Source organism: Ambystoma mexicanum, chromosome 1q, assembly GCF_040938575.1.
Source record: "Ambystoma mexicanum isolate Mex_15411 chromosome 1q, UKY_AmexF1_1, whole genome shotgun sequence".
Classification (NCBI taxonomy): Eukaryota; Metazoa; Chordata; class Amphibia; order Caudata; family Ambystomatidae; genus Ambystoma; species Ambystoma mexicanum.
The window spans coordinates 448968766-449818859 of NC_090922.1; the positions used below are offsets into that span (position 1 = coordinate 448968766).

Here is an 850094-nt window from a genome sequence, read left to right on the forward strand (position 1 = left end):
TCGCTGCTAGGAAGAAAGTAGTGCGGAACCATTGTCCCTGCTATGAACAGAAAGACGATGGGGAACGAGTGTGAATACGGGATATCGCAGTTCCCTTTGTTAGAAAAAGGAGGAGCCAGACCGTAGTATTTACCTTGGCCACAGATGGATAACGACAATTTAAGGTGCAAACTTCTGAATTTAAATCTGGCGCTGAGAAATGGATACATGAGTTAGAAAAAATGACAGGAGGAAAGAGGTTAGCTGTATGATAAATTAAATGTCTTCTAGCCACTACACTTGGGGAGAGAGCAGACAATGTTTGGTCGAGAGCAGGATATTCGAGTGTCACTATGCAGAACACGGCTCACGATGGAACACCATTTAATAACTGTAGAGCGGCAGTCTGGAAAGCGCTCATAGTGCTGTATCCGGACACATCAGATATGGGAGCTATAATGACGAAAAACATGCAGGAAGGGGAGGATCCTCTTGTTTACATTCAGAATTTTCAGGAGGAATCGAGCTTGGAGACTCGTGAGCCTTGGGGGAAATCCATACCTGTATTTTATCATATACCAAGGGCTGCCAGAGTCAGTACAAAATTCAGCTCAAGAAGTTAGTGGGCATGGAAGCGAAGCCATGGTCGTAAATACAGCTGACCATTGTGCATTATTGCAGACTGTCACAGGAGAAGAATTGAAAGAAAGATGACGCTAGGAAAGGTGAAGAAGCAAAATTAGTGCAGAAAAAATTGTCAAAATACGCCAAAGAAGGGGCGATGTTGACTAGTGGAGAAGGGTTGAGTCCACAGCAAACAGCAGGCATGCGACAGGTGAATAACCAAAGGCAGATTGATCAAGGAAATAATGGATTTAAACCATGGGAAAGGGGAGGTTTCTGAGGAAGAGGCTTCCAGAATACTCAAGGAGGCTTCAAGAATAATCAGGGAAATTTCCAAAATAACCAGGGTGGCTTTCAAAATACGCAGAATGATAATCAAGGCATGCAGGAAGGGCAAATTAGGAGACCTCCTATATGTTGTACATGTGGTATGTCAGGACATCTTGCACGCATCTGTAGAAGTTAAGGGTTAATGAAAAATGGGCAATTCTCAAGAGGGGGGACTATATGCCCGCCTGCATACACTCAACAGAATGGAGAGGGGTTCACCCAAAATCAGACAGTGCAGCAAACACAGGCACCGAGAATACAGCAGGGTTTGCAAACACAGCAGACAGTAATAAATCCGCCACAAGGGCAGTCACAGCATTCACCCATGCAGATACAGCAGGGCACAAGCACAGGACAGTTAATGACTCCTAGGATAGAGGGTGTCACTGTTGAAGGAGGAAATCCTTTCACAGTGTGAGGAGGTGAGGGTGGACGGGGAGGAGCGGGACGCACAGCTAGAGGAGCCCGCTATGCCGCGGGCGTGTGCGGCGCTGGGGGCGGCCGCCGGGGAGGCGTCCCTGTTGAAGGGAGAGCCTTGTCGGCGGCCCGCGACAGTGCCGGCGTGGCGGCCGCGGCGCCGCGGGTCCCCGCAGCCGCAGCGCCGCGTGTGTCCACGAGGACCTGGTACACTGGCGCTGCGGCTGGGAGACCCGTGAACCCGACAGGACTCGGCGGCCTCCGGCGGCGAGCGGCGGCGAGGCTCGGGAATTGGAGAGCCCGGCGTGTGCCGACCGCTCGGCGTCGGAGGTGCGCCAAACAGCTGGACAGGAGCACAACAAGGGGAACAGAGTAGAGACCCCTTCTTACCTCAAGCAGGGCAGACCCCTAACAGCAACCTGGGGCCTCGAGCAGTACGGGCCTCCGGGAGGCATGCCTGAGGAGAGACGCCATGGGGAGGGGGCGGGGCCAAAGGAGAGGGCGTGGCTGACAAAGGGGAGGGGGCGCCGGAACCAGGCAGCCAGAGTAAGGGAGGAGGAGGAGAGGAGGAGGCAGCTCTATTTATAGAGGGTGGGTGCCTAGAGTCCCCACCAATCGGAAAGGGGGGGAGGGCAGTTGTCCCTGATTGGCCCTTTTCCCCTCCAAGCACCAGGTATAAAAGGGACTGGCCTAATGGCATTTTGGTTGCTTTTTGCAGGGAGAAGGAGAGGAGAGTGAGAGCAACTGGTGGGCCTATCCGGGTCCGGGAAAATAGGAGACACTACCAGAGAAGAGGAACTCCTGGTGCCTTTTGCTCACAGTGAAGTAACTGTGGGGTCAATCCTGGAGTTCAACTACCATGGTTAAGAAATTACATTTAACCAGTGTGTAATAAAGGTCTACAAAACTCCACATCGGCTACTGTCCTGATTTCTACACACAGGTACGGGAATAAGCATATACCCACAATAGGTCAGCTCACTGGGAGACTTGATGTGTTCAATACCATCAGTGACGGCCAATCCTCAAGAGGAACCGAGGGTTGACGCCAATATAGACGGCAAATCTTTTTTCTTTTTTTGATAGACATGGGGGCAACACACTCATGTATACGACAGGGAAAATGTAAATTATCTGTATTGTTGTATTGTATTGTTTATTTATTTATAGAGCGCACCTGGCCGTTGAGCGACTGGGCGCTTACAGAAAATAAATCTTGGGTTACAGGTACATGAGTATGTTACATTTCTTAAGTTACAGGATCATATATATAAATCTGTGAATTCCATGAATGCTCAATTTTTCACAGGAGCTACAAGTAGAGTTCCTTTTACTGAAAAACTGGCAGTCTCTATTGGAGAATGTGACATGTCTGTACCGTTATTATATTCGAGACAGGCTCCTGTTAATATATTAGCTTGAGATTTAATAACAAAATTGAACATGACGATTTCATTTACTGATGAAGGCATAGCATGTTCAACGCCAGGAATGCATTATTTAAAGGTGAGTGAATTTATAATGGCATTCACGGGACAAATGACCATATGAGGTGCACCATTAGAACCAGAGGTTTTTCACTATGGGGTATGCATTTTGTTAACATGGCTACCAGGTTTGCTGGGTAAAACTGTGAGACTACCTGATGAGTTTTTATTCAGGCCAAAGATACCTATGGATGAAGATGGAGGACAAATATTTCCCTTGGAATTACAAGCAGCCATAGTAACAGGAGAAATGGCTTTGCTTGATGGAAGTGATTATGAAGGAAGACGATGGTGCACAGTGATTGCCATTGAGGGAGGTTATAGATTGACTGACGTCACTGACGAGGATATATTTAGAGACCATTCATCAGATGACGAAGTAGTATTTGAAATGAGTATTACTTATTGGGTGAGAGCAATCAAACGCGAGGTTCCTCAAGAAATGATGCTAGCATTGAAACGTCCCAAGTTTTTTAATGAACATATGACAATGGTGCCAGCTTCATTATGGACAACAGGCCCCTATGACGTAGGCCCATTGAAAGGGGCTGGAGAAGTTAAGATTAAATTAAAACCAGGAGCAATTTTACCTTGACAGTATCCCATGTCTCGAGAGGAAGACAAAGGTATATTTAAGACGATATCCGCCATGATGGAGCAAGGTGTTTTAGTGACGTCAGAGTCACCATGTAATACGTTAGTGTACCCTATAAAAAAAATCTAAGGGGGGTTGTGACGTTTAATTCAGGATTTACACCCGATTAACCAGATTGTAGTAGCCAAGTTCCCTCTAGTTCCTAATCCTGTGACAATCTTATGCAATATCCCTGTTGAGGTATGATATTTCACAGTGATTGACTTGAAAAATGCATTTTTCTCAATCCCATTGCATAAAGATTCTCAAGATCTGATGTCATGTACGTTTCGTCAGACTAAGTTGAAAAGCACCAGATTGCCTCAGGGGTACTGTGAGTCTCCATCGATTTTCAATAGAGTCCTGCAGATGGACTTAAGCAATATTGATTTACAAAGTGTTGTGTTGCAATACGTGGATGACATATTCGTCTGTAGCACCTCAGAGGAAGAGTGGAGACGTGACTCAGTTCAGCTGATGATTATTCTCGCAGAGAAAGGATATAAAGCAGATAAGGAGAAATTGCAGTACTGCCAAGAGGAAGTATTGTACATAGGCCAGTTAATTTTACATGAAGGAAAGAAAGTGACTCCTGAGAGAGCTGAGGCTATTTTGAAAACAACAAAGCCACATACGATAAAGCACATGCAAAGATCTTTGGGACTATGCAATTATGTGAGAGCTTGGGACATTGATTACAGTTTGTATATAAGACCCTTGTTGCAGGCTCTGAAAAAAGCACAGGCAACCCAGGAAAGAATTGTCTGGACTGAGGAAATGGAGAAATGGTTTGATGAGTTCAAAAAGGCTTCTTATTTTCGCACACGAATGGCACAGTTATGACGACGGTACTCATGCAGAGAACCACGTTGGGGTACAGGATGAGAAAGACTTGTGGACGCGGAGGGGGTGTTCTTTAACTCCTTCCGAATCATTGTGGCAACAGGAGAGCACTGCTCAACCGGTGATGCCTGTAGCCTTATTAAGGGTGGCATTGGAACAGCTACACTGCCCTGCGCTTGTCACTAGAGAGAGCCTCACTGCAACAATTGCAGAGGAATGGTTTGTTCCAAATTTATTAGAACACGTTGCATGTTATCTAGTAAACTGCATCGTATGTCAAATGTTTACTGCGGGGCACACATTGCGTACAGTTAGAGGAGTTATCCCAAGACCTAATGGTCCCTTTCAGCATTTACATATCAACTATGTCGACATGCTGCAAGTCTGTAATAGATACAGATATATCATTGTAGTATTATGTCCCTTTTCAAGGTGGATTGAAGCTGGTCCATGTACACATTCTGATTCCACCTGCCCAGCAACATTTTTAGTACGAGAAGTATTTCCTAGATGGGGAATATGTGAAGTATTAAGATCAGATAATGGCCCTCATTTTGTTAATGAAGTCTTTGAACAAATAAGTTTGTTGCTCACTATAAAGCACAAGTTTTCATCGGCTTATCACCTGCAAGCGAACAGGATCTGTGAGAGACTCAATGGCCTGCTTAAAGAAAGAATAGGCAAATTGAAGCTTACCTTGAAGAAAGGATGGTTGCATTGTCTACCACTGGCATTGTATGCGTTGAGAAATCCACCAGTTTCCGACCACCATCTTACACCCCATGAAATAATGACAGGGAGGTGGATGAGGACACCCCTCACACCTCCATCTAGAACTAGAAGTGATGCCCAGACAACAGCAGAATTGTTAGGAAAGGAGTTACGTGACTACTTATCCTGTATGACTACAAGTATCTCTGTCATTTCAGATCAGCTCAAACAGAAGGGGTGTGGGGCTCAGAACACAGATGGAGACAATTCAACAACCGTATCTGAAGAATTACGTCTTACCAAACTTTTCCCTGGTGATCAGATTTTGATCAGGAACTTTACACGCCGAAGGCACGGGCTGCGTTTTAACGGCCCATTTGTCATGGAGTACGTGATCCCGTCAGCAGTCAAAGTACTAGGAAGACGTGCCTGGATATTTCTTGGAGACGTAAAGATCTACACTGGAGAACCCCATTCACCCTTACCCCTATTGGAAGCAAGCATCTGGGAAGAACCTCAGCACGTGCAGACGAGATCCATGACGAGGAAGAAGGATGCAGAAATTGCCAAATAAACAGATATAAAGTACACTGGACTGTGTCTTGTTTCGGGACACTCTTTTTAAGCTGCTAAAAAAAATGAGTAAAAGAAGCTATTTGTTCTTGAGCCACAGGAGCTTGCTAAAAACATTGGACTGAGACATGTTTAAGTCTTGTTCGGGAAGGAAAGAATGCCAGAATTGGATTTCCTTTTCAACAAATGGAAAAGGCAACAGTTCCCAGATTCCCTTCTCACTGAGTTTCTCTATGGAGGCGCCCATGGTGGTGCCCAATGACAACGTTCATCAGATCATCCTCCAATGACAACGTTCATCGGATCATCCTTGCTATATTTCTCTACAATCTTCATTCATGTCCTTCGTTGGTGGGGAGAACTACTGACGTTCGTAATTTCCTGCAAGATCCTACGAATGGTCCAATCGTGCGGAGATTGTTCGCACCCATAATAGAGCAAGTTCTCCAGCTTTTTGAGTACAGTGGGGAAAACACAAATGCCCCTGTCTAATGAAAATGCTCATAGACTAGTAGGACTGGTTTTCCACTACCTGATTGAGGAGTGCCCACATCTTGTTGGAAGAAAAACTGATGTTCGCACATTTTTGAGAGATACGAGGAATACAGTGGCACTTAATGAATTGCTACGTGACATAATCTAACAAGTTAATCTATATTCTGAGTGAACACTGCGAACGTCCTGAACGAGATTTCTGGAGAAAGAGATCCAGAGCCTACTTGCTGTAGTCTTCTACTTCTTGCTGGAGAGGCATCCACATTTTGCTTGGCGAAAGGACGACTCTTTTCTATATATCAGGAACCCTGTTAATCGTCCTGCGATCAGCCAGCTGCTTGAAGAGCTTGTTGAGAAGATTAAGATATTGCCAGAGTATTGCATGATGTTACCCAAATAAAAGTTGATTTTTCCTTCCTTAAAAAAGATTAAGAATGGGCAATTAGTAATAATGTTATGGCCGACAATGAGAGACCTCCACAATGTGCAAGAAGCTACTATTGAAAGAAGTGGGCCTACCCATACATCATTCATACATGCATTTTGTTTATAGTGATACTTCTCTCACTTACAGTGCGCACTGCTTACTATTTAGATCCAAACAGAGCAAAGGTTTCTGTGTATCTTCCTATGCAGAAGTAGGGTACATATGTGGCAACTACCAGGCAGCTGAGACCTTATGTGATTGTCCCCACTCCAGTAGACCGTATAAAAGTTCTTGGGTCTATAACAAATGTCACTAGACAAAGGTGTTATAGAGATTGAACTTCAACACCAGAAACAGGCTTGTAAGGAAAGACAAAGGAAAAGGTCATCTAAGAGCAGACCTACACAAGTAGCACTTGTAAATACACCAAGTCCACTGACAAATGTTCCTATGATTGGTCCAGTAAGAAGTAATTATGATGACATATTGCATGAGATGATTATAGAAACTCACAAGAAAGGAATGAGGCCTAAGAGAAGTGCTAGGGAGGATGATTATGAGTTAAATGATTACCTGGATAGTACAGCACACTTGGGGAATAACATATGGTATCAGCATTTGAAATAAGTGGGAAAGAGGACCTCAAAGGAGGAATGCTTTGTTTGTGTGCTCCTGCCTTATAGCATGGGGAAGTCTAAGATCTTCATAGCTATTTAAATAGACGTCCAGACAGCACATTGTCTATCACATGTAGCACTCTGCCGTACAAGAGGTCAGTTCATGGGCCGAACAGCATATCTCAAATGGGCAACTAAATGGGCAGATCCAGAAGAGGATGATTATGTCAAAGAACAAAAACATGGCTGAGAGCTCATACCAAGAATCACGTGATCAGATACGAAAAGCCTGGTGTAAAAGGAGCTGGAATCAGATGGGAAGTAAACAGAAGACTGGAGAGTCCAGGAAAATCTGCAGAAGAAATTTGAAGATGGAAGAACAGAGGACAGATATCTGGGGATCAGTGCTTTCACCAGATGGCTGGGAAGGAGAAGTGGTCATCTGCAGAGCCTGGGTGGTCATTGGTTTCTATCAGCCAACCATTGACATAGTACAGAATGGATGCAAGCCTCTGTGGCCGAGACTGGCTAAACTACTGACATGGGTCAAAAATAAAGGAGATAGTGCAGATAGTGCCTTTGGAAAGAGCAAAACTGTGCTTTAGAAACAATGGCACAAGAAAACTTGGAGAGAACCAGAACTGTGGCCGAATCTTTGATGTACCAGGAATGAGCATTGGAACAGCAGTGATAATGGATCACTACTGGGTGTGTGGATCCAAAGCTTATATGAAGCTGCCCAAGGACTGGGCAGAACGATGTTCCATAGTAAATGTTCATGTTCCAGCGTTGGTGATTCCTAAAATTGACTTAAACATTGACAACTTTCCAAAAGCAGATGCTCATCTAAGGAAGAAGAGATCTGGGGAGCTGATAAGTAGAATGAAGAGAGAAAACTATTTCTCAGCCAAGTCAATAGAAGCTTTTGATGCCATTCCATATGAACACAGACTGTTCAGCCAGACTTCGTCGATATTCATGTTGATCTTCATGCTGAGTATCCAGTTTGGAGCAAATACTAAATGGTTGCTAATTACCACATGGGAGTTGTTGCAGAAAATACACTACCATAATGGGATTCTATGCTATCAGAGAGGAGCTGAGAGCTATACGACTGATGACTCTTCAGAACAGATATGTCTGGACTTGATCACAGCTATGGATGGAGGTATTTGTGCAAAAATTGGAGAATCATGTTGCAGATTTATACCTTCTCATGATGACGAGAATGGCACCCAGACAGAGGCCATAGAGATGCTGACGAAGCTGCATGTCCAAATGGTGGATGAAGTAGAAGACATTGCTGATGATAGCTGGTTTGGGGCGCTCTTTTCTTGGGTTCCACAATGGATGGCATATATTTTCAAGTTTCTTGGAGCCCTGATGGTGATGGTATTGCTTGAATTCTGTGTGGTTAGGATAATATTCGCACAATGCAAAAAGACTTCAAAGAAGGCCATTGGGATGAAGATCCTGATTGATGTTGAATCCGGATGGATGACCAAAGAGCTGACAGATGAAGAAATAAGAGATTTCGTGAAAGCCAGCATTCATGCACCTGAGGGAACGAAATTCCTGTATCCGAAGAACCATAAGAAGTATGTGGGAAGATGGATCTATTGTAGTCCAAGTGGCCAGTGCATGCCCATGACATGGAACAAGGATGAGCATGTGAAATCAGCGGGATGCCTGAAAGGAGTAGTTAAGATATGGGTCCCAAAGAAGCATTTCTTCAGACCAGGATGTCTGGATGTGAAGAATGATGGGAGAGTGGTCGATGAATGGCCCAGAGGGGGGAGTGTAGAGAAGGAGCTAAGTACCCCCCTCAACCATCTCGCCCATGTTGCCTATATGTTGGGAACCAGAGTGTGAGACACGTGCAGTACCAGTGAAAATACTGGTACCAAGCAGAATTCTGGAGGCAAGGTTCCCATTAAGAAAGCCATACTTGCATACGAGACAGTATGATGGCCATTTGAATGAAATCCCAGAAGAAGCAGGACCAATGAATGAAAGAGCAGATTGGGGATGTCACACAAAGTAATACTGATGTACCTAGGAAGAGATGCAGAGACAAGAGAATGTGGATATTCTATAAGGCATCAAGACAGTATCAAAGATAAGTGACATCTCGGGCTCAAGATGAAGAAACCTATGCTACAGAAACGATGAATATATCAAGTCATTTTATACATGTACAGATGCAAAGAAACGCAAGCAGACAAAGTATTCTTGAGGCTAGCTATCTAGTGAATAGATTGAGTCATGCAGCAACGTATACATATATAGGAATAAAATAAAGAATAGATGTTTCCACAACATGCTATAGCAGAGCTGGACCAGAGAAGGAAAGCCTTTTTCAGAGTTTCGCAGTTGAAAAATAACAAAATTGCAGAAGTGAATCTCTGAAAGGCGAGGCTGGATGAGCCCCAAGAAACCAAGGTCTTATCATACTGGGATGAGCAGACATTAGTTACAATCGTGTGAAAGAATGAAACTCCTGTTCAGAAGGCATGGACGAAAACAAGGAAGGCGTCAGAGGTCTATTAAAAAATAGTATTTTAAATGCACCAGGGTTCAAATTTGTGGTCTTCAGTCACATGGATGGATGAAGTTAGAGAAACATGACGAACCACACCTACGCAGAGAGGCAGAGCGTGCCTCTACTCCCCTCTGTTCTCCAGGGCAAGGAACATTTCCAAGGCCAAGTTCAAAGCCTTAATTGACATGCAGACCACTGAGGTGATGATGGACGATATACTAATTGGTGGGAAGCTATGGTTATGACCAGCTCACCAGCACCTGGCAGTCCAGCCTGCGTGCTGCTAACGTGGTTTGAAAAGTACTGACGAATGTAAGGGTGCCAACCAATTTTAGAGGGCTGCATGATTAAGAGCTCTTCAGTTTGTGTAACGAATGGGACGTCGTGTATTTAGTGATGTTCATAGTGACCTGTTTGAGGGGAGGGTTTAGTTGACCCACCTGATGTTAAGGAGCCTATCACTTTCTTAGACTAGTATGGAACTTATACCTAGATGTTCACTCTAAGCTTTTCAAATTTGCCACTAGGTTTTTGTAGTTTGCCACTTAGGATGATGTTAGTAAATACATAGGTTAACGTAATCAATGATGGGTTTTTACTATATGTATTATGTTTTTTATGAATCAAATTGAGAAACCATGCTGTGAGATGTCCGTTGATGTCCGTTGTACTGTCAGGACTGGTTGGGTTAGTAACAGGAAGAGTAACAGGATTAACATTGTGCTTTCAGAGCTGGCTGGGTTAGTTGTGTTTTCAGAGCTGGCTGGGTTAGTAACAGGAAGAGTTTGTACATAGAATTAACATTGTGCTTGCCCAAGTCAAGATGGAGAGAAAGAAACTTAATCTGATTGGTCAAAGGAACAATGATATGTTTGGTTTGTCTGATTGGTGGAAAGGACATTGGGTTTGATTCTTGGGAGGTGAGCAAGATTCTAAACTGCCTTTCATCCATAGAAATTCAGTGGCTGGTTGTACATTAGTTAAGCTCCTTAAGTAAGGCCCTTTCAGAGTTCAGAAAATCTATCAAAGAAGTAAGAATATCGTTTGCTGATCCAGTATGAACAAGAAGACATCAGGTGGGATCGTTCTTTTAAAGATTTTAAGATTTTCACAGTGAACTTTCATTTTCTTTTATAAGAAAACTTAAAGAGTTAACAAGTTTCAAAATTATTTGAGAAAAGAGACATTTACAGTTAAGTTACTATAAGGAAACAAGCTTGAAGATTGTGCGCTGAAGTTTAAAGTTTATTAACTGCGTGTAATGTACTTCAAGACTGTTTAATGTGTGCGCGAGCTCGCGTGTCGTCGTTTACGTGTTTTGGGAAGCGCGCAGGTTTTTAGAGCGATAGAGCGCGTGCCCAAATGAATTGCGCGAGTGAATTTTAGCGCGTGTACATTTTTAACGTGAAAGACGTTTCATAAGAAAATGCGTGTTGGGTTGCGATAGAGCGCGAGTCCATTTTAATTAAGCGCAAGTTGTTTTTAACGCGTGAACTATTTTACGTGAATTACGTTTCGTTTCTCCGCGTGTGTTCGGTAGCGATAGAGCGCGAGTCCATTTTAACTAGCGCGTGTTATTTTTACCGCGTTTATGTATTTTTTCACACGTGCGTGTTTTGTTAAGAATCGCGTGTGTATTTTAAACGCGAGGACAATTCTTCACGTCTTCTGATTTCACGTGTTTAACGCACACGCGTATCAAGAAAGAAACTATACGTTTTTATGTGTAAATAAGGAAACAATTCACACGCAGAAGGAAAGCAGCATTCCAGAAAGTTAAAGAGAATCTATTTAATGTAATTTATGCAAATGGAATTCAATACTTCAGAGAAAGACTGCATTTTATAAAAGCATTAAAAACCACATAGAGTGAAAAGAACTTTAAAGCAAGAAGAATATCTAAGTCTGCAAGGTGTTTGCAAGGGCCATCACTTTAGGATTCTAAAGAGACTTGAGTGGCTTGAACTATATGCACTAAACAAGATATTATTTACAAGATATTCCACACAGATTATTAGCCTCTAAGTCTTTTACTGAGGTTTAAGAGGTAAAGAGTTTAGAGTTGTTTTAGAATAATTTTAGAAAAGATGTTTATATTATCATGTAAGTAACCAGGTGTATTTGTTTACTACAGATACCAGAGCCTACCAGAAGTTTGCAGGGCTGCAGTGTCTCCGTTGTTATTTTCTCCAAATTCCCCTTTCCTTTTCTTGGGGTTTTCAGCTCAGTTTATACTTAAGGGTTGAGAGGTGAACTCCTGGTGAGGGTCTGTGTGTGGGGCCAGCATCAGCTCCTGTGGAATTCAGTCAAGCCGGACCCTGACAGGATGAAAGGCCCACGATAATGTTTTCCACCTGAGCTGATATGGATCCCACAGAAGAACTAGCAAGTTCCATAAGGGACATGTTCTCAGAGTTAAGGGAGGAAATGAGGGCTGTGCGAAAAGAAAACCAGGAATTACAAGTCAAGTTTGAAGAGTTAAACTCTAAGGTTACCCGTAAGGGTGAGGAAATTTCTTTGGAGTCAAGAGATTCAGAGGATCCTAGTAGAGAATTACCAGTGTTAATTAGAGAGGATTTGGGTGAAGGAACCAGTTCTCAGGGAAGAAGTAGGGGAAGTTTGAATATACCTATAGGTCCAGTCCCTTTAGCACCTCCAGAACGTTTTGGGGGAGATGCCAAGAAATGCCAGTTTTCCTTACACAGTGTCAACTTCATTTCCTTTGTAGACCTGAAGCTTTTAATACAGATGCTACTAAAATAGCTTTTATGCTGTCTTACCTTACTGGTGAGGCGGCAACTTGGTCAGTATTATTAGTTGGTCAAGAGAATCCTATACTAAAGAACTTGTTAGCCTTCAAGTTAGAATTTAAAAAGATGTTTGACAGACGCCAATTATCTCAAGAAGTTGATGGAGAACTATTAGAGTTAAAACAGGGAACCAAAGATTTAGTGTTTTACACAGTTCAGATCTTTAGTATTAGAGAGCAATTGGCCAGAAGAGAAGCAATCCTCTTTGTTCTATAGAGGCTTGAAGGAGGAGTTGAAAGATGCAATATCTACAACTTATCTACAATTGTTAATAGACCCACTTCATGTGAAGATTTAATTAATCTAGTCATACAAATTGACTATAGATTAGGGGAACGCAAGGCTGAGCGTAGAAGAGGAGGAGCTGAGCAACCCAGAATTTTCCCTAGAGTTGATAAAGGAAGATTAGAATTTGTAAATAAAGATTTGAGAACTGGGAATAAAGTGAGAGGTCCTTTAACTAAGGATGAGAAGGATAGGCGAAGACAGAATAATTTATGTTTATATTGTGGGAAATCAGGACATTTTGTTGGAAATTGCCCTTGGTGTCCAAAAACTTCTTCGTCTACTAACAGCTCCAGAAATCAACAAGTGGCAAATAAATCCAAGCAGCGGTGCCACATATTACATTGAATGTATCATTGTATATTAAAGAGGAATTAAAGGGAAGTGGTCCAGTAGTAATAGATTCTGGAGCCACTGGTAACTTCATGGATTGGAATGTGGTTAAAGATATGAATGTGCCTTACATTGTAAAAAATATACCAGAGTATGTGAGAGCGGTGGATGGGTCTCAACTGACATCAGGTTTAATTACACACAAAACAATCCCATTGAAAATGGAAATTGGAGGACACTGGGAGGAAATTGTGTTTGAATTAATTGACACTCCACAGTTGAAAATCATTTTGGGAATGCCTTGGTTGACGTATCATAACCCCCAGATTGATTGGGAAAGAAGAGTGGTGAAATCGGATTCTGCTTTTTGTGTTACAAATTGTTGTAAAGAAGTAGTTCAGGAAAATGTTTCTAGTAGTAATTGTTCAGAAGTAGTGGAAGGTTTGGTGAACTTGGGAACCATAGTACATTCTATAGGGGCTGTAATTGGAGAATTACCAAAGTGTTACCATGATTTCAATGATGTGTTTAGTGAAAAGGAAGCTAATGAATTACCTCCTCATAGAGAGTATGACTGTAAAATTGATTTAGAACCAGGGGCCCACATTCCTTGCAGTCGCATCTATGCCTTAAGAGAAAAAGAGAATCAACATTTGAAAGATTACATCCAAGAAAATCTGAATAAGGGGTTCATTAGGCACTCTCAATCGCCAGCAGCTTCTCCACTATTTTTGTTCCCAAAAAGGAAGGCGCTTTACGGACATGCATAGATTATAGGGCATTGAATAAGATAACAATTAAAAACAGATATCCTCTGCCCTTAATATCAGTAATGTTAGACCAGATTCAAGGAGCCTCAGTATTTACCAAACTAGATCTTCGTGGTGCATATCATTTGGTGCGGGTACGTCAAGGTGATGAATGGAAAACGGCATTTAGAACAAAATTTGGTCTTTTCGAATATCAAGTAATGCCATTCGGATTGTGTAACGCTCCCGCGGCCTTTCAATTTTTTATAAATGAGGTATTGAGAGATTTTATTGACATCTTTGTAGTAGTGTACATAGATGACATTTTCATTTACTCTAAGGATCTACTGCGATATGAGGAACATGTAAAGAAAGTGTTACAGCGACTAAGGGAGAATAAACTATTTGCTAAGTTAGAAAAGAGCCAATTTCATACCATGGAAGTGGAATTCTTAGGTTTTATGATTTCTCCCAAAGGTTTGGAAATGGATATGAAGAAAATTAAAGCAGTTGAACAGTGGCCAACTCCAACTTGTGTTAAAGATATCCAAAGCTTCCTGGGTTTTGCAAATTTTTACAGGAGATTAATTAAAAATTTCTCTCAAACTGTTTCTCCTATCACCAAATTATTGAAGAAGGGAATGAGATTTGAGTGGAAAGATGAAGCGGATCAAGCTTTCAAAAAATGGAAGAACTGTTTTACATCTGGACCGATCTTATTACACCAAGATCCTTCACAACCATTTTTTGTGGAGGCAGATGCTTCTAATGTTGCAATTGGAGCTGTGCTTTCTCAACGGCATCCTGAAACTGGACAGTGGCATCCTGTGGCCTATCTATCTAAGAAATTGCTTCCAGCAGAAGTGAACTACAGGATTACTGACAGAGAACTCCTGGCAATCAAGAAGGCATTTCAGGAATGGAGGCATTATCTGTTAGGAGCAAGATTCACAGTAACCGTTTTAACCGATCATAGAAATCTTCTGTTTTTGAAATCAGCTCGAACACTATCACCTCGACAACTTAGGTGGCCACTCTTCTTTTCAGAATACGATTTTGTGATAACATTCAAGCCTGGGCGGTTAAACGGTAAAGCGGATGCTTTATCGCGACAAGGTTCTTCGGAAGAAGTTGAAAATCAATTATTACCAGAACCAGTGATTGCAGAAGATAGATTTATTCTAAGTACTACAAAGGAAGAGAATCTACTTCTTAAGAAAATTCAAAAGGAATTACCAGAAGAGGCGATTCAATCTTGGTTAGCGGAGGATTCTGGAAGACATTTAATTGAAGGATTTCCATGTGTCCATTCTAAAATTTACCTTCCAAGTAAGGAACTGCAAAAGGAAATTATGCAAGAATGTCATGAATCAAAGTTGGTGGGTCACCCTGGAATTCGTAAGACAATTGAACTGGTTGAAAGGAAGTTCTGGCGGAAAGAAATGAAAAAGGATATTGAAGACTATGTGAAAACATGTGAAGTCTGTGCTCGAGTGAAGTCAGGAGGAGGAAAACCATCTGGGTTACTAAATCCGTTACCAGTACCCCCTAGTCCTTGGTTTACAATCTCTATGTATTATATTGTAGATCTTCCTAAAGATCAAAGTTACACTACAGTATTAGTAGTTGTGGATTTACTAACTAAAGCTGGGCATTTCATTCCCATGAAAGGAGAGGCTTCTGCAAGGAATATGGAAAAAAGTTTTTTGCAAGAAGTGGTACGATTGCATGGTCTACCAACACAAATTGTATCAGATCGGGGATCTCAGTTCATTTCTAAGTTTTGGCGAGCCTTCTGTACAGAGTTGGGAATTGAGGTAAAGCTTTCTTCAGGTTATCATCCACAGACCAACGGCCAAACAGAGCGAGTAAATCAGGAGTTGGAAAAATATATTAGAGCTTTTTGGCAAGAAAGAGGAAGTTGGGTAGATCTTCTTTGGCTAGCAGAGTTTAGCTATAACAATTCTGTCAAGCATTCTACTAAGTATTCTCCATTTATTAGCAATTATGGTTTCCATCCACGATTTTTGAAAGAAGTGTTGCCATCTGAGTATTCCAATCCAGAGGATGAGCACCGATTGACTTGTATTAGAGATGGTTTAGTGAAAGCTAAAGAAACTTTAGAGAAAAGTAAATTAAGATTTAAGACATTTGCTGATAGAAAACGTCGAAAAGCACCACATTATCAGGTGGGTCAAAAAGTTTGGTTGTCCACAAAAAACCTACGTTTAAAGGGAAGAACTAAATTTAGTCCGAGATTTATTGGTCCATTTGAAATAGAAAGAATAATAAATCCTGTAGCAATCAGACTGAAATTACCCGCAAGTATCAAAAGTCACCCTACATTTCATGTCAGCTTAGTGAAACCTTGTGTGTCAGGAACTAGATTGGGAAAACCACCACCAGCAGTTTACACAGAGGAAAATGACGAAGAGTTTGAAGTTAAGAAAATCTTAGATTCCAGGATTGTTAGAGGTACCTTGCAGTATCTTATTGACTGGAAGGGATACGGGCCTGAGGAAAGATCTTGGGAGGATCAAACAGGTGTACATGCCCCTCAATTGATAAGACAGTTTCACAAAAAGTTCCCTGCTAAGCCAGGCCCTGGGACAGGGCTTTGAAGAGGGGGGTACTGTCAGGACTGGTTGGGTTAGTAACAGGAAGAGTAACAGGATTAACATTGTGCTTTCAGAGCTGGCTGGGTTAGTTGTGTTTTCAGAGCTGGCTGGGTTAGTAACAGGAAGAGTTTGTACATAGAATTAACATTGTGCTTGCCCAAGTCAAGATGGAGAGAAAGAAACTTAATCTGATTGGTCAAAGGAACAATGATATGTTTGGTTTGTCTGATTGGTGGAAAGGACAATGGGTTTGATTCTTGGGAGGTGAGCAAGATTCTAAACTGCCTTTCATCCATAGAAATTCAGTGGCTGGTTGTACATTAGTTAAGCTCCTTAAGTAAGGCCCTTTCAGAGTTCAGAAAATCTACCAAAGAAGTAAGAATATCGTTTGCTGATCCAGTATGAACAAGAAGACATCAGGTGGGATCGTTCTTTTAAAGATTTTAAGATTTTCACAGTGAACTTTCATTTTCTTTTATAAGAAAACTTAAAGAGTTAACAAGTTTCAAAATTATTTGAGAAAAGAGACATTTACAGTTAAGTTACTATAAGGAAACAAGCTTGAAGATTGTGCGCTGAAGTTTAAAGTTTATTAACTGCGTGTAATGTACTTCAAGACTGTTTAATGTGTGCGCGAGCTCGCGTGTCGTCGTTTACGTGTTTTGGGAAGCGCGCGGGTTTTCAGAGCGATAGAGCGCGTGCCCAAATGAATTGCACGAGTGAATTTTAGCGCGTGTACATTTTTAACGTGAAAGACGTTTCATAAGAAAACGCGTGTTGGGTTGCGATAGAGCGCGAGTCCATTTTAATTAAGCGCGAGTTGTTTTTAACGCGTGAACTATTTTACGGGAATTACGTTTCGTTTCTCCGCCTGCGTTCGGTAGCGATAGAGCGCAAGTCCATTTTAACTAGCGCGTGTTATTTTTATCGCGTTTACGTATTTTTTCACACGTGCGTGTTTTGTTAAGAATCGCGTGTGTATTTTAAACGCGAGGACAATTCTTCACATCTTCTGATTTCACGTGTTTAACGCACACGCGTATCAAGAAAGAAACTATACGTTTTTATGTGTAAATAAGGAAACAATTCACACGCAGAAGGAAAGCAGCATTCCAGAAAGTTAAAGAGAATCTATTTAATGTAATTTATGCAAATGGAATTCAATACTTCAGAGAAAGACTGCATTTTATAAAAGCATTAAAAACTACATAGAGTGAAAAGAACTTTAAAGCAAGAAGAATATCTAAGTCTGTAAGGTGTTTGCAAGGGCCATCACTTTAGGATTCTAAAGAGACTTGAGTGGCTTGAACTATATGCACTAAACAAGATATTATTTACAAGATATTCCACACAGATTATTAGCCTCTAAGTCTTTTACTGAGGTTTAAGAGGTAAAGAGTTTAGAGTTGTTTTAGAATAATTTTAGAAAAGAAGTTAATATTATCATATAAGTAATCAGGTGTATGTGTTTACTACAGATACCAGAGCCTACCAGAAGGTTGCAGGGCTGCAGTGTCTCCGTTGTTATTTTCTCCAAATTCCCCTTTCCCTTTCTTGGGGTTTTCAGCTCAGCTTATACTTAAGGGTGGAGAGGTGAACTCCTGGTGAGGGTCTGTGGGGCCAGCATCAGCTCCTGTGGAATTCAGTCAAGCCGGACCTTGACATGTACTCCCTGTTTTAGATAATTAATATTAAAATAGTCAATTTTGCCAACTTCCTGAGTCATTTTTATTATTTATGTTTGAGTAACTTCTAAATCCCCATTCATCTCAAGGTATTGCTACCTCGTCTTAAAGGGCTGGGTCGGCTGTCCCAGTTCAGTAAGAGTGGCTGAAATGGAAGACACATTTGGAATTAATCTGCGATATTAACCAACAAGGCATAAAATTGCCTGTAGCTCCTTTTTAGTCTTTGGAGATGGAGTTTCCATAACATCTTCAACCTTTTCAGACTGAGGTTCAATTAGTCCCTTCCCTACAAAGAATCATAAGCATTGTATAGCAGATCTATCTAGATGACATTTCTTTGGGTTTGCCGTGAGTCCAGCTTTCCTTAATGCCGGTCTGACTTGTTATAAATGTGACATATGACCAGGCCAGGATTTACTAGGGATAATAATGTCATCAATATAGGCCCCACAGAATGATGACGGAGGTCTTAAAACTGGGTCCATTAGTCTCTGAAAAGTAGCCGGTGCCCCATGTAATCCAAAAGGCAGCACTTTGAATTGGAATAACTCAAGGGGTGTAGAAAAGGCAGTCTTGGGGTTGTCCCTTGGATTGACTGGTACTTGCCAATAACCTTTAGTTAGGTTGATGGTTGAAAGATATACGGCATCCCCCAATTTATCAATCAAATCATCTATCCTGGGCATGGGATAGCTGTCAAACTGTGATACTTCATTAACCTTCCTAAAAAGCAATGCAGAACCGTCTGGTTTTACACCTAATACAATAGGGGAAGACCATGGACTGTGTGATGGTCCCATAATGTCTGCTTTTAGCTTAGCCTATGTTTCTTCCTGCATAATTTTTTTTCTGCTCCAAAGGATTCTATAGGTTTTCTGGTGAACTTCTTGTTCAGGTGAAGTAATGGTATACTTCTTTTACCTTTCCTGGTTCCGTTCTAAACACATCAGGGAATTGCTGTAAATGGTCTAATAGATCTTGTTTATGATTTTGAGATAACATAGTGGAAACTAACTGATTAACATCACTTTCTTCAGATAACCAACCTCTTAGCATGACTGAAGTATCTTTCATTGGGTCTTCCTTCCATTCTTTAAATAAGTTGATGTGGCATATGTGACCTTTCTTTTTTCCATTCGGGCTGAGAGACTTTATAGTTATACAGTCCCTTTTGTTCTAGGATTTCATATGGTCCATGCCATCTAGAAGGCATCTTATTCTCAGATGATGGAAGTAGAACCAATAATTTTTGGCCTACCAAAAAAGATCTCATTACAGCCTTCTTGTTATAACATTCTTTCTGATGCTGCTGAGCTCGGGCCATATTAGTTTGTACTATATTGCAAACTGCTGTCATATGCTCTTTTACTCTTTGGGCAGTCTGGGATAATGGAATATTAGCCCTGCCCTTTCTTCCCAGGTCTCAAGTAACATGTCCATGAGACCTGTACATCTCTAGGTTCTCTTCCATACAATAACTCAAAGGGAGAATCTCCTGCTGATGACTGAGGAGTTTTTTCGAATAGCAAGTAGGCCCCAGGGTATCATAAAATCCAATTTTTTCCTGTCTGCCTCTACTTATTTCGTTAGGATATGTTTCAGAGTTTGGTTAAATCTTTCTACTAATCCAAAGGTTTGGGGATGGTAAATAGAAGTTCACAGAGTTTTAATCTGAAGAATACCTTTTTACCTCAGCCATGAGTTTACTTATAAAGTTAGACCCTTGATCAGTCAGAATTTCTTTTGGGAATCCAGTTTGGGAAAAAAATTGAAGTAAACGTTTAAAAATATGTTGTGAAGTATTGTTTCCTAGGCGAAAGGCTTCATGGTAATGGGTTGCATAGCATAAAATGACTGATATATACTTATTACCTAGCCTTGATGTTTCTAAAGGACCCACTATGTCCATCCCAATTCTAGAAAAGGGAACATCAATAATAGGTAAAGGTTGTAAGGGAGCGGGAGGGGGTATTCAAGTGCTAATCTTCTGACACAAGGCACAGGTGTTTACAAAATTCTTTATATCTGCATACATTCCTGGCTAACATAATATATTTACAACATGAGCTTGTGTTTTTGCTGTTCCTAAATGCCCCCTGTTAAACGAGCACGAGCCCTTTTCAACTAAATATTTTTATGACATTTAGGAATCACAATTTGAGTTCTGGGAGTATCTTTGCTTTCTATATTAACTTTTGCCACTGGGTCAAGATCTGCTTCCCTAAAACCTTGCGTTCCTCTTCCAATTTAAACACTATTCTTAACCTCTTTTGGTTTTGGAAACTTAGTCTTCTCCAATATTCCTTGGGCAATCCATTCTCCTGCTTTAATTTGGTGTGCTTTCTTTCTATTATTTTGCATCAATATTTTAAAATGTTCTCTGTAGCCCGGATCAATCACTCCTGCCAATAGGTATAGGCAACAGCTCAAGGCTAGACCTGAATTAGAGGCAAGACAGATGTAAGGACCCTTAGGAGGAATAAGAATTAAGTCTGTAGGGACCAAGACCCTATCTCTCGGTTGAATTAACTCCTCTCTACTACTATATATATCGAAACCTATCGATTACTCATTAGCTATACTAGAAGATGAGGATCTTTTGCTAACTTTCACCAAGATAAGGTTCCCCAATATGTGTCAATTTATTCCGATCCCACTGCTGACACAATATCTGAGGGGTCAGAAATGTAAGGTGGGAAACCTTGTGATGGTTTTTCAAAAGATGCCATTTTATTAACTCAAAAGGTTGGATAAACGCCTCACTGTCCCTACCCTGAAAAGGATTTCCCTGCCTAAAACAAACTAATGGAAACACTCTAACAAACGGTCTCTGCCCCTCACACTTATAAATATAGTAACTCAACAAGGTAATGTATGGCAGTTCAAAGACAACAAACTTATAACAATTAAGTTCATCATATGATATCAGTCTCTCTTTATAATCTGGGTGAATTTCCCTTCCCCGGATTCAAGCAGGATTCTGTTCTACAGTCCCAAAAGAAATAAGGAAATCCTGTTTTGCAGCAAAAGCTCCAAAATAGTTCTGTGTGGCTCCAACTTGACAACAAAAGTTCCAACACTTCAGAATTGTTCAACAAAGGTTATTTCTCTTTCAGCTGTATTTGTCAGAGATTGCAGGCATGGAACCCAGGTTCACCTGTGGTTTCTTGGTTGTCTTATTCTTGGATGGCAGCTTGTCCTTTTTTTTGGGTCTCATGCAGAAAGGGGCAAGCCTCCCCTGATGCCATCCTGCTGGTTATATGACTGAACGTCTCACTCAGGGGAAACTGCCCAGTACCAGAAAAAAAACCACAAGGGAAGCACTGAGCAAGGAAAAAGCAGTGGCTTGACTGAGCGTTGAGACACACCATGTTTCTACTAGCCGGCGCTTATATGACAATGTGTTGGAAAGGCCCAAAAGGCTGGACCGCTGTTACAACTAAGTCCCACAGTGGCGGCGGCCATGTTGGGAGACGAAATGGCCGCCACCAGATGACGACAAACCTTCCATGCAGTCCAGAATGGGCGAAAGGAATGAGTCATGACAGCATGCCCCCTTCGAAGGCTTCTTCCACCGGACTTCCCTGGATTGAGATAATTGAATCGCTGAACCAAGCGCTGGCCTTTGACATGGGTGACTGGTTCCCATGAACGCTCGCTAGGGGGATAGCCCTTCCACTCTACAAGGTACTGAAGCCTTCCTCATCTGTATCGGGAGTCACGTATCCTGGAGACCTTGTATTCAACCTGATTGTTGGTGATGACTGGTGCAGGGCGAATGTCTTTCCTGGTAGAGGGGTGGTAGGGTTTCAGTAGAGAAGTATGAGAAACAGGATGTATCCTATTCCAAGATACAGGAGGACAAAGCTGTACGGCCACTGGGTTGATGATCTTGGTAACAGAAAACGTACCGTAGTACCGAGGTGACAGTTTGTTGGGTCTTAGGTGTCTGGGCAAATATTTGGATGATAGCCAGACCTTATCACCAATGGTGTACGGAGACAACGGTCTTCGCTTCAGATCTGCATACTTCTTGGTTTTTGTTCTGGCTTCTTGGAGATGTCCCATGACTGATTGATGTGCATTCACCAGGTCTGAAATCCATGCGTCCACTGAAGGCACCAGAGAGGAGTGAGATTGAAATGTGGGTAAGGTCGATGGATGAAACCCTAGATTACAAAAGAAAGTACTTGTCTTCAGAGAGGAATGGTCCGAGTTATTATATGCAAATTCTGCCACATGAAGCAGGATGGACCAATCATCTTGAACTTGAGATGAGAAACAACAGAGATATTGTTCCAGGGTTTGATTAACCCTTTCGGTTATGCCGTTGGTCTGGGGGTGGTAACCAGAAGACAAGGCCTGTGTGATTCCTAATAAACGACATATATGCTTCCAAAACCGGGAGATAAACTGTGGTCCTCGGTCGGAAATGATCTTAGAAGGTAAGCCATGGAGTCTGAAGACTTCTCATATGAAGAAGTTCGCCATCTCGATAGCGGATGGTCATTTCGGAAGTGGAGTGAAGTGGGCCATGTGCGAGAACAAGTCTATGGTCAACAAGACAGCTGTATGTCCTCTGGATAGAGGGAGATCCACAATGAAATCGGTGGCTATGTTCTGCCAGGGGTGAGACGGAAGATCCGGCTTAATCAGTAGGCCGGTGGGTTGTTTGATGTCATACTTGTTCTGGGTGCAAGTAGGACACGACTGTATGTATTCCTGGACATCAGGATACATCTTTGGCCACCAGAAATGTCTCTTGATGACTTGCAGGGTAACTTTGATGCCTCAATGTCCGGAAAAGGTGGTGCCGTGACAGAGCAATATCACTCTGTCTCTTAACTTCCGGGATGGCACTAACAAGGCTCTGTCTTTGAATAAACAGCCGTCCTTGATGGTCAAGTTCCAAGGGTTGTTGTTGAAGAGGTTTCTCCATGTCTCAGAAGAACGTGTCACAGAACGTATGCTGTCCAGGAGATCCCTGGCATGGGCAATGAAGACAGACTTCGGGAACATCATGGGTAGAGGAACAGGTTTGTCAAGAAGAGTGTCTTGGCATCTGGAGAGTGCATCAGCCAGGGTATTAGAAGACCCAGGTATGTATGTGATCTGAAAGTGATGTTGGGCAAAGAAGTATGCCCAGCGTGCGTGCCTGCTGTTCCTGCATTCCATAGACTGTAATACTTGTAGATTCTGGTGGTCCGTTCGTACCTGTACGGGGTATGAGGCACCTAAGAGTAGGTGACGCCATTCCGTAAAGGCATGACGGATGGCCAGCAGTTCTTTTTCCAGTACCGAATAATGGAGTTTGCTAGTGGTTAATGTCCTGGAGAGGTAGGCTGTGGGATGTTCGAGGGAATCCTCTTGCGTTTGTTTTAATACAGCTCCAGTGGAGTGTTCTGAGGCGTCTGTTTCCACCAGGAAGGGTTTGGAAACGTCAGGTTGGCATAACACGGGTCCTTCCAGGAATTCTTTCTTTAGTGTCCGAAAAGCGGCCTCCTGGGTTGACGACCAGAGAAAAGGAGTGTTTTTTTTTTAGAAGCAGGATTATGGGCTGCACAATGGAGGAAAAATTGGAGATGAACTTCCTGTAAATGTTCACCAGACCCAGAAAGGATTGTACATGTTTGACCATAGTGGGTACGGGCCAGAAGGTAATGGCGGACACCTTGGACGGATCCATGGCTACGCCTTGCGGACTGAGGATAAAACCAAGGCACTTTACCATCGTCACGTGAAAATTACATTTTTCTGGCTTGACAAGTAGATGGTTTTCACAAAGCCATTGAAGTACTTGAGTGACATGGTCTTGGTGCAATGCAGGATCCTTGGAAAAAAACTAATATATCGTCTAAATAGAAGATAACAAAAAGGGAAAGCATGTCAGAGAACATCCGATCCATAAAGTGCTGGAACACAGCAGGAGTGTTGGCTAGACCAAAGGACATGACCAGGCTATTAACACATCAGAAAGACTAGCTACAAAACAAAAGCAAGAATTGTAGGTCCAAGAAACAGCTTTTCTAGCTAGTGGGGTTATCTCAGATGCTAAAAATCAATTGGACGCCGTGAATCAAGAATGGAAGGCCTTTAAGAAATGTAATTTGCTCAAGAAATTTAATAAATTGAAAACAGATATTGCAACATTTTCAAGAGAAAACATATAATCCCTATTTGGCAAAGGATTATAGGGCACCCAACTGGAATAACCGATTCCAATATAGACCATATGGCAACAAACGGTGGGTTACATTCTCTGCTAAGAGTTATTCAGGAAGTGATCCAGGGAACCTCTCCCAGGGGCGAGGCACCAATAACATAGGCCAGAAATGTTTAGGCCGGGCGGTCCCATAGTCAGACGTCCTCTGAACAGAGGCAATGGTCCTCCGGTGGGACAGTTACAAACGTTCCACACCAGGCAACAGGATTATCCTCGGTGACACAGAGTGAAACAGTGGTATTTAACCTATCCAAGCACTTACTAACCCCAACAGAGGAAAGTGTTCTAAGAAAGGGATTGAGCTTTGTGCCAACTACAGAAAATTCCACCATCAATCTGGAAATTGAACTAAGAAGGTTCTTTAGAACAATCAGGCTAAGGGCCTTCTTTATGGATAAACCAGAAAAAAGCATAATCTGCCATACAGGCAGTTTTTGCGTCTTTGACGTAATTGTAACACTGTTGACTTTGAGCAACATGCCACGACTCATGGCAATAGACTTTTGGAAAGCGGGTACCACCGGAAACTCATAAAGAGATCATCAAAAAGAGCACGCTGGACACCACGAGAGCATCTTTTATGCCCAAGGGAGAGAAATATTGACACGGATCGGACTGTATGTGTCACGACGTTCTCTCCCCAAATGGTGTGGATCAAGCAGTTCATCAAGAGACACTGGAATTTAGTAACCAGTACAGGGTAAACAAGTGGCCTCCCACTTTTTGCCTTGAAACGGTCCAGAAATTTGTGAGATTGTGTGGTGCAATCGAGATTACAACCAATTGGAACCAATTTTGCTCACAACAATCTTAGAGCAGCCTGGAACCACGAAAGAAAACAAATAGTGGGTCATTTTCCATCTGGTAAATGCATTGTTTGCCATCTAACTTCTAGAACCACTAGATTCAATCAGGGTACCTTCGATTGGCAACTCTGGCAATTTACAAACTGCCTATCGAGTAATGTCATCTACTGTCAGGCCGAGATTCTGCGATGTCTATGAACACCTCTGTCCCCAGGCACCGGTCAGGGGAACCCAAATATGTCTCCTGACCAGTAATTGAAGCCAAAGGTGCCCAAGGGGCAGGAACGCGGGCACCAGGTAGCTGCAAAGAGAATAGGTTAGGAACATGTGAATACAAGACCCACAATCACGAAAGGGAAATATAGCAAGGAAGTATGAATGGCACCTACGATGCTGTATTGTGGGGAAGGAAAGAGGACTCAGGCAGATCCCTGGTGGAAGAGGGTAGAGAAGTCCACAAGGGGGACGGGTACTCTGGTTCCACTTGAAGATGGAAGCACCTGATGACGATCACAGAGTTCAAAAGAAGGAGTTCACTACAGCAGAATAGTATCCAGAAGCAGTCCCAAGTCCATGAGCCAAGAGGTCGAAAAACCTGAGAAGCGAAAAGTTCCAAAACGCCAAATCCAAGGTACAATCAAAGGCAGTCCGGAAACACGAAGCACAAGGTCAAAAAGTCCAGGAAGACAAAGTTCCAATCACCAAATCCAAGGGGAAGAGTAGAAGCAGTCCAATAACCAGAAAACAGGGTCTAATAGCCAGGAGAACGGAATCCAAACAAGACGAACGCCACTCGCACTGAAGAACAGCTGAGAAGGGGAGTAACTGGTAATCAGCGTTCCTTTATGCCGGAGACTGGATCATGTGACCGCATCTCTATCGGATCACATGGGCGGCATGGCGTGTCACATGATCGGTATCGTATGGCGCGATACCAGGAAGTAGTGCCGGCGTCTCCTGATGCTCCCCATCGCCATCGTTGCCACAACCGCCAGGAGCCTGAGTGGCGCTTTCCCCACGCAGGGCCTTGTGCGTAGTGGATCTTGGAGAGGCGAACCCGCGTGGAGCGCCTGGTGCAGGTAACGGACCGTGGGGATCTCTGGGTTGCAAGTGTGGGTTTCATGACAGAGTCCCCCCCCCAAGGACCCACGACCGCGTGGGCTAGACGGATGGTCTCGGTGGAACCTAGCAACCAGGAGGGGGGCGTACACCTTAGAGGCAGGTTCCCAAGATCTTTCCTCAGGGCCATAACCAAGCCAGTCCACCAGGTAATACAAAACCCCTTTTCGGAGGCGCAAACCCAGGATACTCTTGATTTCATATTCAGCAGAGGAACCCTGCACGAGTGGAGAAGGCGGCAGAAGTGGTCTGGTATGAGGAAGGCAGGGTTTCAACAGGGAGGTGTGGAACACCGGGTGGATGCCCCAAGAGGGGGGCAAGGACAAACGGAAGGCCACCTGATTGATAACCTTGGTGACACGATATGGACCGGCAAAGCGCGGGAGGAGTTTACGACAACCTGGTATCCGAGGTATTCATCCTCATATCACCCTGAAACTGATGGCCAAACGGAACGCGTTAATCAAACATTGGAGCAGTATCTCCGCTGCCTCTCTCTACAACATCAATACACCTGGTACCAAGTATTACACTTAGCGGAGTTTGCGTACAATAACGCACCACATACTGCCACTGGGTTTTCTCCATTCTACTCAATGTACGGCCAACATCCCCGGATTCTGCCCATACCTGATTCCTCCACGGCTCTTGCCCCGGCCGCGGTCTCCTGTCTCAGAGATTTGGGGGATGTTCATGCACAGACCCTTACTCACCTGAGGGAAGCTCAAGCCACCATGTGCTTTGCTGCCAATAAGAAGTGTGCAGATGCCCCTAAGTATTCAGTTGGTGACAAAGTCTGTTTGTCCTCTCGGCATTTACGGGACCAGGTGGCTGCTCTGGTCCAAGCCATCACCGTCCTCCGAGCTGATATGTCAGCCGCAACAGCCGCTATCCACCAGCGGCTGGATAAGATACAAAGTGAACGTCATGCACTTCCCCTGACCCTGAGTTTGGGGATACCCCACCTCAGGGGACCCCACTGGCTCCTGTCCCAAACCCTACTCCTGTTTATGTTCCAACTCCATTTCCCCTGGCCCCTCCCGAGAAGTTTCAGGGTGACCCCCGAAAGTTCCGCACTTTTATAAATCAGTGCAAGCTCCACTTCCTTTGCCATCTGCAAGCCTTTTCCTGACTCCATGACAAAAGCAGCATTTACACTCTCACACTTGGGGGGGATAGCTGCCGCCTGGGCCAACCCTCTACTTGAGACAAACAGTCCTGTGCTATATGACTTCGACCTATTAATCACGGAAATGACCAGGGTATTTGATACCAGACAAAGCTCAGGCTCGAGATCTAGAACTCCTTGAATTAAGCCAAGGTAAAACTACACTGGTCAACTACATAACCCGTTTCAACCAGTTGTCAGTAGAGACAGCATGGCCAGAAAACAAAAAGGCTGTGGTGTTTTATCGTGGTCTCAACGATGCTATGAAAGACACATTGGCGGTAATACCACCCTTGCCAGACCAATACCCCGAACTCGTGGATCTATCTTTACAAGTAGATGCCCGAAGGGCAAAGAGAAGACACGAGACCGGAAAGTCCGCGCCCTTCTCAACTAGTCTGCCCACCAACAATACTCAGGGCGAACCCATGCAAATAGGTGGTGTTCGCAGTCCTATCACAGCCTCAGAAAGAGAGCGGCGTAGGTCCTCCAATGCATGTTTTTACTGCGGCCTTAGCGGTCATTTTGTTAGAGAATGCCCCCGGTGTCCCAAACCCAAGCCGTCGGTTTTTCAGAAAGCCCGTCCGTAAATGAGGGGGTTCAGATGGGTTCGCCTTCTCTCCCCTCCCCAGAAACAATCCCGGGACCTGTCGGCCCCATGCATATCCAGGCTCTTCTGATTTCCGTAGATAACATTCATCATCAAGTACACTTAGCCATCGACTCTGGGGCTACGGGTAACTATGTAGACATAACTTTAGCCGCCTCTCTCAATCTCCCCCTACTGAATAAGCGACAACCAGAACCTGTGTAATTTGTTGATGGGTCTTCACTCATATCAGGTCAAATAAAGCAACAAACCGCACCCTTGACTTTAATCATTCAGGACAAACATAGGCAAACCCTTTCGTTTGATCTTATTACTACCCCGCAGTTCGGGCTTATACTGGGTCTCCCGTGGCTAAGAACCCACAACCCTGTCATTGATTGGATTCAGGGTAAATTATTCTTTGAGTCCGACCATTGCCAAAATCATTGTCTGGTAACTCCTGATCCGGTGTCCTCTCCTTCTCAGGTGCTGGGTGCATTGGCCCATCTTTAGCTTAACGACAAACAAACCATGGAGTGCGAACCCCAAAGCCACGTCGTGGGTTCAACTGTCTCCGGTATTCTGGTGGAATACAAGGACTATCTTGACGTCTTTGACAAGAAACGAGCTGAACACCTCCCGCCACACAGGTCATATGACTGCCCCATCGACCTCATTCCAGAAGCTGTCATACCCTGCGGTAGAATATATTCCTTGTCCCCCACGGAAGACCAGGCCCTGAAAGAATACCTCCAAACTGCCCTAAGGATCGGGCACATTCGCCCGTCTCAGTCTCCCGCTGCGAGTCCCATCTTCTTCGTACCCAAAAAGGAAGGTGACCTACGCCCGTGCGTGGACTATCGTCGCCTTAACCAGATCACTATAAAAGATCGGTACCTGATTCCCCTAATTACTCAACTCCTAGACAACCTGACTCATGCAGTTATATTTACCAAGCTTGACCTCAGGGGTGCCTATAACCTGGTCAGAATAAAACAAGGGGATGAATGGAAAACAGCTTTTTGTACCAGACATGGGTTGTTTGAGTATACCGTCATGCCCTTTGGTCTCTGCAACGCCCCCGCGACGTTCCAGAGATTTATGGATGACATATTCCACGACATTTTGGATGCGTATGTCATTGTCGACCTGGATGACATCCTAATCTATTCACCATCCCCCTCAATTCATGTAACCCATGTCAAAGAGGTACTCCACAGACTCAGAACCAATGCCCTATTTGCTAAACCCGAAAAATGTTTGTTTCATGTCACAGAAGTGGAATTTCTAGGGTTCCACATTACTTCCAAGGGCCTTTCCATGACTTCAGCCAAAGTTGAAGCTGTTTTGAACTGGCCAGTTCCTACAACAGTCAGAGTCTTACAGTCATTTCTCGGATTTGCAAACTTTTACAGGAGATTCATTGCAGGGTTTTCCTCCATCGCAACCCCCCTGACGAGCCTTACTAGTCCACGGGATCCCTATGGATGGACTCAGTCACAAGATAAGGCATTCAAGACACTAAAAGCTGCTTTTACGTCTGCCCCTATTTTGCAACACCCGAATCCTGATCTGCCATTTGTGGTTGAAGCAGACGCTTCCTCTTTCGCCTTGGGAGCAGTCCTATTCCAGAATTGTCCTGCCACGTGATTGCTACACCCTGTTGCTTACCACTCCCGTAAATTCACTCCTACGGAACAACACTATCCTGTCACCGAAAAGGAGCTACTAGCAGTCAAAGATGCATTCCAGGTATGGAGACACCATTTGCTAGGGGCCAAACACCAGATCACAGTGTATTCTGACCACCGTAATCTACAGGACCTAGCAACCCTTAAATGTGTGAACAGTCGGCAAGTCCGCTGGCATTTGTTCTTCTCCTCCTATAACTTCGTTATACGGCACTGTTCTGGTACTGGTCACGGCAAGGCGAATGCTCTGTCGCGCCTGCCGGGTGCTGAATCCCTTTCTGTTTTTCCTGAGACCCTGCTTGATAAACAACATGTAATCTGTCTTTGCACCCCCCCTGTCGACCTTCTCAAGTCCATCCGCCAGTGGGTAACCCTGCATGCCCATGACATCAATGAATGGGATTTAACGTTCCATGAGGGATTACCTTTTATGCAGGACCGGTTGTATCTTCCCACCCAAGACACCCGTATTCAGGCTCTTGAATGGTCGCACGATTCTCCAATCAATGGACATCCTGGGCAGAAAAGAACTCTTGCATTATTGCACAGATGGTTTGGTGGCCTACCATGCGCAGAGACGTTACCACCTATGTTTTGAACTGTTCCATCTGCGCTCAATGTAAGAATAGGAAGGGACGTCCCTTAGGGCTGTTGCAACCTCTACCCATTCCTCTGCGTCCCTGGCATACGGTTACCATGGATTTCATCACCGACTTGCCGAAAGTCCAGGGCCATGATACAATATGGGTGGTGGTAGACACATTCACTAAGATGGCGCGGTTCATCCCTTGCGCTGGTTTCCCTTCCGTCCCAACACTGATCCGTCTTTTGTCTTTTTGGGTTGCCCTCGGTTATAGTGTCCGATAGAGGTTCGCAATTCACCTCTCGATTTTGGCGCTCCCTCACCAACCTTTTGGGCATAGATGCCAGGTATTCATCCTCATATCACCCTGAAACTGATGGCCAAACGGAACGCGTTAATCAAACATTGGAGCAGTATCTCCGCTGCCTCTCTCTACAACATCAATACACCTGGTACCAAGTATTACACTTAGCGGAGTTTGCGTACAATAACGCACCACATACTGCCACTGGGTTTTCTCCATTCTACTCAATGTACGGCCAACATCCCCGGATTCTGCCCATACCTGATTCCTCCACGGCTCTTGCCCCGGCCGCGGTCTCCTGTCTCAGAGATTTGGGGGATGTTCATGCACAGACCCTTACTCACCTGAGGGAAGCTCAAGCCACCATGTGCTTTGCTGCCAATAAGAAGTGTGCAGATGCCCCTAAGTATTCAGTTGGTGACAAAGTCTGTTTGTCCTCTCGGCATTTACGGGACCAGGTGGCTGCTCTGGTCCAAGCCATCACCGTCCTCCGAGCTGATAGCGGAGGTGTCCAATAGCCAAGGCAGAAAAGGCTTCTCAGTCTGTCAGGCCGAGATTCTGCGATGTCTATGAACACCTCTGTCCCCAGGCACCGGTCAGGGGAACCCAAATATATCTCCTGACCAGTAATTGAGGCCAAAGGTGCCCAAGGGGCAGGAACGCGGGCACCAGGTAGCTGCAAAGAGAATAGGTTAGGAACACGTGAATACAAGACCCACAATCACGAAAGGGAAATATAGCAAGAAAGTATGAATGGCACCTACGATGCTGTATTGTGGGGAAGGAAAGAGGACTCAGGCAGATCCCTGGTGGAAGAGGGTAGAGAAGTCCACAAGGGGGACGGGTACTCTGGTTCCACTTGAAGATGGAAGCACCTGATGACGATCACAGAGTTCAAAAGAAGGAGTTCACTCCAGCAGAATGGTATCCAGAGGCAGTCCCAAGTCCATGAGCCAAGAGGTCGAAAAACCTGAGAAGCGAAAAGTTCCAAAACGCCAAATCCAAGGTACAATCGAAGGCAGTCCGGAAACACGAAGCACAAGGTCAAAAAGTCCAGGAAGACAAGTTCCAATCACCAAATCCGAGGGGAAGAGTAGAAGCAGTCCAATAACCAGAAAACAGGGTCTAATAGCCAGGAGAACGGAATCCAAACAAGACGAACGCCACTCGCACTGAAGAACAGCTGATAAGCGGAGTAACTGGTAATCAGCGTTCCTTTATGCCGGAGACTGGATCATGTGACCGCATCTCTATCAGATCACATGGGCGGCATGGCGTGTCACGTGATCGGTATCGTATGGCGCGATACCAGGAAGTAGTGCCGGCGTCTCCTGGTGCTCCCCATTGTCATCGTTGCCACAACCGCCAGGAGCCTGAGTGGCGCTTTCCCCGCGCAGGGCCTCGCGCGTAGTGGATCTTGGAGAGGCGAACCCGCGTGGAGCGCCTGGCGCAGGTAATGGACCGTGGGGCTCTCTGGATTGCAAGTGTGGGTTTCATGAATCTATGTCATTAAGTGTCTGTGTGATTTGTTATACGTCGGGATGACAACTAGAAAAATCTCCATACGCATTAGCGAGCATAGATCACAAATTTGGACGGCAAGTGTTGCAGCACCATTGGTACAATACTTTCTAACTAAAAATCACACGGAGGAAGACCTACATTGGACAGTTGTTGACCAATGGCAGCAGGGCTCAAGCCAATTCTCCATGCAGTATAGACTCACATGAAACTGGCCCAAATGTAGACCTTCAATGGCCCTTGTTATTACAACGTTGAATTGGCAAAGTGATGGATCTAGTGATACAATAGATACCACTGGACCATGGAGCCGTTTATTTTTGTAAACCTTGCAAAATATTATCAGGGCAAACATATTAATGCCGGTTTGCAGTCGGTCTCTTTTTCCTTCTTGTAATAAGAGGTGTAGTCTTCCTTGAGAGGGTGACATAACAACGTGCCTGACTTCACACAAAGTACGTCCATGGATCATGTGATTTAACATGCACGCCGGTGGCGTCAGGATTGCTCCGCCTATGAGTGTATAAACACACGTTCTGAAGAGAGAACAGCGACTGCCGGACTAGAGCAGGTGACCCGCTGGTCCTTTGTCTGTGTCTATTACACCCGCAAGAGGACGGGGCGGAAGTGCTGAGAGAAGCAGCCAGTGGGTCGCAGATGCATTGCCGGGGGCGGGCACGGCCGCTCGACTGCAGGAGGAGCTCCAATTGGAGCTAGTTACTTCCGCTTTCCGGACAGTGGGAGGAGGGAGAGCAAACTGGACCCAGGCGGACTCAGGCAGGGCGGAGCGGTGACTGGGAGGAGGGTGTTGGGCTTGAGGAGGCTGAGAGGTCTCCTTAGGCGGGAGCAAGGAGAAAGTGTGTCCAGAGGAGGAGGTAAGGATGGGAAAGGGGGACGGGAAGCCTGGAAAGAAAGGAGGGGTGGAGGAAGGGGAGAAAAGGGGGAAGGTGTCATCTGTGAGATCCTCATCTGTGGAGCAGGGGAAAGGGGGAAATGGGGGACGGCTTCACAGCAGGTCTCCTCAGAGGAATAATGAAGGAGGGTTGGTTCAGGACATCTCAGGGTCGGAGTCTCAGGAAAAAGGTGGTTTGGAGGAGCTGGGGGCTTTGGGGAGCGGTGTGCTGGAGGAGGAGAAGATGCAGTGTGATAGTGTGTGGAAGGTGGTATTGAAGCCTGATAGTCGCGAAAAGACATTTCTGGGGGTGAATCCATTGGAAATTGCTAGATGGATAGAGGCAGCTGTGGGGGATGTTACTCGGGTACTAGTGGTGGCTGGGGGTCGGTTGCTAGTGGAGGGAACGAATGCTGATAGCAAGGCTAAGATTTTGGAGGTGCGTTGTTTGGGTAGACATGCGGTACATGCGATTGATCAAAGTGGTGTAAGGGGGTGTTGTATGGAGTGCCGGTGGCTGTGAATATGTCTGAGATAGAAGATAAATTGGTGGATGTTGGGGTGGTGGAAGCGTGGAGGTTGGGGAGGAGAGATGCACATGGGGATGTAATATTCACGACAGTAGCAGTGAGATTTGCGAGGAAGGAGTGTCCGGAAATGGTGGAGTTGGGATATCAGAGGTTCCGTGTGAAAGCTTATGTAGCGATGCCAATAAGGTGTTATAAGTGCCAACAGTTTGGGCATATGGCGAGAGTATGCAGGAATGAGAGACATTGTGGGAGGTGTGGAGAGGACTATGATATTAAGGAATGCAAGGTGGAGACCCCGATGAAGTGTGTGAATTGTGGGGGAGGGCATTCTACTGCGTTTAGGGGGTGTGAGAGTCACAGGGTGGCGAGAGAGGTGGTGCAGGTTAGGGCGGCGGAAGGTTTGTCTTATGCGGAGGCTGTAGCAAAGGTGAAACCAGCACGGGTAGTAAGTGAGGTGAGTGCGAAAGAGCTGGTAGTGGAAGAGGGTGTGGGAAGGAAGAAAGTGATGGGTGAGGTGAAAGGCAAAGAAATGGTGATTGTTCCGAAAACTGAGTTTATGTGCTTCATAGTGAGTGTGCTGGAGTTGGTTCAGAGGAATGCGTCTATCAGTGTGTCGGATCTTACGAAAGGAGTGGTGGAAGCGGGGAGGAGGTATTTGAGTGTTGTGGATGTGGTGGAAGAGGATGTATTTAAGATGGTTGCTAAAATGCGGAAGCAGAGTGGGGTCCCGGCATGAGGATTTTGCAGTGGAACGCGAGGAGTTTGTTGAGGAATGGACAGGAGTTGAAAGCGGTGTTGTGTGGGGAATTGAATGTTGACGTGGTTTGTATTCAGGAGACGTGGTTGGGGGGTGATCTGAGGTTTGTGATTCCGGGTTTTGAGCTGTTTCGTAAGGATAGGTTGGAAGGGAGAGGGGGGGGTGTGGCTCTAGCGGTTCGAAAGGGGTTGGTAGCAAGGGAGATTGTGGTGGATGGAGTAGTAGAGGCGATTGGGGCGGGGATACGGGTAGGAGGATCGGAAGTATTGGTGCTGAATTATTATAATCCGTGTGAGGTGGTGGAAGTGGGTGTGCTGTCTGAAGTGATAAGGGGACATGTGGGACCTTGTGTTTTGTGTGGCGATTTTAACAGTGCCAACACGTTGTGGGGTAGCGATCGGACAGATACGAATGGGGAATTGTTGGAGGACATGGCGGATGAATTGAGTCTGGTTTTGCTGAATGATGGTCCAGGTACGTGGTTGGATGTGAGGACTGGGAAGTTGTCGTGCTTGGATTTGACCTGGGTGTCTGCTGCAATAGCGGGTGAATGGGATTGGGAGGTGCGTGTGGATGGGGACATGGAGAGTGATCATTCTGGTATCTTGGTGACTGTAAGGGGTGAGGTAGGGATCAGGCCACGGATGACTGGGAGACGGTTGAATTTTAAGAAGGCTGATTGGGAGATGTATAAAAGAGTGTGTCAGGAAGTGATTGTTCCTCGAGGTAGAGATGGGGGGGTGAATGAATGGAATGAATATTTGGTGCAGGGAATGAGAGCAGCGTCTGAGGCGGCAGTTCCAGAGATTGAGAAGGGGAAGAGTGGGAAGATTGAGGTACCTTGGTGGACGGTGGAATGTTCGAGAGCTGTGGCGGAACGTAAGAAGGCTAGGGCCAGGGCGGTAAGGTCAGGAATGATAGTGGATTTGGTGGCATATAAAAAGGCTAAAGCTATGGCGCAGAGAGTAATTAGGGAACGGAAGCGTGGTTATTGGAGGGGTTATTGTGGGTCCCTGGGGAGTGATTCTGGTGTGGGTGAGGTATGGAAACAGTTCAAGCGGATGTCTGGATTAACAAGACCACAGGGTGGAATGTCAGTGTTGTTGAAAGGAGAAGAGGTGATTAGTGAGGATGGGGAAAAGGCGAATTTGATGGGGGAGTATTTTGCGGGGGTGCACAGTTCGGGGAACTTCCCAGAAGCGGTGAGGTTACGAATGGGTGTGGTAGAGGAGGAGATGCGGGAGGTGTTGGCGAATGTTGGGCCTTGGGAAGAGCAATATGAGGTCCCGTTTTCAATGTTGGAGTTGGACGGTGCGATTCGGAAGGGGAAGTGGTCAAGTCCAGGGGTGGATGGTGTTATGTATGTATTTTTGGAGAAGTTGCCTGTAGAATGTAAGTTAGAAGTATTAGCTCTGATCAATGAGATTTGGAAGAGTGGTGTTTTGCCGAAGTTGTGGAAAAGAGAGATTGTGGTGGCGATTTTGAAGGGTGGAAAGGTTCCAACTGAGTGTAAGTCGTATAGGCCGATTGCGTTGACTGTTGTGATGTGTAAAGTTATGGAACGGATGGTGGTTGAGCGATTGGGGTTTTATTTGGAGTCGAATGGGTGTTTGAGTGACTTTCAGAGTGGGTTCAGGAAGAATCGGTCGGTGGCTGATCCATTAGTGAGATTAGTGACTGGGGTGGAGGAGGCATTATGTGATGGAGAGTTGGTGGGAGCGTTCTTTTTGGATTTGGAAAAGGCATATGATATGGTGTGGAAGAGTGGGTTGTTGGTAAGATTGTTGGAGATGGGTGTGAAGGGGAGGATGTTTCGGTGGATAAGGGCATTTTTGGCGGATAGGACCTTTCAGGTGAGAGTGAGGGGGGTGCTGTCTGAAGTTTGGAAGAAGGAGAATGGGACACCGCAGGGAAGTGTGATTAGTGCAATGCTGTTTAATGTGATGGTGGATGGGCTGATTCGGGCTATGATGGGAATCGGGTGTCAGGTAGATTTCTTTGCGGATGATGGTGTGGTATGGGTAAGAGGGCGGAGTTTGTTGATGGTGCAGAGTCGGTTGTAAGCTGTGATAGTACGCATGGAGGAGTGGTGTGGGAAATGGGGCTTTTCGGTGTCTGTGGAAAAAAGTGTGAGTATGGTGTTTTCGAGGAGAAGAGTGCAGCAGGAGTTGAACTTGGTTTTGAAAGGTGTGAGGGTGAAGAGTGTGAAGGAGTTCCGGTACTTGGGGGTGATTCTGGATAGAAAGTTGAATTGGAACGTGCAAGTGGATGGAGTGATGGACAAGTGTAAACGCAGGCTGAATTTGTTGCGGGCGGTGACTGGGAAAGAGTGGGGTGCGCAGCAGAAGTGTTTACGAATGTTATATAAGGGATTGATTTTGAGTGTGTTAGATTTTGGATGTCAGGTGGCAGTGGGTTTTACAATGAGTCAGAAGTTGCGGTTGGATAGGGTGCAGGCGAGAGCATTGAGGGTGTGTTCGGGTGTGATGAGGTCCTCTCCAGTGAATGCGGTTCAGGTACTTGTGGGGGAGATGCCATTCGGGTTGAGAAGGGATGTGTTGAATATGAGGTGGTGGGTGAAGTGTAGTGCGAAGAGTGTGGCTCATCCGGTACGTGAATGTTTGCGGTATAATTGGAGGTTTGACTATTATGGGGATCGGTGGAGGAGGAAAGGGGGCACTTTGGGGTTTCACATGTGGGAGAAGGGGGTGCAGTGAGGTGTGGGCGAGTTGATGGTTGTGACAGATATGGATCTGGTGAGGTGTCCGATGTGGATGATGGGGTCTCCAAAGGTGTGCTTGGAGTTGACGAGTGTGGTGTCAAAGAAGCGGGGATTGCGGGGTGAGATCAAAGCTTTGGGTCAGGCATATGTGGCAGAGAAAGAAGGGTGCAGGGTGTTCACGGATGGTTCAAAGGATCCGGTATCTGGAAGAGTGGGAATGGCGTATTATTTGGAAAGCACTGGGGAGTATAAAGTGGGGCGTCTAACGGATGATGTGTCAATTTGTACTGCTGAGTTGGTGGCAGAGGCGTTGCTAGGGGGGGGCTAAGGGGGCTATAGCCCCTGATCTTTTGGTTGTAGCCCCGGATAGAATCTCAGGAGTTACAGCCAAAAGACTAGCAAGCCCCCAGTCTCAACAGTTCCAACATCAGCGTAGCCCCGGGTCATTTCCAGACCTAGCAACTCCCGTGGTTGGTGGCGATTGCAATGGCGATTGAAAGGGTGTGCGAGTTGAGGTTTGAGAAAGAAGTGGTGTTTTCAGATTCGTTGAGTGGGTTGCAGGCGATTGTGGCAGGAGATGGTGATAGGAAGGATGTGATTTTGGATATCAGGAGAAAGATTGAACGGTGTGTGCGTGGGGGGATGGATCTGGAGTTGGCGTGGGTCCCCAGTCACAGCGGCATTCTGGGAAATGAGTTGGTGGATCTGGCGGCGGGTGAGGATATGAGAAGGGAAGCGGTTGATGTAAGGTTGCCTTTGAGTGTGGATGAGATGAAGGCAGTGATGGTGAGGCGGGTCATGGATGAGTGGCAGGAGAAGTGGGTGAGTGGGGTGAAAGGCAGGTGGATGTTTGGTATTCGTGAGAAAGTGTCAGTAAAGGTGGATCCGGGAAGTCTAGATTGAAGGAGGGAGAGGAGGTGATGCTGAATCGATTGAGAATAGGGCCTATGGGGCTGAATGACTGTCTGTTTAGAGTGGGGAAGCGAGAGTCGAGGGATTGTGCGGTGTGTGGAGTATCTGAGACTGTGGAACATTTTCTGTTTAGGTGTGAGAGACATGCTGTAGAGAGAGAATTGATGAGGGTTCGGTTGTCTGCGCAGGGTGTGGCTGAGTTGAGTGGGAAGGCTTTGTTGGGAGGTGACGGGGTGAGTGGCAGGAGGAGGAGTAGTGTGTTGTTGGATTTTGTGAGGCAGACAGGGCGGTGGGAGGAATTGTGAGTTTACGTGGGTTGAATGCTGAATGGTGGATAGGTGCACATCATCCAATTGGATGGGGAAGCGCCTGCGTGGGTCCGCCTGCGCCTACACTAATTTAAAGAAAGAAAAAGAAAAGAGAACAGCGACTGGAGCATTTTGGAATTATATAATTTTATACACGGTGGACAGGGCTAGATCATTATTAATTGTGTGACTGTCCTGGAGGCAGTGCTCCAGGATTCATTGGTAAGTTTTGTTTTGGTCTGCCTTGGGGAATTAAGCCTCAAGTTACGCGACTTTGGGAGGGCACGTTTTTCGGTCCCAATGGCAGAGGGGCGTTTTGTCCATATTCGTTTTGGTAATTCGGCTTCCGTGCAGTTCTGACACGGAGGGGGCTCGGCATAGGGGGGTGGCCGCCTTCTGGAGACAGCAATTGGTTTGCTGTCCCTGGAATGCGGGCTGCCATTCAATATCCATTAACCCACGGACACCAATGGATGTGCTGTGCGGGGACGGGAGAGACGTTCATGAGGCATTCCGACATCGCGGCCTTGCCTCCTGTGTATGACGGCTAAGAGACCACCTGCTGTGTCGGGGGGCAGCAATCAGTTTTGCTGCCCCCCCAGACGGCCCTGGCTTGACTCCGCCGTCCAGTAGCTGGTCATTCTTGCATCAATAGTCGGATGGTTTCTTGGAATTTTTGTAGTTCATTTTTCACTGCGTTTCACATAACTGACTTTTCGAACGTCTTTTTACAGATATTGACATTGGGAACCTGGCGGAAAATGAATACGGTCCTGGCAGCAACTGCATTAAGTGAGCCGGTCGACCAAAAGGATCGTTCAAGTGTTTTGCCCCCCTGCAAATAGGGGTGTTTTGCAAGGTAACAATCATTGGATGATTCCCTCAAGTGTTGGGATATTCGAAATGGCAGAGCTATTGATGGATGGTAATATGAAAGGGACTCTATGTACTATAGACCATCGTTTCATATATCATCCTTTTATATATGACAGGTCTACCTTTTTTGGAATTCATTCTAAAAGTGAAAAGGGAATGAATTGGCCCCACCATTCAAGACGCCCGATATGCTGTCAGCTCCCGGGGAAGATGCCCGCATTTGTAGAAAATGGGGGTATACAATAACAAATGGATGCCTAAAAATTAGGTAAGGCTTGTGAGGCCTATTATGGAACTACTCATTTTGTGTGAGCACATGAATGGGATTGTGGTTTATGGCGGTTCGGGCTACACAAATTGCCCCTTGCTGCCCTTGAGCAAACATAGGGTCCCTGGGGGTTCAGCTATGTAATATCTGTGCGTGTCTTGCCCTTCTGTTTTTTTTTTATCTCTGTGGGTGTGACGGGTGTGGAGGGAATGTCCCCCCTTCAGCTTGGACAGGAGTACTGGTACAACTCTTCAAAACACAGGGGGGAATAGTTTCTCCCTACAAAATAAATTGAATCTAGATGATGACGGAAGAGAGCTCAGGTCCAGATGGACCTACCCAACATTACGCACTGACCGCTATGGGGGTTTTGGGTTGTTTTCCCTTCTTTTAGCAAAAACTAGACTGGGGGAAATGGTAATGGTAGAGGAAAGTGATGTCTCTGGTTGTACATTGTAACATTGTTGTTCGAGAGATTAATTGAGATATATGTGACGCACCGATGGGCTGGAATGTGGAACACACAGGAAAAGACAATAACTCATCTGATAAATCAACGCAACACACATCAGTTTGATTCATTAACAAGACTGTTTGTTTTCTATTTTTATGTCCTGATGAGGAGCATTGGTGAAAATGTCTTTTTGTTCACCAGTTGCCCGAAACTCGAGTCGACACAATTACACCTTCAACTCCTTTCAGAAGTTTGTTTGTACTTCGGTCTGCATTAAAATGATGTGCCAATTGCATATACTCAAAGCGATTTAAGAATATATGCCAACTAGATTTAAAGGTGATGCACTTTATTTGACGACAAACATCGTCTAGCATCTAAAGGTCTGTTTAATAGACCAATTGGTTCTTTTTAAACAAATAATCAGTATTATGTTATTCTTGCACAGGAATGAATGGGTTGTTTCTGAATGTGGATGAGAGTGACTGAGAGGAATGTTTTGATACGTTTGGTCACAGATTGGTGTGGTGTTTTTATGAAGGTTTTAACAATTGTCAATCAACAATTGTCTTTTTTCTACACATTTTATAGATAGGACAATGATGTCTATATTATAAATGAAGAAATAAAATAAAACAAAACAAGTAATTAATATTGACTAGATTCAATTTTTGAAATCATTTCTATGAAGGGATTGTTGTTTAACTATTAATTAATAGTATTAATGCAAAGAGGGCTCGTGCATGTCAATTGACATTTGTACCTGTTGTGATGTCCAGGTATTCATAATGGCCAAAAGGTGTTTGGAAGGCGGTCTTCCAATCATCGCCTGCCCAGATGCATATGAGATGGTATGATCCTCTCCAATCCAGTCGGGTAAAAAGCATGGCACCCTGAAGGGCTGCTTCCAGTATGTCAGCTATGAGCGGCAAGGGATAACGGTCCTTCTGTGTTACTTGATTTAGGCCCCTATAGTCCAGGCATCGGTGGAGTTCCTGGTAATCTTTCTTGGGCACAAAAATACATCGAAGCCCCTGCTGGAGATTTGGAAGGACGAATAGTGCCGATCTCCAAGTTGGTGTCTAGATATGTCCGGAGTGTTTTTTTCTCTAGGTTAGACAAAACGAACGTCCTCCCGAACTGGATAATGGCATCTTCAACAGTATCGATGGCACAGTCCTCGGTCTATGTGGGGGTAAGGCCTGGACTATGGTGCTGGAAAAGACATCAGCAAAATGGCGGTAGGCCTGTGGTATATGATTGATGTTAGAAATGGCAATGTGCTGGTCCTTACACAGGTTCGTTTCAGCGGTCTCTTCATGCCGTGTTGTACCGGAAAGGCAATGCAAAAGACAATACTCTGTCCCCAAGAACAGGGAACCTGCTGTCCAGTTTATGTAGGGATTGTGGCGGTGAAGCCAAGGCACCCCCAAAACCACTGGGTAATGAGCTGCTTTTATGATGTCGAAACTGAGCTGTTCGTGGTGGTTGTTGATGGACAAGAACAGTCTGAACGTTTGGTGGGTGATTGGTCCAGAAGAAAGCGGTCGGCTGTCAATGCCTTCTACTGCCTGTATCTGTTCCTTGGACTCCCTGGGTATTTGGTGGCGTTGAGCCCAATCATCTCCAGAAAGATCCACATAGCGCAGCAATCAACCAGGGCCAGGGCAGAGTGTTGGACACCAGTAGACAAGGATATGGTTACTTGGAGGACCACCAGAGCAGAGCGATGTGATGGACCCAATGATGCACAAAAGAAGGAGCAGGTATCAACCTCCTGAAACTGGGCTCCATTCAGGATCGGGAGTTGGCATTTCCCGAACGCCTTGGTGGAGCAATAGGGCAATTCTGAACCAGGTGTTTATCTGAAGCACAATACATACACAAATCGTTTTCGATCCAACGGGTTCTTTCTTGAGGAGTCAAGGGACCTCGCAAGGCACCCATCTGCATAGGCTCTGGATGTGATTGTGAAGGCAGGGGTGCTTCCCTGAGGCTCGGATACACGGCCAGCGGCCTCTGCAGGGGGTTGCCATGAACCTTCTTCTTCTCTGCCTTTCTCTCTTGAAGATGAAAATCGATTTGCCAAGATAAGCCAAAAGCGCCTGGAAGGAACTAGGGTGAGCAACCTGGGCAAGTTCGTTTTTTACATTTTCATTGAGTCCTTTCCTTTCCGAAATAGGGAGAAACATGCCTCGGCTGACCAGTCCGCCTCTTTGGTCAATTGTTTGAATCGGGTGACATATGTGAGCATGTCTTGACTGCCCTGCTGAAACTCGAATAGCTTTTCTTGCACGGAAAACACCAGATCTGGGCGGTCAAACATGGCTTTAAAGGCCATAAGAAACCTATTATAGTTGTCCAGCAATGGGTCTCCCGAAGCAACCAGGGGAGTGGCCCAGGTGAGTGAATTACCAACCAGGTGGGATACGATAAACCCCAGCTTGGCCCTATTGGTGGAAAAGTAATAGGGCTTAAAGGTGAAATGCACCATGCAAGAATCCAGGAAGGCACGTAGGGTCTTGGGTGCTCCATCGTAGGAGAAGCAGCAGGATGGAAGGCAGCGAAGCCACAGGGTAGGAAGCGTGGCCAGGAAACAGTGAGAACCGGAAAGGAAGGCAGGTAGGGAACGGGAACAGGAGCAAGGAAGGTATCAAAGGTAAGCGCTGAGCACGGAAAAAGCAGTGGCTTAACCGAGCGTTGAGACGCACTGTGTCTCTACTAGCCGGCGCTTCTATGACGATGTGTTGGAAGGACCCAAAAGGCTGGACTGCTGTTACAACTGAGTCCCACAGTGGCGGCGCTCCATGTTGGGAGAAGAAATTGCCGCCGCCAGGTGACGGCGAACCTTCCATGCAGTCCAGAACGGGCAAAAGGAATGAGTCATGACACTATTAGTAAGACTCAAACGATTCTTCTTTGCATAAACCAAAGATATTTCATTAGAGCATCAGTTTTAACATAAATCGTCTTTGTCAGGATGCTTCTGCAACAAAATATTAGTTCTGAAGATATAGATCACTTCTGCAATAATTTTATACAAGTCTTGCTTCAGCAATGAAAGTGTGTCAGTATATTTTGTTAACAGCACTTCACACCACTTCATCAACTTGGTTTACTCCTATGCCAGGCCTAATATTTCAATCACACCTGGTTTACTCCCATGCCAGGCCTATTACTTCAAACACACCTAGTTTACTTCCATGCCAGGCCTACTACTTCATAGTCCTCTGTTCTGGTATACTCACCTGCCCGAACAGTATCATTTACAAACAAGTGCCTATGTGGTGGAACTCAGCTTGCAACAACTTTGCAGTGTTTCTCACTACCCAACAACAGGCTTTAAGCAGTTCTTTATGCAAGGCAAGATTCACATTGGTGCTCTTTAGTTCACCTTTACAATTTCCAACACCTCTGCAAGTTTTGCTCCTCTCCTCCTGAATAAGCTTGTTCAGAAGGGCAGCCGTCTTGCCACTTTTGTTTCCCCAACTCTTCATCAACCGAACACTGACAATAATATGGTTTTATTCTGCTTCTTCCTTGACTTTGGCAATGTGGGTTTATATTATGGGTGTACCGAATAGTACATTTATTATTCAGCTGAATAGTGAATAGTTGGCTGAGCCGAATAGTGGTTTACTACTACAGATGTGGCAATATGTGTATGCATTGGGAAAACAGAACTGCAATTCCCAGAATACAAACAGCTGAAAAGGCCGGAAGAGCTGACGGTGTTGCGCATGACATGGGACACATTTGACTCAGTGGACATCCAGTGGGAGCGTCTGATCACACTTTGATAATTTCAAAAATGAAATATCTAAGCACAGAGACCCATTTATTGTCTTTGGTTTAAACAGCCTGACCACACAATAACCACTGGACAACTGTTTAGGACCAACATACCCCATTCCATTCAGAGGTGCTAATGCAGTCCTGTTTTTATTTTCTGTGGTTTGTCGTACTGGATTTATAATGGGTAATCCCGGACTACAAGTCCCAGAATGCAAAAAAAAACAGCCCCAGACAAGCATCCCCCAAATGGAAAGGGCATATTACAACATAAAATATTTGTAACACTCTATTACACATTCAGTCTTAAAGCGTCTTTTCCTTTCACTTCAAACCTGAGACTCGTCACTCGCTGCTGGATGTTAAAATCATTTTTAAGTTAAATACATTCTTTCTGTAGCGTTCTTCCGATCATAGACAGTGATTAAATATTGGCTGTAACCAGAGCTACTCCGCTTGCAGTGACCCTGCAATACTGCTTAAACCCCTCGTGCTGTTCCGCAATAATTAAGTGTGCACATCAGGGGGGTAGACAGGAAACTGCGACAAGCGATAGGGACAGCAGTGATACAGATGCTCCAAGGGAAGGGATGTGAGGTGGTGGGGGACCTATTTGAAGGAGGGAAACTGCTGATGTTTTCAGAATGGTGTACGAAGTTTGAGCTGCCAAGGGGCCTATTTCTGGCATACGGAGCAGTAGTTAGGAGACTAGCGGAAATATTCCAGAGGAGACAGAAATGAGCCCAGTGTTGCGGATACTACTGGAACAAACCTGGGGTAGAGAGAGGATCTCACGCGTCTATAAAGCCCTACAAGAGGAGGAACCTAGAGGGGAATTGAAGGTGAAGGAGAAATGCGAGGGAGATATGGGGTACCCGATACCGGAGAAAGAGTGGATAAATATATGGGAACAGGTCCAGAAGATGTCACGGAATGCCCTATTTCAATTGGTCCAATTTAACATCATGCATAGAACATATGTGACCCCAACCGAATTACGGGCTATGAAACAAAATTGACGGACGAATGCCTGAGGTGTGGTAGGGGCCCAGCGGGATTCTGGCACATGATGTGGGACTGTGGTGTTATAGCGATTTACTGGGATAAGGTAATTAAGGTGGTGAATGAGCTCCTGGGGACAAGACTGGAATGCAACCTGAGAATATGCATCTGGGGGATCCCCCCAGGGGGACAGAGACACAAAACACGGAAAAGGATGGCTCGATTCCTACTGATATTAGCCAAACGCCATACGGCCATTGCGTGGAAGCACCCACAGAGACAAGCAATCACGCTGTGGCAGGCAGATGCCCGGAGATGAGGGATAGCTGAACAGGAAACATTACGGGGAGTGAGGCCTGAGGTAGAGGGGGATGGAGTAACGGCAGACTGGGGACAATTACTGAATGACTTGGCAAAATCCAGTGACCTGAAACCACCATGAAGGGCAGGCCAAGAAAGAGGCGAAAGGAGGAGGGGAGAGGATGGAAGAACAGTGAATGGATAGGGTTGAGAGGGATCTTCGGGGGGAGGTTGATATGGTAGGATGGTCACTATACAAGGGGAGAAGGCAGGAGGAAACAAGGGGGTCAATAGGATGTGAGGTCTCATGGGAATCCGTCTGGAAAAGACTAAGGGGTGGTGGTGAGGGGAGGGAAATGTTGGACCTGTTTCGGTCTGTTTGTTTATGAAAAATGCAAATAAAAAGTGTTTTAAAAAATGTAATAAATAAACAAAGAGTTCCTCTTCACATATATATTAGGTGAGGCCTTTTTCCACCCCTAAATCAGCCCTCTTCCGGGCTCGGACCCTTCTCAATTGTAAGCTTCCCTCAACCAGGTTCACTATGGCTTTCAACACAATCTTCTTTGTGACATTTATAAATCTTAATATCCTTTTAAACAGTTCACTGTGGACATCCCTTGGCCGGGTTCACTCTTGTCAACACACTGTATTTTAGGACTTTCTTTATCCGCATCCCTCGTTCGGGTTCATGATTGCCAGTCTGTCAATCGTGCCTTTTCCATTCAACTCTTACGATGCGTGATTCACTTTCCTTAGCTTCACAATCATCTGTCGGTCAAAGACCTTTGACTGTAAAAAGTATTTTACAAGACCCCTGTATGACCACTTTGACCCCCCTCTCACCTTTCCCAAGGTCTTCTGGTTATGGTAGTTTCAACAATTGTGTAATCGGCCAGAGTTTCCTGAGTGAGCACCCACGTGGTGTCTGACTCCTCTGTTGTTGTTTTCCCCCTTTCTCATCAATCGCTCTTTATGCTTTAACAGTTCAATTAGCCGTTTGCTACTTTTCATTCAACACAGTTTGGTTTCCTATTGACTCTCCCCTCGACTCACCGGCTGTGATGAACCACTTGGCTTTCTTTCTCTTTGGAGTCAAGGTTGGTACCATGGAGACAAGAGTCTTTCCCCGGCTTGGTTGTCAGCGGAGGAGGGTCTTGTGTACCGTTGACATCTGCTTCAACACACACTGGCTATTGTTTGTGGTCTTATGATTCCTTCGGCTGAGGTTTCACACGGCTTGGTTGGAAAGGGCAAGGTCACTTCTCTCCTTGTCGCCCTCTTGGTATGCACCGTTTTCTCCTCCTATTGAAATGCTGTGCTGAGTTGGCTCTCCGGACGTGCGGTCTATCTTGCTCATCTTGTGCTCCACTTTTTATCCCTGTGGGGAAGGGAAAGGGCCATCAGGTGTGTGCAGTTCTGGTCAATTGCCTGACTTTGCCTGTCCCTGGTATTGGGGCATGTCAGGTAAATGGCTCGAGTGTTGGCCAATCGTCCTTTGTGATATGCAAAAGTGTTTGTGTCAGAAAAGTGGGAGATAAAGTGTTTGTGTATCCTACATGCTAGGTTGGCGAAAAGTTGGCAGAAGAAGGGGGATACAGCATCTCACCCATCGGTGTCCCACTTCCACTCCCTGAGGACCCCCATCCAGGTGATGTTCCCTCACTGGTCCACCCCCAGAACTGGATCCAATAGGGATGGCCATGTCCTGGCCACCTGGATGACAGACCCCCAGGAACTAGTCAGGGAGGCACCTTCAGGTTTATCACAGGGGGTAGAGTGGCTGAGTATCCTACGGGTAGGAAGGGGAAAAGGTGTCATAAGAAGGGGGATACCTCATCTCACCCGTTGGCGTCCCACTTCCACTCCCCGAGGACCCCCCATCCAGGTGATCCTCTCGCACTTGTCCACCCCCAAGAACTGGATCCAATAGTGATGGCCATGTCCTGGCCACCTGGATGACAGATCACCGGGTACTATTAAGTGAGACACCTTCAGGTTTCTCACAATGACAACAAAGTATGCAATAATTTTATGCTAATATGAAACTTATATTTCAATAGGTTTTGATTGCCCATTTTACTTAAAGGTCAAACATCACTTGATTTTCATTGGGCATAAACATTTCCTGAAACACATGACTTCCTATGCTAATTAGCATGACTTGCTTTTTTCCACATTTTCTGAATCACTGGAAATATGTTGCAACCTTAAAACTGAACAAAACAAGTTCTAGAATGATGCACATCTTCAGTATTTTTAGCACACTATGTTCAAGACATGAATAAACTGTCTGGTTTTCTATTGGTTAATTTCCCTAACTTATCTTTTTCTGCATGTATGCCGGTTTTGTCACACCGTTGAAAATCACATATTCTGCTATTAAATGCTGTCACATTGTCTGTACCTTGTCAGCTGTTCCCAATCAATCTTGGTTGGGGCCCAATGCACTCCCTTTTTGAACACAGCACTATATTTCTGTGACTGTTAAAGAATTTTAAATCTTCATCGGGTATAGGGCCTGTAGATATCTGTAATACAACGGCTTCCTTTTACAGACCTGTATTCTACATCAGAAAATCAATATTCTATGTTAATTATGTTGGGCGCAATGTAAGCATATCTTTATATTTTATTTTGCCCTAAATAAGTGTTTCCATTATCACTATTTCTAATGTACCTACCAATTATAAGGGCATCCTAACTGCCTCAATGGATAATGCTCCTGATTTGTATAATGTTGAACAGGAGGCAGGGGTATAGGCCCTAAATACCATATGGATCTCTGTCACCAGAGAGAGAGAGAGAGAGAGAGAAAGAAAGAGAGAGGCTGCTCCTCTGCACAATTAACACAATGAAGAGAACACAGGAATGTCATTCACAAAGTGAAGGACACGAGAACAGTACTGGTGGCCCCTGGATACTTAAACAGCGCAATCTAAGCATATCTTTATATTTTATTTTGCCCTAAATAAGTGTTTCCATTATCACCTATTTCTAATGTACCTACCAATTATAAGGGCATCCTAACTGCCTCAATGGATAATGCTCCTGATTTGTATATTGTTGAACAAGAGGCAGGTGTATAGGCCCCAAATACCATATGGATCTCTGTCACCAGAGAGAGAGAGAGAGAGAGAAAGAAAGAGAGAGGCTGCTCCTCTGCACAATTAACACAATGAAGAGAACACAGGAATGTCATTCACAAAGTGAAGGACACGAGAACAGTACTGGTGGCCCCTGGATACTTAAACAGCGCAATCTAAGCATATCTTTATATTTTATTTTGCCCTAAATAAGTGTTTCCATTATCACCTATTTCTAATGTACCTACCAATTATAAGGGCATCCTAACTGCCTCAATGGATAATGCTCCTGATTTGTATATTGTTGAACAGGAGGCAGGTGTATAGGCCCCAAATACCATATGGATCTCTATCACCAGAGAGAGAGAGAGAGAGAAAGAAAGAGAGAGGCTGCTCCTCTGCACAATTAACACAATGAAGAGAACACAGGAATGTCATTCACAAAATGAAGGACACGAGAACAGTACTGGTGGCCCCTGGATACTTAAACAGCGCAATCTAAGCATATCTCTATATTTTATTTTGCCCTAAATAAGTGTTTCCATTATCACCTATTTCTAATGTACCTACCAATTATAAGGGCATCCTAACTGCCTCAATGGATAATGCTCCTGATTTGTATATTGTTGAACAGGAGGCAGGGGTATAGGCCCTAAATACCGTATGGATCTCTGTCACCAGAGAGAGAGAGAGAGAAAGAAAGAGAGAGGCTGCTCCTCTGCACAATTAACACAATGAAGAGAACACAGGAATGTCATTCACAAAATGAAGGACACGAGAACAGTACTGGTGGCCCCTGGATACTTAAACAGCGCAATCTAAGCATATCTTTATATTTTATTTTGCCCTAAATAAGTGTTTCCATTATCACCTATTTCTAATGTACCTACCAATTATAAGGGCATCCTAACTGCCTCAATGGATAATGCTCCTGATTTGTATATTGTTGAACAGGAGGCAGGGGTATAGGCCCTAAATACCATATGGATCTCTGTCACCAGAGAGAGAGAGAGAGAGAGAGAGAGAGAGAAAGAAAGAGAGAGGCTGCTCCTCTGCACAATTAACACAATGAAGAGAACACAGGAATGTCATTCACAAAATGAAGGACACGAGAACAGTACTGGTGGCCCCTGGATACTTAAACAGCGCAATCTAAGCATATCTTTATATTTTATTTTGCCCTAAATAAGTGTTTCCATTATCACCTATTTCTAATGTACCTACCAATTATAAGGGCATCCTAACTGCCTCAATGGATAATGCTCCCGATTTGTATATTGTTGAACAGGAGGCAGGGGTATAGGCCCTAAATACCGTATGGATCTCTGTCACCAGAGAGAGAGAGAGAGAAAGAAAGAGAGAGGCTGCTCCTCTGCACAATTAACACAATGAAGAAAACACAGGAATGTCATTCACAAAATGAAGGACACGAGAACAGTACTGGTGGCCCCTGGATACTTAAACAGCGCAATCTAAGCATGTCTTTATATTTTATTTTGCCCTAAATAAGTGTTTCCATTATCACCTATTTCTAATGTACCTACCAATTATAAGGGCATCCTAACTGCCTCAATGGATAATGCTCCTGATTTGTATAATGTTGAACAGGAGGCAGGGGTATAGACCCTAAATACCATATGGATCTCTGTCACCAGAGAGAGAGAGAAAGAAAGAGAGAGGCTGCTCCTCTGCACAATTAACACAATGAAGAGAACACAGGAATGTCATTCACAAAATGAAGGACACGAGAACAGTACTGGTGGCCCCTGGATACTTAAACAGCGCAATCTAAGCATATCTTTATATTTTATTTTGCCCTAAATAAGTGTTTCCATTATCACCTATTTCTAATGTACCTACCAATTATAAGGGCATCCTAACTGCCTCAATGGATAATGCTCCTGATTTGTATATTGTTGAACAGGAGGCAGGGGTATAGGCCCTAAATACCGTATGGATCTCTGTCACCAGAGAGAGAGAGAGAGAGAGAAAGAAAGAGAGAGGCTGCTCCTCTGCACAATTAACACAATGAAGAGAACACAGGAATGTCATTCACAAAATGAAGGACACGAGAACAGTACTGGTGGCCCCTGGATACTTAAACAGCCCAATCTAAGCATATCTTTATATTTTATTTTGCCCTAAATAAGTGTTTCCATTATCACCTATTTCTAATGTACCTACCAATTATAAGGGCATCCTAACTGCCTCAATGGATAATGCTCCTAATTTGTATAATGTTGAACAGGAGGCAGGGGTATAGACCCTAAATACCCTATGGATCTCTGTCACCAGAGAGAGAGAGAGAGAGAAAGAAAGAGAGAGGCTGCTCCTCTGCACAATTAACACAATGAAGAGAACACAGGAATGTCATTCACAAAATGAAGGACACAAGAACAGTACTGGTGGCCCCTGGATACTTAAACAGAAAGGACTATAATGAACTGCATCCTAGGCAGGGAAGGAGACAAGAGAATGATAACCAGAGTAGCGCCACTATAGAATGTATAATGGCCAAAGGAAGTTTGGGATAAACTCAAAGTTAACTTGATAGGACCAACAAAATGCCTTCCAGAAGAACACATATATGCCGCTGCCATAGTAGATTATGCATCTAAATGGTCTGAAGTACATTTCATGCCAGAAACAACAACAAAATCAGCAATACTATGCTTCAAAGAAGTATTCAGGAGAGAAGGGTTACGGAATGCATAGTGTGAAGGCATCATGAGTTAGACACATACAACAGGTTCAGGTGTGGTTCTCAAAGGTTTTATTAACTCAAAAAGGATTCTTTCGCTTAGTCACGCTGACCTCCCTTTCGTGGACTGCTACTGGCCTCAAGCATTCCTTAGCTTTGCTTCCTGCTGCATAAACTCTGCATTGGTAAACGGGTCACAAGTGCTCCACTTGCCACATCACTGACCTGAAGTTGCTTTCCCAGCTACAGACTCCACAGCTGACTTGGTCTCCACAGCTGACCAGGCCTCCACAGCTGATTCAGTGTATGAAAGGATGTCGGTTTTTAAAGTTCCTGTCACCATGATGAGGCCAGGAAAGACTAGACTGCTCCCCAGTAGAACGGTAGTTCTGCTTTACTCGTGCTGTCCTCCTCCTCGTCCCAGTACATAGCTGAGGCTTATACATCTGTATTAATACAATTATGCTATGTGTTTGTCTCAACAAAATGCGGATATGTCTTCCTCATTGATCTCTTCCCCCCAGTGTTGAGCTAGTGTGTCATGAACTACAGAACACGCCCCTTTTGGACTTCCTGGTCCTTGTCTCAACGGGGCTTATACTCCCTTGTCCTCCCAACATGGCCGTCCACTTCCTCGCTCTACACCTTGGACGTAGCGTGTTCTATTAATAGACCACGCCTCCCGCGGCTCCGCGTCTAAATGCTATTGCGTAGTAGCTACTAGACGTGCTCTCCGTAGCTTGCGGTATAGTTTTCCTTACTTCTTTCCAGCCAACCCCATTCCTAGTCCCTTTCGTCCCTTTCTTGATTCCTGGACTTGTGTGTTAATAGCGCACTCTGTAAATTTCCCGGATTCCTGGATCTTTGCATCCCGGAACTTTGAACGCACGCTGGAGTCGGAAGAGACTTGTGCAGCCTTATTCAAGACTCGATCCGTCCGCAAGAAGGCATCGATCAAGAAATCCAACAAAGATCGAACTCAGGTGAGAAGGGGGGAACTCCTTGACATAGTGTGTCTTGGGGACAGTTTGGATGGAAGAATAGGGAAAGGTTTGACAAAAGCCTTCAAAGGCTTGGTGGATGGAGGGTTTATTATGAAAAGGAAATGGGGGATACCATGTCTCAACCAAGGACCTCCTCTCCCCACTCCCCAGGTCTCCTTCACCCAGGTGATCCACCCTCACATATCCACCCCCAAGGTTAGGATCCAAAAGTGATGGTCTTTCCCTAGCCACCTGAGAGGAAGATGCAGGGGGAAAGAAGTGATGGCGCCCTCAGGTCCTCACATACCCTTCCCCTATGCAGGTTGGACCTAGATGTTTCGCAGGGAAACCGGGAAAGGAAGTTGACGTTCCCCTGATCTCAACCTTTCCGGTGTTCCACTACGAAACGATATGGCTAAAGGTCCAAGAACCAATGCATAATTCTCAGGTTTGTTTCTTTTCTTTCACTTATCCACACTAGAAGAAAATGATCGGTCACTAATCTGAATTTGCGTCCCAACATGTAATATTTCAGGTGGAGTATGGCCCGCTTGATTGCCAGGGCCTCAAGTACAATAACTGAATAATTATTTTCTCTGGGAAATAACTTTCTACTGATGTATAGTATGGGGTATTCCAGTTCATCATGATCTTGAGAGAGTACTGCTCCTAGTAGCATTAAAGAGCATCCATTTGCAGGATGAACTCTTTTGAGAAATCAGCTACCTTTAAAATGGGGCTCTGACTGTCAAACTCTGCCGTGATAGATGGGTTGTCAGTAATATCAATGTCTACCTCCCCTTCCTCCTCACCTGTTTCTTCTGATGAGATCTCTCGCCGGGTGAGCTTCTTCTTTGACTTCTTCTCTTTTGAGAAGAGAAACGGTCTTCCGCGGTAGGAAGCCACCCTGATTCCCTGCTAGACAGGGAAGCAGTGGACCCCCTTTCTGCAGGGACCAATGAGAGAAGAAAAAAGCAGCCGCTTAAAAAAACCTCTCTGAGTATGTTGCTGCAGAAAACTGCTGAGATGTTTAGAGTTGTCCAGGACTTGATGGATGAGAATCTGAAGCACTACTGGCGTGGATGTCCTAGAGTGTTCTGCTGCGTAGTCGTAAGTAGTCCAGGGGTTGATGGCTGGAGATTCGAAGCAGAAACCCGGCATGCACCCGGAATGTGTGTCAGAAAGAGAAAGCGCTGAGAGAAGCACTCAGGTAAGGTGTACGTTAAACAACGTAGCGCGGGGAGAGCCAGGAATCGGGAACGAAGGAGCCACTGGAGCCGGAAAGCAGCGAAGACAATCCGTAGGACTGGGGCAGTAGCCAGGAAAAGAAAAGTTAAGGGGAAAGAACGGGAAAAAAGGCAAACAGAGAAAAGGAAGAGCGACAGCTCCGAGCAGCGGAGCTGCGCGGAAGACAGGAAAGAGGGAGAGCACCAGGGGAGGCAGTAACGGGAAAATGAGTAGGGAAATACTCGAGCACTGGGAAGGAAGGCAGAGAAAGCAAGTAAGGCAAGGCAAAATCGCGAGGAGAAACACAGGAGCACAGCAACAGAGCAAAAGGGACAAAGTTGCAACGCGCCGAACCCAGAGAGGGGCGGGGCTAAATACGGAAATGGAGCGACAGGACAGAAAGACTAGACCAGAAAACCAGGAAGTAAGAAAGTAACCTAGAACAACCTAATGGCGCCGCCAACGCCAAGCATTCCAAAGCCACCAACGGCAGCCGGGAGTCGGCAGCGTGACACCGACAAAGGGTTTCCTTTAATATGTTATAACAGATTTGATCTTCTTCATCGCATGTGATCTTTTGGGGCTCAGTGTTTTTCAGTTTATCTGTGAGTCTTGGGGTTTACTTCAGAAATTAGGGATGAATCGGCAATAGTAGCCGATCAATCCTAAAAAGGCTCAAAGGTCTTTCTAAGTCTTTGGTGTGGGGATATCAAGGTCAGCTTTAAATATTTCCTGCTGGAGCTGTAGAGAGCCATTACCCACGAAAGTCGCCAGATGTTTGACTGCTGACTGAGCCAATTTACATTTCTTCGGGGTAGCTGTTAAGCCTGCCTTTCTCAATTCTCACATGACTGTGTAAAGATGATGTACATGATCTTCCCAAGTTTTACTGTGTATTACAAAATAATCTATATATGCCCTGCAGAAGGGAGAGTAGGGTTGTTAGATCTTATCCATCAACCTCTGAAATGTTGCTGGTTCCTCTTTGAATACATCAGGAAATTGGTATATGTCATATAGATCTTGTTTCTGGTTAGTACTAAATTCGGGTGAAATCAAAACTTGTCAGAGTCCTCTGGTAACAAACTACAAAATGGTGGCATTAGACTCTGAAGGATTTTTCCTTCCATTCTTTCAAAAGGTTAACGTGATATACCTGGGTTTTTAATCAGTGATCAGGTTGGGAAATTGCGTAGTTACAGAGTCCTGTTTATTCTAACACCTCATATGGGCCATGACACTTAGATATGAATGTATTCTCAGAGGTCGGCAACAATACCAGTACCTTTTGGCCTACTGAAAAAGGTAACTTTTCTATCATATAAGGCTTTCTGTTGTTCCTGTTGTAAGGAAAGCATGGGAGCAAACAGTAAGACAGACACAAGTGATCACAGTTCAAGGGTTTTTATTGAACTTTGAAATGGGTTGGTAAAACACCTATCTAATCCCAAATGTAAAGATGGGAGCAAGTTACGACCATCAAATAATAATAACGCAATCCTAGTCGAGTCTGTCAAACTAAAAGGGCCTATACTAATAAACCTATTGCCAATCCTTACTTCTAAATACAAAAACGATGTGGGACAATAGTGTATACAAAAAGGAAAAGTGTTTAAGAAATAATATGTCAGGATAGTTGAGCAGTTGGTTTCCCTTCCTCCCATTTTCAGCAGGGGACAAGATAGCATGTTCGAGCTTCGTGCCTACTCTGGTGGTTTGGGACAGTTCAATGGTTCAGCTGTGGCAAAGTGTTAGAAACAAAAGGATTCTCAAAAGAACGTCTCTTGTCAAAACACAGACTTCCTCCGCATTGAAACAAAGTTCACTTTGCTTGTCAACTCACAGACTTCTTTTGTTAGAATACAGGCTTTCTCCGCCCTCAACTAAAAGTTCACTTTACTTGTCAAAACACTCAGACTTCTCTTTCTTTTCACTTTGGGCTTCCCGTTCTCCAGGCTTTTATCGTCAAAGGCTTCGAAACGACATGGGGTTTTACTTAGACCATACCTGACCACTTCGACTTTCACAGTACTACCTTCTTTCCCAGTGTCTTCTGGTACTTGAAGTTTCTTTTGTCACTCATGCAGTTCAATGTTTGATGTTTTACAATTCTCAATCTCAGTGGCTTCCCTCAGTCGGGATTAAACCAGTCTCTTAACTTTTCTATTGTACTTTAAACTTACAGTTTCAATGTTAACGTGTCTCCTCAATTCAGCTGTTCACAGGCAGTAGAGCAGACATTTCCTCATGGCCTCACTATAGGACAAATAAAAAGTTCCCAATTAGGGAACTCCCGTCCCCTGCACACTATCTGATGATTGTATAAACAGACTAGTAATTTAGGATGTAATTATATTCATATTTACATGGTCTCAGGTAAACATTCACAGTCAGACATGTAGTCTTTTTTTGAAATGACATAAATTCAAGAATGACAATATATCAATTATTTATCACAAGAATCTTCTTTTTTATTCTTTATTCATGATGATGATGCAGAAAGGGCCCAACGCGTTTCGAGTGAAAGTCACTCTTCATCAGGGGCATATGTGATTCTACAGAGAAAGTGCATATAAAATATTTTTTAGTAAAGCTCATATATGTAAAACTGTAATTCAGGCTAACATTACATGTCCATATACATTATTACAAGAGAATCTTATACCGAAGAAAATCTGTTGTCACAACATCCTTTACATTTATACCTCTTCAAAATACTGTTATCTTTAACAAGCGTTCATGTTTAGAAATTAGAACGTCACAATTCCAGTTTGGTATGAGTTTTGTGGTCTACTGAGGATAAACCCCAATTCTTGAATGTTTGGTTCACCAGTGATGTGAAGAAGTATGGATAAATTGCTGACCGTGTGGTATTTTCAGGTGACCCACCCCACAAAGGGGGTATGGCTGGAGTTCCTCTAATTGAGCTTCAACCTAGTATTATAAGTCTGCAAAAGCTGTGGGGGACATAGGAAACCTCACTTTGGTTATCAGTGTAATAACGCAAGGAAAAAGGAATTTATCAGTTTCAGGACTTAGAATCTTACTAGCTAAATCGGTGCTGGAGTCGGGGCTCGAACCCGTTCACTGTTAACTGGTTGAATCCAAAAAGCGGACTCAAGGTGGGTGCACTCAGAATTTCTTAAGGAGGGAGGTAAGGTAGGTGCGCTCCGATATTCTTAAGAAGGGAAGTAAAGAGAAAGGGGAACTGATCAGCATGAGCAAGTTGGACATAATATCAGCGCCAACTAATTGTGAACACAAAGAAATTATTTAACTTACTGCAGTAATGTCCGTGCAGTAGATAGTAGGTATTGTTTCGGACTATGGCCAATATTGATTGTCATCCATGAAGAAGACTTCGGAACATGTACACAACTACTCAGGATAAAAAGATAAAAAGATAAAAGGTAGTGTAATTACTAGCTATGCAGCCGGGTAGTGTGCTAGTAGTTTAATAAGAGGTACAGCTCAGGTGCAAGGGTGGAAACTTACTTGATTGCTTTGCTATGGGTTCCCAGGATCGCTATCCCTCCGGGTGCTGCCAGCGTTGTATGTGGACGCCATTACGGGCTCCAACATATACTCAAAACAGCAGCCGTGATGACGTAATCTTGCACATGCGTGAATGACGTCATCATTAATTTGGTAAAATGTGGGCAAATCTTGCTTATTTATTGCTACTCCTGGATATGGTAAGCTCGGCTAGCCCAAAGGGGTACAAAACTTAATGTGCGTCTAAAGTTGAGGCTACTGTTCATATTTTGATCGAAATTACGTCATTGCGCACATGCGCGAATGGCATCATCATCAAAGGTTAGAAAAGCTATCCTATGGTGATTGAGTGGGACGATCTAACTAGGTTATGGCTACTGTGCAGGTGGAACATTAGCCCCAAAGGAATAATGTCAGGCAAGTCAGCTCACATGATCATGATAATGTGCACTAGCGTGCGTGGTGTCAATGATAGTAAGTAAGTCTGTTTCCTGGCAGTAATATTAGAGGAATGCTCTAATATTAGATCGTCCCACTCAATCACCATACAATAGCTTTTCTAACCTTTGATGATGACATCATTCGCACATGCGCACAATGACGTCATTTCGATCAAGATATGAACAGCAGCCTTCACTTTGGATGCACATTAAGTTTTGTACCCCCTTGAGCTAGCCGAGCTTACCATATCCAGGAGTAGCAATAAATAAGCAAGATTTGCTGACATTTTACCAAATTAATGATGATGTCATTCACGCATGCGCAACATTACGTCATTAAGCCTGCTGTTTTGAGCATATGTTGGAGCCCGTAATGGCGTCCACATACAACGCTGGCAGCACCCGGAGGGATAGCGATCCTGGGTATCCACAGCAAAGCACATCAAGTAAGGTTCCACCTTTGCACCTGAGCCGTACCTCTTATAAAACTACCAGCACACTAACCAGCTGCATAGCTAGTAATTACACTACCTTTTATCTTTTTATCTTTTTACCCTGAGTGGTTGTGTACATGTTCCGAAGTCTTCTTCATGGATGACAATCATTATTGGCCATAGTCCGAAACAATACCTACTATCTACTGCACGGACATTACTGCAGTAAGTTAAATAATTTCTTTGTGTTCACAATTAGTTGGCGCTGATATTATGTCCAACTTGCTCATGCTGATCAGCTCCCCTTTCTCTTTACTTCCCTTCTTAAGAATTTCAGAGCACACCTACCTTACCTCCCTCCTTAAGAAATTCGGAGTACACCCACCTTGAGTCCGCTTTTTGGATTCAACTAGTTAACAGTGAACAGGTTCTAGCCCGGACTCCAGCACCACTTAGCTGGTAAGATTCTAAGTCCTGAAACTGATAAATTCCTATTTCCTTGCTTTATTACACTGCTAACCAAAGTGAGGTTTCCTATGTCCCCCACAGCTTTTGCAGACTTATAATACTAGGTTGAAGCTCAATAAGAGGAACTCCAGCCATACCCTCTTTGTGGGGTGGGTCACCTGAAAATACCACAAGGTCAGCAATTTATCCCTACTTTTTCACATCACTGGTGAACCAAACATTTAAGAATTGGGGTTTATCCTCAGTAGACCACAAAACCCATACCAAACTGGAATTGTGACGATCTAATTTCTAAACATGAACGCTTGTTAAAGATAACAGTATTTTGAAGAGGTATAAATGTAAAGGATGTTGTGACTACAGATTTTCTTTGGTATATGATTCTCTTGTTATAATGTATGTGGACATGCATTAATTCAAGGACAGAGAAGGGAATGCAATGTTGTATGTGCTGCTTGCTCTTGTCATTTCATTTTCATATTGTACAATGGTCATTATGTTAAACACGAGGAGCGCATTAAGGTGGTAACTCGCAAAGCTGAAGAAGCGCCATTCGGGAAGTGGCGCATTGGAAATATCACATGTTGAAGTTGTGCAGTGTTTATTCATGTTGTTTGCAGTGGCAGTTATCTATGGCCAGCAATAACTATATGTACTTATGTTTATTGCTCTGTTAGGAAGTAGGATTAGGCAGGAAACATTAGGGTAGTACATCCTAATCAAGAAGGGTGTAGTACTGAGTTGGAGGTGTCAGGTGGTGCAGTGTTTTTGTATGTTTTTTTCCCTATGTTTCCCCATACCTATCCAATGGCAAGGAAATCCTAAACCTTTTCCCGGTTTCCCTAAACACCCCCTACCTATCCACAACCTCTCCCTAACCCGCTTCCCCCCTTTGGCTGTCTCGAGGTACCTGTTAAATTCAAGTCAGGGGCTCGTGCCAATCAAGGTGGGAGGGGTCAACTACATTTAGCTTCTGTGACTAGGAAGGTGAGATACTCCAGGGGTGTGACACTTTCCTTTCTTCCCAGGTTTCTCTCAACATATCCAGGATATCTCAACATTACTGTCCATAGAGTAACTCGAACAGGGAAAATCCCCTAGAAGGCTGGGGGTCTCCCTAATAGCAAATAAAGCCCAAGGTATCATTTGATCCCAGTTTCTGTCATCCTCTTCTACTAGTTTCCGCAACATGCTTTTCAAGATCTTATTAAACCTTTCCACAAGGCCATCTGTTTGTAGGTGATATACTGACGTTCTTAAAGTGGTAATATTTAACAGTTGTTTCACTTCCCCCATTAGTTTGCTCATAAATGTTAGAGCCCTGATCTGTTAAGAATTCTCTGGGAAACCCTACCTGCAAAAAGAAAGGGAGCAGGTGTTTTAAGGTCTGCTGGGTGGTGTTGGCTCTCAGGGGAAAGGTTTCTGAATAGCGAGTGGCATAATCTACTATTACCAAGATATACTTGTTCCCTAATTTTGATGTTTCCAGGGGGCCAACAATGTCCATGCCTATCCTTGAGAATGGAATCTCAATGATTGGAAGTGGCTGTAAGGGGACTGGTGGTGGTATATGGGTGCTGTTGTTTTGGCAGATTGCACATGACTGAACAAAGTGTTTAATGTCAGCATGACTTCCTGGCCAATAAAATGTATTCAGGATCTGAGTTTGAATTTTTGTCTGTCCTCTATGACATTCTGTCAGATAGGAAGGAACTATTTCGAGGACTACTTGCTTGTGACTTTTAGAGATAATGAGTTGGGTTTTTACTATGCCTTCTTGAGTAGTATTTCCCCTGTATAGTAGCCTATGTCTCAAAAAGAAAAAAGGTCATCCTCTCCCACAGCCCTCTTACTCAGGTACAATTTGCGAAAAGGCTTCAGCCAAAAACAGGTTGTTCCTTTGGGCAAAGGCTAGGCTGGGAAGAGTTTTCTGTTTCTTCTTTCCCTGACCCTTCTGGGTTCGAGGTCTTGAGGGTTGTCGGGTCAGGTGGATCATCAACCTGCCCGAAGCCACAGGTTCCGCGACCTGTTACCCCCTTCCCGGCCACTTCCTATACTCTAGGGAACACAGCTCTCTCCAGTACCCCTTGTACAATTGTATCCCCTTTATGAATCTGGAAGGAATCCTTGCCATTGTTCTGTAATAACACTTTGATGTCACTTCTGACGTCTGGATCTATAACCCCAGCTAGTATATCATTCGCAAACCTCCATACTAATCTTGATTTGAGAGCCAGTCTGACGTAGGTATTTGGGGGTGGAATCAAAATCAGATCAGGAGGTATTAGTCTTCTTTCACTTGGGGGTAGGATCTCTTCCCTACTGCCGCAGATATCAAACCCAATAGAGCCCTTTGTGGCTACTGACTTTTTTCAACATCAATACAATCACATTGAAGATCTTAGCCCCTTCCATCAAGTGCACCCCTAGTGCAACGCTCCATTCCCACTATGAGAAACCTGAGGCGTTTCTCCCATGATATTCCCAGGGATCCCTGACTCCGGTTGCCAGGGGAGGGCCATCGCTCTTGGATCCCAACCCTGGGGGTGGACAATCGAGGGAGGATCACCTGGAAAGGGAGTCCTTTGGGACTGCGTGAAGGGGGCCCTTGGGTGAGACACAGTATCCTTCTGCATACACCCCTACCGACAACCCCTCTGTCTTTATGGGATATAGTAATCAGAGTCACGTCCTAGCCCAACCTTTTCCGTTACGGAAAAGAAGACTGCACCATCAGGGGAACCCAAGACCATCCCTAAAACCCAGTGCAAATTTGACCTCTCCTTGCGTGAAATCCATTGCTCAGCAATCTTACATCCAAACCCCATTTTCTGACACAAATCTACCCTATTTTTCTTTCCCTTTCAAAGGACACTACAACTTCCATAATACCGTTCTTCTACAAGAATACCAAAGGACTGAGACGAGGAAGAGATGGACTAAGAGTATGAAGATTACAAAAGGAAAACACACTAAGACACAGAGGACAGACTCTTCCATTCAGACAGCAGGCTGTCATGTTAACGGGGACAGGCAAGGTCAGGCAGATCCAACCCTGACCAAACATCTGCAGACAATTAACATCTCACAGGTGCATAAAAGGAGCCTGCAGGGGAAGAGAAGGCAGTTGCTCTTGGTAAGCCAGGAGGGAGGCTGCAAGGCTGAGTCCGGCAGAGGATCCCTACCCAAGTACCAAGCTCTCAGAGAGCAAAATGGTGATGCTGGACGGTACCTGGAAACCAGCGCAGAGCGTGCTGCTCAGAGCAGGACATTTCCAGGCCAGTTCCCATTCATCAGGGGCATTGACAGACAGAGGAAGAAGTGCATTCTGGGTAAAGCAGTGCACTACCTCTGAGGTGAGCGGCAGAGTTGGGGAGGAGAGATCCACAAAGAAGTATCCACTTCCCTCCTGGGTGAATGAAGGAGTTGAGTAGGAAGGAGGGGCAGGTGGTGAGACCCTGACCTCAGCGCAAGAAAGCACCAGACCCTTTCTGTCAGGGCTGTGCCACCTTGGTAAGTCTAAAAGAGAGAGGAACCCAGTGGCATGTGAGTGGCTGAAGCATAACAGAAAGTAATGGACTAAGTCCAAATGCATTATGGGGCTGGTTGTATTTCAGCAAAAGATTAGCACCCTGAATTTGAGTAGCAGAGTGGTCCGGCTGAATTGAAAGTGCCTTTTCTAAGACCTCTGCAAACTGAATAGGTCGAAGTGGTCATGCTGAGGCACAAGTCAAATCCTCACACATTCGAACGTCTTCGACAGGGAAACCAAAGCAAGGAAGAAGGGTTGAGCCCAACTGAGGAGAGCCTTCATTGAACTGTGATTTGTTTGATGTGAACTATAAAGCAGGCTTGAGCCCGGCTGAGGGGAGCCTACCGTGAACTTTTCTGATTGTGTTGTGGAACTACCCAGACCAAGAGACACTGGGGCAAATACCATAAGGGAGAGCTGAAGTGAAAGTCGAGGTGGTCCTGCAGAGGTTTGTGGAAAAGCCTCACACATTCAAAAGTCTTTGACAACAGTGAAAGGTCTGAGTCAGACTGAGGGAGACCTAGAACATGAAATAAGTTAGGGGAAGGGAACCCCCCAACGAATGTGAATAAAACTTGGGGAAGGGAGCCTCTGCAAGTGCTGTGATTGTGATGTCCGAGTCCGGCTGAGGGAGATCTACGTTAAATCAGGTACTTTTCTTGAGAGGTCCGAGGCTGACAGAGGGAGACCGACGTGAACTATTGATGCCTTGAAGAGTTCCAAGACAGACAGAGGGAGACGTGCTGTAATTGTGAGGTCCCAGCCCGGCTGAGTGAGATCCACGTGAACTGTTGATGCCTTCAGAGGTCTGAGCCTGACAGAGGGAGACCTACGTGAATTTTGTTGATCCGTGAAATAACGTTTTGGTGAACTTAAGTGACTTTAACGTGGAAGGCCAAGCGGGCCTCGACCCACGTTTTGAACTGCCATTTTTTGATAGCCAGAGTGTGTCATCCTGTCTACAAGGGCCACCTGACTTTCCTTTGCATACACATTGCTCTTTACACACTTTTTGTGTAAGAGATAGGGCAGGCATTCATTTTTTTTAGTGTAGGCCATCTTGATTTGACATAGACTGACTGGGACTGTTTCTTTCCTTATTTCAAAGGTTGAGATTACTCCCATGCTAGCATCAGGGCAAGTTAGGAGTTTTTCCAAACCCCTTGAAAACTGTTCGGTAAATACCCTTGAACTTCCTCTTTATTTTGAGTTCTTACTTTTGATACCATGGGTTCCTTACACCACCCATATTGCTTCCCCTCCCCCACAGGCATTCCACCCATTCTTTAAAATTACCAGAATTGCACCCCACTCAGCCTATTAATCATATCCAGAGAGCTGAGCAGGCGAAGGACAGACCTCGCTTCGAGCTTTTCATAGGCCTAGTACCACACTGTATACCTTTGCCACACCGACTCCTGGTGCACCCATCAATGAAGCAAAATCCATCTCAGCCCACACCCATTTGCGCATTTCCCTCCGCCAGTCTGCCAACCAAGTGTAAAAGATACTTAACTAAGAAGAAAAGAAATACATGATGCAAGGAAGGCGGTTAAAAGACAAGACATCAATCGAGGAGATTGGATAGAAAGCTGCATGCCTCACAAAGATAGAAGGACAATGTCCAGATACAGTGATCCAATTCAAGCATGGAAGGTACATGACTACTATATACAGACATCTGATGGAAAAGAATGGAACAGGGACAGAATTCAGATTTTCCCTACTATTGTAACAAAAAATTAATAATTCTATTAGACGCGTCATTGCCTTGATCCTGGTTTTGGTTCTCTTTGTGACATGAAAGGTCACCCCCGACGGCAAGAAAGACTAATTGTCGACTTCCAAAGCTGTGACGTCTGACGTTCTCTTGCATGAAATCAGAGCAAGGTCGTGAGTTTAGCCGACAGAGTCTTGCGCAACAAATCCTTGTTCGCTGGCCAGGACTAAAAAAGTCTAAGAACTCTGTCTATGTCCTACCCCTGGGAGTACTTAGGCACTGGAGTCTTCAAAACCTGACTACTTTGAGCAGTCTGCACACCACTCCGGTAGCATCCTGAACTTCGTCCCTCCCAGTCGATTGATGTACCAGACTGCAGAGACATTTTCCATCTTGAGCAGCACGCAACACTGCGCCCACTTCTGCATCCCACACTTCACTGTCAAGGAGCCTGCCAGTAACTCCAGGCAATTAATGTGGAGACTGAGTGTCAAACTCTGAGGATACCTCCCGCCCTTCCTCCTGTAAGTAGAGGCTGATCTCTGCTGGTGGCCATGTTGTCTGGATGAGAATGCACCCAACCATGGGGTAACCCGGGACCAAGCCCCTTAGCAGGGAAAAAGCCTCCTGGTTGAAAAAACCCTGGCGGGGTCCTGACTTGCGATGGTTTGGCAGTCCGGTTTGAAGTGTTGCAGTGTTTGTGTCCAGGAAGGATCGTGCAGTGTTCTGTAGACAGTTCGTAAGGATATGAACTTGATGGATGTCACAACTGGTGAAAGATGGCAATGCCTGAACGGGAAAGCCTGTGAAGTTAAGTCTCCAGGCGGTAAGGTCGTAGCAAGAAAGGTACGTAGTACAAGTCAAACAGTGACTTCCAGACAACACACTGCCTGATACAGCGTAGCACTGAGCAATAGGAAGGGGAACGTCCACTCCGGATTCCAGCTGGAGCCAGGCAGAGAGAGGAAGAGCAACCTGGGATGAGACCTGGAAAAGTGAAGGTTGTAACAAGGAACGGGAAAGACCCAAAGGGAAAGGAAGCATGAACTGGCCACCCTGGACGAGACCTGGAACAAAGGTAAGCGGGTAAGAACAGACGAGAAAAGGAAGGACATGAAATGACAGGAAACTCACACAGACGCGAGAGAGAGTTGGAGAACCACAGTGATGGGATGCCCGACAAGTAAGAAACCACAAAGAGTGGCAGTATACACAGAGCGTTAGCTCAAAGGAGTAAGCAAAACTAGCGTTAGCCTGTGTGAAGAAAGAAGAATGTGCAACGCGCCAAATCCACCACAATAGATGGCAGTATTAAGGGCGGTAGCCATCTTTGATACGACAACTAGACTGTTCAAAACGAACAGCAGGAACAGTGAAGGAACATCAATGGAGTCTCTAGGAGTTCCATAGTTCCCAGGAGAGGCGCATGACAATATGTCCCCTCTTTCAGTCTGTGGAACCTTCGGATTAGCAAAGGTGCATGGATATGTATTCTTGGTTCCTAGGTCCTTTCCGCATCTGTATAACCTTTCCAATGTACCAAGTATTGGAGTGTCCCATGATGGTAATGAGAATCCACCAGATGAGAAACTTTGAATTCCAGAGGTTCCGAAGGGACATGATACTTGGGTCTTCGAGTCTTCCGATGATAGGAATCGGCATGATAGGTCTTTAACAATGAAGAATGAAAAACTGGGTGTATTCGCCGTAGCTGCACTGGAAGACTAAGCTGAAAGGCGACAGGATTGATCTTTCTCAGGATTCGAAAAAAATGGTCCAATGTATCTAGGAGCGAACATCGCTGTATGGATCCACCGGGGTAGGAACTTGGTAGCCAACCACACCTTAGTACCCTCTTTCCACTGTGGGTTGGGCTATCTCTTCTCGTCCACCCAGGTCTTGTAGTTCTTCCGACTAACTGTCAGCGACTCACAGACTTGTTTGTGGGTGGTCTTGAGGGAGTTTGTTGTTAGCTCAGAGCTCAATGTTCTTCACCAAAACTGAAGCTCTGTCCTGGCAGTTGAACCCGTCGTGTAGTTGACGAGTTCTTTCTGCCAATATACCTGTCAGAGGAGTAAAAAATACCCCCTGACAGATCTATTAACCAAAAGATGGATGGACGCCACAGAAAACCGCCAGCCTGCAAAGGAAGTCAAAATTAATACCAGCAAAAAACGTTCATAATAGCCAATTAGAAAACACGTATAGAAAGTAATACCGGATGACTTGCAGGAAGTTGCTGAGTAAGAATTACTTGTACTTCAAGGCGTCTAACCTAGAAAGCACAAGATCAGTTAGACTCTAAGGAATAAACTAAGTTTCTTAATTACGACTCAAAAATAGAACACTCTTACCATATGTAAAAGATCTTGCAGGTCTGTGAAGAATTGATGAAAGCCAGAAGACTAAAAGTCAATCCAGTAGTCCACCTACCCACCGCTGGCACCAGGATGCCTAAATAAGTCCCAAGTTACAGTTCCCATTGATTAAATGAGTTCAGGGATCCACCTACCAACCGCTGGCACGCGAACGCCTAAGAAATAACACAAATCATCTCTAGTTCAAGCCGAAGGGCAGATGGCTGCACAAGAGTTCGCGGGAGGAAGGGATTCCGAGCTCTGTCAGCAGTGATCACGGTGCTTCACAGATCCAAGGCGAGTCGTGGGAGAAATCCAGGTCAGCAGTGATGAAGGCAAGACAAAGGCAAAATCAATTGGGCAGGAGCAGGTCAGGGACAATTTCAAAGGTCATAACAGCATGGGCAAACAGGAGCCAAATTGTTCAGCAGAGAAGGTCGAGGACACTTTCAAAGGTCGTAAGAATCAGAAATACAGACTAAACAAGAAGGTGTTATGGTCCTGATGGTCGTGCAGAGTATAAATACCTCCGTCCCCAAGTACCACACAGACAACACCAGAAATACTGCCTGTGCGGTCTTTGAGGCCACAGGTGGATGTCCGTCGAGCCGATTTGGGAACAGCCGGAAGAACCCCTTGAACGCTGTAAGGCAAAAGGTTAGGCAGTTATGCACAGAACAGGAAGGACAACTAAAGCCACAGGTAAGTTGGTGCTGCTTACCTATCTGTACAAGAGGTGGCCCAGAGATGTGAGAAAAGGCTGAACCCCGGAGCAGGAGTTGCTGGAGGCTAGGAATATGGGTAGGTAAACACCTAGAGTGGAGGCCGGAGGCCAGGTTACCAAGCAGACAGACGTGATCCGTAGAGTGTCCAGAGACGAAGCCGAAGTCAAGTAAACAAGAGGACCAAAGTTCGAACAGGAGGGTGAGGCAGAAGCAGTCCGTGGAGCAAAGCGTAGATCGGCAACTGAAGATCCAAAAGTTCGGTTAGTAAAAGGGTAATGCGAGGCAATCCGTGATACAAGGCGTGGTCGAGAAAAAAGAAAACAATCCGTAAGTTTCAACAAGCGTAGAAGTAGCGTCACATGATCCGGGAGGAAAACAGCTGTGAAGCAACGCTCCTTGTTTCCGGGAGTCTTTTATATCATTTCAGGGGTCACGTGATACGTGACACGGGAGCGTTGCTGCGTGAAGGGCAATCACGTGATCCGTGACGCGCGGGTCTCCGTGGGCAACGCTTTGCGTTGTAGCGAGATGTCAATCTCCAGTTCAGCTGCCAAGAACGGGAGGGGCGATAAACGCCAGGTCTGCCACGCAGTGATCTAACAGGATGGTTGAGGGTCAATGGGTTACGTGGACCCAGGTAAGTGTATGGGGTAGTGGGAGACGTAACAGAAGGACACATCAAGAGTTCCAGGAAACAGGCCGGGTCAGAATATCCAAGGGTCAAGAGAAAGTCACAAGAATCGCAAGGCTATAGAATAAAAAATTCAGAAGCGAAGCGCCAAAACCAAGCAGGGCACAAATACGAAAAACGCCAGTCATGTGATCCGGAAAACGGAGCTCAACGTGATAAAACATGTAACCCTAGAAACGCAGAGCGTCCGTGTTTCCAGGGCAACCACCAGCGCTGTCAGAAAGAATAGTAGCGTACCGAGTGATTATGGGTATGTTCGCTGACAGAACGTCCCCGTATTACATGAGGTAAATGACAGCTTTGTGTGGGAATAGATAGAGGAATAGGTGCCATTTCTGGACACCAAGCTCTGGATCTAACAGAACACCTGATCCCCCTTCGCTTCCTGACATTTGTAAGTTAATCTATAGACGCTAGCTTGGAGGAATCGATGGTAGAGAGAGGCAGATGACGGGGATGGTACCCGTAAGTGCAGTAGAAGGGGCTCATGTGAATGGCTGTATGAGTGGTATTGTTGTAGGCGAATTCGGCCATATGGAGGTATTCGCATCAGTCTTCTTGTCGTTGACTGCAAAAACAACGTAAATACTGCTCAAGGGTATGGTTTAGTCTCTCGGTCTGACCATTACTCTGCGGGTGGTACCCTGAAGAAAGGACCAGTTGAATCCCCAATTGATTGCAAAGAGAAGCCCAGAACATGGAGGTAAATTGTGAGCCTCGGTCCGACACTATGGTCTCTGAGAGCCTGTGCAACCGGACTATGTCTCTCAGGAAAACCTTGGCTGTCTCAGATGGGGAGGGGATTCCTTTCAGAGCCGTGAAGTGTGCCAATTTGCTTAGAGTGTCCACTGTCAACATAACTGCGGTATGCCCCTGTGACGATGGGAGCTCCACGATAACATCCTTGGATATGTGTATCCATGGTTGTGTTGAAGCAAGTTCTTGTTGTAGCAGGCCTATCAGCCTAGAGGTTGGGTATTTGCTAGTGGCACAAGTGGGACAGGTGGACACATAAGTCTTGATGTCACGAGCACAGTCGGGCCACCAGAAATGAGGAGATAATAACTCTAAGGTCGCCTTTTGGCCCTTATGACCAGCCAATGGAGTGTCATGACACCATGAGATGGCCAAGTCTTGATGTCGCTTGTTCGGGAAGTACAAGGCATGTTCCTTGAAGAGAAGTTCCTTTCTTTCTTCTAAGCGAGCTCTTGGGGTGTTGGGTATTGCTCCTTGAGAAAGACTAGACTTGAAGTCACGGAGAAAGGTATTAGCTACCGCCTTGATGTCTTTGCCAGCCAACAATAGTTTGTGATCCTGACTGGTTCCTGCATCCATTCCTAGGCTACGTGATAGAGCATTGGCCAAAATGTTGTTTTTTCCCAGTATATTATGTGATCTCAAAATCAAACTGAGAAAAGAAATAAGCCCATCGGGCGTGTCTTGCGTTTCTGCACTCCATCTGTTGGAGTACCTTTAAGTTGCTATGGTCGGTCCGGACTGTGAATCGATGTATGGCACCTTGTAAGAGATGGTGCCATTCTTCGCAGGCTTGTTTTATGGCAAGCAACTCCCTTTCAATAACGGAGTAGTTCAGTTCACTAGGAGTAAGAGTCTGAGACGAATAAGCCACAGGGTGCTCCAGTCCATCAGGATCCTTCTGTAACAAAGCCGCCCCAATGGCTCCACCTAAAGCATCCGCTCCACAAGGAATGGTAACGCCTGGTCGGGTTGCACTAAGACAGCAGCCATAGTAAAAGCCTGTTTCAATGTAAGGAAGGCGTGGTCAGATTCTTGAGACCAGTTAAAGTGTACTCTTTTTTTCAATAGAGACATCATGGGAAGAACAAGATCTAAGAACCCTGAGATGAATTGACGATAAAAATGTGCAAGGCCCAGGAACCGCTGTATGTCTTTCACACTCTTGGGGACAGGCCATTGAAGAATGGCCTTGATCTTTCCGGGATCCATGCAAACTCCTTCTTTGGAAAGAATGAAGCCCAAATAGGATACAGAAGATGAGTCGAATACGCACTTTTCAGGTTTGCCGTATAGGTGGTTCCTGAGTAGGCGTTCCAGGACTTCGCGGACACGTAGTCAATGTTCTGAGAGTGAAGAAGAATAGACCAGGATATCATCCAGGTAGACGACTAAATTGGAAAATAGAAGGTTAGCAATAGTTTGTTCACGAACCTCTGAAAAACAGCATGTGCGTTTACCAGGCCGAAGGGCATCACTCGGTATTCAAAGGTTCGGAAGGCTGTCTTCCATTCGTCACCGGATCTAATCCGAAGCAGGTGTTAAGCGCCTCTCAGATCCAATTTTGTAAAGACTGTGGCCCCTTGAACTGCCTGCAGCACTTCTTTAATCAAAGGCATAGGGTAACGGTCCTTGATGGTAAGTTTGTTTAGCCCACGGAAGTCAATGCAAGGTCTTAATTCTGTGGATCCCTTCTTAGGGATAAAGAAGAGTGATGCCCCTGCAGGTGGCTTGGATTCTTGGATGAGACCTGTTGCAAGTTGCTGTCCAAGTATTCTTTGAGGGCATTGCGTTCGGGTAGGGAAAGCGGAATATCGTACTGAACGGAATGGAGGCATCTGGGACGGTCTCTATGGCGCAGTCTTCTTTCCTGTGAGGAGGAAGGGTGTGCAGTGGTCTGTCAGTAAATATTTCTATATAGTCCCGATACTGAGGAGGTATAAAATGTAATGAAGCAGCAGACAGAGAACCCTCCTGGTTAACCAACCGTTGAGGATTTAGCTGATGCAAACATTCTTTTTGACAATACGACGATTGAAACCTGATGGTGTTGGCTGTCCAGTCGATGGCCGGGCTATGATGGTGTAACCAGGGGATACCCAATATGACAGGGAAATGCGCCGATCTAAAAAGATCAAACACCACCTTCTCACAGTGCTGTAACAACTGGACCTGGATAGGTTCCGTTTCGTACTTGATGGGACCTGAAGACAGAGGGGTGCCATCCACACCCTCTACTGGAACCAACTGGCTCTCAGTTCGGAAGGGCAAGCCATTTTCTTCTGCCCCGTTGATATCGAGAAAGTTCCCAGCAGCACTGCAATCCAACATGGCTATTGCGTCCAAAGAATCAGAGGTCCCACATGATAGTCTTACTTGAAACACCATAAGCCGGGTGTCATCTTTCGAAGAAATAGGCAGAGAATTGATACAGGGATTCTGTGTCTTTTCCCTGGACCTCTCTCTGTTCAGGTTCGGGGTGAAGCTTTTCCCTGCCGGTGGGGTGGTACTTCCGGACAATTACGTAGGAGATGCTTCTGAGACCCACAGTACATGCAGAGTCTGAGTTCCCTTCTCCTCTTTTGTTCCTCTGTAGTCAGGGGGCCCCTTGCAGCTCCTACTTGCATGGGTTCTTCTCCTTGCTGTGGATTCGTCTGCTCACCTGCGGTAGGAGGGTTAAGTAAAGGCAGGGGTGTAGGTCGGCTCCTTCTTCTTTCTTGCCATCTTTAACCCAGACGGTATTCGATTTGGGGTCTTGCAACCCGTGCTAACTCGTCTTTAATATCTTCGTGAAGACCGCGACGGAAAGGTGTTTGCTGAGCCATATCTGGCCAACCAGAATTGGTTGACAGCCTCATAAAAGCGGACACATAAGTCTGGATGTCCTAGGATCCTTGTCTAAGGTCCAAAATGGCTTCGTACGAGGCATACTGTTCTTCGGGACGTTCGAATCGTGTCCTGAACAATTGTGTGAATGATGCATAGTAATTAGTGGAAGGGTCGGATTGGACTGCCATTGTACTTTCTGAAAGGTAGTGGTAGCGGGGGCAAGTCTCCTCTGCTCTCCTCACGAGCATTGACCTGCTGTCTCAAGGCAAGGTTTTCGTTACAGAGTGTCTGTACTTCCGCAGTCAATCCCTGAATGGCTCCTACCAATTCTTGATATGTTTCTAGGGATGCCATTTGGGTTTCTGGCCGTGGCACGCTGTCAAACTCTGTGGATTCCTCCCTACCTACCTCCTCACCTTGGTCTGCAGTGGAACTTTCCTGAGTGCCAGCCTTCTTCCTTCTGCGGGTCTCCTTCCTTTCTCCTGTCTTTTTCTTTGCTTTCGTTTCGTGTAAGTAAGGGCGAGCTCCGCTGGTGGCCACGTTGTCTGGATGACAATTCACCCGACCACGGGGTAATCGGGAGCAAGCCCCTTAGCAAGGAAAAAGCCTCCTGGCTGAAAAAAATCTGGCGGGGTCTTGACTTGCGATGGTTTGGCAGTCCGGTTCGAAGTGTTGAGGTGTTCGTCTCCAGGATGGATCGTGCAGTGTTCTGTAGACAGTTCGTAAGGATATGAACTTGATGGATGTCACAACTGGTGAAAGATGGCAATGCCTGAACGGAAAGCCTGTGAAGTTAAGTCTCCAGGCGGTAAGGTCGCAGAAAGACAGCCATGTAGTACAAGTCAAACAGTGACTTCCAGACAACACGCTGCCTGATACAGCGTAGCACTGGGCAATTGGAAAGGGAACAACCCCTACCGATTCCGGCTGGAGCCAGGCGGAGAGAGGAAGAGCAACCCGGGATGAGACCCGGAAAAGTGAAGGTTGTAACAAGGAACGGGAGTGACACGAAGGGAAAGGAAGCATGAACCGGCCACCCGGGGCGAGACCCGGAAGAAAGGTAAGCGGGTAAGAACAGACAATAAAAGGAAGGACACAAAAGGACAGGAAAACTCACACAGAAGCAAGAGATAGTTATAGAACCACGGGCGAAGGGACCCCCGACAAGTAAGAAGCCACAAAGAGGGGCAGTATACATGGAGCGTTAGCTCAAAGGGGGAAGCAAAACTAGCGTTAGCATGTGTGAAGAAAGACGAAGGTGCAACGCACCGAACTGCCTTAATAGATGGCAGTATAAAGGGCAGCGGCCATCTTTGATACAACTAGACCGTTCAAAACAAACTGCAGGAAACGTGAAGGAACATCAATGGAGTCTCCAGGAGTTCCATAGTTTCCATGAGGGACGCAAGACACTGAGTTCCTCTCCTGACCCTCGCCCTCTGGTCATCATCTCCCTGCATTGCACTCCCCAGCCCCAGCGACTGGCATCCGATTCTATGACTAGGTCCCGGGAGGATCCAAAAAATCGCTCTCCCATTCCAAGCCTCCATGTGATTATACCAACAGGACAACTCTGTACTTGCTTCCGGGGAGAGCAGGACTCTGCTCGTAAGAGAGACACCTTCAGAAATGGTGAATCTTGAGGCGTTGCAACGCTCGGTAGTGGAGAGGACCGGGAAAGATCACTTGAATGGATGATGGGAGGCGTCCTATCAACCTCACCCAGTTCCATGAGCTAGACCCGGTGCTTTGACATAAATAATTTGATTTCCTTTCCGATTGCGTTGACCTTCGCCAGGGGCAGGATGAGAGTCCCTAGCGTGGAATCTACCACAAAGTCCAGAAATTCCATTGTCTGGGACGAATCTACCTCTGACTTGTCCCAATTGATCAGGAATCCCAGGTCCTGCATTAGCATGACCGTGTATGTCACCTGCTTCTGAAACAGATGCCTGTCCTGATGCATCAGGCCAACATCATCCAGGTAAATAATGAACCTGCTGCCCTGCTCTCTCAACCTGGTCATAACTGGCTTCATTACCTTGATGAAGCACCAAGGTGCGGAAGCCAGCCCGAATGGGAGACAGGTGAACTCCCACATTTGGCCGTGCCACGGAACTGCAAGAAGCAGTGGAACTGCTGCGCCATGGGCACAGTGAGGTAATCGTCTTTCAGGTCTATCCTTGCAAGCCAATCTCCCTTCTGAAGGATGTAACGCAGTAGATGGATGCCCTCCAACTTGAAGTGATGACACACTAGTAAGAAATTGAGGTCCCTTAAGTTGATCACCGGGCGCAGTTTGGCTTTGCGTCTCACCAGAAACATGTTGCTCACGAATGAGCTGGGGCTGGCTTCTGCTGGCGCGATTTCTCCCTTGCGCTGCAATTGCGCGATCTCCTCCCCTAGCAGGCGCTCGTCCTCCGCTGCGAACACTATGGGACTGGCCACTGTGCTTGATTGGGCTGATGATAAAACTTGCGGCACCCATACATCTTCGGTAATTTCTAACCATTTCTCTGTGCATAGCGCCAGTCTGCCCCCTAATGGGTGGAAATTCACACTAGCATGATCGTAGCACAGCGTGGCCAGGAAGCTCACTTGCATTGGCGGACTGCTGCTTACCACCGTGCTTCAAGCCTCTTCCTCTCCCCCGCCCCCTGGATGGGAAGAAGGGGTTTGGCTTCAGGTCTTCCTGGTCTCGCCAGCTTCTCTGGGGGGCCACCTGTAGCCAGAGGATCAGCTGGCAGAGCGACCCATGCCTCTTCCAGCACTGCCAAAAACTCCATCCCTGAAAACCTTCTTTAGTGATGTCTGTGCTCTGTTGAGCACAGTAAAGGTACTGACAAACTTTCTCATGTCCTTGATGAAGGAGTCGACAAACAACTTCTGCTTCAGACGAGGCAAGCTCCCCTAGTTTAGTTTCACTAGGATAGACCTCCTGCGCTCAGTAGCCAGGGCACAGTTGGCGTTCCCAAGGAGGCAAATTGCTTGTTCTGCCCAGCCTGCCAGGTCGACGGCTTGCTGCTGTTGCTTGGCCTCCGGCTGCTGCCAAACCTTTGCCAGTGGCTCAGACCAAATTCAGCATTTTCTTCTGGCATGCCCTCCAGGACCGGTCAATTCCTTTCTTGATATCTCTCCTGAAGCACCCCTTAAACGAGACCATGCACTCATCGATCTCTGGGATCTTGGCCACCTTATACGGAAGGCGAGGTCGGGGACACTCGGCTCTGAGCTTATTTCAGGGTTCTTTGTCCAGGGGCATAGGCTGCCGCTTCCCCAGATAGGTTGCTATCTTCTCTGGCAGCCCCCACTCAGCCAACCTAGGATGGACGAGGCTCTCTGACTCCAACAGGTCGTCATCCTCCCCCAACCTCTTGCTTTTCTTCAATGCTTTACGTGGTCCCCCTGCATCTGAGGATTGATCTTCCCTCTGGTCCAGGCGTTCTTCAGAGGGGTCTTTCCAACTGTACTTATCCTGACTGTTTGAGGGGGAGGTATCCTCTCCCCATGCTCGGCTCCTGCTGTCCCATGGCCTTGTACACTTGCAATGTTTCCTATGCGGGGTGCCGGGGGTCCGGGCACTCCTGGCCCTGCAGACTTTGGATCTTCTGCCTTGACTCTGAAAGTTTCTTATCTCTTGCATGTTTTCGAGAAGGTTATAAAGTCATCTATGATACTCTGCTGCTTGCTGATTGGTCCTAAGCCAGCACAGACAGCTTTCTGCACTACCCTCCCCAATAAAGGGTGCAGCCAAAGGCTGCAGTGCGACTCGTCCGAATCTTCCGTAAAGGTATGCTCTCTGCAGTTCATTATGCTGCTGCTGGCACTAGGCTCGTGTCACAGGTGTACTTGGTTTACTAATATTAACACAAGGTACTAGTACGTATGTAGGTTGGCCTATAGGAAGGTGTGAATGAATTAAGGTCCTGCCCCTGGTCCGAACCTAAGTACCCCATTTGGAGTAATAGCATCTACATATAATTGGTATCCATCATAATACAACACATCAAAGATAGTCAAGCAAATTATTGTAAGTTAAAGACAAAACTTTATGTGCAAACATCCGTGCAAATACAATCAATAAAACATTTACGAGGTTACATACATATAAAAAACATTCCTTCTTAACATAAATCAGAATGCAAAATTGCTAAACAGAAATCCTGAATATTAGTTAAAAGGAAAGAAGAAAAAATGGAAAAATCAATGAGACATAAACAAAAGTAAAGGAAATATTTCTACCAATGTAGAGACATCAACACTGGAAAAAGGTAACAAATACTTTTTTCAATATTATATGGTCATGATAAGTATCAGTAATACCCCAGTGGGAATATTTGTTCATACACCAATGGGGTGGGGTCTGCCAACGCATGAGGGGGAAGAAAAGGAAATAAGAACAATGCTGATATGACAAAAAATGAATCAGGCTAATTCAATAAACAGTGATCTCCGAAAACCAACTGAGATACTGAACAAATGTTTCTGTAGATCCTGGCTAGCTGAAGGAACAACAAAACATGTATTGTTATAGACAGGAGGTCCAATATAAATCAGATGTTATTCTGAGGGACCTTCAATCCCCTCTAGACAATATTGCGTTTCGGCGGTACCAGCTCCGCCTTCATCAGGGCAGTAATAGCAAGACCCTGTGGGAAACAACAGAGAAAAAAGGAGAGGAAGGAATATTTTAGTAAAAAGAAAAGAACTGAATGAAATGAGAGAAACATGTTCAAAAGATAATGAAGAGAATGATTTATGCGGAACAAAATTATGTAGATGAATCGCTAAAGTCCAAAAATTGCAAAGTGCATGATTGTTAGTCATGTTTGCAACTCACATCATGCCAAAGTCTGAATCTCCTAACGGGTGTACTTGGGCCTGCTCCTGTAAGAAATAGCAATACTGCTAGCAATGCGCTTTGTGGCGCATTGTCTGGGCAGTCTGGGAAAAAAAACAGTATTAGCTTGGGACTGTGCGCATAGGTGCTCTGCCGTGCGGCTTATTGGGGCTGAGGTTGGGTTTGCGCTGAGGAGATTCTTTAAACCTGTTGCCCGCCAGGTGGCGCAGTGGGTCGTGATGTGAATCCGTTAATACGTTCTCCCTTGGTGGAGCTGACTTGTGCTGGATCACAGACTCTAAGGTGCCGAGATGCTGATGCCGGTAAGAATTTGCCTTTGGCGTGTCTGAGGGCACGCGGCAGCGCGCAGGCAAGTGCCAGAACCCTAGGTCCCATCGCGCGTGCCTGTGGGCTTCCGTGTAGCCTGCCCCCTGCTGCTGCGAATGATCAAAGCGCCGGAGCCTGAGGCCCGATTGCCCTGATTTATCCCGACGTGGAAATGTTCTGCCTCGCAAGCGCAACGCTGTTGCCGTTTCGCTCTGCTCGCAATGCGAAACGCTCGCGTTCTTCGAGTATAACATGCATGAAGCAATAACACACACACAATCTCACAAAGCAAAGTATATGAGAGAAATAAAATGCCACTTATCTGCTGCGAGAGCAGCAAATAAAGAGTATAATCCGAGCCTCCGGTCTAGACATAGAATTGCACTGTACAGTTGGAAATAAAGAAAAGGCACACCAAGAAGTCCAGAAAGAAATTACCGGAAATGACCGCTGGATAGTGGAAGAAGGAACACAGGGACAAAGAGATGAAGAAAGAATCAGAGAATCACAAGGACATGAAGAACTGCAATACCCACAATCATAAGACCAGATCCAGTAAGAGACAGAAACTGTAGGACAAAGAGAATATCTGAAGACACCAGTAAGAAAACTGGCTGAAAATAGCTCCACGGAGTGACACTGAGGCATACGTATGAAAGACCATAAAATCTCCCCCCATGGCGTGGCTACAGAGCCATGAGATAGGACGTGCATCTGTGGTGCTCCTGCCGATCCTTAGTGATCCTGAGGAATATATGTGCTCTAAGCTGGCCACAATGTGTATTTCCGGAGCTGCAGATTCATGAATTATCATAGAACAACGGGGCCATTATTACAGAGTGAATCAAAGTATCAGCTAGGAATTACAAGCTTGAGGAGTATTGCAAAACCCCGCTAACAAAGAAATAAAATGGCGGCCGGACGAGAACAAAGGACAGAGCGGATGAGCCACGGCAAGGATTGAAGAAGCGCTGTGGCACTGTTGCGGCTGGTTCAGACCCTGACCGGAGGGAAATACAAGATCGAAAAAGGCAGAAGCGGGCTCGCGGAGCAACACAGCACTGATGAGTGAACAAGCCCTAGAGAGATACGAGAAGGCAATTAAGCGAGTCGGAATGAGTGAGAAGGGCTGACGCAGTGGGTCCAGGGTGTGAGGACTCTCATTCCGAGACTCCCAGCGCCGAGGGACTTGCGCAGGACTACGCGAGAGAAGAACAGAAAGTGCCCGGACATTTCATCATGCCCCTTGAGCTAGCAATACGGTCGTGGGACTGTACGCATAGCCATCGGCGCATTAACACAACAAGCGAATATTGACAATAAGCGCGACAATTACAAAGATCAGAAGCAGTTCATCAAATATAGCTTGACATCGAAGACCGCAAAATGCTACGTGGCAAAACCCTATGTGCAACTGCAAAGTAATTGCTCTGGACACTTTTCGGAGGATACAGTAACAGGCTCTTGTTAAGCAAGGTAGGTGCCTCCGAAAAGAGGAAACTGACTGGGAGTTGGAAAGCAGTGGGGCTCCATATGTAGTGGAGGCAAAGTAAGCGCACCACACCGAGAGGTTACCAACTACAAAAGAGGATCACACACGGTGAAAAACACTGAATCTGAGACAGAAGAGGCAGCCATTTGGCCGTAACACCCACGCACACAGAGGGAGAGAGAGATCCACTCCGAAATGCACTCAAATGGTATCTGGAAGGGATACAGTGATCCTATCCGGCAACAAATAGCAATATGCAGACATGCCACCAATGCGCGAGCACAGCTGTTACACGTTATTAATAATGAGACAAGATCAGTGAGCAACGTCATTGCATTGAAGAACGTCCAGAATGAAGAGCACATAGAGTTACATAGGAGAACCCACCCAAGCACGCCAAAGTAAATACACCGAACACTGCGCAAGGTGTGACAATAACAGGGACCGAGAAGGCATGGGTCGAGCCTTCTGGATTTGTGGTACGGATCAGTAACTAAAGAGCAACAAAACCCCAAACACGTCAGAGGCACAGAAAGTGCACTACATTGGGGGAGTCGGTTACAAACAACAGACAACTACACAGGGTCGGAATACAATACATGTATGTTCGAGCACACAACTACTGAACTGCGGTATCCTGGGCGTACAGAAAGGGGGAGGAAGCCATAGCATTGTATGCTGCAATTGGGGTCCAGGAAAACATGACGGCATGCCCCAGTCAGAAGACAGCACCAATATAACCCAAGGAGCGGACTAGATTGCTGGCCTGGAGCCGGACAGCACAGCCCGAAAGGAAGGAAGCCAGGACAGAGAGAAGAAGAAACTTAAGCAGACAAAGAGCAGGGGCAGGTGATCTTGGAGAGCCGGGCGAAAGGAGGAAATGCCTGGACTCTAGATACAGCTATAGGGATACAGCCAGACCTACCATAATTAAGGCTTCCACAAAACACGCAGGGACAACCCACATGTCTGAAAGACACAATAGCACGAGCCACATCTACACCCAAAGTGCTCCTGCCTTCAGGGTGAGACCCACAGCATCAAGTCACTTGGGGGAGCCGACATACAAGTGAGATGGTACGGACTGAAGGTGCTAGACGGAATAGCAGCAAGTGGGTGCAACAATGGCAACTAAGCCAAACAAGACCTAAGTGAAGCAGTCATCTATGAACACATTCGCCAAATCGGCACTAACGACAGACAACACAAAAACAACAGGGCAAGAGGCACTAGGAGAGGAGGCCCCCAGGCAAAATGACCAGCAGATCCTAGAGGCCATAGCTGAGCTGAAGTCGACATTAGAATTTAAAATTGACGCGATCAGCATTGATGTGAACCTCTTGAGACAGGATGTCAGAGCATTGACCGAACGCACAGGAGTGCTACAGAAAGAGGTGAAGGCTAATGCAAGCAGTTGCAACGAAAACTCCAAGGAAGTCTCCATACTGCAACAGCAGGTGCAGAATCTCAGAGCAGTGCAGAGCAGAGGAGGCGGAAGGTCGGACACAAAGGAATAATGTGCGGATTGTCAGGCTTCCGGAAGGAGAAGAAGGCTCCAACCTGACAAACTTCATTGAAAATATGCTTTTGCAGGAGATAGGAGCTGGGTCACTCACCCAAGGGTTCATAGTCGAAAGAGCGCACAGGGCCCTAACAAGGGAACTGCTGCCTGGGGATCCAACACGGCCGCTCAAGATACTAAATTATTTATAAGGACACGGAAAGGATCCTAGAACACTTTCGGAAAGGGGGAACAATCAGCAGAGCATTAGCGACCATCACAGCATACCCTGATTATACTTTCCTGGTGCAAAAGCAGAGGATGAACTATGTGTCGGTCAAGACGCCAGGGGGGGCACTGATATGGGTGACACCGACGGTCCCATTCAAGATCCTCCAGACCTACCTAGATGTGGAGGGCAGAATGATAATACTACGGGGGAGGGTGGAAAAGAGAGAAATATGCATCATAAATGCATACGCCCCAAACCATGACACATATGCCTATTTTAGATCCGTGTACACCAGGATAAGCCTGTATTGGGATGGCGCGTTGATATGGGGAGATTTTGATTGTACGCTAGACCCGGTAATAGACAGGTCGGATGGTACATTTGTTCATCCAGCCCCCGCAGCAAAAGCCTTAAACTCGTTGTTTCACTCCTTTAAGTTGGCAGATGTGTGGAGGACAATGTATCCGCAAAACAGGGTATATTCTCACTATACCGCTTCCACGAACCTCTACACAAGACTGGATTACATGTTTGCGGGAGGCAAACTGTTGGGAGAGTTAACTGAGACTGCATACAAAGCCAGGGTTCTCTCGGACAATGCTCCTCCGGTTGTCACGTGGCAGGCCCTTCTCCCCCGAGCTAGGATTCCAACATGGACACTTGGGGTGGAGGCACTCAGAGATACTGGGTCCGAGAACATTTAAGAGAGGAGGTGAAGGAATATTTTCAGCATAACAAGAGCAGTGTGAAATCAGCAGGTACACTGTTGGAGGCTTTTAAAGTGGTGGTGAGAGGGGCGGCCATATTGAAGTCGAAAGGAATATAAAATGTTGTTTTACGAGATTTGCAGGTAGTAGAGAGCAGATTAGAAGTCATAGAACAAGCAGGGAAGAGGTCCCTAGAGGAAGCACAGGAGGTGACCCGCCTACAACAAGAATGTAGGAAGCATTAGGATAGTTTAAGTAACTTAAGCTACAGGAAATACATTGAGAGACAGCACGCAGAAGGGAACAAGCTAAGGCGATTGTTGGCATGGCTTCCTAAAAGTGAGAGTAAACCGGAGACAGTTAGAGCAATTGTGGGGACAGATGGGGCTTTATGCGAGACACAAGAAAGAGTAAACAAATGTTTCTATGAATATTATAGGCAACTTTATGAAGAAACCTGAGTGTGATATGTCGGAAATACAGGAAGCATTATCTGAGATTAGTCTGCCCAAGCTAAATACTGAAGAACGAGACAGTTTGGAAGTCCCCATCACAATAGAAGAATTGGAGTATGTCATTAAAGAACTACCGACAGGCAAAGTCCCGGGGGCTGACAGGCTCCCTGGTGAATTCTAAAAGGAATATAAGACAGAACTCCTACCTCCAATGTTAGAAATGCTTAGTGAATCATTGGACACAGGCAGATTGCCCGGATTCTTAAGAGAGTCACTGATTGTCCCCCTTCTTAAACCAAATAAGCCAGATACAGACTGTGGCTCATATAGGACCCTCTCGTTATTAAATCAGGATGGAAAGATACTCACTGCAGCAATGGTGCTCAGGCTTAAAGCGGTCATAGCCAAGCTTATACACTCGGACCAGATGGGATATGTCCCGCATAGAAATATTGCCATACATTTGCGTAGATTGCACCAGGTAATAGATTGCACCCAAGAAAATACACGACAATGCATGGTGGCATCACTAGGCGCAGTTAAAGCGTTTGAGTCACTCAGATAGCTATGGCTGTTGTCGGTGGTAGAAAAGTTTGATATGGGACCGACATACATCAAATGGGTGCGACTGCTGTACAACGAACCAGTCGCTAGTGTCAAAAAGGGCGCAATCATCTCAGAACAATGGCAGTTAAGAAAAGATACAAGGGATTCCAAGATGGCCACCGGAGTGTAAACCACACGACCTCTGAGCTCCAGCATCCTTAGGCTGGCTTTTGGTGATTAACGAAGTGGACAAGCCCTCCCCAGGTGACGCACCATAGCCAAGTGAACACAGACCCTGAGTGGAGGCGGGAGACGCGAATCCATAGCCCCAGACCTGCTAACCCCCACGAGCCACGGACTTGACGGGGTGCCGCGGCCTCTGCGCCTGCCCGGGGCTACACGCGGACGAAGAACACCAGCAGGCGACACAGCCACTGGGGACTCCGCTTGCCTCCGGACTGCGTCCCTGACCTGTGCCACTGCCCCAACCGGAGTTACCAGCTCTCGGGGCACGGCCGTAGCCGTGAGCGAGATCCCGGGGATGACGGCCTCAGGAGAGGTCACATAGCCGGAAACCTTGACCATCGGCGCATCTTCGGGCCCTTTGAGGTGGGGGCACCCACGAGCCACTGAAGCCCATCGGGACCTGCTGAACGCATCACCACAGAGCACAACCCTGCCGGGGGTCATGTGCCCAGCTAATACTCGGTGCTCCGACCACACCTGGGTATTTGCACCCCCCCTTCCCCAGCGGCAGGCCGACCTACGGCCATCTGAGATACCTGGAAATCCGCGAAGCAGCCTTGGATTCCTGCGGCCGCCCGACTGGGCCCCTGCCGCCTTGCAAACACTGTGGTTCTGTCCGAGGGCTGCTGTGGCGGATTCGGAGCCCGCCGTGAGCTAAGTCACTCGGCGGGGGACGAGAAGAAGAAGACAGCGCAAACAGCCGAGACGGCTCCCTGCACACGCCTGCCCCTGTTTGGAGCAGTTGGGCGCCCGCAACCAGATCGAAGCAGCCCACGGCATGGGACTTAGCTGGCCTCCTCTGCTTTGACACATCCCGAGCAGCCAGCTCCGAGGAGGACAGTCTCTGCTACCTCCCTGCTGGTGGGGGCGACTACCCTCCACCTGGTCAGCACAAGGACCCTCCAAGTAAGTGAGGAAAAGTCGGGGGACCGGCACTCAGGGGGGAGTGAGCCCCAGGGCGGATCCACTTCTCACTGCTGGTGGTGACCTGCCTCACCTCACAGACACTGCATCCAAAATTAGAGTCGGGGATCTCCACACGGGCCCTACCTGGACCACACCAGCACCGGGACGCTTTCACTGGGGGCCTCTCCGCCCAGGTCGCGGCGCCGGGTTCACCCCCTGACTGGAGTGGGCCCTCTGCATACTCCGCGGGTCAGTTGACGCCACTCGAGCCGCAGCATCTAGCACCGGGGGGCGACCCCCCCCAGGCCCAAGAAACCGAGAAGAGCTGAAAGATACCCTGGGTCGTCTCCTCAGCCACGGGGCTGCACCAGAAGGCCGATAGGGGCACCACCGAGACCACACACACAGATTTGATGACAGAGACTAAAGATACTCAGCCCAGGAACAGCTCTGGGGTCATACCGCAGCTGAACTCACCTGCTACCCAACACAGGTCCCCGGCGATCCCACGTGAGACGAGGAGCCCAGCATCCCATGAACTTGCCAGGGGCCGAGTCCCGGCGCCGGGGGCCCTCCTCAGTGGTCAACTCGGGCGAGGCCCACCTTAGAGATGTCAAGGAACAAGAACAAGGACACCCCAGTCCCCTCTAAAACCTCAAGGAGAACTCAGGAGGGCACCCTGGCGCAGATATGGGCTAGAGACACAGAGACTGCGGGAGCACACTCCGACACGCTTAGGGGGCAGGCGCCACTACGGAAGACACGGAGATCCACCAAGAAGGCCCAGTGACTTACTCTGCTCTCAAAGGCCTGCTGGGGGACTTGGTGGAAAAACTTTACAAAGCGGGCTATATTCATCCTCCTTCCGGGTGCTCCCTCACCTGCTTTGCCTCCCTCAGTTTGTGAGTGCTGCTCCGTCCCCACGCCCCCAGCACTCCCTTCCCCCTCCTCTACGCCGGAGCTGAGACTCGAGGAAGCTAACTTAGAGGCCAAACTAAAAAAGCTCATGCCCAAAATGGCCCGAAGCAGACCCCCGCCACGAAAAGGGAATTCAGGGCCATCAGGGGGCGGCTAGACTTACTGCAGACCAGAGCTGCAGAGCCCAATATGCTCCACCTCAAACAGCAGCTGTACGTCAAAGCCAACAAATCTGACCATCTGCTAGCCAAAATGCTCAGGAAAGAAGAGAGGGATAGAACCATATTAAAAATAAAACAGCAGAGGGGCCAGACAAGAACCAATACGGAGGACATACATCAGAAATGTGTTAAATTCTATTCTACCCTGTACAGCACCGAAAAACCCGCCCCTAGAAAATCAGGAAGAATACCTGAGGGAAACCCACTTGAACCAACTAACCAGGGAAGAAAGCGAAAGGCTGGAGGGGGACATCATAATAGATGAAGTAAGGGCAGCAATCAACTCACTCCCCATCAACAAACCTCTGGGCCCCGACGGTTATGGTGCAGAGTTTTATAAGCTCCACAAAGAGGACCTAATCCCTCACCTCACCAAATTATACAATCATATAGGGGCATCCAAAATGTTGCCGAAATCTATGGAAGAGGCAAAAGTTATATTAATACACAAGAAGGGGAAAGATGCGACCGAGTGCGGCTCATACCGCCCTATTGCATTAATAAATGTAGACGCCAAAATCCATACCAAAATGCTGGCGAATAGGCTAGAGCTTATTCTCCAGAGGCTGGTTAAGACCGATCAGTCAGGCTTCGTGAGAGGCAGGCAAACAAGTGATAACATTAGACGCATAGTCCACCTAATCGAAAAAGCCAGGAAAAGGGCCACCCCCGCTCTCCTCTTAGCCATTGACGCAGAAAAAGCTTTCGACAGAGTGGAGTGGGGATTCCTTTTTGCAACCATGAGGAGGATGGGGTTCGGGCAAAGCTTCTTACGAAGGATCGAGGCCAACTTCCAGCACCCACTCTTATGACTTGCTATAAACTGTCACATCTCGGAACAGATTTCAGTAGAAAGGGGTACGAAACAGGGATGCCCTCTATCACCCATATTATATGCCCTACACCTAGAACCATTCCTTGAGGCAGTCAGGGCAAACAAGGCAATAGCGGAGATACCATTCGGTCGGCAACCGTATAAAATAGCAGCCTTTGCGGATGACATGATCTTTACCTTAACTCGCCCAGACACATCACTGAGAGCTGCCCAGAAAGAGCTCGATAGATTTGGAGCAGTCGCATGCCTAAAGGTTAACATAACTAAATCAGAAATCCTCAACCTCACACTAACCCAGCAGGAGACGCAAACCCTTAAACGCAATTTCCAATTCCGGTGGGTAGAAAACTCTATCAAGTATCTGGGGGTTCTGCTGACCATCAAGGTTGAAGGGTTGTACCAGGCTAACTTACCGCCCCTGTTAGAACAGCTGAAATCAAAACTAGTAGATTGGGGCCCCCTCGCCATATCGTGGTTGGGCCGAATCAACACCTTGAAAATGGCGGTCCTGCCTCGGCTTCTCTATTACTTCACCTCCCTTCCAATTCACGTTCCGTCCGGCTTCTTCAAAGCCCTCCAGAAGGCAACAGACAGATTCCTTTGGAACTATAAACCACCAAGAGTGGCGGGCTGGGTCATGAGATCGACGCTGGGAAGTGGGGGGATGGGAGCGCCGGACTTCAAAGCCTATTACATCGCTGCCCAAATAAGGGTTATCAGAGACTGGCAACGGGACGACAGAGACAAGATATGGAGACCCATGGACAGAGCTGTGGTCGGAAAGCCTGTGTACACTTTACGGGTGCTGCCAATTAAATGGGTATTAGACACATTCTGGTACCTTGGGGTGGACATTTATCACAACCCGCAGATAGAGCACACACAGAACACGGTGAGAGCAGTGAATAGAATCGAAAACTCCATGTCTTTCTGGGATAGATTACCGTTACCCATGATGGGACGGGCAGCGCTACTAAAGATGGTGGTGCTAGCGAGACTCCTCCTTTTTTTTGTAAATGTCCCGTTTGCGATACCAAGGCTGTTCTTTAGAAATCTGCATGGTATATTTAGGAGCTTCCTGTGGCATAACACAAGGTGCATGGTGGCATTCTGGAAGCTCCAGAACTCGTATGAACTGAGAGGTATATAAATACCCAACTTTGAAGTATACTTCAAGGCTAGCAAGCTGCAATTTGTAGCCAAATGGCTGTCTGAGGAACAAATGCACAAATCGAGGCTGCTGCACATAACAAGGACCCAGTTCTTTCTGAACGAAGTCATATGGATAACTGACTCTTGCATGACCCGCTCACCCATGTTGTTGCGATTGGAGTGTGTAATGTGGCGTAGAGCCTGTCAATTGATGAGGAATGCCACACCGTATTCCCCACTGATCCCTCTGGTTGCGCTGGAAGGGGTGGGGGAACAATTTAGGTAAAATGTGAGAAAATATTGGGAACCTAAAGGAGCGGTGACAGTGGGGATGTGCTCAAGGAGGGTTTGCCCAAGGAGTTTGAAGAACTGACAAGGGAAACTGGGGTGCATCCAGGGCAACACCTTACATACGCCTGCCTGCTGAGGAATCTAAGGCACAGATGGCCGGTGTTAGGAAAGATTTCCATTTCATGTGTAATTTCCCATCCAGTTGTGTACCCTGCAACATTTTGCTGATGTTTAACACCATAGTTTTACTTTACCAGAGGAGCCCAACCTTCTGCTGCACTCCTCTGGGCTTTTCGCTCACTTCTTATGGGGAAACTGACACGCCCCTAAGACAGTCAGTACTGGGAGACTTTGTTTCCCTTAGTCCTTTCCAATGTTGCAACTTTTATGCAACATGTAACAAGTGTACAATGTACCTTCCAGTATAGTACACTTGGGTCTAGTAGTCATTTCCAAAGGCCCTAGGTACTCTCGAAGGATTTTTTAGAAGAAGTGCAGGTGTGCCTTGGACAGGGCTGGTGGCAGCTTATCATTTTGCATATTCTTAACCCTTTCCCGCCAAGTAAACCGCGATTATCGCATTTGGCATGAATAGGTGGCCTGGCTCCAAAATGGCCATGCCACAAGGTTTTTTGTCCTGTCCTTTGGCCATCTTGCCTCTTCCCCTTCCCCGGGTCGAGCTGACCCGGGTCAGTCCTTATTTGGGCATGCATTCTCCCACGAAACACCAAGCTTTTGCGGGCTTCTGCATGCCATGTGTGTGTGCCTCCAGGATGTGGGCTGGAATGTATGGTTCCAATACACATCCTGGGTGCCCTGGAGTGCTGGGAATGCCTGGGACCACCGTGGTCTGTGATTGGTCCATGTATGGTATGCCTGTATGTGAGCAGATCTCCCATTGGGTCCTCTTCATTTTGGCACGAAGGAGATTCTGGATAAGAGAAGGCCCCAAACCCCCATACCAGGTCGATCTCTGGAGTTCTCACTGAACGAAGGATAGGATCCAAGTATCCTGAAACTAAGAAGACGAGTCGAGGAACTGCTGGTGACCGCTGGAAGGTTTGGCACCCTGAGCCCACTGTCGTCCTGTGGGACCCCCCTGCATCTGGTCGTCCTAGAAGGTTTGCGAAGACGCTTCGACCCATTGGAATAGTGGGACACACTATTCTCGCCACATTCATCAAAACCTGCAAGTAAGCCTTCTCAGAAGTGTCCCTGGGCCAACCAGTGGGCTGACCAGCTTATGTATGACCTTTGCTCTGTCTCCACCGCCGTTTCGAGGAGGCCCTCGAAACGTGGTATATCGCTAGCTCTGTGTTCACGGCACCCTCACACCGAATTTCGTACACTTGGCGTTCCCAGGTCTGAAGTGAGACGAGTGCACCTGAACCAGAGCAAACGTGGTTACTGTGTCGCCTAGCCGCGGTGACGACCTTTGCAGGTGCACTGCATTTGTGCCCCTCTTGCCCCTGAAGCCTTCTGCAGTGAAACTGGCCTGATCCATCCACCAGGAGTGTAGAAATTCATTGTCCCGTTTGGGAATCATGGCTGTATCTTCGTCGCTGAAAGCCGCAGAGCCGTCAAATTGCTGCACTTGAACCTGCAACCGAAGTGGACTCGACTGCCGAAGTTTGGTCCGGAGTGCGCTGGGAGTCGGTGAGTAATCGCAACCATTGCCGGTGGCCCCTAGTGCCTCCATCCATTTTTATGCAAGAGTGGCCCCTGCGGGCCCCTCTTCTTTCCACTGCTAGTGCGAACTAGCGAACTATTCCCAACTCTTGGAATCAACTCTGCCCTCAAGTGGAGACCCTCCTCGAATAGTGGGAACCTATTCTTCATCGCCTCACCCTCCTTCCTGAGTTGCTACAGACCCTTGAAGAGACCCCGTTTTGGCCATTTGAACTACTGCGTGTGCTTGCATTGCATGTACATTTGAGCATTAAGCTCCACTCTTCTTAGAGATTGGACTGCCTCTTAGTTAGGCGTGTGTTGGATGCAGAAGGGACTAAAGACTATTTGCACTGCCTGTTTTCTTCCCCTTTTAGGTTGTGGACCCATTTTGTGCATTAACCCTTTAGACCCCATTGGTCTTGTTTGTATGTATTTAGATAGGATTGTGTTGGCTTAATAAGTATTACTGTGATTTGATTTGTGTGTTGAAACTCAAAAGCCTTGAAATAAATGTATATGTATTTTTTATATATCTACACCTGACTGGGAGTAATTTGTAAGTGTCCTTTACTCTGTGTGCTCATTGGGATCTTTCAGTCACCCTCACCCCTCCTGAGACCTAGTCTTGACCACCGCCAAGCTATCTTGATTGGTCTGGCTTGTCCAGAAGGTTACCCTGTTCCAAGAACCTAGGCTGGCCTTCTGAACCTCTGCCCACCAGGTCAGAGTTCAGAAATCCATCTTAACAGCCGGAGAACGGAGCACCATTGCAACTAGATGAGACGATTGAAGTTTCATGGATATATGAGCTGCTAATGTATAAAGTAGGGAAGGAGTTGGGGCAGACGAGACAGCAGTCGGGGGCAGACTTACGGGAAACCATGTCAGACACAGTATACAACAGAGCTACGGCATACCACAAAAAGGTGTCTAGAAACGCAAGGTTCCAACAGATTCAATTGTATATAACGCATAGAGCATATCTAACCAAGCATATAATAGCAAAGTTCAGCCGAGCAGTGACACAATCATGCCCGAAGTGTGGAGAGGTTAATGCAGATCTGGTCCATATGTTCTGGGCCTGTATAGAGATTGCTAGATTCTGGGGGGAGGTGGGCCAGGCACTAGCAAAGGCAGATATCGCCTTGGAAATTGGATCACCCTTGGCGTGTCTGCTAGGGGGCCTCACAAGGCCCAAAAGAGCTAAACATGCGAGTAAACTGAAAGATCTGGTATATATATTAGCGAAACGTAGGATAGCGATGGGATGGAAAGCACAGACAAGCCTTCTGGTGCAGATATGGTGGAGGGACCTGCTACAATGGGCTGATGAGGAAACTGTAGTGTGGCAAGAAGCAATAGGCAGGAACTCGGACCAAGAAGAAAGGGGGTGGAAGCGTAGATTTGGCCACTTCCACACAGGAAACCTCAGATACAGAACACATTCCCGCACAAGAGGAGATTGACATTAGGGTTGATGGTGTAGAGTAAGAAGGTGGGTGGTGGAATTATGTGGTGGACGCTGGGCCGGGGTAGGGGAGGGGGGATTTGGGTGGAACGAGGAAGTAAACAGACAGGATTTGTCATGTGAGACAATGGGCCTCATTACACTTTGTGCGCTAAAAACCGCAAATTAGCGGCATGGCGCTATTAACGTGTCCGCCCTCGCAAGAGGGCGCTAATGGCGTACCATTACGAGTACGCGGACACGAGCATAGCGCCATGCCGTTAATGACCCTACCGCCATGCCGCTAAAGTCCCCAAAAAGTCATTTACCGCCTTCCACGAAAGTGCAGATAGCACGTCCGCCCTCGCGCCATTAGCGGTCACCGCCATTAGCGGTCACCGCTATTAGCGGTGACTGTTAAATTGCGGAACCGGAAATAGCGTCATCGCACAGGAACGGGAAAGAGCACGGCGGCCATCTTTAAAAAGACAATCCATTGCCATCCTCTGCACCCTGGACCTGTTTTGAGTTGGGAGCTGTGCAAATTCATCTGGGACACCTGCATCATGCCCAAGGCTTTGAAGAAAACCAGTGACAGGCAGGGCAAGGAAAAATATACCAATGAGGAATTGGTCATGTTAACACAGACCCTTGCAGAGCATGCGGAGGTAGTCTTCGCAAATGACATGCGCCGGCCAACCTTGCTGAAGAAAAAAGCCATCTGGGAGGAGGTAGCCCGCAAAGTCAGTGCTGTGGGCACCAGCACGCGCACCGTGCGCGAATGCAAGAAGAGGTGGGACGACCTCAGGCTGCGGGTGAGGGGCATCCTGGCTGAGAACCACCGCATTGCCAGTGCCGGTGGAGATGGCTCACCAATCCGGATGAAGGAATGGGAGGAGACATGCGCAAACATGATTGCCGTTGAATCCATTGAGGGAGTGGGCAGCATGGAGATCGGCGTGGCTACCACTTCAGATGGAGGTGAGTGCACACATGACAGGATGCGGTGTGAATGTACTGTTACCCCCATATGTGAGCACAGACTCCTCTCATGCATGGACACACATCCACACATGCATCCATCCCTCACCATGTCAGTGTCAGACCCAAACACACACACATGCACACATCACCAGAGACAAGTCCCAAACACAACCATGCATGGATGAAGCACTGAACTGGCACATCACCTGCATCCACAACCACTGAGTCCCAATGGCCACAACTGCATCATTCATGTAATTTTCATTAAGTAAATTGAATCGCAACCAATGATATCCCCCTTCTCGTCCCTGACAGGCTCACATACAGATGGGGAGGATGCCGCTGATGCATCAAAGGCACCAGCTACATGCAAGAGGCCAAGGGCACAGGAGCCGGAGGATACCCCAACAACATCCAGGGGCAAGGGGGGAAGGGCACACCTGACGAGTAGGAAACATCGTCATAGTGCCACTGCCAGGGCAGTAGTAGCTGCACCACCAACTGCGGCCCCACCACCGGAGGTGAACCCACTGGCACCAATGCCAGCCACCGAGGGCCCACCATCAGCTGCGGCTAGCTCTGCTGGTGAGGCAGCCGCCACTGTCCCCCTATCCGATCTGGAGGACACCCTAGGTCAGCACATGGAGATGCACACCCCAAGCTCCCCTGGAACCCCAGCACCTGTGCCATTCCAGACCCCTGGGTCTGATGGGACTGTTGAGGACACCAACCCTGCAATCATGTCCCCCATGTTACCATCACCTGCTGCAGTGGATTCATCGGAGGGCACAGCATCCAGTGCACGGTCACCCAGCACTGCCCCCCAACTCACCACCATCCTGCAGCGCCAAAACGAGCTGACTGTGCTGGTCGGCCAGCATGTTGAGGAGGCTGCCAATCTCAGAGAGAACATTGTCGAGGCTGCGAGGCACTGCACTGAGCGGATGGACGCCAACACCGACAGGCTATGCAATGAGATAGCAAGGCTCAGGGAGGTCCTTGTCCGCATGGCTGACACTATGGACCGCCACTTTTCCCAACAAGGCCAGTCTGCCCCGTCCTCATCTTCCGAGTCGAGACAAACAAGCCCCCTCCGGCGCACATCGCGCACCACCAAGCGCATGTCTGGCAACCCTCAAGATCCTTTCAAGGACAATGGAAAATAGGGGGTTGATGGAGATTCCTCTGTATGCATTGTCCAGGGAATACATGGCAGACACATGAGGGACTGTTGTGGGGGGTGGTGGGAAGGGTGTTATGGGTCTGTTGTGGGGGGGAAGGGTGTTATGGGTCTGTTGTGGGGTGGGGTGGGAAGGGTGTTATGGGTCTGTTGTGGGGGGTGGGAAGGGTGTTATGGGTCTGTTGTGGGGGGGGAAGGGTGGTGGGATGTTTTGGGGCTTGCACTTCTACACCTTTATGTCACTCAATACACTGGTTTCTGATCAAAACACAGGCTTGGACATCTTCATTGTGTGTGTGTACTTTATTGGCGACAGGGTCCATTGCGTGCTTCAAAACATACACCAGTGCATTACCCCCCATATCCATGTGACAGTACGGAAACATGTCCCTCAGAATATTTGGTTGATCAGATGCTGTCTCACAGCACGTCCCTCCTGGCCATCCCCTCTTGCAACACCTGCATCCCCTTCACCTCCGTCCTCATCACCATCCTCATCCTCATCAGGTGCTTCTATTTCAACGTCAGGGGGCAGAGGCACATTCCGTCTGATACACATATTGTGCAGCATGACACATGCCATGGTGATCTTGCCCACCTTCTCATGTCCATACAGGAGAGCACCACCAGACCTGCTAATGCACCTAAAACGTGACTTCAAAAGTCCAAAAGTCTGCTCGATCACGATGCGGGTACGGGTATGTGCACGATTGTATTCCTCCTCGTGCCTGTTCTGTGAGTTCCGTACAGGTGTGAGGAGCCAGGTCTTCAGGGGATAGCCCGCATCACCTGTATGGGGGAATGAACGGGGTCCTGTTACTGTTCTCCTCAAGATCGGCCTGTTCACATCACACAAATTGACATTGCAATGTGATTCAAGTACTGAATTGACAGCATACATGCAGATGGTCTGTGTGACAGCAACGTGCAAGGGGGAGGTCGACCCTGCAAGTAGAAATGCCACATTAATGCCTCCAACAGTAATTGACATGTCCTGGGTGAGGCCAGGTCTAAGGTGTCCCTGGCCCATCCAAATTTGGTACCACACTGCTAGTGTACTGACATCCTGACAGCGATGTTGCCATGCTGTGAAGCATCACTTCAGTGGTGCCATAGGTGTGTGGTTCAGTGTTATGTCTAGGGGTGATCCCTTTGCATACATTCATGGGCGCGTTGCTGGACTGATGTTGTGCTGCACTGATTCTGTATTACTGTCTTGACGCCATGTTGCTGATTTGTGTAATATGTGGCGTGGCATGATGTGCAATGTGGATGTATGTGTAATATTTTGCAACCTGCATTGTTCTCAATGTTGTGCACCTTCGATTTGCATGTGGGTTCTTCTCAAGTACATCGTGGCCTTCCCTGAAGGACATTGGCGTACATCTGTATGTCCATTTTCCCTACGGACGCCAGTCAATACCCAGTTGGAGTATGGATCTCTCCCCCCCCCCATTCACACCCAGTTGGAGTATGTATCTCTCCCCCCCCATTCACACCCAGTTGGAGTATGTATCCCCCCCCCATTCACACCCAGTTGGAGTATGTATCTCTCCCCCCCCATTCACACCCAGTTGGAGTATGGATCTCTCCCCCCCCAAATCACGCTGCCATGTGCTTGCCCTGCTACTCACCAAGTAGCCACGAACGTTGTCCGGTGTGTCGCTCCATGTAGCGTGGGATAGTTGAGTTCCGCAGAACCATGGAATCATGTGTTGATCCTGGGAATCTGGCACAGCAATGTGTGATTATCTCGTTGGCGTCACATACCATTTGGACATTGATAGAGTGGAATTGCTTCCTGTTTCGGTACACTACTTCATTGTGATGTGGGACCACCAATTCCACATGGGTACAGTCTATGGCCCCGATGCAACTTGGAATGCCTGCCAGTGAATAGAAGCCAACTTTTGTGTTTGCAATCTCCTGGGCAGTCTGTGGCATGGATATGTGTTCAGGTGCATGCTTCAGGAGTGCATCGAGTACCTGGTTCAGCGTGCGTGAGAATACTGGTTGTGAGATGCCATGCATCTGTCCCACTGTATGCTGATAGGTGCTTGTGGCCAGGAAGTGGAGCACACTCACCACCTTCAGTAGCGGGGGGAGATGGCAGTTCTGATGTCTATGAGGCTCACAATGTCGTCGTGGATCATGTCCACAATGCTGGTGATGGTAACCCTGTCCAGACGGTACAGGGTGTGTATCTGCTCAGGGGTCAGGTTGAATGGACTGGCTCTGATCCTGGGTATTGGTGGGTGCCTCTGTGGTATGATTAGGTGCCGTTGTGGTGCTTGCTGTGCCTGTCTTGCCCTCCTCCTCCTCCTCCTCCTGCGTCTCCTTTGTGCTGCCTGTTGTTGTAGCAGCTGCGCTGCAATGAGGTCCTCCAGGCCATGTAATGCTGCCAGTATTGGAACCATCTTGGTGTGGGAAGGGGTGTAGGAAGGGGTGTGGTGTGCTCCTTTTGAACTGCCACAGTCTCCGTTGCCTCCACCTGTGCTGATTTGGTCCACCTGTGGCAGGTGGAAACACTGCTCATTTCCCTTAACGGGTGGTCCGCGATGCCGGTATTAGCACCATGGCGATAAGGGGTTTAGGGGGATTTACCATGCCGCTATTAGCATGTGCACTGGCCTTGTGATGCTGTGCTAATAGCGGCATAGCGTAATTAACGGGATGGAGGGTCGCGCGCACGCGGCCTGCCCGCTATTAGTGGCACCGTTATTAGCGGTGCCGCTAATATCAGTGTGCCGGGTCGTGATCCACATGGGGATTTAATGTTACCGGTAATACATTACCGGTAACGTTATATCCCTACCGCCATCCGTGTAATGAGGCCCAATGTACTTAATAATGCAATGGCCCTCATTCCGAGTTTGGAGGTAATCATGGCGCTATTTGCACCATGACTACCTCCAATACTGGTACCGAGTCCGCCCTGGTTCAATGGGGATTTACCGGTCTATTCCGACCTTTGAAAAAGCCATTCCCCATTCCCATTTCAGCCCCCATAGGGCTCAATGGGAAGAGGGAAGGCGCTAATAACTGTACCGCAAATTGCAGTACCGTTATCAGCTCTGAAGTCACTTAACGGGCCCCGTCCATAACACCTGGTAAAACCAGCCGTTAAGGAAGGGACCCGCTAAAGGACCTCGAAATAGGGCGCACGGGGATTACCGGCACCGATGTCCTTAACGGTGCCCGGTATCCCCTTTCGCCCAACTCGGAATGAGGGCCAATGTCTGTAAGTTCTTGTGGTAAACAAAAAAAAATTGATTTAAAAAAAAACATCTCCCCCCCCATCGGTAAGGTGTGTCAAGCTTGCGCTGTAAGTAACAAGTCCAAAAAAGTAAATGTAGCACTGCTTCTACCTGTGCAAGGTTCTGAGTTAGTGTGGAAGAAATTTCCGATGGACATAACTGGTCCCTTTAAAAGTTTGGAAAGTTACAAGGTGCACATAGTGGTTCTCATGGACTACACGTCTAAATGGGTGGAATGGTGCATGATGAAAGGAAATGTGACTGCTACGAAGATCGTGCACTTTTTGGAGACTATGTTCACTAGAGAAGGTGACTCAAAAGAAATAGTAACAGATAATGGTGCTCAATTGATCTCCGATATCATGCAGACATTTCTGAAAGACCGTGGAATAGAACATATATGTATGTCATTATACTATCCCATGGCAAACAGCCTTGTAGAATGCATGAATGGCTTTGTGAAAGGGATGATTCAGTTGGCAGTGGAAAATTCATTATCCTGGAGAGATACTCTCAAAGAGTCATTGGATGCTTACAGAATGAGTCCATATTCCAAAACGGAAATTGAATCTTTTGTTATGATGAGGGGCAGAGTGCCTTGCAATCGATTGAGTCCCTCCTGGTTATCAAAGAAAGACTTCAAGTCATTGAACATGGATGAGGTCCTCAAGAGGGTGAAGGAAAAACAGAGGAAATATACAGAATATTATGATTGTGTCAAAGCCACCTGGAACGTTATTTTCAAGGAAGGTGATTGAGTCAAGGTGCAAGAACATCAGAAGATATTGAAAGGTCAATCCAAATTCAGAGAACCGCAGAGGAGAGGGAGTGGTAAGGAAGGCTGTGGTTCTTGATGATGTTTAAGTCTGGTCTTTTGATGATGTTGTGCGAACCTCTGCTATCACCTCGAGCTGAAGTACCATATGAAGGATGCACAAAACAATTCCTGAGGAGGGAGGAACAAGCTGGTCCTTCTGAGCTGCCTGCTAGGAGGAGGATCTTGCCCAACTTCAACAGTGACTTTGTGTACTACTGAACTATATCCTTTCTACATTACATTTTTTTTTCTTTCCCCTCCTCTCTTCCTATCTTCCTCTGTCTCTCCTCTCTTCTCTTCCTCTGTCCTGTTGTGTTTTGTTTCTTTCCTTTTTATTGCCGATGGGGGGAGATGTTACAGTGTTTCATACATATGCCTCTATGTCACTCCATGGAGCTTTGGACCCCACTGGTTCTGGCACCCCCATAGAGTGAGACCATTAAGCTTAGTTCAAGGGGGTACTGCTACCAGGTCCTCCCGGGGTCTTCTGTTTCAATAAACATTCTTCCACCTCATACTTACCTAAGTCTCCTGAGTCCTGGCCAAGACAACCATTAGGAATGTATAATGACTTTACAATGAACTGAATATTTGGTTGTTTACGGAAGGGGATAACGTAGTGACCTGGTGCACGCTGCGTCATCATGGCATAATGATGCAGAGAGCAACAAGGCGGAAAGGGGGCAGCATAGGAGAGTGCATCGAGCAAGAAGGACCACAGCTCCGAGTAAAGCATGTGTCCGTCCGCGCAATTGCAGACATGAAGATAATTGTATGGAAATAGAGCCATTATACAACAATCATTTGAGTGAGGGTCGTTTGTGATTGTGGGGACTCCACCCGCCCTAAGTGAACACAGAACCCTCATAAGTAGGCAACAACTGGCGAATGCATTAATTAGCTGAGCATATGACTGTTGTATCCGCCCTGCGTCCCGCAACGCGGTGACGCTGGGCGTCTAAATAAAAGCCCCGCCCCCGCGCACAGGAGGCAGTCCGGGCAATGACACCAGCAACGTGTGGCGTGTGTTATTTAGCTCCTGCCGCAGCTGCGCCACTGCGGCCTACTTCCGAGGCCTCCAACGTTCTGTTTTCCCAGGTGCCGCAGCGCTGGGTCAGAACATAACACTGGCGACGAGGGAAACGGGACCCAGAACACGTGTTCGATGCCCTGTTAGCTGTTTACATTAGCGGCGACATAACATTTTTGGACACCCGGTGGGGGGGGGCACACAAAACCTTTTTTTTTCTTATCAAATCTCTCCACACGCCGTAGTGGCCAACCGAGATGCAACATCCACACGTGGCCAAAAGGAACTGCCAAATTTTGACAACTGACACCTACGGGTCAAATGCAACACGGCACAACGCTGGAAGGCACCACCCGCGCGGCACGCACGTATGATCACAGCAACCAGACGTTGTGAGCACCTGGACCAAGGCAGCAGACCTATTCTTTTTATTTATTTATTTATTTTTTTTTTTATTTTTTTATTTATTGTATATTGGTTTGAAAAAACCTTTACAAATTTTCATTATCAAAACATAAAATTGTACAAAAATACATTTTATCATTTTTCACCTCCATTTTAAAACATCATTTTACACATATAATAAGCATTTTACACCCGACAACTAAAAGGACTCACATACAAGTCTTCAATTCTTTTCTTTCTGCTAAAAAAAAAAAAAAATTACGGTAATTAAGATTCTTTGATTTTTCCTCATCCATAATTGGAGACCTCAACTGTACATAATTCCCTTTTCCATCTAACTACATACATTTGGTCATTTTTCCCAGGGATATATCCGTGTGACCACCCATGACAGATTTCCATCCTTCTATGTAACTTTGCATACATTTGCCAAAAACGCTATCACCCTTATTTTTAGTATGATATTACGACCATGTAGCATTTCAAACCAGATTTGCTCTCTAAATACACACGAGGTGTCCGTGACAAATTCGGCAAAGTAGGCAAGTCTTTTATTCTTTAGCATGGTACAGCCTAACAGCAAATGTGACAAAGATTCAGGAAGATCTTCAGACTTGCAGAATCTACATACTTTCAAATTCTGTGGGATCAATTTTCTTATTGCACATATTTCATTGGTATTCATTACATTCATTCTGAATCTCATAATACTATATCTCAAATTCCGTGAAGGACATTTTACTAGGTATTGGGAACCATTTCCAGACCGATAGTACTTGCGCATACAGTTTTGAGTTTATTATTACGGAATTATTCGCAACCCAATCGAAGGCTTTGATCATTGTTTTGATTTTATCAGGTCTTTCTAAGAGGACATTCAATGTAACACCCATATTTCTCAGGATCTTTTCCACCTCTGCCTTCAAGTTAGACATATATGTCCCCGTATCATTCCTACAAACTTGGTATATGGAATTCTGTTTGGCAAGAACACATTTTCTATAAATCATCGCTTTTTTGTAATCCATGCAGCATTTTAATGAATTAAAACCAAACTCATATCTTATTAACTCCATCGGTATACATTTTGGCAGAAAAAATAGTAGCTTTTTCCAAATTCTTGATTCAAAACTTTTTAGCTGTAAAGCTTCTTTCTCTGGGTAGAATTCAAGACCATAAAACAGTCTTGGTACCACCTTCATTAGGTAGAAATCTCTACAGGCATTCATCGAAAATTTACCATACTTACTTTCAATAACTCTCATTTGGTTTGCAGCATCAGTGGTTTTTGCTTCCAAACATTGTTTCACAAAACTATATGACATATTACTAATAAAAGAATAACCCAAGTACTTGAATGCATTCTGTAGGGGGACTGCGATACCCTCAACATACCAAACCGGATTTGCACATTTCTTTTTACTTTCACCTAGGTTAATTACCACTGTTTTCAGCGGATTAATTTTCAATTTCAGATCACTTATAAATCTAACAAAAACATCAATAAGCCTCTGCAGACCAATTTTAGTTCTGTCAAAAAGAATGAAATCGTCCGCATAAGCCAACCATTTAATCTCAATTCCACCAACCCTAGGGGATAATAGGCCCGCAGGGTCCAGTCTAGCATTCGCTCCAGAGACGTATAGGTTAAATAAGATTGCTGCCAATGCGCAGCCTTGTTTCAAACCATTCTTTGCATGAATTTCCTCAGACATCAGTCCATCATTATTAAGTCGCACCTTTAGAGTTGTGTTTGAATACAGGTGAATAATCATGGAAAGTAAGCCGCCCTCTATGTTTAACCTTGCCAATTTCTGCCATAAAAGAAGCCTATCCACCGTATCAAATGCAGCCGAAAGGTCCATTGAGGCAGCATAAATTGGTCCATTCCCCTTTTTGGATCTTTGATTCTGCATAATTGTAAGTACTAAGCCCCCAGCATCAGTTCCTAAGTTTTTACGAAAACCCATCTGTCTGATATCTAGTATATCTTTTTCTTCCATCCATTTTAATAGACTCTCTAGAATTATGGCCGAAAAGATCTTTGTCTCTATATTTAATAAAGATATTGGTCTGTAATTAGTCGTACTCTGTCTGTTCCCTTTTTTATAGATCAGGATTACATAAGAAACTTTCCAGGAAACTGGCATAGTTTGCGTCTCAATTACATTTTTAAATAGTATGTGGAGTATTTTCGCCCACATCCTTTCATTCTGCTTTATCACCGCCATGGACAAATTATTGGGTCCCGGGGTGCCGGAGGCTTTCATTTTCTTTATTATGGATAATATTTTTCCCACAGAGACATCAAGGGACCATTGACAGGTCGTCTTTTCAGACATATAATCCTCATTACCCGAGCGAGCATACAACTTCTCAAAGTGTTCACACCATACCTTTTCACTGATTGGATTAGTGTTTAATTGGGTTTGAGTGATCTCAATACTATTGATGATGGCCCAATAATTTCGCGAGTTGCTTTCCTTCATTGCATTCAACATTTTTTCACCATCCTTCTGTAATAAGTAGGCTTGATGATGCAGCCTCCAGTTCCTATAGGCTTGACGTCTCCGTCTACATTGCTCCCTTACATCCTCAACAGGTAATTTTTGTTTTTTTATGACACGGAGATCTTTGTTCAACCTTGCCCTTTGCATCTTAATCTCAAGATCAAAGGCGTGCCTATGATTTTTATCTTTTAGCGCTATTCTGGCTGTTGGTTGCTCCACCTTGGCCATGATTGTACCCAAGAGCTCACTAAATTTGTCACCCGAGTATTGGGTCTTTTTTACCTCCATAGTACGTTTCTCAAAATCATGCGTCATCATAGCATTAAATTTCGCTGTTTTTTTCATGTTCCACTTAATTCTCGAACCTCTGACATTCACAGTTGTTTGGGCACAATATGCTTTGGTAAGGTTATTTTGTTTCTTTATATTTATGTTCATTGATAACATTGCATGATCACTTTCTAAATTGTCTTCCACATGCATACTGGTCCTATTTCCAATTAGATGTTCGCTTGCGAAAATGAAATCAATAATTGAGGAAAGTCCACGCGCCTTCCAAGTGGGTTTGTCATTGAACAACCGTATCAGCCCCCATGAGTTTGCAAAGTTACACCATAGGGCTCCTCTCTTTCGTTTATTATCTAGTCGCCTTCTTTGGTTGCAACACCCACTTAATCTTGCTGCTCTTTCGCTACTTGTTACATCGCAATCCGCATTTAAATCGCCTGCTAGAATTATCAAACCATTTGGGGTAGCCACTATCCATTCATCTAGCAGTACATTCAGGTCGTACAACAATTTTTCAAGCATACGATCATCATTTTCCACATCATTCCAATAGATATTAATGATCATGAGGTGAATAATGTTCTCTTTAGTTAGGATTTTAAAATTAGCCATTAGGCATGACTCATGTACATGCGTCTCTTTTATCAAAGATATATCTGGGTCATTACGGTACGCAAGCGCCATGCCACCCTTCGGGCGACCTCTCGTGCCCTTCGTGCCAGGCAAACAGAGGACAACAAATCCGTCCCAGAGAAGTGAACCACATGCCCAAGTTTCCTGTAACAAAACAAAGTCAAATTTCTCTAAATTCATACATACTTTTTTGTTTTGTACCAGGTGTGTGTGTCCTCTAGAATTCCAGGATATCAATTTAAAAAAGCTGTCATCGCTAAAGGGATTTACCCAATCCCTTTAGTTGTTCCAAAGTATCTCTAAGAGAGTTCGCCATCAATCTCCATTCATCCATTTCACTTAGGGTTAAATGCTCGCCTCCTGCTTGATTCTCCGCCCTATATTTCTCTCTTGTATTATTATTTCGGGGGTATTGCTCCACATATCTCACACGTGTATTCTCACCATGATCAACATATTCATACGTATCAAACCCCCTCTTTTGCAGGGCCCCGGCTTCCTTGAGTATAAGAGCTCGCACCATGGGCGAAGTGATCACTAAACGCACAAAATCCATCCTATGAGGATCAATGAAGTCCACTAGCTGAATATCGCATGAGGATACAAGAGTTAATTCTGGTATCTCTCTAAACAAATTCAAGATATAAGATCTATTTAAGATGGGATGATATCCATCATCAAACACATAATATACAATCAAACTTGGTTCACTAGATTCTTCAGGCCGTCTCACTTTATCATCTAGATTACCATTCAGATTTTTCCTATTTGCATAATTATCATATGCCATGTCCTGCATTCGATAATGGTGCACCTCGCGCTCCCTAGTAGCGTCTTCATGAGGAGAACTGGTCGCCTCCTGTATACTCACTTCAAGCCTAGGTTTTCCCCAGGACTCTTTACTCGGTTCATTATTTCTATTGTTAAGCGACATATCATTTCCAGTGATTGCATTTTCTAAAGCAGGCAGTCTTCCTGCTTTATTTGACAAAATTTCCTGAATTATTTCTCTCACACTTGAAACAGTCAAGGGCTGTTCTTTTTCCTCTGTGTCCTCTTTTTTAGATTGTACGATGTCACTCATTGACCTTATTTCTGGTACAGGCATTCGTGCTGGGCTATCTCTCCTCTTCTCTGCAGGGATTCGTTTGTCTTGAACCCCTTTATTTGTGCACGTCTGCTCTATAGGCAAGAATTCGTTACTAATTCTCTCAAGACTTCTCGCTTCCATAGATCTATCTCTTTGAGCACCCTTAAGCTCGTCATGTGTTGTTCTTAAGCTACTAGCATTCTCGACAATTTCCATTGACTTATCGTTCCCGTTCGGCTCGCTGAAGGGTGTCTTTGTACGCATCCGAGCATCCGGGTTCTTGAATAAATCAAAGATATCCAGCATGCCCAGTTCTAAATTTTTCAAGTTAGTATCAATTCTATCAATGACTATTTTATTTTTCATAGCATCTGATAAGTTGTTGACCGCATCAGAGTAGCTTGACACCTTTGGCTCATTAATAAGCTCTGTGTCAAGGATCGAAATCAAACTGGGATCAGTGATTGAGCCATTGCCAGAGCTCGGTTGGGCATTATTCCCCTCAGACTTATTGTTCGTAGAGTTTATACAGGTGATTCCTAACTTCGACCCTTTTCTCTTAAGCTTATCAGCGTCCATACATGCATCAACCCCATCCTTTGGCTGTCCTGTAGCTGAGTTCATTCCCAGTGCTGAATCAGGGTTACGTGTCTCAATATCACTCAAGGACTTTAAGGCAGATGCATTCATGGCCTTTAGAGCACGAGCCTGTTTTTGTCTATTTTTTTTCATTTTTTTTTTAGAGATCCTGACATTAAATATATCCGCCACTCTGATAGGAGCATTGGCGGCAGCAGGAATATGCAAATCTCCCGTCAAGCTATCCTTCTTCCTAGTATTGTGCACCTCGATAACACTCTGTTCAATGTCTCCCGATTCTGAACTAGGGAGAATCAAGTGTAACTCATCCGCGTCCTGATCCCCATTGTTCAGTGTATTAGGTGTAGTATTGAGGGCGCCTTCTCCTGACATTAATTTCCATTTTTTCATATTTTCAGCTAGCATTTCCGGGATAGCTGTCAAGGCAAGCAAGATTTCTTTTAGAGTATGAGTCTGCGACTTCATTTCTTTTAGTATGAGATCCTGAATCTCATCCTTTCTCTCTGATCTCGGAGATCGACTGGGCTCACTTAGAGCTTCCTCTACATTCCCTATGTTCCGTACTTCATTCGAACATTGTGTAGATGAATCAAAGTGTTCAGATAAACCCAGTAAAGTTATTTCACCAGAGGTAAATATGTGAGGTGTGTCAATAAATGAGACAGTATCCAGTCTCTGCTCTTCATTGAACAGGGACTGAGAGGAGACAGGGATCACATCATTCAGATTTTCAGCAATTAATCTGTCGGATTCATTTTGGGCACATTCAATTAGATCCTCATCCGAATCGGAGGGTAGTGGAAGAGCTATTGCAATAGCATGCGCCATGCTCATACGGCGCGTTTTGATTATATTCATTGCTATAGCTGGGTCTCTTTTACCCCTGGCAAACTTCCTTTTCATTACTAATCTTATGATCTGTGTCGAAAAAACCGTACCTTCAATCAAGCATACACACGTGATTACCTTCGCGTACCTTACTCTGATCGACTTCTTTCCCTCCAATAGATGTTTTACCTTTGTCAACTGTCTGCCCTGTTGTTAAGTCTTCGTACAGGCCTTCGATTATATAATTCAGCACACACACGTATGCACAACTGCACACCGCACAACGCAGCAAACAGCCAACAGCCGTACTTCGGGTACTTCCCAGGTGCGCGCGCAGGTGCGCTGTGCCCAGCGTATTTGACGCTACGAGTGGGCGGGGTCAGGGCGTGATTGCAAAAGAAATGGCCAATCAGAACATCTGAAAGAGGAGAGGCAAAGCATCAGAAACAAACACAGCTCATCCTCTTCCTTATTATTCAGAACCGTTATAACAGATAGCTTTTAGCTATTAAAGTTTAGCTATTAAAGTTTAAACGTCATGCACCTCAGAGTCAGGCAACTTCCGTGTTGCCTTTATGTACGTCCTGACCGCTTCTTCTACGAGGTATTTTGACGCCGCGAAGAACGGCGCCTCAGTGGCGTTCTTAATCCAGCAGTCCGAGCTGTCCCAGCGTTCCCAGCCAACAGCCGTACTTCGGGTACTTCCCAGGTGCGCGCGCAGGTGCGCAGTGCCCAGCGTATTTGACGCTACGAGTGGGCGGGGTCAGGGCGTGATTGCAAAAGAAATGGCCAATCAGAACATCTCAGAGTCAGGCAACTTCCGTGTTGCCTTTATGTACGTCCTGACCGCTTCTTCTACGAGGTATTTTGACGCCGCGAAGAACGGCGCCTCAGTGGCGTTCTTAATCCAGCAGTCCGAGCTGTCCCAGCGTTCCCAGCCAACAGCCGTACTTCGGGTACTTCCCAGGTGCAGACCTATCCACAGCATGAGGATTCAGCCACAAGGGGGCCACAGACGCTGCAGCTACACACCAAGGTGAGGAGAAAATCCCTATCAGGAGAAAGTGAGGCCCTGCTATGGCAACGGGCACGTCCACCCCCAGGCCTGGCACACCATCTAGACTTGCTGCTAATCTGTCGGTGTCAACACCGCAAGCCCGCCCACAAGGGGGCTCCTCTGCAATGATACAGCCATTTGACCCATTCACGGATCCATCATCAGTTGGTCCCCGGTGGCAACTATGGATCCAAAAATTTGAAATGGCAATGGAATGTAAGGACATAACTACCGCCATAAAAATTAGATCACACCTGCTGGTAAATGTGGGGGATGAAGTGCTACATATTTTTAACTCACTAACCATTGATGATGGCCAGGACATTTACCAGCAAGCGAAATATGCTTTGACGGCTCATTTTCTCCCACAATTCAACCCTGATTACGAAACTTTCATATTCTGCACCACCATTCAAGCGGAAGAGGAGACCTTAGAGGCCTACCACACCCGACTCTGGCAATATCCTGTGAGTTCACGTACATTGAGAAAGAAATTAGGAGACAGCTCATCAACGGCATCCAATCAGAGAAACTGAGAAGGATGGTATTGCGTGAAAAAGGCATCTCTCTAACAGGCATTCTGGAATTGAGTCGTCAAAGAGAACTAGCACACGCTAGGGCAGCTCACATGGGCACCACACTTCAAAAACTGCAGCCTGCCCTGACGACAGCCATGGTAGCCCAAGTCACCAATAGTCGACGAGGGATGAGGCTGGTGGCAATTACACACATGCCAGATGGCAGCCACGAATCCCGGGACCCATGGAGTGCGGATGGTGTGGTGGACCGCGACATGGACGGCGGAACTTTCCGGCGCAAGGGACAACATGTGGTGCATGTGGCAGGAAGGACCACTATGCCAAGGTGTGCCGGACATCGGGCACCCAACAACCGTCACCACAAAATGTTCAAGAGAAGAGTGGGACCAAGAAGAAGAAGCAAGCTAGTGCCCGATGAGTGGAAACAACAAACTCTTCAACTGAGGAAGAAGGGGATGACACGACCGGGGCCCAACAGGAGTCTGGCAAAGAACAGTGGAAGAAAGGGAGAAAAGTCTACCTGGTGTCAGCCCTTAATCATGGACATGCCACGCCGAGAAAAGGGCTCAGGAGGCGCAAGTGCCAGGTCACACTCCAAAACCAGCAAATATGGATGACCATAGACACGGGGGCATCCGTAAATGTTATGCCCATAAGCACATTTCAGACGCTGCAGCCACAACCGAACCTGAAAGACACAGACACTTTGCTGTTCGTATACGGGTGCAGGAAACCTCTACCAGTGGTTGGCAGATTCCGCACCACCTTCAGCCATGGTGAATGCAGGCATGGAATGCCTTCTAAGTGGTGATGCAGCAGAAGACTTGGGGCTAGTAAGTTTCATTGGTCAAGTGAGGGATGCACAAGAAGTCGAGAAGATCCTGGCACAGTATCCTAACCTACAAAAAGGGATAGGATGTTTGAAAGGAAAGGCGATCAGACTCCACATTGACGAGTCGGTCCAGCCAAAGGCCGTAAGATACAGGAGGACCCCATTCCACATGCGGGAACAAGTGGAAAGAGAACTCAAAGTGATGGAGGAGGCTGGCATAATAGAAGAAGTAACAGGACCTACACCATGGGTTTCCCTGATGGTAGTCACAAAAAAACCCAAACAGCCTGGAAAGGTCTGAATCTGTATAGACATGCGCCTCCCGAACACTGCCATCAAGAGGGAACGCCACATCACGCCTACCCTGGACGAAATCGTGGCTGATCTCACGGGATCAAAGATATTCTCCAAGGTGGATCTGAAAGCAGTATATCATCAGCTCAAGTTGCACAGGGAATCCCGATACATCACCACTTTTTCGACACACATGGGTTTGCGAAGATACAAGCGCCTGAGTTTCGGGATCTCTTCAGCTGCCGAGGTGTTTCAACAGACAATTCAGGAGGTCATCCGGGGCATACCAGGTGTCCTAAATGTGAGTGACGACATCCTGATCTATGCTCATGACCGAGAAGAACACATGAAGAGGCTGCACATGCTCCTTGGCAGACTAGAAGGAGCTGGACTAACCATTCACAAAGAAAAATGTGAATTCCTCAAAACGGAAATATCGTTTTCTGGCCACAAGTTCAGCACCACCGGCATCTCACCGGACCCCCGGAAAGTTGCTGACATCCAGGCTGCAAGTCCACCCAATAAACCTACCAAAGTGCGCAGTTTCTTGGGGATGGCCACATACTGTGGGAGATTCATCCGGAATCTGGCCACACTCTCGGAACCCCTTTGAGATCTGAGCAAGATCAATACAGAGTGGGAATGGGGGCAGGTGTGTCAGGAAGCTTTTGAAAACATCAAAGAGTCACTGTCGACGGACACCAAGATGGCGTACTATGACACCACGCTCCCAACTGAACTATATGTGGATGCCAGCCCAGTAAGCATAGTGGCCATCCTCACACAGGTGACCAAAGAGGGTGAGCAAAGGCCAATTGCATTCGCGTCCAGAGCTCTCACAATGACGGAGCAACGATACTCCCACATTGACAAGGAGGCAATCACTGTACTATGGGGGTGTCGCCATTTCCATCTATACCTGTATGGCAGAAGGTTTACGACATTTACAGACCACTGTCACACACAGGGGCCGCTGGCAGCTGTGGAGACGCTGGCGTTTGGGCGGCCATTAAGATGAACCGTCACGCCGCCCGCGTCCGACAGCCGCGGTCTAGTCTTACTGCCTTTCGACCAGCGGCAGTCCTTTTCATGCGCCAACCCGGAAGCCTGCGCGTTGCAACCTACTCACGTTAGGCTTTCGGGTTGGTACGCTGTTGTTTTCCTCCTCCGCGGCAGCTGCCGTACGTTTTCTCTTTCTCTCGTTTGCCTTCCTGGCTATCTAACTTGTTCTCCCTCTCGCCCCTCTCTCTGTAGAAGCGTTTTCTCTCTGCTTCCTCTGCCTTGGCGGTCTCTCGGTGCTCCCTCTATCTCTTCCCCTCTCTGCTCCTCCATTTTTGCCTTGCCTCAGTTTATGAGGGATTCCTCTTGTGGTGGCTCTCTCCGACTCTATCATTGGTGGGGTTCCTTACCATCTGGACCCTTTGACCTCACGCTGCTCTGCCTAGGAACCTGCTGTCCACATCCAGCAAGGAAGGGGTTATTTGTGCCTCACAGCTTTTTCCCCTCAACTGGTCTGCCCCGGTTCGGGGGCCCCCTTGGCCCCGGGTCTGAGGGGCAAGGTGGCTTCCTCCCGAGGCAGACCTCATCTACACACAAGAGAAGAGGCACTCTGGAAGAAGAGATTTGGAGTCAAACCGGACGAAGAGACCACAGGTGAGCAGGAAGGGGTGAGGGGTAACCTGGAGACAGGGGGGAAGTTGGCTGATTTGAGGAGCGCGCCTGACAACCACAAACCCCTGCTGCCTATCTTCATGGGCACATCCTCCCACCCTCCGGCCAGGATCACCAAATGGCTATTACATCTCCCACAGTACAATTTTGAGTTGGCCTATAAGACGGGAAGCGGAAACCCGGCAGACTTCCTCTCAAGGTACCCTCGAGCGTCGACTCCGCAGGAAGTTCAAGTATCCGAGGAGACCGAGGAAAATATCTGCCAGGTGGTGCGTGCCATGAGACCAAAGGCTGTCAGCATCGATGACATTGCAGAAGAAACACATAAAGACCCGTGTTGCGACCTGGTAAAGAACACTATTATTTCAGGCGATTGGAAGTAATTCATGAAAAACACCCACAACAGGACAACGGAGGCAAAGGTGTTCCCCATGGGGATGTTCACCATACGGCAGGATCTAGCCATCACGGAACAGGGACTACTACTTAGGGGGAACTGAATCATCATCCCACCGAGCCTTCAGGACAGAATAGTGGCATTAGCCCACGAAGGCCACCAAGGGATGGGCCGGACCAAAGCTTGCATCCGGTATCAAGTGTGGTTTCCGCAGATAGATGAGAAGGTCGAGAGACTAATTAACACCTGTCTACCATGCCAGATAACAGGAGCTTCACCTGACCCAGAACCAATTCGTTCAGCAGAGCGAGGACTTGGCAGATGGGACGCGATAAGCATTGATTTTTGCAAACTGAAACTTTGAAAGAAGGTCTGTACCTCCTAGTGGCCATCGATGACCACTCCCAATATCCCGAAGTCAGGATTGTAGACTCGACGGCAGCGGAAGTGGTCATCCCTGCGATTGAGAAGATGTTTGCGACACATGGACTGCCCACAAGAATCAAGAGTGACAATGGCCCCCCCATTGCAGGGGGAGGAGTTCAAACAATACCTGCAAGAACTGAACATACGTTACCATCACATCATGCCAAGGTGGCCACAGGCGAATGGGGATGTGGAAAGATTTATGAGGACACTCAACAAAGTTCTGAGGGCATCAAGAGCAAATGCGAGTCCTTGGAAAGTTTACCTACATCGTTTTCTGCGAAACTACAGGGTCACCCCTCATAGCACGACTGACGTCCCGCCAGCCGACCTGATGTTTGGCACAGTCATAGTCTTCCATACCACATCACCCCAGCCGAAGCCCGGACAGGATTGACAATGAGCGGACCGAAAGAAGGAGAACGGGAGCCAATGAACACGAGTGACAAGAGGAGGTCGAAACCATCCAACCACCAGGTGGGCGACCAGGTAGTCATGCTGTGAAACCGGACAAAATCCAAGCTGGACTCTCGCTATGAATCTGTCCCATGGACTGTCAGTGAGCGACAAGGAACTATGATAACTGTACAAAGGACGCCGACAGGTGACACGAAATGCGTTGTGGATCAAGGCTGTGCCACGAAACCTATGGACTGATGGGGAATGTCCCCAAGAAGAGGAAGATCCTCCGCCGAATGAGGGAGAACCCGAACACTTTGTTGGAAAAGAGGAAGTGAATGACAGAACGTGGGAGCAATGGAATGAACCTGAAATGGGAGAGCTGGACATGGAAGGTGAGACACCCAATGAGATAGTGGGGCCCAGTTCCAGGGGTGGGGGATATGGTTTGAGAAGCGCCACCAAGCCGCCAGCTCGGCTCCAAGACTATGTGTGGTAGTCAGCCCCATGAGGACTAGAAGAAGGGGAGGCACCCTGTTTGTAGTTGAAGTACTTGCATATATGTATGACATGTTTTGTTTGATGTTGAATTAATTTAAAATAAAGGAGGAATGTTGTATCCGCCCTGCGTCCCGCAACGCGGTGACGCACGGCGTCTAAATAAAATCCCCGCCCCGCGCACGGGAGGCAGTTCTGGGCAATGACACCAGCAACGTGTGGCGTGTGTTATTTAGCTCCTGCCGGAGCTGCGCAACTGCAGCCTACTTCCGAGGCATCCAACGTTCTGTCTCCCCAGGCGCCGCAGCGCTGGGTCAGAACATAACAATGACATCAATGGTGTCCAGGTGTCTGGCAAATTAATATCTAATGCCTTTACAAGAGCCAGTGATGTTGACTTTGTCAATGCTTGTTTCAGTTGTAAACTTTTTGAATTTTGTTTTTGGTTTAAATTTTAACCTGGCACATGATTCATTGAAAAGAAAATATTACATTTAAAAACATAACAAACAGTTCATACAGCCTTCCGCTTGCACGGACGGCCATATGTACTCAACGGACATTTCTCCATTCGGCAACACGTATGTCTGTAGTCGGGTAAGTAAGGTTGCATTAGTACGCACAACCGAGGGATGGGGGGGGTACGAACATGCCTGTGACCGTGTGCACAGGAGTTGCACAATTCACACGTCAGGAAGAGTGCCAGCCCGGTGAACCAACCAGAGAGCAAAGGGGCGGGAGTGGTAGCACAGGAAGCAAACGAGGCGAAGGCGGATCCCTAGTATATTGGGCGGGGCTTTGAAGCCCAGCTTGCCTTCTTTTGCTGGTCTGGCAGAAGCTGTTCAAGCGAGTTCTGTGTAGGATCAGATGAGTGGGAAGCGGCAGCGGGGGCGTTGTGGGTCGCATGCCCCGCCGAAGAGAGACCGAGTGGAGAAGGCGGCATGCGGGCCGGAGCTCAGCCCCTTCCTTCGGGAGTCACCCTTCAGGGAAGAGGCAGCGGCAGCCTGGGCTGGGGGCGACAGCATGAAAACCGGTACACGTTCTTACAGTTGGCACACAAAACATGTCAAATATCTCTAATGAGAGGGCAAATATACGCTCCTCTCGCGAGACCATGCACGACCGATGACATATTAAAAGTGTTAATGTTCGGTCCTGAATTTTTAGCCAACAATGCTTGCGACTTGCACTTTTTGTTGTAGATCTAGCTGCACTTTTCCCAGCAGGTAAATTGATGATTAAAGAAATAAGTAACAGCAAAGTGGGCCGTGTTGCAAACAACACCAATTTTATTTTTCCCACTATTTGTTTTCCAAATAAATCATTTAAAAAAAATCCTTCTTGAAAGCATAACAAGAGCCAATAAAGATCATTAATCTTTTTGGATCAGTTTTAACTTACTTACATATGACAGGATGCATGTATGCCTGCATCAAAATGTGATGCAGGTAGAGATGCTTGTGGATCTCTATGTCGGGCCGGATTCACAAATTCTATGTGCCCCAGCCATAAAAATATATCAAACTGGCAATTCATAAAAAGACATGCATAAATACTTTTACGCATGCTTTATATGCCTGTTTGGCAGACTGCCATATTTAAAATGGCCCTCAAAGTAAAAACAAATGCATAAGGTCACCTGAATGTAGTAAATGTTTCACTCAGCGTGCAGTTTATTCACCCCTCTCGTTTCTGTTCACCAGTTTTCACACTTGTAAGGGAGGGCAGACAATATACACTTCCAATTACCCACTCACAGCTGCTTCTCAATCCATCTTCTGCTTATGGCTTACTGTTTTACGTGCTCTACTGATAAGATTTGTTCAAAATATATTTGACAGAAAAATTAGCCCTGAAGTTATTGGGCCTCATTCCGAGTACGGCGCTAACCAATGGCGCTATTAACGCCTTGGTTGACGCCGTACCCGGACCGGCAGCGCCTTGGTGGATGGCGGAATTACCACCCCATTCCAAGGTTGGCGGGGCGGTAATTCCCCAATCCCCATTTACCCTTCCCCATTCTTGCCCCATAGGGCATAATGGGAGTGGGGAAGGCGTCAATTACGCCACCGTAAATTACGGTGGCGTAATTTACATCAAGGTCCCTTAGCGCCATGGTTTTTAACACCTGCTAAAAGCAGGTGTTAAAACCACCATGGCGCAAAGGGAACTCGGAGTATGGCGGTAAGGGATTACCGCCACCGCTCTCGTTAGCGGTGGCCGCTATCCCTTACCGCCATACTCGGAATGAGGCCCATTGACTTAAGTGCTGGGAACTGCTGACTCTGCTTCAAAGCAACCACACATTGGCTTGCTAGGACTGCACGAGAAATGGGGTTTCGTGCAAGCTTAAATGCCATTCCCCAGTAACTTGAGGCCCTGTATAGACTTCCTTTCATATGACATTTCTAAGCTGGTTGCTAAAATGTGTGCAATGGCCGGTACCCTGGGGCCACGTGTTCCTTTTTATTTGATTTTTTAGGAGAGTGGGAGATCTTGAATGGTATGCATGCATTTATAGATTGATGTAATGCCAAACCCAGTTGTCAGATTTACTTCGACTCTCGGTATTGTGCTCTGAGTAGATTCGACCATGGGGAGGGCAGCATTCCTTATCTTCGTTTGGGTCATCTTTTGGTAGCAGTAGTTGATCAAATGAGGCCAGGCCATGAGACGGGGTGAAATGAGGCCAGGCCATGAGAAGGGGTGAGGTACAAGAGACACATGTCACACTGTTAGCACTTTAAATGTAGCAATGTCCGCACAGAGGATTAGTTTTCTATACTTGCACCTCTCAAAGGTGGGTACATCTTTCGTGTGTACATCTTTCATGAGTAAGAGCAAGGATATTTGTTAGCAGTTCCATGTCTCGGTGCAAAATTAATGTTCTCTTAAACAATGGGGTTAAGGACAACTGCATGGTCACTGGCAGTATAGAGCTTACTGTTGCGCAGTACAGTGTTCTGTGATTGTTCTGGGACAATCTGCACTTTACAGCCATAAAGGGCACTTCAGGAGGTTCGTTGCTTAGGTTATCCGTGGTTGGATGAGCAGGATATGGTACTGATGCTTATAAATAAGCTTTGGGGTATGGCACCTTGTGGCCATAACGTGTCAGTTCCACTTCATACGAACTGCCTACCGATCGGTACAACCATATTTATATATCATTTATCTTGGGGTGTTACTGAGCTGTCAGATGCTCTTGTTTGATTTAAGTTCTGGGGGAACGAAGCACCTAAGTTCCCAAAGCGCTTGTGGCTCTTGCATCTGCCTCAGCTGGGTGATCTACTTTCTTGAGACCCCAGGGTTTGCACACGGATGCTACAGTATGTTGAAGACTGATCTGGCTGAGCTGCAGCGCTGGCAGTGAAGGGGTAGACTAGGGATGTACTCGAGGAATGGTGAAGTAGTTTGGGCACTGTTTGTAGTGCAGGCGCTGTGTGAGCTGGTTTGGTTCCTGCAACCTAAGCAGTTGCAGATATTTCACTCCCTGACAGTGGCAGGGATATCTTGGTGCTGGTTCTCTTGCCTCTTCGTGGTGGGTTGGTGGAAAGTCTAGCAGCAAGGCATTTGCAGAGCACAGCTGTTGAGTTTTGGCATCACAGCTTATCCTACAGAGAGATGTAAGCATTATCTTGGTCTTGCAACGCAGCCTGTGGTTCCGCAGGTCTCGGAAAGAGCTTTGCCATCATCGGGAGCTTGAAATGCTCCAGCTTCCATCCAGGCCTCCTCACATCTTCAGGGTAGCATCTTCTCACAATTCTAGTTCTACTGCAAGCATGAGATGATGTTATATTTGAGGGAGATGGGGCAGGGGAAGGGTCCCATGCTAGGGTAAGGGCACAAAGTCCCAATCTTAGTGTTGCATTCATTCAAACATTTTGGCGGCTGCATGGTCTGTGAGGTTGCTGCATTCAAACATTGTGGGCATCTTCCAAGGCAAACACTCCACATGTAAACTCGTCCTTCAATCCACACACCTGCTTATGCTGCTCTTATTCTCTGCATGGGGGGGGATCGAGTGATATCGATGTAGAACACAACTGAGATATCCAGGGGAACTCGCTCATTAAAGGGATTCTCTCTTGCTTCCTCCAAGAAAATCAACAACTGTTTTCTGCAACGTTCAAGCCAGGAATGCTTTGGATGCAATTATGTGCTTTAAATAATGTCTTTCCCTGCTTCTCCACTTTGAACTTTATTGCTTAATAAAAAATTAGGCCACATTTTTTGTGGTCAGTACCTTCTTCACCTGCATGAGTACTCACTTCCTATCTGGTCATGAAGCATAGACCACAGCAGCCGTTTCTGCACACCTCCTTTTGTCTTACTACCATCGCCACTTGTAGGCCTTTGTCTCTCAATTCCATGGAATGTCCCTCTCACCAGAACCTATCTCACCCCCTTGCACGTATATGGTCTGCTCGACTCGCTACTGGACCCTCCACCAATTCCAGCCTTTCATCCATGTTTACACCTCTGCTTGAGGACTCTGGCTTTCTTAAGGCAGGGTCCCGTGAGTAGATTATCCATTACCTCCATTTTAGCACTCAAACCTGGGATACTTACGGTAGCACACGTTCAGCGCACCAGTAGCTGCTTCGTTTTGGCTTTTCTGATGTTCAATAGACTAAGTCCTGTTCTTCTTCTCTTAGGAACTGCTCCACACTTTGTATTCTTCCAGTTACGTCTACAGCCTTGCTTCCATGGCATGGACATCTCGGCTTCTTGTGTTCAGATTTAACAAAATTAGTACTCTTATACGGCGTAGAAGTTAAGCCCTCTATGTGGTACGCCGACTGGCAAAAACTTGAAGGTGCAATTTGGAAAAGGATCCTTGGCCTCCCACTGAGCCTTTCATTGCCATGCCTTAGGTTTGAACTAGGTCATTAGCGTCAATTTCATAATGGAGATTACTTTCTCTTTACAGGCTTATTATTATGCCTCAGAAGGAATCTCTATATGAGGATGTCAAGCTACACCTGATATATCAAAAATCTAAGATGCTGTTAGATCTAGAACAACCCTTGAAAAAGCTGACTCTACCGCTGAAACATTAATATCCAATCCACTGAAAGTAAAAAGAGCGATTGAAACAATGGACTGGATTGTAACTATTAAGAGATTGCGGTCAAATTATCCCTGGAACAGCTTTCTAGTGGTAGACGAGAAACAGGGGTATCTGCCAAATTATCTGGTTAAATTTCCAGATTGGAAAATCAGAAGGAATTTTCGGAGAGTGTGTCTGAATCTTATTCATACTGGGGAAATATTGAATAAAAGGGGACAAGGGGAAACAGCAATTAAATTTTGCAGCATATGCATTAATCCAGCCAAGCAGAGCCTGAAACATCTTTTGATGAACTGTGAGGGCACGTGGGAAACAAGATTAAACAATTTTTCTCGATTCGTGGAGAGGGAAGAGTGTATGCACTCGGAAATCTTCTGGAATAGATTGATCTCAGGCCAGAACACAGCAATAACAATAGCAGTGGTTCAAGTCTTGCAGAGGAGCAGATTTATGAGTGAATAACATCTGCACCAGTACAACTATTGCTCTGGTGGTCTGTTTTGGCTCTGCTGCTATCGCTTGCCCTTGAAAGAGAAGTAGTCTAAATATTGAGAACTGCAAATGATGCCAAAGGGAAAAACGGATAAAAAAAATGCTGATATGTTCTGCTCTGTTATTGTTTTGCAACAGTATTCTCTTTTTCTTTATATTTTATTAGGACTGTGGCCTCTTTATGTAATTTTAGAAAAGTGTTTTTTTTTCCTTTGTTTTTCTCTTAGTTCTTTATTTATACTTTTTTCTTTTTCTCTTATCTGCTTATTACGGAATTCTTGACTCTAATAGTATGATAAATTTGTTGCTGACCTAAGTATGAAGTCTTTTTTTAATGGCTCTATTTTGTAAAGGTTGTTTTTATAACCATATACAAATAAAAAAAAATATTTTTAGGGCGTAGCTTGCCCCAAAGGTGCATGACGACGTGTCCTGCATACAAGTTCTAGACCTATCACTCCAAACTTAGGGAAGAATACTGAGCACAACTACTATTGCGATAGCACTCTTTAACCTAGCTGATCTAATGCGCAACCTGGTTTCACACAGTTCGGCTTGAAGCTGTGTACATGATTCTTCTTTGGTAAGCCATGTCTAAACTTGAGTATCGCAGCACAAGCTAATAGTCCCATTTGAGGTGTTAGAAGGGTTTCATCAACTTTATGATTCAGCCAGCATGGAATTTCACTACTTTGAAATTGATAAAGCTGCAATAGTGACGTTTTGTTTCCTATTTGTTAATAACAACTAATATGCGCAACATCAAGAGGCGGTGTTTGGCAGAGGCAACCTGCATCATGCTATTTTGGCACAGAATCGCTTTTCTTGAAGCTTTCCACCTTGTTTTGCAATTTCTCTAGCACAACGTTTTCAGAATGTTATGCCCTTGCGTCAATGGGGTAATTCGTCGATCTTTCCAAGGGAGATCCGTGGGGCCTGCCTATGTATCAGTACACGCTTACGGCTATTCCTCAAATCTGGCATTTCTGAAAAGAAAAGTTGAGCCTACTTTAGATGGAGGGACTGTCTGTGCTAGGACGGAAACACCTCATCCAAATTGGTGGCTTGAGATTTCTTCTTTGATTTAATTTCACTATCAGAACTTTGTGGAAATTAGGTGTGTATAAATACATATTCTAAGGTCAGTGAAAGAGTTAACAAATGGAGTTATGATTTGACCTCTGGGTTTTCTGTATGCCTATTAAGGAGAGTGTTAGCTGATGTCCATGTTCGACTGTGTGTAAAACTTGGTTGTACACTGTTTTCCTGTTTACTCTGAAATTACTGCTTTTTGTGGCAGAACGGATTTTTAAAAATGCTCCAATAGGCAAACGCATTTCCTTTTTTAAAACCTTTCAAAAACATGTAGTTCTTCATTATGTTTGTAATGCTGCTCTGGTTTATGTATAGCAGGGAGTACAGCTGGTCCTCCACCAGGACAATAAGAGGATTAAACTAAAATGGAAAAAGTGCCTGTAAAATTATTGTTTGGCTGTAATGCCACTTTGCACCTTTCCAGTCTCAAATTCTGGCAATTAGTTATGCTAAGTCAAGACCTGCTTTGGGTTACCATTAGGAAATTGTGGCCACGCTGCATGGGAATACCCAGTTGCTTCGGTCCTGTAACACAGTGGCAAATATAGAACTATCCTCAAACTAGTCCATATTTATTTATTTCCTTTCATTGGTGGAGTACTTAGTTGGCCAAAAGGATTACGTTGGCTTGAGTAGTGTACAGTCAGGGCATCCTTGCTTCTAGCACATGTCCCTTGCCTAACCTGAAAAAAAGGTGTTATAACAATAATAATTTCAATTAATGAGATAGTGAAATCATGCAGCAAAAATTAGGATTTTATAATTATCAAGTTATCTCATGATTTGAGGTTTTTCCTCAATTCAGCTGTGTTCAAAGGGTTCATTTGAATACAGCTATTAGAGAAGGAGTTGTGGTAATTCAGAATCCTTTTCTCTGGCCACCGTAATACATTATGTTCCTCTTGTGAGTGAGGCAAGTCGTCTACCTAGAGGCCAATTCCTCCCTAGAACTTCACCTTGTGCGTTCCAATTCCCAGTTACATTGTACTTTTATCTCGTTTAGCATCATTATGAAAATCCACAATTCTATTGCTCCACTTTATTCACTCAAGTTGTGGATCTTATATTGAAGGCACATTCATTATGTCCACTAGTTGCTGCTTCAAGGGAGTCAGACTATGTCGATTCATTTAGCTCTAAAGGGGTCTACTCGTTCCCTAAACTTTCGTACAATGGAGCTTGAGGGGAAATTCATATTCTAAGGCTTTACTATTAGCCTACTTAATTGAACAAAGGGTGTTAAATTTAAATCCGTAGACTGAATTACTTGTAATTGACCTTTAATTATGGAACCAAATAATCATATTCAGAATACCTGGCCTGTTTAAAGGAAGTCGCAGTCATGGACATCTTTTGGGATGCTTTAGCAAAATTCAAGAATTTAATATAATGCATGTTTCCACCTAGAATTGACAGCTTCCGATTTGTTAAAGTGCTCCCCTCAAGAGGGACGTTTGGTACTGGTTTAGTCCACATGCTACGTAGGGCAACCATAGCAAGAAGTAGTAGCGCAGGAGACCCTTCCTGTTACTTGTTTGATATTAAGCCTTGTGTGAAGAGGCCACTTTCTTACGATATAAAAACGTGAAGATGACACTTCCTGGACAAGTAATGCTTGAATTTTAACATTTGGTAACCATGACTTGCTCTTGGCCATTCAAATATGTTGGCAACATTCAAGCTAACTTTATACGTTTTTTCGGCTCCGAAAACAGTCAAGGGCCCTCATTACGAGTTCGGCGGTACCCATGCCGCTATTGGCGGCATGGCTGCCGCCGAAATCGCGTTGGGGTCCGGGTCCTCGGAATGAGGACTTACCGGGCCATTCTGAGTTCGGAAGGCCCGGTAATTCCTCTCTCCAAGGACCCGGACACAGTCCTTCCCCATTCCCATTTCAGGCCCCAGAGGGCTGAATGGGAATGGGAGAGGAAGCAAAAAACGGGCCATTACGAGATGGCCCGTTGTTTGCTCCCTCTTCCCCTCGCGAGACCCGGTAAGCACGCCTGGTTTTCCCAGGCGTGCTCACCGTGTCCTGCGAGGGGAACTCGTAATGCGGCGGTACGGAGTGAACGGCGCTGGCACCTTTTACGGCGCCGTTCACTCCGTACCGCCAGGGTCGTAATGAGGCCCAAGGGGTTCAAATAGTTTGACAGGGCAGTCATGGAACAGGAGGTAGTATTATGTTTCAGTAAAAAGATGAGTGAGACAAAGGATTGGAGTAGTTTAGCTAACATTCATCAAATAATGGGTACTTCCCAATACATTTTTGGGGGACCAGTTTCATGATGGGAAGAAAATAAACATCAAAATAACTACTGGGAAACTGGTTACCCTGCCCGCTTTGCACTTAGCACCTATGTGTGAGCACACCAATACCCTATTATTGACTTGATTACTTGGTCAACATAAACATAGTGAGAATCATATATAGTAGGTGAATAGTAAAGCCTTAGAATATGACTTTCCCCTCAACCTCCATTGTACGAAAGTTTAGGGAAAGAGTATAGACCCCTTTAGAGCTAAATAAATCGACAGTGGCTCCCTTGAAGAAGCAACTAGTGGACAAAATGAATGTGCCTTCAATATAAGATCCACAACTTGAGTGAATAAAGTGGAGCAATAGAATTGTGGATTTTCATAATGATGCTAAACGAGATAAAGTTCAATGTAACTGGGAATTGGAACGCACAAGGTGAAGTTCTGGGGAAGAATTGGCCTCTAGGTAGACGACCTGCCTCACTCACAAGAGGAACATAATGTATTACGGTGGCCAGAGAAAAGGATTCTGAATTACCACAACTCCATCTCTAATAGCTGTATTCAAATGAACCCTTTGAACACAGCCGAATTGAAGAAAAACCTCAAATCATGAGATAACTTGATAATTATAAAATCCTACTTTTTGCTGCATGATTTCACTAGCTCATAAATTGAAATTATTATTGTTATAACACCTTTTTTTCAGGTTAGGCAAGGGACATGTGCTAGAAACAAGGATGCCCCGACTGTACACTAATCAAGCCAACGTAATCCTTTTGGCCAACTAAGTACTCCACCAATGAAAGGAAATAAATAAATATGGACTAGTTTGAGGATAGTTCTATATTTGCCACTGTGTTACAAGACCGAAGCAACTGGGTATGGGCTTAGCACCAGCAGGTGTATATATTCCGATGCAGGGTGACCACAATTTCCTAATGGTATCCCAAAGCAGGTCTTGACTTAGCATAACTAATTGCCAGGATTTGAGACTGGAAAGGTGCAAAGTGGCATTACAGCCCAAGGCATAAATTGGTTTTCAAAAATTGATTAGCAGAGTTTGATAATTAACATTTGTTTGATTAGCGAACAGTTCCATTTGAATAGCAATTTTGTACTAATATTGTTAATGTCATCAGAAGTTATTTGTACCCAAGACATGAAATGAGCAACAATACAGCAGTTTTGCATACCGCTGAAATAAGACATTAGAGGATTCTTTAAAATTCAGCTAGACCTGCAGGTCGGGTAAATTAGTTTCCCTATTCAACCTAAGAGAAATGCACTCGGCCCGTAGCAATGGACAACAAATTTAAAATGCGATTAGTACATTGGTGACTGTCACTAGAAACCTGCTTTGTTTTGCACACTGATGCCAGCCATGCACAGTGAAATATTTGTTTTTGACATTTACTGCAAACAAAGTAAATGTTTCAAACATCTCTTGCAAATGCTACTAGCCCGTCATAAAATGTACTGCACTGTGTAAGTGCGCGGAAAGACTTTGCGGGCCACAGCAGAGTTTCTATAAAATGTAAAAGGTTAGCTGCATGAATGGACAGAAATAAATAGATATGATAAAAAAGGCTCAAACAGTTTGGCCATCTGTCTCCTGCAGGTGGTAATATATAATGCGCTCATAATCATAAAGCAAAGCAAGCTCTGGTGGCTAACTACAGTGTTTGGTATTGCAATAGATCTGTAGATGTACAGATTGGATGGAACTATTGATCACTACTTTGTGTAAGCATCTAGTTCGCTTTGTTTATCCATTATGTAAGAGGAAAGAAAGACAGCCACGTAGCAGAGTGGATTGCGAGGCAGGCAGAGAACTGGGCAAACTATTGTAGTTTCTGGTCATATCAATTTCAGGGTACCTGGTATAACGCAACTGGGTGATAATATAGAATGTCAAGGAGTATGGGTTTGTGCATGGGTTGAGCACCAGTTGCAAGATGTATGCAGCCTGCAGGTTACAGAACTAGGTTTGCCATCAAGAGTATACGATCCTGTACATTTTCAAAAGTGTTCACTCGTCAATATGATGCATCTTCCCACAACAAAATGAAATATAGTTGACACAATGAAATTTAGATACTCTAAACTAAACTTTGCTGTAAAGCATGGAGATGATACAGTGTTTTACAGCATCAATACTCTAATCATGTATTATGTAACCACTGCCATTTTAGGAATGGAATTGCATGACTGTCTTTGAAAAGAAAATATAAAGTTGATACATACTGGTCTATGCCAGATAGCATATAGAAAGCTTAATAAAAGTGGCATCCTGATTATTTCTGGTTTGCAATTATTTGAAAAATAAATTCCTAGCATTCCCACACATGCATTTGGCACTTAGTGGAGGAGATGATTAGTGCTAGATTTTCTCTCCATTAGGGTTGAAAGTGAACAGAGAGAAGAGGGGGAATAGAGCACAGAGGGCAAGAGAGGAATGCAGGGCGAGCTGTGCTTTCATTGAAGATGGCAGCTTAAATAGCGATCTTTGCTACACAAGTGTCCATTAGATTAGCAAACTGACCAAATTGCATATCAAATTGCTTTGCAACACCACTTATGTTATGCCTTGTAAAATACTATTTATTCTGTGAGCTTATAGAGAAAATCTAATATAAAAACAATCATTAGGATATATAAATCCCAATAAACGTATCAGTGTGACTGGGCTAAGTAGTGGGTGACTGTCATAATTATTACGACATCTAAATGGTCTGATTAGCACCTGAATATTCGGGTGTCATGGTATCATTATCAGAATATATTCTTAATTGTGGTTCAGATTGAACCGTCTCTCCACTTGCAAAGTTCTAATGCTTAAAGATGGAAGCATCAGGGACTTCCAGGTCAGCACCCCTTTTTATCCATTATCACATATGTTTGCATGATATCGTTTTTTTCCTATGTTTTTACTGTTTTAGAATTCAAACTTTGGGTTTCCCATTACAAGTAAAGTCTGCATCCTGATGAGGCCCTATTAACAAGTGACACAAGGGCAATGGAGAAGGCGCATCGCACCCATGGGCCGAACCACGTATAAACCATCACAAGACTTCACTGGAAGTCCTTGTTGCTCCCATCTTTAAGGATTAGAACTTTGCAAGTGGAGAGACTGTTAGATCTGTATCAGAATATATTCTTTATTCTGGTTATGATGCCATCACACCCGAATATTCAGGTGCTAATCAGACCATTTAGATGTCTTAAAAATGAGTCTCCCACTACTAACCCCCAGTCACACGTTTTCTTGTGATTTATATATCCTTTCTAATTTTCTTTGTATTTGATTTTCTATATAATTACATGGAAAAAATAGTAGTTTAATATACATAATGGTCACTCTATGTTTATGTCAGTAATAGGGTATTGGTGTGCTCAGACATAGGTGCTAAGTGCAAAGGGAGGGGTAACCAGTTTCTCAGTAGTTCTTTTGTAATTTAGCTAACATCAATTCACTTGGCTATATAAGAAAGGTACATTCATGAGACACCGAAATATGTTTCGAGGCCTGAGCTTCAGTTCATCAGGCTAAGTACATTTGAGTGCTGTGCTGAGAAACCCAACCTCAGCCTTCTGGTTGAACGATGTGGTGCTCCGTTGCAGGGACTCATACTCTGTTATACCTGTCAGGGAAGTGCTGCAGAGAAGAGATTGCTAAGGATATAAAACAGTTTGCTGACTTGGCTTTCTCATGAAAAGGCTTTTAGTGTACGCAAGGGATGCTTCTGAATGTAAATCAGTGTGCTGACGTGCTAGATACAAAAGATTTGCCAAAGCAAAATTGGGCTACCACCACTAGGAAAAAAGGAGGATCCGGGCAGTGGGCTTATTCTGCAAGGAACAAGTGTAGGCGAGTGGTGCAAGCAACCTACCACAAGTAAGGATGCCTTAAGAAACATAAAACCAGGTTTAGGCAAACTAGTCAAGGGTTAAAAATTAAGATTTGATCAGCAGGAGCTAAAACCAGCAGCAGCATCAGCCATCATCCATTGGGCAGGAGCTACTGCAGAGTCACCATGAGCAAGTACCCAACGCACTGTAAATCTAACTTCTACATGAGATGTACACTAACCTTTTGCCTATTATGCATGATCCTTTATGTTAACTAGATATGTCCTGATTCTTCTTTATCAACGTTCTAAAATACTCTAAAGTTAATGGTGTGTATGGATGTTTTTGGGGCACCAGTTGGCCTCTGGAGCCAAATGTAGCTCCTGGTATCTGTTGGTTTCAAGCTAACAAGGATCTTCTAGGCTAGAAGCAGGTGCTAAATAGTTCCGAACAATTTCCAACCCTGAAGTCCAAAGAAGGTAGAAGCAAGAACAAGGTCCTGTAATGATATGGGCACGTCTTTTATCTGGCCTACAAGAAAAAGAATGGAGGTGGTTATGGAACCATGATTGTCTTCATTGCCTTTTCATGGAAGCTTATCATGTGATGCATATTTACTAAATATAATGCTGGACCCCAAAAAATCTAAGTTTGAACACAACAAGCACAGAGCCTATTGGCTCTCTCTGGGTCCCCTGGCTATTCCACTATTCATACCACAGCCCACAATCCACTTGTGGGTTCTTCTTGTGCGTAACATCTGATGGTACAAATCTGTAGTGGAAGAACACTGCTTCCCCCTGTGCAGCATGCTGTCACGCACCAGGCCAGTTTTGGCGACCATTTCTCTGAGCCATTTCGATGTTCTTTCAGTCATTAAGCTCTCCATCTTTCTTGCTGGGAGCAATGGCCATAAAGTTGAATATGTGAAAGCAACAACTTCTTGGGTATCTAAGTGGAGTTTAAATGTGTCCTCTTATATCATAGGCATACTGCACAGTTGCATAGAAGGGGTAAACTAAAACTGGCCTTTGATGCTTCTCCCGTTCAAGGTTGTTAGAAATGAATAGGATGCTTACCAGGGTCCTTATATCCCTGTGCTAAAAAGATGTGTTATCCTCCATTTGTTCATGGTGTGTGAGGAATCTGAGGACATCCATCTTTCCCCCTGTAGCCTCCTCTCGGGTGGCCAGGGAAAGGCCATTGCTTTTGGATCCTGGCCCTGGGGCTGGATATGCGAGGCAGGATCACCTGGGTGGAGGAGACTTGGGGAGAGGACTTCTTATGTGAGACATGGTATCCCTCATTTCCCTTTCACAATGAACCCTCCATCCCTAAAGCCATTATAGGCTTTTGTCAGCCCTTTCCTTGTGCTTCCCCTAAAACATTCCCCAAAACACACCACTATGCTACTGGGAAGAAGAAAAGGACCACTAGAACAACAGCTCCTCATTTTATTAATGCAGACACAGATCGACTCCCCTCTCCTCCCTCCCAACCAGGTACTGAGACAAGTAGGAGGACAACACGAGTTAAGCAGGACTACCACTTTAGTAGTGAGCGGTCTAGTCCTTTTTGGAATAAACATGGAGGCGGGAGCTTTTAAAGCCGGAATCAAGATTGAAACGGGTCAGCGGTGGGAGAACGCCCACAAACTGCTGAGTGCAGGTAGACCTTTCCGGTGTAGCGATGTGGCAGGAGCAACGCTGGAGACCCGTGCAAAAGTGTAGTCTCTATGGAGAAGGAAGCAAAGGTACAGGACGCTGGAGACCGGTGGCAAGCCATAGGAAGGAGACCGGCGTGCCCGAAGGAAACAGTTGTGAGAGTCCTGATTCACAGAAGAAGCACTGCTGGGTGAGCACGAGCTGCGGAAAACTGTCGGGAGAAGATGCCAGGTACCGCACGGAGAGAGAGCAACAGTGGCAGCGGGGGACCTTGTACGAAGCTGTAAGTCCGATCAGTGAATGCAAACCAGAAGGGGAAACACCGGGCTGGCAGACAGAGAAACGAAGTACTGTACAATGATATAAATGAAAGCACGCATTGCTATTTGAATGAAAGCAGATATAAAGCAATTTTGAATACCGGACGAAATGAAAGCAAGTTGTGAACATTCTTCAACCTTGAGAGGAGTGAAATTAAGACTGTGAATATTGATGAGAGGAAGTTTGTGAACTGTACTGAAACGGTGAACTGCATTATATGAGAAACCAAGCATTGGCAATAGTCAAATTACAAGGAAATGTATTACCTGAGAAACAAGTGCTAGCAAAGCCAGGGGAACTAAAAGAGTTGTACGATATGAGAAATCCAGTATAAACCAAAGCTAAGAGTGCAAGGAGCTACATGTTATAAGGAAACAAGAATCGGCAAGAGCCAAGAGAACATAAGCAAGTGTAACAAGTGCATGGTAGCCAAACGAGCCACGGTACAGTGTCAGGAGAGAGTGACACATCTGAACTGTTAAGGAGAAGCAGTGGACTGGTGGTGTTGGAAAAGCAGTCAAGCACGTGTACCGATTGCGTGACCCGTAATGGGGGACCGTGTGGTCCGACAACTGCGCCGAGACTGGGTGTACCTGAATGGAAAAGCCACTGAAAACGCCCATAAAGAAGCTTGTGTTGGCCCTAACCTTTTAGGTGATTTTGCAGTCAGTGTTATTTTGAAAGCTGGATGGTTTTGTCTTGGGAAGGCATCCCCTGTGCTTTATGAACTATTCTGAACTTGGGGAAGGGGAAGCTTATTACAAGCTAAGAGCTAAAAGAAGCTCTGAACTTTATTTTGAATACTAGCTGACATCCCCACACATTGTATGCAGTTAGTTGTGAGGACAAGTATGGGTTTTGGACACAGATCATTATTTTGGACTTCCTGATGCAGACTAGCCTTAGTTTTCGTTAGGTAGGAAAATCCCACCTTAGAGTAGGGCAAGTTAGGCATTGCTCCATCCTGCCTTTTGAGTTAATACAACTTTGTTAAATCTACTTGAACCAGTTTTCTGTGTCTGATTCATGATGCCCTTGCAAATGGTGTCCGGCGTGGGATGCAGCTCAACCGATACAAGTTGGGGCACCCTAAAGTTTGAGAAGTTCAGTCCCAGAGCATCAGACCCTCGGTAGCCACAAAGGTCTCTATTGGGTTTGATATTTGCAGCAGTAGGGAAGAAATTATTCCTCCAGGTGAAAGAAGACTAATACCCACTGATCTGATTCTGATCGCACCCCCAAATACCTACATCTGATTAACTCCCAAGGCAGGACTAGCGTGGATATTCGGAATTGATGTACTAGCAAGGCTTTTTAAAACAGACTTCACGTGTGACAGCTAAGTGTTATTACAGAATCATGGGAAAGTCTCCTTCCAGATCTGTGAGGGAGATACAATTGTACATGTGGTGCTCGAGAGGGTAGTGTTCCCTAGGGTAAAGGAAGAGGCCGGGAAGGAGGTGACAGATGAAGGTGCCCGAGGCTTCGGGGAAGCTGATGACACACCTGACAACCCTCAAGACCCCGAACACAGAAGGTCAAGGAAGAAGAAACAAACTCTTCCTGACCTAGCCTTTGCTGAAAGGAACAACCGATTGTTGGCTGAAGCCTTTTTGCAAATTGTACCTGAGCAAGAAGACCATGAGAGAGGAGGACCTTTTTTTCTTTTGGAGACATGGGCTAATATACTGGGGAGACAAAACTCCAGAGGGCATAGTAAAAACCCAACTAGTTATCCATCAAAGTCACAAGCAAGTAGTCCTAGAAATGGCCCATTCCCATCTGACGGGAGGTTATCTAGGACAGACAAAGACTCGGGCACAAATCCTGAATACGTTTTACTGACCTGGAATTCATACTGACATCAAGATATATGTTCAGTCTTCTGCAATCTGCCAAAAGACCAGTATACACATACCACCACCAGTCCCCTTACAGACACTTCCAATCATTGAAGTTCCATTCTCAAGAATCAGCATGGACATTGTGGGCCCACTTGAAACATCAAAATTAGTGAACAAGTACATCTTGGTAATAGTTGACTGTCACCCGATATCTAGAGGCCTTCCCCTTAGTGCTAACACCACCCAGCAGATCTTGAAACATCTACTACTTCTTTTCGCAAGTAGGATTTCCCAGAGAAATCTTGACAGATCAGGGCTCTACATTCATGAGCAAACTCATGGGGGAAGTGAAAGAACTGTTACATATCACCACTTTAAGAACCTCAGTCTATCACCCACAAACAGATGGCCTTATCGAAAGGTTTAGCAAGATCCTGAAAACCATGGTGCGAAAACTAGTGGAACAGGATGGCAGAAATTGCCATCAAATGATATTGTGGGGTCTCTTTGCTGTTAGGAAGACTCCTCAGGCTTCTACAGGATTCTCCTGGTTTAAATTACTTTATGGACGGAATTTTCGAGATATCCTGGATATGTTGAGAGAAACCTGGAAAGAAAGGGAAGAAGCCCCAATCCCACTCTCCCAAACTGCAAACCGGCTGAAAGAACACATGAAAGTAGTTTGAAACTTAGTTTAAACCCACATGGCCAAGGCTCAGGAACAGCAGAAAACCTCATATGACAAAAAGGTTAATTTAAGATCCTTTTCAATAGGCCAAAGGTCTTCATATTGATGCCAATTTCAGAAAATAAATTAATATCGAATTGACACGGACCATATGAGGTATTAGGAAAAACATAGGTAGGGAGATGACCGAGAAAATAAGTATAGATCTCAAAACATTGGAGTAGGAAATTAAGAAAAGAGTTCCCCTAGATCTTTACAAGAACAGACTAGAATAATTACTATCAGAAATTAATGACTTTAAAGAATCATTGACTAAAGAAAGGGTTCGGAGGATGAAAAAACACCTTCAGAATTTCACTCACGAGAAGGCCCTTTGTTATGCTCAGAACTACAATCCAAGGGAACAATATGAAGAGCCCTCAAGTGATCATCAGAATGAACAGAAGAAAAGGAGGTTAATGGACACTTCTTTTAGCTCCAGTGAAGGAAGTACCAATGATGAAGCGGGATCCAGTACAAGAGGTCTTAACTTAAGTTATCCTGCTAGATTGAATCAGTTTTGTGGTAGAAGAAGTGGCAACAGACGCAATTGCGGTCGAGTTAAAAGTGAGCATTTTTAGAGAGGTTCAATGGGACATTGGACACAGAACCACAAATAAAAAGCAGCATGAGAGCCTAGTGGTAAATCTCTCTAATTGTCATGATGCCTACCCCCGGAGCACCAGGCCAGGCCCAGCACCCCCGGGAGCAGGCATCACGCCCCCGGGTAAAAGCCCAGCGGCCCTTTATAGGGGCTCTTTGGACTCTGTCCTGGCGCCGTTGGCGCCAGGCTCATGCTGGACATCAGTCCTGGCGTCATAGGCGCCAGGCTCATAAAGGGAAGTGTTTGGTGCACTTACCTGAAGCAGACCATGCTGCATGAAGAACCAAGCCAAATGAGGCTTAGGAGGGACTATTTTTCTGAAGGAACTATTTTGTTACTTGGGTGGGGCTGTGGAAGAATACTCACCTGGAACTTCTTCCAAGGCCATTTAAGCCACACCCGGACAGCCACACGTGCTTCGCGTTGTTCTGCATCCCAGCAGCTGAACGCTCACCGTGTCTGCTCCTGCACCTGGACTCTAGCCACGCCCGCCTCGAACCTGGAACACCTGTAAGGGAATAAGAGAAGAGAAAGGTGAAAACCAAGAACTATTTCAACCTTCTTACCTGCATCCGGAATCTTCACGCCAGCATTCCTGAAGGAAGACTTCCATTTAAAAGCACCGCGTTGCTCGCTGCAGCGCCGCGCTTCACTCACCTGTTCCCGAGACGCCGCCCGGCTCCATCGCGGCCCTCAGTGCCGGTCGCCACATCTCTGCACCGCACCTAAGGGAGAGAAGAAGAGACAAAAGGTGAGCAAGGGAACACAAGAGGAAAGCCGGATTTTCAGCCATATTACTTACCGGCTATTATTGGTGAGCCATTCCACATCTCGGGTCGGCGCCACATCTCTGGCAGGTACCGCACCCCGGCCCCTATGGGGAAAGGACAAAAGACATTACTGGGGAATTATAAAGACATTTAGAGGGGTCGCCCTCATCACTGACTCACCTGATTTTACCCCGGCGATTTAACCCCTCAACGCATCGCCTTTGTTCTGCACCTGAAATAAAGGATAGAAAAAGACAACATAAAAGGAGGCTCACACTTGAACTTTTGCATCTTCATACTTACGGCGTATCGCTCAGTAAAGTCAAGTGGATTTGCCAGCGCCATTCTGAAAACCAGTGAAGTAACTGGACGAACGCGCGCCCCTGCACCAGAAGCAGGATGGAGAGTTCATCCTTCCAAACCATAAGGTGAGCTTAAACCGGGGCTTTTGGAGGAAGTCGGAGGAGATCGAAGGGGGGAAGGGGGGAGCAAGCACATTATTCATCAGACAGTTAATCCCCTTTCTCATCTGCAGAAGGATATTCCTACGGGCCAGACAAGCAAGATTTGGGTGTCCTGTTCAATCGGTGGTCCGAATTCTGCGCATCACGCTTGAAGAGGCCACAGCAACCCAGACCAGATCAGCGCCTCCGTGGGAGCCAGGTGAGCGTTACACTAATCATCACCTAATGAGAGACAAACAAAATACACTAGAGAAAGATATGGTTTTCATGACCACTAACCTGCACAATAAATGTGCCTTCTGCCAAGAATTGTAGAGGTTCATGTGAAAGGTTCACTTGCCCCAATGTTTTCAAGATAAGGAACCCGAAGGTAATGCTAAAGATACAGGCCTACATAAGAAGTCAACGTTTTGCGTGCCACTTTAGTCACAGTGCAGAGGCATGCCTTTTTGAAAATATAGTTCTCCATGTCTTGGAATTGTTGGAACAGTTGAATGTAGATTACATCGATTTTTCACAATATGACTAGAGTGGAGAACACAACAATTAAGGCACTTCTAAACAATGAAGAAATTGTGATTGAAAAGCAGATAAAGGAGGGGCTATTGTGATTCAAGATAGAACTGCCCAATTGTTTCTGGTTCGTTCAGTATTAGAACCTCTCTCATGGTTTGCAGATGCTTTCTTACAACTAATGGTAAAATGGATGACCTCCTATGTACAGGATACAATACAAATAATCAAAGAAGTGGAGGGCCTTAATTTCAACCCAGAGGAGGAGCTACTATTGAATGTAGTAGCCCTCTACACAAGTATCCCGCAAGGAGCAACAATTGATATGCTTGAACGACTGTTTTCTAGTCCGGCTGAGACTACCATAGAACTATGTAGATTAGAAGAAGTGGTGAGATGAAGCTGTAACAGTGTGCTGTCCCTAGCCGGTACAAACCGTAGTCTTCAAAGAAAAGCCAGAAACGGCTTGCCCTTGAAGAAATTCCTAGTAAAGTTTTTATGGTGTAGAGAGGAATGAAAAATGTAGGGTGAATGTTGTTTGAATGGAAGAATTTGTTTGCAAATGAGTGAAAGGCTAATTCTAGCTTAAAGATATGCACTTTCTCACTAGGAGCACTAGCACTTTAAGAGAAAATTGATGGTGAAGAGTGGTGGTTCGCTTTTGATAAACCTTATTGTAATGAATGTACTGCGAGGAAGGATAGCCCAGGGGCAATGCGTTTGTCTTGGAAGTAAGAAAATGCAGCGCCACACAGGTTTGAATTCAGATTCCGCGATTAGAAGCCACAATGCTGGTGTTAAACGCATTATAAATTAGCAATTAAATTAAAAACGTTTGTATTGACACTGCATTTTGAAGATCTGTTTTTATTTCTAAGTTAAGGAAGAATTGCTGCTATTTGTGGTATTTGTACTGTTTTAAATGCAATATTGAATTGTGAAAAATAAACTCTTTATTTTTGTGCTAAAATATGGTTGTTTTGAATGTGATGCCCAAGTTCTACTGAAATGACTAGACTGTAGAGCATTTGTGTATACAAAAGGATTGTATCCTATAGAGGGATTGTTATACAGGGTTGTTAACACTCTTGTCTCAGTGTTGTGATAATTAGAACAATCAGGACCTTGTAACTACAAGATTTCCCAACCTGACCGCCGATTTAAGACCCAGGTATATCCTCTGACTCTTGTAAAAGAATGAAAGGGAAATCGTAGAGAGTCTGCTACACTATTCTATCCTATTTGTTGCCTGAAGACTCTGATAACAAAGTCCTAATTCGACCCGAACTTGGTAATACTCAGAAACAAGTTCTATATGACCTCATACTCCAGTTTCCTGATGTATTTAGAGAGGAACCAGGGAGAGTTAAAGATATCTACCATCATATCCACACTCCTGAAGCAAAGTGGTACATTTAAAACCATACAGATTACCTGAATCTAGAAAGGCAACCATTATCCAAGAAGTCAATCAAATGTTTGATGCTAATATAATTGAACCATCAACCAGCCCCTGGCCCCGGAGGTGGAGGTTTTGTACCATCTCTGCCTTTGATGCATACGTAATGCCTCGTATTCATGACCTAATTGACTGGCTGTGTATCACTGTCTATCTCTCTAACATAGACCTTACGAACGGCTATTTGCCAGGTTCCGTTACATGGCCCCGACAAGGAAAAGACTGCCTTTGCAACACCTATAGGTCTTTTTCAGTTTAAAGTCCTCTTCTTCGGACTACATGGAGCCCCTGCCAAATTCCAACAGTTGATGGATAAGGTCTTACAACCATACTCCCACTTTATGGGCCTGTATAAACTATGTTGTAATACACAATAAAACCTGGGAAGATCACATCTATCATCTTTAAACAGTCATGCGAGTTTTGAGAAAGGCAGGTTTAACGGCAAATCCAAAACATTTAAATTGGCTCAGTCAGCCATCAAAGATCTAGGGTGTTTTGTGGGTAATAGAACTGTACAACCCTAACAGGAAAAAAGTTAGAGCTGTCCTTGACACCTCACGCCAAGAATGACCTTGGAGCCTTTTTAGGTTTGATCGGCTACTATCGCCAATTCATCCCAAATTTCTCTAGTAGAACAAGACTCACTGTAAGGAAGGCATGGAATCAAATAGTAAGACAGACATAAGTGATCACAGTTTGAGGGTGTGTATTGAACTTCAACTGGGTTTGAAAAAACACCTATCTAATCCTAAATCTAAAGATGGGAGCAAGCTACACCCATCAAATAATAACATAGTCCTAGTGTTGTCTTGTCAACAAAAAAAGGACCTATAATAATAAACCTATTGCCAATCCTTACTTCTGAATACAAATAGTGTGGGAAACAATGTGATGCAAAAGAAGAGTCCAAGAAATGATGTCGGGATATTCAAGCCGATGACTTCTCTTCCGCACGTTTTCAGCACGGAACAAGGCGGCACACTCTAGCTTCTCACAGTCTCTGGCTTCTCTAGCATGAGGATGCAGTTCAAATCTCAGTATCAGGGCCTTCTGTGCCAAAGTCTCTTTTGTCATTCAAAGTCTCTTATTCCAGAGGGCCTGATGAAACACAACAAAACATGAAAGATCCGTTCTTCTCAGGATTTTCACTCATACATCTTCTCGGGTGATTTACTGTTCACCCCAGGTCCCCCTCTGCCGGGCTCACACCAACTTTTATTCCAGAGCCTTCAATTGGTCTCTCTCTGCTGGGCTCGGACCAGATTCATATACTTTTCTAAACCTTTTCTATTTCACCAAGATCAAAGACGTTCGACTGTGCGTGGGATTTTGCTTGACCCATCACAGGACCATTTCGATTCATATTCATTCGTTCACTTTCAAATGATATCCCTATGCCGGTCTCGGATGAAATGTATCTACTGTTATTACTTCTCAACGGGATACCTTACAGAGACCTTCTATTGAGCACGCACGCAGTGCCAGACCACTCCGTCAGAAGTATTGTAGCTTGCTTTAAAGTTCAATCACTCATCAGCACTTTAACTTAATTTGCGTCTCTTATCACACACGTTTTAACAGTGTTCGTTCAAGCACTCTCCATACAATGTTGCTGCTTGCAACCTTGGCTTTAACACAAACCGGTCTTGTATCGGTCTCCCCAACTCACCGGCTGCGTTGCTTTTACTGAAGCAGCTTTGTTTTTGGAGCCAAGGCAAGGACAGTACCACGGTGGCTGGAGATTCTCCCAGTCTTGATTACTGACGCGGGAGGGACCCAGGTAACTCCGACACACAATGCAGTATTCTTCAGCCTGGTTTCCTAGTTTTCCGCTTTATCTCAAGGTTTCAGGAAGGTAATGGTTCCTTGTCGAAAACGTCAAGGGAATTTCCCTTCTTGCAATCACCTTCGATTTTGCAGCCTTTGCCCTCTTGCTCAGCTGCTGTCTCGAAACTGCTGTTTCCTCGTGTGCTTTGCCTCGCTCAGTGTGCTCTCATGCTCCACCTTTTATCCATGTGGGGAAGTGTAATGGAAGTCAGGTGTGAGTGATTGTCGATGATTGCCTGACCTCGCCTGACCATAGTATTGGGACATGTCAGGTACACAGCTCGGGTGTTAGTCTGTTTTACCTTAGAGCGGTGTTCGACTGTTTTACCTTAGAGTGGGCTGTCAGTGAGAAAGTGTTTGTGTTCTAAAAGGGGATGGGGTTACAGTTCCAAAATATCCTACCGGGTAGGATGGGGTAAAGGTGTTACAAAGAAGGGGGTACCGCATCTCACCGTCTGGTGTCCCACTCCCTGACGATCCCTCACGCAGGTGGTCCACCCCCAGGAACTGGATTCAAAAGCGATTGCCGTGTCCTGGCCAACTGGATGACAGATCCCCGGGAACTAGTGGGTGAGACACCTTCTGGTTTCTCACATCACGGATAAATTGAAAATCGCTCAGCCCCAAAAGATCAAGTGGGATGAGGAAGATCTACATTGTTATACCACATTAAAATAAACTCTTTGTCAGAGCCACATTTTAAAGGTAGCTGATTTCTCAAAGGAGTTTATCCTGCAAATGGATGCCTCTTTAATGGGATTAGAAGCTGTCCTCTCTCAAGATCCTGATGGTCTGGTACACTCCATATTCTACAACAGTGGAACGTTATTTCCCAGAGAAAAGAACTAATGGGACTGGAGGTCCTGGCAATTAAGTGGGCCATACTCCATCTGAAATATTATCTGTTGGGGTGCAAATTCAGACTAGTTACCATTCATAACCCCCTAGTATGGATATGCCAACACAGCGACAAACCCGAGAATTATGCAATGGTCTTGGACCTTGAGCCATACTGTTTAACATTGGAACATCGGAAGGGAAACTTTGACTTCCTCTCCCGGGTTTCCATGTGAAACATTGTGGTCCAATCCGCATTGGAGAAGGTTATGTGAGAAACCTGAGGGCATCCACCCTTCTTTTCCCCCCTGTGGCCTCCTCTCTGGTGGCCAGGGAAACCTTTGCTTTTCCTGGGGGTGGATATGTTAATGTTAAAGGTATTTATATAGCGCACTGTCACCAACGGAGTTGGTCTCCAGGCGCTCAGGCGGATCTGTAAACAAAAGGTGGGGGGGGTTAGTGGGTGAAGAGGGCATAGGAAAGTGATTTGCAAGGGAGGATCACTTGGGTGGAGGAGACTTGGTGAGAGGACGTCCTTGGGTGAGACCTGGTATCCCCCATTTCCCTTTCACAACAAACCACCCATCTCTAAAGCCTTTATAGGCCTTTGTCAGCTTTTCCCTTGTGCTTCCCCTAAAACATTCCCCAAAACACACCAGTAAGTAAGAGGACACATAGAACAGATCCTCATTTTATTAATGCAGACACATATCGACCCCAACCAGGTACTGGGAGGAGGATAACACGAGTAAAGTAGGACTTCTTCTTTAGAAGTGAGCCTTTTGTCCTTTTTGGAATAAGCATGGAGGCGGGAGCTTTAAAAGCCGGAATCAAGATGGAAACTGGGTCTGCTGTGGGAGATCGCCCACAAACTACTAGGTGCAGGCAGACCTCTCCGGTGTAGTGGTGTGGCAGGATGATTGCTTGAGACCCGTCAAAGTGCAGTCTATGCAGCAGGAAGCAAAGGTACAGGACGCTGGAGGCCGATGGCAAGCTGTCGGAAACAGACCGGCGTAACGAGGGAAACGGTTGTGTGAGTCCTCAGTTGCAAAAGAAGCACTGCTGGGTGAGCGCGAACCGTGGAAGACTGCTGGGAAAATGACGTGAGGTACTGCACGGAGAGAGGAACCGTGACAGCAGAGGACCTTGTACGAAGCCGTAGGTCCGACTGGTGAGTGCAAACCAGAAGGGGAAACACCGGGCTGTGGGGCAGGACAAAGACACCGAGTAATGGGCAATAATTTTAATGAAAGCACGCATTGCTGTTTGAATGAAAGCAAATATAAGGCAATTTGAATACTGAACGAAATGAAAGTAAGTTGTGAACATTCTCGAACATTGAGAGGAGTGAAATTAAGATTATGAATCGTAATCAAAGAAAGTATGTGAACTGTACTGAAATGGTGAACTGCATTATGAGATCCCAAGCATTGTCAATAGCCAAATTGCATGGAACTGTATTACCTGAGAAATAAGTGCTAGCAAACCCAAGAGAGCACAAAGAGTTGTATGATATGAGAAACCCAGCATTAACAAAAGCCAAGAGAGTTCAAGGAGCTATATGTTTTAAGGAAACCAGAATTGGCCAGATCCAAGAAAATATAGGCAAGTGTAACAAGTGCATGTTGGCCAACCAAGCCCTATGGTAGTGTCAGGAGAGTGGGACGCGTGTGAATGAAGCAAGCATCACTGTTAATGAGAAGCAGTGGACTGGTGTTGATGGGGGGGGGGGGGGGGGGGAAAGCAGTCAAGAAAGGGTACCAATTCCGAGAACTGTAATAGGTGGACCGTGTGGTCCGACAACTGCGCCTAGAGTGGGTGCCCCTGAATGGAAAAGCCACTGAAAACGCCCATAAAGAAGCTTGTTTTTTGCCCTCCCTTTTAGGTGATTTTGTAGTTCTTATTTTGTAAGCTGGAAAATTTGAACTTTGGGGAAGGTAACTCTGTGCTTAATGAACTATTCTGAACTTGGGGAAGGGGAAGCTGATTACAAGCCAAGATCTAGAAGAAGTTCTGAACTTTATTTTGAACACTAATCATTTTGTTGCTGACATCCCTACACATTGTATGAAGTTAGTTATGAGGGCAAGTATAGGTTTTGGACACAGACATATTATTTTGGACTTCCTGACACAGACTATCCTTGGTTTCCATTAGGTAGGTAAATCCCACCTTAGAATAGAGCATTACTCCATCCTGCCTTTTGAGTTAATAAAACCTTTTAAAACAAACTAGAACCTGCTCTGTGTGTCTGACTCCTGATGCCTTCACAGGTGTCACATACATTTTATGCACCTTCAATGCATCCATTGCGTATTATCCAATCTTGTGGAGTTACCATCCATTAAATATAGTTTTTGTGTGTGTGTGTGTGTGTGTGTGTGTTTTTTCAAGGAAAAAACCTTAGTTGCAGTAACATTAATGTGAGAACTTAACGCAACAAAATCCCTGAAATTCAGCTAAAGCCACCTTAACTTCGCACAGCCTATGACCACAATGAAGACTGATGGACGCACTGGTGACATCACTGTTTACCTCATATATAACACCACTCATTACATCTGTGATGGAATCGGACATAATATAATTTATGACTTGGCTAATAAAAGCTTTGATTAACGAAATAACAATTTTATTTTGTCCCTGGCCAAGGCCAAGGCTGTAGGCACTGTGCATGGCTGAAGGCCATGGCTAGTGGCTGATGGATATTGTAAAATATACAGTCGGCACGGCCATAGGCCATGGCTATTGCCTCTTAATGTGTTACAAATACAGGGGGGGTGACCGAAAGACGTGGCCATGGCCACTGGCTATGGATGAAGGCCATTGCTAGTGGTCCCTTAATGTGGTAAAATATACAGTGGGCTCGGCCAGAGGCTGTAGGCACTGTCCATAGCCGGTTTGTGTTGTAATGTAATCCGAGATACATCGGTGAGGTCATTGATGATGTAATTGGTGATGTCATCAGGGATGTCATCCGTTATGTCGTCATTGTGGTCATAGGCTGCACAACATGGGGTGTGAAGTTAAGGTGGCTTTAGCTGAATTTCAGGGAGTTTGTTGCATTAAGTTCCACCTTAATGTCCCTGCAACTAACGTTTTTTCCTTGAAAAAAGAAAGTGTGTGTGTGTGTGTATGTGTATATATATATATGTATATATGTATATATGTATATATATATATATATATATATATATATATATATATATTACACAGCCACGGTAGTGGCTGTGTAGTTATGGTTAAGTTGCTGTTTCCATAGGAAGAATAGGAAGAGCACTTTTTGGGTGGCTTATAACTTCGCTCTCCCTGGACAAATCTTCACCAAACTTTGCAAACAAAGTATATGGCCCACTCTGAATTATTTTGCAAAGTTTGGTGAGGTTTGGTCCAGGGGGGGAGGAAAAGATATAGGGGGGGGGTCCCAAAATTTCTTTTTTTCCCATAGACTGAATGGGGGAAAAACTTTGCGCACGCCTACAGCCGAAACCGCTGGACGGATTTTCACCAAATTTGCGGCAGGGGCTTGGTCCCGAAAGCGTGCTTTTGTAAATTTGGTGAAAATCCGTCCAGTAGTAAACGATCAAAAAGTAGGTCTAAACAAATGTGTGATATCTATGTCCACTACGTGGAGACACTTACCTGTTCGCTCTGCGAGCAGGACACCGATTGGCTAATTGGCTCGCGTCATGTCCGCGGACACGCAACGGAGTGAGGCGTGATGTGCGTCAGATTGTTCCGATGCGCCCGCCATCTTGGACCCGCCGACAGCGCGGCGGCGAACAGAGGCGAAATGCAGTTTTGGGGAGTGTTTTGGTGTGCAAGAGTGCTTGGGGAGGTTTGGGGAGTAAGAGATGGGAGAAATACTGTATTTGTTTCGGTGGCAGGTGCTACTGATGTATTCGCCATGCCCGCGCTGTCCAGGATGTTCGTAATTAGTGAAAATGAGGGTTGTCCTAAGGATAGTATTCCCGTCCGTGCTGTACGCAGGCAAGTTGAAACTGTTCTAAGGACACGCGTGGTGTCAGCGGACATTAAAATTGAGTATATGCCGCAGTTAAAATGTTTGATTCTATGGGTGTGATATGCTGCGGTGGTTGTGGCCAGGGCCTAGAGTCGAAGGCCATGCACCCAAGACCGAAGTTATAAGTACTGAAGTTATAAGCCACCATGGGTGTGATATGCTGCTGTGGTTGTGGGTGTGATATGCTGCGGTGGTTGTGGCCAGGACCTAGAGTCTTGGGTGCATGGCCTAAGTTATAAGCACTGAAATTATAAGGCAGGATGGGTGTGATATGGTGCAGTGGTTGTGGTATGATGCGGTGGTAGTGGCAGGACCTAGAGTCTTGGGTGCATGGGCAAAGACCGTAGGCTATATATACACCCAAGACTCTAGGCTCTGGCCACGACCACTGCAGCATATCACACCCATGGATCACACGCATAGAATTGAATATCAAGGGGTTGTGGGCAGGGCCTAGAGTCTTGGGTGCACGGCCGAAGGCCATGCACTCAAGACTGAAGTTATAAGTCACCATGGGTGGCTTAGAACTTTGCTCTCCCTGGATGAATTCTCACCAAACTTTGCAGAAAGTGTGATATGCGTGGGCCCATATAGACAGTTCAAATGTTTGATTCTATGGGTGTGATATGCTGCGGTGGTTGTGGCCAGGGCATAGAGTCTTGGGTGCATGGCCGAAGGCCGAAGGCCGTAGGCCATACACCCAAGACTTAAGGCCCTGCCAAAACCACCGCAGCATATCACACCCATAGATCACACCCAATCGAATATCCATAAAATGTTTGAAATGGACAGTTTCAGTACTGTTTGATTTGTATAGTTTGTATGTGAAGTTTTGGCTACATCATGTCATTAAGATTGTAGAGTTTGGTAACAAGCACTGTAGTATAACATATCAATGGAAGTGAACATTTTGTATTGTCGTGTATGGTTAGATGTTTGCTTCAATGGTTCTGTTATGCAGCAGTATTTATGCGTTCTATTACAATATACTTACTGTTTGATTTGTTGAGATTGGATATATTTTTTTCATGAGTTTGGTAACATGGAGTAAATATTCTTTTTCAATTTCTGTGATAAAAGAAAAGAGCATGTTAGTCTATGTATTTTATAAAGACTTATTACATTGCATAATAGACATTTCAGCTTTTTTTCGACCCTCATGTTTAGTTTACAAACCAGTGTACTGTGCAATTTGCTCAGTTTCTGTGTTTGATTTTTCAAATCATTGGGTCTGTGGGAAAAAAAATCCATGTCGGATTAACCCTTTTTTTGTTATGCTACAGTTTATTTGTTTGTTTTCAGTGTTCACTTGTTGTTTCTGGCTAATGTTCTATCTGTTGGCTTGTTGCAGATTTTTGGAGCAGTTGGATACCTGTTGGCATATTCTAAGTGTTTATTTTTTGTTATAATTTATTGGTATTCATTTATCTGTTTGGTTGTTATAGAATCTTGGGCCAGTTAGATACCTGCTGCGTATTCTAACTGTTTATAGTTTTTTAATTGAATTTTTGTTAATGTTTAAGTACGGATTAGTTATTTAAATTTTGGTTTTAAGAAGATTAAATAAGCGTTTGTAAGATTTGCTGGTAATCTCTGCTTTAGAGTAATGGCACTATCATTACATTCGAACCATCCACATTTCTTTTTTATATATGCGGTGTAGTGACCTGCATTGGTTGTGGCTCCTGCGTGGTAGATTATACCTATTGATGTGAAGGTTTTCTTACCAAGGGATACTTGACCGTGTATGAATCCAGTCAGCTTGCAGTTGTTTTTGGTACCATCTGCATTGTAACGTAGAAGCATTAGTATTCTGTAGTTACTATGTTTTTCGTATTAGTAAGGTGGAGCGACGATCTGTATTGCAGGTAGTACATAATCTACCATGGTTTGCTTTTTGTACACATTGCTGAAATGGAACGGATTCGCAGTTGGGTATGGATACATATACGAAGCGCTCATTAGGGATTTGTTCCTGTGTCACATTGTTGCAGAGAGTGCATGTATGTTTCCACATGTATGAAATCTGAAAGATTTCATTTATAGGTAATATTTTTGTTTTCCAGTACTTGTAGTAAGTACATTAGACATTCTTGTGGATCATCTTGTTAGTTTATATTGAATTTCACCATTCCAGCACAGTAGTCCAATTCTTGTCTTATTCCATGAACACAATACGTGTTGTCAGGATTGTTTGTTGCGTTTCTATGAAGGACTAACATTTGCAAACACAATTGGTCTGTACTGTGTAAGTAAATGTTGTCAACAATTGGTGGCAATTGAAATAGAAAATTCATTGCTACATTTGTGTAGCAACTTACACCAGTTATATTTGAAAATTTGAATGGACCAGATAGTTCTGTGTCCAAGTCATTTTTTCGGAGTGTTTGTTGCTTCTTTGAAGAAGTACCTGAGTTACTTTGAGTAATAGGTTCTTCTTTGGTTGTGGTAATTGATGAAGTATTAGCTTCTTTTACTCTCTTTGGAGGATGTGCAGTCAAATCCTGTTACATTTCTGTTTGAATTAGTTTTCTTTTACAACGTTTTCCTTTTTGTGGAACAGGATATGTTTTTAGATGGGGGGGTGTATAGTGAACGTAGTCTATAGTATTCTAAAATGCAAGGAATATCAGCATTTACTTTACTTGCATCAAACTTGATTAGAAATAAACCCTCAAGTGTACGTAAGCGTGATAGTGCTACGTAGCTCATGCCTTCTTTAAAGACTGTTACCAATATCTATCAATGCTTTGTCTAGGGTAAGGCCTTGTTGTTTATGAATGGTGACTGCATATGCTAGAGTTAGAGAAAATTGTTCTCCTCGTACATACATGTCTTTGAAGAGAAGGAATCGAGCTGTTGAGCGCCCTATCCTTTTTACTTCTGAAAATTTGTCAAAGAGAATATTGACAAACTGAATGTTGTTGTCATGTGGGTATGTTTGACAGCCAACAACTACACCCAGTGCTCCATTAACTAGTCCTTGCTCCACGTCAAGGTTACGTTTAAGCATTACTCTACAGTTTAAGGATAATTTTAATATTTTCTCCAAACCAGCTGTGTTGGAGATAGAATTTTCTAAGGTATTTAGTCTTGTTGTGGCTTGTTGACACATGGGTAGGGTCATACCATGTACATCCAGTTTGTCTTTGGAGCAAATTTCAATTATTGGTTGCATTTCTTTTTTCAACATTGTTTCATCGAATTTGGAACAGCTTGCAAGAGTTGGCCTTAAGGACATACAATTGACATTTTTGTGCGCTAATAGTTCCATAACATCAGTAGCACATGAGTTATTGCCATAAAGTGCATGGATGTGCCGGGATTTTAATATTGCTTGTGCTTCTTGAGATAGTACACCAACTCTAATACTTTTTAAAATGTTGGCGTAAATGAGGTCTGCAGATTGGCGCATGTTTTCTCTTAATTCTCTGTATTGGAAATGTTGCCAAAGGTTGACCTTTCCTATGCTGCCAACAGTTGTACGGCAGAGTTTGTGTCCTAAGGTTTTAAAAATAGGTTCACCTTTCACTGGTGTCAATTGAAGAAGATCTCCGAAAACAATAATGTGTTTTCCTCCAAAGAGCTCTTCGTAGTTTGTTTTAAGTACTTATTGCAATCTGAGGTGAATCAAAGCCAACATTAGGTTGGAGACCATGCTCACTTCATCTATTAGTAGCATTTTCATTTGTTTTAACACTCTGCGTAGTTCCACTGCAGCTTGTGTAGAACGTTTGTAATAGTCTAATTTGTTTTGGTGTTCTACTGGAAGGAGTAGTAATCGGTGTAAAGTGACACCGCCTATGTTGTAGGCTGCTAAACCTGTGGGGGCAGTACAACAGCTGACAGTTTGTTGTTTGTCAATTGTTGAAGGAACTTGCTGATGATTTTGATTAAGAATGTTTTGCCTGAACCAGCTTCGCCACTGACGTATAGTAGTATAGGTTTGTAATTTTGGCAGGTACATTCTTTATTTTCGTGTTGTACACGTTGTGCAATTTCTTTTGTTTGTTATTCAAAAATGGTGCGCTGGTCTTTAAGTTTTGATTGTAGTACAGTTAAGTCTTCTGTATCTTCTTCATAGTGACACATGGTGTTTTCTCCTTCTGTCATAGCTAATTCTGCCTCATTTGCTATTAGTGGCTGTCCCAGTGGTTCTTGGCTTCATGTTACAGAAGGTTGACTACTGTCGGGAGTGTCCTTATCTAGTTGGGCCTGGGGTTCTTCTTCGTGTTGCTGTTCATTGTGCAACATTGTTTTGTACTGCGTAAAGTTTACATCGGTGATGGTGCTTTCATTTGCTTTGAAACCGTCTTCATAGGAGTCATAGTTATTTAGTATCTCTTCTTCTTTTCTCCATGGTTTAAAAAGTTGTAGCAGGGACATGTAATATAGTTCTTTTTTTTGAGGAGTTTTTAATGACAATGTGGTATGATTAATTTAGCTTCGTTTGGTAAATTTCACTAAGATGCCTTCACAATCTGTCACTCTACATCTACCTTTTTTTTCATCAGGTTTTATATTATTTTTGTATGTAAAGGTTTGGGCTATGTGGTAGGTTTCCAAAGTGGTACTTTGGTTCCGGTAGTATGTGTCTAGTAAATTGTTTTTCAAAATGTCTTGGCTGTTGGGATAATTTTTGGCTATTGTTTCTATGTCCTCATATGATTTGAGAACTCTTTTTCTAGGTTTAGCAGGACCAAGACTTAGCCATACTGTCATGATCTCTGCTTCCAAAAGGTCAGGGTTTTCCCAACTCCCTTGGAAGCAGATCCATAACCCAGGTTCCGAGTGCCAACCAGTCCCAATTGGGACCTTTTGGACCCAGTCCTGGCGCCAGTGGCACCAGGCTCATAAATATGCCCAGTCCCAGCGCTGGAAGCGCCGGGCTCATAATGCTTGGGTGGACTTACCTGCAGCAGACCATGCTGCTTACTTGCCTACCAGTTGAGCCTCTGATCCTCTTCTGTTTGGAACTACTTTTCCTGTTGGGTGGGGCAGGAGCCACTCCCTAGATTCAGAACACTGGAACTCTTCTGGAAAGCAGGAACTCTTTCCTTACCTAGGCGTGGCTGTGGAAGGAGACACCTAAGCACTACAGGAGGCTATTTAAACCACACCCGATGGATGAATCTTGCTTTGCGTTATTCTGCATCCTCTGCAGCAGAACGCTCATCGTGTCTTCTGCATCTGATCCTGGGCCTAAGGAAAAAGGCTTACCATCCTGAATCCAGTCTTCAGCAACACCTATAAAGACAAGAAAGAACAGGTTAGCATTACGGTCTTCAGTGACAGCTCTTCACTTACCTGGTCCATCGGCTGTCACCAACTCCTCGCGCTGCATTCCGGCATCTGAAAGACAAAGGCTTACCTACTCTTCGTGCGCTCCGGAGGGCTTCACACTGCATTCCGGCATCTGAAAGACAAAAGCTTACCAACTCTTTGCACGCTCCGGAGGCCTTCGGCGCTGCAACCCGCATCTGAAAGACAAAACAAGGTGCGTTTAAAGACATTGGGGAACTTTAATACTCACGTGCCATTACTCCTTTCCACATCTAACCCAGTGGGTATTCCGGCACCCTGCAGCCGCTCCGAACTTGTACCTGCAAAATAAAAAGACAGTTAGAGCGCATCGTGAAGCAGGCAACAAGCGCTTACTTACGTGCTTCCAGGCGCTTCTATTCATCACACGGGCTCCATCTTCAACTCACTTCAGCCCGTCATCCGCCATCGCCGGAACCCTGCAAAACAAGAAACATCATTACTAAAGACTTTAAAGACATTAGAATTACTCGAAACTTACCGTTCGTGCAGTAAACGACGGACAGCAGTCCTCTGAAGTCAAGAGGCCTGGTCCCCTTATCCAGTGAAGAAACTGGTTACAGCACCCTGCCCCGAGGCAGATGGAGAGCACGGCGTTCACTTACCTAAGGTGAGAGCGTTAACCTTTGGGGTTCTACAGGAGAAGAGAAAGGGAAGAAGAGAGAGACATTCAATACCCCAGTTCCTTAATCCCATATTTTCTATCTGCAGACATCTTACCCTTCGAGCCAGACATACAGTGCACAGAGGTCCAGCCCAAAGAGCCAGCCGTGTGTTACACATCACCTTTGAAGATACGGTATACGCCCAGTCAAGACCGGCGCCTCTACGGGAATCAGGTGAGCGTTACAGAACGCAAAGCCTACCACAAAACTCCCGTCCAGGCGCTATGGAAACCTCGGATACCGACCAGCTAGCCCAGTTACTTGGGGAACTAAGGGCAGAAGTGCATGCAGCCCGTCAGGAAACGAACGCTCTAAGAAGGGAACTGATTATTTCCAAGGAGCGAACAGATGATCTCGCTAGACAATTGCTACAGTCACAAGCCGGACAGACCCCGTTACCCGCATCTGGGGAAAATCTTCCTTCTACATCCTCTATGAATCCAGTGCAGATCAACCTACCTGGGAATGTACCTCTGGCTCCGCCCGAACGATTTTCTGGTGACCCAAAGAGGTTTGCAGTATTTATCAATCAGTGCCGGTTGCATTTCTTATGCCGGCCAGCAGCCTTTCCAACTGATCAAGCTAAAGTAGCTTTCGTGCTTTCGTACCTTAGTGGCAATGCGGCAGACTGGTCGATCCCTCTAGTAAATCAAGATGATCCGGTCCTCCATGATTTTCAAGCTTTTCAGCTCAGTATGGAAAAACTGTTCGCAAGACATTCACAGGGGCAGGCCTTGGACAATGAGCTTCTTTGGTTGCGACAAGGTAATCAAGACCTTTTGGCTTATATTGCGTCTTTCAACAGACTGATAGTGGAAACTCAATGGCCTGAGGACAAAAGGATTACGCTGTTTTATAGAGGTCTACGTGGAGAGCTCAAAGATGTGTTAGCCCAAGTAGTGAATCCCCCACAAGATTGTTCGGACTATATAGACTTAGTCGTTCAAATAGATCACAGACTGCAGAACAGGAAGGCCGATCGTTCCAAGTTTGATGCTTGAGTATTTTCCAAACCGCCAACTCCTTCCAAAGGAGTAGACTCCGGGGAACCCATGCAAATAGGGGGTCTGAAAGGTCCTCTAACACAAAAGGGAAAGGAGAAAACAGTTGCAATTATGCCTCTATTGCGGAAACTCAGGGCACTTTCTTCGAGACTGTCCGGTGAAACCTGCCAAGAAGGCAGTAGGAGCTGCAGTTACCAAAGTTACAAACTCTGAGCAGGGAAACGACCTCGCCCGACAAGAATAGAGGTCCTCTTGCCGAGCGTGAAAACCAGTTCCGTGACCTCCCATTTCGTGATACCTATGGTCCTCATTAGCCCTGATAATCCGGATCGATTACATGCAATTGAAGCTTACGTCGACAGCGGTGCCATCGGCAATTATGTGGATCATGAAATGGTTTTGAGGATGAATCTAACTCTTTGTCCCAAGGCTGTAAAGGACGTCATTACTACGGTGGATGGTACGGAGATAGCCTCCGGGCCAGTAACGCATACCACTCAAGAGGTGACGCTAGTAAGTCAAGATGGACACCATGAGAAGATCGTGTTCGATGTGATCAAGGCCCCTCAGTTTCAGATTATTCTAGGAATACCTTGGTTAGAGAAACACAATCCTCTGATCGATTGGCGAGCAAGAACGGTCCAGTTTCCAGAATGTGTCTCTACTTGTCACCCTCCACCTGGTGTTGCACTGGCAGCAATTTCTTCAGAGACTCCCCAGTTACCTCCCGAATACCTAGAATACCAAGATGTTTTCCGGAAGGATCAGGCTAACTCTCTACCTCCTCATAGGTCTTATGACTGCCAGATAGACCTGATACCTGGATCTGCTCCTCCTTGTAGTAGAATTTATGCCCTCACCGAGCCTGAGAACCTTCACCTTCGACAATACCTGGATCAATACCTGGCAAATGGGTTTATTCGTCCTTCCAAGTCCCCTGCTTCTTCAGCTTTGTTCTTCGTTCCAAAAAAGGAAGGAGACCTTAGAACTTGTATAGATTATCGCTCCCTGAACCAGATCACCGTTAAGAACAGATATCCGTTACCTTTGATCCCTGAACTCCTGGACCAAGTCAGAAAAGCATGCATATATACAAAGCTGGATCTTAGAGGAGCTTACCACTTGGTACGAGTAAATGAGGGCGATGAATGGAAGACGGCCTTCCGCACCAATTATGGGCTATTTGAATATCAGGTCATGCCCTTCGGACTTTGCAATGCCCCGGCCGCCTTTCAATATTTTATGAACGATGTCCTCAGAGAGCTCATAGATGTGTGTGTTGTTGTTTACATTGACGACATCCTCGTTTATTCTTCATCGGAATCTGAACATCGGAAACACGTGAAAATGGTCCTCGAAAGATTGCGTCAACACAAACTTTTCGCTAAATTGGAAAAATGTGTTTTCAACGTGACTGAAGTTGAATTCTTGGGATTCATATTATCACCTGGCGGAGTGCGTATGGATTCAAAGAAGGTCGATGCAGTTCTCAAATGGCCATCACCATCCTCCGTAAAAGGTGTGCAAAGCATGTTAGGCTTCGGTAACTTTTACCGCAGGTTTATCCCCGAATTCTCTCGAATAGTCCAGCCCATCACTGCCTTGTTAAAGAAAAACAAACGTTTTGAATGGTCTACCGAGGCAGAACAAGCTTTCCAGGATTTGAAGACTAAATTTATCTCTGCACCAATCTTAAAACACCCTCGCCCCGAACTTCCCTACATCGTGGAAACTGATGCTTCAAGCCTTGCCATGGGGGCAGTTCTATCACAAAAGGACCCGGTAACCAATCAGTTGCATCCCGTGGCATTTTGGTCCCGCAAATTCTCGCCTCCTGAAATCAATTACACGATTACTGACAAGGAACTTCTGGCTATCAAGTCTGCCTTTAAGGCTTGGCGGCATTATCTGCTGGGGGCCCGACACACCGTTACTGTGATTACGGATCACCGAAACCTGCAATATTTGAAAACCGCAAAAGCCCAATCCTCTAGACAACTCCGTTGGGCATTATTCTTTGCCGAGTTTGACTTCATAATTACCTATCGACCTGGTACAAAGAACGGTAAAGCTGATGCCCTTTCTTGGATGGGAGTGGAAGAACACTTGATCAACCCTAAACCTGTACCAATCATTCCCGAACAAAGAATTCTGGGTGTAATCGCCACAGAATCCATAGAGGAAGTTAAGGATAAAGCCAGGCAACTTGTAACTCCAGCAGACATACAGAATTGGCATCTGCAGGGAAAGGACTTTGCAGTAAAGGACAACTTATTGTATTTCCAAGAACGATTATACCTACCCAGCACAGATTTACAGAAAAAAGTAATCTCTTGTTATCACGATTCCTTAATGGAAGGACATCCCGGTATGGCCAAGACCTCAGAAAAGATCAAGCGCTACTTCTGGTGGCCGTCTTGGAAAAAAGATATCAGAGACTTTATAATGTCCTGTGGAGTATGCGCCCAAAACAAGAGTCAAAAGGAAAGACCAGCAGGCCTCTTACGCCCTATTGACATCCCACCTCGCCCTTGGCATACGCTTTCTATGGACTTCATCACCGATCTACCTCCATGCTCCGGATACAATACGATTCTAGTAGTCGTGGACTTATTCTCCAAGATGGCGCATTTCCTTCCGCTCAAAGGCTTGCCAACAGCAGCAACTCTGGCCCGAGAATTTCTCGAAAACATCGTCCGACTGCACGGTTTTCCTTCGGTTCTAATTTCGGATCGAGGTAGTCAATTTATTTCTCATTTTTGGCGAAGTTGCTGTCGGTCGGCTCAAATTGATGTGAGACTATCGACCAGTCACCACCCTCAGACCGACGGACAAACCCGAGAGGACCAATCAAACTCTGGAACAGTATTTACGCTGCATGCTGCAACAAACTGAAAAAACTTGGAAACACATCCTTTGGATAGCCGAATATGCCTACAATAACTCTGTCCATTCGGGAACTGGGAAAACCCCGTTTTTTCTTTTGTACGGCAGTCAGCCTCGAACCTCGGAGTTGGATCCCCTCCAAGATCTTGAAACACCAGCAGTAGACTACCTGCATTCTACAATCACCAAAGCCTTTAAGGAAGCTGTTTCTCACCTTCAAAGGGCTAAAGAACAATACAAGAAAGGAGCAGATCAACATCGGAAGGAAGCCCCTCAATATCAAGTAGGGGATCAAGTCTGGTTATCCACCAAATATCTACCTCTAAAAGGGCCACGCACATTCAACCCAAGATACCTTGGTCCCTATTCCATCACTACCATAGTAAACCCAGTAGCGGTCAAGTTGGACTTGCCCCCGCACATGAAGATACATCCGGTCTTCCACGTCTCTCTATTAAAACCCGTGCAACCTCAAACCCGACTAACTAAATCTCCAAAACCTATCCTAGTTGATGGAGAACTCGAGTTTGAAGTCAAAAGCATTCTGGACTCCAAGATCTCCAAATCTAAACTATTTTACCTAATTGACTGGAAAGGCTACGGCCCCCAAGAGAGATCCTGGGAACCTGCTGAATATGTCCACGCTCCTCGCCTAATCAAAAGATTTCACCGAACATTTCCTCACAAGCCAAAACCCCCGGAGAAGCCCTGTTTGGGAGGGGCCTTGAGGGGGGGTACTGTCATGATCTCTGCTTCCAAAAGGTCAGGGTTTTCCCAACTCCCTTGGAAGCAGATCCATAACCCAGGTTCCGAGTGCCAACCAGTCCCAATTGGGACCTTTTGGACCCAGTCCTGGCGCCAGTGGCACCAGGCTCATAAATATGCCCAGTCCCAGCGCTGGAAGCGCCGGGCTCATAATGCTTGGGTGGACTTAACTGCAGCAGACCATGCTGCTTACTTGCCTGCCAGTTGAGCCTCTGATCCTCTTCTGTTTGGAACTACTTTTCCTGATGGGTGGGGCAGGAGCCACTCCCTAGATTCAGAACACTGGAACTCTTCTGGAAAGCAGGAACTCTTTTCTTACCTAGGCGTGGCTGTGGAAGGAGACACCTAAGCACTACAGGAGGCTATTTAAACCACACCCGATGGATGAATCTTGCTTTGCGTTATTCTGCATCCTCTGCAGCAGAACGCTCATCGTGTCTTCTGCATCTGATCCTGGGCCTAAGGAAAAAGGCTTACCATCCTGAATCCAGTCTTCAGCAACACCTATAAAGACAAGAAAGAACAGGTTAGCATTACGGTCTTCAGTGACCGCTCTTCACTTACCTGGTCCATCGGCTGTCACCAACGCCTCGCGCTGCATTCCGGCATCTGAAAGACAAAGGCTTACCTACTCTTCGTGCGCTCCGGAGGTCTTCACACTGCATTCCGGCATCTGAAAGACAAAAGCTTACCAACTCTTCGCACGCTCCGGAGGCCTTCGGCGCTGCAACCCGCATCTGAAAGACAAAACAAGGTGCGTTTAAAGACATTGGGGAACTTTAATACTCACGTGCCATTACTCCTTTCCACATCTAACCCAGTGGGTATTCCGGCACCCTGCAGCCGCTCCGAACTTGTACCTGCAAAATAAAAAGACAGTTAGAGCGCATCGTGAAGCAGGCAACAAGCGCTTACTTACGTGCTTCCAGGCGCTTCTATTCATCACACGGGCTCCATCTTCAACTCACTTCAGCCCGTCATCTGCCATCGCCGGAACCCTGCAAAACAAGAAACATCATTACTAAAGACTTTAAAGACATTAGAATTACTCGAAACTTACCGTTCGTGCAGTAAACGACGGACAGCAGTCCTCTGAAGTGAAGAGGCCTGCTCCCCTTATCCAGTGAAGAAACTGGTTACAGCACCCTGCCCCGAGGCAGATGGAGAGCACGGCGTTCACTTACCTAAGGTGAGAGCGTTAACCTTTGGGGTTCTACAGGAGAAGAGAAAGGGAAGAAGAGAGAGACATTCAATAACCCAGTTCCTTAATCCCATATTTTCTATCTGCAGACATCTTACCCTTCGAGCCAGACATACAGTGCACAGAGGTCCAGCCCAAAGAGCCAGCCGTGTGTTACACATCACCTTTGAAGATACGGTATACGCCCAGTCAAGACCGGCGCCTCTACGGGAATCAGGTGAGCGTTACACATACCATATTTTCAGATTTTCCATACAAAGCGGTACTGGTTAAACGATCTGCAGCTTCATCGGAGCCACATTCTCTGAGAGAGCAGTTTTATGCCTAAGCTGTACAATTTCTGAGATAGTGTTTTGTCTGATGATAGGTCATTCCAGAGGTCTTGAAGCTTTGTTTTTTTTCTGCTTTTGTTAAGTAGGCTGTAACATATCGTGCAACTGCAGTGGAATCGTCTCCAATGTACTGCACATCTATTTTTACATTCCATAAGAGGGCAATGATTGCATTGTAATCATTGATATATTTTGATTCTTCTGTTCTTTTTATGTAAAACGTGTTAGGTGATTTACCTTTAACACTATGTCTAACTGAAGACCTGAAGTTGTTCACTTCACCTGTTTCTGTAGCTGGTCTAGGGAGACCAAAGCGGCATTTGGTGTAGTATTTCCCTTTGTTTTTGTATTTGCGACGACAGTATTTGCCAGATTTGTGTCTTTGAAATTGTACAATTGTACAATTTGTGCATGAAGGTCACTGTCTTGTTTGTATAATTTTCTCCAAAAGTAGTGTTGCCATTCTCCGAGGGGAGGAACAGTTTTATTACAAATAAAGTGTAGCATAGCAATGAAACGATGGTGGAAATATCTTGAAACATTAACAGGATCTAGAGAGCAAAGTTCTCCAGATGTTAGTATATCTACGTTTATTTTGTTTTTGTTTGATATGCGTAGGAAATCGTGTAAATCTTCCCATGCATATTCTGCACAACTTAATGTAACAAACCAAGTGGGTCGGCCAAGATTTCTGATCATACAACGTACATCTCTGTGACGTCAGAACCAGTACTCTTTCGTACCATGCATGTTTGCAACAGATTTGTAATGTTTGATTGTAAAACCTCATCTTTTTCTTATACTTTTTCTATTAATTGCATAGCTAACATATTTTGAAAGTGGGTTCCTGATTTCAATATGTGTGCAACTCCGTAACTAGAGTTGCTTGTTCACTTTCAAAGAGTAGGTGGAATATGTATTCCACATTTTGTCTAAATCTGGGATTTTAAGAATACATTCGTAATGAGCGGTATTCTGATGCTGTTATCTGAGTGGGTCTATCATCGTACCTTCCTCCTTTGCCAGTAGGAAATAGTAGAGGAAATGCACGTGCTTCTATACTTTTTTCCCATGTGCTCATTGGTGATCCTTTGGTTTGTCGCATTTGGTACGTTTCTAGTGCATCATCTAAGGTGTCATTAGAGTGTAATGGATGAATTGTATAATGGTCTAAAATATTGGATACTGTAGCAGGATCTAGAAGTTCAAATTGACCAGTTTCTGGTGACTCTTTAATTATTTCAGTTGTTTCCCTTAAGTTTCTTCAATATTTATTTCTTTGTAGTATTCATTATTGTCTTTTAGATATTGCAAGGCTTGTCTAACTTTATGTAAGTCCACGAGTTGTTGCCAAATTCTTTTGTCTTTTGTTGGTACAACATTTACTAAGACAATTAAAGATTGCTCTATTGGACGTTGCACTCCTAGAGTGTGCACGTTTTCTGTCAGATGTAATGGTAAATAAACTACTTTGCCACAAATGTCTTTCATCAATTCAGAGGGAGGTAATTTTGCTGTTTTTGGTTGAAGGCGTATTATTGCTTGAAATCGGTGCACTGTTTGAATTATGATGCTCTCATATAAAGTGAGTTGTTGCAGGGGTTTTGGTAGTGGGAATAATTCCATGTTATTTGTGATAGCACGTGAAGGAGTTTGGTTGTCAAGTTTTGTAGTGCAGTAACTGCAAAGTATTAAGGGGTCAGTTATTGCGTGTCTTGTTTTCTTCTAAAAGGTAGAGAGCTAATTCAAACCATTTGGAATCTTCATTGTCTTCTATTTTGTATGCTACGTCTATAGTTTTTGTGTTACTTTTGTAAAAAGTTCTGCGGCAACACACACACACATGGTTTGGTACTTCAGCGGATGTACTTTTAACTTTTAGTATTTCTTTTTTGTATGTGTGTAGTAGAAGGATGCTATGTGCAGAATTCTTGCTAGTCTGTTGTAAAGCTATTGCATTTTGTAAGTGGCTTTCACTTCCAAAATATTTTCTCTGGATATGGTCGATTTCTTCTTGTAGGTCTTTGGGTGTACCATGTAGAAGAGTGTTATTTAAATTGGCTAGTTCTAAAGCAGGACTTTTAGCATAGTACAGTTTATAGACTAGATTTCTTATAGTTGAATGATGTGTTGATATCATTTTGATATCATGGAAGGGGCTTTTGCAAATAGGTCCTGAAATGCAGGCTAATGAATGTTCTTGTAGTCCTGTGTATTTGCGCACTGGACAGGTATCCATATTTTGCAGCACTTTCATTTTGATTTTGTCTTTACCTTTCACATACTGATTGAGGAACTGACGTAAAGATTTGAAAGATTTTTTGGGAATATTACACATTGACGTGCATGGCCATTTGTATACTGGATGTTCTGGTTCAGTCGAATGTGGAGGTAATTTTGAGTTTTCAGGGGATATTTTTGTAAGCAGTGTTTCTTGTTCCATTATGTTGTTATTAATTTTTTGATAACCTTGTTGTCAGGATCTGTAAGTCAAGGAGGCAAATACGCGATCTTTCTTTCCCGACTCGCTTGGTTTCTTCACGTGTGGTTCCTTCACTTTTGTCACGAAGACGTTATTTCAGAACACGAAAGTTTGCGCAGCCACTTCGTTCCGTGTTCTTTAGGAAGCATTGGTCTTTGCCATGGAAACGCTCTCACTCTGCGTACTTGAAGTCACGTGTCTTCACGCATGGTTAGAATATCACGTGACTTTTGGTTTTCGTCTTATGTCCCGCCTTCCCCGATACTCGCTGCTTCTGAAATTGTCATTTCTCTTGCCGCTAAGTTTCTAACCTTGCTTCTGCTGAGTTTAGTGTATTGTGACCCGGACTGCCTACTGGATTCCTGCTGTTTTGTCCCTCTTGTCAGTGCCTCGACCCTCGGAACTGCTTATTGGAACTGTTACGGATTACGGACGTCTGCTCGGATTTGGCCCGCTGGGTTTTTGAGTATTGGAACTGCTCACGGATTTTTCTTGTCATCTACGTCCTTCGTTCTACTGCTACTGGAACTTTTCTACGGACTTCCTTGTTTTCACTGGGAACTGGAAACTTAACTAGGCGTCCGCGTGCCGTCGGTGGGTAGGTGGATCACTCATTGCTTGCGGATTTCCTACTCTTCATTGAACTCTTCCATTCTGGACTTCCTTGGAAACTATCATCCGGTAAGACTGTTCCTTTAATTCTTCTATCCTGCTTTTGCTCCTTGTGAAGTTCCTGGTTAGTTACGGATTATTTCTTTGTTCTCCTCAGAATACTGACGTCATATTCCCATTGTGATTTGCCAGTCAGTCAACTAAATCTATTCTCAGGTACTTGCAGTTTGGTTGGTTGGTTGAGCATAGCTATTGCAATTGTCTTGTGTCACTAATGCGTTGTTCCTTTGCAGGTTGACTGGTTCCTGTGACGTCCTCTCATCTCAAAACCATCTTTTGGTTAATTGACTGGTCAGAGAGTTTTTTATTCCTCTCTGTTTGGTACATTGACAAAAAGAATTTGTCTTCTACACGACGAGTTCAAAATCTTGAAGTCAGGATTCTGGTTACTCGGTCTAGGAAATTCTCCTGACTTAACACTTGTCCACTGCTATGGTATAACCTTGTCCACTGCTATGGATGGCAATTGTTTGGTTTTGTTTGTATGCTTCTTCATTAAAATATGGTTGTGTGCCCGTGGTGTGACTCCAGTCACCTCCACAGATATTTAATAAGTTATTTTAGTTGACAGTCCGTTTATTGAGAAATTCTTTTTGTAGTTTAGTAGTTAGTTTTGTTAGTAGTTTCATCCTGTTTAAAACTAAAATAAATAACTTCCTTTTGAGAAGGATTGCACTGTCTACGAGAGCTTCTAGGATTAATTTTCTACAGTAGGTTTTGTGCATGATTTCTCTCCTGTTTTTATAAGATTCTGAAGGACTCTGTGGTGGAACATTTTTGCTAAAATACTTTTTTTGGTATGGTTAACTTGCTAGTATATCAGGATTTATAGGAGCAGTTTTAGTAATAGTGGTAGCCGAATTCTTAAGCATTTTTTGTTTCGTTTTACATTTTGAATGAGGCAAAGTTTCTGTACTTGAAGCTTATTTTGTTTCGCTAAATGACTGCATTAGATGTTTTGTTTGAACGTTTTGTACAAACTCTGGAAGAGATGGGTGCTTATTTTGGACTTTATTTTCATTTGCTCTATTTCTGCGTTGCTTTCTACTGACTTGCTTTTTGGTAGGCATTCTTTGGGGTTTGTTGAAAAAAAAAAAAGGTATGGGTTGGTCCGTTTTGCAATCTATGCGTGCCGTGTGCATGAGTTTGATGGGAAAGATGTATGTGGTGATGTGTGATTGTGCATTGGGCAGTTACAATGAGTTGGGAAGGCTATTCTTCTATTTGTGTGTTACTAAACTGCGATTCAGATGAGAGTAGAAAGTGAGCTAGTGGTGAGGAGAAGCATTAATAGTAAACGTAATGGTATAAAATTAAAACAGTTCTTTGTTTTGTAGTACTAACATTCGAAGGGTTGAGTATGTTATTTGTGTTCCAAATAACTGGGAATTGTGTACCATTCTGCCTGCTAATCTCTGTTTAAAAAATGGGGATTTGTGGGCAGAATGGTTCAGAAATCGCTGTTTTTTCTGGTGCGCAAATTACATGAATGAACCACACAGTGTCTTTGAGGAACAGTAAGAATATTAAGGTAGTATTGTACTTACTCTTTTTTTTGTGGAATGAGCAGGTTTCTTCGGATATTTTGTTTGTAGTTTAGATGCTGCTGATTTTCAGGAGAGTGGTCTTCACTGCAATTGTAAAAGAAAGAAGTTTGTGTGTTTATAGCACTGATGTTAATGTAGACGTTGATTTTTATGTTTTTGTGGTAGTATTCTTGTTTGATTTCTGAACATAGTGCAGCCTTTATGGATGATGGAGTTAGATGTAGAGGTCTTGGATGTGATTGGTGGATGGTTGTGTGACTGCTTAGCTGTATCCAATGAGGGAATGGAACCGAGAGTGATGTGGAAAGCTAGAAGGGCTGGCTAAGAGTTGAGTGTCCGCGGGTAGGGCGTGCCACATACAGGGTTTTCCAGCAAATCCAGTGTGGAAAGGGGACTGTAGGAATCAGCCAATCAGATGTTGACGTGTGGATTTGTGTAGAAAGAGAGTGTGTGTAGGGAAGATGGCAGAGGTGGAGAAAGTCAGGGTGTTGGTGCTCAGAGATATGTTTGTCCATGGTTTACAGCAGTATTATCAATGCAGGCATGTGGCACACAATTTCGATGTTAAAGGAGTGGAAGTGGTGTGGAGCGCTGTACCCGATTGCAATGTAGAGGCAATTCTCCAAGTTTGTGAAGATATGCGTAGGATGAACAGTCCCCATCTGGTATTTTTGCACTATGGTGCTTTCCATTTGGGCTACGTGAGTGCCCCTACTTTGTTGGCAGATTTGGAACAGTTGGTTCAAGCAGTAATGAACATCCTTCCAAATGCCAAAGTAATTTTTTCTGGATTAGTACTTGGGGCAATATGGGACAATAGTTCTGTTTTTTGTCCTCCGCAAAACATTGCTAGGTGTGCAATCAATCAAGGGATGCGTGCTTTCATGCTTAGAGCTGGTATGTTTTTCTGTAACAATGAGAATATTGATTCGAGTAATGCTGCTTATTTTGAAGAAGATGGTGTTTCTTTATCTTTTTTGGGAAATGCCATGCTGTTTTGGAATGTAAGGGTTGCTTTGGAGAAGGTTATATGAAGATTTTAGTTGTAAAGTAAGAAGAAACCCCCCCCCCCAAATACAAAATATCAGGAGTCTGTCGGGCATCTGCAAAAAAAACCCGGCTCTTTTCAGAGCCCATCTCAAAGGGGAAATGGGGCACACTATTTAAATGTATATTCACCACGCTCAGATCTTCGATATGTCCGTGGACATGGCGGTAGTCTGCGGACAGCGCGTTTTACATACAGGGATTCTGAGGTGGAGAGGCATGCAAATGAGAATGATCGGAGTTAGGGATTGGTCACTAAAGTTTAGTGGGTGTGTTGTGTAAGGAGAGATTTTGTGAGAACGTCTTTTTCCTGAGAGAAGAACAGATTGCTATGGCTGTGTGTTTTCGAAAACAGATTATCTGGATTTTGGGAGACTCATGGATACATTGGTTGGAGGTGCATGCAGAACGTTGTGGAGTAGCTGCAGATCTTGGATTGCCTCATGTGGAAGTACACTGGCATGGAGTGCTTGGAATGAAGTGGCTGGACTTGGTACCTCTCTGTGCTACTTTAGAGACAGAGCATCATCCAGACATAATTATAAGTGTGGAGGGAACAGTTTAGGACTTGTGTCTGGAATTTCTTTGCAATTTGCAATGAAAGAAGGACTTGAGAAGGTCATGGACATGTTTCCAAATTCCCAGGTAGTTTTTTCTCGTATTGCGCAAAGACAAATGTGGCTGCGTTCTTCTTCATTTGGTCCACAAATGGAGAAAGCGAGGCGCAATGTCAATAAGGCTGTTTGTGCCTTTCTAAGAGATGTTGCATGTCCTCTTTTCACAATGAAAATATTATGTTTCGTAGCACATACATTTTTCGCAGAGATGGAGTCCATCTTACATATACTGGCTATCAGATGTTTCTGAGAAATGTACAAAATGCATTGCAACCTTTTTTAGAATTACAGTAATCTATTTTGCAGTAGATGTTGACAAATCCAAGTTTTTCAAACACACAAAAACACCACCAAAAGGATCTTTTCAGAGCCACCACTTCCTACCAGAGAAAAGTGCATTGGTTTTGCTAGGGCAGCACCCCAAAATGTTATCTGTCCTAGGACTGTCCGCGGACTTTCAGAAATGCGCAGGGCCCTGCTGTTTATTTGACACTTATATTTTTAAACTGTGAAAGGCGGCTCTGAAAAGAGCCTTTTTTATTTGGATTTTAGTTGTTTTATATTTTTTTTGCTTTTTTACACACGACACACTCGGAGAGGAGGGGAAAGGAGGGTAAGGAAGGGACACCAACCACGGGGATAAGAAAGGGCAGCTGGAGAGAGGAAGATGTAGGGTGGGCCTTATTTAGGTAGGTAGCAGGTCTTCTGGTGCTCTGTGACCGTAGTCTCGAAAGCACTTCGAAGACTCTCCCCCCTGCAGAGTACTGCGTCGCAGTACATACATAATATTGTGACCATCGAAAGGTAAGGGTCAACAGCATCGCGAATGGCCTGCGAAGCAGCTGGAGGGGATGCGCTCTCCCACAGGAGTGTCTCTTGTGAGAGGAGTGGAAACAGAGGATGCTGTAGAGGAACTCAACCAACTACGTTTATCACAAGGTACAACCTTGCGAATGTCCGCACTGTGGAACGAAGTTAGGTGTCGCTTCATGGATGTCGTACCAAAGCTGTACAAACCACGTCTCCCACGACTCTGCACCAATTTGCACTGGTTACAGGTGACCTTGTTCGCACGTGCTTTTTGTACGTTACCATAAAGGGTAAACAACCGCCACACCCAAGACTCCCGGCGAATGCTGGTAGTAGGGAGTTCCTCGACCTCATTCTCTTCATCCTTGTTCTCTACATCCTCACGCGTGTTCCCCTCTGCAGGCCCTTGGGGAGGTGGTGGAGGGTTTGGGGGTGATGCTGAGGCAGATGTAGCAACAGCAGCCATGGACGCCATTAGGGTTGATGAGATAATCTTAGCAAGAGCAGCAAAGGCAGCAAAAGTCAATCTGCAATAGCTAGAAGTACAATGAAGATCAGCTCTGGGGTGTGGCCTTTTATAGGGGTTGAGGGGTGCGCCACGCGAACATATCGAACACTCAAAAGTGTTAAAAAAGTTATAAAAAGTGTGTGGAAAGCCAGGGTCATTGTCTGGCACATGTGAAATGGTGAATTTTTACTGTAAAATAATTTGGATTGTCTGAATAAGTTCTTCTAAAATGTTGGGGAACCGGACAGAGTCCGCAAATTAGGACACACGCTCAGCGTGGGTGCGGTCACACGATGACGTCGGGAACACGTCCGCGAAGGGAATGGGTGTCTGCAGGTCACCAAATGCACAGGAGCGGTCGTGCGCATGCGCGCGGGTGTTCTACGGACAGTGTTCAGGTCCTGAAACTAATTAAAAGTGCGACACAAGTGAGACGGACAGTTACGGACAGGCGCGATGTTCGCAGGACTTACGGGTGTGATGCGCATGTGTGTAGATGTTCTGCAGACTGTACGGCCAGGTATAGTGTCCACCTCCATTTTGTTAATTTACGGACATCCCGGATACCGCGCGTGTTCTACGAACATTTCCATCTTGGTTGCGAACGGTACGGACAGGTATAGTGTCCTTAGGACCCGCCCATTTTCTTCATTTATGGACATCCCGGACACCGCGCGTGTTCTACGAACAGTTTCAGCTTGGTTGCGAATGGTACGGAGAGGTATCGTGTCCTTAGGACACACCCATTTTGTTAATTACGGACAGGCGCGCTGTCTGGACATTTTAACAGCTTTTTAAAAAAAAGTAAGACACAAAGAATTTTATTAAAAGAAACATAACTTTTTTTTATTATATACATACACACACATTTTGAAAGAGAGGGGGAAGCAGAAACTGATAGAAAAACGGGGGAATTGGGGGTTTGGAGAGGATGGATGGGAGGGGATGAAGGGATGGAAGTCTCATCAAAACGTTTATCTTGGTGTTGAGGGTTTGGGGATAGTTCACTGGGACAAGGAGAGGGGCACAGGTGCAGGTGCGACAATGGTATTTAATTTTTTCTTTTATGTAGTCCTCCACTAACTGTTTCAAACCATTGCAATTTTCCTTGAGCATGTCTATTTTCTGGTCTATGCATTCCAGAGTCTTTTCCAATGTGTCTTTTGGTGTAATATTTTCAATGTTTGTATGGTCTGCTAAAAATAAATATATATATGTTAAGTACACATGAGGTAATTATTATTAATTTGCTTATATAGAGAAGTGTCTCCCATTATTATCACTGTCTTCAGACATTGCCTAATGTGGAAAATGTTCTTCAAGCCACTCCAAAGTACTGCACATTTCTGTGTGAAAAACAAAAATATATTAATTTTACTGTACCTCATGCAAAAAGTATAGCAATATGTAAGAAAAATTAAGTATACTTGCTAGTTTCTGGTAAGTTGTATTTGTAGTGTTGTGTGGGTCTACTGTTGCTTCTAGCTCTGCAGTTTCTGTGAGGTAATTATGTTGGAGGCGTATCTTTTTTGTTCTGGTATAATCCATTTTTATTACATATGGTATTTAAATGGATGGTTGATGTGTTAAATATGTGGGTTTCCTCTGCTTATTTATTATTATATATAATGTGTTTATGTGCTGCTTTTTGAACTTGTGCAGTGTTTATATGGTATGATAGAACAGTTTCAGATACCCCCTATGTGTTTGGGTAGTGTTGATGTCGTCCGTGACCGTCCGCGGTCATCAAAATCATTAGCGGGGTGTTCGGTATGTTCTACGTTACATGTATATTAAGTAAGGGAATCCTAGTAAACATCTATCAAATTGACACTATGAAAATGTATATTCAGTAAAAAAAACATTTTTAAAGGGACGTTATGGTTCCAAGTAAAAACGAAAAACCCCTGAAATTCGCCAGTTATGGTAAGCTAAGCAACCATAACTCGCACCACCACCGTGCACTGCTAAAACTCCCAGGACATCAAAGATGACATCACTGATGACATCACATGTGCATTTACCTTTCATGAAAAGTCTGTACAAGGGATTCTTATTGTAATGTTAATAAAAAAGTGTCAAGGATCATTGGAATAAATATCATGAGGTACGTAGTGCATTAAGAATGCATTAATCCAAATAGCATTGTATTATGAAGTTTTTTCCAATACACTAAGGTACACATGTTGTAACATAGACCTAGTGTGCAGCAGACATGATGAAGATGCAATATTAATATGTTAAATACTAAAATTGTAAATGCTTTCTTATTACAGTCTTGCATACTGTGAAACATTTAATAAGTACCTAATCAAACCCACTTACTACATTATTGCATTATTGCACACAAATCACACAACAACACATACAAATGGAGCATATACAGGGAAAGTGAAGTAAACAAAAAAACAGCAGTATTACCCGACAATCTTCATAACCTAACTGATTATCTTCATGCACAGAAATGATTGCTTTGAAAGCTACTACTTCCCTATGTATAACTATCACATATTGTGACTAGACCCTAAAGAAAGTAGTGTAAGTGCAACGTTTATAAATATGAGCATATCCAGGAAAAGTACAGTAATAAAAAAAAAAACAGAACTATAAGACAGTGTTGATAACCTTACTAATCATCTTCATACATAGAAAGCATTTCTGTCTTCCAAGTCTGTGTTTTTCCCCTTTGTATATGTTTCATATGCTTTGAGTGGACCCTAAGTGAATTACTGTAAGAACATATTTGAAGTATAAGTCTACAAATATAGTACTTTGTACTATAGTATAGTGAATTTTTAGTTCCTGACTGTTACTGGACTAGATGTATCAGTAAAGGAAAAAAGAGTGAGCCAGACATGTGATGTCATCAATGACTTTTGTGATGTCATCTTGATGTCCTGGGTGTTAGTCTTAGCAGTGCACGGTGGTGGCGCAAGTTATGGTTGCTTAGCTTACCATAACTGGCGAATTTCAGGGGTTTTTCGGTTTTACTTGGAACCATAATGTCCCTTTTAACAAAGTTTTTTTTACTGAATTTCATAGGTTTTTAGTAGCACAGCTTAACCATAACGTTCCTTTAACAAGTTTTTTTATATATATATATATATATATATATGTAACAAACCAACGTACGGAAAAACGGATAGCACTCCAGAGAGCAGCTGCCTGTTACCAATCAACAGGCTGCAAAAAAAGGGCTGCAAAAAAAGGGAACACCTCCAAAATCACGCAATTCAAAAATAGACTTTAATGGTTGTGCACAGTAAAGAGTGCAAGCAATGACGCGTTTCACGGCTGTCCAGCTGCTTTATCACAATATAGATATTTATTTTTGAGACTTGTGGCTCTGCTTAGATCACATGCTATGCATAGTCCGACATCTAGTGGTAGCCGCAGAGTATTACATTATTTGTTTTCGAAACTCGAAAAGGGATGCCAACAGGGCGTGCTAGTAATACTATCCCTGGTGTGATGTCCACTGTACCTATGGTCCTTCACGCGTCGAGGTCCCTCAGATTGTTTTTTTCCGCCAGCATAGCCGGACGCATATCGCACGACGACATTACTTATAAAATGTTTAAAGTTTGACCTTCTTTCTGTCCTTTCAACGGCGACGGCTTTCAAGGACAAGACGATTCGTCGACGTCTCCCGTCCCAACCAACTTTGTCTGCGGCCTATCTATGCCCAAACTGGCCTTACCCTGTACAGTATGGAGAGTTGGGGTGGTCATAATCCATCTCATTTAGAGAATGCATCCTTCCTTTTATTCCGCCAGGCTGCCATCTTTCCATACTATGGAAAATACGCCTTTTAAATTCTGTCCTTCCTGTAACAGGAAGTTTCCCTGGAAGGATTCACACAGAGCGTGTAACATTTGCCTCCCTAGGTACCACTCTGAAAAACAGTGCAAACTGTTTCAGCCAAAAACTTTAAAGGACTGGAAAACTAACGTTGGGCCTACCACGCCATGCAGGCCGAGGCCACCATGGACGTTGAGACAGCCTCCAGCGATGGCACCGTCTGCGTCCTAAGTGACACAGAGGGTGATCGGGACCCGATGCAATCCCACGTGCAAGCTCCCAACAGGCAGGCCGGCGGTTCTGCTACGGAGACGACACCCGGCGGCTCAGGCACTTCCACTGCGCGCCACACTAAAACACACCCATGGACGACAGTCGGCCACAGCTTCGACTGATAAGCCACACATGGTGTCTAAGGGAAGGTTAGAAAAAATCCCTGTCCTCTGGGTCATCGCGTTCACGATCACCACACAACAGGATCCCGAAACAGACAAGGTTCAAAGGATAGGGAATATTCTGCCCCTAAGGACCATCCTTTCAGGGGCAATGCACGACAAACAGCCCACTGCTCCAGAGCCTTTGCCTGCACCTGCTCCCATAGTGATACCATCCTCCCAATGGACCCTGGAACAGTTTGATAGGGTTATGAAAGAATGTCTAGTTTTGTTGACTTTCTGGATGAACACTCAGAACAACTTACCAACATCCAGGAGCCCCCTCAAGGGGAAGCAGCTAACAAGAAGCCTGATGCCAAAAAAGCCTGCCTGGACCTAACTCAACCTAGTACATCTACCTATCAAACCGTGTCTGATGACACCATTACGCCACTCAAGGTTCTCAGGACCCTGGCTCATTAGAAGACCAAGGGGACATGGAGGATACAGATCAATACTATGACGTATACATCATCCAATCCCCAGACCATACTGACCAACCAGAGGCTGATACCCCTGTGGACAACCAGCTGCAGTATAATGATCTTCTTCTAAAGGTTGCGGAACACTTTAAAATCGATATCCAGGAGGGCCAAGTAGATCAAGTCTTTGTAGAGGACATTCTTGGGGATAAGAGATCTGCAGCACAGTTCATCCCACTGCTCCAATCTTTCCAAAGGCGCTTTCAGCCTTCTCTACTTACCCCCAATCTGACGAGGGCAGTCAACTCATGCATTGGGAAAATGTTTGGCCAGCCCCATCAGACCCATTGTACATTGGGGGGGCAGCTAAAGCCAGACTTTCTAGTAGTGACCACCACAGGGAAGAGAGCCGGCACACCTTTAGCCTCTGCCAAAGCCCCTCCTGACAAGGAGAGCAAGATTCACACCGTAGGCAGGAAAGTGGCTTCCTCAGCTGCCTACCAAGTGAGGATAGCCAACACCACACTACTGTCCAGTTATAATTGCCACAAGTGGGATGAGATCTCACAGCAAATTGACTGTCCCAGAACCCCTAAAGACACAGATCTTAGAAACGATTGCTGAAGGGAGACAAGTAGCAAGCTGCATCCTTAAAAATAATATAGGCGCAGTAGACAATGCGGGGTGGATTGTGGGGGAAGGTACCCTCATCAAACGCCATGCATGGCTACGTCAAACGGGTTTCAAGTTGGAGACCCAAGCCACCCTTTTGAGCATGCCTATCGAGCGCAACGCATTATTCAGTAAACCTTAGAGGATGCACTGAAAAGTGCCAAGGGAATAGGACACCCTCAAATCCCTGGGACAACTCACAAACAAACCCTTTGTGCAGAGAGGAGGTTCTAATACAAGCCGGTTTAGAGGACAGAACTCCCAGCAGTCCTCCAACTACAACCAGGGCGGACAGAGTTGATCCTGGGGTTCCTCACAGGGGCAGTACTCCCAACAAAATTTTGAAAGGGGCCACAGAAGATCCAGAAGTAGAGGCAGACCGTCGTCCTCAAGTGGAGGCTCCACCACTCCTAAGCAATGACCACCCGCTACAGGGCCCATCCCATGCTACGAGGGGATCATGTTAGACAAGTGGGTACTTTATCCGTGATGGGGGGGGCTATTGCATAGAGCTAATACAAACACCAGCCAACCACCCGCCAAAACTACGCAGGAAAAACAGCGCACACTGCTAGAAGACATCAAGGCACTGCTGCTAAAGGACGCCATAAAAATCATCCCAGCAAACCAGTTAAACAAGGTTATCCATTCAATGTACTTATTTATACCAAAGAAAGACCTAAAATGCGTCCTGTCCTAGACCTGCTAACACCTATGTCAAGCCACAAAAACTCTGCATGACAACGCTACAATATGTAATCCAACTGCTAAAACAGGGGGACATGGCAACCTTGGAGATGAAAGAGGCATGCTTTCATATTTCAATGTTCCCAGAAGATTCCTGCGCTTCAAAATAGCGAATCAACACTACTAATTCTAGGTGCTACTCTTCGGCATAGCCTCCACTCCAAGGGTATTCACCAAGGTACTAGCGGTAGTGGCGGCGCACCTGTTCAGAGAATTAATCCCAGTATACCCATATCTGAACGACTGGCTGATAAGGAACAAGTTACTTACCTGTAACTGTTGTTCTCCAGCATGGGTCTGGCATGGATTCACATGCTCATGAATATTCCCCGTCGTCAGGCTGGGAATCCTCGGTAAAGAAAAAATCAGTATCAGTTTCGTTTCTGATCTGTCTTTCGTAGTAGTAACCAATCACTGATCTCTGCGTCATACTGACCACAGCCAATGACTGCCCTCTACCCAAGCCCCGCCTCTGGCAGCCATCTTCAGATTTGGTAGCACGTGAAGTGGCAGTATGACCAAGTGAAGTGCCGCAGAGGGGTAAGCGGGAGGGTTCGCATGTGAATCCATGCCAGACCCATGCTGGAGAACAACAGTTACAGGTAAGTAACTTGTTCCTTCTCCAGCATGGGGTCTGGCATGGATTCACATGCTCATGAATAAAGAATACATAGCAGTACACACATGCACAACCACGGGAGGTGGCAAAGGCTCAACATTAAGCATTACATCAAACTCAACATTAAGCAATTCTTACCTCCTCACCAGGCTCACCTTAGGCAAACAGGTTGCGCAGCACTGCTTGGCCGACCCTGGACTCCTCCCTGGAATCCCGATCGACGCAGTAGAATTTCGTGAAGGTGTGCGTCGACCTCCACGTAGCAGCCCTGCAGATGTCCAGCAAGGGCACACCAGATAGGAACGCTGTGGTAGCTGCGATCGCTCTGGTGGAATGGGCTCTCGGACGGCCAGGCAGCGGTCGGTTTGCCAACCGATGACAGTACATGATACTGCCGGAGAGCCATCTGGAAATGGAGGCCTTTGAGAGAGCCTTCCCCTGATTGACAGGTCCAAAGTTCACAAAGAGTTGTGACGTCTTCCGAAAACTCTTTGTGCGGTCCACGTAGAACTCTAGCCACATCCAGCGAGTGCAAAGTCCTTTGGGCCGGCGACGAAGGCGACGGGAAGAACGGGCAACACCAAGGGTTCATTGAGGTGGAAGTCCGACGGCACCTTGGGCATGAAGGAGGTGTGCGTCCTGAGCACTACCCTTGTGTCGTGAAAAGTCAAGTACGGGGGCTTGCAGGAAAGGGCCTGGATCTCTCCCACTCTTCGTGCGGAGGTGATGGCCACAAGAAACGTTGTTTTCCACGACAAGAACTTCAACGGAGCCGAGTGCAGAGGCTCGAACGGAGGTCCCATGAGCTTGGTCAGCACCACGTTGAGCTCCCACGCCGGGGCCGGAGCCTTCACCGGCGGGAACGATCTGAACAGTCCCTTCATGAATTCTTTCACCAGACGATGAGACCACAAAGACGTCCGCCCCGTGGTTCTGGTGTATCGGGAGATCGCAGCAAGATGAATCTTGATGGACGCGTGCGCCAGTCCAGCCTTGGCCAGCGTCAGAAGGTACGGCAGTACCTGGGGAGCCGTAATCCGTAGAGGGTTAATCTTCTGTGCGTGGCACCAGACAGAGAACCTCTTCCATTTGTGTCCATAGCATTTAAGGGTTGAGGACGCCCTGGCCTTTGCAAGAACCTCTCTGCAGTCGGCCGGTATGTCGTAACCTCCAAACTCTAACGCTGCAGGAGCCAGGCCTGCAAGTTCAGCGACTTCGGGTCGTGATGGAAGATGGCACCTCCTTCCCTGGAGAGAAGATCCGCGTCCACTGGCAGCTTGATTGACGGGGACGCTGACAAGTCCAGAAGGTCCGGGAACCATATCTGCCTCGGCCACGCAGGTGCGACGAGGATCATCCTGCACCGTGACCTCTTGAGCTGGTTGATGAGCCGGATCAGCAATGGCAATGGAGGGAACGCGTATAGAAACAGGCCCTCCCAGGGGAACGAGAAAGCATCGCCCATGCTCCTCGGCTGGGGAAACCTGCTGGCGAACCTCCGGCACTTGGAGTTCGTCGCCGTCGCGAACAGATCGATCTGGGGAGTGCCCCACCGTCGGAAGAGGCGGTCCACTAGATCCTGTCGTAGTTCCCACTCGTGGCACGAGCGCAGCTCTCTGCTGAGCGAGTCGGCGATGGTGTTTTTTTTATCCCTGCCAGATGAAACGGCACCAGAAACATCCCTTGGGCGACGACCCAATGCCACAGATCCTGCGCCTCCTTGGACAGGGCTGGGGATCTGGTACGCCCTGCTTCCTGATGTAGAACATGATGATGGTGGTGTTGTCGGTGAAGATCCTCACCACCTTGCCCTTGAGGGAGGGACGGAAGGAAGGACCTGAGGGCCCAAAACACTGCACGGAACTCCAGGACATTGATATGGAGGGACTTCTCCGTCGGAAGCCAAAGGCCTCTTGCGTGCAGATTTTCGGTGTGCGCTCCCCACCCTTCCAGGGAGGTATCCGTGGTCACCGTCTCCTGGTGGCCGGGGGTCTGGAAGTCCATGCCCGCCGTCAGATGCGCGGGCGGGTGCCCCACCACCGGATCGCTCGTCGGAAACTCTCGTCGAGTGTGATCCTCTCCTCGAAGCTGCCCGTCGTCTGAATCCAACGCGCGTCCAGGAACTCCTGCACAGGCGGATGAGATAAATGCAAGAAGACATCATTCCGAGGAGGGACTTGATGGACCTCACCCTGGCCGAGTCCGCAACCAGCATCCGCTGCACTTTGCCCAAGATGGCCCTCGTCCTTTCCTCCGACGGAGAGGCCAGAAGCGATACTGTGTCGAGCTTCGCTCCCAGAAACAGTGCGTCTTGCGCGGGCACCAGGTGGGACTTGGCGTAGTTTATGGAGAATCCCAGGTCTGTGAGTAGTTGGACGGTCCTTGCCGTGTGCTCCACGGCGAGCTCTTTCGTCTTTGCTCGGATGAGCCAGTCGTCCAGGTAGGGGTAGACGTTGGATCCCCTCTCGGCGCAGCTGCGCCGCCACCGGTGCGAGGCACTTGGTTAACACCCTGGGTGCCGACCTCAATCTGAGATGAAGGGCTTTGAACTGGTAGTGACGCCCTTGGACCACGAACCTGAGAAACTTTCGGTGTCCCTTTAGGATGGGAATATGGAAGTAGGCATCCTCCAAATCCAACGACGCCAGGAAATCGCCCTCCAGTTGACCCAGGACGTGTTGGAGGGTGACCATCCGGAACTTCTGTGCCTTGATGAATTTGTTCAATCTCCGTAGGTCCAGGATGGGACGCCATCCTCCTGTCGTCTTCTTCACGAGGAAGTATCTTGAGTAAACTCCGGAGCCCCGAAGCCTCTTTGGGACGAGCTTGATGGCGCCCTTCTTGAGCATCGCCTTTACCTCCAAGAGAAGTTGAGGGACGTGATGTTCTTTCCTGGCCACAGGGGGGGACGCGCGGGCACCTCTTTAGAAACTCGAGCGCGTGACCCTGAGCTAGGGCGTCCAGCACCCAACGGTCGGTGGAGATGGACTCCCACATGCTGACGAAGCTCGCCAGCCGGCCTCCCACCGGGGTGCTTCGGTGGGGGCCCGACCCCACGGCCGTTTCAGTCCTGCTTCGACGAGGCTTTGCCGCCTTGTCCTCCTTGACGACGGCGGGGTCCGCCTGACTTGCCTCGTCCCCTGTAAGCTTCCTGTGACGACGAACGGGCCGCTTGACGGTAGGTGGAAAATCCGCCGCTGGAACCTTTGGAGGCACCCTGTTTGCCTCTGCCGCTCCGAAAGGGCGGCCGCCGTTGCTGGAGAACCCCAAGAGCCCGGGCCGTCTCCGTGTCCGCCTTGATGGCTTGAAGGGAATCATCCACTGTTTTCCCAAACAGGTTGTTTCCGTCGAACGGCATGTCCAAGACTTTGGTCTGCACGTCCTGACAGAAGTCAGTAGCCTTGAGCCATCCACGCCGCCTAAGGCACACGCCGTTGCCCAACTGGCGAAATCCAGTGTCAGCGATGTCCGTCGCAATCGTAATGGCATGGTCCGACGCCACCTCTCCTTCCTGCAAGATCTCTAGGGCTTCCGCCCTCTTGTCGTCTGGTAGGAAGTCCAGCAGGGGGGCCAGTTTGTACCACAACTCCCTGTCGTAGCGGGCTACGATAGCCAAGGCGTTGGCCGCCTCAATCGTCGTCGCTGCCGACGAGATGACTCTGCGTCCCATCGTGTCTAATTTCTTTCCCTCGCCGTCCGGCGGGGAGGTCGACGTAGAGGCCGCGCGCCCCCCCCCCCGCTTTCTTCCTGGCCGCCACGGAGACGACCGAGTCCGGGGTCGGCTGTGCCCAAAGGCACAAGGGGGCCGCGTCCGGGACCCGGTACTTCTTCTCGTACCGATCACTTTTAGCCGGCGTCGTGGATGGGTTCTTGAGGAGGGCGAGGCCCTCATCCCAAATATCGTCCAGTAGAGGTACAGCGAGGACCGTCTTCCTCTTGGCCTCGCGCCGTTGATAAAGGAAACCTTCCTTCTTCTTCTCTTGGAAAAGCTCGGATGCCCTGGCGATCATGGCGTGAAACGATCCAATCTCGTCGGGCGGGGAAGCCCGGGTGGGAGGTGACGACGGGAGATCCTCGTCGTAAACCTCGTCGTATGTACCCGTCACGGCCGTGTCAGTCCCCGTATCATCCCCACATGTCGTGGACGGGGAGGAGGGCTGAACAGGGCGCGATGGCTGAAAAGGAGGTGGAGGATGAATCCTTCTTCTCTTAGGGGGAGGGCTCCCAGAAGGGCCTGGCTCCGGGTCCCCAGTCGGGAGCGGTTCCTCCGTTGGTGGTAATGGCAGTCTCGTCCTTATCTCCGAGCATAAGGACTGAATAGCCAACAAAATGGCCGCCGAGTTGTGTTGCGGCACTGGTTGAGGGGAGTCTGACGAGCGGTCAGGAGCCCCGTCGGCACCCTCGACGTTCTCGTCGTCTCCTACGTCGGGGTCCCTCCCGACGGGCTGGTCTTCTTCCACGCCAACGCCGTGGCTTAAGACTTCGATCAGCTCCTCCTCAGAGGTTGAGGCCGAATCCACGACGACCTCCTGCCCCCCCTTTTTCTTCTCCGTCGGAGGTTTCACGGGGGTCCTGTCGATGGGCATGAAAGAGGACTCCCTCCGCGGTGGCAGGGAGACTCTGGGCCCCGAGGTCGCCACCACTGGTGTAGCCTCCACAGGCTGAGCCAGGGCCGCCACGACTGTCTCGATAGAGGCCTTGGCCGGGTGGATTAAGGCTTTCACCACCTTAGGTGCGCTCACCGCCTTCTCCTTGGGGGGAGGGTCACCGCCTCGCCCCCCCTCCGATGGGGCCTTCGAGCTCGACCGGGGTCTCCCCAGGAGCTTCGCCGGGTGCTCGGCCTTCCTCTTACCCGAGCCAGAGCTTTGGCTCGTGGTTGATGGCGCCAGGGAGGATGCGCCCTGCCTGGCGCCCGTAGAGCCCGACCGTTCGGCGCTCCCGGTGCCAGCGGACTCGCGGTGCTTGGCCTTCTGTTGGACCCCCATCGCCGGGGCGCCCTCAAAGGTCTTAGAAGACCGCTCGGACTTCTTCTTCTTCTTCTCGCCTGACGGGCTCTTTCCTTCCAGCCAGTTGGCGAGACGTTGATGGCGGTCCTTCATGGTCCGCTCCGACATATTGCCGCAAAACGCACAGTCCTTCTCCACGTGCGTCTTGTCCTCATGTAGGCAGTAAAGGCAAAGGGAGTGTTCGTCCTCCTTAAAGACATTCTGAAGCTGGCATCCAGGGCAGACCCTGAACAGCTTTCCGGGCGTCGAGCTTCCCTTCTCCTGGGCCATGTCCGAGATGGGCCTGAGAAACTTCTGGAGTCCTCCAAAAGCGTGGCTCGACGAAATCTTCACCCTTGAGGGGCGTAGCCGAATCCGACACGGGTCCCCGTTAATCGGATGAAGAGACGGTGGAGCTTGAGGCTCTTTTGACCGAAAAAAGAGAAATTTTTCTGAGAAAAAACGTGAAAAAAGCACTAACGCTCGAGAGCAATAGCACGAGGATCCCAACACTTGAACGTGCGGTAAAAATCTGAAGATGGCTGCCAGAGGCGGGGCTTGGGTAGAGGGCAGTCATTGGCTGTGGTCAGTATGACGCAGAGATCAGTGATTGGTTACTACTACGAAAGACAGATCAGAAACGAAACTGATACTGATTTTTTCTTTACCGAGGATTCCCAGCCTGACGACGGGGAATATTCATGAGCATGTGAATCCATGCCAGACCCCATGCTGGAGAACCAAGGAATCCCCTCATATTTGCAAGCAAAATACCCAAAGAAGAATCAATCCACTGTTACATTTGGGATTCTCGATCAACGAGAAATAATCAAGTCTCGTTCCAAGCAAAACGAAACAGTACTTGGGAGCTATCATAAAGATGGGAGAAGGGCTAGTCTTCCCATCAAAAGAAAGAGTGCAAAACATATTGCTGCAAATACCTCAGTATCTAGCCGGTTTTCTTAATAACCGGACGCAAAGCAATGTGCTTCCTCGGGATAAGAGCTTCATGCATTTACCTGGTTCTGCATGCACGGTTGCACATGCGCCCAGTGCAAGAGTGGTTAGTGAAACAGTGGTCTCAGACAAGCGGTCAGTGGTACGATCTAGTGGTTGTTTCGCTAACCTTAGTTCAAGCGCTACGCTGGTGGACAAAGGAAAATCTGTTAAAGGAAAACCATTTCACAATCCTACAGTGCAAGCGATTGTTCCAACAGACGCATCACTCAACGGGTACGAACTCCATTGCCTTCACCACACAGCGCATGGCCTGTGGACGCAGATCAGTTGAAAATCGCATTAACCTTTTGGAGCTGCTAGCAGTCCCCAAAGCCCTACAAGCTTTTCAAGTGCACCTATCGGGTCAAACAGTAGAAGTCCTCACAGACAGCACCAGCCATGTTTTACATAAACAAGCAGGGAGGCACACACACTCTGTCCAGGCTAGCCCCAAAAAATGTGGAGGTGGCCACTCAAGCGGAACATGTTCCTAGTGTCTCAGCACGTTCCAGGGGAACTCTGTTCTCTAGCATACTCACTATGCCGACAGCCCCTACCTGAAGAGCAAGAGTTGCAGCTCTGCAAAAGAAGTTCAGATGATAGCTTTTCCCTCTGGGGCCATCTTCCCTTAGACTTGTTTGCCACAAGCCTAAACACACAATGGCCAGACTTTGCATCCAGGTTTCCCCAATCCACATACAAGAGGAATGCCCAGTGGATGAGCTGGTCAGGGAAATTTGCTTATGCTTTTCCCCCAACACCGTTCCTGAGCAGGATAGTGAACAAGATGCACCAGGAACCAGTAACTCTACACCTGTAATTCTGGTTGCTCCTATGTTGGCGAGGCAACCTTGGTTTCTGCATCTGCGCAAACTGGCGATATGTGATCCAATCAAGCTCCCATGCCCCTTCAACATGCTCACCCAACACAGGGGGACAAAGTTACACCCACATCCTTAATCTATGAACTTGGCAGCTCGGCTCCTGAAGTCATAGTTTTGTCATTTAAAACGACTTCATAGGTGTATGAAAATCCTCAAAGAGGCCCGTAAACCAAACCGCAGCCACTGTTACTTTGACAAATGGAAAATATTTGTAATATGGTGCCAGTCAAACGATGTAAACCCTATCAAATGTACTCCACCACACATTCTTCATTACATGCACCACATACTAGACTCCGGCCTAGTATTCAACTCCATCAAAGTTCACGTAGCGGCTCTGTCTGCGTACACCACTTGTCCTGGTGGAAAGTCCCTGTCATTAAGGCATTCATGGAAGGAGTAAAAAGGCTCTACCCTACCCATTTCAAACCTGCCTCCAGGGTGGGATCTAAATGTGGTACGTGCAAAGCTCATATGTCCTCCCTTAGAGCTTATGCACAAGTCCAGCCTTAAACACCTAACATATAAACGGCTTTTCTAGTGGCCATCCCATCCATAAGAAGAGTCTGTGAACTACAAGCTTTGTCAGTGCAAGACCCTTTCTTTGTTATCCACAAACACAAGTTGGTACTAAGAACACACTCTAGGTGTTCACGCAAGTTCATATCCAAGTTCCATGTCAACCAGTCCATTGATCTACCTGCTTTCTTTCAAAACCCTTCAAACTCAGCTGAGAAAACCCTCCATAAACTAGATATAAGGAGGGGTTTCTTTACTAACAAAACTGCTACGAAAAATGGATCTACTGTTTGTCTCCTTAGCACGTGGCAGGGAAGATGAACACGTTTAAATAAAAAGAAAAAAAAGAAAGACATCTCCAGATGGCTAGTGAAATGCATATAGCTCTACTACTCTCTATAAAACAAAACTCTGCCTTTCGCACCAAGAGCTCACTCTATCAGGGGTACAGGAGCTACTTTGGCCTTTACTGAAAGGTCCCGTTGGACGCCATTTGCAAAGCAGCTAGATGCAGTTCTATACATACTTTTACTCGGCATTACTGAATTGAGACACATTCTAAAGCAGATTCACAGGTGGGACAAGCGGTGCTAAAACATCTATTTGCCGCTGTACCTTCTCACAACCCACCACCTTAATCTATGCATAGCATGTGATCTAAGCAGATCCACAATCCTCAGAAGAGATACATGACTCAACGTAATCTTATTTCTGATGCTTGCATCTGCTTAGATTCACATGCACCCATCCTTCCTCCCCTGTGGATTAGAAGGTGCATAGATGTTTTATGGCTTTATCTACACATCTGCTTTATTACAACTGTACTTGCGCTACACTTCATGCTACCTCATGTCAGAAACAAAACAATCTTGGGACCTCGACACGTGAAGAACCATGGGCACGGTGGACGTCACACTAGGGGTAGCATTACTGCCATGCCCCATCGACGTCCCTTTTTGAGTTTCGAAAACAAATAATGTAATACTCCGCGGCTACCACTAGATGTTATAGCATGTGAATCTAAGCAGATACAAGCATCAGAAATACGATCACAGTGAATAAAGTATCATATAGATTTCTAAAACATATTTCAGAGGACAAGTTGCAAGGTATTGAGGAATTAAAGGCTGAGGTTTATTGGGAGTAGGCTTTACTATTCCTCGTGTCAGTGGTTATGGGTCTTCCTCTGAAATGACATCGCTGTTTACATTATCTCTAACGCCACTGATTACATCTGTGATGGCATCATACATTTACATTACATAATTTAGGACCTGGCTAATAAAAGCTTTGATTAACTAAATAACAATTTAGACTGTGGCGTTTGCTATGGGCAAGACTGTGGACGTTGTGCATGATCGAAGGCCATGGCTAGTTAGTGGTGTATAATATACAGCGGGCACGTTCGAGCTCCTGGATCAGATGGTTACTCCCCTCTTCTCCCCCCTCTCAGCTCACCTGGCCTCCCTCTTCATCACAGCAGGGTGGCTACCGGGCATAAGGCAGCCTTCGCTTATAGTTGCCAACATGATCCATTTCAATGTGTGGGTGCCTATCTAGTCTGGGTTTTTTCTTTGCATTCTTGGACTTGAAGTCTGCTTTTCCCATTATAAAACTCGGACTACAAGTCCCAGGAATCAAAGAAAATTCCGGTTTGCAACTACGCTTCCTTTCAGTGCTTCTGGCTTCCTCCAGTGTCTTTCTCAAGCCAGAAAATCGGCCCCCTTTATACAGTCCTCCTAATTCGCTGAACTGTATGGCGTCCCGATTGGTGGAAGCAATGTTTACATCACAGGGCTCTCAGGGTAGTTCACCCCCTCATTGGTTAGTTGAATATCTGTTAAGTCCATTAAGGGTTCCAATTTACTATAGAAGGACTTTTCTCCAGTTTATCTGGTTTGCTCTTCCTGGAAGCTGGTAGGTATGGCTCTGTGTTCCTCCTGATCTGTTAAATATGCTTTTATTTTAATTGTGTCAATTTAACTAAAATTCTTAATGGGGAAATAAAACCCAGCTCTCCTTACATAGGAGGCTCAGAGGAGCTTTAAGAAAGGCAGCCCATGCTTGCCTATTGAATGGGCCTGGCAACCTAAAGCTCACCAGGGAAGAAAGGACTGTGTGTAGCCTGACTACTCTTGGAGGGTAAGAGGTGAGCAGGGGTGAGCCCAGTTCAAAGAAGTTGTGTAAGAGATTTAACCCCATTGCTCTGAGGTAGAGACCCCAGGAGAGGGGCTACGATAGTGAACATACTCCAAGAGAGGGAGGGCGTGAGTGAAGACATCCTGGAGCAGGGATACCATAGAAGTACCCAAAGGGTAGGGAAAGAAAGTGTGGATTCCTAGAGTGGAGAATTCCTAGAGTGGAAATGAAAATTTCCTGCAGTGGGGTAAACTAGTGAAAACAGCATCCTGAGCCAGGAAGGAAGACAGACTGAAATGACCAAGAATCACTTTCTTTGAAACTATTTGGAACACTTGGCGAACTTACTATCCAGGGGAACTAGAGTGTGTGAGAACCTGGATCCAAAGCAGTCCAGCATTTATTTAGTTGTTGAACCCTTTAGACTTGTGTGTTAGTTATCATAGGGAAAGTATTAGGATAGGATTTGGACAGGGACTTTGTTTTGATTCTTCTTCCTGGCAGCGCCCTTTTCCGGAACTTTGTGTTTTAGAATAGAGAACAGATCTCTTAAAGTTACGGAACATATATATGGTCTTAGATATTTTCCAGGGGACCCCCATCAAGGTATCTTCCTGCACTCTCTCCAATTCGTCATCGCCTGTTTTTTACCCCACCCTGGGGTCTCGGGTTCCTCACTCTGCCTTGTAGTCTCCTGGGGCCTTTCTGCTCAATACACACCCGCTTACCTGAAGTGATAGTGTACCTTCTGTTTCTGAGCTATGTTTTTCCAGACGAGTGTTTCAGGAGGGCGTTGCAGCTTCTTCCCCAGCTTTCTCCCTGTGTTCTGTGTGGTTTGGAGCCTTAGCTGCCTGTTCACAGTCATTCTGTAGGGCGCCTGCGTCTTTTTCATCATGGCTGTTCATTCCCAATCTGTTGCTCTCCTACGCTCGATGTGCTTTGGGAATGGGCCTTTTCGGTCCCTCTCCCGGCAGGGCTGTCGTGCAATCCGCGTCTTGGTTCGGTAGGCTGGGTGTGTGCTTTTGGTCTCCTGTTGCACCTCCCAGTATGAGGTTTCCCAGCATATGCTGTTCTGCGGGTGGCTCTCCTCTCTTCCTTTAAAGCTGTTTCGAGATTAATTTTCCCTGCAACAAGGGAATCGGTTCACCGATATCTCTTTAGGTGTGGACAGTGCCTGAAAGGGACCAGCAACCACACAGATCATTTGTGTGTACAGTTGCCAGTTACCACAGAAGTTGACTCCCACATAACCCATAAAGCTGTTGGGGATCTAGGTTATCCTCCCTTGTTCCAAGAAACTGCCTAGGGATTGCCAGTCCTCTAAGGTGGCAGAGTGTGTCACCCCCCAATAGGATGCCACTTGCCCTGTCCCCTGAGGGGTGTTAAGTCTAGCGGGCTCACCTCCCTAGTCCCAAAGGGGGTGGCTCCCCCTTGGGGAGAGGAGATGAATTCCCAGAATTTGTGACAACTGATACAAATTAACTTTGCCTTTATTTTCTATGTTTTTATAGTACCCTTTACAACCACGCATACAGTGAGGCCCAACGTTCCTCAATGCAACATGGCCATTCATCCAACCCAGATCACCTGCGCAAGAAGATATATTTCATAATGTGAACATCTTCCTAAGCACACGCTGCTCCAGAGCTTCCCTGCTGCTTGGAGGACCCAATGGGAGGCAGAGTCTCCCTTACCCTCGGCACCCATTAATTTGTTGGGTAGCTGAAGAAGTTCCATTCCCCATGCTCCCTCGTTTGCATGGTTGGAGAACAAACATTATGTCTTTAATGCTCTCTGTGGTATTCCCGCCAGGTGTGGGCATCCTACAATGAGAGACCTCACAAAGCCACCCCTGATAAGCCAGTCACCTTACCTCCTCTGGATGTACTCTTGTAAAAAGATTTTGAACAGCCGCAATCTCTGTACCAGTCTCCTGCTGCTCTCCTCTATACTTTTATTTTTTTCCTCCTTTCTCCTCCAGAAAATAAGCTCAACTTCCTGGCATAGCCTATACCCTGCAGGGGCTAACCAGGGGAGCAAACTTGCGGCTGCCTCTTAAGCCCTGCCAATGGGTAGGCCCCGGATCTACCCGTGACCTTGGTCCCTCTTGTTAGCCAGGAACACTTTTTAACTAAGGATTGTGCAGGTATTTATACCTTTTGGCAGGCCGGGGCTAAAGAAACGAAGTTGGTATCGGTTAACGGATAAAGAGGTGAAAATTCAAATAAGTACTGTGCATCGAAAGATGGATGTGGAGGTTGTCGTTTACTCTTGAGTTCCGTGAGAAAGGCTAGCATTTCTGGTTCACCTTTAGTAATGACTCAGTGAGTCTTCTCTGCTACCACTTGTATATCCTAATTTTCCTATCTGGAAAATATTTTATAACTTCAGTTTCACTGCCTACCTTTTCAACCTTTGAACCTTGTAAGGTGCTCCGAGACCCTCTTTATAGGGCCAGTGCTGAACAACAATGGCAATAACATAGATAATAAATCTGATGTAGATGTGACATGGGATACAAGTAGAAGTAATATGTAGGTGACGCGGCATCTCTGAAGAGCCGCATCTAATATCCTGAATACCCATGTCTAAGGCCTATTTGCACAGCCATGTTTCCAAGGGAAGGCTTCATCAACAGAATACACTAAATTGAGCTTCAATTTACAAATTGCAATGTGTCTATGAATAATTTTGAAAAGTAAATAATTTTGCTTTCTTTTCCGTCAGATGCCTTTGTTATGGACCCACATCCTTTTCACCACTGCTTGATTCCAAATTTCATCCAGAGCCAGGATTTCATGGAAGGATTACTGAAGGAGCTGTCCAACCTTGGGTTTCACGAGAAGTCCAATGATTTGTACAAGTTTAAACAGGTGGGTGTTTTGTGCTTTATGGGATTTGTTTCCTTCCAACCTAAAGCCCTCTTTCAATGCAAGCTGCACCCTTAAGAAATTGAAGACATGTGCCTCGAGTATTTATCATTCTTTATTTGAATAAAATCATCCACAAAAGCACAAATCAAACATTGAGCAGTGATCCATGAAGTATATTTGAAATATCAGTAATCCAATAGAATGGATGAATACAAATGGTTTGCACAGCCCTGTTATACCAAAATGATAACTGCATATGATTGCAGCAAAAATGAAACTGTGTTTTACTGTAAGGTCATTCATGAATTTTTGTCATTTTATATAGCATCTTTCACCATAATTATGGTCCCAACGTGCTGTTGGTTGAACACCCTCTGAGGGACTGAGTCCAAAATGTGGGAGAACTGTGAGGTGCTATTATGCGTGTGTGCATTTTGGCCATTAAAGTCATGGGAGGGTGGCCAAGACCTTGCTGGTCACCCATGTCTGAATGGCATGTGGATGGGCGGAAAGGAGGTATACTATGAACTAAATCGGGTGGATCGTGTTTAAGTGGATAGAGATTTATCTGAGTAGCTACAGTTTGAATTTTTGTTGTGAAAGGTAACTTCATTCTGATAGCAGAGGTGTTGCGCAATAGTGTTTGTGTTATATTTGAGTGCAGGGTGTGTGAGAATGAGACTGTGCCTTCCACTAAGTTACGAAGGTGCTGAGAGAGAGAGAGGAAAAAAGGGTTAGCTGTACAAGCACCAATGTCTACACCCTGGGGTCCATCGAGGTACAAAAAGCAGTGCTAAGTATCGCGTATGATCTAAGTGCAAAATGAATAAATACTCGCCCTCTAAGAGGATCTTTAGAGTGCAATATTGCCATCCCTAGTTCAAGTGCGAACAGGACTCCCATTGCATGCGGTGCTGACTGCAAAAAAAGGCATCAGATTTACCTGATTGTCCTCCCTCAGGTTGACCCAATTGCTTGACCTAAGGTGTGTTTAAGTGGCATGCATTGCCCACCCTCTGAGCCCATATGAGTGCAATACCCGGCCCACTCTCAGGATTCCTAACATGTGCTAGTTACTGGAATACCTTCTTGAGTCCCCAGTACGGGGTTGACACAGCCAAAGGGCAGATTGAGGTGGCAGAGGTAAGAAAGATAATGGAGAGATGAGGCAGGTAGCTGAAGGAGGGGCAGGTGGGAGGCAGTGTGCAAGGGGGGGGGCTGACTGCTGGGGGAGGTGTGATGGGGGAATCAAGATGTGGGAGGGAGCAGCCAGATTTTGAGGGCTTTCCAAAAGGACTGGTGATCCTCTATGAGACAGGAGTGCGATGGAGAGGGAGTTCGAGAAAAGTGGGTGCAAGGTCAGAGCAGCAGGCACCTCCTAGTCTGGAGAACTTGAAAGGGGGGACTACCAAGAGGTGTGCAGAACCTGATCTGAGTGTTCGGGTGGGGCGGTAGTGTGTGAGCTTGTTTTGGTGGAATTCCGGGCCTTACTCGTGGATGGCACGGGGGGTAATGCACATGGCTTTAAAAGGATGCCTGTCGGCTGATGGGCAGCCAGTGAAGTATCCCGAGTGCGGGGGAGATATGGTCTCTCTGGGAAGAGTGCGAGGAGTAGTCTTGCTGCAGAGATTTGGATCCATTGGAGCTTTCTGAGTTGATATGCAGGCACGCCCAAGTAGAGGGCCTTGGAGTAGTCTTCTAGCTGTGAGAGGATGATGGCCATGATTGCGGAGACTCTATGGGGTTAGGAGAGATATGGAAAGATCCGCTTGAGGACGCAGAGGTGGAAGCGGCATGATCTGGAGACTGCATTGATGTGACAGGAGATGGTTGGGTCCGAGCTAAAAGTGCATCCTAGGTTTTTGACTTAGGGGGAGGCACAGGGCGCGGGTCCTAATGAAGGTGGCCAAAGGGTAGGTTGGGGAAAGAGCTGTTTTGCCGCAGATTAGTATTTAGTTTTTTCCGGGATTGAAGATGAGCTGGTTGTTAGTCATCCAGCTGTCAACGTCTGAGAGGCAGGATGCCAGATCTGGGTGGGGTGAAGAGGGGAAGTTGGGAATCCTTGAGGATGATCTGGGCAGGGTCAGACTGGGGCAGAAAACTGTCTCTGACACCAAATGTCTTTTCAGGCACTCTAATGTTAATTGCCTTTTGAAGCATATTTTGATATGCTTCTGCTATTTTGTTCGCAGTGTCAAGATTAGGTAACTCGCTAAGGGTGCTTTCAAAAAGGGTGCCAGCATCATGGCCAAAGGTTGTTGCGTGTTCCTAAAGGTAGTGATCACTTTTTCCAGTTGAATTTTCTTGAATTGAGATAAAGTTACACATGAAAATGTATTGGCATATGATCTGACCAAGGGCATGGTATCACAACAACCTTGTTGATGCTCATATTCAAACTAGCAACTCAGTCAAGTGTCCTGCCTTTGACATGAGTTGTAGTGAGGACATTATGCTGGGAAGCACAAATTGGTCAAGGTGGTCTCGGTGGTGGAAGCCAGGGTATCCATGTCATCCCAAAGTTCAAGATTAAAATCCCCAAAAGAATAACCTTAGATGAGGGTGTAAGGCAGGGCGATTTTGTGTCCCCCAATTGTAGTGGGAAATCACGCATGGGAATGGGTGGACGATAGATGAGGTTGACGTCAATGATTGCATTTGAGTCAACCAATTCCTGAAAGGAACCAGTTTCCAATGGGGGGTGGGGGGGTTTGACTGTCCTGATTGAACAGCCAGACCACCCCTTTCTGTAAACTGTAGGGAGAGTTTGCAGAAGTTGTGCTGTAGTTTCTGATATATACTCAGATCCTGGAAGCTGCCGACAAGTCCACCACTGGTGCTCAATCCGAAGAGGAAGATGAAGAAAATACATCTAGTAGGGGCCGAATACTGAATAGTTGGCCGATGTATTTGGCCGTAGCCGAATAGTGTGCCGAATAGTGGTTTACTAATAGAAATGTGTCAATATAGTTTCCAATCCAGGCTTTACCACTTAACTAAAGTGTGTGTGATCAAGTGCAAACCATTTGATCTCATTGTGCATAATCAACCTCAGTTTTAAGGAAAACTACAGAAGTCCTGTTTTTGTGCGAATAGATGATGATATGCAAATTAACAGCACGTATGTGTGCAGATGTTTAACAAAACAGGTAAAATAGGTTTGCCCAGATGTTAATAAAGATGCTGATACTAAGATTCCCCAATACTTGGAAATGTTCATTTGGCATTGGTGTTGGTGTACATATATGTAAAATATATGATCTCTTTTTAAGTGGGGTGGGTTAAGGGCATAGTTTGGAGTGCTTATCGTGGAGTAAGGCATTCCTGCAACGTGGCACCTGAAATCCCAGGTTTTTTTTTTTTTAATGTAGGCATTTCTGAATCATCCCATTATCATAACATTAGATTAAAACGCACAGATCTACTGTTATACGGGTTCACAGTCACATGCCCAGGCAAGAGACCGGGTGGCTCTGTGACCGCTTTTGTAAATCTGCCCCAGAGTCCCCGCCTCCCTGCCCATGGTCACTATAATCTGCTTGAGTCTTTGGAGATGTGCAGAAGGCAGTGGGCCTCTCAGGGTTACTTTAGTAGGTAACAGATGGTCCTATGGACATGCAAATGTGACCCTTCCTTGCTCATCAAGGCCCTGCGGCTGGCCAAGGAAATACTGAGAGCCTCCTGAAGAATTAATGTTTCTGCTGATTTTGGGGATTATCAGATATTTTAAGTGCATGCTGTGGAAATGCCCCTCTTACACAAGATGCAGGAAGAGAACGGGTGCTTTGGTTGTTGATGGTTGCTTGTTGTGCCCACCCCAGGGGTGAAGGATCTACTTTGTTTTGCTAGTCGTCCTTGGTGTGCCGTTTCTGCCTAGAGGTTTCTTACCACCCGCACATCCCTCCAACCACTCGTCGTCCTGGTCAGGCGCTTGAAAAGTTATTGCATTCTGTTTTTACCTCTTGTCGCCTCTCCCTCCCCTTTCTCACACTGAGCTCAGTAATTTGTTCCATAGCTCTTTAACGTTCCCTCCTGTGCTTCCAACTATCCTTTGGGCACATGCTGTGCCTCTTCCTACCCCTCTTCATTCAACGGTTCTCTTTCCTATTCTGTTGCTGCAACTTTTAACGTAACCCACTGTTTTGCGCTCTTGCATTCAATCTCTCATCTTCTCTCCTCTGCTGTGATGCCTGTCTAGGCAGTGCTCTGCTGGAAATTAGTGCAATGTCCGGGGGAAATGGAGAATTAAGGAGCCCTTCATTGCCTAGATGTCCCCAAATGTACACGGCACGCAATGCGCTTAATGTGTTCACCACTTAGCATTGTCTGTTCACAAAACAAAAATATACACGAAACAAAGTTTCCTTTTTTTCGGAGCGATTCCCAAATCTCTGTATTTACAAGCGCAGCACAGTACTAATTATGCTAGTAGTTTTTAATGGACTAATTCCTACAGAAATTACTTTTAATAGTGGTTCCTTTGTCTGGAATGTGCCTTGGCTGGGAAGCCTGGCGTTTGTTCTTCTTTTTTGCAGCCTTTCCTTCAAAGCACATGTGCAGAGCTATGGCATCTGCTTGGTGGTGAAGGGTGTGGCTGGGCCTTTGTCATAGAAGGCTAGGCCTCCTCTTAAAGCTACATTAGTTGGCGATATAGATAAAAAGTTGACCGAGGCATTGGGACTAGGTATCTAGTATCTCTCTAACATGCCTAGTGTGCCCTGAGACCTACGGGTGTGTGGCACGATTGAAAAATTGAAATTAATAAATACTAGTTCTAAGCATGAGATGCAAGAAATACAACCTCTGGTTAGGGTTTTAACCAATTCCATTATACTAACCTATATCGTTTGACTAATGGTGATTCTGCCAAAACAAGATTTTAGAGTGGCATTAGGCAGACTTTTACTGCCATACTGCAAAAGGCTTCCATTCAGGACAATTCTGTGCATCCAGGCAGCGCTATCTGTTGTCCGATTCCTGTAGCTACTTCTGTTCAGGCTTCACACCAAAGTGCCTTGATGCTATTTATTGTCAGCTGCTGATCTAATGGAACGCATCAGATAAGATCATCCACCTTCCAGTCTCCTGTGTACCGGACTTCGGCTTCGAGTCAGTATTAAAGTGTTTGGCCGAAACTGAATGGCTGCTTTTCAGCCGGACTTCGGCCGAATACTTACTCCAAGCCGAATTTCGGTACACCCAAAGTCTAACATTTTCCAGCGAACGGATAGCCTGCTGTGTAACCAGAGCCCGATGCAACCCTTCTTCTTAATCGACCTGGGGGGCCTGAATGCTATGACTCCTACCCAGAGGCCGGTGAGATCCACTAGCCTCAAGAAGACCTAGATTTTGAGCTATGCCATGACGTGCTCCGACCTTGATGGACTGCAAACCGCCAATACCCTGGGACCTTGAGCAAGTGTGCAGTGCATGGTCTTCCAAAGTCCAATTCCATGCAAAACCTTGGACTCCTTCTGGAACCATAAAGACACGATTCGAATCCCTGAGGTCCCCCTCACCAGAGTGCAGGGCAGAGAGAGTGAAGAGAATCCGATGGGTGATATTTGTTCTTCTTCTGGTTCCTGTTAAAAGGCGCCAAATCCACCTAGCTGTGAGAAAGCATGAAGACCCCTTTGCTGGAAGCCTTCTCTGATGACTGCTGCTGCATGTTCCCATCCAGTGCCCAGTTCTTTCGACTCCAGACCAAGAATCAAGGGACCGGGTTCTGTGCTGCTGTATCCTGAAGGCATCCACTCAGAAGCTCTTCTTTTCTCATAAGGTACTGTATGGGCTTGGGTAATACTTGTCTTGTGTGAATCCTGTGGGTGAGTCGTGTAGTTGGTAGTTTGCCCATACCGCTTGTCCAGGCCTAATGCAGGAACGCATATAGGGAGTCTTCTGTGAAGTCCCTGAACACTGCAACTAAGTGAATACTTACTTGTTTAAGAAGATCTCTTATGGAACTCTGACTTTTCTGCAATGGAACCCTATCCTGACCTGCCTACAGCTGGCTCCCAGGCCACTAGGGTCCCTCTTCTGCATCTGAGAAAACTCATTCTATAGACTAGGTAAGGGCTTTATAAGATGAGGATTCTGTCTTGAAAAGTATAACAAATGTAAAAGTACTTACTTAGAAATTAGTGTGGTAACTTTCTCTGTGATAACATACGTTACAAAGTGTCCTTAAGTTTATACTTTTGAATTGCATTCTGTCCCTCTAAAAAGTTTATACGTTATTTTACTTACTTTGAATGGTGTTTGCCCCTTCCGAAAAGTCATAAGTATTGCTACTGATTTATTATTCTGAACTGAATGAGTGTAAAAGCTTACCAATAGGGGTTACCTACTTTGAAATACTTTGTGTCTTTCTTAAAGTGTATTATTTGATTTTGCTTTCCCTGATCTGCTTAGTGCATTTCTAAAACAGTCTTGAAGTTAATAGTTGTCTTTTGAGTTGCTTCTAGCCCATCTTAAAAGTATATGGATCTTTACTTACCTTGAACAGCTGCTGCTCTTGTAAAATTGGGGTTTGCTTTCCCTGAATTGCTTAGTGCATTCTAAAATAGTTGTGTTCATATTTATCATTGAGTAGCTCAAGGCCCCTCCAGAAAGTATACAAGTTACTTTACTAGCTCTGAACTGTGTACTACAAAGTAATATCAGTTACAAGGTGTATACTTGTAACTGGGCTGGTTTATCACGTGACTTCTGTAAATAAGTGTCACTGCATGACTGACAAGGGTCTACCACCCTTCAATTACTGATTGTAGTCTAAAAGCATTTCTGATGCTTGTTAATCTGCGTAGAATCACATGCTGTGTCTATATTCCGACATCTAGTGTTAATCGTTGCATATTTCTATCGAGGATCGAAAGGGGACGTCGACATGGGCGTGACTGTAACACTTTCCCTAGCGGGATGTGTAGTGTACCCAAAACCCCTCATGCGTCAAGGTCCCTCAGATAGTTGTTTTCCGCCCAACTAGTTGGTCGCCTTATGTGGAGCTTGTCAGAGTTGATATTGCAAACTAATAATTTGTTGTCCCACGACCGATGGTCATTTAGTCTTTGACTCCTTTTCGATGACTACTTTGTGGACCCCTAACCCGACAACCAACTGCTGTTCGACGACTGGTGCATCGATCGACGTCTGTCGACTGCGTGGCCTCAGCCCTCCGGTCAGGCCCTTACAGTAGGGAAAGTGGGGCCCTGGGTTGATTATTTCTGAGAATGCATTTCCTCTTCCCCCTTCTTTGCTTTTCTGGTCTGGCTGCCGCTTTTCCTCTCTGCTATGGCGAGGACTCCATTTTAGTTTTCAGTCTTGCAACAGAAAATACCCCTGGAAGGACGCCAATTGCAAATGCAATTGGTGCTTAGCTCATGATCACGACGAGCGTTCCTGTAAGTTCTGCAAACTGTTTTGTCCTAAAACGTTAAAAGATAGGCGGACAAAACGGTGTGCGGCCTACGTGATGAAGGCCAAATGTGGTTCCCCCGTTGCCTCGGATGACGAGGACTCTAGCTGCAGCCATGGCACCGACCTGGAGACCATAGACCTTTTGGCAGAACCGTCCAGTCCCCAAGTGCCCGTCCCCGGTCCCGACAGTCCATTGGTACTGTTATGGGGAGTGCATACGCCGCCGACTGGGCCACACACACACCACCCAACGATAAGCACACAACCCCCAGAACTTCCTTGACGTATTCGTTGAAGAAGCACCAAACGGCAACAGGCTCGCCGAACACTCTGGTGCCTGTCGAAACTCCCGATCAGCGCCCTCCCCGCATCTGTCTTCTTGGCATGCGACCGGGCATTCCACTCATAAGGGCGTCTCATCAAAAAAAGCGCATAAGTGCTGACACACTGTCTAAAAGCGTGTCAGCTACTAAGGTTTCGGCAGAGCCGATAACTGCAACGCCACCTACAGGTATGTAGAAATCCATCATATAGCCGCCAAAGTCACGCAAGAGTCTTGCGGCTATTGTTTCGGTGGCAGAACAACCTAAAAGCACCCCCTCTCATTGAGAGGAGTAATCCATAAGCCCCCCATGCCCGCTCTAGGGATTAAACTGCTAAATTCCCCTCCCTCTGAAGAGCCCTTCCCTCCTCCAGACACCTCTTCTTCATCCCTGTGGACCAGAGAAATGTTTGAAAATTACATGGGCAAAATGTCACAATTCATGGACTTTTCAGAAAGGTTAATTACTCCCAAGAGACCTAGGGAGGAGGACTCCTGTCCCATTCTACCAAAGCTGCAGAAGCTTCCAATTCAAACACAAACTAATCAGGAAGAAGTATTTGAGTTTTCTGCGCCAAAGGAAACCTATAAGGATCCTTATAACCATGAGGAGGATCCTTTTGGGCAGGACACAACTGACCAGTTCCCAGACTGAGGACAAGAACAACGAGCAGATGAAAGGCCTCGGCTCTCACCCACTCCTACTCCTGACCCAGATGTCCTTTGTCTGGACCCGCCTTCCTCGCCTCAACAGAGGCAACCATTGCCAATTGATGACCAAATGGCCTTCAATGCCATCCTGAAGAAGGCCGCAGATCACTTTCAAATCGCCACACAGGGGGCTGTTCAAGACTGATTTTGTTGAGGACATTCTTAAGGAACAACCTCCTACAAGTCAGGCTATTCCTCTGCTGAATTCCATTAAGAAGCGCCTTGCACCTTCTTTACTGTCCCCTTCCCTTACAAGTGCTGTCAACCCTCTGGTTGAGAAACTGTTTCGCCCCTCTCCAACTGACCCTATGTACATTCGGGGGCATGCCACACCAGACTCCCTGGTAGTTACAGCCACAAGAAAGAGGGCTGGGCTGCCACAGTCTACTGCAGAGGGTCCCCCTGATAAAGACGGCAAGAAACTCTATGCCCTTGGCAAGCGTATCATCACGTCGGGAGTGTATTCTACCAGAATTGCAAATAATACTACTCTTCTTGCAAGTTATAGCGATGTGCAGTGGAACCTGCTTCAAGAAGGTCTCCAAAAGGTCTATGAACCCACACGATCATGCCTGTTGGTGGTAGTCTCCGAGGGAAGGCAGGTGACCCACAACATTTTTAAGAACACGCTTGACACTGTGGACAAGGCAGGACGCACTCTGGCACAGGGAACTTCCCTCAAGAGGCACGCCTGGCTAAAGAATTCAGGTTTCAAGCCAGGGACTCCGGCCTCCTTGATAAATAAGCTAGTGGAAGAGTCGAACTTGTTTGGTAAGGCTGTGGATAATGCCTTGGAAACGGTGAAAAAAGAGCATAAGACACTAAAACCTCTCAATCAAATCACAGCCAAACATTTTCAACAGCGGGGAGGTGCAAACTCTCACTGGTCCTTTTGGGGTCAGTCCTTCTCCCGATCTCCACATTGGCATTATGGCACAGGAAGTACCCCATGGTCCTCTGGGCAAGATTCAGCTGGCAACGGCCAATATCAGCAAAGGGGACAGTGCAGAGGCACAGGTAGAGGCAGAAACTCCACCCCAAGAGGCTCACTGGCCTTCGCATCAAAATGACTCGCCAGTCTGGGTCCCCTCTCCGGTCAGAGGATGATTAACATCATTCATTCACACATGGGAGGGGGTCACATCGGACCAGTGGGTGCTCAAGACAGTCACCCACGGTTATTTTATCGAGTTGCACCGGCCACCTCGATACCATCCTCCAAGGAGCAGACCCCGATCACCAGCACAACTGCAAATCCTGCTGGAAGAGGTGCAGATCCTTCAGGAAAAGGGCGCCATAGAAGCCGTCCCCATTCACCAGGTAAAACAATGATATTTATTCAGTGTACTTCCTTGTACCCAAAAAGGATCTCACCATGCGCCATGTGTTGGACTTGCGCCCAGCGAACAAGTATGTCAAACAGCAAAAGTTTAGAATGAGTAAATTGCAGGAAGTAATCCCACTGCTGGTGCAGGCGGATTACATGGCAACATTGGACATGATATACTTTCATATTTCAATGTTGCCAGCGCACAGAAAGTAGCTAAGGTTCATGATAGAAGACGAGCACTATGAATTTAAGGTCCTTCCCTTCGGCATTACCTCAGCTCCACTGGTGTACACGAAGGTACTGGCGGTAGTAGTTGCTCACCTGCACAGGCAGTCCATACCAGTCTACCCTTACCTCGACGACTGGCTAACAGGGGATTTGTATGGAACATGCCTAACAAATACCCAGAAGCCGGAAGACCTCTTTCAGTCTAGGGTTCTCGCTCAATGAGAAAAAGTCCAGCCTAGATCCCAACCAAGTCAAACAGTTTCTCTGGGCTCTAATTCGGACCAAAGACGGTCTCGTCTTCCCCTCCAACGAGAGGGTTCAAACCCTGCTGTTCCAGATTCCTCACTATTTAGCCAATCGCGAGGTGACCGTATGCCTGGCCATGTGACTGTTAGGGATGATGGCCTTCTGCATCTACCTAGTTCTACACGTACGTCTGCGCATGCGCCCCATGCAAGAGTGGCTTCCGAGCCAATGGTGTCAGGCTAGCAGACAATGGGATGATCTAGTGGTGGTTTCGGCAGCCCTCGTTCAGTCACTGTAATGGTGGTCAAGCGAAAACCTTGTGGAGGGGAAGACCTTGACCACCCCTGCAGTAGAAGCCACTCTCACCACAGACGCATCTCTGACAGGGTGGGGGGGCCTTACTTCCTTCATCAGACGGCGCATGGCGTGTGGTCCCCAGCGGTGGCAACCAACCACATAAACCTGTTGGAACTGCTAGCAATATTCAAAGCCCTGAAAGCATTGCAAACACACCTCCAGGTGAAGACAGTCTTAGTCCTCACAGACAGTACTATGGCCATGTACTACCTAAACAAACAAGGGGGCACTCGCTCTCCAGAACTATCCAGTCTGTCACAGAACATGTGGAATTGGGCTCTCAAACACAAGATGTTCCTCCTGTCAGAACACAGTCCTGGAGAACTCAATCTTTCGGCGGACGTTCTCAGCAGAAACTTCCCTTTACCCATAAGAGTATGAATTGCAATTACACGCAGACATCCTTTACAGCGTCTTCACAGACTAGGGCTTCCCAGAGATTAACCTGTTCGCAACTCTGGAGAACGCACAATGCCCAGATTACGTCTCCATGTGCCCGCAGAACCGCTCAAAGGGAAACAGTTTCTGGATAACGTGGTCAGGGAAATTTGTCTATGCCCCCCCCCACAGCCCCCCCTCCCCCCCCCCGACTCTCCTGCTCAACAAAATAGTGCACAAGATGCACCAAGAGCCAGTCAAAATGATTCTGGTGGCCCTGATGTGGGCCCGACAACCTTGGTTCTCCCATCTCATGGCAATGTCAGTCTCCCCTCCCACGAAGCTGCCATGCCCCTACATCATGCTGTCGTAGCACAGGGGGGAACACTTCATCCATACCCTCAAACTCTCAATTTAGCGGCCAGGCTCCTGAGGTCATATAGTAGGGGAATCTCTGCCTCCCTCAAAGATGTATGGACATACTCTGGGAAGCATGGAAACCCAACACCAGATGTTGCTACTCCAACAAATGGAAGCGCTTTGTCATCTGTAGCAATGGCAAGAGCATCAATCCGATTGAATCCACACCTACACATTTTGTCCTGTACCTAACTCACCTGCTAGATTCAGGCCTAGTTTTCAATTCCTTAAAAGTCCACTTAGCTGCACTTTCTGCATACACCATGTCCCAGAGGAAAGTCTTGTGGTGGAAAATTCCAGTAATAAAGGCATTTATGGGGGGGTAAAGAGAATTCACCCCCTTTTTCCAACCCAGCTCCCGGATGTGACCTGAACGTTGTACTTACTAGACTAACGGGGCCTCCCTTTGAATCTATGCATAAGGCTAGCCTTAACGCACTCACCTACAAGACCGCCTTCTTGGTGGCAGTCGCACCAATAAGGAGAGTTAGTGAACGGCAAGCCCTTTCAGTTCAAGACTCATTCGCCACAATTCACAAGGATAAAGTGGTCCTGCGCACTCACCCACGATTTGCACCTACATTTATTTCAAAGTTCCATGTGAACCAGTCTATAGAACTTCCCACCTTTTTCCAGAACCCCACTAATGTGGCAGAAAGAAGCCTCCACACACTAGATGTTCGGAGAGCAGTGATTTATTACCTGGAAAAGACAAGACCACTAAGAAAGACAAACCAGTTTTTTGTTTCAGTGGCACCTGGTAGAGAAGGGGACCCTGTCTCTAAATCGGCTATTTCAAAGTGGATAGTGAACTGCATCACACTGTGCTACACTATTGCCAAGAGAGATCTGCCGTTTGTGCCTAGAGTACACCCTACTCAGGGCACAGGGGCTACCATAGCATTCATTGCAAATGTTCCTCTTGAGTCCATTTGTAAAGCAGCAACTTTGAGTTCTGTACACACCTTTACACAACACTATTGCCTAGATACACATTCTAGGTCTGATTCTCGGGTGGGACAAGCGGTGCTAAGACATCTCTTTGCTACTGTTCCTTCACACATCCCACCACCATCTCTGGGTACTGCTCGCTAGTCTATGCACAGCATGTGATTCTGATCAGATTAACAAGCATCAGAAGACATACATTACTCACCGTAATAGCATTTTTGATGATTGTATCTGCTTAGATTCACATGCTCCCACCCTTCCTCCCCTCATGGAGTAGAAGGAACATAGACATCTTGCACCTTCTCTCTCTGTACTCACTTATGCTGGCCATAAGGCTCCCTCACGGCAGAAGAAACACAATCGGAGGGACCTCGACGCGTTAGGGATTTTGGGTACACTACATGTCACGTTAGGGATAGTGTTATTCACGCCCATGTCGACGTCCCCTTTCGATCCTCGAAAGAAAGATGCAATACTGCGCGTTTACCACTAGATGTCGCACTATATGCACAGCATGTGAATCTAAGCAGATGCAATCATCAGAAAGGCTGTTACGGTGAGTAATGCATGTCATAGAACATGGTTTTACTCCCCAAGGATAGCTGACAGCCATTCTGAATGTGTTGTAGGTTTGACTCACCTTAAACTTCTGATGGCTATTCTTAATAAGGTTATACTTTGGTTTGTATACCATAGGTTTTGAGTTGGTTTTTTATAATTGTTTATATGAGATGTTTGCAGTATTTAAATAAAACCTATACATATTGTTTCAGTGTTTCTTTGGACTATATGCATGCAACAATTTATTTCTACCAAGCTCTACAGCCCTTTCTCCCTCCTAAAATAAGCCTGGCTGCTCTGTCTACGCTACCAAATGTTCTCAGGTGGTACAGCCTTAAATTAGGAGTGGTTTTATGAACTGCCTTGTATGTATGGTTTTATGAAGCCCTTAGCTGGACTTTAGAAAAACTGTCCTAACAGCAGGGTTGTTTCTCGATGTGTAAGAGTGTGAAGTGAGGCTTTTGGAGGATGGCTACTTCACCTGCTCTGCTGCGTGTGATAAGGGAGTAGCCTAGGGGAAGGTATTTTGTGCAAAGTGGAGGCGGAAGTTGTCAAAGAACCAGGGTTCGGTGATGAAAAGGATGTCTGGGTTTTTGTTGAAGATAAGGTACAAAATCATGTGTTTTTTCTGGTGATCGATTTGGAGTGGATGAGGATGCACGAGAGGAGGTGAGAAGGGCAGTGCCCTTTCGAGGGGGTCGGTTTATGTTAATGTTAAAGGGTCTCCTACCACGTACCGTTGCCACTCGTGTGGTTTCTTTGCACTCTGGCGGATCTGCAGTGCAAGGATGGTTGCAAAGTTCGTTAGTGGGATTGAGCGGGAGACGAGAAAGAGAGCTGTGAGCCAGTTGGTAGCCATCATGTGGTATTGAGGGCTGATTGGGTATGCTTTGTTTTCATTTAGGGTATGTAAGGCACTTGATCACAGTTCAAGGGTGTTTAGTAAACTGTATAATGGGTGAGAAAACTACATAATCTAAACCTAAATCTTAAAATGGGCGCAAGCTACAACCATCAAATAATAATAAGGCAGTCCTAGTGTTGTCTTGCCAAATAAAAAGGGCCTATACGAAGAAAAAACCTATTTCTAATCCTTACAACTAAATTACAAAGTAGTGTGGAATAATGTTCACAAGAAAAGAAAGAAGTGTTCACCAAATGATAAATCCGAATGGTAGGACTGGGGTCTTCCTTCCCCACGTTTTTAGCACGGGACATGGCAGTACCTTTGAGCACAGCACATTTCTGGGCCTCGCCAGCACAACGTTACAGTTCCTTTCAACGATGCCAGGACCTTCTGGGGCCAAGTCTCTTTCCTGCAAAGTCTCTTGCCTTGGAAGGCCTGCATCATAAACAATAAACAAACAAAAATTCTTTGGGTAATCGTTCACGTTGGACGATTGCTCTTCATCCCTTTGGGTCCACCTCAGCCGGGCTCTGATCCTTCTTGCAATGTTAGCCTCCCTCAATCAGGTTCACTACAGCCTTTCACTCAAAACGCATCAATCACCAAGTTTCAATGTACTTTTGAACAAATATCTACTGTGGGCATCCCTCAGCGGGTTCATGCTTGTCGCCACAATGTTTATAGATGTGTTGACACTATGCGGAATTCACTTCCCTTGGTTTTCCAGCCCCTAGTCAGGCTTCATGCATTCGCAGTTCAATCCATGTTCTCTAATGTGTCAAAGACTTTCGAGTGTACGTGGGGTTTTGCTTGATCCTCGTAGGACCACTTTGATCTTTCACACTGGCCTCACCTAAGGCCTCTTGTTTCTCGTAATTTCAACACACAACACAACCCACAAAGGCTTCAGTCAGAGTTCTTCGAATGAGCGTGCCCCGTGTTGCCTGACCACTATGCTTCTGAACCTCCTTCTAGGGTTTCTTTAAAGTTCAATTACACAAGTTCTTTGTTCAACAAAGTTGCTGCCTGTAACCTTGGGCCTAGCACAGTTTGGTTTTACTATCTGTCTTTGACTCACCGGCTGTGCTGAACTGTTGGAGTTTCTTGTCTCGAGAGTCAAAGACGGCACCACAGCGGCAAGCGTTTCGTCCCGCTTTGGCTAACAGCGCGGGAGAGCCTTGTGTGCCGTTGACACCTGTCCTACCACACACCAGGTGGACTTCCCGGTCTTATGATTTCCCTTTTGGAGGCTTCGCAGGTCTGAGTTGAACAAGGGCATGGGCCATTCCCCCTTTGTCGTCCCTCCAGGTCTCGCCGCCTTTCTCCTCCGTTTGAACTGCCAGTCTGGTGTAGCTGTTTCCTTGTGCGTTTGGCCTTGCTTAAAGTGTGCTCTCGTGCTCCGCCTTCATCCCTGTGGGGAAGGGAAAGAGCAGCCAGGTGTGTGTAGCTATGGACAATTGCCTGACTCTGCCTGACCCTTGTGTTGGGACATGTCAGATAAACAGCTCTGGTGTTAGTCCGTTGTCTTTCACGGTGTAGTAAAGTGTGTTGGAAAGGTTGTGGGTGTACAGCTTCTAAGTATCCTATGCAGTAGGATGGGGGAAAAGATGCTATAGGGAAGGGGGTACCGCGTCTCACCCGTCTGTGTCCTGCTTCCACTCCATGAGGACCCCCTCGCCCATCCAGATGATCCTCCCACACTGGTCCACCCCCAGGAACTGGATCCAATAGCGATGGCCGTGTCCTGGCCACCTGGATGACGGATCCCCGGGGACTAGGGATGAGACCCCTTCAGGTTTCTTAAAGTTTTTGTGAAGTACGTGCGGTTTGTGGTGCTGTAAAGGTTTGGTTGTGTTTGGTGCAGAGTTTGAGACCGAGTATGTAGAGAGGTGAGCGTTTAGTACGGTTGGTTAGTGACACTACATTTCCTACACCCAACATTCCTACTAAAAGTGACCCTTATACAATTCGGCCAAGTGCAGTCTTTGGCTACCTTATGCAATTAGGCTAAATGCTAAATCTGACCACCTGAATTAGGCTAAATGCAAAATATGATTACCTTGTGCATTTACATTGTAGGTATATGAAAATGGGTAGTAAGAGTGGTGGGTTTTACTGGAGTACAGTAATGGCTGTACTCCCCACCCAGACCGCACTTACCTTATCAGTCGCTGATGGTTGACTGCGGCCGGCTTCCCTGGCGAACGCGGGCAAACGCGGAATAGAGCTGCCCTTTGCCTTGTGGCCCTTAGATGACTGGTATCCCTGGCATGTTGGTTTGAAATAGGGATTGTAGGCTCAATCAGAGGCTTGGAGAGGCCGGCTGGGTGCGGGGCGGGAGGCGGTGGGGGGGAAGGAAACAAGGAAGCGGGACAAGGGGCAGATTGCGTGGGAAGCACCGAAATCCAAATAAATGGAGGGAACAAAGGATTCCAGAGGGGTAGATGATCCTAGGACTTAACACAAGGATGATGCTGCTGCTGCTTATGGAATTCGATGCTGCAGGAACGAAAGTGGGGCAGGGGTGTGGGGTAAGAAGAGGGAGAAGGAGAAATGGGAGAGGAGCAGGAGGGAAGAGCATGGATGATTGCCGCTTGGTGGGAGTCGTGGACCGGGTTTGCCAGAGTGGGGTTGTAGGATATTGGTTAGAAAAGTTGCTGCTCGGGGTGGCTGCGAATAGATGACATTCTGTGCCTGTGCTGATGGGGAGGGTGCCAATGGTATGTGGGTGAGTGGGTTGGGGGGGGGCTGATGAGTTTTGTCCAAGGCTGTGTGAGCTACGGTTAAGTTGAGTGGTGGGGTTGTGCAGGAAGATGGGGAAGTGGGAAAGAGGAGGGGGCAGAGGTGGACACTTGGGGGGAGGCAGACCCGGGGCGAGTGGGATTAACAGGGGGGAGGAATAGAGGATGGGCAGCGGGTTAGGGGTCTAGGAGGGTGGGGAAAAATTGAGTTGTGGGGGAGCATGCAGAGGCAGCAAATGGAAGATCTTATGCTCCTGGGCTGACTGGAGGGGACCAGTGGTGTATGGGAGGGTCTGAAGAGTGGGGAGTTTTGGCAAAGGCTCTGTTAGGAACGTGAAAGTTGTGTCGCGCTAGAAGGGTATGGGCAGGAAGAAAGAGCAGGGGGTGGAGGAGGACCGGGGAGGGACGGTGAGGAGGTGGGGCCAGCGAGGAGGTGGGGCCAGCGGTGCCAGCGGTGTTATCAGGGGAGCAGAAGAGGGGTTGGGATAGTGCCGAAGGATGGAGGTGTGGGAAGGGAGAAACTGAGAGGAGGGGGCTGAGCTAACGGGGTCTTTCAGTGGGAGAAGGGGAGGGGAGTTTAGAGGGGGCTATCTAAGGTATGTTGGGGGAGAGGAGGAAAGTGTGGAGGAAGGGATGTCTTTTGATTTCTGGTGCTCCAGAGGGCTCCTCTGGCCTTGGAGGAGTTTGGTATAGTGAAGGAGATGGTATTGGAGCAGAAGGGGTGGGGGGGTTAGAGGGGAGGGAGATATCCAGATGTGATTTGTGATTTGGAGGGTGCAAAGGGCCAGAAAAGAGGGATCACGCACTGTATGAGCACTGCTAGAAAGGGCGCCTACAATTTTTGAAAACACCTTGCATTGGATGGAAGGTATGCAGGGCCTAGAGTGCATAGACATTTACAATGTGAACAATTTTTGAGAGCCAACTAGATTCAGGAAGAGCAGGGCCTAAAATGCAGAGGCAGTAACAGTGTTAACAACGTTTGGAAAGCACCTATGTTCAGGAGAGCAGGGCCTAAAATGTAGATTCACTCACAAATTCTATACATTGGCTTAATATACATCTCAGATTGGCAAATACAAAAGGAAATACAGCATTGGCTGATTTTAATTTTTTTAATTTTGTATTTTTTTCCCTCTGTCCATGTTAGTTTAAGAACACAAACTGAGTTCAGATCCGTTATCCGAATACATGGCTTTGAGGCCTGGTTACAAAGGAGTTAATAGTTCAGCCATCTGTCAGATGAAGGACTCCACAATCGTCAGATTAACCCATTAAGCTGGGTCCCACCCACAGGAACACAGGCTACTTAAAAGAAATATAGAAATGAGAAAAATACTTTCCACAAAGCTGAGTATCACTTTGTCTCTTTTATAGATGGATCTGTGTTCAACAGAGGGCAATACATCCAACACCAAGTTTCCTGCTCAACCTCAACCATTTGGCTTCTGGCTGGCAAATAATATGACATCTGTGCATGTTTGTTTTCATGGCTTGGAGATTAACCCTGTCTGTTTGAATTAATAATTAACAATAGGGAACTCCAAGGTACAAAATCATAAACAGAAATTAAGAATGGTTCATTTGAATTGCAACAAGATGAAATTATATTTTCACTTAACTTCCAACACTTTGGACATTTTTGAAAAGGCAAAAACAGATTTGTATTTAGTGGAGCATTGCCCATAGTATATGTCCAAACATGATATATTAGATCAATTTACATCATTAAATAATTGTCATATTCCATGCTATTTGGGCTAATCCATCGCTTATCCATGAATCCAGGATTATTTTGTGGTTTCAAAAATAATACACCTCACTAATGTGAAGCTCAGAATAGAGGTTATGGGAGAAAAATGGATTTGAGTCTATCTATCCAGAACCATCTCTTCTCACATGGCAAAATATTTTGGACTTATCCTTTTTAATTCTTGTATGTTTACAATTGCGCACAGCACCATAAAATGCAGTACAAGGGGGAAACTGTATCGCCTTAGCTTTTCACACAGGATTTTTGGTTACTTTTGCCTAAAGAAAAACTGGTGTCATTAGTCAATTATTTATGGCGTGCACATTTGCATTTACTGCTTATGGCTACTAAGGGTGGCTTGTGTCCTAAAATAGCCTTGCCATGAGATTTGCACTTGGTCTGTGTCCATTTTGCAGTTTAGCCTTCTGCCTGCCCTATCGGGTCAGGAAAGTCCTTCTAAGGACATGCACTTGCCTGGGAAAGCAGCAGCTTTCCCAGGCTAGTGAGTGTTTGTGGATATGTGGGGCCTGGGAAGGTAGCTGGGACTGTATAGTCCCAGTCTACATCGCTGGTGCCAGAAAGTCTGCTACTGGTGTGGATGTGAAACCAGTAGTTGTCCTCGATTGGGCAACTAGTGGCTATTTGAATGATGCAGATCTTTTCCATTGCTGGGCTTGGTCTTGCTTCCAGCTTGTTTTTTTGATAAGCGGAGGACCTCTGCAGCTATTCTTCAAATCTACGTTGGAGCAAAGAATCCCTCAAAGAGCAGACTGCTGAAGATCCGTAAACTACTCCTGAAGTGACCCAGCATGCTTTTCGGTGTCCAACCCATATGAAGCCCTGGTCTCCTGCCTGGTCTCCGAATACCCTGAGCTTCAGCCCTTGGACTAGTGCGACCAACTAGTCTTGTCTTGACACCTTCTCGAGGATCCAGCCCTTCGGAAGTGTCCCTGGACTGCCCAGAAGACTGACCAGCTCTCTCATGGGCTACCTTTACCTCGTCACCGTTCTGCCATCAAGTCCGGAACTTTGGTGGTAGCCTACATTGCTGGTGCCAGTCTGGACATGATTTTCTTACTGTGGCATTGCATTTTATTTTTACTGGCAAAGACAACAAGAGCATGTTCTTACTTGGGGATACTGACATATATTGGTAGAGCCATCATGAACACATTTTTTTATAGGATTACTGGCATGGGCAAATCGGACATGTATGTTCTTATATGGAATGTTGGCATGGAGGTGGGAGCACAGCCAGCATGAAAATGTTTTTAATACTGGCATATATTGTGGAAAAAGGCCGCATGAAAAGTAGTTATTAATGCGGGTGTATTTTTTGTGACTTCAATATATTGGATGTCTTCATGGATTACTCTATAAAGCGACAAACTTTTACCCAATTTTTCACAGAACAAGGCACCAATTTAACCCATTATGTTTTAACCATTCCCCAGAAATCCTCTGTTGGTTCGGGCTCCTTCGCTATGCTTGGTCACTCCAGCATATTTGTGGGAAACAGTTATGCTCCTCGACTTAAAATTACCAGCCTCCTATCGTCACTCCTATTCAATCTTTCCATCACCATTTTCCCCTCTAACAAAATTGTTGGGTTTTTATTCGGTACTCTTTACTTTCTTTGCTTAAATTGCTGAGTTATGCATTTTATAATTACGTACTCCTAACCTTCCATTGCTGGCTAGGTTTCATCTCTCACCGGCCCCGGAGAGGAGCAGCGGAACCCGGAGCTAGCCCGGAGTACTGGGGGGTGAAGGAACGAGTGTGCCCACCCGGAGCAGTGGCGGCAGAGGTGCAAAGCGGCGGGTTAAGGCTGCTACAAGAATATCATCCGGAGCGGAGCAGCAGAGTCTGGAGCGGAGCAGCAGAGTCCGGAGCTGGCTCGAAGCACTGGGGGTTAAGGAGCAATGAGTGTGCCCGCCCAGAGCTGTGGCGGCAGAGTTGCGGGGCGGCCGGTGGAGGCCGCTCCAAGAACATTGAGTGCCGGGTTGGGCGCACCTCCCCCGCCCTCCTCTCGGCTGAGGACGGGTGGCGAGGGAGGAGGAGCGGGGCACTGCTCCCGGCCGGAAGAGTCCGGGCCTCCATCCCAGCCCGCCCCTACCTTGTGCGTGACCGGGAGTGGACTTCTAAGGCGACAGGAACTCGCTGTGTGGCCCCATATAGCGAACCGCCTGGGGACCCCAGAAGGAGCGGCGCACTCCGGCGCTGGTACCGCTGATACCACAGGTGCGAAGTGCGGCGGGTGGAATCCGCCCCGGGATCATCGCTACCTGCCAGCATGAGGGACCCAGGCCCAAGGCTGACTGAGGCAGCAGGATGAGCCATAGCACGGCTTCCCATGTCTAAAATTAAAGCATCTTGCCTTCCATCTGGAGCAACTTGGAACTGCATTGCCCTGCCCAATAAGACCAACTGGGAGCGAGAACACATATTGTCAACAAATTGCCTTCAGGCCCCCAAACTATCACTCCTGCACCCCAATAAAGTGAAAGACTGAAATACCTGGCATAATTAAAGCGAAAACGCCCCAAGAAGGATGTTCTAACAGGCAGATCTCAGACAACGGAGCCCCCTGAAAATGCAGTTGGGGAACAGGGAGGGCGGACCCAAGAGGCTCCTGAAACTATAGGGAGAGACCCAGGACCCGGCTGAGGCTCGAGGGGCCCTGGAGACACCTGACAGGGACAGCAAGCCTGGGGGGGGCTCCACGGACTGGTGGGCAAAGGGGGTCCACCTGCGCCAGAGCAACGCGGACCACGAGCACGCCAGGGGAAGAGTCCAGCCCTGGGACAGTTGGGGAGTTCACTCCCTCTTCCACTCAAAACATGTCCAAGCAGCTTCCTAAGTCGAAAGGTGGAGCATCAGGGGATATCAAGGCGATGATGCAGGCGGCAGAGACCCAAAAACACGGCCAGATTCAGGCTACAGCCCAAATACATCCTTCTCCAGTGGAAGATCCGAATGAGCCTGTGGACTCCCCAATCCGTAAATCTGATCTATTAGCGATGCTTCAGGAACTGAAAAAAGACATCAAAGATAGTGCTTCTGATTTAGCCAAGTCCATAGCGGACCTCAACAAAGGGGTCATGCCGGTTGAAAGAAGAGTCAATGAAGTGGAGACCACAGGGGCCGAGCACAAAGAGCTAACAAAACGGGTGCAAGATCTCGAACAGCAGATGGAGCGAGTCCAGAACAGGCAGGAGGATGCCGAAAACAGGTCTAGGAGAAACAATATACGGATCCGGGGGATTCCAAAATCCGTGGCGGATTCCGAGCTACAACAAAATGTGATATCTGTTTCGACACATCCTAGACACTGGGGACGACAGAGACAAGCTGCTGGACCGGAACACACAGGGTCTACTCGACATTTCAACTCAGCAAAAACCTGACTCCGGATGTATTAACCCGGATACAATTATTCCAGTTGAAGGAGGACATCATGCGGGCCACAAGAAAGAAAGAACCTATTCACTTCCGGTCCGCACCCATCTAACTATATCAAGATCTGGCGCAGGCCCCCCTCCTCAAGAGGAAACGATTAAGGGCCACAACAGACTGGCTGCAGACTAAAGGAGTGCGCTACCGATGGGCATACCCGACCGGACTCCAGTTTGAATCGGAGGGCCAGCGGTACACGATTACAGAAGAAGAAGAAATGGAGAACCTTATGAGAGGGGACGAAGGCAAAGAAAGCTCTGGCGCGGAGGGCACTCCATTTGGAAGCAAAAGGAGGGAGGATGCATTTGAAAGGGAACAATGGAAACCTGCGCACCCCCGCCCAAGAGGCCGCAACAAAGAAGCTAAAATCATGGACCCTACATGATCGACAAACCTCATGGCATCGATGGGATCAACTGAAGAGCGAAGCCGGGAATCATATGCTTGGTCTCGAACTATGGCACGTGCCACCAGGACGAAGGATAAATATGTGGCTCTGAGGCCGGGGTTGGGTATGGGGGGGTGTAAGCTGGACCCATCATCAACTTTGATGAAAGATAAAACCGTGGGAGATCTAAAGGACAATCGGGGGGGATAGACCGAACCAGATACTAGACTTCCTAGGGGGGGGGAAATTTGTGAGGTTAACAAAAGCTCCTCTGGGATCCCTGACAGGAGTGAAAACTAACAGAACAATGTCTGGCAGCAAGGGCGAACACTTGAAAACGTCCAAGGGTTCTAGAATGAGGTGGGGGAGGGGGAAAGGGGGGAGCCAGACCCCAATTTCCCCAGGAGGCACTGTACCCGGTGATTTGTTGTGGCAAGTCCACGATGAATGTTCAAGGGGGAAGTTTAAGTTTTAGGGTTAGAGGGTTAAGGGGGAAAAGTTTAGTTCCAAGGGTGGCGGTGGCATATGGCATACATGTGATATCTGAAGGCGCGGAAGGGCTTAAGAAATTCAAGAGAAGCACAAGATCAACACATAAGAATGGCTGAATTAACATTTGTTCCACTAAACGTCCAGGGGCTTAACTCCCCAATTAAACGAAAATCCATGTTGAATAGGATTTTGGATATTCGGGCCTCGGTGGTTTGGATGCAAGAAACACACCTGCTCCCAGAGGATGAACACAGGCTAAGGCACAGGGCTTTTCCTACGCAATACTTTGCCTCTAGTGGAACGAAAAAACAGGGTGTGGGCATCCTTCTGGCTAAGGGTATTGATTTTGAGAAAGATCCGGAAGGCCACTATTTGTTAGTGGGAGGGAAACTGATGGGGCAGCAGGTAACACTGATATTGATCTACGCCCCCAACGAAGGGCAGGACCGTTTCCTGATGGAAGTGCTTCCTGTCATCGCACAGTGGGGGAGGGGACAGGTCCTGATGGGGGTGATTTTAATGGGGTGATGGACGCTGGGATGGACAAAACTCTTCCAGCCACCTCTAATGACCATACATTCAGACAGGCCCTAGCAAAACTCCTTAGAGATTTACACCTAATTGAGGTGTGCCGTTTCTTTCGCCCACAAGACAAAGCATATACCCACTGTTCTGCGGTGCATAGGGGTCACTCCCGGATCGATATGGTGCTGATATCGGACTCACTGATCCCACAAGTTACGGGTCTAGAGATTGGAGTGAGGTGCCCATCGGACCATGCCCCAGTCCTCTTAATGTTGGAACCCTTAAGCCCACGGCAACAGCCCCGCAAACCATGGCGTCTAAACAAGGTAATCTTGAAAGATGTAGCCCTTATAGCAGATATAGAACAAGCCTTGAAGAATTACTTTCAAGAAAATGTTGCTCCCGGAATAAACTGGGGCACTATTTGGAACGCGAGTAAAGCAGTTGTAAGGGGAGAATTCATAGCGCACACAGCAAATTACATTAAGAGACGGGAAAGGGTGAGGCGGGACATGGAAACCAAATTGGTGAGGCCTAGATGGAGTATAAGAATAAGGGCTTGCAAAAAGCATGGCAGGCATTGAAAAAAGTCGGAGCTGTCCTGGAAACCCATCTGGCGGATGAAGCGGCACATCATCTCGTGCGAACTAAAGAATTTTACTATATTAAAGGGGATAAAACACAAAATCCCATAAGAAGAAACTGTCCTCAAAAGAAACCACAACACGTGGCATCAAAATAGCTCTGCTTAATACTAGATCTCTAAATAAACACGCACAGGATATTCATGACTACATTTTGGAAGATGACCTCGATGTCCTGCGTCTCACTGCGACCTGGCTTCTGGAACCAATGGGGCCCACGGTCGACATCGCTGTGCCTAGTAACTACACCATCTTCACCAATAATAGAGTGACAGGAAAAGGCGGAGGTGTAGCCATAATCGTCAAACAAGACCTCACATTTTTCTCCGCTCCTACACAATGCACAGGATGCGAGATCCTGCATCTCAAATTGACCCACACCCCAAATGACTGTATCAATCTGATAGTCATTTATAGGCCCCCATTACTTGTATCAGATTTCAATGAGGAGTTAACCCATTTACTGAATAATCTGAAAACATCTAACACAGGGACAATACTATTAGAAGATTTAAATCGATGGAGGGGCAATATGAAAGACCCTGATGCCATAAGCCTAGAAGAAGACCTATCTAACTGCTCTTACACCATAATAAATAAGGATCCCACAGCCACTACGGGCAACCAGCTAGACTGGATAGTTACAAATAACATGGACATGACAGTACTAGGAACATATCCCTGCATATGGTCAGACCACTACAAAATTGAATCCAAGTTAGTGCTTAAATCAAAAGCAGCCAAACCAAACAATTCCCCGAAAATGGTCTTCGATAGAAATCTAAAAAAATCACGACAACCATCCTCTCAGAAGGTATTATGCAAATCATGCGTGAGACGAAGGATGGGGATACCTGTGAGGATATTATATCCATATACAACAAACCCATCATTCATGTTTTATGTATCATGTTGTTGTTTGTACAGCGCTTTGGCGTAAGGCGCTTTATAAATCCATACAAATACATTATTGATCTACTAAACCAATATGCTCCTCTAAAAAACAAGCAAGTTCGACCCAATATAAACCACTAAAAATGGTTCAATTCAGAAGCTTCAAACCTCAAAAAGGAAAAACGGAAACTAGAACGGACATGGCTTAAAGACCCCACAGAAAGTAACAAAAAGAACTGGCAAATTGCTGACACTATAAACAGGGCTAAAATAACTGACTTAAAGAAAAATCATTATAACGAACAGATTGTTACTGCATCTAACTCGACTGGGAAACTTTTCCAGATACTTAAAAACATTGAAAAACCTATAGCACTATCCCCTCCATTTCAGCCTTTGAAAAGGACTGCAAAGCAGTTCAAACTTCCTTTCACAATAAAATTATCAAGGCACGACAGACAATCACCAATTGTAAGGCAACTAACATTTCCATCCCAGACAACATAGGGGAAAACAAGATTGACACAAAGTCCTAAATTCCATTTTAAACCGATATCACTGGAAGACATGAATAAAACCCTCTCGAGTATTAAATGTACCTCATGCATTGAAAATGTGCTGCCACCAAAACTAATTCTTGACAACCCTGCAATCTTTGCGCCGTTTTTTACAAGAATGGTAAATGCTTCGTTTAGAGACGGCAATGTCCCTGCCATTATCAAAACTGTTACGGTAACACCACTACCAAAAAAACCTGAACTCAATCAACAAGACCCCGCAAACCTAAAGCCGATTACCAACTGCAACTTCCTATTAAAAATACTGGGCAGGATTGCCACCGAACAACTCCAGGAGTTTGTGGATGACAACAATCTACTACATCCTCAACAATCGGGCTTTAGGACAGCCCACAGCACGGAATCCGCGCTATTGGATCTGCAAACAGAAATGCTCTGCATCCTCGACCAAGGTAACACTGGTTTGCTGATTCTATTGGACCTCTCGGCAACCTTTGATCTGCTGGATCATCAGAGGCTCCAAAAGGCCCTAGATCAATCAGGAAACTGCTCTAAAGAGGCCATAGACTGGGTGTCATCCTTCTTATAGGACAGGCAATCTAAGATTGTCTGGGGGAAACGCTCCTTAAAACCAAAACCAGTTGACTGTGGAGTCCCTCAGGGCGCAAGCTTCTCCCCATACTGTTCAATTTATACATGCGCTGCCTATGCTCACTGTTGACCCAACTCGGTTTATTTTTCACCAACTTCGCTGACGACACACAACTGGTGTTCAAACTTAGTGGTAACTACGACAGGACAGCGAAAAACTCTCGAGAATTTATAACATCATCGAAAGTTGGATGAAGGACAATTGGATGTGCTTAAATGCCACCAAAACAGAGCTCTTGATTTTCGGATCACCTTATGCCAGAAAAAAATGAAGTCTGCAATACACCGTATTCAAGATCAAAGAGACACAAATCTTTATAGCAGACAAAGTGAAAACACTAGGCATTTACCTACAAGGCATCCTTGGGAGCAGAAGCCCACACTGCCTACCTCAAAAGGAACTGCCAATATCATCAGAAACTATTGAAAAAAATTAGACCCTTGCTGAGCATACAAAACAGCACAACAATAGCAAGAGCCACAATTCTCTCCCGGTTGGATTATGGAAACTCTTTATTAGTGGGTGCCAGCAGTAAATGTCTAAAACAATGCCAAGTGGTCCAAAATAACGCTGTTAGAACTATCACCGGTAAACCTAAGAGAGAACATGTCACAAAGGACAAAGGATTTACACAGGCTGGCGATCGAGGAACGCATCACCTTTAAACCCCTTACTCTAGTACACCGATGTTTATATGGAAAAGCGCCAATCTACTTAAAAAAAACAACTCACGTGGTATGAATCATACTGCAACCTGAGATCAAATAAGACTGGTCTTATCCAAGTTATTCCAGCAAAAAAAGCGAAAGGATTAGGTAGGGCTTTCACGAGCAAAGTGGTCCTTAAATGGAACAAACTCCCACCCGCACTGAGATTGGAAACAAACCATCTACTCTTCAGAAAACAACTAAAGACACTTCGCTTCAAATAGGAGCCTACCATAGATACTTCAGTTAGCCCTACATCTCCTTCTATATGTTTTGTTTTATGTGGCCCTCGCCATGTCCTGTTTCCTATATTTTAGTCTGTCTTAATGTAATGCGCTCTGATGCCTGCGGGCTGCAGCGCAATATAAACATATAAATAAATAAAATAAAATAAAGCAAATCGATTCCTCGCAGCCAAACAGACAGCAGAAAAACCGGAATCGCATAATCCAACTTAAAAATCTAGAAGGGAACCTGGTGCGGGGGGAAGAGCCAATAGAGGAAGTGATACACTCATACTATACCAAAAACCTGAAAGGGGAGGACCTGGAGAGGGAGGAGCAGATAGCATTCCTTAATCTGATATCCCTGCCACGAATCGGCGATCTGGATAGGCAAATGCTAGAAGCACCCATAACGGAGGAAGAGGTGGGAGAGGTGATAAGAGCACTGAAAGGGAATAAATCTCCAGGCCCAGATGGGCTTAGTAATGCGTACTACAAAACATTTAGAGCCAATCTGGTGGGCCCCCTAACAAAGCTGTTTAATTCCATCCGGGAAGATCTCCGGAGACATGAGCCTGGCAACCACATTATTGCTATTAAAACTGGACAGGGACCCTGTGGACTGCGCGAGCTACCGCCCCATATCGCTATTAAACAGAGATGCAAAAATCTACTCTACAGTACTGGCCCGTAGACTAGCAAATGTCCTACCAGGGATAATTCACCCCGATCAAGCGGGTTTTGTACAAGGGCGACACACATACGACAACATTTGCAGAGCCATAGACACAATCGATTGGGGCCGAAGAACGGGACAGCGGTTTTCGGTACTGGCGTTAGAAGCCTCCAGATCCTTTGGCAGTCTACATTGTTTTTTTTTTTACAGCTAATCCTGGAAAAGTTTGGGTGCAAACCGATCTATACCCGCATGGTAATGGCCAATTTCGTACATCCATCTACACGGCTACTGGTTAATAGATGACTCACAGATAGTATCCCCATTCGGAAGGGCACAAGGCAGGGGTGTCCACGGTCGCCTCTGATCTTTGCCAGGGAGCCGTTGGCACAGAGGGCCTGCGATGACCCAGAGATCCATGGGGTGGAGGTAGGCGCAGGGGGTTCCCAAAAAATGGCTCTCTACGCCGATGACATTCTCGTGTTCCTAAAAGATACAGCACATTCACTCCCAAGGGCAATAGACCTGCTAGACTGGTTTGCGAAGGTCTCTGGGTCTCTGGGATGGTCCTTGAGCACCGGTTGCCCACAACCCAGACTTTACTCCCGGGATGCAGACTGACTTCTGGGCACAGTTGGGGGGGGGGGGCAGAGAGCAGACCCTGACATTAGGAGACCTTTATGAAGAGGACACGCCCCTAACATTTGAGAGATATAAAGCTAAATTCAATATACCGGAATGTTTGAGATTCCATTAGATTCAACTCAGGCATTGGATTTCCAATAGAAAGGTCCAGGAGGGAGCAACCTGGGATCCAGTGGGGCTGGAACTCACGATAAAAGGTGGTCAACCGGAAAAAGGGGTGTCGAAATTGTATTGTTTGATGGGATCGGTGGATCGGTGGATCCTGAAGAATCCCTCCTGTATATGCAAAGGTGGGAGTCGGATGTAGGGAGGCCAATCTCTGGAGAGACCTGAAGTCAAATATGGCAAAGGGCCGCTAAAAGCTCCAAATGCACCTCAAAGAGGCAGCATACAAAATGTGTCTGAGGTGGTATATGACGCCAGCATGCATGCACTCCAGTAATCCGGACTACCCCATATCCTGCTGGAGAGGCTGCGGTCACCCTGGAGACCTAATTCATATGTGGTGGTCCTGCCCGGTGGCAGAAATATTCTGGAGGGAGATTGTGAGCCATATCAAAGAGATAACAGGGTCATGTTAAGCGGCTTCCCTTCAACACTACAGCTAAGTCAATGCCTAGTCTGGGATGCTGATGGAAACCCTTATTTATATATTTTTATGGCAAGTTATAATCTGGATGATGAACCCTTGTATAACACCCCTCTCTGAGAATCCCCCTGACCCCACTGAGCCAAGAAGTAGATTTGTTTTGCAAATTTAAAAGGTTTATTAAACAATATATATATATCACACTTCTATAAATAAATTGATAATGGATAGTACACTTGTGAATATGAGCAGTAATCAGCAATAGGTAATCCTACAGTAGCACAGTTCTTTACAATCAATGAGGAGCTAGTATAGGATGGATAAGGTAGCAAAAATACTTTTATGGTTTCAAGGGAAAAGCAATGAGGAATAAAATGCAGTACAGAAATACTTGATATGATTTTAGCAAAAGATAAGATAATCACTTTTTCTCTGGCAATTCACCCCCCGCCCCCCTATGCAATGTAAGAAATGGAAGGAGATGGAAAGAGGAGCACACAGTTCTCAGGAATACAATCAAATACAATACGAAATTCAGTCCCCCCCCCCCCCAGCAAGCTTAGAGGAAACAGGTAGAAGTTTGAAACACAGGCCCAAAATGCTTTTAAATGTGATGGCAATGGATGGGAAAATGTGCTAACTGATTTTAATTCCCTCTAGAGATTCAGGGTGAGTGAGAGATGCTTGTTGGTATTAGTTCAGGCTCACTTTAGCAATGCTCTGAGTTATTACCAGGTTGCAAACGGATTTTAACAAAGAAAAGAATGGAGCTGCTATTTTGACAAGTGGAGAAATTGAGCCAAATTGCGGTAAATTTCTCGAGTGCGTAAATCGCGATTGCGGAAAAAGTATAGGGAGTATGACGTCGGTTCTAGTTTCGTTGGAAAGCCCTAGCTTTAAAATGAAAGTTAAATTTCGTTCCTAGCCCAAACGGTTCAAGAGATGCGGACGATTTAATAAAGGTAGATTTTCGGATTTAAAGTAAAACTCAAAATGACAGATGACAGTTTTCAGTTTAAAAGATGACAGAATGACACGATTCTAGGAGGCTGTTCTAATTAGGTTAAAATAGTTTGGATTAGATTATTTTAAACTAAGAAATTGGTTTTGCACAGTGAGTACTCGCACTATATTTTTGAAATAAGCCGTCCAGGTCTGGTCAGGTTGGACGGGACTTCCGGCGGGTGGTTCTGAAGTCCCGGCTATCTGGGTCAGCTCTGCTCTCTGAGTCTGTCAAGCACTGGTTCTGCTCACAGCGGTCTGGTTTGTGGTTCTCTCTGGTTCCGGATACAGCACTGCTTTCTGGATACTGCTACAGGTTCTTGCAAATGTTCTTGGCAAAAATTCAAACAGCTCGCCCGGCTGTTGAATAGTTTGGTTGGTTTTGAGGCCTGCTGAAGAGGATTCAGCTTGTGGATTCAGGCCTCTCTGCTACAAATTCTGGAGATTGATGGATTTGAAGTCTGGATCTCTGGATGTGAAGTCTGAAGTCTCCCGGCAAAGCGTCCCACAAGAAAGTGGAAAGTGAATGTCTCTACCTGTCCCAGCAGTCTCTTTTTATATGTTTTGGAAGTGGGTGGGAGAGGCTAGCATCACTAAGCCTGCCCCTCTCTTGATTTGATAGGTCAATAGATTCTTTGGTCCCTGATTTGGGAAGGGGTAGTGTGTCAGAGTGATGTCATTTTTATGACCTGTAGAAATGACACTCCCCTGGTGAATGTGCACACAAATCTATTCCTGGTCCAAATACATATTTCCCAGGTACACAGTTGTTTGACATCACATACACACATCATATATTACTAAAGATAGTCCCTGTCCCGACTCTGGCATTTCTAGGAGCTTGCATTCAAAAATGGCAACTTATTTTCGATTTTAGTGGGTTTTGCAACATTGGTTTTTCATCAAAAATTATACAAAGGTACATTTCCCTTCCACATATATCCCAGTAACTTTCCATGTCTCTAGCTCAAATACAGTGTCTACAATATTCATAATTAGCGGGGTTTTGCCCCAGAACATGGTACAAATCGGAGTTTGGACTCAAATCGTGAGGGCATTTTCCATACTAAGACTCTAAATGTTGTACATTCCTGTCATTTGGTTACAATAAGTTATCAATGTTTCTATAAAATATATATTTGTTGCAATTCAACTCCCCAAAGTGTTTGGGTCTGCCTCCAGTAGTCTGGGTGGGTCAGTGATCACATGTCTCTCCTTGCTGGCAGAGGGCTGTTGACAGGAAACACTCAAAATTAACATACCCCATTCAAATGAAAGAGCCTTTTGTGTGGGCTCCAGCAAGCTGCCTGGAAGTCTCTCCTCAATCAATCAACAGGGTCATGTGATATCCTGCCTCCTGGTGTGGGAATCTCTGAGGTGTTAAGGTTTCCCAGCCTCTTGGCCTCTGGGAACAGCAGGTGGCTAAGATTTTCAATTAACCAACATGCTTTGAAGTCCCTGTTGACTCAGGTCCCTTTGTCAGCCAGTTCTCCTGTCAGTTTAGACCGCTAGCGCCGCCTTGGGGAATTTGTCGGTACTGCATCCATTTTTGAGTTGTCTTGAATTTGACAGGAGATTTTTGCTATTGTTCTGATAGGCATCCTGACATTAGAGTAGTTATGTGGAACCCCCCCACAAGAAGGTTGAATCTTTAGAGTGGTCTTGTGCCAACTGCGCAGTTCCCCTGGATTCTGGCGTGAATGTGGGCGGCGATAGCTCATCCCCACATCCACCCAGTCTATTGATTTAGTTTGTTCTGGGATAGAATAATGGGCGGCGACAGCTCATCCCCACATCTACCCAGTCTATTGATTCAACATGGGTCAAAACCCTTCACAAGCACAACTGCCATATGACCCGATGGTGGTCCTACTGGGGGAGGCAGTCGAAGGGTGTTATGCAAACTCAGGGACCAAAGCCAGCCATATTACCCATATGCTGAGTGCTGCTAGAATAACCCTGGCACAAACATGGAAGAACAAACAAGGGACGATAGTGGCCATGTGGTGAGTAAGACTATGGGGAGTTATGGCCATGGAAAAAGTGACGGCATTATTCCACGGCTCCTACACAAACTATTTGAACACTTGGATGCCACTGCATGAATTTACAGATGATAAAGAACAAATGTATTTGAAGCCTAAATTACTCTGCAACATACCTGTTATCTGAAAGTGCATATCCTGGGCCGGAAAGGCGATCCAGCCCGGAGGACTCGTGAAGCCGAAATATGCAACAACCCAAATTTTTTGTTTGCGGGGGGAAGAGGGGAGAGACTTTTAAACAGTTAAAATATAAGAGCAAAAGAAACTCAAAGGCTGAAGCGGACAATGGGGAAGGGCCAACACTTGCTATCCTCTAAATGCTTGTAACCAATGCTCTTGAAAACAAACCTAAATAAAGTTGTTAAAAATAAAAAAATAAAAATAAATGGTCTCCCACACACATCTGTATAAACACTTAGTTTGACCATCCCATGAGCCTCCTGTTATCTATGGGTGATACCCCAGAGAGAACACATAGACTCACCCTCTAAAGGAACCCAGTGATTAAAAGAGGGCAACTGTACAAAGCAGCATACATATGTATAGGACGTCCAATAGAGCGCACTTTTGGCATTCTCAATTCTTGCTTTAGGTGCCTTGACCACTGCGACGAGGGCAGTGCCACTGTAAACCCCCCTAACCCCCCAGACCATCTGCAACCTAGTAGTAGATATTGCTATGTTGAACATTATAGCACTCCAATGTGGCTTGCAAATTTAGATACGTCCTGATCTGCAGCCAGCCATAATCCCCTGTCCCGCAGGAGGCTGTTTTTTGTTAGATGTGCGTGCGGGCAGCCATACAAGATTAGTTGATTGCAAAATTCTTCTCCTGAGTCTGCTCACATGGTGGAAAGGCACTGTCAGATCCTTGTGCATGAATTATGGTCATTACAATATACCGTCTCTGAAATGCACATGTCCTCATGGATGAGCCATGCATGCTGTTAGGAAATATTTCTCTTTTAAGCAACTATCCCTACATATTCTATGGACCCCCAAACATGTTGCCTTTGTTGTACACCATGTCCAGATTTGTATAGGGAACTGTAGCCTTCAGCTTCACTTCTCTGGCCTTTTTGCTCATTTGTTATAGGGTAACTGACTAGTCCCTCAGACTGTCGGTACTGGGAAACTTTCCCTTTTTGCTTTGTACTTGTTATCTGTTTGGGCAACTTTTTCATATTGCAGACATCTTCCAATGAAGTGCAGTGGGGTTACTTTTGTATCACCCTAGACTTTTAGCAAAGCAATTTTTGGTTACTTTTAAATGTGCCCAAAGGCAAGCTGGTGGCAGCAGTATTAATTTTACAATTTTTGCTATAATTTTTGTGTGCTCATTCTCGTTTACCACACTTGGCTAATACCAGTGGCTAGTGTCCTGCAGTGATATTTGTCGCTTGTTCTGTGGCCATTTTGTTCTTTGGCCATTTTGTTCTTTGGCCACCTTCCTGCCTTCTCAGGTCAGGAATTCCCTTTTATGGTCCTGCATTTGCCTGGGAAAGCTGCTGTTTCACTCGCCTGAATTTAGAATAAGAAGAGTCCTGCAGCCATTCCAGCAGATCAGAAGAGGAGCCAAGTATCCTGTGTAACTGTGCAGACGTAAGACGAATCCTGAAGAGGCCTGGTGACTATTCTTGCTGCTGTCCCGGTGAAGCCCTGCTGGAGTACCCGATCATCAGAAGACCCTTGCTGGTGCTTCGACCCTTTGGACTGGTGGGACCAACCAGTCTCAACGCCTTCTCACGATCCTGCAGCCTGGAGCCTTAGGAATTGTCCCTGGACCACCCAGTGGACTGACCAGCTCCATTTTGGGCTACTGTGCCAGAAGTGTTGGCATTCAGCGTTTTTGCCCAGACTTTGGTTAGTCGCCTGCTAGTCCTAAAAGGCACCTTCCTAGCAAATTATAGCATCCCAGTATGCAGATATCCCGTTCTGGAGGGCTTTCTTTGTTTGTGACTGGAGAGATGTCTGCTGTTGCCTGTGTGCGGTGACTGTTGCTGGAACAGGCCATCCCTCGTCTGGTAGTGTCCTGAAGAGCCACCCTGCATCAGTGCTTGCTGAAATTATTTGAAAATGTAGAGCACCCCCTCAACACTCACACCAGAAAAAATACAACCCACTAGGGAAAAAGGCCCAGCACACCTCTGGCAAGGAGAACAAGTTTTATTTCCACAGAAAGATAGACGCAACAGCAAAGGACTCTGCTGCAACGGAGCGCTCTCGCAAAATCAGCACAAGCAACACGTTAAAAAGGCACACAGCATCATCAGTGACGTAAGTTACATAGGTTACAGATCGGAATGGCTGGTTGGTGCAACCCTATACATAGGCTACCTGCTCCATAAGGGATTCCAGGCCATTGGTCCCAGCCCCTTCTTTCAGTCTTCTTCCCTGTTGGCTCCTCCATATACTTCATTGGACGTGAAGCTACAGTTAATGGTCATTTATAAGCAGAAAAACCATGCATTCTGTATCTCTACTATAACGAGCACAAGGTACTGCAGATCTTGGTGCTGAATACACTTCCGAGGTCACTATGACTTGCAACCCTAGCTCAATCCCAGACAGGTCGGCGCCCTTCTAAAGCTCCCATCCCGTTTTTTTTTAGGTTTGTTGCTTTGCCCCTTCCGGCACCTCACCGCACAAATAACCCGACTTAGTGGTGGGGGCAGCCGTCCCTGCTTTCTGATCTTTTCTGATCGATTGGTCTAACAGTTTTGTGGTCGGTCTGGAACTGGCTGATACCTTGTAATGCTGGGGTCTTGGTACAGGGGCATCTGGGTACTATTTCTTAAAGCTAGGACTGGGGAAGGTCGGAGGCCTATGCCCTCTTTTTCATAGGATAACCTTTTCGCAGAGAACTCTCAGGCCCCTCCTGGCCTTGTAGGGCACATTCCTCCTAGGATACGAAGGCTGACGGTATGAGACCATGGAGGGTTTATGAATCTCTGCGGCTCTGGCCTTTCTCACTGTTGCCCATGTTGCAACATATTTTCGCGTAGACATGCTCATTTCCACGTTCAAGGCCTGGGCCTATTGCCCTGGCTGCAGCGCAGCGTTGGCCCTCTAATGCAATATGGCTGCTATTTGTAAAATGGCGTTTCATTCCCAACACACTCTATACCCCCACATGCGCTAACTCGCCCATGGTGTGGCTTCTAGCGTCACCCTCTCTCCCTATGGCATGCCCAAGCATCTACAACACACTTTGATGCCTCTGCCTCACCCTGAACTTCTTGGGAGCCTGGGATGATCGCCCCCGCTTCCCAACATTTCCCCCCTTTCGTTAATCCCACATTAACAAATTCCCAAGCAAGTCTCTCCTTCTCTATTGTCTCCCTTTCCACTCTCTCAGCCTCCAAATATGGTGGTGACCCTTCCTTTGGTCACCATGTTCTACACGCAGACGGTATGTTTTCCCCTGCTTGTGCATATTGCTCGGGGGTAGCTGTCATAGATATATATATATTTCTGATGTTTGTTAATCTGCTTAGAATCACATGCTGTGCATAGGTCCGACATCCAGTGGTCACTGCAGAGTATTGCATTTTGTTTTTCGTAGTCGAAAAGGGGACGTCGACGAGGCGTGTCTGTAACACTATCCCTATAGTGACGTGCGTTGTACCCACAATCCTTCACGCGTCGAGGTCCCTCAGATTGTTTTTTCCGCCCAGCTACTGGTCGCCTTTATGCGGAGCTCCTTGAGAGACATTGCCAAATAGTTCTTCGACCTTTGGTCGTTTGTTATTAAGATTTATAACGTAGATCCCTCCCTCGACGCAGAGCCGTTTCTCCGCCGAGCAAGATCTTCGACGGAAGGACGAGCGGAGGGGATCCTTTGGCGCTGCCGAACACGTGGCCTGGCCTCGCCGGCCATACACAGTAGGGAGAGTGGGGTTTTGTGGTCTTTCTTTCTTCTCTTTAAGAATGCCTTTCTCTTTCCCCTCCCTCTCTTTCGAGGTCGTAGTCACACTTATTACCCTCAGCTATGGAGAGGACGCCATTTAGGTTTTGCCCGCTTTGCAAGGGTAAATATACCTGGAAGGATAAGCACAAACGGTGCAACCGTTGCTTACCCCTCGATCACCAGGAGGACGGCTGTGCGGCCTGTAAATTACTATAGCCCAAAACTCTAAAAGACCGCAGGGTCAAAAGGTGGGCGGCCTATGCCATGTCTAGGCCTGACTCCTCGCCCGCTGCCGAGTGTGACGAGGACAGTGACTACACGGCCCCCGTAACAGAGGCTGTAGACCTCTCAAAGGAGCGTACACGCTCGTCGTCGTCGTCGTCCGTCCCCGGCCCCGACAAGCCCGGCTCACGCCCATCTTATGGGGATGTACACACCGGCGATAAGGACGCAAACGGGAAAACACCAAAGCACATACCCCCCGGCACGCATTCATCGAAGACGAAGGCAGCCATAGCGCCAACGGGGACGCCGGGCCCACCGGCGTCTTCCGCCGACCGTAAGGGTCGTCAGCCCTCCCCGCCACCGCTTCCGCGACAGGCGACTGGGCATTCTAAAAAATAAGGGCGCTAACACCAAAACCTCCGGCGACGCGCATCGTAAGAGCGCTCACGTTGCCACCAAGGACTCGACGACCAAGGACTCGACGACCAAGGACTCGACGAGCAAAGGCTCGACGTTACATAGCGCGACGGCGACCGATCCCTCGGAAGAGAGAATGATCGCCGAAAGCCTCGCGCGTATAGCATCTAATGACGGCCAGAGACGTACGGTGAGTGAAACGCCGAAAACCGCGCACAAGGCCAAAGATACGCCGAAAGTGCCGGAAAACAGATCAGGCCAGTTCCTGACGCCGACAGAAGGCCCTAGCCAGCAAGAAGGCTACTCAGAAGGAGAAGGCTCACTTTCTTCGACGTTATGGGACAGAACCCGACAATTACAGGAGGAAGAAACTCCTTTTTCTCCAGCATGGGGTCTGGCATGGATTCACATGCTCATGAATATTCCCCGTCGTCAGGCTGGGAATCCTCGGTAAAGAAAAAACCAGTATCAGTTTCGTTTCTGATCTGTCTTTCGTAGTAGTAACCAATCACTGATCTCTGCGTCATACTGACCACAGCCAATGACTACGTTCTACCTAAGCCCTGCCTCTGGCAGCCATCTTCAGATTTTTACCGCACGTTCAAGTGTTGGGATCCTCGTGCTATTGCTCTCGAGCGTTAGTGCTATTTTTTCACGTTTTTTCTCAAAAACTTCGATTTTTTTCGGTCAAAAAGAGCCTCAAGCTCCACCGATTCTTCATCCGATCAACGGGGACCCGTGTCGGATTCGTCTACGCCCCTCAAGGGTGAAGATTTCGTCGAGCTACGCTTTTGGAGGACTCCAGAAGTTTCTCAGGCCCATCTCGGACATGGCCCAGGAGAAGGGAAGCTCGATGCCCGGAAAGCTGTTCAGGGTCTGCCCTGGATGCCAGCTTCAGAATGTCTTTAAGGAGGACGAACACTCCTTTTGTCTTTACTGCCTACATGAGGACAAGACGCACGTGGAGAAGGACTGTGCGTTTTGCGGCAATATGTCGGAGCGGACCATGAAGGACCGCCATCAACGTCTCGCCAACTGGCTGGAAGGGAAGAGCCCTTCAGGCGAGAAGAAGAGGAAGAAATCTGAGCGGTCTTCTAAGACCTTTGAGGACGCCCCGGCGACGGGGGTCCAACACAAGACCAAACACCGCAAGTCCGCTGGCACCGGGAGCGCCGAACGGTCGGGCTCTACGGGCGCCAGGCAGGGCGTATCCTCCCCGGCACCATCAACCACGAGCCAACGCTCTGGTTCCTGTAAGAATAAGGCCGAGCACCCGGCGAAGCTCCTGGAGAGGCCCCGGTCGAGCTCGAAGGCCCCATCGGAGGGAGAGCGAGGCAGTGTCCCCCCCCAAGGAGAAGGCGGTGAGCGCACCTAAGGTGGTGAAAGCCTTAATCCATCCAGCCAAGGCCTCTATCGAGACAGTCGCGGCGGCCCTGGCTCAGCCTGTGGAGGCTACACCAGTGGTGGCGACCTCTGGGCTCAGAGTCTCCCTGCCACCGCGGAGGGAGTCCTCTTTTATGCCCATCGACAGGGCCCCCGTGAAACCTCCGACGGAGAAGAAAAAGGGGGGGCAGGAGGTCGTCGTGGATTCGGCCTCAACCTCTGAGGAAGAGCTGATCGAGGTCTTAAGCCACGGCGTTGGCGTGGAAGAAGACTAGCCCGTCGGGAGGGATCCCGACGTAGGAGACGACGATCTCGTCGAGGGTGCCGACGGGGCCCCTGACCGCCCGTCGGACTCCCCTCAACCGGCGCCGCAAGACAACTCGGTGGCCATTTTCTTGGCTATACAGTCCTTATGCTCGGAGATAAGGACGAGACTGCCGTTACCACCAGCGGAGGAACCGCTCCCAACGGGGGACCCGGAGCCAGGCCCTTCTGGGAGCCCTCCCCCTAAGAGAAGAAGGATTCACCCTCCACCTCCTTTTCAGCCATCGCGCCCTGTTCAGCCCTCCTCCCCGTCCACGACGCGTGGGGATGATACGGGGACTGACACGGCCGCAACGGGTACGGACAACGAGGTTTACGACGAGGATCTGCCGTCGTCACCTCCCACCCGGGCTTCCCCGCCCGACGAGATTGGATCGTTTCACTCCATGATCGCCAGGGCATCCAAGCTCTTCCAGCTCTGCCCGGAGGAGAAGAAGGAAGGTTTCCTTTATCAACGGCACGAGGCCAAGAGGAAGACGGTCCTCTCCATGCCTCTACTGGACGATATTTGGGATGAGGGCCTCGCCCTCCTCAAGAACCCATCCACGACGTCGGCTAGAAGGGATCGGTACGAGAAGAAGTACCGGGTCCCGGACGCGGCCCCCTTGTGCCTCCGGGCACAGCCGACCCCGGACTCCGTCGTCTTCGCAGCGGCCAGGAAGAAAGCGGGGGGGGATTGCGGCCTCCACGTCGACTTCCCCGACGGACGGCGAGGGAAAGAAATTGGATACGATGGGACGCAGGGTCATCTCGTCTGCAGCGACGACGATTAAGGCGACCAACGCCTTGGCTATCGTAGCCCGCTACGACAGGGAGCTGTGGTACAAACTGGCCCCGCTGCTGGACTTCCTACCGGACGACAAGAGGGCGGATGCCCTAGAGATCTTGCAGGAAGGTGAGGTGGCGTCGGACCACGCCATTACGATTGCGACGGACATCGCCGGCACTGGATTTCGCCAGTTGGGCAACGGCGTGTGCCTTAGGCGGCGTGGATGGGTCAAGGCTACTGACTTCCGTCAAGACGTGCAGACCAGAGTCTTGGACATGCCGTTCGATGGAAACAACCTGTTTGGGAAAACAGTGGACGATTCCCTTCAAGCCATCAAAGCAGACACGGAGACGGCCCGGGCTCTTGGGGTTCTCCAGCAACGGCGGCCGCCCTTTCGGAGCGGCGGAGGCAAGGGTGCCTCCAAAGGTTCCGGCGGCGGATTTTCCACCTACCGTCAAGCGGCCCGTTCGTCGTCGCAGGAAGCTTACAGGGGACGAGGCAAGTCAGGCGGACCCCGTCGTCGTCGCCAAGGAGGTCAAGGCGGCAAAGCTTCGTCGAAGCAGGACTGAACCGGCCGTGGGGTCGGGCCCCCACCGAAGCACCCCGGTGGGAGGCCGGCTGGCGAGCTTCGTCAGCGTGTGGGAGTCCATCTCCACCGACCGTTGGGTGCTGGATGCCCTAGCCCAGGGTCACGCGCTCGAGTTTCAAAGAAAGTGCCCGCGCGTCCCCCCTGTGGCCAGGAAAGAACTTCACGTCCCTCAACTTCTCTTGGAGGTAAAGGCGATGCTCAGGAAGGGCGCCATCGAGCTCGTCCCAAAGAGGCTTCGGGGCTCCGGAGTTTATTCAAGATACTTCCTCGTGAAGAAGACGGGAGGATGGCGTCCCATCCTGGACCTACGACGACTGAACAAATTCATCAAGGCACAGAAGTTCCGGATGGTCACCCTCCAACACGTCCTGGGTCAGCTGGAGGAGGGCGATTTCCTGTCGTCGTTGGATTTGGAGGATGCCTACTTCCATATTCCCATCCTAAAGGGACACCGAAAGTTTCTCAGGTTCGTGGTCCAAGGGCGTCACTATCAGTTCAGAGCCCTTCCCTTCGGACTGAGGTCAGCACCCAGGGTGTTCACCAAGTGCCTCGTACCGGTGGCGGCGCAGCTCCGCCGAGAGGGGATCCACGTCTACCCCTACCTGGACGACTGGCTCATCCGAGCCAACACGAGGGAGCTCGCCGTGGAGCACACGGCAAGGACCGTCCAACTTCTCACGGACCTGGGATTCTCCATAAACTATGCCAAGTCCCACCTGGTGCCCGCGCAAGTCCACTGTTTCTGGGAGCGAAGCTCGACAGTGTCGCTTTTGGCCTCCCCGTCGGAGGAAAGGACGAGGGCCATTTTGGGCAAGGTGCAGCGGATGCTGGTTGCGGACGCGGCCAGAGTGAGGTCCATCAAGTCCCTCCTCAGAATGATGTCTCCTTGCATCTACCTCATCCCCCTGTGCAGGCTCCGGATGCGCCCGTTGCAGGAGTTCCTGGACGCGCGCTGGATCCAGACGACGGGCAGCTTCGAGGACAGGATCACACTCGACGAGAGTTTCCGATGAGCGATCCGGTGGTGGGGCGCCCGCGCACATCTGACGGCGGGCATGGACTTCCAGACCCCCGGCCACCAGGAGACAGGGACCACGGATGCCTCCCTGGAAGGGTGGGGAGCGCACACCGAGAATCTGCACGCGAGAGGCCTTTGGCTCCCGACGGAGAAGGCCCTCCATATCAACGTCCTGGAGCTCCGCGCAGTGTTTTGGGCCCTCCGGTCCTTCCTTCTGTCCCTCAAGGGCAAGGTGGTGAGGATCTTCACCGACAACACCACCACCATGTTCTACATCAGTAAACGGGGCGGAACCAGGTCCCCAGCCCTGTCCAGGGAGGCGCAGGATCTGTGGCATTGGGCCGTCGCCCAAAGGATGTTTCTGGTGCCGTTTCATCTGGCAGGGATAAAAAACACCATCACCGACTCACTCAGCAGGGAGCTGCGCTCGTGCCATGAGTGGGAACTACGAAAGGATCTAGTGGACCGCCTCTTCCGACGGTGGGGCACACCCCAGATCGATCTGTTCGCGACGGCGATGAACTCCAAGTGCCGGAGGTTCGCCAGCAGGTTTCCCCAGCCGAGGAGCATGGGCGATGCGATACGCGTTCCCTCCATTGCCATTGCTGATCCGGCTCATCAACCAGCTCAAGAGGTCCCGGTGCAGGATGATCCTCGTCGCACCTGCGTGGCTGAGGCAGATATGGTTCCCGGACCTTCTGGACTTGTCAGCGTCCCCGTCAATCAAGCTGCCAGTGGACGCGGATCTGCTCTCCAGGGAAGGAGGCGCCATCCTCCATCACGACCCGAAGTCGCTGAACTTGCAGGCCTGGCTCCTGCAGCGTTAGAGTTTGGAGGATACGACATACCGGCCGACTGCAGAGAGGTTCTTGCAAAGGCCAGGGCGTCCTCAACTCTTAAATGCTACGGACACAAATGGAAGAGGTTCTCTGTCTGGTGCCACGCACAGAAGATTGACCCTCTACGGATTACGGCTCCCCAAGTACTGCCGTACCTACTGACGCTGGCCAAAGCTGGACTGGCGCACGCGTCCATCAAGATTCATCTTGCTGCGATCTCCCGATACACCAGAACCAGGGGGCGGACGTCTTTGTGGTCTCATCATCTGGTGAAAGAGTTCATGAAGGGAATGTTCAGATCGTTCCCGCCGGTGAAGGCTCCGGCCCCGGCGTGGGAGCTCAACTTGGTGCTGACCAAGCTCATGGGACCTCAGTTCGAGCCTCTGCACTCGGCTCCGTTGAAGTTCTTGTCATGGAAAACAGCGTTTCTTGTGGCCATCACCTCCGCACGACGGGTGGGAGAGATCCAGGCCCTTTCCTGCAAGGCCCCGTACTTGACTTTTCACGACACGAGGGTAGTGCTCAGGACGCACCCCTCCTTCATGCCCAAGGTGCCGTCGGACTTCCACCTCAACGAACCCTTGGTGTTGCCTGTTTTCTTCCCGTCGCCTTCGTCGCCGGCTGAAAGGACTTTGCACTCGCTGGATGTGGCTAGAGCGCTGAAGTTCTACGTGGACCGCACGAAGTGTTTTCGGAAGACGTCATAACTCTTTGTGAACTTTGGACCTGTCAATCAGGGGAAGGCTCTCTCGAAGGCTTCCATTTCCAGATGGCTCTCCGGCTGTATCATGTACTGTCATCGGTTGGCAAACCGACCGCTGCCTGGCCGTCAGAGAGCCCATTCCACCAGAGCGATCGCAGCTACCACGGCGTTCCTATCTGGTGTGCCCTTGCTGGACATCTGCAGGGCTGCTACGTGGAGGTCGACGCACACCTTCACGAAATTGTACTGCGTCGATCGGGATTCCAGGGAGGAGTCCAGGGTCGGCCAAGCAGTGCTGCGCAACCTGTTCGCCTAAGGTGAGCCTGGTGAGGAGGTAAGATTTGCTTAATGTTCAGTTTGATGTAATGCTTAATGTTGAGCCTTTGCCACCTCCCGTGGTTGTGCATGTGTGTACTGCTATGTATTCTTTATTCATGAGCATGTGAATCCATGCCAGACCCCATGCTGGAGAAGGAACAAGTTACTTACCTGTAACTATTGTTCTCCAGCATGGGTCTGGCATGGATTCACATGCGAACCATCCCGCCTACCCCTCTGCGGCTCTTCACTTGGTCATACTGCCACTTCACGTGCTACCAAATCTGAAGATGGCTGCCAGAGGCGGGGCTTAGGTAGAGGGCAGTCATTGGCTGTGGTCAGTATGACGCAGAGATCAGTGATTGGTTACTACTACGAAAGACAGATCAGAAACAAAACTGATACTGGTTTTTTCTTTACCGAGGATTCCCAGCCTGACGACGGGGAATATTCATGAGCATGTGAATCCATGCCAGACCCATGCTGGAGAACAACCGTTACAGGTAAGTAACTTGTTCCTTCTTTCCCAGACCGTCCTGGCCGACCTCAGTGGACCTTTGAAAGGTTCCAGACCTGTATAGACAAATTAGACAGGTTCATGTCCATCCCAGAAGACAGGGCACCCAAGAGACCAAGGGAGGCACCCCTGGAGAGTCCAAGGGCTAAATACCAGAAGTTTTATAACCCCACACAGGAGGACATATACTCTTATAATCCCACTGAGGAAGACACCTTCTTCCAGGAGGAAGATGAGTTCACCTATGTTGAGGACCAACAAGAAGAGGAAGGTTTTCACGAGGAAACTAACCTAGGTCAGGAGGGATTCCAGGAAGACACAGACGAGGGCGACCCAAATCCCTGGCAGTCACCGGCTAGGTCGACTGACACAGGCAGTAGCAGTATAGTCATCAGGTCTACTGAAACTACACCAGTTAGGAACCCTTCGCCTGTCGATGAACCCACCTTCAATGCACTGCTGAAGAAGGCAGCGGCACATTTCGAGATCGAAACTGGGGAGGTCACCCCAGACACCGATTTTGTGGAGAGGATTATCAAAGAAAAATCACCCACTAGCCAGATTATACCCATCCTCGCCTCAGTTAAGAGACGTATTACACCTTCTCTTTCCACTCCTGCATTGGTGAGAGGGGTCAATCCGAGGATTGAGAAACTGTTCTCTCCCTCTCAGTCAGACCCATTATTTATTAAGGGTCACTCAATCCCGGACTCTCTGGTCGTGACCAACACCAGGAAAAGGGCCGGAGTCCAACTATCTACCAGCGAGGCACCCCCAGATAAAGAGGGGAAGAAGCTTTATGCCCTAGCCAAGAGAATCACCTCCTCTGCAGCATTCTCTACCAGAATCGCCAATAATAACACACTATTGGCAAGCTACGCCGATGCTCAATGGGCTAAGCTCAAACAGGACATTCAAGAAGTTCCCGAACCCCTAAGGACTCGTTTACTGGCTACAGTTAACGAGGGCTCTCTGGTAAATCAAAGCATCGTCAAGAATACCCTCGATGCAGCAGAGACGGCTGGCCGCACTTTGGTACAAGGAATTTTACGGAAGCGTCACGTCTGGCTTCGCAATTCCGGTTTTAAGGTGTAAACACAAGGGTCCCTTATTAATAAACCCATAGAGGAGTCCAACCTCTTTGGGAAAGCAGTGGATGACGCGCTGGAGAACGCGAAGAAAGAATTTGATACAATAAAGACCTTAGACCAAATTTCAAAACCCCCTAACAGGCGGGGATTTGGTAATAAGCGCTTTTTTCGTGGACAACGCCAGCAACAAAACTACCAACAACAACAGTATTCTGCCAGCAACTACCAGGGTAATAGCGGCCAGTACAATCAGAGGGGTCAACGCCGTGGCAAGGGAAGAGGCCGGGGTTCCACCCCCAGAGGCTCCCAAGCCAACAACACCACCACCCAGTGACGCGAAGATTCGTGTCCCCTCCCATGCAACGCCGGTTGGGGGCCGATTAACATCCTTCCTTCCAGCATGGGAGGGAATAACATCAGACCGCTGGGTACTTTCCACCGTAGCCTGCGGCTACTGTATAGAGTTCAACAGTTCCCCAACATACAGACCCCCGAGGGGACGCCGCATGACACCAGAACACCTTGCCATCCTTCTCCAAGAAGTGGACCAACTGCTGGAAAAAGGAGCCATAGAGGTCGTGCCTCTATCTCAGGTAATGGAAGGTATTTATTCAGTGTACTTCCTTGTACCCAAAAAGGATCTAACCATGCGCCCTGTATTAGATCTGCGCCCAGCGAACATGTTTGTCAAACCCCCAAAGTTTCATATGGTGACCTTACAGGAAGTGATCCCACTGCTATCACAGGGAGATTACATGACAACACTGGACATGAAAGATGCATACTTTCATATTTTAATGTTGCCAGCGCACAGAAAATACCTCAGGTTCATGATAGAGGGCAAACACTACCAGTTCAGAGTGCTACCCTTCGGCATAGCATCTGCACCCAGGGTATTCACGAAAGTAGTGGCAGTGGCCCACCTGCGCAGGTTATCCATCCCAGTATACCCTTACCTCGACGACTGGCTCATAACAGGGGATTCTTACGAGACATGCTTCTCAAACACCCAAAAGACTGTAGACCTTTTGTTCCAACTGAGCTTCTCCATCAACGAGAAGAAGTCCAGCTTAGACCCCAGCCAAGTCAAACAATTCCTAGGGGCTCTAATTCGAACAAAGGACGGCCTTGTCTTCCCCTCCAACGGGAGGGTCCAAAACATGCTGTTTCAGATCCCCCAATATGTGGCAGGTCGAGAGGTGACGGTGCGCAAAGCGATGCGATTGCTAGGTATGATGGCGTTGTGTATTTATTTGGTACCTCACGCGCGCCTGCGCATGCGCCCAATGCAAGAGTGGCTCAACAGCCAGTGGTGTCAGGCCAGCGGACAATGGGACGATCTAGTGGTGGTCTCGCAAGCCTTGGTTCTCTCGCTACGGTGGTGGACAAAGGAAAACCTGATAATAGGGAAATGCTTTGCCACACCCGCGGTAGAGGCCACTCTAACCACGGACGCATCCCTCACAGGATGGGGGGCTCACCTATCTCATCAGACTGCTCACGGAGTGTGGACTCCGAACGTAGCATCCAAGCACATAAACCTACTGGAGCTACTGGCGGTGTTCAAAGCACTAAAAGCCTTCCAGGGCACCTACAAGGGAAGACAGTGATGGTCCTTACAGACAGCACCACAGCCATGTACTACATCAACAAGCAGGGGGGCACCCACTCTCCAGGACTGTCCAAGCTGTCCCAGAATATATGGAAGTGGGCTCTCAAACGCAACATGTTCCTACTGTCACAACACGTACCAGGGGAATTCAATCTGCTAGCAGACGAACTCAGCAGAGACTTCCCCCTGCCCGAAGAGTACGAATGGCGATTGCACGAAGACATTGTCTTAGACGTCTTCACGCAATGGGGATTCCCGGAAATAGACCTGTTCGCAACTCTGGAGAACTCACAATGCCAAAGTTACGCCTCCAGGTACCCCAGAACCAGTCCAAGGGGAACGGTCTGTAGATTCAATGGTCAGGGAAATTTGTTTACGCTTTTCCCCCGACTCCCCTTCTCAACAAGATTGTGCACAAGATGCACCAGGAACAAGTTACCATGATACTAGTGGCCCCTATGTGGGCCCGGCAGCCATGTCTCTATCTCCTCCAGTGAAACTTCCCTGCCCGTACAACATGCTGTCACAGGACAAGGGCAGGACACTGCATCCATGCCCTCAGACCATGAATTTAGCAGCCTTGCTCCTGAGATCATAGAATTTGGACATTTACAACTCCCGCAGAGATGCATGGACATCCTCAGGGAGGCTAGAAAGCCTAACACTCGTCAGTGTTATTCTAGCAAATGGAAGAGATTTGTCATCTGGTGTAGAGGAAGAAACACCAAACCTGTTGACTGCTCTCCCACAAAAATTGTTCTGTACCTGACCCATTTACTGGACTCAGGTCTAGTATTCAATTCTTTCAAAGTCCACCTAGCGGCACTTTATGCATACACCACTTCCCAACTTAGTGTCATGGTGGAAAGTCCCAGTTATTTAAGCCTTTATGGAGGGGGTAAAGAGAATACACCCTCCGATAGCAAACCCAGCTCCCGGCTGGGACCTAAATGTGGTACTTACCAGGCTCATGGGCTCACCCTTTGAACTCATGCACAAGGCAACTCTTAAAGACCTCACTCTTAAGAATGCCTTCATAATAGCTATCACCTCCATTAGGAGAGTAAGTGAACTAAAGGCTCTTTCTGTTCTATACCCCTTTGTAACGGTTCACAAAGATAATGTGGTTCTACGCACACACCCAAGGTTTGCACCGAAATTCATCTCGAAATTCCATGTCAACCAGTCAATAGAACTACCAACGTTCTTTCAAAACCCTTCAAATTTGGGAGCAAAAAGCCTGCATACACTTGATGTGCGCAGAGCTGTCATGTTTTATATGGAAAGAACTAGACCACTGAGAAAGACTTATCAGTTCTTTGTCTCGATGGCAGCAGGAAGAGAAGGAGATGCAGTCTCAAAGTCCACTATATCTAGATGGATTGTTCAATGCATCACTCTCTGTTACACTCTTGCTAAGAGAGAACTACCCTTCAAGCCAAGAGCACACTCTACTCGAGGCACTGGGGCATCCATAGCATTCATTGCAAATGTTCCCCTTGAGTCCATTTGCAAAGCGGCAACCTGGAGTTCTGTACACACCTTTACAAAACACTACTGTCTAGATGCCCACTCTAGATCTGATTCCCAGGTGGGACAAGCAGTATTAAGACATCTTTTCTCTACTGTTCCTTCTCACAACCCACCTCCAACTCCGGCTACTGCTCGCTAGTCTATGCACAGCATGTGATTCTAAGCAGATTAACAAACATCAGAAGACAACGCATTACTTACTGTAAAAGCATTTCTGATGGTTGTATCTGCTTAGATTCAAATGCGCGCACCCTTCCTCCCCGCTCGGATGGAAGGAACAAAGACATCTTTCTACATCTCTCTCTCTTTTCTGTACTCTCACGTCTAGAGGGCTCACTCAGGGCAGAAAAAATACAAACCGAGGGACCTCGACGCGTGAGGGATTGTGGGTACACTGCACGTCACTATAGGGATAGTGTTACAGACACGCCTTGTCGATGTCCCATTTTCGACTACGAAAAACAAAATGCAATACTCTGCAGTGACCACTGGATGTCGGACTATGCACAGCATGTGAATCTAAGCAGATACAGAAATGCTTTTACGGTAAGTAATGCATTGTCATATATATGTATCGTCATCATCATATTTTATTCCGTAAAAAGTCTTTTAGGTACATTATACTAATAGTGTGAATTAGTATAACATTTTAAAACACATATATTACAATACATATTCTTTGAAATCCCAAGCCAAGACAGTCACTTAACACTTGATCTATTCAAATCAATGCACGTCACATCGGCACTGTACAATACTTTTTTCTCAACCATGCCCTGTGAATATACTTGCAAACATAATAAACCACATTCTAGTCATTAGTCATTTTACAGAACTGCAACGCTTCCCTGGCAATCATGATTTGGAATAACTGGAACAGTGGTTTCAAATGCCTCACTCTTGTCTCTTTTAAAGTTCCACAAGTCAACATAAAATGGTCTATTGTTTCTATACCTTTGCTACACATCTGACACTTGAGACTACTAATCCCATCCCATCCCACTTGCTCGTATATGCCTGCACTGGTAAGAAGCCCAGGCGAAGCCTCATATATAAGGCACGGGGATAGGCTGGCCCAACGGTGTTCAGGTATGATTCCATTCCCTGGGAAGTTTTCAGCTCTAAGTAGCTGAAACCAGTGGCCAGGGCCCTGGTCAGATTATACCTATTAAAGGCCACCGTAACTCTCTTTTTCGCCTCATCCTCCATTGTTTTCGGGTTTTGCCAGTATGCGGCTAGACCAATAAATCAAGCCACTGGATCCTGTAGCATCCGCAGACCGACATTACATGCTTTAAAGCTTCCCGATACTTCACTATCTCTGGGTTGCCCCAGACCCGGAACCAATAATAAACGGGTTTAATACCTATTTCTTCATCAATGGGGGAAAAGACAGCAGTCCATGCACACTGTGCTAGTTCGAGTAGTGTATAGGAGCAGCACGGTCGCTTTTAAAAAATGTATTCTCTGAAATTGTTATGATAGTAACGTCAGCGTGGCCCCAGACTTCCACCCTGTATGTTGTTGATGCCTTAACCTGTGCTTGATATAGTTTACAGGCCGGGCCTATTCCACCCCTACCATTTCTAGCATGGTAAGCCTTCAATGCCCGCTATACTTCTGCAGCACAGTGTTCTCCTTGGGGACCTTACAACCCAAAGACCCCCCCCCATTTGAGAACCGAATCCCCAGGTAATCATACCAGGTAATCTTACCAACCAACCTGTTATAAAACTTTACCCCCCACCTCCAGACTCAGTGGTTTGATTCCTGATGGCTTTGACGAAAAAAACATGCTTTGGGTTTTGAGGCATTTATCTCTAAACCCAGTCTGCCACAAGGCGCAGTCCCATGGGTGTGGTGGACAACAGAACTGCGTGAAGAACAAGGTCGGTCCGTACTCGCCGCTAGCAGCCTCTCAATGATGGAATTAATGTACAGACAGGATAATACAAGAACACCTGCCGGGCGAACCCCTCGGTCCTCACGGAAAGAGTATGTAACTTCACCTCCCCTCACACAACGGACACTTACTGTGTTATTGTTATACAAAAGCTGAATTGCTCGCAGTAGTTTACCAGGGATAATTTCTTGCACACAAAACTGGTCACAAGGTATCTTTAGGGATGCTATCAAGCGCTGGCTTTAGATCCACAAACATCCCATATAAATTAGCGTTAACAATCCTCAGTTGCTTCCGGACCACTAAATGGAGCCTAAAACATTGATCTATTGTACTTCTACCAGCTTGAAACCCGGCCTGAAGGTGACTCAGTTGTTTAATGTCATCCACCCCAAGATGCCACAGCAAAACCATAGCAAAGGTTTTCCGGTTACATGTGATTTCATTTTAACGAATAAAAAACAACTAATACCAAAATAACTCATTTCTTTTTTGTTGTTTTTTGGGGTTCCCCACCCCCTGTTACCCCAAACTCCCCTTTGTTTTAGTAATACTTTTTCCCCATCCCCAAAACCACTATTCCCAACCCCATTTTTAGTTTTTTCCAAAATGTGTTATTTGCGTATTAGTTGTTTTTCATTAGTTGAAATTTCTATTCGATATAATCACTGCATACCAAGTTTTCCCTGCGGCATCCAGCAATGATATGGGCCGTTCTCCCTTTTAATATATGGGGACTAACTAACACTGCTGAAGTTGTAGACACCCAGCCAGTTTGCATTGCAGTATTAAATACCTTTGTTAAGAACCAGGGCCCAAATAGCAAGCTCCCTTTTATAGCGATCTACCGGCACCCCATCCGGTCCCAGCCCTTTTCCAGCCTTCTGAGCTCCTATTGCCCTCTCCAGTTCAGCCACTGCGAATATTAGATTGCCAGCTAGGCCATGTTTGAGACCTATGCCCTCACCCAATTTAGGGCTCCTACTCACTCCCTTGTCCTCTTTTTGAAATGAATAGAAGCCTTTAAAGTGGGAATGCCACCTGTTCGCACTTATGCTTTCAGGGTCCATTACATCACCCTTTATGTCCATATCTGTGATAAGCTGCCCAAATCCAATCTGGTCCCAACCTAGGATGCAAATATTGGCCCCTTTTCCTGGCTGTAATCTCCTTATGCTGCCTCCTTAATTGCTGTATATAAACTTTATCTACTGGGCCGCTGCCTCTTATGTATGTAATCAGAGCCTTGCTTCTCTGCAGTCCCTGTCAAACCAGGTGGTGAGTTTTCTACCTTCCTGTCTTTGTTACCCGACAGGGACAAACAGGGATTGTTTTAGCGACCCGGATAAATTAAGATAACTCGCGCATTTGCTTTCACGAGAGGTTTTTACACTGCAAATGCCCTCGAATTGTACCATAATTTTACTGTACAAGGACCGAGCAAGATTCCCCAAGTTCACGCTCGTCCACTTCACAGTGCGCCTGGCTTGACCATGAACCGTCACAGCCGCTGCAATGCCCACTGCTAAAGCATTATAGGGTGAAAGATTTTTTAATTGGAGGAGTATTGGTCTGTGGTCGCACTCCAATCACCCGAGGCCCAAAAACCCTTCCACTAACTGCCAGCCCGATCACGACACAAGAGCATAATCTATCTTTTAACTGCCATTTGGGCTGCTAAAGGTGTATCCTGCAGGTTGGTCAGTGGGGAACCGGGCGTTACAACATCTCAGCCCTGCATTGGGCATTCTCCTAACAGTCTCTAGAGAGGCTGCATATAATCTTACAGGGGTATCAGTAATTATTTCTGGGATACCCCAGGCATCATCTTGATCACCCCAGAGGCCTTGCAGCAGTTTAGGTGGTTCCGATTGTTAAAGTCTCCCATTACAATAACGCAGTTCTTCTCGCCATCTGCGGGCGCTTGTTGATCTAAAATATCACAAAGTGCCAACACTGCGTTGGTCTTGGTTTTAATATTGGGTCTATTGTAGACATTAAACAAAAGCAGACTACACCAACTGGAAATTTTAATCACCAACAAGAGCCGATCTAGGAACCTGTAATTATCTGTTTTACTGGCCAGTTACATACTGTTTTTACCCCAAAGAGAAGCCCCGTCCTCGTCCCACTTACCCCCCCCCGACGGTCTCCAGTGACCCTACCCATTCGCTGTCATTAAGATGTTAGAGAGACCTGCCATGTCCAGGACAATATCTTGATTTGGTTTGGCCTTGATATGATATGGCATTTATAACGCGTCTGTACACAAGTGTTTCTTGTAATGTTGTAAGGATCTGCGGTCCTTGGTGGTCAATAAACCTCATCTAAATTTGGGCCCAAAGCCATTTCTCCTCCCCTGAGGGCACCTATGGTCCTTAGTGGGGTCAGGGGGGGGCACCATGCCGCAACCATACTCTGGCCATTTTTCATATATCTAAAATCAGAGGGTATGGTAGCCTTCAAGGAAATCCCACAGTCCTCCGGGGGGGAGGGGGGTAGGATCTAGTTTCAATGTCAAGAAATCCCTGTACTAACCAATCATTCTTCAGGAAAACGTGGATGTAGTCCTTTCCCTCCCCTGGGTAACTGCTTGTGTTACAGTACATTGTCTTCCTGTATCACTGAGATGCACCCTCTCCTATGACCTAGTCAATGAATAACTTTATTTAACAACATTTCTTGATTTTCATAACTACCCACCTGCAATTTAGGAACATTGACCATAACCACAGAATGTTTATGCTGGGTTAGATAGATTATTCTTCCATTTAACCGGACCTCCGGATATTACCTGCAAGGGTTCTTGCCTATTGGCAGTAGTGGGTCTCAGGGTTGCAGAGGTTATCTGGCCATTCCATGGCCTGGGACTAAGGAGGATTTTGCACCAATGTTATTCGCCGCCTTGTCATATCCCCTTAGGCAGCTTGATTTTGAATCCAGTAATGGATTGGCCAACTAGTGCTCTCTTCCCCCTCCATCGGTGGGGCCCTGTGAGCTTTTCTGGGATGCCATTGGGGCAATCTTATTAGTCAGAGGCCCTAGATCGACCAGCACATTTTCCATAATTTCTCTCAGCATTACCACCCTCTGCATGTGGGCATCAGCTGGTCCCACTTTTCGATCCCGGGATGATCCTTTACAGCCTTGTGTCTTCCTTGTGCTCCCCAGGGCCACTCCGAGGAGTTATGATCTTTTTGGTTTTTGGTTTACTTGTGCCTTGGCTCTCCCTGAGGAAGGGGGTGTCTTCCCCTTACCACCAACCTTCATTGCTCTATTCACTTGGTGAGCTGTTGGTACCGCATCCAGTGCAGGTAGGGGAGCAAACTTATTCACAGTGGGTATAGATGAGCACACTTCCACTACCTCCCCCTCAGCGTCCTCAGCACCCTCCTACCCCACATGTACGAATTCCCCTATTTCCAACACTTCACCTGAGACAGTGCAGGCTACACCCACATTTTCAGTGTTTATTTGTACCTTATGGTTTACTACTGTCTCGAGTACAAATGGTGCAGGCCTCCCATTTATTTATATATATATATCCTCCATCCCCTTTTATGTCTCCCCATTTTTCTATGTAATTCTTAGGGTCTGGTGGGGGAGTCGTGGTGGTGCCTGGGGAGGGGGGAGGGGGGTGAAGGCGTTGCTCTAACCTGACCATGTGTGGTTTGTAAGGATCATCTGTTTGGATGGCACTATCTTTTGTATCGCGGGGTGCACCATGTACCCCAATTGAAACCATCATCAGTGTGTTGCTAAGCATTGCTTAGGCGCAGCATCGAAGTCCGATCTGGCATGTGCAGAAGATCACCAACACAAACCCCATCACTGGAACCAGAATCTTCTCGATCTCCCCCATCCACAGTGGAGCCCAGGAAAAAGGATTGTCCAACCAGTCACTTCTCTGGATGGATACCTGCTTCTGTTTGCATGTGGGTGCAGAGTGTGTGCAGGTCCCCTATTGTTTGCGTCAGAGACCTGTTGTCTGCGTCATTAGGAGGGTTGTAGGTACATCAGGAATCGCCTATTGTGCGGCACATGCCCCATTCCACCATTATAGTTAATAAGTCTAGCACATAGCGCTTCTGCAGTGTCATCAACCTGATTGTCCGCATTTCAGCCTTGATGACGTTGAGGCCCTGCTCAGTGTCCTCCGCCAACTGAATTACTTCTCAGCAGACGATTTGGAGCCATTTAGCATTTTTGGCGGCTTGTATCCCGGGCACCAACAGATGCAAATAATGTTTCTTCTTTACTGTGTAGCTAGTATTGGTCAGGTATTTCTTTTAGCGGTTGTGATGACCCCTGATACAAATAATTGAACCTCTTCTTTCTGCGCAACAATTCCTCTCTGCGTTTTCCTGGAATAATACGAAATATAGGTGGTGGTGGGACCATTGCGTGGGAATCTGTCACTGGTGCTGTTGTTGGGGTAATGAAACCCTGGTGTCCCGCTATTCGGTGTTCTTCAGGGACCACAAGGAGAGCTGAGTGTAATGTGGCCAGCAAGCACGTGCCCCTCCATAGTGGCGGGAGGTTCAGAAATGCTTGCTGACCACAGACCCAGTAGTTATCCATCACAGCAGCTGTCCCTTTTTGGGAATGTGCAATGTCTTGTTACACTTGCTGTTAGCTCCCACAAAGACCATTCCTTCATTATAGAAACACAGTTCGTATTCTTCCTGCTTTTGTACCTTCACCGCCTGTTCCATCGCCTCAATCCATGTGAGCTTTGCCACATGCTCATTCCAGTATCCTCGGCACACATTGTTCACCCATTCAATAACTTCAACGAATCCTACAAGGCCTCCTGCCATGCAGCTCATTGTAATCATTCTGCCACCTGTTTTCATATATGGCCTTTGTAAGCAATGGACGCTCCTGGGATTCCGGGCACACGTCAGTTCGTCTGGGTCCATCATCTCGAGTCATACGTTCCGTGCCTGAAAAGTGCTTCGCAGCCTGCATAATGTCAGATGTAACAAACATTGAGCTTCCAGAAGCAGTTTTCTGCGGCATTAACACCTTGGGGGCCCCAGACGCGTGGGGTATCAAGGAACAAATGTAATGTCTCCCATTAACCCTCTTTTACCCCACCAAGCTCACGTCGGCGTACTGTGCGGCAGGCATGGTATCAAGAGAGACACAGACTTCAAAGTAACAGTTTGAAAACCTGTATTATAAAACTTTGTAGGGTTGGTGCAATGCCTTACTGGCCCTAACTCTAATGGGGTTGTTCCCTCAACTGATGCTTCTAAGGGCCGTTGATGTCCGTAAGTCCAAAACCAAAGTTTGTCTGGGTCAAAACCTATGCTTGCCCTCACTCTTAAAACAAATGTGATGTTGGGTCTTAGTAAAGAAAAATAGTGGTTCAAAAAGAAATGCAAACCAAGGCTGGTTTCAGGTAGCCTTATTGTCTGCTTTAGTTCTGCCAGCTTAAAAAATAGTTAAACGAAAAAGCAGTGGTGTTGGGATCTTTCAGGTAGGGCTCTTGCAGCAGGACAATACCGTTTACAATGTCTCTGGGTCTGTTGAGGTTCCCTTCCCCAAGCTCTGACTCCTCTGGTTCCAAAACTAAGAGTCACAGTTCTTTTTAGGCCTCTCAGGATTCCCTTCCCCAAGTCTAGGCCCCTCGTGCCTCAAAAAGTTGACAAACATAAAGCACCAAACGTTCACCTTGTCAGGAGGCTCTTCTCAAAGCACAGTTCTTTCTTGTGAGGGCTCAACAGCCTTTACTTCACTTTGGAGGATTTCGCTCCCACTTCGCTCTCGTTGTAGCTCCCCCTTTCCCCACCTTCTATCAAGTGGTGCTGTACACCTCCTTTGGTCAACACCGGAGCAGTATCAGACTTTCAAGTACTCAGGTCTTTTGCTCCTCCCCATGCGCGACCACTCTAATACCTCACACCTTTCCTTACACTCTGTCTTCCTTCTGGAACCTTTTCCCCTCCGTGCCTCTTGCACACTTTCCTTTTTCTCCTTTTTGTGCTCTTGCACACTTTCTTTACTTTGCCGTGCCTCTTGCAATCTTTCTGTACCTTGTTGTGCCTCTTGTACACCTTTCTGTCTTGTTCGTTCTGCCTGCACCTTTCTCACTTTTTCTTTCAGGTCGCTCGTACTCTATCTTTCCTTTATGTTCTCAACTCACTGTTTCTGCCTTTTCTGCTTTCGTACCGCTCATGCACCTTTTTTCTGTTGCTTTCTCAATTTCTAATTGTCATGCCGCTTGCACCTTCTGCTGCTACTGCTCCCGCTCCAGCCCCACGCACGCTACTGAGTCTCTCTCTCTCTCTCTCTCTCTCTGTCTCTCTGTCTCTCTGTCTCTCTGTCTCTCTGTCTCTCTGTGTCTGTCGCCCTTTCTCTCTGTCTCTCTCTCTCTGTGTCTGTCGCCCTCTCTCTCTCTCTCTCTCTCTCTCTCTGTGTCTGTCGCCCTCTCTCTCTCTCTCTCTCTCTCTCTCTCTCTCTCTCTGTGTCTGTCGCCCTCTCTCTCTCTCTCTCTCTCTCTCTCTCTCTCTCTCTCTGTGTCTGTCGCCCTCTCTCTCTCTGTGTCTGTCGCCCTCTCCTCTCTCTCTTTCTCTCTCTCTGTGTCTGTCGCCCTCTCTTTCTCTCTCTCTGTGTCTGTCGCCCTCTCTCTCTCTCTCTCTCTCTCTCTCTCTCTCTGTGTCTGTCGCCCTCTCTCTCTCTCTCTCTCTGTCTCTGTCGCCCTCTCTCTCTCGGTGTCTGTCGCGCTCTCTCTCTCTGCAAATAGTGACAGAGACAATATCAGGCTTTGCTTTGAGCCCCACATTAGTTGTACCTAGAGGAGTTCTGTCAGCACAGCAGTGCCCATTTGGTGAGTTCTAGCTTCACCCAGGGCTGGACAAAGCATCACCAGATGTTTTAGGTTCACCTCAACACGATTCCCACAAAATCGGCAACTAGAGTCTCCCCGGGTTTGATCCCATATACTTGTACGTTCCAGCGCTGGCAGCTGTTTGAGGCGGAAGCACAAATATACATATTGTAAAGTTGGGCATGGAAAGATGGAGATGTATTTAGAAATGGTGTTACATATTGCGTATTCACCATAAAGTGTATACGTGCCCAATGTATCCGTGGCTTCTGCCCAGTCGTACCTAAAAAGCTTTCTTTTACTTAGAGTCGTGTTGGTTGTGAGTTATTCCGTCGAGGAGTCAATGAGTTGCAGAATATTTGACATCTACTGTTTGAACCTGGTTTTGGTAAAGCCTGAGTCCCGTGTTTGAGTTGTTCCCCAGCTCTGATACAGGGAGTCAGGCGGCGGGTTCAGAAGCTTGGAAAACTCTGCCATGTTCCTTCACAAAGCTCTCACTGCTAGGGAGATCAGGCTGAACTTGTGTCTTATAATGGTATTTGGAAGAGAGTTTGTCAGCCCAAGGGTTCTTTTCCAGAACAAACCCTGCATGGTGTTAAGGTAGGAGCCCAGATCAATCAAGGAAATGTCCAGGCCATATAGCAGGGTTGCTTCCACCTTGAGCAAGCAGAATTAAAGGGGGGGGGGTCTCGGGGAGAAGCGACATCGCTGCAAATAAATGTACTTCATTTTGATTAGCCTGGGGGCAAATTTCTTTTTAAGGTAGAGTTTCCAAGCTTCTTTAGAGCTTTTATTAAAAACCTCATAGCCCAGATATCTTGGTGTTTTTACTCTCACCAAGGGGTTTTCCTCAACTCTCCAATTAAAAGTTTTTAGGCTCTTTTTTGTCGTGAAGACAATTACTTTGGACTTATGTCCATTAATTTTTAGGTTATTCTCTAATGCATAGTTAAAAAAGAGGCTCAACTTTCTTTGCGCACCCATAGGAGTGAGATCAAATAATACTATATCGTCTGCGAAGGCGATCCAATTGAGCGTTACCATGACCAGTTTTACAGGGTTAGTTGTACCCGCCTCCCAGATTTTGTGCATGTCTGCATAGTAGTGGTCAAATAGAGTTGGCGCAACCGCACACCCCTGCCGTAGTCCCACAAAGGTGGATATCAAGTCAGTCAGGTCACCCTCTCCATTCAGCCTTACCCTCAGTGTCTTGTTTGTATGGAGCAGTGCCAAGAGGTGAATCAAGTGTACAGGGATGCTCCATGCAAGGAGCTTTGCCCACAGCCTGCCTCTACTTGGTGTGGAATGCATTTGACATGTCTATAGAGGCCATGTAGACAGTTCCCACCCCTCATCTCTTTACAGCTACCAGTAAGTGGGACATTGTAAACTCGTTTAACGACGTCCCAATACCTGAGAGAAAACCTAGTGTAGTGTGGCCATTTCTTCTTAGTTCCTTCAGCAATAAGGTCACAAAGATTTTACTTGTTGAATCCAAAAAGCAATTGGCCTTTAATTTTTGGGATTCAGCCTTGTCACCTTGTTTATAGATAGGGATGATGAGAGACTGTCTCTGTGACCCTACCTGTGAGAGAGACATTGTTGAATAATTCCTTCAACGGTCAGAGCCAAGTATTCATATTACTTTTAATTAGTACCGGGGAATGTTATCAGGACCCAGCGCTCGAGGCCTTGGCCTTCCCAATGGCTCAAGCAATATCCTCTTCATCCCAAACGTATCTAGTGGGGTCTCCCCCTAGTTTTGTAATGTTGTGTGGTGTAACTACATCTTTGGGTAGAGTATATTTTGCCTGCAGGTAGCTGACCCCTACATGCAAAGGTATAGAACATAGCATGACCTCTTCCTGGCCTTTGATTTTACCTCCCAGTAGAGACCAGAATTTAGAGGAAACTCCATCAAGGATGGTTCTGATAAGCTCTTGATTCGTACCAATATGTAGTTCCCTTCTAATTGCCTTCAAGGTGTGTTTAAATGTGCCCATAATCTGATTCTTAGCCGCGTTAAAACCAACCGTCCCCTTGGTATGAAGTGGGAGAGCCTTTCGTACCTTCCTCTTAACCAGCTTTGCCTCTCTCACCCTTGGGTCAAACGTATGCTGATGGGCTGCCCCCCCATATATTTTACCCCTGTTAGTAATGTTTTTTTTGCATGACTGCAATATCTGACTGTAATTTTCAACATTTAAGGAGCCACCCCCCCCCCCCAAAGTGGCCCATCTTCAGCATCATTTGTTCCCACATTGTCATAAAAGTTCTGCATGCCTTTGCATTCACTGTGAGGCCACCCCTAGTAGGTGTAATGAAAGCAGCACAGTAGTCTGTTGTGTAGTCATTTGGAGGCCTGTGTTGAGGATTAACAGAGTATGGTCGCTTCCGTGGGGATCACCTTTAACCAGGGGATCACACAGGCTGGCCAGAAAAGAGGAGACGTAAAAGTGGTCAATCCAAGATCTATAAATGCCCCTGGACCACATATAGAAACCATTTAAAACCTGCACCTCCTCTGGAATGCAAACCTGCATATCCCATTTAGAGAGGAACTCATCCCAACAGAAACCAAACTGCTCACTACTCGAACCAGCCCTTTCACAATAGGATCTCAAGCCCTGTATGTCCACACATGCTGCATTTAAGTCCCCTGCCAAAACAACAGGTTGATTTTGGGGTTTTTCTAGCCATGATAAACAGTGTGTCCAGCTCAGTGTGTAAGTCCACTAGTGTTGTAGTAGCGTGATTCCAGTGTACATTTACAAAAAGTATGTTTTCTTTACAGCATGGAAGATGTACATTAATGGCCATCAAGTCCGGAGACTTTACCTCAACCTCAAAGACGGTACAGTTATAATTTAGATCCACTGCAATAGCAAGTCCCGCTTTTTGACGACCTTTTGTACCTCTTGTCGCATTTTTGTATTAAGTGTGGAACCCCCCCATTACAAAAGCCTCAAGGGACATGATTTTCTGCAGCAAGATCACACCTGCTAATTTTAAACTCTCGGCATTAGATCTAATTAGCCTCTGGAACCCACACACATTTCCATGAAACCACACTTAAGATGTTTTCCCTAAAGGCTGGTCTTGTTGGATTTGGATTTCCTAAACATCTCTATTGCTGCCTCCAACCATGACCAGTACTCCATACCACCTCTAGTGATCCCTTTGTCATCTTTTTTGCCAGAGGAGTTATTTTCTGTAAGTGTGACACTTAGTGGTGTAAGCAAGAACGACTCAGACGATTCTTGGTTTGGTAGCTGCACCACACCATACCCCAAGGATTTCAGGGTTTCTCGGTTATTCCACACAGTTTGTGCTATCCGATTTGTATCAAAATAGCACACTGAGCTCTGACTTTTTTTGAAAAGCAACCCTTTGAATGTCGTCCGATCGCAGTTCAGGGATTGCTTGGAACTCCTTTATCATTTGGCCCCTATTGATGTGCAGTTGTCCACATATTTCTGGATTTATTGACCAGCCCATTATTAGCGCTTGAAAAGGGTCAGCAGTCATTTGTGATGGAGTATCTTTTGGGTTTTCTTTTGGAGTGTTTCCTGGTGATGAATTTTGGGACAGTTCATTCCCATCTGATTTATCCAGCAAAGTGATCCCCACATTCAACTGTAGGACCTGAGTGCTGCACTACTCTCCCTCATCCACAATTATAGGTTCTGTTGTAGTTATCAAAGGGTGCCCAGCCTCACCATTGTAGATGTTTGGGGTTTCAAGGAAGATAGCTATTTTTGATAGCTTCTTGCTTTTTTTGATTTCTTGGCCCCCCACCCACGATTTTGAGCCTTGTTTGTTGTCGTCTGTTCGGATATATCTTCGTTTTGACCCCTCTTGTCTGCTCGTTCTGACAAAGCACTGAAGAAGTTTGAGCTATTTCCTCTGTTTTTGTTTGAGACAGGGTTTTTTTTTGTGCAACGCTGTTGTCTCCCCTTTCTTTTTTGTCTGTTTACTCTAATCCAGCCCTCTTGGGCATTATGAGAGTTTGCATCCTGTGCGTCACTGTTGGGTGGTTCAGTCCCTTCTGTGCCACTACGAGAGACCATGGTAGTGTCAATTCCCTGGGCACATAGATCCGCCAACGGTGAGGGGCTGTCTGGTGATTCACTGATCCTGATGGATTGTGAGAGGTACTCAGTGAATCTCAAACCCACAACCAGTACAGATGCGTCTTGTAGTGTTCTATAATCCGTTTTGGAAACTGTATCTACTTCGATCCCCCTCTCTTCAGACACTGCAGATTTGAGCAGGTTGTGAGGATCTGTTGGGATTGACAGTAGCTGCGTGATACCCTGTTCGAATGCCTTTAGCTTCTGGGCATTGACTTGTGTCACAGCTTTGATGCTGTCTTCTGTGTATTTTCTTGGACCACGTATTTAATGATGTTCACTGTGTATAATTTCTGAGCATTTTCTTGGACCAACTCCTTGATGCCTTAATAAGGACTCTAAAACAGGATGAAGAGCTGAAATTGAAGCTGGCCCAATCGATTCCATCTGTGGCATGATGTGAGTCCCGCCATAAAGAAATGTTTTTCAGCGTGAAGTAATTGTCATTTGGTCGATGTTTCAGAGTTGGACGAGACCTTGCAGCATGCGATTGGTCAATAACTGAACTGTGTATTTGTATTTTGTATTTTATTTGTATAGCACAGACCAGGCCCGAGGCTACCGGGCGCATTTCTTAAGGCAATGGTTACATACGTTGCATACAGTGATGATATATCAACAATAAGTAAGGCATAGAAATAGACATGTGTTGGTGGTACATGGAATGTCAAGCAATGCATCCTTACTGATGTTGTTGCAGCACGTTTTAGCAAGAATCCTAGGCATTGGAGGAGGCGAGCCAGCATTTGGCTTTGTGTTTGAAGAGGTTGAAGGAGGGGAGGTTTCTAATAGTCAAGGGGACAGTATTCCACAGTTTGGCTGCCAGGACTGGGAAGCTAGAACCACCGGCTGTTTGGAGCTTGTATCTAGGTATCGATAGGCTCTGATTCAGGGTAGATCTAAGTGATCGAACTGGAGTGTACATCGTGAATCGTGAGGAGAGATACGTGGGGGCCAGATTGTTCAGGCATTTGTAAGTAAGGGCAAGCGATTTTAGTGAGATCCTTTGGGTGACTGACAACCAGTGAAGGTTCTTCCTAGTATCCGAGATGTGTGCTGATCTGGGTATATTGAGGGCTGCCCTGATGGCGTTATTTTGTATAATTTGGAGCTTGTCTGTGAAGGGGACTCCTCATATTTCAGGGCAAGGCCTTCTGTCACAGCTTCTATCATTAGACCCCTGTCCCTTTTCTGGCCTGTGCAGTGGCTACGTTCTATGATGCCATCCATGTCAAATTGTTCAAAGGAGTGATCGAACACGTTGGTGTTGTTGCAGTTCGCAGTAGCGTGGCTCACCAATCCTAACCGGCCCTTGCCCGCGTTATTAGCAGCCTCTGGAGATATGTGTTTGTTCTCGCAGTCCATTTCTATGGCCTTCCGGGCGTATTTGTATCCTTGCTTTCCACCTCTGTCGCCATAACTGGCATGAGATGTTTGGCAAAAGTGACGTGCATTTTGTCAAAGACTCTGTGTGTTAGTAACTAGATCTTCTTACATAATATGGGAGGGACTTTCCACCGTTGTCCGCAGGGTAGGGTTGTTTGCTACTACTTCCAAGTAAAGAGGGGGTGACTGCTTGTTAGACCCACATTCATCTAACCCACCTGCATTTGTTGATTCATTCCCCAACAGAGTCCTGTTACAAGCTAAAATAACAGCTTCAGAGACGAGTTCTCTGTTTGTGTGATATGATATGGCATTTGTAACGCGCCTATACACAAGTGTTTCAAGGCGCGACGTGGCAGGGGGGGGGGACAAGGGGAGAACAGACAGCAATCCTACTAGGCCAGGTGTCATTCAGATCGCGCAAGTGCAAGGGTAAGGGGACTGGGAAAAGTGCAAGGGGAAGGGGAGAGGGGAAGTGCAGTACATGGTAGTAGAATACAAGATAAATAATAGGGCCAGCTGGTGGCAAGTGCAAGGTAAGTGCCGGGAGAAGGGGCTGTAGGATACAGAGACAGTCCCGTAGTGCAGGTAGGCAGTGCAGGGGACAGTGGCTGGGCTAAGGACCGAGATCGGTGAGTGGCCAGTTGCAGATTCAGTGCAGGTTCAGTGATTTTAGCAGGGGAGAGAGGGAGAGAAAGCGGAGGCAAAGAGGAAGGTTTTGAGGTGCTTCCGGAACCGGAGATGGTTCTCCTCAAGTTTCGGGGAGGCAGGAAGGCTGTTCCAGAGGGAGGCCCCTGCGGCGGAGAGGGATCTACCCCCAGCTCGTTGCTTGGAGAAGCGGCTGACCCTGAGGTAGTTGGAGGTGGGTGAGCGACGGTCTTGAGAAGGAAGGTATTTAGGTAGAGAGAGTTGAAGGTATTTTGGCCCAAGGCCCCAGAAGGCCTTGTGGACAATGCAGAGGGTTTTGAACTTAATCCTCGCAGCCACTGGGAGCCAGTGTAGCGATTTCAGTCCTGGAGAGATACGGTCCCTGGGCTTGAGGCCAAGGACAAGTCTCGCAGTCCTGTTCTGGATGAATTGCAAAGGGCCGAGACTAGAGGCAGGAAGATTTATAAAGAGGCTGTTACAGTAGTCGAGCTTCGAGAGAACCAGGGCTCTGGAGACAGTGAGCTTCTGGGGGAAGGAGAGGAAAGGAAGGATACCTCTGAGGAGGTGTAGCTGGTAGTGTGACTTCTTAGAGACGTCAGATATGTGAGGAGAGAACGAGAGTGTGGAGTCGAAGATGACCACAAGGTTTTTTGCCTTGCAGGAAGAGGGCCAAGGGAGGCCGGCCAGAGAGCTGCAGGGAAGGAGGGAGTGGGTGTTCCGATAAGTAGAATCTCAGTCTTACTGGCATTAAGGCAGAGGTCGTTGGCGGCACACCATTCCTGGATAGCAGAAAGACAGTTGGAGATGAGGGAGAATGTGTGGTAGCTCACATTCGTTTGTATGCTGGTCATGATTTCACTGCGCCGCCCCTCCCGCTCCTCATAAGCCTTCAAGGCTAATCAACCTTTTTCAGTGATCAGCATTTTCCTGCTCCGTAATTTGGACATCGGAACAGGAAGATCGATTTTGGAGGGGATGGGGGAGAGGAGTTGCAGAGGCGCCGCCCATAGCACCAGTACAGGAAAGAGATTGAGGGTTTGTATGCCTATCTTTTTCCACTGTCGTGTTGAGATTCAGTAGATAGAGCCCCCCGCCCCCAAAGCTTGAACATAAGTTCTTACCCACTTGCAAAAACACCCAGACATAAAACACAGGCAAAGACCCAGGAAGGCCACCTATGACGGGTTGCTGAGTGCACTCACCGCTGCGGCCCCTGGTCAGGAAACCTACTTTTAAGCACCTCCCCACCTTTGTACACAAGCAACTCAGCAACAGCGGGTCACATGGCAACACCTTGATCTGGTGACAGGGTCGGGGGGGGGGTAACCGCGCTCACCTGCATTTCGCCCAGCACTTAAGCACCCAGCTCGGGACACAAGGCGCAGGAGCTGCTTCACCCGTATCACGTCTTGACTCATCTCTGCTAGAGGAAAGGACCCAAGACCTGTCAAGCCGCACTGCACTACACTGGGTCACGCAGCAGCTGCCTCCTATCTTTGTGTGTCTCTCTCTGTTAGAGGCGTAGCCAGGAGTGTCTAACAAGTGGGGCCTGAAGCTAATTAAGTTGGGCCCACCGCAGTTAGATTAAAATATGTAAATGCTGTGCCCACACAGCGCTGCTGAGTGGGCATTTACAGATTTTGAGTGGGCATTGCCTGCTCAGGACCTACCATGTCTACTCCTCTGCTCTCTGTCTCTCTCTCTCTCCCCGTCTTTGTCTCTTTCTGTGTCTCTCTCTCTCTCTCTCTCTCTCTCTCTGTCTCTCTCTCTCTCTGTCTCTGTCTCTGTCTCTCTCTCTGTCTCTCTCTCTGTCTCTCTATCTCTGTGTCTCCCTCTCTCTCGGTCTCTCTTTCTCTGTGTCTCTCTCTCTCTCTCTGGCTCTCTGTCTCCTTTTATTTGGTTGGTTGTTTATTGGTTAAAACATTCACCATTAACAAAAAATGAAGAGTAAGAGAAAATAAGTAAAATCAATTAAAATTCATACACAGAGATATATGCTGAGGGTCACATAACTACAATTAAAATTCACACAAACAAAAATAGAAAAGTAAAAGTACAAACCCAAAAGGAGACCAATTTCCAATAAGTGCCTATCCGTGAACAATAATAACATAATCAAATATGTTCATTCTAAAACAGCTAATACATTAGGCATAAGTACATGACTCCTAACATGATTGGTGTAACACAATTTGGTGGCAGTTTGTGTGTCCAGTGTTACAGCAACTCATTTAGTTTCAAACTGTTAAGGAATGACACTACTGAGGCTACCATATGTGTGTGAGTGCCCTCCATGCATTTGTCCCAGAAGAGATCCTGGTCTGCAGACAAACGAGTCAAAGTATTTTTGCAATTGACAATATCTCTTTGCTCTTAGTGTGTAGCAATCTGTCATAAGGTGCTTCAAGGTTTCCACTTTGCACTTACTGTCACAAAACCGGCACCCCGCTTCTGTGGTCATCAGCCTTCTTTGTCTGATTAAAACATCTTTTGTGGGAAGTAGATTCCACGTAAACCGCAGATAGTTATCCCGAATCCTAGCACTAGGGAACTTAACCAAGTAAGGAACAGGGGTCCCCCTCCTTCTATGTTCGTGTTGAAGGTGTGATAACTGGTATATGCATGCATGGTTTCCATGTTTTTGCACCAATCTTGATCAAGCAGTTTCTTCTTCACCTGTTCAGGGTTGGTGACAAATCATCCGTCCCCAACTCCAATTTATGCAGTAAGGTGTCACATCGACTGGCAAATTCCATCAAAGTAGGTACTTTGCCGATAGTCATGACCTCAGCAAGAGTTTGATATAAAGTGTTGTTTGGTGGGCAAAGACTACAATGACAGTCTCACCAGTGGCCTTTCGCCTTCAAGGAGGTAAGTCCCAGTTCATGCCTGACAACACTAACGCCCAATACTCAGCGCCAAAGGAGGCCCTCAATGAGGGCAAGAAAATCTATGAACCATTCATCCAAAAGCTCGATTCCATATAACAATTAAGGAGTCATTTTACCCTCAAAGTGTATAAGCGGAGTGAGTGAGAATTTACAGTAGGGGAACTTAATTCTTCGTAATTGCCAAATGTAATGTTGCTATCATTCTCAAATGTCTCCTAAGGAATTCTCTATCTGGAGAGCTAGTAATCAGGAAAGCAAGATATATTACCCTCTTAAGTCTTTCTAGAATGACTAAGTTAACTAAACAACTTAACTTGGTCTTCCGTGCACTCTTTACAAGTGATATGGAATTAATCTTGAGGTTGTTCTCTCCCGCAAAACCTTCGAAGGCGACCAAAAGGCCGCGTAGCCCAGTTTGAGTGCAATCTATCAGTACAAAGTCGTCAGCATATGCTTACCAATTATTGTAAATATTTCCAATTTTTGGTGGTACAAAAGATGCTCTCTCTACGGTAGGGGCCACGTCTCTGACATACAGATTAAAAAGGCAAGATGCGAGAATACACCCCTGTCTCAAACCGTTGTTAATGGGGATTTTACCCGACAGGCTGCCCCCCCACATTCAATCTAACATGGACAATGGTGTCCTCCTGCAGCTTAATAATCAGCTTTAACTTAGCCTTAACTTAGCCCAAAGTTTTGATCTCAACAGGTCTAGGATTGCCAGATGTATAACTGAGTAGTTTCCCCTTTTAACCAGATACTGAATGCAGCTTAACACATTCAAATTTGTTTCATGATTCTTCTGGTAGCCGGTTTGAAAGATAACAGATTTTTACTTTGTACCCAGGCTTCTAAGTGTTGTAGGATAACGCTGATAATACTAGCAAAAATGTTGCTGTCCGCATTTAAAATATTGCTGGGACGATAATTTTTGGCGTTCGACCTACTTCCTTTTTTATAGACTGGAATAACAGATGACGTTTTCCACGTGAGTGGGTTGATGGCTGACCTCAGGATATCGTCAAGTAGAAACTTCAAGATTGCTGCCCACTTCAACATAGCTCCCTTAAATAATCTGTTGGAGGTTTTATTCGGCCCAGGGGCTCTCGAATTGCTGGCTCTCTTTATGGCCTCCAAACCTTCACTTATATCATAGTCAAAGGTACCCAAAAGCCCTTTATCTTCAGTGTTATGTCTCCTGAGTGGCATGATCTATTTCTGGCTGCCCATAGAAGACTCCAAAGTGTTCAACCCAGTCTGCTTCTGAGACAGCATTAATGGTGTTTTCTCCAGAGTCTCTGCTTTGATTATTCATAAGAGCCCAGAAAGATCGGGAATCTTTCTTCTGTAGATGAATCAACATCTCTTGTGCATCTGTCTGGATCATTATAGAAAAATGATTCCGAACCCAATTTTTGTATTTTTGTTTTATTTTTTTCATTTGCCCCAGACATTTGTCTGTATGACCATTGTTTTTGTTAAGTTGTCGTATCAAAGCCCTCATGTCCTTCTTTTTCCCTGCCAATTCTTGATCATATCTGAGTTTTCCTATCAAGGGGTTGTTTCATTTTAAGCTTATTTTATTTTTCGACACCTGTATGGTAAATGGTGCTCTGCAAGAACTCGTCAAAGTTTGTGTGTGAACGTTAACACTTTGAAATCAAAGTTGGTACATTCAATTGCGCCCTTAATTTCTTCCTTCACCTTATTAATCATATTTTGATTCCACCTAATTCTGTTTAGAGCAGCGTTAACCCCAATATCTATGTCACATTTTTCTCTGCTTCTTCTCGTGGGCCAATTGAGTGAAAAGATCACAATATGGTGATCACTTCAAGAATTTTGTGATTTTTTTTACATTCAGTACATTTGGCCATGAGAAGGCTATCAAGGAAAATGTAGTCCAGGGCTGATCTATTAACTCTGCCAGTGTAAATTTGATCCACGGATTCAACACTTTCAATGTCTCTGGTAGATATTAAACGGAGGGAGACCATTTCAGAAAACAGAGACAGTACAGTGGATCGGTTCAGAACTAGCCCCCTCTCTTTGTATAATTGACCCTCCAAGATAAGTGGATAAGAGGCCTGGGGCTTTACTGAGCGCAGTTTATGGCCACCATCCCAAAAAGAATTATACTGTTTATGGGATTTGTTGTGCTGGTCACCAATAGATTGCATCAAGGCTCCTGTGTTCTCTCTGCCTCTGGCACCTTTCAATATTGAACAAGTATTGCGGTTGGCAATGTTCAACATTTGCTTGGGTTGGTGACATAGCTTTTGATAAATGTATTGTGCGTCGTTAAGGTCTGATTCATTGACTGGGCTTTCTTGTTGTTGTCCCTCTTTGGTGCCCAATACGGTCTCTCAATTCATCCCTGTTCATTGCAGCCTCAGTAAATGCTGTGTGAGGGGCTGTGAGGTAAATCAATGGTGTCCCTCTGGAGCAGATCTAGGTTCTTTATAAGTTCTAGAATCATTAAAGGACATGCAAGTTTTATTTGGTAGCAGTGCCATGTTAGTTGTGCAGCTTGATTTAATGTTGTCCCCGTGTCTCATAATGACAACCTGCTGCATTTTTAGTGACACCACATTTTCTATTTTATGGTTCACTCACATGGAGGGTTCACAAAGCGATGCCTTGCGAGAGTTGATCATGCAACTAGACACTTCGCTCAACTATGTGGCAGTCGATTTCATGATTGGCATGGCAGCCAATGGTAATTGCACTGCGCTTTTATGGTTGACTTCACGTATTTCCATTGGTTTGCGTTTTTAGTAATCTCCTCCACCCCCACCTTCTTCATCCATTGTTTGAGCAATTAGCTGGTCATTTTCAGGATCATTATTGATCATCTCGACTGTGCAGGGAAGTTATTTCTTCCTGCACCCAGCCATTGCTTCCAGAAGGGTTGCGTTCCTCAGAACTTTGGCTGGTGGTGGTTTGGTGGAGATTTTGATCACTTTCCCCTGGTTTGTTTTTGTGTGTGCAGGTTTTCCTTTTTTCCAGGCCCATTCCTAATAACTTTAGAGCTGAAAGCTGGGCCTGCAAGTGCGTCTGTTCCGGCTGTTCCCCTTTCATCAAGTGTTGGTGAAGGGCAGCAAAACAGTCCATGTTGTCTATTTGGTTAACAGCCTCCAGGACTGTGTTATCCGATATAAGGATCACCTGGGAAGGCTCCAATGCTTTACTGGAGAAACATGTGTTGAGTTGGCAGTGGAGAAAGAGCAATGATTCTCTGTTTCAATCAAGGACACAAGCTGGGTCAAGTCTGTTCCTTCTGGATGTGTGTCCTGCAGCTGTGAATCCCTTGCTGGCAGGCATTTGAGTCAACAAAGTAACTTGTCTTGAATGTCTCGTAATGCCAATGTGTGCTGGCGGATATCCGTTTTTATTTCCTCATACAACCCACCAATGTGGTTATGACCTGATTGATCAGCGATAAGGCGTTCTGTGCATTCATTTCATGGGCAAGGCACTGCCGCATGGAGGAGCATAACGAGCTGCGCCTGGAGGGCAGCTGTGGTGTGGATGCGTAGGAGGTGCTCGATACAGCTGAGCTTTCCTCCTCTGCCGACTCCATGTAAAAAGTGGGAAATCTCCATATCCTCACGCTCATGGGCAGGTCTCAATGCGTTAGTTGACACTTCAATACCAAATGAATTGCTGTCCCCCACCCCTCGGTTATTGCAGTCTTGAGCTGACCTGAGCTCATCATCTCCATCTCGGGTGGGGGACACCATCACAGGTGATGCTGTATGCAAAGTGCCAAAATCAGTCACAGATTGAGCAGCGGGCGGGTGATTTGCATCCTCAGTAAGTATAGCTGGAGGCAATGATGGCAATGGCAATTCACTTGCCATTTCAAGCATTTGTTCATGGAGGGTTTTATGAGAATGTTTGGAGACACTTCCCAAGCCGAACATTGTTGGCAAGTGCAGCCAAGTAGTGAGTTCCAAATGTAAACCTTTTCTGCAGTGTTATTTATGGAAGAGAGAGAGGAGCCGCCGAGGGCGCACAGTTTCAGTCTATCACAAGAGTTCTGTTACCAGGCAGCCAGTAGTGCCACAGTAAACCACTCTTGCACCGCTCCTGCACCTGTTGTGTGGACCTTGTGGAGTCTGTCTACAGTCTGTCTACCATGGTCTCGCCAGCTGCACCTCAGACACACCTGGGACCTACGCACGTTGCAGAGGAATGTGCACTGGCCTGAATACGGCCAACAGGTCACAGCTTTCCCCAATCCGGCTTCATGGAGACACAGCTCCCTCGCCACACTGCAACCCCTCTGACGCACCAGGTCAGCTTCCTGGCGTCCGATCTCCTCCGGACCTTCCGGGCTCATCCTGTTCCCTGGCTTCCCCGATCCATCCAGCAGCCCCAGCTCGCTCATTCACTCTGGCAGAATTCTTACCTTTATACCGTAGCTGAGGGTCAATTGGATTTGGGTGTGTATGGTTCGTGTGAAATGCCTGACCTTGCCTGACTCTATTTAAGGGATAGCCTAGTGGTGTAGTGTACGCCTCTTCAGTCACCTTCCTCTGCACAGTACTATTCCTATGGGTAATCTTTCTAACTCCTAGTTGCCTCTTCCTCGTCCCAGTACATGTTGGAAATGGGGAGAGGGAGATGGATGAGACTGAAAATATCCCATAAAGGCTGGAGGGAGAGTGGGCTGATGTATAATTGGGAAATGGGGAATACCATGTCTCGTCTTTAGGCATTCTCCCAATCCCCTGCAACCCTCCACTCAGGTGATCCTTCCCTCGCTTGTCCACCCCCCAGGGTGGGGATCCAAAAGCAATGGCCCTTCCCTGGCCTCCTGAATGGTAGATACCAGGGGATTGGGTAGAATACTGTCCCGTTTCTCACAGTACTAACGGTTGCTTTACTCTGGGTAGTGCACATCTTCTATTATGTCCAGACCGAGCCCTCTGTACTCGTTGTACTTGACTCTTCTCACCTGTCTCTTAAAGCATTTTGATATTCACATTTGAATCAATAGGAAATAACTACAATTTGTAATAATGTTGGAAAACACATTAAGAAACAATGATAGCATAAGTAAATTAGCAAGCTTCCTCAGATGTTACTGGGTGGTGTGAGAAACCAGAAGGTGCCTCACCCGCTTGTCCCAGAGGATCTCTCGCTCAGGTTGCTAGGGCACGGCCATCACCTTTGGATCCAGATCCTGGGGGTGGACCAGTGAGGGAGGATCACCTGGGTGAGGAGTCTTCAGAGAGTGGGGGTGAGGCAGCCGATGGTAAGATGCGATAGTCCCCCCTATTTTGTTTATCCAACCCATCCTATGTTTTAGGATGGTCTTAGGTCCCAACGCCCCCCCGTCCCCCTGCACCTCCTTTTTACACACACACTGAGCTGAGAAAGAGGGTGACTGAGAGTAACAACATTAACTTTCACGCATCGTACTGGACATGTCCTGCTAATCGGGTCAGGCAAAGTGCATACACCTGATAACAATTAGCTCTCTTCACACAAATAAAAGGTAGAACCCAAAGACACACTCTGAGCAAGGCGGAACACGAGAACGAGCAGGGCTTCCCAGATGAAGGCTAACCTGCTGCAGCAGAGCGACGGACCAAGGGACGAGAGCAGCGGATCGAAAACCCCAAGAGTGCCTTATTGGAGGTTGTTGCCTCCCTCCAACAGGCCGTGAAAGACGCGTGGAGAAGGCCAGATCCCACAAGTGAAGATTGCATTGTGTTTCAAGGACGCCAGCGACCCTCCCGGGTGAACGGCAGAGTTTGGGAGGCGAGGCCAACCTATGGTACAAACCTTGATTTGGGAATCGCAAAACCAAGAAAGAGACTCACACAGCCGGTGAAGCGATCTGATAGACTGGTGTGTGTTAAAGTTTGAAGTAGCCACATATATTGCAAGTGAAGGCTGCACGCGTGTGAATGAGACGTAAAGAAAGGCAGACCTGTGAATGAACTTTGAAGTAAAAGAAGGCTGCAAAGCCAGCGATACTATGTAACAGAGTGGTCTGGCGAAAGGGAGTAGTCCACCCACTCGAAAGTCTGTGTGAAGAGTAAATTGTTTGAAGCAATAAAGCGAACGAACAGCAAAAGTGAAATAAAGAAGTTGAACTCCTAGAGAAGTGGAAAGTGAAAGTTGAATTGTAAACTTTGAGTCAAAGTGTTCCTAAAAGAAAGCCATGCACATATGAAAGTCTTCAACATCCGAAAGTGGTCTGAGCCCGACGGAGGGAGACCCAAAGGGAAATAAGCTTGGGGAAGGGAGCCCCCTTGCAAGTTTGTGTTGAACTGTATCGTGATAGGTCTGAGCCTGGCAGAGGGGGACCTTTGTGAACCTTATGGTTGAAACATTATTTTGGAAGTCAAGAAAAGAGACTTTAATGTGGAATTCCAGACAGGCTTCGATCCACGTTTTGGAACTGTTCCTTGTGTTGGAAACCGAGCCAGAGTGTGTCGTTACACCTACAGGGGCAGCCTTACTCCGTGAGATCTAACGTGGGGAGGAGAGCTGGTTCAACCAAATGTATTCAATTTCAACACTGATTTTTCCTTTTGCATACATTTCTCCTTTTTGCATTTTGTTTGTACAAGAGATGGGGCAGGCATTAGGTTTTGTTTGCATAGGCTATTTTCATTTAACAGACTCCACTAGGATTGCGTTCTTAAATTATTTGATGGTAAAGACTAATCCCATCTTAGTTATAGGGCTAAGTAGGAGTTTCTCCAACCCCAACTATTTCAATAAAGATTTTACAATTTGTACTCATTGTGTCAGTGTCATACTTGTGATACCATGCCTCCCCTTCAGTGGTAGGTATATTATTAGCAGTTAAATTAGTCTTTGTTTTAGGATCCACGGCTGCGGAATTGTACATTTCACGTACTTTGCCTACTAGGAGGAAAGGTGTACCCAAAACCGCAGCTCCCAAATCTTTACCACAAGTGGAGTGGCATAGACGATTTCAAAGGGGCCGTTGTAACTAGGCTCACTCCATCCGCAGACAGGAAACAGCTGGCGATGTTGGTGAATCGGGTGCAGCGCTGGTTGTCTCTTCCGGTGACGCTATCTGTTCAGAGATAAATTGTATTGCTTTTGTTCAGGAAAAAAGTAAACTTTTAAATTCATCCTCTAGAATGGACTTGGCTCTCTGAGCTTCTGATGCTGTTCTGATGGGAGATACGGGCATGTGCATTCATCGCCCTGTCACCACTTCATGGGGTGACAAATGGTGATCCTTACAGGGCTGCGAGAGCAAGCAGTTCACCTAGTTATTTTTCAACGTGGTGCAGAGCTTTGACAGTTTTCTTTTCAAAAGGCTCTTTATCTGTTGTACGAATCCCGTTGGCCTGGGGGTGGTAAATTTTGCACATCCGATGCTTGATGTCGAGTAATGCTGTGATTTCCTTAAACAGCTCATTGGAGAAGTGAGTGTAGTTATCCGATCTTATTACATCGCACACTCCCTAGTGAGGAAAAACCTCTCAGAACAAAAATGCAGTGACACATTTAGCATCTGGATGTGCACAAGGACCTGCCTTCACCCATCGGGAGAAGGGAGACACGACGACAATCCTTTAACGAGACCCATTAGTCCTCTCTCCCAAGTAAGCGTAATCTATATGTAATTCGCAGAATGGCCCAGTCGGACGGGGCAGGGTACCCCGAATAGTTCTTAATGTAAGGCCAGTGCTGTAGGTCTGGCACATAGAGCAGTGAATAACCATTTTAGTCAATATCTCTGCAGATTGTGAATGAACCAGTCCTCCTGTATATCTGTAGCAATATGTTTTGACAAATGAGATGGGTGGGGCAGCTGGTCGAATGTGACTAGCAGCAATTCGTGCGGCATGACCGCTTTGCCTGCAGTTTCCTGCCACCACAATACAATTGTAGAGCACTGCTTACACCTTCTTAAACCACAAGTCCCTTTCTTCCTGTGGGGCCCGGCCCTGTAATTCAATTAGTCGGGCAATTGGTAATGAGTTGTAGGATGCTGGCAGCTGCTCTTGGCCCTGTGCCACCACTGAGTATTCGGAAACATTTGGCACCGGGAGGAATGCCGCTTGCTTGGCCGCCGCAAATGCATTTGCGGCGGCATTACTGAGTGAGACCTCGTCTGTCTTATTAGAATGGGTGGTGCATTTCACCACCGCTGCCAGTGAGCGCTGGGATAATGCTTCAATATGCTTGTCCAATAATGCTGCATGCTGTACTGGGGATCCGTCCGCCCTCCTGAACACTCTCCTTTTCCACAGTGCCATCCCTGAGTGCACCATGCAGGTGACATAGGCCGAATCAGAATAAACGTTAACGCGGCACCCCTGAGATGCTTGGAGCACCTCAATAAGCACTGTAAGCTCTGCAGCTTGGGCCGAATAGTGCACGGGCAGTCTTTTTTGTACCAGTGTCTCATATACCCAGTCTACTAGGCGGACAACTGCCGCACCAGTATGCCTCGAACCAGTCCCCTGTTTGATAGTTGCTGACCCGTCAATGAAGGGAACCTCCCTGCTTTGAGCCGGTTGTCTTTTGCCTTTGGTATTTCGCCCTCCTCCCCATCAAATGTGACAGCCAGGTCTTGGTCAGTGCCCAACTCTCTTTAAAAAAAAAAAAAGCAGGATTTACTGTTTTGCATCGCACTATATGGATGTTTGGGCTTGGACAGACTTACCTCATGTGGAAGCCCTCTGCGTGGTCCGGGTTGTTATAGATTGCTTAAGAATGGTAAATACGCTCTGCTCCACATTGTAACGGAACACCCCATGACCATTGTGCAGCTTTTCTCAATTGCAAATGCAGCAGAAGCAAGCGCCTGTTTGCATGGGAACCGGCCCTGCATCACTGAATCTAGCACACCACTGTATTAGGCCAATGGCGTGTGGCTCATCATGCAAGTACAGCAGTCATCAGCTGTCCATTAGAATGGGAAAACAAGTCAAACTTGTGTGTGTATTCAGGAGTTGCTAATACTGGGGCAGTGCATATCACTTCCTTTAGGTCATTGAAACTTGTCAGCATATCCTCTGTCTATATTATGCTTTTGTCTGCCTTTTATGTTTCTTTGAGGCTTTGTAGCAGGGCCCTAGTGTATGCTGCATAATCTCTAGAATATGTGCTCTGCAATAATTTCAGAACCTGAAGTACTTCAGCATTTCCCTAACATTGGTAGGGTGAGGGGCATTGCACACTGAGGCTGCGCGTTCTGCTATGATTTTCTTACCATGGACGGATATCAGTTGGCCCAGGTTGAAGCACTTCTTGGAGACAATATTGCAGCTTAGCCTTGTCGACCTTGTAGCCTTTGTATGCTAGCAGCTGCAGGAGGGGAACAGTCTTTCCGGGACTGTTGTTCGTTGTCCCTACACACTAGCAAGTCGTCAACATATTGAACGATAGTACTGGGCACTTGGATGTTTCCCAAATCAGCATGCAGTATTCTGTTAAAAATACTAGGGTATTTGCAGTACCCTTGTGGCAGCCTCGTGTGTTTGAACCGCTGTCTACTATGCATAAACCCAGTGAGATACTGTGAGTCTGGGTGCAGGGGTATGAGAAGAAGGCATTGTACAAATCCACCACTGTAAAATGCGTTGCTTGTTTGGGGTTGCTGCACAGAATTGTTACAGGGTTAGGAACTATAGGAAATTCTGCCTGTACAAAGTCATTTAGGGGGAGGGGTCAGAGATCCTGTTTCATTCTCCAGTCCCCTCCTCTTTTTGATCAGATAAAGCACTGTTACACGGGGAGCTGGACGGCACAATAATTCCCTGATTTAGGAGCGCAGAGATGGTGTCTCGTGTGCCCTCCTCGGCTTCTTTTGACAGTGGGCATTGTTTTGCCCGTGGTAGCACAGAACCAGGTTTGAGTGTTATTCACACGGGGGCAACTCCCTACAGGAGCCCCACATTGTGGGCACTGGTTGTACACGACCTCTCTGGCACCTGCTTTAGATCTTTCTCAGTAAAGGAGGGTGGAGTGGCAAGGACCATCAGCAAGCACTGCACCGTATGATACTGCACCATGATCTCGTAGTGAATGCAGATCGCCAACACATTTTTCCGGCATCAGCTCGATCCTCAAACAACTCTGCATTTGTCACTTCTTTTTAGGGGTAGGGGAGGATCAATACACAATACAGTGCGCCACTCACACCCATTTGAGTCAGTTCCCACTACGACAATCCTTTTTGCAGATACCACTAGCCCTTGCAGATCTAATAATAGAATTGTCTCTGCTACAAGCTCTGGGGTCACAATGGGCCTAAAGAGGAAATCAGATGGTACCATACATCAACCCTTAACAATCTGAGGCACTGTGTCAAGCAGAACTGTGATTTTGTACACAAACATGTTGGGGTCAACTGGAATACTGTCACATGTATAATCACCATCCCTGGCACACATGCCTGGAGTAGCACACATATTCCCTGATCTGTGAAGGAAATGGTCATATTCGACTTGCTGAGGAGGTCACGCCCCAGCAAGTTTACTGGGGAAGATTCTGAATATAGTATGGGTGCATGCAGCACTTTCCCTCTTATCTTGATGGCTATCTCTTCTGTATACGTAACTGTTGAATCCCAGCGCGTCGAGCGTTTCACCTGGTAATGGGAAGTTTCCTACACTGATGCATGATTTGGTGGCACCTGTGTTGATCATAAAGATGAATTCTTTATTTCCCATCTCGGCACCCACCAAAGGCTCCTCGTCGGGGTGTGGAGCCATAGTCAGGATCGGGCACACAAGAGCTCTCTATGGCCGGTCCTAATCAGGATGTGTGTTGGTTCCTGGGAAGGTGAATGGGTTACCTCCCATGACACTCAACCCTCTGTATGGAGCCACTGTTACATTGGGACGGCATTGCCTTCGGGCACAGGGCTGCCGTATGATTGGTTCATTGGTGTGGTTTGGTTTGGGGCGCCGGACGGGGCCTGCGGTTGCAGATGTGAGGGTCGCGGCGGCAACTGTGTGTAGGCCTGGTGTATTTTGTATGGGATGGAAGGGGCCATCAGGGGTGCAGGCAATTGCTGCTGTTGTTTTATTGGGCTGGCAGGGGCATATAGATTGTTTCCTGCTCCCATTCTACTTCTACATTCCCTTGCCAAGTGCCCCCACTTCCCACTGCTTAAGCACTGGCTGGGCCCTGTTCAACCCCCCCCCCCCACCTCTGTCGCATCCCTCCAAACCTGCCCAACCCCCACCCCATTAACCCCCCCCCCGGGACCCACTTCTTCCCCACTGCTGACCTCCTTGGTGCCACTCAGGATATTGGGGCTGAGGTCCACCGCTCCATTGCCCCTATCCTCCTCCTTGCCAAAGCGCCGCTATTCTCGCCTCTGCTCGCGCTGCTACCTGCTCTGCTGGCTCAGTTTGAGTAACTGTGGCTACCACCCCCCCAACTCCTTTTTTTTTTGCCAACTTTTTCTGTACCAGTTCTGTTTCCTCTGCCTGCAACCTCCTTGCTGTTGGTGTATAATTCTAGTCTATATCTTGGACCACCCCTTCGCTTCAATACCCACTATTTTCTCAAGGGCCTTCTGCATCTCTTTGGGCTATCCCCTTGATAACAAAATAGAAAAGAGGAACTGATCGGTGCCACTGGTCTCCCATCTCTGCTTTCCCCATCTCCTGCACTTTTGAAATGTACTGAGCAGGGTCTTCATCATCCCCCATGGTATGCTGCATTATGGACTGCAAGGCCGGTGTGTCTGGACTTGCCGGCCGCAGCATGTCCCACACTTGTGCTCTAATATTGTTAAAGGGTGTCCCGATTGTGCTGTTTGGCTGGGAGTCTTGTTGACGTGTATCCTGCTGCCGTTTCCACTTCTGGATGTGTGAAGGCTTTTATGCCCAAGAGGAAGCACAACATCCTCTGTACGGCGAAACGGACGTCAAGGACTGCATTAACCAGAATAAATATTCATGTTTGCTGATACGACTCTTTCTTTGTGGACTGATTGCTCTGGACTTTCTTCTAAGACTTAAGGTCTTAAGGACTCAATGTAATTATTTTTTCATGAACCCGTAAGTGCTTATTAGTAGGTTTACTTACGTGTATCATCTCTTTTTTCACACAGATCCACTGCCAGCGTAATACGCTCCCTCCCGCTCGCCGTACACGTTCCTTGCAGTGCTTCTAACACGGGTGCACGCGCACCCGCACCCCGGAAGTGCACTGCAAGTGCTGTTTTGCTGTTCGGCTGTGCGGCGAGGGCAAGGGGCGGTAATTTTGGACTCTTTTTTTTGTGAATTATACTGTGTTCTAGTGTTAACCTAATGCGCACATCATTTGAGTATACTTGAATATCGATTTGTGTAGTTATGTTGATTGTGCCTCTGCAAGGTGTTCCTTAGCCATATAAGTGTGTGCACCCACGGTCTAACCCCTCTGTTACCTCTTCTGCTACGTCAATTTCAGTATGGTAAATGGTTTGCTTAGTGGACGGAAACTAGTAGAGCTGCAACCTAAAATACCTTCCCTTCCTGTGTGTCAGGACATTTCTGTAGATATTGCGGCTCTACCTGTCATTCCAGTTACCATGCCAACTAAAGAAGTGGGGGCTAGTGACAGCACTCCATTAGATCAGAAAACTATGGTACTAAAGGAAATGGGTAATGTTCCCAAATATGATGTTCTGCCATGATTCACTGTGCTGAGAATGTGGCTGATATTTCAGCAAGGAACACTAAATTTAAGCTTAAGGATTTGAAAAATAGTGTTCCAATTGATATCCCTACAACTGACTCAACTCAGGGGAATGATATTGGATTGTACAGCATTTCTGATATTTCTTATAAAGAGGAAACTGGTGACTGTTCAATGATGGGCCCCATAATCGAAGCCGAGTTAAGTAAGCGTATTCGTCTCTTCCTCGGACCCTCTACTCCACTTAATCAGAAATTGGTTGGGAGAGAAGATGTCTTTATGTTGAGTACTAAAGGCAAGATTGCTTCTAAAAGTAATCTTGGACCTTCAAGTGGTGAAACAGTTAAATTGACTTGGGAAATGGATTTTGAGTCCAATGATTCCCTCAACAAACCCATGGTGAGTTCTCCAAAAGCTATAAGTGCACAAACAGCACTTAATGATAGAATGAACCTGGACATTCAAGAATTTCAGTCTAGTTTGAATGGAAAAGACAAAGATGCTTCCAACAATGACGCACGATCTGAGAGCATTGCTCTCGATGTACCATCACTAAGCCCTGATTTTCCAGTTCTTGCGAGAATCCTCAACTTACTGGATATGGGTCATGAGCGTTCACATTATGAAATAGGAATTATGAGGGAAGCAATCACCGAACTATCTAACAAAACCAATAGAATAGAAGGCCTTTTGTTCACATGTGATGCTGTGGCTGCTCTCTCTGATAGGCAAATTAAAAAAAAGGATATGGTGGACAGTGCCATTCAATTTGATGGCATTTTCAACATACCTATGCAGAAAAAGCGCTCCTTTGCGGGAGTTTTAAACCCCAGATCATATAACTCGATATGCACACAGACTGATGTTATTGTGGACGACATGTGCAAAGTTTTGTCCTCTGTCCAAAAAATCGAGCTTCACCTGGATAAAATAAATAAAGATGCATCACTACCCCAACCATTGGTGACTCCCTCTGCTAACTTGGTTGTAGCTACAAATCAGTCTCATAGTCCAGATCGTCCCTCCCAACTGATGGATTTGATTGATCTCGCGGGTGAATGTTCTCTGCTGGGAGAATCAAAATTGTCTGATTCATTAGATTGCGATATTGTATGCAAACCCATAATAGTCCTGACCCGGAGAGAAAAAAAGACTCGCGGGAAGGGCCCAAAAAAGGAAATCCCAAGCATCAGCCTTAGCAAAGAAACAGGTGAAGGCCACGCAAACTGCGCAATCAAAAGCAATGCCTGCCATATTCGAGAATGAGGTGGTGATTGATCTATCACAATTGGATGATGAATCTAGGGTATTACTAGATATCAATCCCCCTGGTAAAAACAGAGAAAACTAATGGAGGGAAAAATAAGAGTAAGAATGTAAATGCCAATGTAAAATGGAATGGGGGGAGGATTGATTGCCAACCCAATCTGCCACCAAGCCTCGACCCCTCAGGCATTACGATGGGGGGAACTCAAATGTCTTTCTCAGTTCTACCCCATGAGTCATAAACAAACTTTGTCTAGTAAAGTGAAAAGAAAAGTTACTGAACTAATGGCCAACAACTTTTAGCCTGTTGACATTGATGGCTCACACAATGTAACCCCTGCTGAGCCATGGATGTTGGGAGTTTTGGGTAGGGACCCGTTACGATCTCAGGAATTTGTCAAGGACCTTAATTCCGATTCCGGGTCCAAGATATCTCCGCCAAATGGTGAGATACCCAAAGGAAATGCTAACATGATATCTACAGAATTGGCTGCTTCTAGTGTGGCTGGCAGTTCTACTATTAGCCAAAAAGTGGTCCACAACGAGTTTGATACTATCCTTGATACACCCTACATCCTGGGATGGGAAAGTGATCCAAGTATCAATATAAAACTCAACCTGAATCGCTCCTCCCTGTTAAAAGCTTTTCACACAATACCCTGCTTAAGAACCATAGGTTCAGATGATATTGATTGGATAAGATTAGCAAACAGATACAATAACAGGATGACATGTGGTTTCTACTCCAGATTAATTATGAAACTTGTGTGGGAACAAAAAGAGAATTTTGTGTTTATTGGATTGACCCCTTTTTTTGATTCATTCTGACTCTGAGGCTAGAATCTTCTTGGATAAACCCATTGCACCCATAGTCACGAATGACCATAACATGATGCAAACTCAGCCCCCTCAAATCAGTGGTGATCTGGTCAAGCAGATAATAGCAATGGATGCTGCACTATCTGGTTTAAACAGCCTCCCGCAATCAATGCCTGCGACTTTGTTCCTGCTATAATCCTACTTCAGGAAACAATGCATGTTTGACGGAAGGATTTGTCTGTTACTCACAACCTGCATCCAGAGGGGCAAAGGGTAGACCCTCGGGGGGGGGGGGGGGGGTCTAGCTATCCTAGTAAACAATGCCTGTAAATCTTTAACGAAACTCGTTTATAAGGATGCTAACGTAATAGCCATAGAATTATCCCCTGTATCATCACAGGACAAATACCTAATCTTTATGTGTATTTATTGGAATAGATCTACAATAATGTTTAATAATATTATTGACATCTTGGATTCTATTCTAGAAGATGTTTATACACGACATGATGATGAGGTTGGTGTGGTGGTAGGGGGTGATTTTAACTCCTCTTGTTTAATGCACAATCATGGCCCGGGACAACAATTCCATATCGCCTCCAGCTCGGCTAAGAATGGGAATAAATGGGTGGAGTTTTTCCTTAATTGGGATATCCACTGGAACGGTGGATGCCTCTCATACATGGTCAAGGGGAGGTTTGTATTCACATATTGACCACTTCTTCAAATCCTCTAATCTCTGCCTTTTATCTGACTCTGTGAACATCAAGAAGTTAGGATTTGGTGATCATAATGCTATCTCTATCAATTTACAGTTAGAGGGTTGGGGATTTACTCCTAATTCGTCTCTAAAATTGGTTGAGAATGATCGATTGGGCCTATCTGTTAGATGGAACCCATCCATATGTCACCAGCTAACTCTTCGTCTTAGAGTCGATTCTGGTTTGAATCTATTATTGTCTGATTCCCTTCTTGATCCTGTATGTGTAGATCAAATTATCTCTAAGAGGATTGAATACCATCTGTTAGAGATGTCTAATCATAGAAAACCCGCACTGGACATAAAACACCATTTACATACATTCAATATTGAAATCTTCAAATTAAAGAAGAGCAGGAACTATAAGTTAGGACGACTTTCTAGGTTGTCTTTTGATCCATTATAATATTATTCCCTAAAAAAGACCATTCTTAGGAAACATAAATCAGCTGTTAACAATCTAAAAACACAACTATACTTGAAAGATAACCAGAATATGATGTACCACATTTTGAAAAGTGACACATGGAAAATATGGTCCATATTAAGATTGATTAATGGCACCAATGAAGGGTTGAAAGAAAATGGTATCTCAGCTGATCAGTGGGCCACCTACTTCGTGTCGAAATACGAGTTACCCGTTCATTTCCAAATCAATCCTCAAATTGTGTTTCATAATATCATACCAATGCGCTCCCCTTGGAGCTTAGAAGATATTTCACGGGCAATTATGAAATCTAATCCTTCTAGGGCTATGGGACCCGATGGTATTCCAGCTTGTCTTTATAGATTGGATATTCATTTGTGGGCAGTGATCTTGAAAAACAAATTTGACGCAGTATTTTACTCCCAAGTAATTCCGAGTTCATGGTGCTCTGCAAATGTAATCCCTATATATAAAAAAGGTCCCATTGATGACCCTGGTAATTTTAGACCTATTGCGTTAACTGATGCATCCTCTAAGGTATTCTGTCAACTAATTCTTGAAGAACTTCAAGTCTTTATGAAAAAAAATGCCATTCTTTCTAAATTCCAGACAGGATTTCGTAGGCAAATGGGATGCTCTCTCAATGCTACACTGATTGCATATATTCAGTGGAATTCCAAACATAATCATACGGGTGCAGTCTATATGGCAGCTCTTGATTTGAGCTCAGCTTTTGATACTGTGCTAAGGGATCACTTGTGGTTGAAGATGATGGTGATGGGCTTCCCGGCATATCTGATGGCACTAATAAGCCTACTTCATACTGACACTACTTACAGAGTGCGCCTTAGCAAGCAAGGTATGTTAACTGATACAATTCCATCAAAAGTTGGGTTGAAACAAGGCTGTACACTGGCAGCAGTGTTGTTCAATTTGTATACATGTGATATAGAGGATTGTTGGGTGAATGAAATTATCTATCCCATTCTAATTGGTCGAACTAGATTGAACTACATTGGATTCGCTGACGACATCCTTATTTTTGACAAAACTCTGTTTGGCTTACAGCATAAACTAAATGCTTTCTTCTGTTATGCCAAAGCACATAATTTAGAATCAATCATTCCAAATCATGTATTCTGATATTGAAGGATGGCCATAAAAAGAGTTGCTCATTCACATGGACTATGGAAGGCACACGGGTCGCCATTATCCAAGAAGTCAAATATTTGGGGTATCCTCTATCGGACTCTTTCTCAAAGATCTGGTGGAAAGATAAAATGGGTGAGAAAATCAAACCCCTAGTCTCTCAAATGAGAATAATCATGGCTAAATACTGTGGATTCTCTCTTTTGCCTGTCCTTCAATTTTACCTCCTTAAGGTTGAACCATCTATGTTATGTATATTAGATATGTGTATATATGAAATAGATGATATCCTAGACACACTTCAGGGAGGAATTTGGAAAAGCGTTTTAGAGCTCCCAGCATCCGTTCCTAATGACATAGTTCGTCATGAACTAGGTATTCTCCCCTTACCTGCTAAACGGAATTGGAGGCTTTTGAACAATTATGCAAAATTTGGGATCCCCCTGGTAACTCTCTTTACGAAGATCTGAACGAACATCTTAGGATGGGTTGTATGAGATCTTTAACTAAATATGCTCAAAAAATGAATGATTTAATGGCTCTATTAGGTATCTTGAAGGATGATCTAATATTATGTCTACCTAGCTGTAAACAAAAATTGTACTTATATTATTGGAACTGCCAGGCAGATGGAATTGGGTCCTATCGATCCTACTATGAGTTTGCCCAGTTTAGAAGAAAATGGGGTGGTAGACCAGGGTATATCATGCAGTTTCCTTCTGCATCTGGTCGTAATACATACCTACGATATAAACTCAATCTTTTTCACACCAATGAACGCTTGTGCAAATGGGGCATATGTTATAAAGAATCTAACAACGGCTCCTGCCGCTTTTGTAAGGATGTGACCATTCTCGAGACTCTTAAACACTTAGTTGTCTATACTTTGAGGATTAGCGACAGTTGAGGTTTGGGAAATATATGATCTCCAATTCCTACTTGTCTCGTGAAGCGTTATGGCAGAGATGTATGTGGGGCGAAAGTACTAAGCTCACTTTAAGATTACTTTCGATTCTAACAAACATTGACTCCAAGCTGAAGGAAATGAATGTTTTATGAGTCGTCGTCTATGCAATAAGATGTATAAGAAATATGAATGTTTTGGTTTAATTTAAATGTGTATTTTCCTTTCTTTTAAACTTATGTTTTGTATATTTTAGAGTAATTGTAAAGAGAAATGTATTAGATTTTGTTATACTACATTTTTTTGTAAAGGTTTTTAACCAAATCCAATAAAAGAAAATAAAAATCATGTTATTTTTGTCCATGTGGACCCAGGGGACATAATGCGTCCCCCAGGGCCTTTATGTAATACCGGCAACTGTGTGCCCGGTCCTCGCTTTCCTACCTATAATTTCAGGTGCCTCTTCTGCCTCGTCGTCCTCCTCCTCCATAGTGTCCCATTCTCCTTCCCGCAAGTCTCGGTTTGCATCCCTGTTTGACCTCACTGTCACATAACCTACACTTTCCACTCTCCGGTCGCCACTATTCCCCTTCTCAATATGCACATCCTGTCTAATCCGAACAAAATGTCTCCAGACCTCCACTCATCCAAACAGCACCCTGGTTTGCTTTCCCCTCCCCTTAATGCCCTCAACCGTGCCAACTCCGCTGGCATTGCCTCCGTGGTGTTGCAGTATTGGATGTCGGTTGATATGGGGGTGGTGCAGTGGCGGGTGAGGGCACATACGTTTGGTTTGTGTAACCTGTGGTTGGGCGGGCAGTGAGCAGGTACAGTCCTCCAGGCGATGGTGGCAGTGCTTCCTCTGGCGCTGTTGCTTTTACCCCGCTTGGGGCGGCACTATCACACTGGGGCTTGCACCCATCAGTGTACTCTATATCCTCTACCATCTTCCGTAAATCTTGAATCTCCTTTCTTTTCTGTAGTTGTTTACCCTTGTATTTAGCAGCCAAAAACGTGGACATGTATTCTAATATCCCCCTGTCATTCCTTCTCTGCTCTGGCCATGGGCAGGACATCCCTACCCGGGTTTCCGCCACCCACTGCTTATGATACTTTTCTATCTTGTCTTTATACAACGGCAATGCACTCTACATATACTCCAATGGGAGCATTATCCCATATTAATAATCATTACACTAATAAAAACCTCTTAAGTTATACAGCACACACAATTTTGTCAAAAATGTCACTACCTCTGTTCCTGCTACCCAGCTGCCCCCTGTCCACACTCCCACCCCGTATACACCCTCTCACTCCTCACACCCACACTGCTTCCACAGGCCCTCCCTTGGCTGCCACCTAATACAAAATGATATTTTAATACAGCAAAACAACAAACTAAAATAATAGGCCAAAATAACAACTACTACTTCATTTCCTTCACCCACCCGAAATATATTGGGCACAGGAATCTGAGCTCTCCAGTTATATGGAGCCCTTGCTTTTATATCCCCTTATCTATCACAATTAAAAAGAAAATGACACCACCTTTTCTCCTAGCTAGGAAAAGATCCCACATTTCTGTTCTCTTCTCGTTATCCTTATAACAATAATAATAAAAAAAATTTAAAACCGCTGCATGGTCTCTAGCGCTTTCCTTTTTACACAAATCATACCACACCTCCCTATTCACTCTTGCCCTCTGTTGTCGTTGCTCGCAGGAGGTGTACTTACATCTGCCTGTTCACCCAAGCTTCTCTGTCACAGGGTCCCAATAACGGCCTGTACCTTCCTAGGAGCCGTGCCCCGCTCCAAAGAGCAAACGGGAATTCTGTGAAAATGGCTCATGTACACCACTACGGGTTGCACGCTTGGGTCTTGTCACTGCAGGTCGGCGTGGCCCCTCCAGAAATGTGGCCTGGAAGGCTCCGGCTTCGCTGGGGTCACTAGGATCATGTCAGGGTCACCAAAAATGTAACGAAACCCCTTATCGCATACAACAGAAAAAATACAACCAACTATGGAAAAAGGTCCAGCACACCTCTTGCAAGGAGAACAAGGTTTATTTCTGTAAGAAGACAAGTGTGCGCCAGCAAAGAACTCTACTGCCACGGAGCGCTCGGGCAAAATCAGCACAAGTAACACGTTAAAAAGGCACACAGCATCATCAGTGACGTAAGTTACATAGGTGACATACTAATGGCTGGTTGGTGCAACCCTATACATAGGCTACCTGCTCCGTAAGCAATGTCAGGCCATTGGTTCCAGCCCCTTCTGCCCGTCTTCTTCCATGTGGGCTCCTCCAGGTACGTCATCAGGCGTGAAGTCACAGTTAATTGTCACTTAAAAGCCGAATATCAACGCATTCGCTATCTCTAATATAACTAGCACCTGGTACTGCAGACATGGGCGCAGAGGATACTTTCGAGTTCAGTATGACGTGCAACCCCAACTTGATCCCAGGCACGTCAGCGCCCTTCCAAAACTCCCAACCCTGGTTTTTTAGGTTTATTGCTTTGCCCCTCCCGCCACTTTGCAGCCCAAATCACATGACTTAGTGGCGGGGGAAGCCGTCCCTGCTTTCTGATCTTTTCTGATCGATTGATGTTCTAACAGTTTTATGGTCGGTGGTCTGGAACTGGCTCATAACTTGGAATGCTGGGGTCTTGGGACTGGGGCATCTGGGCACTATTTCTTAAAACTGGGTCTGGCGAAGGTCTGAGGCTCGTGCCCTCCTTCTTGTGGGATAACCTTTTCACAGAGAACTCTCAGCCCCCTCATGGCCTTGTAGGGCTCATTCCACCTAGGGTATGAAGGCTGGCAGTATGAAACAATGGAGGGTTTATGAATCTCTGCGGCTCTGGCTGTTCTCACCGTTGCCCATGATACAGCCCTGTTCCTGCGTACACATGCTTATTTCCACGTCCGAGGCCTGGGCCTAGTGCCCTAATGTGGCTTCTAGCGAAACTCCCCTCCGCCCCTATGGCCTGCACAAGCAACTACAACACACTTCGTGGCCTCTGTCTCACCCTGCACTTCTTGGGCGCCTGGGACTATCACTCCTGCTTCCCAACATTAACTACTTTTCAGGTGTATAGGTGAATTATATGCATTGTTCTAACTAAAGGTGACTGTACATATCTATGCTATCCACATGCAATTCCCTCACGGCCATCTAACACCTTGAAGTTGATTGGTCATTGGGATGGGACGGCACCATAAAACACGTGACCTTCACAGCCCCCCACCCCACACCAACTGAACATCACTCATGAAGAATATCTGAGTTGACTAGCCATTGAACAACCCCGGACATTGGTAACGCACAACCCTATGACCCAGGGAAACGAGCATCAGAGAAATTAGATGCAACACACAGTCGCAAGAACTAAGGATGTATTTGTCTTAACTACACACTTCAGCCATGGACAACAAAACAGGGACCCCAGAAATCAACTCTGTCTGTCATTTGTGAGCATGGTATTTGCTCTATCTGCGGATTCTGACCACAATGGGCACCTGCTCTGCTTGCGGTCTTGCCAACTGGAGTACTGTGAGGTTTAAAAGAGCTTGGACAATTCAGGTCCAGTGAAGACTTGGAGGAGACTGTGCCTCACCTGGAACATGTCACCATTTCAGTATCGTAACATTGAAGGAGAGCAGCTATGTTGTTGGCCACACCAGTGGCCTCAAAATGCTGGCGCATTTATAGCGGGACATGCCTATGGGCTTTACACTGCATGCACATGCACATTTCTGCCATCTGCTCCCTGAAATCCCTGTACAATTGCCTGGCCGTTCTTAACTCCTCTCGGTTTGCTGTGGTCTTCTGCACCATGACCATCCTGCTGTCTGCTACTTCGCTCACTAGCCCTCTCCTAGCAAGTGTGCTGCAGATGGACATCAGCTGGGTACACAGTCTGATGAATATGCATCTCTTGTTCCCATGAAGAGTAACGGTGTGAGGAATTCGAACATCCGCACAGAGAGTGAGCGCTCGTCTGGGCTTTTTTTAAATGTTGTCAGAAATTGAATGATGGGAGAACAACCTCAGAAAATGTGTGTGGCTAATCGCACACATTTTCCTATGCTCGCCGCACAACAAACACATAGTCAAGTGTACTCTGAGGGGACACAGCCTACAGGCGCGGTTCTCTCTGTCACATTTAGCTGGAATGTGTCAGCCACGGGTACATGAAATCTTCTCAGGAAGGGGGAAGGCAACACCTTCCTACTGCCATGGCCAGCCTACTTATATATCAAAGGCTCTGGCGCCACAGATGCGGCTTATACAATTTAAAATCCTTCACAGGGTATACTACTCCGGCACAATGCTCTTCAAATGGGGCAAGATAGACAGTGACGCATGCCTCAGATGTGGTAGGGATGGGGTACTTTTTACCACACACTGTATTTTCGCTGTGTTGCAACTAACCAACGATCCACGGCCTTGCAGAGAGAAGCCTGCTGTTCCATCCACGTACCAAAATTGAACAAGGAGGTTTATAATTTACTTGTGTTTCCAATCTGTTCATGTCCCTTCTGGTGTACTAGAGGTGTGTGGCTGATTGATGGTTTAGAAACCGATATTCATCCCTGGACCACTAGTGCCCCGGAAGTTGATTCATCACAATGTGTGTGTGTTGCCGGTTGTTGCGCATAGTCAGTCCTCTAAGGTGAGCTGTCATAGTGCTCTGTGGCAGGGACTGTGATTGGATTTCCCCATTATTGTGGGTACATTCATCCTGTGGCAGGAGTTGTGTTCCTCGTTCACATGTGCTACGAGCTGCAACCACCCCCCAGGGGTCAGTGATGTTTCGATGTCCACCTGCATGACCCTGGTCTTCAAGAGCATCTGCATCTGTGTGGGTAAGAGTTAAAACCTAAAACCTGTCTGTGGGATCATGTGCTTCTGCTGTGGATGTAGTCAACCTGTCATGGAGCCATGTAGTCTACACGTCTGTTATTGACCACATACGGCTCTCTGTATATCTGTTTGAGCAATTTGATGCATCTAAGCAATTACATGCATTTCCACAGAGAGCAGATATCTGGAGCATCTTGAATGTCTGCTGTATTAGTTTTGGGTTATACAAAAGAGTCTGCTTGACACATGAGGTAACTGCCTCCTTAGCTGGTATATGGCTGTTGTTTGCGGGCGCGCTGCCCCCCTGTTCCGCTGATTTGGGCCTGCTGATAATCTATGTTCTCCTTGGGGTGAACTCTTTGTCATACCACCTCTTATCTCCTTTCTGGTGCGATAAGTAACACCCAGGCCATTCACACTGCGGTCAGTTCAGCCAACGGGGCATTTTTGACTGCTGAACAGACCCTTTAGTGATCTATGTAGCGGATGGTGGACTCTTGGTCAGCCATGTCATTTATGACCTCAAGCTCTGCTTCGGTGAAGTTTTTCACTCTGCTGCTCTGTTCTGCCTCGTGGCAGGCCATCCTAATTGCCTTTGGATGCCATTTTGGTTGGGTGGTTGCATGCTGATTGAGTCTTGTGGCTTTTCAACGCGGTGGGATGTTGCAATATGCTTCTTCCTGGTTTACATGTGTTTCTGAGGGTGATGGCACATGTTTGTATGAATGCCCTGCATCTTAAGTAATTTCTGCATGGAAATGTGCACACCTGACAGATGTGAATGAAACATGCACATTGCATCAAATGTGCTTTGTACACGCCCTTGTTTGCTCTTGTTTGTGCAAGTATTGGCACTTTCAAGTGCAAAGTAAATTTTCAATGATAACATCTGCGGATTTGCCCATTGCAATGAGATGGCGCTTGGCTCAGTTGTGCGTCTCCTTGTGATGCACTTTGAGGATCTGCCCCGTTGTGTTTCGACTATCGCGAGCACTGCTGTCTGGAAATTGGAGGATCTGATGATAAATTAATTATTGAAAGTTGTAACGTCACTATAGTTATCAAAGGCATAAGCAACAGAACTAAGTACAGCTGAGTACTGGAATAACCATACAGTCATCACCTGCCATTATTGCCTTTCCTAGAAAGGACAACTGTGGAGAAAAGAGGCAGGATAAGCAAATTAGATCACATCTGTTGCATCTTGCTCCCTAATATACCCTTCTTGAAACATCCTCTGTCTAATCTGGCCTTTCTCATTGTTGACCTTAGCTTTTGATCATTTTATTTTTTTATCAAAACACAACACCTGTAGTCCAGAAATCTGACCCCCCCCCCAACCCCCAGGTTAATATTTTCACTGATACCTCCTTTCTAACATGGCATATATCTCCTTCGAACAAAGGAGGGGGGGGGGGAAGTGGTGGTGTGCAGCTGTAGGACCCACCGCGGCCCACCACCCAGGCTTCATCCTTCCAACTGTCTCCAGTGAAACGCACAGGCACGGCACTACATTCACAAATAACCATTCCAGTCTTGATCTTACTCATTCTGACATCCTTCGCACACAGCATCCAGCCTTACAGTGAATGAATGGGTAAACAGATGCAACGACGAACCACTGAAATTATTAAACAATAATCTGATTTAAATTGTAAGTATGGCAATCCTTTTGTTAAACTGTGGATGGGATCAAATGGATCACTCTTTTTCTAATGTTGTACACTGTGAAGATGTAGGTAAATTCTTACTATTTCAGTGACCACCTTAAAAAGCAAAGTCTCCAAAAAATATTGAGTCTGTATATGTAAAGTTCCTTTGGTTTAATCTAGACAATGTTTACTTGATTGTTCCCCCGCCCCCTAATTCACCATGTCTGTCCTCAATCTTACCACTTCAGAACTGTCGTCTCACCTCGCATGTCTGTCTCAGAAATTCTAATAGTTCTCAAATAGTACACACACACACACACACGACACAAACTATAGGGTCTTGGTGAAATAAATGCAAGAGAAATACTGCACAGCGAATACTGGTATAATTTCTGTTGTCCTCATAAAAGGCCAAGCGAACTACTCTTAACGTGAACTACAGCAGTTGCATTACCTGACAGGCTGTTTCGTGCTAAATGTACCAATACTCTTAAAGAATTGCCAACCCACGCAAGGCAACACGCAATCTCCAGATAATGCAGCCACCAAGTGGGCTCAACACAACAGACAAGGGTACGGGAAAAGTAGGCCCATTACCATGGGAAAGGCCAAGAGAACTCTCCCTTGCCACCACACCCTGCACACACCCACCTGATGAATGCACATAACTGCAACAAACATTCTGCACACACACCTACACTTCACGCAGTACCAATCGGGCAATGTCAGACCCTTCCCATGACTGATATGCACCATTTACACTTCATGTTGCAAGACCCCCTTTTCAGGCTAGATGGCATGAGAAGAACCTTCACATTTTTCAATCTGTTGAGCCCATCAGTCGTTTTCCTGCTGTTTAGAACCTGTTCTATCTGGGATTAGTTTAACTTTCCTTTCTTTTATTTCAAAAGTCTAGTGATCTGAAGAAACGAAAAGAACCGCACATCTCTTCTTTAAGGTAAAGTCCTTCAGATACTTGTTTATAATGCCAACTCTTTCTTTTCTCTGTAGATGTAAGACATTCTTTAGGTATAATGCTTTAGTTGTTGGCTGAGGAATTAAGATGTAGATACTAACCTGACTTCCGTACCTGACATAATTGCTTGATCATCGAAATGCCATATGTCCTTGTGCTTTTTGTTTAATAAGATTGGTTGTGCTTAGGAACAGACTGGCTGTTGTGGCGGGTTAGACGGAGGATGCAGACTCTGATTAACTATCTCAATGTTTTATTTTTTTTTAAAATGCCCATCTTTCCCTATACTCTGGGGTTTCCCTACTGTGGTGACATAGAGGAGTGTTGGATAAGATTTTCATTTCAGTGATAAATCTTCCTGACCCGTGTCCACCGCAGAACTTGATTATTTTCCTTTCTCCCTAGGTGAAGGGGAATCTTTTTCCCCCCTCCCCTAGTCTTTTACTCTTTTTATGGGTGACCTTTTTACGTCTCTAGTGTATTGTTGGAGTTACAGTTTCCTATAACTTTTGGGCTTAGGCTGTGTTGCCCCTTTGGGCTTCCCTGTTCATTTCTCTTTAATGTACTTGGGTGAACTACTGTTACCAAGGGGTAAAGAGGGATTTTCATGCCCTTTACATTTTATATAGTGATCCAGCGCACACCATCTTGTGTCGACTGCTGGGGTGATAAAATGTATCACCTTGCTTACTTACCTGTAGCATTTTTGTTACAATTGCAGGTTTACTTGACTGGCTGATGGCAGTGGTTTTACCTTAGTGACTAAGAAGTCTCATTACTTGGAGGCTGTTAATTCAGCCTTGCTAATGCAAAAGGGCCACCATTCTAGACGAGAACGACCTCAGTGGAAGTTTTGTCTTTGGCGGGAATCCTTTGAATTCCCGCCTAGGCTCCAGAGTGTCAGAGAAGGCAGAAAGCGTGGGAGGAATCAAAAACTCCACAGCCCTTTGTCTTTCACCTTGCCTGAAATGAACCCACTCCCAGACTGTCCCGAGAGATTGCAAAAGTTGTGCTGTAGTTCCTGATAAATACTCCAAACCTGGAAGCTGCTGAAGTTGACCACTGGAGCTGAATCCGAAGAGGAAGAAAATACGTCTGTAGCGATTTCAAGCAACCAGAGAGCATGTTATGTAACGGGAGCCTGATGCAACCCTTCCTTCCAATCGACCTGGGCGTCCCAAATGCGACGACGCCTACGCATAGGCTGGTGAGATCCACTAGTTTCAAGAAGACTTGCATTTTGATCTCTCCTCTGACGTGCTGCGACCTTCCTGGGCTGCAAACCGCCAATACCGTAGGACCTTGGGTGCAGTGCATGGTCTTCCGAACTCTGAATCAGTCTTAAACTTTGGTGGACTCCTCCTGGACCTCCAGAGTCACGATTCGAATCCCTGAATTCCCCTCACCAAAGTGCAGGACCGAGAGAGTGAAGAGAATCCAACCAGTCATATTCGTTCTTCATCTGACTGCTGTAAAAAAGGTGCCAAATGCACACAGCCGCAACAATCCATGAAGAAACCTTTGCTGGAAACCTCCTCTGATGACCGCTGCTGCAAGTTCCTATCCAGTGTCCAGTTCTTTTGACTCCAGACGAAGAATCCAGGGACTGGGTCCTGTGCTGCTGTATCCTGGGAGGCATCCACCCAGAAGCTCTTTTTTTTCTCCTATGGTTCTGTGTCGGCTTGGGTAATATGTTAAGTCTGGTGTGCATCCTGTGAGGCTAAGTGGGTGATTTGTGTGGTTGGGAGTTTGCCCATACCACTTGCCCAGGCCTAATGCTGCAACACATATGGGGAACCTTCTCGGAATTAGACCCAGCAGCATAGGTTAACACGTTCAACAAGAATTTACTGCTAGCATTAGACCAAATAGCCACCCTCAAAACTAGAAAAGCCAAACAACCTTGTCACCTCAACAAATGGTTCACCCCCGTATTAAAAGCATTGAGGAAATCTAAAGGATCTTCTGAAGCCAATTGGCTAAAAACCCCTCTCCTCAAAATAAGGCTCCTTTCAAGACAGCCGCCGCCACCTACAAAAAAGCCATTATCAAAACCAAAAGCGACACATTCAACAGTAGAATACAAAATGCCAGCTCTATAGTGAAAGAACCTTTCACCATCCACAAGGAAATGGATTCGCCCATACCTCCCCAATCTACTTGTGACAAAGATGTCACCTGGTGTGCCAACTTCCAGCAGGCATTATTAGACAAAATAGCTCTACTCCAGGCCAAAATAGAAACCAAAAGAACTCTTCTAGCCACTAAAGGCACAACCAACTCCAACCAAACCCATAAACCTTGTCCTGACAATACAGAACTATTTGAATTCTCCCCTGTCACCATTAAACAGGTAGAATCCTTAATTGCCGGCCTCAAACCCTCTAAATGCCAAGGGGACATTTGTCCAGCCTCCATCAAAGGAGCCAAAGACTTTGCCCCTTTCATTACAACACTCATCAACTCCTCATTCGCTTCCTGCACTGTACATAAGAATCTCAAAGACGCTTGGGTCAAACCTCTTATAAAAAAACCTACGCTAGACCGAAGCATTCTCACAAACTACCGCCCCATCACCACCGTCCGATTCATGCTAAAAGTCCTAGATAAAGCAGCATATGTTCAAAGTCAGAACCACCTAGAAACTCACAACCTCCTAGGCCTCTGCCAATCAGGCTTCAGACCTAGACACGGCATGGAGACATCCCTTCTAGATCTGAAGATTCAAATGGATGAGGCCAAAGACAAAGGCCACCCCTCCCTCCTCCTACTCCTGGACCTCTCGGCAGCCTTCGACTTAGTCGACCACAGCATCTTGACTTCGCACCTAACCACTTAGCTTCCTTCTCACCCAACGCAGCCAAATGGATCCAATCCTTCCTCTGCGACAGATCCATGAGGGTCTTTTCAGACACTGCCTCAGCAGACCCATCTCCCCTCACTTGCAGAGTCCCCCAAGGCTCATGTGTCTCCCCCACACTGTATACCCAGATACAGATCTTTACTAAGATGTTATTCAACCTCCTAGATGATATGAAAGTCCCATATACCAACTACGCTGATGATACTCAGATCCTCATCACGCTCTCAGGTTCCTACGAGAAGGACTCCTCCCGCCTAAACGAAATCTACAGCAAAATACAAGACTGAATGGCCAAACACAGGCTTTGTCTAAACGATGACAAAACCGAGCTTCTGCTCATGGGTTCCAGACAACGCCTCAACAAACTCAACCCACAATACAATTCATTCAATATCGACAAACATCATCAAGGTCTCCAAAAACACCAAAACATTAGGAGTATACCTCGACTCTACCCTGCCACTCTCACGACAGGTTAATGCTGCAGCCTCTTCCTCGGCCTACACCACTAAACTCATAACTGCCTGTTGACCATTCCTATCCACTCAGAGCTGTATCATACTAGCTAGAGCGCTGATACTATCAAAACATGACTACTGTAACTCCCTCTATCTAGGCACCAGCAAGCAAAACATCCACAAACTCCATATCTTGCAAAATAACGCTCTCAGAGCAGCCCTCAACATTCCACGCTCTGACCATATATCGCAAACTAGACAGATGGCCAAATGGCTCCCCATAAAAGACAGAATCACCTTTAGAACCCTCATGATCACCCACAAATGTCTCAACAACACCGTCCCCAAATACCTGTCCGATGAATTCTGCATAAAGACTACATCGAGGCCCACCAGATCTAACCATGCCCACTGCTTTAACATTCCCAAATATAGACTCCAAATATCAGGCGGAACAAGCTTCCCAGTCCTGGCTGCAAAAACATGGAACTCCTTGCCCCCAGCGCTTAGAGACAAAACACTCCTTCCCAGCCTTCTGCTTCAAAATCAAAACCTGGCTCTTCTCCACGATCGCTGCTACCTAAAGAACTACACTTCCTGTATATATTGTAAAAAATATCTACTACAGTTTTTTGCTGATTTCAACGTGTAAATTCTTGTATATTCTTGTAAATTCATGTATATTCTTGTAAATTCTTCTCGTACGCACATTTGTCTTGCCTTACCCTCCACTTATGTACTCCCTTCCCATTGTAATTTCCTATGTACCTGTATATTAACTCTACTATCTCTTATTATTTACATTTGTACCATGTATGTAACAAACTCTACGCAAGTCAAGCGCCTAGCTACCTCAGGGTTCAGCGCGCTATATAAGCAATTAAAACAGACAAGTCCCAGAACACTTTTAACTAACTGTGAACATGAGTACGTACTAGTTAAAGATATATTCTCTGGAACTTTGACTTTCCTGCAAATGAACCCTATCTCAACCTGCCTACAGCTGGCACCTAGACCACTAGGGTCCCTCTTATGCCTCCTGAGAGAACTCATGCAATACGCTAGGGAAGGACTAGATGAGAAAAGGAATCTGCCTTGAAAGTATAACAAGTGTAAACGTACTTACTTGCCAGAGAAGTTAGTGTGGTAACTGTATCTCTGCGAAAGAAGAAGTTACAAAGTGTTATTAAGTTTATGCTTAACTTTGAGTTGCTTTGCGCCCCTTTCAAAATTATCTGAGTTGCTTTGAATGGTGTTTCCCCCCTTGTGAAAAGTAAGTGTTGGTAATATTTTATCATTGCTTGACTGAGTGTGAAAGCTTACCAATAGGGTTTACCCACCTTATAACATTGTGTTCTTCTTAAAGTGTAATTCGATTTTGTGTAGAGCAACCCCTCAACGCTAACACCAGAAAAAATACACTAGGGAAAAAAGTCCCAGCACACCTCTTGCAAGGAGAACAAGTTTTATTTCTGTGAAAAGACAAGTGCACGCCAGAAAAGAACTCTGCTGCCATTGGGCGCTCTGACAAAATCAACATGGATGACTGTTTATGTAGGTGAAAAGCGTCATAGCTGATGTGCATTAACAGATCCATGAAGCTGGTTGGTGCAACCCTATAAATAGGCGGCCTGCTTCATAGGGGATGCCAGGTCATTGGTCCCAGCGTCTCCTGTCCGTCTTCTTCCAAGTGGGGTGCCTCCTTGCGCGTCATCTGGCTTGCAACCTTTAATTGTCAATTAAAAAGCACACCTGTAGCCTAATGTGCACCTGGTACTGCAGACACTGGCACAGAGGATACTTTTGAGGTCGCACTAGCTTTTTTAAAAAAAACTTTGTATTTATTTGATTATAACACAAGTAACAATTGCAATGCCTTACATATTTTCAACAAAATATGTCTCAACAAACAGTCTCTGCCTCCCAAAATTGCTTACAATGTTGCCTCCCTTCCAAGTTTGCTGTGACCATAGCTCTGTACATCTTGGATATGATCCCTTTCCTGGAGGAGGCCTTGTTGATGACTCAATCAAAGGCTGTTAGTGGACGGGAGAGATTAAGTAGGATCTTAGGTCTGTACATATGCCCTTTAATCTCAAGTAGTTAAACACTGTAACCCCCTGCCTCCCCAGCATCCTGAAAGAGGTGACTCGCCCGCTTCAGACCTCTGTGAGACCATTTTTGTTCATCTTTAAATTCCTTTTGCCCATGATTATCGGAGGAGGGGCCAACTGAGCTCAGGGGTGATTGCCAGGTGGAGAGGCGGTCATTTTGTCCAGAGCCCATATTACCCTGAGTACTGGATGTTCCCCAAGTCTCACTGGCACAGCCCCGGTGGGGGACCACAGTACGTCTCTCACTTTCCTGGGGTGTGAGTACATATCCTCCAGGTTGGTCCAGAATGTGCCCATATCGTCCCTTGTGTGCTCTAGTAGCATACGCAATTGGGCTGCCTTGTAATACAGGAAGAAACCTGGGAGGGAAATTCCTCCATAGTTTCTGGGGAGGGTTAAGGTGGATCTTTTGACTCGGGGTCTCTTCCCTTGCCATACAAATCGGGAAATCATGGAATTAAGTTTCTCAAAAAAGGGATCTGGGAGACGTGTGGGGATTGCTGTGAATAAGTATAATAGGCATTGGAGGATCGACATTTTTATTGAGGTCATCCTGCCGTACCATGAGAGGTTCAGGGGGACCCAGCGTGTAAGGTCTGCCTCCAGTTTAGTTAGGGCTGAGGGGGAAGTTGACTTCAATCAGGCGGGTCAGGTCTCGATGGAGACCTATCCCCAAGTAGGTAATTTCTTTATTTTCCAGCTTCATCCCTCTCGGTGCTCCCTGGGCAATCCTGGGTGTGTGTTCTAGCTGTAGTGGCATTACACTAGACTTTGTGTTGTTAATTTATAGACCCGAGAAGGCCCCAAAGGTGGTAATCTGGTCTGGAAGACTTAGGAGTTAGTGTTGCACGTCGGACAAGTAACATAGGATGTCGTCTGCGAACAGCGACAGTTTACACTCAACTTCGCTACACTGTGTCCCTCTGATGTTCAAATTGTTACTAATCGCTAGGGGTTCCATAGTGAGGGCATATAAGAGCGGGGAGAAAGGACAGCCCTGTCTTGTTCCCCTGGTTAAGTGAAAGGACTGTGATATTGTGCCATTAACTAGAACCTTAGCCGTATGGTCCCTATATAGGTCCGAGATCCATCTGCGAAGGTGTTACGCTCACCTGGTCTCTGCGGAGACGTTGGGGCACAGTTGCAGCCCTCCATGGAATTGGATCACCCTCTTCTGGTTTTGTCCCCTGCGGATCCGCTGTGGGCAGCGACAATCGGTGGCACTGCTCCTGGTAAGTGTGAATGATGAGCTCTGCGTCCTGCTACTTCTGGCAGGGGCGCTTGTTAATGGAATTGAGTTCCTTCACTGATTCCAGAGTATTGGTCAATTCCAGCTGCGACTAAGATCCTCTTTCTGCTTTCTCTTAATGTCTCTTGTCTTTTCTCCTTTTTCTGCTTTCTCTCGATGTCTTGATGTTTTTTGCTCTCAGCGTTGTTTTCCCCTGAATAACGTTCCTCTCTGTTTTCTCCCAATAGATGGAAATGCGGCCTAACTACGGCGGTGGAGGCGCGGAGCGCGGCTGAGCGGAAGATGGATGCAACCGCAAATGTCCGGCAGCAGGTGAGTGATGGCTTTAGGAAGGCGCAAGGTTAAATGGCAGCGCACCTTTAACAAATGTCTGTTATGTGTCTAACCTTGTCTTTTGCCTTTCTTTTGCAGGTGCTGTGAATTCAGATGAAGCGCGTTGTGCCGCGGTGCCCAGATGATGCTGTCTGCCTTCCAAAATGTTTACAGGGGAGCCGCGGTGCCAGGATGAAGATGACTGTGCTCCGAGATGTTTGCAGGTGAGCCGCGGTGCCAGGAAGAAGATGACTGCGCTCCGAGATGTTTGCAGGTAAGCCGCGGTGCCAGGAAGAAGACGACTGTGCTCCGAGATGTTTGCAGGTGAGCCGCGGTGCCAGGAAGAAACGTTCGGATGAGAGCAGGATCCTCCGGATGGTGATTATGAATGTAGATGGTAGGATCTCTTCAGGTAGTTTGAATCCCAGGCGACGGTGAGCGTTACGCTGCACGGAGGTGCAGAATAACGCGAAGTGTGTGCCTTGGGGTTGGGCTGGCTTTTATAGCTGAGCTCTTAAGGCCACGCCCCCCGGCACAGTCCTGCATGCCACACCCTGCCACTCCTAGAAGTTGCATGTGCAGATGCAGATGGAGACCACACCCGGACTAGTTACACTCAAATGAGAGTTCTTGAGAGTATTTTGCCCCTTTAAAAATAGTCCCTGTTCCATTCTAAGCACTTCTGCCCATAATGAAGGTGTCTTGTTTAAGTTCTTCCATGAGCCTGGCGCCAAAGGCGCCAGGACTGTGTCCACCAGGCCCCCAATGTATAAACGTTCCAAATGTATAAACGTCCCAAAGGGACGTGCGTGACCCATCATGCTCCCTGCTCCCTCCACTTGATGGTGCCACTCCTGTGATCTTGGGCAAGTGGCCATGACAGAAGGTTGGGGCTGAACCCAATTTGCCTCAAGTACATTCCCCATGTACCCCCATTCCACCCTGTTGAAAGCTTTATCAGAGTCAATGGAGACCAGGAAACCCCCCTCGTTCCGATCTTGAGCCAGATGCATTAAATCAATTGTTTTCCGGATATTATCTGCGCCCTGTCAGCCGGAAATAAATCCGACCCGGTCTCCATGGACTAATGATGGCCTGAGTGACTCCAGTCTGATGCCTAATGTCTTTGCAAAAATCTTTGCATCTGTGTTCAACACGGAGATCGGTTTCTAAGATTGACATTGTGACGGATCCCTGCCTTCCTTGGGAAGTACTACTATTAAGACCCACAATAGTGAGACCACCATGTACACCAGTTTCCATTGCCTGATTGAAGATTCTAGTTAGGAAGGTTGTTATAGTAGAGCGATATGTTTTGAAAAAGCCGACCGAGAAGCCATCTTCCCCTGGAGATATTCCTGATTTTAATGTTCAGGGTCCACAAGATTATTTCGTCGGCTATGAATGCAGCATCCAGTATTGCCGCTTTTTCTGGTGGGATACTAGGTATTGGGAGGGCATTGAGGGAGTCGTATATCTGGGCTCCATCCTCTTGTATTCAGTTGTATAGAGGCCCTCATAGTATTTGCAGAACTCTTCTGCTATATGTTGGTCTCTGTACACCCTTTCAGAGCCTGGTTGACGTATCAACCCCATCTCTTGCCGTCTCTCTGAGCCCACAATTTCCAGGCTAATATTTTATCTGCCCGTTCACCATTTTCCATATATTTTTGCTTAAGAAACGCAAGCATGTTCTCTGTCTGATGCAGGAGGAGGGACCTCAACTGTGCTCTGTATTTTTGCACTTTTGACAATTTTATCTGGGGTAATTTGGGTTTTAAGCGCCCCCTGGGGTTTTAGTGCGTCTATTTTACTCCTCAGATCAAGCTCCCTCTCTCTCCAGTTTCTTTTTTGCTCCCAGACAGATTAGTTCCCTTCGAATTGTGGCCTTAAATGCCTCCCAGACTGTCAACCCGACCTCTCCATTATCGTTGAACCGGAAGAATTTATCGATGTTAGCAAGCCCTGGGCCACCTCTATCTTTCAACAACAGATTGTTGCACATCCATCTCCCCTTTTTCTGTTCGGGAGTCCAATCACCCAATTCAACTCTGACCGCATCATGGTCCGACCACAGAACAGATTCTATGGTTAATTTCGACACTCTATGTATCAGGTCAGAGTCTAGAAGGATTTAGTCTATCCTTGAATAGGTATTATGGACCTTTAAATGAAATGTGTATGCTGGAACCGCTTTTCCCTCTCTGGTTAAGGCATCTACCACTCCCAGTTTGTTATTTATTTGACCAAAACGTCGAGCCATCTTACGCTGAGTGTTGGATCCTCTTGACGGGCCAGCCCCCTTCCTGTTCGATGCCGGGTCCAGGATCATATTAAAGTCTCCCCCAATGAGCAGTTACACCTCTACAAATGTTTGGATCTTTCCTTTCACTTTCTCCCAATATTGGTCCTGTCCCTCGTTTGAGCAGTAGATTTGAAGCTAGTGTCACGTTTTATCCTTTTATCGTTCCCTTAACCAATATGTAGCGTCCCTCCTGGGTCTCTAAGGGTGGAGAGCTCTCTGAAGCCCAACTTGTTAGCAACAACCGCAGCTACCCCTCTCTTTTTAGTTTCACATGAGGCATGGTACATTTTGTCAATAGCCCTCGCTTTCATGGCTGGTCCCATCCCCCCACCCCCTCCTCCAATGGGTCTCTTGCAAAAACATATAGTCTAGTTTCAGGCAGTTAAATTCTCAGGTCGTTGGGGATTTTTTTAGAGGAAAATGAAGTCCTCTAACATTCAGGGAACCTACTGATATCTCTATTCAAATCAGGCATTTGGGGCACGGTTTGGTTTCTAAATAAATCGCAGTCTCAGTGGTTGTCTGTATGCAGACCAAAATATCTCCTTCCCTTGCTTTACATGGTGTTTTGTTGTCCCCATATGTTCTGTATCCCTGTGAATGTTCTTAAACGCCTCCCCCGTTATAAACAAATAACATTTTAACTTACCCCTCCCCCCATTTTCATTGTGTTCGACCCTCTGATGGAATGTAAGCCATTCTTGGCCAAGATCATCAATCTTCCCTCCTCCAGGCTGAATTATTCCCTTAATAGCGTCCCTTTGAGCCCCCGCCCAATACAACCGCATTATACTTTGTGCGCTACCCCCCTTTCCCCCGCACCTACATATGATACACTGATTCGGATTTCCCAGACCTCTTACCCTAAATTGGGCCTCCTGCATCTGCTGGATGAGCGTTCTGGGCATCAGTCTTTGCCCCTTACCAACTTGCATTGTTTATTCTGCAACCAACTTAATGTGGGCATGGTCCCTCTCCAGAGACACTGATAGGTCCCTTGCCTGTTGCTTCAAGATTATGCTGGTGATGGCGGATTTAGCTTCTTGAATTTTCGGAATCCCCTAATCCGTCTCCTATCGTTGGGTCTCTTGGCCTTTGTCTCCCCCACCTCCATGGACGTATCCTGCTGTGATGACTCTCCCATTAGTTCTCGAGAAACCCTGCCAATGTCTTCTTCCGATATCAAATTTTATTTGTATCCCTCATACTTGAAGTTCAGGGAGAAGGGAAATCTCCATCTATAGTGGTTGCCTTTCGTATTAAGCCATTTCGTCAAGGAGGCACAGAGGCGTCGTGTGGACAGAGTGAATGAGGATAAATCTTGGTAGATGGTAACCCGGGATTCTCCCCATTCTATTAGACCCATCGCTCTAGGATTTTGGTTTTCTGTGGGTATAGTGAATCCTTGCGAGTAGGGAGCGTGGGCCTCAAGTTCCTCCACCTGCTCTGTGGGCTCTATCAATAGTGGGTTGTGTGGTATTTTCATCATTGAAGAATTTTTTAATGATTGCATTGATTGCCTGGACGATCTCTCGTTGTGTGCTCCTTCTTTTTCAGGGAGCCTAAAGAAATGGAGATTGTTTCGGCGCTCCCTATTTTCAAAATCGTCAATTTTTAGGGCACATTATTGTTCCCGTGCTTCTAGTTCTGAGATCTGCATGTCAAGTTGTGTTTCTAGGACCTCTACTGAGGACTGGTTGGCCTCCAGGCCCTGGAGTCTCTCATCCATGTCGTCCACCTTCTTATCTAGTCCATCCAATCTACCAGTGATGTCGGACCTGAAGCAGTTCTTTCAGGTTCGCTGCCATGTCCCTCCTCATTGATGTCGCGTCGTCCGCCATGGCTGGGACCACCGGGTCTGAATGATCTGTTATTAGCCTGGGGTCAGATTGAATTTGAATTTCTGGATTGGGCCACCCAGCTCATTAATATGCAGGTGGATTTAGTTCCTAGGTCATTGGGCACACGAAGGTCTGGGGGACTCTGGTTCCAGCCCTCTCCCAGTCTTGCCCTGTCTGGGTCGCTCTAATCAAAGGAGATCTAAAAGCCAGGGGGTACCACACCTCCCCCCTGTGCCGGGGTCTCATGCCCATATGCGAGCACCGGTGTCATTACCACTGAGGGCGGACCAGACGTCCCCGACCGTGAGTTCCCAACTCTCTCTGTGGGGGATGTGGAGGACTGATGCCTCACACAGCAATGACCTGGGCCTTATTGGCACCGCTCTGTGCTGGGAGCTCGAAGTATTGTGGCCGTTGCCTGCCCGGATGCTGCCGAGTGGTGAGGCTGCCCTGCAAGGGCCTTTGCACCTGCCGCAGGCTGTCCCCCGTTGACTGAGTAAGTTTGCTCCCTGGAGAGGGAGTTATTGCCCTGCGTCGTCCTCCTTGGCTGATGCCTTCCTGCTTCCCTTTGGGTGCACTCTGCACTGCTTCTCTATGTGTACACTTTAAACACTTGTGTATAGGCGCGTTATAAATGGCATATTCGAGGGGATTGAGTCCTCCGACGTATTCCATATCTATGACAGGTAATCGCCACAGCTGTGCTGCTTCGGAAACTTTTTTCTGCGTCGATGCGCCGTCGTCGAGGACCTCCTCCGACGTCATCCGAAGTGATAAGTAGGACGCACGATGCCCGTAGCCTCAGTTCTGTTTTTTCCGCCAAAGTGTTGCTTCGTGAATCTCGGTTAACGCCTCGACTCTTTGGAGTTCTGTTCTTCTCGGTTCTTCGAACCTGTTCGTTTTTGTGAGAAAATCCTTCGTGTGAAGATGTCTTCTACTTAGTCTTCGACCCCTCGTCCGGGCTTCAAGAAGTGCGGGGAGTGTGGGTCCAAGATGTCGGTGACGGACTCGCACGACGCCTGCCTCTGGTGCCTCGGGGAGGCCCACGACACGGATGACTGTATCGACTGCCAGTCGCTCACGTCCAAAGCCTTACGTGAACGTAAGAAGTTGTTGTCGGTAGGTCGGGTGTCCAAGCCCCGGAAGTCGAAGTCTGCGGGGCTTGCGACGGATGATTCGAGAGGTGACTCTCCGCGTCATCGTCGGAAGTCTCGTGGGTCTCCTTCTAGGAGTCGGTCTCGCCACTCCTCGGCCTCTTCGAGGCATTCTCGGAAGCGCCGACAGCGGTCGTCTTCCAGGTCCTCTTCTGAGGACTCTGCCCGGCACGTCGCTTACCCCACCAGCCGTGCGACGCCGGAGGAATGGGCTTCCTTCGGGAATAAAATGCTGGCGATTCTCGAGTCGCAGGGTACTAAGCCGTCCGCGCACCCGAGTGGGGTCGGCCGTGAGAGGTCGAGAGACACCGCTCGCAAGAGTGGTCGGCACGAGTCACGGGAGAGGTCCCGTTCGGACAATGGGACTCGTTCTCGACGTACCCGTTCCAGGTCCTGGTCCTCGACGCGTTCGAGACCGTGTGCACCTGTGATGTCTTCGAGGAAGACATCGACGTCTGAGGCGTCGAGGGCGTCGACAGGCTTTCTCGAGGCTCCGGCTCCGAGGAAGTCGTCGAAGCCGTCGACGCTCAGGTCGTCGAAGGACACGCTTGGAGCTCCGGCTTCGAGGACTGTGTCGACGCCGTCAATGCTGGCGGCGCTGTATCTGACGTCGATTTACTCGACGTCGACTTACTCGACGCCGATCCTCTCGGCGCCAATACCTGTTCTCTCGACGCTGGCGCCGATTCACTCGACACCCTTGACGCCTTTCGAGGCGGGGGTGTCGGAGGTACCCCGTGGTACGGGGGAACCCCCTAGGAAGGCTCTGGTTAAGAGCAAGCACTCTTGGGTGCCTTCTTTTCGCCACCTGGAATATATTTCGGAGGTGGATGAGGATTCTGATGGCCTGGTTCCCAGTCAGGTTCCAGATTAAATGGTCTCGGGCCATGGTCAGTTTGACGATTTGAGGCAGTCACTGCATGATGCCAGTGGACTGGACACCTCTCCGTAGGTGGAGTTTTGTAGGCCTGAGCCTGGCTCTCATGCCGATTCCTCGTACCGGCGCCTTATGGCTAGGGTTTCTGAGTACTTGGGATGGTCTGCTCCCCCAGGGGAGTTTGTGCAGGATGATCTGACGGACATCCTTGATGTTGGTCCCCCAACTGACCCGGTACTGCCGTTTCATATGGCTCTACAGAGAAGGGCGGCGGCGGCTTGGACTGCTCCGGAGAGTCTCCCGGCGGTGGGCAGGGCCTTGTCGCGAAAATACCGTCCAGCCAGTAGCGACCCCTGCTACTTGACCAGGCACCCCACTCCGGAGAGTTTGGTGGTGCAGGCGGCCACGGCCCCGGCAAAGCAGGCGTCGTACCCTACCATCCCTCCTGATAGGGACGACAAACGTTTTGATGGCTGGGCGAAGAAAGTGTTTTCTTCTGGTGGTATGGCGCTTCAGGCGGCCAACTCCATTTGTGCCTTATCTCGTTTCACACACACTCTGTGGAACTGTGTTGCGTTAGCGGCTGAACATATTCCCGAAGGGGACGAACGGGATGGTTTCCTTGCTATGGTCCAGGATGGTAAGGATGCCATGTGTGAGTCCGTTCAGTCGGGTTTGGACATGGCTGAATGCGTCAGCAGGTCCATGGTGGCGAGCACCGTGATACGCAGGTTTGCGTGGTTGCGGAAGTCGAGGTTTGCTCCTGATGTGCAGTCCCGGCTCCTCAACATGCCCTTTGACGGTGAACACCTTTTTGGCAGCAAGGCTGACGAGAGCCTTGAGAGGTTGCAGACCTCCAAAGCTGCAGCGAAGTCGTTGGGCGCTGCAGTTCGCCAACCTCCGCCTTTTTGTCCTAGGGGACAGCAATGGAGGGGTGGTTCCTTTCGCTATTACTCGTCCTTCAGTAAAGCGAGAGGAGCTGGCAGTCAAAGAGACCAACGCAGGGGTACCAGAGGTGGACGACAGGGTACCCATGGTGCCAAGGCCGCTCGGGCAGTTGCCTCTTTACCCTCAGGTAACGCCGCAGCCGCTACCTCTCAGTCATACGGCCATGTCCCATGGTTCGCCGGTTGGGGGAAGGCTGGCGCAGCATCTTGTAGAGTGGCGTGCCATTACTTCAGATGTGTGGGTTCTGGAGATCATAACCCACGGCTACTGTCTTCCCTTTTGGCAGAGGCCTCACGACAATCCACCGGGGAACCTCTCTTTGCAGAGTCCGGATCCGCTCCTTGCGCAGGAAATTCAAGCCCTGCTGGAGAAAGGCGCCATAGAATTGGTGCTTGTAGCGGAGAGGAACAAGGGATGGTATTCCCCTTATTTTTTGATTTCGAAGAAAGACGGGGGATTGAGACCCATCATGGACTTGCGCGGTTTGAACAAACTCCTCAGGAAGGACAAGTTCAAGATGGTTACTCTCTCTCAAGTCCTCCAGGCCCTTCAGCTTCAGGACTGGTTGGTGTCTCTCGACCTCAAGGATGCTTACTTCCATGTGCCGATCCATCCCAAGCACAAGAAGTACCTGAGGTTCGCGGTTGGCGACTCGCACTTTCAGTTTCGGGTCCTGCCGTTCAGATTGACCTCCGCCCCGAGGGTTTTCACCAAGCTCATGGTGGTGGTGGTGGCAGCGCATCTCAGGCAAGGGGGGATTCACGTCTACCCCTACCTGGACGATTGGTTGATCAGGGGGAGCTCTCCCGAGCAAGTCCTGGATCATCTGTCCGTCACCTGCCACTCCCTTCACAGGCTGGGCTTCTCCCTCAATTTAAAGAAGTCCCATTTGACGCCAACACAGCGGCTCCAGTACATCGGAGCAGTGCTCAACACTTCCATGGGGCAGTGTTTTCCTCCCCAGGTGAGGGCTCTTCACATTCAGCAGATGGTGCACAAGTTTCAGCATGCCCAGACGCTCCCAGCGTTCGAGTTCTTGAGGTTGCTCGGCCTCATGGCATCCTGCATTCTTCTGGTGCCAGAGGCTCGCCTGCGGATGAGATCTTTGCAGTGGGCACTCAAGATGCAATGGTCGCAGTTCTCCGACAGGATGTCGGAACCGGTTCAGGTGCCGCCCTCAGTCGCCCGGGACCTTCTGTGGTGGGCCGTCGAAGGCAACTTGATGAAGGGGGCTCCATTTTGGCTTCCCTGGCCGGAGGTGACGATCGTGACGGATGCATCCCTCACGGGATGGGGAGCTCATGCCAACGAGCTGACAGTCAGCTGTCGTTGCTCTCCGTCGGAGTCCAGACTCCATATCAATCTGTTGGAACTGAGGGCCGTCAGGCTAGCCCTGAAGGCTTTTCTGCCGACTGTGCGAGGAAAGAATGTTGTGATCCTGACGGACAACACAGTGGCCATGCACTACCTCAAGAAAAAGGGGGGGGGGCAGGGTCACTTCCTCTGTGCAGGGAGGTGATGCAGCTCGAGTTCTGGGCCATCCAGCAGGAAGTTTCGATCTCGGCAGTTCATCTGGCCGGAGACGAAAACGTGACGGCGGACGCTCTGAGCAGGCAGAGCACGATCTCTCACGAGTGGGAGTTGGCTCAGGAGATTCTCCTGGAGATCTTCGCCCTTTGGGGGACCCCTCAAGTGGATCTCTTCGCCTCCAGTGTCAAGCGGAAGTGTGAGAGGTTCTGTTCGCGGGAATTTCCTCCAAAAGGAGCCTTAGGAGACGCGTTCGTGGTGGAGTGGTCATTCCCGCTGCTGTACGCGTTTCCTCCAGTCCCCGTCATCCCGCACGTGCTACAGAGGTTACGGAAGTTCGGTTCCCGGATGATCCCCATTGCTCCGGCGTGGGCTCAGAGGACGTGGTACCCGGACCTTCTCGACTTGTCCATCTCCCCTCCACGTCGTCTTCCCTACCGAGACGATCTGCTCTCACGGGAGGGGGGTCAGGTTCTCCATCCAGAGGTCAGATCCCTCAACCTTCACGCTTGGCTTCTGAAAGGTTGAGGTATAAGGATTGGGACCTCCCTGAAGACGTGATGGAGGTGTTGCTCTCGGCCCGACGGCCAGCAACAAAGTCTCTGTACCATTGCCGTTGGCGTAAGTTCTGAGACTGGTGCAGAGTTCAGAATGTGGATCCTTTTGCATGTGACATCCCCATGGTTCTGTCCTTTTTACTTTCTTTGGCCCACAGGGGCTTGCAAGTGGGTACCATTAAAGGTTACCTGGCGGCGCTGTCCATCTTTAAGCGCTCGTCTGAAGAGTGTTCCTACTTTAAAATTCCTTTAATTTCACAGTTTCTGAAAGGACTCACTAATGTGTTCCCTCCGTCACCTTTCCTGGTGCCCGGTTGGGATTTAAACCTTGTTCTTAAGTTTCTTATGGATGCTCCGTTTGAGCCTTTGCATTCTTGTCCTTTGAGGCTGTTAACTCTGAAAACTGTGTTTTTGGTTGCGGTTACTTCCGCTCGCAGAGTGAGTGAGTTACAGGCACTTGCAGTTAAGCCACCTTTCACTGTATTTCACAAGGACAGGGTTGTCCTTGGAGTTCGTCCTTCTTTTCTTCCGAAGGTGGTTCCGGAATTTCATTTGGCCCAGAAGGTTGTTCTTCCGGCATTCTATCCTCCTCCGCATCCTGGTAAGGAAGAGGAGAGGCTCCATAGGCTTGATCCTAGGAAAGCTTTAAGCTTTTATGTTTCACGCATGTCCCGGGTCAGAGTGGACGATCAACTCTTTATTGGTTACGCTGGAAAGCGTTTGGGACAGGCTGTGACGAAACAGACTTTGTCTCGCTGGATTATTTTGGCCATCTCGGAGTGTTACCGCTTGGCGGGTAAGGACCCGCCGGCTGGCTTGCGGGTCCATTCTACCAGGGGTATGGCTGCATCTACTGCCCTGCAGAAGGGTGTTCCTATTCACAACATCTGTGATGCAGCCACCTGGGCTTCTGTACATACATTTGTATGTTACTATTCCCTCGATTCCATCCGAGGACAGGATCTGGCCTTTGGCAAGGCGGTCCTTTGCTCTGCTATTTGATTGGCAATTCTAAATTTTGATTCTAAATTCTTTCCCTCCTCCTTGCTCTGTACTGCTTTGGGAGTCTGTCATAGATATGGAATACGTCGGAGGACCCAATCCCCTCGAAGAACAAGTTACTTTCTTACCTGGTAACGTTCTTTCGATGGGATGCTCCGACGACGTATTCCATATCGCTGCCTCCCTGCCTTCCCCGCTGCAGAATTTCTTTTGCGATTGCAGCTTACGTTCCGCAAGGCTTTGTGTCTGACTGGCAGTTGACTAATGTCACACGTTCTGGGGGAAAAAACTACAACTGAGGCTACGGGCGTCGTGCGTCCTACTTATCACATCGGATGATGTCAGACGTCGGAGGAGGTCCTCGACGACGGCGCATCGACGCAGGACGCAGACGCCGAAAAAAGTTTCCGAAGCAGCACAGCTGTGGTGATTACCTGTCATAGATATGGAATACGTCGTCGGACCATCGCATCGAAAGAACGTTACCAGGTAAGAAAGTAACTTGTTCTCCTATCATATGTGGGCTTATCCCCGGGGGAGGGAACGCTGTTGAACCACGTGGTCCGGGAGCACCGGCTTATTGAATGGGTAGAGAGGGAGTTCGCTCCATAGTAGTGGTCGTCTGTACGGGCAATAGGACGTTTCCTGATTTTCTTCCTTCTCTCCCCACCCTGTCTCTGTCTGCTATCCAGGAGCGTTATTCCACCAATGATCTCTGCCTTAATGCCAGTAAGACCGAGATCCTCCTTATTGGCACCCCTGCTCCCTCCTTTCCTGTCACTCTCTTTGCTGGGTTCTCTTGGCCCTCTTCCTGCTCCCACCTGTGAGGCTAAAAACCTCGGGTTCATCTTCGACTCCACACTCTCCTCACATCTGACATTTCTAAGAAGTCGCACTACCAGCTGCACCTCCTCTGAGGTATTCGCCCTTTCCTCTCCTTCCCCCAGAAGCTCACTGTCTCCAAAGCTCTGGTTCTCTCTAGGCTGCACTACTTCAATAGCCTCTTTATAAATCTCTGCACTGGCTCCCAGTGGCGGCGAGGATTAAGTTCAAAACACTCTGCATTGTCCACAAGGCCTTCTGAGGCCTGGGACCTCAATACCTTCAACTCTCTTCCTAAATATCTTCCTTCTCGAGCTCTTCGCTCATCCGCCTCCAACTCCCTCAGGGTCAGTCGCTTCTCCAAGCAACGAGTTGGTGGTAGATATTTCTTCTGCTGGGGCCTCCCTCTGGAACATCCTCCCTGCCTCTCTGAAACCATCTCCGGTTCTGGAAGCACCTCAAGACCTTCCTCTTTGCTTCTGCTTTCTCTCCTCGTCTCCCCTGCTAATCTCCCAGCTGAATCTGAAACTGGTTACCTGGTTACCCTATGATCACGGGCCCAGGTCCCCTCCAGTTGCACACCTGCACTGCCACCCTGGTAACCCTTGCACTCAGGGACTGTTTCTGTATCCCTACAGCCCCCTACCAGCACTTGACACCTGATGTCTACACTTACCCTTGTCACCAGCTGGCCGCACTTTTTATTTATTGTCTCTATTTATTTTACTGTTATCCTATGTACTGTACATCCCCCTCCCCTTTTCCTCCTGCACTTTTCCCCTTCTCCCTCCACTTTTCCCTTCCCGCTCCCCAGCACTTGTGCAATCTCAATGTCCCATGGCCTAGTAAGATCGGTGGCTCTGTGTTCCCCCTCCCTTGCCTCGTCGCGCCTTGAAACACTTGTGTATAGGCGTGTTATAAATGCCACATTATATCATATCATACCGCACACTCCGGCTGCCCGGGCCTTCGACAGGGGGTGGGACTGCGGGTTGTCCGGACCCCTCTGGGGCCCCCGGGATCTTTCGTACACAGGGGATACTGGCACTCACCTCCACCGTGTGTGCTCCCGGTCATGTGGTGAGCTCTCCCCTTAGTTTTTGCCTGGATTCTATTTGTGGTGGGGGTGCGGTTGCAGGTGGCCTGTGGGTGCATCTTCAGGGGAGTTGCGTGCTCCTGTGCGTTTCACCTCTTGTGGCACCTGTTCCGATCCGCGGCCTCATGTTGTCATCTGGAGCTGTGGAGCGGATCGGAAACGTATCTTCTCCCACCTCAGCATCCCAGTGGATTATCTCTGATTCCGGGGACATCCTGGGCCGCCGTTTCTCCCCCACATTGTGTTTATTAGTCACTGTGTCAGGGCGGTGTGTTGCAGCTCTCTGGGGGTAGTTGGGGGTTCTTCTCCCATGTCTGCCCCGTTGGAGGGGAGCGACACAGATGAGTTGGCAAATCACTGCGCCCCCTGGTAGCCGATCCGGTCTCACTATCTTACAAACCTCAGATTGATGCCTGACTCATCGGCGCCATTCCAACTCTTCTCACTGCAGGCTTAAATGTGTTCCTTTCCCTCCCTGGTACCACGCAGCACAAATCACACGGGCCCAGGATATTCTGCTATGATCTTTCTGAGAAATGGGTGTTCCAACAGCTTTATGGTTGGGGGGGTCTTGGCCTGGCTGATACTCTGGATTGTTAGGGTCTGGGGAGAGGGGCATCTTGGTTCTGTATATTTTAGATTTGGTTGAGGTAGATCAGAGGCTTGCGCCCTCCTTCAAGTGGGATAACTGTGGCCCAGGGAGCGCTCGGCCCCCTCATGGCCTTGCAGGGCGCATGTTTTCCGGGTTACATGTGCTAAGAGTGTAAAAGAATGAGAGGTTTATGTGTCCCCGCGGAATTTGCTTTTCCCCACTGCCACCCAGGCTACAATTCACTTCTACATCCACACACGTATCTATTTGTTCCATACATGGGTCTGCTGACCTACCTGCAGTGCGGCACCAGGCCTCGATTTCAAGATGGCTACTATTTTCTAACATGGTGGTTCAAATTCTAGTGCGATATACATCCACTCGCATACTAACCTACCCATAATGCAGCTTCTATCAGCACCCCCATTTAACCTCCCCAAGCGTCTACAGCACACTCTTGATATGATATGGCATTTATAACATGCCTATACATAAGTGTTTTAAGGCACGACAAGGCAAGGGAGGGGAAACTGAGGGAGGACAAAAACAACAATCTTACTAGGCCTAGTTAAGTTCAGATTGCGCAAGGGAACCAGGAAGGGAGAAGTAACGGGGGGTTCGGGGGAGGGATGGAGAAGTGCAGGCCAAGGAAAAATGGAAACGACAAATCGTGCAGCCAACGGGTGGCAAGTACGGGTGCTCAGAAGTGCAGACAACAAGTGTCTAATAAGTGCAGGAGCGGGGACTGTAGGGTTACAGATGCAGGCCATAAGTGCAGGGGGTGCCAAGAGGCAGTGCAGGTTTGCAGCTGGACAGGCAGGAACCTGGGCCCAAATTCAGAGGGCGGCCAAGTGACCAGTGTGTGGGTCAGATAAGAGATCAGCAGGGGAGAGGAAGAGAGAAGGCAGAAGCAAATCGGAAGGTATTGAGGTGCTTCCGCTACTGGAGATGGTTCTGCTCAAGTTTCATAGAAGCAGGGAGGCTGTTCCAGAGGGAGGCACCAGCCGAAGGAGGAGATCTGCCCCCAACTCGCTGCTTGGAGATGCAACTGACCCTCACCGAGTTGGAGGTGGAGGAGCGGAGGGCCTGAGTAGGAAGATATCTCGGTAGAGAGAGTTGGAGGTATTGCACTCCCCGGCCCCAGAAAGCCTTGTGGAAGATGCAGAGGGTCTTGAACTTGATCCTTGCCGCCACTGGTAGCCAATGAAGAGATTTCAGTGCTGGAGAGATCCGATCCCTGGGCTTGAGGCCACGGACAAGTTTCGCAGTCCTGTTCTGGATGAGTTGTAGAGGACGTAGAGTAGAGGCAGGTAGATTTAGAAAGAGGATGTTGCAGTAGTTCAGCCTAGAGAGGACCAGAGCTCTGGAGACAGTGAGCTTCTGGGGGAAAGTGAGAAAAGGAAGAATACCTCTAAGGAGGGCCGGCTGGTAGTTTGACTTCTTAGAGACGTCCGAGATGTGAGGAGAGGAGGAGAGTGTGGAGTCGAAGATGACCCTGAGGTTCTTAGCCGCACAGGTAGGAGCAGGAAGAGGGCCCAGGGTTGGTGACCAGAGAGTGAGAGGAAAGGAGGGAGCTGGTGATCCGATGAGGAGGATCCCAGTCTTACTGGCATTAAGGCAGAGCTAATTGGCGCAGCACCACTCCTGGATTGCGGACAGACAATCCGGGATGAGGGAGGGGGTTGAGGGGAGCCTGAAAGAGAGCCGAGTATCATCTGCATAGTACTGGAAGTTGGAGTAGAGAGCAGCTATGCAGTGGACGAGAGGTGCTAGGTATTGGTTGAACAGCCAAGGAGAAAGATTAGACCCCTGGGGAACACCACAGGTAGAGAGAGAGATGGAAGAGAGGAAGGACCCAAGTTGTACCTGGGAGGGTCGGTCAGAGAGAAAGGTCAGTCAGGCCAGGGCCTGATCAGTGATACCCAGGTTATCACGGACCCGTTTGAGCAGGATGGCATCGTCTCTTGCCCATCTTCCGCATTCTGAACCTCTTGAGGGTGCCTGGGGCGATCGTCCCTGCTTACCAACATTATCCCCTTTCGTCAATCCTACATTAACGAATTGCCAAGTAAGCCTTTCCTGTTCCTCCTCATTAATCCTTTATCTCTCCACTCGTTCATCCTCCAAATATGGTGTGCTTCCATCCTTGGGTACCCATGCTTTGCACACAAAGCGTAAGCTTTCCCCTGCTTGCGCGTATTACTCTGGGGTACATGTCATATATATACTCCCCCCCCACCCCCTGCTAAATTGATCCATTGTTCCATGTAGTTCTCGGGGTCTGGTAGGGGAGTAGTGATGGTGCTTGGGGGTGAAGACGTTGCTCTATGGCAACCGCGCAGTGCATGTTTGAGTCATCTGTTTGTACCTGGCTGTCTTTGTGCACCCTGTACCCCAATTGATACCATAATCATTGCAGAGCTAGGCATCGCTTTGGCACAACAACGAATTCCCATTTAGCAAGTGCAGAAGATCACCAACACAAACACTATTACAGGTACCGGTATTTTCACCTTCGCCCCCATCCATGATGGTGCCCAAGAGAATAGGTCGTTGAACCAGTCACTTCACTGGATGCTGGCCTCTGTTTGCATGTTGGTGCCAACAGTGTGCAGGGTCCCTATTTGCGTCAGGGACCCATTGTCTGCGTCATTTGGAGGTATGTACATACAGAAGGAATCTCCAATTTTGCGGCAAATGCCTCCTTCCAGCAAATGGCAGTTATTAGCCTGTTTGCCCGCATTAAAGCCTTGAGAGCGTTGAGGCCCTGCTTGGTGTCATTTGCCAGCTGTCTCACCTCCCATCTGGAGCCACTTGGCATTAGCAGCCGCTTGTACCCGCAGCAATAACAATGACGCAAAGAATGTCTCTTCTTTACTGTATAGTTTGTCGGTCTGGTATTTCTTTAAGCAATTGTGAGGAATTTTGGGACATAGTTGGCGCTCCGCTTTCTCTGCAATTTTTCTTTCTTCTCCTTCTCTGGCATGATACGGAAGAACTGTGGTGGGGGCCTCCGATACTGGTGATGTTGTTGGGGCTGACGGACCACCTGGTCCCACTATTAAGTGCTGTTCACGGACCACCAGGAGGTCTGAGTGCATTGAGGCCAGCGAACAGGTGCCCCTCTGTAGTGGCGGGAGGTGCAGAAATGCCTGCTGGCCACAGACCCAGTAGCTGTCCATTACTGCTGCTGTTCCCTTCTTGAAGTCTGGAATGTACAATGTCTTGTCGCATTTGTTGTTGGCCCCTACAAAGACATCTCCTTCGTTGTAAAAAATAGTTAATATTCTCCCTGCTTCTGCACGTTTACTGGCTTTTTCATTGCCTCAATCCACGTGAGCTTGGACGCGAGCTCATTCCAGCAGTCTCTGCACACTACACTCACTTTTTGGATCACTTCTCTGAATTCCACAAGTCCTCCAGCCATGCAGCTCATTGTTGTTTCTTGCCATCTGTTTGCTACACATTTCACACCTTTCAGCTTCAGGTACGGTCTTTGCAAGCAATGCAGGCTTTTGGAGTTGGGCGCACATTGCAGTTTGTCTAGATCCGTCATCACCGGTTGCACGTTCCGTGCTTGAAATGTGCTTCGCAACCTGCATAATGTTAGATGGACCAAGCATTGAGCTTCCAAAAGTGGAATCTCCTACAGCATTAATACCCTAGGTGCCCCAAAAAAGGGGTGTGGTATCAAAGAACAAAAATAAGGTCTCCCATTACCCACCTTTTTCCCCAACAAGCTCGTGTCTGCGTACCAACTGTTACTCAATTCTGGATGGTGCACATCTTCTATTGCATCTGAACCCAAACCTTGCTACGTATCATACTTCGTTCGTTTCAGTTGTCTACTAAAACACTTTGATGCAATAGTGTGTGTGAAGAATTCAAGTGTGCAGTAATTTTTAGAAACACATTAGGAAATAGCAATGACATAACAATTTTAGTAAGCTTTCCTTTTTGTTCTTGGGTGTCATTTGTGGTACTACTAATTTGTATTTGCTATAATGCCATTACCATTCTCTGTTTTCATGTATGTTGAGCTATTGGTAATATTAGCATAAAAAGAAAAGTTGCTAACAATATTAACTGTCCCCCCCTCTTATTATGCCCACTCCATATAAAACTAGATGCTAAATACATCCCTAGTGTGGACATAGATGAAGAAAACCCCAACAATATTAATTTATTGTGCATTTGTAAGGCACTAATACAACAAGAAATTGTGTTTGGAAGCGCCCACAGGGCAAAAGGGAGGGAACAATCGAATAGAAAGGCAATTACAATAACACTGGTGAACAGTACAGAGGTGGTCCTACTAGACTTTGTGAGCATTCGGAACGTGCAAGGAGGGAGGTAGGGAGGGAGGGAGAGACCACAACAACACAGGACGAATGGGGTTAAGTGCTAGAGAGAAGGAACAGGGAAGGGGTTAAGTGCTAGAGGTTCCACAGAGCAGGAGGTGCCAGAGAGGCCGTTCAGGCAACAGTAAGTGCTTGGCAGAGATTACTAGGTGAAGAGTGGTCCCCTTCCAGTACCATAGGTGCAGGCCTTTGGGACAACACAGCCCAGTGGGGTGCCCAGAGGCAAGTGCTGGGGGAGGGCGGAGGCTGGAGGCGATTGGAAGGAAGACCAGGAACCAGAAGGACACATAAGGGCCCAGGCCACCAATCTCAGCGACTCTGGGGTTTAGCACGGGAGGGAGAGTGGGGGTGGGGTGGTGAAAAGGAAAGTCTTGAGCTTCTGGAATTTGAGGCGATACGGCTCAAGACGAAGAGGAAGGGAGAGGCTGTCCAAAGTAGGTAGCCAGCTGAGGAACGAGATCGGCCACCAGCTTGCTGTTTAGAGAAGGGCTTGACGTGCAGAATTGGTGCCGGAAGAACGTCTAGATCTAGAGGGAGAGTATGACACGCAGAGAGTTGGAGCCGGAAGAGCGTAAAGATCTAGAGGGAGTATGAGAGCAATTTGTAAATAGCGTGGTCCCCGGCCCCAGACAGCCTCATGGATGTTGCAGAGGGATTTGAATTTGATCCTTGCAGCAACCAAGAGCCAGTGTAGAGATTTTAGGGGTGTAGAGATACGGTCCCTGGGCTTGAGGCCGAGGATACCTCTTGCAGCCCTATTCTGGATAAGCTGGAGGGGGCAGAGAGAGGAAGAGGGTAGATTAAGGAAGAGACTGTTCCAACCTAGAGATTACCAGTGCTCTAGAGACATTGTTCTTCTGGGGAAACGCCAGGAAAGGAAGGATACCTCCAAGGAGGTGGAGTTGAAAATGGGCCTTCTTGGCAAGGTCAAGGATATGTGGGAGGAAATAGAAAGAGGAGTCGAAGATGACTCCAAGGTTTCTGGCTTCTCAAGGAGGAGAGGGTTGAGAGCACATGGAGGGAGGCCAGAGTGAAGGGTGGAAAGAGAGAGCAGGAGTTCCAATAGGAAGAATCTCAGCCTTGCTGGCATTGAGGCAGATATCATTAGAGGCACACCAGGACTGGATGGCAGATAGGCCATCAGGAATGGTGGAGGAAGTTAGGAGAGGATCAGAGGACAGTTTGAAGAGAGTTGGGTGTCCTCTGCATAACACTGAAAGTGAGGGGAGAAAATGGAAATGAGCTGTGCAAGCGGGCGAGATAGACGTCAAAGAGCCAGGGTGCAAGGTTGGAGCCCTGGGGGACTCCACAGGTGGAGATAGAGGTGGGAGAGGAGAAACAACCCAGGATAACCTGGGAGGGGGACAGTCAGTGAGGAAGGTGGTCAGCCAGACCAGTTCCCGCTCCAAGAGGGGGAAAGACCCGGTAGCAAGAGTGATTGCAGAAATCCACAAGTGCAGGGTCAAGGGAGCTGATAGATACACAAGGCATAACGTACATCTAAGTATTATAAAATGTGGTAACCACAGAATGCTCAAGGGTGTGAATAGAGAGAGAAAGAGTGAGAGATTTTCCCCAAGTTAAGGTGAGAGAAAGTACAACTTATGCTTAGCAGCTTTACTGATATGTGGAGAGTTAATTGGGTTACACAAGAAAGAACAGACCAAGATAATGCGGCGCAAGAATTGTGACCAATTCAGAAATAACAAACTGTTCAAATAATGAACTTTTGGTATTCTTATTGCATGTGTACCATCTATTCGACCTGTGCAGGAGGTGCAGCATTGGGAGGCCATTCGGACATCCAAGAGATGGATCCAATGCCGCAGCTCCTTTATTTTTACTGCTAGGGGAGCAGTATAAACAGTAAAAGGACCATTGTACCTGGGCTTACTCCACCAGCGTACAACATTTTTATAAATCAAGTCCCCGGGGAAGAGCTGGAGTCGTGGTGATGCAGTTCTGGATGGACCTTCAGACAGTTGTGGTGCTATCTGTTGGAGATAAATTGTATTGCTTTTTTAAGGCAAAAAGATAATCCCTGAACTCTTCCCCCAAAACAGACGAAGCCCTGTGAGCATCTGAGGCTCTCCTGATGGGAGATAGGGGCGTATGCATTTGTCTCCCTGTTACCACACCGTGGGGCGATAAATGGTGATCCTTACAGGGCTACGTGCAAAGACTAAATAATGCAAAGGGCAAACAGTGCACCCAATTCTTTTTTAACGTGGTGCACAGCTTAGACAGTTTGCTTTTCAATAGCCTGTTGATCCTCTCCACAACGCTGTTGGCCTGGGGGTGATAAATTGTGCACATCCGATACTTGAAGCCAAATAATGCTGTTATTTCTTCCTTAAACAGCTCATTGAAAGAATGTATGTCATTGTCGGACCTAATTATGTTGCACACTCCCCAACGAGGGAAAACCTCTCTAGCCAAGAGTTTGGCAGCGCATTTAGCATCTGGATACACACAAAGACCTGCCTCCACCCATTGGAGAAAGGGCACACCAGGATGTTGATGTACCCACACCCATTACATCTCTCTCCCATATCCACGTAATCGATATGCAGCTCACGGATGGGTCCAGTTTGGCATGGTAGTGTACCTTGAATGGTTCTGAAAGTATAGCCAGTACTGTAGGATTGACGCACAGTACAGTTAATTACAAGTTTAGGCTGTGTTTCTTGTAGATTGGGGACAAACAAGTCCTCCTGTAGATCTGCTGCAATGTGGTGTTTTGATTTGGTGTCGGGACAGCCGGTCAGATAGCACAGCGAGTAGCACGCTCGCTTTGACATCAGTGCAGATCCTGCTGCTGCAGGTGCCAATCCCGGCAGGGCCAAACTCAGCCTTTCATCCTTTTGAGGTCGATAAATGAGCACCACACACTGTGGGAAATAAGCAGCGCTCAGATACCTGAGGGTTTGTAGCGCTATATAAATAAAAATTTAAAAATCCATGGGATCGATGGTGCAGCTGGTCAAAAGGGGGCCAGTAGAAGTTAGTGTGGCATTACTGTTTTGCCTGTGAATTCCTCCCGCCATAATAAATCTGTGGTGGGGGGGCTGCTTACATCCTCTTTTTTTTTTTTTGCCAACGCTCTTTCTCGTCTTGCAGAGCCCGACCCTGGAGTTCAATGATCTGTGCAATTGGTAATGAATTGTATGATTCGGGCAATTGTGCTCGCCCATGTGCTATCACTGGATATTCGAAAGCACTAAGGACAGGGAAATACGCTGCCTGTTTGGCCCCTGTGTCTGCGGCAGCGTTACCAAGTGAAACCTTTTCTGTGTCATTAGCGTGGGCGGTGGATTTAACCACCGCTGTCACGGAGAGCTGAGACAGTGCATCAATTAGTTTGTCCAAGAACGCAGCATGTTGCCCTGGGGACCTGTCAGCCCTTCTAAATCCCCCCTTTTCCAGCATGCTAGCCCTGAGTGCACCATTGCGCTAACATAGGCAGAGTCCGAATAAATAGTTGCCTGGCACCCTGGGGATGCTAGAAGCACTTCAATCGTTGCTAAGAGTTCTGCTGCTTGGGGCAAATAGTGCAGAGGTAATCTTTTTTGCGCCAGGACCTCATACTCTCTATACACTAGGCTGACAGCTGCCGCACCAGTATGTCTTGGCCTGTCCACTGGTCAATGGTCGTTGACCTGTCAACAAAAAAGCACATCCCCCCATAAAGCCGGCAGCCCTTTGCTTTTTTGGATATCTTCTTCTACCTCAAATGTCAGTCATATTTTGCTATATGTTTATTAGTTCACAGCTCTGTTAGGAACGTGGCAGGGTTCACTGTTTTACATCGCACTATGTGGATGTTTGGGCTGGACAAAATTACCTTGTATGCAGATGCCCGCTGTGTGGTCAGAGTTGATTTGGATTGCTCAAGAATGGCAAATACTGCATGTTCCATGTATAGTATTACAGAACATCCCATGACAATTGTGGAACTTTTCTCAATTGCAAATGCAGCAGCAGCAAGCACCTGCTCACAAGGAAACTGACCCTGCATTACTGAATCCAGCATTCTGTTGTAATAGGCCAATGGCTTGTTGCCCATAGTACTTTTCTGCTTGTACACCCAGTCATCAACTGGCCATTAGAATGAGAAAAGAGGTAGAACTCTTAGGTGTAGTCTAGGGTGGCTATTACTGGGGCAGTAGTAATCGTTTCTTTTAGTTCATTGAAGCTGGTGAGCATATCCTCTGTCCAGGTAATTCTGTTGCCTTTATTTTGTGGATCATTGAGGCCTTGTAATGGGGGCCTGGTATGGGCTGCGTTGTCTAAAATCCACGCTCTACAGTAATTACACAACCTTAAGAACTTATGCATTGTGGGGGACTGGCAATAGTCCACAAGGAACACCTGGAAATTAAATTGGAAGACCCACTAAACATCAAACTGCAAATCTCTTATCTTTCGCCTATCAAGAAACCCCAGAACAAACCCGCAATTCATACTGGTATACAGACCAACTTAAGATGCAACCTTTGTAGGTGCCTTCATGGAAGCAATGACCAACCTAGCCATCGAGCAGGATCACCAGATTATCCTCAGTGGCTTCAACATTTGGTTTGATGAAGAAACCACAACCACACAAAAATCACCAGCCAACCAACTAAAAACAATGAAATTACATCAACTAGTCAAAGGAGACACCCACACGGCAGGACATGCACTAGACGCATTATTGGCCAACAAAAACCTCATTGCCATGACACCACCAAATCAGATCCTCTAGAGCGACCACCTCATCATCCCCTTCGTTATCACGCTGGCCAGACCAAAAATCAAGCAACAGGACAATCTGCTGACTATCATGAAAAGAAACTGGAGAACCATAAAAAATTGCAACTTAACCTAACTACTAGAAATCTGCAAACCACAAGAAACAACTATGGATGAAGCTGATCTGGACAAAAAAATAGAATTACTTCACAACTGGATCACAACAACAATAGACAAGATCCCCCCCCCAAAAAACATTTACCCCATCACGCAAAAGAGCAACAGCAAAATGGTTTACCCAGCTGCTCAGCCATGAAAAGGAAAAAATCGACTGATCAAAAACGACGCGCTAAGAAATTCCAATTCCAAAAACATATCCGCTCATACAAAAGGGAAATATAAAAAGGAAATACTTAGACAAGAGAATCATCAAAGCACCAAACACCCAAAAAGAACTCTTTAAAATCATAAACTTAATTTACAAAAAGAAAACCTGGCAGCAACAACGCTCCAGTACCACCAAAGAGACTATGCAACAACCGTGCAGACCATTTCAAAAACAAAATCACCTTCCACCAAACCATACAAAGCAGACTATGCAACTGCAATATGCATCCCAGCCACCCGTGTGAGGAACGCCCGAACAAACTCTGAAGCTTCCCCCAAATATCAGCCGAGACATTCGTCAAACTAGTAAACAAAAGCAACATAACAGGCTCCCCCACGGATCCCTGCCCGCCAGATATTTACAAATCAATCCTCTCACAAGGAACACCCATGGATTACTACAGAAACCTTTTCAACCACTCGCATCTCAACAGGGAAAGTGCCCCAATCCTTCAAATCGGCATACATCAAGCCGCTCCTCAAGGACAAAGCAGGAAACGTGGTGGACCTCTCCAATTACAGACGTATCTCCAACATCCCGTACCCAGCGAAACTACCCGAAACATACATCTATAGAATAACTCAAGAATTCATAGAAGAGCACCACCTAATGGACCAGGTACAAGTAGATTTTAGATCAATGAGAAGAACGGAAACAGCACTTCTCTCAATCTGAGATGATCCAGAGGCAAATGCAGACTCAGACAAAAGTACAGCTCTGATACTTCTAGATCTCTCTGCAGCATTCAACAGTTTTATTTATTTATTTAATTGTATAAAGCGTGCAAACGGCCCAGAGGCATCGAGGCGCTGTTACAGGTGATGAACTTAGTTACAATGAGGAATTAATCGGGCATTTGTAGAAACCTTGCATGCAGTTAGCCCAGGCAAGCACATTGTAGAACAATTTCATAGCAGTAGTCTGAGCAGACTTAGAAGGAAAATGTGTGCCTCTAGTCCAATATTTAGGTGAATAGTAGTGTCTTGATGGCATTGCGGAAGGCAAGGTGGAAGGTTTCCGCTCTTGGGGGCGGTGGGAGGGCATTCCATTGCAGGGCTGCTATGAATTTGAAGCTGGCACTGCCTGCTCTGGCTTGTTTGATTTTGGGTACTGTGAGCATGTTGGTCTGGAGGATACAGTTCTGTGTATTCTTTGGGTCAGATATAGGGGAGCCGTGAGATTAACACATCTGTGGGTTAGAGCCAGGGTTTTTAAGAGGATAAGGTCTTTAGAAGGGCAGCCAGTGGGCCTGTTTCCTGGCAGCAGATATACAGTCCCTTCTTGGGATGCCAGTGGCTGCGCCGAGCGTGCTGTTTTGGATCGTTTGGAGTTTCTTTGTGTTTTTTTAATGTTAACCACAACATCTTCATCAGGAGATTGGAAGAAATTGGAATCACTGACTGAGCCTTACTATGGATTAAATCCTTCCTAACAGAACAGAAACCATATGGATCAAAACTTTCAAATCACAACCCAAGAGAATCCTCATGTGGCGTACCGCAAGGATCATCTTTCTCCCCGTGATTATTCAACATTTACCTGGCTCAACTAATCCAGATCATTCAAAGTCACGTCCTCACTTGCTACAACTAATCTGACGACACACAAATAGTCTACAAAATACAAGACACACAAGAAGAAACCACAACATTGGAGAGCTGCCTCAAACTCAACCCAGGGAAAACAGAAATGATCATCATCTCTAAAAACTGAGAAAACAATCACTAGATCCCATGGCCAACAGAACTTGGTACAACTCCAGCCCCATCGGCGATAGTAAAAAACTTGGGAGTCTTGATGGACAACAAACTAACTCTAGAGCCACAAGTAAACACTCGTATCAAGAAATGCTTCTTTCTCCTCCAAGCAGTAAAAAGGATCCTACTATTCCTCTCATTCGCCAACAAAACACTCGCCGTCATTGCTCTCATGTCCAGAGTAGACTACGCCAATAGCCTATATCTAGGCATTCCAAAACGACTTCTAAGAAAACTCCTACGCATACAAAATGCGGCGGCCTCTCTGCTCCTCAAACTGCCGCGAAGATCACACCAGCTCTGAAAATGCTACACTGGCTACTGATAAAACAGCAAATAAAGTTCAAATCAATGTGCATAACGCACAGAGCAATCCACGGCCAAGGCGCAGAGTTCCTAAGAGAAAATAAACGTCTACCACCCAACAAGAACACTCAGATCTAGCAGCGACATCCGTTCAGAACCAAAACCATGCAACAAAAGAAAATTTGTTGGATCCCCTTTCTATCACCTTGCCCCAAAAACCTGGAATGAGCTACCAAAGAACATACATAACAGGAAAGATCACCACCTATTCAGAAAATGACTCAAATCTTGGCTCTTCTCCCCATAACTAGATAGAATGCCTATGGGGGCACATATGCAGCTGGAACAATACTCGGAGAGGGAACCGATCCTCCCTATCTCCCCAAGCTAGCTTCCATAAACAGAGGGAGGGGAAGAACAATCTACGGCATATCACTATACCAATGGAAAGATAGATCAGTTAGATTCATACTAAAGAAAAATTATGGAGAGATCAGGAGGGGGGGAAGGGTAAGGATGACATGTCAACACGCCTTAGCCAACAAAGCAAACATATGCAGCAATGGATCACCGACAGGGAAACAGATAGGAAGGGAACGGATGGATGTAAAATATACAGCACTGATACCAGAGAGGGGGACAATGTGTGCCTCAACCATGGAACACAAAGGTCCGAAATAGCACAGATGGAATCTTGCCATCCCATCATACCTAACAGTTAGACTTACAGACTAAAAGGCCAACTCCATAGGACAATCGGATACGTGGAACAAGAAATTCTAAGACTAAGAGCCATAAAACCCACTGACCCAAAAGCTCAAATTTCTGCATACATATCTCACACAACCACCTCTCTGTATATCAAACCACACGTACTTCACTTGACCGCAACAACAAACAGCACATAACTTGCACCAACAGCACATGAGGACTCTCATCGATCCGATATTCACTCCCAAGTTCAGCGCACAGTGAAAACCGAACTGAAGCAGCCAACAGGACACCAGCTTTCTCACTTTCCTACTTCCTCTTCAGCCTACTGACCCCCACTCTTCCTTCTTGTTTTCAGATCCGCCAGAGCGCCTCAGGACCAATTCCGTTGGTGACGGTGCGCGGTACAAATACCTTTAACATTAACATTTCCTTGAAAGTTTTGGGCTGGAGGGCACTGCGCACAGATGTGGCACATTCTGTAATGATTTTCTTCCCATTAACGTATATCAACTGCCCTAGGTAGAGCACCGCTTGGTGGCCGTACTGCAACTTTGCTTTGTCCACTTTGTACCCCTTATATGCGAACAGTTGCAAAAGGGTCATAGAATCCGGACTACACTGCTGCTCACTGTAACTGCACACTAGCAAATCGTTGTCGTACTGTATGATGGTACAGGACACTTGGATGTTTCCTAAATCAGCATGTAATATTCTGTTTAAAATACTGGGGAATTCACAGTACCCTTGTGGCAGTCTTGTGTGTTCGAACCGCATCCAGCCATGCTTGACAAGGTGAAACATTGTGAGTCTGGATGCAAGGGTATGGAAAAGAAGGCATTCTTCAAATCCACCACAGTGAAGTGACGCCTGTGAGGGTATGCTGCACAAAAGGGTTGCAGGGTTTGAAACTACAGGAAATTCAGCCTGTACAATATCGTTTAGGGGTGGGGTTGCTGAATCATTCTCCAACTTTCCCCTTTTACCTTTATCAGGTATATAGCTGTGTTGCATGGGGAGGGCACGATAAATCCTTGATTTAGGAGTGCCGAAATGGTGTCTTGTGTTCCCTCGTCCACTTCTTTGGACAATGGTATGGTTTTGCCTGCTGCAGTACTGTGCCTGGTTTGAGTTATTCTTACAGGTGCCACTAATGGCAAGAGCCCTACATCGTGGGCATTGGTTGTCCACAATCTCTAGGGGACCTGTTCTAGATCTTAATCAGAAAAGGAGGTTGCAGCGATAATGGCCATCAAGGAATTTGCACCTTGCAATACTGCACCATAATCTCACAGGGGATGCAGATTGCCAACACTATTTCTCCATCGACCCGATCCTCAAACAAGTCTGCATCTGAAACGTCTTTTAGCGGTACGGTTGGGTCAATACACAGCACCTTGTACCAATCACACCCGTCTGAATCTGTTCCCACCACAACAATTATTTTTACGGACACCACCTGCTCTTCCAATGATAATCTCGTCCCTGCCACGAGCTCTGGGGTCACAACGGGCCTAAAAATGAAATCAGATGGTATCCGCCAGCACGCCTTCCCAATCTGGGGCACTGCATCAAGCAAAACTGTGATTCCGTACACAAACATGTCTGGGTCGATGGGAATGCCACGAACCACTACTTCTCCCATTGCTTGTATCATCACCCTCACTCTCATGGCACACATCCCTGGGATAGCACACACTATTCTCTGTCCTGTTAATGAAATGGTCATATTCCAATTGCTGAGGAGGCAGCGCGCCAACAAATTCACGGGGAGCTTTCTGAGTATAGTAAGGTTGCATGCACCACTTTTCCTCCTATCTTGATAGCTACCTCTTCGAGGGGATTGGTTCCTCTGACGTATTCCACATTTATGACAGGTAATCGCCACAACTGTGCTGCTTCGGAAAATGTCCTGCGTCAATGACGTCGATACGCTGTCCTCGAGGGCCTCCGTCGAGCTGACGTCACCGGATGTTATAAGTAGGACACACGACGCCCGTAGCCTCAGTTCCGTTTTTTCTGCAAAAGTGTTCGCTTCAGAGATCTCGGCACGCCTCGGTTCTTCTGATTCTATCGGTTCTTCGAACGTGGTGTTTTGTGAAGATATCATGTCTGCGTCGTCTTCTACCCCGCGGTCTGTATTCAAGAAGTGTCAGGACTGCGGTTCCAAGATGTCACTTACGGACCCACACGACATGTGCCTCTGGTGCCTCGGCGAGGACCAAGCCACCGATGACTGTGACGATTGCCAGTCGTTAACATCGAAGGCCTTGCAGGAGCGGAAGAAGAAGCTTTCTGTAGGTAGGGTTTCCAAACCCCGAAAGTCGAAATCCACTGGGCTTTCGACTGACGATTCGAGGGGCGACTCTGAGATGTCGGCGTAAGTCCAAGGGGTTTTGGTCCCGGAGTGGTTCCCGCCATTCCTCTGCCTCTTCGAGGCACTTGCGGAAGCGCTGTCACCAGTCGCCTTCCTCGTCCGAGGACTCCGCCAGACGGTGGGTTACTTGTCCCAAAAAGCATTCGTCTCCTGCGGAATGGGATGCATTTCTTAAGGAAATGATGGCGATTTTTTAAATCGCAGGGCTCCGTTCCGTCCGCGCCTTCGAAAGAAACCGGCAGGGAACGTGCTAGGGCCACCGCTCGCACGCCTTCGGGCTCGGGCGGTCGGCGCGATCATCGGGAGCCTTTGCGGTCCCGATCGGACAAAGTGGATCGCTCTAGCCATGCCCACTCCAGGTCGCGGTACTCAACGCCCTCAAGACCGACGGAACCTGTGAGGTCTTCTAAGAAGACTTTGACGCCATCTGCGCCATGTCCGTCGAGGGACTCTCTCGAGGCTCCGCCTCTGAGGAAGTCATCGACGCCGAGGCCGTCGAAGGACCCGCTCGGGGCACCGCCCTCGAGGCCTGTGTTGAGGCCATCGCCGCCACGCTCAACGTCAACGTCGACGCCGATTCCGTCGATGCCTTTTGTGGAGGCTTTACCGGAGGTACCCCGTGCATCGGTGGAAACTCTTGAGGAAGGCCCCGAAGAAGTCAGTGAGGCTTGTATTTGAGCCTTTTTCTGTGCCCTCATCCAGGGATTTATTCCAGCCTCTGGATTACATCTCTGAGGTGGATAAAGGGTCTGATGAAGGTTTGGTTCCTGATGAGGTTCCTGACGAACTATTGTCTGGTCATAGCCAGATGGAAGACCTGCGTCAGTCTTTGCATGACGCCAGTGGTCTGGACACCTCTCCGGAGGTTGAGTTCGGTAGGCCTGAGCCTGGTTCGCACGCCAAGTCTTCGTATCGGCGTCTCATGTCGAGGGTGACAGAGTAATTAGGGTGGTCTGCGCCACCAGTGGATTTTCTGCAGGATAACCTTACAGATATCTTGGACCAAGGTCCACCAACTGACCCGGTACTGACATTTCATATGGCCTTGCAAAGAAGGGTGGCGGCGGCTTGAACTGCTCCGGAGATTCTCCCGGCAGTGGGTAAATGGTTGCCGAAAATGTACCACCCAGCCAGTGGCGACCCCGGCTACTTGTCCATGCACCCTACTCCGGACAGTTTGGTGGTGCAGGCGGCTAAGGTCCCAGCAAAGCAGGCGTCATACCCTACCATCCCTCCTGATAGGGATGACAAACGTTTCGACGGTTGGGCGAAGAAAGTCTTCTTCTTCAGGGGGTATGGCTTTGAAAGCGGCCAACTCCGTGTGTGCCTTAGCACGTTTCACTCACACTCTGTGGAATTGTTTCGTTGGCAGCTGAACATATTCCCGAAGGGGAGGAACAGGATGGCTTTCTTGCCCTTGCACAGGATGGCAAGGATGCTATGTGTGAATCCGTTCAGTCGGGTCTGGACGTGGCAGACTGTGTCAGCCGGTCCATGGCGGCGAGCACCGTGATGCGCAGATTTGCGTGGTTGCGTAAGTCGGGGTTTGCTCCTGATGTGTAAGCCCGGCTTCTCAAAATGCCCTTTGATAGTGAACATCTTTTTGGCAGCAACGCTGACGAGAGACTTGAGAGGTTGCAGACCTCCAAAGCTGCAGCGAAGTCGTTGAGTGCTGCTGTTCGCCAACCTCTGCCTTTTCGTCCTAGGGGACAGCAGTGGAGGGGAGGTTCCTTTCGATACTACTCGACCTTGGATAGATCGAGGGAAGCTGCAAGTCAAAGGGGCCAACGTAGGAGTACCAGAGGTGGAAAACAGGGTACTCGAGGTGCCAAGGCCGCTGGGCCATTGCCTCTTTGCCCTCAGGCACTGCCGCAGCCGCTTCAGCTCAGTCATGAGGCCATGTCCCATTGTTCGCCGGTTGGGGGAAGGCTGGCGAAGCATCTTGTAGGATGGCGTGCCATTACTTCAGATGTGTGGGTTCTGGAGATCATAGCCCATGGCTACTGTCTTCCTTTCCGGCAGAGGCCTCACGACAATCCACCAGGGAATCTCTCTTTGAGGAGTCCGGATCCGCTCCTTGCGCAGGAAATCAAATCCCTGCTGGAGAAAGGCACCATAGAACTGGTGCCTGTAGCGGAGAGGAACAAGGGATGGCATTCCCCATATTTTTTGATCCCGAAAAAAGACAGGGGATTGAGACCCATCATGGACTGTGGTTTGAACAAGCTCCTCAGGAAGGACAAGTTCAGGATGGTTACTCTCTCTCAAGTCCTCCAGGCCCTTCAACTTCAGGACTGGTTGGTGTCTCCCGACCTCAAGGACGCTTACTTTCATGTGCCGATTCATCCCAAGAACAAGAAGTACCTGAGGTTTGCGGTTGGTGACTCGCACTTTCAGTTTTGGGTCCTGCCGTTCGGATTGACCTCCGCCCTGAGGGTCGTCACCAAGCTCATGGTGGTGGTGGCACATATCTCAGGAAAGGGGGGATTCACGTCTACCCCTTCCTGGAAGATTGGTTGATCAGGGCGCGCTCTCCCGAGCAAGTCCTGGATCATCTGTCAGTCACCTGCTACTCCCTTCACAGGCTGGGCTTCTCCCTCAACTTAAAGAAGTCCCACTTGACACCTACCCAGCAGCTCCAGTACATCGGAGCAGTGCTCAACACATCCCTGGGGCTTTGTTTCCCTCCCCAGGTGAGGGCTTCTAACATTCTGCAGATGGTGAACAAGTTTCAACATGCCCCTAGTCTCCCGGCATTCGAGTTCTTGAGGTTGCTCGGCGTAATGGCATCCTGCATTCTCCTGGTGCCAGAGGCCAGGCTGCGGATGAGATCTCTGCAATGGGCTCTCAAGATGCAGTGGTCACAGTCCTCTGGCAGGATGTCGGATCCTGTTCAGGTGCCGCCCTCAGTCGCCCAGGATCTTCTGTGGTGGGTTGCCGAAGTCAATCTGATGAAGGGGGCTCCATTTTGGCTACCCTGGCCGGAGGTGACGATCGTGACGGACGCATCACTCACGGGATGGGGAGCTCATGCCAACGAGTTGACAGTCAGCGGTTGTTGGTCTCCATCGGAGTCCAGACTCCATATCAATCTGTTGGAGCTGAGGGCCATCAGGCTAGCCCTGAAGTCTTTTCTGCCGTCTGTGCGGGGGAAGAATGTCCTGATTCTGACGGACAATACAGTGGCCATGCACTACCTCAACAAAAAGGGGGGGGGGCAGGGTCTCTCCCTCTGTGCAGAGAGGCGATGCAGCTCTGGTTCTGGGCCATCCGGAAGGAAATCTTGATCTCTGCAGTTCATCTGGCCGGAGGCGAAAACGATGCGGCGGACGCTCTGAGCAGGCAGAGCATGGTCTCAGGAGTGGGAGCTGGCTCAGGAGATTCTCCTGGAGATCTTCGCCCTTTGGGGGACCCCATAAGTGGATCTCTTCACCACCAGTGTCAACCGGAAGTGCGAAAGATTCTGCTTGCGGGAATTTCCTCCAAGAGGAGCCTTGGGGGCCGCGTTCGTAGTGGAGTGGTCCTTCCCACTGCTGTACGCGTTTCCTCCAGTCCCTGTCGTTCCGCAAGTGCTCCGGAGGTTCGGTTCCCGAATGATCCTCATTGCTCCGGCATGGACCAGGAGAACGTGGTACCCGGACCTTCTCGACATGTCCATCTGCTCTCCACGCCGTCTTCCCTACCGAGACAATCTGCTCTCACGGGAGGGGGGTCAGGTTCTCCATCCAGAGGTCAAGTCTCTCAACCTTCATGCTTGGCTTCTGAAAGGTTGAGGTATAAGGATTGGGACCTCCCTGAAGACGTGATGGAGGTGTTGCTTTCGGCCAAAAGGCCTGCAACAAAGTCCCTGTACCGTTGCCGTTGGAGAAAGTTCTGCGACTGGTGCAGGGTTAAGAATGTGGATCCTTTTTCATGTGCCATTCCTGTGGTTCTGTCTTTTTTGCTTTCGCTAGCCCACAAGGGCCTGCAAGTGGGTACCATTAAAGGTTACCTGGCGGCGCTGTCCATATTTAAGTGCTCGTCTGAGGAGTGTTCTTATTTTAAGATTCCTTTGATTTCTCCGTTTCTGAAAGGGCTCACTAATGTGTTCCCACCGTCACCTTTCCAGGTGCCCGGTTGGGATTTGAACCTGGTTCTAAAATTCCTAATGGGAGCTCTGTTTGAGCCTTTACATTCTTGTGCTTTGAGACTGTTGACCTTTAAAACTGTATTTTTAGTTGCGGTTACTTCTGCCCGCAGAATGAGTGAGTTGCTGGCACTAACCGCTAAGCCACCTTTCACGGTGTTCCATAAGGAAAGGGTTGTCCTTAGGGTTCTTCCCTCTTTTCTTCCGAAAGTGGTGTCGGAATTTCATGTAAGCCAGAAGGTCATTCTTCCGGCGTTCTATCATCCTCCGCATCCGGGTAAGGAAGAGGAGAGGCTCCATAGGTTGGATCCTAGGAGAGCTTTAAGTTTCTACATCTCACGCATGTCCCAGGTCAGAGTGGACGATAAGCTCTTTGTTGGATACGCTGGAAGGCGTTTTGGACAAGCTTTTACTAAGCAGACTTTGTCTAGATGGATTATCTTGACAATTTCTGAATGTTACCGCCTGGCAGGTAAGGACCCTCCGGTAGGCTTACGGGCCCATTCTACCAGGGGTGTGGCTGCCTCTACTGCTCTGCAGAGGGGTGTTCCCATTCGTAACATTTGTGAAGCAGCCACATGGGCCTGTGTCCATACTTTTGTAAGGCACTACTCCTTGGATTCTATCCATGGGCAAGATTTGGCCTTTGGCAAGGCGGTCCTCTATTCTGCAATTTAATTGGGCATTCTAAAATTCTAAATTCTTTTCCCACCTCCATACGTTGGTACTGCTTTGGGAGTCTGTCATAGATGTGGAATACGTCGGAGGAACCAATCCCCTCGAAGAACAAGTTACTTTCTTACCTGGTAACGTTCTTTCGATGGGATGTTCCGACGACGTATTCCACATCGAACCCTCCCAGCCTGCCCCTCTACAGAATTTCTCATGCGATTGCAGCTTACGTTTCCGCAGGGCTTTCTGTAGTCATACTGGAAGAAGATTGGTGCCACACGTTCTGGGAAAAAACTACAACTGAGGCTACAGGCGTCGTGCGTCCTACTTATAACATCAGGTGACGCCGGCTCGCCAGAGGCCCTCGAGGACAGCGTATCAACGTCATTGACGCAGGACGCAGACGCCAAAAATGTTCCGAAGCAGCAAAGCTGTGGTGATTACCTGTCATAGATGTGGAATATGTCGTCGGAAAATCCCATCGAAAGAACGTTACCAGGTAAGAAAGCAACTTGTTCTTCTGTATATGGAATCGTTGTTACAGTCCCAGAGGATCCCTGCATGTCCAGAGTTTCACCTGATAATGGGAAGTCGCCCTCACTGATGCAATATTTAGTGGCACTGGTGTTGACCATGAAGATGAATTATTTATTTCCTATCTCGGGCCCCCACCAAGGGTTCTTCATCAGGGTGGGTAATCGTAGACCGGACTGGGTATGCAAGAGCTCTGTGGGCTGTCCTCCAGATGTGTTGGTCCTTGGAAACGTGAAAGGGTTGCATCCTATCACACGCGCCCCCAGTAAGGTGTCACTGTCCCATTTGGGACCGAATTGTTTCCGGGCACTGGGGCACTGTACGATTGGCTCAGCGGTGCAGCCTGGATTAGGGCACTGGACGCCAGCGGTTGCATTTGCAGTGGTCGTGGTGGTAGCTGTGTATATGCATGATGTTTTTTGTATGGTATTGATGTGGCCATAGAGGGTGGGAAGTACTGCTGCTGTGGTGGTGCCGTGTGCATGCATGTATGATAGCCCGTTCCCATCCTACTCCACCATTCCCTTGCAAAATGGCCCATTTTGTCACATCCCCAACATTGTAGCAAGCTCACTCCCCCCCTCGGCCCCATTTCTTCAAATCCACCCCTTCCCCCTCTTCACCCTGAAACCCCCACCCCCCCTTCCATGCTGTTGGCTTCCGTGGTGCCATTCAGGATACTGTTGCTGAGGCCCACAGTTTCACTGCCCTCCGCCTTGCGAGAGTGCTGCTATTCTTGCATCCGGTCGTGCTGCAGTCTGCCACTCTGACTCTCTTTGAGTTACTGTTGCCACTGCCCCCTCAACTGCTATTTTTGGCAATTTTTTTCTGTCATAATTTCGCTTCCTCAGCCTGTAACCGTTGAACCGTTTCATTTTTGCTCTTTAATACGCTTACAATGGTGTATTATTATGGTCTGTATCTCGGCCCACACCTTCGCTTCAATATCTACTATCTTCTTGAGGGCCTTCTGCACCTCTTTGGGCAACCCCTTTTAATGCAATAATGGCAGCTGCGTGCCCACACCTCGCCTCGCTTTCAGTCTATCACTTCCCTTTTTCCTTGCCACTGCTACCCGCCCAAATCTGCTCCTCAATCGCAGATCCCACAAGCTCTCTACTCTTGGTGTAATCTCTGGTGCCTCCAGTGCCTCCTGCTCCTCATCCTCTAACTCAGTGGTCTTCAAACATTTTAGGTCTGCCCCCATCTGCCCTAGCAAAATGTGGGCAGGCCGGGCCCCCCCAAAAATGCCAAATGGACAGTAAATCCAAATGGCTATGAACTATCGTGCACCGTCACTGCGGCCTACTCCCAGTATAGACCCTGGGCTCCCTCACCTGCTCCCATCAGTCTCTGGACTCCCTCATCCCACTCATAGCCCATTCCCTGTGCTTTCCTCACCCGACCACAGAACCTGGACTCTCGAAACCCTGCTCCCACCACTATCCCATGGGTCCCGCCCATCCTGCTCCCACCACAGTCCCTGGGTTCCCCCACCCTGCTTCCAGCACAGTCCCAGGGCCATTGGTGGTTGATTTTTTTTAAGTGGAGGGGCATACATATTTCCACCAGATATGCCATAGCGACCGAGCGCAGCAAGGGATCCCAAACCAATCAAGGGGAATCCGGGGGTTTTCCCCCCATGAATTATTTTTAAATTATGGGTTAAAATGTGGCATTTTAGAGCATACTTAAAAAAAAAAAAAAATGGGTGAAAAGCCAAACAGTTTGCAGTTGGCGCTGGGAGTTCTAGGGGGCAGGTATGATCTTTTTTACTGGACATCTAGGATGTCCAGTAAAAAGATATCATCCCTGTCCCCTGGGCCCTATAGTGCCTAACACAATCAACATGATTGTGTGTATGCAAGGCACTGTGCGTGCCAAGGGGGAAAGCATGGTATTTTTGACTGGACATCTATGATGGAAAAAAAAAGAAAAGAAAGACCGTGGCTCCACAGCACCTCAGAAGGAGAGCTGATTTTGGCAGGTGGGTAGGGGGATTGTGCTGATTTTGGCAGGTGGGTAGGGGGATTGTGCATCAAAGGCATTTTTTAAATGCCTTTGTTGTACAACCCTCCTTCCCTCTTCTACCCCCCACTCGCCAAAATCAGCTCAATGGACCAAAAAAACACACGCACACACACATCACCATACACTCACTCATAACACAACCATGCACGCATCTATACACATATTTAAATAGAAAATAAATTAACTTAAATGTGCCTTCTGCAGGGGCCTGCGTGTGGGTGCTGAAACGCCCCGCTCCAGGCTGCTCTCTCCGTATGTGCGAGGAAGCGCAGCAGCTCCCCCTCGCACATACAGACATACAGTGCCCCAACCAGCATTTCCAATGAGCTATGCAAGGCTGACGAATCAAAACGTCCCCAGCCTTGCATGGCTCACTGAGAATGTGCAGCTGGGGAACTGAACTGAAATGTCAACAGTGTTTCCCTTTTACACTTCAACCACCCCCGGAACACTGCCTGAGCTGGAAAAAGCAGCTGAGGGAGTGCTCAGTGTTTCACTGGGCTGGCTCCTCAACTCCTCAATAATGGGTGAGGGGATCACTGGGTGGGTACCCACTCGCCCATTATGGCTGAGCCGCCAAGCTCAGACTGGCCTATAGGGCAATGCCCGTACCAAAAATGCAAAATGCTAGCATGGGCCAGTCAAAATGGGCCACTTTTTTCGCCCAATGTGGGCCGGTTTGGTTTACTTAACTATGCAATATTCTTTAAATATAACAATGTGCTTACATTTTAACATAAAACACCCCCTTAGGTACTATTCAAACAGTCTGTGACTAAACAAATGAATATCCATTTACAACGGTAGGCCACTTTTTCATTGGTGCCTGAGACATTTTTATGCTCCAGTCCGACCATGTGAGCTGTCCCTGCCCATATATGCCGATTTAAAAAAAAAAAAAAACTTTTTTTCACATTTCATACTGGGCTCCTGCGCCACCCGAAGGATGCGACCACGACCCCTGGGGTGGTGCGCACCCCACAGTTTGAAGACCGGTGCTCTAACTCATCCATGGTGTCCCATTCTCCTTCCCGCACATCTGTGTGTCTCTATCCAACCTCACTGTCCCATAATCTGCTTTCTGCTTCCCTGTCACCATTATTCCCATTGTCAATATGCATCTTTTATTGTGGTGTTGTCGAGCCTGAACAAAAATGTCTTTGGCCTTCCACTAATCCAGGTCGCATCCTGGTTTGCCCCCCCCCTTCCCTCAAGGTCCTTAACCATGCCAACTCTGCTAGTATTGCCTCTAAGGCCTCCTCTAACTCGTTCTGTGATCCTGCAGGGTTGTAATGGGTATGTTTGATAGGGGTGTGGCGCGGTGGCGGGCGAGTGCACATAGGTTGGGTTGGTGTATCCCGTGGCTGGGAGGGTTGACGAGTGGATAAAGCCCCCCCCCTTGGGGCAGGGGCTGCTGTGTTTCTTATGGCGAGGTGGGTTTACTGCGCTCAGGGAAGGGCTGCTGTTGAACTGGAACTTGCACTCCACGTTGTCGTCTATGTCCTCTACCATTTTCCACAAATCTAGAATATCTTTCCTCGTTTGACATTTTTTACCTTTGTATTTTGCAGCTTGTACTTTTGCCCCAATATTCCCCTATCATTAGTGTTCTGCTCTGGCCATGGGCGGAGCATTCCCCCCTTTGTGTCTGCCATCCACTGTTATGTTATCCCTATATAGCGACAATGCACTACACCTGTACTCCAACGGCGACATTACCCCATGTTAAAGATCATTATGCTCAAGAACTCTTTCAATAATACACCATGCGCAGTTTGTCATAGAATGTCGCTACCAGTCCTCCGTTCCCGCTCCCCAGTCGCCTTCTACCACCACTTTCAAACCCAGATCACTCTCACTCCTCACACCACACACCTGCACTGCTTTCACAGGCCCTCCCTCTACCCCCACCTAATACACAACAATATTTAATACATTCACTAAAACAAAAAACTAAAACGACCACCACTACTTTTTCTCATTCCTTCACCTGCAATATAATGTGCACAGGAATCCAAGCTCTCTAATTTTACAGAGCTCCTACTCTTTTTAGCTTCTTACCACAATTAAAAATATGGCTTCACCTTCTCTCCTAGCTCAGAAAGGATCCCACACTTCTGTTTCTCTTGTATCCTTATAACCCTAATATAAAAAATGCAAAAAAACGCCACATGGTCTTTTTACACACTCTTCTGCTCGATCACACGGCAGCTCCCCAACCACTCTCGCTCTTCCTTCCGCAACACTCACACTGTTAACTCCCGTTATTCCACTTGCCTCTTAATGTCATCCCTCGTTGTCGTTGCCCGCAAGACGTGTACATACATCTGCGCGTTCACCTGAGCTCCTCCGTCATGGGGTCCTAATAACGGCCTGCACTTTCATGCACCATGCTCCAAAGAGCAGACAGAAATTCTGTGAAAACGGCTCCTCTACACCACTGCGAGTTGCGTGCTTGGGACTGGTCACTGCATGTGGGTGTGGCCCCTCCAGAGATGCGGCATGGAAGCCCGGTCTTCGTGGAACACCTGGGATCACGTCAGGGTCACCAAAAACCCCTCTCACACCAGAAAAAACACATCCCACTAGGGAAAAAGGCCCATCACACCTCTTGCAAGGAGAAAAAGGTTCATTTCTATAAAAAGACCAGTGCGCACCAACAAAGAACTCTGCTGCCACGGAGCGCTCTGGCGAAATCAACATGGACGACAGTTTATGAAGGTGAAAAGCATCATAGCTGACGTACATTACATAGGTTACCGATCCATGAAGCTGGTTGGTGCGACCCTACACATAGGCGGCCTGCTCCATAGGGGGGGATACCAGGTCATGGTCCCAGTGTCTCCCGTCGGACTTCTTCCATGTGGGGTGCTTCCTTGCACATCATCGGGCTTGCAACCTTTCTCAATTAAAAAGCACAAATCACATCAAGCTCTTTCTGTAGCCTAATGTGACTCCTGGTACTGCAGACACTGGTGCAGAGGATTCTTTCGAGGTCACACTATCTTACAAAACCCAGTGCGATCCCAGACGTGTCAGCGCCATTCTTACTCTTTTCACCGCAAGCTTAAATTTGTTACTTTCCCTCCCTGGCACCTTGCAGCACAAATCACATGGACCCAGGATATTCTGCTATGATCTTTCTGAGAAATGGGTGTTCCAACAGCTTTATGGTCGGTGGCTGATACTCTGGAATGTGAGGGTCTGGGGAGAGGGGCATCTGGGTTCTGTATATTTCAGATTTGGTTGGGGTAGGTCAGAGGCTTGTGCCCTCCTTCTGGTGGGATAACTGTGGCCCAGGGAGCTCTTGGCCCCCTCATTGCCTTGCAGGGTGCATTCTTTCTGGGTTTCATGTGCTAATAGTGTGAAGCAATGAAAGGTTTAGGAGTCCCAGCGGGTTTGGCCTTTCCCACCGCTACCCAGACTACAATTTGCTTCTACATCCACACACGTATGTATCTGTTCCACGCTTGGGCCTTCTGTCCTACCTCCAGGCCTCGATTTCAAGATGGCTACTATTTTCTAACATGGTGCTTCAAATTCTGGTGCGATCTACTTCCATTAGCATACCAGCCTACCATTAATGCAGCTTCTATCAGCAGCCCCATCCCCCATTTAACCTCCATCATCTACAACACACTCTTGGGCCTCTTTGCATTCTAAACCTCTTGGGGGGGTGGGGGTGGGGTGATCGCCCCGCTTCCCAACGCTTGCTTCCCCTTATCTGCTTTATACAGACCTAAAACAGTCTTGAAGTTGATACTTGTCTTGAAGTTGATACTTGTCTTGAAGTTGATACTTGTCTTGAAGTTGATACTTGTCTTGAAGTTGATACTTGTCTTTAAGTTGATACTTGTTTTATGAGTTGTTAGTTGCCCCTCTTAAAAGTATATAGGTCTCACTTGATTAGCTGCTGCTCTTCTAAACTTGTAATGCTGGGTTGTGCTTGCCTGAATTGCTTTGGTGCTATTCTAAAATAGTTCCATAAAGTTATGTACCAATAGTTCAATTACTTACATGGAAATACATTGTGTCTTTCTTAAAGTGTAATAGGGGTTTGCTTTCCCTGATTTGCTTAGAGCATTCTTAAATAGTTATTAAGTGTTCATACTTCTCATTGAGTAGCTTGAGGCCCCGCCAGAAAGTATGAGTTGATTTACTAGCTCTGAACTGAGTTCTAAAAAGTAATGTTGCAAGGTGTGTACTTGTAACAGGGGAGTTTATTATGTGATTTCATAACTGAGTGTCATGCAGTGACTGCATGACTGGCAGGGGCAACTACCCTTGAAATATTGATTGTATTCTAAAAGTATATCTAACCTGGTATTATTCCACAAGAATAGTAGATTAATATCATGAATGTATAACCTTAGGTTTGACTAGCCTTTACTTGCTTCTTGCTCCTCTAAATAAGGTTATACCTTGGTTTGTATACCATAGGTATTGAGTTGGTTGTTATGACTGTGTTTATATGATGTTATAGTACTTACTTACCCAAGATTTATCTTGGTCTACTTGTATTTAAATGAACCCTTTATTTTTACAATACATAGTGTTTCTTTGGGCCATATGTATGCTATGTCTTCGTACCAAGTTACAGCCCCCTCTCCCTCCTAAGATAAGCCTGGCTGCTCTGTCCATGCTACCAACATTCTCAGGTGGTACAGCCTTGTACTAAGAGTGGAGCTTATGTACTGTCTCAGATGTATAATTTTATGAAGCCCTCAGTTGGACTTTAGAAAAACTGTCCTAACAGGAGTCTGACCAGGCTCTTGAAGTTTGGGCTATACCCTTTTATTATAAAATTAAAAAACCTATCTCTCCCTATCTCTGGAAGGTGTTTTCCCCTCCCTCAACCAAACTAAAACTCTGGTTTGTCAGGAAGTCTGTGATGTTCAAAGATGACAATTAATCGTCCAGGTCCAAACTTCTAAACTATGCCTACCACTAAAACACAAGTCCCAAAACAACAAACCACACCCTAGGAGAATGACCCCCTTCTTCTAGCTTGTATGTTAGACCTGGGGTTAAAAAGTCTGTTCTTATTTAGTGTCTTCTCGCTTCCCTTCTAGTTCCTTGTGCAGGGGGTTAAGGGGTTTGTCCTTTTTTCCTTGGTGAAAAGAAAAAGGGAAACTGACTCTTGGGGTGATCCGGTGTTGAGACAAAATAGTTCTGCACATGTAGTGTGAGGGTTCAGCAATGTGGGGTGGACACAAAGTTGCAATGTTCTCAACATTAGCCATATTTATTAAAAGAAATTGGGGTTGGAAAAAGGCCTGTCTTGCCATAACCAAAAGAGAATGTCCCTACCTATGAAACTAAAGCAAAGTGATCTTGTCTCCAGAATACATCTGACCCTCACACTAACATACAAAGTAAGAAAAAGGTACAATAGAATTTCTGTTTCACTTCCACCAAATTGTGCAAAGTGAAGCACCATAGGTACAGTAGATGTCACAAAAGGGATAGTATTACTGGCATGCCCTGTCAACGTCCCTGTTCGAGTTTCGAAAAGAACTGTAATACTCTGCAGCTTCCACTAGGACTCCAACATGACATGTTAATCAAGGCAGCTGAACACTTTGGTATACAAACCCAACAAACGCAGCTAGACAAGAACTTAGTAGAAGATATATTGTGGGACAAGAAGGCCTCCCATTTCATCCCAATTCTACAATCTGTCCAAAGAAGGATCAAACCTTCCCTGTAGACACCAAAACAGACACGGGCAGTCAACCGACGGGTTTGAAAAACTTTTCTGCCAAGCACCATCTGACCCACTCTACATCAGGGGCCAGCTCAAGCCAGATTCACTTGTGGTGACCACAACCTGAGAAAAGGGCTGGGACCCCGTTAGCATCTTCAGAGGCACCACCAGATTAAGAGAGCAAAAAACTCTACACAATGGGGAGAAAGGTAGTGACTTTGGCAGCTTTCCAAACAAGGATCGCCAACAATTCAACGCTGTTGGCAAGATAAAATTGCCACAAATGGGACGAGATTGCTACCCTGATAGCATCTGCCCCCGAGCCTCTAAAGTCACAACTAGCCCTGGTAGCCGCGGAAGGCAAGGCAACATCCAGCTGCATACTTAAGAACAATCTAGCTGCCGCAGACAATGCGGGCAGGATTATTGCTGAAGGGACAATAATCAAACGCCATGCATGGCTATGCAAATCCGGCTTTAAACTTGAGACCCAGGCTAAACTACTTAATATGCCGGTGGAACCTACAGTCTTATTCGGCAAGGCCGTAGAAGACGCATTAAAGTCTGCCAAGGAAGAATATGATACACTAAAATCTCTGGCCCAGCTGATGAACAAACCACCAGGCCAGAGAGGCGGAGGCAATTTTCGGCGGTTTCATGGCCACAACTTTCAGCGAGGATCCGGTTACGTACAGGGTCAGGGCTCTTCCTCGAATAACATCCAGGGCCAAGCCTCACAGGGATACCAAAGAGGCCAGCGCTGATCTCGTGGCCGGGGGAGGTCCTCCACATATGTAGGTGGAGGTACACTTCCTAAGCAATGACAGCCCACTACAGGTCCCCTCCCATGCCTCTCCAGTAGGAGGGCGCATCTCACACTTCACCCACGCATGCAGGGGAATCACCACGGACAAGTGGGTGTTATCGACACTAGTGGGAGGTTATTGTGTGGAGCTTATCCAAAAACCATCAAACCACCCCCCGCTTCAAAGAAGATCAACGAGAGAAGAACAACTCATCCTTCTAGAGGAAGTCGGCGTGCTGCTACGCAAGGACGCCATTTAGATCCTGCCAGCAAACGAGGTAAACAAGGGTATATATTCAACCTACTTCCTTGTGCCAAAGAAAGATCTATCTATACGCCCAGTGTTAGACTTACGCCCTGCAAACACTTATGTAAAGGCACAGAAATTCTGCATGACAACACTACAAGAGGTAATCCCCCTGCTAAAGCGGGGAGACTACATGGTAACACTGGAAATGAAAGATGCCTATTTTCATATTTCAATGTTCCCAGCGCACAGAAAACTCTTGCGTTTCAAAAGAAATTCAAGGTGCTACCCTTCGGAATAGCATCTGGTCCAAGGGTATTCACCAAGGTACTGGCAGTCGTGGCAGCGCACCTGCGCAGGGAGGCAATCCCAGTGTACTCCTACCTGGACGACTGGCTGAAGCAAGGGGAATTACCCCATCTTTGCAAGCAAAACACGCAAAGAACCATAAACCTTCTGTTCCAGTTGGGCTTCTCAATAAACGAGAAAAAGTCCAGCCCTGTGCCAAACACAACAAAACAGTTCCTAGGAGTTGTCTTAAACACAGAAGCAGGGTTAGTCTTTCCATCTACGGAAAGGGTTCAAAACATGCTACAGCAAAAAACTCTGTATCAAGCCGGTCACCAGATAAGCTTACGCAAAGCAATGCGATTACTAGGCATGATGGCGTTGTGCATTTATCTGGTCCCACACGCACGTCTGCGCATGCGCCCCATGTAGGAGTGGTTGGCGAAGCAATGGTCTCAGGCAAGCGGTCAGTGGAACGATCTAGTGGTCGTTTCGCCAACACTAGTACAATATCTATGCTGGTGGACAAAGGAGAACCTGTTAAAGGGAAAACCCTTCCACATCCCGGAAGCGCAAGCGGTCTTTACAACAGACTCATCACTCTCCGGATGGGGGGCACACTACCTTCACCACACAGTACACTGTCCGTGGACTCACGTCACTTCACAGAACCACATCGACCTGCTGGAACTCCTAGCAGTATTCAAAGCGCTTCAAGCACTCGAAGCACAGCTGATGAACCAGTCGGTTCAAAACCTAACAGACAACACCACAGCAATGTTCTATGTCAACAAGCAGGGGGGCACACACTCTCTAAATCTGTCCAAGCCGGCACAAAAAATATGGAGAATATGGAGATGGGCACTCAAATGGGGGATGTTCCTATCCTCCTGACACATTCCAGGGGTACTCAACACTCTAGCAGATTCTCTGAGCAGAGATCCCCTACCAGAGGAACACGAGTGGCAACTAAACCCAAGTGTCGTAGACCACATCTTCTCACAGTGGGGTTACTGCACGCTAGACTTGTTCGCTGCAGGAGAAAACAAGCAATGCCCATACTTCGCGCCCAGGTTCCCCCAACCAGACTCCAAGGGTCACGCCCTATGAATGAGCTGGTCAGGTAAATGTGCTTACGCTTTTTCCCCTGACTCCTTTAATGTTCAGATGGGTGAACAAGATGCACAGAGAACAGATGATGCTCATCCTAGTTGCTCCCATGTGGGCAAGGCAGCCATGGTACCCACATCTGTGCAAACTGTCGATGTGCGATCCCATTCAACTTTTGTGCCAAGCCAATCTGTTAACCCAACACAGTGGAATAACAGTGCTCCCTCAACCACACTCGAGGAACTTGGCAGCATGGCTCCTAAGGTCATAGATTTCGGACATCTTAATCTACCACAGCAGTGTATGGATATCCTCAAGGAGGCACGAAAACCAAACACCAGACACTGCTATTTCGACAAGTGGAGGAGATTTGTAATTTGGTGCCAGTCTAAAAAAATAGACCCCATAGAATGTACTCCTTCCCACATTCTAAATTATATGCTCCACTTAATAGAATCAGGGTTAGTATTCAACTCCATAAATGTCCACCTGGCGGCTTTATCAGCATACACCACCTCTTAAACTAAGGTATCGTGGTGGAAAATTCCAGTCATTAAGGCATTCGTATAGGGAGTAAAGAGACTACATCCTCCAATTTCAAACCCACCGCCAAGCTGGGATCTCAATGTAGTACTTGCAAAGCTCATGGGACCCCCATTCGAGCCTATGCACAAGTCAAGTCTTAAACACCTGACATACAAGACTGCCTTCTTAGTGGCTATTACTTCCATAAGAAGAGTTAGTGAATTGCAAGCATTATCAGTGCAAGATCCTTTCTTTATCATACACAAGGACAAATTGGTTTTACATACACATCCTAGGTTTTCTCCTAAATTAATTTCCAAATTACACGTAAATCAATCCATTGAGCTGCCAGCCTTCTTCTAGAACCCATCTAGCTCAGCTGAGGTAAAACTCCACACACTGGATGTTAGAAGGGCGGCCCTTTACTACGTAAACAAGACCAGACCGCTTAGGAAAACGCACCAACTGTTTTTCTCCATAGCACCAGGCAGAGAAGGAGACAGCATTTCCAAAAATCCCATCTCCTGATGCATAGTTAGATGCATACAATTATGCTATTCATTATCAAACAAGACATTGCCTTTCACACCAAGAGCTCACTCCACAAGGAGCACACAAGCTACTGTGGCATTTATCACAAATGTTCCCTTAGACAGCATTTCCAAAGCAGCTACATGGAGCTCAGTACACACTTTCACTCAGCACTACTGCATTGACACTCATTCCAAAGCAGATACACAGGTGGGACAAGCGGTTCTAAAACATCTATTTGCTGCTGATCCTTCTCACAACCCACCACCTTCTCCTAACACTGCCCGCTAATCTGTGCATAGCATGTGATCTACGCAGATTCCACAAGCCTCAGAAGGTATACGTTACTCCCTGTAATCGTATTTCTGATGCTTGTATCTGCTTAGATTCACGTGCGCCCACCCTTGCTCCCCTGAGAGAAGGTGCATAGATGTAATGAGCTTCCTTGATATTTATCTGCTTGGATACCCCTGTACTCATGCTACACTTCATGCACCTCATGTCAGAAACAAAACAATCTGAGGGACCTCGACACGTGAAGGACCATGGGTACAGTGGACGTCACACTATGAATAGTATTACATGGCACGCCCTGTCGACGTCCCTTTTTTTTTCAACAGAGCATTGAATTTTCCTGGTATACTCCCCTGCCAGGACTATTCCCCTTTTTCCTCACTCAGATCCCTTGGTATCTCTCCTGCCAGGTATCCTTCCAAAAAGGTTCACTACCTGATGTTCGTATGTCTCTTCACAACATTCACATTTCTCTTAAATTGTACTTCCTCAGTGGTATAACTGGCTTCAATTAGGACTTGCACCAATATCCTCCCATGATAGCATCCCCTATTTGACGGTTTGTTCAAGCTCCTTCTGTCAACTTTTCTCACAATGTTCTTTGTTCTGGACAATGCTCATTCCAGGTTTCCCCCAACTGATATCTCATGTCAGGGGAATTGTACAACTCTTGCCTCCTTGTTTCTCTTTCAGTGTCCTTTTGGCTTAAGGCAATTCTGGTTATCAGGAGAGTTGCACCATATGTGCCCTCTTCTTCTTTCTCTATAATGTCTATTTGGCCGGTATTCAAAACCTTCCCTTAATGGTCTGTGTACCTGTCGTAACACCCGGGGTTACCACTCACTGGTCCAACTCACTGGTATTTCCTGGTGCCACCGACTTATGGCGCGTTGCTGCAATACAGTATTGCTTTGGGATTGGCTTCCATGTGGCCTGTCACTCTTGGGTCCTTTGCCGGCTTCACGACTCCTCACCGGTAAAATCACTGTTTTTCAGTTCGACAGCGCCGCTCACCACCTCTCTGCGGCTACCAGGGCCTTTGCAGTACCTCTCAGGAGTCAGTCATCTTCTGCTGCGTTTCCAGCCACTCTGGTACATCAGAGTGACTAGAGGCAGTCCAGGAACACCGCTCTCTTTCAGCTGGGCTCTTTCCCGTGCTTCTGCTTCTTTCCGTGACTCTGCCTCCTGTTTCGCATACTCTGCGGCCCCGTCTAACTTCTCCTTCACCTTTCTTCACCTGCGGGTGATTTTCGGATTTAAATGTCCCACTCAGTCTATCAAACGAACAACTAGACTGCACGTTCTTCTTGGCAGTATTATTGGTCCTCATTGACTCTTTACCCCTCTTCTTTGTCCCAGTACTTAAAGCTTTCTGGGCATTGGGAGTCCAAAGGATCACTATAGTGTTTCAAGTTCTTTTGTTGAAAACTTTTATCAACATAACAAGCCTCATAAGCATAAATAAGTTTAAAAGGGGTTATACATATTTGAAGGCTGAATAAAGTTCTGCTTAAGATATTTAATGGAAGTGAGTTTTAAGACGTTAGAATTAAAGGGTTTTGACAACAGGCCATTAGAAACTCTGGGATTAAGGTTTCTTCTCCACAGTTAAGGGAAGAACACAGCGTCTGCTGGTTTTGTTCTGGCTGTTCTTCTCTGCAGGAGCTGCTGAGTCCACAGACCCCCTCCCAGGGACATAATTTCACCAAAATGCCTGGGGTACCGGAATTGACAGCACACGACCATTGACCTCTGATGACATTGCATGAAGTGATGTCATTTGACCCCACCTCCAAGTGACATCACAGGAAGTGATGGCACACAATCTTTCACCCACAAAATAGGAAGTGGGAACCTTTTTGAATACATCAGAAACACGAGTCCACAAAGATATAATTTCTGCTGCTGTCTCAGACGCCTGGCCTCCAGTTAACAGATCTTAAAATATCAGTCTTTGGTCCCTGCCCTAACTTCAGAGACGGTGGGGGAGGGGCAAACCTATTGTGGGGGGACATCTAACTTCTTTAAGCATTCTAATGGAACTATTTTAGTGCAGCTTCAATGTTAGAAGCAGTCTCCTTTAAGTCTGAAAGCACATAATTAAGGACTGCTGTGAGAATGAGCAGTCTCCTGCCCCCTTTCTACCATGGCATGCAATTGAGTTTGGTAACTCATGAAAAAAACCTACAATAGATGCAAACCACCAAAAGTGAACGGGCGCATTTCCCAATTTATTGTCGTGCAGGTCCCTGCCATATATGCCAGCATAAAAAACATTTTCATGCTGGCTCCACCAATGTATGCCAGTATTCCCATTATAAGAACATACTCCTGTTCGCTTTCAGATGTTTTTTATAGTATCGTCACTGGCACTAGGCACAAAGCTGGCTCTGCCAATATATGCCAGTACTACTATGTAAGAACATACTCTAGTTGGTTTGGCCATTGAAAGTGACATGTCACAATATGATTTGATATGAAGGTTTATTCATAACACGCTTAATACCCAGAGGTTTCTAAGCGCGGACCCAGGGATCGAACCTGTGTTGCTCCGTGTCTTGCTTTCAGGGTGAGCATGATGTTGCCCCTGAGCTATCCTCCCGTGACTCTGTGACAATGAGAAAACATGTCTAAACTGGTTCCAATGTAAGCCAGCCTAGACCCATAAGAACACTTATCATGTTTGCTTCATCATAGATGCTCAGTTGGCCGTAAATATTTCCCACGAGTGCAAGCAACTGAGCGCTTGGTCTCATTACAAGTTTGGGGGTGCAGGAAAAAGTGGCAGCAATTCTGTTACGGCCACCTTTCCTGCACTGTCAAATTATGATTTTGGCAGATTTACTGCCAGCGGTATTACCACACTGTAAATCTGCTGAATGCTTCCCACCAAAAATCAGCAGATTTACTGCACAGTAATTCCATCCTAGCAGTAAATCCGCCAAAAAAAACATGGAGTCCTATGAACTCCACAAATGGGAAATGACCACCACTTATAATCCCATGGTAACTCCACAGGACCCAGTGACAGTAACTGAGTTTGGTGGTATTTTGGTGGATTTACTGCTGGGAAACCACCAAATGCATAACAAAGTCCACAGTGAAGAAGCCCAGAAAAAGCAAGGAGTGTTCAGAGGGTAGGGGTAGTCCCCCCACTCCCACCCGCTCCCCACACCACTTTCACCAACATTTCTTTAAATATTAATTAATCACTCTGTGGAAAAAAGCCATTCAGTTTACAATCAGTTCTGTAAGGTAACATGAAAAACGCAATAGATGCCAGGCCATCAACAGTGTGCAGGACTATGTTCCAACATTTTCACAATGCCTTTGCCCACAATCTAATCCAGCATTTTCACTGTAAAACAAACTTCATTATGCTCACACTATGTCCCTGTTATGCCATTGTAAGAAGGTATTTACAGTGGCTTTGCCAATATATGCCATCATTGCTGTGGTCTACTACAACACATTTATTTTTATAGCACTAACCACCCAACACACAGAAGCCCTGATAGTGAGGGTTCTTCCCGACCTGAAGGGTAAACTTTGTATCAGCTTCAGTAAGATGAAAGGGTAAGAAGGTGCTCAGAGTGCATATCGAGCTCAGCTGCCAGGCACAGTTCCCCCTCAGCTATATACTTGATGTGGAAGGTCTTTGACACTGGCATAGTAACGTCCTGAGCAATCTACCTGATGTAGACATTCTCGTACACAGGCGGTTTACAACCTGATGCACAGCTTTCACGTCTTAAAACACAGTATTCACAAGCCTCAAGAGATGCACAAAAGCAATGCAATCGGATCAAGGAAGGCTTTTTAGATACATTTTTCGTGAGAATGTTTACATTAAGATTCTGAGCCAACGATAGTGTAACGTTTGCATAATATGAACCGTTTCTGGCCTAAAGCTGTGAAGGCCAGCGTTCATATAGTGCCTGCAATAAACACGCAGAAAACAAAATTGTTGGCCAAATGCCGGTGAAATTTGCTTTTACAATGTACATTTTTTCTCCATTAATAGCAGAGCGCCTGCAGGACCAAGTTTGGAGAAAATGAAGCGGTGGCCTTCAAACCAAATTATGGATATCACATTAGTACTTTGTGTGAGACGGGCATGGTATCAAGAGAGACACAGACTCAAAGATAATAGATTCAAAACCTTTATTTACTCAGGTTCCTGGATTGGTGTAATGCTTAACTGGTCCCAACACTAAAGGGATGGTTCCCTTAACTAATGTTTCCAAGGGCAGTTGAAGTCTGGAAGCCCAAAATATAAGCCTGTCTGTGTCTAAACCTATGCTCGCCCTCAGTCTTTCAAAAGCAAAAAGTGGTGGTTCAACAAAAATAGGAAACCAGGATTGGTTTCTTGTGGTCTTCCCACGAGCTGTAGGTTGGTCAGCTTCAAAAGAATGAGCTCAATAAAAAGGGACTGTTCATATGACCTTCATAGTTCAAACATTGCCAATGTTCTTAATGCCTTGGGGCTGCCTTCCTTCAGTAACACAAAATAATCAATTCCACTTTGATAGGCGTTTTAGGGCTCCCTTCCACAAGCTTAGGCCTCTTCCAAGTTCAAATACAAGTTCAGCTCTTAGGCCTCTCAGGGTTCCCTTCCCCAAGCTCAGGCCCCTTTTAAGTTCAAAACACTAGTTCAGTTTGTCGGGATGTACCTTTCTTTCATATACATTTCTCTCAAGGGATAGCATCCAAGATCTTTGCTCTTCGTAAGTGCGACCACTCTGAGCTTTAACCCCTCTTTTCATTTCCTGCTCCACTGGCACCTTTCTTTCTTCTGCACACTTGCGCCTTCCTCTCCTTCTTGTGCCCACTGGCACCTTCTTTATCTTCCTTCGTGCACACTTGCACCTTCTTTGTCCTTTTTGTGCCCCCTGGCACTTTCTCAAGCTTTCTAGTGCGCACTTTCCACTCTGCCGGGTCACTTGCACCTTATGTCTCGTTTCGGCCCTCTTTAATACAGTTCTGGCGCTTCGCGACCTGTGAGAAACCAAAGGGTGTCTCAATTGCTAGTCCCCAGGGATCTCTCGCTCAGGTGGCCAGGGCATGGCTATTGCCTTTGGATCCAGACCCTGGGGGTGGACCAGTGCGGGGGTAATCACCTGGGTGAGGGATCTTTGGGGAGTGGGGGTGAGGCAACCGATGGGGAGACGTGGTATCCTCCCCTTCCCGTGCCCCTACCCCATCCTATTTTACAGTATTCGCCAATGTTCCAACTCCCCCTCGGCCCTTTCTACACAAACACTGGGCCGAGGAAGAGGAGGACTGAGGGTAAAGAGGCTAACACTTGCATATCTCATTGGACGTGTCCCGTTAATAAGGTCAGGCACTTGACCTTAATGACATACATCTGATACCCATTGGCTCCCCCTACAAGGATAAACGTTGGAAACATTGAGACACATTCTGAGAAAGGTGAGACACGAGAAGGAGCAGATCTTCCGGGGTGAAGGCGAAACCCACTACGACCGTTCGAGGGACCAGAGCGAGGGGTAGGGAAACCCTAAAGATCCCTGCAAGAGGTTGTTGCCTCTGAGAAACTGAAGGACACGCAGAGAAAGCCAATTCCCAGAGAAGAAGCCTGTGTTGTTTCAAGGATGTCAGCGACCCTCTTGGGTGAACGGCAGAGTTTGGGAGGCAAGGCCAAGCCTGCAGTATCAACATTGACTTGTGTATCAAAGCCGCAGAGAAAAGAAAGGAATGCACACAACTGCTGAGAGTTGGTGAAAGACATAAAAGGCCAATTTGTGTGGAGGAAAGATTGAAGCCGCAGCAGTGCATCTCACAGTTGAAGGTTGCGCATGTGCTGATGAGACGCGAGAAAAAGCAAACAAGTAGTGAACTTTAAACTTACTGATAACTGTGAAGCCAGAGTAGCAGTAGCAGAGTGGAATAGAGTAGCAGAGTGGCAGAGTGGTCCAGCGAAAGGAAATAGCCCACACGAATGTCTCAGCAAAAGGTTTGATGTCTTGTTATAAAGCGACAAAGTGAACGAACTCTGAAATACGCAATGGCCAAGATTAATCCTGACGAAAGGGGAAGTTAAAAGGTGAATGCTTTAAAGAGAAAGATTTCTTTGAACATTTCTGATAATGTAATGGAACTACCAAGAGACACTGGGGCAAATAAAATAAGGGAGAGCTGAAGTGAAAGTCAAAGTGGTCCTGCAGAGGTCTGTGAAAAAATCTTGCACACTCGAAAGTCTTCGACATCAGTGAAAGGTCCGAACCTGACTGAGGGAGACCTGGAATGTGAAATATGTGAAATAAGTTGAAGGAAGGGAACCCCTAATGCAGGGGTCCCCAACCTTTTGTGCGCAATGAGCAAAATTGGCATATCAAATTAAATGGTGAGCAACATCCATTTTTTGATGTAACATATCGGCGCAGTGTTGGCAAAAAAATGATTGCAACACAAATTAGAAATGTAGCAACGTTAAAACTGCGTATAGAACATTTCATTTGCAGTACTTAATAGTTATCTAGACCACGTGTTAGTGTAGTCAAGGATATGTGCAAGGCCTTTAACTTCATTTGATGTTAAGTGGTTGTCTACAAGAAATGTTGAGGGAATTGAGTGGTCAGTAGTACATTTTTAGACATATAGGACCGGTCCAGATCTTCAAAAATAGAGCAGGAGTAAACAAACATTACCAAGGGTTTCAGGTTCCCGAGCAAAATATTAGTGCAAATGTATGGACAGTAAAAATGGCCACAAATGGACCACTGATTTTTCAGGTCTACTGAGATTCCGCCTAGGATTTTATGGGACCTTTAATGGTAAAAGGTGCATTCCTAAGCATGCAAGATCGGTATTACTGTTACACAGTAATTGATGACTGTCTTGTGGATGTTTTTTTTCTCCAGGAATGTTATGAAATGGTACATTTCTTATTGATCAAAGAGTAAACACAATCCTCTTGAGTTCATTTTCCAATGTCCAGGGTAGGCACCACGAAGAAGATATCTGACAGCCAGAGAGGCTGGTTGGCGATGCCTACGCTTGAAAAGGTGGCATTGGAAAGAATTACTAATTCACAAGAAATTAAGATATTCTCTTAAAACTGTTAACCAGTTTAGAGGCCACAAAGGAAAGCGTCAGTTTGTTTGAGTCTTTAGGAGAAACTATCCAGGGCGTAGCTATTAGCAAACCGTGCCCCCAAGTTCAGGAGTTCCAGTTTATAGAAAGGGATGCACCATGGTTCGATTTAATGAGGGGTGTGTACACTGCTGGTCAGATTTATAGTTTCAAAATGGCAAAAAGAATTGCCTTAAGCCAAAAAAAGAATTTGAGAAACAATGGGAGCTTTTTTGAAGGACACCAAATCGTTTTATGTGTGTTGCTGTTATTAAGACTGGCATTATGCCATCCCCTTAGATAAGTATTTCTTGGACCACCAGCCCCTCACGTTTATAGGCCAATTCCCTTACTGGACATTGGGGCTCATTACGAGTTTGGTGGCATCTGAATGATACTGTTACTGCCACTTGGTGCAGTGGTATCACTGCTAGATTGCAAGTGGTGGTTTGGTGGTGTTAGTCCCCTATTATGGAGTACTTAGAACTCCACAGTGGATAGAAACATAATGTGGTGTAATTTACATTTTATTGGGGTCTGTGACAAATCTGTGGATGCTGTCCCTTTTCCCCTATGGGAGAGACCATTCCCATGGGGCCAGGATGGTACGTACTGGGTACAATAGTTCCTCTGAGGGTGGTGCACAGGGAGAGGATCACATGGGAGAGGAAACCCCTCATGGGACTAAGAACGACACTACCCTCAGAACGCAGTATCCTCACCAATCACCAGACCCTAGACCCCCCTTCCTATAACCCAAAAAACAACCCCTTCCCTAATAGGCTCATGAGCTATAGTCGTCCTGCCATTTCCCCAGATAAGTACTGAGACTATGAAGAGCACAACCGACCCAAGGGAGAGGAAGGGTAGAAATACTGAGACAAGGAAGAATGGGGAAGAGCTGAAAGATATGCTATTGACAACCACTGAGACAAAGAAGATGCATGGAGGAATGTAGAGTGTTCCGCATTACCAACATTAGCATTCTGGACTACTTGGAATAAGTATTGGGATTAAAAGGAGGAGCGGAGGCATGAAGAGTTTTCCTAAGAACCACAATGAGCAGTCTAGTTGTTGCTGGCTGCTCATTGGCCAATGCAGAGTAGAAAATGAAGAGGGACTCAGGAGGAAGTTGTCTAATCCTCCATGAAGGAGCTGCAGGAGCCAGCATGGTGCAGGAAGGTTCAAGGAAGCACACCAGGATGCCAAGAGGGGAGCTGAAAGGACAAGGGCCAATCCACAGTGGAAGGACCAGAAGATGAGCTGGAAGAGAGAAGCTCCCGATGTTCCTGCAGACAGGGAAGCGCAAAAGGGGAGCACTCAGACTGGCTGGTGGGAAACTAAGACGGTGTAGTCAGCATCTTAATAGTCACAGTACCTGGCAGGCATATGAGCCATGTCTGTCCCCCAACAAGAGAAACTTAAGGGTCTGGTACCCACCAAAAGAAAGCAACATGAGTCCTCTTCCTTGTGGCGGTACTTGTGAGGAAAGGGCTCCAAGCACCCAAACACAAAGAAGAGGTGTCTGGGACCCACTACACGAGAACCACACAAGTCATCTTCCTCGTGGTGGTACATGGGATAAAAGAGCTCCAATACCCTCACGCAAAGAAGGGAGGTTTGGGACCCACTACACGAGAAACCCACAAGTCCTCTTCCTCGTGGTGGTACTTGGAAGAAGAGGGCTCCCAGTTCCCGAACATAAAGAGGGGTCTGGGGGCCAATCCCATGAGAAGAAGGGAAACCACAGAGTAATTTACTAAGGACCATACGTGGCAGGGAAGTGAACTAAGTTGGCCCAAGCGGAAAGAGAGAGAAGCAGAGATCTGGGACCTACAGGAGAAGGAACCAGGGCAAAGGAGTCATTGCCCCTGGTTGTGGTCCAATAAATAGAGAGTTTCCAAGAGAAGGAACCAGGACAAGGGAGTCATTGCCCCTGGTTGTTGCAAAGTTTGTGCAATGGAGAAATATCTAAGAACTGTATGGAACTTTATTTTACATTTAAGAAATTTGGGTTTGGAACCTTTGTTACTTGGAAATCTTTGATTGGATCTACAACCTATTCTTCTGAATTAAGAAGACCTTTGGTTTTTTATAAGTTAGTCAATAGTGTGAGAGATGGAAATAGGCTTCGGACTTGTGACAGTGGACTATTTACTTTAGACAAGACATCCTGACAGTTTCCTTAGTTTTTGTTGAGGAAGGGAAACCCTCTTAGCTTTAGGGAAATGGAGGCGTTTCCCCAGTCCCCCACCATTTTACTTTCAATAAAAGTATATGTCAATCAACATGAGCCCACTGTGTCTGAGTCCTACTCCTACATTCCTACAGGTCACTATTGTTTTTTTTTTAAAGTCTTTTCCAACGTGATATGCAGACATCTCAGCATCAGTCCAATATACAAGATTACGAATTATACATTGTTTTCCAACACCAATAAATGTGACAGGCGGGGATGTCAGTTGGTCCCAATGTATTCCTTTTGGATGTCGATTCTAGTACTTCTCTTAGGAAAGTTAATCCACCCTCCGCCTGAAGGGTTCATTTTGAAGCATGCTTCCTTATGCAGAAGGCACAGCTATTTTGGACTTGCCCCCTGCAGGTCTCCAACAGGGCCTGCTAAACACAAGTTACTATTTTGAGAATTACAGTTTGAAATGAAATATAATAAAAACTAAAATGATGGTATTCAGGCAAAGGATGAAACCTTGTAGCTAGTTTTTAAATGAATGTAGAGATGAGGGGGCAGTCTCATTTTTATTTGAGCCTACTCTTCTGAAAGAGCTATGCTTGCATCAGTCATTTAAAGAAGATAGCTGAAAAGGCATCATTGGTGATTAAATGGCTTTTTACGTTGTAATTTCAAGTTTGCGGCATTCTGATTTGAGAAGTGACTGGAGGTATATAAGACAAATGTCTGATCCATGATTTTAAGGCTGCAAAATCAAGGTTGATTAATGAACCGTCATTTCCTGGAGGGGTTGCAAAATAAATTCCTGTGCCAAATAGCAGGTCTCCCCACAGATACACCTGGTAGTGTCTTGTGAGCTGAATTGGGGGTGTTCAATTTGAAAGTGCCAAGCCAGTTAAGAATGTTCCTTATTTTTTAATAGCACATCTGGGATTTTCTGCTAATCATAAAGTGAATTTCAGTGCAAGTGCGATTGTAGCCTCCCCTGGTGAAGAAAAATACTGTGGTTATGGGTGGTGGCTGTAAGGCACTGTCCATTTGGATAGGGATGGGATATAACTGTATTTGGCGCCTTAAGTCACCTCAAAATGGCTCCAAAAGCAAGAGCTTGTCCGATGGAAAAAGAGTCAGATGTCCAAAATATACATAGGCTGCCCACTTTAGCCTTATATACAGACTTACATACACCTATAAGATGGCAAGAAGAAATCTGTGATATAAGATACCCAGAATGCAGGAGGCTGGTGGTAATGGTACGTTAAAATGTACCCACGCCTCAATAAATTAAGAAAGTGTGCAGGAGGAAGCACAAAGTGCGCTTTCAAAATAGGAGTCAAAGATTTGGTTCATTTTCGGTTCATTTGCCGTTGTTTCTCTGTTTTGCATAAGCGTGGACTACATCGGAGCTATGTTATATACAATTAATTGTAATGATCAGGCTTTTATATATAGCAGGTTTTAATATGTTATGTTAAAGTTGCTTTCTATTTTGGGCTTGTTCTGTGTGAATTGTATGAAAAATATGAAACATGTTTTTAAATGTTGCTGACTTAATGGAGAAATATGATTAAATATTAATTAGTACCTCAGGTCATTACATGGTAAGCTTTAAAGATCACCTCATTGGGCCTTTGGAGGTTACCTCCTGAGAATTATATGGGAATGTTATGGCAAATGTGTTTTAAAGCTCCAGAAGGCTGTTGCATTGGTGAAAAATAATTAGGAATAAAAATAATAACTTTCTTAATTATTTGGAGCCGATTTTCTCTGCCCAAAAGAGATTTCACACAAGACTTAGTGGCAAACATTGGTCAGACCTTTGAGCATTTGATGACCACTTCATAGAGGGGTGTGGTGGTGTTAACAAAGTATTTGAATCAATTAATTGGCTTGTTAGTTTAAACCTATTAACAATAACTTAATTGGATTGGAATATAGGGCAAATTAATTATGAAAAATGTGGCATGCATTTACCGTTTCTGCCCATTAACCATGTGCCAGATGGGCAGAGTATCAATCGATGACCATTTTTCTGCTAGGACACTATGTAATAATAAATAGAGGTGGAACCAAAATGAATATTGTCGATAAATATGCATGGTGGCAACAGACACAAACCTCACTTGTACAGAAAGTGTGCATGGACATTATTTAATAAAGGAAAGTTGGGTATGCATACCACCTCCTTGTCCATTTTGCTCATACTACCTGTACCAAGGAACAGAATATGCCACTTTTCTCCATGACACAAACATGGTTGAAATATTGTACTCATTAATACATTTGTCAGTTGGGCAAAGTAACTGGAGAGGACAGGGTTTTAGCAATGTCACTACCATAACAAATAAGGGCATTTACTGAAAAATGATGTGCATGGCCGCACCAAACACAAATCTTGCATGTATAAAAATAAACCAGCTGGAAACACAGCGGCTCATTGGCCAACATTCTTTCACAGTCCAGGACTCTGTCCTGACTACAGTGCTACTGAGGTCTCATCCATTCAGCACCTCCTTCTAGGCCTCCACATCATGGCCAAGAGCAACTGGCGAGCAACAATTTAGGGTGCCACGAGCAACATGTTGCTCCCGAGCTACACGTTGGGGATCCCTGCCCTAATGAATGTCAATGAAGCTTTAGGAAAGGAACCCATGCAAGTGCTGTGATTGTGAGGTCTGAGCCTGACGGAGGGAGACCTATGTGAACTTTTGGTGAACTGAAAACAAGTGACTTTAACGTGTAAGGCCAGGCGGCCTCAACCCACATTTTGGAATGCCTTTTTGATAACCTGAGCCAGAGTGTCACCCCGTCTATGTGGGCTGCCTTACTCTGTGCTGTCCAACGTGGGGAGGAGAGCTGACTCAGCCACCTTGATCCTTTGTTATAACACTGACTTTCCTTTGCATACACATTCCCCTTTACATATTGTTTGTATAAGAGATAGGGCAGGCATTCATTTTTTTTTTTGTTAGTATAGGCCAGTTTGATTTTACATAGACTGACTAGGACTGTGTTTTCTTTATTATTTGATGATCGAGACTATTCCCATTGTAGCAATAGGGCAAAGTAGGAGTTTTCCAAGCCCCAAGAATTTAATTAAGTTTTTGAAACTTATAGCTCTTGTGTCCGTGTCATGTGACACCATGCCTCCCTTACAGCCTCTTGCACGCTCTGCTTTTCTTGCTTTTTCTTACTTTCGCTTGATCTTGTCACTCGAATTTTGTTGCTTTACTAGTTTCCTTTCATTTCTTTCCTCTTTTCCGCACCGTGCTGCTTTATGCATTCTTTTCGGCCGCTCTGCTTCAGTCAGTCGCATGCTTCTGAGGGTCCCTCTCCCCCTTCCAAGCTCTCCCACTCTCCCAGGCAGCAGCGCAGTGACAACCGATCCCCTCTGGTTGTGCGGGCCTGAGGTCAGGGTTTTTCCACCTGCCCCTCGGACGCCCTTGGAGCTGGTACAGTTCCCATGGGAACAAGCAATGTTGGACCGCCAATAGCAGCCTGAAGGGTTCTTGCTCCAACTCTCTGGGGACACGGCTCCCTAGCCACGCTGTAGCCCCTAACAAACACGGGGCCAGTGTCTCAGGATGCCGTTCTCTGTACAGTCGATCCTCCTGCTCTCTGCTGCTTGGCTTCTCTGGTCCAAACAACGTTCCCAGCTTGCGCTCTCACCTGTGTAGAACCACATCTTTTATAGTTGGAAAAATAGTCGTAAGTGGAGTCAGGTGCGAGTGATAATTAGTAAATGCGTGATTCTATCAATGGAACAGCTTAAGTTCTTTCTACAGCCAGTTTCCCTTACACTCTCCATGTTACTCCTATGGGAAATGTTCACTACTCGCGGTTGCCTCTTCCTCGTCCCAGTATTTGTTGGAAATGGGGTGATGGAATGGGTTTGGAAATACCCCATGAAAGCGGAGGGAAAGGTGTAGAACTCCTTGTTCCCCACAGATGACCATGACCTCAGGTGAAGTTCCAGTAACTTCTTTATTTAGTTCCAGTACATTATGATGGTCATATAATGTCAGGTACATCTGGGTTCAGGGCAACATACACCTGCATCCTCCCAGGTAGGCTTACATCTCCCAACTGACCACATAGAACCCCAGTCACACATAAACATTCTAACCCTTAACACTCCATTGTCAATCAAGACACAGACTAAAGGTTCCATTAGGATGCAGGATAATACCAAATCCCTACATATCTCCCTTCCTTAGGGACATAAAAAACACAAGTAGATAACTTAACCATAACGGCTAAAACAACACGCACACAAACAACCCCACGTCCAATGCACTTGCCTCATCACTCCTAACTGAGAACATTCTGCTAGTCTCATTACATATTCCAAAATAGTCCACACAGCCGTGGGACACAATTACAATCAATGCCCCTTCCTCTTTCTACCAAGTGAGGAAAAGGCACCCAACTGCTCAAACATCCTTACTAAAACTTTTACAAATAGAGGCACCCATACCTCTCTTCCTAAACTTGACTTCATCGTCCCACAAAAGAACACACACACATCTCCCTCACACCCAACAATGCAAACCGGTATGTACCTAAATACACACCACCTCCAACTAGACTGAGTATCCCAGATACCCGGGTAACTACTTCACTTCTTGTGACACCATTACCCCTAAATTGCCCATGTTGAAAGTATTCCTAAATACAATACAGCTCCTATTAGGGAAAACCACACTTCATTCACACCAGCATCATACCAACATCAATGACTCTACTACAGTCTTTGCTGTATCATCATGAAACTCTGAATGGTTTCTAAACCAAACAACCAAACAAAAACTTTGTTTGACACTTAGCACTTTAAACTTTAGCATTAAATAAGGTCTTAATACATCTGCATTACAAAAGTCCCACCTGTGGAAATAAAACATTAGTGCACATAACTATACTTCAGATTCCACATACCAAACTCTAGCAATGTTGTCAATGCAACCTATATTTCATTAAATGTCCATCTGTGGAAGGAAAAGCGTGTTAGTTAAACATGACCGTACCACAATTTTTCCTTTGCATCATAACATTACCATGTATTTGTTGACAGAGGTAACAGAGGCCACGACTTTTACACACCATCCGTGCACACCTATCAAACATGCTAACTACCACTTGCAAGATACCTCTCATACCAATGTACCTACAACATAAATACCAAATAGCATTTCAGAAAACACTATTACTACGCATATCTCAATCTCTTTTTACTAATATGCAACTTTAACCTACTTAATAAAACCTCACATTTGGATCACTTAATCCCTTGGTTGACTGATTACAAACACCCTTGAGACCTAAATCCAATCTAAAAAACTATAAACTTTGTTCTCTGCTCTTAAGCTTCAACAACTTCCATGAAGTACCCCTATTACAGGACAACCTATCCCACAAGAAACTACACCTGACAACATACTGGTTCACACTCTCATGCACTCACGCTGTCCAAATGCCATTCAGGCCTCACATGACAACAGATTCTGAATCAATAACTAATTATAACTACTTAACCAATTCAATGAAGGCAAGACCAATTTGCTTCCTTTACTTATGCTCGTGAAAGCATCATCTCTTAACTTAAAAGTACCTCTGTTATTCATTCTGGCAATTAAGATCATTCATAACTTAAGCTTTTTGAAAACAAATTCCAACGGGCGGAAATGCAGCCGCCCGCAACAGAAATGGATTTACCAATCCATCTGCCGCACTTCCTTTTGTAAATATCACCTCCCGAAACGTTCCTTTCCTGGCATGTTCATAATGCTGCTTTTCATTGCTGCCAGCCTCCTGCTATAAAATTGTACTCCCTTTACCTCCTACCGCATCTCTCAGTTCTTAAGTAGGCTCCAAGCCCCTCAGGAACTACTGACAACATGCCCTCAAAGTTCCTCATCACCTCATATGAGTGATAGCTCCTCAGGCACCTCCTTAGCGCTGCTGCAAATGGGCCCTTGCCCCTCCAGGCACTACACATGTTGTCTTGGGCAATATTCTTTCATCTCTGCACATGGGCTCTAAGCCCCTAAGGTGCAGCCACGGGCTACAAGTCTCTTAGGTGCAGGTATGGGCTCCAAGCCCCCTCAACGCTGGAATGGCCCCCCAGGACCCTCCTCTGCTCCAGGCACTTTTCACATTCGCCACCAATCTTCTATTTAACATATAGGCGCAGCTTAGGTTCCCAACCTCTTCTATTGCTGCTGCCCCAACTCCAGGCCTCAAGCTGTACAACTTCACTCCTCATTGTTTCTTTTCCCGGCGCAGCTTAGGCTCCAAGCCTCTCCTGTTGCTACTGCCTTGGGTTTATAGTCTTCAGTTGCACAGCATGCCTCCTCATTGCTTAATTTCCAGGCGCAGCTTAGGCTCCAAGCCTCTCCTGTTGCTACTGCCTTGGCTATATCCCTCAGCTGCCCAGCATGGCTTCCTCATAATTTCCAGGCGTAACTAGACCCCAGTCCTCTTCAAATTGCTACTGCCATGGGCACCAAGCCCTCCATGCTGCAGCTAGTGGTCCCAGACCTCTTAAACCATCAGTCTCTGGGCCCTCAGCCCCTCCTCAGTCTCTTGCTTTCCTCTTTCCCTGACCTGTCCTTCTAGTGACAGGCCAGCTGGCCCCTGGCTCTGGCGCAGCCCCTTACTTTCTGCCCCTGAGCTCCATGCGCTGGGCCCTTCTGCGCCTACAGTTTTAAGCGCTCGCCCTACCTGGGAGGTCTTCTTCTTGGGTTGGGGGGAGGTGTATGTGCCATCTTCAATGCTGTCCCCCCAGCACAGCCAGCATCCTCGTCGCCAATGTAGAACTCCTTGATCCCCACAGATGACCATGACCTCAGGTGAAGTTCCAGTAACTTCTTTATTTAGTTCCAGTACATTATGATGGTCATATAATGTCAGGTACATCTGGGTTCAGGGCAACATACACCTGCATCCTCCCAGGTAGGCTTACATCTCCCAACTGACCACATAGAACCCCAGTCACACATAAACATTCTAACCCTTAACACTCCATTGTCAATCAAGACACTGACTAAAGGTTCCATTAGGATGCAGGATAATACCAAATCCCTACAAAAGGGTTTTGAGGTGGAATGGAATAGGGAGGGATACCATGTCTCGCCCTCAGATGTTTGCCCTCCCAAACCCCGTGACCCTCGACTTGGGTGATCCTCCCTCGCTTGTCCACCCCCCAGGGTCAGTATCCAAAAACGATGGCCCTTCCCTGGGCTCCTGACTAGAGGATCCTGAGGGAGTAGTTGGGAGAACACTGTTGGATTGCTCACATTTGATTGTCGTCGATGTACAGTGAAAAATGACTTGTGAAAATAGCATGGCTCTAGAGAGACTGGCTGCTCAGAGTTTTTTTGCATGAACCTTTGCTACCAGTGAATGATGCGTGGTACGGTTTTCTCTAAACAAAACTAAGTCGAATCAGCTTCTGCTACGGTGGGCTGCTTCTGGTCCGATCCGCACGTGCAAACTGTCTCTCAGACCAGCCCAGAAAGGGAGGAGACCGCATGAAATCCTTTTGCCTTGGCCCCACCCAACCAGATTATCACAGTTTTGAGGCTGGGCCAAGGCAGAGTCAATGACTGTGACGTAGCCCCTGCCTGGCGCCGCGCGGGGGTATTAGCTTCCGAAACATTTTTGTATTTTCTTCAAAAACATTGAGGTCACAAGGGAGACTGCAGGGGTCGTGGTGTTGAAACAGGGGTCACTGCCACGACCCCAGGAGACCCCCAAATGACATCCCTGACCCCCAGACGCCTGCAGCCCAACCTTCCTGAATACAGTTGAGTCAGAAACCCCATCAAGGGGAAAGGGGCAGTGGAGAAAATATGCTTCTCAGGCTTGCTCGCTCTGCTCTGGTCACTTTACTCTGCATTACGTCAAAAAATGGCATTTAGGTTATTTATCTTCTAAACCAAAATTCTTTACCTTCTCTTATGTCCCTCTTAGTTCCACACTTACCTGTCGCAACTCTTCAGATGCCAAGAGGTGATTATGAGTAATAGCATTTGTAATTCTCTCTCAATATGTTGAAGCTGAAATCGGATGTATATTGCCTTGTCTCATGACTTGCTGTTTTAAACCTAAAATGCTAACTATCCCTAACTAATTTAACTTGTACTGTTTGTAGGAAAAATGTGTTTGCTGCTCATGCAAAAAAGTTTTCGTTTTTAATGGATTCACTTGTTTTTCTTGTGTTGAAAATGATTTTACAGTATAGCTCTTAGTTCTTAAGATCAAAGTCCTTTCCTGTACAGAGCGAAGGATTTACTGTGTAATTTCAATCTTCTGTGATGCACGCGTGCGCAATGATAAACCAGCTCGTAGCTAAGAATTTTTGCCTTTTCCTCGTCCAAAGAGCATTGTGGCTTCGCGCGCAAGCACCAAGATGTAGCGTGCAACAGGGATTCCTATTTCGGAATATCTTGATGGCTGCTGAGAGACTTCGGAGTCACTTAGGCTGTGTACGAGACCCATGCTAGATTCGCTCACGCGCAATGCTTCCTATCAAAAAGTAATGCGATCCTTCCTTACATACGGTTCTTCCTTCTCAGCTGACCCGCACTGAAGCTTTAGTGCGCCCTGTGCCTCCGATCCTGAAACGCTCACCAACTCATGTGAAATTTTGAAGCCACACGCGCTCACACTGCCAACGCATCTAACGCTTAAGCAATGTTTCTTTTGCCACAATACATGTGGAAGCTTCCTAAGGAGTCTTTTCCTTACAGTTTATTTTCTAACCATTTTCACAATTAACAGTTAAATTTCTCGCTCGCAATATGCTACTCTGGGAAGCCTTCGGAGGAGTTTTCTCCTGCCAGTGTATTCAAAAACTATTTAACAATTGTCTGTTAAAGTCCTTGCTCACAATATGCTGCGCTGAGTATTCTGTTGCTGCAGACCCATGCTTCTTTCCTTTTCTGAAGTTAACTGCTTCTGACTTCTTCTGCTTTTCTTTTCCTCTGAAAAGGTTTTCTTTTGGGTCTAACTAAAGGTATAACTATAATCCACAACCTGACTCTTCAGAATCTTTGAAAGGCAGTTTGGAAGCTTCCTGTACATTTCAAATTGATTGTTCTTGAACTTTCAACCAATCTGCTAGCCATTTAAGGTTCTGCCATCTTGGCTTAGGAGACCTGTACAACTAAGGTTAAGGAAGAAAAGAAAAACACCCTGCCCAACTTTCCTTTCCTTTTAACATCTCATTTTAACAAAACCTCCTCTCACCCTGTGAACTGTTACTGGCCACCTACCAGCCTTGTCATTACGAAACCTGTTGCCACAGCAAACCCTGACACTCTTCTATTGGAGCTAATGCCTCTTCCCAACAGCGATCTCCTCCCATGTTATCCACCCCCATGGTCAGGATCAGCTAGCGGATTTCTTCTCCTGGCCACAAGGCTGAGGATTTGGGATGACTGTGCAGGATTAATCACAAGAAAGAGGTGTGCGGGTCTTGTTGTCTCGCTGCTCTCAGTGACAACTTCCAAAGGCTGCTATCTTTTTATACTGGGTTTCTTCGATTGCCGTTTCCTCAAATTACTGAATTGAGGAAAAGAGTTCTCCCTCACCACCCTCCAACCAGGAGAATGACTGACTTCCTTCTCCTGGCCAAAAGTCACTCAAGCGTGGGCCTCACAACGGTGCTCAGAAATCGCACTAACTAGGAGAATGGCTCCCTTCTCCTAGTTTATAATCTGCTTTTAGCAGGCTTTTCTTGACTTGAACAATGTCTTTTAACCTGCCCCACCGGGACGAAAGAGAAACTCTCTGAGCTCTCCTTGACTCTTCAATGTTCTCTTGTTACTGCAATTCTAGATTCCTCATAAATTCTTTAAGTTCTCTCCACGGATTTAGTGCTTGAACACTGTCCATCAACCTGCCCCCACTGGGAAGAGGAAGAGTCTCCCAGAGTCCTTCTTGACTACGCAATACCTTAGTCTTCTGGAACTGACCAGGGAGTTCCCTCACAAAATTATCTACTTCTCTTGTCCTTTAGTTTAGCCGTCTCCAAGTTTTCCCGCCTCCTCCTGGACTTCCTACTGTTATCTTCTATCTGGGAACTCTTCACTGGTTTCGCCAGGGTTTGTGGGTTCATTCTTTCTCTCTCTTCTGCTATTCTTCTGCCTGCTTGGCTTGTGGCCTGTTACTGCTGATGGTCTGGGTGAAAGTTTCGGACCAAACAATCCATCAGTTACCGGTCGCACAACCACCACAGTTCCTCATACTTCCCATGCAGTTGCCTACGTGATTCCACAGTAGGCTAGTTTTGGCAGTCTCTGCATAGCTCTTGAACCGCACAGTCCACCCCCTACAAGTCATGCCACCACTGCACTGGCTCTCAGCTTCAAGGTTGTCGACTCTCAGCCGATAGGTGAGACGCTTTCCTAGCATCCTTCGGTTCGCTCTAGTAACCACGTAGTGCTGCTTTTACACAGCCTTTGAACGCCCTGTTTCCAACTCGCAGGCTTTTTGGCGGCCTCCTAGTGTGTCGACTTCTCCTTCCAGATGTTGCTCCCTCTCTGGACATTGCGCTCTTTGTTTGTCTTTACTGTTTAGCTTAATCAGCTGGGACTGCTCCAGCGTTACGTCATTTTGATTGACAACAGCTGGTCGAACACTCTTCATGCGTGCCGGTAGCGTTCTTGGGTTCTTATTCATCCCAGTGCTTATCATAGTGAGACTGTCTGCTACGTTACTATACCGCATCATCTTGGAACTTACGATGGTAAGGAAGGGTGGGTTGATGTTTTTACCATGTAGGGTAGGGAGAAAAATGGGTTGTGCCCCATATGTACGTCCTTGTCCCCAGGAGGGAAGTCCCGCCCCATGAGATGCTCCTGCATATCACCACATTTAGGGGGACTATCGGTTAGCGGCCTCACCTCCCTAGCTTCATGGAAAGGGGCTCCCTCTGTGGACACGTGACGCCATCTGAAGGATTATCACACTACCTAACAAAACTAGCTAAGGTGCTCATCAATGAGGCTAAACAGAATATGATCACCGTCCAAACTAACCTGTTCTAACCCTACCACTATTATAACACCCTAAAATAGGAGAATGATTCCATACTCCTGAAGACTTGTTTTTCACAAAGTTCAGTAAACTCTCCTCAAGTAGTTCCTTGTAACTATTTTTATCAATTCATAGAGTTCAGTTACATGGTTATTCAACTTCTCATTCTTCTCTCTTTGACTATTCTGTTTCTTTCTTGGTCTTTTCTTGACTTATTTTCCTTATAGTTATCCTTCTCTTTTACCAAAGTAACGTTATCCCATACTTGGGTCTCTCCCTTTGGATTTTCTGTTTTTTGGTATATAGTTAAGGCTCTGGTTTCTCTTTGGGCTTTACTCTTATTCTCTCAGCCTTATCTTCAGGCTATTCTTTTCTATTACATCACTCTTCTTTAATTAGACCTTCTTTGTCTGGTCTAACCCCAATATAAACATTGCAGTCTTGAAGCATGTTCCCTCTTATTTTGTAGTGTGCAAAGGTTTTCACCTTGACTGGGATGAGCATGTGTACTCCAATATTGATTCTCATTTATTTCTTTAAATGTCAATGCTTTACCTTGACTGGGACGGATATGAGCATTCCAGAAATGATTCTGTCCCCCTCCCAGATCTCTCGTTTTCCCTATTGCGTGCAGTGGTTAGGGATTCCGTCACTGGGTTTATCATTCAGGGGGAGACCCGGTTTGTCAAGTTGGCCTCTTGTGATTCTTCTGCTGCTTTTTCTTGGTGTTGCTCCATAAACAGGCTCCTCTGTATCATGTCTGCCAGTAGGTTCCGCGTTGGTTCTAGCGGAGGGGTAGCAACGTTGTTCAAAGGTCCTCTGTTGTGGTCGATCCACCACTCGTCTGTCCGTCTCTGGATTGGGATGCCTCCCGCCCGCCTTGGCTGCTCTCCTCTCTCTGGTTTCCCGATGCTGCACGTCTAGTTTTGCAGTTTGTTTCTTCTCTACCATAGGGCGCTGCGCATCCAGCCTCCTCTTTCTGGTTTCCCGGTGCTTCGCGTCTGGTTTTGCGGTCGCTGCTTCTTTCGGTTACAGGACGCCACACATCCAGCCTCTCCTCTGTGTAAGCTAGCGAGTTGATTCGTAATTCGTGGGCTTCACCTCTCCTTCTCCAGTCTCATCTCCTCTCATAAATTACATAGATGTGGGACTTCCCTGGCGTAGTCCTGTATTCCTTTCTTGTTTGCTCTGTCTTTGCTGTTCCTCCACAGGTGGTATTCCTCGTCCCAATAAAAGCAGATTTTTCTTTTAAAGGTAATTAGTTTCCTGATGGCAATAATACATACTGCCATTTTCTTCATACATTTCTTTACTGGATGTAATTGAAGAGGTACTGTTGGAAGATTTGTTAGGGAGTTACTCATCGGAACTGGACTCCTTGTCTGTTAGAATTTCCTTTTTGGGTATAATTTTCCCCACTTAAGGAGTCCCCCAGCACTTTTTGCTGGACGGATTACCAATTCTCTGGAGTGAGTGGGAACCTTTTTCCTCATTCACTTAGTCTTTTACTCTACCTTTGGGACACTTTTTCAACCCTTTTGGTTGCATTTATTGGAAATCATGCTTTCCTGCAACTTTTAAGGCATTTGCAATTTTTACTATTGCAGCAAGCTTCTGTCATAAATTGCGCAGGGCACCCAGATAGGTTTTGGGTGGCTGTGCTGATGTAAGGGGGCAGGTAAGCATACACAGCAGGAAGCTAAACAAGAATGAAGAATAGGCAAGGTAATTTAGAACGATGGAACAGGAAGAAAGGACGGATCTCAATGGTGAACAAAAAGGGATGGGAACCATGCAGTGGACAAATAATGAGGAATCCCACTAGGGGTGTATACACAGGCTGGACTACACACTGCCCACAGATATAAGGGAAGCTCAGTGCCTCTGTGTAAGTAACTTTTACAGGCACCACTCCTTGCAAGCCCATGGAAAGGGGAAGCTGGAGTGGCTTCTGTGTCTGGACCCTGTGGCACAAACAAGGAGTGTACTTAAACGAGATAAGCCGGTATGGGTCCAGCCGGAACCTACAGCAGATGCCCTCTGAGGGAACAGAAGGCAACACACTGTTACATTTAATTAACTATAGACTACAAGTAAAACAAGACGAGGGAAGGGGCAGAGATTGCCTGCTGGGAAACCCAGGAGGCAAACTCTGGACAAAGGAATAACAGAAGCACAAGTGAGGACAAGAACAGTAACATAAATAACTAGGGACAACTAGACAGTCAAGTAAGTAAGGTTTAGAAGGGGAAAAGCAAGTAGAAAATAATAATACAGGAGACTGGAACTGCAGACTGGTAATCGAACTGTAAATCTGGACTGGAATAAACAGGGCAGGACTGAAGACAGATACCAGGGAAACTGTAGCTCTGAAGTGGTAGAACAAGGGTGGAATAGAAGACAGATTACAAGGAATCTGTAGCTCTGAAATGGGATAACAAGGGCAGGACAGAAGACGTATACAAGGAAACCCAGGACTGGAGCTTGAAAGTTAAAGCCAGGAAACACAGACTGAAGGAGTGGAAGAAGAAACAGCAGGCAGAGAGCCAGATAATAGGAGGTAGAGAGCAAGGGGCTGCAGACAGGGAACAATTACTGCAATAGAGGAGCAGGGCTGAAATGCAGGAAGCTCAGAAGAGCAGGGCAGAAGGCAGAGGAGACTAGCAGGCTGCAAGGCAGGGAGCCCAGAGGAGCAGGGCAGAAGGCAGAGGAAAGTAGCAGGCTGCAAGGCAGGGAACCCAGATGAGCAGGGCAGAAGGCAGAAGAGAGTGGCAGGGCTGCCAGGCAGGGAGCACCGGGCATTGGATCAGGAGCAGCATCTGACTGCAACAGGAAACAGCAGAATATCGTGGCTCAAGGCAAAAAGGGCTGGGAACGAACTCAATGCAAGAGACCTGTGCTCATGCAGGCAGCTGCTTAAATACTGCCCTGCCCTGTGCTGAAGCAGGTTAATTAGCAGTACCTGGAGAAGCACACCTGAAGGTAATCTGCCTGCTCCCTCTCTGGTCCTGGAAGGTGAAAGTAGCACTGATCTCTAGGGCTTCTGGGGATTGTGGTTCCAACACTGATGCATAGGAATAACCAGGAAAGGAGAACTGCCGCAAGGTGCATTATGGGAATTGAAGTCCATGTTTTCGGAAATACAGATTTCGGAAAGGAAATGTCAAATAATGATTCAGGGGCTTCTCTGAAGATGGTAGAAAATACCCCGCCGGTCTGAAGACAGCGCCACCCAGAGGCAGAGATGCAGAAGCATGACAGTTTCTTTTCTCTGCAGTGCTGAGCGTACCTTTTTTTTATTTTCCTTGTGATAACAAACATTGCCAAGGCCAGGGGGATACTTTGTATCCTACCTGAATGTTATATTGTGAAATCGGCACACCCCACCTTATGTGAAGTGCTGAGGGGACACAATGTATCCCATTTTCCATTTCTCCTGTAACTTTTTAGTTGGTGTCAAGTTCATCTGAGTGGCTGCTGGCAGTGGATGATTTCTACAGACTTTGTGTGTACTTTACACACAGGCTGCTATCACAGCTGCAGTAAGGGACACATGGGTCGCACTTTGACCAAAAGTTGTGGCTGTACTTTTTTTCACCAACTCTTGAGGACTTGTCTTTTCTTGAGCTGCCTTCTATCTACTTGGGTGGGGGAGGTACTGCTAGGTTTTTTGTCCTTGGCAGGCCTCCTTGCGAAAGCCTGCCAATGCTCTAAGCGTGCCTGAAGGGCCAGGAAAGTGTGGGAGGTGACCGAACCTCCCCTGGTCTTTGTCCTGCAGTCTATCTGGATCCAGTTCGCTGGACGGCTGGCTGTCCTTTTGGACAAGCCAACCCCCCGATTTGCATGAAGGCTTGAATGGTGATTGGTGAATCCTGACGGTTTTCCTGCATAAAAGCGAGGGCCCTGGAGCAGAAAGGCAGTTGACCAATCTAAAGAAGAATCCGAAGGATGTCTTCAGCCACCTGCAGTGACAGTCAGTGACTGCTGAGTAACCGCTGCTTCTCCAGCCTCCTCTTCTGCTCGACAGGGAAGATCCAGACTGTATGACTTCCTCTCTTCGACTGGTGGGCCTAACCAGTCTCGAGACAAACTTCATCTTGATCCATCCCTTGAAGATCTGCGACAATCATGGGCTACAATCTCCCAATACCCTGGGACCTGGACCATTTTGCTGTGCATCATCTCCTGAAGCGCGGGTTCGGCTGGAACCTTGTGGGCATGCTTCGGGGCCTACAGTGACTCTTTCCCGCTTTGAGATGTCTCGTCTTCTAATCAGGGACTGAGAAATCGAGGGAAGTGTGCCGTGTGACAACGGTCGCTGCTCTGAAGCCTGTGCAGAGTCCCAACAAGTCAGTATCGTGAAAATGGTCTGCTGGGTGTCACATCCGAAAGAAGCTGACAGTCTGCTCCTGTCAATTTATTTCTCCAGCCTCCATCCTGAGAATCCGAACAAGAGTTGCTGTCACCTCACCTTGGGAACCAGCTGGTGACATAGTTCATCATCAGAAAAGGTACTGTCCCACTCCTAGATGCTTGCTGTGTTGAATCGGACGCTTCCTGAGACACTTTGGGGTGGACAACCCAATAGTTTTCTCCAAAGACTAAGGACATTGGTCTGTGAGCTAAAGACTTTCAGGGGGGTCAGACCTCCCTGAACCTTCTTTTATGTAAACATGTTTACCTACTTGCAACTGCGAAGCATCCTGCTAAATGTGACAACTTTCACAGTGTCTGCCTTCCTTTGTTCTTGGGCCCACAGGCCCTGGTCACCCAGTGTCCCAACTGACTGTATTTTTTATAAAACTACAGTGTGTACGTGTGTTCTTGACTATAGGTGTGCCCTAAGGTCTTTGTACTTATCCAAAGCCCTTGTCCCTCCTAGACTAAGCCTGGCTACTTGGCCATAGCTACCAAACCTTGTGTGTAGTTCTGGCAAAACCTAAGAGTTGGAGCCCTGAACTTCCAAGAGGGAGTCTTCTACAGTCTTAACATAGGTGGACTTTAGTAAAACTCCCTAACATTAATGTACAACAGATAAAGAAAAAGCTGAAGTCTAAATGTTTAGACATTGCAGTCTGCTACAAACTGAAATTTGAAATGAAGAGATGTAACTTAATAAACAGAAGTTGATAAGGTAATTGGATCAACTAGCAAACTGCTATGGCATTCTAGAGTGCTGTTCTGGTGTAATGAGTTTTTCATCCCAGATGCCTGTTTAGGACTGGCCCCGATAACTAATTTATTTGTATCCTCCTCCAAGCAAGGAGTGCTGCACACATACAATTGTACATTGGCAGAGAGTGACACATGCATTCAAATGCTCTCATTATTCAGCCCCCTACTTGCAGCAGCTCACAGGCCTAATGAGAGACAGAAAGCAGATTATCAATATACTTCCATCATATAAACTACAGCACACTGGCTCCACAAGATGAGAACTCTTCAAGCTGTTTCAAAAGCAGACACCCCGCTCCTTGCGTAAACAATCATACAAATGCATCAAATTGTGTCACTAGCAACATTCCTACCTATCTCATTGACTGTTACATAATTGGGTAACACAATGCTGAGATTTATGTTTGAAGGGGGGGGGTCTATTGTATGTCAGCAATAATGTCAACTCCTGGGTAACGTGATGGGCTACTTTCAAGGGAAATATGTTACAGAGGCCCTCATTAACACACCAACTCTCGAAGACAGTTAAAGGGTTTTTATTTTTAGAATAAAGAGCTTGTTAAGGGTCATCCCACTCTCTCTCATATAATGGGGGCCATTCCCTCTCTAACACGGGCGTCCCTCAAACTAAGGCTGGTCACCACTGATCTGTAAACCTTACTGTCTAAAAGGCTGTCTAACTGGATTTGATGTCCTAAAGGCAACCACTTTATCTTTCTACAACTCCATATGGGTACATTCTAGTTTGTCCCTGCTCCAGGTTCCCCATTGCAATGTAACTTGGGGTGTTTTGTGCCTTCCAGACACCTAGTCCTTACTTGTTATTCTACGCTCTGATGTTCATCTCCCGATCTCACTCAGTCACTTTCCATTTTCTCCTACTACCCTCCCCCCTTTTACACCAACCCCATTCTCTACCCCCTTCTCCCTGACACATCCTCCTCTATCCCTCTGTTATTCCTCCTCTATCTACCCCCCACCCTCCCCTTACTCTCTTATTACTTCTCACCCTTTGCCACCTTACTATTCTCTACCGTCTTCCACAGGCCCCTCTCCTTTCAATCTTCCAGTCACCTTCTCATTCACTCCCTATCTCCCTATATTAAGTTCACTCAAACCTTGCATGCACATTCAACCCCAAGTACCACTTTTCCCACCAACCAATGCCTCCGGTTGCACCCACCATTGGCACCCCAACAACTCCCTGTTCCTCTGCACTGTCCTTCTCTGCCTAGTGTCTTGGTCCTTCTTGTCCTCTCTTGACCTTACCTGAAGAACGTACACCTTCCTGCTTTTGATCATCTCCCCTGCCCTCTTCATTGTTGGCTCCCTTCCTCACCTGGTTCCCTGGGCTAATCATGCAAGAAAGAAAGCATACAAAATGGATCTCAAGCCACACCCGTTTGCTGTATGAGGGTCTGCCTAGGTCTGTCAGTGGGGGGGGGGGGCGCTTTCATCATAGTTCATGTGCCCGTTTGTATCCGCCTCGGAGCATTCTTGATGCCAATTTGGAAAAGGTCTTGCTCCATGGCCATATTGCACATATGCAGTTGCTCCTCGTGGGTTTGGATGCAAGCTCTGAGGTTGCAGGTGCTGCGCAGACCTCTCTGCGTACTGTCTTCTGGGTCGGTTATCGTGTGTGCTCTGCTCATAAGTTGTGCGGGCTGCTCTACAATGCCATAGTTCTCTGCTGTCTCTCCCCTGGTCTGGTTAGGGGGTTGCGTCTTCTACTGCCAGGAATCGTGGAGATTGTAGTTTTCAAGGAGACATAAAAAGACTGGCCAGCATGGTGCACTACAGGCATGGGGTAATAGAAAGTGGTACTTCACTCAAACATGCAGGTACATGAAGAAGGGACCTGGACTTGGGGGCATCATAACTCCCATATCCAGTCTATGGTATAGGACTGACTCTGGCACTAACCCTGGTAGGTCTCCCTTTCCAGGCTGAGGAGGGCCACCTATCTACCCTAGGCAGTGGCAGGTCTATGACCCTGGCACAATTGTGTGGGTGAAGCATAGTTTGTCCCAAGAACTGACTTTCCCGAACAGCAAACAGAAACTGAATTAAAAGTAACATTACAAATTATCTTATTATATCACACTCTGTTCAGTTTCAAAAGAATATGATGGTTATTACTTATTTTAATGTTCTTAAAGGAAACGATGACTGTTCATTGTAATATGGTGCAATCATTTATTTTTTGTTTATACACATGGGACTCTCTTTTAAGCTGATCTCTCCTTCTAAGGCCTCTTACAGTTGGCTAAAGAATAGCTTTACTGAGTTTCACGCATAAGTGTACTAACTCTCCCATTGTGAGCTGCATCGCCTCCTGTAATAGTTTGTAAATGTCAGCCGGTTCACCTCTTTGGTGTGCATACTTTTTTGTTCTTTTTCTCTTTATATCCTATCGCCATGCCTCCCTTCCATCCTCCTTCTCCACCAGCCACACTAGCAGTTTTCCTGACTTCTCTCCGAATCCATATACTGTCCCCATGCAATGTGCTGCATTATCTGTGTGTTGTAGCATTCTTTTTTTATTTTTTATTATTCAGATCCTTTTGAATCACCCCCCCCCCCCTCCCCATCCCACACAAGCTTCTTTTTGGGCGGTCACTATTTCTTTTTGGGTTGGTATGTTTTGCCCCTTCCCTAGCGGTATCTCCATTTGGGCCCATGAGAACCGTTTTATATGTTTTGCAGTTTGTATACAATGTCCTTGTCTCTCATAGATCTTGAAAAGCTTGTCAGTTAATGATTTCAGAATGTTCAGTCATTTCAGACCCTGGAGATGGATAGTGTTTAGACACCACAGACCCTGTGCGCTTGGCTACCAGCCCTTTAATTACTATTCATAATGGGTTGGTGAGCCACCCCCGTAGTGTAACAGCCTTCCGCCCAAGTTAAGGGCCTGAGTGCAACGAGGGTCCCTTAATGAGGGTGGTGGTGCCGTTACCTACAGGGGCAGCCCGCCACTTTGGTGCATATCACCATTAGAACCTGTGTGGTTCCTTTCACGGGTGCTAATGGTGTCTTTGTTTATTTTATTTTAAAACAAAAAAAGTACCTTTCTTACCTGTCGCCTCGCAGTGGTCCCGTCAGCAAGTCTGTTATCCATGTGATATCATCAACAGGAAAACAACCTAAGCTGACGGCTGCACTGCACGGCGCCAGGCCGTGTAAGAAAGGTACGTTTATTTTCTTTTTCTTTAAAAAAACAAAACCAAAACAGACCCCATTAGCACCCGTGTCGGAAACTACACGGGTGCTAAGTGGTGAAGGGGGGAGCGGGAAGGGGTAGTGCGCTGGCCACCCAGTCTATTCGGATTGCAGGCATCTACTAGAGAAAACAGCCCACGTTCCGAGCATTCTATTTGGACAGTGCCCCCTCCCAGGGTGTTAATGGGGAACGCTATGAAATATTATTAGAAATCTCATCCCTGGACAGATCTTGGGCCAGGTGGAACAATTATCTAGCCTGGAGAGTGGAGTCACCATAATGGGAAATCGCTTTGCTGGAGAAAGATGACCTAAGGGAGAGGATAGTAAGAAGCAGATTCCTTCTTGGAATTGAACATGAATGGTAAGGGGGATGATGGAACAGTCTGGGGGGCTTTTCTGTGCTGCATGCATGGCATCTTAATTGGTCCATGCAGCAGAGTCAAAGCAAACACTTGTTGGAAGATGAGGGACCTGATAAAGGAAATTAAGAGAATGGAAATTGATTATGCATGTTGCAAGATGGAGGAAAAGTAGGAGCAACCAGGTTGGCAAGAAATATTCATTAAATAAATGTAAAGAAAAGAGTATGCACCATTTAGAACCTGCTTTACCTAGTATGAGGTGAAATGTCTGACTACTGGCACACAGACTAACGATACTAAATAGGGAGTATGTTATTGGTGCAATTCAAACTTTTGAAGGTATGGTGACATATGACCATACAGTAACTAATAAAGAATTTTACAAATTCTATGAGAGATGCAGAAATGAAAGGCAAAGTCTTGAAACACTCATGCCTCAATTAACACAGATGGACAAGGAGGAACTGGAAAAATAACTATCTGTTGAGGAACTGATGAGAGCAGCAAACTGCCTAAATATTGGTAAATTCCCCCAGTTCAGACAGATTTCCTGCAGAATTGTTCAAGGTAATGCCTGAGTCAGTCTACGAGATGCTTGGAGCCATGTATGAAGCATCGATAAGAGAGGGCGAATGGCCGGCTTCGCTGAGGGATGCAAATATTTCCTTGGTTTTGAGGAAAGCTAAGGAGGCCACATTACAGTGTGGATTTTGTCCGATAAGCCGAAATAACACAGATTGAGAGATGAAGGCAAATGTAATGACTAAAAGGCTAGATGATAATTCCACGTATAATCAACGGAAACCAAACCTGTGCTGACCATCGGAAGATTAATGTTCACTATGTCAGAGAGTAAGAAGATAAATACGGCTGTAGTAATATTACTGTTGGATGCCGAAAAGGTGTTTTGACTGCTTAGAGTGGAGACTCCTCTTGAAGACGGTGGCGGAAAAAGGCTTTGGTCAAGACTTCATGAAATGGATTAAGGTGGCCCAACTACCCCAATCAATACGAACAGTTTATACTCATGGATTTTTACCCTGAGCCAGGAAACAAGTCAAAGATGCCCTCTCCCCGCTAGTTTTATGCTGCCACAAGAACTGCTGACCAGATAGATTAGAAGGGAAGAATGGATCCAAGGTCTCCATTATGGCGAGTTGCGCAGAAACCATGGCTTTGCATAGATTACCTGTTACTAGTACTTCAGCATTAGAAGCTTTGTTTCCAGCTTTAATGGACCCGATGAGTCACTCCGTGGAGTTGTTGGAATACAAGATTAACTGGTGAAAGACTGAAGCTGTCAGTTTTTAAAAAATGATTAGGATGACGTTATTCATTTTGGTTTCAGTAGTTGCCCTGTTGAGATTAAATATCTAGATATCGGGCTCACAAGAGCCCAAGACGAGATGAGGCTGAACATGTCCTTTGCAATTGCACAATTGAAAATTGATTTGGGGTGGTGGTCATGCATGAATCTGTATCTCTGGAAAAAGGTGAATTCACTGAAAATGATGGCAAAGCCACCAATTGTTTGCTTACAATGATGCCGCCCTATCCAGATGAGAAGATATACCTGGAATTGGAAAGGGTAATTCAGACCACCTTGTGGGATGGAAAACGGCCAAGATTGGCTCCATAAGACATTGCAGCAACCAACCTGGAAAGGGGGTGGGGGGCTTGAGCATCCCCAATGTTGCATTCACTCATTTTTTCTGCACAACGTATGATGGTTTTTTGGAAGATTGACCAATGCTGAGGCTAACATGATTGGACCATAAGAGCCAAGTGCCTTGTTGACATCAGTAACCTGTAAGAAAAATTGGCAGAAGTGTCAAGACAGAATTTATTAGGAGATGCTGGAATGAGTTGTCGTCTTCTAGGTCAAGACCCATATATTGCTGCTAAAGCGTTCATTTGGTTCGACCTAATATTCACCCTGAAAAAAATTGATCTACTGACCGGAGTGGCATTTGTCCTGGATACGTTGTGAGACGACCTGATGTTGGAGGATACATGGATCCAGTTTGAAATACTACAAAAGAAAAGTGAGATGGATGTACGTATGGAGAACATTGAATAGTGTAATAATGGAGGGAGATTTGGTGGGAGAGACTGGGATTGTGAAGGATTTGGGACTGCTCCTATTGCAATTAGGATGTCGGGATAATATGGCTTTGGCGGTCTACTCTCTCCTTTAAAGATGGAGATCACGCAATCAGACAGTGTTCTCCAGTGATAGGGGGTAGAAATCCCTGAAGAAAAGTGGGAGGAATTTTAGCTGGTGAGACAAAGCCAAGCAGATTAAGTTCCCCAATACCGTATATGGGACACCTGTTCGGGTGGCCGAGGGAGGATTGTGTGCCACCGACGTTTGTTGGTGATGTAAATTCAGGAAAGGGACAATGGAACACATAAGGGAGTGTAGTTGGGGTCAGTACGGTTTGGGAGGAAGGACAGACCAGGAATAAAACTTTGAGACCTTTAAATCTTGGGTGAAGAATCCGCAGTTGAACACCTGTCGTTCGCTTAGGGCCGGTATGAACACGAAACGAAATAATGCTGACAGGTTGGAAATCTGTAAATCTGCCGATAATGGAATGGGTGCAGGAAATGCATTAGTTGTGACTCCTAATGAGAAGACTGAAGAAAATTGAGTTATATGATTGTGTGTTCTTGTTTTGTCGAGTTTGCTTTGTAGCCTTGTTCTCTGTTGTATGACACAGGACCAAGTGTATGACAAAGGACAAAGTGTGACGGGCGTATGGGAGGGGGCATCCGCCATTGATATTATGTGTGTATATATACATGTCTGCTGACCTGTTAGGTTACAAAATGATAATACAGTGGCATCTTAGTTTTTCTAATGTGGCCATCGATTTGAAAGCAATTGTGAAGACAATCCTTCAGGTGGCCTCAACACCATTGCCTCTCCCATCTCCTCAGACTCTTCCCCAGTGTCCTAAACCTATCTTGTATAACCACATTCGATTATATTTGCACAATAAATAACACAGATTTCACTCCTAACATTGAAGCATGACTCTATAGCAAGAATTTCTGAGACCTTGGATTAGGGACCTCCATGTTCACAAGGACCAATGATCCTACCCATATTTCTTGGGTAAAAGACAAGTCATTACCTTCTGGTCCCCTTTGTATGGCCAAACCTGCAATAGTAAAAAAAAAAAAAAAAAATATATATATATATATATATATATTGTCAGAAAAGACTGTTTTCTCTGCAGTCCATGGAAAGCACTCCCCCATTCGTATATATATATATTTTTTAAATTTACCATCTGTGACCCAGCAGGATGTCATCATGAACTCTGCATGTGCTACAGTGCTGTACATGGGCCTCCCCAGAAAACAAGTGGCCCATTTCACATGCCACACCTTCAGTAATACCTGTTTTTACCATTGCATGAACAGGTCTTGTAGAAGTATACTTGTAATTAAAACAAAACTACAAAACCCTGCATGCAATGGTAGATACAAGGACTTGTCCATGGTGCCGCGGATGACCTGGGCCCACTTGGCAGTTGTGAGAAGTCTCCATTCTTTTACAGCAATAAGGGGTCTTTTGCAGCCGTATCATTTGGGGTTTGTTTGTACTGAATCCCTGCTCACCTCTTGATCTTATCAAATCTGATCACATTTGTTAGGGAGAATTTTCAGTTTAGTGCTAAATTCCTCCCACCTTAGAGACCCGAAGCTCTTTTGCTGAACTTTGTACTTTGAATTCTATGTGTTTTCTGTGTTTGTTTCTGGAGTCTGACAAACACCATAGGCATCATCTTTTTTACATTGTGTCACACAGCACCTTCAGTGCAGTGGCACAGGGAAATCGGGAAGATTTCCCCAAGGTTTAAATACCTTCTCTTGGTTAAACTTCTGTTTCCAAGAGCAGTAAAGTGAAATTGACTTTACTTACATTTGTAATTTTCTAGACACAGCACACACTATCTTACAATAGGGTGCTGGAGGGGTTACTTAGTATCCCCTTTGTCTAGTTTCTCATGTAAACATTTTATGTTACCCTTTCTACAATTAATGGCTGGTGGCAGTGGTTTACTTTTTCCTACCATAGTGTGTTTCTAACGCGTGCTGCAATTGCAGCTGCAGTAAAGCACCCATGGGTGCCCATTTTGTCTTCTTTTTTCGCCATTTCTTGTTGGAAAGGTCCTTCTTGAAATTTACTCTGGTTTGGTCCCTTTGTTAGTTTTGTCTTTGGCGGGATTCACTGATGACGCCTGCCTCTGGCTCTAGCGTGCCTGGCAGGGCAGGAAGTGCAGTAGGTGCGCAAAACTCCCTGTGCTTAATCCTGTTGGTTACAGGAATGCACCTAAAGGTGATTGGCTGGGTGGCTGTCCTTACAGGACAGCCACCCTGCTGTGGGAGTGACAGCTAGGCTGCAAATGAATGGGAGAAACCTGTATAAAAGGGGAGGTCTTTGGCTTGGGAAGGCAGTCGACCACTGGACGAAGGAATCCGAAGAAGAACTTGGAAGAGACGCTTGCTGCAACTCTTGGACTGTTGGTTTGCCTGGTGAAGCCCTGCTGCAGGGCTGAAGCTCAGAATTCGCCTCGACTACAGAAGCCCTGCAAAGGCCGACTTCTCCCCTTGTGTTGGTGGGACCAATCGACCCCAAGACGAACTCATCTGGTAATCCTCTCGGAGCTGGCTGTACTTCCATTGCTGCTGCAGTAACTGATAGCCAGGGAGAGGAACACCAGAATCGAGTGTGTCGTCTTTAAGTCGGACCCGAGCTCCAGGAAGATCCTCCAGACTCCATGAAGCAGGACTGACCGAGCCTGAGCCACCTCAACAGAGTGCTGGACCCCAGATGCGAGGAAAGCCCATAAGGTATCCGAGAACCGCAGTGGTGCTGTTCGCGAAATGCTGAAATCGCGAAGTGTCGCTGATCTGAGTGTGCCCATTTCTGCTGCCGACCTTCAATTCGTAGTTCAGGAGTCCGCAGACGTCCTCCCTCCTCTCCCCACGACTGAGGCCCAGGAACAACAGGATCTGCCATACTTCAACTGGAACATAAGCCATCTGGAACCAATTTCTTCAGACCTAAGGTACTGTAAAACTAAGGGGTACTTACCTCTTGTCGTGTAGCCTTGCTAGCTCTGAGTTGAGACTTGTTTTGGTTGCTCTTGCAGAGTTGCTTGCAGCTTTGCCCCTCACAAACTCCCAGCTTGTGGTCCAACAATGATTTCATTTTCTACAAAGATTTCTAAAACATTGTGCAAGACTTTTTACTTACCTTCAAGAAGTGCTTCAGCTCACCTAGACTTTTGCTCAATTGACATTGGCTGTACTGGCTCCCTGAAAGACTCTTCTAACCTGTGACCTTGTGCTTTAACTATCCCTCAACAAAAGTCACACATTCTATAACTTGTTTAGCTGGGAAAGGGTTAATTTACTTTGCATTGGGGTTGGGGGGGGGTACAAAAGTACTTATTTTTGTTTTATTCCCTAGACCTTTTCCTTTTGACAACAAACTCAGTATTGCTCTAAATGTACCAGTGATATATCAATGTGCACAGTGTCCTAGTTATTTAAGTCACCTCAGGGTGTAGGAAGTGCCTGTGTGCCATCCCAAATGGGGATCTACTGATTTATTGAAAGTGAGTGTGTATTTATTGAAGCATGTGTTACATATTTGCTCCCTTCTAAGGAAGGCTTATTCAACGGACTGTTAAATTAATAAATAATTGTTTAATCAAGAAACCTTGAGTGTAAGTGTTTATTTGGATACTTGTCACTGTGAAACTCTGTTGCAACCCTACAGCTCACATTGACCCCTCTTGAGATAAGCCTGGCTGCTCAGTCACTCTACCAATTTGTGTAGTATATGCTTATATCAAAGGTTGGGTTAACTATTGCCACGAGGACAAGGCTGGTGCAGTCTCCCACAGGGTACTGCATACAATCTTGCCTAACAACATTCCATGCAGGGGTGGACTGGGAACTAAGAGGCCCTGGAAATAATTACTGGGGACCAAAAGAGACCTTGGAAATCATTTTCAAAGGGGCCCCATATGACATATTTTCAGCAAGCCCAATGCTTTTCCCATGAGATAACTTGGAAATACCACACAAAAGAGGCCCAGGGTGCAGAGGCCCACCGGGAAATCTCCAGATTTCCCTATAGGCCAGTCCACCCTTGATTCCATGACGTGCATAAACAATACCCTCCCACTGAAAGCCATCTGCGTGCTATTAATTTATTGCCTTTATCTCATCCTTTTCTTCTCCCTGTGCTCAGCTAGTTCCATCCAGCTGTCCGCTTTTCTCACGCCACACTGCCTGTGCCGCTTCCCAAACCAAGAAGTGGCTGTCATACATAATGTGATCCCATAATCTGCCACCACATTTTGAGACGAGCTGCTGTCTGCTGCTCTTCAGCCGTGTCTTGTCTGGGCTTGCTGCTATCAGTTACCCACCTACTTCTCCCCAACCTTTCCACCCTTAATGATCCGCTTTCAACATTGTAGATATCCAACGCCCATCGGCTTCCCATGACCACCAAATCTACATTAATCACAACGTGTGAACTCTGGTAAGCGGAGAGCGTGGGGACACCACACAATATTTACTTATCTTGAATTCCACAATGAAAGCTGCTATCACGTGTGGCACGCTGATCATCCCTCCTCACCAATCCATGCCATTTCTGCTGATGACTCATCCTTTTGTTTCCCACCCAATGATCCATCTTCTGGCACTGCTTTTATGTGACCATTTGGCCCTAAGGTCCATATGCAGTTTGTTTTTTGAACAGTGGGACAGTCTGTTTGTATTGTCCCCTCTCTTGGATGCACAGGTGTATCTTTTGTGCTTTGCTCTCCTTTCTATTTTATGATCATGATCTTTATTTTGTCTTGCTGCCCAATTTTAGGCCATCTGTGGATTGGAAAAAAAACTCTTCTGATCCTTGCCAACTTTGTGGGGATGCCAGAGTTAAAAGCATGCATCAAATGTTGACGTCTTTTGAGATGTCTTTTAAACGCATCAAAGGATGTTTCTCTACTGGCAAGAAATAATACCAGAAAACTAAGGCTGTTGAATTTCCATGCTAAATAGTACTGGCTGCCTGCAGGATGGCATCCCTGTCTCTGAAATTGAGAGCATTTCCACCATCAGACTTAGGGTTTCTCATGGTGGAGGTTGAGCTAAGGGGACTTTCTGCACTGTTTCAGTTGTGAAGTGTTTAAAGAAGCCCCTTAGTTTGTGTATCCGGAATCTACATCCATTTCTCTAGGAAGACCTTATACATGGTTCCTTTTCTCTTTCTGGAAACCTCAGCAGTAGGATATTGTAAGTGATTTCAATCCAGCACTCCAGCTAAGTCAATGCCTAGTATGGGATGCCCAATGGAAACCCTTATTTATATATTTTTATGTCAAAAGTTTGTTTAATTCTGGATGATGTACCCCTATATAACGCCCCTCTCTTTGAATTCCCCCCGGTCTCACTGAACCAAGAAATAGGTTTGTTTTGCAAATTAAAAGATTTATTTGAAGAATTGAACAATATATATATATCACACTTTTATGAATATTAACAATATCTGAATATCACACTTATGAATATGAACAATGATCAGCAATGGGTAATATTACAATATCAACAATCTCTTTAATTAGGAGTAGGAATAGGAGAATAATCTAACAGATAATACGTTATATGGTTCAAGGAAAGTGATACGAACAATGAAACACAGAAGTAAAACCTGATATGACTTCAATCAAAAGACAATATGATAACTCTTTCCCCTGTTACTACTCACTCCCCCCACTATGCAATATGAAAAGATGGAATGAGGGCACACAGGTATCTGGGATAACAATCAACAATGCAGTTCAATCCCAATTCCCCCAGCAAGCTTAGAGAGAACAGAAATACTTTAAAAACAGGTCAAAATGCTTTTGAATGTGATTTGCAATGAATGGGAAAATGCTAAAAATGATTTTAATTCACTAAATGGATTCAGAACTAGTGAGAGTGGTTTTGGATTGGTTCAGGTCAACACTAGCAATGATTGTAGAATGATTAGCAGATGGAAAACTAAGTTCAGAAGTTGAAAGCAAGAAATGGCGGTTTTACATGGGGTGAAATTGAGCCAAATGTGAAATCGCAGCAACTTTTCCACGTGCGGGAAACGCGATTACAGCAAAACTATCAGGAATTGGAATGTCGTTTTGGGTTCGTTTTAAAAGCGAGGATGTTGGCTTCAAAATGACATTTAAATTTCTAGGACGTACGGTTCAAAAGTTAGAGGTTTTTGTGAAGGTAGATTTTTCAGAAACAGAGTCAAAATTTCAAAATGCGAGATGCGCTGTTGAAGATTTGGAACAAAGAATTCTTAACTTTAAAGAGTCTATGGAGCCGCAAACTACACGACAGCCCAGCCACCTATCCAGAGGCGCCTCCGGATGGTTTCTGTCTGCACGAGACGATTGCCTTTCTCCAGAAAATATATATTGGCACCAAGATGATTATCACTACAATTATCAAGGATTATGTGGAGGAAAGAAGAATTTAGAATAGACAAAAGAGATTCAATAATCCAGTTATGGATAGGTTGGAATGGTTGGACTGGGTTACTTAAGACTAAGAGATTGGTGATGGACAGTTCTACACTAAATACTTACAACTATGGCTTTGGAATGGAATGGGCCCATCAAGATCTGGTCAAGGGTTTGACTGGGATTCTCTCGCCACCGGACAGGTCTCAGGCACTGGGTTCTGCTCTCGGCAAGGCCCTCTGGTCTGCACGGCCTCTTGGACTGGGTCTGATGGGTTCTGGGTTACAGCTCTGCTGGACGGGTCTGGATCTTGGTTTCTAGCACAGGGTTCCTAGCTAGAATAGCAAAACAGCTCAGCCAGGCTGTTGGATTTTGTGGTGCCCCTTGGAAGTTTAGGGGTTAGAATCAGGTTGCAAAAGATTCTGAAGGCCAGCTGAGAAGAGTTCAACTTTTTGGGTTAGGCCTCTCTGCTTCAAAGTTCTAGAGTCTGGATTCTGGTTCTGGTTCTAAAGTCTGGAGCCTGGATCTTCCTGCAGGGTGCTTCGCAAATGAATCAGTTGATGAGTGGAAAGTGTGTGTCTTGTCTGTCCTCAGCAGTCCCTATTTATCCATTTCCAAAGTGGGTGGGGAGGCTGATTATCTATGCCCAACCCTCTAAGGATCTGATAGGTCAGAGAATTTCCCCTCTCCTGATTTGAGACAGGAGCAGTGTGTCATATGTGTCAGAGTGACACTGTGTTTATGGTCCAAAGGAAATCCCTCCTGTTTGCTTTTACTTAGGAAATCTATTTTCCCCAAAAAAACATATTTCCAAGATGCACAACTTGTTAATAATACATAATTACATGACAGATTGCTTAAGGAACATTGCTGTCCAACTCTCATCTTCTTGCTAGCTTAAGTTCATAAATGACAACTTTTTTGCACTTTTGGTGGGTTTCTCAATGTTGGCCGCAATATTAAAAACCTTTGTGGTTCAGTCTAAGAACATCGCACAGATTCCAGATTAGTTTTAAACTGTGAGCACATTTTTCATTTTAATCTCTAAGTTTCAGATTTTTGTCAGTTTGGTACAATATTTTAGGAGTATTTTCCTTAAACATATATTTAATCCAATGTCAAATCCACATTTTCAGTCTGGCCCGCCTCCAAAGCTGGGCTGAGTCAGAGAGTCGCATGGCTTGCCTTCCTGCCAGAGCAGTTTTTGTCAGTCACACCCGAATCAGCATTTTCTATTCAGTTCAAGGAGCCAATTGTTTCTTGCTCAGGGCAGCCTAGGAAATCTCCTCCCCTTCTGATTAACATGCCAATGCGAAATCCTCTCCTTTTGGTGGGAATGAACAAGGTGGGAGGTTCTCAGGGAAAGAAAGCCTTTTGGAAGTTTTAGCTAAATTAGGTTACCTTATGGTCAATTGTAACATAGTTCCTTGTAAAAACATTACATTTATAAATTTAAAATCAGCAGACATATCTTTAATTCCAGTCTTTTTCAACATGAAATCAATGTGTGCCACTCTATATGGCATTGTGATGGAAATCCCTTCTTTGGCATGTATAGCTCTGAAAACACAAGTTTCTTCTATCAGATTTAGAGATCGCCAGCGCCTGTCGGAGGCGAGTAACGTTACTGCACCCATTTTGACAGATTTCTTTCCATCAAGTATCTTTAAAAGTGGATTTTGTTCTGATAACATATGATTCCTGCTGACATTGTATTTATGTGGATTCTTGCAGTAGAATAATGTGGAACACCCAACAAGGAGGTTGGATCTTTTGGATGGTTTGTGAGCCATGATTTTTGTGAATGTGACAACCAAGAAAACAGAATTCCAAACAGCTCTGTGTTTCTTTTGGCAATCAGCATTGCCTTTTCAAGTGGTTTCAGGCTACTTGTGGGTAGCCCAATAGTGGGTTTTGGCAGTGGTCTCCTGTGTTCACTGAGGCAAAAGTGGATGGCGGCCTATTTTTCAGATTTGTACTGTGCAATTTTGGGTGATTTTTAGCGAGCAGCATGCTTTCCAGTGGCCATTTCTGATGTTTCTGCTGCCAGCAATGCACAGTAATGTTGCAGGGCCTGGACCAGTGGGTTGAAACATCCCACAATATTGAACAAATGCAATTGTCTCTTTCCATTCTACACTGAAGCTGGTTGTGCCACTTTATCTTATCATCTTTTTTTGTGAGTATTGACATGTTTACAGCTTCCCAGCCCTCTCTTCCCCCTTCATGAGTCCCTTATCACATTGCAGACATCGTCCTTAATTAGAATGACGCTGATTTTGATCTAGTCTTATTCTTGACTGAAATCCTGGATTCCTGCACCTTTTACTTCCCTAAGTTCAAAGGTTTGTGGTTTGACCGCTGTTATTCCCCACGCTTTACTTGTCCTTCCATTTCCACCTCAATTGGGCATTAGCCTGCACTGATAATTTGCCAATCTTCAGCTGTTAAGCCCCCTCCCTTAGTTCGTTCTTCAACTGTGAATCTCTACTTGTGGATCACTTTCTAGGCCCTGTGCCCCCTCAAATAAGGATTACTAAAGCAGTATTTCTCTGCTAGTGTTTCACTTGGTCCGCTCAGTGCCTCAAACCCCATCCCTGTTATGCAAATGGCCATAGCAGAGCTTGCAGAACCAAAGTGATGCAGGGTTCCTCTCATGGTGGTTTTTGGGTCCTGTCTGACTTGATATGATACAGCCAATCACCATTTTTTTGTCCGCCTGACTTCTCATTAGATTGCCTAGGCCACCCACATGTCTTTAATGAAAAGAAAGTAACCCTGTGGTCGATCTGTGTCTGGCCCCAAATGGTGGGGTTCCTGCTGCCAGGAGAGCAGGGGAGGGCATCTACATCGGCACATCTCCCAAAAACCCTTCAATATATGGCTTCTGTCGTCTTCTTCTTACACCCCAAACATACTAATTAAACTGAAGTTGTGTGCTCATTCGCTGGGGCTCATTTACCCTCCACGTTTCCTGGATCCCTTCAAGGCTCTTCCGATTGAGTTGATGGGACTTGTGGTGTGAGTAGGGGGCAATGCTTGTGGTAATCCTTCCGTACGACAGGACAGGGTGGTAGATGAGGCCTTGATCGGGGGCCTTTCTAAATGCCCTTTCTTGCCTTATAGCTTACCATGAGATTGTTTCCTGGGCTTAGTACCTGGCTATTCGAGGGGATTGGGTCCTCCGACGTATTCCATATCTATGACATGTAATCACCACAGCTGTGCTGCTTCGGAAACTTTTTTCTGCGTCCTGCGTCGATGACGTCGATGCGCCGTCGTCGAGGGCCTCCTCTGACGTCCGACGTCATCCGATGTGATAAGTAGGACGCACGACGCCCGTAGCCTCAGTTCCGTTTTTTCCGCGAACGTGTTGCTTCGTGATTCTCGGTTCACGCCTCGACTCTTTGGAGTTCTGTTCTTCTCGGTTCTTCGAACCTGTTCGTTTTGTGCAAATCCTTCGTGTGAGGATGTCTTCTACTTCGTCTTCGACCCCGCGTCCGGGTTTCAAGAAGTGCGGGGAGTGTGGGTCCAAGATGTCGGTGACGGACTCGCACGACGCCTGCCTCTGGTGCCTCGGGGAGGCCCACGACACGGATGACTGTATCGACTGCCAGTCGCTCACGTCCAAAGCCTTACGCGAACGTAAGAAGAAGTTGTCGGTAGGTCGGGTGTCCAAGCCCAGGAAGTCGAAGTCTGCGGGGCTTTCGAAGGATGATTCGAGGGGTGACTCTCCGCGTCATCGTCGGAAGTCTTGTGGGTCTCCTTCTAGGAGTCGGTCTCGCCACTCCTCAGCCTCTTCGAGGCGTTCTCGGAAGCGCCGACACCGGTCGTCTTCCAGGTCCTCCTCGGAGGACTCTGCCCGGCACGTCGCTTACCCCACCAGCCGTGCGACGCCGGAGGAATGGGCTTCCTTCGGGAAGAAAATGCTGGCGATTCTTGAGTCGCAGGGTACTAAGCCGTCCGCGCCCCCGAGTGGGGTCGGTCGTGTGAGGTCGAGAGACACCGCTCGCATGAGTGGTCGGCGCGAGTCACGGGAGAGGTCCCGTTCGGACAAGGAGACTTGTTCTCGCCGTACCCGTTCCAGGTCCCGGTCCTCGACGCGTTCGAGACCGTGTGCACCTGTGAAGTCTTCGAGGAAGACATCGACGTCTGAGGCATCGGGGGCGTCGACAGGCTTTCTCGAGGCTCCGGCTTCGAGGAAGTCGTCGAGGCCGTCGACGCTCGGGTCGTCGAGGGACACGCTCGGGGCTCCGGCCTCGAGGGCTGTGTCGACGCCGCCGATGCTGGAGGCGCTGCGTCTGACGTCGACGCCGATTTCCTCGGCGCCGATCCTCTCGGCGCCGATGCCGGTTCTCTCGACGCCGGCGCCGATTCGCTCGACGCCATCGACGCCTTTTGTGTCGGAGGTACCCCGTGGCACGGGAGAACCCCCTAGGAAGGCTCTGGTTAAGAGCAAGCACTCTCGGGTGCCTTCTTTTCGCCACCTGGACTATATTTCAGAGGCGGATGAGGATTCTGATGGCCTGGTTCCTAGTCAGGTTCCAGATGAAATTGTCTCGGGCCATAGTCAGTTTGACGATTTGAGACAGTCACTGCATGATGCCAGTGGACTGGACACCTCTCCGGAGGTGGAGTTTTGTAGGCCTGAGCCTGGCTCTCATGCCGATTCCTCGTACCGGCGCCTTATGGCTAGGGTTTCTGAGTACTTGGGATGGTCTGCTCCCCCAGGGGAGTTTGTGCAGGATGATCTGACGGACATCCTTGATGTTGGTCCCCCAACTGACCGGGTACTGCCGTTCCACATGGCTTTACAGAGAAGGGTGGCGGCTTGGACTGCTCCAGAGAGTCTCCCGGCGGTGGGCAGATCCTTGTCGCGAAAATACCGTCCAGCCAGTAGCGACCCCTGCTACTTGACCAGGCACCCCACTCCGGAGAGTTTGGTGGTGCAGGCGGCCACGGCCCCGGCAAAGCAGGCGTCGTACCCTACCATCCCTCCTGATAGGGACGACAAACGTTTTGATGGCTGGGCGAAGAAAGTGTTTTCTTCTGGTGGTATGGCGCTTCAGGCGGCCAACTCCATTTGTGCCTTGTCTCGTTTCACACACACTCTGTGGAACTGTGTTGCGTTGGCGGCTGAACATATTCCCGAAGGGGACGAACGGGATGGTTTCCTTGCTATGGTCCAGGATGGTAAGGATGCCATGTGTGAGTCCGTTCAGTCGGGTCTGGATTAGCTGAATGCGTCAGTAGGTCCATGGCGGCGAGCACCGTGATACGCAGGTTTGCGTGGTTGCGGAAGTCGGGGTTTGCTCCTGATGTGCAGTCCTGGCTCCTCAACATGCCCTTTGACGGTGAACACCTTTTTGGCAGCAAGGCTGACGAGAGCCTTGAGAGGTTGCAGACCTCAAAAGCTGCAGCGAAGTCGTTGGGCGCTGCAGTTCGCCAACCTCCGCCTTTTCGTCCTAGGGGACAGCAGTGGAGGGGTGGTTCCTTTCGCTATTACTCATCCTTCAGTAAAGCGAGAGGAGCTGGCAGTCAAAGAGGCCATCGCAGGGGTACCAGAGGTGGACGACAGGGTACCCGTGGTGCCAAGGCCGCTCGGGCAGTTGCCTCTTTGCCCTCAGGTAACGCCGCAGCCGCTCCCACTCAGTCATGAGGCCATGTCCCATGGTTCGCCGGTTGGGGGAAGGCTGGCGCAGCATCTTGTAGAGTGGCAAGCCATTACTTCAGATGTGTGGGTTCTGGAGATCATAACCCACGGCTGCTGTCTTCCCTTTCGGCACAGGCCTCGCGACAATCCACCGGGGAACCTCTCTTTGCAGAGTCCGGATCCGCTCCTTGCGCAGGAAATTCAAGCCCTGCTGGAGAAAGGCGCCATAGACCTGGTGCCTGTAGCGGAGAGGAACAAGGGATGGTATTCCCCTTATTTTTTGATTTCGAAGAAAGATGGGGGATTGAGACCCATCATGGACTTGCGCGGTTTGAACAAACTCCTCAGGAAGGACAAGTTCAAGATGGTTACTCTCTCTCAAGTCCTCCAGGCCCTTCAGCTTCAGGACTGGTTGGTGTCACTCGACCTCAAGGATGCTTACTTCCATGTGCCGATCCATCCCCAGCACAAGAAGTACCTGAGGTTCGCGGTTGGCGACTCGCACTTTCAGTTTCGGGTCCTGCCGTTCGGTTTGACCTCCGCCCCGAGGGTTTTCACCAAGCTCATGGTGGTGGTGGCAGCGCATCTCAGGCAAGGGGGGATTCACGTCTACCCCTACCTGGACGATTGGTTGATCAGGGGGAGCTCTCCCGAGCAAGTCCTGGATCATCTGTTCGTCACCTGCCGCTCCCTTCACAGGCTGGGCTTCTCCCTCAATTTAAAGAAGTCCCATTTGACGCCAACACAGCGGCTCCAGTACATCGGAGCGGTGCTCGACACTTCCCTGGGGCAGTGTTTTCCTCCCCAGGTGAGGGCTCTTCACATTCAGCAGATGGTGCACAAGTTTCAGCATGCCCAGACGCTCCCTGCGTTTGAGTTCTTGAGGTTGCTCGGCCTCATGGCATCCTGCGTTCTTCTGGTGCCAGAGGCTCGCCTGCGGATGAGATCTTTGCAGTGGGCACTCAAGACGCAATGGTCGCAGTCCTCCGGCAGGATGTCGGACCCGGTTCAGGTGCCGCCCTCGGTCGCCCGGGATCTTCTGTGGTGGGCCGTCAAAGGCAACTTGATGAAGGGGGCTCCATTTTGGCTTCCCTGGCCGGAGGTGACGATCGTGACGGATGCATCCCTCACGGGATGGGGAGCTCATGCCAACGGGCTGACAGTCAGCGGTCGTTGGTCTCCGTCGGAGTCCAGACTCCATATCAATCTTTTGGAGCTGAGGGCCATCAGGCTAGCCCTGAATGCTTTTCTGCTGACTGTGCGAGGAAAGGGTGTCCTGATCCTGACGGACAATACAGTGGCCATGCACTACCTCAACAAAAAGGGGGGGGGCAGGGTCACTTCCTCTGTGCAGGGAGGCGATGCAGCTCGAGTTCTGGGCCATCCAGCAGGAAGTTTCGATCTCGGCAGTTCATCTGGCCGGAGACGAGAACGTGACGGCGGACGCTCTGAGCAGGCAGAGCGCAATCTCTCACGAGTGGGAGGTGGCTCAGGAGATTCTCCTGGAGATCTTCGCCCTTTGGGGGACCCCTCAAGTGGATCTCTTCGCCTCCAGTGTCAACCGGAAGTGCGTAAGGTTTTGCTCGCGGGAATTTCCTCCAAAAGGAGCCTTAGGAGACGCGTTCGTGGTGGAGTGGTCATTCCCGCTGCTGTACGCGTTTCCTCCAGTCCCCGTCATCCCGCAAGTGTTGCGGAAGTTCAGTTCCCGGATGATCCTCATTGCCCCGGCGTGGGCTCGGAGGACGTGGTACCCGGACCTTCTCGACTTATCCATCTGCCCTCCACGTCGTCTTCCCTACCGAGACGATCTGCTCTCACGGGAGGGGGGTCAGGTTCTCCATCCAGAGGTCAGATCCCTCAACCTTCACGCTTGGCCTCTGAAAGGTTGAGGTATAAGGATTGGGACCTCCCTGAGGAGGTGATGGAGGTGTTGCTTTCGGCCCGAAGGCCAGCAACAAAGTCTCTGTACCGTTGGCGTAAGTTCTGCGACTGGTGCAGCGTTCAGAATGTGGATCCATTTGCATGTGACATCCCCATGGTTCTGTCCTTTTTACTTTCTTTGGCCCACTGGGGCTTGCAAGTGGGTACCGTTAAAGGTTACCTGGCGGCGCTGTTCATCTTTAAGCGCTCGTCTGAAGAGTGTTCTTACTTTAAAATCCCTTTGATTTCACAGTTTCTGAAAGGGCTCACTAATGTGTTCCCTCCGTCACCTTTCCTGGTGCCCGGTTGGGATTTAAACCTTGTTCTTAAGTTTCTTATGGGTGCTCCGTTTGAGCCTTTACATTCTTGCCCTTTGAGGCTGTTAACTCTGAAAACTGTGTTTTTAGTTGCGGTTACTTCCACTCGCAGAGTTGAGTTACAGGCACTTTCAGTTAAGCCTCCCTTCACTGTATTTCACAAGGACAGGGTTGTCCTTAGAGTTCGTCCTTCTTTTCTTCCGAAGGTAGTGACGGAATTTCATTTGGCCCAGAAGGTTGTTCTTCCGGCATTCTATCCTCCTCCGCATCCTGGTAAGGAAGAGGAGAGGCTCCATAGGCTTGATCCTAGGAGAGCTTTAAGCTTTTATGTTTCACGCATGTCCCGGGTCAGAGTGGAAGATCAACTCTTTATTGGTTACGCTGGAAAGCGTTTGGGGCAAGCTGTGACGAAACAGACTTTGTCTCGCTGGATTATTTTGGCCATCTCGGAGTGCTACCGCTTGGCGGGTAAGGACCCACCGGCTGGCTTGCGGGCCCATTCTACCAGGGGTATGGCTGCGTCTACTGCCCTGCAGAGGGGTGTTCCTATTCGCAACATCTGTGATGCAGCCACCTGGGCTTCAGTACATACATTTGTACGTCACTATTCCCTCGATTCCATCCGAGCACAGGATCTGGCCTTTGGCAAGGCGGTCCTTTGCTCTGCTATTTGATTGGCTATTCTAAATCTTGATTCTAAATTCTTTCCCTCCTCCTTGCTCTGGTACTGCTTTGGGAGTCTGTCATAGATATGGAATACGTCGGAGGACCCAATCCCTTCGAAGAACAAGTTACTTTCTTACCTGGTAACGTTCTTTCGATGGGATGGTCCAACGACGTATTCCATATCGCTCCCGCCCTGCCTTCCCCGCTGCAGAATTTCTTTTGCGATTGCAGCTTACGTTCCGCAAGGCTTTGCGTCTGACTGGCAGTTGACTAGTGTCACACGTTCTGGGGGAAAAAACTACAACTGAGGCTACGGGCGTCGTGCGTCCTACTTATCACATCGGATGACGTCGGAGGAGGCCCTCGACGACGGCGCATCGACGTCATCGACGCAGGACGCAGACGCCGAAAAAAGTTTCCAAAGCAGCACAGCTGTGGTGATTACATGTCATAGATATGGAATACGTCGTCGGACCATCCCATCGAAAGAACGTTACCAGGTAAGAAAGTAACTTGTTCTTCTGGACTGTTTCACACCCTGCCTAGTCCTCCATGTATTACCAGCTTTCTTCACTAGGCAAGTCTGCTAATCTGGTGAGTGCATCTCAACCTTCTTGTGCCAACATTGTGCTTAGAGCTCTTGTTGCATCATTCCCAGCCTTGCTTGGGGCCGCTATGTTTTCTTCTTCCTACAGTTCAGGAATGCCCATAACATGGAACAACCCGCCCCTCCATTACAGGGCCGGTAGTTGATTAGCCCCAACTTCGCCTAACCACCTCCCTTTTAGGTGCCTGTTGATTTGTTAGGATAATGAAGGTGAAATTGGGGTGGGGAGGGCTGACTGAGCAACTCTGAATTTCATCTGTCCAGTGACCCCCCATGCTATAATCCTCCAGTGATATCTTGAAATCGTATTGGAGCGTATCCAACCCAGTGTTGCTTGTTTGCAGTGCAGTTGTTTCATAATCGTATAGCTTGGTAATGAGGAGGGGGGAATGTAAGGAGTTTAATGTAATATTCTTGTTAAACAAATGTGTTATTTTTTCTTATGTTTTAATGTTCAATTAGTCAACAAATCAGTCATACTTATTTAATTTGCTCCTAAGGGGTTGGAGGGCTGTAGTAATGCATGTGAAGGTGTTACAGCATTTACATCAAATTGGTTTGCTTAATGTCTCTATCTTCTCGCCTTCAACCTATTTCTCCTTAATCCAACTAATGTTGCCAAAGGGGCATTGTTCAGGAAGTGGACTTTTCTTAAGCTTTGTATTGAGGACATCTGTTCTGACCTTTTAGCTTGAATGTTAAATCTATGAATACCTGGCAGGGCATTCTATCAAATATTTTCAGAGGAAGGCCCATTCACTATGCAGCATCTGTGACGAGTCAGAGTCTCATCCCTCTAGTGAAGAAAGGGAACCCCATACCCAAACCCAGACACTTTGTCAAAGATCCCAAAAAATCTCCTAACTACAACCTTCATATACCATGTGGGCATATGTATCTTTGTAATGTGACGCTGTTTACAAATGTACAGAGTACTGCAACAAGGAGGCCCTGCTTGAATGCTCAAGAAACGCAACCAACGTTCTAGTGATTATCCAATCCCTGAAAATGTGCAACTGATAAAAAGTGAAGAGGGACAGAACGAAGGTTTGTGTGGTGGACGCAGCAGTGGTTGCAGTTTGCAGTCGAGAAGCTGCAGAGATAACTGTGAGAGAAATACACAGGGATTCACCCAAACATATTGCCAGCGAAAGAAGAGCCAATATCAAAGGACACAAACAATTCCACAACTAGGGAGACCGTCAAAAGGCTACTGCTGGAGTCCAAGAGTCAGCTATTATCAGGGCTTCACTTGATGGTGTTGCCGCCGATTTCCCAACTACAGAGCAACACTGATGTTGTGACTGTGCTGGGGTCTGAGTGCGACCTGTGGGCGAACGCAACAAGTGTTCATGAATGAGGCTCTCGAAGGGAGCTGGCGCTGAAATCGGGAGGTGTGCCCGAGTACAGTAGAACACCTTCATATGGCGTAGTCTATCGCCATGGTATTGAGTCGTGGTAGCCACCGACCACTACCAGAATTCCTCTGATTCACCGGCAAGAACCAGATAGGGGAAAATGGGAAATGTCTCTGACATTGCACAACCTCTGAGAACCAGCAGGAGACTGGACGGTGAAGCGGCGAGCGCTTGCACATTACGGAGGGCGAAAGAGAACTGACAAAAGACACAGCTGAGACTTGGAAAAAAGGTGAGAGTCAAATAAGTTGTCAGCGAAAGAGAAGTTGAAATAGCATGTTTGTATTACAACCAAAGGAGTGATTGGTGAAGTGGGCCGGAGAGTAAACCCACTCTACCAGAGGACCTTGTTCTTCCTCGTCCCAGTTCTTTGCATCACAAGAAACACTTGTCGGGCGAGTAAACCAAGTGTACTTGATCAAAAAGGAAACCGTGTTAAGGAGATTTATCATTTTTATGCGTCATCCCCTCTCATAGGGAGACCCCCCAGCACTTGTTGCTGGACTTCTGGACTTTTTCTTTTTATTCTGAATGAGGGGGGCCTTTTTCCCCCTCATTCATTCTTATTTGCTCTGACTTTTGGAACTCTGTTCTGTTGTAACTGTCTTATGAAGTCTGCTTTCCTCCATATCTCTTTATAGGCATCTGTAAGTTTTGCAGGACACAGCACCCTATGTACAGTGTTGCTAGGAACCCTTTTTGTTCTCCTTTGAGATTATTTCCTTATCCTTACTAACTACAGTTTTTAAGGATAGAGGGTTACTTTGTATCCTTCCTAAATCTTTATAATATGAGAAGTAGCATACACCACCTTATGCAGAGTGCTAAGGGGTTGCCTAGTATCCCCCTTCTCTGATCTTCTAGTCACATAGACAACCCTATAGTTATGACTGGTGGCAGTGGACATGTCCTACCAACTATTGTGCTAGTTTTGACCGCAGACTGTTTAGTTTCGGTTGTGCACAATAGGGTCTAACCTATCTTTTTCACATGCTGGCTCCTTTCTTTGAGAGAGTTGCAGAGGAGTTTGTGGGAAAACTGAATAAATGTTGAGGTGCAAGTCAACCACTGGAACTGAAGTAACCAAAGCCGAAGACAACCAGAGGCGCCTGCAGACCCTTCCCATCACCGTGAAGCGATCACTGCTGTCCTGACCCTGTTTTCTACTCGACAGAGGAGCTCCAAAGAGGACTCCTTCCCTTTGGCTGGTGGGACGAACCAGCCCAGAGACAAACTACAAATTGAGCCATTTCCTGAGGTGCAGTGCTTCCCCAGAGCTGCAGACCGCGAATACCAGGAGACCTCTAACCCATTTGCAGTGCGTTATCTTTGGAAAACCGCAGACCGATCAAGGAGACTGTAGAAATCCGTGCCACGGGTCCTCTCTCGAGACTGCTGGTGAGACATCCCATTCAGAGACATCCCATTCATCACCAGACCAAGAAATCAGTCCGTCGCTGCTGTACAGAAGAAAATCCAGCTACAGGCATTTCTTCTAACCTAAGGTACTGTGGGGTGAAAGGTATAACTTAACTTGAACAAAGAAGTTTCTCCAGAGTGACAGGAGTGCATCCATGGTGTCCATTCTACCTCTGACCCAGGCATACCAGTCTGTGTCCCTTTAGGGAGTCCTTTCACAAGGTTACCCTCATTGTGTTGATTTGCCTAGTATCTTAACCTAGAGATTAAAAGTATCCTGAGTAACTTGTTCTGCTGCTGTTTTGACTTTGAATCCACTCTGAACTGATTTTATTGTATAGTTGGGGATTTGACATTAAAAGCGTTAATTTGCCCGGAAAGTGTCTCTAGAATGTTAAACTCTGGTGCTTTGTGATTAACCAACTTTTTTCCTTCTAAAAAGACTTTCTTATGTGGTTTTGCTAACTAAATACAATTACTATATATCTTTGTCTTAACCAGAGTGCCTGGTAGTACCGATAATACGCTAGAAATGTCATTACTGTCAAACTCTGTAACAATTGTAACTGCAAGCAACTACCATGGCCTTTGAAAAGTATTATTAAGAATTCCTATGTGTGTTGGTTAGTGAATTAAGTATTTATCTACCTTTACTTGTGTAAATATAATAAATGTACATTTTTAATGTAACATTTTATGTGTAAGAGTTTCTTTGAACTTTTTTGTATTTGCTGGGTTCAGTGTACTTACCTACAGTTCCTCATATGATCAGCCTGGCTGCTCTGCCACTCTACCGAGATCCTTTGGGTAATACAGACTTGTACTAAGAGTTTGGGACCTGTATGTGAAGGGATAGTTTTATGAAGTCTTACCTCAAGTGGACTTTAGGAAAACTTGCATAACACACAGAACTTGGCAAAAAGAAATATCATGGCTGCGATGTTCTTGTGAATTTCAAGCACCATCAAAGAAAAAAACTCACAGATCCCTTTGGAAGTTGTGGCTCTTTATATGTGGGGGGTGTTTAAAAAACAAAATGTATCTACCTTATTGGAACTTTTATCCTGGCAAATAGTTGAAGTTGGATTGAAACGTCCTGAAGAAAGGACACAGAGAAATGGAGAACAAGCTTCTTGACCGGAGTGGAAGCTTATTTATTTTGAAGTTAAAGCAGACCTTTTATTTCTCCCTGTTGTATGTATTTGTAGAGATCAGAGTGTGAGGGTCAGGTTAGGTTCTGGACACAGGATAGAGAAGTTTATTTTGGACATCCTGACACAGACTGTTTAGTTGTGTTGAGGCAGGGAAACCCCTCATAGAGTTAGGGCTAGAGAGGCGTTTTTCCGCAACGATTTTTGTGTTGAATAAGTGTTTGACAAGCCTATTACATATGTCTGTCTCCTATGTCCGACTCCTCACATGTTCCTTTTACATTATCAGTGCTTGGAACTATATTTCTGAGCATATGGACGTATGCTTGTGTGCAAACAAGTTACTTGCCTTTGACGTTAGTTTAGCTCTTAAACTAATGGCTTCTCTTAATGAAGTCAAAATACTGGTTACAAGTACCCCATGACCCAGCATTTGCAGCTATTCAAAGTATGTGGCTGTGCGTGTTTTGGAAATCTATTGTCCTAGATGGGCAATGTGTATTTTTTTTATACAACCTCCCAGCCTAAAAGGTTTGAGGGCGTCAATGATTTTGGTAGTTGATGCCTCTTGTAAAATATGATGTGTATATATATTGTATTTTCAAGGCCCTGATCAAATCTCTTACTATGGAGGTCCTGTTGAGACCTGCTTAAAGAATTAAATTTGAGTTGAAAAGTCCATAAATTAATATCTATTCATGTTCCTGCTGTATACTGAAAGGAAATATCCTTTTAACCGGTCTACTATAAAGACATGAAATTATTGGAGGTATTTTTTGTTGTTGTAGTACTTTCTGTTCTAATTGCCAAATATCTTCTGTACTACACCTGAAGCTTAGGCAGTCTTGCTAGTATGGGCTAAGAGGGTGCCCGTTGTTGGGTAAGATTTTGTAAAGTCCAACTGGTGTGGCACTTCACAAGACTTCTCTTGATATTAGGCAGACCCAACTCTTAATATAGACCTGTACTACACAAGTTGGTATAGTAACTGAGCAGCCAGGCTTATCATAGGAGGGGTAATGTGAGGCAAATGTATCATTCTTTGTAGAGTATCACAATGAAATCAGTAAACACAAGGCAACAAGTAAACACTTAACATAATATTAAATTATTTATTCATATATAGACCAGGCAAATGTATCATTCTTTATAAAGCAGCAACTAATTGTAACATTCATTGGAAGATATAATTCATTTAAACAAGAACCTATAATGCAGGTCAATAATTATTTTCTATGCTAAACATGTTCCAGTACACAGAGTGACATCAATCAAGGTCAGTATTGGCACTGGTTTTTGTTCACCATTAGAGAATTGAGATTGGGAGAGGAAATGGTTAGAGTTAAAGTAGAACATACTTTCAACTGGTTCAATAGTTATATTCTCCCAGAGGGATGTAGGCAGTCTTTTATCCCAGCATTAATAGTGTCAACAATTAAAACCTGTAAGGGAACAAGCACTGCCAAAGCCAATAGGGTTCAGAAGAGGGAAAACCAGGACAGCCGAGGTCAATGGGACAATTCCAGTTCTGATGCAGCTTTTCTTAGAAAAATGTTATCAAAAAGTCAGGAGTTTTTTGAAAAATCACTGGAGCTCACGGGGAGCCCACTTGATGGAGCACAAGCTGGAAGGCCTGCACAGGTGAGTTGAGGTAAACTCCAAAGGGGTTAAAATAGTACTTCACAAGCTAGGGAGCACTACAAATGGCAAAAGGTAGTTATACCCCAAGCCCCACAGTACCTTAGAATTGAAGAAGAGGTTCCAGCTGGATGCCTTCCTGATGCAGTGATGCAGACCCTTGTTCCTTGGTCATGGTGATGAAAGGGAGGATGTCTGGTGGGCTTCTGTGGCAACACCCTGTAGAGGGACTCGGCAGTGATGGATTCCACAGGATTCAGTGGCTCTTTGTGGTTTTGGCACCTTTTTCTCAGTGCCAAAGAGAAACCAATAGCTCTGGTTGGTATTTCCTTGGTCTCTTTGTCCCGGACTCTGGATGAAAAATTCCTGCTTGTGTAGGTCCTTGAAGGTGCCCACAAGGTTTTGGCCGGATTCGATCTCTGCAAGACAATGCACTCGATAATGGTCAGGGGTCCCTGGGCATTGGGATTCTGCAGCCTAGGAAAGTCGCAGCAAGTCGGGGGATGCGCCAAAATGAAGCAGGTCTCGAGGCTAGTTGGTCCCACGAGCCCAAGGGAGGAAGTTGTCCTTCACAGATCTTCCCTGTTGAAACAATAACAGGGTCAGCACAGCTGCAAGGCTTCACTGGTGCTTCTGCAGTGCTGCAAGGTGCTGCTGGCGTCTCTGCTCGTCCTCTTCGGATATAATGTTCCAGTGGTCGACTCTGGCTGCAGTCCCAAAAGCCTAATCTTTTAAGCGAAATCCCATTCATTCACAGCCCTATGGCTGTCAATCACACAGGGGGCGGGGGGGGGGGTCTTCCTCTAGGACAGCCACCTGCCCAGTTTGTGGAACTGGTTCCGGCCAGGCATGCCTACAAACAAAGGTCAGTGAAGTTTTGGGCTCCTCCCTCACTTCCTGCCTTCCCAGACACACTGGAGCCTGGGCGGCTTCAGGGCTGTGGCCCTCCAAAGTCAAAACACACAAAGGACTCTGTTGGGAAGATTTATCATTTTTATGCTTCATCCCCTCTCCTATTGAGACCCTCAGCACTTTTTGCTTTCAACCCTGAATGAGTGGAGCCTTTTTCCACTCATTCATGCTTGTGGGCTCTGTCTTTTGGAACTCTATTCTTTGTATTCTACCTTTACTATAGTCTGTCTGCTCCATAGCTCTTAAAGGCATCTGTGTTTTACTACTGAAGCACACCACTCCTTATGGGCAGTGTTGCTGGGGACCCTTAAGGTCCTCCTTTAAGATTCATGTTGTATATCCTCAAGTAACTACAGTTCTTAAGGATAGGGAGAGCTTTAATTTCTCTCCCAAAACTCTATAGTCTGAGAGATTGGCACACATCACCTTCAATGGAGTGCCAAAGGGATACTTCGTATCCCCTTCTCTCTGCTCCTGTGACCTTTTAGTTGCATAGACAATCGCCTAGTTATGGCTGGTGGCAGTGGACATTTTCTACCAACTATTGTGCATTTTTTATACCTCAGGCTATGTCTATAGCCTCGGTATTGCACCATAGAGGCACCCAAGTACCAACTTGGGTCCTGCCTTCTTTTTTGCTATTACTAGTGTGGTTTTTCTTTGTTTGCCCATCTACCATTCTGGGAGGGGGAGGTCTCTGTGTGTGCTTTGCCTTTGGCGGGAACCATAGGTATCCCCGCCTAGGTTCCAGAGTGTCTGGGCAGGCAGGAAGTGGGGGAGGAGTCTTGCACTCCCCCGCCCCCTGTCGTTTGTCTGCCAGAGTGCCTGAATAGGTCCAGCTGCCACAGGGGGGGTCTTGCTGTCCTGATTGGACAGCCAAACACCCTTGCTGTAATATGCTGAGCAAGATTGTAGAGGAGTGTGTGCTGAAACTGTATAAAAGGTGAGGCTTCTGGAGTGTAAAGCAAGTCAACCACAGGAAACAGTAACCGAAGAAAAAGACTGGAGATGCCTGCAGACCCTTTACAAGACCACACAGTCGACACAGGAGCTCCAAAGAGGACGACTCCTTCCCTTTGGCTGGTGTGAACAACCAGTCCAAAGACCAGCTTTGAAACGAGCCATCTCCAGAGGCCCTTGGAACTTCCGGAGCCGCAGAACCGCAATACCAGGAGACCAGCTGCCAATTTTAAGTGCATTGTCGTGGAAAAGGTTGAATCCGTCCAAATCTTTGAACCCGTAAGGACACTTCAGAGATCCGATCCAACTTGCCCAGACACCCTTACCAGAGTGTGAGACTGCAGGAAGCGAAGAAGATTGACCGGGCGATCCGTGTCCTTTGTTGGTGCTGCTGAAAAGGCGCCCAAACCACAGAGTGAACCTATAAATTGCTGAAAGTCGTGGTACAAATCCTCCCTCGAGACTGCTGCTGAGAGACATTGTCCTGCCTTTCGTCATCAGACCAAAGAATCTGGAGGTCGGGTACAGAGCTGCCACTTCATGGAGAAGCCAACACAAACACTTTCTTCAAACTAAAGGTAGTGTGGGGATAAAGGTACTGCTTACCTGATTTCGAGAAGTCGCCCAGAGTGTTGGAGTGCACGTAAAGCTGTCCAGGGCAACCCCCCTCACCTCTGACCCAAGCCGCTGCTTGTGTCCCCTTTCCAAGTCTGTTTTTAGGTCTCCTTTGTTAGTTGCTAACTTGCTGCTTAAATAACTTTAGAAACAGGAAGAAATCTGCACAAACTCTTCATAATTAGCTGTTTATCAAGACTTCAAGCTCTCTCTGAACTGCCTCTAGCTAGGGGCGCGTTTTTGTACTTCCAAGACTTGCCAGGCGAAGAGACCATCTCTAAAACCTTAAACTAAGCTCATGTTGCACTAACCACTTATTTTCCTCCCTTTAAGTGACTTTTCTATATGTTTGCAGGGTAACTGCATTGCCGTATAACCTGTTGAAAACAGCATGAGTGCGCAATAACCGATAATACGAGAACATTGTTTTTTCCCTTTCCAACATTGCTACAAATGTAACCGCTAACAAACACAAAAGTGAAGTGCCCTTTGAAGTGTAATCTAGCATTCCTAAGTGTTGTGTCGTAAACGTCTGAAGTATTTAAAGTGATCCTGGTGAAAATGTAATAAATATATCTTATAGATATATATGTGGGTATTTAAGTGCTTCTATCTTGTGCCTGTCTAGCGAAGATTCAGTGTACTTACCTACAGCTCACATCTTCTTAAGATAAGCCCGACTGCTCTGCTACACTTCCAAGGTACTGAGCTAGTACAGACCGATACTAAGAGTTGGGGATTCACAAACCACTGGGATAGCTTACTGCCAGTAGGACTTAAGGAAAACTCCCCTGACAGACAATCACCTAGTTATGGCTGGTGGCAGTGGACATGTTCTACCAACTATTGTGTATTTTTCGCAGGCTATGCACAAAAGGGGCACCCAAGAGTAAAAGCCCAGAAGGAACTAACCAACAAGAAATGGTGAAAAAAGAAGAGGGCGATTTTGGATAAATTGACTCCCATGGGTGCTGTACTGCAGCTGAGAAATCAGCCTGCTAGTACCATGCACAAATGGTAGTACAAAGTAACCACTGCCACCAGCCATTAAAGTTAGTGTAGCAAAAAGTTACATGAGAAGTGGTATAAGGAGTTACTAGGTAACCCCACCAGCACTCCGCAAAGGGTGGTGTGTGCTGGGCACACAAAGGAAAAGTTTAGTAAGATAGCTTTTATCTCTAGATCGAATTGAAGGTCTGCTGTTCACTTTTTTAAACCTGATATTGTAATGTGGCTAGTAGCGTTCGGCTTAGTCAAATTTGATGTTTGCCGATTCCTCTCATATTTGGTCTTAGAGGGGGAAATGCCCTGATCCAACTCTTTTGGTACATGAGATTGTGGAGTGCGACTGTGTACGTTTCCCTTCCTTAACTGTCGAAACTCCCAAAGGTAAGAAAATGCAGCTCCTTGCCGACCAGATCAATACCCTAAACCACTTTCTGCTTTGTGTAGATGAGCCATATCTCTTAGATTCAACTCGGCAGAGGCGATGGGGCATTGGGGGTCAGGGGGGAAATACTTGGGTTTCGCTATACCAGATGACATATCAAACCATACGCTGACACACTCGCCAAAACTGGATCCCTAAACTACAGACCCAAATAGGTATATTAAAAGTACCTCTTGTAATTATTTTTTCTTTTTTTTATACACCAGTTAAAATGTCTAGGTTCGATCCAGCTGTATTATACCTCTACCCGAGATGTAGAGTGGAGGAGGCTGAATGTGTGCTGGGATGGCCCATCAGTTTTAAACCTTTTGGATAAAGTATGGACAAAGATATCCTTGATTGCTGATCTGTCGGTACCCAAATTCCCTCTGATACATCTACTGGTAGCGCTACCGAAACGGATAGAAAATCATTAGAATGGTCTTTTTGATGAATAGATGATGGGGCATTCCCCTAACTTGAATGTATGGTCTTAACATTGATCTCGTATAACGTACAAGAATTGCAATGTCAATGAGTTCTCATCCCACTTTTCAACCATAGGATTACTGGTCCTGCTTCAGTTACTATTGCTACTCTCAATTCCAAGAAAATCCAAACTTGAGTTGAACAGAGTGAGCTGAAATAACAAACCTTTGAATCTCCTATACTTTAGTGTTATCTTTGGTGTTCCTAGCGATACGGTCAACATGCTGTCAACAGGGTATTGTTGTGTCTTGCCTGCTACCCATAAATAACTTTTTTTGTATTGACAATGTGTATAATATGTGATGCAAATAAAGAAAAATGTGGGTGCTTTTTGCATAGCAGCTGGCTGTTAGTAGAGGGACGTTCTCTGCATGTGTGTTGTTTTTAGAGTTCACCCGTTCATGTAACTACTCTGACTTAAGGAATCACTGTTATATAACTATATTTTTTTTTTATCTGTCTCTTTATTTTTAGGAAAGTGCTATTTGCAGATTTTCGAACGTGGCTTTCAGAACTTACCAAGGTTGAACTGGAACAAACCGTTGACTTATCCTGTGCTCGGTATCAGTCTACAGGTATGAAGAGGCGTTTGCAATGTACGTTTCTGAAAAATAGTAAAATGAGCTGTGGTTGATTGCTTAATTGAATGCCGGTACCATACCACTTGTAATCTCAAGCCAGCCTGGATGCCATTTTTAAGCTCCTGTTGGTTGTATTGGTTGGACTTTATTTTGGCTGGGGCCGTGTGGCATACAACATGCTAGTTGTGTTGCAACCATCTATTCATATTTACTGCTTAGTTCATTGCGTTGATAAGCGCGCTTGAGATACTTCTAAGCCACATTCTTTAGACTTACTTGTTAAAATAAAGAGACCATGTTTTAGTAGGCAACATTCATTGTGGTTGTTCCATTTTTAAATCCCAGTATTCCAATTATGTGAAGTAATGTGAAATCCATGCCCTTTATTTCATGATTAACCTTTCCATGTCCTCAGTGCACTGGTCTGTGTAACAAAATGCCTAGGCCCTAGGCTATAGCTACTGTTTTTATTGTTCTTTCCGCAGATGGCCACTACTTGGAAATCTTCTCTTTATTTGCACACATTTGAGCTCCAGAGCCCTGATACTCTTGCACAAATGTTTAAGATGGACACATGGGATTCATCACAATTTGGTGATTGTCTTCCAAAGATGGTATCGTTCCCTCAGTCACACGCAAGTCCTATTCTCTAGGTAAAATCTTTCAACTTTTTTGCGGTCTTTCTTTTCGGCACATTCATCAAATCTGCAAGCTATTGGGCGGATTGTGACCAAAAGTAGTGAGCATGGTCCACAGTGTATTTACAGTTTTTTTATTTTATTAAGAAGACCACTGCAAGTGATGGGATTACTTACCGTTATTCTTCATTACGCCTACTCTCCCTCGTCACAGTCCACTTTTGAGTAGGTACCAACCTCCATCACTAGAACCTGCTGCCAAACTTTGATTTGCCCCACCCTTCCCCAGTTTAGACATAGAATACCTCCTCTTGTGTCCCATCATCCTTAAGTCATATTTGTAAGTATGCTCAAGGGCCCTTCCATGATTCGGTTGGGGGAGGGGGACGGGTAAGTGAAACCCATACTGTAATGAGGATATGTAGAACTGGAGTATGAAGATTACTGGTAAGAAATCCAGCGATTACCTCCTTGGTTCTGTACTTAACTCTTCCCCAACTACTTACCTTTTGGGTATGCCAAGCTCTTAATGGAATGGGGCCTGTGACAACACACGTTGGCACACAGTTTTCTTCTATTTTGACCAGCAGTTCTGGATAACCACTACCCTTGATAAATAGGAGCTCAAACACGGCTGCCAAACGTATTGGCTGCAGAACGCATTCATGGAAGTGATTATTCAAGCCATAAGGACTGCCCGCAAATGGTTGCCGTCCGGATGTTGTCATGCCAGTGGGATCGGGGTAGCAATTAAGGCACTGAGCGGGTGAGTTGGGTCTGGGGGGATGGTGGAAAGGAGAGGACAGTGGAGGACTGAGGGTACACAATCTGCGTGGGCGTATGAGGGAACTTCCCAAGAGGCAGCTAGTGTGGTGGTGATGAGGGTGTCTACATTTTGTGGTTTGGTACTGGTGACCGTTCTTTTTAGACCTAGATATGCAGGATTGTTCACATATAGTTCCTAATATGAGTGCAGTTCAGCCCATGCTGCTGCCTGCAAACCTCCTGCAGGGGGACTCCCTGTGCATTGACCCATGATGTAGTTATCTCCCCCTACAACCCCCCCCCCCCCCTAGGTTCACATCTCTTGGATCTTTCCTGGGAACTGTCCGCCATCTGCTGCTTATTCTATGGCCCTAACTGATCAAATCTATCAACTGAGATGCTACCAATGCTTTTCTTCCAGAGGCAGATACCCCAGAGGTCACCAACAATTTTTCTCTTTCTGAAGGCCTCAGTTCTCCATCTGCTCAAGCGCTGTTCTCTTCACAGCCAAACAGTGCCACACATTTTCTTCCAGTGAGGTGGGATTTGGGTAAAATGGCAGAAGCAAAACATTTGTGAAATGTTGACACTTCCATTAGTAGTAATGTCGGATTACATTTAATGATCAGAAAGGATAGGAAAGGTTCCTATCTCAGCCAATTTTTTGGCTAATGTCATTGCCACCAAAAATGTAGTTTCAAGTGTCAAAACTCTGACAATGAATCAATGTGCCCAAATGGAGCCACCTGTAAAGGATCAAGGGTAAATCAAATAGTGCGCTCCCATGTGCCACGAGTGTATATGAACTCCTAAAGGAGCAGCTCACTAGCCTTGCTCCTTCTACATCCTCATTTCAGCACCTACGGAATGCTCCGATAGCTGTTCACTGAGCTCTCCGTGATGAGGCTACTAAGATCCTAACCCCTTGTGAATGTGGTGGTTGGGGGTACCAACAGAAGTTTGAATTCTGCCGGTCCCCTACATATATAGGATATTATTCCTTCCATGCTATTAGATTAACCCAATGCCAATCATTGACTGGAATTGTAGTTATCTTTGTGCGTTTGATATCTCCTGGTTCTACACACATGCTGCAAAGATGGACTCCTCAAATCAATCGTTGCAGAATGTGGGTTGCTGAATCCTCTTGGCTACTGACTTGCCCACAGAGCTAACATTGGAGGACCAAAGTATATTCTGCTTTTTGTCCAGTGTTCGTTGCATTGAGCCAGGAAGGTGTGGAGGGCAGCACTGCGGAAGACAAGGTAAGTAGAAATTGGGTGCACAGTTGTGGGGGTGGAGTAGGGGGGTGTGTGCGGGCAGGGCGCATTATGCAGGCTGGGTCCCTGGGAGGGGGGCCATGGGAAGGGCAGTGTCCTATTAAGCATAGATGCTGGAGCAAGGTGGGTGGTGACTCAGAGGTTGTGTGTGAAATCCCCATCAGTGAAGAAAGCGCGGACCCAGGGGGTCGGGATGGGAGAATCGAGAGAACCATCTTCGTATGGGGTGGGGGGGGTTAGGGAAAGGGGGAAAGAGTTGTGTGTGGGATTGGTTAGGAGGACTTTCATTGAAATGTGATTAGACCAGTTCCACTTTGATCGAATCACCCCAGATCCTTTCTGCCATATGTGCTGACAACACCAACCATTGCAGTGCCCTCTTCAGTTTCCAAACTGACCATTGAATGACCCTTGTACTGGGACGTCTGTGACTGTCCCTTGGCGGAGGCGTCTTTTTAGAATCTTGCAGGCATCTCCTTTCTGAAGCTTTAACAAGGTCCGCAACCAACCTTTTTTTCTCTAAAATCACTATATAATGGCTGCTGATGTGTTTTTTTTTTCTCCTTTTAATGTTCTTTTTTCTCCATTCGTGTTGGGAAAGATTTTCTTGTTGCTGCTTTTTCCTGCATATTTAACGTTGCAGCAATATGTTTTTGTGGCCAGATGTGGGGGCTGAGACTCTCTGGTCCTCATTCCCATCTGCCCAGCAACAGGTCAGTGTGTCTGTTGCTGGGCAGATGTGGTGGCCTGCCACAATTGGACAGCCCCTGGCCGCTTGAATGGTGCATATATTTACCATTGGTGGGCATGGGGTTGACTTCAGCTCAAATCTAGGATAAAAGGAGGACTTCTGCAAACGTTTTTCAAATCATCATCATTGGAGCCAAGACCCATTACAAGAGGAGCATCCTACTGAAAACCTGTGAATCGTGAGTGCAGTCCTGCTGCTTTGTTCTGATCTCCTAAAGGCCTTCATCAATGCTTCAACCTCTGGACTGTTAGGAACAACCAGTCCTGACCCCTACCGAAGTGTCACAAGACCGCCATGTGGACTAACCACTCCCTTCTGGGATTCTTCTTTGCAATGGCCGCCGCACTGAGGTCCGACCTGGGAGTTCAGACTCTCGAATCTCGGCTTGTGAGACAAGAGGCATTGCCCTGGAGTTGTAGCTCTTCAGTATGAAGAGGAGCCTTGTCTTCATCACAAGGGTGGAGCCTTCCTCCGCCAAATCGCGGTGTTCATTGCTGCAGCTCGCCTTTGTGCCCTGGGGGTCAGAGGTAGTTGCCATTGTTGTGGTCTTGTCATGCCATGGTCCTTCAGCTGTTCATTCACAGGAACAATCTCACTAGAGCGTGGAACCGCCGACCAACCGGACCCAATCGTGACACGGAAGGGGACCTCTGCACCAGCAACTCTATTAACCACTCCCCCTGCTCTCCCTGTAGTACTTCCCTACCTCCCCCAACGCCGCCGACGAATGGCTTAAAGGGGCAAAGAACTAACCCTGCCTCTCCCTTGCTGGGTCTTTATTGATGGAGTTCTGACCAAGGATATGCCCCCAGGCCTCCCTCTAAGGTGGTGGGGATTGGGAGGGGACTCTGCTTTGCTTGCTGTGTTTTTGCATTCCTGGAACACTTATTTATGGGTTGGCACTGCCAACACTTGTTCTGCGACTTTAAAAGACTCCAAGCACCCTATAAAGGGGGTAGTTTTGTAACTCTGGGCGCTCTGCCTCATTATCAGGGAAGCACCTTTTAGTTCTAGGGCCTTGCATTCATGTTTTAATTCGTTATACGTTACTTAGCAGTTTCTCGTCACATACTTTTATGCATTAGTTTGCTAGTCTTGCTTTTTACTTGAATCTGATCTAACTGTCCAAAAGGTAAAATGGTGATCTTTATCAAGAGCACCCCATGCTGAATGTATCTATGTGCATAGTGAGAATTTGGGAATTTTACTTTCATTGTGAATAGTTTGTTTCTAGGCCTAATAAATAAATAAACGTATTTCTATACTGTATAACTTGAATTATTAAAAATGTTCTCCGTGTCTCATTGAACCATTCACCACACCCACACACTCCCGATTCTAGGCCTTGTTCCTCAGTTACTTATCATGTTAGTTTGGCTAGACTAGTGTCTTTTTTTTCCTGTTCACCAGGATGTGGCCTCTCAGAACCTTCCGACAGGGCTGATTCAGAAATTACATCTTAATAATCTGGATAGGAGAAGATACATATAAAAGGCCCTGCGACGATTCCAGAGAAATTGCACCCACCAACCCCGTACTCCTGTTGTCTGATATCTGAAGCAGAACTTGGGCAGTTGGCCTGTCCCCGCAGAGGTGAACATTCCTGGGAACTCTGGACTACCCCGCTCAGAATGCCACATTCTCTGAAACCCTGTGGTGCACTGCTTTTTGAGTTGACGCTCCACCCACACCCCTACCCCATGTCCCTTGCCAGGCCCTCAGGCAGTCTTGACATCGTTGGCCCCCCCTCTCACACCCATGCTTGTCACCACCCTCTAAGAAAAGCATGTCTGTTCTGCCCATCACTGCCATCTCATTTCAGTTGGAGGTGATCTGCTTCGGCCGATACCCACTGCTCCTGGTGAGACCATTCCCCAAAGGTGTATGTGGAATTGTGATACCAGCCGCCTCAGGTGGTGTCTGAACCATGGCACCACAAATGCGCACAATGCAACGTGACCTTATACTTGTAACCATGACTTGGCTACCGCTGCCTCCTTCCGCTCTGATTGGGGAAATAGAACCTGTATATTTTGCTGCCAGTCTAATGGCAGGAATGCCTTCCCCTCCCTTTTGTAGAACTGTCCCTCAATTAATGTCGGCTCCATGGAGGGGACTAGGTAGTGTTCCTCTCGCTCCCCCTGCCTTTTTGTATCTGTCATCACCATTATGCCATACGTTACAAGTCCTTTTGGGACGAACTACTGTTGCCTCCCTGAGCAAGACCTGACCAGCCAGTCATCTGTGGAAATATCTGGATTCCCACCTGGTGAAGAAAGGAAATGAGGGGAGCAAGAAGGGTTGTAAAATAAAACCCGTTTGCTGCCCCCTATACCTCCAAAAGTAGCACTCTGATAAGAACTTGTTTCCCTTGCACTGTGTGTCTGAGACACCGATTGATTGGCACATGCTAATACGCGTGCCTGTGATCTATGGACTCTAACCAGTCCATTTTCATAATGCACAGCATTATCTTCTGTAAGGTTTCCATCTTGAATCTGGTCTGTGCCACAAACTGGCAAACTCCTTTTAAATTCAGAAACAAACCAAACTTGCCCATTGACTTGGGGGTCATTAATATTATAGTAGTCTTGACCTTGCCCCCCTCTCTGCCTGTGGAACCTTTAATATTCCCTTCTTCACAAGTAACTTCAATCGTATCACTTCGACCCTGTCTACTGCACTGGCTTCCACTGCAAGCCTGTATCGTCTTCAAATCCTGCTGCTTCCTCTGCAAGGCTGTCGCCCTGAAGTCCCCAAGATGCCTCCCTGGGAAAAACCGCATCACCAGAGGCCTATAATCCACCAGAAGTAAGAGCATGTGCAGAGTTGAACTCTGCCAGTGAAGGAAGGAAAGAACCAGAAGGCCGGCCTTCTCGTCTACGCTCCAAGACTCTGGAACCACCTCCCCGTCAACCTCATTCTCTCCCCCTTGTTTTTTCAGTTCAGGAAGAAGCCCAATACCTGCCTCTTCAACTAATGGTTTCCTCTCCAATAGCTAGATCCACAAAACCTCATCTCCTCACCCTACCCGAGACTGTGCTCCCCACTGTTTCCTCCCCTGTTAGCTCACCGCTTCTCTGCTTCCTTCACTGTGAGCGCCCCCACCACCCCAATTATTGTAAAGTGCTCTGTTGCTTCCCGAGGCTAGGTTCATGCTCCATAAATACCCTAATGATTTGCACAGAGCCCTTCTCGTCTTGGTCCTGCTCCTTGAACAGGGAGCCATTATTGTCCCTGACTGGGTAGGAGGAACCTCAAACTCTTATCTTGTACCAGCATATCGTTCTGATGGCCCAGGCATCAGTGGACAACTTTACAAAGTCTTCCTTGGCTCCTCTTTTCTTGTGAGACCCTGTATGTAGATCTCATACTTTACTTAATTGATTAACATTGGTACATTGATTCCTATGGGCCCATGGACTAACACTGGTACTGGGGGTAATGAGGCTGGTAGTAGCCTCTTGAGGACTGTGAGTCATACTAAACTCCTTTTGGACATTGTGGACTTGTGTAAACATTTCATGACCCTTTGAGATCCCTATTCATTATTTGTACTGTATTCTAAAAAGTTATTAATAGTTACTTACCTGTACATGTTTTGTAGCCATTTCTTTTGTGCGCATAGATGCTACAGTTTACTGATCTAATGTGTGGGCATTCCCTTGTGTATTTTCCAAAGTGTTCACTGTATATTTTAACTAGCTCCCATCTTTTTGGGGGGCAGTTGCCTTGCTCCAAACACTCTTGTAGTTTTTTTAAATCTGGGTCCCAGAGTGAAGGCGAATGAAAATCGCCCTACAAGGAATTCATGCCCCGAGTTGCATCTCTAAAGTCGTGGTTGGGGGAAAGGATTGGGAGGGTAAACCCTGAGGGGAAATGGCAGAAGGCTCGCTGCAAGTCGCAGCTTACGTATTTCATCCTTCCACTTCACATAAAGGTTAGTTAAATGAAGTGATGTCTTTGTTCCTGGCCCAACGGTTGCTTAATGCGAGTTAAAAGTATATTTCACATTGTAAGTTGTAAGGCCAGATTTGTACATTCAGGTTCAAGGCTGTCTTTTGGGGCATAATGTGGAAACCTTGCTTTATCACCTTTATTATTTGCAGTGTGGTGTAAGGGGGCTGTACAGTGCTGGACAATGTAATGTAGCTTCATAATTTCTACTGTTGCAGACACGCTTCTGTGCCACGATGATGAACTGGAGGGAAGACGCATTGCCTTCATTTTGTACCTGGTTCCTCCATGGGATAAATCTGATGGCGGCACATTGGATTTGTTCAGTACAGATGGTATGCATTTTTATATTTTGGAGCTTAAATGCAAACTCAAATTCTCAACTTGTCAAGCTCTCTTCAAGCCAACTGATTTATTCCACATCCATACAACGCAACACCAAACACTCGCCTAGTTTCAGTGCACCAAAACCTTACACATAGGCTGCACAATTCTGTTAAATGCAACGCCCACCAGACTGCATTTCTGAGCGGTACTCGCACCTCAATTAAACTTCCACTCTCTGGTAACCCCATTCCTTGGCGCATGTCTTCACTCAAAACAAACTCCAAGATGTTGGGAATGGCTTTAAGACCCGAATCTACTACTCTCCAAAGGATTGCTCCTGGGTCCCCTCTCAGAATAATTAGAGAACAATAATTAATCTTCTATAATGCGCTTAATTCTGGAGATCGGTCTCTACGCACGGAACCAGGATTCAACCCCCTGTTGTTCTGCATTGTCCAGCTTCCAAGACAAACACGTTGACCCTGAGCTATCAGCTCAGCGCTCCAATGGTCTAAAGTTCAGTCTCTCTCATCCCAGATGAGTGTCGGCCCCAAAGGACTGTGCAAATGTCAGATTTTGCTCTTTCTAAATACAGTAATGTAAGGCTACGTGAAGAGACACTATCCTTAGACACAGGGTATGTTTTTAATGCATCTGCACATAACTGAATGCGAGACAGTCGCAGAACCCTAACTCCCCCCCTATTGTGGGTTGCGGGTGCAGGGCCATCCCCCCAGTAGTAAAACCTAGAAGTATAAGAGGATCTTCTACCAGATATAGTCTTGAGTGCAAAAATGACGTGCAAGTGACACATGTTGGCACTTTATAGTGGTGGTAACTTCTGCACACAAAGGTTAATGGTAACATTTCTTTTGTAACACTTGCTTCGTGCTGTTATCAGTTTAGTTTTCGTAATGAGTGATCAAGGTAGGAAATGGAGGAAAATGTATGACACTTTGGTCTCAAAAGCCTATCGGAGCTTTTACACTACTTTTGCCCAGCTAAAAATGTATTCTATACATGAAGGAGTGGCTCTCGATCACGTTGCAGTGTTTTGTTTGTACCTATCCACTTCAAGGCTGCTATATTTCCTGGTAATTTACTCTTTTGCAAGAGGGTGTGAGGGAGATACCGGGAACGTTCCCAATTAATAGATGCATGCCTTTCCAGGACACACACCTCCAGAGAGGCTCAGCTGTGCAGATTTCGAAACAAATGCCTTAGACTCTGGTTGCAGAATCTTTAGACTCTCTATTGAATATTGAGCAGTAAAATTAAAATAATTTCCTTGATGGGTGCCATTGCACTCACTGTGTACCAAGCCTCTTTAAGATTGTCTTTTGTAGATACAAATATTTGTCAGAGCTGCATAGGCTCTGGTCCTTTTATTCTCCAAGCTTGAAAATCTTTCATATGTGGTTCAGATGGCAAATGTTGGGAGCTGTTCTGTATTCAACTGCATCGCACACACTGGCTTGTTTTCAGTATTGGCACCCGTTGGGAAGGGTGGTGGGGAAGCCAGTCAGGACGCCTGCAACGCCGGCTACACCTCATGGTATTGCCCGCGTTCCTAGCCTCCTTTGAAGCGGGAGGCTGACATTTTCCCTGCTGAGCATCTAAGCCCTCTGTGGCCTGTACCGCTCCCTCGCTCCTGCCAACCTCCTCCCCGCCCCACCCCATTACCATTTCTACCTCCTCCACACACACCAATCGCAGCCCTTCTTGCATGCGGCCGCCTTCTCATTTGCCGGTCCCAGAATACTTTCTATCTTGGGCTCTCCCCCGACCCCTTCAGCAGTGGCTTTTAGTTTTTTCCCCCCTCTTTTTTTAAACCCCACTGCAACCGTGTCGTTTCTCAATTTGAGGAAACAAACCACTATTCACACCCAGGAAAGGTGCTGGGGTGCAAATAGAAATAAACCCCTCCGCGGTAGGGAATTACCTGTCAGTTAATGGACCAGGGCCCATGTTCAGGCTCTCGCAAGTCCTCTACATAGAAGGAATACTATTCCTCCCAGCTAAAAGCTGAGATGAGTAATACATATTTGATTTGGAGTTCCTTGCCTAAGAGGGTGGGAAGGGTTGTTAGGCAGAATCCTGTGCAGTTCCCTTGGGGAACACTGCAAAAAGATTAAGACCACAGGAGTAAGCAGTAAACCCAATTGGTAGCAGTCTGCACCACCCAGATTTACCTGCTGTGGCTGAGCAGTCAGACTTCTCTCAAGAAGAGTAGGGCAGTATATAGAGCATACACAATAGGGCCAAAAACACAGTAGAGCAAACAAACACTGACCAGAGCTTTGTATCAAAAGTATATAATTATTTATTTAAAACACACTTTAGGCAACACACTAGCACTCTAAGTCAAAAGCAAGTTAAAACAGTCAGGTAAAGTATAAACACCTCACTTGATAGACAAGTCAGGGTTAAAACACCACTATTTGTTAAAATAGATGTGAGCGCGTAACCTAGATGGCACTCCAATAGTTAAGTTAAAGGGAGAGAAAAGGGCAGGGCATAAAAATAAAACAGTTCCCAACACTTTTAGAAGTTCAAAGCAAGGGAGTAAAGGCAGTATACACTGTAGAGCCAAAGTTCATAGGCCAGGCCCACTTTAAATGGAGCAAAAGTCTTTGCAGAATGTTGAAAAGAGGTTGGGGTGATTCACAAAGTAAAGGTAGAAGGTCTGGGACCAACCCAGTTGGAAAGCCAAGGATTTAAGGGTCACCTTTAGCAATCCGTGGAAAGGGAGGCCAGGCAGAACACAGTACCTTAAAGAGAGAGGAAGCTCTGGCAGTGGCAGTTGTTCCTGGCAGTGGTTTCTTTTATTCGCGGTCAAAGTGGTGAAGCTTGGCTATCCGGTCGCCGGGGTGCTTGGCACGGGTGATTCGACCAAGAGACTTCTTTGGAAGGCGAAAGGGGCGAACTGGTTGATCCCACCAGCTCAAAGGAAGAAGACTCGTCCAGCAGAAGATCTTCTCTTGTCGTTGGGAAAGTGGTGAGTTCGTTGCAGCAGGGCTCCACCGGTGGTGTCGTCGTTGCAGATGGCTCAGCTTCTTCCCTCTTTGGATTCTTAGGTCCTGTGGCGACTTCTGAAGTGTCCCAAAAGCCCTGCTTTTATGCAGAAAAACCCCCATTCAACAGCCTAGCTGTCACTCAAACATGCTAAGTTGTGAGCCGGGGCGGCTCACCACTGGCCCAATCAGAACAGAGTGCGACTTGAGTTGCTAAGGCAACGCAGTCCAGGGTGCCAATTCCCCTCCCCACACATCCTCTGGAACCCAGACAGAGTGGCACCATTTGGAGGGCTTCTGTGGAAAAGCCCGCCAAAAAGTGGAACAAAGGGCCCACTTTTTACAGAGACGGACACGAACGCCATTTTAGAAAAGAGTTCTGGCAAAAAGATCCAACCGTTGATTTAATATTAAATAAATAAACCGGCGGTATCTTTAACATTGCACCAAAAAGTGGTGCGTTTAAAATCAATGGGAAAATCCCATAGGAAATATTCTGGTGGAATATTTTGCGTGGTAACCACTGCCACCAGCCCGAAACTCGACAAGGGGGGACTGGACAGTGCCCCCTTGGAAACAGACCCAGGGGCAATAGAATTAACCCCTTCCAGTACTTCCATAATATGATGGTTTGTACTGGTTATGTTCACAATTTGGGACTAGTAAAGTCAATGGTGACTTTACATGCCCTGGGAGACAGTAGTCAGTCCCAGGGTATGGAGTCTATGGTTGGGGGTCACTATGACACCCCTCTTCACTGAGGGTGCTGTGTAACACATACACAAAAAAACAGATGATGCCCTATGGAGTAAAATACCCCATAGTCCATAAGCACAGTCAGAGACATACCTCAAATCATGCCTAAGAGTGGGAGGAAAAGAGTCTCACTCTTAGCAGGAGAAAAAAACAAACCCCAAAAATCCAGCAAAGCTTCTGGGGGACTCACTAGGTTTGGGAAAATTAGCCTTATAAGAGAATTCTCCCTAACAAGGGTAAGTATCGCATATGGAATCCCTTTCTTTGTGATGCCACTCTCCCTATTTGCTGATATCTTCTTTATCCAAGAGGGGTGAGGTTTATTGCTTTTGGAGCTTATAGACTTGTTAACAGGATTGTTTTAAATGCAGAATCTGCTTGAGCCATGGGTTTGGAGTTTTGGAATTGCTATCTCCTAATTAGAAAATCTATATTATTGTTGGGAAACAGTTTATATTCTGTTCCCGATCCATAGGGCAGATTATATTGACAAGTCATAGAAACATAATGGATTTGTTCTTCTCTGTATTTTGTGCAATGTTGTGGGAGTGTATTCTGTATTGGTTTGGTCTTAAATTCCTTCTGGGACCCTTTATATTCTTCTTGGCATTAATCAGGTTGTATTAATTTGTTAGAACATTTCCAGCCTGTGATGATTGAGAAGTCACTGGTCCCGGTTTGGAATTTGCTTGCCTTCTTTGAAGTTTCCCCAGTTTCCTATCATCAGGTAAGTCATGGCTTCTTACTCTAGTCCTGTTGTCTATAGGTGGCGAACTTGAAGCTGTAACCTGACATCTGACGTTTTATTCTTTTGCTTCCATTACTCCTGTTTTGTGACCCTCTATCTCACTGTCCATTAGTGCAAACCATGTTCCTGTCTTTCCATAAGCTAAGCAATACTTGCCTTTTCTTTTCTGCTTTCCCTTGATCCAATTACTTGCATTTTCTATTGCTAACTGTTGTTGGCCTGGCACCAAGAAACCCTCTTGTAGTTGTACAAGTGCTTTAAGTTTTTTTAACATACATGTTAGTTCAAAATTTCATTTTAGGATTCTTCTGTTCAATTTTATGGGACCCCTAAACTTTTCTTTTTCTCGGCTGGCTTTCTTGGATCTTTGACTTTATTATTGTGAACAGAGGTACTTCTACTGGAGTACACCCACTTACTGCAACCCTTTCATATGCTGTACAGTCGTAGCCTGCATGGCTCTTATAACCATTTTAGTTGTAGGGGGATTATATCACTCTACATTTGTGGTGTGGGAGTAGGCTGGTAGCATCTGAAATCTAGTTTTGCTTTCATCAGGGATGCAGTCATTTGTACTGCATTGATAGCTGATTGTAATAGAATGATACCCCTACATTCTTTGAAGCTCTAGGCCCGGCCATTTTGTTTGTGCAATCCCTTTGTCTAGGGGGACCACTACCAGGACTAAAATGGCTGTTGTTGGCTACTTCTGAACACTTATTAAATTCAAAGGTCTGTCCATTGCGCATACCACTAATCATTCTCTAGCGCGAGCAGTTAATACAACATATTCATCAGTATCAATATTTAATACAATATAATAGTTTCTGATGCTTGTGGATCTGCTTGGAATCACATGCTGTGCATGTAGTACGACATCTAGTGGTAATCGCGGAGTATTGCATCTTATTTTCAAAGATCCAAAGATATGTTGACATGGGCGTGACTGTAACACTATCCCTAACGTGATGTGTAGTGTACCCAAAATCCCTCATGCGCCGAGGTCCCACCAGATCGTTTTTTCCGCCAACCTAGTTGGTTGCTTATGCGGAGCTCGTAAGAGTTTATATTGCTATATCTATTCCTACGGCCTACAGTCGTTTAGAAAATTTCGACCACCATCTCGACGGCTGTATCGTGGGTTGCCTGCCGCTGACGCCTACATCTAGGGCTGCTCGGCGACTGTTGACCGCGTTGCCTTGGCCCTCAGGCCTGGCCTTTACAGTAGGGAGAGTGAGGCCCTGTTTTGTTTTCTTCTCTCTGAGAATGATTTCTTTCACTCCCCTTTCTCTCTTCTCTGTCTGGCTGCCGCTAACCTCTGCTATGGGGAGGACTCCTTTTAAATTCTGTCCGTCTTGTACAGGCACATTTCCCTGGAAAGACACCCATCGCCAATGCAACAAGAGTCTACCTCGTGACCACGACGAATGCTCGTGTAAGGCCTGTAAACTCTTTCTGCCCAAGGCACTGAAAGACAGGCAGACTAAGCGGTAGATGGCCTATGCTATGCAGACCGAAAACCTTTCCCCCGTCGGCACTTCAGACGAGGAATCAGTCTGCACCCATGGCTCTGATTAGGAAGCCATCGACCTTTCTGCGGAGCCTACACGCTCCCATGTGCCTGGCCCCGGCCCCCATAGACCGGCCGCCATCACTGTTATGGGGAAGTCACACCGCAGCGACAATGGTACCCACGCACCACATGTACTTAAGAACACCACCCATAAGACCTCTTCGGGGTCTTCGAAGAAGGCCTCAATGCCCGTAGGCCCTCCGAAACTTTCAGCGATGCCGTCCGAAACTTGCGGTTCGGTGCCCTCCCCGCAACCGCGGCATGCGAATGGGCATAAAACTACCTCTGGAATGGGCGGTTCTCTCAAAACTCGCACTACCGTCAACATACCGTCCAAAGGCGCTCTAACGCTGAAGGACTCGGTGGTGTCGCCGACCGCGGCCACGACTATAGGCACGCTGAAATCCTCTACGTGTCAATATGGCTTCCGAAGCTTCAGTGGCCGGAGACACAAGAGACTCTTTCTACCCTTAGGGACTATTCTGAGGCCCCCAGCCCTCTTTCTGAGTGGATAACCAAATGCTGTTCAACTCCCAGAGCAGCCAACCATTTTACGCACAAAGCCACCCCTGACTCTGACTTTGTGGAGGACATCCTCAAGGAAAAGACTCCGGTTAGCCAAGCCTTTCCCTTATTAAATTCTATTAAAAGATGCCTAGCTCCTTCCTTACGGTCCCCTTCGCTTACGTGGGCAGTTAATCTCTGTGTGGAAAAATTGTTTCGCCTGATCCCCTTTACCTTAGGTGTCTCGCCACACAGGATTCCCTGGTCGTAACAACCACACTCAAACAGACAGGGGCAATGTTCCCTCTAAGCTGCGCGTGTGCGCTTGCCCAGCTTCCTTCTGGGTGCTGCTCAGAAGATTTTTAGCAGCGCACACAGACAATTCCCACCTATTCAAAAATATTTAATAAGGCACAAGCCACAGCAATTACCTGGCATTTTCTTTCTCTTAAAATAAGCAGCTAGTCTTGATATTCTGCTAATTTGCATTACACTACTATGCACCGAAAATCCCTAACAGCAAAATACAACACAAGAGGTTAAAAACTAATATGAAAAAGGGATTCATGAACAGAAGAATCTAACCAAGGTCTGCTTGCACACATTAACCGAAAAATGTTCACTCTCCACCCATGACTCCTAAACCTGACTCTACCACACTTTTACCTTATGACTCTAACTTCTGCCCCAGAGTACATTAAGATACTACCAGACAACTGTGACTCTTCCTCTCTTGGCTCTGCGAAAGGTTAGCAGACGTGTACCTACAACCACTTGTTTTATGCTTGTTATAACATGAATAACGTTCACAAGCCAGAATTTCTGTTACTCATTGTGCCTTACCAAATGCGTCACCCACACTATATAATCGAACTACCATCTCAAATATCGGGTACTGACTGTAAGTAAGCAGGCTTTTTGGATGTGTAACCAAATCCCATACTTCCTCCTCTTTGTACATATGTCACGCAAGTGCTTTGAAGCGGCCCCCTTGTAAGTTAACGCATTATAAAACTCAAATATTAATTTGCCCTCTAAAGATGTTAAAAAGACAAATGTGATGCTCATTGTCTCCTACTTTAGCATTACTAACATTACCCTATAAGTAAAAAGCAACATTGCAACATCATTTACTTAGCCTACAAGGGATTATGGGTATGGACTATGCCTGGGATTACTCGTCCATAGTATCAGGGCACCGGATATTGAAACAGGAGAATGATTTTCACACAATTTGCATCGTTTCCAAGTGTTCAGAGTTCCTTTGGGCATAGACCTTCACATATTATATGGTATCTCGCTTCTATACAAAAATAGTTTCACTGAGCACTTGTGTAATCCTACACAATGATATAAGGATGGGGTATGTTGCAAACAATCTTGTATGCACTGCAAAATAATTGTGCACATGCAGAGTCATTACATTCTTAAAATGCACATCATATGTTGAGGCATTTAAATATGCCTTGCTTGCAAAGTATTGTGGGTCTGCAAATATCCAGTGAGTGTTTACTGCTACAATTCCTCACTTTTTACAGTGCTCTATCAACTAGTATTGGAGGCAAGCACAGGGGCTGGGGAAGGGTATGGGTGGAAGCATCACTCCTTGCGGGTGATGAACAAAGCAGCAAATTTCAAAGACAAAGTCAGACGTTTCGCTATTAGACTGAAAGAAATGTGTTGCCTGTTTGCTAAAGGATAGGAAATTCTAGTATCCATCTAGACAACAGCACCTTCTTTTTCTTTCTATGCTCAACTGCTGGGGGTACAAGCAGGGCTCTAATCAGATTTTGCTCCCTACTTGGAGTCAAATGATTTTTCTGGGTGTAAAAAAGTAATTAGCGTTAGCAATAAGGATACTTTCTGCTTATTAAAAGATGTTCTTTCCCCTTAAAATTCCTTTTGAGATTGGGCATTAATATTAGAGTTCCTTCCTATGCCACTGCTCTAATGATCACTAATTCGAAAAAATATCAGTGGAGCTTTGTGGGTTGAAGCAATGATAAGTTCATTGTTTCTCGTTTTTGTTAGGCACATTTTCCTTTTTTTAGGGAGTAAAAATGCATAGTGCATATGTCTCTTGGCTCTAAGGCTGGTGTTATCACTACCCACAGAAGAATGTAATGTGGATAGTAAGCAGAGGCACAGGAATTTTTTATCATATTCTAAGGTGCAGTTATTCTGATGCAATTATCCTTACACAAATTATTAGAAGCATGTTCTCCTGACCCTTGAATTACTTCTTTAATGTGGCACTTATGCCAGAATACCACCCAAACGGATTACTGTTACCGCCACTTGGTCCGGAGGAATTTCTGCCAGATTACAACTGGTGGAGACGGTGTAATTCCCCATTCATATTGAGTCCATATTGGCTTTTTTTTGCAGAATTACTGCAGCAGAAATTCAGACGATTTCGAAGTTGAGTTGGAGGATTTACCTACAGGATTTTCCTGGAGGCGAATACTCCACTCCAGGCCCCAAATCGTAATTTGGTGTAATGGTAAAGTTGGCGGTAATGGAGTTACCGCCAATTTTACCACTTACCGCCAAACTCGTAATGAGGCCGACATTTTTCTCTGCGCAGAAGTACGTTTGGAAGGTACTGTGGCAGATATTGAAGTCTTGGACTGGTTGATGAGTTTTCTGTATAATCACATATGACATATTTTATTTTAGCCTATGTGTTTGGAAAAAGTGTTGTAAGATTTTTAAAGAATTGCAGTGGCCGGCAAGAGGAAATTCCAAACTCTCTTCTGCGACGGTAGCTCACAAAGTGCCTTACCTAATTCGTTGGCACATAGAAAATAATGTGCGCACAACAGCCAACCGGTTCCACACATAGAGAAATCTAATTAGAGGGGACGTTGGACAAGGGTACCAGTGCTCCCGGCAGAATCCCCTCCAGACAAAGAAAACTTTACACCCTTGGTAAGCGCGTCACCCTCTCTGCAGCCTACTCCATGAGGATTGCCAACAACCCCACACTCCTTGCGAGCTACAGTGATGTTCGGTGGGGCCTAATACAGGATGGCCTTCAGGAAGTTCCAGAGCCCACCTGATCACACCTGCTGATGGTCATGTCTGAAGGCAGACCAGTAACCCAGAATATCCTGAAAAACGCTCTGCACTCGGCCGAAACCGTACACACCCTTGCCCAGGGAACCCAACTCAATCCGCATGCCTGGTTGAAACTCCAGCTTCAAACCCGAAGTACAAGCCTCCTTAATTAAGAAGCCTGTGAAGGAATCTAACCTATTCGGGAAGGTGGTGGTTGACACCCTGGAAACGGCAAAAAGGGAGCACGAAACTTTAAAGTCACTTAGCCAGATTACGGCTAAACCCTTTCACGAGCACGGCGGTCCTTAACGCCCACTGGTCCTTTCATGGCCAATCCTTCTCACGCTTGCCCCAAGCTCAGTATGGCTCATAGGGTGTCCCCTGGTCCTCCGGTCAGGGCTCCTTTGGCAACTTCCAGTACCAGCAAAGAGGCTTTCGTAGGGGCAAGGGCAGAGGTAGAATCTGCTCTGAGGCTCCTAGGCCTCCACCTCCAAATGACTTGCTGGTTCGCACCCTCCCACGCTTCTCCTGCCGGGGGTCTTCCTTTATCCACGCCTGGGAAGGGGATCACTTGAGATCAGTGGGTATTAAAGACTATTGCCCACGGATATTGTATTGAGTTTCTCCGACCACCTCACTAACACCCACCGAGAAGCAGATGCCTGTCGCCAGAACACCTGCGCATTCTGCTGGAAGAAGTTCAGGTCATCAGGTCATGCTGGAAAAGGGTGCCATCGAAGTCGTCCCCCTTCTCCAGGTAAACAAGCGTATTTATTCAGTGTACTTCCTGGCACCCAAAAAGGATCTCACCATGTGCCCTGTTTTAGATCTGCGCCCTGCAAACATTTGGCTCTAATTCGGTCCAAAGACAGGCTCGTCTTCCCCTTCAACGAGAGGGTCCAAAACATGCTGTTCCAGATCCCTCACTATGCAGCCAGTCACCAGGTGTGACAGTACGCAAGGCCATGCGGCTGTTAGAGATGATGGCCTCCTGCATCTACCTAGTTCCTCGCGCACGTCTGTGCATGCGCCCCGTGCAACAGTGGCTCTCGGACCAGTGGTGTCAGGCCAGCGGACAATGGGACGATCTAGTGGTTGTCTCGGCAGCCATCGTTCAGTCTCTGCAGTGGTGGTCAAGGGAAAACCTCTTGCATGGGATGACCTTCACCACCCCCACAGTAGAATCCACTCTCACCACGGACACATCTCTGACGGGGTGGGTGGGCTCACCTCCTTCATCAGACGGCACAAGCGTGTGGTCCGCAGCGGTAGCAAACAACCACATAAACCTGTTGGAGCTGCTAGCAGTGTTCAAAGCTCTGAAGGCATTCCAGACAGACCTCCAGGGGAAGACGGTCCTAATCCTCACGGACAGTACCACTGCCATGTATTACCTGAACAAGCAAGGGGGCACACACTCTCCAGGGCTAGCCAAACTGTCACAGAACATATGGAAATGGAATCTCAAACACAAGATGTTCCTCCTGTCACAACATGTTCCAGGGGAACTCAATCTTCTGGTGGATGTACTCAGCAAAGACTTCCCACTACCCGCAGAGTACGAATGGCAGTTACACGAAGACATTGTTCTCAACGTCTTTGCAGACTGGGGCTTCCCAGAGATCGACTTGTTTGCAACTCTGAAGAATGCACAATGCCCAAATTACTGCAGAACCGCTCCAAGGGGGACGGTCTCTGGATAAAATGGTCTGGGAAATTTGTCTGCACTTTTCCCCCCGGCTTTACTCAACAAGATAGTGCACAAGATGCACCAGGAATCAGTCGCAATGATCCTAGTGGCCTCGATGTGGGCCCGGCCACCTTGGTTCTCTCACTTGATAGCAATGTCAGTCTGCCATGTCCGTACAACATGCTGTCCCAAGACATGGGGGGAGGGAAACACTCCATCCATGCCCGCAAACTCTCAATTTAGGAGCCTGGCTCCTGAGGTCATAGAGTTCAGACACCTCCAACTCCCTCAAAGATGCATGGACATAATTAAAGAAGCACGAAATCATAACACCAGACATTGCTACTCCAGCAAATGGAAACGCTTTGTCATCTGCTGCAATGCCAACAGCATCAATCCTATTGAATGCTCACCAACACATATTGTCCTGTACCTGACTCACGTACTAGATTCAGGCCTGGTTTTCAATTCCTTAAAAGTCCACTTAGTTGCACTTTTAGCTTACACCACATCCCAAAATAAGGTTTTGTGGTGGAAAATTCAGTAATCAAGGCTTTTATGGAGGGGGTTAAAAGACTTCATCCCCCTATCTCCAACCCATCTCCCGGATGGGAGCTGAATGTTGTACTGACTAGACTAATGGGGCCTCCCTTTGAACCTATGCATAAGGCTAGCCTTAAAGGCACTCACTTAAAAGACTGCCTTCCTGGTGGCAGTCACATCAATAAGGAGGGTTAGTGAACTGCAGGCTCTTTCAGTCCAAGACCCATTTGTCGCGATTCACAAGGATAAGGTGGTCCTGTGCACTCACCCACAATTTGCGCCTACATTTATTTCAAAGTTCCATGTGAACCAATCAATAGAACTACCCACCTTTTTCCAGAACCCCACTAAAGTGGCAGAAAGAAACCTCACACGCTTGATGTGAGGAGAGCGATGATCTATTACCTGGAAAAGTTAAGACCACTAAGAGAATTTTTCGTTTCAGTGGCAGCTGGAAGAGAGGGGCACCCTGTCTCTAAATCAGCTATTTCAAAGTGGATCGTAAACTGCATTACACTCTGTTACACTCTTGCCAAGAGAAATCTGACCTTCAAGCCTAGAACACACTTTACTCTGGGTACGGGGGGCTTCCATAGCATTCATTGCAAAGGTTCCTCTTGAGTCCATTTTGAAAGTAGCAACCTGAAGTTCTGTACACACCTTTACAAAACACTACTGCCTGGATACACACTCTAGGTCTGATTCTCAGGTGGGACAAGTGGTGCTAAGATATCTCTTTGCTACTGTTCCTTCTTACAACCCACCACCATCTCTGGGTACTGCTCGCTAGTTTATGCACAGCATGTGATTCTAAGCAGATTAACAAGCATCAGAAGACATGCATTACTTACCGTAATAGCATTTCTGATGATTGTATCTGCTTAGATTCACATGCGCCCACCCTTCCTCCCCTCTTGGAGTAGAAGGAACATAGACATCTTACACCCCTCTCTCTCTTTCTCTCTCTCTCTCTCTCTCTCTCTGTCTCTCTCTCTTTGTACTCACAATGTTCACAAGGCTGCCTCACTACACAGAAAAAACACAATCTGAGGGACCTCGACGCGTGTGGGATTTTGGGTACACTACATGTCACGTTAGGGATATGGTTGAAGGGAAAACCAATGTCGACGTCCCCTTTCGATCCTCGAAAGAAAGATTCAATACTCTGCGATTACCACTAGATGTCGGATTTTATGCACAGCATGTGAATTTAAGCAGATACAATCATCAAATGCTATTACGGTAAGTAATGCATGTCTTACAGTGAGTAATGTATTTCGTTTCATAGTATTCGCGGCTGAGAATAATATGAAACACTATTCTCCAGCATGGGGTCTGGCATGGATTCACATGCTCATGAATATTCCCCGTCGTCAGGCTGGGAATCCTCGGTAAAGAAAAAACCAGTATCAGTTTCGTTTCTGATCTGTCTTTCGTAGTAATAACCAATCACTGGTCTCTGCGTCATACTGACCACAGCCAATGACTGCCCTCTACCTAAGCACCGCCTCTGGCAGCCATCTTCAGATTTTTACCGCACGTTCATGTGTTGGGATCCTCGTGCTATTGCTCTCGAGCGTTAGTGCTATTTTTTCACGTTTTTTTCTCAAAACTTCGTTTTTTCGGTCAAAAAGAGCCTCAAGCTCCACCGATTCTCCATCCGATCAACGGGGACCCGTGTCGGATTCGTCTGCGCCCCTCAAGGGTGAAGATTTCGTCGAGCTACGCTTTTGGAGGACTCCAGAAGTTTCTCAGGCCCGGTCATGGCCCAGGAGAAGGGAAGCTCGACGCCCGGAAAGCTGTTCAGGGTCTGCCCTGGATGCCAGCTGCAGAACGTCTTCAAGGAGGACGAACACTCCTTTTGTCTTTACTGCCTACATGAGGACAAGACGCACGTGGAGAAGGACTGTGCGTTTTGCGGCAACATGTCGGAGCTGACCATGAAGGACCGCCATCAACGTCTCTGTCACGAGTGCGACGCGGAATTGGTCTGTGTGGCGCCGTTGGCGGCATGTACAAGGGGTGCGAAGTTATCCTTCCAAAATGGCGCCCAGTCCTTCGTGCACTGGTCCAGTCTTTCGATCAGATCAGGAGGGTGTGACTCCTCCCCGTCAGCACGGAAGAGTATTTCCCACATCAACACCGATGGACCAGCGCGTTGCTACGACTATCGTGAGCCACGCTCCGTGAGTAATTTAGGATTCATTTGGATATCCCAGACCGCTCTACGTAACCTCTTCTTTTCCTACTTTGCTTGCTTTATCCCTTTTTTCTTGTTCCGCTAGTTGCCTCCTCGCGGACCAATTCACAGGCCAGCCATTCCCGACACCCAACTCTTACTTAGTCATTTCGGCACTTGCCTCCGAGTAAGTAAGCTCATCGATTCTCACAACTCTCCCCTTCTCAGTTGAACCCGCAGTTAACCTTTTTTCTCTCCCACTCGGTATTAGCAAAGGCAGACCCATTCCACCTCTTGAACTACAGTACCCAGACTCCTCCTCTTCCATGGAAGTCACGACTTCTCACAGAAGGAATTATATGCTAGGGTAGGTACGCTACTTATCTCCCGCTCTCTTAGATCAGTCAAATAGTACTCGTTACTTAACTTTACCTTGTATATCTTCAGAACGAATTCCAGTTAAACCCTTCTCAGACTGCCGAACGCCAGCCACCTTGTTACCAACACCTGAAACCTTTTAGAATTCCTCCCAAGGTACGAAATTCCTTTCCTCCCAGCTTTTTGAGTATCTTTTACCATAAAAGACAGAACACTTACCTTTCTGGTTTGTATCAACAGTCAGAGGCAAAAAACACGGACACCGACATCCTCGACTCCTTCGTACCTCCGGGGATTGTCTCCCGACGCTCACGAGCCGCGACAGTCCTCGTCGGGAACTCTCAACGATCCCCAGCAACGAGGGTTTTTCCCGACCAAGGGTTTCCCTGACGCCTCCACTCCACGCCTGTTTCCTTAGGCTGGGAGAGGGGGACTCAGGTATTTCCCTAATATCCACTTTGAGTTTGAAGACAAGGTAAGAGAGTTTGCTGTTATTCTGATTGTCTACCTTTACCGAGATTACCTTTGCCTTAAAGTTAGAAAACCAACTTCTTTGATCGTTTGTTTGGAGCTAGAAAGATAACAGTCTCGCCAACTGGCTGGAAGGGAAGAGCCCGTCCGGCGAGAAAAAGAGGAAGAAAGCCGAGCGGTCTTCTAAGACCTTTGAGGACGCCCCGGCGACGGGGGTCCAACATAAGGCCAAGCACCGCGAGTCCGCTGGCACCGGGAGCGCCGAACGGTTGGGCTCTACGGGTGCCAGGCAGGGCGCACCCTCCCCGGCACCATCAACCACGAGCCAACGCTCTGGGTCGGGTAAGAGGAAGGCCGAGCACCCGGCGAAGCTCCTAGAGAGGCCCCGGTCGAGCTCGAAGGCGGAGGGGGAGCGAGGCAGTGTCCCCCCCCTCAAGGATAAGGCGGTGAGCGCACCTAAGGTGGTGAAGGCCTTAATCCATCCGGCCAATCCCTCTATCGAAACGGTCGCGGCGGCCCTGGCTCAGCCTGTGGAGGCTACACCAGTGGTGGCGACCTCGGGGCTCAGAGTCTCCCTGCCACCTCGGAGGGAGTCCTCTTTTGTGCCCATCGATAGGACCCCCGTGAAATCCCCCGTGGGGAAGAAAAAGGGGGGGCAGGGCATCGTAGATTCGGCCTCAACCTCGGAGGAGGAGCTGGTCGAAGTCTTAAGCCACGGCTTCGGCGTGGAAGAAGACCGACCCGTCGGGATGGATCCCGACGCAGGTGACGACGACATCGTCGAGGGTACCGACGGGGCCCCTGATCGCCCGTCGGATTCCCCTCTGCCAGCGCCGCAAGACAACTCGGCGGCCATTTTGTTGGCTATACAGTCCTTATGCTCAGAGATAAGGACGAGACTACCGTTGCCGACGGAACCTCTCCCGTCGGGGGACCCAGAACCGGGACCTTCTGGTGTTCCCCCTACCAAGAAAAGAAGGATCCACCCTCCGCCTCCTTTTCAGCCGTTGCGCCCCTTCCAGCCCTCCTCCCCGTCCACCCGAGGGGATGATACGGGGACTGACACGGCAGCGACGGGTACGGACGACGAGGTATACGACGAGGATGTACCGTCGTCGCCTCCCACCAGGGCTTCTCCGCCCGATGAAATTGGATCGTTCCACTCCATGATCACCAGGGCATCCGAGCTTTTCCAACTCTGCCCTGAGGAGAAGAAGAAGGAAGGCTTCCTTTATCAGCGGCGCGAGGCCAAGAGGAAGACGGTCCTCTCAGTGCCTCTATTGGACGACATTTGGGATGAGGGCCTCACCCTCCTCAAGAACCCTTCCACGACGCCAGCTAGAAGAGACCGGTACGAGAAGAAGTACCGGGTCCCGGACACGGCCCCCCTGTGCCTCAGGGCGCAGCCCACCCCGGACTCTGTCGTCTCCGCGGCGGCCAGGAAAAAAGCGGGGGGGGGGGTGCGGCCTCCACATCGACTTGCCCACCGGACGGCGAGGGAAAGAAATTGGACGCTATGGGACGCAGAGTCATCTCGTCTGCGGCGACGACGATTAAAGCGGCCAACGCCTTGGCTATCGTGGCCCGCTACGACAGGGAGCTCTGGTACAAACTGGCTCCCCTGCTGGACTTCTTGCCGGACGACAAGAGGGCAGAGGCCCTGGAGATCCTGCAGGAAGGTGAGGTGGCTTCGGACCACGCCATTACCGTTGCGACGGACATCGCCGACACTGGGTTCCGCCAGTTGGGCAACGGCGTTTGCCTTAGGCGGCGTGGATGGCTCAAGGCTACGGACTTCCGTCAAGACGTTCAGACCAGAGTCCTGGACATGCCCTTCGATGGGAACAACCTGTTTGGGAAAACAGTGGACGATTCCCTTCAGGCCATTAAAGCGGACACCGAGACGGCCCGGGCCCTTGGAGTTCTGCAACAACGACGGACGCCCTTTCGGAGCAGCGGAGGCAAGGGCGCCTCCAAAAGTTCCGGCGGCCAAGGTGAGGTCCATCAAGTCCCTCCTCGGAATGATGTCTTCTTGCATCTACCTCATTCCCATGTGCAGGCTCCGGATGCGCCCGTTGCAGGAGTTCCTGGACGCGCGCTGGATCCAAACGACGGGCGGCTTCGAGGAGAGGATCACACTCGACGAGAGTTTCCGCGGAGCGGTCCGGTGGTGGGGCATCCGCGCGCATCTGACGGCGGGCATGGACTTCCAGACCCCAGACCACCAGGAGACAGTGACCACGGATGCCTCCCTGGAAGGGTGGGGAGCGCACACCGAAAATCTGCACGTGAGAGGCCTTTGGCTCCCGACGGAGAAGTCCCTCCATATCAACGTCCTGGAGCTCCGTGCAGTGTTCTGGGCCCTCAGGTCCTTCCTTCCGTCCCTCAAGGGCAAGGTGGTGAGGATCTTCACCGACAACACCACCACCATGTTTTACATCAGGAAACAGGGCGGAACCAGGTCCCCAGCACTGTCCAAGGAGGCGCAGGACCTGTGGCATTGGGCCGTCGCCCAAAGGATGTTTCTGGTGCCGTTTCATCTGGCAGGGATAAAAAACACCATCGCCGACTCACTCAGCAGGGAGCTGCGCTCGTGCCACGAGTGGGAACTACGGCAGGATCTAGTGGATCGCCTCTTCCGACGGTGGGGCACACCCCAGATCGACCTGTTCGCGACGGCGACGAACTCCAAGTGCCGGAGGTTCGCCAGCAGGTTTCCCCAGGCGAGGAGCATGGGCGATGCTTTCTCGTTCCCCTGGGAGGGCCTGTTCCTCTACGCGTTCCCTCCTTTGCCACTGCTAATCCGGCTCGTCAACCAGCTCAAGAGGTCACGGTGCAGGATGATCCTCGTCGCACCTGCGTGGCCGAGGCAGATATGGTTCCCGGACCTTCTGGACTTGTCAGCGTCCCCGCCAATCAAGCTGCCGGTGGACGTGGATCTACTCTCCAGGGAAGGAGGCGCCATCCTCCACCACGACCCGAAATCGCTGAACTTGCAGGCCTGGCTCCTGCAGCGCTAGAGTTTGGAGGATACGACATACCGGCCGACTGCAGAGAGGTTCTTGCAAAGGCCAGGGCGTCCTCGACTCTTAAATGCTACGGACACAAATGGAAGAGGTTCTCTGTCTGGTGCCACGCACAGAAGATTAACCCTCTACGGATTACGGCTCCCCAGGTACTGCCGTACCTGCTGACGCTGGCCAAAGCTGGACTGGCACACGCGTCCATCAAGATTCATCTTGCTGCGATCTCCCGATACACCAGAACCACGGGGCGGACGTCCTTGTGGTCTCATCGTCTGGTGAAAGAGTTCATGAAGGGACTGTTCAGATCGTTCCCGCCGGTGAAGGCTCCGGCCCCGGCGTGGGAGCTCAACGTGGTGCTGACCAAGCTCATGGGACCTCCGTTCGAGCCTCTGCACTCGGCCCCATTGAAGTTTCTGTCGTGGAAAACAGCGTTTCTTGTGGCCATCACCTCCGCACGACGGGTGGGAGAGATCCAGGCCCTTTCCTGCAAGGCCCCGTACTTGACTTTTCACGACACGAGGGTAGTGCTCAGGACGCACCCCTCCTTCATGCCCAAGGTACCGTCGGACTTCCATCTCAACGAACCCTTGGTGTTGCCTGTGTTCTTCCCGTCGCCTTCGTCGCCGGCTGAGAGGACTTTGCACTCGCTGGATGTGGCTAGAGCGCTGAAGTTCTTCGTGGACCGCACAAAGTGTTTTCGGAAGACGTCACAACTCTTTGTGAACTTTGGACCTGTCAATCAGGGGAAGGCTCTCTCGAAGGCTTCCATTTCCAGATGGCTCTCCGGCTGTATCATGTACTGTCATCTGTTGGCAAACCGACCGCTGCCTGGCCGTCCAAGAGCCCATTCCACCAGAGCGATCGCAGCTACCACGGCGTTCCTTTCTGGTGTGCCCCTGCTGGACATATGCAGGGCTGCTACGTGGAGGTCGACGCACACCTTCACGAAATTCTACTGCGTCGATCGGGATTCCAGGGAGGAGTCCAGGGTCGGCCAAGCAGTGCTGCGCAACCTGTTCGCCTGAGGTGAGCCTGGTGAGGAGGTATGATGCTTAATGTTGAGTTTGATGTAATGCTTAATGTTGAGCCTTTGCCACCTCCCGTGGTTGTGCATGTGTGTACTGCTATGTATTCTTTATTCATGAGCATGTGAATCCATGCCAGACCCCATGCTGGAGAAGGAACAAGTTACTTACCTGTAACTGTTGTTCTCCAGCATGGGTCTGGCATGGATTCACATGCGAACCCTCCCGCCTACCCCTCTGCGGCTCTTCACTTGGTCATACTGCCACTTCACGTGCTTCCAAATCTGAAGATGGCTGCCAGAGGCGGTGCTTAGGTAGAGGGCAGTCATTGGCTGTGGTCAGTATGACGCAGAGACCAGTGATTGGTTATTACTACGAAAGACAGATCAGAAACGAAACTGATACTGGTTTTTTCTTTACCGAGGATTCCCAGCCTGACGACGGGGAATATTCATGAGCATGTGAATCCATGCCAGACCCATGCTGGAGAACAACAGTTACAGGTAAGTAACTTGTTCCTTATATTGTATTAAATATTGATATTGATGAATCAGTATGTTATATTAATTGCTCGAGTTAGAGATTGATTAGTGGTATGCGCATTGGGCAGAATTTTGAATTTAATTTGATTCATGTGTCAGGCTCACAGTGGACTTTGCCGCGTAAGTACCCAATCTATTAGGAAGTGGTTTGCACAGAGGAGTATCAGTCCCAAGGTCGTTTCCGTACTTCTGAACACAGCCCATCGTCCTTTAGAGGTTTAACCTGGCCTAGCCTTGTTTTCTGTCCCAGGTTTGCACAATGCACATCCTGTATGGTTGGTCCTGAGTGTTTGGCAGTCTTTAGGGCCAGCCTAACTGGGTGTCAAAACCTTTGCTTCTGCCTGATGTGTGATCGGAGAGTTGGCCTAGGCCAGCCCTTGAGTGAGCAAACTTATTTAGTGGAGATCCTGTACATTGATCTGATTACTATTTCAATTGCTGAAGGATTTCCACGAAGATGGGCTGTGGCTTCTGAGGAGCAGATTTGGCCATACCGGCTGGCCCTTGGCCCTTTTGTGATTTGCTCTTGGTTTCTCCTTTGGCTGCTGGAATCCTTTGTTGGGCTTTTCCATGGACACTTTCTAAAAACCTTTGAACTCTTGCAAATTGACTGAAAATGGTATTTATCTGACATTTCACCCTTTTCATGGATCACCTTTGGGTCCGTTCAGTATCTCACCAAAGAATAAATTGTAAGTATTTGCCTGTGATGTATTAGATCATTTGCTGTAATCAATCGCTGCACTCCTGCCCATGGATAATTCTTGCTTATTTTGTTTTAAGTTATTTCTGGGGGTGCATCAAAAATATTAAGTGTAGTATAATTAGACTATATCCTGACTTTACAGTCCTTTGTTTAAATTATTTATCCCTTTCACACCCTCTAGTAGCCTCACTTGGGTTGCCTGTAGACTGAGGGGAATGCAGTGCCTGTTAATATATTGGCATTGTGTATTCTAAACATGGTTAAGTGATGTGTGTTGGTTACTTGTGTCTAGGTATATCTTCTTCACTCCACCGCTTAGCTTTATAGTGCACTGAATTTACCACCAGAAACAGGTTATCTATTTAGCATTTGAAGTAGTAGGGGTCTGCCGGAGCCCATTTGTCTTGGCCCTATACTGTTCTATAGTTCTATAATCTAGTTCTAGTGCCTCCATATAAAATACTTATTTGAACTTTGTCTGATTTATGTAGAACACTATAATATATATTTTAGTATATCTGTGTAGGATCCTTTTTTGTGCTATCTATTGGGATTAGCTCTGCCTGTCCACAAGCCTTCTTTTTTCCATTGAGTGAATACTAACTGCTATGCCATAACACCCTTAAAGAGAATTTGATCTATCTTTTGTTTGAAAATGCTATTTTCCTTCTAATCACAACTCTAACAAGAACAATTTGGAAGATTATCCCTAAGAAGTGGTGTTTAACTGTGGGATGACCAATGGTTGGACTCCCTCCATGTAGGTACTCAAGACTACCTACATCTTCAAACAAGTGTCCTTAACGGAAAATGAGTAACTTGCCATTCCTAAGTTATTTTTAGGTGTAAAACAGTTTTATTTACCAATGTGTAGGGTGCTTTCCTGGAGTGCCTTATCTTGCATGCCCTTTTTGTAAATTGCTTTTAACTGTATACTTGCCTCTGAGCAGGTTCTAGTTTATTTTAGCATTTTTATATTCTGTTCTGTGAGATATCCTTCATGCAGATACTGTTTTAATTGTACTTCTGTAAAGAATTGTGAATGCAGAATAACTGCCCTGCTATTCCTCAGGTTACAGTGAACAGAAAATGTAATACTTATAGTGTGAATTCTTTTTATTTTCGGGAACTTGCCTATTTCTAGTTTTGGTTGCCAACTGCTCTAGGATTTAACATTCCTTTTGAATAGTGTCACAGATGGCCCACACAACACTCCAAGTCTTTGAGCCAGTTAGGGTTTGTATTCTTTGCTGGGCCTAGAGCCTTCCTCTCTCGTCTTATCACGACCCTTCTCCCTGATCCAGGCGTCTGTGACTCCCGGTTAATACTACATTTGACCCCTAATGTATAAAGTCTCTTTTCCGAAAGCTATTTCCTTAAATGTTCATCTCAGGGACTTCCTAACAATAACTACTCTAACCAAGGATTGGTGTTCTAATGTGAGTTTGGATAGTATCTTGCACTTACTCTGATGGATTCAGCATAGTTCAGTCATGCCCCCTCATCTCTTCTGCTCCAACTGTGAAGGCATCATGAAGCAAGACACGGACAACAGTGTTTTATTAACTTAAATGTCAGGAAGGTTGAAGGCCTAACTTGCCCTATGCTAAGGTGGGATTTCCTTACCTTAAGAAACTAAGGACAGGCTGAGTCTGTATATTAAACTTAAGTCTGTCTGTGTCCAAAACCTATACTTGCCCTCACAAGCAAAGCTAAACGATGTGTAGGGATGTCAGTAATTAGAGAAACAGTGTTAAAAATAAAGTTCTGAGATTCTACCTGCTCCTGGTTCGCTTTTCAGCTCCCCTTCCCCAAGTTCAAGACGGTTCCACAAAGTCTCAGGGTTCCCTTCCCCAATAAAACACAGTTTCAAAGAAGGTTCCTCTTCTCAAGGCATCAACACAATTCATAAGGTCTCGGGGATTCCCTTCCCCAAGACATCAGCTTGCCAACTTTTACTTAGTCTCAGTCTCTCAATATACAAAACCCAGTTCCACGTTAACTTTATGCTCCTTCTGATTTCTGGACACTTCATCTGTACAGTTCTTTGGTATACACAAGTAGGGTGTTCCCGGTCTTGGCTCAGTTGTTGGACCCATTACAGGTCTCGCAACCAGGAACCCTAGGTTTTCTAACCCACACAGGTTCTTCTGCATCTGTGCCTGTGTGCTGTTTCACTCACACTTGGCTTTTCCTTATCATCCTCTTGGCTTTGCCACAATGTGTTTTTCCCATACAGTTAACTTCGTGGTGCTTTAATTCCTTCACCACTTCTGCTTTCATACTTTTCACCAATGTTCTATACTTCCTTTTCATTGCACGTCACACAATTCATTCTTTGCCTTCATTATACTGTGCATGTACTTCTCACAAACCTATCTGTTCATAGCTGTGCCAAAAGCTTTCATTTAGTTTGGTATTCAATAATTTGGACAATTTATCTTGTCTATGTATATTCCTCACACCCTGTTGCTTGCCTTGCCTTGTGCACCTACTCTTTCATTCTGCATTTAATTTGGCTTTCTAACAGCCCGCAGGAGTGCTCCTGTTTGAGTGCTCTCCAATTTTCACTCACCAGTCCCTCGCATCCCCTCCAGGCGGCTGCTTTCTTAGTTCCTACTCTGCCAATAAGGTTTCTTCGGATTGCGAGCCCCGCTCGCACATCGTATTCTCCCTGTGGGTTGCCGGCAGCTCTGCTCACTTCCCGCGGACTCTGGCAGTAACTTGCAGCTGTTAGGCTTCTTCCGTGTCTGCAGCTTCTGCCGCTGACAACCGACCAATGAGGCTCCCACCTTTGTGACCCTCTCGCCGGCCGTCCTGGCCTCCACTCCGCAGCTTCCCTGTGGTATTTGCTGTCGTCCTGTGGCTTCTGCAGGACCCTACTTGGCTGCCGCCTTTTGCACAGGACTCTCCCCTCGGGCCCACAACGGTTGGCCTGGCTTATTTCCTGCTGGTCTCTTCTGTTCCTGGCTGGCTCCACCTTTTATACACATGGAACGATTTGACAGGTTGCAGGTGTGAGTCCCCAGTCTCAATTGCCTGACTACAATTAGTGGAGTACTCGGGACATGCCTGATCCTTACAACAGCCTGTAAGCCTCTTCACCCTCCCAGTACTATGATGGTCTGAAGGAGGGGCGATGGTTTGCGATAGCATATAAAGGCACGGGAGGGTGAAGTTGGTTTTTTACAAGAAAAAGGGGGCACCATGTCCCGCCTGCTTCACCTCCTTCCTAGTGTGCCGAAACTGAGGATGTCTTCTGGTGTTATCAGAGGGAAAAGGCTAACAACATCCCATAACTGCGGCTGGTACTGAGAGTTCATCATGGAATGGGAACGGGGAATACTGCATCTCCCCCAAGGACATCCCCTCCCCCAAGGACATCCCCTCCCCTGTCTCCAAGGAAATACCCTCCCCTGTCCTCAAGGACCCTCCACCCAGGTGATCCTCCCTCGCTTCTCCACCCCCATGGTCAGAATCCAAAAGCGATTGCTTTTCCCTGGCCACCTGAGAAGAAGAATCAAGGGGAGTAGGTGTGAGGATACCGTCAGGTTTCTCACACACCCCTCTGAGTTACTCCTCCCACCACTGCTTGTCCTGTCAGTGTTTCACTCTTCCTATTTCTCGCCTCCACCCTTTGATGTTACATCCCCTCCCACTACACTTCTCCTTCTTTAGCTACCACTCTCTTCTACCCACTTATAGTCTAACACCCCCCTCCTTTGGCCCTGTATGATTCAATACACATTCACTCCTTAAAATAATCTCTCTAATCCCTCGTCTCACACAAACACACTCACACTGCAGAACCACTTTCGCTCTTAAGCCAATACCTAACTTGCTCTATGAATCTCCTCCACAAGCTGCCGCTCCCTTCTTCCTCTTGCTGGTCTCTTGGTTGTTCTCCATTTCCGACTTTACTTGAAAAACCCACACTTCGTTTCCTGTATTCCTCCTCCTCTGCGGATTGGCCACCTTTCCCTAACCAATCTGGCTTGTTTTCCCACCTGTTACGCTCACCTGGCTCCCACGGAGGCGCTGGTCTAGTCTGGGTTGCTGTGGCCTCTTCAAGCGTGATGCGCAGAACTCGGACCACCGATTGAACAGGACCCCCAAATCTTGCTTGTCTGGCCCGTAGGAATATCCTTCTGCAGATGAGAAAGGGGATTAACTGTCTGCAGAATAGTGTGCTTGCTCCCCCCTTTCCCCCTTCGTTCTTCTCTGACTTCCTCCAAAACCCCCGGTTTAAGCTCACCTTATGGTTTGGAAGGATGAACTCTCCATCCTGCTTCTGGTACAGGGGCGCGCGTTCGTCCAGTTACTTCACTGGTTTTCAGAATGGCGCTGGCAAAATCCACTTGACTTTTCGGAGCGATACGCCATAAGTATGAAGATTCAAAAGTTCAAGTGTGAGCCTCTTTTTATGTTGTCTTCCTAACCTGTGATCTGTCCTTTATTTCAGGTGCAGAACGAAGGCGATGCGTTGAGGGGTTAAATTGCCGATGGTAAAATCAGGTGAGTTAGTGATGAGGGCGACCCCTCTAAATGTCTTTATAATTCCCCAGTAATGTCTTTTGTCCTTTCCCCATAGGGGCAGAGGCCGGGGTGCAGTACCTGCCAACGAAGCGGCGCCGACCCGAAATGTGGAATGGTTCACCAAGAAAAGCCGGTAAGTATTATGGCTGAAAATTCGGCTTTCCTCCTGTGTTCCCTCTGCTCACCTTTTGTCTCGTCTTCTCTCCCCTAGGTGCAGAGATGTGGCGACTGGTGCTGACAGCCGCGATGGAGCCGGGAGATGTCTCGAGGACAGGTGAGTGAAGCGCGGTGCTGCAGCGAGCAACGCGATGCTTTTAAATGGAAGTCTTTCTTCAAGAATGCTGGCGTGAAGATTCCGGATGCAGGTAAGAAGTTTGAATAAGTTCTTGGTTTTCACCTTTCTCTTCTCTTCTTTCCTTACAGGTGTTCCAGGTTTGAGGCGGGCGTGGCTGGAGTCCAGGTGCAGGAGCAGACACGGTGAGCGTTCAGCTGCTGGGATGCAGAACAACGCGAAGCACGTGTGGCTGTCCGGGCGTGGCTTAAATAGCCTTGGAAGAAGTCCCAGGTAAGTATTCTTCCACAGCCCCACCCAAGTAACAAAATAGTCCCTTCAGTAAAATAGTCCCTCCTAAGCCTCATTTGGCTTGGGTCTTCATGCAGCATGGTCTGCATCAGGTGAGTATGCAGCATGGTCTGCATCAGGTAAGTGCACCAAACACTTTCCTTTATGAGCCTGGCGCCTATGGCGCCAGGACTGATGTCCAACATGAGCCTGGAGCCAAAGGCGCCAGGACAGAGTCCAAAGAGCCCCTATAAGGGGCCGCTGGGCTTTTACCCGGGGGCATGATGCCTGCTCCCGGGGGTGCTGGGCCTGGCCTGGTGCTCCGGGGGTAGGCATCATGACACCACCCGAGGCCAGTATGTGCAGGAAAGTCTCAGAAAGGGGGCTAAATCTTTCCCAATTTCTCTCTGCATGGTCACTGTGTCATGTAAGGAAGGCATGGTATCAACAGTAAGACAGACAAAAGTGACCACAGTTCAAGGGTGTTTACTTTCACAAGGGTGAGATAAACACCTATCTTAACCTAAATCTAAGATGGGAGCAAGCTACGACCATCAAATAATCAGGAATGCATTTATAGTGGAGGTTTGTCAACATAAATGGGCCTATGCTAAAAAACCTGTTGCCAGTCCTTACTACTAATTTTACAAATAGTGTGGGGGAGAGGGAAGTTCATGAAAAATATGTGTTCACAAAATAAGTCAGGATGATTGGGCCGTTGGCCTCCATTACCCTCGTTTTCAGCACAGGGCAAGGGGGGTCACTCGAGCAAAGCACACACTTTGGTTTCTGCAGCACGAGGATACAGTTCTATTTTTACAGTTCAGGACCTCCTGTGTCCAAGTCTTTCTGCTTTTTGAAAGTCTCTTGACTCAGAGGGCCTGGTGTACATAAAAAAACACGTAAATCTTTTTTTCCTTTTATCAATATTCTAATTGGGTAATCGCCGTCCTGGATCTCCCTCGGCCAGTCTCAGATCCCTTTCATAACAATATTTGCGAGTACTTTCGCGGGTGACTCACGGTTCACCCTGGATCCTCCCCAGCCGTGCTCAGATCTCTGCTTTCGGTCAATTAGTCTCCCTCAGCTGGGCTCGTACCAATTGCAAGGTACTTTAAACTATCGAAGACTTTCAAATGTGCACCGGATTTAGCAAGACCGTTGCATCACCACTTCGATTTCAGTATTCCCTTTTTTCACACTCAGCATCAGTTGGACACCTAACAGAGACCTTCGAATGAGCGCCCACGGTGCGCCGGACCACTCTGTGTATGGTATCTTGGGTTGCCTTCAAAGTACAATCACAAAGTTCAATTACTTCTTTGGTTCCAAATATACTTGCATCGCTCATCGCCAACGCCTCACACACTGTTCTCTTTATAAAAAAGTTGCTGCTTGCAACCTTGGTTCAAAACACAAGCTGGCTTGGTATCAGCTTGACCGGCTGTGCAGTCTTTTGCTATGCCGCTTTGTTGTAGGAGCGAAGGACAGTACCACAGCGACAAATACTCCTCCACGCCTTGGTTATCGACGCATAAGAGCCCAAGGTTTCCTCCAACACACTGTGCAGTTTTGATCAGACTTAGTTCCTGGTCTTCAGATTCTTACTTTCCAAGGCTCACGAAAGTGACTGTCTTTAGAGGTCACAGGTACTTACGTCCTTGTGACTCTCTCTGGTCTCGACGTCTTTCTCCTTGTATTAAACTGCCATCTTGGAACTGCTGTTTCCTTGTGTGGTTTGCCTCACTCAGAGAGTGCTTTCGTGCTCCGCCTTTTATCTGTGTGATGGAAGTCAGGTGTGTGTAATAATCAGTAATTGCCTTACCTTACCTGTCCATGGTGTTGGGACATGGCAGGTATACGGCTCTGGTGTTAGTCCGTTGTCGCACACGGTGAACTGTCCATGAGAAGGTGTTTGTGTTAGAGAAGGGCGGGTTTGAATGTTTAGGTATCCTACCTTAAAGGATGGGGAAAAGGTGTTCTTGGGAAGGGGATACTGTCTCACCCTCTGGTATCCCACTTACACTCCCTGATGACCCTTAACCAGGTGATCCTGCCGCACTGGTGTACCCCCCAGGAACTGGATCTAAAAGCGATGGACTAGCGAGTGAGACACCTTCAGGTTTCTTACAGTATTGAACATGGTGGAGTAGGAAGTACCAATGTCCCAGTTCATGGTTCATGACACATTCCTGTGGGCCAGTAAGTTTGGGGCAAAGTATTCCCTCTCCCCCTCTTAGTCTTTGGTGGTCTAGGGGAACTTTGATTGCTGGTACATGCTTGCCCGAGGACTCTGCTGTGCCTTGTGATGAATCCTGCAGAGTCCTCTCAGTAACCCTGCCTAAAGTCTCCTCCCAGGTGGCCAGGGAAAGGCGACGCTTCCTGATCCTGACCCTGACCCTGGGGTCAGTATTGGCCTGGAGGATCACCTGGGAGAAGGGCCCCAGGGTAACAGAAGGACTTTGTGGGATGAGACGCAGTATTTTCCTTTCTTTAAAGAAGGGAATATCCTTGCTGCCAGAATATGTATTGGTTTTCTGGCAGAGTTTATATGTTCTCAAACTGTCAGAATGGGGGTGGAGATAATTATAATCTGTCATACATTGGGGGGGAAAGAAAAACACTTGTAACAGTTTCTGATATTCATGGAAATAAAAGCGTTGAGTCCCAGATAAATCCTTGAGAAACCCATTATTCTGTAAAACCAAATATTTCATGAAATCCTTGTGATACTCCTTTAGGTTAATGCATTGGAAAAGCTAACTTTGACACTGTGGACTTCAAGTTCCATAATTGCTGAAATACTGGGACAAAGAAAGTGCATAGGCACAAGACTGCAAGTTGCAGTCAATTGGGGATAATGAAACACACCTGCAGGGAGGTATAAAAAGCTCCCTCAGGTGCAGGCCATAGAGAAGGAGCTGAAAAAGTGCAGTAGTAGAAGGTGGGGTCGTTTCTCTACCTCCACGTGGCAGCAGAAGCAGAACTCAGCTGAGATGCCGGGAACACAAATGTGTGGAAAGTGACTGCTGGTTCCGAGAGGTTCTCATAGGCTCAAGCTGTCAGCTGCAGAGGTCGCAGAGCGGAAAGCGTACCCTTTAGCAGTGTTTCCCACTGTCAACCAAACACTGGAGGCCTGTGAGCTCTGGACAGTTGTGAGAGCCAGGAGAGACGCGGGATGCCGTAAGGAAGAGGGTGCTGGATCGTGCAGGGAAATTAAAGCAGAAGACCTGAAGGCAGCGAGGCAAACGGACGCGCACACCAGACCCGGTGAGTTCACTTTTACAATGTGACACCGGAGCACTCCGTAATCACCTGCTAACTCCGTCCAGCGATCTAATGTTTAGAACTGTAATAAAGTAACGGTAAAGAGGAGGACATCTTTTGAAAAGCTAACTAATGTGCAGCGGATCAATTCTTTTGATACAAACCAAGCTGATTTAAAGAGGCACAGATGGCAGAATAAGAACTTGATTCTCATACCAGAAGAGTGTGATTATGACTTTGTGGGGCACAATAAGAGCCAGCAACAAGAAAAGGCAATATTCATAAACCAGCATTGCCAAAGTCAAAAGAGCAAAATATACAGGCAATTCGGAAAGAACCTGAATTGTCCAAGCCAAAAGAAGGCAGTTGAGAATATCAGTGTTGATGAAAACTATTGCCCATATGGAAGAGAGGGGTTCTAAGAGAAATCGGCTTGAACCCACATTGCCAAAGAAGTGTGAATGTGAAACAGAATCCTTATCAGCAGTTGGCTAATGATAAAGGGGGAAACCCGAGTGACAAGAAGGCTGCCCTTCTGAAAGAAGAGATTCATAGGGAGTGGAGCCTAACTTAGAGAGTGTGACAATCATGCAAATGTAACAAACAGCATCACTTCTTGTTTCTTATAATTGATGTTGTGGAGCAAAAGACATTGCTGACCTGTTAAAGTTTAAGTTTAACCACAAATGAATAGTAGTTTAATCTGGCCTGGCAGGAGAGTACACCACAACAGAGAATTTAGTCTTTATAAGCCTGGCACGTGAGTGGACCAGATGGAAGTACTGTGGTGTGGTTAAAAATCTTGCTGAATAAAGTCAAAGAACTGTTTATGTGTTTTGTAGATTAATGCAGAACCATCCCGACAAATTAATATCATTGAAGCCAGTCTTGTATGAACTGCTGCAGAAACATTTAATATCAACCAACTGGTTTCGTGAACTGGTGTAGAAATATCCTCAAAAAGACCCTTCTGTTGAAACAAAGGAAGTAGAGAAATATTCTGTACTAATGAAAAGAAGTTATTACAAGACCCTTGTCACAAGTAAAAGAGAGGAAACTTTGTCGAACACATGTGGATTATTGGTTGAATGCAATTTGGAACTTTGTGGCAGTAAATTGGGACCAAAAGAGAACTGAAGTGGAACTTTGTTGTGATACAGGATTTCCTTAACCTTTTTTGGAACTGTTAAACAAAATCCTGCTGAAATCTGGGGCTGGGGAATTCGCCCAGATTAGAAGGAAATAGCATTTTTATGATGTGAAGTTAACGGTTATATTTGTTGTTGTTGAACTGCCAGATATTACCTTATTAAGTTGGAGTATGTTTAAGTGTGAGGGACAGAAAACATTTGTTAGTGTTTACTTTAGTTTATTTTAGGCAGGGGAATCCTCATCAGGGTAGAGATAGTGAGGCGTTTATCCAACCTTTTGAGTTGATAAAATGGCATTTGTTGATAAACCTTCACAAAGTAGTCATTTCTGACCCTTCAGTCTATAATGGCAGTTTTCAGCACTGTACAAGTGCTTAGCTGCAGTGGGTGTGTCTCTCTAGTAAGTTAGTTGCTGCGCTCGTATCACTATCTTGCTGTTTGTTTCGGCCCTTCTTTCCTGCTGGGAGTGTGTGGCGCTGATGTTGGTTCTCTCTGTTTGCCATCTATGCATCTCTACATTGCTTTCAGGTTTCCTGAAAGTAAAAACAAACACTGGCCATTCTGGTCCAAGAGGTGAGGCTGGAGATAAGGGTCTACAAACGCACACGCCAGCACAATGGGGGAACGTGTGGGGGATCAGAAGTGTGCCCCTCTCTTATGCCAGCAAAGATAGACCTGCCCCTGGCTGAGAGGGGTACCTGTCCCGTTTCAGACCAAGCAAGTTTGACGGAGAGAAAGAAAGGGCAGGACCTTTCAGTTTCATTTTGACGATAGCTTATATGAGCATTACCAAATGTTCTCAGTCTGGGCTCTGCTCTGAGCGCTGTTGCCCCCAAAACCCCACGAGCTTGGTCAAGATGTATCTGGAATCCAATGATATTCTAGACTTGTTGACTTTGGTTTGGAGTTGCTCGGCACCTGCACAGGTGACATACAAACCTGCGGGAAGTGCGAATCTAGCCCCATAAAACACATCCTACAAACAGCAGAACACTGTATAAAACACCTGGATAGCGCTTAGAAGCAGGAATAGTGCATGGAAGTCCTTTTTCACTGCAAGTCAAAGAAGCGCAGGAACTGTATAACAAGAATGTACAGTAAGGAACACACATGGCATTATAAAACCAAAATGCACATTTAGCCGCAACAAAGAAGTGTTGAAAGGCCAAAAGCTTTGTTAAACAATGCAGAGAGAAAACCAACCAAGGGGAAACCAAGATTACATTAATCAGCAAGCAAATCATTTGATCCTCGTGTGAAATTATAGAATAATGAAATCCATGCCCTAGTTATTAAAATGATGTAAGCAGATGAGTCATTACAATGCTTAAATGCAGTAATGGCGATTCAAGACGGGGTGTGGTTAATCAAAGCTGATTACAATTTTGGACAAGTTGAGACTTAGGGGCTGGCTGCCAGGTTTTTATGAGGTACTGCGCACAATAGAAGGTGGCGCCAATACAAAGGTTCGCCCTTTGACCAATACAAATACCATGCTAACACTAATAAAGATTGGATGGGACAACTAGTTGCGATAAAGCCTAAAACATGAGCTATAAACACTGCTGCAGAACTTGGAGGACTGGCACTTTGAAACCCACATTCTTGACAGTGAAGGCGGCAAATGCGATATCCCAGTGGGTTGTGAGATGATGGCTTTAAAGGAGCGGACTTGATCAGAAGGTAAAACAAGGGCGGCATGACAGAAATAATCCAAGCCCCAGAAATACGAAATGTATGTTCTCCAGCTGGCAAAGAGCGTGAGATGTAGTGAATGCTGGCTGCATGCAATTGCATAAAATATTCAAAGAGAAGGACACAATATTCTGGTTTGACCCTCTAGTACACCCTTCTTTGAGCCATGACAATAAGATAGTTTAAGACTATTCTAAAAAATGTATTCGGACTCTACTCGGCAGTTTAACCTACTACAAACATTTGACATACGCCTAAAGGGACTGATTTTTTTTAGTTAAAGACTGGGAGGGGCAAGTGTCTTGAAAAAATGTAATTCTTAGAGGTTTGCCTGATTTATGGGGCCCCGAAACATTTAGATTTTTCCTGGATCTTTTTGTTTATGCACATTGTCTGAAATGCTCGTGTTTTTTTTCTCCAGGCAGAAGATGTCACTCTTGTACGGCAGTGCTAATTTAGATGCAGCTTTATCAACCCAAGACTTACCACTCTCAAGGATGCACCAACCAACCACACAAGCATTTCATCCTAATTGGTGATTCTCAGTGTGGCGTAGGAGTACCTAATAGTTCTTAGAGCCCTGGGGGACGTTTACCAAAAATCTCATATTGTGGTGGGTTTAAAAAAAAAAAAGGTCAGAAAGAAGACCTTCTTCTTTGTGCTTCAACTTCAATAACCACTGAACAAAAGTTTTGGCTCATTTGTGATTTTAGTAATCCAAGTGAAGACTCAGCCATCTGGTGTTTGTGCACAAGAACTTTATTCTCAATTTTATCGGTTCTAGGGAGGTTTTACCTCAATAAAATTCAGGGATCAACTCTAGCCAGTATATCTGATCACATGGTCTTCATAAGTTAGCTTGATAATTAAATTAGTCTACTGATAAGCGCCCCCTTTGTTAATGCACCCACTGATATCGGTTTATTCTGCGAGTCATGAATTGGAGCCCACTCGGCCGCCTCCCAATTGCCTTTCTGGAGAACAATAAATAAGAATGTATTATTCTTGTTGTAACAACTGATCTTTCAGAGAGTCAAGAATTTTTTTTGCAACATTCCCTCCATGGTTTCCTATGGAATCCCATTCTTTTTGCTCTGTCTTTGATCCTGTCGTGGCTTTTTGAAGGCAAGTAAAGCCTTCAGCTTCATTTCCCTTGCCTTTTGGTCGTCATGTTATGGGGAAACATATTAGTCCATCAGACTAGTTTCCCTTTTAAGTTTTTGTATTTTTACATTTGCACGCAGCGCAATGGAGATACTTTTGTATCAAAGACAAGCTTGTGGCAGCAGTTAAATTATTTGGCTTTTTGCATTATTTTGGGGGGGAGGGGCGGAGGTGAGGTGTGTGTGTGAGAGAGAGAGGCACGTCTACTGGCTGTTTGAGTAGTGCATTTCCTTAACATTGATTGTCTTGGACGTGCTTCAAGCTCGAATCTTGGATAAAAGGACGACCTCTGCAGCTATTCTTCAGATCTACTTTGGGGGATTCTTGGCTCCAACGAAGAGCAGTAAAGATCCGAAGTGGCCCAGCATCCCTTCTTGTGCCTGCCCAGGTGAAGCCCTGCTCCTCTGCATGAATTCCGAATGCCCTGAGAGGTGCTTCAGCCCTTGGATTAGTGTGAACAACTAGTCTCAAGCATCCTGCCCTTCTGAGCCTTCAGAAGTGTCCCTGGACTGCCTAATGGACTGACCAACTCTCTTGTGGGCTGCCTCACCAAAAACGTTACCGATCCCCAGAACTTGAGTGGTTGCCAGTTGGTGCCACAAGTCATTCTCCCTGAATTTCTGCGTCCCAGCATCAAGGGATCCGGTCCTGGAGCAGCTTCTGTGACTGCGACTGGAAGGATGCCTGTTGTCGCCTGCATGCAAAGATCAACACTTGAACTCTTTCTACAACCTGTGAAGTGTCCCGATGAGGTCTGCATCAGTGTTTCTTGCAATCCTTCATTGCCAGAGGTTGCATCTTGCAGTGGTATCTGACAGGAATAATCCTTGAACTTTCAACTCCCTCACCAAAACCAACGGCGGAAGATCAAGCGCCCCACCCCCCAACCCAACGATGAAACTTTATGCATCAAGACGCCTGGGGAAGATCTGAATCGGGGGTGGTTAAGTAAACAAAGTGTATCTGTCCTTCGTAGGCTAACAACGGGAACAAGTCCCTTTGTCTCCTGCATTCCATTCCACTCACCGTTTGGTCATCAAGCCTGGGTATAGTAAACTGAAACATAAGAAAACATTTCCTTACGTTAAGTAAAATTGCTGAATAACCATCATCAACACAAGTGAATTGTAACTTAACTGCAGAGACTCACTCCAGGTAAGAAACGACTCCTGTGACTTTTGAGCACAATGCTGCATTCTTCTTATGATTTGGACTGCTTAAGTTAAGGAATTAACCTCTGAATCGGTTCCATCATTTACTGTACTTCACCTACTTGCATGTTTGCTGAACAAGTTACTTGAATGCATATACAGACCTGTGATGAATGTATGTATTTGTATATTGTGTGATACTAACGGTTAGATTCATTTTTCCGTGTGTCCAAAGGCCTATAATAAAAACAATTTTTATTCTTGCTGTCACTGTCAACATTATTGTGTGCCACACTGTGTGGAGTCATTGATGGCACCTGGCCCTGCTCATTCTCTCCTGAGAATGAGCATTAACTGCTCTCCCTTGCTACCTTGATTGGGGTTTGGCTAACTTCTCAGAGTCCCTTGTTCACTATAGCTAGGGTGGGCTACTAAAATCTGTCCACCAGGCCAGATTCTAGAAATCCATCTGAACAGATACCAGGTTCCAGATTGGTCAAGGTTCAGTGACCTACCTTTGGCATGAGGTGGGTGGGGGCAAGATGCAACCTCTGTGTTAGGGAGAATTCTCATTTCTGTGCTAATTCCTTTCAACCTTGGAGACCCCCAGCTCTTTTGCTGGACTGTAGGACTTTTAATTTTTAGTGAGACCTTTTTCTTACTCATGTATTTTTGATCTGATTTGGACTATGTGTTTCTTTTGTTTTTGGAGCCTGACGAACGCCATAAGCATCTACTTTTTGAATGGTGACGCACTGCACCTTCAGTGCAGTGTCACAGAGAAATCCTTTCGACTTCTCATAAGGCTTAAATACTTTTTCTTGTGTGAACTACTGTTCCCAGGAATAGTAAAGTGAAATTAACTTTACTTACCTTTTCACAAAGAGGGTGCAGCACACACTATTTTATGTGGAGAGCTGGGGGCTACGTAGTAGCCCCATAACCTACATTCTCATATAACATATTTTATGTTACCCTCACTACTTTAAATGGCTGTTGGCAGTGGTTTAGTTTTCCTACCGAAGGCTGAATCCTCAGCTGCATTATAGCACCCATGGGTGACCATTTTGTCAAAATGGCCCGTTCTTCTTTTTTTGCCATTTCTTATTTGTGAGGTCTTTCTTGGGGTTTACTCTGCACGCCCCCTTTGTTTGTGTTGCCTTTGGCGGGCTTCAGTACTTAAACCCGCCTCTGGCTCCAGTGTCTCTGCAAGGGCAGGAAGTGAGGGAGGTGCCCAAAACTCCTCTGACCTTAGTCTCCAGGGTAACCTGAGTGCACCCAGTCCTGATTGGCTGGCTCGCTGGCTGTCTTTGCAGGACAGCCACCCCGCTGTGTGAGTGACAGCTAGGCTGTGCATGAATGGGAGAAACCTGCATAAAAGGCGAGGCTTCTTGGTCTGAAGACAGGGTCAACCACTGGGAAGATCACCCCGACGAAGAAACAGTGAACGAAGCTTGCGGCATCTGCCTGGACCGTTGAACTGCCCAGTGAAGCCCTGCTGCTGTGCTGAAACTCCTTTTTCTGATTGACAAGAGAAGCTCTGGAAAGGACGACTTGTTCCCTTGGGTTAGTGGGACCAACTAACCCTGAGATGAACTTGGCTGGAAGACCTTCTCCAACTGGCTGTACTTCTTTGCTGCTGCTGGAACTGAGTGCCAGGGGTAAAGAAATCCGTAGTTGAGTGCTATGTCTGGAAGCCGGCCAAAAGCTCCAGGAGTATCCTGAGGGCCCTCCTGAAGCAGGACAACCCAAGTTGGAGTCACCTCACCAGAGTGCTGGAGTCAAGGAGTGAGGGAAGCACAACCGGTGTCCAAGATCCGCAGTGATGCTATTTACTGAGCGCTGAAACCGCAAAGTGCAGCTGATCCAAAGTTTGCCCGTAGCTGCCACCGATCTCTCAATCGCTGTGCAGGAGTCCTACAGACGTCCTCCCTCTTGTCCCCACGACTGAGGCCCAGGTACAACAGGATCCGCCATATTACAACTGGAACCAAAGCCAGCTGGAACCAATTTCTTTAGACCTTAGGTACTGTAAAACTAAGGGGTACTTAACCTCTTGTCGTGTAGCCCTGCTAGCTCTCAGTTGACTTGTCTTAGTTGCCGTTGCAGATTTTCTTGCAGCTTTGCCCCTCACAAGCCTCCCAGCTTGTGACCCAACAGTGATTTCATTTTCTACAAGGATTTCTAAAACATTGTGCAAGACTTTTTACTTACCTTTAAAAAGTGCTTCAGCTCACCTAGACTTTTGCTCAATTTACTTTGGCTGTCCTGGATCCCTGAAATACTCTTCTAACCTCTGACTTTGTGATTTAACTATCCCTCCAAAGAATCACAAATTCTATAACTTGTGCAGCTGGGAAAGGGTTAATTTACTTTGCATTGGGGGGTTCAAAAGTACTTATATCCTTAAGAAGATGTGTTAACCATTCTTTTATTCACTAAACCTTTTCCTTTTCACAACAAACTCAGTATTGCTCTAAATTTACCAGTGTTATATTCATGCACTTAGTGTCCTAGTTATTTAAGTCACCTCGTGGGGGAAGGAAGTGTCTGTGTGCCGTCCCAAATGGGTATCTACTGATTTATTGAAATTGAGTGTGTATTTCTGAAGTATATTTTAAAGTGTTACATATTTGCTCCCTTCTAAAGAAGGCTTATTCAACTGACGGTTAAATTAATAAATAATTGTTTAATCATGAAACCTTGAGTGTAAGTGTTTATTTGAATACTTGTCACTGTGAACCTCTGTGTGATAACCCTACAGCTCACATTGACCCTTCTTGAGATAAGCCTGGCTGCTCAGTCACTCTACCAACTTGTGTAGTACTTGCTTATACCAAAGGTTGTGTTAACTATTGCCAAGAGGACAAGGCTCGTGCAGTCTCCTACAGGGTACTGCATACAATCTTGCCTAACATAGGCAGAGACTTAAATATCGTCCTGGACCCTTCTAGGCATAGGAAGAGGAGGGTGCTTTAGGCGAAACTGCGAGGGTGCTTTTAAATTTTACTTGCGTGTTCATGATTCATTCTCAAGGATAGACTACATCTTTGTGGAGAGCTCCTTGTACTGCTATGTTTCTGATACCCGGGTTGACCTGGTTCCATGGTCGGACCATGACCTAGTTCCTGTAACAATGGGTGAGTGGTGGAGTTCCCCACAGAACGGGAGTTGGAAATGCAACGATTCCCTTCTGAAAGAGAAGATTGCCCAATCATTGCTGGGTGCTGTGAGAAACCAAAGGGTATTCTCACTCCTATTCGTCATGGATCCTCTGCGCAAGTGGCAGGGAAAGGACATCGCTTTGGATCCTGACCCTGGGGGTGGACACACGAGGGAGGATCAACTGGGTGGTGGGTCCTTGGGGACTGGGAGTGGGACCCTTGGGCGAGACAAGGTATCCCCCTTTTCCTAATAAACCACCTAACCCTTCTCCAGCGTTTATTGGTTATTGTGAACCAGTTTCCCTTATTTTGTCTGTTATACCATTCTAGTACTGGGCGAGCAAGAGACGACTAGTAGGCATACACACCAACATACAATCGCACCACTCTGGTGAGACGAGGAAGAGGGCCTCAGAGGAATACCACTACAAAGATCAGACATGTCACACTAATGGGCCTAACTATAGTCAGGCAATTGACAGGACTCAAACCTGCAGCTCATTCACAAACCGCAGGTGTATAAAAAATGGGAAGCCAAAAGAGCAGAGAGTGGAGGGAGAGAAAGGCGAGACACGTCTGTGAGATGTTGGATGCAGAGCAGCTGTGTGACGAGGGTTGGAATACGAGGACTTCAGAGGCTGGCGTTCTGAACTGGGGTGGCGTGAGAACAGGAGTTCTCTGGTGTAACTGCAAGCCAAGTGAAGGGGGAGTGCTAAGGGGCCGGCCTTCTAATGAAGAGACAGCGTGCTCGTTCTCCCGTCGCATTGTGAGATCATGGGAGTGTCTCTGGGGCAGAAGAGGGAACCCTAGAGGCAACCAAATTGAAGCAAGTCCAGCGCGGTATGCGAAAAGCCAGCAAAGGAAGCAGTGAGTTTGAGACCAGGAAATCCTGTGTGAAACTTACCACGACCGATGTGACGGAATCAGTGATTGTGCAAGTATCCAATGTAGCGGGGTGGTCGCGTGGGTCTGAAAGCATCGGAACACGTTTCGAAAGTCTCCCATTTGAACTGTTTAATGAATTAACAATCAGGTGAAGTATTAAAGGTACCGCGCACCTTGAGGGAAGGAAGGGGGCAGACCTGAAAGAACCAACTTGAGAGACAAACATTTCAATGGTGTAGACAAAATACATCTTCATTACTTAACCTTATAAAACCTACAAACCTAATTTGAGCATTGAAAAAGTAGATGGCTGTTTTTCCTAAATACTGGATTGAATGCAGGTCAACCACCAGAAGGTGAAAACCAGAAATATGGAGTCTTTTGAACCTATTACTACTGTGAACTATTTTGAACTTGGGGAAGGGAACCCCGGTGCTTCTGTTGTGAACTGCTGGGGAAGGAACCCTGGGTCTTGATTCAAAATATTTTCCCTTTTGTCTACGAAGACTGAAAATCAATAAATCCAAATTGGTTATAATGATGATCCGTTTATTGGACCCCAGGGTTGAACAGAGGAAATGTGTGCTAGTGGTCAAGGTGGAGAAGTCCTGTTCAATTTGTGGGAGTAACTTTATCAAGAGTTATCTGGGCTGGTGGCGGCTAATTTTGACCCCCTTGTGAATGTTAAGTTGGATCTGGGTAGATGGAGCTCTCTCATTCATTCCTGGTATGGTCCTCCCTAGTCTTCTCTACCTTTTCACAGCTTTGCCCACAAGGCTTCCCAAGAGTTTGTTTAGGGATCTCCAGACAGCAGTGAATATGTTTGTCTGGGAGAATAAGTGCCTGAAGATCAAGAGAACCATGGTTACCCTTGTGAGGGAGGGGAGAGGCTTTGGGTTTCCGTTGTATTCATTATTTTACATGGCAGCCCAACTAAGGGAGCTTGTGGAGCATATGAGGGATAACCAGGGGACGTACTAGATATACTTGGAGGACATGGATGCGCACCCAGCAAAGGTGAGGCACCTACTATGGGCTCTGTATCTGGCGATTCCGATAGCTTGAGGGAGTACCCGTTTCTGGGCGTGTTGTTGTCTTTATGGAGCAAGGGGAAGTTTACAGAGAGTTTATCTTCCTGGCCTTCGCCCATGACATTGGTTTAGGGCCCTAATGTAGGGCTGGGATTAGAGTTTCCCCAACACGCAAGCGTGGTCTGGCAGGGGGGCTGGAGAGAGCGGCCCAGTTGTTTAAGGATGAGGTGTACCTAGGCTTCGATGAGTTTAGAGAAGTGTTGGGGATGAAAAATATTACGGTCTTTGAATACCTGCACCTGAAGTGGATACTTTACGATCAGAGATTGGGCGGTAAGCTAAGTAAACCCCTCGCACTATTTGACAGGGCTATTGACGCCTCAGAGACCAAGAAGGGAACTCTATCCCTGATCTATAAGTTTTTGATAGTTATCGATATGCGGGACATACAGAACTTTAAGGCTTTTTGGAAGGAGTTGAGCAGTGAGGATATTTTGCTGAGGAGAGCGACATGTGGGGAAATATATACAAAATTATGTTTCACGGAAACTTGTTTACAGTAGCTATGGAGCATAATAAAAAAAAATGCTACAGGGATGGCACAGGGACTTTTTGGGGATCTGTAGAATATTTGCAGGCTCCTCTCATCTTTGTCCTACAGGGTGCGGCTAGGTGGGTTCCCGGGTGCATATGTGGTGGCATTGTCCAAAGATTCAAAGGTATTGGAAGGACCTGTTGAGTTGGATGGCAGATGTTATTGAGGAGACCCTCCCGGTGGACCCCCTTCAGATGCTGTTGGGGCACCCTCCTTGGGATACTGATACCTATAGATACCCTAGACTGTGGGAAGCCATGCTCAGAGCAGGGAGAGTGGCACTAGCAATGAAATGGAAGAGCTCAGGATTGCCTTACAGAGCGGACTGGCTCCTCAAATTGAGGGATATGTATGCAGTGGAAAAGTTGACTGCTCTTATAAGCGATTACATGGGGTCCATTAGGGAGGAATGGGGCCAGTTGAATTGTAAATGGGGATGGGACGTCCACTATAGGTCTGGTGATTGAGTTGTGGTCTTCGCCTCTGCCTTTCTTCTTTTGGAGGATGGTCGCGTGTTGGCTGGACGGCGGGAGGATTGGGGAGAAGGAGGGGAAGTGTGCAGTGAAGCTAGTGGGGTGGGGATGAGCCTAGCCCTAAGTGGGGAGCATTGTACAATAGTATGCCTGGCATCCAGGGAACATGGGTTATGTGCCCGGTGTCTATAGCCACCATGTGGTGGGAGTTTATGTACCTGGTCCGGCGGCCTGTTTACCTTGCTGTTGTGATCTACTTGATTGACATCACCATTTTAAGGGGTCCAGGGGGATTGCTTTGGTTTATTGAGATGTGGAGATAGATGTTTTGATATCTGTTTCTTTAAATGCCTAATAAAAATGTAAGTAAAAAAATATTCCTATGCAGATCAGACAGTAATAAAGTAATAATAGTAGATATCCTTCTTGTGCCACTGCTCTGCTGGTACCTCTGATAAAATGATATCCTTGAGCTGGAAGCAGGCTCCTTTTGAGACCCATGTAAAATCATTTTGGTTGAGAGTATTTTTACTCCCTATATTAGTTTTGTTGCAAGAATTTGCCTGTTTTCATGGAGTAAAAGTGGGTGGTACGCAAATTATCTGTAGGGCTTTTTACATCCTTTCCATTCATGTGTCCACACTTTTCAAGCTTCCTTTCATTTCTCTTTTCCTCCTTTTCTCTTCATATACTTTCTCGCCCATCTCACTTCCCTTCCCTTCATCTAGCAGAACGCGCACAAGGATACGTGCTTTGACACCACTACAGTGCTTATTTGGCATATTATAAATGCTTACAAATTCATCTGTGGTAGGAACAGGCATGCAACATGTACCGATACCATTTTTCTTTTGATGAGGTTAAACTCATGCCTTCATCCTTAATTATTTGAAGTACAACTCTTGTTTAAAGAGCCACATATTTCATACATTTACAGTTCTTCCATTCAGGTACACGTGCCGTGTTGCTGTACAATAGTGCTTACAGCTTGGAAAACTCTAGTTTCTTTACCTAGTGACGCATCCTTGTAATTGCCCTGCTGGCCTTTGCATCAAATAATCTGCTTTTCTTTCTTCTATCACTGTAGGTGTCAGAGATTCTGTCCAATGAGAAGTGCCGCCTCTCTGTGAGCGGTTGGTTCCATGGTACTTCACTCCAAAGGCCGCCACGCTACATTGAACCACGCCTACCTCGGACCCCACACATCCCTCATGATGTAAGAGCTTCTTCAAGAGCTGTGGTGGTCTGCTTCACATGGTCCCTAATTTTAGTAGCTCAGTTTTTCTCCATGTTTGTCTTGTTTAAAATGGTATTATATTTAATCCAAATTACTAGTTTGCATGATGTTTCAAAGCAAGAAGTAAAAAACTATTTACTCATAAAATGAGACTGTTTCTAAATGTCAGTCTAGAAATCTTTTTAAACAAATGTGAGTCGCTGTAAATTGCCAATCTGCAGAATGTAATAAACATAGTTGACATTGCTATAACCACTTAACTATGGGAGTGAGCAGAGCCTACAATGATTTTTTATGTGAATACAGGACGAGTAACCTCGCCCTTAGCTCTTAGAGGGGTTAAACAAGAGTATCAAAATAATATTCTTAGTGCAGGGAAACACATTTGGTTGGTGTTACAGCATACTCAATCAACTAAGTCTAACATTTCGTAGGTCATGTGTGAACAGCTCATGCCACGCAATGGCTGTTTCATAGCTGAGGGGAGTGCACACAAGTGAGAATTTTAAATTGTTGTGCTTTTTAATGATGCCATTAAAGAAATAAGGATCAGGTTCTATTAGGAAAAGGATCTTTTTGCTGTGAGCTCTAGTTACTGGAGAACTTTTTACAAGCATGTCCCCTGCTTTGAAAGCTGGTAAATAAAGTAGGACAATATAGTCTGGATTTCCATGTACTTGTGGCTGTACACTGGCAGTCCTGCGTAGTTATGCTTGAAACAGAAAAACGAGTTTCACATCACATGGCCTTTGTCAGAAACATTCCACAAAGGCCTCCTGCTGATAACGCACACTGTTTTGACAGAAGGCCTGATCAGATGAAAGTAGATAAGATTAAATGTCTTCATTATTTTATTTTGGGACTGGAGCAAGGGTTTTTGTTCCTGGGTAGGAAGTTCTTTAGAAAGAATGAAGAGGCTGATCACAAAGTGAGGTGAAGCATTAAAGTGAGTTGACTTTCACGTTCTTCCTCATGATGACTCCTTGAATCAAAACAGTAGAATCCAACCAGAATTCTGTGTTAAACTTCACACGAGGGGATGGCAACCCCTCACAGCCTATGCTCGGAGGCCTGCCAGGGTGGAAGTTCGAGCCATTTCTAAACCAGTGGGGGAAGGTGGCAGAGCGGGCCCCAATCCTGTTGTCTCCTCCCAAGTTCCTGTTTATATGTGGGTAGTAGGAACTTGTATCACCGTGCCTCATAAAACACACGGACGCCAAGTTTTTTTTTGTTCTAGACAACAACACTGGAATCGACAGAGCCCTGAAAAAATACAAGTGATCATTAGCGCTCACTTACTGCATTCCAGCAACTGATCAGTGAAGCGGAAGGGCGACTGCACCAGATGCCGCAGAGAGCTTGTGAGGCCATCTTGCATGCCGCCTACCACTCCCCAGCATGAGCTGAGGCAGGAATGCTTCAGCTTCCTAGACCACCAAGGAATGGAACAAGGGATACAACCACCAACAGACTAGATTTACCAACCAAACATGTACAATATGCAACGTAGGCTGCCCTTGTGGCTTCACTGCAACCCTGCATGGAGAAAAGGCACAGGGCTCATCCCGCTATTCAAAGTATGCCTCAGTGTAACACCGCCCGTGCAGGGAAGACCAGGCCAAACTGACAGAGATCAGACTGCCAACCTGAGGATGCGGATGGGGAAAAAAGATCCCAGGAAACAGGAAGTTGTTGGTGGTTCAGGTGAGGTCAGTGGAGTAGGAGAAGGTTGCAGACTAAGAGCAGCAGGAGGAAGAATAGTAGACAAGAGTGTGTAGGCAATTGTAGAACATGTGAGGTATTAGTTGGTGAGTGCAAGTGGTACTGCATCAAGAGTGTGAATGTAAGATGAGTGAGCTGAATTATTGTAGGGAGTGAATTAATTGGCTCTGCAAGTGAAAAGAGTGTGAATTGGGGCAAAGGTGAGGAGGAGCGAGTAGTAACATCAAAGGTGGAGGCAATATTCGAGGGAGTGAGGGATGTCGGAAGGACCAACGAGGAAGACCCAGGGAGCAGGAGTGAAGGTTTGTAGAGTTGGGAGTAGAAAGAGGAAAATGGACTAGAGAGCCAGGAAAAGAAACCTGGGGGTGTGAGAGGAAGGAAACTGCATTGGGCAGAGTATCTGAAAGACACATCCCCAGATCCTCTTGCATGATATGATATGATAGGTTAGTTATAACATGCTTAATACTCAGAGGTTTCTAAGCACGGACCTGGGGATTGAGCCTATGTTGCTCCGTCTCGTCTTGCTTCCAAGGCGAGCACGTTGCCCTTGAGCTATCCTCCCGAGACGCGAACAGATTGGAACTGTAGGCTGTTGGGGAGATGTATCATTGTTATGCTTAATTCCCTCTCCCTGTGAGATGGCCAGCACCTTTTGTTGGACTTCTGGACCTTTTTCTGAAATCCTGAATGAGTGGAGGCTTTTTCCACTGATTCATTCGTATGGGCTGTGTCTTCTGGAACTCTATTCTTTGTATTGTACCTATCCTATGGAGTATATTTTTCTCCATAACTCTTAAAGGCATCTGTATTTTACTATTGCAGCACGTAGCTCCTTATAGGCAGTGTTGCTGGGGACCCTTCGGTAGGGTCCTCCTTTTAGATTCTTTTTCTTTATCCTAAAGTAACTACAGTTCTTAAGGATAGAGATATTCTTAGTAACTCTCCGAAAACTTTGTCTAAGAGATTGCACACACCACCTTATGTGGAGTGCCAAAGGGATACCTAGTATAATCTAATTATGGCTGGTGGCAGTGGACGTGTGTTGTACCAACTATTGGGTGATTTTTCTACCGCAGGCTATGTCCATAGCCTCAGTAGGGCAGCAGAGGGGCACCCAAGTACCAACTTGGGGGCTCCCTCCTTTTTTCGCCATTACTAGCAAGGTTGTTCTTAGTCGGCCCACCTTCTACCATTCTGTGAGGGGGAGGCCTGTGTATGTGTGTTGCCTTTGGCAGGCACCCTTGGGTGTGCCTGCCTAGGCCCTAGAGTGTCTGGGCAGGCAGGAAGTAGGGGAGGAGTTTTCCACCCCCCTGTCTGTTGTCTGCCAGAGTGTCTGAATGGGATCAGCTCCCACTGGGTGTTTGGCTGTCCTGATTGGACAGCCAAACGCCCCTTTCTGTAAACTGCTGAGGAAGATTGCAGAGGAGAGAGTGCTGGAAATGTATAAAAGGTTAGACTCCTGGAGTAAAAAGCAAGTCGACCACTGGAAGCTGAAGTAACCAAAGAAGATGACCAGAGACGCCTGCAGACCCTTTGCAACACTGAAGCGACCACTGCTGTCCTGACCCTGTTTTCTGTGTGACAGAGCAACTCAAAAGAGGACGACTCCTTCCCTTTGACAGGTAGGAACAACCAGTCCCAAGACCAACTTTGATTTGATCCATCTCCCGAGGTCCTGTGAGTTTCCAGAGCTGTGGAACCCCAATACCAGGAGACCTGCTGCCGATTTTGAGTGATTTGTTGTGGAAAGGCCAAATCCGTCTAAGTCTTCGAGCCCTCAAGGACATTCCAGAGTCCCAATCCAACTCGTCTAGACCCGACTGCAGAAACCGAAGAATCTTGACTGGGCGAATCGCGTCCTTTGGTGCTGCAGAAACCACACCAAAACCGCAGAATGAACAGAGAAGTTGATGAAAGCCGTGCCAGAGGTCCTGCCTCGAGACCTCCTTTCGTCATCAGACCAAGGAATCCGGAGGTCAAATCCAGAGCTGCAATATCGCAGAGGATCCAGCACAAACATTTTCTTCAAACCTAAGGTACTGTGGGGAAAAGGTATTACTTGCCTTATTCCAGAAAGTCGCTTCAGAGCATTGAGTGCAGGTAGAGGTGTCCAGGGCAACCCCCTCTTACCTCTTACTCAAGCTGCTTCTTGTGTCCCATTAGTGAGTCCTTTCACAGCGTCTTAGACGTTGGTTATCCTTCTTGTGTCTTCCTTCCTAGAGACTAGAAAGTATCCACAGGAACTTTTGATTTCTACTGCTGTGCAAGACTTGAAGCCGATAGGAGCTGCCTTTTAGCTAGGGTTGTGTTTTTGCCTTTGAAATACTTGTGCCATGAAACAAACTGCTTCTTGAACTTGAAGCTCTGCTAGGATAACACAAACCAACTGTTTTCCTACCCAAAAATCACGTATCTTACATGTGTACGTGGACAAAATGCAATTACCGTATTACTACATGGGTGCGCGATATTACCGATCATACGGTAGACCTGTCAAACTCCTCTAACAATTGTGCGCGTTCAGCAACTGCAAACTAATGTTATGTTATGTTACTTGGCATTTATATAGCGCCTTATGTATTATTGGTATGACCTCAAAGCGCTGGTAGGTTGAGCGCACTCGGGAACCTGGCCTTTTGAAAGTATTGTAAAGTATACCGAAGGCTATTGGTTTATTGTGCTAAATATTTAACAGTGAATCTTGTGTAAATATAATCTATATTTTAATATAAATATATGTTTCTTTGATGTGCATTACTAACTGGGTTCTGGGAACTTACCTACCGCTCACATCTTCCTCTCAAGATAAGCCTGACTGGTCTGCCACTCTACCAAGGTCCCTGAGTAGTACATACTGATATTAAGAGTTGGTGATCTACAAACCACTGGGATAGCTTACTAAAGTCTTATCTCCAAGTGGGACTTTAAGAAATACCCCCTTAACAAGGGCACTGTGCAAGACTTCCAGTTTAAACAGAACGTGTCCTGCTTTAAAGAAGATCACACACTGGTTGTTGTTTAGCAATATTATTGGTATGATATGGCATTTATAGCACGCCTGTACACAAGTGTGTTCATGTTGGCGTTTGCATTCATTCTTGCTAAGAGTTTTTGCTCCGTTCTCATGCACTTCAGAGTTGTTTTTCTCTCTTTACAATTCCTTTTCCTGCAATTTCTTTTTTTTTGTTAGTATTTTTGTTTTCCCAGTTCTGACAGTTTTAAGGATTCGTTTTTTTTTCTCTGTATACTTGCATGTTTTATTTAGAAGTTCTCATTTGGAGAACCCGCAGAAAGACTGCCAATCTGACAATTGCTTTAGAATATATAGGGCGAGAGGATAGCTCAGGGGTAACACGTTTGTCTTGAAAGCAAGACAACGCAGAGCAAGAAGCAAGACCACATGACACAGGTTTGAATCCCGGTCCCACATGTAGAGACTGGTGTTAGGTAAGATTTTCATATTTATGATAAATCTTTCTGACCTGTGCCAACCACAGAACGTTTTGCGTGAACTTGATTATTTTCCCTTGTACCTAGGCAAAGGGGGATCTTTTACCACTCACACAGTCTTTTACTCTTTTTTATGGGTGACCTTTTTTTTGTCTCCACATAGTGTGTGATTGGAGTTATATTTTCCTATAGCCTTTGGGCTTCCATGTTAATTTCTCTTTAATGTACTTGGGTGAACTACTGTTCCCAAGGGGTAAAGAGTGATTTTCATCGCCTTTACGTTTTACATAGTGAACCAGCACACCCCACCTTATGTGGAGTGCTGGGGGGATACAATGTTTACTTACCAGTAGCATTTCTGTTACAATTGAAAGTTTGCTTGAATGGGTGGTGGTAGGGGGTTTTACTTTAGTGACTTTTAAGTCTTATACTTGCAGGCTGTCAAATCAGCCGTGTTAAGTTAATGTACAGGAGGGTCACTGATCTGCTAAAATGGTGGGGTCCTTCTTATTCGCTATTTTTAAGTATCCTTGTTCTTTCCTAGGTCATCTTCTGTCATTCTAGGCGGGAACGACCTCAGTGGAAGTTTTCTTTGGTGGGAATCCTTTGTATTCCCCGCCTAGGCACCAGAGTGCCTGACCAGGCAGGCTGGAAGCGAGGGAGGACTCCAAAACATTGCACCCTTTGTCTTTCACCTTGCCTGAAAGGAACCAGATCCCAATGGGGGGCAGGGGGATTTTGTGTCCTGATTTGACAGCCAGACTGCCCCTTTCTCTAAACTGCACAGAGAGTTTGGAGAAGTACTCCAATCCTGGAAGCTGGTGACAATTCGACTACTGCATCTGAATCCGAAGAGGAAGCTGAAGAAAAGACGTCTGTAGCGGTTTCCAGCGACCAGAGCCTGCTGTGTAACCGGAGCTTGATGTAACCCTTTCTTCCAATCGAACTGAGGGTCGCGAATGCGACGACACCTACCCAGAGGCTGATGAGATCCACTAGTCTCAAGAAGACCTGCATTTTGAGCCATCGCACGACGTGCTGCGACCTTGCTGGGTTACAAACCGCCAATACCCTGGGACCTCGAGCCAGTGTGTGGTGTATGGTCTCCTGAAATCTGAATCCTGCTGAAACTTGGTGGACTCCTGCTGGCCCTCCAGAGACCTGATTCGAACCCCTGACGTCCCCTCACCAGAGTGCAGGGCCGTGAGAGTGAAGAGAATCCGTCCAGCAATATTCGTTCTTAATCTGGCTCCTGTAAAAGGGTGCCAAATCCACAGAGCCGTGAAAATCTGTGAAGAAACCTTTGCTGGAAGCCTCCTCTGATGACTGCTGCTACAAGTTCCCATCCAGTGTCAAGTTCTTTCGTCTCCAGAGTCCAGGGACTGGGTTCTGTGCTGATGCATCCTGAAGGCATCCACTCAGAATTCTTCTTTTCTCCTAAGGTACTGTGTTGGCTTGGGTAATACTTAAGTCTTGTGTAAATCCTGTGATTCGTGGGGTTGGGAGTTTGCCCATACTAACTGCCCTGGCCTAATGCTGGAACGCATATAGGGAGTCTTCTGTGAAGTCCCTGAATACTTCAACTAATTCTAAAGTGAATACTTACTTGATGAAGATCTCCTATGTGTTAGGGAGATTTATAATTTTATAATTTTTTTGCTTCATCCACTCTCATAGTGAGACCCCCAGCACGTTTTGCTGGACTTCTGGACCTTTTTCTTTCCATCCTGAATGAGTGCAGCCTTTTTCCACTCAATCATTATTATGAGCGCTGTCTTTTGGAACTGTGTTCTGTGTTTAGCTTTACTATGAAGTCTACTTTCCTCCATATCTCTTTTAAGGCATCTGTGTTTAACTTTTGCAGCACACCGCTCCTTCTGGGCATTGTTGCTGGGAACCCTTTGGGTTCTCCTTTGAGATTCTTTCTTTATCCTCGAGTAACTACAGTTCTTAAGCATAGAGGAATACTTTGTATCCCTCCTAAAACTTTATACAATGAGAGATTGGCACACACCACCTCATGTGGAGTGCCAAGGGGATACCTATATATCCCCCTTCTCTCTGCTCCTGTGACTTTTTAGTCACATAGAAAACCTTCTAGTTATGGCTGGTGGCCGTGCTCTACCAACTATTATTTTTTACCGCAGACTGTATTCTCGGCTGTGCACAATAGGGTCATCTAAGTTCTAACTTGGTGACTCCTTTCTTTTTTTTGGCCATTTCTAGCATGATTGTTCTTAGTTGGCCCTTCAACAATTCTGGGTGGGGGGGGGCTGGGGTGGGTGGGTGGGTGGGTGTGTGTGTGTGTGTGTGTGTGTGTGTGTGTGTGTGTGTGTGTGTGTTGCCTTTGGCTGGAACCCTTGGGTGTCCTCGCCTAGGCCCCAGTGTACCCAGGCAGGCAGGAATTGAGGGGGGTGGGAGTTTCATTCCCCTGCCATGTCTGCCTGAATTGAAGCAGCTCCCACTGCGGGTCTGGCTAACCTGATTGGACAGCCACCTGCCCCTTTATGTAAACTGCTGAGAGAGATTGCAGAGGAGTGGGTGCTGAAATAGAATAAAAGGTGAGGTTCCTGATGTGAAAGGCAAGTCAACCACTGAAAACTGAAGTAATCGAAGAAGACAATGAGAGACGCCTGCAGACCCTTTGCAACACTGTGAAGCGACCACTGATGTCTGGACCCCGTTTTCTGGGCGACAGAGGAGCTCCGAAGAGGACTCCTTTCCTTTTGGCTGGTGTGACCAACCAGCCCTCAGACGAACTGCAATCTGCGCCATCTCCTGAGGTGCTGTGCCTTTCCAGAGCTGCAGACCGTAAATACCAGAAGACCTCCGACCCATTTGTAGTCCAACTTCTTGCAGAGGCCAAATACGTCCAATTGTTTGCTGTGCTCCAGGTGAAACTCCATAGACACTATCTGACTAATCCAAGTCCCCTCACCAGAGTGCAGGACCTCAGGAATCAAAGAGGATTGGCTGGGCGAATCGTGTCTTTTGTTGGTGCTGCAGTAAAGGCACCATAACTGCAAACTGACCAGAGGAGTCTAAGAAATCTGTGTCAGTGGTCTATCCCGTTCATTGTCCTGCCTTTTGTCACCAGACCAAAGAATCCAGAGACCGGGTTGATTGCTGCTGCACAGAGGAGAATCCAGCCATGAACATTTCCTCTAACCTTAAGGTACTGTAGGGTGAAAATGTATTGCTTACCTTAAACCGAGAAATCGCTCCAGAGCATTGGAGTGCACAGATAGGTCCAGGGTGCCCACTCTTACCTCTTACCCAAGCTACCAGCTTGTGTCCCTTTTGTGAATCCTTTACCAGGGTCTCTACTATTGTGTTTAGTCTTCAAGTGTCCTTTTCTAGAGACTAGAAGTATCCTAAGGAACTTTTGCTGTATCCCTGCTTCGTAAGACTTTAAGCTCTCGTCAAACTGACCTTTGCTGCTAGTTATGAATTGGACTTTGAAAGTTGGCTCTGAAACCGTCTCTAAAACATAAAGCTGTGCCACTGTTTGACTAACCATTCCCAAAAGACTTTATCTAATGTGGTTTTGCTAACCAAATAAAATTACTGTATATTTCTGTCTGTGTCTGATAAAATGGTGGAACTGTCATTAGTGTCAAACTCTGTAACAATTGTACCACAAGCAACTACAAACTAAGCAGTGGCCTTTGAGAAGTATCTACAAGTAATTCTATGTGTATTGGTTTAATAATCATAGTATTTGAAAACAGCTCTTGTGCAAATATACTAAATATATACGTTATATACATTTATTGGTATGTTTCTTTGAATTGCTTTACTAACGCAGAGTTTGTACCGCTGAGGTTGAATCGCAGTCTACGGCAGTCCACTCTGCATTTTTCTGGCGAAATAAAGGGGAAGTGCAGTCTTTCTTCACTGCAAATTGTTGGAGGCTGGCCCTTATTATCCAGGGTCCACCGCGAAGCGGTGCGTGGAGTTTGCACCGCTGAAGTTGAACCGCAGCCTACGGCAATCCACGGATTCCATGGAGTCAAAGGAGCAGACTGCCATGGTCCCGTCCATAAAATTTCTTAAGTTAAAAGACAGAGGAACTGAAAATCGCCCTCCACCAGACATGCCTAAAAGTCCTTCGGGCGGATCCTCAGAAGTCAAGGGATGCAGCAGGATCGTTCGACAAGAGGCCAAGGAACAAAGGTAACTTTGAAACTTGAACAATCGAAAGCGAAACGCACCATAGGCACTTCCCCTGTAACCTCGACCCCCCAACATTCAGTTCATTCTGACACACCAAGAACCGTCGACTCGGCGTCCGACTCAGACATCAGTATGAGCACACAAAACAGCACCGGCGAGTTAAACCCGCCGCTACAAGCAGGCAGTACTCAACATGTCCTGAATGTAAAGCACACTGTACAAGACTTTACTAATGTGGAGAACCAGAGTACAGTAAATGAAACCCTCACTCACCAACTTCAAGGTAGACGGTAGGAAGAATCTACAGACGACCTGGAACTCACCAGCGAGACGTCTTCCGGCCGGCAGACCTCCGCCGAGGCAAGTGGAGTTCCGGTTGCAAGTGCCGAAGGACGCCTCCGGCCGGACTCCAGTCAGCCGGCCGGGGTCAAAACCTCGGCGGAGATGGAAACCACGCCAGTGATCATGCAATTGTCAGAAGAAGCCAATTTGCAGCTAAAGGTTGTCACGGAAAAAATCATGTCACTGCCAGAATCTAATGAGACACACTCGCAGCACAACCAACTATACAGGCAATGGTACACGCTGAACCTGCAATTCACATAGAAAGTGACAATCTTAATGACTATAACACCAATGAAACACGTCACCAGAATAACCTACATGGGTCAACTGGTGAAGGAGGGCCGTCCGAGAGCATAGATTTACCTGGACGATGTAACGTGGGGGAAGAGGTAGAGGAAGCCCCCACGCCGCAGGCCTGCTCCAGGGACCATCCATTCAGACCTCTACCTGCAAAAGAGAAAAAAGGCTTTAGCTATTTACAAAAAAAAAGTCCTACATAAAAAAGGAGGTAAAGACACATCCGAAGTAATGAACACAAAAGCTCATGAAAAAAGGCAGACGGCCTTATCTAAAAAAACAGATACGGGGAAAGGTGCCTTCCCAAACCCTCTTATGTCAACTGCGTTGAAGGACTTTTTCACAAAGAAATTTAAACGAAACCTAGAAGCAGATGCTGAACTTTTGGATGCCGAGATATTAGACGCCGTTCATGACATCTTACCTGTATCAAAACGACGTAAAAAGGGACGCGGAGTGCCTTGCTGAGACCTTATAGATACAGAAGCAAGTGAACCACACAAACTACCGGACCAACCAGGTATCCATTCTGTACCAATAAATAAATTAACGACGGGGAATAGCCATCCAAACCCCCCTGATACAACTATCGAGCAAGAGCCAGCGTCAACTATGAAAGCTGCGAGCCTGCTCTCACCAAAGATTCCAAATGAAACGGCGCAAACACCAACATCTAAGAACGTCCAACCCATATAACTAGACTCAGTCTTACCGAAACAAATATTCAATGACCAACTTAAAGATCTTCAATCATGTGACGCAGACCCTAATCCAAATACCAACGCCAACAAAAAAAATGAGGAGGCCGGTAAATCACAAAAAAAAGTCGGCACCACCCTGGAAATGCAATTAGACAAAGCAGGCTCAAATAAAAACAAATATCTGTTACCGGGGAGAGACCTGTAGGGACAACATCAAGAATATCATAAAGAGGAGCACACGGCGATCAAAAACAGGAGAGCCAGTGAAATATTCGCAAATACACACAAAGGCTCACCATAAAAAAAAGGACATGCTGTCCATAATGTTAGCTATTACTATCGCCCTTGCACCCTTCGGGAAATTATACGAGTCCATAAATGACTCCATGAAAGACTCATTAACAGTAACTGCAATGATGCATACTAAATTAATTTTCATAGAAGGCTTCATAACAGCATTTAAAACGGTGGAGCGAGAACGACTCTGGGAACAAAGACTAATGGCCTTAGAAGAAAAACTCAAACATCATCAGAAGGATACCCGCCCTCCTCCGCTGTCTAAACATCAAAGAAATTCAGAGAAAGAGAACCAACTAGCGGCGGAGGCAACTAGTGGCACAAAGAAAAGGCCGACGGCGGAAAATAAAACAACTCAACCAACATCAAAAGACGCCACCAAAATTGTATTACTGGACAAACCAGTGACCCATTTGGAGGAAAACACAGCACGCCACGCACCAGAATGCCAAAAAAAGAACGCCATCAAAACACCTGCAATATTTAAACTAGCCAGACCTTCTTCACAACAACAACAACAAAGTAAAACGTTGAAAATAAAACCAACAAACCGAACAACTGCTCCGAAAGACCTTTACTCGGGCGATTACGACGTGATCGAACTCGACAAGTCTTCAGTGACATCAAGAGTTCATGGTCAACCCCTCGTTGATGAACTTAACATTACACCCAGAAGAAGTGGAAGATGGAGATGTCTTCTACGAGCCCACAAATGAGGAAGATGCACACAAAGATCCGAACCAACGTCCAACAGATTCAACGCCCAAAACTAAATCACATTCAGATCGGGCACAAGAACAACCACAAGGCTCAACACAAAAAAAACAAAGAAAAGATGAATCGAATAATTCGGACAGAACAAACTCGCAAATACCGAAAAAAAAAAAAAAAAAAAAAAAAAACTGGACAAGATCAAACTAGCCCACATAAGTCAGTAAGATAACAAAAAAGGCAAATTTTGGAAACTGAGCCAACAAAAAAGCAAACCCAAAATGACTGCACAATATGTGCATTCAAGACAACGGCAACCCATACTTTGAAAATGGAACAACTGGCACTGAGTAGAAACTTTGTGGTTCTAAACAGAAAATCAGTGTTAGAAATACTGGGGGAAGTTCGAAAGCTTAGCACATTAAAAACAGAAGACTTCACCTTGATTGAACCCTATCACAAAGACAAAAAAGCAAAAGCCTGCCTGCATATAAAAACATCAGCACTCGAAGAAATCAAACACGAAGTCTACTTGGATCTGGAACACCTAGGTTTCAAAATCTCAGAACTACTAAAAGACCACTCCACCACAGACAAATACAAGCCCAGAAAGAAAGTAGTCAATATGAAAAAACCCATTATAGTTCAGAGACGGAGAAATACTATGATAACAGAAAAAACAAACAACCATATGGGGCGAGATTCCGGACTTACCCAAGCTGGCCTAATCAGGACCGTTATAGAGAAGATAAAGCCCATTACAATCTGAAAATTGTGGAAACGAAAGAAGGGGGAGATTGCGGTCAGACAGAAGACTTACCCGAAGAGACCAGATGAACAGGAAAGCATCAGACGCCCAAAGAACAAATCAAGAAGACGACCAGAGGAAGACCTACGAAAAATCGACTGCAGACGACAGGAGAACTGAAAAGATATCTCGCAGCAGGCAGGGCCCATTTAGACCATGGAACTGGCTGAAAGACGCCCTGAAAACCAATTCCACAAAATAGCAGCCAAGGGCCAAAAAGAACACAGAAGAGAACGTCACCCCCAATTATAGAGAGCCGGTACTACTAAACCACTTACCATGGGCTCGTGGAATACATGTGGGCACGAGCACCTAGCAAATCCGGAGGCTCGAGACTTGGAAACTTTGGACATTTGCCTCTAAGAAACATGGCTACAGGAAAAACCAGCGTTGGATGGCTATCAAATCCATCTATCACCTGCAATAAGAGGACTGCTAGGGAGACCATCATCGGGCATCTTGACGGCAGTACGATCTGGTTCTGGAATTGCCCTGGAAAAAAAAGTAGTCGAAGACTACAGGATCCTGGCACCCTAGCCACATGGACAAATGCAACCATAAAAGTGCAGAGGCAACATCCAACGAAGCCGGGAATAATAAACCTGTACTGGAACCCACAGAAAACCACAATTGTCAACTTCTGCATGTCAGTATCCGAGACATTAGATAAACTTCAAATTGAACTAAAAACCGCCCACATCATTATTTGCGGTGACTTAACCGCAAATTGTGAAATATTCTCTTGGGCCAGTACGCAGTAACAACTCAGCTGTGCGGCAATTGAGCGAGGACAGGCGTGGATGAACCTTATGAAGGAAAGAAACTTTGACAATGTGGCATTAACATGTGTAAAGTCCCCAACCCTACCAACATGGGAGCGAGCAACCTCGGCGCCAACGTTAGATTACCTCTTCGTGTCTCAAAATCTATTACGCCACGTCGACACATTTGAGCTAACTCGTATGAACGAAAGCGACCATAACTTGCTCCATATGACACTAACCTCTCTCTGCCAGCAAAAAGGCGACAACAAGTTAAATCTGGAACAACACTCGCAACAGATGCGTGTTCGATTAACTGCAGCAGATGTAAAACTCATAACAATCAAATACAGCGTGAATATGGAAAAAGATCCTTCGGGCTCAGAACTACAGAGACCAAACTACCTACCACTCCTGAAGGCTTACAAACTGGATCCAATGACAGGCAACGGGTCAAAGAAAAACGGAAACCATGAATACAACAAAATCCTAGTGGCCAAAAGAAGAGAATTAAGAAAACTAAAACGATCTATACCTGTGCAAGACTCGGAGGAAGTAAGAAAGAAGCTCATCGATGCAACAAAGAGCTACAAAACATGGCTGCGGGGCTATAGAGCAACCCTCTATAAAAACGACGCCGAGAATATGTTAAAAATTCTAAACAACAAAAATACTAGAGATTTTTGGGGATTGATAAAAAGCAAAGACTCCCCGTCCTCCAGCCAGCTAATCAACGCGGTCGCGGAGACAGACTGGATAGCCCACTTCTCGAAGCTCTTTGCACACCTAACGCCACATGCAACGACACCATAATTCGCGGAAGAAAATATTTGGGTCGATCTAACGGACATCGATGACATCAGAACCCTAATCGCGAAACTAAAAAGATCAAGAGCACCGGGACCAGACTGTCTCACGAACATCGATCTCAAACAGAACCCGGATGAGTGGGCAATTTTTATAAGTAACATCTATCGGCAATGCAAAGTATCAAAGCAGATTACAACATCTTGGACCGAAGCAGTGGTGGTACCAATTTTTAAAAAAGGCGAGCGTGATAATCCGTCAAACTACAGACCAATCGCGCTGATGGATATAATCAGTAACATTTTTGCCTCATTCCTGCTACACAAATTTCAAAAGTGGGCCGGAGCATCACCAAGTTCAGACCGTTTACAAACTGTTTTTTTGAAAAACGCAAGTACCAGCATTAACATCTTGCTTCTTAATTTAATAATAAGTAACCTCAAGACCGGTGCGCCAAGAGTGTTTTTGGCATCTATCGACATGTCACAGGCTTTTGACAAAGTCGACCGTCAGAAACTGTGGGCCAAACTCACCCAATGGAATTGCCCTCCCGAAATTTTGGAGCCAATAACTGCCCTTCTCACTAACACCAAAATCAGAGTACGACTGAGCCAGCAGGGCCACCTTTCTGAAGAAATTAAATCCGCGCGAGGAGTGAAGCAGGGCTGTCCCCTAGTACCTGCCCTCTTTATTGCCTATATCGGCGACTTCCAACACTCCAAAGAGTCCGTCAGATTTTTTCGTCGAAGATAGAAGATTGCCCCACATCTCGCATCCTATATGCGGACGACCTTATTCTTTTAGACCAAACTCAAATCGGGCTACAAAGCCAGATATTTAACCTGGCGTAATATTGCAAACATAACAACTTGGAAATCAATACTGAAAAAACCAAAGTATTGATTTTAGACAAAAAGCAAAATGGGGAGAAGGAATAAAAGCTGCTGGTCACTTAACAGAAAAATAGAAGTCGCCTCACAATTGAAATATCTAGGCATAATGATGGACTCTACAAACAACGAAAAGGCAATGGCACAATCACTCTGGAGCAAAACAGAAAACCTGACCAGCCAAATGAAGATGGTAGACAGGAGGTTCGGGAAATTCTCGCTAACACCAACAATAAACTTCTATAAGTCTGAACTGGTCCCAACGCTGACTTACGGCATGGATGCATCGCTGAACATTCCACCATCGCTCTGGCCAAAGATCGAAGGATATGTGTGGAAATCGGTTTTGGGACTCCCTAAATCAACGTCAATATCAGCCATCAGGCGCAAACTCGGTCTCCTGTCACTGGCAGCCTCAGTAGAACAAAAGCAAATGCAGTTACTATGGAAAATCCTGATGCCGGACAACTTGCCAATCTACAAAATCATTAAAAAAGAACTACAAAGTGGCTGATGTAAAGCCTTAAACATCTGGAAACAAAATCTGGATGCTAAACTGAATGACCTGGCGGGCACCGAGGATGATCTGATCTCGAACCCAGAAAGAATAAAAAGTAAAATGGGGCAAGATGACTGTATATTGACATGTGAGAAAACATTTGCTAACAGTCTGCTGACTCATCTTCCATCGGCAACAAATAATTTGAAAGGCCCGGTAGCATATTGCTCTAAATTTCCAAATAAAGCACTACAGAAAATGTTCATGAGAATACGCCTGAACATAATGCCAACTCAAGAAATCCGAGCAATACGCAGACTCACAACATCAGACAAATGTAGACTATGCAAAGATTAAGCGGAACAGGAAACGCTGCGACACTTGCTAACGAGCGGTCAAAAGACTAGACATCTTCGGGCCGCATTTCTGATGCCGCTCTTTGGTGACTCAAATATTCGAGAGGAAGAAATCTGGTGGCAGCGCCTGATAGCTGGAGAGACAACGAGATATACCATAGCGGCAGTTAAAATTCTCAAAGCAGCCATGAAGATGATCACTGTTCAAACAATGTCTGACCGAACGGTCGAGTGCACATCTTCACCCGTATTAGTTCAACCATAAAGAAACCAGCGGCTTCAGGGGGACTCAACATTTTCACTGAATAACTTTTGTACCCCTTGCCACCTTTTTACTTACCCATTTTGCTAGTCCATTTGTCTGTCGTCTTTTAAATACGCCATAATCTTCTTGAAGAAACCCTTGTAAAAATCTTTTTGATTATAAACAAGAATAAAAAAAATAAAAAATTGCTTTACTAACTGGGTTCAGTGTACTTACCTACAGCTCACATCTTCCTCTTATGATGCGCCTGACTGCTCTGCCACTCTACCATGGTTCCATGAGTAGTACATCCTGATAGTAAGAGTTTGGGACCTGTATATTATTGGGATAGTTTTATGAAGTCTCATCTCAAGTGGACTTTAGGAAAGCTCCCCTAACACTATGAAACTCTGACTTTCCTGCAACTGATCCCTATCCTGACCTGCCTACAGCTGGCTCCTGACCACTAGGAGGGTCCCTCTTCTGCCTCAGAGAAAACTCATGCTATAGATTAAGGAAGGACTTTTAAGATGAAGCTTCTGTCTTGAAAAGTATCACAAATGTAAAAATATTTACTGTAAGGTGTAAGTTTTTCTAAAGTCCAACTGGTGTGGGACTTCATAAGACCTAGCTCTTGGTATAAGGGTCCCAACTCTTAATATAGGCCTGTACTACACAAGTCGGTAGAGTGGCTGAGCAACCAGGCTTATCTTGGGAGGGAGTAATGTGAGCTGTAGATCTGTAAAAAGAAATCGGTTCATACAAGGACCCAAGAAAACACTTACTCAAAGTTATATTAACATATATTTATTTATATATACACAAGCATCTAAAATGCAGCAACTAACAACATTTAATGTAGACATGGAATCAAATTATAGTAGGAACAATAATGCAGGTGAGTAACTTTTCATATGCTTTGCATACCCAGCACACTTAGTGACGTCAATTAAGGTCAGAAAAAGCACTTATACGTGTCACCTTTGCAAAATTGATTAAGGAGGGAAATAAAGGTTGTACAGAACACAGCTTGCAACTGTTAATGAGTACACTCTCCCAGAGGGATATAGGCTGTCTGTTTTCTAACAATAAAATGTTCAAATTAAAAGTCTATGGCGGAACCAGCATTACCAAAACCAGTAGGATCAAGAAGATGGACCTTTGGGAAACCAGGACAGCCAAACTCAAATGGAAAGTTCCACATCTGATGAATATCTTCAGAGGAAAACTTAGTTAACCAGTCAGTGATTCATGGAGAAAACATAGGCGCTCAAGGGGATGCTTCCTGATAGCACACAGGCTGTAGGGCCTGCACAGTAGAGTTGAGGTCAACTCTCAATTGAAGAGTGCAGCACTTTTCAAGCAAGGAAACACCGGAAATGGTACAAGGTAATTGCAACCTAAGCCCCACAGTACCTTGAAAATGAAGAAGAAATTGTAGCTGGCTTCCTTCTAGGTGCAACCAAATGAGAGGGCAAAATGCATCAAGTTAACAGGGTATGGCCCTTAGTCAATATACATTCACACAATAAACAGGCAAACACAACTGTGTTATGAGTCAGTAGCAGCCGATCTTGATCCAGAGATATCTCCAGCTGGCGAGGCCAAGAACTGTGGTATGGACTAGGATGGAGCTATTTCTAGCTTGAAAAAGAAACAAGGCTGTATAAGGGGCTAGTATACATCACTATTTTTGCAACTTTACACGTATATCAAGATATTAACATGCTGTATAGGTGTATGGTCAGCACTTCTAGTGAGCTACACAGGGTTAAAAAAGATATCTCACTTCTTGGAGTGTGGGTTCCAACAGACATCAGTGCTGTGTCCCGTTCTTTAAGCAACTGTGCAACAGAGGACAGGGTTAATCAGGCTGCTGGACTTACTTGCATGTGTCACCTTCCATGCTGTGCTCCGTATCTGAATTGAGACGACAAAGCGAGCGCGAACAGTGCTATTTTGCGGTCGCTGTTTACGACTCATTTTTGCTTCTGCATCACGTGACACGCACTCGTGTGTCATGTGTGCGCGCATCTATGCATGCGGACTGCCCAGAAGTCGGGCGAGTAATAGGAAGTCTCATTGTAGTGTTTGGGCCAGGTCAGGCACATTCACGTGCTGACGTCCGCATCCAGTGTATATTCCGAGATTTCAAACTGCTTGTTATGTTAAACATTATGGTTTAACGAGCAGATACAAGCATTATCACATGCTGATAATGGTATCCATTCCATTGTGGAACAGTGGATTTTAATGTCTGCCAATGGTCCAGGTCTGTATGTAGCATCCCATTTGTTAATCAAAAAAGTGTTTTAATGCCATTGGAGTGTGTCATGTAATTGGAAACAGGGATATCGAATCAGTATACAAATACTTGGGATGCACTCTAATACTGGGCTATTAAGGGCATAATTGTGCGCAGAAGAATATGACATCATATGGCATCACACGGTCATCAGCTTCCCCAATGGATATACGATTTTGTTTGTGCTAGATCTCATAGACTGTTGATTAGGTAATCATGGCCAGAGAGTGACACGGTATGTTCTCATTCAGGCCAACACTGTCTGTTTTCAGACGGAACACCCATTTTTGTTGTCGTTTCAGGAGGAGGAGGTGACTCATATCACCTCCTCTTCTAGGACATTTCACTTTTTCTATGATCGTCCATTCTAGTTCGGTGGCCTGATTTTTGAGCCTAGTGAAGTGATCAACCAGTGGTGCATTGTCCCGTTGGGTCCTAATGCATGACATGTGCTCCTGGATACGTTTCTTAACTGGCCTGGTGGTCATACCAATGTATCTTTTATCAGAAGGGCACTTTATCATATAAATGACGTTCGATGTATTGAATTGGTCAGGGAATTTTGTGTCCATGGTGTCTTCAAACCTAAATAAATCTAAGGTCTTTGTGTGTTTGGTAAGTATGCATACATTGCACTGACCGCATGGTGTGTGTCCATGTTGGGGCTATGTTGGTCCATAATGCTGTCTGCCCAATGGCCACTTCTGCGGGTGTATATAAGTGTATCAGAGTGTCTCTCAGGATCTTTTTTTTATCATGTAAAACGTGGTGCAGGTAAAATCACTTGTCCCACGTTTAGTATTGGCCACAGTTTATTGATTTCCCTTTTAATAAGGTTGATCTTGTTAGAATAACTAAAAACTGCAGTAATAGTTTTTTTTCCAGCTGACGTTCTTTCTGTTGCAAGGTTATATCGCGCAGAATATTTCTTGCACGTTTCCTTGCGGTTCTCACAGTTTTCTTGGGGTATCCGTAAGTGCATGTGACTGTACATCATACTCCTGTATAGTGGAGCAGTTTCTCCTGTATCACAGGAATTGGCCAAAAGGTACATTTTCTCAGACTCCTCGGGTGGAAACTGGAATATTCTAGCAAAGAGTTGCAGTCGGTTGGTTTGCGAAAGACTGTGGTGGCCAAATAGCCAAGTTTTGGTGTTATTTCTACATCGAGGAAGTGGATGATATCTTGAGATATACAATGTGTAAATTTGAGAGAGCTGTCTCTTGTGTTGAGCCAAGTCAGGAATTCTCTGATTGTTGATTCTGTTCCTGTAAAGAAAGCCAGAACGTCATCAACCTATTGGGTCCAAAGAGTCACCTGCGTCCTGAAGGGATTCAATGGCTGGTATATATGAGTCTCCTCGAATTCAGGAATGTATTGGCTTGCCAAAGACAGAGCGAAAGTCGCACCCATGGCTGTGCCAGAGCATTGTTCGTAAAAGGTCTCTTTGTATAGAAAGAAGTTCTTTGTGAGTGTAAGCTCAGCCAATTGTACTATGAGCTCGATTGGGATCTCTGGAGGGACCACTAGGTCTGTGAGCACTTTTTCAACTATCTCTAGGGTGGCTGCCTGGGGAATGTTGGTATAAAGAGCTTCTATGTCTAAAGTCACCAAAAGTTGAGTGGTTGGCTCAAATGTCACATTCTTGAGCATGTTGAGGATGCTCATGGTGTCCTTGATGTATGATCGCATCTTAGGAATCTGTGGCCTCAGGAAAAAATCAACAAATTGAGAGAGCGGTTCCAAAAAGGAATAGATCCCGGCTACTATAGGTCTACCAGGAGGGGGCAAGGTCCCCTTATGCACCTTAGGTAGTGCATAAAAAAACTGAATTTTGGGAAATGTGGGTGTTAAGAAAGCCGCTTCTTTAGTGGTAATATGGCCCTTGCATGCTGCTTCTTCAACAATGCTGGTGATGGTTTCGCAGAGACGATCTGTGGGGTCCCCTACTAAGATTTTATAATGTTCATTATTTCCCAAGAGTGATGTAACCATCAGGTCATAGTCACCGGAGTTCATCACTACCGTTGCACCACCCTTGTCTGCCTGTTTAATTATTATGGCCTTGTTGTTACTTAGGTCACAAAGGGCATTACGTGCTTGCATTGTAATATTGTGGAAGGTGCTTTCTCCTTCTTTTCAATCTCTTCCATTTTTTTCAAGATAGCCTTCTCAAAGGTTAAAGACTCCGCAGAGACATTCTGCGGGTAGAAGGTAGATTTTGGGCATAGTCCAGTAACCTCTGTCTCTCTCTCATCTGCGAAGGTGGAGTCCGTCATTCCAAAATGTTGTCGGAGTCTAATGTTTCTCATTAGTTTGGCAAACTCGATGCATGTTTGAAAATCATCATGTACAGCTTTGGGGACGAAACTCTAGGTGCAATGTTGCAGACCCAGATTCCTGCTCCTTGGTCGTGGTGACGAATGGGAGGACCTCTGGCATGCTTCTGCGGCAGCGCTCAGGACGTGGTGTCGGCAGCAATTGATTCAGCTCACTTCAGCGGCTCTTTGTGGTTTTGCCGCCTTTTTCTCAGTGCCAAGAAGAAACAAATATCGCTGGTTGGATTCTCTTCAATTGCTCAGTCCTGAATTCTGGTGAGCGGACCTTTGGTGAGAAATTGCTGCCTCTGGAGTTCTACAGGGATGCCTGCAAAGTTTCAGCCAAGTTGGATCTTCGGAAGACGATACACTCAATAATGGTCAAGGTAGCCCGGGTATTGGCGTTCTGCAGCCCAGGAAAGTCGCAGGACGTCGGAAGATGGCCCAAAAATGAAGGTTTTGAGGCTAGTTGGTCCCACCAGCCAAAAGGAGGAAGTTGTCCTCCTCAGTGGATCTTCCCTGATGATTGGAAAATGGGGTCAACAAAGCTGCAGGGCTTCACCAGTGTTTCCGTTGTCCTGGAAGGTGCTGCTGGCATCTCTGCTAGTCTTCTGCTTCGGATTCCTTGTTCCAGTGATCGACTCTCCCTGTGGTCCCAAAATCCTCGACTTATATGCTGGAACACATTTATTCACTCCTATGTAGCTGTCAATCACCTGGGTGTTGGCTGCCCAGTTTGAACTGGTTTCAGCCAGGCACACTTACAAAGGACAGAGAGGTTTCAGGACCCTACCTCACTTCCTGCCTTCCCAGGCACACTGGGGCCTGGGTAGGCTTCAGGGCTGAAATCTGCTAATGGCAAAACTCACAAAGAACTCATCTCTACTCTAAATGATAGAAGGAAAAAAGCCCAGAAGGAACTGACAAATAAAAAATGACGAAAAAAGACGACCAGGGCCATTTTGAGAAAATGGTCACCCATGGGTGCTGTACTGCAGCTGAGAAATCCTGCACTAAAAGGTAGTACAAAGTAACCACAGCAAGCAGCCATTTAAGTTAGTCAGAGTAACAAAAGGCTACATGAGGAGTGGGAGGAGTTGTTAGAAAGTAACCCCAAGCAGCCCACATAAGGTGGTGTGCTGGACCCATAAAAGAATAGGTAATTAAGATGAAAATGTACTTATTATTCTTTGGAACTGTAGGTCTCACAAGAAAACGTATTTAAACATAAAGAGAAGTCCAAGGGACTCCTCTGTGACAATGCACAGATGGTGCTGCGTGTCATCAAACAAAAGCAGTTGTCTGTATTAAACATGTGGGGGTTACCAGACTCCATAAAACAGTAGAAATAAAAATCCTTGTTTGAGGAAAAGTGAGTGAGTGGTAAAATGTTCAAATCACTCAGGAGATTAAAATCCCAGAGTCCAGCGAAAGAGCTGGGGGTTTCTCAGGTTAAAGGGAATTAGCACAGAAACTGAAAATTCTCCCTAACACTTACTTGCTAAAGAAATAAGTGTGGTAACAGTATCTCTGTAATAAAATACATCACAAACTGTCATTAAGTTTATACTTACATTTGAGTTGCAGTCTGCCCTCTAAAAAGTATGTTAGTTTACTTACTTTGGTGTTTCACGACTTCTGAAAAGTAATAATTGTTGGTACTGTTTTATTGTTTTCAACTGAATGAATGTAAAAGCGTACCAATAGGGTTTACCTACCTTGAAATACATTGTGTCTTTCTTAAAGTGTACCATTGGGTTTCGCTTTCGCTGATCTGCTTAGTACAGATCTACAACAGTCTTTAAGTTAATACTTGTCTTTGAGTTGCTTGTAGCCCCTCTTAAAAGTTTAAGGATCGTTACTTACCTTGAATAGGTGCTGCTCTTCTAAGCTGGTAACACTGGGTTGTGCTTTACCTGAATTGTTAAGTACAGTCTACAATAGTGTTTGAGTGTTAATACTTATCATTGAGTAGCTTAATGCCCCTGCAGAAAGTAGGAGTTATTTGACTAGCTCTGAACTGTGTTCTACAAAGTAATATATGTTACAAGGTTTATACTTGTAACTGGGTTGGTTTATTAAGTGATTTCTGTAACTGAGTGACACTGCTTGCCTGACAGGGTCTACTACCCATTAGTGATGGTATTCTGAAAGTATATATATTCTGGTTTTACTCCCCAAGAATAGCTGACTGCCATTCTGAATGTGTAGTAGGTTTGACTCACCTTAACTGCTTATTGTAAGGTTATACTCTGGGTTGTAACCGAGAAGTATTGAGTTATACAATTTCTTTGTACCAAGCTATAGCCCTCTTTCCCTCCTAAAATAAGCCTGGCTGCTCATTCTTTGCTACCAAATGTTCTCAGGTAGTACAACCTTATACTAAGAGTGGATTTATGCACTGCATCAGATGTATGGTTTTATGAAGCCCTAGGTTAGACTTTAGAAAAACTGTCCTTACAACTGGTCTCCGACATTAAGCGTGTCATAAAAGATTTAATTAATATGATCAAGCCTGTTTGGAAAAAGAGTGGGACTGTGTCAATATTTTCATCATACCCTGCTTGCCAGAGCCTAATCCCCACCCCAAAGTGGTTACATTGCTCATATAGGGCTGTGGCAGAAAATAGTGCTGGCTTCCACACAATGCTTTGGAGAGAGTTGGATCTCTACGCACAAGAAAAATCACATCCTCCCACCCCTTCATCACCCTGATCACCTGACTGGTTTACTAGTGGACAACAATTCTGTCCTGTGTCCACCCCTAGAGCATCTAGGAACCAATTTGGATTACCCCTTAAATGTCATCAATAGCTGTCCTTCACAGTTTATCACTAAAGCAAGAAGCATTCACACTTGCAATATAGTGGATATAAAAACACCAAGAATGCTTTCACTTTTGTGTAGCATTAATGTATAGTCTTTTGTAGAACTATTTGAACCATTAAAATGAGTACCTTTGCAGTCCCCAATAGTACCAATAATGTATTTGAATACAGTACTAGCAGCCTATCATTCTGTTATTCACTTCTTGATATCTAAAACTTGCGACCGCTCAACAATGTGTATAGCACAGTAAAACTGACAATTATGCTTATGTTAGCGCCGTCAGGATTGGTGTGACAGTAGATGGGTGAAGGTTATACCAACTACTGTAAACCCATTTAATGGAAAGGGCTAAAAACCATACACTCTGAGGTCCGTTATCTACAAACCATCTAAATGCCTGGATTTTGAAAAAAGTTAGGTTCAACTGTTGGATCCAACTGCAGGTTTTTCTGGATTTCCTCTTTCCATCCAAGTGTGTTCTTTTGAGCCCACCTGTTCTGGACAGAAAACAGAGAGTTTGATCAGAGGCTTTTAACATGCACTTTACAGAGCCTTACTGCAGTCCAAATTGTGTTTACCCATGTTCTAACGACAAGTGGGGAGTCCATTTATCAAAAATACCTCATGAAGGGGGGCGCCGTTGAGCTTGCAGAAGATGGCTGCATGGGTGAGAGCTCCAGACTGGGAGGCACTATACTTCTATTAATCTGCGGCGGTGCATAACAAACTCTCCAGCCGACATCAAGAGCCTGTTGCTGGAGACCCGAGTTAGGTTCTGTATGAACCTGAAGCCGTGAATCGTCTCCACTCAAGAGATATTGCTGGCCCGAATTGGACTGGAGGACAACACTAGCCCGATCCACCCTTCGCTTCCAGGGAGAGCTGCCTCCACCTCTGTGGTCGCGGGGCCTGCTGTGGGGGAGGGGCGCTGAGCCCGCTCAGCTTCGGCCTCTTCCCTTCCCGCCTGAGACCGCCGGGCCCTGCGAGGAGAGAGGCACCCGCCCGCCACCTACGGTGACGGCGACCACACTGGCCCTCTTCGGCTCCTGAGATCCGACCTGAACACTGAGCTGGACCACTCCGCTACCCCATCTGTGGTGGCGTGCTGAGGGGGGGCTCCTGCTGCGGCCCCCCGCTTCTGAACTACCTTTGGGAGGCCGAGCCTGCGGACCCTGCCGTGATGCACCCTGAGCCGCCGGCGGCTGTAGTGAGTCCCCCGGGTGTTCGGGGTCCTGTTCCTTCACTCCTATGGTGTCTACTCGCCCGCCTCGTCTGTTGTCCTTCCGCGCACGCGGCTGGCCACGCCTGAGCTCCACCACCCTTCTATACAGGCCGCCGCGTAGCGGGGGCAGCACCTCGGCATCCTCCCTTACTCCTTCCTTCACAGTAGCCGCAAGATAACTCAGCCTTCCTGTGGAGCCGGACGGGTTGTGTCTGGGGGCATGGGGGCTGCAGGCTGTGGAACTACAAACTCTGCATAATACTGGTGGATGGACATTATAACATCGGCTGTACGTGGGAGATCACAACCCACTCTGGTAACTTCATAACCTGGGACAGTCCTCAGCTTCGCCTGCATTGATTAACTGCCTAAAGATCCCTACCGCATCACACGGGCCTGGACTGTGGTGACCCGGACGGGGGAGACCATGGGGTGTCTCTGGTTGCCGGACCCGCCCCCCGCTCGGCTGCTGGGGGCCCGCTACTTGTAGCTTGACGGGGTGCCTGCAGTCGTGTGGCGTGAGATGCCAGCCGTCCACAACGAGCTGCACCAGAGCTACCTACATCACCAGGTGTCCTGCAGCCAAAGAGGCGGTCACTGGTGTGGTCGTCCGCCTTTCACTGGAAGCACCCAATTGCCGGCAACCCCGGGGCACCATATATAAATCCCAGTAGCCCACATCCCTTCATCCTCCTGCCGACTCTTGCCACCGGGATCGTCGGCTGCCCTGCCAGTGGATATAAAGGCGCCTCCTCCCCTCGGGCGCTCTTTCATCTGCGACTTCTTGGCCTCCACCATTCCGCTACTTGCCATAGACCTGGCGCGCCTATACCCTAAACTGGTACACCACTTGCTGGTCTCCTACGGGTTGTCCTTTCTCTGGACCCCTGGTACAACTACATAGCTCCCATCTGGCTCGGGGCCTCTAACTGGAGTCCGGGGCTGCTTCTTAGACCCCTCAATCAACCGGAGAGTTTGAGTCCTGTAGCTCACTAAAGATCTGCAAGGCACCCTAGTCGCCTCCATTCATATCCCCTACTGCTCCCTGAGGTCTGCCTGCTTTCTTGTACGCTTCATCTCCCCCTTTGCCAGCTCCACCCTGTGGGATCGCCCCTGGCTGACACCATGACTAAAGCAATGGGGAAAAAACAGAGCTCCATTATTATGTTTGCAAAAACTCTGTCTAAACTGGCCGAGGGGGCGCCGGAGCACGGGCCCACCACTTCAGACCTTCTGGTCTCCGAGAACTCACAGAAGATGCTTGAATACATCTGCCAGGGGTTCACCACTCTACATACCAAACTCGACGACATGAATGGCACTAAATCCTCCATTAAAGCTCACATTGAGAAAACTGATGGCCGAGTGGCCGAAATTGAGACGAGGGTGAGTGCCACTGAAGATGACCTGGGCTCCCTTCAGGCGGAAGTCTCGTCACTTTCTAATCGTGTACTCAAGGTGGTAAAAAGAATGAGGACTCGAATCGCGTTTGAGGCTAAATAATCTTTGCTTAATTGGGGTACCCGAAGACGGCATCAAGGAACCCATGGAAGACTATGTTGAGTGCACACTTCTATCACTCCTGGACTCCCTGAGGCTCTCGCCGCAGTTCGCAGTAGAAAGAGCCCACCGTGCCTTAACAACAAAACCCAGACCCGGGGCACCTCTGTGCCCCATCATAGCCAGAATCTTACATTTTCGTGATCGAGACGCCCTCCTTAGGGCAGCGAGAGCCAAAGGTGAACTATTCCTGGGGTCCGCCAGGATCCACTTGTACCCTGACTTTTCTGTGGCCGTCCAGCAGGAGCTGGCTGTTAAAAAGAAACTTTGTGACTTGGGGGTCAAGTACTCCATGCTATACCCTGCTAAGTCGAGAATCGAATACTCCAATCAAGTGGTGTTCTTCACAATCCCGGAAAAGGCCTCCAAATTCATAGATAACCATTTCCCTGGTTGACTATTCCCTGTAACGCCTTTCTGATTAGTATTATGGTTTTCAATTGAATCCTTACTGGGTGTGATGCCTTACTGGCCCAAACGCACAGGAGATCTATTTTTTCAGCAATGCGCAAATTGTTTAACCTGTTTTAACGACTAGCTGATCTCCCCTCCATAAGGTCCTAACCATGCTACGCTAAGTCTTTTCTCTAGGCACCATAAACTCCCCCAGTCCAGAGCATTGCCGCCAGGCCAGCTCACTGGCCCCCAGGCGTCGATGCCGTTGGTTTGGTGTCTGTTATTGGGGTATGGGGTTATCATTCCTCTGATTGGGGGAGGGATGTGGGGGGGAGTGGGATGGGTCGGGTGTTATGTTGAAAAAGGCTTGACGTCCACGAAGGAAATAGAGCATGAAACAGTGCCAGGTCGGATGCATACTGGTGGGGATTTATGGTCATATCGGACTTGTGATCGTTGGCTACCACCCTGTCGGAAGTTAAAGTTTAAGAGGTACCTCTACACTGATGGGTGATAACAGTCTAACGTTCATGAGCTGTAATGTACGAGGGCTGGGAAATTATAAGAAAATGAGACAGTTGCAACTTCATGCTGAGCAACATGGCGTTAAAGTCCTTTGTCTACAGGAGATGCACGCTCGCACTGAATAATGTGAAAATTCGCTAAACTGTGGTGCCCGCAAAGGTACTACACCAACTATTCTACCCAAAGTAGGGTCTGATCCATAGAAGCCTTACAGGCAAGTCCTCACGCGTCGACCCACAGGGCAGATATGTGCTGTGTCAGGGTACCCTGCAAAATAAAGAGATGGTTCTATTAAACATTTATGGTACCAATGTGGACAGTCCTGAATTCTACCTACACGTAGCCCCCCCCCCTTCTTGGAAAGCTTTCCCCTGATCTGATCCCGATCCTGTGGGGAGGCGATTGTAACACAATACTAGACGTTAGCTTGGATAGATCAGGCTCCAGACCCCGTTAACTCTCCGAAGCAGCCCACTCTATTCTGACATCACTTCCCCGACTTGCGGTTGTACACGCATGGAGTCTTATGTACCCCGATTTCCGAGCATATTCCTTCTACTCCTCAGTACACGACTCACACTCTAGGATCGACCGATGGCTCATATCAGATATATTAATAAGGAACTTATCACGCCTAGCTATTCTCCCCAGAACCCTCTCCGACCATTCACCGGTGATCATCTCCCTCTGCTGGGGTCAAGACCACGACAGAATTAGGCATTGGAAAATGAAACCCCACTCCCTGCTAGATGCCGTTTTCAATTCCGAACTGGAGACCTCCATTGAGGACTTCTTCGAAATCCACACCAATTTGGTCTCATCACAGGCCACACTTTGGGAATCATTTAAAGCCTACATCAGGGTTATCGCCATCTCCAAAGAAAACGGTATCCTGAAAGTGATTCGTGGAGATATCATGAAAAGTGAATCGATACTTGCTACTGTAGTCCCAATACTCTCTGCATCAATCCCCTGAAACCCTGGCATCATTAGTCGCAGAACTGGACACGTTTCGCTCTCTAGCAGAGCGAGAGGTGAGATTCCTGGACAACCCCAGTCTCGTGAGAAAATATGGGGAGGGAGAACAACCAGGTCGAATTTTGTCCAGGCTCCTTCGCCGAGAGTTTGGATCCCCAAACATGCCGCCCATGGAGAGACTCGATGGTACCCTAGCCACATTACTGCAGGACATCAACTCTGAATTCTTGGCTTTTTGTGAATCCCTCTACTCAAAAGCTGAGAGTGTTCGACAGCAGAGCTCGATTCCTACCTAGCGAGTCTTCCTCTCTCGGTTCTCTCCGTTGAAACCAGCATCTCCCTTGAGAAGCCATTCACTCCTGAGGAATTTTCAGAAGCCATAGATTCATTATCGTCTGATAAGTCCCCGGACTTGGACAGCCTCCCAATCAAATTCTACAAATAGTTCAAATCCCTCCTGATCCCTCACTTGATGGCCCTGTGGGAGGAGGCAGGCGAAGTTGGCAGGCTCCCCCCCTCACTCCGTGAGGCCATAATAACAGTCCTACTCAAACCAGGCAAGCCCCCTACCCAATGCGGTTCGTACCACCCCCTCTCACTGATTAACTGTGACGTCAAAATCTACGCCAAACTATTAGCTCTATGCCTAGCCTCCTTTATGCCATACATTATCCACCCAGATCAAGCAGGATTTATCCCGGGGCAATCCACCTCCTTGAACCTGAGACGCCTGTTCAACGTAATTAGCAGAATCAACCCGAATGTACAGGCAGTGGCGCCACACTGAATATGCAAAAAGCATTCAACTCCGTGTCATGGGAATACCTTTGGCGGGCCCTAGAAAAATGTAAATTTGCACCCAGTTTCCTCTCCCGGGTTAAGCAGCTTTACACCGATCTGGTGGCTAGGGTCCGCACTGAGGACAAATGCTCACCCCTTTTCCAAAGTGCCAGAAGGACGAGGCAGGGCTTCCCCTTCTCTCCCCTAATCTTTGCCATAGCCATGGAACCATTTGCGGACATGATGCGGCAGTCCCATTCACACAGAGGTTTGCGAACAGCGGGCCAATCGGACATTATCTCCTTATATGCTGACGATGCCCTGCTTTATATTCAATCCCCTGCTACCAACCTCGCCCCGATACTGGAGGATGTGGTCCACTTCGGGCGCATCTCAGGACTTGAGGGTAAACTGCTCCAAATCCACCCTCTTCCCACTCACGGACTGCACACGTCCCCCTCCTGACCTTATTGGGTTCACATGGTCCCAATCGAAATTCACTTACCTTGGTATAGAGGTGGCTCGCCGCTCTGAGTTGCTACTCGAGGAACACTATAGGAAATACCTGACAAACCTAGCTGCAAAGACCTCGGGCTGGGCAAGACTTCCATGCTCCCTAGCGGGCCGGATAGGGATACTAAAGATGGTTGTACTACCTGAACTTCTATATAGGTTCATCAACCTTCCCCTGTGGCCGGGCGACGGCTTCTTTCCGGCGTTAAGCCGCACTGTCAACACTTTTCCGTGGCACTCTGGCACAGTCCGACTTAAACTAGGGACATTGACCACCCCCATGGAGAGTGGCGGATTCAGCGCCCCCAATTTCCTCAGATACTGGCTAGTGGTGCAGTCCCAATTTGCCTCACACTGGTTCAATACATCGGACCCTCCCCCTCACGTCAGACTTCCGAGACTGGCAGTCAGTGATCAAGATATTCCCTCTCTAATTTTCACACCCACACCTACCAGCCTTAATTCAGCTGACCCTGTTGCTAGTATGTCCCTCGCCCTCTCCAAAATCTGGACACTACTTGATATGCCCCATCCCTTCCATGAGGACCTGCCACTGTGGAACTTCCTCCCAGAGGTCCCACGCGTACCACAACCTGTCGTATGCCGGTGGGCCGAAGCTGGCTACGAATCGCTCCGAGACATCTTTGTTCAGGGAAACTTTCTCAATGGCTGGATCTTCCACTCTCCCTGAGACGGAAACCATCCGCGTGGCTCCAATACTCATCTCTCCAGAAAACCCTTAAACCTAAATACCCCAATTTCCCCGCAATACCACCCGACGACTCTGTAATTGCGGAGTTGTGCACCTTCGACTCCTTGAAGGGAAAGGTGTCTAGACTGTATGCCCTGCTACAAACCAGAGCTACCCCCCCCCCCCATTTACTACATTGAAACACACATGGGAAGAAGACCTGGGGTTGGAAATGACCGAGGAGTGCTGGTCCCTTATTTGTGCACACACCCATAATGTAGCCTTCAACTTCTGATTCAAGTTAATTCAGTTCAAAGTACTGCACAGATATCACAACACTCCGAGCAGGCTGCACCATATGTTCAAGGAGCTCTCCCCTAGATGCCCCAGGTGTAGTTCCGATAGCGCTACATAATTCATATGATCTGTTCCTGTCCTCATCTGACACAGTTCTTGGCTGAGATATGCTTCACCATGTCCACTATTCTAGAGCATCCCATCGACCCGTCCCCAACAGTGCCTCTTCCATGACTTCCCTGCACTAGCTGGCCTCTGCATGCTACTCGCTGTGCGCTGCATCTTAACGCGCTGGCTCTGGCCCGGAGCACCCACACATGCGCAGTGGCTCAGGGCAGGCACATGGGCTTTGGACACAGAGGAATCCTGGTCTAATCAACAACCAATACACTCGAGGTCCAGAGACATTTGGCTGAAGTTCCGATCCTACATGGCCTCCACATACACTGATTCTGATGCTGAATCTCCCAACCACCCCCCATCCCCCACTGTAACCACTTCTTGAATTCGTGGTTCCCCAGTCCGTCACCTGTACATTTGTTTGTCTCCAGGTTTATAATCATAAAGTATGAACACGCTCTGTACCTGTACTGTATGCACTGTGTATGATTGTATGTTCCTTTGATGTCACTCGCTTCTTTTGTTGTTGTGTAGCTGAATAAATAAAAGTTTAAAAGAAAAAATACATCATGACTTTTAGTGCTAATGCAGGATCACGGAGAAAACAAAATGTGCGAAACATGGCTAAAAGGGCTTTAGTCAACAACCAAAACTCAGAAGCAGGCAAAAAGTGATTTTGGAAAAAATTGCAAAGTGGTAATTGTTTTCTGGTGTGTATTTTTTTCCACTGCTATGACAAATGCAATAGAATAGAAGAAGCATGCTTCTTACCAAAGCCTGTCAGGAGTCCTATACAGCTATGTGGTTCAGGTTTGCCACTCAACTCTGCCATGTTCCTGCACAGTGCCTGCTCACCTGGAAACACAAGAATTATGTGCTGTAGCTTTTCTCTGGAGCTTGATTTTATAAGCTGGAGTCTGACCCATCCATGCCTCATGATATCTGATTGCCTGCCTTGCTCTTGCATTTTTGGTGTAATTTCACCTGTAAGCCAGATAAAATGCACCGAAGTACAACTAGGAAGGACCTAGGATGTGAGGAGGGACATAGAGCTTGTTGGTGTTTGGTTTACACACCCACTGACTGCCCATGGCCATGCTAATCCCTCTGGCCATACCCACCATCGTCCCCTTCCCACCCAAAACGCATCCTCCTGGGATCTCTTTGCGCTAGCTTTATCAAGCAGTAACTAGTTGTGCTGCAAGTGCCTGCCAGTATGATTTCAAACAAGTCTTTTGTAAGTTAATGATTTAGCTGCATATTTAATAGGCCACTGATTTAATAAAAATGTCTTAACTAATTGTTCCTTGTGTCACAGATGTCCTCAATAACACACCAACCCAGAGACCATTAAAGGGGTTTTATTTTTTCAAATGTCTGAATATTCTCCAACGACTGTCCCGGTCTATCTAATGTAGAGATGGGTGTTCCTAACTAAGGCGTCCCTCAATCCCAAGATGCTCACAGGAGATCGGTAACCCCTACTGTCTAAAGCTTGTCTGACTGGTGGTGATGTCCTAAAGGTAAATTCTCGATCTATCGAGTCTCCTTCCTCGAAAAATCTTAAGTGAATCATGTTCTGTCGTCCCTATGAAGTCTTCGTTTATATCAGAGGTGCCTTCCAGATGCCTCTTGGAGGTGCCTCTTGCTTTTCTACTTACATGCTCAACTACTTCTACTCCCAAGAGCCTACGGTCACTATTCTCCTACACTTCCCTCACCCTCCTTCTCTTCCCCACCCCACCATCTTAACTTCCTTTCCCTTCTACTTCCTCTTCTCCAGCATGGGGTCTGGCATGGATTCACATGCTCATGAATATTCCCCGTCGTCAGGCTGGGAATCCTCGGTAAAGAAAAAACCAGTATCCGTTTCGTTTCTGATCTGTCTTTCGTAGTAATAACCGATCACTGGTCTCTGCGTCATACTGACCACAGCCAATGACTGCCCTCTACCTAAGCACCGCCTCTGGCAGCCATCTTCAGATTTTTACCGCATGTTCATGTGTTGGGATCCTCGTGCTATTGCTCTCGAGCGTTAGTGCTATTTTTTTCACGTTTTTTCTCAAAACTTCGTTTTTTCGGTCAAAAAGAGCCTCAAGCTCCACCGATTCTCCATCCGATCAACGGGGACCCGTGTCGGATTCGTCTGCGCCCCTCAAGGGTGAAGATTTCGTCGAGCTACGCTTTTGGAGGACTCCAGAAGTTTCTCAGGCCCGGTCATGGCCCAGGAGAAGGGAAGCTCGACGCCCGGAAAGCTGTTCAGGGTCTGCCCTGGATGCCAGCTGCAGAACGTCTTCAAGGAGGACGAACACTCCTTTTGTCTTTACTGCCTACATGAGGACAAGACGCACGTGGAGAAGGACTGTGCGTTTTGCGGCAACATGTCGGAGCGGACCATGAAGGACCGCCATCAACGTCTCGCCAACTGGCTGGAAGGGAAGAGCCCGTCCGGCGAGAAAAAGAGGAAGAAAGCCGAGCGGTCTTCTAAGACCTTTGAGGACGCCCCGGCGACGGGGGTCCAACATAAGGCCAAGCACCGCGAGTCCGCTGGCACCGGGAGCGCCGAACGGTCTGGCTCTACGGGCGCCAGGCAGGGTGCACCCTCCCCGGCACCATCAACCACGAGCCAACGCTCTGGGTCGGGTAAGAGGAAGGCCGAGCACCCGGCGAAGCTCCTGGAGAGGCCCCGGTCGAGCTCGAAGGCGGAGGGGGAGCGAGGCAGTGTCCCCCCCCTCAAGGATAAGGCGGTGAGCGCACCTAAGGTGGTGAAGGCCTTAATCCATCCGGCCAAGCCCTCTATCGAAACGGTCGCGGCGGCCCTGGCTCAGCCTGTGGAGGCTACACCAGTGGTGGCGACCTCGGGGCTCAGAGTCTCCCTGCCACCTCGGAGGGAGTCCTCTTTTGTGCCCATCGATAGGACCCCCGTGAAATCCCCCGTGGGGAAGAAAAAGGGGGGGCAGGGCGTCGTCGTAGATTCGGCCTCAACCTCGGAGGAGGAGCTGGTCGAAGTCTTAAGCCACGGCCTCGGCTTGGAAGAAGACCGACCCGTCGGGATGGATCCCGACGCAGGTGACGACGACATCGTCGAGGGTACCGACGGGGCCCCTGATCGCCCGTCGGATTCCCCTCTGCCAGCGCCGCAAGACAACTCGGCGGCCATTTTGTTGGCTATACAGTCCTTATGCTCAGAGATAAGGACGAGACTACCGTTGCCGACGGAACCTCTCCCGTCGGGGGACCCAGAACCGGGACCTTCTGGTGTTCCCCCTACCAAGAAAAGAAGGTTCTCCAGCATGGGGTCTGGCATGGATTCACATGCTCATGAATATTCCCCGTCGTCAGGCTGGGAATCCTCGTTAAAGAAAAAACCAGTATCAGTTTCGTTTCTGATCTGTCTTTCGTAGTAATAACCAATCACTGGTCTCTGCGTCATACTGACCACAGCCAATGACTGCCCTCTACCTAAGCACCGCCTCTGGCAGCCATCTTCAGATTTTTACCGCACGTTCATGTGTTGGGATCCTCGTGCTATTGCTCTCGAGCGTTAGTGCTATTTTTCGCACTTTTTTTTCACAAAAAACTTAGATTCTTCGGTCAAAAGAGCCTCAAGCTCCACCGATCCTACATCCGATCAACGGGGACCCGTGTCGGATTCATCTGTGCCCCCTCAAGGGTGAAGATTTCGTCGAGCTACACTTCGGAGGACTCCAGAAGCTTCTCAGGCCCGGTCTCGGAGATGGCCCAGGAGAAGGGAAGCTCGACGCCCGGAAAGCTGTTCAGGGTCTGCCCTGGATGCCAGCTGCAGAACGTCTTCAAGGAGGACGAACACTCTTTCTGCCTTTACTGCCTTCATGAGGACAAGACGCACGTGGAGAAGGACTGTGCGTTTTGCGGCAACATGTCGGAACGGACCATGAAGGACCGCCATCAACGTCTCACCAACTGGCTGGAGGGTAAGAGCCCGTCTGGCGAGAAGAAGAAGAAATCCGAGCGGTCTTCTAAGACCTTTGAGGGCGCCCCGGCGACGGGGGCCCAACATGAGGCCAAGCACTGCGAGTCCGCTGGCACCGGGAGCGCCGAACGGTCGGGCTCTACGGGCGCCAGGCAGGGCGCACCCTCCCCGGCACCATCAACCACGAGCCAACGCTCTGGGTCGGGTAAGAGGAAGGCCGAGCACCCGGCGAAGCTCCTGGAGAGGCCCCGGTCGAGCTCTAAGGCAGAGGAGGAGCGTGGCAGTGCCCCCTCCCTCAAGGATAAGGCGGTGAGCGCACCTAAGGTGGTGAAGGCCTTGATCCATCCGACCAAGCCCTCTATCGAAACGGTCGCGGCGGCCCTGGCTCAGCCTGTGGTGGCTACACCAGTGGTGGCGACCTCAGGGCCCAGAATCTCCCTGCCTCCTCGGAGGGAGTCTTCCTTTGTGCCCATCGATAGGACCCCCGTGAAACCCTCCGTGGGGAAGAAGGGGGGGCAGGGCGTCGTCGTAGATTCGGCCTCAACCTCAGAAGAGGAGCTGATCGAGGTCTTAAGCCACGGCCTAGGCGTGGAAGAAGGCCAGCCCGTCGGAATGGACCCCGACGCAGGTGACGACGACATCGTCGAGGATACCGACGGGGCCCCTGCTCGCCCGTCGGATTCCCCTCTGCCAGCGCCGCAAGACAACTCGGCGGCCATTTTGTTGGCCATACAGTCCTTATGCTCCGAGATAAGGACGAGGCTACCGTTCCCGACGGAGGAACCTCTCCCGTCGGGGGATCCAGAACCGGGACCTTCTGGTGTTCCCCCTACCAAGAAAAGAAGGATCCATCCACCACCTCCTTTTCAACCGTCGCGCCCCGTCCAGCCCTCCTCCCCGTCCACCCGAGGGGATGATACGGGGACTGACACGGCAGCGACGGGTACGGACGACGAGGCATACGACGAGGATTTTCCGTCGTTGCCTCCCACCAGGGCTTCTCCGCCCGACGAGATCGGATCTTTCCACTCCATGATCTCCAGGGCTTCCGAGCTTTTCCAACTCTGCCCTGAGGAGAAGAAAAAGGAAGGCTTCCTTTACCAGCGGCGCGAGGCCAAGAGGAAGACGGTCCTCGCAGTGCCTCTGTTGGACGACATTTGGGATGAGGGCCTTTCCCTCCTCAAGAACCCTTCCACGACGCCAGCTAGAAGAGACCGGTACGAGAAGAAGTACCGGGTCCCGGACACGGCCCCCCTATGCCTCCGGGCGCAGCCTACCCCGGACTCCGTCGTCTCCGCGGCAGCCAGGAAGAAAGCGGGGGGGGGGGGTGCGGCCTCCACATCGACTTCCCCGCCGGACGGCGAGGGAAAGAAATTGGATGCTATGGGACGTAGAGTCATCTCGTCGGCAGCGACGACGATTAAAGCGGCCAACGCCTTGGCTATCGTGGCCCGCTACGACAGGGAGCTCTGGTACAAGATAGCTCCCCTGCTGGATTTTCTGCCGGACGACAAGAGGGCGGAGGCCCTTGAGATCCTGCAGGAAGGTGAGGTGGCTTCGGACCACGCCATCACCGTGGCGACGGACATCGCCGACACTGGGTTCCGCCAGCTGGGCAACGGCGTTTGCCTTCGACGTCGTGGATGGCTCAAAGCTACGGACTTTCGGCAGGACGTCCAGACCAGAGTCCTGGACATGCCCTTCGACGGGAACAACCTGTTTGGGAAGACAGTGGACGATTCCCTTCAGGCCATCAAGGCGGATACTGAGACGGCCCGGGCCCTTGGAGTCCTGCAGCAACGACGGACGCCCTTTCGGAGCGGCGGAGGCAAGGGCGCCTCCAAAGGTTCCGGCGGCGGTTTCGCTTCCTACCGTCAAGCGGCCCGCTCGTCGTCGCAAGAGGCCTACAGAGGACGAGGCAAGTCTAGCGGACCCCGCCGTCGTCGCCAAGGAGGTCAAGGCGGCAAGGCCGCGTCCAAGCAGGATTGAACCGGCCGTGGGGTCGGGCCCCCACCGAAGCACCCCGGTGGGAGGCCGGCTGGCGGGCTTCGTCAGCGTGTGGGAGTCCATCTCCACCGACCGTTGGGTGCTGGACGCCCTGGCCCGGGGCCACGCGCTCGAGTTTCAAAGAAGGTGCCCGCGCGTCCCCCCCGTGGCCAGGAAAGAACTTCACGTCCCTCAACTTCTCCTGGAGGTAAAGGCGATGCTCAGAAAGGGCGCCATCGAACTCGTCCCAAAGAGGCTTCGGGGCTCCGGAGTCTACTCGCGATACTTCCTCGTGAAGAAGAAGACGGGAGGATGGCGCCCCATCCTAGACCTGCGACGGCTGAACAAGTTCATCAAGGCGCAGAAGTTCCGGATGGTCACCCTCCAGCACGTCCTGGGTCAACTGGAGGAAGGAGACTTCCTATCGTCGTTGGATTTGGAGGATGCCTACTTCCATATTCCCATCCTAAAGGGGCACCGAAAATTCCTCAGGTTCGTGGTCCAAGGGCGTCATTACCAGTTCAAAGCCCTTCCCTTCGGACTACGGTCGGCACCCAGGGTATTCACCAAGTGCCTCGCACCGGTGGCGGCGCAGCTGCGCCGCGAGGGGATTCACGTCTACCCCTACCTGGACGACTGGCTCATCCGCGCCAAGACGAGGGAGCTCGCCGTGGTCCACACGGCAAGGACCGTCCAACTCCTCAAGGACCTGGGATTCTCCGTGAACTACGCCAAATCCCACCTGGTGCCCGCGCAAGTCGCACTGTTTCTGGGAGCGAGGCTCGACACAGTGTCCCTTCTGGCCTCCCCGTCGGAGGAGAGGACCAGGACCATCTTGGGCAAGGTGCAACGGATGTTGGTGGCCGACGCGGCCAAAGTGAGGTCCATCAAGTCCCTCCTCGGGATGATGTCTTCCTGCATCTACCTCATCCCCATGTGCAGGCTCCGGATGCGCCCGTTGCAAGAATTCCTGGATGCGCGCTGGATCCAGACGACGGGCAGCTTCGAGGAAAGGATCAAGCTCGACGAGAGTTTCCGACGAGCGGTCCGGTGGTGGGGCATCCGCGCGCATCTGACGGCGGGCATGGACTTCCAGACCCCAGACCACCAGGAGACAGTGACCACGGATGCCTCCCTGGAAGGGTGGGGAGCGCACACCGAAAATCTGCACGCGAGAGGCCTTTGGTTCCCGACGGAGAAGTCCCTCCATATCAACGTCCTGGAGCTCCGTGCAGTGTTCTGGGCCCTCAGGTCCTTCCTTCCGTCCCTCAAGGGCAAGGTGGTGAGGATCTTCACCGACAACACCACCACCATGTTTTACATCAGGAAACAGGGCGGAACCAGGTCCCCAGCACTGTCCAAGGAGGCGCAGGACCTGTGGCATTGGGCCGTCGCCCAAAGCGTGTTTCTGGTGCCGTTTCATCTGGCAGGGATAAAAAACACCATCGCCGACTCACTCAGCAGGGAGCTGCGCTCGTGCCACGAGTGGGAACTACGGCAGGATCTAGTGGATCGCCTCTTCCGACGGTGGGGCACAACCCAGATCGACCTGTTCGCGACGGCGACGAACTCCAAGTGCCGGAGGTTCGCCAGCAGGTTTCCCCAGGCGAGGAGCATGGGCGATGCTTTCTCGTTCCCCTGGGAGGGCCTGTTCCTCTACGCGTTCCCTCCTTTGCCACTGCTAATCCGGCTCGTCAACCAGCTCAAGAGGTCACGGTGCAGGATGATCCTCGTCGCACCTGCGTGGCCGAGGCAGATATGGTTCCCGGACCTTCTGGACTTGTCAGCGTCCCCGCCAATCAAGCTGCCGGTGGACGCGGATCTACTCTCCAGGGAAGGAGGCGCCATCCTCCACCACGACCCGAAATCGCTGAACTTGCAGGCCTGGCTCCTGCAGCGCTAGAGTTTGGAGGATACGACATACCGGCCGACTGCAGAGAGCTTCTTGCAAAGGCCAGGGCGTCCTCGACTCTTAAATGCTACGGACACAAATGGAAGAGGTTCTCTGTCTGGTGCCACGCACAGAAGATTAACCCTCTACGGATTACGGCTCCCCAGGTACTGCCGTACCTGCTGACGCTGGCCAAAGCTGGACTGGCACACGCGTCCATCAAGATTCATCTTGCTGCGATCTCCCGATACACCAGAACCACGGGGCGGACGTCCTTGTGGTCTCATCGTCTGGTGAAAGAGTTCATGAAGGGACTGTTCAGATCGTTCCCGCCGGTGAAGGCTCCGGCCCCGGCGTGGGAGCTCAACGTGGTGCTGACCAAGCTCATGGGACCTCCGTTCGAGCCTCTGCACTCGGCCCCATTGAAGTTTCTGTCGTGGAAAACAGCGTTTCTTGTGGCCATCACCTCCGCACGACGGGTGGGAGAGATCCAGGCCCTTTCCTGCAAGGCCCCGTACTTGACTTTTCACGACACAAGGGTAGTGCTCAGGACGCACCCCTCCTTCATGCCCAAGGTACCGTCTGACTTCCATCTCAACAAACCCTTGGTGTTGCCTGTGTTCTTCCCGTCGCCTTCGTCACCGGCTGAGAGGACTTTGCACTCGCTGGATGTGGCTAGAGCGCTGAAGTTCTACGTGGACCGCACGAAGTGTTTTCGGAAGACGTCACAACTCTTTGTGAACTTTGGACCTGTCAATCAGGGGAAGGCTCTCTCGAAGGCTTCCATTTCCAGATGGCTCTCCGGCTGTATCATGTACTGTCATCGGTTGGCAAACCGACCGCTGCCTGGCCGTCCGAGAGCCCATTCCACCAGAGCGATCGCAGCTACCACGGCGTTCCTTTCTGGTGTGCCCCTGCTGGACATATGCAGGGCTGCTACATTGAGGTCGACGCACACCTTCACGAAATTCTACTGCGTCGACCGGGGTTCCAGGGAGGAGTCCAGGGTCGGCCAAGCAGTGCTGCGCAACCTGTTCGCCTGAGGTGAGCCTGGTGAGGAGGTAAGATGCTTAATGTTGAGTTTGATGTAATGCTTAATGTTGAGCCTTTGCCACCTCCCGTGGTTGTGCATGTGTGTACTGCTATGTATTCTTTATTCATGAGCATGTGAATCCATGCCAGACCCCATGCTGGAGAAGGAACAAGTTACTTACCTGTAACTGTTGTTCTCCAGCATGGGTCTGGCATGGATTCACATGCGAACCCTCCCGCCTACCCCTCTGCTGCTCTTCACTTGGTCATACTGCCACTTCACGTGCTTCCAAATCTGAAGATGGCTGCCAGAGGCGGTGCTTAGGTAGAGGGCAGTCATTGGCTGTGGTCAGTATGACGCAGAGACCAGTGATTGGTTATTACTACGAAAGACAGATCAGAAACGAAACTGATACTGGTTTTTTCTTTACCGAGGATTCCCAGCCTGACGACGGGGAATATTCATGAGCATGTGAATCCATGCCAGACCCATGCTGGAGAACAACAGTTACAGGTAAGTAACTTGTTCCTTCTTTCCCTCCCATGATACTTCCCCTATATGCCTCAAGCCTTTACTCTTACTCGCTAATACGTTTCTCTGCCTCAACTACTCCTCCTCTCTACACCTCCCTACTACTCCACACTACCACAACGTCTTGCTCCCCACCACTGCTACACTCTGACCCTCCCCTGACGCTACACTATACTCCACCCACATCTGTTTCCAGTTACGCTGCTTTCACTCCTGCAGTCACCTTCCTTTCACTCCTTACTTTTCCACCACTACGATCACTCACACACCTATTATACACATTTAAACTCCAGTACCACATTCTCCCACCAACCGATACCTCACCTTGCTCACTATTGCAATGCATCTCCTTCACGCTCCTCTGCTCAGTCCTTCCTCCAGCTACTCTCTTGGTGGGCTTGCTACTCCCTTAATTTCACCTGAATAACCCACACCTTACCGTTTCCTGCCCTCCCATTTATCCTTCACCGTCCTCCTCCATTAGTTCACTTCCTCCCCCTGTTCCACTGGCCAACCCTTGGCTGTTCCTTCGCCTGGGGAGGTTTGGACAAGAATTGAAAAAGGATTGCATGCCCTGCCCCCTTTATCCACTACCATTATTGTCCAAGTCAGTGTGGGGACTTGCTGGCCTCTCAGGCGTGCCAGATTGAGGAAGATGCCCTCCCTGCGGGAAAGCCTGCCCACATTAGTCGTAGTCTCACCAGGTGCTCCACTCCCAGGCTTGCGTTCAGGTTCTGCCAGTGTGGACAACTTAATGGTGGGTGGATAGTAGAGGGGCACCCCGTGCTCTGGGTTGTCCTGTTGTCTGCTCTGGAGCAGATTGCATAGCAGCCTACTGGATCCCTGCTTCTGCTTGGCTTGTTCTTTTTCTTGTTGTAACCATTGGGGTGTTTGCTGCTGGTGTCGTTGCTACTGATGGGCGGCAGTTCCTGAAAAAGGAGAAAGAAATTGCCCAGAATGGTGCTGTGCAAGCATGGAGCGATAGTCCGGTGGTACCGCTGTCATAAAACCAGACACAAGTGGAAGCAGGAACTGGGGCTCTCAACACCCACCACCCACATCCCACCTCTAGTGAAAGATTGGCTCTGGCCATAAACCAGCCAGGCCTCCCATAGGAGCTTGAGATCAGTTCCTAACCCCACCCAACAGAGACAGATATCTGATCCACTTGATTTCTGAACAATTCATGCATCGTTGCACTCATGTCCTGTTAAAAACAAGTAATGCCAAAGCCAACAAATTAGTTATTGGGTAGGCAGAGACGGCTATCCTATGCCCAGGGAATCACAGCATTTTATCGTTGCCGTCTCATAGCCAGACAGTACCACTATGCCAGCGCCTGGTAAATGCCCACACAAGCCGAAACCTTTGGCTTTGCCAATGCTTCTTACATTTAGTAAAGTCAAGAAGTATAACATTGTGGGCCTCATTACGAGTTGGGCGGTAACATCGGTGGTAGTTCTGACCGACAGAATTATTGTTGCTGCTGTGACGTCCAGTGGAATTACCGCTACATCACAAGTTGATTGGTGCACGCACCAACCATTTGCCGGAACGTTAATTACAAATGGAATTACCACCGTAAAGCAACTCTGAGCCTCACATTTTCATTGAAATTACTATTGCTGCTGCAAAATTCGAGAAACTCCCGAACTGTAATTCCGTCGGAGGAAATAGCATCATGCCGCAAATAGGAAGCTCAGCGACAGCCATTTTTAAAATTGCAATCCGTTTAAAATCCCTCACTGTCTGCAGCCATCCAGACCCCATACCCATAGAACAGGTGGCAGATAACAGCAAGGTCAAGGCACACGCAATGCGGGTACGCAAGCCCAAATTCAGTAGGGGGACCTGCAGATGCTAGCAGAGGAGGTAGTGGTGAATGCAGAGAAGTGGTTTGGTGCCTTGCACTGTAAGACTTCCATACAAGTGAAGCACACCATCTGGAGCAATAACCGGGACGAGGTGGTGGTTGGCAAAGTGCAGTGCGATGCAGAGGGCATGAAGCTCTGGAACGACTTGAAGGCATGTGCACAATCTGCTTGCCAACATCCGCACTGAGATGGCTCCACAGTTCCTCCTTTTTCTGGCTGATGTCACACCTCACACCATGGGAAGAGAAGGTGGCCAGCATCATAGACATGGCTGGCATAGGGGGAGTTGGTACATCATATGATAGGAGTCGCAGTCCAGTTGACTGAGGCAAGTGCAAATGAGAATTGATGGTACATTGGAGTAGAGAATGCATGATTGCCGTGTGTTCAGTAGATGTTGTCCCCCAGTGTGGTGGGTTGGGAAGAAAATGGCAGTACAGATGGCACTGCCATGAATATGTCCACAATGTATTGCGCTGTTAAACCGCACCACAAATCGTAGGTACAGCCTCCACTTTGAGGTAGAAATCCTGCTCTGTCGGTCAATGTAGAGTAAAGAATCCCTGTATGTTGGCAATTGTCAGGGGCTGCATGCTGCTTGGAAGTGTTAGGGGAAGGTGTGTCCCTTAGATACCCTGTTAGTGGGCAATGGGTGCACCTGTGGGTTCTTTTCTTTCACCTGGATCCAGTTATTTTCACCAGTTTGGTGGGGACATTTGTGCCCATTTTCTTTGCTGGAATTATTGCAGCGTGGAGTTATTGCAGTTTTTGTCTGCATTTCTGTTAGGGATTTTAAGTCCATATATTTAGGCCACTATAAGACTCTTTCTACTTGGCAATACAGAACTCCAACTCTTATTATAGGCTGATCTTAGGAGGGAGAGAGGACTGTAGGAAGGTACGCACGGTACGAGTGTGGTGTGTTTTGACTCATTTTGACAGTATCTTGTGTTTGAGTCGGATCGGAAGGCTTTGACTGTGCATCTTATAATTGTACTGCATTACTTAGGTGAATTTTCTGAAACCTTTCCAAGCAGTAAGGACTGCTCGATCATCATTGGTTTGATTTGTTTGACGCATTAACTTGATTGCTGGTTGTTTGTTTTGAACAAAACTACTAAATCCAACTTTCCGGCTACTGTAGGAGTATGCTCAGACAACTTACCTGCGTTGTCTAAGCTTTGCGTGCTCTGCCGCTTGCTCTCCTATAGTATAGCTACGGACGCACGTTGTAGTTCCTCTGAACTACAGTTCCCAGGATAAACAGCCCTTTAAATGACGCTGGTGATGCGTTAGCGCTGGTGCATTTACTAGGCCGGTTATTGCTGGTTTACGTCTGGGGCGTCCTGGGTAAGTTCTTTGCCATTTCAAGATAAGACCCATACTTACTGTAATGGAATCTCAACTTAGTAAACCGATGTGCGCAAGCAATACAGGGGCTATACTGCCTTGTACCACAAGGGTCACATCTACTATCCCCTACGCCATATTGCCGGATGCCACCAAAGGGGCATTACAGGCTCAGAGTGACACTCTCAGATAACTCCTTTCGTGGGGCATTGAATATACGTATGATCGACTCAGTAAACATTGATGACTGAAACTTTGCACGCTAAATTATTATTGGACCACAACACCACGCTGAACGTATTCCTGATTTATCGCCGTCCCCAGAGTAAGCTAGATTTTCAGGTCCAATTCAGTGACTGGATTGCTTCCTCACTAAAACCTCACTCAAAGGTGTTGGTGCTGGGTGACCTGAATATTGGTTATAATGACCCAGATGACACCCTGGCAAGATTTTCACAGGACACACTAGAGAGCTCAAACTTTTCACAACATATTAACCAACCATCACATAATGGTGGTAGAACTCTGGATTGGGTAGCCTGCCGCAGATTAATACTAAATAGCATCGAAGTAAATCCCTGCCCCTGGTCTGACAACTTTGTAATCTCCTTCCAGCAGCTGCTGAGTTTGCCACATGAAAAAAAGAGGAATGCACCTCCAATGGTTATTTGCCGCAATCTGCGTAAATTGACCACCCTCCTCTATACTTCCGATCTCTGCTCTCGTATTCGACAATCTAAATCATTTTGACACCACCACTAAAATTGCGTCAGCTTATGATAAAATGATGGATTTAGCAGTGAAGGATCTTGCACCATTAAAACAACTAATGGTGAAGACACAACCGTCAAACATGTTTACTCCTCAGACATTAGGAAATTAAAATCCTTTAAGGACAAAGCCTTCAAAAGATGTCAGAAGGCCCTCTCTCCTGATGATTAAGAACACTGCACGCAGGCAGTCCAGACTAATCAGCAGGCTAAATGTGATGCAAAAAAACAGTTTGTGTCAAGAATAAAGGGGCCCTCCTCCGACTCAAGGGAATTGTTTAGGGTCCTAAAAGAATTGGAGGACCCTTGCCCACTCACTTCCCTAGTCACTAAAGATGTGAGATGGTGTTCAGATATCCAGAACTCGATGCAAACCAAGATCGAGAACATCAAAAGCGTCACGGTAGCTAATAAAAATGCTTTCATAGAGGACGAACCTGTATCTAATTCAGGAAAAGCATTGCACCATCTACCGCGCTTTGTATTCTCCAAAAGTGTCTGAAGCCGACCTAATTGTAAAGGGGACATTTGCCCGGCAGCTATTGTAAAATCTTGTGCCCACCACCTTGCCCCTTTGATTAAAAAATGTGTTACCTTATCCTTTCTGGAAAACTGTTCTTACCTCCATTAAACAAACATGGATTACCCCTTTATTGAAAAAACCTTCACTGGACCCATCCCTGGTGGCCAACTATCGCCCCATAACTAATAAGCCCTTTCTTCTAAAAATGCTCCACAAATTGCCACCTGCAAATACAGGATTTTCTTGTTCATCACAATATTCTATGCCCCAAACAGTCAGGTTTCAGAAGCCATCGTAGTATGGAGTCCACTTTGTTGGATCTGAAAACTAACATACTGCAACATCGAGATAAGGGACAAGCAGGCCTTTTGATGCTTCTGGACCTGACTGCAGCTTTTGACCTCGTGGACCATAACACGCTGGTCACTCGACTCCAAGAATTGTCCGCCTTCTCTCCCGAAGCAGCCAGCTGGGTCCTTTCCTTTTTTTTCATAGCAAACAGCTAGGGTTTACTGTGATAATGCCATTGCAGAGGGTTTTGTACTGCCCTGTGGGGTTCCTCAGACATGTGTATGTCCCCCACACTATTTAATATCTTTACCCTGCCCCTCTTTGATTTGTTAGCCCAAGCATGTTACCCTTCATCCCCCTGACAGGTAACCATGCAGCTGACACCCTTACAATAAACACCACCTATAATCTCATACATGGGTGGATGCTGTGCAATGGCTTGGCTCTCCGCAACTCAGACTGAAATCATGATATTGGCACTGCTTATAAGCTTCATCACCTGGATCCAGCTTTTTATGCCATTAAAGTGGAAGAATGCTCTCTTAAAACTTCACCGAAGGTTACAACTCTGGGAGTCCTTTTTGATCAAGAATTGAGCATGAAAGCTCATGTCAGCCATCTTGTGTCTTGTTCCTCATACTGTCTCAAGCTTCTGGCACAGATCCGCCCCTTCCTAGACTCAAGCTGCTGTGCCACCTTGGCGCAAGCCATTGTAGGTTCCCGAATAGACTATTGCTCAAGCCTACAGCAGAGCATGGGTCAGGCAGAAATGAATCGCCTACAGGTGGTTCAAAATAATGCTTTCAGAATGGTCTACAGCCTTCACAAATCTGACCAGGTATCGTTGGCAAGAAAATCTCTGCACTCTTGTTTTCTGCACGCTGTGCATCGCTCACTCCTTCCTATTTGGAAAAAGCCCAACTTATTTGTCAGCTTTAATGGGTTGGCTGCTGGCAAGACGAACCTTGAGATCCAACTACTCGCGGCAGCTCCTGACCCTGAAAGCTAAACGGTCTATGGTTCTGGAGGGCTGCTTCCCTTGGGAGATTGATCATGTGTATGCGTAATCCCCACTCCTAGCGAGACCCCCAGCACTGTTTGCTGGACTTCTGGACCTTTTTTTTGGATCCTGAATGAGTGGAGCCTTTTTCTACTCATTCATTGTTCTGGGCTCTGTCTTTTGGAAGTCTATTCTTTGTATTCTACCTGTACTACATAGTCTGTCTGCTCCATAGCTCTTAAAGGCATCTGTGTTTTACTACTGCAGCACACAGCTCCTTATGGGCATTGTTGCTGGGGACCCTTAGTGATCTCCTTTGAGATTCTTTTTATATATCCTCAAGTAACTACATTTCTTAAGGATACTTAGTATCTCTTCCAAAACTCTATAGTCTGAGGGATTAGCACACACCACCTTCAGTGGAGTGCCAGAGGGATACTACGTATCCCCCTTCTCTCTGCTCCTGTGACTTTTTAGTCACATAGACAATCACCTAGTTATGGTTGGTGGCAGTGCAGCTATTGTTTCTTTTATCATACCGTAGGCTATGTCCATAGCCCCGGTAGTGCACAGTAGGGGCACCCAAGTACCAACTTGGGGCCTCCCTTCTTTTTTCACCATTACTAGTGTGGTTGTTCTTTGTTAGCCCTTCTTCCATTCTGGGAGGGGGAGCGAGGTGTGTGTGTGTTTTGCCTTTGGCGAGAACCAATAGGTACCCATGCCTAGGCTCCAGCGTGTCTGGGCAAGCAGGAAGTGGGGGAGGAGTCTTCCACGCCCCTGTCCTTTGTCTGGCAGAGTGCCTGAACAGGCCCAGCTCCCACAGGACGTCTGGCTGTCCTGATTGGATAGCCAAACACCACTTTCTGTAAAATGCTGAGAGATTGCAGAGGTGTTAATGTTAAAGGATATTTATACTGTGCACTATCACCACCGGAGTGGTCCCCTGGTGCTGTGGCGGATCTGAAAGGCAAAGAGGGTGGGATGGGCTAGTAAGACTCAGCGGGAGAAGAGCAAGAGAGCTGTGATGTGCTGTTGGCAGCATCAGTACTGTTAACACCATTCAATGAGCTTACGTGTGTTTTTCGGTTGGTTGCTGTCATGTGCTGTTGTGTAAATCTTTGTGGTTTGTTTTGTTGTTGTGGTGAAGTGTGTGCGGTTTGTTGTGCTTGGAGGTATGGTTGTGTTTGGTTCGAGTATGAGAGGTGTATGCAGAGGGGTGAGATTTCTTGTAGGGTTGGTTAAAGGCATCACTATCTAGATGTGACGCATGCTAATCTCCACAATACTATCTAGATGTGACTTTCCACTTGAAGTGCCTGTTGTTTTTTTTCAAAGCATTCTTGTGAGAGTTAATTACTTTATTTTATTTATAATATACAGCTGAAATCGACTTTATATGTACACATCACATATCAGTAGTGTGCTGGAACTGTATAAAAGGTGAGGCTTCTGGAGTTTAAAGCAAGACGACCACCGGGAACAGAAATAACTAAAGAAGACTACCAGAGACGCCTTCAGACCCTTTGCAAGACCGTGAAGCGACCACTGCTGTCTTGACCCTGTTTTCTATGCGACAGCGGAGCTCCGAAGAGGACGACTCCTTCCCTTTGGCTGGTGGGAACAACCAGTCCCAAGACGAACTTTGAAACGAGCCATCTCCCAAGGTCCTAGGAGCTTCCAGAGCTGCAGAACCCAAATACCAGGAGACCTTATGCCCATTTCGAGTGCAGCGTCGTGAAAAGGCTGAATCTGTCCAAATCTTTGCTGAATCTGTAAGGACACTCCGGAGATACGATCCACCTCTCCCAGACCCCCTGACCAGAGTGTGGGACTGCAGGAAGCGAAGAAGATTGACCGGACGATCCGTGTCCTTTGTTTGTGCTGCTGAAAAGGGGCCAAACCCGCAGAGTGAACCAAGAAGTTGCTGAAAGTCGTGCTACAGGTCCTCCCTCGAGACTGCTGCTGAGTGACATTCTGCCTTTCATCATCAGACCAAGGAATCCGGTGGTCTGTTCCAGAGCTGCCACATCGCGGAGAAGCCAACACAAACACTTTCTTCAAATCAAAGGTACTGTGAGGAAAATGGTATTGCTTACAAGATTCCAAGAAGTTGCTCCAGAGCGTTTGAGTGAATGTAGAGGTGTCCAGGGCAACCCTCTCTTACCTCTGACCCAAGCCGCGGCTTGTGTGCCCTTCTCAAGTCCATTTTTAGGTCTCCTTTGTTAGTTGCTAACTTGCTGCCTCAATAACTTTAGACACTGGAAGAAATCCACAGGAACTGTTCATAATTCGCTGTTTGTCTAGACTTCACGCCCTCTCTGAACTGCCTCTAGCTAGGGTGTTGTTTTTGGACTTAAAAGACTTGCCAGGCGAAGAAACCGTATCTAGAACCTTGAACTAAGCTCATGTTGCACTAACCACTCATTTTCCTCCCTTTAAGTGACTTTTCTATGTGTGTTTGCCGAGTACATGCATTACTGTATACCTTGTTGAAAACCGCATGAGTGCGCAATAACCGATAATATGATAACATGGTCTTCCCTTTCTAACTTTGCTACAAATGTAACCGCAAACAAACACAAAAGTGAAAGTGCCCTTTGAAGTGTATTATCTATTATTCTTAAGGGTTCCGTCATAAACATCTGAAGTATTTAAAGTGAATCTGGTGTAAATATATTGTTTATATAAATGTCAGTGCTTATTTGTTGTGCCTGTCCAGCTAATATTCAGTGTACAGCTCACATCTTCCTCTTAAGATAAGCCTGACTGTTCTGCCACACTACCAAGGTCCTGAGCTAGTGCAGACTCATACTAAGAGTTGGGGATCTACAAACCACTGGGATATCTTACTAACGTCTTACTGCCAGTAGGATTTAGGGATGTTTTCCTAACACCTAGGGCAGCTCCTTGCCTCTGGAACACACTGCCACCAGACTGAAGGTCTTGCTCCTCCCTGGCATCCTTCAAAAGGTTACTGAACACCTTATTCGAATGATTTGTATTTTGTATTTTATTTGTATTTTCTTAAGCACCTTAAACAGAAGCGCTGTACATAGGATACAGAATGGTTACAAAATAAATGTATAAACAATACAATCCAGAAAACAATCACTCTAAGGTGTTGAAGTAGATGAGATTTCAGAGAACCACCAAACAGAGAATAAGTGGAGATAGAGCAAAGAAAAAGCAGAAGAACGTTCCAATGAAGAGGAGCAAGAAGCTTGAAGGAACGAAAACCAGACTGTGCACACGGGGGCCGGGGGCCAAAAGTAAGAATTGGGAAGAACGACAAAGAGAGCGTGCCGGGATATAGAAGGATATTAGTGCAGCAAAATAGCTGGGAGCAAGACCATACAGAGATTTAGATACAAGGCAAGAAAAGTTGAATTTAATTTGAGAATGAAAGGGTAACCAGCTAAGTGTTACAAGAGAACCGCGATGAGAGAAGACGCAAAAGACGAATAGAGGAGTTGAACACTGATTTAAGAGGAGCAAGATGAGAGTTGGGGAGCCCACCAGGGCAGACGAGCAATAGAAAAGTCGAGAGGAAATTAGAAGTTTAGATGCCTGAAAAGTAAGAAAAGGACGAGCCGTGCAAATATTAGAGATGAAAGCAATCGGAACAGGCAGTTAATGAGATGTGGTGAGAGAAAGAGAGATTTGTGTCAAAGTAAAGACCAAGATTACGAGCTATGGTTGAGATTGGAAGTTTGGATGGGGGAAAAGATATAAAAGAGGGTGTAAGATGAGGAGAAAGATTGTTAGCGGGAAAATGATGATACCACCACACTTCAGTTTTACCCTCTATTACTCTGTCCTCCCTACACTGCTACTGCTCTCCAGACCTCCTCTACTACTCTTGCCTCTGCTACTACATTCTCCCTTCTCCACACTACTACTACTCTCCCCTCTTCAACAGCTTCCCCCAGTTACCCTAATTTCACTCTCCCCGTCACCTTCTTATTCATGCTCGACTCTCTTCAGTAATTTCACTCGCATATCTTGCATGTACACTCCAACCAAAGTACCACTTCCTTTCACCATCCAATACCTCACCTTGCACACACCTTCAGTAATCCTCCATGGTATTCTGCACCATGCTTCCATCGCTTGGTCGTTGGTTGTCGTCCTCGCTTGACCTCACCCCGAATAACCTGCAGCTTTCCGGTTTCCTGTTGCACTTTTTATCTTACCCGTTCCTCCTCCATTGGCGCTCTCCCCTACTGGGTCCCAGGCCAACTGCCGACTTTCCTTTCCCCAGGGGATGTTATAGATGAGCAAAAGCACAAAGGTGTCTTAAACCTCGCCCCTTTGCTTGTATGCGGTCTTCCCAGTTCATTTGAGGGTTTACCGGCAGATGCCAGATGCTGGTTTGCCAGGGGACTGCTCTGCAGCCCCTGCGTAGATAGGAACATTGTTCTTGTGGGTCGGTGGTGCATGTTGGGATCACTGTTTTTTTGAGGAGCGTTCTCTGCACCCTCGCAGCTGGCGGTGTCTCCCTCGCGCTGACCCAAGCCACATAGAGTTTCTGGTTTCCATATTACGGATTGCTCTGAGCCCCTTCAGCGTTCCACATTCTCTTAGGCAGGCTGCTCGCTCTTTCCTCCACTGCTGTGCATGCTGGGTCTGGAAGTCATAAGGGACAAGAAAGAACCTGACTAGCATTGTGCAGTACAGGCATGGGACAGGAAGTGGTTACTCAATTCAAACATGCATGTATGTTTGTTTGTTTATTTATATATAGTGCCTAACGCTTAGGTATCTGGGCGCATTTACAGGTTACATTCCTGGTACTTTATGCAATTACAATGAGACCGATATGAGCAATTATTTACATTACATTGGTATGATAAACGTCAGGCGATATATATTACTGGGTTCCAAATGTACATATATACAGAAGTAGTATGGTGTTACGGAGCTAAGCATCATGTGAGAAGAGCCATGTTTTAGTTTTCTTTCTGAAACTGTGGAAGGAAGGTTCAGATCTTAGGGCAACTGGCAAGGAATTCCAATGTATGGTTGCCAGTACTGGAAAGCTGCTACCCCCTCCTTTCGTGAGTTCGTATCTGGGAACCTTGAGGCAACGAGAATGTAAAGTTCTGGTAGGTCGATCGGATATGTTTTTGGAGAATTTGTCTGCTAAGTATTTAGGGGCTGAGTTGGCGAGGCATTTGTGGGTGATGGGTAATGATTTAAGGTTAATTCAATCCTTCACCGATAACCATTTAGTGGTTCGGCTGATATCGGAGATGTGTTGTTTTCTAGGAATGTTTAGTGCCATTCTTAATGTGTTATTTTGCAATTTGTTGACATTGTATTTGCTCGAGCCTACGTATAAGGCATTACAGTAGTCCATTTTGGACAGGATTAAAGCTCTAACTAAGGTTGTGCAGCTGGCTGTAGAGAGGAATGATTTGCAAGCATTGATTAACTTTCAAGTATATGCTGTTGAACAGGCAGCAGCATTTTGTCTTTTTAGGTTTCAGGCTGAGTCGAGATAAAAACCCAAGTTTTTTACCTCCTTGGATACTTTAATATTGTTACCGTCAATATTGAATGACATAAATGGATTGCTTAGTTTGTACAGTCTTACTGTGGAGCCATGTGAGCAGGAGCTCTGACTTATCATTAAGACAGAGACCGTGTTTGGGCATCCAAGCTTGGATAATGAAATACATTTTGTTCAGCAAGTTTGAGTCGATGTCATAGTTGCTCATGATAGGGATGAGAATCTGGGTGTCGTCAGCATAATTGGTGTAAGAGACACACAGATTGTCAAGGTCATCTAACAGGGGCTTGGTAAAGATATTATACATCGTGGGAGAGACACACGACCTCTGCGGTACTCCGCAGGTGATAGGTAAAGGATCAGCTGAAGCCATAGGAGAGAAGACCCTTGTGGTATGGTTAGCCAAAAATGAGTGAATCCAGGCAGTGGCTTCAGCGTAGAAGAGGGCAGCTGAGTTTAGATGATTACATAGGACTTTGTAGTCCACTAAACCAAATGCTGCAGAAAGATCTAGGAGGAGGAGGAGGGGGGCACATTTTCCTTTATCTCTTATGTCGTCCATTTGGTTTTTCAAGTGAATTAAGGCTGATTCTGTTCCATGTTTAGGTCTGAAGCCAGAATGATGAAGATGAAGGAGGTTGTTAGTTTCAAGGTAAGCTTGTATCTGTAGATAGGCTGCCCTATCTAGTATTTTCAAGAGAAAAGGAACAGTCGTTATTGGTCTATAATTGGTTGGGGTATTTTGTTCGAGGTTGGATTTTTTTAAGGGTGGGAGGACTCGAGCATCTTTTAGATTAGTTGGCACAGTGCAGGTATCAAAGGAGGAGTTAATGTCCTGATGAATGGAGCTAATTCTCTAGCTACTTCTTTAATTATGGGTGCCGGACAGGTATCTCCCTGGCATCTCGAAGGTTTCAGGGAGGCTATTATGTCCTCAACATCCTGAATAGAAATTGGGGTGAATTTAAAGCGTTTATCTGGAATTGTTAATGTCGTCTGCAACTTTGCCATGGGAATGTCCAGTGATAGATTTAGTTTATTTTCAATTTTCTTTTGAAGCAGGTCAATTTTATCAGAGAGCGCTGATTGAATATTGGTGCACCAGGACTTGTCCTTGATGCATGTTTCGGTTGGGGGTGTAGGGGACTCTAGTTCTCTTAATATGATAGAGTTCTCTGGTATTTGAGTTAGCTTTGTTGATTCTCTAGTTGTAGGTGTCTCTTTTAGCTTGAAGTATCTCTGTTTTATATCTCGTGGTGATTTTGGTAAGTTTTTCCTTATTCTTTATTGTGGGGTTGACTTTCCAAGAAGATTCTGCACTTTTTTCGTTGCAAAGTAATTTAAGATTAGGGGCGAACCAGTAATTTAAATGTGCTCGTAGCTTACCTTTGCACATCTCTAATGGTGCAATTTTATCGTTGGCTTGGTTGTGTGGTTGTAGAGTTCTACAGGAGCTGAAGGGTCTGAGCTGGTAGGTGTAAGATTGGTGTTGGTTGGAATAGCGGTAAAAGGTTTTCCACCGCTACATTCCGCTTGTTTCTAGTGAAGGCAGAGGGAGCAAAAGGGCTCGTCAGTTTAGGTTGTGCACTGTCTTGTAGGGTGAAAGAAATCAGGTGATGATCGGTCCAGGCATAGGGTTCATTAGATGTAATTTTGGTATCACAATTGAGGTCCGCTAGCCAGTCCAATGTTCTGCCTCTGGTATGTGTGGGGGAGTTGATACGGTAGGTAAAGCCTAGTTTGCTAATAGTATTAGCGAGTGCTAAGGCATTGTCATCTTTCAGGTCGTTAAAACCTAGGTTGAGGTGGAATAGGCCAAAATGACCGAATATAAAACACATACCACCAAAAGCTCGAACTACCAAAAGTTCGAACTTTTGGTGGTATGTGTTTCGGTGGGGTCGGTATTTAAAAAAAAATAAAAAGCCTTGGGAGGGGTGTCCCCCACAACACCCCGCTCACTATATACAGTATAGTGAGCGGGGTGTTCCTGGGGATACTCCTGCAGCTCACCCGAGCGGAAAAAAAAGAAAAAAGAGCCAGGGGCTGCAGTGGTGTCCCCCAACACCCCGCTCACTATACTAAACAGTATAGTAGGCGGGGGTTGTGGGGGACACCCCTGCAGCTTACCAGAGCAAACCAAAAAAGAAATGAAAAGGACCTTGTGGCACCGGTTCCTGATCACGAAAGTGCAAGGGAGCTGGCGTTGCAGGGGCACAGCGCGTCTGAGGGAAAGGTAAGTAAGGGGTGGAGGTGTGGTGGCGGGTGTGTGTTGGGGGTGTGAGTGAGTGTGAGGGTGTGTGTGTGAATCTGTGATTTCCAATGGATATACGCACGGGAAATGTACTAACATTTGTGTGTTGCATATGTTTCCCATGCGGACATGTCCGTCACGGACCATTCCGCAACGGTAAAATCACAGAGGTCACCTAGTAGTATTATTTGTGAGGTCAATTTCTTTTTTATGGTAAGTAGAGAAGTAATATCTTCTTCAAAAGATGCAATAGGGCCAGGTGGTCTATAAATGAGGTGCATGGTTATGGTATGTGACGCTGCGAGAGGCAATTCGACTGTCAAAAGCTCTCCAGACGCGAAGGCGGGGTGTGGACAGATCGTTAGTCCAATTTAGATTTCACGATGAAGGCAATACCCCCTCCTCTGCCATTTTCTTTGTCTTGTCTTAGTATAGTAAAGTTCTCTGGTATAGCGAGTGATGGTGTAGGGCCTGTGGCTGTGTGCAACCAAGTTTCCGTTATGGCTAGGAAGTCCATTTGGTTTCAGGCTATGAGGTCAGCAATGCCTAGAGCATGGGCAACCATAGATCTTGCATTTATCAGTGCACCTTTGATCTGTAGAGTGTCAGAGACCGGAGAGTTAGGAGGATGGGCCACCATTTTCTGCTGTTAGTTTGTTGGTTGGAGTATAAGCGTTGGCTTTTTGTTTAGTTTTCTTCAAAGGTATGGTTGGAATATTGATGATGTTGGAGTCTTTAGGTGGTAGTTGAAAGGTCAACGTCAATCTCGATCCGAGCCTATCATTTCTAAAGTTTATGGAAGAAGGTTGGTTAGGTGTCTGCCTAGTGGCGTAAGGTTGGATCCATTGAGCAGGTGATAATGGGCAAGTGAGGCAGGTGAGTGAATTGGCATTAGGGAAGGGAGTGTCCGTGGCAGGTTGAAGGGATGGGAAAAACTTAGTCAGTGTAATGTTGTCTGCCTGTGGTAATGGAGTAGTCATAGTAAGGGAGAGTTGGAATTTGTATGGTGTTTGGGGGTTAGCAGTGGTGGAAGGATTGTGTGTCGGTAGGCTAAGTACAGTGAGAAAACTGATCAATGGCAGTATACGTGCAATGTTGAAGGTGAGGGGGGTACATGACTAGGTGGTCGGTGCAGATAATGAAGCTGGAGGAAATTCAAATTGGGAATAAGGCAGGAGCGTCCTAGCATGAGCGGATACTGTTAAAGGTCAGTATGTTGATATGTGGGCAGGAGTATGGATCAAGATATGGGTTATTACACTACAAGTGTAGTAGAGGGTCAAAATACGTAGACTGATACCAGCTGACTCCATAGGCACCTGAGCAGGACTGGCTCATATCATCAGGTGAGGCAATATTCAGCATTTAAGCTAATATATTTAAAGTCCGGTGCGGGCATTGTTAGGGTCTATTGCATATAGGTATTGGTAATCATCTGGTAAAGGTAAGTAAATAGCGTACTAAGTAAGCAACACGCGTGGACAAGTGAGCACCATGTATGAGTACAAGGCAGATGGGCAGAGGTAGTGGTTGAGTAATAGTCTTAGCTAAGAATTGGTTGAGACGTAAAGCAATCAGGTTAGCCAAGGCTAGGCAAAGGGGTTACCTCTACGAGCAGTACATGCAATAGTGACGGTAATTAACAGAGGCAAGGTCGGATCCGTAGGTAGCATAGTTCATTGAGACAGTTGTCAGTTCAGAAAAGCAACATATTGATCGTAGTGTTCACAATGGTAGATAAATATCAGCTCACCACAGGAATCGGCCGGTATGTGGCAATCGGTTAACGATATCCTTCATCAAAGGTCCACGTAAGAATGTTCAACATGTTTCCAGAGTCGAGGCTCACACTGGTGATTACGAGGTTGGGAGCCAGGAGGGCTAAGTAGATTGCACTTATTAGAGAACAAGGTCTGAGAGGTCAACGAATGTGGTCCGCTGCCCTTTACGGCACGGACAGGCACAGACAGGCTATGGCCTTGTACTGGGGGCCTTAGATGTGGGGGCGGCTTTTCTCTTCCGGCGGCCCTCTGGGCCCATGAAGGCGTTCGAAGGTTGCTAGGCAATGAAATGTAAACAAATAATGCACAACAGTGCGACGCCCATTTTAGGGAAACCTTAAGGAGCGTGTTAATGGCCAAGGGGTAAGGGTGCCACGAGGTGAAGGTCGGTTGTAGTGGATGGGTCGGCGGCCTCACGGCAAGATGTAGCCTGCTTCAGGAGGCGACGTACCTGATGGAGTCAGCTGTTTGCTGAATGTACTTTTAGAAGGGACAGTGACTGCTACCCGCTCTACTCTCACATCCCACCTCTCGGGCAATACTGGCTCTGACACAAACCTTGGTATGCCTCTAACCCCAGACTGAGAGGTTTCCTCATTCCCCCTTGACAGGGTCAGCTCTCTGACCCAGTCACAGAGTTCTGTGTGACTTAAAGTATATATTTTTTCAGTATAACAGGCTGAAAACGTCTTCCCCTTTTCTTCCCCAGATGTTTGTGCACATTTCTTTCCTACATGTGCTTGTTTTAAGTAGTTGACCTGCCTCGCTGTAGCCGAGGATTTAGAAGCCCTTTCCACTATCGGGATGTGTCAAGAACCAAAGGGGCCCGTGGGCCGGCGGGGGGCTGGGGGCTGGGGGTTGAGAGTATAGACACTCCCTCCAGAACCACAGAAGCCGAATGGGAACGATCCTCCAACCTCGGTTGGCACATGTTCCTGATAAGATGACCACAGGTAACCACGAGGCAGCCAGTGGGAGTGGGGGGAGGGGATTAGGGAGCGGTTGTGGATGGGTATAGGGGAGTATAGGAAAAATCAAAAGAGGGTTAGGGTAACTTGGTTGGATGGGTTAGGAGAGTTGATGAAAAAACATAGTACACTAAAATCCACTCTCATATACACCTAAACTGCATACCCGAACATTCACTCATTCCACCATGACAGTTATTAAATACCTGTAGCACCTAAATCTTAATACCCAGCATGAAGCACGTAGAGATATGGCAGCATTAGATAAACAACAAAGAGGCTTATCAGCCTAAGCACATGAAACACATGGAAGCGCAATGAAAATCAACAATGGCGACTCTCCCTTGTGATGGGACTAACTCATGGCTTTTGGTAAAGCATGAAATGAAACATGGTACGCAAGTGCACGTGCAGCCCACTTAGGAACAGCCCAGCCTTTTGAGCACCTAGTGACGCCCACATTCAGTCCAATACACGTGCTAACCAGCATACGTGGATACTCGGATTACAAGCATTGAAAATTGACACTTAACGGAAGCCCAGGAGCCTCACGAGGCAGCCTGTGCTCATATGACTCTAGCGTTGAGCAACAGCGCGCAGCAGAGGCTGTACCGAACTCCCTGTCGCTCACCAATGTCTTGACCTGTACTTCAACTCCTGCGCCGCCACTGGCATGCGCTGGTGTAGCCACCAGTACTTGGTTCATACGCCTCACTCCTTCCTGCTCAATGTCCTGTGTAAGGAAGACATGGTATCAACAGTAAGACAGACCCAAGTGACCACAGTTCAAGGGTGTTTATTGAACTTCAAAAAGGGTTTGAAAAACGCCTATCTAATTCTAAATCTACAGATGGGAGCAAGCTACGAAGATCAAATAATAATCCTAGTGGTGTCTTGTCAAAATAAAAGGGCCTATACTAATTAACCTATTGCCAATCCTTACCTTTCAATAAAAATAGTGTGGGAAACAGTGTTACGAAAAAGAAAGAAGTGTTAACAAAATGATATGTTAGGATGTTGAGACTGTTGGCCTCCCTTCCCCACGTTTCCAGCATGGAACAAGGCGGTACACTCGAGCTTAGCACAGTGTCTGGCTTCTCTAGCATGAGGATACAGTTCAATCATTAGCATCAGGGCCTTCCGTGCCCAAGTCTCTTTGCCTTTCAAAGTCTCTTCTTTCAGAGGGCCTGATGCAAGTTCCTTTCCTCTTTCAGGTTTTTTACAATTACTCAATTTCTCATTTGATTCACTATTCACCTTGGATTCCCCTTGGATCCTACGCAGTTGCGCTCAGATCCCGGATCCCCCTAAGTCGGGCTCAGATTCTTTTAACACAATGTTCTATTAGTCTCCCTCTGCTGGGCTCGGACTAATTCCAAATGCCAATATAACTTTTAACACAAACTTGCTTTTACCAAAAGCCTTTAGCTGATCTCTCTCCCCTGGGCTCGGATCGACTTCATCTACTTTGTCATCAACTATTGAAGACTTCCGAATGTGCACAGGGTTTTACTTGACCTGTTGCAGGACAGCGTCGATTTCACAATTCTGTCACTCTTCACATTTGCCACCTTTCAGTTGGATACCTAACAAAGACTTTCGAATGAGCACCCACATGGTGCCGGACCACTCTAAGGTATCGTATCTTGGCTTCAAAGTCCAATCACTCATCTGTTTAATTGTGTTTGCGTAGCTTGCCACATACACTTCATACACTGTTATCTTCAGCTTTCACTATACATTGTTGCCGCCTGTAACCTTGGCTTCAACACAGACCAGTCTGGTATCAGTCTCCCCAACTCACGGACTGTGCTGACTTCACTGGCGCTGCTTTTGTGTGGGAGCCAACGACAGCACCACAATGGCAAACGATTCTCCCCCACATTGACTATCAACGCGGGTGAGCCCCGGGTACCTCTGACACACAATGTAGTATTCTTCAGCCTTGATTCCTGGTCTTATGTTTTCTATTCTCAAAGGTTCATGAAAGTAACAGTCTTTTGTTGAAAAGGTCAAGGGCACTTCCATCCCTGCGTTCTTCTTCGGTTTTGCCATCTTTTGACTTGTATTAAACTGCCATCTTGGAACTGCTGCTTCCTCGTATACTTTGCCTTGCTCCGAGTGTGCTCTCATGCCGCGTTTTATATCCGTGTGGGGAAGTGTAATGTAAGTTAGGTGTGTGTAATGATCAGTAGTAGCTGCCTGACCTTTGTATTGTGGGACATTTTGGGTATACGGCTCGAGTGTTACGATATATGATATTTTATTTATATCGCGCTCGTACACAGGTGTTTCAGAGCGCGACGAGTCGAAGGGAGGGGAACAGGGGAGAAGCAAAAACAATGATCTTACTAGGCCTAGTGATATTGAGAACACGCAAGTGCATGGGGAAGGGAAAGGGGAAAGTGCATGAGGAAGGGAAAAAGGGGGAAAGTGCAGAGCATAGGAGAGAACAAAATAAATAGAAGTAAATAAATAATTAAATCGGGTGTTAGCGGTGGTACTGCAGCCTGTAAGAGGCAAAGGTGCTAGGTTAGTCGGGCAGGGTGTATCAGATAAGTGCAGAAGAAAAGTGGGTGGGGAACTGTATGGCAACAGATAAAGGCCCCAGTGCAAGGGGTGGCCCAGAGGCAGTGAAGGAGGATGGCAGGGTGAGCAGGTACCTGGGCCTCCAGCTCGTTTCTTTGAAAAACGACTGACCCTGAGGGAGTTAGAGGTAGAGGAGCGAAGGGCTGGAGACGGGAGGTATTTACGGAGGGATAGTTGAAGGTATTTTGGATCCAGGCCCCAGAAAGCCTTGTGGACAATGCAAAGGGTTTTAGTGTTAGGGTTAGTCTGTTTTGTTCATTTTGGGAAAGGGGGGGTTGAGTTCCTAAGTATCCTATGCAGTGTCCCACTCCCCAAAGACCCCTCCCACACTGGTCCACCCCCAGGAACTGGAACCAAAAGCGATGGCAGTGTCCTGGCCACCTGGATGACAAATCCCTGGGGACTAGCGGGTGAGACGGGTTTCTCACACCTGTGTCTGCGCCGCTCCCTACCCGTGTCGTAATCTGCAATTATCAGGAACAGGCATGGGCAGAAGGCGGTCGTAAGAAGCATCCAGCGATTGCGTTCCTATGGGGTGCACGTTGCCCCCAAAGCCTTCTTGGTAATGCAGTCTGCTGCCCAGATGAGCTGCATCTCCATGGCTTGTTAGCCTTTAACTGGTGGCTCTGGCCAGAAAAGACCCCACAAATCAGCTCTGCAATGAAAGCTGGTGTTTTATCAGCCTACACATGCAGACCTCGAGCTGTGTGTAGATGTTGCCAGTGATTCTTTTTTTTTTCATTTTTATTTTAGCTTTGTGGCCTGTGGAACTGAACATGCATAGTTTTTACCCACAAATGTGGGTGGAATATTTTGTGATAGTCCAGCTTGAATCTCTCCGGACCTGTGTAACTTGTTCTCTGTCCCTTCCTGTTAATTAAGCGCCAGATGTTTGCTAGTGCTCATGCTCAGAGGATAGTATAGGAGGGACTCACTAAACTTGGACAAATGATTGCCTTATTAGTAAACTGACCATCTGCTGCTATCTTACCATTGTTTTATGGCTGCGGTAAGGATGTGTAGCATCTGCTCTTAATCTCCAAAGGCTCAACGAGCCTGCTATAATGGCGGTTCTGGGGATTCCCCCCAATATTATATCAAAGTAGCACTTCTCCCCCTCTGCTGGGCCTCTCTCGTTCCCAGAGTTCCCTCTTAAATTCCAGAGACGGGTTAGATAGTGTGACTTCACCACAGGGACTTCACTGGTCCCTGTATCACTTCAGGACTTTCTGATGCTGAAGCTCTGCCAGTATGTTTGGACCCTGCTCAAGTGACCAGAGGGACCCTAGGAAATGGTGGTCTTTTCACTTGTGACCTGGCAACCCTTTCGAGTGCCCAAGAAATACTTGCTGCTTTGTTTTGGGAAAGAAAAGAGATGAAGAGATGGAAGCACCGGACAGTGAAAGCACTAGTGACAACCGAATGTAGGAGGTATTTGGTTTCTACCTTAAAAGAAAACCTGCAGATAACATCAGAATGAAGGAGCCGTGTTGTCTTAGTAACGTTTGTGGTTGATATTAAATCAATTTTTCTTAAAGTCTTGCACAAAGACTAAGCCTAGTTCTTTCACTTGGCACAGGAGCGTGCACTGAATGGAAAAGGGGTAAATTGAAGAGCAACCATGCTGGAAGTGAGATTGAGGCATTGGGACACCAAAACAATTTGAACAATATTTGAACGTATCTCTTAAGTCTCTTAAGTCTGTTATCAAATTCATAGTGGAGCCACTAGCAATTCCTGTCTATTTACCAAATCCTTCTACCAAGATTGAGGAACTGTGGCTTGCACACATGGTGATAGGTTGGATTACTGTTACTTACCAGAGATGACTCAATTACTCCCAAGTCATAGATATGGTACAAGGGTTTTTGTTTTTCTCTTTGTGGGGTCTAGGGCTCTCTCACACTTCAGCTGGCTCGCTCTTTTCTTAATTTGTCTCGGGAGGATAGCTGAGGAGAAACGTGCTTGCATTGGAAGCAAGACGACACAGAGCAACACAGGTTCGAACCCCGGGTCCACGCTTAGAAACCTCTGGGTATTAAGCATGTTATAAATAACCTATCGTATCAATATGACCCTACTCCCTAAACCAGGCATCCATAATCCCTGGTGGGGGCTATCGAATGTTCACCCCTACTGTCTCAAACTCTAGCCTGTGCTAAAATGATGTTCTAAATGCCGGCTATCTAACTCCCACAGGAATCTCCTAAGTATCCCTCCTCTATCCAAAGATAAGTGGTCCAAAGGGACTTTGGGATAGTGCCTTTCAATTACAAGGTTCGATTCAGGTCAGTTCTAACACACCCGCACTCTCCTCTTTCCTTCTACTCTCACTACTTCACTCGACTCCTCCCACCAATCTCTTGGCACTACGACATTTCGCTCTTAGATCTCATCTCCACCCTTTGTTACTCCTTGCTCCTCCACACTACTCCTCCCCAGTACTACCCAAGCACTGTCCTTTCACCCAGTACCATCTGCTTCACAATCCCTCCTTACACTAATTTCTCTAAATACTTGCCACGCAAACATGCACTCTCAAATTTCAGTACCACTTCCTCTCCCTAGCTAATACCTAACCTGCTGCACAGTCTGCTGCTCCTTCCTCCCTCCTGCAAGTTTCTTGGGTGTCCTCCAACTCTGACCTCATCCTGGTAACCCACACTTCCTGCTCCTTGTCCCTGGTTTATGTTCCCCTCTATCTCCCAGAACTGGGTTGCTTTCCCTGCCCAAAAGGGTCCGACTTTCCCACCCAGGGCGTGTTTGTATCATGTTTCAGTAGAAGAGGAATAAACCCCGCCCATTTTCTCTGTGTGTGTTTGCCACGTAGCAAAGATGGCAGCCCTCGAGGGCCAATGTTTATGTTCACGTTTTGGTTCCGAATTCCAGAGAGTTGCACGTTAAGTCTGTACGAGGAGGGTGGATCCTTCTTCCCTTTTTGTCCTTGGTGGTCTATGGGACCTTTGGTTTGTTGTGTTAGCTCCTCCACTGAATTTGGGAGATCTTGCTGTTCCTGGGTGTATGTTTGTTGTGGTGTATTAACTGTGTCTCTCTGGGGCAATGTTTTCATTCTCAGAATCCCATATGCATGGTTTTGATGTGCTCTGTATGTCCTGATGTTTTTTTTTCTCTCCTTCTGATACCTGCGTGATATTTCTAGAAGAGATGAAAGATGACTGGCAAACCACTAGCAGAGGGATGGCATGAGTTTGCAGTGGTCTGCATACAAACTCTGTGGCACAAGTTGGGCACATGAATTGGGGCCTACTCTGCTGCCAATGTCTACCTCCTGGGTAGTTCTGACTCTGCATGGCTCCCTGGAAGGCCTCACGGCTGAGATGGGTTTGCGTCCCCTCTTGAGAAGCCCAGATTATTGGCATTGTTACATACTGCAAATGCTGACTGTGGCAGGTCTTTGTAGGGCATGGCCATGGTATGCATTTGCCAGCCAACCTGTCCACAAAAAAGACTGACAGCGCTGAATGTGTGTTAAAAATATATATTGATAAATGTGCTTCTTTTAATAATAAAACACACTTAGAAGGCACTCATGGGTATCTTCACCAGTGTAACTATATCCCTAGGCACAACAACCATGGAAATAATCATTGGGGACATGTAATAAAATCACAGGTGACATTTGTTTATTATTTTGTCGCCTGGCTGTCCTCGAAGCACGAACCTTGTGATGATAAATTGATGTTTGAGACCTAAAAACTTGAAACTGCCCACAAGTCTTCACTTCAGCATCAACTATTGAATCCTCTACTTTCTTTATTGCCTGTTTCAGCATGAAATTTTGTATGAATGGATCAATCCAACCTACTTGGATGTGGAATCCCAGGCACATGTGCAAGAGGAGTTTGAAGAAAGATCCGAGATTCTCCTAAAAGATTTCCTGAAGGTATGTCTTGTGATACATTCCACAGTCGATTCTACCTCCATGTATGCCATTTGATGAAAGCATTGACGAAGCCAATGTGGTTGGTTTTATATAATGCCACATGCAGCCTCCATCTCAAGCCATAGTAAACCCAGATACAGCCTTACATGCACAAGCCCTGCCGTCAAGTGCTTTGTGCACCTTAATTTGTTGCTGTCCTTCCATTATTGCAGGTGCAGCCTTCATTAGCTTTGGTGCAACAAAATTGTAATCTGCAGACAACCTATGCCCAGGTCTAACCGCGTGTGCTTGTATTGCTATCATGTGCCAAGGTGATCATGTGACAAATACAGCCTACTATGTTGGATCATCCCATGTTATTTTAATTGCATAGCACACACCACCAATTGTCATTTGTGCTAAGAGACCAGAAGGTTGTCTATCAGGCAATGCAGGAAAATGGTAGGGGAAAATCATGTTTAGAGGTCATTCTAGAGAACACATTCATCAGTCTTGATTGAATAGTGAGGTTTTTAGAAGTTTCTAAAATAATTTGATTAATGTTGCTGGTAAGGTGGGTTCATTGATCCATACTGTAACCAGTCTACCCATTCCAAGTTCAGTGTATGCCTAAGTACCCCATGCCAGATTGCTTGTTCTTTTTATCAAGTGCACAGGTTACTATTGGAATACATATCCAAGAATGCACTATACTCACTGCGTGCAGACATTCAACCGTGATGCCTGTATCGCTCAGTGCTGATATTGTGACAAGGCTACATGTGTCATATTTCTGCCTCTGCTATGTCATTTTCGCTATGCAAAATGGGGGTGGGTACGTGCGGTTTTAGAGCAGCGCTCTAGTGTTTTTCCACACCCAAGATGGCACCTCGATATTGCCAACCAACGTCACTTTCAAGGGGATATTTTCCACTGCTGCAGATGGATTGCTGAGACACAACACAATTGGTTTGTTTTATTCCTGGGGTGAAATGGGTTGTACCTCTGTTTCCCTTCTATGTGTTCCTACGTCCTGTTCTCGTTCCAGACGCTGTCATGTCAGACACCTCTCCTGCATGGTAACTTCCTTTCGTCTCTGTCTCTAGTGCATTCCTCAAAAATGCTACCTTTAGAGGGGAACCTTTGTGCGTCATGTGTCTTCGCAACGGAATGCTACCACTGGAGCCGCCTCCTTTTGTTTAGGTCCTTGAAGGACTTCTTTCACAAGGTTCTTCCCCCATTTCCTCTTGTGAGCACCAAAACCCCCAGAGAGCCATCTTGCTATGAGAAGGAATTGCCTCTACCTGAGCATATCAAGATGCCATCTACATCTTACGGCAAGGACAGTCAGTGACATTATGTCCATTCTGCTAATGTCAATCCTGGTATTCACTGTGCCTCACTCAGTATAGCCTAGGTAGTGGCACATGACTGTGTCCCAGATCGCATTTGCTTTGCCCTATGCAAATTCCAAAAAATGAGCTGCACTACAGATTGCATTCTGCCCCTTCTGGTCCCCCCTCTCTCTCTCTCCCCCCCCCCCCCCCCTCTCTCTCTCTTCCCTCTCTTTGGCAGAAACCCTTGGGTGTCCCCACCTAGGCTCCAGAGTGTCTGGGCAGGCAGTAAGTGGGGGAGGAGTTTTCCAACCCCCTGTCCTTTGTCTGCCAGAGTGCCTGAATAGAACCAGCACCCACTGAGGGTCTGGCTGTCCTCATTGGACATCAAAACGCCCCTTTCTGTAAATTGCTGAGAGAGATTGCAGAGAAGTGTGTGCTGGAACTGTATAACAGGTGAGGCTCCTGAGGTGAAAAGCAAGTCGACCACTGGAAACTGAAGTAACCGAAGAAGACGACCATAGACTCTTGCAGACCCTTTGCAACACTGTGAAGTGACCACTGCTGTCCTGACCCCGTTTCCTGTGTGGCAAAGGAACTCTGAAGAAGACTCCCCCTTCCCTTTAGACAGTCCCAAGACTAACTTTGATTTGAGCCATCTCCTGAGGTCCTGTGAGTTTCCAGAGTTGCAGAACGCCAATACCAGGAGACCTGCTGCCCATTCAGAGTGCATCATCGTGGAAAGGCCGAATTTGTCCAAGTCTTTGCTGAGCCCTCAAAGACCATCCAGACAGGGGTGGACTGGGAACCAAAAGTGGCCCTGGAAAAAGTTTTCAAAGTGCCCCATATTTCACTGAACTAGCAAACACAGCGCATGAGCCCAATCCCTGTATGGGGGGGTTTCCAACCCTACTTGCAGCCTGGCACCATGCCCGAGTAGAGCGCTCAACGTATCCACCCAGACATTTTTTATAGGATGCTGTCTGTCTGGCTACTTCCATTTTCGATCTTATAGTCCTCTGATTTATTTTGCATTGCCTGCCTCCATCTGTCCTCCTTGCTTCCTTTTTCTGTCTCTCTTCTCATTTTTTCCAGCTTGTCCTCTCTTGTCCTCTTTCATTGGCGTGCACTCTCACAGAATAGCAGCAGGGCAGGCTCAGCCCGGCTGGGTAGGAGGGACTCAGAAGGGTGACTATATGGGACGAGGCAGAAAGGGAAAATGAGGAAAGAATGGATGTGGTAGGGGAAAAGGAAGAGGGAAATTAAGGGAATGGGACAAAAAGGGATAGTAAAGGATGGAAAATAGGACAGCAAAAAAACACAAGTATGTCCCCACTGCGCTTCTACATTTGACATTAAACTATGCACACTGCCGTTGCCTAATGGCAATCTGTCTTTATGCCCGTTATCTACTCCATGGCATGCCGCTAGTGTCATCTCCAGATGTACCAGTGAGCAACATGTACATCAACATGCTCCGCTTAAATCACTGGGAGTTGAAGGCCCTCTTTGAAAGAAATCTGTGCCCACTTCTGCATGTTCGTTAATGCCCACACTATACATTTCTCTCAGCTTTGCCAGCCCTGGAAATGCAAGCGCTGCCGACGCACGTACCAGGTGCCTTCATCCTCGTGGCTGCAACCAGTGCTGATCATTTCAGTGTTGAAATATTGAGCCACCTTCTGAAAAACAGCCTCTCCTTGTAGTGAAACTGTAAAATACACGAGGTAAGTACTCCGAGAACTTCAAGAATATCTCCATGAACTAAAGCGAGTCCACTCTGATAATCATTGGCAATTTCTCTTAAACGACTATGGCACTTTTAGAGTAGCACACTATGTTCTGTTTACGCTGTGCCTGAGCCTAGCTAGCCCCCCCCCCAGTGTTCCTCCTCTGTGACTGTGTCAGAATCTACGCATAATAGAATTTGATAGAAAAAACAAGAGCTGATCATTCCTGTTTTGTAGCCTAAAGCGCACCGGGCGGATGCCATGCGGAAACTCCTTCTAATTATATTGAATGACAATTGGAAGCCTGCAGAACACATACGATTTCAATCCACGCCGAACACGTTTGTTGTGACAGGGAATGGCGACTCATGCCAACGTTAAAAAAACCTTTTTTTCACCAACCAACTTCCATTTTCTTTGGTGGGTGAGCTCATCAAGCATTCTCCAGTAGTGAACACAGTGCACGTTCGCACCACACAACCCTCTTGCATATAAATACTTGACGAATTTGACCCCAACCTCCATCACAGACATAAGCAGAAGATGTGGCTAAGCATGTTATGAAATTAATAATATTCAGAGGAACATTTCACCCTTCCTGAAGCATGCTGCTAGGGTGAGGAAAATCAGGCATTCTTAATAGTATATGTCTTGTATTTATTTATCCACTCTAATAATGAAGTAAAAAAAAGACATCTCTGTTTGAAGGCACTCGCTCACCAAACAAACCATGTGCAGGTATCCAGAGAGATTATGCCAGAATAAAGGAATAAGTAAATGCCACAGGTCTGACTAATATATATAATTAAGATCAAAACACCCTTTTTGACTTCTGTCCCAATCCCTGAACATTCTCTTGTCAATATGCCATAATATACATACAAGAGCACCAGATTGTGCGAAAGAATGCACGCAAAACTTTATACATACAGGTACACACACACCAACATTCTTAATTTTCCTTGAGGCAGATTTTGTGCGTTCAATGCCTTATAGGTTTCGCTGTTCAATGTGTTCTTCATGCTCCTGCCCTGCCTCTTTAAACTGACCTCTGATACATATGCAAAGTTCAGGATGAGACAGTGCCGTGTCTCTGTCTGAAAAGGCAGGAAGGGCTGGAAGGAGTCAGTCACACGTGCAGAAACTAGCACTGAATGCCTCCCTATCCGCTAGGCTTCAGTGATTTGTGGGGTCTTACTTGCGATAGTTGTGTTAAGAACACAGAGGAGCGTCTGTGGGGCGAATTCAGTAACCATGCATTTTACTGCAGCTTCAAGCGTGGCATATCAGCGGTCGAATACTTTGTTCTAAGGCCTCCAGCATTTTTTAATTCCTGCCTCTCCATTCCACTTTATAATTACTGCAGGGCTGGTCTCCTGAGTCCTGACCCGCTGAGCAACTCACAAGTTAAGCACTCACCTCCGACTTAGTGCCAGCATGCCTTGGAAAGTTGTAAGACTTGGCCCTCCTTCCTTCAGAGCTCTATAGCATTAGTACCATTTCATTGGCTAATAACGCCAGAGATTAACCCGCTTAGAAGCTGGAGGAATCCTCCAAGAAGCGCTAAAAGAACACACATTTTTACTTACACAGCACTGTAAATAACTACTACTCTTACACCATTCAATCATATTCAGTGTGTGTGTCTCATGTTCAAGGGCCTTAGTCCAAAATGATGAAAGGATGAGTCTGCCGTATCGGTTGAAATATCTCAGCAGGGACACTTCACACACTGAGCCGAGTGAACCAATAGCTGCAATGAACATGCATGAGAAATAATACCGAGGAATGCATCCACTCTGGGTTCTTTGCATATGCTTTGGCCACTGGGCAGTCTGAAAACTTGTTAGGTTCTACTGTGTGAGCCTTTGGCGTGCCCACCCCGAATTCACTTTCTCTGCGCTCCCAACTGCTTTCTGATGATGTGTACCGAGAAATCTCCCCATTTTCCCACAGGTATGTCTGCTTCCGTTCAGGCAATACTATTTCAGGAAAATAAATGGTTTAGCCGAATAACACGATGTGCAGGTACAGCCCCATAATGACAGGCCAGCCTTCGCTGCTTCTGTGTGTCGCTAATAGCACAACTCCGTCCTGTGTCCTGCATAGCAGCACCAAAAGAAAAAAGCACATTCCAAATCTTACCTATCCAGGCCTGCTGCCTTTAGCCCCACAGCCCTGAGTTCTAACGTGCTGCTGAATGGATCATTGATACAGGCTGTTTGTTGCTCGCCAGAGCAAAGTCGGTCTGTCTGGCCGTTGGAAGTGGTGCATTTTGGCGCTATATGTGGTCTGTCTGTGGTGAATACTGACTGGCTCGAAGTCATGGCGCCACTTTGGGGGAAATGGTGGTGTTTGCCATCAGCGGGAAGTCGCGGCTGCGAGTGACGGAGCCCCATAAGGACGGGACTGGTGGGCCAGGAGCGGCCTGGCGTCTGTGCTCTGCCATGAGGCCGGGCGCCAGAGGCCACAGACCTGGCCCCACTGCCTACTGGGTGGCCCTGGCCCTACATTGGGAGCCGGCAATGCCCTGTCCTCACCTGGAAGAACACTGCGTCTAGGCACTAGAAAGCAAGTGGCGCGCGTGGGCGCTGGTTCCATTAAAAAGGTGCATAGAAAACCAGCACGATTAATGTTCGATTCACAAAACGTAATCAAACTTTAAATTAATGTTCCAAATTTAGACCCAGGGAAATAATGGTACATATCCTGGATTGGGGGCTCTATCACATTGTTATTGACCTTCTCTTACCGCACGGCCGTGATCTCAGGTTCAAGTCTGTGCGAGAACTTCGTGTTCGGAAGAAGGCTCTTTGCTCTTGGCTGTCTGGTCAGAGGGGTGTTCTGCGCTCCGTGTGGGGAGACGGAGAATATGGAGGGGGCCAGGATCCCCCCACCCAAGAGGCATCCTATTTGGAAACCTGTGCGCTCAGCCAATCACAGCCCAAGATGCCAATCTGCGTATCCCCGTCACCCTTAACCTCCGCCAACACCAGGAGGACTCGCTGCCCTGTGTATGGGCTCTGGGCGCTGCGAGCAGGTGACTGGAGGAGGGCAGCCTCCGCCTTGACTTTGTTTGACGCAGCTAATAATGATGGGATTTTATTTGAAAACTGCCTAAAACATTTTCTGTTAAAGAAAACATGCATGAGGGATCTTTTGAAAATCTCGATACAGAATTGTCTTTTGAATGCATTTACAGAAGGGGAGCCACGAGCAGCCCAGGGCACTGGGAGTGAGCATTTACTTTGCAGCGTAGCGCCTCGAAGCCACGGGGAGTGGAGAAGAGAATGCTGTGCCAGCCACTAAAATTAAACAACTATTCCCTCCCCCACGCCTTGTCTGTGGTGCGTAGATTATGCGTTATTCTTTCGTTCTCATCTCCTGTGCCAGAGAGGGTGCCTGCTGGGGGCCCCACCGAACTCCCTGCTTGCATGAGGGGTGCACCTCGCACTGTGCACCCTGCGTGCATTGCGGCGGTCGCGGGTCCCCCCTGGCGCGGTGGCGCCTTTTCTCCTGTGTTTCACCCAGGCTGCAGGAACACTAAAACGTGTGATTTCACTGTCTGTCTGGCTGCACCTAGGGTGGCCAACTCTTTGATAGTCTGTCGCGGGACACTTGCCCAAGGCGGTGATGACCTCACGCCATTCACATTTGGCCCGCCCCTTTTTTAAATGTACATTTTTTTTTAATGGCTCTTAATTCCTGGCTTAATTGAAATGCAAATGATTTGTCCTTGAGAGGTGATGGTCACGTTTTTTAACTGCAAACATGACCATCACGACCCCAGGAACAAAGCATTAGCATTTCTATGAAGCCAGGTGTCAGAGCGTTACAGCTCGACCTGCAGGCTCAGAAGGAGCCAGGGCTGCAGAGCCACTGGAGAAAGAAAGCAGCAGGCGGCAGCGCCATGCTGTGTACACAGCCACTTCAGTTTGCAGAGTGGCTGTGCTGGAGGCAGGTTGTCCTGATGCTAGTCGGGACAACCTGCGTCCCGCACAGCCACTTTGCAAACCGCAGTACGGAACCCCTAATTGCGGGACAATCCCGCGAAATCTGGGACAGTTGGCTACCCTAGCTGCACCTGCAGGCACACTAAAACATGTGCAGTTTCGCCCCCCACAATGCGCAGCCGCTGAACAGGCCCAAAACCACTGCACAGAATCATGCTGCTGGATGTCTTGGTGATGTTCCCACGTCCCTCCCTCCTCCCCCATCCTTAGTCAGTCAATGCAGACCGCAGCCTGGCTGGCTACCAAGCCTGAACGGCTCTGCAGGGCTCGGCATTCTCGGCGATGAACAGACCGTGTTGAAACAAACAAAGCATGTTTTTTATCTATGTATCCTTCCCCCAAGAAAAGAGGCCCTATGTCCCTGAGGCCTACCTTCCCCGGTGGGCCAGTCCAGGCCTGCATCCAGAGACCCAATCCAAAACTCATCAGGGTGCGAGACTGCCGGAACCGAAGAAGATTGACCAGGCGAATTGCGTCCTTTGTTGGTGCTGCTTAAAAGGCGCCAAAACCACAGAGTGACCAAAGAAGTTGATGAAAGCTGTCCAGAGGTCCTGCATCGAGACTGTTGCTGAGAGATCCTGTACATTGTCCTGCATTTCGTCATCAGACCAAGGATTCTGAGGGTCTGTCCATAGCTGCAACATCGCCGAGCATCCACCACAATCGTTTTCTTCAAACCTAAGGTACTGTGGGGAAAAATGTATTGCTTACCTTATTCCAGAAGTCGCTCCAGGGCATTGGATTGCACGTAGAGGTGTCCAGGGCAACCCCCTCTTACCTCCGACTCAAGCCGCTGCTTGTGTCCCTTTAGCGAATCCTTTAACAGGATCTCCAATGTTGGTATTTAAGTCTTCTTGTGTCTTCTTTCCTAGAGACTAGAAAGTATCCAGAGGAACTTTTGACTTCTGCTGCTTTTCAAGACTTTAAGCCTCTCCGAACTGCCTTTTAGATAGGGTTGCGTTTTGGACTTTAAAAGACTTGCTGTACATAGAACACTAACCAACTGTTTTCCTTCCCAAAAAATCATTATAATATATGTATGCTGACTAAATGCAATTACTGTATTACTTTGTGAGTGCACGTTATTACTGATAGTATGGCAGACCTGTCAAACTCCTGTAACAATTGTATGCGTTCAGCAACTACCAACTAAGAAGTGGCCTTTTGAAAGTATTGTAAAGTATATCTATGTGTGTTGGTTTATTGTACTAAGTATTTAACAGTGACTCTTGTGTAAATATAAATTGATATGTAAGTGTTTGATGTGCATTACTAACTAGGTTCAGTGTATTTAGCTACAGCTCACATCTTCCTATTCAGGTAAGCTTGGTTGCTCTGCCACTCTACCAAGTTCGCTGAGTCGTACAGACTGATACTAAGAGTTGGGGTATATACAAACCACTGGGATAGCTTACTGAGTGGGTCTCGGTGAGCTTAATGGGTCTTGCCTCCAAGTGGGACTTTAGGAAAACTCCCCCAAAGCCCTCTTTCCCCCCCTCTCAAATGCTGCTGTCAGTTTCCTATGGAGTGCTTCCTTGTTGTATTTAACTGAATGCAGAGATCTCAATTTTTGAAGCTATTAACTCAAAAGCTCAATGACAAGGAACTGCCTCCGACCCAGAACCGTCCAGCTATCTCCAAGCCAGCTTCATTATCAGTGGCTCGTGTATCAAATCTTGCAGTGGCAGGGCCATATGCAACTGAGTGGAGAAGGCCATGACGTGAGCCACCCTTCCCTCCCTCCACAGGTTCCACACTACAGAGAGCACCAGATGTCCCATGACTCTTTTGGGGATTCTGTTCTGTGTAACCCACAGTCAATCCCCCAGGGATACTGGGGCCAAGACCGCGTTTTCCAGAGCTGCCCATTGCTTGGATGTGAGCGGCTTAAGATGGTCCACCAGAATATGGAGCTGCGCTGCCCTGTAATATTGAGAGATCAGGGACTCCCACAAGCCCCACCCCCCTAACCCCCACTTCTCTACTCTCTCAGTAGGATGATCATATCATATATGCAATCCTTGCGTGAGCACTTTTCCAGAGAAACTGCAGAAGGGTCTGCTTAACCGTTTGGAGAATTTGTCCAGGAACACTCTAGGTACCATTTGAAACAGTAATAAAAACTTGGGGAGAAGTAATCTTAATACAGTTGAACTTGGTCATCCAGAACCGAAACCGTATGGATGAAACCTTTTAAGTCCAAACCCAGAGACGCATGGGCGTAGGACATGGGGGGGCAGGGGAGACAAATCCCCCCCACAATTTTAAGTGGGGGGGATGTAATGTCATTTATCCCCCCCAGAATGTGTTTGGTGTGATGTGCAGGGATCTGTTTTTGAAGTGGGGGGAGGGGCTGCTTACTATGTAAGCTGTTCTCTCCCCCCTGACCCCCAAAGCATGGGGCAATACCCTAGGGGCAGATGGGTGATCATCTGCCCCCAGGGAAGGGGGCACACAAAACAAAAAATATATGGGTGGGACCACTAGTCACCAGGGATTTTTGCAAGGGGGGTGGCCCTCTCCCCCCACCCTAAGTGGATGGGGGTACCTTATGTAGCCCTCCCTGGGGGCAGATTTCTGCCCCTAGGAAGGGGTACATGAGATGCCCTCCATCCATTTGGGATGAGGGGAGAGGCCACTGCAAATATTGGCAGAGCCACCCCGCCTCCAACCCTGGGGCAGCACATTTTGCCACCCCCCTGGGGGCAGATGGTCACACACATGTGCCCATCTGCCCCTAGGGAAGGGCAAAACAAATATATATTATTTATAACTTGTTTTGAGTGGGGCTGGGGGGCCCACTAGACACCAGGATTTGTTGTGTTTGAAAGGGGGGGTGGCCCTCTCCCCCCACCCTACGTGGATGGGGGCACCTTATGTAGCCTTCCTTGGGGGCAGATTTCTGCCCCTAGGAAGGGGTACATGAGATGCCCCCATCCATTTGGGTTGGGGGGAGGCCACTGCAAATATTGGCAGAGCCACCCCCCAAGCCTGGGGCAGTACATTTTGCCCCCCCGGGGGTAGATGGCCACACACATGTGCCCATCTGCCCCTAGGAAAGGGGCAAAACAAAAATAAAACAAATTATAACTTGTTTTGGGTGGATGTGGTGGGCCACTGAACCACCATATATGTTTTTTGTGGAAATGGGGGTGGCCTTCCCCCCCACCCCAAATGGATGGGGACATCTCAATTAGCCCTCCGTGGAGGCAGATTGCTAGCACAATCTGCCCCTAGGAAAGAGGCAAAATAAAAGCAAAACAAATGATAACTTGTTTTGAGTGGGTGTGGGGGTCACTTAACCACCATGGATGTTTTTAGTGGAAAGGGGGGGTGCCCACGGGTGTCTTCTTGTTGGAAATGCATGGGGTTCTCTGTTTTCCTTGGTGGCTTCAAAACCCTAGGCCCAAATCTATAAATTGTCTACATGAGCAAAATCTGCTTTGCCGAAAGGGGCTTCAGTGGGTTAGCCTTTTCCCTTTGCGCCGAGGTAGTTGCATCCACACATGTGAAGTACCGTTTACGTCGGGACACCTGTGGGAACGTGGGAAGGTAGGACATCTGTCGTTGGCGGCGTGTTTCGGTGGGTGGGCAGAGGGAAATGTCTCTGAAATTTGGTGGAAAAAAACACAATTTTCAGATATTTCACTCACCCACTGAAACACACCGCCAACAACACATGTCTTACCATCCTGCGTTCACACAGGTGTCCTGACAAAAATGGTACCTCACATGTGTGGGTGCACCAACCTGGGTGCAAAGGGAAAAGCCTAACCCACTTGTAACCCCAAGCCTTTCGGCAGAGCAGATTTTGCTCATGTGGATAACATACACATTTGGGCCTAGGGTGTCGAAGCCACCAAGGAAAACGGGGAACCCCATGCATTTCCAAAAAGAAGACACCCGTGGGAATCCACAGAGGTCTGACTTGCACAAATCGCCCGAGAATGTATTACCCACAATCCCCAGAAAAAGTCTGAAATTTAGTGAAAACACTACCATTTTCAGACATTTCCCTCTTGCCACCCACTGAAACACTCCGCCAACTCCATATGTCCTACCTTCCTGCATTCCCACAGGTGTCCCGACATAAACGGTACCTCACATGTGTGGGTGCACCTACCTGGGCGCAAAGGGAAAAGGCTAAACCACTGTGGTAACCCCCAAAGGGTTTGGGGTGACAACCTAAAGATTTGGGCCTAGGGTGTCGAAGCCACGAAGGAAAACAGGGAACCCCATGCATTTCCAAAAAGAAGACACCCGTGGGAATCCACAGAGGTCTGACTTGGATGAATCGCCCCAGAATTTAATACCCACAATCCCAGACAAAGTGAAAATTTAGTTTTTTTCCACCAAATTTCAGACTTTGTCAGGGATTGTGGGTCATAAATTATGGGGTGATTCGCACACGTCAGACCTCTGTGGATTCCCACGGGTGTCTTCTTTTTGGAAATGCATGGGGTTCCCTGTTTTCCTTCGTGGCTTCGACACCCTAAGCCCAAATCTGTAGGTTGTCCACATAAGCGAAATTCCTGAAAATCTGCTGTGCGAAAAGGCTTTGGGGTTACCAGTGTTTTAAGCTTTTCGCCATGGCACCATGGTTGGTGCACCCACACATGTGAGTTACCGTTTTTGTCGGGAAACCTGTGGGAACGCGGAAAGGTAGGCCCTGTGTTGTTGGCTGCGTGTTTCAGTGGGTGACTAGAGTGAAATGTGTGAAAATTGTGTTTTGTTTTTCTGTCATTTTCCCGATAATTGTTGCCTGACCTGCACAAATCACCCCTTCCTAAACTTGGAATATTGTCTACTTTTCAGGAATGTATGCCTTTCTGGCTTCCCATTCAGCTTTCCTACCCTTTTCTTTCATTCAGTCCACGCATGTCCTATTGGACAAAAAAACGCCAAAATCGTCTACCGCTCACAAAACGGCTGATTAGCATATCAAAATATGTTATTTTGGTTTCCACTCAATCTGTTCTTGAAAGCCTGGAAAATGACGAATCCAGCACAGCAAACCATTTGTTCCTAGTTCTTATAAGGAAAACACCACAGGCTTCTTTGTACAACATTTTATTGGCATTTTCTTAAAAAAAAAACAAATGTTCTGCTTTTTGGTTATTTTCTCTCACCCCCCTACAGCAAACTAGGATTCCTGGGTGGCGTTACGAATGCCTACATGTGGGGAAAAAAGGGTCAACTTTGGCTGAGATATCTCATGTGACAAAGAAGTTGCAAGGGATTGAATGGCGACATACCAAGATCACCAGAAAAGGCCTTGGCACTGGGGGGGAACTACCCATGGCAGTTAAGGGGTTAAGACAGTAAAGCCCCAGAGGAGATATCATTTGTAAGGTAGCTCAGTTAATTAATGCTCCAAATGCAGATTGTGCAAAGGAATATGTAACACCTGTGTTCACTTCCTGGCTTAATCTTCCAGTGGTATAATAGGCAGAGGGAATGCATTCAGCTTCCGATACAACACAGCATTGTCCAGGTCAATTCGTTCAGAAAAAGTGGTGGAAAACACTATTACTGTCGGTTTTTCTAATTGGCCAGATTTTCGTGCATTTTCTGGGTGGAGTTCGGGAGCCGAGTGGACATACCAGGACCCCCTGTATTTCCCTCTCCACCAGACAAATGTGGCCTTACTGCCAGCATGGATTCTCATGCTGGAAATAAGGAAAGGGATTCCTCTGGGATCTGCTTGGAAATGAAACCTGGTAAAAGGGGGCGGAGTCCAGAGGAAGCCATTGTCAATTCTGCCAGCAATTGCTAATTGCGCGAGGTATTTACACTCCTCCAAAGTGCAAAAGCAATGTGATTTCACCTGCCTTTTACACTAAAATGTTCCATTTTGTGGTGGAAAAGTAAAAACGTGCGCCCACGGAAGTGGTCCTCTCCATGCAGTTTACTTTGTGCCTTGATGCTTGGGGGTTTTGCGTGATGCTACACATGTAATAAATAAAATAAATAAATACATTTAACATGACCCCAAATAAATGGCAATTCGTGATCAGAATGATTGAGCATGACATGTCGTTGGTAAGAGGGTGTCCTGTGCTTCTTGAATGCGTTGTCAAATGCCCTTAATTGCCATCTCGCGTTAAGCAGGTGCTTAAACCCATCAGTGTAGATTGTGCAATAATAAGTCGACAGAGGTATTTCAAATGGCCAATTTCGCTCTTTGGGTGAAATTGTCAGTCAAAGTGTGAGAATGTTGCCCAGCATGTGCCACTTTCTCTGCGGAGTGAATTGTGCCCACCCCGAGGAAGAAGTGTGAAAAACCCACAAGGGCACTGTGCCCTGCTCTTTCTGCGTGTGTCTTCCCCACAGGGCGACAGATGCAGACTCAGACATGGGTAATTCTCAGGTGGCAAGCCTGTACTCTAGTTGATGTGGCAAAGGATTCCAGACTTCTGAGGCTGATAACATTAGTAGCATTGAGTTACATGCTACCTGACAGGTATGTGTGATAAAGTTGCAAAGCAGAGCTGTTAGTTGGCTAAAGCAGGAGGCAATGTCTGCTCACCATCAAAGGGTACGTACAACCAAAAGTAATAGGCCCCTCCCCCATCATGGCTGTAGGGGCCAGGCTCCAAACCAGGGCAAGAATGCCCTCCAATCATCCATGCACACGAGTAGGGTACCCCTCGTGCTCCAGGAACCCTGTTGAGCAACCTCTGTGCTTTCAAGGTGATACTAACATTATTTAAAGCCAGAAGTCTAAAAGGTAATCGCTTAATTGCAGTTGGAAATTAGCTCCTGGCATGATCAAAATGCCTTAACCAAGTGTGACATCATCCCCTTCATTTATAAGCAATATATTTGTTCTTGCGTTTCTTCATCCACTGAATGACTGTTAGAAACAAAGGCAAGAGTTGTCTCTTGTATAGGCATTAGGAAGGCAGTTGCCAGCCTCTGGCATAATATGCCCATGTTCTTCCAATACTGGCTAGCTGTTGCACTCTTATGGCCAGGTAGAACCATCATGGCAGTGACTGGCAAATGCCTTTCTGCTGCAGACAGAAAAGCGGAAATAAGAGGCCAATTCAAGATACAGAACAAATAGAAGTTAAGACACACTCCAGTTGCCATTGCTGTGTTAGGGGGAATATGTTTGGTGTTCAAGCTAGGAGGTATGTATTAAGCAAGCAGGCAGTGAGACAAGGGAGAAGCAAAGAAAGGCCAGAAGAGCTCTTTGAATAATGTAGCAGGGCAGAGGACCCATGCTCTGCCGTCCTAGTAACATATGAGAGAATCAAATAGATCAGGCTTTGCAGCAAATGTTAAACGAGAAAGGAAGAGAGTCCAGCTCTGCATTCAGAATAACAAAGGCAAAGAAACGCTAGGCTCTGAAGCCAGCATGAGATGGAATAAGATGGACCAGACACATCCTGAGAAGCTGGCCCGGCCCTCGCAGGGGCGCTAGAGGGTCAGCCCACATAGCGGGCTGCCCCTCTGGCCACCCCACTGGGTCCACATACACCCCACCTACTAGGCATCCCCTGGGTCCGACACATCCGGCTGCGAACCTCGGAGTGCTTATAAGGGGGTTGGCTTGCGATCGTTCATCCTCCTTGTTTGCTGTACCCTCACCCCCGGAGGACAGTCAAAGCAGCAACATCACACACCTGGTCCCTCTACTCCCATAACAGGTCTTACTCAGAGGCACAAACAAGATTTCCTCTTTCGTTGAAACCACCATCCTTCCATTCCAAGAGACACACACGCCTCCTTGCCCCACACAAAATAAGTAGCAACTTGCCGTTGGTAGAAAAGGCTGCAATTCCTTTATTTGACAGGAGTCCACTTATAGGTGATCTGCCTCTTAACGAGCTGGCGTCCCAGCTGTGGCCCACTGGAAGTAATTGTTATTTCCTCTCGCTTACCATGAGCTCATAGTCAGATGATAAATCCAGAAATGCAACATGATATTTGTAATTTAATACGTACTGCTATTTTAATTCTAATTTTGTGAAAAGTCGAGTTCTTTGACTAAAACACAATAAATAAATAAATAAATAAAGCAAAGTCCCCAAGATGTCCCTGTCCCCCCCCCAGATTTTGTCTCCCCTACGCCCCTGCAGAGACGCCACGTACGGAGAACCACAAGGATCCTCTTTCTCCCCGTTTCTTTTCAACATCTACATGTACCTATGAATCAAACTCATCAAAAAACACGGCCTCACATGCTACGTCGCCGACGATACTCTTAAATAATCTTCAACATACAAGACACTCGATAAGAAAACACTATACTAGAGAACTTCCTTCGTGATATATTCAACTGGATGAACCTCAACCACCTCAAAATAAACCCAGGCAAAACAGAAATAATAATAATCGTTTCAAAAAAAGGGAGGAGACATCAGCTACATCCCTTGGCCAAGAGAGCTCGGCACCACACCAGCACCCTCACCAACTGTAAAAAACCTAGGGGTCCTGATGGATAACAACCTCACTCTAGAGCCACAAGTAAACACTCTACTCAAGAAATGTTTCTTCCTCCTGCGAGCAGCAAAAAGGATCCTACCTTTCCTGTCGGTCACCAACAAAACACTTACCATCATCGCTCTGATCATGTCCAGAGTAGATTACGCCAATAGCCTATACCTGGGCATGCCCGAACGACTTCTAAAAAAAACTACAACGCATACAAAATGCGTCAGCCAGACTCCTTCTCAAGCTACCCAGTAGAGAACACATCACACCCGCGCTACAAATACTACACTGGCTACCATTAAAACAGCGAATAAAGTTCAAGTCCATGTGCATCACGCACAGAGCAATACACAAACAAGGCGCAGAATTCCTATGCGATAAACTACGCCTATGTCAACCAACAAGAACACTGAGATCAAGCACTGACATCTGCCTGGAACCAAAACCCTATAATAGAAAAAAACTCGGAGGATCCTCTTTCTCTCACCAGGCGCTGAAAACCTGGATTGACCTACCTAAGAATATACGGAACACAACAAACCACCTAGCATTCAGGAAACTCCTCAAATCATGGCTCTTCACAGCGTAACTACAACAGCAACGCACTAGAATGCCCACCCCATTAAACAACGATGAAAAACACCAACCTCGGCCACTCCCAAAACGGACATACACAGAACCCAAATGGGAAATGGCAACAAATGGAGGTCACCATAGACAGATCACATACTCAAACCGAGACGACAGCCCTTAAACGACTCATCCACTGCCTCCCGGCCGTACCATATCGAAACCCCCAGCAGACACAATTAGATAGAAAGTTAGTGAGAGGAGACCACGACACCAGCTCCAGCACCCAAGGAGGAGAATAGACACTCAACCCACACCATCAATCCATCAGCATTAGAATTCCTACAGAGCTCACTAGAATAGAAAGGCGAGGAGCAATTAGAACAGTTACAGAGCGCGTTAGAACAGCACAGGGAGAGCCTCACACAAACCTAAAACCCCATCAGGCGTAACCCCTTTGCCCACCCTGATGAGACTGGGAGGATTGGTGAGCGCCACACTCGGACAGAGTTCTGAATGTTAGCATGTTAAACTTCATACAACCCACTAACAAAAAAACTCAGCATTTCTGCAGACTTATCTCACTCAAAAATCTCACACAGCCACCTCTCGCACAACAACTCGCACGCACTTCACAACACCGCAACAACACATAAGCCGCACCAACAGCACATGAGGACTGACATCGATCCGACACTCACACCCAAGCTCAGCACCCAGTGTATACCGAGTTGAAGCTGCCAACAGAACACCACTCTTCTCACTATGTTACTCCCGCTTCACCTACTAACCCATCCCACCATCTCGTTTGCAGATCCGCCAGAGCGCCTGGGGAACAACTCCATTGGTGATGGTGCGCGGTATAAATACCTTTAACATTTAACATGACAATTGCATTTTTTCCCACCTGTACAGATCCAGCTGAATGTTACTCCATAGGGGTCAATTCACCTCAAATTTTGCATTTAAGTCCTTTGGTACTTGCACGCCCAAATAGCTCAAACCGTTTTTTTGATAATTACAAACAGCAGGTACTGTAGATATTGCAGCTCCACACCCTCTGTTGGTCCCATTGGAAAAACCACTGACTTGGTGAGGTTCATCTTAAATCCCAGAACCCTGCCCTACTCCTGTAAGCCCTTCATTAGGCATGGGATAGATTCCTCGGTATTATCACATACAGCAAAGCATGGTCTATAAATAGGGCCAACATATACGTTTGCCTCTGAATAGAAATCCTGTGAATGCTTGTCCACACGAACATTAGAAATCCAAGGCTCCATTACAAGTGCATAAAGTAAAAGAGAGATTAGGCATCCCTGTCTTGTACCTCCCTGTTAATGGTATGGAATCATGTTCCTTTCAACAATCACTTTGGCAGATGGTACCGAATATAACGCCCCAACCAGCCCATCCACATCTTCCCCATAGCCATCCTCTGTAACACCATTCTTATAAAGTACCAACTAACCCTGTTGAATGCCTTCTCGGCATCTAGGGAAAGTATCCATGCTCCTTCCTTCCTGGCCTTTGTAGATCGTCCACCCAGTCTATTTTGTACAAAACCAACTTGGTCCGGATGGACCAATTTTGAGAGAACGGTCTACATCCTCAACGCCAGGTCGCATGTAAACATTTTGGCATCTTTATTCAAGACGAATATCAGTCTATAGGGTGAACATTGGGTCAAATCCTTTCCTGCTTTCGGGAGTACTGTTATCAAGGCTTCCAGGAAAGTCGGGCACACATCTCAGCCAGTTTTAATACTATTAAACACATTGACCAAGGGAGGAGCCAGGAGATCTATAAACATGAGTTTATAAAAGGCTGCCGTGAACCCGTCCTCTTCTGGAGCCTTCCCCCGTCTTCATATGTTGTATGGCCTTCTTTACTTCACCCTGGGATTCTCGGCCGCCAAGGTCCCCCTGTCTTCTGACGATAAGGAGTGGAGGGAAACATCCCTCAGATCTCTCCACCTCTGCTTCTGATGCAATCTCTTCTGCGCTATATAAAGCTTTGCAGAATTCTGCAAACCTTCTGAGGATCCTCCCAGGTCTCTAACATCTCAATTCTTAAAGACAGTAGCCAATGTGCCAGAATGGACCCACCCTATCCCCTTCTCACAATGCCTCTGTTTTATGAAGTACATAGTTCTGCTAACCTCACCTAAAAGCAGGGAGTGCAACATGCGCTGCCCCCTTTTGCCAGTCACGCCACCCAAAGAGGCACCATACAGAAGGTGCCTGCACACCCAACTCACTGGTCTGGAACTCCCCACAACCCTAACAGGGGCAGCGGCTCCCCAGGAGCGCTTGTGCACTCTGCTGTGGGCCCAATATCATCCACGGAACATGGGCAGCTGTGACTTCTGGAGTGCCTGTGCACCCCAAAACAGCCCCTGCGCTGACACCACACATCAGAAGTCATGTCAGCAGAAGATTCTGCAGCCACCGCGCCAGCAAGGGGGGGGGTCCTCCCAACAACATGGTTCGCTTGCACGCCTATGCGAGTTCGACATCGATGGAGCCCCAACTCACTGGGAACGTGATGGGAACTATGGTGGGAGCACCTAGGTATGTATTTTAACGCCACAGGGGAGAAGGATGACCTAACTAAGTAGTACACACTGACCTATTCAGCAGGAACCGCGGTCCACAAGCTCTTCAAGATCCTGCGACCCCGCAGACCTTTGTATAATGCAGCTGTCAAGGACTGATTAGTTGACCACGTCGCACCTATGGTGAACGCAGACTATGAGAAATTTGTGATGCGCACTGCCATGCATCAAAGGGACGAACATTTGGACAAATAACACAGTCGGCTGGTACACCTGGCCACGACTTGTGGGTGGGAAAATGGAGGAGGAGGTGAGACTCCAAATTATCATTGGATGTCACTTGGTAGAGCTTCGAAAACAAATTCTGCGACAACCAGGATTCACACTCCCCAAGATCCTTGAAATCGGACGCTCCCACGAACTGGCGGATGTAAGGGCCTCCAAAATGGAGTTGGCCTTGAAATCGGTCAAACTTGAGGAGGTGTAGCTCAGTAGGGAGACAAAATCCAAGGACCCAAGGGACAAGAAGTGCCTGGCAGCAGAAGAAGCATCGAAACACCGCCACTCCAGCCTCCTGCCCGCAGTGTGAGTATGATCTTCCACACCAGAGACTGCCCAGCAAAAGGGTACACCTACACGAGGTGTGGAATCCCAAATCACTTTGCGCAAGTTTGCAGAGCCTCAGCCCCAACCAGTGTGCCAAGGGGAAAGGAATACCCCAGTTCACATACTCCTCGACACAGGAGCCTCAGTCAACGTAATGGCCAACCAACAATACCGGACATTGCCAGGACCCCTTGCACTTCAAGACACAAAGTGCGTATGTTTGCCTTTGGAGGCAAGACTCCTCTGCCACTGGAAGGCGCCTTTATCACTGCTGTCCATCATCACAGTGTATCCATACAAGCCAGGTTCTATGTCACTAAAGTAGCAACTCAAACGCTACTTGGCTGTGCAACAGCTGAAGCCCTGTGTCTCATCCACTTCACCCCTGGAGTGTTCGTACAGGATGTCCAATTACTACTGCAGAAGTTCCTGGATATATTCACCGGAATAGGACGGATGGAAGGAAAACCAGTCTGGCTCCACATAGATGATACGGTCCAACCGGTAGCTCTGAAACACAGAAGTGTCCTTCCATCTCCGCAAGAAATTAGTAAAAGAGATCCAAGATCTTGTTGATCTCGACATTATCGACCAAGTCAAAGGACCCACACCCTGGGTATCCACAATTCTCATGGCCCATAAGCCTAAACAACCAGACAAAGTCCGTATTTGCGTGGACATACGGCTGCCCAACAAGGCAATCAGAAGGGAAAGACACCAGACGCCCACCTTAGATGACATTGTTGCAGAGCTGGAAGGAGCAAAGTATTCTCCAAGCTTGACCTCCAATCTGGCTACCGCCAGCTCCTCCTCCACCAGGACAGTCGTTACATCACGACTTTCACCACCACTTCAGGTACAAACCGCTGAACTTTGGCATCTCATCCGCTGCAGAGATGTTTCAGAATGCCATACGCACCGCTCTAGCAGGGCTACCAGGTACCCTGAATGTAAGTGATGACATTCTAGTACACGCCAAATCCGAAAGTGAGCACCTGGCAATGCTAGAGAAAGTCCTAACAAGGATTCAATCCCTGTGCCTAACCCTCCACTGTGAGAAATGCACATTTCTGAGAAACAAGATCACATTTTTTTCGGCTTCATCTTTCAGGAGGGAGGACTATCCTCTGACCCAGCACAAGTCAGTCATTCAAGAGACCAAACCCCCAGAAACCGTATCAGAGGTGAGAAGTTTCCTGGGGATGGTCACATATTGCTGCCGCTTCATTGAGAACCTGGCGACTGTATCCGAACCCCTAAGGAACCTCACCAAGCATTCAACAGCCTGCAGATGGTCAGCCCTGGAACAAACAGCATTCGAAAATATCAAGAAAGCACTATCTGACAAATGCATACTATCATTCTTTGACCCCCCAGAAGAGCACATAAATCAGTGTGGATGCAAGAATGTTCAAACTGGAGCCATCCTCACCCAGGCCAATAAAGACGGCACACTGCACCGTGGCATATGCCAGTCGAGCGCTCTCGCCTACAGAGCAAAGATACGCCCAGATAGAGAGCGAAGCTCTGGCAGTATTATGGTGATGCCATTTTCCATATATACATCTACGGGAAACTGGTGAAGGTGGTCACCGATCACAAACCCCTTCTACCCATCATGACGGGCAGGTCAGCAAACTCTCCACCACACATAGAAAAGTGGCTGCTTGCACTCCAGGACTACAACATGGACCTCAAGTACAGGCCAGGACAAAACAATGCCGCAGACTACTTGTCCTGGCACCCCAAACTGTCCAAAACAGCACCCCCCTACCCCTCTTGAGGTGGTTGCAGCAGCTGAAGAGCACTTACAGCTCGAAGAGTACTTACAGCTCGTCATAGAGAGTTCCATCCCCAACTCACTGGACATCGCTGAAATCAAAGCAGACTCTGCAAACGATGGGTGCTTCAAAATCCTGTGTGACTCCATGGAGTTGGGACAATGGAGGGTCCGCTCTTGAAGACCTGGGCCCCAAGACGCAGGAAACCAAACACACCTTAGAGCAACTGTGGAAAGTACAATGCAAACTTACTTTCACAGATGACGGACTCCTGTTGAGAGGGCTTCTCATAGTTATCCCTACTGAACTGGCCGACCGGGTGATAACCCTTGCCCATCACGGCCACCAAGGTGCTGCCAAAACAAAAAGCCGTCTCAGACTCAAGGTCTGGTTCCCAGCGTTGGAGTCAAAGGTAGAAGACTTTATCCGGGCCTGCAAGTGGTGCCAAACCGCCGCCCCACACGTCAAACCATCCATCCAGTGCATGCCCAGAACCGAAGAGCCATGGGAAACGGTCCACATAGATTTCCGATCAACGAAAAGAGACTTGCACTTCCTAGTAATGGTAGACCAGTGGTCCCGGTACCCAGAGGTTGAGTTTGTCCCATCCCTGGCCCTCCAGGACGTCATTACAGCAATGGATTTTGTTTTGCTACCCATGGTTTCCCCAAAGCAATATGTTCAGACAATGGCTACCCATTCCAGAGCATGGGCCTAGAAGAGTCCCTGGCAAGACTGGGCATTAATCACAGAAAAATCACACATGTGGGGCCGTGCGCAATTGGCACAGCAAAACGTTTTATGTGCACGCTCAAAGAGTGCTTGCGCATAGCGCATGGGCAATGATTATGTGAAAAGCGAGCCCTGTTCCAATTCCTCCTTGAGTATAGGACAACACCACAATGCTCGACGGGAGTATTCCCAGCAGAAGCTCTTTTCCGGAGATATCCGCACACTTTTCTACCTGAACTGGAGTGGAGAAATCCATGGACAATGGATAATGGAGACCTGCGAGCCTGGAGGGAAGCTACAATCCAGAAGGCGAAGAGCAGGCGGGTGCTAAGAGAGCATGATCTAGCCGTTGGCGACGCAGTCCTGTTAAGAGCTCGCCACCCGGTAGGAAAACTATCCCTCTCAAACAAGCCCTCCCCTCTGAAGGTAGTGCGGGTGCAAGGCTTGCAAGTGACAGCCGCAGACGACCACAGGCTTGTTGCACGAAACTCCAGTTTCTTCAGGAGGCTCTCAGTCCCGCCCCGACTGCAGACCAACTGGTATGGACAAAAGATGGACACCACCTTCCACCATCCTGATGCAGGTGACATGCAGGACATTCCAGGAGATCGCTATCCAGAGGCCTGCAGCTGAACCAACAACCTGGGAATCAGGACATCACCCAGGACCGACCCCGCCAGCAAAGGCCCTACCCTGCCCGGGAATTGAGAGGGCCTCCGGCGTAACTGAAAGACTAGGACCTGAGCACCTGATAAGGTGGACACTCGGGGGACAGAAGCCCGGCCAGATATCCCGACTGGGGGGGTGGGGAACCGTGAGTCTCTCGGCATGCAGTGCTTTTTGAGTTGCATGCTTGTTTAAACCCAGTTTTTCATTTTGTTTTTTATACCCTGTTCTGAAGGCCAAAGGCCTTGTGTTATAAAAATTGGGAGGAGTGTAGTGTCGCGTGGATGCAGACAAGCAAATAGAGGCCTGCTTCATGCCTTTTTAGACGGACCGAAGCGGGGCCTGTGAAGCACTAACAGTGTGTCTGTCATTCCTTACGTGCTGTGCCACTCGACCAGCCCACACTGCCACACTATAGGCGAGTCCTCCCACTCCTCCGACAATACGCCATTGGCAAGCGATCTCCGTCCTTCAGCGCTGCAGAGAAGAATCGAGGCAACCGGGTCAATAGCCAGTAAAGGCACAACTAATGCCCCAAACCATCCATTCTCCCCACCCCCATTCCTCACCTCCTCCTCTGCACCTTGCACCGCCTCCTCTATCCACAGCTTGCCACCATCAAGGGCCAGGCTGCCCATTAAAATGAAGCCGTAATCACATGTGCCCGGCTCAGACAATCTGTTCTCTCTGGCACAGGTGGTCTCCACTTGAGGCCCAAGCGCCACCATCCCGGCACTGAAATGGCTAACGTCTTGCCTCCAGCACCTGCACCCACAAGCCGTTGCAGCCACCCAGCGATCACTGACCGCACATGCCGCTCCTGACCTTACCCCCACCAGCCAGCGTGATTCGTCAGAGGGCAGGCCTCAGGCGCCCCCCCTGCTTTGAGTTCCTCTCTTCTGTGTGCTGCTTCCGCAGCACTGGATTTCTGTACCCCAGCTCAGCCAGCCGAGCCGGGAGAACAACTTGGGTCTCTTACGGCTATACAGCCAGCGTGCGATGACCATGGTCTGACTGTCTGCACAGGGCTCCCGGAGCCCGTGGCGACCAGCAATCTTCCACGCTGAAGGCCGTGCCTCAGTGGCACTCCATGCAGTCCTTTACTGGCTCCAATAAAAAGCATATGGGTGGGGGTGGGCCTTGCAGTCTATGCCCACCGTCTTCAGCAGTGCTTCCTCCCACAGAGTGGGGCCTCAATATCCGTCAGGATCATGGCAGAGCTCTGTATTACAACTGGGAGCCGGGAGCCTCCTCTTCCAGCCAACAATCAGCCTCTGCACCCCTAGTGGCGTCCAAATTCAATGTTTTAAACTGTATTTTATTATGTTTTTATTGTCATTTGTTCTGAATAAAGATTACATTTAATTGAATTTTTGTAATCTTATCCATTGACTTCAATAGAGCCCCCCTATGTATTAGCTTTGTCTAGTTCCTAACTGATTTTTAGGGCGAGTGAGGCACTTTTAGCCTCACTAACCCCCCTCCACGCATTTCGGTTAGAGAGCTCTGTTCAGTTCCCAAAGCTACCAGTGCAGGGACTTGTGTGCAATGTACTACTAGCTACCTTCACTGGAGTGCTGCAGGGATACTCTGTGTCCTCTTAACTCTTCTTTAATTAACATCTCTGTTACGTTTATGATGATTGCTGAGCAGGGTGGTGGCAGTGAAACGTTTTTCCCTTTTTCCCAGAGCAAAGCAATATACCTTCATTTTTGTACTTAAATAATGCCTTTTTGAATCCCATAAACTCAAATTGGCTGCTCCTCAAGGCACAAGCTTGCATTTGTGTCATCTTTATTCCTCTTCATTTCACAATCTGCATTAGAAGGGCCTGCCCTTGGTCAGTGGTTTATTTGAGTGAACTGTCAAACGGGTTCTAGGGGCCATCTGCTCCCAATCCATACTTCAGCCAGTCTATGTTGTGTTTCCGGGCAGAATGTGAGGGGCAGGTTGTCCGTGATTGTACAGCTTCTACCTGTTTGAATGTTGCAGGTCCCTTCCCTAGGTGGGCTGTGTCAGCCACCATCCTGAATGCTGGAGAAAGCTTGAAGCTAGTTGAGATTGTTGACCACAAGCAGGCTTGGACTGGGGCATACCATTGGCTCGGGCACTAATGAAAGAGTGTCCCACAGTTGCAAATGCAATGAATTCCTTTTGTGGCAGACTATTTGAGTAGTACCCAGAGGACAAGTGTTTAGGTAAAATGTGTTGCAAGTGGTGCATTTGAAAGAATATTTATTCAGTTAAACGGGTCAAAACTACTAGCAAAGTTGAAGTAACTTATTAAACCGGCCCAAAAACAAGCCCAATTTGAACAATAAAACTGACCCACAGAAGCATGTTAGGATTTCAATTCAGGCATTGCACTATTGCCTTATAAGGCAGTCAAAGCCTGACCGCAAGAGCCAAATATCTGAAATAGAATGACTGCCAGAGACCCGCTGGTGTACTGCTGCTGTGACCAGCATTGGGCAAATAAACAAAACATTTCATACCAGACCTCTGCCTTCAAATTGACTGGGACGACCTGACCCGGGTGCCTTCCTCCTCTGGACTGATGGACTAGCCTTCTTCATATTGTCCAAGTGTCTCTGCAAGGGCCTGTTCTAACAGTCGGTGGAAGCCTTGAAGCCACAGCCTGTTGGGGCTCACCATGGGTTAACTTGCTGAAGGCTAGGTCGTGAACGATTGCTTGCCCCGGGATGTTGTTGGATTCACAAGTTGGTGTCAATGTACTGTGAGGGGTCAGGAATGAAAGTCAGATACATTTTGAACATGGTTTTGGCTAAAGACTTTTATTAGGGACAATAAAGAGGTTGGAAAAATACCTCCCTGTCCTAGAGGTGTTTCCCTACCTAAACCAAATACTAACCTGCGATCAGTGTCAGAGTGGTGTCCAAAACAAAACTGTCCTGTGTCCAAAAGACTATTCGGACCCTCACGTTCTAATGAAATTAATACCTTCAACATAAATGATGAAGTTCCTCAACTCAGAGGTTGTCACCCTTCCCCTTGATTCTTCTTCAGTTTCTTTGGCAATAGTAACTTTTGTCTTTTCCTCTTGTTCAGATATCCAAGACAACCATGTATCTACCTTTTAATCTTTAGATTGTCCAGATACTTGGTATACTCTGCTGCCAGGTTTTTTTTTTATTTCTCTACCCTTTTGCACTTGTAACTGCCTGGTATACTCCCCTGCCAGGACTTCTTGTATCTGTTTGTCTCTGTGACTCGACCTTTGGTAGTTTATCACTTTAGCTTTTTCGGCTAGTTTCTCTATTTCTTCAATAGTGTATTGCTCACACTTCAAATCTCTTATTCCCTTAGCACTATATGTTAATGTGCTATGTCCATCAAAGATTATTTTCTGAAACAAACGTGCTTTCTCAATTTCAGTATCAAGAAAATCTTTCATCTTTTCATCCGATTTACATTGTTGAATATTTAACATATGGCGTGCCAAGCAATATGCCCTGGTGCTCCCTTCATCCAGCTTGGACTCACCGACTCTTCGTGGCTTCGCCTGCTCGGTCTGTGTTTCACTGATGACAGCCGCTGGATAATTTCCCTTTCACACTATTCAGTCTTCAATTTCCCCGTCTCTTGCTTTGTCTGCTGGGCTTCTCCTTTCCTTGCAGCTTCCCAGAAAGTCTCTCTTTGCGGTCCTCCACCGGCAAATGCCCAGGAGCGATTTTCTCGCTTCTGGTGTTCACACATGAAAGCTTTTGCGCATATTCTCGTTCCGCTCACCACATGAGCCGGTTGGTTCCAACATGCCTCTCTTCGTTCTCCGGCCTCTCGAAGAGCTGCAACCTGCTCCCTCCAGCAGTCTGCCATTCCTTCTTGTGATCTTCTTTTAAATGTCTCGGGCACAGGTCTATGCTCACAACTAGAGCATTGCATGTGCTGGGGGCTGTCTCTGATCTGCTTTCCTCTTCTTCGTTGCATTGGTAAGGGTTTTCCGGGAATGGTACGTTTGTTTTATTAACGTGCATGAAAACTTTGTAGGAACTAATTCAACATGTTTTGAAGGCAGATCAAGATTTGAGAATTGTTCTGAAGACTTGTTTAAAAAAGTGGCAGGATTCTCCTTTGGGGAAGCAAAGAAGGAACTACAATAGGCCATTAAGATGTGGTGTGTGTGTGTGGGGATTCATCCTTTTATGGGGAAAAGCGGGATACCATGTCTGATCTGTGGACTCCCTCCCGGAGGAAGTAACCCCCCATGTGACCCTCCCTCATATAGCTGCCCCTGGGTCACGTTGAAAGTAGTGGCTGCCTTCACTGGGCCACATGGAGGGAGGTCACTGCCGGAAAGGGAGTAAAGATGCCAATAGATTCATTACAGTACCTTCTTTTTATGCCCAATGCAAGTCAATTGGGATAGGGACTCTTAACGTCCTATACTTAAATAGATACCTTATCATACCCTAGTCATTGGATCCTGGATCAGCCGTCCTCCCAGAGGTCATCTGCAAGGGACTGATGGTGTACCCCTCCATAGAGTACAAACTGGGAACTTTCTAACATTGACTTTTTACAAAAATCTCCTTGATAAGATCACGTGCCTGTTAGAATGAACGCTGAAAAGGGTAGCTAGGGACTTCTATTCTAAAACGCTGTTCTTGTATGTTAAGGTAATAACAGCCATTTTAGGGCTTGCAGGACTACTCTTAACAGTTTCTCTCCCACCTTTACTACTTAACATTGTATATGCCTTTTTGATTGCGTTGAATTCTAAAGCGGTTGGAATGTGTACATTAGTTTTAGTTACTAGCAGTGTGAAATGTATACTTTCTGGTGTTTCATAAATAGTATATGCTTGATCTTACCTATGTGGACCACAGTCTCTTCATAGACTTTGCTCTTGTTAATGGCATTAAATGTCAAGCCTACCTCATCCGTAGTCTAATCCTGACTGCTCACTCACTGCACCTTTTGAGAGTTTGGTCAACAATTTAAGTCTAAACTGGTTGCACCTTTAGGCCAGTACCCCTCACCAAAGTAGGTTCTAAAAAACCCTTTTAATAGGGGCATTTGCTTGGCCACCCTAGATGTCCCAAGAGCGAGGCAGGGGACTTCATCATAGAAACTATATACAGCTCAAATATTGGAGATATTAACAATGCCTAAACTCTTCTTGGAAAGAAATAGCTTGAAACAATTTGGTATTCTTAAGCACCACAGATTCGGGAACAAAGTCTGTTCTCCCTTTCCATGGCAGCCATAGTAAACAGAGGATGGCCGCCATGGTGTGGGAGAAGGGACGACACACAGTCCCTTCTTTTTCCATGGTGGCCTGTTGTAGTTCGGGAGCGGACGCACCGGGGACAGAAGTGAAGGCTTGGAGCGGGGGGTTACTAACAAGCCTCCTCATTGACTGGGAAGCTGACAATCCCCCCCGCCCCCGCACGGCATCCGGGTACTAATACAAATTAAACTGACACGTAGTTGTTAGGTAAGATTTTCATATCAATTATACATCTTTCTGACGTGTCAACCTCAGAACATTTTCCTTTGACTAGGTAACTATTTTACCCTGTCCCTAGGTGAAGGGGAATTTTTTCCCCCTCTCACCTAGTCTTTTTCTCTTTTTTTTATGGGTGACCTTTTTATGTCTCTCCATAGTGTATGGTTGAAGTTAGTTTCGTACAACGTTTGGGCTTAGGCTGGGTTGCCCCTGTGAGCTCCCCATATCATTTCTCTTTCGTGTACTTGGGGGAACTACAGTTCCCAAGTAGTAAAGAGGGATTTTCATCCCCCTTTCATTTTATATAGTGAGACAGCAGACCCCACCTTATGTGGAGTGCAGGGGGATACGATGTATCCCCTTTCTTACTTACCTGGTAAAATTTTGTTACAATTCCATGTTTCCTTGAATGGCTGGTGGCAGTGTAACCACTTTTATGACTTTTAGTCTTCATTACTCGCAGGCTGTTAATTCAATTGCTAAAATGGTAGGCTCCTTCTTTTTTCACTATTTCTTGTTTGTTGTTTCTGTGGTCTTCCCCTGCCATCCTAGGTAGGAACAACCTCACTGGTTGTTTGTCTTCGGCGGGAATCCTGTGGATTCACCGGCAAGGCTCCAGTGTGTCTGGAAAGGCAGGAAGCGAGGGAGGAGTCCAAAACTCTGCAGTTGTTTGTCTTCCACCTTGCCTGAAAGGTAACAACTCCCAGTGGGAGGCTGACTGTGCTGATTGGACAGCCAGACCACCCCTTGCTGGAAAATGCAGGGAGAGAATGCAGAGGTTGTGCTGTAGTTCCTGATAAATATTCCAAACCTGGAAGCTTCAGACAAGTCGACCACTAGAGCTGGAACTTAAAAAGAAGATGAAGAAAAGATGGCTGTAGCGATTTCCAGTGACCGGAGAGCCTGCTGTGTGACCAGAGTCTGCTGTAACCCTTCTTTCCAATCGACTTGAGGGTCCTGAAAACGACAACCCCTGACCCTGGTGAGATCCACTAGGCCGAAGTAGACCTTCATTTTGAGCCATCACATGTGCTGCGAATTTGCGTGTCTGCAATACCCTGGGACCTCAAGCCATTGTGTGGTGCATGGTCTTCCAAATCGAACTGAAACTTTGGTGGCATCCTGCTGGACCTCCAGAGACCTAAACCGAGTGAAAAGTCCCCTCACCAGAATGCTGGACCTTACAAACTATCTCACCCTGCCTATAGCTGGCACCTAGACCATTGGGGTCCTCTTCTGCCTCCTGAGAGAACTCATGCAATAGACTGTTGAAGGACTGGATAAGTAAAGGATTCTGTTTTGAAAATTATAACACATGTTTGAAAGTTACTTGCTTGTGAAAGAGTTAGTTGGTAACTGTAACTCTTGAGAGTGAGCAGTTACACAAGTTCTTAATTACCTTGAATATGTGTCGTGCTATTCTGAAACGTATATGTAAGGTTATTTTACTCACCTGTCAATTGGTTATGCCTCTTTCCCAAAAGTAATCCTGTTGGCTTCACCAACTATATCTTTCAGAGAATAGGTGTATACGTTTACCAACTGGGTCTTGCTTCCCCTAACTTGCTGTATAGCCTATTTATTTTAGTAATTTATTTTTTTATTGGCATTTTGAATTAAAACATACCAACAAAAGCAAGAAAAAAAAAGAACAAAATACACCCTGTGTCCCGCCAACCCCCAAAAGTTCCCGTGTTGCATAGCTAAACCAGGTTCTAAATCATGCTATACCTATAATACTGATCGTCTGTGGACAAAAAACAATGTTATAGTCACTTTGAAAACAGTCCAGGACCAGTCTCTAGTAAATTTGGCTCAATCACCCTGAATCCATTCAAGAGCAAGGAAGTTCTAACCCTTAGAAAAACTGACATTAGGTGAAGATTTTGATTTCCAGTTTTGAGCAGTCACCAGAAGCGCTGGTAGTTGCAAAAGTACATATGCTTTTCGATGTTGTCCAGGGCATTGGTGTAGATCATTCTCCATAACCACCAAAAGACAAGATCTAAGTGATTTAGGTTCCTGCAAACTGAATATATGCTGCATGTGATCTTTTATTTCCTTTCACTATTGTGTTAAGATTGGGCAACTCCACCAAATATGTTCCCAATCCCCTATCCCACCACATTCCCGCCAACATTTGTCAGGGATGGGCAGCTTCATTTTATGTAACTGAGTTGGTATGTAATGCCATTGAACCATGAGTTTATACCAAAACTCCTGAACTTGGATAGACAGAGTGAGCTTTGGGATTTCCCTCCATAGCTTTTCCCATTCTTCATTTGTCTCCATGCCCAATGTCCGATGCCAGCGGTGTTTGTATGTCATTGTGTGATTAGCTGGCGTATCAACTATCATTTTATACACATAAGAAATAAGAGCCTTGTTACCAGGATTGGAAGTTATACACTGTTCAAATGGGGTAAGATCTCAAAGTGTTGCTTTCTTATTAGGAGGAGCTAATATCCAATACCGAATCTGAAAATATTGGAAGCGGCAGGATTCAGATAGGCCCATTTCTAATTTACATTGTGTAAAAGCTTTGGGAGCGTTATCTGAAACATATCCTGCAGCCTTTTACAACCCGCACATTTCCACTTGGCAAATGCTTTTGGTTCAAGACTCGGGGTAAATTGTGTATTATTGAATATAGGTGTGAGAGGAGAAGTGAATGCCGCCAATTGATACTTTTTCACTGCCACATCCCACACATCTTCAACCAGCCTCATAATTCGACTCTTATGCATATTAAGAGGTCAATCTTGTTTGGGGGGGAACCACAACACATCCTGAAGCTGACCCCCAACAAGCGCCTTTTCCTTCTGGACCCATCTTTTCTCAGAGGTTTCTGCAGACCAGCCTTTTAGGACCCTTATCTGCCTTGCTTGAAAATATTTTGGAAGGTTTGGGAGCCCCAAACCACCTCTAGCTCTAGGAGTCATTAACATATTCAGTGCTATCTGAGGAGGCTTATTATTCCAGATGAATGAGGAGATGGCTCCATGCAGTTTCTTAAAAAATGAGGCCGGAACCCAGATTTCCAGTGCCTGTAACAAAGAGCTTTGGGCAGGGTCACCATCTTCACTGAGTTAATGCGTCCTAACCATGAGATGGACAACTGACCCCATGTTGATAATTGGGCTGTAATATTTTTTAACAAACTGGCATAGTTGGCCTCATATAATGTACCTATTGTACGAGTTACGGAAACACCTAATAGTTTTATCCCTTCCTGGGCCCAGCCAAATCGTGTGTGTGACCTTAAAAGCTGCATATTTTCTTTGGTCAAAGATAAGTTTAGAATTTCGGATTTGGATCTGTTTATTTTTAGATATGCCACTTTGCCAAATAGTTCTAGCTCATTTTCTGACGCTTATAAAGTGGGTAAAGGGTCCGTTGCCAGAAGAAACATGTTGTCTGCATATGCCATTTTATGTGGGACTCCCCCAAAATCTATCCCGCAGATTGCCTTTGTCTGCCTAATCTTGGCTAAAAGTGGCTCAAGATGTATTGCGTATAAAAACAGCGATATTGGGCACCCTTGTTTTGTGCCCCGTTGTAAAGCTATAGGAGGAGACAGAAGGCCATTGATAAGTAGCCGGGCACTAGGTTGTCTATAGTTTGCCTGAATCATGCTGATAAATGTTTGGCCGAACCCCATTTTGGCCAGAGTCTTAAAAAGAAACGTCCACTCGACCCTATCAAAAACTTTCTCAGCATCTAAGGGTAGAAGGACTACATGGATAGCTTTCCTTTTGACTTTATCTAATATATGGCACGCTCTTCTAATATCATGTGTCTGGCATTATTTAATGAAGCCCGATTGATCCGGGTGTATCAATGGGGGTAATAAATCTTCCATCCTATTGGCCAAAACATTCGAATAGATTTTAGGTTCCAGAGTTATCAATGCAATTGGACGATATGACCTGCACAAGGAAGGATCTTCGCCCGCTTTAGGAAATAATATAATCTTGGCTTCCTCCACTGAAGGTGTATGCCCCTAGATTGAAGGAAGGAATTATATAGATGAGTTAATCTGGGAACTGATATGTTTTATAAAGTAAAGCAGAATAACCGTCCTGACCTGGGGCCTTGTTTAAGGGAAGATTACGTATAAACTTATCGATTTCGTCAGGTGTTATATCCCGGCCAAGCATCTCCCGTTTGGCCAAAGAGAATTGGGGGAAGATTAACTGCATCTAAATACGCTTTTTGTTGCACTTGGTCTGGGGTTTCTGAGTGATATAAATTGGAGATCAAATGTGGAATTGCAAAATAATTTGAAGTTTCAGTGCACCTCTCTCCTGAGGGAAGCTGAAGCATTGGTATAGTTCGGGAGGCAGCTTTCCGTCGCGATTGTCTAGCCAAAAGTCTGTCCGTCTTATTTGCTTTTACATACTATTTCTACTTAAGAAATTATAAGGATATTTCTGCTTTCTTTGTGTGAAAAAGATGTGACCTCCCCACCGCTGTTCTATACATTTTTTGTGCTCAAGGACCCTTATTTGTTTCCATGTCTTTCATTGCGCGACCCACGTCTTCCTCTAGCTCCTTTGCCAAAGCTTTTTTTTGTTTATTTCTATTGGCCCCCTCCGCAATCAAGATCCCCCTCTATGTTGCCTTAAAAGCATCCCAGGTAACATTTGCTTTGGTTTCCCCAGAAGAGTTAACTTCAAAGAACTCCCCAATCTTCTGTTGTATTTTATCCCTGAGAATCTGGTCCCACAGCCGCTCTTGGGGGAATCTCCAGGCCCACAAAGTCTGTGGGACCAGTGAGATGTTCAGGTCAATTAAGATTGGGGCATGGTCTGACAATGTAATGGTGTTACACTCAATCTGTGTAACTTTGCCTATGAGTGGAGCTGAAGCCCAACCATAATCGATAGGTGAGAAGGAGCGATGTACATGTGAATAAAACATGTACCCCTTCTCCGAGCCCCTGAGTGTTGTCCAAATATCTACCAGGGAGATCTGTGCACATTTTTGCTTTTATGAATTAAAAGGAGATGGTTGGGCATAGCGAGTTGTGGTGCTACAATTGTGTATCGATTCCCTTGCAATGTTAACGTCACCGAGAAATACCAATTCTTCCACCATAAAAGATTCCAATTGTGTGAAAGTCCTACTCAAAAAGCCCTCCTGGCCAATGTTGGAGGGCATATACCGAAGCCACTGTTAGAGTGAAAAGCCCAAGCTCTACCACCATGAAAACTTAACTACCTTATTTGTGGGCCTTCGAACGTAGCACTTTGAGTGGGACTCTGATCTTATTGTAATTAACACCCCAGCCACTTTCCCCACCGCATTGCTTAGACAATGACAGGGTAATGACGCAACCGCAGTCTAGCCTCTTCGCGAATGAGTCTTTTGGAGCACCACTAAATCCAGTTAGTGGCGCCCCAGGAAGGCCTCAAGCTTTCTCCGCCTCACTGGGGTTTTTAAACCCCTGATATTAAGCGTTGGCATCTGAACTGTGCAAAATTGACATTCCTTCCCTCGAAACACTACATACAGAAACTGAACATTGCTCATTGTCTATATAAAGCTCCATGCAGCACAGTACCCCCCAACCCCACTCATCCCCTCCTCCCAACCCCTAAAGTTCCCTTCCCCAACTGGAAATGTTCCCCCTTTCCTCCCCTTCAGTGTCCCCAGGTGTGAGCCACAGAATCTAGTATATTCTGGGGTAAAAACAACCAGCTGTGAGTCAACAATTCCCCCAGGGTAAAGTGTGGGGTGTCCTAAAAACCTCATCCGTTACCTGAACTGATAGAATCCAAGATGTCCTGCTCCGATAATTACTGTAGAAGGATTGCTGCTTTACTGACCAATGCTTGCATATTATGTTTCACCGCTAGTCTGAGATGATGGCTTTTGTGTCGGACCGCTTAGTTGGCTTCTCCAGTCTTCCCTTTGTAGTCCGCTATTCCTGTGCCCTTGTCGATCTCTGGACACACCTTCCCATAGAACATACGCCATGGTAGAACGACCTGTCACTTTTTCCGATGGGCCTGTAGGGGTATCCTCTTCTATTTGGAATATCGCCATACCTGCTTCCCGAGAGGAGATCCTTTGCTGTCATCCATCCACTGTGAAAAACAAACCAAACGGGGAAAGTCCATTTATACTTGATTCCGCGCGATTGAACATTTCGCACCACCAATTGCATTTCTCTGCGTTTTTGAAGGGTGATTTGTGATAAATCTTGGTACAGTTGAATCTCTGACCCATTATATGTGATGGGGGTGGCGCTTCTGGCCGCAAGGAGGATTTGTTCTTTCTGTGGATATAGTGCGCAAGCAGCTAGACGGTCGGGCACCACGTTCTGATCTCTTCTGACCCGACCGGTGTACCCTGTTGAGCCTAATTGTATTGGGATTGTCGTCTGATATTAAGTCTGAGAAGATATGCCTGACTGTGTCCTCGAGTTCCAGGTCCGTTGCTATTTCCGGGAGATTCAGAATTCGGATATTGGAGCAACGAGATCTATTTTCCAAATCTTCGCATTGCAGTTCCAGATTATGTGCTACCCTTGACAGCTCTTCAATTATGACATTTGTCATGTACCAATTCTTGCATGGCTTTCTCATTCTTGTCAAGACGATCACCCAATGTTGAAATTTCCTTACTAAAGTCCGAGTACGATTGCCTGATTTCTGTGGAAAAAGTGGAGAACTGCGATTGGAAAGATGCAGAAAATTTCTCTTGGAAGTCCTGAAAGCTTTTTGTAAAGTCTTCCTTGGATGCGCCCATGCCTGACACTTCCGCTTGTGACCCAGATGTAGGAGGAACTTTCAGTGGACCAGCAGATGCAGTCACTGTATGATCTGCAGCCCAGAGTCTTTACAATGAATTGGAACGCGTCTGAAGAGCCACAGCGCGCCCTGCAGGGGATCTTTTTGTTTTGCTTCTTAGCATATGTGGAATGCTGTTATGGTTTTTAGAGTCCCTGTATCCAGCTGTAGGGTGATAACAAGCTTCAATCGGCTATCACTCTGACCTGCAATGTTATTGACCATTAGAATCGTTCCTGTATCTCCTGTAGTGTGCTGTTCAAGTGTCTCGTGTCTCCACCGGTTCAATTATGAGTATTCTTCACATAGCACAGCAGCCACACCCTTTACAAGGCTCCCCCAATTCAGGAGGCAGAGCTAAAGATGACCTAATGGCAGAGTAACCGATCGATGAATGTGGGCCCCTAAAGCGCCAGTAAATATCCTTAGGGTGATTACTAAAGAGCGCTGGTAACACCAACTTGGTCCATGGGTTTATTCTTTGTCCAAAAGAGTCAGAAATCGCCTCTACAGACTCAGAATACAGTGCTTAGCAACAGCAAAGCTTGCATGTCCCCCTGCTGGGGGTGGGGGGGGTCGGCTAATTTGAGCACACGCACAGTCCAGGCTCTCCAGCCCGCGATTGCAGCTTTTTAAACGGCTTCACTATATTTGCCTTTTCAAACTGAGGAACAGCAGTCCCTCACAGGGGATTCCTACTACTGGCTCCATACCATGCAGTGACATCCTGATAGCGCTCCAAGTTAGCCAGGGGAGTCCTATGATGAAAGAGCCAGGGCATCCGACAGTTTCCCCCCAGATCATCACGCCCTGGAAAAGCAGACGCTCATAAATCAGGTTCATGGCACAGCTGCGAGTGTCAGAGCCGCTTATGTGATGTTCACGCTGTACCCGGGGTCATTTCACCCGTAACTGCTTAGGGGTCAGCAAGTCTCTGGCAATCCTGCTGCTAAATGAAGTAGATTATACAGCGGAGCAGACTGCACACACTGCTGAAATGTGCAGTGGCCATCTTGGAATCGTATATAGCCTATTTAGAATAAATCTGCCTTAGGTTTTACTTACCCAGAATAACATTGAGTCATTCATAAAGTGTAACATTGGGTTTTGCTTTCCCTGGTCTTATTCAGATGCTAAAACAGTCTTAGGTTTATACCTACCTTTAAGTTGTTACCTCCTTTAAAAAGTATATAGGTTTTACTTACCTGTTAGTTGTGTGCCATTCTTAAAAAGTGTTCTGTATGTGTAGCTGACCTTGGTCTGCCTGGTGCAGCCCTACATTAGCGTAAAGAGTTCTTGCTTATCTTAGTCTGTGTTCCACTGAGCTCAAAAGCAACTGTAATTGTATATTACACCAAAAAGGGTCTTACTCCCCTAGTAGAACTGTGCTATCCTAAAATTAGTTCGAGGTATATTCTGTTCCTTGGATCTGTGTTGCACTATTTAGAGAAGTATTCTGGTAACAGGGTTGGTTGATTATGCGATTTGATTTTTTTTTTTTTGCTGTGTCACTGCATAACTGACAGGGTCTACTACCCCTGTATTACTGAAAGTAATGGGGAATTAATATGTGGTTTTACTCCCTATGAATAGGTGTGGCCTATACTAAATGTGTATAAGGTCTGACTTCCCTAGAATTACTGTTGGGTATTCTTATTCGTAAGGTCTGTGTACCTTCAAGCATAGTGGTGTGTTTTTGTAAATGTGTTTGACTCTGACCAGTACTTACCCCACGACTTAACTTGTCCTGCTTGTATTTATAATAAACCTTTTGTTTGCTATAATCCTTCTGGTTGTAAGTGTTCCTATTGGATCCTTGGCATACTACAGGTTCTATGAACATTCCTACAGCCTATCTACTTCCTCCTAAAATAACCCTGGCTGTCCTGTCTACGCTACCATATACTTGGGTGGTACATCCTTATACTAAGGGGTGGAGTATTGTACTGTCTCAGTTGAATGGTTTTGCTAAGCCCTTAGTGGACTTCAGAAAAACTGGCCTAACAGGAATTATGCCTACGTAGGGCCCAAATAAATTAAAATATACTTAGTTTCGAGATTTGGATGTTAAAACTTCTAAGCAGATATGCAGTGTAATTACAGTGTAATTGGCAGTTATTTCTCAGACAAAGTGAATAAGATTACAGCTGAACTCCACAAAGTGTCCAATCCCTGATAATAAAGCTCTACTCAGCTGTTGGGGGATGACTTTTCATGCCTTCTACACTTTAAGCTTTCTGCCTGCACAAATCCGTGAAACTGAAGTTCTATTTACTGTGGCTGAAGCCTCTGGTTCGCAAAAGGATCATATATGCCCTGCTAAAACAGCCAAATATGTGCTTCCCCCGTTAGCGAATATAGTTGAGGATTGTCTAAACAAATCACTCACCCATGAGAGTATACCAATAATTTTTAAACATGCTATGGTTGTGCCACTCTATTTAGGACTACCCACATACATGCAGCATGTTCTAAAAAGCACATGCAAGAATGCGTCTTAGATTACCCATACACGCACTGTCCTCTGAGGCTCTCGGGCAGCTGCATTGGCTTTCAATCAAAGAATGTGTTAAATTCACGGCTTATAGCATTATTCATACAGGCAATCAGAATGGTCCTATCTTCCTGGTAGGACATTTCCTAAACCTCGCTTTACGATAAACTGATAACCTACGCATTCCCCAAAACAAAATATACTGAAAAAGAGTCTACCCCATTTGACATAAGCATCTGAACTCTGTTCAACCTGCCATCAGGAAATAGAAAAACACTTGTGTTAGAAAATATTTTTTCCATCGATTTCATTGGGATCTAAACCGCCCATCAGACTTGCCAGTTGTTTGGTGACCCTGACCTTGTTTAAATAGTTCATTTTGTGGGCACTGGTCAGTCTTTAAAGCTACCATTGCGTGGGGGACATGGTCGCCCATTGATGTCTCATAGCACCATGCCAACAGCAGCAGTTCACTGTGCAAATCCCAGTGTTCTAACCTACTACCTTCCTTTTGGGGATTAGTGCAGGGAAACCAGGTTTTACTTTTACTTTGTGTGGGCATTTCCACCATACCATACTCTTAAGAAGGCCAGAAAGGCTGGTGGTCATGTCATCTTTTTATTTTACACGTTTGTTTATTTACTGCAAGGCAACTGAAGTGACGGATGTCCACAGCCTCAGGTGAGTTTAAAGTACGCATTTATTTTCTTCAAAGATATATAACCTGTAGAAGGTTCTAAATCTCCTAGGAGATCTCATAACATGTCGATGTTTGTCTGATACATGAATTATGGCATCAAAACACATACAAGTTTGAAAGTGGCATATGGCCAAACCGTGTTTATGAATTAAGTTAAACTGTAATCATACATGTTTTTCAGTTACGTTTGAGGTTTATGTCAGCAGTTGTCATTTCAACATACAGATATCATTTACAGAATGAGCACAGTTCCACACAGTCACCGTCACCTTCCACTATCGCAAACATTCAGAACAATTTCAGGTTACTTCTTTCCACCCCTACTTCTATTTACACAGGGCACAGCCGTTCCAGTGTCAATGAACAGTTAATTCCCGGCTCAACTTTTCAGTCTCTAAAGAACAAAACGCTGTAGGGTGAATTCCTCCTCACAAGCTAAAACTGAAAGTAGGTGCTGTAATTGTGCCACTACTCAATATTATGCCATCCCAGGGACTCTGCAATGGAACAAATTTGACAATTACGCGTCTACAAAGACTCATCATAGAGGCCTGTGTGATCGATGGAACTTAGATACTGTTCTTATACCACGCATACCTCTCATTCCAGCTGATACTTTTACCCTTTTCAATTACCATTAATAAATAGCAGGGACCTATGCCCCTTTCCTGGAAGCGATTGGTGGTAATTCGAATATATAAGAAGGGGGACAGTAGTGACCCTATGAATTACCGTCGAATATTGACCTTTAAGATATGCTAGAATGGCGTATGTTACACCGGGAACAGCTAGTGTTTATTATTTACTGTTGCCCATGACCGATCTAAAAGATGCTTTTAATACAACATATATTTAAGACCTTATTAGGAAACTTAATACAAGTGTTGAATGAAACAAAATGAATATGATGTTTTAATTACAAGCAAATATTTATATATATATAACATACCTCCCTTCTTGTATACCAGGGAAAATGTCAGTTGTGTATAGTCTAGTTATACTATATTGGGCCTTACAGCAATCCTGCTCTTATTCCATGTACGACAATCATTGAGAACTACTGCGTCATGTAGGACTTTGTCTGCTCTGAATGGACCACTGAATTTGCTCTCTCCTTTAAGTACTCCTACAGGTTGTTGAATCAATACCTGATCCATTGTCCACCCTTGATAGTCTTGTTTTTATTTTTTTGTTATACACTTCCTTTGAATATTCATGTATTTGTCAAATTTTTTCTCTTAATTCATTCTCATTCCATTCAATGCCTTAATATTTCAAATGGAATTAGTCCCGTTGTGGCATGTGGTGATAACCTGTATGATAATGAAAGTTTCTCTGTCCCCTGCCCAATTTCTACCTGCTTGGGATTGACATGCAGATCCTTTGCATTAGAGTTGTATTGACCCTCTCAACTGTTCCATTCATGGAGGGATGGAATACCGAGGTTTTATGGTGTTCAACTCCGCTATTGTCTAAAATCCTTCTCATAAATCTAGAGGTGATTCAAACACCATTGTCTGTGTATTTCTTTTGGTATACCCTCTCTCTGAAAAACATCATCCTTCAATGTAATGACTGTCTTGGAATCTGCTTCTAAAAAGGAACTAACCTCGACCCATTTTGAATAAAGGTCAACCATCACGATTATGTATTTTTTGTGTCCCTCGCTGGACTGTAATGGGCTCAAAATGTCCAACGCAATATGTTCCCAAGGAATTGTAGGCAGGTCAATGGGTTTTAAGGGCTGTATATGTGATTAAGTTCATTATCTGATGAGGAACATGTGGTGCAATTCCTTACCAGCTCTTCTACCTCCGTGTCCGGCCATGGCCACCAATAGTCTGAGCGAAGAAGACCTTTTTGTTTTGGACATGCCCATGTGGCTGTCATATGCAAGTTATAAAGGTATTTTCTTATTTCACTAGGGGGATCGATCCGACCAGCTTTTAACTACGTGTGTTCCCTCTACACCCACCTCATCTCTTATCTTGTGGAATGTCCCAGGTCAGGTATCCAACCCAACCAACTGTTGAGAACAAGGTTCTTCACTTTTTCAAGTTCAGAGTCATCTTTCTGGGAATTGTCCCATTCATCTTGTGTTATGTACTCACTACAAAGCAAGAAGACATCCTCTATAGTCTCAACGTCATCATCACATGTGTAAACAATAAACCTAGAGAGATAATCGGCTATGAAATTATTCTTTCCTGAAACAATTGTGTCCATGTATGGATGTTATCCAGTTCATTATTCTTCTGGAAATCCCATCCAGGCCCTTGGCCATGACTGCTACAAGTGGCTTATCGTCCGTGATAATGTAGAATTTTCTACCCCATATTAAAGTTTTAAACTTTTTTGTCGCTCATGATGCCAATAGACTCTCCTTTCCAATGACAGAATATCTTTGCTCAGCATCTTTTAGAGCCAAAAGCTATGACCCTGTCACCTTTTCTATCTGATTGCATAAGTACTGCTCTCAGACCAGCGCTACTAGCATTGGTCATTATGAAGGTATCTTTACATGTGTCAAAAGTTGAGAGAATTGGAACATTGACATTGGCATTCTTAATATTACAAAATTCATTTTCACATTCTTTACTCCGTTCAAATGCCAGACTTTTTGTTGCACAGATTCCTAGTGTTTGAGCATTTGTCTGAGAAATTTCTCACGCATCTTGAGTAATATTCCACCACCCCTAGAATGACATGACCTCATGTTTATTTTTTGCTGGTGATAATTGTAATTTGGAAGAAACCAATCAATTTTCTGACAAGCGGCGTCCTAAGTAATCAATGTATGAAGCTCTAAAATAGTATTTGGACTTTTGTGATGTGAGACCTGCCATGTTTAGTTTATCTAACACTATCCTCAAATTTGTGTCATTGTCTTTGGTCGATGAACCCATGATCAAAATATCCTTGTTATAGAGCACCCCCGGGGATGTCACCAATAACTTATTTCACCCTTCCAAATGGTAGACCTTACACAGCGCCTTCCCTGAAGTGGTGGGCCTAAACAGTGAGCCCTGCATTTCTGCGGTCATCGTCCTAGAGTTTGGACTCATGGGTTTGTAGCTGGCTCACACCATCAGAAGTGGGGTCCCTTTCTGTTTGGAGGTTGCACAACCTTTGAAACTCACGTCAATGAACCTACATAAAATCTGCTGTTCCCTTTGAAAGAGTGGAGCTACTTTCTGTGCCTGCATACCCTGCAAGTGGTCATTTGTCTGCAACTGGGTGGGCTGCCATTGTTCTCGGATGGGAAGCAGAAGTCCTTTTATCTTAAGGTTGAGTGCAGTCTGGCGATAGTCGAAACAGCGAGATCTCTGCCAGACCGCGCTGACATTTGTCAAATAAAGAGCACGCTGCTTCCAGGACCCCCAAAACTGCAACCAACATTGAGAGTAGATGTACCCAATGGCCTAGACTTGCTTGGGGTTGTTGTTCGTTATGGTTGTAGTTTGAGTGGCTGGTGAGCATGCCTGTTTTAAATCTAATTTATCACCATTCATAAATGGTCCATAAAGGCATAAAGTCCTATCCTACAGATAAACTTGCTTAACTTCTGGTCGTGGAACTTGGGAATGGGAACCCAGAGATCCATGATTGGTAGCTGCTCCTTTCCCTACAAAGGAAGCCGATCTTCATGATATCACAAAGTGTCATTGCGATCTGCATTTACCTAGTCTATGGGAGAACCTGACTTGCTAAAAGTCCTTCAGAGTACTGTGGGAAACCTGAGGGTATTCTCACTCCTACTCCCCTTGGATCCTCTGCACAGGTGGCCAGGTAAAGGCCATCGATCTGGGAACCTGACTCTGGGGGTGGAGACGCGAGCGAGGATCACCTGGGTGGAGGGTCCCTGAGGAGTGGGAGTCGGGTACCCTTAGGCGAAACATGGTATCCCCCTTCCTCTTGTGACAGTCAACCTAACCATCACCCAATGTTTATGGGTTATTGTAGACCAGGTTTCCCTATTTTCCAACATACATCTGACAGTGCTTACATGAAGAATAGGCAACTGAGAGCAATGAAGATTACCTCTTTCCACCAATTTGGTACTGGGACGAAGAAGATGCCTATAAGGAACTGAGAGAGTCAGGCATGTCCCTCTAATCATGGTCAGGCAGGGACAATTGGGTGATCACAACTGCAACAAGCCCAGGAGCTCCAGGTGTAGAGAAAGAAAGAGAAAGGGTCCTAAAGAAGACTGTCGGACCTGAGAGCTGAGGAGCGAGAGGGTGAACTGAGAGCCGAGGAGCAGCAGGACACGCATGTGGAGAGGCAGCCGTGGTGGTCTAGGAGGAAGAACCAAGCCGCTGGCAAGAGCCTCAAAGGACTCGCAGGACCTGAGGTGGATGGGTTCCATTATTCCCCAGAGCCTGGGATCCTCCAAAGCTCGGCACAAGCAGCAGGAGCTGCTGAAGAGTGCGGGACCCGAGGACGTGGTGCGCATTTGAAAAAAAACGTCAGAGGTGCCAACGCGAAGGAGAAGCTGTGCGGCGATCGATTGAAGATCGTACTGGTGGGATTCCCTGCTTCTGGAGCAGAAGGGAAGCTGTGGGAACCATCGGATCACTTAAAGAATGTTGGTGAGTGTCAGAGGGACCCTCCATTGTCGGGAAGCTGCAAAAAGACCTCCTTTGAGTAACGGTCCATGAAATATAACAATTGAACACCAAACTATACAACGCTTTAACTTTGGGAGAAAAAACTATGTGTTGAATGCCGAACTATATGTAAACCTAATATTGAGTCAAGCAAAGTATTGAATATTGAACTTGCTCATATTTTGGCTTTGAAGCAAACAAGTTTGTAATTCAAACTGAATATCATTAAGCAAAATAAAACCACATTGAACTCTGAACTGGAATTCAACCATAATGAATCTAGGTTGTACAATGAGTTGCACTTAACATACAAGTTGAATATATTAAAAGATGAAGGAAGCCGAAACAATGAATAAGAACTGAATGATTGACAAGGGACGTGAGATAATTGGTGGCAGAACCACGGTGCAACCAAGGAGAAGCCAGAGGAATAAGAGTGCCTCCAAGAGGTCAATACAAGGAGTCAAGTGAAAGTGTCTTGGTGCACAGGAGCCAGCGCCAAGAAACCTGTTTATGGGCTAAGGAATCCTGGTTGCGTGACCTGTGATGGGTGAACCGTGCGGTCTGACAACTGCGCCCAGACCAGAAAACCCTGAATGATGAAAAGTAAAGGACACCACAAAGTAAGCCCCAACAAAACCACTGCAACACTTCAAAAAGACGGAAGCAAGTGAAGTCTTGGGGAAGGGAATCTTGAGACTTGGAGGTATTACACTTGTTTTCTTGGGAGCGAAGTCCCAAGACCCTTTTCGTTTGAATATTGCAACCTGAAGCTTGGGGAAGGGAACCCCAAGTTTTGACTTGGAATCATATCACATTGAACTGGAGAAGGTAAAACTTTGAGACTTTTTTTGAAAAAGAATTGTCATATACCTATGGAGAACTTTTATATTCTTGGAAGGGTAGCTGGAAGAAATCTGTGAGCTGGAAGCTCATAACTTTACTTTGAACACTTTCTTTTTATGTTGATATCCTTGCACATTTAATGGTATTAGGTGAGGGCAAGGATAGGTTTTGGACACAGACGGACTATTAAGTTGAACTCTTTGACACAGTCTTTGCTTAGTTTTATTCAGGTAGGGGAAATCCCATCATAGCATAGGGCAAGTTAGGCTTAATAAACATCTTTTGTTTGAATTTTAAGTCCGTTGTCTGTGTCCTTCTTCATGATGCCTTCACAGTACCCATAACGTGGTTACTTACCTGGAGTTGTGTTAAACCCTTGCTTCTGCGTTAGTGTTGGACCCATGTTACTGTTGTGCCTCGTGTTATAATTTGCCTTATAATTTCATAAGGCCTCTGATAACTTTGCATCTCCCACTGAGCCTCGGCACCATGTTTAGGTCAATTGAAAATGTATTTATTTTGAATTGTATTCATTCTTAAATGTAGTGGGCCTCCCAATTGGACTTGCAACTGTGATTGTACATGTGTGTATGGTGTTTACTTGTAGTGGTCTAGCTGTGACAGTCGGCTGCTTGGTGTGGTGGCACGAGGGGATGTGGAAACCCTCAGGCTTCAGGATGGCAACCCCAGGGGAAGCTCCTGGGAAATGCCCTGGAGCACTGTCCTGTGGGCCCACAGCAAAGCAGGGGTCAGTCACATGGGAACCACAAAACCGATAATCTCCATGGAGTTAAGGCGGGAAGCACAATCTCTACCCAAGAAGACACCTTTAGGGACCACTCTTAAGGGGAATATAGTCGCTCAGGGCTTTACCATCACCATGTAGATGTAGGACCTGGCCCCTTTAAGGGGGAGACAAATGTGCTTACAACCACTACATAGGCCTCCGTAGAACAAATGGGGCAAATAAGGGAGCCCCTTTAAGAAAACAGAGTAGCAGTGGTCCCACAAAGCTGGCAGTACCTGGATACTCTGGTGAAGGAATCACTCCTAAATCCACAAAGAGGAGCACATGAATTAGCCCGAAGACCTACCGAGCACTGCCTATACCGGCAAGGGGAATTTGGAAACTCCACGATGACTGATTCAGTTCCCTAGTTTGCGATCCAGCAGAAACTAGAGATCCACATAGGCCAGTGAACTGTAACTCCCAAGTACTTCCAATCATGTCTGCAGACCAGAGTCCCTTTTCCCCCCCAAAAGAGGGGCTGGATGGCAGGGCCAAGGCCATACATAAACCCAGTCCCCTGGTCAGTCTGTGTGGGAGCTTGGAGGAAGGAGGTTTGTGACTGGAGCAGGTACAGGTGTCAGGAACTTGTAGAGAGCAACCTAGGGAAGTAGCACGGAGGCTGGAGTAGATAACTGGGCAATAGGGGTAAGGTGGACGAACAGTAAGGTGCTAGAGGACAAGTTATTGGTAAAGTAGGTGGGAGAAAGAGCTTGATGTGACTAAGCAGGAGGTGGCTGAGTGCAAGCAGTAGGTTAAGAAAGGGGTCTCAAAGTTTGTTGAGTTTACAGTAGAGGTGGAAGAGCTTAAGGCAGAGGTAGGAATATTGTCAAGTAATGTCCACGTAGCTAGGGAGAAATCTTGCAGGTTGGTTGGAGTCAAGTAAGGTCAGGGAGGCAGCGAGAGAGTGCAGTGTGTGGTGCTCGAAGGAGTAAAGATTAGGGTAGGTATTGGGGGGTGGTACTCAAAGCCGCAAAACAGGAGCGCCAAATGGGGAGGAAGGTGGGGCTCAGATGGGCCAAGATACCGATTGGACTAAAGGGAGAAGTAGGCCTTGAATGGGCAAATGGTGTGCTTAAGGAGGTATCTGGAAGGGGCATGAATCCCAGAGCAAGAGTAGTACACAGAATGGCGAGGTAGGAGGACCTGGGATGGTTTCTAATACCAAGGAGGAAGTCCAGAAGAGAGCCCTGCTATTCAGTCTGCCCATATTCGTGTAAGCCAAAACCACCTGGAACCTAGGTTCATCCAGGACAGTCTGGCTAGACAAACTCGACCGCCCCCGCATGTACTGACTGGGACCTACAGTCTGGGGAGCTGTCCTTGATACCTGGGTGTATGCACACTTTTGCAAACCTTTCTGCAGGACTAAGGACTTTTCTCGACACAATTGGTGTATTCTACTGTCACTGCTCTATACATTTTGAATAAGATAAACCATGTCAGCCACGGTTACATGTCACGTTCATGAGCATATACACCAAGAGACTTTCACAACAATGTCATTGGCATATGATGTGATCCCATCTATAGCATGTAGCTCCTTTCTTAGGATTAGTCCCCCACCATATACCAAAATCCAGCAGCCATCTCGGGTCAGAACAATCGCAGCAAAGAATATCGTCTGATCGGGGGTGGTTTTGCCGCCACCAAAGATACTTTTTCTGAATATTCTATAAATGGCATCCATACCTTATTCAATTTCTCTCCTATTTTCTCATACTTTATGATGTGATTTTTTTTCGGCTATTGAAATGTCCCACATTTTTTTCCCCCACATCTGGATAATTGGACCTTCTGGATTTTTCCAATTGAGAGTAATAATGATCTTGGCTGTTACCAGCAGCTGGACCATTACAGTGGCGAAATGCCCATACATGGGGGAGGGGAGGGAGGACATGCCCTTCTGTGTATCTCCCAAAGGTTTATAACTTGAGGGTCCAAAGACAATTGGACACCAGTCATTTCTTTAATTTGCACCAGTACCTCCTTCCATAAATGTCGCACCTTATCACATATCCACAACAGGGCATCAGTGAGCCCAACTCAGCACATCCTCCAAGAGTTAGGAAAATATCACATTTATCTTCTGCAGCCTCAGTAGTATCACCTATTGCCGATCTTCACTACACATTCTCTATCAGTTGCATACCTCGAGGAGCCATGAGTACGAGATCAAATCTGATTCCAGGCATCAGCTTTTTCTTAATTTGTAATCATTTGTTTTTTACCTTGATACGCAGAGTATCTTCAGTTGAGAACATTTGTTTAAACTGGTTTACTGGAGCCCCACGTGTGAATCTTTGGCAAACTGAGCACCTTTATCGGGGAGAGCATTGGAGTAGAGGCTGCATACATTTTATGTGAACCCACTTACTAAGAAGCTACTCCACTTCTGTTTTGATAACCATTCACTGTTTGAATTATACAGCAGTTCAAACCAGTGGTTCCTATATTTTTCTCAGTAAAAAACTTAAATGGATACTGTGTATTGTGCCCTCTGTTCTGGTCACGTGTGACTTTATGCTTCTAGAACTAATGCATCTGCGTCTTTAAAGAAGTGCTTACTTGTGGAGACAATGTATTGCTTGGAAATCTCTTGTGAAAGTTGAATATCCAGTAAGCCTAACCCCTGATCTCCTTTGTTTAAGACTTGCTGCTTGGCCTTTTAGCCAAGTGTGTGTGGTTAGAAAAACCCTCTTACTATGAATGCCACTTATTACATTGCTATTAGAAGAAAAAAATCCCAAAAAATAAACTGTTGAGGGTATGTGGGACACTGACTGATGCAAAGCCAGGGCAAATATTTCAGCATCCTGAATTTTGCTATTCAGAATTGAATGAGAAGATAGTTATAAGAATCTATTGAGTTGAGCTGGGATTTTGCCCAAAGTGGTGTAATTCTTAAGAATATTATGCTGTGTGGGGATGGTGGCCTGGTTTTATGCACTGGAGTTCATTACTCATGAGCATTGATTTTTAGCCTTTTTTGTTGATCTAGAAATGTCTTTTTTCTAGTTGGATAAATTTCAAGAAGTGTGTCGAGCTTTGGAGGAAGAAAATCTTACATGGATGACAAGAGGACCACCAAATAAAAGGTAGGTTTAGTGCTTGGGTTTCTAGTTCTTTTCAGAATCTTTTATTTGAAGAAATATGTTGCAAGCCACTTTGCACATAATTGAGCAACTGGTCTAACAAGTAGACTATATCTTTGTGGGAAAACTTGGTAGGACCCTTTAAGTAGTACATTAATGTGCTAAGGTCCAGCCAAGGTTTCCCACAAAGATAGTCTACTTGTTAGACCAGTTGCTCAAGTGCCTTTGCCTTATGTAGCAGGGGGATGCTGATAGACTTGAAGAGAGTCTTAGGACTCCATCGTTATAAATAGGAGACTGGCAGTTGTGTGCCAACTACTAGAGACTGGGTGGTGTGAGAGTTGTCAACTGCATTATGCCAAACTAAGTGGGGAGATCCTTAAATTCAATAACCGTAGTGGTATTTTTCTTTGACCATTTACACAATTTTAATAGTTTACGAGACCGCCACGTACTCTTCGAGCATATTATGGAAACCGAGCAATGTTGTCTGTGAGCATTTCTATCACAAATACATCGTCAAATTCAGGTATTTGTGTATATTAATCAGTTTGTGGGGGGTAGTCTGTCCTATTTGTCTCAGAAGGAAACTTTTTTTGTCCCTGTAGACCTACTCTTCTCATTTCTGTTTTATTATCATTTATTTGCTTTGGTACAGGGTGGGGAGGGTCAAGCTTGGTGGCTGAAAGAGGTTAAAACATATGTGCTCCTGTTTTAGGTTGATGACCAAGCATTATCCGCTGTGGCATGTGGTAATTTCCAGTTCTTAGAATGGCAGAACAGCATTCATATTGGCATTGAAAAATTCCTTATCTACAGTCACACAAGTTGTTATGGCGGGACCAGAGAAGTGTTTTTCTCTGCCCGCAATGCTGTGTGTCTGGAAACTCATGCATTCGATTTCATTTCCTAATGTGGTGAGCCAATCATACATTAAATGCACCTCTTTCACGGGACCTTTCTGTAATTGGGTGTAGGATCGTGTAACACATGTCTGTCATACACCTTTTTTAACACTCGCTGCCTCTAAGATGTGTAGATCTGCAAAACAATGGTGCAGTCATAACCATAAGCATCCTAAATTCTGGGTAAGGTGGGTTGATCTGTGTCTTCCCGGGACCACTCCCAAAATATATATCCTTTTTTTTAATAAACTTTATTAAGTAGGTAATGAACAACGGATGCCGATGGGAAGCTTACAACATTTCACGTATGTCCAATGTTCTTTGGCTCCCTTCTTTGTATCATGTAACCATCAATGTCCATAACATTTTTACTTTAGTATCTCCCACCCTCTACCCCATTCCATCCAAGCTTCTGAGTTAAAGGTGAGGTGATCGAGGGCGTTCATTGTTGATCAGTTCTGGGTACACTTATATTAGGTCCATTGTCATTGAGTTTTGGCTGTTTTCAGATAACAGAGAATTTGCAGAGGACCATTGGTCTGCAATAGTTCTTCTCCTTATCTGCCACAAATTCATGGAATGGGAGCCAAGTTGCCAAAAACCTTTGATAAGTGCTATTAGCTAGGGCCGTCACTTTCTCCATCATCATCACTCCCCACAATCCCACCCACCACACAGACACTATGGGCCCTTGTTTGTTTCTCCAAGAGTGGGCTAAAGTGTTCCTTGCAGCAGACAGCATGTGGGTGATAAGAGTGGCACTATTTCCAGTGGCGTCATAAACCCCTTCCACCATGGCGCCCAGCAACACCACCACTGGATTTAAAGGCAGTTGAACCTTTGTTACACCTTTGATGTGGCTCAAGACTTCCTTCCAATAAACGTTTGCTGTGGGGCAGGACCACCACATATGTCCAAAGTCCAGAGTTCAGCCACAGTCACGCCAACATAGTCAAGAGTGGTCAAGATTGATGGAGTGTAGACTGTGTGGTGTCATGTACCACCTGAAGTATATCTTCAGGTCGCATATCTTCAGACCCCCGCTCCTCATGTTTGGTATAATGGGTTTCCATTTTTTTGTAGCGCCCGAATTCGGCCAATTTGTCCATACAGACAAATTCTTTTGGTCGAATTGGGCAATACCATTTTAAATTTCCAATTGAAAATTAAAACCGCTATAAAAAGTGCAAAAGCCTTCCAGTGTTATACTATGAACCATGTTGTTGCTATAGCTCGGCCTTCTGTGTGACTCTAAGTAAGATGTATGATGGGCAGGGAGTCAGACCAGGTGTGTTGAGTGCTGATGATTTGTTGGGGAGCTTTTGTCCAAAGTGGGAAAGACAAAGGTGTGTAGCTTGCCAATGAGGGAGACCCAGAGAGAATGACACTGACTGGAAAGACTGGATTTTAAATATGCTAGGGAACATTCAGTGTTGAGGTGCTTTTTCCACAGTCCTTTTGGTGAGTGATGTGAATAGTGTTAGTTAAGAATTGATTCAGTCACACTGTGTGATACTACACAGCACGTAGCTGCTTGGTATTAGGTAATCCACCTTTTGGTATAGGTCTGTACTAGACAAGTTGGTAGTGTGACTGAGCAGCCAGGCCTCTCTCAAGAAGGCTAAACGTGAGCTGTAGAGTTATACAAATGAAATCCGTAAATACAAGTAGCCAAGTAACACTTACACTCAAGGTTTCTGTTACAAATAGTAATTTATTTAATCAACATCAATTTTTAAATGAGCTTTCTTTAAAAAGGCAATTTGTGTAACAATGTAAATATACTTTAAAATTAATTTTCAGGCTCAAAACAAGTTGGTGGATAATCTTTGGATTTGCTTCTCACACAAGTCATAGACCCTGAGGTGACTTCAATCACAAGGACAGTAATGGCATTTATATATTATACTAGTTAAACTTTGCAGATTCTGAGGTTGCAGAAAGGAAATGTTAGGGAAGGACAACGCTTAAACAGGTTCTCAGTCTATGTGAGGACAACTAAATCTTCCAATGAAATCTAAATAAGCCTTTCCTCCGAGCTGTAACAGTATACACTAAGTTCTCCAGCATGGGGTCTGGCATGGATTCACATGCTCATGAATATTCCCCGTCGTCAGGCTGAGAATCCTCGGTAAAGAAAAATCAGTATCAGTTTCGTTTCTGATCTGTCTTTCATAGTAGTAACCAATCACTGATCTCTGCGTCATACTGACCACAGCCAATGACTGCCATCTCCCTAAGCCCCGCCTCTGGCAGCCATCTTCAGATTTTTACCGCACGTTCAAGTGTTGGGATCCTCGTGCTATCGCTTTAGTGCTTTTTTCACGCTTTTTCTTAGGAAAATGTTCTCTTTTTCGGTCAAAAGAGCCTCAAGCTCCACCGTTTCTTTATCCGATCAACGGGGACCCGTGTCGGATTCTTCTACGCCCCTCAAGGGTGAAGATCTCGTCGAGCCACGCTTTTGGAGGACTCCAGAAGTTTCTCAGGCCCATCTCAGCATGGCCCAGGAGAAGGGAAGCTCGACGCCCGGAAAGCTGTTCAGGGTCTGCCCTGGATGCCAGCTTCAAAATGTCTTTGAGGATGAACACTCCCTTTGCCTCTACTGCCTGCATGAGGACAAGACGCATGTGGAGAAGGACTGTGCGTTTTGCGGCAATATGTCGGAGCGGACCATGAAGGACCGCCATCTGCGTCTCGCCAACTGGCTGGAAGGGAAGAGCCCGTCAGGTGAGAAAAAGAAGAAGTCCGAGCGGTCTTCTAAGACCTTTGAGGGCGCCCCGGCGACGGGGGCCCAACAGAAGGCCAAGCACCGCGAGTCCGCTGGCACCGTGAGCGCCGAACGGTCGGGCTCTACGGGCGCCAGGCAGGGCACATCCTCCCCGGCGCCCTCAACCACGAGCCAACGCTCTTGCTCGGGTAAGAGGAAGGCCGAGCACCCGGCGATGCTCCTGGAGAGACCCAGGTCGAGCTCGAAGGCCCCATCGGAGGGGGAGCGAGGCGGTGACCCTCCCCCCAAGGAGAAGGCGGTGAGCGCACCTAAGGTGGTGAAAGCCTTGATCCACCCGGCCAAGGCCTCTATCGAGACAGTCGCGGCAGCCCTGGCTCAGCCTGTGGAGGCTACACCAGTGGTGGTGACCTCGGGGCCCAGAGTCTCCCTGCCACCGCGGAGGGAGTCCTCTTTCATGCCCATCGACAGGACCCCCGTGAAACCTCCGACGGAGAAGAAAAAGGGGGGGGCAGGAGGTCGTCGTGGATTCGTCCTCAACCTCTGAGGAGGAGCTGATCGAAGTCTTAAGCCACGGCGTTGGCATGGAAGAAGACCAGCCCGTCGGGAGGGACCCCGACGTCGGAGACGACAATAACGTCGAGGGTGCCGACGGGGCTCCTGACCGCCCGTCGGAATCCCCTCAACCAGTGCCACAAGTCAACTCGGCGGCCATTTTGTTGGCTATACAGTCCTTATGCTCGGAGAAATGGACGAGGTTGCCGTTACCACCAACGGAGGAACCGCTCCCGACGGGGGACCCGGAGCCAGGCCCTTCTGGGAGCCCTCCTCCTAAGAGAAGGAGGATTCATCCTCCACCTCCTTTTCAACTATCGCGCCCTGCTCAGCCCTTCCCCCCCGTCCACGACCCGTGGGGATGATACGGGGACTGACACGGCCGCGACGGGTACAGACGACGAGGTTTACGACGAGGATCTCCCATCGTCACCTCCTCCCTGGGCTACCCCGCCCGACGAGATTGGATCGTTTCATGCCATGATCGCCAGGGCATCCAAGCTTTTCCAGCTCTGCCCGAAAGAGAAGAAGAAGGAAGGTTTCCTTTATCAACAGCGCGTGACCAAGAGGAAGACGGTCCTCGCTGTACCTCTACTGGACGATATCTGGGATGAGGGTCACGGCCTCCTCAAGAACCCATCCACAACGCCTGCGAGAAGGGATCGGTACGAGAAGAAGTACCGGGTCCCGGACGCGGCCCCCTTGTGCCTTCGGGCACAGCCGACCCCGGACTCGGTCGTCTCCGCGGCGGCCAGGAAGAAAGTGGGGGGGGGGGCCTCGGCCTCTACGTCAACCTCCCCGCCGGACGGCGAGGGAAAGAAATTGGACACGATGGGACGCAGAGTCATCTCATTGGCAGCGACGACGATTAAGGCTGCCAACGCCTTGGCTATCATAGCCCGCTACGACAGGGAGTTGTGGTACAAAATCGCACCCCTGCTGGTCTTCTTACCAGACGACAAGAGGGCGGAGGCCCTAGGGATCTTGCAGGAAGGAGAAGTGGCGTCAGACCACGCCATTACGATAGCGACGGACATCGCTGACACTGGATTTTGCCAGTTGGGCAACGGCGTGTGCCTTAGACGGCGTGGATGGCTCAAGGCAACTGACTTGCGGCAGGACGTGCAGACCAGAGTCTTGGACGTGCCGTTCGACGGGAGCAACCTGTTTGGGAAAACAGTGGACGATTCCCTACAAGCCATCAAGACGGACACAGAGACGGCCCGGTCTCTTGGTGTTCTCCAGCAACGACGGCCACCCTTTCGGAGCGGCGGAGGCAAGCAGGGTGCCTCCAAAGGTTCCGGCGGCGGATTTTCCACCTATCGTCAAGCGGCCCGTTCGTCGTCACAGGAAGCCTACAGGGGACGAGGCAAGTCGGGCGGACCCCGCCGTCGTCGCCAAGCAAGACAAGGCGCAAAGCCTCGTCGAAGCAGGACTGAACCGGCCGTGGGGTCGGGCCCCCACCGAAGCACCCCGGTGGGAAGCCAGCTGGCGAGCTTCGTCAGCGTGTGGGAGTCCATCTCCACCGACCGTTGGGTGCTGGACGCCCTGGCCCAGGGTCACGCGCTCGAGTTTCTAAAGAAGTGCCCGGGCGTCCCCCCCGTGGCCAGGAAGGAACATCAAGTCCCTCAACTTCTCTTGGAGGTAAAGGCGATGCTCAAGAAAGGCGCCATCGAGCTCGTCCCAAAGAGGCTTCGGGGCTCCGGAGTTTACTCAAGATACTTCCTCGTGAAGAAGAAGACGGGAGGATGGCGTCCCATCCTGGACCTACGACGACTGAACAAATTCATCAAGGCACAGAAGTTCCGGATGGTCACCCTCCAGCACGTCCTGGGTCAGCTGGAGGAGGGCGATTTCCTGTCGTCGTTGGATTTGGAGGATGCTTACTTCATATCCCCATCCTAAAGGGACACCGAAAGTTTCTCAGATTCGTGGTCCAAGGGCGTCACTACCAGTTCAGAGCCCTTCCCTTCGGATTGAGGTCGGCACCCAGGGTGTTCATCAAGTGCCTCGCACCGGTGGCGGCGCGGCTGCGCCTGGAGGGGATCCACGTCTACCCCTACCTGGATGACTGGCTCATCCGAGCAAAGACAAGGGAACTCGCCGTGGAGCACACGGCGAGGACCGTCCAACTACTCACGGACCTGGGATTCTCCATAAACTACGCCAAGTCCCACCTGGTGCCCGCGCAGGATGCGCTGTTTCTGGGAGCGAAACTCGACACAGTGGCGCTTCTGGCCTCTCCGTCGGAGGAAAGGACGAGGGCCATCTTGGGCAAGGTGCAGCGGATGCTGGTTGCGGACGCGGCCAGGGTGAGGTCCATCAAGTCCCTCCTCGGAATGATGTCTTCTTGTATTTATCTCATCCGCCTGTGCAGGCTTCGGATGCGCCCGTTACAGGAGTTCCTGGACGCGCGCTGGATTCAGACGACGGGCAGCTTCGAGGACAGGATCACACTCGACGAGAGCTTCCGACGAGCGATCCGGTGGTGGGGCACCCGCGCACATCTGACAGCGGGCATGGACTTCCAGACCCCGGGCCACCAGAAGACAGTGACCACTGATGCCTCCCTGGAAGGGTGGGGAGCGCACACCGAAAATCTGCGCGCAAGAGGCCTTTGGCTCCCGACGGAGAAGTCCCTCCATATCAACGTCCTGGAGCTCCGGGCAGTGTTTTGGGCCCTCAGGTCCTTTCTTCCATCCCTCAAGGGCAAGGTGGTGAGGATCTTCACCGACAACACCACCACCATGTTCTACATCAGGAAGCAGAGCGGTACCAGATCCCCAGCCCTGTCCAAGGAGGCGCAGGATCTGTGGCATTGGGCCGTCGCCCAAGGGATGTTTCTGGTACCGTTTCATCTGGCAGGAATAAAAAAACACCATCGCCGACTCGCTCAGCAGAGAGCTGCGCTCGTGCCACGAGTGGGAGCTATGACAGGATCTAGTGGACCGCCTCTTCCGACGGTGGGGCACTCCCCAGATCGTTCTGTTCGCGACGGCGACGAACTCCAAGTGCCGGAGGTTCGCCAGCAGGTTTCCCCAGCCGAGGAGCATGGGCGATGCTTTCTCGTTCCCCTGGGAGGGCCTGTTTCTTTACGCGTTCCCTCCATTGCAGTTGCTGATCCGGCTCATGAACCAGCTCAAGAGGTCATGGTGCAGGATGATCCTCGTCGCACCTGCGTGGCCGAGGCAGATATGGTTCCCGGAACTTCTGGACTTGTCAGCGTCCCCGTCAATCAAGCTGCCAGTGGACGCGGACCTTCTCCCCAGGGAAGGAGGCGCCATCCTCCATCACGACCCGAAGTCGCTGAACTTGCAGGCCTGGCTCCTGCAGCATTAGAGTTTGGAGGCTACGACATACCGGCCGACTGCAGAGAGGTTCTTGCAAAGGCCAGGGCGTCCTCAACTCTTAAATGCTACGGACACAAACGGAAGAGGTTCTCTGTCTGGTGCCATGCACAGAAGATTAACCTTCTACGGATTACGGCTCCTCAAGTACTGCCGTACTTACTGACACTGGCCAAGGCTGGACTGGCGCACGCTTCCAACAAGATTCATCTTGCTGCGATCTCCCGATACACCAGAACCACGGGACGGACGTCTTTGTGTTCTCATCGTCTGGTGAAAGAATTCATGAAGGGACTGTTCGAGGGGATTGGGTCCTCCGACGTATTCCATATCTATGACATGTAATCACCACAGCTGTGCTGCTTCGGAAACTTTTTTCGGCGTCTGCGTCCTGCGTCGATGACGTCGATGCGCCGTCGTCGAGGGCCTCCTCCGACGTCCGACGTCATCCGATGTGATAAGTAGGACGCACGACGCCCGTAGCCTCAGTTCCGTTTTTTCCGCGAACGTGTTGCTTCATGATTCTCGGTTCACGCCTCGACTCTTTGGAGTTCTGTTCTTCTCGGTTCTTCGAACCTGTTGGTTTTGTGCAAATCCTTCGTGTGACGATCTCTTCTACTTCGTCTTCGACCCCGCGTCCGGGTTTCAAGAAGTGCGGGGAGTGTGGGTCCAAGATGTCGGTGACGGACTCGCACGACGCCTGCCTCTGGTGCCTCGGGGAGGCCCACGACACGGATGACTGTATCGACTGCCAGTCGCTCACGTCCAAAGCCTTACGTGAACGTAAGAAGAAGTTGTCGGTAGGTCGGGTGTCCAAGCCCAGGAAGTCGAAGTCTGCGGGGCTTTCGACGGATGATTCGAGGGGTGACTCTCCGCGTCATCGTCGGAAGTCTCGTGGGTCTCCTTCTAGGAGTCGGTCTCGCCACTCCTCAGCCTCTTCGAGGCGTTCTCGGAAGCGCCGACACCGGTCGTCTTCCAGGTCCTCCTCGGATGACTCTGCCCGGCACGTCGCTTACCCCACCAGCCGTGCGACGCCGGAGGAATGGGCTTCCTTCGGGAAGAAAATGCTGGCGATTCTTGAGTCGCAGGGTACTAAGCCGTCCGCGCCCCCGAGTGGGGTCGGTCGTGAGAGGTCGAGAGACACCGCTCGCATGAGTGGTCGGCACGAGTCACGGGAGAGGTCCCGTTCGGACAAGGAGACTCCTTCTCGCCGTACCCGTTTCAGGTCCAGGTCCTCGACGCGTTCAAGACCGTGTGCACCTGTGAGGTCTTCGAGGAAGACATCGACGTCTGAGGCGTCGAGGGCGTCGACAGGCTTTCTCGAGGCTCGGGTCGTCGAGGGACACGCTCGGGGCTCCGGCCTCGAGGGCTGTGTCGACACCGCCGATGCTGGAGGCGCTGCGTCTGACGTCGACGCCGATTTCCTCGGCGCCGATCCTCTCGGCGCCGATGCCGGTTCTCTCGAAGCCGATTCGCTCGACGCCTTTCGTGTCGGAGGTACCCCGTGGCACGGGTGAACCCCCTAGGAAGGCTCTGGTTAAGAGCAAGCACTCTCGGGTGCCTTCTTTTCGCCACCTGGACTATATTTCAGAGGCGGATGAGGATTCTGATGGCCTGGTTCCTAGTCAGGTTCCAGATGAAATTGTCTCGGGCCATAGTCAGTTTGACGATTTGAGACAGTCACTGCATGATGCCAGTGGACTGGACACCTCTCCGGAGGTGGAGTTTTGTAGGCCTGAGCCTGGCTCTCATGCCGATTCCTCGTACCAGCGCCTTATGGCTAGGGTTTCTGAGTACTTGGGATGGTCTGCTCCCCCAGGGGAGTTTGTGCAGGATGATCTGACGGACATCCTTGATGTTGGTCCCCCAACTGACCCGGTACTGCCGTTCCATATGGCTTTACAGAGAAGGGTGGCGGCTCCCGGCGGTGGGCAGATCCTTGTCGCGAAAATACCGTCCAGCCAGTAGCGACCCCTGCTACTTGACCAGGCACCCCACTCCGGAGAGATTGGTGGTGCAGGCGGCCACGGCCCCGGCAAAGCAGGCGTCGTACCCTACCATCCCTCCTGATAGGGACGACAAACGTTTTGATGGCTGGGTGAAGAAAGTGTTTTCTTCTGGTGGTATGGCGCTTCAGGCGGCCAACTCCATTTGTGCCTTGTCTCGTTTCACACACTCTCTGTGGAACTGTGTTGCGTTAGCGGCTGAACATATTCCCGAAGGGGACGAACGGGATGGTTTCCTTGCTATGGTCCAGGATGGTAAGGATGCCATGTGTGAGTCCGTTCAGTCGGGTTTGGATTTAGCTGAATGCGTCAGTAGGTCCATGGCGGCGAGCACCGTGATACGCAGGTTTGCGTGGTTGCGGAAGTCAGGGTTTGCTCCTGATGTGCAGTCCCGGCTCCTCAACATGCCCTTTGACGGTGAACACCTTTTTGGCAGCAAGGATGACGAGAGCCTTGAGAGGTTGCAGACCTCAAAAGCTGCAGCGAAGTCGTTGGGCGCTGCAGTTCGCCAACCTCCGCCTTTTCGTCCTAGGGGACAGCAGTGGAGGGGTGGTTCCTTTCGCTATTACTCATCCTTCAGTAAAGCAAGAGGAGCTGGCAGTCAAAGAGACCAACGCAGGGGTACCAGAGGTGGACGACAGGGTACCCGTGGTGGCAAGGCCGCTCGGGCAGTTGCCTCTTTGCCCTCAGGTAACGCCGCAGCCGCTCCCACTCAGTCGTGAGGCCATGTCCCATGGTTCGCCGGTTGGGGGAAGGCTGGCGCAGCATCTTGTAGAGTGGCAAGCCATTACTTCAGATGTGTGGGTTCTGGAGATCATAACCCACGGCTACTGTCTTCCCTTTCGGCACAGGCCTCGCGACAATCCACCGGGGAACCTCTCTTTGCAGAGTCCGGATCCGCTCCTTGCGCAGGAAATTCAAGCCCTGCTGGAGAAAGGCGCCATAGAACTGGTGCCTGTAGCGGAGAGGAACAAGGGATGGTATTCCCCTTATTTTTTGATTTCGAAGAAAGACGGGGGATTGAGACCCATCATGGACTTGCGCGGTTTGAACAAACTCCTCAGGAAGGACAAGTTCAAGATGGTTACTCTCTCTCAAGTCCTCCAGGCCCTTCAGCTTCAGGACTGGTTGGTGTCACTCGACCTCAAGGATGCTTACTTCCATGTGCCGATCCATCCCAAGCACAAGAAGTACCTGAGGTTCGCGGTTGGCGACTCACACTTTCAGTTTCGGGTCCTGCCGTTCGGATTGACCTCCGCCCCGAGGGTTTTCACCAAGCTCATGGTGGTGGTGGCAGCGCATCTCAGGCAAGGGGGGATTGACGTCTACCCCTACCTGGACGATTGGTTGATCAGGGGGAGCTCTCCCGAGCAAGTCCTGGATCATCTGTCCATCACCTGCCGCTCCCTTCACAGGCTGGGCTTCTCCCTCAATTTAAAGAAGTCCCATTTGACGCCAACACAGCGGCTCCAGTACATCGGAGCAGTGCTCGACACTTCCCTGGGGCAGTGTTTTCCTCCCCAGGTGAGGGCTCTTCACATTCAGCAGATGGTGCACAAGTTTCAGCATGCCCAGACGCTCCCTGCGTTCGAGTTCTTGGGGTTGCTCGGCCTCATGGCATCCTGCATTCTTCTGGTGCCAGAGGCTCGCCTGCGGATGAGATCTTTGCAGTGGGCACTCAAGACGCAATGGTCGCAGTCCTCCGGCAGGATGTCGGACCCGGTTCAGGTGCCGCCCTCGGTCGCCCGGGATCTTCTGTGGTGGGCCGTCGAAGGCAACTTGAGGAAGGGGGCTCCATTTTGGCTTCCCTGGCCGGAGGTGACAATCGTGACGGATGCATCCCTCACGGGATGGGGAGCTCATGCCAACGGGCTGACAGTCAGCGGTCGTTGGTCTCCGTCGGAGTCCAGACTCCATAACAACCTTTTGGAGCAGCCCTGAAGGCTTTTCTGCCGACTGTGCGAGGAAAGTGTCCCCTGATCCTGACGGACAATACAGTGGCCATGCACTACCTCAACAAAAAGGGGGGGCAGGGTCACTTCCTCTGTGCAGGGAGGCGATGCAGCTCGAGTTCTGGGCCATCCAGCAGGAAGTTTCGATCTCGGCAGTTCATCTGGCCGGAGACGAAAACGTGACGGCGGACGCTCTGAGCAGGCAGAGCGCAATCTCTCACGAGTGGGAGGTGGCTCAGGAGATTCTCCTGGAGATCTTCGCCCTTTGGGGGACCCCTCAAGTGGATCTCTTCGCCTCCAGTGTCAACCGGAAGTGCGAAAGGTTTTGCTCGCGGGAATTCCCTCCAAAAGGAGCCTTAGGATACGTGTTCGTGGTGGAGTGGTCATTCCTGCTGCTGTACGCGTTTCCTCCAGTCCCCGTCATCCCGCAAGTGCTGCGGAGGTTACGGAAGTTCGGTTCCCGGATGATCCTCATTGCCCCGGCGTGGGCTCGGAGGAGGTGGTACCCGGACCTTTTCGACTTATCCATCTGCCCTCCACGTCGTCTTCCCTACCGAGACGATCTGCTCTCACGGGAGGGGGGTCAGGTTCTCCATCCAGAGGTCAGATCCCTCAACCTTCACGCTTGGCTTCTGAAAGGTTGAGGTATAAGGATTGGGACCTCCCTGAGGACGTGATGGAGGTGTTGCTTTCGGCCCGAAGGCCAGCAACAAAGTCTCCGTACCGTTGCCGTTGGCGTAAGTTCTGCGACTGGTGCAGAGTTCAGAATGTGGATCCTTTTGCATGCGACATCCCCATGGTTCTGTCCTTTTTACTTTCTTTGGCCCACATGGGCTTGCAAGTGGGTACCGTTAAAGGTTACCTGGCGGCGCTGTCCATCTTTAAGCGCTCGTCTGAAGAGTGTTCTTACTTTAAAATCTCTTTGATTTCATAGTTTCTGAAAGGGCTCACTAATGTGTTCCCTCCGTCACCTTTCCTGGTGCCTGGTTGGGATTTAAACCTTGTTCTTAAGTTTCTTATGGGTGCTCCGTTTGAGCCTTTACATTCTTGCCCTTTGAGGCTGTTAACTCTGAAAACTGTGTTTTTAGTTGCGGTTACTTCCGCTCGCAGAGTGAGTGAGTTACAGGCACTTTCAGTTAAGCCTCCCTTCACTGTATTTCACAAGGACAGGGTTGTCCTTAGAGTTCGTCCTTCTTTTCTTCCGAAGGTAGTGACGGAATTTCATTTGGCCCAGAAGGTTGTTCTTCCGGCATTCTATCCTCCTCCGCATCCTGGTAAGGAAGAGGAGAGGCTCCATAGGCTTGATCCTAGGAGAGCTTTAAGCTTTTATGTTTCACGCATGTCCCGGGTCAGAGTGGACGATCAACTCTTTATTGGTTACGCTGGAAAGCGTTTGGGGCAAGCTGTGACGAAACAGACTTTGTCTCGCTGGATTATTTTGGCCATCTCGGAGTGCTACCGCTTGGCGGGTAAGGACCCACCGGCTGGCTTGCGGGCCCATTCTACCAGGGGTATGGCTGCGTCTACTGCCCTGCAGAGGGGTGTTCCTATTCGCAACATCTGTGATGCAGCCACCTGGGCTTCAGTACATACATTTGTACGTCACTATTCCCTCGATTCCATCCGGGCACAGGATCTGGCCTTTGGCAAGGCGGTCCTTTGCTCTGCTATTTGATTGGCTATTCTAAATTTTGATTCTAAATTCTTTCCCTCCTCCTTGCTCTGGTACTGCTTTGGGAGTCTGTCATAGATATGGAATACGTCGGAGGACCCAATCCCCTCGAAGAACAAGTTACTTTCTTACCTGGTAACGTTCTTTCGATGGGATGGTCCGACGACGTATTCCATATCGCTCCCGCCCTGCCTTCCCCACTGCAGAATTTCTTTTGCGATTGCAGCTTACGTTCCGCAAGGCTTTGTGTCTGACTGGCAGTTGACTAGTGTCACACGTTCTGGGGGAAAAAACTACAACTGAGGCTACGGGCGTCGTGCGTCCTACTTATCACATCGGATGACGTCGGACGTCGGAGGAGGCCCTCGACGACGGCGCATCGACGTCATCGACGCAGGACGCAGACGCCGAAAAAAGTTTCCGAAGCAGCACAGCTGTGGTGATTACATGTCATAGATATGGAATACGTCGTCGGACCATCCCATCGAAAGAACGTTACCAGGTAAGAAAGTAACTTGTTCTTCAGATCGTTCCCGCCGGTGAAGGCTCCGGCCCCGGCGTGGGAGCTCAACGTGGTGCTGACCAAGCTCATGGGACCTCTGTTCGAGCCTCTGCACTCAGCTCCGTTGAAGTTCCTGTCGTGGAAAACAGCGTTTCTTGTGGCCATCACCTCTGCACGACGAGTGGGAGAGATCCAGGCCCTTTCCTGCAAGCCCCCGTACTTGACTTTTCACGACACGAGGGGTAGTGCTCAGGACGCACCCCCTCCTTCATGCCCAAGGTGCCGTCGGACTTCCACCTCAACGAACCCTTGGTGTTGCCTGTTTTCTTCCCGTCGCCTTCGTCGCCGGCTGAAAGGACTTTGCACTCGCTGGATGTAGCTAGAGCGCTGAAGTTCTATGTGGACCGCACGAAGAGTTTTCAGAATACGTCACAACTTTTTGTGAACTTTGGACCTGTCAATCAGGGGAAGGTTCTCTCAAAGGCTTCCATTTCCAGATGGCTCTCCGGTTGTATCATGTACTGTCATCGGTTGGCAAACCGACCGCTGCCCGGCCGTCCAAGAGCCCACTCCACCAGAGCGATCGCAGCTACCACGGTTTTTCTATCTGGTGTGCCCCTGCTGGACATCTGCAGGGCTGCTACGTGGAGGTCGACGCACACCTTCACGAAATTCTACTGCGTCGACCGGGATTCTAGGGAGGAGTCCAGGGTCGGCCAAGCAGTGCTGCGCAACCTGTTCGCCTAAGGTGAGCCTGGTGAGAAGGTAAGAGATGCTTAATGTTGAGTTGTTGTATTGCTTAATGTTGAGCCTGTTGCCACCTCCCGTGGTTGTGCATGTGTGTACTGCTATGTATTCTTTTATTCATGAGCATGTGAATCCATGCCAGACCCCATGCTGGAGAAGGAACAAGTTACTTTCCTGTAACTGTTGTTCTCCAGCATGGGTCTGGCATGGATTCACATGCTAACCCTCCTGCATTCCCCTCTGCGGCTCTTCACTTGGTCATACTGCCACTTCACGTGCTACCAAATCTGAAGATGGCTGCCAGAGGCGGGGCTTAGGGAGATGGCAGTCATTGGCTGTGGTCAGTATGACACAGAGATCCGTGATTGGTTACTACTACGAAAGACAGATCAGAAACGAAACTGATACTGATTTTTCTTTACCGAGGATTCCCAGCCTGACGACGGGGAATATTCATGAGCATGTGAATCCATGCCAGACCCATGCTGGAGAACAACAGTTACAGGTAAGTAACTTGTTCCTTAGTCTCAACGTTGAAACATGTTCTCCCATCCACTATTGTCACAGCCCAAACTGGGTTTGCTTCAGGGAAGCACTCATCAGAAATCATCTACAAGTCCTTCACTTAACTCATGTATCAGAGCACAGGAGACAGCCAATTACCCGATAAGGCACTTAACTGTGTCGATTGGAGTTTACTTTCCCTGGTAAAGGACAAAATTATGTTTTTACAAATGTTAAGTAGATCATAGCTCATTATTAGTTCATTTACCTACTTAATAGCACGAGACAAGAGTGCCCCTTGTCCTCTATTTTCCACAGTTATGGAGCCTCCTGTGGCTTCTGTTATTGTCAGGTCTACTAGTCGGGGAGTTTTAATGGGAAGATATTCAGTATAAGCTTAATATGTTTGCTGATGTGTTGGCCTGCCCTACAAAATCTATTGTCCTGTTTTCTGTCCCTTATTGCCGAGCTGGATAGATACACGTAGGTAGATCTCTGGCTATCAAATTCATTTTACTGTCTCAGGTGTTGCACAGAGGCATCTCAAGTGATTACTTTCTGCACTACAGAGGCGTACTGTCTTCCCTTGACACTCTCATTCCATTAAATACCCAGGCATTCACATCAATAAATTATCTTTTCATTGTTTTTTGATGATTCTCTGCTATGAACACATTTGATCCCCCCACCCCGTCTAAAACAAGACATGAGAAGATGGCAATCCTAAAGGTTTCTCCTGTATGGGCCAGATCACAAATATGTCCTTATTTACAGGACTTTTCTTTCATGCCTTACCCATGAAGATTCCAACTTCTATCTTAGACATGGCAAATTACATTTGGTCATATATATAGTTGGGGGGATGGAGGAAAGGCACGTCTTCCCAGAAGCGTATTTTCTAGATCTTTAAAGGCTGGAAGAAGGGCTTGACTGTGGTGGAGGAGTATTATTGGGAGGCCAAATTATGATTCATATCAGAATGGCAGAAGACTGCTGTCAGTAAGTGGTGGTGACACATAGTCTAGTATTGCTGATATTACCTTAAGCTTTGTTTTGTGGCTTCTCTGTTCTCACAGACCTGGCGCCTATATCCTCCCATCACCAAAACCTTCCTAAAGATTGAGGATGCAAAAGCTATTGAGATGGGTCTTACATAATTTCTTAACCCATGTACACCAACTTTCATGAATCCTGGTTTCCCCTCCTACTAAATGTAATAAAAGATTGTTTGATGGGTGAGGGTTGGTAGTTTCGGAGAGGGCATCTTGGCTCCTTTGTCACAAGTCTGTCAAATCTATTGTGGAATGCAAAGAAAACTTTAATATTGAGTTAGAGAACAGATTTTGGTACACGGTTACGCCAATTTGATTCAAGCTCATTTATAAGGGATAGTATTTCTAGACACCCAACTTCTCTGGCAGTCTATTTGCTGAGAATGGCATGAAAAGAGTGACATGCGATTTGTAGAATGTACAAACCCCCTACTTCGCAATATAGCCTTTCTAAACTGTCAGACAAAGGATATTGGAAATTGATTGACAGAGGGTGAATGAGAGCTCATATGGGTGCGTACTGACCCCCCTCCAGCAGAACTGTGCAGATAAGACATGGTATAGAACGTTTTGTACAGGTAGTACCATACACCAACACAGTTAAATAAATTTGTGTCCTTCGTTTCACCATGTTGTTGGACGGTATGTGCATGAGGACTTTGCTGAGACACATTCTGTGGTGTGGCCCTAAAAAGACCCCCTTTTGGGGGTAACCTCCTTAGAGGGATCATAGAGGGTACAGGGGTTGGGCTGCCAGCAGCGCCAGTGGTAATCTTTTATAAGCTATTAGTTCATCAACACTATCCACTTAGATCTAACACTAGTCAAGTGATTGTGATTACTTCCCTGCATTATGCAGACTTCTTTGTGGAAAAATTAATACCCTCCAAGTTAACTGCATTGATTGCAAAGGTTATGGACCATTTTCCTCTGTGGAAAAACTCACCTTTCGTTTTACAGGATCGCCTACAACAGCTTGGAATCCTTTGTGGGGGAAATCTAACCGGCCCCTTACTTGCCCAACAAGGCTTTGAGCTATCTGCCTGTTCTCTTCATAACTATTACTACAGAGGTATGCAGTTCTCTGTATATTCCCTACATTTTTGTTCTTTCTTTATGCTTTTTTCTTGAGTTGTCAGTGTGGAGGTGTGGCTGAGTTTCATACTTATATTTTTTAATTTGTTTGATTTGTTTTGTTTTCATTTTAATTATCAAAGAGAGTTTTCCCAAATACTGAATTGTTTCAGTTAGCTCTGAATTTGTTGTCATTGAATGTGCTCTTAATACAATAGATATAATGGAAAAACAGCAATAGTGTTACGCTCACCTGGTTCCGACGGGGGCGTCGACCGGAACTGGGCCGCTGTTATTTCCACCAGCGTGACGTGTAGCGCAGAGATGACTGACTGGACTGGCCCGCTCAGCCTAGTTTGTCTGGCTCGCAAGAATATTGTTCTGCAAAGGAGAAGAGGAATTAACCACCCGTGGAATTGAGTGTCAACCCACCTTCCCCTCTCCCGTTGTCTTCCCACTGATCACTCTTGATGTCCCCTCCTTAGTCTCACCTGATGGTTTGGAAGGATGAGCTCTCCATCCTGCGTCGACTGCAGGGGCGCGTTGATGACCAGTTACTTCACTGGCGTAGAGGAATTGGTGAGTTCCAGTACTGACTCTAAAGTCCAATTGTTCATAAGAGTTCAAATGTCTGCTCTTCACTCTGTCCGATTCCTTGCAGGTTGCCGATTAATCCACTCGAAGAGTTCCAAATGGCACTCGGTAAGATTCAGGTAAGTCTATTGTGTTTTTCCCCTTAGGGGCCGGGGTACGGCGATGAAGCAGAGTTGACTGCGCCGACCCGAAATGAGGTGAGTACCCCCCGTGGTAAATCAGGTAAGTCCTTGGGGGTAGCTTGTATGGCCTTAGAGAGTCCCCTTGCTCACCTTGCTGTCTTTTTCTCCTTAGGTGTCGGAGGGCGGCCGCGAGATGGTGAGAGCGTGATGGAATGCTGAAGTACCGCCAAGCAGGTGAGCTCAGCGTGGCGCCGTAGAAATGCGAAGCGATGCTTCAAAGACTTCTGCCTTTCAGTTCAATGGATCAGGATTTAGGTAAGGATTTAAGTTAAAACTCCTGTTCTAACCGTTATCCTTTTTGTCTTCTTGTTTCAGGAGTCCCAGGACTGAAGCGGGCGTGGCTGAAGACTGGAGCTGCTGAAAACACAGTGAGCGTTACGCTGCAGCAAGCAGAATAACGCGAAGCACGTGTGGCTGTCCGGGCGTGGTTTAAATAGCCTTGGAAGAAGATCCAGGTAAGTATTCTTCCACAGCCCCACCCAAATAACAAAATAGTCCCTTCAGTAAAATAGTCCCTCCTAAGCCTCATTTGGCTTGAGTCTTCATGTAGCATGGTCTGCTTCAGGTAAGTTATCAATAATGAGCCTGGCGCCATAGGCGCCAGGACTGTACCCAAACAGCCCCTAACTGGGGCTTTTGGGCATGCTCCAAGTGGCATGATGCCTGCTTCCGGGGCTGCTGGGCCTGGTCTGGTCTTCCGGGGGCAGGCATCATGACAAATAGTATCGAAAAGGGGCACCTAATATGTGCTTTAAAGCAACTGTAACATCGTTGCAGCTGACTGGATATTAGCCACAAGATACTTTTAAAGTGGATAGATGTTTGAAAAAAACACAACCTTTTTAAAAATAAAAGGGGAAGGGTTAAACTTTGAATCGGGGTCCCACTGAGTTTGCTAAACAAGTGTTGATCAAAATCTCGCGTATACATTTTGTATACTTTCAGGCAGTTTCAGAGATTTAGGAAGGTTTCCTCCACAGACTTGAATAGGACTAATCCAGTGGGTAGCAACTAGTGTCATACTAGGTATGTTCTACTTACAGGTCCCAGGAGATAGGAAGATGGCAGCTACCCAGCAGGGGAGTCAAGAGACCTCACAAGAAGAGATTTTGCACCATATTCAACAACCAGAGGCCTGAGGCGGGATGGCAGCAGAGGTGGGTGGGCCACAACTCCCTGAAGCAGTTTGTGCTATCTTGGGGCGACCTGGGGGGTGGGAGGGAGATGGAGCTTGCAGAACAACAGCACTCACGGCCCGGAGACCCATTGATGGCGACTATTGATGAGAGAAGGGTACCAGAATCCAGGAAGGATTTCTTGAACAAAAAGCTGCTGCAGAGAAGATCCAGGGATCATGGGTGTAGATGCCCCCTTCTGTGTTGAGTTGGTCTGTCTACGGCCAGAACAGGATCAACAATGATGATGGACCTTCTTCAGGCAACTAACCGTGAGAAGAGCACTGGAACAGCAGCAATGTAGTCCAGAGGGGACGCTGGTGAAGATTAAGGACCCACACTTGCAGCAGGCTCTGTCCAATAACATGGAGCAGCTGTAGTGGAAGTCTAGATGCCCAACAACAGAGACAGCAATTGGGGCGAGCAGGAGCACATGAGAGGATCATGTTCAAAGATGATACAGGGGAGCCCAAGTAAGCTGTTGAGGACTGTGCACCAACACTCCTTGCCAGTTCACAGGAGGGCATCACCTATGAGGCGTTTCCTGTTAGGGAGAATTCTCAGAAATGTGCTAATTCCCTTCTACCTTAGAGCCCCCCAGCTTTCTTGCTGGACGTTAGGACATTTAATTGTTATCCTGGAAAGAGGAAGACCTTTTTCCCACTCTCTTGTGTATTTTTCTTTGATTTGAACACTGTTTCTTTTGGTTGTGGAGTCTGACAAACTCGATAGGCATCATCTTTTTACATTGTGATACACAGCACCTTCAGTGCAGTGGCATAGGGAAGTCTTTCTGATTTCCCAAATGTTTAAATACCTTCTCTTGGCTAAACTACTGTTTCCAAGAGCAGTAAAGTGAAATTGACTTTACTTACCTTTTGTAACTTTGTAGACCCAGCACACCCTATCTTACATAGAGTGCTGGAGGAGTTACTTAGTATCCCCTTTGTATACCTTCTCATGTAACATTTTTATGTTACATTTCTACAATAAATGGCTGGTGGCAGTGGTTTACATTTTCCTACCATTATGTGTTTTTACCACTGGCTGCGTTCGCAGCTGCAGTATAGCACCCATGGGTGCCCATTTTGTCAAAATGGCCCACTCGTCTATTTTCGCCATTTCTTGTTGTAAAGGTTCTTCTTGAGATTTACTCTGCATGCCAAACCAGGTTTGGTCCCTTTGTTCGTCTTGTTTTTAGCGGGGTTCACTGCTGAAGGCCCGCCTCTAGCTCCAGTGTGTCTGGCAGGGCAGGAAGCGAGGGAGGTTCCCGAAACTTCCTGTGCTTAGTCTCCTTGGTTACAGGAATGCACCCAAAGCCGATTGGCCGGCCGGCTGGCTGCCCTTGTAGGACAGCCACCCTGCTGTGTGAATGACAGCTAGGCTGCGAATGAATGGGAGAGACTTGCATTAAAGGCAAGGTCTTTTGCAAGGAAGGCAGGCTCGACCACTGGACGAAGGAATCCGAAGAAGAACTTGGAAGAGACGCTTGCTGCAACTCCTGGACCGTTGGTTTGCCCGGTGAAGCCCTGCTGCAGTGCTCAAGCTCTGAATTCGCCTTGACTAGAGAAGCCCTGCAAAGGACGACTACTCCCCTTGGGTTGGTGGGACCAATCGACCCCAAGACAAACTCATCTGGAAATCCTCTTTGCTGGCTGTACTTCTATTGCTGCTGCAGGAACCGAGTGCCAGGGACAGGAACAGCAGAATCGAGTGCATCGTCTTTAAGCTGGACCCGAGCTCCAGGAAGATCCTCTGGACTCCCTCGAAGCAGGGCTGAGCAAGCCTGAGCCGCCTCAACAGAGTGATGTACCCCAGAAGAGAGGAAAGTTCACAAGGTGTCCATGAAACGACAGTGGTGCTATTTGCGAGAAACTGAAACCGCGAAGTGCCGCTGATCTGAACTTTGCCCATTGCTGCCGCTGAACTTCAAATCGTAGTGCAGGAGTCCCCAGACGTCCTCCCTCTTGTCCCCACGACTGAGACCCAGGAAGAATAGGATCTGCCATACTACAACAGGAACAGAAGCCAGCTGGAACCAATTTCTTCAGACCTAAGGTACTGTGAACTAAGGGGTACTTACCTATTGTTGTGTAGCTTCCTTGCTCTCAGTTGAGACTTGCATTTGCTGCCTTTTGCAGAGTTGCTTGCAGCTTTGCCCACCACAAGCCTCCCAGCGTGTGGCCCAACAGTGATTTAATTTTCTACAAAGCTCTCTAACATTGTGCAAGACTTTTTACTTACCTTCAAGAAGTGCCTCCACTCCCCTAGACATTTCTCAGTTGACATTGGCTGTCCTGGCTCCCTGAAGATTCTTCTAACTTATGACTTTGTGTTTTGATCTGTCCCTCAAAAATGTCATACATTCTTTACTTGTATAGCTGGGAAAGGGTTAATCTACATTGCATTGGGGGGTTCAAAAGTGCTTACCTGTTTGAGAAACATGTTAACCATTGTTTCCTTCCCTAACCTTTTCCTTTTGACATCAAACTCCGTATTCCTCTAAATGTACCAGTGATATATCAATGTCCACAGTGCCCTAGTTGTTGAAGTCACCTCAGGGTGTAGGTTGTGTCTGTGTGCCATCCCAAAAGGGTATCTACTGATTTATTGAAACTGAGAGTGTGTATTTTGAAGTATATTTAAGTGGTACATGTTTACTCCCTTCTAAAGAAGGCTTTTTCAAACTGACTGTTAAATTAATAAATATTGTTTAATCAAGAAACCTTGAGTGTAAGTGTTATTTGGATACTTGTCACTGTGAAACTCTGTTGCAACCCTACAGCTCACATTGACCCCTCTTGAAATAAGCCTGGCTGCTCAGTCACTCTACCAACTTGTGTAGTGCAGACTTATGCCAAAGGGTGGGTTAACTATTGCCAAGAGGACAGGGCTGGTGCAGTCTCCCACAGGGTACTGCATACAATCTTGCCTAACATTCCCCTGGTTTCACTGAGATAGACTTTAGCCCTCAGGATGGCTACATGACCGCATCCAATGGTCCTCTGCATTCTTCGTGGATCGCACTACTTCCTACACATTCGGTCCTGTGGTCGAATGAAAAATGTCTCTGAAGCCCAGCCAGATCTAAAACATTTCAGGGCTGGGAGATACCACAGCTCTCCAATCTCTTCTGATGCATCATTTAAAATGTTTAAACCCATCTAATCCTAGATGGACTGCCAACTTTCATTTGTGACAACATACGTTGCCACGGATGTGTGCGTTAGGGAGATTTTTCATTGTTATGCTTCATCCCCTCTGCTAGCGAGACCCCCAGCACATTTTGCTGGACTTCTGGACCTTTTTCTGAAATCCTGAATGAGTGGAGCCTTTGTCCACTCATCCATTCTTATGGGCTCTGTCTTTTGGAACTCTATTCTTTGTATTGCACCTATCCTATGGAGTCTACTTTCCTCCATAAACACTTAGACATCTGTATTTTGCTATTGCAGCACACCGCCCACTACGGGCAGAGTTGCTGTCGACCCTTAGGGTCCTCCTTTGAGTTTCTTTTCTTTATCCTAGAGTAACTATAGCTCTTAGCGATAGACAGATACTTGCTATCCTAAAACTTTATAGTCTGACAGATTGACACACCCCTACCTTATGTGGAGTGCCAAAGGGATACCTAGTATCCCCCTTCTCTCTGCTCCTGTGACTTTTTAGTGACATAGACAATCTCCTAGTTATGGCCGGTGGCAGTGGACGTGTTCTACCAACAGTTGTCATTTTTCTACTGCAGGCTATGTCCATAACCTTGTGTGGTTGTTCTTTGTTAGCTCTTCTACCATTCTGGGAGGGGGAGCAAGCCCTGTGTGTGTGTTTTGCCTTTGTCAGGAACCCTGCAGTGTCCCTGTAGAGGCTCCAGAGTGTCTGGCAGGCAGGAAGAGAGGGAGGAGTTTTCCACCCCCCTGTCCTTTGTCTGCCAGAGAGCCTGAATGGGACCCGCTCCCACTGGGGGGGTCTGGCTCTCCTGAATGGACAGCCAATCGCCCCTTTCTGTAAACTGCTGAGGAAGATTGCAAAGGATTGAGTGCTGGAAATGTATAAAAGATGAGGCTCCTGGAGAGAAAAGCAAGTCGAACACTAGAAGCTGAAGTAATCGAAGAGGAAGACAACCAGAGACGCCTGCGGACCCTTTTCATCACGTGAAGTGTCCACTGCTGTCCTGATCCCGTTTTCTGTGCGATAGTGGAACACATGAAGAGTATGACTCCTTACTTTTGACTGGTTGGAACAACCAGTCCCAAGATGAACTTTGAATTTTGCTGTCTCCCGAGGTCCTGTGAGTTTCCAGAGCATGCAGAACCCCAGTACCAGGAGGCCTGCCGCCCAAGTGTTTGCTGAGCCTTCAAGGACACTCCAGGGACACAATCCAACTCGTCCAGACCCCCTCAACAGAGTGGGACTGCAGGAACCAAAAGACGATTGACCGGGCGAATCTCGTCCTGTTGGTGCTGCAGAAAAGGCGCCAAAACCCCAGTGTGAACAAAATAGTTGATGAAAGCCGTGCCAAAGGTCCTCCCTCGAGACTGCCGCTGAAAGATACCGTCCATTGTGCTGCCTTTCGTCATCAGTCCAAGGAATCCGGAGGTCTGGTGCAGCGTTGCAACATCGCAGAGCATCTACCACAAACGTTTTCTTCAAACCTAAGGTACCGTGGGGGAAAAAGTATTGCTTACCTTATTCCAGAAAGTTGCTTGAGAGCGTTGGAAAGCACATATAGGTGTCGAGGGCACCCCCTGTTACCGCCGACTGAAGCTGCTGCTTGTGTCCCTTTAAGCGAGTCCTTTCACGGGGTCTCCAACGTTGGTTAAGTCGTCTTGTATCTTCTTGTCTAGAGAATAGGAAGTATTCACAGGAACCTTTTGACTCATGCTGCTTTTCAAGGCTTTAAGCCTCTCCAAATTTCCTTTTAGCTAGGTTTGCGTTTTGGACTTTAAACTGCCTCTAGAACCTGAAGCTCTGCTAGGATAATACTAACCAACTGTTTTCCTTCCCAAAAATCACTATCTTATATGTGTATGCTGACTAAATGCAATTACTGTATTACTTTGTGGGTGTGCGTTATTACCATAGTAAAGTAGACCTGTTTAATTCCTGTAACAATTGTGCGTGTTCAGCAACTACCAACTAACAAGTGACCTTTTGAAAGTATTTTAAAGTATACCTATGTGTGTTGGTTTATTGTGCTATGTATTTAAAAGTGTCTCTTGTGTAAATATGATCTATATTTTAATTAAGTGTATGTCTAAGTGTTCCTTTTGATGTGCATTACTAACTAGATTCAGTGTACTTACCTGCAGCTGACATCTTCCTCTTAAGATAAGTCTGTCTGCTCTGCCACTCTGCCAAGGTCTCCGAGAAGTACATACTGATATTAAGAGTTGGGGGATCTACAAACCACTGGGATAGCTTACTAAACTCTTACCTTAAAGTGGGACCTTTGGAAAGCTTCACTAACGGTGTGGATTAGTGTCTTGCGGATCCTAAATAGCTCAAACTGGATCCCATTCGTACAATGTCCTTTGAGAGCTCTGTCTGGAACCCAGAAAGGTGAATTACCACAAAGGGTAATTCCTGCTGCTCATTTTGAACTCAACCAACAAAGTCAGTGTTTTGGTGTGTAGGTATTAAGAAAAATAAGGTTGCCATTTTGGCTACTACTCAGAACAAAGGGACTATAATTACCTCACAGTAGAAAATGGTGACGATGTAGTGCCATTAATCTTTAAAAAGAAAATAAAACACAGCCTGCACAGATTGATTCTAGGATAAGGGACTCGACTCGGCCCATAAAAGGGGTTAAAACACTACCACTGCCCTCATAGGCCTATTAAGTACGACGGCAGCACATATGAAAAATGAACTACAGTGTTAAGTGAGGTTTAAAAAGATCCTAAGGATCCTTTAATAATCCCTTTTCAAGTGCCATATTCTCAGTTATTCAAAATGTGTGCTTTTGATTATTTTTATTCTCGTGGTGGACGTTTTTGTTGGGTTAAAAAGGCTGCAATTACTGGTACTATGTTTTCTTAGTTTGCTGTTTCATTGTGATAATTGTGCTGCTTGTTTGTTGCAGATGTTATGAACAGGCAGAAGATAATGTGCCAGAAATATTAAAGAGATGTCTGGAGTTGCTGCGCTCTGAGGCAATGTTTTTGTTGCTTTCGAATTTGACTGGCCTGAAGCTACATTTTTTGGCTTCATCAGATAGTGATGATGAGGATGAGGAAGCTTTGGAGGCAGGTCCTTCGATGAGGGGAAAAATGGAAGATTTGGCTGGCCCAAGCTCTTCAAATCCAAAAGGAGAAATAAAAAATCATGCCAGTCAATGTGATCTACCTACGCCTACGGATGAAATTGGAGAAAGTAGGTAATGTGTTAAAATGACCCATTTATCTGTGTGTAGCCGATGCAGTGCAAGATAAAAAATAATCTGCCATCGATTGACGGATCAAAGTCTTCTCTTCCTCTTAGAACCTTTTGGGGTCTCTCCTCCCTGTTACACTGTAATTTCAAATCTACAGTGTAAACTGGTCAGTGACTTCTATTGTATGCAAATCCTGAAACAGTGCATTATATTCCAGCATGAGTAGGTAAAATGTCTTCCTTTAAAGCTTTCCTTTCATGCCTAACAAAAATGAGTTGATGCCTTTGTAGGACCGCAACAACGGCTCTGAACAATAAAATGCGAATTGATTTTAAAACATTTATGCCACAACACAAATCCATTTGTGTAGGTCTCTGTTAAGATTTTCAAATCAACTTTTGGGGTGTATTTTGGGAGGCCAGCTATTATGGTGAGCAGAGAGACTGAGGGCTAGCCAACCCCACTCAAGGTAAGGTAGCAGAGCGGCAAGACTTAGTCTCAAGAGGGCTATTCGGTGGTCTATGGTTACAATGGGTCCACACAGAACAACACCAATAATTCAAGTTAGACTGGTAAGTAAACCGGTATACAATAATTAGGCCTTTAAAATGCACACTAAGCAAATAAAACCTCTAATAGAATACTGCCACACACTTACTGTAAGGCAAATATATAAATTCAACCTTAGGAGGAGAAAGAAATCCTATACTTCAATACCCAGTGAAAAACTGATAATACCTACATGCATTAAATTCAGCAAAAACCCTTACAATATCTCCCCTAACGAGGTGTACAACCTAGGGCCCTAAAGTCATCAGTTCCAAAGTTATACTTCACAGGTAGGTTGATAAAAAGATTTGGATGATTCCAGTGGTTATGAACAAAGTCAGAAAAGGTAAATAAAGTTAGTTAAGGAAACCGACACATTCCAGTCACTATGATAGGCCTAGGAAGGGATCCTTGACCAGGCCTCTACCGACCAAAGTCAGGAAACAGTAACTTAGGAGTAGGACTTGACGCCCATGTAACCATATGGAAAACAGGGGGGTAAAGGAACAGGTATTTTGACATACCCCTCTGACTGATTTCTCCAGAGACCACTTCCGAGTTCCTGAATCTGCTGGGGACACAATACTCTGTGCTTGGTGGGGTCGAGGAAGGCCCAGTGGTTATGGGTGCAGGGTCACTTTCGGACACAAGGTTTAGTTTTCGGTCACGGTGCTTAGGAATCATTTCTACACAACTTCCAGCTCAACACCCAAAGAAATAAAAAAGATGAAGACTTCTGAGGTGAAGGCAACCTCAGGACTCCAGTAGGACGCAAAGAAGACGGACTGCAGTGGGGAGTCACCACTGTCAAGCAGCAACAAGCTTTCTTCCAAGGACGAGCAAAGGAATGGTCCTACACTGCTTCCGTTGTTGCAAGTAGGCTGAAAATGCAGGTGAAGACAGCTTGTTGTACAAACTGTCTGTACGACGTGCCTTCCCTTGTAATGAACTGGAGAGCAAATTGTATGTAAACTGAAACTAGGCACATGTCTTACTGAGCTATGCGTGTGTCAAAGCATCCAGGATAGATAAGCGGGTCTAATGCCAAGAATGGTGCCTACTATCATTCAAATTAGATTAGTGTGTTCGAGAGATTCATCATTTGTATGCTTCACCCTCCTCTCCCAGCACTTCTTGCTGGGCTTCTGGACCTTTCTCTTTAATCCTGAATGTGTGGGGCCTTTTTCCACTCATTCATTCTTATGGGCTCTGTCTTTTGGAGCTCTATTTTTTGTATTCTACCTGTACTATGGAGTCTATTCTGCTTTATAGCTCTTAAAGGCATCTGTATTTTACAATTGCAGCACACAGCTCCTTATGGACAGTGTTGCTGTCGACACTTAGGGTCCTCCTTTGAGATTCATGTTCTTATCCTCAAGTAACTACAGTTCTTAAGGATAGAGGCACACACCACCCTATGTGGAATGCTAAAGGGATAGTATCCCCCTTCTCTCTGCTCCTGTGACGTTTCAGTCACATAGACAATATCCTAGCTGTGGCTGGTGTTAGTGGGCGTGTTCTACCAATTATTGTGTAATTTTTATAATGAACGCTATGTCCATAGCCTCAGTATTGCACAATAGGGGCACCCAAGTACCAACTTGGGGCCTCCCATCTTTTTTCGCCATTACTAGCGTGGTTGTTTTTTGTTAGCCCTTCTACCATTCTGGGAGGCAGAGGCTGGTGTGTGTGTGTGTGTGTGTGTGTGTGTGTGTGTGCTGCCTTTGACGGGATCCCTTGATTGTCACTGCCTAGGCTCCAGAGTGTCTGGCAGGCAGGAAGCGGGGGAGGAGTTTTCCACCCCCTGTGCTTTGTCTGCCAGAGTGCCTCAAAAGAACCAGTTCATACTGGGGACCTGGCTGTCCTTATTTGACAGCCAAACATCCCTTTTGAAGGGATTGTGTCTTCCGACGTATTCCACATCTATAACGGGTAATCACCACAGCTGTGCTGCTTTTATTACCATGTGCTTACTTTGCAACTTCCTTCAAGCAGCCCAGCATTCCTTTGGGCTCTTTTGTATTCACTATTTCCCTTTTATGACTCTCTCCTTGTTAGTATCTTTCACTTTTTTCCACTCCTGTTATAAGTTGTCCACTTATGATTTTTTCCTTCGTTTGAGTATTTCTTTTATCTCTATCCTTTTTACTTTCCTCGTTTTTTACATTATATTATTTTGTTTCCATAATTATTGACATATTCCCATCAAGGCTAATAATTAGTTTATAGCTCTGTACAGTTGCTCAGAAACCCATATGCAGTCATTTGTCCCAGACCACGCCCCCCGCCAGGCCGCGGTCACGTGGTTTATTAAAGGAGCGTTGTCTGGGCAACGCTCCGATGCGAACAACGCAGTTACACGCCGGCAAGCGAGAGGAACAGTCCGTCTCCTCGCTGTCCTTATGGTAAGCCCCCCGGAAGCTATGACACGTACTGTCCACACGGATCCCACCCAGGTTTCTTACAATGTCTTTCTTACATTGCAGCCTATCTGCGCCTCGGCGCTGATTTTGTCTGGGCAGTTTTCTGCCCACCTCATGGTTCTGGTTCACTAAGCCACTTCCCATGCAAGCATTCTGCCATTTTCTCAGGTAAATGCGTGTTGCATCTCTTGTCACCGCCAACCTCATTACTAACAGACTTCTTATTGCTCGTTCTTTTTCTTTTTCTATTTTATCTTTTATGTATCGATCAATTTCGGCTTCTTCTTCTACTACTACTACAATGATTGGTATGTTATTTACATGTTATTTACATTTTTTATGTGAATGTACATTGTGATACACTGTCTTTTGGATGTTATGAAATCGTACATGTTAATTACAGACTTGCCCTGACGAAGGATTTGTAAATCCGAAATGCATTGGCAAAAAATGTTTTGGTCTGATGTAAAATGCTAGTGGCTTTTTTCTTCCTCACTAAGAAGATATTAGTGACGCCTCACACCAAGAGACGCATTATTTTTTTTCACAAAATCATTTGCTGATAAAAGCCTTTATGAAAAATCACTGAACTCTTATTATCATCATCATTTTTGAATATGCAAACATTTTACTTTGGAATCTACCAAGCTTTGGAGAGTTTACATTACTTCTATACCCTGATTGGGTCTTTTGAGAGAGCGGCTGTATGACCTTGATTAGAGCAGGTAGGCCCTTCCTTTCTAATGACAGCTGCCTTATACTGGCCAGAGCATTCATTCTGTCAAGACTAGACTACTGTAACGCCCTATACAGTAGCGCCAACAAAACCACTATCCAAAAACTCAGAATACTACAGAATAATACCATCAGAGCTGCACTAGGCATCAACAAACGAGTGCATATCTCTGCAATCAGACGACATCACAAATGGTTATCCACCCTTTACAAAATACAGCTAAAAATCGCCTCCCTGACATATAAAGCATTACACAATGTCGCACCGAGCTACCTTATCGACAGACTGTCCAAAAAGAACTTCCAGTAGACCCTCTAGAACTATCAACACTAATTATCTGGTAGTACCCACATTCAAATCTTCCAAGATCAGCGGCAATAGCTTCCCTGTGAAGGCCGCTAAATTTTGGAACTCCCTGCCTCATCAGCTGAGAGCTGACCTACCCAATTCTGTCTTCAGAAAGAACCTCATCACCCACCTTAATTTAACTGAGAATTAGTCTCCTTGGAAACTAAGACGCCTTAGCACGACTGCCGTTTGATTGTAAATTTGCACATCACTACTTCCTAAGATGTAAATAACTCTACCTCTCTGTGTAATTTGACTAATCTGACTTGTATATTCTATTTTGTATTATCTGCCTGTATAATGTGTCTATTCATATATGCCCTGTACATTATGTAACTTTTGTAAGCTTCGCATATCCTTGCTTCACCCTGCTACTCCCGGGTCTGGTGCACATTATAAATGTAATAAACAAATAAAAAAACAAACAAACAAAATGATGGCGATTTTCGAATCGCAGGGATCTGTTCCGTCTGCTCCTTCGAGAGAAGCCGGCAAAGAACGTGCTAGGGCCACCGCTCGCACGCCTTCATGCTCGGGTGGTCGGCGCGATCATCGGGAGCCATTAGGTCCCGATCGGACAAGGTGGATCGCTCTAGCCGTGCCCGCTCCAGGTCCCGGTCCTCGACGCCCTTGAGACCGTTGGAGCCTGTGAGGTCTTCTAAGAAGACATCGGCGCCATGTCCGTCGCGGGACTCTCTCGAGGCTACGGCTCCGAGGAAGTTGTCGGCTCCGAGGAGGTCGAAGGACACGCTCGGGGCTCCGGCCTAGAAGCCGTTGTCGAAGACGTCAGCGCATCGCTCGACGTTGATGCCGATTCTGTTGCCGCTCTCAACGTCTTTTGAGGAGGCTTTACCGGAGGTGCCCCGGAGACTGGTGGAAACCCTGAGGAGGGCACTGTGTAAGTCGGTGAGGCCTGTGTTTGAGCCTTTTTCTGTGCCCTCATCCAGGGATTTATTCCAGCCTTTGGATTACATCTCAGAGGTGAATGAAGGGTCAGATGTGGAAGGGTTTGTCCCTCCTGAGGTTCCTGACGAATTGCTGTCTGGTCATAGCCAGATGGAAGACCTGCGTCGATCCTTGCATGACGCCTGTGGTCTCGACACCTCCCCGGAGGTTGAATTAGGCAGGCCTGAGCCTGGTAGACACGCTGAGTCTTCGTACAGCCGTCTCATGTCGAGGGTGACGGAGTACTTGCGGTGGTCTGCTCCACCTGTGGATTTTCTGCAGGATGACCGGACAGATATTCTGGACCAAGGTCCACCCTTGACCAAGTGCTGCCATTTCATATGGCCTTACAAAGAAGGGTGGCGGCGGTTTGGACTACTCTGGAGAGTCTCCCGGCAGTGAATAAGTCGTTGCCGACAAAATACCGTCCAGCCAGTGGTGACCCCAGCTAGTTGTCTTTGCACCCCACTCCGGAAAGTTTGGTGGTGCAGGCGATATACAGCCCCAGCGAAGCAGGCGGCGTACCCTACCATCCCTCCTGATGGGGACGAGAATCGCTTCGACGGTTGGGCAAAGAAAGTATTTTCATCTGGGTGTATGGCTTTAAAGGCAGCCAACTCTGTTTGTGCCTTGGAAAGATTTGCTCACACTTTGTGGAATTGTGTATCTTTAGCGGCTGAACATATTCTCGAAGGGGAGGAACGGGATGGTTTTCTTGCCCTCGTTCAGGATGGCAAGGATGCCATGTGTGAATCCGTTCAGTTGGGTCTGGACATAGCAGACTGCGTCAGCCGGTCCATGGCGGCAAGCACCGTGATGCGCAGGTTTGCGTGGTTGCGGAAGTTGGGGTTTGCTCCTGATGGACAGTCCCGGCTTCTCAACATGCCCTTTGATGGTGACCATCTTTTTGGCAGCAAGGCTGACGAGAGCCTTAGGAGGTTGCAGACCTCCAAAGCTGCAGCAAAGTCGTTGAGCGCTGCAGTTCGCCAACCTCCGCCTTTTCGTCCTAGGGGACAGCAATGGAGGGGAGGTTCCTTTTGATACTACTCTTCCTTTGGTAGATCGAGGGGGGCTGCCAGTCAAAGGGGCCAACGTAGGAGTACCAGAGGTGGAAAACAAGGTACTCGAGCGCCAAAGCCGCTCGAGCGGTTGCCTCTTTGCCCTCAGGCACTGCCACAGCTGCTTCAGCTCAGTCATGAGTCCATGTCCCATGGTTCCCCGGTTGGGGGAAGGCTGGCGCAGCATCTTGTAGAATGGCGTGCCATTACTTCAGATGTGTGGATTCTGGAGATCATAGCCCATGGCTACTGTCTTCCTTTCCGGCAGAGGCCTCACGACAATCCACCGGGGAAGCTCTCTTTGAAGAGTCCGGATCCGCTCCTTGCGCAGGAAATCAAATCCCTGCTGGAGAAAGGCGCCATAGAATTGGTGCCTGTAGCGGAGAGGAACAAGGGATGGTATTCCCCAAATTTTTTTATCCCGAAAAAAGACGGGGAATTGAGACCCATCATGGACTTGCATGGTTTGAACAAGCTCCTCAGGAAGGACAAGTTAACGATGTTAACTCTCTCTCAAGTCTTCCAGGCCCTTCAACTTCAGGACTGGTTGGTGTCTCTTGACCTCAAGGATGCTTACTTTCATGTGCCGATACATCCCAAGCACAAGAAGTTCCTGAGGTTCGCGGTTGGCGACTCGCATTTTCAGTTTTGGGTCCTGCTGTTCGGATTGACCTCCGCCGTGAGGGTCTTCACCAAGCTCATGGTGGTGGTGGCAGCGTATCTCAGGAAAGGGGGGGATTCACGTCTACCCTAACCTGTACGATTGGTTGATCAGGGCGCACTCTCCCGAGCAAGTCCTGGATAATCTGTCAGTCACCTGCCACTCCCTTCACAGCATGGGCTTCTCCCTCAACTTAAAGAAGTCCCACTTGACACCTACCCAGCGGCTCCAGTACATCGGAGCAGTGCTTGACACATCCCTGGGGCTGTGTTCGCCTCCCCAGGTGAGGGTTCATCACATTCTGCAGATGGTGCACAAGTTTCAACATGCCCAGTCTCTCCCAGCGTTCGAGTTCTTGAGGTTGCTCGGCCTCATGGCATCCTGCATTCTACTGGTGCCAGAGGCCAGGTTGCGAATGAGATCTCTGCAATGGGCTCAAGATGCAGTGGTCGCAGTCCTCCGGCAGGATGTCGGATCCCATTCAGGTGCCGCCCTCGGTCGCCCAGGATCTTCTGTGGTGGGCCGTCGAAGGCAATCTGATGAAGGGTGCTCCATTTTGGCTACCCTGGCCGGAGATAATGATCGTGGCGGACGCATCCCTCACGGGATGGGGAGCTCATGCCAACGATTTGAAACTCAGCGGTCGTTGGTCTCCGTCGGAGTCCAGACTCCATATCAATCTGTTGGAGCTGAGAGCCATCAGGTTAGCCCTGAAGGCTTTTCTGCCATCTGTGCGGGGGAATACTGTCCTGATCCTGACGGACAATACAGTGGCCATGCACTACCTCAACAAAAAGGGGGGGGCAGGGTCTCTCCCACTGTGCAGAGAGGCGATGCAGCTCTGGTTCTGGGCCATCCAGCAGGAAATTTCGATCTCGGCAGTTAATCTGGCCGGAGACGAAAACGAGGCGGAGGATGCTCTGAGCAGACAGAGCACGGTCTCTCACGAGTGGGAGCTGGCTCAGGAAGTTCTGTTGGAGATCTTCGCCCTTTGGTGGACACCACAAGTGGATTTCTTCGCCACCAGTGTCAACTGGAAGTGTGAAAGATTCTGCTCGCAGGAATTTCCTCTTAAGAGGAGCCTTAGGGGACGCGTTCGTAGTGGAGTGGTCCTTGCCACTACTGTACGCGTTTCCTCCAGTCCCCGTCATTCCTCAAGTGTTGCAGAGGTTACGGAGGTTCAGTTCCCGCATGATCCTCATTGCTCCGGATTGGGCCAGGAGAGAGTGGTACGCAAACCTTCTGGAAATTTCCATCTGCCCTCCACGCCATCTTCCCCGCTGAGAGGATCTGCTCTCGCGCACGAGGAGGGGTGCGGGGGAATGGGGTGTCAGGTTCTCCATCCAGAGGTCAAGACTCTCAACCTTCACGCTTGGTATCTGAAATGTTGAGGTATAAGGATGGGGACCTCCCGGATGACGTGATGGAGGTGTTGCTTTCGGCCAGGCGGCCTGCAACAAAATCCCTGTATTGTTGGCGTAAGTTCTGCAACTGGTGCAGGGATCACAATGTTGATCCTTTTCAGTGCTCCATTCCTATGGTTTTGTCTTTCTTGCCTTCAAGTGGGTACCATTAAAGGTTACCTGGCGGCGCTGTCTATCTTTAAGCGCTCGTCTGAAGAATGTTCTTACTTTAAGATTCCTTTAATTTCTCAGTTTCTTAAAGGACTGACTAATGTATTCCCGCCGTCCCCTTTCCAGGTGCCGGTTTGGGATTTGAATTTGGGTTTCAGATTTCTCATGGGTGCTCCGTTTGAACCTTTGCACTCTTGTCCTTTGAGATTACTGTCCTTCAAGACTGTGTTCTTGGTTGTGGTTACTTCCGCTCGCAGAGTGAGTGAATTACAGGCACTTTCAGCTAAGCCACCCTTTACTGTGTTTCACAAGGACAGGGTTGTACTGCGAGTATGTCCTTCGTTTCTACCTAAGGTAGTCTCTGAATATCATTTGAGTCAAAAGGTGGTTCTTCTATCTTTCTACCCTCCTCCTCATCCTGGTAAGGAAGAGGAGCGTCTCCATCGGTTAGATCCTAGGAGAGCTCTTAGCTTTTACATTTCTAGATGTCCAGGGTCAGAGTCGACAATCAACTCTTTGTAGGATATGCTGGACACCAATTGGGCCAGGCTGTTTCCAAACAGACCTTGTCCAGGTGGATTATCCTTACCATTACGGAGTGTTACCGGTTGGCGGGTAAAGACCCTCCTGAAGGGTTGAGAGCTCATTCCACTAGGGGCGTGGCTACTTCCACCGCCCTCCACCGGGGTGTTCCTATTAAGAATATTTGTGATGCCGCTACTTGGGATTCAATCCATACATTTGTAACACATTATTCCCTGGATACAATCCATGGTCAGGATATGGCCTTTGGGAAGGCGGTTCTTTATTCTGCAATCTAATTGGTTATTCTAAATTTTTTTCCCTCCTCCATTTACTTGCACTGCTTTGGGAGTCTGCCAAAGATGTGGAATGCATTGGAGGACACAATTCATTAGAAGAAAAAGTTACTTACCAACTGATAACGTTCTTTCGACTGGATGTTCCTCCAACGCATTCCACATTGCCCTCCCAGCCTGCCCCTCAGGAGAATTTCCTATGCGATTGCAGCTTCTGTTTCCGCAAGGCTAAATGCAGTCCAGCAGGCATCTGAATGGTGTCGCACGTTCTGGCGGAAGAAACTTAAACTGAGGCTATGGGCGCTGCGCGTTCTATTTATTACATCCTGTGACGTTGTACTTGATGGAGGCCCTCGAGGGACATGGACCCGATGCCATCGACGCAGGACGCCCTCTGCCGAACTAGTTTCCGAAGTGCACGGCTGTGGACATTACATATCAAAGATGTGAATGCGTTGGAGAAACATCCAGTCGAAAGAAAGTTACCAGTTGGTAAGTAACTTGTTCTTCCGTCCCGTACACTCTAAAGTAAACTAAGGAAAGAATGGGTATTTTCGGGCTCCAGAAGGATTTCACCCATCTTCTGGTTGATAGCTTAATGTTCCCTTCTGGATAAGAATACAAAGAGTTCTTCTCCTTGTGTCAAATCCGATGTTCTCCAAGATGGATGATTTGTCAAATATGTATAAAAGAAAGTCTCTTCAGTTCTATTTTCAGTTTGCACTGTTAAGAGGAGGTGCCTCTGCCCCCCTAGCGTTTTCTGGCTTCTTGCAACTGGTAATAAAAGAATCAATGAGGAAATGTCTTCCTTCCCCTTGCCTTTCTCAAGCTGCCTGATTCTCAAAACACAGTTCTCAAATATATGGGGAATGACTCCCTTCCCCTGGCCTTTCTCATGTTCACCAATGTAGCAACAAATCTGGTTCGCTATCCTGCCAGACTTGTTGGTGGCGATCAATTGCTGTCAGTGGTCCCTTCGGACTACCTTCCCCAACTTGATATGGGTCCCAGACCCTCGTCAGCGTGTTTCTCGGGACCTCTCTGAGTTGATGTGGGTCCTCAGCCCTCATATATGGCTTTCGTGGGGCTTCCCCGACTTGTATGGCTCTCGCAGGGCTTCCCTGACTTTGTATGCGTCCCAGATCCTTGTCCTTTTTTCTCGTCTTCCCTTGGGGCTTTCAAAGGGTTTCCACAGGCCCTCGCACCTTACCGGTAACCTGCATACCCTATTTCTCGTTCTCTGCGGGTATGCGGCTTCCCTTGGTGCATGCGGACCTCGACGCAGTCTCTAGTCCTCTTCAGGTTCTGTGCTGCGGCGGCTGTTAGGGAGAATTCTCATTCAATGGCTAATTTCCCTTACCTAGTAAGTCCTCCAGCAGCTTTGCTGGATTTCTGGAGTTATTTTTTTTCACTTGGTAAGAGTGTGAGCTTTTCCCCCACTCTTACCCATGTTTTGCCATATGTATTTCATGTACTTTTGTGATTGTGGACTCTGGAGTACGCATCTTCAGTAGCCCCCTTCTTTTGTGTGTTACACAGCACCTTCAGTGCAGTGACACAGGGTTGTCTTTTAGACTTCCCACCGACTCCTTTTCTGGGGCTGACTACTGTCCCCCAGAAAAGGATAAAGTTGCCATTAACTTTACTTAGTCATTTAACCACAGATCCAGTACACCCCATCTTACATGGAGTACTGGAAAGGGTTAATCCTTAGCCCTTTTTATCTGTACCTCCTAGAGCATTGTTTCGCTCTTTTAACATTTAGACTTGGCTGGTGTCAGTGGTATCTACCCCAACTTTTCTACCGCGATTATACTATATAACCGTGGTATTGTTTTAGGCTATTATATTAGCCTTGAACTTAAACCCGCTTGACCAAATACTTTTTCTTTTGGCTCCAGTCGGGTTTATTTGCCATTTCATTTTGTTAGTCTTTCTTGTGTTTTACTTTGCGCGGCAAACCAGGTTTGCCTTCTTTGTTCACTGTCTTTTGGCGTGCTTCTTCCAAGAAGCCCTCTTCTAGGCGCCTGGGTGTCTAGGTGGGCTGAATGTGAGGGAGGGGTGTAGTCACCCCCTGCACAGGGTATCCTAGGAAACCCAAGTCGCACTGTGCCATGATTGGCTGAGGTGGTTGTCCGGGCTGGACAACCCCCCTGCTGCGTGATTGACAGCCAGGCTGTGTGAATGGGGGATTTTCGCCAAAAAGGGGAGGTCTCTTGGGCTAGAAGTCCGAGTCGCCACTGGAACTACAAGGAACCGAAGAGAAGCGGAGAAGAAGACGGCTGCTGCAACTACCCTGTCCCGGTGAAGCTCTGCTGCAGTCCTGAGCTATCTACCGTTCGATGACCAGAAAAGATCCAGTCTGGAGTCTTCTTCCCTTGTGCCTGGTGGGGATAACCAGCTCACCTTCTACAGCCAGAGGATCCACTTCTTGGTCGAAATCGCTGCACACGGCTGTAGTGGTCCAGATAGCCATCTGAAGAGCCTCTCCTGTTTTTAAGGAGCGCACCTTTTATTCACCGTCGCTGCTGCCGGCTTCATCCCTGTTTGGTGTAGACCCCTCCAGACGTCCTCCTTCATCCGGAATCTCCAGGAACCATGGGTCTGCAGGAAACTACCAGGAACAACTGCCGTGGCACCAGCCTCTTCATTGAATAAGGTACTGTGTTCTGCTTGAGGAATTAGGGTGAATCCCTTTTTTTTTTATCTCCAATGCTTGCCCTTGTCTTCCCTCCTTCTTGTAACTTTTGCTTCCTCTGTTGACAATATCTTCATACTCCTGACTACGGTGAATCGTGAACTGTCCGACTGTGTGATCCTCGACAACAGGAACCCGGTTCCACTTGACACTGGCTCCGGCCTATTGACTCTTGAATTTCTGTCAACGAGTGTTTTCTGATTCTGTCTGCCTTGACAAAAGTATTGCCTATGATTTTTGCCCCCAACTCTCTCTGGTTAACTCGGGTGTTGAGTGTGTTTTTGGCCCGGTAACATTTCTTGCTGCGGATACGCGTTTCTTTAGTAAGACCGAACTGTCATTACTGTCAAAAAGTGATCCCAAATGTATTCCTGGTAACGTCTTTTGTTTCGCAACACCGGTCCGTTAAAACATAGGATGCTTACCTTGAGTTAGAGTGTACCACAGTGAATTGGTTAGTTGTAGTGTATTTTACGTGTGATTTTGAATTATTAGAAGTGTTGTGTTTATAACAAACGGTTTAAAAATAAAAGTACTTATATTTTTTACCTGAAACCTTGAGTCAGTGTTTTCTTGAGTCACAGTAATTGTGGCCCCTTTGTGTAATCTCTGCTACTGCTTATATACTCTGGCTGCTCCGCTACTGCTACCACTTTCACATAGTAGTACAGGCTTGTACCAAAGGTAAAACTTGTATTACCACCTGTAGTCTTAATTGTGTGTATTGGTCCCTATGCGCACTGCACAGTGCCTAACAGCGGCTCTGCAGTGGAAGCTCTTTCGAGGATCCGTGCGGTTTCTGTTTTCCGCACTGACCAACCAAAGTGTGGAAACTCCAGGGACTTGGCTATTGGTGTTCGGCGAGCAGCCTCCTGCTTCTGGCCTTGCTCTACACCAGCCTCCTTCCGTCTTGGCATTCCCGACTTCTCGCCTGACTCGCTCTCGTGGCTCCTCCAGTGGGGGCTTAGACAAATTGTCATTTTTCTTCCCTTTTTCTATTCACATAGTATTCGTGTTGACTGGACAGTGTATCTTGGTTCTGCGCTAGGCTCTTTCCTCCTCAGCAGTTCTTAGGTGTCCCAGTATTTCCATGTACTCCATCTGGGTACACTGATCACAAAGACGCCACAGCACTAAGGCAAATCTACGCCACCATCCAAGCTCGGATGGCCTCTAATGGCCTATGCCTCAACAGGGACAAAACTGAGATTCTTATTTTTGGCCAAAAGTCCACTCTAGCCAAGCTAGACTGTCTTTACTCCAACTTCAACATTGACAACTGCATCATCCCCGACCTATTATCAGTCAAAACCCTAGGGCTCCACATTGATGCTACACTGTCCATGAACAAGCAAGTCAGCGCTATTGTCTCTGCCTCTGCCTTAAGTACTAAATTCATCAACGCCATTAAACCATTCTTAACTAAGGAAAATTGTCTCAACAGCCAGAGCTACCATAGGTGCAAAACTTGACTACTGCAACGCGCTCCTAGCCGGCACCTCCTTAAATGTAAACAGACTTCAAATCACCCAAAATAATTCACTAAGAGCAGCCTTAAACATTCCAAAAAGAGACCACTTCTCACAAGCAAGACAATCTGTTCACTGGCTCCCAGTCGAACACATCACATTCAAGATTCTCACGACCATGCATAAATGCATCCACCGCACAGCTCTGCCCTATCTTTCAGACACACTCCATAGATCCATCTCTACTAGGCCTACCAGAATATGCTACACCAACTAACTCACTGTACCGCAAATAAACAAGGCCAAAGCAGGAGGGATAGGCTTCCCATATCTAGCCCCAAAGCTCTGGAATGCGCTCCCCACTGCCCTAAGAGCAGAAACTTCTCTCCCTGCATTTAGAAAAATCCTTAAAACTTCTCTCTTTAACTAAAACGCTTGCTACTACATGTTTTACAAACTGTCCTATGCAATTGTACAATAAACATGCCTGTATGTGTTTTTTTCATGTGTAACTAAGTTTTGATCACTCTCTGTAACAAGCGCCACGACGCCCCCGGGCTGCTGCGCGCTCAACAAATATGAATGAATAAATAAATTGGTCTCCCTCGTCTCAGTATGTCCTATGTGGATGGAGTCTACTACTCTACACAAGAATATCAGAGTTGGGGGGGCTACGTAGGATTGAGTAGGAAGGGAGGATAAAGGGCACAGAAATGGAGGGTGTACATACGCCCTTCTCCCATGATAATCGTCACTGATCCCATAGATGGTTTTCCCTCCACATGGGATACTCCTGCTGAGAACCACCGCCAGGGGGACTATCGGGTAGCGGCCTCACCTCCCTGGCCTCATGAGAAGGGGCTTCCCCTATAGTTGCAGTGACAATGCCCTGGGATTTGTCACAGAACTAACTTCCTGGATGAGCCCAAGCTCTGAAAATCTGAGTAATAGGTTTACTTGCAACCAAAGCAAATGCAAACTGTCCAGCCTTCACAGAGCCCCTCGACAATGTGATGTGAACTGCCATCGTGTGTACCTGCACACCTAGAGTAGGGATAGTGTGACAGAAATGCCCCTATCAACGTCCTTTTCAATTTCTAAAATAAAGTGCAACACATTTGCAAACTCTTTTCCCTCAACGCTTCTGTTTTACCAAACAATTCACAAAGGATAGCTTAACCCGGATTCTCATTGCTCCACTGTGGACAAGACTGGTGTGGTGTCCCCACCTCTTGCGCATATCCGTGTGCTCACCATTCCAGATTCTCCCAGTTCACAAACTTCTGGCACATCTGCAAATAACGCACACAAATTCATAAGCTATAAACTTGGCAGTCCGACTCCTGAGGTTGTAGTTTGCTTATGTATTCATGCTGCTCCAATGTATGGGACTCCTGTGCAAGGCAAGGAATCCAAACGCAAGACGTTGCTACATGCTAATTGGAAGTGGTTTGTTATTTGTTGCACAAAGAAACACATCAATCCTATTGATTGTTCATTTGCAGATATTGTTACTTACCTGCATTATTTGCTTGATTTTGGTTTAGTATACAACTTGCTTAAAGTACATTTAGCCACACTGACCGCATACAGCACCTCGCAACAAATGGTGTGACGGAAGGTGGCAGTTGCCAAGGCGTTTATAGAAGGAGTTGCGTGTAATTATCCACCAGTCGCGCACACACCACCTGACTGGGCGTCTGCATATAGTCCTTTCTAGACTGATGGGAGCCCCCATGTGAGCGGATGTAAAATTCTTCTCTTCCGCTCTTCTACAAGGTGGCCTTCCTCATTGCTATAACCTCTATCAGGAGGTTAAGCAAGCTTCAGGCTCTTTTAGTAGATGAACCATTCATCTGTATTCACAAAAACATTCCGATTCTTAGCCAAACACATTTCATATTTTCATGTCAAGTAATCTATTCAATTGCCAGTCTTCTTCCACAATCCAAAAAACAGGTGAAAAAGCACTGCACCCACTGGGTGTACATTGAGTAGTTGTGATCGAAATAAAACCAAAGCACTAAAATAAGTCAGTTCTTTGTGTCTTTTACAACAGGGAGCAAGAATGACCCAGTAACTAAAGCCACATTTGCAAGGTGGATTGTTTGCTGTGTACAACTCTGTTAAACACCGGCCTACAAACCTCTTCCTTTCACTCTCAAGGCCCACTGGCAAGGAGTACTGGAGCAACAATAACCTTCAGTGCAAGCATTTCAATAGATGCAATTTGAAGAGCTGCAACATGGAATTCAATTCACACATTCAACCAACACTATTGTGTAGATAGCCAAGCAAGGGCAAACTCACAAGTGGGTCAAGCAATACTAAAGCATCTGTTCCTTCAGCTCACCCGCCACAAGCTACAATTGCAGCTAGATAGTTAGCTGCAAAGCATGCAAGTCTAAGCAGATTCACAAGCCCCAAAAAGACACGCAAGTGACTTTTTTCCCGACATGACGTATTGCATGATAATCTGAGGATGGCACGCAAGGGATCATGGGTACCTGGACACATAGTGTGGATAAGTTTGCCTTCCCTTTTTGGTTGTATGCCCCACCTTAAGGTTGGTGGTTGTACAACCTTCAACAGTTGTACTTAAAAATGCATTAACAAAAATCATTATAAATGTTACCTGCAATGTGAAAATCCTGAAGATGATGTAATGGATTGGCCATTTTGTTGTTTCTGGTTGCAACACATTTTATATCAACTCAATTCACTTTGAATCCAGGTGGGAGGCCTAAAGTTGAGCGTGCTCACAAATCACTGCTTGATGGGTTAGGGTGGTTGTTTCAAAGGCAATGGCTTCATAATACATTTCTTTTATTTTATAGAATCAAGTGTTCCTGTTTGCAGGGGTGAGCTCAGGCACTGGAGAAATGGCCATTATACTTTAATCCATGATACAGACACTGACAACTGCGAGTTTGCACTGGATCTTCTGCTTTACTGTGGTTGTGATGGTAGGTGACCTGAACTATAGGCGAATAGACCATGTCTTAAGAGTTTGTGTGTAAATGTGCATTGCCCTGAGAAGTTATTCCTACAAATAATTAATGGGGATTGATAATAACTCAATTTGCAGTGGAAGCACAGCACATCTTTTGGAAGGAGCAATCAGTACATCTCATTTGAAATTAAACTTTGCAGATAGATGAGCCACTTTTCAAAAAAAGTATTTTCACTGTTTTCATAGTATGTTCAGCCCAGGTCTTCATTTAGCTTATGTGAGGGTTTCTTTTTATTTTGTTAGTATAGCATGTTTCTTTATTTGTTACAATTTGATTTCAAGAGTGGTGGTTTACAGTTCATGGTATAGGGAAAGGGCAGATACACAAAAATACTCCATTTGCATGGAACAAGCCTGTATTTGACAATGTATTGCAAGCCTCGGCCCTAGATTTATTTTGATATAACTGTGCATTGGTTGCTCATAGATATGCAAAACATGTGCAATTGAAATTATCACCTTATATATTTTGCTATAGTACTTAAGAGCGGCAAGAAAATATAATAAGGATCTAGTAAAATAATAGAGGACTAGAAAAAAGGGCAAATATACCAAACTTGTTAGATTCTTATCCAAACAGAGTTTTCTTTCAATCCTTTCAGTGCCATTGCTTAGTAATAGATGTGATTGCTTATTACAGATGACAGCTTGCACCCTGCGCCCCATTAGCACTGTTTGGCCACACCATCCTCCCAAGAGACGGATTGCACACACTATATGCAGCTGGAATCTTGCTTCGACAAGGTTTCATAGCAAGATATCCCCTCTGTGGGTTAGACATTGCAGAGTGGTTGTACTCTACTTCATGAAGTTTTATCCAACGTCTTGTATGCATGTCAGTAACATGCTGCCATGAAGGAAACAAAGCATAAAAGTTAATGGATTGCAAGGTTTTCCACTCTTAACTGACTCCCGTCACCTGCTGTTATAGTGGGACGTATCATTCAAAGCACTGACAATTGACCAGATATGTTTTAGCAGGCTATCAGAATAAGATCAGGCTTTATGCAGACAATGTTATATTATTTCTTACCGACCCTGAGCGGTCTGTCCCTCGAGCTCTAGCAGTGATTCAACAGTTCGGTACCTATTCCGGCTTCTCTATCAATTAAGGGAAATCAGAGGGGATGGGAATTGGGGGTCCGGAAGAGCTATTGCACAACACCTGTCCCTCTCTGCATCTCAATTGGGTCCCAGATAAGATAAAGTACTTGGGGGGCGGGGGTGGGAGGGGGGGTTCTGACACCTAGGGCTGACATGTTTTACCAGGCAAACTTCCCGGGCCTAATCAAGGACTATGAGGATGACCTTGGGCGATGGGAGCACCAACAGATCTCTTGGCTAGGTAGAATAGTGGCAGTCAAGATGTCTATTATCCCAAGGCTGCTCTATGCGCTCCATGCCTTACCTGTTAAAATTCCCTCAAAATCCATTTTCCTAGTTGCAGGGGAAGATGTTGACGGTTATCTGAGAGTCGTAATGCAATCCACTTGGCAGGTTGGGTCTGGGGATTCCCTCTCTTAAAAGATCCTTGGTAGCAGCCCAGGTGAGCTCCGCATTCGACTGGTGTGATGGGGGGAATGACAGGAAAAAGTGGGTGGAGCTGGAGCAGCAGGTTACATCTATCCCCCTGGGTAGCATGCCATTTCTTTCACCCAGGGGTTGGGAAGAAGGTGGAAAGATATTGGAGGACGTATGCTTAAGATGCCCATTGGGGCTGGGCCTCCGGACACCAGTGACCAAAAACCCAGAGTTCGGCCCAAGATTAACAGGCTGGGAATTTGCAGCATGGGAGGCCTCCCGGAGGCTTAGCCTGGGCCATATGTTTACAGGTACAGAACCATTGATCTTTGAGGCAAGTACAGCTAAATGTGCCTTAGATGAAAGGAAAAGGTTCCATTATGCCCAGCTCTGGCACTGGATCACTAATAAGGAAGTTAGTTTTGGTGGAGTGTGGGGGGGGGGGGGGGTTGGGGACAAGGGAACCTACAGGATGGAACTTATGCCACGTTGACTCCTGGACACTTACTTGGGAGAGGACTCATAAGGCGTCCTGCTGTACGGGATTCAAGAAATGTGGCTATAAAACATTATACAGATGGTACATGTCACCAAGTAGGTTGCATGCAATTAATCACAATGTTTCTGATCTGTGCTGGAGGGTATGTGGCGAGCGGGCAACATTGGTGCTTATGTGGTGGTCGTGCCCTCTCTCGCAAACATATTGGAAGGAGACATAAAGAACCTCACGGGGTTGCCTTCGCTTGGGAGCCGAGGGTGATTATACCGTGGGACGCTGATGATTCATGAAGCTGTTGGCTAGATTGAGAGGTCAGAAAGCGCAAGTGATCATGCAGCTACTGATGGCTGCCAGACTGACATTGGCCACCTGGAAGCTACCTGGAGGCCCAATTGTTGCGCAATGGTGGGTAGGGGTTTGGACGTTAGTGACACCAGAAAATAACCGCCATAGTCAGTGACTCATATCAAGCCTTTTACAGAATGTGGCTTACCATTATTCAGTTCCTTGGGGCCCATGAACATATGACCCAAAAGAGCAGATTTTTCGATATGTCGAACTGCTATGATTAATGTGTTGTGTGATATGACGCTTCCGTTGGATCTGGTGACCTTTTTTGCTTTGTTGTTTTAACCTCACCTGTTCCTTTTTTTAACGGTAGCTCTCACCCTGTTTTCATATATTGAAACTGCAAAATAAAGCTTGGAGAAACAATTAACAGGCTATGTGTGTTTGTATACATGTCAATACATATCACTCTCCAAAGACCACTGCCATCTACAGTATTGAATGTTAGAAAATATAATAGCATCTCTTAAAATCAAGCCCTCAAAGTAGTTGAAAGAAAGAAGTTAAATATTTCTGCGAATTGCCAGGCAATGTTTTTCCTCCAAAAAAACGTTTTATGCAAACAGATTATACAAGATCCAGTTATAGGGTCTGCCATTTGCAAACAATTGTTATTAAATTGAAGGATTTTTATTGTAGAATTATTTTCATGACCTGCTGGGTATGAACTTCAAACGAGCACTATATTTGGTTAACCTATTTATAGTTTATCTTGCTGATAAATTCCACATTTGCAATTTACACATTATTTGAACTTCATTACTAGTAGGCAATAGTTATTTTTAGGGTATTTATTGAGAGCGGACCTAGCTTCTCGAAGCAACAGAGCACTTAACAATCGCAGGGGGAAGAACGTGGTGAGGGAAGCGGAGAAACAAGGGAGTGGGGAGCTAACGGGGCGAGTTCCGTTTCATAATCTTTGTTTTATATTGAAAGCAGCATTCAAGCCAACCCATTTTTTGTTTTTCTCACTTTGTAATTCACTTTAATTATAATTCCCAATGGGCAGCACCTTTAGTTCTCCAGCATAGGGTCGGGCATGGATTCACATGCTCATGAATATTCCCCGTCGTCTGGCTGGGAATCCTCTGTAAAAGAAAAAAGTTTCACTTTCACTTTGGGTGCTTGTTCGTCGAAGTTTCTGGAAGGCAGTCTTGGGTCTACTTCGTGCCCTCCGACCATGACGGAGGAGAAAAAAGAGGGAAGGACACTTTTCAGGCGCTGCACCCAATGCGGGCTAAAACGTCTTTGTGGAGGACAAACATCAGAAGTGTCTGCACTGCCATCAGGTTTTTCCTCAAAGAGGAAGTCCTCCACCCCGGCCAAGCTATGGGACAAATCTGACCAACAAAGGCCGGAGGAAGAGAAGACGGCCAAGCTATGGGACAAATCTGAGCAACAAAGGCCGGAGGAAGAGAAGACGGCCTCACAGCAGGCTCATCAGGCGCAGCCGAAAACACTGTTCACCGCTTATTCGACATTCTCTACACCCAGGCGTGACACGGCTGCCGAAGCAACGGCAGAGGCTGCAGGCATCCCTTGGGGAGGGGGAAAGTCACCAGTTCAGGTCCCAGTACACGGCTCTCAGGAGGGAAAAGGGGGGGAGGGGCAAAGCAGCCCTACAAGGTTTACGTTCAACCAATGGACATCTCCTCCACGGACGATGACCAAGCGTCCGTCCATTCAGTCCACGAGGAGGACGGCGGCGCAGGGCCTAGCACACCATCATTCCCTCTACCGCCGAGGGACATATCCATGGACATCCTGTCAACTCTGCACATGCAAAGGTTGCCTCCATCACCGATAACTGTTGTACCGCAGGCCTCTGACCAGCCTCCACGTAAGAAGAGAAAGCGTCATCCAATGCAACTGCATCAGCCTCCTCCACCATATTGGGACCCGACTTCACCAGCAGACCCGGATACACACACGGACACTGGTATGGAGACGGCCACGGAAACCGACAAAGATGAAGACTTCGTCCCGGCAGACGACGAATCACTGCACCTGGACGCCCCTCATAGAGGATCTCCACCAGACTAGTTGGGATCATTCCACTCTATCTCCATGGCCTCTGAGCTGTTCCAGCTGTTCCCTGACGAAACCAAGAAAGAGGGCTTCTTGTATCCGTGACGAGAGTCCAAGAGGAAGACTATTATGCCTGGACCCTTTTTGGATGACATTTGGGAGGAAGGCCTAGCCCTCATGAAGAACCCATGCACAGCGCCAACCAAACGAGACAGGTTGGAGAAAAAATACAGGGTGCCGGACTCCGTCCCCAAGTGCTTGAGGTCACAACCGTCGCCGGACTTGGTAGTGTCATCCGCAGCAAGAAAACGTTCATCCAACCAGGCCTCAGCATCATCAGTCCTCCTGGACAACGAGGGAGAGGAAGATGGACACCATGGGTAAGAGAGTCATCTACACAGCGGCTTCCACGATCAAGCCGGCTAATGCTCTGTCTATCTTGTCCCGAAACGACTGGGTGCTTTGGTACAATCTGGGCCCTATCCTGGAATTCCTCCCCGACAACAAAAAAACAGTGGCTCTCGCCCTCTTTCAGGAAGGGGAGGTGGTGTCGGACCATGCCATTACGGTGGAAGTGGACATCGCCGGCGCTGGCTTCCGACAGATGGCAAACAGTTTGTCTGGAGGGATGGTTGAAGGCCACTAACTTTCACCAGGACATTCATGTGAAGGTGCTGAACACATGCCTTTCGATGGGGAAAATTTGTTTGGTAAGGCAGTCGACAAATCCCTTAAAGCCATAAAGACGGACACAGAGACGGCACATTCCCTTGGCACTCTGCAGCAGCATCGCTCGTCGTCTTTTTGCACCTTCAGGGGACAATCGAGCAGATCATCCAGGGTATACTCCATGTCGTACAGGCAACCTCCCCGATCCTCCAAGCTGAAAGCCTAAAGGGGTCGCTCCGAGTCCTACAGTAGCAGAGATCAGCGTTGCTGTCACCCAAATGGCAGGGCCCCGGCACCCAAGTAAGTCTGAATCGGCCAAGACGTTGGGCCCCCACATGTGCACCCCGTTGGTAGGCCGGCTGATGAGGTTCATCAGCAAGTGGAAGATCATCTTGCCCAGGGACACACCTTGGAGTTCCAACGCAGGTGCCCTTTCTTATTCCACCGGTTCCCCATCAGGAGCAGCACATCCCTCCGCTACTGTAAGAAGTGGCGATAGCGTTCCCCAACGGCTCCGGAGTCTATTACAGATACTGACCCTGGTGTTAGAGACCCTTCCTGGACCTGTGCCCTCTAAACAAGTGCTTGAAAAACGAAAAATTCAGGATGGTCACGTTCGGCCAACTGGAGGAAGGGAATTTCTTGGCGGCGTTGTACCTAGATGCGTACTTCCATGTCCCCATCCACAGGAAATATCGGAAGTTCCTACGGTTCGTGGTTTAAGGCCCTAACTTTCGACTTAAAGTTGGCCCCAAGGGTGTTCACAAAATGCCTGGCCCCGGTGGCGGCCCACCTGCATCTACAGGGCATGCACGTATACCCGTACCTGGACAATTGGCTGATACAAGCCCTCTCCCGAGAACTGGCCGACGAACGAGGGAGACTGTCCGGCTACTGACGGAGCTGGGTTTCTACGTGAACTATCTGAAGTCCTGCTTAAAACCATTGCAGAATGTGCTGTTCCTCTGCGCTAAACTCAACACAGTGGCTTGCCTGGCATCCCCATCTCGGAAGAGGCTAGCGGCCATTCAAGGGAAGGTACAGTGGTTGTCGTCGGCAAAGACGGCCACTGTTTGGGGCATCAGGTCTTTGCTGGGCATGATGTCGTCCTGCATCTACCTAGTCCGCTCTGCAGTTTGCAGATGCGACCCCTACAGGAATTCTTGGATGTTCGTTGGATGCAAGTGTCCGGGAATTTTGCGGACAAGATCCCCCTCAACAAGGAGTTCCGGCGGGCGATAGTGGTGGGGGGGTACGCTCCCACATGGCCCATGAATCGGGTTTTTAAACCCTGCCATACCAGGAGACTGTCTCCACGGACGCCTCTCTGGAAGGTTGGGGAGCTCACACTGGACGTCTACACGCCAGAGGCCTGTGCCTTCCGGAGGAGAAGGATCTGCAAATCAACATCCTGAAGTCACGGGCAGTGTTCTGGGCCCTCAAGTCTTTCCTACCATCTCCGAGAGGCAAGGTGGTGAGGATCTTCACCGACAACACCACCACCATGTTCTACATCAGGAAGCAAGGGGACACACTATCCCCAGCTCTCTCCAAGGAAGCGCAGGACTTGTGGCATTGAGCCATTGGGCAGGGGATGTTCCTCGTCCCGTTCCACCTGGCAGGCGTCAAGAACACCATCACTGACTCCCTCAGCAGAGAGCTGCGCTCGCTCCTGCCACTAGTGGGAACTTCGTCAGGATCAGGTGGACCATCTGTTCGTCAAATGGGGCAGACCTCCGATACTTTTTTTTGCCATGGTGGCAAACTCAAAATGCCAGAAGTTTGCCAGCAGATTCCACCAACCAAAGAGCATGGGAGAAGGTCTGTTTCTGTACGACACCCCCCACCCCCGCCCGTTTCCTCTCCTGCTACGTGTGATCAACACACTCAGACATTGTCGGTGCAAGATGATACTCATCCCCTGAGCGTGGTATTTGGTATTTGGACCTACACAGCCTGTCAGTGTCACCTCCGCTCAAGTTGCTGGTACGTCCGGATGTGCACACCAAGCAGAGAGGCGCCATCCTTCATCACGACCCAGGATCACTGAACCTAAAGGCCTGGCTCCTGCAGCCTTAGAGTTTGGAGGTTATGAGCTGCCAACGGACACCAGGGAGGTCCTCTCCAAAGCCAGGGCGTCGTCGACTTTAAAGTGCTACAGCCATTAGTGGATGCGCTTTGCTACGTGATGCCGGCCGCAGAAGATTACCTCTCTGGGGGGGGGGGGGTCATGGCCCCACAGATTCTTCCATACTTAATTTCCTTGGCAAAAACAGGGCTGGCTCACGCATCCATAAAGGTACACCTGGCAGCCATCTCATGCTACCCCAGATCCCAGAAAGATCCTCGCTGTGGTCCCACAGATTTGTCAATGAGTTTCTCAAGGGGCTTTTTCGATCTTTCCCTCCGGTAAAGGTGCCTGCCCCAGCATGGGAATTAAACATGGTCCTGACAGACTCATGGGGGCACCTTTTGAACCTATGCATCAAGTCCCACTCAGGTTTCTCTCGTGGAAGATGGCATTCTTTGTGGCCATCACCTCAGCCATACTTGTGGGTGCGATCCAGGCCCTATCCTGCAAGCAGCCGTATCTGACTTTCCACAAATCAAGGGTGGTACTGTGTATGCACCCCACTTTCTTGCCGAAGGTTCAGTCGGAATTCCACCTCCACGAGCCTTTGGGGTTGCCTGTTTTCTTCCCGAACCCTTCGTCGCCGGCTGAGATGACATTGCATTCGCTGGATGTTGCTCATGCCTTGAAGTTCTACGTGGCACGCACAAAGAGTTTTCGGAAGACTTCTCAATTGTTTGTGAACTTTAGACCTGTGACTCATGGGAAGGCCTTGTCCAAGGCTTTCATCTCAAGATGGCTCTCCAGCTGCATCATGCACTCTTATCGGCTGTGAACTGGCCTCTGCTTGGCTGCCCGAGAGCCCACTCCACCAGAGCAATCGCTGCAACGACTGCGTTCCTTTCTGGTGGACCCTGCTCGACATCTTTAGGGCTGCAACGTGGAGGTCTACGCATACCTTCACAAAGTTCTACTGCGTCAACAGGGATTCCAGGGAGGAGTCCAAAATCGGTTAGGCAGTGCTGTTCCAGGGGTAAGTGTTAATTGCTACTGTTGAGCCTTGCCACCTCCCATGGTTGTGTAATGTGGTACTGCTGTGTATTGGTTATTCATGAGCATGTGAATCCATGCCAGACCCCATGCTGGAGAATGTTTATGCTACTGACCTGTAACTAGTGTTCTCCAGCATGGGGCTGGCATGGATTCACATGCGAACCCTCCCTCCAGCCCCTCTGCGGCTCTTCTTGGTCATAGGCAACTTTACATGCTTATCAAATCTGAAGGTTGCTGCCAGAGGCAGGGCTTAAGGAGAGGACTGTCATTGGATGGGGGGACAGTATGATCCAGAGGACAGTGATTGGTTTAAAGGAGAAATACATTTTTTTAGTGAACGTGAAACTTTTTTCTTTTACTGAGGATTATTAATGACCATATGAATCCATGTCATACCCATGCTGGAGAACAATAGTTACATGTAAGTAACTTAAACATTTTCAGTCTCTCTATACGTGGTCCGAAGTACAATTTCATGACAACCGTTCAGTCTCTGCTTGTAGTTTCTCTAGTCTGCAAGTCTCCATGTGCAACCGTGCTGGTTTTCAATCTCTTTATATTCCCTCCACTGTCTCTGCTGGTATCACAATTGCATTTTATACACCAAGGCATTTCTGTTTTCTTGTGGCCCCCTTAGTCCCCTCTTCAGTAATCTCCCCTTTCTCTGGCATCATCACCACATTTGATAAACTGACATTTGCACGTACAACAATATTTCTTTGTGCCATCCTCCCCTCGATTATTTCCTATTTGCTTATTCTTTACCTTGTAACCCTCTTTTCCTCCTGTAGAGGGTATCGAAATGCTAGTCTCACAGGTTGCATGGCTACTCCTGCTATCTGCATTCCTTTACCTTAGTACACTTATAGGCTCTGCTTATCCTCACAGGTCTGCTCCTTTGCCGCACTGTCCAGGCGAGGATGCGCTCATGGTTCTGCAGTGTTGCAATTCGGATCCGGCTTGCTCTGTTAAGTTCTCCTTCTCTTGGTGGCTCTACAGCTGAAGTGTGGATAGATCTCTTCTCCGCTGCGCTCCACACTAGTGGCCTTGCATGACCTGCTTCTGCTCCTAGGCTGGCTGTTACTAGGATCAGTAACTAAAATATATATTCACAGGGAGTAAATCTATTAATACTGATAGCAAACACATGGGATCCAGTTTCTTGATACAAGGGCTATGGGTGAACATACAGAACATAAAAGGGGAAAATGTTTGTAAAACTGTTTGAATTAGCTGCCATCGGTGGTCACCCTTGATAGTGACTCGGGTTGGCCCCAACTGAGAACTGTTGCCAAATTGCAGAGTTCGTGAGTGAAGATCATTTGTCACGGAAATGATTCTGACCCCAACTATCTAGCTACTGGCTTAACTCTATGTAGGACTCCTTGGGCGGGGCATGCAGAATTCAACTAAGCATAAATCCTAATACTGCACTGGTGGTTATGATGAATTTTGATGTTCACTTGTAGCCATTTGCTACGCACGGTTAAAGTATTGTGCTTTGGCATAGCCTAGAGTTCCACAGGCAGGTGAAACTGCCATGAGCAGCTACAGCGGTACTACTTGGCCCGCCAACAACCCTTCAATGATGAAAAGCATGGCCAATCCATTCATATAAATCAGTCCTTGAATAGGTGAGGTAGATAAAGATGAATGGCAGTGAAGGTTAGTGTATTTCTTTTGTTCTCTTTGGTAATGTTAATTGTCCTAGTCAGGCTTTTTACACGTTCATTGTACAATTTGTGATAGGCTAGACTGCTGCTTGAATTGGCCACCTTTGGGGGGTAGTAGTGTGCAAATCCAGTTACTTTTGTATTCTCCATCTAGTCTTTAAATGTTTATTTTTCCATTTTATGGTATGTCTGACTTTAAGAAAGCTCTTCAGTAATGTTTTTAGTTGAACAAGTGAGAACCTTTGTGTACTGCAACTATATTTCTAAGTCTTGTGCATCTGCTTAGAATTGCATGCTTTGCATGGGCCGACATCTAGTGGTTGGTGCGAAGTATTACATGATTTTGTTTAGATTTTCGAAAAAGTACATTGACAGGTCGTGTTTGCAATTTTATCCCTACTGTGATGTGTACTGTACCCATGATCCGTCACACGACGAGACCCTTAAATAGTTTTTTTTTCCTGCCATCGGGTTTGGCTGCATTTCGCAGAGTTCTAGTTTTATGGAGTTTGTTGCTTGTGATGCAGCATTTAAATGTAACTATTAATATACTTTGTTTGATTTCTAATCGCCTTCCTCTCTGAGCACGGTCGACGATACCTGCCAACGTTCAACAACAACTTTGCAGCTCTCCTGTATTCCGTTGCATCAGCGACAGCCTACAACTCTTCAGTTTTTGACCTACACGTTAGGCAGAGTGGGGGAAAAATATTTAACACAGTTTAGGAGAATGTGTCCACACTTTTGCCCCATAATATACATTATCTTGCTGCTATTCTCCTGCATTATCCATGGAGAAGACTCCTTTGAATTTTTTTTTTTTGGCCCTCTTGTAACCGGAACTTTCTCTTGAAGGATGTAACCATTGACGTCCGAGAGACCACCAAGGAGCAAGATGTCGAGCATGTAAGCTTTTCAAAACGAAGACGGTTGAGGGCTGACAATCAAAACACTGGGCAGCCTACACCATGCAAGCTGAAGCATCTTCGGAATAACCCTCATGGAGGAGTCTGAGGCTGAGCAGGACAGTCCCGGTTTAATTATGGATGCAGAGGAAGATGTTGCTAAGGAAACAAAAGATTCCCAAGTGCCAATCCTCCACTCCGTGTGGCAGGCGTCCAGCTCCGTTATGGAGGCTGCCCCTGCCGACAAGGGCAAACCTCTAAAACACATAGAGGTAGGCGCGTAGTACGCTCACTCCAAGCAAACAAAAGCATACTCGTTCTCACAAACCCACAACGCCCATTTCGACACTTTCATCGAATGACCTAAAACACAACAGTGGAACATGTACCCTCTGCAAGTGGCTCGACTCCTTAAACCTCTGTGCGAAGCAGTTCTCTCTTGACACATGTTCTGAAAACTACACACATGCAGAGTATTGCTAGTTCCACACCGAAAAAAGCTACACAAAAGCATAAACCGCATGTGCCGAAGCAGTTTTGATGATGATAGAAACGCCCAAGTCGAGATACACCGGTCGCACCTGCACTTTAGTGTATACACTTATGAAAAAGAAACAAGCCCAAGAAAGTCAGGAGGACAATGTGGTTTTTCCACTGCCAGCCACTTCTTCTAGTGGTGCTTGGAATAAAGATATGTTTGAAAAAACATTAGACAAACTTGCTTCTATCATGGACTAGATTGTTAGCAGTGTCCATAAGCCTCTTAGGTCTGAAATACTAAAACACTAACCGATGACAAACAAATGGAAACCACCATTATTAAGAAGACACCTGGAGCTGCAGCCAATGCTGGTTGGATAGTGGCAGAAGGGGCACTAATCAAAAGAAATCTGTGGCTAAGAAATTTGGCTTGTAATCCAGAAACTCGGGCCACACTGCTAAACGTGCCTGTAGAGGTTATTTGACCTTTTAACATGCTTGGTGGTACCTTCGGGTTAAATCTGCTGAGATAGCACCAAACTCATTTACTGTTACTGCCACTTCGTCCGCCAGATTACAAATAGCGGTAAGGTGTTGGTCCCCATTTATGGAGTTCATAGACTACTCCATGGGTCCGCCAGTTGTAATTCTGCGGAAATTGTTTATTTGGTGGTGAGATGGCAGAATTACCTCTAGCATTTTTCTGGTGGTTTTTCCTCCATTTTACCTCCAAACCCATATTTTGCCTGTGCAGTAATGCAGTGCTAACTCCATTAACACAATTTGTCGCCACACTGCCGATCTCATAATGCGCCCCAATGTCTTGTTTGGTAAAGCGGTAGAAGAAGCACTAAAAACTGCAAAGGGAGAACACAAAAAACTTAACTTTGGGACAAATGTCTAAAATTCTTTCAACAAAGATGTTCCTTTTCTAACAGCAGCAATTTTCGTAGTCGAGGTTACACAAGATGCTCAGGCCTGTCTGGCTATACCTCAGGTGCAGGCTCCAGCTCAATTTAGAAGAGGGTGTAGCAGAGGTAGAGGCCAATACACTCGAGGTTTGGGCCCTCCCACCAAACGATGACTGCTTCAGGTCCCCTCCCAAATCACTCCAGTAGGGGGTTGCATTACGTGATTGTCCCACGTATGGGAGGGAATCCCGTAGGACAAGTGGGTGTTGTCGGCAGTAAAAATGGGTATTTCACGGAATTCCAAAAACTACCACACGATCATCCACCAAGACACTGAAAAAATGTCTTTAGAGCACCAACAAATTCTTCAAGCTGAAGTAGACATGCTTCTAGAGAATAGTCATATGGGTCGTCCCACCATCGTGGCTAAACAAAGTTATTTATTCTGTGTACTTCCATGTTCCAAAGAAAGACAAAACCAAACAGCCAGTATTTGATCTTTGATCAGCATACATATGTCAAGCCTAAAAAGTTCAGGATGACGTTACAGGAAGTCATCCCTTTGCTCAAAAAGGGAGACTACATGGCAACACTGGATATGAAAGATGCACACTTTCATATATAAAAGCTGCCAGCACATTGAAAATATCTAAGCTTCAAAGTAGGGTTGGCGCACTACCAATTCAAGGTACTTTCCTCTGAGATCGAGTCAGCCCCCCGAGCATTCACAAATGGAATATCAGTTGTAGTGGAACATCTGCGCAGAGAAAGTATCCCAGTGTACACTTATCTGGACAACTGGCTACTAACAAGAGAGACACTGCATATGTTGACAAAATATGCAGAAAACAATAAATCCTCTGCATCAACTGGGCTTCTATCAACAAAAAGAAGTCCAGTTTAGTACCCAGTCAGGAAAAACTGTTCCTAGCTCCTATAAGTTAGACAATAGAAATGTTTGTCTCTCCCCTCCAACGAGAGGGTCTAAAACATACTAAAGCAAATTACTTTTTATGCAGTAGATAGATAACAGTCTAGAATGTAATGTGCCTTCTCGGCATGATGGCATCATGCATCTTCATTGTGCCACATGCAGGGCTACACATGTGTCCAGTGTAACAGTGATTAGCAAAACCATAGTCTCAGACCAAGGGCATCTAGTGCAGACTTTGCAAACAGTGTTAGCGCTTCTTTGGTGGACAAAGCAAAACTTGTTAAAGGGAAATCCCTATGTCAGTCCACCAACACACATCACAATCACAACAGATGCATCACTCTCTGGATGGGGTGCCCATTGCCTCCAACATACAGAACCGTTCCTGTCGACACACGCACTTGCCAAAAAAACACATCAATGTTCTGGAATTGCTAGCAGTATACAAAGCACTTCAAGATTTCCAAAAACACTAATAGTGAAGAATCTACTAATTATAACAGACAGCACAACTGCCAAGTTTTACATCAACAAATAGGGCAGGACTCACTCCCTAAATCTGTCCACATTATCGCAGAAGATTTGGAAATGGAGCCTGCAGAGAGGAATTTCTCCAGCATGTGGTCTGTCATGGATTCACATGCTCATGAATATTCCCCGTTGTCAGGCTGGGAATCCTGGGTAAAAGAAAAAAAAAAGTTTCACTTTCGTTTATCAAACTGTCTTTCTCCTATAAAGCAATCACTGAGCTCTGGGCCATACTGCCCCCAGCCAATGACTGCCCTCTCCCTAAGCCCCTTCCCTGGCAGCCATCTTCAGATTTTGACCCCACGTTCAAGAGTTGGGAGTCCTCGTCTATCGTTCTTCGAGCTTTTTATGTTTTTCGCACTTTTTGGCAAGGAAAACCCTATTTTTGTTCAATCAAGCCCCTTGTGCTCCATCGTTTCTGCATCCGATTAACGGGGATCCGTTTTTCAGCCACTTTCATCGCCCCTCAGGGCAGAATCGTCAAGTGTTTCTCTTCAATGTTTCCAGAAGGCCATCTGGCCTACACCGCATGCCAGACCATGGCAGAGGAAAAGACTGGATTCCCCTTCAAGCTCTGCACGAGCTGCGGCTTGAGGAATGCTTTCGCATTCCCAGTGCCTTTGTCTTCACCCAACACACAAGGAGGAAGATTGCGAGATCTGCCGTAGCTTTCCCAAGCTCACAGTGAAGTTTTGACACGCCAGACTTGCGGCCTGGCTTCAGTCCAGCCCCTCTACCAGTACACACGGGCATGCCTCATCTGGATCCAGCCAGTCAGAGCGGGCTTCTAAGTCATGTGAGGGCACTCCACCCGTGGAGGCCAAGATAAGGCTAAGCACCGCAAGTCCACTGCCGTCGGGGTCGCCACGCAAACTGGTCCCGCGACGGCCAGGGCGCGATCATCGTCAACATCGGCCTCGGTCACCAGCCATCGCTCCAGCTCTTCATCGAAGAGGAATTCCGCTACCCCGGGGAATCTGTGGGAGAAACCGGAGAAGGACAGGCAGGACAAGATGGCCGACCTACCTGTGAAGGCCCAGGTGTCCCAGGCTACATCATCCTCCACTATCAAGTTAGTGGTGGCCTCCCTTGCAAAGGCTGAAAGGGGCTGACCCGATCCAGGGTATCCAGGTGGCGGCCAGATTGGCTCTTCCTCCCAGGCGGGAGGCTTCGGCCAAGACAGTAATAGAATAGAATCTGGAGAAGAGGATGCCGGACCTTAGCCTGAGACCGACAGTGTCCTGCCTGGCGGCTCCATCGGAGGAGTGGATAGCGGCCATCATGGGCAAGGTGCAATGGCTGTTGGCACTGAAGATCACCACGGTGAGGACCATCACGTCGCTGCTCGGCATGATGTCATATATATATACCTGATCCGGCTCTGTAGGTTGCGGATGCGTTCCCTACAGGAATGCCTGGATGCCCGTTGGATACAGGTGTCCACAAGCTTCCAGAACAGTCTTGTGCTGGACAAGGAGTTCCGTCGAGCGATAAGGTGGTGGGGCGTGTGCTCCAACATTACTGGAGGCACGGACATCCAGAGCCCCCCATACCAGGAGACAGTCATGACGGACGCTTCCCTGGAAGGATGGGGCGCCCACACCGGACGTCTTCACGCCAGAGGCCTGTGGCTGCTGGAGGAGAAGGTGTTACACATCAACATTCTGGAGCTCCGGGCTGTGTTTTGGGCCCTCAACTCATTTCTTCTGTCCCTCAAGGCAAAGTGGTGAGGGTCTTCACGGACAACACCACCACAATGTTTTACATCCGGAAGCAGGGGGCACCAGATTCCCAGTGCTCTCCAGGGAGGCGCAGGACTTGTGGTACTGGGCCGTTGACCAGGGAATGTTCCTTGTTCCGTTTGCCCTGGCAGGAGTAAAGAACACTGTTGCTGACTCAGCAGGGAGCTGCGCTCTTGCCACGAGTGGGAGCTTCGGCAGGATCAAGTGGACAACCTTTTCCTCAAATGGGGCATTCCCCAGATAGATCTGTTTGCGACGCCGATGAACACTAAGTGCCGGAGGTTCGTCAGCTGGTTCCCCTGGCCGGGGAGCATGGGGGCCGCATTCTCCTTCCCTTGTGAAGGCCTGTTCCTGTATGTGTTCCCCTCATTGCCACTACTACTGCGAGGCATCAGTCAACTCAGACAGTACCAGTGCAGGATGATCCTCGTTGCACCAGCTTAGCCAAGGCATATCTGGTACCCGGACCTTCTCAGCATGTCAGCGTCCTCTCCAGTCAAGCTGCCAGTGGTCGCAGACCTTCTCGCCAGAGAGGGAGGTGCAATTCTGCACCACGACCCAGGGTCGCTGAACCTGAAGGCCTGTCTCCTGCAGCATTAGAGTTCGGTGGTTATGAGCTTCCGGTGGACTGCAGGGAGGTCCTCGCCAGGGCCACAGCACCGTCGACTTTGAAGTGCTACGGACACAAATGGAAGCGTTTTGCGACTTGGTGCTGGTTGCAGAAGATTAACCCTCTGAGGGTCACAGCCCCCAAATCCTTCCATACTTGTCATTGGCTAAATTGGGACTGGCACACTCCTCTGTCAAGGTGCATCTGGCTGCTATCTCCCGCTATACCAGGTCTCCATGATGGTCTTCCCTCTGGTCGCACTGTCTGGTCAAAGAGTTCATCAAGGGACTGTTCCGTTCGTTCACGCCGGTGAATGCTCCGGCCCTGGTATGGGAACTCAACGTGGTACTGACTAGGCTCATTGGGCCCCCATTCGAGCCTATGCATAAAGCTCTGCTCAAGTTTCTGTCTTGTAAGACCGCTTTCCTCGTGGCCATCACCTCTGTCAGAAGAATAGGTGAGATCCAGGACCTGTCCTGCAAGCAGCCTTATTGGACTTTACACAAGACGAAGGTGCTGCTGTGGGCGCCCTCCTCCTTCATGCCCAAGTTTCCGTCGGAATTTCATCTCAACGAACCCTTGGTGTTGCCTGTGTTTTTCCGACGCCTTCGTCGCCGGCTGAAAGGAGTTTCCGGAAGACTTCTCAGCTTTTTCTGAACTTTGGCCGTGTGAGCCATGGGAATGCCTTGTCCAAGGCTTCCATCTCCAGGTGGCTCTCCGGCTGCATCACTCATCTTCACCGGTTGCAAACCGACCGCTGCCTCGCTGTCCGAGAGCCCAGTCTACCAGAGCAATCGCTGTGACGATGGCGTTCCTGTCTGGTGTGGCCCTGCTAGACATTTGGAGGGATGCTACATGGAGGTCGACGCACACCTTCACGAAATTCTACTGTCGACGGGAATTCCAGGGAGGAGCCCAGAGTTGGCCAAGCAGTGCTGCGCAACCTGTTCGCTTGAAAGTGAGCCTGGTGAGGAGGTAAGAGTAATTGCTTCTGCTGAGCCTTGCCACCTTCTGTGGTTGTGTAATTATGTACCGCTGTGTATTCTTTATTCATGAGCATGTGAATCCTTGCCAGACCCCATGCTGGAGAAGGAAGAAGTTACTTACTTGTAACTATTGTTCGAGGGGATTGGGTCCTCCGACGTATTCCATATCTATGACAGTAATTACCACAGCTGTGCTGCTTCGGAAAATCTTTCTGCGTCCTGCGTCGATGACGTCGATACGCCACCCTCGAAGACCTCCGACGGCCGACGTCACTGGATGTTTTAAGTAGGACGCACGACACCTGTAGCCTCAGTTCTGTTTTTTCGGTGAACGTGTTCGGATCGGAGTTCTCAGCGCCTCGACTCTTTGGAGTTTCTGTTCTTTTGGTTCTTCGAACCTGTTTTTTTGTGAAGTTAAAGTCCTTCGTGATGTCTGCCTCTTCTTCCACCCCGCGTCCGCCAAGCATGCGACGCTGGAGGAATGGGCTTCCTTCGATAAGAAAATGCTAGCGATTCTCGAATCGCAGGGCACTGGTCCGTCCGCACCTTCGAGTGGGGTCGGTCGTGATCGGACTAGAGACACCGCTCGTACGCCTTCGGGCTCGGGTGGTAGGCACGATTTGCGGGAACGGTCCCGCTCGGACAAGGGGAATCGTTCTAGTCACGCCCGTTCCAGGTCCCGGTCCTCGACGCGTTCGAGACCGTGTGAGCCTGTGATGTCTTCGAGGAAGACGTCGACGCCTGTGGCGCCGAGGTCGTCGAGGAACTCTCTCGAGGCTCCGCTTCCGAGGAAGTCATCGACGCCATCGGCGCCCAGGATGTCGAGGGACACGCTCGGGGCTCCGCCCTCGAGGCCTGTGTCGACGCCGTCGATGTTGTCAGTGCCGGGTTCGGCGTCCACCCCGATTCACTCGACGCATTTCGAGGCTGTTTCGACAGGGTACCCTGGGGCACAGTGGAACCCCCTAGAAAGGCTCTGGCCAAGGTCAAGCATGGCTTTGTTCCCCATTCTGTGCCATCTTGAGTACATTTCGTAGGTGGATGAGGGTTCTGATGATGGCATGGTTCCTGATACGGTGCCAGATGAGATTCTCTCGGGCCATAGCCCGATTGAGGACCTGCATCAGTCCCTGCACGACGCCAGTGGTCTGGACACCTCTACGGAGGTGCAGTTTGGTAGGCCTGAGCCTGGCACCCATGGCGACTCCTCGTACCGACACCTTATGTCCAACTGACCCGGTACTGCCGTTCCATATGGCTCTACAGAGGAGGGTGGCGGCGGCGGCTTGGACTGCTCCGAAGAGTCTCCCGGCAGTGGGCAAGTCTTTGCTGCGAAAATACTGCCCAGCCAGTAGCGACCCCTGCTACTTGACCAAGCACCCCACTCCGGAGAGTTTGGTGGTGCAGGCGGCTATGGCCCCATCAAAGCAGGCATCGTATCCTACCATCCCTCCTGATAGGGACGACAAGCGTTTTGATGGTTGGGCGAAGAAAGTGTTTTCTTCAGGGGGTATGGCTCTTCAGGCGGCCAACTCCGTATGTGCCTTGTCACGTTTCATGCACACTCTGTAAAACTGTGTTTCCTTAGCGGCTGAACATATTCCCGAAGGGGACGAACGGGATGGTTTCCTTGCTATGGTCCAGGATGTCAAGGATGCCATGTGTGAGGCCGTTCAGTCGGGTTTAGACATGGCAGATTGCGTCAGCCGGTCCATGGCGGCGAGCACCGTAATACGCAGGTTTGCGTGGTTGCGGAAGTCGGGGTTTGCTCCTGATGTGCAGGCTCGGCTCCTCAACATGCTCTTTGACGGTGAACATCTTTTTGGCAGCAAGGCTGACGAGAGCCTTGAGAGGTTGCAGACCTCCAAAGCTGCAGCGAAGTCGTTGGGCGCTGCAGTTCGCCAACCTCTGCCTTTTCGTCCTAGGGGTCAGCAATGGAGGGGAGGTTCCTTTCGTTATTACTCAACCTTTGGTAAAGCGAGAGAAGCTTCCAGTCAAAGGGGCCACCGTAGGAGTGCCAGAAGTGGAAAGCAGGGTACTCGAGGTGCCAAGGCCGCTCGGGCAGTTGCCTCTTTGCCCTCAGGCAACGCCGCAGCCGCTTCAGCTCAGTCATGAGGCCATGTCCCATGGTTCGCCGGTTGGGTGAATTTGTCGAATGGCGTGCCATTACTTCAGATGTGTGGGTTCTGGAGATCATAGCCCACGGCTACTGTCTTCCCTTTCGGCAGAGGCCTCATAACAATCCACTGGGGAATCTCTCGTTGCAGAGTCCGGATCCGCTCCTTGTGCAGGAGGTTCAAGCCCTGCTGGAGAAAGGCGCCATAGAACTGGTGCCTGTAGCGGAGAGGAACAACGGATGGTATTCCCCTTATTTTTTGATTTCCAACAAAGACGGGGGATTGAGACCCATCATGGACTTGCACGGTTTGAACAAACTCCTCAGGAAGGACAAGTTCAAGATGGTTACTCTTTCTCAAGTCCTCCAGGCCCTTCAACTTCAGGACTGATTGGTGTCTCTCGACCTCAAGGACGCTTATTTTCATGTGCCTATCCATCCAAAGCACAAGAAGTACCTGAGGTTCGCGGTTGGCGACTCGCACTTTCAGTTTCGGGTCCTGCCGTTCGGATTGACCTCCGCCCGAGGGTCTTCACCAAGCTCATGGTAGTGGTGGCAGCGCATCTCAGGAAAAGGGGGATTCATGTCTACCCCTACCTGGACGATTGATTGATCAGGGCGCGCTCTCCCGAGCAAGTCCTGGATCATCTGTCCGTCACCTGCCACTCCCTCCACAAGCTGGGCTTCTCCCTCAACTTAAAGAAGTCCCACTTGACGCCAACTCAAAGGCTCCAGTACATCGGAGCAGTGCTCGACACGTCCCTGGGGCAGTGTTTCACTCCCCAGGTGAGGGCTCATCACATTCAGCAGATGGTGCACACGTTTCAGCATGCCCAGAGTCTCCCAGCATTCGAGTTCTTGAGATTGCTCGGCCTCATGGCATCCTGCATTCTTCTGGTGCCAGAGGCCAGGTTGAGGATGAGATCTTTGCAATGGGCACTCAAGCTCCAGTGGTCTCAGTCCTCCGGCAGGATGTCGGACCCTGTTCAGGTGCCGTCCTCGGTCGCCCAGGACCTTCTGTGGTGGGCCGCCGAAGGCAATCTGATGAAGGGGGCTCCATTTTGTCTACCCTGGCCGGAGCTGACGATCGTGACGGACGCATCCCTCACGGGATGGGGAGCTCATGCAAACGAGTTGACAGTCAACGGTCGTTGGTCTCCGTCGGAGTCCAGACTCCATATCAATCTGTTGGAGCTGAGGGCCGTCAGGCTTGCCCTGAAGGCTTTTCTGCCGACTGTGCGAGGAAGGAATATCCTGATCCTGATGGACAACATAGTGGCCATGCACTACCTCAACAAAAAGGGGAGGCAGGGTCCCTTCCTCTGTGCAGGGAGGCGATGCAGCTCTGGTTCTGGGCAATACAGTAGGAAATTTCGGTCTCAGCAGTTCATCTGGCCAGAGACGAAAACGAGACGGCGGACGCTCTGAGCAGGCAGAGCGTGATCTCTCACGAGTGGGAGTTGGCTCAGGAGATTCTCCTGGAGATCTTTGCCCTTTGGGGGACCCTTCAAGTGGATCTCTTCACCTCCAGTGTCAACCAGAAGTGCGAAAGGTTCTGCTCGCAGGAATTCCCTCCAAGAGGAGCCGTAGGAGACGCGTTTGTGGTGGAGTGGTCATTCCCACTGCTGTGTGCGTTTCCTCCAGTCCCAGTCATCCCGTAAGTGCTGCGGAGGTTACGAAGGTTCGGTTCCCAGATGATCCTCATTGCTCCGGCATGGGCCCGGAGGACGTGGTACCCGGACCTTCTCGACTTGTCCATCTGCCCTCAACGTTGTCTTCCCTACCGAGACGATCTGCTCTCACGGGAGGGGGGTCAGGTTCTCCATCCAGAGGTCAGATCCCTCACCCTTCACGCTTGGTTTCTGAAAGGTTGAGGGATAAGGATTGGGACCTCCCTGAAGACGTGATGGAGGTATTGCTTTCGGCCAGACGGCCCGCAACAAAGTCCCTGTACCGTTGCCGTTGGAGAAAGTTCTGCGACTGGTGCAGGGTTAAGAATGTGGATCCGTTTTCATGTGACATTCCTGTGGTTTGTCTTTTTTGCTTTCTTTAGCCCACAGGGGCTTGCAAGTGGGTACCGTTAAAGGTTACCTGGCGGCGCTGTCCATATTTAAGCGCTCGTCTGAAGAGTGTTCTTATTTTAAAATCCCTTTAATTTCTCAGTTTCTAAAAGGGCTCACTAATGTGTTCCTTCCGTCACCTTTCCAGGTGCCCGGTGGGGATTTGAACCTTGTCCTCAAGTTTCTGATGGGTGCTCTGTTTAAGCCTTTGCATTCGTGCCCTTTGAGACTGTTAACTCATAACACTGTATTTTTGGTTGCGGTCACTTCCGCTCGCAGAGTGAGTGAGTTACAGGCACTTTCAGTTAAGCCACCCTTCACTGTATTTCATAAGGACAGGGTTGTATGCATTAGAGTTTGTCCTTCCTTTCTTCCGAAGGTGGTGTAGGAATTTCATTTAGGCCAGAAGGTGGTTATTCCGGCATTTTATCCTCCTCCACATCCTGGTAAGGAAGAGGAGAGGCTCCATAGGCTTGATCCTAGGAGAGCTTCAAGCTTTAATATTTCACGCATGTCCCGGGTCAGAGTGGACGATCAACTCTTCATTGGTTACGCTGGAAAGCGTTTGGGACAAGCTGTGACTAAGCAGACTTTGTCTCGCTGGATTATTCTGGCAATTTCTGCATGTTACCGCTTGGCTGGTAAGGACCCACCGGTCGGCTTGCGGGCCCATTCTACCAGGGGTATGGCTGCCTCTACTGCCCTACAGAGGGGCGTTCCTATTCGTAACATCTGTGATGCAACCACCTGGGCTTCGGTCCATACTTTTGTACGTCACTACTCCCTCTATTCCATCCGTGGGCAGGGTCTGGCCTTTGGCAAGACAGTCCTTTGCTCTGCAATTTGATTGGGCATTCTAAATTTCTGTATTCTAAATTCTTTTCCTACCTCCTTGCTTTGGTACTGCTTTGGGAGTTTGTCATAGATATGGAATACGTCAAAGGACCCAATCCCCTCGAACAACAAGTTCCTCTCTTACCTGCTAATGTTCTTTCGATGGGATGGTCTGACGACATATTCCATATCGCTCCCTCCCTGCCTTCCCCGCTACAGAATTTATTATGCGATTGCAGCTTACGTTTCCGCAAGGCTTTGTGTGGTCAGACTGGCAGAAGACTGGTGCCACACGTTCTGTGAAAAAACTACAACTGAGGCTACGGGCGTTGTGCGTCCTACTTATAACATCCAGTGACGTCGGAGGAGGTCCTCGAGGGCGGCGTATCGACATCATCGACGCAGGACGCAGACTCCAAAAGATTTTCCGAAGCAGCACAGCTGTGGTGATTACTGTCATAGATATGGAATACGTCGTCGGACTATCCCATCGAAAGAATGTTACCAGGTGAGAGAGTAACTTGTTCTTCTCCAGCATGGGACTGGCCTGGATTCACATGCGAACCCTCCCGCCTGCCCCTCTGCGTCTCTTCTCTTGGTCCTACTGCCACTTTATGTGCTACCAAATCTGAAGATGGTTGCCAGAGGAGGGGCTTAGGGAGTGGGCAGTCATTGGCTTGGGGCAGTATGACACAGAGCTCAGTGATTCTTTTATAAACAGTCTTTCTCCTATAAACCAAAGTGAAACTGACGACGGGGAATATTCATGAGCATATGAATCCATGTCAGACCCATGCTGGAGAACAACAGTTACAGGTAAGTAACTTCTTCCTTACCTGCTATCTCCACATATCCAGGGAACATGACTGCCGAACAGATAGACTAAGCAGAAATGCAGAACAAGCGTGTGAGTTACATTCGAAACACAGTATATGACCTTTTCTCATGTTGGGGACATTTTAACATACACCTGTTTGCCGCAAAGAAAATGCCAAAGTTATGTCTCCAGGTTCCCACAGAAACGGTCCAAGGGGAACTCACTGTGTATCAGTTGGTCAGAGATATTTGCATACACTTTTCTGCTAAAACCGGTCTGGAACAAAGTAATCGGCAAAATGCACTATGCACATGGCCAACATAGGCAAATTAAGGTGACCGAAATCAGGAGCCAAGCTGGTAACAAATGCATGGAAATGTTAAAAGAATCCTGTAAACTAAATACTGGTACTTTAACAAAAGGAAAAGATTTGTATTCTAGTGTAAATATCAAATGTCAACCCAGTGACAGCTCAACATTGCATATAGTGCACTATCTACTTCACTTGTTAGACTCTGGTCTGGTCTTTAACTCATTGAAAGTCCATTTATCTGCACTGTCTGCATATACAACATCGCAAAGCAGGGTTTCTGGGTAGAAGATTCCAGTCGTTAAAATCTTCATTGAGGGGAGTAAAAGGCTTTAGCTCCCTATTTCAAATCCACTCACTGTTTGTGATGTAAATATTGGCTTAAGTAAGCTCATGGGCCCTCCCTACGAGTCTATGCATAAAGCAAGCCTCAAATATCACTCTTACAAAGCTGCTTTCCCTATAGCCATCACGTCTATTAGAAGGTTAAATGAGCTTCAAGCTTTGTCTGTAACAGAACCCTTTGCCACAATATATAAAAGCAATGTGTTCTTAAGAACACACCCACGTTTCTAACCAAGTTCCATGTCAATCAATTCATTGATCTGCCAGCGTTCTTTCAAGACCCTCAACTCTGCGGAGAGAGCACTACATACCATAGACTTTCAGCGAGCAGTCCTGGGCTACCTCAACAAAACAAAGCCAATCAAAAAAAGAGAAATTTCTTTGTTTCCCTAGCAACCAGGAGAGAAGGGGATCCTGTCTCGAATGCTACCATTACTTGATGGATAGTAAGATGGATGCAGCATTGCTACATGTTATCCAACAAGGAGCTACTTTTTACACCTAAAGCACACTTCACATGTAGTACATGGGCTACATTGGGCTTAATTAAAGGCTATCTTTAGGGTGGCCACATGGAGTTCAGTGCACACTTTCACTCAACATTACTATGTTGTCACACAATCAAAGAATGACTCTCAGGTGGGACAGGCTGTGTTAAAAAATATGTTTGCCTCTGTTCCTTCTATAAACCCACCACCTTCACCTGGTACTGCTTTCTAGTCTATGCAAAGCATGTGATTCTAAGCAGATCCACAAGCCTGAGAAGACAGACATTATGTACCTGTGATCGCCTTTCTGATGCTTGTATCTGCTTAGATTCACAGGCGCCCACCCTTCCTCCCCTCGTTGGGAGTAGAAGGTACTGTAGACAACATGTTTCAAATGTGGACAACTCTTCACATTCATATTTCACTATGCACTTAATGCAACCTCAGGTCAGAAATAAAACAATCTGATGACCTCAATGCGATCATTGGTACAGTACAAGTCAGAGTAGGGATAGTATTACAAACACCCTCTCGACGTCCCTTTTCAAAATTGAAAATTGTGTAATACTCCACACCAACACCTGGATGTCGGCCTATGCAAAGCATATGGATCTAAGCAGATAAAAGCTTCGGAAAGACGATTACGGGTATGTAATCATTGTCTTACTAATTATTTTGTTGGTGTGAATTCTGAATGTCTCCATTTCTTGTAGATTGGAAAGCCGAATATGGTGGCTTTACTTCGTACATTGCGAAAGATGAAGATGAGGAGGTAAGGAAACTTTCTATCAGATACACTTACTATTAAGGGTGGATATGTTTCAAAGTGGGTTCATTTGTCGTGGGTGTATTGAAAACAGTTGTGAAAGTTTGGTCTTTGCAAAAGAAATATATCCAAATTATTATACAACCTCAATGACATCATGAATTCAAAGGTCGGCTGTCTTGTGCATCAAATCTCTTTAGTGGTCTATTTGTATTTGTATTCTATATAGCGCCTTTGCCCAAATTGCTTAACATAGGACAGTCAACAGTACATTGAATCAGGATGCAAATTAGCATTCATAAGCAGTAACAGTTAATCTGTGTTCATAAATAGTAACAAACAAGTAGTGTTCATAAGAGTAAATCAATCAGTGTTCATAAACAGTAGCAATCAATTAACGTTCATTAGAGTAAAGCAGACAATCAGTGTTCATAAACAGTATAAATCAATTAGAGGATTGTAGCAGGTGGGTTCTTAGAGAGGAACGGAATAGAGGATAGGAAGCAATGGAGCGAAGGGACAGGGGAAGCATGTTCCAGTGAAGAGGGACTAAGAGCTGGAACGAGTGAAAACTGGATTGGGCACAGGGTGGACTGGGAACATTAAGTCTAAAAAGGTTAGCAGAGCGGAGGGAGCGAGATAGAGAGTAAAAGGAAAGGAGAGATGCAAGGTAGTCCGGAGCAAGTCCATGGAGACATTTGAACACATGACAGAGAAAGGTGTATTTAAGCTGAGAATAGAAGGGCAGCCAGCCGAGAGAGGAAAGGGGGTTAGAAATTGGGTCCTGGTAAGGGAGAAGACAGTGAGCGAATAGAAGAATGATAGATAGATGGATAGATGGATAGATGGATAGATGGATAGATGGATAGATGGATAGATGGATAGATAGATAGATAGATTTAAGTGGAGCAAGGCGTGAATGGGGAAGACCGAAGAACAGAACAATAGAATATTCGGGAGAATACTAGTGAAGAGATGAAGAGTTTTGTAGCGTGGAAAGTGAGAAGAAAAGGGCGGATTTTGCAAATGTTGTAGAGATGAAATCAACAGGCTCAGGATTTAAGGGAGATATGCTGGTCAAAGGAGAGATTAGAATCAAAGTAAACGCCAAGATTTTAGGCAGTGGGAGAGATCGAGAGACAGTAGGGAGGAAAAGAAATGGAAGAGGGAGGAGATTGCGATATGACAGTGTTTGCGGGAAAGAATAGGACCTCAGTCTTTCTGGCATTTAGAGTGAGGAAGTGAGAGGTCATCCAAGACTTGATGGCAGATAGGCAGGATGAGAGAGTCTGATGAATGTCAGGGGAGAATGGTAAGAAGAGTTGGGTGCCGTCAGCATAGAAGTGGTGTGACACTCCAAAGGATGAGGTAATGGGGGCAAGAAAGGAAGTATATAAGGAAAATAGAAAGGGACCAAGAACTGAGCCTTGAGGAATGCCATGGACCAGAGGAACGTGAGAAGAATTGTTGCTGCCCCAAGAGACAGTAAAGGTACGGTTGGATAGGTAAGATGAAAACCATGATAGTACAGACCCGAAAAGACCAAGGGAGGAGAGAGTGTCTAGGAGCAAAGAATGATAGACCGTGTCAAAGGCAGCGGACAGGTCAAGTAAAATGAGAATAGATGAGTCTTTGGAATAGCAAGCAGTGAGAAGAGAATTAAGTACGTAGGTAAGGGCTATTTCAGTGGTATAGTGGGGGCGAAAGCCAGACTGAGTCGAAGGAAGGAGAGATAGACTAGACAGGAATTATGAGATTTCTGAATAGATGAGGTGCTCAGGGAGTTTGGATAGAAAGGGTAAGAGGGATATAGGATGGAAATTAGAGACAAGAAGGGGGTTAGCTTTAGGTTTCTTTAGGATAGGTATGATAATTGCATGTTTCAAGGCAGAAAGAAAGGTAGAGGTGTTGAGACAAATGTAAAAAAAAGAGACGAGAAAGGTTACCACAGGTGGGTAGACTTTAGGGATAAGTGAAGAGGGGATAGGATCAGTGGGGGCAGCTGTAGGGTGAGATTTGGCCAGGAGGAGAGCCACCCCAGAGTCCGTTACGGGAGAAAAGTTAGAGATAGTCGTGGAGGGGGTAAGAAAGGACAAGGGACAGGGGTTATATGAAGGTGAAGATAGTATGTCCTGGCAAAGGGAGTGCACTTTGGAGGAGAAGAAATTGGCAGGATCAGATGCTGATAGGGATAAGTTGATAGACGGATCAGGTGTAGGAGGAGAGAGAAGTCGGGTTAGAGTTTGGAAGAGACGTTGAGGATGAGTGGATTGACCATGAAGAAGGTCAGAGAAGTAGGTGCATTTGGCAGACGTAATGCAGTTGTCGTGGAGGACGTGATAAGTGAAATAGGTTGCGTGGTTAGCGGGAGAACTGTGTTTGCGCCAACGCATTTCAAGGCAGCGGAGGAGGCGGCACATAGAAGAGAGATGAGGAGAGAGCCAAGGTTGGGCAGGTTTGCGAGTGGGCCGAAAGGAAGAAAGAGGGTAAAGTTGATCAAGGCTAGATGTAAGACAAGAAGGGAGTGTGGATGCAGCCTCATCAGCAGAGAGAGGAGAGGTGTGGGAGAGATGGCAGAGAGTGTATGCAGGTGTCATGGAAGAGCGAGGGGTTAAAGTTACGTAGGTCACGCCTATAGAAAGTCTTAGTGGAGGAGAGGGCGGAGGTGTTAGAGGGAGTAGGCGGGAGCAAAGAAGCTGAGATTAGGGTGTGATTAGAAAGGTATACGGGAAGAGTAGATATGCAGGAGGCAGCAAACGATGAGGTGAAGATCGAGTCGAGGGTAGAACCAGAGGTATGAGTGGGAGGAGTGGGAAGTGGAGAAAGTAGGTGTGAGTCAAGTATTGATAGGAAAGGGGATGTTAGATGAGCAGATAATACATTTGTGCATTACTTTGAGGCGCAAAGATGCATACCTATGTCCCATCCACGCAGGTTGAATTTTCTTTACGGCAGCATGGTTCTTTAACAACAAACCAAAATTTAATTAATTCTTCAGTGTGTTCTCATAGCCTATACTATAGAAAAATGGGCTTTTAGCAATAGCGTTCCTGTTGCACTCAAGTTTTGAAAGCTGGCCTGCAAAATGTTTGCCTTCAGTGTCTTTGCCCTGAGCACCCTCTTCATGAGTGTGACACACCGTTTTTACTCTTAGTGCCTGGTGCTATCATAACCCTAGCATTTATGACAACATGGGCAATGGGGGCTTGATGTTGGCAGCTGCCATGGTGACTATGCGCCCCCGGGTGTGACGGAAGAACTAAAGGTCCCAGCGGTCTCAGCTGCTATGATGTCACTCTGTGGCTCGGTATACCTCCAATACATCACCGGAATGTACCCTGGCTCCGCTATTACGGAAGTAAAATGCTTGTATTTCCAGACGCATGTGCTTTCCAAATGTTTGTGCTACCTGATCAGCAGTGTCGCGATTGTTGGTGCAATGATCTTTGGTTATGTCATTTTGGCTTTCGTTTCACTGATGTGTTATATAAGGCGGCCCGCTCAGGAACTTGCAGCCTAAACGGACAATTAAATGAGAGGCAGCAGGCACGATGTGAAGTACGTCGTTCTTTATTCGCACATACACCTAATTAAAGAACCCGGCAGGAAACACCAGTGATGTGTTTCCTGCCCAACAATGGTTAGACATGGAAAGGGGTGTCAGGAGCCCCTGACGACTAGAACGTTATATCTCGCCCTCACATAAACTACAACAAACAAGTATTACTCATTCAATTTCTTCAATCCACCTCGCGGGCGGACACACATTCCGTTTAGAAGGACTTTGACCAGGTGGCTGCACAGTTACCACACTGTCACTACCGTCTGTAGTGTCCACATCAGCATCCATGTAGACGGAGCAACTATCGGAAAAGATAGTTGTCGCTGATGTCTTCTCTGGCTGACATCCTGTCGGTGCAGGACTGGCCAACCTTTTGAAAGAACAATGAGTTCCTGGTGATGCAGTGAGTATCATTCTCCGCTGAGACCTTTGACCCTTTGACATCAGTCACTCCCAGTGGCCTGGGATGAAATGCAGGTATGTATTTCTGGGTCTGTCTGTCGCACCAGCACTGCATCTCCTACATGGATATCATGTTCCCTTGCTCCTTGTCTCGTGTCCGCATATCTTTTCAGTTTCCACTTGCCAACTATCCGTGTCACAGGCCCGTCGTTTCCTCCCGTTTTCAGGATCCATGCCTGGCACCTGAGGCAAACGCATGCAAATCCTGCAATTGGACATGAGTTCTATGGGGCATACCCCTGTGGAGCTATGCAGGGTGTTCCGGTAGTCTCTTAGTAACGCACATATTGATTGCATGAAATACCCATTGTGTCGAAATCCCAAATGTTCGACGAACATGGCAAATTCCTGCCCTCTGAATGGAGGCCCGTTGTCATTCTTTACCACAGTGGGGATTCAACAGTCTGCAAATGTTTTGTCGAGGGTGGGGATGATGGCGTGCGCACTTGTGGAAGATACCATGTGGACTTCAGGGTAGCGGTACATTTCGTCAGTGGCCACCAACACATATTTCCCATTGGCTAAAGGCCCGAACAGGTCGACTGCTGCCTCATCCCACACGTTTAATGGCTTGGGTGTCATTTGCAGCGGTTGAGGAAATGGCACAGCACCAACGGCCTTGCACACCAGGCAGTCTTCCAGCGCTGCCTGTATTTTGGAGTCCATCCTGGTAAACAATACCTTAGTTCTCATGTGTCGCTTGGTGGACACCATACTGCATTGACCCGCATGTGCGAGGCCTATGATGCAGTGTAGGGAGAGTGGAATGACAATCCGGTTTTCTTTCAAGATCAAACCCTGTGATGGCGTGGACAACTCGTCCTTCATGAGCGCAAAGGTATGCATCACCCTTTTCTGATTCTCGTCCAACTCTCACCTCACCGCGGTGCGCCAGTATCCAGTGAGAATTTTCTCCTTTACCGCTGACAGCACTACATCATTTTCTGTTGCTAGTGCGATTTCTCAAAGGGTCAACGCTGTGGCGAGCGCCTTGTTCACCAAGTAGTTGACATACTGGTCTGCCTTGGACCTCTGTGCCGCCACTGCAGCTCGGAGCGGAAACCAGGAGAGGAGATCTGCTGGATTGTTCTCCTTGTGAACAATGCTGAAAGAGTATTCCTGGAGACAGAGGCCCCACCGAGGGATTTGTGGGGGCATCTTGGCGCTGGGCTTGCCGTAGACAGTGGTAAGGGCCTGATGGACCGTCATCAGGGTGAAATGCTTTCCATATAAAAAGAGATTATGGTGCTCGCACGCCCACACCATAGCAAGGTTTTCTTTTTTTGCCTTGTGATGAAGCATGCTTGGCACTGGAGCGACTTGCTAGCATAGGACACAATGCACTTGGGAGAGTTTGATCCTCTTTTTTATTGCGCAAGTATGGCCCCTAGACCCATGGGATTTGAAACCGTAACTTTAGTCTTCAGCTCTGGGTCGTAGTATGAAATGCAGGCAGCCGGTGAGATGCGAGACTTGATCTTCTGGAACGCGGTCTCGCACTCACCGAACCAGAAGAACTCCTGTCCCTTTGCCAAGAGGAGGTGTAACCGTGTGCTGCTGGACCCAAGGTCATGATGTACCTCGTACAGTAGCTGGCCATCCCTAAAAAGAACTCTGCTGAGATAGAAGACTGAGTGGGTGTATCGACCAGCGCCTGTTCTTTCGATGGGATGGTCCTACGACGTATTCCATATCGCTCCCACCCTACTTTCCCCTCTGCATTATTTCTTATGCGATTGCAGCTTATGTTTCCGCAAGGCCTTGTGTGTCTGACTGGCAGAAGACTGGTGTCACACGTTCTGGGGGAAAAAAACTACAACTGAAGCTACGGGCGTCGTGCGTCCTACTTATCACATCGTGTGATGTCGGCCGTCGGAGGAGGTCCTCGGGGACGGCGCATCGACGTCATCGACGCAGGATGCAGACGCCGAAAATTTTCCAAAGCAGCACAGCTGTGGTGATTACTGTCAAAGATATGGAATACGTCGTCGGACCATCCCATCGAAAGAACGTTGCCAGGTAAGAGAGTAACTTGTTCATCTATGCTTAGAAAGTCATTAGCCCCCAAGCTGATCCCTAATTTATAACAGATGTTCAATTTCTCGGGCAACAGAAGAAATCGCCAAAACCTGTCGTACACTGTTCAGTCCTATCATACAATACAAAGTAAGTGGTTTCTCCTGGGAAAGCTTTTCCATGGTTTACTCAGTCTGGACCCTCGTTTTCTCTTCCTGCATTCATTTCCTCCCTCTCCCATGTCTCAGGCTTTGTAGACCTTTCTTTGGCTTAACCTCATCCTCTTGGTCTTACACTTAATAGGCGTCGGCGCTCCTCGCTTCAGTGTTTGGTTTATTACCAACTGCTGGTACTTAACCTTAACAGACTGGTCTCTTAGACCTTCGCATTCAGGAGCAGTCTTTCCCTGACCGCATGGTTTTCAGCATTCACAGGTTCAGGTCTCACCATCACCTGATTCCCAGCATTCACTTGGGTCAGTGTCTCCTCATGACTTGGTTCGCTGCTTTCATTTGGTTAGGTCTCCATGAACTGATTCTCAGCATTGTATCTGGGCCTGGGATGGCCAGTAATTCCTCCAGCAAAGTAGCCACCTTGTACTAAATTCAGAAGGAAGTGGCAAGGAAAACATCCTTCTGCCCTGTCTGCTGATTTTACTGAGCGTATCCAGGCTTTTATTAGACATAGAATTTCCTTACTTGTACCACCCTTTGTGATTGGCTTGAATAGGGTTTTGTCTCTTTGTTGGGTTTGGGCTATTCATTCAGTTTCCCCTAATGGTTCTTTCAATTGTTAGTAATGATAGCCTCTGCATTGGTTAGTTAGTGGATTTCGCTCACCTATTGTCTTCGCGGTTTTAAAAGGCGATACACTGTCAGAGCCATCTTGGATTCTCTTTTGTAGCAGCTCTTCAGTATTCAGCATTCCATGACCTCCAGAGACCCCGTGCAGCATCTCTCTCTGACCTTGATTCACTTTTTATTTTTTTTAATTTAATTTTAATGGGTTATTTATAACGCGCTTAATACCCAGAGGTTTTCTAAGCGCGGACCCGGGGTTCGAACTTGCGTTGCCTCTGAGCTATCCTCCCGGGACGCGTTGCTCTGTTTCCTCTTTTTATATAGGGCTTGTTGGGAAACCGTTGTTTGAGAAATCCTCAAACTTCATGTGTTTGTAGAAGAATGCAGAGTACTTCTGACCTAACATGTGCTATCCACAACAGGATCTTTGCATGATAGTCCCGTTTGGGAGTTGAGTATTTCAACAAACCTTAAGGTGGTGTTTTGGGCACTGCTGATGGAATACCATGCCTTGATTGGTGAAGCGGGAGCTATATCGGGTCTCGACTGGAACAATCTGGTCCCTTCAGGCATGCCCCCAACATAAAAGAATGGGGAGTTCTACCAACTCTCCACACTCGACATGCCAATTCTTGTCTACTTGCTAGGTTAACAGGTATGCTCTGCATAGCAGCTTGGAGTTCTTCACCCATTTTTCACTTTTGCCAGGGTATTGCATGGACCACCCCATACTAGGTTTTATCTTTTACCAAAAAGGTTTTGAGACGGGCACAGTTTCCTCCAGTATTTAAGACCCAATTGCTCTTTATTTATTTTATTGCCCCTTTTACTGTATTGCCGCACTCGTTGCTAGAATTGCTCAGCCTTCCTCATCTTCAAGAGTTTTAGAAATTCACTGATGGCAAAACAGAAAGTACATACTTATTTTAGCCGTGCACGTTGGTTCAGTGACTCCTTTCAAAATCTCACTGGTGCTAGGCAAGGATACGCAAGTCCTTCTTCTAAGAGCAACCCAAGGTGCCACAGGCGTATAAAACTGTCTTTACATCAAGGCACTTTACTGACCTAAAGCTACCAGCACCAGTGCTGAGATGCCACCAAGACGTAAACACACAAGCACATACACAGATGTCCTTTCCAGTACTAAACCCATCATTGCATGCACTGAGGTGCATTTTAGCCGTGAAGCTAAAAGTACCTTACCGGTTTCTGTTTAGGGGGATGTACTGAACCATTTTGCCCCCATGAGTCCCTGCCACGTCTGTCACTCTGGGGGGCGCAATTCTGTACTGTTTGTGCACCTTGGGGAACCTTAAGGCACCTAAGCCCATAGTGTCCATGGGCAGATACGTTTGCCTAGACAGTGGGCTCAGGTTGGTGGCAGTGGAATCTTATGCCATGGCTGTGCCATGTGTGGCTATTGTATGAAGCAGGGAGCCACCCGATGAGACTTAAAATAACGGCGCCAGTTTGTAACCTAGCAACTGTACTTTGTTGCTCTTTGTATTTGTGTTGACTAGCAATGTACCTATGTGTGAGGATGTTTAAGATTCCTGGAATACTCATCCCTTAAACGTGTTCCAATGCAAATGGCCACACATGTTTGTATCTGGTGACCAGCCTGGATTTCCTGGCCACCAACAGATTGAATAGTGCATCAGTCTCTTATTTATTTGGAGGTTTGGATCGCCCTCAAGCCTCCGGTTCAGGGTTATAAGCGGACATTCTGCACCAGTATTTTGTGAATGCTGAGATCGTATTCTAGATCTCAGGAGGAATGACACACCGGATGATGGCAACTTATGTTATGCACCAGCATCTCTTAAACCTCTGGAAACCTGATGGCTAAGTTCTGCTTGTCTTGTGATCAGAAGCAGCTCTGTGTGGTGCTCCCTCCTCTTGATACGTCTGGACAAGTCGGATCACTATCTATGCAGGGCATTTTCATGCATTTCCTTCCTAAGGGTTTGCCTTGACTGCTCAGCCATACTACTACTTAGATTTAGGTTGGCTCGGAGGAAAAGCCCAATAAGACAAGCAGGTTGAGATATCTGAGCCCTAGAAATAAAGCCTGTCTGGCACACCGACCGGGGTGCCCCATAGCACACTTGGATCATTAGCACAAAGGGTTATCTTCCACCTCATCGCACTTTGTATTTGGAGCACAAGAGACAACAAATAAGACTAGGCGGGTGCAGCACCTCAGTCTCTTAAATGCACCAGTATGATTAAGCCTTCCATTGTGGCAAAAGCCCTCACTGATTTCTGCCAAGCATTGAAATAAATGCAAGAAACCTAAAATGGATGATCCTCGCTCGTACAGCAAACCATTCAACTTCCAGTCTGCCCAATCTGCGCATGCAGTCGTGCTCCCTACTTCTCCAGGAAGTTAACTTCCATGCTCAAGACTACCTCCCACGGAGAACTCTGGCTCTCTCCTGAGACCCCAGTCACACGCATTAAATTGGTTAACCTGGCATCCAGTAGAGATTCAGGCTTCTACAACCTGAGACTGAAACCTACCATTCTGATCCTCCTGCCAAGAATGTCAGGGCTGCCTAAGGAACATGACAGCAGATATGCCCTTCCTCGTCAAGGTTCCTTAATGTTAATTCCACTTCTGTGACCCATTTTGTGACTTTCACAGGCCCCACCAAAATTCGTAGGTATTCTGCCATTCAACCCACAAGCTTCATGGTGGGACCTGTCTGACATGGCACAACTGACCAGCATAACGCCTCCCCTGGATACAGAGGCATGCAAGCATCATGTTAGTCTGCCACCAGAACACATTAGTACAAGGACCTGCAAACCTGCAGCTCTGGAGATGTTTTAAACTGCTCCAATGAACCCTCCCCATTGAATATACTGGCAGTGGATAACTGATGGGAGTTGTAGTACAAAACATCTGGAAAGCCAATGCTACATTAATGATGTGCACCCTGTTGCTTTCCCCTATTTCCTTTAAAGGACAGGACACTGGTTGCAGCCCTGTTCAGAAGCTGACAAATATGAGAAGATCCTCTACAAAAAGTGTTTCTCCAGCATGGGGTCTGGCATGGATTCACATGCTCATGAATATTCCCCGTCGTCAGGCTGGGAATCCTCGGTAAAGAAAAAATCAGTATCAGTTTCGTTTCTGATCTGTCTTTCGTAGTAGTAACCAATCACTGATCTCGGCGTCATACTGACCACAGCCAATGACTGCCCTCTACCTAAGCCCCGCCTCTGGCAGCCATCTTCAGATTTTTACCGCACGTTCAAGTGTTGGGATCCTCGTGCTATTGCTCTCGAGCGTTAGTGCTATTTCTCCATAAACTACGCCAAGTCCCACCTGGTGCCCGCGCAAGACGCACTATTTCTGGGAGCGAAGCTCGACACAGTGTCGCTTCTGGCCTCTCCGTCGGAGGAAAGGACGAGGGCCATCTTGGGCAAGGTGCAACAGATGCTGGTTGTGGACGCGGCCAGAGTGAGGTCCATCAAGTCCCTCCTCGGAATGATGTCTTCTTGCTTTTACCTCATCCGCCTGTGCAGGCTCCGGATGCGCCCGTTGCAGGAGTTCCTGGTCGCGCGCCGGATCCAGACGACGGGCAGCTTCGAGGAGAGGATCACACTCGACGGACGAGAGATTCCGACGAGCGATCCGGTGGTGGGGCACCCGCGCGCATCTGACGGCGGGCATGGACTTCCAGACCCCCGGCCACCAGGAGACAGTGACCACGGATGCCTCCCTGGAAGGTTGGGGAGCGCACACCGAAAATCTGCACGCGAGAGGCCTTTGGCTCCCGACGGAGAAGTCCCTCCATATCAACGTCATGGAGCTCCGTGCAGTGTTTTGGGCCCTCCGGTCCTTTCTTCCGTCCCTCAAGGGCAAGGTGGTGAGGATCTTCACCGACAATACCACCACCATGTTCTACATCAGGAAACAGGGCGGAACCAGGTCCCGAGCCCTGTCCATGGAGGCGCAGGATCTGTGGCATTGGGCCGTCGCCCAAGGGATGTTTCTGGTGCCGTTTCATCTGGCAGGGATAAAAAACACCATCGCCGACTCACTCAGCAGGAAGCTGCGCTCGTGCCACGTGTGGGAACTACGACAGGATCTAGTGGACCGCCTCTTCCGACGGTGGGGCACACCCCAGATCGATCTGTTTGCGACGGCGACGAACTCCAAGTGCCGGAGGTTCGCCAGCAGGTTTCCCCAGCCGAGGAGCATGGGCGATGCTTTCTCGTTCCCCTGGTAGGGCCTGTTTCTATACGCGTTCCCTCCATTGCCATTGCTGATCCGGCTCATCAACCAGCTCAAGAGGTCACGGTGCAGGATGATCCTCGTCGCACCTGCGTGGCCGAGGCAGATATGGTTCCCGGACCTTCTGGACTTGTCAGCGTCCCGTCAATCAAGCTGCCAGTGGACGCGGATCTTCTCTCCAGGGAAGGAGGCGCCATCCTCCATCACGACCCGAAGTCGCTGAGCTTGCAGGCCTGGCTCCTGCAGCGTTAGTTTGGAGGATACGACATACCGGCCGACTGCAGAGAGGTTCTTGCAAAGGCCAGGGTGTCCTCAACTCTTAAATGCTACGGACACAAATGGAAGAGGTTCTCTGTCTGGTGCCACGCACAGATTAACCCTCTACGGATTACGGCTCCCCAAGTACTGCCGTACCTACTGACGCTGGCCAAAGCTGGACTGGCGCACGCGTCCATCAAGATTCATCTTGCTGCGATCTCCCGATACACCAGAACCACGGGGCGGATGTCTTTGTGGTCTCATCGTCTGGTGAAGGAGTTCATGAAGGGACTGTTCAGATCGTTCCCGCCGGTGAAGGCTCCGGCCCCGGCGTGGGAGCTCAACGTGGTGCTGACCAAGCTCATGGGACCTCCGTTCGAGCCTCTGCACTCGGCTCCATTGAAGTTCCTGTCGTGGAAAACAGCGTTTCTTGTGGCCATCACCTCCGCACGACGGGTGGGAGAGATCCAGGCCCTTTCCTGCAAAGCCCCGTACTTGACTTTTCACTACACGAGGGTAGTGCTCAGGACGCACCCCTCCTTCATGCCCAAGGTGCCGTCGGACTTCCACCTCAACGAACCCTTGGTGTTGCCTGTTTTCTTCCCGTCGCCTTCGTCGCCGGCTGAAAGGACTTTGCACTCGCTGGATGTGGCTAGAGCGCTGAAGTTCTACGTGGACCGCACAAAGTGTTTTCGTAAGACGTCACAACTCTTTGTGAACTTTGGACCTGTCAATCAGGGGAAGGCTCTCTCGAAGGCTTCCATTTCCAGATGGCTCTCCGGCTGTATCATGTACTGTCATCGGTTGGCAAACCGACCCCTGCCTGGCGGTCCGAGAGCCCATTCCACCAGAGCGATCGCAGCTATCACGGCGTTCCTATCTGGTGTGCCCTTGCTGGACATCTGCAGGGCTGCTACGTGGAGGTCGACGCACACCTTCACGAAATTCTACTGCGTCGATCGGGATTCCAGGGAGGAGTCCAGGGTTGGCCAAGCAGTGCTGCGCAACCTGTTCGCCTAAGTTGAGCCTGGTGAGGAGGTAAGATTTGCTTAATGTTGAGTTTGATGTAATGCTTAATGTTGAGCCTTTGCCACCTCCCGTGGTTGTGCATGTGTGTACTGCTATGTATTCTTTATTCATGAGCATGTGAATCCATGCCAGACCCCATGCTGGAGAAGGAACAAGTTACTTACCTGTAACTGTTGTTCTCCAGCATGGGTCTGGCATGGATTCACATGCAACCCTCCCGCCTACCCCTCTGCGGCTCTTCACTTGGTCATACTGCCACTTCACGTGCTACCAAATCTGAAGATGGCTGCCAGAGGCGGGGCTTAGGTAGAGGGCAGTCATTGGCTGTGGTCAGTATGACGCAGAGATCAGTGATTGGTTACTACTACGAAAGACAGATCAGAAACTAAACTGATACTGATTTTTTCTTTACCGAGGATTCCCAGCCTGACGACGGGGAATATTCATGAGCATGTGAATCCATGCCAGACCCATGCTGGAGAACAACAGTTACAGTTAAGTAACTTCTTCCTTCTTCTCCCCCGTCCGTGTTGGCCTCCTCCCCAGTCCTTATTGTCTTTCACCTACCCCCAGTCCTTGTTGTCCTCCTCCTGCCCCCAGTCCTTGTTGTCCTCCTCCTGCCCCCAGTCCTTGTTGTCCTCCTCCTGCCCCCAGTCCTTGTTGTCCTCCTCCTGCCCCCAGTCCTTGTTGTCCTCCTCCTGCCCCCAGTCCTTGTTGTCCTCCTCCTGCCCCCAGTCCTTGTTGTCCTCCTCCTGCCCCCAGTCCTTGTTGTCCTCCTCCTGCCCCCAGTCCTTGTTGTCCTCCTCCTGCCCCCAGTCCTTGTTGTCCTCCTCCTGCCCCCAGTCCTTGTTGTCCTCCTCCTGCCCCCAGTCCTTGTTGTCCTCCTCCTGCCCCCAGTCCTTGTTGTCCTCCTCCTGCCCCCAGTCCTTGTTGTCCTCCTCCTGCCCCCAGTCCTGGTTGCCCTTCTCCGGCCCCCAGTCCTGGTTGCCCTTCTCCTGCCCCCAGTCCTGGTTGCCCTTCTCCTGCCCCCAGTCCTTGTTGTCCTCCTCCTGCCCCCAGTCCTTGTTGTCCTCCTTCTGCCCACAGTCCTTGTTGTCCTCCTCCTGCCCCCCAGTCCTTGTTGTCCTCCTCCTGCCCCCCAGTCCTTGTTGTCCTCCTCCTGCCCCCAGTCCTTGTTGTCCTCCTCCTGCCCCCCAGTCCTTGTTGTCCTCCTCCTGCCCCCAGTCCTTGTTGCCCTCCTCCTGCCCCCATTCCTTGTTGCCCTCCTCCTGCCCCCATTCCTTGTTGTCCTCCTCCTGCCCCCTGTCCTTGTTGTCCTCCTCCTGCCCCCTGTCCTTGTTGTCCTCCTCCTGCCCCCTGTCCTTGTTGTCCTCCTCCTGCCCCCTGTCCTTGTTGTCCTCCTCCTGCCCCCTGTCCTTGTTGTCCTCCTCCTGCCCCCTGTCCTTGTTGTCCTCCTCCTGCCCCCAGTCCTTGTTGTCCTCCTCCTGCCCCCAGTCCTTGTTGTCCTCCTCCTGCCCCCAGTCCTTGTTGTCCTCCTCCTGCCCCCAGTCCTTGTTGTCCTCCTCCTGCCCCCATTCCTTGTTGTCCTCCTCCTGCCCCCAGTCCTTGTTGTCCTCCTCCTGCCCCCAGTCCTTGTTGTCCTCCTCCTGCCCCCAGTCCTTGTTGGCCTCCCCCAGTCCTTGTGGTGGTCCTCCTCCTCCTCCCCCTCCCTCAGTCCTTGTGGTGATCCCCCTCCCCCTTTCCCCAGTCCTTGTGGTGGTGGTCCGCCCCCTCCCTCATCCCCTCCCGTCCTTGTGGTGGTCCTCTTCCCCCTTCTCCCCTGAGACCTTGTCCCCCCTTCTCCCCTGAGTCCTTGTCCTCCCCTACACCCCTAATGTCCTTGTTGTCCTTCATCTTACTCCTTTATCCAAGAACCTCTACTATTCAGTCTCTGGCACAAAGCAGAAGGACTAGGCTGTTCTGTTATCCTCCTTTCTGTATCGCTTCACCTATCTTTTCTCTCTCTCTGTATGTCCCTCTTTCATGCATGCTCTTTCTTTCTCTTTCTCTCACTGGGCAGCATGGTACAAAAAAAGTGAAGAAGCCATTAAAGGCAGAATGGAGGATTTGTAAATGGGCTGTGATGTACTCTAGAAGAATTGTGCTCCGTTTTCCTAAAACGATCGCCCCCTAAGCCTGCATATGCTTCTCTGTGTGGTATTTCCATATGCTTTTCTGTGTGGTATTTCTACATTTCGTAAAAAGGGGCCTTGCTTGGTTTGAGGTTTGCATGGAAATTAAGGTCTGCTTTTAAGCATGGAAGTTGCAGGTAAGGACTGAGTAGAGCAACTGCTTCATTTCACCTGGAGGTAAATGGGAAGGCAAGAATGCTTCTCAAATGTCTCTCAGCCATAAACAGGTCACATAATAAACCCATGGCGACTGGCCCTTCCACTTGCATAATCTTTGCGCTGAACCCATTCTGTATGGGGCCAATACAAATATATGCCTATAATTATAAAATGCAGTGAACTGCAAATTCTAAAATAATTGGCTTTGCTGTTGCTTGTTCTAAGGTGGCATTGTATAACTTGTATGAGTAAGATTGCAGAATTGGATTGGCCTCTCCAGGTTGTAATAACGTGCATAATATTTTCCTCAATTTGATGCATATTTTGCCAGTTTGCAGACTTTTATTTTTTAATGTGATCAGAGCATCAACCTTTTGTGTCTTGTTTTATGTGTATAATATTTAAAATGGAACTGTATATTTGTGGTTTATAAAACCTACTACGGAAAGGGTTGGACTTTTTCTGATGTACTGACATGTAAATGAAGATAGTTGCTGTTTGCTATTTTGATGTTGGTGTGTGTCTTTGGTTGAGTGTGTGGATTGTTCTTGAAGAATATTTAAGGGTTGACCTATTTGGATTTGTTAATTCACCATAGTAGCAATTGTGCTTTGGATTTGGCCATGTATTACTTTAAATACTTTTATGAATGCAACAACGTGTGTGGAGAGCATGAAGGTGTCTCTAACATGTGTTCTTATGTGGCATGGGTTTGGATGAGTCTGTGGCTATCAAATTGTCAGTCATTGTGCTGCAGAGTGTATCTGAATGGGCAGTCGGCTGCTGATGTTGTCTGGGTGCACGTGCCACATACTGTGTATTGTTAAGTTGCTAATTTCGTGGTCTGTGTAATAATGTAATGTGATTATTAAGTTTCCATTTTACCACATAGTTTTTTAGTTTTGAGTCTTATGTGGTGCCTCAGAATCGCCTATAACCCGAAACTATTGCATTGGAGTACAGGTAGAAGAGAGACGGTATGTGAGCGACAAACAACTTGCAGGCGTTTGGCTATTTACTCACCCATTGACTGCCCAAACCATACTAGTTCCTGTGGACATTTATGCCCCTCCCAAAACATATTCTCATGGGATCTCCTTTGAGCTATTTTTATCAAGCAGTAAAATCAAACATTTTGCCTGCCAGTTTTATATCTAAGCTGCCTGCTGAGAGTTAATGGTTTTGTTGCAGCTGTAAAATCTGCTACCGGTGTAATAACCATGTCTTGAGCAAGTGTGCGTTCAGACCCTTGATTTTATATCTGTTCTTTGCACTGAAGTCCTGTTAAAAACAAGCACTGACAAAGCCAACACTTTTATCTGACGTTCTCAGAATATGCACTCCTGAAATGGGGCACTAAGAGCTGTAAAGTTATGTGATTTCACTTGACTATTATGTAAGGCAGACTCTCCGTCTTAAATGTGCTTATACAATCATGTTTTCAGAGTATAAGAACATGTTCTGATTTGTGATTGCTCATGATCAGCTTTAAACCGGCTGTGCCTGTTGCACACCCCCATTACATTTCCTTAGTGAATGTATTCTTTGCATCTAACCATTTATTAAGTGGCCAGGCTAGTCAGGGAGGGGGCCCGGAAAGGCAGTGCTAGATGGGCGGGTGCTGAGGTCGACTGGATGAGAAGGGTCTGGTGCCCTGTAAAACTCCTAAGGGACCAGGCCGCCAGTCACAGCAGACAGACTGGGGCATTAGCAGGGGGGAACGAGGGGGGAAGGAAGTAGATAAAAGCAGGGTCTTGAGCAGCTTCCGGAATTTAAGGAGATCCGGCTCAAGTCTGAGAGAGGTAGGGAGGCCATTCCAGAGGGAGGCTCCTTCCTGACGATGGAGATCTACCCCCCACTCTGCTTGGAGAAACATCTGATCTGCAGAGAGTTGGAGCTAGAGTATCAAAGAGCTCTAGCCGGGAGGTATTTAGGGAGAGAAAGCTGGCTGTAACATGGTCCCAGGCCCGAGAAAACCTTGTGGATTATACAGAGGGTCTTGAATTTGATCCTTGCTGCTACGGGGAGCCAGTGGAGAGCTATTAGGGCTGGAGAGATGCGGCCCCTGGACTTGAGGCCAAGGATAAACCTTGCAGTCCTATTCTGGATTAGTTGGAGGGGGCAAAGGGAGTAAAGATGCAGAATGAGGAAGAGGCTGTTGCATTAGTCCAGCCTAGAGAAGACCAGGGTTCTGGAGACCTTGAGTTTCCAGGGGAAGTTGAAGAAAGGATGAATGCCTCTGAGGAGGTGAAGCTAAACGTTGGCCTTCTTGACAAGGTCCATGATGTGAGGGGAAAACGAGCAAGAGAGAGGGGAGTTGAAGATGATACCAAGGTTTTATGCCTCACAAGAAGGTGAGGGGAGGGGACAGGAGGGGGGCGGCCAGAGAGTGGATGGAAGCAGGGAGCAGGCGTCCCAATGAGAAGGATCTCGGTCTTAATGCCATTTTACTTGGAGATCATTAGCAGTGCACTATGTCTGAATAGCAATCAGGCAGTCGCGTATGAGAGAGAAATAAGAGGAGGTAGTGGAAGGAAACTTGAAAGAGAGCTGTGTGTCATCAGCATAACACTGTAACTAAGGAGAGAAAGTGGAGATCAAGTGCGCCATAGGGGCAAGGTAGATATTGAAGAGCCACAGCGATAGGAGAAAGCCCTGAGGGACGCCGCAGGTGGAGTGTGAGGTGGATGGAGAGGAAAGAGTCCAGTTGCACCTGGGAAGGTCGGTTAGATAGGAAGTTGGTCAACTAAGCCAGTGGCAGGTCCATGATACCAAAGATAATATGGAGATGGTTTATGAGGGTGGCATGATTGACCGTGTCAAAGGCAGAGGAAAGATCGAGGAGGATCAGAGCAGAGGCAGAGGTGGAATCAAGATTTCAAAGCGGGTCTTCACAGGTGTTCAGGAGGGCAGTTTCTGTGCCTCTGGATGCTCTGAAGCCAGATTGGTGGTTGTGGAGACAGCCTAAAGAGATTGTGTGGTGGATCGGTTGGGGGATGACCACCTTCTCCAGGAGTTTGCCCAGGAAAGGGGTGATGGAGATAGGGTGATAAGTTAGCCGGGCAAGAAGGGTCAGCAGGCGGCTTTTTTTAGGAGAGGGTGCACAAGGGAGTGCTTGAGGGGTAGTGGGAAGGCGCCAGTGACAAAGAAGTCTGCCAAGGCAGTGGCGAGAGCAGAGATGTTGTCCTTGATAGTTAAAGTAGCAGACTACTTTAGAGACCTCATCTGGTGCAGAAAGAGTAGAGTATGGGGGAGCAAGAGGAAGGGCATGGGAGACAAGAGAGGTGGGGGTTCGAGGGGAAGGAGTAGAGGAGAGTGAGGACAGGATGGCCTGGGTTTTAGTAGTTAACTTGGAGGCCTGTGCAGTACAGAGGGCCTGGGAGGGAAAACGAGAAGTGGAAACTGTAGTAGGATTGGCAAGTTCCTTGCAGATTTTGAAATGTTTCGCTGTTTAATTGGTGGCACCAGAGATGTAGGCCTGCACATGGGCCCTCTTCTTACAGTGGTGGCAGAGTCGGTATTGCCTTTGGAGCCGGCGGCAGGCCAGTTTGTCAGAGGATGTGCTTGAGGCCTACCACTTCCACTCAGCAAGTCTGCACTTGCGTTTCAGAGCAGCCAGGTCGGAGTCATATCAAGAGTTGAACTTGGAGGTAGGCTTCATGTAGATCCTCATGACAGGGGCAAGGATGTCCAGGGAGTTGGAGAGATGATGGTTAGCAAGAGCCGAGTCTGTATGAGAGTCCATAGCAGGGGTAAGAGGAGGAATGAAGGTGGTGGCAAATGCAGTGACTGACACTCGCTTCATCGTTCGAATTACCGAGGAGGAGACTGGCGTTGCGAGCATAGTCATTGGTGGTGGGCCCTCGAGATCCGGGTGAGAGGAGAGGAGATCATGGTCGGACCAGGAGAGAAGAGTAGTGAGAGGGTTAGAGATAGGGATGTGTGCAGCGATGAGCACATTCAAGGTGTGTCCAGCTGAGTGGGTCAGACCGAAGGGAAGAATGGTGAGGGAAAGGGAGTCAGAGGTCACAGTAGAGTACAGTGGCCTCCGGAGAGTCAAGACATGAATGTATGGTAACAACTGGTCCAAACATTTTGTGGATGATGTTATTCATGTATAACCAAGGTTGTTGTTGTATGCTAACTCTGACATTTGCACAGTGGCTGCTTTCAAAAGGTAAATACTTTCATGTCTTTGATTATTTCATTGTTTAGTGCAAATGTCTTTCCTGTATGTTGTGTGCTCCATTCCTACTTTGTCTAAGCCTACGCACACTGTTCTCTGCAACTGCTTTTTGAGTGGACACATGCCATAGCCTTTCATTTCCCATAACCTTTCCTGAAATATTTACAGCAGTTTCTTTTATTTTCACCTTACTCTGTTTTAGTGCTGGCGGGAGTGAGGGGGGGCAAAAGTAGCTATGGGCAAATCACAATATACCACCTTAACCATTGGCTTGCAGACAGAGACAAATTAGAATGCTTTCTTCAGGTACGTTTCAGCTCACTGATCACATAGCAGTCCAAACTCAAATGTTTAGCACATTCCGCATGTGGCAGGGGGACGGGTATCTCAGAGCTCCACATTTTTCCTGTTGTGAGGAATTACAATCTAGCAAAAGTGTAGAAGTCTCTTTTAATTTGTAATGATGAATAAAATGATGCAGCTAATTTCGTCTCTGAAGGGGTAATCTGATGATCAGATTCCTCTTTCATACACTCCATGCCAAAAGCATAATGTACATGTGTGCCCTGTTGCATCAGTAGCCTGCTCTGCAGCGCCTGCTCTCCCTCCAGTGGCACAGAGCAGGTTCAGGGGGCATAGGTGCTCATTTTTTTAAAAAATATAGTTTTTATTAACATGTTTTAAGGTTATTACAACAAACATGTCCTTTCAATTCGATACCATTCCCAGAAAAAACGTTCAGACAATAACCCTCCCTCCCCTAGCCAGTGAACAGGTACCGATTTCAAACTTGTCTTGCAGGGACGCATTGTGCATTTTTTAAGTTCGGACTGTCAAATAGATTAGTGCATACATAGTCTAGAGCTCAACCTAGCAGCACCCCGTGAGGGGGCGCGTGCCGCTTACAACGGGTATCTATGAGGTCCCCAAATTCCTCCTGGCCCAGAACCCAAACAGGCCAACAGATCAAGGGCTCACCCCTCAGGCCGGCCGCTCGTACTTTATAAAGAAGGGGAGCCAGAGTTCCTCAATGTTAGATGTGGATTCATCCAGGACATGGGTCAAAAATTCCATGTTGTATATCGCCCGAACCTTCGCAACCCATTCCTTCTCATCAGGCATGTGCGGGTTCCTCCACTTCTGGGCCAAGCAGCTCCTGGCCGCCACGACCATGACCTGTAACATGTGGCCCTGGGTGTCCACCTGGTCATCACCCACCTCAATGCCGAATAGAAGCAACCAGGGACAGAGGGGCCTAGAAACACCATCCACCCCTCTGATCCAGGATAGGACCTCTCCCCAATATGACTGCACCCTCGGGCAGGACCACCACATGTGCATGTAATCCCCTTTTTCCTTTCGGTATTTCCAGCAGTGTGGGTCGTAACCCGGACTCATTCTGGCTATCAACTGTGGAGGGTAGGGCCATCTATGTAAAACCGTTAGAGCTTGAAGTCTGTACAGGGGGGAGGTCGTTGAGCAGTGGGCCCGGTTGCACATTTTAGTCCACCTTTTATCATCTATTGTCGTGCCCAAATCTTTTTCCCATTGTGTCCGTGCTGGCGGGGATCCCTGGGTATCGAGAGGAGGAGGAGCTTGTACAACCGGGATATGACCCCCCTGAAGCCCCGTGTGGAGATGATTGTTTTCTCGAAGTCCGTGAGTTCCCTCCTGAGTGTGTCCCCCCCATGAGGGTTCGGAAAGGACTCCCTTCAGTTGAAGGTAGCGGAAAGGTGAAAGCTTGCCCAGCCCCAGGGCTTCCTCCAAGTCCAGAAGGGGCTTGAAGGAGCCGCCCACCCACAAGTGGCATGTCCTAACAAGGCCCGCCTCGTACCACCTCTGATACGCGGCCGGCTCCGCCATCTTGGCTAGGAATGGTGGCGCCCAAATACAACTTAATGGAGAAGGCCAGGTTGTGAGCCATCTGTAGTAACCCCCCTCCTTTCAGACAGACCACAGAACGCCGAGTACCGGGTGGTCCAGAACCCGCCTGGGGATGTGTGTTCTAGGGACCCACACCCACTCGTCGAGCGTGACCGGGGCGAGCAGCCTATTATCCAGAGCTAACCATTGCTTTTCTGACCCAGGGTTGAAATGGTCGACCAAAATCCTCAGCTGGGAGGCCCTGTGGTATGTGTCAAAATCTGGGAATCCCACCCCTCCGTCCTCCTTGGGCCTCGTTAGGACGTCGTAGGAGATCCTATGTTTTTTTCCCGCCCAGAGGAACCTGAGCAGGGTGCGTTTCATTGACTGTAGGAACGCGGCGGGGACATGAGTGGGGAGCATCTGGAAGAGGAATAGGAATTTGGGAAGTACCACCATTTTGATCAGGTTGAGTCGTGCCATCCATGAGAACCCAGAGACCGCCCACCTATCTACATCTCTCTTGACCTCAGTCCACAAAGTTGTGAAATTGCTCGGGAAGAGGTCCTTTGGGTCAGGTGTGATTTGAATTCCCAAGTGCCGGAACCCCTCTCTTTGCAATTGGAAGGGAAGACGCTCCACATACTCCCTCTCAGTGTCCGGTAGTCAACCCCCCCCATAAAAGCCACAGATTTGCCCAGATTGACTTGTACCCCGAGAGGCTCCCATAACGCTCCAGTGCCTGCAACACATGAGGGATCGCCCGTGCCGGTTTAGTGACGTAGAGGAGAGTGTCATCTGCGAACAGGCTGATCTTACAGTGGGAGCCGCCCATCTGTACTCCAGTTATAGCCTCGTTGTTACGCACCGAGATCGCCCAGGGTTCCATGACAAGGGCATATATCAGGGGGGATAGTGGGCAACCTTGTCTCGTTCCTCGCTCTAGGGGAAAGGCTTCTGATTCCATCCCATTGGGAGCCACCCTGGCCGTGGGGGCGGAATATAGTGCTGCCATCCATCCCAACCACCTCTGGCCCATCCCCATTGCCGAGAGGACCTCCCCCATGAAGGCCCAACTCACCCAGTCGAAGGCCTTTTCTGCGTCCAGGGATAGCAAGAGGACCCCCTCGTCCAGGGTTTCCCTTGAGTGCAGCACATGGGGGGTTTTGCGCATGTTGTCAGAGGCTTGTCTATTTAATATGAAGCCCGTCTGATCTGGGTGAACCAGGCGGGGCAAGCATTTCTCCAGGCGAGTGGCCAGGATCCTGGCAAATATTTTAGCATCGAGGTTTAAGAGGGAGATGGGTCTATAGGAGCCGCATTCTGTGGGGTCTTTTTCTGGCTTGGGGATTACCGAGATGAGGGCCTGTAGGAATGTGGGGGGGATCGTCTCTTTGTTGCAGATTTGGTTGAACAATTTGGCCAAGGGTTCTGTCAGCATGGGCTGGAATTGTTTGTAGAAATCAGCCTTATACCCATCTCCCCCCGGGGCCTTCCCTGCTTTAAGTCTCTTGATGGCTTCCTCCACCGCTATGTCCCCCTCCAAGACCTGCAGCTCGGCCTCCATTAAGCGGGGTAGCCGGTGTTCCTCCAGATAGGCCCGGATCTCCTCCAGCGATTCCCCCTCCTGTTTTGTGTATAGGTCCCTATAAAATGTTGCAAAGGAGCCCACTATCTCTGCCTTTTTATTGAGGACCATACCCTCCCCATCTTTAATAGGTACAACCCTCCTCTCCAGTCTACAACCCCTGGCTCTACATGCCAGTGGGATCCCCACCCTATCCCCCTTTTCGTAATACCTTTGTCGCGTGTATCTCAGTTTCTTGACCACCTCCCCTATGAGGACCGTGTGCAGAGCCTGGCGTTTCTCGCGCATTTCCGATAGGAGGGACTCCCTGTCAGCCCCCTCCTGGGTAAGCCAACCCCGCAGGCTCTTGAGTTCCGTCCGTATCTTGGCCTCAGTGAACCCATCTTTCCCACGTGCGCCTAGAACCCTCGGCTATAAGGAGACCACGAAAGGTGGCCTTCGCCGCCTCCAACACTGTCGCCATATCCGTCTCCCCATTGTCGTTTGTCTCGAAATACGCCTCCATTTCGCCTCTCAGGAATTCCCTAAAGACCGGATCCCTCAGGAGCGTGTCATTGCACCTCCACCGGGCTGACCTGGGGAACAGGGGGAGCGACCAGTCCGCCACAAGAAGCTCATGGTCGGACCACGTTATTGCCTCACCCTTCGGGCTGTAGCTACCCCACTCCCCTCTTGAGAAGTCAAAAGGAAATCAATTCTGGTGTAGGTGTGGTGTGGGGGGGAGAAGAATGTGTATCCCCCGGGCTCCGGGTGTGCCACTCGCCAGACGTCCTCCCAGTAGTGTTCCATCAGCAGGTTAGGTTATCTTTAGTTATCCCTTTCGGTTCGGTTGCCCTTGCCGTCCACCAGTCCAGCCCGGGATCTATTATGAGATTGAAGTCGCCCCCCAGTATCATGGCCCCTTCAGCCCATTCATCCATTACCCCTAGGATCTGGGTTAGGAAACCTATCTGGCCTGAGTTGGGAGCGTAGAGGGTGGCCAGGGTTATGCAATCCCCTTCGTAAGTACCCTTAATCCCCAGGAACCTCCCCCCAAAGCCTCTCTTGGTTTCTGTATTAGTAAGGTGGAGTGTTTTGCTCAAGAGAATCCCCACCCCTTCTTTCTTTGAGCTTCTGTGGGAGGCCCAGAAGTTGGCACTGATTTCATTCCCCCTGATGGGTGATTCCTTCCCCTGTCTGTAATGGGTTTCTTGGTGGAACAGCACCATTAGCTGCTGTTTGCGGAACATATTACTGGTCAGAGACCTCTTGTTTTGTGAATTGGGGCCCTTGACATTGAGAGTGCCTATCTTGCCTTCAACCATTGTCGTCTAGGTAGTCCATCTCTAACTTCACCGTAGTATAATGTTTGCGTGCGACCTGCTGTAAAATGGAAGATTCCTGTTCGGACTGGCTAGTCCCCCCACCCCCCGTAAACCCCTTTATGAGGTACTGTTTCGACCTTGATGATGGTTGTTCTCCCCCACCCCCCTGTCCTTTTCCCCCTCCCCCCGTCTTGAGGTTTTCGTCCATGTCACCCGATGTCCTTCGGGGATGGTCAACGAACCACCAAGGACTCTACCCCAGGCCCGGGTAGTGTGAACGTGTGGATAACCCATTCTCTTTAAATCAGAATGAACATGTGTGAACCTTTAAACCAAACTTTGTGAAACGTAACCTTGCTCCTGAGGTCCCCCGCCCCTCCCCCCTGCCCCCGCGTCCCCAGGTGCGGACCCGATGCGCAGGTCCATCAAACCAAATAAACATTATGGAAAGAAAAACAGTGGACAGACCCAGAACTCCCCCACGGGCCTAGCTCGGCACCGACGTGGTGCTTCTCCATGTGGCCCGCAGACCCCGGCCCTAGAGAGCCAGTAACATAGCCCCCAGCAGCCATGGTCACTGGGAAGTCTCATGCCTAGATGGTGAAGTGGCATTACTGTCACTTCAGGTGGTCCTCAGAGGCCGATGATGGGTGCCTGTTTTTTTGGAACTTGCGCGCCCCCTTGACCTTGGTCTTGCCACTGGGTTGTCCCAGTCTGTCGGGGCCCCGCGGTGGGTTCCTGGCCTCACCCCCAGATCCGCCGGACGGACCGGCACGGTCTCCCACCAGATCGCCAGTGGCACGCAGAATGTCCTCCGTCACCAGGTGGTGTCTTTCCCCCGACCACTCGAATGCCAAGTAGAAGGGGTGGCCCCAGCGATACCTGACCCCCTTACCCTGTAACCATCTGGTAAGGGCTCCGCATTTCTTTCTCATGGTGAGGGCCGAGAGGTCCTGATAGATTGCCACCTTAGAGTGTCCATATTGGATATCACCGAAGTTCCTCACCTTCTCCAGGATCCTGGCTTTGTCCTTATAGTAATGCAGTCGGGCCAGCACCGACCTCGGGCCTCTACCTCCTCCGCCGGCTCGATGCACCCTGTCAAGTTTAATCTCGATGTCAGCCTCCGCCCCCATGACGACTCTTATGATATCGTGAACCTTGCCTTCCAGTGCCTGCGGGCTCTCCCCCTCGGACTCCACAAGGCCAAAAATGCATAAGTTGTTCCTCCTTTCCCTGTTCTCCATGTCGTCCACCTTGAACCGCAATTCCTCCTCCCTTCGATGTATCTCCTGGAACCTGGCCTCCATTTGCATCTCCAGGATCACTGTGGAGATCTGGTTGTTCTCGACTCCCTCCACGCAGTCTTCCAGGGTGGTGACTTTAGTGGTAAGGTCGGCCAATTTAGCACCTATGTCGGTTTGAATCCCACGTATCTCCTCCAAGATCATCTGGATGTTATTTTGGATGGCTCCCAGGTCAGGAGGCGGCACTGATGGAGACCCGGCGGCCATTTTGTCCCCTCCGGCCACAAACTGGTACTTGGAAAGGGCCTCCTTCCAACTCATGGGATGCTGGTTGCGGCAGAGTATGGCAACTGACCGCCGCGGGGCCCACGGCCGCGGTAGGACTCGTGTATTGGGAGAGACCGGGAGAGTCCGGGGCCAACCACGGTGGGGGAGTGACTGTCTATGGTTGCGCCAGCCGAGTAACTCAAGGGCGTCAGCGCCAGTGGGAAAGCGGGTTTATCCCCCCCCCCCTGTGGTTAGGGGAACCACTAGAAGGCTGGTCGTGTTTGGCGGGGTCCCCTGTGGAGGGGGTATGGGGAGGGCCCCTTCAGTCGAGCGGCGTTCGTGGGTGCCAACTCATGAAGTCCCGGCCCGAGGGCCTCTCACCTGGAACGTGCCTTCTCCAGTGTCCCCCAGCCGGATGTAGTTTGGGCGCGCTCCCGCGACGGCCCGGGCTGGGGAGCTCTGATGTGTGGTTAGGTGGGCCCGTTCAACCCTGTGGGTGGCTGGGGTGTCGGGGCGATGTGGTACACGTTCAGCTCCTCAGGCGCCTTCGTTCAATGTCGAGCGCGACTTTGCTCCTGCCCCACACCGCCTCGCCGTGCCCAGGTGCGGGGCGCCAGAGGCCCCAGGATGCGGCGTAACCCCCGGGGTCTCCCGCCACTGACTTCTCCTCGCTCCAAGTGGGTACAGCCCCCGCAGGTGGCTGCAGTGTATCCCCGCTCCTGTGCCCTGCTGCGGCCTTGGCGCGCACCGCCTGCATGCTGCTCGGGACCACGGGGGGGAGGGGCCGCAGAGACCCCGGGCGGCCGAACTCGGCCCGTGGGTGTCGTAGAAACTCCTGGTTTGGACCCCCTGCGGGGGCAAGGGTTCACACAGCCTTTTTTGAGAAGCTTGTGAGGGATGGGCTCCTTCTTCCTGCTCAACTCCGCAAGTTTCCCAGGGCTGAGTACAGAGCTATCGGCTCAGGTGGCCATCTTGCCTGCGCCCCCTGGTGGCCTCCATAGGTGCTCATTTGACGGCTGCAGTGACACTCAGTGACTGCATATAAGATGTGCACCCCTGTTCCAAAAACTACATAACTTTGAGTTTGCTGTCCTGGTGTCATGTAAAACCTGAAATATAAGCTACACCTATGTTTAAGGTATGTGGGCCAGCATCTCTCGTAGTTATCCAAGCCAGATCAATTTGATATAACACATGTAAGCCCAGTTCTGCTGTGGGAGTGTTTTGTGTACTCTCCCCCAGACAGGCTGCCGTTGCTACTGCCAGGGGCTTGCATCTCTTTGTTTCTTTGTGAGGGTAGGAAACATCCTCCCCGGAGACAGCCACTCTTCAGGAAGCTCTGCTGGGAGCAGCAATCGAAGTACAGGGTGGTGGGTTAGTTAAAACAGAGAGAGGAGGAAAAAGATTACTAGATGTTCGGGCCCACTCTCTCCGGTCCTTGGTAACCCGGCCTTCACACCAGGCATGCATCCGGGGGCATTTGTGCTATGGAAAGAGGGGGGGGGCTTACTCACTCTGGGACAACTGTATACAGAGCGCCAACCACGCTCATTTGAAGACTGTAAACGGGTATTCCACGTCTCGGAGTTAGATAGGTTCCCATAAACCCAAATAGGTAATTGGATCACTCACCCCGAAATATGACAGAAGGCTACTCGGACCTTGAGCCCACTTGAACCTACCATCACAAATGTCATTCATGACATCACTGATATCACATGCCTGGCTCCCTCTTTTTTTGGACACTGACATACAAATGTAGGGCAGGTGGTTTTCTTCACTGACAGGAACTAAACATTCAAAAGGTACTATATTTGTAGACCTTACCCTTCTCATATGTTCTTAAACTACTTTCCTAAGGGTTCAGTCACATCATATGATACATATACATAGGGGAAGAAGCAGGCCTGAAACACAGCAATCATTTCTGAGCATGAAGATAATCAGTTAGGTTATGAACACTTTCTGGTAATACTACTGCTTTTTGCTTACTTTACTTTCCCTGTATATGGGCATATCTGTGTGCCTTGTGGTCTTTTTATGTTTTGTGTGTAGTAGTACAAATACGTAGTAAGTGAGGCGGTATTAGCTACTTATTACATGTTTCACAGTACGCAAAACTCTGAAACTAAAGCATTCATAATTTTACTATCCAACATTGCAAACAATTGAATATTGCACCTGTATGGTGCATGCTGCAGACAATGCCTACATTTCTTCATGAGTTGGTTCCTATACTGGAAAGAACTCTGTACTGCAATGCTGTTTATAGCAATGGATTGTGTAATTATGTATCTCATGATAGTTCTCCCAATTACCTCTGGTAGTTTTCTGCCAACATTATATTGACAATCCCTTGTGGAGGCTTTTCATGAAAAGTAAATGCACATGTGATGTCATCAGTGATGTCATGAATGACATTTGTGATGTCATTTTTGATACCATGGGTGTTAGTCTTAGCAGTGCACAGTGGTGGCGCAGGTTATGGTTGCTTAGCTTTCCCTAACATGGGAATTTCTGGGGCGTTTCGATTTTATTTGTAACCATAGTGTGGATAGGGTGGTGTTGGTGCTAAGTAACTGTAATGTCACTGTAACAAAAGTTTTTGCACTGAATTTGCTAGGTTGTTCTCAGGGCAACTGAAGCATAACGTCCACTTACCAAAGTTTTTTCACTGCATTTGATAGGTTTTTAGTAGGGCACTGTAACCAGAACCTTCCTTTAGCATAGTTTTTTGAGTAAAGGAGATAGGTTTTTAGTAGCACAACTTAACCATAACGTCCCTTTAACAATGTTTTTGTCCGTGAATTTAATAGGTTTTTAGTAGGGCACTGTAACCGGAACGTTGCTTTAACATAGTGTTTTAGTAAAGGTGATAGGTTTTTGGTACCGCAACTGAACCATAACGTCCCGTTAACATTTTTCTGTCACGGATTCCTTGGCTGCCCTCATGACAAACTTGGTGAAAGCCCAAATTCCCCTGTGTATGTATCCATTTGTGTTACCCCTTCCCTTTCCTAATAGTGTCGGTGTATCTTAGAAATTGAAGGTGTACATGTGAAGTGTTGGCGAGTGTGTGAGCGTTTTCTCTTTTTGTGGTAACAATGCATGGTGAGTTTGTGCCTCACATTACTGTCAGAGATGACTGCAGGTAAGCAATATGAAGGTTTCCTAGGGAGACTGCACCTGGCCGGCGTATGTGGAATCACAATGCTGGTATCCGTAGGACTCCAGTACTGGCCGCATCTTCTGATGCACTTTTAATTAGGTGTGTGAGCGCACGTCTGCCCGTTGCACAGCTATGCGCATGCGTAGGGAATCCTCTGTGTGCTGGTAACACCGTCCCTGTCGCCAGGCCTACGGATTCATACGGTACGCTATCGCATTTGAAGTATTGTTGGTGACTACGTGAGTTGCTGTGCAAACCTACCAATATATGGCTGCAGTACGCCAGGCTGTATGAGGCCCACTGGAAACAAGGAACAGCAACCTCATGTGTACGGTGGGCGTGTTAAATGTTGCATTCATTTATTTGATTGATCTGCTGCTAACCTTTCCATGACCTGTGAAACAGACACAGCATATCTGCACAGAGCACTGTGACGGAAAGTGTCAAGGGTTCGCCTGCGGGTCGTAGTGTTGGAAAAAACATTTCACTGCAGGTGTCGCAGCTTGTAGTGACTCTGCAAAATGGCAAAGGTGGTGCGGCTTGGGCACTCAGATACTAGTGCATGTAAAGAGAAGTAAGGAAACGGCAGATTCTTCGGGGAACAAAGGATATCATTGGTGGTTAGAAAATTAGTGTAGCCGCATCGGTCTCGCAGAATAATTATCTTCCTGCTCGACATAATGAGGCTGCGTTGATCATTGTTGTAAGCATTTTTGTATTTCAGAATGTATTCAGCTTCGTGAATGCTGTCCAACGGCTAATGCCGTACCATGAATTATCTGTAGTGCATGTGACGAGAACTGAAATCGAAGCACAAGGGATCAGTGGGCAGGGTACTGCCCTTCCAACAATGCAGTAGCGTAATTTCATGTACAGCATTCTCCACATCTGCTGCGGCCAACAACAGGGACACTCCTGTAGGGCAGCAGATCTTTACAACATCCTTGCAGACCATATGCTGCGCTACAGACCCTTACCGGGCAAAGGGTATCCTTGTGCATGTACTTTGACGGGTTTATGGTCATAATCTCGAAAAAAAGGCCGAAAAAAAGTCGAATTTTTTTTAATGACGTTTCTGATCCTTAATGGGGGGGTTCCCCCCCAACCCCCCTTTTTTGTTAATTTTTTTTTTTTTTTTTTTACCATTTTTTTTTTAATCCCGGACCCCGGTCTTTTTTTTTTTTAGATTATTGTTAGTCGAGATTTTTTTTCTCGATATTTTGACTGACCACCACTTTGATGCACTAATCTACAGAGGGAAGCTACCTGGAAGTGCTTGGGAAGGGTCGGTCCGGGAGCATGACAATAACTGCCGCCTATTTAAGTGAGGGCCACCCAACATTTACCTCTCTGTGCACGTCCCCTATGTTATCCCTGTAGGTGCTGCCCCTTCCGTACCTGCCCTTGCCTTCCGTTCCTTCTGTGTCGTGTGTTACAAGACCAAAATAAATAGAAATCAACTCGAGAAGGAGATATGTTAAGTAAAGAAAGCTCCTTTCAGAGTTCACCAATGGAATTGCCAATGGACGGATGCAGGGCGCCCCGCACCGTATATGCTCCATAGAATGTACGCTAAATAAAGGGAGGCGTGGCACTGTGGAAAACACTGTAGTGGAATCGGTATAAAGGGCTCGCTGTAAAAAGAGGTGTTTTTACGTGTTGCAGTGCGTTTTGAAGAGTTTAAGAGCGCAAGATCAAGTACAGAAAATCTTCCTGTACTTTCAAGAAGGGCAGCAAGGCATTTTGGATAGTGCGTGTAGAAATTGGAAGGACAGTAATAGTAAGAGGAACACTATTTCTGGGAAAAACTCTTCGTGCTGTGAAACGTCTTATTCCCAATTTGTGAAGTACGTCATTGGCAGATTTCGTAAAAAGGCAGAAATGGACTTCTTCACAATGTACCGCGCTTTCTGCATTTCCAGAGCAAATGAAAAATAACGCAGCCACATCTGTCTCTGCGTAATGCGATAAACAATTATGCAGGATATCGGAAACAGGCACATGACCTGGGCAAGTGCCTCCTTCATCGCAAACGGCACTGAAAGTCGTGTAACGTGTTGTGTAATTTTCCCTCCACAACGAAGAACAGTAATGTCGACATTATCGCGCGTTACCAAAGTCTCACAAAGATAAACCAAAATCAGTCATTTCCTTGTAGGTACAAATCCACATGATACAATGCAAAATGAGCCACCACTGCACAGTGTTTTCCGTTCACTTTCAATCAATGTATTCAGAACTCCCCCAAAAACCGTACGCTGTGGCTCCTGAAACACACAGCCATAACCGCAACTTCTGCATTTCTGTCGACAAATACACCATGTACCACAGTCTGTGCGTACAAACCACACCCAGAAACCTTATTGAGCAATCCCGTAGCCGCCACAGGTCCATTCCTATGGCCGCCATCTGCAAAAGGGGCATATGTGCCATTTGCCTTGAAAAGGTGTATATATCGAGAACCAATGTTCATTCTCACAGGAGAACATCCCAGAAGCACTCAAGAAGTCACACATGCTTCCGTTGATAAGACCCCTTCCGACCTCTGGCTGGCAACAACTTTCATTGGAATAGTCCCATACTATTTTTGGTGGTATATATGAGAAAAGCACTTTGGCAGTGGGAAAAATGCGCTTCACTGCTTTCATCATCTTCAGTTGATGGTACACACGTGAACAAGGCATGTAACCCAAAACAAGGTTCCATAGTGCACGACCACAACATGTACAGTAGCAGAAGTGGCCACGCGTTCGACATTCTTCAAGCACACCGCCAAAACAGCACGCATCAGCACTGCACCACAAAGCCCTCCACTCCCTCCAAATCGAAATTGCCACAAAAGCCTTTTTGGAGGGCATACAGGAACACATCTTCCACAAAGGCATCACCCACAACGAAAACTGCATCTTGCAATGTCTGCCAGCCACACTACACAAAGTAATGAAAAAACGATTGCCGCCCTTTCCTGTGCCGCACACCCTGAGCACCTGATTGGACAATCCCCACAGTCCCATTTCCATTGGTCAGCATGGTGAGAGGCACAGAATGTGGCACGTGCGCTTCCCCAAGTACCGCTCCCCAGTAAAGCAGGAGGAGTGCTTCTTCCCTGTGCACTATTTCTTGTCCATCACTGGGGTACTGTTAAATAGTGACAAACGCATCCACCAATGGCATTCAAGACGTTGGCATCTTACACTGTCACTTCTGTACAACACTTCATATGTACCATTGCACATTGCACATTAAGCCTCCAAGTGGCGTACCATTGCAAATCACGTCCAGTAGAAAGTTCAGTGAAAGTGTGCAAGATTTGTGCATCATCATTCATCCACATGAGCACCCATCACCACAAATTGGAGGTATGAATATTATTTCTGCGGAATGTGTACAACTCCGTTATAAGGGCCTGTGCGCATGGTATGTGCCACTGAGCACCCATTACATTTGTAAAATGTTACTGTTTTTTTCTCCCATCCACTGCCATGATGTGACACTTCAATTTTATATGCTTGCAACGTTTCCATTTACCCCTGTCACCCATTGTAATATTGAAACGGGAACTCTCTTCTTTCCTTCCGATAATAGTACACATTTTTTTCCCCACTTTCTGTCCTACAGAAATCGTAAAAATATGGCTCCAAAACCAGCGCTGAATGTATATTAGCAACGTAAAGCAAGGTCTGAAAAGCTCACTGTCTCCACAGCTGTGGTTCTTTTTCTAGGCTGCACTATTGCAACAGCTTCGGTCTAAATTTGCCTGCTTCTACTCTCCGCCCTCTGCAACTCATCCAGAAGAGGACTGTGCACCTCGTCCTTGACCTCAAGCCCAGGGATGGTATCTCTCCGGGACTGAAATGTCTGCACTGGCTCCCAGTACCTGCGAGGAAATAAGGTGAAAACCCTCTTCATTATGCACAAGGCCTTCTGGGCCGTGGGGCTTCAATACCTGCAACTGTCACTTCCTAAATATGTCCGTGCTTGAGCTCTTCCCTCATCGGCCTCCAACTCCCTGAAGGTCACTCGCTTCTGCAAGCAACCACTTGGTGGTATCTCTCTATCTTTGGCTGGGGCCTTCCTCTACAATAGCCTCCCTGCCTTCCTGAAACTTGAGGAGAACCATCGCCGGTTCCGGAGGCAACTGAAAATCTTTCTCTTTGACTCTGCTTTTGCTCCTCCTCTCCCCTGCTGATTTACTGCCTGAAACTGATTCTGCACTGGTTACCTGGCCACCCTCTGATCTCGGCCCAAGGACATCTCTTCCCCCGCCAGTTGCAACCCTCCACTGCCTTTCTGGCAAACCCCTCACTTGGGGACTGTTTGCTGTATCCCTAACAGTTCCACCACCTCCTGATGTCTGCACTTATCCTTGCACTTGCCACCATCGGGCCGCATTTTTACTTTTTGTCATTTTTTTCTTTTTCCCCATGTACTGCACTTTCTCCTCCCCCCCCATGCACTTGGGCGATCTGAGTGCCAACTGGCCCAGTAGGTTCGTTGGCTCTGTCTCCCCTCTGTTCCCCCTCCCTTGGCTCGGTGCGCCTTGCAAAACTAGTGTATAGGCACATTATAAATACCATATCATACGATTTCACATCATATCATACACACATTGCATTCATAACAGGATGCCTGCCACTTACCTTATACACTTCATGTTTTTTTTTCCCGCAATACCGCACTTATGACAATCTTTTATGTTATGTAAATTTGTAGAGCTAACAAACGCCCGAAGGCACCATGGCGCTAAGAATGTGAACAGAAAACCTAAAAACAGCCAGGACTTAAAACACAAAAATTATCATAGCAAAAGCAGCACAGAATGCATGTTACCAACTTCAAACAAGTACATACAGTGCATGCATACAAACAGGATGCCTGCCCCTTACCTTGCACACTTCCACCATAGGCTTCTGCACTTCTTTGTACAAAGAGCCCTACTGCCAAAGTGTTTGCTTACACACCACAACAACAAACCTTATTGAGCAATGCCTTAGCCTCCGCAGTCCCATTTCCATGGCTCACATCCTGAAAATGGCCGGATGTGGCACGTGTAATCCTGAAACTACTGCAGAATCTGCTGAGTTTTCATGCTAGGAAGGGGTAGGGGGGCGATGTGAAACGGGGTATGGGTTTGGGCCTTAAGTACTGTGTCTGAATAGACATGTTTTTTTTTCTTTGTTTTGTCCTGTTTTTGGTATGTGCGTGCTTGCATACAATATATTTTTTAATCTTTCGATGAGTTTGTTTGCTTCTCCTCCTGACATTTCTACCGACTGAAGGTGAACGCTTCTCTTACATTTTTACAGGATTCTCTGCAATGCTTCATGCCCAGTGGAAAACAAAACAGCATTGCCAATGGAGATAAAAAAAAATGCCATTTCCATGGAACCACTGCAAATCTTGCTAGTTAATGCTGTCATAGTCTGTGCAGAACATCCCAGCACTGCACATAAAGTCACACATGCTTCTATTTATGAAACACCTCCCGACCTCTCGCTCTGGACAAATTAGACCAGCATAGTCCCATGCTGCTCTGGTGGTATGAATGAGAAAATCACTTTAGCAGTGGGAAAAATCTGCATCACTGCTGTCATCAACTTCGTGAGGTGATGGAGCAAACGTGAGCACGACATATACCCCAAATGTAGTGCTCCATAATGCACGACGACTACTTCAACAGTACCGACAGACGCCACACATGTACAAAGGAGAACCATGGCACCGAAACCCCACTCATAGACTGTGCCCTAAAAAGCCTCCACTCCTTCCAACTGAAAGTTAGCAGCAAAGCCTCTTTCCACAGCATACCTGTGCAGATCTTGCTCAAAGGTCTCACCCACGATTAGCACTCTGCGTCTCTTCATTTCTACCAACCTCACTGCATCGAGATTTGGGGAATGATATCACTGCCCCTTCCTGTCAACCACACCCTAGACACCTAATTGGGAAATTCCCACAGTTCCATTTCCATGCCCACCACCATCCTTAAAAGGGCAGGATGCGGCACATGCACGTTTCCAGCTACAGTGAGGGCCGTGCCCCAGTAAAGTAGACAGTCCTTTTTCCCTTTCCACTCGAGTCATGCATGCAAGGCGCTAGGCCCTCACCACAGCAAACACACCATAGTACACGCTATGTTTAAATGCTCATGTCATGTGCTCTACACTCCCATCTGCAATTAAGCCTGCCAGCTTTCACCCTGGCCACATATTTGTATGCATGGCTGCATAACGTTGCATTGGGTTTGGTGAACGGTATGTCAGAGGCTGTGTACTTTGGCCATATTTTACATGTGTGCTGCTGAGCAAGTCTTATCATGCTGCTATATCTTAAAGCACTTCCTAAAGCAAGGGTCCGATAAGGGGATAACCATAGCAAACACAAAAGGTGACATGGGGCTTCCTATTGTGCAACACTGGCAATGATGTACATCATATGCTAATGTACACATAGAAGCTCACTTCTGCTGTTCTACCAAGTCTACAATGTCCTCCACAATCATTGTGTAAAAGTCACCAACTTCAAATGCATGCAGAGTGACAACTGCCTGGCTGCATTATGCTGTGTTGGCTCTGATGAAGGCCTAGGCTGTTGGGTGCATGGCCTATGGCCATGCACTCAACAATCTAGGCCTTGCCCACACCCGCCACAACATAACAGAGCCATGCAGACAAACATGTAGGCATGTGCCAGAGTTCAGAAAGGCAACATAGGCATCAGCACTTCTACTGAACCGCCGCACCATAAAGCAGGGATGTAAGCACACATCTTCCACTTAACGTAATGCACAAACATACCACAGTGTTTGGCACCGCTACCCACTTCCATTCACAAAGCATTGTAATAATGCCAACCAAACACAATCTTCACAACATTGGTCCTGCTCCCAACACTTCAGTACGTGCATAGAAGCAATACTGCATAGTCCACTGCAACACTTACTAATCTGCGCAATGCAGACTACCCAAGCACATATAACAACCACTTCATCCGTAACCTCTTCAATATGTACACTATTTCAATACTGCACCCAGTGGACACACTGCACGACTGCTCACTGCAGCCTCTCAACCCATAGACCGACAACTGTAGGATGTTCTAACAATCACCACACCCATGCAACCAACAATGTGTGCAATGCAGCCAAACCACACACACACAAAGCAACAATGTGGCACCTACTTGCAACCAGTGGACATATTTCTCTGTGCAAGTGCTACAGACTTACCACACACAACACACCATAGTACACGCTATGTTTAAATGCACTCCCCTTCTGCAATTCAGCCTGCCACCACTCATCACAGAAAGAGATTGCAGCTGGAGCTGTCATGCCATAACGAAGGCTGCCTGCAATCACCACATAAGGTTGTTTCCTGATGAGGTAACCGCAAATTGGCGTAGTATGCACGGATACTGCTGGCACACCACCGCCTTCTTTTAAGGAGATATATCACATGAAGCACTTCTCACTCCCCCACCCTTTCCATCCCTTCTTCCCACCACCAGATGCTGTAAACTTTTTTCCAGGCCCTTTCGCCGCCACATTGTCCTCGGATACAACATGCCAGCGTTATCCAAAACTATTGACGCACATCATGTCACTGTACACTGCAGTGCAATCAACCGCGCCGAATAGGGAAATGGGACAGTGGAACGGAGCAAGATATGACTCATTTTAGTGGCCACACTGTTACATACAAGAGGCCCAGCCATGCACACAATGCCTTAGGGGCTTGGCACACACACCACAACACTATCCTCCGTGCGCAGTTTTTCCCCCATTCTGTCTATGGGGAAATAAAATGTGGGACCCCCCTATACCTTTGCCCCCCCTGCACGAAACCTCACCAAACTTAGCGAAAACATTCAGAGCGGGCCATATACCTTTTTCTGCTATGTTTCGTGAGGATTCCTCCAGGTGGAGCGAAGTTATAAGCCGCTGAAGAAGTGGTCTTCCTATGAGTTTAGCAACTTAACCATAACTACACAGCCGCTACAGCGGGCTGTGTGATGTGTGTGTCCTTGCCTCTATCTTTTCAAAGAATTCCTGTTAATAACATGCATTGGCATAGCTTTGGCTCTTGTGGAGGCATTTGCTATGCATTTGCCAGGCTAAGACTATTTGCCAACTGTTGCCACCATATGGCCAGATAGTACCTGATGGCAGTACCTGATGGTAGTGCCTGGAGAATGCCTTTTTCATGCCTACATAAAAGCCCAAACTGTTGGCTTTACCAATGCTTGTCATGTAAATCAGTGGGTTAGAGGCACATTAGATGGGGAGGAAGGATAGCTCAGGGGCATCGTGTTTGTCTTGGAAGCAAGACAACGCGGCGCAACACAGGTTTGAATCTGATCCTGTGCTTAGAAACCACTTGTTGGTGTTAAGTGTGTTATAAAAGAACAATTATAATCATAATAATTAAAATGAACAAAGCACAGCAGAACTGGATGATGCATGTAGGCCTTCATGGAATGTCGCACATTTCCAACTTTCGCAGCAGTGACAATTGTGCTTTCAATAGAGATGGGGTTATTTAAACTGACCATAGCAATTTTTTTTTTTTAGTTCATCATATTAGATGTTTTGTCTATTGTGTTGCACTAATCCCTTCATTGTGCTTAGTACATGTGCGTTGACCTGTATATTCCATGTTTGGTGCCCTGTGCTTATTAATACTGGAAATGTTTTTTTGAGAATGTTTCCACGTGCCTTTTTCTTAATGGTTGGTGGTGGGAGTCATAGGGCTAATCTGTGTTTGCATGTGTGCCTGCTGCAGATGATTGGGTATGTTCCGCAGTATATCCCTTGTTTAATTTTTCCGTTCATGTACATGCGTTCCTTGCTGAGGGTACTTTTGAATATTCGCCATTATACATTTTTATATTTGTGCGGTGGTTTACATTAAATCTTTCACAAATAAAAAATATAGTTACACAATGTAAATTTGATAGCACGATCCAATACAACAGGAAAGAAATATCGAAATTAATTCCATGAAATTCTATTATCTTAAAAAAAAATAGGGCACTATCAATCCTGTAAACTCAATAAAATAGAAGTAATGGACTGAATATCTCCCAACTGTACAAATGTATCTTTAAAAAAATGCACAGGTGCAATTGATAAAGATAATGTTTTCCCCAGCATTAGACGTTTCCACACACTGTCCCCAGTGATCATGCTCGTAGAGTGAACAAACTTCCCCAGATAACGAACTCGCCTTTCTTCAAGACTTTCACATTCGAGCAGTAAGTGCCTGAGAAATTCCAGCTGTTCTGTTTTACAGAGCCTGCATGACCTTCTTTCGGGCGCCATGCCAATATGCAGGCCCAACCGTTTTTAAAAACCACATTCTAAAAGATCGTAATGGAGATTTCAGAAGGTAAGGTGGCGACAACTGAAAACGAGCTGATGTACACCTAAATTCCCCATATAATTTAGATTTTGGATACTGTCCCAATGTTCAATACAATCCAATTGCTTTCACTTTTCTTTTCTTAATTGTGTTTTTTGGCATTTCTTGCATAGTAAACATAACAAACCATAACATTTTCCCTCCCCTCTCCCGAACTCCCTCACCTCTATTCCTCCCCTTTGGGAATCTGAGCATATAGGTCCCCTGGTTTGCCAAGGTTCTGCTTAATTTGGGCTAACAGTTCTCACAGTATATCCATGATTTTGAGATGTTGCGGACATAACGGAAGTCTGAAGTCATTCCTCAAGTAGTCCAGGACCAAACCACAGCCCTGCCTAAACTTTGCATATTCCCCTTCAATGGAATACGTGACCCATTCCACTGCCATTATATTCAATATTTTTTATAACCATGTGTTCTCTGTCAGGGCCTCCTTCTTCCAGTTCTTGGCCAACACTATTAGTGCTGCTAGTAGTAGGATCATATAAGCTCTGAACTGTGGTTTAGGCGGTGGTGCCCTCTCAATGTCCCAGATCCCCAGCATGCATACCTCCAACCCCAAAGTGAAGTGTGCTTTGAACATCTCTTTTATAGAGTATGTAATAAGCACTCAGTATGGTGTAATTACAGTGCAGGTCCACCAGATGTGGGCCCAATCTCCCCTCTACTGGCAGCCCATCCAACAATCCGGGTATGTTTCAGGAACCATCTTCTGGAGTCTCTCCAGAGTATAGTGCCAGTGTACCATAATGTTGTACCATGCTTCCTGTAATTGAATGGCACTGGTTAATCTTGGAATATTACTCCAGAGTAACTCCCAAATCTCTTGGCTGATTGGGTAGTCGAATGTTAATTCCAATTTTCCCCATATATGTCCACTGTGGTTGTGTGGAGTTTTCAGTAAATATTCTATGCAGTGAGGAAATTAGGTGGTTGTCTCCCGATTGGGTGGTAATGTAGTGTTCAAATGGGGTGAGCTGTCTCAATGCCGCTGTTCTGATTTCTGGGTGTGATACAGACTGACGAAGTTGATAATATCGAAGTCTTTCTCCCGCCCCAATGTCGAACGGCTGCTTACACATCTCATATTTCTTAACCTCTTGAGCTTGTGTCATGCCTCTCAACCTTAAGCATCCTACATCGGCCCATCGTTGGAAAGCTTTCCCCTCCATCCCTGGCATGAACTGCAGATTTCAAAATAATGGCATGAACTGGGCTGGTATCTATGTGATCCCATTCCGCTTCACTAGGTCATCCCAAAGATCCTCCACTAGTGCTGTAATCGGACTTGCATGCATACTACCTGGTCTCTCCGCTCTAGTAAGCGATAAGACCTCTGCTAAGGATGCGCCCACCGCCGCCCTATCTATTTTAACCCACATCATCTTTGAATATGTCGAGCCAATCTTTAATTATTCTCGCTTGTGGTGATTGATAATATTTGAGGAAGTTTGGGAGCACAAGCCCCTCCTTAGATCTCAGAGCCATTACTAGATGAAAGGCTGGCGACGTCTTTTTTTTATTCCAAATTAAAGGCTGTTAATATATTATTTAATGTCTTGAACAAACTCTTGGGATGGGGTATCGGCAGGTCCTGGAAGAAATCTCGACAGAGTGACAATTTTTATGGAAGCCAACGTGCCCAATAAAGTTATGGTAACTGGGCACCATGCTTTCCAAGTCCGCTTTCGTATATTTTAATAACGCCTTTTAATTTATCTCATATAATGAGTTTAATGATTTTGTGATCGGGACCCCTCCCCCTCCCCAAGTATTTGATTCCTTCTCTGGTCCATTGGAAAGAGGAACAGCCTTGTGCTCTCTTTAAGGTGTCTCCCATTAAGGACAAATTCAAGGTTTCCAATTTAATTTTAATTTATTTATCTTTTTCAGCAACCCCACCAAAAGTCTCTATCTCTTATACCACCTCTGTAAGCGAGTCAACTGGGTCTGACTGGGCTAGAAGTATGTTGTCACCAAATTATTTACCTTCTGCCCTTCCCCTCCAAACTACATGCGCATGATCCATGGTGAGTCTCTCAATCCTGTTAAAAAAAGTTCTAAATGTATGGCGAATAATAGAGATAGTGAACATCCTTTTCTCTTTCCATGTTAATTTGGTGATATAAATGGCCATTCACTGAGAGTCTTCTATTTGGGGACTGATAATTCACCCAGACTTTGTAAGAACTGGACCCAACTCCCATATGTTCTAGGGTGCGAAAGAGAAACGTCCACTCAACCCTATTGAATGCATTTGCAGCATCAAGGGATAGTAACAGGGCCAGTTTGTCTCGTAGAATATTTTATTTCAATTAGGTGATATTCCCTATGGGTGTTGTTGAATGTCTGGCGGTGTTTAATAAACCCAGATTGTTCGGGATGTATTGATTATGGGAGAAAGTTTTCCAGCCTATTCGCCAACAAGTGTGTGTAGATTTGCACATCAATATTGATCAAGGCTATCGGGAGATAAGAACCACACCACGTGGGATCTTTATTTGCCTTGGGAAATAGCATTACTTTGTTTGATCCATTGTTGTTAAAATACCTCCCTCTTCACCAAAGGAGTTAAATAATATTAGCTTTGGGGTTAGGGCGGATCAATATGATTTATAAAAAGTGTCTTGGAAGTCATCTGGCCCTGGTGCCTTATTCAAGGGGAGCTTCTTGATAGAAATATTTGCTTCCTCCGTGATATCCCCTTATAAAGGTAACTTTCTTCAATTGATAGTGTCCGTAAGTTGATGGATCCTAAGTAGGCCTGTTACGGTCCTTCCCGTGGATGTTCGTACAAATAGAGGTATTTATAATATTGTTCGAATAGTTTCACCATTTCCTCATTCTCCGTTACTGTTTCCCTGCTTTTTGAGTTTCATGATAGTTTGTGCAGACAATTTCTTCCTAAATTGCCTAGCCAATAGCTGGTCAGCTTTTATATAGTACAGCTGCCTCATATTTAACATGCTCTTCTCCACCCATTTAGTTTGTGAAAGGTCCAACTGACCACGTAGAGGCCTGGATTTTCTCATAGTGGCCTTGCACGGTTGTTTCTCCATTTGTAGCTTCTCCTTTAATTGGGATTCCAATTCCCATTCCAGCTCATACCTCTGTTTATTTCTAGTGGCCTTTGTTGCTATTAATTCTCCCCTCACAACTGCTTTAAACGCATCCCACCAGGTCCCTGGGGTTGTGCTTCTGATAAGATTTTAATTGAATTATTTCTGGATTTTATCCCTAATCATATCCGTTGGGACAGCTTCTTTAAGAATATCCCTCGGGAATGACCATTGCCATAGCCCATTAACGTTAGTTTTGAGTGTCAAAGATGCTACCACTGGAGCATGATCTGAGAGCGCAATGGAACCCATTTCCACCTTTTAGTTTCCCAACCAAATGAGCCGAGATCCAAATATGATCTATCCTTGAAGGATCTGTGCACACAGGAATAGAATGTATACCCCGTCTCGCTTCCCTGGAATGCCACCAGGTATCCCTTAACGCCAAATGGTCGAAGCGTGATTTAAGACCCTTACATGGAGCCCCTTGATCCTGTGACTGTGCCTGTTAGAATGATGTTGCCTTTTGCTATTTTTCCGCCTCTATCCATTTTCATGATCCTCGCATTGCATGTCTAGGTTTTGCAAAAGCCTTGAGAGATGCTCTAGTAATAAGTCGTTCTACCTTAAGTCATCACTGAGGTCTTGTATGGCCTTCTCATTTGTATCCACCCTCTCCAAGTTTCCCAAGTTAATCTTTTATTTCACTCATTGACTGTTTCAATACCGATTTTAATATGGAAAATAATTCCTGGAATGAGTCCGTGATTTTTACTTGGAAATCCTTCAGGCCCTGCACCAACTCCTCTTTTCTTGTCACTATTGATGCCACAGGAGCGTCCACTGGTTGTGGTTCCTCCCTCTCCAGTGTTTGTTTCTTGTCTGTGGTCTCCTGTTGCCAGAGCCTGTACAGCGCCCCTTCCCCTTGTTGGTGTTGTGTTCTTATACAGACCAGGGTCTCTTCCCCCTTCCTTTAGGCATGAATCAGACTTGCTCCAAGTTTCCGTGATATGGCCTCATGCCTTAAAGTCACTGGTCTTTGGGTTCAATAGCCCCTGGTCTAAGATGGCAATCCTGGGACCTCGGCGTCCATGTAGCAGAAACGTCTCCTCCCCGAACAGGACAGTATCTCACCACGGTCACTGTGCGTTGTACAGCCCAAATGTGTCCACTGAAAGCCGATTACTTTGAACTATGCAACTAGTACTGGAACATCTAGGTAGACACTTTAGGTTGCCTATGTTTGGTATTTTATGGGGAGCTGCCACGTACCCTCCAGACAAGTCTTTTTAGGCCTTCCACTTTGCATGGCACCTTCTTAATTGCTAGCAACACCCTTGCTGTGGCCCCCTACAAGCCTCACATATCCTCTCACTGGGTGGAGCCACGCCCGATTGGCAGTAGACCTTGGCCTCCCCGGGGCAAACTCCTAATGCAGCGAGTCAGCCTCAGTGCCGTCCAGGGTCTCACTGCATACCTGGCAATTGAGCGAGATGGTCCGCCCCCACGGCCGTATCAACTTCTGGCTGTGGTACTGTCCTTTCCCAACGATGCTGATGCCTTCCTTTGGGTCCGCTGTTGACCGCCTCCGTTTCTCTGGCACCTAGAATGCTTGATACCCATACCCTGTTATTGGCTATGTTGCGCCTCTCCTTTCTTGCAATCGCTCATGCTCGTTCCTCATCGACTTGGAGCTTCCCGATTGAACCGGGTTATCATGCCGGGGTGCATATTCTCATGCATTTGTGATCAGGATGGCTTCTCTTGACCGTGTGTCAATTTTGACAGCTTTATATGGGGCTCACATTGGTTATGTTCAGCGGCCCACGGATGCGAGCTAACACGTTCTTCCGAGTCTCGTCGCCAACTTGGAATCCTCAAACTTATTTTTTTATACCGGATATTCTTCCTCAGGGACTTTCGAAGCTTCCCTTAAAAATTATTCCCACACTTCCATTAAAGTCGTCAGACGCCTCCTGGTAGATATTACCCTGTTTATTGTAATGGTGTGCACCATTATACTCCTTGATCTTAAAATATAGTCTCAATTTGTTATATTTATAGGTGTACCACCAGGAACAACGGCCTAATTCTGAACAAATAACAGCAATCGGCATCGACTTAGAGAGACCCAATACAGCACGCCATAGCTTACTTTACCCTCAAAGACCCCCAACCACTGTCTTATGGTCACAGGCTTCTAAACCATAAAATAACTTGGGTATGACTCTCGTCTTATAACATTGAAACAACGGTCCCAAGGAGTAAAAACAAAACTTAACATGAATCATCTTCATCTGTATAATTAAAGCCTCTAGCTTCCCTGCCACTTTATCCTTTATCCTCATTGGGTGGTTTATAGAGGAGAAAATGTAATTTAGGTAAACTAGCGCCTGAACCTCTTCAATTGCCTTGTTATTAATATTCCATGCGCAGGCTTTATACTACCCCCTTTTATTATATATCACACGTGATTTCTCTGGGTTAATTACCAAATAATGTTCTGGCAATTATTGCCCCACTGCATTTAGAGCCCTCTGTAGACCTATAGGTGACATTTCAAAAAGGACAATGTGTTAGCCACCCCACCTCCAGAGAACCAAATCTTGGAGGGAAGGTGGCTTCTTTTTGTAGCGCATGAGCAAGATCAGAAATATACAACTTAAAAAGGGTTGCGCCTATAAACCCCCGTCCCTGGTCTTAAACCTGTATCCACCCTTGCCTTTCTGGAAAGTCCTACATTTGAATTTACTCGAACTCTCACCTTATTATCGGAGTATAGCTTTAATATGTTTGAGACCTTGCGAGATCTCCCAGTTAACTAGTTTACTCCACAATCGCCCTCTGTCCACCCTATCGAACGCTGCTGACATATCTAAACTAGTGACATATAGTGATTTTATCTTATCCAATACTGTCTTTGCATGTAGTTGGGTGACTACAAGCTCATTCAAAGTCATTCCCAGACCCTTTCTGAACCCTGTTTGAAAAATTCCAAGTCTAGAAGTTTTGTCCATCCATTGTACCAATTCCTTCAAAACACAGCCTGCTGGAATCTCACTCATGAATTTAATTAAGGAGATTGCACGATAGCTATTAGGCTCCTGTCTTGGCCCTTTTTTTTGTTGTATGTTGGTAATCTAATCGCGTTATACCAGGAAGGAGACAACACCAGTTACTGTGCAATTTGGTCGAATAAACATGTAAGAATCTTCCCCCCACAGTTCTAGATTTCCTTTTAGCACCATATTGGAAATCCCATCGGAGTCACTTGTCCTGGAGTTTTTTAGTTTTCCTATTACTATCATTACATCCTCTAAATCGCAATTTAATTCCCAGGACACGAGAACTTGTTTTGAATTGACTCCCTCTGATGAATCGACACTGTCTAAAAGGTAAGAGATATGGGCCACCCAAGCGTCCTGATTATTACAATTAGCTTAGCTGGACCTTTGATGTTTTTTTTTAAACTTATTTTTATTGAATTTCGTTTACAACAATGGAACCACGGATGTCCCATAACATCCCCTCCTCCCTCCGAAAGGTATCTCTGTACGGGTCTGCGGGCTTTGATATATGTCCTTATTTCCTCTAATTAAACATGTCCAGTATCCTTATTTTATGTGGGCACCATTGTTCCATGTAATCGCTCTGTAGGTAGATGAGAGCTGTGCACCAGTCCGTTCTGAATTTCTGACGTTCCCCCTTGAATATTATACGTGATGCGTTCCATTGCTATGTGTGACCACACCCTTTGTAACCATTCAAATATTGTTGGTGGGCGTCTCTGTTTGCATTTTTGGGCTATAGCCAGCCATGCCGCTATTAGCAGTCCCATGAAGATGCGTCTGTGTCTTAGTCAGTAGCTTCGCTTGAGGGTCCCAGAGTCCACACAACCACAACTCTTCTCCCAGTTCCGCTGGTCCCATGAATATTGACTGCATTTGAGTTTTTTCGTTGCCCCAGAATTGTTGAATGGCTGGACAATCCCACCAAATATGTCTCCAGTCATCCACTCATCAGCATTCTCTCCAGCATTTGAATGAGGATGTTCTGTACATTGTGTGGAGCCTTTCCGGTGTGTAGTGCCATTGTACGAGTTTCTTAGTCCACATTTCCCTGGTCTGGATTGCCATTGTGAGTTTGGGAATTGCCCCCCATATGTGTTCCCAATGTTCCTTTGAGTAGGTGTCCCTGAGTATGTTCTCCCATCTTTTTATGTATTGCCATTTGACCTCTTCTGATTGGACATTCAGGAACCTATAGGTGTCTGAAACAAATTTCTTTGTTCCTGCGTGTGTCATAATATATGATCCTAACAGGGTTAGCTCCCTTGCTGCTGCATGTTTGATCCGTGGGGATCGCAGCCAGTGATGTTGTTGTTCATACTTAAATCTATCATTGGAGGTCAGGCCGAGCTGTGCTGCGCATTCTTCAAAGGACCTAATTTCCTGTGCCTGGTACATGTCTCCTATCTTATTACATCTGGCCTCTTCCCACTTCTGGTATGAGCCCTTCTCCGTGCGTGGAGGGAATTCTGGGTTATTAAACATTGGCATAAAGGGGGCTGGGTCTTTAGTTGGTGTCTCTTTTTTGTGGCTTTGTCCCATATACCTAGTGTTGCTTTCATTACCTCGCTGATTTATAAGTTAGGGTGTCTGTACTGTTTCCCTGTCCAGGGGAGATGTCGGAGACTGGTTGTTGCTACCGTTTGGTCTTTGGCTATCCATATTTTCGGGGACGTTCCCGGGATCCACTCTTTCAGCACACATAGTTGAGATGCTTCATAATACTTATGGAAGTGTCCGAGGGTGCAGCCTCCGTTCTTTCTCTGTGCTGTAAGGACTGCGCTGGACACCCTGGGAGTCTTTTTCCTCCAAATGTATGCCATTATTATTTTTGTCAGGGCTTTGAAGTATGATGCCGGGATTCTAATTGGTAATGCCTGAAATAGGTACGTGACTCGGGGTAAAATGCTAATTTTTACTACTGTTATTCGGCCCCACCACAATGTTGACAAGGGGTTCCATCCCTCTACATCTCGTTTGATTTTTTTCTATTTGTTGCAGGTAGTAGTTTTCTCTGTATAGTTTATCCCGCCGGTCAGTGTGATTCCCAGATCTTTCACCCTGATGTCGGCCACCTTTAGTTGTAAAGCTGTGACTTGTTTTCGGATAGTCTCTATTTCCCGTTAGTATAAGTATTTCTGATTTTTGTCTGTTCATTTTCAGCCCTGAGAAAATTCTGTATGTCTCTATCTCTTGCAGGAGGGACGGCAGAGACTTCTCCGGGTCCCCCAGTGCCACTAGCATGCCGTCCACATATGCTGCTATCTTGTGGGGGTGCCCCCGCCATGTCTATGCCCTTTATGTCCCGTATGTCCCTTATTCGCGCCAGGAGGGGTTCCAAAAATATTGCATAAAGGAGTGGTGAGTTGGGGCATCCCTGTTTGGTCCCTCTCTCAATCTGGACCTTATCGGAAAGCCCTCGGTTCACGGCTACGCAAACGATTGGGGAGTTGCAGTTGGTCCAAATCATGCTTATGAAGGCTTCCCCCATGCCCATCTTACCCAGAATGCGGAATAGAAGCGACCACTCGACACGGTCAAACTCTTTCTCCGCGTCAAGGGCTAATAATATGGCTGGTGAGTGTGTGATCCCTATTGGTTCTACTAGGTGGATTATTCTCCTAATATTATCGTGGGTCTGTCTGTTCGGGATGAATCCTGACTGATCCTGATGGATCCGTTTCAGGAGGACCTGCTAGAGTCTATTGGTCATGTTTTCGTGACTAGTATTACATCTAAATTGATTAGCGCAATCGGGCGGTATAAGCTGGGAAGCATCGGATTCTTTCCCTGCTTGTGGAAAACTAACACTTTTGCCTTGTTCATGGGCTGGGTTATGTTGCCCTTTTCTTTGAATGTGTTGAATAATATGGATTGGGGCCAAAGTGTCTTTATATGTTTTGTAGAAGAGTGCAGTGTAGCTGTCTGGGCCTGGGACTTTATTCATGGGGAAATTGCGGATTGCTTTTTTTGCCTCATCTTCGATTATGTTGATTTTCCTTTTCCAAGATTGTCAGGAGGGAAATCTTGTCTAGATATGTTCCCTGCTCCTCCCCGTTGGGGTGGCCTGAGGAATATAGGTTCTGATAGAATTCTTTAAATATGTTCTCAAAATCCGCCGTTTCGGCATTTGTTTGCCTTTATCATCTATTAGCGCTTTTACTGCATGTTTATGTTGTTTTTCTTTTAGCTGCCTAACCAAGAGTTTGTCTGCCTTGTTCGCCTTTATATAGTACCAGTGTTTCAAATGTATTGGGTTTCTTTCCGCTCTTTTGGTGCAAATGGTTTCTAGCTGACCTTGGATAGGCCTTAAAGATTTCTTTAATTTAGACAACTGTGTCTGGGCCATCTCTGTTTGAATCGCTGTCAATTCTTCCTCTAGTTCTGCTTCCCAAAGTGGTTCTGTTAACCCCTTTGTGCTTTAAGTGCAATAATTTGTCCCCTTGTCACCGCCTTAAATGCTTCCCATAAGGTTTCCCTGGATGTCTCTGGGAGATTATTACGAGTGAAGTATTCTGTTTGTGTTCCCTGATTGAGTTCCCCATGACCGGGTCCTGGATTATTTCCAATGGGCGTTTCCATCTCCAGAACCCTATCTGGCCATAGGCCAGCGAGAGATCCGCCCACGGAGAGTGATATTGCTCCAATCTCTGTATGTTGACTCTTTCCCAGGAGCCCTGACGAGACCCACAGATAGTCTATTCTCGACATTGTGTTGTGGACATGCGAAAAATGTGTAAAACCCTGTTGTTGCCCTTTTATTCCTCACCATACATCTTCCAGTGCTAGGTTTCCCATTTTCTCTCGCAGGGCTTTAAATGGTGTTCCCTGTCCCTGCTGTCTGGAGCCCGATCTGTCTCCATTGGGATTCCACGCAATGTTGAAGTCCCCCCTCCCCCAGCACTATCTCACCCGTGGCAAACCTTTCCAATTTGATATCTCCGATGAAGCCATCCTGTCCCTCAATATGTGTATTTACGAAGAGGTATTTCCCATGCTTGTCTGCATATGTGTTGTGTATTTGTAGGTTTAGGGAGTTATGAAATGCGATTAGGACCCCCCACCCTTCTCTCTTGTTCATTTGACTGGATGATTTGCATCTTCCCTTTTTCCTACCCTTTAATGTGGGTTTCCTGGAGCATTATGATGTCATATTTCCCTTTTTGTAGGAAGTGTTTCAATGTCTTTCTTTTTAATGGGGAGTTCAAACCTTGGACATTCCATGTAAATATTTATACCCCCATTCTTTCGTGGTTTGAGTGTTCTCTACTGTCACTTCTCGACCTCTTGTTACCAGTCCCTGTTTCCTTCTGGATCCCCTCCTGTCCCGCCCCCCTAAACTTCACAACCGCCAACTTGCGTGTCTTTCCCCCCACCCCCCCATGACTGCCCTGAAGAAGGCTCTGGGACCTATGACCGCTCAAGCGTGGAGCCCTTCGTGCCATGCCCTCTATACACTCAGGGATAACTTTGTGGGGAGTCCTAAACCCCACTTGGATTCCTCCAATGGCGCCAGGGGTGATTCCCTTCCCCCCCTCCCCCCTTCCCGGCACCTGGATGCTGGATTCTTGCTCCTTGTGTGACCTGGGAAGTTCAGGGTGGTGGGCTCTGGCAGGTGTTGCATTTCCGTCCATTACATGGTTTCTAAGATGGTTTGATTGGTTTGAGATGGTCCTATTTCTTTTTACTGGGGCGTTACGTTTTCCAGTTGATCGTCTTCCGTTCCCAGTTTTTTTTTCGCTTGGCGGACCCTTCTCTGAGGTTTTCCTGGTGTTCTCTGTCTTGCTCTTATATGTCCATTAACTGCATGCCCTCCTCGCAGGTCGTTATTCTTTGTTGTTTCCCTTCCCACGAGAAAAGCAGTCCGAAGGGAAAGGTCCATTTATACCTGATTTGTTTGGCCACGAGTTCTCTTATTACTGGGCCCATCTCTCGTTGCTTCTGTAGTGTTGACAGCGCCAGGTCTTGATAGAGGTGAATGTCCACTCCGTTCATCCGAATATGGTGTATTGTCCTTGCTTTTCGTAGGATCTGCTCCTTTTGGGAGTAAGACGTGAGCACTATCGGGACATCTCGCGGGCGGACTCCCGGTTCTCCTGTATTCCGTGGTCCCACCCAATGTATCCTATCTATTGGGATATCCGTGTCCCCATCTGTTGCGAGGATGTCCTTGAAGACTTGCTGTACTGCTTCCTTTAGATCTTTGTCCTCTACTGATTCCACCATGTTTTTTATCCTGATATTCGATCTCCTGGAGCGGTTTTCTGAGTCCTCGCATTGGAGTTCTAGGTTGTGGGTCAATCGGACCAGGTGCTCCTGTGTCTCTGTGCCTTGTTGAGTCCCCTCCTCTATGTTTTGTACAATCTTCTCTACGGTATCGTTCTTTGCCCGAGATTTACCACTTCTGCTTTTAACTCTTGTACCGCCATTTTTATTTCACTTTTCATAGTTTCAAATTGAGTATGCATCGAGACCATGAACTGTGCCTGGAAGGAACTCCCCAAATCATGCTTTCATGTCCTCCTCTGTCGCCATCTCTGCCTGCAAAGTGTCTGTATCCGTTTTTGCGGTTTGGTCGCTGGGGGCCTTCCCTTTCTGTTGCGTTGTGGGTTCCGTGCCCCAGAATTGTACTACGTTTGGCTCTTGTCTTGTTTGTGGAGTCTGCTGCGTTATCTGTGGTTGTTTCCCCCTGGATTTTGACATGTGTGCAGGTTTTTGCTGCTACGTTTGCGTTAGGGTGACTTTTGCGGACCCCTGCCGTCTGGTCTGTAGTGGCCTTCAGCTGTTTTGGGGGGAAAGTCTCCCCTTGTTTCTTTTTTAGACCCGCCTCTTGGTTGTGTATTGCGGCGGTGGGAGTCCCGTTCTTGGTGACCTGAGGAATACGGGGTCTCCCGGGTCCCCTATGTGAATCCACGTGGCTCTTAGTGCCTGTACCGAAGTCTTAGTAGCGTACTGGGGGGTCCGCCGTTATTGGCCTTTCTCTCCTGGGTGTCTTTCAGCTGTGAGGGCGCACTTTTCTTATTAAGAGAGACCCTCTTTGCTTTTTGCCACCGGGAAGGGATTGTCTCTGAAACCTTTAGGCTTGGTCTTGAGTCTGTTTGTGGGGGCCCGTTCCGGATGGGCCGGGTGTGGTGGGGGCTTAGTCTTGTATCTTCTTAGCCTCCCATTGTACCCTTGCGTGTGAGGTCCTCCCCGGGGTACTCGTGGGCTGATGTGCGTTCCCCCGAACCCGCTGGTCGCGCTTTGCAGTTGCCGGCTTGTCCGCCAAATTTCTGGCACCAAAAAAAAAGTATATGGTTGGGTCTGAATTTTTTTGCCAAGTTGGCGGAGGTTTTGTGCGGGGGTGGGGAGGGTGCGCAACATTATAGGGGGGCCCAATTTTTTTTTTCCATCGATTGAATGGGGAAAAACTTTGTAGCTCGGCTACAGGTCAAACGGCTGGACAGATTTTCACCAAATTTGCGGCAGGAGTGGGGGCTTGGGTCAGAAAGCGTGCTTTTGTGTGTTTGGTGGAAATCCGACCAGTAGTTTTGTTGCAAAGAACTGAAATGTACGTCCCAAAAAATGTGTGATATCTGAGTCCATTTCCCTGTTTGCTCCACGGACAGAAGTGTCACTGGCTCGCGGTACGGCGTGCTGAGGGAGAACTTTGGACGCGACCAGTGGTTGGCTGGAGGGAAGCGTGGTGCACATCAACATTTTTGGGGAAAGCTGCCATGGTGAATTGGAGGACAGTGCGGCGGCGGAACGGTCTGGAAAGTGTACCGTACGGAATGCGTTGGCGGCAATAAGGGAGGGAACGGGTGTGGGAGTGAGAAGTGGTTAATGTGACATATGTAGGCGAGTACTGTGTGTGGTGATTGGAGGCAGCTGTCTTAACGGCCCCATAGCTTCTGCCGCGCCCTGTTTGCGGCAACGTCTTTTCGTGGTGATTGGTGGCAGGTGAATTGCAGAAGGGGAGTAATTTGCACATGACATAGGGTGGGTGGGAGCGTGGGTGGCTGTGCGCTGCGGATGGAATGCGGTAGTTGGAGACTTGGTGGCATGCATGGGTGATTGAAGGTGCAGTGGGTCTGTGGAAGGATTGGACTATTGGGTGGATGGGCAAAGGCCATAGGGCATGCACTCAAGAGCTAAGGGCTGCAACAAACCCACCGCAGGAACACATGTTTGACTCTGCATTTGGTACTGGGTGGTTCTTGTATAGTGTGGTATGTGCAGATTGGTTGCAGTAGGGCTAGTGTTGCGACCAGAATGTGGGTAGGTTGGCAGTGACACAGTACTTTGTGAATGGAAGTGGGGACGCCCATAGTAAGTGAATGAAAGTGCACAGGGGTGCAGGTGAGAGTGTTTTCTTTGCACATTATGTTCACTCTTGCAATTTGTTGCTGCATGGCGCTGCGCAGGTTGTGTAGGAGTGCTGGTGGCAGTGGTGTGTATGTGGATGGTCGTAGTGGGTGACATGGTGACATGCATGCTGGCATTACGTTGCTCTGTGTGTGTTCACGGCCTATGCTGTGTGCTGATTTCTTAAAGTAGGTCCAATGTTGTGAAAATGTTGTGGTTAGTGACACAATACTTTGTGAATGGCTGTGGAGGCTGTGGTGTTTGTGGATTCTGGTAATTGTGACCTGTTTTCATGCATGGGTGTTTTGTTTGTGCTTAATGTTAGCTGCCCACATGGGCGTTATGTTAACTGGTGCAATTTGGTGTTGCTAAGCGCCATGGCGCTGTACAGGTTGGGTAGGAGTGCTGGTGGCAGTGGTGTGTATGTGGATGGTCGTAGTGGGTGACATGGTGACATGCATGATGGCCTTAAGTTGCTCTGGGTGTGTTCATGGCATATGCGGTGTGCCGATTTCTGCAAGTAGGTCCAATGTTGTGAAAATGTTCTGGTTAGTGACACAATACTTTGTGAATGGCTGTGGAGGCTATGGTGTGTTTGTGGATTCTGGTAATTGCAACCTGTTTTCATGCATGGGTGTTTTGTTTATGCTTAGTGTTAGCTGCCCACATGGGCGTTATGTTAACTGGTGCAATTTGGTGTTGCATAGCGCCATGGCGCTGTACAGGTTGGGTAGGAGTGCTGGTGGCAGTGGTGTATATGTGAAATGTCGTACTTGCTGATATGGTGACATGTATGGTTGCATTATGTTGCTGTGGGTGTATTCAAGGCCTAGACTATTGGGTGCATGGCCAAAGGCCATGCACTCAAGAGCCTAGGCCTTGCGGACACCCATGGCAGTAATGCATTTTTGAATGTGCATCAGTTAGAGGGTGATGACATGTAAGGAATGGTTGTGGGGCACATTTCAGCCGTTCTAGCCCAGTGCTGCAAACAGATTGTGGGTAGGTTGGAAGTGGCACAATACTTTGTGAATGGAAGTGGGTACGCTCATAGTATGTGATTGAAAGTACACAGGGATGCAGGAGGGATTCTTTTGTTTGTACATTATGGTAACTGTTGCAATTTGTTGCTGCATAGCTCCATGGCAGTGCGCTGTGTTTGGAGATGCTCCAGTGAAAAGTCACGCACTGTGGCTCTGGGTGCAGTGTTTGCATACTGTCAGTATGGTAGAGGGTGTAGGTGAAGGGCAGCTTATATGTGCTTGGATAGTGTGCTGTGTGCACAATGCCTGCAGTATGGGCAATGTTTTAAACATGTTGTGGTTATGTTGGCAGTGACACAATACCTTCTGAGTGGAATTCGGTAAGACAATAGTATGTCAATGAAAGGGCGTAGGGGTGCCAGAAACAGTGTAATGTTTATACATTATGGTAACTGTTGCATGTAACGCTGTGCATGTCCATTGCAGTGTGGAGGTTGGTTAGGAGTGCTGGTGCCAGTGGTGCGTATGTGCATAGTGGCAGTTGGTGACATGCATGATTGCATTACGGTGCAGGGAATGTGTGCAAGGAGCACACCCACTGGAGTAATGCAGGTTTGATAGTGCATGGGGCACAGGGTGGTGATGTTTGGAGAATGGGTGTGGAGCACATTGTGGACGTGCTATAGCACTACAAGTGAGTTGCAAAGCGTGTATTGTGCATTCTATGGTTGTGGTGATAGTTGGAACATGCTACAGTACTTGGTGTGCAGCAGAAGATGGTGCAGTGAGACGTTGTGCAGTGTGGCCACAGGGTGCAGTGTGTACGTAATGTGAGTATGGAAGTGGGTATGGTTGAAATGCAGCTTGTATGTGGTTTGTTGCTGTGCTGTGTGCAGATTTATTGAAGTAGGCCCAATATTGTGAAGCTGTTGTGCATAGGTTGCCAGTGACACAATACTTTGTGAATGGCAGTGGGTAGGGGTGATGCAGGCTGTGGTATGTTCGTGGATTCTGTTAAGTGTGACATGTTTTCATGAATGGGTGTTTTACGGTGTGGGGGAGTTGGGTAGAAGTGCTGCTACGTATGTTATGTTTGTGCATAATGTTAAGTGCCCACATGGTTGCTTGCTTGGATGCATTGTGTTGTGGTGGGTGTGGAAAGGGCTGCAATGTTGTGAGGATGGCCTAAGGTGTGCTGGGTGCATCTTAGGATCTTTGTGGATGCTGCAGTCGTGCATTATTAAGCAGATGTTTCTGGTGGAGGGGCTTTGCAATTAAACGGAACGTGTACTGAGAGTGTTCAACAGTAAATATGGAGTGCTGTATAGAAATGACAGTTTCGCATTGCCGAGGTTTTGTATGTAATTGCTGCATGCGTGTTTGAAAATTTGACGGCACCCAATGGAGTGCTGCAAAAAGTGACCGTGTATATGGAAGAAGTATTGTCTCGGCTTTACTGATCCGTGGCCTTCACTGTAGATGGGAAAGTGCACGTGCATATCCTGCCATTATGAGCAGGGTGGAAAGGGAAATGTAATTGTGGGAAATAGGCAAGTAGGAGTTTAGGGCGTGGTTCACAGGAAGGGGCGGTACCATTTCCTCCCAATACTGTGTTGTGAGGGTAGTGGAGATGGAGAGACTCACAGTGCTCATTGTCAGTGATACCTTTGTGCGCCATCTGCACAGGTGTTGTGTGCAAAGAGGCGTTGCTGGTTATTTCGGGTTGGAAGGAGTGGACGCTCTCTGGGCCTGTCAGCTTGACTGCAGTTTCGGCGGGATGGGTCACCTTTGCAAATATGTGGCGTCCGTCACGAACGTTGACTTTGTCGTGCTGCACTATGGAAATCTACATTTGGGTTACATGTCGTGTGAATGATTAATCCGTCACCTGAAGAGGTTGCTGACCGAAGTGATGTGTATTTTTCCTACTGCGAAGGTAGTTTACTCATGCATAACACCAAGAGGAGTTTGGGTCCATGACAGTGTAATTTGTCCGCAGCCAGAGGTCGGAAGGTGTGCTATAAACAGAATTATGCGTGAGTTTATGCAGACTACTGGCATGTTCTCCACCCACTATGAGATCATGAGGTTGCAAAATATGCAGTGGTTCTGTAGAAATGGTATTTATTTGAGCGCCATTGGCAATGCTGTTTTCATTTACACTGTGCAAGAAACATTGACCAGAATGTGGTAAAAATGTGACGAGAGGCAAACAGGCACGCATATAAAGAGAAAATTAAAAAAAGTTGCTGGCACGCACGTCACAAAAAACCCCACCTTAATACATCTACAATGGAAGACTGAATCCCTTACCCAGTTTGATATTGTTTAACCCCCCCATCCCCTCACACACACAATCCCGAAAAGGTAGTGAATTACACAGTACTTTCAGGATTGCACGTGCCACATCCAGGGTGGCTATGTGGCTGTATACGGATGGAGAAATCGTGCATACTTTCATTGAACTTTGTGGTGGACGTGCTTTGGAGTGGCACGACGTTTGCACTGTAAATGTGTAACGGTACATTTCAAGTGGTGTACAAGAGTGACAGTGTTGGATGATGGCTGCTTCGATGCCACTGGTGAATGTGTGTGTGCCTATTTACGCATAACCCAATGAAGTAGAGCTGCAGAGAACATATTACAAAGGCAAGAAGGACTGCTCCAGCTTTATCGGGGTGCAGCCCTCGTGCTACTTTGGGAGGCGCACATGCCAAAATATGCCCTTTACACCACCTTGCCCAATTGCTATGGCAGTGTGGGGATTAGCCAATCAGGTAGTGTGGGTGTGGTTAACAGGAAGGGGAGGTATAACTGTTGTACATTATATTCTGCATACTGAGGGTGGCTGACATGGCGAATCGCATTGTGTTGACTGTAGGTGATCCCTTTTTCATAGATCTGCACAACTATGCCCTGCAAAGTCACTTTGACTGCAATTTTGCTTTGTCATTGTTATCTATTACAGCGGCATGCATTTGGGTTACCTGCCTTGCTTAGATTTGTTCCGTAGACTGAGGAGATTGCTGAATGTCGTGAGGATGCTTTATCCCACCACCAAGGTGCTTTTCTCATCCATAATACCACAAAGAGTATGGCCTCCTGCTCATGGATGTTGTTCCGAGCCAGACGCAGGAAGGTGTCTCATCAACAGAAGCATGTATACTTTTTTGTTCGCTCGTGGAATGTTCTTCTGCAACAATGACTTCATTAGTTGTGGAAATGCAAAGTGTTTCCAAGAAAAGGGCATTTTGTTGTCACCCATTGGCAATGCAGTTTTGTTTGCTCGTCTACAGGCTGCGGTGAAGAGTTTACTGTACTAATGTGAGCAGAAGAACTCACAAAAGCTAATAAAAACCAAAAAAAAGGGTGTTTCCGTAGAAGATTCTAAACAAAAAAACAACCGGCTCTTTAAAGAGTCGCCCCTTACCACAAACTACCCCTACCCTGGTTGCAACTTATTCCCCCACGCCCGCACGCATCGCATCATCCAGGGATTTTGTGAGTGGCAGCCACGAAAAGGGAACTTTGGGGATTGTCAAATCACATGCTTAGGGTGTGCGCCAACAGGAAGAGGGACTCCTGCTTCACTCAGGCCCGGTACTCGACGTACTTGGGGACCCTCACGTGCCACATTCATTGCCTCTCACCAGGCTGGCCTATGGAAATGGGACTGCAGCGATTGTCCTATCAGGTGGTGCTCAGGGTGTGCGTCACAGGAAAGCGCACCAATTCGAAGGACTCTTCCTGCTGTACTGGAGCGCGCCCGCGCAGTACTTGGAAAAAGGCACGTGCCACATTCTGCGCTTCTCAGCATGCTGGCCAATGGAAATTGAACGGGGCGCGGCCCTCGCGCTCCTTAGGGAAAGACACGTGGCACATTTTGCGCCTCTCACAATGGTGGCCAATGGAAATGAGACTATGGATTTTGGCCAATCAGGTGCTCTGGGTGTGCATCACAGGAAAGGGCGGCATTCAGTTTCCCCATTACTTTGTGTACTGCCGGTGGCAAACATGGGAAGACGCACAGTTTCCATGTGGGTGATGGCTTTGTGTAAGATATGTGCATGTATGCACTCCAAGATCACTTCTCTGGCAATTTCGGTTTAGAGGGAGTGGATGCTTTGTGGTGTAGTGTCGAATTGTGCTGTTTCGACGGACTGCTTGTAGAATGTCGACGCATGGCCTCTTCGGCAACTGTACATTTTGTGATTGTGCACTTTGGAGCCTTCTTTTTGGGTTACATGCCTTGTTCCCGTGCGTTTAGCCAACTGAAGATTATGATGAAAGCAGTGCAGAGCATTTTTCCTACTACCAAGGTGCTTTTCTCATGTATACCCCCGAGAATAGTGTGGAAGTATTCCAGTGATTCCTGTCGCCAGCCAGAGGTCGGAAGGGGTCTCATTAACAGAAGCATATGACTTCTTGAGTGCTGCTGGGATGTTCTCTTGTGAGATTGAGAACATTGGTTTGTGGTACATATACCTTTTCAAGGCAAATGGCATGTCTTTGTTGCAGTCAGTGGCAATGAAATGTTGTTTCACAATCTAGACACTGCAGCAAAGACCCTATTATAAGAATGTGAGCTGACGTTGAAAACACACATTTACGTATGAAGACCGCAAAAAGTGTTGTATTTCCACAGAGCACCTTTACCAAAAAAAAAAGGGTTATTTTAAAAGCCACCACACCTAACGACGTCCACTCCCATGGTTGAAAGTTATTCCCCCACTCCTGCGTGCATCCAGCAGATAAAGTCAGCGAATATCGCGATAGTTGCAGGGTGGCACGGTTACAGACGCCCCTTTTGCAGATGACGGCCATAGAAATGGGCCTGCAGAGGCTACGGGATTGGGCCTTAAAGTTTGTGGGTGTGGTGTGTACGGACAGACTGTGGTACACAGTGTATTTGTTGACAGAAATGCAGAGGGTGCGGTTATGGCTGTGTGCTTCACGAGGCACAGCGTGCGGGTTTTATGGGATTCGGACATACATTGAGTGAAAGTGAATGGAAAACACTGTGCAGTGGATACTCATTTTGCAATCTATCATGTGCATGTGTAGTGCTATGGAGTAGCTAAAAGGAAATGCCAGATTTTGGTTCCTCTGTGTGACACTTTGGTGACACGCAATCATGCCGATATTATTGCTGTTCATTGTGCAGGGAAAATGGCGCAGCATGTTACACAACCTTAAGTGCCGTTTGCAATGAAGGAGGCACTTGCCCAGTTCATGCGTTTGTTTCAGATCTCTTGCGTACGTTTCTATTGCATTATGCAGCCACCGATGTGGCAGCGTCATTTTCTATTTGGTCCGTGAATGCAGACAGCGCGGTACATTGCAAAGAAGAGTATTTCTAGCTTTGTTAGACATGAGCTAATGGCATCCTTCGCCCATGGGACTATGACGTTTCACAGCACAAATACTTTTTTCCAGCTATAACGTTTTTCTTACTATGCCAGCCATCCGGATTTTTGCACGCCCCATCTAAATTGGCTTGGTGCCCTTCTTGAAAGTAGTGAAATTATTTTGTGCTTAGTGTTGCGCTGTGACTCTCTTGAAAACGATCTAGAACACCTAAAAAAAACTCTTTGTACAGCGACCCCCTTTGGAACCCATTGAACTACAGTGTTTAACACACTGCCACGCCTCCCGTCCTGCATGCGTGCATTGGCAATTCTGTTGTTGATCTGTGAAAGGTGCTTTCTTTATTTACCTTTTTCCCTTTCACAATTCATTTTCATTTATTATAGTGTTCTCACACACGCCACAGAAGTAACGGCAGGAAAGGTCCGGTACAGAAGGGGCAGCACCTTCCTGGATACTATAGGGGACGTGCCAGAAGATGGAATTATTGGGTGGTCCTCACCTACATAGGCGCCAGTCATTGTAATGCTCCCATAAGGACCGTTCCCACCCCCTTCCAAGTACCTTCCCTCTGTACAGTAGCGCATTGCTGTACATGCACAATACAATGCCCTTTGCCGGGTAAGGGTCTGTAGCGCGGCATACGGTTTCAAAGGTTGTTTTACAGCTCCACTGCCCTACACGAGTGCCCCTCTTGTTGCCCCCAGCAAATGTGCAAAATGCTGTACATGACAGTACCCTACGTAATTGCCAGAAGCGCGACAGTCTGCCCACTGGTCCCTTGTGCTTTATTTTCAGTTGTCGTCACATGCAGTAGAAACACTTTATGCTACGCCATTAGTGTTGGGGGTAGCATTCATGGATATACATACATTGTGGAATACAAGAATGTTTACAAGGACGGGAAACACAGCTTCTTTACGTGCAGCAGGAAGCCATTTATTCTGTGTGACCCATGCAGCTACAGCGCTTTTCTAACCAGCACTAAGAATGTTGCTGTTTCCTTACTTGCCTTTACATGCACTAGTATGTGTATGAGGAAGGTGCAGCAGTTTTGCCATTTTGCAGACTTAGTACAAACTGTCCCACCTGCAGTTGCATGTTTTCTTCAAATGTACGACTAGCAGGCAACCTCTTGATACTTTCCATCACACCGCTGAGTGCAGACACAATGTATTTGTTTCACAGGTCATGGAAAACCAAGCAGCAGATAAATGAAAGTAATGCAACATTTAACACGGCCACGTGACAATGCAGGTTGCTGTTCCTTGCTTAATAGTGGCCGTTATACAGTTAGGAGTACTGTAGCCACACATTGGTAGGTTTGCAGAGCAACCCACCGAAGTGGGCAGCTGTACTTTAAATGCGGTAGCCTACTGCATGAATCCATAGGGCCGGCGACAGGGGTGGTGGATGTCCAGCATACAGTGGATGACCTATGCATGGGTCTAGCTGTGGAACGGTAACACGTGCGCTTACACAACTACTTAAAAGTGCATTCAAAGATGCGGCCATGCGGCCACTAATGGAGTCCTACGGATACTTGCAGTGTGATTGCACATACGCCAACCAGCTGCAGTGTCCGTAGGAAATGTCCATATTGCTCATTTGTAGTCATCTCGGCCAGTACTGTGCGGCACAGATTTATCATGCCCTGTTAACACACAAAGAGAGCCTAGTGCCACACTACACAACATTTACTATGTACATCTGCAATTGGTACGATACGCCAACACTATTCGGAAAAGTAAGGGGTAGCGCAAATGGATACATGTGCCAGACAATTTGCCTTTTCCACATGTTTATCATGAGGACAGCCAAGGAATTAGTAACAAACCGTTGTTAATGGGACGTTATGGTTATGTTGCCGTACGAAATACCTATCCTCTTTACAGTGCCCTACTAAAAACCTATGAAATTCACTAACAAAAACATTGTTAAAGGGACGTTGTGGTTAAGTTGCACTAGCAAAAACCTATGAAATTCTATGGGAAAACGTTGTTACACGGACGTTATGGTTACAGGTAAAACAGAAAAAAAAACGAAATTCAACAGTTATGGTAAGCTAAGCAACATAACCTGCGCCACCACAGGGCACTGCTAAGACTAACACCCATAACATCAAAGATGACATCACAAATGTCTTTGATGACATCACATGTGACTTTAATTTTGATGTAAAGTCCCTACAAGGGGTTGTGTTTATAATGTTGGTAACATGATGTGAGGGGGGATTGTATAATGTTAAAGATGTAATAACTAGCTAACAATTCAAGTCTTACTACACACTATATACATATAAAGACCGACGATGCATACAAATCAGAGGCACATACAGGGAAACTAAAGTAAGGAAGAAAGAAACCGCATCATCAGAAAATGTTAATAACATTAAAGTTTATTTTCATGTATACAAATGAATTGTGTGTTTGAGGCCTGCCTATTGCACCACGAGCTGAGTTCAAAGCGTAAGGAAAGTACTTTAAGAATATATGAAAAGGTTAACGTCTAGATATGCAGCATCTTTTGAATTTTTATATTCTGACTCTCGGTGACCAAAACCACCAGGCCTAGATATTTCAGTGACCAAACATAAGTGGGCCACATATGTGGTGTCATCAGTGATGTCATTAATGACATTTGTGATTTCATCTTTGATGTTATGGGTGTTAGTCTTAGCAGTGCACAGTGGTGGCGCGAGTTATGGTTTCTTAGCTTACCATAACTGTCGAATTCTGGGTTTTTCGGTTTTACCTGTAACCATAACATACCTGTAACAACATTTTTCCATAGAATTTCATAGGTTTTTGCTTGTGCAACTTAACCATAACGTCCCTTTAACAATGTTTTTGTTAGTGAATATAAACATTAATAAGCAGGCAGAAATCATTACACACAGAATTGGAATCGGTTCAAGTCACCGCTAGGATCAACTCGGAGCACGATTTCCATGGTTTAGGGACCCACTCAATTATATTTTTTACGGCTAACAATAGTCCCCCAAACTGTTGCCCTTTGACCCCTTTTTTGCCTTTATTACGACAGAAAGCCATCTAGCAAAGGCATCTGTTAGCTAGGTTTCTTGTAATGCCGGGAGTTCATACTCTTTTAAAGCCTCCCAAATGTCACTGTTCATAAATCTATTATAGCCTCTAGTGTTCGAGCACAAAATCAACGACCCCGACAACTTAAAAATGTTGGCCTTAAGAAGTGGATATTGTGAGTTTGGCTAATGTGATTTTCGAAATTTTGGTGGCTTTGACTACCTCATTCTAAAGCTGAAATCTTGAAATATGAAGCTGCCAATTTTGAGAGCACCTTGGATAAACAGTTCATTTTCCAGCCCCTATGGACAGCCCCATGCAAAAAAGGGGTCTTTTTCAGCAATCATTTTCGGCATTAAAACATTTAAATGTTGGCATGTGTCTTTAGATTTGGCCAGATCAGTGGCTTGCCAAATTGGCTTCATTTTCATGGACAAGAACAAAAGTCCTACAAGAAAGCATTTTCCTATATAAAGTTCGATGTAACCTTAAACATAGTGCAACTATGCAGTTGCTGCCCTATAGTTCAGATAAAACCAATTTGCATAACATTTTCTCAAACGTCTGCTGCTAATAACTGGCTATTTGTACCCCTTCCAGGGGCATATGCCTTGCTTACTTCTTTGACTTTCACCTATAGTCGCAAAAATGGAACACCCAGTTTGCTTCTTGTGACTCAAACCTAGGCTCTGGGATATATCACTTGCCATGTTCCAAAACAGTCTCTGGGATCAAGCATCAATCTCCCTAAATATAGGGCCTGGCTCATTTCTTTACCTTCAATAACAGTCTCTGGGATAGCTTTCCTGGCTCTCGCGGTTTAGCTAAATGGTGCACGGCTAATTCCTGTAGTGATTAGCTCACTTTGGTCTTTCTGCATCTCTAACTCTATCTGGTAGATCAATGGTTGTGAATCTCATCAGTTAATTCAGGTTTGCTTCCCACTTTGAGTGCCCTGGTTTATGTGCCCTCTGTCCTGCTCCTCCAAAATGCTCCAGGTGACTGCTGTCAAGAGACTAAACTCACCAGAGCTTTTATAGGCATCTTTCATATGCTGCCTGTGTCACAAGGCCTGGTAAAATTCAGCTTCAATTTCATGCTTTCTGATGGACTTAAGCATGTTCTGAGTACACTGGCTTTTCAGTTGTAGTATTTTACAGACTACTTCCTCTTTGGGCTCCATAGTGGTTATTTGCAGTGTCCCTACTTCTGCCGCCTAGTGTGCCTTAACAATTTCAGAATCTTGGTACTGAGACCACTAGGGGATGCGGACAACATGGCTGCTTTACGTGTTTTCTAGGGGTGTACTGAACTTCGGCTTCAAGTAAGTATTCGGCCGAATTCCGACTGTAAAAAAGGTATTCGGCTCCGGCCGAATAGTTTCTTGCTATTCGGTTCTTGCCGAATACTTTGACATTCTCATTTGAATACAATGCAACATTAACTCAGAAAGGCAAACATAGACTTCAGTTTGCAAAACTGAATAGAATTAGACCAGACAAATTGCTATCACACAGCTGAAAAATATCTTATGTTGTAATGTGTTCTTTAGGGCATGTTTTGTTACAGATTCTTAGACATTAAAGGTGCTTATCTTTTATAGTTAGCCTGCAACAATAAAGGAAAATCTTTTCTTTTGGCGAATGTTTATATGCAATAGGCACTTTTTTCAGTTGGAAAAGACAAACTGAAAGAAACGTGCATAGGTACTTTCAGTTCCTGTCATGTCACTCCCCATTGCCTGCGTCATAGTCCCCCCTTTTCTTTTTTTAAGGACTTGAGTCCTGAGTTTAACATTATCTGATATGTTATCAGGAATGATAAGTTGCATATGTTTGTGTATTGGTGTGAAGGAGTGGCTAGGATAAGTGAAAAGTGAGCAGTATTCGTTTGGGTGGGGTGAATAGTTGTGAGATGGAGTTCACACATTTCAGATTTCCTCTTGACTTGTGTCCCGCATGAGCCGACATGAACCATTTTATACATTTCTATGTGAGCTGCAAAGAAGTTTCGAAACTCGACCGCATCGACTTTGCAACTGGATAGAGAATGCAATGCATCTGATTCACAAAGGCAGTCCTTTTGCATTTGTGAAGTCTCCTACTTTAACTGGCACTGAATAATCAACAATCTTCTGTACATTTGGTCCCTTCATTTTGGTTAAATCCGCTTTATTTCTGGCTTGTATACTTTAAATAAAGATGCTAGATTAATTACAACGTAGAGAAATAAAAAGTATAGAATGCATTTAAAATGGTGCTTTGTTATTTTTTTTTTTATAAGTGTGTTTTTTGAAGTTTGGAACATGATTTATTAAATAAAGCAACTATTTGGCTTCATATTCGGCTTCGGCCGAATAGTTAACAAACTATTCAGTATTCGGCCGAATACTAAATATGCTATTCGGTACAGCCCTAGTGTTTTCTACCTCGCGTCACAATGTGACAATTGTTTATGGAAGCCTCTGAGTGTCGGGCGGCACAAACCGTAAAGCCGTGGCAAAACCCGGAGAAGGGACGATTCCACTGCTGGGGGCCATCTGGTTTGAGGGACCGTGCAAGTTACGGCTGGTAGCGAGCCTCCTGGCTCATGCCGTGGGAAGGTTTAAGCGGACTTGAGTAGGGGGCGTGCCCGCTGTGCATATGTAACAAACGCAGCTACGCGGTCGGTGAAGTGCTGAGGCTCCATCAGTTGCTGACTGTAGGGCAGCCTGGACTTGCTTGGTTCTATGCGTGTATCACGGCTCCATGACATTGTTGTACAGGCAAGTGCACAGGCAATGGAACCCAAGATTTGTGGTGGAGCAGACAGAGCGCTGCATGGCAATCTGAGAATACCTGAAAGGACTTCATGAATAACTCTCCACTGGGTGTCTAACATCTGAGCCTGCGGGTCGCAGAGACCCATCCAATGTCTTGAGTTGAGGCTATAGTTATTGATGTACCCAGCTTCAAGCGACTAAGCAGGCATTGGAGGCACCCTCATATCTGGGACAGCTGACATGTTTAATATATGGAGTAGATAGACCTGGAGTACGAGGTGTCCCATTGGGTCGGGGGTAAGTACACATGCTGGCTATATGGTGCTCATAAGTACTTAACCTGGCCCAGATGCGAAGTAGTTCTGGATAATGCTCTTCGCTTTCCTCACTGTAGTGGAGTGTTGTATGTTCTGAGAACTGTGACGAAGTAGCCAAAGATTTATGGAACAAGGGATGGTGGGCCGAGGTCAATGTCAGCATTTTGCCCGTATGATCAATAGAACATTGTTGATGTCTGGTTGTAAATCTGATCATCTTGCCTACAGTGCAGCAAGGTAATCTCTACAGTGACGCTGGTGCAACGCAAACTGCACCCATAGACATTCGCCTCCCTTCATACCTTCTGCCATACCCGGACTGTGATTGGAATGAGTAACAAGGAGAATCCCCAACCTATGTCAGGTGTGATGCAGGAAGCTGCCACTAAGGCAGACATACACCTGCTTTTAGAAGAATTTAAATCAATGAGGAGTGAAATCTGAACACCATGACAGAATTGAAGGGGAGAATGGACAAGATGGAGGAAGAAATTGAGGCAGTTAAAAACAACCAATTGTCAGTGTATCTCATTGAGATGAAACTTGATGCTAGACTGCAGGATCTTGAGGCACGAGAAACGACCTCGTCCTGAAAGTTGATGATTTAGAAAATAGGGAACGAAGATGTAATATCAGAATTACTTGGCTTCAAAAAACAAAAGCAAGTCTGGCGCAACCTTGGAAAGGTCAGTGAAAAGTCTCATTGCGATGTTACTCAACCCCGGGAAAAATTGAAATGGCATTCGACAGCATACATAGGAGGTGTGGGGGAGGAGGTAGCCATACTGGTGGTCCTCGTTCCATTGTTGCCAAATGTCGTTTATTCAAGCAAAAAATGGACATATGATTGATTTTATTTATCATGCGCCTATACACGAGTTTCAAGGCGTAATCGACGGAATCCCTAAACGGTGTATCATTACATAACCAACACATCGATATTGGCAAAAACTGAAAAGGGCACAATGGAATTTGAAGGTACACAAATCTGCATTTATATAACTTTACATAAAGAGTGCCGGTCATTGACTCTGTGAACATGATATAAGATATAGGTGGGGATATCCGTTTTTGTTATGCTTTGAACATCAACTGGAGGACTACAGAATAACATCTGCAGAAGAGATGGAGGGCATTTTGAAACATTTGAGAGAAGACAACCAGGAAGCAGGCTCGGCAGAAGCAAATACCACGTTGCAACTGATTGGCAGAGGCTGGAAACACCAACTGAGGAGAGACTGGCAGAATGGATCCAGGAAATGTCATCAACCGAATACCCCCTAAGAACCAAGCCTACTCTTGCTGAGATTGTTTATTTAATACTAGGCAAAGAGGTATAGAGGCAGGCCACAGATGAGAGGGAACCAAAGCAACAATATAAAATAGGTCACCAACTGGCTTTATTGGGCATTCATCTGAAGTGCTTGTTCTTTGGAGGACTAATGCCTATTGTTTAGAATGGGGTTAGGGGTTATTTTCTGGTAGCTCTAGTTGAATTAGGGTATCTCTCACGAGGAAAGCGTCACTACTAGTGGTGGGTTGTGGCGTTTTATTTTTTTTGGTGGAGATACAATGTGTGGAAGGCTAGTCTTAGATGGGGCTGGGGTCATGGGTAACTGGAGCCAAGGGAACTGTTCTAATGATTGTGTCTGTTATACGTGGTGCATGCAGCCTGTCGGTTGAGAATCGGGGACAAGCAATTGGAAAATGAGTGATGTCGACCTCAAATGTGATAAGTATAGAGATCGTAAACATAAAAGGCCTGAACTCCCCACAAAGGAGATCAATTGTAGCAATATAATTTAAACAATCGGGGCTAGGTATTCTGTTTCTCCAAGAAACCAAATTTAAGAGGGGTAGAATACCAAGTTTAGGGGAAAAATGTAGCTGCATCATAATGGGCCTCAGGGGTTGCCAGGGGCGTAGGTTTACTAATCAGAAACTCATTGGGTTTTGTTGTCTGTCAAATTAAGAGGGGAATGGACGGTAGACTATTGGCGGTACAGGGGAGGATGGGTTCCATGGAGGTGGCCCTATGCTCAATATATGTCCCAAACCAGCACCATGCATCTTTTTCTAATTAAGTCCTAAGTTTCTTGAGGGATGGAAAGTGGTGGGTGTGTTGATCTTTGGGTAAGGTGAGATGTCAATGTGTTAGCGGATTGAAAGGACTGGTTCTCCCTTAAAAGAAGGGGCTGTACGACCAGTGAGTGGACCGGACGATGATTTTAGTATGATTTTGCAGAAGTATTATATGTTTGATTCGTGGAGGACAGGACACCCTACTCTAAGGTCTTACACTTTTTATTCCTCTCCTTGTAAAACATACACACAGCTATATTACATTCTAATAGAGGCTGCAAAGGAACACATGATTATAGGAGCTGACATGCAGGTGGTGGCCTGGTCTGACCGTGACGTGTGTAGGTTGTCAATGGAATTGGGTTGTAGGCTGGCTCTGGATAAGCATTGGGTATGTAATGATGCACTCTTTAGAGATTCCCTCTTTTGGGAAGCAATCCATCTTGAAATGGGTGCACTTTTTATGGCGAACAAGCCGGAGAGGTTCCGGCTCTCATTGTATGGAAAGCGGCAAAAGCTACCTTCCAAGGTTTCTTAATAGCTGAGGTTGCAGCAAAGAAAAGGGTCAGAAGCTTGAGCAAAACCAAACTCAGACAACATATAAGGGACAAGGAAAGAGACCTGAGAGCAAATCGACACCCCACAGAAGACAAGTTGCAAGAAGTGTCTGATCTGAGATGGGAGCATAGAGAGCCATTGAATGGTAAGGTCATGGTGGTGGAGGGTGCTAGTCTGAAATAGACTTTGTGGTGCTCACTAAAGACCATAAGGATTTGTTTGTGTTTTGTTGTAGGTTTTATCGGCATCTCAATTGTGATGCACAAAGACCCCCCTCTACACAGTGCTGAAGAAATCTACATTTTTAGAGGGTTCCCCTGAAGAATGTTATCACAAGGGAGATTAAGAACCTATATGAGGCTAATTACCCTGCCCAATGGGATAGAATTAGGAGGTATTTAGCAAAGTGGGCAAGAACAATGCTATCCTGGGAACGGTGACTTACTTCATTGAAGATGAATGTCCTTCCAAGGCTATTATTCCTATTCCTATTTCAAGCCCTGCCGATTGAAGTTCTGGTGGTTTTCTTTGACAAAGGGAAGAAAGTGTTCAGTAGCTTCCTTTAGGAAGGGAAGAAAACTTGTATTAAATATACAACCTTGACCTTCCCCAAAGAGAAAGGTGGAGTAGGACTTCTGGATTTAAAAGCATGTTACAGGGCGGCACAACTTTGGGTTTTAGTGTATTACTTGAAGGAGGATAAGCATAAACAATGGGTTGACCCGGAGAATGGATGGATGTCTCCAGTTGCCATAGGTGAATGGCTTTTGGTTCCCTACAAACAACTACCAACAAGGATACAGGCACACCCCATTCTAGCAACGTTGTGGCGATTTGGAGAAAGTTGGGAGAAATGGAAGGCTTGATATCTTGGCCTTCTCCTCTCAGTTGTTTGTGGACCTCTCCCGTTAGAGACCAAATAGCTGAACCAGCATTATTACGATGGAGGGCTGCTAAGAGCAGGCCAGCTGAGACCTAATGGGAATTTTCTGAGAGAGACTGAGGTAGACAAAGCATTGCGGCTTCGACCCATCCCACACTTATGTTTACGCAACTGAAAGGTGCATTGACAGATCGATGTTGGGAAGGGCAATTAAGTCATAGGCTAAAAACCTTTTGAACAAGTCCTCGACAAGTAGATGGGTTCAAGAGCCCTCATATCTACACTGTATGTGGCGTTATTGGTCAGAGAGCCTATTCAACCTCCCCAGAGTGAATCACTTTGGCATAGGGAACTGGGTATTCAAGAAAATGAATGCGCATGGTCAGTCATTCATAGCAAAGTCTGGTCTTCGACTATAGCAGTGCAATATAAAATGCATAATTACAGACTACTTAAACGATGGCAATTGACTCCACATAGATTAGCCAAAATGTATGCTTGAGTGAGTACACTATGCTGGCGAGGGTGTGGAAAAGTTGGTACTTATTGGCATATCTGGTGTGAGTGTCCCTTAGTTCTAAAATTTTAGAAAGAGTTTCTGGCTTGGGTGAAGGACATTGATGGTATTGAAAGGCCTCTATCTCCATTGATATTATTTGGAGTGAGGGTGTCGGAGGGCCATTATACTGGTCTGCCGCACATGACTAGAAATGTATTCCTGTCAGCGAGGGTGTGCATCACAATTCATTGGAAGAAGCAATATCTCCCGACTCAGAGAGGAATGTCTTAATAATGCTCATGAAATCTTTGAAATGGAGATTGACATCGATGGTGTTCAGAATGGCTCCTGTTCACATTATATTATAATGGGATAACGTCATAGATTGTGAGTTTGCTACATCATGTACTAACAAAGATAGCTGACATTATCATTGCACTTTAAGGATGCTCACATTGTTGATGCTTCCTGGATAACAGAAATCTTGGGGATTGTCTATCACCGGTCTCCACTTCCTCAGGCTCCTAGTCCAGTTATATTTTAGACTTAATGTGATGTTTCACAGAAAGGGGTGGGGGGCTGAAGCTTGGAGGTATGATGCTGCAGTATAGCTTAAAAAACACATATAGTGCTGGTGAAGCAGATGTTGTCCAACATGGTCTGACAATTGTCCTGTATTTACATTGGCCAGGTTCCCTGTAGAACACCCCTGGTTTAGTGCTGTGCTTGGAGACTCTCACAGAGAGACTTGGGACACCCCGTCTCTGGGAGACCTACTGTCTCTCGTGAGACATTGGTATTTGTTCCTTGTAGGACTCAGAAGTAGACCTCTTAGAGTAAAAGCATGTAAACCAGGTCAGGGAAAATTGAAAACACTCATTGTCTCATGTCAGAGTGCTAGGATTGACAATTTGGTTTTACATAAATAAAGGAAAAAAGGCCTTGTAGCGGGTGGAGGTAATCTGAAACGGGAGGAAGAGTCTTTATTTTACATAATGAAATGCATTATTGTGTTTTTATGGGCGACCTACAAAAGACAGCAAGATACAACAGTATTACTGTATTGTTAAAGATGCAGAATATAATGAATCGCCCATTGTCAACCATTTATTAGAAAAAAGTGTCGCCTTTTATCTGCTAAGTACATTCTTTCCTTTTTAAAAACACCCTGGCAAAGTCGCTGAAATCAACAATCATTACTGGGAGTAGGAAAAATAAATTCACATTTTACAATTCCTATCCTGCTGCCTTACTAAATAGATGTTCATTGAGTTATAAGGGTTTCTCCAAAATATAGTTTGAGAACTATCAAATACCAGTATGACTGAAGTGCCAGGCATGTGCACCTCAAAGGTTCTAGTCAGGCTCCCTTAATATTGGTGTGGACATCTGGTGCCCTTCATATAATGTTGCCAGAATAGAAGGCACCTTGAAAATTGTGTTAGTTTAATGTGTGCAGGAACGGGTGCTGAATGATTATTTATTAATGACTATCCTCTATTTTATTTCTATTGATGGTTTTGTGTATTCTAAATTGTATTTTATTGCTTTTATGGCATTTGCTACAACAAATTATATTTATAATGTGCAAAGCTAGCTGGAAAGCAGAGTCATGTAGAAAGGGAATGTACCCAAGGGGTTACAAGTTTGGTGCTGTTAGCAACTCCAGGGGAAAACATGGGGGAGAATAGGGCTAAATGGGGCAATCCGTAATTGGTGAGATGTTCTTTGAAGAGTACGTTCCTCAGGTCCTTCCTGAAGCGTAGGATGGAGTAGACCATTCTCATCTGTGTTGCTATAGAATAATTGAGTGCATTGTTGCCACTGTTTTTTATCTAGTTTTTTCAACCTTGCTCCCCTACACATACACGCTTCGATCACTTCAGAAAAATGGCTCCCAGAGTAAAAGGCCACTGCTAAGTGGTTCCTCTGTTGCCAATATTTGAACAAAATGTCCCTTTGCGCCTCCAGTATTTCACACAAATTTGTGAAAAAGTAAACATTGCCCCTTGCTTATTGACCCAATGGGTTGATTCTTTCTCACTTTCTAATAATAAAGAAGACAACCCCGTTATTTGTGGCCTTTTTCTTAAAATGTATAACGTTGTAAATTTGTGTAGCATATGTTTCCTTGATTGTGTGGAGTGGCGTTGGCCCTCTGGTTTCCTTTCCTTGTGTGACTGGTTGAAGCCTGTTCCCAGCTTGGATAGGTGGATATGAGGGAAGGGCAGGGACACTGCCTTTATTGGTGGTGCTAGGGATGGCCTCCTGTAGATGTTCGTGAGCTTACTGTTAGTTTTTTTTTAAAATCAAGTTTATTATCATTTTGTAACACATCAAATCACCAGTATTCTACTGTGTTTCACAAAACATTTGGCTCATATGAGTGTTTGTAATTGCCCCTCACTTCTCCCTCCCACCACTACTCATGCATAGTCTAGAATCGTAAACAAAGAACAACCACAGCCACCACCCAACCACCCCTTCAGACCTCTGGCCTGTATGTAGTAAAGAAGGGGATTAATTCGCCCTCTATAACATGCGAGTCTCAGCGAGCAGGTGTGTGAGGTATTCCATGTCGTATATTGCCTGTGCTTTCTGCACCCACTCCTGTTCTGAGGGAGCATCCCCCCCATATTCCAGTGCTGAGCTCACAGAGCTTTGTGCTGCCACCAGCAGAGTACGCACCATGTGGATCTCCACTCCCGCTTCCTCCTCTTCCACCTCCACCCCAAACAGCGATAAACTCTGCGGTCGCCCCTGCTGTATCCCTTCCAGGTCCTTAAGTCAAGACAGCACTTCGGTCCATCTTTGTATGAGGGAAGACCCCCACTACATATGGTAATAGTCGGCATGCAGCTGTCTACATCGCCAGCATCTAGAATCTACCCCTGCATACATCCTAGCAAGCCTTGCTGGCGGGTATTGCCAATGGTGTATTATCTTGTAGGCCTGCATTCGGTATTGCAAGGACTGTGTAGATTTCCTAGCCTCCTACATATGACCACCCAGACATTGCTATTCCCATGTCCCTGGCCCACTTATCCTTTGCCGGTGTACAATCAGCGAGGTACCCTGCCTCAATTCAGCGTATAACCTCGATTTTCGCCCCTTGGTACCAGTGTCCCACCTCAAGGTCCCCTTGAAGGGAGTTAAGTCCCTCTGAAGGTTCTCTACCCATCTAGGACTCGTCTTCACCCCCTTGAGTTGCAGATGTTCAACCATTCCTGAAACCTGGCCAGGGGTAAGAATTGACCTTCCTCCCACAGCTGCCCCAACCCTAGACAATCCCGTCTTGTACCAGGCCTGGTAGCTCGCCAGTTCCTCGATCCAGTCCCACAGGGCAGGCCCATATACAGCTGAGTGGCGATGGCTGCATCGACAGCCGGGGAGTAGCTTCCGCCACACCGACCCGAAAACCGCTGGGATTGGTTGCGTCAGCACTCTACAGAGGATATCTTTTTGTGGGACCCAGAACCACTCGCCTAGCATGACTTGGACCTGGTTACCCATATGGATCCATTGCTCCCCCCTCCCCCCACTCGGGTCTAAGTGGTCCACCATTACCCGTAGTTGCCCCACCCTGTAGTAAGATACCCGGTCTGGGAAACCCACCCCTCCTTCGTCTCCAAGCAGAACCAGTGTTCTGTAACCACCCTTGGTCTCGCAACCGCCCACAGGAAACGTAACAAAGTCCTCTAGATTTTGACCATGAAAGGGGCCGGGACCACTATTGGGAGCATCTGGAACAAAAACAGAAGCTTAGGGAGGAGTGTCATCTTAATACAGTTGAGGCTGGCCGCCCACAAAAGAGCAAGCCGTCCCCAACTTTGTAGATCAAGCTTTACCCCGTCCCAGAGTGGGGTGTAATTCCGGTCACAGATTCGCCATCTCTCTCGTAATTTCAATCCCCAGGTATAGGAATCCCTTCTTTTGTATCCTTAACCCAATGTCCCTCAGGAACTCCGCTTTGTCTCCCTTACCAACTGAAATACCACCGACTTTTTAAGGTTGACTTTATACCCTGATAGTTCCTCGTATGTTCGGAGACCCTGGAAAAGCACTGGGACTGAGGTCCTGGTTCAGTGATGTAAAGGAGTGCGTCATCCTCAAAAAGACTTACTTTATACTCCCTTCCCCCTCGGTGGATTCACTTTACCTCCATATTGCTCTGCAGGTCAATCGCCCAGGGTTTAATCACTAATGCGTACAACAGGGATGAAAAGGGCAGCCCTGCCTGGTACCCCTATGCAGGTTTATCACCCTTGCCATTCCTCAATTGACTACCACTTTTGCCGACGGGGCACAGTATAAAACAGCGACCCACCCTATCCAGCGGGCCCCCATACCGATCCTTCCCAAGACCCCTGTTAAGAATGACCAGTTCACCCTGTCAAAAGCCTTTTTGGCATCTAGGCAAAGGAGCACGACCCCTTCTCTCTTTACTTCCGGGGCATGTAGTATGTGTAGGATTTTACATAGGTTGTCCGACCTGTGCCTATTCTGAATGAATCCTGTCAGGTTGGCGTGCACCAAGCATGGCAGCAACACCTCCAATCGTGATGCCAATATCCTAGCAAATATTTTGCCATCAGTGTTTAATAGAGAAATGGGGTGGTATGAACCACAGTATGTGGGGTCTTTACCCTGTTTAGGTATAACCCTTATAAGTGCTTCCATGAAGGAGAGCGGGGACATCAGCCAGACCCCCCAATCGAGTTAAAAAGACTCACCATGGTGCCTGCTTGCAGTTCCTGAAATTGTTTGTAAAAGGCAGAGGTATAACCGTCCTCCCCTGGCGTCTTACCCGGCTTAAGGTGTGCTATGGCTTCCAGAACTTCGGGACCCTTTTCATAATACTTCTGTTTGGCGTAGCATCATTTTTTCAGCACTTCTCAAATCAACACTGAGTGCAACTCCTGTCTCTTATCTCTCTTCCCGTTCAACAATCACTCCCTGTCTAATCCCTGGTTGAGTGATCTGTGCCCGCATCCCCCTTGGGTCCTCTCGCAACCTCACCTCAATCAACCCTCTCTCATTTCTTCCAGGTGCCTTCCTTTTTGATGAGGCCCCGGAACATTGCCTTGGCTGCCTCCCATACCACCTTCCAATGCACCTCCCCGTGGCATTGGTTTAAAGTAGTGTCCAATCTTTTTTTTTTAAGTGTTCTCGGAAGACTGTGTCTCTGAGGAGGCCGTTGTTACACCTCCACCTTGGGGTCCCCCGCCGTCCTTCCTCCACCCACCAATCCACTACTATCATTTCATGATCCAACCAGGTCACTGTTTCCACTTTCGGCAACTCTACCATGGCCACCTGTTCCCTGGGGACCAACAAAAGGTCAATTCTCATGTAGGTTTGGTGTGGGCGTGAGAAGAAAGTATAACCACCCACTTGAGGGTATTTAGACCTCCACACGTCTTCCCAAAAATGTCCCTGAAGGAGCTGTGCAAACACCCTATGTTCCCTCCCCTGTGGTTTAACTCGATTCCCCCCGAGCTGACCACAAGTCTACCGCCGGGTCTATGATGGCATTGAAATCACCTCCCACCAATGTTGCCCCCTCACCACACCCTTCCAATACCAAAAACACTTTTCTGAGGAAGGCCAGTGGGTGCATGTTGGGGGCATACAGGGACGCCAGCATGACCATCGTCCCATTCAAACGACCCTTAATCGCCACAATGCACCCTTCAAAGCCCTTCTTCACCTGCACCTCTGTCAATCGCACAGAGGGCGCCAGGACAATACCCACACCCTCCTTCTTGCTAGCTCTATGTGAGGCCCAGTATGCGTGCCCAATGTTTGTCCCCCTCCATGCCCATTCTGCCCCTTGCCTGTAGTGGGCCTGTAAGAAGAGAACCTCTAACTGGATCTTTTCGAAACAACCCTGCCGTCAGTGACCACTTATTTGGGAAGTCAATCCCTTTACATCGTGTGGCCACCTTTCAATTAACCATTGCGGGCTAAAGTTGAATCTTCCGTAACTCCCCCATGATGAAGACAACTCCAGACCGCAGCTGCAACTGAGTGATGCATGTAACAGTTCCCCCCTGCCAACTGGTAAACTCTACTTAACTCGTTTGGTAACACGTCAGTGCGAGGAGAAACTGATAATGCACCTATGCTGGTGGAGCTCCTGAGGAATAATGCAAAAGGAGACACAAGGTATGTGACACTGAGTGTGCTGATACTATAAAGGAGAGGGGGGACAGAACGACATACACTCCTGACTGGGGCCCAAACTTGAAACAGAAAGCTTTTGGGCTAAGCAGGGCACGGTACAATGCAGCCCCCTCCTCTCCCAGCAGACGTAAGTGCACTCTTAAATGGGGACATAGCGAGTGTTGTGAGCGCTCCATAATAACAACAGCCGCAACACCATTAGTAGGCTGAGGGCGACGTAGGGTGGCACAACAAGCAAGAGAGGCACGAGGAACTGGGACTAGCGCACACCAAAATCATTTATTGACACCAAAATTGAGGAGGTTAAAGCTGATATGCTGCTGATGCGACAGGATGTCCGCAACCTCACTGAAAGAGTCACAACTATGGAGACGGAACTGAAAGAAACGAGGGAAACCACCAGGGACCTTGAGAAGAGAGTATCGGAACTGGAAAGGAAAAACACGGCACTAGAAGCCCGAGCATAAGACGCTGAGGGACGCACCCAGCGAAATAAAGAGCGCTTGTTAGGAATCCCGAAGGTGATGGAAGGCTCGAACCCCACGGATTTTGTGGAGAACCTAATATTGCAGGAAGTTGGGGCGGGTAACCTCTCACAAAGCTTTGTGGTGGAGAGGGCCCACAGATCATTACAATAAAGGCCGCCGCCGGGCTCACACCCCCGCCCAATGATTCTGAACTTCTGAGACAGGGAGGTTATCCTGAAATACTCTAGAGTAGGTGGGGAGATTCGGCGTGACAACTCCAGCATAGCCATATACCCGGGTTATACGCCCACAGTCCAACGCTCAAGAAACTCCTTCATACCAATTAAAGTAAGACTTAGACAACTAAACCTCAAATACATGTTCATGTACCCATCTAGACTCAGTGATCTACAAGGGACTACCCGTCTTTCTTGAAACACCAGCGGCGGCCACAATGTGGATGGAACACAACAACTTAGACAAGGGTGAAGAAGCAGTCACTTGAGAGACACCTGGCCCAACGGGGGGGTGGGGAGCAGAGTAAACATGGTAGCCAATGGGCCTCCAGCAGTTCCACGATAAAGCATTATACATTTATTGCTACTGCAACCAAGTTTTTCATGTTCGGCGGGGGTGTGACCAGGACCCTCGACCCGGGACGAAGGACCCACCCCACGAACCGTTAGGTGTTGGCCTGTTGCCGACACCACACAGCTCCCACATAAAGGCCCGGATGGGTCAAGAAAGTGCGGGGGCGCTTGAGCGCTGCAGTTGGAACACAGCTGCTTAGCGTAGTTATTTGGTTCTTGTTTGGTTTGTTGTTTTTAATGCTTTGAACTCTTCACAGGAACAGGCATGTAATATTTTGGTTTCTTGTTGGTTAAACTGTTCTATGGTCTTCACTTCAACTGATAAAATGGGGAATAACACACTTGAATGGGGAAACGTAAGGGGCAGAGAGTGGCGTGAAAGGGGGGATAAGTAGCTGGAGGCAAAGAGTGGGTCGTAGGGGGGACTGGGTTACGTTACCCAGCAATGGCGTTTGACATAAAAGTGCTGATATGGAATGTCAGAGGGATGGGCACCTATATGCGCAGGAATAGGATCAAATCCTTCTCAAAAAGGAAACTAATCTCCATTGCTCTTCTACAGGAAACTCACCTCACTACTGATAACAATAGCAAAATAACGGAACGCTGAGGCAGACAGGGCTATGGAGTGTCATACTCTGCGCACATGGAGTGTACATGTGGCTTAGTGTCACAGTGCCGTTCCGACTACTAACTAAGGAGGTAGACGTAGAGGGGAGATACCTGATACTTAGAGTAAGCATCGAACAACTAGAGGTCTGTATAGTTAACTCCTACCTCCCTTACTGCGGAACCTCAGCGTACCTGTCCAAACTGAGCACGAAGTTAGTTCCCTACTGAGACTGCCTCTTTATCTGGGGGGGAGATTTTAATTGTGTACGCAACCTTGCCCTTGACAGATCTAACCCCCCGGCACTGGGGGCGAGCGTGATCTCGTCATCGCTCAATGAAGTGATAGGGAACCTGCATTTGGCAGAGGTATGGAGGGAGCCTCACCCAGAGAACAGGGAGTAATCTTATTTCTCGTCCCCTCATGGGCTATATACCAGGATAGACTACCTACTAATAGATAGAACACACCTACCCCTAGAGCCGGCACTATATCTAGGCAGGTAGATATCCGATCATTCACTGCTACTATGGAGTGGAAGATGCGTGTCCCTAGCCCGCCCATACCACTATGGCGTATCTCCGCAGACGCACTGACTGATGGCGCCTTCGGACTAGAATAGAGGAGTACAAAGATAACAACATAGGCAGCGTGAAGGGTTGGGACACAATTTGGGAAGCATTGAAAGTTGTGGTTAGGGGGAGGTCATTGCTAGCGCTGGGGGCATCAGATAGTTGCTGAGAAGCAAATTGGAAGCAGACGAGAGGAAGATCAGGCTGATGGAGGCCTCCGTCCGTAAAACTAGAGAGGTGGAATTAGAGCTGGTGGCAGCAAGATACGATTGCCAGAACGCCTGAGCTAGACTGACAAAATGTTACTACATTGCAAAGACCACCAGGGCACACACGGAAGGGGACAAACCCAGCAGGTTACTGTCATAGCTGTGCAAAAGGGAGAATCCTAGACATTTGTTCAAGAACTAAAAGATGAATCTGGCTCAGTGCACATAGCACAATTGTCGATTAACAATGTTTTTTGCGAATTTTACTCCCAATTGTATCGTCACGACACGCTAATACCCCAGGATGAAATCCTGGACACATTAGACGAAATTGGCCTACCCTCCTTAGATAACGGACAACGGGAAATGCTAGATGGGGAACTATCGGCTGACGGTATAAGCGACGCGATCAAGTAGCTAACCACCTGCAAGACCCCTGGGAGTGATGGGTTACACTCCCCACCCTCCCCCCACCCCCCCCAGTTCTAAAAAGCATACTGCGCCAAACTATCCCCGGTCCTACATGAGGTCTTTAAAGAGGCATATGAAACAAAGGTACCGAGGAGCATGAGGGAGACATTAGTGGTCCCGATACCCAAACCCAGGAAACCCACAGATGAGTACGGCTCGTATAGGCCGCTAGCAATGTTGAACTATGACATTCAAATACTGACGACCATACTGGCCAAATGGTTGTCGAAGGTTATAGGGACCATAGTACATGAGGATAAAACCGGGTTCATACCAGGCATGAACACAGCAATAAACTTACGTCAGCTGCAATACATTATTGCGCAAACATCAGACTCACAGGAACAATATGTTGTAGTATCCCTAGATGCCATAAAGGCGTTTGATTCCATATACTAGGAATGGCTGATAGCCGTCTTGAGGAAGTTTGGGCTAGGTGAATACTTCATTGGGTGGATTAAGATACTCTATGAAACACTGGTGGCGAGGGTAAAGACAGGAAGAACAGTGTCAGCACCATGGGACATCCAAAGAGGCACCAGACAAGGTTGCCCGTTGTAACCAATGCTCTATATAGTGGGATTAGAGCCTATAGCAATAAACCTCAGGAAACAATTATTTGACGCAGGTATTAGAGTGGGCGGGGTGCACCATGTCGTGTCCCTATGTGCAGATGATGTATTGCTATATCTGTGGGACCCCCACCTTAATGTACCAACGATCCTAGAACTGCTGGGGAACTACGCAAGGGTGTCGGGTATCTCCTCTAGCAGGGAAAAGTCTTGCATATTCCCACTAGCGTGGCTAGCGAAAAAGCCGTAGGGAGAACTCCCAAAGGTTGGGATTCAGTGGCAGCTACACTCGTTCAGGTACCTTGGGGTGAATATCTGGCACACGCATGAACTAACACACAGAGGAAACACTGTATTGGCAGTGCAAGGACTCAGGAAGTCCATGAGGTTTTGGTCCAAGCTCCCGCTATCAGTAATGGGCAGGGTCGCCATCATCAAGATGATTCTTACCACGGTTTCTATACTTTTTCCAAAATGTTCACTGTTATGTTCCAGCCTCCTTTTTTCGGCTACTAGAAAAGCTACTGCGAGAATAACTTCGGGCACCGCTAGACATAGTCTATCTCTGATCACACTAACACTACTGTGTAAGGAGGGCGGGGTCCAACTACCCAACCTGGAGAGATGCTATTTAGCAGCACAACTCAGCTTCGTGGACAAATGACTTTTGGCTGAAGCTACCCCAGAAACGAAACTGATAAAGCAACTAGTAACACCCGTGCACCTAAAAGAAACCCTTTGAGTCTCACTGAAATGCCTGAGCAACACTCCAATGATTGTGCTATTAGGTAGGAGGGTTTGGGACAGTGCCCTAAAACTGACAGGACGCGAACACCCCTATTCACCCAATACCCAAGAGTCCAGGCTCTACAACCTACTGGCAGATAGACTCAACCCCAAGAGCAATAAGCTAAAGCAATGGTGGGAAGCAGACCTGGGGGCTGTCATTACGGAGAAGGAGTGGGAGAGGATCCTAGCGTACCCCCGGGAAGTGTCAAGGAATGCCCGATTTAGATTAATCCAGCTAAATGTACTGTGCAGGACCGACATGACTCTGAACAGGATAGCCACATTCAATAAAAACGTAAAATCCATGTTGCCCTTGGTGCGGGTCGGAAGGAGCGGGAATGATGCACATGTTCTGGGAGTGTCTGAAGGTGCAGGAATTCTGGTCCAAAATAGATCAAGCTTGCAGAAAAGCTGGTGTGGCTAGATACGAATGGACACCTAAAGAATGTCTTCTGGGGGCCTACCCAAGAATCAGCAAATTCAGGCATATAATCAGATTCATGGATATGGCGTGTGTGCTGGCCAAAAGGTCTATTGCAATGGCGTGGAAAAAAACTGGGGGTTCATGTTAGGGAGAATTCTCTGTTTAGGCTGAATTTCCTAACCTAGTGAGTCCCCCAGCAGCTTTGCTGGATTTCTGGGGTTTATTTTTTTTCTCCTGCCAAGAGTGAGACTCTTTTACCCTCACTCTTGGACATGATTTGAGTGTGTCTCTTTGATTCTAGATGTGTTTTATGGGCTATGGGGTCTTTTACTCCATAGGGCTTCATGTGTTTTTGTGATGTGTGTTACACAGCACCCTCAGTGCAGTAACACAGGGGTGTCATAGTGACCCCCCAGTATAGACTGACTACTGTCTCCCAGGGCATGTAAAGTCACCATTGACTTTACTAGTCTCAAATTCTGAACAGAACCAGTACAAACCATCATATTGTGGATGTACTGGCCGGGGCAATTCGATTGCCCCGGGGTCTGTTAGTCGAGGGGGCACGTCTCCGTCCCCCCTGATCGAGTTTTGGCTGGTGGCAGTGGATACTACTTTTTATATTGGACCGCGAATATATCCCTATGGGATTTCCCATTGTTCGAGGCTACCAACTTTAATTATTTAATTCCTATAGCCTCAAACATACCGCCGGTTTATTTATTTAATATTAATTCTCCGGTTGGTATTTTTTGCCAGAACTCGGTTCTAAAATGGCATTTGTGTTCGCTTCTGTGACTCCAACCCAAGTTGAGCCCTTTGTTCCACTTTTTGGCGGGCTTCTCCACAGAAGCCCTCCAAAGTGGTGCCACTCTGTCTGGGGTACTTAGGAGGGGTGGAGGGGGATTTAGGCACCCTGCACTGAGTTGCCTAGGCAACTCAAGTTGCACTCCGTCCTGATTGGCCCAAGTGGGGAGCCGGCCGGCTCACCACTTAGCATGTTTGAGTGACAGCTAGGCTGAGTGAATGGGGGTTTTCTGCATAAAAGCAGGGCATTGGGGACTGGAACTTTAGAAGTTGCCACAGGACCTAAGAATCCGACGAGGGAGAAGCTGAGCCGACCTGCTACGACGACACCACCAGTGGAGCCCTGCTGAACCGTCTCACCACTTTTCCCAACGACAGAGGAGATCTCCAGCCCGGAGAGTCTTCTTCCTTCGACTGGTGGGGATAACCAGTCTGCTTCCTTTTTCGCTTCCTGGAGCATCTCGTGGCCGCCTTGCCTGTGCCAAGCACCCTGGCAACTGGGATACCACGTGTTACCACTATCGTGAATCAAAGGGTAGTACCTTTTACCGGAAAACTCAGCGGCTGGTTTCTTCCCTGGCAGTGCAACGACCTTCAGCTTTCCTCCACGTCGAGATCTTCTCTTCCTCTGGACGACGCCGTGACTTGCACCCGCTGCCAGGAACGACTGCCCCCGCTGGAGGATCCTTTCCACATAAGGTACAGTGTTCCGCCTGGCTTCCCTTGCAACCGACTGTACGGGGTAGATTTAGCCCCCGGCTTTCGACCCTGGGTTAGCCTGGGACACACTGGCTAAACTTTTCTGACCCTAACTAATACCTTTCTGAACTCTCTGCAAGACTTTTTAAGCCTGTTGTCTTTGTGCGATCTTGAGTGCATTTGTGCCCTGCTCTCTCCAAGAGTGGGCCCGGCCTATGGACTTTGGCTCACAAGTAACTTTTGACTTTCCTGCCTTGCTTAAGAGTTCCTAAGTATTAGTGTGGTGTATTTTCCTACATTCTGCCTTTTTCCCCTCCCTTTTTCGTTAACTTATTGGAGTGCCATCTATAGTTAAGCGCTCACCTCTGTCTGGAAATAAGTGGTGTTAACTAAGACTTGTCTGATAAGGAATAAGGGATGTATATATAATAATAGTAACTGTGTTTAGAGTGATTTACAATAATAGTGCTGGAGTGTTTCAATAAGTGTGTTTTTAAATAAATAATTATATAGCTTGTTACCAAAGCTCTGGTCAGTGTTTGCTTGTGCTATTGTATCTGAGTGCCGATCGTGTATACTTTGCATACTGCCTAACTCTTCTTGAGGGAAGTCTGACTGCTCAGCCACAGCTACCAGGTAAATCTGGGTGGTACAGACTGCTACCAAGTGGGTTTACTGCCAACACCTGTAGTCTTAAATCTTTTGCAGTGGTCCCCAAGGGAACTGCACAGGTTTCTGCCTAACAGTTCACAATACTCCAGATGGCATAGCGAACTGCAGCACTGGTCTAATGCAGAAACAAGGGTATGGGGTGGCCAGGGCTGGAGACGAAGTGAGTCCTGCATATGAGGCCTGGATGTTCCACCCATCGGACGATAAACCCCCATGAACAAATTGTTCCCACACTTAAGATGCCCAGAATCACTATGAGCTGGGCTACTGAAACGAGGATATCCAGGCAGACTCCCTCTGGCCCCGGACGACAGCGGCGTTGTCATGCACAACAGGACTTCTTTAAGCAGAAAGATGTGTACCCTAAATGTAATACTAGTAATGAAGAACGTTTATTTTGTTGTTTTTTTTATGATTATTTGTTGTTTTAATACAATCTCACACACATATGTAATAAGGATGTCAAATTGAGAAGCAAATTGTTGGTGTATACTATAAATGGCAATATAAACATTTTCAAATAAAACATTTACTTGTTTGGGCAACAACACCCATCCATGGTGTTAAACCCCAATCTTCCGAGACACCTGGGAATCCCCAAGTCACTAGGGTGATGACAAGCCCGCCCCTCTACCCCCCATCATCAACTTCAATACCCGCACAAACCCCTCCCCCATCACGTTCTAAGGCAATCAACAGTTCTGTCACGGGCCCCCTTCTTCAGCTTGGGTCGCCTGCAATTTCTTATATTTTCTGCGGACCGATTCCTTCCGACAACGTTTAGGCTGTGCAGCGACGCTTAGGCTGTGCGAAGGCACTGTTAAACCCCTCTCGCAACCTGCGCTGGCCAGCCTTTTCCTGAAAAGTCCCCTCCTTTCTTAGTTCCGTCAGCAGCTGTGTTGCTTCCTCACTGTGCTTAAGCTCGTAGTGCCTCTCCCCCATATTCAAACAAGAGGGCAAAGGGAAAACTCCAATGGTAGCGCATGCCTTCTTCCTGCAACCATTGTGACAGGGGCCTGCATTTACTGCTCTATTCCAGCGTGTGCTTCAACAAGTCTTGGTAAATCCTTACTATGGCCCCTTCCCATTCCAGGTCGACCACCTCTCGGGTCCTCCTTGTTGTCCCTGTAATTGTGGCACTTTGCCATGACCAAGCTGGGCCCCTTCGCCCCTTCTTCGCGGTTGACCAGGTCAAAGCGTATTTCCTTGTTGAATGTCTCGCCCATAAGTTTCTTCAGCACTCCAGACAATAATACTTCCAAGTCTCTGGGCGACTCAGCGTCCTTGCCTGGGAGACCCCATATCCGCCGATTGTTCCTCCTTTCCCGGTTTTTCACATAATCAAAATTGCTACAGAGTTCACTCTCCCGGCGCTCAAGTTCCTTAACACGGACCTCAAGACCCACGTCTGTTATGTCCACATGCCTTTGATTGTGCTTTAAGGCTTCCACACTCTCTTCAACCTTCGTGACCCTCGCCGTGATGGCACCCTTCGAGGTCTGCACCTCTGCTCTGAACCCTTTCAATTCCAGCAGGATCATCTGCACATCCTGCTGCAGGGTCCCCAGTTCACCTGCCGCCATGGCTCCTCTGTCACCTCTGTCACCAGAAGCCTAGCTCGGGCCCTTCTGCCCACAGGACCCCGGCGTCTGGCTCCTTCACCTCACTCGTGCTACCTCAGCTCGCACTTTGGGCTCTCCCTCCTTATGGGGCTCTCCAGCACTGTTGGCGTGTCCCCCTTGCCGCGAGGCACACGATTGGGCCCACTTTCAGCTATGGAGGAGGGCTGGGATTCTCCCCAAGAACCCACCTTTATCTTCCTACTTGTTTCCCTGCGGCCTGGGCCGGGGTCACTGGCTTTCCCAGTCGTTCCTTGCGATGTATTGCTTTGTCACCGCCTTTAACCCCGGGCTCACCATTCACTTATGTATTTCCCCAACGTTACCGCCTTCAGGCCCAGGTTCGCCCCTATGCACGGCGATGCTTTCACAACTCACCGCCTGCTGGACCGGGCTCACTGATGCAGCAGCAGTTTATGGCAGGCTCTCGCTGTCGCCTACCCAGCCTCTCCTCGAGGCTACCCACCCGGACACCAAGCGAATGCTGACTCCGGAGCGGCGGGACTCCCCCTCTTTTCCTGCCGTTCCTTGCTTTGCACCTCAGCCCAGCGCTCACGGCCCGCTGGGAGCCTCACACCTCCTCGCTGTTGCAGCGGTTTCCCCAGCACCCGACGCAGCGGGTGACCCAACCTCTCTTACTCTTTTCCGTCAACTAGCGGCTCAGTGCTTCTCCTTGGGAGAGGTGTAGGGTGGTCGGGGCGCCTCAGTTCTGCTGGTGATGTGCAGAACTCCGGTCCTACATGCTCAACTTGCTCCATGCCCCCTAGTGGTCTTATCAGCCTGTTTTATGTGCTTTCAATATGATTGAGATCTCTAATTGACATTTTCGTGAACAAACGAATTTGGGGAACGTGAAGTCTGAAAAGTGCAGAGAGTAGGTAAGAAGAAAGGCCATCTAATGAGAGTAATGTTGGGATGTGTAGTGTTTTAAAGACCCAATGTGCCATGAAGGCGTTTGAGAGAAAATCAGAATGATCAGACCTTATACAGTTCATCCTATTGGCTCATGTTCTTAAGTCATGGAATCCACTTAGCTGTCTTGAGAGACCTAAGGGATTACAGTAGATGATACGCAGTCTGGGCAGAGGTTAGTTTGAAATTTTGTATCTTTGTGTTAAGTAGGCCAATCAGACATCGATTTAACCCTGGACACTTGGGGTATGTTCCCCTATATGGGTGGTTCACAGGAGGAAGGTGTGCTAGGTACAGATGAAGGAGAATGTCAGTCAGAGACCGATCCCTATGCTTTGGAAAAAGGCGAGTCTTGGACTAGTGTTCATTTATTATTTCACTATTGCATACAGTATTTGTTTACATGGCCTGATCGTGATTTTGTAGTGCTTAGATAAGCAATTTTGTATATATTTTTAACAAAGTTTGCAAACTATTGGTGCTATTTATTGTTTTATTTTCCATTTCAGCTCCTAACGGTTTATCCAGAAAATAATTCCTTGGCGCTGGTTTACAGAGACAAAGAGACATTGAAATTTGTAAAGCACATTAACCACCGAAGCATGGAGCGATTGCAAATGAATCCACCAAGAAATGGATTTTGGGACTTTTCTTTTGTTTATTATGAGTGACTTTGATGTGCTACTAAATCATAAAGACATATTTTAAAGGTGTTCTTCTAAGCTTTTGAATTTTTTAAAAAAGTCTAATAATTCTGTGACTTTAGGAAACATATAAGCACATATCTGAAGTTTGTTAGAATAAACTGTGAGGGGTGGGGAAGGGTATGCAGCCATGAACTGGATGCAGTGCTTTTGAGTTCATCTGAAACTATCCTCCAACTGCATGCAAAGGTTTCTTGTCATCTAGCTGCCATCAGCATCATCCCTCTGTAGAGAGGGATTGTTTGCTTTTGAAATTTCAACGCACCAGGATAAAATATTGTGCACAGAGGCTGTTGTGAAACGATGGCTGTATGACAGTGATGAGAGGTGATGAAAGATGCAGAGGAAATTTGCATTGCATGTGTGACAGTTGGAGAAAGTACCAGTTAGTGTATTGGACGCAACCATGATATGGCCTTGGTGTATGGTTTTAAAATGTGTGTGTATATATATATAGCATTTGAATTGGTTCAGAGTTGCATGCTTTGTGTCGGCTGGGTTGCTCCGGAGTATTTCAAGTCTTTTACTTTGGAAGTTAAAGGGAATTGACAGGTTTGCCTGCCACACTGTACCTATCTACGTGTGCAAGTACCCCCACATATCCTTCCTCCCCACCATTGGAAGGCTGCCTGACTGAAGGTGGAGACCGGACCTTTCAAATACGACTTCCCATTGCAGAGACTGGCCTGAGTACTGAGATTGGACTGCACGATATGACTCTGGCCATTGGCTGTTACCCAGGGTACAATAGTAAAGGTTTGGGGGTCGAAAATATCTCCTCTAATACACTATATTTTGCCCTGGCTGTAACGAAGTTGTATTTGGGGGATACCCCTAATGAGTGTAACCACTGCCTTCCAGGAGACCATGTGGGATGCTCAGCATTTAAAAGGTTCACATTGAAACTTAAATGGCTGAAGAAGCAAGCTTTGGGCAGCATCTGCAATGGAGGCTGAGGTCTCCAATCCTAACAAGTCTTTAACCTCTTATGGAGTAGTTTAAGTTGAGATGCCTACGGAAATGGCTGTGTCTGACCCCGAGCAGCCCTTAGATGAGTGTACCACTGGGCCACCCCTGCATTCAACCCCCAGCACCACCCGGCTGGCTTGAAGCTGGGATACAGAGAACACATCTGGTGCCTGTGAGGCTACATCACGCCCTCACAATAAGACCACCCACAAGACAAAGGCGCATTCCAAGGCCAATAGGTTTAAGGCAGATAAGCCAACCTGCATACATGCACCAAAGGCTTGGGGTCGATGTTGAAACAGGGTACAGACCAGTTGGGACACCATTAGAACATGGCACTGACTTTGTTTTCACAGGCCTTGCGCTCGATAAGTCACAGAGTGCTCAGTTCACCCGCATTCTCATACAAACTAATAAAGGTGACCCCAGTAGTAAGGAGACACCCACTAAAAAGTAATCCCTGAAAAGCTTGGATCACCTCTGCACCCAATATCATAAGAGGACTACTCCAGTCAAATGTATTCCCTGACACTCCAAGTTGCAAAGCAAAACTGCTTGGACGACAGCCTGGGTGCTGAAACTCGGATTGCAAACACAAGCACAGCAGTACTTTACCTCAGCCTTGCAGGCTACGGGGCTGGAAGACCCTTATTCCTCAGAAAAGGATCAGGATGAGGAGGAATTTGAGGAAATGACGCACGAAGGTTCCCTTTTCTATTCCACATGAATGCCCTTGGGAAAAGGTTGGGTTTATGAAGCCTGTGTCCAATATTACAACTTTCCTATATGACAGACAAAACAGGCACCTAAGGAAGCATCCACTTCCAATGGGGGTCCATGGGTTACCAGACATTTGGTCGAAAAAAATTGGTCGACCAGACAAATGGTGGAACCAATTTGGTCGAAAACCAAATGGTCGAATTTTTTTTTTTTTTTTATTTTAACCCTTTTTTTTTTCTTTTTTTGGGGGGGTCCCCCCCCAACCCCCTTTTTTTCTCTAAAAACCCCTTTTTTTACAAAAAGAAAACCTGAAAAAAAAATTCGACCATTTGGTTTTCGACCAAATTGCGTCGACCAAATTGCAGTCGACCAGTTTTCAGTCGACCAAATGACTGGACACCGGGTCCATGCATTGATTATACTTCATAGACCTAGGTGACATCTATGAGGAGAAATACTGTGAGAATGAGCAATTACAAGGGGCAGATGGCCCATAGGAGCCGCACGGTCACCCCATATGTTCCCCAGACAATAATAAGATACCAATTACAAATTCCCCTACTGAAGATCAGTGCAGTTAAACAGTCCTATTAAAAAGGGCATCAAGGATTGCCATTTAAAACCCAGCAAACTGAGGACAGAAAGGATTTTACTCGGGAGATATTGGAGGAGCAGCGTCCTATCGAACATTGCATCCCAAAATTAAACCCTGTCAAAAAATCTACACAACACTGCAGACATACGTTTTTGCAAGAGCTGTAAAGGTGAGCACTAAGAAAAAAAATAAGCACGCACCCTCTGATCCAGTTTGTTATGGGATACCCGTGTCCTGACTCACTTTTGCTCACCTCAGCTCGAAACAGATGTGCTGCACCTCTGAACATCCTCCAGAAAAGAAATTAAGAAAATGTATGCCAATGGGCATAAGTTAGCAACATCATTATCTTACAGTGTGGGTGGCCGAATAAACAGTCTGTTAACACAGCAAAATTGGTAGATAGCACACCTCAATCCAAAAACGATATATATATATATATATATATATATATATTTCTGATGCTTGCGGAATCGCCTTAGATCACATGCTGTGCATAGGCCGACATCTAGTGGAAGCTGAGTATTACAGTTGTTGTTTTCGAAACTCAAAAAAGGACGTCGACAGGGCGTGCCAGTAATACTATCCCTAGTGTGACGTCCACTATCGAGGTCCCTCAGATTGTTTTTTTCCGCCATGCCAGACGGACCCGTATAGCGGAGTTCCTTTCAGCGCTAAACCATTGACTTTCACAATTAACAATAGTATTTCTTTCTATCCTTTCACCGACCTCCGAAACACCATGCCGGTGAAGACATAGAGACTGCCCATCCTCGGGCCAGATAGTAGGGAGAGAGGGGGGAGGCCATTTTAGAATGCATATTCTCACCTTCCTACACTTCATTCGCCCAGCTACCATAACCTATAATTATGGAAAATAGACTGTTTAAATTTTGCCCTTAGTTTGTAATCTGTGTCTTCCAAGCGACCACGTCGAAACGTCTTGTCGAGCGTGCAGGCTCTTCAAGCCAAAGACGTTAAAGGACCGCTCCACAAAACGCTGGGCCCACTACGCAAGGCAACTCGAGGCCATGGAGATAGAGGGAACCTTTAGCGATGGCAGTGATGCCGTACTTTCGGACGGCGAGGGCGACGGAGTAGCTTGAGCTACTCAAGCGCAGACCCCCGACCCCGTAGGACAGGCTGGCGGCCATGTTGTGGGGACTACACCCGGCGGCGGCTGCGCTACAAAAGCACACACCACCAAGCACATAAGCCCTAGTCGAGATTCAACCAATGAGTCGAGTACTCAACAACGTTTGACACCCAGAGACAGGTCCACAGAGTCCCGGTCCTCTGGGCAATCTCGATCAAGATCGCCACACGACAGGGTTCAACCGTCGAAGGACGGCAAGGGTGTCGCTCGAAAAACTCCTTCCGAAGGTCGATCGTCCGCGGACTGCACCTCGGCTCCCACATCTGAAATTCGACTCTCCTCGTATAAAGTGGCAGACCCCAAGAAGTCTGTAAATTACTACTCTGGGCCCCAGAGTGTGGGAAAACATCACAAAAAGACCTCTAAGACCCCCTCATAGGGACAAGAGCCCTCCTAGGGAGAAGACACCACGGAAGGGAAAGCCTATATTATACAAGCCCATAGAAAAACCTAAGGATTCCAGGCCTAAAGTAATATCTCCTGCTAATGAGGTCTTGGGTCTTACCCCTCAATCTATGGTGATCCCAAGTTCCAAGGAATGGTCTTCCCAAGATATTGATAGAGTAATGCGAAGAATGGCCTTTATGGGCAATTTTGGCGAGAGTAACCCAGATTACTTTCAGAGTTTCCACTCCACTCCTCCCACCACAGCCCCTTCCGGCTCTCAAGCCTCGGCCTTACCTACTCAACTGTTAGGCAGAAACCTGTGCAGTTCCCTTAGGGACCACTGCAAAAGATTTAAGACTACAGGTGGTTGGCAGTAAACCCAATTGGTAGTAGTCTGTACCACCCAGATTTACCTGGTAGCTGTGGCTGAGCAGTCAGACTTCTCTCAAGATGAGTTAGGCAGTATACAGAGTATATACAATAGGTACAGAGATACAGTAGCACAAGCAAACATTGACCAGAGCTTTGGTGTAAAAGTATATAATTATTTATTTAAAGACACACTTGTAAATTACACCAGCACAAAAAGAGGTAAGGAAATTCAACACACAGTCACTATTATATATATACAACCCTAATTACTTCTCCAGCATGGGGTCTGGCATGGTTTCACATGCTCATGAATATTCCCCGTCATCAGGCTGGGAATCCTCGGTAAAGAAAAAATCATTATCAGTTTCGTTTCTGATCTGTCTTTCTTAGTAGTAACCAATCACTGATCTCTGGGTCATACTGCCCCCAGCCAATGACTGCCCTCTCCCTAAGCCCCACCTCTGGCTGCCATCCTCAGATTTTTACCGCACGCTCTAGTGTTGGGAGTCCTCGTGTTTAGCTCTCAAGTTTTTTTACTGCGTTTTCACGTTTTTTCAGGAGAATCTCTCATTTTTTCGGTTTAATAGAGCCTCAAGCTCCACCGTTTCTACTTCTGATAACGGGGACCTGTTTCGGAATTCTTCTACGCCCCTCAAGGGTGAAGTTTTCGTCGAGTTTACACTTCTTGGAGGATTCCGGAAGATCTGCGGCCTACCTCAGACATGGCCCAGGACAAAGAGAGCTTGACGCCCGAATCCAAGCTGTTCAGGAACTGCACTAGATGCGGATTATATAATGTTTTCAAGGAGGACGAGCATTTTCGATGTCTCTACTGCCTCCATGGGGACAAGACGCACGTGGAGAAGGACTGTGCGTTCTGCAAGAACCTTTCGGAACGGACCAAACAAGATCGTCGTTCCCGCCTCGCCACCTGGCTGGAGAAGGGCACAGCAAGTGAGAAGGCGAAGAAGTCTGAGCGTGCTTCTAAGTCCTTTGAGGGCGCCCTGGCGACGGGGGCCCAACAGAAGACCAAGCACCGCGAGTCCGCAGGCTCCGGGAGCGCCGAAAGGTTGGGCTCTTCGGTTGCCAAGCAGGGCGCTACTTCCCCGGCACGTTCGACCACGAGCCAGCGCTCTGGGTCGGGGAAGAGGAAGTCCGAGAACCCGGGTAGGCCGCTGGAGCGGACCCGGTCGATCTCGAAGGGGGAACGAGGCGTTGACCCTCCCCCCAAGGCGAAGGCCCAGGACGCACCTAAGGTGGTGAGGGCCTTGATCCACCCGGCTAAGGCCTCTACCGAAGTGGTCTCTGCGACTCCGGCGGAGCCGGCTGAGACTACGCCAATGGAAACGGCCTCTGGGCCCAGAGTATCCCTGCCACCGTGGAGGGAATACTCTTTCCAGCCCATCGCTAAGACCCCCGTGAAGCCCCCGGCTGAAAAAGAGGGGGGGGGCAGTGGCCGCTACAGACTCAGAATCAGCCTCTGAGGAGGAACTGGTGGAGACTGAGGTCCATAGGCCTCAACGAGAGGTTCATAAACCTCAATGAGCGGTTCGAGAAGGTTCGATCCCAGGGGACGGTCCCTACTGACGTGATCGATGAGAGGGACGATGAACAGGGCCCACGGCAATGGCCATCCCGTCCGTCGCAGCCATTGCCCGAGCCCCAGGATAGCTCGGCGGCCATTTTGTTGGCAATCCACTCCTTATGTACCGAGATAAGAACGAGATTACCAGGCACCCCGACAGAGGAGCCAGAACCAGGCCTGTCGGGAAGCCCTCCGAACAAGCGGAGGAGAGTCCACCCTGCTCCGCCCTTCGTGCCTGCGAGACTGGCGGACCCCTCATCCCCCTCGCTGGGAGAGGATACGGCGACGGATATGGCGATGGGGACGGGCGGCGGCGGTGATGACACAGCGGACATCCCGTCGTCGCCTCCCCCGCGGGCGTCCCCAGCCGACGAGGTTGGCTCTTTCCACGCCATGATAACCAGGGCATCTGAGCTCTTCCAGCTCTGCCCTGAAGAACAGAAAAAGGAGGGGTTTCTGTACCAGCGACGAGAGGCTAAGAGGAAGACGGTCCTCGCGGTGCCTTTACTCGATGACATCTGGGACGAGGGGCTTGCTGTCCTCAAGAACCCTGCCACGACACCCGCCAAGAGGGACAGGTACGAGAAGAAGTACCGAGTCCCCGATGCCGCCCCCTTGTGCCTCAGGGCCCAGCCCACGCCGGACTCGGTCGTCTCGGCAGCGGCTAAGAAGAAGGCAGCAGGCACGGCAGCTTCAACTTCCACCTCCCCGCTGGACAGCGAGGGTAAGAAGTTGGACTCTATGGGACGACGAGTCATCTCATCGGCGGCGACGACGATTAAGGCAGCCAATCCCTTAGCGATCATGGCCCGCTACGACAGGGAGCTCTGGTTCAAGATAGCTCCACTGCTAGATTTCCTGCCGGACGACAAAATGACAGAGGCCCTAGAGATTCTGCAGGAGGGCGAGGTGGCGTCGGATCACGCCATTACGGTGGCAACGGACATTGCCGATACCGGATTTCACCAACTGGGCAACGTAGTTTGCCTCCGACGACGATTATGGCTCAAGGCGACAGACTTTCGCCAGGACGTCCAGACCAGAGTGTTAGACATGCCGTTGGATGGCAACAACCTCTTTGGTAAGGCAGTGGATGAGTCTCTACAGGCCATCAAGACCGACTCGGAGACGGCCCGGGCCCTTGGGGTGCTTCAGCAGCGACGGCCCTTTCGGAGCTCTGGAGGCAGACAGGGTGCTTCCAAAGGATCTAGCGGTGGCTCCTCCACCTACCGCCAGGCGGCCTGCTCCTCTTCCCAGAAGACCTACAGAGGTCGCGGCAAACAAGGGGGTTACCGCCATCGTCGCCAAGGCGGCAAGGCCGCCTCCAAGCAAGAATGACCCGGCCCTGTTGTCGGGCCCCCACCGAAGCACCCCGGTGGGAGGCCTGCTGACAAAGTTCGTCGGCGTGTGGGAGTCCATCTCCACCCACCGTTGGGTGTTGGACACCCTGACCAACGGGCACTCGCTGGAATTCCAAAAGAAGTGCCCTTGCATTCCTCCCGTGGCCAGGAAGGAAAATCACGTCCCTCAACTGTTGTTGGAGATAAGGGCGATGCTCAAGAAAGGTGCCATCGAGCTCGTCCCCAGAAGGCTCTGGGGCTCTGGAGTGTACTCAAGGTACTTCCTCGTCAGGAAAAAGACAGGCGGTTGGTGCCCCATCCTGGACCTGCGGCGCTTAAACAAGTACATCAAGGCGCAGAAATTCAGGATGGTCACCCTCCAGCACGTGCTGGGACAGCTGGAGGAAGGCGACTTCCTATCGTCTTTGGACCTGGAGGACGCTTACTTCCACATCCCTATTCTAAAAAGGCACAGGAAGTTCCTCAGGTTCGTGGTTCAGGGACGCCACTACCAATTCAGGGCCCTACCGTTAGGATTAAAGTCAGCACCCAGGGTTTTCACCAAGTGCCTGGCACCAGTGGCGGAGCGGCTGCGTCTGCAGGGGATGCACGTTTACCCCTACCTGGACGACTGGCTAATCTGGGCAAGGACAAGGGAACTCGCCGTCGAACACAAGGCGAGGACCGTCCGGTTGCTCACGGAGCTGGGGTTCGCCATCAACTATCCCAAATCCCACCTGGTTCCCTCCAGATAGCACTGTTTCTGGGAGCGAAGCTCGATACAGTGGGGCAATTGGCCTCCGCTTCAGAGGAGAGGACCAAGACCATCCTGGGAAAGGTGCGGCGCCTGCTAGCCACGGATGTGGCCAGGGTGAGGTCCATCAAGTCCCTCCTCGGGATGATGTCCTCATGCATCTACCTTGTACCCCTTTGCAGACTTCGGATGCGTCCGCTACAGGAGTTTCTCGACGCCTGCTGGCTCCAAGCGAGGGGCTGTTTCGAGGACAGGATCCCTCTCGACGAGGAGTTCCGTCGGTCGATCTTATGGTGGGGCATCCGTGCTCACCTCACGACAGGCACGGAACTTCAAATCCCAGCGTTTCAGGAGACAGTGACAACGGACGCCTCTCTGGAGGGTTGGGGGGCCCACACCGGAGACCTCCACGCAAGAGGCCTTTGGCTCCGGGAGGAGAGGTCTCTCCACATCAACATTCTGGAGCTCCGAGCAGTGTTCTGGGCTCTCAAGTCATTCCTTCCGTCCCTCAAGGGCAAAGTGGTGAGGATCTTCACCGACAACACCACCACGATGTTCTATATACGGAAGCAAGGAGGCACCAGATCCCCAGCCCTATCGAAGGAGGCCCAGGATCTGTGGCACTGGGCCATCGCCCAGGGGATGTTTCTGGTTCCCTTCCACCTGGCAGGAATAAAAAACACCATCGCGGACTCACTCAGCAGGGAGCTGCGCTCGTGCCACGAGTGGGAACTGCGCTCGTGCCACGAGTGGGAACTGCGCCAGGACCAAGTGGATCGACTCTTCCAACGAAGGGGCAAACCCCAGATCGACCTGTTCGTGACGGCGACGAACTCCAAGTGCCAGCGGTTCGCCAGCAGGTTCCCACAGCCGAGGAGCATGGGCGATGCTTTCTCATTCCCTTGGGACGGCCTGTTTCTATACGCGTTCCCTCCGTTGCCGTTGCTGCTCCGCCTCATCAACCAGCTCAAGAAGTCCAGGTGCAGGATGATCCTTGTCGCACCGGCGTGGCCGAGGCAGATCTGGTTCCCGGACCTTCTGGACTTGTCAATGTCCCCACCAGTCAAGCTGCTGGCGGACGCGGATCTTCTCTCCAGGGAAGGAGGCACCATCCTCCATAACGACTCAGTCGCTGAACTTGCAGGCCTGGCTCCTGCAGCACTAGAGTTTGGAGGGTACGATATCCCGGCTGATTGCAGAGAGGTTCTTGCAAAGGCCAGGGCGTCCTCGACTCTGAAGTGTTATGGTCATAAGTGGAAGAGGTTCTCTGTCTGGTGCCGTGCACAGAAGATTAACCCTCTGCGGATTACGGCCCCTCAAGTGCTGCAGTACCTACTGTCGCTGGCCAAAGCTGGACTGGCTCACGCCTCCATAAAAATACATCTGGCGGCCATCTCCCGATACACCAGGACTACGGGACGGGCGTCCTTGTGGTCTCATCGCCTGGTAAAGGAATTCATGAAGGGACTTATCTGATCATTCCCGCCGGTGAAGGCCCCTGCCCCGGCGTGGGAACTTAATGTGGTGCTGACCAGGCTCATGGGAGCCCCATTCAAGCCTATGCATTCGGCGCCTTTGAAATTCCTGTCATGGAAGACAGCGTTCCTCGTAGCCATCACCTCTGCACGACAAGTGGGAGAGATTCAGACCCTATCTTGCAAGCTTCCATACTTGACTTTTCAGGACACGAGGTTAGTGCTGAAGACGCATCCCTCCTTCATGCCCAAGGTGCCGTCGGACTTCCACCTCAACGAGCCCTTGGTGTTACCTGTTTTCTTCCCGTCGCCTTTGACGCCGGCCGAGAGGACTTTGCACTCGCTAGATGTAGCTAGAGCGCTGAAGTTCTACGTGGAACGCACAAAGAGTTTTCAGAAGACGTCACAACTGTTCGTGAACTTTGGCTCTGTGAATCAAGGGAAGGCTCTCTCGAAGACTTCCATTTCCAGAATCTCCTGCTGCATCATGCATTGTCACCGGTTGGCAAACCGACCGCTACCCGGCCGTCCGAGAGCCCATTCGACCAGAGCGATCGCTGCTACCACGGCGTTCCTGTCTGGTGTGCCCCTGCTGGACATCTGCAGGGCTGCTACGTGGAGGTCGACGCACACCTTCACAAGATTCTACTGCGTCGGTCGGGTCTCCAGGGGGGGAGTCCAGGGTCGGTCAAGCAGTGCTGCGCAACCTGTTCGCTTAAGGTGAGCCTGGTGAGGAGGTAAGAGATGCTTAATGTTGAGTTGTTGTATTGCTTAATGTTTAGCCTGTTGCCACCTCCCGTGGTTGTGCATGTGTATACTGCTATGTATTCTTTTATTCATGAGCATGTGAATCCATGCCAGACCCCATGCTGGAAAAGGAACAAGTTACTTACCTGTAACTGTTGTTCTCCAGCATGGGTCTGGCATGGATTCACATGCGAACCCTCCCACCTACCCCTCTGCGGCTCTTCACTTGGTCATACTGCCACTTGGCGTGCTACCAAATCTGCGGATGGCTGCCAGAGGCGGGGCTTAGGGAGAGGGCAGTCATTGGCTGGGGGCAGTATGACCCAGAGATCAGTGATTGATTACTACTAAGAAAGACAAATCAGAAACGAAACTGATACTGATTTTTTCTTTACCGAGGATTCCCAGCCTGACGACGGGGAATATTCATGAGCATGTGAATCCATGCCAGACCCATGCTGGAGAACAACAGTTACAGGTAAGTGTAAAGACTGGTAGGGGGGTCTGTACTTCCGCTCTCTATATGGTAGAGGGGAGGCACAGAGGACCCCAGCCAAGATTCTCTAATATGGTAACGATGGACGAGCAATCAAGGCCTAGCTTCTCAGGAGGTGATGCAGGCTGGTTCTTAAGTACAGTGTATCCCCAAGCCCCCACAAAGGAATGTCCACACACTGTATTACTGAAAACACAGTCTTTATATAATTAATATTCAAGGGTTATGTACACTTATCACAATAACGCACTTTGTGCTCAGGAAAATCAGCAATGGTAAATATCTACAATTCTAAAGTGGTACCACTAATATTAGACCTCATTAAAGTGCATTCACAATACTGTAAAAATGGCACACAGATCAATAAGAAGGAAACCAGCAATAGAGAGGGGAGAGATAGCAGATGATTGAAAACAATAGGCAGAATACTGGCCCCTACCACTGGACACAGTTCTGTGTGGAGATCCCCCCACCTGGGCAACCTGCAAAATAAAGAGATATAACACCAGCCCAGTCCATATATTGTTCAATAGTCTATTTCTCTCCTATAATGTTTTTACCCCCCCAATGTACCTGGTGGAGTCGAGTTCTTCGAAGAGGCGTCGACAGATCCTTCTTGAATGACCCCCTTTAAGGCAGGAGTCACGGATCGTCGAGTGGCGTCGAGAAGCGTCGAAGAACTCGGTGTTCGGTGTCGGGGAATCGACGGCCCTTCTTGAATGCCTTCCCTTTCAAGCGGGAGACACGGGGCGTCGAACGTCCGACAACAAACAAGGTAGAACGGCGTCGATGAGGCGGCAGGCTTCGATCCGAGCGGTGCTCGTCGGCGTCGAGACGTCGGCGTCCTGCGAGGAAGAGGCGTGCGGGGCACCTCGGCGACACTAGTTCTGGACCGCAAAGATTGTGGGTGACGGTGGCCCAGCAAGGGCGTCGAGTCGCTCGAGTCTTTGGGGTCGTGAGGTGGCGGGAAACCCACCGGCGGATTCTCCTCGGCGCGTTGGTCGTCCTCGACTTTCTCCGGCGGGACAAAGCGGTCGACGATGCGGACGAGGGAGTCCTTCAAGGCAAATGTTCTTAGGCAAGGAGCGGACGGCTCCGGTCGTCGGCGGCACGGCGTCAAGTGGTTCCCACGGCTGGGCAACACAACTTCGACGGGCCTCCAGCGGTTACACAGACCTGCGAACCCTGGTCGACGGCAATGGACTTCGACAGCGTCGAGGTCCGGGTGCTTCACTTCGATCTCCTCGGCGGTCCCGTCTCGGGTCGGCAGCCTTTCGAGGGTCTGACTTCCAGGGCGCTTCGGCGAAGATTCAGCGGTGCTCGATGGTCCCTCGGAGCACGGGAAGAGGGCGCCTAGCCAGGTCCTCTCTCGGGTCAGTCCTCGACGATTTCGACAACCTTCAGTTTCTGTCGAAGCAAATGCCACAGCAAGTCTTCTTCTTCCAGTTGGACGTCGAGGATCAGCAAATCCAGTTACTCTTGAGTGGAGACTCAGCTTCTGAATGCTTCTGAACAATTTCCAGTGGTGAGAGGTCCCCAGATATACTATTCTGTCTCTCATCCACACTGCTGGCACACACACAGCAGCCAATCACACAGAAGGGCATTCATGCAGTCAGTCAGCCAATCAGGCACACAGTGCATTCAGGCCACACTCCTCCCTTTCAGACACTCACAACAAGGAATGTGGATTGGGACAAGTACCCAGCCATTCAACACTACACACTGCATTCAGGCCAGTTTCGGGCAGGGCTGTCTCAGTCTTTGTCTCACATGTCAGAAACCAGACAACCACAACAAGGAGTGTATATTGGTCACACTCTCCATTCACCCAGGTCCCACCCACAGGAGGTACCCACAACATACAGTCAAAGGGAAGGCTCCAGTCAGTCTAGCTGGGCCTTCACAACAACACCATATATGGAACTTCCACCCAACAGCCAGTCAGGGGGAAGGGACAGAGTCAGGGCATCCCAGGACTTTGGGAAAACAAGACAACAGGCAATAGAAAGCAAGAGGCCACAGGGGCCATCTTGTTTCTATCAGGAATCAACTGATCCCAATGGCAGGGCCTGGGTATCCCAAAATGGAGGACACCCAGCGCACCTGTCCAATTCAGCATGGAGCTGCCACCAGCCCATACCCTGCTCTGTGGGCCACCCACAGGTGCCCAAAAACATACACTAGGGGCACAGGGTTGTACCCCTACCCATGGGTGCCATAAGGGTATCCCATGGGTCTGTTCACCAAACCAAAAGAGAGCTGCACTGCCAGGAGTCCCAAATGGATTCCTGGGCAGAAAACATAACAGAACACACGATAAAAGGCAGAAAAGGACAAGGATTCAGAGGCCCTGTCCCTCTGATGCATTTCCAGCATCACAGTAAGTAACTTGTTCCTTATTAGACAAGTCTTAGTGAGAAACACCACTTATTTTCAGACAGAGGTGAGCGCTTAACATAAGATGGCACTCTAATAAGTTATTTAAGAAGGGAGGGAAAAAGGCAGAGTTATGAAAGCACACAAATCTCAATACTTTTCACAGAAACACAGTGAGGCAGGTTAGGCAAAGTCTACTGGAGAGCAAGGAAGTTCAAATGCCAGGCCCACTCTCAGAGAGAGCAAGCGAAATGTGTCCAGGATCACACAGTGGGGTTATGCCCAAAGAGTCTTTGTAAGTAGTTCACAAAAGATTGAGATCAAGTCAGGAAAAGTTAGTTAACAAGCCCCAGGCTAACCCAGGTTAGAAAATCGAGGATTTACTGTCACCCCGAACGATCTGTCGCAAGGGAAGCCAGGCACAACACAGTACCTGAAAATGGGAAGAATGCTCCAGGGGGTCAGTTGTTCCTGGCAGCGGGTGCAAGTCGGGGTTTCATCCAGAGGAAGAGGAGGTCTCGACGTGGAGGAAAGCTGAAGGTCGTTGCACTGCCAGGGAAGAAACCAGCCGCGGAGTTTCCCGGTTACAAGGTACCACCCTTTTCTTCGCGGTAGTGGTAAACCGTGGTATTCCGGTTGCTGGGGTGCTTGGCACGGGCAAGGCGGCCACGAGATGGTCCAGGAAGGCGAAAAGACGGGCAAACTGGTTATCCCCACCAGTCAAAGGAAGAAGACTCTCCGGGCTGGAGATCTCCTCTGTCGTTGGGAAAAGTGGTGAGACGGTTCCGCAGGGCTCCACCGGTGGTGGTGTTGCAGGTTGGCTCGGCTTCTCCCTCCTCGGATTCTTTAGGTCCTGTGGCGACTTCTGAAGTTCCAGTCCCCCAAAGCCCTGCTTTTATTCAGAAAACCCCCATTCATTCAGCCTAGCTGTAACTCAAACATGCTAAGTGGTGAGCCGGGTGGCTCACCACTTGGGCCAATCACACAAGAGTGCGACTTGAGTTGCCGAGGCAACGCAGTCCAGGGTGCCTAAACCCCCTCCCACACTCCCTGTGGTACCCAGACAGAGTGGCACCACTTTTGGAGGCTTCTGTGGAGAAGCCGGCCAAAAAGTGGAACAAAGGGCTCGACTTGGGTTGGAGTCACAGAAGCGAACACAAACGCCATTTTGGAACCAAGTTTCGGCAAAAAAATACCAACCAGTGAATTTATATTAATTTAATAAACCGGCGGTATGTTCGAGGCTATTTTCAAAAGTGGTAGCCTCAAACAATGGGAAAATCCCGTAGGAATATATTCGCGGTCGAATGTAAAAAGTAGTATCCACTGCCACCAGCCAAAACTCGGTCGGGGAGGACTGGACAGTGCCCCCTCGAACAACAGACCCCGGGGCAATCGAATTGCCCCGACCAGTACGTCCACAATATGATGGTTTGTACTGGTTCTGTTCACAATTTGAGACTAGTAAAGCCAATGGTGACTTTACATGCCCTGGGAGACAGTAGTCAGTCCCAGGGTATGGAGTCTATGTTTGGGGGTCGCTACGACACCCCTGGGTTACTGCACGGAGGGTGCTGTGTAGCCCACAAAAACACATGAAACCCTATGGGGAAAAGGACCCCATAGTCCATAGAACACATACAAACTCAAAGGAACACCTCAAATCATGTCTAAGAGTGGGAGGAAAAGAGTCTCACTCTTAGCAGGAGAAAAAATAAACCCCAGAAATCCAGCAAAGCTGCTGGGGGACTCACTAGGTTTGGGAAATTAGCCTTTACAGAGAATTCTCCCTAACATCAAACCCCTTCTAAGATGCCTTGCTCTAATGTTCCCTTACAAAGTACGGTTATAGATTTATATGACCCTGAATTAGACCAAGAAGATCTCTCCTTTGTGGATGCATCTGACACTCAACTTATTGAAGAGGATACAAATGAATCTTATAATGGGGATGGTGAGGACCCAGAGGCAGACCAAGAGGCTAACATGTACTCCATAGACTCCCCTCTTAATCAAGACACTCCAGTTGTCTATTCCCTGGTGGATAATCAACCTCTCCTCAATTAAGTATTAGCCAAGGCGGCAGAACACTTCCAAATTGACACACAAGAGGTACAGGAAGATAAAGACCTCGCAGAACAAATCCTGGGGGACAAAAAAACAGTAGGCCAGTTTATCAACCTAGATCGTAATTTCAAACAAATGGTGGTTAACACATTCTCATTCAGAAATTCGATTTGTTCAATATCTGCTGATCCTATCTCCTCAAGTTGATGTATATCAGAATATTTCCAGTATACTATGCCTATTTAGCAAATATTGAGGATAGGGATCAGGTCTGCACCCCAGAATTAATGTATTTGCATGTATATTTTGTTTGGAGTTCAGCATTGGTTTTTTGAGAGGCTGCTTGTGAGGTTGTACTTTTGGTTCCTCAGGCATTGCAGCTTTTGGTGTTGGTTTGGGAAGAAGGGCTTGCAGTAATTGGGCTATCTCATCGCCCCTCCCCTCAAAGGAATCAGATCTGGGCTTCCCCAGTGCCGTGGAACCTTCTTGATTTTGAATGCGGCAATGATCATTTTGTACATCTGATTGGGGGCTCTGCCTCAACACCCCTTTTGGCTGGATCTCAATCTCGTTTAAAAGTCTGACCTTTGTTTTAGGACCTGTGGCACATGTCCCCATGGCCCCAGAGGACACAGTTTTAAGCGAGGTCTTGGGGGCACCTATGTTCGGCAAATGCACAAACCTGGACATATAAGCGTCCACTTCCCTTCTGATTTCTTCCCGCCTGTCACCAGTGCTTGTAAGCGTATTAGTGATCTTAGAGGCTAGAAGAATAGACTGAGCCCCTTCTTCCAAATTTGGAGTCTGGGGTGGATTGGGTTCAAGCTGTAGTGCCTCCACAAGGTTATCCAGAGGGGCATACGACTCTTGAACAATTTTTTGATTGGCCACCCCCGCTTTAATCCTTTTTAGTTGGTTTAGTTCCATATATTTTCTTTTCACAACTTCTGCTGTAGCTGCAGAAGCGCTTTTTGATGGAATATTCAAAGCTTTGATAAATTGTTTAGTGGAACCAGAGTTTAAGTTGTTCTTAGATTTGACATTTTTAGATTTTTGAACAGGGTCAGCACCAATTTCACTACCGGGTTTCTTTGAACCCAGATTTTTTTCCAGGGGACATTCAGAAACTCCTTTAAAGGGTTTTGCAAAAATAGTATATATTTGTCTTTCAGGTTTAGTTGGCAACTGAATAGATGAATTTACCGCATCATTATCAGACACAAAAAGATCAGTAATAACCTCTGTGAATAAAGGGACAGCAGAATTCTCGGCCGCGGTCGAACAGGGCCATGAAAAAGGCGTGGAAGCAATATGCCTTATAGGCGAAGTGGCGGAATCAATAGCCAAAGCCTTGATTGGAGGCAAAGCTACTGTTTTTTTGCTTGCCACACTCATTTCCCCTCACAGCTCGAGGCAATGCCTGCCAAGCCACAATAGAAGCCAACTGCGCACTCTGCGCTGAGATCTTGTTGTTTAAGGATTCAAAGAGTTTGACTAAAGTGTTCATTGTAGTGTTCATGGCTTCAAAGGCGAGATTCACCACTCTGCCTCCTCTGGGAGAGGGTGACCCATCTTCTCCTTGCCTAGCTTGCCTGGGCGTAGGAACTAAGAAGGAAGCAGAAAGGCTAGACCTGGACGGACTAACCACCGGACACATATTTGGTGAAAATTATAGTTTTTCGGACATAGTTTGAGAGGAGTTGTCTGTATGCATATAGTCCAAATTAATTACAGCAACATCGTTGGAGACCATAACAAAACTCTCACCAATTGAAGTGGCAACTGATGTCACGGACACCCCCCGTGACACTGTACAGTCTAATGGTGCTCCAAGCATAGGTTTCACAACATTAGAACAATCAGCTCCCACTAACGGTTTGCACTTGACTTACAGGGCAAACCGCGGGAGGGGAAGTGTCAGGCACCTTGCCCACATTCACTGGGGAAAAAACCACGAATGTCTAGGCCACCTGATCCCTTCAGAGGATTCGCGGCAGCTTTAGAGGCTGCCACCAAAAATTGTTTCGGAGTAGAACAAGTATTTACATCAAAAAAGCTTTTATGTGAGGTTGTGCGTTTTTTTTGGATCAAGCCTTGAATTCCCACACATGGTGGGCGGCAGGATGGGCATGCCCGTCCGCAACGTGTAAATAGGCAGATTCATACTAAACAAAAAAAATCACAAAGAAAAACACAGAGAAAAACACACACCCGAGGGCCCCAGCTAGGTCGGCTTCAGCCCCTACAGAGCGGGAGCCTCAGGAGACTGTAAACGAGGAAAAACACTTACTCTGAAGCACTGGCTAGATCAGAGTCCAAACCCACAGAGCAGGCACACCAGGAGATGTAAACAGGAAGGGCAAAAAATGCTAGTCAGGCACCGGTGCCGCATCGCACGATGCCGCGGTGAAGCGGCAGAGCGGTGCTTCACCGGTGCTTCCTCCTGGTGGGCGCGCGGCTTCCTCAATTTGTAGTGACGCTTCAAAGGGGGCGGGGCTTCCAAGTTAAAGTGATATTTGAAACTGTGGTGATGTTGAGCTATTCAGCTAAGATGGTCTCGAGGGTGCCGTCTGCTAGTATAGGTGGACCCCAAGTGGGTCACCCTGGGATTATATTCAAGGATTCTCTGTGAACCTTAAACTTCTGATGTCACGTTTTGCAGTTATGTGTTCGCCGGTGCCTTCGAAGCTCAATCAATATCAAAGTTCTGCTGGAACGTCAACAGGTAGTCTCCTAGGGACTCAAAATGCCTCAAAACAGTCAAAATCTAGCTTAGTGGCTTTAACATCCAGCTCAGGAAAAATGAGGGAGTTGCCCCTCCCTTCTGGAAAGCACCTTGCTTTCCAGCCATCCACGTCTGCCCCTTAACTTCTTGCCAGCTTTGCTGCCGCAAATAGCTGTCTGGGGCTTGAAACCAGTCTTATTTATTCTGTTCGGGCGTTCACTGTTCCACGCCTAGAACTACCATAGTTCATCCAGTACTAAAAATCTTTCTAAACATAACTATCAGTGACCAACATCTTTCTTGTGTAAACTATAGCAAGGACAAATTTGTCATCCGGCACTGAAAATTTTATAAACAAAATTATCAGTGAACTGAATCTACCTTGTGTCAGCAATAGCAAGGACGATCACGTCATCCAGCACTAGGAATCTTTCGAACCAACAAAAGCGTCAGCGGACAGCATCGATCATGTGTAAACCACAGCATGGACAGTGTTTTGTGGTTCTTGTAATGTATTTCAATATTTGTAAAACGATGCTCGCAGCTCGTATTTACTGAACAGGAAAGTGTTTGCATCGCAGATTGCATTACCATCAAGGCTGGACCTACGGCTCACACCACATGCCACTTTAAGCATGGCTGACATGAGCAGACATGGGAAATTACATGTCCATCCCCCCACTCCGCCCCCCAAATGAGCCATAGAGCAAAGTGCGGAGGCCTTGTAAGTATCATGGGAATAAGAGTGAAGAGACAAAAGAGCACAGACTATGTGACAGATTACTTATTTGCTCAAAATGTGTTAACTCAGAAATCTTCACTAGATACTATATACTGAAACATAAACCTATCTTCTGTTATGAAGAAAAAAAATATGATCAGAATCAGGATGAACGCACCTGCGAGGATGTAGAACACAGGTGTGATCCCCGAGCCTGTGTTTCCATAAAAGTCCAAAATACTCTGCAATGGATTGAAAGAGAAGAATGTCTTTGTCAGCCAGTCCGTAATGAAACCCAAAATGGAACTCCCATTTTTTGGAACAGAGCTTTCCAATAGGGCTTGAATCTCCTTTAGCCAATCTGGGCTTCTCTCCAGCAGGTCTTCGGCCCATTGTAGTGCTCTGTTGGATGCTTCTGCGAAAGTCTCTGGAGTGCATCTTCAAATCCAGGAAGTATGGCAGTATTGGTGATGGTTGCGGGAACTTCATTGGCGATAGCTTCACTTCAGGCCAATTCAATACTACTAGCTCAGTCGGCACTCGTGGATGAAAAACGATGTTGCAACATTTTACCACCTTTGAGACTGTGATCAAGCTGGCAATCCCCAGAGGCACACCACAGCATGAAGTGTTAAACTGCACAATGTAGGATCCATCAGGTAGTAGCAGAGCTTTGCTACTCAAGGTTTCCATTTGAATTGCACTGCACTAAGCATGCAGTTGGTTGAGTTTGAATTCTGCTAACATGGGCTGGTCTTGAGAATGTCATGGGATGTTAACAGTTTTTCAGGGAATACAGTTGTACGGTATAGTCCTCACAAATCACACAGGCATGGGTATAGGGCACCTCATAGATGGTGTGTATCCATTGCTCGTTTACTTGATGCATGGTGCCCCAGGACAGCAGCACTTACCACCACAGAGGTGTTTCTGCTGGCACAGGAATGTTCAGGATCGCATGCAGTGTCCATGACATAAAGTCTTTGTCTTGCGCCGATATTCCATAGAATGTATTCTTGAGTACACTCAGCAGAGTGTAGGTGGACTGTGAAATTGCCTGACTCTGGGCTTGTCTTGATTGATTCAGTTCTGTCAGTTGTTCTGGCCATGTTTTTGGTAGACCAGTCTGGAACACCTGTAGTGAGTGTGTCCAGGAAGTCTGTGATCTTCAGAAGTTGTTGATTATTGGTCATCCTGTAAAGTTTTCATGTCTTCTTGGATGGTCTGCACCATAATCCACTATCACATCTCTCAGCTTGTATATTCCCTGATGTAATGCAATGAAGTTGTCATCAGCTGCAAAAGGGCTCATCTTGATGGGCAGTCTAGCCAGTCCTTGAATTTTCAGGACAGCTTTCTTCCAGGAAGGTTTGGCTCCTTTCACCTCCCCTTTGGCCTTCGCGTTTTCTAGGTAACCTATCTTCTCCAGCATGGGGTCTGGCATGGATTCACATGCTCATGAATATTCCCCGTCGTCAGGCTGGGAATCCTCGGTAAAGAAAAAATCAGTATCAGTTTCGTTTCTGATCTGTCTTTCGTAGTAGTAACCAATCACTGATCTCTGCTTCATACTGACCATAGCCAATGACTGCCCTCTACCTAAGCCCCGCCTCTGGCAGCCATCTTCAGATTTTTACCGCACGTTCAAGTATTGGGATCCTCATGCTATTGCTCTCGAGCGTTAGTGCTATTTTTTCATGTTTTTTCTCAAAAACTTCTATTTTTCGGTCAAAAGAGCCTCAAGCTCCACCGTTTCTTCATCCAATCAACGGGGACCCGTGTCGGATTCGTCTACGCTCCTCAAGGGTGAAGATTTCGTCGAGCCACGCTTTTGGAGGACTCCAGAAGTTTCTCAGGCCCATCTCGGACATGGCCCAGTAGAAGGGAAGTTCGACGCCCAGAGAGCTGTTCAGGGTCTGCCCTGGATGCCAGCTTCAGAATGTCTTTAAGAAGGACGAACACTCCCTTTGTCTTTACTGCCTACATGAGGACAAGACGCACGTGGAGAAGGACTGTGCGTTTTGCGGCAATATGTCGGAGCGGACCATGAAGGACTGCCATCAACATCTCGCCAACTGGCTGGAAGGGAAGAGCCCGTCAGGCGAGAAGAAGAAGTCCGAGCGGTCTTCTAAAACCTTTGAGGACGCCCCGGCGACGGGGGTCCAACACAAGGCCAAGCACCGCGAGTCCGCTGGCACCGGGAGCGCTGAACGGTCGGGCTCTAGGGGCGCCAGGCAGGGCGCATCCTCCCCGGTAAGAGGAAGGCCGAGCACCCGGCGAAGCTCCTGGAGAGACCCCGGTCGAGCTCGAAGGCCCCATCGGAGGGGGAGCGAGGCAGTGACCCTCCCCCCAAGGAGAAGGCGGTGAGTGCGCCTAAGGTGGTGAAAGCCTTAATCCATCCGGCCAAGGCCTCTATCGAGACAGTCGCGGCGGCCCTGGCTCAGCCTGTGGAGGCTACACCAGTGGTGGCGACCTCGGGGCTCAGAGTCTCCCTGCCACCGCGGAGGGAGTCCTCTTTTATGCCCATCGACAGGACCCCCGTGAAACCTCCGACGGAGAAGAAAAAGGGGGGGCAGGAGGTCGTCGTGGATTCGGCCTCAACCTCTGAGGAGGAGCTGATCGAAGTCTTAAGCCTTGGCGTGGAAGAAGACCAGCCCGTCGGCAGGGACCCCGACGTAGGAGACGACGATAACGTCGAGGGTGCTGACGGGGCCCTTGACCGCCCGTCGGACTCCCCTCAACCAGTGCCGCAAGACAACTCGGTGGCCATTTTGTTGGCTATACAGTCCTTATGCTCGGAGATAAGGACGAGACTGCCGTTACCACCAGCGGAGGAACCGCTCCCGACGGGGGACCCTGAGCCAGGCCCTTCTGGGAGCCCTCCCCCTAAGAGAAGAAGGATTCATCCTCCACCTCCTTTTCAACCATCGCGCCCTGTTCAGCCCTCCTCCACGCCCACGACTCGTGGGGATGATACGGGGACTGACACGGCCGCGGCGGGTACAGACGAGGTTTACGACGAGGATCTGCCGTTGTCACCTCCCACCCGGGCTTCCCCGCCCGACGAGATTGGATCGTTTCACTCCATGATCGCCAGGGCATCCGAGCTTTTCCAGCTCTGCCCGGAAGAGAAGAAGAAGGAAGGTTTCCTTTATCAACGGCGCGAGGCCAAGAGGAAGACGGTCCTCTCTGTGCCTCTACTGGACGATATTTGGGATGAGAGCCTCGCCCTCCTCAAGAACCCATCCACGATGCCGGCTAGAAGGGATCGGTACGAGAAGAAGTACCGGGTCCCGGACGCGGCCCCCTTGTGCCTTCGGGCACAGCCGACCCCGGACTCGGTCGTCTCAGAAAGCGGGGGGGGCGCGGCCTCTACGTCGACCTCCCCGCCGGACGGCGAGGGAAAGAAATTAGATACGATGGGACACAGAGTCATCTCGTCTGCAGCGACAACGATTAAGGCGGCCAACGCCTTGGCTATCGTAGCCCGCTACGACAGGGAGTTGTGGTACAAACTGGCCCCCCTGCTGGACTTCCTACCGGACGACAAGAGGGCGGATGCCCTAGAGATCTTGCAGGAAGGAGAGGTGGCGTCGGACCACGCCATTACGATTGCGACGGACATCGCTGACACTGGATTTCGCCAGTTGGGCAACGGCGTGTGCCTTAGGCGGCGTGGATGGCTCAAGGCTACTGACTTCCGTCAGGACGTGCAGACCAGAGTCTTGGACATGCCGTTCGACGGAAACAACCTGTTTGGGGAAACAGTGGACGATTCCCTTCAAGCCATCAAGGCAGACACGGAGACGGCTCGGGCTCTTGGGGATCTCCAGCAACGGCGGCCGCCCTTTCGGAGCGGCGGAGGCAAACAGGGTGCCTCCAAAGGTTCCGGTGGCGGATTTTCCACCTACCGTCAAGCGGCCCGTTCGTCGTCGCAGGAAGCTTACAGGGGACGAGGCAAGTCAGGCGGACCCCGCCGTCGTCGCCAAGGAGGACAAGGCAGCAAAGCCTCGTCGAAGCAGGACTGAACCGGCCGTGGGGTCGGGCCCCCACCGAAGCACCCCGTTGGGAGGCCGGCTGGCGAGCTTCGCCAGCGTGTGGGAGTCCATCTCCACCGACCGTTGGGTGCTGGACGCCCTAGCTCAGGGTCACGCGCTCGAGTTTCTAAAGAGGTGCCCGCGCGTCCCCCCTGTAGCCAGGAAAGAACATCACGTCCCTCAAATTCTCTTGGAGGTAAAGGCGATGCTCAAGAAGGGCGCCATCAAGCTCGTCCCAAAGAGGCTTCGGGGCTCCGGAGTTTACTCAAGATACTTCCTCGTGAAGAAGAAGACGGGAGGATGGCGTCCCATCCTGGACCTACGACGACTGAACAAATTCATCAAGGCACAGAAGTTCCGGATGGTCACCCTCCAACACGTCCTGGGTCAGCTGGAGGAGGGCGATTTCCTGTCGTCGTTGGATTTGGAGGATGCCTACTTCCATATTCCCATCCTAAAGGGACACCGAAAGTTTCTCAGGTTCGTGGTCCAAGGGCGTCACTACCAGTTCAGAGCCCTTCCCTTCGGACTGAGGTCGGCACCCAGGGTGTTCACCAAGTGCCTTGCACCGGTGGTGGCACAGCTGCGCCGAGAGGGGATCCACGTCTACCCCTACCTGGACGACTGGCTCATCCGAGCGAAGACGAAGGAGCTCGCCGTGGAGCACACGGCAAGGACCGTCCAACTTCTCACGGACCTGGGATTCTCCATAAACTACGCCAAGTCCCACCTGGTGCCCGCGCAAGACGCACTGTTTCTGGGAGCGAAGCTCGACACAGTGTCGCTTCTGGCCTCTCCGTCGGAGGAAAGGACGAGGGCCATCTTGGGCAAGGTGCAGCGGATGCTGGTTGCGGACGCGGCCAGAGTGAGGTCCATCAAGTCCCTCCTCGGATTGATGTCTTCTTGCATTTAGCTCATCCACCTGTGCAGGCTCCGGATGCGCCCGTTGCAGGAGTTCCTGGACGCACGCTGGATCCAGACGACGGGCAGCTTCGAGGAGAGGATCACACTCGACGAGAGTTTCCGACGAGCGATCCGGTGGTGGGGCACCCGCGCGCATCTGACGGCGGGCACGGACTTCCAGACCCCCGGCCACCAGGAGACAGTGACCACGGATGCCTCCCTGGAAGGGTGGGGAGCGCACACCGAAAATCTGCACGCGAGAGGCCTTTGGCTCCCGACAGAGAAGTCCCTCCATATCAACGTCCTGGAGCTCCGTGCAGTGTTTGGGCCCTCAGGTCCTTTCTTCCATCCCTCAAGGGCAAGGTGGTGAGGATCTTCACCGACAACACCACCACCATGTTCTACATCAGGAAACAGGGCGGAACCAGGTCCCCAGCCCTGTCCATGGAGGCGCAGGATCTGTGGCATTGGGCCGTCGCCCAAGGGATGTTTCTGGTGCCGTTTCATCTGGCAGGGATAAAAAACACCATCGCCGACTCACTCAGCAGCGAGCTGCGCTCGTGCCACGAGTGGGAACTACAACAGGATCTAGTGGACCGCCTCTTCCGACGGTGGGGCACACCCCAGATCGATCTGTTCGCGACGGCGACGAACTCCAAGTGCCGGAGGTTCGCCAGCAGGTTTCCCCAGCCGAGTAGCATGGGCGATGCTTTCTCGTTCCCCTGGGAGGGCCTGTTTCTATACGCGTTCCCTCCATTGCCATTGCTGATCCGGCTCATCAACCAGCTCAAGAGGTCACGGTGCAGGATGATCCTCGTCGCACCAGCGTGGCCGAGGCAGATATGGTTCCCGGACCTTCTGGACTTGTCAGCGTCCCCGTCAATCAAGCTGCCAGTGGACGCGGATCTTCTCTCCAGGGAAGGAGGGCCATCCTCCATCACGACCCGAAGTCGCTGAGCTTGCAGGCCTGGCTCCTGCAGCGTTAGAGTTTGGAGGATACGACATACCGGCCGACTGCAGAGCGGTTCTTGCAAAGGCCAAGGCGTCCTCAACTTTTAAATGCTACGGACACAAATGGAAGAGGTTCTCTGTCTGGTGCCACGCACAGAAGATTAACCCTCTACGGATTACGGCTCCCCAAGTACTGCCGTACCTACTGACGCTGGCCAAAGCTGGACTGGCGCACACGTCCATCAAGATTCATCTTGCTGCGATCTCCCGATACACCAGAACCACGGGGCGGACGTCTTTGTGGTCTCATCGTCTGGTGAAAGAGTTCATGAATAGACTGTTCAGATCGTTCCCGCCGGTGAAGGCTCCGGCCCCGGCGTGGGAGCTCAACGTGGTGCTGACCAAGCTCATGCGACCTCCGTTCGAGCCTCTGCACTCGGCTCCGTTGAAGTTCTTGTCATGGAAAACAGCGTTTCTTGTGGCCATCACCTCCGCACGACGGGTGGGAGAGATCCAGGCCCTTTCCTGCAAGGCCCCGTACTTGACTTTTCACGACATGAGGGTGCCGTCGGACTTCCACCTCAACGAACCCTTGGTGTTGCCTGTTTTCTTCCCGTCGCCGGCTGAAAGGACTTTGCACTCGCTGGATGTGGCTAGAGCGCTGAAGTTCTACGTGGACCGCACGAAGTGTTTTCGGAAGACGTCACAACTCTTTGTGAACTTTGGACCTGTCAATCGGGGGAAGGCTCTCTCGAAGGCTAGCATTTCCAGATGGCTCTCCGGCTGTATCATGTACTGTCATTGGTTGGCAAACCGACCGCTGCCTGGCCGTGCGAGAGCCCATTCCACCAGAGCGATCACAGCTACCACGGCGTTCCTATCTGGTGTGCCCTTGCTGGACATCTGCAGGGCTGCTACGTGGAGGTCGACGCACACCTTCACGAAATTCTACTGCGTCGATCGGGATTCCAGGGAAGAGTCCAGGGTCGGCCAAGCAGTGCTGCGCAACCTGTTCGCCTAAGGTGAGCCTGGTGAGGAGGTAAGAATTGCTTAATGTTGAGTTTGATGTAATGCTTAATATTGAGCCTTTGCCACCTCCCGTGGTTGTGCATGTGTGTACTGCTATGTATTCTTTATTCATGAGCATGTGAATCCATGCCATACCCCATGCTGGAGAAGGAACAAGTTACTTACCTGTAACTGTTGTTCTCCAGCATGGGACTGGCATGGATTCACGTGCGAACCCTCCCGCCTACCCCTCTGCGGCTCTTCACTTGGTCATACTGCCACTTCACGTGCTACCAAATCTGAAGATGGCTGCCAGAGGCGGGGCTTAGGTAGAGGGCAGTCATTGGCTGTGGTCAGTATGACGCAGAGATCAGTGATTGGTTACTACTACGAAAGACAGATCAGAAGCGAAACTGATACTGATTTTTTCTTTACCGAGGATTCCCAGCCTGACGACGGGGAACATTCATGAGCATGTGAATCCATGCCAGACCCATGCTGGAGAACAACAGTTACAGGTAAGTAACTTGTTCCCTATCTAGGATTGATGACCAATTACCTGATCTTCCCCATCTGTCTGTTTCACTAATAACCTCATTTAAAGGTGCTTGCTTTGTCATTGGCGGACTGCAGGGGTGTTGCTTGGTCTAGAAAAGATCTGGGGCTACGCTAATGTTGGGACTGTCGAGAATCGAGGCTAGCTAGCATTTTGGTTGTAGCCCCTGAGCTTCTATCTGGGGCTGCAACCAAAAGACCCAGGGCTTTAGCAACCTCAGCCCCCCGCGCCCTCTGCAATGCCTCTGAGCGGACATGATTTGCCTATGGAAATGGCATAGGTTTGTGAAATGTTTAGTGAAACATAAGCTGTATAGGGAATTACGCCTATACCTTTGTGTGTTTTGTAGCACTCATTGCTGGGAAGATTCCAGACTACTGGAATGCCTGAGGCTTTTGTAATATGTTCGTATTTACCTTCCTTTGTTTTGTTGAGCTTTTTAGTTGTCCACCAAAAGCCACCCTTCTTGGCCTCCCAATCTGAATACGCAGTGAAACGGTCTGAACTACACATTACCATGAGTATGATTGAGAAAAAAAAACATCAAATGTGGATTTCTACATGCTACATCTAGCTCGTCAGTTCCAGGTACTTACCAAGAATCCCTCCCACCCCATGGCGTGTTAAAAGGCACTTTGTTTTGCCATGTTTTCTCTGTCATTGTGGCATCGATTTGTTTGATCATACACCACAGAAAGTGTAGACCTTATAAACTGGCCATGGGGGGAATTTGTATACATTTTGCGCTGTACGCTCTCCCTTCTCCTAAGGCTTTGGTTCATAAGGGAATTGTCTAAACTCTGGTGGCAAGTTCAAAAGAGGATCTAACAATACTCCCAAAGGGTTGTGTCTAACCACTGCACAGGTTTCTGCTTATAGAAAAGGAAGGTGTCAAAATATTTCACAAAACATACATAGTCTGCCATGTCATCTAGCTTTTCTAGATCATTTTCAGGATCTTAAAATGCTCCTTGAGCGAAAGCTTCTATCTTGGATCTCAACAGGTCCCTATAGGTGTCTGAGATGAATCTAGGCTAGTGACCCCTTAGATGCACATCATCAATCGTGTATGTACCTGGAGTTGCATACTAGGCCCACAGTAGGCTTTGTACTGTGTCCAGAATTGCCCCAACTCTAGTGGGTATATGTTTATTTGTGTAGACTCCTCTCACATCAGCCGCCCACACCTCCTGCTTGTGTATTGGGTTTCGAATATGTGCTGTATCTAAGATTGAAATTTTCAGCTGATCATTGGATCTCCATTGGGATATTTACTAAAGTCTAAATAAATAAAAGGCTAAATGAATAAAATATCATAAGGCTCATCCACAGAAAAGTGTGAAACAGGATCAATGTTCCAACAACATTTTTGCAAGTATTTGTGCACTTTGGGAGGTAATAAGTATTCTTCTTCATGATGGTTCTCGCGCTTGGACTTGTTTCTAGCTGTTGGATTACTGGAAAAATAGACATGTTTTCATATGGCGTGGTAGTTTCTGGAGTTGTTGTTAATTTCACATTTTCATCTATTCTTGCCCGCTTATCGGGTCGTTCAAGATAGAGAGTCTCCTCACTCGGGAACAGAGATGTAACCATCTGGAGCTGGCTTAAGGTGGTCGACTGACACTAGTAGAGTATCTTTCTTAGGAGGCAGGGCTGGTCGAACTGCTGTTCCTGAGCCAATAAGTTTCAATACCTTCAAAGAAGGCCGCTAGCGCGGTCTTTATCATGGATCTTCTCTAGGACGTAGTCCCCAGATTTCAAAGTAGTCTGTGACTTGTCTTTGTCTTGAAGCTGTGGTGCTTCTTCACCATTGATGGAGTCTCTTAGCAGATTTATGAGAAGCAACTGGTCTGACCTGGTGAGAGAACTACAAGAATTGTCAATCGGGCATTTATACATAGGAGCGCCAAACAGCAACTAAAAAGGTGTTTTACATTTGCATTGAGAAAGGCGAGGTCGATTATGTATGCTACACTGCACTATAGGTGGGTGACTCACCCTATTACCGACAGAAGAAAGAATGCACTTAGTCAAAGCTTGCTTTATTATCCCATTGGCTCTCTCTATGACACCATTAGCTTGTGGGCAAAAAGTATTAGACAACTGCAGAGTACAGCCCCAGCTTGACTCAGCCTCTCAAGGTTTTCCCTCAAAAGGCTGGCACTTTGTCAGTTTGGAACCATTTCAGTGCTGTCATAGCTACTAAGGACAGGAAACCCTTTATGACCTCCTTACAAACGGCTTTCTTTCTGAAGAATTAGCCAAGTGAACTTTGTGCACGAGTCCACCACGACCAACAAATATGTGTACTTGTTGAAGGGTGTCCGTGGACCTATGTGATCCATATAAATGCATTCAAAAGGCACTTATGCCCTTTTTAGTGTGCTACTTGGTGGCTTTTATGTCCTCATTTATGTATGTGGCTGTGCGTGTTAATGCAGCTACCACTTATTATACAGTCTGCTTTCTTGCAGACCAGTGAGCAAGCGCATTGCCTGCACTGTGCACATAATCTGTTCTGTGGGCTTTTGTGTGCATAACTTAGATGAGTGATCTAGCCTTCTTGATGTCCCGTGTGTTTTTGTCAAATTTGTTTTGACAATATTGGCTTGCCTTTAAAATTTCTGAATGAGTAGGCTTGCCACCACTCAAGGTCGAAGTTATAACCTTGTACTGTATAGTCTAAGTCAGACACAGTTAAAGTGGGCTTATTTGGATCCATTTGTTTTAGTACCAGGAGGAGGCCTTGTAATTCACCAACCTGAGCTGATGTATCCCCTAAATGTTTTCTTTGTGTATCCTGGTGTTCAGCTCATTGTTATGGTTGAATTGCCCTTTTATAGCTGCACAGGCAGCAGAATACCTGGTGTGTTCAAACTGCTGGAACAGCACTTCCATCGTACATTTTCAAACATCCAAATTGGGATGTCTGGTACTGCTGCTTCTACTTCTGGTTGTAGAGACCATTCCAGATCATACATTTGTAGCAATTACGGTTTATAATGATACTTTGTTTGGAGCTGTCTGCATTGCTTCTGCCCTATCATTTGTACAGCAGCCAGAGGAGCAATATTTAGCTCAGCAATTGTATAGACATGTGAATGGTATGCTATGGGTTTTGTCTCTCCATGATTACATACTACATATGCAAGAGTTTCTGGACCAGGATCTGAGTTCCTGTCCTGAAGAGGATTACTTTGAGTCCTCTATTGGTAGACATGGTGCTGGATGCGTGTGTGCTCCTTTTTCCAGTCTGTTGAACGAAAGTTGGGCTTCAACAAGTCATATAGTGGTTTCACTAATGCTGCATAGTCTGCCACATATAATCGCCCAAAGTTTAAAAGGACAAGTATGGCCTGTAATTGCTTAAGTGTACATGGGCAATGCAAGTGTGCACATTTCTCTAGGAATTGTGGAGCAAGTCCCCTTCCCTCATCAGATAATGAAAACCCCAGAAATATGATTTCGCTTTGGGCCTTCTTAGACTTCTTAAAGTTGAAAATGTAGCCCTTAGTTGCTAGTGTCCCAATGGTTAAGTCCACCTTACCTAAGTGTTCATCCAAGTCATCATCTGTACAGTATGTCATCTACATATGTCCAGCATGTCTGTATGCTTTCCAAGAGGGATTGTATTATACTAGAGAATAGCCCAAGACTGTTTTTGTACCCCGGTGTGAGTCTAGTGAAGCAAAATTGTTTCCCCCTAAAGGTTATAGCTGTGTATGTGTAGCTCTCTGAATCCAAAGGTGCAAAAATTCCATTCCCCAGATCAAATAGTATTATACTTTTGTCAACAATTTCTTTATTGAGTTATATGTAACAAAGACAGACCGGTACAGTAACAACAACAACAACAAAACCAAAACCGCTGAATCCCCTCTTAACCCCCCCTCCCTTTCAAAGCAGGTGAGTGCATATCCAGTCCTCCTCGCAAACTGCTCAAGTTCATGATCCGATCACAGCTCTCGTTAATTTCTTTCCCAAGCTCTTTTCAAGACACACTCCTGCAATGTCCAGGGCCTGTGGCAGACTATATCCTGAAAACTGCTCTCTTTAATTAAACTCTTGCTTATCCCTCTGGGTCTCCTCTCCCACCTTCTTCATTTTGCGCTACAAATGATCTGTTTTTGTATGATTTTAGCATGTTAGCCTGTTTTTTACTATATAAAACTAAGCTGTATTCCTGGTATCCATGTAACTAAGTTATGACTTCACTGTACTGCATATGCAACAAGTTGTCACCCCTCATTGTAACAAGTGCCACAATGCTCTCGAGCTGTTGCGCGCTTTATAAATCCGAATAAATAAATCCAGGGAACTCATCCATTCAATCAGCGAGGCCCATGTCTCAAACTGCTTGACTACCCCCCTAACAAGGGCTGTCTGCTTTTCCATGGCCGCTATTTCCCACAACCATTGCAGCCACTGACCTACCGATGGGGGATCAGCCTTGCCCCACATGAAGGCTATTACTAATTTTGCCACCAGGACCATGGCTCGGGGTGCCTTGAGTTGGGTGTACCGACCCTCCCACTCTCCCGCTTGTGTGCAGCCCAGTAGAATAAATCACAGTGTGAGTGCCCCACCTAGTCCACCCATCCTGATCAGTGCTTCTTCCACAATCTGCCCCAGCTTCGGACAGGTTGCCATAATAAGGGTCAATGAGACCTCCTGCCCGCAACCCCTCCAGCACCACCTATCAGGTTAAATTCCGTACCGCCCTGACTTCTCCGCCTGACTACTCTGCCTGACCATTGACCCCTGGTGTGGTCCGGACCCTGTTTGTCTTTTATGTGCGCTCCGAGGCCCATGGGCATGTAGCGTGTAATAAATATTAAAATAAATAAATAACTCAACTGCTGGTTGAAACTTCTGCCACTTCACGGGGGTAAGAGGGCATCTGTGGAAAACCTTAAGCTGCAATTCTCTATGTTGTGTGCATTTTGACTCTTTTCATGCGTTGCAGTACATCCCTTCCCACACTTCTGGCATAATGGTCTTACTCAATTTTGTTTCCCATTGATGCTTGAATGGCCACTCCTCATCCGGACGGGCGTTCGATAAACACCCCACCAATTTCCCTGTAAGGCCTTTCATCCGATCCGTCTCTAAGTGGATTTGCTCCAGCGCTGTGGGGGTCTTGTCGCACCTGCTTTCATAGCTCATTTTGGAGCCAACGTCGTAGCTGGTGGTCGCAAAACCTTTCCCACCTCACCTAGCCTAAAGGAGGTCTTGCAGTCCACAAATGCTTTAATGGTCCCCCCACCCCCTTGTGACATGACCCCTATCTTCCTACAGCCTCCCACCTCCCACTCATCAAACCCCTTATGCCGGAGTGCCAGTGTAAAGTCTTTGTTTCCATGGATAGGTGTAAAGGGCGAGAGGAATGTTATCTGGTTTCTTCTTTTGCAGATCATATGCCACGCTTCCATCGTGCCCTTAGAGAACCCATTTACGTACACAGATTTGGCCCTTTGGGTCTGGGCCACCAGGGCTGTTTCCATAGGTGCTCCCCTGCTATGTCTTGTTAAGAACCAGAGCTTGTCTGTCTCGGGTTGAAACCAGTCTGCCCGAACCTGGGCCGCTAAATAGTTTAACATGTATGGGCAAGCCTACACCCCCATTGTCTTTGGCGGCCACCATTCTGTTGTAACCAATGCGGGCCTTCTTACACCCGCCCCCCCCGACCCTCCACTCCAATGAACCGTTAGATGATCCTCTGGATGGCATGCAGCTTCCCCCCACAGTTTGCTATTGGGACATTATGGAATAGATGAAGCATTTTCTACAGGATACTCATTTTTATAACTTCTCGTCCCTCCAACCACTAGATCAATAGCCTACTTCATCGATCTAGATCTTTCAGGACTTCCCTAATCAGGGGAGGATAGTTCCCTCAAGAATCCCCCCTCTGCTATTGATATTAATATCCAGATACCACAGTTTTACCCTCACATGCCGAAATGGAGCAACTTGCTGAAGCTGCAAGAGGGTGTCAGGAGAGACTGTTATGTTCAGAATTTTGGACTTGTCAATATTAACCCTGAACCCAGACACTGACCCATATCTGTCCAGTTCCCCCATGACTGCCTTAAGAGAATTAATGGGGTCCGTTAGTGAAAGGATGGCATCACCTACAAATAAACAGATTTTTTATGCCCTCTTCCCTGCCGGATTCCATTAATTTTCCTGATGTACTCCGCAAGAGGCTCAATCACCAGGGCAGACAGGATGGGGGACAATGGGCACCTCTGTCTCGTGCCTCTACTTAGGAAGATGGGATCCGTAGGTACCCCGTTCATGTTGATCCTAGCTTTCAGGGCAGCGTAATTCTCCATGATCATCTTAACCATACTGGGCCCAAGTCCCACCTTGTGTAACACCTTCTCTAGAAATGACCAATCAACTCGGTCAAACTCAGTGAAATGTCTTTTTGGCAACCAAGGCCAGCAAGACCGTTTGTTCCTTCCCCGTTTTCTCTGTCTATCATTAGTGTGATTTTCCTGATGTTGTCCCCTGTCGTGATAAGCTTCTAGGCGATTGCAGTAACTTGCACTAACCTACTGAGCTATCTTGAGTATATTAGAGCTTATTCGAAGCGTGGAGGAAAATGCTGAAATCAGCCAGGCCTCTCGAACTGGGTGAGCCCACATGCTTGTAAGGGGTTAACTGCGAAGGCCCTTCATGAAGACATAAACATCTAGCCTTTGCAAGAAGCTTTACGCAGGCCTTGGGAGCCAGGCACAGCTTTGCTCGTCTTCGCTCTGCGAGTCAGGTGCACTGATAATGCAGGAATGCCAGACCTTCCCCAAAACAACGTGCACGAAGCCTGGGAGCCAAGACTGGCTGTTTCCAGTCTTGTAACTTTCCAGGCGAAAACATGTTTACTGCCCGGAAGGATGAGCCCAGAAGCTTCTCGAAGAGCTGGTACGTCATATTGATTGACGTGCAGCCCCTAATAAGAGAACTATACCTGGGCCAGTAAGGGAGGGACTCATCCTGGGCTGTTTGGTGAAACGCGCGCACGAAGAGGAACAGCGCCTGGACGACCAGCCGTGCACTATCTGGGCCGAGACTCCTACCATCACATCCCCGCTCTGGTGTAGGACTTTGGGGGCCTTGGCCAGTCCTCCCCTGCTCTCTCGGAGTGCCGGGCACCTGTGGCGGCGAGGGTCCCGGGTGTGATCTGATCTGTTCATCTACATTTTCTAGGAGCGTAAGATAAATAATTGCATATTCATCTGGGACTGATAATTGGCATTATTCAGCTTGCCCTTTTATTCCCATATTATTGTAAATTGCTGCTTAGTTCTCACTAGACATAGAAATACATACAAGCATCATATATTCTGTGTGATTGGGTTTCTTCCAGACGGAGTTCATCGTGCTTCTTATAAACTTACTTGTCTAGGAAGGTGATTAGGAGTGATTATAGCACCAAGGGCTGGCCCCAAGGGAGGGTGCGGGATTCCCCTTTTCACTACATTTGGCGTAGTCGGCAGGATTTACGAGCACAATGCCTTTCTGGAAAAGACAAGCAAAAGATGAATGCAATGTGGGAGATAGTGCATTCTGTCACATTCCAGGATGGCCGGCATCAAATGCTTGGTCGGGTGTGGCAGACATTTTGCATCGGTACTCGGCACCGAGGGCATGGGACATGCTTGAAAATGATGTTTCCCCGGGGGTAATTACTGAGTGCTTGGAGAGTTTGCCGCTTGGGAAATGCAGACGGGAGCTAAAAGCAGCAGGAAACATAGGCTGGTTATTCCTGCAGGCGCTCAGAAAGTTGCATGAGAATTAATTGCTTAAAGATGCGCAGATTCGCAAATTAACTGATGAGATTTCCCTGCTCCAGGAGCAACAAATAATTATGAGAAACCCTTGAATCGTCTGTTAAGCGGGCCGATAAGATGGAGGACAGGTGTGCCTCCTTAGCTGTACGTGTAGCCACGCACAAACGCAGACAGCGGCGGGGCAATCCGTCAAAGATAAGGATTCGCGCACTAATTAGGAAAGATAACTGGGACCCAAATTTATGGTCGGGTGAAGTCAGTGACAGCGAAACTGAGCAAACATGTGACTGGGATGAATCTGTTGAAGTCAGGCTTGCAGAATTAGACTGCTCTGACGAAGAGGAGCTGGAATGTGCTCCAAAGAAATGTGTTTATCCAGCACGGCCGTTAATCACTAACAAGTCAAAAGGCCAAGCTGACGGTGCAAACATTCAGAATACTAGGATTGTCCGCAATTATACACAGACAGAGCTTTTAGAGATTGCTAAGTTATTTAGACAGAGGGCAGTTGAAGCACTTCTGAAGTGGTATCTACGTTTGTGGGATACGGGTGACGATAGCTTCTTCTTAACCCCAGAAGAACTGTTAAAGATGGGTTCACTCACTACTAATGTAATGTTGGGGCAGATAGTGCGCGGTGCACTCGGGCAGCAAGGCTCGCATTCCTTGTTTATAGTAATGACTCGGAGAAAAAGCATGGCAAAAATGTAAAGTCCAAAGAGAAAACTGACACTATCGAGGTCACACGCAGACAAATGTGGGTGGACCTGCTAAAAGCGGGAATTCCAAGGGAAGAGATAGACGGTAAACCCACACCTGTGCTGCTTGAGAAATGGAAGAAATTGAGAAAACAGGGATCAGGAAAAACTAAGCCCTCTGCACCCTCTGAAGAAGAGGTGTTGAAGCCCAAAGTGCCAGCAAAAGATTTACCCTGTCATGATGCCTACCCCCGGAGCACCAGGACAGGCCCAGCACCCCCGGGAGCAGGCATCATGCCCTTGGGTAAAAGCCCAGCGACCCCTAATAGGGGCTCTTTGGACTTTGTCCTGGCGCCTTTGGCGCCAGGCTCATGTTGGACATCAGTCTAGGCGCCAGGCTCATAAAAGAGGGTGTTTGGTGCACTTACCTGACGCAGACCATGCTGCATGAAGCCTCAAGCCAAATGATGCTTAGGAGGGACTATTTTATCAAAGGAACTATTTTACTTGGGTGGGGACCGTGGAAGAATACTTACCTGGAACTTCTTCCAAGGCTATTTAAACCACACCCGGGCTGCCACACGTGCTTCGCGTTGCTCTGCATCTAGCAGCTGAACGCTCACCGGTCCTGCTCCTGCATCTTGCCTCCAGCCACGCCCGCCTCGATCTTGGGATACATGAAAGGAAGGGAAGAGAAAAGGTGAAAACCAAGAACTTAATCTAACTTCCTACCTGTGTCCGGAACCATCACGCCAGCGATCCTGAAGATAGACATTCTTTAAAAGCATTGCGCTACTTTGCAGCGCCACGCATCACTCACCTGCCTCGTGGGCTCTTCACTATCCACCGCGACCTTCTGGGCATTCCACCACATCTCTGCACCTGCAAGGGAGAAGAAAAGACAAAAGGTGAGCAGGAGGAACAAATGAGGAAAGCCTGATTTTCCGTCACAAGACTTACCTGGCCATATTTGACGGAACCACTCCTCATTTCGGGTCGGCGCCAGTTCTTGGCCTGGTGCCGCACCCCGGCCCCTAAGGGGAAAACAGAAAGACATTACTAGAGGGATTCAAAGACATCTAAAGGGATCATTTTATCACAAACTCACCTGAGTTTATCTCCGGCAATATCCCTCGAAGCATCACTTCCACTCTGCACATGAAAACAAGGACAGATCGCAGGTTAAGAAAAGCAAACAAAGAGAAGACTCTACTCTGAAACTTTTTTAACTGCATACTTACGGCATTTCGCCTTCCGAAACCAGTGAAGTAACTGGTCAAATACGCGCCCCTGCACCAGAAGCAGGATGGAGAGCTCATCCATTCAAACATTAAGGTGAGCCTTGATTGGGGATTTCGGAGGTGGTCAGAGAAGAGCAAAGGGGAGGTGGGAAGCAATCACAATACTCTGCAGACAGTTAATCCCCTTTCTCCACCTACAGAAAGATTTTTCTACGGGCCAGACAAGCCAGATTTGGGGGTCCAGTTCAGTCGGTGTTTCGAATCCTGCGCATCACGCTTGAAGAGGTCACAGCAATCCAGACCAGGTCAGCGCCTCCGTGGGAGCCAGGTGAGCGTTACATACCCTGATTTAGCAGAGGACAAGTGGGAGGTCCCAGACCCCATTTTTGATTGAAGGGCTGGCTATGTCTTTGAGGTACGGTTAATAAAGAGAACCAGTCCCAGAGACAGATGCCCTTTTGTGCCACTTACATTGTATTTGGATTAGAAAGTAAAACACGTCTTGGCTCTATTAGACACGGGAGCTGAGGTAACCATTTTGAATGGCAATCCCAGTAAATTATCTGGTCCCAGAGTTCTAGTCAATGGTTATGGGGGAGCAGAAACTGTTGCAAAAGCTTTTAATGTAAAAATGTCAATTGGCGAGGTATTGCCTTTCACAGCAAATGTCTTGATTGCAGATATACCGGAATATATCCTTGGCATGGATGTGTTGTTGGGCAAAAGTGTGACTACAGATTTAGGTGAATTTGTTTTTGGCGATCGGAAAGTCCATGTGAGAGTTGTTAACCCCGTAGTGGTTGGGCTTGCCAAATGGTCCCCCTTGCATTTACCGCCTCCTGCTGAGCCAGTGTGCCTGAAACAGTACAGGCTGCCAGGGGGACATAAAGAGACCGGTGAAACTATTGAATCATTGGTAAAAGATGGCATAATGAGGCCGGCAGTCAGTCCATCCAACTCGCCTATCTGGCCTGTCCGCTGCCCTGATGGGGCGTGGCGTCTGACAATTGATTACCGCATTTTGAATAAGAAGGTGCCGCCCTTAGCTGCGGCGGTGCCAGACATCATTACTCTGATTGAAAACCTTACGAAAGAAGTGGGTGAATGGCATGTGGTCCTTGACCTGGCCAATGCATTTTTCTCCGTTGATATTGACACTGAATCACAAGACCAATTTGCTATCACTTGGGGAGACAATTTACCTTTACTAAATTGCCCCAGGGGTATTTGCATAGTCCCACTCTGTGTCATGGATTGATTGCCAGAGACTTAAAGATGGTGCAGTTGGATGATGTCTATGTTGCTCATTACATTGATGACATCATGTTGACCAGTGCTGAGAAAGAACATGTAGAAAAATCTGCTGAAAAGTTGATCACACACATGCAAGACCGGGGGTGGGCCATAAATCCCAAAAAGGCACAGGTGCCTGCTCAAGAGGTGAAATTTTTAGGTGCAATCTGGTCTGGGTCAGTAAAGAAAATTCCCAACCCTGTAATTGACATGGTTCAGCAGATGGCTCCACCAGCAGATAAAAAAGAGGCACAAAGGTTTGTTGGGTTAATGGGTTTTTGGAGAAATCACATACCTCACTTAAGCCTGATACTGAAACCCATCTACAAAGTCACCAGAAAGAAACATGATTTTACATGGGGCCTAGAGCAACAGTCTGTCTTTCAGCAGGCTAAGGACGCTTTGCAGAATTACATCACGCTGGGCCCCATGACAAAAACTGATCCGTTTGAACTGGAAATTCTTGTCTTCAATGATATTGCTGTGTGGAGCTTGTGGCAAAAGCAAGGACAGAAAAGAGTGCCGCAAGGTTTCTGGTGAAGAAAGCCCACAGATCCTATGACAAGTTACACTCCACTGAGAAACAAGTTGCTGCAGCGTACTGGGCTTTAGTGGAGACTGAAAGAATCACAGGCGAGCAACCAGTGACAATTTGCACAGAAATTCTGATCATGGGCTGGGTGTGCGACACTGCTGCAAGCGGAAAAAGTGGCAGAGCACAAGACGCCATTCATGTCAAATGGAAATGGTATTTACAGCAACGTGCGAAAGCTGGCCGCACAGGGGTTTCCAAACTGCAAGAACAAATGCTGGAGGCAGTGAACTTGGAAGCGATGCCTGAACCGAGCACCCCTGTGGCATTGCCAGAATCTCCCTTCAAAGTCGCACCCGCCTATGATACATTGACAGAGGAAGAACAAAAATATGCATGGTTCACGGACAGCACCGCAAAGTATGATAAAGGGCAAAGACACTGGCAAGCTGTTGCATTCCAGCCACACCGAGAAACACTGCTAATGAAAAGGTGTGGGAGGATCCAGTCAATATGCTTAACTGCAGGCGGTGGCCTCCGTGATTGAACAGGTGAAAGAGACAGAGACTGCATACATATACACGGACAGTTGGGCCACGTATCAAGGCCTGACGCATTGGGCACCGGCATGGAGAAGAGATGGCTGGCAGATCACGAACACTCCGATCTGGGGAGGTCCGGATATCTGGGAAGAGATGTGGTGCAAAGGTGAGAGGTGCAAAATCTGCATTGGGCATGTCGATGCACACATGCCCCCTGACACCTCACTGGCTGCCCTGTTCAACAATGAAGTGGATCAAATGGCAAAGATTCGCCCAGTGACAACACCTGAAGAAGCTGAGGTATTGCAAGGAATGGCGGACTGGGCACACCAAACCTCAGGGCATCTAGGGCAAACAGGAACTTATCAATGGGCAAAAAGAAGACAATTGCCCATTACCATGGATCAAGCCAGGCAAGCTGCCTCCCAATGTTCCGTGTGCTGCGAAGTGAATCACTACCCTCTGGAGAGGAAGCCTCAAGGCCCTTTGAGGAGAGGTGAAAGAGCTGCTAGCTTATGGCAAGTTGACTACATTGGCCCTTTACCGCCCGAGAATGGAAAGCACTATGTGTTGACCATGGTAGACACATACTCTGGACTTCTGTTAGCTTATCCAGTCGCCCATGCAGATCAACGGGCTACCTTGCAAGGAATGGAATACCTCATCAGGCACTATGGCACCCCGGATGAAATCCAATCAGACCAAGGCAGCCATTTTGCTGGACACAATGTGCAAGACTGGGCGTTAGAACAAGGCATCAAATGGACACTGCACATCAGCCGGTACCCATAATCCTCTGCTCTGGTGGAACGCGGCAATGGGCTGCTCAAGCAACAAATAAAGAAGCGGACTAAGACTCACACTCTCAAGGGGTGGTCCAAACACCTGGCACAAGCGCTGTTTGAACTGAACAATCGTCCGCTGGGAAACCGCCCGACACCCTTTGTGAGACTGACAAGTGAGAAAGTGGAATCCACAAAGACTCTTGTTGTGTGGAAAACCGACAAAGAAGCAAAGCTGCCTGTGCAAGCCACTGCAGGCAGCATTGGATTTGATCTATCTATCTGTGAGGATTATGTTATACCAGCGGGACAAACAAAATCCATATCACTGGGTATTGGCATCAAATTGCCGGCTGGCACTTATGGACGCATTGCTGCACGTTCCAGCCTGGCGAAAAAAGGCATTGACATTTTGGGAGGTGTGATTGATCCTGACTATAGAGGGACTGTTTCGGTGCTCTTACATAACACTGGTGCATCTGCAGTACCATTAACCAAATATGACCGGATTGCACAATTGATTTGTGAGCAAGCAGTTGTTCCCCTAGTGGTTGAAAGTAAGCAAGCCCCAGACACTACACTGATGGGGGAAGGAGGCTTCGGTAGCACGGGGAAAAAGGTTTGGGTTCACCATCCAAACAAAAAACCTGAGGCTGGGGAAGTGTTAAGTCAATGTGTTGGAAGTACTTATGTTGTACATTTGCAAGATTCTGACATGCCTGTTTATATTCCCGCTACTAGGCTCACACCACGAACGTAGAGCAGTATGCAGGGCATGGGATTTACCTTGCTGTGGGTGCTCCTGGCCTGCCAAGCAAACGCTTTCTCTGTAAAGAATGGGTTGATGCAAGACGCTACATGGACTCTGAGAATCGCATGCACTACACCTGATGCTCCAGTCCTGCGTGATAACTACAACCGCACCGTAACCTGTGAGAAAAGTGCTGCAAATGAGTATCCACATGGAACTACGAAAGTGATAAATTGGCATATTGTCGGACACCTTTTGTCACTGACTCATATGACTGGTGCTTATGAAATCTTAGGCCCAAACGTTTCAGTGAATAGATCCAATAATTTGTTTGATGTTTCATGTTTCTTCTGTCCCAAGAACTGCAGCAAGTGTACTCGCCAAGATTTTTTGGACTATAACTTGACCAAATGCATTTCTTACAATTGTACGTTGAAACAGCCACTGCCGGATGGTAGTATGGTGTTTGTATCTAAAACTGATATTGTATATGGCAGGCATCCCACTTGGAGAATGGTTTTCTTCAAGTCACACAAAGTAGAAACTGTAAACATGCTAGATTTTCCAGTAGTTAGACAACACTTAAACTGCAGACACGTGATGCATGCGTCTATCATTACAGAGGTGCACTTAGACATAGATTTATCACGAGGCAATGTTTCCTTAGTACTACCAAGCTGCTACAAATGGAGTCAATTTCTATGGCCCATCGCCAAATTGCGTGTAGCTAGGGGGTTGGATTCATTAATTGCGGGGGCAGCAGGGGTGGGGACAGGAGCTTTAAATGCTTTTGACATAGAAACTGCGCAATAAGTTAGCCACTATGGGTTCTGATGCCAGCGCCGCTATAAAACTCCTGGCCCAGTGGGGCCCATTGATAAGCCCTACCCTGCGCAACACTGCTACGAGTATTGGCAACCAATGGAAATGGCAGAATTTTAGCTATGAAGACATTTTTTCTGCCATAGGACAGGTCAACAAGACTGCTAAAGACACACAATGCATTTTATGGCAAACTTTGTTAAATCAGCAGGTGTTGGCTTTCCGCTCCGAATGGGGGCGACTATCCTCAACCCACTGGCACACAGAGCTACAGTTACCAGTAAACATATGGATTAAACCGCTTGCTTTTGATTGCATGAATAACGCATGCCATGCTTTAATGCAAGTTAGTAGAACTGCTTATGCTTTAGAAATATGGTGTCCTTTTATAGTATTGCCTATGAAAATCAATGGTTCTTGGTGGGTGCCGCAAATACGAGGGGAATGGTTAGACAGGCAAAACCACACCATCCACAGTCACACCTGCATGCCCTAGGATCAGGGGTGGGTGTGTCCCCAAACGGGGAGGATTCCTGACCCATGCATGCATCCTGTAGCAGGGGAGTGCACCTGGATGCAATACCACATTAATGGGACTGACATTTTCCAAATAGATCAGCATAAAGCTTGCGTAGTTACTAATCATTCCTTGCTTATTAACAATTACAGGTTATTAGGGAATCCTCAAGTATTTTGCGTAGATCAGGTTGTGACTATCTTAGACATTGTTACTCACACCTTATATTCATTAACCCAGTGGTCTCACACTACTTTGCATGCCGAGCTCACGCATTTGCTTAACTGGACTCTACCCTATGGGGTGATTACTGCCCAGCTTCAAGCTATTGGACAATTTGCCCAAACTGCTTGGAAAGATTTCCAGACGCTAGCTACCTCAGTTATTTCTGCAGCGTGCAAGCTGATAATAGACAGGAACCAATTAATCAAAACTGCTGACCATCTGCAATCAGTTACTACTCACCACTAGTGGGATGTATTCACTGGATGGTCTCCCTCCTCCACTAAGCTGCTTAATATAATGCTGTATCCATTGCTGTGGCTGCTGATTTCCCTAATATTCATTCTTATCATTTTCATTGGGCTCTTGCGCAGAATGTCTTTCCTTTATACTAGAATGACTGCGCTAGAAAAACGCTTAATCGACCTACAGCACACCATACATGCTTCTAAATCATGGAACTGAGTCAGCATTTTCAGGCCTCACTTCGAAAGGGGTGGAATGTCGTGATAAGCTTCTAGGCGCTTGCAGTAACCTGCACTTGCACTAACCTACTGAGCTATCTTGAGTATGTTAGAGCTTTTTCGCAGCGTGGAGGAAAATGCTGAAATCAGCCAGGCCTCCGGAACTGGGTGAGCCCACATGCTTGTAAGGGGTTAACTGCGAAGGCCCTTCATGAAGACATAAACATCTAGCCTTTGCAAGAAGCTTTACGCAGCCCTTGGTAGCCAGGCACAGCTTTGCTCGTCTTCGCTCTGCGAGTCAGGTGCACTGATAACGCAGGAATGCCAGACCTTCCCCAAAACAATGTGCACGAAGCCTGGGAGCCAAGACTGGCTGTTTACAGTCTTGTAACTTTCCAGGCAAAAACATGTTTACTGCCCGGAAGGATGAGCCCAGAAGCTTCTCGAAGAGCTGGTACGTCATAGTGATTGACGTGCAGCCCCTAATAAGAGAACTATACCTGGGCCAGTAAGGGAGGGACTCATCCTGGGCTGTTTTGTGAAACGCGCGCACGAAGAGGATAAGCGCCTGGACGACCAGCCGTGCACTATCTGGGCCGAGATTCCTAGCATCACATCCCCGCTCTGGTGTAGGACTGTGGGGGCCTTGGCCAGTCCTCCCCTCGTCTCTCGAGGAGTGCCGGGCACCTGTAGCGGCGAGGGTCCCGGGTGTGATCTGACCTGATCATCTACATTTTCTAGGAGCGTAAGATAAATAATTGGATATTCATCTGTGACTGATAATTGGCATTATTCAGCTTGCACTTTTATCCCCATATTATTGTAAATTGCTGCTTAGTTCTCACTAGACATTATAGAAATAAATGCAAGCATCATATATTCTGTGTGATTGGGTTTCTTCCAGACGGAGTTCATCATGCTTCGTATAAACTTACTTGTGTGGGAAGGTGATTAGGAGTGATTATAGCACCCAGGGCTGGCCCCAAGGGAGGGTGCGGGATTCCCCTTTTCACTACATCCCCAACCCCACTATTATGCACAAAACCTGTCTGATCAGTATCAGTCTGGGATTGCATGAACAGACCCAAGCGTGTGGTCAATATTCTTTTAAGGATTTTCGGATCTACATTGAGTAGAGATATGGGCCTGTAAGTGGTGCAGTGGGCAGGGTCCTTGCTGGGTTTATGGATCAAAACTATTTGGGCCTCAGTCATTGAATCTGCTACCAATATCCCCTTTTCCCTAATCGTATTAAATAAATGCAGCAATGGGTCAAAACGTACATGCGCCATACACTTGTAAAACGCTACTGACAGGCCATCTGGGCCGGGCTTTTGCACCCCCCCTTCCGCAATCCCTTTAATGGGATCCAACACTTTGTCTCTCTATTGGCCTATCGAGCCATATCCTATTCCTCTCGGGTAGTATTGGCAGAACCAATGTGTCTAAGTAAGGCATCTGGTTCCTCTCATCTACAAAGTCCTCCTGTACAGAGCGCTTGGTAGAGGTTCCAGAAGGCGTTCTGCTTGTGCGCCCCCCTGCGATTTCCCCCCCTCATCCAATATCTGCTGTATAAAGCTCCTATTTCCTCTCGCTCTCAACTATTGGTCAAGAACCTATTCGCTTTATCTCCCCTTTCATAAAATCTCTGCTTGAGAAATGACATCTTAAGATGCGTGAAAAAGACAAAGTACCTAGGTGTCTGGATCAACAGTAACATAAATGACGCACCCTGGACAGAGAATGCTAAACAAAAATGTAGACAACTAGCAAGTCAAGGAGTAGTAATAAATAAAAAGTTTGGGAAATTCTCGTTACAACCAGTAATAACCCACTATAACCAAAAAGTGATTCCATCACTGATCTACGGGGCAGAAAGTGCCTTAGGAGTGTCTGCCACTCTATGGCAAGAACTAGAAAATCAATATTGAAGGAGAGTCTTCCATTTACAGAAAGGAATCTCGAGTGCATGTGTGAGATATGAACTCAATCTAATATCCATGCATGCCCGATTGTTATGGAACACGCTATCCATATATCGGAAAATCATCACAGTAGAATGTCCTCCTCAGTTCAAGATCTTACAAAATGCCCTGAAGGGTAACAAAGAAACCCTACTATGTAAATGGGCAGTTGGGTGTAAAAAGCAATTGGAGCTACTGGGAACTGATCAAGATACCCTGAGAAACAACCCGAATTATGTGAAGAAAAAGCTATGGGAACAGGATTGGTGCTCGACAGTTGATGATCGCAATCGCCACAAACTTATGGAAGATGCAGCTATTGAGGCAAAAGATCGAAAGAAATTGCCTCAATACTTGATGAGATCTGCCAATGCAAGACATCGAGCAATCTATATGAAATTTCGTATGAACTTAATAAACACCAGAGTAAGCCAAGCAATAAGAACGCGGAATTCGAAAGCATTACTCGGGTGTCGTCTCTGTAACAAACACCAAGAAACCCTTAAACATCTTACACTGTACTGTGAGGCTCTGAAAGACCGGAGATCTGTACATTTGGGACATCTAGTGCGGAAATACGCCACCATAAGCGGAGAAGATCTATGGCGAAAATTTCATAACCCATGTGAAAAGGACATCTTCGGGTTGACACATTTCTTAGAAGTACTTGAACGTTTGCTAAAAGAGATCTAACTTGAAGAAAGAATCTAAAAAGTAATGGATGCTTCAAAATGTTGAGATGAGGTGATGAGATGAAGCAAAACCAGATAAAGGATTGGTAATGGAGCAAAGAATCATCTGTAGTGAACAGAGTTAATGAAAAGTGGGATCAACCAAGTCAGAGAGAAGTAAGAAGGCATGGAACGATACACTCTGTTATGAAATAATGCACCGCAATGACTCATTTCGAAGCACCCCATAGATAGATAGAGGAGGAATTGTGTGTATAATTTTGTTTTTTCAAAAAGTTTGTATAAACTAAATGAAAAAAAAAAAAATCTCTGCTTGGTTCTCAATAATATTTGCCCAGCCTTGTCCATCTTTAGCAGATTAAGATGTCCCCTCTTGCTTTAAGTTCCTTTTTTTCCCTTCCTACTGTTAGTGGCCTTAAACTGCTCCTCCAGCCTCTCCATTTCCCCAAGTAACTCAACTTCCTGCTGCGTCTTAACCTTGTTCTGAGCAGCCGCTGAGGTAATCCGGCTCCCCCTTGCTACTGCTTTTAGGGCATCCCAATGAACCCCTGCTGACGTGTTGCCCACCTTGTTAAGATCCATATAGTCCCCTAGGGCTCTTTCGAGATGATCCCTCACTAGCTTGTCTTGAGAATCAGCATAAAGGAAGACATAATCAATCCTTGAGTAATACTGGTGTGCTGCTGAGTAGTGGGTATAGTCCCTCTCCCCCAGGTGCAAGTGCCTCCATACATCCACATCCCGCTTAAGGAGGTTTTAACTTTCCCAGTAATATCGCCAACATGTGGGAACTTGGAGGCCGACGATCTGTCCTTATCACCTTCCATTACTGCATTGCAGTCTCCTACTACCAGACGGGTCCTTTCTCCAAAATTCTGCAGTGCTTGCAGGAAATTTAGAATAAAGTGTTCCTACCCTCTATTCGGGGCATAGATGGGCGATATAGTCAGTTTAGTTGAATCAACGGTCCAGTTAACTATGACAAATCGTCCCTCCCTATCTTTAGTGAAGCCTGTAACCTTGAAATTGAGGCGCTTACGATATGGCATTTATAACGCGCCTATACACAGGTGTTTCAAGGCACGAAATAATTAAGAATTAGGATTGCTGCCCCAGCATGTTTGGTGGCTGCACAAGTGTGGAACTGCAGGGAAAAGTTCTTATATCGCATTCTGTTCTGGTCCTGATTCAATAGGTGGGTTTCCTGCAGTGCTATTATGTCTGCACCCACCTGCTGCAGCTCCCTCAAAAACTACTCGTTTATTCAGTGTATTGAGCTACCGCACATTTCCTGACCACAACTTAACTGTGTCTGAACCTTGACTCATGCAGAAGAAGTCCCCCGCTGCATAAATTCAGGGTCTTCACCCTCTTACCGGCCTTGAAGCTCAACCCCCAACACACAACTCCCCCCTCCGTTGGTAAAACTTTTGTCTTGCTCTCTCACCAGTAGCCTTCCTTCCCCTAGTACAAGCTCCTTCAGCAAAGTATCATCCAGCACACCCCATTCATACACCCATAGCCCACCCAATTCTCCTTTTTCCTCCCGTGCGCCTGCTCTCCAAGCAACCCCTTTGATGTCCACCATATTGTTCTGCAACTGCCCCAACCCTATGAATAGCCCAACATTAATGACCCAACATAAATGCCACACTGGCTCAATTGTGCCAATACTCCCTAACCCAATTTCACATGCCTGACTGGCTCAATTGGGCTTGCAACCCCTAGTCCGATTTCGCTTTGTGGACACCAAGCTCCCTCAATGATGTCTCCCCTTCGTTCTCCTGCTCCATCATGTGTCTTTCTTCTCTCTGGGATCTCCGTTCACTTTCCCGCTTTTGTCCATTCCTCCCAGCTCTAGCCCAAGGAGGGAGGTCCCCTATTCCACCATGAAGATAGTTGCCACCTTGTCTTTCCATTGAAATTGCAGCCCCAGGAGTGTGGCTTGGCACCGAGGATGATGGCCACTTAACTGCGCCACTCCGACCCATCATTGTATTAATATAAGCCTTTTCATATTTACTACCTTCTTTTCGTTACGTCCTTCTCTTACCTTCAATTAATAGTCAGCGTTTGCTGCTTCTGCTGGATTGTGGCTGCTTCTGTGTTCCTTTTCGGCGGCTTCGTCGGCAGTGGGAATTTGAGCGCTCGCTGGTCTTGATACAGCTGCCGTTCATGAGGAGACGTTTGGCGCCAAGTGGGACACAACGGGCCAGCTCAGGCCTTGTCGGCTTGGCTCACATGTGAAGCACCACCGCTGGCCTCATTGGACATCTGCACCTGAAGCTGTTAGTTTTAAAGCTATGGGCTTTCTTTTTTTTTTTTCTTCTTTTGCCTGACAATTCAGAGAAATGCTTGTAGTTGTGCCCTGACACGTTCTATTTTCCTCATAATTGAGTTACCCTATCTCGAAGTCTATGGCTATTGTGTTCTTAACTTCGACATTTTGTGGCAATTTCTTCTGCTGCGTCTGACTATTTTTATAATGAATCTACACGAATACTTAGTCTGGTGTGGGTATTCTTGATGTTTTAAGGGCAATTTTTCTTCACTTTGATTTTTTTCTGCATTAATTGTTGCAGTAGTGCCTTGATACTGCTTAAATACCTAAACAAGAATATTAAATCTGATTTGGGAGGACTTGAAACATATTTTGGCTATGCTCTCTTAACGTTAGTCAACCTGTGAAATTTTTGCAGCAGCGCCATGGCGCTAACTATACGCCTCACCTTGAATATTTCAACTGATGTGGGTCACCTGAAGTATTAAGGCTCTGATCTCTTCACTTGGATATTTTGTGGACATTTTCTACAACAGTGCCTTGTCACTTCCATAATACAAGCGCTATCTTCTTTTTTTAAATGTATTTATTTGTATTTATTGATGTGGCTGAAAAATGCAACCTTTCAACTTTACATTAAAGAAAATTGACATTTTCTTTAAACGAAAAAATTACAAATTTAAAATACATTTGTTACAATACAAAATGTACAATTTTCTCAATTCAAAATTTGATTTCACATAAAATTCAAAACTATTCATATAAAAAGAAAAATAATGAGCAGTAGAAGTAGTTAATATTGCAACTACTACAATCAATTTTTAAAATTCAACTTTACATGCAATTCAACTATGGCTGGTCGACTTGACTCATTTCAATTTACCTCAATGTTAGTTTCCAATTCTAGCATTTCTAAAAATTTCACAATGGCATGACCGAGGCTCCTCGTCAGTATATGGAAGAGATAATGCCACAACATTTGCCCATCTGCAAAACTGTAACCTTCAAGATGTTTCCTAATTTATTTTATTTTAAAATGTTTTTATTGGCTTTTCAAGAGTGCAATCAGAATAGTTGTAATTAGCAATCAACATATGCCAGTGAAAAAAACATGTAACTGATAAAATAACTTTAAACAAACAACAAAGGTCGTCGCTATCCTATGCCATCTTCCGAGGTTAGTTCAGCAATGGGGGCAAAGCAGGTGTAGGGTCAATATCAGAGGAATGTCAGGATTTCTGGATGAGGCTGGTCGGTTTATCATGAGGTTTAGTTCCAAACATATGTCCAAACCTTTTAGGTAAGTGGCCATTGCTCCCGGGGGTTTGTCGTCGGACGGGTGGAACATGTCCCATATCAGAACTTTCCAGGCTTCGTAGGTCATGCTCGGGCCTTCCCCAGTCTTAGCTATTCCTTCTCCCCATATTCTAGTTTCCGCCTCTGACCAGTGTTCTAGTTCCTTAAGCCATTTGGCGTATCGGGAGCCGGTCGGTGTTTACCACGTCATAGCGATAGCTCTTTTGGCCAGTACACAGGCCATGTCCATGAATTTGATGATGTGCCTGATTTTGCTTATCCGCGGATAGGCCCCCAGCAAGCATTCCTTCGGCGACCATTCGTAACAGGTCAGAACCGCTCTTTTGCAAGCCTGTTCAATTTTGGCCCAGAAGTGTTGTATCTTTGGGAAACTCCAGAACATATGTGCCATTCCTGCGGCATCTGAACTGCACCGGGGTCGGGGGTCTGCTGAACATTCTGGCCAGGGTCATATATGTTCTATGTAAAACATCTAGTTGGATTAGCCTGAATCTTGCGTTTCTTGATACTTGCCTGGGATACTGTAAGATTCTTTCCCATTCCTGTTCGGTTATGCTTTTTCCCAAGTCTATTTCCCATGAGTTCTTTAGGGTGTCACTTTTGGGGTTGGGCCTATCCGTGAGCTGGGCGTATATCCTGAAGGTTGGCTTCCAACTGTCTCCCAGGTTGTGCATTAGGGTTAGGGTTGATTCGCTTCAGGTTCCTCTGGCCATTCGCTCCATTTCTGTTTTGCCACTTCCCTGACTTTTTGGTAGCGAAGGTATTGGCCTTTGGGGCGTCCCTTGTTCATTTCCAGGGATTCAAACTCTCTGAAGGAGTTTCTTTCATGCATATCTCCCCAGATGTAGATGCTGTACTTTTCCCATAGTCTTATGAGCGCCAGTTCCTCTCAGTTGGAGCAAGCGTCGGCGGTCAGTGGTGTTTCTGGGGCATATGGATTCACGGTCTTCAACAACTTCAGCGTCCTGTCTCATACTTTACGGCCCAGCTGGATAAGCAGGGGAATCTTCCCTGAGTGTTTCCATCGGACCCAGAGGATTTCTTTCAGGCGCACCGGGGCTATTAACTGGCTTAAGAGATCAGTGTCTGCGGTGGATTCATCTGTGAGCCATTTGGCCACGAAAGTGAGTTGGGCAGCCAAGAAGTATCTCTCTAGGTCTGGGAGCTGGACTCTGCCTGCCTTATGTGGTAGCATCAGTGTGTCTAGAGAGAGCTTGTGTCTGGAACTTCCCCACACCAGGTCCTTCAGTAATGTGCCTAGCAGCCGGAAGGAGGAGGCCGGTATGTAGTAGTGGATATTTTGGAAGAAGTACAGGAAGCGTGGTAGCACTATCATTTTGGTGATTGCCACTTGGCCCAATGGGAGTCTGGACCAGAACTTTGTGGATTTCTTGAGCCTTTGTACTGCCAGTAGGGTATTGCCCCCGTGTGTCTGTCCGGGGGTGTGCGAAATGTTGATACCCAGGTATCTGAATGTGCGTGGTTCCCATCTTATCCCAACATCTGGGAGTGCTGCCTTTATGGTCCCGGCCAGTCCCGCCAGTGGGAATATGCAAGACTTCTCTCTCCCCACGTTGTTGTCCATGTATTCTATTATTTTGTCTTGGCGCTCCTCTTTGAATGCTCCTCTTTAATCAGTTAGTGCTTCCGTTGGCATCCGCCACATCGGTATGGGTGGTCTGGGGCCCTTTGGTTTCCATACCATGAGGAGCGGAGAGTGGTCGGATATGGTTCTGCCCAGGTAGGAGGCGGATTCTATTTGAGGTAAGTGTTGTTGTCTATCAATAGGTAGTCTATACGGGTATATACCTTGTGTGGGGATGAATAGTATGAGAATTCCCTACCTTCAGGATACCGTTCCCTCCATACTTCCAACAGGTCTAGCTCTTGTATGACTCTCTGTAGGGTGGAGGAAGATGGGCTGGCCAGCTGCTTCTGAGGAGCGGATCTGTCGAGGGTGAGGTCCGGTACACAGTTGAAGTCACCACCCCATATAAAGAAACAGTCTCTATACGACGCTAGCTTTAGTTGCAATTTGGCAAGATACGTTGAGGTTCCACAATTGGGGAGGAATGTATTGACTAGGCATTTTCACGTTGCTCGATGCTTCCACAGAGTGTGAGGTATCTGCCCTCAGGGTCGGCCTACTTGGACAAGAGTTTAAAGGGTACAGTACCACTTATCCTTGTGTGCACTCCCCAGGCAAACTTAGAGTATGTTGCTCCAAAGCCCTGTCCGCCCCACCAGTCTGGGATCCGAGAGTCGGCTTCAGCGATGAGGTGCGTTTCCTGAAGCAGTGCTATGGAGATATGTTTTCTTCTCAGGAAGGACTTGATCCTGTTGCTGCACATATAGGTGCCCATCCCCCTAACATTCAATGTCAGTTCCTTAATGTCAGCTGTCATACATATTGGACTTGCCCTCAGGCCATTTGTGATGTGCCCCTCGGTTCCATGTGATGGTTGCTTTGAAGACTGCGAGACCTTTCGATCAAGAACAAAAGCTAAAACAAACAAAACTAGTCCAAGGGGGCCAACTGCACCCAGCAGTTGCACTGGTTCTGCAATGCTCGGGTGCCCCCGCTCTGTCAGGACCCTTCCAGGTCATCTTGAGTGGGTGTAATGCGTCAGCGGTGTGCTGCCGCAAGTCCGTTCGCGGGAGGGGGTGCTTTAGGTCGGTCTGGTGGGCTGGCACCCTCCTGCCTTTTGTGCTGTGGCTTGATCCACATTATTGGTTTGTCATTGTGTGGTCCTGTTTTATGGTTTCGGTGCGCGGGTTATGGTGCCTTCTTCTCACCGTCCGCCATGATGTTGTGTTCTAGCCACATGGTAGCCGCTGCTGGGGATTCCAGGAAAATTGCTCTGCCTTTATATATTATTTTGAGCCTTGAGGGGTACATTAACATGTATTTGATGTTTAGCTGTCGCAGTCTGGCCTTGATTGGAACAAAAGAGTGTCATGATGCCCGCTCCCGGGGAGCCGGTTCAAGCCCGGCATCCCCGAAAGCGGACATCCAGTCCCCAAGGAAGGACCCAACAACCCCATATAGGGGCCCTTTGGACAGTGTCCTGGCGCCTGTGGCGTCAGGCTCATAAAAGACATCAGTCCTGGCGCCATAGGCGCCAGGCTCATTATGGGAATGCTTGGGTGCACTTACCTGTTGCAGACCATGCTGCAGGATCCCGGCCTCCTTGAGGCCTGAAAGGAACTACTTTACCTGTGGGACTAATTTACCATCCGGGCGTGGTCGGGGAAGGATACATACCTGATTGGAGGAAGGATACATACCTGGAACTTCTTTCAAGGCTATTTAAACCCCACCCGAACAGCCACACGTGCTTCGCGTTGTTCTGCATCTAGCAGCTGGACGCTCACCGTGTCTGCTCCTGCATCCTGACTTCTGCCACGCCTGCCAGCATCCTGGATCACCTGCAAAGGAAGAGAAGAAGAGAACAGAAGAAGGAAAAGTTCTTACCTGCTAAATCCGCATCCTGGAGACATCTCGCCGACAATCCTGAAAAGGATGACTTTAATTTAAAAGCTCATTGCGTCGATCGCTGCAGCGCCGCATTCCACTCTCCTTTACAGGGCGCCTCCATGTTCAGCAGTGATCATCCGGATTCGCAGTCACGCCAAGAAAAACACCAGAACAAAAGTTGAGAGAGAGAAGGGAATAAGGAAAGCTAAATCTCCATGTTAAGACTTACCTGTTGATTCATTCCCTCTTCATTTCGGGTCCGCGCCGCATCCTGGCATTTCCGGACCCCGGCCCCCAAGGGGAAAAAAAGACATCAGCGTTAATGAGCGAATGAAAAGACATTACCAAAAAATCCTGATTTCTACAAGGATTTCACCGCTCATCTCGGGTCGGTGCCTGTTCCCCGGCATTCCGTACCCCGGCCTCTATGGGGAAAAAGACACTAGCATTAGTAAACTACCTGGAAGCCAAGCAAGTTTGGTTCTCACCAATCCGAAAATCCAGTGAAGTAACTGGATACCAACGCGCCCCTGCATCAGAAGCAGGATGGAGAGCTCGTCCTTCCAGACCCTAAGTTAATCCCCTATTTTCGCCTACAGAAGGATACGTCTGCGAGCCAGACAAGCCAGATTTGGGGGCCCGGTCCAGTCCGTCTTCCGAACCCTGCGCATCACCTTAGAAGAGGTCACAGCAGCGCGAACCAGGCCAGCGCCTCCGTGGGAGTCAGGTGAGCGTAACAAAGAGTTCCTTGCCTTTTGTACTAGTGGCGTGTAGTCCGGGTAAATAGCGATCCTAGCATTGTCTCTTTTGATTTCCCCTCCTTCTAGCGAGAAGCGCAGAATGATTTCTCTGTCTTGAAAGTTCAGGATTCTGGCTATTATTGGGCGTGGGTGGGATCCGGGTGGTGGTTTCTTCTGTAAGGATCTGTGTGCTCGCTCAACTGTAAAGACTTGTTAGAGGTGGCTAGCGCCTATTTCTTGTTGGATGAGGGTTTCTATAAAGTTGGTAGGGTAGGAGCCCTCCATTCCCTCGGGAATTCCGAGTAGGCGCACATTGTTGCATCTGGAACACACTTCAGCGTCTTCAGCCCTCTCCTCTAGGAACTTGTTGCGTTTTTCGAGTTCTAGGACTCTACATTGCATGTCTTTGAGGGCCTCGGTCGACTCCTGCTGCACCGCCTCTGTAGAAGTCACGCGGTCTGTTAGATTGTGTAAGTCTTGGCGCATCAGCATCACGTCCGATTTCACTTCCTCGATTTTGGTGTCTATAAAGGACCGTAGCCCATTGATGGCCTCTAGTATTTGGTTATCTTTTTTTTTTTTTTAATTTATTTTTCTTTTCAATAAAACCAAACAAAATAACACACATTACAACTGTTTAGGACGTACATAATCAGCATCAAACCATCACATTATACAGTGTAATTCTCCGTCCTCCCCCCTCCCACCCCACAAACTAGAGCCGGCATACTCATGTCATCTACAGGAGAATTATCAGGTATCGCAGTGCTTGTGCACTCATCCGAGTCCTCTAATTCGTTATTGTCCTGGTGAGGGTTTGCCATAGAGGTCACCAATTGCCGCCAGGCCAACAACGGCCCTACTTCCTCCTCCCCCCCCCCTAGTAACCGCTTCAAACCAAACTACGGATTCCGCCCATCTGAGGAGGTCCGCCCACCATAGCTCCACCTTGGGTCTGTGGGCCGCCTTCCAGCCCATTGCGATCCTGCGTTTGGCCAGGATGTAGGCTAAGTCCTTCATTTTGCTTATGTGCTATAAATCCCGTGGCCTGGGAAAAATCCCGAGCATGCATGGCCAAGCTGATCCCACGTCCAGCTCCACTCCCCCACCAGCCAGTTTAGTTTGAATCTCATCCCAAAATCTGTGCACCTCCAGGCAAGCCCAAAACATGTGTAGCAGCCCTGCTTCCACCTCCCCACACCTGGGACATTTCTGCGTAGCCGAGCCTCCAAACCTTGCAATTTTCCCGGGAGTCAGATAAACCCTGTGAGTGACATACAATTGGAGTTGTTGGAGTCTCGCATTCCGGGATACCTTTTTATGGTACCTTTGGGCTCTCTCCCATTGCCCATCTGTCATGGGTCCTCCTACTTCCTCCTCCCAGTCCTGCCTCAATTGAAGCAGCTCCTTCCCTGCCTTTGCTCTTAGAAGCTCGTATATTCTAAATATTTCGTGCCCGCCCTCCGAAACATCATACATCGTTTCCAGGGAGGTATCAGGGTCATCCGCTAGCACTGTCTCCGGCCATCTCTCCGTAACCGGTTTCATGAGCCTAGCGTAGGTTATATACTGGCCTTTATGCACCCCTGTCTCTTCTTGCAACCTCTGAAATTCCAATGCCTCCCCTTCCTGCCATATGTCCCCAAGGGTGGCCAGGCCTACTGGTTCCCAATATCTACGGACCGCTTCGAACAGTTGAGTCGTTCCCGCATAGTGCCAACAGCGGGGCCTGCTGAGAGAACGGCTCTATGTCAACCATCATTCTCCACGTTCTGCGCCAAACCTCCCAGCCCAGCCTCAATAGCCGCCCTCTTCCCACCAGTTTGTTCTTTTGTAACCACACCACTTCATTCAAAAAGTATGGGGCCAAGTCTTGCCGCAGAAGCCTGGCTTCCGCCGAGTCTTCAGTCGACAGCCACCTGGCCACGTACAGCAGCTGCCCCGCCAGATAATAAAGCTCAAAATTTGGCAGGCCTATGCCCCCCTTGTCACATGGGTTCTGGAGTTTCCACAGGGCCACTCTGTTCCTGGAGTTACCCCATATGAAGCCCCTGCACAAGCTATGAAGTCTCACAAATAGGCTCCTGGGAATCAAAAACGGGACATTCACAAAGAAATGCAGGAGTCTAGGCAGGACCACCATCTTAAGCAAGGCCGCTCTCCCCATCATAGTCGGGGGCAATCTAGACCAAAACACCATGCTGTTCTTAACTCCCTCTAATGCTTTCTCCGTATTGTGTTCGTGCTCCGCCTCGATCTTGTGGTAAATATTTACTCCCAAATACCTAAATGTCTCAGTCTGCCATGGTATCGGCAGGATAGGCAGCCTCTGTAACGGGACATTCTTATATCTACCCAAGGGGAACAGACTAGACTTCCTAGGGTTCACCGATATGCCCGAGAGGGTGGCATATCGGTTCATCACCTCTATGCAGGTTCTCCTCCGGATAGCGCAGATAAAGGAGCATGTCATCTGCATACAGCGATACCAGGTGTCTACCACTTACTGTACTAATCCCCACCTCCACGTATTGTTGCCTCAGACATATTGCCAACGGCTCTAATGCCAGAATGTATAGCATGGGTGACCAGGGGCATCCCTGTCTGGTCCCCCTGCTAAATTGCCAAGTATCTGAGATTATGGATCCTGTTTTAACTCTCGCCACCGCGGTGCTGTAGAACAACTGGACCCACCTGATATATCCAGGTCCCATTCCGTATCCCCTCAGGGCCGCTTTCAACCAAGGCCATTGCACCGAGTCAAAAGCTTTGACCGCGTCTAGCGACACGATAGCCAGCTCACCCGTATCTTCCTCAGTGTGGTCAATGATGTGGTGTAGCCACCTATGGTTATCTGTAATGTTCCTGCCGGGGACATATCCCGTCTGGTCTGGGTGTATCAGCTTACCAATCACCCCCTTCAGCCTATTGGCCAGCACTGCCGTAAGTATTTTGCTGTTCTGATTCAGCATGGACAAGGGTCTGTAAGACCCACACTCCACGGCCGGCTTGCCTGGTTTCAGGAGTGGGATGATCATCGCCTCGCAAAGGGACAATGGCAGTTCCCCCTGCTCATAGGCCTCGTTGAACATGGCAAGCAGTGGCTGAAGCAGTTCCTGTTTGTATGTCTTGTAAAACTCACTAGGCAACCCATCCGTCCCGGGTGCCTTACATGTGGGCAAATGTTGGATCACCACCTCCAGCTCTTCCGAGGTGATATGGGCGTCCAATTCCGCGCGTTCTAGGTCATCCAGGGTGGGCAGCTCTATGTCCTCTAACGTGTCCAGTATGTCTTGACCCCTATCCTCCCCTGCGTCCTCATATAAGTGTCTGTAAAACTTGAGGAACTCCTCGTTCACCCCCTCCTGGGTATTACAGATGCGACCTTCCTCATCCCTAATCTCACTGATCACTGTGAGGGGGGTCTCACTCTTATACAGCCAGGCCAGCAATCTGCCCGGCTTATCGCCCCCCTGCGTGTTGCCTCGCAGTGTATTTCTTATAAGTTAGTCTACATAGCCTATCCCAGAGTCCACTGCAGGTTAACTGTAGGTCTTTTATCTTATCGCTATTCTCCCGGGCGGTATCCTCATGTCGTGTGAGACCCTCCAGCTCCCTTTCCGTTTCCTGAAGTTCCCTTTCGATGCCCCCCCCTGGAGCCCTTTAGATTTCGAAATGGCTACTCCACGCACCACCACCTTGAACGCCTCCCATACTGTTCCAACCGAGCGCACACTGCCCGTGTTTATATCAAAATATTCCTCGATGGCCACCCTCAAATCCTCCCGGAACCCCTCATCTTGTAATGCCTCAGTCCTAAGTCTCCATGTCGGGATCCGCGCTCTGGGGGGTTGGTGTCGCCACTCTACCACCAAAGGCGAGTGGTCGGATAGTACCCGGGCCTTGTATTCCACTCCCACCATTTCTCCCACTATCTCAGCCGCTACGAACACATAATCTAGCCTCGTGTGCAGGTCATGTGGCGCTGCATTGTGCGAGTATTGCCTATCGATTGGATGCAACCTTCTCCACACGTCTTCTAGGCCTAGATCTTTTAACAATGTCCCCAGTTCTTTGGCCGCCGGCGCCGGCTTCCCCGCTTTGTCGACTGACCTATCCATTTTGGGATTCAGGGTGCAATTAAAGTCCCCTCCCCACACCGCCGCACTTTGCTGTAAAGGGACCTGAAATAAGCCGCTGCATCATGGTTGGGGGCGTACAGATTTATAATGTGCACTTCCCTGTTCTCCAGGAGTCCTGTCACCGCCACCATTCTGCCCTCTGGGTCTACCGTTGAGCTAAGCACCTGGAGCGGCACATGCGGTACTCACCCGAGTGATAACCCCTCTAGCGTACGCAGAATACGTAGCCCCCACAACATGTCCCCTCCATTTTCACCTGACAACCTCCAACATCTCCCTTGTGAGATGAGTCTCCTGCAGCAGGGCTATATCAATGTGCATCCTTTTTAAATACAGCATCACTTTATTATGTTTCAGGTAGCTATTAAGGCCCCGTACATTCCAGGTCACAATTCTGAGATTACCCGATGCCATCTACTCGGTTTGTTCCCAACCCACCTCCCCCTTCAATGCTTCCCTTGATGGTTTGTTTTCCGACTCTCCTACTACCCCCCTACAGTTTCCCCCTCCGTGTTCCCCAACTCCCATCCACTGCACACCCAGCCCCTCCCCCCACCCTGCCCTACCCCAACAAATGCCCAGCTCCATCCCTGGATCTCGGGCCCACCCGTGTCTGGTCCTGTCCCGTCGCCGAGGACTATGACCCCGCGGGGCGTCACCGATCTAACAGTGACCTAACTAAGTATATTACTATTGGGTACAAGGGATGCCTCCTAGGAGCTCCCAGTCTATTTTAGGATTGGTGCGTCCAGCGGGTCCAGCCAGTTGATACTACAACACACTCCCCACAAACTTAATACAACTCTATATTCAAGTCCCAATGTCTTGGCCATGTCACCTTAGGTGCCACAGCCATCTGATACTTATCTCCTGCAGCTCCCATCTGGGCATCCGGTTCTTGAGGTCGGCCCTGCATATCCAGCCAATCCATTGCCTCGGTTGGCATCTCGAAAAAAAGGGATCTGTTCTTATAAAACACTTTCAACTTGGCTGGGTACAGCAACATGTAGCGATGGCCTGCGTCCTTCAGCCTCCTTTTCACCGATCCAAAGTTCATCCTACTACGCTGTACAAGCAGCGTATAGTCCGGGTAGGCCGTGATTTTTTGCTGAACCCCTTTCAATCGTTCCTCCCCTCCGGAAAAATTTGAGGATCTTCTCCCGATTCCGATAGTTCAGGATCTTTGCGATCAGCGGCCGCGGGGGGCTCCAGGGGGCGGTCTCCTTGTCAGGGCCCTGTGGGCCCTGTGCGCCCTTTCAACCGCGAACCCCTGGGTCAGCACCCCGCCTGTTATCTCCTGTAAAAGCATGGATTCCATGTATTCTGTGGGTTTTGACCCTTCCGTACCTTCCGGCAGGCCCACTATACGGATGTTATTGCGTCTGGCGCGACCCTCTGCTTGCTCAGCTCTGTCCTCCGGATTGCCCACCCGTTGCACGAGTGCATGGAGCTCCTTTCCATGTGCGGCGCACGCCTCCGTGTTCGGGGCCATCTCCTTCTCCAAGGCCCCAGTGCGCTCCGCAATCGTTCGCATGTCCTGTCTCAGCAGGTTCACCTCCTCCTGGACCGCTCCGATCTTGAGGTCCAGGTCCTCCTGCAGCTCTTTCATTGCCTGGCCCAACTTAGTCTCCCAGGCCACCTTTAAGTCTGCGATCGCTGCCAGCACCTCCTGGATCGTGCCCGGTGTTTCCGCCGTTGCTTTGGGGGTCTCCTTGCTCTTGCCCCCCTCCGCTTCTGGGGGCGACCTGGTATAAGCCTCCATCGTGGGCTGTCGGATCCTGGGTCTGACCACTTTAGAGGACATCCTGCTATGTTAACAGGGCGAGGGCCTGCCGTGCCTCCCTCCGCACAAAGGTCTGCGTGGTCACGGACCACTCTCAGCAGGCCAAGTATGTACTTGTCTCTTCCCTCGCGCCCAGAGTGGGCCGTGTCCTCCCACGTGCTCGTACCCTCTGTGTCGTGGCCCGGTCTCTGTCGTGTTCCTTCCGTGGCCAGTGCTAGAGTGCGCCCACCTATTCGCCGCACTCCCTTTGTTCCCCTCTTCCGCGATCACAAGGCCAACCTGCCCACAATGCCCAGGCCCAGAGGGGCCACTTTAAGTGTCAGGGGATCAGCAATTGTCTCGCATCGGCCTCCACAACTGGCCTGTGCCGATGTTTCGTCTGTCCCTATGGGATTTCTCCCATCTTCCTGTGTATACAGAGTTAATCCGCTGCGCTGTGAAAACTGCAGCCACCACCGCCCGCTCGTTCGCGTTGGCCCCAGGATCCGCGGCCACCTTATTGGTGCGCTGCCACAATGAATCTTCCTGGGTTCCGCCGGTGTTCCATCCGATTACGCTGCGGGCCCAGCGTCAGCTACCAGTTTGCTCGACGAGTCTCGGCAATGTACAGTCCGTAGGTTGTACCAGCTCCGGGTGCGTGTGCCTTCAGATGTGCGCTGCCTCAGTGAAGGAACAGCGCGTTCTGGGCAAACGCTGCGGTCTGCTTCTAATCGCTGGTCTTGGAGTTCGATGCAGGGGCTTTACAAGACCTACATCTCGTGACCCCTGTTGACCTCTTTGTCTCTGCCGCCATTTTGTTCCACTCGCCAATTCGGGGCCCGCGGCGAGCAGACAAGTATAACTCAGTGTCCTCACCCTCCACTCGCATCAAAGTTTCAGCGAGTGTAGCCGTCATCCTCACACGCACGGACATTATTATTCGGTGCCGGCCGGTTCCCGTGCACGCACTTCCCCTCCAGGATCATTGCAGGATCAGCAGAGCTCCACAGGAGCACGTCCCTTTACATGGCCGTCCAAGCCACGCCAGTATTTGGTTATCTTTATCATTCCCTTCTGATGTTGGTGGCCCCAAACAGGGCTCTTTGGACTTTTGATCCGGTTCTTTGGGCTTGCCTGCGGTGAATGACTCCATGATAGTGTTTTTGGTTTTGTCTTTGGAGTTCAGCATAGCTGCCTGTGGTGTGCCAGCCAGCCTGTGGGAATGGCGCAGCGCTGCGTGTCTCCTGGGGTCCAGTTGGGGTTTCGGTATGTAGGCGTGGGTCTTACGTGGCAGCTCAGGGGATCATTCTTGTGTGCGCCGGGAGGTTAACACTGGATGATTGTGGGGTCTGGGACGGGAGGCGTCCAGTATAAAGGGGCAGTTGCTGTCTTACGTTCTACGGTTCCCGCGTGAAACCCTATTCCCTTGGGTGAGGGTTCTCATTGCAGCGTCCTCTCCACTGACCCGCTACTTCAGGGGGCCTTATGTTGTTGCATAAGTATGTGGTCGCCTGCAGGGCAGGCCCTGGAGCGCTCTTGGGGTCGCCGTTAAGGACTGGCGGCCTGGGTGCTTAGAATCGACCTTGTCCCGCATTGCGCAGTTTGCATGGAGATTTGGGGTTATGTGTGCCCCCGTGCGAGTCTCTGGGCGAAAAATCAGGTGCTTTGGTGTTACCATGCGGCTCATGCGTGGTAGACTTGGTTGGGTGCCAGGTCCACCCTGCTGGCCCGGGATTGCCCCCCCAAGGTTCTGCATAACGCGTTTGTGGCAGGATGTGGGCCGTTTACGCCCCCGGGTATGTTCCACCTTACTTGTGACTGCAGAGAGGTGTGCTCGCGGGATCAGGGCTTTCCAGCACTGTGTATTTGCTGGCCTCCTTTGGTCACTTCAGTGGGCGCAGGCAACCGGACGTGATCCTTACCAGGATCTTGTCAGCTATCGAGGAGGCAGTGTAGCGGGGGTCAGAGCGGTCTGGAGACCTCATGTACAGAATGCACTCTGCTGTTAGGGGATGGTGTGCTGCTTACTCTTCCGCTGAGGGCCGTTGGAGCTTAATGACCGTTGTGATGAGTCTTGGTTGCCAGGTCTTGGCTGATGTGATTGGAGCCCACCCGCTGCATGTGGATTTCGTGGGCGGGTTAGCAGGGGCCCTGGCATGTCAGGCGGGTCAATCACGACCCTCCAGGGGTCTCAGTGTGTTTCCTCACCTTCTTTCAGTCCGCAGGGGGGGCCGCTGGAGCCCCGGATCCACGGCTCTGCCTCTCGTTGCATGCTGTCAGGCACCAGCTGATGTTGGGCTGTTTGGTATTCCGCAGTGTGTGATTGCGGCGGAGAGGTGTTCTGTCAGGGGCTCTGGGGTCAGGGGTACTGGGTCCTCGCTTCCGCCGTACGCCTCTAGCTTCTGGGTGGTGTTTAGCTCCGCGCACGGCCCCTCCTCCTCCTCGGAGTCAGAGCGATGTCGCGGCCGCCATTTTTGGTCCCCCGGGCGCCTAGGTTCAGAGGCTGCGTTCTCAGGGATGCCAGCTGTTTTTTGTCGGAGTTGTTGTCCGAGTGTGCAGGAGCGGTTGCCTCTGGCAGGCAGGCGTTTTATTTCTGGTTTGGCATGGATCTGGCCCTATATCTGGAGGATCTGTGGAAGGATCAGGGCAGGAGCTCAGGAGAGACCCGTCCTCACTCCATGCACCTAGTCCACACCCCCGCCCAAGATGTTTCCTAAAATACATGATTCTACTCATTGATAATTTTGGACATTGAACCATCAGATGTTGTAAAGTTTCAATAGCTTGTTGACAGTATCTACATACTGTATTATATTGCTTAGACGGGTACCATTGTGCCAGAATTTGCCGTGTTTGCCACAAATTCAGCCTAAAGCGCAGAAGCCCTACACAGTGATGACGATTCAGAGATTTTACTAGGTATGGAGCGATGGTGCCATATAGTTTTATCGCAAATGGATCTTTCACAAATGCATGATAAGTTAAACATTGTGTCTCTGTGTGGCAATCCAATCTGATTCCCACAATTTGATTTTAGCTCTAGTGGGATTCTTAAGGAGTAATTCAGTAGAAATGTCAGCACTGTGCAAATCGTCCTACACTTTGGCTTTCCAAGCACTAATAAAAGTGTTTGGTGACGATCTGACATAGTCCGCTAACATTCTTAATAATCCATTATTATCATTAACTTCCAGATATTTCCGATATAGAGAGCATATTTTCCATTTATAGTGCGCATGTATTGAGATGAAGCCTAATTCATGTCTAATCATCGATATCGGAACTGTCAAAGGAAGATTAAGCAAAGTTTTCCAAAACTTGCCCTCATACCTGTCCCAATACAGCTTGGTCGTCCAGCATTTGATTTCTGAATCATATAAAATTATGGGAAATACTTTCTGATTGTAATACGTTACTATTGGGGAAATTGAAAATGTACAGTATTTGTTGTTAATAATACGTGCCTGTGACACAGCTGTTAGAAGTTTCATTTTTAAACTCATGTCATAAGGTAGATCTGCATGATGATTATTTATGTTCACATCCAGGTAAACATAATGCGAAACTATCTGTAACTTCATATTATCCAGTTTCCAACAGTTTTTGGCTACTTGTTGTTTCGCATTTCCGAATTGAATTATCTGCATTTTCTCGGTGTTTATCATAATCATGTTATTATGAGCATATTTTTCCAAAGCGGTTAGCATATTGCATAGACCCCCAGGAGTTTTTGATATTAAAACGAGGTCATCTGCATACAAGAGCCATTTTATAGTTTTATTACCCAATTTCGGTGAATCACAAATGCAATTCTCCAACCCAACACCCACATCAGATATAAAAAAATTGAAGAGGGCTGAAGCAAGGATACAACCATGCTTCAGCCCTCTCGAAGTACGTATGGGATTAGACAATATGCCATCTTGACTTAGCCTTATCTGTATTGATGTATCTGTATGAAATTCCATCAACCATTTTAGAATGTTCCATGGGCATCCTCGATTCATTAACTTTTTAAACAATAATTCTCTTGGAACAGAATCAAATGCAGTTTTGAAATCTCCAAAAGCTACAAATAAAGATTTTTGAATGATTATGTGAAATGATCGAATTTAAGGTGAGTAAATTAATACCGGTGCCAAGACCTGGAATGAATCCAGTTTGACATGGATCCTGCAGATCAGCCCTGACTATCCATTGATTAAACTCCCGTAGTAGTATATGGGCAAACATTTTACCTGGACAGTCTAAAAGGGCTATTGGTCTGTAAAATCCTGGATCCATTCTGTCTCCTTTCTTAAATAACTCGACTAATACTGATATTTTTTTCCAGGATTGTGGCAGAACACCTCTCATCATTACTTCCTTGAAAATATGGGCCTCAATTCTAAATACAATTAACAGATTTCTTTTGATCATGCTATTGTCTAAGCCATCTGGCCCAACAGCACTGGATGTACTTAATCTAGATATATAGTACAATAAGTCTTCTTGGTCAAAAGAAATCCGATGGTTCCAGTCAAGCTTCAATAGGTTCAAGGAACATTGCGAGAAGGGGGAACTATAAATGTCACTAAAATGATTATACCAAACATTCTCCGATATTGGGTTGATTTGAATGGCTGCTTGCGTTTTGAATGTTGCCTCATTCAATAATACCCATATATTGGCAGTTGATTTAGATGCCATGCAGAACACCATTTGTTTGCCGTCATGTTGGTATTGTAATGCCTTTCTCTCCCGGTGCCAGTTCTTATACATCAATTTTAAGTTCTTGATTTCACTCAATCTTTCCAAGAGTGGAAGATGAGTGAGATTTCGAATCGATTGCTTTATGCGTGCTTTCCTGTCTTTTACTACGCCATCAAAAATGTGTGTATGTTTAAAGGTGTATTTTTGAAAATGTGTTTGAATTGGCAAGAACCTTAGCATTGCTTTCGTGTAGCAAGTACCATTTTGAGCTGTTAGAATATCATTAAATTCCAAAAGGGTGGACTCAGTCCATCTAATATGATTTCTGGCATTATTTGCTATCAAACAACCTTCATACTTATCCTTCCGTTTCTCAGCATTGTACAATTTCCATTTTTAGACATGATTGATTACGATCGCTTAAGTCTGATCGCTTAATTGTTAAAGAGTCTGTTATATCCCAAAAATTCTGATTAGTATATATATAGTCTATTATTGCTCTTGCTGATTCTCTATGCCACGTATAGTTAGCTGAGGTGTCACCACTGAGTGATCACCACATTATACCCATCCCGGATAGGAGAGTCCGTTAGCCAAGTCTCCTGTAACACGACTATAGCATATTGATCTAGATCGGTTTCATTTGAGTTGGTGAAATGTTTAAATCCACTGTTCCAAGAGACCAAGCGAACTGACTCCTCTGCTATGTATTGTTATGCCTGATGTTGTGAATTTGGGAAGTTCCGTACGATCTGACTAATCTGTCCTGAATTTGAGTCCAGAAATTTCAGATTTCCCAGCTCATAGATTTTCAGAGATCTTTTTTGCGTAGTTTGATTCTGAAGATTATTCACGACCTGCTGCTCTTGAAGTACTATGAAGCCCATTTCGTACAAGCATGATCTTTCTTCCCAAATAATGTTAGCCACAGCTCCAGAATGAATGAATAGACTTACATTGGAGAATTTATGATCATCTAAGAATTCTACTGTGTCTATATCACTAGATCTTATGTTAACCAATTTAGGAGAGTCTCTACATATGCTTAATATACTCGACTAATTAAGATCAAACTTGGAATATGGATGATCCCGGCACTTCACTATCAACTGATAGCAATCCTTGTAATACCGCTCTTTATTGGGTTGTGTTTTGTTACATTTTATCGTGTTCCAGGGTGCAGACTTAGGATTTTCCTGGGTCAAACCTCGTTCTACAGGTAAGTTCTGCACATGAACTAAATTCAACACGGGTATCCCCTTCGGCCCTAATAAAGTTGGTTGGTGGGTGGGGACAGCCATTCTATTTGTATCAAAACTCATAGGCCCAAGAGGTTTATTCTGACCATTTAGAATATATTCAGCTACAGGCTTTCTCATTTCCTCCCGAATTTCATTATTAATGACTTCTGTACTTCCTAATGAATTTTGGCTAGATGATTCACCTGCAGTAATTGGTTCCATATGTAAGGTAGTCGCACCAGACTGCTTACTGTTTCCAGTGTCATCTAGCTGCATAGACGCAGCAACCAAGTCATCAAGAGGTTTATACTTCAGCGTATTCTGTAATATCATTGTGGATGCATTCACCTGTTCGGAAGAAAGATCTTGGAGTGCAGAGGTTTGGTGGAACAAATCTACTGATCTCTTTTTCCATGGCATTGGTAACACTTTGATGAAACGCCTCATCTTGGCTCTAAGTTTGGCTCTTTTTTGAAGTGTTATCACACTATTTACATGATTAATTGGAACACGCAATTCTTTTTTCTTTTTGGTAATGTTTATAGTCTCAGATGTTTACTTTTTTTTGAGAAAATGTCAAAGGATGCATGTACCAGTGGTTTTGCTTGTTCAGTTGTAGAGAACACAAGAGGAGGGCAGCATTTCTCAACATTTACCACTACATTCATGTCTGAAGGGGTTTCCCGATTACTAGTGTTTTTTTTAGATAAAGGCACTGTACTTCTGATAGGTTTTGCAAAGTCTGTCTAAGTGTTAGCTTGGACTACCATTGATGTTGATTTTACATCAATTGTTTGGGTTCCTGTATTAGACAATGACTTCTCATTACTAGAGAAAAAAGTAGTTCCACATATTCAATGCGCTGCTTCTGTAGAAGTTAGGTTATACACACAATTGTATTACAGTATTGATACAAATAATGCACTAGTTGTGACAATGTTAGTTTTTCATAAATTCTTGTATTGTATTCCTCTGCATGAGACTAGAACAAGTCTGCCGAAACGTGTTTCGACCACATAGTCTTTTTCAAGGCAAAACTTTGCTTTACCAAAACAAAACAAAGCAAAAACCAACATTAACACATAGCATGACATTTTTCAGGAATAAATATATCGAAAAGCCAATTGAAAGAAAAAGCATGAAGTATATGCGTTCAAAGAGGGAGAGTGGTCAAGGGGACAAAGAACAGGGATAACCATAAACAGATTTCTAGAATAAAGTATATAAGACCAAACATTACCATAAGGGAAGTAGTAATGCAATTTATGCGACCAGGGACAAGTCATCATACAGCCGCAAAATGAACCCAAAACAAAAACGACAAAGAAAAAGGGGGGTGGTGAGCCCCATTAGAGATTCACAACACAATTTATACACAGGTTCACATAATACTAGTAACATGGGCATATGCCTTGCATGGTAAACCAGATTCCTAAATGACACCCAAGGTGTGTCGGTTATATTTCATGCATTCATGTGACTCCAAATTCAAGTCAAATAAACCCGGTGTAACAGCATGCTGTTCAGACACCAATTCCTGTTCAAAAAAGCATATGATGGGGAGACTGCATGTTAAAGTGGTTCAGAATCTAATGATGGGCTTAAATTGAACCATGTGCCATGGGGGAAAATAAGTTCGATATATGTATTCCTGAAAAATGTCATGCTATGTGTTAATGTTGGTTTTTGCTTTGTTTTGTTTTGTAATGCAAAGTTTTGCCTTGAAAAAGACCGTATGTGGTCGAAACACGTGTCGGCAGACTTGTTCTAGTCTCATGCAGAGGAATACAATACAAGAATTTATGAAAAACTAACATTGTAGCAACTAGTGCATTATTTGTATCAATACTGTAATACAATTGTGTGTATAGCCTAACTTCTACACAAGCAGCGCATTGAATACGTGGAACTACTTTTTTCTTTGACATTTCTTGCGAGTAGGCGTGAGGTACCTACTAGTTCCACCATGGTGCAGCAGCTGGTTCTGCTTCTGCAAAGGTTCTCTCAAAAATCTTTTTTCCCTAGCGCTACCTGGCATACCTCAAACCCACTGTTACGACTTCTCATTACTAGTTTGCGTTCCTATCTTAATTAGTTCACAATGTCTAAAAACTTCGTACATATCAGACGGAACATTCTTTCTATTTTGGTCATCACTCATGGATTTTGCATCAGCCAATTGATTAAGAATAACCGTCTGATGGTTAAGCTTTTGATCCATGGTCTAGCTAGGGTGAAAAGTGCAGTATTCATTACAGAATTGATGTTATTCGGAATTAAATGCTCTGATTCTGAAATCTCTTGTTTTTGCTCTAGATCTACATTTTGTATCTTTTGTGAGGGATTCTGAATACTCCATGAAGGACTGATGTTACGAGGTGTCAGTAGAATAAATGAGGACCGTTGTGACGCTGCAGGGGACACATGAGAGAAAGATGGACTAAAGGAGTAACGTGACTAAGGGCCTCATCACGAGTTGGGCGGTAATGCCAGTGGTATTACTGCCGGCGGTATTAGCCCTACTGCCAAACCCCCGGCGCTATTAGCGCCGGATCACGGGTTTGGCGGTAATGGAATTCCCCATTCCCCACTGAGCCCATTCTGGAATGCCCCATTCCCCATTGGGCTCAATGGGGAATTTTCGCGCTCTTACTGCCGGCGGATTTCCCACCGGCGGTAATAGCGCACATTTTCAGCTGATTTCTCCCCAGCTCAGAGCTGGGGAGAAGTCCGCCGAAGCCCTGATTTGGTAGACCCTTAAATCCGGCAGTAATAGTGCGGCTGCCGGATTTACGGGTTACCGCCAAACTCGTGATGAGGCCCTAAATCCTAAATTCGTCTATCTGTGGATCATTCAATGAAATATCTTCATTTATGACTGAGGAGGTTGACAATTCAATGGGGAGCTTGATGGGAGATACTTCCATCGGCATTAGGTCTCCCGTATTTGAATGTATGAACAGTACCTCATTAGATGCTCCATGTAAATTGCTGCTCAAATCCATGAAGTCCAATGCTTCATCATCAACCTGTCCTATTACCCTTAACGCCTGGTACGCGTCCCTCAACGTGCATTGTGCGGCCTGCGTACATAGTTCTGGATTAACATCAATAGTATCAGAGCACAAAGAGTTTGATTTAGATATCTGCATTAATGAACCACCTGATTCACTCATTTTTGCAATTACATCTACAGACGTAGGATTCAACATGGGATTGGCGTAGCACTGATTAAATGCTGCAACAATTGTTGTGTCCGATATGACTACTTCAATCCCTGGTAAAATAGATGGAATATGGTGAGATAACTCCAGAGTGGCAGCTTTCATGTTGGCTCGAGAAGCTAAAGCCCCCTGGTTGTTCCAGTCACGTACAGGGTCACTTAATTGATTTATATGGGTTGCAACGGGATTACAATAAAAGCAAATATCTGCTCCTGTTGATTTTGTTCGGCGTAGCGATCCTGCCGCCATTTTTCTATCCATTGTTCTATTAACCGCCTCAACAAACACTCTTTTACAAAATTGGACTGGTTGCCGCGGCAGAAAAATCCCTTTAGTTGTTCCCCGGCATGCCAGATTTTAGGGAGTAATTCATTGAATAAGATTGTGTACACAGAAATAATATTAAAGTTACTCAAATGATATGCCCTTTACGGCGAATGCAGTTTGCAAATTACTTTCAGCCACTTATCAATCTCACAAACTGAGGTTGACACACAAAGTGAAAATACAATACAAAATAGAAGCTGCAAAGGAAGAGTATTTGATTAGTAACAACAAAAGTGGAATTCCAGACAAGGCAACAAATAAAACATTAGTTCCTACCACAACCCACTCAACCCAACCCAAGACAGCCACAGACAGCAGCCCTTGTCACAAAAGCCCTTCTCACAAAAGCGCGCAGGCTGTATGTAAGATTCTGGGTGAGGGAGGCCGTTGTTCCAAAGAAGTGAGCACACATCAGGTTTTGAGCGCCAGGTAAACTCCAAACGCAGCAAAGTCAAGTCGAGCAGCCACAGAGAGCAGGCCTTGACACAAAAGCACGCTATCTTCATCGCTGCCTATTTTACCTACTCTATCTGATGTCATTGCCACTGGTAAGGGCAATCAAAAATCGCAGACCACCACTAAGGAACTAACCCCTCCCTCTGCCAATCTCAAAAGACCTAAACGTGAATTGCCTCCACCACTTTCCCCTGCTGATCTGGCTATTTTACAGGAAATAAGAGCACTTAAACCCTTCATTGAAACTACTAATCATAAGTTACAGCAACTGGATGACAGGCGGAAGGGGTTTGAAGGCAGAATGGATGAAATGAAGAGAATGGTTGGCTTTGTTGAGGAGGTCTCTCCAAGGGTGGAGTTGCTGGAAAAAACAATTGAAGATCTTTAAAGACATACTGAGGAGTTGGAGAATAGAAGTAGGCAAAATAATCTGCGTGTCGCTGGCCTGCCTGATGGTTGTGAAGGGTCCGACCCTATAGCATTCCTACAGAAGATGCTGCCAGTCCTGCTTCGCCTCCAAACGGATATTTCACAAAATCCAGCGTACCCATCGCATTGGCCCAGTCAGCAGCTCTTCTTCGGGGGGTGCTGATGCGCTCAAATGTAATGGCCGCCTGAGTTTGTAGCTCCATGCTGGGGGAGATCCTTTTTGTTGAATCCTAACGTAATGGTGCTGCGGTTCTGCTGGAACGACTACAGATTGGTGCCCAACGGTCTACTGAGGGTTCTGCCATGCTGCTGTGTCCCAGGAAGTGACCATTACAGAGAAAACTCTGCTTCTTTGACCACCGCCTCGATTCCCTGCGGTGGCCCGCGCTCCGCTTCCGCAGTGTGTGGACTCCGGGGCACGCTGACGACGAGGCTCTCTGGCCCTGCTGGGCAGGGGGGGCTGCTACATAGTGCTGCGTGACCTCGCCTGCCACCAACCCATACTGCGGCGGCTCAGCTTGTGGCCCCCTCCGACCCGCTGCATCGAGCACTTGCAGGTGGATATCCTGAGGTGCCCATGCCCGACTTTGACCTCGCTGGAACCCAGCAGGCATCCCGCTGCTCGGTGCTGTGCTTCTGACTCCCGCCGATGGTGTGGTCTGCGCCAGCCGAGCCCATCTGGCTCTGCACCAACGAACATTGTGGGTCCCGCAACCTGAGATGAGCTCCCCACCCCCCCGGATGGGCTCTATGGGCACCCTGTTAGTCACAACGATGGTTAAGCTGCAGCAAGGAGAGCCGTAACGGAGCATCGTTGCGCCATCCTTCCACTGGGATATAAGGTACAGAGGCTCCCCTGCTCATATTACTGCAGTCTGTACTGTGCACCAAACACTCCACTACTGGGCTATTGATATTTGGGAAGCTCAAAGGCTGCACCTGGATTCCTACACAAAGGAGCAGAACTGGGCTGATCCTGCTACTCCACACATTACTTTATTAACCCAGGTATCACGGTTGGCGGCAACCAGCTGAGCCCTGCGTCCCCAACTGTTCCCTCTACTGTGCCAGGTCTTTCAGCTAATACTCTGGACACTCCTGCTTTGGGACCCAACAGGCGGGTTATCATACCACTTGGCCTGCTGTCACGGTGGGAACCCTGTACACCACAGCACTCCGGGGAACACACAACTTAATATCCCCCTTACCCGGTCACAACCTCTATACTGTTCCTGGGCCCAATACACACCTGTGGTGGGATTACGGTTACCAGTGGGGGTGTGTGCTGGACCCAAGTCCGACCACCTGGAGAGCATTACGACTAGCAACTTGATCATCTCTTACCCTATAATACGTGGGAGGTCACAGTCCACTCGGTAGGGATTTGGTTCAACCGTACTGGTCATATTTAGCTGCATTGTCGACGCTTGTGACCTGTCTCTGCTCTGCTGCCTGGGCCCGCTCCCACCAATACTTTCTTCAAGTATTATGCATAGGGGACCGTGCCCTTCCACCCTAGGTTGCTGTGAACCTTTGATATTACAGAGGCCTACCACTGCCGCGCCCTTCCATCAGATCCACCTTGTCTTGTGGTGCTCTGAGCCACGTACATCTGCACCCTGCCTCTCCACTGTGAAGTTAACTCTGACATCCTCGCCATCCACCACTACTCACTGTGCCTTTCCTCTTGGTACAAATCTGCGGTTGCTTTCCCTTGGACACTGAACAACCCTGCTTCCCACGTCATCAGGGGCGGGATCATGACCAAAGGAGCTAATAAGAAGCAAAGCTCTATCAACATGTTTGCTAAAACTGTGGCGAAAGTGAATGAACCCCTGGTGAAGCCGGAGGCATCCATGTCAATGCCATCCGAGACTACTGAATCGCAAAAAATGATGGAATACATGCAGCAAGGATTTACAGCTCTTCATTCAAAACTGGACGACATGAGCAGAACTATAGGTTCAATCAAAGCCCATATGGAGAAAACCGACACTAGGGTAAAGGAGTTGGAGTCCAGGGTTGGGGTGGCTGAAGACGATATCGCTGCTCTTCGGTCGGAGGTGACCGCCTTGTCCAGACAGATTCTGGATGTCTGCAAAAAGAACAAAGACCTGGAATCGCGCTCCAGGCGCAACAACTTACGCATCATCGGGGTCCCCGAGGATAAGATCGAGGGCCCTATGGAGGACTATGTCGAACGCATACTGCTTTCGCTCCTGGACTCCCCGAAACTTTCACCGCAGGTCGCAATAGAGAGAGCCCATCGATCCCTGTCTGCGAAACCCAGGCTGGGTGCTCCTCCACGCCCCATCATAGCAAGAGTCCTAAACTACAGGGATAGGGATTCCCTTCTTTGTGCAGCGAGAGCCAATGGCGATCTCTTCCTTGGCTCCTCCAGAATTCACCTTTACCCAGACTTCTCTGTGGCCGCTCAACAAGAGCGGAAAACCTTCCAGGCCACTAAGAAGAGGCTGTGAGATCTGGGTGTTAAATACTCGAGGCTATGTCCTGCCAAACTCAGAATTGAACACTTGAATCAAGTCTTCTTCACCATCCCTGAGGAGTCTTGCAAATTTATCGAGGAACATTTTCCGGGCTAACTGAAACATGGCCCTGTTGCTGTGGATATTCTGGTCTGTTTCTGGATAATGGTCTGACACCACTGAGTGAAGATCTACGCCTACGTAATGGTTGTGTCTGCAGACCACTAGTTTATTGGATAGACTAATATCTAGTTTTTGACTCGCAGGATTGCTCTTCCATTCCGCATTTTTGTTCTTACATTATGCACCACATAATACCTAGTCAATACCCCACTTTGGAAGCATTGCCACTCATGGCCAACGCACGGCCCCCCAGGTGCTGCTGCCGCTGTTATTGGTTAAGTTGGAGGTTGTGGGGGACGGGTGTAGGACAGGATGGGTTGGGAGTGGTATTTAGTTAAAAAAAAAAAGGCTTGACATGCAAATCGGAACTCGAGTACTTAAAGGGATGGTCTAGTAAAAGTTTTTATTTAAAAAATAGATAGGCCACATAAAAAAAAATACTAGCATCCTCCGTTTTAAAACTTCCTGTGTAAAATTTTGAGCTATTCAAGCTCAAAATTCGAAAAAGCAAGCACAGGGGCGCAGCCATTTTGTGAAACGGAGGCCCTCCTGTGCTGGCTTTTGCTTTTGCGGCACTAATGAAGGAAAAGCCAGCCAGCTGTAGTAAACAAAGTCTACCACTGGGTGGCTTTCCCTTCATTAGTGCCGGGACTCGGAGGACGCGGACCGGAGACCAGAGCAGGAAAGCTGCAGCTGAATCTCGGTAAGTGCTATTTATTTTTTTTACAAAAAATAAGCACTAGCTGCGTTTTTTTTTCTAAGTTTTCCGGGCTGGAGGAGCCCGGAAAACTTAGAAATAAAACCGCAGCTTTAAAAACGTATTTATGTTTGCGGTCGCTTTTGAAGTGACCGCAAACATAAATACAACGTTATTGTGTTGGAAAACACTGCGGTTTTAAAACCGCAGCGTTTTCCAACACAACCGCGTTGTCTGCGGGGAGCCAGAGAGCCCCAAATGGAAAAGCAGATTCAGGCAGACACAACGCGGCATTGCGGAAAACAACCGCGTTGTGTCTGCCTGAATCTGCTTTCCCATTTGGGGCTCTCGGGCTCCCGGGGAGCCCGAGAGCCCCAAATGGGAAAGCAGATTTAGCCAGACAACGCAGCATTTAGCATTTCCCATTTGGGGCTCTCGGGCTCCCCACGGGGAGCCCGAGAGCCCCAAATGGGAAATCAGCTGCAGGTAGAAACACTACGCGGCATGTAAACATAACCGCGTGTGTTTCTGCCTGCTGTGGCTTTCACTTTGGGTCTCCGGTGCTCCCCTGGGTGATAGCCACAGCAGGCAGAAACACACGCGGTTGTGTTGGAAAATGCTTGGTTTTAAAACCGCAGCGTTTTCCAACACAATAACGTATTTATGTTTGCGGTCGCTTCAAAAGCGACCGCAAACATAAATACAACGTTTTTAAAGCTGCGGTTTTATTTCTAAGTTTTCCGGGCTCCTCCATCCCGGAAAACTTAGAAAAAAAACGCAGCTAGTGCTTATTTTTTGTAAAAAAAATAAATAGCACTTACCGAGATTCAGCTGCAGCTTTCCTGCTCTGGTCTCCGGTCCGCGTCCTCCGAGTCCCGGCACTAATGAAGGGAAAGCCACCCAGCGGTAGATTTTGTTTACTACAGCTGGCTGGCTTTTCCTTCATTAGTGCCGCAAAAGCAAAAGCCAGCACAGGAGGGCCTCCATTTCACAAAATGGCTGCACCCCTGTGCTTGCTTTTTCGATTTTTTGAGCTTGAATAGCTCAAAATTTTACATAGGAAGTTTTAAAACGGAGGATGCTAGTATATTTTTTTTTATGTGGCCTATCTATTTTTTAAATAAAAAATTTTACTAGACCATCCCTTTAAATGCATTCAGATTAGCACTATTAGATCAGGACCTCTGTGCATCTGGGCTGGGCCCTGCATTTTATCATCATGTTTGGGCAGTTGCCTGTTGTTGCTGTCTTTCCATCCTAATAGTTGACGACAGTATTGTATGCATGAGCTGGAATGTCAGGGGGCTCGGTAACCACACCAAAATGTATAAACTACAGTTATATATTGAACAGCATAAAGTTAAACTACTCTTTTTGCAAGAAACACACGCTCTTTCCAGCGGATGTGAGAGGTTCGCTAGATCATGGGGCCTCCAACGCTATTACACAAACTACTCCATGATCTTAATACACAAAAGTTCCAAATTCCAACACGAAATGACTTGCATAGATCTCTTGGGACGCTATGCCTTGCTGTTTGGTACCCTGCTGGGCAGAGAGGTCGTACTACTTAATATGTATGGCCCTCACATAGACGATCCTGATTTTTACACACTTCTCTCCTCCCTGCTATCTGGATTTCCTCTTGTTCCTATCCTCTCGGGCGGGGATTTCAATACCATCTTAGAAATGGATCTCGATAGATCAGGCTACAAACCCTGCACGCTTTCCAGAGCGGAGCGGCCAGAACCATCATGGAAGTGCAGGTTCAGCTGGTTGTGCCTGATGCATGGAGGCTGCTCCACGCTGACTCCCGAAACTACTCCTTTTATTCCTCAGTACACAGTTACACAAATGTCTATCCTTCCTAAAACACTCTCTGACCACTCCCTGGTGACGATCTCCCTTAGATGGGGTGCGGAGGGCTCAGGGGCTCGCTCATGGAGGTTGAAACCGTATTATTTATTAGATACCGCCTTTGTAACAGAACTGGAGACCACTATTGACGACTTTTTCATGCAAAACACTAGTTCTGTCAAATCACAAGCCATCCTTTGGGAGACATTCAAAGTTTTCATCAGGGGGATTGCACTGTCCAAAGAGGCAGGGACCCTTGGGGTGAACCATAGGAACATTGCAGAGAGCAAATCCAGACTGGCCCTCCTTGAGGGCCAATACTCTTCCTCTCAGTCGCCCGCCATCCTTTCCGACATGGGTATCGAACTGGACGCGCTCTGCATCCATGCGGAGCAGGAACGGAAGTTCCTGGACGACCCCCAGTCTTCCCGTAGATACGGGGAGAGTGAGCGCCCTGGTTGCATCCTGGCTAGACTGATCCATCAGGAGACTGCTTTGGCCCATATTCCGGCTATTGAGAAGGCCGATGGCACCCTGGCCCTGTCATCCCACGACATCAATGCGGAATTTCGTTCTTTTTATGAAACGCTCTACTCCAATGCGGACAATTTTCCTGCGGCTGATATTGGGAAATTCCTAGATGGCCTCCCGCTCTCTATCGTCTCCCCTGCGACCAGAGATGCCCTAGACAGCCCGTTTACAACTGAGGAAATATCTAAGGCTATAGGGCCCCCGGATCTGACTGACTCCCTGTGGAGTTTTACAAGAGATATAAAACCTGGTTAGTTCCCCATTTATTGGCTCTATGGGAGGAGTCCTGCGAGACGGGCACTCTCCCTCCCTCTCTTCGAGAGGCAATAATCTCGGTATTACTCAAACCAGGTAAGCCTCCCACACAATATGGTTCATACCGCCCTCTTTCCCTTAACAACTGTGACGTCAAGATCTATGCCAAAGTGTTAGCCCTGAGGCGGGCTCCCTATATGTCATTTATCATTCACCCGGACCAGTCGGGATTTATCCCAGGGCGCTCCACTTCTCTTAATATGCAACGCCTATTTAACATACTTGCCCAGGTCGACCCAGACACACAGGCTGTTGCAGCCACCCTTGACATGCAGAAAGCATTCGACTATATCTGATGGAGCTACTTCTGGCAGGTCCTCAAGAGGAGCAAATTCGGTCCCCGTTTTCGGGCCTTGGTTAAACTGTTGTACTCTTCTCCCGTTTCTAGGATTCGCACTGAAGACCGATTCTCGGTCCAATTCCCAATAGCTAGAGGCACAAGACAGGGATGTCCCTTCTCGCTGTTGATATTTTCCATAGCCATAGAGCCCCTGGCTGACAGGATTCGCCAACAGCATGCACACAGAGGCTTAAGACTATCTCCCCCCCACCCCCCCGAGATCATCTCCCTCTTTGCGGACGATGCCGTCCTCGTCATCCATTCCCCTTACCAAAACCTAGCCCCAATACTAGAGGATGTCATTCTTTTCGGTGAAATGTCAGGTCTCAAGGTAAATTTCTCCAAATCTATATTTTTTCCATTAACCGACGTCACCCCTCCCCCCTCAGACTCTCTGGGATTCGCATGGTCACAAGCTGAGATCACCTATCTTGGAGTAGTGGTCACACGTCATCAGAGCTCCTTGTACGAGGCCAACTTCGGGAAGTATCTGACCACACTTACCCAGAAATGCACAGCCTGGGCTAGATTACCAATATCCCTGGCCGGTAGGATCGGCATTCTTAAGATGGTAATGCTGCCCCAACTCCTATACAGACTCTTGAACGTCCCTCTATGGCTGGGCCGCAAGCTTTTTAAAACACGGACCCGAACCATTAACTCCTTCCTGTGGCACTCCGGGGCGGTGTGCTTGAAACTGGAAACACTGTGCACTGCAATGGCAAGGGGCGGGTTTGGTGCACCCAACTTCGAGAGGTACTGGATGGCTACCCAGGCACACTATGCTTACCATTGGTTTGTATCCACTGATCCCCCATTACATGTTAAACTGGAATGTCTTGCCGTCCAGGGTCGGGATATTCGCTCCCTAGTTCGCCCCTCCCGCAGCGTCAAATTTGAACCCCTCGATCCTGCTGGATCCACGGCACTAGCCTTGAATAAGCTGTGGGAGAAGGCCAACACCTCACGCCCATTCCATGGTGACTTCCCCCTTTGGGACTTCCTCCCTGAATCCCCCTGTGTAGGTCCCGCTACAACACGTCTCTCGGCTGGTGTGGGTATCAATGCTGTCTGAGATGTTTATGACCAGGTTATCTTTATCGAATGGCCGGATTTACCAGAATCCCTGCATGGTATGCTCTCCCACTGACTCCACTATGCAGGGCTGTGCCGCTCTCTCAAATATAGGTGCTGGAATTCCCCTCAATCCCTCCGGATGAACTGATACTATCCGAAATCCTGAACACCACAAGCTTCAAGGGGAAGGTCTCCAGATTGTACACCCCCCTTCAGGCTAAAGCCGCTTCCCCTTTCACTAGACTCAGGGACACCTGGGTGCTGAAATGACAGACCACCACTGGGACCGCATGTGTGCCCGTATTCATGAAGTCTCATTTAATTCTTGATTTAAACTGATCCAATATAAGGTGCTCCACCGTTTTCACTATACTCTGATCAGATTACACCACATGTTAGAAGACCAATCCCCCCTGTGCCCAAAATGCGGACTACATGCACATGTTGTGGTCCTGCCCTCACCTTTCTCTGTTCTTTGGGGAGATATATACCACCCTCTCTGAAATGCTAGATTGCACTATTGACCTGTCTTTTCCATGAGTTTCCCTGGCTCGGGCGTGACTCTAAGAAACTGGCCGGACTATGTATGCTACTAGTGACCCGCTGTATCCTATTACTTTGGCTCTGGCCTGGGGCCCCCACGCATTCTCAGTGGCTTCGAGTTGTCACCTGGGCGTCAGACACCGAGGAGTGTTGGGTGGGCAAGCAACAATTGGTGTCCAGACCCAGAAACATTTGGACCCTATTCTGCTCCTATATTTCCTCTTCACTCATTGACACTGAAGACGACGCAAGTGATCTGGCCTCTCCAGTCCCCATCACTGTCTAATCTATGTACTTTAACTGTTGATGTGTATTGTTTATTTCTGATTACTTTTCCACTAACGGACTCCGTACTGCTCTGCACAACTCCCCGCCAGACTATGCACATGGAATTTATACTTATTAACTATCTGTATGCTGCTCGTTTCCTCTGTGCTATGTCAAGCATAATAAATAAAGTTTTTAAAAAAGCTCTTCTTCTTTTCACCAGCCTCCTCGAACGCTGATATTCTATCTTCTTGAATTTACACAGCTCCAGTTCCATAATCTCTAAGGTTAAAGAGAAAAAAACCCTTAGTTGGCATGGTAGCAGAATTCATATCATGCAAGATTTGGCGATGAACACTGCTCAACATCGAAAGGAATGTCTATCTTTCCGCCCGCTTTGAAACAGCTTAACGTGAGATACGGCCTTTATCATCCTTGCTCTTTTAAAGTTACTCATGATGGGCGAACAGCTATTTTTGATGATCCTGTTGAACTGAAGGCCTTCATTCGCTCCATTAAAACTGAAGGCATGGACACGTCGCTTCCCTTGAATGCTCCTTCTGCCTCGGGATCTTGATCCTCTATTGTATTCTGCGGTTTATATGTACTCATTCTGTGCATTACTGTTACTAACTTTTGCTTTGCGTTTTTGGTGGGTTGGGTGCTATTTTGTGGTCAGTGTCGTTTTTGAAGGTCCTGGAGGTGTCACCTACTCATTTAGCTTTTTCCTTGTTACTCCGTTTTCCCGCCTGACCCTACAAGATGTTATTAGTTCATGTGTTTTGCTGCCTGGATTAGTGGTTTTTCCCTTTATTTTTAATGCATCTTATCCGTGGCCAGGCTTCCCTTCCCTCTCCCTTTATCCTCATGTTCCTTCATTTTGTATTTGGCCTCTGTTTTTGGGCTGTTTCTCCCATGATTGAATATCTTTGGCTCTGCATTTATACTTACGGTGCATACTTGTATCGTTTGCTCTTATTCCTGGCTATTGGTTCATATGTTGTTGTTTTGATCTTTCATTAATGTGCTGCTATGGTTTTTAAATGTGTAACCTGGAACATCAAAGGATGTAAGAACCCCATTAAAAGACACAAGATCATTTTCCACCTAAATAAACTTAAACCATCTGTGGCATGTATACAGGAAACTCACCTATCACTTCCCGAAGCCATGAAGTTCAAATCCTTCTGGGTTAAGGATGTTATCGCCATCCCTGCTTTCGCCAGGAAAAATGGTGTTGCTATACTTATGAGCAAACAATTGTCATTCAAGATATTGGGTCAAGACACCGACACTAATGGGCGCTGGGCTTGGGTCAAACTTTTGATTGGCTCTGACTCCATTTCTATTATCAACATTTATGGTCCCACCCTACACGATCCTGATTTCTGGGGTACCATTAAACAGATTATTCTTAGTTGTGGCCTTAATAACCTTATTTTGTGGGGCGATGTCAACCAGGTACTGGATCCCTTCTTAGACAGGTAATCCAATTGTATTTTAAAAAGCTCCAAGTCCCATAAGGCCTTTGTGCGCTGTCTAACTGAAACTGGCATTGTCGATAACTGGAGGCTTTCCCATCCAACTCACTTAGAGTACACTTTTTACTCTTCCTCCCCCCACTCCCCCATAACACACTTTCATGCCTTGATTATATATTTTCATCTAAATCTCTCACTGGCACTATCATCGATTCTTCTATCCATAACATCCTTATTTCTGATCATACTGCTGTCTGTACCACGTGTAACCTTGCTGATATCAAAAAGCTGTCTTCCCATTGGAGATTTAACAATAGTTTATTACAAGACCAACAGTTTATCCAGTCATTTCACACCTTTCAACAGTACTTTGCTGAGAACCTAGATCGTGATACTTATGTGGTCACAAATTGGGATGCCTTCAAAGCTGCGTCACAGGGTCATATTATAGCTAAAACCTTTAGGGGAAAAAAACAGCATAAAGCACATCTCAATGACTTGTACCTCAAGCGTTCCAATGCTGAAAAACAATTTTATCGGTCTCCCTCTGATGCTAATCTTCGCTTGGTCCTCTCCTTGTGCATTCAGATGAATAACGAACTTACTGAGATGGCCTCTGGTGCTTTGTTAAAATACAAAACCAAGATTTATCAGACTTCCAATAAGGCTGGTAAATCCCTTGCTTCAGACCTTAAGACCAAAAAGGAAAAAACATCCATCTCGCAGATTAAAGATAAATCTTGCACCATCATTACAAATCCCAACGACATTTTGAACTGCTTTAAGCAATTCTATTCTGATTTATATACCCCAGAGACCTCTGTTTCTCTCTATTGACACCTTTCTAAATAATATCAGTAGACCATCATATCTTCAGTTCGATCTTGCCCATTTGGAGGGTGATGTTCCACCTCTTGAGATTAATCGCGCCATTAGGGGATTGGGTAGAGGGAAGGCCCCTGGTCCTGATGGATTTCTTATTGAGTTCTTCAATCATTTTGCTGGTTCCCTCTCTCCCAGGCTCAAAACTCTATACTCCTACTACTAAGAATCTCAGCAACGCTCGTCTGGATCCTTTTTAGAGGCACTACTTATCCTATTCCCCAAAGCTGATAAAGACACTGTTCTTCCCAACAATTACAGACCAATCTCCCACATTAATGCGGAAAGCAAGATTTTTGCCAAAGTTCTGGCTAACAGAATTGAATCATCTCTACCCGCTTTGGTCAAGAGCGATCAAGATGGCTACGTCACGGGCAGGAACATATCCACCAATGCTAGACTTCTGCTGGATGCTTTTCACATGGTATCGAAGGATACAAATGACAAACAAGGCTATGCTGCTATTGTGCTTGATGCTGAAAAAGTCTCTGATTGGGGCAACTGGGAATTCATGTCTCAAACTCTTAATTGGCATGGGTGTAGCAAAAATGTCATATCCCTTATTCATATCCATATCTTTATTCCTGTCCCAAATCTTCTATCTGTATTAATGGCCTATCCTCATCCTTCCCTTTGCAAACAGGAGCTAGGCAGGGTTGCCCTTTATCTCCCATTCTTTACATGTTATCTCTAGAACCGCTATTAGAACTTATAAGATCTGATGGGAACATCCCTAGAATTTCATGTGGGACATCCAGTATTACAATTGCTGTGTATGCACATAACATTCTAATTCTCGTAAAAAAAATAAAAAAAAAGTTATCTCCTGGATAGACTGCATCAGTTTTCCTTGGTTACCGGTTACAAGCTTAATAGAGACAAATCTGAGATACTTCTCAACTCTTTCTGTGTCAAACACGAATTAGATACGTTTGGGTTCGAATGGTGTTGTTACTCAATTAAATATTGAGGTCTTCGTTTTGCCCCTACTGTGCCCGACGCCGTCAGACTTAATGCGGAGTCACTAGTTAACTGTCTCAAAGAACTTACATTAATGTGGTCACCTCGCTATTTGTCTTGGTGGAGTCGTCGCAACACCATTAAAATTATGCTATCCCCTATTGTTCTGTATAATCTGCAATTAGTTTCGGTCCCATTACCTTCCTCATTTTTCAAGTCCATTAATTCAATCCTTCTTCATTTTCTTTGGGGATCAGGGAACTGTAAGAGAATTGCTATTAGCAAATTAAGAGCCTCATATGAAGGGGGGGGGTGTAAGGTATCCGGATTTTAAACTGCATCACTCTGCGTTTCTACTCAAACAGTCCTGTTGCTGGCTTGCCCCTTCTGTTCCCTCTGACATTCCCTCTTGGTGTAAGTTGGAAAAAACTCTGGTGTTTCCTTAGGACAATGCTGACCTAATTGATGTCTTTATTCATATCTCGGCGGCATTCTCGGACCCAATCAAGGCATCTACCTCTGCCCTGAGATTGTATCTCTTCCCCCCATAGTAGAACCCCTTCCCAGAATCTTTCTCAGTTTCTGTGGCATAATAAAGCTATTACAATTAATGGAAGCACACTATATCACAAGTCATGTTTAAATAAAGGCATCAGATTTAACCATCAGATTATTAATGATGACTCCCTGCTTTCAATCCAACAGCTTAGAAGTCTTTTCCCGATCCCTATTTCAGATTAAAATGTTTATCATAATTTGGTCAATGCGTGTTTGGACGCTTATCAGCGTTTCGCTGATATCACTCTTTTGCCTGATGCCTCTAGACCTCTGCTCTTAACTATGGCTTCCGGTGTCAGAGCTGCCAAACTTTATAATGTTTTAATTAATATGGATCATCCTACCATTAAGTGGCTTGCACAATCTAAATGGGAGTATGATTTTATTTTGGTATCACCTTGGATGATAATACCTGGTCTCAACTGTTTGCTAGGATCAGGGGTGTCTCCACCTCTGCTAACATCACGCAAAATCTGTATTTCTTTATTGATAGAGCCTTCATTACCCCCCTGAAATTGTCTAAATCTATATCTGGTGCAGACGGTAAGTGTTGATCCTGTGGAGGCACCCCCGCTTCCTACAAACATGTTTTATGATTCTCCCCATATTTTCAAGTTTTGGAAGGAGGTGTGGAGATATCTTCACTTAATTTTTATTGTCAATATCCCTCTCGTTTCTGAATGTTTTCCTAGGTAGTCTTGCCATCAATAATGCTAATCTACAGGATTCTGCAAGGCTCTACAATCTCTTTATTGCCCTGCCCTAAAGCTCGTCACTGCCAACTGGAACAACTTGCAAAATGTCTCTATTAAAGGATGGTGGAATAACATTTGCCATGTGCAGAGAATGGAACATTGTATGGCTATCTACATTAATGCTATAACTAAATATGATACTAAATGGGCTCATTTTATACGCTACCTGGACCACTTCAGTATGACTTCCCATGGTTCTTGAGTTGCACATTATTATGCCACAGTTCTTATTGCATCAACTCTTCTTCTCTATTAGATGGCACGTTCCTTTATCTTATGTTTCAATTGATACCAGAAATGATAGTGCTATATGCTTCGCTTCCCTCCCTTTCTTTATATTTTCTTATTTGTATTTATTGTGATATTAGTCAAAATTTGACTTTTTACACAAACATACATTTTACATATATAAAACAAGATAAAAACACACTTTGTATCAATACCAGAATATAGCAAATAAAATAACGGCGGTCAGTCATAATTTAGAAAAAAAAATGTCGAATGACAAAAATGTCGAAAAAAAAAATGTCGAATGTATTATTTTTTTATTTATATGTATTTTTTGGCTTTGGTAAGTATAAAAAATGGGTAAAATTAAAAAATAAATTTAAAAAAGAGGGGTTGGGGGAGAACCCCCCATAAAAAAAAAGAAGTATTGAAAAATAAATTCAACATTTTTTTTCTAAAAAATGACTGTTGTTTTCTAAATTATGACTATAGACCAAAATAACATGTAATTACAACCAGCATTATTTAATCATTCCTAAGAGAAAGAAAACAAAAAAAAGGAAAATGTAAGGTCTTCTAGATCATATTTCCAGTTAGTTTCAGATCTTTTAAGAGACAAATTATTTCGTAAGTTAAGAAAGTTTCATGTCCTTGCACCAGTCTTTGCCAGAGAAAATTTGAGTTCAGAGTTTTTGAATCATGAACAAATCTTTTGAGTCTTTTCATCCTGAGAGACCACGTACCCATACATTCTGCTAACAGATGGACCATCGTTTGTTTCACTCCCTCTTCACACTTGCCACAAATATTAGAGGGGAACGCCGTTGGATCTCTAATATGTTGTAGTTCCAATGAAGAGAGCAAATTTAACCTGAATCTCAGAAAATCAGATCCGTCCCTTGGATTTAATGATTTTTTTTAAGTAGGCCGGGAGAAAACCTATCGGTTTGGGTCCAAGACGCTGAAAGTTTGGCAGCTCTTATCTTAGCTATGGTTCTAGTCCAGTCCATCCGCTTAACAGATTCTTTAACTTTTAATGGGTTCTGGATTAGAGTATCGATTGAGGAATCTGCCGCAGCTAATAGTATGTTACAATGGAGTCTCAGGGTATTAAGGAAGGCATTATCATTCGCCTTCAACTGCTGACTAACTTTCTCATATAGAGAGGCCTTCTGGGGACATAGAATCAGTCTATACCTCCCTTTCTTCCCATTGTTTTCGTGTCTGCCCCCCCACGTCTGTCCTCCTTGTTTGTCTATTATTCATGAAATTGATTCTCTTTATGCAGACTTTGTGGCATATGGTTGGTGCTAGTCATCTTTACAGCATTTGTTGCTTGTTTTCCTTTTATTGACAGTTTTGCCCAATTGCTTTCATTTACACTTTGAGCATTTTTGCCTATATACTTAACTACACTGTTATTAGCATTCTATTCTTATCCGTTTCTAATCTCAATTATACTTAACAATTATGTTAAACTTAAGAAATTGCAGCCCAAACGGATAGGTACAGTGGTTCCGCGTTCCACTAGCATTTAATGTCTCATGCCCCTCCTCTTTGCTAATGTTAGCTGGATAACATCCTGGAAGATTTGGACTGATGATCCTTTAAAGTCTATGTCCCTCGGCTTCCTGGCTTCTTTAAGGATAGCTTCTTTTGTGGTAAAGCCGTGGAGTTTGACCAGAACGTCCTAGGGTGGACCATTCCGGTCTTTACTAACGCCCATACTGTGGACTCTGCCAATTCTTGGGGCGAACCCACCACTCTCGGGGCAGAGCTCTGACAACAACTCTGTTATGCAACCTCTGATGTCTGCGCCTTCCGTTCCTTCTGCCATAAATTTAATCTGAAAATTATTCCTGGGTTTTCCAGGTCGTCTCCCCTATTTTGGAAGAACTCGCATTGATCTGCAAGGGTCTGCAGGTCTTGTGTCTGTGTTGCAGCTTTCCCGTCCAGTACTTCAATCACTCTTTCATTCTCTGCCACCCTATCGCCCAAGTCCCTGATCGCCTTCTTAGTATCAGTGATCGCCTTAGAGAGTACCTCTTTGATGGCAGACAGTCCGGTTCTAAACCGAGCCGGTCTAACTTTGCGCAGACCAGCAGCAACTGAGAGCATCACCCCCTGCGTCAGTGGGGTGCAATCTAGTCTCCCTTCCTCTGAGGCCCTGCTCATGTCTTCCCCCCCTTCTCGGTACCAGACGTGCCCTGTAGGTAAGATTTTAGCAAGTAAGCTTTGATCTGCTTAGGGCCCTTTGCCATGTAGTCTTCCAAGGGGCACAATCCCCTACCTGCTTCAATCCTCCAGATGGGCTCTGGGTAATTTGTGCACTGCGTGCCACCAGTGTGAGTGCCGGCCGCTCTGTATCAGACTGTTGCCCCAGATTGGCTACCTTAGGCTATATGAAAGATTGGAGATTGGGCCCTCCCACCCCACCCCCTATGATTATACACCTCCCTGCCTTTTGCAATCTTCCAGGTGGGCCTGGGACAGATTTGAGGACCGAACCATCTGCTGCAAGTCTTTCTAAAGACCCATCTGTTGCTTCAAAGCAGTCATCTCACCAGTGGATGCCGCGCTGGTTTGCTGTGCCCTCTCCTGCCAGCTGGCCTACTTGCCCTTCGCGGGTCCTGTTGGAGCTGTGCAGGCCTCCCACTCACCGCCTGCTCACCTCTGGTGTTCCTAGGCAGCCTCCCACTGCGGAATCTTCACTGTAGCCAGCTGTCTGGCCCCGGGTCTCATTTGGCACTTGTGGCGGTTGCCATCACAAAGTCAGGCAGGCATTGGGATGCTACCCTGCTTCTCTCATCTGCTGCTCCCCACACGGCCTCCTGGGCCTCTCCTGGTCGCAGCCGGGAGCGCAAGTCGGAGCCAGCTCCACTCTCATCCCATGCTCTCCTGGCCACTGCTCGCCTCGTCAATAAGGGTGGGCAGCCATTAGGAGAGCTGCCCTCCTCGCCAGGGTCACAAAGTCTTGTTACTTCACTTGCGGCAGCCCTGGTTGTGGTCACCCGGGGCTACCGGCTCTGTGCAACAGACCTGAGCTGTCTAGCCATGCAGCCGATCACTTTCGCTTGCTGAAATCGTGGGCCTAGTGGGCCTAGGGGAAGATGGGATGGAGCAACTCCCAGCCTGTCTGCTCCATCAGTCATCTTGGCCACGCCCCCAGTCTTATATTTGTATGTTACTCTGCATGTATTAGAATTTAAGATTCTAAAATATATTACCAACTGATTGTAGGGGCTTGTCTGTTTTATCAGAACCCCTTGGTCTAATAACTGATCCACAATTACTTTCAAATGTGGTATTGCCTGTGCTTTGATTGAACATTGTCTCTGAGGCTTTGGCGTTGCAAACACTGGCATTTTACGTGGAGGGCAATCTGTCATGTTCTACATGATTCTTGTATAACTGTGCTGCACCTAAAACAGCCCATAAGGCTACATAGGAGCTCACTACATTTTCCCCGACTTTAACTGAAAAAGGTGGTTTAATTAACCTCCTCCCCTTTAGGGCTTTCCTTAACATATAGCCTGGACCAATTATGTTCTGTGAAAAGGCCATCTTATGTTATATGAAAAGTAGACCAGGCTAGTGCCTTTATTTCCTTTGGATGTTCTCCTTCAAGGTGAATTGTAACTATATACACATGATTGTCCTCAGCCACTTCTCCTCTGGGAGTAATAACCTCTACATTTTGATTAGTAGGAATCTGTTCTAAAAGCTTCTTGTGTCTCTCTTTGAATATGGAGTCTTGTATGCCAGAGTCCAAGTGTACCACTAACCAATCCCTTGGATCTTTAGTCTCTGGTATTATTTTATGGGTCTGGTTTAGAGTTTCTAGCATTGTTGCCATTGTCCACTCTCAAAGCTGCAGTTTGCTTCCTTTCTCCTCATCCTCCTCGCTGCCACGCTTCTGCTCTTCCCTGGGTACCAAGCCCTGTTTCTTCTCTTTCTGTGAAGGATAGTCTTCATCTCTGTACCTTTGTGGCTGCCTAAGGTGTGCCCTATCCTTAAACGGATAGGTACTCTTCATCACTTCTGCCATTAAAGGGCTTTCTTATCCCAGCCAGCTTCTTGCTTGAGACTGGTACTATCTCTCTCTGCAGATAGTGTTCTGCTAGGAAAGGTCTCCCTTTCTTCTTTGGAAGGGGCATACTGGAAGTCCTTGTCCTTCCCTGGGGGGTCTACCCAGGTGGTCTCTGCCTAGGGACCTGCAAGTAGCTGTCGCTATGTGGCCAAACTGCAGTTTCCTTTCTTGCTCATGAGGCAATACTGCTAGTCTTCTGATGACTTCTAGTCTTACTGACTCACATTCTGTAAGGGGCATAAGTACTTCTTCTACCGTGGAATAATTGCCACCAGCTATTGCCAGCCCCAAACCCATTGCTGCTTCTGCTCCCTGGGAGTTCAATATCTCTCCCAGAATTGTGGTAAGTGCTTAAATAGAAGGAGTCCCAATTAAATGAAGGAACTAACTAACTATACACGGAAACCTGTAAGGAACTCATCGTGGCAACAGTAAAGACAGACACAAGTGATCACAGTTCAAGGATGTTTATTAAAATGTAAATGCAGGGTGAAAAAACACCTAATCTAAACTTAAATCTAAGATGGGATCAAGCTTCGACCATCAAATGAAAAATAAGGCAGCCCTTGTGGCATTGTGTCAAAATAAAAGGGCCTATACTAAAGAAAAACCTATTGCCAATTCCTTACAACTAATTACAAAAAGAGTGTGGGATAGGGTTTCAATAAAGAAAGAAGTGTTCCAAATAATAAGTCGGGATGCGATTGCCAGGGCTCTCCCTTTCCCACGTTTTCAGCACGGGACAAGGTGGGACCTTGCAGCACAGTACATGCTTGAGCTTTCGCACCAAGAGCCAACAGTTCCGTTCCAGCTATCAGGTTCTTCGATGGTTAATTTTCTTTTCAATAAAAAGTCTCTTGCCTTCGAGGGCCTGACGTATTCAACAACAAACAAACAAACAAAAAGTTCCTTAGCAAATGGACTTTGGGTGAAGACTTTTCACACTTGGATCTCCCTCGACCGGGATTGGACCCACTTGACAAGGGGGACCATTTACTTCTGCTCGCTTTCCAATACTTCTTACTTTCATGAGTTTTAATGTCTTTTTAAACAATACTTCAGGCTTTGCCCATGATTGTCGGCTTCCCTCTGCCGGGTTCACTTTTGCCAACTTTTGCAGACAGTTCACTATGTGACTTTAGACTTTGCCCGTTTCGTTGCCATCCCTCTGCTGGGTTCACTCTTGCCAACTTCTGCAACACTGATTTTGTTTCGTGTGTCCAAATCCACCATTGTTTGTGTTACGATTAGTCACTGCGTTGTCCTTTTAAAAGAATCCCTGATCTATCGTACTGCAAGCCTGGACTCCTGCTTGCCTTGTTCACTGTGCTCCTCTTGGTACAATATTGACGCCCACTGCTCACACCAATCAGTAACCCTTCATATGCGTATAATAAGACATGTACTATATACAACACATCAATATACAATGCATTTAGATAGATGCCCCCTTCTTTAAGTTCATGCTAAAGTACTTCTCAGGCAATGATGAACACTCAATAAATGCTTCTTACCCTCTCATGTAAAAAAAGACATCTTTTAATTATGAGACATGTGTAATAAAGAAACATTGTCTTATTGTCACTATACACAACACACTTAAAATGCAAAAAGTCTTTAATGAAAAAGCCAAAATCATTGTCATTGCCTCTACCTCTTCAAGAAATCCGAGTCGCCTTAAACGCCAACTACCTGCCACACCAGGTCATGAAAGGCAACCTCACAAATTATGCTAGGCAATCTAGCACCTGCCTCACCAAATAATGATAGGCAACCTCATAGAAGCATCTGCCTCAATCAATACCTATCTCGATGTGATTTCAAAAGAAGGGTAAAAGGCCACTCATACGAACAGTAGTAGGTATAGAGTGCAGAGGGATGTAGAAGACTGGATGCCTGGGATTATCCACAATTCAAGGACAAATGGACACATTCAAAAAATATTAAAAAGCCAATGATTAATGCACCATGATCTTCCTCACAAATGTATCAAGAATAGGATGAAATGCTTAAAAAAAAGAATTAAATGTCCATTTGGATTAATAATGCCAGTTTATAGTCAATTCAGAATAAGGTGTCTGCTCTTAGGTAGTGAGCTGATTTGCCTTGGGGAAGAAAAACATAATTGTTCCCCATGCAGCTCAATCAAGATCAAAGTTCTGCTAAAATGTCAACAGGCAGAGTCCTCTATGGACTCAAAGCGCTGCAAAACAGTGAGAATCCAGCTTAGTGGCTTTAAATTCCAACTAAAGTAAAATGAGGGGGCTGCCCCTCCCTTTGTGAAAGCCCCTATTCTCTCTCTTCAGTCTTCCAGCGGTCTGCATCTGCCCCTTGTTTTCTTGCCAGCTCCGCCGCCCTGATCAGCTGTGTCTGGGGCTTGAATTCTACTTGGGCATTCACTGTTAAGACGCCTAAAACTGCCAAAGTTCATCCAGAACTAAAAATCTTTTTAAACTAAAATGAGTGACCAACATCTTTCTCGTGTACAATATAGCAAGGACAATCATGTCATCCAGCACTAGAAATCTTTCCAACAAAAGTGTCAGCAGACAGCATCAATCCTGTGTAAACTACAGCAAGGACAGCATTTTGTAGTTCTTCCGCAGTGCTGTATGTTGCATTGTTATCTCTTGTTTACTATTTATTGTAACACTGGCTTTTGTCCCACAAAAAGCCTATAGAGCAATGAACAGCTTTGCGTATACAAAAGAGTCATAATATAGCAGGCTCAAGGTCACTTGTGCTCGGATCAGACTATTGAAAAAAAATCACTGATGCAATATATTCCAATATTTCTAACACAATGCTCGCAGCTCGGGTTTACTGAATATGGCAGTGTTTGCATCGCACTTGTTAGCATCAATGCTGTCCCTACGGCTTACACCAGATGCCGCTTTAAGTATGGCTGACGTGGGAAATTACATGTCAGCTGAAGTGGCCAGATCTCTATTGTTGCAAGAAAAAGTACTAGAGCATATGAGCCAGCAGTGAACACAGTAAGACCCTCTGGGAAAATGTCACTGACAACTTGTTTTACTTCCTGATGGTCAACATCTGTTCGGTTTGGAGGACAAAATCACAAGGTATCTTAAACTCGAAATCCATAGTGACAGAGACTGTGTGCCCAAAGCTGCAGAAAATGATAGTTACCCATAGAGGCCTGTGGAAGGAGATCAAGACAATTCCCCTCCCTTCAAATGGAGAGTGAAAAACTACCTGCAGGACATGGACATCTCTGACCATTTTATCACTGCCTGATGGCTGAAAGCCAATGGAGAGGCTGAGTGCTTCAGAATGCTACACAGCAGGCTAATGAACCATAATTATCAATACGCAGTACCGGTTTCTGTGTGTGTACTGACCCCTCGCTCATTCACCGGATGCTCGCTCGCCAGCCACTCTGCTGCTGGGACGAGTTGTGGCGGTTACAAAAAACAATTGTGTTTTTATAACGTGCTTCATGATAGACTCCAATATCTAAGCTTAGGAATGGGTATCAAATTAGTGCTGCTCGGGGCTGTCCTCTTTCCAACTTGAGTGTGTTGGCCCTGAGCTATCCTCCCAGCCTGTCAACATTCTGGCTCACCCTTGGTTGAATTTTGCTGCCTGCTATGTGGAAGTCACTGTGGCTCCACCTGCAAAGGGAGACTGGGGAACTCAGGGGCTGGGGGATCCACCCGCTCCATGTTGTGACCCCTTGAGGCAGTAAAAGAAGGATCCCCAATTGCCGGCAAAAGAGACCTGGTGCCCATTTGTCTCCTTTGTGTGTGTATATATATATATATATATATATATATATACACACCAACACACAAAGTGCCAAAAACCCACCAGACTCTGTTAATAATCAGATCAGGTAAGTATTTGAAACAAAGAAATACTTTCTTTGTGTTTAAAATTACTTACCTGATGTGATTATTAACAGAGTCTGGTGGGTTTTTGGCACTTTATGTGTTGGTTTAATGTGGCTAGATCTAAAGCCACCCAGGAGGCACCCACTTATAGAGGCTGAGCGCCGGCTTATTTAGAACATTGAAGTTGGAATGTACATAATCTCTTCATACGTGTAAGCCATTCATACCCATTTACATTTTTCTTTTTCCGTTCATTTATCTGAGCCATATATCTTGTTACTGTACAATTATCAAGAACACATACGCTTCACCATGATGAAAGAATGCTAACATATAAATAGGTATCATAATTATGTCAAACAGGATTTAATCATTACCATACAGACTCACAGCATAGTGATTTCTTGAGTATTACACAAGCATTACATACATATTCACAAATACAAAATTAGACTATTTATAAAATACAATCATCTTACATTAATTGACAATGAAACTTGTCATACAAGTGACAGTGCTCCTCATTCAAGTGCATGAATGCAATCCAAAAACAAAAAGCTGTTCCCTTCGTTAATATAGCCTTGGGCCATAAATTGGGAAAGGGTCATTATCTCAAGTGATAATGACCCCTTCCGAGGTCTATAAGGACATATTGAATGTACAGGTTATGAAGTTGTGAATTACTTAACATGTGTCCAAGCTCACAATTGTCAATTGTTTAACATATGCCTTACTAGACATGTGCCTTGCTGAACATGTGCCAACTAGTAAACATCAAATGCTACACATTTTATTTTTCAAATATGTTTATTTTAAACCAAGGCAGAGTGTCAACAATACAGCATTGTAAGCAAGACCAAAAGCAATAGAAATCCCCTCCGATTCCACAACCACCTCCCCCCCCTCAGCCCTCAATTAGAGACAGCTCTCGTTAGTTTGTGCTCTGCGTCTATTCCGATCGTACCCCCCTCTCAGGGAGCGTCCCGGTCCCTCAAGGCCCACCGGATGTTGATAGGCTTGTAAGTCAATGCTGGAAATTTCAGATCATATTCCAATATTGGGGCCCAAGTGTTCTGAAAGCGATGGAGGACTTCAGCCGTTGATGCTGTTACCTTTTCCGCGATAAGTATGTCCCATAATTTCCCCCACCACTGGGACGTGAAGGGGCTGTCCGGGGCTTTCCAGGGATGGGCTATCACTATTTTCCCGGCCAGGAGACATTGAGTTAGTAGTTTGGCTTGGCTTCCGGAGCGCGGGTAGTTCCCGGGGACCGGGACCCCTAGAAGGATGGGCCCAGGCTCCAAGGGGAGGGCTGTTTCAGTGATCCGTTCAATGGTGGTTAAGCATGACTTCCAGAATTGTTGGATTTTTGGACATGTCCACCACATGTGAAAGAAGGAGCCCGCTCTGCCACACCCTTTCCAGCAAGTGTGGTCAAGAGAATGGTTCATATGATGAAGCCTGAGAGGGGAGTAGTACCAGCACAGCAGTACCAGCGCAGCAGAACTTTGTATGCACACTCTCTGTTGGTAACACAGGTGGAGGATGTATGTGCTTGGGTCCAGATGTCCACCCAAGTCTGGTCCTCAATCGAGTATCCCAGATCCACTTCCCACTGAGCCATACATCGGGTTTTTGAAGTGAGAACGTCCCCTAGAAATCGTCTGTATAAAGTGGAGATCCTGCCCCGTATTGGAAGATCCTTGAGGGTTAGCTCGAGGGGAGTGAGAGGGCGTGTGGCTGCTTGGAGAGTTTGTGGGTGGGAGCACCAGTGCCGAAGCTGAATGTATGCAAATCTATCCCTTTCTTGGAGCTGGAACTTTTCCTTGCATTTTGCAAACGTGCAAGGAAGGTCTCCCACATACAGCTTATCTAGGGTCTCGAGGCCTCCCGCAATCCAGTTCCAGAAGTTCCGGAGGTTCGCTCTGGGTGAGAAGGCGGGTTATGAAAGATTGGAGATAGGGGGCTCAGACCCCTCGGAATTCCCTTGTGTTTCAGCGCCCAGTCCCAGGAGTTCAGGGTGTGCTTAGTCGCCAGCAGGAGTCATTCCCAACGCTCCATGAGGACGGTATGTGTGGAAGGAACCGCAAAGGGAGCGGTAGCCGTGTTTGTTCCAATTCTACCCATCAGGGCCGATCGGTGGATATTTGCCAGGCGCGGATGTGTGCTAGTTGCGCTGCCACCCTGCCCTGTAGGATCGCAGGTCGGGGACCCCCAGTCCACTTAATCTCGCGTTGCTTAACATTGTTTTTGCGGGGATACTGGCTTTCTTTCCCCTCCAGATGAATTGGAGCATTTTCCTCTGTAGGTCGTGGAGGGCGGGAGCTGGGAATGCAACAGGGAGGGAGGAGCAGGCGTAAAGAAACCTTGGGAGTAAGTTCATTGTACAGGCCGTTATGCGTCCCATCAGGGAGATTTCTTGGGTCGCCCAGCGTTTCAAGTCGCCTTCTAGTTCTTTAAAGAGCCGGGGAAAGTTGGTTTGATATGCATCTTTCGGATTCGCGGGTATGTAAACCCCCAAGTAGGGAATCGCCCTTGCCTTCCATGTGATTGGGCTCATCCGGATCAGTGCCTCCCGCTCCTCCACAGAGAGGCCCACCCCCAGGGCCACCGATTTATTGAAGTTGATAGAAAAGCCAGTGACCTCCCCATAGCTAGTTATTTCAGCCAAGGCATATTTTAGTGAAGAGTGGGCCTCCGAGATTGTGAGCAGCACGTCATCTGCATATAGGGCGATTTTATGTTGGGATAGACCGACCTGGGGACCCTTGATATGGTCATTCAGTCAGATTTTCTGGGCAGAGGGTTCCATGATAAGTGTGAATAGCAGCGGGGACAATGGGAAGCCCTGTCTGGTACTGCTGGTCAGGGGAATTGGGGCGGAGTGCGAGCCATTGATCCTCAGGAAGGTTTTCGGTGATTTATAATTGACCAGGACCATCGCCTGGAACGCTGGGCCAAACCCAAAGGCCTCTAGGGTGAGGCTCATGAAAGACCAGTCCACCCTATCGAACGCCTTGGTAGCGTCCAGGGCCATCAACACCAACCCCTTAGAGCCCCTGGAGGCGAGGTCCACCAGATCCAGGGTTCTGCGGATGTTATCTCCTGCCGATCTGTTCAAAATAAAGCCTGCTTGTTCGGGGTGGATTACATCTGGTAATATGCGTGCCAGGCAGTTAGCGAGGATTTTGGAGTACAAGTTAGCGTCAATATTCAGCAGGGCTATTGGCCTGTAGGAAGCCGGGTCTCTCGGGTCCTTACCTGGCTTGGGGAGGAGAACTGTGGTTGATTCCTGCATTGAGGGGGTCAGCGTGCCTGTTTCCCTAAAGGAGTTGAAAAGCGTCACCAGGGGGGGGGGGGACAACTGGGTTTTGAAGATTTTATAGAACCTAGGGGAGAATCCGTCCGGGCCCGGGATTTAAGGGATTTAATAGCTTCCTCAACCTCCTCACCTGTGATCGGTGCTTCTAAGTTCCCCCTGGTCAAATCGTGTAGCCAGGGGAGGGCCGCTTCTTGTAGATATTTTCTTTGTTTAGTCCAGTCCCGCGGTGGCTCTGTCATCACCTGAACCATGTGGTCCGCTGCTAGCTGTTGCTTTTTTGATTCCGCGTATTGCATTACTCCACATGGGTCACAAAGCCCTATAATGGTGGTGCTGTGCTTTGCTTTAGCTAGCTTGGCAACCAGCAGCTTGTTCGCCTTATTTTTCTTCACATAATAGAATTGTTTGGCTTTAGCCAAAATCTGTGCTCTGTGTTCGGCATAGTGGGCCTCTAGTTTCTTCCTGGCGATATGGATGGCTCGCTGTATCTTGGGGGACCAACCTTTTTCTTTGTGAGACTCTTCCGCTGTTTTAAGTTCTTCTTCAAGGGCCAGGCGGGCCTGTCGTCTTTTTCGATGGAATGCTACTCCTTTTGCGACCAATTCCCCTCTGATCACCGCTTTCATGGCGTCCCAGGTGTTTGCCGGGGAGGTATATACGGCCGGGTTTTCCTTGAGAAAGTTTTTGATCGCTGTTGCGATCATCTCCGTTAGTGGCATTTCGTTAAGGATTGGATCATAGAGAGTCCATCTGCGTGGAGAATTGGGCTTGGGTACATGTGCCCGAATCTCCAGGATTATCTGGGCATGATCAGACAGGATCCGTGGCCCGATAGACACTTTGTTGGCATAGGCAAGCATCTGGTGGGACGTCAGGAGGAGGTCAATCCTTGAAAAAGTTTGATGCACATAAGAATAGAAGGAGGAGTCTTTTTCGGCGGGATAGAGTACTCTCCACAAATCCACCACTTCCAGAGATCTGAACAGGCGCAGGAGACTAAGTGCCTGAGTGAAGTCTCCGGGGGTGTGAGGGTGAGATTTGTCTTTTGTAGGGTCTGGTACTCCGTTGAAGTCTCCCCCAATTATGACTTGGCCCTCTGTGAAGGGAGAGGGGGAGGAACCCAACGAATCATAGAAGGATGCTGCAAATCGGCCTTCCGGGTAAATTTTTGATTCCAGGACCTGGGGGTTTCAAACCCTTTCTGAAGAGAATCGCTGTGCCTCCCTTCTTAGAGCCGCCTGAGGCGAAGAGCTGAAGTGGGTAGAGTTGGGAGCGGAGGCGCCCGAAGTCTGCTGGAAGTTAATGAGTTTCCTGAAGCAGGGCCACTGCTGCATCTTCATCCTGCAGCTTTTGTAGTGTCGACTTACGTTTGGTGGGGGAGTGCAGTCCATTGACGTTGAAGGTGAGAAATTTTAAGGTTTGGTGCTCCTGGGCTAGGTCCCCCCTCGTTGCCGTATCTGGGGGGGGTGGGGCGGACGGGAGTGAGTTAGCCGCCATCTTGAGGAGAAGCTACAAATGTGTCACTCTGCTCTTGGGGTTTTGAAACAAACCCCCAACGGGGGGGGCGCAACTTTAACTGGTGGGGGGGGCGACATTGTGGGTACGGCCGTTCCCCTGGCCAACCGGGCCAATTGAGGAAATAGTCTGGGATTCCAAGGACTCATAGGTGGAATGTACCTTGGAAATGGACATGAGCCGTGAGTGGGGCCTGCTGCGTTGATTGTGAACTTTCTTAACTTCAGTGAAGTTCCTTTGAGCTCGAGGTGGGGGGGACCATAGGGGCGCGGGGTCAAAATCCGCTGGCTGCGGTCCACAACCAGCCTACCTTCTTCTATTGCTTCTTGGCACCTTCGACCAGGAGGATCGTCTGGGTTTCGGGAGGGAGGCAACTCTCACATCAGGGGTATCCTCGGGGCTTGGCGAGGTGGATTCTTCGGCCGAAGATGGCTGCATAATTTTGTTGGCATCTATGAGGTGGCTGATTTTGCGCAGGGTGCCGTTATATGAAAATTGCAGGGCGGTCTGGAATAGCCATCTGTATCGGATTTGATGTTCCTGCAAGAAGAGGGTCAGAGGCCGGAGAGATTTCCTCTTCTGAAGTGTAAGCAGTGAGAGATCCTGGTAGATCTGGAGAGGCGAATCCTGGAAGGAGACCTCGTCTTGAGAGCGACTGATTGCTGATATGGCCTCCTTGTAGTGTAAACATGCACTCTAGTTATGACGTCGGGGGAGGGGGGGTCTGAATCAACACCCAGACGTGGGCGCTGTCTGTGAGTGCGGTCCAAAAAGAGTTGGGATTTGTCCAATAGTGGGAGCAAGGATTGGAAGAAGTCCTCCACATTTCCGCCAGGTTTTTGTCCGGGACAGAGGTTGGGATCCCTCGAATTCAGAGGTTGTTGCGCCGGGCCGTATTTTCAAGATCTTCTTGTTTGAATTCGAGGATTTCGCACCTGTCTTGCAAGGTTCTAATCGAATGTTGGACTTCCCCCAATCTAGTGGTGTGGTCCAGGGAGCGGTCGTCTATCTCCCCTAGCCCCTGTTCCATCTCACTCACCCTTTGATCAGTATATTCCAGCTTGGTAGTAAGCTCTGTCATGCAAGATCTAAATTCAGACTTGATATTGGCCATAAAAGCCTGTATGTCCTCTTTGGTCGCAAGAGCTTCTCTCTCTTCTTGGGATTTCTGTGATGTAAGCTTGGGAGGGTCGTGTTTCTTTCCCTTGTCAGTCGATGTAAACATTGTGGCGATGTCTGCGTTTTTACCAGCTTTTGGTTGCTTCGCCATTGTGCCAAATAGGAAATAGGGCAAGTGGCCCAATGATCACTCGGGAAGGTAGGGTGGGGAAGACTATTGGTTGAGGTCAGGATTTACAAGTTATTAGGGAGAGGCACCCGCTTCCTTGATTAGTCCTTGCAGGGGTGGATGTTTCCGTAGTTTGAAGGCTCCCAAAATGAGATGTAGGGAGGGGGGGGCTTGGATCTCCCAGTGAGGTGTGAGATTTTGATGTTGCTTCTTGCTTCCTAATGCAGGTTTAGGAGGAAGGAGGGGGGATGAAGAGTGGGCCGGGGTGCCCCAGGAGGGAAATGGAGGAGGCAGGGAGAAGCAGAGCAGTTACAGGCGCACCCCCATTCAATGCAGCATCATCGGGGCAGAGGGCGAGCGCCCAGCTCGTGTTAAGTAGGTGGTGGCTGCAGTGAGGGCCCCTTTCAGTGTCCCTACCTTGTAGTGGCTGCTTATGAGATGCTGGCAGAGCCAGAAGGGCTGGGTGCCCCGTGTGGAAGCTGGGCTTATGTCCCCTCACAGCCAGCTAGTTATCTGTTGTAGGCAGGAGCCAGTGTCGGGTCGCCGCTGGGGTGAGGAGCCGCTGGCTGTGTCTGCTCTGTGGTAGCCAAAGGTTTTGCCCCTTATATGACGCCTGCAGGCCCAGGGTGCCAGCAGCAGCCCAAGCCCCAAGGTGAACCCCCTCCACTCCAGTGGCCGTGGGGGGGAGGGGTAGGGCGTTGGTGTGTAGATGAGGCTGAATATGAGGCTGGCGCTCTGTGGGGGAGCAGGGGGCACGGGTCACAACCGCATCCTCCACAGGCGGTGGAGTGAGGCGGGTTGTTAGAGTGCGAGGTGAGGGGGCAGCAGAACTTCACTGCGCCCTCCTGGAGCTCCAATTCACCCCTATCGGTCCACGAACCTGATGTCGCCGAGCGGGCCCCCTCGCAGCATCGTAGTCTGGGCCAAGGCTCCCCTCTCTGAAAGCGATGTGCGTTGCGCTGGGTGCCCAAGACTGATGGGCCTGAGGACGCTAATATGTCTGGCGGCCGGCGGGGTTCCCAGCAGGGATCGCGGCTCCTTCAAGGGCTTGAAAAGCCTGCTGTGTCGCATTAATGTGAGCTCTGCCCGATCCGCCCGCCATTTTGGAAGGAGGCGGTGGAGGGGCCGCGGAGATCAGTGGGTCTTTGTGTAGCTTTCCGGCAGCCGCCAGCCCCTATTTTCATCTCCTCATTAGTCGCGGGGCTTCTGACATCCCCGGCAAGGTTTTGGGCTCATTTTACGGCTTAGGACTTCACCGAACGCTTATGCAGTGGGCCCGTCATGGAGGCCTCTAAGAAAGCGTCTGCATTGCCGGAGCTCCAGGCCACTATTTTTATTTGAAAACATACAACTTTATTTAGTTTATAGCACTTCCAAAAATAACAAAGCACAGGTAAACAGTTTTGATCGAATAAACTGAATAAGTGTTAGTGTGTGGGAGCCAATCGAGTTGCTTAAAACCCAGCTGATGCAAGCCTGGGTTTGGAGCAACAAGAGTTTTCTCTGCACCTGCCCTCCTCTGGCGCCACCTGCCTCCTGCACCCCCAAATGAAGAGCCTCAAGTGCCTCAACACCTCCCGACCACCAATCAATTTACCCTGAATGAAATATTCTGCCCAGCTCAACCCACGCCGCTTCGCCAAACTTCCTGGTAAGCCATGGAAAGGAAGAGGGGCTCCAAGCAGAGCCCGCCCTTCCATTTCCATGGCAATCCTGACTCACCCGCTGCTGCAAACGAAGCAGCACCGCTGTTTTTTTTCTATTGCTCTTACCACCTCAGGGGTTTGCCTTGGGGTGCTAATAGCAATAATCCTGCGTTATGCCCACTGCACCAGCTGGTGATGGCCCGGGGCCCAAGTTGCAGGCCCAAGTAAAGCATTTGGCATTTGTCTCCTACAGGCTGATGAAGGAGAATTAATAAACCGATCAGAAGGTACACACCCATGCAGGCTGGTGATCAATGACAGAAAACACATGCCTCCTGCCCAAAGTCTGCAGGGCATTATGCATAGTGGGAGTAGATGCACCAGGCGCATGAGGGGCAAAGCCTTACCCGGATCCTGGACCTGGCATCTAAGCAAAATTTACAGCAGAGACTACAATCAGATGTGCACTGCAAAGCCCCTGAGAATGAAAAGAGATGAGTTAGTTGCCTGTAAACATGCAAGGTGGAGTGCCTGCTCAAGAGAGCTATTTCCCCATGATCTAGGCAGGTGGAGTACTGGTTCAGGAATCCTCCATGAGGCACTTGCCTGATCCTAGCATGGTGGGCACACACTCATTTATTACACAGCTTCCGTCACCTCAAGTTAAGGCGAGGGAGGGTATACACACAATGGGAGGGAGAGCGCGTGCAAGGCCTGGGAAATTCAGGATGGAACAGGGCAGCCAAACAATCATTATGGGCCGAATCACTATAAAAGTAGTCAGTATCCTTAAGCGTTATGGGGAAGAGGCTGGCATTCTGTAAAGTGTGTGTGTCAGTGAGTGGGAGAGAGATACTATATCACTTAAAAAATTAGAGGTACTGTATTTATTAAAGAGCAAGATGAACACTAGTCCCCTTAGTCAGGGGTGCTCTTTCCCCAGAGGGTTGCTGAAATGAGCAGGGGGTGTTAAATCCCTTTAAGGTTGTTGAAGTGATATACGTGTGCTGTATGTATGCTCACCTTTTTGCTGAGCGAGTCATGGGTGCTATACCCCTAAACGTTGGCACGTATATCTCGTCACTTAGACAAGTAAGATCAACACAATTCCAACAGAGTGGTTTATGATTAAGCAAGCCTATATTAGGGAATGTTACAGGCTTGGGCTAAAACAAGAAAAAGGCAACATAAAACTTCAATAACAAGATGGCATTCTCTTGTTCTACAGTCTGAGGGAGCAGTTTTCTGGTGTCCCGGATTGGAAATAAGAGTGCAAAAGACAGGTGTTACATTTGTCTTAACATTCTTTCCCATTTTTGTAGAATTTCTTTTTGTTTTGTAGACAAGTGAGGCCCCTGAATAGACAAACCGTGCCTTTCATGCAGCCCCACTCCACCTTCAAAATACCACATGGTTTGACTCCGGCATATATATTCATGCTGATGTTAAATCAATAGAGGACTATGGAATCCGCCTGCTTTCTTCACCTTGCAAAACAAGGAAAATGTCATAGGAATACATTGTGAATGCCTCCCGCATTCATTAATTGCAGGAGGGATCTACACTTTTTTCCAACACGCTGTGGAAAACAAAGGCGTTTTAAACTATGTTTTAAGAAACATTCTAATTGCATGGGGGAACTTTTGCATTGAGGTGCAAAGATAGGTGGTCACCTCTGTGCAGTATACTGTTTGAATTAAAATTACCCCTTCATCAGTATGCAGGTTCCTCTCTTGCTAAAGTCGATCTCATAGCCGCTCAGTGTGTCTGGGTTTTTGAGGATCCCCACACTTCCACATGGACAGCCCACTCTGGGAGAAAACAGACTCTCAACCGAGCAGTGTACCTGACATGTCCCGCTACTATGGTCAGACGAAGTTACTGACAATCACTCACACCTGACTTCCATTAAACGTCCCCACACGGATAAAAGGCGGAGCATGAGAAATGTAGCAATCCACAGACTCAGTAATACCATGTAGACACACTAGCTGGCAGTGATTTTACCATAAGGATGACCCAGAGATCCTACACTTTGCAACCAGGCAGGGGGAGAGTAGGTGCTGATAATCTTATCCAGACCAACCCAGGAACCACCTACACAAGCTGTCCCATGTGGGATAATTAAGGTAACTAGACACATAACGCAGTGGGGCATACTGTGCACCTGCCCACTTAAGTCACTTAAAGGTATGAGGGGTCCAACGACCACCATAGGCCATCTAACTGCCCCAGAAGGCAGGGGAGCAGAATCATGACTAGAATCTTGAAATACCTGACCACCAAGAATGAGCGACTTCATTGGACACTGTTCTGAGGGGACACAGAACCTTGCTTTCTAGAATAGGGCCTGGTCTGTTGTACTCTGGACCACTAGTCCATCTAGAGTAGAAGATACCCCATATGATCTGACCCCTTTGTTTTGAGCATTGAAACCTCCCATATTCTGTTATATAAGAAACGCCCAAGTCCTTGTGATCCGTATTGTTTGGGTGTTCAGGCCTGCAGAATGTTAGCAGATGAAACCTAGGAAGGGAGGCTGTTTTATAGAGGCTAACCTTTTAAATTTGCGGTTATTCCCCTGTTGGCCAGAGTGTTTTTTGTTTTCATTACTCCCTAAGGTAACCTCATTTTGTTTATTAATAAAAACTGTGAGAAGGTTTTACTCCAGTCTTTGTGACTGCTCCAAATTAAACATTTGGAAAGAAAGCAAAGAGACTTAATCGAAAAGTAAGCATACGTGGAGGGGCCAACCCAACTGATATACAATATAGAAACCTATGCTGCAAAGAGATTGCCACCCAAGAGGAACTTTTCGGATGCCCTTCAAGGTCCATGCCCTTACGTTCTCTGAATGGAAAAAAGAAAGACAAAAACATGGGAGGCCTGCATAACTCGCAAGTCCTCTGCTTCAAAAGATTTGTGGAGCACATGCCACCATAATGGAGGCACGCCAGCTCCGATCCCTGCAGTGATAGCAACTGAATCAAATATTCAGGACCAGGTAATATCATTGAAGACTTTCATGATCATACACCCGGAAGACCTAGTGGCTGACAACTTGGAGGGACCTCTGAGAGCAAGAGGTTTAACATTTCAACAGCAACAATATTTTCATCCTTCTGGGAAGCTAAGAAATTATGTTCAAACTAGGAACATTGTAAAAATCATCCGAGCGGTTTGAACTCTATGGGTGCACTCTAGACCTATATTGTCTTTTGGGAGGAAGGAACAAGTTACTTACCTGTAATTCCTGTTCTCCAGCTAGGATCTTGTATGGATTCACATGCTCATGATTTTTCCTGGTCGTCGGGCTGGGAATTCTCTGTAATATTGAAGCAGTTTTGCTTTAAAGCTAAAATTGCTTATTGCTTCTATAACCTACTGCTGTCACTTTGGTCATACTTCCCCAGCAAATGACATTCGTCCTTTAAAGTTTGCAGAACCACCTTAGCTGAGTGGAATGACAAAAAAACAGAGATTTACATGAGAGAGCCTGCATTTCCCCAACTCGCCTGGTCTAGGTGATTGCCACCAGGAAGGCAATCTTCCATGACAGAAACTTCAAGGAGGTCCAATTCATAGGTTCAAACGGAGGTCCCATCAGTTTCGACAGAATCACATTGAGCTCCCATGCAAGCGCAGGAGCCTTCACCGGAGGGAATGTTCTGAAGAGGCCCTTGAGGAACTCCTTAATGAGCCTGTGCAACCACAGGGAGAGCTTGCCTGGAGCCCGTGTATACAGGGATATGGTGGCCAGGTGTACCTTGATAGAGGCATGGTCAAGGCCAGACTTCGCAAGCGAGAGCAGGTAAAGAAGAAGCTGTGGCGCTGTTACGTGCAGCAGAGAAATCTTCTGTGACCGGCACCACACTGTAAAGCACTTCCACTTGTGTTCGTAGCAAGCGAGAATTGAGGGGGCCCGGCCTTGGCTTGAATATTCTTGCGTTCTAAAGGCAGCGAGTAGTGTAGAAATTCTAGGACTGCAGGAGCCAGGCCGAGAGGCTCAGAGATGCTGGGTCGTGGTGCAGGATTGATCTTCCTTATCTGGAGTGCAGGTCTGGAAGTGGAGGCAGATTGATGGCTGGAACCACTGACAGATGGTGAAGGTCTGAGTATTAGGTCTGCCTGGGCCACGCCGGTACAATGAGGATCATATTGCAGTGGCAACATCTGAGTGTGTTGATCACCTGTAGCAACAGAGGAATCGGCGGGAATGCATACAGGAAGAGGCCCTCCCAAGGTAATGAGAAGGTGTCCCCCAAACTCCTTGGCTGAGGACAGCTGCTGGCAAACATCTGACACTTGGCGTTGATAGCTGTCGCAAAGAGGTCAATTTGAGGGAGGCCCTACTCGTTGAAGAGACAAGACGCTTGTGCTTGCTGGAGCTCCCATATGTGGCAGGACCGCAGCTCCCTTCTGAGAGAGTCCACAATGGTGTTCTAAACACCTGCCAGGTGAAATGGGACGGGAAACATCCCTTGGGCAATGGCTCAGTGCCAACGATTCTGTGCCTCCAAAGCGAGCGTGGGGGAGCACGTCTCGCCCTGTTTCCTGATGTAAAAGATGGTGCTGGTGTTGTCCGTGAAGCCCTGCAGCACCTTCCCCTGGAGCTGAGGCTGAAAAGACTAGAGAGCCCAGAAAACTGCTTGCAGTTCTTGGATGTTGAAGTGCAACTCCTTCTCTTCCAGGAGCCAGAGGCCTTTGGCTTAAGAATATCCTGTGTGGGCTCCTCAACCCTCCACAGAGGTGTCAGTCGTGACTGTTGCATGATACGCTGGGATCTGAAAAGAAGCACCTTGCGACAGATGCATGCAAATCGAACACCATGTCAGGGCCTGATGGAATGCCGGATTGAGGGCAATCTGAACGTTCCATGCGCTAGTGACCTGCTGCCATCTGGCATACAGAAACACTTGAAGGGGTCTCGTCTGTGGTCTGCAAAGGGGAATCAGATGGATGCAGGAGAACATCATCCCCAGCAGGTACTTGATGGACCGGACTGGTGCAATGGAAGCTGCCATCAGCAGTTGGACATTTCCCAGGATGGCCTTCACTCTCTCCTCCGAAGGAGTTGCTAGACACAAGAGTGTGTTGAGTCGGGAACCAAGCAATAGTGCTTTCTGAGATGGTGCTATGCAGGATTTCTGATAATTTATTGAGAATCCCCAAGACTTTAGGGTCTGGATGTCTCTGCAGTGTGCTGGATTGCCAGCGGGTGAGAGCAAGCCTGGATTAAGCAATCATCCAGTTAAGGCTAGACGTGGATTCCCTTGTGACGCAGGTGCACTGTCACCGGAGCCAAACACTTGGTGAACAGTCTTGGGGACGATTTCAGGCCGAATGGCAGGGCTTTGAACTGGTAATGTCTTTCCTGAATGACAAAACGCAGGAACATCCCGTGTTTGCATTGAATGAGGATGTCAAGTAAGCATCTTCCAAGTTGAGGGTCACCAGGAAATCTCCTTTCTCCAGTTGGCCGAGCACGTGCTGCAACATGATCATCCTGAATTTTTGGCATTTGAGGAATTTGTTGAGGCATCGTAAGTCTAGAATCGGTCTCCACCCTCCTGACTTCTTTCTCACCACAAGGCATCTGGAGTACACTCTGGAGCCCCGATGGCACTGAGGGACTGTCTCTATTGCCCCTTTGTTTAGCATGCCTTGAACCCCCTTCAGTAGCTGTGTGACGTGCTGTTCTTGTCTGGGGATGGGAGGAATGGTCCTGGAACTCTAGTGACCATTTTAATGGCTATCGAGCACCCATTTGTCTGTGGGGATCTTGTGCCACTGGTCGACAAAAAGTGATAACCGGCCTGCGTCTGTGGTGCAGACGTGGGGGTCCAGGCCCTAGGACGGTACAGGACTGCTTTGGCATTTGCGCCCTGGATGGAGGGAGGTGAAAACTCTTATTGCCACTTCCGTAGGCCTGGGAACGTCCCCGATATGCCTCCTAGGTGGTTGAATGCGAGGGCTGGTGATAGGAAAAGGTGAACTCTTTGGAGGACCTTGAGACATTCCCTTTTGATGAGCGAAATTATGGCCTCCCTTGTTGGAGAGCCCAAAGAACGTGCCTTCTCGGTGTACATGTTTATGGCCTGCAGGGCGTTAGTGACTGCCTTCCCGATGAGGTTGTCACCATCGAACGGCATGTCCACCACCTTTGTTTGATCGTCTGTTGCCCATCTGCCAAATTCCCGAATCTGTGATGTCCAGGGCAACTGTAATCGCATGGTCCGAAGCTACTTCCCCTTCGTGGAACAATGCTTGGGCTTCAGCCTTCTTGTCGTCTGGGAGGAAGTTGAGGATGGGTCCCAACTTGTACAAAAGCTCTCTGTCATACCTCAAATGGCTAGGGCGTTGGCGGCCTTGATAGTAGACGCTTATAGCCAGTCGCCTTCCAGCTCCTTACCCTCCTGATCAGTAGGAAACCTAGAAGATGAAGATGGGTTGGAGGACCTCTTCCTAGTCGCAGCCGAGACCACACAGTCTGGCGATGGCTGCGATCTGAGGCACTTCAGGCCGATTCCAGGACCCATTGCTTTTTCTCCAAATGGTGCCAGTTTGCGCTAGGGCCCTCCCAAAAGGGGGCCTGAAACAATAGATCTCTTGGCAGACTCCCGTTGCTTGAAAAGGAAATCTTCCCTGTTCTTCTCCTTAAGCATGAGGTTGAATAACTTTGCCGCCCCTACGATCATGGAATTAAAGGAACCAATCTCGTCTGGCGGAGAATCCCTGGAGGGCACCTCTACGTCCGGATGCTCCCTATCTGTGGGAACGTAGTCATCGAACTCGTCAGTCCTCTGTGTATCCTCTATCGTGACAGTATCAGTGTCTGTTTGGCTGCTTCTTCCACCACAGTAGGAGGTGCAACCGGCAATGGCGGGGGGCAGCTGCAGCTGGATGAGACGGTGTCAGCTGGCCTCAGGAAGGCCTTGGAGGGCTACTTGATGGAGCAGGTATGGGAGCAGCTGGATCTCTGACACCAGTGTCTGTAGAGTGGTCAAAATTTCTAATGACTTATCCCTTGGTGCTGCAGGAGCCCTTACTGAGTCATGAGGAGAAGGGCTGAGATGGCTGGCAAGATGGTGGAGCCCCATGCCATGGCACTATCAAAATGGGATCAGGCTCCCCCTGACCACCCCAGAGTAAAACACCTCAGATCCTCCTCAGAACTGGGGGTGTGCATGATTGGAACTGGTGATGACATCCTGGGGTAGTTCCAAAGCAGACAGGGTGAAAAGGTGGTGTAGCCTTCGCGAGTCTAGGCAGAAAGTTGAGAGCTGGAGGCATCTCCCTCTCCAAATTCGAGCCCCTATTAAAAAAGGCGATCTCCTGGGCCTGCGGAGCAGGTAATGGTGCTGTCACTGACAGAAGCCTAGGCGGGAAGGCCTCTGTGGGAATGGCAATTGTTGTGGCAACGGTGACAGTAGTGGACAAGCCCCATGATGGGATCGAAGTCTTCAACGGAAGACCATTCTTCGTGGATGACATTGTCGACATGGTAGTCGTCGATGGGGAAACGGCATTGATAGATGAGATTGTTGACGGTTCTCAACGAGGTCCGTGTCGACGACAAGGTTGATGATGGTGGAGCCACTGACCGGTCGTTGGACAGGGTGTGTGTCTACGAGGTCTTGTGCTTGGCCGCTGGTGTCAGTGATTTTCTCGTTGGAGCATGGGATGATTTTGGATTTTTCAGTATTTTCCCACGGGAAGTGTCCTCCAAGGATCTCAACCTCTTCTCTGCCAACCCTGAAAGAGGCATGACTGTGCACTGAGGCCATGTCAGAGACCTTCCCTTCATCAATCCCTGCCACTGACCTTCTATGGCGTTCCTTCTGAGGCTTGGAGGAATATGCCTGGCATATAGAACATCCGTTCGCATGGTGGTTGGGATGCAAGCAGTAGATGCACTTGAGGTACCGATCTTCGATCAAGATGATTTTCAGGCTGCAATTTTTCACTGGCCCTGAAGAGGCTTTTTCTAATGGCATCTGGCATGGTATGAAGAAGACTCAAGCTTGGGCCTGCAGTGCTTACGGTCCAGAGATCCGATGATGGAAAGGATCTCTTCCGGCAACGGGTCCCCGCCGCCGTCAGTCACAACGTGACTAGAATACAATGGAAAAATTGAGACGATTTCTTGCAAAAAGGTTATCAAATTTCGAGGAGCAGAATATGAGGACTCCCAACATGAGAACTTGTGGTAAAAATCTGAAAATGGCCACTAGAGTTGGAGTTTAGGAGGATGAATGTCATTTGCTGGGGCAGTATGAAACAAAGTGACAGCAATAGGCTATAGAAGAGACGATCAGTTTTAGCTGTAAACTGAAAATGCTTTAATATTACTGAGGATTCCCAGCCTGACTGGGAATCTACATGATCATGACAATCCATGTAAGACCCCATGCTGGAGAAAGTTTTTTTTTTTTTTTATTTATTTTTATTTTCCAAACCAAACACCACACCATACAACTGTTTCAGCATCTAGCAGTGTCATTGAAACATCACATTTCGCAGTGTGGTTCCCCAGCCTCCCCCCGCCCTCCCTTAAACTAGAGCCGGCTCAACCGTGTTAACTGCAGGAGCATTATCGGGTAGCGCAGTGCTTATGCGCTCGTTATCCGTGTCCTCCGATTCGTTGTCACCCTGGTGAGGGTTTGTCATAGAGGCCACCAATTGCCGCCAGGCCAGCAGGGGTCCTACTTCCTCCCCCCCCCCCAGTGACCGCTTCAAACCACACTACAGATTCCGCTTCCGCCCATCTTAAGAGGTCTGCCCACCATAGTTCCACCCTAGGTCTACGGGTCGCTTTCCAGCCCATAGCAATCCTGCGCTTGGCCAGAACATAAGCTAAATCCTTCATCTTGCTTATGTGCCTAGAGTCCCGGGGTCTGGGGAAAATCCCAAGCATGCATGACCAGGCTGATCCCACGTCCAACACCACTCCCCCACCAGCCAGTTTCGTCTTAGCCTCCTCCCAAAATCTATGCACCTCCGGGCACGCCCAAAACATGTGTAGCAGCCCCGCTTCAACCTCCCCACACCTGGGACATTTCTGCGTAACCGAGCCTCCAAACCTTGCAATCTTTCGGGGAGTCAGATAAGCCCTATGGGTGACATACAGTTGAAGTTGTTGGAGTCTCGCATTCCGGGACACCTTTTTATGGTATCTCTGGGCTCCCTCCCATTGCCCGCCTGTCATGGGTCCGCCTACCTCTCCCTCCCACTCCTGTCTCAACTGCAGCAACTCCTTCCCAGCTTTCGCTCTCAGGAGCTCGTATATCCTCGATATTTCGTGCCCACCCTCCGAAACATCATACATAGTTTCCAGGGAGGCATCAGGATCCCCAGCTAGCACCGTCTCAGGCCATCTTTCCCTAACCCGTTTCATAAGCCTAGCGTAGGTTATATATTGGCCTCTGTGCACCCCCATCTCTTCTTGCAACCTCTGGAAGTCCAGTGCCTCCCCTTCCTGCCATATGTCCCCAAGGGTGGCCACACCCACCGGTTCCCAACATCTACGGACCGACTCAAATAATTGAGAGTCACTCTCGCACAGTGCCACCAAAGGGGCCTGTTGGGAGAGTGGCTCCGAATCGCCCATCGTTCTCCATGTTCTGTGCCAAACCTCCCAGCCCAGCCTCAGTAGCCGCCCCCTTCCCACTAGTTTGTCCTTCCGCAACCACACCACTTCTCTCAAAAAGTATGGGGCCGAGTCTGCCCTCAAAAGCCTGGCCTCCGCCGATTCATCCGCCGACAGCCACCTGGCCACATATAGCAGCTGCCCTGCCAGATAATAAAGTTCAAAATTTGGAAGGCCTATGCCCCCCTTATTGCACGGGTTCTGGAGTTTCCACAAGGCCACCCTGTTTCTGGAGTTGCCCCACACGAAACCCCTGCACACACTATGAAGCCTCACAAATAGGCTCCTGGGAATCAAAAACGGGACATTCACGAAAAAGTGCAAGAGTCTAGGCAGGACCACCATCTTGAGCAAGGCCGCCCTCCCCATCATAGTCAGGGGCAATCTAGACCAAAACACCATGCTGTTCTTGACCCCCTCTATTGCTTTCTCCGTATTGTGTTTATGCTCCGCCTCAATCTTGTGGTAAATATTTACTCCCAAATACCTAAATGTCTCCGTCTGCCATGGTATTGGCAGGATAGGCAGCCTCTGTGACGGGACATCCCTGTATCTGCCCAAGGGAAACAGACTAGACTTTCTAGGGTTCACTGATATGCCTGAAAGGGCGGCGTAGCAGTCCATCACCTCCAGCACATACTGCAAGTTCTCTTCCGGATAACGCAGATAGAGGAACATGTCATCCGCATACAGTGATACCAGATGTCTCCCAGTTACTGTGCTAATACCCACTTCCCCATATTGTTGTCGCAGGTATATTGCCAGCGGCTCTAGCGCCAGTATGTATAGCATGGGCGACCAGGGGCATCCCTGTCTGGTCCCTCTGCTGAGTTGCCAAATATCTGAGACTATAGATCCCGTCTTGACTCTCGCCATTGGGGTGCTATACAACAACTGGACCCACCTGATGTATCCGGGTCCCATCCCGTATCCCCTCAGGGCCGCTTTCAGCCAAGGCCACCGCACTGAATCAAAGGCTTTAACCGCGTCTAGCGACACGATAGCCAGCTCGCCCGTATCCCCCTCAGTTTGGTCAATAATGTGGTGTAACCTCCTGTGGTTATCGGTGATATTCCTACCTGGGACATAGCCCGTCTGATCTGGGTGTATCAGCTTACCGATCACCTTTTTAAGCCTATTGGCCAGCACAGCCGTGAGTATCTTGCTGTCCTGATTGAACATGGACAAGGGTCTGTAGGACCCGCACTCCGCGGCCGGCTTGCCTGGTTTTAGAAGCGGGATGATCACAGCCTCGCGGAGGGACAACGGAAGTTCCTCCTGCTCGTAGGCCTCATTGAACATGGCAAGCAGTGGCTGGAGCAGCTCCTGCTTGAATGTCTTGTAGAACTCACTAGGCAACCCATCCAACCCGGGCGCCTTACACGTGGGCAGATTCTGAATTACCACCTCCAGCTCATCCAAGGTAACAGGAGCGTCCAACTCCGCCCGTTCTAGGTCGTCCAGGGCGGGCAGTTCTATATCTTCCAATGTGTCCTGTATATCTTGACACCTATCCTCCCCTGTGTCCTCATACAAATGTCTATAAACTTGGGGAACTCCTTGTTAACCCCCCTTCCTCGTCCCTAATCTCACTGATCACAGAGCGGGGTGTCTCACTTTTATACAGCCAGGCCAGCAATCTGCCCGGCTTATCGCCCCCTGCGTGTAGCCTCGCCCTGTATTTCTTGTAATTTAATCTACACAGCCTGTCCCAGAGTGCGCTACAAGTTAGCTGTAGATCCTTTATCTTTGTGCTATTATCACTGGCAGTATCCTCGTGTCGCATGAGGCCCTCCAGCTCCCTCTCAGTTTCCTGGAGTTCCCTCTCGATACCCCCTTGGAGCCCCTCAGACTTAGAAATGGCTACTCCCCGCACCACCACCTTAAAGGCCTCCCACAGCGTTCCCACAGAGCGTACACTGCTCGTGTTTATCTCAAAGTATTCCTCAATAGCATCCCTCAGATCCTCCCGGAACCCCTCATCCTGCAGCGCCTCTGTTCTAAGTCTCCATGTTGGGATCCGCGGTCTGGGGGGTTGGTGTCGCCACTCCACTACCAAAGGCGAGTGGTCAGACAATACACGGGCTTTGTATTCCGCTTCTACCATGTCTACCGCCATCTCAGCCGTTACGAACACGTAATCTAGCCTCGTGTACAAATCATATGGCGCTGCGTAGTGCGAGTATTGCCTGTCCATAGGATGCAGCCTTCTCCACACATCCACAAGGCCCAGATCTTCTACCAATGTCCCCAACGCTTTGGCCGCCGGCGTCATTTTCCCGGCCTTATCAGCTGATCTATCCATTTTGGGGTTTCAGGGTGCAATTAAAGTCCCCTCCCCACACCACCGCGCCCCCAACCCTGGGACCAAGTTTGCCATAAAGGGACCTAAAATAAGCCGCGGTATCATGGTTGGGGGCGTACACATTTATAATATGCACTTCCCTGTTTTCCAGGAGCCCTGTTACCACCACCATTCTGCCTTCCGGGTCTACCATTGTACTAAGCACCTAGAACGGCACATGTGGTGCCACCCAGGTGATAACCCCTCTAGCATATGTTGAGTATGTAGCCCCCACAACGTTTCCCCTCCATTTTCTCCTGACCACCTCCAGCTTCTCCTTAGTGAGATGAGTCTCCTGCAGCAGGGCTATGTCAACGCGCATCCTCTTTAAGTACAGCATCACTTTATTTCGTTTCAGATAACTATTAAGGCCCGTACATTCGAGGTCACGATTCAGAGATTACCCGATGCCATCTATTCGATCTGTTCCCAACCCACCTCTCCCCTTAATGCTCCCATTAATAGTTCGCTTTCCCCCTTCTCTTTTCCAACAACTCCCCCCCTCCCTGTTCCCCAACTACACACCACAGCACACAGCCCAAACCCTCCCCCCACCCCACCCTACCCTACCCCAACAAGTGCCCAGCTCCATCCCTGGATCTCAGGCCCACCCGCGTCTGGTCCTGTCTCGTATCCGAGGACTAGGACCCCGCGGGGTGTCACCGAACTAACAGTGACCAAACTAAATGTACAACTATTGGGATCAAGGGCTGCTTCCCAAGAGCTCCCTATTATCTATTTGTTGGGGAAATGCGTCCAACGGGTCCAGCCGGCTGTCACCATAACTCAGTCCCCCCAAGCATAATACAATTCTATATTCAAGTCCCAATGTCTTAGCTGTGTCACCCTGGGTGCCACAGCCGCGTGCTACTTATCTTCTGCAGCTTCCTTCTGGACATCCGATTCCTGTGGTCGACCTTGCATGTCCAGCCAGTCCATCGCCTCAGATGGTGTCTCAAAGAAAAGGGCTCTGTTCTTATAAAACACTTTCAGCTTGGCCAGGTAGAGCAACATATAACGAAGGCCTGCTTCTCTTAGCCTCCTCTTTACCGACCCAAAGTTCATTCTACTACGCTGTACAAGCAGCGTATAGTCGGGGTAAGCCGTAATCTTCGCTGATCCCCTCTCGATCGTTCCTCCCCTGCGGAAAAATTCAATAATCTTCTCTCGGTCCCGATAATTCAGGATCTTTGCGATCATTGGTCGCGGGGGGGCTCCTGGGGCCGGTCTCCTCGTCAGGGCCCTGTGCACTCGTTCGACCGTGAACCCCCGAGACAGCGTCCCACCTGTTATCTCCTGTAAGAGCAAGGTTTCCACGTATTCCGTGGGGTTGGCCCCTTCCATCCCTTCCGGCAAGCCCACTATGCGGATGTTATTGCGCCTGGCGCGCCCCTCTGCTTGCTCAGCTCTGTCTTCCAAATTTCCCACCCGTTGCACTAGGGCGTGGAGCTCCTTCGCATGCGCGGCGCACGCCTCCGTGGTCGGGGCCATCTCCTTCTCCAAGGCCCCCGTACGCTCCGCGATCGTCCGCACATCCTGTCTCAGCAGGGTCACCTCCTCCTGCACCGCTCCGATCTTTAGGTCCAGGCCCTCCTGCAGCTCTTTCATGGCCAGGCCCAGCTTCGTTTCCCAGGCCACTTTTAAGTCCGCAATAGCTGCCAGCACCTCCTGGATCGTGCCCGGTGTTTCAGCCGCCGCTGCGGGGTTTTCCCTACTCTTGCCCGCCTCCGCGCCCGGGGGCGTCTTGCCGTAGGCCTCCATCATGGGCTGCTTGATCCTTGGTCTGACCACCTTGGAGGACATCCTGCAGTGTCACCTGGGCGAAAGCCTGTTATGCTTCCCCCGGCCTAAATATACGCGTGGTCACGAAACACCCTCAGCGATCCGGTCGTGCGCCTGACTCTCCGCACGCACCCAGAATGGGCTGTGTCCTCCCACATGCCCACACACCAGCTTGAATTGAGCGCTTATGGAATGGGTCCCAGCGTGTCCGGGTCTGTATACGCTATGTGCTGCAACAATCAGCGAGGGCTCTGAAGCCCAGTGGGCATCTCTGGGCCCTATGCGTCCCTCTCCGGTCTGGGTCGGGGCTTCCGGTTTTTCCACCTTAACTTGTGTCCTCCCCCCACGTTTCAGGGCCAGGCGTTTAGTCCAGCGCCCCTGGCAAGTGCGGCACGGGAGTTCTCCTGGTTGCCGTCGGGTCCCCGAGTGTCTGGAGATTGCTCCAGTTGCAGCCTCCACGCTCCTTGCATGGGTCTCAGCCAAGCCAGCCCAGGCACCCACCGGATCCTGCTCTCGTGGGTCCCACCACGACTGTGCAGCCCCTTCTAAGTCCGGCCCCAGTCACCAGCGATTCGGGTTGCTATCATCCAGCCCCCCCCCCCCCCTCCTGGATCCTGACACCGCGGCACCTCCGCCGCTCCAGGTGGCCCTGGTTTCAGACAAAAAGTCCAGGGCGCGAAGCGCCCGCTGTCCCAACTTCAATGGCGGCTACGCCGCCGGGAGCACCTCGTTCCGGGGACTCCCCTCTCTGGTCCAGGGTCGCGGCCCGACCTGCCCAGGCATCCACCGGGACCCGCACCCGCGCGTCCTCTCACGGCCGTGCGGCCCCCGCAGGTTCCGGCTCCAAGCACCGGAGATCTGGGCTGTCCTCGTCCAGCCCCTCTTCGGGCCCCAACACAACGGGGCCTCCACTTCGCCCAGTGGCCCAGGATTGGGCCAATACGCCCGGTGTGTACAGCGCCCGCTGCCCCGCCGTCTTGAAGTCGGTGGCATTATTGTCATCAGGGGGCCCCCGCTCCAGCGCCCCACAGTGTTCGGTGTGCGCTGGCGAGCGGGCACTCACCGCATATTCCTCCCTCTCAGGCCACAATGCGTTTCCGTCCGTGCCCCAGGGTAGGGGCCTAGGTCCTGCCCCTGGGCCGGGCCTCCACGGTGGTCCGGCGTCACAGTGGGGTTACCTCTCGCCGCCCCCGCTTGCGTTGCCGTTGTGGCACGTCACCGAGGCCCCGTTCAGCTGGGTGCCAGGGGCTGCGCACTGGCCCAGCAGCTCCGGAGATCAAGCTTAGCTGCGGCTGCAATCCGAGCCTCGCCAGTCAATGTCACGGCGGAGACCTCGCGGCTAGTTAATGGCCCTTTGTCTTGCGTCAGCCATCTTGCTGGCGTCCAGGTCTCGGGTCCTCTGCTTTCTCCGGGTCACCGGGACTGCCTCGTCTTGCTGCGTTCCGATTCTTCTTTGCGCTCAGCGTGAGCACCGCCTGTTCACGCATCCGTGGATGTGTTGCCGGCATGCATTATGCAGAGAAATCATCCTTTATTCCCCCAGGATCGATGTCGGATCAACGGGAGCTCATACAGGGCATGTCCTTTCACGCGGCCATCAAGCCACGCCCCCCCATGCTGGAGAAAGTTATGTACAAGTGCTTGGATCCCTAAAGAAGGGTCATGCCGTCACTGACTCTCAAATGCAGCACAGGTGGGCGCGCAGGCTAATAAGTTGGAGTACCCTGCAGGTGGACAGAACAATGGAGTTACAATGGGCTGTCTGTAAGTCTGCTGATTAGAGTATATAGGGCTGGCATTGTACAACCACTGCATGCACTCTAATTCCCTCACCCCAGTAGCACATCACAGGTGAAGTTCCTCAGGCCTTGAGGCTATAGTTTATTGCAGTCTCTGTCGACTCTGCCCTCAACTGGTGTGGTACTGCAGCTCTTTGTATGTGTTGTAAATAGGAAGGGAACCCAAAACCCGAACGGTAAAAATAATCCAAAGTCCAAATAATCATTGCACCACTTTGCAGGAAAAACAGGGTTTATTACATGCAAAAAGGTCTCAGACAGTCCCGTAGAACCGAACTGACACAGAGCCCGTCACTTCTCAAGAAGTTAGAGGTTATATAGCGGTAAACTGCAAATTCTGAATACATAGGTTACAATCTTATCCCACCACCCTGATTGGCTACCGTTTATGGAACATGCTAATATCCCCCTATAGTGCCATGACCGATTGGCCACACCTTATCTAAACCCATTCCCCTAGACACGTGGGCCACTACATGGTCACTATTGAATCAAGGTACAGGACTGGTTGTTCAAACATATTAACACATTAATAAATCATGATCATCACGTGATATGCAACCCTCCAATCCAGACACAGGGCCACATCACGACTTTGGCGGTAACCCTTAAATCCGGTGGCAGCACTATTACCGCCAGATTTAAGGGTCCGCCAAATCAGGACTTCGGCGGATTTCGGCCCAGCTCTTAGCTGGGGGGAAATCTGCCGAAAATTCGCGCTCATACCGCCGGCGGGAAATCCGCCGGTGGTATTAGAGCGAAATGTCCCCATTGAGCCCAATGGGGAAGGGGGCATTCCCGAATGGGCTCAATGGGGAATGGGGATTAACATTACGGCCAAACTCGTGATCCGGCGGTAGGGCTCATACCACCAGTGGTAATACCGCCTGCGTTACCGCCCAAGTCGTGATGAGGCCCACAAAGTAAACTGGCAAGGCCAACTCTGCTTTGATAAGATAATATGCCTTGTCGTTATACCAGATGCTGTGGCTCACACAGGCTGCTTCACCGACCATGTGCTCATTTTATTGGCGTCATCTCTGCTCCTCCTATCCCAAATCACGGAACATTCCAAACACGGCTCCCCCCTTATCTCCTTCAAGCCCCAGGTGCCCAGTAATTACATGACTGTGGCACCGCTCTTGAGTCTGAATTTCAGGGATTTATTTGTTTTTGGTTATGCGTGTGCTTATAATTCAAATGGGATGACCATTCTTGGGTGAGGGCAGTCGTGCTATAAATCTTTTCCTTGCCCCTTGGCATCACAAAACCGTATGACGTTCCCACCACATCCAGGCCCTGTGGATGGATACAATTAGTGTTTATCCGTGCACCCTGGGTGCCTCGGACCTTGGCTTCTTTCCTGGTGAATGGATGCATGGATTTGTTTTTGGGACTGAGCTGAACAGAGCCACAGCTCCACAGCAGGGCCTGTATTCTATTCTGTTCATCATCTAATAGGTCTAAACATCCAATATAGCGATACTTCTGCCATGTTAACACGCTTACCTCCCTACTAATACAGTACCTTTCTGACTCTATGTTTCACCTGTTTAAACTCCTTAAGTGCACATCACTGAAAAACAAAACTTTGGATACAACACCTAAACACAGGGCCTGTAATACTCACCTATCTATAACCTCTGCAACATTTATACGTTTGTTGCTTCTTCTGTGTTGCTATATGTGGGTATCTATATGTGTCAGAACTAACTACAAATATGTGTGCGTCTTCTGCCGCATAAAACTGGCGCTGCGCACACAATGTAACGTGCTAATAGGTTTTTCTTAGCCTGAACCTATTTGCCTGACTGGGATGCTGAATGTGCATCACAAGACTCCCCTCCTTTAATTATTACTCCATTAACTGGCACTGCAGCCTCCTTCGTTCCATAGACATCATTGCGTACCCATGCCCTACACACATGACGTGAACCCCCCCTCCCCTCGGGCATATTCTTCAGCGGTACCCGTCTTAAAGCAACGCCCTCCCTCTGCTGCTATATTAACCCAGTGCTCTGCGTAGTTCTCTGGGTCTGGTGGGGATGTGGTCAAGGTACCCAGGGTCCAAAAGCCTGCTCTATTTTCACAATCTTTCCATCATTGGACTTTTCGGCAGGGTCTTCGTACAACATCACCGGATCACCTGAAACGAACAAAAAAGTACAAGCGGAAAAGCCATGATGGGAACCAATAATTTAACGCCTATTTCCTACCACCATGAGATCCACGAAAACATTGAATTATGAACGGCCCGATCACATGGATCAAAGACCCATTATCTGTGTGTTTTGGGAGCATTTATGTGCAACAAGACGGTCCCATTTTCTTGCACATGCCCCCTTCCAATCCTTGAGCAGATGCAGAACATTTCTGTTCTGGAGGGTCATGAGCCTGATTGCCCTTAATTCAGTCTTTATGGAATTAAGACCCTGCTCTATTTGGTTCGTCAACTGTAGCATCTATCACCTAGTGATCTGCAGCCACTTGGCATTGGCTGCAGTCTGGAGGTGAAAAAAGTTTGTTTTAGTAAATAATTTGTACTATTCCTTTTGCCCACCTCCGCATGAAGTGCTTGCAACTGCATCTAAGAGCTTTAGGGCACCATGAGGTGGACAAACCATCTACGAGGATTTCAATTCCTCTGGATCTGAGGTCAGAGTTGGATTGGTGGAACGGCGAGAGCAACTTGTAGATTGGAGTTTCTTTCCAGGAGCCTCTTCCACATAACAGTAGACTTGTCACTCACTGGTTGTGGTGCGACTTGAGGGCAGCTTCAGATCAACACTCTTTGGTCTCCAAATGAAAATGAGTTGCACACAAATGTTCTGGAGCTTTTAGTGTTTAAGGCATTGAAATTATTCCTGCCAGTCATTCAAAACTCCTCTATTCTGATAAGGACCGACAGCATGAGAGACATGTTTAATTTCACTAAGCAAGTGGGAACCAGGTCTCCCCCTGGCCCCCATCGATGGTTGGCTATTCGGATGTGGGAGTGGGCCATTCATCACCATGTATCTGTTCAAGCGATCCATTTAGCTGGGAAACTCTATGCACGAGTAGGAGCTCAAGACCTCAGTGCTTGAGGAGATTTGCCAGAGATAGGGATATCCTCGAGTGGACCCGGTGCAAAACTGAAAATGTCACCTTTTCACATCTCTAATGGGGAAGGACCCAGATTCTCTATGAGACGCTCTTCAGATCTCGTGGGATTACAGGACCTTTTTTGTATTCCCACCGGCCACTCATTTCGAGAGCTCTTTCAAAGTTCGGCAACTCGATTCACTGCTCCCAGAGTCTGACAGCTCCGGATTGGCAGACTCACATTTGGTACTCAGATCTTCTGGGGCTGAGGCTGGCAGGCCCTCTTCACCTCCTGATATCACAAGACATTCTGAGCCAGCAAGGGGGGAGTTGGGGGGGGAGACAGGTGTAGCATCCCTCCTCTTTATCGCAGAGCTTAGCACCTTGATACCGAAGAATTAGATTACAGAGGTATACGTTAATCTTAGCAGAATCTGTCAATAATTCAGGCTGCCAGGAAAGCATCTATAAGGAGTCAGTATAAAAGTTAGTAGACTCGTGTTTACTACTGGATGCTTGAAGGTTATGTGGATCTATGTGACACTTCTGTGGATGATATATCATTCCTGTCTCATATGAAATTGTCAGTGTTCAATCATGCAAGTCATACTTATCAGCGATTGGTGCATATTTGGGCTCCCAACAACTGTTTTTCTCAACAGCCAATCCTATTATCAAAAGGTACTTTGAAGGCCTTCTTTGTCGGTATCCACCAGTAAACAGGCCTCATCTTCCCGGGGAACTTAATGTGGCGAATGTGGCCGTATAAGTCGTTCAAACCAATGTCTACAGCAGACATTAAACTAGTTTCTTGGAAAGCAGCTTTTTTTGGTACTGGTGACATCTGCCAGAAGCGTTACCAAAATGCAGGATCCGGCAGCTGCTAAGTGTGCAGTTTGACACAAAATATGAAAGAATTAGACCTATGATTAGACCCACCCAGCCCCCGGTCTACACTTCCTGATGTCCACCCACAGCCTGGCTGCCCACAAACCCCTCTGATTGGCCCCGCCCTACCAGAAATAACCAATCCGGAGCCGGGAGGCGTGAGCCGGCATCGGAACGAAGGCTGAGGAACAAAGGCTACTTCCTGTCCTTGCCTGATCTTGCCCCTTGCCAGAACCCCTGCACAACTGGTCCTGAACTCAGATCAGAAACTTAAGGTACAGTTCATTTACGCCCCGTATTTCTACCCCATCACACAGCCACCTTCAAGTGACTATATTTCCTAGTACTATTCAAGCACATGAACGTTAAGTTACTGTTACATGATTACATTACCTGATCGTATATTGCTGATTATTAATGCAATGTCTGCCAATGTGAGCCTGCCAATCGAAATGGATGCCCATACTGTGACTGAAATCTCCTATAGCCAAACAGTACCAAGTTTTGCCACACTCTGCTAGATATCACCTAGCCTGATAGTTGCATCTAGCATGCCTGTTTTTGGTCATTTCAAATTGCTACTGTACCTAGCCCTGTACCTAGCCTGATAGTTGCATCTAGCTTGCCTGTTTTTGGCCATTTCAAACCGCTACTGAAACTGAACCTAGCATGATAGTTGCATCTAGCCTGCCTGTTTTTGGTCATTTCAAATTGCTACTGTACCTAGCCCTATACCTAGCCTGATAGTTGCACCTAGCTCGCCTGTATTTGGTCTTTTCAAACTGTTACTGAAACTGTACCTAGCATGATAGTTGCATCTAGCCTGCCTGTTTTTGGTAATTTCAAATTGCTACTGTACCTAGCCCTGTACCTAGCCTGATAGTTGCACCTAGCTCGCCTGTATTTGGTCTTTTCAAACTGCTACTGAAACTGTACCTAGCATGATAGTTGCATCTAGCCTACCTAGTCTTAGCCACTCAACTGCTACTGAAACTACGCCTAACTGACCTTTACTCAGCCACTTAGCATGTACACCCTAGGTCTTGCCTACAGGTCACCCTGGCTACTACTGTATATCGCCCTCCTCATCACACTAGGAACATAACCACCTAAACTGAACACCAAAGCTAACATTCCAAGTCTTTGCGCCACGCCCTATTCCACCCATCACACCTGCCCTATCTTGCTCAACACACAACACCCAAATACTGGACTCAAAATGACTCACTATCCAGATAGCACCACTCTACAAAGGCCATGTAATACCATAGACAGAAACTTTAGACTACGCGCTCGCCTGTCCAAACTACATGGGCTACCAGCCAAGAAAGTTGAACTACTAAAATTCCAAAATAAAATACAGCTACCCTTGAAGGGTACTGCAGAACCCACCTTGAAACAGGCCAAGCCCAACAGACCCAGAATAAACAACTCTAATCAGACAACCAAAGGTAGTCATAACACCACTTGCCCTAACCTAGCAGACCACAAACCATATCTCAAAGGTGCGCTCATAAACGCCAGGTCGCTAGTCGCACATGCCACAGAGATCTCAGATATCATTGCTACAGACAACTTAGACTTTTTGGCCATTTCAGAATCTTGGCTACATGATGCGGCAGGCCCAGCCTTATCACTAGCAGTCCCAGACAACTATACAATTCTACGTGCGGACAGACTTACCTCCCGAGGTGGAGGTTTAGCTATCATAGCTAAAACTAGCCTGGACATGAGGATTATCACCGCCTCACGGTCAAAATAGCCATCGCCAACTCCCAAACCCTAAACATCATCCTCATCTACAGACCACCAGGACCTATCGGAACCTTCGCTGAGGACATCTCGACATCCCTGTCCAATAACCTAAAAAATACATCCCAAACAATAGTGCTAGGAGACTTCAATCTAGGTTATAATGACAATAAGGACACCCAATCGACATCGATTGCTCTGACCTTGAAAAAGTTGAATTAACCACCCACAACAAAGGTCGTATCCTTGACTGGATAGCAGAACATAATTGCGAAGTAAATATTACAGACGCTGTACCGCAGATGTGGACTGACCACCACCTGCTACTATTCACAGTGGCAACCAACAGGGCCACTGCCCTGTCCGCACCCGCCCTCCTCTGCCAACGAGAAACAAAAAACTAATGACAGCAGAAAATCTGATGCCCGTTATAATACCTAAATTGAACTCACTATCGGACAGCATGGACCCTAATCTGTTAGTTGAACATTACAATATAGCCATGACCTCAGCCCTTGATCACATAGCACCGCTCAAACTAAGAAATAGCAAACAAAAAAAACACCTCAATTCATGGTTCACGCCCTACCTAAAAGAGCTCAGGCTGGCCAAAAGAAAACCTGAAACCATTTGGAGACCCTCCCCATGAGTCAAAAATAAACTCAACCTCTCCAAAGCCTCCTCCCAATACAAGAAAGAAATACTATTAGCCAAACAAGAAACCTACAATACTAGAATATCTAATTCTAAATCAAGTGTCAAAGAACTGTTTAGCATTCTGAAAGAACTGGAAACACCCATTGTACCCCAAGAAAACTGCACCAAGGATAAAAAATGGTGCTCTAGCATACAACTTGCTCTAACAAATAAAGTAGCAAATCTACAAACCAAAATTGCCATCAAGAAGGCATCGCAAACACCTCACATCCCGCAGAGTTCAGCGCCACCACTACAGCCTAAGATGGAAGCCCGATTCTGCTTCTCTAAGGTATTGATCATAGAGGTAGAAAAGGACATCCTGGGTCTTAAACCGTCTAACTGTAAAGGCGACCAATGCCCAGCACAACTCATCAAAGATGCTGCGAGAGAATTATCGCCATTTATAACCAAACTAATCAACTCTTCCTTTACCTCAGGCTCAGTACCGAACAACCTAAAAGAGTCCTGGGTACTGCCACTACTAAAGAAACAAACCCTTGACCCTGCCATTCCGACGAACTTCAGGCCCATCACGACCGTGCCCTTTCTTCTAAAAATTCTAGATAAAGTGGCTTACTTGCAAATTCAAAACTTCCTAGAGTCTAACCACCTACTTGGGACCCGTCAATCAGGATTCCGCCCGCAACATGGGACCGAGACAGCATTAATAGACCTTAAGGCCCAAATAGACGAATGTAGAGACAATGGCCAAGAGGCCCTACTTCTCCTCCTGGACCTATCAGCGGCATTCGGCTTAGTGGACCACACAGTCTTCTGTAGTCACCTCGACTTGGCAGCCCACTTCTCAAAAGAGGCCATAATCTGGATCAAGTCATTCCTGAGCAATCAGACTACGAGAGTCTTTGCTCCATCAGCCTCAGAAGATCCAATTCCCATAACATGCGGTGTACCACAAGGTTCTTGTGTGTCACCCACCCTCTACAATGTCTTCACGAAGCCACTCTGTGATGAAATGGACCATCTGGGTATCGCCTACACCAACTACGCAGACGATACCCAGATCCTCCTCCCGCTCTCAGGAGACTACGCCAAGGACCTGGCCTTAGTGAACAGGATATTTAGCATCGTTCAGGCATGAATGACCACACATGGCTTATGCCTGAACGATGATAAAACTGAGCTTATCATCCTAGGCACCACTACCTATATATACAAACTCAGCCCTGATTATGACAACTTCATTATCGATGGGAACAACATAAAAGTAGCTCACGAAGTAAAAACTCTAGGATTTTACCTAGACGCCACCATGAACTTTACCAAACAAGTTAACTCTCTAGCTTCTGCCACAGCATACACATGCAAACTTATCAGAGCGAGCAAACAATTCCTCTCTACAAACAGTTGCATTACACTTGCCAGAGCCGTGATACTATCCAAATTAGACTATTGCAATGGATTATACATTGGAGCAAATAAACTGACCATCCACAAAATTCAAGTTCTCCAGAACAATGCCTTGAGAGCAGCACTCAAGATTAATAGAAACGAGCATATATCCTCAATAAGAAGAGAATACAAATGGCTCTCCACCATAGACAAAATTCATCTCAAAATCGCCTCCCTCACCCACAAATGTATCAATAACAAAGCTCCACCCTACCTCATGGACAGGTTACGTAAAAGAACTTCTTCCAGACCCACCAGAATAGCCAACGCTAACTGCCTCCAAGTTCCGCGATTCAAACTCGCCACTATAGGAGGAAATAGCTTCCCGGTGAAGGCTGCGCAGTTATGGAACTCCCTCCCCCATGATGTCAGAGAACCTCAGCCCTTCGCTAAATTTTGACAAAACCTCACTAGGTGGCTGAGAGCCAACGACAGTTAACCACTCCACATGCCACATTGTACATAACTGTATATAACTATATATTATGAGACTTTGATTATGCAGGAGCATGCTCCTCGCTCCCTTGTTCTTGATAGCTCCCTGTACATATCTGCTTACTGTAGTATTGCTGATGTCTATGCCCACACTTCCTGCCTTGTTTTTGTACTTGTAATTAGCTGAGCTTATCTGTAACCAAGCTCAGCGTATCTCTGCACCTTCATCTGATTTGTTTTTTCTTATGTATCTGTAACTAAGTTGAGCATATCCTTGTCTGTTTGCGCCCTGATGCCCCAGGGTATGGCGCGCCATAAAAATAATAAACTAAACTATATGTGCTGAAATGTCACCTTAATGCTTTTACCAACTGCAGATCCCAATGGTTGATATATAGTTTCAAATGTCTCTGTGGTCTCATCTATGTAGGCAAGATGAAGTGGGAGGTTGGACAGAGAATCTGTGAACAGGGATCCTGGGATCCTACCTCAAAAATAAGGTATTAGACAAACCTTTGGTGTCTCACTTCATCCAGCTGAAGCACAAAACCACATGTATGCTGTGGTTTGTTATTCAAACCATGACCTCCACTCCCAGAGGGGGAGATTGTGACCTCAAATTGAGGAAACTTGAACAAAAATGGATCGTCAAACTGGACTGTGTGAAGAACAGCCTGAACACCAGCATTGAATGGGGCATGTACATGCACCAGTGAATCAGTGCAACGGCATGTGGCACTGTAATCAACATCGATCCATGACAGTAGGCAGTTGGCTATGAACAAATAATTAATATTAGTGTTTTGTCCCTGGTTATCTGCCCTCGAGATGGCCTGGGGTATATCAAACGTTAATGGGGTCTGATTATAACAAGGCCATTGTAGAGCATGATTTGATGTGTGTGCTTGTGTATGACGATGTACAGCCATCTGCAGGTATTTTTTAAACGCATTACAATGAAGAGGTGCATTTGGTTATTTTGTTGCGTCAACATAGACCGATGAGGCCTCGCACTTCGTACGCACTATCTAGTGCGTGACCCACTGTTTCTGATTTATTTCTGACGAGATGCAGCTCTCCTACATCGGAACGATAACGAGGCTTGGTTCCCAGCTTGCAGCACTCCCTAGCTTTCAGAATGAGGCCACTACACGGAAATAGGTATCAGATACCTCCAGTGATTATCGAGTGATTAATGAACCAAGCCACAAGTGCAATAGTAGCACATGAGAAGGAACAAGTTACTTACCTGTAACTGTTGTTCTCCAGCATGGGTCTGGCATGGATTCACATGCTCATGAATATTCCCCGTCGTCAGGCCGGGAATCCTCAGTAAAGAAAAAATCAGTATCAGTTTTGTTTCTGATCTGTCTTTCTCAGTAGTAACCAATCACTGGTCTCTGAGTCATACTGCCCCCAGCCAATGACTGCCCTATCCCTAAGCCCTGCCTCTGGCAGCCATCCTCAGATTGGGTAGCACGCAAAGTGGCAGTATGACCAAGTGAAGAGCCGCAGAGGGGTAGGAGGGAGGGTTCGCATGTGAGTCCATGCCAGACCCATGCTGGAGAACAACAGTTACAGGTAAGTAACTTGTTCCTTCTCCAGCATGGGGTCTGGCATGGATTCACATGCTCATGAATATAAGAATACATAGCAGTAGACACATGCACAACCAACGGGAGGTAGCAAAGGCTCAACATTAAGCATTACATCAAAAACTCAACATTAAGCAATTCTTACCTCCTCACCAGGCTCACCTTAGGCGAACAGGTTGCGCAGCACTGCTTGGCCGACCCTGGACTCCTCCCTGGAATCCCGGTCGACGCAGTAGAATCTCGTGAAGGTGTGCGTTGACCTCCACGTAGCAGCCCTGCAGATGTCCAGCAGGGGCACACCAGACAAGAACGCCATGGTAGCAGCGATAGCTCTGGTCGAATGGGCTCTCGGACGGCAGGCAAGGGCCGGTTTGCCAACCGATGATAGTGCATGATGCAGCCGGAGAGCCATCTGGAAATGGAAGCCTTCGAGAGAGCCTTCCCTTGGTTCACAGGTCCAAAGTTCACAAATAGCTGTGATGTCTTCCGAAAACTCTTTGTGCCGTCCACATAGAACTTCAGCGCTCTAGCCACATCCAGCGAGTGCAAAAGTCCTCTCGACCGGCGACGAAGGCGACGGGAAGAAAACAGGTAACACCAAGGGATCATTGAGGTAGAAGTCCGACGGCACCTTGGGCATAAAGGAGGGGTGCGTCCTCAGCACCACCCTCGTGACGTGAAAAGTCAAGTATGGAGGTTTGCAGGATAGAGCATGGATCTCTCCCACTCGTCGTGCGGAGGTGATGGCCACAAGAAACGCAGTCTTCCACGACAAACTTCAACGATGCCGAATGCAGGGGCTCGAATGGCGCCCCTATGAGCCTGGTCAGCACCACGTTGAGCTCCCACACCGGGGTAGGGGCCTTCACCGGCGGGAACGATCGGAACAGTCCCTTCATAAATTCCTTTGCCAGGCAATGGGACCACAAGGTCGCCCGTCCTGTGGTTCTGGTGTATCGGGAGATCGCAGCCAGATGTATCTTGATGGAGGCGTGAGCCAGTCCAGCCTTGGCCAGCGACAGTACGTACGGCAGCACTTGAGGGGCCGTAATCCGTAGAAGGTTAATCTTCTGTGCACGGCACCAGACAGAGAACCTCTTCCACTTATGTCCGTAGCACTTGAGAGTTGAGGACGCCCTGGCCTTTGCAAGAACCTCTCTGCAGTCAGACGGGATATCGTACCTTACAAACTAGTGCTGCAGGAGCCAGGCCTGCAAGTTCAGCGACTCCGGGTCGTGATGAAGTATGGCGCCTCCTTCTCTGGAGAGAAGATCCGCGTCCGTCGGTAGCTTGACTGGTGGGGAAGCTGACAAGTCCAGAAGGTCCGGGTACCAGATCTGCCTCGGCCACGCCGGTGCAACGAGGATCATCCTGCACCGGGACCTCTTGAGCTGGTTGACGAGTCGGAGCAGCAACGGCAACGGAGGGAACGCATGTAGGAACAGGCCGTCCCAGGGGAACGAGAAAGCATTGCCCATGCTCCTCGGCTGGGGAAACCTGCTGGCGAACCTCTGGCACTTGGAGTTCGTCGCCGTCGCGAACAGGTCGATCTGCGGTTTTCCCCATCGTCAGAAGAGTCAATCCACTTGATCCTGACGTAGTTCCCACTCGTGGCATGAGCGCAGCTCCCTGCTGAGTGAGTCGGCAATGGTGTTCTTTATCCCTGCCAGATGAAAGGGCACCAGAAACATCCCTTGGGCGACGGCCCAATGCCACAGATCCTGGGCTTTCTTGGAGAGGGCTGGGGATCTGGTTCCTCCCTGCTTCCGGATGTAGAACATCATGGTGGTGTTGTCGCTGAAGATTCTCACCACCTTGCCCTTGAGGGATGGGAGAAAGGACCTGAGGGCCCAGAACACTGCACGGAGCTCCAGGATGTTGATGTGGAGCGGCTTCTCCTCCGGGAGCCAAAGGCCTCTTGCGTGAAGTTCTCCGGTGTGCGCTCCCCACCCTTCCAGGGAGGCATCTGTCCTCACCGTTATCTGGTGAGATGGGGTCTGAAAGTCTGTGCCCGCCGTCAGATGAGCGTGGGTGCCCCACCACCGGATCGCTCGTCTGAAGGTCTCGTTGAGTGGGATCCTGTCCTCGAAGCTGCCCGTCGCTTGGATCTAGCGGGCGTCGAGGAACTCTTGCAGAGGGCGCATCCGAAGCCTGCACAGGCGCACGAGATATATGCAGGAGGACATCATCCCGACTTCAATCCGAACGGGAGGGCCTTGAACTGGTAGTGCCGTCCTTGGACCACGAACCTGAGGAACTTTCGGTGTCCTTTTAGAATGGGGATGTGGAAGTACGTATCCTCCAACTCCAGCGATAACAGGAAATCGCCCTCCTCCAGCTGTCCCAGCACGTGCTGGAGGGTGACCATCCGGAACTTCTGTGCCTTGATCTACTTGTTCAGTCGTCGCAGGTCCAGGATGGGGCACCATCCTCCTGTCTTCTTTTTCACGAGGAAGTACCTTCAGTATATTCTTGAGCCCCGGAGCCTCTTCGGGACGAGCTCGATGGCACCTTTTTTGAGCATCGCCCTTACGTCCAATAGCAGTTGAGGGACGTGATTTTCCTTCCTGGCCACGGGTGGGATGCGGGGGCACTTTTTTAGAAATTCGAGGACGTGCACCTGGGCCAGGGCATCCAGCACCCAACGGTCGGTGGAGATGGACTCCCACACGCTGACGAACTTCGCCAGCCGGCCTCCCACCGGGGTGCTCCGGTGGGGGCCCAACACCGCTGTCGGTTCAATCTTGCTTGGAGGACGCCTTGCCGCTTTGGCCTCCCTGGCGACGACGGCGGGGTCCACCCGACTTGCCTCGTCCTCTATAGGCTTCCTGCGATGAGGAGCGGGCCGCTTGGCGGTACATAGAGGAGCCACCACCGAATCCCTTGAAGGCACCCTGCTTGCCTCCGGTGTTCCGAAAGGATGGCCTTTGTTGCCAGAGAACGCCTAGGGCCTTAGCTGTCTCTGTGTCTGCCTTGATGGCTTGGAGGGACTCATCCACTGTTTTCCCAAACAGATTGTTCCAGTCGAAAGGCATGTCCAAAACCTTAGCATGTACGTCCTGGCGGAAATCCGTCGCCTTGAGCCACCCTCGTCGTCTATGCCTAGCTGGTGGAAACCGGTGTCGGCAATGTCCGTTGCCACCGTAATGGCGTGGTTCAATGCCACTTCGCCTTCTTGCAAGATCTCCAGGGCCTCGGCCCTCTTGTCGTCCGGTAGGAAGTCCAACAGGGCGGCGATCTTGTACCATAACTCCCTGTCGTAGTGGGCCACGAGTGCGAGGGCGTTGGCCGCCTTAATCGCTGTTACCGCCGACGAGATAACTCGTCCCATTGCGTCCAGCTTCTTTCCTTCGGCGTCCGGCGGGGAAGTTGACGTTGAGACCGATGCCCCCCCCCCCCTGCTTTCTTCTTGGCCGCCGCTGAGACGACCGAGTCAGGGGTCGGCTGTGCCCTAAGGCACAAAGGGGCCGCGTCAGGGACCCGGTACTTCTTCTCATACCGATCCCTCTTGGCCATCGTCGTAGACGGGTTCTTGAGAAGGGTGAGACCCTCGTCCTAGATGTCATCCAACAGAGGCACGGCGAGGACTGTTTTCCTCTTGGCATCGCGCCGTTGGTAAAGGAAACCTTCCTTCTTCTTCTCTTCGGGTCAGAGCTGAAAAAGCTCGGATGCCCTGGCGATCATTGCATGGAAAGATCCGATCTCGTCGGGCGGGGAGGCCCGGGCTGGGGGCGATGGGAGCTCTGTACCGTCACCGCCGTCGTTGTCGTCGGTACCCGTCGTGGCCGTGTTGGTTCCCGTGTCATCCCCAGGGATGGGGGACGTGGGCAAAGGTTGAGTAGGGCTGAAAAGGCGGGGCTGGATGGATCCGTCTTCTCTTGTTCGGGGGGCTTCGCGCCAGGCCTGGCTCTGGCTCCTCCGTCGAGCCTGGTTCCGGATCCTCCGTCGGTGGTAAGGGAAATCTCGTCCTTATCTCCGAACATAAGTATTGTATTGCCAACAAAATGGCTGCCGAGTTATCATGCGGCTCCGGAAGCGACGGGAGCGACAGGTGACTAGGACCCTCGCCGGTGCCACCGTCGATCTCGTCGTCACCTTCGTCGGGATCCCTCCCGTGGGAATGGGCCTCTTGGACGCCCTCATCGAGGCCCCCTAAGACTTCTACCAGCTCCTCCTCGGATGCTGTGTCCGTGTCCACAATGGCCACCGCCCCCCCCCTCTTTTTCCGCCGGGGTCTTCACGGGGGTCTTTTCGATGGGTCTGAAAGAGGCTTCCCTCTGCGGAGGCAGGGAGACTCTGGGCCCCGAGGTCGCCTCCACTGGTGTAGCCTCCACAGGCTGCGCCAGGGCCACTGCGACTTCCTCGATAGAGGCCTTTGCCGGGTGAATCAAGGCCTTTACCACCTTGTGTGGGCCTGTGGCCTTCACCTTGGGGGGAGGGTCACTGCCTCGCTCCCCCTCGGCCGGATCCTTCGAGCTCGACCGGGGCCTCTCCAGAAGCTTCGCCGGGTTCTCGGCCTTCCTCTTCCCTGAGCCAGATCGTTGGCTCGTGGTTGATGGCGCTGGAGAGGGTGCGTCCTGCCTGGCAGCCGAGGAGCCCAACCGTTCGGCGCTCCCGGTGCCCGCGGACTCGCGGTGCTTTGCCTTCTGTTGGGCCCCCGTCGCCGGGGCACCCTCACAGGACTTAGAAGACCGCTCGGACTTCTTCTTCTTCTCACCTGACGGGCTCTTTCCTTCCAGCCAGTTGGAGAGACGAAGGTGTCGGTCCCTGATGGTCCGTTCCGACATGTTCCTGCAAAACGCACAGTCCTTCTCCACGTGCGTTTTGTCCTCATGAAGACAGTAGAGACATTTCGAGTGCTCGTCCTCCTTGAACACATTCTGCAGCTGGCATCCAGGGCAAACCCTGAACAGCTTTCCGGGCGTCGAGCTTCCTTTCTCTTGGGCCATGTTCGGGGAGGCCGCAGAAACTTCTGGACTCCTCCAAGAAGCGTACTTGACAAAATCTTCATCCTTGAGGGGCGTAGAAAAATCCGACACGGATCCCCGTTAATCGGATGTAGAGACGGTGGAGCTTGAGGCTCTATTTGACCGAAAAATGAGAAATTCTCTTTGAAAAAGCGTGAAAACGCAGCAAAAGCTAGAGAGCTAGACACAAGAACTCCCAACACTTGAGCGTGCGGTAAAAATCTGAGGATGGCTGCCAGAGGCGGGGCTTAGGGAGAGGGCAGTCATTGGCTGGGGGCAGTATCACCGAGAGACCAGTGATTGGTTACTACTGAGAAAGACAGATCAGAAACGAAACTGATACTGATTTTTTCTTTAACGAGGATTCCCGGCCTGACGACGGGGAATATTCATGAGCATGTGAATCCATGTGAATCCATTCCAGACCCCATGCTGAGAAGTCTCATTCTATTTGGGGACAGCCGCTATAATAAGATAAGTTACCTTGTTAGATAACCAGGATCTATAAGATTAGATGGCCTGCCACTATCAGATAAGAGAGTTGGGGGCAGGTCTATACATCATCTCTCTGGTCTATGGAAAGTAAGCAAGCTGGATATCTGCATCTAGGCGGGCATGTCACGAGAGTCAGCCTGGTCATAAAGAGTTATGCTTAGGTGTGCACCATGACAGTGGGTCACTAACAAGCGAGGTTGAGTTTTACCGAGATGCTACTGCGACCTCCGGAGCAATGAATGCTTGTAATAAATAATCAAATAAAAAAATATATACTATGAAAAATGTTTTCCCTCAGTCTCCCTTATAGATCAAGACACTGCTATAGAGTAGAGAAGTGACTATACTACTTACCACCTTGTAAAAAGAGGGAGAGGCACACCTGTAGATTTAGTTTGTTCGATTTGAAATGAAATGTCATGAGAATCTAAACATGGCATTTGATAATAGAACAGAGACAGTAACAGAGATGGTTCCCTTGCCTTTCTAGTGCGAAGTTGTGTCAGCACTGCTCTATAATGATGTCCTTGATGTTTGGTATTAAGATATCCCGGCACGTCCTGTATTGATAATCCAGTTTAGCATACTTTTCAACTTTTTTTAACAATGCTGACATGATGAGATTGAAGCACGCTCAAGAGTGACATTTTCTTTGATTGGTTTTCTATTATATTTAGAACTCTCAATTGGGGTTTCCACTGAAAAATTAAGTCTACGTCCTGATGAGGCCCGATTAATAACCAATGCATGTGCTAAAGGGAAAAGTGTGTCGCTTACTCAGGGCCGAAACACGTGTCGACCACCTCGAGACTGTATTGAACGTCTTTGTTCCTTTTTCCATCTTTAAGTATTGAAGATGGAACATCATAACAGATCCCAAAATCTGTTTATTGAATTAATGTACCTAAACACCAGGGTTGTGATGACATTGTATGTCAGAATTCTGATGAAGAATTCTCCCACTACTGAGCCCCAGTCACATTGTTGAACACATTTGTAGAGTACATAGCTTGTCTTGTTTTGTTTTAGATATATATTTTTTTGTCACTCTATGTGTTTTTGATATGGACCAAGTAGTTAGTGCAAATGAAGGGGGTAACCCGTTTCCCAGTTTTATTGAAGCTTCAGCACCTTAGCTTTTCATAAAGAAATGGTGGTTCTTAGGACTCACTCTGCTTTTTTGCCCAAAACCGTCCCTTCTTTTTACATACATGAAAAGGTAATTCTTCCGACCTTTTTTCCTTCTTCTCAGACCAAGCTTAAAAATATTGCACACTCTGGATGTGAGCAACTCGTTTAAATTTTACTTGAACCGTTCTAGAGAAGGGATCCCAAGCTTCTCAGTCAATGATTGCATGCTGGATTGTCTCTTGCCTTGTGGAGAATTACAAACTCCAAAGGAAAATAATTTACAAGGGCTTAAATGAACAGGCGACTAGAGCCAAGGCTACAAAAGCCGCCTTCCAGAGGAATGTCCCCTAGGACATCATCAACAAGGCTGCAACCTGGCACTCCCTGTCTGCCTTTTGTGGGCAGTACTGTATGGACATTGCTGTCAGCTCACACGCCAGATTTGACCAGTCAGTTTTCCAAAACATGTTTGACTGAAGTTATATTCCTGCCTCCCGGGGTGATTCAGTCCCTTTGGACAGACACCTAGAAGTATGGAGGAAAGATGACAGGGCACAGGAGTATCAGACTTACTTTATATCAGGAAGTAACTCCTGGAACATCTCAATACCTTCTAATCGGTTGGCGTAATCCTCCTTGACCTATAGGCAGAATTCTACACCATGGACCACCTCTTCCTCATTCAACTTCCGATTCCTGGTCATCTCTGGTTCTGCCCAGACTGGACCAGATGGTTTCAGGAGCCAAGATCTCAGCAGGTTTAACTGAGTCCTTTTACCTCATCTTCGCATTCTAATTTGTGATGTTTCTTTTTTTCTTTTTAAATGTTTTTTATTGGCATTTTGTGAATAGAAAACAGAATAGAAAATATTAACAAACCCCTACAATTCTTGCCCCCTTGTCCCTTTCACTGGTTCCCGTCCCGCACCTCAGTCCCCTCAACATGGTTTTGTTTTCTAATATATCTTAAATGTCACTGGATGCCAAGAATTCTGAGATGTTGAGGGCAATAGTGAATATTATAGTCATTCTGTAGAAAAGAAAGTACTTCTGTGCAATCTTGTGAACATTTCGGATGGTCACCCTGTAGAGAATATGTTACCCATTTGAGTGCTAGAAAGTTCCAAACACTGGATAGCCATTCAGTGATCTGTGGTGGATCTTTCAACTTCCACTTCTGTGCAATAACCAGTAGAGCAGCCAACTGCAATCTAACAAGAGCTTTGCATTTAGGTTTGGAACTACTTCTCATTTTTGTTTCAAATATCAGTAAAATGTTAAACTTAATAGTATTGGGTTTCAGCGAGCCAAATATTTGTGCCATTAGTACATCAATCTCTGTTCAATACGCTTTTAAAATCGGGCAACCCCATCATATGTGTTCAGTCCCCCAGCATACCACATTCTCTCCAGCATTGGTCTGAAATTGACAGTCTCATTTTATGCAAGCAGATCAGGGTATAGTGCCATTGCATTAACAGCTTATACAGAGTTTTCTTATTTGAATCGATGGGGTGAGTCTGGGGATATCTTTCCAAAGCCTTTCCCATTCTTCTTCTGAAATCTGTTCCCCAGCAACTGCCAATGATGTTTGTAGTGCATAGGGATGTTAGGCACAGCATCAGACATAATTTTGTGTAAATGTGAAATGAGGGCCCTATTCCCTGGGTTAGAGGTGGCACATTTTTCAAATTGCGTCAACTCTGTAATTGCCGCTTGTTTGTTCGTGGGTGCCAGTATCCAGTGCCCTACCTGGAAGTATTGAAATCGAGCTAACTCAGTTAGTCCCAGTTCTAATTTGCATTGGTGAAAATGTTTAGGGTCTTTCCCTTGGAACATATCCCAGAGTTTGGTGCAGCCCACCTGTTTCCATCTGGTAAATGCTCAGGGGTCAAGGTTCGGAATAAATTGGGGATTGAAAAACAGCAGTGCAAGGGGTGAAGGAAATGTCGTAAACTGGTAGTGCGTAACAGCTGTGTCGCAGACCTCGTCTACTAATTTGTTATCTTACTCTTATGAATATTTGGAGAACGGTCAGATTTAGGGAGCCATATGGTATCACCAAGCTGTGGCCATCCTATCGCTCGCTCCATCTGTACCCATCACTTCCCAGTGTCTGTGCCCCACCAGTCTCTCACAACTCGGATCTGTGCAGCTTGATGGAACTTGCAAAAATATGGCAGACCCAAACCGCCCCCATCTATAGGAGTCATTAAAACTTCACCAGCTACCCGTGGGGCCTTATTATTCCACACGAATGCAAGTATTGCTCTATGTAACTTCTTAGAAAAAGAGCACTGGGACTCAGATTGGGAGAACTTGGAAATGGTTAAGCGCTTTAGGGAGAATAACCATTTTTACTGCGTTAATACGACCCAGACAAGGTATTGCAACGGACCCCATTTTGCTAGTTGACCCGTAATTTCTTTCAATAATTGGGGGTAATTAGCCTCGTACATCTGAGCAATCTTAGGAGTTATGGTGACCCCCAGAAATCTAATTCTCTTTTGCGCCCAGCCGAATTCTTTTTGACTTCAGAGAGAATGCACTTCCGCCAGAGAAAAAGATTCAGGATTTCCGATTTCGTGTGGTTAATTTTCAAGCCCGCCACCGACCCAAAGTTTTTTAGTTCTCTTTCTACAGCGGATGATGTGTGCTGGGTCAGAGACGATTTGCAACATATCGTCAGCATAGGCCATGATATTGTGTGATAAGCCTCCAAAATGAATCCCTTGTATATCCTCCATCTGTCAAACCCTGGCGAGAAACGGCTCGAGACAAACCGCATACAACAATGGTGACATAGGACATCCCTGTTTGGTCCCACATTGGAGTGTAATTGGAGGAGAGAGTTGACCATTAATCAGTAGTCGGGCCAGCAGTTGTTTTATAGTTCACCCCTATTTTGTCTATAAATCTCGGGCTGAAGCCCATCTTCGCCAAAGTCCGAAAGAGAAATTACCACTTAACCTGATCGAAAGATTTTTCTGCATCAAGAGAAAGTAAAACCGCTTTGATCTCTTTTTTTAAAAACGTTCTCTAGTATGTGACCTGTACGCCTTATGTTATGTGTTTGACGATATTTTATAAAGCCAGATTGACCTGGGTGTATAACTGTGTGAAGCAAATCCTCTATCCTATTGGCCAGTATTTTGGAATAGATTTTAGCTTCCAAATTAATGAGGGCCACACCTACTAGGGTCTTTTCCCGCTTTTGGGAACAAAACAATCTTCGCTTCCACCATAGTAGGGGTTATATGACCTGATAATTTGAACAAATTATATAAATAAGTGAGGTTTGGGGTCAACACCCCCCGGTAGGTCCTATAGAACAGGGTGGGAAATCCATCTGGGCCAGGTGATTTATTAAGAGGAAGCACATTTATTACTCTGAGTACTTCCTCTTGGGTAATATCTAGCTCCAGGCGCTCCAGGTGTTCCGGCGGTATCTGAGGATGGGTAACCATTTCCAGGAATGTCCCCTGGGTTCCGGGATCTAGAGACTCTGACCGATAGAGGTTTGAATAAAATAAGTGAAATTGCTCAATAATTAGGCAAGTTTCTGTTACTTTCTCTCCAGAGGGTAATTGGATCGTCTGAATGGTTAGCGAGCCCTTCTTTGGCATAGTTGTCTCGGAAGTAAGCGATCAGCCTTATTGGCTTTGACATATTTTTGCCAGAGATATAATAGCAATTTTTTACGCCTTCTTTGCTTGGAGTAAGTTTAGCTTGCCCAACAGAGTTCTATACATTTTTTGAATGGATGGACCCAATTTCATTTCCATGTTCCCCCTTACTCGTTGAAGCTCCAGTTCTAATGATATTGTTTGCTTATGTCTAAATGCTGCTTCAGCTATTAAAAAGCTGTGAATAGTCGCATTGAAGGCATCCCATGTCACATTTGCAAACGTTTCTTGCATCAGGTTGAGCTAAAAAAAATCTGCTATCTGCCCATCGATTTTTTTCTCTCAATATTGCGTCTGCTAGGACTTCAGAGGGAAATCGCCATGTACATAACCTCTGAATCCCCCCGTCTATATTCAAATCTATAATAAGAGGGGCATGGTCCGAGAGCGCAATCGCCTGACATGTTATCTGGGAAACAGTACAAAGAAGTGGCTTTGAGACCCACACGTAGTCAATGTGGGAGAAAGACCTATGAACATGAGAATAAAAGGTATATCCATTTTTCTGAGCCCTTGAATGTTGGCCAGAGGTCTACCAATGTTAGACTTGCACATTTTTGTTTCAAAATTCTTTTTTTTTTAAACTTTAGATTTTTATTAGCATTTCAAATAAACCAAGTCAAGGACCATCGGTACACATCTCTTACACATCGAGTCTGTCCTTAGTAAACATAACATTCCCCCTTCCCCCCTCCCTCCTCATAACCCAAAAACAGTAACAGTGGTTTCTTTCGTATAGGAAGACTAAACGATTTGGTGGAAAGTTCACTACAAGTCCTTTACCCTTTCCGGGGGACGTCGTTCCCAGGCCTGGGATCTTAGTATGGTGAGGCTTCATATTGTGTCTGATTGCCTCTATATAATGAACTTCTCCGTTTTGGCTCTCCCTCCTCTAGTGACTCTCCCCCTCCTCTGACGGGGCTTTCTCCCCTCTTTTTTTCAGCTCTGGGCTGGTGTCTACTTCGCCTTGTATTGTGGCCCGTGCCAGTGCTCCTTCCCTCAATGTACTTCCCATCCCCACTTCTGCCTTACACCATCCCATGCTGCCCAAAACGTGCCAGATTCGTCGTTCACCATGGCCGTTAGTTTGTCCATTAAACACACGTTTTTCACGTTTGAAAGCCATTCTTCTTTGTTGGGGATCATTAGGTTTTTCCACTTCTGAGCCAGGGCTATCCTCCCCGCCCTCAGCATTGTCTCCCACATTCTGGGGTATCTGTATATTTCCGAGTCCCTGAGAGGTAACCCCAGTAACATTGTCAGCGGGTCCCGTGGGAGCGATTCCTCCGTAACCTCAGCCATCCACCCTCGCAAGTTTTCCCAATATTCTGGTATCTGTGGGCAGTGCCACCACATGTGGGCCCTCAATCATATGAGGCAGCACCCGTTTGGGCATCTTGGGGAGGCGCCTGGGAACATTTTCGATATTTTGGTCCCTGTGCTAACCCTGGAGCAGAGCTCAAGTCGAGGGTACACGCGGGGGCACAGGGTCCACCCACTTTATTCAGAGGGTGGACCCAGTCCCCCCCAGCTAAAATGAGAAACATTAAATGTCCTCTTTGAGTTTATGAATTTAAGCACAGTCGGCAGATTTGTAGGCCGGACACTACACTACACTACACTACATAACCTGATGAAGAAAAAAAAGCAACTAAAGGTGAAATGTCCCATTTCGGTACTGCAAGTCGCAGGGAAAACATTTGTATTGGTTCTTGGAGTTTGAAGCATGCACAACTTTAAAATTTTCAAAAACACTATTAGAAGAACATATCCTCTCTTGGTTTTGTGTGTGTGTTGATTTTATGAAAGGCAAACGCCATTTGGGTGGCTATGCAAAGCCAATTTAATGGAATGTGCATATTTCACAGTGATATGCTAATTTCTGACAAGTCACATCCCATTGCGTTTGTTGATGAGTCCCCCCACTTTCATTTTTAGGACTTGACCCCTGCCCTGGAGTACCTTAAAGTTATGCTCCATGTCAGCTGTAAAAAGGTTCCTATGTAATGCTATTCTGAATACCTTACCCCATACCTCTTCCGTGAGTTCCTCCCCCACTAGGTTGTTCCAGTATTGTCAGAACCCTTGTCTCTCAAGTTATTGGTGTTGATTACTTTATACAACTTGGATACCATCCCTCTCGTTGAGCCGGCTGAGTCAAGGGCTTTCTCAAAGGGGGTTATAGGTCTCTTAAAATGTTCTCCCCACTTCAGATCACATAGGAGACCCTTCAGCCTCAGGTACTCAAATACTGTAATGTCTGGACCCAGGACCTCCACTACCTCTTTGTAACCTAGGAACTCTCCTTCTCGAAACAATTGGCCCGCCCTTTCCAAGCCTTTCTCTGACCAGCTATGTGTCTTCCAAAATCCCCCATTTCCAACCTAAGTACGGGGCCCCATAGTGACACCATTGGAGAGGGCCACGTAGATGTTCTGTTTGTGCGCCCTTCCTCCACAAAGACCACAGTACCCCTAGTGTGGGGTGATTGCGTGATCTAACCAGAATATCCTTTCGTGGAGCCCACAAAAGATCCCTCACTTTGAGTGGATGGGTATCCATATCGCCAGATAGGTCCAATACGTACCCTTATCTTTCGTGTGCTCCAGGAGGACCCGGAATTGAGCCGCTTTGTGGTAATAACAGAAGTCGGAGAGGCCAAAGCCCCCCTCCTCCCTGGGAAGGGTGAGGATGACTCTCTTGGTCCTCGAGGGCTTGCCTTGCCAAATGAATATCTGCACTGCTAATTGGAGATCTCTCAAGTTTTGCTTAGGGACTTTCGTGAGGAGGGCTGTGAATAAGTACAGCAGTCTCAGTAAGCTGTTCATCTTCACTGCTGTCATGCGGCCATACCATGACAAAATCATGTTACCCCATCGGTTTAGATCTGTCTTCATGTTGACCAATAAGGGATTGTAATTAGCAGAAGCTAGTGCATGGAGGTCCCTAAGGATCAGCACCCCCAAATACTGGATTGCGTTATTTTTTACCTTGACCCCCAAGAAAGTAGACAGAGAATCTAGGATCGGGTCATGTGTTCAGAGGGGGAGCAACATAGATTTGGATTTGTTGATTTTCAGCCCCAAGAAGGCCCCAAAGGTATCAATTAAAGAGAGAAGGGGGTGGGAAGAGACTGCTGTGGGTCTACTATGAAGCCCAAGATGTCATCTGCGAACAGGGAAAGTTTGAAGTCAACCTGGCCCCTACGAATCCCCTGTATTTTTGGGAGTGTCCTCACCGCTATCGCTAGAGGTTCCATTGTGAGGGCATATATCAGGGGGGACAATGGGCACCCCTGTCTATTCCCCCGGGTAAGGTTAAAAGAAGCTGTCAGCTCCCAGTTTACTTGTACTCTCGCTGTGGGGGCTCTGTATAGGGCAGCTATCCATTTCCTCATATGCTCCCCGAATCCCATTTTCTGAAGGAGGACCATCATGTACCGCTGTTCCTCTCTGTCAAAGGCTTTCTCAGAATCAAGGGACAGCAGGCTGGCATTTAGGTCATTTTGGTCTGCCTCCCGAGCATGGTGGATAAGGTCTATGGTCTTCCGGATGTTATCCGGTCCATGGCGTCCCCTAATAAAACCCACTTGATCCCCATGGACCAGAGAGGGCATGATCTTCTCCATCCTTCTACCAAGCATCTTAGCCAGGATTTTAACATCCGTACTGATTAATAATATCGGGCGATTTGAGGAGCACTCTGTCGGGTCCTTTCCCTTCTTTGGTAGCACCACTATTATGGCCCCCATCATCGTCTCGGGCAGTGTCTAATGCAGTTCTTGCAGGGGAAAGACTTTAGCCAGGTGTGGGGTGAGTGGTACAATTTAAGAAAACCCATCTTCCCCTGGTGTCGTACCTCCATTCATTGCCTTAATCACCTGGGCAATTTCCTCCTCCGTTATAGGGACCTCTAGGTTATCGGACACCTCTCTGATGAGACCCGGTATGGGAATCTTTCAGCGAAAATCTTCAATTAGGGCGTTGTTACCATCAAATTCAGATTCATATAGTTTTTCATAGTACCTTTTAAAGGCCCCCCCTATGCTCCGGGTGTCATAGGTTAACCCCTCTGCTCAGATTTCGTGGCTTTCACCATTTTACTTCTCTGGGCTTCCCTCAGTTTCCATGCCAAGATTTTGTCTGCCCTGTCCCCCTTCTCGTAATATTTTCTTCTGAGGAATTGGAAGCTTCTTTCAGTTTTGGACAGTAGGAGATCCTTCAATTGGGCCTTGCACTGCTCTAGCGCCACTGCTTGGTCTGGGGTGATAGACTTGCCTGGTACTTGTCAAGGCTGTAGCTCTGCTATTTTATCCCGAAGGGCCTTTTCCTGTATGTCCCTTTCCCTTTTCTTTTGAGCCCCCGCTTTTATTAGGACCCTCACCCACAAATGGTGGCCTTAAACACATACCACAAAATATGTGGTCTGTCCTCCCCATTGTCATTTAATTTAAAATATTCTATTATATTTTCAGCAGGGCATCATTACATTTCCATCTGCCTCTTTGTTGTCAACCCCAGCCTCCCATTAAGGTGATCCTCACTAAGTCGTGATCGGAGCAGGGGACAGGGTCTACCCTGTGGTCCTTCATGTGGGCCAGAAGGGAATTGTCTACTAGGATATAATCAATCCTGGAGAAGGTTTCGTGGATTTTTGAGTAATAAGTGTATGGAGGGTCACCCCCCACCGAACTCAGGAACGTGTCTTCCAAGCCCAGCTCACGGGTAATGTTGCAGAAGCTCAGAGATGTGGGGTCATCTGTCACCCGTTGAGATTGGGGAGCCATCCGCTTCCTGTCTCTCGAGGGGTTCATTACCATATTGAAATCACCTCCTACAATTAGGGTGCCCTGCACAGAGAGTTTCCCTTACCTCCTCCCAAAATGACACCTGACCTTCCTTTTGGCCATAGACCACTGCTAGGGTCAGCTGGGATCCCTGGAGCTTCCCTTTTACCAGTAAGTAACGACCCTCTGGGTCCTTGATCGAGGTTTCTGTTTTGAAGCCCAAGTCGCTGGCCCTGATGATGGCCACCCGCCTTTCTTTTTTAGTTGTAGGAGGCGTGAATTACCTCCCCTATCCCTGTACCTCGGAAGACCGGTTATTTCCCCCTTGCCCAGTGTGTCTCCTGGAGGAAGAGCAGGTCTAACTTGGCCCTTCTAAATTCCCTGCCTAGCAGGGATCTTTTTGTAGGTGAATTCCCCTAGCGTTGAGAGAGCCTATCTCAAGTATTGGTAGACTGTCAGCCATTCCTGAGAGCAAGATTGTCTCTAGCAGACCTCACAGAGGGGCCCCCCTGACCGGTTTTGCATTGTTTTTGCCCCGCTTGTGAGGCTCGATGTGAGCTTGAGACCACTGTTCCCCTTTGTACACGTCCCCCTCCGCCCCCCTCCCTGCCTGCCTTACCCCTCCCCCCGGGCAGAGCTTGACCCCAACTGCCCCCCTTCCTTCCTGCTAAATCTTCCACACTTACTCCCTGTTTCCCCCCTTCCCCCTTCCTCCTTCCCTAGCGCCCAGCTAATGAGTTCGACCATTTCTGGTGCTCGGCTTGACCACCATTACGCCCGCCACAGCCGGGCCCCATTTTAACTTTATCAACCTCCAAACCCCCCTTTCCCCCACGTAGAAGATGCACTTTCACAAAAGCTCCCCCCATACTTGCTGTTCGCTAGGGAAGCTCGTTGTGTCCTAGTTCAGAGCGCAGGACTGCCACCCCGGTCCTGACCGGGGCTTCCGTCATCCGTCAGGGCTTCCTCGGCCTCTATCCTGGGTCGGTGGCGGAGTGTTTAGTTTCTTACATTTTCTGGAACCTAGGATTCTTCTCCTATCCCTTACATTTCCTTTTCCACTGCCTCCCCAGTGGGTTGTCTTTTGTCATCGGAAGTGTCTACGTATTCTTCGATCACCCCTCTGATGTCGTCTTCGGTGATCTGGCCCATATATTCAAAGAACAGGGAGAATGGATAGCCCCACCGGTAGCGCACCCCCTTTTGCCGCAGATATTGGGTCAGGGGGCGGCATAGCCTTTGTCTAGCAAGCGTGAAAGCAGTCCTGGAAAATCAATATTCTTGCATTATTGTACGTGATGTTGCAGCTTTCCTAGCTTCCTCAAGGATTTTTGTTTTTTATGTGCAATATTGGAAGCGCACTAGGATAGAGTGGGGGCCCCCTGCTCTCTGTGCCCTGTCCATCGTGGGTTCCGTAGTCGCCTCGTTCCCAAACAGGAGGTGGATCACATCTCTGACCACACAACAGATATCCCTCTCTGTCTCCCGGTCCACCTCCGGGATGCCAAAAAAACAGAAGTTGTTTCTCCTTTCCCTGTTCTCGAAATCGTCCATTTGCAGGGCTCTTTCCTCATCTTTCTATTGCAAGGCCACCAGTCTCACATCCATCTGTGCCTCCAGGATGTTGGACGACGACTGGTTGGTCTCGAGTTGGTGCAATCTATCCTCTGCTTTGTCCACTCTTTGGTCAATTTTTTCTAGCTTTTGGTTAATGTCCATGTCCGAGCGCATGTCTCGGATTTCTTGCAATATGGCGGCAAAGCCCTTTTCCATGGCCGAAGCGTCCTTTGTCGGGTCCCCAGCTTGATCCATTCCGCTTTGCCCAACTCGGCTGCCTTGGTCTCCAGGCGCCTCTTGGAAACGGAATCCCTGGAGGGCTTTCTTCTAGCTAATGCGGCCTGTCGTGCTTGCAGATGGGGCGTTAGGGGTGCAGACGCCGGCCGGGCGGGGGTTGATAGGCTCTTCTGGTTGCTACTGGGTTTGGGTGATTCCAACTTGTTTTGGGCTTCCTTTCTGTGGCAGCCCTCAACTACGCAATAGATGTACCCAAGGCGGGCACATGCCCCAGCTTTTTGGCTCCTGGGGGCCCACACCTTGTTCAAGAGTGGGTGGCGTTGTATGAAGTCCACGTGAGGTATGGGAGTCAGGACCCTGTGGGCCCAGACCCCAGGAGGGTGGTCCTGCTTTCTTCTGGGTCCTGAAGAGTGATTGTAGGGTGGAGGAGGGTGTTTTTCCTCCCCTCTGACATGGTATCTCCCCTTGCGATGGCCTCGTGCCTTGGATTTGCCCTGAACGTCGGGGTCGAGTAGTTGGGGTCTCCTGAGGTTCCCCTGGGCAGGCACACACACCGGGTCTGGTTCCTGGGTGCCACCACCCAAGAAGGATCCGGGGGGATGTTACTGGAGAGTGCCTCCCCCCACTCTTATTCATCCGTTGCTGTAAGCTGTTTCCACCGTGGTTCTCCTACCCCTGCGTTGTGCTGAGTTTGTCGTGCCCAGGATGCACGTCTCGCCCGTTAAGCGGGCAGGAGATTGCCCAGGCTCCTTAGGTCCTCCCTCACCAGGGCCCCAGCCTATCTGTGTATTGTAAGATTAGGCCCACTGCAAAGGGAGTGCTGGGGGTGGGGGGATGTTTGTGGGGGCCGGATGGCCTTGCAAGGGTAGGGTGCGCTGCCTCTAGGCGTGTGACCATTTCCTTGTGCCTCTGTGGTCCTGACTGTACTGGCTGAGGTAAATGGGATCTAGCTTCACCTCTACACTGTGGCTGTCACGTTTCTATGTATGGGCTCTGGGAGGCCCACCTGTTGGGTCTTCCTGTGGTGATCCCCCCGCTTTATTCACCATTACGGGGGGGGGCTCTGCTGTGCCCTGGCCCTTTCCACCTCCTCTTGAATCCTGGTCGCCGCTTTCCACTGTTCCCTGTGCCCCTCTACTGTGTGGCCCTCCGTACCTCACCACCCTCTGGGCCAGGGCCGCTGCGCTCTCTTCCGGGCCTGCTCCTGCTCTGGCTCTCACCTGCTGGGCTCTGCTTTGCTCTATTGTGGGGGCAGGGGTCCGACCCGTGGTCCAGTCCACAGGCTACTTCCTATGATTCTTTTCAGGATCCCCCACACCCGACCCCCGCGTGGCATGAACCAGATCGTTCTCCCCCCATGCTGTGGGTGGGTCACAGGGAGGGTCCAACACCGATCGGGCCGTCTCTATGTTGATCCGCCGCAGTCCTGCTGTCCTTTGCTTTCTCCCTCCCAGCTTTAGGTTGGGGCCCTCCGCGCGGGATCCCGCCCTCCAGTGCGGCGGCACAAAAAAGACTTGTTTTAGGGTTTGCTGAGGTTCCCGGGCGCTGGGTTTTTGACAGGTGGTGCTGGGGGTGGGGGGTGGGGGGGAGTGAACTCCTCCCAGTGCCCGCTCTCCATTTTCCTTGGGGGGGGTCATCTATGGGGAGCTCAAGTATGGCCCAGCCTGGCGGAAGCTCGGCGTTCAGGCTGATATTCTCTGTGCACCCCCTGGTGACCCTCCCCTGTTTCAACATTTTTGATGGTGGAGGTTGTGTAAAGTGAGATACTACACTCTGGTCCCGACTTGGATCCCAGCCTATATTAAAATCCCCTGAGAATTATTTCCCCTTCCGTAAAGGCTTCTAAGAGTGTAAATGTTCATTTAAAAAAATCTTCCTGACCTGAGTTTGGGGCAAATATTGAGGCCAGCGTTATTTTCTTCAAGTCAAGAGCCAAATTTATAAAGACGTAGCAACCCTCCTTGTGGGTTTTAGTTCGAAGCACATTGATGTGTGGGCCTGGCCCGAGTGCAATCAGTACCCCAGCCACCTTCCCTATCGCATTTTCTTGTATTATTACCGGGTATCTCCACAGTTTAAATGTATATCTGTCAGCCAGCGAGATAGGTGTCTCTTGGAGCGCCACCAAATCTGGTTTGTACCACCCCAAAAGGAATTCTAACTTCCTGCGCACTGAGACCCCTAATGTTCACTGTTAGGCACTTGAGTTAAATTGGTAGCATGGAAATATAAAACTGTTATCCCCACACTTAGACCTTGCAATCCTTGACAATCCACTTGTGTAGCATGCTTTGCAGACCCCCCTTTATCTACCCTGACCCCCATTAAGTCCCCTCAAACCCCAGCTGTCCCAACAAGTTCCCAGAACAATGTCCCCTGGTGTAATCCACGGGCCCCAACGACACATGGGGTACATACCCCCAACCGTGTGTCAACTTCAACCACAGGGCAACGTGTGTGGTAACCTAGTACCCCCATCTGTTACCTGAACCGATAAGATCCAAGATGGTGTGCTCCGCCACTGCAAAGTATACCCACTCTGGTCTTGGTCCATTCTCGGTAGGATATTTTCTTCTGCCTGTCCTTACTCCGGTGTCTTTGAAGGAGGGCCTCTGAGTCAAGCTTTCCAGTCTTCTTGAGGTTTAGCCCTATATTTCCTCCCACGCTAAGTTGCAGTCGACCATTCCCAGGGCTTGGCTTGCAGTGCCTGATGATCCGTAGCTGTGTTTGGGGCCCCAGATGGTCCTTCGGAAACATCCTCTTCAATTTGTAGCATAGCCATACCTGCTTCTCGGGAAGTGACTCTGTGCTGTCTGCTCTCCATGGAGAAGACAACTCCAAATTGGAAAGTCCATTCATACTTAACTTCTCTCACCTGAACATTTCTCACCACTGGCTGCATCTCATGCTGTTTTTGGAGGGTAATTTGTGAAAGATCTTAAAAAAGTTGTATCTAATTCCCATTGAACATGATTGGAGACGAGGGCGAGCCCCTGGATCATTCCTTTTGGGACCTGTTCTGTGGATCCGATCAAGCAGAACCGTAGCGGTTTCTTCTTCTGCAATTAGGTCTGCAAATATATGGGTAACAGTGTGTTTCAAATCTCTATCTAAAATTGATTCCGGAAGGTTTCTTATCCGTATGTTGGAGCGTCTCAATCTATTCTCAAGGTCCCCACATTGTATTTCAAGATTGTGTGTGAGCCTGGCCAGGTCTTCCAGTGCAATGTCGGATTGTTTGCTTTCCCGTGGCAATTCCTGGATCGCCCGTTCATGGGAGTCCATCCTTTCCCCCAAGAGATGTTATATCTTTACTGAAGTCAGATAAGGATTGCCTTATCTCGGCAGAGAAGGCAGCAAACTGTGTTTGGAAAGAGGCAAGAAACCTATCCTGAAATTCCTGAACACTCTTAAAATCTTCCTTGGGGGTGGCCATTTCTGTGTCTGCGTTGCTGGGCTCTTCGCCTGAGATCACTGTGGCTCTATCTCCAGAAGGAAGAGCCCCCTGGCCATGTGCCCAGAGACTTTGTAAAGGATTTGTTGTGGATTGACGGGTTTTGGTGCTTCCGGCATGGATGTGATTCTCTTTGCCTCTCTGCATGTGACGTGGTGAATACAAAGTCCCCCGATCCCATTGCAAGATGTAGACAGTTTGTTGTTTCTCGGGAGTTAGTCCACATTTATTAGATAGGCCGGCCAAGACCTACCAACAATCGGGAGGGCAGCCAGTGTATTGCCTCTTGAAAGGTCCTCTAAAAATAATGCTGTGTATTTTTACTGGACCTGGAGAGTTTTATTCTCTGTCTCTATATCCTTTACGTTGTGATACTTGTTGAAACGACCAGCACTGAGCCATTTGCTCATTCGAACACCTGCAGTGTGATATTTACAGGATCCCCAGGATGGCAGAAAGTTTTGCTTTGCGGAGGCGGGCAGAGAGAGGCGGATAACCTCGCCCCAAATCCTGGATGGGCGACGCCCACTGAGATGGAGCGTTTGTATGCCCGGAACCCCCGCGTTGCTGTGCACTTACTAAATTGAAATGTTCAAGGATTTATGAGAAGCTGGAAGTGCGCCAGGTGCTGAATCTGCTTGACGGCAGTGCTAGCCACACCCGTGCCCAGGGCGGGTCAGCCGCAATATAGATACCACTGAATGCGGCAATGTTAGGGTAGGTGGGTTATCGTGCCTGGGGTCTCCCAAAGTGACTGGCTGCATTGTTCTGGATTGTTTTAAGTCTGTTCAGAAGATACTGGGAGATACTGATGTCAAGGGCATCAGCAATGTCAAGCCTGGAGAGGATGAAAGCTCTGATAAGGGAGTTTCTGTGGTGAGTAAGCATGAAAGGGGTGATTACTTTGCAAGAGAGGTCGTAGTTGTGTCTAAACATGTAAAGTTGCCTTTGAAAGATGAAAGAATTGAGGTAGCTCTCCTATGGCTGAAGGATAGAGACCTATGTTACAGGTGCCATGATCTTATGAATACTGTGGCAACTGAATTAACCCCACCAGTTTTTAGAATCGTAACTTCAATAAACTGTGGCTTATTTTGAATGTAAATCCACCTTTTGTACATATACCCACATCTAAACACAACACCCTAAAACCGCAGTTCATTCAGAGCAACACATTTGCAGATATGCACCATATAGGGGCAGCATTATCTGGAGGGTAGTGTGGACGAAGGAGTGCCATGTAGAACCTGAACCAAAGGCTACTAATTCTCCCACCACCTTCTGTCCCATTCACGGCTCTAGCTCGCATCCCATTTGCTTCCATTACTCTTATTACAGGGCTGCATTGACAGGCAGTTGAACCACTGAATAGTTTAATTTGTATAAATAATGAATATGTTTTCATACAGCAGACTCACCATAATCCTGTTTGAGACATGGGCCAAGTTAGTATCCAGTGATATAATGGCTGGAAATTCCACTGAGGGTGACTCAATATTTTTGTTAAAGGCACTATCCAACACTTTCCCAAAATATTCTATGACTGGAGTTTGTTTATATAAGTGCACCAGTCCTGAAATATGTTGGGAAGGGTGTTTAGTGCCTTTAAAAAAAAATGTTTTACAAAAAATAGTCACCCTCAATGTTATTTCCAGCGATTATATCACATACAACCGGCCGAGTTGGCTGCACTGCAAACTGAATCCCTGGACAACATTTATGTTTCCTCACAATGAGCAACTCTTCACTGTAGTGCAAATAAAAACACGTTTAACATGGTCTAAATTCTGTTTTCTGTGAGCCCAAGGCAGCTTTCCACTGCCAGTACAGGGGAAACACACAAAGACAGCGCTGTACCAGGAGGGAAACACACTGTTGGGGAAACATTTTTTTATTTTTTTTATTATATGGTTGAGAAAAAAACTCAACCATTAATAATACATACATTAGAAAGACAATACAAAAAGTTAAATAATCAGCATTAGTATCAATACACATAGACAAAAGACATGTTAAAACTGACATTACACAGTATTAAAACATTCTTTACATTATTAAAACTTAATTCTGTTAAAATTCTCATCTACATTTTATTTCTTTTTATTAAACACATGGTTTGAAAAGCCAAACCTTTACATTTTACACATATAATCAGCCAAAAAAAGAAAATAAAAAAAATAACAAAAAAAACCACAAAACAAAAAAAACGAAGAATTTGCAGTTTTTCAGAGATCCAGACAGGGCACCACGAACCCCGCTAAAATTTGAATCAGAGACAAAGATTAACACAATTTAAGGTTGACCAATTATTCCTAAAATGTTACTAATGTTATTAACTATGTATCCCTTAAAGTCTCAAGTGACTCCATGGCTCGGTCCATGATTCACTAATTCTTTAATAAATCCTGACTTTAAACATTAACACTCTCCACATTTTGCCAACATTTCAAAAATAACGTTCAAGAATGCTAGAAGAGCCAGGATCATAGATACTTTTCCCCTAGAGTCAACATTGTCCACCAATCTTCTAGATCAAGTGTGCGTTGCTCTAACACACATTTCCTCAAGAGTTGTGTACGTTGATCCTTTAGTTCGGAGAAGAGAAGGACCAGGTGTTGAAGTGTTTCCCTGGAACAATTGCATAATCTGAATGAAGACTTCCTCTACGCCCCGTTTTCTTACCTCTGTGATTTCCTTCGTGGGGTACAAATTTAATCGAAATTGCATAAACTGGCGGCAAAGCAGGGAATTTGGAAATGTTATCAGGTAGGAAGGGAACCCCTTACCCTGAATTTTGTAATCGGCCTGCCATATAATTTGCATTTATCTTTAGCCTTTACTGAGTTAATCCAGTCTAAATCCATCAGTTTCTTTCTTACCTGATATTGGATTTTTAAGGAGATCATCTAGTGTGGAATTGACGCTTGCCAGATGAATCTAAATTCAAAGCTTTAATAAAAGATGTAATTCCAATTATGATTGACGTTCTACCTGCCAGCTATCTATTCCAAAATTCACCCGTCCCAAAGTGGGAGCCCATTTACCCAGATAAGGTTTACGTGAAGTGTTGAGATCTGAGCAATTCATCACCCAATATTTCCAGATTCCGCAGTTTGTAGGTGCTGTAAGAATACAGACATTCGCAAAACCTCCAGTGATCCTGCTATGTTTAGCATAATTTCTTTAGAATTGGGCAGGTTCCATCGAAAACAAGTAAAGTTCGCTCAGGTCACTTTATCTGGGTACATACTCAGAAAAGGGGCCAAACTGCCCCGTCTCTTATGTTCCTCACTCAAGTGATCCAATGAGGAAATTAATGTAAATTTATCAATTGTCGACATACAGTCATGTTGGTATAATAGAGACTTTATCCTGCTTGGGTATACTATCAAATCCTGTGTGGAACAACCAAACTTGTCAAGAATCTAATGACTCACGGCTTTGAAGGCCTCCATTCTAGTACAGCACTGTGCCACATAAAATGTCTTAAAGTCTACATATAGGCTTCCCTCTACTGGTAACAAGATTTTCCTGACTAAAGACAGAACTTTCCAATGTGCGCGTGCTGTAAGGGACACTAGGCCCAAATCATAACGGATGACTGCTACAGGGAGACTTCTTGGTAAGTTTAAGATACGTTTCCAAATCCTACCCTCCAATACCAGAAGGTGTTCAAGGAGGGCATATGGCTGTGTCTCAATTACGTAAAGAAGTTTAGGAATGATTTTTGCTTCATAGTATCTAATTACAGGTTTGAGGGTGAAATTACCAAACTTTGTGTCAATCATTTTAATCTGGTTAATCAATTGCCCAATGGTTTCATTTAACCAAGAAGAAATGTTACTCTGCAGCTAAGATCTGCCAAAAACTGAAAAACCCAAATAGATCAATGAGTAAACACATGAAATTGAAGAGTCGCTCAGATTCCATTTCAAAGTGAATTTTTTTGCACTATTTCAAAATGTAATTACTTTTGATTTGACAGGGTTAACTTTGAGAGAGTGTTTTCCCATATAATCAACAAAAGAGCTAATTAAACGTTGCAGACCAACTTTGCTTGCATAAAATTTAAAAAAGTCGGCCGCATAGGCAAGCCATTGGAAGTGAAGGTGTAGCAATTTCGGGGTAATCAATTAAGCTTCCACTAGTGCATCCATTATATCTGCCACATATAGTTCGAAAATACAGGGGACAACACCACATCCCTGTCTTACCCCACCTCACAGTCGAAACATCTCTAGAAAGATCCCCATTGCTATTCAATCGGATTCGTATAGCAGCATTGGAATGTAGCCGAATAAGTAGGTTAAGAAGGCCAGTAGGTATTGGTGCACATCATCCTTTAGGATGGGGAAGCGCCTGCGTGGGTCCGCCCACACCTCCGATAATTAAGAAGAAGAAGGCCAGTAGGTATACCCGAGCTGGCAAGTTTCTTCAACGTTAGTCCACAATCAAAGGCATCAAAGGCTGCTGTTGGATCCATGGAAGCTCCATAGACAGCTGTCATGGCCACTGGGTAAGAACCACAGACTCCACGGGTCCAGATGGACCCAGTCCTGGCGCCTTTGGCATCAGCCTCATGAGTAAGTGTGACCCGCACACTTTTATTCTGGTGCAAGTGCTGGTTTCCCCCTGCAGGGCCACTACGTGCCTCCAGGTCAGGCATGGCATAGGAGTGAGTTGGGCTGCACGTGCAGCATCCTCAAGGAGTGGCATGGTGGGGCCATGAGTCAGAACTAATGGGCGTGGCTGGAGCCGGGCTATTTAAGCGTGCCCCACCCGCATGTAAACGCTTCGCGTTAATCTGCTTATGGCAGCGTAACGCTCAATGCTGCCTGCAGCGCATCCTTACCTGATTCCAGCAGCAACTGCAGTCAGAGCGCATCCTTACCCGATTCCAGCAGCAACCTCAGTCGGAGCGCATCCTTAACTGATTCCCGCAGCAACTGCAGTCGGAGCACATCCATACTGATTCTAGCAGCAACCGCAGTCGAAGCGCATCCTTACCCGATTCCAGCTGCAACTGCAGTCGGAGCGCATCCTTACCTGATTCTGGCTACCAGCCACAACACTTACCCAGGAGTCCACTTTCAGTCAGCATCACCGCAGAACCAGGCATCCATCATTCGCCGGCAGATCTCCGGATAGCAGCACTACAGTCTGACTTCGGCAAACAATTTCTGCAAGAGAAAAAGACAAACAAGGTTAGAAAATCACTAAAGACATCACGCTAAGGTCGCGCTCACACAAATCCTCGCGCTTGCCCTTAAAACCAACCTTACCATCTATTGGAACATCGTAAACTTGCTTCTCTTCCATTGGGGCTCACTTCTTGCGTCGCAACTACCGCTGGGCCGCATATCACCTATTGGGAGAAAGCAAAGGAAAGACATTATAAAAGGATACAGACAATAATCAAGGAAAGACATTACAAAAGGATATGGACAATAATCAAGGAAAGACACTATTGAAAGGACACCTACCTTCAGGGCGGTTCAGCCACAGCCGGTCTGGGCTGCCAAGCACATGGACCAGTGAAGAAACTTGGTCCATCTAAAGCGCCCTTGTAGTGAGAAGCAGGACGGAGAGCTCGCCATCATCATTAAACAGGTGAGACTATATGGGTCGGTGCATGTTCACCACATTCTGGGAAGAAGGGTTCAAGGGACACAGCAGTCGTATCACAGCATTCTCACAACCTCTCATATCCTCGCAGGGGCAGTGCCAAAAACCAGCGCAGTCCACAACACACGAGCAGGGGAAGAAGCCTGACAAAGGGAAGCCATTTCCAGGAGGGCTGCAACCGTGCCCCAACGTCCCCGCAGAGACCAGGTGAGCGCAACAACAGTCTCATATCTACCACTCCTTACCAGTTGCTGGATTGTGTTAATTACCAACCTGTTAAGTGCTGTCCCCATTTGTCGCCTAACACCTACCTGCCACTTAGAGATTATCCCAGTCTCCAAAGCCCAGGCTTCTAAATGCTGTAACACAATTGAGGCAAAGATTTTGCCATCAGCGTCGAGAGACACAATTGGTCGATAGATAGAAGGCTTGCATCTATCACCTTTATAAATATTGGAATAATGTGAGCACTGGACCATGAGGGGGGGGGAGGAGACTCCAGAGGCTAGAATGTTAATAAACAATATGGAGAGGCAATCGGCCCCCGTCTCACTATCTGGCTCCAGGATCTGATTAGTCAAGCCATTAGGACCTGGAGATAATAGAACTTAACATCCTATAGATTCTATCTTTGCCAAAGTTACTCTGCGAGATAGAATCAGTATCCCATCGGGAATCACAGACACACTACTCAGTGCTAGACGGTTAGAAAAAGCTTTTTCAAAATGTGAGACCCATCCGACTCCGAAACTCCATTAATTTGGCTTAACAATTGTGGAGCCTCACTGTTAACCATTTGCCAGAAGGCAGTGGAAGTCTTACCTCTTAAGCATAGCAGCATGGCTTCTCCGTCTCTCTGTAATCTATTTACCTTAGTTTGTTTGAGCCAGTTCCAATGCGCCTGACGAAAATTTCTGATTAGTTCATATATTTAATTCTGAGAGCCCTGTCCATATTTTTTAAGTGGGCTAACCTACATCGCAATTCTTTTTTCCTTGCTGCCACCTCTACGTTATAAGTGTGTTTATGAATTGCCATAAGAGCAGTCCCACCTCCCCCTGAAACAACCACAAATGCTTTTAAGAGATGGCCTAGAAAATTGCCCAATTTGTTAGGTATGATGGTCTTTTCCAGGACTGGTCGCTGTAGACAGATAGGCATGAAGAGTGGAATTCAGCCTGTTCGCCTTTCCAGGATTCTAGTGAACTTAAGTACCTGAACCCCTGATTAACAGATCTAGGGCACCTGTTGTTCTAGTAGCCCTCACACCAGGACTTGCTAATGTGCTACACTGGAAATTGAAATTGGCTTCCACAATGGCATGATCACTAAATGGAGTGAAGTTAGCAGTGCATTTTGTACAAAAGGAGCCTAGACCATTGTCCACACATATCTAGTTAAGTGTAGAGCTTCCAGTACCATTCGTCCATGTGGGACGAGGATGGGCTTTATAACAAAAAGCTTTGTTCAAAGACAGGAGCCCCAAGTCACCCATGGATGAGAGCCACCTTACACCATCCTTCCTATTAGGGGCAATTATGACATCCAGTCCTCGTCTCCGATCTATTTACGTATTACATACAAAGATACCCCACCAGCACAATGTGGCTTTGTGGGCATACATCATGCCATATTTGAATTTGAGACGTTATTTCTGTAAGAAAAGTTACCAAATCACCAATCCCTATATGCCAGTAAACGTTCACCACCAGCAAGCCCAGTGGCGCGACTTGTCCCAAACTAATGTGAGTGGCTAGGGCTCCTCTGGACATGCTAAGGGTGTCCTTCACTGTGACCTCTGCTAAGGATCGGATAAGTGTTAATAAACCCCCAGTCTGGCGGCCCAAGGGACCTTGTGTTGCCGATTGACTGGTTACTACAAATCCATCTAATAATGGAGGCTGTACAAGCCAGGTTTCTTGCAGGTTTCTAATGTGGGCTAGCTGTAGTTTGGCCCCAAGAGCGGGTTCTGAAAATAAGTGCCTGTGACCTCACGTATTGCATGCTATTAGGGACCATTGATAACCCCTGCTACGATCAGCTGTCTGTGTAACCTCCTTACTTATTTGGCACTGTGACTAGCCATGCCCTGTTGTCGGTAGCTTCAGATTCTTGAATTTTATGTTTCAAATATTCAATCTCAGCAACTGGAATAGGCCTATCCCCTTTCTTGGCTTTGGGCTTGAAAGCAGCGACATGGAACCCCAGAATTTGAATACTGTCACTTTCCTTTAGGATTGAGTCATGAATAAATCTGGAATTAAATTCCACAATTGCTCTCTCCGTGCAACCATATACAACTAAGTCAACCCTTTTTGTATCAGCCAAAGAGATGCCACTCAGATTAGGGACTTCAGCGAATAATTGCGAAATCGTTGTGTGCCTCAATATGATTTCCTTGTTCTCTGGAAAAATGCATTCCAGTAGGATACTTCTAGGCGAGTCAGTTTTCTCAAGGGGGGCTTCTCAAACATTCTAGATTGATTACATGCTTTCATTCCAACTTGATAGTATGGACCCTTTGGGAACCCATCAGGTTGATCTTTGTCTAACGGATCTCTGTGCTCCTTTGGTTGGGAGTCAATCAGGGGGTCTGCATTGGGACTCTCCACTGACTTACACCAGGGCCGTTCATTCCCCTGGCCTTCTGCCCCACTATGGGATGTGTAGCCTGGCTATGATGTTGTGATGTCTCATCAGCGCAGGTGGTCTGTGTGGCGCAGCTGTAGGCGCCTGGCTGCGCTGCATTGTAGTCCTCCCAAGATGGCAACGTGCAGGCATCCCCCATGGACCTACAGTTCTGACTCCGCCCCCCACGTCAGACTGTGTACATCAGGAATCCCAGCTAGAGCAGTGTCACGTTGCTACTCTCTCCTTGGCTTCATTCCGTGAGTTTGTAACCTTTCTAGAAACTTGCTACCCTCCTTTGCAGAACACCTAGGCTAATACCTTGTTATTCTTCTCACTACACTCAGCAGTTACTGTTCATCTCCTGCGACCTCTCTGGCTTCCGCTACAGTCCCGCCCACCTAGCGCTCTCCCCGGGAACCTCTCATTTAAGGGTACTTTCTTTTTTCCCCTTTCCCTGCTTTCTCTGCGAATCGCTAGAGACTCGCACTTACCATTCTCCCTCTCTCCCAGACGCAGTCAGTCATTCACTCCAAACAGCGGCCAATACTCACAAGGACTACTCTTCCCAGAGTTCGCTGCCTCTCTCTCCTAATGCAGCAGCCTCGCCTCTCCCGATTTCCCAGTGTTACACACACGGTAGGATTATTTCCAACGATATACATACTGCCAAACACCCTTTCCCTTGTTGAGCTTACCCGAATTGTCATTTCAGCAAGTACCTCTCGCAAGAACCAAGTCCCTCAATCCTGGGGAAGGAATTCATTCTTGGAACACAAGTGACATTTTTTTTTAACATTGCAGTGCCTTCCTTAAAACCACACTGCTGCACTTCATCAATGGGTCTGCGTCGAATACTTCGCCTCAATCGCAACCAGCAAGAACAGGGTTTTCTTCCCCTTGAGGGTTTCCCTGGAAGCTCTACTCTGCCCCGGCTTTACATCAGGGGAGAGAAGGGTGACTAGGTGGATTCTATACTCTTCCAGACTGCTGTTCTTGTTACAGGTTGGGGCTTCATTTATATTGCTATTTACTTGGTAATTGTGATATTAGGTCCTAACAGATGTACGCTTGGGATTATACCAAATCTTATCTGGAGTCATTTCCGTTCTTAAGGGAAAGAGTTTTATTCACTGAAGATGGTAAGGGTTTAGTAGTAGTGGTAGTTGACCTCGGATCCATCATGGGGAGTTCAACCCATTTGCCGGGTCCAGAACACATCCCAAAGTCATCATCAGAGCAACTGCCTGCCCGCTTATCAGTCCCCCTAGGTTTACTCTCAGATAGTTTAACCTGACCTTTCTGGCTTTTGGACAATTGTTTTTTATTCCCCATTTATCCTGAAAGCAGATTTCTGACACGGGGCTGCTTAAAGAATGTAGATAAAAAGTGTTTAGATTGCTTTGTATGGTTTTTTTTATGAGCCCCCAGCCTTCTATTATTCCCCCGAGATTGATCTTTATGGCCGTCTACTACTTCTTGTTTTCCTGTTTTGTTACAATGGAGCTGACTATTTTTGGAAGTCCTCAGCTCATTTTTGTTATATTCTGAGTTGGTGGCTGGGAAGGCGGGGAGGGGGAGGGTTGGGGGCTAGTTCACTTACAAGAATTGTGTCATCCTCAACATCCCTTACTGCCATCTCCTTTGCTACACACATATTTTCCTCAAACTCTGCACTTGTGCTTGTGGTAATAGACTCAGTCTCTAAATGAATTGTGGATTTGGGAAAAAAAGCAGGGTGGAGGCTCCGAAGATGTACCACCTGATTCACCCTGGTCAGTAATATTATACATGGCTGTTAAATTTTCAATTTTTCCCAGTAACACATTCAAGAGCATTGTATTATTGATGACATCAGTTTTCGCATCTATCCCTAGAATACATTGGGAAGGCTGATTAGTTGAAAAAAACATTGTTGAGCACTGGGTTAAGAGAACAGTACACACATGCGCAGCAAAGGGGCAAGGGAATGTCGGAAGCACACCAACACTTGGGGGTGGGGGTTGCATGGGCACACACACAAACAGCACTAGGGGAAGCATACACACACACAGCGATAGGAGGAAGCACACACAGAGAACGTAGGGGAAGCTTACACAGTGCTGAGGCATTCATGAGGGTGCACAAGCTTTTGGGAGCCAAGTCTACCTGCCTGTAATCAGAGAAGGTACCCAACAGAGCCATCCTCTTTACACCCCTTAACCATGAACGCAGGGGCTCTGAATGGAGATAACTGAGCCCAACCTGTAACCCTCACAGAGGCTCACCCTTGTACCAAGGGCTCCAAATGACTGCAGGCAAGACACAGGCCGCACCCAAACAAATGAGAATGGCTTTGAGAATGGCTCCTCTACCCATGGTAGCAGCCCCTATGACACCAGTTCTACAATGGTAAGCATGCAAGCCACTCTGTGCCATAATATATTTTAAACAACATTTGTATATCTCTTGATCAATGAGAGGTGTGACAAATTGTTAGGGTTGGTGGTAAATGAAAAGTACACATCGATCCATGCTGACTGCTAATGGACATAGTAAAAATACTTCCTTTCACTCTGGTGAATAGAGGCTTTCTTAATATAGTCAAAGTTATGTGTCAGCACATACTATGCTGAAGACCTTTAATTATAAAATAAATACTGAGTATGTAGGGTAAATAATTACTGTGACTTTACAATGCGTTTTGAGATGGGTATATGACCATCTCAAAACGCATTTCAAAGTCATGAAAATGTACCCTTATGGGCACTACTTATCCAGTATGTGGAAGTGTAGATGCTTCGAATGACACCACGAAGGACAAGATAAATGTGGTTATACTTTCATTGTCCGAAGTATAATCGTAACCAACACTTGGTGTTTTAGTTTATATTTGTTTGAAGCTGCAGGAGACCTCTGATACTCTGTGTTGCACTGTGCTGTTATGTTAAGTCATTTGTAAGGCGCCAAAGCCCGAAGGCATCTAGGTGCCATAGAGAGAGGATGAAGTGCTGCCTATCTTGTTACACACACAGAATGGTATTTAACTGTTTTCTAAAGACCAGATGATTTTCAGTATTACTTAGGTGTTCTGGTAGGGCATTCCAAGCCCACGCAGCTTGTACATGAAAGGCACAACCATTTACGCAAGCTCTCTTAACGCGGTCTACTTCTAGAAGACAGGCTTTAGCAGATCAAAGGTTTCTTTTGGGTTGATAGAATCTTAACCTATTCTTAAGGTAGGCTGAGGCATCACCAAAAACACATTAATGGCAGGTGGTCAACAGCTTAAACTGAACTCTGGCTGAGAAAAGCAGCAAGTGGAGTGTCTTTCTGGCTGCTGATGTGGGCTCAGTGCGGCTCATCTGATATACAATACGCACAGCAGTGTTCTGGATCTTCTTCAATTTTTGAATATCTGTCTTCCTGGCTCCCCTAGGAGAGCGTTACAATAATCTACTCTCGGGAGTATCACGCCTTTCTGTGATTTTCTTCAGAGACCAGTTGGGCCACTTGCCGTAGCACCCTAAGATGGTAATTGGTACCTTTCACAATTGCATCCACATGGGCACCGCTATCTAGGCTGGCTTCCAGATAGGTGCCTACTTTACCTTAGGTACTACTGTGATCTGACTGCCATCAATCAGGAAGTTCGTATAGACAAAACTCAGCGTCTCTCTGTTTGTCTGGTGCCGTATAGCATTAGCTCGGTCTTAGTCGTGTTAAGGCATAGCCAATTGGCAGACATCCAGCTCTTAACGATCTGGTAGACCGAGTCCAGCATCTGTTGGACTTTTTCGTAGTCCCCACAGATCTCCAGTGCCAGTTGGAAATCGTCTGCGTAATTGCAGAAGAAAAGACCCAGATTTTCAAGATCCAAGCATAGTGGGATGATATAAATGTTAAAGAGCAGGGGGGGGGAGACATGCCCCCTGGGGGACTCCACGGGTGGTCAATTCGGCATCTGAGGCACTATCACCCCAGCAAGTTATTGCCTCCACTGAGAGGCCTCCGACTGTGGCCATCCAACCCAACAGGATCCCGTGGTCCAGCAAGTCGAAAGCTGCCGATAGATCTAACAGCATCAGCAGCCCCGACTTGCTAGACTCCACCCCGGTGAGCATATGTGTCTGTAAATCCAGCAGAGCACTCTCCGTGCCGTGGAAGCTACGGAAGCCCGATTGTTTTTTATGCAGAATACCCATTTCTCAAACATGAGCCTGAATTTGCAGCATCGCTACTTTGTCAATGAGTTTCAAGAAAAATAGCGTGTTAGTAATTGGCCTCCGATTGGCTGCATCATTGGGGTCTAGTCCAGCCTTCTTTAGTAGTGGAGTGACTGCTACGTTTTTTATCAAGAGTGGAATGTTCGCCCACTGTGAACAGCAATACCTCCATAACCACCCTTCGGCATTGCAAACTGCACCAAACCCCATTGCGAACGACGCCTAATCAACAAGGCACGAACGGGCTGGGGGTGAGCGACCTGCCCCTAGTGCTAACCCGGGGGATATATGAGCGACCACACGTCCTCTTGGTGCCACCACCCTACTTAGACCCTGCAGAATCCAGACACACATGCAGCTCCCGACGCTCGGGACTCATCAAGGGACTGAAACGGGCACCTGGACCTAACGCCTCTCCTAGACTACGCAAAAAGTACAATGGTTAAGGATAAGGCTAAAAGACAGGCCCTGCAAAGTAAAATGGATCTCTTCACAGTTGGCGCCCCCCCTAGACACACAACGCAAACCCTGGCGGTGAAGAACCCGGGGACGAAACCCGGGGCTCTCATATCTCCCTTACAGCTGTCATGAGGGCGATTGGCGACTCGAGGACATCTCTAGAACTGAAGATAGGGGGACTGTCCTCGGGAGTGTCCTTCCTCTGCCAAGACCTACACAACCTGTTGTCTAGAGTTGGGGAGTCGGAACAAAGAATATCGGACACAGAAGACAAGGTCGGTCAAATGAAAAAGCAGCTGGCAGCAATTTCCAAAAAGGCCAACCAACTTGAATACTGTGCGGAAGACAGTGAAGGAAGAGCATGACGCAACAACCTGAGGATTCTCATGATCCCGGAGAAGGAAGAGGGCCCTAGTGTTGAACTCTTCCTCGATGACTGGCTTGCACATATCTTCGCCCCCCAAAAGGCTCTCTATGTTATTTTCCCCGTCCCCGGAGCCCCACCAAGGACAATTATTGCCCGTCTTCTAAACTTCCAGGACGCTATCCTCCAAATGGCCCGTGCCTCCGGCCCGTCACCTACAACAGATACCTCATTGGGTTTTACCCAGACTACACTAAGGAGGTCCCGAAGGCCTGCCAGTCCTTCAACTCTGAAGAAAAAGCTGCAATCATTGTCGATTAAATATGTGCTCTTCTTCCCGGCACTAATGAAGGTTCACCACAACGGCACCACCCCCCTGTTTTACACACCCAAAGAGGCATGGGAATGGCTAGAAAGTCAAGTCGTCAAGGAGAATGGGCCCCGCCGATCACCTTCGGGACCACCCGGACGAAGGCCTAGGTCGGAACAGACCTCACCCCGCTCAACCACCTCAGGCCCAGAACCCCCGGCTGCATCACATTCTGGAGAGAATACTACAAAGAATGGGTGAACACCGTCACACCGCAAGATCTGGATTGCAATGTAACCACCCAGGGGGCTTGACACTGGCGGCCGGTGCCTTTATGAGGTGAACTACACCACTTCAGTCCGGGCTACTGCCCTATAATGGTTTTTGTTACGCGCCCTGTTGGTGCTTGGTTCGAGTTACAGGTGCTTCGGGTTGGGGGAGAGAAGGAAATACAGGGTGGGAGGATGGGGATGATGTTGTTTTGGAAGCTGTCAAAGCAATCACTCTCGCCACTCAAGGACGGGTATGGGTCAGGACCACTGGTGGGCAGGTTGTGATACAGTAAGGGATGGGAAAGGGTTGAAGCGGGTGATTATGGCCCTCCGGGGCAACTGGGGCCTCAGACCCGCCCTAGAAAAGGACTCCCACCCCCTCGGCAAACGTAACCACTACACACATACCAATGGTGCACGATAGCCATTTGGCACTGCTTACTTGGAATGTAAACAGGCTGGGTTCCGGGGTGAAAAGACGGCTAGTCCTCCAACAACTAAACAGACACTCACCTGACATAGCTCTCCTGACGGAGACACACCTTATGGGCACAGAATGCAGATTCTTCAGGAAATCCAACTATGCAACCACCTTTCACGCCGGGTTCTCTAGTGGCTCCCGGGGCACCATGATCCTCTTGCACAAAAGGGTCCCATTTTAACTGAAGGAGCTCCACATGGCCCAGAGGGGGCACTTTGTGGTAGTCACTGGCGATATTGGGAAAACCTCCTGGGGTATCGCTGCAGCCTACGCCCCCCACACCCCCACTAACACACAAATTCCTCAATGACCTCCAGGAGGTAATGATGGTGGCACGGACGGATAAGTGGGTACTGGGCGGCGACTTTAACAAAGTAAAGGACGTCCGTAAGGATAGAACATACGTGGGCAATAGAAACCCCAAACACAAACCAAGCTCCACTCCTTCGCATCGGCACTAGGGTGGGTGGATGGATGCATGACGCACTCTCCACCCCAAAGACCTGGGTTACTCCTTTTTTCCAATGCCCATAACTCCATGTTCCACATAGATTACGTCTTCGTTCCCCAGGATATGTGTCACACGCCGAAAACCGCCACCTACCTGGCCAGGGGTATCTTGGACCATTCCCCCCTCCTGCGCACTATAAAACAGACACGCACCAAACACCAACCCTCCTGGAGACTTAACGCATACTATCTGGGTGTCCCTGAGGTGTGTCAAGGCCTTGTGCAAAAGAAAACAGAGTACTTCTCCCTTAATGAAGGCTCGGTATCTAGCCCTATTACACTATGGGAGGGTTACAAGGCAGTGCTCCGAGGGGAACCCCCTCTCTGGTTACAACATACCGCCGGCACCAAATCTTAGAAATCTCTGAGAAGGAAGAGGCTGCGGTGAGGGCTGAGTAGGAATTCCTATCCTGTGGCACACCAGAGTCCCAAGAAGCGATGATTACAGCCCAAGAAATACTTAAAAACATGGCGCTGGACAATGCCAGGACCGCGCACGCTACCGTGCATAGCCTGATCTATGCAACTGGTGACAAGGCCGGTAAGGCCCTGGCTTGGCTGGAGCTGCGAAGGAAACACCTGTGGGTATGTCAGGGCCATCAAATGGATTGAGGGGGACCTGCTCCATGAGGACGCAGACATAGCAAACTCCTTTGTTGACTTTTATAAAAGTCTCTATGCCTCTAGAGAAACTACACCTGCAGGGGCGTCCCCACACTACCTGGACGCCATCGAGCTTCCCCGGCTCTCTGGGGCCCTGACTGAAAAGTTGGAAGCAGAGGTCACGGAGGAGGAGATGGCCGCGGCACTGTCCCAGCTCCAACCCGGCAAAACCCCAAGCCTGAATGGCTTCCCCACCGAAACCTGGCGGAGAATGGGTGACTCAGTGGCGGGTCATACGCATCGCATGCTGCTGCACTCCTCCACAGGTGGTATTCTCCTGCATGACCTTAGGCAGGCCACCATCGTGGTGATTCCCAAATCCTGGAAACCCTGGGACGTCTGTGCTTCATATAGACCCATTTCACTCATCAATGGGGAGGCTAAAATCCTAGCCTGGGTCCTGGCCAACAGAATGCTCGGGGTTATTGGCTCCTTGGTCCACCCGGACCAGTGTGGGTTCATGCCGGCTAAGTCCACAAGGATGAATCTACGAAGGACACAATTTGCAATTAGCCTAGCCTCTAACATCAAAGAGCTTCTTGCGTTACTCGCAGTAGACTTCAAAAAAGCTTTTAATTCGGTTGGGTGGACCGCCCTGTGGAATATCATGGACCGCATAGGGTTTGGGCCTAACTTCATGTGGTGGGTCAAGCTACTATATACTGCCCCTGAAGTGGTTGTTCGGGTGATCGGGATCTCCTCAAAACCCTTCCCACTGGGCAGGGGAACCAGGCAGGGATGCCCCTTCTCTCGCCTCCTATTTATACTGGCTATTGAGCCCATTGCAATCTGGCTCAGGGCGTCCCCCGGGTGGTCTGGGTTCATGTGGCCCTGGGGAGGATAGGATCGGGCTTCACTCTACGCAGACGACCTGCACATATACATGAGCAATCCTAAAGTCTCATGCCCCGAGATCACTGGAATACTCTCAGAATATCAGGAGTTTTGTGGGCTAAAAGTCAACAGGCAGAAGATCTTTTTCCTGCTCCAGGGTGGGGCCGATGCAATCCCGCTGCATTGTCCTTACTCGGTCTCCATCCAGAGCTTGGTCTACCTCGGCATCAGGGTGACCCCCCAACCCCGATGACTTCCTTGACTTAATCTCCAACCGGTGGTGAACAGGCTCGAGGCAGATGTCACCCACTGGCAATCCCTTCCCTTGGGCCTACTGGGGAGGGCAGCCCTTTTCAAAATGCTTTCCCTCCTGAGATTCCTCTATGTCCTGCAGAACGCTCCCATTCACATTCCCTCCATGACTTTTTCCAACATAGACTCCACCCTCTGGAAAATTCTGTGGGGCGGGAAACAATCCTGCATCACCTTGACCACGCTGCAGTGGTCAGTCTGGGATGGGGGTCTGGGTATACCCTGCCTTAGGGCTTACTATTGGGCTGCACAGCTAGGCGTCTTGAATGAATGGCTCCATGCGGACCCTGCTCTCCCACATGTCGGGAATGAGACAAGGTGCATGGGTGAGCGAACGCCCCTCCGGGTCCAATATGGAACGGACTCCGCTATGGCCGATCTCCGGGGGATGATACGACAAATACGGTCGGTGTGGAATGAAGCACTCCAACACATTGGGTGGGGGAGACGGCCGACGATGAGCCAACCTATGTGGAACAATGGGTATATCCCGGAGGTTATGACAATGGGCTGCTTTCCTGGCTGGGAGGATCGGGGAATACTAACCTTAACAGAGGTCTTACAGGACAGACACCTCAAGCCGTTCACAACGTTACGCGAGGAGTTTGACCTTCCTCCCGGAGACATCTACAGACACACACAACTGACACACATACTATGTGCCCAGTTCCCCGTTCTTTCAGATATTCCTAAAAGCTCACCCTTTGAGGTCAACGTCCTACACGCGAGGATCCCAGCAAAACCCACATCGACACTGTACCAAGTGATTACCGCATTCAGGGCTCGGGACCTAACCAGTTTGCGGGAGAGGTGGGAGAGATTAGTGGGCCCCTGGAATCGGAGGAGTGGGTGGCGGCCCTTATGTTACCCTGAGAATAGGCATAGATGCCAAATTAAGGCTTATACAGTATAAAATACTTCACCAGGCCTATCATTCCTTGGATGTACTGGCCAAGTGGGGACTGAGGGAGGATGCCGAATGCCCTAAATGTCATAGGGTGCCTGGTACTTTTTATCACATGCTGTGGGAATGTGACGTCATACACAAATTCTGGTGTGAATGTATTCAAGAAATCAACGTGGTCCTAGATAACCCGGCTCCACTGAACCCAAGGTTGCACTGCTGTGTATCTGGGGAGAGGCAGACCACACAAGAGGAAAAAAAACATTCCTTGTCGTAGCTCTGGGCCTCACCGAAAGACTCGTAGCCACCACGTGGTGGGAGCCCGAAGGACCCACCATAAGCAGATGGACCAACGAGATGGACAGATGTGCGTCCATGGAGAAACGTATGTATTCCGCCAGAGGCTGCCCGTGTAAATTATGGAGTAAATGGTCTGGCATTACATGACAGGGGAGGCCTTGAGCAACTACCTTGACACTAGCACCGGTGGGACCCCGCTCCAGCCCCCTGAACACCCTGGTGGAGCTCCCTGCCACCTCCTCATGAGCTATGTGCAGGTATGACTGTACTTATGCGCTCTATGAGGACCTGGCCTGCCTGATCGTTGTTTGTTAACATGTATTCTGTTCCTTGCTTTCGGTTGCCCTACCCACTGACCTATTCAAATCCAATCCCATTTATTACAGTATGTTTGAGTGACGGGTATGCCCGTCTTCTTGTTGTAAACCAATAAAAAGAATTTATCAACAAAAAAAAGAGGGGCATGCTGCCGGTTCGAAAAGAGAGTTATCCTTCTGTTCCAGTATAATCTTGGATGGAAGGAGTTCGCCCGGGCAACTAGTAGGATGCATAGCCTTCAGAACATTATGGATTTCTGACGTAGTATGCTCCCTAAACCTAAAGCCAGCCTGAGATTTCTATGTGTTTTGCTCCCCATTACCCGAGAATTGGGGGGCAGCTTTAAGATTAACATTTCCTTCATCATTTCCCTCATTACTGAGATTTTCAGTGAGGGTTGTGGCATGTAAAATTGTCCTGGTTAGTTCGTAGTTCTTCCTGGATTTTTCTTTGAGCAGTTTTTAATTTATCAGAAAAGGCTTTCTTTCTGTACTCTATTACAATCTTCATTTGTAGATTTAATGATGAGGTTTGTACTCGCTGGCTTCTCCCAAGACCGAAGGAGTCTAAAAAGTTCCTTAGTTTGATTCCCGGCCTGAAGGATTTGTTCATTGTAAAAGTTACACTTAACTTCCACAATTTTAATGTTGTATTCCTTTGCCCTGTGCTTTCAGGCTGCCAGGTTTTCCTGAGTGTTATCTTTCAACCAAGTATGTTCCGCCTGTCTTTTTAAGGTTTTTAATTCTGCTAGCGCAGGTGCAAACCATTAATAAGGATTGGGGTTTTCTCTGACAGTTCTGGTTTTCAGGGGTGCCACCTGATCCAGCATACTTAAGATCTCTTCATTGTAAGTACTAATAAGGACTTCCGGGCAGTCAGAGTCGTTAGTTTTGGTCATTATAGTCTTTAGGCATTTTGAAAGAGTAGGTGCTGTAACAGCCTTCAGATTTATGTTCAGCACTTTGCGCCCAGGTTCATGCTTTCTTGATAGGGGAGAGTCAACTTGAAGGAAATTCAGAAGTGGTCCGACCAAATGCACGGTGTAGTGGTTATATTATCTAGAAAGATATTTCCACTACCCACCCAATCAAGGATGTGTCCTTTTATATGTGTTGGTTCACAGTTGTGTATTGCTATCTGATGGTTATTTAGAGCTTTCTCGAGGTCAAAGGCGCTCCTCACCTTTCATGCTCTGTGTCGCATCATCACACAGGGCGGGCTTGTGCTACGATGTGGCATGGAAGGCATAGTGTTAGAGTGATGGCATAATAATTCATCACACCACATTGTGACTTAATAAAAATTAATGCTGTCTGAATCTTTTGGGTATACTCGTCTTTCTAAGCGGCCTGTCCTTAGCATACTGTGATCTGGTTGTTCTTCCACCTTCTTCTGTGTTCTTGACATGAGGTTCGGAATCCATATCTGTCTCTTTCTTATCTGCTTTCCTCGGTTTGTAACCTAAGCTGATCCACAAGATGAGTTATGTTGTTCTGAGCCAAGTTCATGTTTTACCCTCTTCGCAGAGTAGACATCTCTGGTGTAAGTCTCCATTATCAAGGTTGTTGTGTTCGATCTCTTACCTTCTCCTCAAGATGCGGTTTCCATTTCTTTGGTAGAATGCCACCCTAGACATGTTCAGTTTCTTATCGCCATCTGTAGTTACGGTATCTTGGTGTTTCTCTGTGACTGGTACAGGGTTGCTATATTTCGAAGAGGTAATTTTGTTCTTATGAGCCATCCTTATTTTCACAAGGTCTCCTATGCGCTCCTTGCGACTGCAGCATTATTTTGGTCAAAAGACAAGACTGTCTTGAGTATTCTACTGTTCTGAGCATCTAACACCTTACCATCAATCTCTGAAAGAGAGATCCCCTGAGTTTTGGGATGTTAGTGTGTCCACAATGGATTTACTTTGTGTTCGCTTCCCAACATCTAATCAAATGAAAAGCGGTAAACTCTGTGCCTGTGTTGATCGTTACTCTGTGTACAGAGAGTGTCTTTTGAACTACTTTGTGACATTTCGGAACTATTTGCTCTAGCATGTGGTATCATTTATTTTATCATTCTAGTTGCCTTTTCCACTTGCCCATTGCCACTGGGATGGTAAAGGGCTGCACAGAGTTGTTTCTCTTTAGGAAGTTCACCATTTCGTTAGACAATGGGAGTTTAGTTTATGTCCAACACCAGTGTGTCAGGATAGCCTTCTCTGCAGAATACTGTCAGGAGCGCTTGAATAGTTTCTGCTGTTCTAGTCGATGTGAACACCGCTTCAACCGAGTTCGACATTTAGTCAACCAAGACTAAAGCGTATTTCTGTTCAGTGGGCATGTGGACCAATGAAGCAGATTCCTATTTTCTGCCAAGGGACTCCTGTCCATTCGGTGTGTGTGTAAAAAGTAGTTTGTCTCCTTTTTTGCTAGCTGAACAGGTGGTCACATGCCTCTCCACGTCGCTGTCCATCCCAGACCACCAGTAATGTTCTCTTAATCATAGTTTGGACAATGTGCTGCCTAATGTCCATCATGTTTCCAATGAGTGTTGTGGGAGGAATACTTTTTTAATTCCTGCACAGTAGATCATCTTCTTCTGTGATCTCTGTAGCTACTTTACCGAATAAACCTGTGTTGGGTGGGAAGTTTTCTCCGATGGCCACATGGCCTTGGTATATGCGAAAAGGATTCATATTGTGTGATCATCATGACTGTGCATTTCCCATTCGTGTGCTATGATACTGGGTGCCGTGTTTACCTCCGAACAAGACGGAATGTAAATATGCAGTCATCTGCATTCCATCCATTGTTGGGTTTGTGCAGTAGAATGGGAGTCCTGATAGGCAATCGGCTTGAGTGTTTTGCCAACCAAGAACATAATCTACCTTGAACATGAGCTCTTGGGATTTTGGGGCATGTTGTGTTATATGTGATGTGATTTGCTAGTACCACCTGGTGTCAGGATGTGGAGTGGTGGTTTATGGTCTGTGTAAAGGGGGACTTGTCTTCCCCATATGTAGTTCCGGAAATGCTCTGTTTTTTCAATGACAGAATAGTGTTTTCAGCATCTGTCAGCACCCTGGAAGCAAATGCAACAATAGTGTCCTTCTCTATTTTTCTGCATCATGGTCGCACCAAGGCCTTATGTACTGGCATCTGTGGTGATTAAAGTAGGTTTATCTGGCACAAACAGATGCAGGGGCAACATGTGTATGTTGGAAGCAAGACAATGCAAGCAACACAGGTTTGAATCCCGGTCCTGCGCCTAGAGCCTGGGCACTGGTATTAGGCACGTAATAAAACATGTATTCATTTAAAGTGGTGGCACTGAGGAAGTCTGAATTGTGTCAATGCTGTTTGCCATGTGGGTGTCCACTGATATGACACATCCTTCTGGAGGAGAGCTTAGATTCATTTGGTTTTCACTGAAGATGCTTCTACGAAGTTGGCATAATACTCGGACAGTCACATGAACAAGGGCAATTGTGCTTTGTTGGTGGGACTGGGAGCATTCACTATAGTGTCTACCAAAGAGACTTTGGGGTGAATTTGTGATTCTGAAATATTGTAGCCTAAATATTCTACTTCCGGTTGCTCAAACTTTCACGTCCCTTTTCTGAATGTCAACCTGCTGTCTTTAAGTGCCTTTAGTACTCTAACTAATGTGGCACAATGTGATTCTTTGTCTCAAGCGTAGACCAGTAGGTCATCTTGGAAGATGGTTACGTTAGGTATGTCCTTCAGCAAGGTCATTATGAGGCCTTGGAACACAGCTTCTGCCAATGACAGACTGAATGGCATCCAGGTGTATTGAAATGTGCTGTCATGTGTAATGAAACCCCTGAATGCTTTTGAGTTTTGCTTGAGACAGATCTGGTGGTATGCCCTTTTCAGGTCTAGTTTGGTGAACAATTTTGTGTCCTATACTAGGAGCAACATCTACATGATGTTGGGTAGCCGATATGAACCAGTGACAATGTTTGTGTTGAGGCTGCGGGAGTCTATACATAAACGCAGTTTCTGACTGTCCTGTTACTTTGTGAGTACTATGGGGTTCAACCATTCAGTGACCTCCATTGGTTCTACAATTGTTTGGGTCAGTAATTTGTCAAGTAGTTGTTTGTGATCTTGGGATGTGGTCAAGGGAATGGGAGTACTTTGTGCTTCATCGGAACTATGTTCGGATATAGAATGATCTTATGACCGTAAAGTCTTCCTGACTTTTTCAGAAAAATATTTTGATGCCAATTGAGTACGCCTGCAACTGACTTTTGCTGAACTGAGAATACTTGCTCATAGGAAAAGGGATCTAGTTTCATCTCCAAGAGCCTTTGCTCGTCCCACCCTGTGGCTTTGACACGTACACTTTAATGGCTAACTGGCCTTTGAAGGATATCATGCTTCATCTGTATCCTATTAGTTCTATCTTTTAGGCCCGGGTACTATAGCTCAGTGGCAACGCGTTCATCTTGGAAGCAAGACGACACAGTGCAACATAGGTTTGAATCCCGGGTCCGCGCTAAGAAACCTCTTCAGTATTAAGCGTGTTATAAAAAAACAAATATAATTATTATAATAATAATGATAATCTTGTGGCCACCATAGTGATATGTCTGGGTCATGGAGGGCCTCCCTGCTTTGCGGAAATAATTTGAAGTATTACGCTCATTTCTTCATCCTCCGATGTGTCTTCTAGTGCTACTGCAGTACTTAGTTTCTTGGAGTTGCACATCGTAGCATAATGAACTCTTGTGGAATTCCATGAATTCCTTACCGGTAGCTGGCATCACTGGGGATGTGGTTGTGATTTCCACATGTGAAACATTTGCATGGTTGTTTTTGTCTCCGGTATTCTGGAAGTGGTCTTCGTTGAGTATCTTCTGCGGTCAGTGGAAATCCAACCTCTTTCCATTCTTTGTCTCACTGTGCAAATTTCTTTGACGTGAGCTCGATTTACTGCTCTGATTAAGCGCAGAGAGCGTTCCACTGTTCTGGCAATGTTGATGGCTTGTTCAAGAGTGGGTTCCCTTTTCATCCACAACACCTCTTGAGTCTTTGGATCCTGACAGTGGACTATGAGTTGGTCTCTAGTGAGCCGGTCAGCCTTGTTGCCAAAGGCACACATGCTTGCAAGTTCCTTGAGAGCATTACCAAAATCGTCTATCCGCTCTGATGGTGACTATAGCCTGGTGTAGAATTTCTGGCATTATAGTACTATGTTTGGGACTTTTCCAAACCTATTTTCTAATCTTGCTAATGCACCTTCGTAGGCGTTATCATGCACTGACCCTTCTGATTTCTTGTCCGTATCTGCCAATGCGAATAAAAGTTGGCCTTCGAGTCCTAGTGCATTTCTAAGAAGTGCAGATTTTCTTTCAGGGGTGAATTCATTCCTATCAATGGCCTCAACATAAGTGTGAATCTGAGATTTCCACTGGACCAAGGAATGTGGCTCACCTGGGGTTTGTAAGAATTCTGGTGGTGGACTGACTCCTTGCATCCTGGCGGAGTTAGTGCAAATTCAGCACTGCCTGTTCTTCTTTAAGCGTGGTGCTCTTTGGGTGTTGGTGATACAGTTAGGGAAGTACCAGGGTCTACAAACCCACTTTCGTCACCACTGTGGAAGTGTAGCTGCTTGGAGTGACACCTTGGAAGACAAGATAAATGTGGTTATACTTGAATTGCATAAAGTATTATCATAACCAACACCCAGTGTTAGTTTATATTTGTTTGGAGCCACGGGAGAACTAGAATCCTCCTCACAGCTCTGTGCTCCTCCCCCCTCGCTCTGCGCACCCACTCGTACTCATCATGCTTTGCAGGCCTGAGTCATGACGTGGCGTGGATGGCATACCGTTAAAATGATAGTGCAAGGCTACACAGTAATTACTTTATAGCATAAATAAAGGACGGCACAACACATTCAACCCAGGCACATAACATTACTAATAAACCTAGCAAAAAGGTTTCACTTTGCTATAGTAAATGGAAGTCTTTTGATATTTTAAGTATGTCTTAAATAAAAGGGGTGCTGGGAGGAGTAGGTCTATCCTGGTACATTATCATTTAAGCCATACCAACCACATACCAACCACAGCCAATGTATCTGGTGGCACAGCAGACGGAA

At 47.2% G+C, this 850094-nt stretch overlaps 1 protein-coding gene across 1 annotated transcript; it reads left to right on the plus strand.

Moving 5' to 3' along the window:
- Positions 1-108725: 108725 nt before the first annotated feature.
- Positions 108726-682881, plus strand: OGFOD1 (2-oxoglutarate and iron dependent oxygenase domain containing 1). The gene is made up of 13 exons (XM_069640278.1): positions 108726-108978; positions 174578-174723; positions 264948-264994; positions 373530-373630; positions 381246-381362; positions 385760-385851; positions 422331-422459; positions 485177-485290; positions 532423-532502; positions 557577-557866; positions 573984-574112; positions 598801-598859; positions 682679-682881. The coding sequence occupies exons 1-13, from the start codon at positions 108813-108815 to the stop codon at positions 682838-682840; spliced, it is 1632 nt and encodes a 543-aa protein (XP_069496379.1). The 5' UTR covers positions 108726-108812; the 3' UTR covers positions 682841-682881.
- Positions 682882-850094: the final 167213 nt, after the last annotated feature.

Excerpts from the sequence above, each read along its gene's own strand:
- OGFOD1 (XM_069640278.1), top strand. The coding sequence starts at position 108,813 with ATGAGTGGGAAGCGGCAGCGGGGGCGTTGTGGGTCGCATGCCCCGCCG. Across the intron at positions 108,979-174,577 it reads GGGCGACAGCATGAAAACCG|ATGCCTTTGTTATGGACCCA; the intron begins GTACACGTTCTT and ends CTTTTCCGTCAG. Across the intron at positions 174,724-264,947 it reads ATTTGTACAAGTTTAAACAG|TCTAGTGATCTGAAGAAACG; the intron begins GTGGGTGTTTTG and ends TTATTTCAAAAG.